At 30.4% G+C, this 1,153,433-nt stretch overlaps 7 protein-coding genes across 8 annotated transcripts; 3 read left to right on the forward strand and 4 right to left on the reverse strand.

Moving 5' to 3' along the window:
• Positions 1 to 32,128: 32,128 nt before the first annotated feature.
• On the forward strand, positions 32,129 to 138,866 carry LOC135957150 (galactokinase-like). Its single transcript, XM_065507836.1, has 8 exons — positions 32,129 to 32,398; positions 37,752 to 38,100; positions 38,298 to 38,446; positions 49,209 to 49,421; positions 49,649 to 49,774; positions 71,884 to 72,071; positions 114,471 to 114,589; positions 138,327 to 138,866. Exons 2-8 carry the CDS (start codon positions 37,927 to 37,929, stop codon positions 138,621 to 138,623), a joined length of 1,266 nt encoding a protein of 421 aa, XP_065363908.1. The 5' UTR covers positions 32,129 to 32,398; positions 37,752 to 37,926; the 3' UTR covers positions 138,624 to 138,866.
• A 62,171-nt stretch (positions 138,867 to 201,037) lies between these two features.
• On the reverse strand, positions 201,038 to 203,735 carry LOC135957753 (uncharacterized). The gene is made up of 2 exons (XM_065508548.1): positions 203,599 to 203,735; positions 201,038 to 203,503 (listed from the first exon to the last, which is right to left on the reverse strand). Exons 1-2 carry the CDS (start codon positions 203,732 to 203,734, stop codon positions 201,237 to 201,239), a joined length of 2,403 nt encoding a protein of 800 aa, XP_065364620.1. The 5' UTR covers position 203,735; the 3' UTR covers positions 201,038 to 201,236.
• Positions 203,736 to 228,075: 24,340 nt separating this feature from the next.
• Positions 228,076 to 231,989, forward strand: LOC135958769 (fibroin heavy chain-like). Its single transcript, XM_065509666.1, has 5 exons — positions 228,076 to 228,204; positions 228,270 to 229,630; positions 229,718 to 229,825; positions 229,891 to 230,269; positions 230,435 to 231,989. The coding sequence occupies exons 1-5, from the start codon at positions 228,150 to 228,152 to the stop codon at positions 231,892 to 231,894; spliced, it is 3,363 nt and encodes a 1,120-aa protein (XP_065365738.1). The 5' UTR covers positions 228,076 to 228,149; the 3' UTR covers positions 231,895 to 231,989.
• A 40,854-nt stretch (positions 231,990 to 272,843) lies between these two features.
• LOC135958457 (uncharacterized) lies at positions 272,844 to 273,470 on the reverse strand. Its single transcript, XM_065509363.1, has 2 exons — positions 273,456 to 273,470; positions 272,844 to 273,380 (listed from the first exon to the last, which is right to left on the reverse strand). The coding sequence occupies exons 1-2, from the start codon at positions 273,468 to 273,470 to the stop codon at positions 272,844 to 272,846; spliced, it is 552 nt and encodes a 183-aa protein (XP_065365435.1).
• A 79,352-nt stretch (positions 273,471 to 352,822) lies between these two features.
• Positions 352,823 to 355,074, reverse strand: LOC135958458 (gustatory receptor for bitter taste 66a-like). The gene is made up of 6 exons (XM_065509364.1): positions 354,816 to 355,074; positions 354,238 to 354,750; positions 353,859 to 354,178; positions 353,621 to 353,806; positions 353,154 to 353,243; positions 352,823 to 353,056 (listed from the first exon to the last, which is right to left on the reverse strand). The coding sequence occupies exons 1-6, from the start codon at positions 355,072 to 355,074 to the stop codon at positions 352,823 to 352,825; spliced, it is 1,602 nt and encodes a 533-aa protein (XP_065365436.1).
• Positions 355,075 to 415,343: 60,269 nt separating this feature from the next.
• LOC135958217 (lectin subunit alpha-like) lies at positions 415,344 to 416,382 on the reverse strand. The gene is made up of 3 exons (XM_065509099.1): positions 416,242 to 416,382; positions 416,072 to 416,183; positions 415,344 to 416,001 (listed from the first exon to the last, which is right to left on the reverse strand). Exons 1-3 carry the CDS (start codon positions 416,368 to 416,370, stop codon positions 415,676 to 415,678), a joined length of 567 nt encoding a protein of 188 aa, XP_065365171.1. The 5' UTR covers positions 416,371 to 416,382; the 3' UTR covers positions 415,344 to 415,675.
• Positions 416,383 to 425,155: 8,773 nt separating this feature from the next.
• Fur2 (furin-like protease 2) lies at positions 425,156 to 922,012 on the forward strand. 2 transcript variants are annotated; one of them, XM_065510151.1, is made up of 17 exons: positions 425,156 to 425,931; positions 464,562 to 465,106; positions 768,149 to 769,515; positions 809,034 to 809,138; positions 809,218 to 809,475; positions 818,310 to 818,444; positions 840,169 to 840,328; positions 861,179 to 861,482; positions 868,458 to 869,579; positions 872,548 to 872,735; positions 872,845 to 873,001; positions 900,828 to 901,102; positions 906,664 to 906,940; positions 907,366 to 907,565; positions 910,929 to 911,207; positions 911,356 to 911,609; positions 920,751 to 922,012. In XM_065510151.1, the coding sequence occupies exons 3-17, from the start codon at positions 768,523 to 768,525 to the stop codon at positions 921,129 to 921,131; spliced, it is 5,088 nt and encodes a 1,695-aa protein (XP_065366223.1). In that variant the 5' UTR covers positions 425,156 to 425,931; positions 464,562 to 465,106; positions 768,149 to 768,522; the 3' UTR covers positions 921,132 to 922,012. The 2 variants fall into 2 exon arrangements, with proteins under 2 accessions (XP_065366223.1, XP_065366224.1); XM_065510152.1 differs by having other exon boundaries at positions 911,073 to 911,207.
• The last annotated feature ends 231,421 nt before the right edge of the window (positions 922,013 to 1,153,433 follow it).

Raw genomic sequence — 1,153,433 nt, forward strand, 5'->3', positions numbered from 1 at the left:
CTTCATCTATTTCAATGTAATCATTATAAATGTCATCCTCAATATCACTTTCGACAACCGTTTCAAAATCACATTCTCCATCACATTCAACTCCACTTTAATCTAAGTTAAAATTTTGATTACTAATTGCGATTCTTCTAATATTTCGCCAGCTAAATAACAAATATTTTATTTCGTACCTTTTATTTTCATTGGTTCAAGACCTAAGTTTTGAAATATTTATTTTTAGAATTGTAACTTCTTGGAGTAATATTTATATATTTATAGAAGGAGCTATCGGAACACTCATCTACAGTGATCGAAAGTCCCTTTGTCTTTAGTTATTTTTCGAATTTCAGAAACAATACAATTTTTGTGAGTCATTATTACTTATTTAAATTTGAAATTATGAAAAATTTTAAGAAATTTAATAAATTTAAATATATATGAATATTTATTCGTTTTATTCGACTATTCTACATACAATTGTTCGAGTTATTCGTTATTCGAAAATGTCCATTTTTAAATTGTTCGAATAATTATTCGTAAGAAATTATTCGATTAATCGAACGATCATTAGTCGAATGAATACCCTAATGCGTACTAGAGTGGCCCTTAATAAAAGAAAGTTGGATTTTTGCCGGTCTCACCCCCCAGTTTGGTGAACATTGGTAAAAAAAATCGGTTGGGATTAAGATGTGCCGCAAGCTCTCTGAAGTTTTGAGATGCATTTACAAGGGGAACAATAAAACTTTTTCAGTTTTTGTAAATATTTTCCAATTAAAAAATTACTTTTGCAATTTAATTTAAAATAATAGAAATGTGTACGTAATTGTACGTAAAATGAGATGATCAAAAAATTCTGAAATTTGTTTAACAAAATTTGTAAATGCAGTTTTGAAACTGCCGTTAACCCTTTCACGGCCATAGAACTATTTGGATAAAAGTAATCATTTTGTCCATTTAATGTGAATCAGTTAGCGCAAAGAAAACATATTTTTAAATTAAAGCAATAAAATGTCTAACGGATTTAATGGAATTTTGGTCATAAAGTGCAAATGTTCGTTCCCCATGCTCATGTTTATGGACAAAATATCAATGAACTGAAAATGAAAATTGATTTTATAACTTTTTATAACAAAAATGCACTTACCAGACCTAATATATATCGCAATATAAAATTTAAAAAATCAGTTTTACGCTTAAAATTATTTTTCCACAATTTTTGAATACATCACCAAAATAAAACTGTCAATTTTCGAATCCAATAAAAAATAAATGTTGTAACCGAACTTGCTTTAATTTAAACACATTAATAAGACACACGTTTACGAACTAATTAAAATGGCATCCATTCTTTTTTGTTTGTTATTTAGTTATTCAATATTTTTGTGTTGGGACAACGGTGTCCCCGTGGTCGGCAAAGGGTTAAGAAAATTTATTTTTTTGATCATACCGGCGAATAGGTTAGCGGTTTCCTACTAAGACAAAAACGCATATGCAAGTAAATATGGATATATTTTAAGTAAAAATGAGCTTTTATTTTAATATTTATCAAAATATGTTAATTTTGTTCCTACATTTCTTGTTCTGACACACGTTAACTTTAACAAATTTTTACAAAAACTGAAAATGTTCACCAAACTGGGGGGTGAGACCTGCAAAAATCTAAACTTTCGTTTATTAAGAGCCACCCAAAGCAACATGTGTCAGAGCGTTGTCATAATGGAATATTACGATTTCATGTTTGGCTGCCTATTCTGGACATTTTACGCCATCGACATTTGGCTTTGGTATCTCTTTCTCTTCGGGTTACCTTAATGTATACATTTTTCATCGCAAGTAATTCGGTGACAAAATTATTTTCTTTTATATCGTTCAAGCAGTATTTCAGACACGTAAAATCGTCATTCAAGGCCTTTCGGTTTCAATTCGTATGATACCATTAAATGAATCCTGAAACAATCAATGAAACTGGCAACAATCTTCCTGGATCAATGCCTCCAATTCTTGGTCTTCAAAGTTCTTTGGGTGACCTGGCCAATAATTATCTTCCGTGTCAAAATCACCACTGCTGAACCGAACATTACATCTCCCGCACATTGAAACCGATAGAACACATTCTGTATAAGCTTTGGTGAGCAATCGGTGTGCTACAACTTCGCCTTTTTCAAATTAATAAGTAAAGTAAAACTTCCCGCATATGACGCTTTTTTTGTAAAATATTCGACATTTTCGAAGAATGTCCAATATTCAATGACTACGTGGGAATAAATGACAGATATGTACCCTTCAAAATGACATAGAAGTTATTAAAAAGAAAAACTGCGTTCAAAAGATATGCCATCTATTGTTAATTCCGAAAGGTAGTCGGTGAACTGGTTCTCCCGCTGATCCTCAAGTCAGAAAATTAAAATTGGAGTGACATTACTCGAGGTGCCAATAAAACAGTTACATACAGAACAGGGAGAGAAGGATGATACAAAATTAATATGAATATATAGAACTCTCTACACGCAGAGAAAAAATATAATTGGGCATGGTTACTGTAACCATTTAAATAGTGTTATGCGATTTTTAACTATATTATAGTCACAGTAACCATTTACATGATTGTGGTAACAATAATATGGTTAATTTATGATTTACATGATTGTATCAACCATATATATGGTTACAGTAAACAAATATATGTTTGTGGCAACCATATTTATGATGAATAATTTTATCATAATATGTTGTTCTCCATATTAACCATATTATGGTTACCACAATCATGTGACCATAATATAGTTAAAAAACTTGTAACAATATTGAAATAGTTACAGTAACCATGCCCAACTATATTTTTTCTCTGCGTGTAGTAACTAGCAGCGAGAAAAAGGGTAAACAATTTATTTTTTACATTCTTTTTACCGATATTTTGACCAAAATTAATAAAATAAATCAAATATCTTAAGTCTGTGATCACACATATTTTATACCAAACAAGTAAGAAAGTATGGTCGGACAAGTCCGAGTCCCTACACTGATTAAATGAGCAAAAATATTTTTTCTTTAAAATATCAATACTTTATATTCGTGAGTGATTTTCGGAAGTGGATCTATATGGGATCTATGACCAATTATAAACCGATCACCATGAAATTAAGTCGTGTGATTTATGTCTATAGGAGAGTTATTTATGTTGAATTTTGTGTGTTTACCAACATTTAAGAGACTTATGAACGTTAAAGTGATTTTCGGAAGCGGGTCTTTATGGGAGGTCTGATTAATTATGGACCAAAATTTGGTGACTTGAATTTCGTATAGAACTTATTTGGAGCGAAACTTGTGGAGATACATATATAAATTAAAAACTTATGACCGATAAAGTCCAATATCGGGAGGACATTGTATGGGGGCTAGGTGAAATAATGGACCGATTTCAGCTAATTACAACAGGCTTGGTCCTTGGGCCAAATAAATTATATGCACCAAATTTGATCTAGATAACTTCAAAAATTCGACCTTTACTTTGCGCACAAGTTTTGCATGGACAACCAACGCCAGACGGATGGATGGACATCGTTTAAACGACTCAGAAAGTGATTCTAAGTCGATCGGTATTCTTTAGGGTGGGTGTTTTATTAATGGGAGTTACAAACATCTACACAAACGCATTATACCCTATCCGCTATGGTGGTGTAGTATATAAAAAGGATGATAAATACCCTGGGTGTTTCCACGATTTAATTTCACATCATAACTGTTGATACAAAAAAAAATTTTTAGTATATTTTTAACTAATTTAAACAAATGAAAGTTTGTTTTACTCAGAAGGACACTGGCTTTAAGATTATTGTTTTTATCGAAAGTAATATATTTTTGTTTTTTATAAAGGATGTAAATCAAAATTTTAACAATTTGACAAAAATGTTTTCAGAAATGTTTTCTCTACGACATGAATGCATAATTCATAATTAAATCTTTCAGCCACGCGTTTTTGTGAATAAGTTTAAATTCAAAACAATAGCATTTATACTTTAATCAACAAGGTTAATTTATTATATAATAGTAAGAAAAAATTTATCAAAACATGAAAAAACCACCCCTTTCCAAGGTTTTTTGTGGAGTGAAGTGGTTAGTTTACTAACCACCGTGTTTGTTTCGTACGAAACGAATATTTTTGACTAAATTTTCTGATCAAACAACCAAAATATCAAAGTAACACTGAATACGATGAACAATAAACTCTCTGTGCTGTTTTTTATTGAATGCGTGAAAGTCTTTTAAAAAATCTGATTTTTACAATATTTTCAAATTAATATATTTATCTATCCAGAGCACCCTGACAGAAAACTTTTGCAAAAAATCATAAACGATGACTTTGAAAAATATAATTGTTTAGCAAAATAGCAATAGATGCCAATAAACTATGTTTTAAAAACCATCGAAAATGTGGTTAGTAAACTAACCACCAAACCGCAAAGAGTTAACTCAGAATGACACTGGTTTTAAAATAATTGTTGTTATATGATAAAATTTCGAAAGTAAAATATATTTGCTTTTTTTAAATCTTTTCCTAGTTATACTATGATTGGTGCAGCGAAACGATAGTAGATTATAAAGGATGTAAATCAAAAGTTTTAGAAAATTTTACAAAAATGGTTTCAGAAATGTTTTCTCTACGACATGAACGCATAATTCATAATAAATTCATTTTCGGTTTAGCAATTTAGTCCGGAGGTCTCAAAATTTCACAACTTATTGATTTGCCTTTTGGCGTCGCACAGTGGTATGAGAATAAAAAAGAGGGAAATAAATCTGTAAGCTCTTACGCCGATTTAAATGAAATTTCACATGCAAAAAGAGGAAGTGTAGTCGAGTTTAAGTTTTGAATTTGGACCTCATGACCCCACCAGTAGCGGGACCAGGGGTTCCTAAAGTAGGACAAATCGGGTATGTTCAATTTTTAAAATGATCCTATTTATTCGTTTGAGTTCCGATTTATGTAGATTTTTCTATTTAAAGTTTAAAAATGAAAAAGAATTTTGAAATTTGTAATCAAGTTTCCCGCAATTCCCAAAAAGATCTTGAAAAATCCCAAAAATGGGATTTTTTCGTTTTTTGGCTATAATATCCATAATAGGGGCGGAGTTATCGGAACCCTTTACAAAATAATTAAGAACTTATTGGCCCATCTAAAATAGGTTACTATATTTTGATATCGAGTATGCGATTTGAGAATTTATGCCCTAAAGTTGAATTTTACATAAAAAATTGGCATTTTTTGAATGGACCTGATCCCGTCGGTATCAAAAATTATAAATGTATTTTCATTTAAAACATTTGGCGTTAAGTTAGCTTTTCAAAAATAACATATTCATTATACATCCTCTTAGAAATTTTTTAGATAACTTAAAAAGAATAAAAGTACTTTTTTCCCAAAAAAATTGCGAAAAATCGCCTTTTTTATTTTTTTTATATTCAAATGCATTTAACTTTGGACTCAGTCATGATTTTTAAAAACTTCTTTCTTTATTTGATATATAGATCTATTGTTAATCTTATAAAAGAAAAATGGATAAAATCGGAGTATATTTGGAACCGCGGTCACCAAAAAACTGGTGTAGGGTGGGTAAAAATATTGAAAATTAAATTTTCAAATGCAAATATCTCCTAAGAGATAATTGATAGCTACGACGAGGTTTTATGTAGTGCTCGACGAGGAGATTCTGTATGTGTATTTTTTTTTAAATCGGAACGAAGAAATAGGATAATTTTAAAAATTGAACATACCCGAGATGTCCTACTTTGGGAACCCCTGGTCCCGCTCTTGGTAGGGTCATGAGGTCCAAATTCAAAACTTAAACTCAACTACACTTCCTCTTTTTGCATGTGAAATTTCATTCAAATCGGCGCACAGTGCACGCCGCGGCGTAAGGGTTTCGAAGTTACAGATTTATGTCCCTCTTTTTTATTCTCATACCACTTTGCGTCGTTATTAAAAAAGCAAATAAGGCAATTACTTTTCTCTTCTCTTACGTAACATTGCTCTAAGTAATACTGCTTATATTTTTACCCCTTGACTAAGTATATGGGAACGAATCACTATAGGTCCGAAGTAAAAATGTTCGGGTGCGAAAAACTTGCTTCAAATTATCAACACTTTTTGTTGTTATGCTTATTGTAGTTCTCCAAAATGTTGGCATTCAAATCTTTAAATATCAGCTTAAAAAAAGAAAATCAAATAAAAAAATTTAAAATATAAAATACTTATTCTTCTTAGTTTTAATTAATTGTTTTCAGGAATTTATCATTTATATTCATTATATTTACTGTCTTTCTTTAAAGTGTGGCACGTGTAAGTGGGTGGCTGTGCGTGTGTGGGCTTTTGTGGCAACATTTTTCCAAATGAAATATAATAATTAAGAAAAATTACAAAAAAATACTGTGTACTTAAATATAATAAATGTTTGTAATACACAGAAGACATTTAAAGAAACTAACAGAGAAATGAATGAACAAATAAATGTGAATTATAGACTGTGTACTGCTCATATAGATGAATATGACTATAGATGACTGGAAATGAAGAAAAACTACAATGACGATGGAAAAGAAAACTACGTGACTAAACACTAATAAATACACAGCATGTTGTTGAAAGTAAAGAGAAATTAAGTGTTAAAAAGTAACAATAATAGAAATTTCATATTTGTGTAGTTCAAATTGTGTGGATTAATTTTTTTTTAGATATTTATTGCAGTTTGATTATATTCCTAAGATGATCAGTACCAAACTTAGTCACATAACTGGTTCCTTACAAATAGAGATTTTACATGAAAAAATCAGGCTTTTTAATATGACATTGGCGAGGTAAGTTTTTCAACTTTTGACAGTCCGTGTCAAGTCACCAAACTGTTCAAGTATTGGGGAGTTATAATTTTCAAACTCTTCAAACTTTACATCGCACAGTGGTATGAGAAAAAAGAGGGAAATAAATCTGTAACTTCTAAACCCTTACTCCGATTTGAATGAAATTTCACGTGCGCAAAGAGGAAGTAGAGTCGAGTTTAAATTTTGAATTTGGACCTCATAAGCCCACCAGGAGCAGGACCAGGGGTTCCCAAAGTAGGACACCTCGGGTATGTTCAATTTTTAAAATTATCCTATTTCTTCGTCTATGTTCCGATTTTAAAAAAGTTACACATATAGAATCTCTTCGTCGAGCACTACATAAAACCTTATCTTATAGCTTGGGAGATATTCGCATTTGAAAATTAAATTTTCAACATTTTTACCCACCCTACTCCAGTTTTTTTGGTGACCGCGGTTCCAAATCTTCCCCGATTTTATCCATTTTTCTTTTCATGAAGAAACACTTCCTCTTTGCGCATGTGAAATTTCATTCAAATCGGAGTAAGGGTTAAGAAGTTACAGATTTATTTCCCTCTTTTTTTATTCTCATACCACTGTGCATCGTTCAATTTCTTATCAGTGCATGAGATTTAACCAAAAACTTTGTCCGAATAGCTCTCAATTTACATAGTTTGGCTGAAAATGGTTGTGATTGGATTAGAAACGTGGCGAAGCGAACCGGGTAAAGCTAATATATTAATAAAAATTGTTTTCCCACCATTACTCATATCTATTGCCTTGTAGCTTTCTAATGTTAAGCGATTTTTTTCCATTCCATAATTATCGACTATAGAGTCAGCATGTAGCATATTTATCAATATATTTATTTAGACTGCAAGAGACACTGCTAAAAACAAGATAACTGTGACCTTTTTTTCCATTCTTTTGTTTAAAACAATGAAAAAAATATTGCTGGGTCAATAATGACAGTGCTATTGTTGGTTTTGTTGGCACTTAATGATGCTGATGTTATTTTACTGTTGTTGATGATGAGGCTGTTGCTGACGCCAATGCTGACAACGAGAATAATGCTGATGATGATGAAGACAATGAGCAAAACGCAATGATGTGAAACCAAGTCATTGTGTTAATTTGTATTAATTGGCAACTAATTGTTGTAGTTTTTCCTTTTTATTTTCTAATTTTTTATCATTTATTTAGTCCTTTTTCCATTAAATGTTTATTATGTGTTTTTTTTTTTGTGGGGGTTCAAATAATTCTCAATTGTATTTGTATGTTTTACGACCTTTTGTTTAATTATTAAATGCCACGCAATATGATTGTTGATCGTCAGTGTTTTTGTTGTTGTTGGTGTTTTGTAGTAGTTGTTGTTGTTGTATTTGGCCAACCGCCTCCAGAAACCAATAATGTTTATTTTGTAGTCTGGGTGGTAAATGAAGCTTAAATAATTATAAATTAAGTATTGAGTTTGTGTACTAAACAAATTTATATTTATTTAGTCGTCAAACGGTCATTTGGAAAGGGATGTATACTAGGTTGGCACTTATTTTGCACGTTTTGATTTTTGAATGCTCCCAGAATCTAACATTCTTCTCCGTCATCTAAAAACATAATGCTGAAAATTTGGACAAAATCGGAAAACGTTTACATTTTACAAATTTCAAATGAAGTGATTTCAATGGTCGTTCTCAGTTTGACAAGGTCTGATATTCTTTATTTTTCGATTTGACAACAGGCCCAATTCGTCGTCAAAAGTAAAAATAAAAGAGATTTTTCTTTTATTTAATATTTTATAAATGAAAAACAAAGAAAATATAAACAATTCAGTAAAAAATATAAAAAAACAGAAAATATGGATTTAAAATTATGAGATCCTGTAAATAGTTCATAAAATCTAAATCAAAATCGAACTTAGTTGTGACAAAATTCAAATCAATTTCTGTTGCAGTAAAGCACATTGGTTTTTTACATGTGTTTGTTCGAAAATCAATTCAGTTCTTTGTCTTGACTCCAGCATTCTATCTTGTTTTATAATGCCCAGCTACATCCATCAAAAAACACACGAACATAAAATCTGATCTTCGATTAATCATAAGTTTATATAATAATATTGGATTATTGGTAATGTTATCGAAATATAACATTTTCTAGGTCTGCTATCATGAACCACGGATTCGCCAATGTGAACCTCTCTATGTGCATTTTTTCCTGTGTGTATATCAGTTTAATATAAATAACCAATTTAAACTCGAAACGACGCCCTTAAATTTTACCATATGCTCGTCTGTAGGCTGATAATGATTTGCCTTGGGTCAAAGTTTTTCGAAAAGCTGAGTTGAAGTTATTTATTACTGGTTGTGTTTTGAAGGTTCAATGGTATAATGGCTCGACGGCTTAGCTGTTCGGCATTGTTTTCAAAACTGTCTCGAATCATAACCAGGAAATAAACGGTACTGAATATTATTCCATCGTAGACCAGTACAATCTTATTTCTGGCAATTTTTGGATACTCATTGCTTTCCATTCTTCTTTACTTATGGAAAATATTATACCGCTCTGTTCACAAGAACGTTTCGTATGGGAGTTAGTACTATATTAGTGTGTCGAACTCTCAAACTCTATTAAACACTTCTAAAATAACCTTGAGTATAAAACCTTCTCATACATGCAATCAAGGTCGCTATAAGCTTTCGAAACGTAATTTTGATTGGCTTTTTTCGTCTGAAATTTAATTAAAAATTCTTTGGCTGCTTTAGGTTTGGGAACACCTTTTGCCATTGTTCGATTTTATTGGTTTTGCAATGTAAATAAAGCAGTACTCTACTTTTTGAAACGAAAAAAAGCTTTTAATTGTTCAATGCATTTGTTCCCAAATTTTTACCTTTGACGACGAATGGGACACATGTGTCCCATGATTTTTCTCGTATATGGAGTAATAATTTTTTAATTTTGACAACATTTTAGTCTCGTAAAGTCGCCTTTTCGAGTAAGAATCGACAAAAAAAAATTTTAAAATTTCCAGCGGAAAATTCTTCGTCGTCAAAGGGTTAATCTGACCCTTTACGATTTGTTTTTACCTTTTTGTTTTTATACTCAACAAAATTGGATATCGTTTATAGGTTGCAAATTGCAATTGAAGTGAAGTCAACTGGACTTTCTCAGTTTGACAACGTCTGATATTTTTTGTTTTGTCGTTCTTGTTTTGACAACAGAACATTGTTAATCTGACAACGACGGGTATTTTTTACCCTTTTGTTCGTACAGGGCGTTCATGATTTGAACATTGTCTGATATTTTAATGCTTTCGTTCTTGATTTTACACCTACTTGAAAAAGATTTAAGAATGAATGTTCTCGAAAAATTATGAAAATTTCGTTGTCAATTTGTTACCATCGCAAATCATAATCATAACTTTTGAACCAAATGAGACAATCAAAAAATTTAAAAGGCATATGATAGATAATTTAATGAGTGTTTGAAATGGTTCTACGCCTAATTCAGGTGCCTACTTATGGGTTAGCAAAATTGAAATTTGTGGAAAAATCTATTTTATGGGAAGTAAAATTAAATAATGTTTGATTTATTATGTGTCATTTTAAAGGCTTTTATGATTTAATATTATTCCAGAAAAGATTGGTTGTTTTTTCATGGTTATAGTCATTTTTGGAACCATGTCTTTTATCAAAATTTTACTTCTAGCAAAAAATGGGGCAAGAACGGGCAGCTGGAAATTTTTGCATTAGGTAAAAGAATAATCAAAGAACTTATTTTGAAAATATAGAAATTGATAGTTTTTTTTATTTTTCATAAAAGTTGAGAAATATTGAAAAAATGTATAATTGGTAAATAGTGTTTACCTGGTCAAATACAAAGCAAACAGTACAATTTTTTTATTCCTTTCTTAATAAATAGATCTATCTATCAATAGTATCAAAATGATGATCCGTTACACAGTTTTCGATATATTGTATGTGAAAGCGGACCAAATTACCTAAAAATGGTATGTTTTTATACCCTACACCACCATAGTGGGGATTATATAATGCGTTTTTGAATATGTTTGTAACGCCGAAAAATATTGGTCTAACACCAACCTTAAAGTATACCGATCGACTTAGTCGATTAAATGATGCCCGTCCGTCCGTCCGTCTGGTTGGCTGGCTGGCTGTCCATGTAAACCATGTAAACCTACAGGTTGCAATTTTGAAGATATTTCGATGAAATTTGGTACATATTATTTTTTCGGCTCAAGAACCAAGCCTATTGAAACTGGCTGAAATCGGTCCATTATTTCACCTATCCCTCATACAAATGTCCTCCCGAAATTGGACTTTATCGGTCATAAATGTTTAATTTATATATGTATCTCCACAAATTCCGCTCCAAATAAGTTTTATATGCACAAAATTTATGTCACGAAATTTTGTTACGATCTGTCTATAATTAGTCATAGACCCCATATTGACCCGCTTCCGAAAATCACTATAACGTGCATAAATCGCTTAAAAATTTTGGTATACACACAAAATTCAAAAGTCTATAATTGGTCATAGCTCCCATATAAGGCCCACTTCCGAAAATCACTCACGAATATAAATTATTGATATTTTAAAAGAAAAATGTTTTTGCTCATTTACTTGGTGTAGGGTATTATATGGCCGGGCTTGACCGACCATACTTTCTTACTTGTTTTTTCTTAAATTTGACTGACTTTAGCGACCTCTGGTGAAGTCTAGGATAGTCTAATAAATCCAGTTCCTAAAAATTTTGTTGTGTTATTACTATCGACCAATATAGATTTTATCAAATTTTGAGACGAAACATTTTTTTTTGATTTTTGTCTATGAGACAAAGCACCGTGCATCGGTTCGTAGTTTGAAAGGGTGTTTTTTTTTAAGTCCGATAGAACTTACGAAAATATTAACTGTCAAACGAATTCTGCCCCCTTTTTTTTGACAGTTGTGATTAATAAACTCTGGGAAATAATGATAAATAAATCGAAGCTTGATCAATGATAGCAAATTATACAAATTTACTTTGAAAATCAGCCATCGATTCGCTTATAGACGACTGTGTTATTGCAAAATTGTGTTAAGCAATGATAATATATATCTATAGAAATGTTTTGTGTAGATATTTTCTAGTAGATTCCATATATATAAACATTTTTCAAATCGACTGGGGAACGAAAATTTTGCATAATTTTTAATTTTTCATATACCATTTGTGCCCCATTGTGGCTCAACACGCCCTTGGTGTTTTAAGCTCAAATTCAAAACGTTATCTTACCAACACCTCCTCTGTAGTCATGAGAATCTTTATTAAAATCGGGCTATCCGTTTAGAAGTTAAAAATTTATTTCCAAATTTTTTTCCAGTTTCCTGTCTTCAAAAATTAAGCCGAATCTCGAGTTGCATTCAATGGAGATCATTACCTCACCATGATCCATGATTTTTTGTTTGATAATATGGATGACCTTGATCCGGGTGAGATGTGGTTTCAACAGGATGGCGATACATGTCATACGGCGACCGCAATCAATTTATTGAAATCAAAATTTGGCGATAACTTGATTTTGAGTAGTGCACCTGCCCATTGGTCCCTAAGGACGTGCACTGTGACACTGGTTTCAATCTCTGGTTTATGCTTATAAACCAGCAACAAATAACGCCTTGTAGGTCAACAATGTTCGTGTTATTCGTGACATACGGCCAGCAATGTCCAAAAACTGGGCCAAAGCTGGACGTCTAGAATGCGCTTTGTCCAGAACAGACGCGGTGGCCATATGATTAAAATCATTTTAATGACCTGTATCGATATTTCGAATAAAAAAATATTTTTATTAAAATTTACTTCCTTGTGTTATTTTTTAAAATCTAAAGTTCTATCGGGTTTAAAAAACACTCTTTAAAACGCCTTTTCTCCTTCTGTGCAAATGAAACTATATGTACTGTAAAGATTCAGAATAAAATGCTTCATATTATGCATAAGTAAGATCCCTTTAAATTCGTTTTAACCCTAAACTACTTTCAGCTTGCATGTCATTAAATATCCAACAGAGTCTGTTGCCTCACATATTTATTTTGCTGACTGGTTGATGGGTTTGTTGTTTGATTGCTTGGTCTATTAGGTGTTTATTACATTACACAGTGCCCTTTCCTCACAGACATCCCCTCCACCCACATTCAATTACAAATAGCCGTCCATGTGTTGGCTGTTGTTATTTCATTACTTTTTTCATCATTTCTATGAACGACATTACACCCTGTTGTTTCTATTTTATTTGCAAAATATATTTTAGTACTTTCATTTTGCTCCCATGGTGTGTCGTCCTTCTTTTACTAAGGACATATTTATTTTTTTTTTTTAGTTTTCCTTGATATAATGCAAAAGACTAGAGGTTTAAATAAAGCGTTGTTTACGTCCACAGTTTATGATGAGAGACAAGTAATAATTTACAATTAGTCATTAGTTTTTATTACTCTAAAATGTTGGTGCTCTTGTTATTGCTGTGTTTTGGAAATTTATATGCGGTTCACTTGTCGTTTCGGATCATGAGGTTTTGTTCTAATTGTGGTTGTTGTATTTTGTAACAAAATATTGGTATCTGTGGTTTTGTTGTATTTATTTTTGAGGCATTGTTTTGGATACAAGTGGCCAAAATGTTATTTGTACTTGCATGTGTTTTTTGTGGTGTATTAGGGTGCTTCAACTAACCATAGCTTGCTTTTAGCAAACAAATGTAAAAGTGGATGACGCTAACGAGTTCAGATTCAGTTTTTGAAAATCCGCTTAAATACAAATGGAAGTAAGTAGGAATGTTATATTCCAATGAATCCTACAATGAATCCTTCATATCCACCAACAACACATGAATTTGTTTAACCCACGTACCATATCTACATATAAAGAAGGTTTTACATGTTGAAATTATGGAGCAGGACGAAACTGTTGGAATAGAAGTCCGTCCCAGTACAGGGTCTCAAATTAAGATATGGCAAGCAAAATATTTTTTTTGTTAGGTGCAGAAGTTATTTAAATATCAATTTAAAAGCTTCTATTTTTATACCCAACTTCCTAAAAAGATAACATATCGAAATATTGGTCATTGAACCAAAAAGTGTTCTGGGTCCTCATAAGTTTCTAAGACAATCTAGATATATCTGTCTGTCTGTTGAAAACAGAATGGGACCCAAACAAAAGCAGCTAGATAGCTTGCTAAAATACTCTCTGTTGATAATTTACCTAGCCCCCAGGCAAATCCGCTCCCGTAATACTGCTTGAGCAGCCATAAATATGTTGATTATGCGGCAATCTTTTAAAAATTTCGAACCCTTCAAACCATCGATGTCAAATCTAATATGATGTTTAATGTGCCAATATATTGCTGACAGATGATCAAGATCAGCCAAGAATGTTTGAAAACCAAGATTTGGAGGCATTACTTCATGAAAATTGTTGTAAAACTCAACAAGAGCTTTGAAAATCATTAGCAGCTACTCAAGCAGTAATTAAAAACTGTTTCCGAGCAGCAGTATTCATTCAAAAGCAGAGAAATTGGGTACCATACCAATTGAAGCCGAAAGACCTTGAAAGACGATTTTGAATGTCCGAAATAATGCTTGAACGCTATAAAATAAAATCATGTTTGCAACGAATCATTACTAGTGATGAAAAATTTATCCATTACGATATCTTGAAGAGGAAGAGATCATATGTGAAGGCCGTCCAATAAGCCAAATCGACCCCAAAGTAAAAGAATAATGAAATCTGGCCAGACAATCACTGGGAACCAATAACAAATGCAACTGATTCTTTTAAAGCTAGCATTGACCGAAAAATGCCCAGAATAAGCGGCAGACATGAAACCGTACTATTCCATTATGACAACGCTTGGCCATATGCTGCAATACCTTTTAAAAATTATTTAGAATGAAGTGGTAGGGAAGTTTTGCCTCATCCACAGATCGTGCCCCTTCTGACTACTATTTGTTTCGATCGATTTAGAACTCTCTCTTTGGGATACGTTTCACTGTGGAACAGAGTATCCGATATTTCTTTGATTCGTTTTTGGCCTCAAAATATTGAATTGGAATCCATATGTTGTCCGAATGATGGAAAAGGTCATAGCTAGCAATGGTGTTTGAATGAATTTTTATTGTACAAATGATGAAAGCTAAAAATAATAAAATAAATTAAAAACTTTCGTATTTACAGTCGAGGTAGCTGCGTTGTTTTACTGTCCCATATATTTAGGGCTATTAAAGCGTCTTTCAATTAGGACTTTGATGAACTATGACAGTTGATTGCGGCCATATTTCTGAGGCTATATCTGTCGAATTGGCTATCATTTATTCAGTTTGTTTTGCGTGGAGGTACGTGCCACACAGTTTATTGGACATTCTGAATGAGCGATTTGAGTGCACGGTCATCTCACGTGAAAGTGATTCCCACCGATATTGAAAAATTCGACATCGTTATACTCTCCCTTGTGGGAATTCCTTAAGTCACAAACAACAGCGGTCCTCAATGCCAAAGTAATCCATGCTATCGGTCAAATTCAGTCTTATTTTATACTCCAGAGTCATGGAAAATTATATATTTCGAATGCGCGCACACAACGAAGTCGCTGCATTTGCACGATGATATATTCCATGCACAATTACACCAATAGGCCTTTCAAGCGAATACAAATGTTCAATAATATATCGCACACACTTTCTTTTATTTAAATTTAAATAGAAGGAAGCGCTTAATGAAAGACTCTTTATTATCTTAAAGTCATAGCTCCGCTTTTATTCCATATTTTGTAAATATACGATTAATAGTATAGAAGAACTTCGCTTAATGACACCAGATCTAAGCAAACTCATTCCAGAGTTACATTTTTTTGAAGCACCTAATTAAAGTGCAAGCTTAGTGCTTAGCACTAAGCTTGCTTTCAGCCATTTCAGCGCATCACTTTCCCTTACAGAAGACAATACTATAACCGTCATCAAAAAATATGAGCGAAATATTGGTCGTAGAACCAAAAGGTATATATCCTGGGTCATAAGATTTTAAAACCGATACAGCTATGTCCATCCGTATGTTTGTCCTTCTGTCGGTATGTCTGAATGTCTATTGAAAACGAAAGGAGCTAGCTGGCTGAAATTTTCCACAAATGATCTCTGAGAAGTTTTTTCTTTTATAGAAAAGGAGGAATATTAGACCATTTCACATAGCCCCCATACAAATGTCCCCCCGGAATACTGTTTGATCAGTGATAAATATGTTGATTATGCGGAAATCCTGATTAAATTTTGCATAACTTAGTTCTAAGTCCTCTGAAATTATACTGTAAATTATGGCGAAAATCGGGCAACATTTGTTCCTAGTCCCTATACAAGGTCCAGCTCAGAACATGATATGAACTTTCAAAATTGTCTTACAATAATTAATATCGTGATGAAATATTACTTAACAAGTTTTAATTGAAACTAACTATTTCTAGCAACTGAGGATTCCCTTACACTACTCCTTCTAAGAAGCATTTTTTTCTAAAGAGCTTTGAAAATAAACTAAATTTTATACTGGGATGTTGTTCGAAAATGGCATTTATATTATGTGCCTAATGGAGGCTTAAATGTTGTTCTACACCATTTTAAACTTAACATTCTTATTAACTTTTTTTAAATATTTCCCTTCTTCCTGCTCACTTACGTATGTAAGTAACTTGCACTCAACCTTGGTGTTCGCTTGCAGCACTTCTTCTTGCACCACCACAGGATGTGTGGTATAAGTATGTAATTGCAACTTGCAAAACTTAAAGGCTTAACGCCTTAACATTATCATTTTGTGGTTAATGTAAAACATTAACATCTTATTGTAGGTAGTATTTACATTAACCGCACAGTGTTAAAATGATTACGTGTTAATAGATCATCAAGTTACCATGTCGTCTGGTGTAAAACGTTTGTATGTAACTTGCAACAATTAAAGTGTTTTATAGTTACAAAAATACACTGTTATTTATAGGAGGATTTAAAAATGTTTTAATAAATTTAAGTAGAGGTAGCAGTTTTACTTTAAGGAAAATGTAAGATGATAATGATAATAATGTAACTTAATCGCTATATGTTTTGTAAACTAAATAGAAATATTGTTTAAATTTGTACAATTTTTGCCGGCTCTTTGTCAATCAGGTCTCTAAAAAATTTACCCGCTATAATTTAATACAAGAAATTTAAAATTTCTTCACTTACTTACAATGCTTACAAAACAGAAAATTATCACTTCACCATCGTGACAAAAACACATTTTTCTTCGCATCCCATAATAATGGCAAAGGCGCGCTGCGCAAAGAGTCAGGCGGTAGATTCATGTCGTTGACTAACTACGAGTATTGTTAAACCGATGGCTGGTCATTTATTTAATTTATTAATTTCACTTCATTGAATGTAACAAAAATTATACATTGTGTTTTCTCTCGTATAAAATAAAATGAATAAAATAAAAGAAATGGCATACAAATGGACAATTAAGAATACTTTTTTTTTGCAGTGAGTGTGATCGAGCGAGCGTGCGAGTGGACATCTTTTACAAACCACACACATATGTACATAAAATACACAATTATACTCACACACACATATTGAACTCATATATACAATCTTATCCATGAGTATGGAAAATAAATGGTTTTGATGTCCTGTAGTTGTAGCAGAGGCTTGTGTCCACTTTGTACCAACTATATCGCTAGTTATTCTTGCTTTGGATATGCATGTAACGTGTTACAAGTTGAAATATGTAGATAGTGAAGTCTAGAAGTTAGTTACATACTCGTATCGACACTAACAAGTTGAAGTTTATTTCTGGGGAAAATAGTCAAACTCCAAACCAGTGTTGCCAGGAGCTGGCAAAAAAGGAAGCTATATTGACTACAAAAAAAGGCCAGAAAAAGCTAAACCGATTTAAAAAAAACCCAAAAAATCTAAAATATTATAAATAAAGAATAAAGGTTTATATTTATTTTTAAATAAAAAAATATAAAGTATGTTCATAAAATTCATAAAAGTAAATAAAATTAAAACGGTACACATCAGCAGCAAACAAAAAACAAGTAAGAAAGTATGGTCGGTCAAGCCCGACCATATAATACCCTACACCAAGTAAATGAGTAAAAATATTTTTCTTTTAAAATATCAATAATTTATATTCGTGAGTGATTTTCGAAATGGGCCTTATATGGGAGCTATGACCAATTATGGACCGATCACCACAAAATTAGGTCGTGTGATTTATGTCTATATTAAAGTTAACTATGTTGAATTTTGTGTGTATACCAACATTTTTAAGCGATTTATGCACTTTAAAGTGATTTTCGGAAGCGGGTCTATATGGGAGCTATGACTAATTATGGACCGATCGTAACAAAATTTGGTGACATGAATTTTGTATATATAAAACTTTTTTGGAGCGAAATTTGTGTAGATACATAGATAAATTAAACATTTATGACCGATAAAGTCCAATTTCGAGGGGACATTTGTATGGGTGCTAGGTGAAATAATGGACCGATTTCAGCCAGTTTCAATAGGCTTGGTCCTTGGGCCGAAAAAGTAATATGTACCAAATTTGATCGAAATATCTTCAAAATTGTGACCTGTACTCTGCGCACAAGGTTTACATGGACAGCCAGCCAGCCAGCCAGCCAACAAGACGGACGGACGGACGGACATCGTTTAATCGACTCAGAAAGTGATTCTAAGTCGATCGGTATACTTTAAGGTGGGTGTTAGACTAATATTTTTGGGCGTTATAAACATCTGCACAAACGCATAATACCCTCCCCACTATGGTGGTGTAGGGTATAATAAAATTAATCATTAACAGGGAAACCAAAATATGTAAATGCATGTTTTTTCTGGTGAGTCTAATAGGCACATGGATAAGATATTTACACGTTTCAGAACTATTTAAGAACTTTGGCATCAATTTGTTAGTGCATATTTTAGCATTAAATGCATATTTTTGCATATATTTAATTTAATAGCATATTAATGTCATATTTATCAAAAACAAATTTTGTCTTACTTTTTTTTCGCTGTTGTGTTACAGGTTTTTAATTCCTTTGTTTAAAATTCAAAATTGAAAAATATATGGCTTTTTTTAATATAAAATAAGCACTATTTTAATAATATCTAAATATCAAATTTTATTTCTAATTCAAACTTAACCGTTCTTTAACCCTCCGTTACTCGAAACTAATCTAGTTGATGCAGGCAAACATTTCTTTATGGTACATTTTTTTAAACACCCTAAGTTTTAACCTATTTTTTGATAAAAATATATTTATTATTTTTGCTATTCTTTTAAATACTTTCAGCCTGACTACAAAAGCCTTAAAGTCGATTTTAAGTCCATAATTTAAATTTCGTACCATAATACAAATTTAAAATGCCTTTTTATTATTTCATAAAAAAAGCTTTTTGTTTTGAACTTTTGTGGACATTTTAGCTATGTTCAATAACTAAAAGTTGTTACTAGTTAGTAACAATTGTTACTGGAAAAGCGTTCATTAAATCATAAAACTTGCAAGTAGAGAAAAAATCAAGTGCATATAAATTTTAGAGAGTGTTCTCTCGTTGCAAACTATTACAAGTTCTATTTTGAACTCGTAATAGTTAGCAGCTTATATTTTATATGTTTTGTGTTATTGTTTATTTATTTAAAATTTTATTTTTGTGGTGAAAAAATGCCAAAACAAAAGAATTTTCAATAAAATTAAAGAAAATGTGAGTATTATTTATACATTTTAAAAGGAATAAAATATGAAAATTGTGAGAATAAAACAATTGTTACTGGAAAAGCGTTCATTTACTTTTTACTATTTTTGAGAATTTAAGAGAGTAATTTTGTAAATTTTGATTTTATTCTCTCGTTGCAAGTATTTACTGGGAAAGTAAATGAACAGTATATGAATGTATATGTTGGAAAAAGTTTTGAAGTTTTTTTCAAATAAAAGCAAAAATTCTATTCTAAAATAAAGTTGACTTCAACAAAACTTAACTTTAAAATTTCTTTCATAGTTAGGGTGTTTGAAAGTTTTTACTGCTTATTTAAAGCGCTTAAAACGCATTTTTTAGAGCATATTTCCGGTTTCCCTGATCATTAATAATAAATATACACGCAGAGAAAAATATTGTTGTGCATGTTTACAGTAACCATTTCAATATTGTTACAAGTTTTTTAACAATATTATAGTTACAGTAACTATTTAGATGGCTGTGGTATCCATAATATGGTTAATTTGCAATTCACATGTTTATATCAAGCATATATATGGTTACAGTAAACAAGTATATGTTTGTGACAACCATTAGTATGATGTTTTATGTTGATATTATGTTGCTCTCGGCTTATGGATATCATAATCTGAGAACAACATATTATGATAAAATTATTCATAATCATGTGAATCGTAAATTAACCATATTATGCTTACCACAATCATGTAAATAGTTACTGTGACTATAATATTGTTAAAAAACTTGTAACCATGGACAACTATCTTTTTTCTCTCTGCGTGTACAAATACACACACATTTTTGCACACAAAACTCAAATTTTGTTTTTAATTTAAGTACTATGTATTTACTATTATTTTGGTGTTTCGCAATAATTACATCTACCATGTCAGAAAATGGACATTGTTGGTACCATATTTGTCCATTTGTAGTTTAAAATATTCTGCCCCTGAGCCTTAATCTTTGTAAGTTCATTAGCTGTTTAATTTTTCACTATCAATATGACATAATACATTTTTTTGGTTTTATTATTTACATGGTATCCATATGGATACACTCAACTTTGGAGGCATCTGACAATCTCCAAGTCAAAGAATTTATTTAGATATCGACTTATTATTGTTTTTTGATATCCTATGAATCATTTTCAATAAAAGACTGTTGGATTTTTACAAAACTGAGAAGTTATAAACAATTTATCTAGGTCCAAGCAACAGGCATGTTCCCGTAAAAGGGGATGCCCAACGTCATGCCTAAATGAGGATATTCCAATTACTCCAACGACCTCCGACAAGAAACGTAAAACTATACCCTTAATTTCTGTTAAGGGTGTACCGGAACCAGATAAAAGTGCTCAAAATTCAATATTTTCCTGTGCATTCCCAATGGATCGAGAAATTGCTTCAAGGCATATCATTATATGTATATCAAATGATTAGATATTGCTTAGATATTATTTTTTCTTTTAGATTATATGCAAATTAAAAGCCGTTATAATAGAACCTCTTCTAGAACCGGTTATACTATCATCGGTTACAAAGAACCGGTTCTGGAACTGGTTGCTGTGAACCAAAGTTGGAGGCATTTGTGAAGCAGAACCATTTCCACGTCGGTTATTTTCATATGAGCTTTGTCCCGGTGATATTCCACCAAAGTAGAACGGGTTCTGAGGGAACCAGTTTTAATACTAGTTCGGCTTCACAAACGGAACGCACAAAACAGACTGATGCAAATTGCTTGTTTATTCATGTAAATAACCGACAGCGCGAGTAGAAAATTACTTTGAGAACAGCTCAGAGAGTAAATTTTACACCGCTCTTTTTCTATTATGGTTCAATATAAGAATTTTTTTCTTATTTCAAGTTATCTTACTCTTAATTTGAAGTTTAAGAATTAACTACTTGATTTAACTTCTCACTTGTACTTAAAACAAGATTTTCTTACTTAATTCAAGAATTTCGTTCTTGTTTTAAGATATTTCCGCTTGATTTTTTTAATCAATCCCGTTTATACTTGTTCTAAGTACAAATGAGTATGAATCGTACTTAAATTTTTAAGTACAATTCTGGCTAAATTTGAGTAAAATAAACTTAAATTTAGAAGTGCTTTTTTCTTTCTGGCCGAGCGTTGTCATGATGGAATAATACGGTTTGATGTTTGCCCGTATATTTCGGACGTTCAGTTGAACCTGTTCCAATGTTCAGTGGGATGGTCTGGTCAGTCTTCAGCAGCTCATAATTGATAGGACCATTTTGCTACCACCAAATACATAGAATTACCCTAAAGCCATGGACATTTGTCTTTGGTGTCGACTCGGCTGGTTGGCCGGGCTTCATTTTTCATCGTAAGTAATGATTCGGTGCAAAAATGATTTGCTTTTATAGCGTTCAAGCAAAATTTTGAACATGCAAAATCGTCTTTCAATGTCTCTTGGCTGCAAATGTAGCTGATATTTAAAAAAAATTTCCACCCTCCGTAGACTCGTCATATCGAAAAAATGAAAAAAAAATGTCAAGCAAAACTAAAAAAAAAATATTCAACCTGAATATATATTGACCTATACATGTGAGCGTATTTTTCGTAGATCTAGTCAAGCACTATATTTAAATTTGAGTTCTTTCGGATCACAAATGTATTTTTGGCTTTTATTTTTAAAAAATGTGTGACATGAGGTTACCATTTTTGATTGGCACCATTCCTCCAACTATGTCAAATTTCGATGCGATATCTCTAATAGAAATTACTATTTGACTATGAATACGGGTGCGTAGCGTAGCACTCCGTTGCACAGGCTACCGGCTGATCTCATGGCCATACAATTAGTGCGATATTCGGCCGTTAGGCTAAGCACTGTGGGAGCATTGAGGTCTGCTTGTACCGACATGCGTCTATTCTGGGATGTATATATAATATCCCTATAAACATTGACTAGACCTTTATTGACAGACGATTCTATGTATCGATTGAGGGCGGGTTATCTTCTTCTAGGGACACATTTGACATCTATGCAGACTCAAAGTCTGCGATAGGTGTGGGTGGGCTTCTATATTCCTCGTTTTCAGAAGGTGTGTGTTTCAAGCTACTTGATCAATGTAGTGCATTTCAAGCTGAGATTTCAGCCATGAAAAGGGCTGTGCACTACATGAAGTACTATACGTTATTTGGTGTGAATGTCCGAATTTGTACTAGTGTACTCAGCAATGCTATCGAGAATGAACTGACCAAAAAGGCTTACGCCTTCAAGTCGACGAGAACGATATTTTGGTCGATTTACCGTTCTCCTGCTGTAAATCACTCATATAGCCTTAATTTCTTGAGTCTGATCAGCTCATATGGTCTAGTTTGACAAATTGCTCGGTATCGAGGCTTAGATGGCACTTACTGGGCTATCATGAGCTTGGCTACGAATTTTTATAACCGTGCACTGTTTAATTGCTGTGCATGCTAGGAGACTGAACACTCCTTAACACCTCCACTGACTTCTATAGGAGTTGTCTTGATGAAGAAGAGGAGGAACGGTTTGCCCTGCTCTTTCGGGGACACGGACTACGACAATGGAAAGCCCTTTTTGCATGGCCTAGCGAACCTATCAAGAGAGGATGTTAGGAAGGTGGATTCGTTTATTCGTGCGTCAAGTTGGTTCGGAATCGAACCCCTTTCCGACATGTGAAGGACCTCTTGAAACTGAACATGATCCTTTAGGGTATCACAAAGGTAATAATTCATGGAGCCAAGTGAGCTGGTAATACTGTCTGCCTATATATATAGTCCCACATACCATGAAAACTGAAGTAATTTCACGAACTACCATAACTAAAAAATTTCTCTAAGCGAAAATGCAACCAAATACTGCAGGGTGCAGAAATACACACATTTTAAATGTTATAACCAGGACTAAAATACATCAAAAATAAAAAAAGTAATAAAACGTATAAAAAAAAAATACACATATATGAAAAAGTGGACAGGACATTTAAAAAACCAAATAATATTGTAAATGTACATTTGCAAGAGGAACAATATTGAATGGTGGTTTGGTCATAAAGTTCCTATGAACAAACGAACCAAACCAGCGAACGAATGAATGAATGAATGACTGAATGAGTAGCGAGTGAGGGAATAAATGAATGGAAAACCCAGAAGGTAAATGTAGAGAATGTAGATAACGACATCTTGCGGTCGAATGCACTCTCATACACATACATACGTACAAGCTTTTAAAGGCCTGATGTTGCTGATGTTCAATGCCGATGCTGATGATGACTGGATGACTGGGTAGGATGTTGATAAAATATGGTAGTTTTAATTTATTTGTATAAATGTTTTCATTTTTGTTTTACTTCTTTTGCTTTTGATATTTTTTTTATAAAAATTAAAATAGCGATGGCAATGGACGATGTAGTGCCATTCTTGTAGTTGGACAAGAGATTCTACCAAGTGTACATGTGTAATTTAGAGTGTGGTACAGTGGGGACAAATATCTCAAATGCGATATCCTCCCAATTGCGGATAATAATTCAGACAGTGTCATTGTTATGATCTTGTGTGGTTTATTATCTCCCTGTGGGAAGGAAAGCTGAGTGCTAAAAGAAGCGTCACAGGTTGCCAATAGTGGTACGGCCCGTAGATATGTTAATGACAGTCAGTGGTTACAAGGGGAGAGTTTCGGACTTTCGAGCTTTTGCAAATACCGGGTATGCCAATGATTCTTTTGATGTCATGGCGGGCAATTGGCGCCATATAAAACCCAATCTCACACATTGTTTTAATAACATAAGCATGTCTAGCATGCCTAGGCTAAACTACAAATGATTACTTAAACCATTCAAAATGTATTGAAAGCGTATCGATTGATGACGACATTTGGCATGAAAAAAGGATAGAATGGGAGCCTGAATCTGGCGAATTTAAAACCTCGACTTTCTTATACTCAGCAAAGCAAACATCATCAAGGTCCAGCGGAGTAGGAATTATCTTATCAAAGGAAGCATCCCATTCACTTATCGAATGGAATCTGCACAGCGATAATACTATTACAGCCAGATTCGGAACCAGAGTCCGAAAGCTTAGTTGCATACAGAATTGTCTGAGGTTAGCGTCAAAGAAGAGTTCTATTGTCAACTAGATAGGACTATGTCGTCTGTTTGGGAGACTTTAACGCACATGTTGGCTCATCAAACACCTATCTCGGAAATGTGATGCGTAGACACGGTGTGGGTTCCATAAACAGGAATGTTGAACTTTTTAAAGAGAAGTGCACTAAATATAACTTGATATCGGTGGTATGTTGTTTCCACACAGAACTATACATAAAGTAACGTGAGTGTCACCAGATCACGAGAGTGAAACGAAATGGACCACATGGCCATCAGTAAAAAGTGGAGGGGATATTTCTGGGCGTGCGAAACAAAAGAGGTGCAGACATTAGCAATGGTCATCATCTCGTTATGGATACAATGCATATTAAGCTTGCAGCTTTCATTTAGCCAGACCACAGCACGTAAGTTTGATGTGGTTAAACTAGCACAGGCTGACTCTGTCAGCATAAAAGGAAACCGTGGGTGTGTAAATTGACGTAGCAGAAAGTCAGCTAACTAGTGCAAAAACTTACTTTAATAAATAGTGGAAAAACTCGTAGAAATGTGAGTTTGTAAGATCACACAGATCACAAGCAATTCAAACGAAATGCACGCCAAGACAAAAGTGCGCACACAGATGATCTGGCAAGGAAAGCTGGAGCTTCTGTAAACAACACTAAACTTACAACAAAATCTTTCGTTTCCTAGAGGCCAATAAAGAACAGCGCTGGCGAATTCACAACCTCAAAAACTGAATAGCTGAAGATATGAACAAACACGGAACTGTTTGAAACATCAAGACCGCCCAATGCAGATCTATGCAACTGTGCTGAACATACGGTAAGGCCGGATATATCTATTAGTAGTCGTTCAGTGATGGAAGACACCAAAGCTATCAAGTCCTTACAAATCAACACAGCCCCAGGACCTGACAACATCTTGACAGAAATTCCAAAAGTTGATGCCAAAGTCAGTGCATATTCATTGTAGTGTTGCATAAAATAAATTTTTCAAATGTGATTTCATGCAGAATCTTCATATATGTTTCCATTTTCATAATTTTTAAGAGCTTTACTTATATTCGCATTGTCGAACCCGTTCGGCCGGTGGTGGCTATGATTGCCCAGCACTTAACTAGAATCATGAAATTTGCAATACAGTGGTACAGTTTTTATTTCAAAACGTAGTATTTTCTTAACCTGTATATATAAAATATATAAAAATACCAACATTTATTTAACAACTCGTGCCACTGTTTAGTATTTTCTGTTGCATATGGAGACATTAAAAATACGCTGAATATGTTATTACAATTTAAATTGATTTTTATGTTTTCTGCTTTTTTTTCTTTCAGTTGTAGTTGGTGTTATGTATTGTTGGCAATGTAGTCGTTTGTTGTAGCTTTTATCCTGCTACATCCTGCCAAAGGGTAAGATGAAGTGCTTTTTTTAAACAATTTTTGACCAAAGGTTAAAAGTCAAAATTGATTGGGTCATTGAAGTAAATTGAAAAGTAAAATACAGATAAATATTGTGAAATTATTTTGAAGTATTTTGATGGAGTTTGATTACAAAGGCGATACGTAAACATACTTTTATAATTTAAGAAAATTTTAAATATGAACTTGGGAATGTTCAAATACAACTTTCAAGACTAGGCTTAAAAAGGTTAAATTGCCAATACACCTACTTCCAAATTATTTATAAATTTTGGTATTTCCTCTTGCTATTTATTTACTAATATTTTTTTTGGTAAACATGTGAACATCACTTACAATTTATTTCATTACAAAATATCAATACTTATTTAATATAGCATTAAAATCTTATAAATTCTAATGCAATCAAGTACTTGCATATTAACTTAACAAAATTATTTGACTATTAAATCGTGATCACTCAATATAATTTATAGTGTCCAATGAATGTCAAACATTACGGTAAATACATAGTATTATTATTTTGATCACATTTGTAATACCCACCATCAAAAGAGATGGGGGTATATTGACTTTGTCATTCCGTTTGTAACACATCAAAATATTTTTTGCAGACCTGAGATTCTAAAACGATCTAGCTATATCCATTCGCCTGTCTGTATGTTGGAAACACAATAGGGCCCAAACGAAAGAAGCTTTATTGATAAGGTTTGTTTGTTATTGAAAATAGCCCGAATATAGTTTAAGCAGGCATAAATATGTAGATTATGCGGCAATCCAGATAAAATGTTTAACATATGAGTTTTAACTACTCTGAAATGATACTGTAAAGTATGACGATAATCGGGCAAAATTTGTCCCTATTCCCCATACAAGGCCACCCTCAAATAATTACTTGAACATTCATAATTTTCTTATAATAATTAATATCGTCCTGAAATTGGACACAAACAAGTTCCATAATTGACCCCATATAACCTCTATGTCAGAAAAATATTTTATTGTAACACATTTATGATGGGTATACAAGATTCGGCACAGCAGAATATAACACTTTTGCTTGTTTTATTTTTGCAATCTTACATTTGTTTTGATAAATTTATTATGAAATGTTTACAAACTACAAGTAGTTAGGTACAAATTATAAAGTGTACAAACATGGAATTGTCTCCGCTCTCCCCTTAGTCAATTGTTGAGAGTATTTTTAACTGATAAGAGCTGCTGATAACAAACGATGGCATGAAATTGTTGTTAAATGACTTTGATTTGTACTCGTATTTTGTGTGCTCGAATCAGGGATGGAAAAGTTTATAATTATATTGATAATAAAGTACTCTCGTTTCATTTGCATCACTCAAACAATTCTCATTAGTTTATGTAAGACCCCTTAGACATAATAATTTTAAAATATAAATTTAAAATCACTGGTTACTCGATAGAAGTAAGGAAACTTTGGCTGAAACGCGAGCCTAACTGAATTTGTTACATTCTCCTAACATCTATAACGCTTTATAAGGAAAATTCATTCTAAACCAGATTTCTGTAAAGTCTGGATAAATGGATTAATGAGATCGACAGATCGCCCTGCAAATGTTCGCTTATGGCTTGCAAATATAGATCTGGCCCCCATAAAAATGTATCACCGGAATACTATTTAAGCAGTCATAAATATGTTGATGCGACAACCTTGATACAATTTTGCAAGAATTTGAAACTGTATGGCAAAAATCGGGAAACATTTGTTCCTAGTTCCCATACAAGGTCCCCCTCTGAGAATGACTTGAATATTCATAATTATCTTATAATATTTATTATCGTTATGAAATTGGACATAAACAAGTTTTTTTCTACCAGCTTTTGTTAGGATCGGTCCATATAACAGCTATATCAGAAAAATATTTTATATTCACATATTTATGGTTGGTATACAAGTGTCGGCACAGCCGAATATAACACTCTCACTTCTTTTTCGTTCACTTTAGTATTGCTTTATAAAATTTGTTGGGAAAAAATTAAAAAATTCCTATTATTTTTTTATAGAAATTTCTTATATTTTGAATTGTTTCATTTTATGTGCATAAATGAGGCCCTTAAACATTATCACAAGATTTTAATTGAAAATTTATCAACTATAAATACAAATTGGAGAAATGTCAACTTTTGGAACTTGTACATTTTTTTTATAATAAAAATAGATTTTGTTTTAGTATTTTTAAACAAATAATTTCGAATAGTAGAAAGTTTTATTTTTATTTAACTTTTATAAAAAAGGCTCATGAAATAATGTGACTGTTTTGTTGAGTCAAATACAATTTTTTCTCAATTAAAATTGTTGTCTCTTATTTTTGAAAAGCAATTAAGTAATAACGAAAAAATTATTTTTAAAGCAAATTTTTTTTCTAAAATTATAAATGTAAGATTTACACCACGTCAGTGACTATATCAAAAATGTTTACCTCAAAAGTTATTGAGAACTGCGAAAAATTAAATTTAAATTTTATTTTAATATTAACTAAAAATATTAATTTTCCATCCCTGTTTCAAATGTTTATTTTATATTTTGTTTTTTGCCTTCTTCTTAAGTATTAAATTCAATACAACATGCTCTTAATTTGCGAGAGAACATGCAGTGGTCATATAGAGAAAGTGTACAGAAAGCATGAATGACAATTGCGATGGTTTGAATTAATTTAAAGCAGTACTGCCAGATCTTTGTTGTGATACCTTCATAATCATGACTACAAATTCGCAGGAGTTTTCGACAAATTAAAAACAACTAAACGAAAACTTATTCTTACTTAGTTATTTAACATCATATGCTGGAAGTTTTGCTTTAATTCTTTAATTTTTAAAAAAAAGTGCCGCTAAAGCACATCGATTGTTCACCAAAGCTTATGGTGAATGTGTTTCATCGGTTTCAACCTGCGAGAGATGGTTTGTACTTTTCAGAAGGGATTATTTTGACATGGAAGACAAAGATCTCCCAGGCCAGCCAAAAAAGTTGCTCCATGAATTTTGTTGTCAAACTCAACAATCTTGCAAAATCATTGGAAGCTACTCAAGCACGTTCGCTAGCAGCAGGTAAATTGAGTAACATACGAATTGAAGATGGGAAATCGAAAGGCGATTTTGTATATCAAAAATTCTGCTTTAATGCCATAAGAGAAAATAATTTTTGCACCGAATCATTACATGCGATGAAAAATGGATCCATTATGTAAAGCCCGGCCAACAATCCGTAATATTCTATCATGACAACGCTCGGAAAATTATGCAATACCTGTTAAAAACTATTTAGAATGAAGTGGTTGGGAAGTTTTACCTCCCCATCCTTAAAGTGCAGACTTTGCCTTGTCTGAAGACTATTTGTTTCGATCGGTGCAGAACTTTTTCTTTGGCATAGGGTTGACTTTGTTACAGAGTATCCATAATTGGCTCGATTCGTTCTTGGTCTCAAAAGATGAGCAGTTCTTTTGGCTCGGAATCCATAAGTTGTCAGAAAGATGGGAAAAGGTCATAGCTAACAATGGCCAATACTTCCAATAAATTTATAATCAACAATTGTTTCAAAATACAAACTAAATATTTTATTTAATAATCCCGCATTTTATAGTCATCCACCCGATAGAAAATTCGAAAATATTTATAAAAAGTAACAAGAAGTACCCAAAGCCTACACGACAGGTTCTTACTTCACTCAATGTAATATTGAGTGATTTTTCTCTTCCATGTAACTCATTACCTATTGTTCTTAGCAAAATGTGTCAAAAATAGTTTAGATAGCTATTTCTTCAATATTTCGAAAAAAAATATTAAAAAAAAAAAAAATTAATTTTTTTTTCCGAAATCAAAAACTTTTTTGATTTTTTTTCAAAGTGGGAACTTTTTGAAAACATCCCACTAAGAGACTAAAAGGCTCTTAAAGGAATAGAACTAAGCTTTCATTTGAGCAAAAAAAATTATAAAAAGATTGCCCATTTTGTAAAAAGTTCGATTTTGCAAAAAAAATCAAAAATTGTATATCTTGAGTTACAAAACATTTATTTTGCTATATATCCCACTCGCATCACACTAACCAACCAAATAGGTCTTAAAGGAATAGACTCAAGCTTGCTTTTGAGAAAAAAAACTTTAAGAAAAGGGCCCATTTTTTAAAAAAAATTAGATTTTGCAAAAAAAAAAGTCAAAAATTGCATATTTTGAGTTACAAAACATTTATTTTGATAGATATCTAACTCGCATCCCATTAAGCAACTATATAGATCTTTAAGGAAAATATCTGAGCTTTCTGCTGAGCAAAAAAAAAATTAAAAAGAGGGCCCAATTCGAAAAAAAGTCAACAAAGTTTTTGATTTTGCAGAAAAAGTCAAAAATTGCATGTTTTGAGTTACAAAAATTTTGTTTGATAGATATCGAACTCGCATCCCTCTAAGCGACCAAAGAGGTCCTCAAGGAAAATTTCTAAGCTTTATTTTAAGAAAAAAAAAGTTCCCATTTTGAAAAAAAAAATCAAAAAGTTTTTGATTTCGGAAAAAAAATATTAACAATTTTTATTTTTTTTTTAATATTTTTTTTTTCGAAAGATTGAAGAAAGAGCTATCTAAACTATTTCGGACACATTTTGCTAAGAACAATAGGTTACATGGATGAGAAAAATCACATGTTTGGACAAAATGTCAAATTTTGACCCCCACTAACTCCGAGAGTTCTTGTTGAAAAATTGTGTCTGAATTACTATCCAATAGGTCTAACCTTGGTGCAAATTCATCCCGGTCGGAAGACATCTATTTTAAAAGTTGACGTGAAATCTCCCATATAAAAATGTTTGTTAACAAGCACCCTGTGTTAAAGGTTCGTATTTTCAAAAAGTTCTTGTGAAAAGTAGCAAACATGTACAGGTAAGCCTCCATTTACGCGGTACTTTATTTACGCGAATTCGATATAACGCGAACTCAAATTAGCAACCATTTTTTCAAATACGCGACTTTTTTTACACGATTTTTATATAATGCGGCAACAAACAACAGGAAATGAAAAAACACAAGCGAATAACAGATTTCTTTTTTGAAAACTTCGTTAATTTTTATGAATTTTATGTTATGTTTGAGTTGAGTTTTTTTACTTTACTTTTATTTTAAGTAAGTTTTTAGAAGTACAAATAAAATAAGTTTACTTAAAGTATATATCGTCGCCTTAAATGCAAACGAACGTAACTACATTTTTATTGTTTTTACAGGATACATTATAAAATCAATAATAATAGAGTATTCTTGGCAATTGTTCAATCAATCAAAAACTCGATTTTAAATTTTTGTGTAGCTTTCATTTAAGGTGACGATATGTATGTATGTACATTTGTGTTTTCTATTTAACGCGATTTTTAGGTTTTATTTTTTGTTATGTGACTGATGTATTGTTTTACGCGAAATAAAAAATTACTACAACCACAAAAGCATTTCGTTCTAAATTAGAACCTCGTTTTACGCGAATTTGATTTACACGCTATTTTTTGGGCCCAACAAACCGCGTAAATGGAGGCCTACCTGTACCTATTATTTGACTTAGATTTAGATCTTTTTAAAGATTTAAGGTTACCAATTTCTCCGGTGTGTTTAACATGTAAGAGTTGTTATAAATTCAATACAATTGTGCATTTCCAAAGTACTGCTACTCTATGTAAATAATTCCGCTTTCTCTATTTTCCTAATTTGACAATCCATGTATCTTCCCCACAAATCAACAACATTATGGCAACCTCATTCCTCAAAGGTCTCATTTACAAGTGTTTGAATAAAAAAAAACAACAAGTGCCCAGAAAAATATCAAAATATGTATAATCTAAAAATTTTATAAAAAAACAACAATAAACAAACAAATTTTATACACAACTACATCACTTTACTAAAAGCGATAATAAATAATTGTTTTTTTTTTTGTATTTTCTTGTTATAACTTTTAATAATCTGCCTCTAACGCGCTCAGAACTCAATCAGTTTTTGTTTTGCTCTTTACGCGTCAGCACATGCTAAAAACTCAGAACAATCAAAAATCCAAACCCTCTACTAGTGCAACAACCAACCAGCAAGTGAAATTTATTAATAAATTCTATCAAAAAAGTGTTTATTAAAAAAAAAAAAAAATAAAACCAAAAAATTTGCCACATTTATAATTAAAAAAATACAAAAAACAACGTTTGATTGTAAATTCACTAAAAAGGTTTCTTCATTTAATTCAAACGTAATTTTAACCAGGTAAACATGGAAACATTAAAAACAAAATAAAAAAACACCGGCCAGTTTTGTAGTTCATTGACTGTTTGTTGTTTGTTTTGTATTTCTGGCTCTGTGTGGCTGTTGTTTTCCAAATAAGAATTTTTTTTGTTATGACAAGTGTACGAGTGAGAGTTTTGTTGTTTTCTGTGTGATTTTTAATGAGTTTTTTTTTACTCTTTACAATTCATATTTCTTTATACTCTTTTCTGTGGTAATTCATATATTTTTTTACTTACTAAGAGATGTTGTGCTGTTTTTAAAGAGAAATTATTAAAGTAAAAGCTATAGTGAGAAATTTGCTATATTTTTGTACTTCAATGTTTTGTGTGGTTCAATTACAAAGTTTGTGATATAAACGTATCTGGATACATGAAGGTACTTAAATATGGTAGTACTTCAAGTTTACATTGATAGCAGTGTAAATAAACAAGTTAAATGTGATATATGATTGTAAATTAGGGTGATCCTTTTATAAGGTGTTAAAAATATAAGTCTAATTAATTTTAACATACACTCATTTCTGAAAGTTTTGCCATATATCACTTGATATTGGGATTTTCAACTGAAGAAAATTTTCGGTTCATTGTCAAGAAATAAAAGTTTTAATTAATTACATCAATTAGTTTTAAATGTGAAATACCGTCAAAAAAAATCGATGATATGGAAGAAAATGTACTAGATAATGCGTCCTTTTTACTGAATTCATATCACAACTAGGATCATAAGCATTTCAGATGTAAATATTTAAAAGGGTCCGTCAAAACTAAATCCCGAAAATTTAAGAATAATCAGATGTAGTTTTATATGAAGTTTCGAGGTTCAAAGCAGCAACATTCAAAAAAAATGTGTTTGTATTTCATTTATTCATAGATGCTTAAATATAAAAAATTTCTGACACCGATAACTTTATATAAAAAACTAGTTGACTAGTTGACTAGTTGAGTTGATGTCAGTTCTTTAAGTTTATCCAACCCACATACACCTGCCTGTTCTTATTTATTTGCAAATAAAATACTTAAATTTGTACTGCATACTTGAATTTTTTAATTTTTTTTATTTACAAACCATCTCCTGAAAATTTCGAATCGAATAAAAAACAAGTAAGACAAGTAAAAACTACACCAAGTAAATGAGTAAAAATATTTTTCTTTTAAAATACATATCAATAATTTATATTCGTGAGTGATTTTCGGAAGTGGGCCTTATATGGGAGCTATGACCAATTATGGACCGATCACCATAAAATTAGGTCGCGTGATTTATGCCTTTATGGAAGTTATTTATGGTCAATTTTGTGTATATACCAATATTTTTAAGTGATTTAAGCACGTTAAAGTGATTTTCGGAAGCGGGTCTATATGGGAGCTATGACTAATTATGGACCGATCGTAACGGACCGATTTCAGCCAGTTTCAATAGGCTTCGTCCTTGGGCCGAAAAAATGTATGTACCAAATTTTATCGAAATACATATCTTCAAAATTGCGACTTGTACTCTGCGCACAAGGTTTATATGGACAGCCAGCCAGCCAGCCAGCCAACCAGCCAGACGGACGGACATCGTTTAACCGACTCAGAAAGCGATTCTAAGTCGATCGATATACTTTAAGGTGGGTGTTAGACCAATATTTTTTGGCGTTACACACATCTCCACAAACGCATTATACCCTCCCCACTATGGTGGTGTAGGGTATAAAAATCAGCGAAATCGCTTCAGCCGTTCTCACGTGATGCCATTACATACATGGCCATTTAATTTTATTATATATAGATAAATCAATTCCCAAATTTTCCAAATTGTTTTTAACGAAATTTAAAATTTTTTTCGATTCCAATAAATGCTTAATTAGGATTAACAAGTAAGAGAGAGCAGAACAGAATCTTATATACCCTTCGCCAAATTATACTTCAAAATAAAAATTTTAGATATTTTTTCCAAAGTTGATTTTTTAATTTTTTGGAAAAAAAATTTTCGAATTGTTGTTTTAAAATTAAATTTTAATTTTTTTTTTTGGTTTTTTAATTTTTTTTTTAATATTTAGCCAAAAAAAAACTTTTGTTGAGAAAAAAAATTCGGGTTAAAAAATATTTTTTTCCGATTTTGACCCATTGTGGTCCAACTACTATGGTTTATATACGTCATTGCAGAGATCTTTGAAATATCTATCATTAGATATTCATAATGTCTATGTTAGTGATTTAGTAATCCAGATATAGGTCAAAAATCGAGGTTGTCCTGGTTTTTTCCTTATAGTATCTCAGCCATTTGTGGAACGATTTTCTCGATTTTCAATAACAACCGAACCGGAAGAATTCCTGAGATATTGATGTATGAATCGTGTTATTTGGGAGCTTCGGAAAGTTGATTTCAACAGACAGACAGGCGGACAGAGGGATATACGGACAGAAATACAGATGGACATAGCTTAACCGACTCCGGTATCTATAAGGATCCAGAATACATATTCTTTCTAGGGTCAGAAAATTATAATGTGGAAATTACAAACGGAATGACAAACTTATATATACCCTTCTCACGATGGGATAGCGTGCTGACTAGAGTGTCCAAAAAACCGGTTTCCGGTTTAACCGAAACAGTGTGTTTTTGAAAAAACCTGTTTGGATTTTTGTCTTTTATAAAAACCGGTTAAACGGCTTCGGGTTTTGTCTTCAAAAAAACCGGTTAACCGGTTTATATTAAATTTTTATTTAATATGAAAAAGAGCTCCTTAAATTTATTTTTATTTGTTGACGCTGATAGGTATGTATGGCCCTTAGAAAACATATATTGCATCTCGATTTTAATATACAGTGTGGGACAAAGCCGGTGATCCACCCTTCAATGTTAATACACGTGGTGGCAGTCCGGCTGGTTCCAATGAATTCAAAAATTCAATATGATAATCCACGGCTTGTTCATCGTTCATTACTATGTATTCGCTTCTTGAGCTTGTTAACATCATAATTTGTTGGTGCCAAAATTGCATGTTCCCACAGTTAATCCGAATTTTTGTAGTTGGTTGTAAGACTTGGAAATATCTTTCGTTCGGGAACGAAATTTCATTTGTGGCGGGATCAATTGGAATTTTTCCATTTCCGATGTCAAACAATTGTTTTGAGAATGTTTCGGTAGAAGGGTATTGCATCAAATGCATACGCTTCTCGGCTTCAGTAGTTTCATTTCCAGTGAAATAAATTTGAAGCAACTTCGCATCATCATTGGGATGCGGGAGCAATGATTCAATTCTGTGGTACATTTGGCCTTGAACTTTAAAGATGGGCATGAAGCCGACGTCATTTGAAAGCATGAGTTGCACTTTTGGATATTTTGAATGAAGTGCTTGGAAATAGGATTGGCGAGGAAAATATAACTTAGAAGCAGCTCAGGTGGCTCAATAACTGGTGGCAGAATAACTTTACCGTTCGAACAGCACATTACCGGGGAATCCTTAGGGAACTGCAGAACGCGGCAATGTAAGCAATGTTTGTCCATTGCGCCAATTAGTACGTCCTTGTGATTCCAGTAGTCATCAAACTTATTATAATAAACTGCCGGCAACTTTAAATCGATTCTTTCTCTTGATCGAACAATTCAGGAGCGATTGGCTTCTAGTCTTTCTATATGCCATTGCGGTGTTTCTGCAGCTCTCGATGAAGACGCATTTGCTGAAGCCGTGATTCTCGTTCTCTTCCCGTTTCTGCGGCTCTAGACGTAGATGCCCTTTCGAAAACAAATTTTATTTGAATAAAACCGTTATTTTTTATTAAAAGTGGAGAGTTATTCAAAATATTTTTTTTAATATATTTCATATGGAAATTTCTTATTCATGTACCTAAAATGCAAGAATAACCAAAATTGTTTATCATCGATTGATAATATAAAAGAACTTTTATAGTACCTGACATGTGTTGGAATGTATTCCTTTCTTCGCTTACACCAAATCGTTCGCTTCAGAATACACCACTGTGAATTAAAATATTTAGAATGATGTTAAGCAACGAAATAAAAATTGTCATTGTTTGAACGTTGTGAATAAAAAAAGCATTTATTTCTGAAATTGAAAAAAAAAATTTTTGGTCGATAAATTTTTTTGTTGAAAAAAATAGTTTGGACAAAATAAATTTTTTTTAAATTGTTTTTTTTGCCAAATTTTGTTTCACAATAATCACTGACCTTGTAAGCCTGTAAAACGGAAAATCAAAAATCTGACCATACAGTGTTAACCGCTGGGAAATTCTGAATATTCCCTGAAAATTGCATCAAAATAGGTCCAGCCGTTTTATATATATATAGATGGCATTAGCGGTATAATGTAAAAATTTGATTTTGCCACGCCCCTCAGCCCACAGTCCGAAAATCATACATATATACAGTATTACCCGCTAGGCTATTCTGAAGATTTTTTGTTTTCACTTTTAAGGATGAAAAACTGTAAATAATGCCCTTTGAAAATTGCATCCTTTCATATACTTGAGAACCAAAGATCTGTTCATCCTTTCAGGATGACAATTTTGGATACTCTGTTCTGAAGTGAAGCGTATCCCAGAGGTAGCGTTCTGCATAGATCGAAACAAACAGTAGTCGAACGATGCAAGTTATGAAGCAACATGTGGCTGAGTGTTGTCATGATGGAATATTATGGCTTCATGTCTGTTATTTTGGGCTCCAACGAATCCGATGCTTTCAGTACAGGCTCCCTATGATGGTCTAGTCAGTTTTCAGTAGCTCATAATAGATAAGACCCTTTTACTCCCACCAAATATAGAGAATTAACTTAGTGACATGGATATTTGGCTTTGGTGTCGACTCGTCTGATTAGCCAGGCTTCACATACCATCTCTTATTGTTCGGGTTATCGTAAGAGATCCATTTTTCATCGCATGTAATGATTCGGTGCAAAAATGGTTTTCTTTTACAGAGTTCATGTCTCTTAGATTAAATTCGTATAGTACCCAATTTCGGATTTGCAATAGGTCAAATTTTTTCAGCAAACAAATTTTCAATCTTTATTTAAAAGTATAGTTTGGTGAAGGTTATATAAGATTCGGCACATACGAATATAGCTTTCTGACTTTTCTGGATAATTAAGCTATTTTACTGCTTAGCAGTCATATGCAGTTTTATTAAAAACTTTTTTTAATAACTTACAAAATTACATAACAACCAATTGTTTCGACAATTAACACTTATAAAAAACGCTGACCTAAATATGCAAATCCTTAGTTTAATTTTCCACCACATTTCTATATTCATATTTAGAAACTAATTGTTATTGTTTGCACTAAATCCTTTAACTTCATAACAAACATTAATTTATATTTTATAATTACAGAAATTTAACACAATTTCTACCCTCTTCTAAAAAAGAAAACAGCACTTGAAGCAGCCAAAAAGTATCAGCAGCAACATCATCATCATTAGTGACAAGTGACTAAATAAAAATAAAATAAAACTAAATAAAAAAAATAAACAGAAGCAAGTATAGAAAAAAATTAAGAATTAAAAAGATGCCGTCATCCTCTACCACACAATTACCAACATTTGAAGAAATTTTACAAACTGCCAAAGAGACATTTCGTCAAAATTTTGGCCATGAGCCAGAATTGGCCTGTTGTGCACCGGGACGTGTTAATTTGATTGGTGAACATGTTGATTACAATGATGGTTATGTTTTGCCAATGGTTAGTATAATATTCTTTCTATTGCTTTTCTTTTTTTTTTGGTTTTCATTAAGATTTCAAAATTCACAAACTAATTAGAGAAGCATTAATATAAAGATTTAAATATCAAACAAAGCCTTAGTATTAAAAAAAAAGAAATAGGAACGAAATGACTAATTTCTTTAACCATTAATTTTATTTATTTTTTCTTTCGAAAGGCTTTGCCCATGGTTACGTTGTTTGTGGGAGGCAAAGGTGGTGGCTCATCAGGCAGTGAAGTCGATATAATTACCTGCTGTCCTGGAGCTGATGAACCCAGGCGTAGTAAATTTTCTTTGGCAAATTTACAACCTGGTGATAAACCAAAGTGAGTTTTTGTTTTAAATTTTTTTGAAGTTGTTTAGAATAAGGAGAATTTAAAGGATTTTTAAAATAAATTGGAATTATTTTAATAAGTGCCAATTGAAATCGTTAAATATGTGAATCGATAAGTAATTATTGTGAATTTTAATGACATGCTAAAATTTACTTGAATCATGATTGTCTAGGCGATAACTTGTAAAGAACTCGGCAAGAATTGACAATTTGTGAATTGAAAAGAATTTGTATATAAAACAAAAACAAATTATTAAAATGTTTGAAATTTTATTTTTGCTATCCACATGATTTACAAAATTAGGGCTGTAATTTCTTAGCTAATGTTTAGATTTATTTAAGCCATTAATCGCCAATAGAGTAGGAATCAGACTTTCAGAATATTATCTAGAAATTTTTCACATCCGAAGTGGCCAAATTTTGTCCAATATGTGCTTTAAATTTATAACTTTAAGGGCATTATTCTAAAAGTCAAAGTTCTTCTCTATTTTAGTTCAAAGTTTGAAGTGAAGATATTAAAGTATCCTAAAAATTAAATATCACGAACACGTAAATTAACAATCCATAAAAACAATTTAAAATTAAATTGTGATACAGTCTCTGTTTCCATCCTGGGTAGGCCTAGTATGTCCAGGGACTTCATAAGTCTGCTTCCTTTTAAATCTTCTTTACTACTGAGCTGTTTTGTATCTTTGCGATATTATTGTTAACAGACGAAGCATCTTGTAGAGGATTCGATGAGATAAATCCTTCGGCTCTCGGTCACTTAACGACTTATTATGGTAAAGTAAATTCAACGGATTTCGGTCGACTAACTACTAACGACTAACTATGGAGGTAAATTCTTCAGCTCACTTCATAGTATTAAATATAACGAGCTAGTGAATACAATTCAACTAGATTAGTTTTTACAATCTGTATTATGTTGAGAAATCCTTGTTTTTGATTATTTCTTCAGAGAGTCAATCATCTTCGCGGACAAAGCTTCCTTCGTGGTATAATTTTTAGTCAGTGTTTCGTAATCTACAATTTCCCATAGGTTTCTATAAGAATGCGTTCTGATACTTCAAAACACGTACCTCGTTGGATTGCAACCAGATGGTCACAACGTTAGAGGTGTGTTTTGCTGGAATATCCAATAATAATTTTACATAAAATCTATTAAAATGGATCTGTATCTATATACATTCATAGTATCTTTTATAATATAAATTCGTCCGATAGCTTTCCCTTAAAAATAGTTCTACACCATAATATCGGCAGCACCCAAAACATGACTGTCTCAACTGTGTAATTGGGAGCAGGATTCTTTCCTTTCATACATCTTACGAATTTTCTCTCATCATTTCCTCTTGAATTATATTTGGATTCATTGGAATGTAGAACAGTATTCGATTTCTGTATCGACCAGTTTATATGTTCTTTATTAAATTTTTTTTCGATGCGATACAAAGACAAGTCTCATTTTAAAAACCAGGAGGGAGTGTGAAAGCGCAAATGTTCCTGTAAACAGGCATCTGTTAGTTGACTCCGGTCAAAATTTGAACAAGCTGCGTTATTTAGTTTGTGTTTTACAGCAGACTACCTCGTGACTAGAAGAGAAATTGCAAAAAAAGAATTTCGTCTGTTCGTTAACCATTATTTTTGGAGGTAAAAAATCATCACTCAAAACCAAAGCTAAGCTTGACAAATACTATGGACAAATGTGGTTTAACGAAATTCGCTGTGGCAGTACAATCACGAAAGATGCCGAAATTTCTGTACGCCCAGTTGAGGTCCCTACACCCGTAATAATTGAAAAAAAATCACGATATAGTGTTGGCCGATCGAAGATTCAAATTGTGGAAATTGTGAAAGCCAACGGTATCTTACATGGCTCAGTGGTTTGAATTTTGAATAATCACTTAGGTATTTCCGCAATATGGCTGCCGAATTTGCCCGCAATCAGGTACAGGATGCAGTTTCCATGGAAAAAAATCCATGAATTAGGCTACGAATTGCTCCCTTATTCACCCTATTTTCAGGATTGAGGCCCAAGTGACTATTTCTTGGTTCAAAACCTGAAGAAATGGCTCTGCGAAAAGAGATTTGATTCCAGTGATGAAATCATTTCACAAAATCTCCCCGAAAAATCTTATATTTTGGAAGGTATTAATAAATTTGTAGAAACGTTGGACAAAGTGTATAGAGCGATGTGGAAAAATAATATTATTTTTTATCTTTCATACAAAAAGTCACGAACTTTTAAGGCACCATTGAAGACATGTTAGGGCATAGAGGGAAGGACTTAATGGAAGGAAATTTTTGATTGCCAAAATCTATATTGTATATGTTTGGAACCAGCTCTGTATTCGAGATAAAATTTTTGGAAGAAATTGGTTTTTCACCAAAAATGTATGTAAAATATAGAAATTTCAAGTGAATTTTTGGGAAATAGAAGTAGCCTGGGACTAGTAGTTTCAAAACTATATTGTATATGTCTGGAACCAGCTCTGTATTCGAGATATATTTTTTTAAGTAGAACCAGAGTTATGGACCAAAATGTAAGAAACACTACAAAAAAGTCTTTAAATATATTGCAGATAATACCATGAACTTTTGCAAAAGTCGTTGCAATGACAAAAGGTCAAGCTCTGTTGAAAATGGTAGTAATCGATTGATAATTTCTTCCAGCTCGCATACAAATTTCTTCCCGGAATATGGCTCTCTAACAATGACCTTTTCCCATTTTTCTTGACACATATTAATTCCGAGCCAACTACATATTTTGAGGCCAAGAACGAATCAAGTCAATATCGGATTTTCTGATCCAAAGTGATGCATATCCCAGAGAGAGCGATCTTCATCGATCGAAAGTAATAGTAGTTGGACGGCGCAATGTCAGGACTATAAGGCGGATGAGGTTAACATTCCCAAGCAACACAGTTTTGATGAGCAATCGGTGTGCTTCAGCGGAACTTTTTCTTAAATTAAAGAAATAAAGTAAAACTCGTAGCTGTTTACACTGTAATGTTCAATATCTAATTAAGAATAAATGGCAGATATGTACCCTTCAAAATGACATATAAGGTATTAAAAATAAAAACCGCGTTCAAAAGATACTAAATCCCGCACTTTTAAGTCATACACCCAATTAAATGAAACAACAAAGCAATTTTTTTTATTTGGAGCGGTCGATATTTGCCGATACCGTCATATAACAATGACTTAAATACGCAGTAATCTCTTTTTGCATACAAAACTGCAATTTAAAACAAGTAAGAAAGTATGGTCGGTCAAGCCCGACCATATAATACCCTACACCAAGTAAATGAGTAAAAATATTTTTCTTTTAAGATTTCAATAATTTATATTTTTGAGTGATTTTTGGAAGTGGGCCTTATATGGGAGCTATGACCAATTATGGACCGATCACCATAAAATTAGGTCGTGTGATTTATGTCTATATTAAAGTTAACTATGTTGAATTTTATGTCTTTACCAACATTTTTAAGCGATTTATGCACGTTAAAGTGATTTTCGGAAGCGGGTCTATATGGGAGCTATGACTAATTATGGACCGATCGTAACAAAATTTGGTGACATGAATTTTGTATATATAAAACTTATTTGGTGCGAAATTTGTGTAGAGACATAGATAAATTAAACATTTATGACCGATAAAGTACAATTTGTATGGGGGCTAGGTGAAATAATGGACCGATTTCAGCCAGTTTCAATAGGCTTGGTCCTTGGGCAAAAGTAATATGTACCAAATTTGATCGAAATATCTTCAAAATTGCGACCTGTACTCTGCGCACAAGGTTTACATAGACAGCCAGCCAGCCAGCCAACCAGACGGACGGGCATCGTTTAATCGACTCAGAAAGTGATTCTAAGTCGATCGGTATACTTTAAGGTGGGTGTTAGACTAATATTTTTTGGCGTTACAAACATCTGCACAAACGCATTATACCCTCCCCACTATGGTGGCGTAGGGTATAAATACCGCTTCAAGATCTCTCCACAGGGCTTTATATCTTACAATATTTTAAATTAAAAAATGTTTACTGGGTGCAACTTTAATCAAAGATAATCTCTCTCTCTCATTTGACTACAACCCTCAGCGAGTGTAACACAAACACCGACAAAAAAAAACGTCAGCTTCATTATCCTAAATGATGTCCCACAAAACGTCCTCCAATTTACGTTTAAAATTTTAGTTTTAACAGGATAAATTATGCATGCATAGAATAAACTTAATCATTGACTGAGATGGAAGACAAACTACCAAAAAAAAAAATAGGAAAAAATTGTACGCGAATTTTACATTTATTCCCTTATCTACTTTAAGCATTTCTCGTTTTATTTTTTTCTAACTTGTGTGTGGACTATTTAAAAGTTTTGCATTACTTAGGAATCGCTCTAAGCGTTCATCACCTGTCTTACTTTGCCATGGAAAAAATAACAAGAGCAGCGGAAGAAACCAAAAAGACATGCAAAATAAACAATAGTTTTTTGTTGCCCCAAAACTTCTGTTTGAAAGTCTTTGAGCACAAGTAACGTTTTGCAATTGTGAAAAACTTGGATGGTTTTTAGTTTTTTTTTCCTTTCTGTTGATGCGTCCAGTTGTCATGCTTGTGTAAGTCAAGGCACTGTCTGTGTATGTTTGTAGGTGAGACCGTCTATTAGCCGGTGCGTCTGTGTTGTATTTCACTTCACTTCCTTGTTAATATCAATGTTCTTACACATTTTCCATTTGTTTTTTTGGAACTTACTTAACATTTTTGGCTTTTCTTAGTAAATAGACGACTTGCTGCTGTTGGTTGTTCTTTTTGCTATGTTGGTTGCCTTCAACTGACATTTGCATTTTATATAAACGTTCAGACAAACAGTTGCATACACAGTTTACTACAGATGTACAAATATAAAGTCTCATGCAGCGTTGTTCTGAGTTGTTTGCCAGGTTCCTAAATGTTGACTTCCTTATATTTTCTTGGTTGAATTGTTTGGACAAGTGATTGTTTTTGAAGGAACAACTAAAAATAAACCTCATGTTTTTATATTGCAGACTTAAACTTGTCTAGAGTAAAAAAAGAAGAAACCAAGAAACTATACAGCGAGAAATAATAATGATATTAACAAGAGTTTTATGGGTTTATAGTGATTCCCGGAAGTGGACCATACATGGAAGCTATGGCGAATTATGTACTGATCTGTGTCAAATTTTGTTTCAATATATATCACATACTTTGTTTTATTTAATTTTAAAGATATAAAGCACTTAATGAAAGACCCTTTATATGCCCATCTGAGGGTCTACCCTCTAAAACCTCGAATTGTCTTTGCCCCATTATTCTCAATGAAATTATGAAAACTTTGTTTTATAAGTCTTTAATAAAATATAAATTTCATTATAAATAACAGCTTAAATTCTTTACCCCCTTTTTCGAACTGAAGTACCAAATAAAATAAATGATATAGAATTTAACAGAAAATTAATAGCCAATGTCAATATTTGATTAACTTTCAGTATAAAGTGTCATTTTTCAAATATTATATATATTCAATAGCCTTTTTGTTTTGTGTTATCTCTTTATTTTTTTGCATCTATTTACCTTTGTTCTTTAAAACAAAAAGTTTTATATATTTTGTTAAGTGTATTTATCATTCATAGTTCTGTAAACAAATATGAAGAACTATGATTTATCAGGCAACTATTGTTTGGTTTGTAACAAGCCAAACCGAACCAAACCAAAAACAAACAACTGACCCCAAAGGTCCGAAAAATAATCAGATAAAAATACAGTTAACTACGATTCTCCGACACGCTCACCCCGTATACATAACTATTTATTTAAACATACTGGACAGAGTGAACACAGATTTTGGGGACAAATGTAATTCAGTAAATAAATATTTTTCTAAATTTGTATTATTAATTTAAAACAAAAATTGAAAACTTAGGGTATTCAATTAATCGGGTTTCTAGTTTAATAGGTTTTTTTTTTTCATTACTCCTCTTGGGAACATATGGCTTCCGCAAAGCATCTCTATCTTACACGATTTGTTGCAGTTGTTTTCGCATCTTCCCATGTAAGATTGCACTGTCCTAGATCTTGTAGTATAATGCGTCTCCATGTATTCTTTGGACGACCACGGCTTCTTGAACCCTGAGGGTTCCACTCTAGCGCCATCCTTGTTATACTGTCAGGATTCTTTCTGATAGTATGGCCGATCCACCTCCATTTCCTACGTTTTATTTGTGTTAGTATGGGTTCCTCGTTGGTGAGGTTCCAGAGATCCGTATTGCTGATGTTGTTAGGCCAGATTCTGAGGCACTTGTTAATGAATACCTGTAGTTTTTGCGTGATGGTGTTCGATAATATCTAAGCTTCACTTCCGTACAGCAGAGTATACTTTACACATGCGTTGAATATTCTAAGCTTGGTACGTCTGAATATTTGCGAGCAGGCCTTGTAGCATGATGTTATCGGTGCTAACGTTGTTGATTCTCATAGCTTTGATTTTCTTGATATTTATCTCAAGTCCAACATTGCGTGCTAATCTCTCCAAATCAGCATTTAATCAGTTAACCGAGCAAATAATTAATCGGTGTTTAGATTTATTCGGTTAATAATCGGTTAATTTAAAATTATTCGATTAACCGAATAATGTCTATTTTAATTTTAAATTGAAAATACAACCACGAATTTTGTGTACAAAAACATAAAAACAAACAAAACATAGGATTTTAGTGAGATCTTCTGAAAAAATCTTTTAAAAAATGAATAAAATTTATTTTTTTCCTTTTAAACGATTGTTATACCCTACACCACCATAGTGGGGAGGGTGTAATGCGTTTGTGCAGATGTTTGTAACGCCCAAAAATATTAGTCTAACACACACCTTAAAGTATACCGATCGACTTAGAATCACTTTCTGAGTCGATTAAACGATGTCCGTCCGTCCGTCTGGTCGGCTGACTGTCCATGTAAACCTTGTGCGCAGAGTACAGGTCGCAATTTTGAAGATATTTCGATGAAATTTGGAACATATTATTTTTTCGGCTCAAGGACCAAGCCTATTGAAACTGGCTGAAATCGGTCAATTATTTCACCTAGCCGCCATACAAATGTCCTCCCGAAATTTAACTTTATTGGTCATAGATATTTAATTTATATCTCCACAAATTCCGGTCCAAATAAGTTTTATATACACAAAATTCATGTCACCAAATTTTGTTACGTTCGGCCCATAATTAGTCATAGCTCCCAAATTGCCCGCTTCCGAAAATCACTTTAACGTGCATAAATCGCTTACAAATGTTGGTATACACACGAAATTTAACATAGTTAACTTTAATATAGATATAAATCACACGACCTAATTCCATGGTGATCCGTCCATAATTGGTCATAGCCCCCATATAAGGCCCACTTCCGAAAATCACTCAAAAATATAAATTATTGAAATTTTAAATGAAAAATGTTTTTGCTCTTTTACTTAGTGTAGGGTATTATATGGTCGGGTTTGACCGATCATACTTTCTTACTTGTTTTCTTTAGATTTAATTAAACTTGACTTGGAAAAAACTCTCTCGCTATACCATTGGTGTCCTTTTGGGTACTTTTGATAGTTTCGTTAAGTTCTGTACGTGTAAATGCAAACAAAGTTTCAAATACATGTAAATTAAATATGTCGGTTGTTATTCTCACTAAACATTTTTCTTGGATGTTCAAAAAAATATATAATTTTAATTTGAATTGAAATGGAAAAATAAATACAAAAAATATGTTAAAGTGCAAAAACCAGGAATTTCGGTTAATCGACACAAATTAATCGGTTTATTTGTTATTTGAAAATCGGCAATTTTAAATTATTCGAACAGTTAACCGTTCAGAATTAATCGGTTAACCGATTAACGGTTAATCGATTGAATATCCTAGTATCTATATAATTAATCAAATGTCATTTGTTGGTAAGTGCACCAGTTGAGAACGGCTGAACCGATTTTTACATTTTTACAAAGAAAAATTGAGCATGCCCACTTTTTATTCGATATATCCAAAATCGGTGAACGCCTGGACCGACTTGGGTATTTTTTTTTTAAATTTCGCAATGGTCCACAAGCGTTTTTCATTTTCTGATATATGAAATATATCAGAAAATATGTAACCAAAGGCATGACATGACATGGCTGAGTTAGTGCGGAGAATTCCAACGATGAAGTCACGCAATTTCAAACAGGCTGTTATGTTAGCAATAACGAAGCAATTTGGCGCATTTTTTCATTTGTCATTCAGGAAAGACATCCAACTCTTGTTCATTAAGCCGTGTATCTGGAAAATGGTCAAAGAGTGAACTTTACTGAGGAGAATGTATTCAACGAGTTGATCGACCGCAACATTGACCAGATTTGGCCGAACGCTGCTATACTACGAAATGCTAAGATATTATACTTGGAAAGAAATTCAACGGCGGACAGAAGAAAATCCAGTTACAGGTATCCCCCATTTATTTTTCACTAATGTCTTAGGTCGCATTTACACAGTATATTCAAGAAACGATAAGTGTTTCTATTTGCGTTTGCTATTAGTCAGCGTTCATGGCCCAACATCATTCCAAGAGTTGTGAGCTATAAATGATGAATTGGTGACACTTATGGAGAAGCGTATCAATGCTTGCGATTATTAGAGAATGACTGTCATTGGGAATACACCCTCGGATATGCTGAGCTTTCGTCAAGTGCTCATCCAATACGAACCTTCTTTTTCGATAATTTACAATGAGGACATGTGCTTTATGATCAAGAGTTGCATCGCCGAAAAATATGTGATGGCGATACCTTGAGGAAATCAGTTCGTACAATTGTTTCACTGTTGAATCGACAAAAAAAATATGCGAGTTGGCTTTGAATATGCAAATCAATGAAAATCTAACATGCAACATTTCCAAGAACAGTGCGATGGACAAAGTTTTGCAGCAAAGCAAACCGATCGTACAATGGCGATCTTTGGAGGAATTTGACAAAACGAAACAATCAAAACCGGTTTGGTGGTGCAATGATTCTGGTGGCAGGTGATTTTCGGCAAACAAGAGTAGTGCTTCCACCGTCAATGCCAGCCGATGAACTTAATGTATGTTTGAAGTCGTTCGTTTTGTGGACACAAGTCAAGAAACGATCAATCTGGAGAAGTACTTTCCAAACAATTGCTGGACATTGGTTACGGCGAAACTCCGGGTTGACATTTCAACCGGGTGCATTCAACTTCCCGTGGCTTTCTGCCAGTTCAACGAATCAAATTCTGAACTCATTTGAATGGTGTCTCCAAATATTGCACACACTTTTAATTGGTTGAGCGAATTTTGATGAGAAAAACATTGTTGTCGACGAATTGAATTTTTAAGATTCAAAGTGAAAGTGCTGTCGAATTGATGACGTACAAATCGGTGAATTCCGTTACTTCCCAAGAGGATGTCGTCAACTATTAAACTCGCTGGAATTACCCATATTACCACCTCACAATCTACAACTGAAAGTCGGATCGGTAATCATAATATTACGAAACATAAACCAATCACTTGTTTGTAATGGAAAGGAAAACTTGTTTTGATACCACGAATCCCAGTGGCTCCGACCGATATGCCATTCGGTTTTAACCGCTTGCAGTTTCCGGTACGGCTTGCAATGGCAAATAAAAAATCTCAAGGGCAGTCATTTTTGCGGCATTAACCTTGAAAATCCATTCTTCTCGTATGGTCAATTGTATGTCGTATGTTCCCGTGTTGGAATACCATCAGCATTATTTTTTTACGCGACAGACAACAAAGCAAAGAAATTTCGAGTATCATAGAGCAATGCAATGAACGAAATTATTATATCACAGCAAAGCAATCGAAAAAAGTATTGCTTTATTTTAATTGGTTACCGAACATTGATGTTTCAATCAAAGTAAAAATAGAACACTATATGATTCACTGTATCCGCTACTGTATAGAAAATCGGCTGATATATAAGCAAAAAACCGCCACAATCTAGATTTTTTTCAACAAAAATTATTTTTTCACCCAAATTAGTTTTCACCAAAAATTGTTACTTAAAGTATTCTTTGGTGAAGGGCATATACAATTCGATACAGCCGAATATAGCACTCTTGTTTGAATATTCTGAAAAATAAAATACAATAAATGTTGATATATTCTTTGTGTGAATATGTATCTGTCCCTCTGTAAGTCTGCAAACAGAAGCAGCAAACAAACACCCCCACAAACGAAAATCACAAACAAACAAAAGTTTTGTTTTGTAAGGAACAAACCAACAAACAAACATTTATCCAACAAAGTGTCGAGGAACAAAGTTTACAGGTAAACTTTGCTTTTTTTCAGCTTTTGTTAGTTTCTTTTTTTGGGGGGAGAAAAAAAAGCAAAATTTTGGATTCGAACTGAAATACAACTGGAAACCTCAAAAAAAAAGAAACTTAGCACTAAATGACTGAAAGAATGATAGGGAAACAAGTAAAAAACGAATGTAGTTTTTGTTTGTTTTATTCTATGGGTTATTGTAGTTGCTAGTTTACACTTTAAAGTGGGCATTTAATAAACTTTTTATTTTACATTTTGTTGGGGAAATTTTCATCTTTGCTGAAATACTCGTAATAGTAGGCATTAAGTTAAATGAAAATATTTTACTGCTTTAGCTACAACTTTGTATAATTGTACATGTTCTGTTTTTTTTTTTGTATTTATTTGTAATGTTGCTGTTAATTTTCCAGATGGTCAAACTATATAAAAGGTGTAATTCATAGTTTCATGGAAACGGTTGGTGTTACTGGTAGCGGTGGAACAACTAGTGGTAATATATTCATGGGTTTTAATGCGGTCATTGTGAGTAATGTGCCAGTTGGGGCTGGTTTATCGTCCAGCGCTGCCATTGAAGTGGCCACATTGACATTTCTAGAACATTTTACCGGTCACAAGGTGGAAAGGTAAGTAGTAAGTTATTTCCTTGCTAGTTGTTGTATTTTAACAATACAATACAATGCGAATAAAAATGTTTATTTTTTCCAGCAGCCACAAATGAAAATATAAAAATACTTTTTCTTTTATATTACAAGTACAAGTATTTTCTGGTATATTAAAATGACCAGTTTTATATTTTCATTTTTATTTTTAATTTCTTGTTTATTATTTGAAATTTTTCATTTTATTTTAGTGCTGCCAAGCGTGCCCTGATTTGCCAGGCAGCTGAGCATAAATTTGTTGGTATGCCCTGCGGCATCATGGATCAAATGATTTCAGTGGCTGGACAAAAGGATCATGCCTTAATGTTAGATTGTCGGTAAGTTTTAAATGCTTGAGAGCATATTTTAATGTGTAGTTGGGTAAAGTTTTATTGTTTTTTAGTAATTATAAGGATGTCATTAAATGTGGTTATGGATTTAAAAGTAATTAAGTGTTTTAGGCAACAAGAAGTAAATTTAAAAGACTTTTTTGTGGCACAAATTCTGTCATTATTTTGCAGCACGCGGAGCAGCTTACAGGAGTTTTTAAATCTAGATCAGTGGTCTGTAAATAATAAATATGCTGGTTCCCCAATAGGTTTTTCTCCTCTGGTGTGTATCAAAAGCCGGCTTCAGTCAGAAAATATTACTTTTACTGCAGATATGTTACGAAATATTTCGTAAAACTTATTCTGCCTGCAATGCATGAAATCTTAACTAAGCGAAGCTGGTTTTTGATACACATCAGGGGAGAAAACCTTAGCCCCAGGCCGAAGTCCTGCACTGCAAGAAATCTTTACTGAGCAAAACTGTTTTTCCTACATTCGACAGGAGAAAACCTTTGAGCTATAGATTTCGTTATATATTAACGACTTTCCCTCACATTCTGGTTGTGAAATGTCGCACATTGGGGCCGAATCAAAATTTTTTGGAAATAAATCTGGCATTTCTAAACGGCTGGTCCGATCGAGATAAATGTTGACTTTGGTGTAGACAAGGAGTGTTTGAGTTTATGTTATTAAAACGGACCTTACAAATTCACCAGCGGCGGCGCTATGAGGGCTCAAAGTAGGGTACCTTTGACATTTACATTTTTAAATATTTGCTATTTATTTGTTTCTCATCCGATTTCAAAGATTTTTATATTTTTGGAAAGCGCTCAGCTTGTGTGTGCTATTTATCTATTATAATTTCCAAGTTATAGGCATTTCAAAATTAAAATTTTTAAATTTTGCCACACCTTGGTCCTCGTTTTTAAAAATATAGGGCGTTCTTTTGAACCGAATTGAATCAAATTTTCTACGTTAGGTAGAGAACTAAATTACCAATTATATACCATAGATTTCAGATCAATATCTATTGTGGATATAAAAATAAACTATTTTCAATTTAAAAATTAAAAAAAATATTAGACTTTTGCTGCTTTTTGGGCGAAAAAGTGACTTAAATCTTTTTTTATTTAAAATAAAATTCTCTTTAAGAACATATAACAGTTTTATGTGTTACTATAACGTATCTTTACGAAAAATATTTTGGTTTAAAAAACATGTCCTATCTTTCGAATATGTCGGCATTACGCCCTTCAGAATTTGACCTATTTTTTATAAAAATTTAAATTTTGGGCCACATGTTCTAAAATCCCAAAGCAGAGAACAGAAAACAGAAAGCAGTTCTGGTAACCTTGATGTGTTTCCTATTTATCCTTAAAGGATTTTCCTAGTCCCAACGAAATGTGGACCATATGGGCAAAATGGAAAAAAATACCATTTTTGGGATTTTCGCTGCAATTTTTAGGAATTGCGGGTTTCCCATTGACCTTTTGAAAAGTGTTTTTACTCTTTGTTATCTAGAATAACAAACTTTGAAAATTTCATTGAGTTTTGTTAATAAATAAAGATTTTATTACATATTTCTGCCCCACTGTGGTTCGGTAAATAATAATTAGGCTTAAGTTTCATCAAAATCGGCCCAAAAATATATAACATTTCGCTATTTTTCCATGAAAAATTCCAAATATTGAAAAATTTGACCTTCTCGATTTAAGGGTTGACGTTTTCCGATTTTAGTAAAACTTTCAGACTATATTTAAAATGACATGGACTATAATATTCTGAAAAGCTTTTACTTAAAAAATCATAACAGTAAAGAAATTCGGCTCATTCGCCAAAATATGGCCAAAAAATTAGTTTTTCACGAAAATCGCTAAATTTAAATCGCAGGAACGGAAAAACTATAGGAGGTATTGACATAATTTTTCAACATTTTTATTCCCTATTATGTTGACAATAAATCCCCAAGTGAAAAAAAATTCTGAAATTTGTTCAACAAAATTTTAAAAATTTGAAATAGGAGTTTTGAAACTGCCGTTAAAAAAATAATTGTTTTTGGTCATACCTGGGAATAGGTTAGCGGTATCCTACGAAGACAAAAACTCATATACAAGTAAATATGTATATATTTTAAGTAAAAATAAGCTCTTATTTTAATATTTCTCAAAATATGTTAATTTTGTTCATACGTTTCTTGTTCCAGTGGCTTGAGACACGCCAGTGGCCTGGCGATTTTTTAATAACTTTAAAAATTTTTATCCAATTTTTGTGTTTTATATCTTATTAGAACAATAATTACGTACACATATCGTTTCTTTTAAACTAAATTGCAAAAGTAATAATTTAATGGCAAAATTTTTACAAAAACTGAAAAAATTGCATTTTTTCCCCTTGTAAATGCACCACAAAACTAAATCGCAAGTCGGCACGGGTTGCAATCATGATAGAAAGACAAAATTTCATATTTAACTATAGTTTTATATATATAAACAAATTAGAGGGTATGCGGTCCGAAATTCCAAAAAAAAATATTTTTGGGACACTCTAACCTTCAGGTTGTTCAGGTCCTTAAATTTGGACTGCCGACCACTGGTCTAAAATTGTATTCATAACAACTGTGAAATGGATAATTTGGTTCCAAAATATTGTCATGCTAAGTAACTTTCTTTATTACGATAATAATATTTTTGCAATAAACTAAACAAACTTTCTTTATGTATCATAATGACAAAACTTATAAATGGCATTTGACACAACATAACACAATTCAAAATGCAAATCTACTTTCAACCAATTGCATATTTTGTTCTTAACACTGTCATTACTGCCACATTCAAAAAGTACGAGTAGAAAAGTTCAGCCTCTAAAATTCGCTAACAAGAACTTTAAAATATTACTAAGCTGTTGCTGCCACAGCCATCAAAAAGTAAAAATGACAGCAGAAAAAACAAAGATCTTCCAACTGTCAACACACGAAAACAAGTAACAATAAATGTTGTATGGTAAAATTCTGTTCAAAGAATAAAAACCAAAAATGTGCCTTTGTTAGCAGTTTTTTTTTTAAATAAAAAAATTTCGTATAAAACAAATACTCGTAATGTTCTTTGCGCGACAGTTGCTAAACAATACAAAACAAACAAGAAAACGAATGGTTGTTGACAGTTTTGAATAAAGCAACAATGCAACTTGCTCATTGCACTAAATGCAAACAACAGCAGCAGTAACAGTACACAACAAATTTGCAACGTTAGAAAAATTCTCAAAAATAAAGAAGTTTTTGTTTTAGTACCCCAAGTAACTATGTGCCATTTTTTTTGTTTGCCAACTCCCTCCTCGAAAAAAAATATAAATATTTTTGCATATTTTTTGCAAATATCTTCAACAAAAAAATGAAAATTTCCTACGACTATATATTCTGCAACAAATTTGTGTATAAAATATGTAAAATATTTTATTTCATTTTGTTGGCTTTTTTTATATTGTTGACATTTTTCTGTATGCCTCAGTTAAGATGCTGTTTTGGTGTTGCATTGTTACTGTTGCTGTCGTATTGCTTTTTGTTGTTTCTTTAGCATTTTTGGTAAGAAAATCATACATTTCATCTTTATAACTCCTTCTTGTGACTGAGACTATTACTAGTTTATATTGCTCATATCATAACATAAGCTTTAAAGTATCATAATAATAAATACTGCAAGACAGTGCAGTTCGGATATGATGCATTTTAGGAACTATCATTAGAGGGAAAAAAATATGAAATTTCAGTATCAATGAGTGCAAGGTCAAATTGGAATGTATTTGTCAATCGTATCAACTTTCAAAGATTGGAAGCCGCTATTGGAAGACCATTTAATTCCCTTCGCTGATTCTTTTAAAATATCAAGAATTTTTTCTCTTGAGGCTGATAGCCATGAAACTTTAAGAGATTTATGCACATTAAAAATTTTATCGGAAGTGGGCCTTGCATGGTAGCTATAACTAATTGTGGACAGATCCATTTCGGTGTTGTGAATTATTTCAATACTAGCTTGACCCGGTGCGCTTCGCTACCCCTGTCGTAGTAAAATAAAAAATAAATGAAAGGATTTTATAAAAAAAACAAGTAAGAGGGCTATATTCGGCTGTGCCGAATCTTATATACCCTTCACCAAATTATACATAAAAATACTTTTTTAAATATTTTTATTTAAACAAAATTAAATTTTTTTTATTTAATTGTTTTTAAAAAATTTGTTTTCAAATAGTTTTTAAAATTTTTTTTCCAAATTATTTTAAATTTTTTTTAAAAAAGTTATTCCCAATTTTTTTTTTTAATTTTTAAAAATTTTTTTTTTGGAAAAATAATTAATGAAAAAAAAAAATTTTTGATGAAAAAAAAATTCGGATTACAAAATATTTTTCCCGATTTTTACCCATTGTAGGTCCAACTTACTATAGCCTTATCTACATCGTTGCAATGGACTTTGAAATATCTATCATTAGATATCTATATTGTCTATTATTAATTATTAGTAATCCAGATATAAATCAAAACTAAGGCAAAAATCTAGGTTGTCCCAGTTTTCCTTATATCTCAGCCATTTATGGACCGATTTTGTCGATTTTAAATAGTACCCGATCCGGAAGAATTCCCGACATATTGTTGTATGAATCTTGTATTTAAGTTATTAGAATTTTTGCCCTAAAGTTGAATTTTACATACAAAATAGGCGATTTTTAAATGGACCTGGTCCCCACGTTATCAAAAATTATAATTTTTTTTTTCATTTATAATATTTGATGTAAAGTTAGTTTTTCAAAAAGTTCAAATTAATTATACATCCTCTTAGAATTTTTTTAGATAACTTAAAAAGAACAAAAGTACTTTTTTCCAAAAAATATAGCAAAAAATCGCATTTTTTAAATTTTTTAAATTCAAATGCCTGTAACTTTGGACCCAGTAATGATTTTTAAACAATTCTTTCTTTATTTGATATATATATTTGTTGTTAAACCTATAAATGGAGAAAATGGGGAATTTTTGGAACCGCGGTCATCAAAAAACTGGAGTAGGGTGGGTAAAAATGTTGAAAATTTAATTTTCAAATGCGAATATCTCCTTAGCTGTAAGAGATAATTGATATCTTGACGAGGTTTATGTAGAGCTCGATGAGAAGATTCCATATACGTAATTTTTTTGAAATCGGAAGAAATAGGATAATTTTTAAAATTGAACATACCCGAGGCGTCCTACATTGGGGATCCCTGGCCCCGCTCCTGGTGGGCCCATGAGATCCAAATTCAAAACTTAAACTCAGCAACTCCACCTCTTTCCGCATGTGAAATTTCATTCAAATCGGACTAAGCCTTTAGATTTATTTCCTTCTTTTTTTATTCTCATACCACTGTGCGGCAGTTTCAAAACTCCAATTCCAAATTTTTAAAAATTTTGTTAAACAAATTTCAGAATTTTTTGATCATCACATGAGGATTTATTTACAACATAATATGGAATAAAAATGTGAAAAAATATGTCATTATCTCCTATAGTTTTTCCGTACCTGCGATATAAATTTTGCGATTTTCGAGAAAAACTAATTCTTTGGCCATATTTTGGCGAATGAACCCAATTTCCTTACTGTTATTAATTTTAAATAAAATCTGTTCAGAATATTATAGTCCAGGTAATTTTAAATATAGTCTGAAAGATTACCTTAAATCGTGAAGGTCACAGGTCAAATTTTTCAATATTTGGAATTTCTAATGGAAAGATAGCGAAATGTTATATATTTTTTGGCCACGGGGTACCGCACAGTACTCTGTTCTATAGACAAAAGTCGAAAATAAATGTTTCTTCCAAATTTTAATAAGATATATACATATAATTTGAAAGCTAAGAAGACAACTAATATACGTATCCAAAAATTATTTTGATATGACCATATTTATTATTGAGAGAAGGCTCTAAAGTCAGAAAATTTTTCAGGGAAACGGAAGTGCTTTTGAAGATAGATTTGCAAAAAATATTATAAAAATTTAGGTTTTTAAAAAAATGATTTTTGGTTTAATATTTTAAATAACTATGTATACGTTCAATTACCAAAAAACAATTTGTTGTGAAATTTCACTCCTAGAATGTTTTTACATAGCTTTAAAAAATGCATATAAAAAATTAAAAAATATCTCACTTTGGTGGAAAATATAAACAAAGTGTGTAAAATGTAGTATTTTTTTGTTATTGCTTTTTATAGTTAATACATTTATTTATTAAAAATAAAAATTAAATTAACGGAATTTTTGCCGCATCTTTGAAATAAATTATTTTTAAAAATGCTTATTATGGTTAATTTTAGTATAAAATGTTAATTATATCCCAAATTGAAAATTAAATTAAATCATTTCAATTGTACAAATTATGTATTTAAAATTTTGAATAAATTTTCTTTAAAAATTTGTCCTTTTTTTTATTTTCAATAATTGGTTCATTGGAGTTGCTAAGTATTGTTTGTAATATTTCTGGTTTTTGTCACTTAAAAAAAATATTCTATAATTTTGGAATTTTGTTATAATTGTTCTCGATATTAATATTGATTTTTGAATAATAAGTGATGATGTTGTTTGACAACATTTTAGTAAAATTAGTGTATTGAAGATCGTTGAACTTCTTACAAAATATTTTTTTTATCAATATGGTTGTTTTAAAACATTTAGACTTGACTGAGTGCTGGTTTCAGTATCTTCAAGTAAAAGAATAATAAAAATATATAAATTTGTAAGAGAAAAAATTGGTAATGTACAGTAGCCCAAGAAAGTCAACATACAGTAAAAATTATTGTGTTACTTTAATTTAAAGCAGTTTTTTTATGAGATATACATATAGTAATACATGTCTTATGTCGATTTTAGCAAAAAAACAATTCAAATAACGCCCAAAAGTTCATCGTTATTAGTGTTATTGGTTCTGAGTAAAATAACGAAAAATTTATTCTCGGTCATGGGTGGGCGAGGCTATTATGTTTCATAATATTTTGAACATTAAAGCCCAAAAAACCAAAAAAATTATTTCGTTATTTGGCTCAGAATCAATAATTCTAATAACGATGAACTTTTGGGCGTTATTTGAATTGGTTTTTTGAATAACGGTGAAATTTTGGACGTGATAGGAAATGTTGATAAACCCGAATTAAGTGATGTTGTTTTAATTTTTTTTATATGAATTTATTTTTTAAACCAATACATTTCATTACTTTTAACTTACAAATGCAGCTTTCAACGAAAGAAATTTAATTTGAATTCCTGTATGTAGACTTTATTGGGCTACTGTATGTACTTTAAACTTTTTTAATACGCGTATAAATTCAGTAAACAGTGCTATTATAAATGTCATTAATAAAATTAAAAACAATCCTTAATTATAAATTAAGAAATAAAAATCACTGAATATGAATTTTTAATTTACCGTTTTTAGAATTAGCAAATTTGAGACTAATACATATACCCTTGTACATTATTTAAAAAAAAATTTATATTTCCAATAAATAACTTTTATAATTATTACCATTTATTTTGCAATTGAAAATTATATAAATTAAGTTAATTATCTCAAGAATATTCAAAACATAGTATTTCGATTTGTATAAAATCGTCGAACGAATTTTATATAAATTAGGCTTATATGGAAGTAAAAGGAGTCCTTGTCTTTAAGGTTAAATTTGTCATACAATGAAACACCTTAATTCTAGAGAAAACTGAAAATGTGAGATATTTTAATCAATATTTTAGTTAAAACGTAATTTTTAATATTCAGGATATATGGCAGGTAGGCAAGTCCTTCATCCGAATTTGCTGAAAATTTGTATTTTATTTAGCAATGCAAAAGGGTATTAGTGTACCAAATTTCATATCTCTACGAAAGCTCCTTCTACTTTTGTCCATTCGTTATATGGGGACAAAGCACTGTGTACCGTGTCAACAATTCAACAAATTTAATTTTAAGAGACACTCTAGTATACATATATAATTCTGCCATTCCGTTTGTAATTTCCACAATATAATTTTCCGATCCTATAAAGTATATATATTCTGGAGCCTTATAGATAGCGGAGTCGATTAAGGCATGTCCATCTGTCTGTCTGTCCGCCTGTTTGTTGAAATCAATTTTCTGAAGACCCCATATATCTTCGGGACACAAATCTTCAATAATTCTGTCAGACATGCTTTCGAGAAGTTTCCTATTTAAAATCAGCAAAATCGCTCCACAAATGGCTGAGATATGAGGATATGGATTACTAAGTCATTAATATATACAATATGGATATCTAATGATAGATATTTCAAAGACCTTTGCAACGACGTATATAAGACCATAGTACGTTGGACCTACAATGGGTCAAAATCGGAAAAAATATTTTTTAACTCCATTTGTTTTTCACAAAAAAAGAAAAAAAAAATTCAAATTTAAAATACAAAATTTTTTTTTAAAATTTAAAAGAAAAAAATTTTAAAATTAAAAAAAAAAATTTAAAATAACACTCGAAAAAAGTTGTTCCCAAAAAATTAAAAAAACCTTTGAAAAAAAAATAAATATTGTTTACCTAAAAATATTTAATATTTGTATTTTGAAGTGTACTTTGCTGAAGGGTATATAAGCCGAATGTAGCTCTCTTACTTGTTCATTAGTATTTTTTTTTTTTTGAAAATAGAACATTTGGACCATTAATTCAAATAATATTCTTTGAATATGTTCGCCTCAAATGTTAGAATTATATTTTATTTTTTTTATTTTTATATAACGGCAAAAAGTACTCTGTAATGTTTAACCCTTGGAGGTATAATTAGGTCTGTGCAGACCTTTTGCATATAAAAGTGTGTATAACGTTATTGTTTTTCGTGTTAGAGCATTCACATGTCAGGTATTCGTGCCTTGAATGCCAAACAAACAAATTTACACATACTTTTAGGAGACCTGACTATGTATTTCCATACAAATCCCATATAGGTCTGCGCAGACTTGGTTATACTATTTAGCGCAAAAAAAAACCCTATACCTCTGAATGTTAAATATTAGAATAGTTACCAATCATATTAGGCAGCTGTTGCCAAAAAATTTTGAACCAGATTTTCTTTTTTAAAAAGCTTTTTTCAAAATTCTTATTTTTAAAAATTCCTGTTTTTATTTTCTTGTCGGTTTAAAAAACTAAACTGATTTTGACTTTAATTTTGAAAAGCAATATATTTTTATGTTAAAATGAAATACAAAAGAAAAAAGGGGTCTTCCAAAGAGACTTCCGAACTTTGACAGTTGATAGCGACTCATATCCAATTAACTTAACAATTACAGCCATAAAGTCATTAATTGTAGATTCTATAAATAAATAATAATAAATTAGTAAATTTGTTCCCTAGTTCATAATACGCCTATTCTGCTGTCAATACTACTTCATTTCACTGCAAAAATAGCTTATACCACCTTCTCTTTAACCGAAATAAAGTTACTTGTATTTGCATTCTATCTTACTTTATCTATCAAGAAAGAAGTTACCAGAAAATCTGCATATGAGCATAAATAAAAAATATAAAAATACAACCAAAAAAGAAAGACGTTCTTTTGTTTGAATTTCCATAAATTTCAAATTAGATTTGTAATATTATATTCAAATGGATTTTATGGTAGATTGCATTCTGTGGTAGGAAATAAAATAAAAAACTACTAAAAATATCAAAAAGATACACATACGTTTTATACTTTTATAACGTGTAAGTGTAAAAAATAATAAATAAAATTTTACTTGTCTTAAAGTTTTGTATTCCTTTACACACACATATGTTCATGTGTTTATCTTAAAAATTAGTTTTTTTCCAGTAGGTGGTTGGTTGTTATTTATTTTACAAATTAAATTATTCTGTATTTATTCGTATGTGTGATTTGGCTTTCTTATCTAAATATGCATTTGAAAACTAAAATAAATAGTGACAATTATAAATTTATTTCAAGTTTGTTTTTCATGATTTGTTTTTTCCAGGTGTTTTTCAAAATGTACACAGATTTTTGATAATTTAGCAAATTAAGATTGTGGTTAGAGATTTTGTTTGGGTAAGAAATTATTGTTTGTTCATTTGAATTTAAATTGATTAAGATGAATAAGTATAATTTTCTAGTAGTAATTAAATTGCAGATATTGGAGAGCAAATAAAATATGCAGGCCTTTACTCCGGCAAAGAATTTACAAAGACATTACATACATTTACAGTAAAATAAAGTAAAATTATTCATTACACATTTAGTTACTAGATATCTTGTTGAAACGAGCAAGACATATGTATGTATCCACTCATTTATTGATATTCTAGTCTAGATCTGATCTGTAGCAAGTCTATCATTCATTTTATAAATTAAGACAAGAAATCTAAGTTTTTCCATCTGAAATGTTCCAATCAGAAAAAATTTCTTATGAAATAGTACTTTTTGTATAATTATTTTGTTTATAAAAATGGTACCTTTTTCAAAAATATCACTTTTTCTACAAATATGCACTTCTTTTTGTAAGAATTGTACGTTTTTTACAAAATGTACTTTTTCTGAAAATATTACTTTTTGCAACAAATATTGTTTAAATAATGCTTTTTTTCTAAAATATTGTTGTATTAATTTTTTTGAAAGTAGTGCTTCTCTGAAAAACTTTTTGTACAAATTGAAAATTTTATTATTTATGAAATTGTAAGTTGTTTACAAAAAGTAATTTTTTTAATAGTACTTTTCTAATAATTTATTGTTTGGTAAAGACTTTTAGTGAACATTTTATTTTTTATGAGAATTGTGGATTTTATAAACATGGTACTTTTCTGGAAAAAGGTCTTCTTTTTGGAAAAGTACTATTCTGAAAAACAACATCACTCCAGATCAGGCACGGATTCATGTCATTCATTTTTAATAAAGGAACATTTATTTTAAATTTTTCGTTTTTTATATTAAAATTTTCGGTTTAATGGGGTGTGTAATTTCCCTTTTCCACCCTGGATCCACGTTTGCTCCAGATACTGTATATATGTGTCGGATTAGGTTACAATATCAGCTAGTTACACCAGGCGCTGGATTTTTTGTATTGGTCCCTTTGTGATACTCAAAGGATCATGTTAACCCCTTGTGGACCAAGGCTTTAAATCGTTGATAAAGTTTTATTTTTTTTATTAAATATTGAAAATAAGGACTTCAGGAACATCGCTCCGTTCGAGTCCCTGATAAAGCAGGTCAAAGACAGATAAAATTTTTGTTAGTTTCTCTCGTCTTCATAATGATAACTTATACAGAAGTCATTGGAAGGTATGTTTAATTTCCTTGTATGTGAACCAATTAAATAGTGCCCTGTAAGTATGGCTATATGAATCCGTAGCCGATCCCGTAAAAGCCCCGTCGTATATAGACCATATATGTTTCGATATTGAGCAAATAGTCAAATGCAGGTACAGCGGAGTTACCCGGCACCCAGAATAACTGCAGCTTATAATATCTATAAGAGACACCCGACATACATGTAACGATCTTGGTGTCGTGTAAACACTAGAGAGAGATTTAATTGTAGGTTTACTGTCGCTACAAATTCGGATATTCACATTGTGTGTCCCAATACTCTGGACTATCAATCTGAAAGTTGCGGGTTCGATTCCCACCAGAGCCATGCAGACAAGCAAAAGTATTCGAAATTTATATTTGCTGAAAACAAAGTGAATAACCTATAGTATCTCAATCATATATCGCACTTTTGATGGGTGAAATCTCAGTCTCGATTACACTACATCATTGATTCTGATCTTTGAATTTAGGGCCAATTGTATGGTCATGTAGCCGGTAGCCAGTGAAACATACCTAACAAATCACGCTATGGAGTGCTACGTAACGCACCTGTGACCAATAGTACAGAAATTTGAAGGATTATTAGATCTTGCCGCAATATGTGGAGCCATCTACCATACTAGTGCACCATACATTAGTATGGGCTTAACCATGTCGCGTCCCGTTGGCTTATTCCCCAGATAATTACTATGGCAATAGCTGACTTAGATACCCTCGCTAAGATAATCAAGTACTGGAATAGTTTGGAGTGTATAATGATACCCTAGTACTTCGCGCTGTCCGATAATTTGAATTCCACCCCATTAAGTAAAAGGAAATAGCACGAGCTCCGTTTAATCTAGCGGCTAAGTGTACTTAAGGCATTGTGATAGAGTTGACAGGTGTTTCCCAGAAAACAGCCACAGCAACATCATCAACATTCGCAACAGTCTCACACATCATGAAGTCTAATTCCACGAGCAGAAAGTTTCATATGAGTGGCGTAGAACCATTCCCTGATGGTTTCTACTCTAAAAATAATAGCAGTCTCCACGAAAGAGATAATGACTATATTTTTCAGAAGTCTTCCTATGATGCAAACTATTGACTGGTCTATGTTCGAACTGTACAAAGCTGTAAGGACCTACTCGGGATTCATATTGTTGAAGTTCCCTTCAATATCCAAAAAGTCCACAAATGCTGTGTGATTTTTCTACAAATCCCACAAGTGTGTGTTGATCCTAGTTGTTAATGCGGAATGATTGTTCTTTTAGGTTACTTTATATGACTGAAGATCACAAAGTTATATGGAATCCACTTTTATGGAATCTGACTATAAAGTAGTGTTAAAATTTCTGGAACATCAGAAGGGTACTTGCGATGTTTTCTAGTATTTGGGTTCATAGGGAAGTTATTAGTGGATTAGATATCTATTTCTACCCAGAATTCAGCTCACCTCCGGGGATTTAGGTTACTCTAATAATTGTGAATAAACGAGTCTTGGAGCTAGTTATGTTAATATTTCAATCTGATCACCATAGAAGGGATAGGAAAGAGACAGTCGCTTTTTACTTCATTTATAACTCAATTTAATAGAGTTGGTACTGGCGCCAAAGATCGCTTACTGAAATTGATCATTTGGATTTATTCATAGCTGATCTTATTGTGATATCCAAGAAGTAAACAGTATTTGTTGCATCCTTAGTGAACCAACCATATTCTCTGATAGAATTCAACGTGCGAGAGGTTTTTTTTTGTTCTGAAGAGGTATTTTTGACACGGAAGATAAAGATCGCCCAGGCCAGACAAAATGTTTGAAGGACAGGAATTGGAGGCATTAATCCATGGAGCTTGAAGGTCATAGCTAACAATGGCCAATACAGCGTTTTAAGTCATACACCCAATATCTCAATCGCTCCTCCAAGAACAAAGCAAAACATTTCTTTACTTTCGATGACTAACAGGCATTCATCTGTGATTAAAGGATACAACAAACCCCGTTGAATACATCGATAAACATTAAACACTGAAGATGCTACTGTACCGCATTGGAGGGGAAGAGAATCTTCAAGTAATCGACTGTTTTTCGTAAATATTGAGCTCGTGTTAGTTCTTCATCAAATGGCGAGGTATTACAATAGACCAATATGTCTAAGCGTATTGAATTTAATAAAAACTAACTCTTAGTATTAATTTGCAATTCATTACATAAGAACGACTACGACTTTCTCTCTCATCTAATAATCATAGAACAGGGTTCTATTGTATAACCTAAACTACAAATACCATGATATTTAAGGAATTACGCCAAACCGTTTGCCAGTTACAATACAATTTTATCATTATCATCATTAACCATTATTCAACTTTTAACTATGCCACATATAGTTGCACGAATTTTAGTCGGTATAACTATACATGGCGGGAAGCCACTAAATTGAATGTTTAAAATGTTAAATATAAAAGAGAACAAAAAACATACAACTAAAATAAAAACTTTTTACAATTCTCTCAACATTTTTGTAATAGTAAATGCAGTTTTAAACAAAAAATCTCAAAAAAAAGATAGAAACCAAACAGTAGGACAGACAAGTGACAAAGAATGAAGGAATAAGAAAAAAAAAAACTAGAACAAATTATTTTGAACGATGAACACAGGTGAAATGAAATTAAACAATAGAGAGATGTTTAAGCCATTTGGCCAAACAAAGAATACAAAATGAAAAAAGAAAAAAAAAAAGTAAAACATATTAACAAATTATGGTATTTTCTAGAGAATATTAACTTTGCAAATATACATTTGTTTTATGTAGAATATACACTCTTAAACAAACATTTTGTACACTATAGAATTTCATATCTTTCTTTTTAGTTTTTTTTCTATTATTTTTCTTTATTTTTTGTTTTAAACGAAACTCTAAAGCAAGACAATACAACTGAAATTCTATTGTTTTTTTGGAAAAGTAGATTTGTAGTCCCTTTTGGGGCAGAAAAAAAAAACATATTTTAAACTAATGTACAATGATTGTGTAAAAGTATTCATGTTATAAATTGCATTACAATTCCTATTTCCGGTTTAAACGAGCTACATCCTATGGCTAATAGAAAAATATATACAATGGCAGCAGCAACAACCACTTTACGTACATATAACTAAAAGACAAATACATTTTTAGAAAATATGTCTGCCATATATACGAATTCTTTTTTTTCAAAATTTATTACATATTGGCCTTTATACATGAAATGACTACGTTTGTATCCTGGAGGAATTTTATAATGTTTCGAACACGGCTGTGTGTTTGAGTGTACATGTTTGTGTTAGTTAGTCATTATATTCAATTTACATATTTCCTTCAAAACATAATGTGTATACAAACTTGTATAATTTGACAGTGCGGTACAAATATGACTCTATAAATGAATTGCTATATACCTAAATATTTATTTGGGATCCTTTTACAAGTACAGATATTGACTTAAATCAATTATAAAAGTGTTCCCAAGTGCTGTAAAGTAACTAACATTTTGGGATTTTCAGCCAATATGCGCTCAATGGTACCGAAGTAAAATCCGCGAAGTTTGTGGCTTTCACGATCATAGCTCACCAGGTATTCCGTAGTAACTATTTACTTGATTGGAAAGTGCCACCCACGCCTACTTGAAATTTCAAAACTAAAAGGCATCTTATTATTCCTTCTAGATTTAGAGTAACATACAGTAAAAGGCTCAAGAGGATCGATCTAGAGGTTTAGGCTCCTATTGGGAGCAAGGCTACAGTAGAGAGTAGTTGTCCATTACAGTATCATACAAACGTAATTGTGGTTAGAATTTTATTTGGATCGACGACTTATAATCTGGTAAAGTTGTTTGCTCCGGCAATATCCTCTGCTTCCCCTGCTAGATTTTCGTAGTATTTCCTTTTATCGATGCGTACAGATCGTTTAACGCCTTTGGCAATAGTTCTGCAGAGGAACCTGTTGGATATGTAAACAACCTTTCTAGAAAAATATAGATATCGGATGAAACAAGTGAGATGATCAAACAAAGAAACGCAAGCAAGAGTACCTAGCAGAGATCAGACTTAAGCCACAATACAGGACTATTGCCAAAGATGTTAAACAATCTAGCAGGGGAAGCAGAGGATATTGCCGGCGCAAACAACTTTACCAGATTATAAGTCGTCGATCCAAACAAAATTCTAAACACAATAACGTAGTATGATACTGCAACTGACAACTACTCTCTACTGTAGAACAACAAACCAGAACGTGGAAATAGAATTTTGAGAATAATTCAAACATGAATCAAACTGGGATTTTAACGGAAGCCATAAACATTAATCCGTCGAGTTTGGATGAGATCATGAATGGAATGATGTCACTGAAGAGAAACAAATCATCAGGTGAGGAAGGAATATCAGTCGAAATTACAAATTGGTCCTATAACCTCAGCTGAAATTATTCAGCCATTCATCACTGAGGCTTGGCAAAGTGAAAGCTTCCCAAATAAGTGGTTATAAGGTACAATCGTTAAACTTCCAAAAAAGCGATCTAAGTAATTGTAACAATTGGAGAGGGTATTCATAAATTTCCAAAAAGCTTTCTATACAATTATATATACATAATGCTATATGGAAAGAGCTATGAAATAAAAAATGTATGTATGACCATGCCATGATCCAAGTCAGACATAATGGAAACAATAGTGAAGCATTCACCACAAATGCTGATATGAAACAAGGATGCCCTTTATCGCCATTACTATTTGCGGTTACCTTGCATAATATAATGGTTGTGATTAGCTAAAAAAGGAGAGGAATTAGAATCTCCGCAATCATTTAGAGGATCTTGATTTCGCGGGCGACATATGTCTACTCTCCCACAAACACGGCGATATGCAAAGCAAATTGAATGATATTACAGTTCTCCACAAAGATGTAGGAATTGAAGTGAACATAAGGAAAAAAGGCAATATGCATTAATAATAAAATGTCAATCCTTTTATTGGAAAAAACTAGGAAATTGAGTTTATGAACACCTTTTGCTATCTTGAATGTATGATAGCTATATCCAGAGGTATAGATGAAGATGTCGATTCCAAAGTAGGCAGAGCGAGATCTGCGTATAGAAGATTAAAACACATATGGTGCTCACAGCAAATATCTCTCCACACCAAGTTGCTCATGTTCAATGCATGTATCAAATCACCGCTGCTTTATGGCTGATCACAAATACGTCCATGCGGAAAGTACAAATGCAAAACAACAAATTCATAAGAATTATGTGCCATATATTCTCACCAAACACAATTAATAATCCAGACCTTTGCATTACAACAAAAGCAACACCCATCGAAAATTAAATCAAGAGAAGAAAATGAATTGGGCATACACTCCAAAAGCCCAGCGAAAGTATATCCACAGCTGAACTGGACTGGAACCAGCAAGGCAGCACAATAATATGTCGTCCAGCGAACACATGTCGTCCAATTTCCTATATGTTGGAAAGATGCTGATGAAACACCAACCACCAAGAAACAGCAAAAAAAAAACAAGACTGTTTTTTATATATGGGAGTCTAGGTAGCCTTCTTATCGGAAATATGGTTTCATTCCATTCACCGATTGGCTTAAGTAAGTCTAGCATGGTACTACAGGGATTGGTGATAACTTCTCTTGATTTAAATCATGATTTCGCAGAGATCGCACTATACGAGTTCAAGATTAAATCAGAGGTACCTCAAGGCTCCGTTTTTTCTCGTTCTTTATATTTTATTTTTTTAAATTACCTCCTACTCTGAATTTTTTCCAGTTTTTGTAAAAATTTTGCCATTAAAAAATTACTTTTGTAATTTAATTTAAAAGAATCGAAATGTGTACGTAATTGTCGTTCTAATGAGACATAAAAAACTGAAATTGGTCAAAAAATGTTAAAGTTATTAAAAATTCGCCAGGCCATTAACGTGTCCCAGGCAACTAGAACAAGAAAGGTAGGAACAAAATTAACATATTTTGATAAATATTAAAATAAAAGCTTATTTTTACTTAAAATATGTCCATATTTACTTGTATATGAGTTTTTGTCTTCGTAGGATACCGTTAACCTATTCATAGGTATGAACAAAAAAATAAAATTTTTTTAACGGCAGTTTCAAAACTCCATTTTCAAATTTTTAAAAATTTCAGAATTTTTTGATCATCTCATTGGGGTTTATTAAGAATGTAATAGGGAATAAAAATTTGAAAAAATTATGAAAATATCTCTTATAGTTTTTCCGTACCTGCGATTTAAATTTTGAAATTTTCGAGAAAAACCAATTATTTGGCAATTTTTTTTGCGAATGAGCTCTATTTCCTTACTCCTATGAATTTTAAGCAAAAATTATTCAGAATATTATAGTCCAGATAATTCTAAATATACTCTGAAACTTTTACTAAAATCGGAAAACGTTAACCCTTAAATCATGAAGGTCAAAGGTGAAATTTTTCAGTCTTAACCCCAACCGATTTACCTAAAATTTTTTCAGGATGATTTTTTTACCAATGTTCACCAAACTGGAGGGTGCGAATGGCCAAAATCCAACTTTCGTTTATTAAGGACCACCCTAATGTAGCCTTCAAAATTACATAAATATCAGTTATTAAAAAAAACCGCTTTCAAAGGCTACGCCATCTATTATAAATTCCGCATTTTTAAGTCATACACACAAACTTTTGCCCCTCATTTGGTATGTTAAATATTGGCAAGGATATAAAGAATTTCACTTTTGTGATTTTTGAGAAGTTTTATAGGAATTGTTGAATTTTCAATAACAAATCTCAAATTTTTTTCGGGTATGGAATTTTGAACTAAAAATTCTGTATAAGTGTCATTCAAAAAACTTAAGACAATAAATATGGGATCGCATAATACAATAAAAAATATTAATTTGCACAAAAACTCAACTGATAAAATTTCGGTCTTGTTTGTTTCTGAAACCACACACAGAAAACAGATTCGTGATAGCAACCGAATTTGTTGGCAATCGAATGATTAGGTTGTACACATAGAAATTTTCGGTTCTATCAACTGAAACAGTTGATAAAGAAGAATTTCAGTTGAAGAAACCAATCGTTGGTTATCCCTTCTAAAATTTTGTAGACGCAACTGTAAAATTCGATCACTAAGGCAGAATCATTCGATTGGCAACAAATTCGGTTGCTATCACGAATTTGTTTTCTCTGTGTATTCATGAAATTTTAAAATTGGTAAACAATTTTAACAAGGTTGGCTATCGTTACCGTTAAGCTACTATTGTTACCATTATGGAACCGTTGCCGAAATAGCAGCAAATACCATTACTGCTAAAATAACGTTACTACAGTAATTCAGTACTTTATAACAATTTCCTATATGTTTGAAAGATGCTTAAAAAAACAAGAAAATAATAACAAGGAAATTTAGATACGAGACTTGGAAGCATTATCAGCTAAAGTAAGTATAGCATGGTACTATAGGGGTTAGCGATAACTTTTCTCGATTTATATCGTGCTTTTGCAGATATCACAGAAGATACCCATCTATATTTCACGTGGAAATTTACGCTTTCCTTATATGATTTAATGAATGTTTAAGACGGAAAGTAAGTAATAATAAGATATTTGTACTGCCGGATAGCCAGGCTGCTCTTAGAGCCCTATTATCATATGAAGTAAGGCCTGGTGTTATTATGGATTGCTGGATATCTTTGAATAAACTCGACTCACTGCGTGAGAACGATCAAGTAGAGTCGAAGAGACCCCATTTTGACAAGACCACACCACTCGTCAGATGTAATGTCGTTTTACAACGTAATGTATACAAAAATGTTGAGTTTGCTAGACCCAACCTGTAGCCATGAGATATCCTAGTAGTTCATTAAGTTTAGACCCAGCTACCTCACCAAGGTTGGTCAATATGTAGTTGCCCATGAATTTATGCCTCTTGACACTTAGGGCTGGGCATTCACAAAGAAGGTGAAAATTCATTTCCTCTTTTTCCCTATCATTACAGCTATTACAGCCCGGGCGATTCGCAAGCTTGCCTAACGTCCAGTTAATACTGCCAGCAACCCTAATATATCGCTTCTATTCCGGGTTATCAGTTGCATAGTACGTTTTTCGTTAAAAGGGGGCCACATAACTTGGTCACCCTAAATTTATTCTAAATTGCCATCTATTCACAGCCTTTGTAAGAAAGTGTCTGAAGATAATACCTTTAATGGTCCCCAGTGGAATTGCTATTGAGACCGCATTGAAGATATCTAAGGCAGATCCAACTTCGTCTGTCTGTACATTGCCAAACTAAAGAAATGTCAGATAGACGACCTAGGTTTGACGGAGAATTCTTACATTGTCTGACTAATGAACATGAAGTTGTAGACTTTAAGTGAAAGAAGTGCCGCCTGACTGTCGACAAAAATACCTACATTGCCGCGAATATTATGATCATTACCGCCTGGAAAACATTACACTCATTGGGAAGGCGTTAGAACCAACACCACAGCTCATTTTAGAACCATCTGTATAGATCCTAGATTACCCCAACTCCACTCACTTCTGAAGGGAATTAAGAACTTGAACACACTATCAAAATCTGTGTATGGAGTAATATGGTCAACAGGTAGGGCAGTAGGCCCAGAATCCCTGCGTGGCCTTATGTTCTCTATTTCCAACATCCACTTTCTGTGGCCTAGTTGTCGAGCAACACTAAAGCAGTGGACATCATATCACGGAAACAGACCTGATACGAGAATCACCACATCGTCCGTATATGCTACAACTTTTATCCCTTTTCCATCTAGATCAATAAGAATCGAGGTTATAACGATAAGCCATAATAGTGGAGGTATTGGATTGAATCGAAATTTTCCCGATTTTGGCGTAATTTACCAGGACATAGGTTCATTACTCTGTCCAAACTTTGATCTCAATTTTTGCTATAACCGGGAAGGGATGAAATTAATACTTACTGGATTATTCTTCGGACACTGTGGTTTTACGTATCACCAATTTATTTTAGGTAATGTTGCGAATGAACAGTGTAGGTTTTATGACCTTGAAGCTGAAACCTCTGAACATTTTCTATGTGACTGTCCAATGCTCGCAATACGCAGAACAAAATGGCTGGGAAGGGATTTTATGGCTTCTGTGGATATAATTGGTCTCTCATAAAATCGAATAACTGGCTTCATACGCAGCCTAAATCTGTTATGATGAAACTAAGGCTGCCCAAAATATCCTATGGGACGTTGTAAGTGAAGCCTCGCTAATAATAATAATACGAGTTCAAGGATGAATCAGAGGTATCACAAGGCTCCGTACTTTATCGTTCTATATTTCTTATTTTTCTAAATGACCTCCTACGTGAAACTTTTAACCTCATTATTTTTTTGCAGAGAGCAACATGATAAAACAACAATAAAAATGTGGTGAAAATCTCTGCTTGGGGTTCTTTTAACGGATGACGGTTCATGTTGCTTCAAACAAATCAAAAACGCTAGATATACCAGGGATGAGAATTCAAAACCGAGGGGTTTTAAAAATGGTGTAGGAAATCAATATAAAGCGGTAAATAGAATTCAACTCTCATGTGTATGTCGGTTTTTCGAAGTCTATATTCGAGTTACTTGACAGAGTACTGGAGATAGCAAAGGTGCTGTATTGATTCACAGTAGCATAGATAAATTTATTAAAAGTATTGGAAATTGTTAGCTATGACCTTCTTCCATCTTTCTGACAACTTCTCATATTTTGAGACCAAGAACGAATCAAGCAAATATTGGATACTCTGTTCCAAAACATGGGAAAAGTCTTTACTATATGGCATGTATTGGAATTCCTTCGTTTTACCAAAGGTTTTTTATGTACATGGTTTACCAATACCCACCCGGGTGACACTACACTTATATAAATATATGCGACGAACGAAATTTTAAAAAATTGAAAAAACCTTATAAAAAGTTTAAAATGGTTCTATTAAATTCTATAGAACTCTAGAATTTGTTCAGTGAGTACAAATTTCATTTAAATCGAAACAAAATTAAAAAAAATATTAAACCAATAAAATCGATGTGGGTATTGGTAAAGCGAAGGTTAACATGTATTGCATAATGTGGCCGAGTGCTGTCATGATGGAATGTTACGGTTTCATGTCTGGCCGTATACACTAGAATCAATTGGCAGTGTCTAGGTCTGTAAGTGGACGAAAAGTTTATAATTTCGCCAAGAATTGCGATGAATTGAGGGAATTCGCCACAGCTCTAGAGGTGAAAGTCAACAGGCTTAGAATAACATGGACACGATTTGCATGGAAAGAAATGCCACTTCTTTAATACATTTTTGGCGAACTCAGGAGAAATCGAGTAGAATGACTATTTTTGGCGACCAATACTAGATTGCGAGTTCAAGTAACGTATTTTCCGCCATTGAGGAAATCATAGAGAATTTTCTTATCAGCATCAAAATTTCAATTACGATAAAAAGTCATATTCTAACATATTCCAAGCAATTTTACTAACCACTGTAACACTCTGCCTCCCTAAACACATGAACAAATTCGTATCAAAAATATTTTCTATTTTAATATTGTTTTTGAATCCTTTATTTCAAACTTTGTCCTTTTTCTTCTATTGTTTATGTATACGTGCAAATTGTTGAGTGTAGGTATAAATGTGTGTTTGTAAATATGCAAATGTGTGTCTATTATTTGTTTCTCTTGTTAGAAATGTCTGTGTGTGTGTTTATGTGTCTATGCTATATCTATTTTTTGTTGTTGTTATTGTCATTGTAGCTCTTTGGAAACATTCCAAATTCCATTTGTTGCCGGTGAAAAGGATCTCGTGGTTTTAATTTGCAATTCAGATGTGCGGCATGAGTTATCCGACAGTGAATATCCAACAAGGCGCAAACAATGCTTGGAGGCACTCAAGTTAATGGGACTGAAGAGCTATAGAGATGCAACAGAAGCCAACTTGTCAGGTAATTAATGCTTATGTTATTATTATACCCGGGTGTAAATATGCATGTACCTACGAATAGTTTGCGTATACGATTTCTCTACGTATCCAGTCTTTGGTGATTGTTTGTCTTTAGACCATCATTGTCGACTTTTAAAGCAACAACGGCAACAGACATTGTCTAGCACACAAAAGGGTCATTCATACGTAGTTTTAACATAATTTACTTCTAAACCCAAACGTATACTTGGATATCTGTACTTTCTCTTGGGTATTCCTTAACTTGCCTGCGATGAGCTGGCGATAGCAACCATGATAACAACGATGTTTATTTGTCACTGTATGTTAAATGTTGCTGGCTGTTTGTTGCATGTTACTCTGCCTGTGTTTTAACACTGATGAGTAGTCCATTAAGATTTCTATTTTTCTTTCGCCTGACATGTTTTGTTTTAGCCATCTAACTACCACATTATTTTCGTTGCTATGATTTTTATCTGAATTTAACTTGTTTCTTTTGAAATCGAGCTTGTAAATTTTAGTTGTTTCCACAGCACAAGCTATTTTGCATTTGCAGTAGCAAATATTTACCTTTTTCTAATCATTACGGTCAAGTAGTTTTGGTTGACTTTCGTTCATCACATGATACATTTTTGCGTTAAATGCAAAATAGTTTAAAGAAGCTTGTTTGTAGTTTTGGAGAAATTTAATTTTCTTTCCTGTTAAAAAAAGAAAGTTTGATACAAATTGCATTACAAATTAAATCAAATATGCTAGATTACACCGTCCGACAAATAGAGAAAAAATTCGTTAGACAACAACCGGATGATATGCGTATAAAGCTATAAATTTAATGGAGAAAAACTGTGTTTTCAGTTTTTCATTTCGTGATCCTGTGTCCTTATTTAAGAACTTCAAAGTTTCAAAGAAGTAAATTTTTCAAAAAATATTTAAAAATACTCCTGCTATTCCAACAATGACAAATTGTATGTCAAAAGAACAAGAAGAGTTGTAAAATATTTTGTATTATTTTGTTTTATCCTGTAAGGATCAGAAGATGTCAAAAATGCCCTTTAAAATGTTTATACTTTAATATCCTTTAAAATACCTTTTAAAAAAATACTGCGTTGAAGACCCAAATATTCTATACTAAATGTCAAAATTGCATCCTTTATATATATAAAGGTCAAATTAAAATATAAAAAAAATTGATTAGTATACAAAAAAGTTTTATTAAGAAAAGTGCATGTTTATAAACTTCACCACCATAGTGGGAGAGGTATAATGGGTTAGGGCTGTTGTTTGCAACATACAAAAATATTGTCCCAAAATCAACCTTAAAGTATACCAATCTGCTCACTTTCTGAGTCGAACAAGCGATGTCCGTCCGTCTGTCTGTCCGTCCATCCATCCATATAAACTTTATAATCAAACTATAGGAGGCAGGTTTAAAGATAAATCGACAAAATTTGGCACAAACCTTTATATTGCCCCAAGGACAAGGGCTATTGAATTTGGTTAGAATCAGCCCATTATTTATCCTAGCCCCCATACAATTGGCCTATTTGAAAATATTTAAGCTCTCATAAATATCTTAATTATAAACATATTCAAACCAAATTACGCACAATTAAGTTTTATGTAAGCCGAACTCTCACGACCAAATTTTGTCGCGATCGGTCAACAATATTCCATAGCTGCCATATAAGCAACATTCTCGAAAATGACATTAATATACATAAATCTCTGAAATATGTCAGTAACCAAAGAGAATTCAACACAAATATATTCGCAATTCATCCCACCAAATTTTTTGACGATTGGTCCATAATTAGTCATAGCTCCCATATAAGGCCCACTACCGAAAATATGTGTACTCAAATAAGATTCAACACAAATAAGTTTCATATCAAAAGAAAATTCTTTATAATCATATACCCGGTGTAGGGTATCATAACCGGATGATATACGTCTGAAACAATAAATTAAATGGAGAAAAACTGTGTTTTCAGTTTTTCATTTCGTGATCCTGTTTCCTTTTAGAATGACTTCAAATTTTCAGAGGAGTACATTTTTCAAAAAATGTTTTAAAATACTTCTGATCACTATGTTAAATTTGGTGTCAAATGATTAAGAAGAGTTGTAAAATATTTCGTATTACTTTTATTTTATCCTGTAAGGATCAAAAGATGTCAAAACTGTCCTTTAAAATTTTTATCCTTGAATATCCTTTTAGATTTCCAATAATTTTTTTTTAAAAAATAGTGAGTTAAAGATCCAAATATTGAATACCACATGCCAAAATTTCATCCTTCTATCTTAACTACTTAAGTGTTGAAAAATATTTTAAATTCGAATTATTTGATTTTTTATTTTAATATTCCATTCGAAAAAAATGTAACAAAATCCGTTGTAAAAAGCAACGAAGAAGACTTTTTAATAAACAAGTAAAATGGTATAGTCGGGCAAGCCCGACCTTATGATACCTTACACCGGGTATATGATTATAAAGAGTTTTCTTTTGATATGAAACTTATTTGTGTTGAATCTTATTTGAATACACACATTTTCGGTAGTGGTATTTATATGGGAGCTATGACTAATTATGTACCAATCGTCACAACATTTGGTGGGATGACTTGTGAATATATGAAACATATTTGTGTTGAATTTTGTTTAGATACTGACATATTTCAGAGATTTATGTATATTAATGGCATTTTCGAGAATATTGCTTATATGGGAGCTATGGAATATTGTTGACCGATCATCACGAAATTTGGTCGTGAGAGTTCGGCTTACATAAAACTTAATTGTGCTGAATTTGGTTTGAATATGTTTATAATTAAGATATTTATGAGAGCTTAACTATTTTCAAATAGGCCAATTGTATGGGGGCTAGGATAAATAATGGGCTGATTCTAACCAAATTCAATAGCCTTTGTCCTTGGGGCAGTATAAAGGTTTGTGCCAAAATTTTGTCGAATTATCTTTAAACCTGCGACCTGTAGTTTGATTACAATGTTTACATGGATGGACGGATGGACATCGTTTAGTCGACTTAGAAAGTGATCCTGAGCAGATTGGTATACTTTAAGGGGGTGTTGGGTCAATATTTTTGAATGTTGCAAACAACAGCCCTAACCCATTATACCTCCCCTACTATAGTGGTGTAGTTTATAAACATGCACTATTCTTAATAAAACTTTTTTGTATACTAATACATTTTGTTTTTATATTTTAATTTGTCCTTTATATATGTATATAAAGGATGAAATTTTGACATTTAGTATAGAATATTTAACGCACATTTTTTTGAAGGAATTTATTGGCAATCTTTGAGGATATTAAAGGATAAATTTTAATGAACATTTTTGACATCTTTTGATCCTTACAGGATAAAATAAAGATAATGCAAATTATTTTACAACTTTTCTTGTTCTTTTGACATACAATTTGTCATTGTTGGGATAGCAGGAGTATTTTTAAATATTTTTTGAAAAATGTACTTCTTTGAAACTTTGAAATCCTTAAAAAAGGACACAGGATCACGAAATGAAAAACTGAAAACACGGTTTTTCTCCATTAAATTTATAGTTTCAGCCGTATATCATCCGGTTCGTGTCTAACGAATTTTTTCTCTATTTGTCGGACGGTGTAATCCACTGTGAAGTGTGGCAGAATCGATTTTTTTTGGAAATAAACCTGATCCGATCGGGATACGATTTGGCATCGGCATAGACAAGGAGCATTCGAGTTTAAATTATTACAATGGACCCTACAAATGTTCTAGGGGCGGCGTTATGGGGGCTTAAAGTAGAGTACCTTCGTAATGTAAAAATATTTAAACACGTTCTATATTTGTTTCCCAAATGTAGCCTAATGCTTTCAAATAACAGTGCTGTAATAGCAAACTGTAACATATCTGTGGGCATTATTAACATTGAATAAAAGCTTTCAGTTGACCATTGATCGTAAGTTGGCAACGCTGTTTGCTGTGACCGTATATTCAGATTCGAATATTCAGTTAAAGAACATTGTAGAAAGTACACCACATATGGCGTATGTATTAGAAACCTCTAGACCATTGGTAGGCAAATAGAGACATTTAATTTGTGTGCATGTTTGGGTAAAAAATAAAATATTCGCAACAACATCAAGCAAATGAATGAATGAAATGTGTGTATTTTTACTCTCTATTACGCTCGCTTGGTTCACATTCGGGTTGTTTGATGAAAATCATCGTAAACTGAACAATAGGAACGCCTACCATGGCTCTAGAGTCTAGACAGTTAAAGAGTAATCTAGAGTGCAAATGGCAGTTTTATAAATAGTGGCAGAGGTTGCAGTCGTTAGTGAGTTTATCAGAGACGCTTTTCGAATAAACATCAATTGAGTGCTGTGTTTCTGCGAATTTATAAACGTGTATAAAAAAACATTGAGTGACTATTTAATTATATTGTTGTACATTTTAAATAAATAAAGAGTTGTTACAATTTTTGAACTTTTAAAAGTATCCGGTTTATTTAAAGGAAATAAACAAACGTTTTGAAAAGGTTAAAACGTAACAATAGTTTTGGAAACGGCTCGTCTAGGTCTTGAAAAACATGCTTACATATGCTATTTATCTTATAGGCATTTGAAAATTGAAATTTAAATATTGTGCCATACCTCCGCTTTTTTAAAATATATGCCGTACTTTTGGACCGAATGGACTCTATTTTTTTGGTTAGCTAGACTACTAAATTACCAATAATATTTTATTTTTTGGAAACCTTTGTGTGTTCCCTATTTATCCCCAAAGTATTTTCCCAGTCGCAAAGGAAATGTGGACCCAATGGGCAAAATTGTAAAAAATATAATTTTTGGGATTTTCGCTCCAATTTTTAGAAATTGCGGGATTCCCTTTGTCTTCTTGACAAGTCATTTTTGTTATTTAAAAAGCGTTGAATATTTCATTGAGTTTTGTTAATAAATAAAGATTTTATTACAGAACGAAAATTTGCATCAAAATTTTAATAGGATTGCAATATTAGGAGTAATTTAATCCACACTTATTACGAGTTATTTTTTTTTTGTTTAGACAAGTTAATTTTTGATTTTACAAAAAAACTTTCAAGTAATATCTTAATTAGATTCAAAAATATGTCACTATAAAGCTCCGTTCTTCAAAAATATATCACTTAGCATGTTTTTTCAAGATCTAGCTGAGCGCTTTCCAAAAATATAAAAATCTTTGACTCTACTTTGAGCCCCCTTAGCGTCGCCCCTGGAGCATATGTAGGGCCCATTTTTTTTTTTTTTTAAAGAGAAGTAACACTCAGGCAATTAATATGCCTATATATAATTGTGTTACTTTCTTTGGAAAGGGGATAGAGTGTAGAAGAAAAGGTGGTGAAAGTAGGAGAAAAGCTTTTTAATTGACAACTCTGCAATTGCGCGTTATGTTTGTTATTAGTGCAGGTTGCAGCGCCTGTGGTGGTGAGATGGCGCATTAGTCAAGCCAACAACCTTTATTTAATTATTTTACTTCGGTGGCGTTTTAGTGTTATACCATATCATGCTTAATGATCAAACGCGCTAATCAATTAAGCCACAGCACCCTCTAATATTTTAATTTAATATTTTAATTTTAATATCTTAGACTCGAATGCTTCTTGTCTACGCCCATGTTTAATTTGATCTTGATCGGATAAGCCGTTTAGAAATGCCAGATTGATTTTCAAAAAATTTCGAATCTGTCTCAGCTGGCTGTTGGCGATTATTATGCTAAGCATACTTACTGGGGATCAAGACTTGTAACCATACATACTGGCCTACTGGTCCATGCAAAATACCCGATGTCATTGATTTTGCAGTTACAAAAAAATTATCAATGGAACTAATGCAGGTTAAATCTTCATTAGAATTATCCTCGGATCACTCACCCACCTTCGTTACTCTATTGAACCCCCTAGAAATTGTATCCCCAACTGGTCACTCTGCAATATCAAGCACGAAAATAAATTGGTTGAAATATAGAAAATATATTAGCACACACAGTATAGAAAATATATCGCTCAGAACACCAGAAGATATCGATATCTCACTCAAACATTTTGAACAAAACATAAAATTTGCTGTTGAACACGCCACTCCAATAACCGAACAAATAAGATACAATAGACTCTATTCTGCAGACATTGAACAGTTATTAGCTGAAAAGCGAAGAGTTCGTCGAGAGTGGCAACTCTACAGATCCTCTCAACTTAAAACGGAGCTTAGAAAATGTCGCAAACGCCTCTGTATGCTTCTTCAAAAACGCAAAACTGACTCAATTAATAAATATCTGAAGAACTTAGGTGCCACCCAGTACTCAAATGACTCTCTATGGCGAGCTACTAAAAAATTAAAAAGACCTGTTATGAGCAGACCTCCTCTACGTAATTCTAGTGGAGGCTGGGAGAGAAACGATACTGAAAAAGGAAACCTGTTTGTTAATCATCTAAAGAATGTATTTTCCCCTAACGAGTCAAACGACATAATAGAGTTACCACCTACTTTACACCATATTACTGCAGCTGATCCACTTCTTTTTGAGATTTCAGAGATTGACAAGGCTATTGATGATTTTAACTCCAAAAAATCACCTGGTATTGATAAAATCAGTAACAAGATGCTCCTCGAGCTACCCCAAATTGCATTAAGAATAATCCTATTTATTTTTAATTTTATTTATTTTGTATTATTTTGTTGTTCTATACAAAAGACTTAGAAGTCTTATATTCCAGTACAGAACTGAGGATTTGTAAAACACATTATATAAAATAATGCTATATTACGCCTTGAATATTATCCACCAGAATGGAAGATTTCTTTAGTTACAATGATACCTAAGCCGGGTAGAGATCACAGTAAAGTAGAATCATATAGACCCATTAGCCCATTGTAAAATATATCATCGCTATTCGAAAAACTGTTAATGCACAAGTTAAAGCTGATAGTGAATCATTTTGATTATATTCCAACTCATCAATTCGGATTTCGAGAAAAACTTAACACCATAGAAAAAACTCAAAGGTTGGTAGAAATCATATCCAAGACATTTGAAGAAAAGAAATATTATTCTGCACTCTTCATCGACGTTTCGCAAGCCTTCGACAAAGTATGGCATGAAGGATGCCTACAAACAGTCGAACCCACATATCAACTTATGCTGATGACACAGCTATACTAGCCATTCATGAAAATCCCCAAGCAGCATCTGTACTTTTACAAGACCATATACTCGACATAGAAAGGTGGTTAAAACAATGGAGAATAAAAGTAAACGAGCAAAAATGTATACATCTCACTTTCACATTGCGTAGAGAATCGTGCCCTCCAATCCTAATAAATAATCATATAATACATCAACAAACAGAAGTTAAATATCTAGGTCTGCATCTAGACCGACGTCTTACCTGGAAAAAGCATATAGATACGAAATTGACTCAAATGAAGTTAAAATTACTAAAAATTTACTGGCTAATTGGTAAAAACTCGAGATTGAGTTTAGATTGCAAACTTTTGCTGTACAGCTCAGTAATAAAACCCATATGGTGCTATGGAATTCAATTATGGGGCACGGCCTCAGCTTCTAATATTGAAAAAATTCAAAGATTCCAAAATAAAATATTAAGAATTATCATAACAGCAGCGCCTTGGTATGTGCAAAATATTAACATTCATAAGGACCTAGGTGTCTCCCTGGTGAAAAATGAAATAAAAAAACATATTTGAAAAAGTTAGAACTTCACCCAAACCCACTTGCACGAACATTAATGAGAAGTAATTGCTACATCCGACTAAGAAGAAGGAATCCAACAGACCTGCGCTGATGATAGGATCTATAAATTAAACATAATTTTTCGTCCAACTGTGGTGGGATGTAAATAAAAATTAATATTTAGATTTAAGATTTGAACAAATTATTATTGGTTCACATTATTTTGTGAAGATACAATAAATAATATATGAAAAAAAAATGGATTGGTTTGTTACTAAAATTTTCGCAATTGCTATAGCATACTTTGACTAAACAGGAGAGATAAATCGATAAAATCATAAAAATTATAAAAACAAGAAAAGATTTGAGTTTGCCACCATTAGTGCAGTAATGAGTTTTACTCATATTTCATTTAAAATTAACCCGTTTGTTTAAAAAATTCTCTCTTCGATCATTCAAATCAAGTTTATTTCCAATATTTTATATTTTATTCTATGTTTTTAACAATAAACTAATGTTTTTTTGTAAATATTTTGACTTTACTAAACATTTCTTTAATCATATTATGAATTATAATACTAATTCGATTTCATAAATTTCCTCTTTATCAAACTGTTTCACTATAATATATAAAATTAGATGGTTTTAATTTAAACAAGAAATTAAAATTCCCTGCAGTTATTAGAAAACTTATTTAAACGATCTGATAAGAAAAAAGGTTTAGCTCATTTGAAAACAAATGAATTAATCTTGCCCTTTGGGAACCATCAACATGGTAATGGTCATTTGTAAAATGTTGCCAAAAAAAATATCAACATGATTTTTTACTTCAACTTATTTTTAACACTTCGAGACTTAATTTCCGGCTAAAATTAGGCGTTAAAGCGGAAAAGACGTACACGAACTCACAGGACTAAAAAGGCATGACAACTTATTGCTTAAAATAAGTAAAATATTTATATTTTTTTATCTCGTTACTGTATTTTACATTCTTTTTAATATTATTAATATGCTGGGGATATAAATCAACAACAAATCAGCTTACAAGCCTAAGGACATTTTCAGAAAAAAAAACATTTTTTAGACAGCTTTTTTTTAAAGGGAAGTAACAGAATATAAGTAAAGGTACAGACAGACACTTTGAGTGGTTGTAAGTTTACGTGAGTTTTTTTTTTGTTGTTAAAAAGCAAGAATCATAAACATCTGACGTTTAACAGTCAACATTCTCAAGGTATCATTAAAAATTAAAATGATATTAGCGTGAAAATTCAAATAAAATAAAAGAAAAAGATGAGAAATATTTCATCATATTTGTATACTTACAAAACTACAGCAGCAGAGCACTCCTGTATATTATAATCATGACACGTCAAACAAAAATAAAAATGTATATAAAACGGGCTATAACAGGCTCAAGTTTATGAACGAATATTTGCTTTTTATAAAAAGAAATTATTTATTATAATCATTGAGGCGTATAAGTAACAGTCGTAGTAAATATTTAGTAGCTAAGGATTGAAGTTGTTGTTATGCTTTTAAAATGAAAATTTACATTTCTTGTTAATTTCATTTAACAATTTAAATTTATTGTCAAAAACTTGAAAAAAAACAGGAATAACAACAAATATATTTAAGTGAGTTAAAGTCAGGGAAAATGTATTTATGGGAAGCTTTTCAATAAGGCAACGTAATAATTTTTTTAAGTTTTTTGTCAACGGGAAAGATGGATTATAGTTTCTGTAACTCTCTCGTTATTGGACTTATTCATAAAATAAAGGAGACAAATCACAGTCACAGTCAGGATAGACTGAAGAGATTTAGAGTCAGAGCAGTATTCGGTGACAAAATTAATCACATAGAGTGTAAAAACCCATTTAGTGTTAGTAACATTGCACATTGGGGCATGAATTATTGACTAAAATTCAAAAATTAAAATTTTGGAAAAAATAATTAAGGGACAAATGTTGCCCAAATTTTACAGAAAATTCAATATAAAAGAGTGTAATGTAAAATTTGGCTGACTTTTTGCGACATAGTCCCCCAAAGGTATCCAAACTTGGCCAGTTTTGGAAGAAAACTTGGGTTTGAGTACAAAATTCTAAAAACTCAAATTGTCGATCCTCCAAAGAGCTCCATATGTAGTGTGTCCTTTATAAGCCACAATTTTTTGGTTTTCAGAATTTTGCAACGGGTACCTTCTATTTTTTTATGGGGGATTTCACGTCAAGTGAACTATCTTTTAAAATCAATGTCTTCCGATCGGTATGAAATTTGCACCAAGTTTAGACTTGTTGTTACTATCTAAAATTCAGACACAATTTTTCAACAAGATCGGTCAAGACCTCTTGGGGTTGGAGGGGGGTAAAAATTTTATATTTTGGCCAAACATGTGATTTTTCTCATCCATGTAACTTATTACCTATTGTTCTTAGAAAAATGTGTCCCAAATAGTTTAGATAGCTACTTCTTCAATCTTTCGAAAAAAATATTTAAAAAAAAAATAAGAAATTTTTAATATTTTTTCCCGAAATCAAAACCTTTTTTGAGTTTTTGTTCAAAATGTGCCTTTTTTTTAGATCTAACCTTGGTGCAAATTTCATCCCGACCGGAAGACATTGATTTTAACAGTTGGTTCACTTGACATGAAATCCCCCATATCTATAAAACTATAGTTAAATAAGAAATTTTGTCTTTCTATCATGAACTCAACCCGTGCCGACTTGCGATTTAGTTTTGAGGTGCATTTACAAGGGCGGAAATGCAATTTTTTCAGTTTTTGTAAAAATTTTCATAAAATTATACTTTTGCAATTTAATTTAAAGGAATCGAAATGTGTACGTAATAGCACTTGGGGTCCAAATAATTCTGAACTTTCAAAATCACGAAAAACACAGTCATTTTGAACCCAAGTGCTCTTAAGGGTTAATTTCCATTTTTTGCGCTGTTATTGTAAAAACTAGACTTCATGTTATATTTTTCTTAAGTTTCATCAAAATGGGCCCAAAAATATATAACATTTCGCTATCTTTCCATTAGAAATTCCAAATATTGAAAAATTTTACTTTGACCTTCACGATTTAAGGGTTAACGTTTTCCGATTTAAGGAAAACTTTCTGACTTTATTTAAAATTTATATCGCAGGTACGGAAAAATTATAGGAGGTATTGACATACCTTTTTCACATTTTTATTCCCTGTTATGTTGTCAATAAATCCTGTAAAGGTGCTGGCTTCTAAAAAACATTTTGTTATTTTTTCTATTTAAAATTAACGGTTATAGTATGCAAATACAGCTATTAAACGTAACGAGATATGAATTGAAACCATGCGATATATTTTCACCACGGGCAAAATGTCAAAATAATTTTGTATTGATCTTATTGGCAAATAAGATTGTGTTGGTAGAATTCGATTATATTTCCAATTAAGCAATTTACCCAATGTTAAAACCTTGGTATAAAAGCGAAATTTTCCAAAGTGCGGTCTTTTATTTTAACCTCAATACTTGTAAAATATTGTTAAAAATCAAGATCAAGTTTGATATTGCTACAAGTTTACAAATTACATAAGTAATAGAATTTTGCTTTTAACCTCAAAAATTCTTTCAATTTAATAAGTGCTTAAATATAATATACCCCTGAACACAATAAATAACACTTGCCTTAAAGTTTTGTAATTTTTGGAAATTTATATTGGTGCCAATCCAAGAAATGGTAATATAAAATATTTCCAAATACTCCAATTACTTATCTAATACATGTTAATTCTAACAGATTTGGCACCAATTTCGTAACAAACTTTATTTAAGAAATCAGTGGCAAAACATAAGTAATTGGGCCTACTCGAAGGAAAATATTACACCAAATTCTGACATAAACTGCATTTTAAGAAACCAGTACAAGACTAGTGAAATTCTGGACACCTCGACGACACATTTTGCATGCCAAACATTGTTATTTGAGAGTAAACAATTCAAATAAAATTCATCAGACATTATTCATCTCGGATTACATCAGAATTAAACCACAGGAATCAGAACAAAACTCCAGTATCAACTTATTCATTTCTTCAAGATACGCCTAAAATGCAAAAGGATTTTAAATCTACATAAAGCCAGAATCCGTAAACTTTCGCTGTTAAATTTGCATCCCAATATTTGTCTACAACAAACTTTCTTTCTAAATTAAGTATAAACATTCAAACCACATTGTTGTAATAATTTATATCATGCGATTTTTTTTCCTCTTTGAGATATAGTAATATTTTTTTTGTCACACGTAAATATTGCAGATAATATGCACATTTGACGAAATAAGTAAAAAAAAGGCCAATTAACAATTTATAAAAAGAGATCGATCGTAATCACACATCATTGTAATAATCAATAATTGTCTCCCTCCAGCTTATAGACTTTACATTGCTGAATGATCATTCAACGGTGGACCTTTTGAGAAATGAGTAAGTCAAAGAACAAGAAAAAAAAATTCTTTAGTAATCTTTAAAACGCTATTCTACTTACACCGAAATTGGTATTTAATAAATAAAAAAAAATAATTGAATATTGTGAAACATTAATTATGTTAAAAAAGGATTTACAGTGAAAAAAAAAAGAAATTAAATAGTGTAGTGAAGATTATTAAAGAAATTATTATAAAATAAATTATTATAATCTAAATTATTGCAAATGATGTGATGAAAAAAAGAAGTGTGTTAAATTTAAAGCAAAGATAATAGAAAAGAAAATGTGTAAGAAGAAGAGTGACAAAACAAAATCGATTAAAAGCGCATGCAAATTTAATTTTTATTAATTAAAAAATTTACAAAAGGTATTTAAACCCCAGTAATCATTTTTATTATTTTCTTTTATTAATTACCTAAAATTTATAAATTATTAAAACAAGTGGCTTAACAAAACAATCCCGTAAAATCTATTTTAAAATTTGTATTGGCAATCATAGCCCAAATTTATGTTTTTTGTTAATTTTTTTATTTTTCCTTCTTTCTCTACTTTTGTCAATGATCATCAACAAAGTTGAATGACCTAATTTTGAAATTTATATACATAGTATTTACTTTATTCGCCATACAGGGTGTTAAGATTAATTGTTAAATATTTTTATAGTTACTAATTTTTTTTTATTTCAATTTGCATTTACTAGATTGATCTTTTAAATTAATATTTTTTTTGTTATTTACTGAATATGAAACATACCTTTAAGAAAGTACTATACATTTTTTGAAAATATATATATAATTTGTAATGGATTACTAAATTTTCGGATGTGATTTCTTTTGAAAAGATTAAGTAAGGTAAAGACAATTTAGCATGGGATTACCTAAAATAGAAATAAATAGGAATCTGATAATTCAGGTAGTCAATGGTTGGGTAAGGGCAAGATTTTGTTCCAAAACATCTCGGAACAACATAATTGATTATCTCTTTGTAATACTACCGGTTTTTTTATAGTTTTGATTATTTTACCATCCCTTTTTAGCTTTTGAATCATATTTTTTTTCCCAATTTGCAATTTTGTATCTGCATGCAATTAAAATATCTATCTCTGTGTAGCCCTTTTTATATCTACGTTAAGTTCACGTACCCGCCCGATAGCCGACGAGCCAGTGCCGGATTTTTATGCATGCTCGAACTTAACAAAACCATAGAATGTGTTCATTTTATCAGTTGTATGCTACATAGAAATTTATTTTTGGCGCCCAACGTGGGGCCCACGTAATTTAACACCTCATTTTTAGACATACTATGTTATGTCATGAAAATAAACTTATGGGTCTTACATTTTTTTCTGGCATTTTTAATTATTTTAATTTTTTATCAAAATCTCTCGAGATCTGCCGACTTTTATTTCATAATTTCACCTAGTTATTCGGAACTAAATTTAAAGAAATTTACCAAAATAACAAAAACTTTATATTGTAATTGCCTTGTTTCTAAAGCCTATGAAATGTTTGTTTTGTCTAGGAAATTCAAGAACTATTGCATATAGTGATAGCAAGAATCCCGACAAAACATTACGAAATTCTTTACTATTTCTTCTTGTTTTCAGTTTGGAGTTGGAAATTAAGAATTGAAGTAACGAGTCGATTCTTAACCATCCAGACAACCTTTTTATGTTCCTTGTTCACAGATGGAATCCTAGAATTGGTATTTATATCAATTTAGAGCCATCAGAACTTTTCTTTTTGCTTTCATACACATTAATATTATCAGTTTTTGAGAGAAATACATTTTTTATATTAAAGTATTACAAGAGATTTTTTTTATAACTACATGTCTTTACCAAGCTGAATCTTTTTCATAAGAAAATCACAACAACAACAATATAATAAACTTTTATAGTTTTTTTTGCTTCCCCAAAGGAAAATTAAATATTTTTTTTCCCATAAATTAATTAGATAATTAATTTAAATAACTGCATAGCAATATTTGGAATTTGTCAATTATATAGGTGATTCGAATTTGTTATTATTTTTCTTGTTACAATTTCCTAATTACACATAATGTCTGTTATAAGAAGTAATGAAAATTTATCAATAATTCCACCATTGGTTCTACCTAATAATCAAACTCCCGCACCTCCACCTGTTCCAACTATTTGTGAGATCTGCAAAAATTGCATCTCAATTAAAGCTCATGCTTTAAAGTCTAATTGTCAGCATTATTTCCACAAATCTTGTTTTAGTAAATATACACAAAACAAAACTAATTGTCCGACATGTAATTGTCATATTATACTTCCTAAAGTAACAGCTTCAAAAACTCCCACAAAATCAAACTTAACAGTTACTACTAGAAATCAAGCAAAACAACAGCAATTAGATGAAAATAGATTTGCAGGTGATTCACAACCTAGACCAACTACACCAAACACTTCCCATAGCCATTCTTCTCCCGAAAGTGCAGAGAATCAACGTCATTATATACGAAATTTAGTTACAGCTGCAGTTGGAGCTCAACAAGCTGAAATGCTTTCTTCACTAAGTGAACAATTAACACAATTAATTCAAAGTAATATCGAAGCTGGGTTCCGTAGAATGTCAATTAATAATAATATTACTTCTATTCCGCTCACCGAGCAAAACAATATTCAAAATGAAGCAACTAATTTCACTCAGAATAATCATGGGCAGGGCATTGAAAGCCAAACTTTAAATCAGCTTTTGGGTCTTCCTCAAACTAGTGATCAAGGAAATTTCATAAATTTTAACGCAAATCCTTCTGCAAATTTGTTCAGGCCAAACTCAGGACTTTCAGCAGATTTGTCTGTGAGACCTGATAAAATAAGCCAAATTATTAACAATTGGAGATTGAAATTTAGTGGCAATTGTTCCAGCCTATCAGTAGATTCATTTCTTTATAGAATTGAGGCTCTCACCAATCAGACCTTAGGTGGCAATTTCGATCTGTTGTGTAAGAATGCTACAGCACTTTTTGAAGGTAAAGCCAGTGATTGGTACTGGAGGTACCATAAAACTGTGAGAGAAATAAAGTGGCCTGATCTCGGTATGGCACTACGTAGACAGTTCAGGGACACACGAACAGACATGGATTATAGAGAGCTAATACGAGATAGGAAACAAAGACCAGGAGAAAGCTTCGATGCTTTCTATGACTCGATTTTAGAACTAGTTGACCACCTGGACCAGCCAATAGCGGAGTCATTAATGATTGAGATACTTAGGAGAAACATTCTACCAGAAATTCAGCACGAAATATTGAACTTAAAAGTATTTTCTGTAGATCACTTGCGAGATATTTGCAGGAAACGTGAATTTTTCCTACAGGACATTCGTAAAAGAAATATAGCCCATAGACCGATAGCATTTTCAAAGAAGATAGCTGAGCTTTATGAAGAAAGTGAAGTTACCTCAAATCTTGTATTTGATTCAGATAACGATATTTCAGAACTATCCCTTATATGTTGGAACTGTAGGAAAACAGGTCACAGGTACCAAGATTGTCTTGCTGAGAGACATGTCTTTTGCTTTGGATGTGGTACCCCAAATAACTACAAGCCAACTTGTTCCAAATGCAACCCAACAAAAAACTTGCAGGGGAGTGCACATCCAAGTGCACGCAAACCTCTTCAAATGAAGAAAATGGATCGCTCAACGAGCACCGATTAAATACCCCCAACAAAACAACCATTTTAAAACCTCCAATGTCTTTTTCAAAGTTTAAAAGTAACCCAGATGAGCTTAGGCCAATTATACCTTTACATGAGCGAATTAGGATTTATAATCAGGTTCGAAATAGAATTTTTAATGAAGGATGTAAAGAAAAACAAACACGATCTTCAAAAAGAATTAGGGATTATTGGTCGAATGTTAAGAGAAAGAGCAGAAATATAGTCAGTAGTATTTTTGAAAAAGAAAATGACTTACGGCCTTATGCCGAAGTTAGAATATTTGGCGAAAATGTTACCGGACTTCTTGATACAGGCGCTTCGATAAGTTGCATAGGAGGAAGTTTTGCTGCTAAATTTTTAGAATCAAATCATCCTTATAAGAAACTTAATTCAAAAGTACACACAGCAGATGGTAAACCACAAAATATAGTTGGTTTTGTGAAAACGAATATAGTTTTCAGATCTCTAGAAAAATCCATAGAAATCTATATAATCCCCAGTTTATCCCAACAACTTTATTTAGGAATTGATTTTTGGAAGTCATACGACCTATTGCCATTTCATTCTTTAAATTCTCCATCAATTTCAGCTCTAGTAGATACATGTAGCTTAGATAGTCAACAAAAGCAAAAATTACACAAGGTTATCGAGTTATTTCCTTCATTTGCGAAAGAAGGGTTAGGGAAAACAACTTTAGTGAGTCATGTTATCGATGTGGGCGAAGCAAAACCCATTAAGCAAAGACATTATCCGGTTTCGCCTGCAATCGAGAAGTTAATGTACGAAGAGGTTGACCGGATGCAGAAATTAGGTATTATTGAAGAATCGAACAGCGCATGGAGTTCTCCCTGTGTTCTAGTAAGAAAACCTGGAAAGAACAGATTATGTTTAGATTGTAGGAAAGTTAACGAGGTCACAGTTAAGGATGCTTATCCCCTTCCAATCATAGATGGTATATTAAGCAGGTTACCAAAGGCTAGATTTATTACCAGCTTGGATCTTAAAGATGCCTTTTGGCAAATACCTTTAGATCCACAATCAAGAGACAAAACAGCATTCACAGTACCAGGACGGCCATTATATCAATATAAAGTAATGCCGTTTGGTCTGTGTAATGCACCTCAAACTATGTCTCGTTTGATGGATAAGGTAATTCCAGCCCATTTGCGTAACGAAGTTTTTATATACCTCGATGATTTGTTGGTAGTCTCTGATAATTTTGATAAGCATCTTGAAGTTTTAGGACAGGTTTCTAGACACTTTCGACAAGCAGGTCTAACAATAAATGTTGAAAAAAGTAGCTTCTGTATGGAAGAAGTAAGGTATTTGGGTCACATAATTGGGAAAGGTGTTATTCGTACAGATCCAGATAAAGTTACTGCTATACTTGAATATCCGACACCTGGATCTGTAAAAGAGATCAGACGGTTTCTCGGAATGACGGGGTGGTACCGGAAATTCATAGAAAATTATGCATCTCGTACAACTCCGTTGAGAGATTTGCTCAAGAATAAAACAAAATTCACGTGGAATGAAGAAGCCAATAAATCTTTTGAATCGTTGAAGGGTCTTTTGAGCTCAGCCCCTGTCTTACATAGTCCGGATTTTACGAAACCTTTCTATATCCATTGTGACGCAAGTAAGACAGGAATAGGAAGCGTATTGGTCCAGCTAAATTCGGAGGGTGATGAAGTTCCTTTGGCATTTATGTCAAAGAAACTAAATAAAGCCCAAAGAAATTACTCCGTGACCGAACAGGAATGCTTAGCTGCTGTGCTAAGCATTAAAAAGTTTCGCCCGTATGTAGAAGGACATGAGTTCACTATAGTGACCGATCATGCTTCACTTAAGTGGCTCATGTCCCAAAAAGATTTAAGCTCTAGATTGGCTCGATGGGCCCTGAAACTTCAAGGGTATAATTTTAAAATACAACACCGTAAAGGCACTCAAAATATCGTTCCCGACACGCTTTCTCGTACCACTTCGTCTGATCCAGTCGTTTGCTCGTCCGATGAACAGTTAGACCTAGTAATCAGTAGTTTGTCTGATGACCATGGGGATTTCGTTGACTTAAAGTCACCACAATTTCAATCTGACGAGTACAAAGCACTAATAAGTAACTTGAACGAAAACCAAACTAAATTTCCGGACCTTAAAATTTTGGACGGATATTTATACAAACGAACGGAACATGCTACTGGGGAACAACTTAACGACGACTTTTGTTGGAAACTTTGGGTTCCAAGTGGGTTAATACCTGAAGTTTTATTAAAAGCACATGATAATCCTTTGTCAGCACACTTCGGTATTAATAAAACTCTAGACCGAGTTCGCAGATATTACTTTTGGCCAGGTCTTGTGAATAGTGTTAGGGATTTTGTAAACCAGTGTGTGATATGTAAGTCGACAAAGCATCCAAATTATGTTTTAAGACCACCCTTAGGACGCTCTCCTATGCCTGAACGTTTATTTCAGAGGTTGTACATAGACTTCTTAGGTCCATATCCCAGATCAAGAACTGGTAATATTGGTATATTTGTGGTTCTTGACCATTTCTCAAAGTATCCATTCCTGAAACCTGTTAAGAAACTAACTGCTGATGTTGTTACAAAATACCTAGAGGAGGAAATTTTTCATGTTTTTGGCGTTCCTGAGACAATTGTTTCAGACAATGGCGTCCAATTTAAATCTAAATTATTCAAAAAACTTTTAGACAGATACAAAATATTTCACACGCTTACAGCAGTGTATTCGCCACAAGCAAACGCCTCTGAGCGAATTAATCGATCGGTGATAGCGGCTATTAGAGCTTACATTAATCCGGACCAGAAAAATTGGGATGAGGTGCTTAGTAGCATTGCATGCGCAATTCGGTCAAGCTCCCACTCATCGATAGGTGTAGCGCCATACTATCTGACTTTTGGGCAAAACATGGTGACAAATGGTGACACGTATTCGTTGTTGAGAAAACTTGATGCCTTAGAAGACAGAACTGTCAATTTTACAAGAGAAGATTCAATGGAGGTAGTTAGGAAAAGAGCTTTAGAGTTAATGGAGAAACAATTTTTAAGAAATGAGCGAAAATATAATTTGAGATCTAGAGTGACTAATTTTAAGGAAGGACAGGAAGTATTTAGGCGGAACTTTAAACAGTCAAATTTTGAGAAAGGATACAATGCAAAGCTGGATCATGTTTTTGTAAAGGCTCGAATAAGGAAAAAGGTAGGACACTGCAATTACGAATTGGAAGATTTACAAGGCAAATACGTAGGGAAATTCCATACAAAGGACATCAAACCGTCTTAATTTTAGCCAGCTTGATCCTATTTTGTTGTATTTTCACCCCAAAATATGATCTTAACGGGGGGTTGTGTAAAGGTGCTGGCTTCTAAAAAACATTTTGTTATTTTTTCTATTTAAAATTAACGGTTATAGTATGCAAATACAGCTATTAAACGTAACGAGATATGAATTGAAACCATGCGATATATTTTCACCACGGGCAAAATGTCAAAATAATTTTGTATTGATCTTATTGGCAAATAAGATTGTGTTGGTAGAATTCGATTATATTTCCAATTAAGCAATTTACCCAATGTTAAATCCTTGGTATAAAAGCGAAATTTTCCAAAGTGCGGTCTTTTATTTTAACCTCAATACTTGTAAAATATTGTTAAAAATCAAGATCAAGTTTGATATTGCTACAAGTTTACAAATTACATAAGTAATAGAATTTTGCTTTTAACCTCAAAAATTCTTTCAATTTAATAAGTGCTTAAATATAATATACCCCTGAACACAATAAATAACACTTGCCTTAAAGTTTTGTAATTTTTGGAAATTTATATTGGTGCCAATCCAAGAAATGGTAATATAAAATATTTCCAAATACTCCAATTACTTATCTAATACATGTTAATTCTAACAGATTTGGCACCAATTTCGTAACAAACTTTATTTAAGAAATCAGTGGCAAAACATAAGTAATTGGGCCTACTCGAAGGAAAATATTACACCAAATTCTGACATAAACTGCATTTTAAGAAACCAGTACAAGACTAGTGAAATTCTGGACACCTCGACGACACATTTTGCATGCCAAACATTGTTATTTGAGAGTAAACAATTCAAATAAAATTCATCAGACATTATTCATCTCGGATTACATCAGAATTAAACCACAGGAATCAGAACAAAACTCCAGTATCAACTTATTCATTTCTTCAAGATACGCCTAAAATGCAAAAGGATTTTAAATCTACATAAAGCCAGAATCCGTAAACTTTCGCTGTTAAATTTGCATCCCAATATTTGTCTACAACAAACTTTCTTTCTAAATTAAGTATAAACATTCAAACCACATTGTTGTAATAATTTATATCATGCGATTTTTTTTCCTCTTTGAGATATAGTAATATTTTTTTTGTCACACGTAAATATTGCAGATAATATGCACATTTGACGAAATAAGTAAAAAAAAGGCCAATTAACAATTTATAAAAAGAGATCGATCGTAATCACACATCATTGTAATAATCAATAATTGTCTCCCTCCAGCTTATAGACTTTACATTGCTGAATGATCATTCAACGGTGGACCTTTTGAGAAATGAGTAAGTCAAAGAACAAGAAAAAAAAATTCTTTAGTAATCTTTAAAACGCTATTCTACTTACACCGAAATTGGTATTTAATAAATAAAAAAAAATAATTGAATATTGTGAAACATTAATTATGTTAAAAAAGGATTTACAGTGAAAAAAAAAAGAAATTAAATAGTGTAGTGAAGATTATTAAAGAAATTATTATAAAATAAATTATTATAATCTAAATTATTGCAAATGATGTGATGAAAAAAAGAAGTGTGTTAAATTTAAAGCAAAGATAATAGAAAAGAAAATGTGTAAGAAGAAGAGTGACAAAACAAAATCGATTAAAAGCGCATGCAAATTTAATTTTTATTAATTAAAAAATTTACAAAAGGTATTTAAACCCCAGTAATCATTTTTATTATTTTCTTTTATTAATTACCTAAAATTTATAAATTATTAAAACAAGTGGCTTAACAAAACAATCCCGTAAAATCTATTTTAAAATTTGTATTGGCAATCATAGCCCAAATTTATGTTTTTTGTTAATTTTTTTATTTTTCCTTCTTTCTCTACTTTTGTCAATGATCATCAACAAAGTTGAATGACCTAATTTTGAAATTTATATACATAGTATTTACTTTATTCGCCATACAGGGTGTTAAGATTAATTGTTAAATATTTTTATAGTTACTAATTTTTTTTTATTTCAATTTGCATTTACTAGATTGATCTTTTAAATTAATATTTTTTTTGTTATTTACTGAATATGAAACATACCTTTAAGAAAGTACTATACATTTTTTGAAAATATATATATAATTTGTAATGGATTACTAAATTTTCGGATGTGATTTCTTTTGAAAAGATTAAGTAAGGTAAAGACAATTTAGCATGGGATTACCTAAAATAGAAATAAATAGGAATCTGATAATTCAGGTAGTCAATGGTTGGGTAAGGGCAAGATTTTGTTCCAAAACATCTCGGAACAACATAATTGATTATCTCTTTGTAATACTACCGGTTTTTTTATAGTTTTGATTATTTTACCATCCCTTTTTAGCTTTTGAATCATATTTTTTTTCCCAATTTGCAATTTTGTATCTGCATGCAATTAAAATATCTATCTCTGTGTAGCCCTTTTTATATCTACGTTAAGTTCACGTACCCGCCCGATAGCCGACGAGCCAGTGCCGGATTTTTATGCATGCTCGAACTTAACAAAACCATAGAATGTGTTCATTTTATCAGTTGTATGCTACAATCCCCATATGACGATCGAAAAATTCTAAAATTTGTTTAACAAAATTTTGAAAAATTTGAAACTGCCTTTAAAAAATTTTTTTTTTCTGCTAAGACAAAAACACATATACAATTAAATAAGGATATATTTTAAGTAAAATGAGCTTTTATTTTAATATTTCTCAAAATTTGTTAATTTTGTTCCTACATTTGTTGTTCTAGTGGCCTGAGACACAATAATGGCCTGGCGAATTTTTAATAACTTTAACATTTTTTAACCAATTTTTGTCTTTTATATCTCATTAGAACGACAATTATGTACACATTCCGATTCTTTTAAACTAAATTGCAATAGTAATTTTTTAATGGCAAAATTTTTACAAAAACTGAAAAAATTGCATATTTTCCCACTGAAAATGCACCTCAAAACTTTATAGGACATTAGTAGTATTTTAGGTCATTACAAAAGTATTCGGCGGGTACCGTTTCAACATTTCAAAAATTTAATTCTAAGGGACACTCTAAAATATAGCCCTATATGTTAATAAACCTCGTGCAAAGTTGTTTTACAATCTCACGGTAAAATTGTTGGTCAATTGCGTTTTTCCTTCGAGCCTTTGAGGCTTCAATTCCTGTACGAGTTGAATCTTGTGTGAAAACGATCCATAGTTTCTCGAATTAATCGCTCTAATAGATGATTATGAGCACCATAAATTGAACCATGATTTTCAAAATAAATTTGAACAATTTCCAAACGCTGCTTACCTCAAAACAAACTTGAAATAGTCAAATCACCTGCTGTTAATAGAAAGTTCTCCGCCAGTAAAAAAGTAAATTTTACTAGGCCAGTATAGCAAAACCCAGCTACAAGTTCACAACCATTGACAATTTCTCATTTCATTCTTCAGTTAAGACTTAAATATTTTTTTATTAATATGTATCGATGTGAAAAATCAAAATAAAATAAATTAAATAATTTTATTGTATGAGATCTTCAACAAATTTAAATTTTTCATTTTTTTTCATAAATTTTCGCCAATAGCTCTTTAATTTGTGATTTATTTGAATTCAAAAATTAATTGTGATTAAAAATCAGACATTTATGATAGATAAATGGACTGTTTTTAACCAGTTTCAATTAGCATTGTCCTTGGGCCGAGCAAAATACATTTGACGAATTTTCCGACCGTCCTTCTAGCAGCCAGGACGAACAGACGGACATCGTTCAACCAATTCAAAAAGTGATTCTGAGTCGCTCGCTAAACTTATGTGTTTACAAATATCAGTAAAAACGCAATATCTGAAAGTGATTCCACATCATGGTGGTGTTTGGTATAAAACTGTTGTGTCCCAATCAAAGCAAAGAAACATTTGTCAAAAAACTTAATTTTTTTTTTGGGAATTGTCATATTTAATTCATTAGTTGATGTATTTAAACCTGTATAGGTTTCTGTTAAACCTTAAACATTTACTTCAATATTTAGTGTGTATTTGTTAATATTATGTACAATTCTATATTTTGTAATGGAATCTACAATTATGTATGTCTCCATTTTTCTGATTTTTTTTTGCAAAAATCATGTCATTCACAATTATTTGAAATATAATCATGTTGTCATAATGATTTTCCCTTTAAGGGATATAAAAAAGACAGGGTGCTAGTAAAGGAGATGTTTTTCTAAATGTAAAATAACAGCAATTTTAATAAAAATTATTTTCTGAACTGCAGTACGTACACAGATCGAATGTCTTTCGTCGCTTTCTGAAAACAAAATTGCCCGTTTTCTAACATCTATTTAGAGTACTAGCACTTGCACCTGCACACATATTGTAATAAATTAAAGATATTTTCAAGTTTCAAGCTAAAAGCCATAAAAGTAAGCGTTTGCATATTTTACAAGTGTTAACAAAAACAAGCATTTTTAGCGGATCCGTGCACCTAAATATATCTAGAGTTTTTATCCACAACCAGACATAAATCTAGATGTGTCGTTCGGTTCGTCTGTCCTGAAAGGAAAAGATATATTTGTTTTGAAATTAGTTTTTTATAATTTTATTTTCTGGAGTTTTATGTAACAAATAATGGATATTTTGAAAATGTGAAAAAAATGTTTGTAAAAAAATGTTTCTTCTGCACTTTCCCGTTTTTTTTTTTGTTAGTTTTGACGTTGCCCTGTTTATCACTAAAAATAGGGGAAATGTTTATAAATACGGAAAAGCATTGGAGTACAAAAAGTACAATTTTGTAAACAAAGGCAGAAGAACTTAAAGTTTGTACCAAGAAAAGAACACTACAGGCGCTTCTAGACTTTAAATTTCTAAAATTTTTCATATATAACATCATCTAAAAGTAACACTCTATTAAAACAATATACAAGAAACCTAGAATTGTCTAAAAGTGTAGAACAACAGGACATTTGACGCCGTCTGTGCAGTTTTGGTTTGTTTGTTTCTATTTTTTTCTGCACAAACTAAAATTGATACTGTGCGTTCTGTGTTACATTTCCATTTTATTTTACATTTTATAATTTTTTTTTTTTCATACAAATTGAATTTGTAAACAAATACAAATAATGAAAAGTACTACAAAAATATAGAGTATTTTTTCTCTAGAAAATCATTTCATAAAAATTTGTTTTGCAATGCAATCGCATTCATTAAAACAAATCAGGCATCAAAGACCAACATAGTACTTTTTGCTTCTTTTTTTTTGTTTGGTTTGTTATAAAAATATTTATATTTCTTTTTTTTTTAAATAAATAGTTTGAATTTCATTGATGGAAATATAAAACATGATTTTAATGATGACAACGACGTTGATAATGATGATTATGGGTATAGGAAATGTGTAACACTGACTTGTGGGAGTATGTTTTATATTTATATTATAATTTCTTCTTGGTTTTATTTTTTTTTAAGTTATCATTACTGTAGTGAATGCAGTTAAGAAACATGAGGCAACATTTGTTAAAAAAAAAAATTGTATAATATTTTTTTAAGTTATTTCGATAGCATGAATTTTGTAAAAGTGTACGAATTGTTTAAAATATTTTAAAATAAGTGAACTTAAATTCTTTAAAATATAGGTTTTAGAAATTTTAGTAATTTCCCATTTCATTAAATTTACATTTTTATAACTCATTTTTAAATATTGAGTTTGAAATTAATATAATATAGAAATAAAGCAGTTTTATTTCCGAAGACCTCAATAATATGGAAACATTTTGAAAAATATTTTCTTTTAATTGCCTTTTACAAAAATTTACAGTATTTTAATTCTCAATAATATCCAAACCACTGTAACTTCCTTCTGAACCCTGCGTATACATTACATTACGAATTAAATATCAATCATACGTTTATATGTTAAAATTTTTATTTACAAAAAAATTGCATAATTTCAGGCTGAACAAAAATTAATATTCATCATACGCACAACACACTCATACAAACAATGCATGTTAGAGTGAAAATATTACAGAGGGCACAGAGGGTCAATCGAATATTAGTCCGATTACAAAATAAGGTATGAACGAATGGTAGAGAAGGACATAGGCTTTACGAAAATTTAATTTGTGACCACATTGTTAGAAATTATGGTGAGATACAGGGTGTCAAAGTTGACCAACTCGGGTTAGTAAAACATTATACAGCTTGTAACTTCTGCAAATTTGTACAGGATTCAAAGATAAATGATTTGTAATAAAGAAAATGGGAAAGTAAAGAAATTCAAATATATAACCTCTTACAGTTTCAAAGATATTTAAGTTTAAATTTTAACATTTTAATTTTTTGCCATAACTTTATTTCCTTTTTTGGAAATCAATGTCAAGAATTATTAATGAGTTTGAAAAATGAATAAATTTTCACAAAAATGGAGCTTAATGGTTTTTAATAAGAGATGTTTTAAAAAATGTATAATATTTTTACACATTTTTTAAGAAATTGCATCAGATATGACTAGGAAGAAATTTTTTATATATGGTTACAGTAAACAAGTATATGTTTGTTTATTTATGATGAATAATTTTATCATAATATGTTGTTCTCAGATTATGATATCCATAAGCCGAGAGCAACATAATATGGTAAGTCCTTTATCATGTAAATGGTTGTCACAAACAAATACTTGTTTACAGATGCAAACATGTGAATCGTAAATTAACCATATTATGGTTACCACAATCATGTAAATTGGTACTGAGGCTATACTGGTGCATATTCCTAGAAACGCACTTAATTTGTTTCCGTATTTTTGTTATATCTCTGTTGTTCTCATCCAAAAGCAAAATTTAACTTTTTTAATACGAGACAACTTAACGGTACTTTTTGAAAGTAAACAAGGGTTTTTTCTTATTATTGTTGTTTGCCTTAATTATGATCTCGGTGCTATTTTAAGTGGAAGATTCGTATAAACGCAGATGTGAAATTTGTTTTTAAAAAAGTTACCAAAAATAAAATATTATCAATTTTAGTTTTTTTTCAACCAAAGGTACGTTTCTAATAGTAACATCCCAATTTACTGCAACTTTTTCAATTTGAATCAATAAATTTCATCACTCTTAAAGTGACCCAAGGGAACCTTTTTGCCCGATCAAGAAAAGATTCAAATTAAATGTTTTTCACCACCAAAGGATATTCCAATAGAGAAATTGGACGTAAAATCGATCGTTCGGAAACTATAGTGCGAAATTTCTTGAAGAAAGGTCAAAATTATGGTGTTCGCAAACCTACAAAGGGAAATACAAAACTAACAAGAAGACAACTTAATCTAATAAAACAAGAAGCAACCCGCAACAAATTGAATTCCACACAAATAAAGAATAAATTGAATCTTCCAGTGACATCCAAACACGTTGCACACATTTTACGAAACGATGAAAAATTAAAATGGAAAAAGCCGAAATGTAAATGTAAATCGTCTAAAATGCGCAAGAAAGTATATGAAGTGGACATATGTATGAGTGGAAAAAGTAATTTTCTCTGACGAAAACAAATTTTATTTAGACGGTCCTGACTCATATTCATGCTATTGGCACGATTTGAGATCAAACGATGTTCGGATATCAAAACGTAATTTCGGTGGTGGCAGTGTGTTATGGTTTGGGCAGCGTATTCTGCAGTTGGCATGTTTTGTTCCGACAAAAATGAATTGTGCGATTTATAACGAACTGTTGGAGGATGATTTTCTCTCATTTATGGATGAAAAAATGGATGAAGATTGCATAGTCCAACAAGATAATGCTGCAATCCATGTTTCTAAACAATTGAAATCTTGGTTTAATGAACATAGACTTCCTCTGTTGGACTGAAAGGCTTGTAGTCCGGACTTAAACCCAATGGAGAACTTGTGGGGATACATGGCCCGTAATAATTATGCAAATAATGCCTAAAATGAAAACATAATGACTGACAGAGCTGAAACTAAAAATTAAACAAGTCTGGGAGGAAATTGATTCCGATCTGCTTAAAAAATTAGTGAAATCAATGCCAATTTTTGAAACAATCCATAACAAAGGATCATCCACACATTATTAATAATGCTACAGTGGCCCATAAATTAAAGTGCGTTTATAGGAAAATACCCTTAAAATGGCTGTTAATCTCGAAAATTAAGTAAAAAAAAATAAGTAAAGTACAAATGAATTTTTTTTGTAAACAATATTTTAAGTGAAGTCATAACTAATTTAATAAACAAATTTGTAGCCCCCTAAATATGTTCTTGTTTAATTTTTACAATTTTTTTTTAAAAAAAAGTATTTTGCTTTTATAGGAATATGCACCAGTGTATAATATTGTTAAAAAACGTGTAACAATATTGAAATGGTTACAGTAAACATGTACAACTATATTTTTTCTCTGGGTGTAGAAATAGAAATACTAAACTTTATTTTTTCAAAATGATTTGTTCCATCTTTCATTAAAGACATAACATTCTGTTTTTATTTCAAAAATAAAACCATTACGGTATCTTAAATGGACAATTTGTTATGAAATTATAAATTTAAAATGGCATTTTCATTCGGACCTATAGTTTAGGAGATTCAGATTTCCGATTGACCTCACCTTGAGACATAGAACACATTGGATTACAATTAATTTCTCCGCAAGTTCGTTGAACAATCAGCCGGATCAATAGTTTTTCACAACCTGCGGGGAAGTTTATGCCATATTTTCATTGAGAAAATTGCAATCATAAGACTTAAGTTCTTATTGGTTGGTTTTATTGGTTTTTTTTAAATATTTAGCTTCTATTTCAAATCCATCGAATTTTTTTCACGAATATAGTAGAGAGTTTAGGTGAATTCATTCCATTTTATTTTTGAATTTTTAACACCGCGATCTTTGATATTTTTTACATTGAAATATATACTGACTTTTTTGAAGTAAACCATTTTATTCACACCATTTTAAGGACAATAACTTTGCCTTTAATATGGAATCAAAAATTATGTTGGACTTTGAGTAGCTTCGAAGTTATGGGCAATTAATTTTAACAAATTTTTAAATTTTCTAATCGCGATAGCTTTAAATCGGAATAAGTTTCCATTGAAAAAGTCACTGATATGAGAAACATATTGGATATATTATGTATGTGGTAAATTTCATTCAAATCGGAGATAGTAAATCCGACTGCTGTCCGCTTTGACATGGATTTTCCCTGTATTAAAAATATTGGCCATTGTTAGCTATGAAGTTGTCCCATCTCTATGGCAACATGCACAGAGAAAACAGATTCGTGATAGCAACCGAATTTGATGCCAATCGAATGATTCGGTTGCACACATAGAATTTTTCAGTTCTAACAACAGAAAGTCAGTTGATAAAGAAGAATTTCAGTTGAGGCAACCAAACTTTAGTTACCGCTTCCAAAATATTGTAGCCACAACTGTAAAATTCGGTCACTAAGATAGAATCATTCGATTGGCAACAAATTCGGTTGCTATCACGAATCTGTTTTCTCTGTGTGTGGATTCCGAGACAAAACAACTACACAGAGAAAACATATTCGTAATAGCAACCGAATTTGTTGCCAATCGAATGATTCGGTTGTACACATAGAATTTTTCGGTTCTAGCAACAGAAAGTCAGTGGACAAAGAAGAATTTCGGTTGAAATAACCAAACTTTTGTTACCACTTCTAAAATTTTGTAGCCACAACTGTCAAATTCGGTCACTAAGACAGAATCATTCGATTGGCAACAAATTCGGTTGTTACTACGAATCTGTCTTCTCTGTGTAGTTACCTTTTGAGACCAAGAACGAGTCAAAGCCAATATAGGATACTCTGATCTAAAATGAAGCGTTTCCCATAGATAGCGTTCTGTATCGATCGAAACAAATAGTAATCGGACGGGGCAATGTCTAGACTATAAGGCGGGTGAGGCAAAACTTCCCAACCACTTCTTTCTAAAGAGTTTTTAGCAGGTAACATGTGGCCGAGCTTTGGAGTATTCCGGTTTCATATATGGCCACATATTCTGGGTATTTATCGACCAATGAGATGGTCTAGCCAGATTTCAGCAGCTCATAATATATAGGACCCTTTTGCTCCCACCAAATAAAGAAAATTACCTTAGCGGCATGGATATTAGGCTTTGGTGTCGATTCGGCTTATTGGCCGGGCTTCACATACGATCTCTTACGCTTCAGGTTATTGTGATGGAATCAGTTTTCATCCCAAGTGATTTGGCGCAAAATGGATTTTCATTTATAGCATTCAAGCTTCATTTCTAAGATGCAAACTCAAAATCATTCAAGGTCTCTCAGCTTCAATTCCCATGTCACCCAATATCCCTGCTGTTGTTGAGTTTAATAGCAATCTTTATAAAGTAATGCTTCCAATTCTTAGTCTTCAAACTTTATTGGCTGATCTAGGCGATATTTGTCCTCCGTGTCAAAATCAGCACTTCTGTGCATCAGAAACCATCTCTTACACATTGAAACAGATTGAACACATTCGTCATAAGCTTTGGTGAGCTATTGGTGTGTTTCAGCGGTAATATTTGTCAAATTAAAGAACTAATGCAAAACTTCCCACATATGACGCTATGTTGGCAAAAAATTCTATACTTTCGAAAAAAAACCATGTAAGGAAGTATGGTAGGTCAAGCCCGAACATATTATGCCCTACACGAAGTAAAAGAGCAAAAACATTTTTCTTTTAAAATTTGAAAAATTTATATTTTTGAGCGATTTTTGGAAGTGGGCCTTATATGGGAGCTATGACTAATTATAGACCGATCACCATGAAATTAGGTCGTGTGATTTATGTCTATATTAAAGTTAACTATATTGAATTTTGTGTGTATAGCAAAATTTTTAAGCGATTGATGCACGTTAGAGTGATTTTCAGAAGCGGGTCTATATGGGAGCTATGACTAATTATAGACCGATCGTAACAAAATTTGGTGACATAAATTTTGTATATGTAAAACTTATTTGGAGTGGAATTTTTGGAAATACATATATAAATTAAACCTTTATAACCGATAAATCCAATTTCGAAAGGACATTTGTATGGGGGCCAGGTGAAATAATGGACCGATTTCAGCCGGTTTCAATAGGCTTGGTCGTTGGAGTGAAAAAGTAACATGTGCCAAATTTGATCGAAATATCTTCAAAATTGCGATCTGTACTCTGCGCACAAAGTTTACATGGAAAGCCAGCCAGACGGACGGACGGACGGACATCGTTTAATCGACTCAGAAAGTGATTCTAAGTCGATCGGTATAATTACAGGTGGGTGTAAGACTAATATTTTTGGGCGTTACAAACATCTGCATAAACTCATTATACCCTCCCCACCATGGTGGTGGGGAAAAAAAATCTTATATTTACTAACATTCCAATAGACTACACTATAAAACCTCATACATTTGCTAACATTTTTGTTGATTTTACATTGAATTTAGTACCACTAAGGATACAGTTTCATAACACAAAAAAATCAAGACAGATTTTTAAATTATGTTCAATGATTTGTCACATTTATGTTTAATGCAAAAACTCCAACGACCAAATTTATATGAAACGTGCAAATGAAACAAAAAATAAAGGAAACCGAAACATTTAAAGAGACTTTGCCAAACACTAATAACAAATCAACATTTTTTTGTTTGTATTTCCGTTCATGCTCTTTTTGGTTATATGGATTTTTTTCTAAGTTAGCTGTTATGGCCAATAGTTTTTTTACCCACAAAATAAACAATTTTTGTCATTGGTTGATTGTCACTACAAAACTGAAAGAAGTGAAGAAGAAAAGATATTTGCTGGCAAACATTTACAGTAGAACAAGGCTTTAAATATCCTTGAAATAAGTCTGAAATACAAACTATAGTAAATAAGTTACAGGGTTTCAATATTAATTTACATCAAAACTACTAAATATCAAGTTATAATGAATAGTCCTTTCGAGTTAATTATAACCATGTTTGACTGTATCATTCTACATGTGCTTAGGGAAATATGTATAAAGGTACTTAAAAAATTTCATCGTCAACGTTGTAAATTATCATTCTTATTTTTTTTTTGCTATAAATTGTTTGCCAACGTTACTTAGCTGGCTTTTAACACCAACACCACCACCAACCTGCATCATCATCATCATCCTTTGACACTTGCCCAACTCTTGACAGTGTGTTGCTACCAGCAGCCCTAGAACTTGTCAAAGTTACCGATAAAGCATAGTATCCGGTAAATTCATCACCTGCGGATATTGCGGCAAGACGATGTTGTAAAATGAAAAGTCGAAATAATAAACCAGAAAAGTAGTCGTCCAACAACGACCACAAGATAGAAACTGAAAATCATTGTCATTTACACATGACTGTGTGAGGCACTCCTTACAAAAGCTGCTGATGTTAATTTTGTAAATTGTATGGCTGAATAGTTGATTACTTTGAACAGAATTCGGAATTTTTAAGTTTCTGTTTTGCATTTTAGTTTTTTATAAGATGATTTTATAAATAACATTGCATTAAATTGAACATTTTAAAAATTTCATAAACTGATAAAATCTTTGGTTTTTTTCTTAATCAAACCAAATGAAAATCTAACAAAACTTTACAAAAATAACCAGCAGTAATCATAAGTAAGCAAAAAATAAAGGGAATTGTAGAAAAGTAAAGAAATAAAAAGAAATCCATTATCAAGTGATTATCTGGTCACAAAAGTTGCATGAAGAAAAGAAAAAATAAATAAACGTAAACCACAATATACAAACATACAGTGGAGGACATAAATGTAGGTTATTGGCTTGTGTTCATGAAATTAGGGAAATTTATTTGAATGGAACTTTGGCATGCATTTATCACTGATCTAAATGGCTTCGTAATAAGAAACTACAATCAATATAAAATGGAAAAACTAACAGTCCGATCTATGCAAATAATAGACAATCTAAACAAGTAAGAAAGTATGGTCGGTCAAGCCCGATCATATAATACCCTACACTAAGTAAAAGAACAAAAACATTTTTCTTTTAAAATTTCAGTAATTTATATTTGTGAGTGATTTTTGGAAGTGGACCTTATATGGGAGCTATGACCAATTATGGACCGATCACCATGAAATTGGGTTATGTGATTTATGTCTGTATGAAAGTTATTTATGTAGAATTTTGTGTGTATACCAACATTTTGAAGCTATTTATGCACGTTAAAGTGATTTTCGGAAGCGGGTCTCTATGGGAGCTATGATTATTTATGGACCGATCGTAACAAAATTTGGTGACATGAATTCTGTATATATAAAACTTATTTGTAGCGGTATTTGTGGAGATACATATATAAATTAAACATTTATGACCGATAAAGTCCAATTTCGAGAGGACATTTGTATGGGGGCTAGGTGAAATAATGGACCGATTTTATAGACTTGGTCCTTGGTCCGAGAAAATAATATGTACCAAATTTGATCGAATTATCTTCAAAATTGCGACCTGTACAATGCGCACAAGGTTTACATGGACAGCCAGCTGACCAGCCAGTCAGACGGACTTACGGACATCGCTTAATCGACTCAGAATGATTCTAGGTCGATCGGTATACTTTAAGGTGGGTGTTAGACTAATATTTTTGGGCGTTGCAAACATCTGCACAAATGCATTATACCCTCCCCACTATGGTGGTGTAGGGTATAAAAAGGAAATTTCAGTTGTATTCACATCGATGAAAACAAATAAAGACAGACCAAATCCATAGATTAGGCTAGGTTCCATGGGCAGCCACTCTTCAAGCAGCTCACTTGGGTTCATTCAAAACTGATCCTATTATGATACCCAATAAGTAAACAGCAGAGTATTAATAATACGTCCATTATCTCCAAGGTGAATCAACTAGATTCGATGATAAAGGAGTGGATTCTTCTTAGATTCATCATTGATAGATCGATAGGAATGGTGTTCCGAGGAAACGTTGCCTCAAGTTTGTAGGAGCTGGGCATTCGCAGAATAGATGGAACTCCTCCTCTTCTTCGTCTCGACAGTTTCTACAGTAATCGTTGTACCGGTCTTCTAGCATGTTTCCTAATTATACAGTGCCATGTAATAAAGAATACAATTAGCCTTATTTGCTTATTTGAAATAGTGGTGCTATGGCTCAGCAAGGAGGTAAGGTGAACTAGCGTGTATCAGATGGACCTATATTCTTACATGGTGGACGAAGTGTAAAGTCGTATTTATTCTGAAAGGAGGTAAGGCGACTCACACTAAACCTAGGTATAATAAACCTATTAGTATTGAATCCTTTCTGCTGAAAACCCTAGAAAGGGTGATTGACGTACACTTGAGAATGATTATTCTGATGAAAGTCATCTCTAAATTCCAACATGCCTACACCGAAGGTATATCTGTGGCAACAGCTTTACATTCGTTGTACCCTGTCTTCTAGCATGTTTCCTATTTATACAGTGCCATGTAATAAAGAAAACAATTAGCCTTATTTGCTCACGACGCAATTCTATAAGTAGATTCGTCTTGCTGGCATCAGATATGGGACAATTCGACCTCGCAATAACACAGATGGGTTCATTAGTCCACCTGTTCTGTGCAAGAGAGATACCAGAAAAGGGATCGATCGCTTCCTGATCCATCATCGCAACCCTTTTGGCTAATTCATCAGCTATAAAATTACCCTGATTTCCATGTGCCCAGGGATTCATATAAATGTTATCCTAGAATGTCTCGCTCTCTCATTTAGAGATACTCGGTATTTCTCGGTTAACCTAGATGTCGTGAAGATACCCGCTATTCCCTTAACGGCTTATATCTCCAGATATTCGATAATACTTCAGCCTGAAGAGCAGTGCAGATGACAACGTCAGGTTATAGAGAAATGCATGCCAACAAAGGGGTTTGCGATGTAGTAATCGATATTGCTATGGATGTTGCCATAGTAATTCAGGTAGTCCATATAGCGCCTGTAATCAGTACCGTAATAGTCCTTAGAACTCTTTAAATGACCTTCCGGCCTAGTAGCATTATCCAAGGCATGCAACCACATTAGTACTCCAAAAATATGTTTAACAACTGCATTGAAGATCCAGTTGAAACCCTTCGGCCTAATACGCAAGTTAGTACCAATTGCCCTCTTGCATGTAGGCCTTGTTAATCCTGTTCTGAATGTTTATGTTCCAGCATAATCTTTTATCTAGAATGATTCCAAGGTACGTTGCACTGATTTCATTTATTCTAGGTGGTCTAAAGTCATCTTTCTTGTGAAGAGAACCAGTTTCAAGAAACACTCACTCAAGTGTACTTAATGCCGATTTCATATATTGTATCCAGAAATTTGACAGACCGCAACATAGTTAGCATACGATCCTTCTGCAGCTAAATGGTAATATTTAGTTAACCTTCCTGCGCGTTTCCACGGTTAGCCACTTTTCAGACATTACTGCCATTTAACTTAGATCATATGACTCTATGACCAAGTATCTCCTCGACTATTTGACGAACGCATAGACCAATCCCAAGTCCATCCATCTCAGATAAGATAGCATCGAGCCTGACGTTATCGAAAGCTATTTCAATATCAAGGAAGGCCATAAGTGAATACTCGTTATGTGATAGCGACTTTTTAATGGAGCCAACTAACGAACAAATGTAAAGCTGTTTCCACAGATATACCTTTGGTGTAGGCATGTTGGAATTTAGAGATGACTTTCATCGGAATAGTCATTCTCAAGTGTACGTCAATCATCCTTTCTAGGGTTATCAGCAGAAATGATTCAATTCTAATAGGTTTGTTATACTTTGGTTTAGTGTGAGTCGCCTTATCTCCTTTCAGAATAAATACGACTTTACACTTCGTCCACCATGTAAGAATATAGGTCCATCTGATACACGCTAGTTCACCTTACCTCCTTGATGAGCCATAGCACTACTATTTCTTCATTCTTCTGAATGTCATCAGTAATGATGCCAGTAATTAATACCAGGGGATTAAAACAGGTCGAAGCTTTGGTTGTCCAAAGGAATCTTTCCCTATTCACCGGAACAGAGTAAACATATGGAATAACAGAGTCATAACCCCATTCACAGTCTCATCGCTGACTGATAGGCAGCCAGGGAAGTGAGTGTCTAGAAGGACCTCAAGTGTCTTCTTACTATTCAGAATACATCTACCGCAGGGTTTCTGAATATAGCATGGTGCAACCGGAGAGGTTGATCAGAGGAGTATTCCACACTGCTACACAGGTAACTTAATGATTTCCTTTTTACGTCTCTCGTAAAATTCTTAAAGTGATTCAATGAGGATTTTTATGTCAGGCAGTTTCCCAACATCTTTGCCTCGTTGAACAGTTTACGACACGTCATTCTGGCGTGTACTATCTCGGGATTCCACTAAGGAGGTTTATTCCTACCTCTGCGGATGATCGGTTTACAGACCATATTAGTAGCCGATTGAAGTGTTTCTGACAGTGTTTCCACACCAACCTCAATATCTTCCCTACTTTCAAGAGTAGGCGGGCTGGGTAAATACCGAGAGAGTACATCACATTGCATCTTCTAGTTGGTCGTCTTCCTATTTAAAATGATATTATCACTCATGTCAGTTACACCAATATTGAAGTCGATATATTGGGGATCAGAAAAAGAGCAGCTGCTACAGACATCCCAATTAATAATCATACTGTGGTGCACAGCACTCATAATTGTTAAGTCTGGCACCTCACTTCTGTTTGAAAAAATTAAGGTTCTGAACCTACTTCCAAACTACTATTAAGAATGCAATTAAAAAGACCTCTTGCATTGGTGTCTCCGATATCCCGTATAATGTGGTGCGAGTTGGCGTCATCACAGATAACTAAAGATATGTTGGACTCATTCGGAGTTCAGCAGGGCGTCATTTGTCATTTTGGATCTGTATCCAGGCTTTCGGGGTATCTCACTCACCGATACCACCACAAGCCTAGATCCCATCACAGATGCAACAGCTGTTTTGATTAGCAACGCTGAGCGTAGACATAATTTTCTCGTGCCCCTGGTACTCACCCACCAGCATCTTTGTTCTTTGAGAACATTCCAGAACACCCCTACCAGTTTTTACTTCATCCTATCCCAATTTAATTGGGATATGATTCCGTCGCTTGCACTCCTCTCTATAAATAAATATTTTTGTGCCGCTTTGGGCCGTTACTGGCTCATGGCTGTTGCATCCTGAACATTGCCATTTAGGCACCACTGATATATCAGCCGAAGAAGATGCGGTCTTGAGACCAACAATACGGACTTTCTCCCAAAACTACAGAATATGTTCATCTGATCTTCAACCTTCTATGCAAGAGATCAGCAGCTAGATATTCATATTACAGGAAAACTAAATCTCAAAACAAAAAACTTCTCTTGAATTGTTATAACCACTTCTGTACGGCTTATATAAAATATGAAAAGTTAATAGAAAGCCGAACGAATAACAAACCAAGATTTCTACTAAATGCAATTTAACCAAGTATAAAAATTGCAAAAAACACCAAAACGGAAAATCATTTCTAAATTTTTCTAGCGTCTATAGTTACTGTAACAATAAACACTAAAGAGTCTGTTGACACACAATAAAAGCCATCGAATTTCTTTTATATTTTCAATTCTTTTTTACCATGAATCTAAACAAAAAAAAAACGTAAAAAATACTTAAGAGTTAGTTTCCCCCATGAGTATATGTTGCAGTGGCAAGTTGTATAGAAGAAAAAAAATTATAAAAATAATATAGAAAATTAAATGAAAAAGTCTATCAGAAATGAAATCTTGATCTCTTTTCGTTTAGTTTTATTTTTTTTTCCTGGTTTTGTTACAAAATGCATTCAAAGCCAAAAATAATATCGTGTGTAAATTGTAATGGTAGAGGGGGAGAAGGAAAATTAATGTTTTAATAAGGGTGAAAGGTTAAGGGCCTTGCGGGCATGATAGTGTTATACTTTTCTTTATGTAAATTTGAAATAAGTAAATGAAAGACAACAACATTGCAAGCTTTCTAAGAGCGACTAAAATAAATGACTTTTCAGCTATTAAAGCTTAAAATTATGCGAACATCCAATACACAGCAATGACTTGGCACCCAAAGTCATAATTTTGACTGAGCATATAAAAATACTACGATTAGCCACCTGTCAAATCGGTAGATTCATTGATCAATGCCTATTTGAAAGTGATTCCATTCACACCCAGAGATAAAATATAGTTGTGCATATTTACTGTAACCATTTCAACATTGTTAAACATTTTTTAACAATAGTATAGTCACAGTAATTATTTACATGATTGTGGTAACCATAATATGGTTAATTTATGATTCACATGATTGTATCAACCATATATATGGCTACAGTAAACAAGTATATGTTGTTCTCAGATTATGATATTCAAAGCTGAGAGCAACAGAATATGGTAAGCAATTTATCATAAAAATGGTTGTCACAAACATATACTTGTTTACTGTAACCATATATATGGTTGATACAATCATGTGAATCGTAAATTAACCATATTATGGTTAACACAATCATGTAAATAGCAACTGTGACTATAATATTGTTAAAAAACTTGTAACAATATTGAAATGGTTATAGTAAACATGCACAACTATAGTTTTTATTTGCGTGCACAAAAGGAATTGATCTATGTAGATGGTATTTTCAATAAAACACTAAATTCATTTCCTATGATAAATATTTAAATCAAATTGGGGCCTTATTGAATTCCCTTCAGTTACTGCCTTTCAATATTATTCGTGTTCACTTGGTTTATTATAGAAAAATAGTTATTTTTTTCAGTAACAAACACAAACTAACAGAAAAATGAAAAATATATTTAAAAAATATAATAAAAGAATGTGATCTAAACTAAAATTCCTAAGAACAGTTGTACAAAGGAACGAACAAATGCATGAGTATTAGGGTGGACCTTAGTTTGGACTCTTTGGATTGTTTATGGTCCGAAGGTCTTTATCTAGCACCCAAACAAATGTCTCGCGGAATACTGTTTGCGCAGTCATAAATATTGTTACGTTTTTACCTTTTAAAAACGGTGGTTTATTTCCTTTAAATAAACCAGATACTTTTAATTGCAAATAAAGGAAGTTTCGTAGTTTAAAATTGTAATACAAACACACGATTATAATGCACACACACTTAAATTACACTATAATGTACAAGACAGTTGGTGTCAACTCTAATAGTGTCTATGATAAACTTACTAACTACTGCATCTACAGACACTATTTATAGGCAGTGTCATCTTCATTCGAGTAGCCTCGTTTGTTCTTAACGGTCAAAACTAGAATACTTGAACTCAAGAGCTTTTAATGTTAACGTTGACAGCATAAACTAATAACAGCGTACTTATCAACAACTTATCAACAGATAAGTAGAATCTTCTACTGATGGACATGAATTGCTAATGCAAATTCGTAACAATATGTTGATTATGCGGCAATCCTGATGAAATGTTGCACAAATTTGTTTTAAGTACTCTGAAATTATACTGTAAAGTATGGTGAAAATCGGCCAATGTTTGTCCCTAGTCCCCATAGAAGGTCCCCCTCAGAAAATGACTTGAGCATTCATAATTGTCCAAAGTAAAAGCCACCCTAATATATATGAACAATAGTATTCCAGTGAATTGAAAGCCATGCCAGTAAATTGAAAGCCATGTACTAAACTACTACTCATATAAGGAAACATTTATATTTATTTTCCAAAAAAAAAGGCCAACAAAATTTCCCAGATAAAGTGCTTTATTAACTGGCTTATAGTTCCTTACATACTTACATTGAAATGTTTCTATTTATAAATCTTTCTCTTCTTGCCTTCAATTTATTTGTTTGGTAAATGTCTTTATAATTGAAATGACATTGGCGTTGGTGTTGCTGTAGACCTGTTTCGAATGGAAAAATATTTAATTTATTATCTTTCTCTTTAAATTGGCCAAATGCCAAAACAATTATTGTAGATTTTAAATACTAAATACAACTGAATAAAACTGAATATCTATTGCATTTGACTAAAATAGTTATTTGTCTGCTATAAATGGAATTATACTTATATGAAAATGTTGCAAATAAAAAACAAGAAGGAAGAGACCTACAATTTATAAAGCTATTGAGTAAAATATTTCGAATTTCCGGTAATTCTTGCAATTTTCGGAAATGTTGTGTTTTATGCTGATGACAGCCGGAAAACGTTTGGAATTATTTAACAAAACAGTATGGTAGAGGGGGAGGGGGAGTAAGGGCAACAAACACTTAAATGTATTAAACAAAATATTCTGAAAAAATATGTTATTATAAAAACGTATGAATATTATTTATTTTCTTTGCATGGTTGTTCATTAATAATTTTTTGTTCAGTTAAGTCTTGAGTATTCATTAAAGTTTTTATTCCTATTTCATAAAATAGTAGGTTCTTAAACTTTAATTTGTTTTTAATATTCGTATGCATTTTCAAGTGTTTAAATTATTAAAATATTTCATTTTTTCCAACCGTCATTTACTTCACGGTTTACATCGGAAATCATTAAGTGTGAATTACATATACGAGTTTATGACGACTACGTTTAAAGTTACAGAGTTGAGGCACCGGGTTAAGTAAATTCATGTACTTGCACCTTTACCACAACAGCAACAACAACAAGAGAACCATGTAATCTTGCAACAATTTGTACATACAAATATGAAAACTGGCAGACATTCGTGCAAAGTAGTAATTTAGTAAATAAACGAGGGTGGATTTAATGCATTTTTGATCCAAATCTTAAATTCCACAATTTGAGGCAGTCGAAGTTGTTTTTTCACTCTAAAATTTAAAGCAATTGTAGTTCTTTCATATTGTTTTTTAAGATGATTTCATTTGGTCTACGACAATTATAAAACGACCTTCTTACTTCATATTGTCGTTACACTCGAGGAAAATTAACATTTCTATAGAAAAGTCCTCCTTCTGCCGAAGCAACTTTTCTATAGAAAAGTCCTCCTTCTGCCGAAGCAACATTTCTATAGAAAAGTCCTCCTTCTGTCGAAGCAGAAAAGTCTCCTTTCAGTCGAAGCTACTTTTCTATAGAAAAGTCAGCTTTCAGTCGAAGCAACTTTTCTATAGAAAAGTCAGCTTTCAGTCGAAGCAACTTTTCTATAGAAAAGTCAGCTTTCAGTCGAAGCAACTTTTCTATAGAAAAGTCAGCTTTCAGTCGAAGCAACTTTTCTATAGAAAAGTCAGCTTTCAGTCGAAGCAACTTTTCTATAGAAAAGTCAGCTTTCAGTCGAAGCAACTTTTCTATAGAAAAGTCAGCTTTCAGTCGAAGCAGCTTTTCTATAGAAAAGTCAGCTTTCAGTCGAAGCAACTTTTCTATAGAAAAGTCAGCTTTCAGTCGAAGCAACTTTTCTATAGAAAAGTCAGCTTTCAGTCGAAGCAACTTTTCTATAGAAAAGTCAGCTTTCAGTCGAAGCAAAAAGTCAGCTTTCAGTCGAAGCAACTTTTCTATAGAAAAGTCAGCTTTCAGTCGAAGCAACTTTTCTATAGAAAAGTCAGCTTTCAGTCGAAGCAACTTTTCTATAGAAAAGTCAGCTTTCAGTCGAAGCAACTTTTCTATAGAAAAGTCAGCTTTCAGTCGAAGCAACTTTTCTATAGAAAAGTCAGCTTTCAGTCGAAGCAACTTTTCTATAGAAAAGTCAGCTTTCAGTCGAAGCAACTTTTCTATAGAAAAGTCAGCTTTCAGTCGAAGCAACTTTTCTATAGAAAAGTCAGCTTTCAGTCGAAGCAACTTTTCTATAGAAAAGTCAGCTTTCAGTCGAAGCAACTTTTCTATAGAAAAGTCAGCTTTCAGTCGAAGCAACTTTTCTATAGAAAAGTCAGCTTTCAGTCGAAGCAACTTTTCTATAGAAAAGTCAGCTTTCAGTCGAAGCAACTTTTCTATAGAAAAGTCAGCTTTCAGTCGAAGCAACTTTTCTATAGAAAAGTCAGCTTTCAGTCGAAGCAACTTTTCTATAGAAAAGTCAGCTTTCAGTCGAAGCAACTTTTCTATAGAAAAGTCAGCTTTCAGTCGAAGCAACTTTTCTATAGAAAAGTCAGATTTCAGTCGAAGCAACTTTTCTATAGAAAAGTCAGCTTTCAGTCGAAGCAACTTTTCTATAGAAAAGTCAGCTTTCAGTCGAAGCAACTTTTCTATAGAAAAGTCAGCTTTCAGTCGAAGCAACTTTTCTATAGAAAAGTCAGCTTTCAGTCGAAGCAACTTTTCTATAGAAAAGTCAGCTTTCAGTCGAAGCAACTTTTCTATAGAAAAGTCAGCTTTCAGTCGAAGCAACTTTTCTATAGAAAAGTCAGCTTTCAGTCGAAGCAACTTTTCTATAGAAAAGTCAGCTTTCAGTCGAAGCAACTTTTCTATAGAAAAGTCAGCTTTCAGTCGAAGCAACTTTTCTATAGAAAAGTTTCCTTTCAGTCGAAGCTACTTTTCTATAGAAAAGTCTCCCTTCAGTCGAAGCATCTTTTCTATAGAAGAGTCTCTTTTGCTCGAAACAACTTTCATACAGAAAAGTCTCCTTCGGTCGAAGCAACTTTATTATAGAAACGACTTCTTCGGTCGAACTATGCTATAGAGAACTTTATGTGGAAATATTGTTTTCAGTTTCTCCTATAATATTTGTACAAACATTATTCCATTGAGTGTATCCCTTGAACCTTCACATAAATATTAGCATTTAAAACTTGCAATTTCTTTGCCATTTCACTCACTTTTATTCTAAATTATAATTAATGCGTAACTTGAAGCTATAAAACCCAAATAAGTAACTACTACTCAGTACAAAACGTAAGGAAAACAAAAACGAAAAAAGGTCTCTATTATTATTTCTTTTGCGAAGAGCTGCTCGTCTCTTGTAATTATTCCATATCACTAGTGTGGCAGGCAGCAGGAAATTTTGCCACACAGGTGCTCATTAAAAAATAAACTTTGAAAAAGGAATCGCAGAAAAACACACAGACACACACCCCTAAAACTTCATAGCTGTTTTCAACAACTGCATGCAGTATGAAAATAATCTGCATACATACAATCATTCATACGTTAAGTCTGTATGATTTTTTCGAAACATTGAAGAAAACACCAACCAACCAACTGCAATTTTTTAGTTACTTGAATTTACTTTTTGTATTTTCTTTAACTCATTTCTAACAATTTGTTTTTCTTTTTGTATATTTTAATTAAATTACAGGCTTACAACGAAATGTCAAATGTGAGGAGGTTTTGTTAAAACGGGCACGTCATGTTATTACGGAAATTAAGCGAACACTAGAGGCTGCTGATGCATTGAAAAATCATGATTTTAAACAGGTAAAAAAACTTAACGAAAAGTAAATATTTAATTTGCAAAGTGACTAAGTGTGCATGACATTAAAAATTTAGTCCAAAAAAATGGAGATTTTTATAATTTTAATTTTTAAATGGGGGTTTATTTACGGGATTTATTTCTAATAAAAATCGTAAACTCAATGGAAGAGTTGGTCATTAAATTTAATTAAAAGTAAATAGTTATTACTTTTTTTAAGGTAATTAAAATAAGCTGCATATCTTTTTATGCAAAGGGTGCCAGTGTTGAAGGCTTTATTTTACATTTTATGAATTATGCCATATTGTTGTAAATATATAAATAAGAGAGTACATTTAATATAATATAGCAAGAGTGATTACTCTAGTGGAATTAAATAATGATTAAATATTGATATTTTTCTTGTTAAAATTTAAAGCAATCATGGTTCCTTTTAAGCTTTCCAATTCAAGCTCTTCTATTCAAGGCAATCGTGCTTCCTGTTAAGCTCTCTATTTTAAAACAATCGTGGTTTCTTTTAAGCTCTCTATTTTTAAGCAATCGTGGATCCTTTTAAGCTTTCTTTCAAAGCAATCGTGGTTCCTTTTGAGATTTATAATTCAATGCAACTCAGGCTTTTTTCAAGCTTTCTAATTCAAAACAATCGTGGTTCCTTTTAAGCTTTGTAATTCAAAGCAATCGTGGTTCCTTTTGAGCTTTCTAATTCAAAGCAATCGTGGTTCCTTTTGAGATTTCTAATTCAATGCAATTCAGGCTTTTTTCAAGCTTTCTAATTCAAAACAATCGTGGTTCCTTTTAAGCTTTGTAATTCAAAGCAATCGTGGTTCCTATTAAGCTTTCTAATTCAAAGCAATCGTGGTTCCTTTTAAGCTTTCTAATTCAAAGCAATCGTGCTTCGTTTTAAGCTTTCTAATTCAAGGCAATCGTGGTTCCTTTTAACCTCTCTAATTCAAGGCAATCGTGCTTCCTGTTAACCTCTCTAATTCAAAGAAATCGTGGTTCCTTTTAAGCTTTCTAATTCAAGACAATCGTGGTTCCTTTTAATCTCTCTAATTCAAGACAATCGTGGTTCCTTTTAACCTCTCTAATTCAAGACAATCGTGGTTCCTTTTAACCTCTCTAATTCAAGGCAATCGTGGTTCCTTTTAACCTCTCTAATTCAAGACAATCGTGGTTTCTTTTAACCTCTCTAATCCAAGACAATCGTGGTTCCTTTTAACCACTCTAATTCCAGGCAATCGTGGTTCCTTTTAACCTCTCAAATTCAAGGCAATCGTGGTTCCTTTTAACCTCTCTAATTCAAGACAATCGTGGTTCCTTTTAACCTCTCTAATTCAAGACAATCGTGGTTCCTTTTAACCTCTCTAATTCAAGGCAATCGGGGTTCATTTTAACCTCTCTAATTCAAGCAATCGTGGTTCCTGTTAACCTCTCTTATTCAAGGCAATCGTGGTTCCTTTTAACCTCTCTAATTCAAGGCAATCGTAGTTCCTTTTAATCTCTCTAATTCAAGACAATCGTGGTTTTTTTTAACCTCTCTAATTCAAGGCAATCGTAGTTCCTTTTAATCTCTCTAATTCAAGACAATCGTGGTTCCTTTTAACCTCTCTAATTCAAGGTAATCGAGGTTCCTTTTAACCTCTCTAATTCAAGGCAATCGTGGTTCATTTTAACCTCTCTAATTCAAGACAATCGTGGTTCATTTTAACCTCTATAATTCAAGACAATCGTGTTTCCTTTTAACCTCTATAATTCAAGACAATCGTGGTTCCTTTTAACCTCTCTTAATCAAGGCAATCGTGGTTCCTTTTAACCTCTCTTATTCAAGGCAATCGTGGTTCCTTTTAACCTCTCTAATTCAAGACAATCGTGGTTCCTTTTAACCTATCTATTTCAAGGCAATCGTGGTTCTGTTTAACCTCTCTAATTCAAGGCAATCGTGGTTCCTTTTAACCTCTCTATTTCAAGGCAATCGTGGTTCCTTTTAACCTCTCTATTTCAAGGCAATCGTGGTTCCTTTTAACCTCTCTATTTCAAGGCAATCGTGGTTCCTTTTAACCTCTCTATTTCAAGGCAATCGTGGTTCCTTTTAACCTCTCTATTTCAAGGCAATCGTGGTACCTTTTAACCTCTCTATTTCAAGGCAATCGTGGTTCCTTTTAACCTCTCTATTTCAAGGCAATCGTGGTTCCTTTTAACCTCTCTATTTCAAGGCAATCGTGGTTCCTTTTAACCTCTCTATTTCAAGGCAATCGTGGTTCCTTTTAACCTCTCTATTTCAAGGCAATCGTGGTTCCTTTTAACCTCTCTATTTCAAGGCAATCGTGGTTCCTTTTAACCTCTCTATTTCAAGGCAATCGTGGTTCCTTTTAACCTCTCTATTTCAAGGCAATCGTGGTTCCTTTTAGCCTCTCTATTTCTAGGCGATCGTGGTACCTTTTAACCTCTCTATTTCAAGGCAATCGTGGTTCCTTTTAACCTCTCTATTTCAAGGCAATCGTGGTTCCTTTTAACCTCTCTATTTCAAGGCAATCGTGGTTCCTTTTAACCTCTCTATTTCAAGGCAATCGTGGTTCCTTTTAACCTCTCTATTTCAAGGCAATCGTGGTTCCTTTTAACCTCTCTATTTCAAGGCAATCGTGGTTCCTTTTAGCCTCTCTATTTCTAGGCGATCGTGGTTCCTTTTAACCTCTCTATTTCAAGGCAATCGTGGTTCCTTTTAACCTCTCTATTTCAAGGCAATCATGGTTGCTTTTAACCTCTCTATTTCAAGGCAATCTTGGTTCCTTTTAACCTCTCTATTTCAAGGCAATCGTGGTTCCTTTTAACCTCTCTATTTCAAGGCAATCGTGGTTCCTTTTAACCTCTCTATTTGAAGGCAATTGTGGTTCCTTTTAACCTCTCTATTTCAAGGCAATCGTGGTTCCTTTTAATTTATCTATTTCAATGCAATCGTGGTTCCTTTTAACCTCTCTATTTCAAGGCAATCGTGGTTCCTTTTAGCCTCTTTATTTCAAGGCAATCGTGGTTCCTTTTAACCTCTCTATTTCAAGGCAATCGTGGTTCCTTTTAACCTATCTATTTCAATGCAATCGTGGTTCCTTTTAACCTCTCTATTTCAAGGCAATCGTGGTTCCTTTTAGCCTCTTTATTTCAAGGCAATCGTGGTTCCTTTTAACCTCACTAATTCAAGACAATAGTGGTTCCTTTTAACCTCTCTAATTCAAGACAATCGTGGTTCCTTTTAACCTCTCTAATTCAAGACAATAGTGGTTCCTTTTAACCTCTCTAATTCAAGACAATCGTGGTTCCTTTTAACCTCTCTAATTCAAGACAATAGTGGTTCCTTTTAACCTCTCTAATTCAAGACAATCGTGGTTCCTTTTTACCTCTCTAATTCAAGACAATCGTGGTTCCTTTTAACCTCTCTAATTCAAGACAATCGTGGTTCCTTTTAACCTCTCTAATTCAAGACAATCGTGGTTCCTTTTAACCTCTCTAATTCAAGACAATCGTGGTTCCTTTTAACCTCTCTAATTCACGGCAAGCGACGTGATTCTTTATAGTTTACTTTTGATGCTATCTAGTTATCAGAAATCTTGACTCAATGTATATTCTTTATTCATAAATTACCAATCACTTATATACTTCATCACTAACTAATAAGAACAAGTACCTATAAATTAGATTAAGAGGCCTTTTCGCATACAAAAATATCCTTTTACAATCACTCTTTGATTTTAAATGCACTCATCTACATTTAAAAATAAACGCTTAAAGCTCTGCGGCTTAACGTTACTCTTATCGACAGCAAATAAGCACCACTTGATATATTTTCAGCAAAAAGATAAATAAATGTGTGTGTGTTGTATGCAAAAAAAAAAAATATCATTAGCCTGTAATTATATTATACGCTCTAGATATAATGAGGGCATCATAATCAACATCAACGTCCTCAACATCATTAACATTATCATCATCGGCACTTGTATGTTAATCCCAAAAAATATGCAATAAAAAAAGTATTAATGCAATTGCTGGCAGATTACTGTAATCAGTAGACAACGAATATGACAACGACGACTGACTAGCAATATCAAAATGTTGCTCATATTGCTGCTGTATTCGTATTTGTTACCAAAATATGATGGCAGGATATTTTACGTCCATTTGGTATGTACGTATCTGAATATTGTATAAATGTATGAGCAGCGTCTATCCTCTTTTTATTATTATGGCTGATAGGTTTTATTTTCTATGCCAACATGGAATGCACTTTAAATTTGCGTTTTTTTTTTTTTGAATCCAGTCAGTAAAGGAAAAATGCAACTACCATAGTCGTGTTGCAATAGCAGGAACATCAATATTATCATCTAGTGCAACAATAACAGCAGTAGCGGCATTTACAGCAATAACAATATGAATCCAGTGAACTATTATCAAGAACTGAACAGCCATCATTAGCGTAATTTTTTTATTTTCTTGCAGTTCTCTTTTTTTTTGTGTGTTGTTGTTGGTTCGAGCTCTATGCGTTCAGTTAACATAATTTGGGTAATTCGCGTAATATGAAGCACATAGTACTTTTTATTGCATTTAGTGCACAATGGGAAGGAGTCATTTTTGAAAGGTATTCAAATATATTTGAGTATTAAAACAGAATTTAATATTTATAGAAAAATACTAAATATTGAGAGAAGTATTTTGTATTCAAAATCTAATTAATATTAAAATTGTACTCAATATTAAATATTCAATCTTGAAATTCTTAATTTTAGACACATTCTTTACTCCATTGTGCTCTCTCGCGAATGCTAGCAAAATTTTATAAAATGCAAATAAAAACGAAAAAAAAAATCTGAAAATTACAGGGAAATCATTGAATTTGTTTAACAGCTTAAAAAATTTCGTAGAAGGAGTTGAGGCCAAAAATTGTTAACAAAAAAGAAATCAAAGGCAAAATAGTGTCGAAAAGAAAACAAAATATATTCAACTAATTTATGCAGAATTTTTATATTTTTTTTCATTTCTTCCTTTCAACCCAACCAACAAAGTAAGCAGCCTGCTATGAGGCACATGCAACATTTATTTTACGAAAAAAGAAAATTTTCAAAAGGAAAATGCCTCTTGCTATAGCAGCATGTGTATATTTATACTCAAAATGTTTGGATTCGCATTACCATGTGTTGATGATGACAGAGGTGATGATGATGGTGGTATTGTGATGATGATATTTGTAGAGCAAGGCTTTGTTGAGCTTATTTTTTCTCGATTTTTATGCTGCATATATAGATTATTTAATAACAAAAAAGGAGACATTTAACAGGGCATACATATCATATTTATGCAGAGTAAATATTATAAAAACTAAAGGCAACAGTGGTTGGGAAGTGTTGGTATTTTCAGCAAAATACTAACCTGTTTATAATAAGGAGTGAGATCGAAAAATTCTTAACATACATATATGTTTATAAAAAAGAAACCACTAAACTTACAGCTTTAATTTTTTTTTTATTTGATTGAAATTATTATTACAATTTACAAAAAAAATTATTTTTATAGTTTTAATCACTAGTGATGAAATTTTGAACCTTTTTCGGAAACCCTTCCATTAACGTTTTTATAGTGCTTTCTGTCACTTTGCTCGAACATGTAGTCCATCTCCGTTTAAAATCTACCACACTTTTGGACACCTTTTTTGTACTCTTCAATTCTCTTTTAACAAGAGCCCAATATCTCTCCACTGGCCTTAGCTCCGGGCAGTTTGGAGGATTTGCCTCTCTTGGTACAAATACCACATTATTGTTCTTGTACCACTCAAGGGCTTGTTTGCCATAGTGACAGGATGCCAAGTCAGGCCAAAAATAAGTGGACACATTATGAAGTCTTATGAATGGAAGCAGCCTTTTTTGTAAACATTCCTTGATGTAAATTTCGGTATTTATAGAGCCCGTTGTAACAAATGAGTGGCTTCTTTTGCCGCAACTGCATATTGCTTGCCATACCAAGAACTTTCTGGGAAATTTTGTCTGCTTTTGGGTCCTAAACTTTTCTTCAACATTCCCTCGAGCATCAGCAACATAAAATTTTTGACCTGGAAGTTGCGAAAAATCTGCCAGAACATACGTTTCGTCATCCATTATGCAGCAAGAATATTTTTTTATAAAACTTGACTTCAATTTCCGTGCTCTGTTTTTGGCCTCTAAATTTTTAGTAGCGTTCCTGTCAGGAACTTTTTGAGCCTTGTATGTTTTTAAACCTGCATTAGCTTTAACTTTTCGTACCAAATAGTCCGAGCACTGAGCTAACCGGGCTGCTTTCCTACCGGATGTGTTGGGAGCTCTTTTGAAAATGCGTTCTATTTTTTTGGCTTTAGAAACATCATGTGGACCATTCCTTCTACCTGAACCAGGTTTTCTATCAACTGACAAGTTCTCCCGGTACTGTTTAATAACATTGGAAACAGTTTGACGGCAGACCTTTGTATGCTTGGCCAACTTTTTGTAAGACCAGGTTGGGTTTTGTTGAAAATATTTAATAATTTCAGTACGCACTTTTTTCTGGTCACTCATTTTAATCAGATTAACAAAAAAATTAATATAATTGACATTACACATAATAACTGACATGTTTTTCAAAGGTAACTTGATCAAAAAAAAATTCAAATAATACTTGGGTTAAAAAATGTAATGAAAAACGTGTGTTAAGAATTTTTCGATCTCACTCCTTACGTCAGAGTAAATTAGATATTAGGAGTTACTTCAAGTAGACCTCACTGTAGTCCCAAACCTAGGATATTATAAATCTCCGTGTCCAATTGGTCTGACAATTCATCAAATATAGCCAATGATTCGTTTCTTCGAATAGTTTTCAACTTTCTCCTCTTCATTTCCAACTCCATATCTTTGGATATCATTGTATTCAACACACAGTCGCTAGTAGTTCTGATTGTTTTCTCACAAACGTTCAAGATTCAACGTTCCCCTTTATCTCCCATTTAGGCAGAAGCTACAGAAACAATTTTTTACAATTCTCAGGGAATTTGCATGCCGCTCAATAAAGCGCTGTGCAATTATGGGGATTTCACAAACGCGGTGTTACGCGTCGTTTCCGAAAGAATAACAAAAATTATTGAATATTCGTCTTGACAGAAATGTGTTTATTTTCTAAAGAAAAGAACTTGGTTAAAGGCAAGTTTTGGTGTTTGACTAGCTCAGTTCTCAGTTCTTAACCCGATTTCATGACGCAAACATATAATACACTCTCTTGCCTTAATATACCACAGAGTGTATTTAAAAATAAAATATTTCAACAATTAAAACTTCAAATCTATTGGTGCAAGATATTAAGCACATTGGGGTACAATTTTCCCACCCTTCTGACTATAATTATGTCAGACGCCTTGACAGAATTCATATACCCTTAATTTTACTTCTGTCCCTAAAAAGATGACATATTACCTACTTACAAAAGCAACCATTTGTCTGGTCTATCCTTCCCTTTTTAAATAAATTAAGATTGCATATTTTTAAATTTTAAGAATACAAATTAGTGTAATATTTATTGAGAAAAGAAAATAAGAAAAAAAAATGATCATAATAAAAACAAAAGATACTCATTCATTGATAAAAACAAAATAAACATGAATGAAGTTGAAGAAAATAACAAATTTAAGAAAATAATAAAAGTAAAGAGAATGTGGACAAGGTAGAATCGGACTATCGGACAAATAAATGAGAAATACTTATATTAAGCTATTGATAAATAATTACAAAAAAATATAATGTGTTACAATTTTACTCACAACCAAAATTATGATGTTTCATTTTAATATGTTCCGATCGGAGGGCCCAGCAATCAAATCATACTGATGAAGTTGTTGTTGTTGCTTTAAAAAGAACTTAGTTTTTTGCAATTAGAGTGTTTATATTATTAGAGAAAAAAAAAAAAAGTATAAAGTAAAATAAAGATTCTTTAGTTTACACTAGAAAAACTTAGTTAGTAAATTTAAATTTAAGTTTAAGATATTTAAAAGTATTAAATCATTTTAATTTTAATTTTAAATTAATTGTTTTAATTTGATAGTTTTAATTCATTTGTATGTTAATTAGTGTTAGGTTTTAATTTAAGTTTCACGTTTGATTTTTTTATATGTTTTTAATTGTTTTGTAATACTTTTAAATACCTTTTACATATTGTTGTAATTTGATGTTTTTTTGATTTTAGAATTTAGATTTAGGTTTTAATGATTAACAAGAGTATTATTTTAATAATTAATTTAATTCATGTTTATTTTTAAAATTAATTATTTAATTTAGTTATAATTATTGTGCAATATTAAGATATATTAAGTTTTAGAAATAGTCTGATTATTTATATTATATAATTTTGTAACAATTGTTTTAAATTTTAATTTCACATTAGATTTAGTGTTTAAATGTGTTTTAAGGCAAAGAATTTGATTTTTAGGTTAAATATTAGTTTTGATTATGTAACATATTTGTAGTTGTGTAGAAATATTAATACATATTCTTTTAATAAGAAATTTCAATTAAATGTGGTTAAGGTAGTATTTTAAAATTTTATATTAGAATTTCTAAATTATTTTAGTTTTGGAAAATTTTGGTATTTAAATGAATTTTTACTTTTCGGGAATCGATATTTGTTACGTGGTAAATCTGTTCACATGTAGAATTAGAAGTCACTTTGAATGATTTGAAGTTCACGTGGAAACTTAGCGGTTCTTGTCTGAATGAAGTTCTTGTGTTGAAAATGAAGTTTTGGTTTGGAATCAACCTCTTGGGGTTTTCCAAAAAGCTGTGGGTCGAGGAAAATTCCACGACCAAATTTCAATAGATTTCCTTTAAGGAATAAAAAGATCTGTGTTAGAATTTACACTTGTTTTATTGGCACTAACTCTTACCTTCTATTTTATCAATTATTTGTATTTCACTTGATTTGTTTAAAAATTTGCTTTTTATAAAATATATTGACTTTTATTTAGTTTTAGTAAATTAATTTTCTTGTTTTGGTTTTTTTTTTTGTAGAAAATGTCTTTAATTTAAGCAAGATTATTAAAAAAAAACTTTAGGATTTAAATTTAATTTGACCAGCATAGACTTATTGTCACTACGTTCACTTTAATAATGAAATTTAAAATTGGTGTAAGATCATTAAGTGCGTTTTTTAATTATGTATTGTGCAGTAAGAAAAACAAAATAGAATAGATATCAAACATTAGACGGTACATACGTGCGAAAAGGACAAAACAAATTTAAACTTGTAAAACAGAATTATTACCATATATGGTAATGAATTTGGCGATCTTAATGAGCGTAATTTAAATGTTACAAACATATGTACATACATGTGTATACGTACTGATCGATTGGGAGAATCAAAAGGGATTGACAATTGAAAACAAAATTATAGCATGAGAGAAGGTAATAGTAAGGCCAACAACCTTGATTTATTTTTCTGTTTAACAGTGTGTTTCACAAGAAAATTTGCAGTGAAAATCTTTTAATATGAGAAATGAGAAATTAAAACAAAAATCGCAACAGCGGGACTGTCTGATAAGAAGTTTTCAAAGGTTTCCTCCTCGCTCTTATATCCCTATCGTAGACAACAAAATTTGTATTCACCGCCCTATCGGTACGAATGTCTCCTCAACAACGTGGGACGTAAGAAGTGTTCAAAGTTCTGTTTCACGTACTTATCTCCGCACCTTATACAGAAACCATTTCATTAAACAATCAGCGATAGAACTATCTCAGATACATGTCTCCAGGCAATGAATTTAATAAGGCAGCATGACCTTTATTTAGATATTGTCAGAACTTGAATATCATACAAAGTCAAGTCCAAGTTTGGAAAGAATTAGGAAGATATTGAATTCCAAATCTGGTATAACTTGAAAGATAGTTCCGAGTAATCTTCGAACTGGCATTTCCCTGATTCTAAAATATCCTTATTTTTAAATGTTTAATCCTCAAGAATGAGGAATTTAGTACGGTAATGGCGGTTCGAATTTCAAAAGAAACATTCACGACCTCCTACTCATCGAATTTAAGCATGAACAGGTTTAGATTACGCTACAACAGCCTAGATGATCCTTCCGCTTTCAGAAACTATTAAGTCCTACGTTGTAAGGTAGTTTTCAGGCTGGCATACTCAACTGCCCTTGCATTTGTTGGTATATCCAACACTTGAATCTCGTTAACAGATAGGCGGAAGTTAACGGTCCTTTCGTCCTCAAGAATGAGGAATTCAGGGACATAATAACCGTAAGAATCCGAATAAATAACACATTTGATTGTGGTTATCAGCGCCTTGTCATTGATATTTTATATTTTTTATATCCATTAGACTGGGTTCCCTCCTTGTTTCGTAGGGGCTTTAAATAAACTAAAGGCTAACAACACTCCTCAGGAAAAAACGATGTTGTATTTTAGTTGCCTAGTAGGTGGTAGGAGTAGATGAAACGAAAGTGAGCACTGATGCAGGGGTAGCTGGGTTTGAAGCTACATTTTTCAGGGACGAACGGGGAATCTGAGGTATGACTAAATTCTTCGAAAGAATTTGAGTGACGTCCACAGTTTTGGGTTGGTCTTCTTCTGGAGAACATAACTCAGATGCTGACGTCGGCCAGGCAAGTACTCATAAGGGTGCTCTCTGACGAGGAGCTAGACATCACTGCGATATCTACTAACAGTCAGAAGGCAGTGGGATCACCTCCCACCGATGAGGACATGGAAATCCAGAAGTCTCGATCGTTAGATATTTTCAATACCAACGGGACTAAGGAAGAGAACGCTATAATAGAGAATAGACATCCGGCTTCATTTACATCAATGGAATCGTAAAGAATAGACAGGAACTCACTAAATTTGAAAGAATTTATGGTCCTGTATCCACAGTTTTGGGTTGGTCTTCTTCTGGAGAGCTTTATTCAGATGCTAACGTCGGCCACGCAAGCACTCATAAGGGTGTAGGGTCGGTGATCTCATGTCACTCAGGTGAAAATAAGGACCAACTTTTTAAGCACACAGGGCTTCGGCAAGAGCTGTGGATGGTAGTAGGACCTCTCCGTCTTCTCCACAAGTACCAAGGATGAAGAGTGCAGAGAAAATTCCGGCTAGTTCCCTTAAGATACTCAGTAAAGGGGACCTTAAAGGAAACAAAGCTGGAAGTGTTCAGCATACCACGACAAAGAATCATCCTTACTCGCCATAATAATCCTTGGTGATCTACCAAACGATTTGGTGGATTCAGTCTTTTCGAAGTAGCGAAAATATCGACCAGGGGCGTCATAGGTTGTCTGTAACGATGTGGAAAGATTTTACCGACAATTGATATCATTCGGTATAATGTCATACCAAAAAGCATTCGACATAAATAAAAATATATTGATATTAACTTGACCGTATATCCTAACGGAAACGATTGCATGAATATCGGGTATCAAGTTCACTCATCACCTATTTGAATAAAAAAATATTCTGGGAAAACTGAGATGCATCCGGACCCGTAAATTCAGTGCCATCTTCAATATTTTCACAACCCAAAGTAAAAGTTCTACCTTTCAACCCATTTGTCTGTTCAGCCAATACCACTTTATTGCATCTTAAAGATCTATGGATGGATCCAGTTGAAGTTGTGAAACATATTAGCCTTGATTTCAGTGATACAAATAAATTTTCCAATATTCCTTAATTGAAATGATCTTTGCCTGAAAAACATTGATGTGGGAGCCTTACCGATATATTTAGAGCAGATCAAAGACAAATTTGGACGCCTTGTCTTATGGTCTCTATTCAGTTCAATTGGACATTAAAGCGATAAGGTGTGTTGCCAATTGTTTCTTTACTTTTCACTGAAAGGAATATTTAGTGAAGAATGGAAATATTAATGTTTATTGCATCTGTATGTGTCTAGTACTGATATAGATATATTAAGATCATTGCACTATAAATCAAAACCCTAGCTTCTCTATTTACATTTATATGGAGCCAAAACTATTTTGTTGATATTTCAAAAGACCCGTTTTTGAATATAAAATTATTTTATTTTTAAACATAGTCACCTTTGAGCCCTATGCACTTTGTCCAAGGTTTCTCCAATTCTTTTATCCCTGTCAAAAAATAAGATTTGTCGAGGCCATCAAATTATTTATTTTTGGTGAATTCGTTGGAATCAAATCTTTTTCTGCCGAGAAAGAAAAAGTAACTCGGGGCTAAATCTGAAGGATAGGGCGGAAGATTGAGCATTTCGTAGCATAATTCATGGATACTGTGCCCCCGATTTTTGGCTAACACGGCAGCCATCTTGCGGAAAGCTTTCTCGTACCCAACTGTACATTCAAATTGAAACCACTGAGACATGAGAGATTCCTATAGCTAACACAATCTCTCGCACTTTTAATGTCCGATCGACCATAACCATATTATGATTTTGTTTAACAGCTTCTGGTGAAGAATGTTTGGCATCTTCCGTCCTTGTACTGTCACAACGAAATTCAGTAAACCATTTCTTACCATTGAAATTGGTGAAGAGTTCCCATGGTATTCGTCAAGCATAGCCTTTATTTGAATGATAGTTTTTTTCCCCAAAAGATAATGCCTAAGGAACACACGAAATTCACATTTTTCCATTTTCTTCCAAGTCAAGAGGTAGTATGACCATCAATGGCTGTCAAACACAAACTAAATGAAGTAGCTTGTTAAAACAGGAGTCAACTATCAGATGCTGGTTGCAGTGTTGTCCATTCTGTTAAGAGCCGGGAAATTCAAAATGTCGCGTACTTATCGTATGAACTTAATTTGTAATGAAAACATTTGGCATTGAGAGAAATTGCGGAGGAAAATTTAACAGTGGCTTGGCTCTCTTTATTTTTTAAAAAAACAAGAAGGTCGTGTTAGATCAAGTTTGCATTTTTATGCAAATAAAACAAAAAATACTAACAGCTGTTAACATCTTACTTCATACGGATCGTGTAAAAGCAAAAAGCATCAGTCAAACGTAAATATTCATTTTATTTTCTCTCTTTAAAGTCATACGTAAAGTCTTATCACATGTATATTTAGTGTGTTTAACTTAAGCATTTTTGAAAGACGAAATTGAAGAGAAATTGAATTAATAGCACATCCGGATTTCCTGACTATTTTTAGATATTATTCTAAGTTTAAGCAAAAAATAAGAAATGTTTTTACATTTTCAAAAATTCGTTTTAGTTTAACAAATAACATGTTTGTTTAACAACATAAACACTGTGCGTTCTATAAACACCAATATCAAAATAGAGAGTAGGAGGAGTTGGTATGAATATCAGTAGAAAATTTGGCAACAACAAAACAAAAATGTCGTTAGTTTTTGGTGGCAATATATGGATTTTTCATTTGCCATAGAGAAGCAGCAACCGTACAGCGTTAAATTCAACTGCAATCAGCAAATTTGATTTATGCATTTTAAGGTTCCATATGTAAACACTCATACCTTTTTTATTTTTTGAATAAAAACACTCACACACATATCCCTGCTTTGCCACACTCTCTGAAACATTTACTGATGATGGTTGATGGTGGTGGTGGTGGTATCATTTGTGTAAAGGTATTTATTTTGTGCCACACCAACCAAATATTCTCAAACACTTTTAGGGATATAGAGAGCTTCAAGTCATATACAATACGCTAACGTTTGCTTTTTTGCAGTTTTTTGTTGTTGCTGTCATTGTTTGCAATTCTTTTGTAGACAGAAGACTCTTTAAATAAAAACTATCTTTTATATAGGCTTTTTATTTCTAGATTTCGCCCTAACGTTTCTTTTTTGTGTTGCTACTGTTGTTTGTGTTGTTTGCGTTGCTTTCTGTTGAATTTTGTGAGTTAAATGCCAGATGGCTCGTTTCTTTTTCATTTGTTATTCATTCATTCATACATTCACTCAGTCGTTGAAAGCCATTGATTCAAAGTACCGAAAAATTAAGCTAATGATTGCATGTGTTCTTTCTTGTTGTAGTTGTTTCATGTTTCTCTAGTGCATGATGCAACAACGTATAGGATATCACTAAAGTAAGGGTATTCAAAGAAGAAAAGCAAAGGTTTGAGGCTCTGGAAACAAAAATATGCGAAGTATTAAGCTGTAGCTTACATTTGAGATATTTAGCATTTATGCTTAAACGACTTGATGGTTATGCTGAGCCGAATACTTTGCTGATTGTGTTTCCATGTTGCTTTTATAGCAACAGTAGTGTGGAGGAAAATTAATGCCAAGGTCAGGACTATAAAGCAAAACTCCTCAATCACTTTTTTCTAAATAGTTTTAATAGTTATTGCAACATGTGGCCTAGTGTTGTCATGACGAAATATTACGGTTTCATGTCTGGGCGTTTTTAGGCCAATGGTCTCTTCAAACGAATATGTTGAATTCGGAACAGGTTCCTTGTCAGATTTCTGCAGCTCATAATAGATACGACACTTTTGCTCCCTCCAAATTTCAGATAATTACCTTATAGCCATGGATATTTGGATTTGATGTCGATTCTGCTGGTTGACCGTGCTTCACATACGATCTCTTACGCTTGGGTTATCGTAATGGATCCAATTTCATCGCAAGTATTTATTCGGTGTAAAAATTATTTTCTTTTATAGCGATCAAGCAGAATTTTAGACATACAAAATTGTCTTTCAAGGTCTCTCAGCTTCAATTCGTATGGAACCCAATTTCCCTACTTTTGGATGATTCCTGCTACTCGCAAACATTTTGAAATTTGCTGCTTGAGTAGCTCCCAATTATTTTCCATGCTCTTATTGAGTTTTACAACAATTTTCGTGGAGTAATGCCTCCAGTTCTTGGTCTTCAATCCTTCTTTGCAGGCCTTTGTTTTTAGGAAGCATTATACGATATTATGTTTGAGGAAACATACTATGATGTAATTTTTCATCATGGAAATGATAGCTAGAAACACATACATACTTAGGTATCACAATCATATATAGTCAGTCATGTGAATAGTAAATGTTATATATTATGATTGCCGCAACTATATAATAATTACAATGACTATAATATAGTTAAATAACTTGCAATAATTTTAAAATGATAGCTGTGATCATGTGTTTGGCAATTATGTTTATTTTGAATCAAAATTCTATTCTGCATCTTTATGTTTACACTAAATCTGCAGCCACCTTAATAACTGAACACCCCTGCCATTCATGTGTAAGGAAATATGCATACAATTTAGAAAATTTTTGCTAAAGCAAAAATGCGTTTCGTTTTCTTTGTATCGAATTCACATTCAAAATATTTCTAAGTAATTTATTTCGCTGGCACTCTTTACTCAATGGAAAAGAGGTTTTTCATCAAATCATAGTTGTGAAAATTGTATTGAAAAATATAAAGCGAAAGTCGGCTCTTCAAAACTTAATTGACTTGCATTGATTAAATTTTTTTTTTTATGAAGGGCATTTGAAAAGACTTTTTTAGAAGAGATTTAGGTAGAATTTTTTAACAGCTAGCTTTTTGTTTGGAGGAATTTTACATTAGAGGCATTTGTTTTCTTAAAACTATTAGTTTATTATATTTTATACTAGTAATTAAATCTAGGTGTCTGTAAGAAAGTCACTCAAAAATGTGAATTAATAAAATTGGCACCAATCGAAATGAGGAATAATGACTACGGACCCACTGAACCTGTAAATGCATATAATTTGGCAAGTGTTTAATATTTAATTCAGCAGTAGATTCCTTGTAATTAAAGATGAGTTTATTGGAATGGAGACTAAAATTTATGAAGAAAACTCAAATTACATGGAGCGACAATGTTTCCGTGTTAAACAAAACTTATTTATATAAACAAATATTTAATTTCTGGAAACCTCAAGCAACTAGTAGAAATTAAGCAATTCTAAGACAATATTTAACAAAACAATATTAAAATGAATAATAACCGCATGTGTAGTACATAACTACAAACAAAAACATTAGAGCGGCCCTTATTTTGCACCTTGTAGATTTTCGATGCCTCCAAGTTTTAAAAATGTTTGAGCAAAATCAGATAACGTTTTGAGGTGAAGTAGCAATATTTTTCAAAAAATAAGAAATTAAATATTAAAAAAATGTATTAATATATCCAAAATTTTAAATTTCTAACAAATGAATAAATTATTCTAGATTCCAATAAAATCTGCAAATTTGAATGACTGTAGTTATTATGGGTTAACGTTGGGAGTGATTTGAATTTGGCGGATTTCGAGGAAATTTAATTTTTGATTACAAATTTATTAAAATACACTTTGCTGCATTTTTATAATATATAATTTTAGATTGTTTATTTAGGATGCTAACACCGCCCGACAAATAGAGAAAAAATTCGTTAAACACGAACCGGATGATATACGTCGGAAACTATAAATTTAATTTTTCATTTCGTGATCCTGTGTCTTTTTTTAAGGACTTCAAAGTTTCAAAGAAGTACATTTTTCAAAAAATATTTAAAAATACTCCTGATATTCCAACAATGACAAATTGTATGTCAAAAGAACAAGAAGAGTTGTAAAATATTTTGTATTATCTTTATTTTATCCTGTAAGGATCAAAAGATGTCAAAAATGTCCTTTAAAATGTTTATTTAATATCCTTTAAGATTGTCAATAAATTCCCTTTAAAAAATAGTGCGTTAAAGACCCAAATATTTTATACTAAATGTCAAACTTTCATCCTTTATATATACAAAGGTCAAATTAAAATATAAAAAAAAACTTATCAGTATACAAAAAAGTTTTATTAAGAAAAGTGCATGTTTATAAACTACACCACCATAGTGGGGTAGGTATAATGGGTTAGGGCCATGTATACCTTGTAATCAAACTACAGGTCGCAGGTTAAAAGATAATTCGGCAAAAATTCGCACAAACCTTTATATTGCCCCAGGGACAAAGGCTGTGGAATTTGGTTAGAATCAGCCCATTATTTATACTAGCCCCCATACAATTGGCCTATTTGAAAATAGTTAAGCTCTCATAAATATCTTAATTATAAACATATTCAAACCAAATTCAGCACAAATAAGTTTTATGTAAGCCAAACTCTAACGACCAAATTTCGTGACGATCGGTCAACAATATTTCATAGCTCCCATATAAGCAACATTCTCGAAAATGTCATTAATATACACAAATCTCTGAAATATGTCAGTATCCAAACAAAATTCAACACAAATATGTTTCATATATTCGCAATTCATCCCACCAAATTTTGTGACGATTGGTCCATAATTAGTCATAGCTCCCATATAAGGCCCACTACCGAAAATGTGTGTATTCAAATAAGATTCAACACAAATAAGTTTCATATGAAAAGAAAACTCTTTATACTCATATACCCGGTGTAGGGTATCATAATGTCGGCCTTGCCATTTTACTTGTTTATTAAAAAGTCTTCTTCGTTGCTTTTCACAACGGATTTTGTTATATTTTTTTCGAATGAAATATTAAAATAAAATATAAAAAATCAAATAATTCAAATTTTAACACTTAAGTAGTTAAGATAGAAGGATGACATTTTGGCATGTGGTATTCAATATTTGGATCTTTAACTCACTATTTTTAAAAAAAAAAATTATAGAAAATCTAATAGGATATTCAAGGATAAAAATTTGAAAGGACATTTTTGACATCTTTTGATCCTTACAGGATAAAATAAAAATAATACGAATATTTTGCAACTCTTCTTGATTTGACAACAAATTTGACATATTAGGATGATCGGAAGTATTTTAAAACATTTTTTTAAAAATGTACTCCTCAGAAAATTTGAAGTCCTTTTAAAAGGAAACAGGATCACGAAATGAAAAACTGAAGACGCAGTTTTTCTCCATTTAATTTATTGTTTCAGACGTATATCATCCGGTTTGTGTCTAATATTAAGTGTCGTACGGTGTAATTTACCATTTTTACCCTTTAGTGTCTAAAGACAAAATTGTTCACTACAGCAAAGACGTCTACACTAAAAATGATTAAAATTATAAAATACATGAAGTTTGTTTGTAAAAAAATGTTTGGTTAAAAAACCTTATTTTAAACAAGTAAGAAAGTATAGGCGGTCAAGACCGTCCATATGATACCCTACACCAATCTATTTATGGACTAATCGCAATAAAATTAGGTGGTATGACTTCTGTATACATGAAACCTATTTGTGTTGTATTTTATTAAAATACCAAAATTTTTAAGAAATCTACACTCATTAAAATGATTTTCGCAAGTGGGCCTATATGGTAGCTATGACTAATTGTGAACCGATCATCACAAAATTTGGTGAGCCGAGTTTGACTTATATAAAACTTATTTTTTTCAGAATTTGGTTTGCATATCTACTATTTTCAGATAGGGCAATCGTATGGGGGCTAGGAGAAATAATGGGTCGGTTCTTACCAAATTCAATAGGCTTGTAACATGCCCAAATATTGTCCCAATATTTAGACATGTGACAAACATCAGCACTAACCCAATATACCCTCCCTACTTCGTTGGTGTAGGTTATAAAAAAAAAATTTTAAAACAAATCGATATGCCGGGTGGTTCAACAAGTCCGCGACTTTTTGAATTTCCCGGCTCTTAACTGAAAGTGCAACACTGCTTCTGCCAACTTACATCTGTCGGTTGAATCGTGTCAAAATTTTAACAAGCTCCGCCATTTAGTTTGTGTTTGACAGCTTTTGAAAGCAGACTATCTCGTGACTTGAGAGTAAATTGGAAAAAAGTAAATTTCGTCTGCTCAATAAGCATTATTTTTAGCGAAGAAAGCCATTACTCAAATAAAGGCTTAATAAGTACTACGGGATGGTGCCGAGCATCAATTTCAATTTTAAAATAACGGTTTAATGAATTTACTGACTCCCAGTTGAGGTCCTGAAACAATTGAAAACGTAACGATGTGCTGTTACTTGGGTAGGGTGCCCCTATAGACCAGTCGATAGTGTGCTGGACTATTAATCTGAGGGTTGCGGGTTCGATTCCCGTCAGAGACTCTGGGTGTATCTGCAGACAAGCAAAATGCTTCGCAGTTTGTGTTTGTTTTAGAAAAAAAAATAAAAAAAATAGGTTAGGTTATGAAGGCAGCCAGTATCACCAGCTCACGTGTATCCATGAATTGATCCCTTTGTGGTACCCTAAGGATCATGCTCAGTTCCTCAAGAGGTGCTTCACATGTCAGAATGGGATTCTATGCTGAACCAAACGAATGAATCCATCTTCCAATCGTCCACAATAGACTGATCCGCTATGCCGTGCTCTATTGCAGGGCATCTACAGAAGAGATGTTCAATCGTTTCCTTCTCGTCCTTATCATGGTAACTTCTATAGAAGTCATTGTATGTAGTATTCAGTCTCCTAGCATGCGCACCAATTAAGCAGTATTCAGTAATCACGGATATCAAAATTCGTTGCAGAGCCCGTGATAGTATCGTGAGGGGTGGTCAAAATTGGGACATGTGAGTGATTTACAGCCGGAGAGCGGTAAGCCGACAAGATCGATCTTGTCGGCTTGCAGGCATAAGCATTTTTTGCCCAGTTCATTCATAACAGCATTGCAAAGTACACCAGATTGACCGGGTACACAGAATAACTCCAGGTTAGAATATATGGACATCTTGTTTAGAGCTACCCGAGATACTCCAAGCGGAGTTCCTCGGTTCGCTAATCTATGAAGCAGATAATAGAATGATCTATTTCCAGTCCTCCTAATTCCGAAAGAATCATCTATGGCGTCATTTTGTTAAAGGCCCCTTCAATATCCAAATATGCCATCAATCTAAAAATCACACAAGTGAGTGTAGGCATGCTTAGACTAAGAAAGTAGGTTAGGATCAATCGATATACGAATCGAAATCAATCGATATACGATCGATTATACTTTCCATGAATCCATGAATTGCAAATTGCTCCGTCGTCCGGCCTATTCTCCGGGTTTAGCCCTGAGTGACTATTTCCAGTTTCCAAATCTGAAGAAATGGTCCAACGATGAAATCATCTTACAAACAAATAACCTCGACAAATTTTATTTTTTGGAAGGGATAAAAATTGGTGAATTGGACCAAGTGTATAGAGCTTGAATAAGAAAATTTACGTTGAAAAAATTATAAAATTATTTTATATTAAAAATCCTGTGTTTTTTATATTTAAGGAACAATTGGTAAATGAAATACAAAACATATTTTTAATAGCATTTTTTTCCACATTTAATTTAAAAATTTTTAGCATTTGGTGTTTAGATAATCGAGAACAATATATAAGTTGGGAGCACAGAAAATTTAAATAGTGGAACATAAGGAGCACCTTAGTACAGATATATAAACATACGCATATATCCAATTTATACATTTTATATACTATTTAGACCATAAAATTATTACGTGCAGTAAAAAATGTATAAATAAGTAACACAAATACAAACACGAAAAACAAACCCACAGAAATTCATACCAATATCTAAATAGTAGTATGGGGGCTGAGCATACACAGATCCACATTGGTTTGTATTTATTTTTATAATATAATTTGTTAGTTGCGGTTAGCTGCCCTAATAGTCTAGGGAATATTTGGCTTTCGATGGCCTCATTCTTCCTATTCCCACATTACCCAGTATTTACTGTGTGCGGCACTGTGTTGCACTAGTTGAGATTTATATGTTTTCTAATATTAAAGCCACATGCCGAGTTAAGCAAACGTTTTTAAATGGCAAACCACAATGTTTATAATTTAATAAATTTCTATGTTTCCTTTTTTTTTACTCCGCTGTCGAATCAAGCACATAAAAATGTAGTTGTAGCAAAGAACTAAAAAAAGAAGAAAATTAAAAAGTACTGTCGAATGGCAGCATTGGTTGTTTTCTTTTTTTCGTTTCGTACTTTAAATAAAAAGTATTTAATTTAACAGGAAATTGTATTTGGACTCTCTTAGGATCCAAATCAAGCAATATGTTGGAGTATTTTTTTCTTTTCTGCACTTTTATACTCTGTACACTGTTTTTTGTGCTAATAACGACAAAAGACGTGCTTACTCAACTTTTCATGTTCATTGTAAGTTGAAGTTTATTTTTACTCAATTTAAAGCAACAAATAGAAGACATTTGAGTTGGTGTTTATGAATGTGACATGAAATTTTCACGATATCTTTCTATATACAGGAAATATGTCTTAGCAAAATGCAGCGATATCGAGTTCAGAGTTAAGCTGACTCAAGACAGAATTAGTGTCTAGACGACATTAATCTGTCTCTAGACAGAATAAGTGTATCGACGACATCAATCTGTCTATAGACAGAATAAGTGTCTCTACGACATTAATCTGTCTCTAGACACAAAAAGTGCATCGACGACATTAATCTGTCTCTAGACAAAATAAGTGTCTCGACGACATTAGTCTGTCTCTATACAGAATAAGTGTTTCGACGACATAATTCTGTCTCTAGACAGAATCAGTGTCTCGACGACATAAATCAGTCTCTAGACAGAATAAGTGTCTCGACGACATTAATCTGTCTCTAGACAGAGTAAGTTTCTCGACGACATAAATCTGTCTCTAGACAGAATAAGTCTAGACGACATTAATCTGTCTCTAGACAGAATAAGTATCTCTACGACATTAATCTGTCTCTAGACAGAATAAGTGTCTAGACGACATTAATCTGTCTCTAGACAGAATAAGTGTCTAGACGACATTAATCTGTCTCTAGACAGAATAAGTGTCTAGACGACATTAATCTGTATCTAGACAGAATAACTGTCTAGACGACATTAATCTGTCTCTAGACAGAATAAGTGTCTAGACGACATTAATCTGTCTCTAGACAGAATAAGTGTCTAGACGACATTAATCTGTCTCTAGACAGAATAAGTGTCTAGACGACATTAATCTGTTTTTAGACAGAATAAGTGTCTAGACGACATTAATCTGTATCTAGACAGAATAAGTGTCCAGACGACATTAATCTGTATCTAGACAGAATAGGTGTCTCGACGACATAAATCTGTCTCTAGACAGAATAAGTGTCTAGACGATATTAATCTATCTCTAGACAGAATAAGTTTATCGACGACATTAATCTGTTTTTAGACAGAATAAGTGTCTAGACGACATTAATCTGTATCTAGACAGAATAAGTGTCCAGACGACATTAATCTGTATCTAGACAGAATAGGTGTCTCGAAGACATAAATCTGTCTCTAGACAGAATAAGTGTCTCGACGATATTAATCTATCTCTAGACAGAATAAGTTTATCGACGACATAAATCTGTTTTTAGACAGAATAAGTGTCTAGACGACATTAATCTGTATCTAGACAGAATAAGTGTCCAGACGACATTAATCTGTATCTAGACAGAATAGGTGTCTCGACGACATAAATCAGTCTCTAGACAGAATAAGTGTCTCGAAGACATAAATCTGTCTCTCGACAGAATAAGTGTCTCGACGACATTAATATGTCTGTAGAGAGAATAAGTTTCACGATGACATTAATCTGTCTCTAGACAGAATAAGTGTCTTGACCACGTTAATCTGCCTCTACAAAGAATAAGTATCTCGGCGACATTAATCTGCTTGTAGACAGAATAAGTGTCTTGACCACGTTAATCTGTCTCTAGACAGAATAAGTGTCTCGACGACATTAACATATATCGACGACATTAATCTGTCTCTAGACAGAATAAGTGTCTTGATGACATTAATCTGTCTATAGACAGAATAAGTGCCTCGACGATATTAATCTGTCTCTCGACGATATTAATCTGTCTCTAGACAGAATAACTGTCTCTACACAGAATAACTGTCTCTACACAGAATAAGAGTCTCGACGAAATTAATCTGACTCTAGACAGAATAAGGGTCTAGACGACATTAATTTGTATTTAGGCAGAATAAGTCTCTCGAAGACATTAATCTGTCTCCAGACAGAATAAGTCTCTAGAAGACATTAATCTGTCTCTAGACAGAATAGGTGTCTCGACGACTTTAATCCGTCTCTAGATATAATAAGTCTCTCATGTCTCTGGACAGAATAAGTGACTCAAATACATTAATCTGTCTTTAGACAGAATAATTGTCTCGACGACATTAATCATTATCTAAACAGAACTAATTCCTCGAAGACAATAATCTGTCCATAGACAGAATAAGTGTCTCGACGACAGACCAAATGTCTCACTAACATTTCTCTGTCTTAGACAGATCAAACGTCTCGACGACATTTCTCAATTTATAATCAGAGCAAATAACTCACCGATATTTTGTTTGTTTATGTCGATAGTTTTTCAGTCTCTAAACAGACCAAATATCTCACCCACATTTATCGGTCACTAGACAAGTCAAACGTTTCGACATATTTCTGTCTCTGCATAGACCAAACGTCTCACCGACATTTTTCTGTACCAAGAAAGATCTAACTCCCCGATATGCCTTTTTCATATAAAGTTTTATTCCTTTCGATGGGTAGCATGTATCCAATTCGCCTCGAGTTCATTTCTAGTCTTTTCACATTTTTTGTTTTCTTTTCATCATAGTGTTATTGTTTGTATTTACTCCCACAATTCTATTGTTTGACCAATACTTGGAGACTTCAGTCTTCATATTAGTATGTAAAAAAATCTATATATTTTCTTCCTATTTTCATGCTACTATATATTCTGTTATTCGCAATTTAATAGTTTGGTTTTCTCTTTATTTTCTTTATTATTTTTTGTCATACAGATGGGTGAACTAATGACAAAGTCACATGTGTCACTACGTGATGATTTTCAAGTATCATGCATAGAACTGGATGTTCTTGTCGATGCGGCCATTAATTGTTCTGGTGTTTTGGGATCACGTATGACGGGTGGTGGCTTTGGTGGCTGCACTGTAACACTCTTGCAACGCAGTGCTGTCGATAATGTTGTTGCCACAATGCGTGAGAATTTCATCAAGAAATTCAATAAAACTGCTGCTGATGGTATTGAATTTTATATTTGCACACCAAGTCAAGGAGCTAGAAAAATACAATTGTAAATAAGTTGCCGCCTGTGAAGTGAGTGGCACGACCAGAAGTGGACGTAAACAAGATTGTTATGAAATGGAATTGTAAGGATAAAGTAGAAGGAAGTTGCATTTTCTTTAAAAAAAAATATACATATAATAAATTTATTTCTTTATATTTAAGCTATATGAAAGTACTATTATTACTATGTGTAATTAATTTAGTATTAAATTAAAATTGTCATTCAAAATAAAAAAGCATTTAACAATTAATATGTTTTTAGTTTTTTCGATAATTTCACCAAAAATTTAGATTTTAGTTATAAACACATGCAAATAATCTATGTTTTAGGCGTATGATTATTTTTGAATTCAAAAGTGCTCATACGTCCCTATGTATGTTCAAGAAATGATGAACAAATATGAATACATCATGGCGTATGATTATTAAAAATTAAATATTACACATACGCAAACGTATTAACTTGAATGGAATGGAAAATAAAATAATTTGTATGAAAAAAATATATTTAAGGGATGAATATGTTTAAAATTTTGATAAGTTAAGCGGCCTAAATCAAATTTTCTGAATTATAACAAAAATAAAGGGGGTTTCAAAGCGCAAACAAGAATTTTAAGTAACAAAAATTCAGACTCTTAATTTTAAAAATTAGAAATAAAATAAATATATGGGGCATTTCATGTCAAGTGAACCAACATCCGATCGGGATGAAATGCACTAAGGTTAGTTCTATAATAGTGTTGTCAATTCTTGGTGAACAAAAAGGGCTAAATACTTAGAAAATATAGGATAAAAAGGGCTAAAATTTTTAATTAAAAGAATACATACATTTGACACAAAAAACAACTTAGAATGTTACATTTGGCTATGCCGAACAGACAAACAAAAATGTTTGAATATAACACAGGTTCAAATGCAAGAAAATAAGAATATCTATTCTTGTATTATGATCCTTAACTTTAAAATAATGTACTATGGGGCCACACGTATATCATATGCCGATGTTTTTAAAGCCTCGTATTTATCACATGGCCTGCAAAATGGTCCTAGGCAAATTTTTTTATATGAAAGACAAATTATGTTTAAAGTAATCCTTTGTGATAACTTCGATGAAGAATATTTTGATAAGTGAATATATGACAAATATGCCTCTCATGTAAAGCAGAAAAAAAATATTCTAAAAATTATACACGTCACCGGACAGAATTGATTTTCATTGGCAAAACCATAAATGTTGCCATTAGTTAGTAAACATATCAAAACTAAGGTATCCAAAATATGTAAACATAAATATGTAATTTAAATTTGGAAAAAAGTTAATTTAAATTATTATCGATAATGAACTGAATTGTTTTTTCTAAATTGGTTGGATTGTAGTGTATGAAAACGTACTATATTTATGTCAAGTTTTAATTTTAGAGGAACCTTACCTTTAAGGATCAAAAAATATATCGCCCAGATAAAATTAAAAGTATTCTTCTTAACCCTATATATGATTTTATAAACGCCCGGACCCGCGCGTAAAACATTAACATTTTCTCCATATTAGTTATGGCATTTTTTAAGTGTATGGAAGGTTCCAACAATTTGAATGTGCTTAGATTGTTTACTGTTCAACATTTTTATTTAATTTTTGTCATAATATCCCTGCCCCTGCAAAAATTACAGATCATTAGGGTAAATATATAAGTTTTGATTTAGTCATAAGAATGGCTAAATGAAAATAAAAAATGCTAAAAAAATGGCTAAAGGCTAAATTAATTTTTTTTGTGGCTAAACAAGATTAAAAAGGGCTAAATTTAGCCTAAAATGGGCTAAATTGGCAACACTGCTAACACGTGTCAAACTTTCTTTTATTGTGACTTACACATGAACAAAATCAACCATACACTGGTGCATATTCCTATAAACGCACACTACTTTTTTTTAAAAAGATTGTAAAAAATTAAAAATTAATATATTTACGGGGCTTTGGTTGGTTGGTTTACGTGGTAGTTCACTACGTGCGAACAATCAAGTAGAGTCGAAGGGACCCCGTTTTGATGAGACCACACCACTCGTCAGATGTATTTTCTTTTACATCGCAATGTAACTAAAAATTGCTAGCTAGACCCAACCTGTAGCTGTGAGATATTTTAGTAGGTCATTGAGTTTAGACCCGGCTACCTCACCAAAGTTGGTCAATGTATAGTTGCCCATGAATTTATGTCTCTTGACACTCAGAGCTGGGCATTCGCAGAGAAGGTGGAAAGTCGTTTCCTCCTTTTCCCTATCCTTACAACTGCGGCAATGGTCATTAAAGGGGAGTCCCAGGCGATTTGCGTGCTTGCCTAACGCCCAGTGTCCCGTTAATACTGCCATCAACCTAGATATATCCCTTCTATTCCGGGTTATCAGTTGCATAGTGCGTTTTTCGTTAAAAGATGGCCACATCAACTTGGCTACCCTACATGTGTCTAAATTACGCCATCTATTCTCAGCCTTTGTAAGAAAATGTCTGAAGATGATACCTTAAATAGTCCCCAGTAGAATTGCTACTGAGACCGCATTGGAGATATCTAAGGCAGATCCCATTCTGGCTAGTTCGTCTGCCTGTTCATTACCGTAGTGGTCCCTGTGCGCAGGTACCCAGACCAAAGTAATATCAGATAGACGACATAGCCTTGACAGAGAGTTCTTACATTGCCTAACTAGTGAAGATGAATTTGTGTAGGCGAGAGAAGTGCCGCCTGACTGTCGACAAAAATACCTATATTGCCGCGGGTGTTATGATCATGTAGTGTATTGCAAGCTGCCATGATTGCAAAAATTTCCGCCTGGAAAACACTACACTCATTCGGAAGTCGATACGAAATACCTATCTCGGGTTCGTCACAGAAGACGCCAGAACCAAGACCACAGCTCATTTTCGAACCGTCTGTATATATCCTAGTGTCATATTTATACACGAGATTACCCATACCCCACTCACTCCTGGAGGGGATTAAGACCTTGAATACCCTATTAAAATCTGTATATGGAGTAATATAGTCAGATGGTTGGAGAACGATCGAAGGCAACTGGCTCAAAATCCCCGCGTGCCCATATGTTCTCGATCTCCAACAGCCAGATGCTCGAAGCCTCGCTGCGCTACAGGCAGAGGTGGCCATTATGTGAAGGTCTATTGGCACAAGGTGCAATATAGTGTTCAGTGCCTCTGAAGGACTAGATCTTAGTGCGCCGGTTATACCAATGCATGCTGATCTCTGGACTTTGTATAGTTGGTCTACGACATACTTCCTTTACGGGGCTACAAATTTGTTTATTTAATTATTTAAGACTTCAATTAAAATATTTTTTTTTATTTTTTACTTAATTTTCGAATTAACAACCATTTAAAAATACCCTTAAATTTTTCTATAAACGCACTTTAATTTATTTGCCACTGTAGCATTATTAATAATGTGTGGATGATCCTTTATTATGATTGTTTAAAAAATACGGTCTGGTATTGATTCCACTAATTTTTTAAGCTGATTGGAATCAATTTCCTCCCAGACTTGTTTAATTCTTAGTTTCAGCACTGTTACAGTCATTTCTGGGCATTATTTCATTCTGGGCATTATTTCTTTCTGGGCATTATTTGCATAAACTTTACGGGCCATATATCGTCACTACAATCCGGCCAGTCCAACAGAGGAATGCTATGTTCATTAAACCAAGATTTCGATTGCTTAGAAACATGCTCTTGTTGGAATATGCAATCTTCATCCATTTTTTCATCCATAAATGAGAGATGAGCATCTTCCAACAGTTCGTTATAAATCCCACTATTAATTTTTATCAGAACAAAACATATTTTCAACTTGCCAACCGCAGAAAACGCTGCGAAAACCATAACAATGCCAGCACCGAAATTACGTTTTGACATCCGAACACCTTTTGATCTCAGATCGTTCCAATAGCATGAGTATGAGTCAGGACCGTCTAAATTAAATTTGTTTTCGTCAGTGAAAATTACTTTTTTCCACTCATCTGTCCATTTCATATATTTTCTAGCAAATTTTATACGATTTTCTTTATGGTGCTTTTTTAGCATTTGTTTACATTTCGGCTTTTTCCATTTTATGTTTTCATCGTTTCGTAAAATGTGTGCAATGTGTTTGGAAGTCACTGGAAGATTCAATTTATTCTTTATTTGTGTGGAATTCAATTTGTTGCGGGTTGCTTCTTGTTTTATTAGATTAAGTTGTCTTCTTGTTAGTTTTGTTTTTCACTTTGTAGGTTTGCGAACTCCATAATTTTGACCTTTCTTCAAGAAATTTCGCACCACACTTTCCGAGCGATCGACTTTACGTCCAATTTCTCTATTGGAACATCCTTGGTCGTGAAAAAATTTAATTTGAAGCTTTTCTTGATCGAACAAAAAAGTTCCCTTGGGCACTTTTTATTGAAATTTATTGATTCAAATAGAAAAAGTTGCAGTATATTGAGTTATTACTATTAGAAACTTACCTTTGGTTGAAAAAAAAATAAAATTGATAATATTTTATTTTTGGTAACTTTTTTTAAAAACAAATTTCACGTCTACGTTTATAGGAATCTTCCACTTAAAATAGCACCAAGAACATTTGATCGCATAGTTAAGGCAAACAACAAGAATAAGAAAAAACTTGTTTACTTTCAAAAAGTACCATAAAGTTGTCCCTCATTAAAAAAATTAAATTTTGCTTTTGGATGAGAACAACAAAAATATAACAAAAAAGATACAGAAAAAAATTAAGTGCGTTTATAGGAATATGCACCAGTGTAGTACTTAGTTTTGAATATGACTGTAGCTGAATAAATAATTATGTGTTGCGCCTCAAAGTATGCAATGGTTTACTCGTATTTTGTTTATTAATAAAGAGAACCGTGTGAACAGAATTACAGCGTTTAATCATAGATTCAAACGATACGCATCATCAAAGGAATTGTTGTCTGCATTCCACGTGCACCCTACACCCAGCATACTGATTATAGAAAACTGTATAAATAAAATAGACTATGCTTGTAATTCATTCTTATTTCGGTAAACACTGAGTGCAATTTTTTCATGTAACGATGTATTTGTTTTAGCATATATTTACAACTTTGTATATAGATCCACTTAATTCTATAAATTATAGTTAGATAAAAGCATTAAATAAAATTCTCAAACAATAGCCAACATTATTTTCCAAAGTACTGTTTATTAATCAGATTAAAATATATTTTATTTACCATTTTATTTACCAAAACTTTACACATGTATACACTAAAAACTACTACAGCTAAATAAATGTCATATACTAAAAAAAACACCCAAAATACTGATTTATGAACAACACATGCCAAAAATAAATAAAAATACAGCTACAAAATAAAAAATCATCTTTGATTACATTAAGGATTAAAACTGGACAATAAAACAAAAAAAAAATTAAAGAGAATAGAAAAAACTAATATAAATAAAAAACTCTAAAAAAAATAAGTTAAAATTCTAACAAAGCAAAAAATTGACAGCGACCATCAAATGTATGTAGCTGCAGCTGTAACTAAACATACGAGCCAGGATATTTGTTATTCTAAAAATAACAGCAACAACAACAACAAATATCACAAAAATATATCACCACAATCAACTGTCTCCACTCTAAACTTCAGTCAGTCACGAAAATAGAGTGGGAGCAAGACAGAAAAAAAAATATAACATTTAGACAGAAACCATGAAATATTGTACGTTTCATGTAAACAATAAAACAACATCAGCGAGTAATGACAGCAGCAACAACAATAGAGAAACATGTAAAAATGAGAAAGTGTTTAATATCAACAGGAAACAAAAATTACTACTACAACAACAGCAGCCAGAGATGAAAAAAAACAAGAAAACACATTCTGTACATATCACAGAGCTGACAATAATAACAGCAACAAAAATAATCAAAAAGAGTTTTATGGGAATTTCTTTCCTGCTAAGTGCAGAGACATGCTGAATCTTAGCTTATAAAAGGAACTGGCAGTGATCCAATTTTTGAAATTTTGGGAAATACGATATAATTTACAAAATTTAAATTACAGTTTATGCATTTTTTAGCTATTCAAACAATTTCTCAAAATAATATTTTTGGTTTCATACAACTACATCCGGTCCAGCCTAATAAACCTTTCAGTTAACGTTGCGCTCCTGTTTTTCACACTTGGTGTTGTAGTTGTACAATTGTATAGTATTTGTGTATTTAGCTGTAAAACATAAGACTCTGATGATAAATTTTGTGATTATGATGAGTTATTAACTCAACCAAAAAGTAGTCGCAGTATGTATGAACACTACTACTCCTACGATAACAACTACAACTAAATCTGTACAGCAAAGCCAAACAACAAAAACAACAAGTTCAAATGTAACTACCGTTTTAGAAATATAAATGTGTGTCTGTATCATGAACGTGTGTAGGGATTAATACCCCAATATACATACATTTGTACACACTAAAACATATAAATATAAAAACATGCATATGAATATTAGGGGACACTTTTGTCATTTGTTTACCCTCCAACAAAAGGATAGCGGGGGGGGGGGGTGTTTTTATTTTGTCATTTGGTTTGTAACATATCGAAATATTGGTCGTAGAACCAAAAAGTATAAATATTATGGGTCATTTTAAAATTCTAAGACGATCTAGCTATTTTGAAAATATATAAGGAGTGATATCGAAAAAATCTTAACATACATAAATGTTAATAAAAAAGAAACCACTAAACTTACAGCTTTGATTTTTATACCCTTCACCTTCGTGAGAAGGGTATATATAAGTTTGTCATTCCGTTTGTAATTTCTACATTTTTCATTTCCGACCCTATAAAGTATATATATTCTGGATCCTTATATATAGCGGAGTCGATTAAGCCATGTCCGTCCGTCTGTCTGTCTGTCTGTCCGTCTGTCTGTTGAAATCAATTTTCTGAAGACCCCAGATATCTTCGGGATCCAAATCTTCAATAATTCTGTCAGACATGCTTTCGAGAAGTTTGCTATTTAAAATCAGCAAAATGGGTCCATAAATAACGGAGATATGAGCAAAAAACCGGGACAACCTCGATTTTTGACCTATTTTTGATCTATATCTGGATTACTAAGTCATTAATATGGATATCTAATGATAGATATTTCAAAGTCCATTGTAACGATGTAGATAAGGCTATAGTAAGTTGGACCTACAATGGGTCAAAATCGGGAAAAATATTTTTTACACCAGATTTTTTCATTAAAAATTTTTTTGTCATACATTTTTTCCAAAAAAAAAAATTTTAAAAAATTTTTTTTAAAAAATTTGACAAAAATTTTTAAAAACAATTAAAAAAAATTAAATTTTGTTTACCTAAAAATATTTTCAAAAATTTATTTTAAAGTATAATTTGGTGAATGGTATATAAGATTCGGCACAGCCGAATATAGCTCTCTTACTTGTTTTTTATATCATTGCAATTGTTGTTAAAACTTACAAAAAATATTATTTTTATATTTCTAATCAATAGTGATGAATTTGTGAACTTTTTCCGGAAATCCTTCCATTAAAGTTTTTATATTGCTTTCTGTTGCTTTGTTTGAACAGGTAGTCAAATTTCGTTTCAAGACCTTTGCTTACTATAGTGTGAGGATGATGTATCAGGCCAACAATAAGTGGACTCATTAAGAAGTCTCTTGATGTAAATTTGGTATTTATAGAGCCCTTTGTAACAAATGTTTGGCTTCTTTTGCCTTAACTACATATTAGTTGCCATAACAACAACTTTTTGGGAACATTTTCTGCTTTTGTGCCCTAAACATTTCTACAACATTCCCTCGAGCATCAGAAACATACAAATTTTGACCCGGAAGCTGCGAAAAATGTCGACGGTTCGTCATAAATTATGCAGCAGGTGTATTTTTTTTATAAAACTTGTCTTTGCCCTCTAAATTTTTAGCCGAGTTCCTGTCAGGAACTTTTAAATACTTATATGTTTTTCAACCTGCATTGGCTTTAATTTTTCGTACCTAATAGTCCTAATACTGAGCTAACAGAACTACGTTCCTTCCGGATGTGTTGGGAGCTCTTCTGTAAATGTTTTCGGTTTATTGGCTTTAGAAACCTCATATGGACCTTCTAGCTGAACCAGACTTTCTATCAGGTTTAATAACCTAAAACAGGACCAAGTTGCAGTTTTATTGAAAATATTTAATAATTTTAGTACGCACTTTTTTCTCGTCACCCATTTTAACCAGATTAACAGCAAATAATATTATTGACATTAAACATAACTGATATACTTTTCAAAGGTAACTTGATAAAAAAAATCAAATAATTCAAGGTTTAAAATTTTAAGGAAAAACATTTGTTGAGATTTTTTCGATCTCACCCCTTATACATTCCCATCATTCATATAAGGATCATATGGCCTCAGTAAACGCGTTCAAACATGTAGTAATTTTGTTCCACCCCAATTTTTTTTATGGTAGCAGCTTCGATGGCAATTTGTGGCCTGCATATGTTTACTTGTCTTCCAATTCTACGGTTACCCTGAATATTCCAGTCGATGGCGTTTCTGGTGATGTCGTCAGCTGGTCTACGTAGAATGTGGCAGATCTAGTTCGACTTGAGTTTCCTCATTTCCATTGCAAGTGGCAGTTGATTAGTTTGGGTCCACAGTAAAACTCTTTCCAAGTGGTTTTGTTCTTGCAGCATAGCTGTGGGACAGTTTCTTGATAGCTCTTTATAAGACACTAGACTTGTGAGTGTCAGCTGCGATTTGTGCCTCCAATGCAATTTCGTTAGTCCAGTTGAGCTTGTCTCGTATCGCACTCTTTGCGACCAAGTGATCTACAGCATTATGTCGTGCCTTAAGACCGATCTTAGCATTTCGGGTTCTGGTCATATTTACAGCTGCTTTCAGCGCTTTCGATTAGACTCCCCATTTCATAGGAGATCCATTCTTTATGGATTCGTTCAGTATAGCCGACTTTATTAATTACCGGTTCTATAAAAATGTTTTTGACTCCGTTCCACCGGGTGCGCTGAGCGAAGTACTGTGTTTAGTGATGATTTTAGAGCTTCTTTATATCGTGCAGAAACAGTAGAATTTTTTTATTCTTCGTTGAACTTGGGAGTTGTATTAATTTATAACTGCAAGCTTAATCCGCATATTTGCAACTAGTGGATGGTGATTGCTTGCCATATCTGACTCTCTGCGCACATCGAGCAAAGAACCTCTTTATTTTCTGGATATTGTAAAGTGGTCGATTTGGTTCTCTGTTGCGAGATCTGGAGAATCCTATATTACCTTGTGTATTGGGGGGGAATAATGAACATCCAACCACAAGATTGTTTTCAGTTCACATTCCCAAAAATAGTCACGGTTTTTCGCCCCAGTGCATTAGTATCCAATATACCCTCGAAATTTGTGTTATCTGGTCCAATTTCGGCATGGAAATCTCCCATCACAACCATTCTTCATCATCTACAAACGAAATGCTTAAAACTTGAGCAAAATCATATAACGTTTACAGGCTGCACAATTAAATTCAATTTTATACTTTTGGAGCTTCGAAAATATAAAAAGAGCAAAATAAGTCCCTCCCTAATATACATATGTTGGAACCAAATTGTGTTTAGAAAAGTGTTGATTCTCTTCACAATTATTATTGTTTTTTTCTTTTTGTTTGTTTCATGTAGAATATTTTTCGCAAATTCATATAATGAATGTAAGTAATTTGTACTTTTGTATATTGTTTCTTCCTATTGCACCACCACATAAGTATTGTTTGGTAAACAATATTGTGTAGAATAGAGATAAACTTTCACATGTACTTTTGAGCTGTTGATGTTAAAAACAAAAAGTGAAAAGAAATCGTCATCAACTACTTACAGCAGAGATGTGAAATTAAAATTACAAGAACTGTATTATCGCTATGTAGTATACATTAAGAAAATGAATTACGTAAAATTTCAGAATGTACTTACATACGTAAATTCGCTTTTAGCCCTAGTATGTACAGTGGGGTAGAATCGAAATTTTTTGGAAATAAATCTGGCATTTCTAAACAACTGGTCCGATCGATGAAAAAGTGCAATTTTTTTGAAGGACGGAAATTTTTTTTGTAACACCAAAAATTAACTTATCTAAACAAAAAAATATAGCTCGGAATGAATGTGGATCAAATTGTTCCTAATATTTGCAATCCTATTAAAATTTTGATATAAGTAAATTTTAGTTTTAGAAACTCAATGAATATGTAATATGTAATAAAATCTTTATTTATTAACTCAATGAAATTTTCAGCGTTTTTTAAGTTTCTCATTCTAAAAAGGGCAAAGGGAATCCCGCAATTCCTAAAAATTGGAGAGAAAATCCCAAAAATGGTATTTTTCACAATTTTGTGTATAGGGTCCACATTTCCTTCGGGGCTGGGAAAATGCTTTAGGGATAAATAGGGAACACATCAGGGTTTCCAAGACTGCTTTCCGTTTTCTGATCCCAGCTTTGGGATTTTAGAACATGTTGAAAGTTGAAATTTTGATAAAAAATAGGTCAAAAATAAAGCAAAAATATACTATTTTTTGAATTTTTTAAATTGAAAATCGGTTATTTTTGGATTCGTAATCGATATTGCTTTGAAATCTTTTGTATGTTATTCGTAATTTAGTTGACTAACGCGCCCTATATTTTTAAAAAAGCGGACCAAGGTATGGAAAAATTTAAATTTTGAAATACCTATAAGTAGAAAAATATAAGAGATAAATAGCACACGCAAGCATGTTTTTTCAAGATCTAGCCGAGCGCTTTGCAAAAATGCACGTGTTTAAAAATTTTACATGTCGAAGGTGCCCTACTTTGAGCCCCCATAGCGCCGCCCCTGGATTATTTGTAGGGCCCATTTTAATAACCTAAACTCGAATACTCCTTGGCTATGCCCATTTCAAATTTTATACCGATCGGACCAGCCGTTTAGAAATGCCAGATTTATTTCCAAAAAATATCGATTCTGCCCCACTGTGGTATGTTGCAAAAGTCGATTCGGGAGCAACCTGTTATCACAATATAAGGGAAATTCAAATAAATTTTATATTTTTATGATACGAATTAAAATAAAATGAATTGTTGTTAATGAGACTGTTTCGATGAAAATTGAGACCCCCATCTACGAAAATTAAACTGGAATATTTACTGCTCTCCTACACTAATGCGAGTTAGAAATGGCAGACCTATATCCAAAATATTTAGATCTGTACGTTGCAATCTAAGTTAGCAAGATACGAATTTCATTTGGTAAAGTTCAGTTTTCATTCTTAAAAACGATGATCACATGACTTCAAGACTCAAAAATGCCATCCCATACCATTTGAAATAATAGCATAGCATTTGTTCCAAATGCAGGACTCTGATTTAACTTCTGGATGAAAAAATAGTATAAATATACTAAGTTCTTCATCCCTGAACTATAGTCTATAGACTATATGAGTTTATGAAACAGGAGGAAAATAATTTATTTTATGATGTAATGAATGTTGACAATGTTGGTTCCACTACAACTATTCTAACTATTGTTGAAGATATAAAAATCTATGTTTTGATAATTTTTCTCTTTTTTTAATAAATATATGTTATATATGAGTTTATACACTTATCAAAATTTAATCATAATTCAAACTTTTTATGATCTTGCTTGAAATGAAACATTTAATATTATTTCTTCTCAGTGTATTTCCATGTCTCTAGAGTATGAGTAGTTTTCATCACACAACAGAAAAGCAAGAAAAATGACAATTATACACTGTAATACATAAATAGATTGTCATGTGAGAGAGATAGAGCAGGGATTGAAAGCAGGCAAGCAAAAAAAAAATAAGAATAAACTCTATTTAAACATATGGACAACATCAAAATGATTGACAGCCTGGTGACTGCGAACAAGAGAATAAACATTAATTTATTAAATTTATATTAATGATGGACATTTTCATACATATCTTACTATTGTTTGAATAGAACTTTCAAAGAAATAGGATAAAGTCAAGAAAAATGGTTAATAAATAATGTTCTTATCAGTTTATTTGTGTTGGAAGTGAAGAAAATAGGGAGAAATTAAAATGTACATATGGTATTTTTTCTTCTGGACAGCAGTCAGGGCATGACCCCTATTCATTCAAAACATTGTTGAGACTAGAAAAATAGATTATGTGAGGGAGAAAATGGGAATAATTTGTGAACATTTAATTTGAAACTTTTTATATTGAAAATGACAGGAAAGACTTCAGCAGGAGGTTTGTTCCAAATAAGAACAAACGGCTAAATAGCGTGGTGTACGGTTCACTGGCCAGTCGATCACAAATGGATGAGTTTTTGAAGAAAAAAGTGCATTATTTAAAAATCTGCAGGTATCTGGAACATGTTTCCTAATTTCATCAGAATACATTTCATTGTAGGACTATATATATTTAATAATTTTTGTACGCACTTTTTTCTCGTCACTAATTTTAATCAGATTAACAACAAAATGAACATAATTGATCAAACAAATCAAATAATACTTGTGTTACAAGTTTTAAGGGAAAACGTGTGTTAAGTTTTTTTCGATCACACTGTGAAACGCAACCAATATTGCGACGGTACGAATTAATAGAGTTGGGTACGCTACTGTCACCAATAATCACTTTCGCTCTTTCCTATAAGCGGTCGAGTAGCTAAAAGAATATACATTGAAGCATCGGTCCATACATACGAATTGTATTTCATTTTCCGTCAGATATAGGTGGTGTAGATAGTGAGGAGATCAGATGGAGTGAAGTAATTCCTATAACGTTTCAGAACACCGAGGCACTTGTAAGCATCTTTTGAAACTTGAAAAATGTGTTTAATCCAGGGTATTATCATGCTCAAAACATCTGATTCCACTATATTTAAACCACCCAGAAATACAGATGAAGCGACATAACCTGTCATGAGTGTTTATGTCAACAAGCAACAATGAGTCTTGCGGATGTTGAAAGCGACTCCGTTTACACGACCCCATTTACAGATTGTCAACAGATTAAGCAAATCAAGCAAGTCTTGCCTTATTGCCCAAATCTCCAACAGGCTTGGTCTATAACTGAATGAATATGAACGGAAAATGTTTCTACCACCAGCTAATAGTTAATGTTTTACGTTTTACGCAGAAAGAATGAAGTCTTGCGGTACCCTTTGAACTAGTTTGATGAGATTCCATTTACAATAAATAGTAGAAGTTCCTTCCGACACCAAAAGCAATATGTTTTGATAAGAGAGCACCATTCCACTCCCTATCAAATGGCTAGGAAATAAATAGAGATACCACTTTCGCTAAAATTGTGAATTGTGAATCCGGTAGGAAGGCTAGCAAGTCTACTGTAGAGCGTCTTCTTTGGAGTCGTTAGTATTGTTCGTTAAGTAAATTGTTGGACTCCAAACTTTGGAAAGTACAGAACAAATTGTTATTGGGCGGTATTTTCATGGTTATTAACCTTCTTACACACAGCAAATGCGCCGCCATGATATAAAGTGGCGGTAATGCTTAGCTAATGGAAGATCTAGCATCGAAGACTTTTTTACCTTGGAACCGAAAAAATATATTTTAAAAACTCACTAACACTTTTTTGAGTTTGTGCAGTGATCACTTCTCGCCAAGTGAAAATTACTTGCAAATAATTCAGCTAAAACGTTGCTTTATCAACAGGATCAATAAATGTTTGGTCATCCTTTAAACGAGTTGAAATGGAGAAACTAGCATTTTCTTTTACTCTTTTAATGAATGAACAAAAGCTTTTACTGAACAGGTGAGCAGTAAGAACTTTAGTACGAAGTCGTTTCTTTTTCGCGCCTTAGTACTTTGACACACGAAGATCACAACTTTTTGCGTTTTGATTATTACGCCAAGTTCTGAATGCTTCCCCTTGAATATAATTAAACCAAGATTTTTGTCTCGTAGATAAAAATGGAATGTTTCCATAGCTGTTCGTGAAACATTTCGAAATCGCGATAGCGAAAAGGAGGCCCGAATTACGGAGATGCAAGCACAATCACTTCATATATTTTGGTGCCCTTCAACATATGAATTGTGTTTTGGTTCATTCATTAACTATGCAAGGAAGTTGCACGCGGCGAATAGCTCAACATGTTGGCCTTCTGTTGTCATGTGGCCAGAGTGGTGAAGTCAAGAGGAGTTATGAGCATTAAAGTCTTGCTGGTGACTTTAATGTTCATAACTCCTCCAAAAATTTCACTGCTCGGACAACTCTCAGGAATCTTCAATGTGAAATTGTAACTAGCTAACGTATTATCCCTTCATGCCTGGCCACATATTCTTGCCGTTTATCTGCCATGATGGTCTGGTCAGATTTCAGCAACTCATAATAGATAGGACCCTTTTGCTCCCACCAAATACAGATAATTACTTTAGCACCATGTGAGGTGCCGCAGAACAAAAGGTACTTTTTCGAATTTTTTAACAAATTGATTTTTTGGTATTTTTATAATCTTCTAGAAAAAATTAATTTCCCAAAATTTTTAAATTTTCAAAAAAAATATGCTTCACATACGATTTCTTACGCTGAGTCCTAATGGACTCATTTTTCATCGCAAGTACAGATTTTCTATACAAAACTGATTTTCGTTTATAGCGTTCAAGCATCATTTTGGACATGGAAAATAATCATTCAAGGTCTCTTGGTTTCAATTTGTATGCTGCCCAATTTCCCTGCTTTTGAATGATTCCTGCTGCTCGCAAATACCTTGAAACTGCTGCTTGAGTAGCTGCCAGTGATATTGAAAGCTCTTGTTGAGTTTGACAACAATCTTCATGAAGTAATGCCTGCAAGTTTTGGTCTTCAAACTTGTTTAGCCTGGTCGATTTTTGTTTACTGTATCAAAATCACCACTTCTGAACCGAACAAACCATTTCTCGGACATTGAACCGTAAGCTTCAGAGGCACTTTTTTCAAGTTAAAGAAGTGAAGCAAAAGTTCCCGCATATGACGCTTTATTGGTTTAAAATTCGACATTTTCCAAGCAAAGTGTTCACACTATCATGTTCAGTAGCAAAGTGAGAATAAATGACAGATTTTGCATATCAAAAGATACGCCATCTATTGTAAATACCGCATTTTTAAGTTATATACCCAATTTTTAAGGCGTTTTTAAATTAAATATATTCCTGTTAAGAGTAAGAGTAGGCAAATAATAAGATTTGGGTTTCGTTCCATTTAAATTTATTTGATATCTTTCTTCAATACCGAGATATGTATTAGCTTTTAAACTTTATAATTGCTAAATTTAAATACTGACCGAAATGTGTTTAAATGAGATATTTCATCAATCGGAATCTTGGTTTGTTATACCCTACACCACCATAGTGGGGAGGGTATAATGCGTTTGTGCAGATGTTTGTAAAATATTAGTCTAACACCCACCTTAAAGTATACCGATCGACTTAGAATCACTTTCTGAGTCGATTAAACGATGTCCGTCCGTCCGTCTGGTCGGCTGGCTGGCTGTCCATTATGGTATTCGAATTATTCGATTTTTCTCTTGTTCGAATAAAACGAATAATTCGAATAAGAGATTTTAACTTGTTCGAATAATTCGATCACACGTTTAAAATTAATCGAATTATTCGAATAATTTAATTTTTTTTAAAAAGTAAAGAATGTTAAAGAAAAACAAAAAATAACGTTAAAGTTAAGAATTCAAGTATTGATAATGTTAAAAAACAATCGAAAACAAAGTCCATCATTAAATTTTCAACAGAAATATTCTGATCAGATTAACTCCCGAACAATCTATAAAACAATTGACTTGCAAAACCTTTAGTGCATGATTAACGCATTTACAAATACGCAAAAAGTTTATTACCATGTTAGACAAAGATGTTCAACGATGTTAAAAGTCATGTATAAGACGAACTCCATCCTTTTCTTGCAACAAAGCGTTAGTTTGAAATATTTGTGTTTATCATTCGATTTACTAAATATTTTGCAACACTTACGTAGGCGGTTAATAAAATCACTATATAAATATACTTTAAGATCATGACCTTCATCTATTTCAATGTAATCATTATAAATGTCATCCTTAATATCACTTTTGACGACCGTTTCAAAATCACATTCTCCATCACATTCAACTCCACTTTAATCTAAGTTAATATTTTGATTATTAATTGCGATTCTTCTAATATTTCGCCAACTAAATAACAAATATTTTATTTCGTACCTTTTATTTTCATTGGTTCAAGTCCTAAGTTAAAAATGTTGAAAGATTAGTTTTTAGAATTGTAACTTCTTGCAGTAATATTTATATATTTATAGAAGGAGCTATCGGAACACTCATCACCAGTGATCGAAAGTCCCTTTTTCTTTAGTTATTTGTCGAATTTCACAAACAATACAATTTTTGTGAGCCATTATTACTTATTTAAATTTGAAATTATGAAAAATTGTATGCAATTAAATAAATTTAAATATATATGAACATTTATTCGTTTTATTCGATTATTCTATATAAAATTGTTAGAATTATTCGTTATTCGAAAATGGCCATTTTTAAAGTGTTCGAATAATTATTCGTAAGAAATTATTCGATTAATCGAATGATCATTAGTCGAATGAATACCCTAGTAATGTCTCTAATTCTTGGTCTTCAAACTTTTCTTGGCTGGCCTGAACAGCACAAACCATTTCTCGATTGTTGAATCTGATGGAACTCATTGACGGTGAGCTTCAGCGGCACAAATTAAAGATATAAAGCAAAATTTTTTTTGAATTTTCTTTAGTGAAAATTCAACATTTTCGAAGCAAAAAACTTTGTTGTTTACACTATACAGTTCAATAACAAAGTGAAAATCAATGAGAAATATGTACCCTTCAAAATTACTTATAAGTTACTTAAAACAAAAATCTCTTTCAAAAGATATGCCATCTATTGTAAATCCCGCATTTTTAAGTTATACACCTAATAGGTCGCCAAACATAATTAAATGTTGACTCTTCAGCAAAGTTGTCATAAAATATATAAAACATTTTGCACAAGATTTTGTTACAATATCTTCAAAATTTCTTAGAAAAACCTATGTTTGTGTTGATGGGTTTTCAGTACAAATAAATACACAGCAAGAAAATAAGACAAACCAACAGGCCAATATCATTTTTCATATTCTATGAAGTATTTTTTATCAAATATGCGTTGCTAGAAACAATTTTAAAATTTTCAATAGCAAAATTCTCGAAGGATGTCCCATGAATTGATTTTAATACATGTCCGATTAAATTTTAAAGACTTTGGAATAATAATTTCTACAGACAGTCACGCGTATAGATGTACTACATTAAATCGACAGCCTTAGTTATTTCCTTTCCATCTACCTTAGTTATTATTTTAAGCATCAATAGTTGTTGCACTTTAATTTCAAGTTCTATTTTCCAACATCTTTTTCAAAACCACAACAGTAATAAAAAAAAGAACAAGTGTCATCCTTTTTCATGTTTAATGTCCAGTTAGTAAAAATTAACTGTTGACAAAACTATAACACTACACATTTAACTACAACAACAGAAGAACAAAAGCAGCAGCAACAAGATATAAACAATTGCAACATACAAGCAGCTGTCCACTTCAACAGCAATAATTTAAAACAACATCTTCTATCTATTGTAGAAAAGAAGAAAATCAATGTTCATCCTTTTCTGTTGCAAACACAACCCATCTAACAACACAAAGTCTTGTTGGCAAAAAGTGGGTGGAGAAAAGCTATTGTTACATTGGCAACTATATTGTTCTGTTTCTGCTGCTGCTGCTGTTGTTGATGTATGTTTACTGTTGCTGTTGTAGCTGCTGTTTACGAAATCAACAACATCAAATCTTAACCAATTCTTGATATGTGGTTTGTATTGTTGCGGCTGGTTTTTTTGTGGTCAACATGTCTCACCACACAAACAAAAAAAGAAAGAAATAAGAAATAAGAAATAAAACAGCAAACAGAAAAATAAAAACAATAGCAAGTTTTAAAAGAAATATTTTACTGTAACAACATATTGTTGTTGATAAATTTTATGGTTTGTTTTTGCAGCTACTACAACTTCTTAATTCTACTAGAATTCCTGCCTCTGCTGTCTGAAGCCGAAGACTGTAACGGACAACAACAGGACACAATACAATACAGTACGGCTGAAAGTTCAAGAGAAGAGAGTGTTGCAGCAGCAAAGAGAAACACAACCGAAAAAGGACCTTAAAATTTTAAGATTTTTTATTTAATTTTTGTTGCTGTTGTTTGCATGGTTGTCAAAAATTTGTTTTCAGCACATACGACCACAAGTTTTATTGAAAACAAGTAAAACTTATTAAGAAGTATGTTTTGTTTTTTCTTCTTTCCATCTCTTTGTGGACATTAAAAGCTATGTAAGGCGGTAGAAACGGCCCTTGGGGATTAAGAGATTTTGTTGGAAAATAATTTTAAATGACACTAACATTTAAAACAGCTGATAATAGCTCTTAAGTTTATTAATTTTTAGGCAAAATTTCCTTAAAACAACACCAGCTGGTTGTCAAAAGTACTGACAGATTTGGAGCAAGAAATTAGTATTCTTATAAATTACATAACCTTGAAGGTTGCACATAACTGCCTCAACACTATTCTTTGTTGGTCAGATAGTTTTTGTAATTCCCTCTTAGAAAAAAAAATATGAAACAAAACAAAATTCTTTAATTAAAACTATAACAAAGTTTTGTTTGTTGTGCTTAAATTTTGTTTTGTTTCTATTTGGATGTTGCTAAAAGCGGGTTGTGGTATTTTTGGTATTTAAAATGCACAAAACATTAAAAAAGTATAAAATATTTAAATTATAAATAAAAAAAAAAGAATGTAAACAAAACTGGGGTGCAGAGTAAAGACCGAGCAAGAGGGACATTTACATATCAAAACAATTATGATGATGCTGAGGAAGTCGCTGACGACAATGAAGATGACGCAGTTACTGCTGATGACTACGAATAGTAGTACGTCTGTCTGGCTATATAATGATGAAGAAAGAGTGTGTTGTGTGGTGTTGTTTAATGAAATCAAAGTTAAAAGTCATAAAAATAAATGTGCATTATTTAATTTTACTCGTACCATGACATTTAGAACGATGTGCAAGAATTTGTGTTCAAAACCATTAAACAAAACAGTTTGTAAATATTTTTGAAAATTTAATTATGCCCTACAATACATATTTTTGGGTATGGGGTACTTAACAACATTTAATATGTAATAATATGGTACATTTTTTAAATATTTGATTAAAAATATGATCACTGAAAAAACACGTAAGACTACATTAGTTGGCCAAGACCGAAAATATGATAACGTTACACCGAAAATATGGTTATAAAAGTTTTCTTTTAAAATTTATATGAAAAGATTTTCGGAAGTGAGCCCCATATGGGATCTATCACTAATTATGGACCGATCGTTATAAAATTTGGTATTAAATTTTATTGGAATACCAACATTTTTAAGTTAGCCTTACATGGGAGCTATGATTAATTATGTACCGATCGTTACAACATTTGGTGACATGACTTTTGTATATATATATAATGGACCAATTCTAATCAAATTCAATAAGATAATTGAAAGAAATTGTACCAGATTCTGTCGAATTATCTTTGAAATTGCGATCTATAGTTTGATTACAACTCGGAAGGTGATCCTGAGCAGATTGGTATACTTTAAGGTGGGTGTTGGGACAATATTTTTGAATATTAAAAGCATCAGCACTAACCCCAATATACCCTCCCCATTATGGTGGTGTAGGTAGGAATGAAACGATACGAGTAACTAAAAGTAAATATCGATACTTTGGTTTCGATACCAAGTATTTTTAGCATCGATACTTGAGCACAGAGTACCAAGTAGGTAACGGTCAAAAGTACTCGTATCGGTCAAAAATACTCATTTCATATTATTAAATAAAACAAAGCTAAGTTTACGCTATTTTTAATATAATTTTTAATTTATGTTGTAAAACTTTAATTTTTGTCAAAAATCCCTAGAAATGGGACCCACAAAATCGGCTTAAAATGCATTTTCATCGTGCATGTTTAAAAAAAATAAAATGTGGGATTTTGGAACTATATTTAAGGTTTCAAAAAACATCAATTGTATTAATTTTTGATGCAGAATAGACTGTTTAAATCATATTTGCAATATATTCGACAGTTTTTGCTCTACAGAAAAATGTGCTCAAAATTCGAGTATTTAGGTGCATTGAACCACCACAAGGAGTCAAAATTTTCCAAAAAAAAAGGACGCCATTATTTTTATTTACTCAAAAACCTTCAGAAAAATGATGCTACCCGCAAATCAAATTCTTTATTAATTAAATTTTATAAAATTTTGATTTGTAGATCATAATATATTCCGACATTATGACCCCAAATATATATACATATACGAGTATACGCATACAAAGTATAACACGTGCTTAGAACCATGTACATTAGAATTTACTTCAGTTTTTCACTGGTTCTAATCATGTGAAGAAATTGACCGATACCGAGTAGGTATCAATACTTTACTACCGATACAGTATCGAGTATATGTATCGATACCCTAGTGATATCCTTTCATCCCGAAACTAAAATTGTTTAAAAATAGGATAAGCAGCCTTCGCAAATTTTTGAAAAATTATAATTGTCGCTACATAATTGTAATTTGTATACCCATCTTCAAAAAGATGGAGGTATATTGAGTATGTCGTTCCGTTCATAACATATCGAAATATTGGTAGTATAATCAAGATTATGCAGTAATTTTGATAAAATTTTCATAAATTTGTTCTATGCATTCGGGAATTATATTGTGAAGGGCAACATTTGTCCCTAGTCCCCATAAGAAAATGGTTTGAACGTTCATAATTGTCTTAAAATCGTGATGAAATTGGACATAAACAAGTGTTATATCATTCTAAGGTCCATAATTGAACCTTCCCCCATATAACCCCTACATCATAAAAATATTTTATTGTCACATATTGATGGTGTGTATACAATATTAGGCATAGCCGAATATGATACTCTTACTTGATCTTTTTTTTCAATATACAGGCAAATCCCGGTATAACGAATCTCACTTTAACGAAAATCCGATTTAACGCACTGTCAAATTCGTAAAATTGACTACCTTATATAACGAACCTTTCAAAAATTGTATGCTTGATATAACGAAAGTACTATGTGCCCAATTCCAATTTTTATGGCAAAAATTCATATGCTCATCTTTAGCTTTTTGAAAAAAAAAAAATTTGGGTCAATTCCTAACACTTCGACAACATAAATGCCAAAACTTCATGTCAATTGGCCACTCAGTTTATATATAGACAGTTGTGAAAGTTTAAATATTTTAAATAAAATTTTCAAGCTGAAAAAAGTAAAAAAAATTGCATTAGGGAAAAAGTGATTTTTTTTTTTAAAAATAGCAAGTTTTATAACGATAGCAAATGTCAAAGACTTACCCAAAATTTACTTATAGCGGAGCCCCAAGATAACGCCAAACAAACGAAGAAATGATATGAGAATATAAATTGAAATTTTGTTTAAAAATTTTTGGTGAGTAGGTGGGGGGTTATAAGAAAAGTGAGGGGAGGGGGTTAATGGCAACTTTTTTAAAATGGTATTTATGGAAAGTGCTATGAGAATTTAGATTGAAATCTTTTTTGAAAATGTTTGGTTATGAGAAATGAGAGAGGGGGGTTATTGCCAATTTGTTTAAAATGCTTATTTTAGCAACAGAGGTCTCTACACAAAGTTTTATGATTGGAAATAATTTTTGCCGCAATGTAGGCTTTTGGACACATAGTGGAATGGTGAGAAAAAACAAACAACCAAATTTTTAACATTGACAACCTTATATAGCGAACATTTCGGAAATTGTACGCTCAATATAACGAACAGAAAGTATAAAAAAAGTAGTAAAGAATGTAAAAATAAGAAAATACATAAATCGTTACAGTACCGTTTTCAATGGTTACTCTCTTTAATAATAGGTGCTGTCATTTTATCTATTGTGGTTTTAATTGCTTTTTTCACAATATCGAATGAAAGATTTCGTTTGTATTCTAAGCCAAAGAAACCTGAAATATGGAATAACAAAATTCTCAACATATCGCGCCCTTAGCGCCAAATTATCGTAAGCGACAAAACACAAATTTTACAGGAGAAGTTTTTTTTTGATTATTTTGAAATTTTTACATAGAATTAAAAATGTTATGATGCGATATAATATAATTTCGTTTAAACTATTTGTCTATTTTTCACAAATATTTATAACATTTGGCAATTAAAAATTCATGGAATACTTTATAGAAAAATATGACAAAAAATGGTTTTTATTGAATTTTTGCATAGATACAAAATTTTCGAATTGAAATTAAATTTTTATTTATAAATCGTTTTTAATGAAATTTCACAGTTATGCAGATTTTTCTATTTAAAATGGAAAAATAAAAACGAAATTTGAAATTTATTATCAGCAATCCCGCAATTCCCAAAAAAGTGTTCAAAAATTCCAAAAATGGTAATTTTTAGTTTTTTGGCTATAATATCCATACCAGGGTCGGGGTTATCGGCCACCTATAATCGGTTACTATATCTTGATATCGGATACGCGATTTGAGAATTTTGGCCCTAAAGTTTTATTTTACATACAAAATAGGTGTTTTTTGAAAGGACCTGGTCCCCTCGGTAACACCAATTTTGAAATTGGTATTCCTTTAAAATATTTTATGAAAACTTAGCTTTCAGAAAATAGAAATTCCTTATACATCCTCTTAGAAATTTTTTGCGATAACTTAAAAAGAAAAAAGTTCTTTTTTCCCAAAAAAATATCGAAAAATTGCTTTTTAAAAATTTTTTAAATTAAAATGCATATAACTTTGGACTCAGTCATTAGTTTTAAGCAGTTCTTTTTCCATTTGACACATACATGTGTTGTTAGTCCAATAAAGGAAAACTAAAGAAAATCGGGAAATATTTGGATACGCTGTTATCAAAAAACTGGAGTAGGGTGGGTAAAAATTTTACGACAAGGCTTTTTGTAGTGCTCGATGAGAAGCTTCAACATGTTTAATGTTTTTGAAATCGGAACTCAAACCAAGAAATAATATCGTTTTAAAAATGTAACATACCCCAGGTGTAATACTTTGAGGGCCCCTGGTTCACGTTCAAAACTTAAACTCGACAACACTTCTTCTTTGCGCACGTGAAATTTCATTCAAACCAATCCAAGCATTTAGAAGTTACAGATTTATTTCCCTCTTTTTTCTATACCACTGTGTGTCGCTTACAATAAAATTAGTTTACTGTAAAATCTTACCCCCTATATTTTTGATGTTATTAAAAATTTTGATATTCTGAGAACGCTAAAACATCAGTCGGTCCATAAAATTTTAATTTCTGCAATAAAACAAAAATTTTAAAAATGTCGCTTACGATAATTTGGCGCTAAGGGCTCGATATATTTTAAAGAAAATAAAAATAAACATTTTATCATGACTAAATGTTTCCTGTAAATTATCTTCACAGAAATAAAGAGAATCTGAAATTTTCAAAATCTGTATTATTAGGGACAAACAAATTTTTCGAAATGTTTGTCCCTGAGTTTAATTTACAGGTTGAATCATTTTCATAATCGAAATCCCTTACAATGAAGGTTTTATTAATCGTGGATAATGCTCCAAGCCACCCTCCAGAAAAACAATTAGTAAACACTACTAAAGATATACAAATTTTGATAATCATGCTTCCTAATGTCACACCGCTCATCCATCCTATGGATAAAAACACTACAAGATTAGTTAAATTACAATGTAGAAAAAGTTGTCCAAAAATAAAAAATTAAAAGTCTCGATATAACAAATTTTTCAATTTAATGAATGGGCCTGACAACATATCGTTCGTTATACCGGGATTTGCCTGTAATTGTTTTAAAATACCCCTTAAGGTAATTGCAGACGACAATGGTTAGGTTAGGTTCCATGGGTAGCCACTCTTCAAGCAGCTCACTTGGGTCCATTCAAAACTGATCCCATTGTGATACCCAGGGGGTAAACATCTTGGTATTAATTATACGTCCGTTGTTTTCAGGCTAAACCAACCAGATTCTCTGATGAAAGAGTAGATTCGTCTAAGACTTATACTTGATAGCTCATCTAAGCATGATAGGAATGGTGTTCCGAAGATGCGTTCCCTCAGATTTATCAGAGCCGGGAATTGACAGAATAGGTGTGACACCGTCTCATCCTCTTCTTCATTATGGCAGCTCCTACAGTAGTCATTATACCGTAGGCCCAATCTCCTAGCATGTGTCCCAATTATACAGTGTCCTGTAATGAAGGAGACAATTAGCCTTATTTGCGTTTAAAAACTTTTTAAATTTAAAATATAATTTTGCAGTATTCCAAATATTTTTGTAGAATCAAAAAGTATCAAGTTCGAATACGACATATCTATGTATGTCTGTCTGTTTAAGATACTATAGGGTATAGAGGCAAGCTATTAGGGAAACTATTTTTTTCAGGGAACTTTGGTATTGGAAATATTTCAAAAATAATTTTATATTTGCTTTAAATATATTGCAGATAATACCATAAAATTGTGCATACTCTGTTCATCTGATAAAATGTCAAGCTCTAGGGAAAGCAGTTTTTGATTTCTCACAGTCCGTATAAAAATGATTTCCTGGAATATGGCTGCATGGTAAATAAATACCAGTATTTATACAAAATTCAGCAAAAATAAGCTCCATGTAAAAATTAAATCACAAAACGATTTTTTGTTTCGATCAGTTCATATTTTATCATAGTCACCATTAATAGTCCACTTCTGAATATCACCTAGATACGCACAAATCTCTTAAAAATATCACTGTCAGTTCAAAATTCGACATAAGTTTTAAATTATCTTAATTTATATAAAAAGCAGTAGTTTTGGAGATCGGTCCAAATGTTGTTATCTGGTCAAAATTCGATATTATAAATGATCCTAATATATGTAAAAATCGTAGCACTCAAATTCATGAAAACATGTTCAAAATTGGTCACAACTCCCATAAAAGCACGACGTTCGTTTGCACGTTTTTCGGCCACACGAAAGGAATCCATTGCGTTCGGTCTGGTTAGATTTAAGCAGCTCATAATAGATAGGACACTTTAGCTCCCACCAAATACAGAGCATTACCTTATCGCAATGTATAATTTGCTTTGTTTCGGATGGTTGGCCGTGCTTCACATATGATCTCTTATGCTTCCAGTTATCGTAATAGATAAATTTTTAATCGCAAGTAATGGTACCGATTTTTTACCTATTGGATGAATCCTGCTGATGGCAGTATAAATAGTAATTAGAGACTAGAGACATTGTCTGAAAATGGTACTCTAAATTCGTTTCGACTTTCGCTCATGTTGCTGAACGAATAATGTTTTTCTATCTCCTTGTTCTTTTCTCAGTACTTCTTTGATCATAAACGGCATTGCTAAACCAAATTCCTCCAACTCGATCTCCTCTTTTAGAGCTGTCTGTAGAAACATGCCAAAGATGTTAAAGTTTCTCAAAAACAAGAGGCTTGGAGTGTAACAGTCAAAGTAATCTTTAAGATTATGTAAAATACTAGATTAACCGGGAACCACTTTAATATCGTAAGGAGCGATTTCGTCGGAATCGCTAGCAGGGTCCTGTTTTCAGGATTATCTTGCTCCTTAACAACTCTTGACTATAGATATGATGAAAATGATATTCGAAAATTGTTTTGTGTTGCTGTACGAATAATTCAGTGTGGCTCCTTGTTCTCTTCGCAGTCAGGAGACATTTATGTTGCACACACACTTACTTTTGGAAGAGGAACTGGCTGGCATTTGTTTTTTGCTTTGTATTATTTATTTATTTAACCGTTAAAGGTACTTGAAGTAATTTGCCAACAAAATGTTTACACATCTAACATGCTCTCCTCTAATATTCTCTCTTTCTTTGTCATTTTGTAAACTCCATCTCTGGCAGTTTTCGTAGGATGTAAAATAAAAAGGATGGATTTGTTTGTTATTGTCCTGTTTACTGTGTATTTTCGAAATGTTTTACAATGGAGCAAAGTAAACAAGAATAAATTCTTTTGTTACAAAGCAGTCCTAGTTGGAAGGCAGTAGCAATTTAGAGTGTGTGTCTAGCAGCATTATGATTTGCCATTAAAAACATAATCTAGGACAGACAAAGTTACTTCTTTTTGCAAATTTAAATTGGCGAAAAACACCTTAATGTTTTCACAGAAAATAAACATTAAGAAAGTTTGTTTGTTTCTCTATATGTGTGTGAGCATGAGTGCTGGCGCTTCCTTTATTTTCTTGCATTTGCATGAAATACTATTATGACACAAATTTCTCGTAGTTTTCATTTTCTAATTTTATGTTGAGTTTTTTTCACATATTTTTTTTTAGTTTTCATTCTTCCTTCATTTCATAGTCTAAGGAATTTATGGCTTATCATTATTATTATTATTTTGGATTAAAGCCAACGCTAAAGCAAAATAGGAAGTAGAAAATCCATTTGGCGTTTAGTTAGTTTTTTTTTTGTAAGACTGGCATAGAAAAAGTTGCCCAAATGGGAATTTGCTATATTAAGCTGCAGCACATATATAGACAAACTCTCCTATCCACATACCAAAATTAAAAATGAAATAGATTTAAAATGCTAAAACTTTGCACAAACTTGCCATTAAAATTTTGTTTTTTATTGCTACGAAATAGAGTTTCATTTTTATTATTTTCTCTAGAATTTATAATAGAAAATGAAATTAAAAAAATTGTGCTATAGCAACGCTACTCTACTGCTATAAAATGAATTAAAGATACAAAACGAAAAAGTTATGTCAGAAGCGGTAAAACTATTTTTATGAAAAGAATTAAATAAAAAAACCATTTGATACAATAAAGTAGTTGAGCTTAGTTGGCCTTTATGTTGAGATAATTAGTGGTTTAATATTTCGATAACTATTTAGTTTAGGTAGAGCATTAGTAAAGGTAGGGTCAGACTACGCAAATTATTTGACACAAGATGTTTCATGTGTTTGATCAAAACTACATCAAATAATTCATGGGTTGATTTTGTGTTCACACTGTACACATTTATTTGCCATATTTGTTTAATCAAACTACACCGAAATACTATCAAACACACAAAGGGGAAAATATATTTGACTTGTGGTCACATTTATGGTAATATTTGTTCTAAATAATTATTAAATAAAGCTGCAAAACAACTTTAATTTCTTTCATCAATAAAAAAGACATTTCTAGAAAGTAAAATATTACCAGATTTTGCTTTACATTTGAAAGAATTATGAAATTTCAGTACTTTTATTTAAGCGTCAAATATTTTATGTTTCTAGTTTGAACACAAAATATTTTTGCACTGCAAACAAGAAAACAGCTGAATTTGGTCAAACAAATTTATTTGCCAATATGAAAACATTCTTGTAATGTGACCAATGTGTGACCACTAAACAGCAAATATTTTCCTGCATTTTGGGTATTTTTTTATTTGATCTTGCAATTCATTTGCAAGATCAAACAGCGTCAAATAACAGCTGTTGTATCATGTGTTATCGCAAAAGTAGTGTTGCTATATCTTGAATTAAAAATCGCTAAATAATGAAAACAAATCGCGAAAAGAACACAAGCTTGAAAAATTTAATAATATAATTATTAAATGTTTATTTATTAAATTATATTACAATTCATAATTGAAATTGAATGGAAATGTAATCATATTTTATACTTGAAAAATATTTGAAATATTAAATATTTTTCAAACAAAAAACATATGGCTTGAATTTATGTTTCCTTTTTACTGAAGAATGCTATTGAAATAAAGTGTAATACAACTGTAATTCAATTGCTTGACTATAACTCAAGGCTTGAATTAAACTTGCTATCAACTTGAATTCCAGTAAAAATGCTTATTGGTTTTTTTATACATATTATTAATCGAACACGACTTTTTCCAAACTTTTTTCATTCAGAATAAGAACATGTTCACAAATATTGTTAAATTTTATGGAAATGTTTACCTTTTTTACATAAATTTTTAATTAATTCCAATTCAATCGCATTATCTAAAAATTTATAATAACAATTTTTTTATGATACTAAAATCAGAAAAGTGAAAAATGCTATTAGACATACTCTTCTGCTGTAGTAAAAAAAAATTAAACAGATCATACTGTTTAAGAATTATTTTTTAATTACAATCAATTCATAATATTTATGTATGTATAAAAAATTTTCTTTGATTTTAAATTCAATCTGTATAAAATTTCAGTTAATATTCCATATGTACATATGAGCAATTTTAAATTTTGAATATATAAATAGACAAACTCCATGTATAAATAAAAAATAATCAAACATCAGACTATGTTAAACGTATAAAAATATAAATCGCATAAAATTGCAAAAATCGCAACATAGACTTCATGTCTTCAATTAGTTTTTCTCCCAGTATGTCATCCTATGGTGAATGACTTTTATGTGAAGAAGAAGACTTCATTTATTGATGCAATTATTTACTGAAAATAATTTAAATAACAAATATTCAAGAAATATTGAATATGTATTTATGTTTAAAAAAAAAATAGTGAATTTGTGTCTTTAATTTAGTACGAAAAATATTTAAATAATCTCCTCCTATTTTTCCGCCATGTTGAGCAAATAATTTTCTGTTTTTTCTATTTGATCAAACAATTATTTTATGAAAGTGTTTGATATAGTGTGACCACACGGCAAATATATTTACTGATTCTTTTTAGCAGCAGTTTGGTCAAACAAAAAGTGAAAAATTAAATTCAATATATGATAACAAAATTCAATAAATCTCTAATAAAATGATTACTTTACAATTCGAAATAAGTGCTTTAACCTTAAAAATATTTGCAAGATCAAATTATATATTTTTTAGGTATTTATGTAGCTAGTGGTCACACTTTGTTCACATTAAGAAAATATTTTGTTTGCCGACAAATAATTTTGTTTGACTAAAATCATCTGTTTTGTTGTTTGCTCTAAATTTTATTTGTGGTCAGATTCAGGCAATGAAATATTTGACGATAAACGTCAAATATTAGCTGTGTGTGACCGTACCTTAAGTCTATTGTAAATATGCAAATACAAATAATACTGGAAGTAAACTGAGTTCTTTCACAATATGGAAAAACTTACTTTTGTGAGACAATTGGTTTAAAGCCGAGGTATATTAATTATGTCCAGGAAAATAAAAGTTGTGCATCCTTTGTGGGAGTTGTGTTAAACTTATACCATCAAAAAAAACAATTATTTGGCTCTTAATCTGGATATAAGATTTTACCACCCAAAATGATTAATAATTCGAGGAGATAAATATTGATTTCTTTAAGTAAATAGCATTGACTACGAGACCGTTACCTACGATTATCAATATCGGTACTTTGATTATCGCTTGATTTTAACATTTCATTCCGATTAATAATTTAAAATTCTGCTCACCAGTGATAAACGTTACCTTGTTGTTCAGTTGAGAGCGTTGCGGTAAAAGGCGATATGCTTTTCGGTTCAATCAATAGGAAGTCTATATCCTCTTCGGACACAATAGGCCCTATCTTTGTCAAGTCATAAGAAACACACCCATCTATGTATCAATCGGGATCCAAATTTGAATCGTAAAGAGCGACTTGAAATTAACAACAGGCATTTGGGATTTTTATCCAATGTTGTCACCATCGCAAACTCGACATTCCCTTTCGCTAACATGTGTCACTCGTGATTGAGAAACTTAAGTTTCTCGATAAGAAGGGACAGTCATTGTGATTCGCAATTTACACTTCACATAAATTGTGCAGCGTAAAAATCTGCACAAATCAATACAGCGTTTCTCCAATTGACTCATTCTACTGGCGATACTCCACTGACGTATTGTCCTGTGTACTACCTCTATTCTTTGTGATATCGTTTCCAGATGAATTTAAGAAACTACCACAGCTAAATTGTCTGCATAGGTGACAGTTTTATAATTCAAGGAATCCAAATTTCTGAGCAGACACTGTATGGACAAGTTCTACAGAAGTGGAGATATGAGGCCCCTTTTGGCAAGTTTTGAGACCGAGGTCAATCCCATTATAGGGCGAATGATCCTGCAGTTTAGTATATCTGTGATAAACCTAAAAATCGATTGATTCATCCCCAGATAATGTAGTGCAGCTTCTACGGTTCCAGGTTGAACATTGTTAAAAGAATCTTCTATATCTAGAAAGGCTACACAGAGAAAACAGATTCGTGATAGCAACCGAATTTGTTGTCAATCAAATGATTCGGTTGCACACATAGAATTTTTCGGTTCTATCAACAGAAGGTCAGTTGATAAAGAAGAATATCGGTTGAAGCAACCAAACTTTTGTTACCCATTCCAAAATTTTGTAGCCACAACTGTAAAATTCGGTCACTAAGGTAGAATCATTCGATAGGCAACAAATTCGTTTGCTATCATGAATCTGTTTTCTCCGTGTACTAGTGTGAAATTGCCAAACTCTTTTACAAGTCTTGAGATCGAAGTTTTCCCATTCTAAAGCGAATGAACTATATGACTAATACTGGCCCAGATCATGTAGGGCTGATTCTATAGTTGAAGTTTCCACACTGTTACAAGGATCGTCCACATCTTCTACAGTGTTAAATTGTCTAATATAAGAGACAGTTTTATAATTCATGAAATCAAAATAACTTAGCGGACAGTAGTAGCCAAGTTCCCCGGAAGTGGAAATAGAACGCTTTTTGAGGTAAGTCGCCTTCTGCAAATCTAGATATCAAGACTGCACAGTCGTATAGAAAAAAAAGAGGGAAGTAAATCTGTAATCCGATGTGAATGAAATATGACATGTGCAAAGAGGAAGTGTTTTCGAGTTTAAGTTTTGATTTTAGACCTCATGGTTCCACCAAGGGCGGGGGCAGATGTCCCCAAAATAGGAGACCTCGGGTATATTCAATTTTAAAAACGTTGTAATTTCTTCGTTTGTGTTCCGATTTCAAAAAACTTGGATATATAGAATCTTCTTGTCGAGTACTATATAAAACATTCAATTATCTCTTATTGCTTAGGAGATATTCGCATTTGAATATTAAATTTTTTTTATAGGACTAACAACAAATTTATATATCAAACAAAGAAAGAATTGTTTAAAAATCATGACTGGGTCCAAAGTTACATGCATTTGAATTTAAAAAATTAAAAAAAAATTTTGGGAAAAAAGTACTATTATTCCTTTTAAGTTATGTAGAAAATGTCTAAAAGGATAAATAAAGAATTTGTACCTTTTAAAAATCTAACATTAAGTAAAATATTTTAAATGGAAAAAGTTTGAAAATTGTCAGTACCGAGGGGACCAGGTCCATTCAAAAAACTGCAATTTTTTATATAAAACTCAACTTTCGGGCAAAAATTCTCAAATCGCATACTCGTTGTCAAAATATAGTCACCCATTTTAGATGGCCCAATATATTTTTAATTATTCTGTAAAGGGTTTCGATACCCCGCCCTTGGTATGAATATTATAGCCAAAAAACTAAAAAATCCCATTTTTGGGATTTTTCAACACTTTTTGTTGAATTGAAATTTCCAAATTTCTCTGCGAGTTGTTAAGTTTTCCCTAATTAATTTGCCACGTAAAAAACATAATATAGACATCAATGGATAGGTGATTATGTATAGTTTTCAAAAATATATATAACTTTTGACTATTAAAAAAATCATGGAATACTTTTTGGAAAAATATGACAAAAAAATGCTTTTGATTGAGTTTTACGAAGATACAACTATTCCAATTTGAAATAAAATTTAAAAATGGACAACTGTTCCTCTTTGCGCGTGTCAAATTTCATTCACATCGGATTAACCATTTAGAAGTTACAGATTTATTTCCCTCTGTTTTTTCTGTACCACTGTGGACCGTAGTTTAGTAGGTCCCTGATAAACCTAACAATCGTTTCACCCTGCCTCAACTAAAGAAGGACTGATACTATAATTGCAGATTCCAAATTGTTAACAAGTTTTTCCTCATTAAGAAAGGCTTCTAGTGAGAAATTGACAAACTCTTGCTATTTGTAAATATATCTATTGAATCGACAGCCTACGGCGGAAGTCGATGAATAAGAAAGAAGACAACTTGATCTCTTCTTATCTATTAAGGAACTAATTTATTAACAACAAATATTTTTCTTAAGTACTAATTATAGAATTCTTAAAACTAAACTAGACTAAACACATGTTGAAAATGTGTTTGCCTAAAACTATTTACCCACACTTAACATCGGTGTGAGGGAAAAAACTTTATGATCTTATCTTGTCACAATGCACATTTTACTAAAAGCTTGTGTGTGGTTTGTCAAAGATCGACCATTATATCAAAAATAAAAGAGCAGACTAAACAGTACAGTTTCACAAAACTGAACAATATCCTACTAACGAGTACAGTCTGTACCACTACCCGAAATCGTTTACATTTCTTTAAAAATTTTAGAATGCTGGTTTCGATTAACCTCCTGATTATTGAAACCGAAAATGAAAAAATTCGGGTGGCCATGTTGGGCGTGGTGAACTGTTGCGAAAACGCAGCGTTGGCTAATAACATGCACATCACATTTTAGGTATTAATAACACTGTGAACGAATTTGATACTTTTTTTAAATGCAAAATCAACCAAAAAACACAGAATTATTATAGTTTCATTCAATATATGAAAAAAACATAATAAAATGAGAAAAGTTCTCTCGAATAAAGAGCAAGCTTAGAAGGAAAAAAAAGAAAAAAGAGTTTTGCATGCAATTAGTCATCGTTGCGTTTTCGCAACAGTGATGTTGGGAAGACTATACTGAAAAAATCGGATTACATTTTCATTTATTGCTTTTTAATAAATACTTTTCAATACTTTCTCAAGCTAAATTTAAGAGCAGAGAATTTTTTTTTATTTAAATATGCATAATGTTGTTTTTTAAAAAAACTTATTTTTGTACTGTTTTTAAAGCTGTTTACCTTAATGACACAAAGGAGGAATATCATTTTTAAAATCAGATCGGAACAGTAAAGCCTCAGTACTAAGGATAAAAAGCTAAGTGATTCAAATCAAAGGTTTAAAACCAGATTTATATGCATTTAAAGATGGTGTTGCGAAAACAAAACGGCGGTACAAAATGGGTTAATAGTGATATTAAAGAAGTAAGAGAGATGTATTTAAGTGTGGCGAATCTTGTACCAAATGTTTGATTAAATAAATATAAAAAATAAAATTGGACTAAAAAAATAAAAAAAAATTTGGATGAAAAAAAAAATTGATGGACGAAATAATTTTGTTGAATTAAAAATTTTTGTGAAAAAATAGCGATTGTCAGGTTTGCAGATTCCAAAATATACAATTTTGTAGTGAAGTTAAAGTAAAATTTCGGATGGTTTTGCATCAATCTAGTGTTTCATGCAATAACACTGCATCATCGCCTGAGATCCTTAAAAAATTATTAAATTAATGTTCGTTTTTTTTAATTAAATCATTCAAAAGACTTATTGATTTACAATTTAATACGTGAATACAAAGTATTCGTTTAAATATTTGCATAAACTGACTGTATTATGGATTAACTAATGAATAAAACAAATAAATATGTGCGTTTAATATTCGCTGATAAAAATCTGTTTTAATGTCCTTAAATAAATAAATAAATTATTCATCTATTACTTGCTTTACTTATTAACATATTTGCATATTTTATTTATTTATACTCATATCTAAACATTTATTTGTGTCGCTGTTGTCTTAAGTATCTATGTATTTTGTAATAAAATCTTTTTATTTTACTTTGATGTACTCGGGTATGATGAAAATGATGATGTTTTTAAACTGCTGTCATTGCTCCTGCTACTAATGATGAAGATTATGAGAGTGATATCAGCATCATTATCGACGTTGTCATCTTTTTTTTTGCACCCCTCTGTTTTGCAAGTAAATTATATGACTTTTTATGTGTATAAGCTATGATTGTTGGGTAAATTAGTTTCACTGTTATATTTGTAACGTAATAAATTTGATTTAGTTTAGATTAGATAAGTGCTCTAATTTATTTGAAGATTTTGATAAGCAAATAGCAGTTCCACAAGTATCCATACAACAATGACTATTTAAACGAGATTTCAAATTATTTCGAGATCTTTCCTCGAGTATCTACAAGGTGTGAATTTCTTGTTTTAGAGACCCAGTGTCTAAAGGTTGTCAATTTCTGTGTCCCTATACAACTTTATATCGTAGTGACAGGTTCCTTTTATATCTTCCAGGGACCAGTCACATGACCAGATTTTGTTAACAGATTTAGTGGCCTTTTAGTAAGTATTCACCTGATTCGTCATGCATGACCAAAATTCTTTCACTCGCTTTCAGTTTGGTCTTAAACATATGGCAAGATAATGATTTTTAATTAAATAATCTTCTATTTTTGCATAATATTATAACGTACACTAACACACACACAGTCTCTAATTAACACACATACAAACTGTTTTGCAAATATGATTATAGATTAACATTATACATAGCATGCATCTATATACATTAGGGCGGGTCGATTTGTAGGGACGCAAAAAAATCACACAAGTGACAAGGAAAATCGTATTCTAGGGATCAAAATAAGAAAATTTGCCCAAGGAACCATACCTCTGAAATGAATTCTGATGTTCCTTATTTTGACCCAAATGTCAAATTTGGAGAATTTGACTAAGCATATTTTTCCTTATTTTCCTTATCCTTAAACATTCGTTTTAATCATTTCGCACATTGCGAAAAAAAGTTTAAACTAAATCATAACAAGTAAGAAAGCTATATTCGGCTGTGCCGAATCTTATATACCCTTCAAAAATTTATACTTCAAAATAAAAATTTTAAATATTTTTGGTAAACAAAACTTAATTTTTTTTAATTTTTTGGAAAAAAAACTCTTTCGAATTATTTATTTTCTAAATTTTTTAAATTTCGCCCAAAAATGTTTTTTTAATTTTTATAAAATTTTGATGGTAAATTTTTCTTAACACTTCAGAATTATTTCATTATTATTTTGGCTATAAAATTACTATATGGTTATTTATAGTGCTGTAAAGTCAAAGGTTTTTTTCTTGTCCTTTTAATATTAGAAAAATTTGATTTTTTTACTTTTGAATCGAAGTAGCCTGTGTCTTTTTCTTTAAAGTTTTTTAGCAAATTAGCACATGGAGGGATTTGGCTGATTTTTTTTATTCGATTCGAAATTTTCAGAAGATGGTTTGTAAAGAAAAAAAATCAAAAATTCCGGATAAAACTCGGAATTTTTTCAATTTTTTTTGAGTCCAGTCCACTGTAATAAAAAAGCTCCCTAAAGTATGCAGTACAAATTTAGATATTTTATTTGCAAATAAATAAGAACAGGCAGGTGTATGTGGGTTGGAGAAACTTGAAGAACTAACATTACTATATGTTACCGGGCGAAGCCGGGGCGGACAACTAGTTTTATATAAAAGTGAAGTGATTAGGAACTAGTTTTAAATCTATAGAAACTAAATTTAAAAAAGTGTGAAAGACCAGAACAAATTAAAAGAGGCTATTAGAGAGAGGTTAACTGTAAATTACATCTAATACTGTAAAGTATCAAGAGTAAGTACTATAAATTTCAGCTGCAATTATCTGACATTCCAATAACCAGAACGATTTCATTCCCTTCATATTTTACACTTTTTTTTTTGGTCAATTTCAAAAATAAATATAAGTTTTAGAGTTATTTACGTCTATGTAGATTTGGCCAAACCATGTATTTGTATGTCGAAATTTTTTCAATGGATCATTTATGTTATTTTTAGTTATAAACCTAATTGAAGTCATTTACAAAAATTACATACATTTTTTGATACTTTTATAATGTCGGTGTTTATTTTTTTGCGATGAATCAAGTGTGTTTTTCATAAATGTACACCAAATTTCAGGCATTTACATGAATAACCTAATTTTTTCGATGCTTTTAAAACATTCATGATTGTTTGGCCAAACCCTGTATATTTAATCCGAAATTTTAATGACCAATTTTTTTTTCGATCACATATTTTATTATTTGTTTTTGGACTAAATTTCAGTCACTTACATGCAATTTTTTTGATGCTTTTAGAAAGTCCATGCTTTTTGGCCAAACCCTGTAATTGAACATCGAAATATTTATCGATCGATCGGTTATGTTATTCTTAATACAAATACCAAATTTCAAGCATTTTTGTTTTTGGCCGGAATTGACCACCTTGCATTGTTGGTTCAACTTACTATGGTCATATATACGTCGTTGCAAAGGTCTTTGAAATATCTATCATTAATATCCACATTGTCTTTATTAATGACTTAGTAATCCAAAAATAGGTCAAAACTCGATGTTGTCCTGGTTTTTTCCTCATATCTCAGCCATTTGTGGACCGATTTTTAATAGCAACCGAGCCGGAAGAATTCCAGAGATATTGATGTATGACAGACAGACGGACATGGCTTAATCGACTCCGCTATCTATTAGCATCCAGAATATATATACTTTATAGGGTCGAAAAATTATATTGTGGAAATTACAAACGGAATGACAAACTTATATATAACTTTATCACGAAGGTGAAGGGTGTACAAATAAAACTATGTTGATTCTCATAGACGTATGAATAATATTATTTATTACTTACATCACATTTATATTTATCATACGCTCTATAAACAAAATTTATTCACAATAAATATGTATATCATGTAATGTGACAAAAATTGTGATTTTTTTAAATATTTTTATGGGGACTCCCCAAGGGGGTCGGGCACTTTAAATGGGTCAAAATTTTTCAATATTTGTCATTTGGGTCAAAATAAGGAACATCAGAATTCATTGTAGAGGTATGGCTCCTTGGGCAAAGTTTCTTATTTTGATACCTAGAGCACGTTTTTCCTTTTCACTTGGGTGATTTTTAAATCGATCCATCCTAGTATACAAGGGTGGTTCTTCGTTTGTAATTTATGGATTTCCGAGGTCTTCCAAGATCGGGTCTAAATTCGGGTCAAAATACTTTACAAAAAATTAAAATAATTAAATGATATATGTAAAAGGTATAGCAATGTCCTAGGAATTTTAAATTAAGAACATGTCAATTAGCAATCCAAAGACACTATCTGACATTAAGTATAAGAAAATTGGATTCGTGACCAAAAATTAAATATTATAATACCGTCTGAAGACGCTCTTCGAGTTTTAAGCCCCAGTGCTATATTAAACATTTTCTCGCTTTAGAATAAAGAAAAATTTCTTTAGACAACACTTTTTTACATTTTTTATACATCCCGATATATAGTGATATGTCTTTTGTCAGCTATGATCAATCAAGTGCTAAAAGTCAACAAATTAGAATCGAAAATTATTTATATTTAACCATTAAACAACAAAACGACATAAAAATTTTACGGTAAGTAAAATTTCACGAGTTCATCGATTCTGTAGAGTTCTGTAGACTGTACAGATGAAAGTTTTGATAGCGATGACAGTGTTACCAATTCCACTAGTGTTCCAAAGACGACACACCATCTCCGAAAATACATGCCCTATAAGCCCTATAAAAGGGGGATCAAAATTATTTGAGAATACAATTATCGCGTGGGTGGAGTAGATCTCATGGATGGTCTACAAGTTCGATACCATAGAATATGGTCTCTACAAATGCATTAATTTTATACAAACGTCTACAAGCCAATGAGGCCAATGCTTCCGACAATTTGTCCGATAAAGAACTGTTTATACAGCTTCCAGATTTCCGTGATGAAATAGCTGACAGCCCACATATTAGATGGTTGAACAATGACCTAGAATTTGTTAAAGTGATGAATGAGCTCGGAAAGTGAACATAGAAATAATTAGTTTTGGTAATACAGAATTTTCTTGGAAATCAAAAGTCAGAAAACTATGAACAATTATCATAGGACATGTTGTCTAAATTGAAAGATCTTGGCTGTAACATGAGCATTAAGTTTCATTTTTTATATTCTCACTTGGATCGTTTTTTGGTACTATTTAAAACATTCAATATTTCAGGCCCCTTTTAAAGGATTTCAAATTGTTTACTAAAAATAGTTAGCTGTAATGTCTAGTTTGTGCATACATTGAAAAGTTGGTGAAAATAATTGGATGTTTCATAGTTTTAAAACATAATTTTGAACATCCTTGCAATACAAGTTAGATATATGACCGAGTAATGCAAAAAATTATGTAAATTATGCAAACATTAAATATCGCTACATCTTTGAAACTAGAGCTGTTAGAAAAAACTAGTGATGACAACCTCTAAACGCTATCCGATTGTGGTAAAATTTTCAGCATTTGGTTTTAGATGACGGAGTACAATGCTATATCTTGGGAGTGCAAAATAAGTGAAGTCTTAGGTTATATAGACAAAAGTATTACGATTATATGACATTTTTTTAAAAATCGAGTTTTTAATTTTAGAATTTCAGATAGTCTTCTCCATTTAGCTGCTCTAATGTGGACTATATATTTACCGTTTAATAAATGAAAGACTTCGATGGAATATTAACAATTTTAGTGTGAATTTGACATACAAATCTAATAATTTAGTTGCTCCTTGGTAATTATTTTTTCAGGTGCATTTGAAACTCAACACCTTAAGCTTTTTCTTTCATTCGAATTTGTTAGCATTCTTAGCCAAATTCAAGATCTCTCGAATCTGGCTTCTCTCTTCATGAGAAGTCTCTCAACCTTAAAAGTTGTAAATTGCCGCGTTTAAATTAGAAGTACATGAGCTTCGGTTTTGACATCCAGTTTGTTACACCAGGTTTCATTATATCTTCTTGGACTTGGTCCTTCGAACAGATTCTGGGTTGCCCCCTTTTGCGTAGTCCCTCGAACTAGCCATCGGAAACATATAGGGAATAAGGAAACAGATTGTTACGGACGGCTAACTATACCGAGTACCGAGAACGAGTCTTTTATTTTCTCTCAAATTGAACCACCCTATTATTTAAACATGTAAATGTGTATGATAATCATTATAATTTGATATGCCTGTATGAGTAAATAAATGCGATTAAGTATGTATGTAAATTTGTAGGTTTTTGTTTTATAAATCTTAATAAGTGTCATGTAGTAAACACTGTGGTTTTTAATTCTTTTAAGGGCATATGTTCGAGAGAGTGTGTGCTTACCATATTATTTTGGTGTATAATTAGAAAGAAAATACAAACAAAAATACACCATAATGAGTGTTTACTGAGTTTTTGGTTTTTTAATTTTTAGCATACAATTAATAAGAGTGGCTTATTCATGGTTATTAGACTGTTGCAAAATAAGTGAAATTTTATGGTAACTAAGAATTGTAGCTTTTGCGGCAAAAAAAAATAATATTACACACAAAAAATTAGGATTATTTTGAGATTGTTACGACATGTCGTGATTTCGTCGCCAAATTTTGAAATTTCCTTTTTAAAAGAACCTTATAAATTAGACATATTCTGGATCCTTATAAAGAAACAAGAAAAAACGGCACCATTATGCAACTAGCGGATATCATAGATAAATAGAAAATTGATATTATCGTTATCCAGCAAATCTGACGGTGTTATAATGTTCGTTGGATTTGAAACAGCGGCATCTATTTCACATCAAATGGATTGAACAGGAGATTGCTTAAGGAGCAATATTTTTTCATAAGCTTTATATGTGCATACGTGATTACAGAGAAGAGTCGAAAGGTAAATTTGGTGAATTCTGCCAACAAAAGTCGATAAATTTTTTATCCACGAGAAAAATGTCGACACTTGAAAACTGACCGACTTCACTAGCGCAACAACATGTTGATTAGCAGCAGCAAATTTAAACATCACGATGCATTACCCGATACTCTAAGCAACGTTGCTGTTAGCTGATCTGACGACGACAAACCAAGTTGATCTGGAGGAAGGCGTGTGTGATGTACGATCGATTCGAAGCACCAACATTGATTTGGACCACTACCTAGTTGCAGCTAAGATACATACAAGATTAAGTTCTCCAAAAAATATACCCGAGACAGACAGGAAATTGACCATTCCACACTTCCCGTGGAGAGTAGTGGGAAATTCAATCAAAAATACAGAAAACCATGGTATGGGGATAAATACAAAAGGAATACAAAATTATGTACACCAAGCTACACTCCATTATATATCTACGAGAAAAAGAGAGGAGAAACGCATCTTGCGAAAAAGTAAAAGAAATTAAAAATGGAGGAAATCTACATCTACGGGAACTAAAAAGATGACAGAAAATTCGTCCACAAAGTTAAGCAACAAATCTGAAACTATAGTCGTGGCAAAACTACACACCGACATGAAAAGGGAGATATAGTGGCTAATTGCGGATGAATCAGTAAGTAAACGAAAAACTGTCAGATCAGTAACGAAAAACCTGTCATTTGGGGCCGGAACGAAAACAACTTCAAGTAGGTTGTTTTCGGTGCTGTACTAACGAAATTATTTTAATTATTTTTTTATTTCAAATTTAAAGCAAATCAAAATGTATAAAAAAAATAAATTTTCTTTATTGGAAGAATAAAAAATAATAGATTTTGTCAAAAATAATGAAATTCTATTTAATTTCCAATTGACAACTTAAAAAATAATTTCGTTCACCCAACTGAAACGAAAACAATTCAGAAACGAGACGGTGACGAACACCAATGATTTTCAGTTCCAGTTTTCGTTATCGGCGCCGATTACGGTATATGCGGAAACCCAGCTTTAAACAGAATTATTTCATTATTGAAAAATTTTCAAAAATTATTTAAGGTTTAGAAACTTTTTTTTTGGAAATAATTCGGTATCTCGGGAACTCTTCGATATATTCTTACGAAATTTCACATGGTTGGTGATGAGGTGTTTTTGAGTTGATCTACATTTTTTCAGCTTTGTAGCGCTAATGAGGGCCAGCACGCGGCCCCTCAAATTTGGTCACCTCGGGTCGCAATTTTTTTAAAAAAATCGTCAAAAATCCATTTTTGAACTGAATGAGCTGAAACTTAAAATATAAATAGTCCTTGAGATAGTCTACAAAAAATAAGCTTACATGTGTAGGTTATCTCTATCAGTTGAAGAGAAATATAGGTTTATTGATTTTTTTTTTTAATTTTGCTCGATCTTTTTCTGGTTTTTTAGATATGGCGGGCCTACGGAGGGTCCAAATTTATTTTTAAAACATCAGCTATATTGGTGATAAAAAACTTAATGCAAAAGCGTGTAAAGTAAAATTTGGCTCCCGTAAGAGGACCTAGACCCCACCAGGCCTATCCAAACTTGGCCAGTTTAAAAAAAATTTTAGGTTTGAGTTACAAATTCTAAAAAGGCAAAGCACCAATCCTACATATTTATATAACCCTACATTTTTCTTAAATACTTACAAACGTAGATCAACTCGAAAACACCTCAGCTCCAACCATGTGGAATTTTGTAACAATATATCCAATAGTTCCCGAGATACCGAATTATTTCCAAAAAAAGTTTCTAAACCACTGTGGTATGGTTAACTTCGTCAACTGTGAAGAGAGCAATTGAAAAATTCGAGAGAAAAAGGAGACTTTGAAATGTCAATATCGAAGCAGTGCTTGAGTGCTTTATCGTGGATACTGTGGATACTGATTTTTCTACAAATTCATCCTAAGTGAAACACTGTCGTTGAAATTTAGGTTTCAAAAGTCTTATATGAGATTTTCGAAAAACAAATGCATCCAGAACAGACAGTAGGTTTACTACCTGAGACATTTCCTGATCAAGTATCTTGTTTCAGTGATCAAAGTTTACCTCTTAGATCACGTGATTTAGATCTGGTCATATAAACTGTAAGGTATATGCCAACAAGCCCAATACTTTCCATGCATTGAAGAAGAAAATTAAACTCAGCATCCACGAAATTAATCCATATTTATGTCCATCCAAAATGGTCAAGGCAAACTAAGCCAAAGGATGAGTATGTGCCAGCAAAGGCATGCAGGTCATACCTAATCAAATCCTTTGTACTTTATGTAATGGCTACCCTTTGAAAATTGTTTGTTAAATTCCACAATAAAACGAATTATTTGGAATTTTAAGCCACATGATATTTGACATTCTTTTCAACATCACCAACAATATGTTAAACCTTTTGGCAACTGATTACCATTTAATCTAAAGGATTGTTAGGATCTATAGCCAGAATTTTCATTAGTAAAGAAATGCAGTAACTAGTTTGTTTATAACAAAACAAAGGAAGGTTGATTATGGCAAAGAAATTAATTATGGTTAAAAATTAAACACTCATTAACCTTTTTGTGTTTTTCTGTAAAATACAAAAAAGTAAAAATACATTAACTGCTATTAGGTATTTTGTTTTAGTAAATATTTTATAAAGTATATGCCGGACATTTAAGTTTAAAGGAATTCCTAGTTGAACAATTAAATATACTTACTTAAATAGAACAAAAATAAATAAATCTGTTACCTTAACTCCAAACGAGTATGCCTGTACTCTTTTATTTAAACTGCACAGTGGGTTTACTAAAGTCTGGAATGATCTGTATATCATTGTTAGTAGTTTCCCGATGTGTTAGAAAATTTAAATAAAATTTTATAAATTGTATAGCTTATTTAAATGAACATTTAGTTAGAGCCACATTTGGTATTTACCTTTAAGTATTATTTATTAGTATTATTATTTGTTATTTGCAAAATCTTTTATTTATATGAATATGGAAATTCAAAGAAGTATTTATTGGATTTAAAAAACTCTCCATATATAGAGAAATATTTCTAATAACCCATTTTCATTTCAATTTCCAGAGCTTAATTCAATTTGTATTCCACCTTTAGTTCTACTGTTAATTTAACTATTTAACACATTCAGATTTACCTGCTACAATTACCTTTCATATGACTTCCCATTTTGATATACAGATTCTTTTCTCCTTTTATTTTGGTTTTGTTAAACTGAAACCAAACATTAAAATACCCATTTCTATGTAATCGTCATTTCTTCTATTTACCCTTATTTAGAGTTTTTTTGTTGCAAAGTATTTTCGTTTCCTTTTAATTCTCCCTGGTCTCTAATTACTTTTTACTACATTTTTTTTTTAAATAAAACAAAAGAAAATTACTGTATGTAAAATGTTACTATTTTTGCAGCATTTAGAATTTATTTTTTTTTTAGCTATTTACACCTAACACTTTTTTGCATTATTATAGCCACAGTCATAAATATCGTTGTTCCTTTCCCGCAATTCCCTAAAAACATACAAATTTCCGATTTTGGTAGGAATTTTTCTTAGGAATTTTTCCATAAAGTCAACATTTTGTTAAATAATAATATGAATGATTTGAAATACATCTAAATCGGATGCCGAATTTGGAATTCCAACTTTGGAATTTCAGAACACTTAGATTATATTAAAAATTGTAATAAAAAATGTTTATATTCGGAAGGGCCTAGAGAAAACCCTATTAACATATTTTAGACGTTTTCTATTTTAAACTTATCCATGTTGAAATACTTTTCAAAATAATATAAAACATGCTTAAGAAATTACTTTCTAGGAATCAAAAAGTAATACCGGTTTTTCGGCTCAAAAAATACGTAAATTCAACCCTTTTTAAACCAATTAAACCTATATCTATAAAGTATTAAATATTTAGTTGATTTTTATTTATTATATTTCCTTTGGCTTTAGTTTGATTTAGAATTTCGTTAGCTGAAACTTTTCGTACTCCATTTGATTTTTCTGAATTAGTATCAAGCTTATATTCGTCTAAAATTAAGTGGAACTGGAATGTAGACAATTGGCAACAATACGCACTAAAGGGTTAAAATCGCTTATTTGTGGACACGAAAATGAAATTACTTTGAAATCTTTTCATATGATTTTTGTATTTATGGTTTATCTGACAGAAAACATTTTAATGAAACCGGTCGTAAACAGTATCCAAAATCTAAAAGAAAAAGTAAGAAGAAATTTTTAAATTTTTTTTTTTGAAATGCATATAACTCGCTAACTAAAAGATCTTTCAATAGAAACCCCCGATATTTGACATCATCTGTCGAATTGGCTTTAACTTATTCGATTTTCTTTATCAAATCTCCATGAAGGGATATAGCGTTAAAGAACACGTTCAAATGACAAAACGGCTTTTCTGTTCGGGCAACGTTCTGGATGAATAAGTACGTCAACAAACAAAATTGTGAAATTAGGGACGATACTAATCCATATGAAATCCAAGGGCGTCTAATGCATACCGAAAGAGTAACTGTTTAGAGCCACACAGCTCATGCCACATTTAAAATTCTGCAGGAGCGATTTGACGGCATGTAAATCTCACATAGAGCAGACGAAACTAGACTAAATTCGAAATAAAATAATTCGAAACTTAAAAATTATGTGAAAATAACCCCCATTAACACGAAGCCTGGTTATGTATTAACCAACAGTTATACTGTCGGTTAAAATTATTTTTGTATGAAAACTGTTAGTATAACTATTAGTTAAAACATAACCAGACTTCGTGTTACTGGGGGTTAGGCGTCATATGCGGGAAGTTTAGCTTTACTTCAAAGCTTATGGTGAATTTGTTCCATCGGTTTCAATGTGCGACAGATGGTTTGTGTGGTTCAGAAGTGGTGATTTTGACGCGGAAGACAAAGATTGTCCAGGCCAGCCAAAAAGATTGAAGGGTAAGAATTACTGGTATTACTCTATCGAGATTGTTGTCAAACTCTACAAGAGAATCATTGGAAGCTAGCTACTCAAGCATCAATTTCAAAATGTTTGCGAGTAGCAGGATTCACCCAAAAGCAGGGAAATTGAGTACTATACTAATTGAAAGACAATTTTGCATATCCGAAATTATATTTTTCAAAGCTATAAAAGGTAATGTTCTGTATTTGGTAGAAATAACTTGTCCTATCTCAGAATATGCGGCCAGACATGAAACCGTAATATTCCATCATGACAACGCTCGGCCACATTATGCAATACCTGTTAAAATGTATTTAGAATGAAGTGGTGGGGAAGTTTTACCTCACCCAACGTATAGCCCAAACCTTACCCCGTCCGCTTGCCCCGTCCAAATACTGTTTGTATCAATCAATGCTGAATGGTCTCTCTGGAATACACTTCACTTTGGAACGGATTATCCGATATTGGCTGGTTTCGTTCTTTAGCAGTTTTTTTTGGCTTGGTATTCATATATTGCCAGAAAGATGGGAAAATGTCGTAGCTGACAATGGCCGATACTTTGAATAAATTTATATTGTTCAAATGTTTCAAAATAAAAACTAAAAAAATTCAAAATTTCTGAATTGTTCACATTTGAGGTGGTCTATTATAAGAACCCATGGCGCTGCTCCTAAGAGTTGCATACTTCTCTGATAAGCCTATGTGAAAAATATCAATCGGTTCAGCTAGTTAGAACTGACAAATTTAGTTGCAAATAGTTTGATTCTTTCCTACTGTGAAATTGCAATTCTTGTCGACAAAACGAAATTGATGCTACACTCCCACGTACTGTTACGAAAAATTGATTCAATCTTTCTGAATTTTTCAATTACTCCCTTCCTATGTTTCGACCATATTTTGAACGATATTTAAATTGCTTTTTAATAAAATTATTCAATTGTGAAAACGACTCGTTCTCCCGTATAATGCTCAATTTTTACTAACCCATCAGAAAATTCTCTAGTCATGGTGATGCTGCAGATCACTGTAAACTGAAATTTAAAAATTTCCCAAAAAGTAAGTGGTTTCTATTAAGAGCTATATTTTTGCCTGTAGCTGTCATTACATAAAGGATCTGATTGAATTATTTAGAAAAACTATCCATCTTATTGTCCCGAATCGCAGCCAATAAAATGAAATAGTATGTTTTAAAAAGAAGTTTGATTATAAATGTGGATGAAAGTCGTTCAAAAATATTAATGAAACAAATTGTTTAATATTGGATCTTCATATTTTCTTCTAAAATATAATTTAAGAAAAATACTTCATATAAAATTTATCTACACAGAGAAAACAAATTCGTTATAGCAACCAAATTCTTTGATAATCGAATGATTCGGTTACATACATAGAATTTTTCGATTCTAGTAACAGAAAATTAGTGGATAAAGTTCAATTTCTGTTGAAACAACCAAACTTTTGTTACCACTTCACAACTGTAAAATTCGGTCTCTAAGACAGAATCATTCCATTGGCAACAAATTCGTTTGCTAGACTCAAATAACTCGTAAAATTGGGTAGAAGTATCTACAACATACTTGTTTGTCATGATAAGTAGAACTATTAAATGAAATTCTGTATTTACTTGTAAAGAGCAAACAGTAAACAAGGAAAAACTTTTCATGCGGACTCTTTGCCAATGGACTTTTTATTAAAAAAAAAAAAATCACAAAAGGAAGAAAATAATCTTCCCTGTTGAAGTTGTTAGAGCAAAGGATATGCCATAAACACCTTTATACATCTATTTTTTAATTTAGAATGATGAGAATAGATTCAGTTTTTTAATATTTTTCCATTTAATTGGAAATAATGGGAAATATATTAAAGGAATATGATGATAATATGTTCTAATAATACACGAAATAAGTTATAGATTTGAAATAAAGCTAGATGATTGGTTGTTTTCAACATGAAATTGCAAATATTGAAAAATATAGCAGTTTTGCAAAGAGATTTTAGAGAAAACTAATTAAGCTCTTTTTTACATTGTATAGTTTTTATAAAACTTCTTTTTTATGAATGTTTAAAATGATTTATAATTTCGCTTTATTACCTTTGATTAAGTCATCCGATACCAAAGATAGTAAATAATAATTTATAAACAAAGTATGCTGCATAATAATAATTTAATATTGATAACTTAGTAACAGTAACAACCATTAATGTCATACAATATCTAAGTATTCAATAATTTTGTATTATTAATGTTCATTACTACCACCGCCGTCGTCATCATCCTCGTTATCGTTATTACTCATATCAAAGTCATAAACATGCTCGTTATCATTGACTTTATTGAAGTTTAATAGGAGAGCAAAACTGAAGCGAAGAACGTCTGATATAAAACAAAAGGCAACATGAGTTTAAGAGCTGTAATAAAGTACTACTGCTACTAAAAAGCAAAATCAAGTACTGTATGCAAAGTGCATATGTCTGATTTATAGAAGTATACGAAAGCAGATGATTAAGGTGGCCAAATAAGGAAGAAATTCTGTTATTTAGTGTTAAGATAGATTCGAAAGAGATTTCAATAATCGCATATCGTTTACCCGTATCACATCAGCTTTGCCAGAACTTTTCATAATCACTTGTAATCAAAATATTGGCTATTGTTAGCTATGACCTTTTCCCATAATTCCAACATATTGTTTCCGATCCAAAAGAACTGCTCATCTTTTGAGGCCAAGAACGAATCAAGCCAATTTCAGATACTCTGTTCCAAAATGAAGCGTATGCCAGAGAGAGCATTCTGCATCCATCGAAACAAATAATAGTCGGACGGGGAAAGGTGAGGCAAAACTTCCCAATCACATCTTTCTTAGATTTTAACAGGTATTGCAACCTCTGGCCACATATTCTGGTTAATTTCTCTGCGAGATATTAAGTTTTCCTTAGTTAATTTGCCACGTAAAAAACTTAGTTCGACATGTTAAATATCAACGGATAGGGGATTTTGTATTTAAAAAAAAAAAAAAAATATATACAATTACAAAATACATGGAATAATTTTTTGAAAAATATGATAAAAAAGCTTTTAATTGAGTTTCTACGAAAATACAAAATTTTTCAAATTCATCAGAAATCCCGGAATTCCCAATAAAGTGTTGGAAAATCCCAAAAAGATTATTTCTAAGTATTTTGGCTATAATATTGTTATTTAACCTTTTCAAAACGTTTGGTTTATTTCCTTTAAATAAACCGGATACTTTTGATTGCAAATAAAAGCCGTTTAGTAGTTTGAAAATTGTAACAACTCTTTATTTATTTAATATGTACAACAATAGAATTAAATAGTCACTCAATATTTTTTTTATACACGTTTATAAATTCTCAGAAATACAGACACTTTAAGGCACTCAGTTGATGTTTATTCGAAAAGCGTCTCTGATAAACTGAATCACGACTGCAACCTCTGCCACTATTTACACTATAACACTGCCATCTGCACTCTAGATTGTTCTTTAACTGTCAAAATTCGAATATTCTAGATCTTACTAATACATACGCCATCTGTGGTGTACTTTCTACAATGTTCTTTTACTGAACATTCGAATTCGAATACAGCGTTGCCAACTTACGATCAAATCAACTGAAAGCTTTTATTTAATAATGCCCACAGATATGTTACAGTTTGCTATTACAGCTCTGTTATTTGGAAGCATTATGCTACTTTTAAATCAGCCCTTAAAATCGTTATATTTAAATTCAAGTACAATTTCGTAACAATATCCATACCTGAGGCGGGGTTATCGGAATATGCCGCAATAATTCGCTAGACACCACAAAGTTTTTCCTGGTACAATCAGGAAACAATTATGCATGTCGAGCAACTCTCCAGTCAGCTGCTACGCAAGTCGAAAGGAATTCTGTGACCAAGTTGTATAGGGATGAGCGTCGCTTGTTCAGCTGGAAGAAACAAAAATGGAGTGAGTGTGAAAAACTTGCACTACAACAGGAATGAAACCCGGAAATTCTTTAAAAAAATAAGACCAAAGGATTTATATGCGTCTTCCTGTAAAGATGCTAATTGGAATTTAGTATCGGAAGGCTGTGGAAGAAGCATTTTTACAAGCTTTTGGCAGGCGATGAAGTCAAAATACCGCAAATGAAAATTCCGCACCTGAAACGTTAATAAATGTCGGCGGCATCGACATACCATCTCTCGACTATATTGAGGTGCAAACAGCTATAGCACGGTTGAATAATAAAGTCGCTGGCGCCGATGCATTCCTCGCTGAGCTATTTAAAAGCGGAGGCAAAAAGTTGGTATGCCGCTCTATTCACAAGAAAGGAGACCCAACCCTTTGAACCAACTACCGAGGCATAAGTCCCCTCTCCATTACAAACAAGATACTTTCTAGAGTAATATTTGAATGATTGAAGCCGTACACTAACAACCTCATAGGAAAGTATCAGTGCGGTTTTAGACCTGGTAAGTCCACCATAGACCAGATATTCGCACTACGCGAAACACTGGAAATGACCAAAGAAAAACTATTCGTCGTCTATAAAGCTGCGTTCGATAGCCCTATGAGGAAAAAGTTTTATATTGGTATTCCTGCAAAGATCGTCAAGCTTTGCATAATAATACCCAAACTGCCGTCAAAATATGAGCAAACCTCTACGACGTCTTTAGGAAAATGAGGCAAGGCGATGCTTTATCGTGTGATTTCTTCAAATTACAAATGGAGAAGATATTGCAATAAACAAAAATTAAGACCACGGATATTACCTACAACAATAGTATCATGCTGTGTGCATATGCTGACGTCATCGATATCATTTGCAGAACTCGAAATGCAGTCTAAAAGTGAATGAAAATAAATCGAAGTAATTTATTTCGAGTAGTAAAACGTGGCAGCGCACAGAGGGATTTTGGTGTCAAAAAGTCAATTTTTCAAACACTCAATTTCAAAAATCAAATGATGCAGTTTTGTAGAGAAATGTTTAAAGATGAAAAGTGCACTTATAGTTTTAAGAAAAATTTTATATTATTTTTAAAAAAATTAAAGTAAAGTCCATGCAAGGGTGTTGGGAGTGTCTTGTTTCGATTAAAAAAAATATAGTTTTCGGAACAGGATGAAAATTTATAATTTTTTGTCGAATAATAAACGGAATATCATAAAAATTCTTATCTATGTATGGGTTTCGTGGGCGGTGGGCGTGACAGATTTTATTGAACAAAATTTCTAGACTTTTACTTGGATTCTATGGGCAGTGGGCGTGGTCGATTTTGATAAAATTTATTTTTTTCTTAATTTGGTCAATATAATTCTCGGTGCCAAATTTCAATGCTCTACACCAATCATTATAATTTTTACACAAAAATGTATTGCTTTTGGATTGCATGGACGGTATTCGGTGGGTATAGCCGATTTTATTGAAACTCTGCATACGGTCTTCTGTTATTTCAGAAAATATATGTAACAAAATTCTAGACATTTACTTGGATAGGAAAAATTTTATGCGAAAAAATCGATTTGGACTGTATGGGCGTTAGGCGTGGTCGATTTTGATAAAATTTTAGTTTTTTCTTAGTTTGGTCCATATAATTCTCGGTGTCAAATTTCAGCGCTCTACGACCAGTTCTTAAAATTTTTGCCAAAAATATATCCCTCTGTGCAGCGTATCGAAGAGCACAAAATATTCGGAGACTACAACTTTGAAGTTGTTCAAGACTTCGTTTATTTAGGTACCAGTGTAACTAACAACAACTAACTCAGCCTAGAAATCAAGCGGAGAATAACTCTTGCCAATTGGGTTTAGTAGGCAATTGAGAAGTAAAGTCCTCTCTCGAAGGACGAAGATAACACTGTACAAATCGTTAATTTTACCCGTCCTGCTCTCTTTACGCCCTATACGCGTTTATGACGGATTCAGAATTAGAATGAACCATGAGCTATACGCCGACGTAGATATAGTCAAGCGCATTAAAATCCAACGAATGCGCTGACAAAGAAGAACCCACCGATGGCCAACAAAGAAAAGGGCGGCCCAATCTCCATTGGAATGATCAGAAGCAACAAGATCTGAAAACACTTGGTGTCTCGAATTGGCGCCAGCATGCAGAAGACAGGACTAGCTGGCGTTCTATTTTGCTTCAGGCTCAAACCGACCCCCGCAATAGCCATAAAAAGAAAAAAGTATTTTTTTCCTAAAAACTAGCGAAAAATCGCCATATTTAATTTTTTAAATCTAAATTATTATAACTTTGGACTCAGTAATAATCTGTAAACAATTCTTTTTATTCTTTTATTCCATATGTATTTTTTTTAAATCGGAACACAAACACAAGAACTATAATCGTTTTAAAAATGTAACATACCTGCAGCCCTGGAATGCCATGAGGTTCAAATTCAAAACTCGAAAGCACTTCCTCTTAGCACAGGTGAAATATCATTGAAATCAGACTAATCTTTCCCTCATTTTTTCTCCAGTTCAAATTAAAATTAAAATTACATTCGATTTTAAAACATGTGTGGAACAAATTTGTATTTCCTGTACATACGTTCTGCATTATGTTGCATCATATTTTAAGGAAAATGTATGTTAAAAGCCGTCAAATATCGATATTAAACAAGAATTTTGATTCTTTTGTGCTTTTCAATTACTGCAACCTGGTCTCTCAAAACCTTTACAAATTAGATTTTTTGCGAGCGCCTTGTAAAGGTGCATAAAATTATTATTGAGGAAATCAATATAATGATCCATAAAACCAGATTTATTAACGACATCATACGAGCAAATATAAATCCTTTGCACAGAAAAAAAAAATAAAAACATGCAGAAGTTCAAGTTGTGCCACCCACTTCAATAAATGAAATGAAGGATGCAAATTCAGACAGACATTCGCTCTCTTTGATATAAAATTGATGAGGCTGCTGATGACGATGATGTTGTGATGATGATTACATTCATTAAAGTTTAATATACTTTTCCCATTAGTTCTCATATGACGTTTGAATATGAAATAAACTCATCGCATCTAGACAGGTTTATATGTCTAGATGTACTACCAAAGTGTGTTGGCTTTTCTGTTTTCCAGTAAAAGGCTCAAAGTTTGATTCTAGATAAAAAGTCAAATAAACATGTTAAGCCGATTTAGGTAAAAGAATTCTGATTACAAAGAGCCTTAAGTAATAGAAACACAAGAGGAAATGAAGAAACAGGATTTATTTACAAAAATCTACAAGAAAGGAAGGCTTTTCTTCAATAAAAATGCTGTTTAATTTTGCTAAAAAAAATCTAATAATCATTAATAAACATCAGGAGATTTGTTAAAGGACTTTGAAAACTATTTTTTATTTGAATGCTCAAAATTTTACATACTCCACTCTATATATACTCAGTACAGTTGGGTCATACTACTCCCTGCAATTGTTGGGTTAATTAGTATTGGGTTTCATTTGTTTTTTTATTATTGTTATTCTTCTGTTTTCATTCGATTGTTATTCAAGTTCATTATTTTTATTTTCTTTTACATAATGGAGTATTTGTAAATAGTTTTGCAGTGTTTTTTTTTCTAATTACTTTTTATTCTCCCTAAAGTTTTCCACTTAGGGTCTTTTGAAAATTTAACCCTTTTTTTTGCTTCTTGTATTGTATTGTTTTTCTTTTTGTTTCTCATATATATATTTGTTTAACAACAATAACAAAACAAGCAAAAAGTTAGAGGAAAAAACAACAATTCTAATTTGTATTTTTCAGCCTTTAGCAAATATTTGTTCTTCACGCTTTTTATAACATGTTTACATAGATGTTTAATTTTTTGCATTGTCTTAATTCCTATAGTAAGGGTATTCACTTCGATCAAGGAACAATATGTTTGTTTAAAAAATGTATTGGAAAATTTAAGTATTGGTCTATTATGATGCCAAGGCATCAAAGCTCAAGCAGACTTCCTACTACAATAAGCTAGAATTCATGGAATGGGACAGCTTATCGCTTTATGTTCCTTTTTTAATGCGGGACAGTAGTAAAGGGCTTCTCTCCTGAATCACATATCCATAGCTCTGACATAATTATTCTCAATACTCAATATCCGAAGCAAACTTGCGACATTATAAAGACCTATGAGTGAAGCTAACTTATGTCGTAATAAAGACCTATAATTCCTAAGAGTTTTCCAATCAGCGTTCATGAGGGATGTTATATTCGGAATATTTGGATATAATTTCAACGAAAGTCTGGCAATGATAAAGAAAGTTCTGAAGAGTTTCACTGTTCTCTCCACATTCTCTACATTCGTCTGAATCTGCACGTCCAGTTTTATATAGTTATGCCCGTGTCCGCTTAGAATACATACCATCATACTAATCTAGGACTTGCTCATTCTAATGAGGCTTCTCGTCCTGCTGTCTATGTGGTTCTTCCCACCGTTTCATTATTCCAAGCGGCACTCGTTGCGTCATACGGTTTTGTCAGGTTAACTACCTCCAGTTTCCTTCCCTTAAAAGCAAGTACATTCGCTCTTTCGTTGCCAATTATTCCCGAGTGGCCTGGTACCCATATGATGCAAAGCTCTTGGAGAGTATTCGGTCAAAGCTCTCTTACAGTCCAATACGGTCTTATCATCATCTGATATCATCATAATTGCCATCTGGCTGTCGGTGAATATGTTAACTCCTAAAAGCGAAATATTTATTCGAATCCAATTTACACATTCCGTTGTTATACGGAGTTCTACCTGGAAGCTAGTGTTGTAATTAGGTAGACGGTAGTATATTTCTGTTGCTGGGTTTTCAGTGTAGAACCCCATGTCCGTTTTGTTCCTCAGTTTAGATCCATCCGTGTAGCAAGCGATTCCTACGGGTATTTGCTCTAATGTTCCGTTTGAGCATAATATTCCATCTGGGATCAGTGTTTCAAAGTTCCGGATATATTCTGTGTCTGTTATGCGATAGCGCATGTTCGATGCTTTTTGTATAGCCTTCCAATGTGTCAATTGATGATGTGGCCTATAGCCGCCTTTGGTATGTTCTCCTAAAGTTAAGAGCCGTTTGGTTGTCAGTGCCGCCTTATATCTTATATATGTTAAATATATTTTTCAATAGCAACGTTTCCAGAGTCTTGGTTGACGTTGTGCTCATGGCCCTACTTATACAAAGCAGCATGTACGCTGAACTTCCTGTAGATGTTTTTATTACACTTTTTGTCTAAAGAAGTCCACCAGATTATTATATATGGCGCCCAGCAGCGATGAACCTTGTTGATCCTATTCTATATGTGGTGTCCCCATTTTAATTTCCTGTCAAGGATTATACCTAAGTACTTAACTCTGTCGGTCATTGGTATCATCTTTTCCAGGAAACAGTGTTCAATATACTTAGGAGTTTTTGACTTTCTTGTGAAAAGACAGTTTTCAGTCTTCGCCGGGTTAACATTCAGCCCTCTCGGTTGAGCCCAGCTTAAGGCAGTGTTCAGGGCCTCTTCAAGCCTTCTACACAAGTGATTTGGATCCTTTCCCCTTAGAAGTATTACAACATCGTCTGCATAGCAGACAAGTAAAAGTCCATTCTCGATTAGGATCCTTAGGAGGCTATTAATCGATGTTAATCTGAAATACTCTTTTCCTCTCGTACATCTCGCCGCTTATCCATCTGTTCCCTAGAATGTAGTTGATCCAGTTACGGAGTGACCTTCAATATGAATCTGGTCTAAGGATTGGATAAGAGTATCAGAAAGCACGTTATTAAATGCGCCTTCGATGTCATTGCATTCCGCCAGAGTATACAGTTTGCTATCGAAGGATTCACCTATATAGTGGACAACTTCATTCAATGCGGTTTCTTCCGATCTTCCCTTTACATAAGCATGCTGCTTTATTTGAGGTCTTTGTCTGTTATTTTGCTTTTAACCATACTATCGACTATCCTTTCTAAGGATTTAAGTAGGAAGGACGTGAGGCTTACCGGTCTTTGGTATTGTATAACTAGGTTTTCTGGGTTTGGGAATAAATATTAGCCTTGCATCCTGCCATATTAATGTTGTATATGCGAATTTTAAGCATGCAGTATATATATTTGACAGAAGAGCGGAAACCAGCTCCACCTCCATCTGTAAAAGTCCGGTAAGAATACCATCCGGTCCTGCAGCCAAAAAACTTTTCAAGTTGTGATAACTATCTCTTTCCATATCGGTTACTCTGTGGTACCTGAGATACCAGGTTGGAAATGAGAGTCCCTTAGGAGTTTCATTGTCTCTTCCATATCCTGCAGTCTTTTGCCCATATCATACATCATAGATTCCGGATGGACTTGAGTTTTGGATCTTTGATACATCATTTACGTATCTACCTGTTCATAGAAAAGTTTCCAGGATACTCGTTTGGCTTTTCGCACAATTTTCTTCTATTCACTAAGTTTATTACGATACTCATTCCAGTATAATGCAGTCTTTTTATGCCGCGACCGGTTATAAAGTTGGCGGAGAGTCTATCCAATGTTCCGGATATCCCCCGTTACCCAGGGTTACGGTGACTTTATAATAAACTATGAATGAATCTAACTTATGACCATATGAAGAACGATGATTGAAACTAACTAATGACTTTATACAGATGTATAATTGAAGCTAACTTAGCTTGTGATTGATGGGAATTTGTGAATTAATGAAAGCTAAGATTGAAGCTCATTTGTGACATTGTAAAGAGATATAAATGAAACTAAATTTTGCATTTATAAAGACCAGTGATTGATGCTAAAAAATTTGACTTAATAAAGAACTATCCTTGAACTTAATTTGTGACTTAATAAAGACCTCAAGTTAATTACGTTGATTGAAGCTAACTAGTAACTATATAAAGGCCTATGAATGTAGCGAACTTGTGATTTTAAAAAATAGCTATGTATAATTGATGTTATGACACCTAATATATTGCCATAATTAGATTGGTGTAGGGTACTAATGGTCGGGCTTGACCGACTAATTTTCTTACTTGTTACACCCTTCACCTTCTTGAGATATATATAAGTTTGTCATTCCGTTTGTAATTTTCACAATATAATTTTCCGATCCTATAAAGCATATATATTCTGGATCCTTATAGATAGCAGAATCGATTAAGCCATGTCCGTCTGTCTGTCTGTTGAAATCAACTTTTCGAATCCCGCAAATAACTTACATACGCGATTCATACATCAATATCTCCGGAATTATTCCGGCTTGCTTGCTATTTAAAATCGGTCCACAAATGGCTGAGATGTAAGGAAAAAATCAGAACAACCTCGATTTTTGACCTATTTTTTACTTATATCTGGATTACTAAGTCATTAATATAGACAATATGGATATCTTATGATAGATATTTCAAAGACCTTTGCAACGAATTATATGAGACCATAGTAAGTTGGACCTACAATGGGTAAAAATCAGAAAAAATATTTTTTAATCCAAATTTTTTTTTTACCAAAATTTTTTTTCGCTAACCCCCATTAACACGAAGTCTGGTTATGCCTTAACTAATAAATATTAAAAAAAAATTGAAAAAACTAAAAAAAAAATTAAAATTAAAAAAAAAAAATTTTAAAATTTAAAAAAAAAAATCCAAAAGACAATTTTGGAAAAAAATTAATTTTGTTTAACTAATATTACTTACTATTTTTATTTTGAAATATAATTTGGTGAAGGGTATATAAGATTCGGCACAGCCGAATATAGCTCTCTTACTTGTTTTTATATTAATTTAGAACAAATGAATACCTCTAATAACGCTTGCAAACACACTTTCACATATTTCCCAACATTTTCCAACTAACGAAGACTGAAGGTTATTCTACTGAACAATTTTCAACTAACTATTCAACATTATACGATATCTACCACTTTTGGCCACCACCAATAACATCTCCATTAGCAAAACTGTGAAGGGGAGTAGTAGAAAAGGCAGGCAGTGAAAAGGAAGTTCACGATAAACTGTTAATTAGCTTTTAATACCACATCAAATTGTGGGCTTCTTCTATTGTCTTTTACTACGAATTACTAATATCGATGAAGAAAGTTATTGCCGTTGGTGTGTTTTCTTTCGTTCTTAGAAAGTTTAAAGCAATGAAGAACATGTTAACTGATGAATCAACTGTACGAATACGCAGATAACAGCAACAATAGCTGATGATGCAGCTGTAGTAAGTCAGTAGTATTTGAGAGTGTTAGACAATAGTAATTCCTGGTTAGAGTAGGAAATGTTTTCAGTTCAATGCATGTATGTAACTGGGATGTGTGTATGTACATTTAAATTGTTAGAAAAGTTTTCTTTTTCCGCCAAAAAATAACACACAGATACCTACTCGTGAATAAAATTGCGCTTAAATGTATGCGTACGAGTCCTGTCATGTGTGTTTATTTTCATTTGAATTGTTAAGTTTACACTTGTGTATGTTTAAAAGTTTAGTTTAACTTGAGTTTATTTATTTTACCTAAAACAAAGTTTATATTAAGTTTACTTTGAAATAAATAATTTTCTGTATGTATTTTTACTTTACTTTATTTTTTTTAATAGCAATGTAAATGAAATGCTTTAAAGTAGGCAGCAATAAAAGTTAATAACTTTATTGTTTAATTGATTTAGGTGACACATTAATTGCTATAATATTCCTTAACGTTATATAAAATAGACAAGCTAAACTAGTTATATTTTACAGATGTATGTTACGGTACTTTGTGTATATTATGCATATTAAAAATTCACAATTTGCTTTGAAATTATAGTAGTTTTTATGGTGTCAATATGTCCATTTTAAAAATGACTAACTATGATATTTTATAATTTTTATTGACTTAAGTGACGCATATATGACCTAGAAATCAAAAACACTTGGTTTAATATACAAACAAGGACCTACGAATATATTTATAATGCAAAAATAGTTATCAAGATAAAAAATTGTAGGAGGTTGATTAAAATTTTTTAATTTGTGTATGTACAACATAATAACAAATTTAGCATAACAAATGTTAGCTACGAACATATTTTTCGCCAGCGATTTCATTACATAACGGAAATCCATTCTACGACATTCCCCTACACGGTGCTTAATTTAATTTTTTCTTCCATCTCTATTCCTGTCTTTTATTATGACAGAACATGGCTTAAGTATTAGATAATTTTTTTTACTATAATATTTACTAGGGTTCATATTGGTTTGTCATTACATTTGTAATTTTCATTCAATCACAACGTTTACTCCAAGAAAGTGGGTGGATCAATAAGACCGTAATTTTTGAATTTTCCGGCCCTTAACCCTTTGTCGAGTGACGGTACTTATAAGTACAATGACTATGATAAGCTTACAAAATCAAAACAAAATATATTTTGACCCTTTTTGCCCAAAAGTACTTTGAAGTACACTATCACCTTTGGAATAACATATTTTTTTTGCCTATTGGCAAACTCGCTTACCCAGAATAACGATGAATTATTTCATGTTCTCTTTGTGGTGTTTATTTATACTGTAATGATAAAAAATACTTTTTCGTAAAATACCATAAAATAGACTTGTAATAGAAAATGTTATAAAAGTTACAAAACTAATCAATATTTTAATAAATTTAAAAAAAAATCTATGAGTTTTTTTTATCTTTTGGCTGATGCTGACCCAACGGTACCAGGACCCTTTCGGTACCTTGCAGGTCCTCCACAATGTTAAAATTTTGTAAATAAATTCCTGGAGTTCTTATTTTCAATATTTCATAAAAAATAAAACTTTTTCAACGATTTACAGCTTTGGTCCCCACAAGGGGTTAACTGAAAGGCAAAACTGCTGCTTTCAGGTTACTCGTGTCAAATTCTTAACAAGCTGCGTCATTTGGTTTAGCCTCGTGATCTGAGGAGAAATTTTTAAAATGTGAATTTTGTCATCAATCAAACCAAGGCTAAGTTTGATAAATGCTATGGGAACCCTGCACCATCAATTTCAATGGTAACAAGTAAGACAGCTATATTCGGCTGTGCCGAATCTTATATACCCTTCACCAAATTATACCTAAAAATATTTTTTTTTAAATTATTTTATTTAAACAAAATAATTTTTTTTTTTTAAATTGGTTTTAAATTTTTTTAAAAAAGTTTTTTCAAATGTTTTTTTTAAATTTTTTAATTTTTTTCTTTAGTTAACGAATTTATTACAAAAAAAATTTGTTTGATAAAAAAATTCGGGTTAAAAAAAATTTTTCCCGATTTTGAGCCATTGTAGGTCCAACTTACTATAGCCTTATATACATCGACTTTGAAATATCTATCATTAGATGACATAGTAATCCAGATATAGATCAAAAACAGGACAGTAATCAAGGTTGTCCTGGTTTTTTCCTTATATCTCAGCCATTTGTGGGACGATTTTGTTGATTTTAAATAGAAGAATGGATAGAAGATGGAAGAATTCCCGATATATTGATGTATGAATCATGTATGTAAATTGTTTGTGGGCTACGGAAAGTTGATTTCAATATACAGACGGACAGACGGACATGACTATATCGACTTCGCTATCTATAACGATCCAGAATATATATATACTTTGTGGGGTCGCAAATGAAAAACGTAGAAATTACAAACGGAATGACAAACTTATATATACATTTGCCACTCATGGCAAAGGGTATAAAAAAGTGATTTACTGAATTTCGACACGGATGCCGAACGTTCTGGGAGCCCATTTGACTCCAACGATGAAATCATCTCCCAAAAAATACATATTTGGATGTCTTAGACAAATCTTATTTTTGGAAGGAATAACAAAAGTGAAGAAATGTTGGAAAAATTGCCTAGAGCTCACAGGATACTATGACGAAAAATAAAATAATTTTTTCTCCAAAAACCTGTGTTTCATTCAAAAAGGCACGGACTTTTTCAACAACGTATTCGTATTTCTATTTTTGACTTTTATAATATCAAAACCCGAGTGTTTAATTCACAATTTAAATTTTTTAATTGTTAAAAAAATTATTGAATGAATTTTAAATTTATTATGATACTAGCTGAACCCGGTCCGCGTTGTTGGCCCGTACAATAATTCAGTTTTATATTACATCTCGATTTGAATATACAGTGTCGACCTGACATCGCACCCGAAACACTGAGGTGGTCATTTGACAAAGTTGTAGCAGATATCTATAAGTACAGTGGCATGATATGTCCTTAAAAAAAGAAACGGATGTATTTAAGGCAAATGGGACATTATATTTATGAATTCATCTTAAGGACAGGGGATATACGTTTTTTTTATTATTTATTTACTCGGGAGCAAACCACATACAGAACATGAATTTTCCAAATGTAAGCCAGCAATAGTCAACGATTGGCCTTATGCTTTGTCGTTGGAAATCTTTGGTATGCTTGAAAACATTACGTCTTCGCATTTTAATCTGCCACCGATGATTGTTTCCCCAATTAAATTTGGTGAACATTTTTTGATGGTCAATCGTGTTCCGTTGCATAATTTTGGCGCGTTTATTTTGCGGAGAAACATTATCTGTGATCCAAACTTCAATGTTTCAGTAGAATAATTGGGGCTTGTTATTCGTTCATTACTGTGTTAATCGATTTGTATTTCATTGTGTCGCCAGTCTGTTTCAATTAATTCGCTCATTGAGCTTGTTGACATCATCATTTTTTGGTACCAAAATTGCACGTTCCCACAGCCAATCCGAATTTTTGTAGTTGGTTGTGAATACCTTGTCGACAACGGATTGAATATTCATTTGCATTTGGCAGAAGTTCGGCGGGAACGAAATCTGATTTGTAGACGTTGTTTACTATATTAGTTGTACTTTCGGAAATTTTTTTTATCATCGGTTGATAATATAAAAGCACTTGTATAGTACAATGTTAACAGCGGCCTACTTGTTTTATCGAACGATATGAAAATTTGGTATGTACCGGACATGTTACACCAGATCATTCGCTTCAGAGTACACCACTGTGAATTGAAATTTTTAGAACGATGTTAAGGAACGAAATTAAAATTAGCATTGTTTGATCGTTGGAAATGAAAAAAAGCATTTATTTCTCGAATGAAAAAATAAAAATAATTTTTTGAAAATTTTTTTTTGGATTTTTTTTTAACTTTTTTTTACCTTGAAATCATTAGCGGTATAGTGTAAAAATTTGATTCTACACGCCCCTGTGCCCACAGACCGAAAATCAAAAATCTGAAGATTCACTGAAAATTTGATAAAAATCGGTCCAGCCATATCTCCGGAACCACTATGCCGATTTCGTGCAAACTTCACATCCCCAACGTACCCTGAAATTTGAAATCGGTCGACCCGTTTTTGCAGTTAGTGGTGACATCAAAATGTACATTTCTTTTTATATATAAGATGTATAAGAAGTTTGTGTATACATACATTAGTGATTTTTGAAGTGGACTTTATATGGGGACTATGATTAAATATGGACCGATATTATTTTATAATTAAGTGGTTTTCGGAAGGGGTCCTCATATTAAACGGTCCAATTATGGACCGTTCTTCATAAAATTTGATGCGACGATTATATATATGTATTGTATATTTGTAAGAGATTTATGCGTATTTAAGTGATTTTAGGAATATTGACTGATGCAAACAAAATTTTGTTTTGTTATTTATTTTTACATAGAACTTATTATATAAGCATGTATGTACCATATAGCCATACCCTGGGGAGAAATTTGTAGGAGGAGTGGGAGAAATCATGGACTGATTTTTGCAATTTTCTACTGCGCCTGTATTTTCATAGCAGTCCCTGTCTCAGCATGATTTTTGACTAATCATTTGAATATATCAAAATATTTAAAAATTGAAGGCGTACAAATTTAGTAAAAACACATCAGGGAATTTCGTTTCCATTATGAATGCACTTTAAAAATAAAATGTTAATTCTTAAAAGGGTATATTTTATTCGTCACATTCAAATGCAGCACTTTAACTTTTTAAACCTACTTTCCGTAGTTGTAGGATGACAATAATGAGAATCAAGAAAAAAAATAAAAAATCGGAAATTATTGCAAAAATAATTTTCCTGTTGTAAATACATATTTTTTTTTGTATTTCATTTGCTGTTGCAGAACATTTGTTTTTAATATGTGAATTTTTTTGTTACTTTTATATTATTGTTAGTAGAAAATGAATGACTGAATGCATATTTTATAAAAAAAAAAATATATGAATTTTTTAATGACACGAACACATCAAAATTAGAATGTTTTCTGTTTAATAATTGCGCAAAAAAATCCCTACTCTAAAACTTCGGGGCTAGTAATTTCTCATTAACAAAAGTCAAAGGTAGTTAATGGACATGTTTAGTTGGAATATTCAATATTTACATTGATAATAATTAATTTCTGAATATATTAATTGTTGTAATTTTTGAGCATTAGCTATTATTTCCTCTAGATTCGAATTTCTTGCCATAAACTTAAAAGTAAATCAAAGTAAATATAATTTACATAATGATGAACTTACATCTGTATAAACATTGATTTTGTTTCCATTGATTTTCCACTACATGTATATGTCAAGTATTATTGAAAAAACTGAACGAATGTCGATTTATAAAAAATACTTTTATTGGAAGTACAAAAAGATATTATCTACAAAAACTATGAGTATATACATAAAACATATAATTATAGTTACAAACATACTTTTACACAAATTTAGGTATTTATATCTTACAAAATAAGTATTCTTAACATAATGCGCTAATGATGTTTAACTTAAGAATAAATCAGATCAAAATTTGCTTAATAACTTTTTGAATACGCTGAGGATGAAGCTGAAGCACTGGCAAAAGCACCAGATTTGCCATAGCCGCCACCGCCATGACCACCGGGACCTCCACCGCTACATTTGGTGCAGCCACTGTCATGTCCACCACCACCACCACCGGGGGAACCTCCACCAAATCCTGCAGGACCACCAAATCCGAAGGAACCACTACCAGCTCCTGCAAAGCTAGATGCACTAGCACCGCTGAAAGCTCCAGCTCCGCCAAGACCAGGTATGAACGAACTAATGAAATCTTTACCGCCAGAACCCAAGCCTCCGAAGCCACCATGACCTCCAGCGCCTCCTGGACCTGCACCAAAACCTCCTGTCTCTCCACTGCCTCCTGGACCACCTGATTTTCCGGGACCACCACCATAACCACCACCGGCACCTTTTCCACCACCTCCTCCAGCACCGGAACCTCCTGACCCGCCATGACCACCAGGTCCACCGGGACTTCCTGGACCACCCTGACCTCCGGCATTGCCTGATCCACCATAACCTTTACCAGCTCCTCCAGAACCGCCATATCCACCATGGCCTCCGGGTCCTCCAGCACCTGCTCCACCACCAGCACCGCCTCCGGCACCACCACCATTACCGCCATATCCTCCTGGTCCTCCTGCATTTCCAGGGCCACCATAACCACCGGGTCCTCCTTGACCTCCTGGTCCTCCATTACCCCCTGGTCCACCGTAACCGCCACCATTACCAGCACCACCTCCTAGTCCACCACCACCTCCTGCACCATATCCACCAGAACCTCCGTGACCACCAGAATCTCCATTTCCACCGGCACCACCATGGCCACCAGAACCCCCATTTCCACCAGAGCCACCGTATCCGCCTACGCCACCATGACCTCCTGGACCGCCGGGGCTACCTGAACTTCCCGGACTACCACTACCTCCTCCGTAGCCTCCACCACCACCGACACCACCTCCTCCTCCAGCACCACCGCCAGCGCCTGAACCACCATATCCACCTGAGCTGCCAGGACTTCCAGGTGCGCCTGCATAACCTCCATCCCCTCCTTTACCGCCAAAAGTACCAGAACCACCTCCTGCACCAGCGCCTCCTCCTCCGCCTCCACCACCGCCAGCTCCTGAACCTCCATAGCCTCCAGGGCCGCCAGGACTTCCAGGACCACCAGGATATCCTCCAGCACCTCCTTTTCCGCCATAACCAGCACCGCCTCCAGCACCTCCTCCTGCACCGGCACCGCCACCACCACCTCCTCCATATCCACCAGGGCCGCCTGGACTTCCAGGACCCCCTGGATAACCTCCAGCACCTCCTTTGCCGCCATAACCACCCGAACCAGCACCGCCTCCAGCACCACCTCCTGCTCCGGCACCGCCACCACCACCTCCTCCGTAGCCACCTGGACCGCCTGGACTTCCTGGACCGCCTGCACTTCCTGGAAAACCTCCAGCACCTCCTTTGCCGCCATAACCACCCGAACCAGCACCTCCTCCTGCACCGCCACCACCACCTCCTCCGTAGCCTCCTGGACCGCCTGGACTTCCAGGACCACCTGGGAAACCTCCAGCACCTCCTTTGCCGCCATAACCACCCGAACCAGCACCGCCTCCAGCACCACCTCCTGCACCGGCACCGCCACCACCACCTCCTCCGTAACCACCAGGACCGCTTGGACCACCAAGACCATTACCCGATGATGGTAGTGGTGGTGGAACATATGTTAAATCAGGTTGTGGAACGGGTTTATTTGGACCAGAATTATCAGCGGGATGCCAATCATCGGAACCACCACCAGGGTAAACAGGAGGTTTCCCAGAACCGCCACCACCAGGCTTGCGGCCGCCTAAAAACGGATTTCCAGGTTTACCACCACCGCCTCCAAATCCACCACCACCTCCTCCTCCTCCACCGCCGCCAAATCCACCACCTCCTCCTCCGCCGCCCAAAAATAATCCACCTCCTCCACCACCAGCACTTGCTGCAGCACCATGTAACTTGCCAACACCATCCAAAATGCCACCCAATACTCCACTTATGCCATGTTTAAGATTATTCAAATTCACATCCTTGCGTATCGAAACCACAGCTCCATCATGGCCACCACCAGGCAAAAATGGATTGCCTCCACCGCCACCAGCACCCCCACTCCAGCCACCTGCACCACTTGAAGAAAAACTACTAGCACTTGCCGATGCCGAACTGCCAGCTAAACCTCCGCCACCACCGCCTCCATAGCCACCATAACCACCAGCCAGTACTGCAAAATTTAATTAAAATCCATTACAAAATTGACGCCGCTATTTAACTAGAAAATTCCTTGTGCATCAATCACACTGTATAGTGAACACTTACCAACGCCCAACTGATTGCTGCTAATCACTAGTAAAACTGTGGCTGCTTTTAGGAAATTCCTTTGGTTCCTCCAGTTAATGGAGGACATTGTGCTGCTAAACGGTCTATTACTACAACTACTTCTCGTTCGTGTCATGTTAAAAATACAATTGATTTTAACAAACCATTTACAATTTGCATTTATACTAGTCGTTAAGAGTTGAGTTTTAATTTGCAACTTTTTTTTTCCAATACCTTTTTGTTTTATTTCCCATCAAGAATTCTAATATTTAATAGAATATATTGAAAAATCTAGCCATCCCTTTTTGCTGCATTGTGAATGACCCCTTACAATGCAATGTAGTTTTTTGTTTCATTAAATTTCTGCTATTTTTTTCTACATTGTGCTAATTTTAGTTACAACACCTTCGCTGTTTTTGTAACTTTTTTTCTAATACAACACATTTTTTGCATAGAAAGATGGGAAAATACGTTATTAAAAATAACAAACATTTTTTTCTTTTTTCACTGAGATTTGTAATCGAACACGATTCTCATTGTTAGGGGCAGCATCTAAAAAAAAATGTTCAGCAATCAGTAAAACAAGAAAAAAAATAATAATAACATCATACAGTAATGAACTAATGAACAAAATTGTACTCATAGTATTAAATTACTAAATAATACTTAGTAATAATTAAAAATCACCTCAACACTGAGAATAATATATATTAGCAAGTTAAATTATCGTAGCCGTCTGTGTGGAGTCAGTCAGATCCAATCATTAATATTCTATTTGTATTTTTCACACATTAGTCGTATGTGCAAGGAAAGTGTTACAATTAGTGTCACATGTGACATCTGTTGTCAGTAGTCATTGTTTGGAGTTAGTGAAGTCAATTAGTTATTGATTTTTCAAATCATGAGAAATTATAATCTTTTTCTGAGAACAAAATTTTAGGATGAATGACTTTAAGTTTATAAATACTGGGAACGTCGCCATCCAGGATTTTAAAGCGTTTAAACCTCAGAACATTGACCGTTTCAAAATGTGTGAATATCATATTTCAAAAAAGTGTGCTCTACATTACAATTATAAAATATAACCTTCAACAACTGATATGTTATTTTTCGGTATTCGACACATACCGAAAATATTAGTTGGGTCAACTTATTGTTCTGGTTTATTTTGAATAATCCTTTAATGATTCCCAGTCCGCAAATATAAGTGAAAGTATAAGTGAATTAATATTCGCTCTCTATGCTGCTGAGTTAAATGATTGAAATTATGAGTATTGGTAATATAACTATGTCGTATTCTCTTCGGCATTCTAAGCTTCCGTAGGGACTCAAAACAGCCTTCTGCATGAACACTGTTTAGTTTCAGAATATTTTGCGTTCATTTTATTTTCTAATCCTTTAGGTCTGTATTGAATTGTGGGGAAGCAGATATCAGAAATTTACGAATTCTGAGATCGGTTTACAAACGTTAGAGTTACTTCTTGGAAAGATTTTGAGTAGTTTTTGGTATATGTGTATTTAAGATTTTATCTCTACAGGTCAGTCTCCAATCTTACTTGTATGAAAGGTTCTTGACTTTTGATTACCAGCTTAATGTCCAGAAAATAGGATGAGTTTTCATGATATTTTCCAGGTAGCAGATTTAACAGTTAAACAATAATAATATTATAGTGATGATGCTAAATTTGATCGTTTTCGGAGCGACTTCAATCAAGTTCTACTCAGTACATTTATCATGCTTATGCTCTATGAGGGACTTGGACTTGTTACTTTAACTTTTATTGCATGTATAAAAATACGGGATTTACAATAGATGGCGCATCTTTTGAATGCGGATTTTGTTTTTAAGAACTTATATATCATTTTGAAGGGCACATACCTGTCATTTATTCTCACTTAGTTATTGAACATTATAGTGTAAGCAACAGCGTTTTTTTGTTTCGAAAATGTCGAATTTTGTGAAAACAAAGCATCATATGCGGGAAGTTTAATTAATTTGATAATTTGAAAAAAAAGTGCAGCTGAAGCACACAGAAGCTTTTGGTAAATGTGCGGTTCAGAAATGGTAATTTTGACATGGAAGAAATTCCAGACAAAAAAGTTTGAAGACCAAGAATTGTAGGCATTACTCCATGAAGATTGTTGTCAAACCCAACAAGAGTTTTGAAAATCATTAGGAGCTACCCAAGTAGCAATTTAAAAATGATTTCGCGCAACAGGATTCATACAAAAGCATCCACATTTGGTACCATACCAATTGAAGTCGGTAGGCCCTATCATGAGGTACTGAAATCTGGCAAGACCACCTCAGGGAAACTGCACTGAACGCATTTGAAATATTAGAATATTAGGCCAGACATGAAACCGTAATATTCCACCATGACAACGATAGGCCACATGTTGCAATACCTGTTAAAAAGTATTTAGAAAGAAGTGGTTGGAAACTTTTGCCTCATCCGTCTAACAGTCCGAATACTATTTGTTTCGATCGATGCAGAACACTCCCTCTATTGATACACTTCACCTCAAAAGATGAGCAGTGCTTTTGGCTTGGAATCCATCTGTTGCCAGAAATATGGGAAAAGATCATAACTAGGGTTTTTAATTTCCCGACCTTTTTTGATTCCCGGGAATCGGGAAATTTTTTTCTACATTCCCGGGTACCCGGCTATTCCCCAAATATATAATGATACAGTAAATTAGGAATATTATAGCCAAATTTCATATAAAAACTTAGTGTTATAATTAAACTGTGACACAAAATCGAACTTTTCGAATCGGAATGGAATGAAACCAAAATAAATAGGCATTGTTTTATCAAATTTTTAATGATTTTTTCATGTTAGCCAGCGTTCCAAAATCACTAACTTCAAATGCGTGTAAAAAAAAAATCTAGCTCTGAACTAAAAAAATGCCTTGAAGGTTTTGTTATGGACAACGTAAGCTTTCATTTGCTTCTGGTTTCATTTCATTCCGATTTTGGTTGTAGCACAGTGTTATTAAATAGCAGAGCTTCGAATTAATTAATAAAATTTGAGCATAATTCACTATAATCTTAATCCGTGATTAAAGAATATCAGCCTTTCATTCCATAAATCCATTCACTAATATTTAATTTTTTAGATTCATTACAAAGCCTTTGTTTAAACTGAATTAATTTTAAAGTTAATTAATAACATAATTTACTCAAACTTTGAATGATTAAATGTTTGTTAAATCAAATCATTTATACAATTAATTGAAAAAAATTGTCTTAAGCCTTTTTGTACTAGATTTGAATTGAAGAAAAATTTAATCAATTAATAAATTTATGAAGCTATTTAGTTATGGATTTGAAGAAGAAATTAGAATGTTCAATAAGAAATAAATTCTATAAATAATGAATTCACTTTTTAAATTTTCATACGAAAAACCCCAAATAAATAATAATAATAATAAGCGGTCTATTATTGCCGAGATATAAGCAAGAAACTGTAAAAAAACTTTTCACTGTTTTTTGGTGAAAAAAAGTTGAGTTCTAACTTGTTTTCGTCAGTTTTTAATTCCCGGGATTCCCGACTAAAAATCCCGGGAATCGGGTAGTGAAAAATTGGTAAAATTCCCGGGAAATTTGTAAATAAAAACTCTAATCATAGCCAAAAATCTAAATAAAGTTTTCAAAATAAAAGCTAAAAATTTTAAAAAGTCCCGCATTTTTAAGTCATACACTCAATATATTGAAAATTTTCGGAAGTATTAAAAAGTATTGCTTCCGTACATTTCTATTGCATCCGAATGAGAAAAATTTGTTGTTGGACAATATTGCTGTGAAATGGTGACTTAAGTTTTGGTAGTGGTATCTATTTTGAAAGACAGAGTAGGAGTAAATTACTCTTCCGCAGAAATACCATATTTTCCGAGTTTGATTGACAGACAAGAGTAACTGATCTCATCATGATGTGAAGGCTTATTTATTGGGTGCTTGGTTTCTCATATTGAACGTTATGCCACATTAATCAAAAATCGTTAAATAGTACAAAACCATTGTGGCACACCAAAAAATGTTATAATGTCTACGAAAACTATTTCGACAAAATGCATTTGGTTCGATCTAAGGACGAATGCTGTTGAAATTGGTTAAAATCGGTCTATTATTGCACAAAGCACGCATGAAAATGTCCTCCCAAAACAGTATTTTATCGGTCATAATGGTTTTTATTTATAAAAGTATCTAATATTGTATGTCATGCCTCCAGAGAGACGCTACATGTAACCAGAGCGACGCTCCAAAGTATCTAATTTTCGTATGTCATGCCTCCAGAGAGACGCTCCATGGGGCGATCGGGTTATTTACAAAGAACAGAGAAAGAATTTTACATCTTCTCAGTGAGCAAAGATTTTCATTTATGGTATTAGTAACTGGACTGAGCAACATTGCCAGATACATCAATGTTACAGTTTGGATCCAATAGTCATCTAATGTTACTTGATCTGACTATACTTGACTGCTAGCGAGAGTTTCTTATCAGCTCGCTAGCAGTCAAGCATAGTCACATCAAGTAATTAATAATTTATATTTTGAGACTTGATAATCTGAAGTATTAGTGTTTGAAAGCAGCTTTTTGCACTGGAAATATTGATATTCAGAACATTTTGTCATTTCAGCATACATTTTATTGTTCCAGTATATGAATTAAGAGGTAAAAATTTTATTATTATTATTTATTTCGATTTTTGGATTGAAATATGCGGAGAAGTTTAGATCGATTAACTAACTTCAACTTTTGATGGTATTTGTTACAATGAAATGTTGATATAATGTGTCCAGTTGCTATTGTTTTTGATTCAAGGTTGAAATTCGAGATCATTTTGTCATTTGGAAGTCTAAAATATCTTAGAATCTTTTACGTTTACTGAAGGAATGTTTAAGTTTACTTTAGTCTCATTTTATGACACTTGATGATCAATTTTTGCGCTGCTCCTATGTCTTTTGGTACAAGAACTGGTTTTGAAATTAATTCAAAGCACGTTTCTGTTGAAGTACTAGACAATACGGCAATCGTTATACAAAAAAGACATGAAAGCTTTTAGTAGTAAAAATTGGTATATTTGAATATCATGAACTGAGTTGTATGTTAAAGAAACAATATTAATAGGTCTGAGTATCCAATCTAATTGTCAAATTCGCATTCAGTCTACATCAGAGAACCCTCTTTTATTCTGCTAATGGAATAGATATAGTTCCTAATAGGGTTCAGTTGTTCTATTCAGACGAAAGCTCAGACCTGGAATGAATATGGAGTTTCAGTTTCGACACAAACTTCTCCGCATTGATTCATGAATGTAAGGCTGTAACCCCATTTCAAAGTTGTTATTTCGGTAATGGTTTTTTTAATGATAACGCTAATTTCTCTCCAACTGAAGATGCGGCAGCTGAAGAGCTTCCCTTTTACAGAAGATATGATTTAAATATCGTGAGTTTCTCACCTTTAAGCAGATTTTTATGAAGTTCATTGCTTTTTATCATATCTTCCATTCTATCGCTTATAATTGATCACTTATTCCCTTACACTACAGCATTTAAGAAACTCCTTTTTCGAAGTGCAGAAAGAAATGCCTTTTTTCCTAAGAAGCTGAATTTTTAACTGCGAATGACAACCATAAACGCGTTAACTCTCTTCTAAAAATTAAATTAAGTCAAATTGGCTTTAATACATATTCAAATTGACCCAGAGACGATAAGCTCATTAAAAAGTGGTTGTTCGATCTATTTAGACTTGACAAACCTCACATAACATTTTTAATTTTCTGTCGTAGAACTTACCTCCAAAATTGTGGCGTAGAACTTACCCCCGAAAACTTAAAAGTTTTATACAAAAAAGGAAAACCAAAGAAAAATGTAAAATAAATTTTCTGGATCAGGATCCGTGCGTGGTATAGATGCGCTATGAGAATATATATCAATGTATTTTATAACTTTCGAAAGAAAGTAATACAAATTTTTCTCAGTGCATAAATTATTCAATACTCAAATCAGCTGTAGCTATATTAAATATTATTTAACCTTTATTATATTTTACGATTTTGAGTTCATTTAATAATCTTTGAATCTACCCACTTATTACCCATCTATCTGCTTTTAAAATCTCTGCTCCTATCTACGATTATTCTAATTAATACTGGAAACAAATGTTACGTACATATTTTGTTAACAATTGAAAAAACATTGTTTTAAATCGTAATCAAATTTGCAATAGATGAAATTTAAATTTAACGATAAATATTATATAGAAATGTTAAATCTATAAATTTATTTAAATTTTTTAAGTTGCATCACGGTATTAAATTAAATAAAAAGTTGTTATTTATTTGGTATTTTTTGCTGTTCAGTGCAGGGGTGTTCGTTTAATTAATGAATGAATCAGTTTATTTGGGGAGATATTTTAATTGATATTATTTGGTTTGCTAGGGAAATCCTATTCAAAATATGTAGGAAAATTTGTTTTTTTGTAATTTAGTAATTTAAATAAATCCGGGTTACTAGAGGGAAATTATTTTTTATTATAATTTTCATCGCATAGAACAGATGAAATGGAAAATATTCCGGATCTTCCTGTTAATAGTTTAGACGGATGCAGGATGTCACAAAAGTTGAGCATAGGAGGAGCTATAAGCAACTCGGGCATGATCAATTTCGAATTCATTCATGATACATCATGTTTTAACACAAGACTGTTAAACTAAAAGTTTTTTTAAATCATAAAAAGTCATAGAGGGGAAGAAAATAAACTAACCATCTCTATAACTGCAACATCACTGCCTAATAACTCGTGTGAATAAATGTCTTTCTGTATTTTGCCATCTTCAATTAATATTTAACAATATTCAAATTGACATGTAAATAATTTGTTTAGTACCTTTTTTTGGGTTTTTCTACTTCATAGCAATAACCACAATACAACTTGTTTCATGACGAAAAGGATTTAATTAATTTTTTTTTAAAAATGTCTTTATTTGTTATAATAAAAACAACATATAAACTTTAATTGATTTTTATAATTAATTAGAATTAAAATTACCACAACGTGCATAAAATACACAGATTATCTTAAAAAAAATATATACAAATTGTGGTAAATAAAAAAGTAAAGAAATATTATTAATAAAATAATCATCTTTATGGCACTGATTGAAGTATTTAAACAGTCATTTAGCAAATGTTGGCTTGCTAATATAATGTACGACTGTGTTATACAATTTTATTTATAAAGAAGTGAACTGAATTATAAATGACAGCAGTTGAGAATTGTATATATAAACTATTAGTAAAATAAAATGAATTATTAATGAAAGAGTGCAGTGATTTGCACAAAGAATCAAATTCTTTTAAATATTTTCTATTTATTTCAAAATATTTTGGAAATAAATCTGCCATTTACTGATCTGAATTACATGAAATTTCATATAAGCGTGGCCAATTTTGGAGAATGGAGGGGCTCCATGGGGTTTTAAAGTAGAGCACCTCAGGCTTTCAGAATTGTTAAACGCTTGCGAGTTTTTTTTGCGAGTGGTTCTTCCAATTTCTAATATATTTGAAAAGCCCTTGATGAGTCCTATTTATCTGTGATAGTTAGCGAGTTATACGAATTTAATTTAAAGCCGATTTCCTTAAAATGTCTCCTGTTATTTAAAGAATAAATTAGAAAATCATCTGAAAATAATTTCAAATCAATACTTTTGATGAGTTTGAAAATAATACTAGTTTATAACCACCATCAATAAAAATAAGGGTATATTGTTTTTGTCATTCCATTTGTAACATATCGAATTATTGGTCGTAGAACCATAAAGTTTATATATCCAGGGAACTGATAACATTCTAAGGTGAGCTAGCTATATCCATCCATCTGTATTTTGAAAACATAGAACGGAGCTAGCTGGCTAAAATTTGCCTCTTTTGATAAGGTTTGTTTGGTATTGAAATTAGCAATATTAGTCCATAATTTCACCTAGCCCCATACAAATGTTCCCCGGAATACTGTTTAGGCAGTCAAAAATATGTTTATTATGCGGAAATCCTGATCAAATTTTGCATTATTTAGTTCTATGTACTCTGAAATTATACTGTATTCAAGTCACTTACGGTATCTTGTGAAAAAAGTGAAAGAAGTCGTTAACACTTAAAAAACGCTTTCATTTTCAACCGAAAAAACTCCACCATCTCTGAGTCCAAAAAATCTGATAGATGTTGATTCATAGGAGGTGTTAAGTCGCACAGTGGTAAAAAAAAGATAGAAATAAATCTCGAACTTAATCCTAATAAACCCTTAATCCGATTTGAATGAAATTTGACATGCGCAAAGAAGAAGTGTTTATATCTTGAACTTTTACCGCATGTGCTCACCAGGGGTTCGATCCCCAAAGTGAGAAAATTCGAGTATGGTAAATTTTTAAAATGATAAAATTTCTTCGTCTGTGTTCCGATTTCAACAAAATTACATACATATATATAATCTCCTCGTTAATGAATCAGTTGCATTCGGAACAGGTTCCCTGTGATGGTCTGGATAGATTTCAGCAACTCACAATAAACATGCTCCTACAAAATACTGAATATTACCTTAGTTGGCCGGGCTTCACATACGATCTCTTACACTTTGGGTTATCGTAATAGATCTATTTTTCAGCGATGCAAAAATTATTTTCTTTTATAGCGTTCAGACATAATTTTGGACATACAAAATCGTTATTCAACACCACAAAAATTTGGTTGGTACCCAATTTCCCTAATTTTGGATGAATCCTGCTGCTTGCAAACGTTTTCAAAATGCTGCTTGAGTAGGTTCCAAGTTTGACAACAATCTTCATGTAGTAATACCTCAAATTCTTGGCCTTACAACTTTTTTTACTGGTCTGGGCGGTCTTTGTCTTCCAACAAACCATCTTTCGCACGTTGAAACCGATGGAACACATTCACAAGCTTCGGAGAGCAATCGGTGTGCTTCAGCAGTAATTTTTTTCATATTTAAGAAACAAAGTGTTACGAAAGTTCATCTGTTATTTGATATTGGTGAAAACTTTAGGACTTGAATATTGATATTTTAGTAAAATTAAATAATTTTACAATTTTTTGGGTGGTGAAAAAATTATAATATAGTGATTTTCCGCGAAGAAAAATATAAAATTTGAATTAATGTAAAATTTTAACGGTTAAAGATATCATAACAAAATGTGGAACTAATATAGACTCAAATGTCTTTAAATCAATGCCATTAGAATTTTTAACCTTGTATATTTCCAAATACCGAAATTCCTAAACCAGGGATAATGTGTTAAAAATACTGCGTTTTTTTAGAAAAGTGCCTACTATGACGTTAAATACCGTGTGATAGTAAAAAACTGTGTAGGTATTTAAGAAACATATATGACTATACAAATATGGACCTTTTTAGAGGTTCGCGGCTTTTTTAAAATTTTTTACTGAAACCGAATTTTTTAAAAAATGGCCAAGTTTGGATAGTTCTGGGGGATAGTTATGTCGGCTTAAGTGAGCTAAATTTTTACTTTATACACTTTTGTATTAAGTCCTTTTTCCGGATCATATAAAAATTGTATGTACTGCCGAAGAAAATTGTTTTCTACAAAAGAAAAAATATATGGGCTTTTTTGAAAAAAATCTTAAAAAATACGGCCCATTTTACCAACTTTGTATTCGTGTAACTTCTTATAGAGACAAGATAACTGTTTGCAGATTTCTTTTGTTTTATTTAGAATTATATCACCAATATAGCTGACCCTCCGTAGGCCCGCCATATCTAAAAAATCATAAAAAATTCGAACAAAATTAAAAAAATAAATTATTTTTATAAATCTTTTTTGTAAATCTTCTAAAATGCTATTTATATTTTTAATTTCAGTTCGGGTCATAAGTGGATTTTTGGCTATTTTTTTAAAAAAAATGTTACCCGAGGTGACCGAGGCCCCCATTAGCGCTAGAAAGTTTAACAAATGTAAATCAACTCGAATACGAATCAGCTCCAATCATGTGAAATTGGGTAACAATATCTCCAATAATTTCCAAATTCCGAATTATTTAAAAAAAAGACGTTCCTAAACTACTTTGTAGTGTTCAAGTGAAAATAAATGATAGATGTGAACCCTTCTAAATGACATATAAGTTATTAAAAACAAAAACCGCGTTCAAAAGATACGCCATCTATTGTAAATCCCGCATTTTTAAGTCATAACCTATACAATTTATAATCAATTTCTGTAGTAATAAAAATTGTATGTTCGTTTTGAATGAATGAATTATGAAAAATTTTAAGAAAAATGGTAACTTAAAACAAATATATTTAACCAATCTTTTTTATTCAAACCAAAAATTGTTTTTAAAATTGTTCGTACATTGGTGAAGGGTATATAAAATTCGACACAGCCGAATATAGCAATATTACTTTTTTAAATAACTTGTTTTAGAAATTTTCTAAAAAGCCTAAAAGCTAATAAAAATCCAACAAAATCGTGTAGCTAAACAATATATTCATTTGATAGAGGGAAAGGGAAGCAATAAATACCTAGCGTGCCTCTAATTGTAAAAAGCAATTAAACTTTAATTTGGATTCATAAGATGCAATTTGAAATATAAACACACATACAAACTACAAGACGTTTAGTAAGATAATAAAATAATTATAATTATATTCCATTGCAAAAAACTACAAAAATATCTAATAGCAATTATCTAATAAAGAATTTTAAAACGTCATAGATTGTATAAGTTTTGCTACTATTTATTAAATTTTATTTTTCAATAAACAAGGTATTGGCAAAACCCTGAAATGTATAAATTTTAATTTTATTGGTTTCAAAATACTCAGTTAACTTTTTAAATTATAAACAATAAAATAGTTATTGTATTTATAATTGTTTTTTTGTTTTAATAAAATTGTAAATTTATTTCAAAATATCATATTCCTAAGTATTTTGTAGCTTTTGCAAACAAACATGAATATTTATTTGAAACTTTGGTACTCATATTTACACACAATCAATTGAATTTCAATTTCAATTCAAGTATTTCCGTTTGATTCTCTGTATTATTTGTTTCCATAATTAATAACAAAACTGAAAAAAAAAATATTTAATAATTTTTATTGTGGTTTTAATTTACATAAAGAGAATTTAATAACAATAATAATAATAATAAAAAGGCAAAATAAAAAAACAACTGATTTCAATGAAATGAATATAGTGACGTCCAAACATACTAATATTTACTTCATTTTATATGTATGTTTGCTTGTATATATTCATTTATATGTAAATTAACATTTTTAATCCGGAATAATTAGAATTAATTAAAATTTAATTGATCATTTAACCGGCACTATTAAAACGTATTAATTATGACAGCTGGTGGAAATAATTCCACCAAAAGATTCATATAAATTACAGCTGTTTTTAATATGTTTAATAAATTTGTTTTATTGTGTGATTCACTTATTTCAATATCAAATATATTGGGTGATTTTTGTAAAAATATATTGAGATAATAAGCTTAAAAATAAAATAAGGAGTATTTAATTTTGTTAGCTTAGATTGAGAATGATTTCATAAACATTTAGGGCATTTAAATTTTAATCAAAATATTGGACCTGTAACACTTTCATCGATGGGGTCAAAGGTTAGATGTTGAAATAATTGGATTTATTGATTAAAATAAGTGTAAATGTATGTACATAAATTGACTGGTTCAACTGGTTGAAACCAGTACGTTACTTATTGACTGAATTTCAAGTCGACTCACATCCTCCCCCTGGTGAATACCCCTTAAAGCGGTAACTGATATCAACGGTGAAACTTTTCCTGAACATCAATCTCTTGTTCCTTCTAAATCAAGTTTGTCCACTTACAATTCCATCAACTTTCAACGTCTAATCTAAGTAGTCTCTGTTTAAAAATAAGTTAATTTTATTTTATTTCTTAAAATTAACAACAATTATGACGGAAACGTACTCAAATATAACCAAAACAAATGAAAAAAAAAATCCCCAAATTCTTCTTAAAATGATGTGACAAAAACTTTGTTATTTATACATTTGTATTAATATTTTCAAACAAACAAAAAACATGCCATAAACATTTTAGTATAATTAAAATGATTATGTTAAACATACGTTTAAACATAATAAATACATGACACGAGACTTCAAATAAGTTGTTAGTATAAAGGCAATTATTATGTGTCGTTAAGTATAGGGGGTATTTCATGTCAAAATTATGTATTATCCATAAATTTGTTTTAAACATACACATATCGTATTAGATTTATATTATACAATATACACAATTAAAACAAGTAAAAAAATTTTGCCAAACAAGCTTCACATAATAAATAATACCCTACACTTTCAATAATAATTTTTTGGTTAGAAATTTATAAAATATTTGTTTAATATTTTGTATATGGGGGATTTATTTCAAGTGAACCAACTTTTGAAATCGATGTCTTCCGATCGGGATGATCGGCACCAAGGTTAGTTCTAATGGATAGTCAGTCATTCAGACACAATTTTTCAACAAGATCGTGCAAGAACTTTCTGAGTTAGAATTTGACATTTTGGCCTAACAGGTTTTTTTTCTCATCCATGTAACTTAAGTATTACCTATTATTCTTAGCAAAATGTGTCCCAAATAGATTAGTTTCTTTCATCTTTCGTAAAAAGTTTGAAATTTTTTTTTTGAAAATCTTTTTTGACTTTTTTTCAAAATAGGCTCTTTTTTCTAACAAAATATCCCGACAATCCACCAAAAAGGTCCTAAGGGAATAGATAAAGCATTCTTTTGAGCAAAAATAATAAAAAAGGGTCCTTTTTTAAAAAAAAAAAAGTTTTAGATTTTGAAAAAAAAAGTCAAACATTTTGTCTTGAGTTACAACTAGAGATGCTAATCGGGACTGATTCTTGGAAATCCCGGGGATCGGAATCTGATAAAGCCCGGGTCGGGATTTTAGATTTCCCGAAAATTATAAGAAAGAAACGTACAAAATTATGTCTTTAATTTAGCAATTAATTTTTATTAGACACTAAAAAGCATACTATTGCATCTATGTTTCCGACATATGCTGCTGCCGAAAAACATCTTTCATATTGGCAAACGGTTTTGCAAATACTTATAACAAATCTGCAAGTATTTTCCTCTTGTTCCTTCAGAAATAAGGTGATCTATTTCTTTTGCAAGTTGCAAATCTACATTATAACTTGGTTTCGTTACTGTTATTTGGGTTTTTTACGTTTATTAATAATATCTTTTAGCCTTTGAGCAATCGAAATATTTTCATTTTGTTCGAGCTCCTCATCTGAGATAAAATAAATTTCGTTTGAAGAGGATTTAAATTGAGTTTTGTTAGATAACTTACACAAAAAATATGAAGAATTGATTTTCCAGAGCCCCACTCTAGGAAAACCAAAAATACCGCTTTCCTTTATTAACTATGTTGTAGCAGGAGTTGAGCTTAACAACTTAGCTGAACATCACTTTGCTATATTCGGGCATATAGAAAATGCATAAAAAAGGGACACAATAATGACTATTTACCCTATTTATTTATTAATAACGGGTTTTGGAAAATACCGAAAATCCCAAGATTTAAAATAAAAAAAACGGGCTTCGGGGTTTAAGAAATCCCAAAAACCCGTGGATTTTCGGGAACGGGATTCCCCGTTTGGCATGTATGGTTACAACACAATGATTTTGATAGATAACCCAATCGCAGACCTCTAAAAGAAAAAAACCTAAGCTTTCTTTTGAGCAAAAAAAAATAAAAAAAGAGTACATTCTGAAAAAAAGTCAACAAAGGGTCCATTCTTAAAAAAAAAGTTTAAAAAGTTTTTGATTTTGGAAAAAAAATTTAAAAAAATTTTAGTTGGAAAAAATACCTGTAAGCCCCTTTACTGTAGATTTTTACTCAGTCAGCCTCACGTGTGTTTAATTTACAGATCATTGGTTCATTATTATAGAAAATTTTAAAGGTACCATTTGAAGAACGATAATGTAGTATTTGCTCTTCCTTTTTCGCACTTTAATAGCAATAATATCCTTGATTTGTTCTTTACTCAGAACATATCAGCTAACTATTATCTATATAAGTTAAATCCTCTACAATAAAATATTAAAACAAGTACTAATTTTACTTTTTGCATTTTTTATAGTGGGGAGGGTATAATGCGTTTGTGCAGATGTTTGTAACGCCCAAAAATATTAGTCTAACACCCACCTTAAAGTATACCGATCGACTTAGAATCGATTAAAATTCTGAGTCGATTAAAAGATGTCCGTCCGTCTGGTCGGCTGGCTGGCTGGCTGGCAGTGCATGTAAACTTTGTGCGCAGAGTACAGGTCGCAATTTTGAAGATATTTCGATGAAATTTGGTACATATTATTTTTTCGGCTCAAGGACCAAGTTTATTGAAACTGGCTTAAATCGGTCCATTATTTCACCTAGCCCCCATACAAATGTCCTCCCGAAATTGGACTTTATCAGTCATAAATGTTTAATTTATATATTTATCTCCACAAAATCCACTCCAAATAAGTTTTGTACACACAAAATTCATGTCACCAAATTTTGTTACGATCGGTCTATAATTAGTCATAGCTCCCATATAGACCCGCTTCCGAAAATCACTTTAACGTGCATAAATCGTTTAAAAATGTTGGTATACACACAAAATTCAACATTGTTAACTTTAATATAGACATAAATCACACGACCTAATTTCATGGTGATCGGTCCATAATTGGTCATAGCTCCCATATAAGGCCCACTTCCGAAAATCACTCAAAAATATAAATTATTGAAATTTTAAAAGAAAAATGTTTTAGCCCTTTTACTTAGTGTAGGGTATTATACCTTCTTACTTGTTTTATATTTTTATTGTTTTGTCCCCTAAGTGTTTGAAATTCAAAAACTACCAAAAGCCTGTCAGTTAATTTTTTAAGTAGACCTAGAAGCATCATTAATATTTTTGGTATCTGTATTAGTTTACAAGAAGTAAGATTACTGAATTTACCAGTTTTTATGGGTAAATTTCCAAAAATCCCTTCTTAGTGGATATAGATTAGGGTGGTTTTATAAAATCAATTTCCGATTTTTATAGATGTTCATGTCTAGAATTGTGCCATTTAGTGTAAAAATACGATTGTTAAAGTTTTAGCTCAATCGGACTTTGCTTTCCCGTGCCGAAAGTGCCCCGAAGTTTTAAAACTAACTACTAATTTTTCTCATTTTGACAAGAAATTTAGGAAAATAAATTATTATATTTCGAGAAAAATTAAATTTCGAAACTGCTGTTTCGATTCTCGATTTTGACATTTTTAAAAATTTTGTTAAACAAAATTAAGAATTTTTTGATTATTACATTGGGATTTATTGAGATCATAATAGAGAATAAAAATATGAAAAAAATATGGCAATAATTGCTACAGTTTTTCCGTACCTGGGATTTAAATTTTGCGATTTTCAAGAAAAACTAATTTTTTGGCCATATTTTGGCGAATGAGCCAACTTTTAAAATCACGAAAATCAGTCATTTTGACCCTAAGTGCTCTTAAGGGTTAAAATTCATTTTTGCACAGTTTCGTAAATGTAAGAACCTAATGTGTGTTTTTCTCAAATTCATTAAAATCGACCCAAAAATATTTAATATTTCCAAATCTTTAATTTAGAAATTCCAAATATTGCAAAATTTTACATTTACAGTAACTTTAACCTTAATTTTTATTCTCTATTATGATGTAAATTAATCCCAATGCACTATAGTTCAAAGTATCACTTTTTCCGTGCGAAATTCAAATTTCGAAGTTGTCATTATTCATTATTTTTTCTTGTCAACCGTTTACTAAAACTCCAATGCAATCAAATTCGCAATTGGTTTTTGTAAAATTCAGAATACTGCTTGACAGCACGCCTTCAAAGTCAAATTTTCGATACATTTTTAAAAAATTGTGAGTAGTATCAATATTATATTGTAACTTTTAACCGTTAATTGTGGAAAGTGTGTGAATAATTTAAATAAAGTGGAAAACAACGAGACGTCTAAGTGCTTAATTTTTCTTTCCTAAATATTTGGAAACTATTTCCCTTTATATTAAAAATTACAATTTTTAAACATAACCTTAAAGTAATTTCTTTTGATTACAAAACTTTAACTTTATAGAAGCTTTTATAAAAATGTTAACGTTTGTTAAACTTGAAATAAAATGAAATAAATATATTGAAATGTTGTTAATTCATTTCACATTATTTCATACTGCGCATTTTTGCGCTTTCTGATTAATTTAATTTTTTTTAGGTTACTGTGCTAAAAAAATTAACTTTTTGAAATTTGGTTAAAAGAACGCCCAAAAGACACAAAGTATGATGCTATTATTAAATATATTGTGAAGAAAATTAGTGCTTCTTTTATTCCTAAGGGCTGTAAGAAAATATTGGATGAAAAAACCGCCAGTAAAATGTCAAAAATGCAGAAGAAAGGAAGATAATTTTCGAAATGAAAACACTATATTGGTTAATGGTGATATATTTAGATTTGTATTTTTACGCTTGTACCAATGACATCCAGAGTACACAAGGTATTAATACATTCGAAGCAGATGATAGAAAACACATACGAAGAAATAAGATCGTTTTTAAAATTAAACATACCCGAGGTGTCCTACTTTGGGGACCCCTAGCCGCAAATTCAAAATTTTAAATCGTCAACACTTGTGCATGTCAAATTTTATTCAAATCTAACTAAGGACTAAGGATTTGGAAATTACAGATTTCTTTCCCCTTTTTTCTATACCACTGTGCGAAGTTTTATCTGATACTTATAAAATGAATTACTGATTCAACTAATTTCACTGAAAACTAATATGAAATAAATTTTTTCTAATCAAAAGCAATGAATTTCCTTTATTTTTCTCCTGATGGGTTAACGGTCGACAAAGGGTTAATTTTTTCTTAAATTTGTTGAAAATATAAGTATTTCTACCTATGGTCCAATTTTGATATCAAACAGTAGAATACTTTAATAGTTATTAATTTCGCACGGAAAAAGTAATACTTTGAACTATAGTGCAATGTGATGATCAAAAAATTATGAATTTTATTTAACAAAATTTTCAAAAATTTGAAAATGGAGATTCAAAACAGCCGTTAAAAAATATTTTTTTGGCCATACCTGCGAATAGGTTAACGGTATCCTACGATGACATAAATTATATACAATTAAATACGTATATATTTTAAATAAAAATTACCTTTTATTTTAATTTTTCTCGAAATATGTTAATTATTTTCCTAAATTTCTTGTCAAAATGAGAAAAATTAGCAGTCATTTTTAAAACTTCGAGGCACTTTCGGTACGGGAAGGCAAAGTGCGATTGAGCTAAAACTTTTACAATCGTATTTTTACACTATAAGGAACAATTCTAGATGTGAGCACTTAAACATTTTTAGAAAAAAAATTTTGCCCTTTCACAAAAACACCCTAATATAGAAACATAGGGAGAAGGGAACCTATAGTACAAATTTCATTTCTCTACCTTTGGAATCAGTCAGTCACTCAGTGAAGTTACTATATATATATAGATAGATGTATTTTATTAAATCTTTTAAATTTAAAAAATACTAACTCTTCTCTAATCACCCAATTTCACCTAGTTTCGTTTTTAATATTTCCAAATGTGTGTTTGTACATACGCTAATATTGTAGTGTATAATAAATTCTCATATATTTTCGTTTAACATATTTTAATCTGAGAACCTAAAACCAGTTTTCCAAATTAATAACACGGTGCTACAACTTAAAAATACACACACACCAAATGACAGTGGGCAGAATCAATATATTTTGGAATTAAATAGGCAGCACTTATAATCACTTTCTGAGTCGATTAAACGATGTCCGTCCGTCTGGTCGGCTGGCTGGCTGTCCATGTAAACCTTGTCGGCAGAGTAGAGGTCGCAATTTTGAAGATATTTCGATGAAATTTGGTATATATTATTTTTTTTCGGCTCAACGACCAAGCCTATTGAAACTGGCTGAAATCGGTCCACTATTTCACCTAGCCCCCATACAAATGTCCTCCCGAAATTGGACTTTATCGGTCATAAATGTTTAATTTATATATGTATCTCCACAAATTCCACTCCAAATAAGTTTTATGTACACAAAATTCATGTCACCATATTTTGTTACAATCGGTCCATAATTAGTTATAGCTCCCATATAGACCCGCTTCCGAAAATCACTTTAACGTGCATAAATCGCTTAAAAATATTGGTACACACACAAAATTCAACATAGTTAACTTTAATATAGACATAAATCACACGACCTAATTTCATGGTGATCGGTCCATAATTGGTCATAGCCCCCATATAAGGCTCACTTCCGAAAATCACTCAAAAATTTAAAGTATTGAAATTTTAAAAGAAAAATGTTTTTGCTCTTTTACTTAGTGTAGGGTATTATATGGTCGGGCTTGACCGACCATACTTCTTTACTTGTTATTATTGTTTATAATCCGGTTAACCGAAAAACCGATTTTTATTCAAAATGTCGGTTTTTTACGAACCGGTTAATTTGAAATATTGATTTTCGGTTAACCGGTTAATCCGGTTTATATCTTAAATTCCGCATAATTCTAGAAGTTTAGGGTAAATCTTACTTCATTAAAAAGTTAGTGGTGAATTTTCCAAACGATAAATTGAATTTGATGTTTCTTTCGGGAAAGTCTACTTAGAGAAACCTTAGGAAATCCTACAGCAATATGTGCTGTCGAAGTGCATGTAAGTATTATACAAATCGGCCTAAAACCTACGGTTAAGTTTTGTAGCACAGTGTAGTTTGTATTTTTTTACTATTCTGTTTTTGTCTAAATTGTTTGTGTGTATTAAATTTCGTTTTTAGAATTTCTAAGAATTGTAAAAACCAAAGACAAAAACACTGAATTAATTAAATTAGCATATTGTATTATTAGTGACATCAAAGTACGTATGGGGATTGTAAAATAATATATTTGGAGAATTAATACAAATTAGTATGATTGAGAATATTTGGCGCCACATATACTAATTTATGCTAATCAGAAAAGAGTGTCAAATTAATGGTTTATATGATTAATAGCAGTGATTTGACAAAACAAAAATAATAAACATATTGTAACAAATGCATTCTGCTGAAGATAAACATGTTTTCTTTTTAGTTTTATCTAAAAATCTTATACAAATCTTTATCTAGGAGCTAAGAAAAGATAATATGGAATCACATTAGCTGGGGAGAAACTACTTTATATTTTAAAGCTGTATACATATGTATATCCCAAAAACATTTACGTATTTATGTTAACTTTGCTCTTAATTTTTCATTAAAACTGAAATTTTAAATATTTGAATATCTTGACATTTATAAATATCTAAAAATAAGTGGGTCATAGACCTCACTCTGCAAGTTTGTTAGTCCAGAAACTAACTAATTTGAAAATGTTTTAAAAAATTCTAATTATCAAGAAATATATACAAAGAAGTAAAAAAAACACCCAAAAATGTTTGCGTCACAATAAAATTATTAGCGAAAAAACCTGAATATTAAATAATACTGCAAGAAAGACTGTGATGCCTAAAAATCAATATTTATTAAAAATATTGTCACACAATATTTCCCCAAAAAAATTGATTTAATTAAATTCGAAACAATTAAACATTTCGCTTTAAATTGTGGTTGTTATTTTTATTAGTTAAAGTGTTTTCCCCAAAAAACAGTCATAGAAATTTTGAAGTTTTTTTTCTACAACAAAACAAAACCAAATATTGAATTCGATAGCAATATCGATACAAGTTTACGTGTTTTCAATTATAATTATTATCATGATTAATTCTAAATGCTTGTGTTAATGATGATGATATGGTTATAATAATGTTGTTTAGTTATTGTAAACTGCCGCATCATGACGTCATGATGCTTCTAAACAAATGATGTTCGGGTAGACAAACCATTATTAATCAAAAATTTTACCTAAACTGTGTTTTTTTTTTATTTATTTATAGTTTTTATAGTGTAACAGACACACGCACGCTTTGTTAATTGTTTTTTATATGACTCGTTTATTTATTCACGTTTTTTTATAAAAAAAAAAAACATTCAACAGAGTTTCTCAAACTATTTAATAAACATTTAGTGACAAACTGGTTTTACTAGTAATGTAGACATTAGGGTGGCCCTTGCACTTATCTCAAACGCAAATGTTGTAAATTTGAGCAAAATAAGATAACGTTTAGAGGTTTCTCGTTATATTTGAAGTTTAAAGTAGCAATATTTAAAAAGAAACATGTAACAAAGCTATTGTCGGATGTGGTAAATCTTATATAGGTACCATTCACTAAGATATAATTTAAGATAAAGATTGAAAATATTTTTTGGTGAAAAATTGTTTGTGTGCAATAAAATTGATTTATTTAAAAAAAAATTATGATACATTTTTTCTTTTTGGTGAAACAAATAGTCGTTCTGATCTACTATGAGGTAATATACGTCGCACAGTGGTATAGAATAAAAAAAGGGAAATGAATGTAACTTCTAAAGCCTTAGTCGAATATTCTCTGCAACTTGTTAAGTTTTCCCTAATTAATTTGACCCGTAAAAGTACAAGGTAGACATGTTATATATCAGTGGATAGAGTATTTTTTCATATCTATTTTCTATTTTCATATATGTATGTCTTTTGACAATTAAAAAATTCATGAAATACATTTTTGAAAACATTAAAAAAAATTTTCAAATTGAAATTAAAATTTTATTTTCAAATATTTGTTAATAAAGTTTTACAGTTAAATAGATTTGTCTATTCCAAATGAAAAAATAAATGCAAATTTTGAAATTTGTAATCAGCAATCCAGGAATTCCCAAAAAAGTGATGAAAAATACCAGAAATGGGAATTTTTAGTTTTTAGGCTATAAATCCTTACCAGTTATCGGAACGTTTTGCAGGATAATTAAAAACATATCGTCTTTGCGATTTGACAACTTTTGCCCTAAATTTGAATTTTTCCCCTCGGTATCAACAATTTAAAAGTTATTATAGCCTTCTCCTTCGTGAGAATAGTATATATAAGTTTGTCATTCCATTTGTTATTTCTACAATATAATTTGCTGACCCTATATATATATTCTGGATCCTTATAGATAGCGGAGTTAAATATGCCATGTCCGTCTGTCCGTCTGTCTGTTGAAATCAATTTTCTGAAGATCCCAGATATCTTCGGGATCCAAATCTTCAATAATTCCGTCAGATATGCTTTCGAGAAGCTTGCTATTTAAAATCAGCAAAATCGGTCCATAAGTGGCTGAGATATGAGGAAAAAACAAGGACAACCTCGATTTTTAACCTATTTTTGACCTATATCTGGATTACTAAGTCATTAATATAGACAATATGGTTATCTAATGATAGATATTTCAAAGGCCTTTGCAACCACGTATATACGACCATAGTAAGTTGGACCTACAATGGGTCAAAATCGGAAAAAATATTTTTTAATCCAAATTTTTTTTTCACAAAAAAAAAAATTTAATAATCCAAAAAATTTAAAAAAAAAATTTTTAATTTTAAAAAATTTTAAAATAACAATTCGTAAAATTTTTTTTACAAAAAATGAAAAAAAAACACTGGAAACAATTTTTGTTTACATAAAAATATTTTAAATTTTTATTTTGAAGTATAATTGGGTGAAGAGTATATAAGATTCGGCACAGCCGAATATAGCTCTCTAACTTGTTATTATTTAAAATATTTAATGTAAAGTTAGCTTTTCAGTATAAATTCTTTATACATCTTCTTACAAATTTTTTAGATTACTTAAAAAGAATAAAAGTACTTGTTTACCCAAGAACTAGGGAAAAAAATCAACTTTCAAATGTTATAAAAAAAACTGGAGTAAGGTGGGTAAAAATTTTGAAAATTTAATTTTCAAATGCGAATACCTCCTAAGTTATAAGAGATAATTAATAATTAATTCTTCCGGCTCGGTTGCTATTTAAAATCGAGAAAATCGGTCCACAAATGGCTGAGATATAAGGAAAAAACCAGGACAACCTCGATTTTTGACCCATATCTGGATTACTAAATCATTAATATAGACAATCTAATGATAGATATTTCAAAGACCTGTGCAACGACGTATATAAGACCATAGTAAGTTGGACCTACAATGGGTCAAAATCGGAAAAAATATTTTTAACCCGAATTTTTTTTTTCACCAAAAATATTTTTTCACAAAATATTAAAAAAAAAAATTTAAAAACTAAAAAAAAATTTTTTTTTAAATTAAAAAAAATATTTAAAATTTAAAAACAATTTCGAAAAAACAACTGGAAAAAAAATTTAAATTTTGTTTACCTAAAAATATTTAAAATTTTTATTTTTAAGTATAATTTGGTGAAGGGTATATAAGATTCGGCATAGCCGAATATAGCTCTCTTACTTGTTTTTCTATACCACTGTGCGTAGTTGAAATGTCCTCATTATTTTAATTCAACCCCATTTTTAAGTAATTTTCGTGTTACAAATGTTTAAATATTGTCTGTTTTTGTCAAACAAATAACAAAAATGAACAAGATTTGTGAGAAAATATCAGAAGAACTAATGTTCGTAATTATCAAGCAAAATTCAAAATTATAAGGAAGACTTTATTATTAAATATTTTGCACATCACACATAATTTAAATTTTCATCCAAAGTTCACAAATTACCGAAAATGTATATAGGGGATATGTTAGAGGATCCAAATTTTACATTTTAACTTCTTTTTGCAGAAATAAAAATTTTCTGAATTTTTTTATAATTTGATAACAAAAATATCATTCAATTTCATGCTTATCTCAAATACCAAATTTTACATTTTCCAAGTATTTTTACAGGAAATTTAAAATAACACTGTGAACGAAATGGACACGTTTTTTTCTCTCAAGGTGGGCACCCAGTGGCTTAAACTAATTCGGGTATGCTGATTTCAGTGGTGCTAAACGTTTGTTAGGTTAGCTCGTATTTTCGAGATATACCGTTATTTCGAAAATGGAGGAGGTTGCACAATATGTATATAAAAGAAAAATTTTATAGAAATAAGCGTTTGTTAAAAAATAATGATGTAAACAAATTTGGGTGAAAAAATCGAAGTACCAATCATGTATGCTCTAGACTTGACCTTGCAGCTCTGGCCCATATATGCATTTTTCCCGCTTTAGAATAGATTCTTCCATCACTGTATTTTCACTACACGTGTTCCACAACAACACCCTATTATCCAACCTTATTAACGCCTAAAGCAAAACATCTCATTTAATGGAGGAGTGACAAATGGAAGTCAATTGCAGTTAATTACACCGTTTAATTTGATGATCTACCCAGGGTCTACTAAAAAACAAATTGTGTAATAAAAAGCTTTAAGCTTAGCTTTATTCAATAATTAATAATGATTTATTTTTTTTAAGCAAGGTTTGTTTAAAAACACAATTTATTGCAACATTTTTTTGTAGAAATTATGACTATAAATATTGCATTAGAATTAAACAAAAAAAAGAAAACAAAAATATAAAATAACCAGTTTAAAAATATAAAAAATTTATAAGAATCAAACATCAGAAACAACAAATTTGCTAATCTAAGTAGAATCTTATTAAAACAGCAAACCTCACACTTTGAATACAAAACAGAGAAATCGTCATGGCAGACTGTTAAGGGGGAGCTACTAAAGATTTAGATAAATATAAAAAAACAATTTGTAGCTAGATCATGCCTTTCGATTATACGGAGTGCAATAAGTAAATTACTTCAAGATTTCCTTAATATAAAAAGAAATATATCGCCAGCCAAAAATTTTTTATATCGTGGACACAAGCTTTCCTTTATTTAAAGTGAAATACCAGCAAAAATCTTCAATGATTAAGTTTTCATAAAGAAAAGCTTTCGCTTATGATATAGGACTTCGTAAGCTGGCGATATATATTAGAGGAAAGGTTTGAGATAGCTCCTAATTATTTATTAGAAAAGCCTGAACAAACTCTTATACTAAATTGCCTGAAATGTCATATTCTTCAATCAGTTGAATTTTATTATTGTACTTTAATATAATCAAATTGTTGGCTGCCATCGAATACACCGACCGCTAGAGAACTTTATAATGCCTTCAAAAAAAAATTAATAAAAAACAAATCGAAAAAACCTGTAATGTCTCGCCGAACAACAAGAAAACGTTCTGAGGAGAATAACTCAAGAATGCAAATGATGTGTGCCAAGAATACGAGAAATCACTCGCACACACACCGAAAAAGAAGAGTAGTTATTAATTTCTTTTTCGCAATATTTACTAAAAAATTCATACGTGAAATCTGGAAATGAGAAAAGGTGATAAATAAAAGCAAAACATTAAAAAAAAAACAAACAAATGTTGTTTCTATTTAATCTATTTGCAGAAATCTATAAAAAGAAGTGTTGCTGCTGAACGACTTCACATACGAGTTTTAAACATGAGAGCAGTGGCTGTTTTGGGATTAATAACAATTGGCGTTGCCTTAACAAACGGTAAGCAGGTGGATTCCTTATTAAAGATGATTGCATATTAAGATGGATTTGTTTTTACATTTCAGCCTATGGCGTTAGTTTGGGCGGAAGCTTGGGAGGTTTGGGAGGAGGCCTAAATGTTGGTTTAGGCTCTGGAGGTGGTTATGGCGGCCATAATCATGGTGGTATAGGCGGTGGTTTTGGCGGGGCTAGTTCTTCTAGTTTTGCTTCTGCTTCATCTTCTGCCTCTGCTGGAGGCTTTGGCGGTGCTGGTCATGGTCATGGCGCTGCTGGCAGTTATGGCGGCAGCGGCTCTTATGGTGGTGGTATTGGAAGTTCGTCCACATCATCATCTGTATCTGCTGGTGGTTCTATTGGCGGAGGCCACAAACATGGTCACAAAGGAAATGCCTTTGGTCATGGTGCTGGTGCATCTGGTTCTGCTGGTTTAGGCCTTGGTCTAGGTCTTGGCAATGGCAATGCTTTTGGTCACCAAGGTGGTGCTTTTGGCTCTGCTGGTGCTGGTCATGGTCTCGGTAATGGAAACGGCAAAGGAAATGCTCATGGACACCATAAAGGAGGTTCTGGTTCAGTTGGTTTAGGCGGTGGTTATGGTGCCGGTCACTCATCTGGTGCCAATCTAGGCGGAGGCTTAGGTATTGGTGGTGGTCATGGTCATAGTGCTGGTGGTTCATCACACACCTCCTCTTCTACAACAAGTACAGTAAGTGGTGGCTTTGGAGCTGCAGGTGGTCACAAAGGTGGTTATGGTGCCGGAGGATCCATTGGAGGCGGTCATGGCCATTCGGGCAGTTCGACAGCAGGTGCTTCAGCTGGTGCTAGCGGCAGTATTGGTGCTGGTTTAGGTGCCGGTCATGGTGGTCATGGTCATAATGCTGGCGGTTCATCTCATACCTCCTCTTCTACAACAAGCACTGTAAGTGGTGGCTTTGGTGCTGCAGGTGGCCACAAAGGTGGTTATGGTGCCGGAGGATCCATTGGAGGCGGTCATGGCCATTCGGGCAGTTCAACAGCAGGTTCTTCAGCTGGTGCAGGCGGCAGTATTGGTGCTGGTTTAGGTGGCGGTATTGGTGGAGTTCACAAAGACAGTCATGGCGGACATGGTCACTCTCATGGTCATGGGGTACATGGACATGAACATGGTGCTGGTCATGCTGCTGGCGGATCATCAGGCGGTTCAGCCGGAGGAAGCTTTGGTGCTGGTCACAATGGTGTTCATGGTGCTGGAGGCTCCAGTGTAGGCAGTGGCTTTGGATCGGGTAGTGGTGGTCATGGTGGCAGTCACACGACAGGTGGTAGTAGCTCTACTCATACCTCATCTGGAAGTGCCGCAGCTGGAGGTAGCTTAGGTGGTAGTATTGGAGGTGGTCATAAAGGCGGTTATGGTGCTGGTCAGTCTGGATCATCATCAACTAGTGGCTCTAAGGTTAATATAATTTCTAAATTTAATATTTGCCTTTTAAATGTGTCAATTTTTAGAATTCCTACTAAGTTTAAGTTAATTTCTTCATAGGTAACTGGTCATGGAACTGGCCATAGTTCTGGAAGTGCTGGAGCTAATGGAAATGCTGGAGCTGGTGCAGGCATTGGTGGTGGTTTTGATAGCGGTTCTATTTCCAAGGTAAACTTAATAAATTATATTTACATTCATACGTGTATAAACGTAAATTCTTTAAATATTTAAAGGTGAATTCTGGTTCCCTAAGCTCAGGTGCTTCAGCCGGAGCTGGTGCAAATGCTGGTCTTGGAGTTGGAATTGGAGGTGGTCTTTCTGGATCTCAGGGTTCCAGTGGATCATTTGGTTCTTCCGGTTCATCAGGATCTTTGAGCTCAGGCAGTGCTGGTGCTTCAGCAGGAGCTGGTATTGGTGGTGGTCTTTCGGGATCACAGGGATCGTCTTCCAGTGGAGCATTTGGTTCTTCCGGTTCTTCTGGTTCTTTGAGCTCAGGCAGTGCTGGTGTTTCAGCAGATGCTGGTGCTAATGCCGGTCTTGGTGTCGGTATTGGTGGTGGTCTTTCTGGCTCACAGGGATCTTCTGGTTCTTCAGGTTCCTTTGGATCTTCTAGTTCGGGCAGTGCAAACGCTGGTGCTGGTGCTAACGCTGGTCTTGGAGTTGGTATTGGTTCTGGTCTTTCTGGTTCACAAGGATCATCTTCCAGTGGATCATATGGTTCTTCCGGTTCATCTGGTTTAGTGAGCTCAGGCGGTGCAAATGCTGGTGCTTCGGCAGGTGCTAACGCTGGTCTCGGAGTTGGTATTGCTGCTGGACTTTCTGGTTCAAAAGGATCCTCTTCTAGTGGATCATTCGGTTCTTCCGGTTCATCTGGATCTTTGAGCTCTGGCAGTGCAAATGCTGGTGCTGGAGCTAATTCTGGTCTCGGAGTTGGTATTGGTGCTGGACAAGGATCATCTTCTAGTGGATCATTCGGTTCTTCAGGATCATCTGGATCTTTGAGCTCAGGTAGTGCAAATGCTGGTGCAAATGCCGGTCTTGGTTTTGGTATTGGTGCTGGTCTTTCTGGATCAAAGGGATCATCTTCTAGTGGATCATATGGATCATCCGGTTCATCTGGTTTAGTGAGCTCAGGTGGTGCAAATGCTGGTGCTTCAGCAGGTGCCAACGCTGGTCTAGGAGTTGGTATTGGTGCTGGACTTTCTGGCTCACAAGGATCATCTTCAAGTGGATCATTTGGTTCTTCAGGATCATCTGGATCTTTGAGCTCAGGTAATGCAAATGCTGGTGCAAATTCCGGTCTTGGATTTGGTGCTGGTCTTTCTGGTTCACAGGGATCATCTTCTAGTGGCTCATTTGGATCTTCCGGTTCATCGGGATCTTTAAGTTCTGGTAGTGCTGGAGCTTCAGCAGGCGCTGGTGCAAATGCCGGTCTTGGAGTTGGTATCGGTGCTGGACTTTCTGGTTCACAAGGATCATCTTCCAGTGGATCATTCGGTTCTTCAGGATCGGGATCTTTGAGCTCAAGTGGTGCAAATGCTGGTGCCTCCTCAGATGCAAGTGCCGGTCTTGGTATCGGCCTTGGTGCTGGTCTTTCTGGATCACAAGGATCGTCTTCTAGTGGATCATTCGGTTCGTCTGGTGCTTTTGGCTCAGGTAGTGCCGGTGCAAATGCAGGCTCTGATGTATCAACCAAGGGCGGTTCAGCTGGTGCAGGTGGAAGTTCAAATGCTGGTGCTTCAGCTGGCATTGGTGCTGGTATTGGTTTAGGAGTTGGCGCAGGTCATGGTGGTCAACTTTCCGGCAGTTCTGCTGGATCATCTGGTGTATCTGGCGGTTCCACTGGAGGTTACGGAGCTTCTGGTTCCCTGGGTGGTGCTCATGCTTCTGGATCCTCAGGTGTCTTAGCTCATTTAGGTGGATTAATTGGAGGTCTTCATAGTACTGTTCACGGAGCTACCGGAGGCTTAGGAGCTATACATGGTAACGCCGCTGGCTCATCAGGCTCCGGATCTTTAGGTGGTCTGCTTGGAGGTATACATGGCGGCTTCGGTTCTAGTGGAGCCAGTTCTCAAGCTTCTGCTTCGGGCTCTTCAGGTTCTTTTGGTGGCTTAAATGGCGGTTACGGTTCTGGCCTATCTGGTTCTTTGGGAGGACATAGAGGCAGCTATGGTGGTGCTAGTGCCACTGCTAGTGCATCCAGTTCCTCTGGTTTTGGTCATGGATACGGCCGTTAAACAAACAAATCTCATGTTCTTTTAGTATCGTAATAAATAAAAGTTGTATGTTTAAGGCATTTTGTTAACGAAATAAATATTTTTTAAAGAAATTACGGAACAAGTATCAAAGTTATTTCCAAAGAATTAGATTTAAAATGCAGTATCTTTAAACCTTTAATTTGTTTTATAATAGTATTGAAATTGACATTATTTATAGTAAAACTTTCATAGATAATTGCCCAAGTATTAGTACACATAATTTTGAACACATATGCACTTAGGCACATGCTGGAAAAATAGTATTGCAAACAAAATAAATGGACAAGGTGGAAACATAATGACACTGCTATACACAATCAAAGCAACATAAAACGATATTCAGGCTTTTAAAACAAATGGACAAGAAACGGCAAAGGCTATTACAACATTTACAGCAACTGTTCTCAAAGGAACCATAATAAACATCCGTTTCCGACTTATACAAGGAAATAATGTTAATAATAAAATGTATGAAAAAAGACATCACAATATAAAAATGAAGATATTTATGGATACAAACATTCCCTAAGTTAGACTAAATGGCAATTAGTTTGAGAATGTTTTGAAACATTGGTTATTAAACAGAGGTGCAATAGTTTCTTAAAGTGAAAATAAGTAGAATTTTAAGATTTAATATAGTGATTTGTAAATTCGACTTTATCCTGCCAGTATTTTAAATCAATATTTGTCTTGTTTTTATTTAAAACTTTGTAAATGTTTGTCATTTTTTTTTGCTTGTAAATTTTTATTTGTCCATTTAATATTTTATATGAAATTTCATTAGTTGCAGTTAACAAACTTGTTGAATATTGAATTCAATATACAATTTGATTCCGCTGTGTAGTTTTTCTCATTTTGTACAAGGCTTGTGAAGCCATTGATTTAAATTTCTAATTGTAACATGAATACTTTTTTTGTTTGTGCTCTACCAGAGAGTTCCCAGCAGTTCTCGGTGATTGTCCTGAATTTAACTATCACTTAGGGCAGCTATTAACATAAGCAGTTTCATGACAAGTTATTTTAATATGTGCATGTCCTAAGAAGGGAGCCAATTGCCCCTTTAAGATTAGAATGGGACTACCTTACTAGCTACTAGGGTATTCATTCGAGTAATGATCGTTCGATTAATCGAATAATTTCTTACCAATAATTATTCGAACAATTTTATGTAGAAAACATGTTCATATATATTTAAATTAAAATTTTTCATAATTCCCAATTTACATAAGTAATAATGACTCACATAAATTGTATTGTTTCTGAAATTCGACAAATAACTAAAGGTAAAGGGAGTCTGTCGGTCACTGTAGATGAGTGTTCCGATAGCTCCTTCTATAAATATCACTGCAAGAAGTTACAATTCTAAAAACAAATCTTTCAAAATTTTTAACTTAGGACTTGAACCATTGAAAATAAAAGGTACGAAATAAAATATTTGTTATTTAGCTGGCCAAATATTAGAAGAATCGCAACTAATAATCAAAATTTAAACTTAGATTAATGTGGAGTTGCATGTGCTGGAGAATGTGATTTTGAAACGGTCGTCGAAAGTGATATTGAGGATGACATTTATAATGATTACATTGAAATAGATGAAGGCCATGATCTTAAAATATATGTATATAAGTGATGTTATTAACGGCGTACGAAAGTGTTGCAAAATATTTAATAAATAATGATAAACACTAATATAACAACCTACTGCTTTGTTGCAAGAAAAGCATGGAGTTCGTCTTTTACATGATTTTGAACATCGTTGAACATCTATGTCTAACATGGTAATAAACTTTTTGCGTATTTGTAAATGCGTCAATCATGCACTGCCTGACTTCAAATTAGACAGATTAACTTTATTGTGTAATTCCCCAAGACCACTTTATTAAGCAAAGATTCGGCAACATTGATAGAGCTTGATGTTGAATTGTTAACTTTAACGTTATTTTTTGTTTTTCTTTAACAATAAATTATTAAAAAACCGACATCAAAACTTCATTCTTTATTTTTTTAAAAAAATTTAAATTATTCGAATAATTCGAATAATTCATATACAGTCCAATAATCGATTGCTTGTATTGGGTGTATGACTTAAAAATGAGTTTTTTTTTCAAATTTTTAGCTTTTACTTTGAATCATTTGTACAATATAGATTTATTCAAAGTATTGGCCATTCTTAGCTATGACCTTTTCCCATCTTTCTGGCAACATTGGATTCCGAACCAAAGAACTGCTCATTTTTTAAGCCCAGAACGAATCTAGCCAATTTCGAATACTCTGCTCTGAAGTGATGCGTTTCCCAGAGAGAGTTTTTTGCATCGATCGAAACAAATGGTAGAGGGACGGCTCAAGTTCAAAACTATAAGGCGGGTGATGCAAAAATTCCCTACCAATTCTTTCTGAATAATTTGTAACATATATTACAGCATGTGGACTAGCATTGTCATGATTCAATATTACGGTTTCATGTCTGGCCGCATATTCTGGCCGTTTTCGGCAAATATTCACTTGAAACGAATCAAATGCATTTGCTACAGTTTCCATGTGATGTTCTGGTCAGATTTGAGCAGCTCATAATAGACAGGACACTTTTGCTTCCACCAAATACAGAGTATTACCTTAGCGCAAAGCATATTTGGATTTGGTATCGATTCGGCTGGTTTACCGGGCTTCACATACGATCTCTTACGCTTCGGATAATCGAATTGAATTTAAGCTGCATTTCAGACATACAAAATCGTCATTCAAAGTCTCTCTGCTTCAATTGGTATGAAAGCCAGTTTCCCTGCTTTTGAATGATTTGGCTGATTGCAGACATTTTGAAATTGCTGACTGAGTAGCTCCCAATGATTTTGAAGGTCTTTTTGAGTTTGACAAACATCTTCATGGATTAATATCTACAATTCTTGATTTTCAAACTTTTTTGGCTGGCCGAGACGATCTTTGTCTTCCGTGTCAATAACATCACTATTGAACTACACAAACCATCTCTCGCAAGTTGAAACGGATTCTGCATAAGCTTTGGTGTGCTTCAGCGGCATATTTTTTTCAAATTAAACTAGTAAAGCAAAACTTCGCGCATATGACTCTTTGTCGGCACAAAATTCTAGATTTTCGATGTGGAATACACCTAGTGTCTCTAAGAAATCTAGAGTGTAATCTCTTTAAACGTTTATTTTGTATTGTACTTTAGAAAGTAATTATTTTATCCTCCAGAAGTAACCTATTGGAGAGTTGTTGGAGGAGTGTTAGTTTACTAGCTTTTTATCTGACTAGTTGAAGTCATTTAGCACTCGTACTTGTCAAAATAACTACCTATGTAGCCGATTAAGTAACCAGTTAGGTAGCTATTAAGGTAACTGACTCTATGTAACCCGTATGAGAATCCAATCCATTTAGACCAGCTATCATACAGTCTCACTGTAATCAAAAAGAGTCAGGTAACTACTTATGTAACTAGTTGTCACCCTAAGTAATAGAACAAATCACTTGTGCGGTACAATTGCCAACAACTGCTGGGTTTTGTTTATATATAATTGTGATGGTGTTGTCACTACAGCTGTATTTATTAACCTTTTATATTGCCATTGTTGTAGTTGCTGTTATTGTTGTTACTATATATTGTTATGGTTATTGTATAAATGACACTTTTTTATGAACAACAACTACAACAACAAAGAAGAGCTCGTCAACCAACCAACCAACCAAAAGCCACTAGTTTTTGAGGTTTCATTTATTTTAAAATTAATTTTTCGTTTAATTTGAAAAGAAGAAAAAAAATTTATTTGATTTAATATAAATTGTACTGTTTTGAATAAATGATTTTCGATATTTATATTAAATGAAATTTAATTTGGATGACTTACGAATTTGTATGTTGTATCACACAGTGGTTTAAAAAGTTTTCTCGGGAACTATTGGAGATATTATTATATGGTAGGAGCTGAAGTATTTTCCAGTTGATTTACATTTCTTCAGCTTCCTAGAGCTCATGGGAGCCAGTGTATAGCCCCCAACAGTTGGTCAGCTCGGGTCTCAATTTCTTTTTAAAAAAATCGTCAAAAATCCATTTATTGTCCGAATGAGCTTAAATTTGAAGTATAAATCGGCCTTGATGAAAAAACGTACAAATTTGTCAAAGGGGTCAAGGTTTGTAGAATTTCTGAGGAGTAAAATAGACTTTTTATATAAGTATTTGATGTTGTTGAAAACCATAGGACTTTTTTGTGAGTATACCAACATTTTTAAGCGATTTATGCACGTTCAAGTGATTTTCGGAAGCGGGTCTTTATGGGAGCTATGACTAGTTATGGACCGATCGTAACAAAATTTGATGACATGAATTTTGTATATATAAAACTTATTTGGAGCGAATTTTGTGTAGATACATGTATAAATTAAACATTTATGACCGATAAAGTCCAATTTCGGGAGGACATTTGTATGGGGGCTAGGTGAAATAATTGACCGATTTCAGCCAGTTTCAATAGGCTTCGTCCTTGGGCTGAAAAAATTATATGTACTAGATTTTATAGAAATATCTTCAAAATTGCTCAAATGTACTCTGCTCACAAGGTTTACATGGACAGCCAACCAGCCAGCCAGACGGACGGACATCGTTTAATCGACTCAGAAAGTGATTCTAAGTCAATCGGTATAATTTATGGTGGGTGTTAGACTAATATTTTTGGGCGTTACAAACATCTGCATAAACGCATAATACCCTCCCCACTTTTTAAAAAACCGGTTTGTCGGTTAACCGAAAATTGTTTTTTTTTAAAAAACCGGTTTTTCGGTTAACCGACATCGAAAAAACCGGTTAAACCGGTTAACCGTCATACATATGTAGAAAACATAAAATGTCCAATAAAGTATATACAGCTTTAAAATTTGTAGTTTTTAGTAGTCAGGAATGGTTATTAGTAAATACCTATGAATATACAAAAGTGCTAAGTCCATTTTATTTTGTAAAAATTTCAAAATTATTATCTCAGTCAAATGGAATTGAGTATAAATATGTTACTAAATATATAATATACTTGTTTTAATTATTGGTTTATTCATTAAATTTTTCTGATATGGAACAGAAAATGTAGCAAGTCCCAAAAAAGGACCTATAAGATGCAAACGCACTTCTTCTTAGCTGTCATTATAAATCATACCAAATAATTAATAACACTCCATTATCAGATTTCAAAATATTTCAAATTATGGATTTTGGAACGTTGTTATTTCTGAAAAGGACTTTGTACACTAAGCTAACGAAATGAATAAAAAAATAAAATTTTAAGAACAAAACACGCTAATGAAGTCAAATTGATTGAAAGAAGGTATGCACATCAAATTCAACTTGACGTTTGGTAAAATCATCACTAAGTTTATAACGAATCATTATTAAGATTTTGCTTAACTTCTAGAATTCTGAGGAATTAAATTTTTATAGTTTGATTACACTAGTTTACAAGGTTTTTGCTCATGAATTAAAACATATGGGGATTTGTGCATTTAGGTCTTCTAACTTCGGAAAAAAATATTAAAAAAATTCCAGGACGTCAAACTTTTGAGATATTTCTTAAAAACGAAACATATAAAAATGTACATTAAATTAGGACAACAAAATTAAAAGTGAAGTGTTTAGTCCTCTTTTTACAATTATTTTAATTTGTCTCCCTCACGACACTTCAACAGTAGTCTCCTAGCATATTCTGATCCCAAAAACCTTGATAATTCCTCTCGAAAAACTTCAAATCTTGATGGAAACGCTCTCCATGTTCGTCACTCATGTGTCCGAGGTTTTCCGGGAAAAAATCCACATGAGAATATAAAAAGTTAATTTTGAGCGATATATTTACACCCATCAGTTCGAAATTATGTAATAAATTCGCAACAATATCTTTGTAATTTTGACTTTACTTATTGCACAAAAATTCTTGAACAACAAGTTTAAAAGAATTCCGTGCTGCATTTTCAACATCGGTTAATAGGCACTCAAATTTGGTATCAACCAAATTTTTTCTTCTTTGAGGACCCGCAAATATCCCTTCTTTTAGTTTAGCCTCAGAAAGACTCGGGAACACGCTGCATAAATATTGAAATGCTGGTTTTGTCTTATTTAAAGCTTTTACGAAATTTTTTAATGTAAATAAGCGTTTCGCAGTGTTTGTGTTATAGGAAAACCTCGATTTGACTGAATAATTTTTCCGCAAATAACACAAAAATGGTCTGGGTTTATTTTACAATTCCTAGAAGACATTTTAAAATAGTTTTTACTTTAGAGTTTTGTATTTAATAGCGATTTATTAACCTTTATCTACAGGAAAGATGTACTTTTAAGCAGTACTTATCTTTTTCCCGTTAATTTTTTTTGGAATTTGTCAAAAGAATACAACTCTGAAAGTATCTAGTAGCTTCGCCAGAGTGTTGAGTACCCAAAAACGATGTAAATACTTCATTACTACAATTCGGTACACTACAGTATGTATTAGTAGTACTCAGGGCAGGTGAAAAATAAAAACCTATATATCTCAAAATTTTGACGTATAGGTGGGAAACAAAAAATGGTCAATTAACTAGCATCCCTAGCTCTTCTCAAAAATATAAGTTTCATTCCATGAGCAAACAAAAATGTCTGATTTGTAAACTAGTGTTATGTGCAATTTATTCTGAAAAAGTTTTTAAGTAAACTCATCGTCCTCTACTATTTAGAATCATTGTAATTCTTAAAAATATCAATCTAAATAGATTAAATATTATAAATCAGCAGTTTAGGTTTCAAATCAGACCAATAATGTTTGTACAATGAATATAAAAAATGCACAAAACCATGAGATTTCTTAATTTTAAACCTAAATTTTAAAAACCGGTTAACCGGTTAACCGAAAATCAACATTTTAAATTAACCGGTTTTTCGGTTAACCGGTTAACCGGTTTATAAACACTATTACCTTATGAAAATAAATCCAATGGTGTTAAATCATCTCATATAGTAATTAAATTGTATGGCATCTGGCACCATCTTGTTGAAACTATATGTCGTTTACCGCAAGTAACAGTCACTGCTTTCTGAAACCACATATTTCCCCCATCGATATCATACAATGTAGGCAGAAACAATTTAGGTTATCATATAGCGATATTGAATACCAGTATGAGTCACTTTATGGTTCCATGATGCGTCCAGCTCAAAAACCGCACTTAAAAGTAATATGTTTCTTTAAACAATAATTCTAGACATTTTTAAGATTAACACATCCATCAAAGAGAAAATTTATTTCATAGGATGATTTTGCTCGAAAAATCAGCTTTTAGTTTTATATGTTTAATAATATATTCAAAGTCATTAATTTAAAATATTTGTGTCAATTAAATTAATTAAGCATGGAAATGCCGATCTTCACAGATACGCAAAAAAAAACATGGCTAAGCATGGTTACGACAACTATACTGTTTTCTATGTAACAATATATTGTTGTCGTACACATATAATTGTATTATTGGGTGTATGGCTTAAACATGCTGGATTTACAATAGATGGCGTATCTTTTGAATGTGGTTTTTGTTTTTAATAACTTATATGTGATTTTGAAGGGTACATATCTGTCATTTATTCTCATTCAGTTATTAAGCATTATAGTGTAAACTACAAAGTATATTTTTTACCTTGAAAATTTCGAATATTGTGCCAACAAAGTTTTGTATATTAGGTTTTGAAAACATCTTTCTATGTCTTGCTCCTAAAACCTGTACTCATAAGAGTACAAAATATCAGTAAACAAGAAATCGGTAAAATACTCTTAAAACATTCCATAAAGTTCTATATTTATTTATTTGTTTTCTTTTTTCTTTGTTATTTATCAAAAAAAGTTCTTAATATTTTGAAGATTTTAGTTTGTTTTTAAAAAAATACATAAACTAAAACCATTAAAACAAAACTCCTCAAATGACAATGCGCAAAAGTGTCAACTGAACAATAAACAATGTGTTACCTGTAATACCTGTTCACAAAAACTTTGATGGCGAAAAGAACACACAACAAAAAAACTACAACTTGCAGCAGTGAAATGCCAGCAAAAGAATAGTAAAATCAAACATTAAATGAGGTTACAACTATTTATCAATTTTAGAGGCATGACAGGCGTTTACAGTTAAGCACATACACATACAGAAATAAATATACAAATACATACGCACCAGATTTGTATTACTTACATATACACATTCAAACATTTACTGATGTTCATTAGGGTGGCTCCAAAAAGAGTTGTGGATGTCCCCAACTAAAATAAAAGTTTAATCCATTCTAAAATAGAGTTTCTCAAAATGTTTCATAAAATAAATACAAGACAAGAAAAAGACCACCACCCTACACCACTGAAGTTTATAACTCTCAAAAATTATAGTCTCAAAATCACTTTCTGAGTGAATTTAACGTTGTCCGTCCGTCCGTCCGTCTGGCTGGCTGTCCATGTATAGCTTATTTGCAAACTACAGCGTTTTTCAAAGACTCTTCGTATGATACCAATATTTCATATGTTTCCTCTGCGAGAAATATGAAAAATAAACCTTAAAAAGGGACCTTTTTATCTCTTGATCAAGCTCACCAAACAGACTCGAGGACAAACAATTTGAGAAATGCTCTCATCCAACATACAAATGGGGCTACCCTAATGTACGATATTTCGTTGGGAAAATGTCCTGTAAATATAAAATCTGCAACACGTAGTCTAATATTTTACTAAACAATAAAATATGGCGTCTGATTTTACAATAAACAACATTGTGAAAAATGAAATAAAAGAGAGGGAGGGAGGGTGTTAGGTGGCTTGAAAGTCAGACTGCATGAGCGAGATAGAGAGTTTGTATGAAATAAACTTTAAAAAAATCTATTCATTGTGACTGTTATTTGTATTTGTTCGTATGGTGCATTAAAAACTAGTCAAAGTGTCATGCAAGTATGTGTTTGAATAATTTTGTTGTTTTTAGCTGTAATACCCTACAGCAGTTTGTAAAGCATCTTTTTGACTTATTATTACTCGTGATTATCTTATATGTAAATCGTTTCACAAATGACAAGCTAGGTGTTCAAACTGGTTTGTTACAAACCAGCTGGTCATTATGTATTTCTGAATTACTTGCTTTAGATCTTGAAAATCATTCAAACATTTGACTGATTTAAATTTTTTTCTTCTTGGACCAGCAATCAGGGGATTACTACTATTTAAGCAATGCTTTATGTTGGCAAGTTGAATAACTTTTACAATTTTCATCCGGTTTAAAAAATTAAAACTCTGTTTTGTTAAGAACTAAATTTACTTTATACATAGTTATAAATTTTTTAAGTTATTATAGTAAAATAAGCAATGAATAGCAACTAAAATCAAAAAAAGTTGATAATTTTTTTATAAAAAATTTCTGAGTTGCTCTACATTTTTGCATGCCATCTGTTTATAGGCACCAAAAGGCAGCTAATTTTAATATTTTGGGGTGCCCTGATAGACTAGTTGATAGTCTGCTGGACTATTAATCTTTTAATATTAAAAATTCTTTTAGGTAATAAGTTAAACTTTAATTCTATGTTAAAACTAGATCGGCGGCAAACGGCGCCAATAGTTAAAATCTCAGACAAACTTGCGTAGGTAAGCCAAAAACCATTATATATTTTAAATGAATAAATTTAAAATCTGCTAACAATATATACAAAACTCTTTACTCTTTGACAAGAGAGATTCCGCTCTATGTCTATTCTCTATATTTTTAACTCCCCAAATCTTTAAAATATTCTGTCGCCATTTTCGAATACTTGTGTTAACATAATAACTATAATTTCTGTAAATAATTATTGCTTGACATCTTAAGTTTACGATACAAGTTGTTTGGTTAATTTCAATCATTCGCAAAAATCATTTATGAGATGTATACACCTTATATAATCCACTGTACACTGCTCCTATCAAGAGGTATCTGTCAGTTGATTCCTGTCAAAAATTTAACAAACTGCGTCATTTAGTATGTGGGGCATTTCACGTCAAGTGAACCAACTTTTGAAATCGATGTCTTCCGATCGCGATGAAATTTGCACCAATGTTAGTTCTATTGGATAGTAATTCGGACACCATTTTTCAACAAGATCGGTCAAGGACTCTCTGAGTTATAGGAGGTCAAAATTTGACATTTTGGCCAAACAGGTGTTTTTTTTTATCCATATAACTTATTACCTATTGTTCTTAGCAAAATGTGTCCCAAATAGTTTAGATAGCTATTTATGCAATCTTTCGAAAAAAAAATTTAATAAAATATTTTTGATATTTTTTTTTTAAATCAAAAATATTTTTGACTTTTTTTTTCAAAATGGGCCCTTTTTATTTTTTTTTTTTATTTTTTTTAAGAAAGCTTAGGTCTTTTCCTAAGCGACCTATATGGTCGCTTAGTGGGATGCGAGTGGGATATCTATCAAAAAAAATATTTTGTAACTCAAGATTTAAAATTTTTGAATTTTTTTGCAAAATCAAAAACTTTGTTGACTTTTTTTAAAAAAATGGACCCATTTTTTAATTTTTTTTTTGCTCAGAAGAAAGCTTATGTGTTTTCCTTTAACACCCTTTTTGTCGCTTAGTGGGATGCGAGTGGGATATCTACAAAAAAAATGTTTTGTAACTCAAGAAATACAATTTTTTACCAAACTCAGTCATTGTTTTTGCAGAACTCCATGTTCTTGGAGCAAGCGTGAGAAGTTGAATTCTTTCAGCTTCACTCTGTGACGTTTTGTATTTCTCTTTTATTTGTTCAAGAACTTCTACTGCATCCTTATGGTATTGGTTTCGACACTCATTCGTTGAATTTGAAAAGTTAGAATAACCATCATCATCAACAGTTCTGTTGCGATCGGAAGACATCGATTTCAAAAGTTGGTTCACTTGACATGAAATTCCCCATGTGTTTAACAGCTATTGATAGCAGACTTATTCATGATAAAGTGCATTAATTGTTGCAAAAAAAAACCATCTCTCAAATGCTAAGCTTAATAAGTACTGTGAGAACTCTGCACCATCAATTTCAGTGGTAAATAACACAGTCGTTTACAGAAAGCACGGAAGATGACAAACGTTCTGGTTGAGGTCCCTACACCTGAAACAATTGTTGGCTGATCGTAGATTGAAAGTACGAGATATGGAAGTAGACATGGGCATTTTAGATGGCTCAGTGGTTTCAATTTCTATTGATCACGTGGGTATGAGAAAGCTTTCCTCAAGATAGGTGCCATATTTATGCACAATCTACCACTAATACAATCGTGTGAAAACTTCGCAGAAGTATTTATCTTTGTTCAACAGCAATGTGGATGTGTTTTGATTCCAGCAGACAGACATGGCTTAATCGACTTCACTATCAAGAATATATATACTTTATAGGGTCGGAAATGAAAAATGTAGAAATTACAAACGGAATGACAAACCCTTCTCATGAAGGTGAAGGGTATAAAAATTAAAATTGTTAAATGTTCTTAAAGTACGTTTTTTTTAGTAAAAAAGAGTTAAATCACATTCATGCATATTTTTTCAAAGACTAGCCAAGCGCTTTCCAAAAAAATTTTTGAAATCGGATGGGAAATAAAAAAAGGCACGTGTTTACAAATTATACATATCGAAGGTACCCTACTTTGAGCACCCATAGCACCGTTTCTGGAGCATTTTTACCATCCATTTTTATAACTTAAACTAGAATACTACTTGGCTGAGCCTACACTGTTAAAAATGCCAGATTTATTTACAAACAAATTTGATTCTTCTCCACTGTGTGTTCCACTGGTTCATACAACCTAAATCAATTTTTTTAATCGCTATTTCGACGGGCATGTGGACAGAGAGCAGTAAGTAGCTCTTTTCCTCTTGATGAGGAAAAATTATAAACTTATAGGCTGGAAGTCTTTCGCAAACTCATGACTCTTTATCATGAGAGACAGGCAGAGTTTGTTTTTAGGATGAATGCTATGTAGTATGTAGTTCTAAACAACACCCTGAGTTAATATTTCACTTAGATATGACAAAAAGAGAAAAGTAGATATATTAGCAGACCACAGTGTAATTCTACAACAAGTTTAATCTATTTGTATGTTTCCAAAGATCAATTACAATATGTATAATAAGGCATTTCCAGGTCTCATTAGACGACCTATGATAACTTCTATTTGATTTACTTATTTTTTGTTTATATTTATGCAGTACACCAAACTATACTACACAAAAAATAAAATATAAAAATAATAATAAAAAATGGAAATAAAACAAGGATATGCACAATACGTGAATAACAAACAAATAAAAACAGTTTAAATGTGTTTGTTTATACGAGTACAGTTTTTTTACTTTGTGTTATTTTAAATATAAATACTTTTTTTATATATTTTTTTTAGCTTGCAACTCATGAATATAAATTGTAAAAAAACACAGCAAATCAAATGTTTAGTCTTTTTAAGCCATTTCTAGGGTGCATATGTGTTCTGTGTCGAGTGTTGCCAACAGTTAATTAATTTAAATTATGTGTTGTCAATTTATAATAGTGTGGAAAGTTGGCAGTGAAATTAATATTTTTTTAAGGTTTATGGGAGACATATTTTGACAGGTCAGAATGTGTTCTAAGATATATACGACTTAAAAATGCTGGATTTTGAATGCGGATGAATGGATGGATTCATTACAGTAAATCGAAGCGTAAGAGATCATATGTAAACCCCGACCAACCAGCCGATTCGACAGCAATGCCAAATATCCATGGCTCTCAGCTAATGCTCTCTATTTGGTGGGAGCAAAAGGGTCTATTATGAGCTGCTGAAATCTGGCCAGATCATCACAGGGAACATGTACCGGATGCAATTGATTCGATTGTAGAGAGCATTTGCTGAAAAATGTCAGAATATGCGGCCGTACATTAAACCGTAATATTACATAATGACATGTTGCAACTATTTATATTCACTAGCCTTATTGTCGAGACATTGTCCTGTCCGATCCAACTATTGTTTGTTTCGATCGATGCAGAACAATCTCTCTTTGGAACAGAGTCCGATATTGGTTTAATTCGTTCTTGGCCTCAAACTTGTGTAATCGATACGAGCATTTGCATATAAATTAGTCCCCTAGTTATAAGTTTAATTTGAGCTTACATTTATTACGAAGCTCTCCTGAATATTTTTGGAGTCTTAGGATATTGTCCGATTTTCCCAAAATGTCCTAAATATATCATTGGCAACCTTATTGTAAACACATTTAAATGATACACGTACAACATTGTCAAGCACAACATAAATAACGTACTTGTCCACCACCAGCAGCAGTAACAAACAACAACAGCAAACAACCACAAAAAAATATAAACGTGCAACATTATGCTAAAGAAGAAAGAAAAAAAATAAACTAAATAAAAATAACTGCAGCAACTTGTTTCAAAAGCGAAAGACAGTAATGCCCACAAAATGGTTTGTTATCCTTGCACATACACCATCATATATTTAACATTTTCCTATATGCCTCATAAAACAAATACTAAACTAAAGGACATGTTCAAAAAAATTTAGTTTATTTTTTTTCTTTTGTCTTACTTAATAATTTTGTTTATAGTTTTCACTTTATTGTTGTCTTAAAATCTGTTTCTTTTTTGTTTTCATTGGTCTCTTGGTTTTAAAGAAATGTTTGCATAGTTTTGATTAAATTTTAATAAATACTTCTTCTACTAACTTTTTTTAAGAAACTTAAAAATAAATACGAGTGTATTAAAGTTTTGACATTGTGTATGTTTAGAATTTAAATACTTTAATGTTAAAGCTGTACCCTACAATCGAATATATGGGATAACTTATTTTGTTTTGTAAAATGCCATTTAAAATTTGTTTTATATTTTTCCAGAGCTCCATAAGTATTGGTAGCCCAACAGCTACCAATTTGCGGAATTTTAAAACTTAAAAAACGATTTTTTAAAAAAAAATATATAATTGTCTTAGTAAATCAAATTGTTAAGGTGTAAATTGTATCTCCTCGCACAATGGCGACAGTAGAACAAGTGAGTTTGAAAAAATCTAAAATTTCATATGCCCTTAAAAAATATTTAATAAACATATCTTACAGGAAACTACCAAATATTTGGTTCAGAAGATATAGCCCTTCAAAGTTAACTGATTTTCAGTGTTCAAAAAAACAGACACTTTTTAGATAATTTGGTCCACTTTCAGATACAGTATCTCGAAAACTTGATAACTGATAGTCATTCTTTTTAATTATATTGATATATTTATTAAGAAAAGAAATTAAAAAAAATGTTATTGTTTGCTTTGTGTTTGTCCAGGTTAATCGATATTGATCTATCCAATTTTTCAATATTTTTCAATGGAAAATAAAGTAAACTGTAAATTTCTATATTTGTGGTATTTTCAAAATATGTTCTTTTATTACACTGAGAAAAATCATGAACCGATTTGAGAAATCATGAACCGATTCTTATAATTTTCACTAGAGTTAGTCCTTTTATTATTTTTAAAAATAACGTGTGTAAAGTTTTATGGTATTATCTGCAATATATTTACACAAATAACCAAAAATATGTGAAAATTGTAAATTTTTGTTTAGGTTGTCTCACATTTTGGTTCATAGCTCTGGTTCTACTGAACCGATTTTGCTGATTTTCAATACCCAATAGCTGAGGACAACAATAAACATATTTTTTGCAAGTCTACCAATTTTGTTTGCGTATTTTGGACTTGAGCGTGTTTTGCATAGACACACAGACGGACAGACAGACTGACGGACGGACATGGCACAATCGACTTAGAATTTCATAAGGATCAAGAAATATAGTTGTTGGGTCTCAGATGAATATTTCTCAATGTTACACACGGAATGTCAAACTTATATTCATCACTTATGGTGATGGAGGGTACAATAAAACTATTTTTAAATCTTTTCTTGAATAATTTTAAATCATAAAAGCCTTTAAAAAGGAACATAAAAAAATCAAAAATTTTAACAAATATTTTATTTTACTTCACGTAAAAGTGATTTTTCAACAAATATCAAATTTACTAACCCATAATTAGCCACCTAAAAGACGTAGAACCCTTTCTAAACACTCATTTTATAGGTTGATCAATTATCTATTATATGCTTTTTACATTTTTGGATTCGGTTCAAAAGTTATGATTTTTGAAACGAAAAAACTCAAATGGCGCCACTGTGCAACGTGCTGCATCAACGAATTACTGCCACATTAATGCAAAATGGTTATGGAAAATCGTACATATTCTATATAAAAACTAAACTGTGTACTTTACGATATAATCTTGTGTAAATTTTCGGACTCTCTTTACAATAGAGAAGAGTATAAATTATTCGAACCAGTCGAATAGCTCACAAATTTACTTTTTTCCCAACTTGTTATTGTTGCTTAAAATAACAAAAATTACAATTCTCTTGTCCAGCATCCATATTTTAACAAATTGCATATGACATGGTAAACATGTTTGGTATAAAACAAATATTTTGTTTATATATTTTAACAACATACAAACATTTGGATTTTTTTCTTACAAATTCTTTTCAATTTATTATTTTTATTGCAGTTTTTATAAGGGGTATTCAAAATGAACAGGAGAATAAACAAGTAAACTTCCAAGAGGATCATAATTTCAATTCACTTATTTGATGTTACATGTTCGTTCTTTACAATACCCCTAATAATCATGTTCAACTGCTCAAAATTCCATAGTTATTTTGAGCACAAAAAAAAGTTTCAACTTTTTACAAAAAACCATTTTATTGTCTTATTGTTTTATTATTTTTTGTTTAACATTTTTGAAGAAAAAGTTTTAAACTTTTTTCTAACTAATAAATGTCCATTGAATTTGGTTTTATCTAGAAACCACATGAAATTTCTTGAACATCAACAAAAAATATTGCAAGAAATACACAAAGTTTTGTTCGCCAAGTTTTTTTCAACTGTTTTTTCTTCGTTTGCTTCTTGAGGGAGTGGTAGGGGGAGAGAGAGCGTGTGTGACGAAGAGTTTATATTTATATCCTTTATCATAAGTGGCAAGGGTATATATAAGTTTGTCATTCCGTTTGTAATTTCTACAATTTTCATTTGCGACTCTATAAAGTATATATATTCTGGATCGTTATAGATAGCGGATGCAATATGGTCAAGCCCGTCCGTCCAACTTTATGTTGAAATGTCTATATTCTCTGTTTGGTTGCTATTTAAAATCAGGACTACCTCTAGCTAAAAAAAATTGTTATCCAAAAAATATTTTCAATCTTTATCTTAAAGTAAACTTTGGTGAAGGGTATATAAGATTCGGCACGGCTGAATATAGCTCTCTTACATGTTTTTATTAGTTTTGGTTTTTCATACTTTTTGAAGTAAATAATTTATTAGTTAAATAAATAACATGACATGTTACTCAGGAGAATTTGTGTTCTTTAATTGGCAACCCTCACGTAAAGTTTTAGAATCAAGGAAGTTTATGTTGTGTGTTTTACAGTTCCAAAACTCATGATTTGTAGTTGAAAATATTTGGTAGTAGAAAAGTATTTGTGTTAAAACTAGGAGTAATATTCAATGTAATGAAAAGCGTTTAAAATTTTTAATAAAATAATACAAAACTGTTATTGGGGTATATAATTTTTTTTGGAAGCATAAACTGATGGTTTTATTGCTTTGCATTTAATTTAAAATGTTCATTAACTTAGCAATAAAGTAGTAAAGAAAAAACTTAAATTCCATTACACATTAAACATTTTTATTGCAAAAATTTTAACCGTCTACCATAAAAAACTATAATATTATCTCAAATTGTATGCAATGAAAATGTAAATAATAAATAAATACAATCTGCATAATTTAAATGAAACAAATAAATTTTTGCGACTTCATATCACAAATTTATTTGTTATCATTAGGGTACTTCAAAAAACATACAAGCTAATTAATTAAATCAATAAAACATTTTCTAACTTTATCCTTAAGCACTGCCAGTAGATAATTTTTGCAGATACAACATATTAATACACCTATCCCTCGATTTACACGATTGATTCGTTCCTGAAAAAATCGTGTAAATCGAAATGAAAAATTTCTGTAGGAGAAATCCTGTAAATCGAAAAAGACCTAAATACGAATAAATTTAAAATTTTGTTTAGAAAATTCATTTATTTTTAGGTAAATTATACATTGTAGTTAAAGAATTTAATAAAGCAAAATAAATGGAAGTCATAAAAACATGTCAGTTCATTAAAAAAACGATTAGATATATATTTATATTATTTATATCACTATCTTCCACTACTGATCGTATTTTTTGCAGGCCGACATATCACTTTCCTCACTAGATTATTTTTCATGGGTTTCTGGTTCGATAGTTGAAAATTGGTACATTAATTTGTTCGTACAATAATTTGTAATTAAAACTTGTGTTGATTTATTGTTAAAGTTATTATATACCTCCCTAAAGTCCCTTTAAATAGGAATGCAAGGGCTCTATTAATATTTGGGTAATTTTTAAAAAATGTTTTCCCAATTTTCAGCCTAATTCATAACATTCACTAATATATTTTGTTGTCAGTGCTACTGATTCCGTAACTTTTTCATCAGAATCGTTGTCGTTTGTTTCGGTCATCATATTTATTCTTCAATATCACCTGCTCAAAAATCATCATAAACTTCTCCTTCCAATGTATGTGCCAACTCCAAGGATTGACAAGATAGTATAACTTTTTCTCCTACATCTGGTCACAAATTTGTCCAACAGCCTTTGAGCGTTGATTGCCTGAGTGCAGTATGGATCTATTCAACATGTTTTACACAATCTAATATTGTAAATTATTCTCCTTCCAATGTATGTGTGCAGTATAGATCTATTCAACATGTTTTACACAATCTAATATTGTAAATTATTAGATATAAATATAAAAAAGTTAATAAAAATATTATAATTTTTGAAAATTTACTGAAAAATTAAATTTTTGCTAAGAATATTTTAAAAAAAAATCGTTTAAATCGAGGTAATTTCCACATCCCTCGATGTATACGAAACCCAAAAAAATCGTCTAAAAGTGAAATCGTGTAAAAAAAAGTATCGTGTAAATCGAAAAAGTATTTGGATCTAAAGGTGACCTTGAAATCAATGCAAGTACCGCATTCTGTGTAAGGGAGACAAGCTGAAATAATTTGCAAATAATGACCCGATTTTATCAAATTTCAATAGCAATCGTCCTTGTCCTAAATGAAATGCATTTACCAAATTTTTTCGAAATACTGATTAACTTGCGACCTGTACTTTGCACACACGATTTACGGACGGACATCGTTGAATCGACTCAGAAAGAGATTCAGCACAAAAATGGATAATACACTCCCCACTTTGGTGGTGCACGTTATAAAAAGGGATTTTGGGACTACCAAGGTTTGAATTAAATATTGTGTGTATGATTGTTCTAAATCGAAATATTGGGTATATGATGAAAAATGCGGGATTTTTAAAAATATTTAGCTTTTATTTTGAACAATATAAATGTAAAACTTCGCTACCATTTCATTATAAATACTTTTTCACAGGTATTGCAACATGTCGCCGAGCGTTGTCATGATGTAATGTTACGTTTTCATGTCTGACCCCAATACACGCTTCAAACGAATCAGTTGCGTTCGGTACAGGGTCCCTGTGATGGTCTGGTCAAATATCATTAGCTCATAATATATGTATGAGCCTGTCGGTACTACCAAATAATAAGCATTATCTTAGCGCCATGGATATTTGGTTTTGGTCTCGATTCATCTGGGTTCAAGGACTCTCGGCTTTAATTCGTATGGTACCCAATATCACTGCTTTTTCTTACCATACTTTCTTACCCTACACTAAGTAAAATAGCAAAAACATTTTTCTTTTAAAATTTCAATAATTTATATTTTTGAGTGATTTTCGGAAGTGGGCCTTATATGGGGGCTATGACCAATTATGGACCGATCACAATGAAATTAGGTCGTGTGATTTATGTCTCTATGAAAGTTCACTATGTTGAATTTTGTGAGTATACCAACAATTTTAAGCGATTTGTGCACGTTAAAGTGATTTTCGGAAGCGGGTCTATATGGGAGCTATGACTAATTATGGACCGTAACAATATTTGGTGACATGAATTTTGTATATATAAAACTTATTTCGTGCGCAATTTGTGGAGATACATTTATAAATTAAACATTTATGACCGATAAAGTCTAATTTCGGAAGGACATTTGTATGGGGGCTAGGTGAAATAATGGACCGATTTGAGTCAGTTTCTTGGTCCCTGGGCCGAAAAAATAACATGTACCAAATTTTATCGAAATATCTTCAAAATTGCGACCTGTACTCTGCGCATAAGGTTTACATGGACAGCCAGCCAGCCAGCCGACCAGACGGACGGGCGGACGGACATCATTTAAACGGCTCAGAGAGTGATTCTAAGTCGATCGGTATACTTTAAGGTGGGAGTTAGACCAATATTTTTGGGCATTACTTTACAGTATAATTTCAGAGTATTTACAACTTATTTTGTGCAAAATTTTATAAGGATTGCAGCATAATCAAGATATTTATGACTGCTCAAACAGTACTCCGGGGGACAATTGTATGGAGCTAGGGGAAATCATGGACCATTTTATTTTAATTTAACGCATTAGTTTTTGATTTGTTATGTTTTTACTTAAATATATTAATGATATAATAGTTTTTATTGTTGAATTTGATGTTTTTGACGTTTAACTAAAATCCCGAAGTCCCGAAAAATCCCGAAATCCCGAAAAATCCCGGGATCCCGAAAAATCCCGGGGTCCCGAAAAATCCCGGGATCCCGGGATTTACATTTCCAAAATCCCGAATCCCGGGATTTGTAAAACCCAGTCCCGTTTGGCATCCCTAATGTATACTCTTTTCACAGTTGCCGCAGTTAAAGCAATATTACGATCATATTTTGTACGAAATTTTCGATCAGTGGCCGCTAAACTTATTTTTTTTTTGTAATATTGTTCAATATAATTAAGACGCATTGTTTTTGTCATTCAGTTTGTAATTTCCACATTTTTCATTTACGACCCCATAAAGTTCATAAATTCTGGATCGTTATAGATAGCGGTGTCGATATAGCCTTATCCGTCTGTCTGTTGAAACCAAATTTGAAACCCTGTATTTGTATCCCTGTATCTTATTATTGTTAAGGTACTTATTGATACCGTCGATCGGCAAAGGGTTAAGTCGTTGGTTTATGCCAACTCTATTAGAAGACTCAGAAAATAATAACTTTTTGTGTGAAAGATGCTCATTGAACGAAAGTTTTAGTTTTTCTTAATACAGACGTTTTTGCAGCACACTAATATGCCTGTATGCATTTGATTATGCATGTGTTAGAGAATTTTTGTAAAAACACTATAATTTTAGAACATAGAAATGTTGCAAATATGTATAATAATTTAACTTATATGGTTGAAGTCGTGTGTAAAATGATGGGTGTTGGCCATCATTTGTATGACAGACAATTTTAATAAATTCACAAAACTAAGTATAGCAGAAATTCAAGTCTATATAAATATAAATATGAAATGTATAAATATTAAATGCATATGTATACAAATTCATATGTTTGTATGTGTCTGTATTACACATATAGTGAACTTTAATAAATGTAAACATAAATATACAACCCGGTAGTTCAATAGGTGGCAATATTTCTCTTCTTTTCTCAGTTCACTAAACTCCTCTTTTTACCAGCACTACGGGACAGATTAATTTATTATTCCTATGTTATCTAAGATATGAACAATTTTCAAATTCAGGGAAATGTTAAAGTTAGTCTTATCTGTAGCAAAGTAAATTTTTGGATAGTCTACTCCACCTGTTTCAAACTACAGGGCTACTATTTACGAGTAAAAACTGTCAAATACATGATATGCGAGGATGTGTTTGTGTGTATGAACAAATACAAGATTACCAACAATGAACTAAATAAATGGAAAAATATTAATGAAAATTTAACAAATCATATACAAGCTTTCCCTGTAGTTCTAGGAGACCGTCCCGAACTAGTGATTTTACCTATCACTTAGGGTCACAATTAGTTACATAACAAGCTATGTGACTAGTTATTTTAACATGTAAATGTCCTAAACAGGTGGTCAATTGACCCTTTTTGATTACTATGAGACTATCTGAAAGCTGGTCCAAAGTAGTCAACGCATTGGATTCACAATCCGGTTACCTTACTAGCTACCTAACTGGTTACTTGATCAGCTACACAACTAGTTATTTTAACATTGAAGGGTGCTAATTGACCTCAAAAGTCAGTTAAAAAGACATCTCATAGACAGTCCACGATAATTGATTGCTTATAAACAATCCTTCATTCCACAACTCTCCAACAGATTACTTCTGATGAGTAAAATAACTTCTTTCTTAAGTGACTACACTATAGCTTACTTAGAGACAATAAAGTGATAAATGCTTGGATGTTAGTATACTTAAGCAAAAATAAAATAAACTGTTTGAGAATTATATCAGCACAATATCTTTAAACCAGTTTGTACGAATTACTCTCAAAGAAGAGCATTACAAAATAAAAGTTTACAGTGACTATACTCTAGATTACTTAGAGACACTTAAGTGACAATTGACTGCACACTAGATTACCTGGAAAGTATACAGTAACAAATATACATCTCTCTGCTCTACAAAGAGCACATACGTGTCAAATGACCCTAAATATATAAATTGGAGTCAGACAAGTGATCAAACATTAGTAACAATTACTGTCTATAAGGGATACATTGAGTACTTGCTTAACTGATGGGTTCATGAGATCGCCCTTTTTCATTATGTTTTTTATCACGACCTCAGTCAGGTCTTTGTCGAGATTTTCGCTCTCCAAGATTGTTCGAATGATTGCCAGTATTCTTAAAGCACTCGTATGTGAGTTGGACTTCAAGAGCTCAGCTGAGATTCCGTCAACACCAGAGGATTTGTGTCCTTTGAGACTGCTAATTGAATTCGCGATCTCCTCAATGATGGTACATGCGGAAACGATTTACGGGTTATCCACGTGGGACTCACATATGCATTCCATTCGTAGAGGACAGACATTTGCCGAAAGCATACGGCTATAGTGATCAGCACATACCTCAACCTGTTGCTCTTATGTCGTTGTAAGTTCAATCTTCGCACCTCTTAGGTGTATTTCATATGTCGTATAACTATTCGTGTGTTTTCTCAGCAACCTATACATATTGCTGGTACGATGACAATCTGCTGCGATTGCTGTTTCCTTGCTGATTTCGTCCTTTTGTCCCGACGAGCACTTCGTTTCTCTCCTCTATCGAGCTCGTTGTAACGTGTCTGCAAGTGTAGTTTAACACTACGTAGTCGAGCTCTAATGAGATCAGACTTCGTGCTTTTCCGTAGTTCGATTGCTCGCCAGATTTCATAGGAGATAAACATTTTTTCCGCACGTTCATCATGGCCGAGAATTCAAGTGGCGAGTAGACTTCAACCTTTTCGATTCCGTTAGCTCACCTTCTAGTCATGATAAAACAGCATGTTTCAAGGCTTTGGAATATGCAGCGGCAACTTCTCTATTCTTCAGCTTATTTATTAATCTCGAATAAATTCAAGTTCAGGCTTGAAAAGTTTTCATATAAAAAAGGAATAAAAAGAAATAAAAATTTGTTCTACATAAATTTTAATTCCCCCCCCCCCCAAAATGGTTGACGTGGAACCGCGCCTGTTCAAGTTGGATATGGATCTCTGAGACTAGAAGATGGTGATCACTTGTCATAACTGCTGGGTTTATACTCGTTCTTTTTTTGTAGACAGATGCAATTTAAAGTTAAATTTTAAACAAATATAAAATTAAAGTGTATTCTACATATATTGTACTAACAGTTATTTCATACAATGAATAAATGAAAGGCTATACAATAGGTTCGATTGTAAATAAAATAACAATTAGAATAGAAATTCTAAACTAGTTACTTGCTTTTTCAATCTCCACAACATTCTTCTTGGAATACGCACAGAATAGTAGCTCAAATTTCAGAATATTTCTGCTATATTTTAGATATTTTCGAATAAATAGAATTAATTTATTCCCTTTTAATGTGCCACTGTGAGCCAAAGCGAAATCATGAGAATATCAAAGGCAAATGCTATATAATCCTATAACTATAAACAGAATTTGTCGCAATCTACATTTGTACATATTTGTATATGAAACATTCTAATGTATCTATGACATTGTGTATGTTAAAGCATCGTTTGTATACATTTATATTCATATCCAGACTTTGGTTGCAGATAAACACATTTATATTAAAACCACACATCCACGCATTTATACATATTGGCTTGAGTGATAAAAGAAATCTACATTAGAGTAAAATTTTGTGGTTGTTTTTGTTTCTTTTTCGTATTAAACTAAACAAATTAGCATATATTGTAGAATTTTTGCAACTCAAAATAATTTGTGAAGATTTAAGGTAGTGAAATTGAAGAAGTGTTTGGAAATGTTATTCAAATAAACTTGGAAAAGAAATTTAGAAGAGAACGGATATAAAACAGATGCAAGACATTTTTACAAAGCGAAGCCGGTTTTTGAAAAACCCCACAAGGAGAAAATGCAAGATATCGTTACTGGGCAAGCGAAGAATATGTTTGAGCTCAGTCGAAGGCTAATAATCCAATAAATTTGTTTGAGTGAAGCTTTAGATGTAACTCCAAATAAAATGAAATAACAATCAACATTGTGAGTTATTTTATAATAAAATTAGTCCCAATTTGTACGGAAATTGTGTAAGGGTTATTTAATTATTTCCTGCGAAGTTATTGCACGGTGCCATATATTATTACAGTGATTAAATCAATATACAAAATTTTCAAACTTTTAATAGAGGTCCTTCCAAATTTAATACATTTCTCATCCAAAATTTCGTATTTAGCCTATTTGTTCTAATCACATCACCATCAGCTGGTGATGGCGGGGGTCTTTTTTAGACATTCGTAATAAGAGAGGGACCGACATTGCCAGTGGTCACCACTTCGTAATTGCCACACTCCAAATGAAAGTAGATGTCATAAGGAAGAACAAAACATCGTCAAGGGTCAAATTCGATATAAATAAACTAAATTATCCCGGCGTTGATAAGAAGTTCAACAAAACAATAGAAACCGTAATGCCAGGATATGTTGCTTCCCCTGAATATAGCTGGACGAGACTTGAACACCTGTTAATCGACACTGCCGTTCAAAATATAGGCTTCAAAGAGAAGGGAAGAAGAGAATGGATGTCTGAGGTAACATGAAAGCTGGTGGAGGAAAGGAAAGTAGCAAAGGGTGACATCAACGCTTCCAAAACACGCCTCGCTAGGATGACAAGTCAGTAGAAGCACTTTAATCTAGATCGAGCTGTCAAGAAAACTGCTTTGGAGCTATTTGTGGAGGATCATGCTAGCGCAAACCCCAACATACGTGATCAAGTACTGTACGACTGTGAGTCACAAGAGGTAAACCGAAATATCACCACGGAATGTCCCTCTATTCACGAGATATGTGAAGCTATAAATGTATTGAAAAACAACAAATCTCCAGGCCTGGCCAACATCCCCCCGAAATGCTCCTGGTCGATTCAATAACGAGCTCAAAACAACTGCTACCGCTCAAGTCTCGTTTTATAGGTAATCATAAAAATACCTATAAAACGAGACTTGTCGGAACGTAGAAACTGGAAGGATCTTTTGAATATGCTGCTAAAGGTTATTGCCCACATCATCAAGAAGAGGCTTTGTGATACAATCTCTCCCGGTAGGAGGAGAGAACAAGCCGGTTTCCGCAGTAAAAAATTCTGTTATGACCATGTCAACAGTCTCAGAATAATATACCATGCAGAATGTTAACGGTAACAATAACGGTAAAGGAGTCTGTCAGGGATGTGTTCTTTCGCCACTTCTCTTTAATATTGTGCTAGATGTCATAATGCAACAAGCTACAACATCAAGAAATGGAATTACGTGGGACCTTCAAGATAGACTTGAAGACCTTGACTATGCTGACTATATTTGTCTCCTAACTCATTCACATCCTGATATGGAACACAATTTGCGCAACATTGTCGATCATACCTAGGGTTCCTAATTTCCCGGACTTTTTTCTTTCCCGGGAGAAAATTAAAAAATCGTTTCATTCTCGGGAATTTTTTAACACTAAATTAAACTAAAAACCAGAAATTTTTTTCGAATAAATTGACTTATAATTTTACCATGGGTTTAAAAGAGGTCACAGTCGTAGTTTTAATCAGTATACAATAAATAAATTATTTTTTAATTAAAAAACTTAACCACTATTATTGTTATTATTTTCTGTAAATATGAATAATAATCATTGAATATCCCTAAAAGTTGTAATGTTCGACATCTTAATAATTCGTTTAAAATCTTAAACTTTAAATTTGATTCATCTTAATAACCAAATTTTTCTGCTGTGACTTGAGTTGAGTGAAACAAATTCAGTTATTTCGACAGTAATGTTTCTTTGCCAACTGACTACTATCTTTTGCTAGAACCGAAAAAATCTACGGATATAATAGAATAATTCAATTAGCAACAAATTTGGTCATCAAAACGTACCTGAATATTGTAACTTTTAGAAGAAAACGTATGAAGAAATTCCCGAAAATTCCCGACAAACATTTCCCGAAAATTATCAAAAAAATATTCCCGGTTGTTCCCGGGAAATTTTTCCCGTGTAGGAACCCTAATCATGCCCTCACTGCTGGTCTAAAACTAAACAGAACGAAAATAAAGCGTATTTTTTCCAGAAAATAATACCCATTTTCGCATTGGTGGCACCAACTTGCGGAGGTAGAATCCTTTTGCTACCTTGAAAGCATAATTGATAGGCAGGGCGCACAGTGGTCGGTGCTGTATGGAGGTGGCGGCCAAAAATACTTCCAGTGTAGGTATCAACCTGTAATTTCGGTCACGGCTTTATAAATATGTCAGAACTATTTAATGATAAAATGGGAGTGGTTGATGACTCATACCCTCCTCCTACCATACCTTAGCATCCAAATTCACCCCAACGCGCAGTGCGAGGTTATGACATTCTAGTTAATCAAAATTCCATATCTCGGTAATAAATAATAGTACATTTATAATTTTTGGTACAATATATAATAAGGATATTACACAAATTTTTTCAAAAATGGGCGTAATTGGACAACTGCCACAACCACTCCCCATATAAGTGAAACTATAAACTTTTTAAAATTGATAAAAAATTAAAAATCAATAAGAAATCTTACTAAAAAAATTGCAAACTAAATCTGGGCGTGCTCCGCTCGCTCATGTGAGTTTAATAAAATCGACTCCTTTTAGGCAAGCCAATCAGAATATGTATTTTGAACTTTTGTTTTTATACGATTGCATTTTTGCCAAAATTTTGAAATTTTTTTGCAATTATAATTTAATCGTGTTTCTAAATGACTTTCTTTAAATTTAGTTTTTCATTTTTAATATAGCGCGAAAGTTTGCAATTATAAGATGTGACTATTGCAAATACAATTTATAATAAGGACCAAATTCATAAAGTAAAAATATTAAAAGTCCGTGGAAAAGAAAAAAAACAAACACAATTCTTTACATGCATAACAATAACAACGCAACGCCAACATAAACTAACAAAACACCTCACAAAAATTCAAAGTTGGACATCAAAAACAACGAGGCCGCTTTGGTGTATGGGAGATAAATCAAAGAGATGCAAAAGGATGCAGCTGAAGTTTGCAATTTTAGAATCTTGGAATATTAACTAATAAACCAGAAAAAATCCCATTGGTGACATCAGGGGGAAAAACAACTAAAACTCTAGTTGAAATTGAAATATATGGACGAACGAACACTAAAAATGACACTGGGCAAATATTAATTTTATAAAAAATACACAAGAAGCTAAACACATTGTAATTATATTAAAATTAAGTTAATACCTTTCAATTCAATATTCATTTTGATTTTTTCAAAAAAACATTTTTTTATATGGTTTTAATTAATTTAAAGTTGCGAATAATTTTCCACTTTTTCACTCTGCAAAAACCAACTGTCAACATGCTCTCACTTTTGAAGCTATTCTTGAAGAGTATAGTTGGAATAAAACAAAAACAACTATAAATATTAAAACCTTGTTTTTATAAGAAATAGTGATGACACATTTGGTGACAAACTTTTCACTTTGTTTTTTTATTTTTGGCCTATGGGATCGACCAGTGTGGGGCGGTTCCAGCGCATTTGGAATGTTGACCAACGTTTGGAGATCGTTCAATATTTTACAAATAACGAAGCTCAAAATCTTTAACTCCGACGTAAACTCAGTTCTACTATATGGGTGTGAAACATGGAATGCCGCACAGTGGTTCAGAAACATGGGCCGTATTTTTTACGTTTTTTCCCAAAAAAGTCCCTATATTTTTTCATTTGTAGGAATTTTCCTTGTATATGATCCGAAAAGAGAACCTAATGAAAAAGCGTGTAAAGTAAAAATTGGCTCAATTAAGCGGACCTAGGCGACCCCATATCTATCCAAACTTGGACAGTTTAAAAAAAAATTGTTTGGTTTGAGTAAACAATTTTAAAAAGGTAAAATAGTTCCTTATTAGTATAGTCCTATATGTTTTTTTTAAATACTTGCAAAGTTTTATTTTTACTATCACACCGTAAATAACATCACAGTAGGCAGTTTTCTAAAAAAAACTCAGTTTTTGGAACACATTTTCTCCGTTTCAAGAATTTCGGTATTTGAAAATAAACAAGTAAGAGTGCTATATTCGGCCGTGCCAAATCTTATATACCCTTCACCAAATTATACTTCAAAATAAAAATTTTAAATATTTTTATGTAAACAAAATTTATTTTTTTTCCAAAGTTGTTTTTTTAATTTTTTGGAAAAAAAAATTTCTAATTGTTATTTTAAATTTTTTTAAATTTAAAATTTTTTTTTTTTAAATTTTAAAATTTTTTTTGGTTTTTTAAATTTTTTTTTGGTGAAAAAAAAAATTCGGGTTCAAAATTTTTTTTTCCGATTTTGACCCATTGTAGGTCCAACTTACTATGGTCTTATATACGCCGTTGCAAATGTCTTCGAAATATCTATCATTAGATATCCATATTGTCTATGTTAATCTCTTAGTAATCCAGATATAGGTAAAAAATAGGTCAAAAATCAAGGTTGTCCTGGTTTTTTCCTCATATCTCAGCCATTTGTGGACCGATTTTGCTGATTTTAAATAGCAAACTTCTCGAAAGCATGTCTGACAGAATTATTGAAGATTTGGATCCCGAAGATATCTGGGGTCTTCAGAAAATTGATTTCAACAGACAGACAGACGGACATGGCTTAATCGACTCCGCTATCTATAAGGATCCAGAATATAGGGTCGGAAATGAAAAATATAGAAATTACAAACGGAATGACAAACTTATATATACCCTTCTCACGAAGGTGAAGGGTACAAAAATTTCAAAAATTATAATGCCATTGATTTAAGAACATTTGAGTTTATATTAGTTCAAAATCTTTAACCGTTAAAATTTTACATTAATTAAAATTTTTTATTTTTCTTCATAAAAAATCACCATATTATAATTTTTTTTTCTACTTTTTACATGTTCCAAATTTTGGATGCATGTATCTTTTTATAGGGACGACATAACATAAGTTTTATTTATCCTATTTATAATTTTATCGCCAATTTACAGATGATTTACAGCTGACTTTGTAAAAAAAAATTTCGACCCTCCTAAACCTTAATATCTCTTCTTAATATCTTAATAACCTACACATCTAAGCGTATTTTTAGTAGATCTTCTCAAGTACTATTTATATTTTAAATTTCAGCTCATTCGGAACATAAATTGATTTTTGGCGATTTTTTTAATAATTTGAAATTTTTTTTATTTGCACATACATATATCATTTATAACATCCAATTGTATAAATAATCATTATAATGTCATTACAAGAGTGTTTTAAAAGTAGCATATATAATACGTTCATTTGAAACGCATTCACTTAGGTCAACTTTGACCTAAGTGAAAGTGGACAAAAAAGTAATAAAGATATAAGCCTAATACTTTGGTACATGATAATTAGACTGTTTATTACAAACTGTGTAAAAATCAGGTAGATCAGAAGGCATAAACAAATATAATTCCGCCCTTGAATCACTGTGTGCCGTCAGCTCTGATGTTCCAGCTATGCAAGGTTTTACTTAAAATATATTTGCCAAATACAATCTGCAACTCTCATCTTCCACACTTCGTAATTATGATAATGATATTTCAAAGCAGACAATCCAATGGGATCCCCAGGGAATCAGGCGACCTGTTCATATATGGAAGCGGTAGATTTAGGTGGAATTGATGAGAATTCGTATTTAACATTAGAGTCAAAAATTACATTAGGTGTTGATGATCATGTAGGTGAAAGAATAATAACAGAATGATAACCCTAGTGGTTCTTTTACTTTCTTCAAGCGATCCTTTTTTTATTTTTAATGATCCACGAAACTTTATAATCCATGTATGTTTCTCAATGGGGAACACGATAGTTATAAATAGTTTTATATTTAGTTAGATGTTAAAGAAAACCAGTTACTTCTCAATACATATTAGAAATATGACTGTGATTAAACAACTAATCCTAAATTCTAAGTTCAACACGAAATAAGATTTTAAAAACTCGAACAGAACTCGAAAATTTTAATGACTCCACTGATGACTTATCTAACACCCCTCTTAGTCACTATTAATTTGTTTTTATGTAGTGGTGGTTGGCTGCATTACAAAATACATACTTAAGCAGAGTTGTTACTCGTATAAATTTAACTAATATGTAGCTAAATCTTTAAGGATCTTTGTATATCTACCAACTGTAAAATGTACCCAAGCACAAAGTACAAGTAAATTTCTATGATTGTATATCCAACTTGAAATTACGAGATATTTGCATATCTTGCTAATATTTTGTTAAGTAAAAATTGTCGTTTGTGTATGCAAATGTTTACTAACTGCCAAATAATGCAACTAAGACTGTCTCTTCTCCCTCTTGCCAGAAAAGCTCAACTAATGTAGGGATTCGCATATGAGTATGTAAGGAGTTTGCAGTAAATGAATTATATCGAGTTGCAAGTTGGTTAGTTTTGTGTTGATTGTGGTATGAGTTTAATGTAAATTGGTTGATATGAAAATGAGAAGTGCATTTTGGTATTTACTGGAGCACACAAATATACAAATGTGAAATGTGAGTAAAAGTGATTTATGTACTTTTCAAAAACCCCCCCTCCCAAAAAAAATAAGGGTAATGATGATATAAAGTAATTTTGTTTGGGTTATATACTATATGAACTTGAATTGCGAATTTAGTATTGTTGAGAGTTTGTCGAAATAAGTTTTTATTTGATGTAAATTTACAGAAATTTTATTTCTTTATTTGTAAATTGATACTACATGTTATGAGTAAAATAGATTGTCACTAACAATAAATTTAATTAACTTCGGAACTGACTACACCTTACTCTAATAAGTTACAGAAAAATTGCCATACACCCCATGATGTGCGATTTGTAGTGAGTAAAATGACCAGTCTCGCAAGTGATTTCTAAGGGACTCAGAACTACGATTGACTCTGCAATAGATTACTTTTGAAGAGTTCAGTAACAACATATCACTTCTGGAGAGTTTAGTTACTTTATATAACTGACTACATCATAGATTATCTAGAGATAATAAAGTTGACAGCTGTTTAAATGCTAAAATATTAATATTTCCCATCTGTAAAAGAATTTACTCGTATCATCATCATCAACATTTTTTCCAGCATTTTATTTTAGAGTAGTCTAGGTCTCACTGTGCTGTTGTTGTTGTCATCGTCTCTTACTATAACGCATAGCATACTTCTTGACATTTTACTATTCAGTTGTTTTTAGCTTTTTTGTTGCCTTCATTACCGTGAGTTGGCGTTTTGGGATTTTCTTATGTATTCGGAATCAAGTGCATTAGTTTAGTATTCAAACACCTAAAAGTATGTGTTATTTTCTGCTACATTCACATTTGTTTTAAATTTCAATATGTGCAAATGTGAAATGTTTTTATTTTATGATGCTTTTTATTTGTTATTTTTACATTTTATTGTAAAAATAAAATTCTCTGTGTGTGTTTCTAAAGAAGTACTACCGAGAACAAATACTTTATGTTGTCTGTAGCAACGTATTATTTTTAACGTCATTTGTTTAACACCTTCTATACATATGAGTATTATGATGGTGCATTAAAATAAATAAAGAATTTCAATAAGTATGAGATGAGAGTTAGTAAGTTAGTAAAGGGGCTCACAAAATTTACACAAGATTTGAAAGAAAACACAATTTTGTTTATTGAATTAAACCGTACACAGGAAAGGGTTATGTATGGAATAGCACTGTACGCCTTTGTCGAAAGGACACATCCCAGTTGGACACCTATCCCAACTCTCAAAGTTTCACTCAGCAATTTGCCATAAGTTTGAGAGGCATTCTCCTACATGCCAATGAACTCCAAATCACATCGTGGTTTAGTTTATTGAAGGCCATCTCGAAGTATATGTATAATAGATACAGTAGAAAGCGCCACTTTGCAGATTGTTCCAGAATTAAACACGTATTATTGTGGAACATTCTGTGGTCGCTGGTGGAGTTATGGGTCGGGATCCGGCTTGTTCCTGCCTTACAGTTGGCAATCATCTGGGCTATTACGTTATCAATTACGCATAGCAGAGTAATGCCGCGCCAGTTATTAGTGTCCGTGAGATCGCACTTTTTTTTGTATATTTATTATCACGACCTCAGTCAGTCCTTTGTCGAAATTTTCTCTCGGATTTGTGTCCCTTGTGACTGCTAATTAAATTCGGGATCTGCTCAATGGTGGGACATGCGGTAACGATGTATGGGTTATCCACGTGAGACTCACATACGGACATTCCCTAAGAGCTTTCGGCTATAGCCCATACCTCAACCTCTTGCTCTTCTATCGTCGCAAGTTCGCCGTTAGCACATCTTAGGTGCCTTTGCGATGTCGTATAACTATTAATGAGTTTCCTCCTAGAATCGCTCATATCGCTGGTACGATGACAATCTGCTGCGATTTGTGCATCCTTGGTGATTTCTTCCAGCCATCTCCTTTTATCCCGACGATCACTACGAGCTCGTTGTAAGGTGTCTGCAAGCGTAGTTTAACACTACGAGTTCGAGCTCTAATGAGATCAAATTTCGTGATTTTCCTTATTTCGATTGCTCGCCAGATTTCATAGAAGATGAACTCATTTTTCGCATGTTCCTTATGGCCGAGAATTCAAGTGACAGGTTCCATATGTATAGACTTCAACCTTTTCCATTCCGTTAGCTCAGCTTCTTGGCAAGATCCAACAGCATTTCTCAAGAATTCGGAATATGTAGCAACTTCGCTATCCTTCAGCTTATTTATGTTTATTATTAAATTAATTAAAGAAATTTAAAAAAAAAAAATTTTGAAAAAACTTTTTTTAAAAAAAATTAAAAAACAATTTGGAAAAAAAAAATTAAAAAAAATTTAAAACATAAAGAACAGCATTTCTCAAGAATTCGGAATATGTAGCAACTTTCCTATCCTTCAGCTTATTTATGTTTATAGGTAGCTGTTTCCTTTATTGCCGGTATCTTGAATAGATAGAAGATGCTGATCACTTGCCATGTCTGCACCCCTACTACTAAGCACATCTAATAGAGAACCCCTCTATTTACTGCTTAACGTCAGATGGTCGATTTGGTTTTCCGTTCTTTGGTTCGAGGAGAACCAAGTTGCAAATGGATTCTCCTGTGAGGGAATAGCTACCCACCTACTACCAGATTGTTTGCCGTTCACATGCCCAAGAGAAAAGTTCTCCATTCTCGGTATTATGACCAAGTGCGTTGGGTGCCCATAATTGAGTTTAGGGTTGTATTATCAGAGCCAATTTGTGAGTTGAAATCTCCCATTACAATCCTTGGTGATACCACGGTTGCTCTCATTAATTGCCTTATGAATGTTATATAGAATTCTTCCTTGCTTTCAGGGTTGGAGACGTTCGTCGGAGCATAATATTGGATACACGTAACATTACGTGTGCGAAACCTGATGGATATAACCCTGTCCGAAAAAGGTTTCGAAGTTATAAGGGATCTTTTCGTATTCCTTGTCATAAGAAACATCACACCGCTTGACCTGGTAAGATTATCTGGTTTGCCTGAATATAACAGTGAGAGTCAATCGGGTATCTTGAATTCTCCCACAACAGACTGAATTCTCCCACGCTTATCCCTAGGAACAGTAGGTCGTAAACATTAAATTCCTAGCAGAGTTTTGCCAGACGAGATCGTTTCAAAAGCGTCCTTGTCTTCCATCATCCAAATGGTATCGTATTCATGCAAAGGATCTTCAATGTTATATCAGATTGTTCATTCATATTATTCAGTGTTTCGTTAATCATTAATTTTTATATAAGCAGATGATTAGCCTATTGTGTACTATTCTGATAATGCGGCTGCTATCTAAGCCATCAGATTGACTGAGTATGTATAACATTTATATAGCGAACCGCTTAATATAAGAACAGACATTTGCTGGTAGCCGCACCAACTAGGAGAACAGACGCTGCAATCTCGTCTATGTTGGCTGTGCTTCATGTAATGTATAAGAATCACTCTAGATTTATCAAGTAGAACCGATCAGAAGCTTCTACTTATCATTACGTCACCCTGTCCCCAAATAGTACTCTACAATGCCTATGATTTCTTTCAAACGTTTTTCAACATTTTCAACTAATTCAACATTTTAGGAAATGTCTCATATAGTAATTGAATTATTTCATTGGCTATATTGCCATCCTTCCAAGAAGCCCCCTGACCTCCCGTCCCCCTGGAAAAGAGGATAACATCATGGTAAAGGTCAGGCAGCCCGCCACCCCTTGGAAAAAGGTAGGCATCAAATAATTAGCAAGCTTCCCCACCACTACACAAAATACACAGAGGGCGTTGTTTCTAGGCAACGACAGATGGCCTAGACCAGCTACAGCAGACCTATCATCTACATAGTTGGAACAACAACCGATTAACGAAACTGATAATAACAATAGCCTGGATATTTTGGCAACATCGGACATGTATCCCTGGACCCACTGTAGCAGACCAATCATCTAATTTGCAGGAACAACAACCGTTTAATGAAAACTGATACAAAATAACAAAAAGACTGGATCTAATGGCAACGTCGTACATGGAGACACACTATTATCCAATAACTAGGACAGTGCAATCAGAAAAATACGCGAAAATATACTGAAACAAATCGTATAAGATGGAGTTGGTTTGTGGAACTCCATCTTATTTTCTCAATTTCTGGTAATCGTTTTTCGTAACGATAAACCTCCAATTAACATTTTTTTTGTATGAGAACTGTCAGTTTATCGTCACGATAAAAAATAACCAGCGATTGAGAAAATGGCGGCTAGACTATCAAACAGTATTTTTGTTTGTTCGGTTTTCAACACTTTACTTCACTAATGGCGACAAATTCAAATCGTGTGTGAATTTTGAGGCACCCTTAACATAGAGTTACATTATTTTTTCAATATGACATTGAGTGACTGAAATGTAAGCAAAAACATGTTGCATACTTTATAGCGCATACAAAAATAATAACATTACTTTGTCTGTATTTTATCTAACAGATAAAAGTACAGGTTTGTTTAAATTTATTTAAGAAATTGAAAGATTTTTCTACAGTACTTTTCAGTTTATAAATGAGGTTTAACATATGGCAGTAGAACAACAACTCACTCCTCAAGTTATTTATCATTTAATTTTAACCATAGAAACCCGAAAAGCTTTCTAGCCATTGATTAATTTTGTCCACAAGAAACAAATGTGATTAATTTGCATTTGAATGATTACTATGTATTGTCCACTAAGATATTACATACAAGCATCTAAAGAAAGACAAAATAAAATGTCATATATTGTATAAGTTGTATCCTAAATTGTTGCCAGTACTTAACCCTACAACTTTACGTAGGACTCCTTTTCCTCAGCTCATTCCCACATTGTTACTCAAGCCACAGTTTCAAACATAACATAGGGATTATAGCACTTTTTTTTCATATTTCCATTCACTTGCCATATGACCAACCAAAAGGGATATTGTAAGAAGAAAAATGAACATATTTTATTTGCCATATACATATAAAACGAAATACTCAAAAAGTATAAAAGAAAAAAGTACTTCTATTTGGATATTTCTTAATCTTTCTAGCATCTTAACAATGGGTCCTTTTAAGGCAACACAACAGCCTCTTTTTAGCAGCTTGTTTGCATTTCTGTGTGTGTTCATTCAAAATATCAAACTCTTTCTCTTTGGTTAAATCCATGTACTCTGGTGACTTTGTGTTTGTGTTCCGTTTGGCCATTGTATAGTAAAATGTAATAGTTGGACAAATGTGGGTCCACATCATGATTTATGGTAAATGTGCAATTATCCTTAACATGAACATTAATCATGTTTTTTGGTTATACATACTCGTAGACCCCTTTATACACATATACATCTATACTTCAAAAGGATTGTGTACTTGGTATATCCTTATTTACAATAGTCTTATACAAGAGCATCTTCGATATAGTTTGTTCAAAACAAAAAAAAAACACATTGCTTTTATATAAAATTCGTTTATAGATTCGTCTGGGTAGAAGGATACTTTATTGAATATATTCTTCTCAAAGATAAACAGTCATCCATTCATTCATTGATTCATTCATGTATGTATGTAGAAGTAAGTACATGAATTTATAAGTGGTAAACGGACATACAGTTACAATATCCTATTGAAATAAATTTTGTATTTAGTTTTTTGTGTGTACGAGGTTCGTTGAGACTTTTGTTTTAATTTGAATATTAATGATAACAAAACTTTGTAGCAAATCATTTTAAAATTGTTAGCAACTGGTCACAAACTAATGATGTTAAATTTCGCGATTTTGAACACCAAAACGAGAGAGTTCTCGATTAGGAAATGTCTCAAGCTGTAATTAAATTGTTTACCAGTAACAGCCACTGCTTGATCGGTTCTTTTTTCAAAAAAGTATAGCTCAACCATAACTTCAGCTCAAACCAGTGACAAAGTACGAATGCATCCTCTTGTTGATGTTCAGCAATTTAATCAACGAACTCACTTCGCTGTGCATGTTCATTAGGCTTTATGATTTTACTCGAAAAATCTGCATCCAATTTTTGAAGTTCAATTCATTCCCCCTATCTTAGCTCTGAACTTTGTAAGCATGGGGATGCAGATCTTAAGTGAGTATAAGTTGTATCGAACATTCTCACACACTGCTTTATGAATGGCTAGTGTGTTTATCTTTAATTACAATTTTTTTAAATTTGGTAGAGTTTCCTCTCTCAATAGGTCTTTGACTTCAAATAAACCAATAAAAACGAGACAATTCACGACCAGGAAATGTCTCAAGCAGTAATTGAATTCAACTAAACTTTGTAAGCATGTAAACGCAAATCTTCAGTGAGAATACGCAGAGCTTCTTATTATCCACGACTTGATGTTCCTGGACTTTTAGCAACACTATCATTCAGTGCTTCGATATAAACATTTAAACGGCTAGTTTTTGGACAATCGATCCCAGAAATTTTTATTTACTCTCTCTACAATTGACAAAGATAGATCAATATTCCGACAATATAAAACACCTCAGTGGTAAAATCGAAAAACCTGTCACCTTGAGGGCCTTCACTAAGTCCTACTTATACCTCTTTTGATTTGTATTCTAGGCAGCCTTTTTTTGGAGGATCTTCAAGAAAGTTTCTACTCCATATTCTTAAATATGCAACTCACTTCTTCTTAAGCATGAATGAAAGTTTCCTAGAGAACTTTAATTGGAATCTGAGATGATAACGGTACCAAAAAGGAAAATTTCCAGAAAACCGAAATATGTCTTTCAAAAAATTAGGGGTCTCAAGTAGTGAATTGATTGTTCTTCGTTCTTCTGATCACATGATGCCGCTTTTCCTTAAGCGACTGTTGTCTTCAAGTTTTCATAACACACTAGACTAGACTGCTACTCTGTTGTTGGCTCTGACGATCTTATAAAAATCTTTGAAGTAGCATGATCGCCTTATTTTATTTTTTAGATCTGCCTACATGATTAGAAAGTAAAAATTATAATTCACATTGCTGATCTGACAATCGATGTTTTGGACGATCGTCTCAAAATGTTCCCTCTCTTCATTCATTCGTTTTAAGCCTCTGCTAAGACAACATATATAAAATTGATCGTTGTTTAAAAAGCCAGTCCGAAGATCGCAGGGTAAAAAGTCAGCTCGTACATCATGAAATAGAAGTCAGTTCGTAGAACTATAAATGTTAGTCTGTCTGAAACTAACTCAGTCACCATTAAGTTCGTAGAATTCTTGGTAACAGACAGTCCGATGAAGAAACCACTTAGAAAAAATCGCTAGTTTCATATGATAAAAGAACCTTGAGATTTAATATTATTTGTCATCGATTTAAAGTGACTTTTCGCAATGTTTACATTTGTTAAATTTCTATTTGAAACAGCTGGATTTTTGGTAGCGCTGAATTCAGAACTAAAGCGAAACGCATTAGCCAGGAATGCTATTTTTCCACTAACTACCAAAACAAATTTAGCGACACACTATTGTAGTAATGATCCGAGCGAGAATCATAAAAGCCATCGCTAGTCATATGAAAAAACTTTTTGACAGTAGGGATGTTATGTTTGAAACTGATATGACCCCAATATCTAACCTTGAAAATATGCTCTTCTATTACAAAATATTTACTTCGTTCATCTAGATATCACCGAGATTGTATACTCAATAGATTCCTTTAAAAACAACAAGGTCTCAGGAACTGTCAAATTAAACACTAAAATGTCGATTTCCAGACCTCAGAAAACGTATTACGTACTCTCATCCAGAGCATCTTTAACAATCATGACCTGTAGTCTTGTAAAGAGGATCATTTTGTTGTAAGTAAAGAATTAAATACTAATGAAGACCATTGACTTGTGCGGTCACAGAATGGAATAACATAAGCCCATTTCTCCGAGTCAGCTTAAAAACCATTTCAGCAGTGTGAAATCGGACATAAAAGAATGTTGGGCAGCATTCATCTATAGAGTCGATCCACACGTTCCCAGTTTTCCGAATTTAATCGTAATTAGCTCAAAGCGAGTTCCATGATAGTCATCCAAAATCATTTCTTTAAAAAAATCGTCAAAAATTAGTTAATTCTATTCACTCATTCATTCATGACTAATTCATGACTAAGTTTCCAACACAATATCAGTCTGTTTTTCCATCACCCCGGGTAAATAATGCAATCGATTTTTAAATATTAGCAAATGAGGTATAGTGCTTCGCCAGTTTTCTGAATTCAATCGTTATTCACTCCAAAGCGAATCACATGAAGGTCTTCCAAAGTCACTTGTGCACTTCTTCAGAAAAATATGGCGCATGAATAATAATCCCCATACTGAAAAACTTCATAAGGCAAGAATAAAATGTGTACGACTACTTCATCGCGAAATACTTGATTTGGTTTCTGGTTCTTTGTCAAGAGGAAATAAAAAAGTATCGATGCTTCAATTCCTCTTCTACTTCTAAGTGAAGATTGTATTGCTGACGAAGAATATGACTATGAAACCTAACGTCTTATGATACATATGCCTAAAATATTCTTCAGTATTAGGGTAGTCAAGAAAGTTCTTTCCGGACTCAATGTGAACACCCCTTATCCGGATTGTATTGATGCTCTTTTCTAAAAAAAATTCTCATCTCTGGCTCGTCTATTTTGGAATCTTCGCACTGGACATTTCTAAATCATATGACTGGATTTGTCATGCTGCACTAGTTTCGAAACTGATCTCGTTCGGTGGTAGGGTTGAACTTTTATTTAGAGTTTCTTTCGTGCAGGTACTATAAAGCAAGTGATAAATTTGAGATCTGAGTACTTTTTATTGAGCTCATGAGTCTCCCAGGGCTCTGTTCTTTCTCGTTCCCTTTTTATAATTTTCATGAGTGATTTATTAACAATCTGTTCTATTTATCCTTTCGCAGATCACAATAAAACTTGCTGTATCTTGCTAGACCTTTCTTCTCGAGGAACTTCGGTTTCTCAGTTCCGTCCAGTGCGGAGTAAGAAGATGGCCCCCAACTGGCATAACAGATTTATTCATTTATACGGATGGCTTCAAAAAAGGAATATAGTTGGCGTAGGAGTCTACAGAAATTTTAGATCAGGATGTCCTTTAGACTTCCAAATAGTTGTAGTTTTTTATAGGCTGAGGTATAGGCTATAAAAAGAACGGCTAACTGGCTCAGATATAACCATATATATGGTAGGGATATTCCGATATATATACCGACAGTCAAACTGCTATCAAATCCCTGCCAGGTGTTTATACAACATCAAATCTAGTCCAGGAATACCGGGCATTCAACTGTTCTACTCATATGAGTAAGTGGACACAGGGATATTGAGGGCGATTGTATTGCTGATTACTTGGCGAAAAAAGAGGCGCATTGATGTGTGAAGGTGAGATAGACTCCCTATGTGGCATTCCGATGTCCACTTGCAAACAACGGATAAGTGATGCCTACTATGAACTTGATCAAACACGATGGGTGAATGAATATAATTGAGCTATCAGAAGAATGATATGGCCTCACGTCTTATCTACTTCGAATGCAACGACTATAACCCAGCCACGATGATCACCGAACGTTGCACTTTTGGAACCTATGCTGGAAAACTTGGACTGCCTCACTATGACTTCTACCGGAAATGTCAAAATGAAGAAGAGGAAGAAACTATTTTTTACTTTTTATGTAATAGTTCATCTTAGGGAAACGCTCCCTTAAAAGGCTCTCTGAATTATCAGATATAGAGTTGGGATGAATAGATGCCTATATTAGGAAGAGCAAATGGCCGGATATGTGAATCGCTAATCACTGTGGCCCCGAATCCACCATTCACTCTTTCCTCTTCTTTTCAATCTTTTTTTGCGACTTTCAACTCATAATTTAAATCTTTCTCTATACTTACAGGTAACACAAATGAAACTTTAATACAAATCTTTTTTAGGGCGGCTACTATTTCGAATTCCAGTTTTAATAAATCCAAATTATCCAAACCTACCCTCGTACATTTCATGATTTATTTTATACATCGATAACAAAACGCGTACATCATTTTGCCCAATGCAAATTGATTACATGACCAACATTATTTTTATACATTCCTCTATGGACTGTTTGTTGAACAAGTACTAACGGACATTTCTACAGCAGATTATTGTTTGAGATTGTAATAAAATTAATAAATATGTAAACGTTTACAAAGTATGCCTAAAGGATAAAGAGCAGACTATTTGCAATTAATATTTGCACAATGAATTATTTATACAACAAATTTATACAAAAGAAGGTTTAAGATAAATTGAAAGTATCAAAAATAAATTAACAAAATGTTAAGGGACCAACAGAATGGTACTAATTAAGCTGATAAGATTTGTATTTGAGTTGACAAAATATAATTGAATAAAAGAACTGTAAAATATTAAATTTTTAAAATGAATTTTATTTGTATTTATAAAAAGAAGATGAATTTTTTTTTAAACCTAAATAATTTTTAACAAATTCGTTGACAACAATTTCGAGTTGAAAAACTCAATCACATTCATACAAAATGAAATATTTTCACACTAGCAAAGGGAAATCCGAGGACTCCCTGACTGTATGACATCTTAGTGAGATCTCAAACGATAACGCTTGACAACACGGTAACGGTAGCCGTCTTGAGCAGCGTTTTCAGAGGGAGGCAAGTAGGACTGTTGGGGTTGATGAGCAGGGGGCAAGTAGGTTTGTTGAGGTTGAGCGGGAGTCAAGTAGGATTGTTGAGGTTGGGGAGCAGGAGGCAAGTAGGATTGTTGAGGTTGGGGAGCAGGAGGCAAGTAAGATTGTTGAGGTTGAGGAGCAGGGGGCAAGTAAGATTGTTGAGGTTGAGGAGCAGGAGGCAAGTAAGATTGTTGAGGTTGTGCAGGAGGCAAGTATGATTGTTGGGGTTCAGAGGGAGGCAAGTAGGATTGTTGAGGTTGAGAGGGAGGCAAATATGTCTGTTGTGGTGCTGGTGGCTGGTAGTGGTAACCTTCGTCTTGAGGAGCGGGTTGATTGTAATGATAACTATCATCATGTTGTTTGGGATAGTTGTAGGCACCACCCAAATGAGATACATCAGCAGCAGCTAAACCCAAAAGGGCAAATACAACAGCAACGGAATATTTCTAAAAAACAAATAAACATTTTTAAATAAATAAATAGTTAATAAATATGTAAATTAATTTTGTTTAACTTTAAACTTTAACACTAACCATGTTTGTTTTGCTTGTGTTCTTCTCGATACGAAAGATGAAATTGATTTGCTATACTTTTGGCAGCATCATTTCGCTTTTATATGATTATTCAAGAAAAATTTAGCGCCGCTTAAAGATTTTAATTATTGGTTGTTGTTTTCTTTTTGTTTTAATTGGACTGGCATTGAAAAGCCCTCATAAGAGAATCGTCCAAACAAAAAAAACATGTTAAAAATGCAGACGAAAAATGTTTGTTTGTCGACGAAGAAAAAACAATCCACAGAAAAAGTTTGTCGATAAAATTGCAAGTTCATTTTTGAGTTAAGAGCATAAAAACTGATGATTTCTAATATCTCAACTTAATATTTTTTGTATTTGTTAGTTTGCTGATTTTTTTAATGATTTATTTTATATTAATTTGTTATTTATTTTCTGTTTCTTAAACAAGCCTTTTAGTTTATTTTCATAATCGTCTGTGTAGTATTATTATTGATCACACTTTTGTATACACTGAACGATATTGTTGGATTAATTTGAATTATATTTTCTTGAAGAGAGACTTTACTGTGTGTGTATGTTTTTAGGTGCCTACTTTAATTTATTGGAAACATGGAATCATTTATAAGTGATGACTAAACAAGAAATGAGCCTGAAAATAAATGAATAAGCGAAAGAGAAGAATCGGGATATATTGAAATACAGTAAAGCAACCGATTTCCAAAACAAGAAGCTAGAATATGGTGAATCATAGAGAACAACTATACATTTTCACAGAAATATATGGGCGAAAATACAACTGCAGAAAAAGTCGAGACATTCTTTAGACATTTAGAGAACATTTTTCTCCGATAAGCATAAAGGGAAACTATTACCAACAAAGTCATATTCACCATTTGGATGAATGAGATAAGGATCAACCTCGGCAACATAATTGATGCAGTCTCGACTCCATCCAAAAGTTTTGGATGTCATGTTTGACAGTTTCTCTTTGCAATCACATACAAACTGTGAAGTCAAGACAACAGTTCATGGAGCAAAGATAAAGGCTTCGAACAATAAGAGTTTTCTTGTCAATAAGTACTATCACAGGCTACACGAAAATTCGGAATTCCAAGAACTGGAGGAAATGAAGGTCTTCCCGGTCATGATTACAAGCCGCTCCACCTGGGGTCTCATTGGAAAAGTCAACATCTTACTGATGAAATTTCTGCCAAACCAGGTCAGGAGAGACCTTCGAATGTAGGAGGAGAACATACATATGTATATGCCGGATTTATTGAAACACAGCTAGTATATATCACGTTATAAAGAAATTCACAGAGACACTATTAATTCCGATATCAGAATACTGCAGTTTTCGGTCAGGGTCATCATGACACCAACTAAATATTTAACTGCCAAGCCAACCCTACCACACTTCGTTCAATCTTTAGCTAATACTAAAAAGGATGCAGAGGAGACAGTCAAAACTATATACGATACCTGAGATAGATCATTCGTCCTGAAATCTATGCCCTATTACATGAATTGTAGTTTTTATATATAGCTAGTAGCTTTTATTAACCATATAAGGCCCTTAAGGGCTCGGTTATGTATATGAAGAATTAATAAAAAAAAAGAAGAATTGGATATTCGAAGGGAAGATGGAAAACGGTTTAAACATTTCATTTGTGCTGCCAGCTGCTTAAATAAAGTCAAAGTATTCTTATGTGCTTTTCGATTGTCCAATTATCCGACTACACTGTCATTCGCCTCGAAATATATTCCCATTTTAATGTTCAAGAGTGTATTTCTGGCCAGGTTACGACTTCAGTTTTTATAGGCCTAAGCAGTAAAACTTCATCGAAGATATTTAAAGATTATCTTATTCGGATCAGCTCGTTCGCTCATTAACTTTGTGGTAGATATGGGCAGGTATCCAAACTAGAATAATGTCAAGGAGTCGTCATAGCACGCACTGTTCTTCTTTATACTGAATGACTAAGATAGAAGAACTATTTGAGTGTTGACTATTAAAAAAGATACCACTGCTGTCACGAATGTTTCTGTAGCGTAGATCTTTACATACCCACCTGGTTGTCAATATGTCAGTCATCTAAGACAAAATTATCACAGAATATTCCATAGAATAGAACCGGCAGTGCAGTCATATCCTCCAGGGTAATCATTTTAATTTATTTTGCGACACCCTAACATTACAGTTTGGAAGAAGTGAGATCTTAGAGCATACATTTAAGGTCGGTAAGTATCGTTATCTATTTAGATCTTTGGTTCAAGATTGTGGACAACAGTCTCAAGATCCTTAACTATCAATAAATCCTTAAATATTCAGCATCCAGAAAAAGCAAGTCTTACCAAACTTCAGGTGAATGTAGGACTTTTGAATTTGGGTAATGCAAAACTTCTGAAAGACTATTGTGTAATATAATCGTGATACCAATGCAAGCAGATCTCTAAATAACTGGCAGTGGAGGAACAACGTATTTTCTTACTATCGTGGTCAATATTGGACGTATTGTTGATGCGTACATCTATTTAACTATATTAGGGCTTAAATCCCATTTCCCGCAAATACCCAGTGACACGTATATTAAGTAACTGTAGCGCACGTAACCCTGTGTTGTATGTTCAGTTTCCCTAAATTTTGAAAGGGATATGTCTGTCATTTATTCTGACTTAGATATTGAACCATAGAAAATTATACATAGAGACGAGACACTCTTATTTGTCAAAGAAAAATACAATAAATAATATTTCTGATACAACAACAAAATACATTGACTAGCGCATTTTTGACTTTGTATGTTTGAAATGGTGCTTGAACGAAAATAAAATAAATTTTGTCATTACTTGCGATGAAAAGGGATCCATTACGAAGCGTAAGAGATTGTACGTGAAGCCGAGCTAAACAGACGAATCGACACCAAAGGCAAATATCCAATGCGGTAAGGAAATTCTCTTTATTTGGTGGGAGCAAAAGTGTCCTATCTATTATGAAATCTGGCCAGACCACCAAATGGAACCTATACCGAGCGCAACGGATTCGATTGAAGCGGTCAGACATGTTATAACAATATTTCATCATGACAACAGTCGGCCACATGTTCCAATACCTGTTAAAAAGTATTTAGAATGAAGTGGTTGTGAAGTTTTGCCTCAACTGCATTATAGATCAGACCTTTTCCCCGTCCGAGTACTATTTGTTTTGATCAATACAGAACGCTCTCTCTGAGATACGCTTCACTTTGGAACAGAGTATCAGATGCTGGCTTGATTTGTTCTTGACGTCAAAAGACGAGCAGTTTTTGTGCTCGGAATCCATATGTTGCCAGAAAGATAGGAAAAGCTTATAGCTAACAATAGCCAATACATTGAATAAATTTATACTTAAGCATTCGTAATAATAAAAATTCCCAATAGTTGCGTAAGCAAAAATGTAAATTTGCTTTATTGGCCCGTTCAAAACAGAAGCGAGTAAACAACAATCAGCCATAGTAGAGGAAGGATCACCCAACCTTGGACTGTTCCAAATACAATTTCAATATGGATACGAGATACTAATATATAGATCAACACCTAGATCTATTAGAGCTCGATTTATTGCGATATACTGAAGACCCATTTTATGTCTAGAAAAGCTATGTTGTATATCTCTAAGGCACTCAGAACCTCTTGCAGAGTAGTCTCCATTGAACTACCCCTAAGATAAGGATATTTGAGGACCTGCAGAACAAAAGGTACTTTTTCGCATTTTTTGACAAATGGGAATTTTGATATTTTTATAATATCTCGGTTGAAATCTTCTAGAGACAATCAAGTTATCAACATTTTTGTAATTGTTTTACTAAGTAAATGGGTTCTAAAAAAGTACCACACTAGTATAAAACTACAAAAATAATATATTTAATTTCAATGTGTATTTGGTTTATATATTAGATCAGAATTAAAAACATTCATCGTTGAAAAAAATTGCATAAAAAACGTATTTTTAATTTTTTACTTTATTTGTTAACAAAAGGTTCTTTTTCCGATATAAAAATGGTTATATCAAACATCCTTAACATTTAATGTGGTAACTTATGGCGGTTAGGTGTATCCATTGATAAGTAAGAAACTTGTTACCATTTGAAATAAATAAAACTCAATTTCCCAAAATTTTAAATGAGCAAAAAAGTACCTTTTGCGGCTCCTTATTTATTGTTCCATAGCCTAGAAGAGCTATGCTGTATGTGTGTGACAATGATATTTTCCATAGTTTTCGTCAGAAAAGATGATAAGCTTATCTTAGTTAAGAGATACCACGTTTATAAGTAGCCTATTCACAAATAAAAAATATTTACAATTAACTAACCTACTGCTTATATGTCACTTTAGTTACGAAAATTCTTGTTTTTATGTGATGCCGGATGGTAAAATTTAATCATTTGGTAGACTGTTAATAAACAAAATATGATATATTTTTTTATTTTTCTAAATGCAAAAATTAAAGAATCAAAAATTCTTGTTTACTTTGCAACCAATTAATGCAAAAACTCATTGAAATATTAAAACACGCTTTAATAAACTAAAAACCTGAAAACATATGGCAATGTTTAAAATCATATTTGCAAATAGTGTCGTTAATCAGGAATTATTTTCGTGAGTTAGCAATTCGCAAATATAAAAATTAATTCACGGTTTTTGCAGCAAATTTGTCTACTTGCAATATATTTATTTGCGAATAAGTCGTGCGTATAAACGTAGTAAGAGACAGGTAGATCTTATATATTCCATGGCGCCAGGGAAAGCTGGAAAGTTCAAAGACTCTGCAGCATCTGCGGTAGAATGACATCTAGCTCAGGTGATTTGTATGTGGACAAACAACTATCAATCGATTATGAAATTATGACCAGATTTATGTCAGAATATGAATACAGTTATTTTAATATTGAATCTATAGGAAAGCAACGATAGACATTACTTCATAATATCTTAATTAATTTAAGTTATTTAATTTCATCACTATATTTTTCAAAGTGTAATCCCCACCATGGCGAAAATAAACTACACAAGAGACAATTAACAATGAAACCAATTTTTTTCGAAGCATCATAAATCATCTACAATGTATCAATCTTATCTATTTATTTGCTTCTAATAATGGTTTTTATACAACAACCTTTCCACAACAACAAGAAAACCTACAAATACAAATCTACTTTAATAGTTAAAAGAGTATTACAACATTAATGAAATTCAAACGTAACTCTTGTACATCTTTGACCACTTTGAATTTCAGTTTTTAGCAACTCAAGTATGTGTGTGAGTTTGGTCTTTGCTGCTGTGTGATTATGGTTGATGAAATATTTGATTAAGTAGATACAGAAAAACAATAAATATTAATTGAATTTAATATGATGTTATTAAAGCATGATGATAATAATACTGATACTGATTGACGACCATTGTGTCTCCTCTACTCAGGTAAATGGTCACGTGTCAGGGCTTGAGTGGTTTTTCAACTGCATTGCAGTGGGGGTATTTTTCTAAGCGGAACGAATGTTAATAGTTTTTATTCAAATTGTCAAATTTATTACACAAAAGGTGTATGGTTATTTTGACACCTTCTTATGGTTCTCATGATTAATTATTTTTATGTTTTAAAATGATCTTAATATTTGGAGATTAAATTTAATTTATGCACCATACAAATTATTTATTTATTTCTTTTTCTTTGGTTTTAATTTAGTATTTGTGTTTCGTTTTTAGTTTTTAGTTAGTTATCGGTTTTAGTGGCATTAATGCAGTTGGAAAGGAAATGATAAGTTAAGCAGATAAGAGCTCGGTTAAAAGGTCATTGGAACTAAATTAGTTAATGTTGGCAATTATAAATATTTTCAAGTCATCTTTAATGATTTATTTCATTTTTGTTTATATAATTGATTCAAGTTTTAGTTTTTTTTCAAAGTGCATTCGGCTACCTGTCAGTTTAACCTTATAGTTTGAGGTTATTTCGATAATTTAGTGTGGGATGAGTGTGCGAATTTATAATTTGCATAGATTATCATCTTATCAAGAAGGAAATCCGCAAATTAATTTTGAGTTAGAAAATGAATTAGAGATAAATGGCACCGATATGACAGATCATGCTAACTATTACAACTAGATCGATTTGTACATCAAGCACTTAAGTTTTTTTTGTATTTACTTTTCAGCATGAGAATTATTTGCTAAAAAATTTTGCTAATTCTTATATCTGTATATAAATTTGTGCAGGAAGAAAATGTCTTACCAAATTTCAATATTTCAGAAATTTGTTTAATAATTATCTTTAATATCCCATGAATTAAAAAACTAATAAATACGTCTAATAAAATTTATTCATTTGCGTGTAGATGACCTGCTATTTCCTACTCATTGTTGATATATTATGCAGCAAACATAATTAAAATCATATTTTAATAATTTTGTCATATATTTAAGACTTAATTATAAATTGAACAGCTTCAGTTAAAATATTGTATTTAAACCGGTTAATTTGCCGGCTACTGCTGCATGTTTAAAAGGTGTTTGTTCAAGTATTGCTTATCAGAATTGTCAACACTTTCTTATGATATTGTTTAAAAAATAATGAAAAATTAGTTTGGACTTGAATTTACTTTGAGGCTTTACACTGCATAATAGTCGGATTAACTATACATTTGAGAAGTATTTTTGAAACAGTTAAAAACAAATAAAACACGTAACTCAACTCTACTTATATAAAGCAGCTTAGATTAATCGAACGCTTTACTTCTCAGGCGCTTGGAATACTTCTGACTACACTATTGTGTTATATGTTCCTTCATTATACGGCGACTCGTCGAAAACATACATGTTTACGGTTTGGGAAAATATCACCTGAGTTCCACTCTTTGGATAATGATCTATCGCGCATTCTGTTTCTGAATATTACTAAATCATTGATAATGAAAAACATGCACAATTTTTGCGTAAGAAAAACCGTAAATTTGATTTATTGTCCCGTTCAAAACAAAATCAAGTAAACAACAATCCGTCATAATAAAGGAAGTGTCACCCACCATGGAATGTTCCAAGTCCACAATCATTTGACATCTTACTGCACGAATGTCTTTCGTTGACCACTATCAATTTCAATATGGATATGATATACTGACTAGGGTATTCGAATTATTCGATTTTTCTCTTGTTCGAATAAAACGAATAATTCGAATAAGAGATTTTAACTTGTTCGAATAATTCGATCACACGTTTAAAATTAATCGAATTATTCGAATAATTTAAATTTGTTTAAAAAAGTAAAGAATGAAGTTTTGATGTCGGTTTTTTAATGCTTTATTGTTTAAGAAAAACAAAAAAAAAACGGTAAAGTTAACAATTCAAGTATTAATAATGTTAAAGAGCATTTGAAAACAAAGTCCATCATTAAATTTTCAACAGATATATTCTGATCAGATTAACTCCCGAACAATCTACAAAACAATTGACTAGCAAACCCTTTAGTTTCAGTTTTGGAGCTATGCTTTTAAAAATTTGAGCTAGTTGGACATGATCCTGAATTCAAATACAATATAAACGTTTTTATGTCGTTCATTAATTCGGGTTTTAAATTGAGTAACTAATTCTTTAGTAAATTAATTATTCACTATTTCTAAATTATTTATAACAAATTGTATTATACATCAAGCTCTATCAATGCCGAATCTTTGCTTAATAAAGTGGTCTTGGGGAATTACACAATAAAGGGAATCTGTCCAAAGTTTGATATCATATTAGTGAACGTGGCTAATTTGAAGTCAGGCAGTTCATGATTGACGCCTTTACAAATACGCAAAAAGTTTATTACCATGTTAGACAAAGATGTTCAACGATGTTCAAAATCATGTATAAGACGAAATCCATGTTTTTCTTGCAACAAAACCTATAGTTTGCAATATTTGCGTTTATCATTCGATTTATTAAATATTTTACAACACTTACGTACGCGGTGAATAACATCACTTGTATACATATATTTTAAGATCACGGTCTTCATATATTTCAATGTAATCATTATATATGTCATCCTCAATATCACTTTCGACGACCGTTTCAAAATCACATTCTCCATCACATTCAACTCCACTTTAATCTAAGTTAATATTTTGATTATTAATTGCGATTCTTTTAAAATTTTGAAAGATTTGTATTTAGAATTGTAACTTCTTGCAGTAATATTTAAATATTTATAGAACGAGCTATCGGAACACTCATCTACAGTGATCGAAAGTCCCTTTGTCTTTAGTTATTTGTCGAATTTCAGAAACAATACAATCTTTGCGAGTCATTATTACTTATTTAAATTGAAATTATGAAAAATTTTAAGCAATTTAATAAATTTAAATATATTTGACCATTTATTCGTTTTATTCGATTATTCATCATAAAGTTATTCGAATTATTCGTTATTCGAAAATGGCCATTTTTAAATTGTTCGAATAATTATTCGTAAGAAATTATTCGATTAATCGAACGATAATTAGTCGAATGAATACCCTAATACTGACGTATAACTCAACACCTAGATCTATCAGAGCTCGATTTATTGCGATACACTGAAGATCCCTTTTATGTCTAGGAAAGCTATGTTGTATATTTCTAAAGTCCTTCCCTTCAGTATACGGCGAGCCGTCGAAAACATATTTACGGATTGGGAAAATATCACCTGAGTTCCATTCTGTATATATTGATATGCAAATTTCAAAACCTTTTGAGAAGGATACAGTGATTGATAGGTTCTTCAACGAAATGTCCAAGGATCATCTCGTGCGTGCTGTTATCGATCTGACCGTTAGTGGAACGTTTTACTCCTCCAGAACTTGAAATGTTTCAGACAATAATATTTATATCCCTCAACGAGCCACCATGAAGTACATTGACCGGCTTGGCAAAACGGACTCAGTATTCCGCCTCTTCAAATTATTTATCATATTAAAATAAGTAAGAAAGTATGGTCGGTCAAGCCCGACCATATAATACCCTGCACTAAGTAAAATTTCAATACTATATATTTTTGAGTGATTTTCGGAAGTGGGCCTTATATAGGAGCTATGACCAATTATGGACCGGTCACCATGAAATTAAGTCGTGCTGAATTTATGTCTATAGTAAAGTTTACTATGTTGAATTTTGTGTGTATACCAACATTTTTAAGCGATTTATGCACGTTAAAGTGATTTTCGGAAGCCGGTCCATATGGGAGCTATGACTAGTTATGGACCGATCGTAACAAAATTTGGTGACATGAATTTTGTATATATAGAACTTATTTTGAGCGGAGTTTGTGGAGATACATTTATAAATTAAACATTTATGACCGATAAAGTCCAATTTCGGAAGGACATTTGTATGGGGGCTAGGTGAAATAATGGACCAAGGTTTGGAAACAAGGTTTACATGGACAGCCAGCCAGCCAGACGGACGGACATCATTTAATCGACTGAGAAAGTGATTCTAAGTCGATCGGTATACTTTAAGGTGGGTGTTAGACCAATATTTAGGTACCGTGAAATAACTCCCAAATGAAATAACTCCCCACGAAAATATGAAATAACACCCAACAAACAACTCCTAACGCATAGGGAGTTATTTCATAATTTTTTGTTGGGATTTATTTCATAATGCAATAACTCCCAATGAAACAACTCCCAATGAAATTTTTGTTGGGTTTTATTTCATTTTATTTTGGGAATTAGGAGTTATTTCACTGTATTGGGAGTTATTTCATTTTCATTTGCAAAAGCAGAACCCATAAATATCAAAAACTGGCTTCACTCAGAAAAGTTTTTTGCATTGCCGGCCTTCGGCCCGGAGCAAAGGTTTTCTCCTCTGGGGTGTATAATAAACTGGCTTCGCTCAGAAAAGTTTTTGGCATTGCCGGCGCAAAGGTTTTCTTCTCTGTGTGTATCAAAAACCGGCTTCGCTCAGAAAATATTATTTTTACATCGTCGGCCTTTGTCAGGTTGAAACGATTTCTTAATATGGTGCGAAATGAAAATCGGCTTTCTGAAATATTATAAAACCTTTCTGCAATGAAAGAAATCTTTTCTGAGCGAAGCCATATTTTAATACACCCAGAAGGAGAAAACCTTAGCAATGCAAAACAAATTTTTTGAGTGAAGCCAGTTTTTGACACATCCCAGAGGAGTAAAACTTTGCGCTACGCTATAAGCCCGCAATGCAAAAAATGTTTGGTAAGCGAAGAATAATTTCACTTTTGTAGTTCCTTTTTTTTAAATTACATAAATAAATTGCTTCGGGTTGGGAATTATTTAGTTTCTGTTGGGATTTATTTCATTGGGAGTTATTTCGCTTTTTTGGGACTAATATTTTAAAAAATATGAAATCGCCGATTATTGGGAGTAATTTCATTTTACCCTTTGGTAGTTATTTCATTTTTCAAGTTTGGGAATTATTTCACTTTTGATGGGAATTATTTCATTGGGAGCTATTTCATGGTACCCAATATTTATCCCCACTATGGTGGTGTAGGGTATAAAAAGGCAAAATCCTAACGTGCGCATCGTTCCGAACAGGCACAGTACCAACAACGAAACGTTCAAAGGCCCAAACATGGATTGATAGATCTTTCAGCAATTTTGAAAAAAGTCGTGTGGGCCGTTATCGATTGGAGCGACCCTGAATGCACCATAAATTAGAATATTTTCCAAGGAAGCTAATTGGAGTAGTCTGGAGATGATGCTGTATGGCATCGCGAACAGGTATATATCAAACGGACGATCTGCCATGCTTCTCGCTCTGTTGAATATCCTGTGGAATGGAGCTAGACTAAATAAAAGAAATATTGGAAATTCTTTGCAACAATCAACAAGCCTGATATTCAAACACATGGCATTAAGATGGATAGGATCTCCAACTCCGAATCACAATCCATAGCTACACCTCGTGAATAGCGAAGTCAATTTTTCTTCGTATTTACTGAGTAGACGACAAGGACAGGATGGTAATAATCCCTTTCTGGAAATATTGTCGTGCGATACGACTAGCAGTTTAAGAGGACATTCTAACTCTGGTTTGGTACTTAAATTAGTTGTGCAGATTGATGAGGAAATTGACGAGAACATGCACCTCTGCTCCTCCGCAGTCTAAACTAAAAGCCTTCGATTTGAAAGAAAAGATAATGGAGGGTATTTAATGGCTGTTCTTTCTCTAATCATATTGTATTTTATAAAAGTACATGAAAAGTCGGGACCATTCATAGTAGATAAAGGACGGATTGAGAGGGGCATTTCAGGTTCGGCTGTTCCTGTAGACGACAAGGACAGGATGGTAATAATCCCTTTCTGGAAATATTGTCGTGCGATACGACTAGCAGTTTAAGAGGACATTCTAACTCTGGTTTGGTACTTAAATTAGTTGTGCAGATTGATGAGGAAATTGACGAGAACATGCACCTCTGCTCCTCCGCAGTCTAAACTAAAAGCCTTCGATTTGAAAGAAAAGATAATGGAGGGTATTTAATGGCTGTTCTTTCTCTGATCATATTGTATTTTATAAAAGTACATGAAAAGTCGGGACCATTCATAGTAGATAAAGGACGGATTGAGAGGGGCATTTCAGGTTCGGCTGTTCTGTTTCTCCAATGAATGAGAGAGGCGAAGAACGAGTAAGATCCCTGAGGATTCCATGAAATAGGGTTCACCATCCACAATAGGAGAAATAAATATTGGAATAGGCAGCTCATTGTCGTCTGTCGCCTTCTGACAGATCCTGCGGTTTTTGGGGATCGGAAAAATGCAGATACTGCTGTCAACTTATTGACAAAAGCGTTTGAAACACACAGCCACAGATTATTTTGAGAGAGAGATTGTCACCGACTGTTTAGAGAGCGTAGAACACTGCAAAACAAGTCCATGTACAATTCCTATTTAACCCATATCGTCCCAATGGCGATAATGAAATGAAATGGCTAAATAGGATTCTCGTTTGGAATATATCGACTGGCTGAATATTGTACCTGTTGAGTAAGTAATTTATACAGAGAGAACTTTATGAGTGTGCTCAGAACAAATGGTGTATTCTGATCTTATGCTCGAGATCGATTCATATATGATCCCTATATGACTCCCGTAAGTCAGTGTCTCTGATCTAGAGGAACCTATCGTGGGTGGATATTAGGAAAAAGTCTCGTTAATTCGTGTGTTGTGTTGCTTTCGATCGTACATACACATTTAATGTTACTGATTGGAGGAACGAGCCATAATCCCTTTTGGGTCTCAAATTGGAACAAGATTATGGGGCCAAGTGGGGAACCGACGTTTACGAATGGCCGCCTTTGTTACCTTTGTTACCACTATAAGTTAATACTGAAGTTTGTAATGCTCAAAAGTAATGACCCCAATTCCACCTTAAAGTAAACAATTGACTCAGAATCAATTTGTGAGTCGATTTTGCGATGTCCCTTCATTCGTCCATCCATGCAATTTTTAACATAACTCCACGAAATTTCGTTAACGACCTTATATTGAAACAAGATCGGAAGAAGTTCCCCACGCACATCTAAAAGAATATTTAAAGCACTTCAATAGTCATAAGTGTAAGCAATGAACTTTAAGTCTACAGGATATTAGCCAAAGGGTATAATACCTCCTGAATATTTATTGTATAAGGACACAAATTCATTCTTGGAAGAAGAGCTTGAAAATACTAAACTACCACATTATGATCTGTAGTCATCATGTTATGATAATTTTCTGTGATTTCTTGATCATAATATGATCACAAAATGACCATAATGTAATGTGTACTTTAAGGAAATTTTATTTTGTTTATTTATTTATTTTATTTATTTTGTTTATTTAATTGTTTTATAATCATTCGATAATAAAAATTTGTATAATATAGCCATTATTGTAGGTTAATTCTCATAAATATTCAGCAGAATCTCAACAATTGTTTATAGCACTTTTAACATTAAATGTTAAAATAACAAATAAATGGCAAATCAAAACAATAAAAATCAAATAAAAAATTTAACTTTTATTACGAATATTTTCTAACCCATAAATAATACAACAGGTTGAAGCATTTTGTGTGTTTGAAAATAAAATTAAAAGGTTTTTGACCTTCGTACTGGCAGTGACCTTGACATATATATATTAACATTTGTAAGAAAAGCAAAAACCCAAAGACTTGGATAGATATTTTATTTGTATTGTATTATATTATAGACAAATGTTGTATAAATTAAATTCTTTGAAGTGAATCATACATTTTGTCCAATACTGTACAAACAAATAATTAATAATATGCCGAATATTTTATAGAAATGTCTAAAATATTATTTAAATTGTAACGTTTTATGGGTTTCATACGAGTTCCTACTACAGTTCAGTAGGAGCTTTTGAACTTTTTCAAGTTTAAATTGCCAAAAATAATAACACAGTACAACATTTTTCAGTTCATTGCTTTGGGACTCAATTCTGACAATTGCACGTGAAAGTAGCCCCAAGGATAAGAACTTCTACATCATTAGTTTTGTCAAGTTGGCTGCCGTAATAATTTAATGACCATACGAATTTTTTTTCCTCAAGGTGGATTTTTATCACTTTTTCTATATTTTAGCACGGTTATATCTCGTATACCGTACGGAATATCTCTTTTGTGGCTGAAGTAAAGTTGTAGATATTGAATAGTAGAAAAAAAGTACGGAACATACCTACCCGAAAAAGGTGCACCCAGTGCCTTAAAAATCACAAAAATGCCCATTTTTGAAATTTTTTAACCAATTTTTCATCTTTTTTGCTCAATAACTGGATTAAAAATCCAATTATGAACCGATCACCATGAAATTGGGTCGTGTGATTTGTGTCTATATGAAAGTTATTTATCATGAATTTTGTATGTATACCATAATTTTTAACAGATTTATTCACTTTAAAGTGATTTTCGGAAGCGGGTCTTATATGGGAGCTATGACTAATTATGGACCGATCATAAAAAAATTTGGTACGTATAATTTGTTCTGCCCAAGGACGAAGCCTGTTGAAATTGGCTGAAATCGGTTCATTATTTCACCTAGCCCCCATACAAATACCCTCCCGAAATTGGACTTTATCGGTCATAAATGTTTAATTTATATATGTATCTACACAAATTTCGCTCAAAATAAGTTTTATATATATAAAATTCATGTCAAAAAATTTTATTATGATCGGTCCATAATTATTCATAGCTCCCATATAAGACCCGCTTCCGAAAATCACTTTAAAGTGAATAAATCTTATAAAAATTATGGTATAAATACAAAATTCATGATAAATAACTTTCATATAGACACAAATCACGCGACCTAATTTCATGGTGATCGGTCCATAATTGGATTTGTAATCCAGTTATTGAGCAAAAAAGTTGAAAAATTGGTTAAAAAATTTAAAAATGGGCATTTTTGCGAATTTTAAGCCACTGGGTGTACCTTTTTCGGGTAGGTATGTTCCGTACTTTTTTTCTACTATTCAATATCTACAACTTTGTTTCAGCCACAAAAGAGATATTCCGTACGGTATACGAGATATAACCGTGCTAAAATATAGAAAAAGTGATAAAAATCCACCTTGAGGAAAAAAATTCGTATGGTCATTAAATTATTACGGCAGCCAACTTGACAAAACTAATGATGCAGAAGTTCTTATTTTTGGGGCTACTTTCACGTGCAATTGTCAGAATTGAGTCCCAAAATCATGTGTTGTACTGTGTAATATTTGTTATTAGAAATATTGATAAACATCTTGTTAAGAAGAAATACGGTGGCTTTTTTTTAATTAAAAACATAAATAACAACGGCGCCGCCTTTTTAGCCTGCAAATGACAACAAATTAATAAATTAAAATGTTTAATAGATAGATGGCTGGACAGATAAATGTTTGAGTTAAAGCTAGATATTTATATTCATAGTTTAGTGGTGCATCCTCATCACCTTTTCTTTTATGATCTTAATTAATGATTTCTTATTCAAATTAAATTAAGATTTTATGCTTAATATTAAATATAATCATCTAATATTTATGTTTATTAATGTAGATTTTATTACAAATTTATGTAGGAATGTTTTTTTTTTATAAGTTTATTGCCACTACTACTGGTTTTCTTAAAATAGAAAAATTTATGCGACAAAGTTTGTAAAAACCTACGTTGATCTTTACCATCAAGTTTAATATCACCATCATGATCTGTAGACTTTGCATCAAAGTGTTTAGTAGTCAGTCAAGTTGGTGTTTGTTTTTTTTATAACTGATAAAAATCATTCATTTTTACTGATGCTAAACAGTTGCTATTTTAAAGCAAATTTCGTGTTTTGTTTTATTAAATTTTACCGTATGAATTTGCATAATTTTGTTTTGGTTTTATGGTCTAAGCTTTATTTTATATGTTTTTGATGAGCAATTTAAATAAAATGTTTTTAAAGCTGGCGTTTTATTACCCTACAGCCAAGTTTATGGGTTTATTAATTTGGTTCATTTATTGCATAAAGCATGTATAAATGCATCAATTAAGTCATTGAGCAGCTGGAGTATCATAATGACCAGTGCTATAATACGTCAAAAAGTGACATAATGTTTACGAGCATAGTGTCATAAAGACGTTCATAGACGTTATGACATATCACGAATTTCATTAAATTTGATTTGAATAGCACCTAAGTCCGGTGCAGGTTTATAACTAAATTGAGCTTGAGAAAGGGATTTGGATAACTTGAGTACCGTCATATTTTCTGAAATCCACCCACATCTGTTTTCACATTATTGAATAGCCAAAGAGAGGACGTCAATATTAAGAGTATAGCTTAAATTGTAGTTCATTATATAGCCATAGTCTACTCTCAATCTTAGTTCATTACATAGTCACAGTCTAGCTAAAATCTTAGTTCATTACATAGTCATAGTCTAGCTTTAATCGTAGATCATCATATAGTCATAGTCTAGCTTCAGACTCAGTTCATTACATACTCATAGTCTAGCCTCAAACTTAGTTCATTATATAGTCATAGTCTAGCTTAAATTGTAGTTCATTATATAGTCTAGCTTCAATCGTACCTCATTACTTAGCAATATTCTAGCTTAGTTCATTACATAGTCATAGTCTAGCCTTAAATTCAGTTTATTATATAGGCATAGTCTAGCTTCGACATCAGTTCATTATATAGTCATAGTCTAGCTTGAATCGTAGTTCATTACATAGTTATAGTCTAGCTTCAATTGTGGATCATTACATAGTCATAGTCTAACCTCAATCGTAGTTCGTTATATAGTCATAGTCTAGCTTAAAACTTAGCTCATTATATAATCATAATCTACCTTCAATCGTAGTTCATTATATAGTCGTAGTCTAGCTTCAATTGTAGTTCATTATATAGTCATAGACTAGCTTCAATTGTAGCTCATTATATAGTCATAGTCTAGCTTCAATTGCAGCTCATTATATAGTCCTAGTCTAGCTTCAATTCTAGCTCATTTTATAGTCATAGTCTAGCTTTAACTGTAGCTCATTTTATAGTCATAGTCTAGCTTCAATTGCAGCTCATTATATAGTCCTAGTCTAGCTTCAATTCTAGCTCATTTTATAGTCATAGTCTAGCTTCAATTGTAGTTCATTATATAGTCATAATCTAGCTTCAAACGTAGTTCATTACATATTTATAGTCTACCTTCAATTGTAGATTATTACATAGTCATAGTCTAACCTCAATCGTAGTTCATTATATAGTCATAGTCTAGCTTAAAACTTGGTTCATTTTATAGTCATAATCTAGCTTCAATCGTTGTTTATTATATAATCATAGTCTAGCTTCAAAATTAATTCATTATTTAGTCATAGTCTAACTTCAATCGTATGTAGTCATAGTTGATCTTAAAACTTACTTCATTATATAGTCATAATCTAGCTTCAAACGTAGTTCATTTTATAGTCATAGTCTAGCTTCGACCTTACTTCATTATATAGTCTTAGTCTAGCTTCAATCTTAGTTCATTATATAGTCTTAGTCTAACTTCAATTGTAGTTCATTACATAGTCATATTTAGTCATCAAATCCAGGTTAGCTGGATTATGCCACTGTAATCAGGAAGCTTTTGGTAAAGCAACTGCTGTAGGCAATTTATAAAGGCCTGAGTTAGCCAAATGTATAAGACAAACACCCAATGGTATCTGCACAAAAGCAAGCAGAAACGAAAATAGTTTTTTATTTCAATCCAAAGATATAGCCCATAATTATCTGCGCTGTACTTTATCCGTTATTACCATAACAAACAGAGAATTGGACTGAACAAGATAACAGAAAATCTTAATATTTTAACTAGACAATCGCTCAACGAACTGTCAAACCTATGTCAGAAAATGAAACTATCAAACCAAAAGATCACATGGACCCTACTATGAAGACCATAATGTGAAGAGTCAGTCGGAATTTCGTTAAGTGTCATTGCGATAACAGACAGACAGTCTATTACTGAAATACGCACAATAAAGGTCCTGTGCATTTTGTATGTCTTGTCTTGTCTCGCTCATCTTCCATGAGCCTGACTTTGGTCTATAGACTGCTGAACGAATGATCAATACGATGATCGTTGAATAAGTACTCAACTTGAAGACTGCTCAGATAACAACAGCCGGTTCGAAATTAACTAGTGAAACCGTCAACACCTAAACTGATAATTGGAGAGACATTATCGGAACCCAATGATTGAACAGTCATCCCGAAAACTACTAAATATAGACTCATGATTACCGTTCTGTCCGAAAACATCCTAACGAAGACTCCTCCGTAAACTGCAGATTGAACTATTAGTCGATGTCAGATAACTGAAATTTTAGTATGAATACCGCTGTTAGGGTTGCTAATCAGGAAAAATTAACCGTTAATATTCCTTTACAAATATGTAAATTTTTGTTTAAATTGCTAAAAATTTTAAGCACAATCTGTAAGTAATGAATCGTAATCGGAAATATTTTGTGGTTAACAATCGATACAAATTGGAGTAGAATTTATATGTTTAAATCAATGCCTACTGCAGGCAGTATTTCATATTCTTTGTTATCGGTTCTTAGGAATATTTAGAGTGGACTTCTGATATTTATTATAGTATATATATTATGCACAATGCAACAGACTGGAAATTGTACTTCATGCATAATCTCCAACTACATTATTTTCTGATAACTTTACCTAGTATAGGTCATATTCGTATAGATGTGAATAGTGTATATAGTTCCGCAACTGATGGGTGTGAGTTCCGAGTACTGTTTTTTAAGAATTTTGCTCTCTAACCTCAGTAAACTTAGTCACTTTATGAAAAAATATTAAGCAGTAGGGTATAACAACTTCGGCTCATCCAAATATAGCACTCTAACTTGTTATGTTATTAAAAGTTTTCTTTTATTTACGCATTACTATTGTTCAAATTAAATTAATACCATTGTTAATATAATTTATTTGTTTATTTATTTTCTATTATTTTCCAAAAAAACATTAAATGTTAAGTTAAAGTGAACTTTTGTGTAGCATATGTGGACCTAGGTCAAGAGTATTATTGTTATATTGTTATTTTAATTCGAGTACGTGCATGATGGCAAATGATGAAGCAGAAAAGAGTTGGTTAAAAACCTGCAATTTTAACCGAAATATCACAGTAAAACAAACATAGTTAATGAAGTATTTGTTTATGGAATACTCCTGACTTAAAATTCGTAACAAAAAGTGTATTCAATATTTTAATATGCATGATCTTTGTATTTTGTTTATGCACAAATAAGAAAAGTTTTTGATAATACCTCCCTCTTGTTTCAAATGGCCTTAATGTAGAGATTTTATTTTTAACAGCATCAAACACTTGTTGTGTCTACTTTTAATAACATCTGTTAAATATTTGAGTTATAGCCTGTAGCTATTTCTTTATTTTGTTTATTTGTAAATTGATTTTAACAAAATTTCGAGATATAATGAGATTCTCAATGTAATTTAAATTGAAGTTGTTTGAGATAATTTGGAGTATTACCGTGTTCAGGATGTATTTTATTTACAAGGTTATTAAATTTTACAATTTTTTTTAAATTTCCACTTGAAACAATGGCCGGCATAAAGACTAGATTCAATCGTAGTTCATTATATAGTCGTAGTCTAGCTTCAATCGTAGTTTAGAATATAGACATGGTCTAACATCAAATTTATTTCATAATATAGCCATAGACTAACTTCATTCGTAGTTCATTATATAGTCATAGACTAACTTCATTCGTAGTTCATTATATAGTCATAGTCTAGCTTCAATTTTAGCTCATTATATAGTTATAGTCTAGCTTCAATTGTAGTCCATTATATAGTCATAGTCTAGCTTAAATCCTAGTTCATTATATAACCATAGTCTAGCTTTAATTGTAGTTCATTATCTCGTTATAGTCTAGCTTAAATTTTAGTTCAATTTTAGTCATAGTCTAGCCTCAATTTTAGTTCATTTTATAGCCATAGTCTAGCTTCAATCGTAGTTCATTGTGCAACCATAACCTAGCTTCAATAGCAGTTCATTATATAGTCATAGACTAGCTTCATCATTAGACTAGCTAGTTGTTGTCTAGTTTTAATCATAGTTCATTATATAGTCGTAACCTAGCATCAATCGTAGTTCATTTTATAGTCATAGTCTATCTTCAATCGTAGTTCATTGTGCAACCATAACCTAGCTTCAATAGCAGTTCATTATATAGTCATAGACTAGCTTCAATTGCAGCTCATTATATAGTCATAGTCTAGCTTCAATTGCAGCTCATTATATTGTTATAGTCTAGCTTCAATTGCAGCTCATTACATAGCCATAGTCTAGCTTCAATTGTAGTTCATTATATGGTCATAGACTAGCTTCAATTGTAGCTCATTCTATAGTCAATTGTAGCTCATTTTATAGTCATAGTCTAGCTTTAACTGTAGCTCATTTTATAATCATAGTCTAGCTTCAATTGCAGCTCATTATATAGTCATAGTCTAGCTTTAGTTGTAGTTATATAAAGTCAAAGTCTAGCTTTAAGTGCAGCTCATTATATAGTCATATTCCAGTTTCAGTTGTAGCTCATTTTATAGTCATATTTCAGCTTCAATTGAAGTTCATTATATAGTCATAATCTAGCTTCAGTTGTAGTTCACTATAGAGTCATAGTCTAGCTTTAATAGCAGCTCATTAGATAGTCATAGTCTAGCTTCGGCTGTAGCTCATTTTATAGTCATAGTCTAGCTTCAACTGTAGCTCATTATATAATCATAGTCTAGCCTTAATTGTAGCTCATTATATAGTCATAGTCTAGCTTCAATTGCAGCTCATTTTATAGTCAATTGTAGCTCATTTTGTAGTCATAGTCTAGCTTCAACTGTAGCTCATTTTATAGTCATAGTCTAGCTTCAACTGTAGCTCATTTTGTAGTCATAGTCTAGCTTCAATTGTAGCTCACATCTAAACTGGCTCACTGCTTTTATAAAAGTCATATTATTCATATATGTAGGAGCTGGGTTACCTTCAATTTTAGTCCTTTAAACAATCATATTATATCGAGACTTTACTTTATGTACACTTTCCCACTCTATTGTAATCTGATCAGCTATTATGAACTTCTTTTACATTCTTGTTGTTTATAGATATATAACAGAAGAGCTGACCAGTGATGGAAAATAGTTAATGTTTAAATTACGTTCTCAGATAACCGTGAAATAAGACTCTAAATTGTTAGATTTTATGACAAAACCATTAATTAATTTACAAACACAAATTTAATAAATATTTCAACAAAGTATTTGGTAGCTAGTTTTACTTTCTCTCTTTAGAAATTCTAATGACAAAAATAATCTTACCATATTATTATAAATTTATGTGGCAAATACAACTACAAATAAAGTTACCACATCTACGCAAACAAAAACCCTCAAACACAAATGCACAAATAGAACAGCAACAAAACTAAGTAACAAAAACCAAATACTATTGAAATCCCAGTAAATGATAAATGATGGTAAAGATAACAAAATACATATATAAATAAATAAATAAATATATATTTAGTACTTAGTATACATATTCACAGAATACTGTGTGTAAATACAGGTGGGTGTATATACTTAGGTAGCTGTGTATAAGTCTTTTTTGCTTATATAATATTTAATAAGAATTGTAAATGTTCTTAAAATCTCTTTGAGAGACTTACACAAGGCAAACGTAGCAGGAGTAGCAGGGGCAGTGCTTTATAAAAATAGTTCTGAAAAATCATTAATTATAAAAGAAAGAAAACTTTTTGGTTCTTAATATGGTAACAGAGGCGACAAACAGAGAAACCTTGAAACAAACTATGGAATTCTAAAGAAATGACTGACAGAGAAAATGTGGTTATGGTTGCGCCTGTGTGTACTTAAGCATTGATATGCCTACTGTTCACTTCCGTTTTCCGTTAAGAGCAAAAGTAAACAATTAGAAAGCATGCTTTTGTTTTTATTTCTGGCAAAGTAAAAAAAGGCTAGTTGTTGTTACTTTTATTATTAGACGTATTAATAAAGCTTAGACATCATCAACACTCTTCAAATATCAAAACAAACATAAAAGACGCCAAGTTCCGCTGAAGCCCTAATATACACCCCCCACCAGTCGTCACCTACTCAGTCATCATTATAATTTATGTGTTAATAACTATGGCGCAAAAGTTTTCCTTATAATATTTTTTGCAGTTGTTATTTTCGCTGGATGCTCAGGTGTTTCCTAGTTCTTTGTTATTTCTTTCTTATGTTGTTTCTGTATGTAGTTTGTTTTCCAAAGACCACATAGTATCTCTTGTATTTCGAAATTGTTGTTGTTGTTTGTTTTCGTCATGGTAAATATTTAAAATAAATATTTGTGGTTGTTTGAAAATTTATATTCTAAAGATGAATTTAAATTAAGCCAAGTGTAAAACAGGCAAACAAGTATTATAAAATACCCTACAGCTGTACAAAAACATGCAGTCAAAACATATTTCAAATATTCCTATGCTAAGTCTATCATTTCATTTAGAAATTTCTGATTTATTTCCAATATATTTTGATTTTGCCTCAATGTGGAATGTAGCTTACTTTACGTCTCACTATTTCCTCATTTATTTGCAAAATAATTCCCTTCAACAAAAAGATTAAAAAGTTTTCTTTCTGTTCCCCAGCTAAGTATTTATTTATGTTTGCAATTTAGTTTGGTAATTTGTTTGTTCGATTTCCTCAACGTTCGTGTGTAACAATAAGTAATTATCAATATTAAAGTATGACTCATTTGGGTATAATTTGTAAATAGAAAATATATTATAATACTTATACAAGCTAATTGTATACACGTTTACTAAATTAATAAATTAGCATTTCACAAACACACAAATAATGCCAACACTTGAACAAAACTTGAAAAGAGCTGAAAGCCACTAAAATACAATGGCATACAAATTCAAAGCATATTTACAGGCTTAAAATAAATTAAATGGTTTAGTAAGAGTGTTGCTGCTAGTTATTAGTTAAATTAATACTTAAACAATTAAATATTTGTTTAATTTACTCGATAATCATATTAATTGTATTTAGGTGATTTGATTTAATATCTTTAATTGGGTTTTGTTTAAAATGTTATTTTATGTTTTGAAGGGTTTTTGAAAATTTCTATTTGCATATATTTTCAAAATGTATAATATTTAGTTGAGTTTTCCAAATGTTCTTTCTATTCGTATTAAATTTGATGATGTCTTTCTTTTTATACTGCTCAGATTTATTTAGATTTATTTCTCATCTTAAGTCGACAATTGCGTTTTTATGTATTTGACTGTGACGGAAATGTGAATGTGTTGGCTGCTGCCTTATCAAATCAGCCAAGTATGAATGAATATGTGAGCAGTGAGGCAAAAGAATAAATTCCCTGGTTCCCACCGATTACTAAAAGTGTTATTCCTTTCATTTATTGCAAAACAGCAATAAAATTAATCGATTTTGATAATTTTTTTTAAGAAATTGCATTCAATATGAAATAATATCAACATTTAAATAGATTTTCTATTCAAATTTCACAATATTTCATAATAATAAATTTTATTATTTTATGAAATATTTCCTTAAATTTTACAAATTTGTACGAAAATTTTACTTTTACTTGTCAAAAAATTAAAAAAAAATTTGTCCTGGTTTCAAAAATTAGCACCTTAACATATAATAGTGTATATAACAATATTGCTCCTCCATGTCTGCTGAGCTTTAAATAAAAAAGAAGAACCTTGTGTTGGCTTTGCGTATAACTTTGTTAAGGGCCCCATTACAAAATAAAACAAGCAAACATTTTCATTTAACTTATAACGTTGTCACACATTCTTGCAATCATCATCCGCATTTTGTATTCATTCCAAAATCTATTTTTACACACCGTTTAGTAGTTTTTTTTATGTTTTGTTACATACAACTTCCCCGCCAGTTTTGTTTTCCGAATCTTTAAAAATCCATATATTGAGTACCAAGCATTATGTTTTTAATTTTCTTTTTGATTATGAATCGTACGATTTATTACTATTTTTAAATATAAATTTTTAATTTTTCTAAAATTTTAGATTTTTTTTAATTTGATGAAATCAAAATTTCTATTTCCCAAAATTACAAAAGTAAAAAAAACTAAAGATAAAATTAATCGATTTCGATAATTTTTTTTAAGAAATTGCATACTATATGAAATAATAACAACAACTAAATACATTGTCTATTAAAATTTCACAGTATTTCAAAATAATAAATTTTATTATTTTAAGAAATATTTCCTTAAATTTCACAAATTTGTATAAAAATTTTACTTTTACTAGTCAAAAAACTAAAAAAAAATTGGTCTTGGTATCAAAATTTAGCACCTTAAAAGTTTTTACCGGGTGATGATTGAGAAATAACGCATATAACAATATTGCTCATCCATATCTGCTGTGCAGTTCATTTATATAACTCTAAATCAAAAAGATGAACTTCGTGTTGGCTTTGCATATAACTTTGGTAAGGGGCACACATAAAAAATAAAAACAAACAGTTCCATTTAACGTATTACGTTGTCACTCATTCTTGCAATCATCATCCGCATTCGGTTTTCAATCCCAAATCTATTTTAACACACCATTTAGTAGTATTTTTGGTGATTTGTTACATACAACTTCCCCGCCAGTTTTGTTTTCCTAAACTTTAAAAATCCATATCTTGAGTTCCAAGCATTTTTTTAAAAATTTTGTTATTGATTATAAATCGTACCATTTATTACTATTTTCAAATATAAATTTTTAATTTTTCTAAAATTGTAGAGATTAAAAAAAAAATTGTAAAATCAAAATTTCTATTTCCCTAAATTACAAAAGTAAGAAATGAATACGAATAAATGTATATACTAGTGGTTCGTTTTCATTCGTATTTAAGATAAAATTTCCTTCTGCAAGCCCCAAAATATCATCTAATTCCTTGAAGCTCCTGACTCCTGTCTATTTAAATGTTTATCTCTTTGAGTGTTTGTTATGAAATTTTCCTCTATGCATTGCCAAGTTAATATGTAAATTGTAGAAAGAAAAGTTTTTAAATTGTATACAAAACCACACATGATGATTTCCTTTAGACTATATATAGTTTGTTTTTCATTTCTCAGTTACCCTTTGCACAATCTTTCACCCCTACTGTCCCAGCCAAACACAAAATCTCAGACATTTTTAAGACTTATAAAAGAAAGCACATATCAAGATGAGAAATATAAACGCTCTGCTTATTGCAAGTAAAATCACTGAATAGCTGTGAGTGTTTGCTATGTAAGTGCAAAACTCTGTTATGTGCTTCTTGTTTGAGGAAGAAGGATAAAATAAAAATTCATTTCAAAGTTAACAGAAAATAAATTTCATATGGAAAGCATAAAATTGATATTCTAGAGAAGAGTAATATAGAGTCAGTCATACACACACATGCTTTTTCCATAAATGTATCGCCTGTCTTATCTTTCATCTGCTTTGGAAGATGGTTGAGGAGAATAGAAAACAGCAGATAAACAAACAACAACTGTTTTGTAATTTCAATTTGAGATAATTTTATATGATGATTTTTGTAGCAATGAAACTGTCAACAAAAATAGTATTTTTTTTTCTTCATTTTTGTGTAGTTCTTTTTATTTTATTATATAAATAATGATGGACTGTAAATGTACCACCAGCGAGCATGTGTAGCTTAGAATATTAAGCATATTAATATGGATTTCAGATGAAGAAATGGGGGATCACAATTTGAATAATGGTAAATAATAGTATCAAGATAGTTTCTAATCTACGGAAAATATTAGACAATGAACTAAGAATTCTTGCTCTGAATTCTAACTTAATTTCTTCAATTACACTTAAATAACATAAATTTATCATTTATTACAAACGACTTCAAAAATGTTCATACTCTTAGTAGAGAAAAAATATAAACTAAATGGCCATTATTCTTTAAATCCTATTTGGTAATTTTTTTCTTGTATATGGAATTTTTTGTTTTACATTCAGATGCAGTGAAGGACTCGACATAAAGTCATATTTCTTGATTTGTTGTTGATAGGACTTAAAACAACAAGAACAACAACACGTGGCAATGTCACAGAGATGACATACATACTCGTATGTATCAATGTAGAGACCATTTATATTATACTAGGTCAAAAAGGCTTTTAAAATTCTGAAAGGCAGTACACCCACAAATATTGACTACAAGTTTTTACAGACAACTTATTTCTATTCGTATTGAAAAACTTTTATAAACTAAATTTTCTAGAGAAAAAAATGATATAAGCAAAATATTCTAAGGCAAAAACTGTTTTAAATAAAAATTTTTATATAAAAACAATTATTTACAAAATTTTTCAGAACAAATCTATAATTAACTAAATTTTCTATAGAAAAATATATTATACACACAATTTCCTATAGAATTAAAACTGTTATACAAAAAATTATCTATAGAAAATAACAATTTTGCACAAATTTTAAATGAAATTATACAAACTTGCTTTTTTACACTACAAAATTTTGGTTTCTCCTTTAAATATGCAAATTTCACACACCGTTTAGTAGTATTTTTTATAATAGCTACATACAACTTCCCCGCCAGTTTTGTTTTCTTAAACTTTAAAAATCCCTATCTTGACTTCCAAGCAATTTTTTTAAATTTTTTTCTTGATTATGAATCGCAAGATTTTATTACTGTTTTTAGATATAAATTTTTAATTTTTCTAAAATTGTTGATTTTTTCATTTTTTTAAATTTGATAAATCAAAATTTCCCTGATTACAATAGTAAGAAAAGCAAAAAATAAAATTAATCGATTTGGATATTTTTTTGGAGAAATTGAATACAATATGAAATGATGTTGATACTGTCTAAATAGATTTTCTATTAAAATTTCTTAATATTTCAAAATAATAATTTTTAATATTTTATGAAATATTTCCTTAAATTTTACAAAATTTGTGTGAAAATTTTACTTCTATTGGTCAAAAAACTAAAAAAAATTTAGTACCTTAAAACTGTTTACCGGATGATGATTTAGTTATAACACATATAACAATATTTCTCCTACATATCTGCTAAGCAGTGTTGCCAGGAGCTGGCGAAAAAAGAAGCTATATTGGCTTCAAAAAAAGGCCAGAAAAAGCTAAACCGCTTTAGAAAAAAAGCCAAAAAAAAGCTAAAATATTATAAATTAAGAATTTTGGTTTATATTTATTTTTAAATAAAAAATTAGAAAATATGTTCATAAAATTCATCTGCTTTACTTAAAGGAAGTACTAAAAAGTTAAATACTAGATTAACCATGTCAGAAAATGGACATTGTTGGTTCTATATTTGTCCATTTGTAGTTTAATATATTCTGCCCCTGAGCCTTAAGCTTCGTAATTTTATTAGCACTTTAATTTTTCACTATCAATATGACATAATATATTTTTTTTGGTTTTACTACTTTATTATCAACGGGAAAAAAATTGATTTTGCGTAGAGTTTTCATATGGTAATCTTTGTCGCAATTGCTGAATTAGTTTGATTTGTCGTATTATTTTTGTCATAATCTTCACTAATTAAAACGTTCTTTATTTTATCTCTCATTCATCAAACTAGTATGAAAAATGTGTCAAAAACATTAAACAATTTTCAATTGGCGACGATAATGAATCAAATTCCTTGAATTTTAAATCAGAAAACAGCAAATGATTTATTTATTTTTTGTACTTTGTGCAATACTGGTTTTAAAAAAAGATGGCACGCCAAATTATAATCAGTGTATTAATTACTTAAAAGTTTGGCTTTTTAGAATTGCTGGTTTGACGAAATTAAAACAAAATGGGTTTTAGCTCGAAGCATAGATCCACAAGACGTTTAACGGCTATTGATCGCCATCGAGTATAACAAACCTTCAAGAGTTTGTGGGGCTCTTGTCCATTATATAATGATGAATATAATGTGTAATAACAATTTTGTCTTGAAAGAGAATTTGCTAGACATTTAAGCTTTCAGATATAAAATACTATATTTCATTTTGAACCACTTGATATTGGCAATTGTTATTTGTTCTTTTAATACTGCACAATTCTTGAGTATGTTGAAAAGCTAAATGAAAATCAGTAATGAATTAAAATGAAAATGGTTTACAAATATAAATTTAGCCTTTTTATTTACTCTTTAGTCTTGAAATTTTTAGCCTTTTTTAATTTCAAAAAAGGCTATTTTGAAATTAAGAAAAGGCTAGAAAAAAGCCACGAAGCTAAAACCAAAATTTCGAGGCTAAAGAGTAAATAAAAAGGCTAAATTTAGCCTCAAAAAGGCTAAACTGGCAACACTGCTGCTAAGCAAATCGTTTATATAACTCTAAATCAAAAAGATGAACTTTTTGCTGGTTTTGCTTATAACTTTGTTAAGGGGTCCATATACAACATAAAAGAAACAAACAGTTCCATTTAACGTATCACATTGTCACACATTCATGCAATCATCATCCGCTTTCGGTTTACATTCCCAAATCTATTTTAACACACCGTTTAGTAGTATTTTTGAGGTTTTGTTATATACAACTTCTCCGCCAGTTTTGTTTTCCTAAACTTTAAAAATCATATCTTGAGTTCCTAAGTAGTTTTGAAAAATTAAATTTTTGATTATGAATAGTACGGTTTATTACTATTTTTAGATATAAATTTTTATTTTTTCTAAAATTGCAGATTTTTTTTTAAATTTGACAAAAGTAAGAAATACTAAAAATAAAATTTATCGATTTTGATTTTTTTTTTGGAGAAATTGTATAATATATGAAATAATAACAACATCTAAATAGATTTTCAATTAAAATTTCTTAATATTTCAAAATAATAATTTTTATTATTTTATGAAATATTTCCTTAAATTTTTCAAAGTTGTGTGAAAATTTTACTTCTACTTGTCAAAAAACTAAAAAAAATTTTGTCTTGGTTTCAAAATTTAGCACCTTAAAACTGTTTACCGGATGATGATTGAGTAATAATGTATATAACAATAGTGCTCCTCCATATCTGCTGAGCAGTTCGTTTATATAACTCTAAATCAAAAAGATGAACTTTTTGTTGGCTTTGCTTATAACTTTGTTAAGGGCACACAAAAAAATAAAACAAGCAAACATTTTCATTTAACGTATTACGTTGTCACACATTCTTGCAATCATCATCCGCTTTCCGTTTTCATTCCCAAATCTATTTTAACACATCGTTTAGTAGTATTTTTGATGTTTTGTTGCATACAACTTCTCCGCCAGTTTTGTTTTCCTAAATTTTAAAAATCCATATCTTGAGTTCCGAAGTGTTTTTGAAAAATTTAATTTTTGACTATGAATAGTACGATTTATTACTATTTTTAGATATAAATTTTTAATTTTTCTAAAATTGTAGATTTTTTTTTAAATTTGATAAAATCAAAATTTCGAATTCATTAAATTACAAAAGTAAGAAATACTAAAAATAAAATTTATCGATTTTGATATTTTTTTTGAGAAATTGTATAATATATGAAATAATAACAACATCTAAATAGATTTTCAATTAATATTTCTTAATATTTCAAAATAATAATTTTTATTATTTTATGAAATATTTCCTTAAATTTTACAAAGTTGTGTGAAAATTTTACTTCTACTTGTCAAAAAACTAAAAAAAAATGTTGTCTTGGTTTCAAAATTTAGCACCTTAAAACTGTTTACCGGATAATGATTGAGTAATAATTCATGCAATAATATTTCTCCTACATATCTGCTGATCAATTCGTTTATATAACTCTAAATCAAAAAGATGAACTTTTTGTTGCCTTTGCTTATAACTTTGTTAAGTGTATTATTTTTTATGTTTTTTTGCATACAACTTCCCCGCCAGTTTTGTTTTCCTCAACTTTAAAAATCTATATCTTGAGTTCCAAGCTGTTTTTTAAAAATTTTCTTTTTGATTATGAATATAATGATTTATTACTATTTTGAGGAGTAAATTTTTAATTTTTCTAAAATTGTAGATTTTTTTTAAATTTGATAAAATCAAAATTTCGAATTCATTAAATTACAAAAGTAAGAAATACTAAAAATAAAATTTATCGATTTTGATATTTTTTTTTGAGAAATTGTATAATATATGAAATAATAACAACATCTAAATAGATTTTCAATTAAAATTTCTTAATATTTCAAAATAATAATTTTTATTATTTTATGAAATATTTCCTTAAATTTTACAAAGTTGTGTGAAAATTTTACTTCTACTTGTCAAAAAACTAATAAAAATTTTGTCTTGCTTTCAAAATTTTGCACCTTAAAACTGTTTACCGGATGATGATTGAGTAAAAATGCATATCACAATATTGCTCCTCCATATCTGCTGATCAATTCGTTTATATAACTCTAAATCAAAAAGATGAACTTTTTGTTGGCTTTGCTTATAACTTTGTTAAGGGGCACACATAAAAAATAAAACAAGCAACCAGTTCCATTTAACGTATTACGTTGTCACACATTCTTGCAATCATCATCCGCTTTCCGTTTTCATTCCCAAATCTATTTTAACACACCGTTTAGTAGTATTTTTGATGTTTTGTTGCATACAACTTCCCCGCCAGTTTTGTTTTCCTAAACTTTAAAAATCTATATCTTGAGTTCCAAGCTGTTTTTTAAAAATTTTCTTTTTGATTATGAATATTAGGATTTATTACTATTTTTAGGTTTACATTTTTAATTTTTCTAAAATTGTAGATTTTTTTTTTAAATTTGATAAATCAAAATTTCCCTAAATAACAAAAGTAAGAAAAACTAAAAATAAAATTCCTTGATTTCGATCATTTTTTTAAGAAATTGCATTCAATGTGAAATAATATCAACATCTAAATAGATTTTCTATTCAAATTTCGCAATATTTCAAAATAATAAATTTTACTATTTTTTAATATATCCGTAATTTATATAAAATGGTGCAATATTTCCGCTGTCGCGGAGGCTATATACCAAAATTTACTTTTAAGCATTAAATATCATGAAACTTGTAAGCTAATAAAGACATAATTTTGGTAATTTCATGAATTTGTTGTTTTATTTAAAAAAAAAAATTAAAAAACACCCCTTATGGGAAAACAATTGAGTTGCAGGGCTGAATTGCTATCAACTTCAAACTATTTTTCAGTTTGCCCTCCTATGCATGCGTATGCAAATCACAATCAACATGTGTAGTACATGCGAGTGTTGTCCTGCAGTAAAAAAAAAATGGAAAATGCGTGACATTTAGAAAATCTATGCTTTCCACTTTTTATGGTTTTAGACCTCTTGGCTGAAATATATTGCTGTAATGGTCATAAATGTCTGTTGTTTTAGCATTATTTTTTTAGGAAATAAATATTTGAAATTGCTGGCTGTGTGAGTTTATTCGCGATAAACTCTTTCTAGTTGAAAGGTTTTTCTACAAATCAGTCAGGGTATGTTTTTTTTTTTTTGATTTTTTGCTGTACGTAACATTGAATTTTGTTGACAGATTGATTGCATGATGATGACAAGTCATACATAAATGCCGTTTGCCCACAAATTCTACACAAATATTATTACAAATTGTTGTTTACTATTATTTTAACAATGTTTATTTTTTTTGTTTTGGTATAACCAAATATAAGAAGTGATTTTTATGCAAAATTGTTAGAATCTATTAAATGTTTTTGTTTACATTTCAGCCTTTGCATAAAAATTTGTGTTTATTATTTATATTACTTTTTTTTTCTCGTTTAATAACAAATACCACATTCAATGTATTACATACGAGTACATGATAGAAAAATAGACAGTAGCTTTGTTTTTTTTTTAAACAACAATCAAAATTTACATGAAAGCAAGTTCTCCCCAAAAAAAATATCTTTATGTAGATTTTCACTTATTTTTATAGTATTTTTTTTTGCAAAACAAATAAATATATGAATTGGTTTTAAAACTGAAATTGGAATACATATGAAGTTTTCAATAAAAGTAACATTTTTTACTAGACACCATCGCTAAGTAACAAATTGCAAGCCACAAAATTTGTTTATTTTTTAATATACAAAGTTTTTTAAATATTAAGTTTTAGAGTTAAGATTTGGGAAAAATTAAAAACCAAACAAATATATGATTATAATGCTGTTTTAAAGACTATATGTGATAGATATTAAATTAATAAGTCAGCAGTTTAAACAAGTAAGAGTGTTATATTCAGCTGTGTCTTAAGCAGAGAGGCAGACAGACGGACATAGCTAGATAGTCATAAATTTTCATGAGGACCCAGAATATCCGTGACTTTTGAATTTTCCGCCTCCTAATAGAAAGGACAACACTGCTCTTGTCCACAGGCATCTGTCAGTTAACTCCTGTCAAAATTTGAACATGACTTGAGAAGAAAATGGAAAAAAGTGAATTTTGTATGCTTAAACCAAGACAAAGCTTGGTTTACACAATTTTTGTTGTGCTCGTAGAAGCTTGGAAGCTGTCGAACGTTCTTTACACCTGAATTAATAGAAAAAGTTCACGTCATGATGTTGACCGCAGGATATTAAAAGTGCGAGAGATTTTGGAAGCCATAGGAATATCACATGGCACAGTGATTTAAATTTTAAACGATCACTTGGGTATGTGAAAGCTTTCCGCAAGATGGTGCCGCGTTTGCTCACAATCGACCACAAACACAATCGCGTGACAAACGCAGGAGTGTTTGGCTTTGTTTAAACGCAATATGGACATGTTTTTGCGACCTTTCGCATCCCGGGACGAAACTTGGATGAATGTGAATCCGCGCCAAAATAGGTCAAGGTGGGTTTGTCAGCCAATAAAATAATGGCGACTCTTTTTGGGGTGCACTTGGTATAATTCACTTTGACTATCTTTAATCATTAAGGAATAGTATGCCAAATTAATGAGGATTTGAAAAAAAAGACCGCATTTGGCCAAGAAAAAATTAATTTTTCAGCAGGACATTGCAAATGTGCAAAAACTGTGCAGTTTCCAAGGCAAAAGTCCATGAATTAGGTTATGAAGTGTGCTCTCATCCGCCCTACTCGGATTTGGAATCGACTGTCTATTTCTTATTTCCATAACTAAAATGGCTCAGCGGAAACATATTGGACTCTAACAAGTACAAATACCAATTTTGATGACCTCGAAAAATCACATTTTTTGAAAGGAATATAAAAGCTGCCAAAAATCCACTAATGACCAAATGAGCTGAAATTTAAAATATAAATAGTCTTTGAGGTCTATAAAAAAATATGGCGCTACGAACTTAGTCCCCAATGAACAAAGTCCCCAAACCGCAAATGAATTAAGGACCCAAAATTTTATATAGAAAAAACCAACAACGAAATTTGGGGACTTAGTTAATTTTTTGGGGATTTATTTCATTTCTCAAATTGGGGATTTAATTCATAATGAAATTACTCTGGGGTGTATCAAAAATGGGCTTCGCTCTGAAAAGTTGTTTTGCATTGCAAGACGGTTTCTTTTTCATTTTGGTTAGGGGTTTAGTTCCTTTGTTTGGGGATTTATTTCATTTAGAACTTTTGGGTTTTAATTCATAATGAATTCAGAACCCAATTTTGGGGTTTTAATTCATTTGTGGTTTAGGGACTTTGTTCGTAGCGCCAAAAAATATGCTTACTTGTGTAGGTTATCTCGTTTAGTTGAAGAGATTTATTTATTTTTTTAATTTAATCGATCTTTGATTTTTTAGATATGGCTAAATAAAATTAAAAACACTTGCTGCTAGTTTTTACGTTTTTCCTCAAAAAAGTTCCTATATTTTTTCTTTTGTAGAAACAAATTTTCTTCGGGACTGCATACAATTTCTTTATGATCCGGAAAGAGCTCTTAATGCAAAAGCGTGTAAAGTAAAACTCCCCAAACCCTTGGACAATTTTGAGAACAAAATTTAGGTTTGAGTAAATACTTAATTCTAAAAATGCAAAGCACGGATGAATACACCTATATGTGGCTGAAAGACATACAAAGCTTTTTACTATCAAATTTTGGAACACATTTTCTCCGTTTTAGGAATTTTGGTATTTGATATGGCAAAATATATAATAGAAAATAGCAAGATATGTATATTAGAGTGACAATCAGTTGTATGGAAAAAATTTTTTGTTAAAATTTTGAAGAGTGCCGGGTGGAATATTGTGACACTAGGCCTAAATGTTAAGTGCTGAAAATTTGAGCCAAATCGGGCAACGATTTCTGGACGCGCATCGAGGTCAAAGTTCAGATATATGCAAAATTTTACTGTTAATATGGAATAAATAGGAAATGAAATATGTAGATTTATTTATATTAATGAATATTACATTAAAAAAAAGTTTTGGAAATTAACCCTGTATCTCCTTTGGTTCAAAATGACCCAAAAACTGTATTATCGCCAAAATTAGAGAAAAATGAAAATTTTTCAGTTTTTGAAAAAAATTTGCTACTAAATAAATACTTTTGCAATTGAATGCAAAAGAATCGAAATATGTACGTAATTATCGTTGTAATGAGATATAAATGACAAAATTTGATTAAAAAATGTTAAAGTTATTACAAATTCGCCAGACCATTATCGTGTTTCAGACCACTTGAACAAAAAATTTAGAAACAAAATTTAGATATTTCGAGAAAAATTAAAATAAAAGCTCATTTTTACTTAAAATATGTCCATATTTACTTGTATATGAGTTTTTGTCTTCGTAGGATACCGTTAACCTATTCGCAGGTATGGCCAAAAAAAATAATTTTTTTAACGGCTGTTTCAAAACTCCATTTTCAAATTTTTAAAAATTTTGTTAAACAAATTTCAGTTTTTTTCGATCATCACATTGGGGTTTATTGAGATCAAAATAGGGAATAAAAATATGAAAAAATTATGTCAATACTTCTTACAGTTTTTCCGTACCTGCGATTGAAATTTTGCGTTTTTCAAGAAAAACTAATTTTTTGTCCATATTTAGGCGAATGAGTCCAATTTCCTTACTGTTATAAATTTTAAGTAAAACCTATTCATAATATTATAGTCCTTGTAATTTTAAATATGTTCTGAAAGTTTTACTAAAATCGGAAAACGATAACCTTTGAATCGTGAAGGTCAAATGCCAAATTTTTCAATATTTGGAATTTTTAATGAAAAGATAGCGAAATGTTACATATTTTTGGGCCGATTTTCATGAAACTTGAGGAAAATATATATTGGGGTCTAGCATTTACAACAACAGTGCAAAAATGAATTTTAACCTTTAAGAGGACTTGGGGTCAAAACGGTTGTGTTTTTCTTGATTTTAAAAGTTGAGAATAATTTGGACCCCAAGTGCTGCTAAGGGTTAATTTCCATTTTAGTGCTGTTATTTTAAATTCTGGACTTTATGTTATATTTTCCTTAAGTTGCATTAAAATCGGCCCAAAAATATATAACATTTCGCTATCTTTTCATTAGAAATTCCAAATATTGAAAAATTTGACCTTTGACCTTCACGATTTTAAGGTTAACGTTTTCCGATTTTAGTAAAACTTTCAGACCATATTTAAAATTACCAGGATTATAATACTGTGAATAACTTTTACTTAAAATTTATAACAGTAAGGAAATTGGACTCATTCGCCTAAATATGGACAAAAAATTAGTTTTTCTTGAAAAACGCAAAATTTCAATCGCAGGTACGGAAAAACTGTAAGAGGTATTGACATAATTTTTTCATATTTTTATTCCCTATTTTGATCTCAATAAACCCCAATGTGATGATCGAAAAAAACTGAAATTTGTTTAACAAAATTTTTAAAAATTTGAAAATGGAGTTTTGAAACAGCCGTTAAAAAAATTATTTTTTTTGGCCATACCTGCGAATAGGTTAACGGTATCCTACGAAGACAAAAACTCATATACAAGTAAATATGGACATATTTTAAGTAAAAATGAGCTTTTATTTTAATTTTTCTCGAAATATCTAAATTTTTTTTCTAAATTTTTTGTTCAAGTGGTCTGAAACGCGGTAATGGTCTGGCGAATTTGTAATAACTTTAACATTTTTTAATCAAATTTTGTCATTTATATCTCATTACAACGATAATTACGTACATATTTCGATTCTTTTGCATTCAATTGCAAAAGTATTTATTTATTAGCAAATTTTTTTCAAAAACTGAAAAATTTGCATTTTTCTCTAATTTTGGCGATAATACAGTTTTTGGGTCATTTTGAACCAAAGGAGATACAGGGTTAATTTCCAAAACTTTTTTTTTAATGTAATATTCATTAATATAAATAAATATACATATTCCTAGAAAACAATGCAGAAAGCTAACGAGTTTCACCTATTTATTCCATATTAACAGTACAATTTTGCATATATCTGAACTTTGACCTCGATGCGCGTCCAGAAATCGTTGCCCGATTTGGCTCAAATTTTCAGCACTTAACATTTAGGCCTAGTGTCACAATATTCCACCCGGCACTCTTTGAAATCTAAAAAAAAAAATCGGCTGTCACTCTAATGTATATAATAGAATTGAAATTTTGTTGTGATATCTTTAACCATTAAAATTTTACATTAATTCAAATATTATATTTTTCATCATTCACCATTTTTTAATTATTTTAGTTTTTAAGGTAAATGACGTGAGAATAATTTACACAATTATTTAATTTTAGTAAACTATCAATCTCCAAGCCCAAAGGTTTTCAATAGTATCAAATACTTTTATAAAAAGTCTTTATAGCACAAACCTCGGTACCGTCAACGAAGTCATTTTTGGGCTTTTTGAAAAGTATTTTGGAAATTGTGGGATTCTCAAATTTCTTTATTACTTTTACACTTCAATTCTTCTATATAACTGTAAAATTTCATTAAAAACGATTCATAAACTAAATTTTTATAGCATTTTAAAACTAAAATTTAAAAAAACAATTTTGCAAAAAGTCTTCTATAAATTTTTTATTAAAATTTTTGAAATAAGACACAATTTCCTACACGGTGATATATAATATGTATATTAGAGCGACAGCCGATTTTTTTTTAGATTTCAAAGAGTGCCGGATGGAATATTGTGACACTAGGCTTAAATGTTAAGCGCTGAAAATTTGAGCCAAATCGGGCAACGATTTCTGGAAGCGCATCGAAGTCAAAGTTCAGATATATGCAACATTTTACTATTTATATGGAATAAATAGGTGCAACTCGTTAACTATCTGCAATGTTTTCTAGAAATATGTAGATTTATTTATATTAATGAATATTGCATTAAAATTTTTTTGAAATTAACCCTGTATCTCCTTTGGGTCAAAATGACCCAAAAACTTCCTCAAGTTTCAATAAAAGCGTCCCAAAAATATATAACATTTCGCTATTTTTCATTAGAAATTCCAAATATTGAAAAATTTAAACTTTGACCTTCACGATTTAAAGGTTAACGTTTTCCGATTTTAGTAAAACTTTCAGACCATATTTAAAATTACCAGGATTAATATTATGATTAGGATTACAATTTATAACAGTAAGGAAATTGGGCTCATTCGCCAAAATATGGACAAAAAATTAGTTTTTCATGAAAATCGCAAAATTTAAATCGCAGGTACGGAAAAACTGTAAGAGGTATTGACATAATTTTTTCATATTTTTATTCCCAATAAATCTCAATGTAATGATAAAAAATTCTGAAATTTGTTTAACAAAATTTTTAAAAATTTGAAAATGGAGACTTGAAACAGCCGTTAAAAAAAAATAATTTTTTTTTGCCATACCTGCGAATAGGTTAACGGTATCCTACGAAGACAAAAACTCATACACAAGTAAATATGGATATATTTTAAATATAAATTAGCTTTTATTTTAATTTCTCTTGAAATATGTTAATTTCTTACTTAAATTTTTTTTCAAGTGGCCTGAAACACGTTAATGGTCTGGCGAATGTGTAATAACTTTAACATTTTTTAACCAAATTTTGTCATTTATATATCATTACAGCAATAATTACGTACATATTCCGATTCTTTTGCATTCAATTGCAAAGATATTTATTTAGTAGCAAAATTTTTTTTAAAAACTAAAAAATTTGCATTTTTCTCTAATTTTGGCGATAATACAGTTTTTGGGTCATTTTGACCCAAAGAGATACTGGGTTCCAAAATTCTTTTTTTAACCCATTAATGCCTGACCATAGATCCGCTCGTACGATTTTAACTAACTTTTTAACTGGTGGCCCATAGAAGTTGTTTGGAGTGAAAAAAAAATTTTTACCTCGTTACATACCCGGGATAGGACATGGGTATTTAAATACCCAACAGAGGTATTTTTTTTTGGAATATTTTAATAATATTTATCTTAGTAAAGCAAAGTGTAAAAGTGTATCTATGTGTAAAAAAGCAAACAATATAACTATAAAAAGTGAAAAATTGTAATATTTGTTATATTCACCCTTATCGTGGTTGGCGTATGTGTTTTACAACTACTACAGTTTCGTACTAGATTAAAGATAAAATGTAAACTTCTTCTTTAATCTAGTACGAAACTGTCGTAGGCGTAAAACACATACGCCAACCACGATAAGGGTGATATTAAAAATGATTCGGCATCAGAAAATCCTTACTACTGCCGAATTACAAGACATTATTGAAAATTGGTCTGATGTAGAAGAAAATTTTTGCGAACAACCAGATACTGTTGATATCAATATAATTCCACCTAATGATGTCGACTCCATTAGTGACAATGAGAAATTAATTGACAATGTGCAATTGTTGCACGACGAACAAAATCTGACTCACGAAATTGGAATGAGGAAATGCGCAGAGTGAAAGAGAAGATGATGATGTACCAGTGACCTCAACCTCTAGTAATGTTAAACTACGTCAGCAAGGAGCTCTAGTAAGGCGACAAAACTAACAGTTTTACAAGTTGCTTTCTGATGATACGATGACATCATATAAAACTTTATATGAAAATATCGCATTCGGGTTCGGTGAAAGAAGTGGTATTGGTCATTATTACAAATTCTTTCGATGGTTAATGCATGGAAGCTACATTGTTTTTGTGGCAAATATGAGAAAAAGTCCCAAATGTCGCAATTTGATTTCCGAGTAGAGGTATGGTGAAATCAATTCATCAAAATCCCGGGAAAATGCTGACTTTCGGGACATAAATGGGGCTTATGTATGATCGCATTGATCATTTAATCGGAAAACTATCCACTCGTCATCGTAGTCCACATTACAATGCAAAACCGAATATGGATGTTTGAAGTGCCAGGTGAATTTGCACCTAGCTCCATGCATCCAGCACTATCACAGTGGAGCAGTTCCAGATAAATCTAAAATTTTAAAGGCTAAATAATTTATAATTTTAATTAAATAAATAAAAAAAACACAAATTTGCTTTTTATTTACGATAAAATAAATTTTTTTGATATGGACAAATTTGTTATATTTGGAACTCATTAAGGTCTGTTGGGTATTTAAATACCCATTTACATTATACACAGTGTGTGGAGCAAGTGTGTTTACAAACTACTTTTTTACATTATAGATGGGATGTCTAAAGCTATCTAAATCCGCCGGGTGTTTTTGGTTTTTCGCATTTTCCTTATTTGGCAACGCTTTTCCCGAGCATTTTCCGACATAGAAAAAATCACCATTTTACCTATACGGAAGATAAAGTCAAAAAGTAAAAAAAAATATTTTTTTAATTTTTTCTGGGCTAATCAATCTCTTCTCCTAAATAAAAACGTAAGTTGAAGTCATAATCTATAATATGGCTGCCGCTAGAATTTTTTTACTGTCGCCACTTTTTTGGGTATTTAAATACCCATTAGGCAGGAATGGGTTAATGAAATATTCATTAATATAAATAAATCTACATATTTCTTGAAAACAATGCAGACAGTTAACGAATTTCACCTATTTATTCCATATAAATAGTAAAATTTTACATATATCTGAACTTTTCAGAATTGAACTTTTAGGCCTAGTGTCACAATATTCCACCCGGCACTATTCAAAATTTTAACAAACATTTTTTTCCAAACAACTGATTGTCACTCTAATGTATATCTTGTCTCATTAATGGCTTCTCGCAGTAATTAGCTTCATCTGATTTTTGGTAATGCAGTAGTCGGCAATGCAGTGAACAAAAATATATTACAAAACGTAAGATGACATAAGTCAGAAACTATAAATTAAATGGAGAAAAACTGAGTTTTCAGTTTTTCGTGATCCTGTTTCCTTTTTGAAGGACTTCAAATTTTCAGAGGAGAACATTTAAAAAAAAAATGTTTTAAAATACTTCTGATCATCCTACTATGCCAAATTTGGTGTCAAATGATCAAGAAGAGTTGTAGGATAATTCACATTATTTTTATTTTATCCTGTCAGGATAATATTCAATAATAAAAATATAATAATTGTTTATTTTTCATTAAATAATCTTAAATATTGTATTTCTGAAAATATCCTGAAAATACTTGGAGCAGAAAAGAAAATCACGCACACAAAGCTAAAGAAATTTCATTGTTAATTCCACACATTATCATATGCATTCGCACATTTACAATAGCGAAAATATGGGCGACAATACAAACAAAGCCAGGCAGTTACATACAGATTCAAACACACACTATTATACTTATGTTCATACACATTTACAAAAACTACAATTGTTTACAAATGCACTCGAAGAAGATGACTTTGAAACGGATGTTCTTACTGTCACTTTATTACACCATTTCCGGTCTAGAAAACGTTGAAATGCTTGTGCTATTGTTGTCGTTGTCTTTTGAAATGCTGCTGGTTGTCTGCCTTCATTTCTTACATTTATTTCCGTTATTTGTTTTCTTATATTTTATGTTGTTGACTGTTGTTGTTTCTTTTTTTTCTTTCATTTCCGTTTCTTTGCCACTTTTTCTTTCTTTTCATGGCATAAATACAACCAACATCAACAAATTTTTATAAGTTTTAACAAGAAATCTTTGGATTTCATTGTTTTTATTCCATTCATTGTGGAATATTGTACACACCATTGTTGTTGGCTTATGGAAATTTTGTCAGACTGCGTGCATGTGAGTTTTCGCAAAGAGTTCTTTCTAGCTGTGTGCTGAAAATTAAAAATAAACTATTTTATTGTTTTCTGTTTTTTTTTTTGCTCCGCATGTTACGAGATATTAATTTAAAGCAATTTCAATTTCTGTTTTACACTCTAAAAACTTTTATCGTTTATTAAGTTTGAGTGTGTGAAAATTTTGGCGAATGAATATGATTTTAAAGTTTGAAAGTCATTATTATAGTTTTAAATTGTTTATTTAAATAGTTATTTCAATTAGAAATGAGTGGGAATATAGATATGATCGGAATGTCATAATATCCAATCAGGGATATTTAGCGTATCTGAGCTTTGCTGAATAATATGTTCCTACTTTATGAAAGACCTATTCTATTTTGAAACTTTCTTTTAAGGCTTAAGAGCTTATTTATACCTATAAAGTTTATAAACTTAAACATATTTTTTTTCCATTTTTTTTTTCAAACAAAAGTCAGGAAAACAAGAACCTTAAAACGTACATAGACAGAGCAGAACAATCAGTCCAGCCAAAAGCCACTTCCAATGCCACCATCCAGCAGCAACTACAACAAGAATATGTACAATCTAATAAACAACCACAAAAATGTGTGTTAAGAAAACATATAAATTTTATATTTTATACGCGTGTCTTATAAAAACCTTAATGTGAATACACAGTTATAAAGAAGGTACAAAATGGCAATTTTTAAGCGAATGCGCTGGAGGAAAAAAAAGAATTAAATAAAACTACTAAACAGTGCCAATTCAGAGGTTCTCAAAAGTTTCTTTAGGAAACCTACAAACAATTTAGTCCAAATATATTAGTCCAACACCCACCTTAAAGTATACCGATCGAGTCAAGCTGATATCATGCAATGAATGGCAAAGTGGCCAGCGGTAGAACAAGGAGTGGAATAAACATAAATCACATGAAATACCAATGAAGTGGCCACGGAATGAGGGGAACTACTAAGCGGCTCCCCTCTTTATGAGTCTATTTACGTCCGTCCGGCTGGCTGTCCATGTAAACTTTTCGAACAAAGTACAGGCCGCAATTTTGAAGTTAAGTTGATAAAATTTGTCACATAATAATGATTTACTCACATAATTTACTTTAAGAATCTCTGCTTATAAGAAAACAGAAAAACCACACACACAATTTCGCTTTTATTTAAAGAGTATTTGGTAGGAGTTGGTGGTCTGTCTGTTGGTTGCTTCAATGATTTTAGTTGGCGTCATTTTCTTTAACAATACCAAAGTGCATCGTAAAAGCAAACATAGACATTGTGTATATAAAAAAAATGCATAAAGACTCCTTTGCTTAAATAAGAGGCGTTAAGTCTATTTTATCTTATAGCTTATTTAAAAAATAAACTTCATTTGAAAGAAACACAGTATTTAAAAAAATTATTTTGTTTGAGCAAAATGTATTTAACATTTCTACATTACAATTATTTAGCTTCTTCAATAGCTTATCTTTTGAATTTCGAACCACTTATACTTCAATTCACGCCATAAAATAAATTAGCTAAGTAGCTCGCAGAATTTTAATTGTAACTTGGATATGAATCTTAAGGATTTCGGGAAATACAATTTATAACAATTATTTTAAAGTGTTGGTCAGATTTAGTAAACCAATTTTAATCCATAAAAGTAAAATGAAAAAAAGTATTCTTTTTTAATATTTGAGATCTTAATACATTTTCAGGGAATATTTTATGGAGTCCGGAGAACGATCTGAGTACATCGAGCCCTTAGCGACAAATTATCGTAAGCGACATTTTTAAAATTTTTGTTTTATTGCAGAAATTTAAATTTTATGGACTGACTGATGTTTTAGAGTTCTCAGAATATCAAAATTGTTAATAACATCAAAAATATAGGGGGTAAGATTTTATCGTAAGTCAATGTTTATATTTTACGGTAAACTAATTTTATCGTAAGTAGTGTTTGGGGTTTCCCGGATAATTTAATTTCCCGGGAAACGGGAATGTTTTTTCAACTAGAAAAATAAGTAAAAAAGAAAATTATTTTATAAAATTGTGACATTTTATTTAAAAAAAAGGAAATCAATACATTACAATTCAATTGTACCCACATAAAACCAAAAAAATGTTTGTTAAAATATTTGGAGATCACTTGTTACTATAAAATTAAATATTAGCGGTATTCATGATATAGTAGAGTAAAAGAGCAATTAAGTGTCACAAAATTTTATAAATTGTGAACGTATCTTTTTAATTCGATATCGATTAATATGATAATGGGATTTGTAATGCACTTTTTAGATTCTTTCTTTGGATTTTTCTGTTATATTTTTTTTATATAAAATATACATATTTTAAAATAAAATTGAATTCATTTCAAAACAAAAATATGAAATTGAAAATTACCTCATATATAGTTTAAAATGAGTAAAGAAGTAAAAAAGTAATTCTAATGTATTTTGTTTTCTGCTAAACTGCTACTTTGCTATAGAATGTACTCTATTTTGTGAATACCGCTATTATATCATAGAAATAATGTTATATGTCCGTCATAGAACTATTTTTTTAAAAAAATGATTTGTGGAAATTACTAGTGCAATCAATAAGTCATTCGACGAGAAAACTCTTTCGTTTTAAACATGTGTTGGCTTTATCGTTATTATAGCATTATAAAGACAATCAAAATGTATTCTCCGATTGCTGCTTGCTTCAAATAAATCTCATTCCCGCTTAAAACTTTCAGCATTTGATTTTAAATATTTAGGGCTTTCCTTTTCAATATTGATTGAATATTCTAATTAGTTTAGGTTTAATTTAATTGAATGAATCGTTTTTTGAGAAATCGTAGACTTTTTAGATAACTGCTGTTCATAAAGAGTGTTCAGTATAGCATCACCTATCAGAAAAATGGTTTCATTTCGTCTAAATGCTTCTAATGTATCCTTAATGGTGTTTAAAACCTCCACTAATATTTAGAACAAGCCATTCATCAAACAGAGATGTCATATTTAAATACATTAAAGTATTTTTAACTAGTTTTAAATTTCCCGTTTTTCCCGGGATTTAAATTTCCCGGGAATTCCCGACAATAATTTTACGGGAAATCCCAGGATTTCCCGGGCGGGAATTCCCGGACCCCAAACCCTAATCGTAAGCGACACAGTGGTATAGAAAAAAAGATGGAAATAAATCTGTAACTTCTAAATGGTAAGATTGGTTTGAATGAAATTTCAGGTGCGCAAAGAAGAAGTGTTGTCGAGTTTAAGTTTTGAACGTGGACCTCATGGACCCACCAGGGGCGCGACCAAGGGCCCTAAAAGTAGGACACCTCGCGTATGTTACATTTTTAAAACGATATTATTTCTTGGTTTGAGTTCCGATTTCAAAAACATTATACGTGTAGATTCTTCTCATCGAGCACTACAAAAAACTTTGTTTCTTTTTTCCTTTTTAAGTTATCGCAATAAATTTCTAAGATGATGTATAAGAAATTTCTACTTTCTGAATGCTTAGTTTTCATAAAATATTTTAAAGGAAAACCAATTTCAAAATTATTGTTAACGAGTGGACCAGGTTCTTTCAAAAAACACCTATTTTTTATGTAAAATAAAACTTTAGGGCAAAAATTCTCAAATCGCGTATCCGATATCAAAATATAGTAACCGATTATAGGTGGCTCAATATGTTTTTAATTATTTTGTAAAGGGTCCCGATAACTCCGACCCTGGTATGGATATTATAGCCAAAAAACTAAAAATTACCATTTTTGGAATTTTTCAACACTTTTTTGGGAATTGCGGGATTGCTGATAATAAATTTCAAAATTCGTTTTTATTTTTCCATTTTGAATAGCAAAATCTACATAACTGTGAAATTTCATTAAAAACTATTTATAAATAAAAATTTAATTTTAATTCGAAAAATTTTTATCTATGCAAAAATTTAATAAAAAAATATTTTTTGTCATATTTTTCTATAAAGTATTCCATGAATTTTTAATTGTCAAAAGTTATAAATGTTTGTGAAAAATAGACAAATAGCTTGAACGAAATTGTATTATATCGCATCATAACATTTTTAATTCTATGTATAAATTTCAAAATAATCAAAAAAAACTTCTCCTGTAAAATTTGTGTTTTGTCGCTTACGATAATTTGGCGCTAAGGGCTCGATATGGTTATGGGCTGTGTCCTATAAAATCCAAAAATATTGCAAAATAAATTTAAAACTTTGTGTATGAGTAATATTAATTTATTACATATAAATTCATGTCGCTCATACGCTCTTAAAATGTGTATAAGAATAAGGAGTTTAAAAAAAGGGATTGTTATCCCTTTTGTCATATATTCGATATAATCTAAAAACCGGTTTTCCAATAATTCGAAAAAGCGTAATTTTTAAAAAACGGTTCTCGGTATTTTCTATCAAAAACCGGATCGAATAACCGGTTTTTAGCCTTTTTTGTCAATTTAAAAATTGAGCTATATTCGACATGAGTGGCATTTACATTTCACCCCACAAAGTATATATATTCTTGATCGTTATAGATAGCGAAGTCGATGTAGCCATGACCGTTTATCCGACTGCATGTTGAAATCAACTTTCCGTGGTCCCCAAATAACTTACAATATATCGGGAATTCTTCCGGCTCGGTTGCTCTTTAAAATCGACAGAATCGGCACACAAATGGTTGAGATATAAGGAAAAAACCGGGACAACGTCGATTTTTGACGAATCTATTGTTCAACTCAATCTCCAACAAACCGAAACTTTTAACTTTCGGTGATCATCAACCGCAGTAGTACTTTAATCCACCTACTGGAAATGGGCGTGGCACTGCCCGATTGACTTAATTTTTTTTCTGAAGACGGTTTACGTGGTAGTTCACTATGTGCGAACAATCAAGTAGAGTCGAAGGGACCGCGTTTTGATGAATTAAAAGCTCATTATTATCATCTGTACGAAATTTGAAAGGTCTAGCTGTTTACTCACTTTTGAGGCTCACTGTACATAAGATGGAGCAAGAATAGGTCAAAATCGGTACAAATATTTTTCTGAATTTTTTCATCAAAAATTTTTTTTTTTATCATAAATTCTTTTTCCCCAAAATAATTTTTAAAAAATTTAAAAAAAAATTTAAAAAAAATTAAAAAACAATTTGGAAAAAAAATTTTATTTAAAAAAAATTAATTTTGTTTAAATAAAAATATTTTTAAGTATAATTTGGTGAAGAGTATATAAGATTCGGCACAGCCTAATATAGCTTTCTTACTTGTTGTATTAAAATTATTAAAAGTAATCGCATAAAATCTTAAAACAAATTTTAAAAAATATTCGATTTTGTCGAATAATTCGAGACAAAAAAAAACCGGTTTGTCGAATAACTCGAAAACCGTCCTTTTGTAAAAACCAGGTTTAAAAAAACCGGGTTTTCGAATTATTCGAAAACCCGGTTTTTTTAAACCCTTTGACACCTCTAACAACAATGTTAGATGTTAAAATAATTATGGCAAGCAACCCATAATTATTTTAAATAGCCTGCTCCGTCTTTGTTGGATTTAACTTACATGCTAATGAAAGTGTTTATAATTGAGGTCATATGTAATAACTAAAATTTGCTTCCAAATGTTATATCAAAATTAACGCAAAGTTTGAGGACAAGTTGTCAATGTTGGGTGCGGCTTTAGGCATCTTCGGAAATCAAATTATTGAAGCAGTGTCTGTTACTGGAGCTCCATAAATCTAGATGATAATAGAGTTCTTTATGATTAGATTGAATGATATCGATGTAGACGACATGGGGTTTCAAACGAATACTGCCACAAACCATACTGGTCGTAAAACAATGAATTTACAGCATTAGATATTTCGTTTCTGTCATCAGAATTGAAGTCGAAGGAATATTCATTAAAGCTCACAACAACCCGAGCATTGAAGGAAGGAACCCAACACAAGTAATATATCAGTGTCAATAAAATAAATAACAATGTAAAGAAAAAAATTGCTTAAATTCATTCCAAACTGACTTAAAAATGCGGGACCTTGATTTGATGGCTAGTCTTTTGAACGAGGTTTTTTAATAAGTTATATGTTATTTTGATAGGTACATATCTGTAATTTTTTCTCACTTAGTTGTTGAGAATTATAGTGTAAACAACAAAGTTTTTTTTGCTGTGATAATGTCGAATTTTGTGCCAACTTATTTAAAAAATATTGTCGATGAAGCGAACCGATTGTTCATCAAAGCTTATGGCGAATGAGTTCTATCCGTTGCAACTTGCAAGAGATGGTATGTGCAGTTCAAAAGTGGTGATTTTGATAAAGACAGCCTAGGCCAGCCAGTTCATAAAATTCATCAGCTTTACTTAAAGGAAGTACTAAAAAGTTAAATACTAGATTAACCATGTCAGAAAATGGACATTGTTGGTTCTATATTTGTCCATTTGTAGTTTAATATATTCTGCCCCTGAGCCTTAAGCTTCGTAATTTTATTAGCACTTTAATTTTTCACTATCAATATGACATAATATATTTTTTTTGGTTTTACTACTTTATTATCAACGGGAAAAAAATTGATTTTGCGTAGAGTTTTCATATGGTAATCTTTGTCGCAATTGCTCAATTAGTTTAATTTGTCGTATTATTTTTGTCATAATCTTCACTAATTAAAACGTTCTTTATTTTATCTCTCATTCATCAAACTAGTATGAAAAATGTGTCAAAAACATTAAACAATTTTCAATTGGCGACGATAATGGATCAAATTCCTTGAATTTTAAATTAGAAAACAGCAAATGATTAATTTACTTTTTGTACTTTGTGCAATACTGGTTTTAAAAAAAGATGGTACGCCAAATTATAATCAGTGTATTAATTACTTAAAAGTTTGGCTTTTTAGAATTGCTGGTTTGACGAAATTAAAACAAAATGGGTTTTAACTCGAAGCATAGATCCACAAGACGTTTAACGGCTATTGATCGCCATCGAGTATCACAAGCCTTCAAGAGTTTGTGGGGCTCTTGTCCATTATATAATGATGAATATAATGTGTAATAACAATTTTGACTTGAAAGAGAATTTGCTAGACATTTAAGCTTTCAGATATAAAATACTCTATTTCATTTTGAACCACTTGATATTGGCAATTGTTATTTGTTCTTTTAATACTGCACAATTCTTGAGTATGTTGAAAAGCTAAATGAAAATCAGTAATGAATTAAAATGAAAATGGTTCACAAATATAAATTTAGCCTTTTTATTTACTCTTTAGTCTCGAAATTTTTAGCCTTTTTTAATTTCAAAAAAAAAGGCTATTTTGAAATTAAGAAAAGGCTAGAAAAAAGCCACGAAGCTAAAACCAAAATTTCGAGGCTAAAGAGTAAATAAAAAGGCTAAATTTAGCCTCAAAAAGGCTAAACTGGCAACACTGGTAATTGTAGTTGACGTTTTCAAGTATGAGTAATATTAATTAATTACATACAAATTCATGTTGCTCATACGCTAGAACTTCTTTATTAAAAAAGCAATTCAATATTTATGTAAATATATTCATTTACATAGTTTTAATTGCATACATTGTTATTACTTTTGATTTATTTAAATTTTAGAACCCATACAATATTGTTTTGAATATATATTTACTATTTAAACGACATCGAATATTTACAACATTTATTATATTTTCTTTGTTTTCCTCCTTCATAAAACGGGGTTATTTCATATGTGTGGCAAAACCAAAAGAAAAAAAATCACTAATTACACACGCAATCATCATCAGCAACAACCAATATTTATGTCACGTTTACAAAATGCAACATAAATTTTTAATTTGAAGTTACACAGTTGCAAGTGGTAACTGAAAGGTAGGTAGGGTTTCACAATTTGATACACTACAATTATACACAATGGCCTACATAATTTAAATAATACTCTGAATAGTATTTCAGTTGATTATTTATGTAAGTTGCAAAAATGTTTAGAGGTAAAAAGGAGAATAATCTGTGATCAAATATCGATTTTTATATGAGAAATCTAAAAACACTCATAGATCGATCTTAGAGTAAAAAGAACAATTATCTGTGATCACTGATATTTCTCGCCAAATGACGACTTTTATATGAAAAATCTAAAATCACTCATAGATTCTTATTAGGAGGTCCTAGTGGAAAAAAACCAATAATCTGTGATCCCTCATATTTCCCATCAAATATCAACTTTTATATGAAAAATCGAAAATCACTCATAGATCGTTAACAAGAAGTAGGAGAAAAAAAAGGACAATAATCTGTGTTCACTAATATTTCTCACCAAATATCGATTTTGATATAGAAATAGACCTATTTAATATTGAGTACAAATTTAGTATAAAACTAGTTAACCGGGGTAGGGGGGTAGGATCAATTGTGGACCGATCATCACAAAATTTGTTAGAAAGATTTAGTTAGGTTCATACTCTGGTGCATATTCCTATAAACGCACTTAATTTTTTTCTGTATTTTTGGTATATCTGTGTTGTTCTCATCCAAAAGCAAAATTTATCTTTTGTAATAAGAGACAACTTAACGGTACTTTTTGAAAGTAAACAAGTTTTTTTGCTTATTCTTGTTGTTTGCCTTAATTATGCGATCGAACATTTGATCGCATAATTAAGGCTATTTTCATCTGCGCTCTTTTAAGTGGAATATTCGTATAAACGCACACGTGAAATTTGTTTTTAAAAAAGTTACCAAAAATAAAATATTATCAATTTTAGTTTTTTTTTCAACCAAAGGTACGTTTCTAATAGTAACATCTCAATTTAATGCAACTTTTTCTATTTGAATCAATAAATTTCATCACTTTTAAAGATGCCCAAGGGAACTTTTTTGTCCGATCAAGAAAATATTCGAGTTAAATTTTTTCAACACCAAGGATGGTCCAATAGAGAAATTGGATGTAAAATCGATTGTTCGGAGAGTGTGGTGCGAAATTTCTTGAAGAAAGGGCAAACCTATAAAGGGAAAAACTAACAATAACACAACTTAATCTAATAAAACAAGAAGCAACCCGCAACAAATTGAATTCCACACAAATAAAGAATAAATTGAATCTTCCAGTGACTTCCAAACACGTTGCACACATTTTACGAAACGATGAAAACATAAAATGGAAAAATCCGAAATGTAAACCAATGCTAAAAAAGTACCATAAAGAAAATCGTCTAAAATTCGCAAGAAAATATATGAAATGGACAGATGAGTGAAAAAGAGTAATTTTAAAGAAAATCGTGCCAATCGTCGCTATTGGCACGATTTGAGATCAAACGAGTGTTATGGTTTGGGCAGCGTTTTCTGCAGTTGGCAAGTCGAAAATATGTTTTGTTCCGACAAAAATGAATAGTGCGATTTATAATGAACTGTTGGAAGATGGTATTCTCTCATTTATGGATGAAGATTGCATATTCCAACAAGATAATGCTGCAATCCATGTTTCTAAGCAATCGAAATCTTGGTTTAATGAACATTGCCTTCCTCTGTTGAACAGGCCGGCCTGTAGTCCGGACTTAAACCCAATGGAGAACTTGTGGGGATACGTGGCCCGTAAAGTTTATGCAAATAATGCCCAGAATGAAAGCATAATGACTTTGACAGAGCTGAAACTAAGAATTAAACAAGTCTGGTAGGAAATTGATTCCAATCTGCTTAAAAAATTTGTGGAATCAATGCCAGACCATATTTTTGAAACAATTCATAACAAAGGATCATCAACACATTATTAATAATGCTACAGTGGCCCATAAATTAAAGTGCGTTTATAGGAAAATACCCTTAAAAATGGCAGTTAATCCCGAAAATTAAATAAAAACAAGTAAGAGTGCTATATTCGGCTGTGCCAAATCTTATATACCCTTCACCAAATTATACTTTAAAATTTTAAATATTTTTAGGTAAACCAAATTTATTTTTTTTCCAGTTGTTTTTTTCATTCTTTGGATTTTTTATTTAAAAATTAAAATTTTTTTTTTTAAATTTTAAATTTTTTTTTTGGTTTTTAAATTTTTTTTTTTTTTGAAAAAAAAAATTCGGTTTAAAAAATATTTTTTCCGGTTTTGACCCATTGTAGGTCCAACTTACTATGGTCTTATATACGTCTTTGCAAATGTCTTTGAAATATATATGATTAGATATCCATTTTGTCTATATTAATGTCTTAGTAATCCAGATATACAGTGGTGGCCACCAATTTAAGACAAATACTTGAATTTTTTTCATCAACTGAATTTTAAGTGCGATAGAGCCAAAATAAAAGTACCTCTAAGGGTATGAAATTTATTATTAATGTTTCTAGTTTCTGAAAAATGTTTGGAAAAATCGGTAAAACATATATGGACAAAGATATGTGGAAATACGTTGACCCACCTCAGCGAACATCCGCTGTTAATAACATGATATGACCGAAACTAATGGAACTAAAAATACGAAATTTGGTCCGAATATTTTATAATAATAAAATTATAATGATATAAATGTGAGAAAATATGTTTATTTAAAAAAAAATTTGTTGGTCAAGTTGTAGAAAAATTGTATGTGTTCATGGTGAATATGTATGAATTGACACAGTCGAATAAAACACACTTGTGTGTTAAAACAGTCCTCATGCATACATATTTGTGGAAATATTTGAAAAAATAATTGACAATTACATGAAATTTAGCAAACAATTTTTGTCTTAAATTCCTGGCCACCACTGTAGGTTAAAAATAGGTCAAAAATCGAGGTTGTCCTGGTTTTTTCATCACATCTCAGCTATTTGTGGACCGATTTTGCTAATTTTAAATAGCAAACTTCTCGAAAGCATGTCTGACAGAATTATTGAAGATTTGGATCCCGAAGATATCTGGGGTCTTTAGAAAATTGATTTCAAGAGACGGACAGACAGACAGACGGACATGGCTTAATCGACTCCGCTATCTATAAGGATCCAGAATATATATACTTTATAGGGTCGGAAATTAAAAATGTAGAAATTACAAACGGAATGACAAACTTATATATACCCTTCTCACGAAGGTGAAGGGTATAAAAAATAAATAAAGTACAAATGAATTTTTTAAGTGAAGTCTTAACTAATTTAATAAACAAATTTGTATTCCCCTAAATATGTTCTTGTTTAATTTTTTTTAAAATTGTAGTGTGCGTTTATAGGAATATGCACCAGTGTATAAAACTTGTTTCTGCATAATAAACATATTTATGACTGCTTAAAAAGTATTCCGGGGAATATTTGTATGGAGGCTACTTCCCATTGTCGACTTTGCCACCATAAATCTCACCTTATATTCTTTTCTGAAAGCCTATGTCCTCCTCTACAATTATAAGATTTAGATATATTACCACTTTATTCGATCGACACCACTGTGCAACGTTAAATGAAAGGTTATTTTCTTCTGTGAATTCCAAGTGTCAACGTTTTGAATAAGGTATCTATCTATTCAAAGGAAGGAGCAATGTTAGACAAATTATTACTGAACATACATATATAGAATCATCAGTAAAATATTTATTACACAAAAATCCTCCAATACGAACGCTACATTCTGATGAATGGCGAGAAAATACCTCCATAAAAAGTCGATCATATGAAACAAAATAAAATAAAATACAAAACTATTGTGCCTTAATGAAGGTAAATAAATCTCTTTGTGGTTGAATTCTCAAAAAAAAAAAAACACCGTGGTACATTTGTTTAAAACTCAAAAAAGAACAAAAAGAAAGAATATTATTTTAATGCGTGGGAAAAATACTAAAAATTGTGTTTGAACAAAAAGGCATTCATTCATTGCTTCACTCTGCAGGTGATTGAATAAGAAACTATGAAAAAAAAAGTTAAATAAACGTGAATAAATACAATAAAAAAAGGGAAATAATGAAATCAGGAATCGAATAAAATTATAAGGCATAAAGGAATTTTTGATGGTTTTTTTGGCATACAAACTAATGAATTGAATTGTTAATACTAACGCCCACACAATATATAAATACCAGCAAAAAAAATTAAATCTGTATGCAAATTAATGAAATAAAATACATATTTTAATCAATTTTTGTATAAAATTCAAACAATTGCATCAAAAATTATTATTATAACTCGTTAGTCAAATGTGCAAGTATTTACACTCATTTATGAGTTGCGATAAAAAAAGTGCACAGATTTCATTTAGGCGATAAGGGTATTAATTTAAATAAATGATTTTTTTTATACAAAATATTTGGTTGATTTTAATTTGGGTATTTATGGTAGATATTATTTAAAACCAAAAAAATTTGTAATTGTAATAAAGTGAATTAAATAAATACATTGTAACAGGCTCTTTAATAACTTCTAGTTGCCGTTTGTATTACGTAGAAGTAGTTTAGTAAGTTATGCCAAGGTACTTATATATAAATTGACTATATGGAATTAACAACTCTCAGTAATTCATAAAAGTTTCATAATAGTTTAACTGATTATATTTAATTTTTTAATGTTTTAGGTATGTTTAAGGCTAAAATTGCGGCGAAAACTAGGCTCTCAATTAGCTGATTGTTTTTTTGCGATTGGCAAATTGTTTATTGAAGCCGAATGTATATTTTTTATTAATTTTTTTAGTTTTTGTATACATATATTTACAGAATATATATTGTTTTATTATAAGAGCAAAATATGTCACGTACGGTATGTCACGTACGATATTAAATTTTATTTATTATAAAATCATCCAAAGATTGTCTTTATTTAAATATGAAGGATTGTAAAGGAAAAATATTTCGTTTAGTGTAAGAAATTAAAAGAAAACATAACTATTCACAAATTTTCGCATTATTCTACATGTACCTCAAAATAACTTCCGTTTTACGACACGTACAATCAGTGATGCCAAGTGTAGGGAATTTTCCCTTTTTGTAGGGATTTTTTCCCAAAATTTCACATGTAGGGAAAAAGGGAGAGATTTTTTACTTTTGTCGAATTGTAGGGATTTTTTGCAATGCCAATTTAAAACTACATATGTATTACGTATTTTCCAAATATAAAATTAAAAAAAACATAAAATGTGTTTAAGCATATCATTAGAAATTCGTAAATCTGGTATAATATGAAGTAAGTAATAATGTGGCATCTTTAATATCATCATCGCTTTCAAACTACATACATATATACTGATTATCTCAAGGCGTATTAACTCACTCACGCACTTACCTTGTTAATACGCCTTGGATTCTCCTTTTTACGGTATTTGACATTTCCTTAAAGAACTAGCTACAAGAGTAGATTCTACAAATAAATTTTCTTTTGAAGTAAACACATGTTTGGTTTTGTGCATTTTTTTACATACATACGTACTCCATCTTTGCAGGTCTCATCGATTTTAATAAGTAAGTTTTTAAGAAATAAATGTCATTATAAATTAAAACAAAAAATTTTAGAAAAAATTTCCGATTCGTCTTCTGATAATGATGGAAACAAAGTAAAGAAATACTGCTCAAGTTGGTTGAGAAACGAGAAGCTAATCGGATGGCTGGAGCCGGTCAGAAATGACGACTTTAAATGCAGATACAAGGCTTGTGTGCTAATATCCAAATGCACCAAAAAATCTTTCAAAAACAAAAACCCGAACAATGGATTCTCTTTTTGGCAAGCAAGTCCTGGAAAAACCAATTATGTGGCCAATTTCAAAATCCGATTAAGCCTTTTTTTTTAATTGAACACAACACAGAAAAAATTATGAATGAAATATTTCCAAACAAACGTTTGTTTCAAATAAAATTTATATTTCAGTATTATTTTTATTTGGTTTTATTAATATATTTATTGATTTTAAATTTTGTTTTTAACAATGCTGACAACTTATTAAATAATCAAAAACGCATATTTATTCTTAAATTTTCTTCATTTATTGTACTGCAAATCAAGAACGTTTTTATATTACGAAACATTTTTATAATTTGTTAAACCATAGGCAACACTTCTACACAAACAACTTTTTTTCTTTACAAATATTTTATTTGGTTTTAAGAAACATTTTAATAGAATCGAATATTTTTTTTAAATGACTGGATATTACAATAGTTAGCAATACTGTTAAGCGTTCCGGTGCAATTTCAGATTTCCAGATGATTGGGTGCCTATTCCGGCTATTCTTCTTGCGATAATACTTAATGAATTTTTCTCTATCTTCTCGTAGGTGAAGAATATTCAGTGTTATTGGATTCCCGATATATGGAAAGTGCGCAAGTTTTGCTGACATCTCACGCATTCATTCCTGGATATTTTCTATTAAAAATGTCTATAAAATTATTTTATTTTAAAAACATTGTATTATTCAAAACATTAAGCTAATTCACAAGGTGTCCTAATTTCAGAAGTACTAAAATAATAACAAGAAAAAATACGACTGTTGTGAACAACCCCTCATAACTAAGTGTGCTATTTCAAATCTAAATCAGCTGATATAAAAGACAGATACAAAATAAAACAATAACAAAAATTTTCTTTAACAATGCCAAGTGAGAAATCTAAAATAATATCCGGTTTGTGCGAAAAATACATTTTCGAGGTGGTAATGGCTGACTCAAGTAAATAAAGATTATCTTAAATTTGTTTGCATATTATTCTGCAACCACTTTTACACTTTTACGAAAACAAATTTTGTTCAAAAAATAATTGTAAACAAAAACAGCTGATTACACAGTGCAACAGTGAAAAAAACACACGATCATGACTATATAGGTTCGACTCTACTACCAAAGGGTAGTAAAACCCTATACTCAGTTTGTCCATTTTGGTGACCGATTTTTTTTTATGGGCCCCCAAAGTTTCTGAAAATCAGTTGGGCCTCTAAAAAAGGTGTCATCAGTTTTTGGTTAACAGCTAATTCAGACTTTGTGATACGGCTTAACTTTATATGGCAATAATATAGCTAAGATTCCGCCAAATAAATTTTGTTAAAATTTTTTTCCAAAAAATAGCTTTTTCGTGCATTTTTGTTGAAAAAATATAGGAAGAAAAATTTTTTTTTTTACTTTTTTTAGAATAACTTCCAGGGTCTCCTAATTTTTCACCAACAATATTTAGCAAAGTTGTAGCTAGGGTAAAATTGAACAACTCTTGAGAACATATCAATGCATTCTGAACGTGTGTAGTCACTCTAAATAGCACATTAAGATCACTTTGTACCTTAACAATTTTCGTTTTTTCAATTTTTTTACGCTAAAACAAAGATTTTTTGTTAAAATAGTATGATCAAGTCCACACTTCTATGTTATGCTATATTATTTACTCGGCTGAGGTGTTCGGAATGGGGATCAGTTAATGGATCCTCAATGTCACACATTTAAAAAAAAATCGCCAAAAAGGCATTTATGATCCGAATGAGCTGAAATTTAAAATGTAGATAGTCCTTTGGAAGGTCTACAAAAATATGCTTTTATCTGTGGATATCTCTTTTAGTTCAAGAGACATTTAAGTTTAATTTTTTTTTTAAATTTTGCTCGATCTTTTTTTTGTATTTTATATATGATGGGCCTACGAAAGGTCGAAATTTGTTTTTTATATACGACGTATATTTGCGATAAAATTCTAAAGAAAATAAAATAAACCTAATTAAACCTAACAATTATTTCGTCCCTATAAAAAGTTACACGCATCCAAAGTTGAAGCATCTTTTTATTTTTTCCCAAAAAACTCCCCATATTTTTTCCTTTATAAAAAACTAAATTTCTTCGTGGCCATATACATTTTTTTATGATGTGGAAAGAGAACTTATTGCAAAAACGTATAAAGTAAAATTTGACTAACTTAAGCGGACATTTTACCCCCCAGCCCTATCCAAACTTGGCCAATTTTGAAACAAAATTTTAGGTTTGAGTAAAAAATTCTAAAAAAGCAAATCACCGATCCTCAAAATCTCATCATATTTGTATAGCCTTATATATTGTTTATTACATACAAAACGTTTTTACTATCATACTGTATATAACATCAAAGTGGGCTATTTGCTAAAAAAAAACTCAGTTTTTGGAACAAATTTTCCCCGTTTTAGGAATTTCAATGTTAGAAAACAAAGAATGGCAACTTTAGTGATGCCATTGACTTAAGAACATTTAGATCTATATTACTTCCAAATTTTATTGTGATGTCTGTAACTGTTCAAATTTTACATTAATTCAAAGTTTTTATTTTTCTTGATGGAAAATCACCATTTTATAATATAGTTAGTTTTTAAGCTAAAATACGTCCGAAAAAACACAAAATTTATTCATTTCACTAAAATGTCAATCTCCAAGTCAGAAGGTTTCCACCGATATCAAAAACTTATGTAAAAAGCTTATATTTACTCTTCAGAAGCTCCACAAACCTTGCCCACTTTCAAAAATTTTGATGTTTTTTCATATCTTGCATCAAGCCGGTCTTGCGTGATCAAGATTGGATAAAGTGATGACGCCCGGATCATACCGATGATTCGTCCATTCTTCGTTATTCCCTCATAATAGAGAAGTATAACGTCGAACATACATTTTTAACAAAAAATTTTTGTTTTAGAGTCAAAAAATAGTAAAAAAACTAAAATTTTTAAGCTACAAAGTGATTTTTGACAGCCATTTAGAATGCCTAGATATGTTCGGATTGCATTGATATGTTCACAAGAGTTATTCAGATTTACCGTAGCTACAACTTTGCAAAATATTGTTATTGAAAAATTAGGAGTCCCTGGAAGTTATTCTAAAAACAGTAAAAAAAAAATTTTTTCTTCCTATATTTTTTCAACAAAAGTGCACGAAAAAGCTATTTTTTGGAAAAAAAATTTTAACAAAATTTATTTGGCGGAATCTTAGCTATATTATTGCCATATAAAGTTAAGCCGTATCACAAAGTCTGAATTAGCTGTTAACCAAAAACTGATGACACCTTTTTTAGAGGCCCCACTGATTTTCAAAAACTTTGGGGGCCCATAAAAAAAAATCTGTCACCAAAATGGACAAACTGAGTATAGGGTTTTACTACCCTTTGGTAGTAGAGTCGAACCTATACTGACATGATCTTGTGTTTTTCCAAAAGTCTTCATTTGTTGCATAGTGTTATCAAAGACCTGTGTCGAACACTTTTATCGGTGGCGGCGGCTTGTGAAAAATGGTATGGCGGCTTTGCATAATTTTTCCAGACTATAACTTTTTGACTGCGATTCTCAGTGTCGGCTCCCGAATATTATCAGCGACTCGGCGGCTCGGCGTATGCGGCTATTAGGGTTCGGCGCAGGTCTCTGCTGGTTGGTTACGACAGCACAATAAACATAGCTAACAGAGTAGTAATAGTTTAGGACATTTTTTGCTTGAATGGCAACAATAACATTTTTAAACCATTGTGAAATATTAGAACATTAACACAATATGACATGATAAGAGACCTTGTGAATTGACCAATTGTGTATTTTCTATAGTAAATATTATTTTCATCAGTATTTTCTATAGAAAACATTATTTATAACAGTATTTTCTATAGAAAATGTTGTTTACAACAGTATTTTCTATAAAAGTTTTACTAATTTTTAATTGTATTTTTTATGAATATTTTTATTGATTTATATATATAAAATTGTTTGAATTTGTACTCAAAACCAATTATTTGTTTTTATTGTTTTATTAAAAAAATTGTTTGATATTTGGAGGATATTCAAATATTATATTTCATTAATAGTAACAATATTTTAATAAGAAAAAAAATATTTTTTTTCAATAAAAATATTACGAAATGTAGTGTTTGATTTTGTGAATTTTGTGATAGGTCCTATTCAGTAAAATATTTGTTTGATTTTATATATTTAGTGTTTGGATACGAAATTTATTTTTTTCTGTGAACTTAGCTGTTCAAAAAAGAAAAAAAGTAGTGTAGGGAAAAATGTAGGGAAAATCAAAAGTGAGTGTAGGGAAAAATAGGGATTTTTTTTCATAAGCGTAGGGATTTCTGAAAAAATCTCCTGGCATCACTGCGTACAATATACCCTTATTTCGCTCGATATTTTCGACAACAACGTTTCGAAAGTTCGTATTATTTTTTTAAAATAAATAACCCTCTGAATGGAACATAAGGACCAAATTATTTTTCAGATATTCTTATTTTTGCAAAATCTATTACACTCTATAGGCGTAAAAATGTCACGTACGATGATATGGAATTACCCATATACGAAAATTTATTTACAAATAATAAATGTATATATTTCCAGGGTCTAGAACGCGACATTCGTACGATTTTGAAATGGTAATATAAAAAAATCTTATACAATTTTTTTTTTTTAAATTTTGTATCATCTTAGTGGACTTTTTTTGGAAAAAGTTAGGTACACAAGGGATCAAGAACGCGACAAAAAATATGAAATATATATATAAAAAATACTAAACATTTGAGCAAATTGTATAACATTTAGAGATAAGACATTTTTTTAAAGCTTCGAAAAGGAAATCCAATAAAAAATAGTTTTGCAGTTCAATTACTTGTATATTTAGAATGTTTAAATATACAAATTTTCTGGCAAAACTAGGCAATTTAGTTGGGCAAAAGTACTTTTTTTCTTTTGAAGTTAAAATGTCTAAGAAAAGCCTACTTAATATCAAAAATTAAAAAAATTAAAAAAATATATAAAAATTTTTGATACCATTTTATACAGTTATATAGATTTTTCCATTGAAAATTGAAAAATAAAAACAAATTTTGAAATTTGTTATCAGGAAACCCGCAATTTCAAAAAAAGTTTTGAAAAATCTCGAAAATGTGATTTTTTTAATGTTTTGGCTATAATAAATATACCAGTTACGTGGTTATCAGAACCCTTTACGAGATAATTAAGAACATATTGTGCCATCTAAAATGGGTTACAATATTTTGATAACGACTATTCGATTTGAGAATTTTTGCCCTAAATTTGAATTTTACATACAAAAATTCCAAATTTTGTTTTCATCTTTCATAAAATCTTTGATGAAAGTTAGGTTTTCAAAAAGTATAAACTCCTTAAATGTATATATTTTTAGAAATTTTTGTAATAACTTAAAATGGAAAAAAGAACTTTTTTCCCAAAAAACTAGAGAAACTCGCTTTTTAAAATTTTTTAATTTCAAATGCATATAACCTTGGACTCGATCTCTATTTTTAAACAACTATTTTTCTATTTCACACATACATTTGTTTTAAGGCCAATAAACGAAAAATGGAGAAAATTGGGAAATATTGAACCGCTTTTATAAAAAAAACTGGTATAGGGTGGGTAAAAATTTTGAGAATTAAATTGGCAAATGCGAACATCATATAGACCTTTTAATTAGCTTTAAAAATATTGGATGTAATATGAGCATAAAAGTACCCAGTCATTTAGACAAGTTTCAGTGAAAAATGTTTACCTAATAATACTTTCAATCTTTTCCTTAAAGCGAAGGGTATATTGTTACCTAAAATGCAAAAAAAGTATCATCAAAAAATTCGATATTGATTTTATTATTGATTATGATTCACTACATCATATTACATATGTGTACAAAATTTTAAACTTTTACTATCAAAAATAACAAAGTTATAACCAAAATTAAAACTAAAGTATCATCAAGTATATGATTTTCTTAAACAAAATAACGTATAAGCTTTGAGTAATTAATTACTAAATAGTTTTTACCTTATTTTAGGTAGTATCCTATTTTTTTTAATAAATTTGTTGCAATTTAATATTATTTGCAGTCTTAATGAAAATTTAATGAAGAACCTTTTTTAGTTTAAAAAAGTAGTTGTTAGTAACTAAAATAAAAAACATAATAAAATTAAAAATGTATATATAAACTGCTTTTATTTAAAATAAAAAAAAATATATATTTATTTAAGTTTTTATTTTTTCTTAAAAATTTATATTGATGATACGTTTTTTTGTTTCAGAAAATAACAATTCAAAAAAACGTAAGCCACATATCATAAAGTGTGTTAGGAAAAAAATAATTTTTTTCATAAAATATATTTCTAGAGTCATTGTAATTCAGATTTGAAAATTTTGTTTCAATATCTCAAGTAGTTTTCATTTTATATCGTTTTTAGCTTCTTCTATAAACTTATAAAAAGTGACGTTACATTATTTTGCATTTTAGGTGACGATATACTATTCCTACTGTGTACGAAGTTTTCTCAAATTTTGAACTGGCAAGAGTCTATGTTTGTGTTCCCTATATGTAATTGCTGTTTCAATACCGTTAATATTATATTTCTTATTTTTCCATCTGTCTTATAATTTTCAATTTATCTTTAGTTTAATGAGTTTTTAAATGTTTTCTTTTTTGGAGTTATTATGCAATAGCTAAAACACAATGCCAGCTTCTTTAATGGCTCTACTTTCTTTATTTATTTTTCTTTAACAATAATCAAAAAATCACAAATATTTATTTTTCTTTGTCTAATCATTTATTAATATTAATAAAAAATAAAAACATTTTTACAGTATAATCTGGATACACATACAAAATATTTCGCTATTTGGAAATAATGAAAAATCAATGTGATATTTATGATACAAACGAAAAGAAAATATATGGAATATGAATTCCTTAACAGAGATGTTAAGTAGTGTATTCTCTAACCTGTTTTATTACTCTTCATATGTTTGTACTTTTTCGACTAGTAATGTTCAATGTCCCTCAAGCGGGGAAATTTCTGACGGCAGAAATTTACTTCTCGTGGCCATTAAATTCTCAACTCATTTAGATTGACGAGTTACCGAGTTGGTTGGTCTAGTTCTGGCATGTGGCACATATTCACTCTATTAAGTATTCAAATGTCTGCTCTGACTGTGTTTCGTTCTAGTCTTTGCTGGTCTGTCCTGCACATCAATAGTATTCTGCATAACCTCTGTGGTAGTTATGTTTCCTCTTCAACGTTTTGACATAGCGCTTATATCCCTCCATCTTTTGCAGTTCTTTCCGTTCGCAGTTTATGTAGTCCAAGGTAAAATCATACATGCTCATGCGCCTCCAGATTTAGTTCACATTCCAACGCTTACCGCAGCTTGGAGATCACCATGAGTATGTTCTCTTCATTGGTCATATGTAGGTTTAACCTTTTCAGAACAGAGAGGTTGTCATCAAGGACATCGTCTGAATAAATATCTCCTGCATAGTCAGAAATCTAACCGATTTATCATCCGCAGTGAAATTACAGACTATAAGTGGTCATTGGATAACATATTGAGTTGTTTATTTACGCCTCTATCGTAGTTTAGAATAGAGACATTGATGCTCCCTGAACTCTGAAGTCACAGACCAGATTGTCGGTGAATATCATTCAGATGCATCCTGTATATAATTAAATGTTACCCCCATGACTCGACTGACAGCACCAGATGAAAAAAAATAAATAAAATTCGAACCGATTAAGATATTGTAATAAAATTGGGAACTTCTATAGATCGAAAGGTCTTTTAATCAATGGATTGATAATTTTTGCAATTGTCTGCAGGAATTTCTAAAATGGGAAAAATATGCACCAAAACTTTAGTTTTCTCATTAAAGAGGCCACTCCGCCGTAATTTACTTTGAGTACTATGTGAAATTTGATCAAAAAGACAGCGAAAAATTTAAAAAAAATGTTCCATCAAAAATATATATTGAACTTAAAGTAGATATTTTTAAGTACTATAAAATTTCTTGACATTCGGGGAAGAACTGAGTTTTGGGAGATTTTTTAAAAATTTTGTAGGCCGGAGGTGAGCAACTTCGGTTGGCCGCCCATTAGCAGCTATTTCAACTAAGAGCCCATGTAAATACAAATCAACTCAAAAACACTTCAGGACTGACTGTGTAAAATTTCATTAACCCTCTAATGCTTAAGCATGCCTCAAGGCAGTCATCACAAGGTGCCAATAAATGCAAATATAACTGATATTTTATTTAAAAATCTTTGAAAGGTTTGTAAAATAATTTAGGTACTCTTTTTAGCAACTGTTACATGAGTTTTTGTATTAATTGACATTTTGTAGTATAAATGAATTTGACTCTGACTGTTCATTTGCTGTTATCAAATTGTTTATTAAATAGCATATATAATTATACCCTACACCACCATAGTGGGTAGGGTACAGTGTTGCCAGTTTAGCCTTTTTGAGGCTAAATTTAGCCTTTTTATTTACTCTTTAGCCTCGAAATTTTGGTTTTAGCTTCGTGGCTTTTTTCTAGCCTTTTCTTAATTTCAAAATAGCCTTTTTTGAAATTAAAAAAGGCTAAAAATTTCGAGACTAAAGAGTAAATAAAAAGGCTAAATTTATATTTGTGAACCATTTTCATTTTAATTCATTACTGATTTTCATTTAGCTTTTCAACATACTCAAGAATTGTGCAGTATTAAAAGTACAAATAACAATTGCCAATATCAAGTGGTTCAAAATTAAATAGAGTATTTTATATCTGAAAGCTTAAATGTCTAGCAAATTCTCTTTCAAGACAAAATTGTTATTACACATTATATTCATCATTATATAATGGACAAGAGCCCCACAATCTCTTGAAGGCTTGTGATACTTGATGGCGATCAATAGCCGTTAAACGTCTTGTGGATCTATGCTTCGAGTTAAAACCCATTTTGTTTTAATTTCGTCAAACCAGCAATTCTAAAAAGCCAAACTTTTAAGTAATTAATACACTGATTATAATTTGGCGTACCATCTTTTTTTAAAACCAGTATTGCACAAAGTACAAAAAGTAAATAAATCATTTGCTGTTTTCTGATTTAAAATTCAAGGAATTTGATCCATTATCGTCGCCAATTGAAAATTATTTAATGTTTTTGACACATTTTTCATACTAGTTTGATGAATGAGAGATACAATAAAGAACGTTTTAATTAGTGAAGATTACGACAAAAATAATACGACAAATTAAACTAATTGAACAATTGCGACAAAGATTACCATATGAAAACTCTACGTAAAATCAATTTTTTTCCCGTTGATAATAAAGTAGTAAAACCAAAAAAAAATATATTATGTCATATTGATAGTGAATAAATAAGTGCTAATAAAAGTGCTAATAAAATTACGAAGCTTAAGGCTCAGGGGCAGAATATATTAAACTACAAATGGACAAATATAGAACCAACAATGTCCATTTTCTGACATGGTTAATCTAGTATTTAACTTTTTAGTACTTCCTTTAAGTAAAGCTGATGAATTTTATGAACATATTTTCTAATTTTTTATTTAAAAATAAATATAAACCAAAATTCTTAATTTATAATATTTTAGCTTTTTTTGGCTTTTTTTCTAAAGCGGTTTAGCTTTTTCTGGCCTTTTTTTGAAGCCAATATAGCTTCTTTTTTCGCCAGCTCCTGGCAACGCTGGTAGGGTATAATGTGTTTGTGCAGATGTTTGTAAATATTAGTCTAACACCCACCTTAAAGTATACCGATCGACTTAGAATCACTTTCTGAGTCGATTAAACGATGTCCGTCCGTCCGTCTGGTCGGCTGGCTGGCTGTCCATGTAAACATTGAGCGCAGAGTACAGGTCGCAATTTTAAAGATATTTCGATGAAATTTGGTGCATATTATTTTTTCGGCTCAAGGACCAAGCCTATTGAAACTGGCTGAAATCCGTCCACTATTTCACCTAGCCCCCATACAAATGTCCTCCCGAAATTGGACTTTATCGGTCATAAATGTTTAATTTATAAATGTGTCTCCACAAATTACGCTCCAAATAAGTTTTATATATACAAAATTCATGTCACCAAATTTTGTTACAATCGGTCCATAACTAGTCATAGCTCCCTCTAGTCATATAGACCCGCTTCCGAAAATCACTTTAACGTGCATAAATCGCTTAAAAATTTTGGTATACTCACAAAATTCAACATAGTTAACTTTAATATAGACATAAATCACACGACCTAATTTCATGGTGATCGGTGCATAATTGGTCATAGCTCCCATATAAGGCCCACTTCCGAAAATCACTCAAAAATATAAATTATTGAAATTTTAAAAGAAAAATGTTTTTGCTCTTTTACTTAGTGTAGGGTATTATATGGTCGGGCTTGACCGACCATACTTTCTGACTTGTTTTTATTTGACTATAATTTTTAGAATCTTAATTCGATTGGAACAGTTTTCAACTGGTGTTTTACTACAAGTGTTAGGTTTACATCCATGAAAGTAAAAAACTCTTTTAAGTTCAAGTTTCAGAGAAATTTGGGAAAAAGAGAAAACACCCATAAACAAGCCATTGAAAAAAATATTGAATAGATCATTTTCGTAATTGAAACTCAAAAAATCACAAAAATGTGTTTTCAATTACGAAAATTATCTATTTAATAATTTTTGTATTTTAAATTCAACCAATAACGAAAATTTTATATTCAGTTGTCAAAATAATCAAATTCAAAATTCAATAGAAAATATCAAGAAATTTTGTTTTTGAGCAAATGAATACTTGATTTAATTATGAAATAATTGAAACCAGTTCAATGTGTGACAATTATTTGAATTAAAACGGTTTAAGAAATAGTTTTTTCTGTGTAAAGACCAAATTATTTTTCAGATACTCCTATTATTGCAAAATCTATTCCACTGTATAGGCGTACAAATGTCACGTACGATGACATGGAATTGCCCATATATATTACGGAGTTTCTACAAAAACGGATTTTACCTTTTTTAAAACAGCACAGAGAGCCTTCATACTTCTGGTCCGATTTGTCTTCATGTCACTATGGAAAAAAGGCAAATAATGTCAATTTTGCACCACGGAAGACTAATCCACCCAACTGTCTAGAAGTTCGGCTTGTGGAAAAATAGTGTGCTCTTGTTAAAAAAGAATTGTTTCTTTTACAAACTGCTAATATTTAGTACCTTATTCTTAGCAAATATTTGCTACCGATATTGTTGTTTGTGTTGTTGTTTATGATAAATTGTTATTTGTTGCATTATTTACGACAACAATGTCAACCAATAACAATTTATGATGGGCTTCAAAATCATGAAGAACGAAAACCAAAAAAATAAAATAATAATAAAATAAAAAAGCAAATAAATAAATAAAAAAAAATAAACGACAAACAACAACTACAATAAGCAAACAAAACAAGCATCTCAAATAATAAATAATCTCATTTTCAATTCATCGCACTCAAACAACAACAGCTAAGGATAAGAAACACACCAATACAGCCAACTAGTACACACAGATGCATGGCCATACTACATACTCCCCAAAAATATACAGACACACCAAAAAGCAACTACTACAACACGAGATGAAAAATTATTTTAAGATGTTTTTCAAGTGGCTACATAAGGACAATTGGTTAGACAAGGACATTCTATGCAGAGTGAAATAATAATAATAATAATAAAAATATCAAGAAGCACAACAACTACAACAAATTAAAGCCAAAGTAGCTGTGGCAAGGACAATAATATTAGCAGCAGCCGGAATCCAACTATCAGCACCCAGCAGTTTAGCAAGTAGTCAATGTATCCCTTATAGACAGTAATTGTCATTAATGTCTGATAGCTGGGGTGGACTCCAATTTATATATTTTAGGTAATTTCACACGTATATGCTCTTTGAAGTGCAGACAAAGGTCAATTGGTTACTGTATACATCGCAGGTAATCTAGAGTGAAGACAATTGTCACTTAGGTGTCTCTATATAAGTTTGTCATTCCGTTTGTTCCGTTTTATGGGTCGCAAACTCATAAAGTATATATATTCTGGATCGTTATAGGTAGCGAAGTCGATATAGCCATGTTCGTCTGTCTGTCCGTCTGTATGTTGAAATCAACTTTCCGTAGCCCCTAAATAACTTACATACATGATTCATACATCAATATGTCCAGAATTCATCCGGCTCGGTTGCTATTTAAAATCGACAAAATCGGCCAACAAATGGCTGAGATATAAGGAAAAAACGGAAAAACATTAATATAGACAATATGATAATCTAATGATAGATATTTTAAAGTTCATTGCAACGATGTATATAAAGCTATAGTAAGTTGGACCTAAAATGGGTCAAAATCGGGAAATATATTTTTTAACACGATTTTTTTTTTTCATCAAACATTTTTTTTTGTCATAAAAATCATAAAAAAATGTATGTAGCCAAGAAGAAAATTAGGTTTTTATAAAAGAAAAAATATTGGGAATTTTTTGGGAAAAAACGTAAAAAACACACGCATACAAAGTTGAAATATATAAAAAGAAGCTTCAACTTTGGATGCGTGTAACTTTTTATAGGGACGAAATAATTGTTATCAGGTTTGTTTTATTTTCTTTAGAATTTTATCGCAAATATAAGTCATGTATAAAAACAAATTTCGACCTTTCGTTGGCCCAAATACAAAAAAAAAGATCGAGCAAAATTTAAAAAAAAAATTAAACCTAAATATCACTTGAACTAAAAGAGGTAACCTACAAATAAAAGCATATTTTTGTAGACCTTCTCAAGGACTATCTATATTTTAAATTTCAGCGGATCACAAATGGCTTTTTGACGATTTTTTTTTAAATGTGTGACATTGTCCACTCACTGATCCCCATTCCGAACACCTCAACCGAGTAAATAATACAGCACAGCATAGAAGTGTGGACTTGATCATACTATTTTAACAAACGAAAATTGTTAAGGTACAAAATGATATCTATGTGCTATTTAGAGTGATTAGACACGTTCAGAATGCACTGATATGTTCTCAAGAGTTGTTCAACTTTACCGTAGCTACAACTTTGTTAAATATTGTTATTGAAAAATTAGGAGTACCTGGAAGTTATTCTAAAAAAAGTAAAAAAATAAATTGTTCTTCCTATATTTTTTCAACATAAGTGCACGAAAAAGCTATTTTTTGGAAAAAAAATTTAACAAAATTTATTTGTCGGACTCTTAGCTATATTATTGCCATATAAAGTTAAGCCGTATCCCAAAGTCTGAATTAGCTGTTAACCAAAAACTGATGACACCTTTTTTAGAGGCCCCACTGATTTTAAGAAACTTTGGGGGCCCATAAAAAAAAAACGGTCACCAAAATGAACAAACTGTGTATAGGGTTTTACTACACTTTGGTTGTGGAGTCGAACCTATATAGTCATGATCGTGTGTTTTTTTCACTGTTGCACTGTGTTATTGGACCATCTATGAGATGTCTTCTTAACTGACTATTTAACGTCAATTGGTGGATAAAATCACTAGATCGGGACAGTCACCCAGAACTGCTAGGCAGTTGCACCATCAACCATATAAATACAAAATAATGTTTATTATTATGATTCCATTTCATTTAGAATACATGTGTCTGGCTGTCTTCTTATCATTCATACTTTCATTCATTCATTCGCATTCATTTAATGCTTCCATTTCAAAAAGAATACAAATTGATGTGTGAGTGTGTATGGCTGCGTGTGTTTTTGTATCTATGCGTGCTAATAGATGCAGCAATGAATAAACATGAGATCTTTTATGGTTTTAGATGATGTGTGCGTGGAAATTGTGTATTAATTTTGATTATCAAGTGTCCTGAATTAACTTGATTTTATTCATTTATTTATTTGTTTGTGTGGGAAACTATGGTTTGTAGAATTAACTATTTCTTTTGTTATAACTTATTGTTATTATAATAGAAGAAAATTGTGCTTATATTTATATGTATACGACAAATTTGTTATGTTTCATGCTTTACTATAGCTGTGATGAAATATTTAAATTATTTGAAATTTTCGGAATTTTGGAATCCAGCTGCTTCATTTTCATTGAAGTGCGATCCTTATCGAAGGCTACTTAAGTCATCTGCTACAGTTTCGGAACAGCTTCACGACTTGGTTTACGTGGTAGCTCATTACATGCGAACAACCAAGTAGAGTCGAAGAAACCCCGTTTTGAAATAAACGACTTATTTTTTGTTAAACGGCTTCTGTTTGCGACTCTTATCCTTGTAAGTTAAATATTTTCTCATCAGTTTATGATTGCAGGATCATAAAAATTATAAGATCAAAATAAAACAAGTAAGAAAGTATGGTCGGTCAAGCCCGACCATATAATACCCTACACTAAGTAAAATAGCAAAAAAAAATTTTCTTTTAAAATTTCAATAATTTATATTTTTGAGTGATTTTCGGAAGTAGGGTTATATGGGGGCTATGACCAATTATGGACCGATCACCATGAAATTAGGTCGTGTGATTTATGTCTATATTAAAGTTAACTATGTTGAATTTTGTGTGTTTACCAACATTTTTAAGCGATTTATGCACGTTAAAGTGATTTTCGGAAGCGGGTCTATATGGGAGCTATGACTAATTATGGACCGATCGTAACAAAATTTGGTGACATGATTTTTGTGTATATAAAACTTATTTGGAGCGGAATTTGTGGAGATACATATATAAATTAAACATTTATGACCGATAAAGTCCAATTTCGGGAGGACATTTGTATGGGGGCTAGGTGAAATAGTGGACCGATTTCAGCCACTAAAAATAATATGTACCAAATTTGATCGAAATATCTTCAAAATTGCGACCTGTACTCTGCACACAAGGTTTACATGGACAGCTAGCCAGCCGACCAGACGGACGGACGGACGGACATCGCTTAATCGACTCAGAAAGTGATTCTAAGTCGATCAGTATACTTTAAGGTGTGTGTTAGACTAATATTTTTGGGCGTTATAAACATCTGCACAAACGCACAATACCCTCCCCACTATGTGGTGTAGGGTATAAAGAGTTTATGGTTTGTAGGCATGACTCTAAAATAGTTTTAGCTCAATCGATGAGCTAAAAAGATTTTACAGAAATAAAAATTTTCCAAGTCCACTAATACGCCCACTTATTAAATACATCTGCAAAATACATCGATCTGTGATCACTTATATTTCTGACCAAAAATTGATTTTTTATATAAAAACTCAAAATATCTAAATTCGCTAATAACTTGGCAAATAAGCGTTTAATCAAGAAAGGGAGTTTGATCTGTAATTACTCATATTTCTGGCCAAAAATGTTTTTTTTTATATAAAAACTCAAAATATTTAAATTTTGAGTTCAAGAAAAGGAGCTCGATCTGTGATCACTCATATTTCAGTACAAAAATCGATTTTTTATATAAAAACTCAAAATATCTAAATTCGCTAATAACTTGGCCAATAAGCGTTTAATCAAGAAAAGCAGCTCGATCTGTGATCACTCATATTTCTGAACAAAAATCTGTTTTTTATATAAAAACTCAATATCTCTAAATTCGCTAATAACTTGCCCAATAAGCGTTTAATCAAGAAAAGGAACTCGATCTGTGATCACTCATATTTCTGACCAAAAATCGATTTTTAAAATAAAAACTCAAAATATCTAAATTCACTAATAACTTGGCCAGTAAGAGTTTAATCAAAAAAAGGAGCTCGATCTGTGATCACTCATATTTCTGACCAAAACTCGATTTTTTATATAAAAACTCAAAATATTTAAATTCGCTAATAACTTGGCCAATAAGCATTTAATCAAGAAAAGGAGCTCAATCTCAAAACAAAAATCGATTTATTATATAAAAGCTCAAAATATCTAAAATCATTAGTAACTTGGAAAGAGCGTTTAGTCAAGAAAATTATCTCGATCATATTTCTGAACAAAAATCGAATTTTTAAAGAAGCTCGATCGATTCTGAACAAAAATATGTACGCAAATTCTTTGGCTGGATCCGCGCCTGACCCAGCGAGTATACTATTTTAAAATTAATGACATTTAAAGCTATAAGTAGATTTTCCAAAAAACCGATCGATTTCGGTTTCCTTTCGGTTTTGTGATAATTTATTTAATATTAAGTATTCAGTTGATAATAAATATAAGTAGGAACTATATTGTTCAATCAGTTGATCTTATGTAGGTTCATGTGTGGGGTCCAAGTATGGAAAATGGGGAATTGGTTTTTTCCAACCAACTCCAGCTACTTGTATTTGAAAATAACTATGACTTTGTTATACAAATTTTGCGTTATTTTTTTAAAAAAATGAACAGGATATTAGAATAACTTCGGGTAATGTGGACTACCGTTTTGTTTTTTCTAAATTTTGGCCACAATATATATGGATATTTATTGTGAAGCAATAAATTAGCTAATGTATTCTCTAATGGTTTTTGCAGTTGAATATTTTTTCCGTTAAAGGATAAAAAATTTATGTGAAAATATTGTAAGGAACCCAAAAATCAGCATTAAAAAAATTGGAGGGTAATATGGACCACTATATGAGGGTAATGTGGACTAGTATTTAATACATAAAATTCATGAACCAGCTAATCATGAATGATTAAAAAATTTAATTTCAATATATTTTTATTAATACAAACTAAAAAGTCGCGTTCTTGGCTTAGATAGATTGCTTACAAAGTACATAGTTATTGTCGGGTAATATGGACCAGTAGTACATAATCAAGTAATTTAAGTGGTCCACATTACACGAACTTGGGTTACAGTGGTAAAAAGTTATTTTTACCTAATAATCTAAATGTGCTTAAATTCTTACCAAATATATGCAAAACTACGTGTCCACTTTAACTATATAAAACAACCAAACATTAAATTCTACCAAGTAACTGTACCAAATTTTGTTTCTTACTTGAGCCGAAAAAAATGTTGAGCAGGCGCATTAATTTCAATACAAGAATAAAAAGTCAACATATCAATAACTCATGAAAGCAAATGTGCAATTGTCGTTTCAAACAAATTGTAAAATGTACGACAAATCAGTTTTATCATACCTTCAATAGTTTCTGAAAAAAGACACTGGTCCACATTAGACGCATAGTCCACAATACCCGAAGTTACTCTATCAATATTTTCAAATGAGTTTGTTTCATTCTATATTAAAAGATTTCCTTGCATAGTCTGTGAAAGACAGCCGTCTGTATCATCTGAAGCAGTTATTGTAATACAATTTAAGACATTTAAAGTAGTCTTAAGATATTTTTACATCAATTGAATGGACCATCAGAATCTAATAAGTTGTTGTTCAGTGTTTATTATTATTATTATTATTTATTAATAGCAAATTAAATTTACATATCAATATAACAAGAAATTGGGAAACTGGCTACTGTGGCCTTCGTCCTTCAGTGTTTATTAAATACAAATAAAAATATTGTTTTTCATATTTTAATTTTGAATTTTTTTCTGAAAATAGTTTAAAACAGTGTTTAAAAAGCTACGATAACTAACAAATTTGTAACTGTTGCTATAACTACTGCTTCAAAAAAGTGTATGTAGCGGTAGTACTTAGTAGCATTTGTCTTTTTTCGTTTTCTTGTTTTTTAAAACTACTGCTACCTTCAAAATATAAGACTCTTAACAGAGCAGTAATAAAACATGAATTGTAAATGGAGTAGTAGCATAAAAATACAAATCATTGCTACTGCTCTATATCGAGTTTTAATTTTTAAGGTAGCAGTAAAGTAGCAGTTGATGCAGCAGTTAAGGTAGCAATAAAAGTAGTCAAAAAAGAAAATCTTCAGTCGTAACACCAAAATTGACAGAATTAAACACTATGTGTTGTTTTTGTTTTGAGAAAGTTTGAAAGAATTATTCGATTTTATTCGTCTCAGATGTTCGTGTTGCTAACAGAAAGATCGTGTTTTCTGTGTGTATAACAAAAAAGCCGAACTTTTGTTTACAACACGACCAACATACACAAATATACATTCACAACAACAACACATAATATACTTTTTTGGCTGAAGATTTTTATTTTTGACTTATTTTATTGCTACTTCAACTGCTACTTAACTGCTTCTTCTTCTACTACCTCAACTGCTACTTCTATTACTACTAAATTTTAAAAGTAGCAGAATTAATAAAAAACTAATGACTGCTACATCAAAACTTTTTCTTTTTTAAGCTAGCAATAGAAAATAAATTACTCTGCTACTTTTAAATTTTTCTTTTATTAGTACTACTACAACTACTGCTACCAAAATGTGAAGGTAGCAGTAGTAGTAGTAATTATTGACTCCGAGTTTTTATTAATTTTTTAACTAGACTACTTGTGTTTTTTCGTTGCTACTGCTACTTGTAGTCTAGTTTTTTAAACACTGGTTTAAAAGTGAAAACCGAAGAATAATTGTCGGTTTCGGTTTTAGGCCTAGAAAAACCGCGGTTTCGGTTTCCATTAAAACCAAACACGAAACTCTAGCTATAAGGGTCCAGGAAGGTTTTCTGTTGATATTTTTTGAATTTGTAAAATTGCCGACTATTGACTTGAGTGGTCCTATTCTTCCTTTATCTAGCCTTAGAACGGATTTGACATACCTAACATCCGGCGTAAATGGGTTAAAGGATAACTTTTTTGTGTAGCTATCCTGTGTTCATAATAAATTGATATTAGGGAAATATTGTTTCAATTAATTTACAAAAGGATAGTGATTGGTATGAATTTTGCTCATATGGCACCATTAGCAGAACTATTAAAGAAGCGGAGTTTATTTTTTGTAATTTTTATCTGAATTGAAAAGTGAATTAAAAAATAAATTAGAATGAAAGTCAATAATAATTCATTTTTATACCCTACACCACCATAGTGGGGAGGGTATTATGCGTTTGTGCAGATGTTTGTAAAGCCCAAAAATATTAGTCTAATATCCAGCTTAAAGTATACCGATCGACTTAGAATCACTTTCTGAGTCGATTAAACGATGTCCGTCCGTCCGTATGGCTCGCTGTCCATGTAAACCTTGTGCGCAGAGTACAGGTTCGATCAAATTTGGTACATATTATTTTTCGGCCCAAGGACCATGTCTATTGAAACTGGCTGAAATCGGTCCATTATTTCACCTAGCCCCCATACAAATGTCCTTCCGAAATTGGACTTTATCGGTCATAAATATTTTATTTATAAATGTATCTCCACAAATTACACTCCAAATAAGTTTTATATATACAAAATTCATGTCACCAAATTTTGTTACGATCGGTCCATAATTAGTCATAGCTCCCATATAGACCCGCTTCCGAAAATCACTTTAACGTGCATTTAACGCTTAAAAATGTTGGTATACACACAAAATTCAACATAGTTAACTTTAATATAGACATAAATCACACTACCTAATTTCATGGTGATCGGTTCATAATTGGTCATAGCCCCCATATAAGGCCCACTTCCGAAAATCACTCAAAAATATAAATTATTGAAATTTTAAAAGAAAAATGTTTTTGCTCTTTTACTTAGTGTAGGGTATTATATGGTCGGGCTTGACCGACCATTCTTTCTTACTTGTTTGTGATGAAAAGAATGCATTCAATAATTTAAATTCATGATGAATTCATTCAAATTTTAATTCCATTCATATTTTGAGCATTCAAAAAATTACACAATTTAATCATCCGTTTACAGCACTGATCATTAGCTGGTACATCAGCGAAATTGTTTCTTTGAATAAAATATGAGAAAATATAAGTATTTTCATCCAACTAACGTTATTTGAGAACATCATAAAGATTTATTTGGTGCCACCCTAATGTACAAGTATTTTTGGGTGTTACAGTTTATAAAATCATCTCAAATAACACAAATAAATACAGATTCTCTTACACACACATACAGTCTCTAATACTCTTACAAAGAAAATGCAAATTTGTCGAAAATTTCAAGGTAAAATTCTATTGAAGCAACAAACAGCAAACGACAACACAGTAATGGGTGGTAACCATAGAAGGTGTTTTTCTTTTTGTCACTTGTTTGTTATTTTTTTAGAATTTTTTTTTTTAATTTCTTGTTTCTTTTTCCTAACGTTTGAAACCATTAAATGAAGCACAAAATAATAGAAAAATTTTGTTGTGTGGTGTTCAGTTGTGTTGTGTTGTGTTGAGCTGTGTGCTAATACATGGGCTACACCTTCAGTTTGTTGTTACATGTTTATGATATGTTTTTTGTTGTTTCTATTGTTGTTGTGGTTGATTTTCTCGGTCTTCTTTTCATTAGAAGACATTCATGCAAATTGTATAGAATTTTTAATTTTTTTCTATTGAATGTTTGCAACAAGACAAAAACACAACCCACCCCAGAGCAAAGCACAAGAGCACACCACACAACCACAGCTGGAAGGGAAGATAGATGACAACAAGTTGGAAAATTAAGGGAAGTGGGGGAAAATGACAAATGGCTTTAGCAGCTTAAATAGCAAGACAGTTTTTTTTGTATTGAATTCGTAAACGAAATTGTCTGGTTTACAACAGAAGCGGGAAACGGCATTCGTCAGAGTTTATCTTTGTCGCTCTTTTAGTGTTGTTGCCGTCTGTAGCTTGTAGTTCTTATTACAAACTGTTATTTTCATATAATTCACTAAAACTGTAACTTTGTATGCGGTTTTTCAATGTCTGCATAGATGTGTTTTCAGTATCTAAGCTTTATACACCGTGTGTTTTGTTTATAAATTGAAAATAAACACAAAACACTCACACCTTTTCACTTTCACCAAGACATATTGGTAACGCGATTTTCCTTACTTACAGCCTCCCACCTGATTTCCTCTATCTTTAAGACGTTCACCATAAAGCCTTAAGATGAGGCTGACAATTGCTTTGGTTATGATTTCTAGGAAAAATAGAATTCATTTTAATAGGTTTAGTTAGCAGATATTGGTGAGTTAGCGGGGGAAAAATTAATACTGATTGAATAAGATCGATTTACAAGTGAATCTCTAAACAAGGGTGTGAGTTAATATGTGCATTGTTGTTTTTGTTTCATCTGTCATATGTAATTTATGCTAATTTTAAATGCTATTTAATCTCCGGAAGTAACTGGATTTGTAATAATTGAATTAATCATGATTCCATACATTAAATGGAGGGGAAATTCCGTGGAAATGTAAGTGAATGAGACTTGTCTAAGGAAATAGGAGAATTAGGTCGATGACTTTGATTTATTTAGAAATACTTTTGAAATAATACCATTTTAAGATTCTTAAATTCGAATACACATAGCGGAAACCATAGAGAAGAATTTGCGTACATTATACCCTACACCACCATAGTGGGGAGGGTATAATGCGTATGTTCAGATGTTTGTAACGCCAAAAATATTGGTCTAACACCCACCTTAAAGTATACCGATTGACTTAGAATCACTTTCGGCCCAGGGCCCATGCCTATTGAAACTGGCTGAAATCGGTTCATTATTTCACCTTCCCCTATACAAATGTCCTCTCGAAAATGCACTTTATCGGTCATTAATGTTTAATTTATATATGTATCTACACAAATTACGCTCCAAATAAGTTTTATATATACAAAATTCATGTGACCAAATTTTGTTACGATCGGTCCATAATTAGTCATAGCTCCCATATAGACCCCGGGGTCATATAGACCCCGCTTCCGAAAATCACTTTAACGTGTATAAATCTTTTAAAAATGTCGGTATATACACCAAATTCAACATAAATAACTTTTATATAGACATAAATCACACGACCTAATTTCATGGTGATCCGTCCATAATTGGTCATAGCTTCCATATAAGGCCCATTTCGAAAATCACTCACGAATATAAATTATTGATATTTTAAAAGAAAAATCTTTTTTCTCATTTTTGCTCTTTTTTCCATTTACCAATTATTTCAATTTCAGTACCAGTCACTATTCAAATACAAGGTTAGACTGGGTCATCATCTTCCTCATTCTGATAACTTTGAATGGAAGTCCAACTATGCTCTTCTACCTCCGATCTGACCCTAGACTGTCCTTCTTATCCCTCTTCAAAAGTTTTATAGTGCGTTTTAGTAGTAGTATCTGTGAGTAGGGGCCATATCAGGGTTCGCCATAGGGGCACATCTTCCAACACCGAATAGGTTAGGATGCGTGGGTTACTCTCAATTTAGTGAAAATCTTACATGAAAAGAGAATGGTTTCCGTCCCTAATTCTGATGACTATGTGACTCTTGTGGGGACCACAATCTGATCATATTTATTAGTAACACATCTCTGAGACAGTCCAGATCATGAGAAATAGCTCTACCAAGATGAAGTAGTCTACGATCTTGTAAGGGCGAATAGTCAGTTCTCCTCATCTAAACATCATCTACAATACCTATAAAGTGGGTAATTCATACGTTCCGACATGTGTCCAATCATCCCAGTAATTGTACTCGTAATAAGCCTAAATGATTTCCTACTAAGACACAAAATAGTCCTGGTCCTATCCTTTGTCCGAGTGGTCCGGAGTATTCTGGATATTTGACCACTTGATATCCATCTCTCTCAAGGCCTATTTATCTATTAAATTCGATACGGTAACCAGGGGAGTGACTTTTCATTTCTCCGGATGTCATCGTGAACTGGAACCCATAATAACTCGACGTAATGTTATCCTAGTTGTGCATGTGAATAATTACAATTGAGAAAACATTTCGACCTAACTACGTTGCCTGGAAATCCGTGCAGATATACATTAATCGAAGAGATATCAAAAGGTCTAGTTCATAGGAAAAAATTCTCGATGCAGAGCCCGTTTTTGTCTTTGATTAACTTGAACCCAGAGTAATCGAGTTTACTACCCTCAAAGTTTGTCACATAATTGTCCTTAACTTTGATACTACTCAAAGACCAGCTTAATTTTTGATTCCATTTTAAAGGCAATGATATTGTCTCAATTTTCCAATCGTGATATTTTTACATGGGAGTGAGTTTCCATTGAAAAAGTCACTGATATGAGGAACATATTGGATATATTATGTATCTGGTAAATTTCATTAAAATCGGGGATGGTAAATACAACTGCTGTCCGCTTTCACATTTATTATCGCTATATATTAATACATACACCATGATACCTAATATATTAGCCAGGTCACACTAGAGCCCATACTAAACTTCATCTTAGAAGCGCCAGTATAGTTATTTATTGGCGTCATAACCCTCACTATTTCCGTGTGCAAGTGATTTAAAGTTTTCAACAATCACAGAAAAAAATAAAAATGAGTTTCAATTACGAAATTGATTATATTAATTAAAACAATTTTTGATTTTGCTGCAATCATCAAAATGATACTATTAATTAAATTGAAAATAAAAATTTTAATTGAAAAAAAATACAATTAAAATAGTATTAAATATTGTAATTGAGTTCCTTTACAAATTTCAATTAAATTTTTAACTGAATAAATTAAGTTTGTAATTGAAATTTTGCACTAAAACTATTAAATATTAATTACGACAATTATGCAATTAATTACCAATTTTTTTTATTTTATTTAAGTTTTACAAGTATTTTACATATTATTTACATTTAATTATATACATTTAAAAGATTAAAATTAATTTACAATACACATAATGTATGTAATGTATGTAATGTATGTAATGTATGTAATGTATGTAATGTATGTAATGTATGTAATGTATGTAATGTATGTAATGTATGTAATGTATGTAATGTATGTAATGTATGTAATGTATGTAATGTATGTAATGTATGTAATGTATGTAATGTATGTAATGTATGTAATGTATGTAATGTATGTAATGTATGTAATGTATGTAATGTATGTAATGTATGTAATGTATGTAATGTATGTAATGTATGTAATGTATGTAATGTATGTAATGTATGTAATGTATGTAATGTATGTAATGTATGTAATGTATGTAATGTATGTAATGTATGTAATGTATGTAATGTATGTAATGTATGTAATGTATGTAATGTATGTAATGTATTGTATTCAAGGTATTGTATGTAAGAGTACGTTACATAAATTAATTGTTATTTTGTACTTATAATCTATCTACTTATGTATGTATCTATACATAACATCTGTCATCTCCCAGGCATCTGTCATCTCCCAGACTTGAACATCGATTTGACTAGAAAATGTGAAACCAATATTAGAATTACATATTACACAAAATTTAAGAATATAACCATGATATTATGTACTCACCAAGTTTTAAATAAAATAATGTGTTCCAAGCAATTAACACCAGCATCGATTTGACTAGAAAATGTGACGCGAATATTGGAATTACAAGCGAGTAATATACCACATTGAGTATTATAACCATGGTATTATATACTCACCTCTAAAAATTATATTAGACCACAATTGGTATTCTAAATCCGTGTTATTTCATCCCATATGATGGTTATTTCATTCCATAAACATATTTTTGCCCTTTTTTTTCTTCCAAAATAATTTTTTTTCGAAATTTCAGCATTTATTTTATTTTGTATTTTTCAAAACCTGTCAAATTTTTATTTTGTTTATTTCTTCAACAAATATTTATGTATACATATCTATATTTAATTACAAAAAGTATTGAACCAATTAAAATTTTTATTCTATTAAAATTTTAAATTAATAAAATGTTTTATTAAATAAAAAGTATCAGTAATTTTTTCTGTGTATGTGAGAATAAATGACAGATATTTAAACTTCAAAATTACTTATAAATTATTAAAGAAAAGCCCATTCAAAAGTTACACCATCTATTGTAAATCCCGAATTTTTAAGTCATACACTCAATATATGGCCTCCACTGTACTTTGACAGGTTTTAGATCTTTTTCTGGTTCTTATATAAAATTTATTTATTTACCAAAATATTTTGTCCTTTTTGAAGCCACTTAAACCATTTCACTCGAATTTACGAACCCCTCCCCCACAAAACAAAAAAGTATCTAAATATTTATATTCCACATTAAAGCACATTTTTATTAAGCAAGAAAATTATTCATAATGTTAGCAATTAAACATTCTTAAAGTACTCATTCCATGTATAATAGAACATAGTCAATAATGATGTTGCATTCTCACTACGTGTCCCATTAACCACATTCTCCGTAGTCATGCTGTCGTCAGATGTGTCATTCAACATTGTTAATGCCATTGGTTTGCCATTATCACTATTACTTTTCACTTGTTGCTCCTCGAGATTGAATTGTATCAATATGATCAAATATGTTGTAATGCCGCCGCAAAACTTCAAAATTGTTTTGGAAAAGAGACATTTTCAGTTTCACTTACATGTGTGGAATTGTATTAAGCAAAATTGTGAATGAGGATGTTTAATTACTTACACTAAATAATGTTGTCATATTCAAGGGGAAATAACCGCAGGCATTAAAGTTCAAGGGATGATTGAAGAGTTTCAGGGAGAGATGATTTATCTAAAAAATTGAAAGTGATTTATATATAAGAAAACTAAAGGAATTGTTAAAAAAAACAAGTGGGATAATTTTATTCATTGTAGCAATCATATATATGATTGTAGTAATTGAATATATGTTTATGCCAATCATGTTCATGGTTGCCACAGAAACATACTTAATTACTACAACAATATATATGATTGCTACAATCATGTGAATAGTAACTAAAACATATTATGGTTACCGCAATCATTACACTGACCATAATATTGTTAAAAAACGTGTAAACATGTTGAAATGGTTTTGGTAAACATGTAGAACTATATTTTCCGTCTTTTTGTATAGGAAACTTTCTTGTAACATCATTTCGATAATCTTTATTTCAAGGAACTTACCATCTCATAAGTATCATTCTTATCATCAGCCAAGGCACAGCGATGTATGCAAATTCCCGTCATTTTCGATTCCAAATTTGTTAGCCAATTTCCAAATAAAATAAATACGCACTTTGAAGATATATACAAAATATAAATAACAGTTAGCCACCAGCTTTGTGCCGGTCTAAATAATGCAGGAACCACCTAGAATATTTTTAAATGAATAAAAAAGAAATCTCAAACAAAGTCATCTTACCTGATCCACTTGAGAGCAGTAAAAGAAATACAATTGTGCAGTTACAATGAAAAATCCATAACCCATCAGCATTAGAATGGGAAAGGCATATACTTCATTGAGTTGTTTGCCCACATTACACAGAGTATCGTGCAGTTGACATAATTTTACAAATCTCTCCTCCAAACTGGTGTAAACGGGGGCATTGTATGTTGAAGAATCGGAGGAGGTTGAAGACAAACGAGGAGGTGAAATTGCGGGAATGGGATCATCAAATGAATTAGCAAATATTTGGGGATTTCTTACCACATCACCAAAAACAGCATGGAAATTTTTAGTAACTTTATAAAATTAAAAAAATTTAATTAACGAAATTATTTTTAAAACATTTTGATATCACCTGGTCGTATTTGATTTTTGAAAGTATATTTCATGATCTTTTTCTCCTTTTTAATTTTCTTTGAAAGCTTAAACTCTTTTTCCTTTTGGCGTTTCCGCTCCAACTTTAAAGCCTCCTCATTGAAGGCATTATTGATGGCCTCAAATCGTTTCTTGATGGCAGTGAGTAAGCCAAGGTACCACAACTTGTCTAGGGTATTTAGGAAGGTGGGAATATTGACATAAATCCATAACCAAGCCGTCCAATTGACATTGTCCACAAACAGTATAAATGACACGGTGAATGTTAAAACTTCAAAAGCAGTTGTCATCACAATGGCCACCCATAAGCGATATTTAATATAATTATTATTGAAACTAATATTTAAATCTTTAAAATCCTCATCGATTTCTTCCAAATCACTGAATATATTTATGAAACATTTTTGTTTCCATAAGCCAGTCACACGATCAGCCAAAAATATGGCTAGACTGAAATAGGTTAAGCCCAAACCAATAGTCAGAGACAAAAGATCTAAAAAAATAAACAAAAAAGTTTTCTTTAAACATATTTAAACCATAATGTATGTTTTCTCCTACCTTTCTCCACTAAATAGCTTTTGGATTGAAACACTGCCACCATAAGATTGAAATTAATGAACAATATTATTGTGCCTATTATTACAAGACCTTCTCCACCTGCTGACCTCTTTAAATGTTTATACTTTCGAAACTCTTCCCAGTCTTGAGAACTTATACCCAGTATTTTGCACAAGTAAAACAGTACAGCGAAACTCTCCAATAATGGCTTGGTTCGTTCTGTTTGTATACTTGATGATTTGCGTCTGTAAGCGGTCATTATGTTTGAAAGGTTACGACTGTACTGCCAACTAACTAACTGGTCATTAATGAATTTGTTTTTTTATTTGCTTGACACTTTGTAATTTTATTTTGTTATCTTAATTGTATCTATTGGTTTATTTAGTCAATTAATTAATTAATTTTATAGTTTGCCATGCATGTATGTTTATATCAATTATTTATTATAAGTAAATGAAGTTTATTGGAGATTATGACAATTGGAGTGGTAATGTAGAAGGGGTTTCTCAATACAAACATAATTTAAAAGTTCATTATGTTACACTTGAGTTAAAAAAGGAAAATTAGTACAATAAATGTTTGTGATAAATATTTTTAATACGATAGGAACGATAATCTTGATTGATTATATGACATATTAAGTATGAATTAAATCTGCGGTTTTGTTTTTAATAACTTATATCTAATTTTGAAGGGTACATATCTGTCATTTATTCTCGCTTAGTTATTGCACAACAAAGTTTTTTTTCTTCGAAAATGTCGAATTTTGTGCCAGCAAAGAGTCATATGCGGGAAGTTTTACTTTACTTCTCACCGAAGCTTTTGGTTCAGAAATGGTGATTTTGACACGGAAGACAAAGATCGCCCAGGCCTGCCAAAAAAGTTTGAATACCCAGAATTGGAGGTATTACACCATGAAAATTGTTGTCAAACTCAATAACAGTTTGCAAAATCATTGGGAGCTACTCAATCAGCAATTTCAAAATGTTTGCAAGCAGCAGGATTTTTTTTAAACAAACACAAACTGCGAAGCACTCATCTAAAGGCAGCTAAATTGGGTACTATACGAATTGAAGCTGAGAGAACTTGAAAGACAAAATGCTGCTAGAATGCTATAAATGAATATAATTTTTGCACCGAATCATTAGTTTCGATAAAAAAAATGTATCCATTACGATAACCTGAGGCAAAAGTGATCATAAGCGAACGATTGAACGCCGGTCAACGATCCGAAGCGATACCAAAGCCAAATATTCATGGCGCTAAGGTAATTATTCTCTGTATTTGTTGGGAGAAAAATGGTCCTATCTATTATGAGCTGCTGAAATCTGGCCAGATCATCACAGAGAAACTGTATCGAACGCAACTCATTCATTTGAAACGAGAATTTGCCAAAAAAAACTCCCAGAATATGTGGCCAAACTTGAAACCGTAATATTCCATCATGACACGCTAGGCCACATATTGCAATACCTGTTCAAAACTAACTAGAAAGAATTGATTGGGATGTTTTGTCTCACCCGCCTTATAGTTCAGAACTTAGTCCGTCCCACTACTATTTGTTTCGATCGATGCAGAAGGCTCTCACTGGGATACGCTTCACTTCAAAACAGAGTATCCTAAATTGGCTTGATTTGTTCTTGTGTAAATTTAAATGAAGAATTTTTCTAACATTGCAGAATTTCACATTGAAGGAGTGTCCACAATTATTTATTATACTGCCATTAATTACCATCTAGTGCTGTGAACTCAAAGACTCTATTCAACTGCGGCTAATTTTTAAGACATAGGAGTACTTCTTATATCTCTCTGGATATAGTGATGGAAAACCAGATTAACAATACATTAAAAGAGAGCAGACTGAGCACAATATATACCAGATAACATAGGTTACAAAAACCTGAGAGAAAAACTTGGATATCGGATGAAAATTTGGATCTAATTACAACAAGAAATAATCTGGAAGCTATTTAAAACTCAGTCGATATAGGGATTGAAGAAAGATGATCAGGGGAAGCTCAAAATGACGAGAAATCTAATTATCCTATGGGTAGGCAGCATAGTTTGCCAACGAAGTACAATCGGAAACTATATCGCAAAATAAGCTTTGTAGATACCACTATATCCGACTACGAACAATGCTCGTGTGATCATCATGTGAGGTATAAGGCGAAATGAAGTCATGTTCCCAATAGTCACTGTGCCAGGTCTCGTTCCAGTATTGGCACAGAACAGCATTATTCACACCGGATAATGTTAAAACAACTTGACGAGCGAGAAGTTGAGTACCTGACAACGGGGGGTTTAACCTCTCGCTGAGGACATTGAAGCTATTGTAAAGCCATTCCGGTAATAAATTCTGGAAATATGCTTCCGGTAGAGGTTTCTGAAACTCTTCTCCCCCATAGCTGATCCGTCAACTATTAGAAGCTAGTTACCAACATGGATAAATAATAAAATACAAAACACCACATTAACTGATAATTAGATCTCACAGAGCTGCAATCCGCAGAGGCTTTGTGAAAGTCGCTAGAGTTTTCTAATGCCTTCGACACTGTCAATATTGCTGTCGTAGTTGATTGGGTCCAAATTCCGATCGTGAGCTACCCAAATATATTAAAAGTTTCAGCATCATTATCTCCTCAGCGCATGTCACTGCAATTATTTACAAATTCGTGTTAACATTTCAATGAATCTTCAAAGACCAACAACTTATCCAAACCTGTATATCTATGCTGACATTAAAGAAATTTGGGGAGCGATTTGACAACGGAACCTTTCACTGAAGAGACTTATAAAATCATAGATCCATTCTGGTTATTTAAACGCTTCCGAAAGAAGCCTTTGAGCCTCTTCTCCCCCTTTGTCTGATCCGTCAACTGTCAAAAGCTCACTACCAGAATGGATTCCATAAAATACACAAAACCACATTACTTAATTGATACTTATATCTCACAGTTCTGAAATCAGCAGAGGCTTTGTGAAAATCGTTAGAGTTATATAATCCCTTCGACACTTTCAATATTGCTGTCGTAGTCGATTGGATCCAAATTCCGATTGTTAACTACCCAAAAATATTAAGGGTATCGCCTCTTTATCTTCTCAGCGCAAGGTTCTCAAATCTATCAAGCAGCACTCAAGGCATGGACAAAGAAACGTTGTTGACTACCTACAAGATGATTGGTCAGTGACTGATCAGTTGGATGATATCCAATGAAGAAATGTTCAATGGTATCAAAATGTTTTCTTAAAAAGTGTGCATTCAAATTAGCTTGAAAGTACAATGCCATATTGTGTTCTCTGTGCCCTTCTTACCGGAATAAGGACTCATCCCATCTATAGCATTTGATAATTGGATTCTCCCATGTCAGGAAACCCTTCCAAATGTATGAAGAGAACATAGACTCTTGTATGCACTAACCATGAATTTCGAGGTCACAGAATGAATGTCTTACATCTAGATACCGAGAAGGTACAGCGGAAAACAGGAGGAAAACTGAAGCAGGAATATCCCCTAGTTTATGACCAGATTATGGTAAAATAACAACTTAATTGCACAAATGATAGGATTGTATTCCGGAAAACCATTGAAAATATACAAGGAGAGTAGAAATAACTTCTTGGTTGAAGGCTATTCGAAAAACTTTAACATCCGCTGTTCACACAATATCATATTGAATGGCTCAATGTTTTCAAAACTAACAAGTCACCTGGATTAGAGAACACCTCGATAGAACTTCTCGCGGTCTATTCAAATACAAGTGTCCAACTTTTAGCGCTCATAATAGATCGCTTATTTATGACGAACTTAAAGCAGAAATTATCATCAAAATTCCCAAAAATAGAAACATGACTGGGAACAAACCTTGGAGCTGATACAGCCAAGAAATTCCAAAAATATTGGCTTTGAATTCGTCAGAGTGTTTGCAAAAGCATGTTTGAGGAACCTAAATCTCTTCAATCCAGATGTTCTATACTAGCAAGCATATCATCAATTAATAATATTTCATTAAACTATTATGCTTTAAATAAAATCCTTCCAAAATTCCTACAGCACAAGTTTAACAAAACTATATTTGCTAAACAATTAGCCCAATAAACTCTTAAGTTTACCTTAGAGAATTCCAAAAATAAACTTTTCTAAGAAACTTTAAATACACTTTTGATTTTAATTAAATTAAAGAAAATACTACCACTATGGGTCATTAGACGATCTTATTTAAAATCTCATCTTCTCTTAGGAAACTGTGCACAATTGCAATTGTTACCATAATCCTTATAGAATAAACTACAGGTTATATGAATGTATATTGGTCCTGTTCCATGACAAAGGAATTTCAACACACATTTTTATAACAAACTAAAGGACAAAAAGTATAAAAAACATATTCTAGTAAATTTGCCACAGAAACAAGTAGTTCTGAACTGAGAAAGTGTCTAAGTGTAAAAGTTTTCTGTTACTCTACAGCAAGGACTTTTTCCTTAAAAAAAGGGAAAGTAACAAGAACTGGTGTGTTTTTTATATTATATGCATATATGTAAACATGACCCATCACCAGTTGTTATCGACCCATACCATTTCGTATGAGTGAGAAAGTAAAAGACCAAAATTACTTTAGTGCCCTTTAAAGTGTCATAAATTTTGTGCTCAACAAAAGCTTAGCAAAGCCTTAAATTGGCCAAATATTGCGATGCTTTAGTTTGCTGTAGAAAATGGCAATTTTATGCTGTCCTTTGCGAGTCTTAACATACGAAGAACATAGAGCAGCTCTTTTACTAACGACATGAATAACAACATGCAATGTGACCCCTTTTATGGGAATTAGACACAAATTTTCTTTGTGATTTTTTTTATGAGATTTTTTTTTTCTTGGGCTGGTCGCCATAATATGTTAACAAGAATATGAAATGTTTAACTAGATATTAAACGAATTTCACAACGACGTTTTTTGTTACCTTCATAAGGAAATGAAAAAAATGACTGTTGATTATATGATTCAAAGAACAGAGAAGGATGGCTAGAGAAAAAGTACCATTTCGTAGATATTTTCACACATTTTTCGGTATGGATTCCTGGACTTTGATTTCCCATCACAATGTATTCTATATCAACACTACTGTATTTCTCACATATAATTGTAATCAACACGCTTTGAGTAGGGGTCATCCCGTGAGTGCTGGTCCAGGATGGATAGGATGGATAGGATGGATAGGATGGATAGGATGGATAGGATGGATAGGATGGATAGGATGGATAGGATGGATAGGATGGATAGGATGGATAGGATGGATAGGATGGATAGGATGGATAGGATGGATAGGATGGATAGGATGGATAGGATGGATAGGATGGATAGGATGGATAGGATGGATAGGATGGATAGGATGGATAGGATGGATAGGATGGATAGGATGGATAGGATGGATAGGATGGATAGGATGGATAGGATGGATAGGATGGATAGGATGGATAGGATGGATAGGATGGATAGGATGGATAGGATGGATAGGATGGATAGGATGGATAGGATGGATAGGATGGATAGGATGGATAGGATGGATAGGATGGATAGGATGGATAGGATGGATAGGATGGATAGGATGGATAGGATGGATAGGATGGATAGGATGGATAGGATGGATAGGATGGATAGGATGGATAGGATGGATAGGATGGATAGGATGGATAGGATGGATAGGATGGATAGGATGGATAGGATGGATAGGATGGATAGGATGGATAGGATGGATAGGATGGATAGGATGGATAGGATGGATAGGATGGATAGGATGGATAGGATGGATAGGATGGATAGGATGGATAGGATGGATAGGATGGATAGGATGGATAGGATGGATAGGATGGATAGGATGGATAGGATGGATAGGATGGATAGGATGGATAGGATGGATAGGATGGATAGGATGGATAGGATGGATAGGATGGATAGGATGGATAGGATGGATAGGATGGATAGGATGGATAGGATGGATAGGATGGATAGGATGGATAGGATGGATAGGATGGATAGGATGGATAGGATGGATAGGATGGATAGGATGGATAGGATGGATAGGATGGATAGGATGGATAGGATGGATAGGATGGATAGGATGGATAGGATGGATAGGATGGATAGGATGGATAGGATGGATAGGATGGATAGGATGGATAGATTGTAATGATAGAAAAATAGCTAATGATAAAAAAAACAAAAGAAGAATGATGAAGACATTTCGAAGTGAATTTTTAGTAATTAATTACGTTCATATATAAATCTAATTACTAATACAAGATGCCCCTTATTATCTTCCCAATTTTTTAATCTATCAAACGGCTCTTTCTTCATTTATTACAAAATAGTTAATACTTTGTTATTACACTCCCAAAGCTGAAAAGGAGAGTATTTGTATGCCACATATTTGTTATTTACAAACTCATAAATTGATGGGGGGAAAAACACCTTATAATCATAATTGTACAACATATACATACGTATGTACGTTTATATGGGCAGGAATATGAGAAAAATGATTTATGATAATATGAATAAGAAAGTAAAAAAAAACTGAAATGAGAATACAAAAAAATCACACAATGAAAAAAGCCACAATTTTCAGACAAGCCCACAAATACAACAATGTTAATTTAACTATATACAATTACAAAAACACACAATATCATTACATACATATATTGTACAAATACATACAATTTGAAAAAATAAAAGTTTATTTTTGTTGGTATAACGGATGTGGCATATCATTTGAGGATATACAAAATATGTAGAAATTTCCCATTTCCTGTTCCAATGGGTGGCTGGCTAAAAAGTAAATACAAGTAAATAATCAAACCTACATGTATGTAGGACGTTTGTAAATCCTTATGTGAATGTGAGTTTGTAGATTTTAAATGTTACAGAATCGTATGTTTGTATGTGCATATGTAAATATTTTTTATAAATTTACCTCAAAGTTTTATTTATTTTTTCTCTCTCAAATTCATATCCTTTGGAGAATAGACCAACATGAAACGTGCATACATATTTATATAACTAAATATGTATGTTATAATTCTGTATGACAGTGTGTATATTTTGTTGGTTATACAATTTGGAAGGAGTTTCTGTTCGAGATGTATGTTGTATGTATGTAGAATAAAAATGCCAGGAAATGTTGCATTATAAATTGATGTGCCAAAAAATTCAAATACACAATAGAGTAATTCATGTGGTAGTGTTATAAATCATCTTTATGACAAATTATTGCAATTTATAGGATGATCAAACAATATTATTTTTCTTAGGTCGTGGTAATTTTGATTAATTGAAACTGATTTTCTACTTGCTAGTGTTTTACAACAGACTAGGTATACATTTCTTAGTTTTCAAAGCAAACTAAATAAAATTAAACCACAGAATATTCTCTCAGCATTTCTTTAAACGTGATTCATGATAAAAAAAACTGGTACTTAAAAGCCTGAATTGTTGGATAAAAAGACTGGGACCAAAACAATTTGGTTCTACCCCAGTGGGACAAGGAGTATTCGAGTTCATGTTTTTAAAACGGGCCCTACACATACTCCAGAGGCTCCAAGTACCTTCGATATATAAAATTTTTAAAAACGATTTTATATTAAAAACGCTCGGCTTTCCTGAAAAAAACATGCTTGCGTATGCGTGAGTGAAATTGTTAAAAATTAAATTTTTGGGGTTTTCGTTCCAATTTTTTGGAATTGCGGGATTCCCTCATGACCTTTTGACAAGTTTTTTTACACTTTGATATTTGGAGTGATAAATTTAAAAAACATTGATTTTATTGAGTTTCTAAAACTAAACTTTGTTTAAAAATTTGTATAGGATTGCAAAAATTAAGAACAATTTGATCCACATTTATTCCCAACTAATTTTTTTGGTTTATATAAGCAAACAGTTCCATTTAACGTATCACGCTATCACACATTCTTGCAATCATCATCCGCAATTGGTTTTCATTCTCAAATCTATTTTTACACACCGTTTAATAGTATTTTTTATATTCGCTACATACAACTTCCCCGCCAGTTTTGTTTTCCTAAACTTTAAAAATCCATAACTTGAGTTCCAAGCTGTTTTTTAAAAATTTGTTTTTTAAATTGTAAAAATACCATTTTTGGGATCTTCGCTCCAATTTTTATGAATGACTGGATTCTTTTTGACCTTATGACAATTTTTTTTACACTTTGTTATTTAGAATGACAAATTAAAAAAACGTTGAATTTATTGAGTTTCTAAAACTAAACTTTGTTTAAAAATTTTTATAGGATTGCAAAAATTAAGAACAATTTGATCCACATTTATTCCCAACTATTTTTTTTTGTTTAGATAAGCAAACAGTTCCATTTAACGTATCACGCTATCACACATTCTTGCAATCATCATCCGCAATTGGTTTTCATTCTCAAATCTATTTTTACACACCGTTTAATAATATTTTTTATATTCGGTACATACAACTTCCCCGCCAGTTTTGTTTTCTTAAACTTTAAAAATCCATAACTTGAGTTCCAAGCTGTTTTCTAAAAATTTTCTTTTTGATTATGAATACTACGATTTATTACTATTTTTATGCATAATTTTTCTAAAATTGTAGATTTTTTTAAAAAAATTTATAAATTAAAATTTCCCTAAATTACAAAAGTAAGAAAAACTAAAAATAAAATTAATCGATTTTGATAATTTTTTTATGAAATTGCATACGATAAGAAATAATATCAACATCCAAATAGATTTTCTATTCAAATTTCACTGTATTTAAAAATATGTAATAAATTTTATTATTTTATGAAATATTTCCTTAAATTTTACAAATTTTTTTTGGAAAATTTTACTATTATTGGTCAAAGACCAAAAAAAAATTAAGTCTTGGTTTCAAAATTTAGCACATTAAAACTTTTCACAAGATAATGATTGAGTAATAACGCATACAGCAATATTTCTCCTCCATATCTGCAGAGCAGTTCGTTTATATAACTCTAAATCAAAAAGATGAACTTTGTGTTGGCTTGGCTTTTGTGAAGAGGCACACATACAAAATAAAACAAGCAAACAGTTCCATTTAACGTATCACGTTGTCATACATTCTTGCAATCATCATCAGCAATCGGTTTTCATTCCCAAATCTATTTTTACACACCCTTTAATAGTACTTTTTATTTTCGCTACATACAACTTCCCCGCCAGTTTTGTTTTCCTAAACTTTAAAAATACATAGTTTGAGTTCCAAGCTGTTTTTTAAAAATTTTCTTTTTGATTATGAATACTACGATTTATTACTATTTTTAAGTATAAATTTTTAATTTTTCTAAAATTGTAGATTTTTTTTAAAATTCGATAAATCAAAATTTCCCTAAATTACAAAAGTAAGATAACTAAAAATAAAATTAATCGATTTTGATAACTTTTTAATGAAATTAGATTTTCTATTCAAGTTTCCCTGTATTTTAAAGTAATAAATTTTATATTTTTTAAATATTTCCTTAAATTTTACAAATTTGTATGAAAATTTTACTATCACTGGTCAAAAACCCAAAAAAATTAAGTCTTGGTTTCAAAATTTAGAACCCCAAATTTAAAAAAATAGTCTTGCTTTTAAAATTTATTCCGAACTATTTTTTTTTAGATAAGTTAATTTTTGGTCTTACAAAAAAAATTTCAAGTCAATATCTAAATTAGATTCCACTTTTCATCGATTGGTGACTTATTGCTCAAAGGAAACTTTATCAGATACGGTTATAACATAATGACAAACTATTTCAAAAGAGGCGATTGAATCCATAATTGGTTAAATGCATTGTTGATGAGCAGCATCAGATATACAACGAATTAACATCTCAAACTTGAACATCCTGTTACTCACAGCAACAATTTGAATTGGTTACACAATAGACATTTTCATATGTTGCTCTACAATTTATATCTGTATGATTTCATGTGTGCATTAATCCTATATATGCTGCTGTATAGATGTTTGTGAGTTCTTAAAAATGTCCTTTTTAATACAACTTACATGTACAAAAGTATTAATAAATATATTTTTTATTTAATCATAAACATTTTGTATTACATTCTTTTATGATTGTGTCAGAATGATTTGAGGTCTTAAAAAAAATTGTTGTATAACTTTCATAGACAGGTAAATTTAGTGTCAAATGGGGCCATTTAGTATATATTTTTTTTGTATTGTACTTAAAATTTAGATTGAGTAATAAAATTCAAAGCAAATTATTATGTTTTATAGTGTTTTATTGTTGGGAAATATAATTGTGAGATTTTGTTTTAGGTCTATTGTGAGTTAAGAGAGATTTTAGAGGATAAGTAGGAAAAATTTTCAGTTTTTAATTTTTTTGAAAACAAATTTTATGATCATTAAAATTAGTTTGACTTATTTACATTACATTAAAAAGTGTATGTAGTGAGAACAATCCACAACATTCCCTACAGACTCCACTACCTTATAAGTGATAAATCGTTGTCTATAATGTCAAGGGTATTTTTTATCTCTTTTCGGTTTAGTGGTGACTTTTCTAACCACCTTTACTAGAGTCTTTACAAATTTGTTAGTGACATTTATTGGCATTTTGCTAAACAATTATATTTTTTTAAGTCATCGTTTAAATTTGTTTGCAAAACCTCTGTTTTTCTAAGGGGTTTTCCCGCATTCAATAAAAAAAAGGTCAGAGTTTTTATTGTTCATCATATTAAGTGTTACTTTGTTATTTAGTGTTTGTTTGGTTTGCTTGTGCTAACAAATTAATATTTTCTACAATACTTTTTGATAAATAACGTAAGTAATAAGGTGGTTAGATTACTAACCACTGTAACTGAAATAGGTTTCATATAATGTGTTTCTATACATAATATTATCATTAAATTGAAATATTTTGTTTGAAGATATACCTTCGGATGGGAATGTGTCTGTAGTCGTGAACCCTGCGAAGAAGAGAAATATTAGGAGCAAGTCGGTCTGACGATGAGCTCGGTAATATACCTTCGGGGCTCCAGTTAAAATATGATGTAAAAATATGATAAAATTTGGCTAATACTTCTGTTACTGACTTATCTATCCAAACTGCTGTGGTGGAACCAAAGTAGTGAACAAATTTTCGATTGGAAGAGCTGGTTGATTACACAGAAAGTGATGGTATATCAAATGATATAAAATGACTGGAGAATATCTCACCTACACAGCTATTTCGTTTGTTTTGTTTTCTTCCGAAAATTTAGTCAAAATTATAAATTTTCAAACAAATTCCATAATTATTTTTAATGTCAACCGCCATGGTGGTTAATAAAATAACCACCTTATTCCATAAAAACCTTTTGCTGTGTTTTTATTTTTTCTTATTTTTGAAGTCTAATTAAAGTAAAAATGCAATTCTTTTGACTATAAACTTAGCCCGATAGAACTTTCAGTATACCGCTGAAAAATCATCAAGAATAGATTGACTCTTGAACAACCCAACCAAATTATTCAAATTTACTTTAAAAATCACTTATCGATTCGCGCGACTAATAGACGACTTCGTGATTTTTATGGAGCACATAACTGTCCATCTGAGCATGCTTAACGGGTGTGGTAATAAAAAAATTGAGGCATACGGAGTGAGATCAATCCACAAAAGACTTCAATACATTCAGAAAACTCCACCGTTTGTTGCTATTTATAAGCTTTTTCTTCAAAAATTAAGCCGGCGCTCGTGTTACGATCAATGGTGATCGTCAAAGTTTTTATACCCTACACCACCATAGTGGGGGGGGGTGTTATGCGTTTGCGCAGATGTTTGTAACGCCCAAAAATATTAGTCTAACACCCACCTTAAAGTATACCGACCGACTTAGAATCACTTTCTGAGTCGATTAAACGATGTCCGTCCGTCTGGTTGGCTGGCTGGCTGGCTGTCCATGTAAACCTTGTGCACAGAGTACAGGTCGCAATTTTGAAGATATTTCGATCAAATTTGGTACATATTATTTTTTCGGCCCAAGAACCAAGTCTATTGAAACTGGCTGAAATCGGTCCATTATTTCACCTAGTTCCCATACAAATGTCCTTCCGAAATTGGAATTTATCGGTCATAAATGTTAAATTTATATATGTATCTCCACATATTCCACTCCAAATAAGTTTTATATATACAAAATTCATGTCACCAAATTTTGTTACGATCGGTCCATAATTAGTCATAGCTCCCATATAGACCCGCTTCCGAAAATCACTTTAACGTGGATAAATCTCTTAAAAATGTTGGTATACTCACAAAATACAACATAGTAAACTTTCATATAGACATAAATCACACGACCTAATTTCATGGGGATCGGTTCATAATTGGTCATAGCCTCCATATAAGGCCCACTTCCGAAAATCACTAAAAAATATAAATTATTGAAATTTTAAAAGAAAAATGTTTTTGCACTTTTACTTAGTGTAGGGTATTATATGGTCGGGCTTGAACGACCATACTTACCTACTTGTTTTGTTTGAAAATATGGATGACATTGATTCGGGCGAGATGTGGTTTCTACAGGATGGAGCTACGTGACATACTGCGACCGCAACCATCGATTTATTGAAATAAAAATTAGGCAATAACGTGATTGATGGAAATGTTAATTGGCCTCCATCTCTCGATTATTTACTCTGGGGCCACGTGAAGTCACTGGTTCATGCTGATAAACCAGCAACACACAGTGGGGCAGAAACGAAATTTTTTGGAAATAAATCTGGCATTTCTAAACGATTGCACAGTGGGAGAAAACCCTAATTTAGTGGAACTAAATTCGTATCTTTTAAACGCTTGGCCAAATTAATTTCATTTATATGGAAATATTGCAGGCAAGGAGGTAAGCTAATAAAGTAATGCAAAATGGGTACTGCTACTTCAGTAGACTGAGCGGGAGAGGCTGCTAAACTACACTACCTCGGAAGAAATTCTATACTATTTTCAATTGTAAGAAATTATTTTAATATATCTTTCAAAAAATTTAAATTATATAAGTAATTTTATTTATAGCAAGTAACTATTTAAATCTATAGACTTTGAAAAAGTGCAATTTTTTTGAAGGACGGAGTTTTAAAGTGGCATATTTTTGAATCTAATTGAGATATTGACTTGAAATTATTTTTGTAAGGCCAAAAATTAACTTATCTAAATAAAAAAATATAGCTCGGAATGAATGTGGATCTGATTGTTGCTAATAATTGCAATCCTATTAAAATTTTGATATAAAATTTATTTTTAAAAACTCAATGAATATGTAATATATAATAAAATCTTTATTTATTAACGAAATTCAATGAAATTTTTAGCGTTTTTTAAGTTTGTCATTCTAAATAACAAGGTGTATAAAAACTTGTCAAAAGGTCAAAGGGAATACCGCAATTCCTAAAAATTGGAGCAAAAATCCCAAAAATGCTATTTTTTACAATTTTGCTATAGGGTCCGCATTTTCTACGGGGCTGGGAAAATACTTTAAAGATAAATTGGGAACATATCAGGCTTTCCAAAGCTTTTTTCCGTTTTCTGATCCCTGCTTTGGGATTTTAGAACATGTGGCCCAAAATTGAAATTTTGATAAAAAAATAGGTCAATTTCTAAAGGGCCGACACGTTCGAAAAATCGGACACGTTTTTTATACCAAAATGTTCTCCGTAAAGAAACTTTATAGAAAAACATAAAATTGTTATACGTCCTTAAAGAAAGTTGTTTTTTAATAAAAAAAGAGTTAAGTCAATTTTTAAATTGAAAATCGGTTATTTTTGGATTCGTAATCGATATTGCACTGAAATCTTTTGTATGTTATTGGTAATTTAGTTGTCTAACTACCATTCGGTCCAAAAGTGTGCCCTATATTTTTAAAAATGCGGACCAAGGTATGGCAAAATTTTAAAATTTCTATTTTGAAATGCCTATAACTAGGAAATTATAAGAGATAAATAGCTTCAAGACCCAGCCGAGCGCATTCCAAAAGTATAAAATTCTTTGAAATCGGATGGGAACAAAAAAATGCCAGGTGTTTAAAAATTTTACATATCGAAGGTACCCTAATTTGAGCCCCCATAGCGCCGCCCCTGGAGTATTTGTAGGGCCCGTTTTAATAACTTAAACTCGAATACTCCTTGGCTATGCCCAGTTCAAATTGTATCCCGCTCGGACCAGCCGTTTAGAAATGCCAGATTTATTTCCAAAAAATTTCGATTCTGCCCCACTGTGCAACAATTGAAGCCTTGAAGACCAATATTGTTTGTGTTATTCGTGACATACGGCCAGCAATGCTCGAAAATGTGACCTAAAATTGGACGTGCCGAATGCACTTCGTCAAGAACAGCCGCGGAGGCCATATGCATTTTTTGTCGCAATTTGTCACTCTTCAAAAATCGGAAATCGGAAATCGGAAATCGTTAATTAAATCACGAATTTTTCAAGAAAAAACTTGTCAAAAGGTCAAGGGGAATCCCGCAATTCCTAAAAATTGGAGCGAAAATTCAAAAATTGGCAGCTTTCCGTTTTTTGATCACAGTTTTGAGATTCTAGAACATGTGGCCCAAAGATGAAATTTTGATAAAAAAATAGGTCAAATTCCGAAGGGAGTAGGGGCGAAGTATTCGAAAAATAGGACATGTCTTTTAAAACAAACTGTATAAACTCCGTAAAGATACCTTACAGAAAAATATAAAATTGTTATATGTTCTTAAAAAAGGTTTATTTTTATAAAAATAAAAAAATCACTTAATTTTTTGAATATTTAAATTGAAAATCGTTTAAAATTGATATTGCTCTGAAATCATTTGAATGTTATTCATAATTTAGTTGTCTAAATAAAAAAAGAAAATCGAGTCCATTCGGTCCAAAAGTACGACCTATATTTTTAAAAAAGCGGACGAAGTTATGACAAAATTTTGAAAATGTTAATTTTGAAATGCCTATAACTCGGAAATTATAAGCAAGCTTGTTTTTCTAAGACCTAGCCGAGCACTTTCCAAAAATGTAAAAATCTTTGAAATCGTCGAAGGCAGGTACCACTATAGCTCCGCCCTGGAGCATTTGTAGGGCCCATTTTAATATCTTAAACTCGAATACCTTGGCTAAGCTTATGTCAAATTTTATCTCGATCGTACCAGCCGTTTATAAATGCCAGATTTATTTCAAACACATTTTGATTCTGTTCCTCTGATAACGTAAAATGTGAAGCAGCTTTAGAAGCTCTAGGTGATCTTTACGGAAATAGAACATTCGAGTTGTTCTGGAAATATCTAGAAGATGGCGCTGATGTGCATAAATGCTGGTAGCAAGAGCCGCAACAGTTGGGTTTATTTAAAATCTTGCTGTGCAGATTTTAATAAATAAAAAGTTGTTGCAATTTGTATACTACCGATCACTTTTATTTGCAATTAAAGGGAATCTTTTTTATTTAAAGGAAATAAACCACCGTTTTATAAAGAGGTAACTGTATCATGAAAATGTTTCTTACCTTTTTAATTTATTAAGAATTTGTTAGGATTTTACTGTTTTGCAGTCAAAATTACTTCAATTTCAGCTTTGCATCAGACAAAGAATACAATACAGTAACATTTATTACTAAAATAACAAAACATTTTCCTGTTTTCTCTTATACAGTCAAATATGGTTATAACCAACTAAAGTAATCCGAAAAATCTCTATTCAAAAATATCTTGCATCACTAAACCTAAATTCGTTTTACTGATTTTCGCTTGTCGATTTAAATAGTTTTTACTGGCCATCATCAGTTAATGAAATTTTAAGCTTATGCATCCCTCCAACATAATGAAAACTTTTCATGAATGTGTAGCTGTATCAGTCTGGCAAAAATTCAAAAACTGAGGGGCAAACAAATATTAAAATTTTCAAATGCGAGTGAAATAAATAACTAAACGAACAAATGGAAGTCGTAGAAATAATATACAAATGATGTTCTATGACCCCAACATCTAACAAACAAAAAATGCTTACTGATATTACAATATTCCAATAACAATACTTACTACTCTAACTAGTTACACCTGTAGCACGAAATGTTGTTATTCGTGCAACAAAATTATTTCAAATATAAAATATTTTGAAAAATAATGAACAAAACACTTCAAACCAACGAAGCGCATTTGGATTTGTGCAAAAAAAAATTTACATTTAAATAGAAATATTTTTGATTAGAGTAAGAACAAAAAAAAAAATTATTTCTGTTAGAAAAACGGTAGATAGTTGTTGTGTCTTTTGTTTGGAATGAATAAAATAAAAACAAATATAAATTGTTTTGTAAATATGTAAGGAGTGAGATCGAAAAATTCTTAACACACGTTTTTCATTACATTTTTTAACCCAAGTATTATTTGAATTTTTTTTTGATCAAGTTACCTTTGAAAAACATGTCAGTTATTATGTGTAATGTCAATTATATTAATTTTTTTGTTAATCTGATTAAAATGAGTGACCAGAAAAAAGTGCGTACTGAAATTATTAAATATTTTCAACAAAACCCAACTTGGTCTTACAAAAAGTTGGCCAAGCATACAAAGGTCTGCCGTCAAACTGTTTCCAATGTTATTAAACAGTACCGGGAGAACTTGTCAGTTGATAGAAAACCTGGTTCAGGTAGAAGGAATGGTCCACATGATGTTTCTAAAGCCAAAAAAATAGAACGCATTTTCAAAAGAGCTCCCAACACATCCGGTAGGAAAGCAGCCCGGTTAGCTCAGTGCTCGGACTATTTGGTACGAAAAGTTAAAGCTAATGCAGGTTTAAAAACATACAAGGCTCAAAAAGTTCCTGACAGGAACGCTACTAAAAATTTAGAGGCCAAAAACAGAGCACGGAAATTGAAGTCAAGTTTTATAAAAAAATATTCTTGCTGCATAATGGATGACGAAACGTATGTTCTGGCAGATTTTTCGCAACTTCCAGGTCAAAAATTTTATGTTGCTGATGCTCGAGGGAATGTTGAAGAAAAGTTTAGGACCCAAAAGCAGACAAAATTTCCCAGAAAGTTCTTGGTATGGCAAGCAATATGCAGTTGCGGCAAAAGAAGCCACTCATTTGTTACAACGGGCTCTATAAATACCGAAATTTACATCAAGGAATGTTTACAAAAAAGGCTGCTTCCATTCATAAGACTTCATAATGTGTCCACTTATTTTTGGCCTGACTTGGCATCCTGTCACTATGGCAAACAAGCCCTTGAGTGGTACAAGAACAATAATGTGGTATTTGTACCAAGAGAGGCAAATCCTCCAAACTGCCCGGAGCTAAGGCCAGTGGAGAGATATTGGGCTCTTGTTAAAAGAGAATTGAAGAGTACAAAAAAGGTGTCCAAAAGTGTGGTAGATTTTAAACGGAGATGGACTACATGTTCGAGCAAAGTGACAGAAAGCACTATAAAAACGTTAATGGAAGGGTTTCCGAAAAAGGTTCAAAATTTCATCACTAGTGATTAAAACTATAAAAATAATTTTTTTTGTAAATTGTAATAATAATTTCAATCAAATAAAAAAAAAATTAAAGCTGTAAGTTTAGTGGTTTCTTTTTTATAAACATATATGTATGTTAAGAATTTTTCGATCTCACTCCTTACTTCAAAATAATTTTTCTTTATAAAAATAAAATTAATGGATTGTATTGTATTTGGAAGTAAATGTTAACTAAATAAGATGAGATAATAAAAATTAAGAAGTTGGTCAAGTAAATTTTAAACATATCTGACTGACTGCTCTGAAAATTAATTTTGACAGTAACTCCAGACACAAAGGGAGCATTGCTTGGACCCATGTGAGCTGCTCTTCTTTTTCTTCATTTCGTGGCTGCCTGGAAACCTAACATAACTCCAGACTTGTTAATTTTAGAAAAATTATTCTAGAAAAACTAGTTCTAGAACACATGCATATAGCCAGTAATAGTTCTAGTTAAACGCTTCCCTTAATGATTTTTCTTTCAAATTGTCACAAGTTCTACGGTTGTACAAAATAACAGTCATTTTTTCTCAGCTTTTATTTATAACGTTTTTTTTTAGTAGGGAATAAAAAAAAATCGGCTGATTTAATTTTTTTTTTCATATTACCTTTCCAAGGTGAAATTGTTTAGTTTTTCCATATGTTAAAAAAAAATCGGCGATTTAAGTTTGTTTAAAAATATGCTATCCAAGGTAAAATTAGATGCTTAAAACGATGGCGACATAATTTTTTCGAACAAATTTGTTTGTTATTTTTTAAGCTCCAAACCAATTTGAATGTATTTCCTCCCATATCAAATAACTCATTTCTATAGAAATTCGCACGTTGAAGGCGATAGTGAGTCGTTTTGAAATAAGAATAAATAAGGAAACCCGAAATAAATTAAATTCTTTTAGTATTCAAAGTGGTTTAGAAACGTGTTTTTGAGTTGATTTGCAGTAGTTGCGCATCCTAGGGGTAATGGGTGCCAGTGTGTGGCCCCTCAAAGTTGGCCACCTCAGGTATCAAATTGAGCTAAAATTTAAAATATAAATAGTCCTTAAGAAGAAAATATGTCTACATGTGTAGGTTATCTATTTTAGTTGAAGATATATTTAGGTTTATTTTTTTTTTTTAAATTTTGCTCGATCTTTTTTTTAAACAATCAGCTGTTTTGTCTGTAAAATTCTAAATAAAATAAAATAAACTTGCTAACAGTTACACGCATCCAAAGTATGTGTTTCAGTTTTGTATTTTTATGTAATTTTTTCAAAAAAAATACCCTATATTTTTTTTATGGAAAAAATTTCTGAGACTATATACAATTTTATATGATCTGGAAAGAGAACTTAATGCAATCGCGTATAAAGTAAAATTTGGCTCAAACTTGGCCAATTTTGAAAAAAATGTAGGTTTGAGTAAAAACTTCTAAAAACGCAAAGCACCGATCCTCAAAAAATCTTCATATTTGTTCATGTACATACAAAGCGTTTTCACCACCACACAGTGGTTTAGAAACTTTTTTTTTTGGAAATAATTCGGTATCTCGGGAACTATTGGAGATATTATTACAAAATTTCACATGGTTAGAGCTGACGTGTTTTTGAGTTGAATTACATTTGTTCAGCTTCCTAGGGGTAATACGGGCCAGTTTGTGCCCCCTCAAAGTTAGTCACCTCGGGTCTCAAAATTTTTAAAAAAATCCCCAAAAATTCATTTATGATCCGAATGAGCTGAAATTTAAAATATAAATAGTCCTTGACAAATTTGTAAATTTTTTCATATAATGCGTACAAAATGTTATTAAATTTTGAATTCAAACACATCCTGACTTAACAGAAATTTTAGTGTAACAGATTTTTGCACGCATTATATGAAAAAACGTACAAATTTGTCAAAGCGGGCAAGATTTGTGGAACTTCTGAGGAGTAAATAAAGGCTTTTTATATAAGTATTTGATACTGTTGAAAACATTATGACCTGAGGATTGATATTTTAGTAAAATTAAATAATTTTGTAAAATTTTGGGACTTCATTTACCTTAAAAACTAAAAAAAACTTTCATATGGTGATTTTCCACGAATAAAAATATAAAATTTGATTTAATGTAAAATTTTAACGGTTAAAGATATCATAACAAAACTGGGAACTAATTTAGATCCAAGTGTCCTTAAATTAATGACATTATAATTTTTGACATTTTTTATTTTCAAATACCGAAATTAAAACGGGGAAAATGTGTTCCAAAAACTGAGTTTTTTTAGAAAAGTGCCTACTGTGACGCTATTTACCGTGTGATAGTAAAACAACTTTCTAAGTATTTAAACAACATACAGGGTTATACAAATACGGAACCTTTTCGAGGATCGGTGCTTTGCCTTTTTAGAATTTTTTACTGAAACCTAAATATTTTTTTAAAATTGTCCAAGTTTGGATAGGTCTGGGGATACTGTGTCCGCTTAAGTGAGTCCAATTTTACTTTACATGCTTTTGCATTAAGTTTTCTTTCCAATGAAAATTTGTTTCTGCAAAAGAAAAAATATAGGGACTTTTTTAGGAAAAATCGTAAAAAATTAGGCCCATTTTACATGTTCCAACTTTGGATGCGTGTAACTTTTTACACGGACGAGATAACTGTTACCAAGTTCTTTTTATTTTATTTAGAATTTTATTGCCAATATTGCTGATATTTTGAAAAAAAAAATTCGACCCTCCGTAGGGCCGCCATATCTAAAAAACAAAAAAAAAATCGAGCAAAATTAAAAAAATAAATAAACCTAAATATCTCTTCAACTGAAGGAGATAACCTACACATGTATTTTTTGTAGATCTTCTCAAGGACTATTTATATTTTAAATTTCAGCTCATTCGGATCATAAATGAATTTTTGGGGATTTTTTTAACCCGAGGTAATAATATCTCCAATAGTTCCCGAGATACCGAATTATTTCCAAAAAAAAAAGTTTCTAAACCACTGTGCACCACACTGTAGATAACGTCAAAGTGGACACTTTTCGAAAAAAAAATCAGTTCTTGGAACACATTTTGCTGTTTTATGAACTTTGGTATTTGAAAAAAAAAATGTTTGGCAACAATTGTAATGTAATGATAGATATCCCACTCCAATCCCACTAAGCGACCAAAAATATCTTAAAGGAATGGACCTAAGCTCTCTTTTGAGCAAAAAAATAAATTTCAAAAAATTTCAAAACTGGTATTTCTTGAGTTACAAAATATTTATTTTGATAGATATCCCACTCGCATTCCACTAAGGGACCAAAAATATTTTAAAGGAATGGACGTAAGCTTTTCTTTGGACAAAAAAAAATTAAAAAAAGGGCCCATTTTGTAAAAAAAATTAGATTTTGGCAAAAAAAATCAAAAATTTTATATTTTGAGTTACAAAATATTTATTTTGATAGATATCCCACTCGCATCCCACTAAGCGACCAAATAGGTCTTCAAGGAAAATATCTAAGCTTTATTTTAAGAAAAGAAAAATAAAAAAATTCCCATTTTGAAAAAAAAAGTCAAAAATGTTTTTGATTTCGGAAAAAATATATTAAATTTTTTTTATTTTTTTTTTAAATATTTTTTTCGAAAGATTGAAGAAAGAGCTATCTAAACTATTTGGGACATATTTATCTAAGAACAATAAATTAATAAGTTACATGGATAAGAAAAAAACTTGGTCAAAATGTAAAATTTTGACCCCCTGTAACTCAGAGAGTTCTTGACCGATCTTGTTGAAAAATTGTGTCTGAGTTACTATCCCATAGAACTAACCTTGGTGCATTTCATCCCGATAGGAAGACATCGATTTCAAAAGTTGGTTCACTTGACATGAAATGCGCCATATACATATATTTTCCTTGATAAAAAATCAAAATATTGTATTTTTTTTAGTTTTTAAGGAAAATGACGTCCGAGAAAATTAAAAAAATATTTCATTTCACTAAAATATTAATCCCTAAGTTCTATGGTTTTCACCAATACCAAATCCTTATATATAAAGCTTATATTTCCTCTTTAGAAGCTTCATAAACCTTGCGCCCTTTAAAAAAATTTAACATTTTTTCATACATATATTGCATCAAGACAATCTTGCGTGATCAAGATTGGGTAACCTGATGATCACGGTTCATACTGATAATGATTTGTCCATTCTTCGCTATTACATCACAATAGAGAGTTGTGTACTTGATCATAATTTTCAAAAAATTGTAAAAATCGACAATTTTTAAGATACAGCTTTACCGTAGCTACAACTTTTATAAATATTGTTAGTGCAAAATTAGTTATTCTAAAAAACTGAAAAAAATTTTCTTACTATATTTTTTTTAAAAAGGGACACGAAAAAGCTATTATTCAGGAAAAGATGTAAAGAAAATTAGATTGGTGGCTATATTATTGCCATATATAGTTAAGTGGTATCACCAAGTCTGAATTAGCTGTTGGCAAAAAACAGATGACACCTTTTTTTGAGGGCATACTGGTTTTCCGAATCTTTGGAGGCACATAACAAAAATTGGTCAACAAAATCGCCAAAACGGGGTATAGGGTTTTACTACCCTTTGGTAGTAGAGTCGAACCTACACTGTCATGATCGTGTGTTTTTTCATAAAGTCTTCATTTGTTGTACAGTGTGATTCGTCATAGTTCCCATATATGGACTTCTTCCGAAAAACACATTAAACTACAAAGAAAACTCTATGTTGAATCAAAATAATATACATATGAGTAATTTGCATCCACAAATCATACTACTGGATTTTGAGAACATCGATTCATAATTGGCCACAACTCCCATATAAGCCATTTCCGATAATCAAGTTATTGAGATGAAATTCAGGAGAAATAGGCCTAAAATGCATAGAAATCACGTTAGAATATTAAATGATGATCGGCATATAATAGGTCATATCTACCATATAAGTCCCATATCTGAAAAACACATTAACTCATACAAACATAGATATCTATTTAAAAAAATTTAATAGAAATTAGTTTCAAATAGACAAAAACCATACAGCTTAATTTAGTGCAGGCGCGGATCCAGAGGGGGTGAAATAGGAAATTTCCCCCCTCAAAACCGAAAAGTTTTCATATAAAAAAAGGAATAAAAAGAAAAATGTACAACAAATTTTAATTGTTAAAGACACCCCCCCCAAATGGTTGACCAGGATCCGCGCTGGTTTAGTGACTATGGATTCATAATTATATATAGCTCATACAGCTGCGGTCAAAAAAATAGCACCACGACATTCATATGACGAATCCACCCAAAAACACACTTAACTTTTTTTGGTTATTATTTAATTTTAAAGGTGTTAGATGAAGATTTCATAATTTTATGTTAAAATTTTGCATTTTTTAAAATTTTTTTATAAAAAAAGATAGACGTCTATAGCCGTTTGTTTTTCATAACAACCATTTCTCTGATATTTTTACTGAAATTTTTTTTGTATTACTTTTTTAAATATATTGCATTTAATATTGTTTTTATATTTTCGAAATAAAAAGTGAAGAGGATATTTTTAAACGCGCCTTGTTTTATTAATATCAATTTGATACATTGCGATTTGTCTCGATTGAAAATGATTGCGACTAACGGAGGGTTAATAAAATTATGTTTGGGGATATCACATCCTGTGCCACGACATTGACATTTTAGCTTGAAACCCAAATTTATATCAATTTATCATTCCATTGATCATTCCTAGGGTCATAATTTCTTTGATTTATATCTGAGTATGATTTTATCAAGCATTTGATTATATAATATTGAATTATTTATTCCACATATTCAATATATTCTTCGAATGTTATATGTATAAGAAAACCACGATTAAATTCTAATTTTAAAAGCTGTGTGTTAGTAAGAAAATTCATCTATCTTAAATTTTGGTTAAAATTGGATTCGGAGGACATTCTATAGAAGTCTGATATCAAATAATATAATTTGTTTAATTATTTGACCAAGAAGTTTTTTGGTACTTGAATGTTGAAAAATGGTAGTGTGACTTTGGAAATTTTACCTTTAATAGAGGATGTTATATTGTTATTGGTAAAACTTTTCTAGGATTTAAATAATTTAAATTTTGTTGTTGTAATGGTCAGCGAATAACTGCAACACTAGTCGCCACTTCTGACCACCGTGCAGAACATAAAAGCCTGATTTGCGATAAGCGGTTTCGCAACCTAAAATTAATAGTTTTATTTCAACGCAATGTTTTTTAAAACCATTTCTAAATATCTATAAACAGGTTTTTCTGAATTTAGCTAATTTGTCTGTTTAGAAATCATAATTTTTTAAACCAGAGCTCACATACAACACTTTTTGTTACTAAAAAAATTAGAAAAGTAAAATTAATTTTTTTGTTTTTAATTTTATTCATTTCGATATAAATTAATTCAAATTATAATATTATGGCTATTTTTTAAATCGAAAACATAAATATTCTATATTTTTTCGACAATTTCTTACGATGGTGCTATTATTTTGACTGCACAAAATCTGGGTATTTTTCAAAAATACCATATAATTGATTGAAAGAAAAGAAAACTTAAAGAAAACTTTACTCATAGAAGAAATAGAGATTAATTAACGATCTTATATTATATTTAATTAAAAGTACTATGAAAATAAAAATATTTTCCATGTTGATTGCTGTAAGGTTCTGTGGTGCTATTATTTTTACTGGCACTGTTTATAAGGCTCACATTCGGAAACTCATTATGTATCAAAATTTTGTGATATAACTTATTTCCATATAGGCAATTCCATGTCATCGTATGTGACATTTGTATGCGTACCATAATTTTTGCCCTTAAAATGCCCTCTAAATAGCTTCACATAGTAAAATGTTAGTGTTGTTTTAGTGTCCTATTCAAATCATCTTAAAAAAAAGTTTCAAGGGTTTTTGTTTTTTCAGTCGTGGTTGTCAATCTCGTCAAATTGCCCATATGCAAAATTGAGCGAGAACCAAGAAATACTTTTGAAGTTTGTCTAAATATAGTAATTGTTAAATATAAATTGCGAAATGTCATACATTATAATACGTTTTGAAATAGATTTTAAAATTATAAATAAAGTTGTGGGAAATTTCCAAAATTCAAAACAACTTTAGTTAACATTATCCAATATGAATGAAATTTGCAAAATTAAACTTTTAGATCAAATATCACAATAAATCCACCAACTCTCTTCGAAGTTCTCAAATAATATGTTTTATAAAAAGAAAAAACTCCCCATATTTACAAAATTATATTAACAACAGTAATTTAGTAATTTCAGAACTTAAAATATTTAAATTCCTCAAATTAAATTAAAAAAAAAGCCTAAAGTATTGGTTTGATTTTAATGCATTCCAATATAGTATTAGATTGCAATGATTTTTGCTTCAAACATAAAGAAAATAAAGCACATAATACTCTAAGAAATTTCCCTTAACATTTGTATGTATTACCCTCAGCTTGGCAATATGTTTCACAACAAATCAACTTAACGAAACAACATTTGCAAATTATAGCAACTTGTTTAATTAAACCATAATAAGAGTTTAATACAACACTAAATAACTCTTACTAAACGAAACAACTTAATTAAGCTACTCTTATCAACTTAACAAAGTCACGTGTTGTGTAGTGCTCTTAACAACAGTTTGTTGTTCTTGCGGTTTAAAGACCTCTTTAAGCTCTTACTAGCTCTCTATTATTTAATTCAATAGAGAAGTGGAATTTAAAATGCAAGGCGCATGACTGCTAGACAACTGTTTTAACTTAATTATGTTTAAAGCTTCATTTTTATGTTTATTTTGTTACGTTTTCCTTACTTGATTCTCGTTAAACAGCTCTGACAAATGTCAAAAGTCATGAGAGTGAGAGAAGAATGGAAAAATGTTTAGTTTTGTTTGTGTGTTTTTTTTTAAATTTGTCTCTTCTTGCTTGTTTTGACAGTTTTAGCTAATAAAACAGCTGTGTGCACGCTAAATATAAATTAAATTGCAAATTTGTTTTATTATTATTGTAAATAAACGTGAAATCGATAAATAAATAAATAAAATTGAAAATAAACCTGTTTACTAATGGTTGGTGCTTAATTTAAAAGAGGAATTTCCCAAACAAAATCATCAGCGTCATTAGCAGCAATAAAAATCACAGTTTTACAAGCAGTTTCAAATAAATTAATTTTTGTGTATGATTTTTTAATCAAACTTTTTGTTTGTGTAAACTGAAAATTACAACAACAAAAAATCACTAATTTGGCCACCAAAACGGGAGTGAGTGTGAGCGAGCGTTTGAATAAAAGTGCGTTTGCGAAAAATTATGAAACAAATTCACGTTTTGGCAAAGTTGCGTTTCTTTGTTTATTTGTTTGTTGTTATTGTTGTTGTGTAAACCAGTGTGTGTTTGTGTTGTTATCATTGTTGTTTTTTTTTTTGTAATTTAAAGTCGTTAATTTGTGTGTGTTTTAAATTGTAACAACAAAATCACGAAAAGAAGAAACAAACAAAAACTTCCTGTTTTGTTGTTTGTGTTAAAAAATAAAAGAAGAAGAAGAAAATAACTGGTTTATTTTATTAAAACAAAAACAATCAAATCAAATCATCAACAAACCACTTGCTGCTGCTTGTGTTACTTTTTGTTGTTGTTGCTGTTTTATTAATGTCAGCCCTACAATGAGGGTGTTCAGTTGAGAGATTGCGTTGAGAAGTTGGCAACATTTGGTGATTTATAAGGAATTGAACTGGTAAGTTCATTGAAAACGTAGGCATTTAACTTAAATATGAAAATATATTAAGAATGTACAATTGTACCTCTTAATTTTTTTAAGGGGTGTCAAGGCAACTAGGGCTTATTAACCAATAACCACTTACTGTCACCATATGAGAACACCTACATATTTAAAGGTCGGCAGCCGTTCTCAACTGATGCAATAAACAACGAACGACATTTGATTTCTATTTATATATGGGGGATTTCATGTCAAGTGAACCAATTTTTAAAATCGATGTCTTCCGATCGAGAAGACCAATGTTAGACCTATTGGATAGTAATTCAGACACAATTTTTCAACAAGATCGGTCAAGAACTCTCTGAGTTATAGGTGGTTTTTACCCCCTGACATTTTGGCCAAACATGTGTTTTTTCTCATCCATGTAACTTATTACCTATTGTTCTTAGCAAAATGTGTCCCAAATAGTTTTTTTTATTTATTTATTTATTTATCTGTTTTTCCATACAACAAGACATACATCTTTTAATTATAGTGTGGAACTAGGGGAAGTTATTGTAATACAATTTAGTTTAACATAATAATTTATTAAGTGTGAAAAATTTAAACATTTTAAAAATCAAAAATTAAAATAGTTAAGAATCAATTTAAAAGTAAAAATAAAAATAACGAAACTTAACAAAAGTGCAAGTTACTAATTAACAAAAATACTTATCATAAATACAATATCAAGTTTAAAGTGTAAAGTTACGTTATATCATTATTCAAATGTTTCGTTATTTCTGATTTAAAAGTGTTTACGTTGCTGTTTGTTTGTGCTTTATTCGGAAGTCTGTTCCATAGATGGATTGCGTTATAGTAAAATTGCCATTCCGTTATCTTACTTCGGTGTGCAATAGGTATGACCTTATTCCCTCTATTAGACCTTGCAAAAGTTATCCGATTATATAAATATGACGGCACTTTAGTGTAAACGATTTTGTGTAGTAGCGTAAGTGTCCTGATGTTGACCAGATTATTGAAGGTCACGTTGTAAAGCCTTTTACTTAAGGTTGCAATACCATCATGAGTATGAAGACCAAATACATATCTGGCAATATTGTTAAAAAGAGTATTTAACTTCCGCTTACTAGCGGAATCACAGTTAGCATAAACTTCGCAACCATTAAGTAGTACTGGCATTAAATAGGTTTTAGCAATTAGCATTCTAATGTTAACTGGGGTGTAAAATTGTGTTGCCCACAGATTACGAAGCATTGAGTACGTTTTACCTACTACAATATTAACGTGATTATCCCAGCTGAGCGTGCTATTAAATGTAACGCCTAAATTCTTTGCTGAAGTAACGATTTCAATTTTTTCATTGTTAATACAAATGTCAACGTTAATATTTTGTTTTAAGGATTTCTTACGGATTATTAAACATTTTGTTTTTTGGGGGTTCAGGCATAGACCATTTCTTGATGCCCAGCAATAAATATTGTCAAGATCCGAATTAAGCTTACATACATTTTCATTTATGGTCTTAAGCGAAGTGTTAATGTATAGCTGCACGTCATCAGCATATAAATGAATTTTACTGTAGGATACATTATTAGGCAAGTCATTAACATACAAAGAAAATAAAAGTGGACCCAAAATTGAACCTTGTGGTACTCCTCGGGTAACAGACAGAGCTCCAGAGTAAGTGTCATTTAAGAACACAGATTGAGAACGATTATCAAGGTACGATTTAATTAATGAAACTGATGTGTCACTGAACGCGAATTGATGATACAGTTTTGAACAAAGTAAGGAATGATCAACAGAATCAAAAGCTTTCGAGTGATCTAGCAGAACCAAAAGTGTTAAATTCCCACCATCAATTGAACAACGTATATCTTCAGTAACATCTATTAAGTCTGTGATGCAACTGTGTTTCTGACGAAATCCGGATTGCCTGTTGGTGAGCAGATTATATTGGGCTAAATGATCGCTTATCTGTTTATGTAATATTTTCTCAAGAACTTTAGATAAAAATGGTAGAATAGCTATCGGCCTGAACTCAGAGTTAGACTTAGAAACTGGTATTATTTTCGCATGTTTCCAGTTAGTTGGAAAAACACTAGTCATGAGGATGGTATTAAAAATATGAGTGATATGAGGCAACAGCTGAGGAAGTAGGATTTTAAGAAATTTAGGGCTGATGTTATCATAGCCAGTAGCATTAGACTTAATAGAAGTAATATTTAGTATGACCTCAGTTTCATTTACACAGCAAAATTCAAAAATGTCACGACGGTTATTGTTATTATCAAAGTTATAGTTGTGCTCTCCAAGAGTAGGAACTGGTATTCTTGTAAAAACATCATTAAGTTCATCTGCACTATATTTACTGACAATGTTATTATTTTTTATCTTCCCAATACCAATTTCACGTATGGTTTTCCATTTACCTTTTCCATCAATTGCGTTACCAAAACGTTTGGTATAATATTCAGATTTAGCCTTTCTAATTTGACGATTTACTTCCATTCTATCTCTACAAAATTCTTCTTTGAGCTCAGGTGTCCTAAATCGTTTCCAACGCGAGTAAGCTCTATCTCTTTTATCAATTAAAAGTTTAATAGTCACAGTAAACCAGGGTCTAGTAGTTTAGATAGCTATTTCTTCAATATTTTGAGAAAAAAATATTTAAAAAAAAAATAAAAAATTTTTAATATTTTTTTTCCGAAATCAAAAACTTCTTTGACTTTTTTTTAAAATGGGCCCTTTTTTTCTTAAAATAAAGCTTAGATAAAATAAATGTTGTGTAACTCAAAACAAGCTATTTTTGACTTTTTTTGCAAAATCAAAAACTTTGTTGACATTTTTTTTTAAAAATGGGCCTTTTTTTTAATTTCAAGACATACAATTTTTGATTTAAAACATTTATTTTGATCTATATTTGGAAACAAGTCAAAAATTGTATATCTTGAGTTACAAAATATTTAGTTTGATAGATATCCCACTCGCATCCCACTAAGCGACTAAAAATGTCTTCAAGTAAAATATCTAAGCTTTCTTTTGAACAAAAAATTTAAAAATGGACCCATTTTGAAAAAAAAATGTCAACATAGTTTTTGATTTTGCAAAAAAAAGTAAAAATAGCTTGTTCTGAGTTACAAAACATTTTTTTTTGGAAATAATTCGGCATCTCGGGAAATTTTGAGTTGATTCACAGTTGTTCATTATCCTAGCGCTAATGGGGCCAGTGCGTTGCCCCTCAAAGTTGGTCATCACGGGTCTCAATTTTTTTAAAAAAATCGCCAAAAATCCATTATCCGAATGAGCTGAAATATGAATAGTGCTTAAGATCTACAAAAAATACGCATACATGTATGTTACTCTATTATTTGAAGAGATATTTAGGTTCATTTATTTGTGGCGGGCCTATATTGGCGATAAAATTTGTAATTGGTTGGTAATTGCATCAGTAGAGAACGGCCGGATCGATTAAGACACATTTTTTTTTTTAAATGTTGGTCCAACTTAAGTTTTTTACATCGATCTGTGATCACTCATATTTCAGACTAAAATTCGATTACTTATATAAAAACTCACAATATCTAAATTTGATAATTTCTTGGCCAATAAGCGTTTAATCAAGAAAAGCAGCTCGATCTGTGATCACTCATATTTCTGAACAAAAATCGATTTTTTTATATAAAAACTAATTAAATTCGATAAAAACTTGGCCAATAAGCGTATAATCAAAAAAAGCAGCTCGATATGCGATCACTCATATTTCAGACCAAAATTCGATTACTTATATAAAGACTCAAAATATGTATGTACATTGATTTACATGTATTCTGTTGTTGCAAGACTTATGTTTTTGACAACAAACATTTAAGCATAGAGAATAGACATAGAGCGGAAACTCTCCAGTCAAAGACCTAACTCAGTTGTCAGACACCTAAGTGGTGAGAATGTATTAGTAGTATGTGTGATTATTTTGAGTAATTTTTTTGTTTGAGTTTTTTTCTAGATTCCGCTCAATGTTCTCTATGCTTTTATGTTCTTAAGCATTATTTATATTTTTGAAATGTCCGCTCGTTCGGATAACAAATGGATTTTTGGCGATTTTTAAAAAAAAAATTGAGACCCGAGGTGACCAACTTTAAAGGGCAACGCACTGGTACCCAGTAGCGCCACGAAGCTGAACAACCGCATATCAACTTAAAAGCACCTTTGCTCCAACCACATGAAATTTCGGAACACTATCTCCAATAGGTCCAGATATACCGAATTAAACCACTGTGTGACATTCGGAAAATCTGAATCATAATAAGCGATATTCGGCGTCATTAATAGGATGTAATTTTCTGGTTCAGAAAATGAAAAATTTTTTATCTTTAGAGTAGAGAAAAGAATGGAGCCTTGAAATCCCACAGACAAGAGAGAAAATGACGTTCCATACTTTGCAATGGAATGGATACAACTACATCCACTGTTGGACACGATTCCAATTACTGATGGTTAGGATTGGATGGTGGATTATACCTTCCCTGCAGTGATGCACAACTGTCGATGATACTGTCTTGTAATTCCAGACGAAATGGTATTTTTGGAGAAGGAGTCAACATTTTACAAATATGTGATGGCTTATCAGTAGTGGTTTCATAAAAGCCAAATAACTGTGGCCACATATTAAAATTTTTAGCTTTTATTTTAAAACATTTGTACAATATAAATTTATTCAAAGTATTTGGCCATTAGCTAAGACATGTTCGCATATTTCTGGCAACATATTGATTCCGCACATATTTTGAGGCCAAGAATGAATCAATCCAATTCCGATACTCTGTTGTGAAGTGGAGCGTATCGCAGAGAGAGCGTTCTGCCAGGTCTAACCTATAACACGGGTGAGGCAAAACTTGTCAACCACTTTTTTCTAAATAGTATTGCAACATGTGTCCGACTATTGTCATGATAGAATATTCTGGGCGTTTTTCGGACAATAATCGCTTCAAACGATTCAGTTGCATTCGTTACAGGTTCCCTGTGATAGTCTGGCCAGATTTCAGCAGCTCATAATAGGACCACCCAATACAGAGCATTACCTAAGCGTCATGGATATTTGGCTTTGGTGTCGATTCGGCTGGTTGGCCGTACTTCACATACAATCTCTTGCGCTTAGGGTTCAGAGAACTGCAATGGGTGATTGAAAAATATTCACACATTAAAAATGATTATATTTTTATATATTTTCATTCAAATGTTCAAAATTGCTTGAACAAAAAAATCAAATTTGTTTTTTATATAAATCAAACTTGAAAATTTTGTTGCTTTATGAATAGAAAATCATTGTTTTGTATTCGAACAATCATACTTGTTTGGATTCAATTATTCACAACTGATTTTAACTCAATCAAACCATGTACATTTTGTTGGCTCTCTGATTAAAATCATTGCATACTTTATTCTAATCATTTTGGGTTTTGATTCGTTCGATTCAAAAATGATTATTTTGATTAAAATAAAACTCAAAAAAGACAATAATCAACTGGTATGACTTTTTGCTTTTATAAAGAAAAAGCAAAACAATTTACATACTATACATAAGTATTATGTATATAAATATGTATGTATATGATTTTAAATTTAATGTTTTACACATAATGATATACACACAATTGGGAGCTTAAAAAATTTTAGAACATTAGTTTGAATATTGCGAAAAAAAAGCTTTAAAATATTTTCGAACATGAGTTCGAATTTTTAGAACAAGTTTTTTTAGTTTTTATGGCCGGGAGATTACTTTAAGGCTTAACATTTGTTCGAACATTACTTGGACTTTAACTTGGAATATTCGAACATAATTACAGACACCAGATGTTCCCAAACCTTAAAATTTCAGCAAATTTGTGTAAATTTTTATATTCAAAAGTGTTAAAAAATATGCAAAAAATAAAATAACAAAAAAAATTTATTCATGGCAAACAAAATTAATATTTTTAGAAATTTTTAGAATATGAGTGCAAAAATAACAAACTGTCAACAGATTTTGGTCCAAGTCGGTTTCTCAGTTATTACGTTTCCTGCCAATGAAAAAGCTCGTTCGGCGGCTGCACTGCTGGCAGGAATAGAATGGATTTGTAATGCAAATTTAGATAATAATGGATAAGACGATTCATTTAATTTCCACCATTTAAGTACATCAAAGTCCTCAGAAATATCAACAGTTTCATTGTAATATCTATTTATCTCCTCTGCAGGTGTTTTTATAATTCGCGATATTGGGTTTTTAAATAAATCAGGGAAAAAAAACTGGGTATTTATTTTTAATGATTTTTTGGTAGATTCTGCATCCGAATCTGATGAAGTATTGTCATCGGTCAATGACAATTGGAAATTAGCTACAGGATCAGACACAGTGTTTGTTGATATTAGTATAGGAGTTTCTTCATTAAAATGTTCAATTAGTGAAACGCAAAAATTCTTGATTTCACTTAAATCGTGTTGTTGCATTCTTAATGCTGGTGGATACAAAAAGAATGCAGTTTTTTGCCACAAACTCAAATTTTTAGTCCAAATTTTATCAACATTATTGATAATTTTCTCCTTTAGGGACAATATAGCAGCTACATCTGAATTTCTAGGTTCACATAATCTTTTTATTTTTGTAATTGAAGGTATTATAAAACACATAGAAGGTGTGCTACAAAGTTGTAACTTCTTAAATATAATATCAAAATCACCACATAAGTCCACTAGTTGCTTAAGAGTGGAAATACTTATTAGTAGCAATCTCTGACTTTCTTCTTTTTCTTTTAGAATTTCATTGATTTGAAACCAGTTATTCACGATTGATGTAAACATATTGAAGTTTGAATTCCATCTTGTGGGACATTCATTTTTTAAAGATGTTGCTAAGTGGTGCTGTAAATTTGCTTTTTTAAAGTATTTAACAATTTTTTTGCACGCTTCTACAATTTCTTTTAGCTCCTCTGTTTCTTTAAATGAATGTTCTAAAACGTTTGCGAACAAGTGGCTGCTACAGTTCAAACGTACATTATTTTCTAACGCCTTTAAAACGTTCGATCCCCTATCTGTCACGAATTTAATTTTGTCCAAACTATTAACGCCTAATTCCAAAAATAAATCTTTCAACTTGCTTAAAATATTAGCACCAGTTGAACGATCAAAATCCATCGATTTCATTCCTAAAACAAGGTCATATAGTTTCAGATTCTTTTGGTAGTGTAATGTAACACCCAAAAAATTTCTGTGGACGTAATTATCCGTCCACAAATCTATTGTTGCAGATGCAGCTCCGCTTTGTACTACCTCAGCTATTTCCTTTGATAATTCTTTCTTCTTTTCCTCTGCTAGCTTCTGCACTGTACGAGAAACAGTTGTGGCATCTGGAAGTAGATCTTCGATATCGACATTATGCCCATATTTTGCTCCTATATTTATAAAAAACTTTGCCAGCTTGATGAACCCAGAACCATTAATTGCTGAAAATGGTTGACAATCTTCGGTAGTCCATGCAACACATGTATGAATGGCGGCCTTTTTGTCTTCTGCTGAAACACTCGTTAAAGATTTTGACTCTTTAATAAATTTGCAGCACTTGTGGCGACTTAAATTAGACATTTGGCTTGGTATATACTTGAGAATCTTGGAACATGTGCGGCAGTATAAATATCCTTCTAATATAGATTCATCTTCTTTTATTATTTCGGATAATATGTTCCACACTGAACTTTTTCCTTTGCGACGCGCCGACAAGGTGTAAACATTTTTAGATATCTGATCTAGCACAAAAGCTTGGTCTTCTGACATTTCTTAAAAGTGAAAGTTTTTTATTTCTATTCTATTGTTTCCTGAATATTTTGATTTTATTCAATATCAGTTTTTTTATTAATATTTTTGAATTATTGACAATGTGTTTGAGTATAAAATTAAGTTTTGATTTTATTCCACAACAAAAAATTGTTTTATTCAAAAATGTGAATAAAACATGTTTGATCATACTAATCACAATCATTGAAATGAAATGTTTACCAGAACGATTTTAATTGTATTCAATATTGAGTTTTGTTGAACGATTAAATGTGATTAACAAATTTATTATATGATTAAATCAAGAAAAAAAGTGAATTTTGCAGTTCTCTGTTAGGGTTATCGTAATGTATACATTTTGTAAGTAATGAATCGGTGCAAAAATAATTTTCTTTTATAGCAGTATTTCAGACATACATAATCGTCTTTCAAAGCCTCTCAGCTTTAAGCAAGCTGAGAGGCTTTGCAAGCTCTTCTTGAGTTTGACAACAATCTTCATGGAGTAATGCCTTAAATTGTTGGTCTTCAAACTTTTTTGGCTGACCTGGACCATCTATGTAGTGTTTATAAACCGGTTAACCGGTTAACCGAAAAACGGGTTTTTCTTCGAAATCTCGGTTTTTTGCGAACCGGTTAATTTGAAATGTTGATTTTCGGTTAACCGGTTTATCCGGTTTTTATCACTCGGTTAACCGGTTTTTAAAATTTAGATCTAAACTTAAGAAATCTCATGGTTTTGTGCATTTTTTATATTCATTGTACACACATTATTGGTCTGATTTGAAACCTAAACTAATGACTTACAATACAAACCTATTTAGAGCCATTATTACAACTTGCCGTTATAGTTAAAGGTAACTTTAAGCAATAAAAAAAGGTACCCTTAAAGGTCACTTTAACTATAACGGCAAGTTGTAATAATGGCCCTTAGATTGATATTTTTAAGAATTTCAATGATTCTAAATAGTAGAGGACGATGGGTTTACTTAAAAACTTTTTCAGAATAAATTGCACATAATGAAACTATTAAAAATTAAATTCAGCATAATTCTAGAAGGTAATCTAAATCTTCGTTAGCTTAGTGTACAAAGTCCTTTTCAGAAATATTACAGGAGAGACAAAAAACGTTCTAAAATCCATGATTTGAAATATTTATGAGATCTGATAATGGAGTTTTATTACTTACATATTTGGTATGATTTATAATGACAAATAAACAGTAAGAAGAAGTGCGTTTGCATATTATAGGTCCTTTTTTGGGACTTGTAACATTTTCTGTTTCATATCAGAAAGTCGAGGTGATAATAAATTTCAAAATTATCAAATATTTAATTAAAAAATTGATTTATATTTTTTGGTTGAAATTTAATGAAAAAAATCAATAATTAAAACAAGTATTATATAGTTAGTAACAAATTTATACTCAATTCCATTTGACTGAGATAATAATTTTGAAATTTTTACAAAACAAAATGGACTTAGCACTTTTGTATATTCATAGTTATTTATATTAACCATTCCTGACAACTAAAAACTACAAATTTTAAAGCTGTGTATACTTTATAGGATATTTTATGTTTTTACACATATATGACGGTTAACCGGTTTAACCGGTTTTTTCGATGTCGGTTAACCGAAAAACCGGTTTTTTAAAAAAGTCCAATTTTCGGTTAACCGACAAACCGGTTTTTTAAAAAGTCGGGTTTTTATAAACACTACATCTATGTCTTCCGTGTCAAAATCGCACTCCAGAACCTCAGAAACCACCTCTCGCTCGTTGAAATCGATGAAACACATTCATCATAAGCTTTGGTGAGCAATCGGTGAGCGGCACTTTTTTCAAATTAAATAAGTAAAGCAATACTTCCCACATACTATAACGATTCGTTGGTACAAAATTATTACTCTATCTCCAATCATCTGCTAAACTAATTATACCTTTAAATCCACTACAGCTAAAAGATCATCTTAATGATTGTGTTGCTAAAATAAATTCGCTAATTAAAAAAAATACTTAATTATTTATGTCTGCTAAAGAAAGCGAACACAAATAAAAATGGACATTAAAATAAAATCTTGTGTGAAAGTAAATATTTCTTCATTTCTTAGCATCAACAAAATTCTCTTGCTTTTTAAAAAAGTATGACAAAACTGTCATTTACGTCACCTACAACTTGAAATTATTAACAGAAACTATATTTGTAATAATGTAGTTATTGTTATTGTCATATTTACTTGTGTGACTTGTACTATCATCTGATTTTTTTTTCGTTTTTTCTCATTACTTGTCGTAAATAAAAGCAAAAGTGTGTAAATACAGCGGTAGTTTTTGGTTCGTATTCTTTATTATTGGTTTTCTTGTTTATGTTCAATTAAACTCTTATACTGGCTACGGTGAGTTAGTTGTATACGAGTTTTGTTTGAGGTTTTCACCACAGTATGTTGAGTTACTGTGGCCTAGAGTTGCCAATAGGTGTAAATGTATTATGTGGTGTATTAGTGGGGAAATTGTAATATTGGTTAGGGTTTCATTCCAAAAATGTTTTTTTTCAACAATTAAAATAATGTTTGCTTCATTTTAAATTATTTTTTGTGAAACTTTTAACTTGTCAATTCAATTCAGAATTAGAATTCAGGTGTAAATTCTATCAAAGATCAAAGTCATGTCGATAATCATTTGAAGATATGAACTTGGTTTATTATAGGCTTCGCCAGAATGGTCCTTAATTTCACCATCGAACTTTTGCTTGATAAATTCAATAAGTTCAGCAGTTTTTAGGATCTCCTACTCCGATCTCCCATAAGACTTCGTTATATATTTTAATGGGCTGTCATTATAAATAAATGGTTTGTGGAAAGCTACAGACCGTCTTGATCTGTAGCTTTCCACAAATTGAATTGAACTTGGATCTTCCATTAGGCCCCGTTAGATGTTTTAATAGGCTGCCATTTATTTATTTATTTATTTAATGAAAAAGTATGAAAAAGTATAAGTATGAAAAAATTGAAATTTCCTTAGAGATCTCTGAGGAACAAAAATATTAATATTATTCAATAGATCAGGGAAATCCATGGTACCACAAACAATTCCATGAAGGAATAATAAAGAAGAAATATTTCTTCTAACTTCTAAGGACTTCATTGAAATCCAGATACATCTGTTTTCATAAGAAGAAATAGGAGTTGAAAAATATAAAGAAGAAAATACAAATTTTAAAAATTTAATTTGGATCTTTTCAAGACGATTAAAGATCTACGATTTTCGGATAATATGGAAACGAGATAGTGTCAGAAGGCGAGATAGTGTCAGAAACATTTTACTCTGCTACGAATGAGAATATCAAAAAGAAATTGGGAAATAAAAAAATTAAATTTAAATATATCGATGGCTTAATATAAAAAGGCACTAACTCATGTTTTTTTAAGTCGAGATTTTTTTGGCTAATTATGATATATGATCGGACCATTTATCGAAATAAACGGAAATCTGGACTTACAAAAAAACACGAGTTAAGGCCTTTTTATATTAAGCCATCGATATGTAGTTCAGAATCATTATTAAAACAAGTCTTTTGATTTAAAGAGAAACGAAGCTTGAACCAAATGAAAAATTGTACTGTATTGTTATGCCACAAAAGGATTAAATTTTATTTGAATCATCAACAATTCAACTTCAATTAAATAAATCTATATTAAGATTTCTTATCTTCATGAAATATTTACTTTGATGTTTAACAAAAAAACAATTACAAACAGGATTCTCATATTACAATAGAATAAAGGTTAAATATTGATTTATGCAAAACTGTATTATCTTATTTAAGTAAATGAGTTTCAGCTGTCAAACAAAATAGAACATTTAACTGTGAATTTTTCTTATTTTAACCCTGTAATTTTGGAAATGTTTCAACTCGTATTAGTTTACCAATGTGGACACTAGGGTGGCCCTTAATAAACGAAAGTTGGATTTTGGCCATTCTCACCCTCCAGTTTGGTGAACATTAGTAAAAAAATCATCCTGAAAAAATTTTAGGTAAATCGGTTGGGGATAAGACGTGCCGCAAGCCCTCTGAAGTTTTGAAATGCACTTACAAGGGGAAAAATGCATTTTTTTCAGTTTTTGTAAAAATTTTGTCATTAAAAAATCACTTTTGTAATTTAGTTTAAAAGAAACGAAATGTGTACGTAATTGTCGTTCTAATGAGACATAAAAAACAGAAATCGGTCAAAAAATGTTAAAGTTATTAAAAATTCGCCAGGCCATTGACGTGTCTCAGGCCACTAGAACAAGAAATGTAGGAACATAATTAATTAATAATGCAATTTAAATTTTGAAATTTTCGAGAAAAACCAATTATTTGGCAATTTTTAGGCCAATGAGCTCTATTTCCTTACTCTTATGAATTTTAAGCCAAACTTATTCAGAATATTATAGTCCACATAATTCTAAATATACTCTGAAACATTTACTAAAATCGGAAAACGTTAACCCTTAAATCGTGAAGGTCAAAGGTCAAATTTTTCAATATTTGGAATTTCTCTTGGAAAGATTTCGAAATGTTGGAAAAGTTGTATATTTTTGGACCGATTTTGATGAAATTTAACAAAAATATAACACAATCTCTAGGGTTTATAATAACAAAACAAGAATGGAAATTAACGTTTAATGGCACTTGGGGTTAAAATGAACCCAAACTTTTAAAATCATAATTTTTTTATGGTTTTAGAAGTTTGGGGTCATTTTAACACCAAGTGCTCTATAGGGTTAATTTTAATTTTTCTGCTGTTTTTGTAAATACTAGGCTTCGTGTTATATTTTTGATAAATTTCATCAAAATCGGCCCAAAAATATACAACATTTCGAACATTTCGAAATCTTTCCAAGAGAAATTCCAAATATTGAAAAATTTGACCTTTGATCTTCACGATTTAAGGGTTAACGTCTTCCGATTTTAGTTAAAGTTTCAGAGTATATTTAGAAATATCTGGACTATAATATTCTCAATAGGTTTTACTTAAAAATTTTAAGAGTAAGGAAATAGAGCTCATTGGCCTAAAAATTGCCAAATAATTGGTTTTTCTCGAAAATTTCAAAATTTAAATCGCAGGTACGGAAAAACTATAAGAGATATTTTCATAATTTTTTCACATTTTTATTCCCTATTATATTCTTAATAAATCCCAATGAGATGATCAAAAAATTCTGAAATTTGTTTAACAAAATTTTTAAAAATTTGAAAATGGAGTTTTGAAACTGCCGTTAAAAAATTTTTATTTTTTTGTTCATACCTAAGAATAGGTTAACGGTATCCTACGAAGACAAAAACTCATATACAAGTAAATATGGATATATTTTAAGTAAAAATGAGCTTTTATTTTAATATTTCTCAAAATATGTTAATTTTGTTCCTACATTTCTTGTTCTAGTGGCCTGAGACACGTTAATGACCTGGCGAATTTTTAATAACTTTAACATTTTTTGACCGATTTCTGTTTTTTATATCTCATTAGAACGACAATTACGTACACATTTCGATTCTTTTAAATTAAATTACAAAAGTAAATTTTTAATGGCAAAATTTTTACAAAAACTGAAAAAAATGAATTTTTTCCCCTTGTAAATGCATCTCAAAACTTCAGAGGGCTTGCGGCACGTCTTAACCGCAACCGATTTACCTAAAATTTTTTCAGGATGATTTTTTTACTAATGTTCACCAAACTGGGGGGTGAGAATGGCCAAAATCCAACTTTCGTTTATTAAGGGCCACCCTAGTGGACACACTGAATTTAAACATTCAATTTGTAAACCATTCCCAGGTATCTAGCGATAATCATTAATTGGAAAAGCAATTGAAACCATCAAATAACAAGGTATAGAAATTAAGCACCCTTCTATTTACAATGTTTAGCATATTTAAATACAACATTTCAATGTTGGATAGAGATGAGGTTGAACGAATTCAAGGCACCTTATATAAAACTTTTAGTTGCCTAGTTTTTAAGGCAAATTTATCTGCTTTTGTTATGGAAGAACATAGCTCTTTTTGCATTAATTTTCCACCCAACTAGTTCCCATATCCTTTCTTAGGACTCTCAAAGATCACTTTTCTTTTTAAACTGGAAAATATGCTGAATATACGATTTTATATGATTGACGAGGTAAACGAGAAAACTAGGTCACTCATACCTATTGAATATACTATGATTTCGCTATTCTCCCTTAAAACTATCCTTCCGGAACTACGCTTGAACATTCATAAATTCACTTTACCAAATATCCATATGTGAGTACTTCTTCATGTAATAATTTTGTCGACCATAACTCTGGTAGAATAAATTATATTTAAATCGAAACCACTCAACTGAATTTTGCTGTACTGGTTCATAATATCCAAAAAAGTAAACACATTACATTTGCTTTAAGGAGAAATTTACCTACTGTCACGCTTAACAATGTTAGTATACCTGCGATTATTTAACATATCTTGGTATTCATTTGGATAGACGTCTTACTTGGCGTCATCATATAGAAACCAAGAGACTTCACATGAAGTTAAAAACCTTTAGCATTCACTGGTTCATCAGTGACCAATAAAAATTATTCTTTGACTATAAAAAAATATCATCAGGAACTTGGAAGTACCATTGGTGAAGGATGAGTTTAAGAAAGTCCGTGATAAATATGTACTGAAACTACAATGCCACCAGAATCCGCTTACTAGACTTCTCGCACAGATCCAAACCAAATACAGGCTTCGTAGAACCGATCTACCACCCCGCTAAGATGAGTCCATTTATCAATCAATGCACTCGTTAGAGAACAATTAGTTTTAATTTTATTTATAAGATTTAAATACTTAAGGTTAGGTCTAATGATATAATGAAATATTTCCAATCTATCGCCATTTCCTTCCCAATATTTCAATATTTGTATTAGGCATTGATAAAATTGTTTGCAATTCTGTTGGACCCGAAAGTTGTTCACAGCTTTGCACTATAGGAAATTTTCCCCATTTTTTGGCCATAATTAATTACAGCCAAACGGCTGGACCGATTTAAATAATTTTTTTGGCTTCGAATTTGTGAAGACTCTTAAAAGGGAGGGAGGGTCCATTAAAACTTTTCCATAGACTGAAAACAAATTTCAAAGATAAAAATAAAATTAACTAAAAATTTCTTCCAAACTGTGTTTACCGGGTTGTTCCTGGATCCAGTCCATACCTGTAACTCTTAGGAATTTTCCTAAACTCTTTTCTTCTATTTTGTTTTTTGAGTATAAACTAACTTTTGATAATAAAACAAACTTAGTTATGTTTAAAATTTTCATTTAGTCATCAATTTGATTTTATAATTCTAAATTATCAACCATATTTAAAAAACAAGGATTCTAAAGAATGCTCGATTCTATTTCTTCATCTTCACTTTCCGATTGCTCTTCATCTGTTTGGTAATTTTCTAAAGAAAGAGGATAAGATTTCAGCATATTGTTTACTTCTGTAGGAAGCTTTAATTTCTTCTGTTTTTTAATCCATTTGTTCAGAGAAATACTGGAAATGAAAGGATCAGATGTATCCAATGCTCTATTAAAAACGTCGGTCAAATTATTCACACGGCTGCTTTTTCGTGCATGCTACAATCTATCAGATTTATATATTTTATGAAGCGATTCAGATGCGTCTTCACCGAAGCATCCAACGGTAAGAACAGTTGATTCAATAATTTGCCTTTAATGTACAAAACATTCGTGACTGCTCTTCTAAACATTGATTTAGATTTTCTGAACAATCACTTTCATCAATATGTGACCAGAAATATGCATATATAGCGTCTCTTTTTTAATTTTAACCATATTTCTCATGCCATACATTAAATAATTCTGAGTTTTTCACACTGTATTTACCTGATAAAATGCGTTTTTTGAAAAAGTATGCAAATATATGCAGCTGAAATATGAAAAATTCTGTAGGTAATTGACTGTCCTAAAGAACTATTATGATGTTATAACTAACATTTTTTTGTAAGTCCAAATAAAATTCAGTTTCATAATTTTATTATTTCATCGCAAGGTCACTTTAATTTTTCCAATTTAATCGGTCTAATAACCGAGTTCACCAAGATTTCTCTATATATTAATAAAGTACTCACTTTCAGCATTATTTTCCATTTTTTAATTTTTAAAAATTCTATATATTTATTATGAAAACTTTTATTAGAAATTGTATCAGAATTTGCTTCACTCAATCGTTATATGAAAACTTATTTAGAAATCGAACATAAAACAACTGATAAAGTGACAAATAATCAACTTTTTTGCAAAATTTAAAAATATATGTTTACTTTGTTATATTTTTATTTATACTAAAGCATAACAAAAGTATTTTTCAAAAATTTAAATTTTACATTTTGGCCAAGAAATGGGGAAAATTTCCTATAGTGCTTTGGTTCCACATTTCACCTTTTGCACCCATAAAGGAGAACAGATTTCAAAATATTGTGAGAGTAGAAAAAGGCGTTCACGTTCTGGAGTTGTATGTTTTGGAAAGAGAATGTCCGGGTAATGTGCAGTTTATTGTCCTTGCCTTTGTCTTAAATATATTTATTCTTAACGGCTTGAGGAAGTAAAATTTGTATTAGAAAGGTTTTGTTTTTCGAGGTCACAATTTCTATCTGAATCGGCTGAAGTTTGTACTTCTATGGCTTAGTTTTTTGACTATATTCCTGTACGTTTAGCTCTCTTATCCCTACACAGAGAAAACAGATTCGTGATAGCAATCGAATTTGTTTCAAATCGAATGTTTCTTTTGCACACATAGAATTTTTCGGGCCTATCAACAGAAAGTCAGTTGACAAAGAAGAATTTCGGATAAATCAACCAAGCTTTTGTTACTCCGTTTAAAATTTTGTAGCCACAACTGTAAAATTCGGTCACTAAGGTAGAATCATTCGATTGGCAACAAATTCGGTTGCTATCACGAATCTGTTTTCTCTGTGTAGAACTATAGTTTGCTTGGAGTATCGATTTGTCCAAGTTAGAACTTTTTCTGTTTTCTAGTGGTCATGAGTTTTCACATATCATTCGATATCCACTGCTTTCATTCGGGGATCTTGTATCCAATATGACTTGCAGCAGCAGAACCACATATAAACTCTCTGACATTTCCAAATTCGTTAAGCCATCAATCCCTGTGCATAGAATTTTTAATATTAGAGTCGTCAAACTTTTGAACAGTATATTTGCTATGAGTTGTACGCCTTTCTTCACCACCACATCTTTTAGTCTGATGGTGTCCATAAGGAGGACTGAAAATATTATTTCTATACCATTTATCGCTTCTCTGCTAAGTAGAATCTTCACTCCAATAGACCGCTACTGATCGGTGGGTTTGCCAGAGTATATCATAAAAACACCATCAGCTGTTGAAAATTTTCCAGAATCCGACCATCTAGTTTTGGTAAGATCTGTGAAGGCTAGATTGTAGATTCTGTATTCCCTGCAAATATGAAGAATCTTAAAGCCTCCTTAAATTCCAAGTATCAAATCGTTTTAGCTGTCAACTGGGAGTCATTCCCATTACTTGAGGTTTCGGATATTAGTTCGTTAAATGCAGGTAGCTGATTGCTCTTCTGCTTTCAATCCAGGAACTGGGGTTGTCTGCATGGCATCTGAGTTGCCATGCAGACATAGCGAGCTGTTTACTACAAATTGTAAGTTATTTTGAGGTTTCGGTAAGTTGATTTCAACAGACATAGATTTAAGCACAACTTGAGTTTGTAAATCAAGCAATAAGTCTACTGGAAGTTACATTCATGATTCGAATGATTAACTACCTATTTGTAGTATTGGGTTTGGGACTTAAAAATGCGGGATCTTTTAAAATGTTTAGCTTTTATTTTGAAATCTTTCTACAATAAAAATTTATTCAAAGTATTGAGCATTATTAGCTATGATATTTTCCCATCATTCTGGTAACATATGGATACCGAGCCAAAAGAACTGCTCATCTTTTGAGGGCAAGAACAAATCAATTTCGGAAACTCTACTGCAAAGTAATGCGTATCTCACAGAGAGCGTTCTGCTTCGATTGAAGCAAAAAGTAAACGGACGGGGCAAGGTTTGGACTATTAAGCGGGAGAGACAAAAACTACCCAACCACTTCATTCTAAATAGTTTTTACCAGATATCTCAACATGTGTCCGAGTGATTCGCTTCAAACGAATCAGTTGTGTTCAATACAGGTTCCCTGTGATGGTCTGCTCAGTTTTCAGTAGCTCATAATAGATTGGACCCTTTTGCTCCCACCAAATACAGAGCATTTCCTTAGCGCCATGGATATTTGGTGTAGATTCGTCTGGTTTGCCCGGCTTCACATAAGATAACCTACGCTTCGGGTTGTCGTAATGGATCCATTTTTTATCGCACGTAATGATTCGATGCAAAAATTATTTTCTTTTATATCGTTCAAGCATCATTTCGGACATGCAAAATTGTCTTTCAAGGTCTCTCGGCTTAAATTCGTATGGTACCCAATTTCACTGCTTTTGGATGAATCCTGCTGCTTCTAAATGTTTTGAAATTGCTGGTTGAGCAGCTCCCAATAATTTGTTGAGTTTGTGAACAATCTTCATGGAGTAATGCCTACAATTCTTGGTCTTCAAACGTTTTTGGCTGGCCTGGGCGATCTTTGTCTTCCGTGTCTAAATGCCATCTGTAGGGTACCTATAAAAAATATCTATTCCTGTCATCACAAGAGCCATAGCACATAACCATTGCTAACCGTTAAACTTAATAATTTCAAAATCAACTACCGCCATTAAGCTTATCAGTGTTTCTTCATTAATTTGACGCAACCTTATCATGATAATGGCAATTCCTGGCCTTTATTGATAAATTCTGTGGTAGTTGCTGTGTTTGTTTCCTGTAATAAAGGTTATTTTTTTCAAGCTATTAATATACAATGAGTATTTTGTACAATATTTTTACTTAATTGGTTGTACGGTTGGTCTATGTGGAGGAAAAAAACTAAAGTAAGGTATTGCATGTTGATACTTTTGGCCTAGTCTTTGTGACTACATATTTAACTCAGTTTGAACTACATACATATATCTTTTGTTAGTGCAAAAAAAAAACAGGGGTTAAACTAAAATACCGGCTTAATAGTTGCTGCAAATGTTGGTTGTCTCAATGCCACCCAATTCATCTACACAATGTGGGGTTTTCTTTTTTGGTAACTTTTTCTAGTTTAGTTTTTTCTTTTTTTTTATAAATGATTGTGCCAGAATATGTGTCTGTGTGTCATAGATATCAATTTTCATCAAATACCCCTTCCATTATTCATTTTTCTTTCATTTTTTTATTTTCTTGTTCCGTTTTTCGATTTGTGTTCGCGTTTTTGCTTGATGACAGTTTTTGAATGACGATGACTTTAAAGCCCTCACTAACTACATTTAAATGACACCTTTTTTCAACCCCTATTTAAAGCTGATATTTTTTTTCTTTTTTTACATTTGAAGTCTTTCAAATGACGCACATTGTTTGTGAACGGCATGGCTTGTATTGGAAAAAATCTTTAATATTTAATGTTTCTTTGTAATAATATTTTATTAAAATTAATGTTTAATTAAGTCAATTCATTTAAAGACAGAAGTTATTTTAAGTTTTATATGGAAAAGTTTTGGTGAAAGTATTTTTATTTAAAAAAAATTACTAATAATGGAATGGTTTACTGCTGGACAGTGGTGCATGATTGTTTAAAATGGAAGTAAATTTTTATATTGAGAAAATCCATTTTATTTCGACCGAGATTGGAGTTTTACAATCTCCGATTTTATTTAAATGCAAAGTTCATTATATGACGTATATCGTATATGATTCATATTTGTTGTTATAGAAAAACTTCCATAACTGTTGAACCAATTGGAATCGTAATTTATAATTGTCCCACAATAATTATAATTTAGATGTGCAAGAAACTTAAGAAAATAAAAATGTACATTTTTGAGATGTCTAAGAATTAAAGAAGTTTTCCTATTTTGGAGTTTCCTTTGCTAAGAAGATATCGTCACCTAAAATGCAAAATAACGTAACATCACTTTTCATAAGTTTATAGGAGAAGCAAAAAACGATATAAAATGAAAACTACGTGAGATATTGAAACAAAATTTTCAAATCTGAATTACAGTGACTCTAGAAATATATTTTATGAAAACAAAAATAATTTTTTCAAAGCACACTTTAAGTTATGTGGCTTACTTTTATTTGAATTGTTATTTTCTGAAACAAAAAAACGTATCATCAATATAAATTTTTATGAAAAAATAAAAACTTAAATAAAAATATTTTTTTATTTTAAATAAAAGCAGTTTATATATACATTTTTAATTTTATTATGTTTTTATTATTTTAATTACTAACAACTACTTTTTTAAACTAAAAAAGGTTCTTCATTAAATTTCCATTAAGACTGCAAAAAATATTCAATTGCAACAAATTTATTAAAAAAAAATTAGGATACTACCTAAAATAAGGTAAAAACGATTTATTAATTAATTCCTCAAAGCGTATACGTTATTTTGTTCAAGAAAATCATAAACTTGATGATACTTTAGTTTCAATTTAGGTTATAACTTGGTTATTTTTGGTAGTAAAATTTTAAAATTTTGTACACATATGTAATATGAAGTAATGAATCGTAATCAATAATAAAATCAGTTTCGAATTTTTTGATGATACGTTGTTTTGCATTTTAGGTGTCGATATGTACTTTTTATACTGGGTTTATGACTTAAAAGTACGGTATTTACAATAGATGGCGTATCTTTTGAACGCGTTTTTTGTTTTTAATAAGTCATGAAGGGTATTCATCTGCAATTTATTATCACTTAGTTATTGAACATTATAGTGTAAACAACAAAGTTATTTTTGATTCGAAAATGTAAAATTTTGTACCAACAATACGTCATATGCGGGATGATTTGCTTTACTTCTTTAATTTGAAAAAAGTGCCATTGACGCACACTGATTGCTCACCAAAGGTTATGATGAATGTATTTCATCGGTTTCAACGTGCGAGAAATGGTTTGTGCGGTTCAGAAGTGCTGATTTTGACAGGGAGGAAAACGATCGCCCAGGCCAGTCAAAAAGGTTTGAAGACCAAGAATTGGAGGAATTACTCCATGAAGATTGTTGTCAAACTCAACAAGAGCCAGCAAAATAATTGGGAGCTGGGAGATACTCATTCAGCAATTGTAAAACGTTTGCGAGAAGCAGGATTCTTCCAAAATCTGGGAAATTGAGTACGAATTGAAGCCAAACTCTATAAAAGAAATTAATTTTTACACCGAATCATTACTTGCGATGAAAAATGGATCCATTACGATAACCCGAAACGTAAGAGATTATATGTGAAGCCCGAGCAACCAGCCAATTCGATCCATAGCGCTAAGGTAATGTTCTGCATTTCGTGGGACCATCACAGGGAACCTGTACCGAATGCAACTGATTCGTTTGAAGCAAGCATTTGCCGAAAAACAAAGTATATATATTCTTGATCCTTATAGATAACGGAATCGATATAGCCATGTCCGTCTGTATGTTTTAATCAACTTTCCGTAGCCCCCAAATATGGATATCTAATGATAGATATTTCAAAGTCCATTGCAACGATGTATATAAAGCTACAGTAAGTTGGGCCTACAATGGGTCAAAATCTTGGCAAATATTTTTAAGCCGAATTATTTTTTTTCATCAAAAATTTGTTAAAATTCTTTTCAAAAAAAAAAAAAATTTAAACTAAAAAATTTTTTTAAAGAAATTTAAGAAAAAATTTGGAAAAACTTTTTTAAAAAAAAATTAAAAAACAATTTCGAAAAACAAATGTTAAAAACAATTTTGAAAAAATATTTAAACACATTTATTTTAAAGTATAATTGGTGAAGGGTATAAAAGATTCGTCACAGCAGACTATACCTCTATTACTTGTTTATCTCTATATGGATTACTTAGTCATTATTAAGACACAATATGGAATTCTAATGATAAATATTTCAAAGACCTTTACAACTGCTTATAAATGGTAAGAAAGTCGGAATCAGTCAAAATCGGGCAAAATATTTTTTTCCCGAATTTGTTTTTTATTAATTATACCCTACACCACCATAGTGGGGAGGGTATTATGCGTTTGTGCAGATGTCTGTAACGCCCAAAAATATTAGTCTAACACCCACCTTAAAGTATACCGATCGACTTAGAATCACTTTCTGAGTCAATTAAACGATGTCCGTCCGTCCGTCTGGTTGGCTGGCTGGCTGGCTGTCCATGTAAACCTTGTGCGCAGAGTACAGGTCGCAATTTTGAAGATATTTCGATCAAATTTGGTACATATTATTTTTTCGGCCCAAGGACCAAGTCTGTTGAAACTGGCAAAAATCGGCCCATTATTTCATTTGTAGCCAACATACAAATGTCCTTCCGAAATTGGACTTTGTCGGTCATAAATGTTTAATTTATAAATGTATCTCCACAAATTGCGCTCCAAATAAGTTTTATATATACAAAATTCATGTCAGCAAATTTTGTTACGATCGGTCCATAATTAGTCATAGCTCCCATATAGACCCGCTTCCGAAAATCACTTTAACGTGCATAAATCGCTTAAAAATGTTGGTATACACACAAAATTCAACATAGTTAACTTTAATATAGACGTAAATCACACGACCTAATTTTATGGTGATCGGTCCATAATTGGTCATAGCTCCCATATAAGGCCCACTTCCGAAAATCACTCAAAAATATAAATTATTGATATTTTAAAAGAAAAATATTTTTATTCATTTACTTGGTGTAGGGTATTATATGGTCGGGCTTGACCGACCATACTTTCTTACTTGTTTTTTTTACTAATATGTAATTTAAAAAAAAAAATATATTAAAAAAAACAATTTTTTAAAAGTTAAAAAAATAATTTTTTTAAAATATTTAAAAAAAAAATGATTAAAAAAAATTAAAAATTAAATTTAAATTTTTTTTCTCATAAAATTTTTATCACTAATAAATTAAAAAAAAAAATTAAAGAAATTTTGATATTTTTTTTTAATTTAGTTTACTAAAAATATCTATAATTTTTATTTTAAAATGTAATTTGAAGGGTACCTAAGATTAGGAAAAGCCGAATATAGCTCTCTTACTTGTTTAAATTGAAGAAGTAAAAACCTTCATATGACGCTTTGTTGGCACAAAATTCGACATTTTCGAAGTAAAACAAAACTTTGTTGTTTACACTATAATGTTCAATAACTAAGTGAGAATTAATGACAGACATGTACCCTTCACAATGACATATAAGTTATTAAAAACAAAACCCGCGTTCAAAAGATACGCCATCTATTGTAAATCTGTTATTTTTAAGTCAAATTTAAGCGTGTTTTTCTGCATATTTGTGTGAGATTTTTTGCTTGCTTATTTTAATTAATTTTATACAAATATAACGTTATAAATGTCGCATGCTTAATCTTACTAAAGGTTGTAAAAAGAAACGTATTTAAATATTGCAACATGACAACTATCAACAGAAACCCACATTAGTGAACTTTAGTTTAAAAAACAGCACTTTAAAAAATTATCTTCCAATTCGTTGATTATAGCTATTTTCTAGATGCAGTCGAAAACGAGTTATATTTTTTGTCACATTCTTGATTCCGTGCTAATTGTTAAACATAGTGATACTAAATCGAAAAATGGAAACAAGTAAACAATTTTCTTAAATGTCACGTTCTGGACCCCGTGGATGCCCATTTGTGTTCAAACTATGTTACGGTTCCCTCTAATACCCTAAATTAACTATAATTAATGAATTATTTTGATTTACATCTACCCTCAGTAAATTTAAAATTATTTTTGAGAATAAAAAAATCATTATTTGTTCTGATGTTTTTTTGTAAACAGTGTAACCACAAGAGACCAACGAAATTTAAATCGACAAACGATAAGAATTGTATAACAAATGGCAACAACAGTTTTGTTTATTTACTTCTTAAATGGGTTAAAAACTTTTACACACAAAACTAAAGCCCTTCTTAGGACAACTTCCAAACAGCAAACTATTGTCGTATCATGTATTTGTGTGAATGTCTTCTCATAAAAATATGGCGAGTATAATGGCAGACGTTGGCCATAAAGCCTTTCCAGCGACACCGAGTCAAACGAATGAGTGCACAAGCTAACAAACAAGTTGAAAATTTGTGTTTTTTGCCATTAAAGGTTTGTGGCTGCTATCAATATCAGTCCTACGTTCGTTCACTCATTCATTCATTCTATCTCATACATTCATTTATTCACTTAGACGTTCTAACGTTACCCTGCAGTGCTAGGAACCTACCAGTGTATTTACTTGAGTTTTAATTGCCGAATTTAATTTAGTCGTGGCAAGAGGGTTAATTGACACCTTCTATAACCATTTGGAAAAATTTGTGGAGACTGTTAAGCACTTGGTTATGTGTATTAGAGATTCTGCATATTTTTAAAGCGGAAAGATTTTTTCTCTAAATTTTGATGATCAACTCTAACTCTTATTTATAGCTTATGAACCAAGTGCTTAACATTCTCCACAAAAGAGCATGAGCTTCATGCTCTCTTCAGCCACAAATTGCTTTTCTGTACAATATTAATCGTCTTGAAATTTCCTCATTCAACTAGTGATTTTATTGATGGAAGGTAAAGCAAAGGGTAACCATTAGATAGCCTGTTAACTGTATATTTAAAAACTGGACAGCAACAATGATCCTGGAAAGTTTAGGAAGATAAGTGTTACCTTTAGCACAGCAGGGTTATTGCTATATGACTAAGTGGGTGGCTGTTTGTTGTTTGGCCGGGTAGAATTTAGTGTTTCGGTTGGAAATAAGTATCTATTTAGTTGGTTTGAGGATAACAATACATAAATGTTGGTTGGTTGGTAGTGGCACTGGTTGCTACTCTTACGCACAAACACACATAATGTTGATGCCATTGTCAGGACATGCTACTTGTAGTGATGCTGTCGCTGATGCTGCTGTTGTAACTGCTGCTGTTACGATGGTGCTGACGATGGATGATATTGATGGTGCTGATACTACTGTTGTAAATGAAAATAACAATGCTGAAGAGAACTATGATGATGATGATGGCTGTGATACACACACTTCTATGTATCCCTGTATATACTATTTGTAATTGTAATGTTATAAAATGATGACATTACTGCACAAATTATTACTGATAAGAGGATTTCAAACTATTGTTTGTCACTGATAACAAGAGTTTTGTGGAAAATTCTTCACACTATTATTATTGATTTTGTATTTATGTTTCTAGGTGCAAACGTTATTTGGAATGTTTAGGAATTTTTAATGTCACTTTCAATAGCCATATCATTTCTTGTTCAAATGATATTGAATAACTAAAATGTAGTACATTAATTGTATGAATTTTTGAGAAGGATTTATGTAGAAGAGTAGTTTTGTTCGGAGGCAAGTTTTCATTAAAGAAATGTTGCTTGTTATCAGCTCAAGCAAGTCTTCTTATATGCAGGTTGCTTGCAAAGTTTCCCAAGCTAATTTTAGTTTAGAAAAGTTGTTGGGTTTTTTATAAGATTCTCAAGCAAGTTTTCCTATAGAATAGTTGCTTTACAAGTTTCTCATGCAAGTTTTCTTATAGAAAATATACTTTCTATAAAACTACTTTTCTGTATAGAAAATTTGCTTGCTATTTTTCTTATAGAAAATTTTATCTATTTTAGAAAAAATAGCTTGGTTTCTCAAGTTAGTTTTGTCATTGAAAACTTAAGCAAGTTTTCTTATACAAAAGTTGCTTTCTAAGTATCTCATGCAAATTTTTTTTACAGAAAAGTTGGTTGCTAGGTTTCTTAAACTAGTTCTCCTATAAAAATTTCTTGTTGTCTCAAGTAAGTTTTCTAGAATATTTTGTTGCTAGGGATGACCCCTACTTATGTAATGCATTGTGTTGGAACTAGGAAAAACTTCAGCAGGAAGGTGGTTACACATACGGTCTGTAAAATTGTCCCTGGATTGATGAGCCCTTCAAAATATTGCACTTTTTTATACTAAAATTTTTCTATAAATTTTCTTAATATTTTGTTCAAGAACAAGTCAATGGTCACATTAAAATATGAAAAGTGCAATATTTTTGAAGGGCGAAGTTCTAAAGTGTTTTTTTTTTTTGAATCTATATTAGATATTGATATGAAATTTTTTTTATAAGACAATTAACTTATTTAAGCAAAAAAAGTTCAGTTCGTAATAAATGTGGATCAAATTGTTCCTACACAGAAAGAAAAAAGCACTTCTAAATTTAAGTTTATTTTACTCAAATTTAGCAAGAATTGTACTTAAAAATTTAAGTTCGATTCATGCTCATTTTTACTTAGAATAAGTATAAACGGGATTGATTACAAAACTCAAGCGGAAATTTTCTTAAAACAAGAACGAAATTCTTGAATTAAGTAAGAAAATCTTGTTTTAAGTAAAAGTGAGAAGTTAAATCATGTAGTTAATTCTTAAACTTCAAATTAAGAGTAAGATAACTAGAAATAAGAAAAAAATTCTTATATTGATCCATAATGGAAAAAGAGCGGTACACCGATTTGGCTAATTTTTTGTTTAAATGTTCATAGTAATCCAGTTTAAGTCTTTACTGAAAGAAAAATTGACGACGGCAATTTTGTTTCGATTTATCTAAAATCGCAGGACGCCTGGACCGATGTTCGCAATAGCCCGCAAAAGATTTTACAGAAATAAAAATTGTCCACGTCCACTAATACGCCCACTTATTGAATACATCTGCAAAATACATCGATCTGTGATCACTAATATTTCTGACAAAAAATTGATTTTTTATATAAAAACTCAAAATATCTAAATTCGCTAATAACTTGGCCAATAAGCGTTTAATCAAGAAAAAGAGCTCGATCTGTGATCACTCATATTTCTAGCCAAAAATCGACTTTTTTATATAAAAACTCGAAATATCTAAATTCGTTAATAACTTGGCCCATAAGCGTTTAATAAAGTAATGGAGCTCGATCTGTGATCATTCATATTTTTGAAAAAAAAATCGATTTTTTATATATTTGGCTTATTGGCCAATAAGCGTTTAATCAAAAAAAGGAGTTCGATCTGTGATCACTCATATTTCTGACCACAAATCGATGTTTTATATAAAAACTCATAATATCTAAATTCGCTAATAACTTGGCTAATAAGCGTTTAATCAAGTAAAGGAGCTCGATCTGTGATCAGTCATAATTCTGACCCAAAATCGAATTTTTGGATATAAACTCAAAATATCTAAATTCGTTAATAACTTGGCTAATAAGCGTTTAATCAAGTAAAGGAGCTCGATCTGTGATCATTCATATTTTTGAAAAAAAAATCGATTTTTTATATATTTGGCATATTGGCCAATAAGCGTTTAATCAAAAAAAGGAGTTCGATCTGTGATCACTCATATTTCTGACCACAAATCGATATTTTATATAAAAACTCATAATATCTAAATTCGCTAATAACTTGGCCAATAAGCGTTTAATCAACAAAAGGAGCTCAATCTGTGATCAGTCATAATTCTGACCAAAAATCGATTTTTTTGTATAAAAACTCAAAATATCTAAATTCGCTAATAACTTGATTACAGTCACCGATAAGCATCTGTTCCTTCAGTCACCGATAAGCATCTGTTCCTTCTCCTGTACACGGTTGAGTAACTCCAAAATAGACTTCGAAGCACCGGCCCATACATGAGAATTTATTCCATTTTAGGTCGTATATAATTGTAAATAGCAAGAGGATCAGATTGAGTGAAGTATTTCCTATGAATGGAAGTGACACCATTTTTCCTATACACTGAAAAAACTATATTTCAAATCAAACATTTATCCCGTATTGAACTGGTTTCAATTATTTCATAATTAAATAAAGTATTAATTTGCTCAAAAACAAAATTTCTTGATATTTTCTATTGAATTTTGAGTTTTGAATTTGATTATTTCGACAACTGAATATATAATTTTCGTTACCCCCTGTCTATACTTGACAATTATTCATCATAACCATAACTGACGTTTGTTGTTAAGACAAAGTTGTCTGAGCAAAATCACTAACAATTTTGTCATAACAAAGAAATAATACTAATAAATGGAGACTATACCTGATAATTTTTTATCTTGACAGCCATTTTGATGTTTATCATGATAAAAATTTATCAGGTATAGGCAGGGGGTTATTGATTGAATTTCAAATACAAAAATTATTGAATAGATAATTTTCGTAATTGAAACACAGAAAATAACAAAAATGTGTTTTCAATTACGAAAATTATATATTAAATAATTTTTGTATTTGAAATTCAACCAATAACGAAAATTGTATATTCAATTGTCAAAATAATCAAATTCAAAACTCAAAATTCAATAGAAAATATCAAGAAATTTAGTTTTAGAGCAAATGAGTACTTGATTTAATTATGAAATAATTGAAACCAGTTCAATATGTGACAAATATTTGAATTGAAACGGTTTAAGAAATAGTTTTTTCTATGTAGGAATGCTAGTAAGTCTCCCGTAGAGCGTCCTCTACGAAAACCATACTGCCGGTCGCTGAGTACATTGTTGGACTCTAAATATTTCACAAGATGGTAGTTTACCATACTCTCCATAACTTCGGAAAGTGCAAACCAATTGCTATTGGGCGATAATTTTCTGGGTTGTTAGTCTCTCCCTTTTTAAAAATTGGTGTTACATTAGCCACCTTCCAATATACAGGAAATTTAAAGGCACGGAATAAAGTGCTCAAGACCATCAGCCCCAGGAGACTTATCTATGCTGAGATCCGCTAGAACCTTTTGAATTGCTCGAGCGCGAAATAATATATTCGGCAAATTAACTGATATTCTTTGGAGCTCGGGTAGTGATTGATTAACAATCAGTTTCGGAATTTTAGTTATCACGCCAGATTATGAAATCTTCCTCTTTGGATCTTCAATTAAAACAGGATTTATACGTAGTTTTAATCGAAATTCTTTTTGTTGGAATTCTCAAGATAGTTTTCTTATAGAAAACATGATTCCTAAGTTTATTAAGCAAGTTTTATTATAGAAAAGTTGCTTGGTTTCTCAAGATAAATGTTTTACGCTTGCATTAATTATTTATTTTTTTTTGCTACCTTTTCATACAACTCTGTAATGTTAACTTATTGTGTCACAAACCAAATTCAAGTTGGCAGTAACACAACTTTCATTTAACACCCTCATAAACAGACAATGTTTACAAAAATGACAAGAGGTAAAATGTAGAAATTCTTAACTGTGGTCATAAATCGTAGGAGGCAAACAACAAGAAATAAAATGACATTTAGAATGTCAAAGGAAAAGGACAGCAAAACATTTATAAACAATGTAGAAGAGAATTTTCTCTACTCAGCACACACAGTGAAATCATTCTAGCAGTTTTAAAAAGTGATAGAGAGCAAGCTTTTTGTACAACTCGGGAGGACATGCGCCCTGACCAACAACTAACAACACCCAAATAATACGAGCATTGTGATGAAACCAAAAAAAACTTAAAGAATTTTCAAAAAATTTCATTATGATTGACAGCTAAATGTAGAAAGAAGTTCATTGTTTGGTTGCTGGCGGTATATTAGACTAAAGTCCTTGCTATTTCCATAGCAAGTTTATAATTCTTTGTTTTTTTCTTAATATTATGTAGGTTTTTTTTATTAATTCATTTCTTGCTGGTTTCCTTAACATATCAATCATTTAATTTTCTAGAAAAAAACTTTGACATTTTCACTTTACCCTTGTTGAGGTTTAAGAGATTTTCCTTTCCATTTCTAGCAAATGCTTTATTATGAAAACATCTGTCATAATTTTGCTATTGTGAAATGTTAAAATTTTTTGTTTTTTTATTTTTTTGTTGCTAAACATGAAGGTTGACAAACTATTTTTGTCCTGTCAAGTGTAAATAGCCAAAGTGTCAATGTTTTGCTGCCACCTCCAATTAAAGTACTTTGGATGATTTTTTTGTAATAGTAACCATTTAAGCATTTAAGACCATTAAAATTGCCATCTGTTTTGTTGGTCAATTTAATAGGCCAGTTTATTATTTGTATTTCCTTTTGAACGTTTTTCTGTTTATAAAATTTTCAAGGCTATAAAAATAATTATTAACGATTCAATGGTAACCAGTGGGGTCAAACTTTACCAATGATTCAAACAACAGTTTTTATAATCAATCTTCAATGCAAAAAAGTTTCCTACTATGAAGGACAGGGGAAAATATTTGTAAAGTAAATTTAGAATTATTGTTAATATTTCATTATGTATTTCGTGTTATGGTTTAGATTTTAAATCTTTGTTGGTTTCAGTTTGAGGCATATTTGGTGTAAACGGTAGTTTAATACTGGAACATTGATTTATGATAAGAATGATAACATTTCTTAAGAATTGGGTGGTTAATACACTACAATGGAATCTTTAGTTTGTCATTGAAAATGTTGATTAATACAACAAGAAATTTCTAAGAAATCTGGCTTAAAAACTATGCAACTTTTCTAAAGAAAAACTTGAGAACCTAACCAGCAAGTCTTCTATAAATAAACGTGCTCGAGAAACCAAGCAAGCAAAGTTTTTAACAAAACTTGCTTGATAATCTTAGGAAGCAAATTTCCTCTAAGAAGACTTGCTTCAGAAATTTAGAAAGCAACTTATCTTAAAGAAAACTTGCTGAAGAAATTTAGCAATTAACCTTTTCTGTATAGAAACTTGCTTGGGCAACTTTTCTATAAGAAAACTTTCTAGAGCAACTTTTTAAAAAGAAAACTTTCTAGAGCAACTTTTTTATAGGAAAACTTTCTAGAGCACCTTTTCTATAGGAAAACCTTCTAGAGCAACTTTTCTCTAAGAAAACTTTCTAGATCAACTTTTCTATAAGAAAACTTTCTAGAGCAACTTTTCTATAAGAAAACTTTCTAGAGCAACTTTTCTATAAGAAAACTTTCTAGAGCAACTTTTCTATAAGAAAACTTTCTAGAGCAACTTTTCTATAAGAAAACTTTCTAGAGCAACTTTTCTATAAGAAAACTTCCTAGAGCAACTTTGCTATAAGAAAACTTTCTAGAGCAACTTTTCTATAAGAAAACTTTCTAGAGCAACTTTTCTATAAGAAAACTTCCTAGAGCAACTTTGCTATAAGAAAACTTCCTAGAGCAACTTTTCTATAAGAAAACTTCCTAGAGCAACTTTTCTATAAGAAAACTTCCTAGAGCAACTTTTCTATAAGAAAACTTCCTAGAGCAACTTTTCTATAAGAAAACTTTCTAGATCAACTTATCTATAAGAAAACTTTCTAGAGCAACTTTTCTATAAGACAACTTTCTAGAGCAACTTTTCTATAAGACAACTTTCTAGAGCAACTTTTCTATAAGAAAACTTTCTAGAGCTACTTTTCTATAAGAAAACTTACTGGAGCAACTTTTCTATAAGAAAACTTATTGGAGCAACTTTTCTATAAGAAAACTTACTGGAGCAACTTTTCTATAAGAAAACTTACTGGAGCAACTTTTCTATAAGAAAACTTACTGGAGCAACCTTTCTATAAGAAAACTTGCAGGAGCATCTTTTCTATAATGAAAATAGCAGAAGCAACTTTTCTAAAAGAAAACATCCTGGAGCAATTTATCTATAAGAAAACTTATTGGAGAATCTTATCGATAATAGAACTTGCTTGAGCAACATTTCTATAAAAAAAAACTTGATTGACCAACTTTCCTATAAGAAAACTTGCCTGAGCAGCCTTTCTCTAAGAAAATTTTCTGGAGCAACTTTCCTATAATAAAACTTTCTAGAGCAACTTTCCTATAATAAAACTTTCTAGAGCAACTTTTCTATAAGAAAACTTGCTGGAGCAACTTTTCTATAAGAAAACTAGCTGGAGCAACTTTTCTATAAGAAAACTTGCTGGAGCAATTGTTCTATAAGAAAACTTACTGGAGCAACTTTTCTATAAGACAACTTGCTGGAGCAACTTTTCTATAAGAAAACTTGCTGGAGCAACTTTTCTATAAGAAAACTTTCTAAAGCATCTTTTCTATAAAAAAAACTAGCTTGAGCAACTTTTCTATAAGAAAACTTTCTGGAGCAACTTTCTAAACTTGCTGGAGCAACTTTTCTATAAGAAAACTTTCTAGAGCAACTTTTTAATAAGAAAACTTTCTACAGCAACTTTTCTATAAGAAAACTTTCTAGAGCAACTTTTCTATAAGAAAACTTTCTAGAGCAACTTTTCTATAAGAAAACTCTCTAGAGCAACATTTCTATAAAAAAACTTTCTAGAGCAACTTTTCTATAAGAAAACTTTCTAGAGTAACTTTTCTATAAAAAAAACTTTCTAGAGCAACTTTTCTATAACAAAACTTTCTAGAGCATCTTTTCTATAAGAAAATATACTGGAGCAACATTTCTATAAGAAAACTTTCTAGAGCAACTTTTCTATAAGAAAACTTTCTAGAGCAACTTTTCTATAAGAAAACTTTCTAGAGCAATTTTTCTATAAGAAAACTTTCTAGAGCAACTTTTCTATAAGAAAACTTTCTAGAGCAACTTTTCTATAAGAAAACTTACTGGAGAAACTTTTCTATTAGAAAACTTACTGGGGAAACTTTTCTATTAGAAAACTTTCTAGAGCAACTTTTCTATAAGAAAACTTTCTAGAGCAACTTTTCTATAAGAAAACTTACTGGAGCAACTTTTCTCTAAGAAAACTTATTGAAGCAACTTTTCTATAAGAAAATTTACTGGAGCAACTTTTCTATAAGAAAACTTACTGGAGCAACTTTTCTATAAGAAAACATTCTAGAGCTACTTTTCTATAAGAAAACTTTCTAGAGCAACTTTTCTATAAGAAAACTTTCCAGAGCAACTTTTCTATAAGAAAACTTTCTAGAGCAACTTTTCTATAAGAAAACTTATTGGAGCAACTTTGCTATAAGAAAACTTACTGGAGCAACTTTTCTATAAGAAAACTTTCTAGAGAAACTTTTCTGTAAGAAAACTTTCTAGAGCAACTTTTCTATAAGAAAACTTACTGGAGCAACTTCTCTATAAGAAATCTTTCTAAAGCAACTTTTCTATAAGAAAATTTTCTAGAGCAACTTTTCTATAAGAAAACTTTCTAGAGCAACTTTTCTATAAGAAAACTTACTGGAGCAACTTTTCTATAAGAAAACTTATTGGAGCAACTTTTCTAAAAGAAAACTTACTGGAGCAACTTTTCTATAAGAAAACTTACTGGAGCAACTTTTCTATAAGAAAACTTTCTAGAGCAACTTTTCTATAAGAAAACTTTCTAGAGCAACTTTTCTATAAGAAAACTTTCTAGAGCAACTTTTCTATAAGAAAACTTTCTAGAGCAACTTTTCTATAAGAAAACTTTCTAGAGCAACTTTTCTATAAGAAAACTTTCTAGAGCAACTTTTCTATAAGAAAACTTTCTAGAGCAACTTTTCTATAAGAAAACTTACTGGAGCAACTTTTCTATAAGAAAACTTTCTAGAGCTACTTTTCTATAAGAAAACTTACTGGAGCAACTTTTCTATAAGAAAACTTATTGGAGCAACTTTTCTATAAGAAAACTTACTGGAGCAACTTTTCTATAAGAAAACTTTCTAGAGCAACTTTTCTATAAGAAAACTTTCTAGAGCAACTTTTCTATAAGAAAACTTACTGGAGCAACTTTTCTATAAGAAAACTTCTAGAGCAACTTTTCTATAAGAAAACTTTCTAGAGCAACTTTTCTATAAGAAAACTTTCTAGAGCAACTTTTCTATAAGAAAACTTTCTAGAGCAACTTTTCTATAAGAAAACTTACTGGAGCAACTTTTCTATAAGAAAACTTCTAGAGCAACTTTTCTATAAGAAAACTTCTAGAACAAATTTGCTGTAAGAAAACTTCTTTTCTGTAAGAAAACTAGCTGGAGCAACTTTTCTAAAAGAAAACTTGTGGGAGCATCTGTTTGATTTAAACTCATAATGCCCTATTATTTCTAGCCATTTGGTAACTGCTGTTTTATTTTCAAAAAATATATATAAATATTTAAAAATAAATTTCAAAACCAACCTTCTACCTTAATAATACAACCAACATAATGCCGGGACATACACTGTCGTACTGTCCTCACAGCCAGTTGAAATGAATACACACTTAATCATATTTCTTGGGAAACGCACAGGAACGAGTGATGTTTCAGAGGATGCTGGTGCTAGTGGGTGGTCTGGGTGTTGGCCTGTCATTACAACTTATAAATGTAGTTTGAAACCAAAAGTGATGCAAATTTGACCTAATTTTTTGTATTTTTTTTTTTGTTAGTTTCATTTCTCTTGTGCAAAACTCTATGAAAAATAAAATGAGGAATAGTATTTGATACTTTTGTTGGAGTTGAAACACAATAACAAATTCATACATACAGATATTTTATATATTTGTTTTTGCTTCCAGCCTTTTTTTGTTGTTGTCATTTATTGCAGTTGTTGTGGGTACATATTTTTAAACATTTTTTTTTTTAAATTTCATTCGGACAGAAAATAGTTTGTTGTTAAAAAAGAAACAAATTTTTTATACAAAATGTATGCTACATTTTTTATTTAATAGAATTTAAGCAGGACTAAAGCAGGAGTAGTTTTGATTTTTCCGGTTGGCCAGGGTCAGTGGAGTGATTAAGAGCATTTGTGTTGTTACTTATACGATATGAGTTTTTTTTGTTAGAATTTAGATTTGACACTTATCATTTAACCAATTAAACCATAAATACTGCCATTATACATAGATCCTTTATTAACCTCAGTTTCCTTAATACTTTCGGTATTTGTAGACTCTGTGCTAGATATCACTTCTTCACATATGAAACCAAATTCTTTAGCGTCACAATTAACAATATTCCAAGGAAAATTCTTCTTGTGTTTCATAATGTAAACGCACTGTTTTTGGGCAGCAAATTTATCTATTCCGTCCGAGACCCAATTGGTAAAGGTGAATTCTTGCTCATTAGCAGCCCAATGAAAGAAAACTTTATCGTAAAACACATTGCCACCAATCCACATGTTTTTGGTTTTTTCTAAAAGAAATTATGATTCAAAATTAAAAAATACTTTTAAACTCTAATCTCTGCAAATCTAGCAACATACCATTAACACTCCTTAACACTTTCATTAAAACCTGATTCTTCTCCTGACTCTCAATAGTAATAAGTTGGGCATCATAACGAGCACATTCATTCCAGGCCTGATACCAGTTGTACTTTAAATAAAATATTAGGATTAGCAGAAATATTTTAACAATACAAGCTTCTATTTACCTTTTCCTCCATGTCAATTAGAAATCTCTTTCCATCACTGGATTCATGCCATGTCGGTTCCATTACAAACATTTCTATTTGTATTAGAAATATCACCGAAAATCTTATCCATATTTGAAGGCTCTTCATTATTGTAAATGCTGTTGATAACTACTGGTATTTTCGTATTCACATTATCATTTTATATACGCAAGCAATTTTTGTGTAGAAATCTCGCATTGTCAACAGTTTAATTTAATTCATTTGATAATTTGTTCGCCTATAATTGTTTAAATTGAATTTTTGTATGCGCTAGTGGGTGGAATATGATCGGTTGGGGTACAAGCGTAAGGTACCCTACATAAATTAAGACATCACATTAAAACAACAAGTGGATTGAGAAACTAAATAAATAAACTTACTAGAGCAACTTTTCTAGAACAAAACTTGCTGGAGCAACTTTTCTAGAACAAAATTTGCTGAAGCTACTTTTCTAGAACGAAACTTACTGGAGCAACTTTTCTAGAACAAAACTTGCTGGAGCACATTTTCTATAAGAAAACTTAGTGGAGCAACTTCTTAATAAGAAAACTTATTGGAGAAACTTATCTAGAACAAAATTTGTTGGAGCCACTTTTCTAGAAAAAAACTTGCTGGAGCAACTTTTCTAGAACAAAACTTGCTGGAGCAATTTTTCTGTAAAAAAATTATTTGGAGCAACTTTTCTAGAACAAAACTTGCTGAAACAACTTTTCTAAAACGAAACTTAATGGAGAAACTTTTCTAGAATAAAACTTACTGTAGCAACTTTTCTAGAATAAAACTTATTGAAGCAACTTTTCTAGAGCAAAACTTACTGGTGCAGCTTTTCTAGAACAAAACTTGTTGAAACAACTTTTCTAAAACGAAACTTAATGGAGAAACTTTTCCAGAATAAAACTTACTGGAGCAACTTTTCTAGAACAAAACTTGCTGAAACAACTTTTCTAAAACGAAACTTAATGGAGCAACTTTTCTAGAATAAAACTTACTTGAGCAATTTTTCTATAACAAAATTTTCTGGAGCAACTTTTCCAGAACAAAACTTACTGGAGAAACTTTTCTAGAATAAAACTTACTGAAGCAACTTTTCTAGAACAAAACTTACTGCAGAAACTTTTCTAGAATAAAACATATTGAAGAAACTTTTCTACAACAAAACTTACTGGAGCAACTTTTCTAGAATAAAACTTATTGAAGCAACTTTTCTAGAACAAAATTTGCTGGAGCAACTTTTCTATAACAAAATTAGCTAGAGCAACTTTTCCAGAACAAAACTTAATGAAGAAACTTTTCTAGAATATAACTTAGTGGAGCAACTTTTCTAAACCGAAACTTGCTGAAACAACTTTTCTAAAACGAAACATAATGGAGAAACTTTTCTAGAATAAAACTTACTGGAGCAAATTTTCTAGAACAAAATTTGCTGAAGCTACTTTTCTAGAACGAAACTTACTGAAGCAACTTTTCTAGAACAAAACTTGCTGGAGCAACTTTTCTAGAACAAAACTTGCTGAAACAACTTTTCTAAAACGAAACTTAATGGAGAAACTTTTCTAGAATAAAACTTACTGGAGCAACTTTTCTAGAACAAAATTTGCTGAAGCTACTTTTCTAGAACGAAACTTACTGAAGCAACTTTTCTAGAACAAAACTTGCTGGAGCAACTTTTCTAAAACGAAACTTGCTGAAACAACTTTTCTAAAACGAAACATAATGGAGAAACTTTTCTAGAATAAAACTTACTGGAGCAACTTTTCTAGAACAAAATTTGCTGAAGCTACTTTTCTAGAACGAAACTTACTGAAGCAACTTTTCTAAAACGAAACTTAATGGAGAAACTTTTCTAGAATAAAACTTACTGGAGCAACTTTTCTAGAATAAAACTTATTGAAGCAACTTTTCTAGAGCAAAACTTACTGGAGCAACTTTTCTAGAACAAAACTTGCTGAAACAACTTTTCTAAACCGAAACTTAATGGAGAAACTTTTCTAGAATAAAACGTACTAGAGCAACTTTTCTAGAATAAAACGTACTAGAGCAACTTTTCTAGAATAAAACTTACTGGAGCAACTTTTCTAGAACAAAACTTGCTGGAGCAATTTTTCTATAACAAAATTTGCTGGAGCAACTTTTCTAGAACAAAACTTGCTGGAGCAACTTTTCTAGCACAAAACATTCTAGACAAAACTTAATGGAGCAACTTTTCTATAACAAAAGTTACTGGAGCAACTTTTCTAGAACAAAACTTGTTAGTAAACTTACTCGAATAACTTTTCTATAAGAAAACATATTTGAGCAACTTTTTTATAAGAAAACTTACGGAGCAACTTTTTGATAAAAAAAATCATTGGTACAACATTTCTAGTAGAAAATTTGACTGTTTTAAGCTAGTTTTAATATAGAAAAGTTGTTTGCTATAAGAAAACTTTCTTGAGCAATTTTTCTATAAGAAAACTTGCTGTAGCTACTTTTCTATTAGGAAATTTACTGGAGCATCTTTTTGATCAAACAAAATTGTTGGTACAACTTTTCTAGTATAAAATTTTTCTGTGACAAGTTAGTTTTCGTATAGAAAATTTGCTTGCTAAATTTCACAAATAATTTTTTTTATAGAAAAGTTGCTTGCTATATTATCTATGGAAAAGTTGCTTGCTACGATTCTCAATATTGTTTTCTTATGGAATAATTGTTTGCTTTAGGAAACCACTTTGAGTTCCTTAAAATTTGCCTTTGCTTTAATGTTCCAAGAAATTCGTATAGCTTTTGTTATGATTAAAAGCTGTTATCCATAATTCCAAGAATTGAAGGCACTAAATATTTAAGTGAATAAATTACAAATATAAATTAATTTTCAAATGCACTATATAAAATTTGTTAGGCATTCAGTGTCAACAGTTCAACGTTAAATATTCAGCAATGAACATCTCAAAAACTATATGGAAAGTGCTTATAATTTGTGCACAAACAATACTTGTAGTTTGTGCCGCACCGTCGGTTTATCAAACAGATACGGGCAAACAGTATCTAATAGATCCAAGTGAAGAGGTAAATTAGTAAAAAAGTAATACAGATAATAATACTTATTATTGATTTTAAACAAATTCTAGTACAACTGGTATCAGGCGAGTTATGCTTGTTTGCTACATGACTCGCAACTTGTTATCCTGGATAGCCAGGAGAAAAATCATCATTTGGAAACTATATTGGAAAATAATCTTTGTGAGTACAGCTCAAAAATTTTATGACAAAAAAAATACTTTTTATATCATATTAAATTTGTTTCAGCTGAATTTAAGAATTTATGGATTGGTGGCCATATAAGCCATAAAGATAATGCGAAAGTCCGGAGAGAATCAGTTTATTGGCAAGCTGATAAACCAGCAATAAAAAACTCAACTAAAGATCAATGTGTTTATATATCCAACAACTCCCTAACGCCTTATAAATGGATGGTTGATTCTTGTGATATGAAAAAAGGTTTCATATGTGAGGAATCAAAACTTACAATAAATCAATCAAGCAACTATTCATTGGTATCAACAGATTGGAAGAAAATTGGAAATTACACTCTTGCTTGGAAAGATCTTATTAGAAAAGCTGTAAGAAATACGAAAATTAATATTGCTAGAAGTCTGTTTAGTATAGAAAACATCATTGCCAAATTTAGAGGCAATAAAGATAAAGAGGAATAAGTAAATTATAAGGTTTGGAGTTTTCTTTTCATTCTATTTGTACAATAATAAGAATGAAAATAATAATAATATCAATTGGTTTTACTTGTTCTTAAGAATATTGGTGTATTATAAAACGAATTTTAAAGAAATGTGGATGCAAGTTTCTACTATAAATGAGTTGAGAAATAATATGAATTTGGCAGAAATGAATTCGAAAATCTATCATTAGATGTCCACATTGTCTATATTAATGACTTGGTAATCCAGATATTGAACAGAAATATGTAAAAAATCGAGGTAGAAGTGTTTTTTTGCATATATCTCAGCCATTTGGGGGCCTGGCCGACGTTGTACCCAAATAAATATGGAGCGCTAACGACGAGTTAAAAATATTCTAGGTTACTGTTCCAAGCTCGTGATTTTACCTAACATTTAGAGTGACAACAAGTTACATAATTACATAAACGTGGCTAGATAATTTAACATGTTCGTGTCCTAAGCAAATGGTCAATTGACCCTTTTGGTTAGCAATGATACTGTCCGATAGCTGGTCCAAAGTATTCAACGCATTGGTAACATAGATACAGTTACCTTACTAGCTACATAACTTATTACTTGATTAGCTACATAACTTTCGGATGATGATGTAATTTTGACAAATAATTTTCACGAGTTTTTCTAAATTCGTCCTTGACCAAAGGCACATCTAAGTTTCTGTGGATATTCTCATTTTTTATGTACCATGTACCATTACTTAAATGTTCAGCGAAAACTATGGCTTTATCGTTTGCATTTCGTGCCCAGGTACCATCAGATTTTCTTATCGGACTTTGACCCTCTACCGGTGGCTTAATGTTCTTAGCTCCCTTCAAAAGTGAGAAGTCTGAGAGCTAAGTACTGGTTAAACTGTCGATATAGTTTCGATTTCTGCGATCCTCTTCCTAATGAAGGCTCTTTCTAGTTTCTTACTTGCAATGGACAGCCTCTGTTGTGTTGCAAATCTCTTCTACATCTTCTCTTTTCGAGGAGGAGTCTATTAATTTCAGCATTAGAAATGTACATTTCAGGCTTAGGGGGAATTTTACACTTAGAGTGATCCAAGGCCGAAAAGATAAGTGATTTGAAGTATCTGATACAATTATTAATATCTTCCTCATACTATATATTATATTCAGTGTGGATATGGCTGAGATGTATTTTTTATATTTCAACCAATCGGTATTGAATAATGAGATCGTGGATATTGGCCGTAATAGTTTAGTATAACGGGAGAATGATCAGAAGACAGTTTCTATTTAAATTCTTTGATATGACAAAATCTATTAGATCAAGGATTTTTCTAGTATCAGAATGCCAATAAGTGGGCTGACCACGTGATCTAAAATCTAAGCAATTTTTTCGATCAACTAGAGTCCTGTACAGCTGCCTGCCTGCTTAGCGTTGTAGTCGCCACAAGCCAGGAAACGATCTTCTAGTTTATTAATATTAAAATTCTTTTAAAATTTCATTAGTCACGGAAAATCGTGGAGGACAATATATTGAGCTTAGAGTTAAATCTCCAACTCCGCATTCTAAGCAAATGGATGTTGCTTGCAAATAGTCTTTGGAGAATTTTTCTAGGATATAATGTTTTATCCTATTTATAATTAAAATGAAAGAGATGAAAACCTGAAATTATAACTATTTGTTAGGTGAGTCTCCGAGATTAACAATACATCTATATTGTTTCTGTGCTGGTTCAAGCCATTTGCTTTCCAAAATCAAATTTTTAAAAGACTCATTTTCATTTGTTAATAGTATTTGTTTCTGGGCTCTCAAAAGCTCCGCATGGATTTCATGAAATTAGACATGTCTTGCTTAAGTGACGTTATGTTATTTGAAAGAGTATTTAATAAATTTTGGGGAACACTAGATTATCAAACTTTAAAATACTAACTTAGGAGACTGTTCCAGACTGAACTAGAAGCTCTTTATTATTATACCCTGCACCACCACATTGGGCAGGGTATAATGCGTTTGTGCATATGTTTGTAAAACCCAAAAATATTAGTCTAACACCCACCTTAAAGTATACCGATAGAATCACTTTCTGAGTCGATTAAATGATGCATCGTTTAATCGATGTTCGTCTGGCTGACTGTCCATGTAAACGTTGTGCGCAAAGTACAGTTCGAAATTTTGAAGATATTGCGATAAAATTTGGTACATATAATATCTTCGGCCCAAGGACCAAGGTTATTGAAACTGGATGAAATCGGTCGATAATTTCACCTAGCCCCCATACAAATGTCCTCCCGAAATTGGACTTTATCAGTCATAATTGTTTAATTTATATATGTATCTCCACAAATTTCCCTCCAAATAAGTTTTATATATACGAAATTCATATCACCTAATTTTGTTATAATCGGTCTATAATTAGTCATAGCTTCCATATAGATCCGCTTCCGAAATTCACTTTAACGTGCATAAATCTCTTGAAAATGTTGGTATACGCACAAAATTCACCACAAATAACTTTCATATGGACATAAATCACGTGACCTAATTTCATTGTGATCGGTCCATAATTAGTCATAGCTATTGTATAAGGCCCACTTGCGAAAATCACTTTAACGTGCATAAATCTTTTAAAAATGTTGGTATAAACATAAAATTCACCAAAAATAACTTTCATATGGACATAAATCACACGACAAATATTGGTATACGCACAAAATTCACCACAAATAACTTTCATATGGACATAAATCACATGACCTAATTTCATGATGATCGGTCATAGCCCCCATATAAGGCCTACTTCCGAAAATCACTCACGAATATAAATTATTGATATTTTAAAAGAAAAATGTTTTTGCTCATTTACTTAGTGTAGGGTATTATATGATCGGGCTTGACCGACCATACTTTCTTACTTGTTTTTATTTGGAGTCGGAACTCCAGAAATTGGCGGCAAGGAACTGCAGTTTAGATTTACTTGTTCAACTATTTCACCTCTTAGCCGCTTTTTTCTATCTCTTAATCTTTTCAACAATGCTTTGTAAATTGGGGATCCGCAATAGTTAGCAGAATGATCGCCTCCACAGTTTCCGGATTTTCTAATGAGACCTTTCTTTATAATATCACAGTCAATTGAAGAATGCAACTGGACTTCTATCAAATGACCCAACATAAGTATATAAATTTAAGTCAGCCAAGTGATCACACATTAGTGACTATTACTGTCTATAAGGGATACATTGACACACATGTTTAACCACTGTAATGATTCATTTATGGTCCGGTGGACGTTTCTGTGAAAATTCATATATATATTTTTGTGGTTGACTCACCATGAACCATAGTGTATTAAAATTTGGCCAACTCAAGCAATTGATGAGCCACTCTAATGTCCAGTTTCTTCTTTTTCAAATGCAAATAACACTATACAACAAAATCAAATTTTTTTCAAAATTACAAGATCCGATCAATAAATTTTGATAGAGGAGAAAGACTTCCTATCCAAATTCTTAATAAATGCGAAATTAACCCTAAGCTCTCTTATGTTGTGTCTTATTTCTGACTTTCTGGTTGAATTTTCCGTTTTGGTGTATTCAGGGACTTATAGTAAAATTTCAAGGATAATATTTTTACGGAACATTTTAATCCCTTAAATCTCTGTTGTAATGGTGTTTTTTGTTCATTTTTAAAAGAAGGACAAAAAAGACCCATGCCTTGAGGATTTAGAGGGTTAACATATTCTACAAAAATGTTTTCCGTAACATTTTGCATAAATTTTCTGCATACATTTTATACTTAAAATGTTTTTTTTAAATAAAATTCTTAATAAATGCGAAATTAACCCCCGGCTGTCTTTTGTTATGTCTTATTTCTGACTTTCTGGTTGAATTTTCCGTTTTGGTGTAACTTTAACCCCCCCCCTCAAATAAAATTCAGATGTAAACTTTCAAAACGCCGATACACGTGTCTTTTTTTTGTCTCCTATATCAAAATTTATTGGTCGGACCTCGTAATTTTTTTGGTGTTGTATAGTGTAATTGGAAGCAAACTTATACTTAGTTTAAGACCAAAAAAAAATCACTGGTGGCATCATCTCTTTTAAACAATAAATATTTAGGTAGCAAACATTATCATTAATTAATAATATTTGAAATTTAATTAACACTTAATGTAGGGCAAATATAACAATTGCTTGTTGCATTTATTGTGTGGAATTTAAATGATAAAAGTACACACTTCTACACTCTTTACAAACATTGTAGAAAAAACAATTTTCTCTTAAGTTTCGTTAAGTTTTTTATAGCATCATCTGTGGAAATTTAAGTGAGAAAAGAGAAAACAGGAAATTAATTTAAAAAGAAAATATTTCAAATGTTTGGAAGCACTGTGCGTTTACATACATTTACACACTTGCTGGTTTCATACAAAGCGGAAGTAAACATTAGTTTTTGTTGTGAGGAAATTTTGTTGATGGTTTTTGTTGTTTTGTAGAAAAATATTCCGGTTGGTTGGTGTTTGTGGTGGTGGCGAGTGTGTGTGTTTTAAATAGAGAGCAAGGGAAATTTTTGTTTGAGTTTTTATTTTGTGTATAAAAGAGAGAGTGTTTTGTTATCATTAGAAGTTGTAGTGATAGTTTAGTTTTTCTTGAATTATTCAATTTTTTAAAGATTTTGTTAATTTTTTTTTTGTTAATCACTGGTTGGAAGAGAGTTTTTGTATTGTTTTGATTTGAGAATTGTTGTTTGATTTGTTTTCTTGTTTAGCAAAGGGATTTTTTTTTGTGTTTGTGGGTGTAAGAGAAAACTACAGCTATTCTCTTTTATTATTATTGAATCTCTTGTTTGTTTTGTGTATAAAAAAAGGGGAGCATAAGTGTTTTCGTTAAATTTACTTGTACTCGTCGTTTCACTAGTTGGTTGGTTGTTGTTGTTGCTGTTGTTAGTCTGCTTTATTAAAAATACAAAAACAACACTATTATTATTATTAACATCATTATCATCACAAATTATATACAACAAACAGCAGCAAAATGTGTGTGTACCCAACCACGATTGTTGTATGTGGAGTGTGTTAATGATGATGATGTTGTTGTATTTTGGGGTATTTCTGTGTATGTATTTGAGTGGATGTATTTGTATTACAGAGCAGTAGAGTAGAGCTGTGTTGTGTTGTGTTGTATTTGTGACGACACCAACCAAATGAAATCCAATTTGAATTGAAAACTTCAGTTATAGTTGGAGCGTATAGCCAAACGGTACGTTTAAAAAGCGACGCTTGTCAATTTTTTTTGTTAACCCTATAACGTTTCTTCTTCTTCGTGTTACCACTAAATGTTGTTGTGGTTGTTGTTTTTATTATTTTGTACAACAACAAAATAATTACGGACGGGTTTAATTTCCAATATTTTTGTTATTTTTTTTGTTTAATTTTCATTTATTTGTTTGTTTAATGCAACAACCAAAATAAGTGTTGAAAACGAACGGGCGTGTAAAACGCGTTTTAGCAAAAATAAAAAAAAAATATTGAAAAAATTATAAAATTTATCAAAAATTGTAATCAAAGTAAAATATATAAGAAAAATAATCCAAAAATAATAATAAATAAAGAAATACCTAGCTATCTTACTAGTGTTTTGTCGTGTCTTAAAGCTTAAAGTAAAATAAATCGTGATTTCCTCGTTTTTTTCCTTCCTTTTACTGCTTCTACACATTACGACGACCGACCACTTTTCATTCCGTGTTGTTTGTTCGCTTCCAATACTGTCCTGTGTCAAGCAGCAGCAGCAATTCGTTGTAAAAATTCGTGTTGTTTTTGTTTTTCGTTTTACGTTTCTTTTAACTTGATTCTTTTTTGTGTCTGTTATTTTTTCCTGCATCTCAATTTTGTAATTATTCCAATCACTCAGTTCGTGAAAAAATAAGTGTTTATAAGCTAAAATACAAAAAAAAATATATAAAAATAAAAGTTATTTAACAAAATCTTAAAACATATTGTAAGTGTAACCACTAAAAATATAAATTAAAAAAAAATTTATAAAAAAAATAATTTTATTAAAATTTAAAATAAAAGTGAAATTTGTTTATAGTTTAAGTAAATATTAATATAAATATTCCTAAGTGCTATTTGTTTAAACCACTTAAATTATGTTAAAACTCAAATCCCTAGAAAAAAACTTTCAATTTTTGTTTTCCTCATCAGGTTTTTTAATCATTATTGTGTTGTTGTCTATATATAATTACAATAATAATAACATTGAATTTGATTTCTGACCTCTTCTCTTCTCCCTTCCCTCTGCTCTTTAAATATGGTTACGGTTTTGAAAATTGAATATCTCTTTATGTTGTTTTTGTTTTTGCTGCTGCTTCTTTACTGTAAATTGGTTTTTTTTGTATTGTTGTCTATTCCATCTTCACTTTCTTAATTGTTTAAATGATCAGGCCAAAGCAGCAGCAGCAGAATAATAGACCAAACTGTAAAGAACAACCTTAAGTACGGCTTAACATGTTTAAGACCCTTTTAAATTATTTTGTTTGATCAGACCTAACTTAGTATATAAAGAAAACTAGTTTTGACAGCAAATAATCTTTCAAATTCTTTTTGTAGCTGCTGTCATTTAAGTGCTAATTATGAAACTTACAGCAACCGGTTAACCTGTTAACCGGTGATTTATTACAAAATTGTAATTTGTGTTTAAAACTGAAAATAGCTTTAATATTAATTTAGTATTGAAAGCAAAAGTTATTTGGCTTTAAAATGGTTACTAGATTCTTTTAAACAGACGAATTTTAGAGTGCAAAGCGGCTAAGTCCGGTTTTTGTTAAATTTAAATTGTCAATGCAAAACGATTAAATAAGAAAAATTTCAACATTCACAGAGAAATTTTTAATTATTCTTGGTTTTTCTTGTTATAAAAAAATTAATATTGAGAAAATACAAATTGAAATCGAGAAATCCATTTTAATGTTGAGATATAACAAATTGATATTCAGAATAGCAAATTAATATTGAGAAAAATCAAATTGAAATTGTTAAATCGAAATAAATATTAGGATAACACAAATTGAAATTGAGAAAATAAAAATTTGTATGACAATTTTTAAATATTTTTATCTTATGAAAAAATACATACTACGAGTATGATATTTAAACCGAATAGAAATTTACTATTTCTCAATATAAATTTAGGTTTTCTCAACATCAATTTGCATTTTCTGAATTTCAATTTTCATTTTCTAAATATTAATTTTGATTGCTGAATTTCAATTGGATTTTTCTCAATACTAACCCTCTAACCCGCAAGAGTGCCTCACGGCATGCATTACAAAACACCAATTATCTCAAAAAGTAATTATAATTTTTTTTTTTTTAATTTAACTGTGACTTTAGTTACAGATTTGTTAACATTTCCCTCGAAGGTCGAAATGCATTCTGACTTTTAGTTTTTGTTCTAACAGCTGTTTTGTGAGCAATGTCATAATTTTAGCTCGTGAAATTTTGTATGTCCCTTCATTTTTTTTTTAAATCAAAGTTTTACTGACTTTTAGTCGCCCGACCCATTCGAAATATTTTTTATTAGTTCTTTTTCATTAGGTTTTCAATAAAATCGTATCATATTTATTGTTTTTTTTACACATAAACCGGCAACAATGCTCTGAGGCACTCTTCACCTTTTTGCACCTGGTTCCTAAACTTAATTTGCAAATTAGTTTCTGATGGCTGTTCTGAGTTTATTGGGTAATTATGACCCTAAAAAAAACTTTTCGACAACGTTTTTTAAGTTTTTAAAGATTGCGGGTTAAAATGTTGTAGTTAAATTCAATTAAATGTTGCAAATTTGTCATCTCAGTGAAATCGAAAATGAAATGAAGCAATTTAAAATTGTTTAAACTTAAATTCATTTTAAAAACTTGTTTCTATTTTAACCAAATGAATTACATATCGGCAGCTTACAGTGTAAAGGCTCTAGAGTTAAGGTACTTTAAAAAATGTTTATATCAAAAAACCTCAGAACTGAAATTTCCTGTGGCCGAAACGGACTACACAAAGAACGAGTATTAACAATTTTTTTAAGTGAAGATTTTCTAGTGTTCTTGATTTTGTTCTTTTCGTATTATCATGTGATGTTATGCAAAAGTGTTAAGTTTAATTATTCAACAAAACCCGTTATCTTCAATCCAATTTTACAAATTTATCAACCGGAACCACAGCTTCGATTTCGTTCATTCAATTTAGGATTAATGCACTAAAATCTTAATTCATAATTTAAAAACCAGTCAAGCGCTGTCACCTGACTTCTTTGTGCACTAAAGCCGGATTTCTCTGATTTGATTCACCATAATAGGGAGCAGTATAAGGTTTTATCTTTTTCATTAAAGGATGAATTTATCTTTACAAAACAGTAATCGCCCAATAACTCAATTTTGGATTTTTTGTTGCTTGACTGGTTTTTGAAATAAACAATTAAATTATTGATTTAAGTCATAATAAAATTCATAAAAAATATAAATACATTTAAATATATCTCAATAAAATTTAATAAGTGATTAAACTATTTTGAAACTATTTATTCAATTTATTTCAATTAATTTTATAAATTATTAAAAACATGATAAAATGAATAAAGACAAAATATTTTCTTTTAATTTGTTTTAGGTTTGAATTAACCAAAAGTTAACCATTCAAATATTAAATGAATTTTATTATGACTTAATTCAATAATTGAATTGTTAAAGGAAACTTGAATGTTTCAATATGGAACTAGTTCTATGAATTCTCAAAGAAATGAATTCAATACGTTTGAAGAACCTTTACTAAAGAGTTAAGCCTATGAATTAATTCGTAATGAATTATTTATTATTGAATTAAAAATTAATTATTTCGAACCTTTGAACTTCTTCAACATTATAATGATAAAATTTTGCTTAATTCAAAACTAATCCAAATTGAATGAAAATGTTTTTTCCTCCAATCAATTTGTTTTGCTTTTAATCATTTACTAAATAAATTGAAGTAAACTGACCAAAGGTTAATTGTAATAGATTTGAATTAAAGAAAAATATAATCACTAAATATTGTAAGGGATTTGAATTAAAGAAATTAGCCTGAGGTAATAAAGAATTAAGCCTATGAATTAGCTTGTACTGAATTCTTTAAGGGAATGGTTGAGAGGTACAATTTAATTTGATTTTGAACTAGTTCTTCCATACCTTTGAATGGTTAAATTTTTGTTAATTGAAATCTAATACAAATTGAATTAAAATATGTATACATTCTTTAAATTTTTTTTATTTATTTCGATTCATTTAGTAAATTATTAAATTTATTAAATAAACGAATTGAAATTAAGATTTAAACTGAAGCAAAATTTAATCATTCATTAAATTTTAAGCTATTTTGTAATTGAATTGAAAAATACTTGAATGATTTAATAATGAATTAGTTCTATAAAGATAGAATTTTCAAAGGAATGAATTCAATACAATTGAAGTGCTAAAAAGTTAAGTCTATGAATTAAAACTTAATGAATAATTTAATGGAAAATATAAAATTTGGGTTTGAAATTTGAATTAAGAATTAATTCGTTTGAATCTTTGTCTCGAACTGAGTTATTAAATATAATTAGGGTAACAGAAGTCGGTAGTTGTGTTTTGTTAAACTGGTAGTTTTGCAAAAGTGCTATTGGAATGAGAGCATTTCACAATTACCTGCATTGAATTTTTTTTAAGTCTTCTTTACCTTTGCGGGATCTTAGTTTCATGAGTTGGAATATATTGAATGCAACCATAATTAAACAAGTTATAGAATTGAAAAAATACTCACAAACATATTTAAGCACAAAAAGTCAGAATTCAAAAATCTTTAATGAAAATTTTACATTTTTATTGAAATGTTCGACAAACAAACTTAAGGTGGCATTATTAAAACATTACATTTTCTACTAATCGGCATGTGATGATCCTATAAACGGCAGATTATTTCTAACCACGGTCAAAAACGTGACATTTGTGTGCCCTTGAAGTGAACAAACTAAGTTAATATTTTAAATTCTTTAATGAAAATTTTATTGAAATATTCAATAAATTTTAAAACAAACTTACCATTGCATAAGACAATCATGATTGTGCCTTAAGGGTTCTTGTGTCAGATTATAATAATTTGTTTGCAAAAATTCATTATTAAAATTTAATAGTTCACATAGTTTTTAAATGCTGCGAATTTGCCAGCTTATATTTTTTATAAATCAGTCAAATTACGGTCAAGAACGCGACATTCGTGTGCCTTGGAAGTGAAGAAAAATAAATCATAAAGAAATCTAATTTTGTTTTCATTTTCCCATTTTTAGAAAGTACTGCTATATTGAGTGCGATAAATAGATTTAATTGCGTTAATGTTTACAATATATTAGCAATAACAATTAGATCAAGAACGCTACAAAAACTAAAACGATACGAATACGAATTCATCTAGATAAACGAAAAGAACCAGGGAATTGTAAAATAATTTTTGAAAGCCAATTTTTTTAAACTAATAGTGTTAAGTTCAATTATTTATATTTATAACACTACATATTTTGAAGTATCTTTGGTTTAAGTAATTTAGTATTAATATGTTGTGCAACAAAAATTGTATCGTATTAATGTTTACAACATATTGGCAATAAGCATAGGACATCTCTTAGAAAAACACAAAAAATCTGCGAATTGTAACATAATTTTTAAAAGTGACTTTTTTTTTTTAAACTAAAATAAAATAATTAGGCTTTCTGTCTATAGTTTTCCAATTGAAGTATTTACATACGATTTTCTTTACAACCTTTAGTATGATTTAGAATGCCACATTTATAACGCGACATATTTTTAATTCACTTTTGTAATAAGGATGACTTTGAATAGTTTCAACTCTAAATTGTATTAACTGGCAAAAGCTTCGTATTTAATATTTATTGGTTTGAAATAATTTATTTAGTGCTTAACCCTAACTATTTCAGTTAGGCCTGTGTTAATTTACTTTCTGCCTTCTTTATTGCTTTTCAAAATATCTAAATGCTGGTATAAAGCTCAAACTTCTGTTCTTGCTATTAGCATTGCCTATTTCAATAAAGCTTCACGGCGCGCCGCGGCTTCTTCTCAATTGCTTTATGGAATATTTTTTATTTTGGTGGATAAATTTAAGTGCTGGTATAAAGTTCAATTTTGTTATCTGTTCAAGTTATAAAAAAAAATGATAGCAAACGCTACACATTTTGAAATTGAAAATAAAGTGATTACTGTGATTATTTTAGACAGTAACTTTTTTTAGTTAAAGCCGCTCAATTTTGTTATAAATTTTTAATTTTTGAAAACTTGATTATAACGAATGTGAATACTGATAAAAAACGATGAATTTTTAATTCAAGAACGTGACATGGGAACATGAAAAAATCAAAAATTTATCGTTAATCAAGCTACGTTGATTTTTTATTGAAATTTTTTATTTTTTCGATTAGAACGATTTCGTATTGAATACTGCTAAAAAAAAACGATGATTTTTGATTTAATAACGTGATATTGAACATGAAGGATCAAACATTTGCCTTTAATTGAACTTTGTTCCTCCTTTGTTAACTTTTTTATTGCAATTTTCTGTCACTCGATCAGAACGATTGCGACATACTAATAACAAATGATGATTTTTGAGTATTAGAACGCGACATTGGTACACGAACCAAATCTAATAAAACGTTGGCCGTTAATCGAGCTTTGTTCGGCCTCTTTTCATTTATTTATTAACATTTTTTGATACTTCAGCATAGATAGACCAAGAAGTACTGATAACAAACTATGATTTCTACATACAAGAACGCGACATTAGAACATGAACAAATTCGGGCATTGTTTGGTCTCTTTTAATAGTTTTGTATTAATTTGTTGTTGATGGAAAGATTTCAGAAGATTTGATCAATAAGTACGAAAGAGAACGTGTCTAAGAGCAAGAAAAACCACATATATTCAGTTTTCAGGACAATTTTTTATTATAACAAGTACGAATAGATGCAAATACAAATTATACAAATTTAGAACATTTTTGGAGTATAATTTTAGAAAAATCATTGGTTTAAAATGCAACTTTCCGTGAAATTCAATAAATCGATTATATTCACTGGTTTAATTGTCTTTAATTTAATAGCTTTAGCACTTAATAGGTTTGTACCTCTTCTAAACTTAGGAATTTGACTAAACTAAATAATTTATTGCAAACCAAATGGTAACTACAAAATGACACTCCTTTTTATAACCATAACAAAATTATTGTTATGAAAACTGTTAATAATCGTTACCTAAATTATAAACATTTAAATAATTATTTAAGTAATAATCTTACTTTAAAAACATATCTATTTATTACAAAATAAATTTTCCAGTAGCCGGCTTTCAAAACGATTTAAATATCCATATTTTTTTTTGCAACCTACAAATCATGATAAATGCATTAAATTGTGCTAAAAAGTTTCTAGACTGTATGACGCAAATAACCATTAAAAATCAAATTAAGATAACTATGAGTTTGTGTGTTAATATTCATATGTGTAGTTAGGATTTTGATGACAGTAATTAGTTTTATATGGTGGCTGGTTAATTGACACATAAAATTTATTTGCTTTATTTGTATATGGTGGGGAATAAAGCTAAAGCTAAATATGATTTGTAAACTAACAAGACTTGATAAATAAATAAACATACACTTTTACCAATTGAAAATATTATTTTCAAAGATTTTTTATTTTAATTTAAAATAAATTTAGAATTTTTAGTTTTGAATTTGACTTGAAATTTTTAATAAAATTTTTTCTTAAACACTTTAGCTGCTGCTTTTTTATTTTTAATATAAATATTAATTTATTCTTACCATTAATTTGTCTAATGACTAACTCATAAACTCAACACTGTTATCATCAAAATAAACAAAAATAATTGGCCTACCTTTAGGGGTGGTTAACTTGCTAAACGAAGTGTATATTTATTTGATGTTAAAAAACACACCGCCCCTGCTAGTATGTTAATCATGTTTATGATTATTTTGATAACATAAGAAATTTATTGTTATACTAGATATTCTATAAATGTCTTCCGCTTTTTTTATATTTTGTGTTTATGGTTTTACCAATTTATATTAATTTAATAAGGGTCCTATAAAATGATAAGCTACTGCAGTTAATACACATACTTTTAGGCGGATTTTTATTGTGGCCTTAATGGTTATTAAAAAACTAGGAATATGTTGAAGAATTAATAGAAAAAGTTGTTGATTTTGTTTTATAGTTTCTCATGTAAAAAATAATTGATTAAATATAAATTTCGAAAAAAAATTTATTCAATTGTAATAATTACAAACTTAAACACATAGCAGAATGTCAAGCATTTTAGAGGCCAGCTAAAATCCCCTTATCAGCATTATACTGTGCTGTGCATTTGTGCCACTATAAACATAATCTAATTCACATGTTGAGAGAAGTAGAATATAGAACTTTGTAATGAAGCTTCTTTAATCATAAATATATTTTTTACATTTATAGAGTTACATTAGAAAGTGTTGATGATGTTCCTGTAATTAAAAATATTTTTTTTATTTTAAAAATTTTACTCTGAATTAATGAAGAATTATATTGGATTTGTATATTAAAGTTTTGTAAAATTACTTTAAAAGGAAAAACTTACAAGTGCATATGATTGTTTTGAATCGTCTTTTTGATTTTCAGTATAAAAATTAATGAAAATTAACATATGGGCATTATCATAGTCCAGAACGTGACAAAACATAAAGAAATCTATTCAGTTTTTATTTTCTAGTTTCCATTTTTGTGTAGCATTATGTGTAAAGCAAAATGTAGTTTTTGTCGTTTTGTTATTTCCAATAAATTAGCAATTAACCATGAAAACAAGAACGCGACAAAAAATAAAACTCGTTTTCAACTAGATATATTTAGGAAACTTTAAATATTAACTTAAACAATTTTACATATTTCGTAAAAAGCATAGAATTTGCCGGTAGTCAACATACATTTTCCAATATTCGTCATGATATTTTAAACGGCAGAACATTTTTTGACCTTTAGCTTTAACAATAAGTTTTGGAATTATTCGAGCTTCTCGCAAATTAATGGATATCTGATTAATTATTGAATGTCTCTATCATTGCCTTTTTTTAGTATGAGCCATATGAAAAGGAGTGCAAAAAGATTTGAAAATAACTTAATTATTAGCTTAAATTCATTCTCATATGGACATTTCCTGAGTCACGAACGCGACATTTGAATTTAGAACGCCTTTGAAGTAAAGTTTCGAAAGAATAATTTAAATTTTCTTTAGTAACTAAAACGTGTTGAACTCATTCCTCTAATAATTCATTCTTTATAGAATTAATTACTTATTGAGTCCTAAAATTTGTCATTAATTCAAATCCCTTAAATTGGCTTTAAATCATTTTGTAAATCATTAAAAACAAAAAAAATATTGAACGAAAAAAAGGTTGAATTAATTCAGTTTGGAACCCATTCAACAATAAATGAATTCTATTCCAAATAAGGCCGTGAAATTAAGCTAAATTATTTGTTTATGGAATAAATTCTTTACATTTTAATTTAAAAAAATGGAATCAAGAACGCGACAAAAAGTAAAATGCAAAAATTTGATTATTGGAACATAGCGTTTTAAAGGATTTTTTTTTTAAATAAAATAATGTGGCTTTCTTTTGCTAATTATCGTGATAAATATTTGCATTATTTATGTTTACAACTTTTGATATTGTTTAGCATGCGACTTTTAAAACGCGACATTTTTTCCTGTCATTACCAGGGAAATACTTGCATTTGATTTTTTCAAAATCTTTAGTAAGATTTATAAATGACGTATATAACGTGACATATTTCCAGTCACGTAGTTTATAGGGATTAGTTTAAATTTCCATAAAAGCTCCGTAGTTAGTATATATAGCTTCGATATAAATACTTTTATATAGTGCTTTGATAACTAATGCTTGCGGTAATACATTTTATGCCTTCTTTGCTAGTTTCCACAGTATTTATTGATATGTATAAGGCTTTAAAGTTTGATTAAAATTGTCATAAATATTCGTTCTGTTGCTTATCTTATTTTCGGTCTTATAAATGGCCTTTCCCTTTTTTCATTTATCATGTTGTTATTTATCTGATTTTTGCATATTTGTATTAAGTTTCGATGTGTCTACTTAACTACTTTATTGAAATATTCGTTACACTTTTGAGGATTTATTTTAAGTTGTCTGAATTACACCATTTTGTTTTTTGATTTTTCTATCGGTTTACCTTTTATCCATCTTAATATGCATTTGAAAATAATATAAATACATAAATACATTTAAAAAAATAAAATACACTTACGATACACACTTTGAAAAACAAAATAAAATGTTTAGAGTGATTATAGTAACTCAGTTTTAGTTAGATCCACTAAATTTTGATTCGAATTCCAATTGTCAGACCCTTGATTAGAAAGATAGCGGAGTACCTATAACTAAAGCCTATATAGAACCCAACGATATTGGAATATAAAAAAAATCAACTAAAAACATTACCTTTAATCCTGTTATTTTCGGCCTCTTTTTATTTTGTTATTTAAATTGGCAGCTTCTTGATTGGAATTATAGCGGATTACTGATTGTTAGGTACAAGAACGTGACATTGGAACATGAACAAAATCTTATAAAATAATCAAATAAAAACTTTACCTTTAATTCCGTTTTTTTTCGGCCTTTTTATACCCTACACCACCATAGTGGGGAGGGTATTATGCGATTGTGCAGATGTTTGTAAAGCCCAAAAATATTAGTCTTAAAGTATACCGATCGACTTAGAATCATTTCTGAGTCGATTAAACGATGTCCGTCGGTCCGTCTGGTCGGCTGGCTGGCTGTCCATGTAAACCTTGTGCGCAGAGTACAGGTCGCAATTTTGAAGATATTTCGATCAAATTTGGTACATATTATATTTTCGCCCCAAGGACCAAGCCTATTGAAACTGGCTGAAATCGGTCCATTATTTCAACTAGCCCCCAAATGTCCTTCCGAAATTGAACTTTATCGGTCATAAATGTTTAATTTATAAATATATCTCCACAAATTGCACTCCAAATAAGTTTTATATATACAAAATTCATGTCACCAAATTTTGTTATGATCGGTACATCATTAGTCGTAGCTCCCATATAGACCCGCTTCCGAAAATCACTTTAACGTGCATAAATCGCTTAAAAATGTTGGTATACTCACAAAATTCAACATAGTAAACTTTCATATAGTTCGGTCCATAATTGGTGATCGGTCCATAATTGGTCATAGCCCCCATATAAGGCCCACTTCCGAAAATCACTCAAAAATATAAATTATTGAAATTTTAAAAGAAAAATATTTCTGCTCTTTTAGTTAGTGTAGGGTATTATATGGTCGGGCTTGACGGACCATACTTTCTTACTTGTTTTATATTGTTTTTAAAATTTGCGGCCTGTATAGCGGAGTACTGATAACAAGGTACAAGAACGTGACATTGGAACATGAACGAAATCTAATAAAAGCTTTAACATTAATCAAGCTTTGTTACACTTTTTGTCTGACACTTGATTAAAATACACGGGGAGTATTGATAAAAACATTTACCATTAAACATGCTTTGTTCGGTATCTTTTTAATTTTTTTAATAAAAATATCTCACAGTTGATTTGATGATTGGAAAAAACGATTGTGGAGTGCTTAAAACAATTTATGTTTTTTAGGTCCTGTGACCTCTATTAATTTTTTTAGAAAAATTGTCCGTCTCTTGATTGGAACAATCTCGTAGTACTGAAGATGGTATCAAAATTAAGTTTTCTTATCAAATGTAGACATAATCATTTGTTTATAAACATCATTTGAATACATAGCAACATTTCCTCTTAAATCTTCAGCTTAGAACCTCTATTAAATACATTTCCATTGCTTACAATGCAGGATTAATGGTAATCTATTGATTTGATTTTGTTCATGATTTAATGTCGCGTTCATGTTCTAAACCATTGTTAGTTATAAGTACTGTGATATTGTTCTAAACAATAGGATAAAAGTTTTATTAAAAAAATTAAAAGAGGTAGAACAAAGCTAGACAAATGAGAATTTGTTATGCCCCAGTGTCGCGTACTTGTACTTAAAAATCATGGTTTGTTATCAGTACTATACAAATGACAAAAATAAAAGAGGCCGAACAAAACTAGATTAATGGTAAATTTTTCATTTGATTTTGTTTTTGATCCAATGTCGTGTTCTAGTACATAAAACATAATTTCTTATTAGTTCGCTACCTTAATTTTAATTAAATGGCAGAAAATTTTAATAAAAAATTAAAAGAGCCAGAGCAGAGCTCAATTAATGGTACATTTTTTATTTTATATAGCAATATTTCTCTCTTAAATCATCTGCTCAAAACCTTTAATCTAACAATTTATTTGCAACTAAAATCCCATTCATTGCTCACATTATAATTAAGCTCAATTTCTGCATGTTTTTGCATTAGAGCTTACCAGCAACGTGCTAAAAATCTATAATGAAATTTCAGCACAATCTTATAATAAACTTTCGAAAATAATTCCTCGTTCGTCTTCCGACTTCCTGCAAAAGAACTTTCTCTCCAAATCCAAGACAGCACATTGATGGCCACACATGTGTCTCTCTTAAAAGAAACCGAGGCGTGCAAAACAAATTTCCTACAAACATTTTAATTACGTATAAATCCGCAAAATATCAAAATTAGCTAAAAGAAAGACACTATTGGGAGGTATAGGGCAGGCAGGCAGCAGACTGTTGCTGTGAATATTTTTTGTTATTTTCTGTATGAAAGTGATAATAAATTCTGATAATATTAGCAGGCGAAAATGGTCAATGGTGATGTAAACAAATCTAAAGATTATAAACAACATTTTTCTTATTAAGTAGTAGTGCTTTTAAGTACAATATATATAAATGACTTGGAAATACTGGGAAGTTATAATAAACCAGAGCTTTAAATGACGAACTGATAATAAATAAATTGAAAATGAAAAAAAAAAAAAATGAAACAAATTTGCTCGTAAATTAATTTAAATAAAAGATTGAAATCTGATATTCATAGAAAGAAGAGAGAACAACAATTATACACAGTAAATGGCATAGAAAATGTGGTTGGAAAAAAATACTTACTAATAATAAAAAAGACCATGACAAGTTAATGAAAATATAAAACACAATTGTTGTGGGTTCAACAAAATTATTTAAACATGAAAGCCAGACACGACCTTCATAATTGACAGCTCTGCAGACAAAAGCAGGGCAGGCCAGACTTGCAAAGAATGAGATGAAAGTTCTACAAGAAAATTTGAAATTTTAAGCATAAACTTTTCATTTAATTTGTTTAAAGTCTTTATAAGAATTTCCTTTTAAGTTGGTTTTAAAAACTTGCCCCCTTATTCCTATTAAGCTAAGCCAGCTCTGCTGCCCACACACATTGTATTCTTATTATATTTTTATTCGTTTCTAAAACATCTTCAATTGTGCGATAAGTAGCATTTTTTTTTTGTTCATTTCATTCATTATTTATAATGGTGTTTTTATTGTTTTTATTTTCTGATTTTGTCTTTCTAATAAAAATTAAAAAAATACTGCTAATTAAATATGTAAACAAAAAAATATGATAAAAATCCAGTCAGCAAAATTTCTACAAAAAATTTTTATGAATATTTCTTTCATATCAAAATTTTCTAAGAAATTTAAAACAAAATTTAATTGTACTTTAATATAAATTAATTTTTTTGTTTATATTTTAATAATAAAAAGAATTCAAGTACAAGTTGAGAATAAGTGAATGCAATTGTGGTACATTTTGTTTCCCAGAAAAACCCCCGCCAATGACGTTGAATTTTTTTTTTTTTTTAATATTTGAAGAATTGTGCAAATAAGATTTCAATAATAAAAAAAAGAAGTGTGATATTTGTGAAGCCAGTTTTTTGTTCTCAAAACAGATAAGAATACAGTAAAGTCTTGCAATAGAGGACAATAGGGGAATTATATCTATTGTGATTTCGGTTGGAAAATAATAAAATTCTTTCCCTTTAGCACCTACAAATTTAGAGACATGGCTAAAAATTTAATAAAGAAGTGGCTACTTAAAATCCGTACGCACTGTTGTAATTATAACAAAGCTCCCAGTTATCTAAATGGAAAAAGATTTACATATGTTTTCAACAACAAATCTACCGCTTTTCTATAATGAATTGCAAGTCATTATATTTAGTTTTAAAAAGTGTAGACACAATGGAAAAAGAAGCTAGTAATAAAATTGTGCACAAATATCTAGAAAATCCGACTTTGTCGCGTTAAAAGAAACCCAAATTCTGATTTTTGGCAGATATCAGGTCAGAAATTTTACATCTCGGCAGCTCGAGGTCTTTAAATATGAATACGTAAAGTTGAACAAAAATATTAATTTGGCAGGTAATCCGCAGCTGCTGTTAGAAGAGTCAAGATTTTCAGAAATATTTTTAAAGAATTTTCAGAACTAAGGAGTGAGATCGAAAAATTCTTAACACACGTTTTTCATTACATTTTTTAACCCAAGTATTATTTGAATTTTTTTTTGATCAAGTTACCTTTGAAAAACATGTCAGTTATTATGTGTAATGTCAATTATATTAATTTTTTTGTTAATCTGATTAAAATGAGTGACCAGAAAAAAGTGCGTACTGAAATTATTAAATATTTTCAACAAAACCCAACTTGGTCTTACAAAAAGTTGGCCAAGCATACAAAGGTCTGCCGTCAAACTGTTTCCAATGTTATTAAACAGTACCGGGAGAACTTGTCAGTTGATAGAAAACCTGGTTCAGGTAGAAGGAATGGTCCACATGATGTTTCTAAAGCCAAAAAAATAGAACGCATTTTCAAAAGAGCTCCCAACACATCCGGTAGGAAAGCAGCCCGGTTAGCTCAGTGCTCGGACTATTTGGTACGAAAAGTTAAAGCTAATGCAGGTTTAAAAACATACAAGGCTCAAAAAGTTCCTGACAGGAACGCTACTAAAAATTTAGAGGCCAAAAACAGAGCACGGAAATTGAAGTCAAGTTTTATAAAAAAATATTCTTGCTGCATAATGGATGACGAAACGTATGTTCTGGCAGATTTTTCGCAACTTCCAGGTCAAAAATTTTATGTTGCTGATGCTCGAGGGAATGTTGAAGAAAAGTTTAGGACCCAAAAGCAGACAAAATTTCCCAGAAAGTTCTTGGTATGGCAAGCAATATGCAGTTGCGGCAAAAGAAGCCACTCATTTGTTACAACGGGCTCTATAAATACCGAAATTTACATCAAGGAATGTTTACAAAAAAGGCTGCTTCCATTCATAAGACTTCATAATGTGTCCACTTATTTTTGGCCTGACTTGGCATCCTGTCACTATGGCAAACAAGCCCTTGAGTGGTACAAGAACAATAATGTGGTATTTGTACCAAGAGAGGCAAATCCTCCAAACTGCTCGGAGCTAAGGCCAGTGGAGAGATATTGGGCTCTTGTTAAAAGAGAATTGAAGAGTACAAAAAAGGTGTCCAAAAGTGTGGTAGATTTTAAACGGAGATGGACTACATGTTCGAGCAAAGTGACAGAAAGCACTATAAAAACGTTAATGGAAGGGTTTCCGAAAAAGGTTAAAAATTTCATCACTAGTGATTAAAACTATAAAAATAATTTTTTTTGTAAATTGTAATAATAATTTCAATCAAATAAAAAAAAAATTAAAGCTGTAAGTTTAGTGGTTTCTTTTTTATAAACATATATGTATGTTAAGAATTTTTCGATCTCACTCCTTATATATAAAAAGATAGTTTGGAAAAGCGATTGTTGGCATTTATAAAACATCAAACATCTGATACAAAGTTTTATTCAAGTTGTCATTACTCAATGACAAGTTGTCATTACTCAAATACAACTATGAAGTGGTATAAAGAGAATAATATTGATGTTATAGCAAAATACATCAATTAAACAAATTGCCCAAATCTTCGTCCAATCGAGATATATTGGAGAATTGTTAAACGTAAATTGAAAAAAAGTGCAGGTACAGTAAATAACCAGATTTTGTTGAGAACAAAGTGGAATAAATATGCTGGAATAACGGTACAAGTGGGAAGTAAAGTTGTGCAGCTATTAATGGGAGGCATAAAAAGAAAGGCCAGAAATAATAAAGACACATAAACCTGCAGTTATACTTTTTTAAAGCTTAATAATTTACCTTTAATTTCATGTATACAATGTTAACATACGTTGTTTCATTTAAAAGTTATGCTCGTTTTAATCCGTCCGGATTTTAAGTGGCCACTTCTTTAGTATTTAAAAGAGAGAAGAAATTGTAAGATGATGCCATTTTATTGGCAATAAAACAAAATTTCAATAAACATTTAAAATTACCATCAGTTTGTCATTCAATTTGTAATTAGCAGAAACCGAAATCATAATTGCTCTTTCTTGTACATCCTAAGGGGCCGTGAATCCGTTTCAAAACATTTCAAGAATCCTGGCGATTTTTTAGTTCTTGTTTTTATATATTTTGCCCTTAAAAGCATATTTTTGAATTTATTAGTCTCTACAGCATATTTATGGCATATTTTGACTTTTTAAAGTATATTTGAACTTACTAGAGCATATTTTTCCTTTCAAATTTTATATTCGATTTTAAAAATTTGTTTATCAACAAATATTTTTCACCAGAAATTATTTTTTCACAAATTTTCACCAGAATTTTTTTTTTTTGCTAAAAATGCGGTATTTTTAAAATTTTTAGCATTTATTTTGAAACATTTGTACAATATAAATATATTTAAAGTATTGGCCATTGTTAGCTATGATCTTTTCCCATCTTTCTGCCAACATATGGATTCCAAGCCAAAAGAACTGCTCATCTTTTGAGGCCAAGAACGAATCAAGCCAATTTCGGATACTCTGTTCTGAAGTGAAGCGTATCCCAGAGAGAGTCTTCTCCATCGATCGAAATAAATAGCAGTCGGACGCGGCAAGGGCTAAACTATAAAGGTTGAGGTAAAACTTCCCAACCACTTCTTTCTAAATAGATTTTAACAGGTATTGCAAGATGTGGCCGAGCACTGTCATGACAAAATATTACGGTTTCATATCTGGCTGCATATTCTGGGCGTTTTCCGGCAAATGCTCTCTTCAAACGAATCAGTACAGGTTCTCTGTGATGGTATGGTCAGATTTCAGAAGCTTATAATAGATAGGAGTGATTTGCTCCCACCAAATACAGAGCATTACCATAGCGCCATTGATATTTTGCTTTGGTGTCGATTCAGCAGGTTTGCCGGGCTTCACATACGACCTCTTACGATTCGCGTTATCGTAATGATTCGGTGCAAAAATTATTTTCTTTCTCTCGGCTTCAATTCATATGATGAACAATTTCCCCGCTTTAGGATGAATCCTGCTGCTCGCAAACGTTTTGAAATTAATGCTTGAGTAGCTTCCAATGATTTTGCAGGCTATTGTTGAGTTTGACAATAATCTTCATGGAGTAATGCCTCTCAAAAAATACAGATCATTAGCTTAGCGCCATGGATATTTGGTTTTGTTTTCGATTCGGCTAGTTAGACGGGCTTGACATACAATCCCTTACGCTTCGGGATATCGTAACAATTTGGAGCAAAAGTAATTTTCTTTAATAGTATTTAAGCATTTCAGACATACAGGATCGTCTTTAAAGGTCTCTCTATTTTAATTCGTATGGTACGGCAAATTCCTTGCCTTTTTGATGAATCCTGCTGCTCGCAAACATTTTGAAATTGCTGATTTAGTAGCTCACAATGATTTTACAAACTCTTGTTGAGTTTGAAAACAATCTCATGCAGTAATGCCTCCAATTCTTGGTCTTCAAATTTTTTATTGGCTGGCCTGGGCGTTTTGAAATTAATGCTTGAGTAGCTCCCAATGATTTTGCAAGCTATTGTTAAGTTTGACAATAATCTTCATGGAGTAATGCCCCTCAACAAATTCAGATCATTAGATTAGCGACATGGATATTTGGCTTTGTTTTCGATTCGGTTGGTTGGACGGGCTTCACATGCAATCTCTTACGCTTCGGGATATCGTAACGATTTGGAGCAAAAGTGATTTTCTTTAATAGTATTTAAGCATTTCAGACATACAGAATCGTCGTTAAAGGTCTCTCTACTTCAATTCGTATGGTACGGAAATTCTTTGCCTTTTTTATGAATCCTGCTGCTTGCAAACGTTTTTAAATTACTGATTTAGGACCTCACAATGATTTTACAAACTCTTGTTGAGTTTGAAAACAATCTTCATGGAATAATGCCTCCAATTCTTGGTCTTCAAACTTTTTTGGCTGGCCCTGGCGATATTTGTCTTCTGTGCCAAAGAATCACTTCTAAACAGCACAAACCGTCTCTCGCATGATGAAATCGAAGAAAATCATTCACCATAAGCTTCGGTAAGCAATCAGCGTGTTTCAGCGGCACTTTATTTCAATTTAAAGAAGTAAAGCAAAACTTCCCGCATATGACAATTTGTTGGTACAAAATTCAACATTTTGTTTTTATACCCTACACCACCATAGTGGGGAGGGTATTATGCGTTTGTGCAGATGTGTGTAACGCCCAAAAATATTGGTCTAACACCCATCTTAAAGTATACCGATCGACTTAGAATCACTTTCTGAGTCGATTAAACAATGTCCGTCTGGCTGGCTGTCCATATAAACCTTGTGCGCAGAGTACAGGTCGCAATTTTGATGATATTTCGATAAAGTTTGGTACATATAATTTTCTTGGCCCAAGGACGAAGCCTATTGAAACTGGCTGAAATCGGTCCATTATTTCACCTAGCCCTCATACAAATGTCCTCTCGAAATTGGACTTTATCCGTCATAAATGTTTAATTTATATAGGCATCTACGCTCCAAATAAGTTTTATATATACAAAATTCATGTAACCAAATTTTGTTACGATCGGACCATAATTAGTCATAGCTCCCATATAGACCCGCTTCCGAAAATCAGTTTAACGAGCTTAAATCACTTAAAAATGTTGGTATATACACAAAATTCAACATAAATAACTTTCATATAGACATAAATCACACGACCTAATTTTATGCTGATCGGTCCATAATTGGTCATAGCCCCCATATAAGGCCCACTTCCGAAAATCACTCACGAATATAAATTATTGATATTTTAAAAGAAAAATATTTTTACTCATTTACTTGGTGTAGGGCTTGACCGACCATACTTTCTTACTTGTTTAGTTTTGAAAAAGAAACCTTAAAGTATCTCCTTAAATAGCTACTGTTACCCAATGTGCAAAATAATATATTTTATTCTAGTCATAACTTTTAGTTACTTTGTCTGGCCCTGTAATAAAGTGGCCACTTAAAAATATTTATACAAATTTAATTGAAACCTCGTTCAGCTCAACAAATAAAAAACAAACTTTCAGGAAAAGTTGTCAGTTTTTAAATTAGTTTATTATTTAAACGAAATTGTTATACAAAGTTTCTAGACTAATTTTTTTTTTAACACGTATAAGTCAAGGCCTTGGTTTTCTTTTTAAAGAAATGCTACTGCTAACAAGCCATATCAAATATATTTAAAAAAAGTCATTAAAAAATTGGTCTAGAAGTTAATGTAACTTTAAGTGAAAATGCCAGACATACTTAACAAAAGTTATAAGTATTTGCAATGAGACAACACACTTATTTAAGTATTTTTAACTTTTCAATTAAAGAAAACATTTGCTTTTAACACTCATACAAATATTATGGCTAAACAGATAAGACAGAAGAAGCGCTGTGGCAAACTCAATTGTATGTTTCATTTGAAGCAACTGAAACTCGTTCCAACGTAATATAAATATACTTCCATTTTAACTGATTTTAGACATCTTCAGGGTTGTTTCCATTTCGTTTCAATCTTGTCGAGAAATACTTAACTGTTTAGTGCTATCCACATGGCTTGAATCAATGATTGAATTCTTTTTTTGAGCTAAACTCAAAAGTAGTTGTCCGAATTTTCCTTCAACTCTGGATCAACACATGTCAAGATTACTTGCGCCGGTCTTGAGTTTGTAGATGAGAGAGGAGAGAGGAGAGAAGATTATAAAAAAGTTCCTCTTTCTATTCCTCTCTCTTGCTTAAGTAAACTTGACGTGTGTGAACCAGTACTAACATAAGTCGATATTGATGATATTGTCCAGATAAGGACTTCCCACCAACTATAAGTTTGTTGCCCCTTCTTTCCTCTACAAATCACTATTAGAAATATTTGCCCTACCTCTTACCTAGACAATTACACTGTTTGTAATTTTTTGAGACATGGAAATATAACCATATAAGGACAACACTACGTGTTGAAAGACCAAAAAAAAGAACCGTATCTCCCAGTTGTTTTATGGGCCCCCAAAGATATGGGGCCTCGGTGTCATTTTTTCATAAAAATTTATAATTTTCTCAGGCTCATATCTTGCAAACAGTTCGGAATTTTGATTTACTCTCTGAGGCCAAGTTGTAGCTCTTGTCATAAAGAACATACAAAATCAAAATCAAGATCAAAAGCGCAAAAAACTTTATTTCGTATTAGAACCAAAACCCTCTGGAAAATCATGATAGCATATGGTCGTCTAAGGTTTAAATCCATCTTTTATGTTTCAGAAGTCCTATGAATAATTCCCCAAAGAGTTGGTAGTGTTTTTTACATTTTCTAGAGTGTGAAAGCTTATAATGAAATTATTGCTAAGTAATTAAAATTAATGGAAAATATTGTTAATATTTGTTGAAAATTTCCCCAACTATTTATCTTTTTTGACGTGCTAATTAAAAGAAATGTGTTTTTGCATTTCAAAGCTTTAATTTTAAGTGCTTCACCATATAATAATTATTGTTAGTTACAAAACACAAAACAATATTTAATTATTAATTACTCCCATGTTTGCGATATTTACATTACAATATACTTTCCACAATATTACAAACATTTCAATTACTACATCATAATTATAAGTATTAGTTAATAAATGAACACCTTTGAAGCTGAACAATTAAGAAAGTTATTTAGATAATTCTGTTCTAACTTTTCATACCCGTTTGTAACTCCCTAAGATATTAGATACTCAGAATCAGTTTCTGACGATCTGTAACGGCTGCCTGCAACATTCATAATGTTAAGAAACATTTGCATGAGTAGAAACTTCTATTCATCAACAATGTTATTAACATGCTATTATTAACCTTTATGTCAACAGCAGAACTGCTATACGCACGTCAACAGCAACATACCTGGGTATGTTCATACGTTTTGTATGGTGAATGGCTGCCGTTAGCATAAAAATGCTAATATCTATCTCGTTTTTTGGAATTTCTGTATTATTTTTTTTTTTCATTTTGTTAGAAATAGACAAAAGGTTCAAAAATTTTATGATAACCAGTTTTATCCTTACATTTAGTCATTGTTTTTTGAAAAAAGTGGTTGTGTATTTATGACAAAAAATGCTTTTTATTGAGTTTTTGCAAAGATACAAATTTTTCAAATTAAAATAATTTTTTTGTTTATCAATATTTTTTAATGATATTTTACAGTTATATAGACTCTTCTAGTAGATGTAGAAAAGTAAAAACTACTTTTGAAATTTATAATCAGGAATCCCATAATTCCCAAAAAAGTTTTGAAAAATCCCAAAAATGGGATTTTTTCGTTGTTTTGCTATCGGGGTAATCGGAACCCTTTACAAAATAATTAAGAACATATTTGGCCCTCTAAAATAGGTTACCTTATTTTGATATCGGCTATGCTATTTGAGAATTTTTGCCCTAAATTTGAATTGTACATAAAAATAGGCGTTATTTGCATGGACCTTGTCCCCTCCGTATCAAGAATTTTTAAATTTTTTTTCATTTAAAATATTTAGTGTAAAGTTAGCTTTTCAAAAAGTGTAAATTTTTTCATCTTTGAAATTTTTTAGATAACTTAAAAATAAAAAAAATACTTTTTTCCCAAAAACTAGCGAAAAATCGCCTTTTTACATTTTTTTAAATTCAAATTCATATAACTTTGGAGTCCGTCACGATTTTTAAATAACTCCTTTTTTGTTTGACATATACATTTATTCTTAGTCCAATAAAAGAAAAATGGAGAAAATAGGGATATATTTGGACCCGCTGTTACCAAAAATGTGGAGTAGGGTGGGTAAAAACGTTGAAAAAATTCTATACTTTTCAATTTTGTCATTATATTTGCATGCGTTTTACTATGCAACTTTGTAAATGGGCTTTATCTTCCAAACGGGTGATCCTATCCTTACCAAGCTTGGCACAACTGCGGAAAACAGTTTTAGCTAGGATATCATGAAATTTCAAGTCGATCCGATTTAAAAATGCAAAACATAACCAGGTATGTTGCCGTTGACATAAAGGTTTATATGTATAAGTAACTGCTAAAGCTGTTAACATTAATATTAATTCTGCTAGTTTTGTCCGTTAGATAATTCATGATACTACTAGAGGAAGAAGGCACTGTGTTTATAAATAGCAACAACGAGTTGCAGAGTGAGTCAGTATATCGTAGACGCTGTTAGACTTAATATCAACGGTATTACCAGTGTGTTTTTAAAGTGTGTGAATTAAAAGAGAGTGACTATTTAAATGTTTAATATTACAATGTTTAAACTACTAACAGCTTTTATTTGCAATTAAAATAAACCGGAAATAAACCACCGTTTTTTAAAGGTAAACACTTAACTGTATTAAGCTAATGTAGGAGTTTCATAACAAATCTATTAGTTAAATACAAAGACGATGGGAAAATTTTGCACACTAAGTTTAAGTATTGTAAAGGTCAATTTCTACTACATTTACTTAAGTTAGTTAATAGTGTAAAACTTATTAACTACAACTTTCATGCTGGCATTTAACTGTGTAATTTTTTAAATTTCAAAAGGTCTTAGCCAAGTGTGTGAATATTTGTTAAAAAAAAAACGAAACTACAAAATTATCTTTTAAAAATAGATACAATATGTAAGGAAAAAAAACGAAAACTAACAAATAATACAATATTAGCTTAAACCTCTGTAAATAATAATAAAAAAAAACTAAAATAGCTACTATTATAAACAACACTATACTGTAATCACAATACTTAATACAATAATAGTGTTTTTTTCCTATTTGCAACAAACGAAAAAAATGGTTTAAAACGTAATACTCTGTATAAAATCAACAAACAAACATAAACTATCTAAGTACTTGGGTAATTCTGCTTATTGTTGTGGGCTGCATGAAGTTCTGCAAAGACTTAAAGAAAACAAGTAAGGGAGCTGTATTCGAATCTTATATACCCTTCACTAAAATAAAAAGATATAAAATTTCTATTTTGAAACAAAATTTTTTGATGACAAAAAAAAACTCGCGTTAAAAAATATTTTTCCCGATTTTAACCCATTGTAGGTCGGAATTACTATGGCGTTCTATACGTGTTTGGAAAGGTCTTTGAAATATCTATCATTAGATTCCATATTGTGTATATTAATGCCTAAGTAATCCAGATATAGGTAAAAAAAATAGATAAAAATGGAGGTCGAGGGTTTTTGCTTATATCTTAGCCACTTGTGGGCCGATTTTCTCGATTTTAAATAGCAACCGGACCGGGACTATAGCGGATATATTGATGTATGAATTTAGTATAAAAGTTATATAAGGGTTACGGAAAGTTGATTTCAACATACAGACGGACAGACGGACATAATTATATCGACTCCGGTATCTATAACGGTGCAGAAATATTTATACTTTAGGAAGAAATTACATGACAATGACAAACTTATATATACTCTTGCCTGTCATGGTGAAGGGTGTAACAATAAACATTGATGGCATTAGATATTTCAGTTAGATTGCAACTCACTCTATGGTATTTTGAAAATGTGTATTTAAAAATTTTAGTTTGTTTACAATTTTTCTTTTTTTGGCTTTCCATTGATTTTTATTTTGTTGAAAATCCTCTAAACTAACAGCAACTTGTTGGAGAGATAAGTTAAGGGAAAGTGAGATACCCATGATATAAAAAGATTTTGTTTAGTTTAATGATTAAATTGCAGAAATTTAAACCAAAAAGAAAAGTGTCTATCATAGATATCATCTTGATTGTTAACACTTTAATGTCTAAACAATTACAAATAACGATTCAAGTGGTTAATAAAATGGGGAAATTATTTAAGTATTAAGTATAAAAGTGTTGTTCCTAAGAAAATTAATTTGGCTGTACATAAATTAACGATAGTGTTTCTAAAAAATCTTTTTTCCTAGAATTTAAGTTTCTATTCAACGTGCGAGAAATTGTTTGTGGTGATTTTGACACGGATGATAAAGATCCAAAAAAGTTTGAAGACCAAGAATTGGAGTGATTACTCCATGAAGATTGCTGTAAACTCAACAAGGGCTTGCAAAATCATTGGGAGTTACTCAAGCAGCAATTTAAAAACGTTTGCGAGCAGCAGGATTCATCCAAAAGCAGGGAAATCGGCTACCATATGAATTGAAGCCGAGAGACTTTGTAAGACGATTTTGCATGTCCGAAATGATGCTTGAACCATTACTTGCGATGAAAAATGGATTCATTACGATATACTGAAGCCCGGCCAACCAGTCAAATTGACACCAAAGCCAAATATCCATGGCGCTAAGGTAATGCTCTATTTTTGGTGGGAGCTAAAGGGTCTGCTGAACTCTGGACCGACCTTCAACGGAGCAGACCTTGCCCCGTCCGACTACTATTTGTTTCGATCTCTCTGGGATACGCTTTACTTTGGAACAGAGTATCCGAAATTTGCATGATCAAAAGATTATCAGCTGTTTTTCACTGGTTCCTCTAAAGAGCGTCAAGTCAAAATTTTTTTTAAATTTTCACTTTTTGCAAGAAATCGATGTACAGTGGTCATATCTACCCACTGTAAAAATCTGTTATCATTTTCTCAACTCTTTCGCAAAAAAATACAGTTGTAACCGTCTTCAAATTTCATTGTAATGTATTAAAGGAACAGTTTTTGCTTCTACTGAAAACTTTAAAATTTTCAGTTGATTCTCTTTAGATCAGTGTCGGCCAAAATCACAATTCCCTAGCACGCGTAATAGGGCAAGAATATTCTGCTGACGTTACTTTGATACACATACACTATAAGCTTACTTGTGTGTTTTCTTATAATGATCATATGTTTGTTGCTTTGTTTTCATCTCAGAGAACAAAATCAAAATCAATCAAAGCTAAATTCTCCGCTGTTTTACCAACACAACCAAAGCTTTAATGGTATGTGTTTGGGCACCACTGCTTTAGAGGAACACAGCGATATGTTGCCAGAGAATGGGTAAAGTTCATAGGTAACAATGGCCAATACTTTAAGCAAATTTATATTGTACAAATGTCTCAGAATAAAAGCTAAACCTTTGAAAAAATTCCGCATTTTAAGTCATACATCCAATCTATAAACCCTCATTTACCTTATTGGAAAACTATTATATTTGTTCGAGGTTATTGATTCATAACTTTTTTTCCACTTAATCGATTTTGTTTATTTTCAATACCAAGCTAGTTGATACATTCAGAAATATACTGGTTGAAAATGAGTCAATTTTTTCATATGTTAGCACGGAGAGTGATTTCTACACACATGTTTAATTGGAAAATTATATCTTTCCCTATTTACCAATATTATTGAGGACATAACTTTAAAAAATCACTTGTATTTAAATATTAGTGCTTAGTTAAATAAATAAGTGAAATAAAATTCACATGACAGTTAATAACATAATAATTACACAATAGCCAAGTTATAGCTTGATAAATAAAATAATTTCCATTGATCTTAACCATATTATACAATGATAAAATATTACATTACTCTTTTACATTACATTATATTATTCATATTGTGAGTGTAAGAAAACCCATAAGTTGAAAACAGATTGAATAATATTCCAAATGAAATTCGCTTTGCAAAAGATATTCATGTAAAACTGTAACCATTTCTGCTTTCTACTCTATTTATTTGAAAAATATATAAAACAACTGTTCAAACAAATGTCTTTAATTTAATACCACAGGTATTTGTATACAAAATAATACCTGTATTACAGTAAATAATACCTTTTGATAATTTTATGAAAAAGGTTTGTTTTAAGATAGATTTGTCTATTTGCCGCCATTATACATATCAATAATGGTTACAGTATAAATATCTATTATAAAATTATATAATAGATATTTATTTTCTTCTTAGGCAAACTGTATTTATATGAGTGATACACTAACCCAATAAATCAAATTAAAATTGTGTAATTTGCTTTTATACAGGAAAAATTAGTAAGATAAATAACTAAATTAGAAGGGGGCTTATAAGCCACCTTAATTTTGGAAATCTACTGAAACCAGGAAACTGTCATCTTTCATATATTTTATTAATTTAACTCTGACATTTTATCGTCCCTTAAGAAACTGAGTTTGTTTTAATAAATGTGAAGTACATGCGCCACACTCAGCTTTTGCTGACTTATGCTTAGAAAATACCCAATATTTGAAACTTTCATTTAAATTTCAAATAAATTTCTCTTAATTGTTTGCGCTTACTCAAAAAACTTTTCTATTTAGGTCAATTACAGATTAAAAGATTATTCTTACCAAATGTTTGCTGGTTTTTATACCCTTCATCTTCGTGAGAGGGGTATATATAAGTTTGTCATTCCGTTTGTAATTTCCACGATATAATTTTCCGACCTTATAAAGTATATATATTCTGGATCCTTATAGATAGAGGAGTCGACTAAGCCCTGTCCTTCTGTCTGTCGTTCCGTCTGTCTGTTGAAATAAATTTTCTGAAGACCTCAGATATCTTCGGGATCCAAATTTTCAATAATTCTGTCATACACGCTTTCGAGAAGTCTCCTATTTAAACTCAGCAAAATCGGTCCACAAATGGCTGAAATATAAGGAAAAAACCGGGAAAACCTCGATTTTTGGCCTATTTTTGATATATATCTGGATCTAATGATAGATATTTTAAAGTCCATTGCAACGATGTATATAGAGCTATAGTAAGTTGGACCTAGAATGGGTCAAAATCGGGAAAAAAAATTTTTAACCCGAATTTTTTTTCATCATAAATTTTTTTTTGTCATAAATTATTTTTCCAAAATAATTTTTAAAAAATTAAAAAAAATAAAATAAATTCGGCACAGCCGAATATAGCTCTCTTAATTGTTTATTATTTATTTATTGTTTTCATTAAAAGTCTTAATTAAATTAAGGAAACACATTATAAAACAATTAATTTTGAGAAGGTTTTAGGTCCCATAATACATTTATGCCACATTTGTTCGTTTAGAATTACGGGATTTAAGGTTTTAAATTAATTAAAAAAAATATTGTTTTCAACGTTAATTAATCATGATGTTAATGTTGCTTTATACTAAAATAAGATATTAAAACATGTAAAATTGTGAAAATTTAATTACTTATTTTAATTTCAGTCAATTGTCAACAAAATACAGAAATACAAAGGTTTATATATATTTTGTTTGTTTTACTTTTACGTTGTAAAAAAGGGAGTTTTTTTCATTCTCATCAATATAAAATTCTGTTTAAATCAAAAGAATAACAATACAAATAAACAAATTGAAAAAAAGTTTTCAAAGTAGTTTTTATTCTAAAATTTTTAAATAATTATGTGGTAAAATTAACCTGCAAAATACATTTAATGTTACTCATGATATAACTAAGATCGCTCTAGAGCAATTTTTTTGTCTTTTGTTTAACAGTCACTGAGACAGCGACGAATACACATACTAAGCGGGTGTATTGCTGTTTTTAAATTTTTTGTTCATGATCACTGAAAGAAATATTTGCATTGTTTAATATATTTCGAACTTTAAAAAATCATTGAAGAGTTGTCTGGTTTTTTTCCCTCAATTTCAGATTTTAAATGATTTAATCAAAACAACGTAATAAAAATAAGCAAAACATATTTTAAATATTTACAAATTTGCCAAAAATTATTAATATCGAACTCTCAGTTAATGAACTATTATAATATGTCGCAGATAATTTTATTAAGATCGTTGACTTGATTCTTGTTATAAAGTCTTAAAAATATTGACTTCTTTTATTTAGTTCGCTAAACATTTCTATCAGTGGAGCTCTCTTTCGCTCACCAACACAACTGCAGTTTTAGCTTTGAACATCCCTGTTCTAGAGCCTAATAGTAGGACTTAGTAAAATATTGTTAATATTTCTCTAGGCTGTACTTAAGAGCTTTCTAAATCTCTTATTCATAATGATTACTTTACACCAGCCATAGGCAGAAGGACAAATTTAAGTTTATGTGCCTGTATGGGTAAATAAAAAATAAAGTATCAGCAGCACACCAACCTCGTTGAATGCTGTCAAGCAATTGAATGAAATATTTGCATTTTTTTACGCTCTTATTGTAAATTTTGTTTACATTCGTGATGCGTACAATGTACACATCAATGTACACAGTACATGTAAATTGCCGAAAATCTTTGTTATTAGAGTAATATGAACGCGCGACACTGCTTTAAATCAGTGGCCGGCAAAAAGTCTCATCACAACTAATCTTAGAAATTGTGTTCTGTGAAATCGACTAAGCCACTGATTGTTATGGTCTATTAATATTCGTGTTGTATACAAGAAAACAATTAAAAATGTTCGGCTCCTACTGGCTATGAGAGCCAGACACTGCTTTACACTGCATTTAACAACTGAGACTCTTTCAAGCAGTGAATATATACTCAGCAGATTCAAAAATGATTCACAGACATAGAGCGAGTATGAATCTAATTAACTAAATGTTTTTTTTTTGTTCATAAAAAGCCTCCCTTGACAACTATTTTCTGGTTCGGTTTCAGTCGAATTTTTGCTTTCTTTGAAAATTATCGCTAGTTCAGCTTCACTTGCTTTAACTAGACCTTTGAATTGTTTAAATTGTTCAAAACCGAAAACTTTTTTCATTGTTTTAAGGAAAATTGCAGTCGGAGTTTACGTACAACTGAACGCAATTAAGAGCAATTAAGAGCATTCCTTTTTCTTTCATAGTAATTCAGACCATATATTTTATATTTAATTTCTGATATCCTCTTTGTACCGCCGTGATCTGTTGCTAGGTCACAAAATCGTGAAACTTCATATAAAACGATGCATCAATTAAATGAGTAGATGTTGCGAGCATATCATTAAATAGAGAAATATCCATTGCAAAATCACTATTGTTCCTTTAGCTCTTTATATCCAGTTGAACCGTTCAAATATTCATACATTTTCTAAGAAAAAACTTGTTGAACTGCAGCCAACCAGTCTTGATAATCCACTGAACGTAATGATGTAGAATTTGCGCAGCAGTTGAATATATGTAGACCCTGAGCAAATGTTGGGAACGACTGGGTTAATCCCGAACTACTATTGTTTGCTGGTCTATTTCTCTATGTCTAATAGTTGTTGTAGTTATGACCCAATAAACTCAGAACAGCCATTAGAAACTAATTTGCAATTAAAGTTTAGGAACCAGGTGCAAAAAGGTGAAGTGTGCCTCAAGACATTGCTGCCGGTTTAGGTGTAAAAAACTAATGAGAATCTACACCTTCACAATCGGTGGAACTGTTAAAATACGAGTGATCGCATTATTAACGATTCAACATATTTGAGTTTTTTTTATATTAAAAATCGATTTTGGGATGGATTATGACTGATTACAGATTGATTTGTATTGGATTTATCAACACCTTCACACTTGGTGGAACTGTTACTTAATTTTTGTATGACGACAGGAACCAATTTTAAAACATTTTACTAAAATTGCCTTGATAATTTTGAATTAAATGTGATTTCCCCTTTTTAAACATTTTTGGTACTTTTTTGTCGCCATTGAAATGACAAACAGTTGGAGGTCATTATTTTATAAAAAAGTACCAAAAATAAATAAAATTTGTACCCATTAATTGTTCGAATTTTCAAAAAGTACCAAACGCGTGTTTTTTATTTATTTATAAGTAATGAATGCGAAATGAAATATTTTTCTGTTTATTGGCAGAAAAGAGTACCAAAATTCAGTTTTTTCCCGTGTTCTCCCCTTAAAAGTTGGAATTTCAAAAAAGTACCAAACACCTGTCTGCTTTTTTTTATGTAGATAAAGATGCAGTATACATTTTGTTTGTATCTATATTAGTTTAGAAGATACAAGGTTATGGAATTTACCCATTTTCGGGTTGACTCAGTCAGTCACTTCAGTCAGTAACGTTACTCTTTTATATATGAGGAGCCGCAGAACAAAAGGTACTTTTTTCAAAAATTTTGGGAAATTGATTTTTTCTAGATGATTTTAAACCAAATATTATAAATAAATACCAAAAAATCAATTTGTAAAAAAATTCGAAAAAGTATCTTTTGTTCTGCGGTTTTTCATATATAGATTTATTTAACAAAATCTGTTCTGGTTTTAGTTTAATAATTCTTTTCAAAAAACATTTATTTTTGTTTAAATTAAGTTAATACAAGTTGTTTTTTAATTTTTTTTTGTTTCAGTCGAGAAGTTGGTCAAGTTCGTTTAGTTAGTTATTCTAACTAGATTTTGTGTTAGAACTAGTTTTATCTAATGCTAAGTGTTGTTTATAGTTTATTTGATGTGTTTTTGCTCACTGCAAAAAACCAAAGTTTAATAATAGTAAAAAACGAAAATGAGATTTTTTTGACAAAGAAATAAAGCTGGTTTTGAGTGAATTATTTTAAAATTTGAATTGAATTTAAATTATAATTAATATCAAGGTTGAGCTCAAAGCATTAAATACAAGACAAAACGCATTAAAATTTTGTAAATAATTATTTATTAATTTCTTAAATGCATTAGGATCTGATTGGATTGAATTTGAAACCTTGTCAAGGCTGAAATAAATTTAAGAATTTAATTGTTCAGAATAATCATGGTTGTGTCAAGATAATTTTAAGAAAATTACAATGGTAATTCTTGGCAAAATTAAATAAAACTATATTAACACCGTTTTACAAATATAAATTGTGAAGTAATTAGCAGTTAAAAGTCAAATTTGTCTGCCTAATTTAATTGAAATCAAAGAAGTTGTAGAACCAGCTTGATTCCAAGTTAATCGAAGTTAATGTATTTCAAATAAATCAAGATTGAAGGCACAACATTCTAAAGTTTTCAATGCTATCGTGGGGATATTTTGGTGAAAAAAGTAAGCAAACAGAAAGAAGCCTGGTTAAATATCCACAAAAATTTAGCTAGATACCAATTTACTCTTTAATTGGTTTACTGCAATAGAAAATAATTAAAACTGTAAATCAAATTACGTTTAAAAATTTTCATATTTCTAGAACTTTTTTTATTCACATCAAAAGCTTCATAGAAAAGTCACGTTGTACATGAAGAGTATTTCAATTATTGCCATTTTTTGTGTGCATATTTTGTGTATTATCATTCAAATTGTTTTAATTAATATAATAAGACTTTATTGTTATGTAAATTTTTGTTGTCAACAGTTAAGGTCAAAAACATGAACAATTATTTTTTTTTAATGCACTTAAGAATGTCTTTATTAGCGTTTACAAACAATAAATTTGTTTTAAACAAAGATTGTTTTAAACTCAACATACATAATTAAACGTGTTTAAAAAATTTGTATAAAAAAAATTCACATTACAAACAATGTAAAGTTTTGTTTTATTTTATTTAACTATCTTTTTTTTACAATTTGTTTCAAGTTACATTAACATTTGTGGTTTTTATTATTTTATACATTTAACAAACTCTAATTATGAAGAAATGTTGCTTTTGTTAAGTGAAGCGTTAAATGAAGTTGTTGAAAAAAAAATGTGGATGAATGCAATTTCATTGTATTTAAAAAGTAAAGAAATAATTTGTTTTAAACAACTCGAAACATTTTAAAATTTCAAAGAAAAAAGCTAAATAAAACCTTGGTTTTGTTTGATCAAGAGACCAACAATAAAGGGTCCAGTTATTTTCTAAAGGTTATTAGTCAATATTTATGATTTCAAAATATCCGACAAAAACCTTTGAATGTAACATTTGTTAAGAAATAAGCAGCTAAACAGGTTTTTAAAAGATGAGAGAGAGTAGGAAACAGAATTTTCACGTTCAAGAACGCGACAACACATTTGAAATGAAACATAATAAAGCCATTTTCAAAGCATTATGTTTATTATAAAAAGTAGGTTTTATATTGGAAAATATTAGCAATAAGCATTGGGCCCTGAACGCGACAAAATTTTTCAAAAGTATCAAAATTTTCAAAAGTATCTAGGAAAATACCAAAAGTCCGCGAATTGCAACATATTTCATATTGTATTGTGTTTATCTTTTATTTTGAAAGATTTTGTACATTTAGCACGTTTTTTTATGATTTATCACGCTACATATAAGAATTGTCATCTTGAAATATATGCCTTCATTTTCTTTTACAAAATTTAATATGTTTTAGCACATGGAGGTATTCAACGCAAATTTATTTTTTCTTTAGCTTAATATTTTCAACATGTTTCCTTTATTCCTTTCAGTGACTTGCTATTTGTTTCTAACAATTTATGTAGAAGCGCTTGTCAGCATCTTCATCGCAATATTCTTTATAATTTTTGGGATCTCTTTTCATTTTATCCAAGTAATATGCAAGTTATTTACAAAAAACTTATATTTACGATAGCAAACGCGACAAACTTTGACAATCAACATGTGCTTAGGTAATTATTCAAGGCAGTAACTTTTTTTCAGTTAAAACCTTTAAATTTTGATGTTAATTAAATTTTTTAGCAGTTTTTCGGTATCATGAACGCGACATTGCATCACGAACAAAATCAAATGAAAAATTTACTCTGAATCGAGGTTTGGTCTATTTTAATTTTATTTTTATAACCTACACCCCCGTAGTGGGGAGGGTATTATGCGTTTGTGCAGATGTGTATAACGCCCAAAAATATTGGTCTAACACCCACCTTAAAGTATGCCGATCGACTTAGAATCACTTTCTGAGTCGATTAAACGATGTCCGTCCTGCTGGTTGGCTGTCCATGTAAACCTTGTGCGCAGAGTACAGGTCGCAATTTTGAAGATATTTCCATAAAATTTGGTACATATAATTTTTTCGGCCCAAGGACGAAGCCTATTGAAACTGGCTGAAATCGGTCCATTATTTCACCTAGCCCCCATACAAATGTCCTTCCGAAATTGGACTTTATCGGTCATAAATGTTTAATTTATATATGTATCTAAAATTTCGCTCCAAATAAGTTTTATATATACAAAATTCATGTCACCAAATTTTGTTGGGATCGGTCCATAATTAGTCATAGCTCCCATAAAGACCCGCTTCCGAAAATCACTTTAACATGCTTAAATCACTTAAAAATTTTGTTATACACAAAATTCAACATAAATAACTGTCATATAGATATAAATCACACGACCTAATTTTATGGTGATCGGTCCACAATTGGTCATAGCTCCCATTTCCCGCCCACTTCCGAAAATCACTCACGAATATAAATTATTGATATTTTAAAAGAAAAATATTTTTACTCATTTACTTGGTGTAGGGTATTATATGGTCGGGCTTGACTGACCATACTTTCTTACTTGTTTTAATTAATATATTGTTCAGATAAAGATTTAATCAGATTTGAGGGATCATGATATAAATATCAGAACAGTAAATACTAATTTCGTATACCCTTCACCTATGTCTATACCTGATAAATCTAAGTCATGGTAAAAGTCAAAATGGTTGTCAAGATGAGAAATTATCACATAGAGTCTCCATCTATTATACCCTACACCGTGAGTGGGAAGATTTTATATAAGTTTGTCATTCATTTTTCATTTTTGACCCCGTTATATATGCGAAGTCAATATAGTCATGTCCGTCTGTATGTTGAAATCAACTTTCCGTAGCCCCCAAATAACTTACAAACATGATTCATATACCAATATATCGGGAATTCTCCCGGCTCCGTTACTATTTAAAATTGGACCTCAACTGGCTAAGATATACGGACAACCTCCATTTTATTCCCTTAACCCTTGACGACGAATGGGACACATATGTCCTATTTGCTTTTTTCGTCATTACAGCCACAATTTTCATTGGATTTTGATCTAAGCGGTGTTGTTCATTGAAAAACAAATGTGTTCTTTGGTGTTAATGTTAATGCTAAGGTTATGTTGTTTGAGTTCTTCTTAAGGGATTCTCAAAGTCAGAAATTCGTATATTTTTTTGGACAATTTTAGTTTTCTTATATCTCGAGTTCTAGTTGATACTGTTGGATAAACTTTTAGTATTAGATGTACCAATGCCTTACGTAAATTCATTGACCAACGCATTTTGAATCGGTTTTATACTTTTCCCGGGGGGACTGAAAATATGATGGGACATATGTGTCCCATTCGTCGTCAAAGGTAAAAATAAAGGAGCTTTTTCTTTAAATTTTTTTTATTTTATTTAATATTTTATAATTGATAAACAATGAAATAACAAACAATGAAATAACAAACAATTCAGTAAAAAACATTAAAAAAACACAAAATATTAATTTAAAATTATGAGATCCTGTATATGGTTCATAAAATCTAAATCAAAATCGAACTTATTTGTGATAAAATTCAAAATAATTTCAGTTCCAGTAAAGCACTTCTGTTTTTTACATGTGAAACAAATTATGTTTGTTCGACTTTCAATTCAGTTTTTTGTTCTGACTCCTCCATTCTATCCTGTTTGATAATGCCATCAAAAAACAGACGATCATAAAATCTGATCTTCGATTGATCATAAGTTTATATAATAATGGATTCTTGGAAATGTTATCGAAATATAACATTTTCCAGGTCTGCTGTCATATCTTGAACCACGGATTCGCCAATGTCAACCTCTCTCTGCGTTTTTGCCTGTGTATATATATCAGTTTTATATAAATAACCAATTTAAACTCGTAACTACACCCAAGCTTATGGGTTTGTCTTTCATATACTGCGGCCCTTAAATTTTACCATATGCTCGTATAAAGACTGATAAGTATTTGCCTTGGGTCAAAGTTTTTCCAAATGCTAAGTTGAAATGATTTATTACTGGTCGTATTTTTAAGGCTCAATGGTATAATTGGTCGACGGCTTAGCTGTTCAGCATTGATAGCAAAATGTTAGCTTGAAAGAATACTTTCAAAACTACTTCGAATCATAATCTTGGACATAAACGGTACTGAATATATTCCATCGTAGACGAGTACAATCTTATTTCTGCCAATTTATGGATACTCATTATGGAAAATATTATACCTTTCTGCTGGGTATAAAACCTGCCCGAATTTGCAATCAAGGTCGGTATAAGCTTTCGAAACGTAATTTTGATTGTCTTTTTTCCTCTGAAGTTTAATTAAAAATTCTTTGGCCGCTTTAGGTTTGGGAACACCTTATTCCATTGTTCAATTTTATTTTATAAAAAAAATTAAAAATTTCCAGCGGAAAATTCTTCATCGTCAAAGGGTTAAAATTTCTTTAACTAAATTTTTTAAAAAAAAAAAAATAACATCATTTTATTTCATCAAAAATACTTTATAGTTTTTTTATAAGATGCATCACAATTTCTTTTACTTAGATCGTTTTTAACACAAAAGCTCTTAGTACGTTTTATACCACAAAAGTACTTTTTTGTTTGACACAAAAGTAATTAGTACTTTTTTAAAACTTTGTCAATGCTCATAAAATTCAACACTTAAACTTTCAAAACTGTCTAGTTTATTTAAACCAGCTTTATTTTAAATCCAACTAAACTTTAGTTAAGTAAATCACTATTAAACCAAGCCTCTTAAATTCCCCAATAAGTCATTCACACGAAAAACCAAATTATAGACAGTAGGCACTTGTTTAATCAATGTCTAAAGAAGCCAAAAAATACTTATTTCCAAATTTAAATTACAAAAGTTTAATATATAATTTTTTTTTCTGTTGGCTTTCTGGTAAATGTTGGTTTGTGTGTCAGTCATTATTGTGAAGAGATTAAAGTAAAACTTTTATAAAACTGAAATTAAACCGTTAAAGTTTTGGTTCAACTTAACGATTATTTCTTAATGCTGTTGTAGTAGTAGTTGTTGGTTCTTTATTCTATGATTTTTTTTGGTTGTTGTTGCTAATGTTATAGCGTGTCTACAACTTTAATAAGAAACCAACCAAAGACTGACAATGAGTTTTATTTACAGCAAAAAAAAAACCTCATCCAAATCATTCACACACACTCTGAAAGTATAGAAAAAATGTCACTAAAACATTTTAAAAGTTGTAGTAGTGACTCTCGCACACAGAGATACATTTAGAATACAACAATAATATACGAAAACTGTCATTATGGTTTCGTTCATTTGTTAAGAAACTATTGAAGTTTTAGATTTTTTTTGAGGTTTGTTGTTGCTTTATTTCTATTGTTGCTTGGAAAACATGCAACTTGTACAACTTGCCACCAAAGCCAAACCATGTAAGACACTAAAACTAAGAAAAAAATAAAATAGCAGTTGCATATTGAGTTGTTTGCAATAGAAAACTAAAAACGACAAAAAATCGGAAAAAAACTAAAAAAAACGTTACGAAAATCTGGTTTTGTAGAACAAATGTTACTTACACACACACACTTACATTGCAAAAAATCATTGAATTGTTTTATTTTCTGCTACTTTTCTATTAGTTTTGTGTGTGAGTGTAATTGTTGAATTGAATTTTTGTTTTTTTTGTTTTGCTCTCTATTGGAGTAAAAACCATGTTGTCGAGGTCATGCACCAGTTTCTTTTTTTTTCTCTGTTTCACTGTACTCTGCTGCATGTACAAAAACACACATATTCTACCTTTCAATTTTGTGCAGTTAACGATTTAATTTTTTTCGTTTCGTGTTTAAAGATTTAAGTTTAAACTTTAAACAAAATTTAAACATACAGGGCAGGGCGTTTTAATAAGAGGTTTAATTTTATATGTTTTTTTTTATCAAATGAAGGGGTTTTTAAGTTGTTTATATGCTAATTATAGTTTAATATAAAGTTTGTTTAATAAATATGGCTAAGTAACTGGATTTTTGGCCGACTTAAGCATGAAAAGTATAATACACAACATTATCTAAATAAAAAACTGTAGTACCAAAAATTTTTCAAAAGAAAAAAATGTTATACACAAATTGTTCAAAAGAATAAAAGGTTATAAACAAATTTTTCAAAAGAAAAGGCAGTTGTACACAAATTTTGCTATAGTAAAACTGTTATAGTTATACACATTTTTCTAAAGAAAAAACTTTTATACACAAAGTTTTCCCTAGCAAAAAAAACTGTTATACACAAATTTCTTAAAAGAAAAACTGTTATACTCAAATTTTTCAAAAGAAAAAACTGTTATACAAAAATTTTTTCTACATAAAAAACTGTTGTACGCAAAAAATGCTATACACAAAGTTTACTATAGAAAAAACAGTTATACACAAATTTTTTCATAGAAAAAACTGTTATACACAAATTTTTCTATAGAAAAACATTTATACACAAATCATTTAATAGAAAGAACTATTAAACACAAAGTTTTCTATAGAAAGAACTGTTCTACACAAAGTTTTTTATAGAAAAAACAGTTATACAATCATTTGTATACAGAAACAACTTTTATAAACAAAGTTTTCCATAGAAAAATAACTGTTATACACAAATTTCTTAAAAGAAAAACTGTAATACTCAAATTGTTTCTACATAAAAAACTGTTGTACGCAAATTTTCTTTAGAAAAAACTGTTATATACAAATATTTCTATAAAAGAAACAGTTATACACAAATTTTCTATCAAAAAAAATGTTATCAACTAATTTTTCTATAGAAAAAACTGTTATATACAAATTTTTCTACAGAGAAAACTGTTATACTCAATTTTCTCTATAGAAAAAACTGTTATACACAATTTTTTCTTTAGAAATAATGGCTATACACTAGTTTTTCTATAAAGAATACTGTTATACACATTTCTTTCTATAAAAAAACTGTTATACTAAATTTTCTCTATAGAAAAAACTGTTATACACAAGTTTTTCTATAGAAAAAAACTGTAATACACATATTGTTATATAGAAAATCATTTATACACAAATTTTCCAATAGAAAAAACTGTTATACACAAAGTTTTCTTTAGAAAAAACTGTTATATTCAAAGTTTTCTATAGAAGAAAACTGTTATACACAAATTTTTTATATAGAAAACTGTTGTACGGGAATTTTCTATAGAAAAAACTGTTATACACAAATATTTCTATAGAAAAACAGCTATACACAAATTTTCTATAGAAAAAACTGTTATACAGAAATGTTTCAAAAGAGAAAACTTATACACAATTTTTTCTGTAGAAAAAACTGTTATACACAAATTTTTCTATGATAAATAGTGTTATACACAAATTTTCTGTAAAAAAAACTGTTTACACAAAGTTTTCTATAGAAAAAAACTGTTATACACAAATTTTTCAAAATAGAAAACGGTTATACACTAATTTTCCTATAGAATAAACTGTTATACAAAAATAATTCTAAAAGTAAAACTGTTATACACACATTTTTCTATAAAAAAAACTTTTAGACAACGTTTTTTCTATAGAAAAAACCGTTGCACAAAATGTTTTCAAAAAAAACTGTTATACACAATTGTTTATATAGAAATAACTGTTATACATAATTTTTTCTACAAAAAAAGACTGTTGTAATTTGAGTGCAACAGTTCTTTCTATAGAAATAACTGGCATACCCAAATGTTTCCATAGAAACAACTCTTATACACAATTTTTTCTTTAGAAAAATCAGTTATTTACAAATTTGTTATTCACACATTAATTATTCTATAGAATAAAACTGTTATACAAAATTTATTTATTAAATTACTGCAAAATGTTTGTTTTTTTTCAAACTTTACAAGAATTATATTAGGTTTAGAAAATATGAAAATTAACCACTATAACCAAGAATTAAATTTTGTCGAATTTTGACCCCAGCCTGAAATGTTTAATCCATTATAAGTTATTCAAAGATTAAGAGTTAAGGGTCTGAGTAAATTGGGCCTATTTCGACTTCAAATACAGGAAATTGTTTATTATTAATTAAAATTTAATATTCATACCTTATGGAAAACTTCTCTGAAGTTTTAAAAAACCTAACTAATTTCTAGACTTTAGATTTGTTGTGGCACTGGTTAAGATTATACGATTGGACATAAATTTTCCAAGAGAAAGTTTTGTTCCAACTAACCCAGCTGGTCTCCTCAAAATTATAAAGAACTGCAATCTACACAATTCTGTATAAGTACTAATAAGTATATTATTTTTCATTTACAAACCTTTTTGTCTGTTTGCTCTCAACCTACATTTGTATATTAACTTTCTGTTTTATTTATAGAATATAAATATTATTAAAAAACTTTATAATCTTCTTCATCTCATATTTGTTTTTTCTTTTCTTCCAGGTGCTGTCACTTCCCCTCACACAACCAACTTTGGCAACCCTTAAATCTCTACCATAAAAACACACATCAACAAATTTATTTGTCATAAATTTTATTGAAAAAATATAAAATCCAAAACAAACGATACAAAATAAATTAAATATAAGAAATAAAACTTTTATTTTATATTGGAAAGGAAAATAACAAAAGCAAAAAACCAACAACGTTTAAATTAAAATCAAATTTCAATAAAAAATAAATTTATTATATTTTGCATGCAAAAATAAAGTTGTGTTGTGTTGGAAAGAGCGAAAAAAAGTAATAAAATTTAAATTATAATAATCACGCAAAAAATTTAAATACAAAAAAAAAGTGAAAATCAAAAAAAGCAAAATTAAAATAAAATTTAAACAAACCAAAGTAAAATTTGCATAATTCTGAAGAAGACTGAAGAGGTCGCAGCACACCATAGTCTTTTTTCAGATTTTTGTTTAAAATCAAAAAAGCTGGAAAGCAGACGAACTACATGGGAGACTCCTTTATTAAAAAAAATTATAACTAAAAAGGTTTGTATATCTTTCATATTTTAAACAAATATTCATAAAAATCTAGACTTCTTTTGATTTTCTTTGTACCACAAACTTTTTGTTTGGGGAGTTTGTTTTTTTTATTGATAATTGGTTTGTGTTGTAGCTTAGACAAAAGTTTCTTTCAATTGTATTTAGTGTTATGTTTAATATTTATTTGTGCGCCGGTTGGTCTTGTCTTGTATTGTCTGTCTGTCGATTTGTTGTTATTTATATTCCATTAACGTTTGTTGTATTAAAACAACCATAACTGTATATTTCTTTTCTTTTATGACATTTCCAATTGTTTTGGGCTTGATTGGGTGTTAAATTGTTTGTACAGTACAAGTGGATACAATTTTTACAATAAATAAAATTATTATTTACTAAAATTTATGGGTTTAAGTGTGTTTTGCTCCCAAAAACACACAAGAATATGCCCGAATATGTGATCCTGCAGAATTTCCACTACAACCTTTAAAATACTGTTATATACAAATGTTTCTATAAGAAAACTGTTATACGGATATTTTTCTATAGAAAAACACTGTTATACAGACATTTTTCTACAGAAAACTGTTATACAAATATTTTTCTACGGAAAAAACTGTTATACACAAACTTTTCTATAGAAAAAAAAATGTGATACACAAATTTTTTATAGAAAAAACTGTTATACTAAAATTTCTCTATAGAAAAAACTTTTATACTGAACTTTTTCTATAGAAAAAACTGTTATACACAACTTTTTTTATAGAAAAAAGTACTATACACATATTTTCTATAGAAAAAACTGTTATACAAATTTTTCTATAGAAAAATCTGTCATACACACATTTTTCTATTAAAAAAGCTTTTATACGCAAATGTTTTAATAGATACAACTGTTATACAAAAGTTTTTGTGTTGAAAATTCTGTTATACATACATTTTTTTAAGATAAAACTTTATACACAAATGTTTCCATATCAAAAACTGTTATACCCAAATTTTTCAATAGAAAAAGCTGTTCTACACATTTTTTTTAAATAAAACAAATTTTTGTAGAAAATTCTGTTATACATAAATTTTTTTTTGAGATAAAACTGTTATACACAAATATTTCTAAATTAAAAACTGTTATACATAAATTCTTCAATAGATATTTTTATTATAAATAAATTTTTTGAAGAAAAAACTCTTATACACAAATATTTCCATAGAAAAATAGTTATAAACAAATTTTTCTATAGAAAATACTGTTATAGAGAAGATTTTCTATAGAAAATACTGTTATAGAGAAGATTTTCTATAGAAAATACTGTTATAGAGAAGATTTTCTATAGAAAATACTGTTATAGAGAAGATTTTCTATAGAAAATACTGTTATACAGAAGATTTTCTATATAAAATACTGTTATACAGAAGATTTTCTATAGAAAATACTGTTATACAGAAGATTTTCTATAGAAAATACTGTTATACAGAAGATTTTCTATAGAAAATACTGTTATACAGAAGATTTTCTATAGAAAATACTGTTATACAGAAGATTTTCTATAGAAAATACTGTTATACAGAAGATTTTCTATAGAAAATACTGTTATACAGAAGATTTTCTATAGAAAATACTGTTATACAGAAGATTTTCTATAGAAAATACTGTTATACAGAAGATTTTCTATAGAAAATACTGTTATACAGAAGATTTTCTATAGAAAATACTGTTATACAGAAGATTTTCTATAGAAAATACTGTTATACAGAAGATTTTCTATAGAAAAAACTTTTATACTGAACTTTTTCTATAGAAAAAACTGTTATACACAACTTTTTCTATAGAAAAAACTGTTATACACAACTTTTTCTATAGAAAATACTGTTATACAGAAGATTTTCTATAGAAAATACTGTTATACAGAAGATTTTCTATAGAAAATACTGTTATACAGAAGATTTTCTATAGAAAATACTGTTATACAGAAGATTTTCTATAGAAAAAACTTTTATACTGAACTTTTTCTATAGGAAAAACTGTTATACACAACTTTTTCTATAGGAAAAACTGTTATACACAACTTTTTCTATAGAAAAAACTGTTATACACAACTTTTTCTATAGAAAAAACTGTTATACACAACTTTTTCTATAGAAAAAACTGTTATACACAACTTTTTCTATAGAAAAAACTGTTATACACAACTTTTTCTATAGAAAAAACTGTTATACACAACTTTTTCTATAGAAAAACTGTTATACATAACTTTTTCTATAGAAAAAACTGTTATACATAACTCTTTTTATAGAAAAAACTGTTATACACAACTTTTTTTTATAGAAAAAACTGTTATACACAACTTTTTTTATAGAAAAAACTGTTATACACAACTTTTTCTATAGAAAAAACTGTTATATACAACTTTTTCTATAGAAAAAACTGTTATACACAACTTTTTCTATAGAAAAAACAGTTATACACAACTTTGTCTATAGAAAAAACTGTTATACACAACTTTTTCTATAGAAAAAACTGTTATACACAACTTTTTCTATAGAAAAAACTGTTATACACAACTTTTTCTATAGAAAAAACTGTTATACACAACGTTTTCTATAGAAAAAACTGTTATACACAACGTTTTCTATAGAAAAAACTGTTATACACAACCTTTTCTATAGAAAAAACTGTTATACACAACCTTTTCTATAGAAAAAACTGTTATACACAACCTTTTCTATAGAAAAAACTGTTATACACAACTTTTTCTATAGAAAAAACTTTTATACACAACTTTTTCTACAGAAAAAACTTTTATACACAACTTTTTCTATAGAAAAAACTGTTATACACAACTTTTTCTATAGAAAAAACTGTTATACACAACTTTTTCTATAGAAAAAACTGTTATACACAACTTTTTCTATAGAAAAAACTTTTATACACAACTTTTTCTACAGAAAAAACTTTTATACACAACTTTTTCTATAGAAAAAACTGTTATACAAATTTTTCTATAGAAAAAACTGTTATACAAATTTTTCTATAGAAAAATCTGTTATACACACATTTTTCTATTGAAAAAGTTTTATACGCAAATTTTTCTATAGGAAAAGCTTTTATACGCAAATGTTTTGATAGATAAAACTGCTATACTGATAGATAAAACTGCTATACTGATAGATAAAACTGCTATAGAAAATTCTGTTATACATACATTTTTTTTTAAGATAAAACTTTATACACAAATGTTTCCATATCAAAAACTGTTATACCAAATTTTTCAATAGAAAAAGCTGTTCTACACATTTTTTTTAATAAAACAAATTTTTGTAAAAAATTCTGTTATACATACATTTTTTTTGAGATAAAACTGTTATACAAAAATATTTCTAAATCAAAAACTGTTATATCCAAATTCTTCTATAGATATTTTTACTATAAATAAATTTTTTGAAGAAAAAACTATTATACACAAATATTTCCATAGAAAAATTGTCAAAAACATATTTTTCTATAGAAAAATTGTTATAAACAAAATTTTTCAATAGAATAAACTGTTATATACAATTTTTTTTATAAAGAAAAAGCTATTATACACAATTTTTTAGAAAAAAAACTGTTATACAAAAATATTTTTATAGAAAAAACTGTTATATACAATTTTTTACAGCAAAATACTGTAAAGGCTTTTCTTAGCGAATTTTTATTTCACTAGGTTTAAAAATAATATTGAACTCTTATCTGAAAACCAAACATTTTCTATCCTTCGGAGTAATATAACCCATTATCAGGTTTTGAGCTCAAGTAAATTAAATGGTTAATTTTCCATTCTTAATCCTTATAAATTGTATTAAAGTTAGTTTCTAAAACATTTCAAGCAGACAGTGTTTTTAAGAGTTCTAAAAAGATGCGCCTGTTTCGACCCAAAATACATGAAAGGTTTAACTTTGTCTTGAATGTAATCTTCAGTCATCATGAAATATTTCTCTGAAGTTTTAGCAAGACCTTGTAATAAATTCAGTATAACTCAATACTTTTTTATGAAAATTTACAAATATTTAAAAATATTACATTTGACATCGTTGCTGAAAGCGTTAACATTAAATGATTTCAGTGGAATCTCCAATATATTGGATATATGACTTTAAAATGCTGGATTTTTCAAAATTTTTTGCTTTTATTTTGAAGAATTTGTAGAATATTAATTTATTCAAACTGTTGGCCATTTTTAGCTATGTCCTTTTCCCATCATTTTGGTAACATATGTATTCCAAGCCAAAAGAAATGCTCATCTTTTGAGGCCAAGAACGTATACAGAAATTTTAAAGAAGAATATCAAAAAAAAGTCATGAAAAACAGAAATCGTGTTTTTTTGTTTGCGTCACTATTTGCTAGTACAATTAAAAATCCATGGCTTTAAGTCCTGACTTAAAATCATACTGTAAATGACCCCTAACTCAAACATTTTCTAATCAGTATTTCAGTTTCTTAGCTTTTTAGAAAGATAATTTTAAATAGATTATTAAAAAGTGAAATTGAACGAAATTCAAATTATTCCTTTTTCAATTATTTTCCAAACTTCTGGGCTGAAGCGGCATAAGTTTTAACAGTATCCGATTTAATTTGTAAACACTTGTAACAGGTATAGGGTACCACTATGCCTTCTTACTTGTGTTTCTTTTAAATCAACCAAATTAAATTGTGTGACAGTTTTTCATTTCTCACCAATTTATTAAACATTTGCCTTCTGTCAGATGCCAGAAAAGTTTTAGCAAATAAAATCCGTAATCTAAAAACAGTTTGAAGCATTTTTCAACTAAAACTCATTTGTATAGCAAACATAAATTTAACGCTCGTCTTTTTTTATTTCTTTTACAATATAAAATTTATTTTATCCATACGTCATTATCAACGTTTACTTTATGTACGTTTTATTAACGTTGCTGTTGGCCCTTTCACTTTTCTTACGTGACACCATTTTAACGCACAACCAAATAAAAAAATACAAAGAGCACGTTAAGAAAAAAGCTACAAAAAAAAATTGTGTGTTTCTTTTCACTGGGTTCTATCGTCAATCACAGTTGCTGGCAAACCAATTCAGTTACCAACATTTCTATTTTATTTTTATTTTTTTTCAACACAATTTTTGGTTGATTTGTTTTGTTTAACTCAAGTATGAGTTGAGTTGAGTGTCTAGAAAACGTTAACAGAATTTTTCACATTTTTAAAACTTGAAGTGCGTACGTGTTTTTTACAATTCATTCTACCGCCAAATTTAATATTCTTGGCCATTTAAATACGTTTCAAATAGTAAAAACAAACAAAAAAACATATATTGATTGATGTTGTGATCATCATCAACGACGTTGTCGCGTGCGTTGCCGTCGTCGTCATTGTACTACAATTGAAAATTTCAAATAGACGAGAGGGATTCACCACTTTATTGTCATCATTCATTTATCCGCAAACAATAGAAATTCTGGGAACGAGAGTTGTTTCCACACAGCGTTTGATTGACTGGGAGCTGTTTTTGTTACAAGTCAAGCTTGAAAAAACAAATTTAATTATCTTTGTTGCTATTTTGTTTCGTCTCTCCACAAAATAAAAAAAGGTATGTAAATAATTGATTTTTTTAAGTTACATTTTTCATTTTTTGTTTGCCGATAATGCCTATTTATTTTACAAATATATCGTTAGTTTGATTTTTTTTTATTTCGCTAAAATTATTTGATTGGTAGAGAAGCTAATTCAAGGCCACCAAATTTCCTAGAATAAAAAAAAATCAGAAAATTTAATTGTCTATTTAATTAAATTAATGGAGAAAAATTAAATAAAATTTTGCAAGTCACTACACTAAAATTTACACAAATAAATTTTATACGAACACAATTCAATAGAAAATACTTTTAAATAGAAAATATGTATTTTCTATGGAAAATATTTATATATTATGCAGATTTTTCTGGAATCGGTTAACTTTAACACATTCGAGATCAAAAGTAAAATTTTTCAATATTCAAATTTATTATTGGGTTTATGACTTACATATCTGTCATCTGTTCCTACTTAGTCATTGAAGATTATAGTGTAAACAACAAAGTTTGTTTTTGCTTGGAAAATGTCGAATTTTGTACCAACAAATCGTCATATGCGGGAAGTTTTTCTTTACTTCTTTAATTTGAATAAAAGTGACGCTGAAGCACAACGATTGCTCACCAAAGCTTATGGTGAATGTGTTCATCGGTTTCAACGTGTATATTTTTGGACTGATTTTGATGAAACTTAACAATAATATAACACAAAGCCTAGTATTTACAAAAAGAGCAGAAAAAATTAAAATTAACCCTATATAGCTCTTGGGGTCAAAATCGCTCCAAAAAAAATAACATTTCTATATCTTTAAATTAGAAATTCCAAATATTGAAAAATTTGACTTTTGACCTACACGATTTTAGGTTTAACGTTTTCTAATTCTAGTAAAACATTCATAGTCTATTTAGAAATATCTGGACTATAATATTCTGAATAGGTTTTGCTTATAATTCATACCAGTAAGGAAATAGAGCTCGTTCGCAAAAAAATGGCCAAATAATTGGTTTTTCTCGAAAATTTCAAAATTTAAATCACAGGTACGGAAAAACTATAAAAGATATTTTCATAATTTTGTCGCATATTTATTCCCTATTATATTCTCAATAGATGATCAAAAAATTCGGAAATTTGTTTAACAAAATTTTTAAAAATTTGAAAATGGAGTTTTGAAACTGCCGTTAAAAAAATTTTATGTTTTTGGTCATACCTGCGAATAGGTTAACGTTATCCTACAAAGACAAAATCTCATATACAAGTAAATATGGATATATTTTAAGTAAAAATTAGCTTTTATTTTAATATTTATCGAAATATGTTAATTTTGTTCCTACATTTCTTGTTCTAGTTGCCTGAGACACGTTAATGGCCTGGCGAATTTTTAATAACTTTAACATTTTTTAAATAATTTCTATTTTTTATGTCTCATTAGAACGACAATTACGTACACATTTCTATTTTTTTAAATTAAATTGCAAAATTAATTTTTTAATGGCAAAATGTTTACAAAAACTGAAAAAAATGCATTTTTTCCCCTTGTAAATGCATCTCAAAACTTCAGAAGGCTTGCGGCACGTCTTAACCCCAACCGGTTTACCTAAAATTTTTTCAGGATGATTTTTTTTACTAATGTTCACCAAACTGGAGGGTGAGAATGGCCAAAATCCAACTTTCGTTTATTAAGGGCCACCCTAATCTACACCCTACAGCAAAAATTTCATATGTCCAGCTTTGACGTTTGGGCTGGACGATGTCGAATCAGTCACGTTTCTCAGTAACGTTACATACAAAGGGAAAAAACAAATTCGTGGTGGCAACCGAAATAATGATTCTGCTTTAGAGACCGAATTTTACAGTTGTGGCCACAACATTTTAGAAGGGGTAACCAAAATGTGGTTGTTTCAAATGAAATTCTTCTTCATCAACTAACTTTCTGTTTCCATGTTTGCAACCGAATCATTCGATTGTCAACAAATTCGGTTGCCACCACGAATTTGTATTTTGTGTAGAGTTTTGAAATTGGTGTAAACATATTTTTACTTTTTGGGGCAACTGATGAGACTGGGTTGACCTTTATCCCAATTAGACTAAAATTCATATCAGAGCTTTTGTGACAAAAATTTTCCTTTACATATGGCCTAGGAGAACTAAGGGTCGGGAAAATTTAGATAACTCAGATATTTTTCCACCAATTTTATAATATAGACTAAAATTCTAAATTCAAGTGCTTGAAATCAGACTAATGGTCATATTTTTAAAAATTTGTACTTTTACATTAATTACATAGAATTAGTCTGTATTTACTAACGCATTTCATTGAAACTTCCAAGAAATATTCCATGGGGTCTAAAGACTAAATATTAGTCAAAATTAGCACTCCGATGTATTTGTGATCATAATATCGAGCCCTTAGCGTCAAATTATCGTAAGCGACATATTCAAAATTTTTTTTTTATTGCAAAAATTAAAATTTTATGGACCGACTGATGTTTTGGCGTTCTCAGAATATCAATATTGTTAATAACTTCAAAATTATAGGGGGTAAGATTTTATCGTAAGTCAATGCTTACATTTACAGTAAACGAATTTTATCGTAAGCGACACATAGTGGTATAGAAAAAAAAGAGGGAAATAAATCTGTAACTTCTAAATGGTTAGATTGGTTTGAATGAAATTTTACAGGCGAAAAGAAGAAGCCATCTAGAGTTTAAGTTCTGAACGTGAACCTCATTTGCCCACCAGGGCCGCGAGCAAGAGTCCTCAAAGTAGGACACCTCGAGTATGTTACATTTTTAAAATGATCCTATTTCCTCGTTTGTGTTCCGATTTACAAAACATTACTCACATAAAATCTTTTCGTCGAGTGCTACAAAAGACCTAGTCGTAGCTATCAATTGTCTCTTATAGCTTAGGAGATATTCGCATTTGAAAATTAAATTTTCAACATTTTTACCCAACCTACTCCAGTTTTTTGATAACAGCGTATCCAAATATTTTCCGATTTTCTCCAGTTTTCCTTCATTGGACTAACAACATACGTATGTGTCAAATAAGAAAAGAATTGTTTAAAAATAATTACTAAGTCCAAAGTTATATGCATTTGAATTTAAAAAATTTTGAAAAGCCGATTTTTCGCAAAGTTTTTGGGAAAAAATAACTTTTTTCTTTTTAAGTTATCGCAAAAAATTTCTAAGAGGATGTATAAGGAATTTATACTTTCTGAAAGCTAAGTTTTTATAAAATATTTTAAATGAAAAAAAAAATAAAAAAATTTGTTACCCAGGGGACCAGGTCCATTCAAAAAACACCTATTTTTTATGTAAAATTACACTTTAGGGCAAAAATTCTCAAATCTCATATTCGATATCAAAACATAATAACTGATTTTGGATGGCCCAATATGCATTTAATTATTTTGTAAAGGATTCCGATAACTCTGACCCTGGTATGGATATTATAGCCAAAAAACTAAAAATTTCCATTTTTGGGATTTTTCAACACTTTTTTGGGAATTGCGGGATCGCTGATAATAAATTTCAAAATTCGTTTTTATTTTTCCATTTTAAATAGAAAATTTTACCTAACTGTGAAATTTCATTAAAAACTATTCATAAATAAATATTTAGTTTCAATTCGAAAAATTTGTATTTATGCAAAAATTCAATAAAAAATATTTTTTGTCATATTTTTTAATAAAGTATTCCATGCATTTTTAATTGTCAAAAGTTATAAATATTTTTGAAAAATAGACAAATAGCTTGAACGAAATTATAATATATCGCATCATAAAATTTTTAATTCTATGTATAAATTTCAAAATAATCGAAAAAATCTTCTCCTATAAAATTTGTGTTTTGTCGCTTACGATAATTTGGCGCTAAGGGCTCGATATGCCCAATTTTCTAAAACCCCTAAAAAGCTTTGTCTGATTGCACGCATTATATGAAAAAATGTACAAACTTGTCAAATGGGGTAAGGTTTGTGGAACTTCTGAGGAGTAAATAAAGGCTTTTTATACAAGTATTGGATATTATTGAAAACATTATGACTTGAGGATTGATATTTTAGTAAAATTAAGTAATTTTATAAAATTTTGGGACTTCATTTACCTTAAAAACTAAAAAAAATTTCATATGGTGATTTTCCACGAATAAAAATATAAAATTTGAATTAATGTAAAATTTTAACAATTAAAGATATCATAACATAATTTGGAACCAATATAGATTCAAATGTCGTTAAATCAATGTCATTAGAATTTTTGAAATTCTTTATTTTCGAATACCAAAAAATTAGTTTTTTTTTAGAAAAGTGCCTACTGTGACGTTATTTACCGTGTTATAGTAAAAATACTTAGTAGGTATTTAAGAAGCATATACAAATAGGAGCTTTTTCGTGGATCGGTGCTTTGCCTTTTTAGAATTTTTTACTCAAACCGAAATCAGTAAACCTGAATATCTCTTCAACTGATAGAGATAACCTACACTTTTAAGCGCCTTTTAAGTCCTTTTCAAGGACAATTTATATTTTAAATTTCAGCTCATTCGGATCATAAATGGATTTTTGGAGATTTTTTTAAAAAATTTGAGAACCGAGGTGACCAAATTTGAGGGGCTACGTACTGGCTCCCATTATCGCTAATACGCTGAACAAACGTAAATCAACTCGAAAACACCTCAGCTCAAAGCATGTGAAATTTCGTAGCAATATCACCAATAGTTCCCAAGTTATCGAATTATTTCCAAAAAAAAAGTTTCTAAACCACTGTGGATTGTAATGTTTGAAAAACGGATTTTTAATCTATAATATTTATGATTACATAGAACATAGTATATTTGCCGAAACCATATCATAACCATGACCTTTCTCGGCGTATGATCAACTGCGACAGCTTGTTTTCAAACAGAATGACTACAAATTTATTAAATCATTCACAATAGTATAAGGATTTATTAAATTCTTTTTAACATAAAGAGTTGTAAGTGGTGTAATTACGATTGCCTTTCATTTAATCTAATTTTCAGAAAAAACTGTTTCTTCAGAAAATGATTTTAAACATTTTCTATATAAATACAGACATATACAATTTAAAGAAAAATATTCTGAAAATTTAATATGTCATAAAGTGTAAATAAAGTGTACAAAAGTGACGTTACATAGAACTAAAACTACACACTGATAACAATAACAAACATCTAAAAACGAAATAACTTTATGCCTTCAAACACTATCAAACCGACAAAGTAACACCAACATATTCAAACACTACCAGCGGGAAAAATATGCAGTAAAGCGGCCTTCCTAATGGCCTCATTTTTCAGACACAAGGACTTCCGCATTGCAAAATCATTTAAATTTTACACGGGGTGTCATTGCGAGTCAAGGCCTTGCATACTCGCTGCTGTTAGAGAGCTGAGAGAAGGCCTACATATGATGGGCTGCTGGTAGGCCTATTTAGGAAGGGAAAATAAATAAGAAGCCAACAAGTAATTCGTTCTTGTAAATTTGTAAAGAGAGTTAATCAAAGAGATGCACAGTATTTTATTTTTTGATGTGGACTATTTTCATTTACTCATGTGTTATTAGAAGGGGATTCATAGGAAATTCATGGAATGAGTATCGGATCTTTTAGAATGTGCAAGTGTGCCATTTAGAAGGCCTACAAACTGAAGTCCTATCATTTTTCCCACTGGACTGCTGCACTGCAATAAACATACACTGCTTATTTAGCCAAACACTGCAGCAGACAAACACTTACCAACCAAACAAGTGCAACAGCACCAGCAGAATTGTTAGTGAGTGAGTGGCAAAGTGTAACATTAAGGCACTTACAACATTTATAAAAAAATAAAAGATACATAAAACTGATAGTAAAAGAGCACACATAATATTTGTTATTGTTGTCATTTATTTTACACAAAATATTATGCATTTTTGTTGCAGGGTGAGTATCTTTTTCTATGAGCTTCAACAATGAGTAAATGATGGGAGATGTGTAAAACGGCAACAACAACAACATTAAAACACACGCAATTTTACAAAAAAATAGTAAACAAAACATAGTGATCTATAAAGTGGAATCATGAATGAGAGAGGGAGTGGGAGGAAGGGGAGACAAAAACAAAAATATGATTATTATTATGATTGTATGCATGGATGCGTGTATGTTTGTTAAGTTATGTAGTAAAAACAACACTAACAAAACAAATATGTAATAGAGTATGAAGAACAATTTTTAACATCGCATAACCAAGCAAACATTTTTTATGCAACAACTAACTAAATAACCGGAAAATCATCTAGAGGATAAACTGTAACGTATGAAAAAATCTACTTAATGTAATGGTTCACTTTCTTGCACTTCTGGAAGTGCTTAAGAAGTCAATTTCTATAAAATGTTGGCAGTGTGTCTTTGCTAACAAAAAGTACGCACATAAACGTTCCTATCTGGTTATGTGTACATCTCTATATGGCTCTTTAGAGAATTTTTCTTTATGATACCCATGTTAGAATATAGTTATAGTTGTCGTTTTTAGCTGTACGAACAATTTAGTTACCAAAAACAAAAAGATATAAACGACCGAGAGTCAACTAACAGCAACTGCGAGAGCAGCTGGAAAACGGCTTTAGAAATAATAACAAGAAATACATGAGAGTGACATCAAAAAGATGTCAGATTGTGGAACAACTTCCTGGTAATTCCTACAATGTCCACCTAAAATAATCAGTTCAGATTTTCAATTTGTGCGAATTCGGTTGATTTCTATTGGTTAAGATGCCAAAGTCACCTTTAATACATACTTTTAGAAGTCAGAGTCATTGTATGAGCTTTAGAGTATCGCTTGTAAAACTTTCATTCCATTCGTAAAACTTACAAACATGATTAATACATCTATATATCAGATTAGTGCTGGTTGATATTGAAATCGGGAAAAGTGGACCACAAATATTTGAGATATAGGTTAAAAACCAGGATCGCCTTGATTTGTATACCCTACACCACCATAGTGGGGAGGGAAGATGTGCAGATGTTTATAACGCCCAAAAATATTAGTCTAACACCCACCTTAAAGTATATCGATCGACTTAGAATCACTTTCTGAGTCGATTAAACGATGTCCGTCTATCCGTCCGTCTGGTCGGCTGGCTGTCCATGAAAACCTTGTGCGCAGAGTACAGGTCGCAATTTTGAAGATATTTCGATCAAATTTGGTACATATTATTTCTTCGGCCCAAGGACCAACCCTATTGAAACTGGCTTAAATCGGTCTATTATTTCACCTAGCCCCCATACAAATGTCCTTCCGAAATTGGACTTTATCGGTCATAAATGTGTAATTTATATATGTATCTACACAAATTTCGCTCCAAATAAGTTTTGTATATACAAAATTCATGTCACCAAATTTTGTTGCGATCGGTCCATAATTAGTCATAGCTCCCATATAGACCAGCTTCCGAAAATCACTTTAACGTACATAAATCTCTTAAAAATGTTAGTATACACACAAAATTCAACGTATTTAACTTTCATATAGACATAAATCACACGTACTAATTTCATGGTGATCGGTCCATAATTGGTCATAGCTCCCATATAAGGCCCACTTCCGAAAATCACTTTAATGTGCATAAATCGCTTAAAAATGTCAAAATAAATATTTTGTAACTCAAAACATACAATTTTTGACTTTTTTTGCAAAATCAAAAACTTTGTTTCTTTTTTTGTTAAAATTTCTATTCCTTTAAGACACATGTGTTCGCTTAGTGGGATGCGAGTGGGATATCTATCAAAATAAATATTTTGTAACTCAAGACATATAATTTTTGACTTTTTTTTTTTGCAAAATCGAACTATGGGCCCTTTTTTCCAAAATTTTTTTTTGCTCATTGGTATCTATGATCTTTTCCTTTTGGTATCTATGACGTTTTCCCATCTTTATGGCAACATATGGATTCCAAGCCAAAATAACTGCTCACCTTGTGAGGCCAAAAACGAATCAAGCCAATTTCGGATACTCTGTTCTAAACGTATACCAGAGAGATCGTTTTGCATCGATCGAACAAATAGTTGTCGGATGAGGCAAGTTCTTGATTATAAGGCGGGTGAGGCAAAACTTCCCAACCACTTCATTCTAAATAGGATTTAGCAGGCATATTGTGGCCGAGCAATGTCATGATGGAATATTACAGCTTAATGTCTGCCCGCATATTCTGGGCATTTTTCGGCCAATTCTCGCTTCAAACGAACCAGTTGCGTTCGGTACAGTTTCCCTGTAATGGTCTGGACAGATTTCAGCAGCTCATAATAGATAGGATCCTTTTGGACCCACCAAATACAGAGAATTTCCTTAGCGCAATGGATATTTGGCTTTGGTGAAGATTCATGTTGGCCGGGCTTCACATACGATCTCTTAAGCTTCGGGTTATCGTATTGCATACATACTTGCGATGAATTAATGATTTCGATGCAAAAATTATTTTTTTTATAGAGTTCAAGTAGCATTTGGACATGCAAAATCATCTTTGAAGGCTTCAATTCATATTGTACCCAATATCTCTACTTTTGGATGAATCCTGTTACCCACAAACGTTTTGAAATTCGTCTTGAGTAGCTCCCTCCGATTTTCCAAGCTCTTGTTAAGTTTGACTATAATCTTCATGAAGTAATGCCTCCAATTATTTTCCTTCAAACTTCTTTGGCTGTCCTGGGCTATGTTTTTCTATCGTTCAAAATCGCCACTTCTGAACCGAACAAACCATCTCTCGCACGTTGGCACCGGTGGACTCTTTCACCATAAGCTTTGGTAAGAAATCGGTGTTCTTCAGCGACACTTCTTTTTCACCATAAATAAGTAAAGCAAAACTACCGAAGCAAAAAAAAAACTGTAATGTTCAATATCAATGTGAGAATAAATGACAGATGTGTACCCTTCAAAATGTCATATAAGTTATTAACAAGTAAGAGAGCTATATTCGGCTGTGCCGAATCTTATATACCCTTCACCAAATTATACTTTAAAATAAATCTGTTTAAATATTTTTAGGTAAACAAAATTTAATTTTTTTTAATTGATTTTCAAAATTTTTTTTAAATTTTTTTTAATAAAATTTTTTTTAAATTTTTTTTAATAAAATTTTTTCCAAAATTTTTTTTAATTTTTTTTTTTTTTTTTGAAAAAAAATTTATGACAAAAAAATTTTTTGATGAAAAAAAAATTTGGGTTAAAAAATATTTTTCCCGATTTTGACCCATTGTAGGTCCAACTTATCTACATCGTTGCAATGGACTTTGAAATATCTATCATTAGATATCCATATTGTCTACATTAATGAGTTAGTAATCCAGATATAGATCAAAAGTAGGTCAAAAATCGAGGTTGTCCCGGTTTTTTTGCTCATATCTCCGTTTTCTATAGAAAATTTTGTGTTTTCATTAGAAAATTTTGTGTTTTCATTAGAAAACTTTGTGTTTTCTATAGAAAACTTAGTGTTTTCTGTAGAAAACTTTGTGTTTTCTATAGAAAACTTTGTGTTTTCTATAGAAAACTTTGTGTTTTCTATAGAAAACTTTGTGTTTTCTATAGAAAACTTTGTGTTTTCTATAGAAAACTTTGTGTTTTCTATAGAAAACTTTGTGTTTTCTATAGAAAACTTTGTGTTTTCTATAGAAAACTTTGTGTTTTCTATAGAAAACTTTGTGTTTTCTATAGAAAACTTTGTGTTTTCTATAGAAAACTTTGTGTTTTCTATAGAAAACTTTGTGTTTTCTATAGAAAACTTTGTGTTTTCTATAGAAAACTTTGTGTTTTCTATAGAAAACTTTGTGTTTTCTATAGAAAACTTTGTGTTTTCTATAGAAAACTTTGTGTTTTCTATAGAAAACTTTGTGTTTTCTATAGAAAACTTTGTGTTTTCTATAGAAAACTTTGTGTTTTCTATAGAAAACTTTGTGTTTTCTATAGAAAACTTTGTGTTTTCTATAGAAAACTTTGTGTTTTCTATAGAAAACTTTGTGTTTTCTATAGAAAACTTTGTGTTTTCTATAGAAAACTTTGTGTTTTCTATAGAAAACTTTGTGTTTTCTATAGAAAACTTTGTGTTTTCTATAGAAAACTTTGTGTTTTCTATAGAAAACTTTGTGTTTTCTATAGAAAACTTTGTGTTTTCTATAGAAAACTTTGTGTTTTCTATAGAAAACTTTGTGTTTTCTATAGAAAACTTTGTGTTTTCTATAGAAAACTTTGTGTTTTCTATAGAAAACTTTGTGTTTTCTATAGAAAACTTTGTGTTTTCTATAGAAAACTTTGTGTTTTCTATAGTATATCACTTTTTTGTGTATATCACTTTTTTCCTTAAAATTATTATTTTCTGTCATAGAAATATTTTATATGTGACAGAAGAACTACTTGATTTTAAAATAAATTTTCAGCTTGACTTCTCGCATTAAACAACCAGCCAACTGATAGTTTGTACGCAACAGCACTTTACCATCCTTAACAGGCAGCAAGAGTAGCAAAAGACAATAATGCTACTTCTCACTACAAATGCTCCTCCGATGTTGTTCCATATACGATTTTGATATAAGCAAAAACTACAATAACAACAAAATTAAATAAAAACCAGTACAGCAAAAAATAAAGGAACCCAGCAGTAGATGAATAAAAAAAAATAACAAAATTAGAGCAATACAAGTTATGTTGGGTGGGGTTTGGTTTAGTTTTTTGCTTAGTTTTTTTTTGTCCCTCTCCAACAAAGAATGAAAATAGTTTATATCCACAATACTTTTTCCTTTATATTGTAGAAAATATGTATGTAGGTATGGTGAGCAAAAACAAAACAGAAAAAAAGGAAACTAAACTCTTTTTGTTAAAAAGACTTTGCAACTTTACTAGCACCATATATTTTACACAACATATTTTTATGTTACACTTTTTGCACAGATACAAAAAGAAAACGCTCGAAGAGAAAATGTTAGTCATAAAAACGTAAATAGTAAGGTTTCAGAGAAAATAGAACTACTAGAAAAAATAGTGAATTTGAACGATTATGGCAAGAACTTACCATCCATGTCCGAGTTTTACTAATAAAAATTCTTTGAGTCTTTTTTACCACACTAAATTACAGTTATGTGAGTACATAAATAAATAAATAATAACAAAAAAGTACATACAACAACCATCTAAACTAATAGAAGATGGTGGTCATTAGAGAGACAAAGAGAGAGGGAGAGAATGAGACTCTATCCCACCTGACCAGATCGATCATTCGAAAATGTTATCAACATTGAATTTTATACGAACATTTCCCTTTCAAAAAAAGCAAGAAAGACTCTCGAAAACGACTCTGAAAATGTTCTCCTGTCGCTCAGAAATAAAAATAAAAAAAATCATTCTAGAAGGTTCCAGAATAATATCAGTAATGAATCATTAAGAATCGATCGATATTTTTTTACTATTACAATGATTCGTAATATTAAATAGTCCCCATAATTGTTCGATAATTGCTGGGTATTATGAGCATTGAGCATTTTGAGAATTGCTGTTTGCTTGTTTGGTCGTTTGGGTTATTTTATTTTGCATGTTTATCTTAAATTTTTATTTTGTATTAAAATTATGTCACTGTGTAATTAGAAATTGTGTGTTTTTCAAGTTTGTAACACAGTGCGTTTACAATTTCTTTTACATTAAACATAAACAAATGTGTTATTGTACTAAGTACAACAACATGAACATAATTTATTTAAACAGTTTTTCTATGGGTCTGTAGGTCTTTATTTGAACATAAAACCCAGAAGAAAACAACAGTTAAAAAAGATTTATGTTAAATTTTGTACGCCTAATTTTGTTAATCTGTAACTAAATTTTAAGTTAATTATATATTTTGGTTGTAACAAGAAACAATTGGGTAGCAAAATAAATAAAAATGTAGTTACAATATAAATAAATAATGATAAATTACAAACAATATTTGGATGTTGGGTGAGTCAGATAGCTATTTATAATAAAACGTTACAAAGAGCTTCAGTGTTTATATTCCAGATCCCTATAGATGGAGAAGTTTATGTTACGATGTCCGTCTGAACATGTGTTGCTATTAACTTTCTGAATGCCCCAGATATCTGACGCCTTATTGTTCTTTTATGCAAAAGTCTATCGGCATCAATTCGTATGGTAAACAATTTGCTTGATTAGCTTCCAATGATTCTGCAAGTTCTTGTTGAGTTTGACAACAATCTTCATGGAGTAACGCCTCCAATTCTTGTTCTTCTAAATTTTTTGGCTGGCATGGGAGATCATTGTCTTTCTTCATATTCTGGGCTTCTTTCGGCAAATGCTCGCTTCTAACGAATCAGGTGTGTTCAGTACAGGTTCTCTGAGATGGTCTGCTCAGATTTCAGCAGCTCATAATAGATAGGACCCTTATGGTCCCACTAAAAACAGATCATTGCCGTAGCTCCTTGGATGTTTGGCTTGGGTGTCGATTCAGCTGGTTGGTCTGGCTTCACATAGGATATCTTACGCTTCAGCTTATAGTAATGGATCCATTTTTCATCGCAAGTAATGATTCGGTGCAAAAATGATTTCTCTCGGTTTCAATTCGTAGAATTGCTACTTGAGTAGTTTTTAATGATTTTGCAAGCTCTTGTTGAGTTTTACAACAATATTAACCCATTAACGCCGAATGGGTAGAAAAATACCCAAAAATAGAGCAATTTTAGAAAAATTCTAGGAGAGCGATATCAAAAATCTTTTTTCTGGAATAGATAATGTAAGGAACGAACTACTTAAAATAATTTTTTCGGTAATATTAGGTCATTCCTTGGTGGGGAACTAGTGGGCCAAAGTTGAGCAATTTTACAAAATCACAAAATTCGAAAATAAACGGCTCTAGAAAACGGGGGAGTGGAAGTCCCCCATGCCCTCCATGTGTCTAATAGTCTTAGATGTCCTCTATCAGCAAACAAAATAACCAAGTGATTAGACCCACTTTCCTAAGCTACAACTACGATTTTGTGGATTGGGTATAAAAATACCCAATTTTTTTGAAGTAAAAATTTAGTTTTTTCTTTAGAAAATCATAATAAAACATTTAAAGGTATGAGAATACATGACTATATAAAATATTTAGGTGGTGAAAGGTTGACACAACCTTACTAAAATTTTTTCGACCATGATGGTGATTACCACAATTATCTTATGTTGAAAAAAATAGTAGTTATGTATGTGTAGAGGTTTTTAGCCCCCCACAGTTCGTGGTTGCAGTCTGAAACTAGCAATACTTTCAGATTACCAATAGCCACAGAATTAGTAGACTTGTCCTAGGAGGAAGTGAATTGACTCGTTGGGGACAATAGCTACATTTTGTCGAGAGAGTTCCATTCCTCCTCAATTTGTTATTCATTTGTGAAAACTTTACCAGAACCATTATTAAGTTATCATGTTACCATGGTCTTAATAATAGTCATAGAAAAGTTGAATAGGAATAATAAAGTGATGCAGAAATTCCAAATAACCCCATATATTTTATATATAATGTTTCCTAGACTTTCTCTTCATTAACAAAAATATGGTCCTCTATTATGGAGACTAATATTTCCATTATTTTCAACGTCAAGATACAACTTTAGACCTTATCTCAGACTTACCAGACTTTTCATTAGATATTTGAATTTCATCAGACATTATAATATTTTCTAAAAGTATCAAGTTTATCTGATGGAAAATATGTGTGGTTTGCGTCGTTATTTTCCTCATCTATTTACAATTGTTAGCCAACAACTGTTAAAACTTTAAGATGTTGAAGAATTTTCGATAAATTTTAGAACTTTGTCAATTTTTACCGACTTATTATTAAATTTATTTTATTCTATCAAAAAATGTAACAATATTTTTTATCAAGCCAGACTTATATAGATCTATTGATGATAAATGGTTAACATAAAAGTTAGATATGTGGTTTCAACTTTTCACCATCTGTATGAAAGCTAGGCAGGCGCGGATCCAGATCATCCATTTTGGGGGTGGGGGTATGTGGTTAGTTTTTGGGATTTAAAATTTGTTCTACATTTTTCTCTTTTTTCCTTTTTTATATGAACAAATTTCGGTTTTGGGGGATTTCCTATTACCCCGCTCTGGATCCGTGCTTGTAGCTAGATATTGATAGATCTACAACGTAGTCATCAAAACATCGAAAAAAATACGAAAAAGGGCTTCGTTTTTCTAATTAGCTAATTAAAAAAAACATATGTATATTTTAGAACCCATATATGCCGAAGTGGCAGGTATGGCAGATAAAAAAAAATTAAAAATATCCACGGCAATATAAATGACTTAAGTACTGTCTGTATAAAATTTCATCAAAATCGGACAACGGATTCAGGGGTCAGGCATTAATGTGTTAATTGAGTAATGCTTCCAAATCTTGGTCTTCAAATTTTTTTGGCTGGCATGGGCGATCTTTCTCTTCCGTATCATAACCACCACTACTGAACCGAACAAACCATCTCTCGTACGTTGAAACCGATAGAACACATTAACCATAAGCTTTGTTGCTTTGGCGGCACTTTTGTGCCCAGCGATATATGATTTGCAGTAAATATAGAGGGACTTTCTTTATAGAGAAAGAAAATAAACAAGTAAGCTATATTCGGATGTGCCGAATCTTACATACCTTTCACCAAATTATACTTCAAAATAAAGATTTTAAATATTTTTTTAATTTTTTGGAAAAAAAATTTTTTGAAATGTTTTTTTTTAAATTTATTTTTTTTTTTAAATTTTTTTCTAATTTTTTTTTTTTCAATTTTAAATATTTTTTTAATATTTAGCGAAAAAAAATTTCGTTAATAAATATTTTTTCCTATTTTGACCCATTGTAGGTCCAACTTACTATGGTCTTAAATATGTCGTTGCAAAGGTCTTTGAAATATCTATCATTAGATATCCATATTGTCTATATTAATAACTTAGTAATCCAGATATAGGTCAAATATAGGTAAAAAATCGAGGTTGTCCTGTTTTTTTCGTTATATCTCAGCCATTTGTAGACCGATTTTCTCGATTTTAAATAGCAACCAAGCAGGAAGAATTCCCGAGATATTGATGTATGAATCGTGTATGTAAGTTATTTGGGGGCTTCGGTAAGTTGATTTCAACAGACAGACAGATGACGGACATGGCTTAATCGATTCCGCTATCTATAAGGATCCAGAATATATATAGTTTATAGGGGCGGAAGATTATATTGTGGAAATTACAAACGGAATGACAAACTTATATATGTATACCCTTCTCACGAAGGTGAAGGGTATAAAAAGGCACTAAGTGATAATTAACCTTCCAAAAATATTAGTTGTGGTGATTAAAAAACTGCTTACTAATTGATTTATGAAAAAAATTAAACTAACTACACCCCAGTTTACTAAGGGACACTAAATTGACAGTTTACACTACCTGAGTTGTTTAAGTAGTGTAGAAATTGAAATTTTTTCAAGTTTGACTCTGATTTTAGTTTATAGATTTGTACGTATGTCAACCGCTTTGTTGATTTTCAATATCAAACTGCATGTGGCTTGCTAAACTTTCTGGTTTAATTTTAATAAATTTGCTTGTGTAGTTTGGACGTGAGAATATTCTACACAGACAGATATTGCTAAATTGACTTAGAATGAAGGCAATTTGTGGTAGCTTGTGCCCGTAATTTCAACAAATGTATTAAATGGGTGCAGAGAATAAGCATGAAGTAAAAATATTTATTAATCTTTACTAGTTGATAAAGAAATCAACATTAGTTCAAACGGATAATTTTTTAAAGAAATTTCTAATTTTGCAACCTGTGAGAGAAACATCGTGACAGTTTATGATAGACAGAAAATTAAAAAGTCTTAACCAAACTTCCTAACTTTTATGTAAAATATTTTATTTAAATTTCTTATTTACATATAATTTTCTATTTAATATAATCTTATTACGTTTGAACATTATTCCCATTTACTTCTAATAATATGATTTATTTCTATAACTAAATTATTTAATTTTTTATTAAAAATCCTTTTGGCTCATAGAATTTTAAATACATAAAACCTACAAAAGCATAAATATTAATCAACATTCTCAAACATTTATACAAAAATACTCTTTATATTAATAACAAAAAAAATAAACAAATTCTGTTTTAAACATTAGTTTACAGCAAGTTCTTTATATGCATATGCAACACATACTTTCAGGGGTTTTTCTTAGTTGCATACTCTAGAGCGCAGCACACTTGTGTAGTTCTTATTTAAGCTTAATAAATAATTTATGTTGGTTTTAATGTCGAAAATTTCTTATTTTTTCGACAAAACAAAAAGCTTAACACAAAATTAATTAATTTATCAAAATAAAAAGTACAAAATATAAGACTTCTACATAAATCCAAACTAAGTTAAAAATGCTGTTTGCATAACCTGTATTTAAATATTTATGTATGGCATAAAACGTGTGTAATTTGCATGGCTTAGTAAAGAAAAGAGTTAAGTCCAGTGTTTATATAAAATAGGGTTAATAATAAGAAGCAATAGAGCAAGATTTCTATTTAAAAATTCTTTGCAATTATTATGTGTGTTAAGGCAAAAGAGCTAAGTTATTTTTTCAAAACCAAACTTATAAATCCACAACAAGCTTCTCTCAAACTTTTTTTACATTTTCCCTTTACAAACATTTCGATTCAAGGAAAAACGGTTTCAAACTGTTTGTTCATAAAAAAAGACTTAGTTCTTTTTAATACTAAGCTTGCCATATGTTTGTTGCTTTTATATTTAAAGAGATTTTACATTGCAAACTAGGGGAGCAGCAAGCAAGGAGTTATTTTTAAAAGAAACAGAAAAATTAAAGTAGAAGAAAAATTAATTGGTTTTATGCATAAAATATTACCATTGTGCATATGCTGTTCTATATGTAAGCTTAAAGTTTTATGTAGTTAAATATAGTTAAGATACATACATATACAATGGCATAAGTAATAAAGGAAACAATGGAAAAAACGTGGAAATAGCTATGTTAGTGTGTGTAAATCACTCTCACGTTTAAAGTATAACATAAAATTAAACAATTTCTTTGCAGAATATTTATCATTCTTTTAAGCACATTGGTATTCAAAATTAGCAAAATTAGTTTAGCAGAAAATAAGTTGTAAAGCTAAATGTGAGACAAGTTCGAAATTATTTGATATTGAGACATTTTCATCACAAATAGTGATTCTTGTTGCGCTTGTTGTTATATTTGCCCAATTCACAATTGGTGTCGTAGCGTTGTATCGTTGTATATCGTAATGTTTTTTATAAATGTTTTGTTTTTGTTTCGAAAAATTTTTTGGAAAAATATTTATGATATACAATGCTACAACACTACGACATCAATTGTGAATTGGGCAATTATATGTTTGAGTATAAAGTGTATAAGCCACATTATGTTGTATTTTTTGTTGATTGTAACAATAACGTACACTGAATGTTCGTGAATGGACACCATAGTTGAAACGAGAGCAATTTGAAGTACATATTCAGCTAGTTCCAGCTGGAGAGTATTTATTTAACTTTCCAGTAGGTTTCGTCTTTAAGATATTATCAACTACGGGTAAGAGAAAATATAAAATCCTCAACGACAACTCAGGGACAGTTAAAGAAAATTATTGACTACGCCTTCGAACAAACCGGCGAATAATCTGCAAGATTACAAAAGCGACAATGTCAATCATTATGTCACTGATACAGAGTGATTATTTTACTTTAGAAAGCGGTAATTTTATATTCTGCATAATCTGCAAGAATTTGATCCTAAAAAGTGATTATTTGAAAATGTCTTCGATCAAAACAATGTTAACTTGAACCTTGAATGACACGTCCTGTAATTTGCCAAAGAAGATTAGAATTTCCCCGATAAACTTTCAACAAAGGAGGAGCAATCCTCAAATTGGAGATGTTTATAATAACATTGCTTCTACCTAATTTTCTACTTTAGGACGCTATAATTTTATATTTTCCATAATCTGATATTTGGTCCTAAAATGTGATTATTTGAAAATTTTTTCAAACAAAACAATCTTAACTTGCAGCTTGAATGGCACGTTCTCTGATTTTCCAATGAAAAAGCCAATTGCGTGGATAAACCAACTGCCAATGATCCACATCCAAATACCGTAATGATAGGAGGATCAATCCTGGATATATTGGGCTGATCATAACCAGATTTATCATTCTTGATAACCTTCTTCTGATTGTCTGTTAAGAGGTTCAGCTGAAAATTATCCTATCTCGTTTTTGTAGCCAAGTTTTTCGCTTCCTAGGAGACTTTAGGTGGGAATTTCTAACTTCCACAAGCCGTTCCGAGGTATTGAAGGTTTTGACAGACAAGCCATAGTTTCTGAACAGACTGTTACTAAGCACGTCACTCTCTTACATTGTTGACTAAGATTTGGGGCAACGACAAAACTCGCATGGAGAGGATCTTCCCAGTGAATATCACTGACAACACAATAAACTATTTTGAGTTTCACGTACAATTTCTTGGACACATTCTTTGGGATTTTAGATGTTTAATTTCTAAACTCCATAACTAGTTTCGTGGATTTTGACAAACAAGTCACCTCTTCCATCTTTAGTTGCGAAAAAAAACCTCTGAGGTCAACACTTCGTTACTAAGTGAGTAAGATTTGAAGCAACGACAAAATTCTCGTGCTTTTTGCACTGATATGATCATACCAGAGGATATCACTGACCACTGACAGGACCGTAGTCCTATGCATTCCGACAAAGTGTCTCTCACTTGTTATGTACAGCGTAGGTTTCCACAGTCATTACCTGCAATCCAAGTTTCTGACCACCCTGTTACTAAGGCCGCCAATCAATTACTTTGTTGCCAAAGATTTGTGGCAACAACAATATTCTCCTGCTTTTCCTCATGAGATGATCATTCTAGAGAATATCACTGAAAGTACAATAAACTCTTTCGAATCTCGCAACCAATTCCTTTGGGATTTTAGTTGGTTATTTTTAACTACACAACTCTTGCATCTCTAGTTGCTAAACAGCTTGTGACTGAGGCCGCTACTTCCTTACTTTTTTGAGTAAGATTTGGGGCAACGTGAAAATTCTACTGCTTCTTCCCAGAAGAGCTTAGCATACCAGTGCATAGCTCTCAGGATTGGCTTTCTACCAAGGTGTCTCTCCCTTGCGGCGGACAGCGTAGGATTCTTCAAAGTCATCTAAGCCAGATATTACAGAGACATACTCGTGCCATTCCTTGCCCCTCTATTAATCCCTTAGTGGCACTTTTAGGCACCGCTCTCACGGCAAATTGCCGAAATATTTTGGGATTCTATGAAAAAGTTTCGTAGTTTGCTAAATTATGCGTATGAAGTATATTGATCCACCATCTGACTGTGAGCACATATCACTGTGACATCATGTATCTCTTCAGATAGTACGGCCATATTTTGTTGGCTCTGTTTATCCAAAGTAGCCACATGAGTCTAACCTTCCTCTGTTATTCATGCATTACTTAGCGTCAAAGTAGAGTCATAGTTGTGCACGTCCAAAACCATAGTTTCATTATAAAAACTTAAGGCCTCTAATCATTTAAACTTTAAAGATTTTGCCAGTCATCAACAGAAGAAGCTGAAGATAATTTTGTCGTAACTCTAAGGATTTCGGAACAAAAAATGTTTTTTGACTAATTTGGTCCAAATAGGTTCAGAATACTCGTATTATTGCTTAATTCATGGACAATTTTTACTGAAATCGGTCGATCATTCATCATAGGTTTTCACTAAACTGTTTTGTATTTTCATAGCAGATTTTAGAGAATTAAATTCGAAATAAAAACGGAACCAAAATGACCCCAAGTGCATACAATGGTTAATTTAGTTTTTTCTTTTCAAATATTCATAATAAAATATTTTTTAGTTCATGTTGTTCTAAGCGTTATGGAAAAAGTTGGTCTTATTAATACCCCAAGCTCATTAAAAGGTTAATTTTTACCAAAAAAGAAGTCTTCTGTTACATCTTCGTTTAGGACAACTTCAGGCCCTGGGTTCAAGTTAAAATATGTCTTGGAAGACATTAGTGGAAGTCACTCTTCGTTGCAAACTAACCTGCAAACCTTGCACATGTTACAAATCTAGGATAAGTGCTATATTTTGTTGTTGTGGTGTTGCAAAAAATAGCACTTATCCTAGATTTGTAACATATAGAAGGTTTGCAGGAATAGTTTCGCTATTGCTGTCTGCAACGATTTGCTGTCTTGTATTAGTTATTATGAGTCACTGTGTTTTTAGCTGCTCGACATATGTTTGCAATTATGTCTGCAAATTTGTGAAGGTTGTGAATAATTTGTAAAATATTTTAAGCTTAATTAAAAAAATATACATGCATATATTTTTAAGTACGGGTATTAAAGTACAAGCAAATGAAGATCATACTTCTTAGGAATGTATGTATCTTACTTCTTTATTACTTTAATATCAAGCGTACACCATTGCCAAAATGAAATAGGAACTTAAAATTTTTGTTAATACTAAAAATATCTTTGTAAAACTTTAAGAAATAATCTGTAAATGTTGTGAAATAAACTGTGATAGAGGTGAGGTATAGAATTTGTTTTAAAGTTGTTAATAAACCAAACCAGGAACAATTTAAACTTTACATGGCAACATGTTTTCTTCAGTTATGATTCTTTTGCCCTGTCTTTACTGCTGGTTCTTTATAAAAATTAAAGAATGAATATCTTCTTAATTCTTGGTTTTCTTTTGTTAAGAAGACACACTCATATTATGGTACACTCAAACCCGGCAGTTTTAAAGCTAGGAGATGTTAAAATTTCAATAGCTGTATTAATATATAGAGAAGTCTTTATGTCGATCGTACTATGACCGTGCGATCTAGTTGTAATCTGCAGAGACATTTGTTGCTGGAACTAGTTGGAATCTACCGGGATATTTTCTGTACTTCAGCTTGTGAGTACTCAAATATTTTTCGAAGATAAATTTCAAAGTTATTTACGTTTTATTCATTCCTATTTCTTCCTCCTAAATTCAGATTCAGTTGAATTTTTTCTTAAATTTTTTTTTTTACATGTCGAGTTGTGGTAACAATTCATGTAGTGTATTACGTGTGAAAGATAAACTATTGTATATGGATGTGTGTTTTTATATATCTTATATACTAACACATTCATAGTCTCTATTTGTAAGCATTATAAAACGTGCTTGGCAATATAACACAATTTTTTTTGGCAGATTTTCTCAATGCACATTGTTATACCCTTCATCATGAGTGGCAAAGGTTTTATATAAGTTTGTCATTCTGTTTGTAATTTCTACAATTTTCATTTGTGACTGCATAAAGTACTTTCATACATAATTGATTCATCAATATATCCACTATAGTCTCACATAGCTTGATATTTAAAATCGTGAAAATCGGACCAAAAATGTCTGAGTTATAAACAAAAAAACCTTGATTTTTTCACCAAGTTTCTTTAATCTTAAAGTTTACTTTGATGAAGGGTATATACGATTCGTCAAAGCTGAACATAGAACTCTAACTTGTTTTCTATTATTATTATTTTATGTAGAATTTGCTGTGTGAGCCTGCTTTTCCCTCACAAAAAAGAAAAAGAAAAATATGTAGAGAGTTGAAAAAACTGCATAAGAAATATTTTGTTTATTTCAGTTTTTGTAATTTTTTCTTCTTGTGTTGGTGTTGGAAATGCAAGCATTCTGGTTTGAATGATGACTTGTATGTATTAGTATAATAGTGTGTGTATATGTGGCACACACATTCGCAAGTATAGTAAAAGCAAAAAAAAAAATATTTTGTTTATTTCTCTATTTTAAAAACAAACACGTGCCAATCTAGAAACCAACATTAAATAAACAAAAATTTTAAATAAAAAAAAAAAAAAATTTTAAAACGCTTATATATTAGGGTGTTCCTAGAATAGGCATTTGGATAACTAGTCTTTGGAATTTCCTCCTCCTAGATTTAGTTCAATTAATGCTAATTTATTTTTATTGAAATCGTTGCAGCAATAGTCAGTTGATATAAATGATGTAATTCATTGCATTCGAAAAAAAACATGCCTAAAAATTTGCATGAATTATAAACACAGATATAGATATTATGAAATTTACTTTAATGACTGATATAAATAACCTACATACTTTACTGATCAGTACAACGGCATTAGTCCTGGGTATATGATTTAAAAATTCGGGATTTTTTCAAATGTTTAGAAGCATTCGTACAACATAAATTTATAAATTTCATACACCGCATTCCGAGGCAAAAGAACTGCTCATCTACTGAGCCCATGAATGAATCAAACCAATATCGGATACTCTGTTCCAAAGTGAACTGTATCCCAGAGAGAGCGTTCTGCATCGATCGGAATAAATAGTAGTCGGATCCGAAATTTCATTCTAAATACTTTTTAAAAAGTATTGCAACATGTGTCCGGGCATTATCATGATGGAATATTACGGTTTCATGTCTGGCCGCATATTCGGCCAATGCTCTCTTCTAACGAATCAATTTCGTTCGGTGCAAATTCCTGTGATTATCTGTTCAGATTTCAGCAGCTCACAATAGATAGGATCCTTTTGGTCCCAACAATTACATAGAATTACCTTAGTGTCATGGTTGTTTGATTTAAATGTCGATTCAGCTGGTTGGTAATGGATAAATTTTTCATCGCAAGTAATGATTCAGTCCAAAAATTATTTTCTTTTATATGGTTCAAGATGCATTTCATACAAAATAGTCTTTCAAGGTCTCTCAGCTTCATTTCGTATCGTACCCAATTTTCCTGCTTTTGAAAACGTTTTGAAAGTAATGACTGAGTAGCTGCTAATGATTTTGCAAGCTCTGGTTGAGTTTGACAACAATCTTCATGGAGTAATGCCTCCAATTCTTGGTTTTCAAACTTCTTTGCCTTGCGATCTTTCTCTTCTGTATCAAAATCACTATTTCTGAACCCAACAAACTATCTCTCGCACGTTTAAACTAATGGATATGTTAATCTTTAACTTAACATATACTTTGGCTAAGAATTTGTAAGATTCTGTACATTCTAATTTAGCTCTCTTACTTGCTCGTAATATTAAAATATTTTAGAAATATGCCAGAGTTTGTTCTATTTCGTAAGAGAGAAAACGACTATTGCTGAATAAAAAGGATCTGATGGCATTATTACAGCGGAATTACAGGAGAACATTAATACAGTAATGCCAAATGGCTCTTGATTATTTTCAAGACATGTTTGATCCTGTCTAATATGGCATCAAACTGAATAGTATACAAGATTGCCTTCAGCCCTAAATAAGGGGAAAGCTTCTCATACAAACTCAAACGATATTACAACCTATCAATATATCAGCCTCTCAACATTAATATCTTCATTTGATCGAGTACCAGATCAGGTACTTTATTCAACATGCCTACAAACTTAAGTTGGGAAAGCGTTTCACACCAAGGGAATATTATCAGATCAAAAAGGCTCTATTTATTTCTACATAAGAATTCAAAAATAATCATTAATTTCTACATTAGATCATCTCCCAGACCAGGACCCAGCACAAAGTGTCGATTTACCGAAAGATCCATAAAGGAGGGAAGGCATCTCATAGCAAGGCAAAAGATTTCAAACCAAACAGCCTCCTCCTCATTTCTTCTTAAGACTTCGGAAACTATCACTGATATCTTTATTTGATGGTTTCCCCGACCAAGCTTTTTATCCAATGCAGAACATAGAAGTATAAATTGACCAAAATATCCTTTAATGAGGGAAATCGTTTTACACCAAAGCACATTATCCTTTATACTTCAAACTTTGGAATAAATCTGATAAATCCCTAAAGGTCTCTTAAGGAGGGAAAGCATGTCATACCAAGGCAAATGATTTCAGATCAAACAGCCTTTCCTCCTTCATACTAAGAACTTTATAAAATACATTTGATCACCAACCACTTAAGGAGGGAAATCATCATATACTAAGGCACATGATCTTAAAACTTTAAAACTTTGGAATAAATCTAATAAATCCCGAAAGTATCTCATACCAAGGCACATTATTTTTCAACTTTAGAATGTACTTTAGATCTCCTCTCCTACCACTCTATCCAATGCTCAACATGCTTTCTATAAAGATTGCTTAACTATAAGGAAAAAATTTAGTTGACGTTCCTGAATCAGATATTGATATTCCATCAAATTGAACAGCAAACAAAATTGTCTTTCCCTAAAGGGAAAGCATCAAATAATTTTAGAACGACCTCTACTCCTATCTACTTCAACCTTTGGAATGAATTATTGATGCCAATATTATTTCATATCTATCCAATATGACTACATGATAGGTAGATCTATCGAAACTGAGCTACATTCATTAGTAAAGAAACCCTAATTTTGATGTGGCAGCTATGGGTAAATATCCATGACAATTGGTCACGCCAGTACTTTAGAAAGTACTGCAATCTGTTATTGAACTATTGTTATTTATTTATCATATGTCAACGGCTTCCATCTTCATCCAAATATTAATCGATGGCTCAAGATCACTTAAAAGTGTTGGATGATTTATCAATTTGGATCACCTGAATTTGAGACTTCAATTCGGTTGCGTAATTCAAGCCTTAATTATGGCTATAGAAGAAGTCGTAGATAAATTTCATTAAAACGAGATATCGGACTAGATATCCTCCATATTTATAGATTAGTTCACCAGAGATTATGTACTGCACATCGTTGACTATCAAGGAAAGATGGGAGAAATATCCAATTTCTAAGGAGACATGGTTATGCAGATGATGTGACCTGCGATAAATCTCCTTAGATTCTACGTGAGGAACCTAATAGCGATCATTACTAGATACTGAATAAAAAGGCTTCGACTCCCTTATCATGACTTCAGTAGAAGATGCAACGAAGAAAACGTAGAGGAGACAAGTGAGCATCTTATACGTCATTGTCCTCCGGAATATGGGTACTTAATATGAAAAATAGTTGGCCTAAAAGTATTTATGTACTTGTCTCTGTAAAGGTGGTTTGTTTAGAATAGAAAGAGAATGCCTGAATAGCTAAGGAATATAAAAGGAATGACGTGACAAATGCAAAGTTTTACAAGGAGAACAATATTTGGACCTAAGTAAGTTATTCTTCGATTGGATGCCATTTAAATCTAATCCAGAATACTACGATTTATTGAAAAGAAACATGAAACGTATAAATCAAAAGAAGCAGAGGATAAACTCAACGTTTCAAAGGTGAATAAACTTTTGAGGACTCAACTAAACAGTTATGGGAGGGAAGTGGGACTGTGATTAAATATAATATTGACTAAAATTCAAAAATTTCAAGATATGAACCCTAGGTAGAACCTTAAGTTCAAAAAAGGGGCAAACAAATATTGCTTTTAACTTTGAAATATGTGTCATTGTAGACTTTGCACCGGTCTTGTCCAGGTTTATAGCTACTGGTTGATGATATATATCAGATTATAATACATTTTTAAAATCGATCTGTATAAAAAGTGGAATAATAACTGATTTTACCTTTAAGTTTGACATAATCCAGTCAGGTCTTGGTGAACTATTTACATGACACCTCTTTTATGGACGCTCTCCTTACAGTCTCCTATTGAGTTGTTGAAGAATTATATTTACCATTGATGTGAATTGAGTTATATCTTCAAAGTATGGCTTAATCTGTTTTCTTTCGTGTGTAACATTGCCACAAAATATTTAAGATAAATTAAAATTGTATCATGCTCGTTAAGGTATTAAGCTCACATATAATTTTTACTTTAGCTGAATATCAAATAATGGTTAACTCTAGTCCTTACGACTCCATGCTCCTTGCAGGAGTAAAATGAATGCAAATATATAAAATCCTTAAAACTTTAATCATTTTATGACCTCCATTAACTAAAACTATGAATGTGAGTTATAAACTACAAACCATTTAAAACTTGAGTTATGTCATTGAATCTCGTCAGCATCATTAAACCCCTCAAAGTAGGCACTAAACTTAATATTTTAATAAATATTCCCAAAAATATCATTACCTTCCTCTGTTTTTTTCTTTTTAAATTACAACTTAAAATAATATTTTACAACCCAAATAAATGTCTACATTATATTATGACTACAACTCGGAGCGACTTAAGAAAGTAAGAAAGATAAAAAGGATGAGTAGATGAGTTGATGACAGCAAATAAAAAAGATTAAAGGACATTGTGTTTTTTTTCTTCACATACAAAGTGAATGTACTTATGTTGTAAAATGTAATTGACAAGAGAAATTTTCCCTACCAAATTACACTTACATACCAGAAACAAACTTACTGGCTTCCTAGAAAAAAAGAAGAAAAATAAATATTGCAAACAGCAGGAAAATGTAGACCTTCAAATTAAGAAACTTAATTAAAATTTTAAGGAAAATGAAAACCGTAAAAAACAGAATGTGTGTGAGTTAATTGGAAAAAAAATGGCAGAGAGACCAAGTCACAGGACATTAACAAAACTGTCGACACAAGACAATTTAATAACACCAAGAAAAACAAATGAACAGGACAACAGCTAGAGAATCAAAAGCAAAAAAAAAAGGCTGAATTAAGGATTTAACTTGAAATTTTGGGTAGAAAATGAGTTTGACAATGACAATGAGACAAATATACAAAAGGCAAGTGACACTGTTAAGCAAGCCTTATGTTAACATCAGACGATAGACAGTAGTAAGGACAAGGCTAAATAAATAACTATGGTTAAAGATAAAGTAATAGAATATAAGAAAAATAAACACAAATAGAGTTAAGAGACAAAAAAAAAAACCTGATAAAAGGGTAGTTAGAAAGATAGATAGAGAAACCAACTAATGAATAGAGAGTTGGTTAAATTAACAAGCTACCAAGCATTTGAACATGACCTCAACATTAAGGTTAGTAAAAGGGTTATATTAAACAACAACAAATATCCAGTAACTGCGACAACAACATTAAGAATTGTAGCAATATTAAGTAGATAAAGAAAGAGGATAATAAACCAGCAGCACATCCTTTCTTGTTTCTTAATACTATTTAGTTAAATGAAAAGAGTTTTGAACAGCAAAATATTTGTATTGACAGGACAGAGGACATTGCTGCTACTGCTACTGTTGTAGTGTTTATTTTATGTTTAACACTTGTTTTGAAATGGGTTCAGAGTGATTACAAAGGCAGTTAAAAAAGGCCTTAAAAATATACAAAAATACTGTAATATTTTAGCAATAAACTTGAGATTATGAACGTGACAAAAAATACAACTCTTTTTTGACAGCATCTATAAAATCTGCTAAGTAGAACTTAATTTTTTAATGCTATTTTGTTAAATGTGTCATGTTGGAATATTGGATTTTGTTTTTTTAAAAACATTAGAATGATTTAGCATGCGACATTTTATCGCGACGCAATTTCCTGTTTGTAATAAGAATTAATATAAATTTCTAAATAATAAAAATGTAAAAAATATATATCTACGATAGCGAACGAGACATAATTTAAAACAATTAACTAAATATTGGGTGTATGACTTAAAAATGTGGATTTTTTTCAAATTTTTAGCTTTTATTTTGAAACATTTGTACAATATAAATTTATTCAAAGTATTGGTCATTGTTAGCTATGTCCTTTTCCCATCTTTCTGGCAACATATGGATTCTGAGCTAAAAGAACTGCTCATCTTTTGAGTCCAAGAACGAATCAAGCCAGCATTGGATTCTCTGTTTAAAGTGAAGCGTATCCCAAAGAGAGCATTCTGCATCGATCAAAACAAATAGTAGTCGGACGGCGCTCGGTCTGGAGTATAAAACGAGTGAAGCAAAACTTCGTAACCACTTCATGATCATGAACGTGACAACAAATTTAAACTGTTTTGGACAGTATCTATAAAATATGCAAATTGGAACGTAAATTTTTAAACCCCTTCTTTAAGTCATTTTAAAATATTTGCTTTTGGTTTGTTACAACCTTTAGTATGATTTAGCACGCGACATTCTTTCCAGTTTGTCTTACTGTTATTGGACTTTCTAGGATTTCCTAGACTAGGGAACTAATTGTAGTAAATTTTTCGCTGACCTATTGTTTGCCTATCAGAAATGCCCTCGATTTAATTTAAAAAAACTTTTAAAATTGCCTTTTATTTCCCCATATTGTATTGTACATACATACATACAAATTTCCTGTCTTGATGTTTTTAGAAAAACAAAAATAAATTATTATCAGAAACAATTGTTTTAAGTTCTGTTTTTTGTTATCAAATTATTTTGGCTCGTTACAGTTCGTTTAGTTGTTACGCTCTTCAGAGTACACTTAGGAGGGATAATTAAAAGGGAATCAACTTAAAACAAAAATATTATTTTAAATCTAATTACACACTTAATGAGACAACAATTGTTTTAATACAGCCTGTCTGTTATTCATTTGCAAGATGCCATTTAAAACAGTTATTTTTGATAAAATACTTATGGAGAAAATAAAAATAATTGAAAGGAACTTTGTTCTATTTAAGCAGATAAGAAAGTTTTACTTTGATGGAAGTCTATAGCAAAACATTTTTTGAAGGTGAAAATAATAAGAAAATTTTCTTATGAGAAGATTATTTTTATACATACCCAGCAAGAACTTGTTTTTGGTATAACACTGCAGATTATACTATATTTTCAAAAACTATTACAAATCTTTTGCATTACTAAGAAGTAGTTTAGTAATGACTTAGCAGTTAAGCAAGTAGTCAATGTATACTTTATAGATAGTAATTGTCACTAATTTCTGGTCACTAGCCTAGAGTGTAGTCACCTTAAACGTCTTTTATGTACTACACTTTAGAAAGTAGTTATTTTACCCACCAGAAAATCTATTGTAGAGTTTTCAGAGGACGATTTTTTTACAAGCAATATGTTATTGGACTGTCTATGAGATGTCTATTTGAGGTCAATTAGCACCCTTACATGTAAAAATAACTAGTTATATAGTTAATCAAGTAGCTATTAGGGTAACTGACTCTATGTAATCGGTATGTGAATCCAATGCATTGATTACTTTGGACCAGCTTCCAGACATTCTCATTGTAATCAAAAAGGGTCAATAAATTTTTTTTTATCCCATCCAGGGTATGTCTCATATATCCAGGTTTTTTGAAATCTACTTTACCACAGAGCTGTCTTATGACTTCGAATTACAATTGAACTTTTTTTTATTACTGGGTATATTCATAGAGTACAGGTATTTGGCTCTTGAGCTATAGCTATAAACAACTAGAGACTATCCGACTGTTTATTCAGCTCTCAACCATTAAACTAGACCAACTTCTGAGTACCATCCTTTGAGGACAATTTTATGGTTCTCAATGGGCTAACTATGAAGAATTATATCGTATTTAAAGTGAATATTTAGAAAGTTGGTGGAATAACAAAATACTGAATGGTTTAAGTCCCTATTTGTAAGTATGTGTGATCAGTAACAGTAAGTGTTCAGAACAAGTGAAATTACCTACCACTTAAGTGCAGTACACTAAAATTTTAAAGGGGCATATTCTCTTCTTTGGAAGTAATTGTAGAACAGATGGGAAATGTCTTCAATGATATCAATAATGAGTTCAAATGTTTTAGTGAATAATAATTCGTTTAGTATTTTAAACAGAGACATAACTGTTATAAGAAATATCTAAAAAATTTAGCCATAACTGTTATATTGTAGAAATAAATTTTTGTTTCTTTAAATAATAGTTATTCTCAATGAAAATAAGTTTTGCTTTTCAATAAGTGTTATTCATAATAAATATTTTTTTTCGTTGCTTATAACTTTTATTTTTGATTTGTATGTTTTTACGTTGCCTTATAAGAGTTATTCATAATAAATATTTTTTTACGTTTTTATTTTCGATTTAACTTCACCTGAAGTATCTCCACTTCAACCAATATCCGATTTTCTGATTGACGAATCGACGAATATAATTACGTCATCGTTGTTCGGAACATCAATTAGAGAACTTGAAGTGGATTTATCTTCAGAAGATGACAAAGGCAATACATCGCGAGAGTTATTAGCAGCTATATCTGAAATAGAGAGCTTTAAACCTATGAAACTGGATGTAGAGAAAAAGGATACTTTTGCAATTTTTAAATAAATTGGTTCATATTGTCTATGCACTGCCGGCTAAACGGCTTTCTGTTGAAAGAGCATTTTCTGCTTTGCGTATTTTGTTGACTGAGAAAAGGTGCAACTTGGCGGACAATGCGTTTGCTAAAACATTGCTTGTGAAACAAAATTCTTCATAATTAAAAAAACACACAATAAAAAACATCAATTTCATACCAAGCTTATTTTTTGCGACTTTAAAGGTTAAATTCAATGTATGTACTAATAAAATGCAACCAAGGTGGCGAAAGCAACTTCTTTTGAGTTGCTTTCGAAAACAATATATTCATTGGAACTCTTATTAGGCAACTTAAAAACATACATATTGAAAAAAAAAATTATGAGCAACGTAAAAAAATATAAATCGAAAATAAAAGTTATGAGCAACGAAAAAAAATATTCATTATGAATAACTCTTATTTGAAAACGTAAAAATTATTCATTGATTTATGCCTAACTTTTTCAGTCTCAAAAAATTTAATAACAGTTATTTTTGGTCTCTGATTTTAAACCATTAATTGCTTATAATTCCTAACATTTACTTAAAATTGTGTTTGTTTATTTTGTACTAATAATTTTCTTATTTCTCTCTTTACAGGTAAGCAACTCAAAAAGTATGATATAATGTAAGTACAACTTCATATCCATACCTATTCTCAATATATCTGCTATATATCCGGTTCTGTTGCTATCATTATAAGAAAACGCACAAGTAAGCTTATAGTGCATGTGTATCAAAGTAACGTCAGCAGAATTTTCTTGCCCTATTACGCGTGCTAGGGAATTGTGATTTCGGGCACCACTGGTTAGATAGCTATTTTTCATCAATCATTCGACAAATAAATTAAAAATAAAAAATATTTGACTTTTTTTTTGCAAAAAACTTTTTTTACTTTTTTTAAATTTTAAATTTTTTTTCCAAAGATTAAAGAAATAGCTATTTCAACTATTTGGAACAAATTTTGCTAACAGCAATAGGTAATAAATTACATGGGTGAGAAAAAAACACCTGTTTGCCCAAAATGTAAAAATTTTACACCCTCTAACTCAGGGAGTTCTTGACCGATCCGGTTGAAAAATTTTGTATAAACTACTATCCAATTGGATAGTAGTTTCTGAAAAAAATTTTTTCTTTAATTTTTTTGCCGAATGTAGGTGTTGCCTTTTTAAATTTTTCATTATATCTTTGTCATTTTCAGTCGGATCTTAATGTATGATATATCAATGTTTTTGTCTCGAGAAGTCCAATGATTTTCTCTAAGGTTAGCAAAAGTTTAGTGATTTCTAGCGAGCATTAATTTTCTGACATTATGGGGGTACATTAGGTTGGTAGAATCAGAGATCTGGTGGATAAATACTAGAACGGGATACTTAACGCCAATGGCCCTAAGAGCTTTTTTTTAAAAAATTGTTTGTTGCATTATAGTGAAATATTTTGGAACAATAGCAAAAATAACTGATTTATTTCAACAATATATTATAAATTCGGTTTATTTTAATAATGAATTGGTGTCTAACAAATGTTATTATTGTTATTCCAAACTTTCGACACCTATCACACATATTTTTTTTTTGGAAATCAAACAATGAATGCATGCTGTTTGTTTTTATTACAAATTTTCAACGTTTAACATTTAAAATGATTTAAAAAATACTATTTAAGAGAATAAAAACAATGGATAATAATGTGGATGATGATGAAAAATAATACAAAAGAATATACACTAAAAGTATTAAACACAAAAGTAGTTAGACAAAAAAAAGAAATTTAAAATGCTAAGATTATGACTAAAACAAAAAGAAAAATCTAAAAAAAAAACATTTATAATAGTTATACTGTTAGTATAGCTACAAAACGACTAGAACAGTGGCTAAAATTGGGAAATAAATATGGAACTTTTTAATTAAATGGTTTTTTGAAAAAAAAAAACGAGAAAGCATAGAAAGAAATTTCAGATGTTTAAGGACTTCCCCCGAATTGTTCATATTTTTTGTCCAATGCAGCAGACTAGTGTCAAAAAACAGCATGGATTTGCAACTTCCTTCAGATGAAATGTCTACAAAAAGTATTAGAGATTCAATGGCTGACAGTAGCAGCTTTCAATTCCATCTATATTTGTTCAATTTGGGCCAGATTCTGAAAGCTTAACTTTGATTCTATCATCACAACACTCAGACCCACTGTTTAACGTAGTTTGTACGTTGATAGTCTGCTACAAGAAACTCTGGCGTATATTGTCTTACCACGGAAATATAGTTTTTAGTTACATAGTAAAACAGCTCTTGACAGCTTGCTGACATTTAAGCTTTCATCATGGCAACACAAAGTAAAATGAGATGAGAAATATAATAAAAAAATTAACAAAATAACAAAAAGCTAACAAAAAAAATCTACATTAAAAAAAACTAACAAAAACCTCTGACAAAAATAAAACACATCTCAAAAGCAAAAAAAAAAATAAAAGAAAAAAACGACAACATGAAACGACTGACTAGTGATATTTGGTAACATTAACACAATACACCATAGTCAAAGTAACACAGATACTAAAACAGACATACACTTTTTCACACAGATACTGACATTACTACCACATCAGCATTAGTTTAGCAGAGTAGAGCACCCATGTACAGCCACCGACCGACCACATCCCCACATTTACTCTGCTCAATCTCTGTTTAGCTCCATCCAGCTTTGGGTTTTTTTGAATTTTGTTGTTTCATTATGTATTATTTTAGTTGTTGTAGCTGTTTTGTTGCTGTTACTTCCCTTTCACTAGTTTGCAATCTAAAAATTTATGCTTGTTTTTTTAGTTCTGTTTAAATTTATAGATACTTTTTTCTACTTCTCAGTTTTTTTGTGTGTTACTTGATGCTAAAGTTTTTTTTCGCTGTTTTCTTTGCTTGTGTTAGTTAAGCTTAAATAATTCCAATAATATTTTTTTTTGTCACTCTCTGTGCGGTTTGTTTTGAGCTAAAAATTTTGCTCTACGATGGTGAAAAGTGACTTTAGCTAGGTACTACTTTGGAGTCAGGATTAATGTTGGGGTTAATGTTGATTTAAAGTGCATATCATCTTACATTGACCAAAGAAGAATTCTTCTTTAAAGTCTCTTAAACAGATTAAGTGGCATTTTCTAGAATTTACTTGGTTACTTACTTTCGGAAATAATAATGTAGGAGGATATGTGCCCCACTAGCTTATAACCCCCTTCTATTTGTTTCTTATGGCGGCATGAAATAACCCCCCACGAAATAACACCCCAAAATTAAAATGAAATAAGCCCCCAAAATTTGGGGATTTATTTCATATGCAATAAAACCCTAATTTTGAAAATGAAATAAGACCCCAACGAAATGAAATAATGCCCCAAACAGAAATGAAATAACACCCCATTATTGGGGTCTTATTTCATACGAAATAGAACCCAAATTTTGAAAATGAAATAAGTCCCCAAACACAGTGAAGGTGATCAAAAGCAATTGGGGTTTCAAACGGTCTGCTATAAGGTCATATTTTCATAATGTCCGAAAGTTTAAACACATTTTTGTTGTTTTTCAAACAAAACAGTTTTAAACTACTAAGACATTTTGAACTACATACCACGATCTTAACTCTGCGAAATTATCACTTCAACTGATATCACAATTTTTTTTTTGTGAATGGTGAAGTTGTTAATATATCGGGACATAATTTACAGATTTTTCGTTTTCTTTATAAATTAAAAAATGAAATTATCCCCCAAAATTTATATTGGGGACTTATTTCACATTGATTTTTTGGGGTATTATTTCATATGAAATAATCCCCCAATTAAAAAAATGAAATAATACCCCAAAAAATGAAATAACACCCCAAAAATCGTTGTTGTTGCTCTCTGTACTAATTTTTGGGGGGTTATTTCATTTTATTTTTGGGGGATTATTTCGTGGGGGGTTATTTCATGCCGCCGTTTCTTATACAGATAAGTTGAATTGTTTAAATATTGCATTTGACTGAAATTCGTACAAACTAGTTTTATACAAATTGTGTTGATAATTCTCATACAGTTTATTTTTATTTTTGCTTAAGTATACTGAGTATCAGTGTTGCCAGGGGTAGCTTGGAAAAAGTTACAACTTTTCTCATTAAAAGTTAAATTTTTTCATAAAGAGTTACATTTACGAATTTTCCCAAATAATAGTATTTATTTATAATAGTATTATATATGTACAATTAGGTTTAATAAAATATAACTAACAATAATAATTTTGTCCAAATTACCGCATTCGATATCGAGTAAAATTTATCGTAATTTTCTTATTCGAGATTATGGCAAGAAATATAGTAAATTTTATTATAAATCGTTTAAAAGTGCTAGAGTATATGAAAGGAACTCCAAATATATTTTTGTTATGCCTATGTTTAAACAATCAATTCTCCGAGACAATACGGATTTACAGCGAAAATATTCCATTAAATCTGTGTGTTGCTCTAGAGTTCCGTCTACACTTGTTTTAAATGAAAGCTGTATTAAAATTTTATGGTTTTCTAATTAAAAGAAATGTTAGTATTTTGAAATTTGTATAACATTTTGGAGTTTCAACAAAAATATGCCGCGATATTTCTCATCATACCTCAATTTTATTTTTCTAACTTCTAGCATAATTTTAAGGCCACTAGGTGACAGCTACATTAGGACGTGTCACACATTTTGTTCGGAATGGTTTCAATTCCGTAGTTTTTATTCCGATCGATTTGGTTTTAGGTTCTTCAGATTCCGTGTAATTTATTAATTCAAAAATATTTCATAACTCTATATTTTTGATTTTAATTTGACAGCGTTTTTCATATTAAAACAAATCTGAAGGTTTTGGTACAGAAATTGATTAAAAATTTTAATTTTATTTTAAATTTCACTTTGAAAACTGAAAGTGGTTTCATTCCGAAAGAAATTTTCGTTTTACTTTTTCTGAAGAATTCATTCCACTTTCGATCGGAATGGAATTCTGTGATTGGCCTGATTAATTACATACGATATTTTCCGCAGACTTCTTTTACCCTTTAATGCATATTGTTCCCAATTGTCTACATTCCAGTTCCAATTAATTTTAGACGAATATAACCTTGATACTAATTCAGATTCTAATTCTGAAAAATCAAATGGAGTACGAAAAGTTTCAGCTAAAGAAATTCTAAATCAAACTAAAGCTAAAGGAAATATAATAAATAAAAATCAACTAATTATTTGATACTTTATAGAAAAATAAAAGTAAAAATCATGCATTTAAGGGTTAAGTGTCTAAAAACAGAGTTACAATTGTTGTATCTGGCGAAATCTTACAAATGCTCAACATTGGATATTAGACAGCTCAAGAGTACATTACAATTTTCTTTCGCATTTCCATAGTCTGTTTCAAAATGATATAAACCTAGTTGGTAATAAATTACAAATAAGTCACATTATTGTTTTAAAAACACCCGTGGCATAAATTTAAAGCACTAAAAATGTTGACTAGTTTTTCATATTGTACTTTATTTAGACGCAGGTCTGAAAAGTTACGAAAATAAGGTTCAAAACAAGAAAATTATACATGTTACGTAGAGGACTGAAATGTTACATAAAATGTAACAAATGTAACAAACGGCTCCACGGATACTGATATCCCATAGCATGAATTCAATAGTCACTTTAGTGTCTCTTAGTGACCTATGGTGAAGTCACTTCAAACTTTTTTTGTACTGAGCTTTATTTTACCCACCCGAAGAGTTGTCATCAAAAAGGGTCAATTGAACCCCTGCTTAGGGCATGCACGTGTTAAAATAACTAGTCACGTAGCTGATCAAGTAACCAGTTACAAAGCTAGTAAGGTAACTGACGCTATGTAACCAGTATGTGAATCCAATGCGTTGCCTACTTTGGACCAGCTATTAGACAGTCCCATTGTAATCAAAAAAGGTAAATGGACCTCCTGCTTAGGACATGCACTTGTTAAAATAAGTAGTCACGTAGCTATTGAAGTAACTAGTTCCCACCCTAAACTAGTTCGGGACTGTCTCCTATCATTGCTGGGTTCCTATTACCTATTACAACCTATTACTCAATAGAACTAGTACAAGAAAGAAAGAGAAAAAAAGAGTCATCCCTGCCCCACTTCCATTAATTTTCCATTAACGATCTGAGGAAATGTTCAGCAATTCAAATGGTGACATCTACTCGGAAAAAGTAGCTTTTTACTCCAAAATTTAATTTTGTGCATGAATATTCATTTAATGGTTTCTGAAAAAAGTGGGTTTATTCCAAAATAATGATACAGAATCGTAATGGTGGCTTTAATCTTGACACCTATGGGAAACATTGTATAAAGAGTACACTTTCGGAACGAGAATGCATTTCGCTATAAAATGGAGTTTATCGCAGAAAAGTGGGTTTATTCCAAGCACTTAAGAGAATTAGATTTACACAAAACTACAATGACAAATCCTAAGCATATGCAATAGAATGGTATAACTAAAAAACGTAGGCTTTCTTCCACGATATGTAGTTTCTCTCATGAATATTCATTGATTGGTTTCCGAGAAAAGTTAGTTTATTCCAAGCACTAATAGATCCGTAACTTCAAAGACACTTCTTACTTGTCGCAGTTAATACCCAAAATGATATATTAGGCCTGCCAGAAATGCATCTTCAAATGCACTTCAAAGGAGTGCCGAATTTCTCTACTCCTTTGGGTACCCCGATAGACTAGAATTATGGATGGATTATCAATCTGAGGGTTGCGGGTTCGATTCCCGCCAGAGATTCTGCCTGTTTCTGCAGACCAGCAAAACTCTTCGCAGTTAGTGTTTGTTTTAGAACAAAAAAAAAATAAAACAAGTAAGAAAGTATGGTCGGTCAAGCCCGACCATATAATACCCTACACTAAGTAAAAGAGCACAAACATTTTTCTTTTAAAATTTCAATAATTTATATTCATGAGTGATTTTCGGAAGTGGGCCTTATACGAGGGCTATGACCAATTATGGACCGATCACCTTGAAATTAGGTCGTGTGATTTATATCTATATGAAAGTTTACTATGATGAATTTTGTGAGTATACCAACATTTTTAAGCGATTTATGCACGTTAAAGTGATTTTCGGAAGCGGGTCTATATGGGAGCTATGACTAATTATGGACCGATCGTAACAAAATTTGGTGACATGAATTTTGTCTATATAAAACTTATTTGGAGCGCAATTTGTGGAAATACATTTATAAATTAAACATTTATGACCGATAAAGTCCAATTTCGAGAGGACATTTGTATGGGGGCTAGGTGAAATAATAGACCGATTTCAGCCATTTTCAATAGGCTTGGTCCTTGGGCCGAAAAAATAATATGTAATAATATGACGGACGGACATCGTTTAATCGACTCAGAATGTGATTCTAAGTCGATCGGTATACTTTAAGGTGGGTGTTAGACTAATATTTTTGGTCGTTACAAACATCTGGTGGTGTAGGGTATAAAAATATAAAATTTATTCTGCAGAAAATGAGAAACTTGTTATCGACTCCTAAACATTTTTGTATAATAGAGCCTTGTCTAAGAATCGCCTTCTCTAAGAATCGCACAAACAAATTACTTAAGAAATTCGCCTGAAGCATAGCTTCTTGAGTCCAAATATATTAATATTAGTAATGCTATTCAACCAATACGATCCAACGGATCTTTTGTACAGCTATAAACTTCGTCATAACAGATTAAGGTTACTTATGAAGCCAATTATTGTGTTTGAGGAGAGATCAACTACATCCCCAAACAAATCTTTACTTCTTAAGTCTCTAAAATCTGGACAATGACAATTAAAATTTTCAATTGTTTCCCTCGTCGTTTCATATTCTGAAAAACTCGTAAGCCTTTGACCTTGAGCATTTAAATGCCATTGACTATTAATGACCGCTATGAGGTTCCTTAGGTGAAATCTAGGAAAACTTATCGCAAGTCGTAACATCTGCATATCGTTATTAGGCCATACTTTTCTGGTCTCCATGCAGGTTGGATTTTTAACCCATATTTCATGGGCAAAGAAATGAGGTTTATGTGAAATTAGTTGCTTATGTTCCATGAGAGCAATGTCAATATCACAACTGAACTCACTCAAATCTATGGAAGTCATTCTTGGACAATTTTCAATGTCATAAACACATTCTCTAGTTATTTAATCATAGCTTTTGCTATAAGTAAATATGAAGCTATCCCTGCCCGCTATCCTTTAACACTGATTTTGTTTCGCGGACACTTTCATGGCTATAATCTAGGCTAAGGAGCAGTCCATCCATCCATCCAATCTTTTCATCTCATCTTGATCCATCAGTGAATATTTGGATGACATTCTAGGAAAGGTGAAGGCTGTTCTCATAGTCTGACTTCATGAAATCTGTAACCAATATATTGGTATGCCTGTAGATTGTTGTCTCCAAGTTGTTTTTGGCATTTAGTCTCATTGTAGTGATCGTAGTACTAAAATTATTAAATATTTTCAACAAAACCCAACTTGGTCCTACAAAAAGTTGGCCAAACAATAAAGATCTACCGTCAAACTGATTCCAATGTTATTAAACGGCATCGTGAGGACTTGTCCGTTGATAGAAAACCTAGTTCAGAATGGTCCACATGACGTTTTTAAAGGCAATAAATTGAAAGCATTTTCAAAAGAGCTCCCAACACTTCCGGTAGGAAAGCAGTCCGGTTAGCTCAGTACTCGGACTAATTGGTTAAAGCCAATGCAGGTTTAAAAACAAACAAAGCTCAGAAAGTTCCTGCTAAAAATTTAGAGGCCAAAGAGAGAGCACGGAAATTAAAGTAGAATTTTATAAAAAAAAAAATATACCTGCTGAATAATGGATGACTAATATTTTTCGCAGCTTCCGGGTCAATATTTTTATGTTGCTGATGCTCGATGGAATGTTGTAGAAGAGTTTAGGACCCATAAGCAGCAAATTTTCCCAAAAAGTTCTTGATATGGAAAGCAATATGCAGTTGCGGCAAAAGATGCACAAGAATTTGTTACAAAGGGCTCTATAAATACCGCAATTTACATCAAGGAACGTTTGCAAAAGATGATGCTTCCATTCGTAAGACTTCTTAATGTGTCCACTTATTTTTGGCCTGATTTGGCATCCTGTCACTATAGTAAGCAAGGCCTTGAGTGGTGCAAGATCCAAACTGCCTGGTGCTAAGGCCAGTTGAGAGATATTGGGCTCTTGTTAGAAATGAAGTGAAGATCACAAAAAATGTGTCCTTAGGTGTTTAAATAAACCTACTTATCTTAATACCAATTATCCAAATGTTGTCTATTATCTTTTAATGATTTCACAGGTTTATGAAGATTTTGGTGCCGACAGAACTTTTTTATGGCGCACAAGCCCCAGGAATAATTGAATTTTTCACACTTTTCCAATATTTATAGAATTAAAACTGACAAAATGCTTGTTATGAAAGATGATTGATAGATGGTCCTGCGGTCGCTTATTAAAATTAGGAAGCATTCCTCATTTTAGATTTAAATAGAGGTGGCTCATGTTCCCCTTTCTACTATATTCCATAAGCGAACTAAAATATCTATCTTAGAGTAGGTCTCCTAACTGTAACAGCTAAAACATGATAACAAAAAAAGGCAAGTATAAGTCAGGCTAGAAACAAAATAAATACCCCCCAAAAATAGACAAGAAAAGTCCCACCAATCTCTGTAAATGTACAACAATAATTTCGTTCTGTTTTTATTTTATTTTTTTTTTGATTTAACCAAAAGTTTCGCACTTCAGTAAGTTTTTATGCTTGTAATCATTTCTTTTATTTATTTCTGTTGATTTTTTGTTTTATTTTGTTGTTTTTCTCCTTCATTTCTTTTCATACAGTTTTAGTTTTTTTCTTCTGATTTTTTTCCTTTCGCTGGTCTTGTGTTCAGTTTCTTAGTTGCTGGTGGAGGAGGTTGGCTGGCTGGTTGGTCGATTGGTTGGCTGGTTGAATGAATGGCTTGGTTGGTTTGTATTCTTTGCTTGGTTTGGCTCTTATTAAAGTTAACAGATTACTATGATGTAATATTTGTTTTAATTTTGTGAATTTCTTTTTTTTCGCTTTTTTTTCCTTTTATTGTTAGTTGTTGTTTCTTTGGCACTTCTTAATTTTTCTGTTTGTTTTTTTTATTTTGTTATTTTTGCAACTTTTCATTTCATTTGCAATCATTTTCATTTATTTGCACAGTATTTTGTAGTGAAAGATATCAAACGAGGAGGTGATAATTAAAAATACTTTTTGATTACTGTGTTAAAACAAAATAAAGAATATTTGGTAGCAGGAATTTAATACCTAAAAAATAGATGAGGAAATCATAAATGATTTAGGACATAGGGATTAAGCTATATTTAATATCTTTATGGCTATAAAAATACTTAAACTGTAGCTAGCTTAAAAATATGTTATGCTTAAGCCTTATAATTAAACTAAACTGTTTTGCTTTATATAAAGGTCCTTTCCATAAAAGTCCTTTTTTGTGCCAGCCTATAAATTAAACTTACTTTAAGCTTTCCTCACCACATATTTAAAAGATTTGTTACACTCCTTTCAACTCCTCCTTAAATTTAAATTTAAGTTAATGATTTGCTGTACACAACAACAACATTTTCTGCTAATGCTTATTTATACATTTATACATATATAGTGAATTATAACTTGAGTGTAGAATTTGCATATTTTATATGCTTTTTAAAATACTCATAGCAAACATATACAAAATGGAATATATTACAGTTAGATACCACACTTCTTTCCAAGTAAAAAAAATGTAAACCAACCCAGTCATTTATTATCGTAGTAAAATTTGAGTAACAAACACCACTAAAACCCAAGAAAAAGCAACTAAATGGAACAAGTTTTCAGTGGTATTGCCACATATCTACTGCTACTACTACAGCAGCAGTAGTAGTAGCAACAACTATTTCTACTCCTTGTGTCTCAAAGAATGTATGTAAAATAATAGCTATACACAAAGGCACACTTATGCATACATACATTTATAGCTTCTTAGTAAAGTTACGAGGTCACAGTAAGAAGTTCTTTGAAATCAAATATTTTGGAGTAACTCATTTTTATAGCAAACTAGGCTCCGCTACCCTTATCCTAATGAAATAAAAAGTTTAGAGTTAAAAACAAGTAAAAGAGCTATATTCGGCTGTGACGAATCTTATATACCCTTCACCAAATTATACTTCAAAATAAAAATTTTTAATATTTTTAGGTAAACAAAATTTATTTTTATTTCAAAAGTGGTTTTTTTTGATTTATTTTTTTTCAAATTTTTAAATTTTTTTTTTGTTTTTTCATTTTATTTTTAATATTTAGCGAAAAAAACTTTTGGTGAAAAAAAAAATCGGGTTAAATTTTTTTCCGATTTTGACCGATTGTAGGTCCAACTTACTGTGGTCTTATATACGTCGTTGCAAAGGTCTTTGAAATATCTATCATTAGATATCCATATTGTCCATATTAATGACTTAGTAATCCAGATATAGGTCTTTAGGTTTTTACCTTTTTTCTGAACCGATTTTCTCGATTTTAAATAGAAACCGAGCCGGAAGAATTCCGGAGATATTGGTGTATGAATCGTGTATGTAAGTTATTTGGAGGCTTCGGAAAGTTGATTTTAACAGACATACGGGCAGACGGAAAGACGGACAGACATGGCTTAATCGACTCCGCTATCTATAGGGATCCAGATTATATATACTTTATACAGTCGGAAAATTATATTGTGGAAATTACAAGCTGAATGACAAACTTATATACCCTTCTCACGAAGGTGATGGGTATAAAAACTTATTTATTTAGTAATTAAAATCTATAGTTTACCTTTTAAATTAACATGGATTTTCAAGATTTAGTCCACAAACTTGCAAAGACTGACCTTGAGCTTTATTAAATGTCATTGCAAATGTTAAATCGCTTAAAATCAAGTGGCATTTCCGAAGTTATCATCGGAATACGTAGCAGCAATTCATCTGGCCCTTTATACTTTCCAGTTATAATTGTTGTCTCGATTAGATTGTTCATTAATTTCTTTCGGTAAGTTCATTACAAAGTCGTGGTGGAGTAGAGTAATTCTTAGCGGTTTAGCCTCCTATAAACAAACCAAAACAAAATCATTTTTATATTGTTACAAAATTGTACTTGAATTCAAATATAACGATTTTAAGGGCTGATTTAAAAGTAGCATAATGCTAGTGTTTTTCAATTAAATTCGTGTACATTATAAATTGTGTCTGTATTTCTGAGAATTTTTAAACGTGTATAAAAAAACATTGAGTGGCTATTTAATTCTGTGGTTGTTGTACATTTTGAATAAATAAAGAGTTGTTACAATTTTTAAACTAATAAACGGCTTTTATTTGCAATAAAAAGTATCCGGTTTATTTAAAGGAAATAAACCAGCGTTTTGAAAAGGTTAAAACGTAACTATATATATAGAAGTCCTAGCATTTCTGTCCCAAATATTCATATTGATAGCTGCTATAGCTTCCTCTATATATAATTTGTCATGTCTATGGGAGATGCCACGCCCACTAATCCATTTCCCGACCATATTCAACCAAACTTTGTAAAATGATAAGAGAGCTATTGGAAAAAGTTTCAATAATCTCGTAACAATAGTTCTCAAGATATTTAGCTATAACTGTTTACTTTGTATGGAAGGTGATTCACCCCCTGTTTTGATAACTCCCAGTGATACAGAATTGTTTTATATAATGTTTGAAGACTTTCACAGTTATAGCTCTTGATATATTGTAAAATAACTATTTACTTTGTATGATAGAAGCCACGCCCACTAATACAATCCCGCCCATTTTCAGCCAATCTATGTGTAAATTCATTTACGTTTATGGATTTACATTGTATGGAAGCTACCACGCCCACTATTACCATACAGACCATTTTCAGCCAAACTATGTACAATAATAAGGGAGATATTCTGTAAGACTTCCACTATAGTTTTTCAGGTTTGTAAATACCGCATTTTTAAATCATAAACCCAATATTTACTTTGTATGGGAAGTGCCACGCCCACTTGAGATATCAAAATAAAACGTATCCTATTGTTCCTTTCAGACAAACATTTCAAGAGAATCGGTCCAGGAGTTTAGGCTCCTATTGTAGTGTGCACATGAAGTACTTGAAATACAAATGTTCATGGTGCAATGGAATTGTGTATTGAAAAAAGGGTTTAATCACTCAAAACATTTATTGAACAGTCAGTATATTTGGCAAATAAAGAATCAGTTATTAATCTGAAGACATTAAATGAAGTTCTAATTTAAACAAGTAAAAAGAAGTCCACCATTATCACACTATAAGTCGAAGACAAACGAACAAATAAATACATTCATTTTTATATATATAGAATCTATATTATAGATGAACATTTTGACAATGCTTAAAATGATTAAGGATCAATATCGATATATTTAAAGTAACATATCCCAAAAAAAGCCAATTGTTTACTGTAGGCAAAAGACTGCTCTGTGGTAAAAAAAATGTCAATAGAAGCCTATCTTTGAATAGTCTAGATGGATCGAAACAAAATATTCAAAAGCTCTAAAGCTACTCTAACATTATCTGAGCCGAGTTTAAAGTAAACAAAAAAACAGCTAAGTAATCAAAACTGCTTTTATTTAACAGCTGATTAAATATTCTGATTTCGCAAGTGTAAAGCTTTACTTACATTTCAGGGGTAATACTACGAAGCATTGGAAATCAATTAAAAATCAAATAGTATACAAGAGAGAGAGATAAGTGATCGATAACAGCTCATATGAATGCTTAATAAAATTCAATTAAACTCAGAAAAGATCGGCGTTCAAATAGTGTACAATAGATAGGAGAAATGATCGATAATAGCTTATACGATCGCTTAATACAATTCAATTAATTTCAGAAAAGATCGGAGTTAGGGAAACCCATTTCAAATGGCCTTTATATGAGAACGGTTAGCTCATGCATTTTAGTGTTGAATGAGAGTCCCACTCCAAATACTTTTTAAGTGCAACACTGAAATAATGAAATGTTAAGGGAACACCCACAAAAGTATATATATATTCTAGGTCCTTATAAAATTCTAATAGGATCTAGCTAAGTATGACCCTCCATCTGTCCGTTTACATGTCTGTTAAAGACATAATATGACTTAGGCGAAGGACTAAAGTGGTTGACATTTTCCTCAAATATTTTCTGTTGATCATAAATGTTTGGCATTGGAAATGAGCAAAAGCGGTAAAGTAAAATCCAGAGTTATGGTCTGAAATATAAGACAACGTCCAAAAAAGTTAATATTTTTCAAAACTTTATGCAATTTTCGTTGAATATTGGATGTATGACTTAAAAATGCGGGATTTACAATAGATGGCGTATCTTTTGAGCGCGGTTACTGTTTTTAATAACTTGTATATCATGTTGAAGGGTACATATCGGGCATTTATTCTCACTTAATTATTGAATATTATAGTGTAAACAACAAAGTTTTTTTTGCTTCGAAAATGTTGAATTTTCTGCCAACAGAGCGTCATATGCGAGAAGTTTTACTTTACTCTTTAACTGGAAAAAAGTTCCTGCTGAAGCACACCGACAGATGGTTTGTGCCGTTGGGAAGTGGTGATTTTGACACGGAAAATATAAGATATGCCCAGGCCAGCCGAAAAAAGTTTGAAGACCAAGAATTAAAGGCATTACTAAATGAAGATTGTTGTCAAACTCCACAAGAGCTTGAAAAATTATTGGAAGTTACTCAGTCAGCAATTTCAAAACGTTTGCGAGCAGCAAGATTCATCCGAAAGCAGGGAAATTGGGTACCAAGCCGAGAGACCTTCGAAGACGATTGTGTATCTTAAATGCTGCTTGTACGATATAAAGGAAAATCATTTTTCATCATTACTTGCGATGAAAAATGAATCCATTACGATAACTTGAAGAGTAAGAGATCGTATTGGAAGCCCGGCAAAATAGCCAAATATCCATGGCGTTAAGGTAAGGTTCTGTATTTGGTGGCAGCAAAAAAGTCGTATCTACTATGAGCTGCTGAAATCTGACCAGACTATCATAGGGAAGCTGAACCGAATGCAACTGATTTGTTTGAAGTGAGCATTGGCCGGAAAACGCCCAGAATATGCGGTCAGACATTAAATTCCTTCATTACAACGCTAGACCACATGTTGCAATACCTCTTAAAAACTTTTTAGAAGGAAGTGGTTGGGAAGTTTTGCATCATACGCCTTATAGTCCAGTGCTCCGTCCGACTATATTTGTATCGATCGATGAAGAACGATACATTTCACTTTGGAACTGAGTATCACATATTGGCTGGATTCGTTCTTGGCCTCAAAAGATGAGCAGTTCTTTTGGCTCGGAAGCCATATGTTGTCAGAAAGATGGGAAAAGTTCACAGCTAACAATGGCCAATACTTTGAGTAAATTTTTATTGTACAAATGATTCAAAATAAATGCTAAAAATTTAAAAAAAAAAAATTCTGCATTTTAAGTTATAAACCCAATTTTTGATTTTCATATAAATTTCAATAACATTTTTTTAAAAATAAGGATAAATTTTGAAGGATCTAAATCACCTTGAAACTACTTTTCAAATCACCACTCGTACAAGTATGAGTGCTCTGAAATTTTGGTTTTAGCTTTTGCCACTTCATTCATTTACTTGCTAAGTGAACTAACACAAAAACTCTCAAACAAATACATACTTGCATGGATGTATGTATGTGTGTGTGAGACTGTGTCCTTCAAAGTTGCTTTAGTTGTACATTTGTTTAGCAGCAAAGACAATTTTATGATTAAACACTAACAGACGACATAGTAGTTGTTGTGCCAAAATTTTACTAAACAAACGTAATAAAACCACATCACACACACACACTCCATACTTTAATGTAATCATTTATACACAGGCATTCACGTACACTTACACCTACAAAAACTTGTACAAACACACACAAAGAATTTTACATTAGAAACCAAAATGTTAATACTGCCACTTTAGTTTCTGTTTCCTGTTTGGAATGCTGCAGTGATGTGTGTGTGAATGTGTGTCGTGTTGAAGAAAGAAAAGCCATACAAGACAAGATGACAGTTAGTCAGTTAGTGAGTGAGAAGGCTAAAATGGCAAAAACAACAACAACAACAACTGCCAAACAGCAAGCCTTTTTGTTTGAGTTTACATTTGAAATTCTCTAACTTATGCTTAGAACACGCACTCATACTTACATAGATTCAAACATGCATACACATCAACTAAGCAGTTTGAAGGACTATTATAATTATTACTCTTGGACGAAAATTTCGAACACAATTAGTTGCACATTAGGGTAACCATTATGTGTGAATTACAATTCACGCAAAATTTTCTTAATAAAAATTTTGTGACATTTTGCGTGAATTGTAATTCACAATATTTTTATTAAGAAAATTTTGCATAAATTGTACTTCACACAATTTTCTTTAAGAAAATTGTGCGTGAATTCACAGAATTTTCGTTAAGAAAATTTTGCGTGAATTCACACAATTTTCGTTAAGAAAATTTTGCGTGAATTCACACAATTTTCGTTAAGAAAATTTTGCGTGAATTCACACAATTTTCGTTAAGAAAATTTTGCGTGAATTCACACAATTTTCATTAAGAAAATTTTGCGTGAATTCACACAATTTTCATTAAGAAAATTTTTCGTGAATTCACACACTTTTCATTAAGAAAATTTTGCGTGAATTCACACAATTTTCATTAAGAAAATTTTGCGTGAATTCACACAATTTTCATTAAGAAAATTTTGCGTGAATTCACACAATTTTCATTAAGAAAATTTTGGGTAAATTCACACAATTTTCGTTAAGAAAATTTTGCGTGAATTCACACAATTTTCGTTAAGAAAATTTTGCGTGAATTCACACAATTTTCGTTAAGAAAATTTTGCGTGAATTCACACAATTTTCGTTAAGAAAATTTTGCGTGAATTCACACAATTTTCGTTAAGAAAATTTTGCGTGAATTCACACAATTTTCGTTAAGAAAATTTTGCGTGAATTCACACAATTTTCGTTAAGAAAATTTTGCGTGAATTCACACAATTTTCGTTAAGAAAATTTTGCGTGAATTCACACAATTTTCGTTAAGAAAATTTTGCGTGAATTCACACAATTTAAGGTGAACAACAAAATAAGGACCATCCTAAAGTACATTTAGATTGTATTATAAACATCATTAAAATATGAGTGGGAACTGTGCATCGAGCCAAACAGCCTTGCCAGCTTTCTTTGGTCTACACTGGTCGGCATAGATTTTATAAATTGTTTAACGAAATTGTCAAGATTAAAACGCCTGTTTAGTGTAGTTGCTATTAAGGATTTGAAAATTCATCAGAAAACTTCCCGGACTTACTCGCTCGAAAGTCGACACAGATGACCAACTTTATTTTCAAACTCCATGATCTTCGTTTCTTCTTTAAACATATAAAATTTCTGTAGCCCAGTGTAATTCTTATCAGTACAAATGTGTAGCTGTAGCTAAAACCAAAAGATTAGAGGGCTGGTTTGTGTAGTGAATATGTACATAGATACATACATATTTATGGTTCTGTGTATGTAAAGCGGCCTTTTGTAATTGTAATGGTAATTCGTTGTTGTTGCTCTTGTTGTTATCCTTGCCTTAGTTGTTGCCATTCACTTGTTAAATATTGTTGTACAAGATGAAACTGTAGCAGGAACATGATGTTGTATATTGTTCCTTCTGTTTTAATACAAATTTATGTCTTGAAGTGGCAGCCATCATCTCAACTCTCCTTTACCCCACAAACCTACATAACTACTTTTACTCCACAGTACAGGAAAATTGTTTGCCTATTGTGAGTATGTAGAAGACCGAAGTACTATTATCTTTTAGATAACTTCTCCATCTTATTTACATTTAATATGGATTTAATACAAATATAATCCAAAAATATGGCTTAACATTGACCAGGCCATATTTTGGCCTTTTAAATACTTGTACTATCTGGCGTTGAAGCTGTATAAATTGATTTATTGTTGTCATTTTTAATTATGTGTAAAATGTGATGTGTATTGGTAGGTGGGTGGAAGGGAGAGACAGAGAGAGAGTGCAGGAGATTATAATACTTTTGTTGTGGCAGGCTCTTAATGGAAGAGAAATAATCTTTGTGGAGTTATTAAATTAAATATATGGCAGGATAATGAATATGAGGACATTCTATGGACATATTTAATGTAAATAAAGTGTCAAGGAAATAGGTCATAATATTGTGTGTGATTTTATGTAGAAGTTTTAACAAAATATTGTTTATGTAACAAGTAAAAATTAATATTTATGAACAGATCCTTAAAATATTCTTTATGGTGTTTTGTGTTCAAATGAAAAATTTTTTCATAATATTGTGTGTGATTTTATGTAGAAGTTTTAACAAAATATTGTTTATGTAACAAGTAAAAATTAATATTTATGAACAGATCCTTAAAATATTCTTTATGGTGTTTTGTGTTCAAATGAAAAATTTTCACTCATTGAGAAATTGTTGAACTCGTAGTATTCCGTCAAAGACCTTACTCAGTTTTCAAAAACCTAACTGCTGATAATGTATTTGTTAAAAACCCATATGAAAACAAAACCGATAGATAACTACACATAGATCAGAAACTCTCCTGTCAAAGACCTAACTCAGTTCTCAAAAGTGCTGATAATTTATTGGTAAAAAAAACTATGCGAAAACAAAAATTAAACATTTTCTTAGCATAAAAATAATTTTTCATTTTATTTCACTTTAATTTAGCTAATTTGTTTTACTTAACAATAAATTTCCTGTCAAAGTCTATTATCTCTTACAATCCAGCGGATATAATCCATTCTAAATGTGCTAATTCTCATGTCAGTTCAACACATGCAACTAAAAAACTATAATTTGATTAATTTAAATCGATTAAATTTAGCAAATTGTAATCATTAATACTTTAAATTTGAAAAAAAAAGCCAACAAACTAGCAATTACTCATTTAAAAGTAATTAAAAAAAACTGTGTTAATTCAAGGTTGCTACTGCGGTTGTTGTCTTTTGAAATGAAATCGAAAATGATTAAATTCAAAGCCTAAACCACAATTTGAACAAGTTGAAAAACAAAATTAAATGTGTTTTTTTGTTTTTTTTTCTAATTTTAGTTGCAGTTTGTAAACTTTAACAAAGCACGCAAATTTTAATGACATTTATGACACGCAAAACAAAAAAAAACACCCAGCTAAATGTACAAAGATACTTGTACTTGTCAAGGCAAATTTAACAGACATACACACCCAAATGGAGGTAAGGCGTAAAGGACTTTAAAATGCTATATTAGGAGGGGATTAGAAATTTGACATTTGAAAATAAAATAAATTTTAAACAAGGAATTGGAATTTGAAACAAATATTGAAGAATAGTTTGCAATAATGAGCCAAAACTAATTTGATTTTCGAATGAGTTGTAACAAATATTTTCTACTTAAAATGAGAATTATATATTTTACCATTAGTTTTAAAAGACTTTTCCTCTTGCTCTCGTATTTACAGCAAAATGTACAAACATTAAAAGTAATTCCAAAAACAAAAAAAAAACTAACACTCATACTTAAACTCACTTACTCTCTTACTCATAGTGGTAAAATGACAAACTGTGCTGAACGTCAAAGTAATGCAAAGTAAACACACTTTGTGAAACAAGAAAAAAAAGTTAAATAAAACGAATAATGACATTTGGAGACCATTAATTAACCAACAAACCAACTGGGGAAAAACAACACAAATAAATGTAAAGTTGAAAAGTTTACAAGAAAAATTATTACAAAAAAATTTATATGACCAAGATTTTAAAGAAGTAATTATAGATAAATGCAGTAAAAAAAACTCAAATGAAATATTGTTTAAATGTTATTGCTGCTAAGTAATTGTTTCCATGATAAAATTTCAATTTAAGACTTTAAAACAAACAAAAAAAAAAGTTTTTCATGTCAAAATTTTATAAAAATGGGTTGTTGGAAAACTTTTTGTCACACGCTTATTAAGAGAATTTTTTTATAGGATTTTTTCCCCTGATATGTTTTTTATGTCGACGACATTTTAATTAATTTGTTTTATGTTTTTTTGTTTTCTTTTCAGGTAAGTTGGCTTTATTCTATATTTGTAAGTAGCTTTTGTTTTATGAATATTATACAATTTTATAAAAATAACACTTTTTCATTCTCCGATTCCTATTTGTGGCATCAATCGAGAGAACAACGTGTTTTCATTATTGAAAAATATTTCAAAAACAATGAAAGTTTGGCGATACGGTTCAAACATAATCATCCTAAGCAATGAATACCATATTCACTATTAAGACTTTGTTAATCGTCAATATTTACGCATTTTGAGTCCCATTTTGAGAGAGAGCACCCAATGTGATTGTCGAAAATCAAGTCCCAGCTCAATGTGTCAGTGTTTGGTGCAAATTTTGAGCGCGAGGCATCATTGAACTTCACTGTATTGAAAAAGAGGCTGATCAATCACTGACTGATACTTGTGTTCGATATCGCGACATGATAACAGTATTAAGACCTCACATTTTAGAGAAACTATGACTGTTTAAGACATGCCATTGAAGCCTAAACAGGACCGCATAAATACCTACAACTGAAGCTAAAATAATGACTGAATAAAGACATAGAAATAAAGTAAAAGTATCACTGAATAAATATTTTTTATTGATGCTAAAATCCGACTGCAAGAGAAAAACTATAAAAGTTAAAATACAGTTGAATAAAGATCCACAAATGAAACTTAACTATCACTGAATATGACTGAAACACGGCCTACAATTGAAGCTTAAATATTGACTGAATAAAGACGTAGAAGTAAAGCATAAGTATGACAGAATCAAGACTTTTTATTGATGCTAAAATATGACTGTAAGAGACCCACGATTAAAGTTAAAATACAGTTGAAGGAAGAACCACAAATGAAACTGAACCATGACCGGTAAAGACTTTTGATTGAAGCTAAAATATGACTATATAAACCCTACTATTCAAGCTAAGATTAGACTTTAAAATGACCTACAATTGCTGCCAAAATACGACTGTTATAGACCTGCAATTCAACCTAAGATATGACTGTATAAAGACCTACGATTCAAGTGAAAATAGGGCTGTAGAAAGAGCTAAATTTTAAACTTAAAAATTACCTACAACTGAAGCCAAAATAATGACTGAATAAAGACATAGCAGTAAAGCAAAAGTGTGACTGAATAAAGAACATTTATTGATGCTAAAATATGACTGCAAGAGATCCACAATTAAAGTCAAAATACAATAGAACAAAGATCCACAAATTAAGCTAAAATATGACTCAGTAATATGACTGTATAAAGACGTACATATGATTCAAGATAAAATATGTCTATATAAAAACCCACAATTAAATCTAGAATACGATTGAATAAAGATCCACAAATGAGGATAAAATATTACTGAGTAAAGACCTTCGATTAAAGCTAAAATATGTCTGTGTAGACTTTTGATTGAAGCTTAAATATGACTGTATAAAGATCTAATATTAAATATGACTGTACTTAAACTACAACTGAACTTAAAATATGACTGTATAAAGATCTAATATTAAATATGACTGTACTTAAACTACAACTGAACTTAAAATATGACTGTATAAAGATCTAATATTAAATATGACTGTACTTAAACTACAACTGAACTTAAAATATGACTGTATAAAGTTCAATGATTGGACCTAAAATATGTATAAACCTTAAATATGACTGATTAAAGACCTAGATTAGACATAAAATATGACTGTATAAAGACCTACGATTGAACCTAAAATATGACTGTATAAAGAACTAGACCTAAAATATGACTGTACAAAGACCTACGATTGGACCTAAAATATTACTGTAAAAAGACCAATGAATGGACCTAAAATATGACTGTATAAAGTCCTACGATTGGATCTAAAATATGACTGTAAAAAGACCTACGATTGAACCTAAAATATGACTGTAGAAAGACCTAAAATTGGACTTAGAATATGACTGTATAAAGAATTATGATTGGACCTAAAATATGACTATATAAAGACCTTCGATTGGACCTAAACTATGACTGTATAAAGACCTACGATTCGATCTAAAATATGACGGTATAAAGACCTACGATTGTACCTAAAGTATGACTGTATAAACAGCTATGATTGGACCTAAAATTTGACTGTATAAAAATAAAATATGACTGATTAAAGACCTAGATTAGACATGCGGTTTAAAGATCTACGATAGGACCTAAAATATTACTGTATAAACCTAAAATATGGCTGATTAAAGACCTAGATTAGACATAAAATATGACTGTATAAAGACCTACGATTGGACCTAAAATATGACTGTATAAAGAACTATAATTAGACCTAAAATATGACAGTACAAAGACCTACGATTGGACCTAAAATATTACTGTAAAAAGACCAATGAATGGACCTAAAATATGACTGCAAAAAGACCTACGATGGAACATAAAATATGACTGTATAAAGATGTATGATTAGATCTATAATATGACTGTATAAAAACCTACGATTGTACCTGGAATATGACTGTATAAAGACCTACGATTAGACCCAAAAATATGACTGTATAAAGACCTAAAATTGGACATTAATTATGATTGTATAACGACCAAAGATATAACTGTATAAAGACATACGATTGGACCTAAAATATGACTATTTAAAGACCTTTGGCGGAAGTTAAAATACGATAGTATAAATATGTACGACTGGACCCCAAATAAGGCTGTTTAACCTTTATGTCAACGGCAACATACCTGGGTATGTTTTGCATTTTCAAAATGCTGTATCTCTGAATTAGATATTCGGATCGACTTGAAAATTCTTGATATCCTAGCCAAAACTGTTCCGCAATTCTCCCAAGTTTGGTTAGGAAAGGATCTCCCCTTTGGAAGATAAAAAGTTGCAACCTTACGTCAACAGCATACATACCTGGGTATCCATAGTAAAACGCATGCAAATATAATGATAAAATTGAAAAGTATAGTATTTGAAAAGTATACATTTTTGATAACAGCGGGACCTAATATATCCCGATTTTCTCCATTTTTCTTTTATTGGACTTACAACAAATGTATATGTCTAACAAAAAAAGAGTTATTTAAAAATCGTGACTGTAATTGAATTTAAAAAAAATTTAAAAATGCGATTTTTCGCTAGTTTTTGGGAAAAAATAACTTTTTTTATTTTTAAGTTATCTAAAAAATTTCAAAGAAAATGTATTAGGAATTTATACTTTTTGAAAAGCCAACTTTACACTAAAGATTTTAAATGAAAATAAATTTAAAAATTATTGATACAGAAATTTCAAATGACGCATATTTTTTATGTAAAATTCAATTTTAGGGCAAAAATTCTCAAATTGCGTAGTCGATATCGAAATAAAGTAACCTATTTTAGATGGCCAAATATGTTCTTAATTATATTTTAAAGGGTTCCGATAAACCCGCTTTTGATGTGGATATTATAGCAAAAAAACTGAAAAATCCCATTTTTCAAAACTTTTTTGAGAATTACGGGATTCCTGATTATAAATTTCAGAATTTGTTTTTATTTTTCTATATCTAACAGAAATGTCTATATAACTGTGAAATTTCATTAAAAACTTTTAATAAATAAAAAATTAATTTTAATTTAAAAAATTTGCAAAAACTCAATAAAAAGCATTTTTTGACATACCTACACAACCACTTTTTTCAAAAAACAATGACCAAATGTAAGAGTAAAACTGGTTATCATAAAATGTTTGAAAATTTTTTCTATTTCTAAGAAAATAAAAAAAAAATAATACAGATATTCCAACAAACGAGTTAGATATTAGCATTTTTATGCTAATGACATGCCATTCACCATACAAAACGTATGAACATACCCAGGTATGTTGCTGTTGACGAGTTTAAAGCAGTTGTGCTGTTGACATAAAGGTTAAAGGCCTACGATTGGACCTAGGGTATGACTGTATAAAGCTTATCCTTATTTTACAGATATTATCACGGGTGTTGTTCAGTAGACATAAGTAATCTTATACCCAATACGCGCACTTTCATTCGGAACACACGACTATCACACAGATCGCACCCATTTGCTATTAATTTGAGTACCGATCGCACGACACATTATAGGGAAAACTCTTTTTTTGGTCGTACCATACGTATGTGGAATCTACTGCCTGCCAACGTATTTCCGGCGGAATATAATATTTATCAATTCAAGTCAAACGTCAACAAACACTACTCCCTCTTTCCTCCTTCTCACAACTTTATTTCCTAACATCAACACAATGCACTGCATATATAGGGGTATCCCCTGAGTGTTGGTTATACAAAAAAAAAAAAAAAAAATATGACTTTACAAAGACCAACGATTGAAGCTGATAATTGCTGCTATAAAGGCCTACCCATCACCACAAAGAATTTAGTTGATTAAAAGCTATAATTTCGGAAAATTCTGTTATGTTAGTTGAGTAGCTAGTGATAGAAAGGTCGGTTTTCTTATAAAACAGTAAGATATTTGGTGAAAATATAAAATGACTTTGCTACGATCGTTTTCTGAACTCTACCACAAGTTAAAACAGGTGCTAGGACCGTAATAATTTTGATGAAATTTAGTTTTTGAGGCCATACTGGATGAATTTTTTCCATAATATATGTTAATATTTTTATTTCTTTATCGAAATTTTGTCTGCTTGGATGATTTTGTAGCAGCCTCAAGTAGTTTTTCACATGTTGTTGTTAGCTGTTGAATATTAATGTGAATTATACCTTAGAGATACAAGCTCATACACACAGCTATATCTACATAGACAGATATATCAGATATACACGTGTTAAACATGTTTGCCAATGTTACTACTACTACATGTACATGAAGTGATAGTTGTTGTCCTAAAACAATATTACACACACAGAACCAAAAAGACAATATATTCATATGAATACAAATACATAAAAAAGGACATTGTTTATACAAAACATTTTGAAATATGTATGTGAAACTTTTCATTAACATTTCATATTGTAAACGAGTTTTAAAAGGCTTATATATGTAAGTAAAAAGATTTTTATCATTATAAAATGTTGCCAGGCTTAACATTAGTTTTTCGTTGTGTGTATGTTTAAAAAACTGTTAAGTTTACATCTGGTTTTTAATGCGTGTGTGCTTGGCTTCATTATTAAGGTAATACTTGCGTCCTTTTTTGGTTTATTTCTTTTTGGTAGACCACGATTTTATAATTAAGGATTTTATGGCAGATTTTAAGTATTTATTAGGATAAAAATATTATGAAAGGAGAACAAATTTAAAACTTTACTTGACACGTTATAAATATACAATTAAACTAGAGAACATGGCTAGAGTTTTCTGTTAGTTATATGGATTAAAAAGGGGTGTTTAATAGCAAAAACTTACATTATAAAGTAATGTGTTAATAAAATTATTTTCAAATTACCATTGTAGGCCAAAGACTTAAGAATAGGGCAAAACGTAATTAACGCTTTACAACACATCCTATTATTTCAAAAAATATAGTCTCGGGTCAAATATTGTGCGATATTGATAACGCGACATATATTCTCCAAACGAACATTAAATATGTCTGTATAAAAACCTTTGTTTGAACGTGAAATATGACTGTATAAAGACGTGGGTCAAATAATTTATATGATTTGGCATGCGACATACTTTCTCCTAACATTTTATAAAAATGAATAGTTCAAGTAATTTCAATAAAAGATTTGTTTATATTTGTTAGCAACATTTTTGTATTTTCTTATTTTGAAAATAAATATTTCCATGTCCCAGAACGCGACATTAACTTGAAATTAAAAAATAAAGACATGATTTTCTTTTTATTTTAATTTTTTATAAGATTTTAGTAGTGGTTTAGTGCAAAAAATATGAGATCTAGAACGCGACAAAAAAAAACTTTAATTCGACTGAATCTAACAAAAATCTGCGAAAGCCTTTGATAAAATTACTTGAAACAATCGATATTTCAAAATTGACGGAAAATATGTCGCGTTATAAATGTCGTTGAAACCTATTTAAAATGCAAATCTTTCAACATGAAAACTATCAACAGAATTTTGCCTTCAACTTTTCTTAAACAGTTACATATATTCCAATTCGCATATATTTTAATTTTTATGATGTAGTCGAAAATTTAATCTATTTTTTAGCTTGTGTTTTTTGCGTGTTTATTGCTAATATATTACAACAAAAAATATTTTTCAGATTTTTTTTTACTTTTGCTGCCATTTACAACCCTTATAACTAATAGAAAACTCCGGCCATGTTCCGTATTTATAACGTGTCAAGTAAACTTTTAAATTTTTCATCTTTCAAAATCTTTTTATCATCATAAATACATTAAAGCTGCCATAAAATCCTTAATTATAAGCTACAAAAAAATAAACCAAAAAAAAGGATGATTGTTTTAAATTTAAATGTATCGGTATAAATCTTTACATATTTTTGCGACATATTTTCTCCAAACATAAAAAGGATTAGTTCAAGTAATTAATTAAACATTTTTTTATATTTTAAAGTAACACTTTTATTTTTTCTTATTTTGAATATAAACATTTTCACATCGAGAATGCGACTTTGGCGAAATAATAAATAAAAGAAATCAACAGGTTTTTTTCTTATTTACATTCTTTAAAAGGACATCAGTAGTAATAGTTTTAGTGAAAAAAAACATGGGATCAGGAACGCGACACAAAAAATTGAACTCGATTTCGACTTCATCTAGCAAAATTCAAATATAAGCAGAAGATTTTATTGAAATTACTTAAACCAATCGTAATTTCAAAAGTGATGGGGAAATATGTCGCGTTATAAATGTCGCTAAATCATATTAAAAATGCAAATCCTTCAACATGAAAACCATCAGAAGGCCACATTATATGAAGAATAAGTGCAATTATTTCAATGAAAGATTTGTTTTTATTTATAAGCAACATTTTTGTATTTTCTTATTTTGAATATAAATATGTTCACATTCGTAAAATTAAAAATAAATAATGAAATCTTAACACTTTTTTTCTTATTTCCATTCTTTAAAAGGAAATGAAAAATGCATAAGATGTAGAACGCGACAAAAAAATAGAACTCTATTTTAACTGAATCTGGCCAAATTCTGCGAAAGATTTTATTAAAATTACTTCAAGCAATAGTTATTTCAAAAGTGACTTGAAAATATGTCGCGTTGTAAATGTCGCTAAAAGCTTGTAAAAAACGTATGTATATATTTCAACATGAAAACTATTAACAGAAGGCCACATTATTCAAATTTAATAAAACAGATATATTCCAATTCGCTGATTTTTGAAATTTGAAAGATGAAGTCGAAAAAGTGAACAATTTTTTTGTAGCATTCGGGATCACATTTTTATTGCAAATATATTGGAACAAATCCTATGAGGAACAAACTAAATATGTTAAAGATTTCCTTTTTTACTTCACAGGCATAAGAATGTCGCGTTCTAAACCATGTAAATGCCCATATATAAACAATAAATAGTAATTTTATAATTTTCTGTCAAATTTTTTCATAACAACTATGAAATTTAATAAAAAATTACACAAACAAATGACAAATACTAAATTTTCCACCTTACCAAGGTAGGGTATGTTAACCACAAAACATATAACACGCCATTAAATACACAAGCAACAATAACAGAAAAATCATAATCGTCATAATCATCAACAACGTTACCCCTCCAAACTACCGCCCCATCATTATTTTCTTCACACGAAAGTGCAAAATAAGACAAAAAGTATTAATAATAACAATACGGCAAAAGAAAAACATTAATAAATTTTCTTATTATTACAAAATCAGCAACGACAATGAATGATCTAGAAAGTTTATAGAGTTTTATTTGTTATTTTTGCTTTTGCCACTTGTAATTCTATTACTTCTTCTTTTGATTTTATTTCATATTCTACATAATAATTTGCAGTCTGATAAAAACGTGCGCTACAGGGTTTTTGTATTTTTCTAGGAGTCGCTGTAGGGAAATGGGTTGGAAAAACCACAAAAACAACAAGAACGGATTCTAATATTTTATGTGTGTCAAAGGTTAAATAATATATTGTAACAATACTTTAACAAGGGCAGTATGAAAGTTGCTTGTTCAAAAACCAAAAATCTAAATTCGGATTTTAACTTAAAAACAAAAGCATAAACACAGATTATTGGCAATGCTTTCTTTTAGTATTTTTTTAAGACGTTTTCGGTTTGCCTTTATCCATGTGAATGCTCTTATATTTTTGTTTTTCTTTAAGATTGGCTGGATTCATTTTTTTTTTCACAATTTTTGCTTAAACAAACAAAACTTATGGCGGTGTCAAATTGTTTAAAGCACTTTCTCTCTTACTCTCATATCATCTCAAGTTACAAAGGAATTTATATTTAACCATGTTTTCCTACACTCCTTTTCCGTTTCCCACTTTTTTGGTTAAAAAAATAAACATAAACACACAATATAAACTTGACTTTAAAAAGCTGTTAAAAACTTAAAAACAAAAGCATAAAACATAACCATGTTCTTTATTTTTATTTTTTGTTAAAGGATATACGAACAAACAATAATTTTAATAAAAATAAACAAAAGAAAAGAAAACCTTAAACAGCCACTAGACAAAATCTAAATCATAGCATATGGAAATAGGTTATATGAGATATAGAAATGTGTGAATGTACATATGTGTTTCAGCTTTAGGTTAAGATGAAAGCAAAACTATATTTGTTTTTTTAGGGCATAAACTAGCAACATCTTATGGCTGTGTACTGTTGGTTAAACACGAATTTAATGGTCTGAAAAATATAAGCTTTAAATTTAATGGCTCGACTTATGTGAATGATTCTAAGAAACCATTAATTAAAATTTATGGGAAATAAGCTTTAATATTAAGAATTTAATGTAAGCAAAAAACTGTATTGTTCTTCCAAAACTTCCATTACAATTCCTTAGATTACTCACAGAGAAATATGATCAACAAATCAATACATCACACTATTATTAAATCTAACATATCGATACAAATGGATAAACTCATTAAGTAGACACATATAGATGAGAATAAAAAAACGCAACCATTATTTTGCGCAAAAAGGAGCTTCTTTTTTCAAGTAATAAATATTTTGTAGCAAATTTTCAAAAACTTCTTAAAAAGGCTGTATTCATCAACTATCACTTTAAGAAATTTGCTTTAAAATAAAATTATTTTTTACAAAAAGTTTTCTTCTCTGATGAAGCTTTTGCACAAAAAGACACACTGAAAGACTTTATCATTAAAAAGCACAAAATATGTTTTATGGTAAAAACATTTTTGAGGAAAAGCATTTGTTATTAAAAAGCACCTAAAATAATTTTTCATGAAAACTATAATATAAGGAAAAGCTTTTATCACCAAAAATCTTTGTAGCTTTTGCACAAAGAAAATTTTGAAAGAGTTTGTCATTAAAAAGCACAAAAATATGTTTTATGGTAAAAACATTTTTCAGGAAAAGCATTTGTTATTAAAAAGCACCTAAAATAATTTTTCATTAAAACTATAATTTGAGGAAAAGCTTTTATCACCAAAAATCATTTTTCGACAAATTTTTGATCAGAAGTTAAAGGCTTGTTTCGCGATGTCAAAAGAGAAATGAGCCGAAAAAATTAGTATGAAAAACACTCAGTTTTTAAAATACTTTCGAATAGTTTTCATACAAATTTGTTCGATTCTTTTTTTCTTTCGACATCGTGAAACAGGCCTTAAATCTTCACAAAAATCAAGATTTATATGAAATCTTTTTTCATAATATACATTAGGAGAAAAAACCTTAAACACATTAGAAAGTTTTTGCAAAATTTTTTTTTTTTTTTTTGTTGAATTTGAAAAATGTTTTTCAGAAATGATTTTATCATATGACTTAAAAATGGGGGATTTTTTCAAATTTTTAACTTTTGTTATGAAAAATGTTTACAATGTAAATTGATTAAAAGTATTGGTTAGTGTTAGCTATAATCTTTTCATATCTTTCTGGCAATATATGGATTCCGAGCCAAAAAAAAACTGTTCCCATTTTGAAGCCAAAAACGAATCTAACCAATATCGGATACTCTGTTGTGATGCATCCCAGAAAGAGCGTTCTACTTGAGTCGACACAAATAGTACTCGGGCGAGGAAACGGCTGGACTTAATGCCTGTTAGGCAAAACTTCCCAACCACTTCACTCTAAATAGTTTTTAGCAGGTATTGCAACATGTATTCGAATGTTGTCAGGATGGAATATTACGGTTCCATGTCTGGCCGCATATTCTGGGAGTTTTTTTGGCCAATTCTCACTTCAATACAGGTTCCCTGTGATGGTCTTATCAGATTTCTGCAGTTCATAGTAGATAGGACCATTTTTCTCCCAACAAATACAGAGCATTACCTTAGCGCCATGGATATTTGGCTTTGGTGTCGATTCGCCTTAGTCTTCTAGTTATCATAATGGATCGCATGAAATAATTCGGTGCAAAACTGATTTTCTTTTAAAGCGTTCAACCATCATTTCGGACATGCAAAATCGTCTTACACCGCTCGAAAATGTTTTCAAATTGCTGACTAAGTTGCAACCAATGATTTTGCAAGCTCTTTTTTGAGTTTTGCAACAGTATTCATGGATTAATGCCTCCAATTCATGGTCTTCAAATTTTTTTGGGTAACTGGCGATCTTTGTCTTCCGTGTCAGAATCACCACTTCTTAACCGAACAAACCATAACTCGCACAGTGAAACAGATGGAACCCATTCGCCATAAGCTTTGGTAAAGCAAAATTTCCCGCATATGACGCTTTGTTGGTACAAAATCCGACAATTTCGAAGCAAAATAAGTAAGAAATTATGGTCGGTCAAGACCGATATTTTGATTGAAGACGGGGATTATCTGTAGCATTTCCAAAGTACAAAATCACCCGATTTGTGTTCTCATGGTGGTGAGTTAACTAAATCTACTTTTTACAGATAGCTACGTCTGCAAGTGTTTGCTATTAATGTGTTATTATAGTCCTGACATTTAAGTAGTTGTTTAAGTGAAAACAAAGTAATGGCTTGACAAAATGCTTTGGGTTTCGTTGGACAATAGGTCTTCGAAAATGAGGCTAGTCAATCAACTACTTATTTCAGTCTCTACTGGAAAGCCTTCATAGCAATAGTTGTCTCCCTTAGTATTTGAGAACTCACATAATGAGTGTAAATGCCAAAATAGAAAATAGTCTTTAAGTATAGGTTAAGTTAGGTTATGAAGTCAGCCATTATTATCAGCTCACTTGGGTCTATGAATTGTGATACTATACTAATTTTCAGGTAATCAAAAGGTCCTTCACATGTCGGAATGGGATTCGATGCCGAACCTACCGAATGCACGAATAAACGAATATATCTTTCAACATCCACTCTCGATAGATCCTCTAGGTGGTGCATAAAAGAACTATTCATTGTCGTAGTCTGAGCAGGGCAAAGTCATATGTTACACCGTTTCCTCATCGTCTTCATGACGACAACTTCTACAGAATTCATTATAAGGAGTGTTCAGTCTCCTAGCATCAAAATCCGTAGTCGATCCTGTGATAGCCCCGTATGGGACATTGACCTATGGTGGTCGTAAACGGGCAATTTGTCAAACTAGACCATCTGAGCTGAGCAGACTCAAAAATTATCGATCTCGCCGACTTGCAGACGTGAGTCTGTTTTGTCCAGTTCATCCGCGATAGTATTAACGAGTACATCATTAGCTTTTTTTTAAAACCTTAAATAAAAATTTAAATTTTTTAGCAGAACTTTTACATTTTATAGTTCTCAGATTTTTTTAATGATATTTCCACCTAAAATTGCCATAGTCTTATACAAAAATGTCACTGTGAAATATGTATGAATCTACTTAAATAATAGACTTATTTATTTACCAAAAACAATAATAGACAACCTACTAAAACAACAAAACTAGCAAAGAAAATATAAAAAAGAATAACAAAAAATATTGTAAAACAAACAACTATTTTATTGACCTACAAAGCTAAACAGAGAGACAGAGAGATACAAACAGTTTATCTTGTAACTACAACAAACTACTAAATTTTAGTGCGAAATGTTGTTTAAAGCAAAATAATACAATATTTTATGTTGTTGCAAACATATATTTAAAACACACAAACACATATATTTATAAAGAAAATATTAAAGACATAGATACAAAGATACTAACACACTTACTAATACATTTTAGGAGAATTTACCACAAATAAAAAGACACACACGTAAATTGTACGTGCGTCATATGAGATTTTGTTTTCTTGTGTGTTGTGTTGTTTTGGCTTGGAAAATTGTACATTTTCGTATAATAAAAAAAAGAAAAATAAAAGAAACAAACAAATATAACAGGTACATTTGCTACTACTATTACAGTTACACACATATGAATGTATATCTATGTTTATTTGGATATTTCTGTACCAAAAAGAAAGCAAAACAAAAACAAAAAAATGTTAATGTTGCCAATGTAACGACATAATTTAACGTTAAACAAACATCTGTATGCCACACATTTATTTATACTCGTGCTCTAACAACAATAACATCTATAACAGCAGCAGCAACATCAGCAACAAACTAATGTAAATATGAAATAAATAGTCACTAACACACTTTAACTTACGTATATACATAGATTTAGATGCACATAGTCACAGATTTACAACAAAATGACATTAGAAGGATATTGCTGGAGTTTGGGTGCCCAAGAATGTAGATACCAAAACTTGTATGTTACTTTCAGACATGATTGCCAAGGATTGAGAAAAGACTCCTGAAATGCTAGATTTTTCGAATGATGAATTGATTTTTCAAAGTTGAAAACATCTGAAATTCAGACAAGATTTGAATTTGAGTAAAGTGTTTCCATCAGGGAACAATCAAATGGACCCACGTTTGCTGTACAAGGAAGTCTACCAGCATTTCAAATATCTAATTAGTCAGGGTCAGTTGACAGATGTGTTGCCTTCTCCTCTACTTTAGTATGACACTGCTACGAAATTCTTCAGTCGATCAGGCGGTATGTTTATCAAAGCTGTGGTTCAACGACATTCATACTCAGAGCATATGTCCCTTGTCGTCTCAGAGAGGTCTCAAGTTTGCACATTATCATAGAACCCCCCAACATCATCATCCAAGAGCGAGGTCCTCTTTTTGTCCCATGAATCCGCAATGCAGTTGCCAAGAAATGTCCAACAGCAAATGTCTTGTCATCTTGTTTAGCACCAGATTGGATGTCGCGTAGACACCCATAAGAGTTCTTTGGACTGCCTAACTATCAGGTACTTTTGCGCATTGATACAATTGGGGTTCCGAGAATCCAAATGTCGACAAGTTGTCGAATTTTCGCTGGAGGCATTATTGAATCATTCTCTTCAAAAATAAGGCTGGCCTAGCAGTGACTCTTACTGATGCTCGATGCAACGACAGGATATCAAAGTTCTTTCTTCCTAAATTCGATGATATTGATGTGGACGACATATAATTTCAACAAGACGGTGCTACCATTAGGTTTCTTTTGATGCCGCTATTTTTAGTCAAAGTTTTATGTCAAAAAGTCCACAACTAGCCAGCATACATTGAAGATGGAAAGTCAGAAACAAGCTTCGAGGTCATGAGAAAATGGTCTGGAAATTAAACAGTTTTGCTGAACAATGTAAAAATTAAAAACTCAGAAAGCTTTTGATACTTAAGTTCCAAATAACACAATATTCCGGCATTAACAGCATAGAGTAACCTACGGAATATTCAAAAGTTTGATGGTCAGAAAAAATTTCACATATACAAAGCCTGAAAGAAGAGTCATTTGGTTGGCAGATGAAATAATCGAATACAAATTCTAAATCATTAACTTTTAACAGATGTTTACGGCCTCCTTTAAATAGCCGATGAATCAACTTCCACAACTTAATAAAAAGAACACATAAAATAAGGAAATCATGCAATGAATCACAAGTTTCTAGGAAACGAGAAAGAGCAAAGATAACACTCTAGTATTAACGAAACTACGAAATCGTTCAAGAAACTTAGACATAAGATAGAACATATTAAAGATTAGGTGACCTAGAGTATTCAAAACTGAAGATCACACATTGAGATACATCAAAATTCAAATAAAGATGAGAACTTATAAGTGGCTTAGACATAAACCAAGGAAATCTATCACATGGTTCGAGGAAACGACACGTAACAATTAACCAAAAGAGGAAATCGTTCAAGAGTGCCATAATGTAGCAGGGATCCTATTTATATCACCATGTCAACACAATTTATATCGAAGATCATTGTTTTGTGATATTCAAGATTTTAGCATTGGGATAAGTTGCAACACAATTACATTAAAGCATGAGTTACATTTTTTCTCTGCTAATATCAGTTTGGTTAGGCCGAATAGGCAGTCAAGTCTTTAAATTGACACAACAAGGTAGTTAGGGTTTAGGAAGAATGAAATTCTCTATATCTGGCCAATTTGAGCCCTCAGCCAAACCAGCTGTTACATGTTTGAAGGCATCCATACATCTGACGGCATTTTCTGACAGATCCGTCAGGTCTGTCTAGAAAAAATATAAAATATTTGAACAGCCAGGCCTGTTAGTACAAGAGGGGGTGTTTTACTTCTTTTCTGCGTCTTTTTCTCTCCTTTATCAGGACAAACGTAATCACCCAACACAAGGTCATAACCTGGAATAGATATTTGGAGATTGTTATAGTATTTCAGATCTCCGATGAAGACACCAAAAGAAGAAAGGAACTCAAAAAGGAGTACAGCACATGTTGCAATAAAAGAAGGAATATGCCAAATAATATGGACACAAAATAATCTTAACGAAACAAGGAAATCGTTTAAGAAACTCAGAAACTGCGAAATATATTAAAGGTCTGGTTGTTTTAGTACCTCCTATAGATCATTTACTTCAAAGATTAGTAAACCACTTGGTTCGCGGAAGGAAGGAAGATCCAAAATAATGTGGAGAGATGATAATCTTAACGATGTGAGAAAATAGTTCAAGAAACTCAGTCATATTGCAGCAGGCAGACAGATATTCTATCTACACTGCTTATGCCAACATGTCAACTCTCAAGAGTTATACCTAGGTGGAAAAGGGATCAGGAAGAAAGCAATTCTCCATATCAGACCAATTGTATACCTCAACCAAACCATCCCCATGCATGTCCAAACTTCTGACTTCCCACAGCTGCGTTTGGTCATGTATAATGAAGTCTACCAGAATTTCAAATATATGATTAGCCAGGGCTGGTTAATGGCAGAGGAGGTAATTCACTGCCTTCTCATCCTACAGAAGTCATAGGAGATTCAATATTTTAGCGGGCACACCGAACAAGCAGTGACTGTGATCTGTAGACAATCAATCGGAATTTTTAACACATCTGTGGTTCAACGACATTCATACGTAGACCACATGGTGCACAATCCAAGATACATTACCAGAATTTAAAATATCTGTTTAGTCAAGACCGCTTAAAGGTAGATGAGGTACTTCACTGCCTTCTCCTCTCCTTTAGTATGACAACCCCTACAGGAGTCATGGGATTTTCAATATTCTAATGGGAATACCGTTGAACCACAGATCTGCTAAATATTCCGTCTGATTGACATAGATATTTTGCATGATATAAGCAGTACACCAACCAATTGCTCAACCTCATTATCCAAAGCGAGACTCTCTTTTTTTGTTCATCGAATCCGCACAGCAATTGCCAAGGAGATTTTGGTGTCCCAGTACCAAAAAAAACCAACTGAAAATGTCTCGCCATCTCATTCAGAGATGGTCGGAACATCTAGATCTTATAATGTAGATAAACATAAGTTCTTAGCACTGTCTAACTATAGTTAAATCAGTGTAAATCCGAATATTCACCCTTTTACTCGGTAATACCTCAGGCAGATCGCAGCCCCATACACCAACAGATCTCAACCTGCAGATACCTCCACTGGTTCGGTGGTCTAAAAGAATCACCTGCAATATAACAACCACTCACCTACGATTTTGAGCCTTCACTGGGTTCCACAAGATGAATTGTAAACACACTTTTCATCCGTGATCGATCCTACAAAGCCTCTGCCAAAGAAGGGCCAACTATACTTTCTTACTTGTTATACCCTACACCACCATAGTGGGGAGGGTATTATGCGTTTGTGCAGATGTTTGTAACGACCAAAAATATTAGTCTAACACCCACCATAAAGTATACCGATCGACTTAGAATCACTTTCGGAGTCGATTAAACGGTGTCCGTCCGTCCGTCTGGTCGGCTGGCTGTCCATGTAAACCTTGTGCGCAGAGTACAGGTCGCAATTTTGAAGATATATGGATGAAATTTGGTACATATTATTTCGGCTCAAGGACCAAGCCTATTGAAACTGGCTGAAATCGGTCCACTATTTCACCTAGCGCCCATACAAATGTCCTCCCGAAATTGGACTTTATCGGTCATAAATGTTTAATTTATATATGTATCTCCACAAATTCCGCTCCAAATAAGTTTTATATACACAAAATTCATGTCACCAAATTTTGTTACGATTGGTCCATAATTAGTCATAGCTCCCATATAGACCCGCTTCCGAAAATCACTTTAACGTGCATAAATCGCTTAAAAATGTTGGTAAACACACAAAATTCAACATAGTTAACTTTAATATAGACATAAATCACACGACCTAATTTCATGGTGATCGGTCCATAATTGGTCATAGCCCCCATATAACCCCACTTCCGAAAATCACTCAAAAATATAAATTAAAAAAATTTTTTTTTGCTCTTTTACTTAGTGTAGGGTATTATATGGTCGGTCTTGACCGACCATACTTTCTTACTTGTTTTATCATTAAGTATATTTTTTAATTTGAAAAATCAAATGATGGTAGAGAATGCACCCAAGTGAAGCACTTTTCCAGCCTTTAATGAAATACCCTGATTTTGTAACTATGATTTTAGCCTAACTCACTTAAATGGCAACTCTTTAATTTAAGTAAATTTTCTTACCACTACATTTCACATGGAAATATAAAATGTTGGTGACATTTTTGCCACGTACATACTGAGATTTTTTTTATACATTAAAAAAAAAAATTCTAACAATTTATTTGTCTTCTTCATATCTGTTTTTGGCTTCTTTCTCCATATTCCTCTAACTCGCTTTTACTTTTTGATGGAACTTTTCTTAATACATAACTTTTTTTCCACATTTCGTTTATTTTATTTTGTCGGTTGTGTGTTCCTAGTGTCAGTTGGATAATTCACGATTTTGTTTTTCCTTGATAATGGCTTTAAGCGTGTATTTTACTTTGTTTTCTGTGACAATAGGAAGGAAATATAGTGCGTCCTTGTGAAAACATTCATTGTAAGAGTTTTTTCACTGTAGGACATTTTAAATAGCACAGGAAGGTGAACAGAGATAAGTTTTGTTTGTTTTAACTAGTATTTTTAGAAATGAAAAGAAAAATATTGGAATTTTTTAGTAAAATAGTTTATTAAAAATAACTTTTAAAGGCTTTTAAAAATAGTTTTCTTTAAACGAAACTATTTACAAAAAAAATTACCTGTTATCTCCTAACAACATAATTTCTTTGTTTGCAAATATCTCTTACAACAGTCATGTTTGCCTCTTCTACAAGGTTTTACCAGTTGTTAGTTAGTATGAGGTAATAATACATAGTTTTGTCTCTTTTGTATTTCTTTTATTTGCTATTTCTTTTTTTTTAGTTTTTTGTATTTAATACAATGTCTTTGTAGCTTTTGTAAATAAAACAATGATTTTGTTCACCATCTATAACACAAGTATTTTCTATGTATTATTATTGTGAATAATGAAAAGAAACTCATTTCATTCATACATGATATTTCTATCATATGATTAAAAATCATACTCAGACACCAGCAAAATATTCTTACAATACAAAACTCATACAAGTGAGTAGGATACATGCAAAAATTCATGAGTAAGTTGCAAAAGGTATTAACTACATTATTTAGTTTTTGCTTAACGTGCATTTATTTTTTAGTGTTCTTTAGGTTTAGACAAAATTGTATATAAAGAGAGCCTCGATATTTACAAATATAGCCACGATTGTGGATACAAATTTTTTACCAATAGAGCCATGATTGTGGATAAAAACAAACAGAGCCATGATTGCGGATCAACATTCTGTCAAAATAGCGCAGCTATTATGGGTACAGATTCTACGTAAAACGAGCCACAATCGTGGATAAAAAGTCTATGCAAAAACAGCCAAGGTTGTGGATAAAAAATCTATATGAAAGAAGCCACGATTGTGGATAAAAATTCTATGTTAAAACAGCCACTGTTGTGGATAACAATTCTATAGAAAAAGAGTCACAATTGTTGATAAAATTCTATATGAAAAGAGCCACGATAACGAATAAAATTCTATACAAAAATAGCAACGATTGTGGATAAAAATTCTATGCAAAAACAGTCACGGTAGTGGATAAAAATTCTACATAAAAACAACGATTGTGAATAAAAATTCTATACAAAAAGAGCCATGATCATCGATAAAAATTTTAAACAAAGAGAGCTAGAATTGTGGATAAAAATTCTATAAAAAAATTGTCACGATTATGGATAAAAATTCTATAGAAAAAGAGTCACGATTGTGGATAAAAATTCTATAAAAATAGAGCCGTGATTGTGAATAAAAATTCTATAGAAAAAGTGTTACGATTGTGGATAAAAATTTTATTAAAATAGAGCCACGCCTATGGATAAAAATTCTACAAAAAGAGCCAGATTGTGGGTAAAAATTTTACAGACAAATGGTCACGATTGTGGACAACAATTCTAAAGGGAGTCACGATTGTTGATAAAAATTCTAAAAAGAGTCTCGATTTTGGATAAAAAATCTATACAAAAAGAGGCATGTTTGTGGGTAAAAATTCTACAAATTATGGATGAAAATACGCTTACGGATTAAAATTCTGCACAAAAACAGCAATGTTTCTGGATAAAACTTCTATAAAAATGCCAGGATTGTAGACGAAAATTCTATACAAGTGGATCGATTGTGGATCGATAACAATCTTACAGAAATAGAGCAACGATTTTGGATCAAAATTCTATGCAAAAAGGATACACGGTTCCGGCTAAAATTTCTGTAGAAAATTGTGGATACAAATTTTATACAGATAGAGCCACGATTTTGGATAATATGTTTATGCAAATAGTGGATAAAAATTATATGTATTCACGGATGTGGCTTAAAATTAAGTACAGATAGAGCAACGACTTTGGGTAAAATTTCTGTACAAAGAGAGCCACGGTTGTGGATAAAACTTCGGCATAAAAGTATTCATGGTTGTGGATAAAAATGGAGCCATGATTGAGAATAAAACTTCTGTACAAAAAAGCTACGATTTGGGTTAAAAGTTCTGTATAAAAATCCTTAGTATCAGGTTTGGAATCATATTGGATGTGTGACTTAAAAATGCAGCATTTGCAATAGATGGCCTATCTTTGATCGCAATTCTTGTTTTTAATAAGACATATTTCGTTTTGAAGAAGGGTACATATCTGTTATTTATTCTCACTTGGTCATTGAACATTACAGTGTAAACAACAAAGTATTTTTATACCCTACACCACCATAGTGGGGAGGGTATTATGCGTTTGTGCAGATGTTTGTAACGCCCAAAAATATTAGTCCAACCCACCTTAAAGTATACCGATCGACTTAGAATCATTTTCTGAGTCGATTAAGCGATGTCCGTCCGTCCGTCCGTCTGGTCGGCTGGCTGGCTGGCTGTCCATGTAAACCTTATGCGCAGAGTACAGGTCGCAATTTTGAAGATATTTCGATGGAATTTGGTACATATTATTTTTTCGGCTCAAGGACCAAGCCTATTGAAACTGGCTGAAATCGGTCCATTATTTCACCTAGCCCCCATACAAATGTCCTCCCGAAATGGGACTTTATCGGTCATAAATGTTTAATTTATATATGTATCTCCACAAATTCCGCTCCAAATAAGTTTTATATACACAAAATTCATGTCACCAAATTTTGTTACGATCGGTCCATAATTAGTCATAGCTCCCATATAGACCCGCTTACGAAAATCACTTTAACGTGCATAAATCGCTTAAAAATGTTGGTATACACACAAAATTCAACATAGTAAACTTTCATATAGACACAAATCACACGACCTAATTTCATGGTGATCGGTCCATAATTGGTCATAGCCCACATATAAGGCCCACTACCGAAAATCACTCAAAAATATAAATTATTGAAATTTTAAAAGAAAAATGTTTTTGCTCTTTTACTTAGTGTAGGGTATTATATGGTCGGGCTTGACCGATCGTACTTTCTTACTTGTTTTAATTTGAAAAAAATTGCCGCTGACCGATGGCTCACCAAAGCTTGTGGTGAATGTGTTCTGACAGTTTCAAAGTGCGGGAGATGGTTTGTTCGGTTCGGAGGTGTTGATTTTGACACGGAAATCAAAGATCAGGCCAGCCTAAAAGGTTTAAAGACCAATAATTGGAGGCATTACTCCATGAAGATTGTTGCCAAACTCAGCAAGTGTTTGCAAATTCATTGGGAGCTACACAATCAACAATTTCAAAACGTTTTCAAGCAGCAGTATTCATCCAATTGGGTACTATACGAATTGAAGCTAAGTGAACTTGAAAAAGAAAATAAGTTTTGAACCGAATTATTATTTGCGATGAAACATGGATCCATTACGATAACCCGATGAGTAAGAGATCGTATGTGAAGCCCGAATCGATACCAAATCCAAATATCCATAGCGCTAAGGCAATACTCTGTATTTGATGGGACCAAAAGTATCCTATCTATTATGAGCTGCTGAAATCTGGCCAAACCATCATAGTGAACCTGTACTGAATGCAACTGATTGGTTTGAAGCGAGCATTGGCCGAAAAATGCCCAAAATATGCTGTCAGACATGTAACCGTAATATTTCATCATGACAACTCTGTTAAAAACTATTAAGAGATAAATTGTTGGGAAATTTTGCCTCACCCCCCTTATAGACCGACGACATAGTTTATGTTGCGATCGTTGCAGGACGCTTCACTTCAGAAAAGAGTATCCAATCCACGCAATCCACATGTTACCAGAAAGATGGGAAAGGCTCATAGCTAACAATGGCAAATACATTGAATAAATTTGTATTGTACAAATGTTTGAAAATAAAAGCTAAACATTTTAAATACTTATTTTTGCTATCGGTAGATAGTACCTTTTGCCATAAGTCATTTATGAGTTTATGCAATAATATTCTGCTCATACTTTACAGTTGTAAATTCTGTGCAACAAATATCTCATTTAACTTTCCATACGCATACAATCGAATGCTACCACCCGCTCATACTCAACTCACAGCTTCCAATTTCAATTGTATAAGAAATATGTACAATGTGCAACAAAATATTAACTACACCCCAGCAAAATTTGTTTCTAAACTAGAGAAGTAGCAGACTATACTGAAAAATTTCAGGGAATAAAATTAATAAGAGAAATAACTTTTAAAATAAAGAAAAAAGAAATAGTTGTCTTGTTATGGATATTTTTGTAAATAATTCAATGTTTGCTGGGTTTAACTTACTTTCCTCTGACGTGTCTATTTACTGGCACAACTTTACTATTCACATATTTTTCTTTTCTTGCTTTTTATTAGTTTTTGTTCCATTTTTTTGTGCAGTAATATTGTATTATTACTGGTTCTAGAACATAAATTCATATTTTCACACATTTCATAAGATAAAGAAGACAAAAAGATATGAAAAGCTAAAAGTATTTTGCAAGGGAAAACTTTACAACACCATACCAACAAATGTAAAATGTGTCATTTGCAACACATTTATAGTAGATTTTTATTCTCTACTTGCTACTATTACAGTAGCTGCAAGTAAGAAAATAAAAAAGAGTAGGAGCTCTAAATGAAAAAAAGCTGGATTTTGCCAGGCAAAAGTGGTGCCATCATCATGTTAATGTCAGTTTCATATTAAAAAAAATGTGTGAGTGTAGAGAAAAGCAAATATGTATTGCTCAAACTTACACAAATTCTTTACACATACTCACATTTTGCTTATGAGAGCAACTCACACTTGTTTGTATTATGCACTCTCTCTCTCATACATTGTATTATACAGTTATTTTATAAATATTTGTTGCATACTTTTCGTATGCTTATGCATTTATGTATGAAGTGCAAGTGTGAATAATTGTATGTGTTTGTGTGTGTATTACAGCTTATGGTGATTATATTTCACACCATACGCTTTTCTTCCTTTTATTTGCAAAATTTACTTCTCTCTCATTTTCTGTTTTACTGTTTTACTGTGTTAATACTTTACGCTACAATAACTAGTTTTTGTTGTTATTATAAAAAGAACTTTTCTTATTTGTTTGTTTATTATATTTTTGATTTGTTTTTTTTTTGTTTTAAATTAAGTTAATTTTCATAGATTGTGTTTATAGTTTTATATGAATTTATTGTGATTTTAAGAAAGCAGGTGGGCATTTATAAATATAAAAGTTTTAGTTGAAATACAAATTATGAAATTATTTTAATGCAAATATATGTGGGTGTAATGCAGCAATAGATTTAATTTATTGAATTTATTAATAAATATTTGGAAAAAGCAAAGTTAGTATAGGGACGACACCAAGTATTTGTATACAAAAAAAAATATTTTTGAAACTTTGCTCTAAAATATATTGTTAAATGTTTACCTTTTAAAAACGCTGGTTTATTTCCATCAGATAAACCTTATTCTTTTTATTGCAAATAAAAGCAGTTTAGTAGTTTAAAAAGTTTGTAACCCCCATTTACACAGCAACAGTTTAAATAGACATTATGTGTTTTATATATTGTTTATAATTCACATTAATACACACGCATAAATTACACTTTAAAATGTACAAGAAAGCAGTTGCTGTTATCTCTAACAGCGCCTATGATAAACCGACTACCGACTGCAATCTCTGCCACTATTTATATATAGCATCATCTTCCTTCCAGTAGCTTCAGGAATGATCTTAACGGACCAAAAAATAATGCTAATAACTGCATGCTCTCAACATTGTTGATATGAAGAAGCTTCTACTGATGGACATGTTTATAAGCATGATGAATGTTGCAAGCAGTCGTTACAGACCATTAAATTTAAATCGATTGTGCAATTTCGTAACATAATATTGGATGAAGGGCTTAAAAATGCGAGATTTATTTTAATTTTTAGCTTTTATTTTGAAACATTTGTACAATATAAATTTATTCAAAGTATTGGCCAATGTTAGCTACCATCATTTTGGCAACATATGGATTCCGAGCAAAAAGAACTGCTCATCTTTTGAGGTCATGACTGTATCCCAGAGAGAGCTTTCTGCAACGATCGAAACAAATAGTAGTCGGAGGGGCCAAGGTCTATACTATAAGGCGAGTAAGGCAAACCCTAACAACCACTTCAATCTAAATAGCTTTTAACAGGTTTTGTAACATGTGACTGAACGATGTTATGATGGAAGACCGAAAAAACCTTAACCTTTTTCATTAAAACTTTTAACCCAAGTATTATTTGATTTTTTTTGATCAAGTTACATTTCTAGATCATATCAGTTATTATGTTTCATGTCAATTATGTTCATTTGTTGTAAATCTGATTAAAATGAATGACAAAAAAAAGTGCGTACTAAAATTATTAAATATTTTCAACAAAACTAAACTTGGTCCTACAAAAAGTTGGCCAAACAATCAAAGGTCTGCCCTCAAACTGATTTCAATGTTATTAAACAGTAGCGGGAGAACTTTTGCGTTGATAGAAAACCTGGTTCAGGTAGAATAAATGGTCTACAATGATGCTTCTAAAGCAAATAAATAGTAAGTTTTTTCAAAAGAGCTCCCAACACTCCCTGTAGGAAAGCAGTCCAGTTAGCTCAGTACTCGTACTATTTGGTACAAAAAGTTAAAGCTAATGCAGGTTTAACAAGTAAGAGAGTTATATTCGGCTGTGCCGAATCTTATATACCCTTCACCAAATTATACTTCAAAATACAAATTTTAAATATTTTCAGGTAAAAATTTTTTTTTTTTTGCAGTTTTTTTTAATTTTTTAGAAAAAAAAAATTTTGAATTGTTTTTTTTTTAATTTTTTAAATTTTAAAAAAAATTTTTTGTTTTTTTAAATTTTTTTGGTGAAAAAAAATTCGGGTTAAAAAATATTTTTCCCGATTTTGGCCCATTGTAGGTCCAACTTACTATGGTCTTATATACGTCGTTGCAAAAGTCTTTGAAATATCTATCATTAGATATTCATGTTGTCTATATTAATGACTTAGTAATCCAGATATAGGTCAAAAATCAAGGTTGTCCTGGTTTTTTCCTCATATCTCAGCCATTTGTGTACCGATTTTGCGGATTTTAAATAGCAAACTTCTCGAAAGCATGTCTGACAGAATTATTGAAGATTTGGATCCCGAAGATATCTGGGGTCACTAAATTAATTTCAACAGACAGACAGACGGACATGGCTTAATCGACTCCGCTATCAATAAGGATCCTGAATATATAGGGTTGGAAATGAAAAATGTAGAAATTACAAATGAAATGACAAACTTATATATACCCTTCTTACGAAGGTGAAGTGTATAAAAACATACAGGGCTCAAAAACAACCTGACATGAACTCTGCTAAAAATTTAGAGGCCAAAGACAGAACACGGAAATTTAAGTCAAATTTTATACAAAAAATATACCTGCTGCATAGTGGATGACGAAACGTATGTATGAAGAACTTTTCGCAGCTTCCAGGCAATATTTTTATGTTGCTGATGCTCGAGGGAATGTTGTAGAAAATCGTAGGTCCCAAAAGCAGAAAATTTTCACAAAAAGCTCTTGGTATGGCAAACAATATGCAGTTGCGGCAAAAGAAGCCAAACAGTTGTTACAAAGCGATCTATAAATACCGAAATTTACATCAAGGAATGTTTACAAAAGAGGATGCTTCCATTCATAGGACTTCTTAATGTGTCACTATGGTAAGAAAGGTCTTGAGTGGTACAAGAATAATAATGTGGTAGTTGTACCAAGAGAGCAAATCTTCTAAACTGTATGGAGCTAAGGCCAGTGGAGAGATATTTGACTCTTGTTAAATGATAAGTGAAGAGCACAAAAAAGGTTTCCAATAATGTGGTATATTTTAAACGGACATGGACTACCTGTTCGAACAAAATGACAGAAAGCACTACAAAAAACATAATGGAAGGGTTTCCTGAAATGTTTCATAAATTCATCACTATTGATTAGACCAATATGAATAATATTTCTTGTAAGTTGTAATAATAATTTCAATCAAATAAAAAAAAATCAAAACTGCGGGTTTAGTGTTTTTTATTAACATTTATGTACGTTAAGATTTTTTTCGATCTCACTCCTTATGAACTCCAAACTTTCCATCTTTCTGGCAACACATGGATTCTGCTCGAAAAGAACTACTCATCTATTGAAGATAAAAACGAATAAAGCTAATTTCACATACTCTGTTCCAAGCAGAAGCGTATGCCAGAGAGTGTGTTCTCCTTCGATCGAAACAAATAGTAGTCGGACGGGGCAAGGTCTGGACTATAAGGCGGGTGAGGTAAAAAATCCCAACCATTTCATTCTAAACAGTTTTTAACACGTTTTCGAGTTGTCATTATGGAATACTACAGGTGTTTTTGGGCCAATGCTCGCTTCAAACGAATCAGTTGTATTTGGTACAGGTTCCCTTTGATCGTCAGGTCAGATTTAATCAGATCATAATAGATAAAACGCTTTTGCGCCCACCAAATACAGAGAATTACCTTAGGGCCATGGATATTTGGCGTTGCTGTCGAATCAGCTGGTTAGCTGGGCTTCAAGTATAATCTCTTACGCTTCGGGTTATCGTAATGGATCAATTCTTCATCGCAAGTAATGATTCGCAGTATTTCGTACATGCAAAGTCGTCTTTCAAGTTCTCTCGGCTTCAATTAGTATGGTACACAATTTACCTACCTTTGGATGAATCCTGCTGCTTTCAAATGTTTTGAAGTTTCTGCTCAAGTAGCTCCCAATAATTCTGCAAGATCTTGTTGAGTTTTACAACAATCTTCATGGAGTAATGCCTCCAATTCTTTTTCTTCAAACTTTTTTGGCTGGCCTGGGCGATTTTTGTCTTCATTGTCAAAATTAAATCAAACAATATCTCGTACTTTGAAACCGACGAAACACATTCATCATATGCTTTGATGAGCAATCAGTGTGCTGCTGTGGCACTCTTTTCAAATTAAAGAAGTAGCGCGAAACTTCCCTCATATGACGCTTTGCTGGTACGAAATTCGACATTTTCGAAGCAAAAAAAAAATTGTAGTATGCAATAGCTAAGTGAGAATAAATGACAGACATTTAACATTTAAAATGATATATAATTTATTAAAAACAAAAACCGCATTCATTGTAAATCTCACATTTTTAAGTCATGCCTGCCTGAAATAATATTTAAAATCTTTCTAAAATTTATCTATTAAAAAGAAGTTTAAAAATGTTCCTTCTGTAAATATAAAATTCTTGGTATTTTGTCATCATTGTCGTGCTGTTGCTGTTTTTATTATTACAGAATATTTTAAATATTTAATATTTAAAATTGTCCATATTGTTATTGTAATATGGCTTTTATCTAGAGATTTTTTTGTTCTATGTTGTTGTTGTTTTTGTTTTGCAACTCACCAGGCAAAAACATGTTTCTATTGTTTAACAATTTTTTTATTCGCTACAAAAGGAAACGGAAACAATTGGCGGTTTTTAGTTTTACAATGTTGTTTTTTCTAGATTTTGTCCCCCCTTTTTTGCTAGCATTTTTTATGTATATATTTGTTTTATTTCTGAATGTGCTTTCATTTCCCTTAAGTGTTGATTAGTAAAAGTACTCTAGTTTTAGTTGTGTTGTTGAAAAATAAACCTGGTAAACAACAATGACTGTTGCCATCGTCATAAACAACATAATGGTGATCATCATCATGTTTTATTTTCTTTTTTTTTATTTTTTGTTAAATAAGAACACTAAGTTTCCTGGCCAGCGGAAAACAAATAAAATAAAATATAAAAAATATAAAAAAAACCTTTAAAAAAACGGTGTGTAAAAGCTTGCATATTGTTTATTTAAAATTGTTAACAATAGTTTTATTTTGTTTTTGTAAAATGTATTGTAAACTGGGGAAAAAAAGAAACAACTCCGACAACCAAATAAACAATAAGTTGAAAGAAATGTGAGGGAAGTTGTTTTTAGTGAAAAGTGAAAAGATGTTTCTATTTTTTTTTTGATTTTTTTTTTGACATAAAAATTTATTATGAAATAAAAGAAATAAAGATTTTTTATTACTAAAAAAAATTAATAAAGGAACTAATTTGGAAAAGTGTTTTTATAAAACTAAAAGAAATTTAGAACATTTCGCGCCCCAGATATTTTTAACTAAAGACCTAACACGCTAAATAAACAGTAAATAATATTTTAGCTATAATCATAGGTTGTATTAGTGATGCAGCTCTAAGATTGGAGATATATGGGGAATTAATCTTTAATCAGTTATAGGAACCTTCAACATTATTTTATGTCATAAAATTATACAAAATTATATCATATTTCTTGTTAGTTTCAAAAATAAACTTTTTTGGGGATACGTGACGTATGATTAATATTAATTCAGAGGTCTTTTATATTTTTATATCAGTTAATTATACCCTACACCACCATAGTGGAGAGGGTATAATGCGTTTGTGCAGATGTTTGTAACGCCCAAAAATATTAGTCTAACACCCACCTTAAAGTATACCGATCGACTTAGAATCACTTTCGGAGTCGATTAAACGATGTCCGTCCGTACGTCTGGCTGGCTGTCCATGTAAACCTTGTGCGCAGAGTACAGGTCGCAATTTTGAAGATATTTCGATGAAATTTGATACATATTATTTTTTCGGCCCAAGGACGAAGCCTATTGAAACTGGCTGAAATCGGTCTATTATTTCACCTAGCCCCCATACAAATGTCCTTCCGAAATTTTACTTTGTCGGTCATAAATGTTTAATTTATATATGTATCTCCACAAATTCCGCTCCAAATAAGTTTTATATATACAAAATTCATTTCACCAAATTTTGTTACGATCGGTCCATAATTAGTCATAGCTCCCATATAGACCCGCTTCCGAAAATCACTTAAACGTGCATAAATCGCTTAAAAATGTTGGTATACTCACAAAATTCAAGATAGTAAACTTTCGTATAGACATAAATCACACTACCTAATTTCATGGTGATCGGTTCATAATTGGTCATAGCCCCCCTATAACCCCACTTCCGAAAATCACTCAATAATATAAATTATTGAAATTTTAAAAGAAAAATGTTTTTGCTCTTTTAGTTAGTGTAGGATATTATATGGTCAGGCTTGACCGACCATACTTTCTTACTTGGTTTTATTTAAAATGATTTATATAAAACTATATTTTTAACAATTGTTCATATTTAATTTATAAAAAAGAATGGCTTAATAATCATAAAAAATGACTGCAATTAAATTAATTACTTTAATCTTTATATAAACCATAATTAGTTAAACAGTTTTTTTTTATAAAATTTTGCTTAAACATTTATGTTAAAAACATTTTTCAAACACTATTTCATTTATAGTTTATTACTCTGCCCAAAAAAAAACATAAATTTATTTTGCTTAAGACTTTAATTGAAATTAAATATCTTTTTCTCTTTTGTAACACTTTTTTTGTATATTTCATTTCCTAAAATGTTTAAAATAATAGAATATGAAAAAATAAACCAACAAACTTATATATCAAAAATATAGCCCCGGGTCATACTTAAACTTCAGCATTGTGTTTTGTTGCTCTTGTTTTTGTGCAAAATCCATTAAAATGAAATTTGCCTCAGGACTTTGCAGAGAAAAAAACAGAAAACTCTTAACATTTAATATTTGTTGTTACAGACATATACAGTTTTTAGTAAAAGTAAAACAAAATCACAATATTTTATATATTTTTTTTCTAGATTTCATTTATAAAATGAAACCTTTCACTTTTTTTGCTATAAATATTTAATTAAATTAATAATTGAAATATATGTTGTTTGATTTTTGAATTGATTATTTCTTAATGTATAATATTGTTCTATTTTTCTTGTATTTCCAGGTATGTTTATGGATTCTTCTTGAAAATCTTTGTATTTTGTAAGTATAATTTCTAATAAGGTAAAATTGTGCTGAAAGTTAGTGCTGGTTCTTGAGTTTACAGAAGGCAGAGGAAGAAAAATAAAAAAAAAAATTCATATCTCCTATCCTCTCTCATCATCAAACTCAAGACTTCCGCAAGTAAACTTAAAGTGTGTAAACCAGCCCTTAAGTATATGTGGCATGTGATTGAGAACTTGTGAAAGTCTTTAAAACTCAGCTAATTTGCTTTAAAAATTACTCAGATATAGGGAAATGAATTGAATTATTTTTTTATTGAAAAATTTGTGTTATAAACAAGGAACTCCATCAACGAAATTCAGTCATATTTATTCCAAATTATCATGGGGCATTAACAAATGTATAAGTATCTGTCTAAGACTAACCCGTATACTTTATAATTAAAACAAATATAACAATTTAAATAAAATAAAATCTTGCATACAATTTTGGAACGAACTTTATGAGTGAGGAAGGTCTAAGTTTTGTGACATATATAGGAAAATGGTCAGTTGTTAATTGGTACAACCTTTAATATTATGCTATGACATAAAATTATCTAAAAATATTGCATATTGCTTAGTAATTTCTTCAACAAATTAAAACACTTTTTTTAGGTATACACGACGTATGATTAATATTAATTCAGTAGTTATTCGACAAAAACTGTTATAACTTTAAAATTATAAAAGTTTTTATATTTCTTTCTCTGAGAAATAGTAAAACACAAATCAAGGTTTTAACTTATGTGACACTTGGTACTTTTACAGGCTATTTCGTTATAAGAAAAAGCAAACTATAAATAATAATGCAGTGATAATGACTAACGATTCATATTGCTTTAAAAACATGTGGTTTATTGCAGAACAGGGCTATCACACAGCACAAGGGCATGTTGAAGCTCCAGATTGTTATTGTGGAAGAAACTTAACATATTTATTTACATCGCACTGTAGTTTCAATCACAGCTGGATAAAATTATATTACACTCGTTCAATGCAAAAAAGTATTTAAATTAATCGCTTCGTATAGAATTCTGAGAATTTTAGGAAATCGTCTCACATATGATTGCTATTCCTAAATCATTAGTTTTAGCACATAGATAACCAACTTCAAATTTTATATAAACATTGATACGTATTGATTGATACGTCTTCGTCCATGTTGTAGTTCTTTAAAGTTGGGTTTCGTTTAGTTGACAACTAAATTTCAATTATAAATAGTTTTCGTAGTTCATTCACCCACATACATGTTAAAATAAATAATAGGGGTGGTAAAATAAGCAAAGTGTGTGAAATTGTTGTTCATTTGAAAGGCAAATGTCTGCTGCATCTTTTCTAAAATGTCCAATTTTCCAAGACTCTGGCGCATATATCATGCTGAATTTTACCGATGGCATAAGTTATGCTGGCTTTGAGGGCAGTTGTGGTTTGTAGCATCTTCACATAGACCACCTTAGACGTAAGAAAACCTCACAAGATAAAGTGTAACGGGTTCAAATATCACGATCTCGGTGGAAAGTTCCCATCAACTCCACGTGAGGCGACCATGCCCTCAAATCGCTTGTGCAGAATGTGCAATGTGTCATGCTCTTCAAACACATGTCGATGGAGCCCTTCTTATTCAATTCAGGCCAAATTAAGTTTGTAATCATCTCCGTTGACTGTGGTAGCCTGGCCAATGGCATTCTCAAAGAAATATGGACCGATGACTCCGCTTTCCGAAAATCCACACCCAACGGTGACTTTTTCGGGATGCACTGGACGCTCCTGGAACGTCTGTGAATTGTTATTGTCCCAAATTCGACAATTTTGTTTGTTCATCCAGAAATGGGCTTCACGCAGAAGATGAGTTTTTGATGAAAAGTGCGCGGAACGTTATCCGAAGAGAACTCCCATTTTGATAAAAAACAAGTAAGGAAGTAGGTCGGTCAAGCCCGACCATATAATACTCTACACCAAGTAAATGAGTAAAAATATTTTTCTTTTAAAATTTCAATAATTTATATTTTTGAGTGATTTTCGGAAGTGGGGTTATATGGGGGCTATGACCAATTATGGACCGATCACCATGAAATTAGGTCGTGCGATTTATGTCTATATTAAAGTTAACTGTGTTGAATTTTGTGTGTATACCAACATTTTTAAGCGATTTATGCACGTTAAAGTGATTTTCGGAAGCGGGTCTATATGGGAGCTATGACTAATTATGGACCGATCGTAACAAAATTTGGTGACATGAATTTTGTATATATAAAAATTATTTGGAGCGAATTTTGTCTAGATACATAGATAAATTAAACATTTATGACCGATAAAGTCCAATTTCGAGGGGACATTTGTATGGAGGCTAGGTGAAATAATGGACCGATTTCAGCCAGTTTCAATAGGATTGGTCCTTGGGTCGAAAAAGTAATATGTACCAAATTTGATCGAAATATCTTCAAAATTGCGACCTGTACTCTGCGCACAAGGTTTACATGGACAGCCAGCCAGCGAGCCAGCCAGCCAGCCAGCCAGCCAGCCAACCAGACGGACGGACGGACATCGTTTAATCGACTCAGAAAGTGATTCTAAGTTGATCGGTATACTTTAAGGTGGGTGTTAGACTAATATTTTTGGGCGTTACAAACATCTGCACAAACGCATAATACCCTCCCCACTATGGTGGTGTCGGGTATAAATATTCTTCCATTACAAACGGAATAAATGATAGCCAATTCGACAGATGTAGTTTCGACAATACGGCTGCTATCAACTGTCAAAGTTCAGAAGTCCCTATTGTCAAAAGTGTCTGATAAAGATGACTAACTCCAAAAAATCATAAAATTTCATGCATATTTCAAATCCCAAATTTAAAATTATGAAATTTTTTTAAACTAAATTTCAAAAAATTAATAAAATTATTTTCGATTCTAATAACTGCTAAATGAGGATTATAAATCCAGTTTTCAGCGGTTTTAATTTGACAGATTTCAAGGAAATTTAGTTTTTGGATTCCGAGTCAACAGATACTTTCTCCTGTAGTGAAAAGTATACCAGAGAGAGCATTCTGCATCGACCGAAACAAATAGCTGTCGGAAGGGCCAAGGTTTGGACTATAAGGCAGGTGAGACAAAACTTCCCAACTACTTCATTCTTAATACTTTTTAACAGGTATTTTAACATGTGGCTGTGCGTTGTCATGATGGAATATTAAGGTTTCATGTTTGACCAATTCTCGTTGTTTTCGGCCAATTCTCGATTCAAAAGAATTAGTTGCGTTCGTTTTGGGCTCCCTGTGTTGGTCTAGTCAGATTTCAACAGCTCTTTTGCTCCCACTAAATACAGAGAATTGCCTTATCGCCATGGATATTTTGTGTCGATTCGGCTGGATGGCTGAGCTTCACTTACGATATCTTCGATATGCTTCGGGTTGTCATAATGAATTCATTTTTCGTTGCAACTAATGATTCGGTACATTTTATTTTAGAGCGTTCAAGCATCATTTTGGACATTCTAAATAGTCTTTGTGTTCTCTCAGCTTCAATTCGTATGGTACCCAATTTCCCTACCTTTGGATGAATCCTGCTGCTCGTAAACGTTTTAGAATTGCTGCTTGAGAAGCTCCCAATGATTTTGCAAGCTCTTGTTGAGTCTGACAACAATCTTCATGAAGTTATGCCTCCATTTCTTGTCTTCAGCGTCAAAATTACTACTTCTGAACCTTACAAACATTCTGTCTCACGTTGAAACCTATGGAGACATTCACCATTTGTGAGCAATCGGTGTGCTTCAGCAGCACTTTTTTTTCCAAATTAAAGAAGTAAAACAAAACTTTGTTGGAACAAAATTCGAAATTATCATAGCAAAAAAAGAACCTTGTTTTTTACATTATGTTCAATAGCTAAATGACATATAAGTTATTAAAAACAAAAAACATCGTTTAAAAGATATGCCATGTATTGTAAATCCCAGTCAGCCAGACGGACAGACGGACGGACTTCGTTTATTCTGAGTCGATCGGTATACTTTAAGGTGGGTGTTAAATAAATATTTTTGGATGTTACAAACATCAGAACTAACCTAATATATCCCCGTCACTATGGTGGTGTAGGGTATAGAAAGCCACTTAATAATTGAGTCCTTATAGATTCTTATTTGGAACTACAGTACAGAAAGTAGTATGTTGTCTACAATGAACTAAAATTCACAGTATCGTTCACTAATCCAATACTGATAATGTTGTGTATAATATAGGAAATGTAATATAATATTTCCTTTTCAATTTAAACAATTTTCCACTGGCCATATTCAACTATTAGTCATTACAAATATAGTGATTAATTGCAAAGTATTTGTGCAAATAATAGTGAATTCCTAACAAAAGTATAAAAAGATAAATATATTTTTTTTTTCATAAAATCATAATTAATAAACAAAACTTGTTAAAAAAACTCAATACCAGATTTAGTTTTGTTTTGTAGTTAACATTTTTTTTCGACATCCATTTGTATGTAGTAGCAGAGTACTTATTTGCTAAAGCCCCTTTAATCATAATTAGATTTTTATTAATTAAACCTAATTGTATAATACTTCACACTAAGTTTTATGATATTACACAGCATTCATAAATAACACAAAATAGAAAAAAAAAATAAACATAACTGAAAAAGTAAAGAAAAAAAAGTCGTTAACATCATCAGGCATCATTATCCATTACAAAGAAGTCATTGTATGAGAATATACTTATAATTTCAGATATAGTTTTTTTTCTCAACATTTTTTCACATTTTTCATTACTTCATTACAACGGCCAGCATAAATAAAACGAAAAAACACATACAATATAATGATTTTGGTCTATAGGCTGGCTGGTTGCTGCTTTGGCTTGGCTTGAATGAAACTGACTGACTGGGTGCCTTTCATAAATAATCGTACTCTCTTAACTGCTACGAGTAGTACTTTATATTATATTTTTTTTTACTATATGTACTACATTGAAAGAGTACAAGTGGAAATATGGTAGTACAGGGTAGTAGCTGTAGCAGAAGTACTATTGTATAGTAGTTTCTGTTAGTGGATGGATGTAAAATGTTGATAATGATGTTGGCATAAAGAAATATTTTTCCTTCTTTTTATTTATTTTTTTTTTGTACAATATTATTTAATAAACTCGTACTATCGCTTTTGTACATACAGGCAGACATACATACATATGAGTAGTGTAGTTGAAATATTAGTAAATAGTAGTTGAGATCTTTTAATGACTTTGTTGTAATATTTCTTTATTTAGTTAGTTATTTGGAGTTTGTTGTAACAAACCGGGCACAATGGGAGGGTATGTGATAAAATGGCAGAGAAATTAGACAGATAGATTAAGATATGGACTCATGTTGGCAGATGTTTGTAACGTCCAGAATATTGGTCCAAAACCCACTTCAAATAGACTTAGAATCACGATCTAAGCTGTTGTTTTATGCCTGTTCGTATCTCTCTCCATAAGACCTTTTTAATCAAACTACAACACATTCAAATATAGCTGGATAAAATAATATGGTGAGCGTATGTATCAGCACAGACATAGAAGGCATTTTCCCGATATACTATTTCATAAATAACACTATGTACTTTTATGGTTCATTAAAAGAATATGAATCTATAAAGGAAATTAAATCGTGTTGTTATTTCAAGAATATTACTATTTTTTAGAAAACAGACTTATGTATTTGGTGTATGACTTAAAAATGCGGTACAAATGGTCCTATATATTATGAGCTGCTGATATCTGACCAGACCTTAAAATTCAGACAGATGGGAAAAGGTGGTTATAGCTAACAATGGCTAATACTTTAAGTAAATTTCAAAATAAAAGCTAAAAATTTTAAAAAACTTCCGCATTTTTAATTGTTTAGGTAATTTAGGTAATTTGAAACATTAAGTTAAGTTTTATTATTTCTCATTGAAAGAAATATTAAAATCCTTTAAAATTTCTTAGTTACAAGATTTTTTATAAAATAACTTTTTAATTAATATTACTCATACGTCACGCATACCTCAAAAAACATGTTTTTATATTTTGCCATATTTTTACGGAATTTTATGACGCAAAATAATGTTAAAGGTATTAACAATTGATCACTGATTAGTTTTCCATATTTGTGTCGAATCTAAAAACTTTATCATATAGGGCGTCCCAAAATGTACACATCATTTGTATTAAATAGAAAAAATAGCAATCGTTATATAGATTGTTATTTTTTTATGGCATCACAAAGTTTACAGCATATCACATCGGAGAAATGGTCAACACGGTTTTCCATGACCATTTTACATTCATGTGGCTGAATTTCGTTGATTATTCGTTGAATTTTCTGCCACCATTAATAGGTGTTTTTGGTCTAGTTGTCATAGACCTTTGACTTGAAATAAATCCATAAAAAGAAGTTTAATTGTGTTAAATCAAATAATCTAGGAGGCTAATTTTGATCACAGAAATGAGAAAGTTTAAGAAACAGGAAATAACACATGCTGTAATAGAATTGTTTAAAATGCTTAAACCACATGTCGTCTCCATCAATATCACCCCGACAAACAGAATGAACTCTGTTATCAGGACCCAATATCGAGCACCAGTAAGAGTCACTGCCTGTCTGGCCTCATATTCGAAGAAGCAAGATCCAAAGATACTTTTACAGATACAGGTTGTGTTACATTCGATTTTCGACAGTCAGTAGATTCACTGAAACCCAACTGATGCAATTTTCATGATTAAGAAAGCTACCAAGGTGAAATGGTACTTTACCGCTTAAGATGATTTAGATCGATAAATCAGCATCCACTTCTTGCTGTTCAGTAATCTATTTAACGAACTCTCCTTGCTCTTCATCACCATTAGGCTTTTATTAATTGACATTTTTAAGCATGGAGATGCAGATCTTCAGTATGTATATTTTTTTCATAAAATTTTGGAATTGAGATCGTCAAACATTCATTATTTTTGAAATATTGCTAAACAATGAAAGCACGCCTCTTGTTCTTATTTACTAATTCTAAACTCTCAGTTGCCGAAGTGTTTCTCTTTTTTTTGTTTCCAACAATTGGTGCAAACTAGAATGTCCATCTCTATGTATGGTAGTTGAAACCAACCTTCCTAAGACCCCACAAATCCGACGGACCAAGATATCGTATCGGTATATAGGATATACCTTCGAGAATTCTGGTATTGCAAATCTACAAAATCGCAGCATAAATGGCTGAGATGTGATCAAAAAAGTATGACAACCTCGATTTATGGTATTGGGTGTATATTAGAGTGTCCCTTAGAATTAAATTTTTGGAAATGTTGAGACGGTACCCCCTGAAAACTTGTGTAATGACATAAAATACCACCAAAAAATTTTTAGCTTGTTCTAAGAAGGGCAACCCGTGCCGACTTAGCGATTTAGTTTTGAGGTGCATTTACAAGGGGAAAAAATGCATTTTTTTCAGTTTTTGTAAAAATTTTGCCATTAAATAATTACTTTAGCAATTTAATTTAAAAGAATCGAAATGTGTACATAATTGTCGTTCTAATAAGATATACAAGACAAAAATTGGTTAAAAAATGTTAAAGTTATTAAAAAATCGCCAGGCCATTAACATGTCTCAGGCCACTAGAACATGAAATGTAGGAACAAAATTAACATATTTTGAGAAATATTAAAATAAAAGTTTATTTTTACTTAGAATATATCCATATTTACTTGCATATGAGTTTTTGCCTTCGTAGGATACCGCTAACCTATTCCCAGGTATGACCAAAAAAATTATTTTTTTTAACGGCAGTTTCAAAACTTCATTTTCAAATTTTTAAAAATTTTGTTAAACAAATTTCAGAATTTTTTGATCATCACATGGGGATTTATTGACAACATAATAGGGAATAAAAATATGGAAAAAATATGTCAATACCTCCTATAGTTTTTCCGAACCTGAGATTTAAATTTTGAGATTTTCGAGAAAAACTATTTTTTTGGCCATATTTTGGCGAATGAGCCGAATTTCTTTACTGTTATGATTTTTAAGCAAAAGCTATTCAGAATATTATATTCCCGGTAACTTTAAATATAATCTGAAAGTTTTACTAAAATCGGAAAACATTAACCCTAAAATCGAGAAGGTCAGAGGTTAAATTTTTCAATATTTGGAATTTCTCAAGGAAAAATAGCGAAATGTTATATATTTTTGGGCCGATTTTGATGAAACTTAAGAAAAATATAACATGATGTTTAGTATTTATAATAATAGCACAAAAATTAAAATTAACCCTTAATAGCACTTGGGGTTAAAAAGACAGCCAACTTTTAAAATCAACTTTTTTCCCCTCAAAACTAAATCGCAAGTCATGATAGAAAGACAAAATTTTATATTTAACTATAGTTTTATATATATAAAAAAAATTAGATTCTATGCGTTCCAAAATTCAAAAAAAAATTTTTGGGACTCTCTATAACATGGAGGAAAAAAACTTGACAAAACGTCAAAGGGAATCCCGCAATTCCTAAAAATTTTAGCGGAAATACCAAAACAGGTATTTTTTACAATTTTTCCCATAGGGTCCACATTTCCTTAGGGGCTGGGGAAATTCTTTGGGGGTAAATAGGGAACACATGAAGGCTTCCAAAGCTGCTTTCCGTTTTCTGATTCCAGCTCTGGGATTTTAGAACATTTGGCTCAAAGTTAAAATTTTGATAAAAAAAAAATAGGTCAAATTCCGAAGGGCCTATTTGAAAAATAGCACATATTTTTTTACACGAATGTTCTCCGTAAAGATACCTTACAGAAAAACATAAAATTGTTGTATGTTCTTAAAGAAAGTTTAGCCCAAAACACAGCAAAAATCTACTATTTTTTGAATTTTTTTTGTTTGTATATTATTAACAATTTAGTTGTATAACTAAAAAAAATTATTCAGGGTCATTCGGTACAAAATTCCGCCATATATTATTAAAAACGAGGACAAAGGTATGGCAAAATTTTAAAATTTAAATTTTGAAATTCCTATAACTGGGAAATTATAAGAGACAAATAGCAACTTCAAGCACGTTATCAAGACCGAGCCGAACACTCTCCAAAAATATAAAAATCTTTGAAATCGGATGGGAAGCAAAAAGATGGCTTGTGCTTAAATACTTTACATATCGAAAGTATCCTAATTTGATCCCCCATAGCGCCGCCCCTGGAGAATTTGTAGGGTCCGTTTTAATAACTGGAATTCGAATAATACTTGTCTATGCCCATGTCTAATCCCGATCGGAATAGTGTTTAGAAATGCCAGATTTATTTCCAAACAATTTCGATTCTGCCGTACTTGAGATGGTTTGTTCGGTTAAAAAGTGATGATTTTTACATGGAAAACAAATATCGCCCCGGCCAGCCAAAAATGATTGAAGACCCAGTATTGGAGGCATTAATCCATGAAGATTGTTTTCAATATCAAAAAAAGCTTAGAAAATCATTTGGTACTAATCAACTTTAAAATTTCAAAATATTTGCCAGCAGCAAAACTCATTCAAAAGCAGGGAAATATAGTATCCTACGAATTGATACTGAGAGACCTTGAAAGAGAGACCTCTGAAATGAAGCTTCAACGCTATCAAATAAAATAATTTGTTCACCGAATCATTGTTTGCGATGAAAAATGGATTCAGTACAATAACTCAAAGATAGGTCGTTTGTAAAGCCCGTCCAAGCAGCCGAATTGACACCAAAGTCAAATATTTATGGCGCTAAGGTAATGCTCTGTATTATCTGTTATGATCTGCTGAAACCTGACCAGACCATCACATGGAACCTGCTCCGAATACAACTGATTCGTTTGAAACGAAAAACGCCCAGAATATGCGTGTTGCAATACCTATTGGAAAGTTTTGCCTCACCCGCTTTATAATTCAGACCATGCCCCGTTCGACTACTATTTTTTTTCGCTCTCTCTGGGATATGCTTCACTTTGGAACAGAGTATCCGATATTAGCTTGATTCGTTCTTGGCCTCAAAAGATGAGCAGTTCTTTTGGCTCGGAATCAATATGTTGCCATAAAGAAGGAAAAAGGTTATAGCTAACAATAGCCGATTCTTTGAATAAATTTATGTTGTACAAATGTGTGAAAATAAAAGCTAAAATTTGGAAAAAATTCCAAATTTTTAAGTCATACACCCAATAATACTTCAAAATGTTGGATAGTTTGAAACATTGTGTTGTCTTTTATCATGTCTCTTGGAAATTAATATTAAAATTCTTTAAAATCTATAAGCTAGAATAGTTTTTATCAACTAAATTTTGATTAATATTAATCATACGTCATGTATACCTCAAAGAAAATGTTTTTATCAGTTGTATGACATTAACATGAATATACGGATATTGAATTCTGTACATAGACAATATGTTTAGAAAATTGAAGTAATTTCAAAAGAAATTTCTATTTTTTTACAAGAAAAAAATTCCCAAAACACTTCTTTATCTAATATTTTTTATCAAACATTTTTCTTCTCAATAGTTTTTTGATATATCTGAAACAATAATTTCGTCTTTTTTAAATTATACTCAGATTAATTGATATTATTAATTGATATTATACCCTATCCCATTGTGTGTCCCAAGTTTAAAAACAAACTATTTCACTCCCCTTTACAATTTAGCACAACTAATTTTCCAATTAATAACAACCCATAGTGCCATAATACAGGAATAAATATTTTTCTATAGACTTGAGTTTTTTTTTCCGCCAAGTTTTGCAACAATCATGCTGAGTAGTATTTAGTGCATGATTTTTTTTTAATTTTTGCCTCATTTTATGCTGTGATATATTTCTATTACAACATACATACATTTGTATAAATACGAAACTAATTAGTTTATTAGATTAACTTTAGTGGCTGCTAGTTATTGATGATTGTTTGTTTGTTTGGCTTTTAGTTAAAAACAAATACATACAACATGTTTAAACATGTTAGTTTTTGTTATTATTACACACTCCACATCCCCCAACTTATGAACATGATGATTTGGCTGAAGCTAAAACTGAAACTGATGCTGACTCTGCCTGTTTTAATTTTTGCTCTAAAACTGAAAACTATTATTACCACACTTGCATAGAAATATTTTTGTACAGAAAATAACGCAATAATAGAGTCATTCATTCATTTACAACTGAAACTGTGAAACAAAATTCACATATAAAGTTGGCTACAAAAATACTCTGTATGATTGACTTGTTTTTACTTTATTTTTTTTTTTGTTAATTAAAAAATATCGAGGGAATTTTTTGTATTGATTTTTTTTTGTAGTATTTTTTCCCCATTATATTTTACTTCTTTATAAACAAAAAATTTTATGTAACATATTTTGTCTACATAATTATGCTTTGCCACAAAACTCACAGTCTCTCAAAAAAATTAAAAAAAAACTAAAGGGAAAAATGCAAACTAATTATATGCTTTAATACAGTAATTTAATTAATAGTCATGTTTAAATATATGGCTTCAAAGTGAAAATGTTGCGTATAATAACAATTTATTGCATAAACGAGCTTAAAATGAAAATATTTGTTTGCAAATAGATCTCAAATTTGGCTGTGGCTATTAGTTATTGCCAGAGCTGTTTTGAAAATTTAAGCTTTTAAAGCCAGGCAATAAAATATACTGAAATGTTCATTTCAATTTTGAATTCAAATTAATGTAATTAGAATTAGTGGTCTGGTGGGACAGAAGGAATTTTGAGTGGTAATAAATATCAAATGTTTTCAAATATTTAGTGCTGCTAAAACTAAAACTGATTTTAAGAATGTTCGATATATTTATTGTGTATTTATACTTAGTTATTCAATGCTACCTGAAGTTTTATAGAAATTGCAGGAGTAAACAAACTTTACAACAGTTCGTACGAAAACCGTTACTTTGAATTTGTTTTCCTTTCACACCATATCCTCATACTTGTATACAAACTTGTCTTAAAGAGAAACTCCTAAAAAATTCTGTATAAAAGGACCCACGATTGGGATTAAAAATTCGGTATAAAAAGAGCCACGATTAGGATTAAAAATTCTGTATAAAAGGACCCATGATTAGGATTAAAAAGTCTGTATAAGAGGCGCCACGATTAGGATTAAAAATTCTGTATAAAAATAGCCACGATTAGGATTAAAAATTCGGTATAAAAATAGCCACGATTAGGATTAAAAATTCTGTATAAAAGGACCCACGATTAAGATTAAAAATTCGGTATGAAAAGAGACACGATTAGGATTAAAAATTCTATATAAAAGGACCCATGATTAGGATTAAAAATTCGGTATAAAAAGAGCCACGATTAGGATTAAAAATTCGGTATAAAAAGAGCCACGATTAGGATTAAAAGTTCTGTATGAAAGGACCCACGATTAGGATTAAAAATTCGGTATAAAAAGAGCCGCGATTAGGATTAAAAATTCTGTATAAAAAGAGCCGCGATTAGGATTAAAAATTCTGTATAAAAGGACCCACGATTAGGATTAAAGATTCTGTATAAAAGGACCCACGATTAGGATTAAAAATTATGTATAAAAGGACACACGATTAGGATTAAAAAATCTGTATAAAAGGACCCACGATTAGGATTAAAAATTCTGTATAAAAGGACCCACGATAAGGATTAAAAATTATGTATAAAAGGACCCACGATTAGGATTAAAAATTCTGTATAAAAGGACTCACGATTAGGATTAAAAATTCTGTATAAAAGGACCCACGACTTAAAGAGAAACTCCTAAAAAAGTCTGTATAAAATCCACGATTGGGATTAAAAATTCGGTATAAAAAGGCCACGATTAGGGCTAAAAATTCTGTATAAACGGACCCACGATTAAGAATAAAAATTCGGTATAGTAAGGGCCACGATTAGGATTAAAAATTCTGTATAAAAGGACCTACGATTAGGATTAAAAATTCTGTATAAAAGGATCCACGATTAGTTTTAAAAATTCAGTATAAAAGGTGCCACGATTAGGATTAAAAATTCTGTATAAAACGCGCCACGATTAGGATTAAAAAATCCTGTACAAAAGGTCCCACGATTAGGACTAAAAATTCTGTATAAAAGGACTCACGATTAGGATTAAAAATTCTGTATAAAAGAACCACGGTTAGGATTAAAAAATGAGAATTAATGATTTGAAAACAGTTCGTATGAAAATACTTTTCCTTTGACACCAAATATCAATTTGCTATAAGTGCTATAGATTCTGAAAACTATTAGCTGTTTAAAAACAGCTTGAGCTGGCCAAATCTATTTACTGTAGAGAAACTAGCCTCTACTGTATAACAAAAATTAACTTAAATTTTTAAATAACTTTTGAATTTATTTCCCTTTCACACCTTATTCTCATAATTTATTAAGATTTATATTTAAACAACAAAAACTGAACTTGTCTTAAAGAGCAAATCCTAAAATATACCTAAAAAAATTTAAACAAATTTCAACACTTCATTTTGCAATTTCACCATTTACCGAAACGTAGTTAAACTTTTGCAGAAAATTTATTAAAACAAGCAAAGAACTATAGAGGTCAAGTTGAGAAAGAAAACAAAAAAATAAATCATTCAACCACTTTATAAAAGGCAGGCCAACCAAATTGCAAAAAAAAGTAGCCTTCACTTGTGTTTAAAAATAAAGATCCTTTTTAAGGACATGATTTTAACATTAGATTAAACCTTTGTAAAGAAGAGCACAATACTCTGCCTCCTCGTACACTTCCTCTAAAGGCAAACAAAAGTGTAGTAAGGTTGTGAGCTATTTTTAAAGCTTCTTCTTTTTGAAGGGATTATCATATGAAAGTTATGTGGAAAAAAGTAGTTTTTACCTTAAAAAAAGGAAGACAAAAAATAAATTATTTTTCATATTTGCTTTTTTCTGATTTCGATTTTAGCACAGAAAAAAATTTCAGTTTGCCATATTTATATATATGTTGGGCTTTATTGAAGTTGTTGTTTGTTGAGTTTATTGAGTGAATTTCCTTTTTTGCTTTTCCCGCAAAATGAACCAAAAACAAAACAGAAGAAAAAGGTCAAAACGTTAAGTTTGTAGGAGCGTGGCAAAAGGGGTTGTGTTTGGGGTTAATTCTCAAAGTGGGGGGTGTGTTTGCAAAAACTTGTAAATACTCGTATAAAATAAATTGAGGGCGTATATTAAACATGTCAAAATATATTAAAAAGCTTTTAAGCTTATTTCAAGATACTTTTAAGTAAACATTATCTTTAAAGGCTGCATATGTATGTCTAAGAGAAAGTATGTATGTCCTTTTAAAAACAAAAACAAGGCAAGACAAGATGAGAGTTAAGTATAAATAGAAAGGATGGATTTAAGTTTTGTTGAGTTTTTGGTTAATGTTTATAGACAAGGCTATTTTTTATGTGCAAACTAAAATGTAGTGGCATTATCACAAAGGAGTTGGTCATGGCAACTCAAAAATACGGATATATATAAAGACAAAACAAACTAAATACTAAATGAACACCAAATAATTTAGTTATATATAAATTAAGAGAAACAGTTCCTTAATTTTTTTACATATAAAAGCAGCCACGATTAGTACTAAAAATTCTGTATGAAATAAGCCGCGATTAATACTAAAAATTCTGTATGAAAAGAGCGGCGATTAATACTAAAAATTGTGTATGAAAAGAGCGGCGATTAATACTAAAAATTGTGTATGAAAGGAGCCACGATTAGTACTAAAAATTGTGTATGAAAGGAGCCGCGATTAGTATTAAAATTTCTGTACGAAAGGAGCCACCATTAGTACTAAAAATTGTGTATGAAAGGAGCCACCATTAGTACTACAAATTGTGTATGAAAGGAGCCACGATTAGTACTAAAAATTGTATATGAAAGGAGCCACGATTAGTACTAAAAATTGCGTATGAAAGGAGTCACCAGTAGTACTAAAAATTATGTATGAAAGGAGCCACTATTAGTACTAAAAAATGTGTATGAATGGAGCCACGATTTGTACTAAAAATTCTAAATGAAAGGAGCCTCGATTAGTACTAAAAATTGTGTATGAAAGGAGCCACGATTAGTACTAAAAATTGTGTATGAAAGGAGCCAAGATTAGGATTTAAAATTTTGTATAATAGGAGCCACGATTAGTACTAAAAATTGTGTATGAAAGAAGCCACGATTAGTACTAAATATTGTGTATGAAAGAAGCCACGATTAGTACTAAAAATTGTGTATGAAAGAAGCCACGATTAGTACTGAAAACTGTGTATGAAAGAAGCCACGATTAGTACTAAAAATTGTGTATGAAAGAATCCACGATTAGTACTAAAAATTCTGTATGAAATAAGCCGCGATTAATACTAAAAATTCTGTATGAAAAGAGCGGCGATTAATACTAAAAATTGTGTATGAAAGAAGCCACGATTAGTACTAAAAATTGTGTATGAAAGGAGCCGCGATTAGTATTAAAATTTCTGTACGAAAGGAGCCACCATTAGTACTAAAAATTGTGTATGAAAGGAGCCACCATTAGTACTAAAAATTGTGTACGAAAGGAGCCACGATTAGTACTAAACACTATGCATGAAAGGAGCCACGATTAGTACTAAAAATTGTGTATGAAAGTGCCACGATTAGTACTAAACACTATGCATGAAAGGAGCCACGATGTGTACTAAAAATTGTGTATAAAAGGAGCCACGATTAGTACTAAAAATTTTGTATGAAAGGAGCCACGATTAGTACTAAAAAGTCGGTATGAAAGGAGCCACGATTAGTACTAAGAATTGTGTATGAAAGGAGCTACGATTAGTACAAAAATTGTGTATGAAAGGAGCCAAGATTAGGATTAAAAATTTTGTATAATAGGAGCCACGATTAGGATCAAATATTCTGTATGAAAATAGTTATGATTCGGATTAAAATTTCTGTATAAAAGGATCTACGATCATAATTGAAAATTGTGTATAAAAAGAAACACAATTAGGAATAAAAATTCTGCAGAAAAATTAGGATTAAAAATTTTGTGTAAAAGGATCTACGTTTATGATGGAAAATTGTAAATAAAAGGAGCCACGATTCGTATTAAAAATTCTGAATAGAAGGAGACTCGATTAGGATAAACAATTTAGTATCAAAGGATCCAGGATTATATTTAAAAATTCTGCATAAAAGCAGTAATGAATAGGATTAAAAATTATGTATAAAAGTATCAGGTTAACATTTGTATAGTAAAGTGCTATAGCCTATTTAAAAACATATTATGCTAGCAAGAGTTGTTTACTGTGTAGAGAGTAGCTGTAGCTAGCAAAAGTTATTTACCATATAGAAAGAAGTTTTTGGCAGTGAAAGCTATTTACCTTTTAGCAATAAGCTTGATCAAGCTACTGCTATATGATTTGGAAGATTTGTTTGCTGTACAATAAAGCTTGGTGGCTTAAGAAATCTGCTATCTGCTTTAAAACAGCTAGAGCTAGCAATAGTTACAATATTCTTCTGCTAAGCTTTAAATTCAATTTATTTTTGTTGCTAAATTCATAGTAAATATACACTTTAGTGTAAATTAAAAGCAAAACAAAAGCAAAAGAGGTCACAACTATTAGCATTAATTTCATATCATGTGGTGAAGTATGTTTAACAACTACTTCAAAACCATTATTGGTTATATTCAGTTTATTATTTCTATTTTTTTTTTTTTTGTATAAACAAGTATATGGTTGAAATAATGGTAGCTTGGTTATTACACTTTTAGCCGCAAATAACCTTGTTGGCAACACTTAAACAGGCAGGTACTAATAATTGTTTATAGCTAAAGTTTTAACAATAAAAGTTTTATATTATTTACCAAACAATACAACGCCCAGTTTGAAGATACAAAAAACCTTAACCTACCAGCAAAACTTAACACAACAGGGGTATAAATAAAGAAATATCATGCCCAAATTTTATGAATGACTAGCTAAGTAAATGAATGAAAGAAATATTCTTTAAGTTTGAAAATTGTTCATTATTACCATATTAGTCTTTGTTGAGAGTGTGTGAAAAATTGACAAAACCACTAGATTTATTTTTCAACTCATTAATAAAATTGTATACAAACTAATGTTTAAATATTAAAAATTTTAACATTTAGTTTAATAACACTAGTTATAAGAGAATGAATGACAGACAGTTGAATACTCTGGCATTACATTGACCGCATTTTCAGCAAACGTTTTACAGATTTTTCAACCACAATATATATTTTTTTTTCAACTTTTGTTTTGCCAACACAATAATATTATTAGTGTTGTTATGAAAACAATTCAAAAATTATTGCTAGTGTGTTAGTTTTTAATGTTAAGCTAGTAAATCTACTAAATCTAGTATAAATGTTTAAAATTTGTCATTATCATAGACAATTTATTGTTGTTGGTTAACAAAATGGAAAAATATTAGAAAAAAAACATTTGTTTTGCATGCTACAATATGTGAAAATAATTTTAAATAAAGACTTACTCAAAAGTTGGCAACATTTGATGCAACGAAGAAAAAGAACTTCCAAAGAAGTGAAAAAAGAAGTATACAGTTCTTTAATTTTTCACTTGAGAGCAGTATCTTAAGCTAGGCAATAATAATAATAAAATTATGTATTTAGCAATTTTTACTAGTGAGTCCCTGCTCTATTCTAAATTTAAATAGAGCTTTTACTCTTACCTTTAAGTCCCTGCCCTATAGCAAAAACTTTAAAACATTAAATTATTATTATATTTCTAAATCATTTTACTAAATATAAAACGGATGTTAAATTTGTATTTTTAACTATATATTTTTTTTTGCTGTTTCCATGATAATTTAATTTTATTATCTATGGACACGTATCTTTTTTTATTTTAGTTCTCTATTGTGTTTATTTTGACATTAAATAGTATATTTTCATTATAAATGCCGTGTTTGTTTTTCTGCAGCCGCTGTTAATGATTTGGGTGTAACAATATAAATTTATTTAATTTATATTTCGTGTTTAGTTTTATAAACTAACATAATAATTCATTAGAACAAAAAAAACAACACACAAAAAAAGGTTAAATTTAGAAGCATTGAAATGTAAATAAATATCAACAAAAACAATAATTTAAAAGTGTAAACACAATAATTACATGTTGTTGAAATTTTCATAAATTTAGTATTTATAAATTTAAAGAGTTAAAAAAAATAGTTTTTCATATTTAAATGAGTTTGAAAAATTTATAAGAGTTTAGGTAATAAAATTAAATTGAAAATTTATATCAAACATATTTCCCAAAATTTATTGGATATATGACTTAAAAATATCGAGTCTGGTCATTTCAGCAGCACATAAGAGATTGGACCCTGTTGCTCCCACCAAATACTGAGAATTACTTTAGCGCTATGGATATTTGGCTTTGGTATCGATTCGACTGGGTGGCCGGGCTTCATATACGATCTCTCATGCTTCGGATTATCGTAATGGAACCATTTTTCATCGCAAGTAATGATTCAATGCAAAAATTATTTTCTGTTATACCGTTCAAGCACCATTTTGTACATGGAAAATCGTCTTTGTATAAAATATATAGAAATATTATACCAAAAAATAAAAGTAATTATTTAAATATAATAAATATAGACTAAAGTCAATAATATGTTCATTCATTGTACCAAAAATAATAAAGCAAAGTAATATCTTCATATAAATTTGTAAAATTTAAGGAAATATTTCACAAAATAATAAAATTTATTATGAAAGATTAAAAGTTACGGAAATATTTTAAAAAAAATATAAAATTTATTATTTTAAAATTTGAATGGAATATCTATTTAGATGTTTATAGTTTTAAATGTTTTAAAAAAATTATGAAATTCGATAAATTTTATTTTTAGATTTTCTTATTTTTGAAATTTAAAGAAATTTTTTTGATTTTATAAAATTTAAAAAAAAAATTAAATTTATGTTTTCCAAAAAATAGTAATTCATCGTACGTTTTATAATTAACAAAAAAAATTTTAAAAAAATTCTTGGAACTCAAGATATGGATTTTTAAAATTTAGGAAAACAAAACTGGCGGGGAAGTTGTACTCTAGACATAAAATGCTGAAAGTGTAAATATTCACACAAAACATCAAAAATACTACTAAACGGTGTATAGAAATAGATTTGAGATTGAAAACCGAATGAGGATTGTAAACATGTGACAACTTGATACGTTAAATGTCACTGTTTTTGACTGACTTATTTTAAGTTAAATTAATTTCTTTTCATATTTGAGTGTATATTTATGTTTATATCTTTTCATATTTGAGTGTATATTTATATTTATCTATATCTACTTACAACAATGTTAGCGACACCAACTTTTATCGAAAATTAAATTTTGTTATTGAAAATTTATCGATTTCAGAATTTTCTTTTAAAAGTAATCGATAACTAAATTTTCTTATAGAAAATTTATGGATATTCAGATTTTCGTAGAGAATAGTTATAGGTTTTTAATTTTAATCTCTTGTTAAATTTTGGTAGAGAATATATTTCGATAGCTAAATTTTTTAGGGAAAATTTATCGATAGAGAACTTTTCTTATAGAAAATTTTCTCGGTAACTAAATTTTATTATAGAAAATTTATGGATAACAATGTTTTATTACAAAAAATTTATCGATTACAAAATTTTAATATTGAAAATTTATTGATAACTAAATTTTTTTATAGATTTTGAAATTTCCTTATAGAAAATTTATCGATAACAAAATTTTATTAGAGAAAATTTATCGATAACTAAATTTCCTTATAGAAAATTTATCGATAAATGTATTTTCCTATAGAAAATTAATCGATAACAGAATTTTTTTATAGAAAATTTATCGATAACTGAATTTTTCTTATGGAAAATTAATCGATAACAAAATTTTATTAGAGAAAATTTATCGATAACAAAATTTTATTAGAGAAAATTTATCGATAACAGAATTTTCTTATAGAAAATATATCGATAACTGAATTTTCTTATAGAAGTTATAGATAATTTATCGATAACTAAATTTTCCTATAGAAAATTTATCGATAACTAATATTTTTATAAAAAATTTATCGGTAAATAAATTTTCCTATAGAAAGTTAATAGATAACTAGATTTTCTTATAGAAAATGTATCGATAACATAATTTTCTTATAGAGAATATATCGATAACTAATGTTTCTTGTAGAAACGTTATCGATAACTAAACCTATTGGCTATAACCGGTTATAAATTTCTACCTACAAAATTTAAAAAAAACGATGTGTTAATCAAATTTCTTATTGAAAATTTATCTATAACTTTTAGTAGAAAATGCATTTGATTTCTGATATACCCTAGCTTTTTACCTGTTCATCTTCCTACCCATAAAACTTTGATTACAACTAAATACTCACTGCGTTATAGTTAGTTTACTGCACTCTTTTCGCATTATCACTTACTCTTAAAACACACTACACTACACTTCATTCAAACTGTCTTTTAAATAAGTATTTTCCTACATAAATATTTTTATCCTCAACAAAATAAAAACAAAACTTTATAAATAAAAGTATTATTATGATTATGAATAAAAAAAGGATGGAGGGAATAATACCAAAGTTAGGGAGGGATACAGCAGGAAAAAAGTTTGTCATTAAAAAAAAAATTTAATTAAAATGTTTTTTAGCACTCTATCTCTCAGTTTTAATGTGCGTTCTCTCAACTATTTTTGCATAATAAAAGTTATATTCACCACATATGGCTGTTAAGGGGAATATTAAAAATTAAATTATCTTTGAATTTAATAATGTAAATGGGTATTTTTTTTTGGTAGGGTAAGAGTTTAAAGTAGGAAATATTAAAAATTATATTTTTTATGTTTTATTAAGCTAAAGAAATAAAAGTTGACAGAAAAAAAATTTATCTGTTCTACCGTTCTGTTCTTTATTAGTCATTAAATAATTTCCACAATTAATAGCTATTTAGTTTTATTTTATTTAATTCTTTTCTTGCGTTAAATTGTTTGCCAATATTTTGTTTTATATTTTCAATTTTAAACTGAAAAACTTTACATTACATTTGAGCTGTGCCTCCTCTACTTTATTTAACTTCCACAACAATTTGTCGTTATAACATTGTTTTTGACAGTTACTATTAAATATACGACTACGAGAAAGTATTCGCCCAAAAAAAAAATTTCATATTTTTAAATCAAAAAGTTGTTGGGGCCAAAAAAAGCGCACAAACAAAAAAAAACCCTCCAAAAAGAAATAAAATTTAAAAAGTTACTAAAAGTATTTCTTTTGTAGCCGAAAGTAGTTGGTGTATGTTATTGATGGCGTATGTGTTAAGTAAAGGTGAGGCTGCAGTGAAGTCTAAATAAAACCACGATATAGATTTTTTTCTCCATGTTTTTTTTTTAAGTTTTATATACTATACTGAAATTTATCGTTTACTTTGGCGTTCATTGTGTAATAAAAGAGTTTATGGTTTTTTGCAGATATTCTTGCAATATATATTTCGTTTTTCTTTTTGGTGCTCTCAAACAATTTAACTTTTACTTTTTGAAAAAAACTGACGGTCATGTCTGTTGGGGCGTTAGTGGAAGGGTTTTAATAGTAAGTTTAGTTTTGTGGAAAAAAAACATTAGCTACTATTTAGCTTTAACAAAATGTTGTAAAGATAAATTATCGATAGCTAAATCTTTATAAAAAAAAAATTGTCTGATAGAGAAAATTAACTATGATTAAATTTGATTAGAGAAAATTCATGGATAAATAAATTTTCTTATTAAAACGTATGCATATTTAAATAATATGGATTTTCAAACTTTCTTATAGAAAATTTGTCGATATTCAAATTTTGTTATAGAAAATTTATCGATAATTAAATTTTATTAGAGAAAATTGATCGATAACTAAATTTTCATATAGAAAATTATTGATAAAAATTGTTTCTTTGAGAAAATTTATCGATTACTAAACTTTTTAATAGGAAATTTATCGATAACTATATTTTCTTATGGAAAATTTATCGATTACTGAATTTTCTTAAAGAAAATTATCGGTAACTATTTTTTTTAATAGATAATTTTTTTTAATAAATTAATCGATAACTAAATTTTTTAATAGAAAGTTTATTGATAACTAAATTCAAACAGAAAATTTATCGATAATTAATAGAATAGAAACTAATAGATCTTATAGAAAATGTATCGATAACTAAAATTTCTAATAGAAAATTCGATAACATATTTTTTTAATAGAAAACTTATCGGCAACTGAATTTTTTTCTAGAAAATTTATCGATAACTATCGATAACTATCGATAACTAAATTTTTTAATCAATAATTCATCGATAACTGAATTTTCTTATAGAAAATTTATCCATAACTAAATTTTTTTATAGAAAATTTATTCATAACTAAATTTTCTAATAGAAAATTTATCGATAACTAAATTTTCAAACAGAATATGTATGGGATACTAAATTTTCTTATAGAAAATTTATCGATAACTAATTTTTTTTATAGAAAATTTATCGATACCTAACTTTCGTTATAGAAAATTTATTGATAACTAAATATTGTTGTAGAAAATTTATCGACAACTTAATTTGTTTATAGAAAATTTATTGTTAACTAAATTTTATAGTAGAAAATAGATCGATAACTAAATTTGCTTATAGAGGATTTATTTATATATTAATTTCCTTATAGAAAATTTATCGATATTTAAACTTTCTTATAAAAAAATTATCGATATTTAAATATTCTTATAGAAATATTATCAATATTTAAATTTTCTTATAGAAAATTTATCGATATTTAAATTTTCTTATAGAAAATTTATCGATATTTAAACTTTATTATAGAAAATTTATCGATATTAAAATTTTCTTATAGAAAATTGATCGATAACTAAATTTTCTTATAGAAATTTCATCGATAACTAAATTTTCATATATAAAATTTATCGATAAATAAATTTTCAAATATAAAATTTATCGATAACCAAATTTTATAAAAGAAAATTTATCGATAACTAAATTTTATAAAAGAAAACTTATCGATTACTAAATTTTTTAATAGAAAATTTATCGATATTTAAATTTTCTTATAGAAAATTTATCGATATTTAAACTTTCTTATAGAAAATTTATCGATATTTAAACTTTCTTATAGAAAATTTATCGATATTAAAATTTTCTTATAGAAAATTGATCGATAACTAAATTTTCTTATAGAAATTTCATCGATAACTAAATTTTCTTATAGAAATTTCATCGATAACTAAATATTCAAATGTAAAATTTATCGATAACCAAATTTTATAAAAGAAAATTTATCGATAACTAAATTTTATAAAAGAAAATTTATCGATAACTAAATTTGTTAATAGAAAATTTTCGATAACTAAATTTGTTAATAGAAAATTTATCGATAACTAAATTTTCAAAAATAAAATTTATCGATAATCAAATTTTATAAAAGAAAATTTATCGATAACTAAATTTGTTAATAGAAAATTTTCGATAACTAAAATTTCTTTTAAAAAAATTTTCGATAACTAAATTTTTTAATAGAAAATTTATCGATAACAAATTTTTTTATTATAAAATTTATCGATAACTAAATTCTTTAATAGAAAATTTATCGATAACAAAATTTGCTAATAAAAATGTTATCGATATTTAATGTTTTTAATAAAAAAAAATTTGCGATAACTTTTTTCGGTCACACGATTATTCCCTTTCTCCACATCCTACATTCTAAATTTTAATCTTAAATTCTGCCTCCCTCCGTGTTTAAAACTATGACAGTTTTTTTTTTTTTTAAATTTTCCTTAAAGAGGCAGTATACTTTATATTTTCCTGCCTTTAAAGTTAGTTGGTGTTTTTTTGGCTTTATTGTTAATGTAGGTTTGTGTGTCTGAAGGCCTGTGAAAAATGACTAACAATATAAAACTTCACCTACAGTGCCAAATATATATAAAATACGGTTAAAATCTAACCAGGCAACCTAGCAACCAATTTTTGGCAGTAGCCAAAAAAAAAATAAAACTAAAAAACCTACAAAAGAAGGTCATCAAGTATTCGCCTACTTTAGCTTAAATATTTTATTGGTTTGCTGTAGTAACTTTATGCCTTGTTAGCACTCAACATTTTCTCTACTTTTTTTTGTCGCATTTATCTTTAACAGTAGGGGGAAAAACATACACAATTTACTTTAAATTATAAAGCCTGCTAAACTTAAAAGAAAGAAATCGTTTTTTTTAAAGTTCAGTGGACGTATGAGTGTTTTTAATAATAATTTCTGCTGCGATCATCAGACGTATGAGTATTATTAATTGGTTTTTGCTTTTTGTGTATATTTATGTGTGTGGTACTCATATTTTATTTTTTGAACAATTTGTTTACTCATTTCATTGAACAGCAAACAGCGTTATTTATTTTTCTCAGTTGTTTTATTTTATTTTTTCTTTTTTATTAACAAATGATTGTTGTTTTCCATTTTAGTAGTAGTAAGTAATCGAAAAACGAAATTTATTTATTTTTAAATTGTTTTGAACTTTTACTTGTTGTTTTTTTTTCTTTCAATTTTGTTTAAATTTATTTTTTGTTTTTTGCTACTGCTGAACTTCAATTAACCCAATTTACAGCAATATGAGTTTAAATTGGTTTTTGGTAGAGAGGAACGCTAGTGAATTTAAATCAAATATAAGTAATAGAATAGAAATATAGATTTTTTTGGGGGATTTTTGATTTGATGATTCAATAAAATTAAACAATACTTTTGGCAATATTTGAAAATATTTGTAACAATGTTTAAATTAAATTTTATTTTAAATATTTATTTATACTTTAGAATTTATTAACACACATTTTTCATTGCCATTTAACTAAATAAAAATACACTTAAATGTCAAGTGTATTTATGTTGTTCAAAATTTGTATTGTCACTCCAAGCGTATGATTAATATTATTTCATTTCGAAAAGGAGAATCAATAAATAATACTCATACGCTTTGGTATGGTATGCAGCAGCAGCAGTGCAGTGTGGGAGGGTGTTCTTTTGTTCGTTTTATTGGCTCTAAAGAAACTTCATAATTTATTTAAAAAACAAATTAAAAACAACTCTTACTCGTATTTATTTTAACTCTTTAAAAGCAAACAACAACTGCTTTTCATCTCGCTTTCCTACTTCTCTCTTCTAGTTTTTTTTTTGGTGTATATAGGAAAGTGTGTGTGTGCTAAATAATATTTTATTCAGGGTTTTTGTTACTAAGGATTTCTGCTGAAGTAGTATTTGCAAACGAAATTTAGGTCAAGAGAAACACAATTGGATGGATGATGATGATGATGCTGCAGATGGTTGTTGTTCGCATTTAAAGCTTTGGGTTATAATGTGTGTGTTGTAGCAGGAGTTTTTGTTGCTATTGCTGCTTCTGTTGCCACTACAACTAACGAGTGTAGCACAGGCATGTTGCTATTGCTGCTGGAATGAAATGTTTGTTACCGACAATGTTGCCGACACTGCTGCTGTTGTTGGTGCCTTACACTCTCATTGTTGTTTGTTCAAAATAAACTTGAACATGGAAAATATTTAAAAAAAAAAGAGGAAACGTAGAAGCAGAACACAGAGAATACACAATATTTCCACTGAATATTGTTTATAAACCCCAAACGCGTTATTTAATAAATGGATTATTTTAACAGGATTTTATTTTCAATGTTTCTGTTGTAGTTGCTGCTGCTATTATTAAATAAACTTGTTTTATTTTTCATTTTCTGCACATTTCTCTATTATTTTTGTGCATTTTTAAGTTTGTTGAGTTTAAAATTCTAAAAAAATATTTTATTTTATTTTCTGTTTAGTTTATTATACATTATTTTATTGCATAATTTTGAAATTCATTGAATATTTAAAGCTGTATGAGTTTGAAAATTTTTGTTTAATCCTTTTAAAACGCTTAGTTTTAGAGCTTTAGAAAAAAAACCATCACAAATGTTTTTAAAATAAATACAAAAAATGATTTTGAAAAACTTAAAATAAATTTGATTTTTAATAAATGATTTAAAGTTTTATTTATTATAGATATAAAAGAAGGGAATTTAAAATTATTGCTTAATAATCTAATTGTGTATTTCTCTTTTATTTCAGGTTAGTTTTTCATACTTTTTTGCTTACACTTACATCAATAATAAAAGGTAAATTTCATTTAATATTTAATCGTATACAAATATGTCTTATTAAAAGTAAATGATACTTAAAGTTAATAGATTTATATGATTTAGCAAAATTTGCAAAATGAAGAGACTCAATTCAAGTATTCAGTTTAAATTAAATATTTGAACACAATTCCAAGATCAAAAAACTCTTTGAAATCTTTCCTAAATTCACACGTAGATTAACAGATAGATATGTTTAAATTATATTGTTTTCTGAAGATAGTCAGTATTTGCACCACCTCACTAAGATTAGATAAGGATGATTGGTAACCGATTAAAATCATACACAGTTTGAGCAATTTTAAATGATTTTTAATATGTTATTGGGGTTTTAGCTATTATGTTGAAGTATTTGTACAACATAAATTTATTCGAAGTAATTCCATTGTTAGCTATGAGATTTTTCAATTCTTCTGGCAACACTTGGATTCCGAGCCAAAAGAACTGCTCATCTTTTGAGGCCAAGAACGAATCAACCCAATTTCAGATACTCTGTTTCAAAGTGAAGCGTATCATAGAGGGCGTTTTGCATCGATCGAAACTAATGGTAGTCGGACGGGGTACGGTCTGGACTATAAGCTGGGTGAGGCCAAACTTCCCAACCTCTTCATTCAAAATACTTCTTAGCGTTGTCGTGATGGAATATTACGGTTTTTTTGGCCAATGCTCGCTTCTAACGAATCAGTTGCATTCGGTGCAGGTTCCATGTGATGGTATGGCCAAATTTCAGCAGGTGGTTGGCTTCACATATGATCTGTTACGGTTTGGGTTATTATAATGATCCAATTTTAATCGCAAGTAATTATTCAGTGCAAAAACACTTTTCTTTTATAGTGTTCATGCAGCATTTCAGGCAAATAAAATCGTCTTTCAAGGTCTCTCAGCTTCAATTTGTATGGTACCCAATTTCCCTGCTTTTGGATAAATCCTGCTGCTTGAAAACGCTTTTATTGCTGATTGAGTAACACCGAATCATTTTGCAAGATCTTGTTGAATTTTGCAACAATCTTAATAGAGTAATGGCTACAATTTTTGGTCTTCAAACTTTTTGGCTGACCTGGGCGAAATTTGTCTTGAATTTACGATCTTTGTCTTGAATTTCTAACCGTAGTCGTGGTGCTTTCTAATACAGAATTTTTAACTAAATTCCTGGGTATTATTTTCTTTAAATTTTTAACTACATTTTGATACATTTTTTTTAACAACAATAATGAATTGTTTTACACAGATTTGTTAGCCATAGCCATGGCTACTTTTATATAGAATCGAGTGTTCTTTTACACAGAATTTATTTATTTAATTCATTTAGTCTATGGATACAAAAATCCTTACAGACTAGAAACTAAATTAACATTTATAATAAATTATTTAATTGGGATTTAAAAATATTATTGGATTGACTTGTATCTAAATATTGGCAAAAGGTATTAAATAACCTAATTGATTTATTAAGAGGTTCATTTCTGGCATAATCAGTTGTATGCAAATAAGTATGAAAAAATTAAAATTTCCTTAGAGATCTCTGAGGAACAGAAATATTAATATTATTCAATAGATCAGGGCAATCTATGGTACCAGAAACAATTCCATGAAGGAATAATAAAGAAGAAATATTTCTTCTAACTTCTAAGGACTTCATTAAAATCCAGATACATCTGTTTTCATAAGAAGAAATAGGAGTTGAAAAATATAAAGAAGAAAATACTAATTTTAAAAATTTAATTTGGATCTTTTCAAGACGATTAATATGTGTACTAGCATTTGGACTCCAAATAAACGAAGCATATTCCAATATAGATCGGACAAAAGATGAACACAAAATCTTTTTAGTATGTAAATCAAAGTTAACAGCATTTCGCTTGATAAAACTTAAAAGAGAATAAGATCTCGAATTATATAGTTTAAGGGACTTACAAAAGTTAATTTATTGTCAAAGACAACTCCTAAATCTAGGATTTCATCAACTGATTTCAACATTTGATTTATCATAAAATAATGTGTAATTTTTTAAGATTAAAAGGAAGCCCATTACTTTCAGACCAGACAATAATTCTATTTATATCATTCTGTAAATTCCTAAAATCTTGAATAGTATAAATAGGCTTACAAATTTTTAGATCATCCGCATATAGGAGAAATTCATAATTGTGAAAACAATGACATATGTTATTTGTTATCTATAGTCGTAGCTCGTTTTGAATTGATTTTGGTTTCACAGCCGTGGCACTTTTTGTATAAATATTTTTGTATTTAATAATTATCCACAATCATGGTTCCTATTATAGAGTATATTTAGCCACAACCACGAATCCATCTATACAGAATTTGTATCCACAATTTTTGTTCTGTTTGAATAGAATTTTTATCCGCAGTTATGGCTGTATTTTAACAAAATTTTTGTCCACAATCGTGGTTCTATTTTAACAGAACTTTTAATCCATAATCGTGGCTTTAGTTTTACAGAATTTTTATCCACAATTTTGGCTCTATTTGTATAGAACTTTGATCCGCAATGTTGGCTCTATTTGTACAGAATTTTTGTCCACAATCGTGTTTCTATGTTAACAGAATTTTCATCCACAATCATGGCTCTGTTTGTATAAAATTTTATCCACAAACGTGCCACTATTTCCACAAAATCTTTATCCACAATCGTGGCTTTAGTTTATCCGAATTTTTATCCACAATTTTGGCTCTATTTCTATAGAAATTGTATTCACAATTGTGGCACCATTTGATTAGAATTTTTATCCACAATAGTGGCTCCTTTTTGTACAGAATTTTTATCCGCAATCCTTGCTTTATTTGAATAGAATTTTTGTCCACAATCGTGGCTCTATTTTAACAGAATTTTTAACCACAATCGTGGCTCGTTTTTGTACAGAATTTTTGTCCACAATCGTGGCTCTATTTTAACAGAGTTTTTGTACACAATCGTGGCTCTGTTTGTAAAAAATTTTAATCCACAATCGTGGCTCCTTTTTGTATAAAATTTTTTTCCACAATCTGGCTCTATTTTGACAGAATTTTTATCCACAATTTTGGCTCTATTTCTCTAGAAATTCTATTCACAATTGTGGCTCTATTTGATTAGAATTTTTACCCACAATAGTGGCTCCTTTTGATACAGAATTTTTATCCACAATCTTTGTTCTTTTTGAATAGAATTTTTGTCCACAATCATGGCTCTGTTTTAAAATAATTTTTATCCAAAACCGTGGCTATATTTGTAAAGAATTTTTATCGACAATCGTGGCTCTATTTGTAAAGATTTTTTATCCACAATCCTGGCTCAATTTGTATAAAACATTTATTCACAATTTTGGCTCTATTTCTATAGAAATTTTATCCACAATAGTGGCTCATTTTTGTACAGAATTTTTATCCACAATCGTTGCTCTTTTTGAATAGAACTTTCATCCACAATCGTGCCTCTATTTTAACAGAATTTTAATCCACAAACGTGGCTCTGTTTGTAAAGAATTCATAGCCAACAATCGTGGCTCTAGTTTAACATAATGTTTATCCACAATTTTGGCTTTATTTGCATAGAACTTTTATCCCTAATTTTAGCTTTATCTCTGTAAAAACTTTATTTATTATCGATTGTCATTTTGTATAAAGTTTGTAGTCACAATCGTGGCTTTTTTTGTATAGAATTTTTATACACAAACATGGCTCTATTTGTATAGCATTTTTGTTTTATGGTTTTTTATATAAAACCTTTATCCACAATTGTGTCTCTGTCTGTATGGAATTTTTATCCACAATCGTGTCACTTTTTGGGGCTTTATTTTTATAGAATTTTTATCCAGAATAGTGGCTCCTTTTTGTAAATAAGTGTATCTACAACTGTGCCTCTATTCTTGTTCTTTTTACCGCTAATTATTTTTATCAAAATCCCAAACTATTAGAAAACCTTTAGAAAAGCAAAAAAAAGAATTCCCTACAAATTTTACAAATTATTTTTAAAGAAATTGAAAAAATTATACATCCTGTATTAAAAGTATGAAAAAGAAATGAACCATTTTTTGTGAGTGTGTGTGAAACAAAACAGAAATTACAAATTATCTGACAACATGAAAACAGCAGGACTTCAACAACAACAATGATAGAACACAAAAATAAACAGAAATACATAGGGAATAATGGCTGACAAGGACTTGCAGGATAACTACTCAGCTAATCTAAATTCAGTAAAGAGAAATGGACGACCATTGTTACTGGCTTATCAGCAAAAAAAAGTAGTGACTTCACCTGGCCCCACAGTAAATGATAGAGAGGCTTCAAATCATAAGTTCTTGGTCGACAACCAACAGGTCCATTTCTCAAAATCTAGTTATTACGATTTCAATAAATTGATGGTTACGATGGTCGTATGGCACGTAGAGTATTCTTGTATCTAGCACGGATCAATTTCAGCCATATTTTAAATCGAAAAATTATTGATCATGATACGGTAACAATCTCAATTGACCGCAACTCGAGATCTTGCTTAATTTTTTAAGAAAAATGGTCCAATAATGCCACAAGTGTGTAAACCGCACCGCAATAGCCGTTTTTATACCCTTCAGCTTCGTGAGAAGGGTATATATAAGTTTGTCATTCCGTTTGTAATTTCTACATTTTTCATTTCCGACCCTATAAAGTATATATATTCTGGATCCTTATAGATAGCGGAGTCGATTAAGCCATGTCCGTCTGTCTGTCTGTCTGTCTGTCTGTCTGTCTGTCTGTCTGTCTGTCTGTCTGTCTGTCCGTCTGTCTGTCTGTCTGTCTGTCTGTTGAAATCAATTTTCTGAAGGCCCCAGATATCTCCGGGATCCAAATCTTCAACAATTCTGTCAGACATACTTTCGAGAATTTTGCTATTTAAAATCAGCAAAATCCGTCCATAAATAACGGAGATATGAGCAAAAATCCGAGACAACCTCTGAAAATTTCATCAAAAAACACAATGTATTGCATGCTTTGACAAAAAAACAACAAAACGTATGCTTGGGTGTGCAAGCTTTGTGTATTTGGTTTTTTTTTTGTTTTTTGTTTCTTTTGGCGTTGTTGTTGTTTTTTATACAACTAAACGTTTGTTTGGTTGTGTGTTGGTTTTTTTGACAAAAAAGCAACAAAACGTATGTTTTTGGATGTGCATGCTTTGCGTATTTTGTTTTTTTTTGTGTTTTGTTTCTTTTGGCGTTGTTGTTGTTTTTTATACAACTAAACGTTTGTTTGGTTGTGTGTTGGTTTTTTTGACAAAAAATCAACAAATCGTATGTTTGAATGTGCATGCTTTGCGTATTTTGTTTCTTTTGGCGTTGTTGTTGTTTTTTATACAATTAAACGTATGTTTGGATGTGTGTTGGTTTCATTGCCTTGCGTATTTTGTTTTTTCTTTTGGTGTTTTGTTTCGTTTGGCGTTGTTGTTGTTTTTTGTGTTCTTGATAAATTTAGGATGCTATACGCTGAAAGTGGGCAATGTACATACATACTAATTATAAAAAATAATAATGCATCCACAACAAAGGTGAAGGGTATATAAGATTCGGCATAGCCGAATATAGCACTCTTACTTGTTTTTTTTAGTCTGCTGGGTACTGTTCTCACTCCATATGTGGCAATGTTAAGCCAAAAATTATCCTCATCGCTGAACACAATTTTGGGATAAAGCAGTCCTTTTTATTTATTATTACACACTTTTTATTGTACAAGAATCCACTGCTCATGCGGTTGATGTTATTCTAACAGCGCCTGACTGCAACCCGCTGCTACTATTTGTATACACAGTACCATCTTCTAGTAGTTTCATGAATTATCTTAACGGACAAAACTAGAATGTTCTATTTCTAGAGCTTTTAGCAGCTTTAACAGATAATATTAGCATACTTATAAATATAGTAAACGTAACTAAAACCATTAGTTCCAGAGACAAAAACAAAGATGGATTTTTTTATATATAAAATAGTAAGTAGTATAACAACGAAACCAGTTTTAAGAAAATAGTTTATTTATTAAGCAAAATAATTTACCAAAAAATCGTCTTAACCTTGCTGTAGCGTGCTACTTTAACAAATTGTTGTTGCTGCTGCTGCCATTGTTGTTATTTTTGTTTTAAAACGAAAACATTAAAAATGTAATTAACATACATTGTTATGTTAATTAAACTCATTAAATATCCGGACGTTTTTTATGATTTCAGTTTTTTTTCCATCTTCCAGCAACTGTAAATTTTTTCCATGAATTCCTTTTTTTTAACTGTCGGTCTGTCGTTTTTTTTTCGTAATTTCAACATCAACATGTAATGAATAAGGATTTCTCAACAGCAGTGGAGTGATGACAGCCCAACAAGGACAGACAAACCTTTTGCGGTAGCAAAAGAATATGAAAAAAAATAAATGAAAAAAATTTCACATTATAAAAATTATAAATTGAGTAACAACTTCCTTGATATTGTGAAATATTTGTGGGTCTCTGTGTTTATGGCACACGCAGTTATTTTGTCAGCGTTTTTTTTATTTCTTGTGCTGCTGCTTAATATTTAAAATTCTTCTCACTTGCTGTGTAAGGCAAGGGTGTGTGTCAGTTATCCTTTTATTTAATATATTATAAATAATTTTCATATTATTAACGCTTTGCCTTAATAATCCTTTTTTTGCATTTTGGAATTTAATTTAAATTTTTTCATTTGTTTGCTGATGCTGTTGATTTTTGTAATAAGTCTTGATTTTTTCAGCCAAAAGCTATAAAATGCTGTTGGTCATGTAGCAAAATATACAAAGAAAGATTGCAAGCTTTACACAAAACCAGAGCTAACCAAGTGAACTTTGCTTAAGAAACTTTGTACTAAGCAGGATTAGAGTATAAATACATTAAACAAAGCCATCTTGGCAACTCTTGCTCCACATTCTTGATGTTTAGTCTGGCTGTCCAGTTTCGTTAAGTCTTCTGCTGTTGCTCGTTGCCTGTTTATGACTGTTTATTTGTGTTTATTTACTGTTGAATATTCATAAACTTAATTAATCCCCCATTGTAGTTAGTTTAGTCGGTAATGTCAGTCAAACAGTTATCATTTTAGTTAGTTATTCCTTTCTGCAGTCATTCACTCATTCATTCATTCATGGCCATTGAGTCTCACTTTAATACACATGTCCATTTAAATTTCTTGACGGTTGTCGGCTGTCGCTTTTAGGTTTTTGGTTGGCTGTACGCAAACATTTTAAAGGAATTATAAGGAATTAATGAAGATGTTATGGTTTGATTGACATGAAAGACGAGGCTGGCATATAAAGGAAATTAAAGGCACAACAATTTTAAATTGGAAGAGTGGCTCAATGTGAAATGTAAGACATATTTTTCTTAATAATTTCTTCTAAACTAAAAAAAAATATTCGAGGAATGGGACGGATTTAGTATTTTTCAAGTTTTTGAATATGTTTTTTTTGCTAGTTTACAAAGCAAATTCAAATGAGATATGATATTGGAAGGATCACACGAGGATCGTGAATATTGCTGATCGTCAGAGGCTTGATAGAATTCTAAGTCTCATAGTCCTTCTACATGTTAACTTTTTGGTCGTTTCATATAGACTAGATTGGGTTACGTGGCAGAGACTCTTCAAAAAGCTCACTTGGGTTCATTTATACCAATGCGATACCCATGGGGTGACAGCAGCGTAGTTGCCATACCGCAATAAATAGATTCCCTGATGAGTAGATACATTTGACATTCATCCTCGACAACTATTCCAAGTATGAGAGGTAGGTGACATTCAATATTTACTCCCTTATATTGGTCAAGTTCGAACATTGATACACAGTTACAAAATCAACACATCCATGTACGATTTGACACCATTCGGAGTCAATAGTTTATCAACGCCGTATGTGTACAAATCCTACACGCACAGTGTCAATTTGACAAAGAAAAATTGACACCATACCGTTGCAGATTCGCAACCATCCGTTGTCGATTTGACCGTTTTTGACTTTACACCTTACGTTATCAATTTCATACCGTTTTTGATTTGGAATCGTGTACTCTCTACCCGATTTTGCAACGTCGTTTTTCTCTCAGTGTAAAATAAGCATGACACCATCTATTTTGCATTATAACAATTTCTATCGTTGAACCCATCCTCGTAGCATAATGCAGTATCCTGTACTAGCCTTATATCCTCGCGATGGAATCCAATAAGTAGATTCGTCCTGGCAAAATCATATACTGGCCTAATATACCTCGCAAAAGCGCATTTGATTTCATTGGACCACCTTATTTTAACAGTAAGAATGTCAGGAATAGGAATGCCAGGAAATATTCAATCAACTCATCACTATCGTCTGGTCAATATATCAGCTATTCAGTTACCCTGTCAGCTACAGTAACATAAGTTTTCAGTTTTTGGTTTAACTAGGTTTCGAGAAAACTACCGAGGTTTCGTTAAAGTCCTAGCTATTAGCAAATTTACAAATATCGCCGCATATTAAATAAGACCTAAGAAAGTTCGCTGCATATTTGATAGAACAAGGAAGCCACCACCAAATACATGGAGCCATGAAACCTTCAGAGTAGAGTTACTGTTCGGGAAAGTCTGGAGAATTGCAAACACAAAGAAAGATCCTGATATGCAGTAGTGCCTAGTCTCGTGGTATTTTAAGATCCTGTACTGACTAGAGTCCTTAAGAGACCACGAGTCTCCAGTGTTTAATCTCACCTCAGAGTTAAGAGCCCATTCTATTGCCTTAAATTCACTGGCAACAAGAATATCGAGTTCGCTGTACATTTGATAGAAGGAAAAAATAGAAATCAGATAGTCTGTAAGAGGATTTTATTCAATATCCTTCAATGAGGAAGCCACCACCAAATTTCAGGAGCTATCAGCATACACTGCAATGATACCTTTAGAGTAAAGCCACTAATTGGGGAAAGTTTGGAGAATTGTAAACACAAAGAATTATCCAGGTATGCAGTAGTGTCTAGCCTTATAGCATTTCATTATCCTGAACTGTCTAGAGTCCTTAAGAGACCATGAAAAGTCAGTAGTTCTTTTGTAGGTTTAATATCATTGCAAATTGGAAACTTATCCCTTCAAAAAATAAATGAAGATCCTAAACAATTAAATAGGGAATGAGATATTAGAAAGTGAAAGATGTATCCTCCTCTCCACTTGATCTGCTGATATTATCTGTACAAAAACGTTATTGTTCTTAGATTTTGTTTGCATTCATCTTAGAGAATTGTTTCATCTTATATATTTTGTCAAGCTGTACAAAGGTTATCCCATTAACTCGTGCCATATTTGGGCTCTTCAGCAGTGTTAATGTTTTTATCCCTGGATTGAAAAGGTAAGGGAAGCGAATACTGAATAAGCATTCCCTTCAACATTTATGAGATCTTTTCCACACCATTCAGTTGAACGAACGCCGACATTCATCCGCCTGGTGTCCACCTCCTACAGAATAATCAAGTCACGCAAAATTAGCCACTCCAGGTACCGAATATTTAATGCGCAGTGGCTGAGAAGGTCCACAAGCATCTATTTCTCCTCCACATGCTGAAGACTTGTATGAAGTGACATAATAGCTAATGGTTTCGGCGGATTTTTAAATAGAGCCATTTATTGTCAACAATAGTATTCAGTTCAACTCGCCCTCGCCATCATATAATTTGTTTCTGTGTATCATCTCGCCTGTGCATAGTCGTAGAGTCTTCACTAAATGATTTGTTTGAATCAAGAAAGCTCCATTTCCACTTCTGAGAGAAAGAAGTTCTTGACACCTTGGTGTCCAAGCATCTCGCAGAGTTCAATTGTAGAAAGTCTCGTCATCTTAAATGATGAATGGCAATTAAGAACCAAATTGTATATCGAATATAATCAAATTATATCCGAAAAGAGCGTTACCAATGCCGAACTCTTTTAATGGGTAATTATGAAAGACACACATGTCTCCTTCCACAGGCTCCTTCATGATTGAGCCATCAGTGAAGACCTGAAATGAACTTTCCTGGAGAGTTTTTTCCCACCAGAGATATATCCCGAAAATTATTTGTAAGTGCAATAATCCATATCATCTGGTTTCATGCAGTTCAAATAGCAGTTTTATTGAATAATTGTTCTAGAGTTGAGTTGATATTTTATGAAGGTGTGCATTCATTTCCAAGTATCCTAAACTCTCCTTCGGTCAACTCTTGCTCTTCATGCTCATGAAATGTAATGTACGTTCACTGCTACTCCAACACCAAAACTGTTGAGTTCTAAAATAACTTCACTGAACAAAAGAATCCTAAATATGCCAAATTATAGAGATCTATAGAGTTAAGAAAGCACTTAAATATCCTCAAAACTTTAATGCTCCATTCTTGGATTATTCCTATTAAAACTTTTTACATTATTTGGCTTTAAATCTAATGTGATTATAATTTAATTGCACCAACAAAATATTTAAATATTTTGGATACAGCTTAAACTTTGTTATTTTTACTTTGACTCTCTCCACAAATCCTCTTAATATTTAAGCATTTTAATTCTTAGAATTTCTTTGGTTCTTATAAATATAAGCATTATTAATAATATCATTTTGTTAGCATGTCTCTGTTTTACTTTTACTTTTTGTTTTTTATATTTATTACAATTTTTATAAATTTTTTTTTCTCCAAAAAAGTATGTCAACATTTGAGCCCAAAATCCTGCAGACAAACACAGGAAGCTAAGTAAGGAAGGGAAACGACAACAAAAAAAACCAAACAAACTAAAGCCACTTTAGCTGAAAAACTACCTTCTTATCATTTTCATGGCTGGGGTTTTATACCAACTTTATTTTTTTTTGTTTAATACAAATGCCTTGTTTGATTTGATAACTTTGACTGTTAAAGGTGGCAAATGGGGGAGGCTTAAGGTAAAAATGTAAGTAAAAGTGGCTGCTGGTATGTTAATGCCAGCCTTAGTTGTCTATTTTTCTGACGACTGTTTATACATGTAGCCCCTCTCTACCTTCTTTGTTATGTCAGATTATTGAAATAAGATTATTTATGATAGCATCTTCTTTTTTGGTCTCCCTTTAGGGCTAAAAACACAAAATGGAAATATAACTTTAAATAAAAACCAAACGAGCAAAAATTATAGACGAATGCTGCAAAACTAAACTGTTCCCTAGAAACTGAGTAAATGCTGGGTATTTGCTTGTTTTAAAAAGTAATATGCCTTCCAAATATAATGATTTTTTTTCGCCACCAGGCAACACAGACAACAAATAAAATGTTACCATATCTTCATGGCATCTTCTTACAGTTGCCCTTATCCTTAAAAATAAGAAATAATTTAAAATCATTAATACATCCCTTTTCCAGGTAAACAGCTAAAAAGGTGTTGCTTAAATATCTGATTTTCCGGTTGTATGTTTTCTGCCTTCATAATGGTTACTATGGCGGTTGAGTCTGCCAAAGTGAGCTGGGTTGTTTTGTTTTTTGCTCTCCAAGGAGTTTTAAATTTTCATTTACATTATGTGTTCTGGTTTTTTTTCATTCCGTATTTTTTCCGTTTTGATGGCGGTTTTACAGTCATAGTACACCAAAGTACTGAAGAGGTGTAATCAGTTTGTTATGCCACGGGCGTATGTTTTAAATACTGGTATTAAATGTAAAATTATATATTAAAAAATGAGAAGTATTTTGTAGTGTTTCGGTAGTTAGAGGACATGTTACAAAGAATTATGGCAACATATGGATTTCGAATCAAAATAAGTGCTCATCTTTTAATGCCAAGAACGAATCAGTTGGATCAGTGAAGCATATTCCAGAGAGAGCATCCTGTATCTATCGAAAAAAATAGTAGTCGATCGGGGCAAGTTTTGGACTATAAGACGGTTTTAAACAAGAGTAGTAACAGGATACCGCCTTTAGTAACTTCTTATTATCTCAGGTTACAGATGGATGAGGTTTGCCTTCAGAATCCGAGTGCGTTCGGATTCGTTCAGATATCAAGGGGTGAAGCAAAACTTCCCAACGACTTCATTCTAAATACTTTTTAACAGGTATTTAGAATGAAGTGGTCGAGTGTTGTCATGATGGAATATTACGGTCTTGTCGCATATTCTTTTCGGTCAATGCTCTCTTTAAACAAATCAGTTCCATTCGGTACAGGTTCCCTGTGTTGGTCTGGTTAGATTTCAGTAGCTCATAATAGATAGGATACTTTTTCTGCCTCCAAATACAGTGAATTACCTTAGTACCATGAATATTTGGCATATAGGTCCATTTTTAATCGCATGTAATGATTCGTTGCAAAACTGAATTTCTCTTGTGGAGTCATTTTGGACATTCAATCACTATCGGCTTCAATTCGTATGGTACCCAATTTCCCTGCTGCTCGCAAACATTTTGGAATTGCTGCTTGAGTAGCTCATAATGAATACGCAAGCTCTTATTGAGTTCTACAACAATCTCCATGGAGTAATGCTATCAATTATTGGTCTTAAAACTTTGTTAGGCTGGCCTAGGCAATATTTGTCTTTCGTGTCAAAATAACGAATTTTGAACCCCACAAACCATCTCTTGCATGTTGAAACCGATGGAACACATTCACTATTAGCTTCGGTGAGCAATTTTCAAACACTTTTTGGATTTTTTTTACACAAAAATCCTTTTTTTTCGAAACAATTTTTGCTCGAAAGTACTTATTGTAGTACTTTTTCATAAAACATATGTATTTTTTTCACAGAAATGCTGTTATTTTTCAGTAATACTTTTCAAAGTAAAAAAGTACTTTTCCAATAATGTACAAAAGTACCTTTTCAAATACGCTCTAAATAATTTTTTTACACAAAAGTCCTTTTCCATAGAATTCCTCTTCAACTGAAGTACTTTCTTCGGAAAACAAAATGTTTCTCATAAGTACGTCTTTATTTCAAAAAAGTACTTTTTTTTAAAAGAGTACAACATATTCTATATGTTTTTCACACAGAAATACTTAAATAATTTTTTCTGAAAAGAACTTTTGTCAGTACTTTTTCATTTAACAAATGTACTTTCTTCACAGAAATACTTTTGTGAAGAAAGTACTTTTTTCAGTACTGTCTTACTATTGACAAAGTAACCAATACTAGTGACTTATTATACCCCAGAAAATGTTATTTATTGTAAGTCTACTACTGAAAATAGTACTATTGATTAGGTACTTCTTTTGGAACCATATGTAGACATTTTAACCTGAGACTCACTAGTATATTTTAGTAGTTCTAGTCTACACTTTTTGTACGTTTCTGAAGTAGATGTCGATAATAAATATGAATATTTTGTTATACCCTTCACCTTCGTGAGAAGGGTATATATAAGTTTGTCATTCCGTTTGTAATTTCTACATTTTTCATTTCCGACCCTATAAAGTACATATATTCTGGATCCTTATAGATAGCGGAGTCGATTAAGCCATGTCCGTCTGTCTGTCTGTCCGTCTGTCTGTTGAAATCAGTTTTCTGAAGACTATTTAAAATCAGCAAAATCGGTCCACAAATGGCTGAGATATGAGGAAAAAACCTAGACAACCTAGATTTTTGACCTATTTTTGACCTATATCTGGATTACTAAGACATTAATATAGACAATATGGATATTTAATGATAGATATTTCAAAGACATTTGCAACGACGTATATAAGACCATAGTAAGTTGGACCTACAATGGGTCAAAATCGGGAAAAAAATTTTAACCCGAATTTTTTTTTTTAAAAAAAAAAAAAATTTAAAAACCAAAGAAAAACAATTTTAAAATTTAAAAAAAAAAAATTAAATTTAAAAAAAAAAAATGTTAAATAACAATCGAAAAAATTAAATTTAGTTTACCTAAAAATATTCAAAATTTTTAAGTATAATTTGGTGAAGGGTATATAAGATTCGGCACAGCCGAATATAGCACTCTTACTTCTTAATATTTGACGTTGTATTAAAAAATTGAAAAGGGACGTATTCACAACAGTTTAAAGAGTCGTGTACATATTCATGTTTTTCTGTTTCTCAGCAAAGACTTATACGAAAATGCTTCGTTAACAATGTTACCAAAAATACATTAAAATAGTCGACAAAACTGCTTAGTTATAGACACTTGTCTCCAAATTTCCTTCAGGGATATTACTAATGTATTTTTTTCCAACTAAGTACTAAAATACTTTCTATAACAAATTACTAAAGTAAATTTTACAAAAAAATACTAAAGTATTTTCTGCATTAAATTAATAATTTACTTTTTGAGACCAACTACTAAAGTACTTTTAGCAAAAAAAAAGCTGAGGTACATTTTTCAACAAAGTTTTAAAGTACTTCTTCCAACAAAGTACAAAACTGCATTTTGCAAGTAAAGTACTTTTCGGAACAAATTAGGAAAGTACTTTTTCCAACCTAGTAGTTGATCTAACAAAGTACCAACACAGTACTAAAGAAGTATTTGACATTTTTTTCAAAAAAGTACCTTTTCTTGTAAAGTACTAAATTTAGTTTTTACTACTAAAACTACTAATTTACATTTTGCAGTAAAACTCTGAACTACTGTTGCCTACTAAGAACTAAGGTAGTTTCTCTCACAAAGTAATTTTATATTCAACATTTTTCTATAAATTACTAAAGCATTTTTTTTTAAAATAGTACTAAATTAGAGTACATAGTCTAACAAAATACTAAATTAGTATTTTCAATATGTTGCTCCCACAAAATGTACTTTTTCCAATATAATAAAAGTACTTCAAAATAAAGCAGAATATTAGTTTTTTGAAAATCTACAAAGTAAATTTTGCAAAAGAATACAAAAGTGTTTTTCTTAGTTCTATAGTATTAGTGTATAACTCTATACACTAATATTTTAAAAAAGTAGTAAAGTTAGTACTTTTTTTTAATTGTCTCAAAAATTAATATAAATCTAAAAATTATATGCTGAAACATAAGTTTACTAAATTTGGTACCAAAATCAATATTATGAAAAATTACTTATTCAAAGAGTACAAAATATGAATTCAATGTTAAATGTACCAGAAAAATATTTTAAATTAAAAAAGACACTCAAATTAAATAATTTAAAATAGTATTAAAAAAGTACTTTTCTTTAACAATCACAGGATTTGGCTTTACTTTTTTTAAGGAGTATCAATATTAACCTTTATCTGTTGAGGTGGTGGTAAATTTTACCCTCTTTTTACATTTCTTTAAAATACTCTTTTCCGTTGCGCTCTATCAATTAAATTCTTTTAGTATCTTCTCATATCGTGATCGTTGTTACTCAGTTATGTTTTGGACGAGCTAGACATATCACGACATATGGTGTAAAAATTACCACTCGTCAGCATTTACGTAATTTTACATTTAAGAATATTTTACCACCACGTCAGCGTTAGCGTAGGTATGTAGAGGAAACAAATTTACCCCACATTAAAATAAACGTAATGTTTTCATAGAATTTTTAGTAGAAAAAAATTTACCCCACATCAAAATAAACGTAATATATCCATAGAATTATTATTTTGGATATTTGTGGTGTCAACTCTTACATTATTTTTCAGACTTTTTAAAAAAGCTTGCAAGACAAATGATTTTACCACATTTGAAATGCGTCAACACAACCAAACGATCCCTTGATTATTACGGGACAATTGGTAACATTTTGGGTACGGAGTCAGTAACTCCGTCTCCGATAGAGTCGATTCCTGCTCGAATGTTAAGCTCTTGTCCTTTGTCTGCAATGTAGTAAGCCAAACGCAGCAAACGTATACGCATATACAGTGCGAACACATATTTTGATGAGTAAAAAACCTTCAAAACGGATGACCTGTAGTTTCTACACCTGATTATTTTTTTTATGATCTCTTTTATATCTTTAAATTTATAAATTTGGCTATAAAAAAATTGTCTTTATGTTTTTGATTTTCTTTAAATTCATCTATTTATTTAAAGTTTTCGATATATCGTTTTTTTATACTAAAAAAAAAGGTTTGTAAAGTAAAGTACCTGTTTTGTTTAAACAAATGAAAATATTTTTTGTAATTAAAAATGTAGTAGCTTATTTTTCAAAAGCAAATAATTGTTAAAAAATATTTTTTTTAATAATAATTTTAAACTAACATTCATATTTAATTGCCTGAAATAGAGTAAGAAAACGTAAATAAGCTCATTTACGTACCAAATATTTTTATTTAAAAAAAAGTAGTATAAAAGTACTTTTTTTAAAAATGTAATAAACTTGAGATTTAGCCTTAAATCAAGGTTAAATGTTGCAAAGAAATTATTTAAATTATAAAGGAAACTAAAACACAATAATTTAAAGTAGTAACAAAAGAGTACTTTTCTTTAAATATCACAAGATTTGGCTTAAGTTTTTTTAAAAAAGTATTAAAGTCGGCTCTAAATTTAGTCTGAAACTTAAAATCATATTCTGTTAAATCAAATTTTGTACCAAAGATAATATTTTAAAAAAAGTAGTAAAAAAAAGTACTTTTTTAAAAAATCTAATAAACTTGACATTTAGCCATAAATCAAGGTTAAATGTAATAGACAAATTATTTGAATTATAAGGGAAACTAAAACTTAATAATCTAAAGTAGTAGCAAAAGAGTACTTTTCTTTAATTAACTTTTTTTTTCAAAAAGTATGAAAATCGACTCAAAATGTAATCTAAAACTAAAATACGTATTCAGTTATATGAAATTAACTTAGAACACATAAATATGCTAATTTTTGTACCAAAGATAATATTTTGAAAAAAGTAGTAAAAAAGTACTTTTTTAAAATAAAATAAACTTGAAATTTAGTCCTAAATCCAGGTTAAATGTAGCACACAAATTATTAAATTTGTAAAGGAAACTAAAACTTAATAATCTAAAGTAGTAGCAAAAGAGTATTCTTTAAATATCATACGATTTGGTTTAACTTTTTTTAAAAAGTATTATTATAAAACTAATACTCATATTGAGTTAAATGAAATTAAGTAAGAAATGTAATTTTTGCATCAAATATAATATTTTGAAAAAAGTAGTAAAAAAGTACTTTTTTAAAAAAAGTAATAAACTTGACATTTAAACCTAAATCAAGGTTAAATGTATCAGAAAAATAATTTAAATTAAATTATATTAAAATTTAACAATTTAAAATAGTAGTAGAAAAGTACTTTTCTTAAAAAACCATAAAATGTGGAGTTAAAATACATACTATGAAACTAATTTTAATAATTTTCTTAAATTCATTGGCTTTCTTTAAATTTTCCACCAATAATTCTCTATATAATGAGTGTGTTTGTTTCTTTAGTGTGTCTAGATCCTGTGTTTGCTACTTTGGTTTCATTAAATCTCGTTGGCGTAAATGTGTCACCACTGCTCTTCTTCAGCCACGACTACTTTAAACGAAAAGTATGTTGACTTTTTTCCTTTCTTTCATTATATTTTTGTTCTTATTGTTGCTCTACAAACTTTATTGTATAACAATGTTGTTTTTAACGTTTTTGTGTTTTTAATGGTCGTTCGTAGTAGTAGAGACTGAAATGATTGTTGTTAACGTTTCCCTTGATGTTATGGTTTGCCAAGCATAATTATCTTTAAAAAAATTTCCCATTTTTTTGCTTCAAATTAAAACAAAAAACAGAAAAGTTGAGACAGGTGGCATGTATGTTTGATTTGTTTTTTTTCGTTTTTCGTCTCTCCATGTTAAAGTTACCAAAGCATGAAATCAAATGTAAATAAGTACAAAATTTATACATCTACTTTTGTTGTAAATGCTACTGATGCTGCTAACTTAACAAAAAAAAAAAAAAAAAGGAAAATTAAACAAATTAATTTAAAGTCTGAAACAAATTTAAATATATATATCAGCGAATTATTGAGGCTAGAATTCATCAGGGAGTCTGATGGCAGCAAAACTGGTGGCTTATTAATGTTAATTGTGATTAAATTTCTATTTAGGATTATTATTATTAACGTATAATGTGATAATGTTAATAATATGCAGAAATTTGTTTGGAAAATAATGACCAAATAAAAAAAATATGGAAATTTTAATTTTTTGTAAAAAAAGTACTAAATTGTATTAAATTAAATTGTGAAAAAATATGTTGTAAATAATTACAGAATGTACCTTAAAAAAGTAGCAAAAATAGTACTTTTTTAAAAAAATAGTATTTAATTTGCCTTTAAATCAAATCTAAAACTAATATTCGAATTAATTTAAGTGAAATTTTGAACGAATTACTTTAGTTACTTATTTTTTTGTATAAAATTTACTATTTAAAAAAATGTAGTAAAAAAGTATTTTTCTTCAAAGAGTATTTAAATTGATTTTAAAGCCTAACTTTATTTAAGATAATGTCAAGTAATTTTAACTTCAAAAAAAGACCTTTAAACCAAAATATTGCGAGTTAAGAAAAGTAGCAAAAAGGTATGTATGTACTTTTTTAAAAATGTATTTACATTGATATTTAACCCTAAATTAAGGTTTTTCGTATCAACGAAATTATACATATTAAAAATGTGCCCAATATTTATTCATAATTTAATACAATTTAGTACTATTTTTAAAACAAATTCAAAGTTATGAAAAAGTAGTAAAATATTACCTTTCTTCAAAGAGTATTAAAATTGATTTTAATGCCTAACTTTATATAACATCGTTTCAAGTAATTTTAACTTTAAAAATTACATTTAAACCAAAATATTACGATTTTAAAAAAGTAGCAAAAAAAGTACCTTTTTAGAAATGTAGTTACATTGAAATTTAACTCTAAATTAAGGTTTTATGTATCAGCTTAATTATTCATATTAAAAAGGAGCAGAAAATTCTGGAAAATTAAACAATTTAAAATAGTAGTAGAAAAGTACTTTTCTCTTAAAAAACATAAAATTTGTATTTATAATGAATTTTGTGTTGATATTTCAAATGGACGACATTATTAATTTATTACGTTTATAGTTTATTTTTTTAGAGTTGTAGAAAAGTACTTTTCTTTGAAAAACAAAAAAGTACTATTTTTTTAATTATTTAATTTTAGTATCTTTTTTAATTTTAATTATTTTTCTAGTACATTAAACCTTTATTTAAGGCAAAATGTTAAGTTTATTACTTTTTTTAAAATAGTACTTTTTTACTACTTTTTTCAAAATATTATATTTGGTAAAAAAATTTCAATTTCATTTAAGTGAATATTAATTTTAGTTTTAAATACTTATTAATACTTATTTTCTTTAATAAACATAAAATTTAACTTTAAAATAAATTTGGAACTGATATTTTGTTAAAAAAAGACATTATTCATTTTTGATAATAGTAGTAAGTTTAGTACTTTTTTTAATGTGTATTAAAATTTGCTCAAAACTACATTCAATATTAATATTTTTGTACCAAAATTAAAATTTGAAAAAGAAGTATAAAAGTGCTTTTTTAAAAAAGTACTGAGATTGACATTTAGCAGTAAGTCAGGGTTAAATAGTCAAAAATTAATTAAAAGAGTACTCGAATTTTACCATTTAAAATAGTAGTAGAAAACTACTTTTCTTTAAAATGCTTAAGACTTAACTTTCAAGTTAATTAAAAGCTGATATTTTAAATAAAATTCGTTAATAACATATTAAGGTACTAAATTTTTGGTTTTAAAATAGTACTACAATTAGTACTATTTTTTAAAATTATTGAAATTGGCTCAAAACTAAATCTAATATTAATATTTTTTGTACCAAATTTAAATTTTGAAAAAGTAGTAAAAAAGTACTTTTTTAAAAAAGTACTAAACTTGATATTTAGCATTAAGTCAAGGTTAAATATTCAAAAATTAATTAAAACGGAACCCGAATTTAACACTATAAAATAGTAGTAGAAAAACACTTTTCTTTGAAATGCTTAAGATTTAACTTTCAAATGAATTAAAAGCTGATACATATTTTAATTTATATTCGTTAATAACCTATTATGGTACTATATTAATGGTTTTAAAATAGTATTTAAATTAGTACTATTTTTAAGTAGTATTAAAAATGGTTCAAAACTAGATCTAATATTAATATTTTTGTACCAAAGATAAAATTTGAAAAAGTAGTAAAATAGTACTTTTTTAAAAAAGTACTAAATTTTACATTTAGCAGTAAGTCAATGTTAAATATTTCAAAAACAAATTTAAAGGGAACCCAAATGTAACACTTTCAAATAGTAGTAGAAAACTACTTTTCTTTAAAATGCTTAAGATTTGACTTTCAAATGCATTAAAAACTGATATTTTAAATAAAATTCATTAATAACCTATTATGGTACTATATTTTTGGTTTTAACATAGTATTCAAATTAGTACTATTTTTAAATATTACTAAAATTGGCTCAAAACTAGATCTAATATTAATATTTTTGTACCAAATTTAAAATTTGAAAAAGTAGTAAAAAATTTAATTTTTAAAAAAGTACTAAACTTGAAATTTAGCAGTAAATTTTTCAAAAAAATTAAAAGGGAATCCTAATTTAATCCTTTAAAATAGTAGTAGAAAACTACTTTTCTTTGAAATGCTTAAGATTTAACTTCCAAAATAATTAAAATCTGACATTTTAAATAAAATTCGTTAATAACCAATTATGGTACTAAATTTTTAGTTATAAAATAGTATTAAAATTAGTACTATTTTTAAATATTATTAAAATTGGCTCAAAACTAGATCTATTATTAATATTTTTTTATCAAAAGTTATAATTTGAAATAGTAGTAAAATAGTACTTTTTTAAAAAAGTACTAAAATTGACATTTAGCAGTAGCTCAATGCTAAATATATCAAAAACAAATTAAAAGGGAAGCCAAATTTTACCATTAAAAATAGTAGTGGAAAACTACTTTTCTTTAAAATGCTTAAGATTCAACTTTCAAATTAATTAAAAGCTGATATTTTAAATAAAATTCTAGGTACTAAATTTTTGGTTTTAAAATAGTATTAAAATTAGTACTATTTTTAAATATTATTAAAATTGGCTGAAAATTCATCCTGAAACTAATATTCATATAAAATTACTTGAAATTAAGTAAAAAAAAATGATAATGGTGATAATTTACAAATGTACTAAAATAGACTTTTAAAACTAAATCAATGTAATATGAAATAGTACCTTAATATGGCGATTTTTATTTGCAAATCACATTAAATTCCTCGTATATAAATGAACTTCTATATTTAAAACGTAAAATTTATGAACTAAAGTGTAAAATGCAGTATAATAAATTCAATTTGACATTAATAGTTTCCACATTTCTATAAATAAATATTTTTTTAATAAATATCAGCTAAAGGTTGCTGACATTTGATGTTAATATTTGTTGTTTGTTTTTTTTTTTGTATTCTTTTCATTAATGATTTATATTTTCAATTAATTACAAAGTATGTTCTTTTTTTAATATTTATTTCAATTTAACAAACAAACTGATATTGGTGACATTAATTAAAAACATTTATTTATTTTAAATATTCTTGCAGCCTTAAAAAATAATGAATTTTAATAAATTAATAAAGAAACATCTTTAAACATACTTATGCTGTTAAATTATTTTTATGAATCATTTCATCTTGAACACAATTTTTCCTAAAATCTCACGTTAAAATTCTATAACTCATATTATTATTATTATTATTATTATTATTATTATTATTATTATTATTATTATTATTATAAATACTTTGTCACTAATTCCAGTAATAAATATTTATTTATTTTTTTAAGGCTTAAGTTAAAGATTATATGCTTTCAAATGCTTTATAGCATATTGCGTGCATATTTTCTTTATCTTAAAAGGAAAACTATAAAATCCTTTGCATCTCACACACGCCATAATGTCATAAAATAAACGCAAATAAAAGCTAATAAAGCCATATTGTTAAATTTTTGTTTACATATAATAAGAAAAATATATACAATAAACCAATTTAATTTGCAATATTTATAAACTTTGGTTATAGTTATTCACACGCCATAAATAGTTCTTAATTTTTGATGTTTGTGGTCTATTAGTTGTTAAGTTTCTTAAGCTAATTCCCCTTAAAGTTATATTAATTTATCCGTTTTCTTTTGGCTTAAAAATTAAATTGATTTTCCCGAATCAGCAATATAATTTTTCCGTTTTTCTTGTAAAATTATGTAAATAAAATTTTAAATAATTTTTTTTTATTGTATTAATGTTAAAATGGCAATATAATGCAAAAAACAGTTTTCCAATTACTTATAGTTGCTTAAACATGACGATATATGCAAATTACTGTCGATCTGACTGCAGGGCCGACAATCTGTGCAGCTGTCTGTCGGCGGGTAGTGTTTAACTGTGCGTAGATGTGAAAACATAACTATAAGCACTATTAATTGCAATAAGTCGCACTAGGAAGGACAATAAAGAGTTAAACTAGAGCTCTTGTAATTACATAGTTATGACGAATATCGTATCACCTACTGCTTTCTTACCGTTCCCACTGTAATTTGATGTCAACTCCAAAACTACGCAAATCTCACTGGTCCTTCAGTTAGTGCTGTTTTACACACATCAAGTTTACTTGATCAAGTCTTAAAAATGGGGAATTTTTAAATATTTATCTTTCTTTTTAAACATTTATTCAAAGTATTGGCCATTGTTAGCTATGACCTTATCCCATCTTTCTGGCAACATTTGGATTACGAACCAAAAGAACTGCTCCATCTTTTGAAGCCATGAACGAATCAAGCCAATATCGGATACTCTAATCCAAAGTGAAGCGTATTCCAGAGAGAGCGTTTTTCATCGACCGAAACAAATAGTAGTCAGACGGGACAAGGTCTGGACTATAAATTGGGTGAAGCAAAACTTCCCAACCACTTCTTTCTAAATAGTTTTTAACAGGTATTGCAATATGTGGTCTAGCATTGTCAGGATGGAATATTACTGTTTCATATCTGGCCGCATATTCGGCCAATTCTCGCTTGAAAAATATCAGTTGCATTTATCTGCTAATAATAGATATGACCCTTTTGCTCCCTCCAAATGGCGGTTATCCGGTCTTCACATACGATCGTATGGTATCCAGTTTCCCTGCTTTGGGATGATTCCTGCTGCTCGTAAAACTCTATTTCTGCTGGAGTAGCTCCCAATGATTTTTCAAGAACTTGTAGAGTTTTACTGCAATTTTCATGGAGTAATGCATCCAATTCTTGGTCTTAAAATTTGTTTGGCTGGACTGTGCGATCTTTGTCTACCGTGTAGAGTACGAGGAGGTATACTCGAGATCCTTCCTGATATGTCTCTAGTTGTGAGATATCAAAACAATTGACAAGAGGTTCTGTCAGCATGATATTATGTATCATGACTAGGAGAACCTTATTGTCTTTGCGTAGATGGTGTTTGAATATTACTCCACTGGGTATCAGTCAACTAGTCTTGTGGGTAGAAAACATGGTTTCTTTAACAATACCTGGCTAGTGTTTTGAGAACCTCGTTTCTACATCGCAATTTGTGATTGCAGTGTCCTGAGATGAGGAGTTGAAGATCACGTCAAAGATGACACCAACAATTTTGGATGATTCACAGTCGGAATTTTGACTCCATTGCTGATGATAATGCCAGCTTACGTGAAGTTGCCTGTATATGAGAACAGTTTCACTCTCTGTGGATATGCTGGAAGTTTAGAAAGGGAGAGCGACACGCTTTCTGCATGATGAACGCCCTGCTTAAGTCCACGAACGACTGGCGGCCACTTAGATGATTTACGATTCATCTCTTCATGTTGTTGGATATAGTGAACTGCGGGATATCCTGCAAGAGAGTGACGGACAATGAAGACAAGTCTAGTGCCATCAAGTTTCATAATACTTCTGGTTTAAACTCTATGAGATCTAAGTGGAAATGGCTACTAATGCTGTGGTGTTTCTGAGTATTTCACAATAGAAGAGCCTCAAGAGTCTTCGCAACAGCTGAAAAGAATGATATCAGCCTTTAGGATTAACCCTCATTCATGTCATTCCCAAGCTTGAGACTTCTATCCTTTTTCTAGCCACTATATAAAGCCGTAATCTAGCTCAAGTTAAAAGCCGTATTCAACTCCCGCTCGCTTAAGAAAGATATTTCTTGGCCACATGTACCTCCATTCAAATTTGTATTTGATTTTGAATAATTACAGTAGAATTTGTGATGTTTTCTTGGCATTCACATGTGACTAAAACCAATTAATGTTGTTTGCTTTAATAGTTTGTGACACCGAAACTCTATTGTGGTGATTATAGCTACAAATCTTAAGAGATCTTAAAAAAAAATGTATACGGTTTTATTTGTACGCAAGTTTTCCACAGCTTAGTCCTTATACCGCAAATGATTACACATAAATTTTAATTTGTTGCTGTAGTTTTCTCACTCATCGAAGTTCTGCTTATAAAAAGTTTTTTTTTCAAAAGTTAATTTTAAATAAAACACTTGTTTTTGTACAAAAAAAAAATTATAAAAATAAAAACACATACAAACATCTGCAAACATTCAAATGAATATAAATACACATGTATAAGTACATATCTTTGTATGTAGACATTTGCATACATGTGTTTATATAGGTATATGAGAGTATTTTTGTATGTGTAAGTTTAATAACACACATACAAGTGTTTAAAATTTAAATTACTTCAACACGCACACAAAAAAAAAAATAACTTACACACACATGCCAGCATTTATAATAATGCTGGCTCAAAATTCATATTCATATCATTATAACATACACGCAGAGGAAAATTATAATTAAACATGTTTGCTTTAACCATTTTAAAATTTTTACAAGTTTTTTAACTGCAATTATTTGTATGATTGCGGTAACCATAATATTTAAGGTTACTATTCACATGATTGTAGCAATCATATATATATTTGTAGTAAATAAGTATATGTTTCTAGCAAACATTTTTATGATGAAGGGTTTAAGACATTATGTTATTCTCGGCTTACGGTTATCATAATCTGAACACATTATATTATTATATAATGATTCATTATAAATATGATTTTTGTAAACATATATTTATTTACTACAATCATATATATGAATTCGATAATCATGTGGATGGTAAAATTACCATACTATGGTTACCGCAGTCATATAAATATTACAGTGACCATAAGTTTTTAACTATAACTTTTTAAAAAATATTGAAATGATTACAGAAATCATATACAACTATATTTTTTCTTTAAGTTAATGTACTTATATACATTAACATATATGTAAGAATACATACATATATAAGTATGTAGGAAAGTATGCATAAAATATGCATATATTATGCTTATATAGTCATACCTTATGCCTTTTAGCCTGCAGTATTTTGCATATATTTTCAACATTATCTATGGAAATTTCTCTGTATATGTATAAGAGTTTTTGTAATATTTGCGTGCTTTAATGTTTCCTACCGTTAATAATTTCCAATGTTCTCAGTGTTTTCTATGTAGCGTCATGTATACTTCCATATATACATACAATCTCCCTTTTTATCCACTATACTTAACTTTAATTGAAGTCTATAGTCCACACGGTTTTGATGTTGATTATAACAGTAGCTTTAACTTTAGCAGCTGCTGTCGGAAGTCAATGTTATGCCATTACAGTCAAGTATATATAAGTAGTATATGTAGGTATTTGTTTGTGTGTGTTTCGCCTTGAAAAAGAAAACATCGAAAAACAACAACTTTTCCTGTTACCATTCATTTAATAATGAGAGCCGAAATTGGGTGGCTGGCTGGGCGGTAGAAGAAGCCGGGAAAAGTATTTATTTCAGTAACAGGCTGATAAATATATCTCAGTTATTCTTGATCGAAATATTTTTGAGAAATATCACAAACAAAAAAACTTATATTGTTTAACCTCGTGTGTTGTTTTCCACACATATACGGTATGTCTACGAATTTAGAACAGATAATGAATTAATTTATTTAAAAATCCTTTTAGTAGTGATATTTTAAGTAATGTACATAGAAATTACACGTGTGTGGATAACCACACACTAGGATAAGCAATGCCACTTTTTAAAATATTATTATAAATAAGATTTATGAATCAATTAGTGCATTTTCTGTTATAAAAAAAGTTTGTTTAACCATTTTTTTTTTGAAAATGTTTATAAAATATTAATTTTGTGTGTTTTCCCACACAAGGGTGAGATGTAGGTAAAAATAGAATGCGGTGTTAGCATGTAAAATATAAAGTGACAACAAAAAATCCAGTTCCTAGTGTAAAATACTTAAAAATTTTACATGTGTCTAAAACCACACATCAGGTTTGGGAATGTAACTTAATATGTCGTTATCAAAAATATTTTTTAATCAATTAAAGCATTTTCTGTGCTTAGTAGAGGTGCTAGGAAAGAACATAAACATCGCCTAGATATTTTTTTTTTAATGTAATGTGTGGTTTTCTATACAAAGTGAGTTCAAAATTAAAATTAACTGATTTGTATTTTCTTTTAATGTAATATGTGGTTTTCTATACAAAGGTGAGATGAAAGTGAAAATTAACTATTTTTTAATCGTGATAAATATAAAGAGACTACAAAATTATTTTCCTAGTGCAAAATGTCTATCAATTTCACATGTGTGGAAAATCACACAACTAGTTAAAGAATGTAACTTTTAAAATATGTTGTTATCAAAACAATTTTTAAATAAATTAAATAATTTTCTGTGCTTAAGGAAGGTGCTAGGAATTGTCATAAACATCGACTAACAATTTTGTTTAAATGTAATGTGTGGTTTTCTACACAATGGTGAGTTCAAAATTAAAATTAACTGATTTGTAAGCTTGCAAAATATAAACAGACGTCAAAAATGCAGTTTCTATTGCAAAATACCTAAATATTACACATGTGTGGAATACCACACACCAGGTTAAGGAATGTAACTTAATATGCCGTTATAAAAAATATTTTTAAATCAATAAATTATTTTCTGTGCTTAATAAAGGCTTAATAAACATCGCCTAAAATTTATGTTTTTTAATGTAATGTGTGGTTTTCTACACAAAGGTGAGATGAAAGTTAAAATAACTGATTTTTAAGCTGGCTAATATAAAGAGACGACAAAAAATGATGTTCTTAGTGCAAAATGTATATAAATTACACATGTGTGGAAAACCACACAGCAGGTTATGGAATGTAACTTTTAAAATATTACCTTATAAAAAATTTTTTTAAATAAATTAAAGCATTTTCTGTGTTTATGGAGGTGCTAGGAAATGTCATAAACGATGCCTAACATTATTTTTTTTTAAATGTAATGTGTGGTTTTCTACACAAAGGTGAGATTAAAGTTAAAATTAACTGATTTTTAAGCGTGCTAAATATAAAGAGACGACAAAGATTATGTTCATAATGCAAAATAAATAGAAATTACACATGTGTGGAAAACCACACAACAAGTTAAGGACTGCCACTTTTCAAAATAACATCAAAAAATATTTTTAAATCAATTAAAGTATTTTCGATGCTTAATGGAGGTGCTAGGAAATGTCATAAAAATTTAATTTTGTGTGGATTCCCACACAAGTGTTAGATTAAGATTAAACTAAACTAATTTGTTAGCTTGCAAACAATTTTAATTACTTAAAAAGTTTTGAATATTACTGAGATTAAAAATGATTCCATTTTAGTAATTCCATCCTTTAATTATATGTATTTTTTTTATTTCCATCATATGAGTACTGCCCCCGCAAAAATAAAATTATTTGTTTTGTTTTCGCCATCCTTTTGCGGTGAAAAAACCAAAAATAACAATAATAAAATCCTTGTTAAAAACTATGGCCGGCTGTGTATTAAAAACAAAACGTATAAGTTTGTGTAAGCCAGCAATTCTGGGTGACTGTGTCGAATTAGTGATTTTTGAATTTGTTCTAATATTTAAGTTTAATATATGAGGAAGTCAAGTTACCTTACAATGATTATAATAGCTGGTCCAAAGGATTCAACGGAGGAGAAATCACTTACCGGTTACCTAGAGTTAGTTAATTTACTAGCTACCTAACTAGTTGATATATCAATCATGGTTGTAAGTAATTTGGGGTCTTCGGAAAGTTATTTTTAAGAGACAGACGGACATGGCTATATTGATTCCACTATCTATAACGATCCAGAATATATATACTTTAAGGGGTCAAAAATTGCAATCGGAATTACAAACTTATGCCAGAGGATATAAATATTTTAAAGTGATTACACTGTAGATTACTTAGAGACACTAAAGGTACAATTGACCACACACTGGTTTAAATGAAATTAAATTACAGAGAGCACATATGTGTGTGTCAAATGACTCAAAAATTTATAATTTTGAGTCAACCTAGTAATTACACATACGTAAAAATTGCTGTCTAATGAGGACTCATTGACCGCTTGTAAAACTGCTGGGATTCTTGTGTATCTGTGGCTGTTATTATAACAATTTTTTTCACAATTCTCGTTACTACTCTGTTATTATTACAGTTTTTTAAACATTTTTAATATTAATTCATTTGTAAAATAAAGTATTTGGTTTTGCAGTTTTTTCTCATAAAAGTTTTTGTATTAAAAATACTCATATTGGCAGTTGTTGTTTCTCCATCTTTTTTCCCTTTTTCCCAGTAAATAATTTTTTCTCACTCTACATTTTGGTTGTTTGTTATTATTGCTGGCTGTTGTTGTTATTATTTCTGTGTATTGCATTTATATTTTCATTTAAATTGTATAAATATAATTTTCCATTTACAATTTATTTTTGGTGGTGTAAAAAATATATATATAAGTTTTTTTCTTCATTCTACAATATATTATTTATTCCTCTCAGTTGTTTGTAATGTATCTTTTTTGTTGCAATTGTGGTGTTACCAATAACAACGTTGCTTTTAAATTAATGAATTATTATTGTATTGACTTTTTGTGGCCTTAAGTACCGAAAACGTATTAATGATTTTTTTAATTTTTTTTTGTTGTTTCTTTGTTACTGTTTAATAGTTATTTATATTTGATGTAATAAATTATGTTGAAAGTAGAAAGGAAATCTATATGAGGGAATCAATTTGTTGGTTTTTATAGTTTCCTTTATGTTAAATAGCAAAATATAGTGAAATACTTTGCAAATAATTGGCTGTAGGTTTAAGAAGTTTTGTGCAGCAACAATTTCATGGACAGAGGCATACAAATTTATAATTAGCATTGCCATGATGCATGATCAATATACAGAAACAATAGATTGCCCTAGTATATATCCTTAATTTTAGCTCACAATAACCCTGGCTATAGTGGAATACACTCGGTCACAACACTCGATTATTCCAGTAGTAAAAAATTCGGTAGTCAGAAAGGAATCCTATGTTTCTGTCTAATCTTAAGAAAGAGAATTTGTGAAAAATTTCATCCAGCTAGCTCGTGTTTCCGAGAGACAGACAGACGGACATAGCTAAATCGTCTTAGAATTCCACGAGGACCCAGAATAACTATGATGGGCATGCGATGAATATTTCGATGCGTTACAAACGGAAAGACAAAATCAATATACCCGCCATCTTTTTTGATGATGGATATAAAAAGGTTTATATAAAGTGCTTTGAAATTCATACAGTTATGTACATATATTCAAAGAGACGAACGATTTTTAACGAAAAATACTTTGTATAATAAGATTTAATATAGATTAAAAGCTGTAAAACCTCAAAATTTTATACAGGATTTCACCAAAAATATATTTTTAGAAAAAAGATCTTTAAAAAAAAGTGTTTTAAAGAAAACTTGTTACAAAATTATTAAAGTTTTTTAAAAAGACAAGGTTTTATAAAAAGCTTAAAACTAAACTTTTTTAAAAATTAAATCGAAAACATGGTTAAAATGATACTAATAGTGGTTAAAATAAAGCATTTCGTACCAAAAAAGCTTTTATAAAAGACGAAAAAATTTATAAATTGCTTTTTAAAATAAATTTCTTTTTAGATAAACTTTTGTAAAGCTTTTTGCAGAAATCAAAAAAATATAAAAATCGTCATATGAAAGGATTCTAGTTAATGTTTTATGTTTTTAAATCTTTTAAACAACAACAAAATTTTATCATGAAAAGCTCTGCAATAAAAATTAGATAGAGCAGCTTTCACAAAAAAGCGCTTAAAAAGCTTTGTATATAAATGCGTTTTGCAATAAACTTTAATATTTTCAAAGATAGCTATTTACAGAAAAACTTATATAAATAAAAGTTTTTACTAAAAACTTTTCACAAAGATAGATTTAAAATTGTATTAAAAGTAATATCAGCTATTTGTAAAATGTTTGCAAAGTTCGACATTTGGTTTTAAGGCGGATTTTAATAAAATCTAGTACTAGAAATAAATATTAATCATACGCCACTTGTTTTAACTATAAATTGCACAAAAAGGATTTAGTAGTAGATGGACCATGTATCGCAAAATTAAAATTTTCAGTAATTTTTAAAAATTTTAAGTTTCACTTCGTATGACGAGTGACAAAAAATGTTATATTTGTTTTGTATAACAACGGTTTCGTCGTGTAATGATATGAATGACGAGACAATTTTCATATACAAAGCAGTATTTGAAATTGATTTTGAGAAAAAATTATGTTGGATAGATAGAAATTAAAGTTGATAATGATTGTAATATTTAAAGCAGAGAAGGAATTTAAAGCAGCTGAGACTAACATTTAGTCAATAAATACTATCAACTTGTAACTGGCCCAAATTCAATTATATAACATTTTGCTTACCACCATTAACAAGATGTGTGGTTATGTGTTAACCAATTGTTATAATGTCGGTTAAAATTATTTTTGTATGAAACCTATCAGTATACTGTTAGTTAATATAAAACCAAACTTCTTGTTAATGAAGTTTAGATTGTATTAAATTAGATATTTATATATATAAAAAAAAAATAACTTACAATACAACCTATAGTTATATTGTAATTAACAAAGATTAGAAACAAAGTGCAAATCAAGAGTGTAAAGGTTTTGTACAATCTGTTACAATTTAGGCAAAGCTAACAAATGTCATATTTATGATGGCTGAAGATGGCCTAGACTATAAAATTTGTATCCGTATTTTCGTAGTTTTTCTACAAGAATAATTTTTCATTTCATATTTATTTCCTTTGTGACTATGGTCTTATTTTAACTTGATTTTTTTATACCCTTCACCTTCGTGAAGACCCCAGATATCTTCGGGATCTAAATATTCAATAATTCTGTCAGACATGCTTTCGAGATGTTTCCTATTTTAAATCAAAAAAATCGGTCCTCAAATGGCTGAGATATGAGCAAAAAACTAGGACAACCTCAACCTATTTTTGACCTATATCTGGATTACTAAGTCATTAATATAGACAATATGGATATCTAATGATAGATATTTCAACGACGTATATAAGACCATAGTAAGTTGGACCTACAATGGGTCAAAATAGGAAAAAATATTTTTCAATCCGATTTTTTTTCACAAAAAAAAAAATTTATTTTTAAAATTAAAAAAAAAAATTTTAAATTTAAAAAAAAAATAACACTTCGAAAAAAATTTTTTCAAAAAAATTAAAAAAACAACTTTGGAAAAAAAAATTAATTTTGTTTACCTAAAAATATTTAAAATTTTTATTTTGAAGTATAATTTGGTGAAGGATATATTAGATTCGGTACAGCCGAATATAGCTCTTTTACTTGTTATTAGTCTAGACTTCTAATATTTTCAATTTAAAATTTTAAGTTTAATAAACTGATAATAATTTATGTTATTTTCTCTTATCTCGTTTCAGGTATGTTTTCATCTCTATCAAAAGCTTACGAATGCTGCAGACGAAAGTTGTTAATAGCTTCATGATTTAAGAATCAGGATACCATATCGCAGAAGAAGTTGTCGTAAAATAAATATTGTTACGTTTTTACCTTTTAAAAACGGTGGTTTATTTTTCTTAAATAAAACGGATTCTTCAATTATTATGATTTACACAACTATTGTTTAAGTAGCCCTTGTGAACATATAGAATCAAAAGAACTTCATCCTCAAGATCAAAATCGCAAATTCGAAATAAATTTTTTTAAAGCTGAATAAAAGTATGCTTTATTTTATAATAATTTAACAGTTTATGGCCCAAAACACTTAATTCCTATAGTTTTTTCTTACTAACTTATATTGACCTACCTACAAAGTATTAATCATCATTCGTAGGAAGTTCATATGTTCAGAAAGTTGTTTACTGAGATCTTAGGTACATCTTTGTAGTTGATGGTTTCCTTGAATTATTAACGGTTTGCCACCTATGGACCTGAACAGGGCAAAAAAATTAAAAAACATCGATTTTTTAAAGTTTTTTGCGATTTTGATCTTGAAGATAAGTTTTTTTCGATTTTATATGTTCACAATTTTTGTTCTTTATGACAAGGACTACAACTTTGCCTCAGAAAGTAAATCCAAATTCCGAACTGTTTGCAAGATATAAGAAAAATGACACTGAGGCCTCAAATATTTGGGGGCCCTAAAAAAATAGCATGACTTTGGGCAAAACATATGGTTATTTTGCCATGACTAAAAAAGTTACACACAGTGTTATTTATCCGCTTGATGTTGCCTCGATCAAGATTCACATCACGGCCTTCTTCTAGCGATTTCCAGAATCACTCAAATATTTTATTTCCACAATGATTAAATAGAGCTTTTTAAAAGCAGCCGTTATAGAGTGTTAATTTCATCATCATCATGTTTATAAACATGCCTCTCAGTAGAAGCTGTGTTTGTAAGTTACATTACATTAACATTGAAGCTGCTGAAATCTCTAGAAATAGATCATTCTAGTTTTGTCCTTAATATAATTCATGAAGCTACTGGAAGGAAGATGGCGCTGTGTATAAATAGTGGCAGCGGTTGTGATCGGTAGTTTTTAAAAGGTAAAAACATAGCAATATACAGAAATCTAAGTAACTTTATTACATTACATTGCAATTATCAGAAATTCTATAAAAGTTTCAAAATAATTTCTGATTTCACAAAGGACTTTATACTTAAGAAAATTAAAAACTACCACAATATTCATAAAGACAAATTTACCCAAATTCAAAAATATTCTGGTAGTTTTAAAGTAATCATCATACATAAATATTTTTATTTAAAGTCTTCTACTTTAATACCAACTTATTTCCTTATCTGCTTAAATCTTTATAGTTTTGTTATGGTTTTTGTAACATCTTTGAATTTGTTTTATCTATAAAAAGATCTCACTACAACCAAATGAATATTTGGACCCTCTAGCACTAAATAATCAACTAAATGATTAAGTGTATGTAGATGATTTTGACCTCCGACATTACTGCTATCATCACAATATACCACTTACATTTAAATACACATTTAAATAGTAGTTGTATATATATTTTGTTTTATAACTAATGTCATTATTTACAACTTCATTTTATTGTTACACAAACCAAAAAAAAAGGACAACAGAAGTGACAGTTTTTTGTTTTTTTTTTTTTTTTGTGGAAAAAACATTCATCAATGACAAAATGTTTGTACACGTTTTATTTAAATATCAACAGTAGTAGCAGCAGCAGCAGCTCTAACACCAATAAACAATAGCAAATGACCACTACTATTGTTATAGTAAAAAAAATAGCACATACAAATGATAGAAAAAAAGGACACTACTTGACATCTCAACGATACAATAAATCAAATGCATGATATTTACGAAATCTTATTTCTACTGCTATAGTTTTTTTTTTTGCTTTATAAAACTGTGTTGAAACTTACAAGTGATGAGTTCCAAAAAAAAATATGTAATAGGGGGAGTGAAATGGGAATTGTAGTTGGAGGAATGATAAAATGATAAACGAACGAAAGAAAAAACTGTGTCTTGTGAGGTGTCATCAATTTATAGCCTTAATTTTGTGAAGAGACTGGAGGTGGGGGCTTAAGTAGGCGTTTGTTTGTTTTACCTGCCCTAGAGGGTCAGTATTAAAACATATTTGTGGTCAGTAATGAAGTGGAACCAAAAATTTCATCACTATAATGTATTTTTTTCATATAAGGTCTTTAAACCCAATTTTCGTCCCTAAAACTGAAATAGTTTCTTGATTAGTTTTTCTTATCCGACAAGTCTTAAATTCCGATTTGTATTCTTTTTTTTAATGGCTACATTAACACAAATCCCCTTGAATATCCTTCAATCTTTTATACAAATTTTATTTACATCATTTTTTTATTATTTCTAGCCATAAAACATAAATGTGAAATGTCAAATGTTTTACACAGGAAAGATATAAATAAACCATTGTATGAAAAAACCCAATAACATAGGCTGCAGCTCTGTAAACGAACAACAAATGTTAAACTATGTACGATTACAATTTATTTTGAATGCTATTTTTACAATTCAGTTTATTGCAATGCAATGCAAAGCACGCCTACACCCACTGCCATTAAAGAAAAATCCATTGTTCTTTATTTAACTACAGCAACAATTTAAAATCTTTTTTTTTTGGAGCGGGGGAGGGGAGCTGATGTTCCTAAAATGCCATATGATACATAATGTTTTGCCAGCACTCTTTCATCCGTGCCCCTCTCGAAACATAAAAAATAAGGATACACACGAACTTGCACTCATCTGTGCTGGCAACATTTGCATATCATCTATACATTAAATATTTGCATCTCATGCTTACACACATGCATCACTTATATATTAAGCAGTTTTGAGAGCGACAATTGGCCACTTTGTACTTCGTTTACTTGATGGACTTATTATGTTTTTTATTAATATTGTTATGTTTTCACCTTTTAAAAACGGTGATTTATTTATTATTCTTTATGATTGTAAATAAAAGCAGTTTATTAGCTGAAAATTGTACCAACTCTTTATTTATTTAAATATACACAATTTTTTAAATAGTCCTTCTCTTTTAATACACGCTGATGATTTTCAGTCTAACAGCGCCTACAGTACACTGACTCAATGCAACCTGATGATACCATTTATATACACAGTGCCTTCTTCTAGTAGTTTCATGAATTATCTATTTCTAGAGATTTTAGCAGCTTTAATGTTAATGCTAGCATCTTTAACAGTTACTGTTGTTATATTTATAAAGACCTAATGCCCGGTGGCATTTACTAATGTTAGTTCTTCAAGTTTCTCCAACCCACGCACACCAGCCTGTTCTTATTTATTTGCAAATCTAAATTTGTACTGCAAACTTTAGGGAGCTTTTTTATTACAGTTAACTGGACTTCAGTTGCGATCGGTACAGGTTCCCTGTGATGGTCTGGCCTGATTTCCGCAGCTCATAATAGATAGGACCGTTCTAGTTCCACCAAATACTCAGCATTACCTTATTGTCATGGATATTTGGCGTTGGTGTCGATTAGGGTGGTTGACCTGGCTTTACATATAATCTCTTTCACTTCGGGTAATTCATCGCAAGTAATGATATTCATTTCAGACATACAAAATCCTATTTAAAGGTCTCTCGGATTCAGTTCGTATTGTACACAATTTCCCTGCTTTTGGATGAATCCTGCTGCTCGCAAACGTTGCTGCTTGAGTAGCTTCATATGCTTTTGCAAACTATTGTTGAGATTTGCAACAATCTTCATAGAGTATTGCCTCCAATTGTTGGTCTTCAACCTTTTTTGGCTATAATGGGCGTTCTTTTTCTTCCGTGTGAAATCTCCACTTCTGAAACGCACAAACCATTTCTATCTCCATTTATTTCTACATCTCTCGCAACATTTAATTCTCTCTTTGAAACCACATGTCGCCCATATAAATATCGTATCGCAATATCACCAGATAAGCCTTATTTTTGAAGAAGTATCTGCTCCAAACAGTGACAGGACATAGATGCGTTTATTTTTCGACAATCTGGGTGGGTTCTGTGAAACTAAAATTTGACGATTGAAAAGGAAATCAAGGTGAAAATGTCCATAATTTTTAGGGATGAGTTTGCTCGAAAAATCAGCATTCATTTGTTGATGTTCAATAATCCATTCAATGAACTATTTTCGTTGCTCATGGTCATTAGGCTTCAGTTCAGGGTCAGTTGAACTTTTCAATCTTGAAAACTCTGATCTTCAGTCATTATACGCTGTAGAGATCTTCTTGAAAATTTCAATTCATGTCCATTGCTGGACTTCCACGGGCTTCCTGACATTCGAGAGGGTTGTTTTAGCATCTCCAATAATTTGTCAATTACTCTCCTTAAAGTAAAATCTATACTCCAGCCATAAATTGTACGTATTTTTGGAACTGTATACTTAAAACTATCATTATTTTTCATGATATGCTCCATTTTTACTAACCCAAAACTAACTACTATCAAACTGAAAAGATTGCCAAACTATTTCTCTTTAAATCGAAAGATTTTCTTATCTCTGCAGTCAGACGATTTTCCTATTTAAAAATGTTAATCGAAATCTAATTTTGGGAACTGGTACAATTTTGCCATTGCTCAAAAGTGGTATGATTTATCATGGGAAATTTTCACGAATATCTTCAACAGACAAAGAATTATGTTCATAGGTCGATAAGGAGATTTTACAGTCAAATCTTTACCTGGTTTTAATATTATTATTTAGGTTTAAGATCGCATTAAACTATATAGATAGCACCATTACTGCCACGTTTGTTAGTTTTTTTTAACTATGGATGATAGTATTAAATCGTATTCTGGTGACGTCATCAAGATTAAATTCCTTTTAATAACTCTATTAGTTAATATCCTCTGTAAAATCGATGTAGGCATTCGAGTGAGATTAATTAGCATTCTTACTTCCTATTTACTGAAGTGAGCCATAGATTGAAATAGATTTAAAAAAAAAGTTCAGAATCCTTCCACAGTCATTTATGAACCACTTTTACTGATTTTCAAGAGCTGCGAAAAGTTGGATGCAATAGACAGGCAGAGAGACAGGTTCGTTCCAGAATATTTAGACTTGTTGGGGTAGTATATGAAAATTGAAGAAGTCATTGCCTGTCAACATTAGCTAGTACTTTCTCTGGTAACTGGTTGTGTGAAGGACTCCTCGCAATTACATATCGGTGTTAAATTCACTAGTCAAAAGCCTAGCAAGTAGTAGATTTATGAGCAACTAGTGCAGGTTTTTAATAGCCAAAAACTTTCTTAATGTAGAACTAGTACCCAGATCTAACGGATTCCCTCTGCCAAACATATGTACTCATTCACGCAGCGTAATACAAATGTACATAAAATATTGTATAATTTTGATATGTTTTGTTCAACAAATACCCATGCATAATGAATATTTTAACGATGGCGTTATAAAAATTTCTTTAAAATGACAAACAAAAATTGTTCCAGAAATTAAAGCAACATATTTCGCTCTTAAAGTCTATAGAAAAAACTGAGATTTAATAGAAAATAAAACATTTCCATATTTTTATATTGCTTTCCAAAGAAATTTTCAATGTAGCCTCGTTTGTTAACATTTGCAATGTGAATGTGCATGTTAGCTGTTGTGTTTGGATGAGTTCAAATATAAATTTTTTATATTGCAGTTGATGTGTTGCATACAACAATGTATAAATAAATAATACAATTTTCATACATGTATGATTGAGTGTTGTTGTTTGTTAATGTTGTTTGTTATTATTGCCATTTGTCTGCAAATGTAATGCAATTTTTCTTTAATTTTGGTTGGTACTTTATCGTATGGAGGATGTGTTGGAGTTGGGTGCATTTCAAAAATTTCAACTGTGATCAAATTAATGGTGTCTTTAATATTGATTCTACATCAGTATTGATTACTATTCTAGAAGAGCGCTGAAAAAAAAGAACAACCCACATCTCATAAAAAAAAATTTTGTTTAAAACACTTTTTATAAAATTGTTTATGACTATGGGTGCAAGCGCTTAAAATTACATAGTAAAGGCTGTAAAGGAACGTCTGAAAAACATTTAACTTCTCATTTCCAAACCCGATTTTAAATACTAAAGCTGAAATTGATAAAGTCCTAGATCTGGAAGATAGAAAGAATTTTGGGAAGGGAGCAAGATTCACAAAAAAATGTTTCCTTTAAAACAGTTTTAATATTGAGTAGAGTCTCTGCAGTATTAGTACGGATCCTGGGCAGTTTTTTACAGTGGATAGTCGAGGAAATGTTTCACAACAATATCATCCAAAAATATGATGAAATAGTTGTCCCTGTTTCCGTTTTTTTCATTGTTCTAAACAAATTCAAAGTTTCACACAAAAAAACTTAATTTTATTCCTAAGATGCACGCTTTATCAGCAGTTTCTCAGCCAAATTCGGGATCATGTCATTTGAGAAAAAGCTAAAATTAAAGAAAATCAAAAATATTAGAAAATCAAATATATTATTTTTGGAGTTTTGTTTAAGCTTTGATATTTTTGCAAATAAAGCTTGAGTGTCTGTAATTCTCATTCACTCTACGGCTTGATTTGTATAATATCTCTAGTTTTTCTAAAGCCATTTTGGAAAAGGTTTCCTGATGATCTGGTCTAAGCAACCAGTGAAATGCGCATATTAACTAGCTTATCCCCCAACAATAAATTTCAGTGAATTTATCAATAATTGGGAAATTTAGCACAATTCTTACTATGATAAAAATAATATATTTTTTGTTAATAAGCCTACCACATTAAAGATATTGAACCATGAATATAAGCAAGATAAAGAATACAGCAACAGTGTCCAAAAGCTCTAAAAAATTTGCTCATTGTCACCGAATTTCGTAGTTGATCACACTGAATGTTTATTAGTGACACAATTTGACTTAGACCATATGACCCTTGGCATCATAGGCGACCATCTTGTCTTCCCTCAATCATAAGCCTGAACCCATAAGTTACATGACATATGCGATACACCAACCAATCGATAATTTGGATTTTCCTAAAACAGCTTTCCATCTTTGACCAATATATTCACAACATTTTTGTTTTCAGGGTAATAGTTCAATTGTGGAACGTGTCGCAATCTACCAGCAAATGGTCAGTATTGTTGTCTAAGGGGAAGCCATTCTCTTCTACGGTCCAACCGTATAATGACTCGCCTTCTCCAAGAGAGAGAGAGAGATTTAAAGTAAAGAAGTACTTTAAATAATCTGAACTACAACGTGTATGTCACAAGAGATTAAAGGGCGGTCTGACTATCATTTTAAGTCCGAATATTATCTTTGTATACTCGGTAAAACCTCAGCCATTTCAAAAATCATGGGTAGATAAGATCTCAGCCAGAAGAACGCTACTTTAGTGTAATATTCTAAACAACAGTGCAGTATAAAAGTCCCCTTCCACATACAACTCTACTTTGAGTCATCTCCAATCAATCGAAATCATTATCTATCTAAGAGAGACTTCTTTTAGACCTGCGAGCAGGCAATTACAGTTTTAAATGTCACGTCAATACCATTTTGAGTGTCTGGTCCGGCTTTCCGGGGGGGTGTGGGGTTTACTCCCTAAATCGTTTCGAATTACAATGTATTTATCACACAGATTCGAACATTTTCGTTTTCGGATTGAGTTACGCAGTAACTGCCTAAATCAAGATTTATGTCGTATTGATAATCATATGAAATTTCAGGGCTACCTGAAAATCAGAGATCTCATCCGCCACACGGATGAGATCTCATCAAAAGAACACAAAATTGGTTCTATATTCTCAACAATAGTCCATGTACCACAACCAACTTCCACTTCTAAATATCTCCAACCAATAAGTCTACCTTATCTAAATGAGAGGCTCTTTCATAGACCAACGAATATGCAATACATATTTGAATATATCGCCTTTCGGCTTTCAAGGACAAGATTGGCTGTTGTCTTGACACCCATAAGAATGTTTCAGGGTGTTATGAATATATATTTAAATCCGCCGTATTTTCGAAAAAAAAAACTCAGCAAATTCGAAGATCTTTCCACGGTTAAGACGCAACTGGAAGAACTGCTCAGGTAGTCCAAAACACAAACGTATCTAGTCCACACAATTTATAACATCTACCTTCAGCCATCAGTAATGTTTTCAAAGAACTGGAGAGATTGTATGTCTCCAGTGCTGCCATCCGTGATTGACACATTTCCACTATCTAGGAAATGTGTGGATGTGTCTATGTAGCCCGGAAGACCGCCGAGACAGCTCAATATGTACATATGACCGAAGTTCCTTTGACTGTGTGCAACTGTAGTATAGAGTCTTATGGCAGCATTGAGATCAAGAGGGCTTTGATGGTGAGGTGCAAAAAGTACCTGTGTTCATTAGTCCCTTGGTTTGTAGGATCCTATAAAAGGACCCACAGTGGGTGGATTTTCCAATAGGAATCTACCAAAAACGAGCATATGTATGGGTTTCATGGGTTCATGGTGGTTATGAATGATTCGTCACAGTCGAATATTTTATTCTGAATTTTTTTTGATTACAAGAGTCATTGATTTATATATCTTTGTATATGAGCCTAACATTAAATGTCAATTGAAGTACTGCCTCTGTTTATCTTAATTCAGATATATCAGCTCAACATAGACAGCTTAAGCTGAATTATGTTTAGAATATATATGCCACTCTTTTTAAAATTTAAAACTCTCCACTTACAAAACATTTCTTTACAGGGTATGTGTAAAGAAATGTTTTGCTCTACTTACAAAAGTGTACAAAACTATTTTACTTTAACTTTAGTTATACAACCCTTTACAAAGCAGCATCTATGTAACATACTCTACTCTACTACTACATATTATTCAATTGCTATTTGCATAGTTAGCATGAAGCAGAAACTTGACCCAGTTTGTTTGATTTACTTGCTCAGTGATGTGTTTATAAAATTCTAATTTATAACACAAATTAACTTCTACAAAAGCAGCAGCGGCAACAGCAGCTGATGATGAAAGCAAAAATGACTTGATAATTACTGGAAAATCTAAATCATCAACATTATTGAACCAAGTGCATAAATTATAAAAAAAAAAATAAAAATGAAATGGAAAGGAAAGGCTAATTAGTTTTTTAGTTTTTTCTTTTTAAATATAAAACACATTTATAATTTATTATATTATGTTTAATTAACTAGTTTGTCTTTGTTTAGTTGTTAGAAGCTGTAAGGGAATTAGCAGTTTGTTTTGTGGAATTAACAGAATTTAAAATTAGCCTTGTACTACTAAACGTATAATTAATATTTATTAAGGAATACTCTAGGGCGTATGATTGATTTGAATGGAAAATATTAAGTAACAGGACTATTTGCAAAGGAAATTTGTTAGTGTTTAGAACAAATTAAAAAGCAATTAGTTGTATTTCTAAACATATGTTTTACATAAAGAAAGAAACCCCATATCTAGGCTTGAGACTGTTAAGAAATTAAGAAATTATTTGAATTTTCTTTAAATTTATTTTAGCTGAAAAATGATTTTGTAATCTAAATTTAATTAGATGTCATCTCTATTTAATTTTATTAAAATTAACTTAAAAAAATTCATAATTTTCATTACTGCTCTTGTAGTAACTCCTTTGAGCACTTTATCGCTGGCAAATTTAATTAATTTATAATCAAATTCTCACTCACACACGCAAAATATTGTCAAACAGATTTATTTTTTTTATACTGCATTTGACAAGCACTTCCTGTGTGAGTATTTAATTTGTGTCCTTTTTTTTAGAATAAGGATTTTTATTAAATTTCATATACAGCCAGGCCACCAGGAATTAATTGAGTTTATTTTATTTTTTCATTTTATTGCATACAAAACCTACCAGCAAATACAAATACAAGCGATACTTTTAACAGCAAAAAAAAAAAAAGATAAAACCTTTTATTGAACTGTTTTTCTCTACAGCTCCCTTTGTCCACTATTTTTTTTGCACTCCAACAACAAAATTCAAAACTTTATGTATGTCATTTCTCTTAAATTGTATAAAATATGGAAATTGTATACAATTTATGTCATTCTACAGCGAAAGCATTGTGTGGATAGTTTTAGTGTCAATATAAAATGAAATATATTTCTCGTTTTTTTTTTAAATGAATATTCACAAACTTAAAAAACTGCAATATTGAAAAAATGTTGTTATTATTTTTTTGGTTTTTTGGTTTTCTTTGATAACTTTAAAATAAAACTCTATAGTCCATTTCAAATTTAGGTTGATTAATAAAAAGAATTGTTATTTTTATATGCCAGGATTTTTTCTATATAAAATTTTTAATTTTTTTTTTACGGTTGTATAGATAGTTTCCATTGATATTGTTGTAGGTGTATCATATAAAATATCATTCATATTTGAGTAAGTTTTTTGGAAAACAAAAACTGCATATTTGTTTAATAAAATTTCATTTATGGTTGAAAACTTTTCACAAGTAATTTGCTATTTTAATATGTTTGTCTTTTTTCTACAAATACAAATCAATAAATTCAATAGTTGTTCTTATTTAAAGGAAAAATTTTGAGTATTTTTAAAAATTTCAAGAGTTTTTTAACAATTATTAAGCTAAAGCTTTTTAATTTCAACCCCTGCGTATGATTAATATTAATATAATACATTAGGAATTAATATTACTCATACTACCATGACTACCCCCTAAGCAAAAATACTCTATAATTATTCCTTTAAAAAAAAACAAGTAAGAAAGTATGGTCGGTCAAGCCCGACCATATAATACCCTACACCAAGTAAATGAGTAAAAATATTGTTCTTTTAAAATATCAATAATTTATATTCATGAGTGATTTTCGGAAGTGGGCCTTATATGGGAGCTATGACCAATTATGGACCGGTCACCATAAAATTAGGTCGTGTGATTTATGTCTATATTAAAGTTAACTATGTTGAATTTTGTGTGTATACCAACATTATTAAGTGATTTAAGCACGTTAAAGTGATTTTCGGAAGCGGGTCTATATGGGAGCTATGACTAATTATGGACCGATCGTAACAAAATTTGGTGACATGAATTTTGCATATATAAAACTTATTTGGAGCGAAATTTGTATAGATACATAGATAAATTAAACATTTATGACCAATAAAGTCCAATTTCGAGGGGACATTTGTATGGGGGCTAGGTGAAATAATGGACCGATTTCAGCCAGTTTCAATAAGCTTGGTCCTTGGGCCGAAAAAGTAATATGTACCAAATTTTATCGAAATATCTTCAAAATTGCGACCTGTACTCTGCGCGCAAGGTTTACATGGACAGCCAGCCTGCCAGCCAGCCTGCCGGCCAGCCAACCAGACGGACGGACGGACGGACATCGTTTAATCGACTCAGAAAGTGATTCTAAGTCGATCGGTATACTTTAAGGTGGGTGTTAGACTAATATTTTTGGGCGTTACAAACATCTGCACAAACGCATAATACCCTCCCCACTATGGTGGTGTGGGTATAAAAAAAACAAATCAACTTCCCCTTCCTATTATATCAAACAAAATCAATACAATTTTAATTAAATTATCTTAAAACAATTGTTGATTTCTTAATGCTCTTAACTAATTAACAAAAATAATAGAAAGAAAAAACCAAGTCGCTTAATAAAAAATGTAATACGATATTTTTCTAAAAAAAAAACTTATTTGTTTTTCATACAATAAAACAAACAGCAAGACAAATTTACTTTAACGTCATTTGTTTAAGCCGTTTATTTTCCAACAGCCAACATTATTTTTTTTTTTCTTATTTTCCTATAAAATTTCAACGTTTTACCAGCTTAAGCTTAGATAATAAGCTTTGGTATGGAGTAACAATATTGGATTTTTTTTTGCTATTTTTTTTTTTTTACTTACAAATGTTAGCAGCAAATGCTTTAGAATATTAAACTATACCATGGGGAAATTTATGTATATAACGTTTTTTTGTTGCAATTTTTTTTTAGCTGCTGCTGGTTTTTGTTAAATTTCTAATGGCTGGAGGTTTCTGGCAGAACATGCTTTATAAAAGCCATGTGCTAAAAATGTTGGAATTATAAGAAAGATTTAAATATATATTCTAAGAAATTTTAATTTTGGGTAAAAGTAATATTTTAACTTCTTTTTTTGGAATTATTGTAGAATATTGAAACAGGAAGATATAAATGTCTCGTCAGGTATAGAGAAAAAATTTGGTAAATTGTTAAAAGGGGAAATATAAAAAGCTAACGTTTTGTTTATACACAGTAACAACTTAAATCGTTTCTGGTTTAGATCAATAAATTTTTAAATTTTGAAGACCTTGAATTAAACAGAATTTAATGTCACAAATTTTACAAAAAATTTTATATTTAACCCAAAAAAAGTAACAAAGTTCTATTTTAATGCTTTTGTTTTCATTAGCTTTCATAAAAAATTAAGTAAATTTTTGAAAAAATGTCTAGAAAGTACTCTTTTTTAGGCGTTTACAAAATGTAGAAACAAATAAGCTACATTTTGTAAGAATTTACAAAAAGAACCTTATTTTTTCTATTTTAAAATATCATGTAAATATTGAAAATATAGAATTAAGCAAATTTTTCAAGAATTTTCTAAAAAGTACCAAAAGTACTAATTTTTAAGTATTTCCAAAAATAGCCAAAAGTACTATATTTGTTTTTTTTTTCAATTAAAAATATTAAGCCACTTTTGAAAATTGACAAATTACAGTCTTTGGTGAAAATTATCAAAAAGTACTTTTTCATAAGTACATATTTCAAAAAAGTACCAAAAGTATTTTATTTGTTTGTTTGATAACAAAATATATTGTCACTGTTGAAAATTTACAATTTACAGACTTTGGTGAAAATTTATCAAAAAGTACTTTTTCATAAGTACCTATTTCAAAAAAGTGTCAATAAAAGTACTTTGTTTATTTTTTTGATCCAAAAATATAATGTCATTGTTGAAAATGTACAATTTACTGACTTTTGCGGGAATTATCAAAAAGTACTTTTTCAAAAAAAGTTGCAAAAGTCTTTATTTATTTTATTGATCAAAAATTATAATGTCACTGTTGAACATTTACAATTTCATGACTTTTTCGAAAATTATCAAAAAGTACTTCTTCATAAATATATTAAAAAAAGCTGTATTTCTTTTTCTGATCAAAAAATATAATGTCACTGATTAAAATTTACAATTTACTAACTTTTGCGGTAATTTTAAAATATGTACTTTATCATAAGTATATCCCAAAATTACCAAAAGTACTTAATTATTTTTTTTTTTTTTTTAAATGTCACAGTTGATAATTTACAATTTTCTGAGTTTTGCGAGAATTATCAAAAAGGTACTTTTTCATAAGTATTTCAAAAAAAGCACCAAAAGTACTTTATTTATTTTTTTGCTCAAAAAATATAGTGTTACTGATGAAAATTTACAATTTACTAACTTCTGCGGGAATTATCAAAAATTACTTTTTCATAAGTATTTCCAAAAAAGTATCAAAGTACTTTATTTATTTTTTTGATCAAAAATTATAATGTCACTGTTGAATATTTACAATCTGCTGACTTTTGCGATAATTATCAGAAAGTACTTTTTCATACGTATTTCAAAAAAGTACCAAAAGTACTTTATTTAATTTTTTATCAAAAAATATAATGTCACTGATTAAAATCTATAATTTACTAACTTTTGCGGCAATTTTAAATAATACTTTATCATAAGTATATCCCAAAATTACCAAAAGTACTTTATTATTATTTTTTTATCAAAAATTAAAATGCCTCTGTTGAAAATTTACAATTTACAGACTTTTGCGAATCTTTTCAAAAAGTACTTTTTCATACGTATTTCCCCAAAGTACCAAAAGCACTTTTTAGTTTTTGGATCAAAAAATATAATGTTACTGATCAAAATTTACAATTTACTAACTTCTGCGGGAATTATAAAAAAGTACTTTTTCATAGGTATTTCCAAAAAAGTACCAAAAGTACTTTTTTAGTTTTTGGATCAATAAATATAATGTCACTGTTGAAAATTTTTAATTTACTGACTTTTTTGGGAATTATAAAAAAGTACTTTTTCATAAGTATTTCAAAAAAGTACCAAAAGTTTTTTATTTTTCTTTCTTGATCAAAAATTATAATGTCACTGTTGATAATTTACAATTTTCTGACTTTTGCGAGAATTATCAAAAAGGTACTTTTTCATACGTATTTCAAAAAAGTACCAAAAGTACTTTATTTATGTTCTTGATCAAAAAATATAATGTCACTGTTGGAAATTTACAATTTACTGACTTTTTCGGAAATTATCAGAAAGTACTTTTTCATACGTATTTCCGAAAAGTACCAAAAGTACTTTATTTATTTTTTTTATCAAAAAATATAATGTCACTGTTGAAAATTTACAATTTAATGACTTATGAGGGAACTAACAAAAAGTACCTTTTTATAAGTATTTCAAAAAAGTACCAAGTATGTTACCTTCAAGAATATCTAAAAGGTACCGGGCGAATTTTATAATTACTTTTTTAAAAAGAGTACCCAGTATACATTTTTTATATTTTTTTCATTAGAAAATTAACCATGATAGTTAAAAAGTTTGTAATTTTTGGATTCTTATAATAATTTTTAAAAAAGTACCAAATATTTGTTCACGTTTATTTCAAAAAAGTAAAGTTTCTTTATTTAGTAAATTTGTCAAAAATTACCGAAAAGTACTTTTTTATAAGTTCTTCCAAAAAGTATCAAATTTACATTATATACATAAAAGTACTTATAATTTTCTTTTAATTTTTTTCATTAAAAAAAATTATGTCAAGATTGAAAATATATAATTAGATCCAATTTCAAGAATTTCGAAAAGTACTTTTGTCTCTAATGTACTTTTATTATATTTAATTCATTAGAAAATTAAACAAAAATTTTGTAATTATTGGATTTTTATGAGAATTTAAAAAAGTACCTATAGTACTTTTTTATGTATATTTCAAAAAAGTACCAAAAGTATTTTTAGTACTTAGTCGATTAAAATACATATATTAACTATATATTAAATTTTCTTAATTTAGTAAATTTGTCAAAAATTACCAAAAAGTACTTTTTTATAAATACTTCCGAAAAGTACCAAATTTACATCTAAAATTTATAATTAAAAAAAGTACTTTTTCATAAGAATTTCCAAAAAGTACCAAACGTTTTCTTTTAATTGTTGCCATTCAAAAATATTATAACAAGATTGAAAATTTATAATCAAATACAATTTTTAAGAATTTATATAGGAAAATGATTTAATTAAAAAACTGTTTTCCTTTTATTAAATGTTATTTAACAAAAAAAAGGTACTTGTGTCTAAAAAGGCACTCTTAACTTCTAGGAAAACATTACAATAAGTATTTCTCAATAGCTTCAAAACATTTTAATTAAATCCTTTGCAATATTAAATATTTGCTTTTTATATTATCTCTAATTGTCTCCACCATCTTCTCCACCCTGCAATCCTCCACTTTCTCCATTACTTTTACCCTTGACTTAAAGATTATATTTATACCCTCGTTTACCTGTGACACAAGTTAACAAAATTAAAAAAAAAAATGTTATCCAAAGAAGAAATGAAGGAAAAAAAGGTGAACAAGATAAAAAGGCAAAGTCAACTTAAATATGTATACAATATAAGTTAGTATTGAAATTATTTCTATTTATTTATCTAACTAAAGGGATTTTTAATTCAAGATAACTAAAATACTGAAATAACAGAGCAAATAAAGTGGAATAAGAAAAAATAATTCAACTAAAAGTCGAGATAATATTAGAGAAGGGACCAAATAAGAATATAAAAAACTAGATAAATTCAAAGGAAATTAACTGGGAAAATATGTAAAATAGGTCAAAGAATTAATTTAAAATTTTTAAATATCTATTCATTTTGAAAAAAATTAAATTTAAAAAACATCAAATAAATTTCTTTTAATGTAGGAAATATTTTAAAGTTTGCTTTTATCAATTTTTTTTTCTTGTCTTAACGCTCATTAATTTCTAAATATTTAAGTATATCCATAATCAGCTTAATGTAAAATGTAGTATTACATACTAAAAATAATTATTGTGTATTTTTCTTATTATTTTCCATATCCTGTATTTAATTTAATCCCAATAGAAAAACTGTTTTTCAAATATATCATTAAAAGTATGTAAAGAATTGCAAATACTTTCAAAAATATTTATTTATATGTATAGTTACTCTCTTTTTCATCTTGAACCTGAGTGTTATTTAAAGCACATTTTGCAAACAAAATGAAGATATCCTTAACAACGAGAGTTGTTGGAAAAATTTGTATATAGAAAGGGGAATTTCAAGGGTTCTTTTAATACACAGATAAATATGTTTAATGAACGTATGTGGATACAAACTAAATTGATTGAATGTTTTATAAATTACCTGATATTTGTGTTTAAAAAAGTACCCTTCATAAGCTTTAAGTCATTCTAAAAAGTACCTAAAGCGATTTTTGTAGAAATTTCAAAAAGTACCAGAAATTTTATTAAGAACTTGGTTCAAAAGTACTTCTCTTGGAAGTTTAAGAATTAAAAAAATATATATTAATAAATTTGTAAATTATTATATTTTTGAGTTTTGCAAGTGTTCGAAAAGTACTATAAATAATGAATTTTTATAAATAATCATTATATTCTTCGTATATTCCCAAAACCATCCAAATACAATTTTTTCGGGTTTTTCCAAAAAGTACCAGAAATTTAAAAAAGTACTTGTATGTGCAAAAGTACTTTTCTAGATATTTTAATAAAAAACAAGTAAGAGTACTATATTCCGCCGTGCCGAATCTTAAATACCCTTCATCAAATTATACTTTAAAATAAATTTGTTTAAATATTTTTAGGTAAACAAAATTTAATTTTTTTTTAAATTGTTTTTCAAAATTTTTTTTAATTTTTTTTTTAAAAAAAAGTTTTTTCCAATTTTTTTTTTAAATTGTTTTTTTTTTTGAAAAAAAATTTATAACATAAAAAATTTGTTCATGAAAAAACAATTCGGGTTAAAAAATATTTTTCCCGATTTTGACCCATTGTAGGTCCAACTATAGCCTTATCTACATCGTTGCAATGGACTTTGAAATATATATCATTAGATATCCATATTGTCTATATTAATGACTTAGTAATCCAGATATAGATCAAAAATAAATCAAAAATCGAGGTTGTCCCGTTTTTTTGCTCATATCTCCGTTATTTATGGACCGATTTTGCTGATTTTAAAAAGGAAACTTCTCGAAAGCATGTCTGACAGAATTATTGAAGATTTGGATCCCGAAGATATCTGGGGTCTTCAGAAATTTGATTTCAACAGACAGATAGACATGGCTTAATCGACTCCGCTATCTATAAGGATCCAGAATATATATACTTTATAGGGTCGAAAATGAAAAATGTAGAAATTACAAACGGAATGACAAACTTATATATACCCTTCTCACGAAGGTGAAGGGTATAAAAATAATGCTGAAATCTTAAGATTATATACTAAGTTCTTTTTTGGGTATTTTTAAAAAGTACCAGAAGTACTTTGTATATTGTTTTTCAATAATATATGTAAGCTAAAAAAAAGCATCAAGAAATTTATTTTAAATTTTTCAAAAAGTGCCAAAAGTAAATACTTTGTACTAAAATTCATTCAAAAATGTAATTTTTAATAAATAAATATTATTTTCTTCGAATATTACCAAAAAAGTATCAGAAATACTTTTTTTCGAACTTTTCCAAAAAGTACCAGGATTTCTAAAAAGTACTTATATCTTAAAAAGTACTTTTGTAACAAATTTAATAAAAAAATTAATGCTAGTGCATAAATATTATATACTAAGTCCTTTTTTTAAAAATACTTTTTTTTCGAAATTTTCCATAAAGTACAAGAATATTTAAAAAGTTATTCTGTTTAAAAAAAGTACTTTTCCAACAAATTTAATACTAGGCTTCAGCATTAAATTTGCTATAAACTTATGAACTAAGTCCTTTTTTAAGTATTTTTAAATGTTACTGAAAGTACTTCAAATTATGTTTCAATAATATATTTCAAAAACTGTTCAAATATATAATTTGTAAATTGTTTCCAGCATTTACAAAAAGTACTAAAACGGTAAATATTTCTTGTACTATACCATTAGTATATGCAAGAAAAAAGTTTAGAATGTATAATTTGGAGATTTTTTTGAGAACTTACAAAAATTACCACAAATTTAACTATTTTAAAATAGTACTAAAAAGTACTTTTAATATTTTTTAAATAATATTGTTACGTTTTTAACCTTTTCAAAACGTTGGTTTATTTCCTTTAAATAAACCGGATACTTTTGATTGCAAATAAAAGCCGTTTAGTAGCTTAAAAATTGTAACAACTCTTTATTTAAAACTCGTTGACTAGTTGGCTTCGCCCAGTAGCATTTACTAATGTTAGTTCTTCAAGTTTCTTATTTATTAGCAAATAAAATATCTAAATTTGTACTGCATAACTTAGGGAGATTTTTTATTACAGTCTTACGCTGAATTTTTGAATTTTTTTTTTTTTACAAACCATCTCCTGAAAATTTTGAATCAAATAAAAAAAAAATCAGCCAAATCGCTCCAGCCGTTCTCACGTGATGTCATTACATACATGGACCATTTCATATTTATATATATAGATGTACAACAACCACAGAATTAAATAGTCACTCAATATTTTTTTATACACGTTTATAAATTCGCAGAAATACAGACACACTTTAATATGTACACGAGTTCACTTGAAAATACAGCTCACTTTAAGGCACTCAGTTGATGTTTATTCGAATAGCGTCTCTGATAAAATAAACTCCCGACTGCAACCTCTGCCATTATTTATAACACTGCCACCTGCACTCTAGATTGTTCTTTAACTGTCATAGCTTGTATATTCGAAGCCTAGAGAACACGCCATCTCTGATGAACTTTCTACAATGTTCTTTAACTGTCAAAGATCGAATTCGAATATACGAGTCGCAGCAAACATTCAGCGTTGCCATACTTAGGATCAATGATCAACTCAAAGCTTTTATTTAATGTCAATAATGCCCACAGTTATGTTACAGTTTGAGAGGCACTGCTTTCAATATTATGCAACTTTAAATCAGCCTTTAAAATCGTTATATTTGAATTCAAGTACAATTTCGTGACAATATAAAACAAAATTTCAAGAATTTCTAAAAAAGTGTAAATTTTTTCAAAAAGTACCAAATCATAAGTTTTGTACTTTTTCCATAATATATATAAAATAATAGTTTAAAAAATATAAAATTGAGAAAAATACCACAATTGTGATTATGCTAAAAAAGTTTCAACAGTGTTATTTGTACATTTTCATTATTATATTAAAAGCAAATATTTGATATGTATAATTTTTAAAAAGTACCAAAACGTGCCAAAAGTAGATTTTGGAATTTTTCATTACTATATGTAATTCGAATATTTAAAATGTATAATTTTCAGATTTTTTCAAGAATTACCAAACAGTACCAAAATTGTGAAAAGTACCAAAAGTAGTGGTTTTTCTTTCGAGAATTTAAAAAAGTACAAAAATCGTGATTATTTTCCAAACGCACCAAAAATCATTTTTTTTCTATTTCGTTAATATATGTAGAAAAAATATTCATAATGTGTAATTTTGAGATTTAATGAAGAGTTTTTAAAAAGTACCAAATAATTATTATGTGAAAAAAGTACCAAAAGTAGTCTTTAGAGAATTTCCAAAAAGTACTTTTTATAAAAATTCTATGATATCTTATTTTAAGTTATTATTAATACATTTAAAGCAAATGTGTGAAATGTATAAATTTGTATTTTTTTTAGAGAATTTCCAAATTTTTGCCTATTTCCAGAAGTTACTTTTTATAGATATTCCAAAATATATGTTATATTTTACAAAGGTTCCAGAAGTACCTGGTGCTTGTCTGAAATATATAAATTGGTAATTTGTTTAAAAATTTTCAAAAAAGTACTAAAATTCTTATTATTTGCAAAAAGTACCAAAGCGTTTTTATGTGGTTTTTCGGTAATATATTTAAACTATATAGTCATAATGTATAATTTTGTAATTTTTAAAGAATTTAAAGAAAGGTACCAAAATTGTTGGTATTTCCAAAAAGTACCAAATGGTTTTTTTATTACAACTTAATTAATATAAGTAAAACAAATGTCCAAAATATAGTTATTCGAAATTTTTTCTAGAGTTTCTAAAAAGTACCATAAGTTATCCTCAAATATTTTTATAAAAAAAACTAAAATTCCCCCAAAACAAAGTAGCATTTTTTGTAATTATAGGGAAAATAAATTTAACATATTCGAAATTTACATTGTTTCTGTGTATGTCATTCTCCAGACCTTTTGCTCCATGCTAGTTTGAGGTAATTTTAAAACAATTTGCTCTTAAAACTTCCATTCAAATTTTCTGTCATACTTACTACACATACCTCGTACCTATATCGTCTATACATCTGCAATTACTCTAATTTACTATGTATACATAAATATATATTTATTTTCTTCAATTCCTTTTCAACTCTTTTGTCTGCTACTGTTTATTTTTCCCTTTCAGTTTAGCTTTTAAGAAGAAATCTTCTTAATGGCACCAGTGTTTTGTAATAATCTATATTCAGACTTTAGCAAAATGTAATGTTGATTTGCATTGCATTTTATTTTATTTTATTTTTATTTTATACTATATTTTGTTTTGCAACGTTCTACTTTCGTTATTTTGCATATAAGCAGCCTGGTAGTTTCAAATGTAGTTTCAGTTTACCTAATGTTGCCATTTTATACAAATATTTTTTTCTTTTTACATAAATGACTTTAAAAATTGCAGCATTTGCATTAAAGTAAGTGGAGTCGTAGAGTAGTTAGAAAAAATGTAGTGATTTTTTTTTACAGATTTCATTAGGATCAATAGTAATTTAATTTAAAATGTGTAAGTTTATTGGTAAAGTGTTTTTTATAGCAAGTTTTTGTCGCTATATAGTCGGAAATGCTTTTAGTGGAATAAAAACGTAATTAGTTAAATTAAAAGTGGAATACTGTTAGTAAAGTGTAGCAATATTGCTGGTTTTTAAATTATGGATATTACTTAATTGAATTTTGTTATTAATACCATTAGCTATAAAGGAAAAATACTATTCAGTAAAAAATATGAATCTAACGCATCATTTTTAATTTACATTTATTACTGGTTCTAGTCTAGGCTTATCCGCTATTTATCCACTATTTTCTATGTTAGTGTAAAACACAATCATTCCTGAAATATAAAACCGAAATTACACGGATTTACCTAGAATGTTTATTAATGTTCTAGGAAGTTCAGTATTGAATACCAGCAGAATCGGTTCAGTAGAAAAGAGTTTTATTTCTTTAGATTGTATGACTTAAAAATGCGGGATTTACAATAGATGGCGTAGCTTTTGAACGCAGTTATTGTTTTTCATAACTTATATGATATTCTGAAGGGTACATACCTGTGATTGAACATTATAGTACAAACAATAGAGTTTTTGGCTTCGAAAATGTCGAATTTTGTACTAACAATGCGTCATACTCGGAAAGTTTTGCTAAACTTCTTTAATTTGAAAAAAAATGCCGCTGAATCTTATGGTGAATGCGTTTCATTGGTCTCAATGTGCGAGAAATGGTTTGTTTGGGTCAGAAATGGTTATTTTAATACGAAAACCAAAGATCGTCCAGGCCATCAAAAAAAGGATTTTCAAAAACTTTTTTGGGAATTGCGGGATTCCTGATAATAACTTGCAAAATTTGTTTTTATTTTTTCATTTTCAATAGAAAAGTCTATAGAAGTGTAAAATTTCATTAAAAGATATTCATATAGAAAAGTGTCTTGTTGAGACACATTTTCATTTAGAAAAGTGTCTTGTGAAGACACATTTTCATATAGAAAAGTGTCTTGTGAAGACACATTTTCATATAGAAAAGTGTCTTGTGAAGACACATTTTCATATAGAAAAGTGTCTTGTGAAGACACATTTTCATATAGAAAAGTGTCTTGTGAAGACACATTTTCATATAGAAAAAGTGTCTTGTTAAAGACACATTTTCATATAGAAAAAGTGTCTTGTTAAAGACACATTTTCATATAGAAAAAGTGTCTTGTTAAAGACACATTTTCATATAGAAAAAGTGTCTTGTTAAAGACACATTTTCATATAGAAAAAGTGTCTTGTTAAAGACACATTTTCATATAGAAAAAGTGTCTTGTTAAAGACACATTTTCATATAGAAAAAGTGTCTTGTTAAAGACACATTTTCATATAGAAAAAGTGTCTTGTTAAAGACACATTTTCATATAGAAAAAGTGTCTTGTTAAAGACACATTTTCATATAGAAAAAGTGTCTTGTTAAAGACACATTTTCATATAGAAAAAGTGTCTTGTTAAAGACACATTTTCATATAGAAAAAGTGTCTTGTTAAAGACACATTTTCATATAGAAAAAGTGTCTTGTTAAAGACACATTTTCATATAGAAAAAGTGTCTTGTTAAAGACACATTTTCATATAGAAAAAGTGTCTTGTTAAAGACACATTTTCATATAGAAAAAGTGTCTTGTTAAAGACACATTTTCATATAGAAAAAGTGTCTTGTTAAAGACACATTTTCATATAGAAAAGTGTCTTGTTAAGACACATTTTCATATAGAAAAGTGTCTTGTTAAGACACATTTTCATATAGAAAAGTGTCTTGAAATTTCTGCTATATTTTACTATTTTTGGTGCACTGAAATTTAAAATGGAAAAAACTAGTAAAAACATTTTCCTATTAACAAAATTAATTTGTTGGCAATTTAAAAATCCACATTTTCACTAAAAATTTTTGAAAATTCCTTTTCTCTTTAACCTAAACCTACAAAACCCTTAAAATTCCCATACACTTCAGCGGCATTGTAATTACACATAAAGTGTGTTTAAATTTCTAGCTATGTGAGTAAAGTTCTAGAATATTTCCAAATCAGTATATTATCAACAACATTTCGTATTGTTTTTTTGTTCTGCAATTTTCAACAAAACTTCTACTATAACACCTCAGCAGTAGAATTACTCACTGGCATGTATGTGTTAGATTTGCCAGCTAGTTATTGGGTAAAAATTATTACTAAAGCTTCGTTATGCTGCATTGTTTCTATACTTATTACAATAGATATAGAAATAGGAATAAAACACTGGTAATAGAGGCACTACATATAGCAGTAGAAGTACTTAGTAGAATGACTGTCTGTCTGTGCAAAAGTATTTAAAATTAGAAAATGCCAAAAATTCCAAGTTTGGCACACTCAACAAATAACAACAACTTTTTGAATACGTATACAAAACAAACTACCAGAGTATATGAAAATATGAGGGTAGTTTTAGAAAGTTCTTTAAAAGTAACAAGAAATAAATCACTTATTTAAAAAAAAAACTCATTAGTTTTTCGTTAATATTTTCCTTCGATTTCCTCACCTTTCAAGGAATTCATATTTATTCAAATATGTTGGAAACCCTGTATGTTATACTAGGTCCCCAGTCTTTGCTATAAATAGCTAGATCTGCTTTTAATGTGTCAGATTGCTGCAAGCATCCTCAATACCCAACTTCTAAGTTCAAGCTTTGTTAAAAAGCCCCCTAGACTTATATTTCAATACACTTTTAATACTCTCCCTCATTTTAAAGAATATACAGGCAATTTAATATAAAAACCTAGCAAAATATAAGCGAAAACCTACAAAATTGCATACAACTTCCAAAAAAAAAAAACTATGTTTGATTTTTCAACACACATAATTCACAATTTACACAGGCACTCTTTCGAAAAGCGAATGTATGTGTAAACGCTGTAATAGTCGTAGTAGTTGTTGAATTAAAGCCACAGCAATATCAACAACATGAGCAACATATAGTGTTAGTTGCAGTTGTAAGCACCAAGTACTACAAAGTTGTTGTTAGTGCTGCACCCGTAGCACACACACACATTGTCGTCATATACTGTGTTTATAGTGGCAGTTAGAATAATTTGCAGCAGCTTATTTTCAACACTTTTACATTAAACATCAGCAATTTTTAGTTCTTTCTTTTAAAACAAATATAATGCAGCCGCATCATCATGGTATTAAATTTAGGTCGTAGCAAGAAGCAACAAAAAAAACAGAAAAAAAATTAGAAAATATAACAACTAAACGGCTAAAAGTAAGCAAAATTGTAGAGAATAACAGAAAAAAACTTTCGCTTTGGCAAACACTACACCAGCTACTGAGTTCAGATGATAATTAGTTGTGAATAGAAATATAGCATTCAATAAAAAAATTAAGTGGATCTAGAAGTGTTACACTTTAAACTACATTCTGCAGGTGCTGCTTTGAGAATTGCCAAATGTCCGAGGCAGAGCAACATATGGTTACGTTTTTACCTTTTAAAAAGGGTGGTTTATTTCCTTTAATTGCAAATAAAAGTAGATTAGTAGTTTAAAATTGTAACAACTTTATTTATTAACATTTACACAACAACAGTTAGCCACTCTGTGTTTTAATACAAATACAGGAAAACACCTGTAATACAGTTGAAGCTTATTCTAACATCGCCTATGATCAACTGATTGTCTGCAATTTTAGTTTACTATTTATATACACAGTGTCATCTTCTAGTAGTTTCATGAATTATCTATCTAACGAACGAAACTAGAATGTCATATTTCTAGAGTTTTTAGCAGCCCTAATGTTAATGTTAGCAGCTTTAACAGTTAATGTTGTCAAACGCACAAAATGTTAATAACAGCGTGTTATCAACATTGTAGATAAGTAAAAGTTTCGAACACTGCACAGTGGTTTAGAAACTTTTTTTTTTTGGAAATAATTCGGTATCTTGTGAATTATTGGATATATTGTTACGAAATTTCACACGGTTTGAGCTGAGGTGTTTCCGAGTTGATTTACGTTTGTTCAGCTTCCTAGCGATAAATTTAGTAAAATTAAATAATTTTATAAAATCTTGGCATGTCATTTGCCTTAAAAACTAAAAAAAAATACAATATGGTGATTTTCCACGAATAAAAATACAAAATTTGAATTAAAGTAAAATTTTAACAGTCAAAGGTATCATAACAAAATTTGGAACCAAAATAGACTAAAATATCCTTAAGTCAATAGCATTAGAATTTTTTATTTTCAAATACCGAAATTCCTTGATTTTTGTGAATTATTGGATTATAAATGTGTTCCAAAAACTGAGTTTTTTCAGATGAGTGCATACTGTGACGTTATTTACAGTGTGATAGTAAAAAGACTTAATAAGTATTTAAGAAACATATGGGGTTATATAAATATGGAGCTTTATCGTGGATCCGTGCTTTGCCTTTTTAGAATTTTTTACTCAAACTGAATTTTTTTCTTAAAAATTAGCCAAGTTTGGATATGTCTGCGGGGTGATATATCCGATTAACTGAGCCAAATTTTTCTTTGCACGCTTTTGCATTAAGTTGTCTTTCCGAATCATATAAAAATTCTATATAGTCTCGAAAAAAAATTTTGTTTACAAAAGAAAAAATATATGGTCTTTTTTTGGGAAAAAACGTAAAAAATACGGCCCTTTTTACAAGTTCCAAATTTGGATGCGTATAACTTTTTATAGGGAACAGATAACTGTTTTGTTATATTTAGAATTTTATCGTCAATATAGCTGATGTTTTAAAAATAAATTTCGACCCTCCGTAGGCCCGCCATATCTAAAAAAATATAAAAAGATCGACCAAAATTAAAAAAAAATAAATCAATAAACCTGAATATCTCTTCAACTAATAGAGATAACCAACACTTGTAAGCGTATTTTTTATAGACCTTCTCAAGGACTATTTATATTTAAAATTTCATTCATTCGGATCATAAATGGATTTTTGGCGATTTTTTTAAAAAATTTGAGACCCGAGGTGACCAACTTTGGTGGGCTACGCACTGGCAAAACAGTTTAACATTGTATGAGAGCATGCTGTTAATTATGTAGATATATGAAATATATTTCGCTTTATTCTGAAGACAAACAATTTTATAATATTGTCCAGTTAGATCTGGAACCACATTGCCCTGTAGAGATGCACGAACAAATCTTTAAGACGCTACTTCTGGTTATTCAGACATTCTGACATTTTAGGAAGTCAAATTGACAGGGATTGCACAATTGCCGAGAAAACCTATTCTAAGATTCGAACAGTATTTTGCAGATGTGGATGGAATCTCTGCTGCTGCAAAGGAAATAGTCCTTAATAAACGCATTTCTTAATGAGATGGCTTAGGAAATTAACATAAGGATTCAGAGGCATACAGGTATATAAAAGTCAGGACGTAAATGCCTAAATCGCCACTATTTTGCAAACATAGAATACGGTGTAGACAGTAGAATTAATGAATATGTAATGGTTCTCCAAGAATTGTTGCATTATAGCCAAGCTCGAGCCACAACTGTCATTATTGCTATCAATGTCAGTGGTTCAGGGCAAATTGTGTGGGAATTTGCAATATATGCAGGCCATTTAGAATGGCTGACTGAATGTTTGTTATTTAAGCCGAACTGAATTTAAGGCATTGATATCCCCATTGTTGTTGACTAAAAAAGGCCTTAACTACTACACGCCTCGTAACGTGATATATGAGACTAGGATTACTATTCGCGGAAGATTTCCAGGGAATTACCAGAAATTGTTGCCGATTTTTTGATGCTGGGGTAACCGAATTTGTTTTTAATCAACTGATTTTCTGATTCTTGTATCGAAAAAAACTAAGAATATTACCGAATCATTCGATTGACAACAAATCATAGTAAATCTGTGTTGAAATAATATTGTAAATACAGAAATTTCTAAATAAATATTCCCGGGAATTCCCATAAAATTTTTGTGTTTTGTTTCCATTTAGTGCTTAAATTAACCAGAAAATCTGAATAAATGCCGTACTCTCGCTGTTGTAAATTGAAAATTTGTCGAATATTTAACGGATCTCCCGGAATTGTTGCAGGATATCCAGAAAAAATGTATCCAAGTCTGATTAAAGGGTCTTACTATCACATAACTGTCGGTGAAGGGGAGGCATATTTCGGTTTTTGTGCATGCTCGGTGTATGTCATCATCTGATGATACGCACAGCGGCTGAGTCTGAAGGAGATGAGAACAAGGAGTGTGTTGAATATAACATGTGACTATTTCCGGTATTCTCGAAGAAAATAAGGACCTCCAAAAGATCGCCATTCTTCTAAAATTAACTGCTGTATCAAACATTGAATTGAAGCGAATTATGAGCATTATAACAGTGACGAATGAGTTGATCCTTAGGAAGAAACTGAAATTTGTTCTTTATTGAATATACTCCTTTATAGAAAATACTTCTCCACTGTTGTTTGAATAACTGCTTCATTCGATGACATGCACAGCGACTGATCTGTTATCATCTGTCGGATCTTCGGAGATGATAATAAGGAGTGAGTTGAATTTAACATTTGGCTGTTTTCGACATTGTTGATGAAATTAAGAACCATAGCCTTCTTAAACAGACTGCTGCATCAAACATTGAATTAAAGCGAATTATGAGCATTTTAACAGTCATGAAGGAATTGATCGTAAGGAAGAGACTCTGCTGAAATTTGTTCTCTATTGAAAATATTCCTTTATAGAAAATCTTTCTCTACAGGAAACCTTAATCTATGGAAATAGTATAACAGTAATAATTATCTATTAGAAAATGTTTCTCAATTAATAATTTTTCTCTACAGAAAATTTCCATCTATATATTATTTTATACACAAAATTTTTCCCTAGAGAAACTGTCTCTATGAAGAAAAAATAAATAAAACATTCTGTTGTAAATATCTCTCAATAAAAAACAATTCTCCATAGAAATTTCTCTCAATAGAAAATTTATCTGTATAGAAAATGTCTCTTGATAGAGTATTGCTCTTCACAGAAACTTTAGGTCTACAAAAAAACAGAAAAAATAAAATATTTTCTAATATAAAATTTCTTTTCCTTGAAAATATTTCTCTATAGAAAATCTTACTCTGTAGAAAATGTCTCTCTATAGATATTCTCTATCTCTCTCTCTAGAAAATGAATCTCAATAGAATAATTTTCTCTATAAAAATATCTTATTGTAAAAAATGTCACTCTAAAAATAATTACTCTCTATAGAAAATTTCTCTTTATAGAAATTGTCTCTCTACAGTATATTAATCTTTATAAAAATGTTTCTTGTAGAATAGTTCTCTTAGATTTTTCTCTCTTTAGAAAATGCATCTCAATAGAAGAATTTTCTCTATAAAGAGTTTCTTGCTGTATAAAACTTCACTCTAAATATAATTACTCTCTATAGAAAATTTCCCTTTATAGAAATTGTCTCTCTATAAAATATTAATCTCTTTTGAACATTTCTCCTTACAGAATATTTCTCTTCATAGAAACTTTCTCTCTATAAAAAATTGCTCACTATTAAAACTACATTCTATAGAAAATATTTTCCAATAAAAAATTTCTCTATAGAAAATGTCTAGAGTTTTTCTCTTTATAGAAAATATACTCAATGGAAAATTTACAGTAGAATTCTCTCTGTAGAAAATTTATTTCTATAAAAATATCACTCTAAAAAAAGGTCTCTCTATAGAAAAAGTATATCTACAGAAGTTTTCTCTACAAAGAAAATCTCTTCCCATTGGAAATATTTCTCTACAGTAAACATCTATCTTTAGAATAATTTTCTATAGTTGTTATAAACTATAATTTATGACACCTCTGTATTTAAACTAAAAACACTATTATAAGCATTTGTCTATTTGCTCACACTTTAAACTAATACTGGGTTAAACAAACAGCAAAAAAAAGAGGAAAAATGCTGCAAAAAATCTCTATAAATAGAATAGTAGAGTCGACGTTCTGTATTATAACAAGATTTAACAGAAACACATGCAATCCCTGGCAATAACAACAACAACAAGAGCAGTTTTACTATTATAAAACACTAACACTTGTGTCTACAAAACAATACAAAGGACTTGTATACATTCTCTTCTCTCCCTCTCTCTTGCTCACGCACACAATTACATTGAATAGTTATTTGGCTGGCTTAATTTCCATTATATTAGAATGAAAATGTATGTATGTTTTTGTATTTGTAGGAGAGTAAATGTTGTTTAATATTGTGTATGTATAAAGGATCCTGTTTTGTATATTTATATGTATGTATGTGAGATTTTTTTTGCTTGAATTGTATTATTTTTCTATTTCATTTTATTTATTTTTATATTTATTTATATATATATGAGCAATTTTTCTATTTCCTCATTTCATTTCATGTTTTTTTGTTGTTGTTGTTGTTCTATTATTCTTTAGTTATTAAGCTTTAAGTATTTTCTATGTTAATGCCTTCATAAAATGAAATGAATTTTTATTAAATCGACAGCAACAACTACAGCAACAAATAGGATGGGGCCATAAAATCCAAAAATAAAGCAAAGCTGAAAAATCTTTAAGCAAAACTTTACTAAAAATATCTCATTTATGCTATTGTTGCTGTGTTGTCTAAGAAATTTCTGACATCCTTGAAAGTTTTGATGAACATTTTAATGGGGACTAAGTTTCCTCCTAGTGCTTGTAAATCTTTAACTAACTCGCTTTTTTTCCATTATTTTTAGTAGCAGCAAATTTAAAAATGTGTGTGTGTGTTTTTTATTTCTACATATTTCTTTTTAGGTGGCCTATTTCCGTAGGTTCTTCTTGTTTATGGAGATTGTTTTGTATGTTTTTTTACAACTTTTTTTACGAGTATCGTTTTGGAATTTGCTGTCGCTTAAGCTTATAATTTCGCCGTTTCTTTTTGATATTTCTTATGGCGATTTGGTGTTAAATTTGATGTGCAGCTAAACACTAAAAACATGATTTTGGGGACAAAACAATTAGAGATTTAAAAGTTTTGAAAAATTAAACTATAATAAAAAATCTCTCCAATTGACAAAGACATATTTTATGTAAAAAATTTGTTATAAAAATAATGGATATTTTTCAGAGAAATATTTTTTCTTGAAGTTTGCTATAGAAAATTTTAATTTTCACCGCTTTTATTTCTAGCTATTTCTATATATAGAATTTTTATACAATACATATACAGTTGTGGCCACCAATTTAAGACAAATACTTGAATTTTTTTCATCAACTGAATTTTAAGTGCGATAGAGCCAAAATAAAAGGACCTCTAAGGGTATGAAATTTATTATTAATGTTTCTAGTTTCTGAAAAATGTTTGGAAAAATCGGTAAAACATATATGGACAAATATATGTGGAAATACGTTGACCCACTTTAGCGAACATCCGCTGTTAATAACATGATATGAGCGAAACTAATGGAACTAAAAATACGAAATTTGGTCCGAATATTTTATAATAATAAAAATATAATGATATAAATAAGAGAAAATATGTTTATTTAAAAAAAATGTTTTGGTCAAGTTGTAGAAAAATCTTATGAGTTCGTGGTGAATATCTATGAATTCATACAGTCGAATAAAACACACTTGTGTGTTAAAACAGTCCTCATGCATACATATTTGTGGAAATATTTGAAAAAATAATTGACAATCACGTGGAATTTAGCAAACAATTTTTGTCTTAAATTCCTGGCCACCACTGTACATAGACATTTTCTCTATACAAATTTCTACTCTCTATAAGTTTTCTCTCTATAGAAATTTTCTCTATGTAGCAAATGTCTCTCTTTAGAAAAATGTCTCTCTAATGAAAATGATTCTCTTTAAGAAAATGTATCTTTATAGAAAATGTGTGTCTATAGAAAATTTCTCTCTACAAAAAATTTTCCTCTTTAGAAAATATCTCTATCGAAAATGTTTCTTCATAGAAAATTTCTCTCTACAGAAAATGCCTGTATAAAGAAAACTTCTCTCAATAGAAAATTCTTCTCTATAGATAATTTGTCTATATCGAAAATTTTTCTCTGTATAAAATTACTCTGCACATAAAATGTCTCTCCATACAAAATTTCACTCCTTTGAAAATATCGCTCTAAAGAAAATGTTTCTCTTTACAAAATTACTCTCTATCGAAAATGTTTCTCTACAGAAAATTCTTCTCTAAAAAAACTTTTCTATATAGAAAATTTCTTTATATAGAAAGTTTCTATCTTAAGAAAATGTCTGTCTATAGAAAATGTCTCTCTATTGAACATTTTCCTCTATAGAAAATGTTTCTCTGTTTAAAATTTATCTCTATATCTCTCCATGTATAGAAAATATCTCAGTGAAATTGTTGCAATATAAAGAATGTCTCTCCATATAAAAGATCTTCCTATAGAAAGTGCCTCTCTCTATAGAAAATTCATCTCTTTATAAAATATCTATATCTACAATTTTTTTTATAGATAATTTCTTTATATAGAAATCTTCTTATTATAGAAAGTTTCTCTATACATAAAATTTCGCTCTATAGAAAATTTCTCTCGACAGAAATTTTCTCTCTTTAGAAAATTGATCTATACACAGAAAAAAATATTTCTTAAACCGTTTCAATTCAAATATTTGTGACATATTGGACTGGTTTCAATTATTTCATAATTAAATCAAGTATTCATTTGCTCAAAAACAAAATTTTTTGATATTTTCTATTGAATTTTGAGTTTTGAATTTGATTATTTTGACAATTGAATATACAATTTTCGTTATTTGTTGAATTTCAAATACAAAAATTATTGAATAGATAATTTTCGTAATTGAAAACACATTTTTGTTATTTTTTTGTGTTTCAATTAAGAAAATTATATATTCAATAATTTTTGTATTTGAAATTCAACCAATAACGAAAATTGTATATTCAATTGTCAAAATAATCAAATTCAGTAGAAAATATTAAGAAATTTGAGCAAATGAATACTTGATTTAATTATGAAATAATTGAAACCAGTTCAATATGGGATAAATGTTTGAATTGAAATATAATTTTTTCTGTGTAGAAAATTCTCCTCTATAGAAAGTCTTTCTCTATAGAAAATGTCTCTCTTTTGAAAATATGTCTCTTTAGAAAATATATCTCTATCGAAAATGTTCCTTTATATAAAATTTTCCTCTATAGAAAATTTGTCTCTGAATAAAATTTGTCTCTTTACAAAATATCTATCTATAGAAAATTATTACTTATAGAAAAGTATTCTATAGAAATTTTCTCTCTACAGAAAATTTGTCTCTATGAAAAGTGTATCTCTATAGAAAATTTCTCTCTATTAATATTTTTTTTTTTATAGAAAATTTTGCTATATGGAAAAATTGTCTCTGTTTGAAATTTCTCTCTGTTGAAAATGTCGCCTATGTATAGAAAATATCTCAATGAAAATTTCTCTTCTATAGAAAATGTCTCTCTATAGAAAATTTTTCTCTGCATAAAGCTTCATTCAAGAAATATTGTTCATCTTTGTTCACAATTTCTCTCTAGGATATTTTGCGAAAATTTGTCTTTTGCACTGGGAAATTCACAACTTCTATTAAACTTTCTTCGTTCCAAAATTAAAATTAAGGTTTCCTCTCATATATTAATTTTATTTAAACATATATCAATCAAAAATACAACTGCTGCTCATGTTATTTTAAATAATACACTAGAAAATCAAATTAGATTATTTTCTTTCCCTTTCCACATCACTCATTATCTATTCATTCAATTAATGTATACACCCATACATAAATCAATTACAATAACACCATCGAAAAAATCCTATTATAATTAATAATTAAATTAATAATAACAATAACAATAATAAAGCCTACTACATTCTCTCCTACATACATAAGCACACACACTTGGGTATTAAACTCTATAGAATTTTTTTTATTCCATTTGAATATTCAAACCTAACTCCATCACATTTTTCAAATATTAAATAAAATAAAAGTGTTAGTTAAAAATTAATGATTTAAAATTATTTAAAACATTATTTATATAATTAAAATGGCTTTAATTTAAAAAAGATCACTACGAAATATTCCAGAAAGTACAATTTGTGCTTATTTTTTTGAATATTTGAATAATGTGAGCACACCTTTACGCACCCATTTATTTGTGAAGACACATGCGAGCTTGTAAACAGCCAACCACACACGTCTACTCCTGCAATCAGGAGCTGTGTAGTCTTACATTACTCACTCTTGTGTTTCGAATTCAGAATTCATGCTCATTCTCTTGATTTATACCTCCTACCATAAATATCCTTTTGTAATTTATTATACACCAATTGATTATTATTCAAACTAGGAATACATTGTTGGGTATATTTATGTGAGCAGTGGTGTATGAAGGCTGTAGATATGTTGTTATGGGAATTTGAAGTTATGAAATTTAATACAATACATATTTGGAAAAGCCCTAAAATATTAAGAAATATATTGAGCAATTTAATTAGATGTTCCATTTTATGGTAGATCTATAGAACTATATGAATAACAGAATTGGCTAAGTTTTAAAAGGTCAACAAAATGTCTCATGAAAATGGTGATGTTTTCAGTAAATCACCTGTTTAAATATTTAGTTCAAAAAGTAGTTTTATGGTAAATGATGTAAACATATTTGAATTGAAAGAAAGTTTAAAAATTAGTTAAAGTCTTTAATATTTTTTGGACATCATACCAGTGTATATTTCAGTTTTTATTAGTTTTTTCTTTTGCAAAGTATTGTAAAAGATATAGTTTTATTAACTGTTTGCGGTTTAGTGATCAATTTTCTAACCACCTTTTCTATAGTCTTTAAAAATACCTTATTGGAATCTATTTGCATTTAGCTGAACAATAAAACTTTTGGAAGTCATCGTTTATTTTATTTTTGCAAAACTTTGCCGTCAGTGTGCCCTGGTTAGATTAATATATTAATTTAAAATATTGTAAACCACAGTTTTTATATGAGTCTTGCACGCCTTCAATAAATAAAAAAACACAGAGTGCTCATTGTTCATCGAATTCAGAGTTACTTTGCTATTTTGTTTGTTTTGCTCAAAGAATTTAGTAAAAAGCTACGAACATTTTTATCATCATTATTTTTAATGCCAACCGCCATGGTGGTTAGTTTATTAGCCACCATAATAACCTTGGAAGGGGGTGTTTTTATATTAATTTGATACAAGCGAGAGTGTCAAATGAAACAAACCACCATTAATCCATATTGGAGGGAATACTTGGGACTACTACTACCCAGAATAATAAATGGCTTTCTGCCAATATACCAGAGCATCCTCTCCAACATAAAACGGTTAGACCGTCAGATATGGCTTCAGTTTGGTAAATATCTGATTTATAGCCACTGACCAAACATATTTGTATATGTTGTTAAAATTATGTTACGTGCTTCCTACAGATATTGTCGGATTACCACATTAATGAGCAAGTGAGATTCTTAGCCTTTAAAGTACATAACATCAGACGCCAGTTACTTCTAAGCTGTCACAGGAAGAACCACCCTAACTTAAAATAACGGCGCTGGATTCTCACAATCTTCACTTTTTTGACTGTTCAGCTTACACGAATCCTGAAGATCTTTGAATATATTTTGCTGAAATGCCAAAACATCTTTTCACTGATCTCAATAATGTAGAACCCAAACCCAAAATAGGATAGAATACTTAAACATTCCCAAACCATCAGAAAAGCTCACTCACTTTAAGCTCTTCATGATGATCTCGAGCACCTCTATTCTATTGTTTTCAGATTCACTTTACATCGCTATTATTGCTATAATACATTGGCTTTCAATCTCAATGCTAAGGAGGAAGTTTGAACTTGGCTTCAAGAACCTAGGATCGTAGATGATCTGAAATGCTGTCAGAAAGTACAAATGCTCAGCTCAGTAAAAAGGTTCAGCGATCATTCCTTGATTGTTTAGCCAACATGAAGATGGTCTGAACACTTTTAGTTTAAATTGCACAACATCTTAGCATTGATCTTAAGAAGCCAGAATGTAAACAAAAAATTTGCTTGAATTTGATATTAGTTGTTCTAAAATCCCCAAAACATAAATTTTCAACTCTTCGTTAGGATCTAGAGCGCCTCTATACTAATGATAATAGATAATGGTTTCAAATGTATCTCCATGCTAAATAAGAAGTTTTGAACTCTGCTTCCAGAAAATACAACCGGAGGAGTTCTGAACATGCTGTCATAGTGATCGAAGGACTGTCCTGAAAACATCTTTTACTGAACACTTAAACATTTAGTCTGCAAGCGATTTCATGTATTGCCAACTACATCTTGGAGATTTCATTTGAGGTCCTTATTAATAGATCAAAGGCGAAGTGATGACTCACATTTTGGATGAACTGGTAAGAGCGTGTCTTTCTGACTGCATTACCATTGTGTTCTTAGATCATAAAAAATGCATCAAAATAGATCAGATCCTTGGAGTTATTCTCTAGTATTTTACCGTTACATGATATTTGATCCGTGTGTGCTGAGTATCTATAAATAATGTAACTGAGGACAAACGACTAGGGGATAACTCCGATCCTAGATGCCAAGATTGATTAATAACTTCACATAATACACTTCTATTTCAAGCTGTGAATGAGTGAATGGTTCTGTAGATGACGTAAATATGACTCTCAATGTTCGGAGGCTTTGAAGAGAATTTCACGCAATAAGTTGATAACATAAATGATTTCTGACTTGTTGCCTGATTACCGAGTATTTTTTAATAAGATAGTTTGACATTTTATTGTTTGATTCTTTTGGGTACAAGACCCTCACGGTGTAATTGGTAACTAAATAAACTGCAGATTAACTGGCTAGCGGGCTAAATTTCCACTTTGATAAGATAAGATTGACTAATAAATTGGTGAACCGCTATTATATTTTATGCTGTAGATCATGATTACGGACAGTCGATATGATCTTTGGAGAACACTTGCTCGATAGCTTAAATATGGCTGTCAACGTTAGCGGTTTAAAATAGAATTCTACGCAATAAATTGCGAAATGTAGATGGCAGCCTAGCTTAATCTTTTATAAATAGGAAAGGAGATTTTCCTCCTATATATTTGATCATTCTTCTAACAAATAATTGCATTTGAAAAAAATATTCATGATGAGGATTGGTGACAAATATTTGTCAGAAAATAGAACAATGGTTTGGTTTAGATATTTTGAAATATCTTTAGCGTATTGAAACTGTCATCTCCTTCTCTGCAATTATCATATACAGTTTTTGTTAGCTATGCAAACTGTATGATTTCGTATTATATTTTCATACGCAGTTTCTATTTAACCAGAAGAAAACAAGGAATGTAAGAATTTCTTCTTTATTGCATAGCTTTATGGAAAATCCTATAACAAGCGCCTATTTTGAATACCCACATATCAATCTTCACTTCATTTCCCATTCATTACTTCCCCCACAAACAATACTTCCAATTTATTTATATATTTTTCACACACTATATTTAACATCTCACACATGTCGTAGTGTATAATTAATGTAATTATAATGACGGTTTTGTAGGATTTTCTTACTTTATTTTCCCGTTTTTTTTTTTGTAATTTGGCATCTTGTAACACCAAAATGGTTTGTTAATAAACCACATGATTTAAATTTTTAGTCCTTAAAGCTGCTGCTGCCGCTACTGCTTCCTTATTACGTAAGTAAGTATTTTCAAACGTAAGACTTCTAAGCCAAAAATATTGCAGTTAAATTATTTTAACATTAAACCATACTACACATACTGCTGCTGGAAGATGGAAGATAATTTATATACTACAAGTTGTGGCAGACACCCACATATGTATGGATGTATATATAGAGATCCTTTTAAATAAGAATAAAAGTAGATGGGAAAAATGCTTTAATACCAGCTTTTACTCATTTATTGTGGATAATTTAAGAAAATTTTCATTATAATTTGTGATGATAATGATGTTAACGTAGAATGTCGTTGTTGCTGCCACTGCCGTGCTGCTGCTGCTGATGTTGTTGTTGTTGTTGCTGTTATAAAGTGTCATGTATATTACATGTTTATGTCATGTGTGTCTGTGTGTGTGTGAGATTATATCATATAAAATACTTGTATTATTAATCCTTTTTTTGACAAGCTACACAGAGTAAGAAACAAAAAAAAATTACTACGTTTATTTTTATCTATAAAATACGTGCTAAAATTTGATTATAGCTGCTGCGTATGAGTGTGTTTGCGTGAGAGTGTAACTAACGAGGTTATAAAGTCTTTTGAAACCCGCTTTGTTTAATAATCTGGGGTAATAATGATGACGCGTCATAATCAATATTTTGGCAAACAACATTGTGGTTGGCAAAGATTTCCCTTAATATAGGAAACCTTAATGTATGCAATATTTTGTTGAACAAATTGTTTAAATTTATTTTATATTTAAGCCTTTAAGCTGTCTCTGTTTGTCCTGGGTATAGAGTCACTAAATGCTAATTAGGCAAAGTTTAAACGGTTTTTGAGTGATTTTAAAATGAAGCCAAATAGTCCATTTATTCTTTATCTCACCCTCAAAAGAACTTACTTTATTTAACCTTATGTGTTGTTTTCCACACATACGGTATGTCTATGTAATTTATAATAACATCTTAATTATTCTTCTTTTGAAGCCAAAATCATTATTTTCCTTCAGTTACATATTTATTTTCATAGTTTTTTCAACTGTCTGTCATCAAATTAGTTTATTTTCAACACTTTTTACGGTTATGAGTACTATTTACTGCATAGGACGACTTTTTTTTGCAGAAATAGCTCATTTACCGAGAAAAAGTGCTATTCCTAGTGTAAAATACATAGAAATTAGATATGTGTAGAAAACCACACACCAGGGTAAGCAAGGTCACTTTTAAATATCATATTATAAATTAATATTTTTGATATTATTTTTACTAAATGAATGCGTTTTCTGATGTGGCGGAAAATTTCATGAAAAAGACTTACCTTATTTACCCTTGAGTGTGGTTTTCCACACATGTGGTATGTATGCATATGAATTTTAAACTAGCAACTTAATTATTTGTGTTTACCGAGAAAAAATGCTATTCCTAATGTTAAATTCATAAAAATTGCATATGTGTGGAAAACCACACACCAGGGTAAGCAAGAACACTTTTAAATATCTTGTTATAAAAAATATTTTTGAATAAATGAATGCGTTTTTTATGGTAAAATGATGCGGCAGAAGATTTCATGAGCAAATTTTGTTTAATTTTTTAAAGATTGATTTTTTGTGTTTTTTTTCATCATAACTTTCAAACATTTCCTTAAAACTATTAACTAAAATTACTTTGAATATGTTTTAATTATCTTTTGTTTTTTCTCTTTGCATCATTTCAGGTGAGCTAAATTAATTCTTAAGAAAAAAATCCTCTTTTCACACCGAATTAAAAAAACACTTAATTAAAAAAGCTGAAATTAAGAACAAAAAAACCCTAAAGGTAAGAGAGTTTGTAAATCCTACATCACAATTTAAGGTGAATCAAGGTATATATTGTATAAGTTTGTCATTAAAGACTCCACGAAGCATTCATTCTTATATAAGTTCAATTCCAAGTCGTTTAAGCTGTGTCCGTTTGTGTAAATCACGCTTACTTTCGTAATACACAACCCAACTTAATGAAATTAACCCATAATATTTATCAATATTCTAGATAATTTGGTATTGAAAATCACTAAAATCAGTAAAGTAACAATAAAGTTATAAAGCAAAATGTAGGACAACCTCAACGAAATTTTATGTTTTTAAAGAAAACCTTTTTCAACACCGATATTGTTAGTTATATTGTTGTTGTAATGTGTATAAGCCAAATTGTTGTTGTTATTGTTGAAATTTTAAATTTTGTTGTTGTTTTTACATCCTTTAAATTAAAAACAACAACATTAGCTGAAAGTGACTTCAACTGTATGTGTGCAAATGGGCTTCAATGTTGAAACGAGTATAATTTGTGTAATTGTCAAAATTACTGCAGGGTATTTGCTATTCATTATAGCTGAATAAAGCCACATAACTTATTGTTTAAGTCACTCTATGTAAGTGTGTTTTTTTATTTGTCCTGTTCTAAAACCCCACCATAGTAGCAACTGTCAACCCATATCAATGTCAAAAACAAACAAACTAGAAATAAAGTAGAATAAAATACTGATGTAAAAAAAAACAACGTATAAATGGAATTATACACTTATTTAACACCATTTTGTTAACAATTATAAATGTGTTAATTAAACACATTCACAACAGCTACAAACAAATAGCGTCAAAGCCGCTTGGCAAATTACAAATAAAAGTTGGAAAAAATATGTTTTTTTTTAAAAAAAGAGGTTGAGAATTAAATGTTACAGGTCAAAAACCTTTTCAAAACAAAACTGTAGCGAGCGACAGTCAATCATATTTTGAAAAGAGATTTTAAAGGTGTTAATAGGAAGGAGGATGGCAGTGAGTAAAGTTGTATAAGGGAAATGTCAACGACCATTCAATGAACACATGAACATTTTTAATAAAGACAAATAAAGAACGTGGAAGTACTTAGTTCAATAAAACTATTATATTTCCAAAACTAGTTTTATAGATTCCAGTTTTTAGCTAATATACTATAGATTCTCAACGATTTAATGAGAACAACTTAAATAGGGAACTAGTTATTCTTAATGCTTTGCCCAAAATAGTGCTAGGCTCGAATTGGAGCATCACTGAGAGTACATCCTTCGAGGTTTTGTCCTGCGAAGTTTTCTTCTGCTCCATAGTGAAGCTTATACCAGATGTAGCATTCTGCAACGAATTCTTAAATTTTCATTTAAAACCCACCAAGTTTAACTATACGTAAATTCCTAAATGTAGTGAAATTCTAAGTCGATATAGGTATTGCCATCTTTATGTGTGTGTAAATCAATCTCACGTCCAAACTAAAAAAGTAAATTCAATACGATTCTCCAAGAATATTAATCATTGTCCTAGGGATTTTGCTATTGAATATTGATGAAATGGATTCAATAGAAAAAAAGTTATTAACCAAAATGTAAGACAACCTCAGAAAAATGTTTTTAGGTAAAACTGTTTTGCTGCTTTTTTAGTTTGTTGTTGTAATATGTTCATGAGTTTGTTTCATTCATATAAAGATTATGTTGCTGTAGTCTTGGTTGTTGTTGTATTTTGTAATTCTACACTGTTGATACTAAAGTAAATTGTGTAATTCTAAAAGGGTATTTTAAATTCTACCTTCATTTATGTCATGATTTGCTACTGAACTCCCCAAGCTTTAATTTCCAACAATAACAACAATTCACCCAGGTGATAATTACCGAAAAAATTCAACAAACAAACATAAACAAAAAGCAACGCACATAAATTTTAAACTAAACAATAAATTTTTTTGTTGTATGTGAATTTCTTTCAAGGCAACACTTATATTTTCGAAACCTCCAAAGACGGTAAGAATGTTTAAGGAATTACCAACAACGAAAAAACAAACGAATTAACAACTTTTCAGCAATTGCATAAATTATTTGCAAAATGATTCTTGTTTTTTGTTTAACTTTTCTCTGTCTTGTTAACTCAAAAATAAGCAAAATAAATGTTGTATATTTACATTTTAATTTATTGCCAGTTTGTTTTCTTATACTTAAACAACATTTAAAACCAGGACACCACACACAAATACCCATACAGATATTCAGAAAAATTTTTAATAAACAACCTACAAAATTTCTTAAGCCTTTTTTAAAACAAAAAACGTCTAAGAGCGCAAAGTAAAACAAAAACAATAATAATTTGTGTGTTGAAAAAGTCTTTTAGCCAAGAAAACATCATCAGCAAACAACAATCAACGATAAATTATGGTGAAAAACAAACAAAACAATAATAAAAAACAACAACATTGTAGGAAAACCTTTTATACAAATTAAACTTTATTACTTCCCTTTTCCTTTTTTTCTATATTTCTTTGGAAGACATTGAAAATATGGCCTTCTTAAATGTGCAAAGGAAAAATGTTTGAATCTTTGTAAATCCTTTTGGCATTTACCTTAGGATTAACCCTTTAAGGTTTTAAAATCAAGCATGAATTATAGAAATATTCTCTTAAGACCAAACAAAGCTACACCTCTTTAGTCTTATGAAATTTTCATTATATAGCTATGGCAGTTTATTCTGTGTAAAACATGCTAAACTCCAAAATACTTAAACGAAATTAATAAAACATTCTGGGTTATATTTGTAAAATACCTAAGTAATTTGGTATTAAAAATTAGTAAAATCGCTTCATTCAAAATTAGGTTAGATTGAAGCTTAAGATTCATCACAAAATTCCTGCATGTTCTGTTTCTCCACCTTCTTTATTGTTCTAACGAAGTTGTGAATTCTTCTTAAATCAATCTTAGAGAGACATGTCTTGTCACTATGTATTTGCTATTCAAAATGTTCAGTTGTCTCCACTTCTTTCTCGTAATTATAGCTCCTACAAATGTTTGTGATCTCCTTGTAACTGAGTTCTTTATGTTCATAATGTTCATGAAAAATTAAAATATTTACAAACCTGACCTTTGACCCAAGAAGGTTTTTTTTAATAAAATTGTCAGCGGTTTTTTGCATTAGGAAAACCATTGTTTTGATAACTAAACTGTTCAATTGTATTTACTGTGACAAGTAAAATTTTTTTATTAACAAAACTCAATGAAGTTTTCAACGTTTTTTAACCTTTATGTCAATAGCAGAACTGCTTTACGCACGTCAACAGCATCATACCTGGGTATGTTCATACGTTTTGTATGGTGAATGGCATGCCGTTAGCATATAAATGCTAATATCTAACTCGTTTGTTGGAATATCTGTATTATTTTCTTAGAAATGGACAAAAGGCACAAACATTTTATGATAAAAAGTTTCACACTTACATTTAGTCATTGTTTTTTGAAAAAATTGGTGTGGTATGTCAAAAAATGATTTTTATTGAGTTTTTGCAAAGACACAAATTTTTTGAATTAAAATAAATTTTTTATTTATTAATAGTTTTTAATGAAATTTTACAGTTATATAGACTTTTCTATTAGATATAGAAAAATGAAAACAAATTTTGAAATTTATAATCAGGAATCTCGTAATTCCCAAAAAAGTTTTGAAAAATCCCAAAAATGGGATTTTTTATTTTTTTTGCTATATGTAATATCCACACCAGGAGCTGGGTTATTGCAACCCTTTACAAAATTAAGAACATATTTGTCCATCTAAAATATGTCACTTTATTTTGATATCGACTACGCAATTTGAGAATTTTTGCCCTAAAGTTGAATTTTACATAAAAAATGGGTGTTATTTGAATGGACCTGGTCCCCTTCGTATCAACAGTTTTTAAATTTATTTTCATTTAAAATATTTCTTGTAATGTTGGCTTTTCAAAAAGTATAAACTCCTAATACATCTTCTTTGAAATTTTTTAGATAACTTAAAAATAAAAAAGTACTTTTTTCCCAAAAACTAGCGAAAAATCACTTTTTTAAATATTTTTTAAATTCAAATACATATCAGGAGTCAGTCTAGATTTTTAAATAACTCTTTTTTTGTTTAACATATACATTTGTTAGTCCAATAAAAGAAAAACGGAGAAAATCGGGATATATTTGGTCACGCTGTTATCAAAAATGTGGAGTAGGATGGGTAAAAACGTTGAAGAAATACTATATGTACTTTTCAATTTAACATTACATTTGAATGCGTTTTAATGTGAATACCCAGGTATGCATGCTGTTGACGTAAAGGTGCAACTTTGTGAATGGGCTTTATCTTCCAAACGGGTTATCCTTTCGTAATTAAACTTGGGATAATTGCGAGAAACTGTTTTGGCTAGGATATCAAGAAATTTCAAATCGATCCGAATATCCAATTCAGGTACAGCATTTTGAAAATGCAAAACATACCCAGGTATGTTGCCGTTGACATAGAGGTTAAGTTTGTCATTATAAATAAGAAAATGAAAAAAAACTTGGGAGAGGGAATCCCGCACTTCCTAAAAATTGGAGCGAAAATCCCAAAAATTATATTTTTTACAATTCTGCCCATAGAGCCCACATTTCCTTTGGGGCTGGGAAAATACTGTAGAGCTAAGTAGGCAACACATCATGGTTTCCAAACCTGCGTTCAGATTTCTGATCCCAGCTTTGAAATTTTGGAACATGTGACCCAAATTTGAAACTTTGATAAAAATTAGGTAAAATTTCGAAGGGCGTAGCACAGTGCTTTGTTTTCATATAGACAATGGACAAAAATAGAAGGAGTTATTGCAGACGAATAAAAATTAGTGGAATATTACCTTTTGGTAAGATTAAGAAAAAATATAATTCTTGAAAAAATCAGTGAAAGGACACGGGTACCTCCCATATATCCTGAACATATAATTTTGAATAAAATTCACAGTTATACTCCTAACATTTTAAAATTTGGTTATAGTCATTTTAGTAAAGTTATTGTTATTTGTGAACATTTTTATTACAATCGCAGCACGTATTCGGGTGGCTGCCATACATCCTTTTCCTTAAAAAACTTATAAACCTGTATAAAATTATTAATTTTCAGAAATTATTGTTCTCTTATAATATTAGATGCAAACTTAAGAAAATTTTATCGGAAGGATATTCATAATTCCAAGACATCAAGATTTCAATATCCTGTATAACATCTAATTTTTTTTTTTAAAATTCGTAAAAATCGTTTCTTATTTTGGAACCAATTTGGTTATAATCATTTTAGTAAAGTTATTGTTGTTTGTGAAAATATTTATTACAATCGCAGCAAGGATTCGGGTGGCTGCCATACATACTTTTCCTTAAAAAACCTATGAACCTGAATAAAATTATTCATTTTCAGAAATTATTGTTCTCTTATAATATCAGATTAATTTAGTTATTAACATTTCAATTCTAGCAAGGATTTACATAACTGCCATATATCCTTTTTTAAAAAAAATACTGAAATATTTTATATATTTTCTAAATTCGGAAGGACGGATGGACGGACATTTTCAAATATTGATGGCCTTATGGTTCAGCTGTAATATTAGAAACTGGATGTTGGACTATACTTTAAGTGTTCCTAATATCAGCAGAAGCTCATATTAATATCTAAATCTAAGGATATGTAGGTTATATTAAATTATTGAGTTACTTACATTTACTGTAAAAACAAACTTTAAAAAACAATTTTTTTTAAAGTTCTAGTCAAAACGGACAAATAATGATTTCACATTATAATAAATAAGAGATAGGCATTAGATAAAATTAAAGAAAAATTAAAATTGATTAACACGTTTTTTTTCAAAATTAAATCAAACTTTGGAATTTTTTTGGATTTCAGAAAAAAAACATACAACATCAAGAACCAAATAAAGACCTATTAATACACTTTATGCCATTAAACTACTTTTGTTAAATAACGCAATATTTCTTAGTTATGTAAAAGAAAAAACGGTATTATTTTATAAAAACCCAAAAATCTGGAGCTATTTCCCAAAACCATCAAATTGAAAATTTACGAAATGGTAATTTATACATTTAAACAAAAACAAAATTTTAATAGTTTTCATAAGAAAGGACAACTAATGATTACATTTTCTTATAGATAATACTTATGGCTATTCTATAGTAAAACATAATCAAAATAGATTAACATGTATTTTACTAATATTCCAACAAAGTTTTAGAATTTCAGGCTTACAATAAAAAAAATGTTAATTATTAAAAATTGCGCAGATTAAACTGTTCAACATTTTTTGACAAAAGCAGTAATTTTCCATAATTCTACATTCATATTCTTTTATTTGCAGCCAATCGCGAGTTTATATCTTTTTAAACGAACTTTTAACAATGATTTTAGTTAACCTTAAAAAAAAATATATTTTTCTCCATAAAATTTATGTTGAAAATGTACTAACTTTAGCGACCTCTAGTGACGACAAAAAAAGATATTTATAAAAAAGTATTTTTTACATGAATGAGTTATTTAGTTGTCTATTGAAAAATATAAATTTCATTAACATCAAAGACATGATCTTGTTTTTGATTTTTGTCCATTGAACAAAGCACTGTGCGTAGGGGCGACATATTCGAAAAATAAGACATGTTATTTATACCAAATGATCACCGTAAAGATGCCTTACAGAAAAATATAAAACTGTTATATGTTCTTAATGAAAGTTTTTTTTTAATAAAAAAAGAGTTAAGTCACCTTTTCGTCCAAAAACAATAAAAATCTACTTATTTTTTAATTTTTAAATTGAAAATCATTTATTTTTGGGTCCATAATTGATAATGCTCTGAAATCTTTTGCGTATTATAGGTAATTGAGTTGCCTAACTAAAAAATTTTAAAATTTCTCGGATATTAGAAGAGATAAATAGCACATGCAAGCATTTGAGCCCCCATATCGACGCCCGGGTGCATTTGTGGGATCCATTTTAATAATTTAAACTCGAATACACCTTGGCTATGCCCACGTCAAATTTTATTCCAATCGGACCAGCCGTTTAGAAATGTCAGATTTATTTCCAGAAAATGTTTATTCTGCCCAACTATGCACCGTTCATAAAGGGTTAATATGGCCCTATACTTAAGGGTATTCTCTTCTATTAATAGCATTTTTGTTCTTTACTTTACAGTTTACAATCATTAAGAAGTTTTTGGCTTGTTTTACAATTTTTCCATTTGTAGTTTTTGTATTTTTCATTCTTTTTCCAAAAACAAAAAATAAATGAAAACTAAAACCAACTAAAAACTTAAACTAAACAACTATTTAAGTTTTCTTTGCCATATTCCCTTTTTCCTATTGCTAACCTAAACGAACAATAATATTATCTTTAAAATTTAATAGCTAAAGCAAAATAGAAGTGGAAAATTTAAAAATGAAGGGAAAAATTGTATGGCTTCCTAGGTTTAATACTAAATGTCCTATATCAGCTAAAGCCTTTTAACTCTTTTACCTTTTGCCGCAGATTATATATTGTAGTAAGGAGTGAGATCGAAAAATTCTTAACACACGTTTTTCATTACATTTTTTAACCCAAGTATTATTTGAATTTTTTTTTGATCAAGTTACCTTTGAAAAACATGTCAGTTATTATGTGTAATGTCAATTATATTAATTTTTTTGTTAATCTGATTAAAATGAGTGACCAGAAAAAAGTGCGTACTGAAATTATTAAATATATTCAACAAAACCCAACTTGGTCTTACAAAAAGTTGGCCAAGCATACAAAGGTCTGCCGTCAAACTGTTTCCAATGTTATTAAACAGTACCGGGAGAACTTGTCAGTTGATAGAAAACCTGGTTCAGGTAGAAGGAATGGTCCACATGATGTTTCTAAAGCCAAAAAAATAGAACGCATTTTCAAAAAAGCTCCCAACACATCCGGTAGGAAAGCAGCCCGGTTAGCTCAGTGCTCGGACTATTTGGTACGAAAAGTTAAAGCTAATGCAGGTTTAAAAACATACAAGGCTCAAAAAGTTCCTGACAGGAACGCTACTAAAAATTTAGAGGCCAAAAACAGAGCACGGAAATTGAAGTCAAGTTTTATAAAAAAATATTCTTGCTGCATAATGGATGACGAAACGTATGTTCTGGCAGATTTTTCGCAACTTCCAGGTCAAAAATTTTATGTTGCTGATGCTCGAGGGAATGTTGAAGAAAAGTTTAGGACCCAAAAGCAGACAAAATTTCCCAGAAAGTTCTTGGTATGGCAAGCAATATGCAGTTGCGGCAAAAGAAGCCACTCATTTGTTACAACGGGCTCTATAAATACCGAAATTTACATCAAGGAATGTTTACAAAAAAGGCTGCTTCCATTCATAAGACTTCATAATGTGTCCACTTATTTTTGGCCTGACTTGGCATCCTGTCACTATGGCAAACAAGCCCTTGAGTGGTACAAGAACAATAATGTGGTATTTGTACCAAGAGAGGCAAATCCTCCAAACTGCCCGGAGCTAAGGCCAGTGGAGAGATATTGGGCTCTTGTTAAAAGAGAATTGAAGAGTACAAAAAAGGTGTCCAAAAGTGTGGTAGATTTTAAACGGAGATGGACTACATGTTCGAGCAAAGTGACAGAAAGCACTATAAAAACGTTAATGGAAGGGTTTGTAAATTGTAATAATAATTTCAATCAAATAAAAAAAAAATTAAAGCTGTAAGTTTAGTGGTTTCTTTTTTATAAACATATATGTATGTTAAGAATTTTTCGATCTCACTCCTTAAGTAAAGGAAAACCTAAAAGTTTCTTTTAGTTTTAGATTTTCTATTTCAGTTATTTTCCTTTCTCTCTCACTTTATTAGCTTCAGCAATTTGTCTGTTTTTCTAGGTTTTCATGTGAGTTTAAAGGATGAATATTTTGCGTTTTTTTTGTTGTTCTGCAATAGTTTTCATTATGGGTTTTCCTGAAACTAGGGATAGTCACAGTACTGTGGATAAAGAGTGTACAAATTCTTGTAACACCATTTTTCACCAAAAATTATTCAAAATATTTTTTTGGTAACAAAAAAAACAAAATATTAAAAAATAGTTTTCCCGATTTTTACCCATTATATGGCCTAATTACTATGGCGTTGTATGTCGTTGGAAAGGTCTTTCAAATATCTATCATTAGATATCCATATTATAGATATATATTAATGACTTAATAATTCAGATATAGATCAAAATGTGGTCAAAATTCGAGGTGGTCGTGAATTTGCTTATATCTCAGCCATTTGTGGGCCGATTTTCCCGAATTTAAATACCAACCGAACCGTGACTATTGCGGATATATTGATGTATGAATTATATGAACGTTATTTGGGGGCTACGAAAAGTAGATTTCAACATACAGACGGAGAGACGAACATGGCTATATCGACTCCACATCTATAACGATCCAGAATATATGCTTGTGCTTTTTAACAACTTTTCAGAAGAGCCAAAAATCTGTTAGTTTTTATATTGAAGCCATACGAATTTGCAAAAGATCCTTTGTAACAATTTTAGACATTGACTAAAGCTCATTCTAAAAGTGGCACATTTCTTTTTTTTTTGATTTTTTGTCATAAAGTTCAGAATATTGGGTTTAGTCAAAGTTTCCTAAAAGTTTATTATTTTGGAAATTTTCTTTGTATGTGTTAAAGAATCAAACCTCAAGTACTTATCTAGAACTGTGACTACCCCTTTAATTGCCATTTCCTTTATCTTCTTTTGCTATTTGTATGTTTTCTTTTAGTTTCTATTTTACAGCCTAGAAAATTCTATTTTTTTTTTTCTGAAACAAAAAAATGCTATTGTTTTATTTGCTTTGCATTGTTTAATGCCTTTGACGTCTACACAAGAGTTATTTTATTTAGAAACAAATTCTTTTAATTGACTAAAAGTTTCCATAAAATTATTTACTTACCATCTTTTACTTATTAAGTAGTTACTCAAATACATGCGGAAATACTTAAATAATGTTTTTCTTTAGTGTTTTTTGATTTGCGATATGATGTGATGTCTGATATGAACTTGAAATAAGTGAAACAATGCGGTATTGTTTTAAAGATAATTGTTGTAGCTGAAAATAGCTTTATCATTGAAGTTGAAGTGTTTGGTCATTGAAATATGAGTTGGAATTGAATGTTATTGAAGTGAAAATAAAGATTTGTATTAAACGAATTTTGCCACTCTCAAATTTTGTATTACTGGGTAGTAATTTCATTAACAAATGATGGATGAATTTGTGATTTGACAGTTTGTGGGAGTAGTAATTAATTTGCTAAATTTGGCATATTTATTTTAAGAATATTGTCCATTAATGAATGGTTTAGACTGAAGGCCAAATTTTATTTGATCATTATTAGTTTCCAAAAAAGTTTTAATTAGTTTTTTTTTTACTATGATGATAAGGGTTTATATTAATTTGTTTTTTTCGTTTGAAATTTCCTTACAAAATAGAAATATATTCATAATGGTGTGTGTTTGGCATGCGTTTAAAGAAACCCACAGATATCTAACATCAACCAAGAATTTAGCAAATAAAGTCTACTTTAGTTTTTTATAAAATTTATTATGTGACAGTTTGTTGAAGATCCCAAATCAATATCATCCCATTTTGGCAGACATAACTCTTTTATAATATCGAGATTTTAAGCACAGGTTAAAGTCACTGCTTGGCTAACCTCATTTTCAAAGAAGTATGTTCCAGTCAAGCCGCCAACTCAACTTCCGCAACGAAAAGTGACACGTTGTTGAAGCAATTGCATTTCCCCAATCATATGTGTGCACTTGAACCTTCTTTTGTACTTTTAGAATTTTAGACGTTCGCAAGGTCTAAAATTGTTCTCCGTTATCTCAAAACTAAACTAAATTTGTAAAATCGAATTACTTTAAGAGTTTGCTCAGTTTACTTGAACTGGAAGTGTATTTGGTTTAAATTATTGGGTGTATCACTTAAAAATGCGGGATTTTATCAGATTATTAGCTTTTATTTTGAAACACTTGAACAATATGAATTCACTTAAAGTATTGGCCATTGTTAGCTATGAACTTTTCCCATTTTTCTATCAATGTATGGAATCCGAGCCAATAGAGCTGCTCATCTTTTGAGTTCAAGAACGAATCAAGCCAATATCGGATACTCTGTTCCAAAGTGAAGCGTATCCCAGAGCGGGCGTTCTGCGTCGACCAAAACAAATAGTAGTCGGACCAGACAAGGTCTGGGCTATAAGGCGGGTGAGTCAAAACTTCCAAAACTCCTCTTTCTAAATACTTTTTAACAGGTATTGCAACATGTGGCCTAGCAAATGTCATGATGGAATATTACAGTTTCATGTCTGGTCGCATATTTTGGGCGTTTTCCTGCAAAGTCTCGCTTAAAACGAATAAGTTTCGTTTGGTACACAGAAAAAACAGATTCGTGATAGCAACCGAATTTGGTGCTAATCGAATGATTCTATCTTAGTGACCGAATCTTACAGTTGTGGCTACAATATTTTGGAATGCGTAACTAAAGTTTGGTTGCCTCAACTGAAATTCTTCTTTATCAAATCTTACAGTTGTGGCTACAATATTTTGGAATGCGTAACTAAAGTTTGGTTGCCTCAACTGAAATTCTTCTTTATCAACTGACTTTCTGTTGTTAGAACTGAAAAATGCTATGTGTGCAACCGAATCATTCGATTGGCAACAAATTCGGTGGCTATCACGAATCTGTTTTCTCTATGTACAGTTTCCGTGGTCTGCTCTGGACAGACTTCAACAGCACATAATAGATAGGACCCTTTTGCTCCCACCAAACACAAAACATTACCTTAGCGCAATGGATATTTGACTTTGTTGTCGATTCGGCTGGTTGGCCATACTTCACATACGATCTTTTACTCTTCGAGTTATCGTAATGGATACATTTTTATTCGCAAGTAATTATTCGGTGCAAAATTATTTTCTTTTTTAGTGTTCAAGCATAATTTCGGACATGCAGAATCCTCTTTCTGGGACTCTCGGCTTCAATTAGTATGGTACCCAATTTCCCTGATTTTGAATGAATCCCGATACTCGCAAAAGTTTTGCATAGCTTGAGTAGCTTACAATGATTTTGCTAGCTCTTGTTGAGTTTTACATCAATCTTCTTGCCTCCAATTCTTGGTCTTCAAGCTCTTTTGGCTGGTATGGGCGACATTTGTCTTCCTTGTCAAAATCCCCACCGGCACGTTAAAGCTGATGAAACACATTCACCATAAGCTTCGGTGAACAATCGGTGTTCATCAGCAACACTTCTTTATACCCTTCACCATGAATGGCAAGTTTGTATTTTCTACAATTTTCCTTTATTATATATATTCTTGGATAGCCCGTATATATATTCTCCGAAGCCCCCAAATAACTTTCAAACCCCCAAATAATTATTCATACATCAATATATCGTCCCCTTAATAAAACAATAGTGTATAATTTTTTGCCATTTCGTAATAATTGAGTTTAAAATTTTTGTGTAAGTAGACATCTAGAACAAAAGTAATATTTCAATTCATCTTTTGACGCACTTTGTGGAAGAAGAATCTCATCAAATTTTGACCACATATAGAATTAGTTATGTAGATTCTTATTATGCAATAAAAAAAATAATGGTGTATACACTATAGTTTTATTGAGGAGACGATATCGTTTATAGACCCGATTCGGTTGCTATTTAAAATAGGGAAATCGGCCCACACATGGCTGAAACATATGGAAAAAATTAGGACAAGATCGTTTTTTTTTTACCTATTTATACCCTACACCACCATAGTGGGGAGGGTATAATGCGTTTGTGCAGATGTTTGTAACGCCCAAAAATATGAGTCTAACAACCACCTTAAATTATACCGATCGGCTTAGAATCACTTTCTGAGTCGATTAAACGATGTCTGTCCGTCCGTCTGGCTGGTCGGTTGGCTGGCTGGCTGTCCATGTAAACATTGTGCGCAGAGATTTGGTTTATATTATTTTTTCGGTCCAAGCACCAAGCATATTGAAACTGGCTGAAATCGGTCCATTATTTCACATAGCCCCCATACAAATGTCCTTCCGAAATTTGACTTTATCAGTCATAAATGTTTAATTTATATATGTATCTCCACAAATTCCGCTCCGAATAAGTTTTATATATACAAAATTCATGTCACCAATTTTTGTTACGATCGGTCCATACTTAGTCATATCTCCCATATACTCGCTTCCGAAAATCACTTTAACATGCATACATCGCTTAAAAATGTTGGTATACACACAAAATTTAACACAGTTAACTTTCATATAGACGTAAATCACACGACCTAATTTCATGGTGATCGATCCATAATTGATCATAGCTCGAATATAAGGCCCACTTCCGAAAATTACTCACTAAAATTATTGAAATTTTAAAAGAAAAATGTTTTTGCTCTTTTACTTAGTGTAGGGTATTATCAAGCCCGACCATACTTTCTTACTTGTTTTGATCTATATCTTGTTTACAAATGCATTAAGAGAGACAATATGAATAACTAATGATAGTTATTTCAAAGAAAAATATGTTCACAAATAAATTAAAAAAAATAAAAAATTTTAAAATATTTGGAAAAAAAAAATTATTTATATGTTGAAATTAACATTCTGTAGGCCTTACATTCATAATTCATACATCAATATATCCTCTGTAGACCCAGTTTGGTTGATATTTAAAATTGAGAAAATCGGTCCAAATGGCTGAGATATAAGGAAAAATTCAAAATGTCTACTCACAGAAAAAAGTTTCAACATAAATATTATGATTCGAATTCATTGATTTCAATTCATAACATTTATAAATAATTTCTTAAATAGTATGATTTTTTTAATATTTTATGTTTTGAAATAAAATCTAGAAGGCTTGAAAAATATAATTTCAATTTCATTTTTATTTTTATGTTGTTCAAAAATGTTTGAAATTTTTCATGGAAAATTTTTAGTTTTTTTATGATTTTCAGCTACAAAATGATATAAAAAGCGCGAAAATGATTAAATTGATTTAAGACGATGAAATGCTTTTATATTTATGAATGTTTTATTATGTTTAATGATAATTTTTATGTTTCAGATATTCTCCTTTTTATCTTAAAATATTGGCCAATATATGGCTATTATGCAAATATTCTTGCACTAATTCAGTATATAATACAATTATAATGCAATTTATTAAAAAAATTAAGTAAAAAAAGCAAAAATTTCCGTCATGTAAAATTTTATAATATTTATGAACATGTTCTTACAGTGCCGAACTTAAGTATTGGCACAGGATGCTCATTGTACTTTAAGGTCTATTTAGAGGCAGTATTGTAGAGATTTTTAATAAAAAAATATATTTACCAGATAGACTGTTGAATTTCCTATAAAATATAACCAACTTCATTTCAACAATTTAATACCACTATTTATTAATAACAAAGCAACATAAAAAATACTTCATTTCAATGAACAAAATTATTGGCACACTTCATTAAAAGCTAAAAAAACATTTGATTGAGGAAGCAACATTGCAAAATTTAGTATATAGTTGCAAGTGATTTTTGCTTTATAACTGCCTCGAGTAGCTTAGGCAGGAATCCATCATCTTGTTTGTGATATCTGACCCAATACTTTGCCATTCTTCAACTAATTCCGTTTTCACTCGCTTATCTAGCTCTTCCCACAGATGCTCCATTGGGTTGAGATCCGGAGATTGTGGAGGGTGTGGTAGGGCATGCGAAATATTGTATGAAAGCCACATACGTCCAGTATAGGCCGAATTTTTGGGGTCATTGTCATTTTGAAAAGTGAAAGAAAATGGTAAAATTAACTTTTCTGCACTTTTTCTGAGGTGTATCCATATATTTCACTTTGTCCATTATTTCGTCAATGAACACCAGCTCTCCAACCCCTGCAGCGGACATACAACCCCATACAATTACCTCTCCAGCACCATGTTTTACTGTTGAAGCAATATTTTGTTTTTCCAGCTGTTTATTTGGTTTTCTCCATACCGTTTGACGGCCATCAGAGCGAAAATTATTAATTTTGCTTTCATCAGAGAGTAGCACTTGTTGCTAAAAATCATGTGGCTTACGTAAATTCCTAAACGGAATATTCTAAACGCTTCTTTTGGTTCACAGATGAAATAAATGGTTTACGTCTAGCAATACGACAACTATAGTTTGTCTTCTGGAGCACTCTTCTGGCTATTGCTGCGTGAACTTCTTTCCCAAACTCTTTAATCTCTGCAGCAACCTCTGTTAAAGATATTTTTGGACATAACATGTCCTTTTTGATTATATGGCTGCATTTAAGCTCACTTAAGGATCTAGGACGACCTGTATGTTTAGCACTTTCAATTGTTAATGCTCCCTTAAAACGTTGCACGATACTCCGAATTGTAAAACGGCTCCTTTCCATAATCTCTACAATCTCAGCATACGATTTTCCTTGATTGCGCAAGTGAAAAATGATTTTGCGCTCAGATTCTGTTGTTTCCTTTTTTTTTGTTAGCTATTTTCAGCAAAATTGATAATTATTGTGCAATTTTTTTACAAATTGACATTAACAGTTTTAGAAACGAAAACTGTTAAATAAAAGAAGATAAAATGGCATTTTCTATGAACAAAAAGTGGATAGATTGATAAAATTTGAAGAATCTGGTTAAGTGTGCCAATAGTTTTGTTCGACGGAAGTGGGGAATTTTTCGTCTATTTATTATTAGTAAATAATATTGCAAAATTTTTGAAATAAAGTTGGTGGTATTTTGTAGGAAATTCATCAAACTATCTGATAAATATATTTTTTTATTAAAAATGTCAATAATATGGCCTTTAAATCGACCTTAAAGTACAATGAACATCCTGTGCCAATACTTAAGTTCGGCACTGTATTTTGAATGAAATAAGTTTGGGAAAAAAGTCAAGTTCGATTAATATTTATTACAAAATTCATTCCAATTATGAATTTTTTTTTTCTGTGCTGATTGATATTTCAAAGAAAAATATGTTTTATCCCGATTTTTTTTTTTTCACCGAAAATTTTTTTTTCAAAAAATAAATTAAAAAAAATTGGAAAGAAATTAAAAAAAAAAAATTTAAATTTTAAAAAAATTTTTTTTTTTAAATTTTGAAAAAATATTTTTTTTTAAATTTTGAAAAAAAAAATTTTAGATTTTGTTTACCTAAAAATATTTAAAATTTTTATTTTCAAGTATAATTTGTTGAAGAATAAGATTCGATCATTTTAGTGGTTTACAATTTCCAGATTTATTGCAATTGTAAATTATATTTTAAATGGCCAAATATGTGTGCTGTAAAGCAGCTTTCATATTTTGTTAATTACATTTTACTGTGCTTAATCGCGTCTTTATTAAATTCTTAAAAGAATTTAAATACGTGATTTTATAATAAAATTCCTCAATTATTTTCAAAATCGTATGGTTTTTTTTTAACAAAAAATTTACAAAATGCCACAACAAACAAAACCACAATAACTTAAATATAAAATGCTTAACTACTGCTATAACAAAACTACTAAAACTTACTACTCTCTTACCACTTTATTATTATCAACTTTCAGAGTACAATTTAGTAGCAGCAGTTATTATTGATACCGAAAATATGTACTTGTGTATGAACAGTTGCAACATTCTCGACTAAAAAGTAGTTTACAACTTTCAATAAAATTATATGACATTATCGGAATCCATTGTAAGTTTTATTTTCTGTTTTTTTTTTTGCTATTTAAAAACCATGTATAAAAAAAATCGTTTTATTTCTTGCAAAAATTGTGAAAAAAAAGAATTAAATGAGAATAAAACTGAACCACAATATTTGCATTTCCTGTATATTTGCTACTACAAATACAAATATACACTTTTTTAAATGTAAATTTTCTGCAATTGTGGTTTTTAGTGGTTGAATGTGTGTGCAGAAAGGACAGAGATTAGTTAAATTATTATTATATTTATTACGAGTTTTAATCTTACGGATGAAGATAATGTCAGGAATTTATATTGTTTCTAGGGATTTTGTTTTTGAACTCGCGAACAAATGACAATTATTCGTTTAGAAATTTGAAATTATATTCGCTCGCGAACAAATTGGAAACTATACATTCTTATAACTCAATCAAAAGCTTATAATATCACATGTCTACAGGTTTTCAATAGTATTGAAAACCGAAAGAACTCAATTCAAGTTAGTGAAAAATCGCTGATTTTGATCCTTCCGAAATTTCACTGAATGAAAGATACAAAGCCAAAGCGTTAGACAATGACAGATTATTAGAGACCTCAAACTTCCTTTTAGCTTTTCAAAAAAAGGTTATAATTAATAGTTTGAAACAACAGCTTCCAGTTTGCTTCATCTCCGTCCTCTTGCAATTGCATGCGAAAGTGTGTTTGAGTTTGTTCACCAACATATGATAAAATTCTATGATTGCAATGGTTTTTATTTCAAACAGTTTTTTTTATACTTTACTTACACATACATAAGGGAATGTCATCAGAGTAAATGTGTGTGAGAGCATATGAGTATTTTCTATCTGTAACTACTTAAAATTTTAATGTGCATTTTTTTTGTTGTTGTTGCAAGCACTAATGCAAATTGTTACAATTGAATAAACATATAGATATATACACACACACTGAAACTCACTTACTCTCATGCATTTAAACATAAAGGACATATGTAAATATTACATAAAATACATGTGTGTGAACAAACATAAGCATTCATATTAGGGTGGCACTTATTTGGCCATTTTTATGCAAATAATTTAGGTTTTAATTGACCGATTTGGCCCATTTTCAATACTAAACATTTCTGAGCAACAAATAATATTTGGGAAAAATTTTAGCTTTCTAGGTCCTTCCATCGAAGATCTATTGTGCCTTCAACAGACGGATAGAAAGACGAACATAGCTAGATCGTAACACAGTGGCGCAAGTGAGGTTACAAAAATTTCATGTGCCCCTAAAAATATTGAATAAAGTTTTTTTTACAGGAAACTAGTTGAACGCCCGGTAGCTATTTACTAATGTTAGTTCTTCAAGTTTCTCCAACACACATACACCTGACTGTTCTTATTTATTTGCAAATCTAAATTTGTACTGCATACTTTAGGGGGCTTTTTTTATTACAGTTGACTGGACTCAAAAAAAAAAGTTTACGATTTTTACCCGGAATTTTTTTTTCTTTACAAACCATCTCCTGAAAATTTAGAATCGAATAAAAAAAATCAGGCATCATCCATGTATGTGATCATTTAATTTTTATATATATAGATTGTCGAACAATTTTAAATATGCTACCATTATTAAAATCGCATTTTTGTTTCAGAAGTAGACTAATTTTCAGTGTTCAAAAAAACAGACTTTTTTAGGTATTTTTTCCGCTTTCAGATACAATATCTCGAAAACTAGGTAATGGATCGTCATTGTTTTTGATTCTGTTGATAGATCTGTTTATTAGGAAAAGAAAAAGCAAAAAGTTGTACTGTTTGCTTTGTCTCTTTGTCCTGGTAAATCGATTTTACCAACTATCTATTATTTTAATATTTCTCAACTTTGATGGAAAATAAAAAGAAAACTCTATATTTCTATATTTGCTGTATTTTCAAAATAAATTCTTTGATTATTCCTCTATCTAATGATCCAGCTTCGTTTCCAAGTTTTTTTTCCATCGTAGCACCGTGTTATCTATCATATGTGTTTTAAATTTTTTTATTATCTCATTTGGTTCAAAAGTTATGATTTTTACAACGTAAAAACTGAAATAGCGCCACTGTGTGTCGTAGAATTTTACCAGGATCCAGAATATATATACGTTTTAGGTCTACGACCAATATTACCCCTTACCTTTTTGCTAGAGCGAAAATCCAAACTATTATCAGTTGGCGTGGGAACCGATTTAAATTGGAGGAAATTTAATTTCTTAAAAATAAATTTCGTAGCATATTTTCTAGTATTTCATTTCAGATTTCTGCTTTGAGTTAAAAATTTACATGTTTGTAATTTTAAATTTATAGCAGCATTGAAATTCGAAAAAGTAGGGTAAAAATAAGGGCGACCCTAATGCATTTACATACACACATGCCTGTATATTTAAATTTTCTGTGGCCTGAGTATGTGTAAATGCTTAAAATTGCGTATGTATGCTTACAGTTAAATATGTCTACCAGCAGATAATGTTTATGCAATTGTAAAAGTTTAAGTATTTTTATTCATATTTTTTTTTTTTTTTTGAACATAAACTTTAGTGCGGTTTAGATTATTCCAAAAATGTTCAAATAGAAGTTAAAATTATACAAATGCTAAATATTTAAAAGATTAAAAAAAATGAATTTGAAAAGAAATAAACAGTAAAGTAATTTGGAAATAAGATTATAATGTAACTACATATTTAGTTTATACAAAGTGGCCACTATTATTGGTCCTTCGTATCAAATTAGTTGTTACACCCTACATCATCAAACTACTAAAAGTTTAACTTTATCATTCTGTGTACAACACAGAAGACTAATCAATGTTTTTGATTCTTATTAAAATATTTACACTATTTGGCTACGTCCGTCTGCACGTCAGTGTAAATCACGCTCATATCAAAACTACTCAATCGAAATAAAGGAGATTATTGAAAAAATATTTATCACTGTCCTATGAACTTTTGTGTTGAAAATCAGCAAAAACGGTTTAAAATGTATGCACCAAAATCTGAGACAACAAACAAGAAACAATTTAACATATTTTTTTTCAAAAACAGTGCATTGTGCATTTGGTTGGCAAAATTAATATTTTCAATATTTTTTTAAATCAAATTTCCAAAAATTTCTTGATTCTAATAAACGCTAAATGAGGATTGAAAATGAAAATTTTAACTGTACTATTTATTATAGTTTACTAAAGGGACTTTTTTGAAATTAGAGGATTCCAAGGAAATTTAGTTATGAAAAAACTTTAAAATTTTTGAAAGGGGTTAGGTTTAGTAAGCTTTTGAAGAGTAACTATAAGCTGTTTATATAAGTATTTTGTATTGTTGAAAACCTTAGGGCTTGAGGAATAATATTTTATTAAAATGAAATAATTTTATAAATTTTTCGGTTGTCAGTTAACTTCAAAACTAAATAAATTAGAATAAGGTGATTTGCCATGAAGAAAAATATAAAATTTTAATTAATGTAAAATATTAAGGGTTAAAGATATCATAATGAAATTTGGAACTAATATAGATACAAATGTTCTTAAATTAATGGCATACAAATTTTTGACATTTGTTATTTTCAAAAACCGAAATTCCTAAAACGGGGAAAATGTGTTCCAAGAACAGATTTTTTTTAAAAACGAGCTTACTGTGATGTTATTTACAATGTTATAGTAAAATAAACTTTTCACATATTTAAGTATTTATAGGGCTATATAAATGTGGAGCCTTTTTGGAGATCGGTGCTTTGCGTTTTTAAAATTTTTTACTCAAACTCCAAATTTTTTTCAAAGTAGACCATCTTTGGATAGTGCTGAAGGGGGCTATATACGCTTGGATGAGCTAAATCTTATTTTACTTGCTTATGCATTAATTTGTCTTTACGGACCATGTACAAATTGTATACAGTCCCGAAGAAAATTTGTTTCTATAAAAGAAAATATATGGGGACTTTTTTGAAAAAAAATACGGCCTTTTTTACATGTTCCAACTTTGAATTCGTGTAACTTTTAACGATAATGATATAACTCACATCAAGTTGTTATAATTTTCTTCAGAATTGTATCGCAAATATACCTGAAATTTAAAAAAAAAAATTCGACCCTCCAAAAACAAAAAATGAGCGATCAAAATCATATCAAGTTGTTTTCATTTTCTTCAGAATTGTATCCCAAATATATCAGATATTTTAAAAAAAAATTTCGACCCTCCGTCATATCTAAAAAGCAAAAAATGCGCAATCAAAATTATAAAAAAAATTAACCTAAATATCTCTTAAACTAAAAATGCGACCGCATTTTTATAAACCTTCTCAAGGACTATTTTTATTTTAGATTTCAGCTCATTCTGATCATAAATGAATTTTTGGTGATTTTTTTATTGTGAGACCCGAAGAGATAAATTTTGAGGGGCCACTCACTGGTTCCCATTTTGCCAACGAAGCTGAACAAAACTGAAGCAACTCAAAAATACCACAGCTCCATCCTTTTTAAATTTCCTTACAATATCTCCTATAATTCCCAAGATACCGAATTATTTAAAAAAAAAACGTTTCTTAACAACTTCTAAACGTTATCCGATTTTGCTCAAATTTTCAGTATGACTGAGTATGTAAATGGGAATCATGTTAATGACGGGCGTATTTCGCTTAATTCTTTTTTTAGCTTTCTCAAATTAAGATTTTTATAAGAAATTTTCATATTTGGTTAATTTATTTGTATTTTTTTAACAACTAACTTTTCTATAGCTGTATGTTTGCCTCCAGTACACTGTGGTTCCAAATCAAAATCTAGGTGGACAAAATTATGAAAATCGGTATCTTCAGAATTTGGAAAAACTATGTTTTTTCGGAAGCCGACAATCTGCTCTCCTCCAATATAAATGGGGTTTTCAATTGGACATTTCGTTTTCTCGACAGAAGCGCCAGAAGTTCAACAAATTTTGAATCATATTTTCGTTATTTTTTTTTAATATTTTACTGCTTTACTAAATTAGATATACATATCTCAATGGTTTTAAAATATAGAAATTCATACTTCAAAACATAGATAAACATTGATATAGGCTTTTATTAAATGTATATCTTATATTTATGGGCCTTTCCATTTTCCTGTTATAGTCCTTTAAACTTGGTTCTCAAATATAATGATTTTTTTTTTCTAAGAATGTTATATAGCTTGCCAAAAAAAGACCGTCGAAGCCCGTCCAATGACTATGTACATCATTTAAAGAAACTTTTAGGGAATGTCTTTGTAGAAAAATTGTAGCCGCCAGCACCCGCCGAAATACTTTTTTTTAATTTTTACGGAATGGAATTTTTAGAAATATTTCTTAATTTATTATTGGTTTTTATATATCTAGACCCTACTGTAACTTGAAATATAGTAAATACAGATCTTTTTAAAAACTTAGTTTCAGAAACACATGAAAACGTATGTTTTTTTTTAATTTTTTATTAACGATTTTTATATGTATATATAGACCCTACTGTAACTTTAAAAAAAGTTTATATTGATATTTTAAACATTTTTTTTTGGAATCGAAGATACCAATTCTATATAAAAAGAGCGCCAAATAATTGTGTCCACCTAGATTATGATTTGGAACCACAGTTCAGTAATTTCTAAATCAATTGAAAAACATTTCAGTAAAGAGTGTCAGTTTGTTTACATTGTCATGTCATAAGAATACATCGTGAAAGTTTGGAGTACATAATTGAAACTATTTTGAAAATTTCTCCAAAAATAACTAGCCATAAAAATATTGTTACAATTTTGTCTTTAAATAAACCGTATTCTTTAAAATTGCAAATGAAAACGCCAAGTAGTGTTAAAATTGTAACAACTCTTTATTTATTAAAATTTATAAAAACATTTTAATAGTCACTCTCTTTTATAATACGATTGAGTTTAACTCAAACAGTGCTTACGATATGCTTACTCCTCAGCAACTAGCTGCCACCATTTATATACACAGCGCCATGTACTAGTAAATTCTAGTATTATCTATTTCTAAAGCTATCACCCAAAGCTTTTAAAGCTTCTTCACTGATAATGTCACACTTATAAACAATGTTTATAACAGCTTGTTATCAACATTGTTTACAAGTAGAAGTTTCTACTGATGATAATATTAATAAACATGGTGAATGTTGCATGTAGCGGTTACAGAATTAAAATTGTTTCAAAAACTATGACAATTTTGAACCAATTGCAAATTACAATCAACTGCTCTACTAATAAATTAAAAAATAATTTTTTCAAATGAGATTACTAAAACATCTTTAAACTTTTATAAAAATATATAAAATTAACTTAAAATCCTAATTAATCTTACTTTCTTTAACAATAAAATGTAAACTAAAAATACAACATATATAAAACAAACGTCCGCGCCAAAAAGTTAGAAATCAGCAACACCATCATCGTGCTTCCCAAAAAATAAAATGCAAATCATGTTTTAAACAAATGTATCTTTATTAAAACCCCCATCTCTCACTGACAATAAAAAGCGAAAGGGATTTTTGTTTTGTTTCTTTTTTCTCCATAACTAATTTATTTATTTGGTATATAAAATATAAAAAGAAATTAAAAGCAAAATTTGCATAAATTTCTCATAATAAAATTAAAACTACAAAATGAAAAGGAAAACAAACTAGAACTACAAAATATAAGCTTAACAGCTCAAACTTTTAAAGGGGGACACCACGACCATAAGAAACATAGAATGAAAACAGAAATAATTATAATAATTATTTCTCTGTATTGGCGCCAATTAGTTAAAACATAAATTTCTATGTTTTCAACTGCAAAACAACAAAAAAAAAAAACAAAGTATAACACCAACCAGAAACAGCTAATTGTAATTAATAATAATGAAAACAACATGATAACAAAAAATGTGTAATTAATTACAAACACTAAACACGAACTAAACGTATAAATTTTAAGCAAAAACCAAAAAAAACCAACATTAAATTATGTTTAAAGAAAACGTTAAAGGCAAAAAAAGAAAGAGAAGATTATGTATAAGGAAACATAGAATTAGCGAAGAAAACAAATAATTAATAATTCAAGAAATTTATAAATATTTATTAAGTTTTGCAACACAAAAAAGACACTTTATTAAAGACACGTTATTATTAAGTTAGAAAGGTGTTCGGTTAGATGGCTGATAGTGGTTGGTAGTGGCATTTTAAATTGATAACAGAGCTGCACGAGCTTTAGTGACTCATACATTTAATGGTTGTTTATTTAAATAGAAAAATACAGGCTTAATAGACCTGCTTCAACAGACTTTTACTCAGTTGTCGGGAGTTTTTGAAATGGTGAGTCACATTTTTGTTTTGAATGGTAATCTAAAATTTACTAAGATTTGAATTAATTAGAAAACACAATTGTTTTAATTATATTTTTATTGAATTATAAAGTTAATTGGGCGCACAGTGAACAATTTTGATAATTTTCGGATCAAAAATATGTTACATTTGAATGAATGAGGATTTTTGTAAGATTTTTTTTTGTTGAAGAGGTATCTCTTTAGGCTTTAGTTCGTATTTTTATACCCTTCACCTTCGTGAGAAGGGTATACGTTTGTCATTCCGTTTGTAATTTCTACATTTTTCATTTCCGACCCTGTAAAGTATATATTAGGGTGGCCCTTAATAAACGAAAGTTGGATTTTGGCCATTCTCACCCCCCAGTTTGGTGAACATTAGTAAAAAAATCATCCTGAAAAAATTTTAGGTAAATCGGTTGGGGTTAAGACGTGCCGCAAGCCCTCTGAAGTTTTGAGATGCATTTACAAGGGGAAAAAATTCATTTTTTTCAGTTTTTGTAAAAATTTTGCCATTAAAAAATTACTTTTGTAATTCAATTTAAAAGAATCGAAATGTGTACGTAATTGTCGTTCTAATGAGACATAAAAAACAGAAATCGGTTAAAAAATTTTAAAGTTATTAAAAATTCGCCAGGCCATTAACGTGTCTCAGGCCACTAGAACAAGAAATGTTGGAACAAAATTAACATATTTTGAGAAATATTAAAATAAAAGCTCATTTTTACTTAAAATATGTCCATATTTACTTGTATATGAGTTTTTGTCTTCGTAGGATACCGTTAACCTATTCTTAGGTATGAACAAAAAAAAATAATTTTTTTAACGGCAGTTTCAAAACTCCATTTTCAAATTTTTAAAAATTTTGTTAAACAAATTTCAGAATTTTTTGATCATCTCATTGGGATTTATTAAGAGTATAATAGGGAATTAAATCGTGAAAAAATTATGAAAATATCTCTTATAGTTTTTCCGTACCTGCGATTTAAATTTTGAAATTTTCGAGAAAAACCAATTAAGGAGTGAGATCGAAAAATTCTTAACACACGTTTTTCATTACATTTTTTAACCCAAGTATTATTTGAATTTTTTTTTGATCAAGTTACCTTTGAAAAACATGTCAGTTATTATGTGTAATGTCAATTATATTAATTTTTTTGTTAATCTGATTAAAATGAGTGACCAGAAAAAAGTGCGTACTGAAATTATTAAATATTTTCAACAAAACCCAACTTGGTCTTACAAAAAGTTGGCCAAGCATACAAAGGTCTGCCGTCAAAATGTTTCCAATGTTATTAAACAGTACCGGGAGAACTTGTCAGTTGATAGAAAACCTGGTTCAGGTAGAAGGAATGGTCCACATGATGTTTCTAAAGCCAAAAAAATAGAACGCATTTTCAAAAGAGCTCCCAACACATCCGGTAGGAAAGCAGCCCGGTTAGCTCAGTGCTCGGACTATTTGGTACGAAAAGTTAAAGCTAATGCAGGTTTAAAAACATACAAGGCTCAAAAAGTTCCTGACAGGAACGCTACTAAAAATTTAGAGGCCAAAAACAGAGCACGGAAATTGAAGTCAAGTTTTATAAAAAAATATTCTTGCTGCATAATGGATGACGAAACGTATGTTCTGGCAGATTTTTCGCAACTTCCAGGTCAAAAATTTTATGTTGCTGATGCTCGAGGGAATGTTGAAGAAAAGTTTAGGACCCAAAAGCAGACAAAATTTCCCAGAAAGTTCTTGGTATGGCAAGCAATATGCAGTTGCGGCAAAAGAAGCCACTCATTTGTTACAACGGGCTCTATAAATACCGAAATTTACATCAAGGAATGTTTACAAAAAAGGCTGCTTCCATTCATAAGACTTCATAATGTGTCCACTTATTTTTGGCCTGACTTGGCATCCTGTCACTATGGCAAACAAGCCCTTGAGTGGTACAAGAACAATAATGTGGTATTTGTACCAAGAGAGGCAAATCCTCCAAACTGCCCGGAGCTAAGGCCAGTGGAGAGATATTGGGCTCTTGTTAAAAGAGAATTGAAGAGTACAAAAAAGGTGTCCAAAAGTGTGGTAGATTTTAAACGGAGATGGACTACATGTTCGAGCAAAGTGACAGAAAGCACTATAAAAACGTTAATGGAAGGGTTTCCGAAAAAGGTTCAAAATTTCATCACTAGTGATTAAAACTATAAAAATAATTTTTTTTGTAAATTGTAATAATAATTTCAATCAAATAAAAAAAAAATTAAAGCTGTAAGTTTAGTGGTTTCTTTTTTATAAACATATATGTATGTTAAGAATTTTTCGATCTCACTCCTTATTTGGCAATTTTTAGGCCAATGAGCTCTATTTTCTTACTCTTATGAATTTTAAGCAAAACTTAATTAGAATATTATAGTCCAGATAATTCTAAATATACTCTGAAACTTTTACTAAAATCAAAAAACGTTAACCCTTAAATCGTGAAGGTCAAAGGTCAAATTTTTCAATATTTGGAATTTCTCTTGGAAAGATTTTGAAATGTTCGAAATGTTGTATATTTTTGGGCCGATTTTGATGAAATTTAACAAAAATATAACACAAAGCCTAGTATTTACAAAAGCAGCAGAAAAATTAAAATTAACCCTATATAGCACTTGGTGTTAAAATGACCCCAAACTTCTAAAACCATAAAAAATTATGATTTTAAAAGTTTGGTGTCATTTTAACCCCAAGTGCCATTAAGCGTTAATTTCCATTCTTGTGCTGTTATTATAAACCCTAGAGTTTATGTTATATTTTTGTTAAATTTCATCAAAATCGGCCCAAAAATATACAACATTTCGATCATTTCGAAATCTTTCCAAGAGAAATTCCAAATATTGAAAAATTTTACCTTTGACCTTCACAATTTAAGGGTTAACGTCTTCCGATTTTAGTAGAAGTTTCAGAGTATATTTTGAATTATCTGGACTATAATATTCTGAATAGGTTTTACTTAAAATTCATAAGAGTAAGGAAATAGAGCTCATTGGCCTAAAAATTGCCAAATAATTGGTTTTTCTCGAAAATTTCAAAAATTAAATCGCAGGTACGGAAAAACTATAAGAGATATTTTCATAATTTTTTCACATTTTTATTCCCTATTATACTCTTAATAAATCCCAATGAGATGATCAAAAAATTCTGAAATTTGTTTAACAAAATTTTTAAAAATTTGAAAATGGAGTTTTGAAACTACCGTTAAAAAAATTAAATTTTTTTTGTTCATACCTAAGAATAGGTTAACGGTATCCTACGAAGACAAAAACTCATATACAAGTAAATATGGACATATTTTAAGTAAAAATGAGCTTTTATTTTAATATTTCTCAAAATATGTTAATTTTGTTCCTACATTTCATGTTCTAGTGGCCTGAGACACGTTAATGGCCTGGCGAATTTTTAATAACTTTAACATTTTTTGACCGATTTCTGTTTTTTATGTCTCATTAGAACGACAATTCCGTGCACATTTCGATTCTTTTAAATTAAATTACAAAAGTAATTTTTTAATGGCAAAATTTTTACAAAAACTGAAAAAAATGAATTTTTTCCCCTTGTAAATGCATCTCAAAACTTCAGAGGGCTTGCGGCACGTCTTAACCCCAACCGATTTACCTAAAATTTTTTCAGGATGATTTTTTTGCTAATGTTCACCAAACTGGAGGGTGAGAATGGCCAAAATCCAACTTTCGTTTATTAAGGGCCACCCTAGTATATATACTCTGGATTCTTATAGATAGCGGAGTCGATTAAGCCATGTCCGTCTGTCTGTTGAAATCAATTTTCTGAAGACCGCAGATATCTTCGGGATCCAAATCTTCAATAATTCTGTCAGATATGCTTTCGAGAAGCTTGCTATTTAAAATCAGCAAAATCGGTCCATAAATAACGGAGATATGAGCAAAAAACCGGGACAACCTCGATTTTTGACCTATTTTTGATCTATATCTGGATTACTAAGTCATTAATGTAGACAATATGGATATCTAATTATAGATATTTCAAAGTCTATTGCAACTATGTAGATAAGGCTATAGTAAGTTGGACCTACAATGGGTCAAAATCGGGAATTTTTTTTTCATCAAAAAATTTTTTTTGCAAAAAAAAAATTTTAAAAAAGTTTTTTTTAAATAATTTGGAAAAAACTTTTTTAAAAAAAAAAATTAAAAAACAATTTCAAAAAAAAAAAAATTTTAAAAACAATTAAAAAAAAAAAATAAATTTTGTTTACCTAAAAATATTTAAAAAAATGTATTTTAAAGTATAATTTATATAAGATTCGGTACAGCCGAATATAGGACTCTTGTTAATCATAAAAATGGAATTATGAAAAAAGTTATGAACGGTTTTTTTATAAAAGTAGTACTATAGTACCTCTAACTCACATATTTTTAGACCGATTTCAAAATTTTAAACAATTATTGAGAGACAACGAGTTAGTCTTTCATAAATGTCATGAATATTTCATGAAATTATGTCAGTTTTTATAAAAAGTTAAGCATTTTTTAATTTTTTTCATAATTGTTCAAATTCAATATAGTAGTTTAAATTTTATTTTTTATTTTAATTTTTTTTTATGAAAACCTATTTTTTTTTGCACAGTGTTTTAAAGATAATGTTCACATACGATCTCTTATGCTTCGGATTATCGTTATGGATCAATTTTTTACCGCAAGTTATGATTCGGTGCAAACATGATTTCCTCTTATAGCTTTCAAGCAGCATTTTCGATATACAAAGTCTTCTCTGAGCTACAATTCGTTTGGATGAATCCTGCTGCTTGCAAACATTTTGAAATTTTTGATTGAGAAGCTCCCAATGATTTAGCAAGTTTTTGTTGAGTTTGACAAAAATCTTCATGGAGTAATGCCTCCAATTCTTGGTCTTCAAAATTTTTTGGATGACCTGGGCATTTTAGTCTTCCGTGCCAAAATCACCACATTTGAATCCCACAAATCATATCTCGGATTTTGACACCGATGAAACACATTCACCGTAAGCTTCAGCGACACTTCTTTTCAAATTTAAGAAGTGAAGCAAAACTTCCCGTATATGACGTTTTGTTGGTACAAAATTCCACATTTTCGAAGCTAATAAAACATTGTTCTTTACACTAAATGTTCAATAACTAAGTGAGAATAAATTAGAGATCTGTACCCTTCAAAATGACATATAGGTTCTTTAAAAACAAAAACTGCCTTCAAAAGTTACTCCATCCATTGATAATTCCGCATTTTAAACTGTTTGAACAGTACAGCTCATTTGACACAAAACTTTCCACTTCAAATAAAATGTGCAACCTCTAAGCTTTAACCGATTTTGTTAATAATTTATAATGGAAATTTCCATATTCTAAAGAATATTGTTAAATATTTTAGCATGTTGGTAAACTTTCCCATTCTTTATATCTAGGGGCCTCATACTGTTTACCTTTGTCTACTTTAAATCATAATCATATTTCTTTTTTGTATATCTTCCCTCCGTTTAATAACTAGCGCCACTTTTAAACAATAAATGCTGACGTCTTTATAACAAAAAGTTTCATTTTTCAATAATTCAATGTCAATGTGAATAAAAATTGACAAGAAGCTAAGAAAAAAAAAAACCTAACTAAAATTAACATAAAAACTTGTATGCCACAAGCTCAACCAGAAATTGTTGTTTTTGTTGCTGTTATTGACTTTTACTTTTCATTTCTTTTCTTGCGATTTTTTTTTTTTTGCAAATTGAAGTTAAGTCACATATGAATAGACATCAGACAACAAATGTGGAGTTAAATAATTTTTTTTTTTTTATGAATTTTTTTGCAAACATGCAAAAAAAAATAAGCAAAATTTGGTTTATAAACTTGGCTTTGAACTTAACATTGTGCAGTAGTTAGTAGTGGCTGAACAAGATGTTTTAGAGGATGGAAATTTGAAAAAATGTTATAATAACATTCACTATGGAAAAGAAAATGGGTGGAAAATTATCTTTATATACAATTTCTTGTAAATACAGGTTGTGTAAATGGGTTTTGGAAGTGGTTTACACTTACTACATATGTAAAGTAAAACGTAAGTTTATATGAGTGTTACATCCGCGTTATTTTAGCTACATTTCCGGTATTTCCTCTTGCTTGCTTTCTCTCTCTCTTTCTCTGCTAACTCTCTTAAGAGTTTCGTGAGGTCTTAAGCTCTTTTTTAAAATAAATTTAACTGGTTTCTTATTATATTAAACATTTAAAGTGTTGTGTTTAGCTTTATCGTAAAATTATTTTCTTTTGCAGTTTTAAGTTTTTCCATTAATTTTCAACTTCAATTAAATGTTTTTTAAGTTTTATGTTGCCTTTATTTTTATACTTAAGCTGCTTGCTGCTGCTGCATCCAATTGCAACCAGAAATTACACCAAATCGGAAGTTTAGCAAAAAACTACTTGTTTTTCAAAAAATTAAAAAAAAAAAAAAACTCCCAGAAATTTAGTTGCAAAACCTCAATATACATACATATGTGTGTGAAGTTGTGTTGTTTGTTTTCTTTTAGTTTCTTGGTTTTGTTTCGTAAATGTTTCATTTATTTAATTGCTCTGAAAATGAAATTTATTGAAGCCACAAAAATTTCATTAACATTACATGCAATTAAGGAACAACAAAAGCATGCATGCAACAACAGCAACAAAAATAGAAGAAAATTTTGTTAGAAACATTGCACAACTTGAGACTTGCAACAAGAAGCAACCAATAAAAAGTAGCATTATAAAAGATTATTATTTAATTGCTTAAGAAATTAGAGAAAAGAACAGAACAAACATTAAAGTATAATCCCAAGTTTTTGTTTTGCTAAGATTTCTTTAGATTAAAGACTTTTCTAAGGTATTAGAAAGGTAGGAAAAGGTCAGTTTGTCTTTATAATGAAACTCTGAGATACATTATTTATACAGCTTATAACAGAGCACAGTGGAGCCAATCTCCAAAATGAAACTGGCCCTATTGACAAACAGCTGCTGCATTTAATGGTTTGTAAACATTTTATTTTGGAAATAATATAAGTTTGTTGTTTCGTCAGGGCACAGTGAAGCCAATTTCTAGTGGTCAACTCTCCAAAATTAAAGATCTATGTCCTCCAAATTTCAATTTGGTTTAGAAGCATTTTATTTTCGTAATAATTCGGTACCTCGTGAACGATCTTAACCTCGATAGACAAACACCGCACAGTGGTTTAAAAACTTTTTTTGGAAATAATTCGGTATCTTGGGAACTATTGGAGATATTATTACGAAATTTCACATGGTTTGAGCTGATGTGTTTTCGAGTTGATTTACGTTTGTTCAGCTTCCTAGCGCTAATGGGGGCAAGTACGTAGCACCTCAAAGTTGGTCACCTCGGGTCTCAAATTTTTTAAAAAATTGCCAAAAATCCATTTATGATCCGAATGAGCTGAAATTTTGAATATAAATAGTCCTTGATTATCTCTATAAAAAGTTATACGCATCCAAAGCAGGAACTTGTAAAAAGGATCGCATTTTTTAAGTTTTTCCCCAAAAAGGCCCATATATTTTTTCTTTTGTAGAAAAAAATTTACAAATCTTTCAAAGCGGCCATGGTTTGTGAAACTTCTGAGGAGTAAATAAAGCTTTTTTATATAAGTATTTGATATTGTAGAAAACACTATGACTTGTGGATTGATATTTTAGTAAAATTAAATAATTTTATAAAATTTTGGGGCTTCATTTACCTTAAAAACTAAAAGAAAATATGGTAATTTTCCACGAAAAAAAATATTAAATTAGAATTAATGTAAAATTTTAACAATTAAAGATAACATAACAAAATTTGGAACCAATATAGACTCAAATGTCCTTAAATCAATGGCATTACAATTTTTGAAATTTATTATTTTCAGTTACTGAAATTCCAAAAACGGGGAAAATGTATTCCAAAAACTTAGTTTTTTTAGAGAAGTGCCTACTGTGAAGTTATTTACTGTATGATAGTAAAAATACTTAGTAGGTATTTAAGAAACATATGGGGTTATAAAAATATGAAGCTTTTTCGTGGATCCGTGCTTTGCCTTTTTAGACTTTTTTATTCAAACCGAAATTTTTATTTTAAAATTGGCCAAATTTGGATAGGTATGGGGAGTGATATGTCCGCTTTAGGGAGCCAAATTTTTCTTAATACGCTTTTGCATTAAGTTATCTTTCCGAACCATATAAAAATTTTATATAGTCCCGAAGAAATTTTTTTTCTACAAAAGAAAAAAATATATGGGCTTTTTTGGGAAAAAACGTAAAAAATACGGCCCTTGTAAAAAGTTCCAACTTTGGATGCGTATAACTTTTTATAGGGAAGAGATAACTATTATATAGTTATTTTTATTTTATTTAGAATTATATCGACAATATAGCTGATATTTTAAAAATAAATTTCGACCCTCCGTAGGCCCGCCATATCTAAAAAACCATAAAAAGATCGAGCTAAATTAAAAAAAATAAATCAATAAACCTGAATATCTCTTCAAGTAATAGAAATAACCTACACTTGTAAGCATAGTTTTTGTAGATCTTCTTAAGGACCATTTACATTCAAAATTTCAGCTCATTCGGGTCATAAATGGATTTTTGGCGATTTTTTAATAAATTTGAGACCCGAGGTGACCAAATTTGAGGGGCTACGTACTTGCCCCCACTAGGAAGCTGAACAAACGTAAATCAACCCGAATACACATCAGCTCAAACCACGTGAAATTTCGTAACAATATCTCCTATAGTTCCCAAGATACCTAATTAAAAAAAAAAAAAAAAGTTTCTAAACCACTGTGTACCGGCTAGTCGGGCGGGCATTGTTTAATATAATTAGAAAGTGATTAGTGTACTTTAATTTGAGTGCTGTTTAGAACAATAAAAGTTTTTGTTCCAAAAGTCAAGTAGAAGAGGCTTTTATAAGGGCCCATCGTCTTTAAATGAATTGATTTGTAATTTAAGTGAAACTTATTTACCTTCCAAAGATTTCGCTGATTAAAGCACTAAATCTCATAAAATAATTCATTAGCTTAACATATTTAACAGCTAACATTAAACTTTATATCCGTTTTAAATTAACAACTTTAACTAACACTAAATTACCACTAATACTATTGTTAATAATAGCTGTTAAGCTAAAATAGCGAAAACTTAAAACAATTCAATTACTTTCAAAAGTTTCAATACAAATTCCCAAAGGCCATAACTTGAACAACATAAAAAAATATACATACAATCAACATCATTTACAAAAATTTCAATTACTGTTTTTATAAAACACAATCAAAGATGAGCTTAATCATTGAAATCTTTCTCAGCATTAAAAATAAACAACATAAATTTAAAAAAAAAATAAAAACAAACGGAAACTGCTGAAATAAATATTTAATTATAGTGATTTCTGTGGTTTTTTTATATTAAATTGAAAGTCATATTCAAATTTAAAAAGTTAACTTAACAAAAAAATTCGATTAAAATCCTTGAACTGTTTTAAACAAAACAAAAAAAATATAAATTTAAGAAATAATTTAATTAAAGATGACAGAAAAAAATACTTCAAACTCAAAATATATTTGTAAAAAATTTGGGTGTTGTATACTTTTTTGTAAAAAAAACCTTATAAAACTGCAGTTGGTAACAATACAAAACCATAAAACAAAGATCTAATAAAAAAATAACCAACCTAAACTACCAAAAACAAACAATAAAAATTGGCAACAATCAAAAAATGTGTGCCTCTTAAAACCACAATTACCACATAAATAAACGTAATCCACTAAAAGCCAAAAACAAGTCCTCAAACTCATACCGACTCACACACACATATAAAACGCCAAATCCTCTAATGGGGAAACTAACTAACCAGTAGTTCCAACTAAATGTCCACCACCAGACAATCCCACCAGTTACAGAAATAGTTGTATGACTAGTTATTTTAACATAAATAGTGACAATATACTACTACTGCTGTTTAAAGAGACTACACCCTAGATTACTTAGGGACACTTAAGTGATAATTGACTTCACGATTGATTATCTGTAATGTATAAAGTAACCAATTGACTTAGCTTTAAATTGCAAAGAGCACATAACTGTCAAATAACCCAAAGAAATACAGTACAGAAAATTATTGTCTATAAGTCAATCCAGAACCGCTGGGTAACTAATACACACACTCACACTCCTATCCACCAATTCTCAACGACTTAAACAAGTCCGAATAAAAAAAATGAAACAAATATTTATTAACAAAAAGTAAAATATAAAAAAATCGAAACGTAAATGTTAAACGAAACAAAAAATTGTTTAAACCCAACCATAATATTTAAGCCTGATTTAACTGGTTTATAACTGGTAGTTTAATTTTGGTTTTTACAACAGATTTGTTTAGTTTTATTTGGAAATTTTTGTTGGTGTAAGGGGAGTTCTGCATGAAATTATCAGCAAATTATTGAAATCAATAGAAAAAAGCAGGAGAAATGATTTCGAAATATTTGGATAGGATAAATTTTAATAAAATTTTTGTAAGGAGTATTATTTCTACAGATTCTGAGTTTATTAATATTCTATATAAGGGGAGTTTTGTATTAAGTGACTTAAGTAATAAGTTGGAATTTCATCAATAAATTAAATATATCTATTGAGTAAATTATATCTGATATTGTGTTATTGCGATGTTAAAGTATCTGGATATCATAGGTGTTTTAATAATCCATAATATATAAATTTATATCAATTTTGTAGTCATTAAATTATGTAAGAAATTGACTCAAACTTTATAAAAAAATATGGATTAATAAACTTGAAATCATGACGAATTTTATCTCTATAACAAGTAGTTGGTATTATTTGTGAGCTGTATTCAATTGTGGACTTATTAACACAAAATTTATCAAATTTTATTGTGTTATTTCTCCTTTCAAGGAAACTTTCATTCAGTGTTGATTGCAACAATAGAGCCCCTTTTAAAGAGTATCTTTCATAATTATTTAGTTATTGGGATGGTTGGATAATATGATGGCTCACTTCATGCAAGCATTCAAGTCGATATGATTTCATTTTGAGGGTATCATACCACTCAAAATCTAGATCAGTAATAAATAATTGTGAGATCAGTACAAAATCCAACCTATAACATTTAGATATCCAATAAGGTAAAACAATATTGTTCCCTATGCCGCATATAGATCGTTTAGTCAAGAAATCTATATCGAGAGATGTTACAAAATTGCATTAATCTGTCTGCGTCTGAGATATTTAATACTGATATTTTTATTATGGTAGTTCTTCCAATGCGCAGAGACTCAAACTTGAGTAATGTCAGATATTTGTTCAAGCCTTACACATTCTGTATAAGGTAGAATACTTATCGCTTATCGTAGGTTGTAAAATCGTGAATAATTTTTTTCCTAAAATGATACAGATATTGTTTTGCATAATTATCTCCCAAAGGAAACAAATTGTTAGTTACGTTGTTATCTTTTGACCTAACCAGTGCTTCCATGAATAGTTTTTCGCGTAGAACTTTACATACCTGCTTGATCGCCAATATATCGGCCTGAAAGATACTAGCTTTACACGAAAAACGTATTAAGGATTTTGTCTCGATTTAACAATAGCCACAGTTTATCTTGGAACCAGTTCATTTTACAATTTTCCCTTTTTTAAAGCTTTAAATAATTTGCCAAAGTTCGTAAAAGGCTTAAAGTAAACAGTCAGAGTTTAAGGGCAGCAGATTCAAGATCATTGTGTGTTCATATGTCCTTGATCTTAACTTTCCACAAGCAGATAGTTTAAAGCCGCTAAAGGTGATTATATACATTCAGTGAAGCTACATTCGAGCGTGGAATACCCTTGATTCCAATGCATGCTGATCTCTATATTCTATACAGTTGATCTACAATGTGTTTACGAAGTTTTGTCGGAAGCTGACAATCTACTCTCCTCCAATACAAATGGGTTTTTCAATTGGACATTGCGTTTTCTCGACAGAAGCGCCAGACTTCGATTGTCGAAAATAGTAATAACGTTCAATAATCCATTCAATAAACTCCATTTGCCGTGGCTGGTCATAAGGCTTCAGTTCTTGTGTCAATTGAACATCCTAAGATGCAGATATTCAGTGATTATACGAGAGCTTCTTGAAATTTACCTTTATCGTCTTCGTCGCCGAATTGATATTCCTGGACAATCACCAACATCCTCCAATTGATCCAATCTCCCTGAATGTGCCAAGTACTCTCTTCATAGATGACGATACATTTTTATTTAAAAAAAACTTATATATACCCTTGCAAATCATGTTGAAGGGTATAAAAACGAGTAAGAAAATATAGTCGGTCAATCCATACACTGAGTAAATGAGAAAAAACATTTTTTTTTAATTTTAATAATTTATATTGGTAAATGATTTTTAGAATTGGATCTTTTATGGGAGATATGACCAATTATGGACTGATCATAAGATTATGTCATGTGATTTATTTCTATATGAAACTTATTTCTGTTAAATTTTATTTGGATACAAACATTTTTAAGAGCTTTATGTTCGTTAAAGTAATTTTCGGAAGTAAGCATTATTATCATCGATAAAGTCCAATTTCGAGAAAGCAATTGTATGCGAGCTAGGTGAAATAATGGATAGATTTTTACCGGTTTCAATTTGCTTTGTCCTTGAGCCAAATATTTTTAAAATTTTGACTTGTACTTTGCGCACAAGTTTACATGGACAGCCAGTCAGATGGACAGACGGACGGACATCGTTAAATAGACCCATAAGGTGATACTGAGTCGATGATAATACCTTCCTCACTATGGTGGTGTAGTGTATATTAATGTGGTTAGACTTTGGTCTGAATTTGTATCAATACCTTGTATTTTCATGTTACTATTAATCAGTCCACTGTGACACAACTGAATTGTTTATTTCAAAAATCATTCAAGCAACATAACATCCAAAATTGTGTTATTGGGCGATTATTGCAAAGTAAACTCTTTAAAAAGTTCATTTGTCACTTTACTTTCGAAGTTTCTAATATAATAAGAATATTTCGTATGAAATTTACAATAGTGATGGTTGTTTGTTTTAGAAACCAGTCAAGAGCAAACTTTATATTATTTTTTAAATATATGTTAATATATATAAAACAAATGTTTATCAAACATTTATATAACTGCATAACTTCCATAGAAAAAATATCAATGTTGTAAAAGTTTTCTTTGATTTACTCAAAAACAGTCATTTTGTTGCTTGACTGGTTTTTGAAATAAACGGTTCAATTGTCATCGTTTTGCATTTGAAAGTGCCTATGTGCATTTTCACAAGAGTCAAAACAAATATTTATTATATGAAAGCTATAGAAACTTACGTATGATCGTTTATGGTAACTCAGACTAAATATTTGGGAATTTATTGAAAATTGAATAGACCAGACTAGGGACTTTCAAAAGGTCAAATAAACCCATCTCATAAAAAGAAGACATAGACATTATTGTAGAAAATCTTCATATTTGAAATATTAACATGATTTAAGGCTATTGGAACTGTTTTTTCATGTTAATAAAATAACTTATTTTATTGTATTGCTTGTCTTTTGTCATAAAACTGCCCCTATACTTTAGTTTTTATATTACCTCATTGATGTAAAAGGTTTGAGGTTGCGGTTGTTTTTTTTTTTTCAAACACATTATGCTTATTATTTGTTTTTATAAAAATAAACAATAGTTGTTGTTTAATTTTAACACACTGAGGAAAAAAATTACAAAATTCTCCGCATGTTTAGCCAAAGCCAGTTCACTCGTTGATACCCAAAACAGTCCACAATTAACATGTAGAAATTGCCTATTGACCGGTTGTCTAGCTGGTTGGGTTAGACTGACAATCTGTCTGGCTCGCTAGCTGGTAAAACGTTGGTCTATAGGATGGAAAAACTTTAATACGTATGAGCAACCAACGGTTTGTCTGTTGAAGCCATCATCAGTCATTTTTGACTCTCTGTGTGTGTTTTTGTTTAATTTACCAACTACAACATTTTGTTTTTATGTTGCTCTTGTTTTTAATGTGGTCAATTTGTTGTTGTTAGTGCTGCTGAGCTCTTTAAGTGCATTCCAGTTTTTAGTTTGTTGGTTGCTGGTTTTTGTTTTTTTTAGTTTGAGCCATTTACTATTTGTTGGCTTTTATCGTTTATTGCAGTTTTTTTTTATTACATAAGTTTTTATTAGTTGGCTGGAGCATTATTAATATCTTTTTTCTGCTGTTGCACATTTGCTCTCTAGTCAGTACTTGCAAGAGGGAGTAAAGTATGTGTTTTTGGGGGGATATTCACTTAAAGGGGTTGGGGAGTGGGGTCTTCGATTTTCATCTTTCTCTCAATCAGTCTTTGAATATTAATTAAGTGACATGGTATTCTAAAAGCATAAATTGAAGGTTGATCATAAAATATTTTATGGTAAATACGAGTGCGTTCATTCTCTATCATTATAAATGCATGAGTTTATGAATTTTGAAAGTAATGTTTTATTGTACATCTATTTTTTTTTATACATTTTTATGATGGTTTACTGCAGTTTAATGGCATCATAAATGTTGATTACAATTGCTGGTGGTGCATAAATTAAAGAAATAGTAAACATTAAATTTATTGAAAAAACAATATGGAAATTAAATGTTTCAATCAGGCAAAGTTTCCAAGAGAGAAATTTTCTTTACAAAATGTATTACACATTTGGGGGATTCACAAGGTAGTCATAAAGTTGTATGTCCTAAAATAATAACCCGAAAAAATATGACTGCTGTGAGCAACCCTCATAAGTTAGAGTGCTATTTCAAATTTAAGTCAGCTGAAAAAAGAAAAAAATTTGTGTAAAATTTTTATTTCATTTTCATTTCAAAATTATTAATAATAATTTTTTTTAATTTTTTAGCGAAAAAAATGTTTAGCCAATTTTTTTTTTTATTTTTTTAGTGAAAAAAATTGGATAGCAATTGTATACAATTTTTTTTTTAATTATAAGTGAAAAAAATTTTATGATAAAAGCATTTTTTTTGGTGAAAAAAAATTCGTGTTCAAAAATTATTTTCCCGATTTTGACACATTGTAGGTCCGACTTACAATGGCTTTATATACGTCGACAAGTGGCGCCCAACAAAAAATAATCCAATGATTTCAAATATGCTACTCTTATTACAATCAGATTTTTGGTTAAGAAGATATAGCCCTTCAAAGTTGACTGATTTTCAGTTTTCATAATAACAGACCATTTTTAGGTAATTTGGTCCGCTTTAAGATACAATATCTCGAAAACTAGGCAACGGCTCGTCATTACTTTTAATTCTATTGATAGATCTATTTATTAAGAAAAGAATAAAAGAAAATTGTACTGGTGGCTTTGTATTTATCCGGGTAAATCGATATTTACCAATTATCAATTTTTTCAATATTTGTCAACTTTGATGGAAAATAAAAAAAATTTCAATTTCTATATTTGCCATATTTTCAAAATAAGTTCTTTGATTATTCCTTTACCTAATGCAGAAATGTCCAGCTGCCCTTCCTTGCCCCATTTTTAGCAAGAGGTAAAATTTTGAAAAAAGACATGGTTCCAAAAATGTGTTGCATGCATTTTTGGGCAATTTATGATATACAAGGTGGCGCAAAAGTAATCCTCCTATCAGAAAATGCTATAAATTTTACGATTGGCCCGCTAATGTCAGTTCTGTTTTGACATTTGTGTAGTAAACACATGCGAAATACACGTTAATAAACAATGTTATGCTACACTGCTCCAGAACGCGGAATATTGCTGACTATTTATTTGACCAATAATCGGTCGATGACTTTGGCAAAAATAGTCATGAGTGATAAGGCCCATTTCCATCTTAGCGGGTACGTAAATAAGCAAAATTTACGCTTCTGGGGCACTGAAAATCAGCGTGTAACAGACGAAGAGCCATTACACCCGCTCAAAGTCACTGTATGGTGTGCTGTTTTCGCCGGAGGAGTCATCGGACCTTTTTGCTTCGAAGACGTCGCGGGCCAAACGGTTACTGTGAATGGCGAGCGCTACAGGGCAATGATCAACGAGTTCTTTTTGCCGCAACTTGATGAATTGGGATTGGAAAACATTTGGTTCCAACAGGACGGTGCAACGGCACACACTGCACGTGCCACAACCGATATGCTGAAGGATGCATTTCCCGGGCGCCTAATCTCCCGTTTTGGCGATTTGCACTGGCCAGCAATATCGCCTGATTTGACCGCTCCAGACTTCTTTTTGTGGGGCTTTTTGAAGTCGCGGGTTTATGTCAACAAGCCTCAGACTCTTGCAGCTCTTAAAGACAATTTCCGTCAAGAATGTGAGGACCTATCGCCGGAAGTTTTGGCCAAAGTGATGGAAAATTCCATAAAAATGACAATCAACTGTGTCGGCGGCCATTTACATGACATCATATTCTCGACTTGATGTAAAAAAAATTAAAAGACCAAATAAAAATAATCCACAAGAAGAATCAAAGTTTTTCATTTTTTTTTTAATTACAGCTAAAAAACATCGGAAATTTACTTTTGCGCCACCTTGTATAAGTGATAAAACATTAGATATACCTTTCTTACGGATTGTGTGTAATATTTTATAAAAATTTAAAAAAAAAAAATTTAATCTTTTCTGTAATAATTTTAAATCGTAAAAAGAAACATAAAAATCATTTTATTTTACTTCACATAAAATTTATTTTTCTAAAAATTTCAACTTTGCTAACCCATAATTAGACACCCTTTTCAAACACTCATTTCATAGGATAATCAATTATCCATCATATGACTTCTAAATTTTTTGATTATCTCATTTGGTTCAAAAGTTATGATCTTAGCAACAAAAAATTTCAAATGGCGCCACTGTGCATCGTTGTAAGGGCCCCATGAAGAGTTTTTCCCTTTTGACTTGGATTTACCCAGTTTAGTTATGACAAAACTATAAATACAGCATAAAAGTTATTATTATTTATTCTTTGAAGCACAATAACAATTTTTTAAAACTATTGTAAAACTTTACTACTTTATGACAATATGACTTGACAGTACACCGTGTGAATACCCCAATTGTATCACATCTAGCAGAACTTTTTTAAACTATGTGGCAAAATCAATCGTAAACCTAAATTGTTAAATTATTTTTTCTTTAATTAAATCACATTCTCTATCAAATTACAGCTAAATATTAATGTTACACCAATTACTTACATACGAAAATCAATTTTGGCTAAAACCTCTTTGCTGCTCTCATTTTAAGACCAAAATTAATAAAAACTACTTTTATTTTTAGTCAAACCATTCACCAGGTTTTTCGGTTTTAAAAAATGTTACAATTTAAGCATTTAATTAGAGAAGGAAATAAAAACTGTAGTATTATTTTGTTTATTTGCAGTGTTACTTTAATTTTAGCCTTGTTTCGTCATTAGTAACGCCTTCACTTAACAAACGTATCAAAATACATTTCGAACTTTTTATTTTAGTTAATTTTTCTTGCTTGTTTTTAGCTATTTTTATTTTATTTTTTTAGTTTTGTTTTGTTTATTTATTTAGTCATGCCAAAGCCAACCTGGTTAAATGTTTGCTTACATAATATTTGTTAAGTATTTTTTTTGTTTTTGGAATTTTTTTTTTAGTATCTGCTTTTGTTTGCAGTTTTTAGCGGCAGCACAGTGGTGACGGTAAAATTGTGCATTATCTGGCAAATGCACAAAATGTTGGTATTTACACGTCTTGTGTTTGTATATCTGCGGGGCTGTTTTAATGGTTGGAAATGTTTTGAAAAGAGATGCCATGTGAAATGGAAAAAATTTATTCCCAGTAAAGATAAGGAAATAAACAAAATATTAGAGGAAAATTCAGGTTTCTATAGAAAATGTATCATTATCACAGTGATACTTAAATATTCTATAGAAAAATGATCACTATCACAGTGACACTTGATCTTTTCCCATCTTTCTGGCAACATATGGATTTCGAGCCAAAAGAATTGCTCATCTGTTGATGCCAAAAACGAATCAAGTCTATTTCGGATACTCTGTTCTAAGGTGAAGCGTATCCCAGGTCGATCAAAACAAATAGCATTCGGATGGGGCGAGATCTGTACAATAAAGCGGGTGAATCAAAATTTCTCAACCACTTCTTTCTAAATAGTTTTTGCAACATGTGGCCGAGAGTTGCACAGTGGGGCAGAATAAACATTATTTAGAAATAAATCTGGCATTTCTAAAGGGATAAAATTTGACGGGGCGTAGACAAGCAGTATTTTAGTTTAAGTTATTAAAATGTAGTCTACAGATGCACCAGAGGAGGCGATATGGGGGCTGAAAATAGGGTACCTTCGACATGCGATTTTTTTGTTTCCTATCCGATTTCAAAGAGCTCTGGAATTTTGTTTGTTAGTTAGACAACTAAATTACCAATAATATACAAAAGATTCCAGAGCAATATCAATTATGGATCCAAAACTAAATGATTTTCAATTTATAAAATTAAAAAAATTTTAAATTTTTGCTGTTTTTAGGGGCGAAAAGGTGACTTAACTCTTTTTTTATTAAAAAATTACTTTCTTTAAGAACATATACAAATTTTATGTTTTTCTCTAAGGTATCTTTACGAGGAACATTTTGGTACAAAAAAATGTCTCATTTTTCGAATATTTTTCTCCTACGCTCTTCGAAAGTTGACCTATTTTTTACCAAAATTTTAAATTTGGGCCACATATTCTAAAATCACAATGCCGGTGTCAGAAAACTGAAAGCAGCTTTGGAAACCTGGATGTGTTCTCTATTTGTCTCCAAAGTATTTTCCCAGCCGCGAAGGAAATGTAGATTGTTTGGGCAAAATTGTAAAAAATACCATTTTTTTTATTTTCGCTCCAATTTTTAGAAATTGTGGGATTCCCTTTGACAAGTTTTTTTACAGTTTGTTATTTAGAATGACATATTACATATTTATTAAGATCCTAAAACTAAAATTTGTTTCAAAATCAGTGAGAAATTTTCTATAGAAAATAATTGATACAAATTCTTTAGAAAATTTGTACATCACTGATCGTGAATTCTTTATTAAAGTTTACATCCCACGATCATTAAGAAATTTTCTATAGAAAATTGTTTATGTCACGATCAGTGTAAAATTGTCTATATAAAATTGTTCATGTCACGATCAATGTCAAATTTTCTATGCCACGATCAGTGATCAAAATTATTTAGCAAATTTGTTCATCTCACGATCAGTGATATACATTTTTTAGTAAACTTTACATCCTATGTTTAGTGAGAAATTTTTTTGAAAATGTTTCCATCTCACGATCAGTGAGAAATTTTCTACAGAAAACGTTTCATGCCACGATCAGTGATAAAAATTCACAAAAAAAAATTACCACATTTTATCAATATAACAATATCAATATAATACCAATATAACAGTGAAACATTTTCTAGTTAGTAAGAATTTTCGTTATTTCATTTCCAAAAATTTGGCATCTTCGTTTTTTGCCCATTAAATTTTTCTGTGTTCCATTGCTGGGACAACATTATTGTTTACATGGAATTACTTTCACCAGGCTTCTCTTATATCGCATGGAAAACAAACACATGGCCACATATTAAGTGCAGCAAACAACAGCTCAGTGCACTAAATTTCAATATAAAAGCCTACAAATTGTTCAACATAAAGAAGAGCGTGCGCAACCAAGCATTGCCGGCAGCCACAGAAGAGCTAAGTAAGACATTGAGGAAGTCCAAATTAAAAAAAAAAATATATAAAAAACTATATAAACTACTTAAAACACACACATTTAAAATAGAATGGTAACACACATACGGACAAGGAAAAAAAACGTGCAAAAACAACATTTTGCCATATTTTGAAATAAATATTGTACGAAAATGAAAAGACGCCGTTAACAATAACAGAAAATTGTAACAAAACGCAATAGCTAAAGTGTGGTAATAACACGCAGCTATATTATATGCTACATTTGCAACAAAATGTGCACAATACAAAACATTTTTATTTGAAAGTTTAAGCACACACCTTCATTCGGCATACATTCAGGCATTTGTAGAAAAAAAGAAAAAAAACACAGTAGAATTAAATTATTTGGGCCATGTGCACTGAGGTTCAACAATAGCTCAAACACACAACTAAAACACATTATTTAATAATTTCTATGCGATTATGATTCAATTTTATTTCACTTTATCTGTTTTTTTTTTTATTTGAGAAAAATCAGCCCATAAAAGACAACACAAATAGACTAGTGGCCCTAGACAAACAGCCAGCCATACAAAATGTTAGCAGTGAGTCAATAGAGTAGAGTGAATGTCAACTTTATGACAGTCATGCTTGAGTAAAAATTTTAATAGAATCATAAACAATTTACCTTCAAATTATAGCTATAAAATTATTATTTTTTATGTTTTTTAGTGTTTCTCTTTCCTACTCTAATAGTTTTTCGTTGAGATATTTCTAAAGTTTGGAATTTCAATGAGTTTTTTTTTAGTGGGAGACAGAATATATTATTTTAGTATCATTGAAAGATAGATACACCATTGCTAAAATAAAAGGACACAGTAATATATTCATATTTCATTAGAACATTTTTTCCATCTTACGATAGAAGATTTTTCAACGATGCAGATTTTTCAATCTTGCGATCAGTGAGACATTTTTTATAGAAAAGTTTTTTTCCCCTGATCAGTCAAAAATTTTTTATAGCAAATTGTTACATCTCTCGATTATCAAGACATTTCTATAGAAAATTATTCACGTCAGGTTCAGTGAAAACTTTTCTATAGAAAATTTGTTCATCTCACGGTCTGCGACAAATTTTCTATAGGAAATTTGTTCATCTCAAGATCTGTGATAAATTTTCTATAGAAAATTTCTTAATCTCACGATCATTGACAAATTTTGTATAGAAAATTTCTTCATCTCATGATCATTCACAAATTTTGTATAGAAAATTTCTTCATCTCACGATCATTCACAAATTATCTACAAAAAATTTCTTCATCGCACGATCAGTGACAAATTTTCCAAAGAAAATTTCTTCATCTCACGATCAGTAACAAATTTTTTTATAGAAATGTTCTTCATCTCACAATCAGTTATAAATTTTCTATATAAAAGTTTTTCATCTCACGATCAGTGACAAATTTTCTAGAGAAAATTTTAAAATATCATGATCAGTGAAAAATTTAAATAAAAAATTTCTTAACTTCACGATCAGTGACAAATTCTCTAAAGAAAATTTATTCGTTTCAAGATTAGGGATAAATGTTCAATAGAAAATTCTTCATCTTACGATCTATAGAAAATATTCACATCCACGATCTGTGTAAAATTTTCTATAGAAAATTGTTCATGTCGCGATCAATATAAAAATTTCTATAGAAAATTTTTCATGCCACGATCAGTGATAAAAATTCTTTGGAAAATTTTAAAATATCATGATCAGTGAAAAATTTAAATAGATAATTTCTTAACTTCACGATCAGTGACAAATTCTCTAAAGAAAATATCTTCGTTTCACGATCAGGGACAAATTTTCAATAGAAAAATTCTTCATCTTACGATCAGTTATACATTTTCTATAGAAAACATTCACATACACGATCTGTGTAAAATTTTCTATAGAAAATTGTTCATATCGCGATCAACGTAAACATTTTTATAGAAAATTGTTCATGCCACGATCAGTGATAAAAATTCTTTGGAAAATTTTAAAATATCATGATCAGTGAAAAATTTAAATAGATAATTACTTAACCTCACGATCAGTGACAAATTCTCTAAAGATAATTTCTTCGTCTCAGGATCAGTGACAAATTTTCAATAGAAAAATTATTCATCTTAAGATCAGTGATCAATTTTCTATAGAAAATATTCACATACACGATCTGTGTAAAATTTTCTATAGAAAATTGTTCATGCCACGATCAGTGATAAAAATTCTTTAGAAAATTGGGACATCTTACGATCAACGATAAAAAGTCTTGAGTAAAGTTTACATCCAACATTCACTGAGAAATTCTCTATAGAAAATGTTCGCATTTCACGAACAGTAATAAATTTAAATATTTCCATCTCACTATCTGTGATAATAATTCTTTAGAAAATTTGTACATCTCACGATCGGTGATAAACATTCTTTGGTAAAGTTTGCATTCAACGTTAAGTAAGAAATTTTCTATAGAAAATGTTCGCATTTCACGATCAGTGATAAAAATTCTTTCAAAAATTTGTACATCTCACGATCAGTGATAAAAATTCTTTGGTTAAGTTTGCATCCAACGATCAGTGATAATCAGGTGATAACTTTTAATCATTTTGCAACCATTAAAACATTTTTAATAGAAAATTGTTTCAATTCTCATCTGTGACAAATTTTCAATATGCATTATACGATCAGTTACAAATTTTATATAGATTTTTTTATAATTTTATGAAAATTTTAATATCTCTGTGGAGACTTGTTCTCTCTTGATTATTTTATAGAATTCTTCTTTGTCCTTGTTGGAAATGGTGTTTTATTTTTTGTTGAAGTTTTTTCCATAATATATTTTATTGAATGTTGGCTGGCTAAAGTTAGTGGCAGTTCTTTTACCACTTTTCAATATCCATTGACTAAAGCGTTGCAAACAAAGGCTTTTGTGTGCAACGTTTTGTCGTTGCTGCTATTGCATTTATTGATCATGATGATACTGATGACTACAATGATGATGACGACGACAACATGGAGGACTCTTTAACAGAGCCAAGTTGTTGACGACGTTATTGACTAAATGCAAATGCTACTCAAAAGCAATTGCATTCAATGGGAGTAGTAGTGTTTTCAATAGAATTATTCGAACCAAAATGCAAAATAAATGCAAAAAAACAGCAGTAAAAACTAAAATGCTAAAAAGAATTGTAGCGTTAACAAAATTGTATGTTTTTTTTTTTTGTTGTTTTGTTCCTTTTTATCAATTTGCAAAATACACTTTTGAAACGTGCTTAACGGCTAAATTTTCTAATGGAATTGTATGTTTTGCATACGATTTTTTTTTTGGCCTTTAGTTAGTTCTTTTTTCATTTGTTGTATTTTTGCTATAGAGTAACAAAATTTTTGTTAGTGGAAACTGACTGAAACGCAACACAAACGAATTTTAATAAAAACAAGGACATGCTGACAAAAGGCTAGGAAAAAAGTGCTGTGTTTTAAGTTAAAATAAATTTGGGGGTTTTTTTGTTTGGAGGAGGGTAACTGATAAAATGGAAATATGGTCTAATAGAGTAACTGAATTAACACAAGTGCACATTTATGGGAGTGATGCAGAGCAATTTCAATTATTTTAAAGAATTTTTTCGTTTAATAAAGAACTAGTTCAAAGCATATATGCTTAACTTTAATTTAATGTTTATTTAATGTGCTTACATTAATTTTAATTTGCTTAACATTAACATTACTACTATTTATCATTTAAATTACCAACTAATGACTATCACTCCTCATTCAAAGAATTTGTAAGGAAAAAAAAACTAAACTAAATGAATGTATAAATATAAAAATCAAGTGTAAATAAAATAAATTTTCATATTTACTGCTGCCACGTTGATTTGGGTTACCATAAACAACACACACTTATGTACATATAAACATGCTCAGAATTCCCAATTGTCCTTTTCATACGTTACTTTGATTAACAGCACACACGCGACCCAACAGGCAGGCAACAACACCAGCAGCAAAACACCAACAGCAACAGTATCATCATAACCATAAAGGAGTTATTTGTTAATAAACACAGATACTCTCATACACATTCACACATGTCCTTTTTTGAACACACATATTTGCAAAACTTTAACAAATTATGGCTCATATTACTACAAAATAACCAGGGATTTATTTAAACAGACAGTGTTTGTATGTGCCATCAGAGTTTTTGAGTTTTAAGCAAGTGTAAGTTTAATAGGTTGGCCCTTATTTGGCACTTTAAGGATTCCGAGCCAAAAGTGTTGCTAATCTTTTGGGACTCATATCTGTTCCACAGTGAAGCGTATCTAAGAGAGAGCCTTCTATATTGCACAGTGGAGCAGAATCAAAAGGTTTGGAAATAAAATGGCATTTCTAAATGGCTCGTTCGTATAAAACGACAAAACCATTGACTTGTTGTTGAATAAAATGTTTACGCAAATTTTTTATTATGAAAAACTGCAATATTTTTGAAGTATGGAGTTTTAAAGAGTCATATTTTTGAATATAATTAAGATATTGACTTGAATCTTTATTTTGAAAAGAACAAAAATTTGCTTGTCTAAACAAAAAAAGTTGGTTCGGAATAAATGTGGATCAAATTGTTCCACTTTTATTCCATTGATGCAATCAATGTTATTGCAGGCTGTGCTTAACAGACCATGAACTGCCTAAGAATATGTTTTTGGAATGCAAACGGCATACGCCAACACAAAAACGAACTAGAATATTTTTTAAGAAATCAACAAATTGATGTAATGCTGGTTTCTGAAACTCATTTGACGTCCAGAAGTTCATTTCGAATAAATGGATATGTAATATATGACACCAAAGATCCCAGAGGTAGAGCATGCGGAGGCTCGGCAATTTTAATAAAAGCTCGAATCAAACGCTACTTAATGTGTGAATTTTGCGAAGATTATCTTCAAGCTACTACAATCTGTCTTGAAGATTTTCATCGAAACTTAGTGATTTCATCGATATACTCACCCCCTAGATTTTCAATTATAGAAAGTCAATATAATAGATTTTTTAAATCACTAGGCCCTCACTTCATGGCTGCTGGCGATTATAATGCTAAACACATATTCTGGGGATCACGACTGATTACCCCTAAAGGTCGTGTCTTGTTCGATACAATTTCTAAAATGGATTTCAATGTGCTTTCGAGCGGCCAACCTACTTACTGGCCTACTGACCCACGAAAAATACCGGATGTTATTGATTTTAGCGTGATGAAAAATATCCCTAGAGAAATGATTAAAATTGAATCCTAGCTGGAACTATCTTCAGATCACTCACCAACTATTGTTACTTTATTGAGCCCCCTAGAAATGGTATCCCCGACTGGTAATTTAGCGATGGCAGGCACAAGAATAAATTGGCTCAAATATAAAAAATACCTCAGTACACATTGCTCGGAAAACATACCGCTAAGAACACCAGAAAACATCGATCACTCTCTTATCAATTTCGATAAAAATCTCGAACTGGCTGTTCAACATGCTACCCAAACCCCCCGACAAATCAGATATAATAGAATTAATTCTGCAGATGTCGAACGGCTCTTAAATGAAAAAAGAAGATTTCGCAGAGAGTGGCAATTGCACAGATCCCCCCAACTCAAATCGAAGCTTAAAGATTATATAAAAAGACTTAAAAAGCTCTTGGAATTTCGAAAAATGGAATCATTGAATAAATATTTAGAAAGCCTGGACGCAACCCCGCAATCGGATTACTCATTATGGCGAGCAACAAAAAGTCTTAAAAGACCCGTTATATGTAAGTCCCCCTTGCGAAATTCAAGTGGTGGTTGGGCAAGAAATTATACTGAAAAAGGGAATCTGTTTGTTAATCATTTAAAAAAAGTATTTACACCGAACACATCAAACGAAGCAATTGAGTTGCCACCTGTTGCTCCCCATTGTCTAATATATCAAAGCTATTTGAGAAGATACTTATGAACAAGTTGTACCCGATGTTAACTGAAAACAATTGTATTCCGAATCATCAATTTGGAACAAACCCAAATGGTGATAAAAGCGTTTGAAGAAAAGAAATACTGTTGCGCTCTCTTCATCGACATCTCTCAAGCGTTTGATAAGGTATGGCATGCTGGATTAATATACAAACTGAGTCAAAAACCCGTCAAAAGGAATCCCGTAATTCCTAAAAATTGTAGCGAAAATTCCAAAAATGGTATTTTTTACAATTTTGGCCATAGGGTCTACATTTCCTGCGGGAATTGGAAAATAGTTTGGAGATAAATAGGGAACACATCAAGGTTTATAAAGCAGCTTTTTGATCCCAGCTTTGGGATTTTAGAACATGTGGCTCAAATTTTAAATTTTGATAAAAAAAATAGGTCAAATTCCGAAGGGCGTAGGCGCGACAGATAACTTACAGAAAAACATAAAACTGTTATATGATCTTAAAAAAGTTTTTTTTTAATAAAAAAAGAGTTAAGTCACCTTTTCGCAGCAAAAATATACAATTTTTTAAATTGAAAATCGTTTTTTTGTTGGATCCATAATTGATATTGCTTTGAAATCTTTTGTATATTATCGGTAATTTAGTTTTATATTTAACAAAAAAATTGAGTCCATTCGTTTTAAATGTCCGACCTATATTTTTAAAACAGTGGACCAAGTTATGGGAAAATTTTTGAAGTTAAATTTTAAAATGCCTATAGCTCAGAAATTATAAGAGATAAATACTACAGCAAGCATATTTTTTCTAGACCTAGTGGAGCACTTTCCAAGACTATAAAAATATTTGAAATCGGATAGGATTTTACATGTTGTACTTTGAGCATCCATTGTGCCGGCCCTACAGCATTTGTAGGGTCCACTTTAATACCATGTACTCGAATACTCCTTGTATATGCTCACGTCATATTTTGTACCGATCGGACCAGACGGTTAGAATGCATGATTTATTTCCAAAAAAATTGGATTCAGCCCCACTGTGCATCGCTCGAAATAAATGGCAGTCGGCCTTTGCACGGTCACGACTATAAGGAATGTGGGGCAAGACTTCCCAACCACTTCATTATAATAATTTTTAACAGGTTTTGAAAAATGTTTTTGAGCGTTGTGATTATTGAATATATTACGTTGTCGGCCAATGCTTGCTTCAAATGAATCAAATATGTACCCTTCAAAATGACACTTATAAGTTATTAAAAACAAGATTTCTTAGGTTTCCGACAACTGAGTTAGGCCTATTTATTTCCGCTCTATGTCTATTCTCTATGGTTATTCGGTTTTGCTTAAATTTTCAGCATTTAATTCTTAGATGACTGAGAATTATTTTAGACCTTGGAAGCATTGAAATAATGCAAGCGCCACCCTAATGTTTATGTTATTAAATAAAATATACTCTTGCTAATTTGTATGTATTTGTGTCTGTTTGCGAGAGTGTGTGTTAAAATTAAATCCCTTTTGCCAGAATTATAAGAAAAGTCCAGTTCCATACATAAACAACGACAGCGAGTGAGAATTGGTAACCTGTCATGGAGTCATAAATAACTTTGTTGCTGCTGCTGTTGGTTTTGTTGGCATGAATCCTCCAGTGACTCATACGCATAAATGCATTTGTAATTGTATGAGTTTTACATAAATACATATGCGTGTGTGTATGAGTATTAAATATGACCTGGTGTTAATAATGAAAATAAATGTTAACTTGTAAACAAAGAGAGCATATTGTTAACAGGTGTTAATTTATATTATTAAACTGGTAAATTCTTATTAATTTGAAGTAATTATAAGACAAACCCATAGTGCGGGCTAACCTGCTATCAAAAGTTTTAAATATCATTTAAAAATGTCTAAAAAATATAATATTTCATGTTATATTCATAAGAAAGTCATCTGAAATGCAAAAGGGCATAATAAACAAAAAATTCAAATTCAAAAATTTAAAAAATTTGTATCTTTCTATATTTAAAAATAACGACTTTATTAAAGAAAGAAAATCATATTTGTAACCACAACACTTTTCATTTTATTAAGTTTTTTTTGAGTCTCCTGTAAAATTTTAAAATGTGATGATACCCACTTTTGCATTTTAGGTGACGATATGTATTTCCATAAAATATTTTAATTGAAGTTTTCAAAAGACACATTTTTCAATACAATGAGACATGCAACCAATGTCATCTATAGACATGATTGTAGTACGAAATCCGAGTGATTAACAAATGCATGTCATTCATGCATGAGTAAATTTTTTTTAAACAAAGAATTTACTTTTAAATTTATTTATAACAAAAAGTATTATTTTTATTGTTCTTCTTTTCTATATATTTACTTTAGACAATTAATGAAGTTTAGATTTTTAATCAGTTTTTTTTAGCAAAAACCAGCAACACACATATTTTAGATGAATAGTACAATACAATTAATTAGAAACTTTATAGGTTATCGTTAAATATAATATGAACAATTTACGAACAATTCTAATGATAAAACTAACAAATTTAATACATTTAAAAAAGTAGTATTTCTACTACTATTTTAAAATTGAAAAATTACCTTATTTTTGCAATCAGTTAGTCATGGTTTAATGTAATTTATAAGAAGTTTAAAAAAATGCACTAGTTTTTGTTAAAAAGTAGTAGAAAATTTAATATTTTCTACCAAATACTTAATCATACAAAATTATTAATGTACAATATTATTTATGAACAATTGTATTATACGAGTAACGATAAAACCAACAAATTTAATACATTTAGGTATAAGTAGTATTTCTACTACTATTTTTAAAATTGAAAAATACAAATATTTTTAGAATCACATGGTCCAATTAAATACATTTAATAAAAAATTTAACAACATTTTTTTAATTTTTGTAAAAAAGTAGTAGAAAATTTACAACTTTTCTACAAAATTTTCGTTAAAAAATTATATTTTAGGCTAAAATCTAACAAATTTTATACTTTTTAAAAAAGTAGTATTTCTACTACTATTTTTGGAATTGAAAAAAATATATTTTTAAAATCACTTAGTAAAATTTAATATAATTAATAAACGATTTGCAATATTTCCAGGTCATGTTTAATATTTTAAATGAAAAATTTTATATAATCTACTACTTTTTAAAAAAGTATTAGAAAATGTTATACTTTTTATCAAGCAATCATAAAAAATATTATGAGCTATTAATGTATAATTTATGAAAAATTATATTTAAATAAAAAAAAATAACAAATTTAATACTTTAAAGAAAAAAGTAGTATTTCTACTACTATTTTTAAAATTGCAATATACAATGTTTTTAGAATCACTTAGTCATGTATAATATATTTCATAAAAATTTCGACATAATTTACTACTTTTTTAAAATGGTAGTAGGTAATCTACTACTAATTATTAAACATTTTCATGTAAATTTGTGTGTTTTTCATAAAAAAATATGTATAATTTATGAACACTTATATTTAAATAAAAAAACTAATAAATTTAATACTTTAAAGAAAAAGTAGTATTTCTACTACTATTTTTAAAATTGCAAATATAATGTTTTTAGAATCACTTAGTCATGTATAATATATTTCATAAAAATTTTGACATTATTTACTACTTTTTTAAAAAGGCAGTAGGTAATCTACTACTAATTATTAAACATTATGATGAAAATTTGTGTGTTTTTCATAAAAATTATGTATAATTTATGAACAATTATATTTAAATAAAAAAACTAACAAATTTAATACTTTAAAGAAAAAAGTAGTATTTCTACTACTATTTTTAAAATTGCAAATAAGAATGGTTTTAGAATCCCTTAGTCATGTATACTATAATAAATACAAATAATGACATAATTTACTATTTTTAAAAAAGTAGTAGCTAATTTAATACTAATTATTAAAAATTTTCATGAAAATTTGTGTTTTTTTAAGAGCCAATTTATGCCAAAAATTTGGCCAAATAAATTTTACATTAAAAAACATATTTAGGAAGATAACTATTTTATTTTTTTTGAACACCTCTCTCTCGTTTACCCTGTTTAAATTTACGACTGTCTGTGTTTAATTTTTTTTTTTGGGAATCTGCCTTATTTTCTCCATAAAATTATCATAATAATTTTCATACTGATGTTGTCTGTGTTGGTTTAATATTTTGATTTTATAATAAATATCCTTGACATACGAGTAACATATCCCGCTCTCTATATGACCCGTAACGCTTACTTTATAATGTCTGGGCTTAGTAATGATGATGTAGTCCTTCCTTTTTTCCCCAGCATAAAAAAATAAAGGAAATATTTGTTACACATACTAACATGTATAAATGCTTATGAGTTTTGTATGTTACAGAGCAAGGACCTGTTTCTAATGTATGCGGATGTTATCATACCATTGTCTGTTTTGTAGCCAGTGACACATTAAATTTTATGTTATGATCGTATGTCTGTGTGTCCTTTTACATTTGATGTGATTTTTATTGTCCTGTAACCGTAAAGTAAGACAAAAAAAAAAAGCGATAATATTGTGATGAGCCATGATGATTTATTTTTAGTCTTTTGTTTTTGCTGTCACAAAACTCATTATTTGAGTTGACAAATAAAATGCTTTAGTATACAAGTTTTTTTTTATTAGAAATCTTGGCCATATGCTGGTTGGTTATAATAATTAAGTCATCGTCATGTTTATAATTGAAAACTTTATTATTAAATGTAAGATTATTTCTTCCCATAATTTCTTAAATTTAAATAAATAATAAAGGCTGATTACATTATTCAGGCTCAAGTTCATTAATTTGTTATTACTTAGTAGACTGTAAGGTATTTTCTGTCCCGCTTTAGGCATCCTCAGCAATCTTTTGCTATAAATATCACTTCCTTATTAAATTTCAGTTTCTTTAATTGTTCTAAAGTAAATTTTTTTGTGTTAATTTTTCACTTATTATTTATTGGCTTGAGTTTTTCTTGGTTTCACTCCTTCTTCTTTTCACTTATTTGTTATTGTTCCTATTGTTTGTTTGAAAACTAAAAGATTTTCATAAATCTATTAATTTGCTGTGGCAAAAAGTTTAATTGAAATTCTTATGCTTGAGTTAATTTGTGGTCGTTAGAAGCCTTTTATTCCTTACACAACTCAATGCCCTTTTTGGCTAAATGGGGGAGAGTATCCTTAAGGATTATAAACATTAAATAATGTGGTATTTGATAGTGGTTTAAATATACAATTTTCAGTAAGTAAGCTCATGTGGTAAGCCTGCTGTGGAAAAAATTAGGAAAGAGAAGAGAAAATGAATTATTTTTGTTCTACTAATTTTAAATTATTTAAGATAAAATAGTAAATTCTTAAAGAAAATTATACTACAAGCCAAAAACTAACCAATTTAATAGTTTTTGAAAATAGTAGTATTTCTACTACTATTTTGAAAAATAGAAAAAAACAATAATTTTAGAATCACTTGTTCATTTGTAATATGTTTAATAAAAAATTTAACAAAAATCTGTATTTTTTATTAAAAAGTAGTGCAAAGATTGCTTTTTAAAAAAAATTTCATAAAAAAATAATGAGTTATTAATGTATAATTTATGAAAAATTATAATCTAATAAGATACCCAACAATTAGTATTTTTACTACAATTTTTAAAACTGATAAACAACTATATTTCGTCAAGTCTAATACATTTAATAAGCAAATTTACAAACCTGACTATTTTTTAGTTAGAAATTAGTAGGTAATTTAATACTTTTTGCAAAGTTTTCATAAAAAATAGTGAGAAAACTAAAAAAATTAATACTTTTTGAAAACAATATATATTTATTTATTACTTTTTTAAAAATAATAATTAAGTAGTAGGTATTTCTACTACTATTTTTAAAAATAAAAAAAAAAACAATAATTTGTAATATGTTTAATAAAAATTTAACAAATATCAATATTTTTTGTAAAATAGTAGTAGCAAATCTAATGCTATTTAAAAAAAATTTCATAAAAAAATTGTGGGTTATTAATGCATAATTTATGAAAACATATAATCCAAAGAGAAAACTTAAAAATTTATTACTTTTAAGAAAAAGTAGTATTTCTACTACTATTTTTAAAATTGATAAATAACAATATTTTCAAAATCACTTACGTATGATTTATATATTTCATAAACATTTTTATTTAATTTACTACTTTTATAAAAATAGTAGTAGGAATTTACTACTAATTATCAAAAATGGTCAAGAAAATATGTGCGCTTTTGAAGTCTATTTCATGAGAAATTATATTACAGGTAAAAAATTAACAATTTTAGAGTTTTAAAAAAAGTAGTATTTTTTACTACTATTTTTTAAATAAAAAAATTACTATGGTTTTAGAATCACTTACTCAAGCTTAATATATTTATTAGTAAATTCTATAATATTGACTAATTTTTGTTAAAAGGTAGTAGGAAATTTACTACAGTTTGTCAAATTTTCTTTAAAAACTATAAGCATTTAATGTGTAATTTAGTTAACAAATATATTCTAAAGAGAAATCTAGAAGTTTCATATTTCTACTACTATTTTGAAAATTTTATTTTTTTTAACCGCAATAATGTTTCTTGTGTTACCTTCCCCTTTTTAATACCCTTAAACTTTATTATCCTATTTTTCATTGTAATTTCAACATAAGTCGCCTAATTGTACAACACAAAACAAAAAATATAAAATAATACGAAGAAAAACTAAAGCAAAGGAAACAAAAACGGAAGGAATAAAGTTTGCTTCTACTTATTATATAAAAACATTTTTGTTCATCAATACTTTTTGGGTGCTGGCAAATATTATTGATAGAATTATAATTGAAATTGTAATTTAATAACTTTAAGCAGCTGTTTTGATACGTCACAACTAAACTATACTAAACTAAGTTGAACTTAACTGAACAAAAAAAAATTAAATTTGAACTCAATTCAACAACTTACATATATCACAACTCCATTGAAATGGAAAGAAATCTATTGTAGAGAAAAGGGAAAGGGTGGTAGGTTAAAAGTTAATGTAAAATGGTTATTTGTAAAATGTATATTTTGTTGATAAGAAAAAGTTTTTGTGCTCTAAAGCTATTAAAGGATTATTTATAGTTGTTGGAGTTAGGCTCTCTATTATAAACATATTTTACAATTTCAATTAATTTCAAATTATTTAAACAAGAAAATTTCTAAGTGATATTTTAGTACTAATTGACTTTTTTCTATTCATTTCAGGTATGTTTTTTTAATAACTCAATCTTGTGTGAGTGTTTGTGGTAAGTTTTATTTCAGTTTTTTTTTTGGAAGAGAGTAAAAAAGTATCCTTTTTATTTGTTGAAGCAAAAAAAAAATTTTTTAGAGCAAACTTTTTCAATTAATTTTATTTTCCTTTTAACCTAAATAAACATTTAGTTTTTCTATGAACATTTAACTCTCTTTTGGGGGCTTTTTTTTGCTCTCACTCTTTGGAACATACACACACATAGTCACTTATGAATACAAGGACTAAGAGAGTGTGTATTTAATGCTTTATGTCGTTTGGTTTTGTGTGTGTCCTTTTTTTTTTGTTAAACTAATGATAAATTTATATTTTAGTTTTTATATATTAAATGTTTTGTACAGCAATGTTTATAGAAATAGTGAGGATAATAGAAGTTAGTATTTGCAAAACAGTAGTAGCAAATTTAATGCTTTTTAATACATTTTTATAAAAAAAAATTAGGAGTTATGAATGTATATTTTATGAACAACTATAGTCTAACGAGAAAACTAAAAAATATATTCATTTTAAGAAAAAGTAGTATTTTTACTACTATTTTTAAAATTGATAAATAACAATGTTTTCAAATTCACTTAAGTATGATTAATATATTTCATAAACATTTTTACTAAATTTACTAATTTTATAAAAAAGCAGTAGGAATTTACTACTAATTATCAAAAAAGTTCATGAAAATGTATGTGTTTTTTGAAGTCTATTTAATGGGCAATTATATTACACATAAAAAACTTAATAATTTTAGACTTTTTAAAAAAGTAGTATTTTTACTACTATTTTTAGAATTGATAAAAACAATATTTTCAAAATCACTTACATATGATTAATATATTTCATAAACATTTTTACCTAATTTACTACTTTTTTTTAAAAAAAAGTAGTAGGAATTTGCTACTAATTATGAAAAATGTTCATGAAAATGCATGTATTTTTATAGTCTATTTCATGAGCAATTATATTACAGTTAAAAAACTTAATAATTTTAGACTTTAAAAAAAGTAGTATTTTTACTACTATTTTTAAAATTGATAAAAACAATATTTTCAAAATCACTTACATATGATTTATATATTTCATACAAAATTTGACCTAATTTACTACTTCTATAAAAAAAGTAGTAGGAATTTACTACTAATTATCGAAAAAGTTCATGAAAATGCTTGTATTTTTAAAGTCTATTTCATGAGCAATTATATTACAGTTAAAAAACATAAAAAACTTAATAATTTTAGACTTTTTAAAAAAGTAGTATTTTTAATACTATTTTTAAAATTGATAAATAACAATGTTTTCAAAATCACTTACATATGATTAATATATTTCATACAAAATTTGACATAATTTACTACTTTTATAAAAAAAGTAGTAGGAATTTGCTACTAATTATCTAAAATGTCCTTGAAAATGTGTGTGCTTTTAAAGTCTATTTCATGAGCAATTATATTACAGTTAAAAAACTTAATAATTTTAAACTTTTAAAAAAAGTAGTATATTTTACTACTATTTTTAAAATGGATAAATAACAATGTTTTCAAAATCAGTTAAGTATGAGTAATATATTTCATAAACATTTTTACCTAATTTACTACTTTTTTAAAAAAAGTAGTAGGAATTTGCTACTAATTATCAAAAATGTTCATGAAAATGCTTGTATTTTTAAAGTCTATTTCATGAGCAATTATATTACAGTTAAAAAACTTAATAATTTTAGACTTTTTAAAAAAGTAGTATATTTTACTACTATTTTTAAAATTGATAAAAACTATATTTTCAAAATCACTTACATATGATTAATATATTTCATACAAAATTTGACCTAATTTACTACTTCTATAAAAAAGTAGTTAGAATTTACTACTAATTATCAAAAATGTTCATGAAAATGCTTGTATTTTTAAAGTCTATTTCATGAGCAATTATATTACAGTTAAAAAACTTAAAAATTTTAGACTTTTAAAAAAAGTAGTATTTTTACTACTATTTTTAAAATTGATAAAAACAATATTTTCAAAATCACTTACATATTATTAATATATTTCATAAAATTTTTTACCTAATTTACTAATTTTTTAAAAAAAGTACTAGGAATTTGCTACTAATTTTCAAAAATGTTCATGAAAATGTGAGTGTTTTTTAAGTCTATTTCATGAGCAATAATATTTCAGGTAAAAAACTTAATAATTTTAGACTTTACTACTATTTTTAAAATAAAACATTCAATGTTTTGCACCGCAATTTTTTGTAGAAATTAGTCAGGGTAATAGTGGAAGCAAATGGTTTCTAGATAGCTTAAAGAAATTGATATTTCCAGCAACTTGTCTGTTTATTTTTAATTTTTTTTTGTTGCTGCTCTAACTTTTTTCATTATAAAATTGTGGTCATATAATTTTGCCTTTTTTTGTTGTTGTTGTTGTCTGTTTTACAAAATAAGCTCTAAAACTTCTAATTTATAGTTTGTGTATGTGCTTCAGTTTTGCCTGAAAATTATTTATTTAGTGTGAAATTTTAGTGTGAGAAAGGAAAAATAAAACAACTATAAATAGATATTAAATATCTTCTGAAAACTGCAAATATAATTTATATTTTTGTACAAATAAATTTATTTTTTAAATGTGTTTATTTTGCCTGGTTTTTGTGTTTGCCTTAACAAAACTATTCTGTTGGCTTTAAGCTTTAAAGAACAAAACAGACCTTTTTGTTTGCTGCTACAAAATGTTGGCCTCTGGCTTGCTGTTTGTGAAAAGTGTCAAAAACGTGTTTATCTATTTTTTTCCGGAGTTTTGCTGTTAAAATACAGGAAATTCTTGGGATATGTAACGGATTTTTTTTTTGGTCTATTTGTAGCTTAAGGAAATAAACGTGCATTTTAAATAAATAGTAAAGAATTTAATAAATTTTACAATAAATAAAGTTCATATTGAAAATGAAATATTGTGAGGTTTATAGCCTTAAATGAAGAGCACTGAAACAGAACTAGTTATGTAACTAGTTCTTTGGGGACTGGTTATAGTTAAAATACTTTGTTAGGTCTCTTTAACACGGAATTGGGTTAAGAATTTTAAACTTTGTTCATATATAAAGCTAATATTCTTTTTTATCTGCTTTTGAATAAGTAAATCATTCACTATACTAATGTCCACATTCTGCATAAAAGGAGCTGAAACAGAAGCATTTATGTGACTGGTTATTCAGGGACCGGTGCTAGCTGTAGTTCTAGAACTTTAACATGGGATTTGAAAAATGGGAATGCATTACTTATTTTACTGCTTCTCAGTAAGTAATCTATTCACTAACTAATATCCAACTTCTCTTGACCGCCCTTCCTTAATACTCATACCACTAACTTTTTATTAAAAGTAATCTTCTTTAACTAAAATATTTCTCACAATTTAACATTTATTTTAAAATTTTCTTTGCGTTTTAAAACGTTTGCCACACCATTTATTTTATTTGCCAAATTTTACAACACACAGGTTAATCACTTTAAAAGCTTTAATACAATTCCCATACGTCTCTTTTTTAAAAAAAATTCTTGTTTCCATTTATTTTGGCAGTAAGACAGAGCAACATCTACATCTTGTGTAAGACTCAATTTTGTTAAATCCATAAAAATCGATTTTAAAACAAATGTACATGATTGTAACTACAAATCTAGACGATTAAATTACCGTAACACAGCTCCTTCTCCATCCAATATGCACACAAACAAAAAAATCCTTCTTACAAAACTAAAAGCGAAATTGTGGCTGAGATGTAATAAAATAAAAAAAAGAAAAGAAATTCAAATACATGAATATATATCCCTGAAAATCTGTTAAACATATGTGCAAAGCAGTAAAAATTGAGATGTAAAAAACATACAAGAAAAACCCATAAATTTTTCCTGAATTAAGGGGAGCATTCTAGAAAAAACTATAGCTGAAAATAGAATAAAATTTAAGTGAAAATAATTGAAAACGAAATGCAATTGCACTTGTATATTTATAGTTGAAGGGTAATATATATAACAGTTTTACTTCGTGATATGTACTGGCAAGATTATTTGTACCTATTTTTTACTTAAATATTGCAGTTTAAGACTATAACAGAATTCCATAGATCTTCTTACATTATTGGCAGCATCAACAAATATTGAAGATAAAAATAAGCTTTTAAAAGTAAAAGTATTTTACATGCATATAATAAATATACAACTTAATTATAGTAGCACCCCTGGTATTTGATTATATCTCAGGAAAAACTTGGTAATAACTTGTAATTACGCAATAACTTACTTAGAAGTAGTCATATAATGACTACAATGACTTATCAGTTATACAATTAAGTAATTTTCATGAGCATATAAAGCCCTAAATAATATTGAGTTATTTGAGTCATTACTTGTAATTAATTTCAATTTAAAACTTGGTAGTATCTTGTAATTACTCAATAATTTACATAGAAGTAGTCATATAATGACTATAGTGACTTATCAGTTATACAATTAAGTCATTTCCATGAGCATATAAATTTATACTGATGAAGACTTCTTTCTGTAAGCCCTAAATTTGAGTCATTACTTGTAATTAGTTTTAGAAGTGGTCATAGCATGACTTATTTATTATCTTTATATATATAATTCTTCTGTACGTGTGTTAGTAACTAAACTCCTCCGTAACGGCTGGGCCTATTTCGATCAAATTTGTTGTGTGTGTTTGAGTGGGTCCCTGGATCATATAAAGCAATATCCCCCAGTTCTTCGTGGAATCTTTCCCCTATCCACTTTTGCCTGATACCCTGTAGTCAATGACAGTTATACAGAATATTTTCCACAATATCCTCGCACCAATGAAGACTCCAATTGAGCAGTGCCTGGTTTTCACTCCTCCTAAAGTCCTGAGACTTTTCCTATCCAACCCAATTCGTATTCCAGTTGCCTTTGACTCTAACTTTGGCCAAATAGCCCAGTACACCCTACAATACGTCCTAGTACACCAGGATTGGTTCGTTGAGTCCCGGAATCTTTCGAAGATCAACCTATAATAGTAACATATAGGAGGTTTAACCTCCCAGTCCCTACTAATATAGGACAGATCCGAACCCTATCTGGCCAGTTCATCTGCTGTCTCATTTGCCTGTGTTTTGTTCCAATAACGCATATAGAGCCTTCTTACAGTTCAGTACTATGCTCGAGTGTACATCTGTGTAGTGTGCCCTTATCAAATCCGTGGCTTTCCAGTTAGCAAGGATCTCTGCCTGGAGTACGCTGCATTCGCCTGGGATTCTGTAAGACACATTGACGTCCTCATCTACTATATAATCTCCGGCTCCCGTGCCAGATTCCATTTTGGACCCAATGATGAAAACCGTACTCCCTTCAAATATGTCTTCAGATCCAATCCATTTGTTCCTACTTGGAAACACTCTTGTAGGTGAAATACCGAAGTCTAAAGTCGTTACCTGACCAATTATACCCTAATTCGTTCAAAATTTTCGTGTGACCTACCCGCTTTGGTCTTACCAGAGAAGACTCAAAGAGTCCAAGCAAGTTCCTAGCTGCCACACTTGCCACATAGTCTTCAATTGTCAATAAGTTAAGGATTATATCCAATGCTGTCTGAGCTGTGCTACCGGTCGTAGTCCCCAATTCTTACCAATAGAGTTCCTGCAAGTGTAGTATTCATTGAGACTCCTTTAAAGACATTCTTGAGTATTCTTCTTCAATGATAATTTGTTATCAAGTTCCCCAAATACGCCGCCTGCATGATTTCGCTGATTGTCGAACGACACTTTCCTTTGATCAGAATCACAACGTCGTCCACATAGGAAACAGCAGATTCAAAGATCTTGAGAATAGAGTTCACCGCTAGTAACCATAACAGGGGAGACAATACTCCTCCTTGCGGTATATCCCTGGCAACCTGACATATAATCCTGTCATCCCCTAGACTTGAGTTGATAATCCTGCTACCAAGCATCGAAACACATCAGGAAGTCCTTCAACTTACAACTCTCTTATTGCCTCTATCCTAATGGTATTTTTAAGGCTCTCTCTCTATATAATCCAAAATTGCAGCTGTAAGCCGTGATAAAGTCAGCTTAACGCCAAATATTTGTGGCAAATTAAAACTTCCTACCCTATATTTCCTGGTAAAGAGTACTAACTCTGTTTTCGTTGGGTTTACATCCAGCCCATTTGCCTTGGCCCAGTTTAAGAGGTCGCCTAGCGCCATCTACTGATTTCACTGATTGTCGAAGGAAACTTTCCTTTGATCAGAATCACAACGTCGTCAGCAAAGGCAACTATCTTCCTACCTTCAAAGATTCAAAGATCTTGAGAATAGAGTTCACTGCTAGTAACCATAACAGGGAAGACAATACTCTACATTGTGGTGTATCACTGGTAACCCGTCTTCTAATCCTGTTATTCCCTAGGATTGAGTTCATAATCCTGCCACCAAACATCGAGACTATCCAACTCACCAGGAAGTCATTAACCCCCAGTTCAACTAACGACTCTCTTATTGCCTCTATCCTAATCTTAATAAAGGCTCCCTCTATATCCAAAAACGCAGCTAAAGTATGCCGTGCTCAATGCAATCCACAACCTTGTGCAGCGCACTCTCCACAGACTTACCCCTGATGTGGGATATGGATCTATCAGTTGCTCAAGAGTCTTTAAAAGAAAAGATTTCAGGCTGATAGGCCTAAAATCATATGGCTTAGAGTGACATGCCTTACCGGCATTACCATTACCTCTCTCCATCCTCTAGGCAGATACCCCCTACTGAGACAACGTCTGAAGGTTAAAAGATATAATTCGTTCCGTGGAAAAACCTCCCCCGGACCCGATACGGTCGAGAGTATTGATTAGGTGCATTGTCCTCCTATTCGTCGTCCCTAATTTCAGTTTCTCTACAACCCTTTATAACTTCATACGAAAAAAATCTTAAAATTTCATGCATATCCAAAATTTCACACTTTACATTTTCAAAATGTTTTAAAATTAAATTTTAAAATATTAAGAAAAAAAATGTCGATTCTAATAAACACAAGTCGTGCCTATTATGGGTTAACGTGGAAACTGATTTGCAATTGGCGGGTTTCGAGGAAATGAGTAAAACAGCGTATTAGTCTTTTAATCTCTAGTTTTCTATAGAAAACTGTGATATTGAGCTACAATTAAATGTTAAATTTTGATCACACATATGTTTCACTATTTTCAATTTGAGAGTCGACTGCTAGGTTTTATTCACGGGACAATAAATTTTTATTTACCCTCATTCACTTTAAGCTGTAGTAGATTGTTCAACATTAACCAAAAGCCAAATTTATAGCCACTTTACTTTTACGAAATAAAAGATTCCTTGTTCAACTTTCACCAAACATTTACCAAATATCTTTGCAATACTAAACCTAAAACATTTCTTAACAATTGTCCAGAAATAAGTACAAACTAGAAGGAAAAAAACTATTCATAGCATGTATTTAATTTATATATTATTAACACTTGAGTGCCTTGAATTTAACACAATAAGCTCTTAAATAAATACATCCCCTTGACATAAACTCAAAATAAAGGAGCTCATACGAAAACCAACAAAAAATACATATATGTAAGTAAAAGGACCTGTTAAAACTATATAAACATTTGACAATATTTTTTATTTTCCTATTCTAGCCTTATTTTCCTTTTGTATCTTTTTTCCTACACATTTTTTTTTAAAAACATGCTGTGTGTAAGTAAAGCACACAAAAAGACCACATTTACTCACAAAGGATAATCACACATCAATAAACTTTTTTTATTTATTTTTTTTTTTAACCAGATACCCCTTTTTGTGTTTAGTTAGGCAACAGGGGATTTGGAAGGGAAGGATAGATAGAGAGAGAGAGTTAGAAACTAACAAGATATTTGCTAAACTTTTATATAAACATTTAAACACTAACACCATTAAATATTTATTTACAGGATCTACTGATTTTACTCTTCTTCCTTTGGCAAATATCCTTAACAAAGAAATTTTTTTAAAGAAAAACACTAGCATGAAAACTTTAAACATAACAAACTTAAATAAAATGATAAAATCAATATGGTACAAGTATTTTTTTGTAAATTAACTCTATGTATATTTAGTACACAATTTCTGCAAAGGGGTTTCTTATATGGACACCAAGCAGCCTTGTATGCTGTGTCTTTGTATTTTGTTATTTTGTAAGTCTTTTGGTAAGGAAACAAAATTAATTGACTGTAGTAAAGGAAAAGGATAAAATTTAAGAACTTCATTAGTTGGATATATTTAACACTATAATTTCTATTTTAGTTGGTAATTTGAGACAAGTAACAAGAGTGTGTTATTAATTTAAAAAGAAAATGTATCTTTTTAATTAGCTATAGAGAAGGTTTAATGATGTATATTGCATGTATGCCTGTAATATAAAGGAACGATGGCACTAACTTTATGTAATTTTTGTGTTATAGACAAGTTATTTAATATGGAGAGTTATATGTTACAAATTTTAGGTCAGGAGTTTAATGTTATATGAATCACTATATTTTCTGTTCTACTGCAGGTTTCAGTTTAGTTCAAGTTCAGTTCTAGTTCAGTTCTAGTTCAGTTCTAGTTCAGTTCTTGTTCAGTTCTAGTTCAGTTCAGTTCTAGTTCAGTTCTAGTTCAGTTCTAGTTCAGTTCTAGTTCAGTTCTAGTTCAGTTCTAGTTCAGTTCTAGTTCTAGTTCTAGTTCAGTTCTAGTTCAGTTCTAGTTCAGTTCTAGTTCAGTTCTAGTTCAGTTCTAGTTCAGTTCTAGTTCAGTTCTAGTTCAGTTCTAGTTCTAGTTCTAGTTCAGTTCTAGTTCAGTTCTAGTTCAGTTCTAGTTCAGTTCTAGTTCAGTTCTAGTTCAGTTCTAGTTCAGTTCTAGTTCAGTTCTAGTTCAGTTCTAGTTCAGTTCTAGTTCAGTTCTAGTTCAGTTCTAGTTCAGTTCTAGTTCAGTTCTAGTTCAGTTCTAGTTCAGTTCTAGTTCAGTTCTAGTTCAGTTCTAGTTCAGTTCTAGTTCAGTTCTAGTTCAGTTCTAGTTCAGTTCTAGTTCAGTTCTAGTTCAGTTCTAGTTCAGTTCTAGTTCAGTTCTAGTTCAGTTCTAGTTCAGTTCTAGTTCAGTTCTAGTTCAGTTCTAGTTCAGTTCTAGTTCAGTTCTAGTTCAGTTCTAGTTCAGTTCTAGTTCAGTTCTAGTTCAGTTCTAGTTCAGTTCTAGTTCAGTTCTAGTTCAGTTCTAGTTCAGTTCTAGTTCAGTTCTAGTTCAGTTCTAGTTCAGTTCTAGTTCAGTTCTAGTTCAGTTCTAGTTCAGTTCTAGTTCAGTTCTAGTTCAGTTCTAGTTCAGTTCTAGTTCAGTTCTAGTTCAGTTCTAGTTCAGTTCTAGTTCAGTTCTAGTTCAGTTCTAGTTCAGTTCTAGTTCAGTTCTAGTTCAGTTCTAGTTCAGTTCTAGTTCAGTTCTAGTTCAGTTCTAGTTCAGTTCTAGTTCAGTTCTAGTTCAGTTCTAGTTCAGTTCTAGTTCAGTTCTAGTTCAGTTCTAGTTCAGTTCTAGTTCAGTTCTAGTTCAGTTCTAGTTCAGTTCTAGTTCAGTTCTAGTTCAGTTCTAGTTCAGTTCTAGTTCAGTTCTAGTTCAGTTCTAGTTCAGTTCTAGTTCAGTTCAGTTCTAGTTCAGTTCTAGTTCAGTTCTAGTTCAGTTCTAGTTCAGTTCTAGTTCAGTTCTAGTTCAGTTCTAGTTCAGTTCTAGTTCAGTTCTAGTTCAGTTCTAGTTCAGTTCTAGTTCAGTTCTAGTTCAGTTCTAGTTCAGTTCTAGTTCAGTTCTAGTTCAGTTCTAGTTCAGTTCTAGTTCAGTTCTAGTTCAGTTCTAGTTCAGTTCTAGTTCAGTTCTAGTTCAGTTCTAGTTCAGTTCTAGTTCAGTTCTAGTTCAGTTCTAGTTCAGTTCTAGTTCAGTTCTAGTTCAGTTCTAGTTCAGTTCTAGTTCAGTTCTAGTTCAGTTCTAGTTCAGTTCTAGTTCAGTTCTAGTTCAGTTCTAGTTCAGTTCTAGTTCAGTTCTAGTTCAGTTCTAGTTCAGTTCTAGTTCAGTTCTAGTTCAGTTCTAGTTCAGTTCTAGTTCAGTTCTAGTTCAGTTCTAGTTCAGTTCTAGTTCAGTTCTAGTTCAGTTCTAGTTCAGTTCTAGTTCAGTTCTAGTTCAGTTCTAGTTCAGTTCTAGTTCAGTTCTAGTTCAGTTCTAGTTCAGTTCTAGTTCAGTTCTAGTTCAGTTCTAGTTCAGTTCTAGTTCAGTTCTAGTTCAGTTCTAGTTCAGTTCTAGTTCAGTTCTAGTTCAGTTCTAGTTCAGTTCTAGTTCAGTTCTAGTTCAGTTCTAGTTCAGTTCTAGTTCAGTTCTAGTTCAGTTCTAGTTCAGTTCTAGTTCAGTTCTAGTTCAGTTCTAGTTCAGTTCTAGTTCAGTTCTAGTTCAGTTCTAGTTCAGTTCTAGTTCAGTTCTAGTTCAGTTCTAGTTCAGTTCTAGTTCAGTTCTAGTTCAGTTCTAGTTCAGTTCTAGTTCAGTTCTAGTTCAGCTCTAGTTCAGTTCTAGTTCAGTTCTAGTTCAGTTCTAGTTCAGTTCTAGTTCAGTTCTAGTTCAGTTCTAGTTCAGTTCTAGTTCAGTTCTAGTTCAGTTCTAGTTCAGTTCTAGTTCAGTTCTAGTTCAGTTCTAGTTCAGTTCTAGTTCAGTTCTAGTTCAGTTCTAGTTCAGTTCTAGTTCAGTTCTAGTTCAGTTCTAGTTCAGTTCTAGTTCAGTTCTAGTTCAGTTCTAGTTCAGTTCTAGTTCAGTTCAGTTCAGTTCTTTTTTTTTTTTTTTCAATTTTCAATTTATTTATTTTCAATTTGATACACATTTTAAATCTTATAACTAATCCCGCGAAGCCATTTGGCTTGTCTGCAGGATATAATAGATTTAGATATTAAATATATGCATTTTATTTGATGTTTTCATTGCGAATGTATGAAATGTTTTTTTAAATTTAATTTCCTATTATAGGGATTTGTGATATTTAATAAATATAATGGTAATTTGTTAAATACATTTGGTAGGGTAATGTTTAGCGAATTTTTTCCATAGTTGTTCTTATGTTGTTCAACCTTATATCTTCCTTCTGCAGTTCAGTTCTAGTTCAGTGCTAGTTCAGTTCTAGTTCAGTTCTAGTTCAGTTCTAGTTTAGTTCTAGTTCAGGTTCTAGTTCAGGTTCTAGTTCAGGTTCTAGTTCAGGTTCTAGTTCAGGTTCTAGTTCAGGTTCTAGTTCAGGTTCTAGTTCAGGTTCTAGTTCAGGTTCTAGTTCAGGTTCTAGTTCAGGTTCTAGTTCAGTTCTAGTTCAGGTTCTAGTTCAGGTTCTAGTTCAGGTTCTAGTTCAGTTCTAGTTCAGGTTCTAGTTCAGGTTCTAGTTCAGGTTCTAGTTCAGGTTCTAGTTCAGGTTCTAGTTCAGTTTCTAGTTCAGGTTCTAGTTCAGGTTCTAGTTCAGGTTCTAGTTCAGGTTCTAGTTCAGATTCAGGTTCAGGTTCTAGTTCAGGTTCTAGTTCAGGTTCTAGTTCTAATTCAGGTTCTAATTCAGTTATTATAACATATTTCACACAATTTTTTAACGTAATTTTCTTTCTTTTAAAACTCAAACTTAACCCAATTTGTTTGCACCAAATCTAGGTTAGAAAAACAATAATTTTTCATTCTCCAACTTTTCTGTTGTACTAATAAAACAAATGTTTATTAGATTCCCCGCAATTTTTTTTGTGTTTTATGATTCTTTACGATTCCTATTTAAAAATGCAAACAAAAAAACTTGGCTAAATTTGTACAACTTTTTCAACATTTTACCATTAATTTTACGCAAGAAAAGCGTAAAATAGTATAAACGTTTTTTCTTACTTACTACTATTTTTTGCCAACTTTTTATGAAGTTTTATTTTAGTGTTTTTCAACGTTAAAGTTAAATGTACAGATGCCAGGTTAACCACAAATAAAACACCAGCAATTTGTAGATTGTAGAACAAAATGCAAAGAATAAAAAACTAAAACTCTACACTTTTTATTAATGTTTTTTCTTAACTGTTTTTCTTTCGGCGAAAAGAAAAACTGCAAGGAATATGAAGTACAAAACAGGCGGGCAGATAATATATATATGTTTAATATTGACTTTCAGAGGGAGGTTTAGAAGGTAGGGAGTAGGTCGGTGATAGGTAAGATGCGTTTGTTTGGCAATTGGAGAAATAATTAAAATAAGTTTCTTTTTATTAAATGGAAACATTATAGCAGAAAATGTAAACAATTTAAAAACTACCAGGTTATGTTGACGCCTGGAGCTAGGCAACAAACTTTGTTCAACTTTAGTAGCCTAAGGGTATGCAGCACAATAAATATTGCAAGAAATGTAATGTCAAAGGCTTTAATTTTTTTTTTCATGGAAGTAGATATTTTAAAATGTAATGAAAAATAGTGAAAGTGAACTTTGATTTAAAGTGGAGCTTTATGGTTATTTTTCTTTTACTTCATAGGAATTTTATGTAGCTAGCTTTTATTTATAAAATAACTTGAAAAAATCTTATTTAGTTTCTTTTTAATGTTTCTTTTTTATCAATTCCCTGAATTTTGTTCTATTACTAAAATTAAAATTCATCATTTCAATACTATTATTTATATTTTAAATTAAATTTTCTCCTTCTATTAGATTTTTTTCCTTTTGCTCTACTACCTTTAAAATATGCTCTCTTAGGATTTCATTCAACCTTGAAAATATTTTAAATACAGACAAACTCATTTTCGTTACACAAAGTCGACTACAAAGGAATTACAACAAAAAAATCTTTTGTATTTTAAATATTCAATGAATATTTAGGACTTTCTTTAAAAGAAAAACTTATTTATTTTATACATTTATTTTTTCCAATTTCTTTTATATGTGTATTTAACAAGAAAGTTTTTTTCTTGTGTGTGTTTTTTTTTTCCAAAGGCCATAGAAATTGAAAAGTTACTTTAAATATTGATGTAAATAATGTACGTTATATATACAACAAACAATATTTCCTTAAGTTGTATGTAGTTTTTTTTCCGTTTTTAATTTTAGAAAAGTGAACACAACAGGAGCAATAGCTACAAAAAGTTTTTCGTTTTTTCTTCTAGAAGCTTGTTAAAATTCTACACTTGAGTAAATTTGAAAATATATTCATTCATAACTGGTAAGATTGTTGCAAGTAAAGAATTTTTTCTTGTTGTTATTGCTGCTGTAAGATTTTGTTTGCAAGAAATAGAAATTCTTAGTCTGGTATGAAATGAATGCAGAGAATTTTGTTCGAAAGAGAGATTTTTTCTTTCTATTTGTAAATAAAGTTTAAAAAAATTTGTTTTAATAAACTTCAAGGCAAATTTAGTGCTAAATTCTGGTAATAATTAAAGGCATTCAAGCTTGTACAGCAATGTACATGTGTGATCTCAACTTAAAGTTTTATTTTTACCCTACACCACCATAGCGGGGAGGATATAACGCGTTTGTGCAGATGTTTGTAACGCCCAAAAATACTACTCTAACACCCACCTTAAAATATACCGACCGACTTATGATCACTTTCTGAGTCGATTAAACGATGTCCGTCCGTCCGTCTGGTTGGCAGGCTGGCTGGCTGTCCATGCAAACCTTGTGCGCAAAGTACAGGTCGCAATTTTTAAGATATTTCTATTATTTCTTCGGTCCAAGGACCAAGCCTATTGAAACTGGCTGAAATCTGTTCATTATTTCACCTAGCCCCCATACAAATGTCCTTCCGAAATTGGACTTTATCGGTGATAAATGTTTAATTTATAAATGTATCTCCACAAATTGCGCTCCAAATAAGTTTTATATATATGCAAAATTCATGTCACAAAATTTTGTTACGATCGGTCCATAATTAGTCATAGCTCCCATATAGACCCGCTTCCGAAAATCACTTTAACGTGCATAAATCTCTTAAAAATGTTGGTATACTCACAAAATTCAACATAGTAAACTTTCATATAGATATAAATCACACGACCTAATTTCATGTTGATCGGTCCATAATTGGTCATAGCCCCCATATAAGGCCCACTTCCGAAAATCACTCAAAAATATAAATTATTGAAATTTTAAAAGAAAAATGTTTTTGCTCTTTTACTTGGTGTAGGATATTATATGGTCGGGCTTGATCGACCATATTTTCTTATTTGTTTATACTGAAACTCTTCTTTCTAATGGCAAGTAAAACTTCTTAGTCTTTAAAAACCTCTTTAATCCTTAAAAAAAATATAAAAATTTGTTTAAGATCTAAAACGCTCTTTTTGCTTTAAAATCATTAAAAAATGCTTAAACTTTATGTTTTAAAAATGTGTTAATATTATAAAAGGCACTTTAAGCTTAAAAAATCTCTTCAGTCTTTAGCGAGCTGTCAAAAACGTTTAATATTTGCCTAAATTGTCTAAAGTTTTTAAAATCTCATTGGTCTTTTATTAATATTAAAGAAACTGCTTTATGCTCCAAAGCTTTTTAAACTATAAAAACCATTTTAAGATTTAAAGGGCTATTTAAACTTCAAAAAGCACTTAAAGCTTTTAAAAACTACGTAACGCTTTTTATAAGCCCTTTGAATTTTATAAATTCCAAAGGTTTTCATAAAAATCTTTAAAGGTTTTACTTTACATGCTCTTAAGGCTTTTTAAAAAGTGCTTTAAATGTTTTTTAAAAGTTTTTTAAACAGATATTTAATTGTTTAAAAGCTCTTAAGATTTTATTTCTTTAAAAGCTTTTTATAAGATATTTTAAACCTCTTTAAAGCTTTTTTTGCATTAAAAAAGCTCTGTTTAGCTCTCTTAACATTATTTTTAAAAGCTCTCTAAAGATTTCTTAAAAGTAATTTAATCTCTCCTTATAGATAAAATCTCTTTAAAGATTTTTTAAAGTTCTGAAAGTTCTCCTTACAGTTGTTTAAAACTGTAACTGTTTAAAGCTTCTGTTACCTCTTTAGAACTTATTTAAAGCTCTTTAAAGTTTTTTTAAAGTTATTTACGGTTTTTTAAAAAGCTTTTAAAACGTTTTTTAAAAGATTTTTTAATAATTCTTTCTATTTAAAAAAAAAACTATATTTAAAGATTTCTTAAAAGTAATTTAATATCTCCTTATAGATAAAAGCTCTTTAAAGATTGTTTAAAGTTCTGAAAGTTCTCCTTATAGTGTGCTTTTTAAACAGTTCTTTAATCTACAAAAAGCCATTTTAAAATTTTTAGCACTTTAAAAATGCTTTTTGAAAGTTTGTTAAAAGCCCTTTAATTTTTTTTTTTAATTTAAAGACCGGCTAAATTTTTTGTATCTATAAAAGCTTCTACTAATGACGAAAAGTATTTTATGTTTTGATAATATGTTAAAGCTTTCTAAAGCTCCTTTTGAACACTTTATTAAAAATATCCAAAACTAATAAAGCTTTCAGGTACGCTTTTTTGCATTTATAAAAGATTTTACTTATAATCAGAACATAATTCGATACCAGGATTTTCTGCATTTTAAAATCATTTAAAGTTATTTTAAGTTTGTTTAATACAGAAAATCATCTAAAGCTTTTTTTTAACCATAACTTTTCTGAAGTATACTTGAGCTTTCAAGGTTTTCTACACAAAAATCTATCTTTGACTTATATTTTCATTAAAATTATGCAACACTTAAATTCTACTTTAATCCCCTAATTAGTTAAAATTCATTTAAAATTCCTCCGTTTGTATACAAAATACTTTTCAAGGTCATAAGTTAAAATAAAAAATATTATACAATTTAAGCACGAACTCTTCGCTTTGATCAAAGAATTAATTTAAATGCTGCAAATGGCATATTTCAGCTTACATTGAGCAACAGACACACAAGTCATTTCAAATTAATTTAGAAAAGGAAAATTCTATTGAAATAGAAATTATCTACAGGGATAAATAATTCTAAAAATGTTTACATAAATTGGCAACTTATGCAAAATACACTCACGCAAAATTATACACACCAAATTATATATTGTATATTCTTATTCTGCAAAATAAATGAAGCATATAATAGATCTCAAATTGTAAAAGAAAAGAAATGATTGATGAAAATTTAACATTTGTAAAGTTGACTTAATCCCATAAGAAGTCTAAATAAAGAGGGTTAAATAAAGATGAACAAAATAATTAACATTGAATAACTAACGTTTAAAGATTACCCACGAAGGTTAAATTATTAATAGAATTCAATCAAAAAATATTTGTCTGCCTGCTGGCAGGCATTTAGCTAAGCGCAAATAAAACAAACAATTGTAAATCAAGCTGTCTTGTGAGTTCATTTTTCATCAAATGAAATCAATAAATAAACAAATACATAAAGTTTTATTTTTTGTGATGTTTCCCCATAACAAAAAAAAAAGTTCAACTGCAGATAACCTTGAACTTGTAACACATTATTAAAGATTTGTTTTTTTTTCACTTCATAATTTTGTGTTTTTTTGTTATTTTCTCATAAAACAAATTGATTTTTTTTTATTATGATGAAAATGATGTTACGTTGTGATAACCTCATGATAACCTACCCCTGCATATGCCATTTATATGTATGACTGAAGAAGTCTGTCAAGAAATTTCCATTTTTTTGTTGTTGGAAATATTATAAAACATTCTAGTAGAGATTCCTAAATGATCTGAATATGTATATTTTGCATAAGACTATAAGTATATTCATATACTAGTACGTACATACATACGACACACGTTTCATCTTTTCATATGAAGTGCAGTCAAGTGGAAGGTTAAACTGATGAAGAAAAAAATAGTAATATAAAATCATCATTAGGGAATGTTACAGTTTCTCAAATTTACAACTTTTGTGCCCTTTTTTATTTAAAATTTTTTATGTCAGATTACTTTATCATGGTTTCTCGCATAGAATCTTTTCAAAAACTTTTAATGATTATAATACTTCAAAAATTGTTAAAGTTCTCAAACTTAAGCCTAAAAACTATTTTAAGCTTTCAAGGTTTAAGAAGAAAAAAAATTGATTACTAAAATTTCATCTACAGTTTATTCTCCACAGAAAATTCCTGAGATTTTCCAAAGCTTTTAAACCTTTTACATATTCCTAAAGCTTTAAACAATTTTTAAAGCCATTTAAAGGTTGTTGAAGCTTTTAAAACCCTTGAAACATAACATAAAGTTTCAAATTTTCGAAAGCTTAATTTTTTTTTTGAAAATCATTAATATTTTTCCTGGGGAATATCAATTTAAATTATTGAAAAATTTTTTTTTAAGAGAAAATTGTGAAAGGTTTATAAAGCTTCCAAAAGCTCTTAACAATTTTAACCAGTTGTTGAGGTTTCCAAAATCACTTAAAGCTTTTAATACTTTAAACAATTGTTGAGCACAGAACATTTTCAAAAGCTTTTCAATCTTCGGGAATTTCCTAAAGCATTTAAAAACTTAAAAGCTTTCAATATCTTTGAAACATAAAATAAAGTTTTAAGCTTTCAAAAGCTTATATTTGTCTAAAATCTTGAAAGTTTTTTAGGGAAAATCCACCTAAATTTTTTTAAAAATTTTTGTGAAATGAAAACTTTGAATGGTTAATAGAGCTTTTAAAAGGTCTTAAAAATTGTACCTAGTTCTTGAAGTTTCGAAAATATTTAAAGCTTTTAATACTTTAAAAAATTGTTGAGCTTTCAAAACCAAAAAAGTGTAAAGCTTGAACAATATTTTAAAAAGCTTAATTTTTTTATAAAAACAATGTTCGATGGAATGATTTGTCAAAGCTTTTAAAATATTTAAAGCTCTAAATTACTATTAAAGTTTAAAAACATCGAACTATTTTTAAAACCTTCAAAAGCCCGCAAAACTTTGAAATTTTGAGCTTCAAAAGCTTTTCCACAGTACCAAAAAATCGTTTAAAATCAAGCTTATATTTTTGTTCAAAAAGCGTCTAAAAATATGTAAATATTTTCTTTAAAATCTTTTGAAAACTTTAAAAATGTGTTGTAAGCTATAAAAGATTTTACACTCTTTAACAGCTTTTGTAAGCTTAACAAACTTTAAACGTGTTTGTAAGCTTCAAAAGCATAAAGCTTAAAAAATTTTGGTACACTCTCAATAAAGAGTTTGTAATTCTTAAAGGTACAAAAACTTTTATAAAGTCTTTATTAATGTATTTAGAACTTTTACAACCTTAAACTTTCTTTAAACAAACAATTATTATTAGGAAAATATTTAAATATTTTTACTATTATAAAAGCTTTACAAAAGTTTACCAAACTTATTAGGCTTACAAAAGCTTTCAAAGTTTATAAAAGCTTTCAAAGTTTACAAACACTTTAAAAATTTACAAAAGCTTTCAAAGTTTACAAAAACTGTTAAAGCTTTTAGAGTTTACAAAAGCTTTTATAGTTTATAAATGCTTTAAAAGCTTATAAAATCATTCAATATAACTTTTCAAAGCTTTTAAAGTCCATGAATGCTTTGGAAGCTCATAAAATCGGCATAAAGCTTATTAGCGTTTAAAGTATTTAATCTTTGAACACTTCTTAAAGCTGACATAAGCTTTTAAATTGTCTGAAAGCTTTAAACAACTTTTTTAAAACGTGTAGGTTCTGATTTTAGGTCGTGTGATCATGTCTTGTATCTACTTAGAACAGCACAACCCAAAGTTCAACTCAAAATTTAACAAAATTTTAATTTAGCTACTAAATATATATATTAATCTATTTGCATAAATTTATATCTTCACTTTTGCTGCAAACAAACTTTTGTTTTTCTGCCCCAAAAAAAAAAAACTTAACCTTACAATTGGGGCCACAAGAAAAAAAACTCCCTTCTTAAAAACCCAAGTGCAGTAGTTGTATGCAATGATATGGGCTGCCTGCCTATTTAGAGACTAAAATTATATAGTTTTAAAAGCTTCTTGAATTTTTAGTATTTCCGTTCCTTTCAATTTAAGTGCTTTTCTTGCCACAAACAATTATACTATTTCATAATTCATGCAACACATGTACAAGGCTGCAGCTGCAATTGTAGCAACAGCAAAAACTACAACATGAAATTAAAGTAAAAAAAATGTATGTATATTTGAATGGAAAAATGTTGTAAAACACAAAATAAAACTAAAGAGAAATTATTTTTATACATTCTTTTTGTTTTTTTTTTTTTTCTGTTTTAGCAAAATGACCGCAAGTAATGCAAAGAAAAACTAAAAATAAAAAATGCTTAAGTTTTCAGTTTAAATTATGCTTAAGTTTTTCTGTTAAAGAATTTTCTTTTGTTGCAGGAAAATAAACGAAAATTCTTGAGACTTTAATTATTTCGTTTTTAGATTTTAAAAAAAAAATAATTCTTTATGGTTTAGTGTTATGACTGTTTGACATGCAGTAGATTATTATTTCCAGGGTTTAATCAGTTGCTATTAAATGTTAGTTAGACATGCATAGATGAAGGAGCTTTGAATCTGAAAAGTAAATCAATCATTTTAACACTATTGTTTTTATTTTAATGTTATTCCAGATTCTTTGGTGTTTTAGTTTTTAATTTAAGGGAGTTTTTAATGATTTATAAATTATATAAATATGTACTTGGCTCCCTGTATATTCTTTCAAAAGTTTATTTAATATTTTTTGTATTATTATTTATTAATGAAAGTCTGTACGACAGTTGTATTGCTATTTCCGGTTGTTTCGTTTTCCGTTATGCTACTGCTGCTGGTGGCTGACGCTGGTGTTGCTGGTTGCCTGCCAACTATTTTTATGTGGTTTTTACATGCTAAAAGCTCTTAACACTCATACACAGATTCCAACCAATGAGAATGTAAAAATATATCACGCATTCCTAAACACCAGACAGCATTGTAAAGTACACGATGTTGTAATATTATTACAGCGTTTTTTTCTTTGTCCTTTAACATAGCATACTTCTAGGGCACTCTCTCTCTCTATCCCATTCCCTTGGTTCTGTGTTCTCACAATCCTTTGGTCAGTATGTGTGTTTTCTTGGTTTCTTTTTTATGACTCCATGGTCATCATTATAAATCATATTTATGTTTTTTCCGCTTTTCCAACTTTTGTACAAAGTGACCAGAACCTGTTTTTAGGGTTTTTCTTTTTAACCCTTTTTCTTGGTACGAGTAGATATTTAAGTCTGTTAGAAGAGTGGGTGTGCGAGTGTTTCTGTGTTAAAGCAATTTAATCAATTTACTTTCTATTTTTCATATTTTTGGTTTTCTTTATCAACCAACCACTCAAATTCAGTTTATTTAATATTTTATGTTTTCATTTCGTGCAGTTCAATTGAATCCTTTTTGTTTATGCTCCCTTCTGTGTTACGATTTTGCTTTGTTGACTTCTCTTCCATGCTTTTGTACACATTTGAATTATTTGATTTTTTCTATTTTATTTATTCTATTTGCTATTTGGTTTATTTTATTGTTAAAGACTTAACAATGATAATTTTTGTTCGTTTGTTTTATCTATAACTCTCTCTCTCTCTGTTTTTATGCCTTATTGTTATTTTATTTATAAATTTATAGCTTTTACCAGAGTGTATTTGAATCAGCAAATGGCTTTGTATTCCGATTTATTAATTGTTTGGTTATAAATGTGCCTGTATTTTATTTGCAAGAGTATTTATTTATGTTTTCATTTCTGCTATTAAAATAAAATAGTTTTATGTATTCAAATATAAAGCCTGTGTATGACTGATTGAATTTTCACGCTGCAATTTATTCTTAAAATCAAATTTGTTGTTTCATATAAAAAACATTTTAAATCTCATTTAAGGATTAAGCATTAAAATAAACTAGTTGAAATGGAAAATATTATTTTAAAATCGCTTTACTTAGCAGTTAGCAATGGCTCTGATATCTGGAGAAATCATCATAAAGTTAAAACTTCATTTCAAATTAGTTTTTTATAATTTTTTTAAAAATTTTAATTTAAATATATTAAGTAGCTCCTGTGATATGAAAAATATCGTTATTTTTCAATTTTGAAAGTAGTAGTAGAAATACTACTTTTTCTTAAAAGTTTTAATTTCTTAATTTTCTCATTACATTATAGTTATTTAGGAATTATAAATCAGAAATTCATAATTCTTTATGAAAATTTAGCAGAAAGTATTAAATTAGCTACTACTTTTTAACAAAAGGTAGCCAATTTTATTAACTTTTTCATTAAATTTATTAAAGTGAGTCCAAAAATATTGTTATTTTAAAATTTGAAAATAGTAGTAGAAATACTACTTTTTCATAAAAGTATTAAATTTATTATTTATCTATTCAGAATATAATAAATCATAAATTTAAAATTTAGATCACATATTTTTTATGAATATTTTGTTAAAAGTATTAAATTTGCTACTACTTTTTAACAAAAAGTAGTAAATTTTATTAATTTGTTCATTAAATTTATTAAACTTGACTAAGTGATTCCAAAAATATTGTTATTTTTAAATTAGAAAAATAGTAGTAGAAATACTACTTTTTCTTAAAAGTTTTAAATTTCTTAATTTTCTCTTTACATTATAGTTATTTATGAATTATAAATCATAAATTCATAATGCTTTATGAAAATTTTGCAAAAAGTATTAAATTTGCTACTACTTTTTAACAAAAAGTTGCCAATTTTATTAACTTTTTCATTAAATTTATTAAATTTCACTAAGTGGGTCCAAAAAATATTGTTATTTTTATATTTGAAAATAGTAGTACAAATACTACTTTTTGTTAAAAGTATTAAATTTGTTATTTATCTATTCAGAATATAATAAATCATAAATTTAACATTTAGATCACATTCTTTTTCTGAATATTTTGTTACAAGTATTACATTTTCTACTACTTTTTAACAAAAATTAGTAAATTTTATTAATTTGTTCATTAAATTTATTAAACTTGACTAAGTGATTCCAAAAATATTGTTATTTTTAAATTAGAAAAATAGTAGTAGAAATACTACTTTTTTTAAAAGTTTTAAATTTCTTAATTTTATCTTTTCATTATAGTTATTTATAAATTGTAAATCATAAATTCATAATGCTTTATGCAAATTTTGCAAAAAATATTAAATTTGCTACTACTTTTTAACAAAAGGTAGCCAATTTTATTAACTTTTTCATTCAATTTATTAAACTGCACTAAGTGAGTCCAAAAATATTTTTATTTTTAAATTTGAAAATAGTAGTAGAAATACTACTTTTTCGTAAAAGTATTAAATTTATTATTTATTTATTCAGAATATAATAAATCATAAATTTAACATTTAGATCACATACTTTTTTATGAATATTTTGTTAAAAGTATTAAATTTGCTACTACTTTTTAACAAAAAGTAGTAAATTTTATTAATTTGTTCATTAAATTTATTAAACTTGACTAATTGATTCCAAAAATATTGTTATTTTTAAATTAGAAAAATAGTAGTAGAAATACTACTTTTTCTTAAAAGTTTTAAATTTCTTAATTTTATCTTTACATTATAGTTATTTATGAATTATAAATCATAAATTCATAATGCTTTATGAAAATTTTCCAAAACGTATTAAATTTGCTACTACTTTTTAACAAAAAGTTGCCAATTTTATTAACTTTTTCATTAAATTTATTAAATTTCACTAAGTGAGTCCAAAAATATTGTTATTTTTAAATTTGAAAATAGTAGTAGAAATACAACTTTTTCATAAAAGTATTAAATTTATTATTTATCTATTCAGAATATAATAAATCATAAATTTAACATTTAGATCACATACTTTTTTATGAATATTTTGTTACAAGTATTAAATTTTCTACTACTTTTTAACAAAAAGTAGTCAATTTTATTAATTTGTTCATTAAATTTATTAAACTTGACTAAGTGATTCCAAAAATATTGTTATTATTAAATTAGAAAAATAGTAGTAGAAATACTACTTTTTCTTAAAAGTATTAAGTTTGTTATTTATCTATTCAGAATATAATAAATCATAAATTTAACATTTAGATCACATACTTTTTATGAATATTTTGTTAAAAGTATTAAATTTTCTACTACTTTTTAGCAAAAAGTAGTAAATTTTATTAATTTGTTCATTAAATTTATTAAACTTGACTAAGTGAGTCCAAAAATATTGTTATTATTAAATTAGAAAAATAGTAGTAGAAATACTACTTTTTCTTAAAAGTTTTAAATTTCTTAATTTTCTCTTTACATTATAGTTATTTATGAATTATAAATCAGAAATTCATAATGCTTTATGAAAATTTTGCAAAAAGTATTAAATTAGCTACTACTTTTTATCAAAAGGTAGCCAATTTTATTAACTTTTTCATTAAATTTATTAAACTGCACTAAGTGAGTCCAAAAATATTGTTATTTTAAAATTTGAAAATAGTAGTAGAAATTCTACTTTTTTTTAAAAGTAAAATAAAAAATAGTTTCTCATTCAAATATAATTGTCTATAAATTAAACATTAAAATTTCATAATTTGTTAATGAAAATATGACAAAAATTATTGAATTCGCTACTACTTTTTAACAGAAAGTAGTAAGTTTTGCTAAATTTTGTTTGATATATACTATTTAAAAATACTGAGCAATTCCAAAAACATGGTTTGTTTTCAATTTTAAAAACAGTAGTAGAAATAGTACTTTTTCAAAAAAGTATTAAATTTATTAATTCTAGCTTGGAATATTATTGTTAATAAAATAAAACAAAATTTTCATGCAATTTTTTTAAAAATTAATAGATTTTTAACAGAAAGTAGTAAAATTTTGGCAAAAAGTACTAAATTTTTATTATCTTTTTAAACAAATCGTAAAAATTTAATCCGAAAACATAGCTATTTCGCAGTATTAAAAATAGTAGTAAATTTCCTACATTTTAAAGAAGTGTTAAGGTCTAGTAGTTAATTTACTACATTTAAAAGAAGTGCTAAATTTGTTAATATTTAATGACATTTTAGTTCATATTCTTAATCACTTTTGCACTGATAGCATCATAGTGGATGCTTTCAGTGCAAAAGAGATGTAACCCCATTGTTATATATTCAACTTACACCACTTTTGCTACATTACTGCGTTATAATATGCTCTGTGCCAAAACGATTTTTTCAGCTCCATCTGCTTTTGAATACCAAAACGTATTGTATTGATATTGGTAATGTAAGGACTGCATGTAACATTAGAACAGTAACCAATAAACATTATGGGTTACACTACTTTAGCTCTGTTGGCCTAATGTAATTTGCTTGAAGAATTTAAGATTTTTCTTAACAATTTTCCATTATTTAATTAAATTAAATTATTTTCATTTTTATTTTCAGGTAAATATGAGGCGATTCATTTCTTAGAAAAAATAATAAGTGAGTAAACATTTCCATTTCCATTACCATAAAATAAAAGATTTGAAAAGTTCAGTTGGGCATTAAAATTGTACTTATATAAACTTGGTCATAACTTTAACTAGATTATATGGATTTAAACTAGCAATATATCCAGAACTATGGTGATTTTATTAATATATTTATACAAGACTCAGTCTCTGGCGGGAAATGAACCTCCAATCTTCAAACTAATTAACTAACTCACTATCAATAATAGTTTTTCGGTATGAAAAATGTATATTAACACGCCAAAAATGATTGCTAGTTCTTTTTTGTTAAGAAATATTTTTTATTACAAAAAAGTCTTTGTTAAAATGTTTATTTATTTATTTACTAAAATTCTTGTTTAATAAAAATCAGCCATCTCCCCCTAAAAAAATATTACAATTGTGCCACAAAAATATGGCTATGTTATGTGGCAGCATTAGAGTGACTTGAAAACAAAACTAAATGTCATGTTAAAACTTTTAACATTTTTCATTTTTAGCAAATGAAAATGCAAACAAATGAAAAATAAAGAAAAATTTTGCATTCTGCCTTTTTAACAACATGTTTCATCACAGCTCCCACAAAGTATTCATACAGACACACTGCTGCTCCCAAAAATATACACCAAACCCAGCAGACAGTAATTGTCACAAATGACTGATCACTTGGCTGACTCCAATTTATATATTTTGGGTTATTTGACATAAATGTGCTCTTTGTAGTGCAGTGATAAGTCAATTGGTTACTTTATACATCCCATGAAGTCAAGCATGTAGACAATTGTCAATTAACTGTCTTTAAGTAATCAAGAGTGTATACACTTTTCAAACATTTCTCGAAGCTTTATAGATTACTACATATTCTGATATGATTATATTTTTTTTTGATTTAATAATAACAATTTTTTAAAATTTTCAAAACTTTTTCTCTCTCCTTTGTCACCCACTGTACGTAACTCTTAACTAAGCATTTTTTGTCCTCTACCATTGCAAAAAAGTAATATATTAGATTTTTCATAAAACTAAAAGTTTTTCTAAACACAAAAAAATTGCAAAATACTGCATAGAAAAAAGCAGGGCTATAATTTATTATTTGGTTGAAAAAAACCGGCTAAAAATGTTTCTAAAAAAAATTCACAAAAAATGTGTGACAAAAAATGCCTGTCACTGAAGTGTTATAGTATTTTTTTTTGTTAAAATTTTAATCGTTTATTTTTTTTTTTGTTTACTGCAGGCAGCCTTTTGAAAGTGCATGTGCTACATGACATAAAGTCGACATTTTTTTCTATAAAATATATTGGAATATAAATACTATTATACTATTACTAGAAAATAAACCAAAAAAAAAATGTAACAAATTTAATAAACAAAAAATCTATTGTCTAATAAATTGTGTAGTTTGTAAAAAGAAATGTTAACGGATATGGCTTTTTTAAATTATAAATTTTGATAATGGACATTTTTCATGCTGAATTAGAAATTTATGAAAGTGAAAATTTTGATTAGAAAAGGCATAATTTAGATAAAAATTTAATGCGTACAGTAGGGTAGCACTTACATAAAATTGCTAAAACTATTTCTTAAATATTTTGTAAAGTATTTTCTAATATTTTATTTCAAATTATTTCTTTCTAGTTCTAGTTCAGTTTTAGTTCAGTTCTAGTTCAGTTCTAGTTCAGTTCTAGTTCAGTTCTAGTTCAGTTCTAGTTCAGTTCTAGTTCAGTTCTAGTTCAGTTCTAGTTCAGTTCTAGTTCAGTTCTAGTTCAGTTCTAGTTCAGTTCTAGTTCAGTTCTAGTTCAGTTCTAGTTCAGTTCTAGTTCAGTTCTAGTTCAGTTCTAGTTCAGTTCTAGTTCAGTTCTAGTTCAGTTCTAGTTCAGTTCTAGTTCAGTTCTAGTTCAGTTCTAGTTCAGTTCTAGTTCAGTTCTAGTTCAGTTCTAGTTCAGTTCTAGTTCAGTTCTAGTTCAGTTCTAGTTCAGTTCTAGTTCAGTTCTAGTTCAGTTCTAGTTCAGTTCTAGTTCAGTTCTAGTTCAGTTCTAGTTCAGTTCTAGTTCAGTTCTAGTTCAGTTCTAGTTCAGTTCTAGTTCAGTTCTAGTTCAGTTCTAGTTCAGTTCTAGTTCAGTTCTAGTTCAGTTCTAGTTCAGTTCTAGTTCAGTTCTAGTTCAGTTCTAGTTCAGTTCTAGTTCAGTTCTAGTTCAGTTCTAGTTCAGTTCTAGTTCAGTTCTAGTTCAGTTCTAGTTCAGTTCTAGTTCAGTTCTAGTTCAGTTCTAGTTCAGTTCTAGTTCAGTTCTAGTTCAGTTCTAGTTCAGTTCTAGTTCAGTTCTAGTTCAGTTCTAGTTCAGTTCTAGTTCAGTTCTAGTTCAGTTCTAGTTCAGTTCTAGTTCAGTTCTAGTTCAGTTCTAGTTCAGTTCTAGTTCAGTTCTAGTTCAGTTCTAGTTCAGTTCTAGTTCAGTTCTAGTTCAGTTCTAGTTCAGTTCTAGTTCAGTTCTAGTTCAGTTCTAGTTCAGTTCTAGTTCAGTTCTAGTTCAGTTCTAGTTCAGTTCTAGTTCAGTTCTAGTTCAGTTCTAGTTCAGTTCTAGTTCAGTTCTAGTTCAGTTCTAGTTCAGTTCTAGTTCAGTTCTAGTTCAGTTCTAGTTCAGTTCTAGTTCAGTTCTAGTTCAGTTCTAGTTCTAGTTCAGTTCTAGTTCAGTTCTAGTTCTAGTTCAGTTCTAGTTCAGTTCTAGTTCAGTTCTAGTTCAGTTCTAGTTCAGTTCTAGTTCAGTTCTAGTTCAGTTCTAGTTCAGTTCTAGTTCAGTTCTAGTTCAGTTCTAGTTCAGTTCTAGTTCAGTTCTAGTTCAGTTCTAGTTCAGTTCTAGTTCAGTTCTAGTTCAGTTCTAGTTCAGTTCTAGTTCAGTTCTAGTTCAGTTCTAGTTCAGTTCTAGTTCAGTTCTAGTTCAGTTCTAGTTCAGTTCTAGTTCAGTTCTAGTTCAGTTCTAGTTCAGTTCTAGTTCAGTTCTAGTTCAGTTCTAGTTCAGTTCTAGTTCAGTTCTAGTTCAGTTCTAGTTCAGTTCTAGTTCAGTTCTAGTTCAGTTCTAGTTCAGTTCTAGTTCAGTTCTAGTTCAGTTCTAGTTCAGTTCTAGTTCAGTTCTAGTTCAGTTCTAGTTCAGTTCTAGTTCAGTTCTAGTTCAGTTCTAGTTCAGTTCTAGTTCAGTTCTAGTTCAGTTCTAGTTCAGTTCTAGTTCAGTTCTAGTTCAGTTCTAGTTCAGTTCTAGTTGAGTTCTAGTTCAGTTCTAGTTGAGTTCTAGTTCAGTTCTAGTTCAGTTCTAGTTCAGTTCTAGTTCAGTTCTAGTTCAGTTCTAGTTCAGTTCTAGTTCAGTTCTAGTTCAGTTCTAGTTCAGTTCTAGTTCAGTTCTAGTTCAGTTCTAGTTCAGTTCTAGTTCAGTTCTAGTTCAGTTCTAGTTCAGTTCTAGTTCAGTTCTAGTTCAGTTCTAGTTCAGTTCTAGTTCAGTTCAGTTCAGTTCTAGTTCAGTTCTAGTTCAGTTCTAGTTCAGTTCTAGTTCAGTTCTAGTTCAGTTCTAGTTCAGTTCTAGTTCAGTTCTAGTTCAGTTCTAGTTCAGTTCTAGTTCAGTTCTAGTTCAGTTCTAGTTCAGTTCTAGTTCAGTTCTAGTTCAGTTCTAGCTCAGTTCTAGTTCAGTTCTAGTTCAGTTCTAGTTCAGTTCTAGTTCAGTTCTAGTTCAGTTCTAGTTCAGTTCTAGTTCAGTTCTAGTTCAGTTCTAGTTCAGTTCTAGTTCAGTTCTAGTTCAGTTCTAGTTCAGTTCTAGTTCAGTTCTAGTTCAGTTCTAGTTCAGTTCTAGTTCAGTTCTAGTTCAGTTCTAGTTCAGTTCTAGTTCAGTTCTAGTTCAGTTCTAGTTCAGTTCTAGTTCAGTTCTAGTTCAGTTCTAGTTCAGTTCTAGTTCAGTTCTAGTTCAGTTCTAGTTCAGTTCTAGTTCAGTTCTAGTTCAGTTCTAGTTCAGTTCTAGTTCAGTTCTAGTTCAGTTCTAGTTCAGTTCTAGTTCAGTTCTAGTTCAGTTCTAGTTCAGTTCTAGTTCAGTTCTAGTTCAGTTCTAGTTCAGTTCTAGTTCAGTTCTAGTTCAGTTCTAGTTCAGTTCTAGTTCAGTTCTAGTTCAGTTCTAGTTCAGTTCTAGTTCAGTTCTAGTTCAGTTCTAGTTCAGTTCTAGTTCAGTTCTAGTTCAGTTCTAGTTCAGTTCTAGTTCAGTTCTAGTTCAGTTCTAGTTCAGTTCTAGTTCAGTTCTAGTTCAGTTCTAGTTCAGTTCTAGTTCAGTTCTAGTTCAGTTCTAGTTCAGTTCTAGTTCAGTTCTAGTTCAGTTCTAGTTCAGTTCTAGTTCAGTTCTAGTTCAGTTCTAGTTCAGTTCTAGTTCAGTTCTAGTTCAGTTCTAGTTCAGTTCTAGCTCAGTTCTAGCTCAGTTCTAGCTCAGTTCTAGCTCAGTTCTAGCTCAGTTCTAGCTCAGTTCTAGCTCAGTTCTAGCTCAGTTCTAGTTCAGTTCTCAAAGATGGGAGATGGTTCTAAAACTGTCTGACTTTTCAGGTCGATAATTGTTAAATTTGTATCCAATATTGATGCTTAGCTAAAACGTTTTCCTTAACGTTCTCTTTATTTCAGCAAAAAGCTTAAAATCTCTTTAACAATTTCTTATATTATCTTAATTCTTAACAAATATGTTGTTTTAAAGCATATATTAAACGATTGTAAAAAAATCAATAAATTATAAATTTGATTTCCACTTTTCATGTTTGCCATAAAAAGCACTGATGTGTTTAACGGAAATTAAATATTTTATAAAAAGAAATCTAACGAAAAGGCAAAAAAACTAAAAAAATAAAACAAGATGAACGAACATTGGGAACAACAAAATTGTATAGAAAAATCCATGACAGCAGAGTTGAGGGAATAACAACAAAAAACCAACAATGAAAAGAATAAAAACTAAATGAAACAAGAAAATCCGCTTAAGTCAAAGTCATCATGAAAAAAGCAACAAAAAAAAATAATAAAAATGATAGAATTAACAAAAAAAAAACAGAAACAAATGACTGGCAGCAGTCATAGAAACCAGCAAAAAATGGAAAATAAAAAGAGCTAGAAAAATTAAAGAGAAACAAAACCAAAATAACATATCTGTATATTATAAAAAAAAATAAAAGCTAAAAGACTATAAAACCAAAAAATATAGCATAAACCTCATACAAATACGAAAAACCAAACTAAATTACAAGGATTTTCTAACACAGCATAAGCAGCATGTAAAAACTTTTATAAGGATGTGTGTTAATACCAAAAAAAAAATTATACATACATATTTTGAATGCTATCTTATTGTTTTGCTATTTTAAGCAGCAGACTTTAGCGGTAGATAGAACCAACAGGTTCAATAGAATAGACAAATACTTTTATTTCCATTTTGTTTTATTTTATTCAGTTGTTTAGTTTTTTCTAAAAACAAAAGCTTTTGAAAAGATGCTAAACATTGTAGACATAAAGACATTAAAATCAAGGGTTTGCAGACACCCAGTTAAGCGCATGAACTCAAAAGAAGACAGACAAGACGTCATAGTATTTAAGTTATAACTGTCATAGTCATACAGTCTCTCAAACTACTCGCAACACACATGTAGCCAGAAAAAAAAACATATTATAAACAGTTTTGTTGAGTTTTTCTGTAAACAAAACTTTTCTTTTAAACAGGCAATTCTCACTCACACTTTGTAAAAGACTTTTATACAGTCAGTGACAAAATATTATTCCAACGAACACTTTAAGAAACTAGAATTATACATTTGATGTCCGGCGGTCTGTGTAAATCACGCTCACGTCCAAACTATAAAACCGAAAATAATAAAATTTTTCTCTAATGTTTACAATTGCCCTAAGAAGTTTGGTATTGAAAATCTACAAAATTGGGAGATTAAAACAAAGTTAAGAACCAAAATTCGAATTTTATTGCTTTTAAGGAATGCTAGTTCCCAACATCTACATTGATAGTTATAAGAATATAGGCAAAAACGTTGCCATTATTTTGCGCTTTTCCGATTTTCTTTGCTCTCATGGTCTAAAATTGTTCTCCATCTTCTAAAATGGTTACAGGTTGCGCAATTTACTTGAAATTTCCACTTTTGGGTTGCTACTTTCCAAAAAATAATAAAATTAAATAAAACAATTAAGACAGCAATATTCGGCTGTGCCGAATCTTATATACCCTTCACCAAATTCTACTTTAAAATATTTTTAAATAAAAAAAATTTAAAATTTTTTTTTTCAAAAATTTTTAAAACTTGTTCTTTAATTTTGTTCCAAACTTTTTTGAATTTTTTAAATTTATTAGTGAAAAAAAAATTATGACAAAAAAAATTTTTTGGTGAAAAAAAATTCGGGTTGAAAAATATTTTTCCCTATTTTGACCCATTGTAGGTCCAACTTACTATAGCCTTATATACATCGTTGCAATGGACTTCGAAATATCTATCATTAGATATCTATATCGTCTATATTAATGACTTAGTAATCCAGATATAGATCGAAAATAGGCCAAAAATCGAGGTTGTCCCGGTTTTCTCGATTTTTAAAAGCATCCGAGCAGGAAGAATTCCCGTTATATTAATGTATCAATCATGTTTGTAAGTTATTTGGGGAATACGGAAAGTTGATTTCAACATACTTTAGGGTCGCAAATTAAAAATGTAGAAATCACAAACGGATTGACAAACTAATATACATACGTACATCCTTGTAAGCTGTCCATGTAAACCTTGTGCGCAGAGTACAGGTCGCAATTTTGAAGATATTTCGATTAAATTTGGTACATAGGACCAAGCCTATTGAAACTGAAATCCGTCCATTATTTCACCTAGCCCCATACAAATGTCCTCCTGAAATTGGACTTTATCGGTCATAAATGTTTAATTTATAAATGTATCTCCAAAAATTGTGCTCCAAATAAGTTTTATATATACAAAATTAATGTCACCAAATTTTGTTACGATCGGTCAATAATTAGTCATAGCTCCCATATAGACCCGCTTCCGAAAATCACTTTAACGTGCATAAATCGCTTTAAAATGTTGGTATACTCACAAAATGCGACATAATAAATTTTCATATAATCATAAATCACGCGACCTAATTTCATGGTGATCGGTCCATAATTGGTCATAGCACCCATATAAGGCCCACTTCCGAAAATCACTCAAAAATATAAATTATTGAAATTTTAAAAGAAAAATGTTTAATATTTCTAGATATTACTTGTTTAATATTTCTAGATATTATTAGGGGTAAATTTGACCTTGTAAGCTTCATGCATTTAAATGTTATTGTGATCAAAATATGTCCGATGTCCGATTTTGCTCAAATTTTCATTGTTTGTTTTTCTATAGACCCTAATGAACACACTCATATGTGTAGTTCCGCACTTTTTTTTGTAATTCTTTGCCGCTGTCTGTAGATATTTTTAAACCCTTATAAAGAAAACAAAAACAAAAAACATTTACAAAAAGCAACATAAAATGCTATTAAAACTGACACAAAAGAGCTTTTCGTTAAAATGTATTTCGTACAGGCGCTTTTTTATTTATTTTCATGCTGATGAAAACAATTTTTTTTTGTAGAAATATTTATAAGTTTATTTTAGTCGCAAAAACAAATTCTAATCATTTTCCTAGATATACAATAATATGTGTCTGTGTCCGTAAAAAAAATATATTTTTTTCTTTCAAAAAACAAATTTGAATTGAAGGTCTAGTTTGTTGGTCTGCAAAACTTTTTTAATTTTATTACAAAATTTATTATCTTATTAAGAGGAAAAAAAAAAATACAAAATCTGACAATTTTTCAAGGATAAAAATGTGCTTAAATTTTTGCACAGAAATTGTTTAAGAGATATGCCATTTATCAAAAGCTTTAGTCAACTTAATTTTAATAATGTTAAAATAGACACACTTGAATTTGAATTTAAATTTGAAATTCTAATTTATTTAATATATTAATAAAATAAGTCTCATCTCTTCAAATGTATTTATTATTCCAGAAAGCAAGTAGTATGTTTAATTTAATATATTGTTATTTTTTATAAAATCTAATCTGAACGTTGACCTTTTATTTTTCTATATTTTAATTTTCCTATTTCAATCTATAGTGACAAATGCAATTTAATTTCATTATTCAGTCATTTATTCTATTAAACAATCAATAAATTAATTTTGTGTTTTTTGCTCTTTCTATAATATAACTTAGTAATGTACCTAGAATGTACATACATACATATTAGTCCCTTTAATAGTCACATACAATTCAAATCAATCAATTTAACAGCACGTTATTTTATCATTTATTTATAAAATACAACAATACCGGCAACCGCCAAACAAACATGTAGAAAAATTAAAAACGAAATAAATGGCTTGGTAGTATATAACCGAGAAACTAATTTACAAATATGTAAAACTGCAACGAAACTTAAAGTCCCCTAAATAGAACTTTGAGAATTACTATGTGACAAAAGCTCAATATTCCTAACAAAATAGTAACGTCTGTTTTCAATATGGAATCAATTTCAATTTTTATTTTAAAAAATGCTTTTTTTATGTCAAACAGCTTTTGATGAAAAAGCTTCTTTTTTTGACGAAAAGAGCTTTTTTTGTCGAAAATAACTTTTTTAGTTTTTTAACAATCTATTGATGATAAATCATTGTGATAAATGGAAGTTTTTTCTATAAATACTTTTCTATTGAAAATGAGCTTTTACGGTTTGTTTACTTGGTAGTTCCCTGCTCATGAACAGTCAAATAGTATTTAAAATAACCCGTTTTGACAATGAACTTTTATAATAAAAAACAATTTAAAAACAATTTTATTTTTTAAAAGCTTTTTAGTGGAAATTTGTTTATAGTGTAAAAGCTCTTTGACTAAAAAATTATTAAAGCTTTTTTTGAAAAAGGATTTTTATTTAAGAACTTATTTTGGTGGATCATTTTACACTGTAAAAGCTTTTTTATCCAAATTTTGATTGTGATAAAAATTCTATGAAAGCTTTGTTTCAAAAACTTTGGACGCAAATGCTCTTTTCATGAAAATTAATTTTGAACTTGAGCTTTGAAACAGTTTATTAAAAGGAAAACATTTTTATTGGCGGACAAAAAATTTAATTGGAAAAAAAATGTTTGATAAAATTTCTATAAAAGCTTTGTTTCAAAAAATTCATAATTGAAATACCGACGAAAAACCGTTTTTATTGAAAAAATTTAGTTTTAAGAAAAAAGTTAGTTTTGGGAGCATAAGCTTATTTTGTTGAAATGCTATTTTAATGAAAAAGCTTTTTCAAGAATTTTTTTTTTTTGAATTTGAACTTTGCATAAACTTTTTTATTGTATAAAAAGAAAAACCTTTTTTTATGAATTTTTTTTTTTGAATTTGAGCTTTGAAAGAACTTTTTTTAACCGTTAAATTGAAAAGACTTCGTTATTGAAACACATTTTTTGGTGAAACATTTTCATAGAAAAAAAGGTGAAAATCGTTTGAATCAGTTTATTTTTTATGAATTTAAACTTTGCATAAACTTTTTTATTTGATATAAGGAAAAAGCTTTTTCAGGATTTTTTTTTATCGCTTAAATGGAAAAGGCTTCTTTATTGAAACACATTTTTTGGTGAAACATTTTTATAGAGAAAAAGCTTTATGGTGAAAATCGTTTGATTCTGTCCCTTTGACAGGTGTACTACTGAATTAGTCCATTTGTTATCTAACGCCTTTGAAGAGCTGATTTCAAAACACATACAAATATAAATATATTGAAAATAACAAATAGAATGACAAACTTATAGCGCACGCAAAAGGGTGTAATAACGTTTCTTTTGTGGACATGCCCCAAAATTGATTGAAAAGTGAAAACAATTATTTTGTTTAAGGCACAGAAATAGCAGCAGATTTTAATCGTAAACAGTTTTGTCAACAATATTTAACGTGACCTTTACAGGGAAGTTCAAATGAAACAAAAAATAAATACAAAAATTGTGTTAAATGTTTATAAAAGGGGCTTTGGAAAAAACTGAGGAGTATGGTGAATGATGAATGAATGTCCTTGTGTGAAAAATTACAATGTTATTTATTCTGGCTACGTATTTCATAAGGAAGGTAGAATACGATAGATATATTTAGCATTTGCTATACGAAATCGTTTAAGAAAGGTAAAAATAGGCAGCTATTTGAAATTTTAACTTTTCAGTTAAACTAGTTTGGCAAGGCTACACAATAACTTATTGAAATAAGAAAATTGTTAAACAATTTTCTTAACAAATTGCTTTAAATTAAATAATTTATGATTCATTTTATATTATCTGCCTTCAAAGTATGCTTTAAACTACTGCTTAGTTTTTAACCCCAAATGTAGGCTATAAAATATAAACTTTATGTTTAAAGCAACATACTGTAGCGTTATTTATTTGTTTAAATTTACTTTATTAAACAAAAATATTCTCTATTCCCTAAGAGTATAACCTAAATTCTCACAGCTCATATTTATTTAAAAAACGTCTGTGTTTCTACAAAAGAAAAAAAAAACACAAATATAATGTTAATAAATCAACCCTACCACCTGGTCAGCTGGTGACAATATAAAATGTTTATTATTTACATTTTTTGTTATATTAAATATTTTGTCTGTTATCAAGGTAACACATCTTTCCCTGTACACATTTTTCCATTAATTTTTATTTTAGTATTTTGTTGGCTGACAACATAAACCTAGACAGGGTGAAAAGAGTAAAAATGGAGCTGATGGAAATAAAAAAACAGAATGTCACAAGTATGATGTTGCTTTTGTGTAGAACATGTTGTCAGTTAGTCACGAAATATTGTATGTTGTTTGACTTATTTCTGCTGTTGCTGCTAGCCGGCAACCTTTTCACTGCTGTAATAAATAAATACTTTTTTTTTTGTATAGATAAATAAAAAATGTGTTGATATCATTGTGTCATAACATTTGTTGTTGTTGTGTGTCATATCTTTAGTTGTTGTTGCTGCTGATGAAAAGAAGAAATGTTCATGATTGTGATATTTTTGTTTTTTTCTGTTTACAACAATTTTAAATGTGGGCCAATGTGAGAGTAGAAATTTACACGAATATTGTAGACTTTAGGTCTTTGTTCTTTTGTGTGACAGTTTTTTGTAATTTTAAATAAAATATTTATATTTAAAATAACCAAAAAAAAGGTTTAAATTTTATTTTTAAACAAGTAAGAAAAATAGCAAAAACTTTTTTCTTTTAAAATTTCAATAATTTATATTTTTGAGTGATTTTCGGAAGTGGGCCTTATATGGGAGCTATGACCAATTATAGACCGATCACCATGAAATTAGGTCGTGTGATTAATGTCTATATTAAAGTTAGCTATGTTGAATTTTGTGTGTATACCTACATTTTTAAGCAATTTATGCACGTTAAAGTGATTTTCGGAAGCGGGTCTATATGGGAGCTATGACTAATTATTTACCGATCGTAACAAAATTTGGTGACATGAATTTTGTATATATAAAACTTATTTGCAGCGGAATTTGTGGAGATACATTTATAAATTAAACATTTATGACCGATAAAGTCCAATTTCGGAAGGACATTTGTATGGGGCCTAGGTGAAATAATCGACCGATTTCAGCCAGTTTCAATAGGTTTGGTCCTTGGTTGGAAGAAATAATATGTACCAAATTTGATCGAAATATCTTCAAAATTGCGACCTGTATGCTGCGCAAAAGTTTACATGGACAGCCAGACGGACGGACGGACGGAAGGACGGACATCGTTTAATCTAATCAGAAAGTGATTCTAAGTCGATCGGTATACTTTAAGGTGGGTGTTAGGTATACTTTTTTGGGCGTTACAAACATCTGCACAAACGCATTATACCCTCCCCACTATGGTGGTGTAGGGTATAAATAGTTGCTATCCCTGGGAACAACAACCGCTTATCATGATTAGTAAGAAGTAATTCCGTTACATTCTGAATCCTTACAGATATCTGTCTGTCTCTTGAAACAATCCGTCTGTCTGTTGAAATCCTTTTTCAGTTTATTTCTCTTCCTTTATTAAGTTACCCAGCAAAGTACACTTCAAATATGCAATAAAACATGCCTAAATTATTGCATAATTTAAGGGATAACAATTTATTTGCTTCCATTTTTTCTCAGCAAAATCCTCCTACGAAAATTTCACCTGATTTAATGCTTAAACAAAGTTGAAACACAAATAAATTTTAAATTAAAGATAAATATATCAGCACCTTAATGTTTCGTAAAAGAGATAAAGGATAAAGGGTTTTTTTTATTTTATAGACTTGGCAAAAAATAAATTTATAATTATTTAAGTTAAATTGAATGTAAATAAAATTTACGATATAAAATTTAAGCAACAGGAAAAAATAAGATAAAGAAAAGAAGTTTTTTTAAATAAAGAAAGAAGTATAGAGACAATTTAAAATATAACACAATGGATAAATTGAAATGATAATAAATTAAAGTCTTTAATACTAGACAATTTTAAATTTAATGTTCTATTACCTTTTATAAGTCTTATGAATATTACACAGAGAAAACAGATTCGCAATAGCAAACCGAATTAGTTGACAATCGAACTTGGTTCTTTGAACAGAAAGTCAGTTGATAAAGAAGAATTTCGGTTGAAGCAACCTATATTTTGTTATCCCTTCTAAAGTTTTGTAGCCCCAACTATAAAATTCTGGAACTAAGACAGAAACATTCGATTGCCAAAAAATTCGGTTGCTACTACAAATCTATTTTCTCTGTATAGGCAATAAAATGTAGCAGGAGTTAAAGCGGATTAGCTCTCCACCACCCAGTATTCTATCATTAAGTCTTATTATTTATTTAAAATAATCCGATTTTATCTCCCTGAAACTAGGATAACAATGTCACTTGCCTGTTAATTGACTGTAACTGCAAATGTCTTAACATAAATGGCCCAAAACAAAATCAAAATAAAAGCAAAACTTTGCCATTATTGGCAACAAAAACTTTTGCTAACAAAATATTAAATTGTTATAAACACATATTAAAAAAAAATCAAAAAATAATAAGCCAAAGAGAAAAAATAACAAAGATTTGTAAAATTGACAGTCTTAGACTCACACATCGTTGATGTAAACATATTTGAGGGCCATAATTTGATTTTCTCTTTCTGCGAAAAATACACAAAACCCAACGGAAAACGTTAGATTTGTTTGTATTGCACACAAAAAGAAAGAATATAAAAATTTCTATATAGAAAAAAGGAAGTAAGTATGTAAAAAGTCGTAAATGTTTACGATAATTTTTATAATACATTCTTGAAATAAAAACAGCTCAAAGTTATGGAACGAAAATACGTACGTACACATTTGACAAAAAAATAAAATAAATAAAAAAGCGAAAAAGTGAAATAAAAAAATTCGCATTTGCTACAATTATTATTATCATAATTTATAAGTGTATTTAGAGCATTTCCTTGTCTACCAACACACATAATGGTATAGGAGAAAAAATACAAACCCAATGAAATTCATAATAAAATGTGTATGTATACGAATATCTCTGTGTGTGTATTTATATATAAACATATTTTTATACTCATACATAGATACTAATGTGTTTGAATGACATAAGCTGGTATTGCCATATGAAATTATCATACAGTCAGTGGAAAAAATACATCCTTTTGCTGTTAACAGTGTGTGTAAATCACGCCCACTTCCAAAATTAATGAAATTAATGAAATTAACCCAAACTGTTTTTTATCAGAGAAATAGGTTCATTGAAAAAATATTTATGATACCTTGTACCTCGAAAAATATTCTAGTTTTTAACTAAAACATTTTCAGTTAGTCAGCTTCAGAGAAAAAGTATGCCGAAAAAATGGGACATAAAGAAAAGATAAATGGTAGTGTTTTAGAGATAGCAAAAGGAGAAACAAAAATAAAATTATAAATCTGCGTAAGGAAGGCGAAAATAGTTACATATTTGAATTCACCGAAGGATATCCTAAATAGCCAACCTATTCCCCTTATAAAACATAGTATGAGATCTACTGCCTCCTAGTTCTTTAAATCACCACATGCTCTACAAAAATCCTGTATGCTTTTATCCCTATAAAGGCTCTAATCGAACAGTGACCGCACAGAGAAACAGATTCGAAGTGAAAACCGAATTTGTTGCCAATCGAATAAATCGGTTGCACACATATTACTTTTCGGTTCCAACAACAGAAAATCAGTTCATAAGGAAGAATTTCGTTTTAAGCAACCAAACTTTTGTTATTCCTTCTAAAATTTTGAAGCCACAACTGTAAAATTCGGTCACCAATCCTGGTTCGGTTGCTACTACGAATCGGTTTTCTCTTTGCACATCATTTACTGTTAAAGAACAAATATTTCAAACTTTCTACAGAATATAATACTGAACATTTTGCCATAAAAAAAATGTTTGGAAAATCATAGAATAGACTTTATAGAATTATTTTTAGAAAAAAATATTTTTTTTTCACATAACACCAGATTGTACATGACGTATACTTAATATCTATTTATTTTACATACATATTGCGTATCCTTTATCTTAAATGCTTGCCTCACATTACGTATACTTAATATTTATTTCAAAAGATATGGAGGATTTCATGACAAGTGAACCAACTTTTGAAATCAATGTCATCCGATTGGGATGAAATTTGCAACAAGGTTAGTGCTATTTGATAGTAATTCAGATACAAATTTTCAACAATATCAGTCAAGAATTCTCTTAGTTAGAAGGTGTAAAATTTTGACATTTTGGCCAAACAGGATTTTTTTTTCTCATCCATGTAACTTATTGCCTTTTGATCTTAGGAAAATGTGTCCTCAATAGTTTAGATAGCTATTTCTTCAATCGTTCGAAAAAAAAATAAAAAAAAAAATTTCACATTTTTTTCCGCAATCAAAAACTTTTTTCAAAATGGGCCCTTTTTGTTCTCAAAATAAAGATTACGTCTCTTCCTTGATGACCTATTTGGTCGCTTAGTGGGATGAGAGTTATATATCTATCAAAATAAATGTTTCGTAGCTCAAAAGAAAAACTTGATAGAACGTATTATATTACATTTCAGAGCCTTAAATAACACCTGACTTTCTACATCATTTGTCACTACAGATCGCTTTGTATCGGCTGGTTTTATCAACTCCGTAGATTCTTAGGTCGTGAAGATTCGTCAGAGAGTCTGTTAATACTGTTGTCGACCATATAAACCCGGGCTCCTCTTGGATCCAGCTTTGAAAACAACAACCTCTTCGAAAAATTGATTAGGTGCAATCTATTCATCCCTACTAGGGATCTTCACAAAAGTTGGTAGAAAGTTTTAGAATCAATCACGATATTAGTTATGAATGATCAAGTCATTTCCTGATAGTGATTTTGTATGGGGACTAGGGGCGAATATTGTCCGATTTTTACAGTATAATTTCACAGTACTTAGAACTAATTTGTGCAAGATATTATTAGGATTGCTGCTTAAACGTATTAATGACCGCTCAAACAGTATTCCAGGGAAACATTTCTATGAGGGCTAGGTGAAATCATGACCAATATTGCATATTTTCAATAACAAACTAACCTTCGAAAATTTCAGGCAGCCTTTTGAGCCCTATCGTGTTTCAGCAGACAGGCAGATGGACTGACACAGCTAGATAGTCTTAGCATTTTATAAGGACCCTGAAGAACTTTTTGATTCTATGACCACTAAGTCAATATTTTACAAGCGGAGTTACAAAATCAATATACCCCCATCTTTCTTGATGCTTGTTAAATTGAAAGTTTATTTGGAAGTCAGTGTAGAACTTCTGGGAAATGCCTTTAATGATATCAACAATGAATCCAAATATTTTAGTGAATAATCTTTATTTTAGTATTTCAACCCATTAATTGTTTATAATTCCTAATACTTACTTAAAATTATATTTATTTTATACTAATAACTTTCTTATTTCTCTCTTTATAGGTAAATTACTCAGAACATTAAACGATATTGTATGTATAAATTTATATCTACATTAATTCTTATTAGTTTTAATTCTAAATGACAACTCAATAAAGATTGCATCGATAAAAAGATTAAATGTAAATAGTTAAGGGCTAGAGTAAGTGAAAATCCCAAATATATGGATTTTTTCATCTTTTGACTTTGAGAGCATACCAATGTATTTTTTTATAACTGTGTCAGGTTTGTTCTCAGCCATTAGATCCTTATTTAACTTTTGGACCACTTTGGATGATTTTTGTAATTGGAATGTTATCAGAAAGTCCCTATATGTTTTCTTGTGTAGAAAACAATTTTCTTCAGAGCTATATATAATTTGTATCTACATATATAATCCAAAAAGAGAATCTAATGCGAAAGTGTGTAAAGTAGCACTTGCCTAACTTAAGCGGACCTAGTCGCCCCCAGAACTATCAAAACTTCACCAATTTAAAAGAAGTAAGAAAGCATGGTCGGTCAAGCCCGACCATATAATACCCTACACTAAGTAAAAGAGCAAAAAAAATTTTTCTTTTAAAATTTCATTCATTTATATTTTTGAGTGATTTTCGGAAGTGGGCCTTATATGTGGGCTATGACCAATTATGGACCGATCACCATGAAATTAGGTCGTGTGATTTATGTCTATATTAAAGTTAACTATGTTGAATTTTGTGTGTTTACCAATATTTTTAAGCGATTTATGCACGTTAAAGTGATTTTCGGAAGCGGGTGTATATGGGAGCTATGACTAATTATGGACCGATCGTAAAAAAATTTTGTGACATGAATTTTGTGTATATAAAACTTATTTGGAGCGGAATTTGTGGAGATACATATATAAATTAAACATTTATGACCGATAAAGTCCAATTTCGGGAGGACATTTGTATGGGGGCTAGGTGAAATAATGAACCGATTTCAGCCAGCTTTGATAGGCTTGGTCCTTGAGCCGAAAAAATAATATGTATCAAATTTCATCGAAATATCTTCAAAATTGCGACCTGTACTCTGCGCACAAAGTTTACATGGACAGCCAGCCAGCCGACCAGACGGACGGACGGACGGACATCGCTTAATCGACTCAGAAAGTGATTCTAAGTCGATCGGTATACTTTAAGGTGGGTGTTAGACTAATATTTTTGGGCGTTACAAACATCTGCACAAACGCATTATACCCTCCCCACTATGGTGGTGTAGGGTATAAAAAATTAGGTTTGACTAAAAAGTTCTAAAAAGAAAAAACATCGATACTCGAAAAAGTTCCATGTTTGTATAGCCCTATATCTTAGTTAAACACGTACAAAGTTATTCTACTATCGCACGGTAAATAACGACACAGTAGGCACTTTTTAATAAAAACTTAGTTTTTGAAACACATAGTACCCCTTTTAGGAATTTTGGTATTTGGAAATAAAAACTGTCAAATATTATAATGCCACTGATTCACGAACATTTAGATCTACATTAGTTCCAAATTTTGTTATACTATCTTTAACCGTTAAAAATGTACATTAATTCAAATTTTATATTTTTGTTCAATAAAATCCCTATATTATTTTTTTTTAGTTTCTAAGGTAAATGACGCTCGAAAAATTCATAAAATAATTTTATTTCAATAAACTGTTAATCTTCTAGTCCTACGGATTTCATCAATACCAACTGCTTATACAAAAAGCTTATATTTATACATCAGGAGCTCCACAAACATTGCTACCTTTTCAAAAATTTTATATATTTCATGTTTTGGAAAAAACGTAAAAAATACGTCCATTTTTACATGTTCCAAATTTGGATGCATCTAACTTTTTATAGGGAAAAGATAACTGTAGACTCGACATATCTAAAAAACTAAAACAAGATCGAGCAAAATTAAAAAAAAAAAAAAAAAAATAAACCTAAAGAAATCTTGACCTAAAAGCGATAATCTACATGTTCATGAATATTTTTTATATATCTTCTCTAGGACTAGTAAATATCAGCTAATTCGTATCATAAATAAATTTGTTGGTGATTTTTTTTTTAAAAATGTGAGACCCAAGGTGGCGTGTAATTTTGCTAATTAAGCGTAAAGAGCTTTATTTACAACTTTGGTAACTTTAGTGACCCTCACAAAAATTTTCGTTGAAGATTTTAATCCTTAAATGTCCTTTTCGAAAGGACTTTTTTTGATTTTCTCGAAAAAAGGGTAAACTTGACCCCTAAAGAGCGGAGCTAGACGGTCAAGATCTTCCACAAGAATGACCCCCATAAAATTCCACAATATAACTCTGACAATAGGAATTCTCTTAGACATTAAATTATAACATGTTTTTCAGTAGTGCTCCCTTCCATCAAAAAATGAAAACTTTGAACCACTGTAAAAAAAAAATTCAAACCAGCTGGACTATAAGTTTATTCTACAAAAATGGTCTATTCAACATGCCCTTTCAGAATTATAGGGTCGCTATTCTGTTCCAAAAATGCTATTGGACAGTGCAATTAGAAGCAAAAAATATATTTTTAAAAAATTCATGAAAAATCGAATGCGGCAGAATATATTGCTTTTTCGCCACATGTTATAGAATCAAAATGAGATATCGATAATAAAAATCGATTGATTCCTTTCGAATTTATTCACAATTAAGTGAATTCGCTCATTTTCACAAAATTTTAGTTTTTTTTTGTTCAAAATTGTGCTGGTGGTATTTAAGATTCTCCGCAGCCGAATTACTTGTATTACTTTATAAATGGTATTATATTTATCGTAGCAAATTTTCTAATTTCGATTTCTATAATCTTTGACCTTTTTGATTTTATGTGTATTTTAGAATATTGTTTGGAAAAGAATATCTTTCATGATATGTTAAACTCTTATTATGGAGAGGTATTCGAAAACGTTCATATAAATTTCTTAATAAATATTTAAATACACACTTGTCGGTTTTTTTGTCACTGCTGGTTTAAGGACTTTTTTTTTAAAACCGTCGCCTAGCTGTGGCATTCTCATATGAGTGTGTTTATGTTATGTATATATTGATATGACTTTAAAAAATTTCCGTTTCATTTGAGTTCAAATGTATTTGGCTGTATTTCGTGGAGAGGGTTGTAGAGTATGAGGTGTTTGTATATATACAAAAATTATTTTTTTAAGATGAAAAATGTTTAAAATCTACCAGCTCACACTCTTCAGCAGTCTGCTTAAGCTAAGCTAATTCCATCAAAAGTGGGTGCAAACGTTTATGTATTTCCTTGTTTACTTCTTATATATTCGTTCATTCATTTCATCCTAAAAATATGCGCTAAAATGTTATTAGATTGTAATAAAATGGTTGCTAAATGGAAACGGATATTGTTATTGTTCTCGAATATCGAATGATTTTTATTGTTATTTTCCAGCAACAACAAAACAGAGGGAGTTGCATGTATATGAAAAATATAAAAAGGTATTTCTTTTACGATTTTCATTTTAAGTGAGGTTTTTTTTTGTGTGTCCTTGTACAGGTACTGAAGTTTCGTTTTTATTGTATTTTTTTTTTTATATAAAAACTCATCATTGTTCTGCTATTGTGGAGAAAGAAGTTCAACACAAAAATATGCTTGAACTTATCAAAAAAAAAAAAAAAAGTGTTAAGGAGTTTACGAGTTTGAGTAGTAGATAATGTGTTGAAAATTACGTATTTTTTGTGTGCGTTTCTTTGTTATTGGCTTTGAAGAGTTATTTAAAGTTGAAAAGACATTTTGCAAATTTATCTTTCAAGCATAATAAAAAAAATAACACAAAATTTAACGTGTTTTTAACGCAAGCCGAAATGTATAGAAAAACTTTTTTATTATTATTAAGGTATTTGCTCAGTTTAAAGATGTTTGATGTGACAAAAAGAAGAGGATGTATAAATTTAATAAAAATTTTGTAGCAGAGGTTATTGACAGCAATTTTAAATGTATGATTATGGGATGAATGATTGTCATATTTATGGCGCTATAAAAAAGAATTGTTATGGCCAGATCAGTAGTAATTTTGAGCAAAATTTGCAGTTTTATTAAGTTCCTAAATTGTATGTGAATGTAAATTGAAAGAGTTAAGTGGAGTTTTATTTGTGAATTATGATTATTCGTAAGAAATTTTAGTATCTAAGAATTTAGAAACGTATATTTGGCAGCAAATACTTTTATGTTAAAAAATTAAGAGGACTTGACTTTCTTTAACAGTTATTCTTTCAAAAGCAACTACTCAATAAAATGAATTATGAGCAGTTACACTTTGTCTCTCTAATGATACTATTTTCCATCTAAACGCTTACAAAATTTTTTTTCATAATTGCCTAAAAGTATACAACATTTTTGTGCATATAACTTATTTAATATAAAATATTAAGTTCTGGTTCCCACACCACAAGTTTAAAGAAGAGAGAGAGAGGAAGAAAAAGAGGAAAATCTTTCCAATCTTCTCTCCTCTCTCATCAGCACACTCAAGACATGTGAAGTAAACTTGACGTGTGTGAACCAGCTCTAAAGGATGAAATATTCAGTGTTATTTTAGGATTTGTATGATACAACTACCACATTAAGAGGACATTCTATACACAAACAAAAGGAGAATTTTTCTGGATGTAATGGAGACTCTAGGGTCTTTTGTGAATTAGTATCTCTCCATAATCAATTAGTAGCTCTCCAAAAATCAATACATTTAAATGCAATATAAACGCTTGGCTCTTGCAGCAAATAACTATTTTTAAATAGAGCCTGTACTGGTTGCACGACTTGCAGGGTATGATTATTGTGTAATGGAATACGTTATATAGTATTAACAATAAAGTGAGTGTAAACGTATAGTGTTAACAAAAGGATTTCAATTTTCCAAGTTCTTGATTTAGTCTCTGTATTTGAATTTTTTTTTCACATTTCCTTTTTATTTTTTTGGCATACAAGTACCACCATAACTACTTTCCAGACGTACACACACTTAAAAAAAAATTGTTTTGTATTGTATTTATATATAAAGAATTTTCTCTGGTATTTTCAGTTTTTTTATATTTTTCCATAACAAACTTTTTTCTTTCTATTGTATATTTTTCTGTAAAAATCTACTATTATAAAACTGAAAAGTTAAGCTTCTACAATGGTAATTGTTTAAGGAATACACACAAAAAAAAAAGAGAAAAGAAAATGTTGATGACATATTAAATTTAATATTCAAATTCACTCGTACACATAAATATGAATAAATGTTGCTGTTGTTAAGCTGTCAAGACTTTTAAGGACAACAAGTGCCAGAAAAATAAAACCAACAATAAATTTTAAACAAAAATTTCAAATAAAAATTAATTAACAAAAAACAAGTAACACAAATATAACAAAATAAAAAAAAATATAGAAAAACATTAAAGGCTTAAATATTTTTTCAAAAGTTTTAAATTTCAAATTAAATTTTTGAGTTTATTTTTAGTTTCTCTAAACATTTTACTTATTTAAAAAAACTAAAATCACCAAATTGTAATAAAAACTTTATTTTTTTTCCTACCAACTCAGGACAAATTACAAGACAAATGTATACAAAACAAAATAGTAATTGCATGCTAAAGAATAAAACTTCCTGGAAAAGCAAATAAGTCCTCTGTAAAAATACAAAAACAGGATAAAATGTTACCTTCTACAGCAGTGGACGGCACAAACAGAACATGACTCATTGCTAAATTTAATGAAATGTTACGTCAAACATATATTGTGGTCTTTTCCTTGATTTTTTTATCTTTTGATAAAAAAGTTGTGCTAGGTACCCAGCTGCCCCTGCTAGCTCTAAGAGCCGTGCACTGTTTTACAGACTTAGTCAACCAAAATAGGGAATTTCTGCAAAATATACAAATGTTAGTATGCCAGAATTGTTTGAAACTAAAGTTAAACTATGTATTTCAAGTAATTTAAAACAATTTGTTATAAATTACAAAAGAAAAATGCTGAAAATAATTCCAGAAGGAAAACAAAAAAAAAAAAATAAACGAAAATGAAATTGCAAAATATATTTGTTAGCAATTTGTAGTCACACTAATTTCAATTGAAAAGAGGTAGTGCTATTAGATTTGTTAAAGAAAACTATAAAAATAAAACGAATATAGATTTATTAAGCTAAAAAGTTCAAGGAAGCTTTTACGTAGAAATACACTGGCTTTTATGGAGGCATGGTAATTAATATTTGAAGTTTTAGCTGGAATAATGTACCCTAGATGCTTCGTTTTCAAATGTAATGCTATTAAAAAACACAAACAACAAAATTACTCAAAATAATCACACATACAAATGTTGTTTTTGTTTTCACATATATTTTTTACTAAAACATTTATGTTTTTGACAGCTGAGTTAGGTCCATTACAGGAGAGTTTTTAATCTATGCTTAATTATCGTCCAAATTAATACTTTTTAATGGTTCTGTTCATAGTTTAAAATTAATCGCACTTGTGATTCTGTTTATAGTCTGAATTTATTCTCACATATGATTGTATTTAAATGCACAAGTTAGCCTTCATATCATCCCCTTTTAATCTCCAAATAAAGCCTTAATGGCGGCTTTGATCATGGCTCAATTTTTGCTCCAAATTTAGTCCTAATCCTGGTACGATTTATAGTGCTAATCGTGGCTATATTTGTACTCAAAATTTAGCCAAAACACTCCAGTCAAATAAAGCCATAATTGTGTTTCTTTTTTACTCAAAATTTAGCTTTAACTTTGGATCCATTTATACTCCAATTAAACCTAAATCGTGGCTGCATTTGTTTTCCAGATAAAACTTTAATGGTGGTTTTATTTACTTTCCAACAATGACTCTATGTATACTCCAAATTAATCCATAATCGTAATTATAGTTGTACTCCAAATAAGCCCAAATTGTGATTCCATTTGATCTTACGATAAAGTTTTAATTGTCGCGCACTATGCTCCAAATTCAGCCATAACCTTGGGTCTATTTATACTCCGTATTTATATTACAACTACAACTCTAGCCATAACCTTGACTCTATCTTTACTCAAAATTGTGCCTTAATTCAGGCTCTGTTTGTATTCCAATTCTGGGCTCTAATTCTGCCCCCATCGTGGATATTTATACTTTAAGCTAAGGTCTAATCGTGGCTCCATTTGTTCTCCAAACACTCTCCAAACTTCACATTAATCGTGGCTCCATTTAGTCTCAAAATAAAACCTGTATCGTGACTCCAATTGTGCTGCAAATGTGGCCTTAATCGTAGCAGAATTTATACTCCAAATGAAGCATTAATGGTAGATCTATTAAGGCTCAACAATTCTCTATTTATGCTCAACATTTAGCTTCAGACGCGGCTCTATTTATACTCCAAATTTATTTTAAATCGTGGCTACATTTGTACTTTATATTTAGCATTAATCTTGTCTCCATTTATACTCCAAATGAAATTCTAATCGTGGCTCCAGTTACTCTCCAAATTAAGCCAACATTTTTGCTCAAATAATACTCCAAATAATGCTTTAATAGTGGCTTCATTTGTACTCAAAAGTTAGTTTTAATCGTGGCTCTATTTAAACTCTATATTTCATTTTAATAGTAGCTCCTTAATCATGGCTCCATCTGTTCTCCAGCTAAAACTTGAATCGTGGCTTCATTTACTTTCCAACATTGACTCTATTTATTCTCTAAATAAAGCAATAATCTTGTTTGTTTTTACACTCTAAATTAAGCCTTTCATACTGGTTTTATTTTTACTAAAAAAAGCCTTAATCGTTACTCAATTTATTCTTCAGATAAAGCTATATCGTTGCTTATTTATGCTCCAAATTTCGCCATAAATTAAGCTCTATTTATACTCCATATTTATACTGAATCGTGGGTATAATTCTACTACAAATGCAGCCATAACCTTGACTAAATCCCTACTCAAAATTTGCACTTAATCGCAACTCTATTTATCTTTAAACTGGGCTCCAATTGTGCTTCAATCGTGGCTATTTATATTCCAAATTAAGGAATAATCATCCATTTGTTCTTCAAAGCTTAAATACTGTCTCCATTTATAAGCAAAAACTTCGCATTAATCGTGGTGCCATTTTCTCTCCAAATAAAATCTTTATCGTGACTCTATTTATTCTTCAAATAAAGCTTAATACTGACTCCATTTACAACCAAAATTTACGTTTAGTCGTGGCGCCATTTACCCTCCAAATAAAACCTTTACCATGACTCCATTTATGCATCATATTTGGCTTTAATAGTTGCTCTATTTGTACCCTAAATTTAGCTTTAATCGTTGTGCCATTTATTCTTCAAATTCATCTTTAATCGTCGCTGCATTTATACTCCAAATTTCGCTTCAACAGTGGCTCCATTTACACTCAAAATTAACATTTAATCGGGGATCCATTTATACTCCAAATTTTGCTTCACAAGTGGCTCGGTTTACAATCAAAATTTACGCTTAATCGTGGCACCATTTATACTCCCAATTTCTGTTCAAAAGTGGCTCCGTTTACACTTAATCGTGGCTCCATTTATACTTAAAATTTCGCTTCAACAGTGGCTCCGTTTACACTCCAAATTTACACTTATTAGTGGCTCCATTTATACTCCAAATTTCGCTTCAACAGTGATTCGCTTTATATTTAAAGTTTTATTTGAATAATTGATCAATTTATACTCTAAATTTAACTACATCTGTGACTGTTTTTATACTCCCAATTTAGATTTAAAATTTGCTCCACTCACGCTCAAAATTTAGTCTTTATACTGGCTCCATTTATACTCCAAATTTAGCATTATAACTAGTTCTCTTTATACTCCAAATTTAGCATTAGAGCTGGCTCTATTTGTACTCCAAATTTAACCCCAATCCAGACTCAATTTATACTTCAAGTCTAGTCTTGATCCTAATTCTATGCAACCTGTTATTTTAATTTTATGAAATTTATAGCAAAATATTTAAATTTTCTCATATAGATTCAATTCCTCAATTTTTATACCCTTCAACATGAGTGGCAAGGGTATATATAAGTTTGTCATTCCATTTGTAATTTCCACATTTTTCATTTGCTACCCCATAAAGTATTCTGGATCGTTATAGATAGCGGAATCGATATAGCCATGTCTGTCTATATGTCTGTGTGTTGAAATTAACTTTCCATAGCCCCCAAATAACATACATACACGATTCGTACATCAATATCTCCGGAATTCTTTAAAAACGGCTCGGTTGCTATTTAAAATCGAGAAAATCGGTCCACAAATAGCTGAGATATAAGGAAAAAAACAGGACAGCCTCTATTTTTTACCTATATCTGGTCATTAATAGTCACTGATATAGACAATATGAATATCTAATTAAGACCATAGTAAGTTGGACCTACAATGGGTCAAAATCGGGAAAAATATTTTTTTAACCCGAATTTGTTTTCATCAAAAATTTTTTTTTTCTCATAAATTTTTTTTTAATTTTTGTTTTAAATTAAAGAAAATTTAAAAAAAAATGGAAAAAAGTTTTTTTAAAAAAATTAAAAAACAATTTGGAAAAAAAAAATTTAATTTTTTTAAATAAAAATATTTAAAAAAAAATTTTAAGTATAATTTGGTGAAGGGTATATAAGATTCGTACAGCCGAATATAGCTCTCTTACGTGTTTTTAATAAAGTTTCATTTTTAAACTAAAATACCTAGACTTCAAACAAAATCTGTTTAAATTTCTTTCCAACTATAGCAACAAATTTTGCTAAAAAATTATCTCAGCTTTACACTATTGTAACGTATTAAAGCAATTTACATGGAAATCATCGATGTGATTTACATAGACAGTGGCTTTCTTTCTTTCGTTCTTTCTAACATCTCAATGACATTGTCACGTCTGTGCTGATATAATAATGACTTCTAACATTTCAACTAATTTCAACTAATCTCTTAAATAAATATTACCATTTTATTAACTACCAAATCTGTGCTGTGTTCTCTTAGCTGCTTCAGCTAACACCTCAAACAGCAGATACAACAAGTAGTTAGTTAGTTAGAAACAACCTTGTAAAATGCAAAATTGTAGGAATTTAGCAAAAGAAAAAAAAATCTAGGAAAAATTGTGTCATAGAGCAGGAATGTTAGCAGAAATCATCTTCTATCAAGAAACTAATCATGCATCACAAAGAAATGGCTCCTTACCGTGTGCTCCACTTAAAAGCATATGAAGTGTAAAGCTGATTTTTTGCTATAACTTTCAATCCCTGAAAATGTCAAGACACAAAGCCAAAGGGAATGAATAAAATGTGTAGGGAAAAAGATATTAGTTTAGCACGTTTTACAGATAAAACTTAACATGTATAAGGGAGGAGCAGCTTTAAGTAAAATGTTGGAAATTTTTTAAAATTCTAAGATTTAACTAAGGGGTGTTAAAGAAGGCTTTAAAGTAGTAAATCTATTTAATTATGTTCTCTCTAATATGTAAATTAAAATATTTTCTTTGTTAAAATGTTATAGGGTTTCAATAATTACAATTAGTGTTAAGCATTTATTTACCCCCAAAATAGAATTTCACTTAAATTGCTTCAAGAGTGTTGAAAATTGTTTAAGCAAAAAAAAAAAAAAAAAAACTTAACTTGGTTACATGACATACTCGTTAAGTAGAAGTGAGTGAATTTTTCAACTTGACAATATTGTTACACTTGGGGGTAACCAAGTGACAAAGAATAATTTAAACTGAAATAATAAATGACAATTTTTTAATGACATGATTTTAAGAGAAACATCCTTACTCAAAACTTGAAAATATTAAAGAGTTTAATATGGTGTCAAGCAAACATTGTCATGCAGTTCTCTACAACTCTCTTCTCTGGCATGACATAAAATGATAGCGTTAAACACATCTTTGTGGCAGCATATGGATTTCGAGACAAAAGAACTCTTCATATTTTGATGCCAAGAACTCCATTCCAAAGTGAATCGTATCCCAGAGAGAGCATTCTGCTTCGATCTAAACCAATAGTAGTCAGATGGGACAACGTCTAGATTATAAGCGGGTGAGGCAAAACTTCACAACGACTTCATCTTCAGAACGTCAGAGACCCAATATTATAACAGATATATTTCTTTTTATTGCATGAGGTGGATTCCAGACAATATCTCCATCATAGTTCTGATGTTATCTTGTTAAACTTGTTTGAATTATTATTTTTCCCCCTATAAAGTAAATTTGTATGCATAACTCACACATTATTGCCTTAAGAGAAAGAGAGCGCGCGATTCATTTAGCTTCCGTTAAGGGAACTTTTATGTCATTTCTTTCTATTTTTTTTTGCACTTTTTTGCCCCCACTTACACTGACAGATTTTTTCTACTTAAATCACTGCTTTTTATAATACAACATGTGTGAGAGGGAGTATATCTGTTACAGTTACATAGATTTTTGCTTCTTTCTAAAAGTACTTTTTTTTATTTTTCTGCTTCATTGCAATTTTATGACATGATTTCTTTTTTTTTTTGGTTTTTTCATTTGTTACTTTTACTATATATGTTTCCATTTTCAGACATTCTGTTTGAAAGTAAATGAGGGATTCTGCTTAGTTCTTTTTTTATGGATCATAATTTGTATTCCTCTTTTTTTTTTTTGTTGCGATTTTTGTACAATGTTCCTTGCTAGATATGGTTATGTGGAGGTAAAAGTGTTTGTTTTTATGGCTATAAAGACAGACGCTATGCCAGAGCAACACGTACTTTAGCAATTTAATATATTGAGTAAGAAAAAAGTCTGCATTTATGTGACTGACTTTGTTTCCTTTATACTCGTACTTATGTTGTGTGAAAAAAAGTATAGCAGGATATTCTAAAAGTAAATGTATTTTTTTCATTTAAAATTTTAGATTTTTTTTTAGGAGTATTTAATGTCAGCAATATTTTGTTTTAGTTCTCTGTTAAACAAAGTGTCTTTTTTGTGCTTTATGTAGGCTAATTTTTTATGGTTTACATAAAGGCTTTTGTAAGGAGAAAATAACAGCCTTTTTAAAAGAAAAATTTAATATTTTAGATTCTAACATTGTTTTGGGAATGTTCCATGAATCGCATATAAATAAGGTTGGCCACCGTTATCGCTCAATCCACCACGCCCACTAATCCAATCTCGACCATTTTCAGCCAAACTCCGTTCAGTGACATGAAATTTATTCATATAAAGTAGAGGTACTTTTGCGATTACAATTCTCCAGATATTCAAAAAAAAAAATATTTACTTTGTATGGGTGGTGCCACGCCTATTTATCGACCTCCGCCCATTTTCAGCTAAAATGCACACAATAGAACCGAAGTAAATTTCTCGAAGTATTGCGGTTTTCACAGTTACAGTTCACCAAATATTCTATAATAACTATTTATTTTGTTTGGGAAGTGCCACGCATACTTGAAATTTCCAAATTAAAAGTAGCTAATGGTTCCTTCTGTAGAGAAATATACAGTCAAGATTTGAAGAGGATCGATCCAGTAGTTTTGGAAGTGCCACCGTCTACATGAAATATTTTTAGGCATTTATGAAAATATATTGATTTAATTCTTGGCTAAACAAAGGGAGTTTTTTTTGTAGATAAAAAATTTTGTAAATGGAAGAGTATTTTCAAAAGAAAAATTAAATATTTTAGATTTTAAAATTGTTTCGCAAATTTTCAGAGAATATTTCGGATGTATGGCTTAAAAATGCGAGATTTACAATGTATGGCGTTTATTTTGCTTTCAAAAAGGTCGAATTTCGTACCAATTAATCGTCATATGCAGTGCTCTTAAGGTTTAATTTCCATTTTTGTGCTGTTATTGTAAATACTAGACTTCATGTTATATTTGTCTTAAGTTTCATCAAAATCAGCCCAAAAATATATAACATTTCGCTATTTTTCCATGAGAAATTCCAAATATTGAAAGATTTGGCCTTTGACCTTCACGATTTAAGGGTTAACGTTTTCCGATTTTAGGAAAACTTTCAGACTATCTTTAGAATTACCTGGACAATAATATTCTGAACAGATTTTACTTAAAATTAATAACAGTAAGCAAATTGGGTACATTCGGCAAAATATGGCCAAAAAATTAGTTTTTCTCGAAAATCACAAAATTTATATCGCAGGTACGGAAAAACTATAGGAGGTATTGTCATACTTTTTTCACATTTTTATTCCCTATTATGTTGTCAATAAAGCCCCTTGTGAAGATCAAAAAATTCTGAAATTTGTTTAACAAAATTTATAAAAATTTGAAAATGGAGTTTTGAAGCTGCCGTTAAAAAATTCATTTTTTTTGGTCATAACTTCGAATAGGTTAACGGTTTCCTACTAAGACAAAAACTCATATACAAATAAATATGGATATATTTTAAGTAAAAATGAGCTTTTATTTTAATATTTCTCAAAATATATTAATTTTTTTCATACATTTCTTGCTCTAGTGGCCTAAACACATTAATGGCCAGGAGAATTTTTAATAACTTTAACATTTTTTAACCAATTTTTGTCTTTTATATCTCATTAGAACGAAAATTAAGTACAAATTTCGATTCTTTTAAATTAAATTGCAAAAGTAATTACTTAATAGCAAAATTTTTACAAAAAAAAATTTCACCTTGTAAATGCACCTCAAAACTTTGAAAAATTTTGGTATATTTTAGGTCATTGCGAAAGTATTCTGCGGGTATCGTTTCAACATTTCATACATTTAATTTTAAGGGACACTCAAATGTAAATGTTGCAAAATAAAATCATTTGAAAAAATCCCGCGTTTTTAAGTGATATGAACATGAAATTTTAAGCCCTAATCGTGGCTCTATTTATCCCCTAAAATTAATCCTTAAAGGTGGCTCTATTTATCCCCTAAAATTAATCCTTAATCGTGGCTCTATTTATCCCCTAAAATTAATCCTTAATCGTGGCTCTATTTATACTTAATCATGGCTATATTTATCCTTAATCGTGGCTCTATGTATCCTTAATCGTGACTCTATTTATGCTTCAAATTTAGTTTAAATTATGAGTCTATTTATACTCCAAATTAAGCCTTAATCTTAGCCATATTTGTCCTTAAAATGAGGTCTTAATTGTGACTCTACTTATGCACCAAATTAAGCTATAATAGAGATGGTATTTATTCTCAAAAGTAAGACCTAATCGAGATTTGTTTATGCTCCAAATTTTGCCGTAATCGTGGCTCTACTTTCCTTATAAATAAAGCCTTAATCGCGGATCTATTTATACTTTATACAAGTTAAATCTTAATCGTGTCTATATTTATCCTCAAAATTAAGTATTAATCGAGGTTCTGTTTATTCTGAAAGTTTAGCCTTAATCGTCCAAATTATATTTGAATTGTGGTTCTATTTATACTCCACATTAAGCCTTAATACTCGATTTATTTATTCTCAAAATTAATCCATAATCATATCTATATTTATACTCTAAATCAAGCCTTAATTTTGGCTCTACTTTTGCTCCTTATTAAGCCTTAATATTGGCTATATTTACATATATTATAACCTGATCGAGCTCTAATTAGACCCCAAATTAAGCCATAATCGTGGATGTATTTGTACTCAAAAATTGGCCTTAATCGTTGTTTCCTTAACATTTTTAAGCTTAATCATGGATCTACATATTCATGCTCTAAATTTAGCACTACCAGACTGTATTTATTAGTGACTATATTTATACTTATAAATTATCTAGATGTAGTTAATCAGGCTTGTTTGATCCAGGTCAACTTTTAATGTTTTATTATGCCTTTTTAAATGCTTTTGAAAAGCGGCGAAGTTTTAAAAGAAAAATTATTATTTTTTTTTTAAATTCTATCGTAATTTCGGGAATGATCCTTAAATCTATATTAAATTTGAAGCAGAACAGAAACTAATAAAAATGTTGCATGTTTTTAGGCATCTATGAAAATATAAATTGAATATAAATTGAATATGATTTTTGAACGTATTATTCTATTTTTATTGTTCATATGTTGTTCAATTTAATTTTTAAAAGCGAACTATCAAGTAATTCCATGATACATACTTATTCTTAAATAAAATACAAACAAAATTTTAAAATATTTAAAGGCTGAAGTTGCAATGTTTTGTATTCTTCTACACTTTATTCACTGGTTTTAAACATTTTATATTATTTTATTATTATAAAAATTCCATTACATATTTATGAGTACATTTTCCATTTCACCTTAAATTTAATCGTCTTAAAAGCTTTTTACTTTATCTCAAATTATTCATAACATAATGAAGTATATTATTTGCTATTTGCCAGATAATCATTTGCGAATAAAATTTGTAAAATATAAAAAAGAAAATAAAGATAGAAAATCTCTTAACAAACTATTTTGCATAATTCTCCACATGGAATTCAAGCACCACTTAACACTTTCAAATGCAGACAAATAAAAATTTTTGGCTCACTCGTTTAGGAAGGCACAATAACCTTTTTATAGTACATTATTTTTTTTCAAAAAATTCTACTTTATTTAACATTTATTTCATATTTAACAGTTCAAAAATAAAAAAAAATTCAAATTAAATTTATCCAAAAAAAAGTAAGCATGCAGGAAAAGTGAAACACTCAAATAATCTTTAAAGGAAAAATTTTATTTATCCTGCATCTAAAGTATAGAAAATATTTATCCAAAAACTCATATGTATATCAAATGATATCCTGAGGGTTTTCTAAACCAAAAAGTAAACTTCATGTTTAGTTTGTCTGTCGAAAGGAGAAAATATTTAAATTTCTTTTGCTTGTAAAGTGTTAAGAATGCCTTTACTGTTTCGTTTTCTTGTTTTTTTTTTTGGTTGCTTTCGAAAATAAATATAAACAGGGAACTTCCAGATAAATTTATAAACAAAAATTTGAATTGTAAATGTTATTGAAATGCCTGAGAGAAGATTCGACAATTTTTAGTAAGAAGTATGAAATTATGCATATTTTGCTAAAGATTAAAAGAATTTAAATAGATTCTTAAATTCATATGAAACATATCAATGCTAAACATGCTTATGAGTTCAAAACAAGGTTAAATCTAAAAAAAAGGCTTTATAAAAGCTATTAATTTTAAATGTTTTTGAAGTTTTAAAGAAAATGGCTGCTTTTTATTTATGTTTCAGCTAAAGTCGTTTGAAGTTTGGTTTCTGAAATAACTATGAAATGATAAAAGTGCTCCCTTGTTTGTTTTTGGAAAATTTAAAAAAATTATGAACAGGTTACAGTCAACTTGTCAGCCCTATTTTCTATCAATGTAAAATCTTTTCATTGGCAATTACTTTCACAATATCCCCTTCATCTACACAACTTTTTAAAAGACTATATTAAACTGTGAAAATGGACAAAAAGCTATTATTTTATAGCAATTCTAAGATTTTGGAATCCCATTTCCTACTAATTAAATATTACTCATACCACCCGCATTCCATTTAATAACTACGAATAATACAGGGTAGTATGAGTTATTTTTAATTCATATAATAATTAATATTCTTTATTAGTATAATTTCTGGGAATCATTTTCATAATTTTTAAAAAATTGCACTACAGGAACTATGAGTAAAATTTGTTTAAAAAATTATATTTTTTCCCGCAAAAACTACTGATATGTTTTGTCTTTTAAAATTTTTTGGAGAAAAGAGTTTTAGTAACTGAAATATACATATCGATGGTCATAGGTTAACATCTGGTAACATTAATTATACCCTACTCCACCATAGTGGGGTGTTTATTATGCGTTTGTACAGATGTTTGTAACGCCCAAAAATATTAGTCTAACACCCACCTTAAAGTATACCGATCGACTTAGAATCACTTTTTGAGTCGATTAAACGATGTCCGTCCGTCTGGTTGGCTGGCTGGCTGTCCATTTAAACTTTGTGCGCAGAGTAGAGGTCGCAATTTTGAAGATATTTCTATCAAATTTGGTACATATTATTTTTTCGGCACAAGGACCAAGCCTATTGAAACTGGCTGATATCGATCCATTATTTCACCTAGCCCCCATACAAATGTCCTTCCGAAATTGGACTTTATCGGCCATAAATGTTTAATTTATAAATGTATCTCTACATATTGCGCTACAAATAAGTTTTATATATATAAAAAGCATGTCGCCAAATTTTGTTACGATCGGTCCATAATTAGTCATAGCTCCCATATAGACCGGCTTCCGAAAATCACTTTAATGTGCATAAATCGCTTAAAAATGTTGGTATACTCACAAAATTCAACATAGTAAACTTTCATATAGACATAAATCACACGACCTAATTTCATGGTGATCGGTCCATAATTGGTCATATCCCCATTTAAGGACCACTTCCAAAAATCACTCAAAAATATAAATTATTGAAATTTTAAAAGAAAAAAGTTTTTGCTCTTTTACTTAGTGTAGGGTATATATGGTCGGGCTTGACCGACCATACTTTCATACTTGTTTTATTTTCAAGATGAGATAATTAAGTCAAACTTTCACTTTATCATTCAGATATTGTTTGGTTTCATGCTAAACAAATTTAAATTAATTGGTGGCAATCTATAATCATCGATATAATAAATTTTCGAATGAGTACCTTTAGCCAGAGATTAAGGGTTTCAATAACATTTAAAATATTGTATTTTTATAATGCCCGTTTTAAAGAATTTAAACTGAACTCTTTGACTTTTAGTATCCTTGGAGTTTTTTTTTATTTTTGTTTGCTATTTACATTGAAGTGAAGTGTATTGTTTTTGTTTGCCAAGCCATTGGCCTTTTAATACTTAAAAGCTCATTGCTCAAAATAAGAAGGAAAAACACAACAAATAACTGTTCGACAAAAGTCATCTACAAGCCATTGGCTTATTTTGATGGCTGTTGGAAGTTGAAGAATTTGTTCACAGTGAGACAAAGGTAAGACGATACAAATAAAATAAGTTTGAACTAATAATAATAAACAAATTAGATATTAAATAAGGAAATGTTTAACTCTACCCTCTGAGTTAGAAAGCATTTATTTTGATATGTATTCCACTCGCATCTTAAGCTTTCTTTTGAGCAAAAAAAGTCAAAAATTGTATGTCTTGAGTTACAAAATATTTATTTTGTTAGATATCCCACTCGCATCCCACCAAGCCACCGAAGTAAAATAATTAAATAAAGGTTGTTGGCTCGACTAAAATGCGCCATCTCACCACCAGAGGCGCTGCAACCTGCACTAACAAATATAACTCGCAATTGTTGTTGTCTATTAAAAAGCTTTTCTCCTCCTTTTACCACCTATTCTTCTACACTCTATCCCCAAAGAAAGTAACACAAATATATATAGGCATATTAATTGCCTGAGTGCTACTTCTCTTTTTAAAAAAAAAAAAAAAAAGCCACCAAATGGGTCTTCAAGGAAAATATCGAAGCTTTCTTCCGAAAAAAGTCAAAAAAGTTTTTGATTTCGGAAAAAAATTTCAATTTTTTTTATATTTTTTTTTACTATTTTTTTCGAAAGATTAATGAAATAGCTATCTAAACTATTTGGAACACATTTCGCTAAGAACAATAGCTAATAAGTTACATGGATGAAAAGAAACACATGTTTGGCCAAAATGTCAAATTTTGACACCCTCTAAGTCAGACAGCTCTTGACTGATCTTGTTGAAAAATAGTTGTTTGGTTCCTTAAATTACAAATTGCATTCTCTTATTTAATATTTTGCAGATTTGGCTAGTAGTGAATCTATTTTATAAATGAACTTCTTTCAAATAACGCCATATGTTATGTAAATATTTGCAAAAAAAAACATAAAAAAAAATCATTTTTTCAAAATGGTCCAGCTCACGAACGGTAATGACTAGATCAAAAATATTTTGGGAAAAATTATAAAACAAAACTTTTTCTGTATATCGATCTTAGAAATATAGTTACATAATTCGAATGAAATGTAATAAATAGCCCTGAGGTAAGCTTTTAGTTTTATAGTTATGATGCAATAAGTAGATAAAATATACAAGGAATCTTTGTTGTTCAAAGGAAATTGAATGCTGTTAAAATAGCTATGAAATGCTGTTAAAATAGCTACCAAAGTAAAAACAAATAACAATTTATAATCGGTAAATCCCTACTGTATGATACCCTACACCGAGAATTTGGATATAAACTGTTTTCTTTTAAAATGTATATCTTTTAAAATGTATATTAAATTTTGTTGGAATACCAAAATTGTTTAGAGATTTATGCTGGTTAAAGTAATTTTCGAAAGTGAACCCTATATGGGAGCTACAGCTAATTGTGGACCGATCGTCACAAAATTTGGTGCTGCGAGTTCAGCTTACTATAGGGGCTAGGAGAAAGAATAGACCGATTCTAACCAAATTCAATAGAGTTTGTCCTTTGGTCAAATTTTGTCGAATTATCTTTAAAATTGCGGCCCTTAGTTTGATGACAAGGTTTACATGGACAGATGGACGTTAGGACAATATTTTTGTAGCTCCCAAATCAGAGGCAACCCGTGAATGATCTGATCTTTGAATAAATTGAAGCATATCGATCAAAGACTGTGGCAAAACTACCTTATGCTTACATCTTGTCTATCTGCACCATTTCTTATTAGTTACACTGTGTAAATAAACATTTACACATTTACACTTTTGTCTACATTTGTTTTCTGTTACACCTGTTGTATTTAAAAACTCATTGTTTTTGTGTAACCTACAAGTATATATTTGTTTTTGTGTAATAAAAACGGCTCATTTCTATGCTGCAGATACAGACATACATCCATATATGTATGTCTTTTAAATGCATACATATGTATATATGTTAAATAAAAATGTGTCTGTAAAAGCTTGTTGATAGTTGGTACAGATGGTGATGGTGGTGGTAATGGTTGTTTAAATGTTGTCATTACTATTGTTATTGCAAATACTACAAAGTCTATAAACTACACATACTACTATTGTATGTACCCATACATTTACAGTTTTTCCAAAAATAATAAAAAAGTAAAATTTCTTGTTGCTTTCCTTTGTTGAAATTTCATTCATTCTTTGTTTTTGTGTGCCACCTAACACATTTGTTAAAACATTTTCCCTTGCTCCCACCTTCATACATTACCATTTATAGCAAATGTTAATACAAAAATACAGACACATTTAAAAGCTTACTCCAAAAAAAGCACAACTCTTATACATACATAAATAAATTAACACATATGTATGAGTTTGTTCAGATGCGTAACGAAAGGTGAATGTTCTGTGTAGATTACCTACTTATACAATGACATAGAGAAACATATAAATACACACAAATGTACAACATTATGTAGTATTATTTTACATACACATTTATAGTTTTTCACTACATATATATGTTCACTAAGGTGGCCCTTACTTTCTAATTCAGGTTCTAGTTCAGTTCTAGTTCAGGTTCTAGTTCAGTTCTAGTTCAGTTCTAGTTCAGTTCTAGTTCAGTTCTAGTTCAGTTCTAGTTCAGTTCTAGTTCAGTTCTAGTTCAGTTCTAGTTCAGTTCTAGTTCAGTTCTAGTTCAGTTCTAGTTCAGTTCTAGTTCAGTTCTAGTTCAGTTCTAGTTCAGTTCAGTTCTAGTTCAGTTCTAGTTCAGTTCTAGTTCAGTTCTAGTTCAGTTCTAGTTCAGTTCTAGTTCAGTTCTAGTTCAGTTCTAGTTCAGTTCTAGTTCAGTTCTAGTTCAGTTCTAGTTCAGTTCTAGTTCAGTTCTAGTTCAGTTCTAGTTCAGTTCTAGTTCAGTTCTAGTTCAGTTCTAGTTCAGTTCTAGTTCAGGTTCTAGTTCAGTTCTAGTTCAGTTCTAGTTCAGTTCTAGTTCAGTTCTAGTTCAGTTCTAGTTCAGTTCTAGTTCAGTTCTAGTTCAGTTCTAGTTCAGTTCTAGTTCAGTTCTAGTTCAGTTCTAGTTCAGTTCTAGTTCAGTTCTAGTTCAGTTCTAGTTCAGTTCTAGTTCAGTTCTAGTTCAGTTCTAGTTCAGTTCTAGTTCAGTTCTAGTTCAGTTCTAGTTCAGTTCTAGTTCAGTTCTAGTTCAGTTCTAGTTCAGTTCTAGTTCAGTTCTAGTTCAGTTCTAGTTCAGTTCTAGTTCAGTTCTAGTTCAGTTCTAGTTCAGTTCTAGTTCAGTTCTAGTTCAGTTCTAGTTCAGTTCTAGTTCAGTTCTAGTTCAGTTCTAGTTCAGTTCTAGTTCAGTTCTAGTTCAGTTCTAGTTCAGTTCTAGTTCAGTTCTAGTTCAGTTCTAGTTCAGTTCTAGTTCAGTTCTAGTTCAGTTCTAGTTCAGTTCTAGTTCAGTTCTAGTTCAGTTCTAGTTCAGTTCTAGTTCAGTTCTAGTTCAGTTCTAGTTCAGTTCTAGTTCAGTTCTAGTTCAGTTCTAGTTCAGTTCTAGTTCAGTTCTAGTTCAGTTCTAGTTCAGTTCTAGTTCAGTTCTAGTTCAGTTCTAGTTCAGTTCTAGTTCAGTTCTAGTTCAGTTCTAGTTCAGTTCTAGTTCAGTTCTAGTTGAGTTCTAGTTCAGTTCTAGTTCAGTTCTAGTTCAGTTCTAGTTGAGTTCTAGTTCAGTTCTAGTTCAGTTCTAGTTCAGTTCTAGTTCAGTTCTAGTTCAGTTCTAGTTCAGTTCTAGTTCAGTTCTAGTTCAGTTCTAGTTCAGTTCTAGTTCAGTTCTAGTTCAGTTCTAGTTCAGTTCTAGTTCAGTTCTAGTTCAGTTCTAGTTCAGTTCTAGTTCAGTTCTAGTTCAGTTCTAGTTCAGTTCTAGTTCAGTTCTAGTTCAGTTCTAGTTCAGTTCTAGTTCAGTTCTAGTTCAGTTCTAATTCAGTTCTAGTTTAGTTCTAAGGACGACCCTAATTGCTTTTGATATAATATACGATTGTGAAAAGCTACATAGTGCTTTTTACTTTTCTTTATATTTGCCATTTACTAACAAGTATATTTGACACTTAAATAGCATATTGAAGTAGTAGGAGCATAATAATCATAATAATAATGAACGAAAACTGAACAAAAATGTTGAAAAAATTACACTATTTATGTTTCACGCTCATGATGTTGATGACGATTGTTATCTTAGAGTAGAAAAGTTTTATATTTTCATTTGAAATTGCGTTTTCATACCCTACAACCTACAGGTGCGATCACTGAAGCACTATGTACAATTATGCTTCTTTATAGTCTTTATATACATCTCCATTCAGCTCGCTATTGTCAGCAATTGCAGCTCTCTTGATTTGAAGAAAATTAGAGGGGTAAACTTCTAGTCTATCAGGGTGGAGATTTTAGGTACAATTCCTGCCAAAGTCTGTATATGTATTTCGCAAAAGGGACATTCGTTTTTTAATACCATGTTGCTGAAATGTTAGAGAAAAATATCAGATATTTATGTCTTTTGATAATTAGGCTTCTGTGAAACTTCATTTTCACCAAGATATTCGTTAAAATGTGAAAATTTTATGTTACTCCCCCACTTAGAGATCGTTTCTGTATATCGTCATGATGTAAATTCGAAATAAAACAAAATCACTTATAGTTTAGTCTCTTTATGTAGCACTCAACAAAACTATATACTCCCTCTTTATAGCCAACTTAAGCCAATACTCTGCATATTATAACATCCTTATTTGTTTAAGTTCTTTTTTTGTACACTTCTTTGCTTTTTTGTTCCTTTTATTATGACACAAAACTTTTTATTTGCATACTTCTTATAATTGTTGTTTCAGTTAAAGTAAGTTGTGTAAGAAACAAAAAGATAAAAGGGAAAAACATTATAAAGGTAATAAAATCTATGAGATTTAAATTATACTGGCTTTTTTTTCTGTTTTAATGCTTCACCAGCAAAACAAACAGCAAAGAATGTGTTGGTATTTAGACTGAAATGTAATAAATAGCCCTAAGGTATGCTGTGTGTTTTGTGTTTTGTAGTTATGACGCAATAAAGCAAGTGGATAAAATGATTCAAAGGAATGTTTGTAGTTGAAAGGAAATTGTATACTCAGACGCTGTTTGAAAAGAGTAGTTATTAAAATTGTTTAGGAGAATAACAACAGGATTCAAAACAAGACTAGGAGGTATTACTTAAGTAGCAGGGTTAATATATAACTGATGAAATTGATATTTTTCGAAATCAGTAAATTTCAAATGAAACCACAAACAGGTACAGCAGTTAAAATTTACATTTTTAATTCTCATTTAGTAGTTATTAGAATCGAAGACAGTTTATTAAATTTTTTGAAATTTCGTTTAGACAAAATATGCAAAAAACACGACTGCCCCCACTATTCTTGACTTATTATATCCCGATTATTAAGTACATAGATATTTTATATGTAACTGAATCTCATTTTATTTAATTTTTTTCAAACAAGCACAAACTGCGAAACTTTTTGCTTGTCTGTAGATATACCCAAAGTCTCTAACTGGAATCGAACCCGCAACCCTCTGATTTGTAAACCGGCATACTAGTCTATTGAGTAACCCAATTTAAAAGACCTTTTCAACGATAAAATACTTTAGAATTTGGACTGGCCCGTTGTGGTTTTCGCCAAAATTCTAAAAATTACAAATTTAAATATATTCTATCATGCTTCAAATAATTTTTTTCATTTGAAACTCATAAACTTTCCAACCATATATAAAACTTAAATTTTAAAGCAAATCTTAATAAAAAATTATCTTTTTCTTTTCAGATTTTACACTCACAACCAACAGAATGACTGTCTAACCATATTTTAATAACAACGAAAACAACCAAATTCTAAAAATCAAAATTTTTGAAAACTTTCTCTTTTCTAAATCAGCACGCATGTTGTTATTAACACCTACAGATAAAACAAAAACTATAAAAACTCTACATATGAACTGTAATAAATTTCCAACTACTACAAAATCCTTAAAGTTCTATTAACATTTAAAATTCCTCCTTCCCTCTTTCCCCCCAAAAAAACAACCGAGAAGAAAACAAAATTTTGTACCCTTTACCTAAACAAACAAAAAAAAAATACAAAATTTTCCCACATAAAAACCAGCAAAATATAAAAATCCCACAAACATCTAACTAGCTATGAATTTACATCATAATCCAAATAACGATGATGAATGTGACAATTCAATATCATCACAAAACCAACGACATTGTCAACAGCTACAGCAACATGGCCAACATGTTTGCAATACACAACACAGGCATAGCAACAGCAGCAGCAGTAGATTTAGCCAAACTGGCCAGTTTTTACAAAAGAAAATTATAACAATGTCAAATGCATCCACGACAGCCGAAGCAACAGCGGCAGCAACAACAATTAAATTATTAACGAATACCTGCCCCACAGTAGTAGATGAACAGCAACAACGACAACAAAATGGCCAACAGCATCAACATCAACATGTTCATTCACTGCAACAAAAGTGGCTGCAAAAACCACCACGGGGGCAGACGCTTGCAAGGAAGAATGCACCAGTGATATGGAATTTACTAAATAATAACAAAATGTTCAAATTACACAATGTCTGTAAATATTTCCTAGTGATGTTTGTCGTGATATTAACAAGTTTTCCAGCTGCCACCGTTATGGCTTTGCCCAGTCTACAGGACACAAATAATACTACCACAACTCTAACTACTACTACAACTAATACTAATAATGTAATACAGCAAACTCATGCATATAAAAATGATAAAATTGCCACAATTAGTCAAAGTGTAAATAGTACTAGTAATTACAATAACAACAACGATACCACAACAAATTCGGCTGTTAAACTAATATTAAATGATTATAATGATGCCTTTTTGCAAATGTTGCCCATGACTGAACAACAGGAGCAACAGCAGCAGCAGCAACAACAGCAATATCCATCGTCTGCTAAAACTCATTTATTAGAAATGGAGCCGGATGTCACAGTGTTACATGATGATCTCTTGGAAAGTTTTCGTGGCACTCACAGTTTGCCTCATCAACCCATGTATACAAATGAATTTGCTGTTCATATACCGGCGGGCAAAGAAATGGCTGACTTGATTGCCGATAAATATGGTTTTATCAATATGGGTCAGGTATGTACATTATATTAGCAATATTCTAATACAAATTATGTTGATAGGGTAGGTCGTAGTACTTTAGTACCTCTAACTCACACATTCTTAGACCGATTGCAAAATTTAAAACAATTGAAGTTAGGTAAAGAATTAAGCTTTCATAAAAGGTATGTATAAAATCTATATTCCTAGAAATTGTGTAAGTTTTTATAAATAGTTTCGCTTTCTTTTTTATTTTTTTCGTAATTTTTCAAATTTAACAATAGTTATTTTAATTTTTTTCTATGAAAACCTTTTTTTCTTTGCAAAGTTTTTTAAAGACAATTTTATGTAGACAAAAACGAGATATTAGTTGTTAAAATCGGTTTATACTTGCAAAAGTTATTAAACTTTTTCGCAAAAAGTTTCACAAAATTTACCTTCTAATAGTTTTTTTACCTTTTTATAGTTTTTTGTTTTTTTTATTCATATAGGCTGGGGGCGAAAATACTAAAAAAAATTTTGTTTTTCTTTTAGATATTCTTAACAAAACCAATACTTGTGACTTACAAATGTATCCAAGAATGCACTTCATTTTAAACCGCATTCAGTTTTCTTTCCAACCCCGTTTAAAAATTTACAAATCGATAAGATGACGAACATCACTGAAAACGTTTTTTTTCAGAATAACTTCTGAATTTGAGGGTGTTTCTGAAATTTTTTGACACAATTTCTAATGTACTCGACAAGCCCTATAACCCACGCAGTCTTTTTCCATCGCAGCACCGTGTAATTTATAAAAAAGCCTTAAAGTATGCAACAGTAATTATATAAATTAGTTCCTAAATATATGCAATACTTTTTTACGATTACATTAAACAGAACATTGATATAACTAGAGTTGAACTAGAACTGAAAGTTGGTGATGGGTCCTAGAGCAAAAAGTATACAGAATCTCATGGACCCTGTAAAAGAAAAACAGATGAAATAAAATAGATCTTATCAAGCGGGTTTCATACTAAGGAAACATATAAGATTATCCCCGTTTCAAATTCCACGATCAAACAATTTTAGTATTCCACAAATTGTTGTGTTCCACAAATGACTATTCCAAGTGAGAGTTCTGTCAAGAATAACCACAAGCTATTTAACATTATGTGGGAACTCAGTGCTTGAACTATTTAAAGTTTAATACACGTGTTTCAGAACCCTAAGTTACAAATCCTAAATGATAAAACAATATTTTTGGTGGGATTGTTAGCCAGATTAGAGGTTAGATCCACAGTAATTTCCACCATGATATCAACCCGTGCCGACTTGCGATTTAGTTTCGAAGTGCATTTACAAGGGGGGAAAATGCATTTTTTCGTTTTTGTAAAAATTTTGCCATTAAATAATTACTTTTGCAATTAAATTTAAAAGAATCAAAATGTGTACGTAATTTACGTTCTAATAAGATATAAAACACAAAAATTGGCTAAAAAATGTTAAAGTTATTAAAAAATCGCCAGGCCATTAACGTGTTTCAGGCCACTAGAACAAGAAATGCAAGAACAAAATTAACATATTTTGAGATATATTAAAATAAAAGCTTATTTTTACTTAAAATATATCCTTATTTACTTGTATATGAGCTTTTGTATTCGTAGGATACCCCTAACCTATTCGCAGGTATAACAAAATAAATAATTTTTTTTAACGGAAGTTTCAAAACTCCATTTTAAAATTTTTAAAAATTTTGTTAAACAAATTTCAGAATTTGTTAGTCATCATATTGGGATTTATTGAGAACATAATAGGGAATAAAAATATGAAAACGTATGACAATACCTTTTATAGTTTTTCCGTACCTGCGATTTAAATTTTGAGATTTTCGAGAAAAACTAATTTTTTGGCCATATTTTGGCGAATGAACCGATTTTCCTTACTGTTATGATTTTTAAGTAAAGGCTATTCAGAATATTATAGTCCATGTTATTTTAAATATAGTCTGAAAGTTTTACTAAAATCGGAAAACGACAACCCTTAAATCGAGAAGGTCAAATGTCAATTTTTTCAATATTTGGAATTTCTCATGGAAAAATAGCGAAATGTTATATATTTTAGGGCCAATTTCGATGAAACTTAAGAAAAATATAACATGATGTCTAGTATTTATAATAACAGCAGAAAAATTAAAATTAACCCTTAATGGCACTTGGGACACTCTAGGCTACATGGCCTTCGATGGATCATTATAAGACCAAAATAATAACTCTAGATACCAGCATATCTAATATCTAGTTCCGGAATATTCTTGACGTATTTCATTTATATTTCAGAAAATTCTATCAGCAATACAATGAAATACAAATAGAAAATTCTGAAATACAAATACAATTGGAAAATTCTGAAATACAATTGGAAACTTTTTAAGAATAAATTACAACTTCTGAAATACAAATTAAAATTTCTGAAATACAATTGGAAAATTCTGAAATACAATTAGAAAATTTTGAAATATAAATGAAAACTTCTGAAATATAATTTGAAATTTCTGAAACATAATTAAAAATTTCTGATATACAAATGGAAATTTCTGAAATACAATTAGAAACTTCTGAAATACAATTGGAAATGGTGTAGATCGAACATTTGATTGTAGAATAATCTATGATCATTCATTTTATATACTTAAGCAAGAATTTAAAGAATCCACATTTTTCAGAAAACTTTATAATGAACCCATTGTTATAAAAAATCTCTTATTATTTTTCTTTTTCCACTTCTGCTGCTGATAACGACCAACATGTTGCCAGCAAAAATATAACAATTCCATTTAGCTCATATAAATACATACATCTCCATAACGATACATTTTACTTAAGTTCAATAAAATTTCTGTTCATCTTCATACATATTTCCTACTTTTTATAGATATTTATGTATGTACGAGTATTATCACATGTCTCTTAACATTTTTCTTACTGATTTATAACTGTGTAAGTAAAACTCAACCATTTCCCGGGAGATTGTACCAACAACAAAAGACAACACTCACATTTCTTTCTTTCTTTCTTTTTTTTGGTTTTCCTACTTTCTGTCTGTTGTTTTCTTCTCTTCTAACACTTGCCTGCAACTTAAATAAATAAAGTTTTGTTTGTTTTACTTTTTTTTTAAGTTTTGAAAAAAAATTGTTCAACTTCTCAATCATATGAGTGAATGCAGTAAATTTATTTTATATCTATTACAACACAAAGAAGTATAGCTACAGCAAAAAAATACAAAAGGAACTCATATTTTATTTTATACACATAATCATGGAAACACACTAACTCACACTTTTACTTGCAGTTGTGAGCTAGATTAGTGTTGAAATTTAAGGTACAAAATTTGTACTACAAATGTGCCCTTCCGAAAAGTACGAAATATCAACCGATTTATGCAAAGCCTGTAAAAGCTTTTACGATCGCTTTCACAGATTTAATTGCAAATTAAAAAACAAACTAGACTTTAAATTAAAGAAATATTTCAATAAGATCAGAAAAAGTACTATTTTTTCCAAATATTTGGTACTATTTGCAATATCTATTTCCCAACTCAGCTCTCGCCTCAAATGCACTCACTTCCATTATAAAGTTGTTTTTATATCTCACACAAATCCACAGTCACATACACACACCAATTGTTTGGGGAAATAAAATACGAGAAAAGTATGAGTGCAAGTCAATGTATGTTCGAGTGTTCGCCGTGCAAATGTTATGGCATAAATGTTATAAACCCCATTATGTTTTGGATGTGTTGGTGTCTGCATGTTCTTGAAATGTTTGCTTTATATGTGTTAGTGTAAAATTTATAAATTTGTTATTGTAAAAATAAGACCAAGAATTGAATTGCAGAGTGTTTGCAAAAATATTAAATTGTTTTTTAACATGGTTTTGGATTTTTATCAATTTTCAAACTTTTGAGCAATTATTTACATTTTAAGGGGAGAAAAAATTCTAAAAATAAGAAAGTGAACAACAGTTGAGATCACTAGGGGAAGATTTAAAAACAATAAAGAAAACTTTAATTGAATATGAAAACAATGGGTCAAAATTTACAGAAATTACAATTGTGTTATGGTAAAATGAAAGGAAAAATAATAAGAGCAATAGGGATCTAAAATCCAATACCACATTTTTCTAAAATTAATGAAATCCATCATTTCTTTCCAGTTCTAGTTCAGTTCTAGTTCAGTTCTAGTTCAGTTCTAGTTCAGTTCTAGTTCAGTTCTAGTTCAGTTCTAGTTCAGTTCTAGTTCAGTTCTAGTTCAGTTCTAGTTCAGTTCTAGTTCAGTTCTAGTTCAGTTCTAGTTCAGTTCTAGTTCAGGTCTAGTTCAGTTCTAGTTCAGTTCTAGTTCAGTTCTAGTTCAGTTCTAGTTCAGTTCTAGTTCAGTTCTAGTTCAGTTCTAGTTCAGTTCTAGTTCAGTTCTAGTTCAGTTCTAGTTCAGTTCTAGTTCAGTTCTAGTTCAGTTCTAGTTCAGTTCTAGTTCAGTTCTAGTTCAGTTCTAGTTCAGTTCTAGTTCAGTTCTAGTTCAGTTCTAGTTCAGTTCTAGTTCAGTTCTAGTTCAGTTCTAGTTCAGTTCTAGTTCAGTTCTAGTTCAGTTCTAGTTCAGTTCTAGTTCAGTTCTAGTTCAGTTCTAGTTCAGTTCTAGTTCAGTTCTAGTTCAGTTCTAGTTCAGTTCTAGTTCAGTTCTAGTTCAGTTCTAGTTCAGTTCTAGTTCAGTTCTAGTTCAGTTCTAGTTCAGTTCTAGTTCAGTTCTAGTTCAGTTCTAGTTCAGTTCTAGTTCAGTTCTAGTTCAGTTCTAGTTCAGTTCTAGTTCAGTTCTAGTTCAGTTCTAGTTCAGTTCTAGTTCAGTTCTAGTTCAGTTCTAGTTCAGTTCTAGTTCAGTTCTAGTTCAGTTCTAGTTCAGTTCTAGTTCAGTTCTAGTTCAGTTCTAGTTCAGTTCTAGTTCAGTTCTAGTTCAGTTCTAGTTCAGTTCTAGTTCAGTTCTAGTTCAGTTCTAGTTCAGTTCTAGTTCAGTTCTAGTTCAGTTCTAGTTCAGTTCTAGTTCAGTTCTAGTTCAGTTCTAGTTCAGTTCTAGTTCAGTTCTAGTTCAGTTCTAGTTCAGTTCTAGTTCAGTTCTAGTTCAGTTCTAGTTCAGTTCTAGTTCAGTTCTAGTTCAGTTCTAGTTCAGTTCTAGTTCAGTTCTAGTTCAGTTCTAGTTCAGTTCTAGTTCAGTTCTAGTTCAGTTCTAGTTCAGTTCTAGTTCAGTTCTAGTTCAGTTCTAGTTCAGTTCTAGTTCAGTTCTAGTTCAGTTCTAGTTCAGTTCTAGTTCAGTTCTAGTTCAGTTCTAGTTCAGTTCTAGTTCAGTTCTAGTTCAGTTCTAGTTCAGTTCTAGTTCAGTTCTAGTTCAGTTCTAGTTCAGTTCTAGTTCAGTTCTAGTTCAGTAGTGCTAAAAATCTTATTATAAATATTATTTGGATAAATTCAAATACCATACATATATTTCTCATATATTTTAATTTTTAGGTAAACTTCTCGCAATAAAAATGTCTCGCTTTTTGTAGCATACTTTTCAGTGCTTTTTTTTAATGAAAAATTTAAAGCATATTTTTAGAGCAGCAGATGTTATATAGTTTAAACTGCAGAATTATATGTGTGTCCAATTAGTTGCTCTAACAAAATAATGGTTCTTTTATTTAAATAAATTTAACCAAAACTTTAGCACATTTCAAAAACTATTAAACAAAACTTTTTCCTAACGTTGTCAATTAACTGTAACAAATTTTCTATTAAAATGTTTTGGGGGAATAAGTAAGTATTCATATATAAATTTTAAATATTTTAAATATTACTTGCATATATTTTTTAAGAAACCTACCCTCATTGTTACTAGCTTTAATGGGCCAAAGAAAACAAAAAACTTGCTACAAAAATGTCAAAGTTTTCGCTTCAACTGACATAGACACTATATGCAATATGCATGCATAATGCAAGTGGAAAAATAAATCCTATAGTTTGAAGAAGAAAAAAAACTAATGTTTCATAATTAAAACTGTCACAATGTTAAGGATTTCAAACAAAAATATATGTGTGTTACTCTTGTTTTTTGTATTTTGTTGCAAATATAAAACTTTTCACTCTATGGCACCCTCAAAATAAAACTTAAACTTGCCTAGTCAGACAGTGACAGACAGACAGAGAAACACAGTCAGTAATATATCACAAGTAAGACTATCTACATACATATGTAGTAATATGTATGTGTGAAAGTTTTGATTTAATGCATGTATGTATGCATGCATAATGAAAAAGTGTTTATGCATATAAATATGCAACACTTCCGTAACATTAATCTACCAGAAGATAGATGCTGCTGCTTTATTTTCCTTCTCTTTTATACTATTGTGCAAAATAGTTCTAGTCTGTAGTTTTCTTGCAATATGGATTTTTAGTTTTGTGGTTTTGTTATAAATTTAGAAATTCATATAAACAAAAAATACAAAAATATTCAAATTTTCAAATATTGTCTTGAGTTTTATTTTTTCTATTTTTTTTTATTTTCTGCAAAAAGAATAATGAACAAGTTGTTTGTTTGTTTGTTTCTGTATGTGTAAAAACATGCATAATATTTAATTACATTTCCGTTACATACAAAATTACAATAAAAGTTTTGTATTTTTTTTTTGTGGAAAATTCTACTGAATACCAGATTTTATGAATTTTGAATTACTGCCACTATGATGTTTAAAAGTTGTAAGTTGAGAGGGAAGAGCGAAAGTGAGAAAGAGACAGACAACTGAAGGCAATGTGTGAATAAGTTTATTGGTATGTAAGGACAATGAAAATAGTTGTCATTTAATGTAAACTATTAGGTAGGGGTACTTGTTCTACAATGGATAGATATGAAAATAAACTGAGGGGTAAAATAACAAAATTAATTTTTTAATTCACAATGTTTTAAGTGAAATTATACAATCACATAAAGTGATTTATTTTTTTAAATAGCTATTAATTTACATAATATTATTTCATAATATTTATCTCAATTAAAATTGTTTTTAATCGCATTAATGAACACAAAACTCTTTCAACAAAATTATTATTATTATTTAAGTCGAATTTATTTCGTATTAAAGAGAGATTTTTCGTATTCAAGCTAAACAAATTTTCTGGTCATTTATTTGTGTCGGAAAATATAATGTTTCACCTATTAAACTATTAAACTGAACACTATTTTATTGGTGTATGACTTAAAAATTCGAGTTTTTTAAAATTTTAAGCTTTTATTTTGAAACATTTGTACAATATAAATTTATTCAAAGTATTGGCCATTGTTAGCTCCAAAAGAACTTCTGATCTTTTGAGGCCAAGAACGTATCAATTCAATATCGGATACTGAGTTCCAAAGTGAAGTATAATCCAGAGAGAGGGCATTGTGCATCGATCGAAACAAATAGCAGTCTCACGGGGTATGGTCGGATCCAGGTCAACTATTTTGAGGTGGGGAAATTTAAATTTATTCTACATTTTTTTTTTTTTTAATTTTTATATGAAAACTTTTCGGATTTGTGGGGGAAAATTTCTATTTCACACCCTCTGGATTCGCGCATGGTCTGGACTATAAAGCAGGTGAGGAAAAACATCCCAATCACTTCATTCTACTTACTTTTTAACATATATTGTAACATGTATCCGAGAGTTGACAGGATGGCTTCATGTCTGGCGTCATATTCTGGTCAATTGTCTGTCAATTCTCGCTATAATATCCATACCAGGAACGGGCTTAACGGAACCCTTTACAAAATAATTAAGAAGATATTTGGCCATCTGAAATGGGTTACGATAGTTTGATATCGACTATGCAATTTGAGAATTTTTGCCCTCAAATTGAATTTTACATAAAAATTGGCGATTTTTGGTTTGGGCCCTCGGTATGAACAATTTTTAAATTCATTTTAATTTAGAATATTTAGTGTAAAGTTTTCTTTTCAAAAAGTATAAATTCCTAATACATCTTTATAGAAATTTATTACAAAACTTAAAAAAAAAGTACTTTTTCTCAAAAACTAGCGAAAACTCACCCATTTTTAAATTTTTAAATTCAAATACATATAACTATGGAGTGAGTTACGATTTTTAAACAATTCTTTTACATATGCATTTATTTGTTAGTCCCATAAAAGAAATATGGAAAAAATCGGGAAATATTTTGAACCGCTGGAATAGAGTGGCTTAAAATATTTTGAATTTAGTTTTCAAATGCGAATATCTCCTAAGTTATAAGAGATAATTGGTAGCTCGATTGTAATACTCGATGGGAAGATTCTGTATATGTAATTTTTTTAAATCGGAACACAGACGAAGAAATAGGATCGATTTAAAAATTGAATTGGGTGTCCGTTTTTGGGGAATCCTGGCCGCACCGCACCTGGCCTAAACCACCATAGTGGGGAGGGTATAATGCGTTTGTGCAGATGTTTGTAACGCCCAAAAATATTAGTCTAACACCCATCTTAAAGTATACCGTTCGACTTAGAATCACTTTCTGAGTCGATTAAACGATGTCCGTCGGTCCGTCTGGCTGGCTGGTCGGGTGTCCATGTAAACTTTGAGCTCAGAGTACAGGTCGCAATTTTGAAGGTATTACGATCAAAATTGGTACATATTATTTTTTCGGAACAGGAACCAAGCCTATTGAAACTGGCTGAAATCGATCCATTATTTCACCTAGCCCCCATACAAATGTCCTTCCGAAATTGGACTTTATCGGTCATAAATGTATAATTTCTATACAAATTCCGCTCCAAATAAGTTTTATATATACAAAATTCATTTCACTAAATTTTGTTACGATCGGTTCATAATTAGTCATAGCTCCCATATAGACCCGCTTCCGAAAATCACTTTAACGTGCATAAATCGCTTGAAAATGTTGGTATACACACAAAATTCAACATAGTTAATTTTAGAATAGACATAAATCACACAACCTAATTTCGGTCCATAATTGGTCATAGCCCCCATATAAGGTTCACTCCCGAAAATCACTCAAAAATATAAATTATTGAAATTTTAAATGAAAAATGTTTTTGACCATACTTTCTTACTTGTTATACCCTACACCACCATAGTGGGGAGGGTATTATGCGTTTGTGCAGATGTTTGTAACGCCCAAAAATATTAGTCTAACACCCACCTTAAAGTATACCGATCGACTTAGAATCACTTTCTGAGTCCATTAAGCGATGTCCGTCCGTCCGTCTGGTCGGCTGGCTGTCCATGTAAACCTTGTGCGCAGAGTACAGGTCGCAATTTTGAAGATATTTCGATAAAATTTAGTACATATTATTTTTTCGGAACAGGGACCAATCCTGTTGAAACTGGCTGAAATCGATCCAATATTTCACCTAGCCCCCATACAAATGTCCTTCCGAAATTGGACTTTATCGGTCATAAATGTTTAATTTATATATGTCTCTCCACAAATTCTGTTCCAAATAAGTTTTATATATACAAAATTTATTCACTAAATTTTGTTACGATCGGTCCATAATTAGTCATAGCTCCCGCTTCCGAAAATCACTTTAACGTGCATAAATCGCTTAAAAATGTTGGTATACATACAAAATTCAACATAGTTAACTTTAGTATAGACATAAATCACACGACATAATTTTATGGTGATCGGGCCATAATTGGTCATAGCCCCCATATAAGGCCCACTCCCGAAAATCACTCAAAAATATAAATTATTGAAATTTTAAAAGTAAAATGTTTTTGACCATACTTTCTTAATTGTTTTTCTATAACACTGTGTGCCATATTTCAGCAGCTCATAATAGGTAGACCCTTTTGCTCCCAGCAAATACAGAGAATTACCTTAGCGACATGGATATTTGGCTTTGGTGTCGATTCGGCTGATTGGCCGGGCTTCAAGTAATGATTCGGTGAAAAAGTTACTTTCTTTTATAGCGTTCAGGCATCATTTTGGACTTTGAAAATCGTCTTTCAATGTATCTCGGCTTCAATTCTCTTCAATTTCCCTGCTTTTGGATGAATTCTGCTGCTCGCATACATTTAGAAATTGCTGCTTGATTAGCTTCCTTCAATTCTTGGTCTTCAAACTCTTTTGGCTGTCCTGGGCGATCTTTGCCTTCAGTGTCAAAAGCAGCACTGTTGAACAGCACAAACCATATCTTGGACGCTCAGACCGATGGAACGATCAGTGTGCTCTTTTTTAAAATTTAGAAAAGTAAAGCAAAACTTCACGATCTTCTTAAACGTCTATATTCCTCAGTAGCAGCTTCCTTGCAAGAGCATTTAAATGATATTATTATACGGTTAATACTTCTTGCTTATTTTTGGAACATTGAGATCCCTATGCATCACCCTTGCAAGTGGATTTGGATGATTTTATCATGTAGTTAATACTGGAGTACTTAATCTCCTCGTTTAATGTTGGAACATTGAGATCATTGAGATATGGATATCATTACTTCTAATGTACGACCATATTTGTTTTATAACCCCCTTATAGTCCAGGGCTGAACGAAAAACTATAAAAATTTCAAGTATCTTATGAACATTCTCAGGTTATAGCATAGTGATCTTGTATATTAGTCTATCGTGTCAGACTTTATCAAAGTTTGAAGGATGTATGGTTTAAAAGTATGAACTGTGGTAAATTTTTGGTTTCCGTCTGCTTTTGAATGGATTCTCCCCTTGAGTAATCTATAAGCCTTCCAATGGAGAAAATATTTGGCTTCAGTATTATTTATATTAATTAACAGTTATTTTTCTATAGCACAATAATCCAAATTCTTAACTTCACAAAATAGTTCTTAAAAACATTCACAATTAACCTATTAAAATCAAAAATATCAATTATCATCATTAATAGAACTAACTTTACTACCTCACCCAATCATGGCGCTCAGCTGTAATTGTCAACGTGTAGATAATACTAATACAAGTATGTGTACATGTATTAGTCGATATGTAAAAGTGTGTATGTGTATACTAATAAATATTTGCAGAATTCTCTATAGTTATGTCGTATTTCCGGTTAGTATTTGTTTAAATGTATTTTTCTTTTAACAACTCTCATGCCAACAACACAAAATATCAACAACAATAAAACAGCAAGGACACTACTTTAGAAAGCAAAAACACATAGGTACATACACATTAGTGGGGCCCTTATATTGAACTTTTAGTATATCGCAGCTCTTAAGTTAAAGAATTGTTCTATGTCATTTAAAAACCAAATGCTTAAAAACTGATCAAAATCGGATAAAGTTTAAAATTTGCACATATCGAGTTATGGATTAAAGTAGCAATATATTCCATAATAAATTAAAAAGTAGACGGTTAAAATACCAGTTTTAATTGGAATTTTTTACCATTTAATTTTTTGATTTTTTTTGGACACATAACTCTGATTTTCCTCTTATTTTCTGCATTTAGTTTTAAGTTGACTGAGTTGAAATTTTAGACCTTGAGAGCAGTGAAAATGGAAAATATCCATTATAAGGACCCCCCTAATACACATACATGTTCAAACAACTACAATTACAACATTACTTGTGTGCATAAATGTGCATGTTAAATTGTTCTGTTTTCATTGTTGTTTGTTAAGTATGTAAATAGCCAAACGTGTGTGTGTTTCTCTATGTATTTACATTTATATGTATAATACCAGCGGGAAAAGGATGTAGTAAAAAGAGGCCTTCTTAAAGGCCTTATTTTGCAGACACAAAAACACTAAATCATATTACAAAATCGTTTAAATTTAGCATGGAGTGTCATTGGTTTCAAGGCATTGCATAATCGCTTTTGTTTAAGCGCTAATAGAAGAACTACTTACGGAGGCATATTGGAAGCTCTTCGGCTGAAGGCATGTATGCGACCTACCACGTAATCTCTCATATAATTTCAACATTGATGGTCTCAAGAAGCTTTTAAAGAGGGTTATTATGCAAATATAAAAACGAACCTTTAAGTACCACGTGCGAAGTTTTATACTGAGAGCCTATATTCAAAACCCCCTATCTTTGATTTTCACGAAAATGACTTTTTGATGGTGAAATGTTCAGAAAAACAGTCCTTATCTATGGAGTAAATTTCATAACAAACTTATTTTTTTTGGCTGCTTTATTTGCATTTTTATAATTTCTCTATCTTACACAAATATTCAAATAACAAATTTTCAAAATTTTTTTTGGAATAATTTCTTTTTGCAATACATGTTTTCTTACAATTTTTTGCATGATGAACTTGAATTTGAATTTTTTTTATCAAAACAGCGAAAGCCTATTCTGCATTAAATTAAAATGAAAATATCCTACCTTTTGGTTTTTGGTTAAATTTGGAATTTTCTTAAAAAGTGTCTACTTTTAAAGTGTCATTTTTTCTTCCATTAGACCATTAGACAGTAGAATAATCCTACTGTGTCTAATTTAAGATTTCGTTTACATCTTCCAGATGATCGCATAAAATATAAGTTAAATTTTGATGCAGACCACATTGATCTGTCTATTCGTATTGAACCTTATACAGGACATATTATATCAATATTTGCATATTCTGGTCCACTATCAATTCTGTCTATAAAGAGGAAGAATTTATAAGATTTGAAGAGCGTAATACCACCAGAATACCATTATTTTTACAATAATTTACACCAATCAAACTTAAACAAGTAAGAAAGTATGGTCGGTCAAGCCCGACCATATAATACCCTACACCAAGTAAATGAGTAAAAATATTTTTCTTTTAAAATATCAATAATTTATATTTTTGGGTGATTTTCGGAAGTGGGCCTTATATGGGAGCTATGACCAATTATGGACCGATCACCATAAAATTAGGTCGTGTTATTTATGTCTATATTAAAGTTAACTATGTTGAATTTTGTGTGTATACCAACATTTTTAAGCGATTTATGCACGTTAAAGTGATTTTCGGAAGCGGGTCTATGTGGGAGCTATGACTAATTATGGACCGATCGTAACAAAATTTGGTGACATGAATTTTGTATATATAAAACTTATTTGGAGCGAAATTTGTGTAGATATATAGATAAATTAAACTTTTATGACCGATAAAGTCCAATTTCGAGGGGACATTTTTATGGGGGCTAGGTGAAATAATGGACCGATTTCAGCCAGTTTCAATAGGCTTCGTCCTTGGGCCGAAAAAGTAATATGTACCAAATTTGATCGAAATATCTTCAAAATTGCGACCTGTACTCTGCGCACAAGGTTTACATGGACAGCCAGCCAGCCAACCAGACGGACGGACGGACGGACGGACGGACATCGTTTAATCGACTCAGAAAGTGATTCTAAGTCGATCGGTATACTTTAAGGTGGGTGTTAGACTAATATTTTTGGTCTTTACAAACATCTGCACAAACGCATAATACCCTCCCCACTATGGTGGTGTAGGGTATAAAAAGCTAAAAGAAAAAATGTTTCTAACTTTTTGTTTAACAGTGTTTATTGTTAATTATTTATTAAATATTAAGTATACGCTCAGTATTGGACACTTGTCAAATGGGACTTAATATCTCAATACACCTAGCAAGATAACTTAGAACAGCAACATGAGCAATTAATCAGGAGAAAAGATGCTATGAGGTCCTATGAAGTCTAAAATAATACATTTAAGTCAGTATAACTTATATTAAGATTGGTATGCTTACAATTTAATCCTTAATGATTTTTTATAATTGTTGCGGAAAACTTGGAGAGCATAATACCACCGGAATATCATTATTTTTACAGTAATTTACACCAATCAAACTCCAAAGAAACTTAGAAAAGCAACAAAAAAAATTTTTTTCTATAACTTTTTGTTTATGTTATGTTGCTGAAAAGTGATTGTGATTTTTTAGATAAAGGGGTTTGAATTTAGACCCTCATTGTTCACTTAAAATCTTACTTAAGCTTTAATATCTACATAAAGAGAAATGTGATTTCATAATGTTCAATCATAAATTTAACCTTATTTATTAACAGTTATGAAAATACAAAAAAATAATTAAATATCTCTACTTTTCATAAAAGTTTTAGCTTTTGACTTGATGGTACATATTAACTTTTGCACAAATTTTCGGTCCACCTGTGCTACATATTTATTCCAAGCAGAAAACCTTTTTTATTATCGATATAGCGCTTCCATTTTTCTTTAATTTAGCTTTGGAAATAGCCCAATATTTTTCAATTACATCGACTTAGTTGATTCGATATCAATCTATTGCAGCTTTGGAATAGTCGTAGTAGTCCAATTCGGGCCAAAACTTTACTGATGAATGGTATTGTCTAAAGGGTAGCAAACGTTTTTGAAGACATTATTTGATGTAAATATCTGAAGTCATAGTTATATAGGTTACAAACGGAGCTGTCTTAAGACCGCAACTGCAAAAAGCTTGCCACAACATTAATTTATTACCAAATTTATTCCATTTTTCTGCAACATAAAATTTACGTCCTGGTAGCTATTGAAGGTGCATCATCCATGATAAGGCAGTTATTAAATTTCGTTAAAACTTGCTCGTAAAGTAAACGAAACCGTTTTACAGTAATATATGACATTTCTGTACGATTTGGATATGTAATATTACGATATGACCGTAAGCCAGCATCCAGGCATAGTCTTCGTGCTGCACTACGACTGGTTTATATTTTTTGGCGCGATCATTATCAGATAACCAGGATTTTGTTTAATACAATGCACTATTTTCTTTGGAATGTTTTGGTGTCGTCTGCTCATTTTTTTGTTTTTTTTTCTTACTATCCGTGCTTAAGGTTCCTCTGTAATCAGTTACTTTCCCCGGGTCCAAAAATTAATATACTAATTTGAAATCTTGACAGACTAACGGTTGGTTTGTTTAGAAAGTCATGCCATTTTTGTAAAAAGCTTTTACAGCGCGACCGGATTTTACGTAAACAATGCTTTATAAAATTGTATAAAAGATTAAATTTTTACAAGATTTTCTACCTTCTTTCGGTTGCATGTAAAGACAGCAACATAAATTTAATTATAGAGAGAAAAATATAGAAATAATTGAAGAACCAATCAGGTTTGTATCTATATGTATAAAAATGAAATGGTCCATGTATGTATTGGCATCACTTGAGAACGGCTGGAGCAATTTTGCTGATTTTTTTTTATTCGATTCGAAATTTTCAGGAGATGGTTTGTAAAGAAAAAAGATCAAAAATTCCGGGTAAAACTCGGATTTTTTTTTTGAGTCAGTCGACTCAAAAAGCTCCCTAAAGTATGCAGTACAAATATATATATTTTATTTGCAAATAAATAAGAACATTCAGGTATATGTGGGTTAAAGAAATTTGAATAACTAACATTAGTAAATAGCTACCGGGCGATCAATTAGTTTTAAATAAAAGTTTGTTAGACCTTATTTTGAAATTCAATTTTTTATATGTATAAAATTTAAAGGAGAAGCAAATCCCTCCTGGAACATCTTCTTCATCTTTACATGTCTCTTAGAAGGCCTACAAATTGAAGACCTAGTAGATTTTCCCGCTGGACTGTTGAACATGTTAAAGTTCCTATTGTATAGACTCACACACACTCCCATTTAGACTTACATACTATGGGCGTCAAAAGTAATTAAACACCACTAATTTATATTACTTTTTTCAGAACCAAACCTAATATGTGGCCTAATCTGCAGCAAACCGAAACTATTAAATTTTAATGGATTGATAGATTTTATGATCATTTTTGTATCTAAAAGAAATCAAATAATTCACTGGTGTTTATTAACTTTTGAGGCTCATAGTATGTACATGTAAACATGTTAGTCTGTATATGTTAGATAGTGTTGTGTTGTATTTGTATGCATATGTATGTAATTGTAAGTATGTATTTGTATTTACTGTTGAATATGTCAACAATCATATTTGCATGCTAGTTATGTCTGCATATGCAACTAAAATTGTTGGTTTATTTAGCAGACTCACATACAAAACAATGTATTGTAAACGTAGTAGTATTGTTTGTAAGTGTGTCTGTATACAATACTAAATACTACAACATTTAGTATTGAAGTGCTCACACAAACACATACTATTATGTATCTATGTATGATGCCCTTTACAACTAGTTTTGCTGTTTAGTTCCTTTTGTTTTATTTCCCAAAAACATGTTTCCTTATGGTCTGTTTTTTTTTCTTGTTTAGCTCGTTTTTGTCCATTTCCTTGCATAAATAAGTAAATACACTTATTTACTCTCATTCAAGCATACATATTCATATGTAAACCAAAGCACACAATTACTCACTTGTACTTTTACATAGTATTGACTAAAATCTATAGTAGTTATTGGTTGATCTTATTTTGTATTATCTTGAAATTTGACTAGCCATTGTCAAATGCTTCAAACAGTATTTATGAGTATATGGAGCCCTGACCGACACAATGAGAACATGATGAATTTGTGTGGGCATATTATTTTGTTTGTGGTGGAAGAAAATTTTTCCTGCATTTTTGCAAAATATAGTACGCGCACTGTACGGTGGCCCTTATTTTGGATTTTCAAAGTTCCCAAGGTCTAAAATTTTTCTTCGTCATATAGGAAGCAAATTTTTGCAAAATCCAATAACGCATATTATATGACTACCTTAAAGTATGCTAGCTTTTTAATAATTTAATTAAAAATTCATTAGAGAAAAAAGCTGTTTCACAAAAAAAACTTAATCTGTAGAGTACTAAGCCCTCATTTATAGCTTTTTTTTCTTTCACTTTTAATAAATTTAAACAAATTTACTTATTTTTAACTCATTTATAAGTATTAATTTCCAAATATAGCTACATCCTTATTTATATATGTAAACCATTTTATATATAGCATACTTTGGGGAAACATTTATAAAAATTGTGAAATATTGTACATTTATTTAAATACTTTTTATCTATGACAACATTATTTACCTTGATTGCACTTTTTTTGTTATTGTCAAAATATGTACAAACACTAACCAAAAAAGACACAAAATAATAACTAGTAAAAAGTACACATATTTTTATGTATACAAATTGTAAAACGTTTTTCTGCTTTAAATTCCCTGAAGTGGAAAAATATGTTGAAATTAAATTCCTGCTTTCGTTTTTATGTTTGTTAAAAATGCATAATTTTTTAATGAAATAATAAAATAATTTTGTAAATATATTTAACAATGGAAATTTAGGTTACAAAAGTATTTAAAATAAAAAAAGGCCAATGGGGCATAATTTGTTGTATAAAATTAATCGATTGAAGTAAAACAAGTAAGGAAGTATGGTCGGTCAAGCCCGACTTATAATACCCTACACTAAGTAAAAGAGTAAAAACATTTTTCTTTTAAAATTTCAATAATTTGTATTTTTGAGTGATTTTCGGAAGTGGGCCTTATATGGGAGCTATAACCAATTATTGACCGATCACCATGAAATTAGGTCGTGTGATTTGTGTCTATATAGAAGTTAACTATGTTGAATTTTGTGTGTATACCAACATTTTCGACTTATGCACGTTAAAGTGATTTTCGGAAGCGGGTCTATATGGGAGCTATGACTAATTATGGACCGATCGTAACAAAATTTGGTGACATGAATTTTGTATATATAAAAATTATTTGGAGCGCAATTTGTGGAGATACATTTATAAATTAAATATTTATGACCGATAAAGTCCAATTTCGGAAGGACATTTGTATGGGGGCTAGGTGAAATAATGAACCGATTTCAGCCAGCTTGGTCCTTGGGCCGAAGAAATAATATGTACAAAATTTGATCGAAATATCTTCAAAATTGCGACCTGTACTCTGCGCAAAAGGTTTACATGGACAGCCAGCCGACCAGACGGACGGACATCGTTTAATCGACTCAGAAAGTGATTCTAAGTCGATCGGTATACCTTAAGGTGGGTGTTAGACCAATATTTTTAGGCGTTACAAACATCTGCACAAACGCATAATACCCTCCCCACTATGGTGGTGCAGGGTATAAAAAGGGAAATAATTATTTAGTTTTTTTTTTCGAAAACAGACTAACAAGATTTATTTAAAAACACATTTTTAAACAGTAATCAAGCACGCCTGCACCTAGGTTAAAAGTCATTACTTTTATGTAACTAGTAACGTACAAATTAAGATAACTCATTTCGTAACTTAGAAGTTGTTATGTAAACTCTGCGAGATTGCATTCATACTTTCAAATATTTTGATATTTTCTAAAGAAATATTTCCAATTATCTATAAATTAAGAAATTTTCTATGGGTTTATGACTTCAAATGCTGGACTTTTTCCAATTTTTAGCTATTATTTTGAAACATTTTGACACTATTTATTCAGAGTATTGCCCATTATTATTTTCCCATCTTTCTGGCAACATATGGCTTCCAAGCCAAAAGAACTGCTCATCTTTTGAGGCCAAGAACGAATCAAACCAATATCGGATACTCTGTCCCAAAGTGAAGCGTATCCCAGAGAGATCGTTTTGCATCCAACGAAACAAATATTAGTCGTACGGGGCACGATCTGATTGAATATTCTGTGCGTTTTTCGGCAAATGCTCGCTTCAAACGAATCAGTTTCGTTCGAACCTGGTTCACTGTGATAATCTGGCCAGATTTCAGCAGCTCATAATAGACAGGACCCTTTTGCTCCCACCAAATACAGATAATTACCGTAGCGCCATTGATATTTGGCTTTAGTGACGTTTCGGCTGGTTGGCCGGGCTTTACTTAAGATCTCTTACGCTTTGGGTTATAATAATGATTCGGTGCTAAAATAAGTTCCTTTTTCTCGGCTTAAATTCGTATAGTACCCAATTTTCCTGCATTTGGATGAATCCTGCTGCTCCCAAACGTTTTGAAACTGCTGCTTGAGTAGCTTATAATGATTTTGCAAGCTCTTGTTGAGTTCAACAACAATCTTAATGGAATAATGCCTCTCACCAAATACAGATCATTAACTTAGTGCCATGGATATTTGGATTTGGTGCTGATTCGGTTGGTTGGCTGGGCTTCACATATGATCTCTTACGCTTCGGGTTATCGTAATGTATCCATTTTTCATCGCAAGTAGTGATTCGGTGCAAAAATTATTTTCTTTTAAATAACATCATTTCGGACATGCAAAATAGTCTTTCATGGTCTGTCCGATTCAATTCGTATGGTACCCAGTTTTCCTGTTTTTGGAAGAATCCTGCTACTCGTAAACGTTTTGAAATCGCTGTTTGAGTAGCTCTTAATTATTTTACAAGCTCTTGTTGAGTTTGACAACAAACTTCATGCCTCCAATTCTTAGTCTTCCGTGTCAAAATCACCAATTCTGTACCGCATAAACCATCTCTCGCACATTGTAACTGATGAGACACAGTCAGCATAAGCTGTGGTGAGCAATCGGTATGCTTCAGCTGCAATGTTTTTCAATTTAAAGAAGTAAAGCAAAACTTCACGCATATGACGCTTTGTTGGTACAAAATTTGACATTTTCGAAGCATAAAAAAAAATGTTGTTTACTCTATAATGTTCAGTAATTATGTGAGAATAAATGACAGTTACATATGTACCCTTCAAAACGACATAATAGTTATTAAAAACAAAAGCCGCTTTGAAAAGATACGCAATCTATTGTCAACCCCGCATTTTTAAGTCATACACCCAAAAGTTTGTTAGTTATCGAAATTTTCTAAAGAAATTTTGTCGGTTAACGATAACTTGTAAATTTATCTAAAGAAATTTTGTCAGCTATCGATAACTTGCCAATCTTTTTAAGTAAACTTTGCCAGTTACCGATAATTTGAAAAATGTTTTAAATGAATTTTATCACTTATCGATAACTTAAAAATTTGTGTTAAGAAATGTTGTCAGTTATCGATAACATGAGAAACTTTCTATAGACAATTTTTCAATTTATCCATAAACGAAAAAATGTCTATAGACAGTTTCTCAAAAAAATTTAAAGAAATTTTGTCAGTTATCGATAACATAAAAATTTGTGTTAAGAAATTTTGTCAGTTATCGATAACTTATAAATTTGTGTTAAAGAATTTTGTCAGTTATCGATGACATGCAACTTTCTATAGACATTTTGTCGTTTATCGATAACTTGAAAAATTGTATAAAGAAATTTTCGCAGTTATTGATAACTTGAGCAATTCTCTATAACTATTTTACTAGTTATCGATAACTTGAGAAATGTTATGTAAACATTTTGCCAACTATAGACAACTTAAAAAATTTTCTAAATAAATTTTATCGATGACTTGAAAAGTTTTCCCAGTTATCGAGTTTTTTAAAGACATTTATTCAGTTATTGTTAACCTCAGAATTTGTCTAAACAAAATTTTTCAGTTATCGACAGCTCAATTCACTTGCTATAGAAATTTCTCCAGTAGCCGTTAACTTGAGACATCGTCGTTAGAAATTTCAGTCAACCTGGTTTCCTTGTAGGAAAGTTTTGTAACTATTGAATCAATAATGCTACATACTGCCTTATTCCCATTATTAAAAATTCAATATTCTTCAATGCTAAAATTAATATTATATTCTGTATTATTTATACAGATTATAAATAATAATTCATATCATTACATTACATTACTAATTTCCAACAATTTTACAATATAATTTCAAATCTATTTTAATTTACAATTTATGCCTCTAACTATAATTTTGAATAATTTTTTTTTAAATGTTTTGATAATAAGCCAAGCGAATTTGTGTATACTAATTATGTTTATGTTGGGCAATGCAGTAATTTGTGCGAACATTTGTATTTATTCTAATATTTGGTTTTAAGTTTTATGAAATATTTTATTTACATTAATAATTTATTATAGTTGTATAAGCAAATATGTATATGCTACAACAAATAGCAATATTAAGCAAAAATATTTAACAACATTTTCAATACAAATACACACAAGCTTAGCAATTAGCGGCGTTGCTAGAGTGAGTTAGAATACCCAGGGGAGCTTTAGTGTAAATCTGTTGTTGTAGTAATATGAAAAAGTTGGCAAAAATTTGTTAACAATTACTTATTATAGTGGATAGTGATAGAAAATCATTTAAATTAATGTATAAATGAGCATATAAAATAAATACGCCTAAAAGCAGGCTTTAATTTGATTAGTTGTTACAAAACCCCTGGGGGAACTTTTGTAATAAAATTGGTTAGTTTAAATCATCATTGTTAACTATCTGATAGGTATTAACAATAAATATAGTAAATTCAAATTTATATTAAATGAACATTTTAAATAAATTCAAATACTCCTAAAAGCTGGCTTTAATTTCTTTAACAATTTGTTATCTTTTCAATACCACCTCAATTATCATCAACATTAAACAATCATCACGTAAACAATATAAACATTAATACCAATTTCTTGAAATGTTTTTCCGCTTATTAGAAGACATCACCAACCAACCAATCACCCACCCACCAACTGGTGCCAACTCCAGCACTTAATAAATTTTTATTTTATGTTCTTAAAGGTGTGAAAATGTTTTTAATTTCACGCTAATTTCACAATTTTCACTTAATATAATTGAAGATTTGTTTGTTTATTTGTGCCTCCACTAATGCTTAACAGCGCCACTGAATTTGAAATTAAAACCAAGTTAGTTTGGCTTATGCCAAGTTTATCCAATAAAATGCCATAAAATTACAATTTCTATAATTAGGCTGGAAAATCAACAAAAAAAACAAAGCAAAACTTTAACCAATACACGTACAATACACAGCTATATAAACACATTTTTTGGAAGGACCTTTACAGGGGCTGAATGTGAGTTTGTGGAGGAAGAAATGAAATTTAGCTTAACAAATGACCTATAAATAAAAAGTCATAAATTTTTATTTGATAATATTTTATGGTCATGTTAACAACGATACCTACATCTAGCAAAATAATATGGCTCATTTAATTTTAGCCTTGTTTTAGTTCATAAACAAAAACCAAAATTAGAACAAACCAAGTATGAAGGTAAATATTAAAGGTGGGTCGAATCTGAGGCACTCTACAAGGTAGAAAATGTCATAAAAATAAGAGCCTTTTATTTTATAAAAATAATGATTTCGAATCTTATGAAATGTTGAAGGTTTAATTATAGCTATTGGGGGATTTTTAAGGGTACATTTCTGTCATTTATTCTTACTTAGTTATTGAACATTAAAGTGTAAAAAACAAAGCTTCGAAAATGTTAAATTTTTTATAAACAAATCATCATATGCGGGAAGTTTTGCGTTACTTCTTTAATTTGAGAAAAGTGGCGATGAAGCACACCGATTGCTCACTAACCAACGCTTATGGTGAATGTGTACCATCGTGGTGATTTTTACACGAATAGAAAGCATTTTCAAAAGAGCTCCCAACATATCCGATAGGATAGCAGGTCGGTTAGCTCAGTACTCCGACTATTTGGTACGAAAAGTTAAAGCCAATGTAGGTTGAAAAACATACAAGGCTCAAAAAGTTCCCGACATGAACTCTGCTAAAAATTTAGAGGCCTAGGACAGAGCACGGAAATTGAAGTCAATTTTTCTTACAGAAAATGTACCTGGATGACGAAGCGTCAGAAAAATTTTTGCAGCTAACCTTAAAGTATACCGATCGACTTAGAATCACTTTCTGAGTCGATTAAACGATGTCCGTCCGCCCGTCTGGCTGGCTGTTCGGCTGGCCATGTAAACCTTGTGCGCAGAGTACAGGCCGCAATTTTGAAGATATGTCGATAAAATTTGGTACATATTATTTTTTCGGCCCAACGACTAAGCCTATTAAAATTGGCTGAAATCGATCCATTATTTTACATAGCCCCCATACAAATGTCCTTCCGAATTTGGACTTTATCGGTCATAAATGTTTAATTTATAAATGTATCTCCACAAATTCCGCTTCAAATAAGTTTTATATATACAAAATTCATGTCACCAAATTTTTTCACGATCGGTCTATAATTAGTCATAGCTCCCATATAGACCCGCTTCCGAAAATCACTTTAACGTGCATAAATTGCTTAAAAATATTGGTGTTGGTAATAACTTCTGTCGATTTATATAGAGCTTTCTCAGAGATCGCACTATACGAGTTGTTATAGATGGAATTTCATCAAACGAGTTCAAGATCAATTCAGGGGTACCGCAAGGCTCCGTCATTTCTCCTACTCTATTTCTTATCTTTATAAACGACCTTCTACGTCAAACTTCCAACCCTATCTACTCTTTTGCAGATGACAGCAACATTTGTCATTCATATGCATTCAATTATAGACCAAGCCTGTCGGAGATTGGGGCAATGAGGCAAAATATGAATGATACGCTCAACCAAGATCTTGTGACAATCTCTGAATGGGGTTGTGCGAATAGAGTCGATTTTAATGCGCGCAAGACTCAATGTTGTATGTTAACCCACAAACGCACAACAGATCATGTTGCTCCATCTGTTTTTATGGGTGGTGTAAATATTAAGGAATCAGAAGCTCTTGATGTTCTAGGCATGAGTATTCAGTGCGATGTCCGCTGGACAAAACACATTTTTCGAGTGTCGAAAGAAGCATTCAAGTGCCTTGGTTTTCTAAAACGGTGTAAGAAATACTTCACTCCATCTGATCACCTTACTATTTACACCACTTATTTCCGACCTAAAATGGAATACAACTCTCATGTGTGGGCCGGTGCTTCGAAGTCTATTTTGGAGTTACTCGACCGCGTACAGGAGAGAGCGAAGATGCTTATCGGTGACAGTAGGGTATCCAGCTCTATTGACTCACTGGAACATCGTCGCAATGTGGGTTGTGTTTCACTGTTCTACCGATACTACAATGGTATGTGCTCTGCTGAAATTAGGGAACTTGTTCCCGAAACCCGTAGATCTTTACGCAACACACGCTCTTCGGCAAGGGCACATCAATTCGTTGTCGACTGGACAGTAGATCGCACAACACATTACAGGGAAAATTCGTTCTTTAGCCGTACTGTTCGTATGTGGAATAAGCTTCCTCCTGAAGTCTTTCCTGTCACTTTCAATATAGGAAAATTCAAATCAAATGTCCACAAACACTACTCCCTCTATCCTCCCTCCCATAACATATTTTCCTAGTTCCAAAACAATGCTTTGCATGAGTGCTGGTCCAAGGAAAAAAAAATTCATCACTATTGATTACAACTATAAAATTTTTATGTGAATTGTAATAATAATTTCAATCAAATAAACAAAAATCAAATCAAAACTGTAGGTATAGTTTAGTGGTTTCTGTTATTAACATTTATGTATGTTAAGATTTTTTTGATCTCACTCCTTATTACGAGCTGCTGAAATCTGTCCAGACCATCATAGGGAACCATTTTTAAAAATTTTTGTAGAAAAACACGAAATATTTCGTGATTGTTCTTAGAAACTGACAAAGTTTATTTCCATGGTGTAGGGTATATAACAAAAATGTCCCATTTACTTCCATTTATTTAACATTCAGATTTTCCTGCAAATAAAATTTTATTTTCTTTGAAAAGGTGTTTTTCCATATTACTACACGTATTTGCTTGTGTTTAAATAGGAATTTGTGCGTATGATTGAACAATTTATCCAAAAATATAAAAATTCATTGGTCATTTTCTTAATGTTAAAGGCCATCAAATTAATATTATTTGTGTGTCCAAATCCTTACACACACACACACAGACACCATAAAAATCCATATGTGTTAGTATTTATAGTAAATTGGTTACTTCCTCTTAATTTTTTTTATGATTGCTGCTGCTGCCTAATAAAACGTATGTTTCTAACCATGAAATAAAAATATTTTTTTTTATTAAATAAATGGAAAATTGATTTTTTTACTGTTATACATCAAATATTCTGATTTTTTGCGTGTTGGTTGGTGTTAACGACAGCATGTTTATGAATATTTAAGAGTTGTATTTACGGGGAATATTCTAAAATGTTTTTTTGTAGCCTCCTTTACTACTCTAGATGAAAATGTGATTAGAAGCATATAGAAATAGTCATCAGAGTTATAATAAAGTATTTCATATTCTTGATTTTAACGATAATCTAAGTCTGTGTAAAACACTCTCACGTCCAACCTACAAATGCAAAATCATTCAGGTCTTTTTAGAATCTAAATCATTGTCCTAGCTAAGTTGTTATTGAAAATCAAAAAAATCGGTTTAGTAGAAAAAAAATTATAAAACAACTTAAGATACAATCTCTGAAAAGTTTGATATTTTCATTACTAGTTTCACAGCTAAAAAGTGAGATTCTTTTCAAAGAACATAACAACAAAAAAATCTCTTCTGCATCACTTCGAAAAAGGTGATTCTTACAAGCAGTAATGTTAAGGAAAATACATCAAATTTTATGTCAAGTAAAGGGTATTTCTAATTCGCTACTACCTTGTTTCTAGCTCTTTATTGTTTTTGTTAAATATAAATGATTAGATTAGTTGCACACCAAAAAATTGCGGTAAATATAACTTAATGAAATTTTTAAATTAAATATTTCATGTGATTTGTGGAAAATATTGCGAATATATGATATGAATTCGTGCTTATATGAATTTAGGAATGATAACAGAAACCACATGCAGCTTAAATTTATATTAACTATTTTATTATAAACCAATATATAAATCCTAAAATTAGGCTATATAATAAATATATTTAAAATAAAAGATTATTGTTGTTATAACAGCAATTGTAAGCAAATAATTTTAAGTAAAACCAAATGAGAAAATGGAAAAATATATTTTACGAAATTAAAGTAAACAAGTAAGAGTGCTATATTCAGCTGTGCCGAATCTTATATACCCTTCACCAAATTATACTTCAAAATTTTAAATATTTTAAGGTAAACAAAATTTAATTTTTTTCAAGTTGTTTTTTTTTTCATTTTTTGTAAAAAAAAATTTTTCGATTGTTATTTTAAATTTTTTAAATTTTTTTTTTAAATTAAAAATTTTTTTTTAAAATTTTAAAATTTTTTTTTTTTGTGAAAAAAATTCGGGTTAATATTTTTTTTCCGATGTTGACCCATTGTAGGTCCAACTTGCTATGGTCTTATATACGTCGTTGCAAATGTCTTTGAAATATCTATCATTAGATATCCATATTGTCTATATTAATGTCTTAGTAATCCAGATATAGGTCAAAAATAGGTCAAAATCGAGGTTGTCTTGGTTTTTTCCTCATATCTCAGCCATTTGTTGACCGATTTTGCTGATTTTAAATAGCAAAATTCTCGAAAGCATTTCTGACAGAATTATTGAAGATTTGGATCCAGAAGATATCTGGGGACTTCAGAAAATTGATTTCAACAGACAGACAAACGGACATGGCTTAATCGACTCCGCTATCTATAAGGATCCAGAATATATATACATATATAGGGTCGGAAATGAAAAATGTAGAAATTACAAACGGAATGACAAACTTATATATACCCTTCTCACGAAGGTGAAGGGTATAATAAGCTTCTTTCTATAGCATATGTAAAACAAACAAATATGATTAAATGTCAAAGCATACTTTTAGGTGCTAGCATACTATAAATACATTTTCTAAGTTTACGTCATATTTTTTAATAAACTCCTAACAATTTCAATAATTTTACACTTGTGTAAATACCAAGTTTTATTTAAAAATGTCTTTGCATCTTTTGAAAAATAAAATAAATATTTTTTTAACAAAATATTTATAAGTTAAGCTGGTTGCAAAGTGCAAGGAAAAAGCTCTTACTGTTTGTTTTGAAACTAAAAGAAATCTATTGGGCGTTTGACCTAAAAATGCGGGATTTTCTCAAATTGTTAATGTTTATTTTGAATCATTTGTACAATAAAAATTTATTCAAAATATTGGCCATCGTTAGCTATGATCTTTCAGGCAACATATGGATTCCGCACTAAAAGAGCTGCTTTTATTATGAAGCCAAGCTCGAATCAAGCCAATTTCGGATACTCTGTTCTGAAGTGAAGCGTATTCCAGAGAGTGCGTTCTGCATTATCGATCTATAAGGCTGGTGAGGCAAAAATTCCCAACCACTTCTTTCTAAATAGTTTTCAGCAAGTATTGCACCATTTGGTTTAGCGTTGTCATCAGATTGTAGGTGTTTTTCGGCCAATGATCGCTTCAAACGACTAAGTTGTGTTCGCTACAGTTTCGTGAGATGGTGTGTTAAGCTTTGAGCAGCTCATAATAGATAGCACCCTATTGGTCCCACCAAATACAGAGCATTACCTTAGAACCATGGATATTTGGCTCTGTTGTCCATTCGGCTGGCAGGCGAGCTTCATAGCAAGTACCAAATAATCGCAAGTAATGAAACAGTACAAACATCATTTTCCTTTATAACGTTGAAGCAGCATTTCAGACATACAAAATCGTCTCAGTTCCAATTAGTATGGTACCCAATTTCCTGGCTTTTGGAAGAATCCTGCTGCTTAAAAACGATTTGAAATTGATGATTGATTAGATCCCAGTAATTTTGCGAGATCTTGTTTAGTTTGGTCACAATCTTCATGGAGGCAACCTTTTTTCCGTGTAAAAATCACCAATTCTGAACCGCACAAGCCATCTCTCGCTCGGTAAAACCGATAGAACACATTCAACATAAGCTTTGGTGAGAAATCAGTGTACTTCAGCGGCACTTTTTTCAAATTAAAGATGTAAAGCTAAACTTCCCACATATGACGCTTTGCGGGTACAAAATTCGACATTTTCGAAGCAAAAAATGCTTTGTTGTTTACACTATAATGTTCAATAATTAAGTGAGAATAAATGGCAGATACAAAACCGCTTTCAAAAGATACGACATCTATTGTAAATTCCGCATTTTTAAGTTATACACCCAATAGAATAATGTTTGTCATATTTATTTAGTTTCAGCTTTATTGATTTACTTTTTGTTTATGATATTTTTATAAATAGTATTTAGTAATATTTAGTAGTTTATTGCAAGTTTTTACAAAAATCATTATGACTTTTTACTAAATCTATTTACTTAAAGCTTTAGTAAACAAATAAAAAAATATGTTTAAAATAGTTCTGTTTGAATTGTTTAAATATCTAAAAAAAAAACTTTAGTGCCAACAATAAGTCCTGCAGGATATAACAATTTTAACTAAATAACTCAGAAATTTGCAGACAACAAACCTGATATGGTTTAAAGATAAATTTCTGTAATAAACTTATCCTTAAAATGAAACAAAGTCCAGATGGAGACGACTTTATAATTCACCTATTTTTTTAAACTAAAATATTGTATATAGAAGCCATCAGTAAACTTTCTTTTTTCTTTCATTATATTACTTAATTGTAAAATAATCTGTTGGAAATTGGAACTTAAATAAAATTGTTTCCTTTATTCTCACTAATAGTTAGCAAACCCTATACAGCACTTAAAGTTGCTTTAACTACCGAAAAGTCTTAAATTTCAAAAGTTCTTCTTAGAAAAAAAACAAATACTACAAAAATCTATGTTGTATATGAACAAAATATTTGAACGAGTAGAGTTTATAGTATTTTTCATCATAGCATACAATTTCGTTTTTGCATGCAACACACGTAAACAAATATTGTGCAAACTTATACAAATAAACACACACACACTGTAGCATTTATACATGGAAATTTATACCCAAACGCACACTTGCAAAACTGTTGAATAAATACTCAAATATCTTTCATTGTAAATATTTCCTTATTTGGAAGAAAACTTGCTGAGTTATACTCACTCATTTGTATGTTGTTTTCTACTCCAAAAATATTTTAGCCTTGTTCTTGCATTTGTATTTACATATGGAATACTCACATACATATTTGTTGTTTACATGTATTTTAAATACTAAGAACAAAAATGGAAAAAATTTTGTATTTGCACAAATAGAATTTTATTGTTCACTATATAAATTTTCAGATACTACGAGCACAAGGTAGATACAATTTCTTCACAAAACATAGGTACCGTATTTAAGCTGTAACTACGTGGGACATACTAAAAGCTTTTAAAGTGTAAATGAACTAGTTTACATTAAAAGTGCGAAAAAGCTCCAACAACTACTAATTTGGTTTAAAAAATTTACTTTATGTGAAAAAACTTTTTTGAAAAAAAATTGTTCTTTTTTATAAAAAAAAAATTGTGGAAAATAATATAAAATAATTCTGGTGGAAAATGCTAATGACAAGGCTTTATATTGAAAAATTTAATTTTAGTGCAAAAGCTCTTTTGGAAAATATTTTTCTTTAAAAAAGCTTTCTTTTTGTGATAATTTTTAATTTATTTTTGCTAAACAATTTAAAGAAGAAAGCTTTTCTAAAAAGATTATTATTTTGTAAAAAAAAGCTTGTATTGAGAAAAAGCTCTTTATTATAAAAAAAAAATTGTGGATAATAATAAAATAATCCTTGTGTTAATCTTCATTACAAGAATTTATATTGAAAAATATTATTTTATTGCAAAAGCTCTTTTGAAAAATATTTTTTATTAAAAATGCGTTCTTTCTGTGATAATTTTTAATTTAGTTTTGCTAATCAATTTAAAGAAGAAATCTCTTCTAAAAAAAAATTGTGGAGAATAATAATAAAATAATCCCTGTGGAAAATGTTCATGACAAGAATTTGTATTGAAAAATATTATTTTAGTACAAAAGCTCTTTTAAAAAATATTTTTTTATTAAAAAAGCTTTCTTTTTGTGATAATTTTTAATATATTTTTGCTAAACAATTTAAAGAAGAAAGCTCTTCGAAAAAGGCTGTTGTTTTGTAAAAAAAAGCTTGTATTGAGAAAAAGCTCTTTTTGAAAAAAAAAAAAAAAAAAAAAAAAAATGTCTGAAAAATGAACAAAATCATTTCTCGTGAAAATAGCTTATTTTGGGAACTCTTAAAAAATATATCTTTGTGATTAATTTTAATTTACTTTTGTAAAAAACAACCTTTTTGTAATATTGATGAAGAAAGCTTTTTTTGTTGAGAAAACCAATTTAATGAAAAATATGTTTGTGATCTTATGTGACTAAAAACTATTTTTTTTAAAAAAAAGTTATTCTTAGTAAAAAAACAGGAGAAAAGAGCTTTTGTTGAAAAATATTTTTTAGTGGAAAAAATTTTATTGAAAAAAATTAAAAATTAAAAGTTCTTTTGAGAAATATTTTTTTATTAAAAAATCTGTCTCTTTTTGTTTAAAAAAAAAACTATTTTTGTAATGTTGAAAAAGCATTTGAGCTTAGCTCTACGTAACAAAATAAAAATTATGAAAATGGCTTGTTGAGAATAAGCTTTTACGATGAAACATAATTTCTTTTGTGAAAAAGAAAGCTTTGGTAAAAATCTATGTTGTCAAATTTAAGAAGAAAGCGCATTTCCTTGAGAAATAGATATTTTAGTAAAAAGCTAATCGTGATTAAAAAAATTATATATTTTTTTATGAAAAAAGCTTTTTGTGCAAAAGCTGATATGATGGAAAACTATAATAAAAAAATTTTATAAAAAAGCTCTTTTTAGTGATGTGCAAAAAATGTTTGGTGAAAAACTTCTCTTAGTGCAGTTGTAGAAAAATCTATTTTTGTGAAAATGCTTTATGTTCATTTCAAAAAGCTTTTTTTTGTGAACTTATAGAAGTAAAGTCACTGAAAAATATTATTTATTGACAAGATTAATTTTTGTATGATGAGTAAATGATTTCGTTTTAATAAAAACATATTAAGAAAGCTTTTTTTTTGGAAGCTTTCTTAATATGACAAATCTCTTTTTGGAAATGTTTTTTTTTTTGCTTGATATGTTTTCCTAGTTTTTTGTGAACTGGTTTCGTTAATGTGGAAAAACCTTCATATCTGTTTCTCAATTCGAAATTTATAAATAATTTTCTTGCTGCCCCTACAAAAATCAACAAAGTGTCTGCTAAACAAAACAAAATATTTTCCATACCTTTTATTTGCAAAAAAAAATGTACAAAGATTAAATGCATTTCTGTTGTTCAGTTCTCTACAAAGAATTTCAACAAGAAATAAAAAAAAAACATTAAAATATTTATTACCCATACACATGAGTAGAAATCAGCGGTTCTGTAAAGGGCTGACTGGAAATACTGCAAGCATTTACTTTATGAGCCTCCTATTCTATGGTTTGTCTACAGGTAGAATACTATAAATTAATTACAACGGTAATGTTGCAACAACAGCGCGAAAGAGAGCGAGTTAAAAGCACAACTTTATTAAGTTTTACATGCACGCTGGTAGAAAAAAAGTGAAATATCTTAATTTAATTAAACCCAGAACAGCAGGTTACTGCTGCGAATAATGGGGTAGGGGGTTTGTAATATAAAACAGAGAATTTTCTAGAGATTTAATATACAGGCAATTGAATTTGTTATGTTTTTTTTTGTTTGTCTTACTTCAAGACACAATGAAAACATGTAAAATAGAATTATTTTCCGCGAATTAATTGCAAATGTCAGCGTTAAGAATGTGCACAAAATAATTTATATTGAGGTAAGAAAATTTTATGTGAAGAATAGTAAAATGCACAAAAAAAAAAGAAATAAATTCAAATTAAAATAACTGTGCAAAGTATGCTAGATATGCTTGTCAATTGTTAACAGCGGGTGGTATGCTATAGTTTATTTATGTTTGCTGTATATAAATAAGGGAATGTAATAAAGGGTTTGAAATGTTTGTATAGTTTTTTTTTATTACAGTTAAACATTGAATTTTATTATTAAATTTATAGTTTAGTACAACAAATATTAAGCTAGTTGGGACTTATGAAGCAGTATGTATGTGAAGGCATTAGATTATTCCTTGCAAAAAATAAGATTTGTGGAGGTTATCATTGCTGGTGTCAAATCTCTTTTGCCGAGCCATTTCTTCAGGTTTGAAACAAGTAATAGTCGCTCGTGCCTAAATCTTGAGAATAGTCCTTAGCCTAATTACACGTATGTGTACACTTCCGTGCACCCGATTGTGAGCTAACGCTGCACAGTGTTTTATACAAGTTTTTTTTTAAATAATTCGGTATCTCGGGAACTACTAGACACGGTTGGAGCTGAGGTGTTTTTGAGATGATTTGCGTTAATTCAGCTTTCTAGCTCTAATGTGGGTCAGTGCATAACCCCGCAATGTTGGTCACCTAGGGTCTCAAATTTTGTGTGCTGTAGTTCTAAAAGTACACAAAGTACATCTCTCGCATATAATTATAAATATTAATATCCTTATTTGTACCGCCAACAACTTACTACAATATTGTTACGTTTTAACCTTTTCAAAACGTTGGTTTATTTCCTTTAAATAAACCGGATACTTTTGATTGCAAATAAAAGCCGTTTAGTAGTTAGTGAAAATTGTAACAACTTTTTATTTATTTAAAATGTACAACAACAGAATTAAATAGTCACTCAATGTTTTTTATACACGTTTATAAATTCGCAGAAATACAGACACACTTTATAATGTACACGAATTCACTTGAAAAACACAGCATACTTTAAGGCACTCAGTTGATGTTTATTCGAAAAGCGTCTCTGATAAACTCACTAACGACTGCAACCTCTGCCACTATTTATAACACTGCCATCTGCACTCTAGATTGCTCTTTAACTGTCTAGAGTTTTCATACGCCATCTGGGTGTACTTTCTGCCATACTTACGATCAATGGTCAACTGAAAGCTTTTATTCAATGTTAATAATGCCCACAGATATGTTACAGTTTGTTATTACAGCACTGCTATTTGAAAGCATTATGCTACTTTTAAATCAGCCGTTAAAATCGTTATATTTGAATTCAAGTACAATTTCGTAACAATATTTACTACAAAATCTCGCCAACTCTCAATCAAATTTGTAATTCAATACACGTTCAAATAATAAATAAATACAATAAATAAAAATTATACAATATAAAAATCTATATTCTGTAAAATTGCGTTTAAGAGAAAAATACAAAGACCAAAAAATAAAATCTAACAATATCATAAGATTATTAAACAAGATTTGTAGATTTGATTTTGTGTTTGTCGTTTCTTTTTTTCCTTCCTTTACCAAAGAAGCAAAGCTAAAAAATTATGAAGAAAAAGTCACATACAAAACTGAAAGTTTTTACTTCTTCTTCTTTAGATAATGTACGCATTTCCTAGTTTCTTTTTCCACAATTTTTAAAATAGAAAAAGTTTTTTTTTTCTTCTTTCTGGCAGTTTTTCCTTATTGCAAATCTCTTAAGATTTTTACACGCATTTGTATTGACTTGGAAAACAAATCTCAAAAGAAAGATAAAAGAGGAAAAAAGTATTGATGTAAAGAAAAAAATTTAAGTTTTAATTCGTTACTTTTTCCAGCAACTGAATATGACTCTCAGTGGATGTGTTTGTAAAGGATTATTTTTTGTTGTTAGATACTGCTATAAAATACCGATAGAAATAGAGAAGAATATGAAAAATTCCCTTTAGAATTTGGTTGCGTTAGAAGTCGAAGCGATAAAAATTACTGTGATTTGTTTGTGGGTTCAATTTAAGCAATTGTGTGTTTACCACTAACACTTTATGCTCCAGATAGTTCCCCTTTTGTTTGACGGTGAAGATTGTAACCATTTTTTAATAGTCTAGTGATGTCTTTCTTTTAGCTGAAACTAGTTGTTGCATGAATACCCATTCTTGCATATATTGACCTTTGCCACAATACTACTTCTAAAACCACGTAATAAATATATTTTAACAAAAGTTTACAGATATGTATGTGTTAAAGTATTGAAGTTTATATATATTTAGTATTTACTACAACATCTTAGTTCCATAAACTACTGTTGCTACTTAAAATAGTTGCGGGGAATTATGTTAAAATCTTCACTTATTTCTACTTGGCTTAAAATAACCCAGCAACACTTATTTTTAAACAAAAACCAAAATATTTTAAAACTTAAAATTTTATTAAAAAATCCAATAGTTTTTATAAAACACTTAAAAATTATGGTTTTTTGTCGCCCCAATTTGCTGGGTTATTTCCTCCCTCTAGTTTTTAGTAAAACCAAGTTTTTATTTATACTCCAAACTGAGTCTTAAGTATATACAATATCTTTTTTAGTTTACTCCATCTATGCTAGTGAAAGTAAAGTAGAAAAAACTCAAAAGACAAGTTGCAGTCAAAACTTTGCAGTTGTTAAGGGAATTTGTGTGTACAGCTTTAGCTGTGAAATCTTCTTTAGTCTTTCGCTCTCTTAATCAATAAGATTTTCTGGTATTTTCAGTTAAGTTATAAGGGCTTTTTCTTAGTTCTGTCTTATAGTTTTTATTTTTTCTACTTGTTTTCTGAGATAAACCAACAACATGTACAACTTATGGAACATTTTTAAGAGTTATTTCTTTTCGGTTGTGTTAAAAGCCACAAAACAAATTTAATTCGTTTTAATTCAAATATCATTTTGTGGCAAGTTGAAATAATATTTATGTATTTAACGGAAAAAACATTTAAGTATTTTTTTTTCCAAAATGAATGAGAGTATCGCTCAAAGGGCAGAAGTAATGAAAGAATGCACAATCGCAATTTCAGTTCTAGTTGAGTTTTAGTTCTAGTTCAGTTCTAGTTCTAGTTCAGTTCTAGTTCTAGTTCAGTTCTAGTTCAGTTCTAGTTCAGTTCTTGTTCAGTTCTAGTTCAGTTCTAGTTCAGTTCTAGTTCAGTTCTAGTTCAGTTCTAGTTCAGTTCTAGTTCAGTTCTAGTTCAGTTCTAGTTCAGTTCTAGTTCAGTTCTAGTTCAGTTCTAGTTCAGTTCTAGTTCAGTTCTAGTTCAGTTCTAGTTCAGTTCTAGTTCAGTTCTAGTTCAGTTCTAGTTCAGTTCTAGTTCAGTTCTAGTTCAGTTCTAGTTCAGTTCTAGTTCAGTTCTAGTTCAGTTCTAGTTCAGTTCTAGTCCAGTTCTAGTTCAGTTCTAGTTCAGTTCTAGTTCAGTTCTAGTTCAGTTCTAGTTCAGTTCTAGTTCAGTTCTAGTTCAGTTCTAGTTCAGTTCTAGTTCAGTTCTAGTTCAGTTCTAGTTCAGTTCTAGTTCAGTTCTAGTTCAGTTCTAGTTCAGTTCTAGTTCAGTTCTAGTTCAGTTCTAGTTCAGTTCTAGTTCAGTTCTAGTTCAGTTCTAGTTCAGTTCTAGTTCAGTTCTAGTTCAGTTCTAGTTCAGTTCTAGTTCAGTTCTAGTTCAGTTCTAGTTCAGTTCTAGTTCAGTTCTAGTTCAGTTCTAGTTCAGTTCTAGTTCAGTTCTAGTTCAGTTCTAGTTCAGTTCTAGTTCAGTTCTAGTTCAGTTCTAGTTCAGTTCTAGTTCAGTTCTAGTTCAGTTCTAGTTCAGTTCTAGTTCAGTTCTAGTTCAGTTCTAGTTCAGTTCTAGTTCAGTTCTAGTTCAGTTCTAGTTCAGTTCTAGTTCAGTTCTAGTTCAGTTCTAGTTCAGTTCTAGTTCAGTTCTAGTTCAGTTCTAGTTCAGTTCTAGTTCAGTTCTAGTTCAGTTCTAGTTCAGTTCTAGTTCAGTTCTAGTTCAGTTCTAGTTCAGTTCTAGTTCAGTTCTAGTTCAGTTCTAGTTCAGTTCTAGTTCAGTTCTAGTTCAGTTCTAGTTCAGTTCTAGTTCAGTTCTAGTTCAGTTCTAGTTCAGTTCTAGTTCAGTTCTAGTTCAGTTCTAGTTCAGTTCTAGTTCAGTTCTAGTTCAGTTCTAGTTCAGTTCTAGTTCAGTTCTAGTTCAGTTCTAGTTCAGTTCTAGTTCAGTTCTAGTTCAGTTCTAGTTCAGTTCTAGTTCAGTTCTAGTTCAGTTCTAGTTCAGTTCTAGTTCAGTTCTAGTTCAGTTCTAGTTCAGTTCTAGTTCAGTTCTAGTTCAGTTCTAGTTCTAGTTCAGTTCTAGTTCTAGTTCAGTTCTAGTTCAGTTCTAGTTCAGTTCTAGTTCAGTTCTAGTTCTAGTTCAGTTCTAGTTCAGTTCTAGTTCAGTTCTAGTTCTAGTTCAGTTCTAGTTCAGTTCTAGTTCAGTTCTAGTTCAGTTCTAGTTCAGTTCTAGTTCAGTTCTAGTTCAGTTCTAGTTCAGTTCTAGTTCAGTTCTAGTTCAGTTCTAGTTCAGTTCTAGTTCAGTTCTAGTTCAGTTCTAGTTCAGTTCTAGTTCAGTTCTAGTTCAGTTCTAGTTCAGTTCTAGTTCAGTTCTAGTTCAGTTCTAGTTCAGTTCTAGTTCAGTTCTAGTTCAGTTCTAGTTCAGTTCTAGTTCAGTTCTAGTTCAGTTCTAGTTCAGTTCTAGTTCAGTTCTAGTTCAGTTCTAGTTCAGTTCTAGTTCAGTTCTAGTTCAGTTCTAGTTCAGTTCTAGTTCAGTTCTAGTTCAGTTCTAGTTCAGTTCTAGTTCAGTTCTAGTTCAGTTCTAGTTCAGTTCTAGTTCAGTTCTAGTTCAGTTCTAGTTCAGTTCTAGTTCAGTTCTAGTTCAGTTCTAGTTCAGTTCTAGTTCAGTTCTAGTTCAGTTCTAGTTCAGTTCTAGTTCAGTTCTAGTTCAGTTCTAGTTCAGTTCTAGTTCAGTTCTAGTTCAGTTCTAGTTCAGTTCTAGTTCAGTTCTAGTTCAGTTCTAGTTCAGTTCTAGTTCAGTTCTAGTTCAGTTCTAGTTCAGTTCTAGTTCAGTTCTAGTTCAGTTCTAGTTCAGTTCTAGTTCAGTTCTAGTTCAGTTCTAGTTCAGTTCTAGTTCAGTTCTAGTTCAGTTCTAGTTCAGTTCTAGTTCAGTTCTAGTTCAGTTCTAGTTCAGTTCTAGTTCAGTTCTAGTTCAGTTCTAGTTCAGTTCTAGTTCAGTTCTAGTTCAGTTCTAGTTCAGTTCTAGTTCAGTTCTAGTTCAGTTCTAGTTCAGTTCTAGTTCAGTTCTAGTTCAGTTCTAGTTCAGTTCTAGTTCAGTTCTAGTTCAGTTCTAGTTCAGTTCTAGTTCAGTTCTAGTTCAGTTCTAGTTCAGTTCTAGTTCAGTTCTAGTTCAGTTCTAGTTCAGTTCTAGTTCAGTTCTAGTTCAGTTCTAGTTCAGTTCTAGTTCAGTTCTAGTTCAGTTCTAGTTCAGTTCTAGTTCAGTTCTAGTTCAGTTCTAGTTCAGTTCTAGTTCAGTTCTAGTTCAGTTCTAGTTCAGTTCTAGTTCAGTTCTAGTTCAGTTCTAGTTCAGTTCTAGTTCAGTTCTAGTTCAGTTCTAGTTCAGTTCTAGTTCAGTTCTAGTTCAGTTCTAGTTCAGTTCTAGTTCAGTTCTAGTTCAGTTCTAGTTCAGTTCTAGTTCAGTTCTAGTTCAGTTCTAGTTCAGTTCTAGTTCAGTTCTAGTTCAGTTCTAGTTCAGTTCTAGTTCAGTTCTAGTTCAGTTCTAGTTCAGTTCTAGTTCAGTTCTAGTTCAGTTCTAGTTCAGTTCTAGTTCAGTTCTAGTTCAGTTCTAGTTCAGTTCTAGTTCAGTTCTAGTTCAGTTCTAGTTCAGTTCTAGTTCAGTTCTAGTTCAGTTCTAGTTCAGTTCTAGTTCTAGTTCAGTTCTAGTTCAGTTCTAGTTCAGTTCTAGTTCAGTTCTAGTTCAGTTCTAGTTCAGTTCTAGTTCAGTTCTAGTTCTAGTTCAGTTCTAGTTCAGTTCTAGTTCAGTTCTAGTTCAGTTCTAGTTCTAGTTCAGTTCTAGTTCAGTTCTAGTTCAGTTCTAGTTCAGTTCTAGTTCTAGTTCAGTTCTAGTTCAGTTCTAGTTCAGTTCTAGTTCAGTTCTAGTTCAGTTCTAGTTCAGTTCTAGTTCAGTTCTAGTTCAGTTCTAGTTCAGTTCTAGTTCAGTTCTAGTTCAGTTCTAGTTCAGTTCTAGTTCAGTTCTAGTTCAGTTCTAGTTCAGTTCTAGTTCAGTTCTAGTTCAGTTCTAGTTCAGTTCTAGTTCAGTTCTAGTTCAGTTCTAGTTCAGTTCTAGTTCAGTTCTAGTTCAGTTCTAGTTCAGTTCTAGTTCAGTTCTAGTTCAGTTCTAGTTCAGTTCTAGTTCAGTTCTAGTTCAGTTCTAGTTCAGTTCTAGTTCAGTTCTAGTTCAGTTCTAGTTCAGTTCTAGTTCAGTTCTAGTTCAGTTCTAGTTCAGTTCTAGTTCAGTTCTAGTTCAGTTCTAGTTCAGTTCTAGTTCAGTTCTAGTTCAGTTCTAGTTCAGTTCTAGTTCAGTTCTAGTTCAGTTCTAGTTCAGTTCTAGTTCAGTTCTAGTTCAGTTCTAGTTCAGTTCTAGTTCAGTTCTAGTTCAGTTCTAGTTCAGTTCTAGTTCAGTTCTAGTTCAGTTCTAGTTCAGTTCTAGTTCAGTTCTAGTTCAGTTCTAGTTCAGTTCTAGTTCAGTTCTAGTTCAGTTCTAGTTCAGTTCTAGTTCAGTTCTAGTTCAGTTCTAGTTCAGTTCTAGTTCAGTTCTAGTTCAGTTCTAGTTCAGTTCTAGTTCAGTTCTAGTTCAGTTTTCATTCCTACAAATTGACATGATTCCTACATATGTATGTATGCCATTACATATATTAACTTATGTTTCTTTCTAATATTTATATTGCTACACTAAATTCAATAACAAGTAAAACATAAATAAAATGATTTTCAAATAAACATGTTGGTTAACGGAAATAAAATATCAAGATTTTTATAAAACATTTCTTTCCCTCCGTTTCCGTTGAAAGAAATTCTGGAAATTAAGTTGAGCAGAAAATAAAAAAACAGAATTCCTTAAAAAGCAAAACTATTTGTTGAAATTGTTAAGAATATCTTTAACTTTTGTGGTCATGTTCCTGCTACAATTGTTAACTTTTCTAGTTCTAGTTTAGTTATAGCAATATTACCTGATGACATTTCTAACAATTTAATTAACTTTTTTTGTTCTTGTTATTTGTTGTTTACTTGCGGCGAGGTTTTATTCTTGGAAATTTATATTTGAGATTTAGTACTTTTTTCTTTTCTTTTTTGGTGAGTTTTCTATAAAATCATATTTTGTAGGGTTTCATTTAATTTAAAATTGATTTTCTTACATTACTTTTTTGCCCATGTGCTTTCTATAAATTCTTCTTGGCTATAATTATAACTTAATTAAAAAGGAAATTATATAAAAAAAAAATAGATAAGGAAACCAAATAGCAGGAAATTGTAAAAGATCTTGAGGAAAAAGTATGGCATGCTGTGAGGGTTTTGTTTTTTTAAATTTTTTTTAGAAAAGTGTGTGTTTTTCAAGTTTATTTTCAGTTAAGGAATTTGGAGTTTAATTGTTTGCTGAAAATAATTAAATATAATGGAAATGTTTGTGAACACAATACTGGATATTTCTAGTTTTAGAAGAAACCTTAAATATTTGTAAGATTTTGAAGGTTGGGTCAGAAAGGTTAGACTTACATTACAGGGTAAATAAATGATTGTGTATATTGTGATTATACCATTTTAATTAAAAAATATTGTTATAGGTTTTCTTTATTGCAGGCATATATTTTTTAGAATATTAAAAACAATGTGCTTTGTATATAAAATTTAAAGATTTTTCCTAAAACGTTGCATATTTTTAGGCTGAATATATTTTTATTTTAAATTTGAATATTTGCTTATAAACTATAAAATTGTTGTTATTTTTTATTTATAGATTGGCTCTTTACAAGACTACTATTTATTCCACCACAAACGCATCTCAAAACGTTCCCTAAGAACTAGTGATGAACACCATAGCGCCTTAAATGCTGAGCCAGAAGTAAGTTCATACTTGTTGAAAACAAACTAACATCCTATTAAATATTTGTATGTAATTTTTTTTTTGTCAAACCTTTCAGGTCAGATGGTTAGAACAGCAACATGAAAAAATCCGCCAAAAACGTGATGGCTCCTATAGTAGCATAGCCGGCTATAGTCCTTATGATGTTGTACGTCCCTCAACTGGTTTTGGCAGCAGTATGCCAACATCACGTTTATCATATCATCCCACCTCTGTGTATCGTCCGTTAGTACCGCGGGCACCACGCATACAATACCGTGATGCCGGTCCACACAATATCTTTCCCGATCCTTTGTTCAAGGAACAATGGTACTTGGTGAGTAAAGTATGTGTAAGATTTGATTTCTATATTTGTTTGCTATCGAAAATCAACACACGCACAAAATCAATATAGAAAAGCAAATGGGTAATGGCAAATGGAAATCCTTAATCCTACAGTGGTAATTTGTTATAAAATAAAAATAACTAATACATGGTATGCTTTTTGAGTTTAGAGATGAAAATAATACAATTAATTTAAATATAAAGCCACTTTACATTAACTGAGTTTTTATAAGAATTGAATATTAAAACAATAAATTCAAACAAATAATTTATTAATTTCTTATATACTTAATAAATAATCAAAATTGGCTCAGTTTCTCAACTCATGTGAAAAGTCAGTTAGTGTAATATTAGCTTCAGCAACATAATTCAGCAAAATTGCTTAAAAGTAGTTTGTTTTTTAGATATTATTACAATCTTATTAAAATTAAAAAAAAATTTACTTTAGAAATAAATATTAATATGAGATCGATACTAAAAAAGTTTTACTCCCAACAAAATGCTTAAATTTCCACACATATTTTTTAAATATAAATTCAAATGAATGTAGCAATTAATCAAAATATCTGTAGGGTATCAACCAGTCATGAAATTGAACAAAACTTACCATTAATTACAGCTGTAGCAGGATATACCTTAAAATATGCAACACTTAATTAATCCTTGATATGTAGGCTTCAATGAGTGTGAATTTCAAGTTCGTGACGAGTAGTTAAAAGTTTCCATAAATAACTTGCCTGCAGATGTTAATGGTCAAAGAGGTCATATTTAAAAGGTGTCAGACAATTTATACACGTTTTGAATTAATTAGAAAACATAGTTATTTTCTTTAGCTTCTTAATTTTATATTGAATTATAAAGTACACAGCTTAGGATTATGCATGGACTAGCATATCAGGCAAAAAAAAAAATCAATCGCAAAAAAGTGGTAATAAATCTAAAACTTCTAAACTACTGGACCAATTAAAAAAATTAACCTGAGAAGAGGACATAAGCTTTTAGAAGTTCAAGTTCAGATACAGAGTATCAAAGTCGACCACCTCTGGTTAGGAAAATATTTAATAGAAATTAACTTGTGCAAATATGGACAGTTTTCAATGAGTGATACACTGCGATAAAACAAGTGGGATGGCAAAGAAACTTCATTAACTTATCTCTTCCAGTTTAAAAGACATATAAGTATAAATTTTTACATTTTCGTTTTTTACCATGACTTTATTTTATTTTTCCAAATATCTTCAGTAATGTATGTCAAAATATTTTTCTAAAACCATCCACTTATTTCTAATATATTCCCAAATAACACGTAAAAAGCTTTCAGACAATCGGTGTTGTCATAAAATCAAATCGTTGTCGGAATCGGTTTGAAAAACGACAAAAAAGGTACATTTGTCTTATGAATTCTGGCAATGCACTGTGTCCAAAAGCCAATATTGCGGCAAAAATTATTTCCAAGGGAGGTAGCATCACAAAACTTTGTGTAGAGATCCCTATTGCTAACAAAAGGAATTTGAATAATGTTGGAGGTCATAAGCTTTTCCGATCTTTCTGGCAACATACAGATTCCGCACCAGAAGAACTGCTTATCTTTTGAGGCTAAGTGCAAATAAAATCAATTTCATAGACTCCATTCTAAAGTGAAGCATGTCCCAGAGAGTGTGTCCTGCATCGATGGAAATAAATAGTAGTAGGACGATGCAAGGTCTGGCCTATAAGCCGGTTAGATAAAACTTCCCAACCACTTAATTTTAAATAGTTTTTAACAGATATTGCAACATGTAGCCGAGCGTTGTCATGATGGAATATTACGGTTTCATGTCTGGGCGCATAATCTGGGAATATTTCGGCCAATGCTCGCTTCAATTGAATTTGGTCTGGCCAAATTGGTCACACCAAATACAAAGCATTACCTTAGCGCCATGGATATTTGACTTTGGTGTCGATACAGCTAGTTGGCTTTGTTTCAAATACGATCATCTTTTAAAGTCTCTCGACTTCAATTCTTTTGGATGAATCCTGCTGCTCTCAATCGTTTTGAAATTGCTGCTTGAAAAGCTCCCAATGATTTTTCAAACACCTATTGAGTTTGAATACCAAGAATTGTAGACATTTCTCCATAAAGACGGCTGGCCTGGGCGATCTTTGTCTTCCATGTCAAAATCACCACTTCTGAACCGCACAAATAATCTCTCGCACATTGAAATCGATGAAACACATTCACCATAAGCTTCGGTTAGCAATGGGCGTGCAACAGCTGTACTTTTTTTAAAATTAAAGAAGTATAGCGATATTTCCCGCATTGGACGCTTTGTTGGCACAAAATTCGACATTTTCGAACCCAAAAAAAAAACTCTTTTGTTGTAATGTTCAATAACTAAGTGGGAATAAATGACAGATGCATACCCTTAAAATTAAAGACAAAAACCTCATTCGACAGATACGATATCTGTTGTGAATCCTGCATTTTTAAGTTATACACTCAATAAAATAAGTTTGAATTTTATTGCTTTATTATAAAATCTAATTGATTGAAATCTGTCCATATCTGCACAAAGTTGGTCCACTTTGACACCCTTTTTCTCACCTTGTATTCTAACAGGGAGATCGAAAATTTAATATGTTTAAAGACAATATACTCTACGATTCGTTCATATGTCATTTTGCAGTTTAGAATATTCAGACTTATTGCCAATTTTTTGCGATTGATATCAAATTTTCAAGGTGAATATTTGAAGATTTTGCTCAAACTGCGTCCAAACTTTCATTCAATCTGTGTCTTAAAATCGCCCCTACAGAGATGCTACTTTAAAGTTTCGTAATTCCTTTATATGATTTTTACCAACTCTCAGTTTTTATTTCATAGCCTAGGATGATTTTTCTTGAACTGTGATCAAATTTTCTTTTTTTTGAGAAATAGTGTTCAAGTGAAAGTCATAAAATCTCCGCCACAGAGATGCTGCTTTAATGTTTTCTCAATTCTTTGACATGATTTTTACCAACTACCAGTTTTTATTTATTTAGTTTTTATTTCAAACACAAAATTTAATTTACATTACAATTTTAATTTCAAATTTTTATTACATCTTTTTATTTCCCAGTTTATTACTATACATTTTTTTTTTTGTTTTCTGCTGCATATGATTATTTTTGTTTATAGCTTCCTGGAAGCAATATGAAACCAAAAAAACTAATAAAAAAACAGTTTCATAAATTCCATACGTAATCACATTATGACTGCAATGTATTATTATAATAAAAGGATATAAAGGATTTTTAATAACTTAAAAGTTTAAGTACTAAATAGAAAATAAGGAGACAAACAAAAAGTACTATAGACCAGTGGTCGGCACAAACAGAACTTGCAGCATTAGTAAACATGATATTTCTTTCACAAATTTGTTTTGGTTATATTCATGTTGTCTTTAAGTGAACAGCTTTCGGCATTCGACTCCTGGTGGCTATGAGAGCCGACCAATGCTACAGAGTGTAAAGTAGAGAGCTTTTCATAAAAGCTACTAACTCAAACTAATTTATGGATTGTATTTTAAATGATGGTATACCAGCACTGGTCTTGAAGCAGTGTTCTTCGACGCTAGCTCGTCCATTAGCTAACCTTTTCAGCACTTTATACCGTGGCGGCAAATCTCCAGTATGTTGGAAAGTTGCTAATGTAACGCCAAGTCCTAAAAAGGGAGAGGCTAACAACCCTTAAAATTATCGCCCAATAGCAATTTGTTCTGCACTTTCCAAAGTTATGGAGAGTATGGTTAACTGCCATCTTTTGAAATATTTAGAGTCCAACAATTTACTCAGCTACCGGCAGTATGGCTTTCGTAGAGGACGCTCTACGGGAAACTTTCAGCCTTCCTATCGGAAAAATGGTGTCGTTCCATACACCGTTTTGGCGAAAGTAAAGTGGTGGCTCTAGATATTTAAGCGTTTGATAGAGTATGGCATGGTGCGCTTTTAGCAAAACTTATTGCTTTTGGTGTCGGTAATAACTTCTCTCGATTTATATCGATCTTTCTGAGAGATCGCACTATACGAGTTGTTATAGATGGAATTTTATCAAACGAGTTCAAGATCAACTCAGGGGTACCGCAAGGTTCCGTCCTTTCTCCTACTCTATTTCTTATCTTTATAAACGACCTTCTACGTCAAACTTCCAATCCTATCTACTCATTTGCAGATGACAGCAACATTTGCCATTCATATGCATTCAATTATAAACCAAGCCTGTCGGAGATTGGGGCAATGAGGCAAAATATGAATGATACGCTCAACCAAGATCTTGTGACAATCTCTGAATGGTGTTGTGCGAATAGAGTCGATTTCAATGCACAGAAGACTCAATGGTGCATGTTAACTCACGAACGCACAACAGATCATGTTGCTCCATCTGTTTTTATGGGCGCGGTGTAAATATTAAGGAATAAGGAAACACATTTTTCGAGTGTCGAAAGAAGCATTCAAGTGCCTTGGTTTTCTATAACGGTGTAAGAAATACTTCACCCCATCTGATCTCCGTACTATTTACACCACTTATATCCGACCTAAAATGGAATACAACTCTCATGTTTTGGCCGGTTGATTCGAAGTCTATTTTGGAGTTAATCGACCGCGTACAGGAGAGAGCGAAGATGCTTATCGGTGACAGTAGGGTATCCAGCTCTATTTACTCACTGGAACATCGTCGCAATGTGGGTTGTGTTTCACTGTTCTACCGATACTACAATGGTATGTGCTCTTACGCAACACACGCTCTTCGGCAAGGGCACATCAATTCGTTGTCGACTGGACAGTAGATCGCGCAACACGTTACAGGGAAAATTCGTTCTTTAGCCGTACTGTCCGTATGTGGAACAAGCTTCCTCCTGAAGTCTTTCCTGTCACTTTCAATATAGGAAAATTCAAATCAAATGTCTACAAACACTACTCCCTCTATCCTGCCTCCCATAACCTATTTTCCTAGTTCCAACACAATGCTTTGCATGAGTAGTGGTCATCCCCTGAGTGCTGGTCCAAGAAAAAAAAACTGTCAAAGATCCAATTTAACGTTCTGTACGTGTATTAGTTTTAATGCCCAACTCTAGTTTATTAGTTTTCTGGAGAATTGGTTAAAGTAACCAATAACAACTGAAATTAAATAAAGGTTTCTAAAGACAACAAACGTAAAAAGCTTGCTAAAAGCAATCTCAAGTTTATTGCACATAAATAAATTTCTAACTTATACATATTTATACATTTCTATATACATCTGTACTTATGTACATATATATAAACATATACGACTTTTAACTAACCATATATATTTATATGCATACATTCATGCATATTTCTATTAGTATTAGAAACTACATACATATGTGTTTAAAATATACACATACACTCTCTTATATATAAACAAATTCGTACATACATATCTGTATGTATATTATGTGGTCTTGTTACCAGCATGTAGTCTGTGGTTTCCAAATGAAATTCTTGTTAAATATGTATTTTCCTAAAGTGCTGCAGAAAATCAAAAACTTCAAATGAATTACAAATGTCTTTTGCTGCATGTTTTTTTGTATATGTGAGTTGTATTTGCAAATGTTAATATGTTTTCCTACATTTAACAAAAACAACAATTGAAAAAAGTTTATTTTTTAAGATGAATTTTATACCAAATAAAAGTGAAAAATGGAAATGTTAAATTGTTCTTTTGCATTTGACATGTAGAAAGTGAGTAGTGCAGACAGACAGTTGGAAAAGCAAGCAGACAGACAGACCGAAATTTAATTTTAAAACAGAAATTTTATTAAAATTAATTTTTAGAATATCTCTGTTATTTTCAATGTTCCACAGTGGTGTTTGTTAGCAAATAAATCTGTCATTTCTAAACGGCAAGTCTGATCTCAATGAAATTTTCAACGTTTTTTAAAAGGTCAAATGGAATCCCGCAATTCCTAAAAATTGGACCAGAAATCCTAAAAATTCTATTTTTTAAATTTTTCTCATGGGTTCCAGATTTCTTTCGGGACTGTAAAATACTTTGGGGATAAATAGGGAACACATCAAGCTACTTTCCGTTTTCTGATCCCAGCTTTGGTATTTTAGAATATGTGGTCCAAAGTTCAAATTTTTCTTCTAAAATTTCAATAATTTATATTTTTGAGTGAGTTTCGGAAGTGGGCTTCTATGGGAGCTATGACCAATTATGGGCCGATCACGATGAAATTAGGTCGCGTTATTAATGTCTATATGAAAGTTAGTTATGTTGAATTTTGTGTGCATACCAACATTTTTAAGAGACTTATCCACGTTAAAGTGATTTTCGGAAGCGGGTCTATATGGGAGCTATGATTAATTATGGACCGATCGTAACAAAATTTGGTGACATAAATTTTGTATATACAAAACTTATTTGGAGCGGAATTTGTGGAGATAAATATATAAATTAAACATTTATGACCGATAAAGTCCAATTTCGGAAGGACATTAGTATGGGGGCTAGGTGAAATAATAGACCGATTTCAGCCAGTTTCAATAGGCTTGGTCCTTGGGCCACACAAATAAAACGTACCAAATTTTATCCAAATATCTTCAAAATTTCGACCTGTACTCTGCGCACAAGGTTTACATGGACAGCCAGCCAGCCGACCAGCCAGACGGACGAACGGACGGACATCGTTTAATCGACTCAGAAAGTGATTCTACTTTAAGGTGGGTGTTAGGCTAATATTTTTGGGCGTTACAAACATCTGCACAAACGCATTGTACCCTCCCCACTATGGTGGTGTAGAGTATAAAAATAGGTTAAAATCCGAAGGGCGTACTAGCGACATATTCAAAAAATAGGACATGTTTTTATACCAAAATTGTTTCCGTAAAGATACCTTACAGAAAAACATAAAATTGTTATCTCTTCTTAAAGAGAGTTTTTTTTAATAAAACAAGTCACCTTTTCGGCCAACAAAAACAGCAAAAATCTACTATTTTTTGAATTATTAAATTGAAAATCGTTTATTTTTTGATTCATAATTGATATTGCTCTCAAATCTTTCGTATATTACTGTTAATTTAGTCCATTCGGTCCAAAATTACTCCCTACATTTTTAAAATTTAAAAATTACCACCTACATTTTAAAGATTTAAATTTTCAAATGCCTATAACATAGCCGAGCGCTTGTCGAAGGTACCCTAATTTGAGCCCCCATAGAGCATCCTCTGGAGGATTTGTAGGGCCTATTTTAATAACTTTAATTCGAATGCTCTTTAGCTACGCCCATGTCAAATTTTATTCCGATCGGACCAGCCGTTTAGAAATGCCAGATTTTTTCCAAATAATTATGATTCTGCCCCACTGTGCGGGTGAGAAACCTCCCAAGCACTTTTTAACAGGTTTTGCAACATGTGGCCGAGCTTTGTTATGACGAAATGTTACGAGTTCATGTCTAGCCGCATATTCCGGTAATTTTTCACTCACTGCTCGCTTCAAAGGAATCAGCTGAGTTCGGTACAGGTTCCCTGTGATGGTGTTATCAGATTTCAGCAGCTCTTAAGAGTATCACCCTTTTGTTCCCACCATATACAGGGAATTGCCTTATCACCATAGATATTTATCGTTTTGAAATTGCTGCTTGAGTAGCTCCCAATGATTTTAATGTTGGAGTAAAGTCTCCAACTATTGGTCTTGAAACTTTTCCGGCTAGCCTGGGCGATATTTTTTCGACATTTTCGACATTTACACTATAATGTTCAAAACTAATGTTCAAAAACGACCGATATGAACCCTTCAAAATTACGTAGAATTTATTAAAAACAAATACAATTAATTAATTTTTGTGAAAGTTTTCGGCAATCTCCTATAATTTCGATTACATTGTTTTGTAATTGGTCCAAAAATATATATTTTGGCAATCCTACCTACTGTGCAATATTCCTAGAAGCCAACATGCATCAATTACAAACATTTTTTACATTTTCCCTTGCTGACTTTATGTTTTATTTCAAACATTGCGTTTTCCAATTATATTTTCTCTTATGCAAAAGCTTAAAATAAGTAGTCTAAACATGTAATTAAAAAAATTCAGCGTAAATATTTTGTTTACGCTAATTAACGTTTTGGCAAAACAAAACAAACTGAAAACATTTTGAAATTGAGAAAAAGAAAAATAAAATGAATAATATTTACAAGATACAAAGCCAAACGAAAAGATGTATAAAAGGAGTTGCTGAATGAAAAAGGATTGTTAAATGTCTGCTTGATAACATTATTTACTAACGAACAATACTAGGTACTGGTGCTGCTGTTGATGTTACTGCTGCTGCTAGTGGTGTAAAGTAATTAAAAACATATTAGTCCCAAAAAAAAGTAATAAAACAAACTATGTAAAATGAAAATACACAGTAACAAATTTATATACACAACTACTAAAACACTAAAGGATTACGTTTGTTATGTAGAAAAACTTGCAGTTTTTTATGCAAAAATATAGCAACTAAAAAAAAACTAAAACTTTTATATACATAGTAGTAGTTATAAGTAGTGACTTTTACAAATAAATTAGTTTTTAATTTATATATTTTTACAGCTTCTTGTATTTGCAAACTCTTTCATATCATCTTTTCTCCCTTTTTTCATACAATCAATTTAATTTATTAATGCAAAAACACACACTCCACTAACAACGATGACGACAACGTATCGACTTCCCACTCCCATCCTGATGATGTCTGTGTGCTGTTGGCTCGCTCTCTTAACCGGATGTGCTCAATTATGTGTGTATATGGATTTACACGGTCATGTGAACATAAATATGAAAACAAAAAAAAACAAAACAGAATGGTGGCGCCAAAGATGGTTTGGATATGAATATAGGACCTGCATGGCAAAAAGGTTATACCGGCAAGGGTGTAGTTGTTTCCATACTGGACGATGGCATACAAACAAATCATCCTGACCTTGCTCAAAACTATGTAAGTTTCTATATATTTTTCTTTATTTTTTTTTTTATTCTTGGAAATATTTTCATTTACATTTTTTGCTCTGTGCTACAAAAAAAAATAAAACAGAACAGAACACAAATCTGAAAAAACGACCATTAAAGCTATTAAATATAGTTTTCATAAGTAAAAGTGGAAACAATTTAGAAAAGAATTAAAAGAAACAACAACAAAATGGCTAAATGAAGAGGTCAAGAAAAGTTTTTTTTTTATAAAAACATAGATAGATAGTTTCAGTAAGAAGAAAAACAAAATTGTTTTAATTCCTTATTTTTTTTCTGAGAAATTAAAGATTTTATGAAAGAAATGTATAATAAAGAGAAAGTTTATGTTTTTCTGAAAACATTGCTGTTTGTAAATAGATTTAAAGATTTTTTCACAATTAAAAAATAATTGGAAAACATATTTACTAAATGCTTTCAAACAAAATTATGAATTCCTAGTTATTTTAAAACTTCCAACTACATTTACGATTCTACGTATGAGTTGAGAGTATTAAATAGATCGTGGTTGCAATTCTTTATATAGTCCAATTTCAGCTACTATCGTAAGTATTTATATAGTCCAAGTTTAGCTTCAATCGTAGGTCTTTATACAGTCCCATTTTAGCTACAATCGTAGGTTTTTATACAGTACAATTTTAACTTCAATAGTATGCCTTTCTATAGTCCAATTTTAGCTTCAATCGTGGGTCTCTATATAGTCCAATTTTAGCTTCCATCGTAGGTCTTTATACAGTCCCATTTTTACCTCAAACGTAGGTCTTTATATAGTCGAATTTTAACTCGAAGCCTAGGTCTTTATACAGTCCAATTTTAGCTTCTTTCATAGGTCTTTATACAGTCCCATTTTAGCTTCAATCGTAGGTCTTTCTATAGTCCAATTTTAGCTTCAATCGTAGGTCCCTATATAGTCCAATTTTAGCTTCAATCGTAGGTCCCTATATAGTCCAATTTTAGCTTCAATCGTAGGTTTCAATATAGTCCAATGTTAGCTTCAATCGTAGTCTTTATACAATCCGATTTTAGCTTCATTCGCAGGCCTTTTATAGTCCTGTTTTAGCTTCAGTCGTAGGTCCCTATATAGTCCAATTTTAGCTTCAATCGTAGGTCCCTATATGGTCCAATTTTAGCTTCAATCGTAGGTTTCAATATAGTCCAATGTTAGCTTCAATCGTAGTCTTTATGCAATCCGATTTTAGCTTCATTCGCAGGTCTTTTATAGTCCCGTTTTAGCTTCAGTCGTAGGTCCCTATGTAATCCAATTTTAGCTTCAATCGTAGGTCTCAATATAGTCCAATGTTAGCTTCAAATGTAGGGGTTTATATAGTCCAATTTTGTACTCAATGGTAGGTCTTTATATAGTCCGATTTTATCTTCAATCGTAGGTCTTTATGCAGTCTAATTTTAGCTTCAATCGTAGGTCTTTATACAGTCCCATTTTAGCTTCAATCGTAGGTCTTTATATAGTCCAATTTTAGCTCGAAGTCTAGGTCTTTATACAGTCCTATTTTTGCTTCAATCGTAGGTCTTTATATAGTCCAATTTTAACTCGAAGACTAGGTCTTTATATAGTCCAATTTTAACTCGAAGACTAGATCTTTATACAGTCCTATTTGGGCTTCAATCGTAGGTCTTTATACAGTCCTATTTTTGCTTCAATCGTAGGTCTTTATATAGTCCAATTTTAACTCGAAGACTAGATCTTTATACAGTCCTATTTGGGCTTCAATCGTAGGTCTTTATATAGTCCAATTTGGGCTTCAGTCGTAGGTCTTTATATAGTCCAATTTTAGCTGGAAGTCTAGGTCTTTATACAGTCCTATTTTTGCTTCAATCGTAGGTCTTTATATAGTCCAATTTTAACTCGAAGACTAGGTCTTTATATAGTCCAATTTTAACTCGAAGACTAGGTCTTTATACAGTCCTATTTGGGCTTCAATCGTAGGTCTTTATATAGTCCAATTTTAGCTCGAAGGCTAGGTCTTTATGCAGTCCTATTTGGGCTTCAATCGTAGGTCTTTATACAGTCCTATTTTTGCTTCAATCGTAGATCTTTATATAGTCCAATTTTAACTCGAAGACTAGGTCTTTATATAGTCCAATTTTAACTCGAAGACTAGGTCTTTATACAGTCCTATTTGGGCTTCAATCGTAGGTCTTTATATAGTCCAATTTGGGCTTCAGTCGTAGGTCTTTATATAGTCCAATTTTAGCTCGAAGTCTAGGTCTTTATACAGTCCTATTTTTGCTTCAATCGTAGGTCTTTCTACGGTCCTATTTTAACTCCAATCGTAGGTCTTTCTACAGTCCAATTTTAGCTCGAAGTCTAGGTCTTTATACAGTCCTATTTTTGCTTCAATCGTAGGTCTTTCTACTGTCCTATTTTAACTCCAATCGTAGGTCTTTCTACAGTCCCATTTTAGCTTCAATCGTAAGTCTTTACACATTCCCATTTTAGCTTCAATCGTAGATCTTTATATAGAAGAAATTTCAACAAAATCCAAATGTATTTAACAACACAATAAAATTCGTTTTAAAAGATTTTTTCCTGAACATTAAGTAACTATTGCGATATTTATTGCAAATTTTAAATGAAATTCCGAAACAAATTTCTTCATATCCTCTCAATAACACACTCGCATTTAAAAACAACCTTGCACATACAATCCCTCATACATATTTAATTTAGATACATTGAATTACTATATCTTTACATTCAGTTTATTTTCCCAAAAAAAAAAAAATAAAATAAAAATATCTACAGGAAAATTGATTTATTGCTTCTTTTTCTCTTCACATACACACATATATTCTTAGCATTTCAGCTTATTTCCATTTTTCTGTCATTTTATCAAATACACTTTGCCAGTTCGTTATTTTATTTTTATTTTTTTGTTGTTTTCCTCCGTTACGCCCTTGAAAATCAATTTTCTTCATTATTTGTTTACAAACTATGAAATTCCTATATCCTGCTGTGTCTGTCACATCCTTCATCTACTTACATCTTCTGTTCCGAACGAAGCTCTGTGAAAATGTTGCAAATGAAACGTTTTTTTGTTTTTTTGTTTTGTTATATAAGTATTTGTATATTGAGTTTTGTTTTTTGTTTCTTTTACGTATTTTTCTTTTTTAATCTAACAGACAGCATGATAACTTTATTTATAATGTAAATGTGAATGTATTACATTAAGCAGTATAAAAAGGATGTTGATGATTTGTTGCTATCTACTGTAGGGATACAGTAGAGTTGATAATAGTTGTTGATTTGAATAAAGATTTTTTTATTATTTAAAATAAGACAATATTTTATAAAGGCTTTGAATTCATTATGGTGGTAATGTTGCTTTTAAATTAGTTACCATTTCACATTTAAATCAATCAACATGTTGCCTATCAGCATTTCGTTGGGAACAAAGAAGAAAAACTAAAAATATTTGTAAAAAAACTAACTTAATTGAGAAAATCATGTATTGTTGAGTAATTACATTCCTGGCAACATGTTGCTTATAATTCAGTTACCATTTAAGCTTTTACTATCAACATGTTTTTTTTTTCAAAACAAAGCAGAAAACTGAATGTTTTTGTAAAAAACTGAGCTATTTGAGAAAGCCTTGTAATCGTGAGTATAACTGAATTCCTAGCAACATGTTGCTTATATTAGCTACCACTTCTCCTTAAATTATTTAACAAAAACAGGTTGTTCCAAAGGAAGATCTGAAAATTAAAACATTTTTCGTAAATAATTCAATATTTTTTATAGTTTTGAATTCGCGAAAGTTACTGGCATTATGTTGCTTATAAATTAATCACTACTTCACCTTTAAATTATTTTACATATTGGTAACAAAATAATAAAAGAAAAACTAACAATTTTTATAATAAACTCATTTGTATTTGTGTGACTAATTGTGTTGCTGGCAACATGTTGCTTATAAAACAGTTACCAATTTTTCTTTAAACTAATTAACATGTTGCTAGTAACTTTTTTGGAAAACAAAGGAAGAAAACAAAATATTTTGGTGAAAGTTGCTGGCAACATGTTGCATATTAATTAAGCTAAACTGCATCCTTAGATTATTCAAAAAATTCTAAAAAAAGTTTTTCCCAATAGATGCGCGAGATTTTTATAAAGAAAACAATATTTGTAAAAGTCTTGAATACGTGAGAATAATTTTGTTGCTGGCAACATGTTGCTTATAAATCAATATCAAGTTTTAATTACTTATCATATTGTTATCAAAAGAAAGGATAAACACAAATAATTTTTGTAAAAAAAATCACTTATTTAAGAAGGTATCGAACTCCTGAGAGTAATTATTTGGCTGGCAACCAGTTGTTTTACAAATAGTTATTACTTCTTTCAACTTAAGAGCAATAAAGCAAGAAAAATTAAAATTTTTTGAATTCGTTAGAATTACTGTATGGTGTCAATAAGTTGCTTATAATTTAGCACAACTTCACTTTTAAATTAATCACTATATTGCTATAGATATTATTTTTCAAGGAAAGAAGAACATTTTATAGTTATGCAAAATATTCAATATTTAATAAAAGTCCTGAATTCGTGAGAATAACTTGTTGATGACAACATGTTGAGACCTATTCCTAATTTAGCTTTACAGTGTTGAGTAATGAAAACTAATTTCTGAAGTATGTGATATCGACCAGAGTTAGAATGGAACCAGTAGCCTTAATAAGATAGACTAGCAACTTCCCAATATTTAGCTTTCTTGTGTCTTAAAAAAAATCTAAAAAATAACAAATTTGTGAAAGTCTTGAATTCATGAGAGCAGTTATGTTGTTCGCAACATGTTGCTTATTAATGTTACTTGCAACATGTTGTCTTTTGTTAATCAACATATTTCTAACAACAAGTGAAATCGACCAGAGTTGGAATCAGATAGACTATTATCTTCTCAATAGGAGACTTTCATGGCTATTAACTCTTTATTTTGAAAATATATTGTTCAAAACTAAAATCTAAAATATGCATATTATTATTTGTTATGAAACCAGCAACATGTTGCAGCAACATTTTGTTTTATAATAAATTCTGAAAATAAATCTGTAAAACTTAGCAACAAAAACGTAATTTTTAATTTTTTTCTGATGTTTATGAAACATATGTTGCTGGCAATATTTTAATTTCAATTTGCGGTTAAAACTTTTATGGATTATATGGCACAAATTCGGAAAGAAATGAAATCGAATAGATGACGATTAATAGGCAAACAATTTCAACTAAACATTTTACTGCTAGCAACATGTTGCTATTGAAAACAGAAATACAAAAATACTATAAACCAGTATTTATGAACCCCGGTTTAAAAATCTATAAAGTCTTTAAATTATGCCTACAATTTATGCTAAATCAAATAAGTATTCCTTTACTTATTCTAAAAATATAATCCATTATTTAAAGCACCATACTGTACTAAAACTTTCTAATTTAAATGCTCTTTAAAGATAACTTATATCCAATTGTTACAGTTACTAGGAAATCTCAGAAAAAAATCATTTGATTGTCCATTTTTTACAGCTTAAAAAATAATAATGCTATACATACTCTCAAAAGAAAAAATAAAAATAAAAAACTGAAGCAAGAAAAGGCCACTTCAAAAAAAGTAAAAAAAAAACTAACAAACGAAAATCCAAATAATTCCCTCACGTGGGAATTCATCATATTGTCAAGCATTGTCTGCTATATTCTAGCATGAATGTCCTAGAAAAGGATATAAACAGCTACAACTCTCACTCTCTATTTCTCTGTCTTACAATCTACAAACTTATAACCTGACAACCTTCTTATTCTTAGCCGTTATGTTATGTTGTGATTTGTGTCAATAATGTTGCTTTAAATTGTCTTTAAGTTTTTTTTTTTTATTTTTTTCACAAAATATATCTAAATAAAAAGGACAACCAACATTTCTTAGCAATAAAAAATAGAATACATATTATATAAGGAGAGAAAAGTAGACAACAAGTAAAGGGAAAAAATATAAGCCAAAATACCATAACTAAAATATTGTAACATGTTTGCAGAGAATGAAAATAGGAATTTATAATAGTATCCAGGGAATAATATGCATCATTGACATAAACATCAACATTTTACGAAAAAAAAAAAAATGGAAATAAGAAGGAAAAACAACTTAAAATGTTTATTGTTTTTTGTGTATTGTCTTCAATATGAAATGATACGATTACTTTGCAATGATACTGACTAACTATTTGAAATGTATATTTGAAAATGATGCCAACTTACAGTACGATACAAATACTTTGGTTTTAAGGACACTTGAACAGGCTCAAGTTATTTTTTGTTAATATTTTCATTTGTTTGTCTGTAAATTTTTATATTTTTGATTGGGACAATGTATGTTGTAATTCTTGTTAAAGGACCTTTACAGAAATCTTGACCATGTTAATATACTTTGGAATTTGTAAATATTGAGGTATTTTCAAGTATTCTTTTAAATGGGCATGTGCATATTTCTAATTTTGCCCTTTTTGTAAAGTACTTAAAATATTGTTGTAAAATAAATTTCTTTAAACATGTAAAAACTTATTTATTATTGATCCTTCAAAGAGTTGAAATTTAATTAAAGTCAGGCGGCTATAATTCAACTCAAAAAATCTTAAAGTTTTTTAAAATATTATCTGAAAAAGTTGTTTATTGTTCGAAAAGTATATTTATCTTAAAAAACTTTCCTAATAAGAGCCCTATATGAAAGAGCTTTAAGTAACAAATTTTTGCAACAAATTGTTGTAAATAAAACTTTATTTAGAAAACTATTGTATTTTATGCTAAAATTTGACAAAGCTATTTCTGAAAGAACAGTTAATGTGCACTAGCTTTTTTAAAGAAATGGATATACAAAATTTATTTGTATATAAAAGCTTTATGTGAAAAAACTTTCTCAAAAACGAGCAATTTTGATAGAGCTTTAAGGGAACAGCTTTTTGTAAAAGCTTTTCAGTGCAAGAAATTTAAATAATAATATTCTTTTAAAAAAGCTTTCTTTCTGTAAGAAGAAATAGTTTAGTACGTTTATCAAAAGCTTTATTTGACAAATCAGTTTTTGTTAAAACGATTTATGTATATGCAAAAGCTTTTTCATGCAAATTTATTTCAACAATGTTTTTTTAATAAGCATTGTGTGAAGAAGCTTTTCTCTAAAAAGGTTTTTCTGGGAAACAAACTTTTTTTTGTAAAAAAGCTTTATGTGAAATAAATTTATTTTCAAATCTCTTTTGCAGAATTTCTTTACAAAAAACTTTATTTGAAATTCTTAAATTTGAAAGCTTCTAGCTAAGACAGTTTTTACAAAAAAATCTTTATTTGAAAGCTTTTAAAAAAATTATTTCTAAAAGCTACTAAAGGGTTTTTGATATATGGGGCATTTCATGTCAAGTGAACCAATTTTTGAAATCGATGTCTTCCGATCGGGATGAAATTTGCACCAAGGTTAGCTCTATTGGATAGTAACTCAGACACAATTTTTCAACAACATCGGTCGAGAACTCTCTGAGTTATAGGGGGTAAAATTTTGACAATTTGGTCAAACAGGGGTTTTTTCTTATCCATGTAACTTATTACCTATTGTTCTTAGCAAAATGTGTCCCAAATAGTATAGATAGCTATTTCTTCGATCTTTCGAAAAAAAATATTTAAAAAAAAAAATAAAAAATTTTTAATATTTTTTTTCCGAAATCAAAAACTTTTTTGACTTTTTTTTAAAAGACGTCCTTTTTTTTTTTTTTTTTTTTTTTCTTAAAATAAAGTTTAGATATTTTCCTTGCACACGTACTTGGTCGCTTAGTGGGATGCGAGTGGGATATCTATCAAAATAAATATTTTGTAACTCAAAACATAAAATTTTTGACTTTTTTTGCAAAATCAAAAACTTTGTTGACTTTTTTTTTCAAAATGGACCCTTTTTTAATCTTTTTTTTTAGGTCAAACAAAAGCTTAGATATTATCCTTGAAGACCCTTTTGGTCGCTTAGTGGGATGCGAGTGGGATATCTATCAAAATAAATATTTTTTAACTCAAGACTTACAATTTTTGACTTTTTTTTTTGCAAATACGATTTTTTTTCCAAATGGGCCCTTTTTTTAAAATTTTTTTTGTAGTCAAAAGAAAGCTTAGGTCCATTCCTTTAAGATATTTTTAGTCCCTTAGTGGGATGCGAGTGGGATATCTATCAAAATAAATATTTTGTAACGCAAGACATACAATTTTTTAATTTTTTTTTGCAAAATCAAAATTTTTTTTCCAATATGGGCCCTTTTTTAATTTTTTTTTTTGCTCAAAAGAAAGCCTAGGTCCATTCCTTTAAGATATTTTTAGTCCCTTAGTGGGATGCGAGTGGGATATCTATCAAAATAAATGTTTTAACACAAAAATTGTATGTCTTGAGTTACAAAACATTTATTTTGATATATATCCCACTCGCATCCCACTAAGCGATCAAAACCATCTTAAAGGAATAAGCCTAAGCTTTCTTTATAGCAAAAAAAAAAATTACAAAAAGGGCCCATTTTAAAAAAAAGTCAAAAAAGTTTTTGATTTTGCCAAAAAATCAAAAATTGTATATCTTGAGTTACAAAATATTTATTTTGATAGATATCCCACTCGTATCCCACTAAGGGACCTAAAATATATAGCTTTCTTTTGACTAAAAAAAAATTTTTAAAAAAGGGCCCATTTTGAAAAAAAATTCGAATTTGCAAAAAAAAAGTCAATAATTGAATGTCTTGAGTTACAACATTTTTATTTTAATAGATATCCTACTCACATCTTCCTAAGTGACAAAATAGGTCTTAAAGGAAAAGACCTAAGCTTTCTTTTGAGCAAAAAAAAATTTTTAAAAAAAAGTCCCATATTGGAAAAAAATTTCGTTTTTGCAAAAAAAAATTAAAAAATTGTTACAAAATATTTATTTTGATAGATATCCCACTCGCATCCCACTAAGGGACTAAAAATATCTTAAAGGAATGGACCTAGGCTTTCTTTTGAGCAAAAAAAAAATTAAAAAAGGGCCCATATTGGAAAAAAATTTTGATTTTGCAAAAAAAAATTAAAAAATTGTATGTCTTGCGTTACAAAATATTTATTTTGATAGATATCCCACTCGCATCCCACTAAGGGACTAAAAATATCTTAAAGGAATGGACCTAAGCTTTCTTTTGACTACAAAAAAAATTTTAAAAAAAGGGCCCATTTGGAAAAAAAATCGTATTTGCAAAAAAAAAAGTCAAAAATTGTAAGTCTTGAGTTAAAAAATATTTATTTTGATAGATATCCCACTCGCATCCCACTAAGCGACTAAAAGGGTCTTCAAGGATAATATCTAAGCTTTTGTTTGGCGTAAAAAAAAAGATTAAAAAAGGGTCCATTTTGAAAAAAAAAAAGTCAACAAAGTTTTTGATTTTGCAAAAAAAGTCAAAAATTTTATGTTTTGAGTTACAAAATATTTATTTTGATAGATATCCCACTCTCATCCCACTTAGCGACCAAGTAGGTGTTCAAGGAAAATATCTAAACTTTATTTTAAGAAAAAAAAAAAAAAAAAAAAAAAAAAAAATTTAAAAAAAAAAAAAAAAAGTTTTTGATTTCGGAAAAAAAATATTAAAAATTTTTTATTTTTTTTTTTAAATATTTTTTTTCGAAAGATCGAAGAAATAGCTATCTATACTATTTGGGACACATTTTGCTAAGAACAATAGGTAATAAGTTACATGGATAAGAAAAAACCCCTGTTTGACCAAATTGTCAAAATTTTACCCACTATAACTCAGAGAGTTCTCGACCGATGTTGTTGAAAAATTGTGTCTGAGTTACTATCCAATAGAGCTAACCTTGGTGCAAATTTCATCCCGATCGGAAGACATCGATTTCAAAAGTTGGTTCACTTGACATGAAATGCCCCATATATGAAAGCTTTTCGATAGAAAAACTTTTGTCTTAAAATAAAAGCTTTTTAGAAAAGAAACTTAATTTGTGGAAAAGCTCTTTTTGAGATTAAACAACCTTTATGAGAACAACTCTTTCCTGAGTTGTTATTTTTCATCAAAATTATCTTTATACCCACCATAAAAAACGACTGATTAATTGATTGATTTTGTCAATCCATTTGTAGCTCATCAGTCTGTCTGTGCGTCTATCTGTAGAAAATACGAATACGGGCCCGAAGAATAAGAGCTAGCTGTCTGAAATTCTCTATCTGTTGATATTGTTTGTTTGGTATTGAAAATGGGCAATATCGGTCCATGATTTCACCTAGCCCCCCTACAAATGTCGCACTGCAATGCTATCTGAGAAGTCAAAAATTTGTTGATTATGCGGCAATGCTGATAAATTTTTGCACAAATTTTATGACGAAAATCGGGAAATATTTGTCGGTGGTTCCCATACAAGGTCCCCCTTAGAAAATGTCTTATAACAATTAATAATGTGTAACACTCTTACTTGTTCATCATGAAAACATGTTTCCGGCAACATTGTTTTAATATTTTAGAAAAAAAGCTAAGTACTCCTCTGTTAAATATGAATTTTGCATACAAACGTTTTATATAAACTTTTTTCAACATGAAAAACATTCCTATGTTGCCCAGCAACATGTTTATGGTATTTCATGATAAAAAAAAATGATTAAATTTTGTTTTGTAAATTATGACAGTTTCACTGATTTTCTTTATATAAATAAATTTAAGCTCTTGAACAGAAACTGTGCTATTAGTGCAACTCCTTTCATATTATTCCTTTTCATGTTTCTATAAAAAATGTTGCAGCAACATTTTTACTTGAAACCTTGTTTTCCTAAAACTTTTCCTATCAACATATTAATAATGTTTCGTTAGCAAATATTGTATCGATTTTATATTGTTTTAGAACCTTATATAATTGTATATTATATAATACATTTTAATTTATTTCAAGCATTTCCTTCTTGCATTTATGTACTCAGTTTCAAGTTCCTTTTAAATTTAGCTACAGGCAAAATTTTCGATTTACAAAGATGTTTTTAGTTTCAAATTTACTGACATTTTTGCTAGTATCAATTTTACTTTTACCAACTCCTTTAACATGATTTTTATGTGTATAGCAAGTCTTTCGTGCAGTAATGCAAAATCAAAAAGTTTTAATCAATTCAATTAGTAAAGAATTTTGCTAAAGGACAGTAAGATGAGGAGTTACAATTCGTAGAAGAAAAATTATATTGAAAAGAAACCATGTTTGAAAAATGTTTCGAAGAAAATGTAGCTACAATTTAAATTTAAAAAAACTAAAGAAAATTACGCATATTGCACACAATTTTGATAAATGTTTATACAAATTTTCTGCATTTTTACTGGAATTCAAGTTGCAAGCAAGTGTAATTCAAGCTTTAATTATAGTCAAGCTATTGCATTACAGTTTTATTATACTTTATTTCAATAGCATTGTCCAGTAAAAAGGATACATAAATTCAAGCCATATATTTTATTTAAATTTTTCAAATATTTTTCAAGTTTAAAACATAATTACATTAGTATTCAAGTGAATTGTTGGGGTCTTCGGTGCTTATTGGGTTTGAAAAGAACAGTTTTTAGAAATTAACTGATGAATGTTGCTATTCCCCACATTAAATAAATTTATGTAAAAGATACGCATAAAATATAAAAAATCGTTTGCATTAGTAAAATAATTCTATTGAATATCTAAGTAACTTATTTGCTTTCTCTTTCCAATTTTCAATTATTTTCCTTACATATTTATTCTGTATATAAAGTTATTAACGAACTTCTTCCCTCCTCCAAAAATTTTATAATATTGTCATATTTTTCTTAATTAATTAATCAAAATCTTCACATTTTTCTATTAATAACATTAAAACTTTTTCTATGCGACTAAAGACACTCAAACATCAAACATAATTAACAACATTTGTTGAAATTCTTTGTCTTGCCCTAAATTGTATTAAACAAAGTTTTCGTTTTGCAAACAAATTTTCAATTCAACTATTTTCCATTAAGAAATTGTCTTGCATTGTTGAAAGAATGCAAAAAGTTTTATTTCCACTTAAAAATTATACACTTGACAGTATATAGATCATATAAGGAGTGAGATCGAAAAAATCTTGACATACATAAATGTTAATAAAAAAGAAACCACTAAACCTACAGTTTTAGTTTGAATTTATGAACCTTTTCCGGAAACCCTATAATTAAGGTTTTTGTAGAGCTTTCTGTCACTTTGTTCGATCAGGTAGTCTATCTTCGTTTAAAATCTATCACACTTTTGGACAACTTTTTTGTTCTATTAAATTATTTTTTAACAAGATTCAGCCAGTTTGGTACAAATACCAGATTATTGTTCTGATTCTACTCAAGACCCTGCTTGCGATAGTGACAGGATGCCAAATCAGACCGAAGATAAGTGGACACTAGAGTGACCAGATCTCATATGGAGAAAAAAATATCGGAATCTTGTTAGTCTGGACCACACAAAACGATTCCCCTTTTTTGAGATTCCCAGATATTGAGATAGCCGAAATTTGAGCTCGATTAAACGACTTTAACCCGTGCCGGTCGTCGCACAAAGTTTTGAGGTGCATTTAAAGGGTGAAAAAATTAAATTTTTTCACTTCTTGTAAAAATTTTGAAATTAAAAAATTACTTTTGCAATTTAATTTAAAAGAATAGACATTTACACGCAACTGTCATTCTAATGAGATATAAAGACTAACATTGCACGGTGGTCAATTCCGGCCAAAAATTCATAACTTCTTTATTTCTTCATAAAAATTTTTGAAATTTGGTATTTGTATTAAGAATAACATCGATAAATATTTCGATGTTCAAATACAGGGTTTGGCCAAAAAAGCATGGATGTTCTAGAAGTAAGGAATTTTTTTAAATTGACCAAAAAAATACCAAAAAAATGTTCAAAATATAAAGGCACTGAAATCATTCTGGTTATTGGAATGGCAGATAATTGCAACTTAAATTTATAGTACTTACTCTTGATACTTTACATTATTAGATGTAATTTACACTTAACCCCTAATATCCTCATTTAATTTGTTCTGGTCTTTCAAACTTTTTTTTAAATTTAGTTTCTATAGATTTAAAAGACTTTTATATAAAAAGAACACGCAAAAACTCTTTAATAACTACGTGGAATGGTTAACTGCTAACTGTGTTATAAAAACATGTGCTAATTTGCAAAACAAAACTTTAAAGACAAAAGCACAGGCTACTTCGATTCAAAAGTAAAAAAATTAAATTTTTCTAATATTAAAATGACAAGAAAAAACCTTTGACTTTACAGCACTATAAATAACCATATAGTTACTTTATCGCCAAAATAATAATGATGCTGTATATTCTGAAGTGTTAAGAAAAATTTACCATCAAAATTTTATAAAAATTAAAAAAAAACATTTTTGGCCGGAATTGGTTAAAAATGTTAAAGTAATTAAAAATTCCCCAACAAGAAATGTAGGAACGAAATTAACATATTTCAAGAAATATTGAAATAGAAGCTCATTTTTGCTTAACATATATCCATATTTACTTGTATATGACTCTTTGTCTTCGTAGAATATCGTAAGTTTTTTAACCGCAGTTTCAAATGTCCATTTTCAAATTTTTCAAAATTTTGCTAAACAAATATCAGAATTTTTTTGATCTTCACATTGGACTTTATTAACAATATAATAGGGGAAAAAATGTGAAAAAAGTATGACAATACCACCTATAGTTTTTCCGTAACTTCGATTTAAATTTTGCGATTTTCGAGAAAAACAATTTTTTGACCATGTTTTGGCGAATAATCCCAATTTCCTAACTGTTAAGCATTTTAAGTAAACTCTGTTAAGAATATTATAGTACAGGTATTTCTAAATTCAGTCGGATAATTTTTTCAATATTTGTAATTTTTCATGGAAATATAGCGAAATGTTATATATTTTTGGACCGATTTTGATGAAACTTAAGAAAAATATATCACAAAGTCTAGTATTTACAATAACAGCACAAAAATTTAAATTAACCATTAATAGGAGTTGGGGTTAAATGACCCTCAACTTTTTGTTGAAAATATTTAACAATTTTAATACGCACTTTTTTCTCGTCACTCATTTGAATCAGATTAGCTGGTAACTTGATAAAAGAAAAAACAAATCAAATAATACTTGGGTTAAAAGTTTTAAGGAAAACGTGTATTAAGGTTTTTTCGATCTCTGTCCTTATCAGTGACTAAAAGTTGTATCTGATGATGAGGAAAAACAAATAATATTGCAAAGAGTTGAGCATGATAATGAAATGATATTGTGTCGATAGTGGGGAAAAGTTACGATTCATAAATTTAATTAATCTATTAAAATACCTCAAAATACACAGCGGAATAGACAGCAGTAATTTTCGAAATATCGCGGTTTTTATATTCACATTGCATAATACAGCTTAGAATGTGAAATTTGTTTAGCATAAAAATGGTCCATGTAAACAAAGTTGAATGATTACACGGTGCTACGATGGAATAAACTTGGAAAACGACTTAGCGTGGGTCATAGGGCTGGCTGAGTGTATTACAAATTATGTCAAACAATTTCAAAAACACCCTCAAATTCAAAAGTTATTCTGAAAAAACCGTTTTCAGTGATGTTTGTCAACTTATCGATCTGTAACTCAGTCAGTTTTTGTCTGACTTAAAATTTTTATCGGGTTTGGAAAGAAAACTGATTACGCTTTAAAATGACGTGCATTTTTTGATACATTTGTAAGTTATAAGTGTTGTTTTTTTTAAGAATATCTAAAAGAAAAAGAAAATTTATAATTTTTTTGATTTTAGTCGCTGTTTATTGTTTATTGTGATAAGGAAGCTTATAAAAATTTATACAAGTGTATAAAGGAAATTCAGTTCTTAACAAAACTTGGTTTCAATTATTCAAATCGGATGAAAATTGTAAAAGTTATGCAACTTTCCATTAACACCTTTTTTAGAATTTTCTCCCCCAGCCCATATGAAAAAAGAAAAACAAAAAATTATACAAAAACAAGTAAGAAAGTCAAGCCCGACCATATAATACCCTACACTAAGTAAAAGAGCAAAAACATTTTTCTCCAATGTCCAATTTCGGAAGGACATTTGTATGGGGGTTTAGGGTATAAAAATATTTGTACAATTTTTTATTTACAAGGTAAATTTTGTCAAACTTTTTTCGACAAAGTTTAATAACTTTAGCAAGTATAAACCGATTTTAACAAGTAATGTCTCGATTTGGTCTACATAAAATTTTCTTTTAAATACTGTGCAAAATATAATAGGATTTCATAAAAAAATTAAAATAACAATTGTTTAATTTGAAAAATTACGAAAAAAATGAAAAAGAAAACGAAACTATTTATAGAAACTTACGCAGTTTCTTGGAATATAGATTTTATGCATACATTTTATGAAAGCTTAACTCTTTATCTATCTATAATTGGTTAAAATTTTTGAAATCGGTCTGAAAATGTGTGAGTTATAGATACTTAAGTATTATGACCTACCCTAAAACTGTTTTTTCAAAATAACTCAAAATTTTGAGGGTGTTTCAAAATCTTTGAAAACGGTTTTAGTATGTCCTCACCTAGGCTTTTCAAGTTCTGACAAAAAGTGTCATTTTGTAGCAGAGTGTTATTATAAATTAATTCTGTAGTTCATAAGTAGTAGTTAAGTAATTGTAAGTCATTACCAAGTTTTTTCTGTTTTATTTTTTGTTAGCTTACCCTAATACTGCGTCAATTTAAAACCTCTAGCCATCATTATAATGTTTATATTTCAAAATATTATAAAACAATTCCCATATCAATCATATTGACAGTTTAGCTAGACCTAACGCTATTCAACACAATAATGAAAAGCAATAACCTCCAATTTCCAATCATCTATAACTCACACACACATGTCTTTTTTAAGTGAGTAAGTGTGTGTGTATGTGTGTTGTGAAAAGTAAATGTGTCGGTGTCTGTTTTTGGCTTTAACCAACAAAACAACCCTTTATTTACGACCATCATATAAATAAATTGAAAGCTTTCAAAATAATTTTTATTGTTTTAGTAAAAGTTTTCCACTTTTTTTCTGGAATGTTTTTTTTTTTTTTGGCAAACCACATAAACAATCAATTTTTGTGTTTTAGTTTATGTATGTGTGAATAAGTGTGTGTATTATTGAATAATAGAATATAGAGTTTTATTTGGTAAAATACCATTATTGCACTTTTCTCTCCCGCTCTGCTCCTGCTGCTGTTGCCTTTTCCAAGCCACATACAAATAACATTTATATTATAACTGTAATACGTTTTCGGCATTTTAAGTTATAAATTTCTAGGTGTCTGTACTAAAAAGTGCCCAGCAGTTAAGCCAGTAGTCAATGTAGCCCCTACAGACAGTAATTGTCATAAATGTCTGATCACTTGGCTGACTTTTATTTATATTTTTTGTTTCATGTGCTCTCTTTAGTGCAGAGAGAAGTCAATTGTTTACTTTATACAGCCCATGTACTCTAGCGTGAAGACAATTATCCCTTTAGTATTTCTAAGTAATCGAGAGTGTAATCACTTTAACCCTATCAGCCACGGTTTTATGTGTATACGTTTATAATGAAAACAATGGAATTTTTACTTTAATTAAGGTTCATTTATTATGATAAATAAAAGAAAATAATAATAATACAGCTAAAGGTTTTTATAAAACGGGGTGGTTACTTTACTAACCACCATGGTGTTTAACCGAAACTAACGAAATAGCTGTGTAGGTGAGACATTCTCCAATTTTATTATGTCATTTGCTATATCGCAATTGGTTCCTGATTTTGATTCCACCACAGCAGTTTGTGTAGTTAAGTCACTAACAGAAGTATTAGCCATATTGCATAGAGGTATGTCATCATCCTAATCAAAATCACCATAAAATTTTGACTGGAGCTCCAAAGGTAGTATGTTACCGAGCACCATTAGATCGGTTTGCTCCTCATAATTATATTCATTGTCGGTTTCAAGACTGCAGACACTTTCACCATATATCTTATATATTCACTTTCATTGAAAGTACACAAAATAACATAAATTTATGTAGAACAAGTAAGAAAGTATGGTCGGTGAAGCCCGACCATATAATACCCTACACTAAGTAAAAGAGCAAAAACATTTTTCTTTTAAAATTTCAATAATTTATATTTCTGAGTGATTTTCGGAAGTGGGCTTATATGGGAGCTATGACCAATTATGAACCGATCACCATGAAATTAGGTCGTGTGATTTATATCTATATTAAAGTTATCTATGTTGAATTTTGTGTATATACTAACATTCTTAAGCGATTTATGCACGTTAAAGTGATTTTCGGAAGCGGGTCTATATGGGAGCTATGACTAATTATGGGCCGATCGTAACAAAATTTGGTGACATGAATTTTGTATATATAAAACTTATTTGGAGCGCAATTTGTGGAGATACATTTATAAATTAAACATTTATGACCGATAAAGTCCAATTTCGGAAGGACATTTGTATGGGGGCTTGGTGAAGTAATGGACCGATTTTATCCATTTTCAATAGGCTTGGTCCTTGAGCCGAAAAAATAATATGTACCAAATTTGATCGAAATATCTTTACAATTGCGACCTGTACTCTGCACACAAAGTTTACATGGACAGCCAGCCAGCCGACCAGACGGATGGACGGACGGACATTATATAAAACCTATTTCAGTTACAGTGGTTAGTAATCTAACCACACTATTACTTACGTTATTAATCGAAGAGTATAGTATAAAATATTACTTTGTAGCAAAAGACAATCAAACAAACATTAGATAACAAAGTAACACTCAATTTTATGAATCCGGGAAAACCCCTACAATATTTTCACATTAATACATTCATTTAACCAAAGTTTAGCAAATAAACATAAACGCTGATATCACAAAATTTAATTGTTTATCGAAATGTCAATAGATATCAATAAAAATGTTTTAAAGACCCTAGAAAAGTGACCACTAAACCGGCAAGAGCTAAATGTTTATTTTGTACTGCACTTTTTTGTGAGTTGTGTAGATATAATTCTAATACAGTTTAGTTTCTTTTTGCTTAAGTAACTGACTAGAGTGTAGGCACTTTAAACGTTTATTTTGTACTGCACTTTCGAAAGATTCAGTAGTAATCTATTGAGAAGTTGTCGGAGGAAGATTTGTTTACAGACAATAGGTTATTGGACTGTCTAGGATATGTATTTTTAACTGACGATATGCGAATCTAATGAATTGACTACTTTGGACTATATATCATACAGTCTTATTGTAATCCAAAATGGTCAATTCTTGCTCTGAAATTAACTCGTCACGTAACAACTTATGTAATTAGATGTCCCCCTAAGTGATAGGTAAAATCAATAGTTTGGGACAGTCTCCAAGAACTGCTGGGTATGAATATTTGGGTGAGTGTGTACGATTGTCTGTTGGTGTTCATGTGCTAGTTAGTGCGGTTAGTATCGAGGGAGTGTGTGTGTGTGAAATATTTGTGATGATAAATTGAAAACAATTGAAAATTCAATTTCGATTATTGAATGTTCTTTTTCAAATGCAAACATGAAGCAGTTAAATATAAGGGGTAGTAAGAGGCATAACTTTTAGGGTTTTGCTATATGTATGTATGCAAACAGATTATGACATTAAAATGTAAATACTGTCAGTGCCAATATCTACTGAAGGATTTGAAGTGGGCTGGATAGTATTAGTAATTCCGAATTTTAATTTTCTTCTTGGAGAGCTCAACATTTCGATACAATAGAATGGATTTTTCCGGAACTGAAGTTGATATTAATACTCTGCCTTGTAATTGTAATAATATGCCACTTAAGGTTTCACTGTAATTTTAACTTTAATTAAAAATACTGTCATATTTTAATCTCTTCTCACCCGCTGTTTATTTAAGAAACCCCAAACTATTATCAATATCAATATCTGAAATGATATTGTATTAAAAAGCAACGCAAATGTATTGATAAAATCCTTTCAAATTAAATAAATACTGGTTAAATATAAATATTTTAATCATTCTGTTGTTGTTTCCATTTTTTTATTTTTATTTTTTTTTAATGAAAATAATTTTTAATAATTATAAGTACATATGATTGTTATTGCAATTATTCATTAGCATATGCAAATAAAACGACATAATACAGACATTATACATTTTTAAATGCATACACATAGCATCACATACATAACTATATATTCTTAATCACATATAAATATTAATTTTGTAAATATATTAATTTTTGTTTATACACATATACATTAGGGTGGCCTTTATTTTGTATTATTTTGGATTTTTATGGTGCCAAGGAATAAAATTGTAGTCCTTCATATACAGAAAATTCATATTTTATCTGAGTTTTGGATCACAGTACCCATATTTTCCAAAAAAATTTAATGTAGAAAAATAAACCCAATTAAAATCATTTAACTATAGATGTTAAAATATAATAATATTTGAACACTATCGATTAAAGTTTAGAGATTATACATTTTATTTTGTGACTTAAAAATCGGGATGTTTTTTTAAATTTTTAGCTTTTATTTTGAAACATTTCTACAATATAAATTTATTCAAAGTGCTCATCTTTTGATGACAAGAACGAATCATTCTTGACCTCACTCTCTTCTAAGGTGAAGCGTATCCCAGAGAGAGCGCTCTGCAACGATCAAGAAAAATAGTAGTCTGACGGTGAAAGGCGAGTGTGGCAAAACTTCCCAACCACTTGATTTTAAATAGTTTTTAACGGGTATTGCAACATGTGGCCAAGTGTTGTCATGATGAAATATTACGGTTTCATGTCTGGCCGCATATTCTAGTCGTATTTCGGCCAATGCTCGAAATATTGCATTCGGTACAGGTTCCCTGTGATGGTCTGGCCAGATTTCAGCAGCTTGTAAAAGCTAGGTCCATATTGCTCCCACCAAATACAGAGAATTATCTTAGTGCCATGGATATTTGGCTTTGGTGTCGATTCGGCAGGTTGGTCGGGCTTCACCTACGATCTCCTAAGCTTCGAGTTATTATAATGGATCTATTTTTCATAGAAAGTAACAGCGTTCAAGCCTCATTATGGACATGCAAAATCGTCTTTCAAGTTTCAATTTGTATTGTGTCCAATTTTCCTGCATTTGGATGAATATTGCTGCTCGCAAATGTGTTGAAATTACTGCTTGAGAAGCTCCCAATGATTTTGCAAGCTCTCGTTGAGTTTTACAACAATCTTCATGGAACTTCACAAAGTTTTTTGGCTGGCCTGGAAAAATCACTACTCTTGAACGTTGAAACCGATGTAACACATTCACCATAAACTTTGGTGAGCATAAATCAGGCAGAATTCAATCGATGACACAATAATAAGACTAACAGCATCAAATCGCACGTTCTCGGTGGCTTATATAAATCTCCTCCACGTGAGATGACCCTGCCCTCAAATCACAGTTCTTGACCAATGTGACAAGAACTGTTGGACTTGTCATTGATATCCTTATTATCCAATCCAAGCCGAAACAAGTTGGTAATCATCGACCTATGTCGCTTGCCGTTGATAGCCTGGCCAACGTCGTTCTCAAAGATATATGGAGCGATGATGCCGACAGCCCAAAATTCAAACCAAACAGTGATTTTTCTGGATGCATTAGACGCTCTTTGAATCATGTAGATTGGTATCTTCTCAAATTCTACAAATTAGTTTATTGACGTAGCCTTTCACCATGAAATGTGTCTCACTGTAAAATAGGCTGTAGAACGCTATATCCATCCATGACGATTTGACAAAACAAACTGAATAAATAACAGCCAATTCGACAGATATACACACAGTCTCAAAAGTGAGTAAACACCAGTGAATTGTTTGATTTTTTTAAGATCATGAAAACCATTAAAGTCCGACTTAAATTTTCAGCCTAATCTTCAACTAACCTTAACTTTTAAATCTTAATAGATGGTTGGATTTTAGGATTTTTATTATCTTAAAAAAAGCAAATAATTTGTGGTGTTTACTCACTTTTGATGTGGTGTGTAGGTTCATTTATATGAGCGCTATCGACTGCTGAAGTCGGAAATGCCTATTGAAAGATCCCAGATATAAAAGTGTTAACGATCTCCTAAACATTTAAAATTACAAACACATAAATAAGAAATCCATAGAAGTAATTTGAAGTAAAATATTAGAAAGAAAAAAATTATCAAATTTGTGAAAACCAAATTGTTTCGAATTTCTCTAACTTCAGTAATAGTTGCAACTCATAAAGGTTACATTTTTAATCCTCATTTAGGGTTTATTAGAATCGAAATAAATATATTTAATTTTTGAAAATTTTGATTAAATAAAATTTGGGATTTGAGATATGCATGATTTTATTTGGTATCAAGTTACAAAGCAAACATTTTTGTGTTTTATATTTAAACATATAGGAGTAAATGATACACAAAAACTATATTTAATAATATTGTTTTCAACATTTAATTTTTTGAATGACATAGAATACTTTAGAACTTGTCAGCATCGGAAATTTAAAATAATGACCACCCTAATTCTCATCTACATATACATATATACCTATGTCTGTGTATCTGCATTTATCCATTATGTTTATTAATATTATCTGTTATGTTTACTCAACAGGATCCAGATGCATCATTTGACATTAACGGCAATGATTCCGATCCAACGCCACAGGATAATGGCGATAACAAGCATGGCACCAGATGTGCTGGCGAAGTTGCAGCCGTAGCCTTCAATAATTATTGTGGTGTAGGTGTAGCATATAATGCTAGTATTGGTGGTAAGTACAAATACTATTATCATTATTATATTACAAAAACAAAAAACATAAACGAAATTGTTATGTAACCATACATATGTTTAAATGTATTTAAAAATATTAAAAGTCATCAAAATTAATTAATTTTGAGATTAAAATTTTTGTAAGATTAAAATAATGTAAAAATAAGGTGTGTATAATATTGAAGTAATAGCGTGAAAGTAAGGGTTTTTAAAATTCCAATTATTTAAAATTGAGGTTAAATACATTGTTATTTGTAGCAACATGTTGCTGCAACACTTTTACTGCAAGTTAAGCTAGCCAGTTTGAATTAAACATATTTAAAGTACAGTAAAACCTCTTTGAAAATAAATTTTCTCGAATTTTGATTGTTGTTATATTCTAACATAAAGTGAGCGATATATTTAAAGGAGTATGCACTTTTATTTGCAAAAATTAATTTAAACAAATAACTATGAAACATTCAACGCCTATATAAGTATTTATAAATACATAGGCAAACATTTAAACTCAAACACTCATACTCTGCTGCACAGTCATGCAAACCAACCAGGCTTAAAAGCAAAATAGTAAAATAACCTCCATGGAAAAATTGCTAAAAACTGATAACAAACAATAAAGTCTTTCTACTTCACAGTCCCTCCAATAACCAGTCACTCTTGATTTAAGGCAACAAATGAGAATTTATGCACCCTCACAGTGCTGCTAGTTGTTGATTTTACATTCGAGCTGTAAAAATTTGTTCATTCAATATTGTTTTTCTAGCCGATACACACATTCATGAATTATGTTGATAATGAAAAGGAAAAATGGAAAAGTGGAGAGACAAAAAAAAAGGAAAACTGAATCCCCAAATCAAACAATAGCAACTTATTTTTTAAGCACATGCATACAGCAACAACAATATCACGCGTTGCACACCAGCTACAACATCATGCAGCAAATGGGTTTGTGATGGTTTGCAAAAGAGTGTTGTGGCATGGCACATAGAAACGACAGAGTCTGTCTGTAGTTTGTAGACACTATAGATAATGCAAAGTAAAAACGGCTATTGAAAAGGGGGTTTTTTTCTCAGCAATCTGCCGCTTTTCTGCATACGTTGTGTTTAACAGGAGCAGTGTTGTAAATATGTAAAGTGTATACATTAGGGTGGTCCTTTCTTTGATTTCCGGTGCTCCCTTCCACAACCTGAAATTATTCTCCCTGATTTATAAACAAATTGCTGAAAATTTGAGCAAAGTCGTATAACGTTTACAGGTTTATTTCAAGTTTAAAATTTTTGGTCAAGCTATCAATATAGCACTAAAGAATTCGAACTCAGCGGTTTCAATATTCAACATGTTTATCATGTATATGGTAATATAGTGGATAAGTGGAGACTTCTATGTTGCGAACACATTGTTATCAATATTATTGCACTGCTTGAAGTGTCTCTGCTAGAACATGCTGGAAATCGACAGAAGAGGCCGCTGGTGTATATAAATAGTGATAAGGAGTTGCTGAACCAGTCAGTCAACCCTTTGACGACGAATGCGACATATATGTCCCATTTGCTTTTTTCGTCATTACAACCACAATTTTCATTGGATTTCGATGAAAAACAAACGTGTTCTTTGGTGTTAATGTTAATACTAAGGTTATGTTGTTTAAGTTTGGCTTAAGGGATTCACAAAGTCAGAAATTCGTATATTTTTGACAATTTTAGTTTTCTTATATCTCAAGTTCTAATTGATACTGTTGGATAATCTTTTAGTGTTAGATGTACCAATGCCTTACGTAAATTTATTGACCAATGCATTTTGAATCGGTTCTATACTTTTCCCGGGGAGACTGAAAATATGATGGGACATATGTGGCCCATTCGTCGTCAAAAGTAAAAATAAAGGAGCTTTTTCTTTAAAAAATTTTTATTTTATTTAATATTTTATAATTGATAAACAATGAAATAACAAACAATTCAGTAAAAAACATTAAAAAAACACAAAATATTAATTTCAAAATCGAACTTATTTGTGATAAAATTCAAAACAATTTCTGTTCCAGTAAAGCACTTTTGTTTTTTTACATGCGAAACAAATTGTGTTTGTTCGACTATCAATTCAGTTTTTTGTCCTGACTCCTCCAATATATCTTGTCCAGCTACAGCCATAAAAAAACAGACGATCTTCGATTGATCATAAGTTTATATAATAATATTGGATTATTGGAAATGTTATCGAAATATAACATTTTCCAAGTCTGCTGTCATATGTTGAACCACGTATTCGCCAATGCCAACCTTTCTTCGTGTTTTTGCCTGTGTATATATGTATATCAGTTTTATATAAATAACCAATTTAAACTCGTAACTACACCCAAGCTTATGGGTTTGTCTTTCATATTTCATATATGCGGCCCTTAAATTTTACCATATGCTCGTATAAAGACTGATAGTATTTTCCTTGGGTCAAAGTTTTTCCAAATGCTAAGTTGAAATGATTTATTACTGGTCGTATATTTAAGGCTCAATGGTATAATTGGTCGACGGCTTAGCTGTTCAGCATTGATAGCAAAATGTAAGCTTGAAAGAATACTTTCAAAACTACCTCGAATCATAATCTTGGACATAAACGGTACTGAATATATTTGATTGTCTTTTTTCCTCTGGAGTTTAATTAAAAATTCTTTGGCCGCCTTAGGTTTGGGAACACCTTATGCCATTGTTCAATTTTATTGGTTTTGCAATATATATAAAGCAATATTCTACTTTTTGAAACTAAAAAAAGCTTTTAATTGTTCAATGCATTTGTTCCAAATTTTTACCTTTGACGACGAATGGGACACATATGTCCCATGATTTTTCTCGTAGAAGGAGTAATCATTTTTAAATTTTGACAACACTTTAGTCTCGTAATGTCGCCTTTCCGAGTAAGAATCCGCAAAAAAAAAATTAAAAATTTCCAGCGGTAAATTCTTCGTCGTCAAAGGGTTAATTGTAAGCTTTGCTTGAGTTAAAATCAAACTTATTATACCCTTTACCATGAGTTTGTCATTCCGTTTGTACTTTCTACATTTTTCATTTGGGACCCCATAAAGTATATATGTATATTCTGTATCGTTATGGATAGCGAAGTCGATATAACCATGTCAGTCTGTATATTGAAATCAAATTTCCGTAGCCCCCAAAGAACTTACAAAATCGGTCCATAAATGGCTGAGATATAACGAAAAAACTGGGATAACCTCGATTTTTTATCTATATCTGGATTACTAAGTCATTAATATAGACAATATGGATATCCAATAATAGCTATAGTAAGTTGTACCCACAATGGTTCAAAATCGGAAAAAAAATTTTTGTCATACATTTTTTTTTTATAAATTTAAAAAAAAAAATTAAATTAAAAAAAAAATCAAAAACACTTTTTTAAAATATATTAAAAAAACATTTTCGAAAATGAAAAAAAATTCGGAAAAACAATTTTGAAAAAAAAATTAAATTTTGTTTACCTAAAAATATTTAAAAACTTTTTTTTAAGGTATAATTTAGGTACATAAGATTAGGAACAGCTGAATATAATTCTCTTGTTTTTAATTCAAATTTATTGGCATGTTAATACTGCTTACTATTTATATTAAACTGTAATATGAAATCAGTTTAAATTCAATATTGGTATTTATGCAATTCCTATTCAATTCTCGCTACCCTGTAGTCTATGACACTAGTTTCACATTGACAAATACATTTGCTAATAAGATTCATTTATATTTACCAAATAATGTAAAAGAAACCACTGAACTAACAGTTTTTATTAATTTCAATCAATAGTAATGAATTTATGAACCCTTTTCGGAAACCCTTCCATTAAGGTTTTTATAGTGCAATTTTTTCTTCAATTTTCTTTTAACAAGAGACCAATATCTCTTCACTGGCCTTAGCTCCAGGCGGTTTGGATGATTTGCTTGGTACAAATACCATATTATTGTTCTTGTATCACTCAATACCTTTCTTACCATAGTATCCTGTCACCAAATCAGGCCAAAAATAAGTGGATACATTAAGAAATCTTATGAATGAAAGCATGCTTTTTTGAAAACTTTCCTTGATGTAATCTTCGGTATTTATAGAGATCTTTGTAACTAATATTTGACTACTTTTGCCACAACTACATATGGCTTGCCATACCAAGAAGTTTTTTTTTGGAAAACTTGTCTGCTTTTGGGTTTTAAACTGTTCTACAACATTCCGAGCATCAGCAATATAAACACATTGACCCGGAATCTGCGAAAAATTTCCCAGAACATACGTTTCGGCATCCATTATGCAGCAGGTATATTTATACCCTACACCACCATAGTGGGGAGGGTATAATGCGTTTGTGCAGATGTTTGTAACGCCCAAAAATATTAATCTAATACCCACTTTAAGGTATACCGATCGACTTAGAATCACTTTCTGAGTCGATTAAACGATGTCCCTCCGTCCGTCTGGTCGGCTGGCTGGCTGTCCATGTAAACCTTGCGCGCAGAGTACAGGTCGCAATTTTGAAGATATTTCGATGAAATTTGGAACATATTATTTTTTCGGCTCAAGGACCAAGCATATGGAAACTGGCTGAAATCGGTCCACTATTTCACCTAGCCCCCATAAAAATGTCCTCCCGAAATTGGACTTTATCGGTCATAAATGTTTAATTTATATATGTATCTCCACAAATTCCGTTTTATATACACAAAATTCATGTCACCAAATTTTGTTACGATCGGTCCATAATTAGTCATAGCTCCCATATAGACCCGCTTCCGAAAATCACTCATAAATATAAATTATTGAAATTTTAAAAGAAAAATGTTTTTGCTCTTTTACTTAGTGTAGGGTATTATATGGTCGGGCTTGACCGACTTGTTTTTTATAAAACTTGACTTCAATTTCCTTTCTCTAACTTTGGCCTCTAAACTTGTAGCAGAAACTTTTTGAGCCTTGTCTGTTTTTAAACTTGCATTGTCATTAACTGTTGGTACCAAATATTCCGAGTACTGAGCTAACCGGACTGCTACCTGAACCAGGGTTTCAATCAACGGACAAGTTCTCCCGATATTGTTTAATAACTTTGGAAACAGTTTGACGCCAAACCTTTGATTGTTTGGCCAAGTTTTTGTAGGACCAAGTTGGGTTTTGTAGAAAATATTTAATAATTTCAGTGCGCATTTTATTCTCGTTCATCATTTAATCAGATTAACAAAAAATTAACATAATTGACATTAAACATTATAACTGACATACTTTTCAAAGGTAACTTGTTAAAAAAATCAAATAATACTTGGGTTAAAAGTTTTAAGGATATTAAGGTTTTTTCGAGCTCGTTCTTTACATAGTTGCAATATTGTTGAACCGCTTCGCACTCTCTGCATTACCATGGACTATAGAATTTGCTATTGTTGGGTGGTGACTAGGCTTTCCAGACTTTTGACTTTAGCGGCTAGTGATACTGCTATTTTGGTAGATGGCCGCTTATAATACTGCAGGGTAACAATTGCGAATGCATTTCATAGATATCCCACACAAGTACCCCCAGAAATCTAACAACAACTACTACTCTGAATATTACCAACATCAATACTTCTACAAGTACTAAAACAATGATATTTTATCCATCACTCTCTTATACTTATGTATGACACTATGTTCAGCACTCTTTACACAGATGCAAGTGTTTTTGAGCAATTTCAGCATTTTCTATTCAACACTTATAGCAACGACAACGGCAAAAACAAAAACTCTACAAATACTGACACAAACACATAAATTTGACGGTTTGCTTGGCAAAAAATCATTTAAGCTATATTTGTATATAGATAAAAATCCATATATATAGATGGCGTTGATGTTGCGGCTGATGATGATGATGAGGCTGATGTCTGCTTTGTTGCAAGTGCAAGAGCAAAGTATGTTTTCAACCATAATTGTTGGTTGCTTAAATAACCCTCGTTATGGTAGATTTTTACTCAGACCATGTATTAAGGCAAAAATGTAATTTGGGTAATTACTATGGACTAAGGTTTTGCTTTTTTCTCAAACTAAGTATTTTTTTGGGTGAAGGGGGGAATTTATGAAGCCGTGTTATTGGCGAAAAATTAAACGGTTGCAAGTGAAACATGTTGCACTGATGTGAAATAATGATAACAGTTTTTAAGTTTAATATTAAAACTAATTTAAAATTTGTAAAGAATTTTTTTTTTTAATTTTATTTCATACGATATGGACTTATAATATTTATGGTGTTTTCTTTTCTGACACAAAATGTTGCCTATATATTGTGAACCAATAATTTAAAATTTGTAAAGAATTTTTTTTTAAATTTATTTCATACGATATGGACTTATAATATTTATGGTGTTTTCTTTTCTGACACAAAATGTTGCCTATATATTGTGAACCATTTATTAAATGTTACCCATACCCTCATAATGTTTTGCATTTTTAACGATCACAATAGAACAAAATCATTACCATTTATGCAATTTTCTTTTATGTAGCTACTAAATATTAAAAAACTATACTTTTTGCTTACAAAAAAGTGCTGCATTTCTAACCCTTTGATAAAATTGAGGGTGAAACATGCAGCATATGTTCAGGGTTTTAGGGTAACATTATTAGAAAAGAACACGACCAAACTACATTTTTTCCAGAAAAGAACACAAAGAAGGGTAAAAGGCAGAATAAATTCAGCATTTATGCCAGAAAGGAAAGCACCATTAGTAATGTAGTTAATATTACTCATACGCATATGTAATGTATGTCGTGATGTAATTGATAATACTCATACGTATTGAAATACTCATATAAGAATGTTTGAATAATCGAAAATGAGTGATAGCAATTTAATTTGAAAGAAAAACCATTATAAGGAGTGAGATCGAAAAATTCTTAACACACGTTTTTCATTACATTTTTTAACCCAAGTATTATTTGAATTTTTTTTTGATCAAGTTACCTTTGAAAAACATGTCAGTTATTATGTGTAATGTCAATTATATTAATTTTTTTGTTAATCTGATTAAAATGAGTGACCAGAAAAAAGTGCGTACTGAAATTATTAAATATTTTCAACAAAACCCAACTTGGTCTTACAAAAAGTTGGCCAAGCATACAAAGGTCTGCCGTCAAACTGTTTCCAATGTTATTAAACAGTACCGGGAGAACTTGTCAGTTGATAGAAAACCTGGTTCAGGTAGAAGGAATGGTCCACATGATGTTTCTAAAGCCAAAAAAATAGAACGCATTTTCAAAAGAGCTCCCAACACATCCGGTAGGAAAGCAGCCCGGTTAGCTCAGTGCTCGGACTATTTGGTACGAAAAGTTAAAGCTAATGCAGGTTTAAAAACATACAAGGCTCAAAAAGTTCCTGACAGGAACGCTACTAAAAATTTAGAGGCCAAAAACAGAGCACGGAAATTGAAGTCAAGTTTTATAAAAAAATATTCTTGCTGCATAATGGATGACGAAACGTATGTTCTGGCAGATTTTTCGCAACTTCCAGGTCAAAAATTTTATGTTGCTGATGCTCGAGGGAATGTTGAAGAAAAGTTTAGGACCCAAAAGCAGACAAAATTTCCCAGAAAGTTCTTGGTATGGCAAGCAATATGCAGTTGCGGCAAAAGAAGCCACTCATTTGTTACAACGGGCTCTATAAATACCGAAATTTACATCAAGGAATGTTTACAAAAAAGGCTGCTTCCATTCATAAGACTTCATAATGTGTCCACTTATTTTTGGCCTGACTTGGCATCCTGTCACTATGGCAAACAAGCCCTTGAGTGGTACAAGAACAATAATGTGGTATTTGTACCAAGAGAGGCAAATCCTCCAAACTGCCCGGAGCTAAGGCCAGTGGAGAGATATTGGGCTCTTGTTAAAAGAGAATTGAAGAGTACAAAAAAGGTGTCCAAAAGTGTGGTAGATTTTAAACGGAGATGGACTACATGTTCGAGCAAAGTGACAGAAAGCACTATAAAAACGTTAATGGAAGGGTTTCCGAAAAAGGTTCAAAATTTCATCACTAGTGATTAAAACTATAAAAATAATTTTTTTTGTAAATTGTAATAATAATTTCAATCAAATAAAAAAAAAATTAAAGCTGTAAGTTTAGTGGTTTCTTTTTTATAAACATATATGTATGTTAAGAATTTTTCGATCTCACTCCTTAGTACTATCTTAAACATAAATTGTAATATGGAAATACCTTCCCATTTTTATAATTTACTAGTTGACCGCCCGGCTTCGCACATAAAACTGACTGTTCTTTTTTATTTGCAAATAAAATATCTAAATTTGTATTGCATACTTTAGGGAGCTTTTTATTACAGTTGCCGGGACTCAAAAAAAAAAGTCCGAGTTTTATCCGGAATTTCTTAATTTTTTTTCATTACAAACCATCCAGCTCCAGCCGATCTCACGTGATATATAGATATAAAATATGATCTGTCAAACTTCCTAAATTATTAGATTCCAAATTATGATCTTATAAAAAAATCTTTTCGCGATTTGACTCCCCTTTTTTAACACATATAGGTATGTTTTCTCATCTCTCAACATTTAACATTTTTTACAAATATTGACATAAACCAAACAACAGCATTAAAATATGTAAAACAAAATAAAATAAAAAAACCAGGAAACAAAACGCAAAAGTTTAACAGTATAAATTTTGTACACAACCACAGCAACCGCCAGCGCTACATGATGCCGCTACAATATTATAGAAATAAATAAAGTAGTAAAAATTATAAAAAAAATCAACAGCGCAAAAAGAAATACAAACTTTAGGGAGTTACACAATGAAAGAGATTCGGTTAAAAAATTTTAACACTTATAATGTAAAATATAAAGTAAAATATTTCAGATAATAGAAATCATAATAATAAAGAGGTTCATTTTATTTATTGTTTTGCCCCCTTCGTTATGGCAAATGACAGATTTTGTTATAATATAATGATCACTACTGCAGTTTTGCTATGAAATTATTAAGTTATTTGGTTATTTGTATGTCGACTGGAGATATTGTGTAATAAACAAATTCAGTTTAATCATCCACCACACAAATCCGCCAATTTGTGCTGTAGTATTGTAATCATCGTCGTACATCTGCCGGTCTCCTAAAATTTCGTTTATTTCATAACTATTGAATCACGTAATTGGTCTTTATTAGTCTCTGCGAAATACTTACGAGAAACTTCGAGAATATTCCTACAATTTGTTTGCATATATTTACCGACTCACAGAAAAAAATGATTTTGTTACTGAAAACGTATGGAACGTTATAATTGTAAAGGACCAGAGTTAAAATTCCTAGCCAGTTTCTTCTAAATAAAAGCCCAAGTGGAAATTAATGCTTATTTGAATTCTTTTATTTATTGATGTTTCTTCTTATGTAGCTAAGACTTAACTAATTATTGAGATAATTGTCCCGTCATGACTGTTAGTGTGTAATTCATTTAGTACAACGGATAATAATAGTAATAACAATAACGCCCTCTAGGTTTTAAATTCAATTTGACTATTTAGGGTTTACGTACGTAGACAGTTACCAATCCTCAAAACAAACCTTGGTAAGTTTTAAGATGAGGTGGATCATTTTCAAAAAAAAAAATTCTAGTTTTACTGAAAAAATTTGATTTTGTTACCAATCCTCAAAACAAACATTGGTTGGTTTTAAGATGAGCTGGATCATTTAAAAAAAAACAAGTAAGAGAGCTATATTCGGCTGTGCCGAATCTTATATACCCTTCACGAAATTATACTTTAAAATAAATTTGTTTAAATATTTTTAGGTAAACAAAATTTAATTTTTTTTTTAATTGTTTTTCCAAATTTTTTTTTTAAATTTTTTTAAAAAAAAAGTTTTTTCCAAATTTTTTTAAAAATTTTTTTGAAAGCATGTCTGATTGAAGATTTGGATCCCGAAGATATCTGGGGTCTTCAGAAAATTGATTTCAACAGACAGACAGACAGACGGTCAGACAGACAGACGGACATGGCTTAATAGACTCCGCTATCTATAAGGATCCAGAATATATATACTTATAGGGTCGGAAATGAAAAATGTAGAAATTACAAACGGAATGACAAACTTATATATACCCTTCTCACGAACGTGAAGGGTATAACAAGTAAGAGAGCTATATTCGGCTGTGCCGAATCTTATATACCCTTCACCAAATTATACTTTAAAATAAATTTTTTTAGGTAAACAAAATTTAATTTTTTTTAATTGTTTTTTAATTTTTTTTTAAAAATAGTTTTTCCAAAATTTTTTTAAACATTTTTTTTTTAAATTTTTTTTTTTTAGTTTTTAATTTTTTTTTTTTTTTAAAAAAATGTATGACAAAATGATGAAAAAAAAATTCTGGTGAAAAAATATTTTTCCCGATTTTGACCCATTGTAGGTCCAACTTACTATAGCCTTATCTACATCCTTGCAATGGGCTTTGAAATATCTATCATATTGTCTATATTAATGACTTAATAATCCAGATATAAATAGGTCAAAAATCGAGGTTGTCCCGGTTTTTTGCTCATATCTCCGTTATTTATGGACCGATTTTGCTGATTTTAAACAGCAAACTTCGGATCCCGAAGATATCAGGGTTCTTCAGAAAATTGATTTCAACAGACAGACGGACATGGCTTAATCGACTCCGCTATCTATAAGGATCCAGAATATATATACTTTATAGGGTCGGAAATGAAAAGTGTAGAAATTGCGTGATTTTTTCAAATTTTTGGCTCTTATTTTGGAGTATTTGTACAATATAAATTTATTCAAAGTGTTGGCCATTGCACAGTGGGGTAGAATTAAATTTTTTGGAAATGAATCTGACATTTCTAAACGGCTGGTTCGATTGGGATAAAATTTGACATGGGAGTAGACAAGAATTATTCGAGTTTAAGTTATTAAAATGGACAAATGCTCGAGGAGTGGCGCTCAAAGTAGGATACCTTCGACATGTACAATTTTTAAACATGTGCCATCCGATTTCAAAGATTTTTATATTTTTGGAAAGCGCTTGTTCAAAAGTGTTTTTTTTTTTTTTTTTTTGAAGGACGGTGTTTTAAATTGGCATATTTTTGAATTTAATTGAGATATTGACTTGAAATTCTCTTTTGTAAGACCAAGAGTTAATTTATCTAATAAAAAAAAAAATCGGAATAAATGAGGAACAAATTGTTCGTAATATTTGTAATCCTATTTGAATTTTGGTACTAATTTTAGTTTTAAAAACTCAATAAATAGGTAATATGTAATAAATTTTTTATTTATTATTAAAACCAATGAAATTTTCAACGTTTTTTTTTTTAAATTTGTCATTCTAAATAAAAAAGTTTAAAAAAACTTGTCAAAAGTTCAAAGAGAATTCCGCAATTCATAAAACTTGGAGCGAAAATACCAAAAATTATATTTTTTTATAATTTTGCCAACATTTTGGGTTGGAAAAAAATCTTAGGGGAAAAATAGGAAACACATCATGGTTTCCAAAGCTGCTTTCCTTTTTCCCAAAGCTGGGATTTTAGAACATGAGGCCCAAAGTTGAAATATTTACAAAAAAATAGATAAAGATACCTTACAGAAAAACATGAAATAGTTATATGTTCTTAAAGAAAGTTTATTTTTAATAAAAAAAATAAAAAACAGCAAAAATCAAATATTTTTTTTAATTTTTAAACTGAAAATCGTTTATTTTTGGATTCATAATCGATATTGCTCTGAAATATTCTGTATGTTATTGATAATTTAGTTGTATAGCTAACAAAAACGTACGCCCTATATTTTTAAAAAAGCAGACAAAGGTATGGCAAAATTTTGAAATACCTATAACTCAGTAATTATAAGAGATAGCACACGTAAGCATGTTTTTCCAAAACCTAGATGAGCGCTTTCTAAAAATATAAAAATTTTGAAATCGAAAGGGAAACAAACAAATGGCACTTATTTAAAAAGTTTACATGTCGAAAGTACCCTACTTTGAGCCATCATAGCACCGCCCCTGGACCATTTGTAGGGACTAGCCGTTTGCAAATGCCAGATTTATTTCCAAAAATTTTTTAGCTATGACCTTTTCCCGTCTTTCTGGTAATTCATGTATTCTGCGCCAAAAGATATGCTCAGCATATTTTATTTATTGTATCTTCACAAAATAATGTGAACTATCAAATCTTAAATCTAAATATTAATTTTTATTTACGTCCCACCACAGTTGGACGAAAAATTATGTTTAATTTATAGATCCTATCATCAGCGCAGGTCTGTTGGTTTCCTTCTTTTTAGTCGGATGTAGCCTTTACTTCTCATTAATGTTCGTGCAAGTGGGTTTGGGTGAACTTCTAACTTTTTCAAATATTACTCCGCTTGTTTTTTTATTTAATTTTTCACCAGGTAGACACCTAGGTCCTTATGAATGTTAATATTTCTCACATACCAAGGCGCTGCTGTTATCATTCGTAATATTTTATTTTGAAATCTTTGAATTTTTTCAATATTATAAGCTGAGGCCGTGCCCCATAATTGAATTCCATAGCACCATATGGGTTTTGTTATTGAGCTGTACAGCAAAAGTTTGCAATCTCGAGTTTTTACCAATTAGCCAGTAAATTTGTAGTAATTTTAACTTCATTTGAGTCAATTTCGTATCTATATGCTTTTTCCAGGTAAGACGTCGATCTAGATGCAGACCTAGATATTTAACTTCAGTTTGTTGAGGTATTATATGATTATTTATTAGGATTGGAGGGCACGATTCTCTACGCAATGTGAATGTCAGATGTATACATTTTTGCTCGTTTACTTTTATTCTCCATTGTTTTAACCACCTTTCTATGTCGAGTATATGGTCTTGTAAAAGTACAGATGCTTCTTGGGGGTTTTCATGAATGGCTAGTATAGCTGTGTCATCAGCAAAAGTTGATATGTGGGTTCGACTGTTTGGGGTACGCCTGCTTCAATAGGCTGTGGTGAACTTATGAAGTCTCCCTCTTTAAGAACGAACTTTCGATGACTTAAATAACTTTCTAGAAGCTTGTGTGTGTTCACTGGTAAATATTGTTTTATTTTTATCGATAATCCTTCATGCCATACTTTGTCGAAGGCTTGCGAAACGTCGAACAATATTTTTTTTCTTCAAATGTCTTGAATATGATATCTACCAGCCTGTGAGTTTGTTCTATGGTGTTATGTTTTTCTCGAAATCCGAATTGATGAGTTGGAATATAATCAAAATTATTCACTATCGGCTTTAACTTGTGCATTACAATGCAATGCATTACATTGTGATGTTGCATAAAACAATTCTGATAATGTTTTTGATGCAAAATCTCCAATTTATATCCATAATAATAGTTTTAACTCACATTCGTTTCACTCACATTCATTTTGTGTACATCTGCTGAAAATTCGATTGCGTTCGGCTGCTGGTGGCTATGACTGTCGAACACTGATCTAGTTAGAATTGTCGGAGTTACTAAAAAGTAGCCGGGAAAACAGCGACATTAATGAAAATGTGTATATATTAGGATGAGAGATTAGTATAATGCTAAAGCTATTGAAAGGAGACTATGGGACTTCCATTACACTTGCAAACTTAAGATCGACCTACGTAAAGAAATATATCCTTAAATTTATCAATGGTTTATAGAAGAAATTTTGTATGGAAATTTTTTTTGATAAACCTTTGATAAATTTATAAACTGTTTATGCATATTGGGGTTAGATTATTATCCCGCATTTATTATTTAAACAAGTCTAATACACATTAATGAATTCTGGCAATAACTAAGTAAGACAAAAGTAATAATAAAATAAAACTTTTACAATTTGTTACAATAATTCCAATTTCTAAGAATTAAGGTTATAAATATTCCAGTAAACCCAATATTTTGCAAGAAGTTCTTTTATTTAAAAAAGAAATAAATAAAACCACAATTACTTTATTTATTTAAACCCTTTTAAATTTCTAAATAAATTTCATAATTTCTTTACAATTTCCCACTAATTTAGCGTATCCTGTTGTCGGTTTGAAACCGTTTTAAAAATCCTTTTGTGCTATAAAGTTGGTTGTTGGTACTTTACTGAGAATTTCTGCTATTACTTACATTACGTTTTCTCTTTATATTCGTTGAAATATGTATTAAAAAACAAATGTTAAATAAACACAGACACTGTTAAAAGGAGCTTATTTTTTCTACATATGAGTTGATATGTTGACTGGATGATTTTTAATTTTTTTATTTTTATTAAAGTTAAAGGAATATGGGTGTATATGTCAATATGAGATATGGTTAAATGGATGTGTGTATTTGTGGTGTTGACTTATACAAAAACACACAGACACACACACAAACACAACACAAGTATTATGTGACGTTCCCTTAGGCACTTTTGTAATCAAAACGACCAACTTAAGGCGTCATGATGAAATTGAAACCCTTTTATAAACATCGACAATAACAATAAACAAACTCACAGATACATGAACACACAAAAACACACTCATACTCCCATAAAAGTTTACTTTTTCAACAGACACATGAACAAAATGCTTTATTACATTTTACAAGGAAAAACAAATTTAAAGGAGACTTCTAAACTCAAGCATAGGAGCCATTTTACACATACAGCAAAAGATGACATGTTACATTTTGTATATGAATAACAAAGTATGTCTGTGTATATGATAAAATGCTCCTAAAAGTATGCGTGTTATTTTCTTTTTACTAAATTCATTGTTGTGGTGCTGTGTTTTTTTTCCAACATATTCTAACGCTTCAACAGTTAGACAAAGTTTTTTTGTTTGCTACTGTTTTCTTTGGAAAATTTTTGAAATATAATTTTTTGTGCCTTAATACTTTGCTTACATTCTCACTCGCATGCATCACAAGTATTATTTTGAAGCAACAAAGTCGTAAAAGGGATATAAGAAGCATAACGTTACTAAATATTATTGCAGGAAACATTTAAACCCTTGTTAAAAGTTGAATGTTTTCAGTTTTTCTTTTTATTTTTTCTTTTTTTTTACTTATTTGACAGTTATTTAACACAGTATGATTTATAAACTCATTTTGTACATGTTAAAATGATTTTTTTTTTATTTTTCTTACATACTTTCACAGGCTTTTGGTAGTTTTAAAACAGCCCAGCCTTTTTTTAATGTGGATTTCTTGGAATGACTTTTAATATGTAAAGATCTCAAGTTTTATTGAAAATTTTACTTTATATTGATGATTAAAAGGCAGAAATATAAAAAAATAAAACGAAATAAAAATGTAACAAGATGTGGCATTATAATACATTGTTTATTTTGTAGTACTTAAACTGTCATGAACTTGATGGAAGAGATTTTCTGAAGAAAAGTAGATAAACATTCTTTCGGAAATGTAAAGTGTGGAAGAGTGAATGATATTTTAAGGATACTATATATGAACCGTTTCATTTTATGTTTATTAAACAGAATGCTGATAATGTTGGAGGAAACTTTAAAGATAATTTTATAGTTTAATAACTTTTATAGTATGGAAAGATTTAAATTTTGATGAATACAGATAAATTAATAAATGAAGAATATTAAAACAATTAGTCAGATCGCTTTAAATTTGTTAACAATTATTTGGATTACAAACAGAAAATAATAGAATGTAACTCCAGGTTCTGGTTTCTTTGAAATTTGAGTAATAAAGAGAGATAATTTATGTTTTTAGAATAATGTCTACAAATATATAAAACTTAATCATCCAACAACATATGAACATCTGTTGCTTACACAGAGAAAACAGATTCGTTATAGCAACCGAATTTGTTGCCAATCGAATGATTCTACCGTAGTAACCGAATTTTACAGTTGTAGCTGCAATATTTTAGAAGCGGTAACAAAATTTTGGTTACTTCAGCCGAAAGTCTTCTTTATCAACTAACTTTCTGTTGATGGAACCGAAAAATTCTATGTGTGCAACCGAATCATTCGATTGACAACAAATTCGGTTGCTATCACGAATCTGTTTTCTCTGTGTAGGATTTAACATGAGACAGGCGGATTTATCATGATAAAGACAACCAGAATACTTTATGAAGCTCATACAAACTCAGTATCCGGTAGAACAGGCAGTTGCTCAAAGCTAGTGAAACCTATAAATATTATTTGTTTGCAAGCCAAAGCTGGACAGTGTCATAAGAATATCGATTTGATCGATTCAAATAATATAGTTTGATCCGACTTATAAGTTAAATTAACTTAGTTAGAGAGTTGTGTTTTATTTCAAAATTAATCGCTCTAGGTTAGGGATTTCTGGTTGTCAAGTACATGTCAGTCCGTACAGTAACACCAACCCCAATAAAATACATGCAAATTGGAATCATCAGTTAAAAAGTTTTCGATCATTATGTATTGGGTGTATGACTTAAAATTGAATCATTTCTACAATATAAATTTATTCAAAGTGTTAGCCAATGTTAGCTATGAACTTTTCCCATATTTTTGGCAACATATGGATTCCGAGACAAAATAATGGCTAAATTTTGAGACCAAGAACCAATCAAGCCAATCCCAGAGTGAGTGTTCGGTATCGATCAAAATAAATACATAGAGAAAAACAGATTCGTAGTAGCAACCGAATGCACGCATAGAATTTTTCGTTTCTATCAACAGAAACTCAGTTGATAAAGAAGAATTTTGATTGAATCAACCAAACTTTTGTTACCCCTTCTGAAGTTTTATAGCTACAACTGTAAAATTCGGTCACTGGATTGGCAACAAATTCGGTTGCCACTACTGATCTGTTTTCTCTGTGTAGTAATAGGATGGGCATAGTCTAGACTATAAAATGGGTGAGGCAAAACTTTCCAACTACTTCATTGTAAATAGTTTTTAACAGTTATGTGGCCGAGAGTTGTCTTGAATAAAATATTACTGTTTCATAGCTGCCCGCATATTCAGGGAGTTTTCGGATCAGTTATGTTCGACACAGATTCCCTGTGATGGTCTGCCCAGATTTCAGCAGCTCATAATAGATAGGACCCTTTAGGTCCCACCAAATATAGAGAATCACCTTATTTGGCTTTGGTGTCGATTCGGCTGCTTTGCCGGGCTACACATACGATCTCCTCCTTCGGGTTATTGTAATGGATCCATTTTTCAATGCAAATAATGATTCGGTGCCAAAAAATTATAGCATTCAAGCAGCATTTCTGAAATGCAAAATCATCTTTCAAGAGGTCTCTACTTCAATTCGTATGGTACCCAATTTCCCTGCTTTTGGATGCATCCTGCTGCTCAGAAACGTTTTTAAATTGCTGCTTGTGTAGCTTCCATTGATTTTACAAGCTCTTGTTGAGTTTTACAACAATCTTCATGGAGTAATGCCTCCAATTCTTGGACTTCAAACTTTTTTGGCTGGCCTTACCGATCTTTGTCTTCCATGTCAAAATCACCACTTCCGAAAGAAGTAAAGCAAAGCTTCCCGGATATGACGCTTGTTGGCACAAAATGCAAGATTTTCGAAGAAAAAAAACGTTGTTGTTTAGACTATAATGTTCGCTAGCCAAGTGAAAATAAATGGCAGATGTTTACCCTTTAAAATTACATATAAGTTATTAAAAACAAAAACCGCGATTAAAAGATACGCCATCTATTGTAAATACCGAATTTTTAAGTCATATATCTAATGGATGTTAACATCTTTATATATAGACGTTTCTGCTGCAGGAACCACCATCCAAGAAAATTCCCTTGATCGCAGTTGTTTTTTTTTATAGGGTCCACATTTCCTTCGGGGCTGTGAAAATACTTTAGGGATAAATAGGGAACACATCAGGGTTTCCAAAACTGCTTCCGTTTTCTGATCCCATATTTCGGATTTTAGAACATGTGGCCCAAAGTTGAAATTTTTATAAAAAATAGGTCAATTTCCAAAGGGCGTAGGGCCGACATGTTACAAAAATAGGACATGTTTTTTATACCAAAATGTTCTCCGTAAAGAAACTTTATAGAAAAACATAAAACTGTTATATAGTCTTAAAGAAAGTAGTTTTTTAATAAAAAAGAGTTAAGCCACCTTTTTGTCCAAAAAATAGCAAAAATATACTATTTTTTGAATTTTTAAATTGAAAATTTGTTATTTTTGGATTCGTAATTGATATTGCTCTGAATTCGAGTCCATTCGGTCCAAAAGTGAGCCCTATATTTTTAAAAAAGCGGACCAAGGTATGGCAAAATTTTAAAATTTCAATTTTGAAATGTCTGTAACTTGAAAACTATAAGAGATAAATAGTATACTCTAGGATCTAGCCGAGAGCTTTCCAAAAATATAAAATTCTTTGAAATCGGATGGGAAACAAAAAAATGGCACGTGTTTAAAAATTTTACATGTCGAAGGTACCCTACTTTGAGTCTCCATAGCGCCGCCCATGGATTATTTGTAGGGCCTATTTTAATAACTTAAACTCAAATACTCCTTGGCTACGCCCAGTTCAAATTTTAGAAATGCCAGATTTATTTCCAAAAAATTTCGATTCTGCCCCACTGTGCGGCATTGCAAATCACATCTTAGACGCATTTCCTAGTCATGTCCTCCTGACTTATGATCTAGGTCGAAGACCACCATGTTAGATTTTCCATTTCTGCTAAGAACGTGATGCAATCAAGATAATCCCAAAACGAAATAAAGGGGTGTTAAAAGAACTCTTTGAATGTACAGAGATACCACTGCATTCAATTACCATAAAGTCATTACATGATTTGAATGTCTTATCTGATGATATAGCGATGTCCGTCTGTCTGTTGAAATCAATTTTCTAAAGCCTACAAAAGCCATATGGATATGAATGATACATCAATATGTCGGGTATAGTACCGATTCGGTTGCTATAAAAAACCGAATAAATCGATCCACAAATTCATCATTTCAAATTCTGCAGACACATATCTGTCATTAATACTTTGTAGGGTATTGCTATAAATATCAAGAAAAGTGGAGATTAAAATGAAAAACTGCACAATTAATTACTTCACAATTAATCCAAATGAGTTAATATATATTATAAAATACAAAATATCCTGCTACAGAGTGACATTCTGAAAAGTATTTAACTCATCGAGTCCCTGATTACTAGCATAATATGGATATGAAATGAGGGCTAATAGATGATAGCCTGTACAGCTTCACTGCCAGTGAAAACTATAGTGATTTTTATCAGGTCTCTCAATATAACAGTCTTTGGGGTCAGCAACAATTGCATATTAATGCCTCATGTTGTATATACATCCCTGCAGATGATATTGGACTACTTCATCCATTTAAGATGAAATGGAGTAAACAAGGAATAATTACATTATGGTCCAATGTAATGCAGTCATGGATCATGTCATTGTTAAACAACAGTTTGCAGTTAAACGACATATTTCCGTGTTAACACGATTGCAAAACAAATCCACTGGGGTGGTACATGGAGTATTTTTAAGATTATTTCGCTGGGTTTTATGGTCCAAACCTAGGACATCGTAATGTTAAATATACGATGTTTTTTCAATACATTTCGGTGACTTTTGGACGTAGTCCTAGTCCGCTATGGACTACGCGAATTATTTGCAGGATAGTACTCTTCCTTTAGTACCTCGTCTTAATCTAATATTATAATCTACCTCGAGTTATATGATATCAAAACGTAATCCCATGCTTTCTACTTAATTGTTTTAATTGAGAATTCTGTTTTCTTAAAAAATATTTTCATGTTTTCTGAAAATGTCTTTAATTTTATTCTACCATTTACTTAGCTTTATTAAAATCATTTATTTAAATTCTCTTTTAAACGAAAATTTCCAATTCCATTTACTGAGTTTTAATTTGAAAAGTACCAATTTTAATATCCTGCATTGCGACATAAAAATTACTTTTGTACGAAGAAAAAAAAAATCAAACTGAGTTTTTGTTACATTTTCAGCAACAACAAAAATAAAACAGACTTTGCCAAAAAAAAAAGAGGAAAGAAATGAAAAATAAACAGCAGGGAATTAAATAAGAACAGAAAAAGTTTAAGAATCCTCCAATAAAAATATACAAAGAAGCAGGAAAAAAACAAACTACAAAAATTAAATTAATTGAACAATGCTTTAACAACAACATGAAAATCAACAAAATATGTTGTGAAAAAGTTCATTTGCACCGCAATACACACACTTGAACATATTTAACTCCTTACACACACACTTCCACGCACATAAAAGTATGCAATACAAAAGTATGGAATACAATAAAACAACTTTCTCGCTTACTTACACTTAAACAAAAGAAACTTAAACGGAAAGCAAACGTTAAGTAAAGTGAGAATATAAAAGTGTAAGAGAGTTAAAAAAACACTCAAGTGCATTTTAAAACAAAAATGACAGGACACTTAAAATGAAAATAAAAACAAAAGAAGAAAACTTGGTTTTACATTTTTTTTTTTTATATAAACAATACAAAAGATTTTAAATGTCTGCTGGAAAAGTAACTCTGGGAGTCTGTGTATAGTAGGTGTCCTTCACATATGTGCAACACAAACATTGACCAGAAGGACATGGACTGTTGTTTGGTTGTTTATATTGACATGTGACAAGAACAAAAAACTGAAATTCTGTTAAAGGTCTCTTCATGTTTTTTTGTTTTACATTTTGCCCTGGTTGGTTTTCTCAAGAGGCAGAGAGAGTGGCATTGAAATAAAACTGTTCTTTTAAATGTAAATTGTTTTAATTTTTACTGTTTTATGTAAATATTTTCTTAATAGTTTTATAAGACTTTCATCAAAGGCTTTATAATTAAATTTGTTTATTTTTTTTTGGTTATATTTTCAGGTGTTCGCATGTTGGATGGCAAAGTTAATGATGTTGTTGAAGCTCAAGCTTTAAGTTTAAATCCCTCACATATTGACATTTACAGTGCTTCTTGGGGTCCTGAGGATGATGGCTCCACGGTTGATGGTCCTGGACCTTTGGCCAGACGTGCTTTTATTTATGGCGTTACCAGTGGCCGTCAAGGCAAAGGTTCCATTTTTGTTTGGGCTTCCGGTAATGGTGGTCGTTATACAGATTCTTGCAATTGTGATGGTTATACCAACTCCATTTTCACCTTGTCCATCTCGTCGGCCACACAAGGAGGGTGAGTAAAATCGAATGATAAATATAAGTAAAATAAAATGAGGTAGTATTAAATGTAGAATCTACAGAGGGAGTAATTTCTTGAATATCTACATTGTAGATATTCAAGAAATTACTCCATCTTTCTGTTTTAGACACTCTCTCATCTCAAATAACAAAATTTCATATTAACTACAATATAATGTTGCCTACCTTTAGGCGTTTTTTAAGTTAACTATTTTAACATAATTTATTTAGAGTAAAGCTACAATTTTCTAGCTATTGGATTTAATTTTTTTGTAGTTTATTTAGCATTTCCTTTCATTTTAATTTTCATTAATAATTCCACTTAATTTATGGCCTTAATACAAAAGATGTGTAATGAGCCAACCAAAACATAACAAAAAAAAAATAAATTTACATGCGTTATACAAAAATTACTACAACAAAATTATGCAAATTATAAAATATCAACTTTGCATAATGTTTAATTAAGAACACACATACATACACCAGACATTGGACAAATAAGCTTGCATACATTTACATTTAATAAGAGCAACAATATTTATTTTAAACTTTTTTTTTAATTAGTTATTAACAACCGCATAAACATCAATTTTATAGAAATTGTTTTTAAAAAAGAAAGAAAAAAAAAATATTAACCAATAAACAATTTTTATTTAATGGCTTATATATACAAATTTATTTTAATTTTAATTTCATTTCAACTCATAATCAACAGAAAATGTTGGGTTTTCACTCTCTTCCTCTCTCCTGTATTTAATGTGTCATTAACATGCAACACCATGTATAGAAATGTGAATATAAATAAAAGTAATTGAAAATATATTTTTTTTATTTAAAAATAAATTTCTATTCTATCATGGTATTTGTTCATCCTACAACGCCAAAGCTGTGGACCCTCTCGAATTTCAAAGCAGATTCTATATACCGAAATTATGCGCACTTATTCGGCCACATGTTTCTCATTGGATCAGTATTTTTGGCATCTGTTCTGTAATATAATATGAGCTTTGTGAAATTGAAACTTATCCCTTTGCATGACCCATTTCACTAATTGCAACCAGATCCCAACCACTTCTTTGTTAAACTATATATTAATCTCCCACAACATTATAATAAATATGAATTTCAAATATTGCTGTCATATTCAAATTGAAAAATAAGTATTCCGCAGCATTACTACGAAGGCGAATATCAATTAATTACTGTTATATCAAAGCCTTAAAATCGTATCTTATGCGCAAAAACAACTAAGCCTCATTGAAGATAATTGTGCCTTAAAAAGTATTTGTTCGATTAGGTGCCCCGATTGACTACACGTACACAACCCGAATGTAAACAATAGAGAGTAATAGAGAGTAAAAATACAAATATTTCAATCAGCTGCTTGATGTTGTTGCGGATATTTTATTTTTTACCCATACAGGTACACAAACTACAATTTCTCTTTTTGCGCTTCGCTGGACTAGACGATGGTGTGCTCGTCTGAGGGTTACGGGTTCGATTCCCGCCAGAGACTCTGGGTGTATCTGTAGACAAGCAAAACGCTTCGAAGTTTGTTAAAAAAACAATAGTTCAACAATTTTTTTTATTGTAATGACAACAGTGTAACTTTTCCAAAGACTACTGATTCTAATTCAGATTTAGTCTGAATAAATTAAAAAAACTAATCATTTGTCACTGTCGTCTAACACAGTGGAAAAAAGGAAATATAGAAGGAGAAAGAACTGAGCCATTCTGTACCCCTTTATTTGAACTATACCCCTCCTTAATTCTTTCAGAAATCAGAAAAAGTTATTGTCAACACTACATTTACCATATCGAACGATTTGGTATTCTTCATATAGATCATATTTCCAAATTTACGATAATGTTATTCGCCAAGTTCACTCATATCATGTATTAAGATATATTTCTATTCTTGAATATCAATATAAGTACTTATGATAGCTAGTTATGACCTTCTCAAATCTTTCAGGCAACATATGAATTCCGAGACAAAAAAAAATTGCTCATCTTTTGATGACAAGTATCGGATACACTGTTCCAAAGTGAAGCATATCCCAGAGAGAGTGTTCTGCATCGATCGATACAATTAGTATTCGGACGGAGCACTGTCTGGACTATAAAGCGTTTTTCGATTAATGCTCACTTCAAATGAATCAGTTGCATTCGGATTTCAGGAGGTCATAATAGATAGAACTCTTTTGCTCCCACCAAATACAGAGAATTAACTTAGCGCCATGGATATCTGGTTTTGGTGTCGATTCGGCTGATTGGCCGTGCTTCACATACAATCTCTTACGCTTCGGGCTATCGTAATGGATGCATTTTTCGCAAGTTATGATTCGGTTCAAAAATTATTTTCTTTTATAGCGTTCAAGCATCATTTTGGACATGCAAAATCGTCTTTCAAGGTTTCTCGGCTTAAGATCGTAGGGTACCCAATTTCCCAGCTTTTGGATGAATCCTGTTACTCTCAAACGTTTTGAAATTGCTGCTTAAGTAGCTTCCAATGATTTAACAAACTTGTTGACCGGCCTGGGCTATCATTGTCTTTCGTATAGAGTGTCAAAAAACCGGCTTCCGATTTAACCGAAAAAGGTAAATGGTTTTTTGTGTTTTTTGTCTTCAAAAAAACCGGTTAACCGGTTTATATTAAATTTTTCTTTAAAGCCTAGTACTCTGTTCATATTTGCGAAAAATTATGGTTTTTTCTTGCGAAAAATTTTACATGCTGTTTGACAGCTAATTTCGTTAATAGGAAATGTCTTAAGAATTGTGTACTAAATCTTCGGAAATTTATCATTTTTGAATTTTTAAGGCTCCATTTTTATGCAAATATTTTATATCTTTTACAAAATATTGTCAAATGCTATAGTTTTCTATAAAATAAATCAATATTTTTAAAAAATGATATTAAAGTTTTTCATAAATACGTTTGAATGAGCTTTAATAAATATGTTTCATTAAAACCGGTTAACCGTCTTACAAAAACCGGTTTGTCAAAAAACCAAAAAGTTAAAAAAACCGAAACCGGTGGAGTTTACAAATATGAAAAACCCGGGTGACCGGTTTTCGGTTTTGGATACCCCACTTCAATCGCAGTGCTTTAGCTGCACGATTTTCAAATTAAAGAAGTTTAACAAAATTTCCCTAATATGACGATTCACTGGTACACAGTTTGATATTTTCGAAGCTAAGAAAGCATTGTTGTATATAATGTTCAATTACTATGTGAGAATTATCTCACATAGTTATACCCTTCAATTATCTTTAAATGTATTGTAGATATTACAATTCATTGAAATTTTGCACGCGTTATTCCTGTGGTCAAATGACAAGATCTGTATAATTTCTACCAGTATGCATTCAAATTATTCGTGGAGTTTGGCTCTAGTGTACATTAATGCCTATGGAAAATCTCTTAAATACTCATAAATCTCTTCTAAATATCCTTATCAGATTGAAATTCAACACAAGTAGTCAGGGACCGTATCAATTATGGCATTTATAATAAAAATCACAACATAATTGTTATTTTCAGAATAAAAATTAAATGGTCCATGTATGTAATGTCATCACGTGAGAACGGCTGGAGCGATTTGGCTGTTTTTTTTTTATTCGCTTCGAAATATTCAGAAGATAGTTTGCAAAGAAAAAAATTCAAAATTAAAACTCGGAAATTCTTTTTTTTGTGAGTACAGTCAACTATAATAAAAAAGCTCCCTAAAGTATGCAGAACAAATTTAGATATTTTATTTGCAAATAAACACGAACAGGCTGGAGAAACTTGTAGAACTAACATTAGTAAATGCTATCGGGCGAAGCCGGGGCGATCAACTAGTTTATAATAAAAATCACAACATAATTGTTATTTTCAGATTTTTATTTTTTTTTTTAAGAAATATTTGTCAGACTTTGAATTTTATTTTTTGTCAGAAATATTTGTCAAACTTTTATTTATTTTTTTTTTTTGTCAGACATATTTGTTAGACTATGATTTTTATTATTTTGGCAGATATAAGAATTAATTTTTGAGTTTTATTTACATACAGTCCCGAACTTAAGTATTGGCACAGGATGCTCATTGTACTTTAAGGACGATTTAAAGGCCGTATAGTAGAGATTTTTAATAAAAAATATATTTATCAGATAGATTGATGAATTTCCTACAAAATATAACCAACTTCATTTCAACAATTTAATACCATTATTTATTAATAACAAAACAACATAAAAAGTACTGCATTTCAATGAACAAAATTATTGGCACACTTCATTAAAAGCTAAAAAACATTTGATTTTGGAAGCAATATTGCATAATTTAATATTTAGTTGCAAGTGACTTTCATTTTATAACTGCCTCGAGTAGTTTAGGCATGAATCCTCCATGAAAACTTGTTTGTGATATCTGACCCAATACTTTGCCATTCTTCAACTAATGCCTTTTTCACTCGCTTATCTAGCTGTTCCCACAGATGCTCTATTGGATTGTGATCCGGAGATTGTGGAGGGTGTGGTAGGACATGCGAAATATTGTATGAAAGTCACATACGTCCAGTATAGGCCGAATGTTTGGGATCATTGTCATGTTGAAAAGTGAAAGAAAATGGTAAATTTAACTTTTCTGCATTTTTCCTGAGGTGTATCCATATATTTCACTTTGTCCATTATTTCGTCAATGAACACCAGCTCTCCAACCCCTGAAACGGACATACAACCCCACACAATTACCTCTCCAGCACCATGTGTTACTATTGAAGCAATATTTTGTTTTTCCAGCTCTTTATTGGTTTTTTTCTATACCGTTTGACGGCCATCAGAGCGAAAAATATTAAATTTGTTTGCATCAGAGAATAGCACTTGGTGCTAAAAATCATGTGGCTTACGTAAATTCCTAAACGGCATATTCTAAACGCTTCTTTTGGTTCACAGATGTAATAAATGGTTTAAGCCTAGCAATACGACAACTTTAGTTTGTCTTCTGGAGCACTCTTCTGGCTATTGCTGCGTGATCTTCTTTCCCAAACTCTTCCTTAATCTCTGCAACAACCTGTGTTGAAGATATTTTTGGACATAACTTGACCTTTTTGAATCTAGGACGACCTGTATGTTTAGCACTTTCAAGTGTTAATGTTGCCTTAAAAGGTTGCACGATACTCCAAATTGTAAAACGGCTTCTTTCCATAATCTCTACAATCTCAGCATATGATTTTCCTTGATTGTGCAAGTGAAGGATGATTTTGCGCTCAGATTCTGTTGTTTCCTTTTTTTGTTAGCCATTTTCAGCAAAATTGATAATTATTGTGCTCATTTTTTACAAATTGACATTAACAGTTTTAGAAACGAAAACTGTTAAATAAAAGAAGATAAAATCGCATTTTCAAAGAAAAAAAAAGTGGATAGATCGACAAAATTTTAAGAATCTGGTTAAGTGTGCCAATAGTTTTGTTTTATGGAATTGTGGAATTTTTCGTCTTTTTATTATTTTTAAATAATATTGCAATAATATTGTTGAAATGAAGTTGGTGGTATTTTGTAGGAAATTCATCAATCTATCTGATAAATATATATTTTTATTAAAAATGTCAACAATATGGCTTTAAATCGACCTTAAAGTACAATGAGCATCCTGTGCCAATACTTAAGTTCGGCACTGTATGTATATGTATGTAAATATATGTAAATAATATAAAAATAAAACTCAAAAATAAATTTTTATATCTGCCAAAATAATAAAAATTATAGTCTAGCAAATATGTCTGTCAAAAAAATAACAATTATTTCTGTCAAAAACAATAAAAATCAAAGTCTGAAAAATATTCGTGACAAAAAAATATAAAATCAAAGTTTGACAAATATTTCTGACAAAAAAAAAATAAAAATCAGGAATTTAAAAAGCTTGTTAATTTATGAAAATATAGTTGAAGACGATCCAAATGGTATGCTTGACATGACTCTCCAATATTTTCTTGTGATGGCTTTTTTCCTTTGAAATTTCAAAAATAATTATTATTTTCGGTCCCTGCAAGTAGTCTTCGTATACATAATCTTCCCACCAAATTTAATAAAGATCAGCCCATAACTTCTCATAGCTCCCATATAAAGTCCACTTCCCTTATATTGGTGGTGGGTGTATGAGATACGACATAGCCGAATATAACACTCTTACTGGTTATGAATGAAATAATATTTAATACATTTACCATACAGTTAATGAAAACAACAACAATAGCAATAGCAACATAATACATAATGGCCATAAACACCAACAAACCCTAATTGGCAATTATAAGCATTTTAATTTGCTATAAACCAATAAATACGTATTTAACATTAAAATGCAAAAAAAAAAGAAATCACCACAAAAATAATATAAAATATAAAAATACAAATATTTTTAAAATCAGTAATTAATACGTGAAAACACACACATGTGCTTATTAATAAAAATGCAAACAAAATGGTACTATAACTCAACAAATTAGGGAGGTACCAAGTGGTGGGGTTTTAAGAAAATTCCGCTTAAAAAAATATACATTGCTATCGTGATCCCAGGAACTTTTTATTCATAATAATTGATTTTGTTCGTAACAGCTGTTTATTGATTACAAAATTCCATTTAAAAATTTCACAACATGGGGAATTTTTTCACGATAAACGAAAAATGGGAGAAGGGAACATATTTCATGTGAAATATTAATTCGCGATAGGGGTGATAAATTTTCATTATTTCAACAACAATTGCAATGACTGGTGGTTGAATTTCACTGTAGATTGTTTTTTTGTTGATATTAAAAAATAGCAAATTACGATAAGATTTTATTAAAACGATTATAAATTTAATGACAATTAAAATGATAAATCTACCATTAATTAATAATTCATTTATCTACAATATAAATACAGCATTATTAACAAAAAAACATTAATTAATTAATATGTTTATTATCATTTCATGTTGCAGCTTTAAACCCTGGTATTTGGAAGAATGCTCCTCTACCCTGGCTACCACCTACAGTTCTGGCACTCCTGGTCATGACAAGAGCGTAGCAACTGTTGATATGGATGGCCGTTTGAGACCCGATCATATTTGCACAGCCGAACATACTGGCACCTCAGCTTCGGCTCCTTTGGCCGCTGGTATTTGTGCTTTGGCTTTGGAGGCAAATCCCAATCTAACCTGGCGTGATATGCAATATTTGGTGGTCTATACCTCCAGACCTTCACCATTGGAAAAGGAATCCGGTTGGATGTTGAATGGTGTGAAACGTAAATACAGTCACAAGTTTGGTTATGGTTTAATGGATGCCGGTGCCATGGTATCGTTGGCCGAACAATGGTCCACTGTGCCACCCCAGCATATTTGCAAATCGCGTGAAAATAATGAAGATCGTAAGATAGAGGGTAGCTATGGCTACACTTTGGCTACTCATATGGATGTTAATGGTTGTGCTGGCACTATTAATGAGGTGCGCTATTTGGAGCATGTTCAGTGCAGAATCACCTTGAGATTCTTCCCTCGTGGTAACTTACGCATACTGTTAACCTCTCCCATGGGCACTACCAGCACCTTGTTGTTTGAGAGACCCAGAGATATTGCTAAATCCAACTTTGATGACTGGCCTTTCTTGAGTGTCCACTTCTGGGGCGAAAAAGCTGAAGGCAGATGGACTCTACAGATTATAAATGGTGGCCGCAGACGTGTTAATCAACCTGGTATTTTATCGAAATGGCAATTGATCTTCTATGGCACCGCCGTCCAACCCATGCGTTTGAAAAGTGATTTAGTTTCACAGCCTGTTTACACCTATCCCACTGAATCGGATTTGGGTCAGCCTTTGAATGCCGATCAGTTTAGCAGTTTTTTGAATTTCCAAAATCTTTATACCGGAGCCGGCTCTAATCCAGAGCAGGCAGTTACCACCGTAGATGGTCATAATATTCCCACACCTCAAAGACAAAATGTCATGGCCGATTCGAATAATAAGTTGGTATTGCATGACTGTGATCCCGAATGTGACTCGCAGGGTTGTTATGGCCGTGGACCCACGCAGTGTGTGGCCTGTAAACATTATCGTTTGGATAAGTAAGTAGAAGATTTTCCTCTTATATTCTAAATTCTCCTAAAAGAATTGTATGTATTTTAGCACCAAAAAATGCACCGTAATATGCAAAAAAAAATCACTAAAAAAATTTAATTTCCAAAAATCTTTAAAAATCGAAAAATTTACATTTTAAAAATATGTTTTAAAGTTTCCTGTAGCACGTTAAATTACCTTTAATTTGGGGTATGACTCCTCCTGGAATCTTTTCGGGTCACAACAAAAAAATTCCGTTAAAATATCAATATGTGACTTTTCGAAAAATCTTTAAAAATCGAAAAATTTAGATTTTTAAAATAAATTTTAAAGATAGCTGGTTCAACTACCTTAAATTAGGGTATGACTTGTCCTGGAATCTTTTCTGCTTGGGTCACAACTTAAAAAAATCAGTGAAAATGTCAGTATGTGACTTTTCGAAAAATCATTAAAAATCTAAAAATTTGGATTTTCAAAATAAGTTTTAAAGATTCCGATAGCAGGTTCAATTATCTTTAATTTAAGTCTTGTTCCGGAATCTTTTCTGCTTGGGTCACAACATAAAAAATTCAGTGAAAATGTCAATATATGAATTTTCGAAAAATCATTAAAAATAGAAACAATTAGATTTTCAAAATATATTTTAAAGATTCCAATAGCAGATTCAATTACCTTTAATTTGATGTATGTCCCGTTCCGAAATCTTTTCTAGTAGGGTCACAACAAAAAAAAATCCGTAAAAATATCAATATGTGATTTTTCGAAAAATCTTTAAAAATCGAAAAATTTACATTTTCAAAATAAGTTTTAAAGATTCCCATAGCAGGTTCAAGTACCTTTAATTTGAGGTGCAATCAGTCCCGGAATCTTTTCCTGCAAGTTCACAAATTAAAAAATCAGTGAAAATATCAAAAAATTACTTTTCGAAAAATCATTAAAAATCGAAAAATTTTGATTTTCAAAATAAGTTTTAAAGATTCCAATAGCACGTTCAATTACCTTTAATTTGGGGTATAAGCCGTTCTGTAATCTTTTCTGGTAGAGTTACAACAAAAGAATGCGGTAAAAATATCAATATGTGACTTTTCAAAAAATCTTTAAAAATCGAAAACTTTAGATTTTGAAAATAAATTTTGAAGACTCCAATAGCAGGTTCAATTACATTTAAATTGAGGTATATGCCGTCCCGAAATCTTCTGGTTGGATCACAACTTAAAAAATTCAGTGAAAATGTCAATATGTGAATTTTCAAAAAATCTTTAAAAATCGAAAAATTTTGATTTTCAAAATAAGTTTTAAATATTCCGATAGCAGGTTCAATAACCATTAATTTTGGGTATGACCCGTCCTGAAATCCTTTGTGGTAGAGTCACAACAAACAAATTCGGTAAAAATATCAATATATGACTTTTCGAAAAAACGTTAAAAATCGAACAATTTACATTTTGAAAATAAGTTTTAACGATTCCGGTTGTCGTTCAATTACCTTTAATTTGAGATATGTCCTGTCCCGAAATCTTTTCTGGTAGGGCCACAACCTAAACAATTCAGTAAAAATTTTAATATGTGACTTTTCGAAAAATCATTAAAAATTGAAGATTTTACATTTTCAAAATAAGTTTTAAATATTCCAATAGCACGTTACACTACTCTCAATTTGGGGTATAACCCGTCCCGAAATCTTTCCTGGTGGTGTCAAAACAAACAAATTCGTTAAAAATATCAATATGTGACTTTTCAAAAAATCTTTAAAAATCGAAAACTTTAGATTTTGAAAATAGATTTTTAAGATTCCGGTAGCACGTTTAACTACCTTTAATTTGCGGTATAACACGTCCTGCAATCTTTTCTGGTAGGGCCACAACTTAAAACAATCACCAAAAAATTCAATATATGACTTTTCGAAAAATCTTTAAAAATCGAAAAATTTACATCTCGAAAATAAGTTTTATAGATTCCGGTACCTCATTCAATTAGCTTTAATTTGAGATGTGTCCCGTTTCGAAATATTTTCAGATAGGACCACAACTTAAAAATTCAATAAAAATTTCAATATCTGACTTTTCAATTCTTAAAAAAACGAAATATTTAGATTTTTAAAATATATTTTAAAGATGTCTATAGCAGGTTTAAGTACTTTTAATTTGAGGTGAAACGCGTCCCGAAATCTTTTCTGTAACTTAAAAAATTCAATGAAAATATCAATATGTGACTTTTAGAAAAATCGAAAACTTTAGTTTTAAAGATTTCGGTAGCACGTTTAATAACCTTTAACTTGAGGTATGTCCCTGATAGGGACACAACCAAAACAATTCAGTAAAAATTTCAGTAAGAATTTGCATTTTCAAAGTAATTTTTTACCATAAATTTGAGATCTATCTTGTAGCGGAATCTTTTCTTGTAGGGTCACAACTTAAAAATTTAGTAAAATTTTCATTATATGCCCAAAAGTTTTAGTAGTGGCAATGCATTCCTTTCACAGAGTATTTTTCACTGATAATTTTACAAACTCCAATTATTTGGTTCTTTGTAAAACAGCAGTTTACTTATTTTATATATCGCAAGTATTCTAGTATAGACTCTTGCCAGTTTAGTGTTCCTAAGTAATCTAGTGGAAGCTGCACATGATTCAATTATTTTTACGTTTTATTTTTTTATTCTTCAATCCGGAGTTTAATCTTTTCCTCCTAGGACATGCCCCACATAAAATAACTTGTTAAATAGCTAATTCTGTAATAACTGGTTTTGCTAAATGATAGGTAACTTATCTAGTTCGGAGACTGTTATCAGAACTGCTACATGGGCATAATTTTAAAGCGTAATTTGTATTAAATCTAACTTGTTTAATGTACCAAATAATTAATTGTGGTTTCTGTTTTAGGTTAACACTAGTTGGGTACTACATTTTGGTAGTTTAATAATAAACGCAATTTATTTCTATCATTATTAATTACAAATTAAATTTCCTTCTTCCAGCACCTGTGTCAGCCGTTGCCCACCCAGATCCTTCCCCAATCAAGGCGGTGTCTGCTGGCCCTGCCATGAATCCTGTGAAACCTGTGCTGGTGCGGGACAAGATAGTTGTTTAACTTGTGCTCCAGCTCACTTGCATGTTACCGATTTGGCTGTGTGTCTGCAAGTCTGCCCAGAAGGATATTATGAAAGTAAGTGAAGAAATCTGTAAAAAATAATAATAAAAAAAACAGCTCATAAATCTTAAATATTTGATAAATTTACTTAATATATTTTCTGTTATACACATTTATTTTTTAGATTATGATAATAAAACTTGTGTGCCATGTGAAGCTAATTGTGGCTCATGTCAAGATCGTCCCGATTATTGTACATCATGTGAACATCATTTAGTTATGCATGAGCATAAATGTTTCTCCTCATGTCCTTTGCATACCTACGAAACGGAAGAGTACAAGTAAGTTTTAGTTCAGTTTAAATATTTATTATTTTATTAAAAAAAACAACTAAATCTTCAGGAGTTAGGGCAAAAAGTTTTTGCTTAACAAAATGTTGTGATATATTTTGTTAATGTAGGAGTTTTGTAAGATATTATGTATGTATGTAGATTTCTTGAATTTATAAAATGTATCTCTAGTTTATGGTAGTAAATGTTAAACAATTTATTAAAGCTCACTATTATTCATGTTAAATACAGTGCACAGTGAGGCAGAATCAAAATTATTTGGAAATATGGCACTTTAAAACTCCGTTCTTCAACAATACTAAAAAATGTTTATAAATTTTCTTAATATTTTACTCCACAAGTCAATTGTTCTGACTTATTGTCATTAAAGTATGAAAAAGTGCAATATTTTTGAAGGACGGAGATTTATAGTGGCATATTTTTGAATCTAATTGAGATATTGACTTAAAATTATTTTGTAAGACCAAAAATTAACTTGTCTAAACAAAAAAATTAGTTCGGAATAAATATGGATCAAATTGTTCCTAAAATTTTTAATCCTATAAAAATTTTGACACATATTTTAGTTTTAGAAACTCAATAAATATGTACATATAAATAAGATCTTTATTTATTAACAAAATTTTATTTAAATGATATTTTTCATGTTTTTTAAACTTGTTATTCTAAATAACAAAGTATAAACAAACTAGTCAAAGGTCCTAAAAATTGGAACGAAATTCCCAAAAATGGTATTTTTTACAATTTTGCCCAAAGGGTTAGTTTATAAAGGCAGCTAGTATCAACCAGCTCACTTGGGTTCATAAACTGGTCCCTTTGTGTTACCCTAAAGGATCATGCTCAGGACTTCAAGAGGTCCTTCACATGTCAGAACTGGGTTCAATGCCAAACCAACTTGACGCACGAATGAACGAATCCATCCTCCTGACATCCAGAGTAGATAGATCCGCTAGGCCGTGCAAAATGGACTACCTATTGTCGCAGTCCCAGCCCCTTCTAGGGCAGGGCAAAGACAGAGGAAATGTTCAATCGTCTCATCCTCGTCTTCATCATGGCAACTCCTATAGAAGTCATTATGTGGTGTATTCAGTCTCCTAGAATGCGCACCTATCAAGCAGTGCCCCGTGAGCACTGAAATCAGAGCTAGTAGCCTAGCCCGAGGTAGCCCCGTGAGGGACATTGACCTATGATGGTCAAAAACGGGCCATGTGAGTCGCGATATCGAGCAATTTGTCAAATTAGACCATCTGAGTTGAGCAGACTGAAATAATTTACGCTGTATGATTGATTTGATAGCAGGCTTACTGTCAGTACATATTCGGATATTCATACCAAATAGCCAATAGTACTTCATCCAGTGTACCGCCCTTCTAATCGCAGAAATCTCAGTTTGAATTACACTACATTGATCATGTAGCCTGAAATACACCCTCTTCTGAAGATTGGGAATATAATTTTGAGCATAGGGTCCACATTTCCTTTGGTGTTGGGAAAATACTTTGGGGATAAATAGAGAACACGTCAACGTTTTCAAATCTATTTTCCGTTTTCTGATCCCAGCTTTAGGAATTTAGAACATGTGACCCAAATTTGAAATTTTAATAAAAAATTTGTCAAAAAAATAGGACAGGTTTTTGAAACCAAAAAGAGTTAATTTAGCCTTTATTCCAAAAAACAGGAAAAATATACTATTGTTTGTATTTATAAATTGAAAATCGTTTATTTTTGGATCCATAATCGATATTGCTATGAAATCGTTTGTTTTTTATTGCCAATTTAGTTGTCTAACTAACAAAAAATCTCGAGTCCATTCAGTCAAAAAGTTCACCCTATATTTTTAAAATTTTGAAATGTCTATAACTCGGAAATTGTAGGAGGTTAACAACACACGCCAGATTGATTTTCAAGACATAGACGAGGGATTTCCAAAAATCTTTGAAATTGGATGAGAAAAAATGGCACGTGTTTAAAAGATTTATATGTCGAAGGTACCCTAATTTTAGCCTCCATAGCGCCGCCCCTGAAGAATTTGTTGCTATCATTTTAATAATTAAATCTCGAATGGTCCTTGGCTATGCCCTTTTAAAATTTTATTCCCATTGGACCAGCCTTTTAGAAATTCCAGATTTCTTTCCAAAAAATTTTGATTCTGTCCCACTGTGCAGTGTGAGATATTTCCTTTTTTGGTTTTTCAAACAACTTCTTTTCTAGCCTAGTGTTTTATAATACAATAACTGAAAACCAAAAACTATAAGCTTTATATGCTTGTCTATTAGGGAGGCTGTTATTTTTTACTTATTGGATTTTCGATACAATCAACAGATGCTGAAAATTTTAGAAAAATCGGACAAGGTTTCGAGGTTGTACATTTTATTTGAAGTTTCGAGTTTTGTGTTAAAATTCAATAGAAATAAAATGAAGATTCCAGTCTAAATCCGGAGAATATGACGGAATAAGGAGCATTTCGTAGCCTTATTCGTGGATTTCTGTTGATCTGGATTTCTTTTGAGCACCGATCTTGCGGAAGGTTTTCTCATATCCAAGTGATATTGGTGTGATCGCTGTGGTTTCCATAATCTTTCGACCAACACCATATCGCGATTTTTATACCCTCCACGTGGTGAATGAGGGTATATATAAGTTTGTCATTCCGTGTATAACATTGAGAAATATTCATCTGAGGCCCAACAAATCCTTGATCCTTATGACATTCTAAGTCGATTGAGCCATGCCCGTCTGTCTGTCCGTCTGTGTGTCTGTGTAAAACACGCTCACGTCCAAAATACGCAAACAAAATTGGTAAAAATATGTTTATTGTTCTCCTAAGCGCAGTTTGGTATTGAAAATCAGCAAAATCGTTTCAGTAGAACCGGAACTATGAACCAAAATGTGAGACAACCTAAAAAAAATTCACAATTTTCACATATTTTTGGTTATTTGTGTAAATATATTGCAGATAATACCATAAAATTGTACACACGTTATTTTTATGTTAAAGGGACTAACTCTGGTGAAAATTATAAGAATCGGTTCATGATTTCTCCTAGGCCCCATACAAATTTCATCCCGAAATATGGTTCTATGGTCTATAAATGCCTTAAGAAATGCAGTATCCATACAAAATTCAGCAAAAATAAGAAATCAGAACACTAAATTTTTTGTGGATCGGCCCATATTTGACCATACCCCCCATATAAAGTTCACTTCCGAAAATCACTTAAATAAGCATAAATATCTTATAAATATCGCTATTAAGTTGAAATTCGTCATAACTAATCCACATATATACCAAAATTCAATTTTCTGAAGACCCCAGATATCTTCGGGACACAAATCTTCAATAATTCTATCAGACATGCTTTCGAGAAGTTTTCTATTTAAAATCAGCAAAATCGGTCCATAAATAACGGAGATATGAGCAAAAACCGGGACAACCTCGATTTTTGACCTATTTTTGATCTATATCTGGATTACTAAGTCATTAATATAGACAATATGGATATCTAATGATAGATATTTCAAAGTCCATTGCAACGATGCAGATAAGTTGGACCTACAATGGGTCAAAATCGGGAAAAATATTTTTTAACCCGAATTTTTTTTTCATCAAAAAATTTTTTTTGCCATACATTTTTTTCCAAAAAAAAAAAATCAAAAAAAATTTTTTAAACAATTTTGGAAAAAACTTTTTTTTAAAAAAAATTAAAAAACAATTTAAAAAAAAAAATTTTCAAAAACAATTAAAAAAAAATTTAAATTTTGTTTACCTAAAAATATTTAAAAAAATTTATTTTAAAGTATAATTTGGTGAAGGGTATATAAGATTCGGCACAGCCGAATATAGCTCTCTTGTTTTTAATTATTTCTGGTTTAGAGACCTAAATTGGGTGTTCAGAACATTCGGCATCTTCGGTGCCACTTTTTTACCATCGAAATTGATGATGCGGAATTCCCGTAGTATTTATCAAGATTAGCCTTTATTTGAGTGATGCTTAATGAACAGACGAAATTCACTTTTTTCCACTTTCTCCTCAAGTCACGAGGTAGTCTGCTATCAATAGCTGTCAAACACAAATTAAATGAGGCAACTTGTTCAAATTTTGACAGGAGTCAACCGACAGATGTATGTTTACAAGAGCAGGGAAGTTTTTGACACACAATAGTACAAATTAAGTGCCAGCCTATTGTGTATACCTAAAAAATACTTATCTTACACCTTGACACTTTTCTCAACACACCTCAACTGTTTTTGATATTTAAGTGTGTGTATAAGACACACATACTAGCTTACACATCCTTGCTCATATCCATATACATAAAAATATACTTGAACATACGTTTAAGTAATATGAGTACAACAAGTGCCTCATTAGTGTTGGTGGAAAAAGCATTTAATTCTTCTAAAAAACCTTATGCTTAGAGTCATTATACTTACAACTACTGCTCTACTATAACATGGAAATAATAACAGCAACTAAAACTACTACTATTCACATATGTACATTCAAGTATACGCTTTATTATAAAGAATCGGCGTATGTATGTATTTCGTTTGAAATCAAGTTCGTTTGCTATATCTCGTTATAATTACTTAAATTTTTACACTGTTGCAACTACTTTGAAATCTGTTCTATCCAGCCAACCATTCATGTATGTGAAATTATATATTGCACACAAAACCCAACCCCTACCTGAATATATACCAATGTAAATACATAAGTACACAGAGAAAAAAGATTCGTTGTAATGACAAAATTTGTGACCAATCGAAAGATTCAATTATAATCACAGATTTTTTCAATTCTAGCTAAAGGATGTCAGTTGAGAAAGAATTTTTGTCACCCCAACTTAAATATGTCAATAACAATAGAACAATTCGGCAATGAAGACTGAATGACTAGATCAGCTATAAATTTTGTTATCACAACCAAACCAGTTTTCTCTGTGTATAAGTATGCTGTAACACAAGATGATGTAACTATTGAAAATTACATGATACTCTTACTTGAATATTTATATACTAAAATTTTAGTACTTACCACCATTACTATATGTAATAACTTTATACACACACATTAATAAGTACATACATACATTCATGTATGTATGAATGCCTGTGTTAGTATGTGTACATAACACGCTCGTTAAGTATAGCTGTAGGTTAAGTTTGTCATTTGTAGTTAAAGTGGAAATGTGATTCTTAAAGAAAATTTAACGGCTGAGTTTCTTCTTTATAAACCGCTGAGTGTAACTATGAGAGTGGTGTGAACAAAGTTTTGCTAAACATTTAGGAATCATGTAATTAATAGAGTATCCTTGAAACGGGATTTTAATGAAATCAGTACTAAGGTTTACAAAGGCAAAGTTAACCAATCATTATTGTATAGAAACACACCAAGTACCTACACAGAAAAAAACTATATTTCAATTCAAACATTTATAACATATTTAACTAGTTTCAATTATTTCATAATTGAATCAAGTATTCATGTGCTCAAAAACAAAATTTTCTGATATTTTCTATTGAATTTTGAGTTTTGAATTTGATAATTTTGATAATTGAATATAAAATTTTCGTTATTGGTTGAACTTTATTGCCCTAATTTTGTAATACGTAACGAAACGTTTTTTTCGAATAAATTTGTCATTTTTGAATTTTCATATTTTTCAAAACGTATTTTTAGTTTCTGTATATAAAATTGAATTTTATAAAATAGAGCAAAACGTTCACAAGCGCTTGAAACATCAAAATCAAACGTTGAGAATTTATTTTTGTTTCAATATATTTTTCATAGATTTTTAAATTTTCAAAGAAAAAACATTTTTTTGAGAATGTGTTTTTTCTTTTTATACATAAAAAATACAACAACAAAAATTTGTTTTCCAAATAAATGTAAAAAACAATCAAAAATTTAAAAATTTTTTCAATAAATTTTATTTGTTGGAAAATAAATAAAAATAATTTAATTTATTTGGCAGAAAGTTGACATAAAAACGATGTTTTCAAACTTGGTACCACATCAAAAAATTGACTTGAAACGCAAATATCGTTTCGTTTTATAAAATACCAAATTTTTATTTTTTCGTTCCAAACGGAAACGCAAACGAAAATTCGTTTGAAGATACAAAATGAGGCCATAAATACAAAAATTATTGAATAGATAATTTTCGTAATTGAAAACACAAAAAATAACAAAAATGTGTTTTCAATTACGAAAATTATCTATTCAATAATTTTTGTATTTAAATTTCAACCAATAACGAACATTTTATATTCAATTATCAAAATTATTAAATTCAAAACTCAAAATTCAATAGAAAATATCAGAAAATTTTGTTTTTGAGCACATGAATACTTGATTCAATTATTAAATAATTGAAACCAGTTCAATATGTGACAAATATTTGAATTAAAACGGTTTAAGAAATAGTTTTTTCTGTGTATGTAAAAGGACAGTATTAATTTATATTTTAATAAGAAATTTTATTACAATATATAAAACCTCACAAGTTTTCTTTTTAAAAAAGTTTTCATATCTATGACAGCTGAAACAGTATTCCGGGGGGACATATGCATGGGTGCTAGGTAAAATCGTGGACCAATATTTTCCATTTTCAATACCGAACAAACCTTATCCACAGAGTGCATATATGGATAATTTCAGCCAGCTAGCTTCTCCTTCGTTTTGGCCAAATAGTGTATTCCACAGGCAGACAGAGTGACAGGCTGACGGACATAGCTAAATCGTCCTAGAATTTCATTAGGACTTAGAACATATGTATATGATTTGTTGGGCCTAAGGCCATTGGCCATTGCTAGCCATGAACTTTTCGCATCTTTCTGGCAACATATGGATTCCGAGCCAAAATAACTGTTCATCTTTTGAGACCAAGAATCAGGCCAATATTGGATAATCTGTTCTAAACTGAAGCGTGTTTCAGAGACAGCGTACTGCATCGATCGAAACAAATAGTAGTCGGACGGAGCAAGGTCTAGACTGCAAAATGGGTAAGGCAAAACTTCTCAACCACTTCTTCCGAAATAGCTTTAAATAGATATTGCAACATATTTATGTCATGATGGAATATTACGATTTCATGTCTTGCCGCAATATTCTGAGCATTTATCGGTTCGCTTCAAGCGAATCATTTTCCTTCGGCACAGTTTCCCTGTGATGGTCTGGTCAAACTTTAGCAGCTCATAATGGATAGGACAGGTTTGCTCCCATAAAACACATAGAATTACCATGCGCCATGGATATTTGGCCTTGGGTGGCCATTCACCTGGTTGGCCGGATCTCACTTACGCTTCGTGTTATAGTAATGAATCCACTTTTCATCGCAAGTAATGATTCGATGTAAAAATTATGTTCGGACGAGCACATTCATCTTTTAATGTCTCTTGGCTTCAATTCGTATGGTACCCAATTTTCTTGGTTTTATATGAATCCTGCTGCTTGCAAACGTTTTGAAATTGCTGCTTGAGTAGCTCAAAATTATTTGGCAAGCTGTTGTTTAGTTTTACAACCATCTTCGTGGAGTAATGCATCCAATTCTTCTTCTCCAAACTTTGGAGAGCCACAAAATCCATCTATCTCAACACACGATATCGATGTAACACGTAAGATTTGTTGGGTGTTTCAGCGACACTTTTTTTCAAATTAAAGAAGTAAAGTAAAACTTCCTGCATATGACGCTTTGTTGTTTGCACTATAATGTTCAATAACTACGTGAAAGTAAATGACAGATATGTACCCTTCAAAATGACGTATAAGTTATTAAAAACAAAAACAGCGTTGAAAAGAAGAGCCATCTATTGTAAATCCTGCATTTTTAAGTCCTACACCCAATAGAAAAACAGCTGTTAATTTCATTTCACATTTCAACAATATTGACATCCAGCTGATTTCGTTATGATCAAATGTACAAGAAATTTGAATGAAAATTTCCACAAACAATATTTATATTCCATTGGAAACATATAACATGTTAGAGGATTAATAGGATTTCATGGTGAATTGTTTATTGCATTTATTTAAAGCTGAATCTGATTTCTTTATAATAACGTTTTTTTTAAGAAAAATCTATATGTTTTCGAAAAAGTTATGGGCAATTATTTAATTATGCAGCTTAATTAATATTAATCATACGTACTGTGGGTTCCATTATCGCATCAAAACTTTTCATATAAAGGGAAAATAAGCCAGGCTATAGAACAGCTTAAATTGTTCTCAATTACTTGCAAAAAAGTTTACTTTTCATTATCATGTCATTGAGGTATTATTTATTGAGGTCAATTAAAACGATTTGCCAATAAAGGTCTCCCAACTCCAACTAAGTACTTGATTTATTTAAGCGAATATTCTCACTACAGTTTACTTGTTTACAAATATATATGTAGTGTGCTAGTTTTTGAAGATAGATAATACGGATATTATTTTTACCTAAATATTTCAACACATTGCTCATGATATATCCCTTGTTAATCTGAAATATTTGTTTTAGTTTGTTGAAAGAAGCCTTAGTAAAATTTCCATTTTATTAGTTTACTTATTAAACATATAGTTTGTTTTATACTCCTTGATTTTAATTCTATTGAAACCTTTTAGCACTGACATTTCTTTTTCCTAGAATTTTAATTAATATATTACAGGGCTTTTCTAGTTTTCGTATATTTTACCAGCAACAAAAAACAATAGTTTACTACTTACATATTTAGACTTGTAGTAATAAATTCAATTATAACAACCAGTTTTCTTATAATTCACATTTATACTAAATTGTTTTTCTTAGTACTATAAATAGTATATTCACTTCAACTAAATAACCACAATAGGAAAACAATTAAAATTCAATTACCTGGCAAAAAGGAGTGCAAATGACAACTAAATTTTCAGTTAGTTTTGTTTTATTTTTTCTCTTTCTTTTAACAAACACAAACCATAAATGCCTGTTAATTTGCTGCATGTCTCATGCACAACCTAGAAAATAAAAACAGGACACTAGACAGGGTGAATGTATTGAAATCAATTATACATTTTCATAATGTAGGTACACATGAATGTATAAATTAAATTTCAAGGAAAAACCCATAATATTGTGTTGTTAATAAATATTTGACATTTAAGCCAAAGTTTGTGTACTCCATCAATCTTTAAATATTGTTTGATAATCAACACATATCTATGTTGGTTAAAGTTACTTGATGGACAGCAAGACAGGCTGATGGTTGCAAAAAATTGGCTTTACAAGTTTTGAATATTTTTATCAGTTTTTAATAGATTATTTTGAGGAATAAATAAATGTTATTATACATGAATGAAATAGGTAACAAGATGAAATTATGGTAATATTTCTTGGTTTTAGAGTTTTTGATTATGAAGAAGATTTTCAAGTGAAACCATTTTGCTTTATTAAGTTTGGAGTATTATAGAGGTAAGGAAATTTATATTTCAATAACACCATTTCATCAACGAAATTTTTGTTGAGGATTTTGGGCTGGTGAAGTCTTTGAACCATAAGTCTTTGAAAATGAAGCTGATCAAGGGACTGCTACTGGTGCTGTCTAAATTGAATGAAATTGATGTATGTTCGATATGATTTGAGAAATATTTTCTAGTCTTATAGTCCTAATAAGTTAAGGAACTTTTTAAAAACATTTGAAACAAATTTCTTTTGATTTTGTTATGATTTATAGCATTCATAAGGCAATTATTGCAATTAGTGAGGCTGCACGGTCGAGAATATCGAACAATATATTTCTATTTACTTGGAAACTTATAACATTTTATAGGTTAAACTTTTACATTTTTATATGTTTTACAAAACTACCTAGTGAAGAATCTGTTTTCTTTATAATAACGTTTATTTTATACAAATCTATAAATTTTTTAAAAAGTTACGGTCAATTATTTAAATATACAACATAATTAATAATAATCATACGCACTGTGAATCATAAAATTAAAAACTAATTGTTTGATCACATCAAAACTTTGTACATAAATAGGAAATAAGTGGGATAATTATTGGGGGAAACATTTTTTAATTATGAAAAAACATTTGGGAAATTTTATCTCCGTAAAACACAAAAAAATTTTTTTATAGAAAACACTATTTGTGACAAATTTTCACTTCATTTTTCATTTCAATACTATGGACATCCTATTGATTTCGTTATGATTAAATGTACGAGAAATTTGCAAGATATTGTTGCGTTTCTACCTTTTAAAAATGGTGGTTTATTTCCTTTAAATAAACTGGATACTTTTGACTGCAAATAAAAACTGTTTAGTGGTTTAAAATTGTAACAACTCTATAAACTGGATACTCTTGATTGCAAATAAAAGCTGTTTGGTGGTTTAAAATTGTAACAACTCTATAATTTATATCTTCTAAGCTACTGGTCTAATCGCTTCAAAAATTCGTACATAAATAGGAAATAAGTGGGATAATTATTTGAGGAAACTTATTCTAATTATTAATAAACATTTAGGAACGTTTTATCTCCGTAAAACACAAAACTATTTTTTTATATAGAAAAATATTTGCGACGAATTTTCACTTCATTTTTCATTTCAATACTATGGCCATCCTTTGCAAGATTTTATTACGCTTTTACCTTTTAAAAATGGTGGTTTATTTCCTTTAAATAAACCGGATACTTTTGATTGCAAATAAAAGCTGTTTAGTGGTTTAAAATTGTAACAGCTCTATAATTATCACAACAACAGTTTAAATAGTCACTATGTGATTAGTACAAATACACGTTTATAATTCACTATAATACACACACTCAAATTACACTAACAGCGCCTACGATAAACTGACTACCGACACAGCGCCATCTTCCTTCCAGTACCTTCATGAATTTACTTAACGGACAAAACTAGAATATTCGTATTCTAGAGCTTTCTGCTGCTTCACTGTTAATGTTACCCGATTAAACACTTAATTTTGCCATACTTACAAATAATGCCAATAACTGCGTGCTATCAACATTGATGACAAGAATAAGCCTCTACTGATGGACATGTTTATAAACTTGATGAATGTTGCAAGCAGTCGTCATAGGCCATTAAATTCAAATTATTAGTGCAATTTCGTAACAATATTATTGGTATTTCTTATAAAAAAAAAAATTTTCACGGATGTGAAAATATGTTTCCAAATAATTATAAATATACTTTTAAACTTAAAACATTTTAGAGCTTTAATAAAACTACGTATTGCTTTTCTTCTTTCATTTATTTAAAACTGAATGTGTTTTCTTTATTATAAAGTTTATTTAACTAAAATCTATGCATTTTTGAAAAAGTTATGAACAATTATTTTATTATACAGCTTAATTAATATTAATCATACGTAGTGTTAGTTCGACTAGAACATTAAATTAAAAAAGTGTATAAATTCTGAACTGCTGGTCTGATCGCCTTAAAACTTGGTATATAAATGAAAAATAAGTAAAGCTTAGTTAAAATGTGTACATTAAACCATTGAAATTTCTCCACATTATTTTTACCAAATATTTTAAAAATACATTTTCCCACAATTTAACAAGTTAAGTAAAAGAGAACACCTTTTCATATATCACGGGACTAGTGAGTTCAAAACAATTGAAGCAAATTTCCTGCATGGTATGAATGGCTTGTATTTTGATGTTGAAGAATATTGATATTTCTCCTAACCTTATTTTTGAGGTCATTTAACTTACTCTGACCATTTTGAAGTGGAAGTTAGCCTCTTCACATTGACCCCCACATACTCCAAACTCAGAATTTGATATGTCTGTATAGGGGATGCAAGGGGATTCTATACTGATGACACTGATGTGTGGACGACATGCGGTTTCAACAAGACGGTACCACATGTCCCGCAGCCCTTGATATAATTCAATTACTGCATGAGACATTTCCTGATTGTGTACTCTCTTGGTTTGGTGATCAGAATTGGACCCCTGGATCATGAGGTTTTACACCATTTGATTTATTTTTGCTCGACTTAATGCTGTATTAAAGGAATTCCCTTACATTTATGAAAAATTGTCATTGTAAATGAAGACACAAGTTGGGGAGGCCATTTGCCATTAATGCTATCCGGCGTAAATTATGATACAATAAAAATGTAAAAATCTATGGAGAAAGGAAGGTGTTACCTATTTAATTCAAATCTAGTGTAAATAATGGGACTTCCTTTATAAACTAAGTTTAAGACTATAAAAGATTCAGGACAACCAAACATTTATCTCTAAATTGTGTGTATTTTATTGAAAAACTTAAAAAAGTTATGTTGACAATGGTGTATTGGTTCAATGTCCCAAACTGTGCTGGTTAATTAATATGCACATGTGTTAAACAAATATATAAATTCTGGTTCTTTTGTAAAATGTCAAGTTAATCTGACCAGTCTGGTTATTGTATTAATAAACACAATAAACAACAACCTTTATAAAAATAACCCATAAAGACCACAACTAACAAAATATTTTCCCTAAAGCAAGAAAAATGTTAATCTTTTTTACAACATAAATAAATTTTCTAATCCTAAAAAATATATTTAAAGGGTTAATAATATTCTTATGTATCCATGTGTTAAATACATAAATTCATTTTATATTAACATATGAATGGCTATATGCTGGTATCTGTGTGTTAACATACACATGCAAATATTTGACTTTCATTCAATCCATCTCCTCATGACAACCGACAACAACTAGGACCTGCACATGCACAGCTCATTCACTCACTCGTTCATTCATTCATTCATTCAATCCATTTGGGTTGAAGAATCTGCATTTGACTGGCATGTTATTTTTCAGTTTTTATACAAGTCTTTGTTTCTTTTTATTTTTTGGATTATTATTTTTGGGAATTTTTGCAATTTTAATTTTTGTTACCCATAATATTTGACATGCAATTTGGCAAACCTGTCATATTTATTTAAATTTTTGTGTGTGTTTTTCTTTTTTTTTGTTCAATATAAAATATATTTCTACAATCTAGTAAATTAAAAGTATTTGTATTTTTCTTTATAATTTTATATACATTTTTATCAAATTTTGTATACATAGTATATTTTTAATGCGTTTATATAAATTTTTATAATTAGTTTTATTAACATTGTATTAAATTAAATTTTTATCACACATTTTTGTTACGCTTCACAAACTTTGGATTTGAAAACTGTCGTTTAATTTATTATAAAGTTTTTTTTCCCTGTTTCTGCTGCTGCTGCAGTTGAATTTCAAACTAAACATTGTATATTGTTTAGTTTGTGTAGTTTATTGTTATTTGTTTGAATTTATCTTTTTTTTTGTGTGTGTTTTTGAAAACTCATTTGAAAAACTACATCAACATTATCAAATAATATAAGAACATAATTAAATTCATATTAAAATGGAAATTAATTGACAGTTGTTTGGTAATTTAAACATACCGCGTTTGAAACTATTTTTTTTATCATATCTAAATTACACTAGATGACAAAAAGAAACTATTTTTTAAGGCAATAATTCAAGTATGATCTACTACTGTTTAAAACTTGTTCAATATCTTTCAAAGAATATTATCATATTATTTTAAACTTCATAGGCTCTTAAAATTTAATTACGTTACGTCTGCGGGTCCAATTTGATCCAATTAGAAAATAATATCAACCCCTCACTTTTAGATAAAAATAAATTTTTATTTCAAAATGGGTCAAATTTGACCCGAAAACTCTATAAAGGTTAAAAAAGCCAAACATAAAAATCCTTTGTTCTTTGAAAAGTGTTGGAATTCATCGCCACCAGGAGCCGAACGTGATCGGAAATCTGGGGGCTATGTGAAATCATGAACCGATATTGTGCGTTTTTAATACAAACAAACCTTATCAACATATAGTATTTGTGGAAAATTTCAGCCAGTTAGCTCCTTTCGTTTCCGCCCTATAGTGTTTCAACTGACATACAGACGGACGGACATAGCTAGTGGGCCTGTGATGATTTTTTCGATGTGTTACAAACGGAACTACAAAATCAAAAACCTTGGTTCTAGAGCAGTGGTCGGAAATCATAGCCACCTGGACCCGAACATGATCCTATGGACCCGAACAGGCAGACGGACGGACATAGCTAGATCGTCTTAGATTTCATAAGGATCCTGAATATATATACCTGTGCCTGTGATGAATATTTCGATGTGTTACAAACGGAATAACAAAATCTAAAACCCTTAGTTCTAGAGCAGTGGTCGGTACTTATAGCCACCAGAGGCTGAACATGATCGTAAACGTGTAGACACCACGATGCGAATGAACATCATAAAAAAGTTAAAATAAGAAACAAAAATTTCAATCAGATTACAGTTAATTACGTTGCAAATTATTATAATAATGATTTTATCATTATACCGACCATATTATGCAAAATATATATATTTTCTCTTTTGTAATGTTCTGTTATCCACTGTTATTTTTGTTGTGGTTTTTTCTGTCAAATCTTTTCACTCATAGATTTATTCAATACACATAATAGTTTGTATAGTTTTTTTTTTAATCGAATTTCATTATTAATTTATGCATATATTAATGGTGTGTGTAGAACATAAAATTGATATGTTTATTTACTTTTATATTGTTAATTTTTTTCTATTTAAAATAAATAACACAATTTGTACATGTCCATTAACTAAACAATGTTAGAAAACAACAAAAAAAATAATTATATTTTTGTAAAATCATGAACAGTTAATTGAACAGATTTTAATTAAATTTTATTTAAAATAATTGTATAACTAACAGATTTGTATAGAAAAAGTTTAAGAGAATTAGAAATAAATTAAAATCATTTTTTTAGGTCCTGTTCAAAGCACACAGAGTCCCAAAATTTAAGCAAGATATATAAAAAATACAGTTTTTTTCTTTTGATTATAATTCTTTGTATTGAATAGGGTTGCACATTGTTCAAATTTTCCGTAACCATTTTGTAAAAATGTGGCTGAATTTCTTTGATGCTGGTTGTGGTCTTGTTGCAGCAGACCTTAAAAAAAGCCCAATAATGTTAAATCATACTGTTATGAATTTTCATAAGATATTTGAATTTAACGGACTGTAACGACTGCTTGCAACATTCATCATGTTTATAAACAGAAGCATCTACTTATCAACAATGTTGATAGCACGCAGTTATTAACACTGATTGTAAGTGTAGCAAAACTAATCCCGTATTCATAGACAAATTTTAAATTTAAACAATGTTTTAAAGCAAAATTTCCATACAAAATTTGATTTTAAAATGTTGTTTAAATTTAAAATGTTGTTTAACATTAACATTGAAGCTGCTTAATTCAATGTAATAGAATTCGAACATTCTAGTTATGTCCGTTAAGAAAATTCATGAAGCTGCTGGAAGGAAAATGACGCTATTTGTAAATAGTGGCAACGGTTGCAGTCGGTAGTCAGTTTATCATAGGCGCTGTTAGAGTTGATATTAACTGCCTCGTACATTATAAAGTGTAATTTAAGAGTGTGACTATTTAAACTGTTGTTGTGGAAATTTGAATAATTATAGAGTTGTTACAATTTTAAACTACTGAACTGCTTTTATTTACAATCAAATCTATCCTGTTTATTTAAAGGAAATAACCTACCGTTTTTATATCCTTCTCCTTCGTGGGAAGGGTATATATAAGTTTGTCATTCTGTTTGTAATTTCACAATATAATTTTGCGACCCTATAAAGTATATATATTCTGGATCCTTATAGATAGCGGAGTCGATTAAGCCATTTCCGTCTGTCTGTGTGTTGAAATCAATTTTTTGAATACCCCAGATATCTTCGGGATCCGAATCTTCAATAATTCTGTCAGGCATGCTTTAGATTTTTTGGTTTTTTTTATGAGGAAAAAACCAGAACAACCTCGATTTTTTATCTATTTTAGACCTATATCTGAATTAATAAGTCTTTAATATAGAAAATATGGATAGATATTTCAAAGAACTTTGCTACGCCGTATATAAGACCATAGTTGGACCTACAGTGGGTCAAAATCGGAAAAAATATTTTTGAATCCGAATTTTTTTTTTCACCAAAAAAAAAAAATTAAAAAACCAAAATTTTTTTTTAAATTTAAAAAAATAAAAATTTTAATAAATTATAAAACAACAATTCAAAAAAAAAAACATTTTGGACTAAAAAAATTAATTTTGTTTACCTAAAAGTATTTAAAATATGTATTTTGAAGTTTAATTTTGTGAAGGGTATATAAGATTCGCCTCAGCCGAATATAGCTCTCTTACTTGTTGAAAGGTAAAAACGTAACAATGGTTTTATAAAAAAAAAATTTATAAAACCAAAATTTTTCAAATTTAAAAAAAATAAAACTAAAATTTTTAAATAAAATTTCCAAAAAATAAAAAAAAAAACAATTTTGGATAAAAAAATAAATTTTGTTTACCTAAAAATATTTAAAATTTGTATTTTGAAGTATAATTTTGTGAAGGGTATATGAGATTCTGCCGAATATAGCTCTCTTACTTGTTAAAAGGTAAAAAAGTAACAATTCGATCTAGAGAGCGAATTCTGATCTCCGAAACACACGTAAATGTGTCTGAATTTCGCAGATGCAGCACTGAATTTCCTCATTCGATGCTCGGGTGGTTCTGGGCTTTTTAGTATAGACTTTTGGCTGCAAATTAACACATCAAAATAAATCGAATGGTGTTAAATTGCAATTTTGATCACCGAAACGTGAGAGTACAAAACCATGAAATGTCTCATACAGTGAATTGTTTTATCGTTGTACCCTCTTCCTGAACCCTCATGTCGTCTAAATGTCAGTTTAAATCAATTTAGAAGAATATAATCCCCTTTCATGACGTGCTTCAATCTACACAGATGGATAAAAAAAATACGGTTGGGGTAAATGATGCTAGGAGCTACGCAAAAAGAGGCCTCATAAATAAGATTACAAAAAAACTCAAATTTCGTTCTTCAAAATAGGTGATATTCATACATTGCAGGAAACTTGAGTGAATTGTTTTACGCGTTATCGCCCGTGACATGTAAAAACAGTATAGACACATTACTTAACTTGTGTAAAATGCTGAAAATTTTTAAAAGAGATTTAAGCATAGAGAGCAATATAAAAGTTTTCAATTATTTTAGATCAACGACAGGAGTCATTGAATCATAATTATAACTTATTTGTCCTTTATATACCAAGTTTTGTTACCATTAAACTAGAGGTTTAGAATTTATACACTTTTTAATTGTATATTCAAAACGAACCCACAGTACGTATGATTAATATTAATTAAGCTGCATAATTAAATAATTGCCTATAACTTTTTTAAAAATTTATAGATTTTTCTCAAATAAACGTTATTATAAAGAAAACATATTCAGTTTTGAACAAATAAAATTAAAAAACCATTTTGCGATATTGTTAAACCAATAAAATGTTATAAGTTTCCAAAAAAAATTATTCAGCTGTTGCCTTATAAAAAAATCTAATGAAATTTTTCGCACATTTACTCATAGCTAAATCAGCAGCATTTATTTAGTAGTGAAATGTGAAATTAAATGAAAATTTCTTCTAAACGTTTTCCAAATTTTCCCTAAATAATGGCTTAATTTATTAACAGTACACGACTGGGAATTGTCTCATACAGTAATTGAAACGTTTCAAGTGCTACAAGTTGTGTGGCACTATCATATTAAAACCGCAAGTCGTTCATACAGCAATTTCATGCATAAATAACTCCCCTACGTGGTCTTTATATCGGGCATCAGTAACAGTTACTTGTTGCCTAGCCTAATTTTCAAAGAACAAAGAAATATGGCTTAATGATGCCTTAAGCCCAGAATCTCTACCAAACTGTGATTCGTTGTGAATGCATTCGTTTTTCTCTAAACCTCAAATGCAGCAAACCCATCAAGATGATAATCAGATTCATCCCTAATTTAGTTTGAACTGAGGCCTCCAAACAGTGATTATTTTTGAAATATTCAAAAATTTAAAAAGTTCAAAAATTAAACAATATTGTTCTCTCGTAATGTTCCATTTTTACTAACTTTAAACTATCAGCTGTCAAACGGTTTAGTTTATTTGGTTGCAATTTCAAATCTTGCCTGAATTTTGAGAAACCTTTTAGATAGGGTAGTTGATAAAATGATATTTATATATCATTTGAGACTAACTTTCCGAAAACTTCAGATATCAAAATCTGAAACGATGATGAATAAATCCTATTTTCTCCTATTCCTTCATAGTACATTAAGGTGAAGGATATGAAAAATTCGGTACATATGACTACCATATTTGTCCTTTATCCCTTTAAACCTCTTGTCTTCTCCCTTAGAAATACAATTTAAACCCACACAAAACTTAATTTATGTGATCAAATGATTAATTTAATAAATCATCTTATCAATTGGAATTTATTAAAGTTTTATTTTATTATATTTTATGATTAAGCCAATAACCAGACATAATATTTATTCATGTATGTTACCAAGCATAAAGATGATTTAGTGGCCCAAAAAGACACATGGCACACAAAAAAAAAAAATAAAGAAGAAATTAAATAAAATATACTGCCTAAAACTTGACCTTAGACGCTAACCACGCAATACAAAGTTTCTCTTAAGTCTCATGGTCAAATTTATTATTTTTCAAAAAAAAGAAAAGAATAAAATTCCTAGAATTTGTATTTTGTGACACTTCAAACATAACAAAGCGCAAGCAAAACCATAGAAACTAAAGAAAAGTAAAGCCTTAAGGAATTGGCGTATTATTTTTTCTCTTTGTACATTTATTTCCAAGTTAGAGAACAAAAGATACAAAGTTTGTAAGATTTCACTGAAAATGTAATTTTCTATTGTTTCGTTTTGCAGATTTTGTTAGAGAATTTTCTTGTTCATGGTTTATTTTTTGTGTGCTGAAATTTTGTTTAGAATTTAAAGGTATTTTAAAATAAAGCTTTTATATTTTGTAGTGTTTCTAAGAACAAATTTGTTATGCTAGTTAATAATATTTAAATGCCAACAAAGTTAGCAATATGTTAACAAAAAAGTTTTAGAAACATTCTGGGAAATTCACACTATACAAGGATGTTTTACTTAGTTTTGTTTTCAGTTATTTTCCCAGAAAAAGAACAATATATTTACATAATCGTGTTAATATTTATTTAAAAAATCACTTGAAATTATTTAATTATGTATTTTCTATAAATAACTATTACAACACATACAATAAAAGGCAGTATTGCGTATCCTTGTTAAAAAATTCCTTGAAATTTTTCGTTTTCGGCCTACAAATCTTTTTCTCAATTTCGTCGAATATATTTAGTTATGTACATTATTATGTGTATATTTATTTTTAGTATTTATCACTTAGTATTAATAAAATAAAATGTTTAGCTTAATATTCAATCAATTTCAAATGTTATATCACCCCCCAACAACACCACCATCAACAACAAAAGAAATCATTTTTTATATTATACAATATTTGATTATTTATTATTGTTTATTATTCTTCTATACTAAACACATCAAGGAAATGTTAGTTTTTCCTAGGAAAAGGAAAAAGAAAACCTAAATTTAACTAGAAAAGTAACTATGAAAAAGAACCTATTGACATACATATCCTTGAACAAATATCGTTATTGAATGTACAAACAAATTCACAGTAACTCACAACAACAATAGTTAAGAGTTTTGTGTAGAAAATGTGTAAATTCTACCACTGGAAGTTCAAAGAACTTATTGTGAGTTATTGTAAGTAGCTAAATAATTTTTTTTTATTTATTTTATTTAATTGAAATGTTTAGTTGAGTAATTTTTTAATTTATTTTATACTAGTTGAACTCCCCGGCTTCGCCCGGTGTCATTTACTAATGTTAGTTCTTCAAGTTTCTCCAAATGCAAATAAAATATATAAATTTGTACTGCATACTTTAGGTAGCTTTTTTATTACAGTTGACTGGACCCCAAAAAAAAAATGTCCGAATTTTTTCTTTAGTAACCATCTCCTGAAAATTTCGAATCGAATACAAAAAAAATCCGCCAAATCGTTCTAGGCGTTCTCACGTGATGCCATTGCATACATGGACCATTTAATTTGTATATATATATACTAGTTGACCGCCCCGGCTTCGCCCGGTAACTTTTACTAATGTTAGTTCTTCAAGTTTCTCCAACCCGCATACACCTGCCTGTTCTTATTTATTTGCAAATAAAATATATAAATTTGTACTGCATACTTTAGGGAGCATTTTTTATTACATTTGACAGCACCACAAAAAAAATGTCCGAGTTTTACCCGGAATTTTTCTTTACTAACTCCTGAAAATTTCGAATCGAATAAAAAATCAGCCAAATCGCTCCAGCCGTTCCCACGTGATGCCATTACATACATGGACCATTTCATTTTTATATATATAATATATGTAGATTTAAGTAAGAAACTGTTCATACCTTAAATAGTTTTAAAGTAAGATTTTTAATAGAATGTCCCAAAATTCACGCCAGATTTGAATTATTTTGACAGCTGACAGTATAGAGTTAGTAAACTGAGACTATAGGGTTAGTAAGGAGAGATGAATACGTTTTCGTTATGGGAAGGAATTTCGAAAGTAATGAAATTTTGGCTAACACAGTTCAAGCAAATTCATCCTAAGTAATGAACCACCTCAATTAATCATCAAAATTGCCGTTTTTGGGGTTCTGACATACTGCCTATAAAAAATATCACCATAGTGGGGAGGGTATTATGCGCTTGTGCTGATATTTGTAACGCTCAAAAATAGTAAAATGATAAAAAATAGTCGAACACCCACCTTTAAGTATTCCGATGTAAACTTGTGCTCAAAGTGCAGGTTGCAATTTTTTTTCCTGCACTGCTTACTTGATTTCATTGGGTTGGTAAATTCAGCAAAGTCGCGAAAGCCATTTCCAAATAATTAATATTCGTGGGAAAAAATTAATAAATAACAAATGTAAATACTTGATGAAAATACATAAATATCTATCAAACAATATTGCAGTAAGAAAGACTTATACAAGATTTATTTGCAGAGGCATGAAAGTCCATTCGAATTGTAAACTAATTTCCAAATTATTTCCAAGGCATTTAATATGCCTATATTAAGGCTATAACTTTTTCACATTTTTTGCAAATATCAAAATGGTCCTAGCATAGTTGAATTAAAAGTTATTTAAACAAATTATCAGTGTTGCCAGTTTAGCCTTTTTGAGGCTAAATTTTGCCTTTTTATTTACTCTTTAGCCTCGAAATTTTGGTTTTAGCTTCGTGGCTTTTTTCTAGCCTTTTCTTAATTTCAAAATAGCCTTTTTTGAAATTAAAAAATGCTAAAAATTTCGAGACTAAAGAGTAAATAAAAAGGCTAAATTTATATTTGTGAACCATTTTCATATTAATTCATTACTGATTTTCATTTAGCTTTTCAACATACTCAAGAATTGTGCAGTATTAAAAGAACAAATAACAATTGCCAATATCAAGTGGTTCAAAATGAAATAGAGTATTTTATATCTGAAAGCTTAAATGTCTAGCAAATTCTCTTTCAAGACAAAATTGTTATTACACATTATATTCATCATTATATAATGGACAAGAGCCCCACAAACTCTTGAAGGCTTGTGATACTCGATGGCGATCAATAGCCGTTAAACGTCTTGTGGATCTATGCTTCGAGTTAAAACACATTTTGTTTTAATTTCGTCAAACCAGCAATTCTAAAAAGCCAAACTTTTAAGTAATTAATACACTGATTATAATTTGGCGTACCATCTTTTTTTAAAACCAGTATTGCACAAAGTACAAAAAGTAAATAAATCATTTGCTGTTTTCTGATTTAAAATTCAAGGAATTTGATCCATTATCGTCGCCAATTGAAAATTGTTTAATGTTTTTGACACATTTTTCATACTAGTTTGATGAATGAGAGATAAAATAAAGAACGTTTTAATTAGTGAAGATTATGACAAAAATAATACGACAAATTAAACTAATTGAGCAATTGCGACGTTGATAATAAAGTAGTAAAACCAAAAGATATATATTATGTCATATTTATAGTGAAAAATTAAAGTACTAATAAAATTACGAAGCTTAAGGGTCAGGGGCAGAATATATTAAACTACAAATGGACAAATATAAAACCAACAATGTCCATTTTCTGACATGGTTAATCTAGTATTTAACTTTTTAGTACTTCCTTTAAGTAAAGCAGATGAATTTTATGAACATATTTTCTAATTTTTTATTTAAAAATAAATATAAACCAAAATTCTTAATTTATAATATTTTAGCTTTTTTTGGCTTTTTTTCTAAAGCGGTTTAGCTTTTTCTGGCCTTTTTTGAAGCCAATACAGCTTCTTTTTTCGCCAGCTCCTGGCAACACTGCAAATGATACTACTTTTTCGTGGTTGTTAAAAAAGTTGACTCACAAAACGCGGTAAAGTTTGGAGATATTTTTTTTATTTATTTTTAGTTATCTAAAAAACAAAAATGGTTTTTTTTATCAAAATATCAACCAGGCTCGTATCTATAAAAAAAATAAAAAAAGTAATACAAATTTGAGAAAATTTTGACCTTAAAAAATCGTTTTTCTGGGTTTGGTTTTTATTCTAAAATTACCCGAAAAAAATGTTATCGTAAATAACACAACATTTGCCCTAGCCTACATACAATGGACTGATATAAGACCTGTTGAAAAATGCATTATATCTGGAATAGCAATATCTTTGAAAGGGAAAGCCTAAGGTAAGCGATTTATAAAACGTGTAAATAGGACTCTAAGAGGGCCTTGCGTAGCGAAGCGTATTGGGAATGACTTAAATATGCAGTATCTATAATAGATGACGTATCTTTTGAATGCGATTCTTTTTTTAATAACTCGTAATTTTGAAGCGTACATATCTATTATTTATTTTTAGTTAGTTATTGAATATTGCGGTGTAAACAACAAAGTTTTTTTTTGATTCGAAAATGTCGAATTTTGTACCAACAAGGCGTCATATGCGGGAAGTTTTGCGTTACTTCCTTAATTTGAAATAAGTGCCGGTGAACACACCTTTTACTTACCAAAGCTTATAGTGAATGTGTTTTATCGACTTCAACATGGAAGAGATGGTTTTTTCGGTTCAGAAGTGGTGACTTTCAAACGGAAGACATATATCGCACTGACCAGCGATTGAGGACCAAGAATTGAAGGCTTGCAAAATCATTAGGAGCTACTTCAGCAGCAATTTCAATTCTTTTGCGAGCATCAGTATTCATCCATAAGCATACGAATTGAAGCTGAGATAATTTTAATGACGATTTTGCGTTTCCGAAATGATGCTTGAACGAAAATAGTTTTTGCACCAAATCATTTTGCGATGAAAAATTTATCTATTACGATAAGAAGTTCGACCAACCAGCCAGCCGAATCGACACCAAATACAAATATCCAAGGCGCTTAGGTAATACTCTGTATTTGGAGCGAGAAAAGGCTTATACCTATTTAGAGCTGCTTTGTTATGTCTATTAAGAGCAGCTGAACTTGTACTGAACGCAACGTGTTAAAACTATTTAGAAAGAAGTGGTTTGGAAGTTTTGTCTCACCATCCATATAGTCCAGACTTTGCGCCGTCTGGCTACTATTTGTTTCGATCGATGCAGTACGCTCTCTCTAGGGTACTATTCACTTTGGAACAGAGTATTCGATATTAGCTTGATTCGTTCTTGGTCTCAAAAGATGAGCAGTTCTTTTGGTTCGGAATCCATATGTTGCCAGAAAGATTGGAACAGATCATAGCTAACAAGGGCCAATACTTTGAATAAATTTATATTGTACAAATGTTTAAAAATTTAAGCTAAAAATTTTAAAAAAGCCGCTTTTTAAAGTCATACCCTCAATTGAAAATTTTATTTCTTTTTTTTGATTTCTGATTGAAAATTTTCAATTACAAATAGACGTCGATCACGAACAAATCAATCGTGTAGCTTTATTGTAAAAAATAATATAAAACAAAGTCTTCTTTCATAAGCATAAAAAACAAACAAAAACTTTTGATTGTCATTCCTGGTCCTAAGTTACAATTTTATTTAGTTTTTTTTTTCATTCTGCTCTCCATTTTATTGAATTCATCTTTAAATTGCAATGGTTTTTGAATTATATTATGATCTTTGAGACCTATACTTTCTAAATGGAAAATAAATTTCAATTTTCTTTAAACTCTTTAAAGCTAGTTTGGGCTACAATTATACTTTTCAAATATAATTATCTGAAACTATTTTCTAAAAATATATCGACATATATATGCGAAGATGTGAGACGTGTTTCTGACAATATAAATATGTATATTAACTACAAGTATAAATAAATTTGAAAATATTAAATTAAATTCAAACCAGCAAAAGTTATAATACTTTCACAAACATTTACTCACATACTCACTTAAACATTAAGTGCATATGACCCACATACATTTGTGAATCCCTAGAGAAACATATGCATGCCTTATACACCAAATTGATTAACTCCAATTTCTGATTTTTTAATTCTTAAAAACAAAGCAATAAAATTTTAATTCAGAACTAAGTGTAAACAAACTTAAGTTCAAAATTAGTTTAAAGATTAATTACTGAATAAATAATCACTTTATATTTAAGGTAGTTAATGCCTTTTGTCAATTAAGGCAGCCTTATAGTATTCACCGGAAATTGTTTGTGACCTTAAATATCAACTACAGCACTTTAGTTATAAAAGATTTACAAAGCGAAAGTTTTCTTGAATATGCAGCTCATATAAAGAAATTTTAATTAATTTTACAAATATTTTATAAATTTAATTTAATTAATGTTTAAAGGAATTATTCCTTTATAATTTATTTACTAGCCTTGTGATTTTTCTATTATAATTAGATGATTTTGTGAAAATCTCATTAACTGCCACTTATAAATTCATTTAGTGTTTAATCAAGTACTCGTACTAGTCGTTATCTATCTTGTACTTGTATTTTTCAATATAACTGATGAATATTTGAGTAGATATTGGGGGGCTTAAATAAGTTGTTGGTTGTCATGAGTATTTAAAGCTAACAAATGCACAAAATTAATTTAACTGTTATACGAAAGAATACATTTGTGTAGTTCATGAACAAACTAGTTCAATTGAACTATTCAATCATTGGAACTGAATGAACCAGTTCAAATATTTAATTCACATAGTGTAGATTTGATATTGTGCCGAAGAAATAAAAATAGAGAGAAGCCGTTATATTAAACGACAACTGACAGGTTTAGAATTGAGAAAAATTTTGAAACCACAAGAGATTTTTAGCTTTAGGATCATATCTGTTTTAATTATACCCTGCACCACCATAGTGGGGAGGGTGAGTCTAACACCCACCTTAAAGTATACCGATCGACTTAGAATCACTTTCTGAGTCGATTAAACGATGTCCGTCCGTCCGTCTGGTCGGCTAGCTGGCTGGCTGGCTGTCCATGTAAACCTTGTGCGCAGAGTACAGGTCGCAATTTTGAAGATATTTCGATCAAATTTGGTACATATTACTTTTTCTGAAACTGGCTGAAATCGGTCCATTATTTCACCTAGCCCCCATACAAAGTCCCCTCGAAATTGGACTTTATCGGTCATAAATGTTTAGTTTATCTATGTATCTCCACAAATTGCGCTCCAAATAAGTTTTATATATACAAAATGTCACCAAATTTTGTTACGATCGGTCCATAATTAGTCATAGCTCCCATATAGACCCGCTTCCGAAAATCACTTTAACGTGCATAAATCGCTTAAATGTTGGTATACACACAAAATTCAACATAGTAAACTTGCATATAGACACAAATCACATGACCTAATTTCATGGTGATCGGTCAATAATTGGTCATAGCCCCCATATAAGGCCCACTTCCGAAAATCACTCAAAACACAAATTATTGAAATTTTAAAAGAAAAATGTTTTTACTCTTTTACTTAGTGTAGGGTATTATATGGTCGGGCTTGATCGACCATACTTTCTTACTTGTTTTTAGTTTGAAAAAAGAAAATTTTATATTTTTATTATCTTTTATAAAGATACTTGTACTAAAAGAAATATAATGCTTCTAAAACACCCTCTACTGTTATAATTAAGTAGTACTTTAGTCCTTATTTTTATCTGCAAAATCTGTATTAAGCATCAATATATATTTTCCTCCACCTAATAGCCCAATAACGAAATATAAAATGCATGTGTATTATTAGCAAATTGACACTTGAAGTATTTACGACCATTGTCGGTTGGGTTTTAGTGGATGAATGGAAGGGGGATGGGGAGGATTGTAGGTCGTACGAATTTGATTGGTATTTTCCATTGCATCTCATTAATTGAATAGGAAATTAAATGTTCAAGTTTATGTTTGCTTTGCGATGATATCATCGAAATTGTTAAATTAAATTCAAAAGGAATTTAATGAGAATTGTTTGTTTAATTAATCTATACAAAAAAATCTAAACTACAAAATTTGAAGTATATGTTAGGGCGTTTTTGTGGGACTGAAAGTGAAGCATAATTATGGCAAACGAATTAATTAATTATTTAAGTAATTGAATAGAAATTTTATTGCAAATGAGAATAGAAATATTTTTAAATATTCCTGAAAGAAATTAAAGTTATATTTAGTATATTTGCAATTAACTTTTACAGTCTTTAAGTAAGCTGAGTTTCACTTAAAATGTTCAAGCAAAAGGATTCATAATCCAAACTTAATTGTGTTCTTCAGTAGTATCCCTAGTAAGCTAAAAGTTCCATTTAAAGTTAATCTGATTTTTTCCAATTTTTTATATCCCAGAAAAATAATCATCATAGAGTGAAGGGTGTGTTAGATTCGTCATTGTCTGCTCTTATCACTCACATAAACACGTGGCCATATTCAACAGCCAATAAGAGAAAAACCATTCGAAATCAAAAGAATTCTGCCTTAATACAACCATCATCATAATCAAGATTTTTTTTACGTTCTTATTTCCTTGTTTTTTTTTTTGCCATATTTCTATGGTTTCATATTCAATGCAAATTGAATGCAATGGATGAATTGCAATTGAAACTACTGCCACGTACGAATGTTGCACAACACTCATACTAAAAATAGAAAAAGAAAAAAAAACAAAATTTAACAACATCTTTTGTATTCAGTTGTTGTAGTCTCAGCCTCTATATGCATATCATGGCAAACAAAAATATTCTTAAAATAGATGAAGGGTTTCTATACAAAAATGTTCTCCTCTCCACTTAAAGTTGGGTAATGTATCTTCTGTACATCTAGTTAAAACGTGTTTGAAGTTACAAAAAAAAATTAGTTTGCAATACATTGAAGAACATGAAAATTGGTTCTGTTTTGCAGAAAAATTTTAAAGATTTTATAGCTTTCGTTATGAGTTTGAATATTTTTAAGAGCAAAACTTAAAAAAAAAAAATTTGAAAAAAAATTCTATTTCCAGGTTTTGGAGCATAACTGTTCATTATGCAAAATTCGAAAGGAATAGTTTTCTCTCTTGTTTCTTTTTCTGGTAATCAAAAGAGCATTTTAGTGTATTGAAATTGCTATATTCCTCGAACTACATGCAAATTTAACTTACTGCAACAAAAAAAAATGGTATTCATCCTTTTTACAGATATATGTAGTGTACTTTTAGGCTTAAACAAAATTAAGTTTTTTTCTTGTTTAATTTAAACCCTGCATTGTTTACACTTTTTTTAACCACCAAATTTTTGTTCACTGTCTAATTTTTTTCTCCTCTTGTTTATCTTTCTTTCTAGCTGCGCTTCGTGCCATTCATCTTGTGACACTTGCAACGGTTCGGCGGAATCACAATGCATCACTTGTCGTTCCGGTCGTTATGCCCTCGATGGCAAATGTTTAAATAGATGTCCAGACGGTTACTATGCTGATAAAAAACGCCAAGAATGTGTAGCGTGTCCGACGGGCTGTGCCACATGTACCACCAATGGTTTTTGTCTAACATGCCTGCAAAATTGGACACGCAATAAAAAAGGAAAATGTATTATCACCGGCAGTGAAAATTGCGAAGAATGTGAGTATGAATATGAATGAGAAAGCAAATGGTGCGTTTTTCTATTTGGATGTTTTTTTTTGCATCTTTCGGTATCTTTGTTTTTCACAATTAGCCCAAGGGTATATTATGGGTGCATGTGTATTAGGGAGGATTGCAAAAAGTTGAGAAGTTCGTATTTTTCCCATTATGGTTTTCGTTTAGGTAATAGGAAAATTTAAGATGGTTTCCTTCATTTAGATGGTCTGAGTCTATATTAAGAGTATCGAATAATTTTCCCGGCCTAGAAGTCTATTCAAAATACAATATCTAACTAGTTCAAATGTGTAAGCAAGAAATGACAAATATTTTTAGGTCCATCCTAATATGTATGTTATGCTTGCTGTTCAAGATAACATCTCATACACACATGCCTGCTCACTCTCTGCTAATACAAGTATACATATATGATGATGGTCCTTCCAATATTTGACCAAGGTGTCAGAGCCTTGTACAATAGAGGTTTCGTATTTGATTTATATGAACGTTTGTTAATCATTTATGCTTCACGGAACTGTTTGTTTGCAACGCCGTTGTTGAGTTTTCCTTTTACATAGAATTTTCTTTTTTTTAGTTGTTAGTGCAAGGAACTAAAATTAAAATGTAGCAGTAAAGACGAACTCATATATCAATCATGTAATATCAAAACTGCAAAAAAGATCATTTTTGTAGCTCAAATAGAGTCGCTGACAGCATGAAATGAATAGTGTTAATAAATCAAAGTACAATATTAAAAACCAGTGCAAATGTAATGGGTGTAAGGTACTTAGATTATGAAAAAATTAATGAAACATTTAATTGAAACAAAGGAATAATAAAGTTGTGTGTTTTTAAAGTCATCCTTAAAGAAATGTTTTCTTTAAGCTAGCAAATAATATTTTTTTTAAAACTTGTTCAAAAATACTTAATTAGTTTTTTAATTAGCTTTAAAAACAAAACCAAAACCATATTACATTAATTTGATATCCATTTTATCTTAATTTTATTAAAAAATGATTTAAATAAGGACAATATCTTTTAAATTAAATCCCCCAAAAATGTCATTAAAATTACCTTTATCACCAAAAAGTATGCTTTACTGTCTAGTTAAAAGGAAAAAATTGCAAATATACACACACTTACACATCCACAAAAAAACAATCTCTCTTGAAAATGTAATTTATCCACAATAACAACACCATCAAGAGAAAAAAATCAGCAACATATTGTACGCAATAAAAATGCATAATTTAAATTGGATTTTTATCAGTCATCCAAATATAACAAGAGCAACAACAACAGTTACGAAATGTATATACACATACACCTACATTTTTATACATACATTTATTTTTGACCATAAATTGTTGTTTTTAAACAACAAAACAAAAAACACCCTCAACTCTTTGTTTATGATATTGTTGTGTAAGCTGTTTCTCTTCTCCTCGCCTTTACTCTCTTGTTTATTTTAAGGTCATTGTAATAGTACACGAGTGTAATTGTAAATGCAAACAATTCATAATTTTTGTTGTTGCTGTGTTTTGTTGATATCGTTTCGTTGTTACACGAGTAGAATTGCATGGTGTTTTTTTCGTTTGTCGTTTGTTCTTTTTTTTTTGCTTTTACCCATTTTAAAAAGTCCTTAGGCAACTAACGGTATTACAAATGCCATAAAAGCTAATAACGAAAATAACAACAGCTACGTTTTGAATGATTACAATTCTTCTATTGTTTTTTTGTTCAAGTATTAGACTGGCTCAGCAGCCAAAACTAAAAGAAATTACCTTTTCAAATAGTACCAGAAAATGTTAATTTCAAGTTGTGTTGTCGATCATTTCGAGCCCTTAGCGCCAAATTATCGTAAGTGACATTTTCTAGATTTTTTTTTATTGCAAAAATTAAAATTTTATGGACCGACTGATGTTTTAGTGTTCTCAGACTATCAAAATTGTTAATAACTTCAAAATTATAGGGTGTAAGATATTATCGTAAGTCAATGTTTACATTTTACAGTAAACGAATTTTATCGTATGCGACACATAGTGGTGTAGAAAAAAAGAGGGAAATAAATCTATAACTTCTACATGGTTAGATTGTTTTGAATGAAATTTCACATGCGCAAAGAAGAAGTGTTCTCGAGTTTAAGTTCTAAACGTGGACCTCATGGGCCCACCAGGGCCGCGGCCAAGGGTTCTCAAAGTAGAACACCTCGGGTATATTACATTTTTAAAATTAACCTATTTCTTCGTTTGTGTTCAGATTTCAAAAAAATTACACACATAAAATCTCTTCATCGAGTGCTACAAAAGACCTAGTCGTAGCTGTCAATTGTTTCTTATAGCTTAGGAGATATTCGCATTTGAAAATTAAATTTTCAATATTTTTACCCAACCTACTCCAGTTTTTTGATAACAGCGTATCCAAATATTTTCCGATTTTCTCAAGTTTTCTTTCATTGGACTAATACCATACATGTGTGTCAAATAAGAAAAGAACTGTTTAAAAATAATGGATAAGTCTAAAGTTATATGCATTTGAATTTAAAAAAAATTGAAAATCCGATTTTTCGCTAATATTTTTGGAAAAAAGAATTTTTTTTTGATTTTAAGTTATCGCAAAAAATTTCTAAGAGGATGTATAAGGAATTTATACTTTCTGAAAGCTAAGTTTTCATAAAATATTTTAAATGAAAATAAAAATTTAAAAACCAGGGACCAGGTCCATTCAAAAAACACCTATTTTTTTATGAAAAATTAAACTTTAGGGCAAAAATTCTTATTATTATTATCAAAATATAATAACCGATTTTAGATGGCCCAATATGCTTTATCTCCGACCCTGGTATGGATATTATAGCCAAAAAACTAAAAATGTCCATTTTTGGGATTTTTCAACACTTTTTTGGGAATTGCGGAATTGCTGATAATAAATTTCAAAATTCGTTTTTATTTTTCCATTTTAAATAGAAAATTTTATATAACTGTGAAATTTCATTTAAAACTATTCATAAAAAAATATTTTATTTCAATTCGAAAATTAGTATCTATTCAAAAATTCTATAAAAAATATTTTTTGTCATATTTTTCAATAAAGTATTCCATGAATTTTTAATTGTCAAAAGTTATAAATATTTTTGAAAAATAGACAAATAGCTTGAACGAAATTATATTATATCGCATCATAACATTTTTAATTCTATGTATAAATTTCAAAATAATCGAAAAAACCTTCTCCTGTAAAATTTGTGTTTTGTCGCTTACGATAATTTGGCGCTATGGGCTCGATTTATTCTTTTTTGAAGAACAATAATTCTAAAAGGTTTGATAATAGGCAAAATTTTCGTTATAGAGAAACTACTTAAAAGATGGAATCGAATTACCAAATTCGTGATTGAGTAAAATTTATCATAATTTTCTTATTCGATATCGAGCAAGTAATCGATAACAGTATTTTCTATAGAAAATCTTGTATATAACAGTATTCTCTATAGAATGTCTTGTGTATAACTGTATTTTCTATAGAAAGTCTTGTGTATAACAGTATTAGTTTATTTTGATTTTGATCTTGAAAGTGAAGCTTTTTGATTTTACGTGTTTACAATTTCTGTTCTTTATGACAAGGGGTACAACTTTGCCTCGGAGAGTAAATCAAAATTCCGAACTGTTTGCAAGATATGAGCCTGAGAAAATGATCACTTTGATAGCCCAGAACTAGAGTTGTCAAACCGGCAAAATTTAGAAGCTCAGCTCAGTTTAACATTAAAAGAAGTTAAAAATTTACAAAAAAAACTAATATTGCAACAACGAGATTTTAATTATTTGGAGAAATTTTCAAAAATATAGAATTAAATCTTTTATACAATGCAATTTTAACAGTTACTCCATGTTTCTTCTTTGTTAAAAAATAATTAAGGGAAAAAATACAATTAACTATTATTATTATATAAAATATCTATTAATATTCTATTAATATACATCCTTTCTTTTGACTGATTTTATAATTTGTTTTATCAAAAAAAAATTATTTAATATACCTCAATTCTTAAATTAACAAAAAAGACTAAAAACCGGTTATTCGAACCGGTTTTTTGATAGAAAAACCCGAAAACCGGTTTTTAGAATATGTCGAATATTTGACAACTCTACCCAGCACACTATTGGCTAGTCTATAGGGGCACCATACATCTAACATCAAGACAAGCATGTGTTATATATACCTCATATTCAAATTTATAAGGTTCCTAGACATATGACAAACATCTTCTAATGACCACAGTATTTTCTTTTTTTGGACCTGTCTAATTTACTTTGAAATGTTTATATTTCATTGCTGACATTTGTTCTATAATTTGTTTTTTAAAGTGAAACAAAAGAAATAACCTTTAGCAAGGTTATACCCAGAATGCACACACCCATGGTCATTCTTACACACATTTCAGCACTTGAGATTACAACAATAAAAAATACAACCTTAAAAACTTAATATTCCGTTTAAATAGCTATTCCAAAGAATCAACAAAAAAAATATATTTAAGAAAATACTAAGAATTTAAAAAATATAAATCATTTACTTTAGGCAAATCCAATTTTCCGCTAGTTACTTGGGTAAATGTAAACGAATAAATAGAAATTCATGGAATTGGCAACAATTGTAAAATACATTTTCGAATAATAACAAGTATTTTGTTGTATCAACAAACAAATTATTAAAATTTTACGCTTGTTAAACATTCTCAGTAAAAATGCCTTAAGTTTAAATAAAATTTATTAAAAGATTTAATAAAGATTTTATAGAAAAATAACTAGTAAACCAAAGTTACTTACAGAAGAATGCTGCTGAAACCATTGACACTTTAAACATTTTTTTTCCTCTGCCTACCTTAAGGCTGCCTTTTATAACGTTACTACATCCATTTTGTTTGTCTTGTTTAATGTAAAACTCAAAACTACTGAGTTCATTTTGTCCGCTTTTGTTGCAAACCATCCATACATATATTTTTTAATTTCCTTTTGGCTTTTGTTACCAAGCAGGGATGGTACCATCCAGTATTAAAAATTGTACTTTATAAACATTTCTAGGGCTCGAAACTTAATAGCAGCTGTTATTAACATTTTCTGTAAGTATAACAGTATTAACTGTAAATGCTGCTAACATTAACATAGCTGCTAAAATCTCTGGAAATAGACATTCTAGTTTTGTCCGTTAGATAGATAATAAATAGTAAAAGCAGGTTGCAGAGGTTGTAGACGCTTTTAGACATATAACGTGTGTTTTTAAAGTGCGTGCATTAGTAGATTTTAATTGTTGTGTAAATTTAGATATATAGAGAGTTGTTACAATTTAAACTAAACTGCTTTTATTTGCAATTAAAAGAATCAGGTTTATTCACCGTTTTTAACATGTAAAAACGTAATGATATTTATTTTAAAAATTAAAGTATAATTTTTAAATTGTACCGACTTATCTAAATCAAATTGTAAAAACAAATTCAAATTCTACCAACTTTGACATCCCTGTTAACACTCTTTTCATATGTGTGCTTTTGTTTTCATATCTACTTTCAGCTGAATACTACGATAACAACCATTGTCATCCATGTCATAGCACTTGCGAGACATGTGATGGACCCACCGAATCAAATTGTTTAAGTTGTCCCCAAAGTCTGCTGTTGCAAAACAATCACTGCGTAAGCTCGTGCGACGATGGTTTCTATATGGAGGCTGGTGTTTGTGCTAAATGTCTGCACACATGTACCCAATGTGTCTCACGTATGAATTGTACGGCCTGTGCCAAAGGATTGCAACTACAAAGTGGCGAATGTCGTACCACCTGTGCCGATGGGTAATTATTGAAAAACTATTACTTAATTTCTTAAGGGTTTTCTGTTAAAACGAATTTTTTGGTAAAATGTGAAAATAAATGTATTTTGTGGAACATTGTATACTTAATACAATAAGGAATGTAGTCCATCATCAAATGGCTTACATACCACCCTAATATCACCACTTAAATCTGCTTTATTTTTCAAGAATATTTCAAAAACTTTTTAACAAAACATAGTTTTTGTTTCATTACTTTTTTTTCTGAAAACTTTATTTAAACATTTTACCAAACTAAAAAAAAAAACTATAAAAGATAAACTTTCTTTTATGATGCATTATATTTTCTTCAACTTTTATTCACACTTTTTATACCTGTTGTTTTTTTCTTTCTTTCTATGTTGCTCTCATTATCATCCTCTTCAACGACATCATTATCATGTACAGCTATTATAGCGACCGTGGCACTTGTGCCAAGTGTTATCTCAGCTGTCATACCTGCAGTGGTCCGCGTCGTGATCAATGCGTTCAATGCCCCAGTGGTTGGCAGTTAGCTGGTGGTGAATGTCATCCTGAATGTCCCGAAGGTTTTTATAAGTCAGAGTTTGGTTGTCAAAAGTGTCATCATTATTGCAAAACTTGTAATGGTAAGTGTTCTATACATACATACATCCTTTTTTTTGTTTTATGTCAGTGTATATGTTTTTTTTATGTGCTTTATGTATGTATGAGTGTTGCAATTTGTCTTTGTGAGTTTAAATTTAAGTTGAAATATGGTGTGTCAATAGCCATTTTATAGGTAAAAACTTGGATTGAATTTTTTTAGAAACTTCAGTATGAAATGTTATATTTATGAGGTGCAAATTGCAATTATTTTGTTTGTGAACAAAATTTAATGTTTAGTGGTTTTGAAATTTATAACTAGTTGAATTTACAATTCTTTTAGATTTGATTTTTCCAGAATTTTCAATCCTAATCTTGGCTTCTTTTATATAGAATTTTTAGTCATATTCGTGGCTCTTTTTATATAGAATTTTTATCCATAATCGTGGCCCCTTTTGTTCAGAATTTTTAGTCATAATCGTGGCTCCTTTTATACAGAATTTTCAGTCATAATCGTGCCTCGTTTTATATTTGAATTTTTATTCATAATCGTGACTCCTTTTATACAGTATTTTTATTAATAACCGCAGCTCCTTTTATACAGAATTTTTATTCATAATCGTGGCTCCTTTTATATAGAATTTTTAGTCATAATCGTGGTTGCTTTTAAATACGATTTTTAGTAACAATCGTGACGCCTTCTATATTGAATTTTTAATCCTAATCATGGCTCCTTTTATATGGAATTTTTTCATATAGAATTTTTAGTCATAATCGTGGCTCCTTTTATATATAATTTTTAGTCATAATCGTGGCTCCTTTTACATATAATTTTTAGTCATAATCGTGGCTCCTTTTATATATAATTTTTAGTCATAATCGTGGCTCCTTTTGTATATAATTTTTAGTCATAATCGTGGCTCCTTTTATATATAATTTTCAGTCATAATAGTGGCTGCTTTTATTATAGAATTTTAAGTCATAATCGTGGCTCCTTTATATATAATATTTAGTTATAATCATGGCTGCTTTTATACAGATTTTTTCGTCATAATTGTAGCTCCTTTTATATAGAATTATTAGCCATAATCGTTGCTACATTTTATAGATTTTTTAGCCATAATCGTGCCTCCTTTTATATAGAATTTGTAGTCATAATCGTGGCTCCTTTTATATAAAAATTTCTAGTCATAATCGTTGCTCCTTTTATACAGAAGTTTTATTCATAATTGTAGCTCCTTTGATATCGAATTTTTTAGCCATAATCGTGCCTTCTTTATATAAAATTTTTGGTCATAATCATGGCTCCTTTTGTTAAAATTTTTAGTCATAATCGTGACTCCTTTTATATAGAATTTCTAGTCATAATCGTGGCTCCTTTTATATAGAAGGTTTAGTCATTATCGTGGCTCCTTTAGTATTCAATTTTTAGTTATAATCGTTGCTCCTTTTATATCGAATTTTTAGTCGTAATTGTGGCTCCTTTTATATGGAATTTCTAGGCATAATCGTGGCTCTTTTTATATAGGCTCCTTTAGTATTCAATTTTTAGTCATAATCGTGGCTCCTTTTATATAGAATTTCTAGGCATAAACGTGGCTCTTTTTATATAGAATGTTTACTCATATTCGTGGCTGCGTTTATATAAAATGTTCATTGATTATCGTGGCTCCTTTAGTATTAAATTTTTAGTCATAATCGTGGCTACTTTTATGTCGAATTTTTAGTCACAATCGTGGCTCCTTTTATATAGAATTTTTAGTTATAATCGTGGCTACTTTTATATCGTATTTTTAATCATAATCGTGGCTCCTTTTGTATATAAGGTTTAGTCATTATCGTGGCTCCTTTAGTATTAAATTTTTAGTTATAATCGTGGCTCCTTTTATATCGAATTATTTGTCATAATCGTGGCTCCTTTTATACAGAATTTCTAGTCATAATCTTGGCTCTTTTTATATAGAATGTTTAGTCATATTCGTGGCTCCATTAGTACTCAATTTTTAGTCATAATCGTGGCTCCTTTTATATCGAATTTTTAGTCACAGTCGTGGCTCCTTTTATATGGAATTTTTAGTGATAATCGTGGCTCCTGTTATATATAATTTTTCGTCATAACCGTGGCGCCTTTTATATAGAATTTTTAGTAATAATCGTGACTCCTTTTATACATAATTTTTCGTCATAATCGTGGCTCCTTTTATACAGAATTTTTAGTCATAATCGTGGCTCCTTTTGTATATAATCTTTAGTCATAATCGTGGCGCCTTTTATATAGAATTTTTAGTAATAATCGTGGCTCCTATTATATATAATTTTTAGTCATAATCATGGCTCCTTTTGTATATAATCTTTAGTCATAATCGTGGCTCCTATTATATATAATTTTTAGTCATAATCATGGCTCCTTTGACATAGAATTTTCAGTCATAATCGTGGCGCCTTTTATATAGAATTTTGAGTAATAATCGTGACTCCTATTATACATCATTTTTCGTCATAATCGTGGCGCCTTTTATATAGAATTTTTAGTAATAATCGTGACTCTTTTTATACATAATTTTTCGTCATAATCGTGGCTCCTTTTATACAGAATTTTTAGTCATAATCGTGGCTCCTTTTGTATATAATTTTTAGTCATAATCGTGGCTCCTCTTATATATAATTTTTAGTCATAGTCCTGGCACCTTTTATATAAAATGTTTAGTCATTATCGTGGCTCCTTTAGTATTAAATTTTTAGCTGTAATCGTGGCTCCTTTTATATCGAATTTTTAGTCATAATCGTGGCTCCTCTTATATATAATTTTTAGTCATAGTCCTGGCACCTTTTATATAAAATGTTTAGTCATTATCGTGGCTCCTTTAGTATTAAATTTTTAGCTGTAATCGTGGCTCCTTTTATATCGAATTTTTAGTCATAATCGTGGCTCCTTTTATATAGAATTTTTAGTCATAATCGTGGCTCCTTTAGAATTTTAATCCTGACATAATCGTGGCTCCTTTTGTGTAGAATTTTTAGTCATAATATTGGCTCCTTTTATATAGAATTTTAATCTTGAAATAATCGTGGCTTCTTTTATATAGAATTTGTAATAGAATTTTAGGGGTATTCGCACCCCAATAGTAAAAATTCATAAAATCGTAAATTTTTAGAGACTCATTTTAAATATATAGTTTCAATTCTTCATAAAAATTCTTTGCATTTTATAAAATAAGGCAAAAAGTCTTTAATGTATTGTTCAAAGATTATTTCTATTGAAAACTTCAATACCATTTAAGTAATTTATTAAACATTTTAAAATATGCAACACTTAAATACTTTCAAATCTACATAATAAGAAAATATTCATTCAAAACCAATCATTAAAACCCCCCTTCAACAAAACTCATTCCACCCCCGTTTAGGTGCTGGTCCATTAGCTTGTACATCATGTCCTGCACACTTTATGTTGGATGGTGGTCTCTGTATGGAATGTTTAGGTTCACAATATTATGACTCACCCACACAAACCTGCAAAACATGTCATGAATCGTGTCGTTCTTGCACAGGACCCGGCCAGTATTCATGTCAAACCTGTGCCTTTCCCCTGCATTTGGATCGTCTGAATAATCAGTGTGTACCCTGTTGTGCCAACGATGCTTCGCCCGAGGATCAGACATGCTGTCACTGTGATAAAGATACAGGTATGTGTGTGTTGCAATTAATTAAAATATTAATTAATTTATATATAATTTTTTCTTTAGCCCTTAGTTATTTTATATATTTGCTGTAAATGTATACTTTATGACTTTTCATTTGTGAATAATTTTTTGGTTTCTGTCTTTTATACAGGTGGTTGTATAAATGCTTCGCCTGCTGGCAAACGTCGCATTGCTGCTGCTGCCGAACAGCAACAATTTGGTAGTTCCTATGGCAATAGTGGCGGCCTTTATGGGAATTTACTAGATGACACAGATGGTTCGACAACAGGTGTTAGTGGTTTATTCTCACGTGTCGGTTCACCGTTAACAACTATAACAGCTATTGCGGTTGCTGCCTGTCTACTTATTGTTACCGTATTTGCTGTCATTTTTGCCGTCTTACAGGTTGGTATTTTAAGGTGTTTAATAAGGATTTCTATTAAATCTTTTCCACCCTCCCCCACAAATCTCTTCAGCAAGCTCTTGCCACTATTTGAAATGAGTTTGTTTGTTGTAGGGTTTGTTAGTAGTTTAACTTGTTGTTGGCATATAAGCAAAGTTAGGATTTGTGTCTATGTTTGAATTTGTATGTGTTTGTGTATGAAAGCAAATCCTTGTAGGTGGCTTTGTATTGCTGACAAATCAAAAAAAAGCAGATTACACGACTTTTGTGTTGTCTATTATATTTGCTGTTATAGTACAACATGTCTTCCAAAAAGCCAGGTCATGTATTCTTACCTAAATTCTCAAATATGTATGTAAATTAGGGCGAAACTTATTCTGCACTTTTGCGAACCAAAAGCTGAAAGCAAATTCGGTTGACATTTAGGGATTACTCACATTTTATTTGGAGTTTCGAGGAGCAATATTTTCCAAAAAATTTTAAAATAAATTCCAATTAAAACTAGTTTTTGAATTTGCTTTGCCCATAGATGTTTACATGTAAAATACAAAAATTATCTTATCCCAAAAGTTTACATTAAAAAAAAAATGGTTTAAATGAGATTCTAATTGAAATAATTCACTAAATGATGATCTAAATATTTTTACTTTCTCCCAAAACTCGAAATTTGAAATAAGATGTGATACCTCTAAACGTTATACGATTTTGCTCAAATTTGGTTTCTTAAAGACGGAGAAAATTTTGACCTTAGGGGCATCGAAAATCCAAAAATTTCTGTAAAAGCCCCACCCTATTGCATATATATTTGTGTTGATTTCTATTGTGACACTTGTCTACAATATTAAATATACAAGTCACAAATATGAAACCATCTCCTTGATTTTATCCTCTCCCACCACATACTTAACTACATATCTAAGTATGTTTTGTGTTGTTGTGTATGAGATTTTTGGAGGATTATTATTTGTTGGATTTTTTTCCATGCTTACGTTTGACTTTATTTTGTAGAAGATTTCTTATTATGACGTGTTAAGGTCTTAACTATTTGCTTGCTGTCTTATAAAGTCTATGTGTGGTTTAGTGATGTTTTTAGATAAAGTTATCAAAAATATTATCTTTTAAATAGAATTTAGAAATATGATAATATCAGATTTTTTGACATTATTTCATAAATGTCCTTCAAAGTGGTTAAGTACTCAAGTACAGAAATTAGTTAGAAGTTTAAAGTATATATTATAGTTAGGATTTTTTTAAGTTTTACACCAAATTTAAAATAATGCCTGTTGATTTCATCTGTTTTTATGCCCTTCGCCATGATTGGCAATGGTATATATAAGTTTGTCATTCCGTTTGTAATTTCTATATTTTTCATTTGGGACCCCACAAAGTATATATATTCTGGATCGTTATAGATAGCGAAGTCGATAAGTCATGTCCGCCTGTCCGTCTGTACATAACTTACATACATGATTCATACATCAATATGTCGGGAATTCTTCCAGCTCGGTTGCTATTTAAAATCGACAAAATCGTTCCCTAAATGACTGAGATATTAGGAAAAAACCGGGATAACCTCGATATTATATCTATATCTGGACTACTAAGTCATTAATATAAACAATATGGATATCTAATGATAGATATTTTAAAGTCCATTGCAATGGGTCAAAATCGGGAAAAATATATTTTAACCCGAATTGTTTTTTCATCAAACATTTTTTTTGTCATAAATTATATTTCCAAAAAAAAAAAATTTTTAAATTTTGAAAAAAAACTGTTTAGAAAAATTAAAAAACAATTTCGAAAACAAAAAATTTTAAATAAAACTTTTTTATAAAAAAATTTCGAAAATTTAAATTTTGTTTACTTAAAAATATTTTTTAAGTGGGTCAAAATCGGGAAAAATATTTTTTGACCCGATTTTTTTTTTCATCAAACATTTTTTTGTCATAAATTATTTTTCCAAAAAAATTTTAAAAATTAAAAAAAAATTTGGAAAAAAAACAGTTTTAAAAGAAAAATTAAAAAAACAATTTCGAAAACAAAAAATTTTAAAAAAACTTTTTCATAAAAAAATTTCGAAAATTTAAATTTTGTTTACTTAAAAATATTTTTTAAGTATAATTTGGTGAGGGGTATCTAAGATTCGACACAGCCGAATATAGCTCTCTTACTTGTTCTTTTTATAATTTCCAATTAGCTGTTTTGGTGTTTCTTTTCTGATTCAATTTTAATTGTTTACGACATATTCATTACCCTTTCAGTATGATATGGTTAATACATTCCTTATAATACATTTAAACTCATTTGCATACTTTTCACAATCACAAAAGTAAAGCATACTTCAAGGATATTTACTGATTTTATAAAGTTACTTTTAAATAATTGTTTTTATTTGTGTTTTAGGTTATTTTTACTTTAAAAACAATAGAATTGTCTCGTTCAGTAAAGTATTAAACATGCAAAATTGTTCAAGTACTAATCTCTTATAAAAAATGTTCATACAACTTGTTTTTCCACATATATTTTATGTAAAAATTTTAACAATTAAATTATGCTTCAATAAATTTATACAAACAAAAATACGGTATTAAAAACAGTATTAGTCAGTACATGTAAAAGGATATAAGTAAGAAAGTTTATTTATTAATATTTGTATACACAAAATTAAATTTTGTCTAAAGTCCTTACACTTCCTTTTTAGGAAGTAGGATTGATGGAATGAAACAGAAAATAATAGAAAGAAACAAATATAGAACAAGTAAAAGAGCTATATTCGGCTGTGCCGAATCTTATATAACCTTCACCAAATTATACATACTTTAAAATAAAAATTTTAAATATTTTTAGGTAAACAAAATTTTTTTTTTCTTGAGTTGTTTTAATTTTTTTAAAAATTTTTTTTTTTAATTTTTTAAAAAAAATGTTATTATTTAGTGAAAACAAATTTATTGATGAAAAAAAATTCGGATTAAAAAAATTTTTTTTCCGATTTTGACAAATTGTAGGTCCAACTTACTATGGTCTTTGAAATATCTATCATTAGATATCCATATTGTCTATATTAAGGACTTAGTAATCCAGATATAGGTAAAAAATCGAGGTTGTCCTGGTTTTTTCATTATATCTCAGCCATTTGTGGACCGATTTTCCCTCTCGCATCCCACTAAGGGACCAAAAGGGTCTTCAACAAAAATATCTCAGCTTTTGTTTGAGAAAATATCTCAGGTTTGTTTGAGCTAAAAAAAAATTTAAAAAAGGGGTCCATTTTGAAAAAAATTCAACAAAGTTTTTGATTTTGCAAAAAAAAAAAGTCAAAAATTGTATGCTTTGAGTTACAAAATATTTATTTTTATAGATATCCCATTTGCTTCCCACTAAGCGGCCTTCAAGGAAAATATATAAGCTTTATTTTAAGAAAAAAAGGGCCCATTTAAAAAAAGTCGAAAAAGTTATATTTTTTTTAAATATTTTTTTTCGAAAGACTGAATAAAGAGCTATCTAAACTATTTGGGAAACATTTTGCTAAGAACAATAGGTAATAAGTTACATGGATAAGAAAAAACACCTGCTTGGCCAAAATGTAAAATTTTGACCCCCTCTAACTCAGAGAGTTCTCGACAGATCTTGTTGAAAAATTTTATCTGAATTACTATCCAATAGAACTAACCTTGGTGCAAATTTCACCCCGATGGAAAGACATCGATTTCAAAAGTCTTCTGAGTTAACTATACACTCGTTGTACAAAAAATGTTCATAAAACTCTTCATATCCAGCCAAGTAGGGTTACAGAGCTTGTAAATTTTTCATTTTTTTCACATTTATTGAGACCTACAACATTTAGGAAAAAAATGGATTAGGGCCTAGTATTAAATAGTATAAAACAAACCACTTGACTTCTTTCTGCACTAAAAATGGATTTCTCGGCTTTGCTTCACCATAATAGGGCAGCCCCCTATTTTAGTTTGTTTGATAATTGGTTTTTTCATTAAACGATGCATTTACCTTTACGAAACAGTAATTGCCCAATATCTCAATTTTGTATTTTTTGTTGCTTGACTGGTTTTTGAAATAAACGATTCAATTACAGTTGCAGCTGATCTATCTGTATCAGATTTCACATAAGAAATAATCGCCACTGGCTAGATGTCAGCTAGTATGCCGATAGTCGATTTAGTGTACTCCAAAGTCCATTTTATAGTTTCACACTAGCCTTGTAATTGGCTGCGTCCCGAAAGTTAAGAGACACATCTGGGCTAATGGCTGGGACCGGACGTCTACGCTTAACGGTTGACTGAACCAAGTTTTGTCTTCAGTAGCTGATTGACAGAACTTATTTACATGAGCCAGTCTAATAAACATATACATATGTAAATATTTGATTGTATACTATTGCCCAATTCACAACTGGTGTTGTAGCGTTGTATCGTTGTATGTCGTAATTTTTTTTATTAATGTTTTGTTTTTGTTTCGAAAAATTTGTTTGAAAAATATTTACGACATACAACGATACAACGCTACAACACCAGTTGTGAATTGGGCATATGTATGTAAACATATTTACATATACAAAAAAAAATATATTTATATTTGTTTAAGTTTATCACCAATACATGTTTTATGGCATGTCAATTGACAAGAACAAAATTTAATCGCTTGTAAAAACATTATGACATAAATAGATAGACAAAATAAAATCGTATTCAATTTCTTTTTCTACGCTCTTTTTTTCGCCAGTTATTTTTTTACTTTTCCTTATTTAAGGGGCGCCAATTTATCAATGTCTAGTATTAAAACTGTGTTTTTTTACATTGTAAATATTTTACATACACTCATATAACTAAATAAATACTCATACAATATTCCCACACACATTTGCATACATATTTGTAAAGCTTAAAACGAGTAGCAGCACATCCAAAAAAAAAGCCAACGCACGACCCTACAAGCTAAAAAATATTTTTATATATTGTATATATTTGCAAATATTTTAAGCCTTTAAACAAAGAAGGATCTCTCGACATTTACCAACCGGGAAAACGGGCTCAAAAAAAAGTTTTCAAAAATTTTTGTGTGTGTGAGCAGAAAACATCAAAAAAAAAGTTGGGTTTTGTACTTGAAAATCATACACGTATTTAAAGACCATTTAAATAAATGATACACAGCCGTTTTTTAATGGGCTAAAACATAAAGATAAAAAGCATACATGAACACATATACAAATGCACACATGCAAATACAAGTACACGTCCTGAAACAATTCCGTTATAAGGACATCTACAAAAATATATGTATGTATGTAGATATTTGAGTACCATTATGTACTTTAAAACGTGAAAAAAAACGTCTAGTAATAAAAAAAGTTTTTGGTTTGAAACGAAATTTTAGGGCTCTACAATTTGATCAGAACTTCAAGGTATATTCACTCACAATTTAAGTTAATATCGAATACAGAATTATAATACAGAATACAGTTTAGGGGGTACATTGACCAGTGGTGCTCAATTGTATATTTGTTTCAAATTTAGCTATTTCTTAAAGAAGTCCTTAAATTTCTATTTCATATTATCTTAAAATGTCAAACCTCTCAAATGTTGTATTAATTAATTGTATATTTATTATAATAGAAATATCATAAAGACCTTTTTGGCAAAAAACTTAAAAAATATAAAATCCTATAAAGAACTTAGTAAACCCTAGAAATCAAATACTTGAAACGTTTAGTCAAACATAATGTTGGCATATAAAATCCTATTTTTTTAAGTAAGAAACTCATTAGATATGCCGTTTTAAAACAGAAAATAAAACACAGACAGAGAAAGCTTAAAAATAGAAAAAATAAAATTCGAAAGGGTAATTTGGGCATCTAAAAATACAAAACACAGCATAAATTATATTTTATATGATACACACGAATATTTGCTTTATTGCACATCCCAGACGTTAACTCTTTGCGGTTGTGTGGTCATTTTACTAACCACATTTTCTATACTATTTAAAACATAGTTTTTGGCATCTATTGCCATTTTGCCAAACAATTATATTTTTTTGAAGTCATCGTTTGTGATTTTTTGCGAAACTTTGCCGTCAGGGTGCTCTGGTTAGATAAACATATTAATTTGAAAATATTGTAGAATCAGTTTTTTTAAGAGACTTTCACGCATTCAATAAAAAAAAGCACAGAGTGTTTATTGTTCATCGTATTCATTGTTACTTTGACTTTTCGGTTGTTTTGTCAGAAAATTTAGTCAAAAATATTCGATTTAAAAAAAATGTTGTCATACAAGGTGGCGCAAAAGTAAACTTCCGATGTTTTTTGGCTGTAATTAAAAAAAATTAAAAACTTTGATTCTTCTAGTGGATTATTTTTATTTGGTCTTTTAATTTTTTTTTACATCAAGTCGAGAATATGATGTCATGCAAATGGCCGCCGCCACAGCTGATTGTCATTTGAGCCCTTTTTATGGCATTTTCCATCACTTTGGCCAAAACTTCCGGCCATAGGTCCTCACATTCTTGACGGATATTGTCTTTAAGAGCTGCAATAGTCTGAGGCTTGTTGACATCAACCCGCGACTTCAAAAAACCTCACAAAAAGAAGTCAAATCAGGCGATCTTGCTGGCCAGTGCAAATCGCCAAAACGGGAGATTAGGCGCCCGGGAAAGCATCCTTCAGCATAGCGGTTGTGGCACGTGCAGTGTGTGCCGTTGCACCGTCCTGTTGGAACCACATGTTTTCCAATTCCAATTCATCAAGTTGCGGCAAAAAGAACTCGTTGATCATTGCTCTGTAGCGCTCACCATTCACAGTAACCGTTTGGCCCGCGACGTCTTTGAAGAAAAAAGGTCCGATGACTCCTCCAGCGAAAACAGCTCTTCGTGGGTTACACGCGGATTTTCAGTACCCCAGAAGCGTAAATTTTGCTTATTTACGTACCCGCTAAGATGGAAATGGGCCTCATCACTTATGATTATTTTTGATGAAGTCACCGACCGATTATTGGTCAAATAAATAGTTAGCAATATTCCGCGTTCTGGAGCAGAGTAGCGTAATATTGTTTATTAACGTATACTTCGCATGTGTTTACTACACAAATGTAAAAAACAGAACTGACATTAGGGGCCAATCGCAAAATTTATAGGATTTTCTGATAGGAGGATTACTTTTGCGCCACTTTGTTGTTATTTTTAATGCCAACCGCCACGGTGGTTAGTAAACTAACCACTTCACTCCACAAAAAAACCTTGGAATGGGGTGGTTTTTTCGTGTTTTGATTTATTTTTTCTTACTTTTTATAATAAACTAACCTTGATTAAAGTAAAAATTGTTTTGATTTTAAACTTATACACAAAAAAACGTGGCTGAAAGTGTTAAAGAAGTAGTCAATATATAGATAGTAATTGTCACTAATGTCTGACCACTTTTCTGATTCCAATTTATATATTTTGAGTAATATGGCACTTATGTGCTCTTTGTAATGCAGAGAGAAGTCAATTGATTACACTATATATCAAAGGTAATCTAGCGTGAACTCAATTGTCACTGAAGTGTTACTACCTAATCCAGAGTGTAGTCTTTTTAAACAAATCTTTTGTAATGCACTTCTTTGTGTGTATTTCGTACAAACGGGTTTTATACAAATTGTGTTGATATAATTCTTATACAGTTTATTTTTTTTTAGCATGAAACCAATTGTCACTAAGTAATCTGCAGAGTAGTCAATATTAACGTTTATTTTGTACTGCATTCAGCTTATTTTCATTTTGCTTAAGTATACTGACATCCCATGACTTCTCATAGCGTGATGTCAATAGTCACTTTAATGTCTCTAAGTAACCTAGAATGTAGAGACTTTTAGCGACTATTTTATACTGCACTTAAAAAAGTAGTTCACCCACCAGACGTAAACTATTAGAAAGTTGTAGGAGTATGATTTGTTTACGAGCAACATAGTCAGACTCTCTCCCGAGTCATGTCAGGAAAAACCTTCAAGTATATGAGGAGAATATACTGAGGTTTGTGCAGGATCAATTGGATCGAAGTTTGTATATGACAGCTTTGAACGACATTCATAGAGATCAATAACGCGGTCGTTTCTTTTGATAAGGGAAAGACAACTCAATTAACTTTTTGTAATGTAGGATACAAGTTCTTCATTTGATGCCAAATCAAGACAACTGATCCATTTAGTCGATGATTTGAGTACTTCTTTAACTTGGATTATCATGTTGGAGAATGATCCGAGTTTGGTGTTCTTTTCGTGATAGACTACGGATGTTCTATTTTCTGTAGTCTGCATATCCATTACTTTGTTGTTCCTGTTTGAACAGATTCTTCTATTCATAAATCATTTGTTAGTCGTCTGTGACCAATATTTATTTAAATATTTCCTAAAACTAATCTAGTTTCTATCTAAAGATTCTTTTAAATGAGGGATTGTTAAGTTGTAAGTAAAAATATGTTGCGACCATGACTACCAGTGAAACCCGATTATGTTGCAGAGTTTAGTAATATGGTCGCTTTGATTTTTGACTAGAACATTTTGGAAAGATTTTAATCAGACTATGGTAATCTAAGCTGATTGCAAAAGCCCAGCAACATATTTCAAAATACTTAATTTTTAATCCACCCTAATATGCATAAGTACAGCTGTATGAAAACACTGCCAAATCTTACTACTACCATAACCATTTGAAAGTATGTGTCTGCTTTTTGATGTATCAGAGTATGAAGTTAGAAATTCGAGTAGACATTTCAAGGAAATTGTTGAAAATTTTCCATATAAATTAAATTGTTTAAGAATTCAATCTCATATTTATTACTTACATGACTTATGGCCGTAATTTCTACAAATAGATATCTATCAGTGCTTAGTTACTTGTGGAGTAAAAATATTTAGTAATTTTGATCCGTAGATATGCATTTGATATTAATGTCGAGTTACCTTTTAGGCAAATCTATCAGCTGGGTATTTCACACCATAGATATCTATTTGTTGAAATTATGGGCATTAGTATGGTCTAACAAGATAAATATTTACATATTTTATTTAATTAAAATGATACTTAAGTATAAAAATAAAATAATTCCAGTTTGAAGTTTCTAAATTAACAAAATTATTTTGTTTTCAAAACCATTTTAGCGCTCCACAAACCATCCGGCCCGTAAAACCACCAAATACAATAAAATACCCACCAATGGACGTCGAAAAAATCGTATTACCTCCTCAAGTACTCTACTAAAAATTGATGCTGAAGCTAATGTGGAAGAGGAGGAGGAAGAAGACGAAGATGAAGAGGAAATAGACTATGAAAGACAATTACAAAACCAACAACAGCAAGGTGATACAGTAGAAGAAGACGACGACGATGAAGAGGAGGATTTAGAATTATACAATTTGAATAGAAATTCCAAAAAATTAGCACAGCCACTTAAAAAGGAAACGGAAAAACTGAAAACATTTGTAAGAGTGCCACTCAAAAAAACGATCAGTCAGGTGGATCAAGAAACACAAAGGACATAGAATTTTCTCAAACACGAACTGAGTAAACACTAAAACAAGAAAATAAACAAAAAAAAATTAAAGGTTTAAAAATTCAAAAACAAAGCCTTATAAAAGATTTAAAAAAAAACATAAAAGAAAAAACACATTTTTTTAAAAAGAAAATATTTGTAAATGTAAATTTTGTATAAAGAAAATTGTACCTTATTATATAAAACACAAAACAAAAAAAAAAATTAAAGTAAAACAGAAAATAAATTAAAACAAAAGTATAGGATTAAAACAGCTCTAAGCTTAATTTAAACAAACAAAAGATAAAAAAATAACAGATATACTAGATTTTGTTAATAAAAATTATATAATTATAAATTCTTTTTTAAAACCCTGTAACTAATAGACAATTTTGTTTTGGTGTAATAAATATCACAAGAATTTTATTTAATTTTAATAATTATTTCATGTAACAAAAACCATATATATTTTGTGTGTAAAGTTTATATATTTATAGAATTAACACTGTTTTTAGCCAATTATAACATTTTCTATTTTTTTTATTTTATTTTAATATTTTTTATTTTTGAAAACAAAAAAACTATTTTATCAATTTGATTTTACCCTTTTACTTATGATTTGTTATAATTTAGTAAAGAAAATAAAAAAAATAAAATGTAATTTTAATTTATGTGTATGTATGTATTTTTGTAAACTGAAACCCTTGAAGGGTCATGTTTTTTTTTTTTTATTAAATATTATTTTATTATTATAATTATTATGTAGTATAATTTGTTTATATGTTAATTATTGATAACAATTTGATTAAATTAAACACAACAACAACAAAAATTTAAAGCTAAATAAATAATAAATAAATGATTTTAAAATTATTGTAATCAACATAAAAACAGCACAGTTTCTTTTTCATAGACATGTCTGAACAAAATTCTAAAACTTTTTGTGGAGGCTAGCCACAGTTTAGTGACGAGGGAGATTTTACTTCTTTAACATAAAGGGAACTAATGACTTAAAAATTCGGAATTTTTTAAAATATTTAGCTTTTATTTTGAAAGATTTGTACAACATAAATTTATTCAAAGTATTGACCATTGTTAGCTATGACCTTTTTCCATCTTTCTGGCAACAAAAGAGCTGCTCATTCTTTGAGGCCAAGAACGAATCAAGCCAATTTCGGATACTCTGTTACAATGTGAAGTGTATCCTAAAGAGAGCATTCTGCATCGATCGAAACAAATAGCTGTCGGACGGAGCACGATCTGGACTATAAAGTGGGTGATTCAGAACTTCCCAACCACTTCATTCTAAATACCTTTTAATAGGTATTGCAACATGTGGCCGAGCGTTGTCATGATGGAATATTATGGTTACATATCTGGTCGGCCAATACTCGCTTCAAACGAATCAGTTGAGTTAGGTGTAGGTTCCCTGTGATGGCCAGATTTCAGCAGCTCATAAGATAGGATCCTTTTGCTCCCACCAATTATAGAGCATTATTTTAGAGCCATGGGTATTTGGCTTTTGTGTCCATTCAGCAGGTTGACCGGGCTTCACAAACAAACTCTTACTCTTAGGGTTATCGTAATGGATTAATTTTTCACCACAAGTAAAGATTCGGTGAAAAAATGTTTTTCTTTTATAGCGTTTAAGCATCATTTCGGACATGTAAAATCGTCTTTCAAGATCTCTCGGCTTCAATTCGTACGATAAACTATTTCTCTGATTTTAGATGAATCCTGCTGCTCGCAAATATTTTGAAATTGCTGCTTGAGTAGCTCTTAATTATTTAACAATTTCTTGTTAAGTTTTACTGAAATCTTCATGGTGTAATGCCCCAATTCTTGGTCTTAAAACATTTTTGGCAGGCTTTTGCAATCTTTGTCTTCCATAACAAAATGAACCAAACAAACTATCTCTCGCACGTTGAAATCTATGGAACACATTAACCATAAACTTTGGTGAGCTATCGGTAGCTTCACTGTTTTTCAAGTTAAAGAAGTAAAGCAAAACTTCCCTCATATTCTTCAAAAGTGAAGTCTTATTCACATTAGAAAACTCCATAAGAAAAAGTTTAATTGGGTCAAATCGTGTACTCACGGTGGCCAGTTCCGGAGTTATAAAGAAAACGTTATTAAAAGTACGTTTTTTCATACAAATTCATATAAAAATTTAAGCACCTGTGTTTTAACATATAAATTGAAATTGATTCAACTGTGTTCTGTTTTCTATTTGCTTAAATTTGTATATGAATTTGTATGAAAAACGTGCTTTTAATAACGTTTTTCTTTATATCTCCTGAACGAATGAAGTCTCCATCGAAATTATTATGCACGAATATAGTAGAGAGTATAAGTGCCTTCATGTCAAGTTCTTCTTGAATGTCTTAGATATTTTTTCATTGAAATATATACTCCGAAAATTGACCTTTAACCATTTGGAAGTAAACTACTTTATTCCACCATTTTAAGGACAATATCTTTGCCTCTAAAATGGAATAAAAAATTATGTTGAACTTTGAGTAGTTTCAATATTGTGGGCAATTGAAAGTCGCAATATTTTTGAAATGGAATGGTTTCCGATGAAAAAGTCATTGATTTGAGGAACCTTTTGGAACCTTAAATTTCATTAAAATCGAAGATGTCAAATCCGAAAATAGCTGTTTTCTGTCCGTTTTGATATGAATTTTCCCAGATGTAGCGTCAGTAATTTTGCTGCATTTGTTGTAATCAAACAAATGTGTTTATATTTTTTAATCGAGTTTCATATATGTCATAAAAACAGCCTTGAATGTTATGAAATCGGCTGGAAAACATATAAGGAAACCTTGACAAAACATAGGCTGCAAATCAGTAAATGCTTTGAATTGTAAATTCTAACTCTAAAAATTAAACAAAGGCGGCCCACTGTACTTCTCTTAAAAGCAAAAAATAATACAGATTTTCATAAAAATTAAGAAAAATTTATTTGAACAAAATTATTTCCAAAAATAATATAACTTGTTTTGAAAAAAAATACAATAAATACTTCCAGTCACAAAATTGCATTCTGATCGAAATTTTTCTTCTTCAGAAGAAGAAAATATTTGACTTATAATTCTCGAGGTTTTAATAAATTTCGTTACAAAGATCTATACATTTGTTTTACTATACACAAACGTTGTCAAATTAAAAACAGAATTACCAAATCTTTTCGGAGTTATCATTTGAAATTAGTTCACGTTTTCGCAAGTTTACTGTATTGTTTTTTTATTTGTTTTGAAAATAATTGCAATTAAAAGGAATTAATACTTTTAGTTACTTCGAATGAATCATCTAGGTGTATGAGTAATTAATCCTAGTTACAGCTTTTATTTAGCAGTAACCATGATAGCGTATGAGTAATTTTGATCAATTACAATAAGTATACTCAACACTTAAAAATATCCCAGAAAAAACTTATGTACATGACAAAGAAAGCAGATGTTCAACTGATGATAAAGTGGTACGATTTAGGTAAATCATGTATAATTTTCACATTAGTGAATCATTTAAATTTTTTCCCATACTTTTGCATAATCTTCGATAAATTTTTTAATTCATAACAATTTTATAATTTGTTTAAAAAGAAGACACATTGATACATATACAGTCAAATTTATGGATTCAAAATCAATAACATACAGAACAAATCAACAACAAATCAAGGCAAAAAAAAATTATTTTTTTAAAATTCAATAAAAGTTTTGTTTTTAAATTGATTTTAATCAATCACAGTTATATATTAATATTTGATCAAATTGCAAAAGTGAAAAAAAATTTTATATAGAATCTCACAATTCCCAAAAAAAAACTTTATTATTATTTAATATGACCCCAAAAATATGCTACGAATTTTTCCAAATATTTAGCCAACTTTTAGCCATTATATTTTTTTTTTGATATTTAAAGTAAAAACAACTCTAGTCATGATTACAGTGCACTCGCGATAATTGTTCAAGATTGTTCATATTTGCGAATGGCATCTAATTCCCTTTTACATCTAGTCCAAAAATTATTAAGTCCAAAAGGAAGTCCAAAAATTATTAAGCAGATGAATTAGAATTCAGAAACTACCCTGTTGATTTAGACTTCAACTCTGTGTAGATAGATAAAATACGTTAAAAAAAAAACAAAAAATAGGTGTTCATACGATGTCCGTCCGTCCGCCTGGCTGTCCATATAAACCTTGTGCGCAGAGTACAGGTCGCAATTTTGAAGATATTTCGATCGAATTTGGTACGTATTATTTTTTCGGCCCATGGACAAAGCCTATTGAAACTGGCTGAAATCGGTCTATTATTTCACCTAGCCCCCATACAAATGTCCTTCCGAAATTGGACTTTATCGGTCATAAATGTTTAATTTATATATGTATCTCCACAAATTCCGCTCCAAATAAGTTTTATATATACAAAATTCATGTCACCAAATTTTGTTACGATCGGTCCATAATTAGTCATAGCTCCCGTATAGATCCGCTTCCGAAAATCACTTTAACGTGCATAAATCGCTTAAAAATGTTGGTATACACACAAAATTCAACATAGTTAACTTTAATATAGACATAAATCACACGACCTAATTTCGTGGTGATCGGTCCATAATTGTTCATAGCTCCCATAAAGGCCCACTTCCGAAAATCACTCAAGAATATAAATTATTGAAATTTTAAAAGAAAAATGTTTTTGCTCTTTTACTTAGTGTAGGGTATTATACTTTCATACCTGTTTTAATTAATTTTTTGAATTTGTATTTTGATAAAATATTTATATTTTTGTATTTAAAAAAGGGTAATAAATTGTAACCTTTTAAACTAGTGATCCAATTGCAAAATGATATATATCGTAGAGGAGGACATAGGCTTTAAGAAAGTTAAATTTATGGCAATCCCGTTATAGCACAATGTGATATACAGAATGGCAAAGTTGACCACCTTGGGTTAGAAAACTTTGTATAGCTTGTAACTTTTTAAGATGCCTTTATTGCGCTTTTCGCAAATATCTTCGGTAAAAGATGATCAACTATATTTCTAAAAACATCAACTTGTCTATATATGTATATAAAACTGAAATGGTCCATGTATGTAATGGCATCACGTGAGAACGGCTGGAAAGGCTTTTGCTGATTTTTTATTAGATTCGAAATTTACAGGAGATGGTTCGTAAAGGAAAAAAATTCAACAATTCCTGGTAAAACTCGGAAATTTTAAGTTTTTAAAATTTTTTCGAGAAACTTAAAGAACTATCAACACTACCTCCTTTTCACTTCTCATATTAGAAGACGGAAGCTATTTCTAATAAATTCCGATGTAACACGTCATTCCATACCAAAAAGTGTTCTTTCCCAAAACTTGCTTCGCCTGTTGAAATTTTTCTTATAACCTCCTTAAAGTATGCAGCATTTAGTCTAGACAGCTACCATTTAAATACGATCAACAATATTGAAACAACTTAGGCTAGACTAAAGTTAGGGTCACACATGACAAATATTTGACGAAAAAGACGTAACCACTAGGGTATTCAATCGATTAACCGTTAATCGGTTAACCGATTAATTTTGGACGGTTAACTGTTCGAAAAATTAAAAACTGCCGATTTTCAAATAACAAATAAACCGATTAATTTGTGTCGATTAACCGATTAACCGAAATTCCTTTTTTTTGCACTTTAACATATTTTTTTGTATTTGTTTTTCCGTTTCTATTCAAATAGGTACAAATTTCAAATTAAAATTACATATTTTTTCGAACATCCAAGAACCATGTTTAGTGAGTATAACAACTGATATATTTAATTTACATGTATTTGAAACTTTGTTTGTAGTTACATGTATAGACTACAAACGAGTCTGTGATCAGAACTTAACTAAACTATTGAAAGTATTCAAAATCTAAAACAGTCCAGAAAGTACTCCAATGGTATACGAAAAATTTGATATGCTTCGAAAAAACTTAAAAAAGAACTGATATATTGGATATTATTTATCATGCGGTTCGATTTCTTCAACATCTTCAATCAGCGAGAGTGTTTTTTCCAAGTCAAGTTTTATTAAATCTAAAAAGAAAATTTAAATTATATTCTTTTTTAAAAGACTATATTAGAAGATCTCACTAAAATCCTATAAAAACTCACATGCGTATATAAAAAGGATCTCAAATAACATATTTGCTATTATTTTTTGGGTGAATTGTAATGTTTTGTTTGTTTTTTATGTTTTTGTACACAAAATTCGTGGTTGTATTTTCAATTTAAAATTAAAATAGAAATTATTCGGTTAATCGAATAAATTTACATTAACCGAATAAATCTACACCCCGATTAATTATTTGTTCGATTAACCGATTAAACCAGAAACCCGATTAATTGAATACCCTAGTAACCACTAAATAAAAGACATTTTAATTCTTTTATTTATTTCAAAAACTTATTTTACATAGGATGATTCAAAACAAAAAATTTTGTTTTATTTTATTTGATGCTGTTTGAAAATACCTGTAAGAGTAAACACGTCAAACAAATATGCTCTAAAAAAGTGGTTACGCTTTTTTAGCAAATATTTGTCATGTGCGGCCCTAACTGAAGGTTTGTTTCCGTATAGTAACACTTCTTTGTTCAACTAAAAAAATCAAGAATTGCTTTACTTGGCTTGAGGGCCAAGATTTATTTACCAGTGGTTCTAACTTTCCATAAGCAGGGGGTATATGTACCGGCAAAATCGGTCCACAAATGGCTGAGATATTAGGAAAAAACCAGGACAACCTCGATTTTTGGCCTATATCTGGATTACTAAGACAATATGGGTATCTAATGATAGATATTTCGAAGACATTTGCAACAACGTATATAAGACCATAGTATGTTGGACCTACAATGGGTCAAAATCGGAAAAAAAAAATTGAAAAATCGAAAAAAAAATTTAAAATTTAAAAAAAAAATTTTAAATTTAATAAAAAAAAAATTTTTAAAAAATTTAAAATAACAATTAGAAATTTTTTTCCAAAAAATGAAAAAAAAACAACTTTTTTTTTAAATAACAAAAAATTTTGTTTACCTAAAAATATTTTTATTTTGAAGTATAATTTGGTGAAGGGTATATACGATTCGGCACGGCCGAATATAGCACTCTTACTTGTTTTTTTTTAAAACAGTATAACAGTATAATGCCATAACTTTCCAACCGATTTTAGAATGCGTTTTATGTTCAAACAGTATCTTTCAAATAAAAGTAACAAAATTTAAATCAGTTTCAAACGAACATATTTATAATGTTTTGTAGTTGTGGTTTTAATAATACCGTTATTTCGCTAAAAACAATACTAAATGAAGTGATCGAGGAAAACCATAAGTATTTGCGAACAGGAGTCCAATAAACCAGATGAGAACCACTGCATATTTATACCCTACACCACCATAATGGGGAGGGTATAATGCGTTTGTGCAGATGTGTGTAACGCCCAAAAATATTGGTCGAACGCCCATCTTAAAGTATACCGATCGACTTAGAATGACTTTCTGAGTCGATTAAACGATGTCCGTCCGTCCTTCTGGCTGGCTGTCCATGAAAACTTTGTACGCAGAGTACAGGTCGCAATTTTGAAGATATTTCGATAAATTTTGGCCCAAGGAACATGCCTATTGTAACTGGCTGAAATCGGTCCATTATTTCACCTAGCACCCATACAAATTACCTCCCGAAATTGGACTTTATCGGTCATAAATGTTTAATTTATATATGTATTTACACAAATTTCGCTCCAAATAAGTTTTATATACACAAAATTCATGCCACCAAATTTTGTTACGATCGGTCCATAATTAGTCATAGCTCCCATATAGACCCGCTTCCGGAAATCACTTTAACGTGCATAAATCTCTTAAAAATGTCGGTATACACACAAAATTCACCATAAATAACTTTCATATAGACATAAATTACACGACATAATTTCATGGTGATCGGTCCATAATTGGTCATAGCTCTCATATAAGGCCCACTTCCAAAAATAGATCAAAAATATAAATTATTGAAATTTTAAAAGAAAAATGTTTTTGCTCTTTTACTTAGTGTAGGGTACTATATGGTAGGGCTTGACCGACCATACTTTCTTACTTGTTTTTCGTTCACTTTTGTATCATTGTGTAGTTAACACATAAGGGTGAGCTGATAAGTAGTCAATGTATTAATTGAAAAAGTTCGTATAAATTTATTATGAATATAAGTTGTCATATCATTTTATAACTCGAGAACCACTCAACAGATTTACAAAACAATATATGCGTCTGCTTTCACTAAAGGTTTTTTAAAAAAACATCGAAAAATGTCTAGCCATATATCTCGGGTTACAAATCATTTATTTTGATAGATATTCAACTCGCATCCCACTAAGCGACCAAAGAGCTCTTCAAAGAAAAGACCTAAGCTTTATTGTGAGAAAATTTAAAAAAAATCAAATTTTTTTATAAAAATTTATGTTTTTTTGCACTTATTTTTCAAGAAAATGTCAATTCTATCTAGTAGATTTCATTTTATAAAACAGATTTTGTATGGAAATTATGTTTTATAAACCTTTTATAAATTTATTATGAATAGGGGGATATAATTTAAATATTTTCCATATACAATTTACGTTATTTCATAAACAATATGAATAACTGCAATAAAAGGGAGCTTAGTTGTTAAAATTACACAGATAACTAAAATCATCGAAACAGATGTTTGCAAACAATAATTTTATTTATACATTTTTGTTATCACACAATAGTTTAGATTTTAATTACAAAATAATTAATATTTATTTTTACATCCTAAAAGTATGCCACGTTTTTTTCCATTTAACATTTAATGCCATTGAATATCTTCATCTGTTATTAAATTGACAGATTTCATTGTAAAATAAATGTAATATAGTAATAGCTAATAGTTAGAATTAATATTTATAAAAAAATCTAAATAAAACTGTACATACAAACGTAATTAAAACCTAAAACTATGTAAAAAAATTATTAAAACACTGCAACAATTAAAAACAAATGTAAAAAAATCAAACATTTCTATATATTTTTTAACAAACTCAACTATGTATACTATTACCAACAAAAAATCTATCTAATTGATAAAAAAGTTATATAAAAAATAAAAAAAAAAATGTTTAAAATAACTAAACGGCACTTTTTATGGGAATTTATATTAATTGTAAAAAAGAAACTAATTTTAGTTGAAATTGAATTTAATTACTTTGTAATGAATATTAACAAATATGTATTGTACTGTATTATTTTATTTAAAAATTACATTAATTTTGTTTAACAATTAAATCACTTTATTGAGTTTATTAAAATATTATTTAATTTAAAGGAAAAAAATTCAAATAATATTTTCAACACAATTAAAACCAATTTATAATGTAAATGAGAAACTTTCAACTCTATTTACACATATATATTTCTTTGTATTAAAACTATTATAAATATATATATAAATACAACAAAAAAACAAAAACACACATAAATATAATTAAACCAAATATATATTATAAATATATATACAAAATTTATAGAACAAACATCCAATTATATTCTTAAGTATTATACATAAATATTTAAATAAAAACAAAATGAAAAAAAACAAAAAAATAATATAATAAATAACAACAATTTTTAATGGTTAATAATTAAAATTTATAAAATAACAACAAGAAAACACACAACAAATGTGAAATTTAATTGATATAATGTAAACAAGCTCAGACTGACAAACAGCCACACAGACAGACTCACATTCATTGATTCATTCATTCAAATGGACAGTCAGACTAACTAACTAACATACAGCTACAGAGCACAATTCATGTTGCTATTATTCATATACATATTTAAATACAAAAGCAACTACAAACAACAACAACAACAAAATTATTAATTGTAATAAAAAATTAATCATTTAAAGAAAAAAAATGAAAAAGTAAATACAACAACTGAAATGTGAAACAAAAGAAAAAATAAATAACAGCAACCAAATTATAAATAAATACTGAGTTTTCATTTCAATTAACGGATAAATATTTTTTCAGATATTCGAAATTAATATTAAATATTTTTATTTAATTAGATATAATATCAATGATCCATCATAAATAATCATAATTTAAAAACGGTTTATATGATATAAATTAGTAGTGTTACTAAGCGGAAACAAACTCTGCTGACAAAAATCAACTCTTGTAACAACAAAATTTGATGTTTTAATATTTTACGGTATAACCTTCGCCTTTAGTTTTGGTCTATGGTTGATCGTATCTAAATGGTGTTTGTCTAGACTAAATACTGCATACTTTAAGGAGGATATTAGAAAATTTCAACAGAGAGAATATACTTTTTGGTTAACTGTGTGATACCATTATAATGGCATACCAAACTTTCGTTTAATTATACCCTTCACCTTCGTAAGAAGGGTATACATTAGTTTGTTATTCCATTTGTAATTTCTACATTTTTCATTTCCGACCCTATAAAATATATATATTCTGGATCCTTATAGATAGCGGAGTCGATTAAGCCATGTCCGTCTGTCTGTCCGCCTGTCTGTTGAAATCATTTTTCTGAATCCAAATCTTCAATAATTCTGTCAGACATGATTTCGAGAAGTTTGCTATTTAAAATCAGCAAAACTGGTCCATAAATAACGGAGATATGAGTAAAAAACCGGGACAACCTCGATTTTTGACCTATTTTTGATCTATATCTGGGTTACTAAGTCATTAATATAGGCAATATGGATATCTAATGATAGATATTTCAAAGCAAATTGCAACGATGTAGATAATGGGTCAAAATCGGGAAAAATATTTTTTAACCCGAATTTTTTTTCATCAAAAATTTTTTTTGTCATACATTTTTTTTTTCCAAAAAAAGTTTTTTTTAAAAAATTTGGAAAAAACTTTTTTTAAAAAAAAATTAAAAACAATTTCAAAAAAAAAAAATTTTGAAGAACTAAAAAAAAAAATTTATTTTGTTTACCCAAAAATATTTAAAAAAATTTATTTTAAAGTATATATATTTTGTATACACATTTGCAAGCAATATATGAAAGGTTTGAGGAGCTTCTGAAGTGTAGATATAATTTGTTTATATATCGAGGGTTTATATTCAAATAGTGCTATAAGGAAAATCTACAATTTACGGGAGTGCGAAAAAAATGTCAATGATGTGCCATCAAGTGATTGTGCAATTAAAATGGACACACACACTACAACCAGCATGCTGGTACAAAATAAATTGTTTACCAAAAATTGTGTGGAAAAGGTTGTAATGAATAACGATAAAATTTGTAATGCATTTATTATTTCTATTATCCTAAAACGAAAAAGGACTAAAAAACGCGTTTGGATAAAGAAATTGCTGGAAAACAAAGGAAAGCTAGATTTTATTTAACTTTTATGAGCTAATTTTACAATACTCGATTCAATCATTCTGGTACAATCAAAAAAATATCAAACTATTTTTGATAAAGCACCAGCAGCTGGTACAATCACACTACAAGCTCATACACGGCCAATCAGCTGACACAATCACTTGATTGCATATTCATGATTGTGTGGTGTATGTGGCCTATAACACGAGTTTTTAATATTTGCTTAGTTGAATAGAACTAGTTTTACATACGTAAAGAACTTCGTAGTTGTAAGAAAGTTTATACATAAAGCTAATCAGCTTTCTAGAATTTTCCATAGAATTTCTTTTTATAGGAAGCTGTGCTACGTGGGTCTTTAAAAAAATTTGCTTACTTTCTCAGGACATACTCCAAAACGTTTCAAATGTAGGCTGTAGGGAATTCATTTTGTTGGTTGATCGGGCTTGCCCGACTATATCATTTTACTTGTTTATTCAAATGTCTTCTTCGTTGCTTTTCACAACGGATTTTGTTATATTTTTTTTCGAATGAAATATTAAAATAAAATATAAAAAATCAAATAATTCAAATTTAAAATATTTTTTAACACTTAAGTAGTTAAGATAGAAGGATGAAATTTTGGCATGTGGTATTCAATATTTGTATTTTTAGCTCACTATTTGTTTAAAAAAAATTATTGGAAATCTAAAAGGATATTCAAGGATAAAAATTTGAAAGGACATTTTAGACATCTTCTGATCCTTACAGGATAAAATAAAAATAATACGAAATATTTTACGACTCCTCTTGATCATTTGACACCAAATTTGACATAGTAGGATGATCAGAAGTATTTTAAATTTTTTTTTTAAAAATGTACTCCTCTGAAAATTTTAAGTCCTTTTAAAAGGAAACAGGATCACGAAATGAAAAACTGAAAACGCAGTTTTTCTCCATTTAATTTATTGTTTCAGACGTATATCATCCGGTTTGTGTATAATATTGAGTGTCGTACAATGTTATTTATAACTGAATAAATTAAAGATAATATAATTTATTTGTACTAAATGTTGCATAGCTTAGGGATGTTGCTCTAAAAACTATGTATTAAAAAAACGAATAAAAACCATGGAAAAACAAATTTATCTTTAAAACGAAGTGGACGTCTAAGAGGCTATAAAACTTTCCGTTTTGCTGGAGTTTAAATAGAGGTTCAGTTTATGATGCCAGATGTATTGCTGTGATAGGTTGGAAAAACAACATGGATTATCTATGAAGTTCTTCTTAATTTGAATTAGTGTTTCATGACTAAAGCTTTGCCTTAATTTTAAATAAATTCAGGAATTGATCCACAATTTTTTTCTAAATTGTATCTTAATTTTTAAGTAGATTTCCCAAAAATGAAGAATTTGATGACGATATGATATAATAGTTCGAATGTCTATTTAGATTTTTTTTGGTGGAATCCTGTTTTTCGCTGTTTGTACCCTACACCACCATAGTAAAGATGATATAATGCGTTTGTGTAAATGTTTGTAACCTTAAAGTATAGCGATCGACTCGGAATCACTTTCTGGGTCGAGTAAAATTTGTTTATGAAAACCTAATTTCAAATAATTTCAATAAATTTTAGAAATTTTATTGAGAGAGAGAGAAGCCTACTTTGTATTTTACTATCATGATATTAAGTAGTATTAAATGATTTACAAAAAAACATCCAAAATGCTTTTTGTTTAATTTTTAATTAGACAAATTAATACATATTTCTTTAAACAAGTTTTTTAATTAAATTACTTAATTTTATTAAAGATAGATACATTTTGCTGCTCTTTGTGACACTATAATACTTTTAAGCAAATATTTACCATTCGATTTCATTCCACTGCAGAGTAACTATTTGCTGTGAAAACAATACAAAAGCTTTTTCCCAAAAACAAAATGTAAATAATTTAAGACTAAATTGTGCAAATATAAATAAATATAATCATTGATGATGGTAAATACAATATATAGGAGAAGAATAAAATAATAATATGAAATAGTATGAAAATAACATAAATTCGTAGAAAATACATTTACCAACAAATGAGCAACTATAAAACTATGATTTCTCAAGGGAAGTTTTATAAAAGTCTTGCTCGTCTGCTGGTGGAATTAAATAATAATTTACATGGGTTTTTAATGTTGTCCTATAAACTGGTAATTTAAACAAAGTTTTTAAGAAATTAATTTTTGAATTTATTTCATTTCTTTTTCATAATTTTGTTGCAATATAAAACACCCCTTATATTTTTATTTATTAATATTCCTTTTCCATTCGTCTACATATTTTGTTCATCAACACACATAATGATTTATTACACAATCTAAGTAAAATGTAAACAAATAAAACTAAATGAAGCTGTCAATCTTTAAGATGAAATGTCATTTAACAATACAAATACACTTAAGGACAGGGCAACGGAGATCTAATAGATACAATATAAAATATTATTTGAAGCATAATATTTACAAATAATCAATATTTACTGAAGCATAAGCAATAATGTAGGAAACAAAAAAAAAATAAAAATACGAAAATGAAAAGTATGTGTATGTACAAATAATAATTACAACAATGATTTCAATCAGTGAAAATCAAGCATATTGTATAGTGAAACAGCGTGATACTTTAGCGTTTGTCTGAAAAAGAAATAAAACAATATGAATAATTGTATCATCATGATCTGATGCAAAATATCTACCATGCAACTTCTTTACGCCAGGACTGAGCACTAGCAGAGAAGGAGTCACAGCTTTTCCTTCTCTTTCTCGTCATGAAAACTTTTCCAGAAGTCATGGTATGGGATATTAATTCTCATAGTATCTACTCAAATATATAAAGTCCATATGACCCTATATTCAAGGGAACATCTTGCAGCGCATGGTGGGGCCGATAGTAAAATAATGGTGCTCTATATGAAATTTCACATATTTTTGTGCCATAATTAATTACAGACAAACGGCTATACAGATTTTAATATTTTTTTAGATTTTGCAATACCTTTTTTTATACCCTTCACCATGAGTTGCAACATTTTTCATTTGCGACCCCACAAAGTATAAATATTTTATTATGGTCGATATAGCCATGTCCGTCTATCCGTCTGTCCATCTGTATGTTAAAATAAACTTTCCGTAGCCCCCAAATAACTTACATACATGATTCATACATAAATATATCGGGAATCCTTTAGGCTCGGTTTAAAATCGAAAAAATCGTCCCACAAATGGCTGAGATAAAACCGGGACAACCTCGATTTTTGATCTATATATGGATTACTAAGTCATTAATATAGACAATATGGATATTCAATGAAGTTAATTGCAACCATGTACATAGAAAAGGCTATAGTAAGTTGAACCTAAAATGGGTCAAAATCGGGAAAAATATTTTTTTTTCAAAAAAAAAAAAAAAATTTAAATTAAAACAGCAATTTTTACGGCCATATTCATAAAAATTTTAAATAGCATTTTAAGGCATTTTTAAGCAAAATTCCTTATTTCAAATGTTGTTTTAAATAAACGAATTTTAAAATTGCTTCGACCCTATTTTAAACCTATTTTAAGGTATTCTTTTTACATTTTATCTTAAAAAAAAGGAATTTAAAAGATAAATGTTTATAAATTTGCAATAATAGACGATAATATTGCAATTGCTAAGCGTAATTTTAACTCCGCTGGGGAATAATTACCATTATAATAATATATGATCATAAAATAGTGATGTTTATTTAATCACAGAATATTCGTCATTCGAATACTTTTAATAATAATTGAAAAAAATATATAAAAATGTTTGTATATTAATACATTTAGGCTTAATATAAATTAATTAATATAAAACAATTTCGAAAAAAAAAATTTTGTTGAAAAACAATTTAAAAAAAAATTTTAATTTTGTTTACCTACAAATATTTTAAAAAATTGTTTGGTTCAATGATAAACATAGAATTATGTTAAAAATCACCGTCTACGACAATTGCCTGGAGAAGAGTGCACCTATATATCGATTTAAAAATGTATTATTAGTAATTTTAGAACCTTGTTCTTATCAGATGTGAAAATATTATTATACCCTTCACCTTCGTGAGAAGGGTATATATAAGTTTGTCATTCCGTTTGTAATTTCTACATTTTTCATTTCCGACCCTATAAAGTATATATATTCTGGATCCTTACAGATAGCGGAGTCGATTAAGCCATGTCCGTCTGTCTGTCTGTCTGTCTGTCTGTCTGTCTGTCTGTCTGTCTGTCTGTCTGTCTGTCTGTCTGTCTGTCTGTCTGTCTGTCTGTCTGTCTGTCTGTCTGTCTGTCTGTCTGTCTGTCTGTCTGTCTGTCTGTCTGTCTGTCTGTCTGTCTGTCTGTCTGTCTGTCTGTCTGTCTGTCTGTCTGTCTGTCTGTCTGTCTGTCTGTCTGTCTGTCTGTCTGTCTGTCTGTCTGTCTGTCTGTCTGTCTGTCTGTCTGTCTGTCTGTCTGTCTGTCTGTCTGTCTGTCTGTCTGTCTGTCTGTCTGTCTGTCTGTCTGTCTGTCTGTCTGTCTGTCTGTCTGTCTGTCTGTCTGTCTGTCTGTCTGTCTGTCTGTCTGTCTGTCTGTCTGTCTGTCTGTCTGTCTGTCTGTCTGTCTGTCTGTCTGTCTGTCTGTCTGTCTGTCTGTCTGTCTGTCTGTCTGTCTGTCTGTCTGTCTGTCTGTCTGTCTGTCTGTCTGTCTGTCTGTCTGTCTGTCTGTCTGTCTGTCTGTCTGTCTGTCTGTCTGTCTGTCTGTCTGTCTGTCTGTCTGTCTGTCTGTCTGTCTGTCTGTCTGTCTGTCTGTCTGTCTGTCTGTCTGTCTGTCTGTCTGTCTGTCTGTCTGTCTGTCTGTCTGTCTGTCTGTCTGTCTGTCTGTCTGTCTGTCTGTCTGTCTGTCTGTCTGTCTGTCTGTCTGTCTGTCTGTCTGTCTGTCTGTCTGTCTGTCTGTCTGTCTGTCTGTCTGTCTGTCTGTCTGTCTGTCTGTCTGTCTGTCTGTCTGTCTGTCTGTCTGTCTGTCTGTCTGTCTGTCTGTCTGTCTGTCTGTCTGTCTGTCTGTCTGTCTGTCTGTCTGTCTGTCTGTCTGTCTGTCTGTCTGTCTGTCTGTCTGTCTGTCTGTCTGTCTGTCTGTCTGTCTGTCTGTCTGTCTGTCTGTCTGTCTGTCTGTCTGTCTGTCTGTCTGTCTGTCTGTCTGTCTGTCTGTCTGTCTGTCTGTCTGTCTGTCTGTCTGTCTGTCTGTCTGTCTGTCTGTCTGTCTGTCTGTCTGTCTGTCTGTCTGTCTGTCTGTCTGTCTGTCTGTCTGTCTGTCTGTCTGTCTGTCTGTCTGTCTGTCTGTCTGTCTGTCTGTCTGTCTGTCTGTCTGTCTGTCTGTCTGTCTGTCTGTCTGTCTGTCTGTCTGTCTGTCTGTCTGTCTGTCTGTCTGTCTGTCTGTCTGTCTGTCTGTCTGTCTGTCTGTCTGTCTGTCTGTCTGTCTGTCTGTCTGTCTGTCTGTCTGTCTGTCTGTCTGTCTGTCTGTCTGTCTGTCTGTCTGTCTGTCTGTCTGTCTGTCTGTCTGTCTGTCTGTCTGTCTGTCTGTCTGTCTGTCTGTCTGTCTGTCTGTCTGTCTGTCTGTCTGTCTGTCTGTCTGTCTGTCTGTCTGTCTGTCTGTCTGTCTGTCTGTCTGTCGGTCTGTCTGTCTGTCTGTCTGTCTGTCTGTTGAAATCAGTTTTCTGAAGACCCCAGATATCTTCGGGATCCAAATCTTCAATAATTCTGTCAGACATGCTTTCGAGAATTTTGCTATTTAAAATCAGCAAAATCGGTCCACAAAATTTTTAAATTTAAAAAAAAAAAATTTTAAATTTAAAAAAAAAAAAAAATTTTAAATTTAAAAAAAAAATTTTAAATTTAAAAAAAAAAAATTTTAAATTTAAAAAAAAAAAAATAAAATAACAATCGAAAATTTTTTTTTTCCAAAAAATTCAAAAAACAACTGGAAAAAAAATTAAATTTTGTTTACCTAAAAATATTTAAAATTTTGAAGTATAATTTGGTGAAGGGTATTTAAGATTCGGCACAGCCGAATATAGCACTCTTACTTGTTTTTTTTTAATATTTTACAAAATGGGATTTTTTAAAATTTTTAGCTTTTACTTTGAACCATTTGTTTAATATAATTTTTAATGAAAGTATTGACCTATATTATCTATAGAATTAGAATTCCGTGCCAAAGGAACTGCTCACCTTTTGAAGCCAATAACGAATCAAGCCAATATCGAATACTCTTTCATCACAAGTAATAATTCGGTGGAAAAATGATTTTCTTTTATATCGTTCAAGCATCATTTCGGACATGCAAAATCGTCATTCAAGGTCTCTTCGCTTCAATTATGGTATGGTACCAAATTACCCAGCGTTTGGATGAATCCTCCTGGGTAATGAATTACTGCTTGAGAGCTTTGGATGAATTGCTGCTTGAGAGCTCCCAATGATGATGCAAGTCCTTGATGATCCAAATTTACTTCGAGAATCAGTCATCGATATCGCAAAATTTTAATAAACAAAATTGTTGCATATGGAGTGAGATCAATCCTCAACAGACTCCGTTACATCCTGAATAATTCACGATTTTGTGTGGTTTACACATTGGAACTTATTTCTTCAAAAATAAGGCCGGAGCATGCTTTGAGGTCAATGGTGTTTGCTATCGCACCATGATCAATGGTCGACTTTGACATCCTGCATTTCATTTTGTATTTTAACAGGGTAGTCACACATTAAATTTTCTGAAAGACTACATATCGCACACCCAGTTCAAAAGTGACACAACTCAAAGTTTAAATTTTTCAGAAATCGATAATAAATATGTATATACCAATTGAAACGTAATGAAAGACATTAGTGTTTTTTTAGCCACAGTTAACAACAACAGAATACACTGATATATTTTGTATAGATCAGCGAAATACAAACTCACACCACTACAGTTTTTAGATATTGTAATTGTATGAGTATTATTCTCTGGCAAAAACAAATAGCTGAAATAATGAAATAAACAAGCATAAAAGCGTAACACAACCTGCTTTATCAATGCTCATGCGAGACTCATTCTTTTTATACAATGTGTGTGCTTGCGTACATGTGAAAACAAAAACAAGAGAGCTCATTTGAGAGCTCACTGCATTTGAAAAAAAAACTGAAGCACAACGAAGGTTATGGTGAATGTGTTCCATCGGTTTAAATGATCTCCCAGACCAGTCAAAAAAGTTGGAAGACTAAGAATTGGAGGCATTACTCCACGAAAATTATTGGAAATTTCAACAAGAGATTGGAAAATCATGGAGAGCTACTCAAGCAGCAATTTCAAAATGTTTGCGAGCAGCAGGATTCACTAAAATTTTCTGTATTTGGTGGGAGCAAAAAGGTCCTGCTATTGAAATCTGCCCAGAATCTCACGGGCTACCTGAACCGAATGCAACTGATTCGTTTAAAGCGAGTAGCTCATTATATGTGGCCATACATGAAACCGTAAAATTCCATCATGACAATGCTCGGCCACATGCTGCAATACCTGTTAAAAATTATTTAGAATGAAGTGGTTGGGAAGTTCTATCTTGCCAGCTTTATAGTTCAGACAGTGCTCGGTCCTACTACTATTTGTTTCCCTCGATGCAGAACACTATTTATCACTTTGGAATAGAGTATCCGATATTGGGTTGTTTCATTCTTGGCCTTAAAATATGAGCAGTTCTTTTGGTTTGTCAATGTTTTATATCAGCTGATTTATTTTAGAGTACATTTCTGATGAATTGAAAAATATGATAGTTGTATATTCGAAAGAACTTAGAATGCTGCGTTGCGTGATAAAATTTCAAGATTTTTTTTAAATTCTTTATTCTTTTCCATTCCACATTTTCTTTCCATTGTTCTTGTAAACTACTTTGAAATCCCAAATTTTATAACACTGACCCCTGCCTGAAAAAATATATAATTCATCTATTAAATTATAACAGATATTCACATTGTTATTTTTCTTTATTTTAAATGCCTGTAATGAAAAATTTCCATTCAGTACATTAAGATTAGTCACTTTTTGTCTCTGGCATCAAATCCAACCTAATAATATTAAATGTTCTATTTTTTGTCATTCGCAAGTATTTGACTGACAATTTGATTTAGGAAACACAATTAACATTAACAAGTTTATATTTCATATTCTAACATTACATCTTGCTCCAGTAACACTCTCTGACACATTGTTCTACTTGAACTCTCCTACCAAATGTCTGTCTATCAGTCTGATGTGGCTTTGTAGTCTGTCGTCCAGATTGTATTTCATCATCATTTCAAATGAGAAACAAACAAAAAATAAAATAAACAATTTAAATGATTGATATGATTCCATTACATTTATTTTAAGTATATTTATGTACGATTTTTGTATGAATATCTACTACTGTACTTGGAAATATACTGACAGTTTTTTATATATAAAAGTGTATTAGTGGATGTTTGTATGTGTAATGAAAACAATACATCTATATAAAATATGTATGTATAAACATAAATATACCAATACTAAAGTCTGTCTTGTCTGTCTTGTCTTTCTACTGTTTACACAAATTTCACTTGGGCCAAGTCTAGACATTGATACTGTCAAATATGGTATGAGTCTCACAGAATATTTTAGGAATATTAAATTAATTTAATTTTTGATATAAAAATGTACATAAAAACAAAAAAAATTAAGGAATTTAATTCTTGTTAAAAATAAAACGAATATTTTAAGTGCCTTTAATATGAGGTACTAAAATATTTTGAATATCTTGTTAGTTAGTACTCACAAGTTATGGACAGCACTTAACAAGTTTATTTTAAAATTTTGTAATTTAATACACAATAAATTAAAGCAGATGACGTAAGAGAAGGGGGGGGGTTGATATACTAAAAATATTCAATCGTTATGGAAATTATATTGAATTTAAAAATAATTAATACAAAGTAAAATTTCATTATGTTTAATTTCATTTTAAGTAAACTTAAGTTTTTCTACATTTAAGCACAATTATGTCTTACATACACTTTGCTTTATTCACCGAAAATTTAGGAGCCGCAGAACTGTTTTGTAAATTTTGGGAAATTGATTTTCTCTAAAAGATTCAACCCAAATATTCGAAAAAGTACCTTTTGTTCTGCGGCTCCTCAATTGTTTATTAGTTTAAAGGACCTTTCGATGCCATTATGTATGGAATATAACATCTGGCGCCTGAATTTGACAAATAGCATGACTTTTGTTGGCTTTGAGGGCCGCTGTGTTTTGTGGCTTATTCGTGTAGACCTGCGACTTATGAAAACTCCACAAGAAAAAGTCCAACGGGGTCAACTCGCATCATCTCGGCCGCCTGTTCACGTCAACGTGTGATGACCATGTCTTAAAATATCTGGTGTAGAATCCAAAGTGGCACTTAGGTCATCCTGTTGAAAAAAACATATCGTTGGAGTCTAAATCATCCAATTCAGGATACAAGAAATTGGCAATCATCGACCTATAGCCTGAAAAATTCCTCAACGAAATTTTGCCGATTACGCCGCCAGCCCAAATGCATTTGTGTTAGTTTCGCATGAAATACCAGAAAACAACACCCATTTTGATAAAACAATTCTATCATTGGCACGTGTTATTGAACGCTATATCCGTTCATTGTAATTTGGTCAAAAAATGAGGGTATATATAATTTTGTCATTCCGAGTATAACATTGAGAAATATTCAACTGAGGTCAACAAAGTATACATATTATTGATCCTTGTGAAATTCTAAGTCGACTGAGCCATGTCCATCTGTCTGCCCGTCTCACAGTTGGACAGAATCAAAAATTTTTGGATATAAATCTGGTATTTCCGATCAGGATAAAATTTAACGTGGATATAGTCAAGGAGTATTCGAGTTTAAATTATTAAAATGGGCCCTACAACTGATCCACGGGCGGGCCAATGGGGGCTCAAAGAAGGGTACCTTCGACATGTAAAATTTTTAAACACGTGCAATATTTTTGTTTCCCATCCTATTACAAAGATTTTTATATTTTTGGAAAGCGCTTGGTCCGCTTTTTAAAAAATATGGGTCGTACTTTTGGACTGAATGGTGTCGAATTTTTTTTTTAGTTAGACAATTAAATTACGAATAACATGCAAAAGATTTCAGAGCAATATAAATTATGGATCCAAAAATAAACGATTTTCAATTTAAATATTCAAAAAATAATTAATTTTTGCTTGTTTTTGGCCGAAAAGGTGACTAAACGCTTTTTTTTATTAAAAATACATTTTCTTTAAGAACATATGCATAACAATTTCATATTTTTCTGTAAGGTATCTTTACGGAGAACATTCTGGTATAAAAAATATGTCCCACTTTTCGAACATGTCTCCTCTACACCCTTCGGAATGTGATCTATTTTTTATCAAAATTTCAACTTTGGGCGACATGTTCTAAAATCCCAAAGCCGAGATAAAAAAACGGAAAGCAGCTTTTGAACACTTCACCCTATTTATCCCCAAAGTATTTTCCCAACACCACTTTCAAAAATATGCCACTTTAAAACTCTGTCCATCAAAAATATTGCACTTCTTCATACTAAAAATTTTTTATAAATTTTCTTAATATTTTATTCAACACAACTCATTGGTTCTGACTCAGTCACATTCAGAAAATTTATAAAAAATTGTTAGTATGAAAAAGTGCAATATTTTTGATAGACTTAATTTTAAAGTGGCATATTTTTGAATCTAATTGAGATATTGACTTGTAAGACCAAGAATTAACTTATCTAAATAAAAACAAGTAAGAGAGCTATATTCGGCTGTGCCGAATCTTATATACCCTTCACCAAATTATACTTTAAAATAATTTTTTTTAAATATTTTTAGGTAAACAAAATTTAATTTGTTTTCAAATTTTTTTTTTAATTTTTTTTTTGGAAAAAAATGTATGACAAAAAATATTTTTTGATGAAAAAAAAATTCGGGTTAAAAAATATTTTTCCCGATTTTCACTCATTGTAGGTCCAACTTACTATAGCCTTATCTACATCGTTGCAACGGACTTTGAAATATCTATCATTAGATATCCATATAGTCTATATTAATAACTTAGTAATCCAGATATAGATCAAATATAGGTCAAAAATCGAGGTTGTCCAGGTTTTTTGCTCATATCTCCGTTATTTATGGACCGATTTTGCTGATTTTAAATAGCAAACTTCTCGAAAGCATGTCTGACAGAATTATTGTAGATTTGGATCCCGAAGATATCTAGGGTCTTCAGAAAATTGATTTCAAAAGACAGACGGACAGACAGACAGACGGACATGGCTTAATCGACTCCGCTATCTACAAGGATCCAGAATATATATTCTTTATAGGGTCGGAAATGAAAAATGTAGAAACTACAAATGGAATGACAAACTTATATATACCCTTCTCACGATGGTGAAGGGTATAAAAATTAGTTCGGAATAAATGTGTATCAAATTGGTCCTAATATTTGCATTCCTATTCAAATTTTGATACATATTTTAGTTTTAGAAACTCAATAATTATGTAATATGAAATAAAATCTTTATTTATTAACAAAACTAAGTTTAAAATTTTTGTGGATCGGCCCATATTTGATCATAGCCCCCATAAAAAGTTCACTTCCGAAAATAACTTAAACACGCATAAATATCTTATAAATATCGCTATTAAGTTGAAATTCCCATATATTCCAAAATCGCTGTACCTAATTCTATGAAGATCGGCCAATAATTGGTTATAGTTCCCATATAAGAACCATTTCCGGAAAGCACATTAACAATCATAAATTTCTAAAACATATGAATATCAAACCAAAATTTCACACATATCCGTAATTTATATTTAAAAATCATGCTACAGTATTTTGTGAATATCGGTCCATATTTGATCATAGCTCCCATATAAGGTCCACTTCCGAAAATCAGTTAAGTACTCATAAATCTCTTATAAATAACCTTATCATGCTAAAATTCGATACAAATAATATCCATATGCATATAAATCTCTGTACCGAATTTTATGAAGATTGGCCTAAAATTCGTCATAGCTTCCATATAAGGCCCATTTCCGAAAAAGATATTAACCTTAATAAATACGTAAAACATATCGATATCAAAATTAAATTATACGCAGATCAGTAAGTTGTATTCAGTAATCATACTACTGGATTTTGTGAAGAGTTTTTGGTTTGTTTTTTATTTAGTTTTTATTTTGATAAATCTTCTTCCATTTCACATTCATATCTCCATACTATGGCAAGCGTAAATGAAAATAATATGAAATTCAAATTTCACATTCTTTGGAAATTCAAAATCTTTTTACAAAAAAAAAGGATCACGATATGTATTTTATCATATCTTATAAATTTGTTCGACTTTTATTGATAATAAATGAAAACAGTTTCCTTTTTTTCTAATTTAAATCGTTATATGTTATTATATATTTTGTAGGCTTTTTATTTGCATTCTTTACCTCTGTATTGACTTTTATTTTACTAGGCTTTTTCAATACACTATTACGCTCTGCATTGTCTTTTAGTTTATAGTTATTTTCCAATGTTACGTTATTTGGTAATTTCAATAAAAATCTATTTGCCTCATTGACAATAATATATTTATTAACCAGCTTAAAACAAATTGCACCATTTATTATTGCTAATACTAGAAGTAAACAGAAGAATCCTTGGAGATCCATGATGAATTAAATAGCTATAAAAATATGTTACAACTGAGTCCGACTACGTTCACATATAGACTTTTATTTTGTATAGGCCATTATAAAGAGCCGTGTATATTCAATTATTAAAACAATAATGCGAAAATTTATAGTAAATTATAAACTAACTGTATTTGATATGATTTATAGAAAATTAGTTTGCACAGTGGGGCAGAACCTAATATTTTGGAAATAAATCTGTCATTTCTAACCACTTTATCCTACTATCATGAAATTGTAAATATTGGTAGAATGCAAGTATTCCAGTAATTCTATGGCCAATGACCATGAGGTGTCTCAATTCCGATTTCATTAAAATTGTATCTGCTGATTCCATAATATAACTAGTGTATGACTAAACAAGTAAGAAAGTATGGTCAGTCAAGCCCGACCATATAATACCCTACACTAAGTAAAAGAGCAAAAAAAATTTTTCTTTTAAAATTTCAATCATTTATATTTTTGAGTGATTTTCGGAAGTGGGGTTATATGGGTGCTATGACCAATTATGGACCGATCACCATGAAATTAGGTCGTGTGATTTATGTCTATATTAAAGTTAACTATGTTGAATTTTGTGTGTTTACCAACATTTTTAAGCGATTTATGCGCGTTAAAGTGATTTTCGGAAGCGGGTCTATATGGTAGCTATGACTAATTATGGACCGATCGTAACAAAATTTGGTGACATGAATTTTGTGTATATAAAACTTATTTGGAGCGGAATTTGTGGAGATGCATATATAAATAAAACATTTATGACCGATAAAGTCCAATTTCGGGAGGACATTTGTATGGGGGCTAGGTGAAATAGTGGACCGATTTCAGCCAGTTTCAATAGACTTGGTCCTTGAGCCGAAGAAATAATATGTACCGAATTTGATCGAAATATCTTCAAAATTGCGACCTGTACTCTGCGCACAAGGTTTACATGGACAGCCAGCCAGCCGACCAGACGGACGGACGGACATCGCTTAATCGACTCAGAAAGTGATTCTAATCGGTATACTTTAAGGTGGGTGTTAGACTAATATTTTTGTGCGTTACAAACATCTGCACAAACGCATAATACCCTCCTCACTATGGTGGTGTAGGGTATAAAAATACAGGATTAATAACACAGGTCAACAGCAAAACAGGCTTCACTAACCACTATATAGATTTGATGCATCATAGTTACCTAAGTACAAAAATGGTAAAATTTTTTAATTCTATTTTTTATTCTATGAGTGATTTTCGGAAGTGGGCCTTATATGGGAGCTATGACCAATTATGGACCGATCGCCTTGAAATTAGGTCGTGTGATTTATGTCTATATTAAATTTAACTATGTTGAATTTTGTGTGTATACCAACATTTTTAAGCGATTTAAGCACGTTAAAGTGATTTTCGGAAGCAGGTCTATATGGGAGCTATGACTAATTATGGACCGATCGTAACAAAATTTGGTGACATGAATTTTGTATATATAAAACTTATTTTGAGCGAAATTTGTGCAGATACATAGATAAATTAGACATTTATGACCGATAAAGTACAATTTCAAGGGGACTTTGTATGGGGGCTAGGTGAAATAATGGACCGATTTCAGCCAGTTTCAATAGGCTTGGTCCTTGGGCCGAAAATGTAATATGTACCAAATTTTATCGAAATATCTTCAAAATTGCGACCTGTACTCTGCGCACAAGGTTTACATGGACAGCCAGCCAACCAGACGGACGGACGGACGGACGGACATCGTTTAATCGACTCAGAAAGTGATTCTAAGTCGATCGGTATACTTTAAGGTGGGTGTTAGACTAATATTTTTGGGCGTTACAAACATCTGCACAAACGCATAATACCCTCCCCACTATGGTGGTGTAGGGTATAAAAATATATCTTTTACATGAAAATAGAAAATTTTTTTGTTTTAAAAAAATCATGAAAATCGAAAACGGCTGAACTTGTTTAAATTTATTGCTCTATGGCTAAACCACATGTAATAGGAATAAAAGAAGGTATTGATCATAAAAATCGATGGATTATTTTCGAATTAATTTACAATTAAGTGAATTCGCTTATGTTCAGAAAATTGTATGTGCGTACTAGGGTGGCCCTTAATAAACGAAAGTTGGATTTTGCCCATTCTCACCCTCCAGTTTGGTGAACATTAGTAAAAAAATCATCCTGAAAAAATTTTAGGTAAATCGGTTTGGGATAAGACTTGCAAGCCCTCTGAAGTTTTGAGATGCATTTACAAGGGGAAAAATGCATTTTTTTAGTTTTTGTAAAATTTTTGCCAAAAAAAAAATTACTTTTGCAATTTAATTTAAAATAATAGAAATGTGTATGCAATTGTCGTTTTAATGAAATATAAAAAACAGAAATTGGTTAAAAAATGTTAAAGTTATTAAAAATTCGCCAGACCATTAACGTGTCTGAGGCAACTAGAACAAGAAACGAAGGAACAAAATTAACATATTTTGATAAATATTAAAATAAAAGCTTATTTTTACTTAAAATATGTCCATATTTACTTGTATATTAGTTTTTGTCTTCGTAGGATACCGTTAACCTATTCTTAGGTATGAACAAAAAAATAAATTTTTTTTAACGACATTTTCAAAACTCCATTTTCAAATTTTTAAAAATTTTGTTAAACAAATTTCAGAATTTTTTGATCATCTCATTGGGATTTATTAAGAATATAATATGGAATAAAAATGTGAAAAAATTATGAAAATATCTCTTATAGTTTTTCCTTACCTGGGATTTAAGTTTTGAAATTTTCGAGTAAAACCAATTATTTGGCAATTTTTAGGCGAATGAGCTCTATTTCCTTACTCTTATGAATTTTAAGCAAAACTTATTCAGAATATTATAGTCCAGATAATTCTAAATATACTACGAAACTTTTAGAAAAATCGGAAAACGTTAACCCTTAAATCGTGAAGGTCAAAAGTCAAATTTTTCAATATTTGAAATATCTCTTGGAATAATTTTACATGTATTTTGTTATTGTAACAAAAACAAAACCCAAGTCGAATTTTGTACTAACAAAGCGTCATATTCGGGAAGTTTTGCTTTACTTCTTTAATTTGAAAAAAAAGTGCCACTAAAGCACACCAATTTCTCACCGAAGCTTATGGTGAATGTGTTTCATAGTTTTTAGCGTGCGAGAAATGTTCCAGAAGTAGTGATTTTAACACGGAAGACAAAGAATGCCCAGGTCAGCCAAAAAAGTTTGATAACCAAGAATTAGAGGCATTACTCCATGAAGATTGCCTGAAAACTCAACAAAAGCTTGCAAAATCATTGGAAGCTACTCAATAAAAAATTTCAAAATATTTTCAGCAGGATTCATTTGAAAGCAGGACAATTTGGTACCATACGAATTGAAGCCGAGAGACCCTGAAAAACGATTTTGCTATAACAGAAAATGTTTGCACCGAATCATTACTTGAGATGAAACGTGGATCCATTACGATAACATAAAGTGTAAAAGATCGTATGTGAAGCCTGGCCAACCAGCTGAATCGCTGTCTGGGATACGCTTCATTTCAGAGCAGAGTATCCGTAATTGGCTTGATTCGTATTGGCCTCAAAAGATGAACTGTTTTTTTTTGGAACGGAAACCATATGTTGTTAGAAAAATGGGAAAAGTCACAGCTAACAATGGCCAATACTTTGAATAAATTTAGTATTGTACAAATGTTTCAAAATAAAAGCTAAACATTTTAAAATTAATGGGATTCTATTGATTTTTTATTAAATAGAAGATTGTCAAAAATCAGATTTTATGCCAAATTACTCCCTGAACATGATATTACAATATTTTTTGCAATATTACATTATTATACATTTAATTACATATCATAACATAATGAACACATTTATTGCCAGTCAATAACTTGATAAAAGTTATTCTGAGAGTTTTACTGCTTTCAAGTATCAATCAAATTTAAAACATCTTTTTTATTACAATTTATTTCTATTTACACATTTTTACCCATACAAATAGTTTAACTTTAATTTTTTGCATGTGCCTCTGCCCATTTTAATACATCATCTAATTCCATTAAAATTCTGTTGGCATCACCGCTTTCATCAGCTTTTCTTTTAACCAGCGTAGAACAAAATGCATAATTTACCAAAGCAAATATTACAAGTAGATATAGAAATCCTCGAAGTTCCATTTTGAATTTAATAACTTTCAGTAGCATACTTTTCTCTTTTATAGAAAAAGTATGAGGGACCGTGTAAATTAAATTATTTCCAGAATAATACCAAACTTTATAGAATAATATTTTAATGTTGAGGGTATAGTTCTGAATCGTGTTTGTAATCAGTGTGACAAGTTCTTTTAATGAAGTTAAATTGGCAAAATAAATCAATTTCGCTTTGTATAATCAATATCCCTTATATATTTTGGGTTATTTGATACGTATGCGCTATTTTTAGTGCAATGAAAAGTCAATTGGTTACTTTATATATCAAATGTAATATAATGTGATGACAATTGTCGCATAAGTGTCTCTAAGTAGTCTAGATTGTAGTCGCAGATATTTTTTTCTCCATTACTACACTTTAGGGGCAATCGATTGTTATTATTGCCTTGTGTCAGATTCGTTAATCGGTTATTGTTCTAGCTAAGTAGATCATTGGTCTGCTGTAGCTGGTCTAGGATAATGGTGCTGCCATCTGTCGTTGCCTAGAAATAACGCCCTCTGTGTATTTAACACACAAGAAGTAATCTATTGGAGAGTTGTCGGAGGAAAATATGTTGACTCATTATACCCTACACCACCATAGTGGGGAGGGTATTATGCGTTTGTGCAGATGTTTGTAACGCCCAAAAATATTAGTCTAACACCCACCTTAAAGTATACCGATCGACTTAGAATCACTTTCTGAGTCGATTATGCGATGTCCGTCCGTCCGTCCGTCCGTCTGTCTGGTCGGCTGGCTGGCTGGCTGTCCATGTAAACCTTGTGCGCAGAGTACAGGTTGCAATTTTGAAGATATTTCGATCAAATTTGGTACATATTATTTTTTCGGCTCAAGGACCAAGCCTATTGAAACTGGCTGAAATCGGTCCACTATTTCACCTAGCCCCCATACAAATGTAATCCCGAAATTGGACTTTATCGGTCATAAATGTTTAATTTATATATGTATCTCCACAAATTCCGCTCCAAATAAGTTTTATATACACAAAATTCATGTCACCAAATTTTGTTACGATCGGTCCATAATTAGTCATAGCCCCCATATAGACCCGCTTCCGAAAATCACTTTAACGTGCATAAATCGCTTAAAAATGTTGGTAAACACACAAAATTCAACATTAACTTTAATATAGACATAAATCACACGACCTAATTTCATGGTGATCGGTCCATAATTGGTCATAGCCCCCATATAACATCACTTCCGAAAATCACTCAAAAATATAAATTATTGAAATTTTAAAAGAAAATTTTGTTTTGCTCTTTTACTTAGTGTAGGGTATGGTCGGGCTTGACATTCAAGCTATTTGTCTACTTTTCAAAAATATTTATAACTTTTGACAATTAAAAATTCATGGAATACTTTATTGAAAAATATGACAAACAAATTTTTTATTTGAATTGAAATAAAATTGTTATTTATGAACAGTTTTTAATGAAATTTCACGATTATTTAAAATTTTCTATTTAAAATTGTAAAATAAGAACGAATTTTGAAATTTATTAGCAGCAATTTCGTAATTCTTAAAAAAGTGTTGAAAAATCCCAAAAATGGAAATTTTGGCTATAACATGCCAGGGTCGGAATTATCGGAACCCTTTACAAAATAATTAAAATCATATTGGGCCATCTAAAATCGGTTACTATATTTTGATATCGAATATGCGATTTGAGAATTTTTGCCCTAAATTTTAATTTTACATAAAAAAATTATATTTTTTGAATGAACATGGTCCCTCGGTAACATTTTTAATTTTTTTTCATTTAAAGTATTTTGTGGAAACTTAGCTTTCAGAAAGTATAAATTCCTTATACGAAAAAAGGGTATTTTTTCCCAAAAAATTAATGAAAAATCGGCTTTTTAAAATTTTTTAAATTCAAATGCATATAATTTTGGACATAGTCATTATTTTTGAAAATTCTTTTTCTATTTGACACATACATATGTTGTTAGTCCAATGAAGGAAAACTGAAGAAAATCGAAAAATATTTGGATACGCTGTTATCAAAAAACTGGAGTAGGTTGGGTAAAACTGTTGAAAATTTAATACTCAAATGCGGATATTACCTAAGCTATAAAAGATAATTGATAGCTACGACTAGGTCTTTCGTAGCGCTCGATGAAAAGTTTTAATATATGAAATTGTTTTGAAATCGGAACACAAACGAAGAAATAGGCTCGTTTTAAAAATGTAACATACCCGAGGTGTCCTACTTTGAGGACCCTTGATCGCAGCCCTGGTGGGCCCATGAGGTCCACGTTCAGAATTTAAACTCGAAAACACTTCTTTGCCCATGTGAAATTTCATTCAAACCAATTTAACCATTTAGAAGTTACAGATTTATTTACCTCTTTTTTTCTATGCCACTATGTGTCGCTTACGATAAAATTCGTTTACTGTAAAATGTAAACATTGACTTGCGATAAAATACCCCCTATAATTTTGAAGTTATTAACAATTTTGATATTCTAAGAACGCTAAAACATCAGTCGGTCTATAAAATTTTAATTTTTGCAATAAAAAAAATTTATAAAATGTCGCTTACGATAATTTGGCGCTAAGGGCTCGATATGTTGCAATGTTTTGCTATGTTCAAATCTTTTGCTTTTATTTTGAAACAATTGTACAACATAAATTAATTCAAAGTATTGGCCATTGATAGCTATGAACTTTTCCCATCTTTCTGCAAACATATGAATTCCGAGTCAAAAGAACTGTTCATCTTTGGATGCCAGGAACGAATCAAGCCAATATCGGATACTCTGTTCTGAAGCGAGTCGTAAACCAGAGAGAGCGTTATGCATTTATTGAAGAAAATAGTAGTCGGATGGTGCAAGGTCTGGACTATAAGGAATATGAGGCGAAGCTTCCCAACCACTTCATTCTAATTAGTTTAAAAGTCATGATAGACTATTACAGTTTCATGTCTGGCTGCATATTCTGCGTGTTTTTCGGCCAATACTCGCTTCAAAGGAATCAGTTGCGTTCCGTACAGGTTCCCTGTTCCCTGTAGAGAATTACCTTAGCGCCCTGGATATTTGGCTTTGGTGTCGATTTGGCTGGTTGACCAGACTTCACATACTATCTTTTACGCTTCGGGTGAATGATCCGGTGTATGAATGATTTTCTGTTATAGAGTTCATGCATCATTTCGGACATAAAAAATCGTCTTTCAAGGTCTCTCGGCTTCAATTCGTATGGTACCAAATTTCCCTGTTTTTGAATGAATCCTGCTGCTCGCAAATGTTTGCTGCTTTAATAGCTCCCAATGATTTTGCAAGCTCTTGTTGAGATTTACAACGATATTCATGGAGTAATGCCTCCAGTTCTTGATCTGCAAACACTTTTGGCTGGCATTTGAGCAATCGGTGTGATTCAGCTGCACTTTGTTTCAAATTAAAAAAGTTTAGCAAAACTTCCCGCATGTGATAATTCGTTTAATGAGTTACTTTCCTATTATTGTAAGTACTTGGGCTAAAAATGGAAGGGATCGAAACAATGGGCAATACCACTATCACACAAATCTAATATTTATATTCGAACATTTGAAGAACTGTTATTGTGAGGGTCTTCAAATTGCATCTAAATTGCTTTGAGGTAAAACTTGAGTGAAGAAAATACAATATAATAAACAGGATATCTGCAATAACACCGCTTATATGACGATCGTGTTTTCAACAGACAGACGGACGGACATGACTAGATCGCCTTAGAATCTTATGGTCACAAACTTTTATTTTCTACGACCAATATCTGTTACAAATGTAATGACAAAATCAATATAGCCCCCACATTTTTTGATGGTGGGTATAAAAACAAGTGATTAAATTTTTTTAATGAAAAGCTGGATATTTAAGACGTTTTGAATAACAGTAATGCGATAATTTCTAACTTGTAAATAAAAGGCACAAACACTGTGATTCCGAAAAACATTATTGCAAATATTTTTTTATTTACTATATTATTTTATTATATATTTTAAAAATGTTTTTAATTTATTGCCATAGCTTGTATTAATTTATTTAACCTGCTGGACTATCTATATGATATCTACTATATTTGAAATTATTTTGCATATCTTCTTGGTATTGGTTTTAATTTTTTCCAATAATGATGGAGCTTCTTCTGGTTTTGCGGTCGAGTTATCTTCTCGTTTAGCTAGATCATGACAAATGGCGCAGTTAAATAGAGCAATTATTACAAACAGGTACATAAATTTGTGCAAATTCATTTTATTTATTTTCAAACAAACACTAGTTTTTAAAATATCTTTACTATACAGTATATATTGTTTAATTTCAGTGTCTTTTATAGGCCAGCAAATTAGATATGGTTGCAAAATTTCTATGAAATTACAATTTGTTGCATTAAAATAATTACACTGTGCTGCTGCAAAATAAAAAAATGTAATTAATTTTTTTTATTTATTTTTAATTTGAATAATATGATAACATTTTCTGAATTTTGATATATATTAATTAATTGGACTATTAATTTAGTTCTTTTTTAACTTTTTATTATTTCCTAGAAGAACGTTCTCACATTTTGGTACCTAAATATTATCCCCTACTTCACTTCAAGTTTGAAATTTAAAAAGTACTCCAATTTGCAAAAAAAAATTTTGCTACAGAAATGTCTCAAACGATTTAAATCTGTGTTAATGAGCTTAAAAAAAACAAGTAAGAAAGTGTGGTCGTTCAAGCCCGACCATATAATACCCTACACTAAGTGAATGAGCAAAAAAAATTTTCTTTTAAAATTTCAATAATATATATTTTTTAGTGATTTTCGGAAGTGGGCCTTATATGGGAGCTATGATCAATTATGGACCGATCACCATGGAATTAGGTCGTATGATTTATGTCTATATTAAAGTTAACTATGTTGAATTTTGTGTGTATACCAATATTTTTAAGCGATTTATGCACGTTAAAGTGATTTTCGGAAGCGGGTCTATATGGGAACTATGACTAATTATGGACCGATCGTAACAAAATTTTGTGACATGAATTTTGTATATATTAAACTTATTTGGAGCGGAATTTGTGGAGATACATGTATAAATTAAACATTTATGACCGATAAAGTTCAATTTCGAGGGGACATTTGTATGGGGGCTAGGTGAAATAATGGACCGATTTAAGGCAGTTTCAATAGGCTTGGTCCTTGGTCCTTGGGCCAAATATGTACCAAATTTTATCGAAATATCTTCAAAATTGCGACCTGTACTCTGCGAACAAGGTTTACATGGTCAGCCAGCCAGCCAGCCAGCCAGCCAGCCAGACGGACGGACGGTCGGACATCGTTTAGTCGACTCAGAAAGTGATTCTAAGTCGATCGGTATACTTTGAGGTGAGTGTTGGGCTAATATTTTTGGGCTTTACAAACATCTGTACAAACGCATTATACCCTCCCCACTATGGTGGTGTAGGGTATAAATATGTTTCAAAAAAGTACTAAACTTTTTACACCGATTTGCCCCAATGTACACATTGGCACTCGAGTTCCAAATAATACTGTGTTAGTTAATTTTTGGAACCAATGTTAAAACTTTTATCAAAATTGGCTTAATAATTTGAAATAAAATATATTTTCCTGTTTTTACCCCTTTTTTTGGTACTTTTTTATACCCATTCAAATAAATTTCTGTATCGTAGTGGTAGCCAAAAATAAAATATTCGTATGTCTATGTCAAATTGTGAAAAAACGTATTCTGTGAAAAAGTACCAAAAATAAACACATTTATCGATATATCGAATTTCCAAAAAGTACCGTATATATATTTGTTATTTTTTTATAAGTAAGGAATACGATTTAAATCTTGTTTCTATGTTTATTGGTTTAAAAGATACATGGGGTGCCAAAAAAGTAGTAGTTTTCTCCCCTTAAAGGTTCGAATTTCGAAAAAGTACCTGTCTGCTTATTTTTTAAATGGAGTAACATGTAATTTTAAGTGTTTTTGTATATTTATTAGTATTGAAGATATAAGGTTACCGAATTTACCCGTTTTTACCCTTTTTACCATCTAAACGTACGAATTTCCAAAAATCCTTCCTTATTGGATTGCTTTGGGGAGGCACAGTGGGGCAGAATCAAAATTTTTTGGAAATAAATCTGGCATTTGTAAACGGCTCATCCAATCGGTATAAAATTTGAGATGGGCGTAGCCAAGGAGTATTCGAGTTTAACTTACTAAAACGTACTCTACAAATGATCCAGGGGCGGCGCTATGGGGGCTCATAGCGACATGTAAAATTAAACACGTGCAATTGTTTTGTTTCCCATCCGATTTCAAAGTTTTTAATATTCTTGGAAAGCGCTCGGCTAGGTCTTGAAAAAATATGATTGCATGTGCTACATATCTCCTATAATTTCCGAGTTATAGGCATTTCAAAATTAAAATTTTTATAGTTGTGTCATACCTTGGTCCATTTTTTTAAAAATATAGGTAGGACTTTTGGACCGAATGGACTCTTATTCCTTTTGTTGGTTAGAGAACTAAATTACGAAAAACATACAAAAGATTTCAGAGCAATATCAATTGTGGATCCAAAAATAAACGATTTTCAATTTAAATATTCAAAAAATAGTAGATTTTTGCTGTTTTTTGGGCGAAAAGGTGACTTAACTCTCTTTTTTATTAAAAAATAAACTATCTTTAAGAACATATAACAATTTTATATTTTACTATAAGGTATCTTTACGAAGAACATCCTGGTATAAAAAACATGTACTATTTTTCGAGTACCCACCCTTCGGAATGTGACCCATTTTTTATCAAAATTTCAACTTTGGACCACATGTTCTAAAATCCCAAAGCTGGGATAAAAAACCGGAAGCAGCCTTGGAAACCTTGAAATGGTTTCTATTTATCCCCATATCATTTTTTCAGCCCCGAAGGAAATGTGGATCCTATGGGTAAAATTGTAAAAAGTACCATTTTTGGGATTTTCGAATTTTAAGGAATTGACCTTTGACATTTCGACAAGTTTTTTTACATTTTGTTTGGATGGCAATTTTAAAAAACGTTGAAAATTAATTGAGTTTTGTTAATAGATAAAGATTTTATTACATATTACATATTTATTGAGATTCTAAAACAAAAATTTGAATAGGATTGCAAACATTAGTACCAAATTTCAAGTCAATATCTCAATTACATTCAAAAATATGCCACTTTAAATCTCCGTTCATCAAAAATATTGCACTTTTTCATATCCCGATTTTGATTCTGCCCTAATGTGGGAGGGAGGACAAAAATAAAATTTCATGACACTAGCTCCAGTCGTTTGGGCTGTGCGATGATGTATCAGTCAGTTTGTAAGATTCTTTAGCTTATGCATATTTTTTCGTGGAAAAAAACTTAATAAATAGTAATTGTATTATTAACTAGATTATATATTTATTAATATTTAGCAACATGTATAGAAGACAACATCAATGACACCAAGTATTCACTCAAGTAAAAATAGATACAAACATATTTTCCTTTTAATTTATGCACGAATTCCCAAAAGTTATTAACATAATCACATTATACTTGTATGTGCATTAGGTTAGCCCAGTTTTTATGGAGAAAAATATTGGGTGTTGATATTTTCAACTAAAATTAATATATTGTTTGTTTGAGGAGATCATTTCTCAAATCGTTTGTAATGGCGGTAGTATTTGGTGAACTAGATAAAAAGGTCCTGTTTTAAGGATTTTTCTTAACTGCCAAAAAGGGGCTCCTGTTTTAAGGATTTTACTTAACTGCCAAAAAGGGGCTCTTTGTGCAAAACGGCGATAAGAACTTACTCCCCGAACCGCAAATGTATTAAGGCCCCAACATTTTATATAGAAAAACCAGCAATGAAATTTAGGGACTTATTTCAATTAGGGGATTTATTTCAATCTAATATTGGGGATTTAATTCATAATGAAATTACTCTGGGTCTTCAGCCGGCCGCAAAGGTTTCCTCCTCTGGGGTGTATAAAAAATTGGCTTCGCTCAGAGAAGCTGTTTTGCATTGACGGTCTTCGGCCGGGCGCTAAGGTTTCTCCTCTGGGGTGTATCAAAAACTGGCTTCGCTCAGAAAAGTTTTCTTGCATTGCTGGCCTTCGGTTGGGGTTTTAGTCCCTTTGGTTGGGGATTTATTTCATTTAGAACTTTTGGGTTTTAATTCGTAATTTGGGGTTTTAATTCATTTGTGGTTTGGGGACTTTGTTTATTGGGGACTTCTTGTTTAATATTTGTAATATTGGTGAGATGATTTCATCGTTGGAGTCAAATCTATTTCCACTGAGCCATTTCTTCAGGTTTGGAAACAAGAAATAGTCACTCGGGGCTAAATCCAGAGAAAAGTTCGGATGAGGTACCAATTCACTGAAAACACTGACATCTACACTTTATTTTCCTCTATAAAAACGGGGTCACCCCAATGTATATAAATTAAAGAAGATATGAACGTTTAAATTCCCATCAATGTTTGTAACTATAACCATATTTTAGCCAACATTATAGTACAAAAATTAAAGCAACGAAGACATAGAAAACAAATAATAAAGACTAATTATATAAATAGAAAGTCATATCGTGGAAAGCAGGAAGCGGTAGGGGAAAAGATATTAACAAGTAGTAGCAGCAGCAATATTAATTTGTGACAATGATGTCAAAGCAAAGATGTAGGAAGATGAAACAGATGCGTTAAAGGGCTGTGTGCTGCCTAATTATCAGTTAACAGGACAACGACGACGACAACGAATTACAACACAAGACAACTTTGTAACTTACCAACTGAAACGTTCGTTCGTTCATCCAACCACTCCAACAGTCAGCTAGTCAATCGGACATACACTTCCTTAAAGCCCAGCAAACATGGCTAGAACATCTGTAAGATGAATATTAGTACAACTACAGATGACAGTAAATGTTCGGTAGGAATTCAAGTGGAAGTTTAAGTATATGACCGAAAGAGCGGGCGAGCTAGTGAACGAACAACCAACCAGCCAGCCAGCCCAACAGTTGTTAAGTAACAGCTTCAGTTAAAATAACGGAAGGATGTTGTATAAGCTTTACTTACGTTTCCGTTGACTTTGAACTCATTCGACTCATTAGCATCATTAATCAGTTGGAAATATAGAAATGAAAGAATGAACTCGAAAAAAGAAAACAAAAAACTTAAACGAACTAAAATAAGTCAACAGAGAGAGACACACACACAAAACGGATGTCTAATGGTGGGCATGAATAAATGTTTAAATGAATTGGTTAAATTAGCATGACCTAGATAAATATATAAACCAACAAATAAATACTCTTGTAAGCTAAATATTTTGCTAAGACATCAACTGAAATGAGCAGCAGCTTCTCACGCAACAAAAACTGACATCGCCAGTGAGCAGAGATATCTTAAATCTTTATCGATAATTAAATAAAAATTAATAAGAAAATTTTTGCATAAACTTTGCTTAATTGTGTGGTAAGTGATTGATACAAAGGGATTTTCGCAAAAGAAGCAACAATTAGTTAGTATTTCCTTATGACAATGCAGCAGTTTGGGAGTAACTAATGGAAAGAATTGAATGATGAATGACATTGAAAAATATGTACATTAATTGCTAAATATTTATAATATTGTTGGATTTAATTTGAAATCAAGATACAAAGATAAGTTAACTACATTTAACTGAAAAGCCATAAGAATTAGGCCAATTGGATTTTTTGCATTGAAAATTATATTTTGGTTATATATTTGGAATTCGTCTGCCACCTCATTGAGCCCTCCAGTACATTTGACTATAAATTGCTCATACTAGGACTAAGGTCGGTTTCCTGTTATCATTATTATTCACCCATAGATTAAAAATCACACAGCAATATATCTATTACCGCCAGAGTCAGATAGAGCTACTAATTCACGGAACTGGCCGAAATGGTGGTAAATCTTCAAAAATAGTATCCAAAATTTATCCAGAGCATTAAAGGGTAATGCTAAATTATGTATAAAAGAAATTTAAATTTTCATTCAAACTATCTTCTTCTAAATTGAGACTAAATTACCGATCACCAACAAATTGCTTGAGAAGTAGCCACAATTTAATATTCCAACCACACACTATGCCCTGTTAGCCTCCAGTAGCCCATCAGCAATGGAAATTGTTAGCCCAGTAAGGTCACTAAATATCAACAAGGAACCAAGACCAAAATCTAGCTGGCGTTGAAAATTATTGTAGAACAATTTGTGGAAGCAAGTTTGGTGAAATGTGATAAAACAACCAATTTATGTGCAGTTAGAAATCAGACACATTTGAGAATAATATTTCGATACTGAGTGCATGTAGAAATATTTATAAGTTATTCTTGAATATCTGGATATAATGGGCGATTGATTTATAATCTTTATAAATAAAAATCAAATGTCGTTTGTTGGTAATTACATCATTAGAGAACTGCCAGACCGATTTAGACACTTTTTTTTTTAATATTGGCCATAGTCCCACTTAGGTTTCTATGGAATGAAAAATTGCCCACGCCCACTTCTACGCAATCTTTTACGCTCACTTTTTTCGATTTATATCAAATCGGAAAACGGCTACACTGATTTGGCAAATTTTTTGTTTAAATGTTCATAGTAATCCAATTTAAGTTTTTACTAAAAGAAAAATTGACCACTTCAATTTTGTTTCGATATATCTAAAATCGCAGTACGCCTGGATCGATTTAACTAATTTATTTCTTAATATTAGCAATAGCCCACAAAAGTTTTTACAGAAATAAACATTGTCCACTAATACGCCCACTTATTAAATACATCTGCAAAATACATCGATCTTTGATCACTCATATTTCTGTACAAAAATCGATTTTTTATATAAAAACTCAAAATATCTAAATTCGCTAATAACTTGGCCAATAAACGTTTAATCAAGAAAAGGAGCTCGATCTGTGATCACTCATATTTCTGTACAAAAACTGATTTTTTATATAAGAACTCAAAATATATAAATTCGCTAATAACTTGGCCAATAAGCGTTTGATCAAGAAAAGGAGCTCGATCTGTGATCACTCATATTTCTGACCAAAAATAGATTTTTTATATAAAAACTCAAAATATTTAAATTCGCTAATAACTTGGCCAATAAGCATTTAATCAAGAAAATGAGCTCGATCTGTGATCACAAATATTTCTGACAAAAATCGATTTTTTTATAGCTAATAGCTTGGCCAATAAGCGTTGAATCAAGTAAAGGGCCTCGATCTGTGATCACTCATATTTCTGACCAGAAATCGATTTTTTATATAAAAACTCAAAATATCTAAATTCGCTAATAACTGTGATAATAAGCGTTGAATCAAGAAAAGGGCCTCGATCTGTGATCACTCATATTTCTGACCAGAAATCGATTTTTTATATAAAAACTCAAAATATCTAAATTAGATAATAACTTGGCCACTAAGCGTTTAATCAAAAAGCTTTTAATGAAGAAAAGGAGCCCGGTCTGTGATCCCTCAAAATATCTAAATTAGCTAATAACTGGGACAATAAGCGTTTAATCAAGAAAAGTAGCTCGATCTGTGATCACTCATATTTCTGAACAAAAATCGATTTTTTAAGGGAGCTTGATCGATTCTGAACAAAAATTGATTTTTATATAAAAATTTATATTCTTTGTCTCTCAGTAGCGCCTCTGTGTATATTTTATTCTATGGCCTATATGAATAAAAATTATCACTCAACATTAGGTTTTTTTTTTTTTTTAATTTTAGCTATTTTTACCCATTTCAAACTGCTTCTCACAGATTCACAAATTGAACACAAGTATTTTTTTTAATTATGACAGGACAACGTCTGTCGGATCAGGTAGTGTAAAATAGAACACATAAATCGGTTAAACATTTTATGTCCAATTTTAACTTCAATTTTAGATTCAATCGTGGCTCTATTTATAGTCTAATTTTAACTTCAATCGTGTTTCTATTTATAGTCCAATTTTAGCTCCAATCGTGGTTTTGTTTACAGTTAGATTTTAGCTTCAACTATGGTTCTATTTATTGTGCAGCTTTAACTTTAAACGTGGATATATTTATAGTCCAATTTTAACTTCAATCGTGGCTCTATTTATAGTCCAGTTTTAGCTTCAGTCTTGGATCTATTTATATTCCAATTTTAGCTTCAGTCTTGGATCTATTTGAAGTCCAATTTTAATTTCAATCGTGGTTCTATTTATATTCCAGTCTTAGATTCATTCATGGCTCTATTTTATTTATAAGCAGTTTGATATGATTCACGCATAATCTGTAAAAAAGCATATTGAAAATCAAACGATGAATCACCCTTTATTGGCAATAACTATTTTTGCCAAACTTCGGTTTTCTAGATCTCCTTGTTTATGCTGGATCATGCTAAATTTGTTTTTTAAATGACTTACAATGGTGCCATTTTATTTTGTCCGTTGAAAAATCTTAACTTTTGAAAAAAATAACACAATCTAAAAATTTAAAATGGATATGATAGATAATTGCTCAGCCTATGAAATGAGTGTTTGGAAAGTGTTTTACATATTTTATGTGCTTGCCTATGGATTAGCAAAATTGCAATTTGTGGAAAAATCATTTTTATTGGAAGTAAAATAAAATATTTTTTAAAATTTTTAATTTTTTATGTTTCTTTTAAAGGCAGAAAAGATTAAAAAAATATATATATTTTTTTTAGTTTTTTGTAAAATATTCTAGAAAAGATTTAAGAAAATTATTTTGTTTTAATTTATTTTTAAATTTTATTTAAATCATTGCTCACAATTATTCTAGGGCTACAAAAGGAAGGACTACACCCAATAATATTCATACAATCAATTGTTTTTGTGATCAACAATTTCTTTTTTTTTTCATAAAAATACTCTGTGTGTGAGTTTTATTTAAAAGCCTCGATTATTTTTGATGGCTTATTTTGATACTAACTTACTCCTGGCTGATGTATGCGTATACTTTATATTCAAAATAGTGTGAATTAATATAAATTATGCGCCACGTATGCACTTATTTTCTATTTACAAAGTTATTGCATAGTTTTAGGATTATCATTATTTCATCTCGAGTGTATACTTATTATTGAATATGAAATATAATTTAACACTTATACGACAGGATTGGATAACTTGATAAATGGTACTTTTTTGATATTATTACACATTTTAGAAGCACAATTTATTTTGTAATTGAACTTCAAGAAAAGCTAAAGTATTTTCAAAAAATATTCAGTATATTAGTAGTTTTTAGAGACAATTTGGAGTATAGCTGTATTTTCTCTATACAATTTTTGTCTAACAGTATCTTCTACACAGAAAAAAGTTTCAACATAAATATTATGATTCGAATTCATTGATTTCAATTGATAACATTTATAAATAATTTCTTAAATAGTATGATTTTTTTAATATTTTATGTTTTGAAATAAAATCTAGAAGGCTTGAAAAATATAATTTCAATTTCATTTTTATTTTTATGTTGTTCAAAAATGTTTGAAATTTTTCATGGAAAATTTTTAGTTTTTTTATGATTTTCAGCTACAAAATTATATAAAAAGCGCGAAAATGATTAAATTGATTTAAGAGGATGAAATGCTTTTATATTTATGAATGTTTTATTATGTTTAATGATAATTTTTAAGTTTCAGATATTCTCCTTTTTTACTTAAAATATTGGCCAATATATGGCTATTATGAAATATTATTGCACTAATTCATTATATAATACAATTATAATGCAATTTATTAAAAAAATTAAGTAAAAAAAGCAAAAATTTCCGTCATGTAAAATTTTATAATATTTATGAACATGTTCTTATTTTGAATGAAATAAGTTTGGGAAAAAAAGTCAAGTTCGATTAATAATATTTCTTACAAAATTCATTCCAATTATGAATTTTTTTTTTCTGTGTATAGAACATTTTGTGTCGTACATAGAGTGATCAAATATTCGACATATACAAAAAACCGGTTTTCGAATAATTCGAAAATGCGTAATTTTTAAAAACCAGTTTTCGGTTTTTTCTATAAAAAACCGGTTCGAATAACCGAATTTTAGCTTGTTTTTGTCACTTTATGAATTGAGGTATAAATTATACTTAAATAATTTTTTTTTAATTAAATCTTTTAAAAATTAATTTAAAATAACTTAAATTTCTTAACATAACTTTAAATTTATTACAAATTTTTGACATACGAATTAAATCCAAAGCCGCAGAACAAAAAGTACTTTTTCGATTTTTTTTACAAATTGATTTTTTGGTAATATTTGGGTTCTAGAAAAAATCAATTTCCCAATATTTTTAAATTTTCAAAAAATTACCTTTTGTTCTGCGGCTCCTCATATATTAATATAATATTAATACATACTTTTATATAATACTAATAGTTAGTTGTATTTTTTAAAATAATATTTTATAATATTTTTTTTTTCCTGTCAAAGTCCTAACTCAGTTGTTTTATCAAAATTAAAAGACACGCGGTTGGTGTGAACAACGTAGAGCAGGAAACGTTATACGAAGCTACATCACACACGCCAGAACTAGACAAAATTGTCGAATGAAATAATATGAACACGAGCCTTAAGAAATAATGACAATGATACGCGAGTTGTTAATCAACCAAGACCTAAATTGCGATTCCGCCTTGGTCTTGATGTATAACTTGTTAATTCTTAAAAGTAATCGCATAATATTAAAATAAATAAAAAAAAATTTCGATTTTGTCGAATAATTCGAGACAAAAAAACCGGTTTGTCGAATAACTCGAAAATCGGTTTAAAAAAACCGTAAAATTGGAAAAAACCCGGTTTTTCGAATAATTCGAAAACCGGTTTGACCACTCTAGTCGTACAGTATTTATTATAGCTAATTTTGTATCTATCTACATATATCTTCTATAAAAAATGTTGTGTCTAACATTAGTTTCTATAAAAAAATTTTGTAACAAACTGTATTTTTTTAGACAATTCTGTATATAACAATTTCAGATCGGAATTAATTTAATTATAATAGTTCATTAACAAATATGATTATATACAATACATCTCTTGTTGTTTCACCCTTTCTTTGGATGACAGGTTATAATCAAAAAGTAAGATAGACAAATAATCAAGGAACACATTCATATACATATGTATGTACTTGTTACCAGGTATAGATATTTGATTGTACTCATGCAGTCTGATGTTTTATAGTAAATGTTTATCATGATGTGCAATTTTAACACATCAAAATATTTGTTGCACATCCATATTTGTATATATCGTAAGATTCGTAAGATTCTGTCTTTCCGTCAGTCTGTCTGTCTGTCGAAAACACGATAGGACACAAACGAAAGGAGATAGCTGAAATATATTTCACAAATACTGGTAAATTGGGCAATATCGCTTCATGATTTCACCTAGCCCCTATACAAATGTTCTACCGCAATACTGTTTGAATAGTTCATTGTCTTTCTTGCACTACCTTCAGTAATTTTGTATTATCTCTATTCTTATCAGATATTTATATATAGTAAATATAATAATTTTCCTAAATCTTAACTGTTTTGCTAAACATATTTAGCAATATATAAAAAAAAAACGTTTTTTCCAACTTAAAGATATTTATACCAATTTACTTCTATTCAATGGGCGATACATTCGGCTATCTCAAACGAACATTAGGTCGGCTTACATTTATCCGTTGTGTGAAATATAGGATGATATTTGCGACTTTGATTTTTCAAGAGAATTCGATAGACGCCGTAGTTTGTTTAATAATATTAAAACAATTGTTTTTAATTTGCGGATACTTAGCTGGAGTAAAAAACTATCGTATAAGATAAAAAATGTATCAGTACACTGAAAAAAAAAAATACTGTATGAATTATGTGAAAATGGAAAAATCACAACCTTATATTTCAAATGGCACAAAAAACGGCAGAAGAGTTTTGCTCGAAATTTTGCACACTGGGCGAGAACTTCAATATCTAAAATTCCTCCGAGCCGGTTTTTCGAATAATTCGAAAACCGGTTTGACCACTCTAGTCGTACAGTATTTATTATAGCTAATTTTGTATCTATCTACATATATCTTCTATAAAAAATGTTGTGTCTAACATTAGTTTCTATAAAAAAATTTTGTAACAAACTGTATTTTTTTAGACAATTCTGTATATAACAATTTCAGATCGGAATTAATTTAATTATAATAGTTCATTAACAAATATGATTATATACAATACATCTCTTGTTGTTTCACCCTTTCTTTGGATGACAGGTTATAATCAAAAAGTAAGATAGACAAATAATCAAGGAACACATTCATATACATATGTATGTACTTGTTACCAGGTATAGATATTTGATTGTACTCATGCAGTCTGATGTTTTATAGTAAATGTTTATCATGATGTGCAATTTTAACACATCAAAATATTTGTTGCACATCCATATTTGTATATATCGTAAGATTCGTAAGATTCTGTCTTTCCGTCAGTCTGTCTGTCTGTCGAAAACACGATAGGACACAAACGAAAGGAGATAGCTGAAATATATTTCACAAATACTGGTAAATTGGGCAATATCGCTTCATGATTTCACCTAGCCCCTATACAAATGTTCTACCGCAATACTGTTTGAATAGTTCATTGTCTTTCTTGCACTACCTTCAGTAATTTTGTATTATCTCTATTCTTATCAGATATTTATATATAGTAAATATAATAATTTTCCTAAATCTTAACTGTTTTGCTAAACATATTTAGCAATATATAAAAAAAAAACGTTTTTTCCAACTTAAAGATATTTATACCAATTTACTTCTATTCAATGGGCGATACATTCGGCTATCTCAAACGAACATTAGGTCGGCTTACATTTATCCGTTGTGTGAAATATAGGATGATATTTGCGACTTTGATTTTTCAAGAGAATTCGATAGACGCCGTAGTTTGTTTAATAATATTAAAACAATTGTTTTTAATTTGCGGATACTTAGCTGGAGTAAAAAACTATCGTATAAGATAAAAAATGTATCAGTACACTGAAAAAAAAAAATACTGTATGAATTATGTGAAAATGGAAAAATCACAACCTTATATTTCAAATGGCACAAAAAACGGCAGAAGAGTTTTGCTCGAAATTTTGCACACTGGGCGAGAACTTCAATATCTAAAATTCCTCCGAGCCACTTAACGATAGAATGTTTTGTTCGGACATAAATTGAAAAAATCTAAAAAAAACTGAAAAAATGCAAAATTCTTAGTTTTTTTGACATTTCGCTATAGATATCTCAAAAACTAAGCATTGCATTGGTAAGCGCCTCGGAGGAAGTTTAGATATTGAAGTTCTTGCCCAGTGTGCAAAGTTTCGAGCAAAACTCTTCAGCCATTTTTGTGCCATTTTAAAAACAAGCAAACCTATTTGTGCCATTTTGCGGTTTTTCACATGGTGAACCGAGATTGATGTATGATAGCAATGTGAATAGATCATATCAATTTAAAAATCTTGAAAAGGCTCTAAGGGCCATTGGCTTTAAGTATCCCGTTCTAGTATTTATCCACCAGATCTCTGATCCTACCAACCTAATGTAAAGTTCGCTAGAAATCACTAAACTTTTGCTAACCTTAGAGAAAAACATTGGTCTTCTCGAGACGAAAACATTGATATATCATACATTAAGATCCACCTGAAAAAGATATAACGAAAAATTTAAAAAGGCGATACCTACATTCGGCAAAAAAATTAAAAAATAGAAATTTGTTCGTAACAGCCTTGCAGAAATACTTTATATTAGCGGGTGAACGGTTTTTTTTTTTTTTGAGGTACGGTTTACTGTAACTATATGGGGGATTTCATGTTAAGTGAACAAATTGCTAAAGCCGATGTCTTCCGATCGGGATGAAATTTGCAGCATAGTTATTCCAATTGGATAGTAGTTTATACAATTTTTCAACAGGATCGGTCAAGAACTCCCTGAGTTAGAGGGGGTCAAAATTTTACAAACAGGTGTTTTTTCTCATCCATGTAACTTATTACCTATTACTCTTAGCAAAATTTGTTCCAAAGAGTTTAGATAGTTATTTCTTAAATCATTGGAAAAAAAATTAAAAATAAAAAATGTTTGACTTTTTTTTTGCAAATTGAGAAAAAGAAAAAAAGTTTTTGATTTTGCAAAAAAAGAGTCAAATATTTTTATACCCTACACCACCATAGTGGGGAGGGTATAATGCGTTTGTGCAGATGTTCGTAACGCCCAAAAATATTAGTCTAACACCCACCTTAAAGTATACCGATCGACTTTGAATCGATCGGTATGGCTGGCTGTCCATGTAAGCCTTGTGAGCAGAGTACAGGTCGCAATTTTGAAGATATTTCGATCAAATTTGGTACATATTATTTTTGTGGCCCAAGGACCAAGCCTATTGAAAGTGGCTGAAATCGGTCCATTATTTCACCTAGCCCCCATACAAATGTCCTCTCGAAATTGGACATTATCGGTCATAAATGTTTAATTCATAAATGTATCTCTACAAATTGCGCTCCAAATAAGTTTTATATATACAAAATTCATGTCATTAAATTTTGTTACGATCGGTCCATAATTAGTCATAGCTTCCATATAGACCCGCTTCCGAAAATCACTTTAACGTACATAAATCGCTTAAAAATGTTGGTATACTCACAAAATTCAACATAGTTAACTTTAATTTATATATAAATCACACGACCTAATTTCATGGTGATCGGTCCATAATTGGTCATAGCTCCCATGTAAGGCCCACTTCCGAAAATCACTCAAAAATATAAATTATTGAAATTTTAAAAGAAAAATGTTTTTGCTCTTTTACTTAGTGTAGGGTATTATATGGTCGGACTTGACCGACCATACTTTCTTACTTGTTTTTTGTTATTATTACACATTTAGAAGCACCATTTATTTTGTAATTGATATTCAAGAAAAGCTAAAGTATTTTCAAAAAATATTCAGTATATTAGTAGTTTTTAGAGACAATTTGGAGTATAGCTAGCTATATTTTCTCTATACAATTTGTGTCTAACAGTATCTTCTATAGAACATTTTGTGTCTTACAGCATTTATTATAGATAATTTTGTATCTATCTATGTATATCTTCTATAAAAAATGTTGTGTCTAACATTAGTTTCTATAAAAAAAAATTGTATCAAACAGTATTTTTTATAGATAATTTTGTATATAACAATTTTAGATCGGAATTAATTTAATTATAATGGTTCATTAACACATATGATTATATAAAATACTATACATCTGTTGTTGTTTCAACCATTCTTTGAATGACAGGTTATAATATCGTAAGATTCGTAAGATTCTGTATCCCCGTCAGTCTGTCTATCTGTAGAAAATACGATAGGACACAAACGAAGGGAGCTAGCTGAAATATATTTCACAAATACTCTCCGTTGATAAGGTTAATTTGGTAAATTGGGCAATATCGCATCATGATTTGCCTAGTCCCTTACAAATGTTCTCCCGCAATACTGTTTGAACAGTTCATTGTCTTTCTTGCAATACCTTCAGTAATTTTTGTATTATCTCTATTTTTATCGTATAATTATATATAATTATATATAATAATTATAACAATATTCCTAAATCTAACTGTTTTGCTAAATATATTCCCAGGTAGTAATCTTTTAACACAATATTTATATTAGATTTCTGTAGCCTTATAAATTAAATTCTTTTGCAAATATTTCTCTTTAACTCTGGCAAAAAAAAAAAAAAAATATTGCGCAAAAATGTCACATTTATTTACGCAAAAATTATCCGCTTCCTTAATGCATTAAATCCCCACAGGTTAAGGGTTGAAAATATCTATTATACCTTTTAACATTGCAACAAATCTATCGAAGGTTAAATGTATAAAAATAATGTCAATATCTACTTATTTCCTTCAAAATTCCAATACAAATAATCCCTAAAACAAAAATACAAAGCGAAAAAAAAACTTTTTAAATTGAAATAAACAGTTAAATGGAAAAGAGTGGAAATTCATATACACTACATATAATTTTTATTATGATTTATTTTACCCTTGTCAAACCACACTTCTCCGTACTCGCTCTCATTGATACCAATAACGATAAACAGAAATATTTACTTGTTTGAAAGATCATACATAAACAGCCTATTTATTGTATATAAGGTGCGTGTCAAAATGATAAGGTCACATAATCAGATTCATACTTGCCTTTCTGTTGAAAATACTATAGGGCCCAAACGAATGAAGCTAGCAGGCTGGAATCTTAAACAAATATTCTCTGTTAATAAGGTTTGTTTGATATTTAGGCCCACAGAAAAACGTTCCCCCGGAATAAAGTTAGAGCAGTCATACATGTGTTGATTATGCGGCAATCCTGATAAAATTTTGCACAAATTTGTTCTAAGTACGCTGAAATTATACTGTAAAGTATTGCGGAAATCGGCGATTTCGATTTATATATAGAACTAAACGTTTGAGCAATAAGGATTTTAGCCAATCAATACTATTTATATTTTTGGATAAATAGAACGTAAACTATGTGACCTTATCATTTTGACACGCACCTTACTTCTTTGGTGGCACCATATTGTAGCTGCTTGGTAGAGCTGTTGTTATTTTCATTTTTGAATTGAGTCATTGATAAAAAATATGAAGTCAATAAAATTGGGGACCATAAGTTAAAAAGGTAAAGCGTATAGATAGATTACAATAGAAATAAAAAAAGTTATATACCTTTTTGTTCTCTGCTCATAATGCCAATGCCATCTTTATTATCCCTGTGTTGTTTTCCTGTTTGCCTCATTTTTATGCGATTATCGTTTAAAAAGTTTTTCCTTTCTTTTTGTCCCCCTCCCCTCCTTATTTTCCCTATAGGCCGACTGTCTTATTTTGGGATTATTTATGGTTTGGATTTGTTGTTGTCATTGTTACCATTTTTGTTTTTGCTGTTGCTGCTGCTGTTATTGTTTTCATAAATAGATAACAAAACAACAACTAAAGTGGCCATAATATTTTTTTGTAACAAAAAAATATTGACTAAAAGTTTTGTTTTATTTTGTTCTATATTTTTTTGCAAACAACACCTTGTGTGACGAAATGGTTATGTAGGCAATTTTCTTTTCATTTGTAACGTTTATTGGTTTTTGGTAAGTTTTTTTTCCTTTAAAGGGTGTATCAATTTCAGAAGGATATGTTATAAGCCATTAGACCAAAGAAATCTTTTCTGCTGCTGGTGGAAAAGAATTTTTTTGAGGCCGCTATGTATTACATGTGAGAATTTAAGAGAACAATATTCTTATATCTGTTATATATACATAATTAACTGTACATTTTTCAGTCAATTTTCCATATATTGGTTGAAATCAAGTTTGCGATGCCACCACATAAAATATGACTTCAATTAGCCGCATGAAATCATTAAAAGTTTTCGGGAATTTTGCAATTCATTTTCATCATCAAAAAAGTACTTTTTTTATTTTTGAGTTATCTAAAAAATTTCAAAGAAGATGTATTAGGAATTTATACTTTTTGAAAAGCTTTTTTCACACTATACATTTTATATGAAAATAAATTTAAAAATTGTTGATATGGAGGGAAACAGGTCCATTCAAATAACGATTATTTTTTATGTAAAATTCAACTTTAGGGCAAAAATTCTCAAATCGCGTAGTCGATATCAAAAAAAAGTAACCTTTTTTAGATGGCCAGATATGTTCTTAATTATTTTGTAAAGAGTTCCGATAACCCCGCTTTTGGTGTGGATATTATAGCAAAAAAACAAAAAATACCATTTTTTTTCAAAACTTTTTTGGAAATTACGGGATTCCTGTTTATAAATTTCAAAATTTGTTTTTATTTTTTTATATCTAATAGAAAAGTCTATATAACTGTAAAATTTCATTAAAAACTATTGTTACGAAATTGTACTTGAATTCAAATATAACGATTTTAAGGGCTGATTTAAAAGTAGCATAATGCTTTCAAATAACAGTGCTGTAATAGCAAACTGTAACATATCTGTGGGCATTATTAAATAAAAGCTTTCAGTTGATTTGATCATAAGTTGGCAACGCTGTATTCGAATTCGAATATTCAGTTAAAGAACATTGTAGAAAGTACACCACAGATGGCGTATGTATTAGTAAGATCTAGAATATTCGAATTTTGACAGTTAAAGAACAATCTAGAGTGCAGATGGCAGTGTTATTAATACTGGCAGAGGTTGCAGTCGTGAGTGAGTTTATCAGAGACGCTTTTCGAATAAACATCAACTGAGTGCCTTAAAGTGTGTTGTGTTTTTCAAGTAAATTCGTGTACATTATAAATTGTGTCTGTATTTCTGCGAATTTTCAAACGTGTATAAAAAAGCATTGAGTGACTATTTAATTCTGTTGTTGTTGTATATTTGAATAAATAAAGAGTTGTTACCATTTTCAAACTACTAAACGCCTTTTATTTGCAATCAAAAGTATCCGGTTTATTTAATGGAAATAAACCAAACGTTTTGAAAAGGCTAAAAATTAATTTTAATTTAAAAAATTTTTATCTTTGCAAAAACTCAATAAACAACATTTTTGACATACCTACACAACCACTTATATCAAAAAACAATGACTAAATGTAAGGGTAAAACTGGTTGTCATAAATTTTTTTGAAAAATAATACAGATATTCCAAAAAACGAGTTAGATATTAGCATTTTTATGCTAACGGCATGCTATTCAGCATACAAAATGTGTGAACATACCCAGGTATGTTGCTGTTGACGTGCGTAAGGCAATTCTACTGTTGACATAAAGGTTAAAATAAATATTTTAGGTAAAAAAATTAATTTTTTTCAAAAGTTTTTTTCAAAATTTTTTTTTTTTAAATTTTATTTTTTTTTTGTCAAAAGAATTTATGACAAAAGCAATTTTTTAAGAAAATCGGGTTAAATAATATTTTTCCCGAGTTTGACCCATTGTAGGTCCAACTTACTATAGTCTTATATACATCGTTGCAATGGACTTTGAAATATCTATCATTAGATATCCATAATGACTTAGTAATCCAGATATAGATCAAAAACATTCCAATTTAATTCTCTTAAAATGTACTTTATTTTTGACTATGATTATGGGCCAATGTATTTACTTTTATTTTAATTCAATATATTTGTGTTGCAAATAAAGTTCATTTATTATTCTAATCCACTTCTTTTAAATGTCTGAAATTTTACTACTGATATATACAAAAAAAATTCAATCAAACTTCACAAACTATTTTCTCAAAACTATTCAATCAAAACTCCCAAACTATTTCAAACTATTCAATCAAAACTCCCAAATCTTATTTTATTCAAACTTATACTATATAATTCGGCTACTGCATAATATTAAACCTCGTTATTTTTATTAGGCTATCTCATAAGAGGATTCCCAGTTTATGTGTATTTTTATATAGTGCGAGTATAATTTAAAGGTCAACATGTGGTAAAAATGGTACATGCAACATGTGTGTTACTTGTTATAAATAATAAATTATATTTTATTTTTTACAGTTGCTGTTGTTGTTTTTGTAGTATGTAAAATAAACAAATTTTTGTATTACATTTTTCATAAAAGAAAAACACAAAAAATATAATAAAAATATCAAAAAAATTATTTCATATCATAATTTACAAATTTATTTGGTGTATTAAATAATGTGTTTATTAAAATGTTCATAAAATATGAGGCCATTCAGGAGATAATGCGTTAAATCTTCATTTGAAAACATAATTGGATTCATAAAAAATATTTACATGAAAGTATTTCTAGGAAAAATGGAAAAATGTAAACGTTTGTAAAAGTATCTAGTATAATACATATTAAAATGTGAAATACTTAACACAAAATCCATTTCATACAGAATGTTAATAAAGTTTAAATTGTAATTTAAATATAATAAACATTTGAGAATATTTTCTATGGAATTAATTAAGTTCAAGTGCTTATTTATGTTGTACAATATATTAAACTAATATAAAAAAATATGATTTTGATAACAGTGAATACACTAATTTTGTAGAATACCTTAAAATAAAATTTCAGATATTTTAAAATCTATAACGAAAATTAATGATTTTCCACAAAAAGTACTATATTTGTCTTTGTCTGTACTTTTTGTATAAATTATTGCGTCTATTACTTAAAAATAATGTGATTTTTGTTTTTAATAAATTATATGTCATTTTGAAGGATAAATATCTGTCATTTATTGAACAGTTTAGTGTAAGCAAACTGCTTTGAAAATGTCAAGTTTTGTGCCAACAAAGCGTCATATGTGGGAAGTTTTGCTTTAATTCTTTAATTTAAAAAAAGATGATACTGAAGCACATCGATTGCTCACCAATGGTTATGGTGAATGTGTTTCATCGGTTTCAACGTGCAAGAGCTGGCTTGTACGGTTCAGAGGTTGTGATTTTGACATGGAAGAGAAAGATAAAGAGCTACTCCAGCAGCGATTTCAAAACGTTTGGGAGCAGCAGGATTCATCCACAAGCAGCGAAATTGAGTACAATTCGAATTGAAGCCGATATGCCATGAAAGGCGATTTTGCATGTCCGAAATATTCCATCATGACAACGCTCATCCTCATGTTGCAATATCTGTTAAAAAGTATTTAGAATGAAGTGTTTGGGAAGCTTTGCCTCATCATAAATAAAATGTTTTCTCGGGCTATCGGCTTCTTCAAGAAATTTTGGGACACTTTTTGGAGCATTTCTGACCGACACGATAAATGTTGCCCTCCAATGCGCACATTTTTGCTGGTCTATTAGCATCACATGATATAATCAAATTGACAGTTCTCTAAATCAAGTTATCGCAAAATTCGATTTCAATAAATCGATGGTTGCGGTCGCCAAATGGCACTCAGAGCCATCCTATAGCATTAAGCCAAAATTGATCCTCATCGCTGAACACAATTTTGCGATAAAACAATCGTCTATAAGTTGCGCTAATTTCCAAAGTAAATTTGGATATTCTATCAATCAATTCATGATGATTTGCCAGAGTATACCGATTATAAGTGTCAAAAATTTAATGCAGTATAATAGCTCATTTGACAGTTAAACCTTTCGTAAGTTCTTTCGGGCTAAGTAATTCGGTATCTCGTGGAAGATTGGAGATATTTTTAAGAAATTTTTAACAGAGTTAGTTCGGAGTTGATTTGATTTTATATGGGCTCCTAGTTGGAATGGGTGGCCCCCATAAATTTGTATAATTTGGTTAGGTTGCTCAAGTGTCAATCTGTTCATGATGAATTGCCAGAGTATACGGATAATAAATACTAAAAGTGAGTGCAGACATTTCGTTTGACAGTTGACTATATTGGGCTTAAAAAAACATAATTTATTACACAGCAAAACTTTAAAATGCAAATATTCTGACACTTCACCACTTACTCAATTATTCGAGTTTTATTTTAATCGAATAAAAAATCATAATTTTCTTATAATTTTTAAAATTTCCTCGATTATTCGAAGGAAAAAACATATTGATGAATAGGATCATACATTCGATTTGAGAAGCTTTATTTTAAATTTAGAGAAAAGTTATTTTAAAATTCTATTTGGCCGCCATAATTGTTATGAATGATAAACATTATTTTTAAATTTATTTTGCGGGATTTGAGGGAATTTGTTGTGAAAAACTTCGACAGCCTCAAAATGTGACTTTTTGTTTACTGATTATTACATTTTTATTTGGATTGTAGGAAAAAAAACTTGAACATTACGAATTACTCATAAATCAATTGTCACTCTAGTAAAAATTGGTTTTAAAATAATCATGTTGATATAATTCTCATACAGCTTATTTTCATTTTGCTTAAGCATACTTACATCACATGTACTATCACTTTAGTGTCTCTATGTAACCTATAGTGTAGTCACTTTCAACTTTAAAAAGCAGTTATTTTACCCACCAGAAGTAGTCTATTGGAGAGTTGTCGAACGAAGGTTTGTTCACAAGCAATCGGTTACTGGACTGTTTATGAAATGTTTTTTTAACTGACTATTCCATGTCACTTAGCTTCCGCTTGTACCTACTAAATAACTAGTTATGTAGCTGATCAAGTATCCAATCAGGTAGCTAGTAAGGTAACTGACTATATCTTAAAGTATACTGATGACATCCTGAGTCGATTAAGCGATGTTTATCCGCTTATGATCGGTTCAAAATTAGTCATAGCTCCGATATAAGGTCATCTTCCGAAAATGATTTTTGCAAGAATAAATCTCTTAAAACTTTTGCTATCCACATAAAATACAATTGAAATAAGTTTCATATAGAAATCATTGCAATTTTAATAAAAACAAGTAAGAAAGTATAGTCGGTCAAGCCCGAACATATGATACCCTACACCAATCTAATTATGGACCAATCGCTATAAAATTATGTGACATGACTTCTGTATATATAAAACCTATATGTGTTGATTTTTATTTGAATACCAACTTTTTAAGACATCTATACTCATTAAAATGATTTTCGGAAGTGGGCTTTATATGGGAGCCATGACTAATTATGAACCGGTCGTTATAAAATTTACTGACATGACTTTTGTATATAAATAAATTATTAGTATTGAATTTTATTTGAATACCAACTTTTTTAAGAGATTTATGATAGTTAAAGTGATTTTCGGAAGTGGGCCTATATGACAGCTATGACTAATTGCTAGGGTATTAGAATTATTCGATTTTTCTCTTGTTCGAATAAAATGAATAATTCGAATAAGAGATTTTAACTTGTTCGAATAATTTGATCACGCGTTTAAAATTAATCGAATTTTTCGAATAATTTAAATTTTTTAAAAAAAGTAAAGAATGAAGTTTTGATGTCGGTTTTTTTATATTTTATTGTTAAAGAAAAACAACAACAAGTTAACAATTTAAGTATTGATAATGTTAAAAAATATTCCAAAACAAAGTCCGTCATTAAATTTCCAACAGAAATATTCTGATCGGATTAACTCCTGAACAATCTACAAAACAATTGACTAGCAAACCCTTTAGTTTCCGTTTTGCAGGTATGCTTTAAAAAATTTGAGCTAGATGTTTTTTATGTCGTTCATTAATTCGGGTTTTAAATTGAGTAACTAATTCTTTAGTAAGTTAATTAATCACTATTTCTAAATTATTTATAACAAATTGTATTGTACATCAAGCTCTATCAACATAGCAGAATCTTTGCTTAATAAAGTGGTCTTGGGGAGTTACACAATAAAGGGAATCTGTCCAAAGTTTGATATCATTGTCAGTGTACGTGGCTAACTTGAAGTCAGGCAGTGCTTGATTGACACATTTACAAATACGCAAAAAGTTTATTACCATGTTAGACAGAGATGTTCAACGATGTTCAAAATCAAGTATAAGACGAACACCATGCGTTTCTTGCAACTAAACGTTAGTTTCCAATATTTGTGTTTATCATTCGATTTATTGAATATTTTATAACACTTACGTACGCGGTTACACTTATAAACATATATTTTAAGATCATGGCCTTCATCTATTTCAGTGTAATCATTTTAAATATCACTTTCGACGACCGCTTCAAAATCATATTCTCCATCACATTCAACTCCACTTTAATCTAAGTTAATATTTAGTTATTAATTGCGATTCTTCTAATATTTCGCCAACTAAATAACAAAAAGTCCTAAGTTAAAAATTTTGAAAGATTTGGTTTTAGAATTGTAACTTCTTGCAGTAATATTTATATATTTATAGAAGGAACTATCGGAACACTCATCTACAGTGATCGAAAGTCCCTTTGTCTTGAATTATTTGTCGAATTTCAGAAACAATGCAATTTTTGTGAGTCATTATTACTTATTTAAATTTGAAATTATGAAAAATTTTAAGCAATTTAATTAATTTAACCCTGCTGTTAGGTTAAAAAAAACTTACGAATTTTAGGTAAGGGACCATTTTGGTCCTCTTTGTATTTTTCATAAAAAATTTTACATAAAACTCTTTGACCAGACATTTTAAATATTTATAAAAGTGAATATATAAATTTTTATAAAAAAAATTAAAAATATGGAAAATTGACGAAATATTATCAGTGATATTGCCGAAATTCTAAATGAAATTGATTCAGATATTTCATTTTCGTCCATATTACATGAAAATATTGAAAGAAAGTCATATTGGTGAATGTGAAATGAACAATGGTGAAGAAAATGAAGCAGATTATGCTGTAGATGCATTATACATTGCGAAAACCAAAATGCAATGGATTCCTTTACCACGTCACATTGGAGCTTCAGCGGAGAATATTACATCATTACCACCAGGTTTAACGCTTTGTGGTGTGAAAATAATCATGGATAATACGAATAAATGTGGTAGACTTAAATTTGAAAGCAAATGGAAAGATTTATTGGTGTTCTAATTCTTGCTGGGATTTTGGTCTTGTATATACGTAATTAGGTTATCATAATAATTTTATATTGCAGTAGCAAAAACGAAGATTAGTTTGATGCAAGTTTTGGCATATTTTCTGGTCTATTAAGAGCTAGGATAATTTTTAATTGATACAAGTGCTCTCAGCTTGGATGATGTTGTCAACAGAAGACAACAAAAAAGTAGTGACAAGTTTGAGTTATGGGACAATTGGGAAACTCTTCTTTCAATGTTTAATAACATCCTGATAACAGGTGATAACTTCATCTTTTGAGTAAGATGCAAAGGAGACGGACATACATATATGGGAACATTTCGGGAAAACAAAACTTCCACCGAAATTGTTTATGTCCAAAAAAGTTCCTTTATATACATCCGCATTTGCTTTTAGTGAAATCGCAGCACTTGTTTGCTATATATATCGGCCATAAAACTAAAGGAACTATATTGATGAGCTCCATCAATAATCATAACAAGATACCTGCAATCGTTTCTTATTATAACTGTACAAAGTTTCCTTTATCTATCTTAGGAGGCGTTGATACTGCTGATCAAACGATTAGTTACTACAACACTAAAAGAAAATTAAATAAATGGTAAAATGATGTATTTTCAAATATAGATGATACATCCGAGTTTTTACGCCAGTTAGCTATGTGCCTATCAGAAGAATACGTTTTGAAATGGACAGTCAAACCTAAAAATCCATTTGCAGCAGAGCTATTGACTCAACAAAAAGCTTCGCCATCAAATAGTGTACCATCTACAAGAGTTGATATAAAAATTTCAGCTACTAGAAAATGGGGAATTTGCAATAGATGTAAGTTCAAATGTAATGCCAAATGCATTATATCCAACATATTTGTATGCAAATCGAATCGAAAAACAATTTTTTCATCTTGCTTCGAAAATAACAATAAGCCATAATTGTTTTTTCTTACTTTTACTCATATAAAGAATAAAATATATTGCATGGACCAAAATGGTCCATAACCTAAGATTTGTAAATTTTAATTTTTTTCTGTTCTATGTTATCCTATATAGCTAAAAACTAACTAAAATCATTAAAATAGAAAAATAATACCTGAGCAGACGTTTTAAGTTGATACGATAAGCCATTGCAAATTTAAATAAAAAATAAAAAAAAATTTGACCAAAATGGTCCAAACTTAACAGCAGGGTTAAATATATATGAACATTTATTCGTTTTATTCGATTATTCTACATAAAATTGTTCGAATTATTCGTTATTCGAAAATGGCCATTTTTAAATTGTTCGAATAACTATTCGCAAGAAATTATTCGATTAATCGAACGATCATTAGTCGAATGAATACCCTACTAATTGCCGACCGATCATCACAAAATTTGGTGAGGCTAGTTCGGCTTATATAAAAGTTATTTCAGCCGAATTTAGTTTGGATATCTATATAACTTGGAGATTTATGAGAGCTTAATTATTTTCAGATAGGGCAATCGTATAGGGGCTAGGAGAAATAATGGACCGATTCTAAGCAAATTCAATAGGCTTCGTCCTTGGGGCATTGGAAGAGATTGTACAAAATTTTGTTTAATTATCTTTGAAATTGCGACCTGTAATTTGATTACAAGGTTTACATGGACAGACTGACGGACATCGCTTAATCGTCTCAGAAAGTGATCCTGAGCAGATTGGTATATTTTAAGGTGGGTATTGGGACAATATCTTTGCACTTTACAAACATCAGCACTAACCCAATATACCCTCACCACTATGGTGGTGTCGGGTATAAAAATGTCAGCGTAGGTTCTCATATGATAGGGTTTGACCTTTCTAATTTGTTTAATTATGCACATATTATTTTTCAATAAAAACTAAAATTCTATATAAAGTACGAAGTGTTAACTTTTTTCTAAATTTATTTTTTAGAAATTTTTCCCATGATTTGCGAATTATAGTCAGCCCACTGTTTTTCATTATGCAGTGGCTTTAAAAACGATTTTGCTTAAATTTTGTTTAAATATAAAAATCTTATACAAGCATTACTTGAACTATTACATATATTTTTTTTATACATAAATATAACATAAACATATATATACAATGTTGGAGTAATAAAATTTGTTTGTACACTTTTTACCTTTGTGTCTAGACAACATTATTTAAATTAAAATGATTACCTGGATATTCTTTAAAATGTTGTTTAATGTCTGTACAATTTAAATGTTCAAAATAGACAGACCAGCACCTACCATATCTTTTTTTTAATTCTGACAAGTTTTTATTGGCCATAAATCAATAGATGAAGAATGGTTGTTTCTGCTGTGATCCCCAAAAAATAAAACTCAATAGAATTTTTCATATGCTTGAGTTTAATAGGAATAATCTGAAAAGTTTTATAGAAATGTTCTATACTTGATATCAACAGTAAAACCTTTAAGATTGCCATCGTATTTTGTGATACAGTATAAAACTGATACAATTTTCTGTGGTGATTAATCAATGAAGATGTATTTCAGTGACATTTTTATAGACCTTTTGGGTTAATTTAGGGATATTATTGTCCTTGCTGCTGTCTGTTGTATGAAATGAGCTGTATGTATGTGTATACTTTAGGTATGAATTATTAACTATGTATGGATGCAAGTGTGTTTGTGGGTGGATACACTCAAAATATTATAAAAATTCGTAAAATAATAAAATTTCTATACATTTTAACTGAACTGAAAGCGTTTTTAAGTAAGAAAGTGCGGTCGAGCAAGCCCGATCATATAATAACCTACTCTGAGTAAATGAGCAAAAATATTTTACTTCCAAAATGTTATTTTCCTAACCCCCAGTAACCAGACTTCGTGTTAATAAGGGTAAGTGGGCATTATATGGGAGCAATGAGCAATTATGGACCGATCGCCATGAAATTATATCCTGTGATTGATCTCTACTATGATGGTGTAGTGTACAATGTATCAGTTACTGTAAAACTTCTTCGAGTGTAGTTAAGTGTTTGTATCTTTGCAAAAACGTGTATATGAATATTTTTATTGTATTTTATTCTTTTCATTGTTTTTATTACAAAAAGGGATTTGTTAGAATTTCAAATATAAACATTATATTGAAAGAAGGAATGAAAAAAACACGAAATTAATGGTTCTTATGAAATTTAATTTTACTATTGCTAAAACAAAATAGAGTTTTTAGAGAAAAACCAATAAAATTTAAAAGCAAAATAATAAACACATTTGTGGGTTTTAACGAAGAAATAAATTAATATTATTCAAGCGTTGAATTTGCGGTAATTTGGGGCTTTAACATTAAATTTATGTAGTTGTTGGGAAAAAATTGCAATTAATTGAACAATTATGTATGAGTACTTAAATTGAAATATGAAGGAAACACAGTTTTAGAGAAGTACGTTACGACTTGAAAAAAGTTTAAATTTAAAATAAGAATAATGTTGAATAGTACAATTTCAACTTAATATACCTTTTTAAATTCTTATCTTATTTTCAAAATATTTATCTCGAAAAAACACTTAATAGTTTCAATAACTTTCCTAAAAACCCTTTTCTTTTCAAAACAGAATATTGAACCAAAAAATTGTCTTTGAACAAGAAACCCAGATTCTAATTTCTATTGAAATGACAGCTTAATTCCCAATATTTGAGTTTTACTTCATAATGAAATAATTTCAAAAAAATATGGAAATAAAGCCCAATGGAAAAATGAACTAAGACTCTAATATTTTCAATTATTGTATAAGTAGCTAAATTTTTGTAACTCGATGTTGTAATGAAACTAGCTGTTGCGGCAGCAACTCAAAACTTTTGTAACGTTTGCTTAACAAACGATTGTAATTTAGAACGGTAATAAAACAATGTTTTTAAAATCGAAAGCATCAATATATGATGCCAAAAAATAGCGTGTTTTATTATTGTGTTCTTTTTCTCGTTCTTAAGAACTAATACAAAAAATAAAATGGAGATCGCTGCATTAGTGCAGCCAAGCGATTACCGCTATAAATTATTTGTAACGATTAATTACAGGGTAAACAATAAAATGATAAAATAATAGAATTCAACTCTGTTATTATAACTATGATTAAATAATAGTTTTAAAATTCAAAATATAAAATGACGTTAAATAAATTCATAACACTAGCTTTCAAATTTTCTAAAAGCAATAAATGCGGCTATTATTGCCTTTCAAAGACCTTGCGAAAAATCGCCGCTATTTTTGTTACAAAACTATTCTTCGCCTGCGGAAAATTTTTTAAAGCGTTAAAATATTTGTATATTTTTGAAATTTGCGAAAAAATTATGCCGGTAAAAAGTGGGATTTTTTTATAAATTTTAGCTTTTATTTTGGAATAAGTTAACAATATAAGTTTACTCAAAGTATTGATCATTATTAGATTCCGTGCTAAAAGAACTGCACATCATTTGCGGACAAGAACGAATCAACCTAATAATGGATACTCTGTTCCAAAGTGAAACAAATAGAAGTCGGACGGTATAAGGTCTGGTTTATAATGCGGGTGAGCCAAAACTTCATAATCACTTCATTCTAATTACTTTTTAACAGTTATTCCAATATATGGCCGAGTGTTGTCATGATGTGATATTACGGTTTCATGTCTGGCCGCATATTCTGTACATTTTTCAGTCAATGCTTGCTTCAAATGAATCAGTTGCATTCGGAGCAGGTGCCCCGTGATGGTCTGGCCATATTTCAGCAGCTCATAATACATAAGATACTTGTGCTCCCACCAAATATAGAGAATTACTTTAACGCCATGGATTAGGGTACCTAATCACGTAAACATTTTTTTATTTCCCATCAGATTTCAAAGATTTTTTTATTTTTGGAAAGCGTTCGGCTATAAGTGCAATATTTTTATAAGGACGGAGTTTATAGTGGCATATTTCTGAATGTAATTGAGATATTGACTTTAAATTTTTTTGTAAGACAAAAAATTAACTTATCTAAACAAAAAAAAATAATTTGGAGTAAATGTGAATTAAATTGTTCCTATTAAAATTTTAATTCAAATTTTAGTTTTAGAAACTCAATAAATATGTAATAAAAGCTTTATTTATTAATAAAGCTCAATGAAATTTTCAACCTTTTTTGAATTTGGGAATACGTAGGGAACATATCAAGATTTCTAAAGTTGTTTTTCGTTTTATGATCGCAGCTTTGGGATTTTAGAACATGTGGCCCAAAATTTAAATTTAGATAAAAACAAATAAGAAAGTATACTCGGTCAAGCCCGACCATATGATACCCTACACCAATATAATTATGGACCAATCGCAATAAAATTAGGTGGCATCACTTCTGCATATATGAAACCTATTTGTATTGCATTTTATTTGAATACCAACATTTTGAAGAAATCTACACTCATTAAAATGATTTTCGGAAGTGGGCATTTTATGGGAGTTATGATAATTATGGACCGAACGTTATAAAATTTAGTGACATGTCTTTTGTATATATTTAAATTATTTGTGTTGAGTTTTATTAGGATACCAATATTTTTAAGCGATTTATGATAGTTAAAGTGATTTTCGGAAGTGGGCCTATATGGTAGCTATGACTAATTGTGGACTGATCATCACAAAATTTGGTGAAGCGAGTTTGACTTATATAAAACTCATTTCTGCATAATTTGGTTTGGATAATATAACTAAGGTGTTTATGAGAGCTTAACTATTTTATGATAGGGCAATCGTATTGGGGCTAGGAGAAATAATGGATCGATTCTAACCAAATTCAATAGGATTCGTCCCTGAGGCATTAAAGAAGATTGTGACAAATTCTATCGAATTATCTTTGAAATTGCGACCTGTAGTTTGATTACAAGGTTTACGTGGACGGACAGACGGACGGACATTGCTAAATCGACTCAGAAAGTGATCCTGAGCAGATTGGTATACTTTAAGGTGGGTGTTGGGCACTGGCGAAGATAGGTGGGGGCTGTGGTTGGCAAAATCACTCGCATCTGCCCACCCCAGATAAAAATTTGGAAAGTCGCAGAAAGATTTTTTTGGATTTGTAGATTGTTCCGTTAAGAGATTCCAGTGCCCTAGAACATTAATCATGGGGTTTTTGGAACCCAAAAAGTTAAAAAAATATTCCAATGCCAATCGTACAACGGAGCACATGTAATGTTTGGTTTTAAAAACGGCTTACAAGCTAACATAAAGGCGTCAAATCCGCAAGCCATTTTGGTTCATTGTTTATCCGACAGGCTAAACTTAGTTATTGTGGATTCGTGTTCACACATATGTATCATCAGCGCAAAAATTCTTAGCATAGTAATGATTTAAAAAGCTAAGCCAAGCTCTTCAAACTAAACAGTATAATAATATAATAAAAAGCCTTTGCACAACTAGATGGAGTTGTAGATATACAAATTGTAAGTCAGTAATTAAAAATTATGCTGTAATTAAAAGTGATCTTGAAGATTTCAATATTAGGTAAAATCTAAAATCTGGATTTGCCGGATTCTATTCCTTCAGTTGATTATTGGAAGTTAAATATATATAATCCAGTAATAGATAGCATAATTTTTAATATCGAATACCGATTCCAAAACATTCCATTACCTAAAGCTGTTAACAATTTCTTTAAATTAGATTTGGATTTAGATTTGTTTTGCATGATAATTGATATGATAAAATCCAAAATTGACAAGCATTTACATACTTTTACAAGTGGTAATAAGCCTTACTATCAGTTCTGCTGGTTGCGAAAGAAGTTTCTCAGCTATGCGTAGAATAAAACAATGGTTACGTAGTGTAATGCTTCAGGAACGATTTTCAAATTTAGCAGTTTTTTTTTCAACTCAATTCTTTATTTATAATAATATTTGTACAAAGGCGTATATATATGTATACAATATTACATTTTTAAATATAGATAGTTTAGATATAAATAAATCTTTTCAACTCAAAAATAGTATTTTGTATAACTAATATAATAAGGATCAAGAGGAAAACTAAAATAAAAATCCCATTTAAATATAAAAAAAATTATAAAAATATTTTATAAAATAAATTAGCAGTTTTAAATATGGAAAATGAAGTAGTTATGTTAGCAAACTCATTTTTTGGGATATTTTAGTCATAGGGAATAGACATAGAGCGAAAACTCTGTTGTCAAAGACCTAACTCAGTTGTCAGAAACCTAAGTGGTGAGAATGTATTAGTAGAAAAAACTATGTGAAAAGAAAAACAACACTCGTATGTGTGATTATTTTTAGTAATTTTTTTGTTTGATTTTTTTTTTCTAGTTTTCGCTCTATGTTTCTCTATGATTTTTGTTTTATTTTTACTATTTGGGAAGTGCACTTGCCCACCCCAGAGTAATAGTCTAGCGGTTATGGTGTTGGGACAATATTTTGGTATGTTACAAACATCAGCACTAACCCAGTATACCCTCCCCACTATGGTGGTGTAGGGTATTAATAGGTCAAATTCCAAAGGGCTTGTTTTTTATACCAAAATGTTCTCCGTAAAGATATCTTACAATGAAACATAAAATTGATATATGTTCTTAAAGCAAGTTTTTTTTTAATAAAAAATTAATTAAGTCACCTTTTCGCCCAGAAAACAGCAAAAATCTAAATTTTTTTTAATTTTTTAATTGAAAATCGTTTATTAATGGATTCATAATTGACATTGCTCTGAAATCTTCTGTATATTATTGGTAATTTAGTTGTCTAAGAGATATAAATTCGAGTGAATTCGGTCCAAAAGTACGCCCTATATTTTTAAAGAAGCGGAACAATTTATGGCAAAATTTTAGAATTTAAATTTTGAAATACCTATAAGTCGGAAATTATAAATGATATATAGCACAAAAGAACTAGAAGAATGCTTTTCAACAAAATATGACAGGTGTTTAAAAATATTATATGTCGAAGGTACTCTAATTTGAGCCGCCATAGAGCTGCGACTGGAGCATATGTAGAGCCCATTTCAATAATTTAAAATCAAATACTCCTTGGCTATGCCCGCGTCTAAAATGATGTGATTTCCAAAGTACATTGGAGATTTGATACTCCAAATATTCATTTGTTAATAAAATTAAAGTTCTTCGTTCAAAATTCGTCAGATAGTTGTATTATCTTTGCAAATATTTAAAAAAAAATACATATTTTCTTATCTTATAAAACTTAGTAAAAGTAATTTTAATTGGGCAATGAAAATTTTTATTTAAATCAAATCGATTTTTGTGGCATTTGTACTCAAATGTTTTGCATAACGTGAAACTAAGAGTATGATAAAGATCTAGGCCAAACTTAGTTTCATTTCACCTTAGAACCCTTAAGTAATTTGTTTTAGATTAGATAATCCTTTTGCTAAGAACATGAGTACTATTTATAAATACATTTTAAAAGATATAATAAGAGTCTTTTGGAAGTACATCACGTTTGTTAAAATCGAGTGACAGTTATTTAATCATGAACATTGCTAATTTTTCCCAAAAATGTGCCAGAGTAATTTTAGGGGGCTATAAAATATGGATCATAAACGAAATGGGCTTGGCTTATACTTCATAAATTGAGCATTTAAGAGCAGAATTAATACTTTGAATTTAAATAAAATCAGAGGTTTAGCCTGGGTCGAAATAAAATAGAATTACATGCCTTATATTTATTATTTAATTAGTATTTTATATCACTAATACGCTCCCTATTATAATTTGTATGTAAAGTAAATTAACCCATTAACCGCCAAAATAAATCCTGCAGCGATAATTAACAAAATAGTAAATTTTTTTATTCATTGTATAGAGTAACTTCGGGTAATGTGGACTACCGTTTTGTTTTTTCTAAATTTTGGCCACAATATATATGGATATTAAAAGAGTTGTGAAGCAATAAATTAGCTAATGTATTCTCTAATGGTTTTTGCAGTTGAATATTTTTTCCGTTAAAGGATAAAAAATTTATGTGAAAATATTGTAAGGAACCCAAAAATCAGCATTAAAAAAATTGGAGGGTAATATGGACCACTATATGAGGCTAATGTGGACTAGTATTTAATACATAAAATTCATGAACCAGCTAATCATGAATGATTAAAAAATTTAATTTCAATATATTTTTATTAATACAAACTAAAAAGTCGCGTTCGTGGCTTAGATAGATTGCTTACAAAGTACATAGTTATTGTCGGGTAATATGGACCAGTAGTACATAATCAAGTAATTTAAGTGGTCCACATTACACGAACTTGGGTTACAGTGGTAAAAAGTTATTTTTACCTAATAATCTAAATGTGCTTAAATTCTTACCAAATATATGCAAAACTACGTGTCCACTTTAACTATATAAAACAACCAAACATTAAATTCTACCAAGTAACTGTACCAAATTTTGTTTCTTACTTGAGCCGAAAAAAATGTTGAGCTGTCGCATTAATTTCAATACAAGAATAAAAAGTCAACATATCAATAACTCATGAAAGCAAATGTGTAATTGTTGTTTCAAACAAATTGTAAAATGTACGACAAATCAGTTTTATCATACCTTCAATAGTTTCTGAAAAAAGACACTGGTCCACATTAGACGCATAGTCCACAATACCCGAAGTTACTCTACATAATTAATATAAAAGTTTGAAAAAATTAAAAAAAAAAATAAATGGGAGGAGTGGGATGGGTGTACTCAATTGAGTACAGCGGCGGGATACAGGTGGGAAATTTCAAAATATTTTTGTTTAATGCATAATAATTTTAAACATTTTTCGTAAGTTGACATAAATTTTTTGTCTTGGTGTAGAAGGCCACCGTTTTACAGCTCCTAATAGCTCAATTGTGTCATAGTTTGTTGCCATTGTACAGACGCTATTGTCTTTCCATTTTACCAAAAGAATTTCATTTTGTTTGTCAAATCTATAGTCATATGAAGCCAACTCTTCTTTACTCATTTCATTCGCAAATCTTAATGGAAACTTTTTTGTTCCGTTTTCTCAAATTGTGCCAATAGCACGAATTCTATTTTCCTTGAGATCGACCAAGATAATACAACTAGTGAAAACGTTATCAAAAAATACCTCTCCTTTTTCTCAAGTAATTTTTTTTACTACTTTTGACTTTTGGATCAATAAAACTTGCCTCCGATTTTCTACAATATAAATCGTAAGTGTAGCAATATTCGTTTTTTGACATTAACTTTAACGCAATTTCCACGCCAATATCTTGATCATAAGACCACTATAAATCCTCTATGGGTTATTTGTTATATCAAATCAATATCAGTGCATCCATATATTTTTTTAAGTCTAGTCTAAACACCTAAATGTTATCTGTCACATCTCTCGGTAAGTTGTCAGCTGTCATGTTCTCATCACCACCATCTGTTAATTGATTGCGAAATCATAAAAAGAATCACTGTCACTATCTTCCAATATTGCTTTTATATTTCTGTAAACATAACAGTGTTGGCAAAATTTGTATATGGATTCCGCCAATGTACTCAATTGAGTACAGTTATATTTAAAATACGATAACATTGTAAAAGTAAATGGCAGACAATTTCTTTTTACATATTTTATAAATAGAAATGCTTTCTTTTAGAAAATAAAATAAAATAAAAATTAGCAACACAGTAAAAGCTAAAAAAACGGAAAATCTGTGCTTATCTCGCCACACCAATTTTCTATAAGTTTAAGAGTCTATTTTTTGACAGCTGATACGTATAAAGTCAGATTTTTTGTATTATTTTAGCGGAAGCAGGTTCCTTTTAAGCTAAAAACGCGAAAAAATCACAAAAACTTGATTACAGCGGCGCCAAATGGTTTAAGATGATGGGATTTAAAACGGAGTCTGTGCGGAATTATATATACAAATTTTAAATATTTTTAAATAATCAAAATTTAGTTTTTTTCCAAATTTTATTCGAATTGTTTTTTCAAATATTTTAAATTTAAAATTTTTTTAAATATTAAAATTTTTTTTTTGGTTTTTTAAATCTTTATTTTAGTATTAAACGAAAAAGAACTTTTGGTGAAAAAAATCGGGTAAAATTGTTGTCCTATTTTGTTATACGTCATTGTGTATGTAAGTTATTTGCGGACTTCGGGAAGTTGATTTCAACATACGGACAGTCAGACGGACAGACGGATAGACAGACAGACGGACATTGCTTAATCGACTCCGCTATCTATAAGGATCCAGGATATATACACTTTATAGGGGCGGAATATTATATTGTGGAAATTACAAATGGAATGACAAACTTATATATACGCTTCTCAGTTAAAATTTTACTTAAATACATATAAATGCTGCTTTGCTTATTTGTTGCATAAAGTTGTATCTTTATTTGTACTTGTCAACTTTATTTCAAGACGACATGGGTATTTTTTTTTGTAAAAGAAAATCTCTGTTTAACTTGCAAAACCAACAAGAGCGCCGTGACATTTCAACTCAACAAATTATTGCAATTTTATATTTTGTATGGCTACTTAAAGGACATTGATTTTTATCCCATTAGTGTAATGTAACAATGCAACAAAAAGGATGAAAAAAAAATACAAGATGGAGATACAAACCACAATTGTGGCAGTAGCAGCATCAGTCCACATAGTATTTGTAGCTGTGTTTGTAAGTACATAGGTATGTTGCACAGATAGTGTCTTAAGTAGCATGCCATTTTGTAATTGTACAACTGAGACTTTCAACAACAACAAAAACATCATCATGATCAGCAGCAGCAACAGTAACAACATTATTATCCTTAGCAGCATCATCGTCTACAGGACCTGAGTAGATATGTGTGTTTGTCTGTCAGCTAGTGTTTTTTTTTTTGTTGCTCAAAGTTCAGTTCTTACACACGTATAGACATGAAGACATGCTTTTTTGTATGATGTATTATCCCCATCTTTAAAGGATTTAACAATATTGCAACTTCTGGTATTGTGAGTGCGAGTGTGTCTCTCTGTCAACAGTATGTATTTACGTGTATGTTGCACGTATGTTGTAGCATGTAGCATTGAGTAAAAGTAAGTAGAGAAACATGTCTGTTTGTGTGAGTATCAGTTGATTGCTTATTGCTATTGTTAGCATTTTTTCAAAGTATTGTCAACATTATACTTCAAGTTTGATTGCAATTGTTTCGAAATAAAGCAGGGGAAAACAACACAACTAGTAGTAGCAAACTACTATTGATACATGCAAGCTGTATAGTTGTTCTTGTTCTCTACTACTACTACTTACTCTGTTTCAGGCTTTTACTGGTTTCCATAGTTTTATTTGTCTTGGGAAGTTTTTGCAGTGCATTCGTTTCATTTTCTTCTTCCTTTGCCGGCTTAAAGTGAGATGTTTGCATCACATACGAGTAGTAAACGTAGAACAGAATTTTACCTTCAAAGATTTTTTAAGGATTTTGTCAAAGGATTATCATCGGTTGTTGTTAACAGCATTGTTTTGTCAGCTCTGATTTGATGATGGTGATAAATATCAGCTTTTTTTATTTTACTCGTTTGAAATAGGAGATTTGTTACACAAATTGTTTAAGTCTAAGGAAAACGAGATGTATAGAAGAATTTGCAATTGATTTAAATTAATGAGATGTCAATGGTTTAAAGAAATTAAGCTTAATTCCTATTAGGTGTGTTATTTGTCACAATTAAAGTGGTTAGGAAATGAAGATTAGGCCAACTTCTACATAAAAGCAAACCAACAAAGGAAAGCCTTTGAATAAAATATCGAATTTATCCTATTTCGTAACCATATCTTTGCAAAATAGTTTAGTCTCTTATACAGAGCATTATAATCTAAAAAATTTTAATAACTTTAAATCGTAAAAATATCAAGATAAAGAAAACCACAGATAAGTTTTCCAACAAACTTATTTTCAACTTTGTTTTCGAATATATGTAAACAATTTAAAATTCTGCAAACATTTAAAAATAAATTATATTTATTCATGCAAGTCTATAAAAAATAAACAAGAACCTGAAATATTTTTACCACAAAACAGTTAAAGTTACTTTACAAAAAAACTGAATTTTTTATTGATATTTGATGGAGTTTAAAACCATAAATGTGCTTAAATATTTTATGATGCGTATCCAAATACACATATAAATTTAAAATATGTTTATTAAACCATAAAAATACTCACTCTTATTTTAGTAAATTAAAAGCTGTTCAATTGTAATTAGAAATAAATTAAATTACTACTATTTGTAAAACTCAATGAAGCAATAAAAAAGGAAAAATTCAATTAAAAAAACTGCAACATAAATATTGGCGTCGCGGAAATTAAAAAAAAACATTAAATATTAAATTGTAAACATACCAATCTTAATCGAATATGTTATACCGACTTAAAGTATTTTTTCAGACCTCATAGCATCTTGTCTCCTGAGTAGTTGCTCATGCTGTTCTATGTTATCATATAGTTTTACTAGATGTGTCGACATATTTAGTGGATTCACAAGGTATCATATTGTCATAATGTTCTAATATTTCGCATTGGTTTAAAAATGTTGTTATTGCCTTTCAAGCAAAAAATTTCCTTATTCTTATAACATTATGAAATGATTCTAATATTTCATTGTGAATCCACTAATTGTATCCATCCCTCTTGACAAGTGATGAACACTGATCGTATACTTAATAATTAATTAATATTTTCCAAAAATCATACGCCCCCTATTTTAATTTTTATGCAGTGACCAGTGTTGCCAGTTTAGCCTTTTTGAGGCTAAATTTTGCCTTTTTATTTACTCTTTAGCCTCGAAGTTTTGGTTTTAACTTCGTGGATTTTTTCTAGCCTTTTCTTAATTTAAAAATAGCAGTTTGTGAAATTAAAAAAAGTCTAAAAATTTCGAGACTAAAGAGTAAATAAAAATGCTAAATTTATATTTAAATTCATTACTGATTTTCATTTAGCCTTTCAACATACTCAAGAATTGTGCAGTATTAAAAGAACAAATAACAATTCGCACTTGATCAACAAGAGGGTGTTAACTCAAAATTATAAAATTTTCAGTAAAGGATAAAAACTGTTTGTGGTTATGTTTTAAGAGAATTTGATAATCTGAATACATCGTAGTATGTAAATTCCATTTAAAAATATAATTACATTGTTTTCCTTTTAAATTTTTCCAATTATTGCAAAAAAAATCAATTTTTTGAGTTAATACCATTTTTCTGACAAAATATGAACAATTTTATTATAAAAAGAGTCACATTTCGAATTAAAATCATAAAGTAAAACCAATTTTATCAACAAAACAGTATCAACTCAAAATACAACCAAATATAAATAAAACAATTTGATTATTTTTAACTTGAATAAAGGCTCAATTCAAAATACTAAATTTTTTATGAAAATATACGATGCATTTCTATTTCAACTTTTGTATTAACTAATACCTTTTTGTTGTACAAAAGTAGTCAGTACATTATAACGAAAATGGTCTCAAATGTTGTTTTCGAGATGAAAGAGTAATAGGAATACGTTGAAATTTTTACAGTAGATGGTTGATTTCTTGAAAAAAGTGAAATTTTCAAAATTTTGATTTAATACCTTCTTGTTGATCAAGTGCGAATTGACAATATCTAGTGCTTCAAAATGAAAGCACTAGTATTTTATATCTGAAAGCTAAAATGCCCAGCAAATTCTCGTTCAAAACAAAATTGTTATTACACATTATATTCATCATTATATAATTTACAAGAGCCCCACAAACCCTTGTGGATATATGCTTCGAGTTAAAACCCATTTTGTTTTAATTTCTTCAAACCAGCAATGCTAAAAAGACAAACATTTAAGTGATTAATACACTGATTATATTTTTTTGCAACCAGTATTGCACAAATTACAAAAAGTAAATAAATCATTTGCTGTTTTCTGATTTAAAATTTCTTCTACGTAGTTTTTGTTTTGAAAATATAATACAATGCAAGGAATTTGATCCATCGTCGCCAATTGAAAATTGTTTAATGTTTTTACCACATTTTTCATACTAGTTTAATGAATGAGAGATAAAATAAGGAAGTTTTAATTAGTAAAGATTATTACAAAAACAATACGACAAATTAAACTAATTTAGCAATTGCGACAAAGATTACCAAATGTAAACTCTACGCAAAATCGATTTTTTATCCGTTGATAATACTTAAAATAGTAAAACCAAAAAAATATATTATGTCATATTGATAGTGAAAAACAAGTAAGAAAGTATGGTCGGGCTTGACCCTACCCTACACTAAGTAAAAGAGCAAAAACATTTTTCTTTTAAAATTTCAATAATTTATATTTTTGAGTGATTTTCGGAAGTGGACCTTATATGGGGGCTATGACCAATTATGGACCGATCACCATGAAATTAGGTCGTGTGATTTATGTCTACATTAAAGTTAACTATGTTGAATTTTGTGTGCGTACCAACATTTTTAAGCGATTTATGCACGTTAAAGTGATTTTCGAAAGCGGGTCTATATGGGAGCTATGACTAATTATGGATCGATCGTAACAAAATTTGGTGACATGAATTTTGTGTATATAGAACTTATTTGGAGCGGAATTTGTGGAGATACATGTATAAATTAAACATTTATGACCGATAAAGTCCAATTTCGGGAGGACATTTGTATGGGGGCTAGGTGAAATAGTTTACCGATTTCAACCAGTTTCAATAGGCTTGGTCCTTGGACCGAAAAAGTAATATGTACCAAATATCATCGAAATATCTGCAAAATTGCGACCTGTACTCTGCGCGACCAGAAAGTGATTCTAAGTCGATCGGTATACTTTAAGGTGGGTGTTAGACTAATATTTTTGGGCGTTACAAACATCTGCACAAACGGATTATACCGTCCCCACTATTGTGGTGTAGGGTATAATTAAAGTGCTAATGAATGGACAAATATAGAACCAACAATGTCCATTTTCTGAAATGGTTAAATTAGTACTTTACTTTTATTAGTAAGAATTGGACTTCATAGAATCTCATTGCATCTTACCTCCAGAGTAAGTTTTGTATCGGATGACAAAAAGTGTTGGTGGAAAATAATTTTGTTAAACAAAACTGAAACCGTTCGATATAAGAATTCTCAAAATCAGTAAATTTATTCAAATATTGTTCAAATTCATTACCTTGTCAAATCTGGCCAAAAAAATGAAGGCACTGTGCGCCGTTTTTGTAGGCACCCTTAATTTATATTTCTTTGTTTATCGTGCATTGTGTCACAAATTATTGGCTTCTTTTGGCGCAACATCTAATGGCCTGCAATACAAGAAACTTCTTGGGAAATTCTTTTTGTTCTTTGTCCGGTATTATTTTTGAACATCAGACACATACAAATCTTGACCCAGAAGTGGAGAAAAGTCTGCCATTACATAAGTTTCATCATCCATCACACAACTGCCGTACTTTTCTATGAAATTTTACGTTAAATTTTTCGTTCGTTCTTTTGATTTAAATCTCTTTACCGCATTGCGATCTGGAACTATCTGAATTTTATACGACTTCAACCTACACAGAGAAAACAGATTCGTGATAGCAACCGAATTTGTTGCTAATCGAATGATTCTACCTTAGTGACCGAATTTTACAGTTGTGGGTACAAAATTTTGGAAGTGGGAACTAAAGTTTGGTTGCTTCAACCGAAATTATTCTTTATCAACTGACTTTCTGTTGACAGGACCGATTGGCAACAAATTCAGTTGCTATCACGAATCTGTTTTCTCTGTGTAGCGTTAGGTTTGGCTCTGTACACAAAAGAATAAGAGCATTTATCTTTACGAGAAGCTTTTCTGAAGTGTTCTGTGCATATTGGTTTTATTGAAAAAGTTTTAATTATTTTTTCATGTACTTAATTTTTGATGACCATTTTGACCAAAATAACAATCTAGTAAACTTTAAATTATTGGTGTATAACTTAAAAATGAAATGGGGATTTTTTAAGTTTTAGCCTTTATTTATTTATTTATTTATTCAAAGTATTGGTCATTGTTGGCTATGAATTTTTTTCCATCTTTCTGACAACATATAGAACTGATCATCTTTTGAGGCCAAGATCGAATCAAGCCAATTTTGGAATCTATGTTCTGAAGTGAAACGTATCGATCGAAAGTAAAAGTAGTTGGACGGAAAAAGTTCTGGACTAAAAGGCAGGTAAGGCAAAACTTCCCAACCACTTCTTTATAAATAGTTTTTAACAGGTATTGCAACTTGTTTCATGTCCGGCCGCATATTCTGTCCGGTCAATGCTCGCTTCAATCAGTTGCGTTTAGTATAGGTTTCCTGTGTTAGTCTGGACAGATTATAATATATCCTTTTGTTCCCAACAAATACAGAACATTACCTTAGCACCATGGATATTTGGCTTTGGTGTCGATGCGGCTGTTTGGCCGTGCTTCACATATTATATCTTACGCTTCCGATTTTCGTAATGGATCAAAATAGTGATTAGGTGCAAACATGGTTTTCTTTTGTAGCTTTTAAGTAGCATTTCAGACTTCAGCTTCAATTCGTATGTTACCTAATTTCTCTGCTTTTGGATGAATATTGCAAACGTTTTAGTAGCTCCATAGAGTAATGTCTCCAATTCATGGTTGGCCTGGGCGATCTATGTTTTCCATGTCAAAAACTGCAATTCTAAACCGCACAAACCATCTCTCGCACATTGAAACCGACGAAAAACATTCATCACAAGATTCGGTGAGCAATTGGTTTGCATCACCGGCACTTTTTTTATACCCTTCCCACTATGCTGGTGTAGGGTTAGTGTATTGGGTTAGTGCTGATGTTTGTAACATGGAAAAATATTGTCCCAAAACCCACCTTAAAGTATACCGATTTGATCCGTCCGTCCATGTAAACCTTGTAATCAAACTACAGGTCGCAATTTCAAAGATAATTCAACAGAATTTGGTGAAAGCTCTTCAATTGCCACAAAACCTATTGAATTTGGTTAGAATCCGTCCATTATTTCCTATTATGTCCCCATACGCACAGTGCTTTGTTTTCATATAGGCAATGGATAAAAATAGAAGGAGTTATTGCAGACGAATAAAAATTAGTAGAATATTAACTTTTGGTAAGATTAAGAAAAAATATAATTCTTGAAAAAATCCGTGCAAGGCACGGGTACCTCCCATATATCCTGAACATATAATTTTGAATAAAATTCACAGTTATAAACCTAACATTTTAAAATTTGGTCATAAGCATTTCAATAAAGATATTGTTGTTTGTGAAAATTTTTGTTACAATCGCAGTAAGGATTCGGGTGGCTTCCATACATCCTTTTTCTTAAAAAACCTATAAACCAAAAAAAAAAATTATTAATTTTCAGAAATTATTGTTCTCTTATAATATTAGATGCAAAATTATGAAAATTTTATCGGAAGGATATTCATAATTCCAAGACATCAAGATTTCAATATCCTGTATAACATCTAATTTTTTTTTAAAAAAATTCGTAAAAATCGTTTTTATTTTGGAACCAAGCATTAATTTAGTTATTAACATTTCAATTCTAGCAAGGATTTACATACATAACTGCCATATATATGCTTTTTTTTAAATAGTTAAATATTGTATATATTTTATTCGGAAGGACGGATGGACGGACATTTCAAAATGTTGGTAGCCTTTTGGTTCAGCTGTAATATTAGAAACTGGATGTTGGATTATACTTTAAGTGTTCATAATATCAAAAGAAGCTCATATTACTATCTCAACCTAAGAATATGTAGGTTATATTCAATTATTGAGTTACTTACATTTACACTAAAAATGTTTTATTTATGGGTGCCATCAAAAACAAATTTCTTTTAACGTTCTAGTCAAAACGGACAAATAATGATTTCACATTATAATAAATAAGAGTTAGGCATTAGATAAAATTAAAGAAAAATTAATATTGATTACATGTTTTTTTTCAAAATTAAATCAAACTTTGGCATTTTTTTTGTTGATTTCAGCAAAAAAACGTACAACATCAAGAACCAAATAAAGACTTATTAATACACTTTATGCCATTAAACAATTTTTTTAAATAACGCAATATTTATTAGTTATATAAAAGAAAAAACGATATAATTTTATAAAAAACCTAAAGCTATTTCCGCAAACCATCAATTTGAAAATTTACGAAATGGTAATTTATAAATTTAAACAAAAACAAAATTTTAATAGTTTTCATACGAAAGGGCAACTAATGATTACATTTTCTTATAGATAACACAGTACAACATTTTTCAGTCCATTGCTTTGGGACCCAATTCTGACAATTGCACGTGAAAATAGCCCCAAAAAATAAGAACTTATGCATCATTAGTTTTGTCAAGTTGGCTGCCATAATAATTTAATGGCCATACCAATTTTTTTCCTCAAGGTGGATTTTTATCACTTTTTCTATATTTTAGCACGGTTATATCTCGTATACCGTACGGAATATCTCTTTTGTGGCTGAAGAAAAGTTGTAGATATTGAATAGTAGAAGAAAAGTACGGAACATACCTACCCGAAAAAGTTGCATCCAGTGCCTTAAAAATCGCAAAAATGCCCATTTTTTAATTTTTTTACCAATTTTTCACCATTTTTGCTCAATAACTGGATTACAAATCCAATTATGGACTGAACACCATGAAATTAGGTCGTGTGATTTGTGTTTATATGAAAGTTATTTATTTATCAGCCACAAAAGAGATATTCCGTACGGTATACGAGATATAACCGTGCTAAAATATAGAAAAAGTGATAAAAATCCACCTTGAGGAAAAAAAATTCGTATGGCCATTAAATTATTACGGCAGCCAAATTGACAAAACTAATGATGCATACGTTCTTATTTTTGGGGCTACTTTCACGTGCAATTGTTAGAATTGAGTCCCAAAATCATGTGTTGTACTGTGTAATACTTGAGGCTATTCTATAGTAAAACATAATCAAAATAGTTTAACATATGTTTTACTAATATTCCAACAAAGTTTTAGAATTTCAGGATTACAATAAAAAAAATGTTAATTATTAAAAATTGCGCAAATTAAACTGTTAAACCTTTTTTGAGAAAAACAGTATTCCAGATTCATATTCTTTCATTTGCAGCCAATCGCGAGTTTATATCTTTTAAAACGAACTTTTAACAATTATTTTAGTTAACCATAAAAAAAAATATATTTTTCTCTATAAAATTTATGTTGAAAATGTACTAACTTTAGCGACCTCTAGTGACGACAAAAAGAGATATTTATAAAAAAGTCTTTTTTACACGAATAAGTTATTTAGTTGTCTATTGAAAAATATAAATTTCATTAAAATCAAAGACATGATCATGTTTTTAATTTTTGTCCATTTTTGTCCAAAGCACTGTGATACGATTGCCTATCTGAAAATAGTTAAGCTCTCATAAATATATTAGTTAAATAGATATCCAAACCTTCTTGCATATGACGATTCGTTGGTACAAAATTCAATATTTTCGAAGCAAAACAAACTACACTATAATGTACAATAACAAAGTTAAAATAAACGACAAATATGAATCCTTCAAAATGCCAATTATACCCCTTCTTGAATTCAAATTATGCAAACAATAACATTATTATTAAAATATTTAAAAAATAAAACAATTTTTTATTTATTCATTACTTCTCTATTATTTAAAATTTAATTTGTCGTTTATACAATTTCTATAGGTATTCATTATTATACGAGTAGATATAAAAAGAAAACAAAAAAATCAAAGTTTTTTAAAGTTGCTTCGAAAGGTAACTTTATCAGTTTAGCAAACATTTTCACAACTTTCATTTTAATACCACTGCACTGTAAGTTTTCTTTTTCTCTTCCATGTACATACGGCAGAGGAGAAAATGAAAATAACAAAAATGAAGCAAAAATAGTTTGTGATTAACGCATGGCTGCGTTTGCGCTTAAAAACCTTTTGCGAAGCGTTTTGGTGAAAGTGAGTGAGTGTGTGAGTGTAATGAATTTGATATAAGTTGCACTTGCAACTTTAAATAGTTTGTTATAAGTGTGCAGAAGAATGTGTGTGAATAGGTAACAGTTTTAGTAGTAAAAATATTTAGTTGCAGGTGTAAGAGCGGTGGTAGTAGTGTTGTTAACTTTGTTTCAGTTAATTTTTTTTTTCGTAGGCATCTGATACTTGTACTACATACTAATAGAGAAACTTTATTGTCTGCATTGATGCGTTGATTTAGCTGTGCTCGATATACATAGAAAGCATTAGCAGAGTAACATTACAGATTGTGTATAGTAAAATCATCATATACAATGACTTTTGGATGTACCCAACAATCTTGAATGTCATTAATTTTTTACAAATCCCTTAATTTGTTACAAATGTTTGGTACTTTTTCAAAATGCTAACCTCTTAAAGGATAAAATGGATAAAAACTTTATTTGGTACTTCTTTTCACACAATGTATTTTTTAAACCAATTAACATAGAAATAAATTTCAAATTGTATTGTTTACTTATTTCAGTATACCAAAATAAGAATTTGGTACTTTTTGGAAATACCAATTCTTAAGGTATTAAAATTGTGCTTATTTTAAGTAAATAAATTTGTCATCAAATATTCTTTTATACAAAATTTACATAGTCAAATGAATATTTTATTATGAGCTCCCAGCAGGATACTGGAATTTATTTTCAAAATAATTCGTCACCTCAAAAACTCGAAAAAAGTACCAAAAAAAGACTAACATTGTGTTTATTTTAAATACTTTTTTCATAAAATATTCTTTTCTATAAATTTACTTAGACAAATGAATATTTTATAATGATACCCCACCAGGATATTGAAATTTATTTGAAAAATAATTCGTCATCTCAAAGGGGTCAAAAAAAGTACCAAAAAGGGGTAAAAACAGGAATACAATATTTAATATTGGATGCTGGAATCATATAAACATTAACTAACAGTCTGTTATTTAGAATTCGAGAGACAAAGTGTAAATTGGGCTAAATCCGGGTAAACATTTTGCTCTCACAGATTTGAGCCGTTTGAGACATACACTTGGTCAATAAAGTCAGCGTTGACCTTAGACATTTTTAGGAAAGTTAAAAAAACACATAATAAAAATTAAATTCAAATCAAAATTTTTTCATAAATACTTTATTTACATTACGTACTTAAAAAAAACATAAAAAAATAAAAAAAGAGATCACTTCATTTATATAAAGACGAAAAAGTCTGGGTTCAAGGTTTAAAAAAATTTTAAAAGTTTTAATAAATATTAAAAAATTTAAAATTTAATATTTTGTTGGATAGCCACGCTGTTTTAAGACTAGACTCAATCTGTTTGGCATAGAATTTACCAATTCCTCTGTTTCCTCTGCTGTTATCTTCTCCCATTCTTCCTGCAAAACACTTCGTAAAGTTTCCTTGCTGGTAATTGTATGCTGGCGAATTTGTATTTCTAAAAGATCCGAAAGATGCTCAATAGGATTGAGATCGGGTGATTGAGGGGGTATTTTAAGCTGTCTTGGAGCATTGTACAGGAGCCAAAGTCTTACAACCTCCGCTGTATGCTTTGGATCGTTATCTTGTTGGAACCAAAACGTCGATGATAGGTTAAGTTTTGCTGCACTTTGTTTCAGGTTTTGTTTTAAAATGTTCAAATATCCGTATTTATCCATTGTCGATTCAATAAATTGAAGCTGACCCACTCCTGCAGCCGCCATGCACCCCCAAACCATAACTCCACCACCACCATGTTTTACTGTACCAACAAGATTTTGTTTCTCAAGCCCAGTTCCTGATTTCCGAAACACAATTTGACGACCTTTTATTCCAAATATACAGAACTTACTTTCGTCTGAAAATAAAACTTGTTTCCAAAATTCTGGGGGCTTATTTATGTAGTTATCGGCAAATTCAATGCGCTTCTTTCTGCTTACAGCAGATATGTATGGCTTTCGTCGAGCTACTCTACCATGATATCCGGCTTTGCGTAAAATTTTTCTAGCTGTTTCGCAACAAATACTTTTTTTAAATGTTTGATTTACATTTTCAACAATTGTTGATGATGTAGTTCGAGGATTTACTTTCACCATATTGATTATTTTGCTGGACAGACGAATACGTTCTTCCAATAGTTTGGCCAATTTTTCTGAAGATTTTCCCTTCTTTCCACAATTTAATAATAATTTTTCTTTCTGAAACACTAATTTCTTTACCTTTTTTATCCATTTTTTATTATTCTTACAACTTTTATACAAAAATATGCAAATGATGTTGTTAAACGATCTATTGTAATAAAAATTAACTGAAAGAGAGCAAAAACAAGAAAAAAAGGACAAAAAATGTAACTATCACAACGAAACAAATGAACGCAGAGTTTTTGGTTGCTTTATTCACGTGTTACCAGACTTACACATCTCGCTATTAAATAAACGAAGAAAAAAATATGGGATTTTTTGTGCTTTTGATATAAAGATATAAAGATTGCTATGAACCAAAATAAATAAAAATAACATATATTAATTACATATATATATCTATATTTTATATCGCTAATAAACATTTATAATGTGAACGCAGACTTTATTGACCAAGTGTATTTGTGTCACAACATTTTTTTGGCAAAATTAAGTATTTTGAAGACGGGTGTTCAAGTTGGTACTTTATTTAAATAATTTAAATTATTTAACTTCCCAATATAAAACTTAGCTTACACTCAGGGAAAATCTGCAACTTAAAAATACAAACGCGTCATATTAATCTAATAATGTTCAATATTACTAGACCTTCCTTTATGTTTCTTATTGATTCAATATGGTTTTCATGGATTTTATTGTGAAGTTATCTATAGGTAGGGAGAGGGGATAATATTTAGATAATAAAAGAGGAGAACTTGAGTGATAATCTACAAAGTTTAATAATTGGCATAGAAAAGTAAATTTAAGATTATATGCTGTAGAGTGAAGTTCCTTTTAATTTTCTATAATATTGAAACATGAAGCTAAGCATCTATGGTCCTGAATAAGTGAGTTTTTCGTTTTTTATTTTGGCAAATCTGAACAACTACCAAAGTCGTACAGACCAAATAGTCTCAGCTCGTTTTCATGAAAACGATTGTGAAACTACTCAATAGTTGCATAACGTATACCCATCTACCTATCCAATACACCGTTCCCAGTTTGTTTATCCATCATGTGACGATATTAATCAAGAACACCTAAGGTGCCAATTACATAATACTTATGTGTGGTTATTGACATTCAGGGGACCTTTGATAATACGTTATATGGTGATATTGATCTAGTAATGCATTGGAAAGGAAATGGATTTTGGAAATGTTGTCATCTAGGGTTATTAAGATGAACTTAGAAGGATCATCGAAAACCATTAGAGCATCTAGGGGATGTCCACAAAGTGTCGTTTTATCGCCTCAATTATGAACTCCAGTTATCCATTAGAGCAACTAGGGAATGTCTACATGGTCGCGTATTATCGCCTCTAGTTATCGATGAACTACAGAAAACCTTATCTTGGGATCATGCCAATGATCTCTGTATGCTGAAACATCCAGATGGAACGTACACTGAATCATCAGAGGAGACCTGTAAACTTCTCCTGGTTCATTGCCTTTCAGTGCAACATCGAATTATACATAGTAATCGCCAGTTTGATGGCAGGATCTCAGGTATAGAGTGGGTAAAGTGGCCGATATTTAAATTTAGTCCTTATAAATCCCCAGAAACAAATGGAATTTGTCCATGCTTTCGATAACAAGTAGGTGACATTATTATCTCTCAACTATCGAGAAACTATTCTATAGTTATATAAGGAATATCTTTTAATGAATCCAATACACCGTTTCGAGTTTGCTTAACAATCTAGGTTGACTGCTATTCATCATGTGACGGCGCTAATCGAGAAGTGCCAATCTCATATCGCTTTGTGCGTTTACTGACATTCAGGAAGCCTTTGACAATACGTTATATGGTGCTATTGATCTAGCACAGCATAGAAAAGGGGTTTAGTATATTATAAGGAAATGGATTTTGTAAATGCTGTCATCGAGAAAAAACTATACGAGCAACCAGGGGATGTCCACAAGGTGATGTATTATAGCCTATATTGTGGACTCTGGTTATCGATGAACTATTGCAATAACTTAACAACTTAGGATTCCGCTCACGCCGATTTTTGTGGGATGTCATAGCGATATCGGAAAGGATGCAGACTGCTCTGAATATAACCATCAAGTGGTGGTTGGAAAGAAGGTTGGCCATTAAACAAACCAAGGCAATTCTTGTACCATTTACAAAACAGGGTGTTATTAAACTCATAGAGCCAACATTGAATGGCTCATCTCTAAGGATTTTGAAGGAAGTAAAATATCTTGGGGCTACACTTGCTAGGACCCTCACTTATCCAACACTTCTAGGGCAATATATGCCTGCTAGCGACTTTTTAGGTAAAATGTTAAAAGCGAACATGATTTACTGGTATAAAAAAGTGGAACATATGACTGCAAGATCATTAATTTATAAGGTATATCGCCTCATATGTGTCTCTGTTACTGGATCCATGAGGACCTGTCTCACTCATGCTCTGGGTACAATCCTACACATCCCATCTTTACATATATTGGTAATGAAGGAGGCCTATAGGAGTGCACCCAGATAACCGGGGATATCTCGTTTAATACCGGGTGATCTGGTTGGGAATTCTAGGCATCTCTGGAAATGATCTTAGTATTTCAATATCAGACAATAATAGTGTGTATTTTATAAAATTATTTTTGGTTAACTTTTACACATGCAATAATATGTTCATAATACATTTTTTCTTTTTAAAAAACACCTGAAATGAAACACTACAAATGTTGCACAAAATTAAAACAATTTCGCTTGATATTTAATACATTCTACCTAGGAAATTATACAAAAACAACTAAAACAAAAACTATAACTGGTAAGGGTAATAAATTGGCTAATGCCGATTCGTATGCTCCCTAACCTTAGGAATTGATGAAAAATTAAGTTGATGGATTTATGAAAATATTATTATACCCACCACCAAAAATATAGGGGGTACATTACGTTTGTCATTCCGTTTGAAACACACTGAAATATTGGTCATAGCACCAACAATTATATATATTATGGGTTCTTATAAAATTCTAAGACCAACTGTTTTAACTATTTTTTTAATTCAAATGTAAGATTGTTAGTTGACATATCAGACCAGCTTCAAGTATAAAAAGGGTCCCAGGATACTGCCTTGGGGACTCCAGCTTCAATGGGTTGCGGAGGACTTAAAAAGTCTCTGTCTTCAATCCTAAATGTTCGACCAGTTAAATAACTTTCCAATAGCTTATGTGTGTTTGCAGGTAAATTTGACTCAATTTGTATATTAAACCATCGGGACATCAAATGCTAGAGAGATGTAGATCAAGAGAGCAGCACAATATTTTGTTTCCTCAAACTCATTTCTTACGACATTTAAAAGTCTATGATTTGTTCGATAGTGCTTTCTTCTAAATCTAAATTGATGACATTTCTGAGTTGATTTTAATTTTCACGGATTCTTAGTTGCTGTTGGAGCTTGCGGGTGGTCCCCTACGATTTTTAAAAATCGTCCAAAATTTATTTAATATCTGAATGTTATTTTCTCGCGATATGTTGCCATCTTCACCAATTCCCTTTCCTTTAATATAAGGATTTAAAATATTCATATTTGTATGCCTATTTTCAAGAATCTCAAGTAAAAATTACAAGCGGAATATCAAACCCAAAGTATTACTACCTTTCGTAAGAAAGCGAAAACTTTGCTCAAGTGTATACAGTTTGAGATAAAGATAACGAAAAACTATTTGCAACAAGAAGTAAAAGTTTGATGCAGCGCATTTCTTTTGTTGCAGTTATTGTATATTTACTAGTTAGTATACATATGTAAGTATTTATGTATCTATCTTTATGTGCTAAAGAATTCTAAAAATAAAAATATGTGAATCCGTTAGTAAACACAAACGCATAAATGTGAGAGCTTGATAATGGTATTTAACGAACTTTTACCAGAGTTTTGTATGCATTTCGCTGTATATTTAGTTGATGTTGCAAGTTTTACGTTTTGTTTATATCGCTGTAATTCGAAATCAAAATAGTGAAAGTTTAAAATGCCTCAAAGCTTTATTTTGACATTTGAATTTCAGTCTAGTTGGAAGTGCTAGTTCTTGTTACGTGTTCAAAATTGTTTATTAGTGTGTGACACTTAATAATTTGTATTTGGAATTTAAAGGTGTGGAGTCATTGGAAGTAATTTTAATTTTGATGTTTGTTTGCTATCTGTGCTTTGAAATTTGTTTTAGCTGTCAACTGGAAATAGGAGCATTGATCTTATACATATTAAAATCTTACATAGTACGTAGCAGCTCCAAGCTAAGTTATAGTAAAAATGCGAAATATTTAGATTAAAAACTAAAATTTTGTATAAGTTGCTTCTGGTTTGGGTCAATTGGGAACATTGTTTATTGAGCTATTGTTAAATTTGACACATAGGTTCTTTATAATCATACAATTTGAAGTTACTCAAACATTTGAAATTCGCCGCGTTTTGTCTTTTATTGATGTTTAAAGTTCAAATTTCATATAAGAATAACAATTTTCTAACTATATCACCAAAAAAGTATTTTCAAAAGAAAAGGAAATAATAAATTATCATTTAAGAAAGGATAAATTAAAAGGCATATCTATAAATAATGTATATTTTCATAAATATAAATCTAAACATAAGGTCAACTCATAGCAAGGGCAGCATTTTTTTTGGTATTACAATTATATTTAATTAAATTAAATTAATTTATTTTAATTAAATTACAATATAATTTAAATAAATATATTGGGTGTATCTTTAACATTCGGAATTTTTTCAAATGTTGAGCTTATATTTCGAATTATTTGCTCAATATAAATTTATTTAAAGTATTAGCCATCGTACCTATGACATTTTCCCATCTTTCTGGCAACATTTGGAGTCCAAACCAAAAGAACTGCTCATCTTTTGAGGCCAAGAACGAATCAAGCCAATATTGGATACTCTGTTCCAAAGTGAAACGTATCCCAGAGAGAGTGTACTGCATCGCTTGAAACAAATAGTAGTTGGATGGGGCACGGTCTGGACTATAAAGCGGATGTGTTAAAACTCTGATATTGTAATATACTTTTGTTACATTTTTTTTTTTATTTTAATTTTTGTATTTGAAATTCAACCAATACGAAAATTGTATATTCAATTGTCAAAATAATCAAATTCAATAGAAAATATCAAGAAATTTTGTTTTTGAGCAAATGAATACTTGACTTAATTATGAAATAATTGAAACCAGTTCAATATGTGACAAATATTTGAATGGAAACGGTTTAAGAAATAGTTTTTTCTGTGTACATCTTTTTACATAAAACTCAAATTGATAAATCCATTCAAGGTAAATTTGCCAATAAATAAGTTTAGTTGATCATTAGCTAAATTATATATTTCATCAAATTTTATTAGTAATCACTAAACGCCTTCAAAATTTTGCACACATTTACTGATTTCTAGAAGATTGAATTGAAGACAATCTAACATAAGAGAAAAGGTAACATGTTCACAAGGCTAATTTTGATAAAATCTAATAAAATATATTCCAACAGGAATGTTTTATGAACTTTAATATACAGTGGTGGACATATTCCTTAAGCCACCACTGTAACATTTTTATTGCACCCCAAAAAATTTACCAAAACGAAATTTGCATACATGAGTTTTTGTCCTCAAATAGACAAAAGAAGAAGAAAGAATAAAAAACACACAATCGTCATTAAGCAAAGATCAATTTCTACAATATCAGATTTATTTTGCCATAATCCATCAATAGAGAAGTGCATAAAGAAATCCATGTTTTAAAACTATAATTATTGAGAAGATCCAATGTCAAATTAAAAATCTATTTACTATCAACAAAATTTAGAGCCATCAGATGAATTTATATTCAAATATTCCAACATTCGATGCAGATAAATACTGAGTCCAAATGAATCCATCGTATTGGTCATAAATTTGCCTAACATCAAATCCATCTAAAACAAAATCAGTTAAAGTTATAAAATTATCAAGTAAGTGTTAAGTGCTTTCAAATCATGGTTTCATATTAAAAAAAAATTTGGAATAAATATCTTTAGATAGCAACAAATATAAAATAAATATGATTCAAATCTAAAATATAATAAATAAGTTAAAATTTCAACATCTTAAAACCTAAAATTCACTAAAAAATTTTAAAACAAATACTATAAACTATTCTTAAACCTACACAGAAAAAACTATTTCTTAAACCGTTTCAATTCAAATATTTGTCACATACTGAACTGGTTTCAATTATTTAATAATTAAATCAAGTATTCATTTGCTCAAAAACAAAATTTTCTTGATATTTTCTATTGAATTTTGAGTTTTTAATTTGATTATTTTGACAATTGAATATACAATTTTCGTTATTGGTTGAATTTCAAATACAAAAATTATTGAATAGATAATTTTTGTAATTGAAAACACATTTTTGTTATTTTTTGTGTTTCAATTACGAAAATTATCTATTTAATAATTTTTGTATTTGAAATTCAACCAATAACGAAAATTGTATATTCAAATGTCAAAATAATCAAATTCAAAACTCAAAATTCAATAGAAAATATCAAGAAATTTTGTTTTTGAGCAAATGAATACTTGATTTAATTATGAAATAATTGAAACTAGTTCAATATGGGATAAATGTTTGAATTGAAATATAATTTTTTCTGTGTATTCAAAATTCTGAAAAATTTATAAATTAAAACAAAACATGATTTGGAAACCTTAACTAATATTGCACATTTATATCACTGTCAAAAACACCATTAAAATAAGTTTCTATTTAAGTTAATTAGTGTTAATCACCGTTATGGAATCAATTTGTACATGCAAAACAAAAATTTAACTTTCAACATAATTTGTCTTAAGAAATCTGCAGCGGATTGTCGAGGCCTCAACATTCAGCAGCTCCACATACCCTAAATTGGTGAGTGAATTTTATACTTTTCGATTTCTTTTTTTTTGTTTTGCATACATTTAAATTGAAATAGTTAAAAAAGTAACAACAACAATGATATTATAATTCAATTAAAATTTTATTAAATAATATTCCATTAACACCGTCATACGCGGGTTAGTTGTTGTCAAAAAAAAAGCATTTAGTAATGCAATAAAACAATATATTTTGTTATTCTTTTTCTGCGACCTTCTTCTTATTTTTTAACGATCTTTTTATTCTTAATGATCATTAAGCCATGCATTTATTGATCTTGTTTTTGTTACTTATTTACACTATAATCTAAATATATTAGTACAGCCCTAAAGAATTTTGTTAAATTTGTTTATATTATTACACATTTATTAAATTCTTTCTTTATTGTTAGTTTGTTTGAATAATTGAAATTTAATTGTTATTCTGTATTGAAATATATTCCTGAACGGATTTTGAATGAATTTCTAAGAATAAATATTTTAATTTTAAATAATATTATGATTAGTAATTCTAAAGTTTTTATATAAATAAAATTATGAAATTAATTATGAAACTATAAATATTGCTATGTTTTAATCTTTTCAAAACGTTTGTTTATTTCCTTTAAATAAACCGGATACTTTTGATTGCGAATAAAGCCGTTTAGTAGTTTGAAAATTGTAACAACTCTTTATTTATTTAAAATGTACAACAACAGAATTAAATAGTCACTCAATGTTTTTTTTTTATACACGTTTATAAATTCTCAGAAATACAGACACTTTATAATGTATACGAATTCACTTGAAAAATACAGCACACTTTAAGGACTCAGTTGATGTTTATTCAAATAGCGTCTCTGATAAACTCACTCACGACTGCAATCTCTGCCACTATTTATAACACTGCCATCTGCACTCGAATATTCTATATCTTACTAATACATACGCCATCTGTGGTGTACTTTCTAAAATGTTCTTTAACTGAATATTCGAATTCGAATACAGCGTTGGCAACTTACGATCAAATCAACTGAAAACTTTTATTTAATAATGCCCACAGATATGATACAGTTTGCTATTACAGTACTGTTATTTGAAAGCATTATGCTACTTTTAAATCAGCCCTTAAAATCGTTATATTTGAATTCAAGTACAATTTCGTAACAATATTTTGTTGAAGTTTTCGTGATGTGAGAAAGTGTAAGTGTGTGAACAGATTAGGGATCTTATTCTAATTTGCCTAATAAGATCAATGGAAGGGAGGGTAAAGAGGCATTCCATCTCCATAACATCTAGGAGATCGGTCATACAGTTCTGATCAAATTTATACACTTTTAGGTTGAAAATATCGGGTCAAGCTTTTATCATCTTTTGGTTTTAAATCAACCTGATTTTACTACATCTTGTTGTAGTTTAGGGAATATTTGTGAATGTCGAATGTTAAATAGGACATAGGACAACACGAACAAGAACCCCGCCGCCCGACTGACCGCTAGTGGCATATCAATGGCTCCCGCTAGTTCGTTTGTTTTATCTAGGTTTTTCTTTTATTTTTCCTATTTAACCTGAACACTTGATACGCAAAAAAGTCTTATTTTATATTGTATTTTGATTCTGTGGAAGTATTCATTCTGTCCCCCAAGTATTCAAATATTCAGACCATTGTACATTACTATATTCAGGTCAGATTTCAGCAGACCATAATAGATAGGATCCTTTTAGGATAATATGCTTTAGTGTCGATTCGCAAGTAATGATTTTTTGCTAAAATTATTTTCTTTTATAGCATTCAAGCTTCATATGTTCTGCACGGAGACATTTTTAAATTTCTGCTTGAGTAGCTCCGAATGATTTTGAGAGCTTCTGTTGAGTTTTGCAATAGTCTTCATGGATCCTTGACTGGTATGGTCGATATTTGTCTTCCGTGTCAAAATCAACACTTCTGAACCAATTGTCATATGCAATCGGTTAGACGGGTTAATCGTGCTTTATTACAAAATACTTTATTGCTTATTTGTGGGAACAAAGTTGTCATTATTTTTCAGTTTATTTTGTAAGTACAGTTTTTACTGAGATATTCTGGGACCTTATATAATTTTAAAACGATCTAACTATGTCCGTCCGTCTGTCTGTCTATACAGGACCTACAGGAGGGATTTAGCGGAATGAAATATTCCTCAAATATTCTTTGTTGACCAAAGTTATGGTCGAAATGTTAGACAACCTCAAAAATATTTTTCAAAAACAAATTTGGCTTGATTATTTTTTAAATAATTTTTTAAATAACTTTGCAAATTTCTTCAATATTTCGATTGACAACAGTGTACTAAATTTGATAGACCTACAATAATGCTTTCTGCGTTTGTCTTATCGTTATGTGAGAACGAATCACTGTAGAAAAGTTCTAAAATTATTAATATTATTTTGCACTCATCTATTAAAAAACAAGTAAGAAAGTATAGTCGGTCGAGCCCTACACCAATATAATTATGGACCAATTGCAATAAAATTAGGTAGCATGACTTCTGAATATATGAAACCTATTTGTGTTGAATTTTATTTGAATACCAACATTTTGAAGAAATCTGCACTCATTAAAATGATTTTCGGAAGTGGGTATTATATGGGAGCTATGATTAATTATGGACCGATCGTTATAAAATTTAGTGACATGACTTTTGTATATACATAAATTATTTGTGCTGAGTTTTATTACAATACCAATATTTTTAAGAGATTTATGCTAGTTAAAGTGATTTTCGGAAGTGGGCCTATATGGTAGCTATGACTAATTGTGGACCTATCATCACAAAATTTTTTGAGGCGAGTTTGACTTATTTAAAACTTAGTTTTGCAGAATTTGGTTTGGATATCTATATAACTAAGGTATTTATTTTATTTATTTAACTTTATTTAACTATTTTTTTATTTATTTTATTTTTTTATTTGACTATTTTCAGATAGGCCAATCGAATGGGGGCTAGGAGAAATAATGTACCGATTCTAACCAAATTCAATAGGCTTCGTCCTTGAGGCTTAAAGAAGATTGTACCAAATTTTATCGAATTAGCTTTGAAATTGCGACCTGTAGTTTGATTACAAGGTTTACATTGACGGATAGACGGACGGACGGACATCGCTAAATCGACTCAGAAAGTGATCCTGAGCAGATTGGTATTTAAGGTGGGCGTTGGGACAATACTACCCTAACCCAATATACCCTCTCGACTATGGTGGTGTAGGGTATAAATAGAACTCTGAAAGTACATAAAAACCAAAACACTGCCCAGTGGTTTAGAAAAGTTTTTTTTTTAAATAATTTATTATCTCGGGTACTGATTTTTTACACACGGATGTAGCTGGGTACCGTGAAATAACCCGCAAATGAAATAACTCCGCACTAAAAGATGAAATAACACCCAACATATTTTTCATACAACTTAGGACTTATTTCATTATGAAACAACTCCTAACGCATAGGGAGTTATTTCATAATTTTTTGTTGGGAGTTATTTCATAATGCAATAACTCCCAATGAAATTTTTGTTGGGTTTTATTTCATTTTATTTTTGGAATTAAGAGTTATTTTACTGTATTGGGAGTTATTTCATTTTTGTTGCACTCTTACTCTTGCAAAGTAGAACCCATAAATATCAGAAACTGCACGCAGAGAAAAAATATAGTTGGGCATGGTTACTGTAACCATTTCAATATTGTTACAAGTTTTTTAACTATATTATAGTCACAGTAACCATTTACATGATTGTGGTAACCATAATATGGTTAATTTACGATTCACATGATTGTCTCAACCATATATATGGTTACAGTAAACATATATATGTTTGTGACAACCATTTATATGATGAAGGACTTATCATATTATGGTGCTCTCGGCTTAAGGCTTATCATAATCTGAGAACAACATATTATGATAAAATTATTCATCATAAATATGGTTGCCACAAACATATATTTGTTTACTGTAACCATATATATGGTTGAGACAATCATATGAATCGTAAGTTAACCATATTATGGTTACCACAATCATGTAAATGGTTACTGTGACTATAATATAGTTAAAAAACTTGTAACACTATATAAATGGTTACAGTAACCATGCCCAATTATATTTTTTCTCTGCGTGTGGCTTCACTCAGAAAAGTTTTTTGTATTGCCTGCCTTCGGCCGGTCGCTAAGGTTTTCTTCTCTGGGGTGTATCAAAAACTGGCTTCGCTCAGAAAGTCGGCCTTTGTCAGGTTGCAACAATTTCTTAATCTGGTGCGAAACGAAAATCGGCTTTCTGAAATATTATAAAACCTTTCTGCAATGAAAGAAATCTTTTCTGAGCGTAGCCAGATTTTGATACACCCCGGAGGAGTAAACCTTAGCTTTCGGACAAAAGCCAGAAATGCAAAAAACTTTTTTGAGAGAAGCCAGTTTTTGATACACCCCAGAGGAGAAAAACTTAGCGCCAGGGCAAAGGCCGGCAATGCAATAAACTTTTCTGAGCGAAGCCAGTTTTTGATACATCCCAGAGTAGAAAACCTTAGCGCCCAATGCAAAACATATATTCTGAGTGAAGCCAGATTTTGACACATCCCAAAGGAGTAAAACTTTGCGCTTTGCAATGCAAAAAATGTTTTGTAAGGGAAGAATAATTTCACTTTTAAAGTTCCTTTTTTTAGATTGCATAAATAAATTGCTTCAGATTGGGAATTATTTCATTTCTATTGGGATTTATATCATTGGGAGTTATTTCATTTGGGAGCTATTTCACGGTACCATGTAGCTGAGGTGTTTCTGAGTTAACCTACGTGGTTATTGCGCAGCCCCTTAAAGTTGGCCACCTCTGGTCTAAATTTTTTAAAAAAAATCACCAAAAATCCATCTATAATCCGAATGAGCTGAAATTTGAGAAACTAGGTGGTTTACTAGCCCCCATTAGAGCTAGTGAGCTGAGTAAACGTAGGTCAACTCGAAAGCACCTCAGCTCCAACCATGTGCAACTTCGTAAGAATATATCAAACAGTTCTCAAGATACCAAATTATTTCCATAAAAAAACGTTTCTAAACCACTGTGCACTGACAGATAACAATTTGATGAAATTACGTATATCTGATTTTTTGATCGTAATTTTTCGTTTCAAAATAAATCCCTATTTAAATTTCTATAAAATACATTAAGTCAAATAAAGCTTAATATATTGTACGTAATCCCACAGGTTGTTATAAAATTAATTTCTACGTGCCAAAACTAAAGTAATTCTTTAGTTAATGTTCTAAAACCAACATAAAGCTAATACAATTTAAATATAAATTAAATTTAATACTAGAATTTTACAAGATTTTAAAACATGTTTAGTTTCTTGTGGTATTATGTACAATATTAAACCAAGAATGTAAATCCTTAACGGAAATTTATCTCATAAGTGGATTTGTTAAGCTTCATGTAAAACAATTCATATTCAACACTTTAATGCGTTTATGAATATAAAATCCCACAAAAAGCCAACAAAATACAAAAAAAAACTACTAACATGTGAAGTATAGTATAGTAAATAGTATAGTATACATAGAGTGAAGAGCATAGAAGCAAACGTGTCTATTTGTTAAAATATCCTTGTTTATATTAAAAAGGAAATCGCATAGGATATTATATTACGTGAGTGGTTTACCAAAAAACTGCTTGGGATTTGTTTTAGTTTTTGGTTGTGAATTTCGTTATATTTCCATTCCATCTCCTGTTCATATGATTCGTAGTACTGATGATGATAATGACCACTACAATGAAGAACATGGTCATGGACATGTGAACAAAAAACCAAAACCAGAAAAAAAAAGAACAATTCAGACAGAACAATGAACAAACGCATTTGTAAACAAATAAGTTGCTTAAATATGCATGAGGATGTGCGAACATGTATGGTCAGTTAGTCACATAGACAGACACATGAATGTCAGTCATTTTTTTAAAGCCACATTTATAATATCTGTTATATACGCAGTAATATACGTTTCTATATGAAAAGTAATCATCTGCAGGAAATTATCACCGGAAAATGAGAGATAGACAGAAGAAGAAGAATAAATAAATAATAAATTTATTTGCTATTACTTTCATTGTAATATTTGTTATAAATTAATGTATAAAATACTTACAGGCCCGAATATCAAAGTCGAGATTTTGTTAACTTTTGAGTCTAAGATTTGATAGTCAAATGTATTTATTCATTTTGACATTTCTATGTATTGGAAGTATGAAATGCAGAATTTCTTCAAGTTTTTAGCTTTTATTTTGAAACAATTTAAATTAATTGAAAGTATTGGCCATTATTACCTCTGATCTATTCCCATTTTTCTGCCCACATATGGCTTACGAGCCAAAGGAACTGTTCATCTTTTCAGGCCATGAACGGGCAATATCGGATACTCTGTTTAAAAGTGTAACATATCCCAACTCTGTTTAAAAGTGTAACGTTGTGCTTCGATTGAAACAAATAGTAGTCGGACGGGACAAGGTCTGAACTATAAGACGGGTGAGGCAATACTTCCCAACCACTTCATTCTAAATACCTTTTAACAGGTATTGCAACATGTGTCCGAGTAGTGGATCTATTTTGCATGGCAAATAATTCTTCGGTGCAAAAATTATTTCCTTTTATAGCGTTCAAGCAACATTTCATAAGTACAAAATCGTCTTTCAAGATCTATCAGCTTCAATTCGTAATACCATTTCCCTGATTTTAGATGAATCCTGCTGCTTGCAAACGTTTACATATTGCTGATTGAGTAGTTCCACTGATTTTGCAAGCTCTAGTTGAGCTCCAGTTGGTCTATAAAACTTTTCGGCTGGTCTGGGCATTCTTTGTCTTTTATTTCTGAACCGCACAAAACATCTCTCGCACGCTGAAACCGATGAAACACATTCACCATAGGCTTTGCTGAGCAATCGGTCTGATTCAGTGGCGCTTGTTTTCAAATTAATGAAGTAAAGCAAAACTTCCCTCATATGTTATTAAGCATATGACAATATCTCATAAGATTTTAGATATTGTGAGTTTTTACATAAAAAATCGATTTTTTGCCGGAAATATGAGTGGTCATAGACAGAGCACCTTTTCTTGATTAAACGCCAGAAATATGAGTGACTAGCTGACCCGGTGCGCTTCGCCACCCAAATTAGAAGAAAGAAATAATACTGGCAAGTCTCACTTTGTGAATCTAATTGTAAATGTCTAATTTCATATTTCTGGGTCCATTATTATAGAAAATGCAAAATGTGTTCCTAATTTTAAATTTTTAGGTTTATTATTATAAAATATTCAAAAAGTACCATTGCAATAAGGAAATAGTACCATTGATTATCACTTTTAAATTCGCATTCACTAAACCATAACCCGTCAAGTTTGAATTTTAGATTTGTATATCATTTCCTATATTATCAACTAATTTTGTTTCTATAATACTTAAGATTTAATTTTTTAAAACCGAAACCGCGGTTTTGAAATTCTTCGATTTTTTGGAAAATCTAGGTCCATTATTATAGGAAATTCAAAAAAGTACCATTAGAATATATAAAAAGTACCAAAAATCCCCCACTTGTGGTTTCCCACTCACTCGGGTCCATATAAGCTTAATTTCATGGCTTTAGGTTCATTGGTGAAGAAATTACAAAAAGTACCATTCGAATAAAGAAAAAGTACCAAAAAGTCTCCCATAGAATTCTAACTCACTTAGGACCATGTATGCTTAATTTCATGTTTTTAAGTCCATTGCTATAGAAAATAAAAAAAAAAGTACCATTAGAATAAACAAAAGGTACCATGAGGTATCCGCTTGAATTTTCAATCACTTAGGACCATATACGCTTAATTTCATATTTCTAGGTCCATTATATTATAGAAAATTCAAAAAGTACCATTAGAATATATAAAAAGTACCAAAAAGCACCCACTTGTAGTTGCCCACCCACTCGGGTCCGTATAACCTTTATTTAATGTTTCTAGGTTCATTGGTGAAGAAATTACAAAAAGTACCATTTGAATAAAGAATAAGTACCAAAAAGTCTCTCCCAAGACTTCTCACTCACTTAGGACCATATATGTTTGATTTCGTGTTTCTAAGTCCATTGTTATAGAAAATTCAAAAAGTACCATTATAATATAGAAAAAGTACTAAAAAGTATACACTTGTGGTTCTCCAGTCACTCGGGTTCATAAAAGTTTTATTTCATGATTCTAGGTTCATTGGTGAAGAAATTACAAAAAGTACCATTCGAATAAAGAAAAAGTACCAAAAAGTCTCCCCTTAGAATTCTCACTCACTTAGGACCATATATGTTTAATTTCATGTTTATAAGTCCATTGTTATAGAAAATTCAAAAAAGTACCATTAGAATATAGAAAAAGTACCAAAAAGCAGCCACTTGCGGATTCCCACTAACTCTGGTCCATATAACCTTTATTTCATGTTTCAAGATTCATTGGTGAAGAAATTACAAAAAGTACCATTCGAATAAAGAAAAAGTACCAAAAAGTCTCCCCTAGAATTCTAACTCACTTAGGACCATGTATGCTTAATTTCATGCTTATAAGTCCATTGCTATAGAAAATTAAAAAAAAGTACCATTAGAATAAACAAAAGGTACCATGAGGTATCCGCTTGAATTTTCAATCACTTAGGACCATATACGCTTAATTTCATATTTCTAGGTCCATTATATTATAGAAAATTCAAAAAGTACCATTAGAATATAGGAAAAGTACCAAAAAGCACCCACTTGTAGTTTCCCACTCACTCGGTTCCATATAAGCTTTATTTCATGTTTCTAGGTTCATTGGTGAAGAAATTACAAAAAGTACCAATCGAATAAAGAAAAAGTACCACAAAGTATCCCCCTAGAATTCTCACTCACTTAGAACCATATATTCTTAACTTCATATTTCTATGTCCATTATTACAGAAAATTCAAAAAGTACCATTAGAATTTAGAAAAAGTACCAAAAAGCAGTCACTTGTAGATTCCCACTCACTCCGGTCTTAATTTCATGTTTTTAGGTTCATTGGTGAAGAAATTACAAAAAGTACCATTCGAATAAAGAAAAAGTACCAAAAAGTCTCCCCCTAGAATTCTCACTCACTTAGGACCATATATGCTTCATTTCATGTCTCTAAGTCTATTGTTAAAGAAAATTCAAAAAAGTACAATTAGAATATAGAAAACGTACCAAAAAGCCCACACTTGTGGTTTCCCACTCACTCGGTTCCATATAAGCTTTATTTCATGTTTCTAGGTTCATTGGTGAAGAAATTACAAAAAGTACCAATCGAATAAAGAAAAAGTACCAAAAAGTCTCCCCCTAGAATTATCACTTACTTAGGACCATATATGCTTAATTTCATATTTCTAAGTCCATAGTTATAGAAAATTCAAAAAGTACCATTAGAATAAAGAAAAAGTACCAAAAAGTCCCCCCTAGAATTCTCACTCACTTATGACCATATATGCTTAATTTCATGTTTCTAAGTCCATAGTTATAGAAAATTCAAAAAGTACCAATCGAATAAAGAAAAAGTACCAAAAAGTCCCCCCTAGAATTATCACTTACTTAGGACCATATATGCTTAATTTCATGTTTCTAAGTCCATAGTTATAGAAAATTCAAAAAAGTACCATTAGAATATAGAAAAAGTACCAAAAAACCCACACTTGTGGTTTCCCACTCACTCGGTTTATATATAAGCTTTATTTCATGTTTCTAGGTTCATTGGTGAAGAAATTACAAAAAGTACCATTCCAATAAAGAAAAAGTACCAAAAAGTCTCCCCCTAGAATTCTCACTCACTTAGGACCATATATGTTTAATTTCATGTTTCTAAGTCCATTATTATAGAAATTTCAAAAAAGTACCATTAGAAGAACAAAAAAGTACCTATAGTACAGTTCACACATTTTGGTACCTAAATATTATCCCCTATTCCTAACACTAACTTCACTCAAATACATATCAGCTAACTTTAATGTCGATAACTGAAATAATTTAAAATGTTTAAAAAGTACCATTAGGAGAAAAGTACCAATTTCCCTTTTCTTACTTGAACACCCCTCAAGTTTGAAATTTAAAAATATTCCATTTTGCCAAAATTGTTTATGATACAGGCATGTATCAAAATATTAAAATCTGTGTTAATGTGCCCAAGAAAAAATATGTTTTAAAAAAAGTACCAAACTGTTTACCCGGATTTGGCCCAATATACACCTTGGTACTCGAGTTCCAAATAAAACCCTGTTAGTTAATTTTTGTATGAATCCAGGAACCAACGTTAAAAAAATTATCAAAATTGGCTTAATAATTTCAAATATAATGTATTTTCCCGATTTTATCCCCTTTTTGGTACCTTTTTTATCCCCATTGAGGTGCTACAATTTCATTCAAATAAATTTCTGTAACGTGGTGGGAGCTCATAATAAAATATTCGTATGTCTATGTCAAATTATAGAAAAACATATTTTATGAAAAAGTACCAAAAATTAACACAATTTTTATCCCTTAAAGGTTTGAATTTCCAAAAAGTACCAAACTTATATTTTTTATTTTTTGTTAATTAAAGAATACGATTTAAAATTTGTTTCTATGTTTATTGGTTTAAAAGATACATAGGGTGCAAAAAAAGTACCAAAATACAGTTTTTACCCGTTTTCTCCCCTAAAAGTTTCGAATTTCCAAAAAGTACGAAACACCTGTCAGCTTATTTTTTAAATGGAGTAACATGCTATTTTAAGTTTTTTTGTATCTTTATTAGTTTTGAAGATATAAGGTTACCGAATTTACCCGTTTTTACCCTTTTTTACCCCCTAAACGTTCGAATTTCCAAAAATCCCTTCTTATCGGATCGTTTTGGGGAGGGAGGAACCCACAGTTAAAATTTCGTGATTCTAGCTTCAGCCGTTTGGGCTGTGCGATGATGAATCAGTCAGTCAGTCAGTCAGTAACGTTACTCTTTTATATATATAGATCACAGATCGAGCTCCTTTCTTGATTAAACGCTTATTGGCCAAGTTATTAGCGAATTTAGATATTTTGAGATTTTACATAAAAAATCTATTTTTGGTCAGAAATATGAGTGATCACAAATCGAGCTCCTTTTCTTGATTAAACGATTATTGGCCAAGTTATTAGCGAATTTAGAGATTTTGAGTTTTTATATAAAATATCGATCTTTAGTCGGAAATATGGTCACAGATCGAGCTGCTTTTCTTGATTAAACGTTTATTGGCCAAGTGATTAGCGAATTTATATATTTTGAGTTTTTATATAAAAAATCTATTTTTGTACAGAAATATGAGTGATCACAGATCGAGCTCCTTTTCTCTATTAAACGCTTATTGGCCAAGTTATTAGCGAATTTAGATATTTTGAGTTTTTATATAAACATTTAAAAAAAAAATTTGTCTAAATCGGTCTGGCCGTTCTCTACTTTCTATATAGAATAGATTGTGGAATATGAATACTAAAAAATCAAATTAATTCACAATAATTCCAAGGCTGAGATTAATATATAACTTTATAAAATAAATATCCTCGATGCGCGTCCAGAAACTTTTAACAATGTTTTTTTTTATGTAAAACTCTTCAATATTAAATTCTGTTGAAAGTTAGAAATAGTTTTTCTTTAACAGTAAAACCAAGAGAAAACATATAGTTGTAAAATATACATTAGAGTGACAATCAGTTGTATGGAAAAAAATGTTTGTTAACATTTTGAAGAGTGCCGGGTGGAATATTGAGTTAAGTGCTGAAAATTTTAGCCAAATCGGACAACGATTTCTGGATGCGCATCGAGGTCAAAGTTCAGATATATGCAAAATTTTACTATTTATATGTGAAACTCGTTAACTTTCTGCATTGTTTTCTAGAAATATGTATTATCGCCAAAATTCGGAAAAAATTCAAATTTTTGAGTTTTTGTAAAAATTTTGCCACTAACTAAATACGTTTGCAATTGAATGCAAAATAATCGAAATGTGTACATAATTATCGTTGTTATGAGATATAAATGACAAAATTTTGTTAAAAAATTTTAAAGTTATTAAAAATTCGCCAGACCATTAACGTTTCTCAGGATACTTGAACAAGAAGTTTAGGAAAAAAATTAACATATTTCGAGAAAAATTAAAATAAAAGCAAATTTTTATTTAAAATATATTCACATTTACTTGTGTATGAGTTTTTGTCTTCGTAGAATACCGTTAACCTATTCGCACGTATGGCCAAAAAAAATATTTTTTTTAAGGGCTGTTTCCAATTTTTTATCACCACATTGGGATTTATTGAGATCATTATAGGGAATAAAAAATATGAATAAATTATGTCAATGCCTCTTACAGTTTTTCCGTACCTGCGATTTAAATTTTGCGATTTTCAAGAAAAACTAATGTTTTGGCCATATTTTGGCGAATGAGCACAATTTCCTTGCTGTTATTAATTTTAAGTAAAACTTGTTCAGAATATTACAGTCCGAGTAATTCTAAATATATTCTGAAACTTTTACTGAAATCCGAAGACGATAACCCTTAAAACGGTAAGGTCAAAGGTAAAATTTATCAAAATTTGGAATTTCTAATGAAAAAATAGCGAAATGTTATTTAGTTTTGGGCCGATTTTGATGAGACTTAAGGAAAATATAACATGAAGACTTGTATTTACAAAAACAGCACAAAAATTATGATTTCAATTATCATGTGAATGGTAACTTAAACATATTATGGTTAGTGTAATCACATATATATAATTACTGTGATCACAATATTTTTTAAAAAAAACATGTAAACATTTTGAAATGGTTATGCTAAACTGTAAACAACCTGTTTATAAAACGCAATAGAGTAAATTGAATGAAAATTTAGCATGAGTTATGTTATAGTAACAATGGTTCATGTAAATGTTTTTTGATTTTTTAATTTTCAAAATCAAGAAAAGTTTGTTTTATCGGATGTCAATAAACCATACGAACTTATTTGCAAAAACATTTTATACTACTTATTCCAGAAAATTCAACAAATAGATATCTGTCAGTGCTTAGTAACTTATAGAGTAAAAATATTTGGTAATTTTTAACGTAGACATTGATTTGAAATTTATATCATGTTACCTTTTTTAGCTAAATGTTTCTGCTGCGTATTTTACCCCGTAGATATCTATTTGTTAAAAATAGGGGCATTAATGAGATAATTGTTCCATATATTTGCATATATGTAGGTGTAAAATATAAAGTATAGTGTAAAACAATAGTGATATTTTGAAAAATTTTCTAAATTCTAATTCAACAAGCCTTATTTTTCAATTTTCATTTTACTGGCTTAGCAGCATCTAGCATCATGCTAATCATAGTGTAATTTTCCATAATTAGATTTAAATATACAGCAAAAGAATTTAATATCGTATAAATGCAATTCATACGCAAATTGCATACTTTTCTCGTGAATGAAGTAAAGTAAGTGTAATGAATTATGTGTGTGCGCACATTAGACAAGCCCTTAAAACAAAGATTTGTTTTGAATGGGTCCTATTTAGTAGCCACAACTAACTACTTCAAAATTTAGGAGGAATGGGATAACTAAATCACGTGCCGGAATTCGTACCGAATCCTATGAGCAAGAAACCACAATGACCATGGAAAAACGGTACAAAAACAAACAAATCGACGGACAGTGGGTTCAATTGTACCTAAAATGGCGATTAATTCATAGAAGCCGTAGTTTTAAAATATTATATTGTTTATTAATGAGTTATTATAAGCACATAAAAACACAACATTTTAGAAAAAAAAAGTTTAATTTTTTTTTTAACCCGTTAAGTGCATTATTTTTTTATGGAAAAATGACCTTAGTTCTTAACGTGCTATAAAATATTTATATTAGTATAAATTTAATTTAAAAACAAATTTTTGTTTTACACAAAATTTTAAAAATGTACAGATTTGTTCGAAAAAGTCACAAAAGAGAAAAATTATAATTTTTTAGTAATGATAATCATAAATACATAAAAACACAACTATAAAAAAATTAGAGAAACATTTTTTTTAACCTGTTTTATTTCAGTATATGTTTTTTAGCAACAGGAATTCTTTCACTATAACATAAATATTTAAGTTATATTGTTTTGGAATATATAAGCTGAAATGTCGTGTTTTAAGAGCATTTAATGAAATTTACCCGATCTCGCCCTGATCTTTTTTAAACTCCATCTATATATCGAAAAAACCCTAATAATGGAGCACTTTAAAAAAAAATAAAAAATATTTGCAAAACATTTATCTAAACAAAAAATATTTATTTATGTTCTCAAATACCTGCACAGAGAAAGCAGATTCGTGATAGCAACCGAATTTGTTGCCAATCGAATGATTCGGTTGCTCACATATACTACATTTATACGTAGCCTATTCGCAAATAAAAATTATTTGCAATTAAATAACTCTCTGTTTATATGTCACTTTGGTTACAGAAAATTATTGTTTTTATGTGTTGCCGGATGGTAAAATTCAATCATTTGGTAGCAATGTTATTGAACAAAATATGATAATTTTTTTATTTTTTTAAATGCAAAAATAAAAGAATCAAAAATTCTTGTTTATCTTGCAATCCAATTAATTCAAAAACGCAATGAAATATTTATAAAATGTCTTAATAGACTAAATACGTTAAAACATATGGCAATGTTTAAAATCTTAATTGCAAATTGTGTCGTTAATCAGGAATTGTTGTGAGTTAGCTATTCGCAAATAAAAAAATAATTCAGTATTTATGCGGCAATTTTTTCAAAATGCAATATTTTTAATTGCGAATAAGCCGTGCGTATAAACGTAGTAATAGAAAAATCAATTCTAACAAGAGAAAGTCAGTTGATAAAGAAGAATTTCAGTTGAGGCAACCAAAATTTAGTTACCCCTTACAAAATATTGTAGTCATAACTGTAAAATTCGGTCACTAAGATAGAATCATTCGATTAGCAACAAATTCGGTTGCTATCACGAATCTGTTTTCTCTGTGTGAAGTTGATGGTTCCATTTTAATATTTCTACTTTTAACAGACTCAACAAAAAATATAAGCTCTCGAAATATCCCAATTTTCAATTTTAACCACAGCTCGCAAAATTTGTAAAAATTATTTGACTTTCATCGCTCACTGGCAATAAAGTAAGTTACTCACAACTGTACTTTTAGCAGTTAGTGATGTATTATTTAATGCACTTTAACCCCATACCAAACATGACTTTGACAGATAAAGTGCAGCATTTCAACCCTCTGTGCGTCGCATTGCTTGCAGAGTTAATATCAATTTTATTGATGCATTGTTTTGCATTCCTTTTTTGGTTTCTTTTCTAATTGATTTCAGGTATGTTCGATAACCCTTTGAAGAAGTAAGAGTCATATTCGGATGATTCGGACGACGATTTGGATTCACAACTTTATAAACATAATACGAATGTTGAAATAAAGAAAAAACTTTTGAAATTAAAAAACTTTTGGGACATTTTTCACTTTTGGGGCCATTTAAGCGCTACCTAACGGTGTTAAGATTCATTCCTAGAAAGTTCATATGTTCTAGAATGTTGTTTGCTGAGATCAGAGGTATATTTTTGTAGTTGACTGTTTCCTTGAATTTTGAACTATTTGCTACCTATGGACCTGAACAGGGGAAAAAGTGTAAAAAATATCGAATTTTTTAAAGTTTTTTGCGATTTTGATCTTGAAGATGAAGTTTTTTGATTTTGTATGTTCGCAGTATTTGTTCTTTATGACAAGAGCTGAACAGGGGAAAAAAATCGAATTTTTTAAATTTTGATCTTGAAGATGAAGTTTTTTGATTTTGTATGTTCGCAGTATTTGTTCTTTATGACAAGAGCTGAACAGGGGAAAAAGGGTAAAAAAATCGAATTATTTAAAGTTTTTTGCGATTTTGATCTTGAAGATGAAGTTTTTTGATTTTGTATATTCGCAGTATTTGTTCTTTATGACAAGTTTAGCCTTTTTGAGGCTAAATTTAGCCTTTTTATTTACTCTTTACCCTCGAGATTTTGGTTTTAGCTTCGTGGCTTTTTTCTAGCCTTTTCTTAATTTCAAAATAGCCTTTTTTGAAATTAAAAAAGGCTAAACATTTCGAGACTAAAGAGTAAATAAAAAGGCTAAATTTATATTTGTGAACCATTTTCATTTTAATTCATTACTGATTTTCATTTAGCTTTTCAACATACTCAAGAATTGTGCAGTATTAAAAGAACAAATAACAATTGCCAATATCAAGTGGTTCAAAATGAAATAGAGTATTTTATATCTGAAAGCTTAAATGTCTAGCAAATTCTCTTTCAAGACAAAATTGTTATTACACATTATATTCATCATTATATAATGGACAAGAGCCCCACAAACTCTTGAAGGCTTGTGATACTCGATGGCGATCAATAGCCGTTAAACGTCTTGTGGATCTATGCTTCGAGTTAAAATCCATTTTGTTTTAATTTCGTCAAACCAGCAATTCTAAAAAGCCAAACTTTTAAGTAATTAATACACTGATTATAATTTGGCGTACCATCTTTTTTTAAAACCAGTATTGCACAAAGTACAAAAAATAAATAAATCATTTGCTGTTTTCTGATTTAAAATTCAAGGAATTTGATCCATTATCGTCGCCAATTGAAAATTGTTTAATGTTTCTGACACATTTTTCATACTAGTTTGATGAATGAGAGATAAAATAAAGAACGTTTTAATTAGTGAAGATTATGACAAAAATAATACGACAAATTAAACTAATTGAGCAATTGCGACAAAGATTACCATATGAAAACTCTACGCAAAATCAATTTTTTTCCCGTTGATAATAAAGTACTTAGTAAAACCAAAAAAAATATATTATGTCATATTGATAGTGAAAAATTAAAGTGCTAATAAAATTACGAAGCTTAAGGCTCAGGGGCAGAATATATTAAACTACAAATGGACAAATATAGAACCAACAATGTCCATTTTCTGACATGGTTAATCTAGTATTTAACTTTTTAGTACTTCCTTTAAGTAAAGCAGATGAATTTTATGAACATATTTTCTAATTTTTTATTTAAAAATAAATATAAACATAATATTTTAGCTTTTTTTTTTGGCTTTTTTTCTAAAGCGGTTTAGCTTTTTCTGGCCTTTTTTGAAGCCAATATAGCTCCTGGCAACACTGGACAAGAGCTACAACTTTGCCCCAGTGTGTAAATCAAAATTCCGAACGGTTTGCCAGATATGAGTCTAAGAAAATTATCACTTTTTGACCAGAATGACACCGAGGCCCCAAATTTTTGGGGGCCAATACAAAAGTGCATGACTTGGGGCAAAACTGGGGCAAATATGTTTATATTTCCATGACTTAAAAAATTATACACAGTGATATTTTTAAACATTTGGCGGCCACCCAAAGTTGCTCACATTGGGCCTACAAAAATCACCAACAATTCAATTCTTATCCAAATGCCTAAACATTGTATATTTAGATAGTTTTTGAAAATATCTACAAAATGTTTTAGTTCAAAAGATATTTGTTAATTTTCTGCCGACTTTTTTTCGGTTTTTTGGGGTTGGAAATTTTTTTAAAACTATTTTTCGTATTTAAAAAGCTACTAATGATCTAAATAAATTTATTTATTAAGAGCATGTCTACTGCCCTATGCATTGAATTGCACAAGTATATATTAGTTAACATGTATTCAAATATTGCTGTATGTCTGAACAACGATATAGTTTTATGTGCATTTAGAAAATTTTGTTATCAGAACCAACCAAAAAAAAAAAAAAAATGTGAAAAATGACATGTCAACCATCCTGTTTAGCAAGCGAATCATCCAGCCGAGGTTAATGGCAGGCAAGTCAATGCGATTTAAATTCATTCATGTAAAAACTCATTTTCGCTCACTCATATGAAGGGCCGGCCCACCATCATCACCACCACTATTGTTTTGTCAGAACACCATAAGCAGCATCGTCATCATCATTCTGAATATACCAACATCATGATCGTTGTAGTCAACATTGTTAGTGTTGTTGCTGCTGCTGTTGTCGTTGTCGTCAGCAGCAACATCACTTAACGCTTGAAATAATTTTCATTTATGTTCAGTTTATGCGGTTGAGTGTAAATCATTCGTTCATTCATTCATTTCCTCATTTTGTGAATTTTGATAGTAAAGTAGCTAAACAAAATGCAGAGAAAAAATATGAAAACTGAAAAGCACCTATTGACACTGTAACTCATTATGTTTAGTTAATAAGATGACGATGAATACGTATTGAATAGTTTAGTTTAGTTGCAGAGAATTTAATAAGTGTAGTGGCCTAATTTGATTTGTAAGGGTTTTGTGAGAGTTGTATTTATGGTAATTCTGAAAATGCAATTAAAATTACACACTTATCATTACTACACAAATAATGGCGTAGTATATTTGTATACTTTTGTTTACTGGCGTTTTGGTAATTTTTTTAATTAGAGAAAATTTTAATTCTTTTGTGTTAAGAAGTTTTTTACCAGAGAAAAAATATGGTTATACATGTTTACTGAAACCAGTTTAAAATTTTTACAAGTTTTTTAACAATATTATGGTCACTGTAATTATTTATATGATGGCGCTAACCATCTATTTTGCCACTCATCCAATTTTACTGTTTTGTAAACAGTATCTCGAATCGTCACGATGTCTGTTGCAAAAAGAAATAGTTTTTTTTATATGTTACTCTTGTTGAATATTCGTTTTTTATTATGACCTAACTGCTTCATAGGAATATACTACATGACAATCTTCTTTAACCTTTATGTCAACGGCAACATACCACCTGGGTATGTTTTGCATTTTTAAAATGCTGTACCTCAGAGTTGGATAATCGGATTCTTAATATGCTAGCCAAAAGTGTTTTCCGCAAGTGTCCAAGTTTGGATAGGATAGGATTACCCGTTTGGAAGGTAAAGCCCATTTACAAAGTTGCACGGCAACAGCATAAATACCTCGGTATCCATAGTAAAACGCATGCAAATCTATATAAATAAAAATCAAATGTCGTTGGTTGGTAATTACATCAGCTGAGAACGGCCGGACCGATTTAGACAATTTTTTTTTTAGTCCAACATAGGTTTTTACGGAATGAAAAATTGACCACGCCCACTTTTTTCGATTCATCTAAAATCGGAAAACGGCTACACCGATTTGGCTAAGTTTTTGTCTAAATGTTCGCAGTTATCCAATTTAAGTTTTTACTGAAAGAAAAGTTGACCACGCCAATTGTTTTTCGATACATCTAAAATCGCAGGACCGCAAATTTTTTTAAATGTTCGCAATAGTCAACACAAGTTTTTAAAAAAATAAAAATTGTCCACGTCCACTAATACGCCAACTTATTAAATACATCTGCAAATATGTGACCAAAGGTAGTAACATGGCTGTGATTGGAGTTATTGTGGAAAATTCTAACGATGAAGTCACTCAATTTCAAATTGACCGCTATGTTAGTAGTAGCAAAATAGTTTGGCGCATTTATATATTTGCCATTCATGAAAGATATCCAACTGCTGTTCTTTTAGCCGCACATCTGGAAAATGGTCATTACTATGAGTTGATCGACCGCCATTTACAACATTAACCAGAAATGTGCCGGAATGATAAATTTACCCGAACGCTGCTGTACCCCGAAATGCCAAGATATTGACGCTTGGAATCAAGCATCAAAGAAATTTCAACGGCGGAAACAAGGAAATCTAGCTCCAGATTTCCCCAATTTATTTTCCAACGACGCATTAGTTCCATCCAAGAAACGATGAGTGTTTCTATTTGCGTTTGCAAAGTTCACCGATTCAAAATCCGAACTCATCAGAAAGGTGTTACAAACATTGCACAAATTTACAATAATCACGTTTGCTCATACTGGCTGCGAAAAACATTGATGTCGACAAATTGAATTTTAAGATTCAAATTGAAGTGACGTACAAATCGGTGTATTCCAAGTAAAACCATCGAGTTTTTAAGCTCGCTGGAATTATCCGGATTAATGCCATACAACCTCCAACTGAAAGTTTGATCGGTAACCATAATGTTACGAAATGTTGCTGTAAAAAACCTGATGAATAAACTCATCGAAGCAACAATACTTAATGGAAAGTACAAAGGAGAAGCCGTTTTGATACCAAAGATCCCAATGGCTCCGATCGACATGCCATTCGATTTTAAACGCTTGCAGTTTCCGTTACGACTTGCATTCGCAATGACAATTAGCAAATATCAAGGGCATTCATTGCATGTTTGCGGCACTAACCTTGAAAATCCACACTTCTCGCATTTTCAATTGTATGTCGCCTGTTCCCGTGTCGGAACGCCATCAGCATTATTTGTTTACGCGCCAGAGCATTGCAATGAACGAAATTATGATATCACAGCAAACCAATCGAAAATTATTTCTTAATTTTAATTAGTTAACTGTACATCCATCATTCAATCAAAATTTAAATAAAACACCATAAGCACAGGGTAGAAATAGAGACGTAACTGAGAGTAAAAATAATTACTCTCTCCCAACACAGACACAACAACAAAATAGAGTGCACTCGCGGTAACTCGAACTAATTAAAACCAAGGGGGTTCATGTTAGCGAAATTGTTCCTGCTAGCGACTGTCAAAACATCTAATTTTGCTAATAACTTGAACAATAAGCGTTTAATCAAGAAAAGGAGCTCGATCTGTGATCACTCATATTTCTGAACAAAAATCTATTATTTATATAAAAACAAAAAATATCTAAATTCACTATTAACTTGACCAATATGTGTTTAGTCAAGAAAAGGAGCTCGATCTGTGATCACACATATTTCTGAACAAAAATCGATTTTTAAATAAAAACTCACAATATCTAAAATCTTTAGTAACTTGGCCAATAAGCGTTTAATCAAGAAAATGAGCTCGATCTGTGATCACTCATATTTTAGACCAAAATTCGATTACTTATATAAAAACTCAAAATATGTACATTGACTTACATGTATTCTGTTGTTGCAAGACATAGGTTTTTGACAACAAACTTAGTTTCTTTGTCTCTCAGTAGCGATTCTATGTATATTTCATTCTATGGCCTATATGAATAAAAATTATCATTCAACAAAACGTTTTTTTTTATTTTTAACTATTTCTACCCATTTCAAACTGCTTCTCAAAATTTCACAAATCGTACACAAGAATTTTTTAATTTGGACAGGACAACGGCTGTCGGGTCAGCTAGTATAATGATAAAATTGGAAAGTATAGTATTTTTTCAACGTTTTTACCCACCCTACTCCACATTTTTGATAACAGCGGGTCCAAATATATCCCGATTTTCTCCATGTTTATTTTATTGGACTAACAACAAATGTATATATCAAACAAAAAAAGAGCTATTTACAAATCGTGACTGACTTCAAAGTTATATGTATTTGAATTTAAAAAGGCGAATTTTGTCTAGTAAAAAGTAATTTTTTTAAAATTTCAAAGATGTATTAGGAATTAATACTTTTTTGAAAAGCTAACTTTACACTAAATATTTTAAATGAAAATAAATTTAAAACTTCTTTATACGGAGGGTACCAGGTCAAATAACGCCAATTTTTTATGTAAAATTCAACTTTAAGACAAAAATTCTCAAATCGCGTAGTCGATATCAAGATAAAGTAAAATATTTTAGATGGCTAAATATGTTCTTAATTATTTTGTAAAGGGTTCCAATAACCCAGCAAAAACACTAAAAAATCCAATTTTTGGAGTTTTTCAAAACTTTTTTGGGAATTACGGGATTCCTGATTATAAACTTCAAAATTTGTTTTTATTTTTCTATATCTAATAGAAAAGTCTATATATGTAACTGAAAAATTTCATTAAAAACTATTAATAACTAAAAAAATTATTTTAATTTGAAAAATGTGTATCTTTAAAAACTCAATAAAAAGCATTTTTTGTCATACCTATACAACCACTTTATTCAAAAAACAATGACTAAATATAAGGGTCATTGGTTATCAAAAAATTTTTAAACCTTTTGTCTATTTCTAACAAAAAAAAATAATACAGAAATTCCAACAAACAAGTTAGATATTAGCATTTTTATACTAACGGCAGCCATTCACCATATAAAACGTATGAACATACCCAGGTATGTTGCTGTTGATGTGCGTAAAGCAGTTCTGCTGTTGATATAAAGGTTCCCTCGTAAGAGTTGTGGTTGAAATCTGAGGGTTCTAATAATGTTTTCTGATATTAGGAGCTCAGTTATTTTAGGCATAGGACCACGATTACCTTTAGCTCTCATCTACTCTCATTTCAGCTCGATCTAAAAAACTATAAATTGTTTTTCGTGAAGTGTACATCTTCGAAAACTCATGTACACTTTTTTTTGGCGAATTGTCATGTTGTCCGTTTATTTGGAGTAAAAATATATAAATTACTAACTTGACCCGGTGCGCTTCGCTACCCCTGTCGAAGTAAAATAAAAAAAATGTGAAAAGATTTTATTATAAAAGTTAATGTAATGCTTCAAATGAGTTATTTTGTTACCATTGTACATAAAATATATAAATATTCGAATATCAAGTGAATCTTTAAATTACGTTGATGCCAGTGTCCTGTTATGCCAGAAATTAAGAAGGGGTGTGGCACCCCTTGTTCCCATCCGTCCCATTTTTGGATAAACTTCATGTACTGATAAGAAATTGATTCGTATAAAGTTTGAAGGCTTTCGCAATAATAGTTCTTCAGATATTCGAAAATACTATATACTTTGCATGGGAAGTTCCACGCCCACTTATCCACTCCCGCCCATTTGCAGCTATTCTATGTAAGATGATAAGAGAGCTATTCGGACAAAGTTGGAAGAATCTAGTAATTATAGATCTCAAGATATTTAGAAATAACTAATTACTTTGTATGGGAGGTGACTCACCCCGAGTTCCGATCCTTCCCATTTTTGTATTAACTTCTTGCACTGATAAGAAATTAACTCATATGAAGTTTGAAGCCTTTCACATTTACAGTTCTCCAGATATTCGAAAATAACTATTTACTTTGTATGGTAGGTGCCACGCCTACTAATTTAATACCGCCCATTTTCAGCCAAACCATGTAAAATGATAAGGGTGCTATTCGGACTAAATTTCAAGACTTCCACAATTATAGTTCACCATATATTTGAAAATAACTATTTACTTTGTATGGGAGGTGTCACACCCCCTGTTCCGATCCGTCCCATTTTTAGTTAAACTTCAAACAGTGATACGGAATTGATTCGTATAAAGTTTGAAGATAGTCACAATTTTAGTTCTGCAGATATTCGAAAATAACTATTTACTTTGTATGGGCGGTATAAATTTTGCCCTCTTTTGTCCCTTTGTGGACCAAGTTAAGAAAAGCTAAATAGTCTATTATTGATTCCAAGTAAAGGAATATCTATGTTCCAATTTTCAATCAAATCGGTGCAGCCGTTTACTCTTGATTGTTTAAGAACTAAAGGTACCAATTTTACCGGTTATCCCCCTTTAAATCTCTTTCTGGTCCAAGTATTAAAAAGTATTGACGCTTCCAAGCAAGGATCTATCTATGTTCGAAATTTCAATAAAATCGGTTTAGCCGTTTAGGTGTGATGCTCAAACAAACCAACAAACAAACTTACAAAGACATTTATATATTTATATGGATTTGTTGTGCCAAATCGGGACCAAGCCACATACAATTGACCATGTTAAAAAAAAATAATGTTAATGTAAGCCAGGAATAGTCAACGATTGGCCTTGTGCTTTCTTAATGGTTAACAGGAAGCAAAGGCAAGACGAAACTAGAAGGGAACTAGAGCTGCTTGAATTGAAATGATAAGTCATTGGAGAACATGGGAGAACATGGGTATGCGAGAAATCAGTACGTATTCGCCTTGGAATCTGCCACCGATGATTGTTGTCTCAATTAAATTTTGTGAACATTGTTTGCATAATCTTGGCGCGTTTAAGTAGCGTAGAAGCATTCATATTTTGCAAGAAAGATGGGAAAGGTTCACAGCTAGCAGTGGCCAATGCTTTGAAGAAATTTATATTGTGCATAAGTTTCGTAATAAAAGCTAAAAATTTCAAAAAATTCTGCATATACAGTCCTACACCCAATATTTGACGAAATTTGAAGGGATATATCCTTCTTTCATATGGCGTAATGTTTAAAACTACTTAGAATTAATACTATCCTATAAAGAAAGCAACATTTGTTCATCTGTGTTTAACCTTTTAATTTAAACATAAAATTATTTTGCAGCAATTTTATATAGTAATTATTGGCGTTAAAGTGTTAAATATTAATTAATATTATTTTGTCAATTTGAACGTGTTTTAATATTTCAAATAAGTATACAGACCATTTGAAATATTTATTTTGTAATTAATTATTTGAAATTCTTTTGTACATTGCTGATTTTGTCATTTGATTGATTTTACATGGGAAATACAGAAGAAAAAAATAATAAATGCGAAATAAATAATAATATGTTATATTTTATTTTGTAGTTAAATTGACCACAAATACAAACACTTTTAATATAAACACATATGATAACCACAATAATTACAATGACTAAAATCAAATCGTAAAATGAGTACAGTGGAAACTACATATATACAACACTATAACTATATACATAATAACTGTGAAAGGTTGTATGTAAAAACTTAAATTTTTTTTAAACATTTCAATATCTCACGAAAGAGCCTCAGGAATTTTCCCTATCAGAAATCAATTACACTAGTTTACAAAGTTTTTGCTCATGAATTGAAACATATGGGGATTTGTGTATTTAGGTCTTCTAAATTCGGAAAAAATGTTAAAAAAAATCCTGGACGTCAAACTTTTGAGATATTTATTAAAAATGAAACATATAAAAATGTACTTTAAATTAGGACAAACAAATTAAAAGTGAAGTGTTTTAGTTCTCTTTTTATAATTGTTTTCATTTGTCTCCCTCACGACACTCCAACAGTAGTCTTCTAGCATATTCTGATCCCAAAAACCTTGATAATTCCTCTCGAAAAACTTCAAATCTTTATGGAAACGCTCTCCATGTTCGTCACTCATGTGTCCGGGGTTTTCCGGGAAAAATCCAAATGAGAATGTTAAAGTGAATTTTGAACGATATATTTACACCCATCAGTTCAAAATTATGTAATAAATTCGCAACAATATCTCTGTAATTTTCACTTTTCTTATTCCCCAAAAATTCTTAAACAAAAAGTTTAAAAGAATTCCATGCAGCATTTTCAACATCGATTAATAGACACTCAAATTTGGTATCAACCTAAATTTTTCATATTTGAGGACCCGCAAATATCCCTTCTTTTAGTTTAGCCTCAGAAAGACTCGGGAACACGCTGTATAAATATTGAAATGCTGGTTTTGTCTTATCTAAAGCTTTTACGAAATTTTTTAATATAAATAAGCATTTTGCAGTGTTTATGTCATAGGAAAACCTCGATTTGACTGAATAATTTTTCCGCAAATAACACAAAAATGGTCTGGGTTTATTTTACAGTTTCTAGAAGACATTTTCAAATAGTTTTTACTTTAGGGTTTTGTATTTAATAGCGATTTATTAACGTTTATCTATAGGAACGATGTACTTTTATACAGTATTTATTTTTTCCGCGTTCATTTTTTTTGGAATGTGTCAAAAGAATACAACTCTGAAAGTATCTAGTAGCTTCGCCAGAGTATTGAGTACTCAAAAACTATATAAATATTTAATTACTACAATTCGGTACACTACAGTATGCATTAGTAGTACTCAGGGCAGGTGAAAAATAAAAACCCATATATCTCAATATGTTGACGTATAGGTGGGAAACAAAAAATGGTCAATTAACTAGCGTTCCTAGCTCTTCTCAAAAATACAAGTTTCATTCCATGAGCAAACAAAAATGTTTGATTTGTAAACTAGTGTTATTATTTTATTTGTTCTTATTTGTTCTTCTTATGCATTTATTTGCATATATTGCTATTTTCATAAGACGATAGTCATAAAATACCATTCAGGAAAATTTTTTTTGTTGACTCTTTATTTGAGTTGAGATACATTTATATTACGTTAAAATGATACCCATCCTCAAAGCGTGGAAAAAGTACTGGATATATGACCGATGCGACATTGTCTATCTCTGGTGCATTGTATCTCCGCTCATTCTCACCAGCCGGTGTCTTGTTTATCATTATCACAACAGTATAATCAGCAGTCGGCATCTGGTCGTGGGCTGTTTTGAATAGTCGGATAAGGCTGTTATTTTAGTGTGACATTGCTTGTAGACTCGAAACAATTTCCAGTCTGACTTCAGTACAGATTGCGCAACGAAGTTCCTGCAAACATTTAAACATTTTAAACATTTGGACTTGAACTTTAGAGGTGGACATGAAGCCGCTATTAGTTGTCCCGAAGGACGTCATTTGAAATCACGAGTTGTACTTTGATTTTTGAAGGAAGAGTTTCGAAATCGGAGTGTCGCCGGAAATGTAACATAGAAGCGGATCAATAATTACTGATCCGCTTCTAAGTTACATTCTGCCACTAATCTTTCCCGAATGAGACCAACGGGAAATGAAAGTAGATAATTAGTATACCAAAACCCCCAAAGGGCTTTTAAAAGTTAGCTCGTGTTTTAAAGTTATTCGTCTTTAAAGTTCAGCTTTTTTGAGTAAAAATTGTTCATGTATATTTTATGAATAATCTATTGAAGTAAGTCAATATTAGAAATACAACTCTTAGCGTAAACAATTTTCAAATGCGAATAAAATATTATTAAAAAAACTGGAATAATAGTTGAAAAGTTCAAAATATTTATTAATATAATCTTGTAAACCTAAAATGTTTCTAAAAAGGAGTGATGTAGAAATGAAAGACATGTATGACTCATTAAAAGCTATTCTTCAAGAAGTAGACTACAATAAACATCAATGGAAAATATGCTGTGACTTGAAGGTGGTAGCAATTCTTCGGGGATTGCAATCTGGATACATTAAATACATGTGATTTCTATGTGACTGGGACTCCAGATATAAGGGTGATCAATATGCAAATCATGAATGGAAGTGTAGGGAATTAAGCAAACATGCGAATGCCAACGTCATTGAAGATCCCCTGGTACCTCATGACAAAGTTTTATTACCACCATTACATACAAAACTCGGTATAGTAAAAAGTTTTCTGAAAACTGTGGTTAAGAGGGATGAAGTTTACACTACTTTAGCAAAAATTTTCCACCGACTCACTGAAAGTAAATTAAAAGAAGGTAAAACATTTAAAATAAGTATATTTTTCATGATTAAAATATATATTTTTTTATAACTTTTCTTCCTTTAGGTCTGGTCAAAAATCAGAAATTTGATAATATTTTAAATAAAAACGAATTGATTGCTTGGCAATCAATCAAAGAGGTTATTGGCTGGTTGTTGGGTAAAAATAGGTCTGACAGCTATCAGAGATCTGTTAACGCAATGATGAATGCTTTTTTTAAAATAGGCGTTAATATGTCGCTTAAAATTCATTACCTACATCATCATCTAGACTACTTCGGTCAGCAACTAGCGACCGAATCAGATGAACAAGGTGAACAGTACCACCAAATTGCAATGCCATTTGAAATGAGGTAATTTTTAATATACATACATATATTTTTTTTCCCAATACATTTTAACACAAAATTTGCAGATATCGAGGAAAAAAGTCTCCCGATGCTGTAATTTGTTGGTGGAGCAAGAACTTGCATTACGATGATGAAAATTTGTCTACTTCTGGTTCTACAGAGCATCCACCAGAGCAGAAAAGACCTCGAATTTTATAATGTAGTTCATTTTTATATAAACTATGTAAAAAAAATACAAATTAAATTTTAAAAATTAAATATATATGAAAAATTTTTACTCAAAAAAGCAGAACTTTAAAGGCGCATAACTTTAAAATACGAGCTAACTTTTTAAAACCCTTTGGGGGTTTTAGTCTACTGATGTTCTACTCACTTCCCGTTGGTCTCATTCGGGAAAGATTTAATGACCCGAAATTTGATGCACAGTGTTATAATTAGTGGCAGAACAACTTTACCTTTCAAACAGCAGATTCCCGGAGATTCGTTAGGGAACTTATAAATGCTATGGTCTCAAATCGAATTTGTATGGCATAAATTAAAACAATCATGTCAGAGCTTTTAATTTCAGCACATTTAATATCCATGGCATATAAATAAATTTTAAACAAAAATAGTCAATTCGACAACGCCCACAACCTACGCCCACTAAATGGGAAGGTATCCAAACTGAACTATTTTTTTATATGGAAATGAAAAACAGTTTGTTTTATTTGATTTTTTTTTGTTAATATTCAGATTTTTTGAAGAACTCACTCTATTAGTTACCCGTACCGAAAGCATTTCGGTATGGATAATCAAAAATTGTGCTAAAATAAAATGACAATTGTGAGAGTTTGCTGAAAAATGCTGGCGAGATATGATTATACACTCAAAACACACACTTTGGCGAACACTTCCTCATTTAAACCTCCATGCAAGATCGTGCCCACACACAACTTTTGATCCACGGAACTTATAGGTTATGGTGAGACTACAAAACTACACATTCACAATATCAAGAATTACGACAAGGACTCAACAAAAATAAAATTCAAAAATATACCATGAAACTACTTACCTTGGGCTACATTTGCCATTATTGAAATACTTTATAACTTTATTATTTAAGAACACGTGTTTAAAGTTTCAACTTTGAAACCCTAGCAGATTGGGAGTGTTGCAAACGGTTTTTTTTTAAATATATTTTCGTGATTGCTTGAAGTGTTGCCTTTAAGAAAATAAATTAATTTTTACCAATTTAAAATTTTTTTTTTTAATTTTTGCAAAAAAAATCGATTTGGGACCATAGTGCAATGTAAGAAAATTTTGTTCATTGCGTCAATGAGTACGTCCTTGTAATTTAGTATTGCCTTGTACAAATTAAATATTTTAATTAATCAAAACAATAAAATACCGTTAGGAAAAAATTCAGATTCATGAAGTGGACTCGTGGTGGATCATCGGAAAACACAGGCCAGTGGTAATAACTATCAAATCTTATGTCATCAGGAGCATTATCTGGACGGTATTTTGTTCCGTGAAAATCATCAGGAAGCTTAAATATTTGTAAGTTTTCAGGCGCTTTAAACGAAACCGCCAATACATTTCCCAATTCCATTTTAATGGCTAAAAACCATTTTACTTTTGACTTTGGTAATCCTAAAAGATTTTAATCGGTTCTATACTCTATCCCAGAATTGTAAATTGCCAAATCAATTGGATGGAAAAATACTTTGACTGACCATTTTTTTGTTTTAATTTTTATTCTATCCCAGCAAAAAATATTCTGGATTTGGAAGCAATAAATATGATTATTGCATCTTCTACTGCTACATTAATTGCATCCTAAAATTATTGCCTTACAAAAATGATTTTGGAAGGCATACATTAAGCTATTCGTATAGGTGGTGAAGAACTTAGAAAAAATCAGCGCTTCTTGTTAGGCAATCACTGGGTCTGTAAGATTTTATTGCTTCTCAGCAGCTCTAAAAATCTATGTGCACAATTGTTTGCCCATATTTAATTCAATGAAATCAGGTTAATTTAAAAGCTGTGAAATATGCTAATATGCGCAGAGCCTCTACGCGAGGAATCCCATATAAAAATCATGTAATTTTTCATGCGAAGTGGTAGCAGTATACAAGTGCTCTCTGCCTTACAAACCTGCTTCCGAGGAAGCACCATTTTTTGCTGGGATAGTATTCCAGCATTTGGTCACACAAATCAATTCTACCCCATGAAGGCGAATTACTTCTGGCACTTTGACTGGACAACGGCGTTTCAAGTTTTGTTCCATCTATCAGTTTCTTCTGCATGATTTTTGTAACAATTGTATGATGCAACTATAACTGCATTTGTATCTTTCCATTTTACAACATTTTTGTCATTAGTAAATTCGCTTAGTCTATTTGCCTGTGCTTCTATTTGCTAATATTGTACATATTGCTAAGTAAATCTGGACTGCTGCTTCTAATAGTGGTGTTGTTATAAAAAATCGGTTGCCTTTTTTACGATTTTTAATACCCTAATAGGTATAGACGGTCCATGACCAAGACCACAATCTTTAAATGTACCAGCACTTTGAAAAACTTCATAGTGCAGTATACACCGCTAGAAGTAGCACTTGTACAGCATTTATTTTTCAACCCAGTTGCCTCATTCGATGACAGTTGGTGGAACTGTAAAAGATTTAAAATTTCTACAAGTTTTCCAACGCATCAGTTGGAAGTTTGTTGATTTCATAACGGAAAACGATGGTAATGATTCTGAATATGATATTTTAGTCATATAACCAGATTCCGCTTCCGCAATTGATGTCGAAAAAGGGAACAAAGAAGATTTATGCCAAAAATTGTGACAAGAAAAAGTGATTATAATTCGGATTGGAATCACAATTGAACAAAAATACAATCAATGTGATTATATGTATGTATATTCAGTTATCTTTAGAACATGCAGACTAGTATTTGGATAAAGACCTAGGGTTCCTATTAGTCACAAAAACAATAAAATAAATAGATATAATTTAAATGTCTAAAATACTGACATTTTAAAGCAATATAAATTCAAAATGATTTTGTATACCATTTGTCATACATTTCACTGTTTAAAATACTTACATTTTTTTGTCCATTTTTAAATGAATTTGTGTAAATTCTGTGGATTATAAATATATTTTTATGCAATTTTTTTCACATTAATTTAACACAAAAAACTGCTGAACTGAGTTACAAAACAAAAGAAATATAATCTAAATTTAATTGAAAACTAATTACAACAAACACTTGGGTATAATTAGTTAAATGTGGTCGGATCAAAAATGTTCTCTATACAATGCAGCAAAATATACACAAACAATTGGACGAACCTTTACATATGACTAAGCATCTCCTGCATACATTTATGTATAACAGTATTTAAGCCTTTACATACATATATACATGTATGTATATATGTATTGTAATAAGTAGTTAGAGTATTTTGATTTATACACAATAACAATGAGTGGATGCTGTTGCTGCTGCATCAGAACGTGTAAAATGTTATTGTCTGTGGGCAAAATGATTGTTGTAAATTTGGTTTTTCTGGTAATGTATTTAAGTCTACGTGCACACATATACAGACATATATCGTTACCTAAAATGCAAAATAATTCATGCAAGTATTTACATGTAAATATGTATGTATGATACACTCAAAGTATTTTTAAAGCAGACAATTAAAATCAGGATACTAATATTGGTTGTTTTTTTTTAAATTTTGTACAATATAAATTTATTAAAAATTTCACATCTTTCTAGTAACATATGGATTCCGAGTAAAAAGAACTACTTATCTTTTAGGATCAAGAACGAATCATGCCAATTTTGGATACCCTGTTCCAAAGAGAAGCATAGAGAGAGTTATCTGCATCGATTGAAACAAATAGCAGTCGGACGTTGCAAGTTCTGGACTATAAGGCAGGAGAGGCGAAACTTTTTAACTACTTCATTATACAGGCAAATCCCGGTATAACGAACGATATGTTGTCAGGCCTATTCGTTAAATTGAAAAATTCGTTATATCGAGATGTTTTTTTTTTAATTTTCGACAACTATTTCTTTATTGGAATTTAACTAAACATGTGGCGTTTTAATCTCTAGATTGGATGAGCGGTGTGACATTAGGAGGCATGAATATCGTCCAAACTTGTATATCTTTAGTAGTTTTTACTAATTGTTCTTCTGAAGGATGAAATTTCGTTGGAATTCTAAGCAAAAGAAAGCTGATTTTGGATTCCCCAACTTCATGTTTATGTGAACGAATCAGTTTTCTATCGCTTTTTTCATTTTTCATTCGATATTGTGAAAACAAGCAATTAAAACCACTATAGACAAAATGACAGCACCTATTATTAAAGAGAGTTACCATTGAAAACGGTACTTTACTACTTTTTGTTTGTTTGTCTTTCCTCATCATTCGTTATATCGAGCATACAATTTTTGAAACGTTCGTTATATAAGGTAGTCAATGTTAGGAATTTAACCGTGCGTTAAATCGGATTTTCGTTAAAGTGAGATTCGTTATACCGGGATTTGCCTGTAACTAGTTTCCAAAGTGATGCTTGAACATCATTTTGGACATCCAAAATTGTCTTTCAAGGTCTCTCGGCTTCAGTTTGTATGATATGATATTTGATGATATTTCACTGCTGTTGGATGAATCCAACAGCAGTGAAATTGGGGAGGTAACCCTTACGGAAAGGAACTCTGGCTGAGATATCGAAATTTATAGACTAATTGGCGTTGAAGGAGCTGAGTAGGAAGGAGCTGAGTAGTGAAATTGGGGAGGTAACCCTTACGGAAAGGAACTCCGGCTGAGATATCGAAATTTATAGACTAATTGGCGTTGAAGGAGCTGAGTAGGAATACGTTTCACCGCATGCTATCATAACATTGAAATAATATTAGCTCTACAAAGTGTTGTCTAAGACGAATCAGTGAGTAAGTGTAATCGAAAGACATTTCAACTTTATTACGTTGTAGTTTTGAGCATTGATTAATGCAAGGCTATCCGCGTAAATATTTTTGATTAAATATTGAATTGCCGCGATTATTTTCGCGGCTGTGTCGATGGCGTATACGGTGCAGGTATTGGTCTATCAGAGAGAGAGAACTGGGGCAACAAAGAAAATTTCCGAGCCATTACATTTCTGTCTTTGATCTATCTGTGTAGATTGTGATCGCTCTAATGGACAGAGTTTGCCGACCTTGACGGTATTCTGATTTTAAATATCCTATTAAAATTATTTGTATGTCCTATACCGTTTATTGACGCAAAGTAAGCCTGCATATCTTTTGCAAGAAGGTGCCGTGAAGAATATAGTCTGCCTGAATCCTTAGATCTTAGGGCAGAATTAGCAGACATGTATTTCATATATCAATAGAGGAGGTTATCTTGCATCGACTCTAGACTGAAACGAAGAATGGAATTCATATATCTAGGATAGTTTCTGTATTTTGCTCAGGATGGAGAGGTGGGTTTTAGTGTTCTTCGGTCTCAACCAAACAAGAGCCTAAAAAAGTTCTTATGACCGCAATGTAGGAAGAAACTTTCCTCTAATAATAACTACAACTTCGTCAGCATAACCAGCTTCTTTAGCCAAACATCAATGCTAGTAATATTCATTTGCTATATTAGATATTTCATCGCTATTTGAAGCTGCTATTATGGATTACTAGCCAATGTGATACTCCTTATCGTTTAGTTTGGAGGCTGATTTAGTGTCAATTTCAAAGGTAATTTCAGAAATGCTACTCATGCTGACCCGACTCAATTCCTTTCAGTATTCTACCGTTAGGTCATCATTCTGGACTCCAATGAGTAATAGAATTCTGTTGGTAGGTATATCAGGCGCTTCGGAAAAATATCCTACAAATATTTCCGACCGCTTCATGCCAAGGTTTCCGTATGGAAACTTGATCATTGATCAATTGTGTTGAATCGTTTCCTTACAGTTAAACACAAGACAGCAAGGTTTAAACGTGAAGCCTGCAAATTGTGGTTTATTAGAGACTTTTTTTCAGTTCAACAATTTTGTCCAGGACTGCTTGCAGGACTAGCCGTACAATTTGACCAAAATCCCTGTACAAAGATAGTAGATTTAGGCGTGTCTATTATTTTGGTAGCAGTTTTGGTACCATCTGCACTTGCACTTCCTACTCTTTTAGGGGGGTTAGGTTTCTCAGGAGTTGACTCATCTGACCTACCTCTCTTCCTCGGCATTTTATGGTCCCGCACCACACTATGAACTTCATTTATCGGCTTTAGGTACAGTATTTTTTTCTCCTCGATGTCCATACCATACTTCATATAGAGCTTTCGATGTTTGCGTGCAGCTCCACATAATTTAGGTCTATCGATAGCACTCTATTTCTGTTGCACAGTGGCATCAGTATTGACGGATGTAGAGGATTGCATGTTAGGGCGTTGACTCCAATAACGAATTTTCTTCATCCGTTGTGATGGTTACCTCAGTTGATTCGAGACAAAAGTCCCCCAACACTAAGGTATCATCCAGATTATCGAGTTAGGCACATTAGATCCTCCAACAGGTTCAGTTAGGTCCATAGCGATATGTTCTGATTTGTATTTGTTTGCATTTATGTTAAATTTTGTATCCATCTGTAATTAAAAGATGTATATATTAATGGGGAGAACACAAAACGTCATGCAACAGAGCCCCTTGTTTCTGATGGGCAAAAATGTTGCCATTAAATAATTATTTTTGCAATTCAATTTAAAAGAATCGACATGTGTACATAATTGTCGTTCTAATAAGATATAAAACATTAAAAAATTGGTTAAAAAATGTTAAAGTTATTACAAAATCGCCATGCCATTAACGTGTTCCAAGCCACTAGAACAAGAAATGTAGGCACAAAATTATGATATTTTGAGAAATATTAAAATAAGAGCTTAGTTTTACATAAAATATATACATATTTACTTGTATGTGAGTTTTTGTCTTCGTAGTATACCGTTAACCTATGACGCAGGTATGACCAAAAAAAAATATTTTTTTTAAGGCAGTTTCAAAACTCCAATTTAAAATTTTTAAAAATTTTGTTAAACAAATTTAAGAATTTTTTGATCATCACTTGGGGATTTATTGAAAACATAATAGAGAATAAAAATGTGAAAAAATTATGTCAATAGCTCCTATATTTTTTCCGTTCCTGCGATTTAAATTTTGCGATTTTCGAGAAAAACTAATTTTTTGGCGATATTTTGGCGAATGAGCCGAATTTCCTTACTGTTATGATTTTTAAGTAAAAGCTATTCAGAATATTATAGTCCATGTAATTTTAAATTTAGTCTGAAGGTTTTACTGAAATCGGAAAACGTCAACCCTTAAATCGAGAAGGTCAAATGTCAAATTTTTCAATATTTGGAATTTCTCATGGAAAAATAGCAAAATGTTCTATATTTTTGGGCCGATTTTGATGAAACTCAAAAAAATATAACATGATGTCTAGTATTGATAACAGCACAAAAATTAAAATTCACCCTACATTTTATCAAAATCATCCACCCCCATCGCCCACACAATCCAAATCGATTTTTGGCATAAAATTTGTCCTATCCCAGTCTAGAAATTTGGCACATACATTTTCTGAAACAATAAGATTACGCATGCTAAGTTTCACTAAAATCGGCCACATTTTTTTTCTCCATGGAAAATAAAAAATAAAATAATTTTTAGAGGCTTATAGATTTGGCCATATTAATATCTTTTTTTTAATGTTTATAACCTACACCACCATAGTGGGGAGGGTATAATGCGTTTGTGCAGATGTTTGTAACGCCCAAAAATATTGGTCTAACACCCACCTTAAAGAATACCGATCGACTTAGAATCACTTTCTGAGTCGATTAATCGGCCCAAGGCCCAAGGACGAAGCCTATTGAAACTGGTTGAAATCGGTCCATTATTTCACCTAGCCCCCATACAAATGTCCTTCCGAAATTGGACTTTATCGGTCATAAACGTTTAATTTATAAATGTATCTCCACAAATTGCGCTCCAAATAAGTTTTATATACAAAATTCAAATTTTGTTACGATCGGTCCATAATACTTAATGCCTCCCATAGAGACCAGCTTCCGAAAATCACTTTAACGTGCGTAGATCGCTTAAAAATGTTGGTATACTCAGAAAATTCAACATAGTTAATTTTCATATAGACATAAATCACATGACCTAATTTCATGGTGATCGGTCCATAATTGGTCATAGCATCCATATAAGGCCCACTTCCGAAAATCACTCAAAAATATAAATTATTGAAATTTTAATAAAAACATGTTTTTGCTCTTTTACTTAGTATAGGGTATTATATAGTCCGGCTTGACCGACCATACTTTCTTACTTGTTTTCAAATATGTTAGAGGTAAATGGTATTATCAGGAATATTAAACCACTGAGTGGAATGAAATTACAAGTAAATTTTAGCTTAACACCATTGCATGGACTTTACTTAATTTTTTTGAAAATAAAATTAATTTTTTCTTAAAACTATAAGTGCTCATTTCATCTTTAAACATTTCTCTACAATACTGCATCATTTGATTTTTGAAATTGTGTGGTCGAAAAATAAGGTTTTTGACACCAAAATCCCTCTGTGCACCATACAGTGTAACCATATTTCTCACTACCGATGCTGAAATCCAATTTACTTGGATTTTCAGGATTTTCCTACTTCATGAAAGTTTACCCCGTAAATTTTGTCTCTACACTTCCGAATATCGGCATGTTAAATTTCAGCACCTTGTTTCTTCATCCTGTTTCTCTTCCTTGTTTTTTCATGTTTAACTTCCAGTTTCATATCTTTTATCACTTTCAACCACTTGTCAGATTAGCCAGATTAGGGTAGTAAAACATATGATCTGTCTCTTATATTGCTTTACCAACATTTAGCTTTGAGTGTACAATTTAATATGTATGTATTGTTTTTAGTTGATGTGCAAATGTTGTTGAATATTCGAAAATACATAAATTAATTTGAAAATAATTGTAATTGATGCTCTAAACTAAAATCGAAATGCAATGTTCGGTCATTCATAATGTTGTTGCTATTGATTCTAATGCTAATGCTGGTGTTGATGCATTTGTTGCCAATACACAAACATATGTATGTATGCATGTAGTACGCAGTATTCTGTCTGACCCTTTTGTTAAACTAAACATTTATTTAATATTAACATATTTTATTAGAGTAGGCAATACTTATGTGTGTAAACAAGTAATAAAATACAAAAGCAACAATCAATGGACCGCATGCCATGCAATATTTAGTGTTGAAACATAAAGGTAATAAGTTGTATTTATTTTAACAAATTTTTAACAAAAATAAACTATTTTTATTATATGTATATTGAAAATACAGAAACAATTTACAATATAATTTTGCTTAAATTGGAAATAAATATGCATGTATTTTGCAATGTACGTGTTTATGCAGCAGCTATTAAATATATTTAAAATATTCATTACTTTTTTCCCATTATTATAAATTTTTATTCATTTTACGAGTATTTAATAAATAAAATGCTTTTGTTTCCACTAAATTAAGGACATTTTTAGTTTAGTTTCGTTTAGATTAAATTGTAATAAAATAAATGTCGCTGTCTGTCGTTTCGATATTGAAGGAGTATTGGAAAAATTGTTGCAAATAATTATTGTTCGTGTATGTCACTTGGTTCAGTGAACTGCAATATAAAACGCTTCCATTTTTTTCTCATTTAATAAAACAATTAAAAATTGACAGATTTATTTTACATACTGATGCAGCATGTTTTAAACATTTTTAGTTGAAATTTGTTATTTACAGCAAATCGTGTATGTAAGCTTTTTAACAAAGTTACACAATTTTTTAAATGAGAGAAGTATTCCCTAGATTTTATTTATTTTATAAGGCAAGGACTTTAGGTCTAACTAAAAGAGGAATCCAAATTAACAATTTCCATACAAACACTTACTTTTCATTCCCAAACATTTCTAGATTTCTAAAATTTTTTTCCAGCAAATACCCACCCAAAAAACAATTCCCATTAAGGGTGCAAACTTGTATACAACTTTTATTCAAATAATGGACATGATGCCACAATTCAGGGTCAATTTTACAACATTTACAAAATATAAATAAATGTTAATGGTTCCTTACTTTTTAGCCATAACATTTGTAATGACATTGTCTCCCTCATGTGCCTCATTATGTCTGTCCTTCATCCCCTCAAAACCAGACCAAAAGTAACAACCAACATTAGTCTATCGTTATTTGACTGTTGTAATTGTAGTTGATTGCTGTTGTTCTTGTTGCTGCTGCTACTGTACGTTGCATGTTGTAAATATTACAACATTAACATGACCACATTAAATAAATGTCTGTTGGTGTAAAAGTTCATGAACATTGAAATGATAAAAGTATAAAGTTGTTAGAAAATGCTTTTTATATGTAAATTAAATATTAATTTTTATTAACTAGAAAATGATAATGACTTCTCTACGCTTTTGTCGTCTGCTGCCAAAGACATGATGTTTTCATTTTAAGGCAGAATATTAAATGATTTTTGGAAAAATGGATAGAACATTCATTTTTCTGGAATTAAAGGGAGGCTAGTTGAATAACGTTAAAATGTTAATATTGTAAAAATGTCTGTGTCTTAGAGACAATCCCAGAATTAAAATAAACTAGAACTTGAAATTGAATCTCAACTAGAACAACAACCTGAAATAGAAAATGAACTAGAACTAAACTGAACTAGAACTAAACTGAACTAGAACTAAACTGAACTAGAACTGAACTAGAACTGAACTAGAACTGAACTAGAACTGAACTAGAACTGAACTAGAACTGAACTAGAACTGAACTAGAACTGAACTAGAACTGAACTAGAACTGAACTAGAACTGAACTAGAACTGAACTAGAACTGAACTAGAACTGAACTAGAACTGAACTAGAACTGAACTAGAACTGAACTAGAACTGAACTAGAACTGAACTAGAACTGAACTAGAACTGAACTAGAACTGAACTAGAACTGAACTAGAACTGAACTAGAACTGAACTAGAACTGAACTAGAACTGAACTAGAACTGAACTAGAACTGAACTAGAACTGAACTAGAACTGAGCTAGAACTGAACTAGAACTGAACTAGAACTGAACTAGAACTGAACTAGAACTGAACTAGAACTGAACTAGAACTGAACTAGAACTGAACTAGAACTGAACTAGAACTGAACTAGAACTGAACTAGAACTGAACTAGAACTGAGCTAGAACTGAACTAGAACTGAACTAGAACTCGCAACTACTTCTGTTTTCCATACTTTAGTGGTTCTTGATTACATCATCATACTGACATATTGCAACATCATTTTTAATGTGTTGCTTTTCACATAATAAGCTTATTGGCGTATTATTTTTTTGATGTCCTTTTATATGATCTTATATACCCCCTTATATTTTTTTAAACTATTAAAAATATATACTATATTTTTTTATTTTCCAACAGGAGTTTTTACTATTATTGGCCATTAAATAAAAGTTTGTCGTTAGAGACGTTAAAGGATACAGATAAAGTCTATATACATACATTCTCATGTATATGATACATAAAATGCATGATGTGGCAGGCAGTTGTATGCTACTTATAGCCATAAACAAAAATTGAACAAACGACTGCAACTTTATAGTTTATAGTTAAAATTTTGTTGCCTTATTTTATATGAGAATGAAGTGAAATACAATATATACAATTTGCAACAGATATGATCAAGTGATGGAAGGGATTTGTTAAACAAACAAATAATAGTACATATTTTCATGGTATTGATATCAAAAAAGATTTATTGAAAAATGCAGTGTTCTACTGTTTAAGTCACTTATGTTTTGACAGCCACTCGTTTTCACGCTCTCATCACTGCTATTATGTATGCCTCCAAATAGTCACATGTATTTGCGCATATATTTGTTCAAGTAAAATTTACTTTTCGTAAAAACAAAAATACTAGTAATAAAATAATAAAAATGAACATCAAGAGCTACAGAAATAGTTGTTTAAATATTTTATCGTAAATTAAAAAATTCTGTTTAAACAAACCATTTCTGGACCATAAATTTTGCTCGGTGGTTTTTTTTTCTTATTATTTGGAAATATTTAAAAATAATATTTAAGAAAACAAAAAATATGCAATATTTTTAATAAAAGCTGAAATATTTAGATAAAGTTTTATGTAAATACTGAAATATTCATAAATACTTTGTGTAAAAATTGTAATAGAAATGATCAATATTTAATTAAATATATGTATATTTTAATATTTACATGGTTTAGAAATAGGTTGCGGCAAATAATTTAATTACGAAATTTACCTAATTTGTCAGGGATTTAAATTTATGATACTTCTAAGAATAGGTTTAATTTTGTTTCGACAGACTCGCGTAATTTTACATGTAAAATCACCTTCAACAGGGAAATATGTTGTGATGAAGCTTGGTTTTTCAACCAGATTAAATCATGGTTTATTACTTGTTTTTTTTTATTGACCCATTTAATATACCAGAAATCATCATTGCACTTAATTGCTTTCAAAAAAAGATAAAACAAATAAATTATTACTTCCTCAAAATTACTTGTATTTGTATTTCTTTTTTTTATATCAAATTGACCAAATTATCTAAAAAACATAAAACCATAAATTTAAAATATTGTTCTTGTTAGTAATTTTCATTTTCCATACTTCAATCTGATTCACATTTTTGTGTTTGTTTGTGTACTTAAAATACTGCTGGTAGATGAAAAAGATTATTTATATTTCGAAATTATAAAAGGCCTGTAATGTTCAGTTTTCTTAAAATTTATGAGTTTCTACAAAGAAATTAACATAAATGCTTAATAGCCTACGGTAGTAATGTACTTCGTACAAGAGTTCTGGTAAGAAAAGGTAGCAGCAATATAACAATTGTTGTTAATACACTTAACACGGGAAAGACGGCGAAAAGTTTTATGAAAAGTTTTTTTTGGTTAATTTAGATTCGGAGTTACTTAAGATGGGGTTAGTAAAATTAGATAATGATCAATAAAGGTATTAAATTATTTGAGTTTTTAGATACTAGTAGACAGTTTTTGACTTTCACAGTTTGCTATAAAAATTCTTTGAAGATAAAAAATATATATTTTTTTGCAAACAAATATATGCAAGAATTTATTCATAATTATCAAATTCAAACTCAAATCAAATATAACATTTTAACAATTCATGTGTCTTTAACGCCAGATGAAACAACTTCTGAAACAACTATTTTGTAATCATTTGAAGAAAACCCTTACACTAATTTTGATAACGATGAAGTCAGTCAATTTCAAGTGGGCCGCTATGCTAGCAGTAACAAAGCAATCTAAATTCAATCCGATATCCAACTCTTGTTCATTTAGCCGTACATCTGATCAGTACAAATTGACAAGATTTTTTGAAATATGCTGAAATTATAAATTTTCCCGAACGTTCATAATCAATCGTCAAGGAAATGTCAACGGCAGAACAAGGAAATACAGTTCCAGGTTTCTCCCATTTATTTTTCAACGACGTATTAGGTAGCATTTACACAGTCCAACCAATAAACGATGAGAGTTTCTGTTTGCGTTTGTCATCGTTAGAGAACTACACTAAATGGGAATACACTAGGGTATTCGAATTATTCGACTTTTCTCTTGATCGAATAAAACGAATAATTCGAATAAGAGATTTTAACTTGTTCGAATAATTCCATCACACGTTTAAAATTAATTTAAATTGAATTATTCGAATAATTTAATTTTTTTTTAAAAAGTAAAGAATGAAGTTTTGATGTCGGTTTTTTAATATTTTATTGTTAAAGAAAAACAAAAAATAACCTTAAAGTTAACAATTCAAGTATAGATAATGTTAAAAAACATTCGAAAACAAAGTCCATCAATTTTCAACAGAAATATTCTGATCAGATTAACTCCCGAACAATATACAAAACAATTGACTAGCAAACCCTATAGTTTCCGTTTTGGAGCTATGCTTTAAAAAATTTAGTTGTTAGTTGGACATGATCCTAAATTCAAATACAATATAAACGTATTAAGAACACTTTTATGTCGTTCATCAATTCGGGTTTTAAATTGAGTAACAAATTCTTTAGTAAATTATTCACTATTTTTAAATTATTTACAACAAATTGTATTATACCCTCAAGCTCTATCAACGTTGCCGAATCTTTGATTAATAAAGTGGTCTTGGGGAATTACACAATATAGGGAATCTGTCCAAAGTTTGATATCATTGTCAGTGAACGTGGCTAAAGTCAGGGAGTGCATGATTGACGCACTTACAAATACGCAAAAAGTTTATTACCATGTTAGACACAGATCTTCAACGATGTTCAAAATCATGAATAAGACGAACTCCATGCTTTTCTTGCAACAAATCGTTAGTTTGCAATATTTGTGTTTATCATTGGATTTATTAAATATTTTGCAACACTTACGTACGCGTTTAATAACATCACTTAAATATATTTTAAGATCATGGCCTTTATCTATTTCAATGTCATCCTCAATATCACATTCGACGACCGTTTCAAAATCACATTCTCCATCACATTCAACTCCACTTTAATCTGAGTTTATATTTTGATTATTAATTGCGATTCTTCTAATATTTCGCCAGCTAAATAACAAATATTTTATTCCGTACCTTTCATTTTCATTGGTTTAAGTCCTAAGTTAAAAATCTTGAAAGATTTCTTTTTAGAATTGTAACTTCTTGCAGTAATATTTATATATTTATAGAAGGAGCTATCGGAACACTCATCTACAGTGATCGAAAGTCCCTTTGTCTTTAGTTACTTGTTGAATTTCAGAAACAATAAAATTTTTGTGAGTCAGTATTACTTATTTAAATTTGAAATTATGAACATTTTAAAGCAATTTAATAAATTTAAATATATATGAACATTTATTCGTTTTATTCGATTATTCTACATAAAATTGTTCGAATTATTCGTTATTCGAAAATGGCCATTTTTAAATTGTTCGAATAATTATTCGTAAGAAATTATTCGATTAATCGAACGATCATTAGTCGAATGAATACCCTAGAATACACCCTCGGATATGCAGTGATATCGTCAAATGCTCATCAAATACGATACATATTCGATAAATATCTCAACATGCTTCCCATCCAAACCGACTGATTTGCTGAGCAAATATAAAGATGACATGTGTGATGAGCGAGAAAATTTACAACGAGGCTTTGGTATTAATTGAGGACATGTGCTTGATGATGTCGAAAATGGAATTACCCGATGCAGGACGCATTTAATCAAGAGTTGCGATGCGAAAAACTATATGATGGCGATGCCTTGAGGTAGTAAGTTTGGACAAACGTTCTACTGTTGATACGACAACAAAAAAATGAGTACGACACTCTTATGAAAGTTATGAAAAATGGAATTGGAAAGATTTTTTTTGGATGATCCCGGTGGAACTGGAAAAACTTTGTTGATTTCGTTGATTTTGGCAACGATACGCTCGCAGAATGATATTGTACTTGCTTCATCAGGAATGGCAGCTACGTTGTTGGAAGGTGATCGAACTGCTCATTAAGCACTCAGGTTGCCATTGAATATGTAAATCAATAAAAATCCAACATATAATATTTAAAATAACAGTGCGATGGCCAAGGATTTGCAGCAAATCAAACTGATTTACGAAACAATCGTGGTGTAATGATTCTGTTGGCAGGTTATTCTGGCAAACAATGCCAGTGATTCCACGCTCAACGCCAGCCGATGAAATTAATGCATGCTTGAAGTCGTCCGTTTTGTGAAAACATGTCAAGAAACTAAAATTGACTTTGAACATGCTTCACGAGCTGCAGAACGATCAATCAGGAGAAATATCCGAACTCATCCGAAAGGTGTTTCCAAAGATTGTACAAAATTACAAAAATTATGGGTTGAGCGTACGTGCTGTATTGGCAGCGAAAAACATTCATGTCAGCGAATTGAAATTTAAGGTTCAAAGTGAAATTGCTGTCGAATTGATGACGTACATATCGGTGGATTATGTTACTTCCCAAGGCAATGTCGTCAACTATCCAACCGAGTTCTTAAACTCGCTCAAAGTGAAAGTCCATTCGGTTATCATAATGTTACAAAACGTAAACCAATCACACCTTTGTGGTAAAATACCTGATGAATAACGTCATCAAAGCAACAATCTTTAAAAATCAAATGTTGAGAACTGCTGTACCGATTTCGACAGTTTTAAATGTTCGTGATACTCCAACTTAGGTTTTTACGGAAAGAAAAATTAACCACTCCCACTTTTTTCAATTTATCTAACATCGAAAAAAGGCAATTTTTTTAAAAAATGTACAAAATAGTACACAAACGTTTTTACAGAAATTGTCCAAGCCCAGTGAGCGTATACTTATGATGTCGACGAATTGAATTTTAAGATTCAAAGTGAAATTGATGACGTAGAAATCGGTGGATTCCGTTACATCCCAATATGATGTCGTCAACTATCCAACTGAGTTTTTAAACTCGCTGGAATTACCCGGATTTTGGTTACAAATTTGTTAAAATTATTCCTCAAAGAAACATTTCCTAGTCCATTTCCTAATATCTAATTTGGCTGCTTATACACGATTTTGAACTTTCAGGAATTTTATTTGTCCGTATAACGAGATACAGATGTAGTTTATTACAAATGTATTTTTCATTGTTATTTTTTATTGCTTTCAAGAGTTTTTGATTGTTTGTGAGCTATATACACTACGTTATTTTACATTATAATCATTTTTGTATAAGTACAAGTATTACAACACCTTAACACGTTTTGAATGAAGTTTCTTATGCCAATAAAGGTGTCAGAATAGTGTGAAATTTTATGTAGTCTTTTGTGTTGCAACTTAAATAATCTAAGTGTAGTATATTAAAGATAATTATAGTCTCATGCACTTATAATTTGTTAAGGTAAATATTTAACTACACAGAGAATGCAGATTCCTAGTACCAACCGAATTTGTTGCCAATCGAATGATTCGGTTGCATACATAGAAATTTTCGGTTTTAGAAACTAAAAATCTGTTGGTAAAGAAGAATTTCGGTTGAAGCATCCCAACTTTTGTTACAAGTTTGTAAATGTTGTAACCACAACTGTAAAATTCGGTCACCAAGGCTGAATCATTCGATTGGCAACAAATTCGGTTGCTATTACGAATCTCTTTTCTCTGTGTAATAATGGAAAATATTGGATTTATGTGTTAAAAATGCAGAATTTTTTAAATTTTTACTTACGCTTTCCCTTCGGATGAATCCTGCTGCTCGCGAACGTTTTGAAATTGCTGCTTGAGCAGCTCCCAATTATTTTGTAAGCTATTGTTGAGTTTTACAACAATCTTCATGAAGTAATGCTTCCAATTCTAGATCTTCAAACTTTTTTTGGCTGGCCTGGGAGATCTTTGTATTCTGAACCGAAAAAATCAGCTGTCGCTAGAACCGATGGAACACATTCACCGTAAGCTTTGGTGAGCAATCAGTGTGCTTTAGCGGCACTTTATTTGAATTAAAGAAGTAAAGTAAAACTTCCCGCATATGACGATTTGTTGGTTGGTAAAACCTCATTCAAAAGATACGCAATATATTACAAATTTCTCAGTTGTAAGTCATATACCCAATAACATATATTTCGACATAAGTCATTTAAAGTTTTAAGAAGTTAAACACTCTATCAAACTCTACAACTTGGACCATTACTGATTGAGGTCCCCATAGAAGGCCTAAACTATATATTGATTGTGGTTATACATGATTTCGCACAGCCGAATATAATAATCTTAATTATTTTTTTTTTTTAATTTTCGAATTTTTGTGTGCAATTTTGATCCCATCAAGTGTAGTGTGACTTCTACTGTCCACTTAATTCACTGTTTTTTATGTATTACAAAACTTTTCATTTTAAAAATTATTTACCAAATCTAGTAAATATACTTTAATATATAAAAACTAAGGATTACAATCCAACAAATATTTGCTAAATTTTCTATTTGTTTGCCTCACAATCGAACTAATTGCTACAAATGAACTTTTGATTGCTTTCTAAATTAAATTTGAAATTTACCTTTTTATTGCTTATACAAGAGGATATATTTGAAAAAGCCAAAAATTTAATAATTAAATCACAATATTAGTTTGATGTATTTTTTTTATAGAAATTACATAGAGTTTGTTATTTAAACAAATAATTATTAAATATTTATTTTGTCTTTTAAGCTCTTTGTTCGATTTGTTTGAAAATGTTTCAAATATTTTATGTTTATTAAAACGAATACTGGTTTGTTGGTGATAGAGTAGTAGTAGTAAAAGTTATAAAATATTAAATTAATTTTACTTGTTGTTACTTTAAGGCTTAATGAAAATTGTTTGTACACAATTACAACATGAACAACAACATGAGCAGCGTATGTATGTGCGCTTGTTTTACTGACTGTTCAAAAGCAGTCAAATCAACAATACAGTAACAACAACTATATCCAGCGGGAAAAATTGCAGTAAATAGGCCTTCCAAAAGGCCCCTATTTTGCAGACACAAGGACGGCCTGGCTGGTCATGTCAAGTATTGGAAGACTGACAGAAGGTCTGTTGGAAGACTGACAGAAGGTCTACTTAAGAAGGAATATTTGTCGTTCTTTCGTTGAAGGCATGCACGGAGATCTTGCGCGTAATGCCTCATATAATGTCTACATATGACATTCTATTAAAAGGCATACAACTGAAAGCCTAATTGAAGGTCTGCTGAAGCATGCAGGGTTATTAGGGAAATTATTCTACATAATAAAGCCAAAATAATGGACTGAAAACAATCAAGCATGTTTCATATATTGGCTGTATGACTTAAAAATGTGATATTTACAATAGATATAGTAGCTTTTGAATGCGGTTCTTGTTTTTAATAACTTATATTTAATTTGGAGGGTACGCATCTGCCATTTATTCTTACTTAGTTTTTGAGCATTATATAGTGTAAAAAAAAAGTTGTTTTTGCCTCGAAGTGCAATCGAATCGTTCTATGCGATAAGTTGTGCTTTAATTCTTCAATACGAAAGCTTATGGTGAATGTGTTTCACCGGTTTCAATGTGAGACAGATGTTTGTACGGTTCGGAAGTGATAATTTTTACGCCGAATACAAAGATGCCGGGCCATCCAAAAAAAGTTTGAAGAACAAGAATTGAAGGCATTACTCCATGAAGGTTCTTGTAAAACTCAACAAGAGCTTACAAAATGGGAGCTACTCAAGCAGTAATTTCAAAACCTTTGCGAGCAGCAAGATTCATCTATAAGCAGGGAAGTTGCTCACCATACGAACTGAAGCCGAGAGACCTTAAAAGACGATTTTGCATGTCCGAAATGATGCTTGAATGCACCGGATGATTACTTGCGATATAAAGTGGATCCACCACAATAACCCGAAGCGTGGGAGGTTGTTGTGCAGCCCGGTCAACGAACCGAATCGACAACAAAGCCAAATATCCTTGGCGCTAAGGTAATGCTCTATATTTGTTGGTAGAAAAAAGGGTCTTATCTATTATGAGCTACCGAAATCTGACCAGACCATCACAGGGGAGCTGTACCGAATACAAGTGATTCATTTGAAATGAGTTTTGACCGAAAAAATTCATCATAACAACGCTCGGCCACATGTTTCAATACCTGTTAAAAAGTATGCTTGGGAAGTTTTGCCCAACTACTATATGTTTCGGGATACGCTTCACTTTGGAACAGATTATCCGATATTGGATTGATTTGTTCTTGGTCTAAAAATATGAGCAGTTCTTTTGGCTCGAAATCCATATGTTGCCAGAAAGATGGGAAAATGTCATAGCTAACAATGGCCTATAATTTGAATAAATTTATGTTATACAAATGTTTCAAAATAAAAGATAAAATTTTGAAAAACTCCCTCATTTTTAAGTCATACATACAATGAGAAGCAAATTTCTTCTCGAACATAGTTTGCGATAACACAGAGAGGAGTGTGTATCGCATCTTTTAAAATGTGTAAGTATATTATTTAGAAGGCCTACAAAATGAAGCACTAGCATTTTATCCCGCTGGTTTATGTTAACAACACATAACTGACATTCAGTATGTATACGAACGAGTGAAGTGATACCAATACATTACGAGTATATTTGTATTCAATTTAAAATCATTTAAAAGTGCTTCCGATTTATGTGAATGCATGTATATTTGCATTTGATAGAAAGTGTGTGTATGTGTTTGGTAGGCCATTCTTTTGACAAGGTGGCCAGTGGACTAAAAATTGCTGATATATGTATGTAGCTATCATTCAACTTTAGCCTCATTACTTCAATACGTTTGACTCAATAAATAAGTAGTACGAATTGCAAATTAAGTTTGGGAAAAGGGAAAAAAAGTGGGAAATAAACATTTAACTTCTAAACGCTTACTTCGATTTGAATCAAATTTAACATGCGTAAAGAAGAAGTGTTGTTGTATTTAAGTATTGAATTTTGACATCACGGGACCACCAGGGGTCCCCAAAGTAGGACACCTGGGGTATGTTCAATTTTTAAAATGATCATATTTCTTCATCTGTGTTCTTATTTCGAGCACTACAATTATCTCTTATAACTTAGGATATATTCGCATTTGAAAATTAAATTTTCAACATTTTTACCCTCCCTCTTCCAGTTTTTTGATAATCGCAGATCCAAATATTTCCCGATTTTCTTCATTTTTTTTAATGGTCTAAAAACAAAGGTTTATGTCATACAGAGAAAGAATTGTTTAAAAATCGTGACTGACTCCAAATTTATATTGATTTGAGTTTTTTTTTTTTTGAATAATCCCATTCTTGGGATTTTTTAAACACTTTTTTGGGAATTTCGGGATGCCTGATTAAAAATTTCAAAATTTAGTTTTATTTTTCCATTTTTTAATAGAATGTTATTAAAATATATTCATAAATAAAAGCTTTATTTCAATTTGAAAAATAGTATCCTCGCAAAAACTCAATAAAAAGCATTTTTTTAAAAGTTATATACATATATTTGAAAAATAGATAAAATCCCCTATCCATTGATATATAAATAATAATAAGAAATGGAATAGCAAGGGTGTGCTGATTGACCCTACTTAGATACTTATAATCCATAGAAAAATCTACAACCACTAGCTATTATCAACCAAAATGGTGAATAAAAGAACACCATTTAAGTGACAGAAATGACAATGAGAGTTCCGTAGAGTATCCTTTACGAATGGATTATTTCCTAAAATAAACTCTGAAGAACTAGTTTGAAAGTAAGAAAAATTTACGAATATGGCTGCAAATATTAAACAGCAATATATTTGACTAATTGAACTCTTCATAACTTTGGAAAGTGCCAATAAAAATTAGTACTGGGCAATAATTTGTACTAATTTGCATAACACTAACATACTTCTAGCATAGATTCCTAATATTCACGAAAGATTTGGAGGAATTGTAGAAATGGAAGACAAAACGAGAGGACTACACGTTTCCATTGTTGAGAAATATTTTAAAAAATAGCAAAAATTTTGCGGCCACATTTCGAAAGTTTTGTACAAAATATGATCAAAATATTTATTTAACTATGAAGAGAGTAATTAGAAAATTCATGAAGCTTGGATCAATTGTAAGTGCTCGATTTATTTATATGATAACATACTTATTTTTGCTTAAATTAAATGATATTGAGGCTTTAGCATAAACGCGGTACTCGTACAACGATTTAATTCACCTTCGAGTTTTGAAACAGTAATCTCTCGTATGAGAAATCTGTATCAATATCTTCTTGATTTCATCACACACAGAAGGTTCTCCCTTATGATGTGAGACTATTTTTGCACGTTGGAGTAAACCAGTTTTATTTTTTTCTTTATTTGATTGAAATTATTATTACAACTTACAAAAAATATTATTTTTATAGTTCTAATCAATAGTGATGAATTTATGAACCTTTTCCGGAAACCCTTTCATTAAGGTTTTTATAGTGCCTTTTGTTACTTTTTCCGAAAAGGTAGTTCATCACCGTTTAAAATCTACCACACTTTTGGACACCTTTTTTGTGCTCTTCAATTCTCTTTTAACAAGAGACTAATATCTCTCCACTGGCTTTATCTCTCTTGGTACAAATACCATATTATTGTTCTTGTACTACTCAAGACCTTGCTTATCATAGTGATATGATGCCAAATCAGGCCAAAAATTAGTGGACACATAAAGAAGTCTTAAGAATGGAAGCGTCATATTTTTCTTGATGTAAATTTCGGTATTTATAGAGCACTTTGGAACAAATGTTTGGCTTGTTTTGTAGCAACTGAATATTGCTTGCCATGCCAAGAACTTTTTGATAAAATTTTCTGCTTTTGGGTCTTAAACTTTTCTACAACATTCCCTAGAGCATCAGCAACATAACAATATTAACCCGGAAGCTGCAAAAAAAACGTTTCGTGATCCATTATGCAGCAGTTAAATTTTTTGTAAAAAATTTGCGTTCAATTTCCGCGCTCTGTCTTTGGCCTCTACATTTTTAGCAGAGTTACTGTCAGGAACTTTTTAAGAATTGTATGTTTTTAAGCCAGCATTGGCTTTAACTTGTCGTACCAAATAGTCCGTGTACTGAGCTAACCGGATATGTTGGGAGCTCTTTTGAAAATGTTTATATTTATTGGTTATATAAACATCATGTGGACCATTCCTTCTATCAACTGACAAGTTCTTCCAATACTGTTTAATAATATTGGAATCAGTTTGACGGCAGACCTTTGATTGTATGGCCAACTTTTTGTAGGACAATGTTGGATTTTTTTGAAAATATTTAATAATTTTAGTAAGCGCTTTTTTCTCGTCACTCATTTTAATCAGTTTAATAACAAATGAACATAATTGACATTAACCATAATAACATACATGCTTTACAAAGGTAACTTGATTAAAAAAAATCAAATAATACTTGGGTTAAATGTTTTATTGAAAAACGTGTGTTAAGGTTTTTTCGATTTCAGTCCTTATATTCAACATGGAAATGACATTCTTAATTTTATCAGCAATGCTCCAATCTCCAGGTGTCCACATAGCGGCAACCGACGAATGTCTCGCTATCTCCTACATTAGCAACCGTAATTTTTAGGTACATTTCGCTGTGATGCTTACAATCTATGACGATCTAATGACCGCTTTGCAAATATGAAATATGTGTATAGCCCTACTCAATATTCCTTGATACTGCATTTTATCTGCGATTGCCTTTATAGCTACCATTTCGTCTTGAATTACGCTACCTTAATCCAGTAACCTAAAGGACCGTCTCAAATTCAACTGTTCTGAATAGATAAGATATCAGAACCTTTCCAGTGATCTTGTTCAGTCAGTGAGTACATAGTTTAAATTCTCCGGAGGAAAGAGGCCATTCTTATGTGAAATATTCATCATCAAATGGGTTTATGTGTTTTGTAGTCAACAGGAAATAAATCCACATTACAGTATCCTAATACTTTGGCATGATAATAGTTCCAATATTTCCATACTATTTTAGCATTTGGCCTTATTTTTATTGAGAACCAGTTAAGACTACTGAACAGAGCCTCAGATGAAATTCTCAAAATACATTCGAACTTACTTTGGTGATTACAGCATTTCTATAGTACAGTTGCCGTTTTAGTGGTCGTGGATTCAATTAAAACAGACAACAGTTCCAAGTTCTCTTCTGATCGGTCAATAAGTAAACCCAAATATGTTTCATATCCTAAACTCGCCATGAATATAATAAGTATAATTTTATAAAATAATTTTTAGATAAATATTTTTATACGAGCTGCGTCCACTTTAGCAAACAAAATTTCTTAAAGATATTAATATATATGAATCAATACGAATTTGCAAACAAATATATTTCATTTGCATCTGTAGATGCTTTGAATACCGCCTTAGCCATGGCCACCTTAAATTTACTTATAGCATTTTCATACAAAAATAGATTCTTGCTGTTCATTTGAATGCTTGGTTGGTTTTTTAATGTCTATGGAGGAGCAAAAAAAAATCTACAACAACCTCCACGATCTCCATCATCAGCAGCAGGAGCAAAATCATCATTCAACAGAACAACTGCAGTGGCAGCAACATCAATAGTTTAAATTCAGTTTGACTGCACAGTGCTAATAAGTGTGTGAGTGAGTGATTGTTTGAGTGAATCCAAGAAACATTTGTTGTTAAATTCGTAGGGAATTCATAACTGAAATGTTGTGTAAAATAAATAATTTTTCAAATTTTATAGGATTTCTGGGAGAATTTTAAAGGATTGGTTTGATTGGCTTGAATAAAAGCCTGATAAAACATACACAGAGAAAGCAGATTCTACATCACAACAGAATTTGTTGCCAATCTAATTTGGCAACCCACAAATCTGTTGTCAGTATTGAATATTTTCAGTTGATGCAACTGATTTGAATGAAAATAATTCGGATAGAATAACCGAAATTTGATTTTAATTTTTTTCATTGTTTTGCTTATGCACACGTTGTCTTCATTACCATACTCAACACAATTATAGGGGGGAGGTTATTGCGCGTCTGTTCTGATGTTTGTAACGCTCAAAATAATTACTACACAGAGAAAACAGATTCGTGATAGCAACCGAATTTCTTACCAATCGAATGATTCTACCTCAGTGACCGAGTTTTACAGTTGTGGCTAGAAAATTGGATAAAGGGTAACAAAAGTTTGGTTGCTTCAACCGAAATTCTTCTTTATTAACTGATTTTCTGTTGATAGAACCGACAAATTCTATGTGTGCAACCGAATCATTCGATTGGCCAAAAATTCGGTTGTTACTACGAATCTTTAAAGCATACATATCGACTCAGAGTCGATTTAACTATGTCCGTCCGTCTGGAAGCTGGCTGGCTGTCCATGTAGGCTTGTGCATAAAGTACAGGCAGCAATTTCGAAGCTATTTCAATATATTTTAGAATTTTATTATATTATTTTTTACTCATACAATTTTCCGTACCTATCTGATCCGAATAGCTCCAATTTCTGCAGACTCTTGATACAAATTTTAACCAAAACAAAAAATGTTTCTTGGGATTGTCTGTTTGTTTCGTTAGTTTGAATACAGCTGAGTAACTGCCAGTACAAGTATTTATTTTATACATTTATGTTACAAAAACAAAAAAACATAAAATATACATACATATAGTTTTTTAAACAAAAGTTGTACTTAATTGAATGTTAAGTAAATTTTAACATATCAATTTAATGAAGAGTTCAAACAACAACAACAGCAGCAACTACAACATTGACAGTCAGCATGAGCAGTGGCAACAACAAAGTAATTTCAACAACATGAACAAAAAAAAGACAACTTTTTGGGGTTAAACACAATTCCTTTCTGACACCTCTGTGCAACGTTAAAGATAAAGAATTTATTTTAATTTTTTGCGTTTAAAATAGGGTGGAACATATTTTCTACTCTTTCGGTTTTTCGATGCTCCCAAATATACAAGAATGGTTTTTTGTCATCCAAAAATCAAAGGTAGAAAATTTTATCAAAATCTGATAAAAGTTGCAAATTTTATTTGAAGTTTCGAGTTTTGGGTCAAAACAGTTATTTTTAAAAATAAATGGTTAAAAAACATTTTTTGTATTTAATTATAATAAGATATTGACATTATGATTTAACACAAAGAAAAATTTTACTTTTTGAGATGAGTTCTTTTGGCTCGTAATAAATATGTTGCCAAATAATGGGAAAATGTCATAAATAGTTAACAGTGGCCAATAATTTGAATAAATTTATATTGTACAATAAAAACTAAAAATGAAAACCAAAAATGTGAAAATATCTCCGAATTTTTAAGTCATAAACCCAATATTAATTTATATTTAACCCTTTGACGACGAATGTGACACATATGCTATTTTCGTCATTACAGCCATAATTTTAATTGGATTTTGATCTAAGCGGCGTTGTTCGATAAAAAACAAATGTGTTCTTTGGTGTTAATGATAATACTAAGGTTATGTTGTTTAAGTTTGGCTTAAGATCTTCTCAAAGTCAGAAATTCGTATTTATACCCTACACCACTATAGTTAGGAGGGTATTATGCGTTTGTCCAGATGTTTGTAACGCCCAAAAATATTACTATAACATCCACCTTAAACTATACCGATCGACTTAGAATCACTTTCTGAGTCGATTAAACGATGTCCGTCCGTCCGTCTGGTTGGCTGGCTGTCATTGTAAACCTTGTGCGCAGAGTACAGGTCGCAATTTTGAAGATATTTGATCAAATTTGATACATGCTAGTTTTTCGGCCAAGCCTATTCAAACTGGCTGAAATCGGTCCATTATTGCACCTAGCCCCCATACAAATGTCCTTCAGAAATTGGACTTTATCGGTCATAAATGTTTAATTTATATATGTATCTACACAAATTTCGCTCCAAATAAGTTTTGTATATACAAAATTCATGTCACCAAATTTTGTTGCGATCGGTCCATAATTAGTCATAGCTCCCATATAGACCCGCTTCCGAAAATCACTTTAACGTACATAAATCTCTTAAAAATGTTAGTATACACACAAAATTCAACGTGATTAACTTTCATATAGACATAAATCACACGTACTAATTTCATGGTGATCGGTACATAATTCGTCATAGCTCCCATATAAGGCCCACTTCCGAAAATCACTTTAACGTATATAAATCGCTTAAAAATGTTGGTATACACACAAAATTTTCAACATAGCTAACTTTAATATAGACGTAAATCACAAGACATAATTACATGGTGATCGGTCCATAATTGGTCATATCTCCCATGTTAGGCCCACTTCCGAAAATCACTCAAAAATATAAATTATTGAAATTTTAAAAGAAAAATGTTTTTGCTCTTTTACTTAGTGTAGGGTATTATATGGTCGGGCTTGACCGACCATACTTTCTTACTTGTTTTTTTGACAATTTTAGTTTTCTTATATCTCAAGTTCTAATTGATACTGTTCAATACACTTTTAGTATTAGATGTGCCAATGCCTTACGTAAATTTATTGACTAACGCATTTTGAATCGGTTCTATACTTTTACCGGGGGAAATATGATGGGAAATATGTATCTCATTCGTCGTCAAAGGTAAAAAATAAAGGAGATTTTTCTTTAAATTTTTTTTTATTTTATTTAATATTTTATAATTGATAAACAATGAGAACACAAACAATTCAGTAAAAACATTAAAAAAACACAAAATATTGATTTAAAAATATGAGATCCTGTATATGGTTCATAAAATCTAAATCAAAATCGAACTTATTTGTGATAAAATCCAAAACAATTTCTGTTCCAGTGTTTTCTGAGTTTTTTACATGCGAAACAAGTTGTGTTTGTTCGTCTATCAATTAAGGTTTTTGTCCTGACTCCTCCCTTCTTTTTTGTTTGATAATGTCCAGCTACAGCCATTAAAAAACAGACAATCATAAAATCTGATCTTCGATTGATCATAAGTTTATATAATAACATTGGATTCTTGGAAATTTTATCGAAATATAATATTTTTCAGGTCTGCTGTCATATCTTGAACCACGGATTCGCCAATGTCAACCTCTCTCTGCATTTTTGCCTGTGTATATATCAGTTTTATATAAATTATCAATTTAAACTCGTAACTACACCCAAGCTTATGGGTTTGTCTTTCATATACTGCGACCATATGCTCGTATATAGACTGATAAGTATTTGCCTTGGGTCAAAGTTTTTCCTAATGCTGAGTTGAAATGTTTTATTACGGGTCGTATTTTTAAGGCTCAATGGTATAATTGGTCGACGACTTAGCTGTTCAGCATTGATAGCAAAATGTAAGCTTGAAAGAATACTTTCAAAACTACCTCGAATCACAACCTTGGACATAAACGTTACTGAATATATTCCATCGTAGACGAGTACAATGTTATTTCTGCCAATTTATAGATACTCATTGCTTTCAATCTGCTTCACTTATGGAAAATATTATACCATTCTGCTCACAATACGTTTCGTTTGGGGAATTATGTGCTCTATTAGTGTGTCGAACTCTCAAACTGTATTATTAAACACTTCTAAAATATCTTTGGGTATAAAACCTGGCCGTATATGCAATCAAGGTCGGTATAAGCTTTCGAAACGTAATTATGATTGTATTTTTTCCTCTGAAGTTTAATGTGCTGTTTTTCTATAGCGAACGAGTGCTTTGAGCGGACGTTTTACGTGTATTTTGTTTTTGTGACAATAACAAAACACGTGTTAAATTTCCAATCAAAGTACTCGTTCGCTATAGAAAACCAGCACATAATTTTCAGCACATAATTTTCACATAAAATTCTTTGGCCGCTTTTAATTTTTATTGTTCAATTTTATTGGTTTTGCAATGTAAATAGAGCAATACTCTACTTAATTGTTCAATGCTTTTTTTTCCCAAATTTTTACCTTTGACGACGAATGGGACACATATGTCCCATGATTTTTCTCGTAGAAGGAGTAATCATTTTTAAATTTTGACAACACTTTAGTCTTGTAATGTCGCCTTTCCGAGTAAGAATCCGCAAAAAAGTTTTAAAAATTTCCAGCGGAAAATTCTTCGTCATCAAAGGGTTAAGCGTTATTTTATATCAAATGAATTTTTAGAATTTATTTCTTAAGTTTGCAAATAAAGGTTATGACCCGTAGATACTTTACGAAAACTAAACAAATTATAAATGCCCAACTTGATCACTTTTTTTTTTTCTCACTAACATAAAATGTTATAATACCCTTCACCATAGAATAATATATCCATAGAAGCGTTACTGAGATTGAGAAAACCTAAGTCCATAGGGTAACATAGAGACGAGACGTAATTGTCAAAAACCTAAGTCTGTTGTCGAAAACCTATCTCTCGCAACAACAAAATACATGCTAGTCAATGTATTTTGTTATTGTATCAAACATATTTTTTGTTGTATTTTTGTGTGACAAATCGTAGTGTCTCGTCTCTATGTATAATTCTCTATGCCTAAGTCTGTGTTCAAAAACCTAAGTTGTGAGAATGTATTAGTACATAGTTTTGATATTGTGTTGGTGCCTTTTTAATTTTCACCAGACACACAGAGTTGTATAAAAATGTTTAAATTTTAATTTATTTAAATTTTCTTCTATTTTCAATGCCAAAAATTTAAACTATGTTCTATAAATTAAATTCCACCACAAATAAAATTAAGTGTCAAAAATTAATAAAAAATATTTATTTTTTTCGTTTGAGCCAAATTAACGTGTTTCGGCAAAAAGAGTGTCCTGAAAAGTATTAAAAAAATGCCAAATATTCTGCAGAAGTGTAATAAAGTGGTTCGGTATCTATTTAATCGGAATATCGAAGTTAAAATTTCAAGTATTTTTATGTGTATAATTCTCTCACAAGTATGTTGAATTCACATATTCACACCCACCTCAAAGTATACCGATCGACTTAGAATCACTTTCTGAGTCGATTAAGAGATGTCCGTCCGTCCGTCCGTCGGCTGGCTGTCCATGTAAACCTTGTGCGCAGAGTACAGGTCGCAATTTTGAAGATATTTCCATCAAATTTGGTACATATTATTTTTTTGGCTCAAGGACCAAGCCTATTGAAACTGGCTGAAATCGGTCCACTATTTCACCTAGCCCCCATACAAATGTCCTCCCGAAATTGGACTTTATCGGTCATAAATGTTTAATTTATATATGTATCTCCACAAATTCCGCTCCAAATAAGTTTTATATAGACAAAATTCATGTCACCAAATTTTGTTATGATCGGTCCATAATTAGTCATAGCTCCCATATAGACCCGCTTCCGAAAATCACTTTAACGTGCATAAATCGCTTAAAAATGTTGGTAAACACACAAAATTCAACATGTTAACTTTAATATAGACATAAATCACACGACCTAATTTCATGGTGACCGGTCCATAATTGGTCATAGCCCCCATATAACCCCACTTCCGAAAATCACTCAAAAATATAAATTATTGAAATTTTAAGAGAAAAATTTTTTTTGCTCCTTTACTTAGTGTAGGGTATTATATAGTCGGGCTTGACCGACCATACTTTCTTACTTGTTTTAACCTATTTTTGAACTATATCTGGATTACTAAGTCATTAATATAGACAATAGGGATATCTAATGATAGATATTTCAAATACCTTTGCAACGACGTATATAAGACTACAGTAAGTTGGACCTGCAATGGGTCAAAATCGAAAAAAGTATTTTTTAACCGAAATTTTTTTTTCACAAAAAATTTTTTTTTTAAATTTAAAAAAAAAATCGAATTGTTATTTTAACAATTCAAAAAAAAATTGTTTCCAAAAAATGAAAAAAAAAATGTTGTTTACCTAAAAATAATTAAAATTTGTATTTTGAAGTATAATTTAGTGAAGTGTAGAGAGCTCTCTTACTTGTTTTATAAATCAATTGGAAAGTTGTGAGATTTCTTTCTGACTGACTCTTTGAAGTCAATTAGCAGCACCCTTACATGTTAAAATAAATAGTTACACGCAGAGAAAAAACATGGTTGGACATGGTTACGACAACTATACTATGTTCTCTGTAACAATATATTGTTGTCGTAAACATATAATTATTGTTTTAATTTAATTTCAACAATATTATAGTTACTGTAAACGTTTATATTTTCATCGCAATTATAAATATGAATATGGTTTTCGAACAACTAAATAATGATAATTAGGTAAACATATTATTTTTATGTACAACCATTAAATGTTAAGTTTATATACTAGTAGTCATAATATGTTTAAGATGTTAACAGAATATGTTTACAACAACTAAATAATAATAAATGTAGTCATAATATGTTTAACATGCAAACAAAATATGTTTACTTTTAATAGTCTGTTTTCCCACCATTTGTGAGTGTTGGTGTTTGTCTAAGCTATGTTATTTTAACAAGTAAATTTTGAGTGTCTGTAATTCCCATTCGCTCTATAGTTTTATTTGTATATTATCTTTAACAATAACAATAAATTTGATTTAATCAATAATATTTTAATTGTGAATTTAGTTAGTACTTTAAAACTAAAACCTATTAAAATTTTGTATTTCCAAAAATAAATTTTAATAATAATATGATTATTTTGGATCATAATATGATTTAAGTGTATCATAATATGATTTAATTGGGTCATAAATATGATGACTTTGGGTCATATTATGATTGATTTATATCATAACATGATTATTTCAAAACATATTATGATTGATTTTTATCATAATTTGATTATTTCAGAACATATTATGATATTTTATGATACTAATAATGATCATAATATGTTTTGGACTACAAGCAAAAATCTGATCATAATATGTTGCTCTTAGTTTATGGTTACCACAACCATGTTTTTTCTCTGCGTGTATGTAGCTAGAAACTGTTGGGTTTTTTTAAAAAAAAACTCAAAACCTCAAATAAGATTTAGGTAGAACTTCGTTGTCCAATTTTGTTCGTATTTACTACATTTAGTTATTAGAAGACGGAGAACAACTTAAGACCTTGGAAGCAGCGAAAAGCCAAAAAGTACAAAATAAATGCCACCCTAATATATATGTACTCGCAACTATATTAAATTTATTGTTATTGGTTTTTGCTGTTTAATTTTTTTTATTTTTTTGTTTAACTTAACAGATGACGAAAAGATATGCGGAATGTGAAAATAATAAGGTAAAATGGTTTTATGGTTTAAAGGTGTCGCAAATCGATTAACGTTTGCCATACACTTCTTGTTTGTAGCCGGAAAAATTTAAAAAAATTGAGATAAAATAATAAAGCAGACCAATAAAATTGAGTTTTAAATTTAAAAGCTGATATTAACCAAGACAGGGATACAATTACGACAATATCGACTTTATATAAAGTTTTTTTATACGTTTTCAAAATTCTACTTTCAATTAAAAATTTAATAGAAACTATTTTGTATTTTAAGCCAAATAAAAGCAATAATCTCATTATAAGTAAACATTTTACTAACACTGACAACACACATATTAACCTTACAATTTACATACAATTATAAAACAAATACCTTCCATATAACGGCCAATAAAACCAACAAAAGCCTTTAAAAAATATAAAAGACCAATTTGTTAATAGACAACTAATTGTATTTCATTTATTTAAACATTCCCAGCTGTGGTAAACATTTTATTTTCCCATTAAACGCCATTTAAGCGTGACTTTTAATCCTTGCAACTGCAAGTGGGGCCATTGTTTTAGTTTTTAATAAAAGGATTTATCCTGTTTATACTGTCTCTACTGTTGAACAACTTTTATTAAGCCACTATAGTATGTAGTTTTTATATGGTGAATATTACTCTCTAAAATTTTAAAAATTTATATTTTTTCCAAACATTCGTTGTTTTTGTAAAATTAATTTGTTCGCGCATTTAATGTTTGTCTCTGCTGGTATTAATTTTTTAATATGTAAGATTAAAAATAGTAGTTGTGCGTGCATGTGTGAGCATTTCCTTGCTTGTTTGGTTTCTCTCTAGGCACATATGTATCTACACACACACACACATACACACAAATTTTAATACATTCATATATAAATCTATACAAATATTTGTCTATGTATTTATGCTTTGCCATGCAGTGTAGTCCTTGTTTATTTTCAATGTTAAATCTTGTATTCTTCACTACATTGAAAAAAAAAAATTATCGAAAATTTATTTGGGTTTTACTTAATATTAAGTTAAAATCACTTGATGTTTTTTATTATCGGATTTCATATCACTTGTTTAAATTAATCATTAAATTTCTTTCTTAAAAAGAGGACAAGTTAATTCAAATGCAGTTGGAGAAAGCACAAATATATTTTCTGAAAAAAACCTAACTCACACTATTACTGGGAATAAGTTTTACGCAAAACTGCAATCATCAAACCTTAATTTATGATAGTTTTTTAGAAATGCAGATTTAAATTTTCGGAAAATCCAAAAATTCTTAATTATTTCTTTGTTTTTTTTTGTGCATTGACCAAGTGGACGTATGAGTAATATTGAAAACTTTACTATTTATGTGGAATAAATAGGTGAAACTCATTAACTTTCTGCATTGTTTTCTAGAAATATGTAGATTTATATTAATGAATATTACATTACATTATTTTTTTTTGGAAATTAACCCCGTATCTCATTTGGGTAAAAATGACCCAAAAACTGTATCATCGTCAAAATTCAGAAAAAATGCAAATTTTTTAGTTTTTGTAAAAATTTTGCTACTAAATAAATACTTTTGCAATTGAATGCAAAAGAATCGAAATATGTACGTAATTATCGTTGTAATGAGATATAAATAACAAAATTTGGTTAAAAAATGTTAAAGTTATTACAAATTCGCCAGACCATTAACGTGTCTCAGGTCACTTGAACAAGAAATTTAGGAAAAAAAAAATTAACATATTTCGAGAATAATTAAAATGAAAGCTAATTTTAAGTTAAAATATATCCGTATTCACTTGTGTATGAGATTTTGTGTTCGTAGGATACCGTTTTCCTGTTCGCAGGTATTTTCAAATTTTTAAAAATTTTGTTAAACAAATTGCAGAATTTTTGGATCATCACATTGGAATTTATTGAGATCATAATAGGGAATAAGAATATGAAAAAATTATGTCAATACCTCTTACAGTTTTACCGTATCTGCGATATAAATTTTGCGATTTTCGAGAAAAACTAATTTTTTGGCCAAATTTTGGCGAATGAGTACAATTTCGTTAATAACAACATTTTTTAAAAAAAACTGAAAAAAATGTTTCCCCTTGTAAATGCACCTCAAAACAAAATCGAATGTCGGCACGGGTTGCCCTTTTTAGAACAAGCAAAACATGGTGGTATTTTAGGTCATTACGAAAGTTTTCTAAGGGACACTCTAGTGTACATATCATATATTTAAGTCACTGGCTGACATCGTTCCACTAAAGCAGTTAAATAAGAGAAAATTACAAAATATTCTAAAAAAAACAAAAACTATAGGAACGAAATCCAAACAGATATTAATTGTCATTATTTGAAAAAATTTAAATTTTATCCAAAAACATTCATAGCAACATATGTTTATGGTGGGTATAACATTTTGTCATTCCGATTGTAGCACATCAAAACATTTATATGGGTCCTCCTACGATTATAAGACGATATGGCGTATAAGTAATATTTTTCATATATGGAAGGATCGGTTATTAATTGACTCTTCCCCCATACAATCTCTATATTAGAAAAAATATTTAATTGTCATATATTCAGGGTATACAAGATTCGGCAGAGCCGCATATAACACTCTTACTTTTATATATTCTTATTTTTTACAATGCAAATAAAAAGTAGTAAAAAAGAATAAAAATTCCCTTTCTTCTAGATTTCAATATATTTTGAATATTTTTAGGTAAACAAAATTTTTTTTGCAGTTCTTTCATTTTTTCGAATTGTTTTTTTAAAATTTAATTTTTTTTTTTAAATTTTAATTTTTTACTATGGTCTTATATAAATCATTGCAAAGGTTTAAAATATCTATCATTAGATATCCATATTGTCTATATTAATGACTTAGTAATCCAGATATAGGCCAAAAATGGAGATTGTCCTGGTTTTTTCCTCATATCTCAGCCATTTGAGGACCGATTTTGCTGATTTTAAATAGCAAACTTCTCGATAACATAACATAACATGTCTGACAGAATTATTGAAGATTTGGATCCCGAAAATTGATTTCAACAGACAGACGGACATGGCTTAATCGACTTCGCTATCTATAAGGATCCAGAATATATATACTTTATAGGGTTGGAAATGAAAAATGTAGAAATTACAAACTGGATGACAAACTTATATATACCCTTCTCACGAAGGTGTAGGGTATTAAAACAGTAAAACTAGTAACAACAAGTAATTGAGCAACAAATTTTTCTTTTAAAATTTCAATAATTTATTTTCGTGAATGATATTCGTAAGTGGTACTTTTAAGAGATTAATGATCGTAATTTGGGAACTATGACTATTGGCCGATCATCATTAAATTACGTGGCATGACTTTCGCTTATATAAAATTTATTTGAAGTTAAATTTGTGTAGATACCTATATAAATTAAACATTTATGACTGAATAGTCCTATTTCGAAAGGAAATTTGTATGGTGGCTATGTGAAATAATGAAGCAATTTCTGTCAATTTCAACAGGCTTCGTTCTTGGGCCGAAGTTAAAAGTGTACCAATTTTGATCGAAATATAAATAAAATTGCGATATTTACAATTTGTATCTTTTATATCTCATTAGAAAGATAATTACGTACACATTTCGATTTTTTTAAACTAAATAGCAAAAGTAATTTCTTAATAGCAAAAACTGAAAAAAGCATTTTACAAGGGGAAAAATGCTTTTTTCACCTCAAAACTAAATCGAAAGTCGGCACGGGTTGTCCTTCTTAGAACAAGCTAAAACAATTTTTGGTGGTGTTTTAGGACATTACGAAAGTTTTCAAGGTTTACCGTTTTAAGATTTCAAAAAATTTAATACTAAGGGACACTCTAATATACACTGTACATCAGAGACCGAAAATAACTCGCAAGTAATATTGATTATTATTTGGCTGAATCGATTATCAGGTTAAGGTTAAACCACGAACCAATAGTTATTAAATCGGAATCTTTAGAAAGTTGAGCAATGTGCAATCTAATGTATACTATTGGACAGGTATTAAAACATGTAACCAAGGGTTGTCATGATGGAATATTTCGGTTTCATATCTGGCCGCATATTCTGGGAGTTTTTCGCTTCAAACGATTCAGTTGCTTTCGGTTCACGTTTCATGTGATGGTCTGGCTAGATTTCAGCAGCTCATATTATACTGAACCCTTTTGCTCCAACCAACCATTGCCTTAGTTAGCTTGTAAGATAACTGACTCTATTTAACTGGTATGTAAATGGACCACACATTCTCAATGCAATCCAAAATGGTAAATTGACCGCTAACTCGTTGTCCCTCCAAGTGATGGGTAAAATCACTAGTTCGGCACAGTCACCAAGAACAGCTGAGATTTGTTTTTATGTTCACATGGAATCTGTACCCTACCTTATCGTCATGGATATTTGGCTTTGGTGTAATTTCAACTGGTTAGCCGGGCTTCACGTACGATCGCTTACGCTTCGGGTTATCGCAATGGATCTATTTTTAATCGCAAGTAAAAAATGTAAGGCATATATTGTAAATCCTACATCATATAAATTCTCAAAATTTCTTTCGGTGTAACTCCAAAAATATTGCTTATACTGTTATTATTTAATTCGAATGCAAGGCATTTGTTTTTAATATAAATGTATTGTTGTTGGTTTTTGTTGTTAAATGATGATTTCTGTTGTTTCTAGTGGTAATATTGTTTTTGTTATTCAAGTTGTTTGTTGTTATTTCTACGTATTATCCGTGCAAATATACATACATACGCATTCACTTATACCCAGCAAACATAAAAACAAATTCCAGCAGTTCTTGGTGACAGTGCCGTGCTAGTTATTTTACCTATCACTTAGGGTGACAACTAGTTACGTTATTAGTTATTTAAATACCTGCATGTCGTAATCCTATGGATTCCGTTGAGACTATTAGATAGTTTGTGGAAAGTAGTCAATGTATTGGACGCAGTTACCGGTTACTGGAAACTAACTGGTTACTTGATTGCAGCTGATAAACTACTATTTATTTTAATAAGTACGGCTATTAATTGACCTCAAGTAGTCAGTTAACAATACATTTCATAGGCAATCCAATAACCGATTGCTTGTAAACCAACCGTCATACGACAACTATCAATGGACTACTTTTGGTGAGTAAAATAAATTATTTTTAAAGTGCAGTACAAAGTAAAGTGGCTACACTCTAGATTACTTAGTAACACGTTAGCGAAAATTGACTCCAGATTACCTTTGATGTATAATGTAACCAGTTGACTTCTCTGTCTGTACTACAAAGAGCATACACGTGTCAAATGACCCAAAATATATCAATTGGTGTCAGCCAAGTGATCAGATATTATTGATAATTACTGTATATAAAGGATAAATTGATTACTTGTTTAACGGTGTGATAAATTATGGTTTAAAAATTTTAAATTCACAAAACATCATCAATTCTATCAAGCATTTAAGAAATCGTTAACAATTAATTATCAAAACGCCATGTGTGCTGGGTTAAATACACTGAATTTGTTTTTATTCATCGTGTTTATTGTTGTTCTACCCGGTTCTTTGTTATTGTCGCTGTCAATCGCTTTGTTTTTGTTCAGTTCTGTATGTCTGCCAATTTTGGTAATTATGTTAACCAAAATAGCACAACATGTGGTTTTAATTATTGCATATAAATTCAAAACAACAGCAACAAATAAGCATGTAATTAATAGTCAGTGTGGGAATGCACCTAAAGTGCTTGAAATATTCGTTAAGTAGAGTTTTTAAAATACATAACGACACTGAACTATTGTGAACAACAATTCGATTGTGAAATTTATAATAATGGTGTTGTAAATGCAAAAACAAATTAGGGTAAATGATTCTGTAAGATTTATTGCAAATTAGATTTTCATTCTTTATTATATTTCATACATATTTATTCATAACAACTTGCTTAAGAATATAATTTAAAATAGTGCTACAAATTCTGATGTGCTGAACATTTTCTTTAAGATCATTATTTTTCATAGAAGAGTAATGAAAAGAACAAACTACTAATCAATGCAGATTGCCTTGCATAAAATGTTTTGAAAGATATTGTATACACGCAGAGAAAAGACATGGTTCTTCATGGTTATGGCAACTATACTATGTTCTTTGTAACAATATATTTTTTGTCGTACACAAATAATTGTAATTTTAATATAGTTTCAACAATAGAGTGCTCCAAAAAATAAAACTGCCGCCCCTCACTTGAATTATTCTATGTATGTATTGTTGAAACACGTTGTGTAAACTATTGGAATGATGGGATATTGTTAACTGGTGGTGCATTTAAATGGGAGGGAAATACATTTTTTTAATTTTTTGTAAAAATTTAAGGGTTTTTTTTTAATTTTTTCCCTTAAAAATTCAGCTTTGCACAGTGGCGGCCGTAGAGCAAGTGAGGTTGCAAAAATTTAATGTCCCCCTAAAAAATATTAAATAAACTTATTTTACTGGAAATTGTCCAACGATTTCAAATATGCTTTTCTTATTGTAATCAGATTTTTGTTTCAGAATATATAGCCCTTCAAAGTTGACTGAATTTTAGTTTTCAATAAAAAAACAGAACATTTTTAAGTAATTTGGTCCGCTTTCAGACACAATATCTCGAAAAGTTGTTAACGGATCGTCATCTTTATGATCATATCTATCTATTTATTAGGAAAATAATAATAAAAATTGTACTGCTTACTTTGTTTTTGTCCAGGTAAATCGATATTTACCAACTATACATTTTTTCAATATTTCTCAAGTTTGGTCAAAAATAAAAAAACTATAAATTTCTATATTTGCCATATTTTCAGAACAAGTTCTTTGATTATTCCTTTACCTAATGCAAAAAATTCCTTGAATTTCTTGAAATTCTATTAAAATATACGGTGCTTTTAAATGTACTAATAACAAAAAAGTGGGATTGTAACAAGTTATCTATTCCTGACGTATAAGTGTTAAATTATATTTCATATTCAATAATAAGTATACGCCCGAGCTAAATATAATGCTAATCCTAAAAGTATGCAATTAATTTGTAAATATAAAATAAATGCATACGTGAGGTATGATTAATATTAATTTACTCTTATTTGAATATAAAGTATACGAATACATGGAAGGAGTAAGTTAGTATCAATAAAAGCCATCAAAAATAATCGAGACTTTTAAACATAACTCACACACAGAGTATTATGAAAAAAAATAAATTGTTGATCACAAAAACAATTGATTGCATAAATATTATTGGGTGTAGAGCTTCCTATCTTTATATATATTTAAATAATTATGAGCAATATTTTACAAAAAATTGAATTTCTTTAAATTCTATTACAATATACGGTGCTTTTAAATGTGCAATAATAACAAAAAAGAAGGATTATATCAAGTTATCCATTCCTGTCGTATAAGTGTTAAATTATATTTCTTATTCAATAATAAGTATACGCCCGAGCTTAATATAATTCTAATCCTAAAAGTATGCAATAAATTTGTAAATATAAAATAAATGCATACGTGACGTATGATTAATATTAATTTACTCTCATTTGAATATAAAGTATACGAATACAAGGAAGGAGTAAGTTAGTATCAATAAAAGCCATCAAAAATAATCGAGACTTTTAAACATAACTCACACACAGAGTATTATGAAAAAAAATAAATTGTTGATCACAAAAACAATTGATTGCATAAATATTATTGGGTGTAGAGCTTCCTATCTTTATATATATTTAAATAATTGTGAGCAATATTTTACAAAAAATTTAAAAATAAATAAAAAAAATTTTTTTTTTATATCTTTTCTAGACTATTTTACTAAAAATTTTAAAATAATTTGCCAAAAAAAAAAATTTTTTAAGCCATAAAAAATTAAAAATTTTAAAAAGTATTTTATTTTATTTCCATTAAAATTGATTTTTCCACAAATTTCAACTTTGCTAACCCATAAGTAGGCAACTTAAAGGAGTAGAACCCTTTTCAAACACTCATTTAAATTATCTATCATATGCCTTTTCTTATTACTATCTTAATGTTATCTTATCATCCTGAGATTTTACACAACGTGTTTCAAATACAATTCAAGTGGGGGAGACTACCTGTACCTTCACATATTTTTTCATCTGTATAATCTTGGAGCACTCTATTCAAAAATATTTTATCTACTTTAAATATTTTTATGTTCATAGCAATTCTAAATTTGAGTATTATTCACCGAAACATAACTATGATAAGTATGCAAACATATTTTTTATATCCATCCATTTAAATTTACAAATAACCATTAAATGTTAAGTTTCTATATATGTACTTATATTATTAATATGTAAACAGAATATGTTTACTTTTTATAATATTTTCTTCTCACAATTTGTATAATGTTTTTGTATTAGTGGTTATAATAAATCTAGCTTTCATAAAGTGAATAATTGTAAATTTCAGTGAAAAACTTGAATCTAATAAAATTAAATGGTTTAATACCAAAAATAACTTCTAATGGTAATATGATTACTACCGATCATAACATGATTACATTGGATAATAAATATGATTACATTGGGCTAGAATATGAAATAATATTATTACTTTGGATCATATGATACTTTGGATCATATGATACTTTTTGATCATAATATGATATTCTATGATAATAATAATGATCGTAATATGTTTCAGCTTCAATTATAAATCTCATCATAATATTTTGCTGTTAGATTATATTTTTCTCTGCATGTAAATGTCTATTTACCTAAGTATTTTATTAAATGTAAAATGTACTTATATATTTAATGAATACTTTGTACTAGCATTTTCTATATATGTATAAAATTAACTTGGCTCAATCAAATTTATTATTCGGATTTCTTTGTTTAATTAAAACGCAAAATAGTAACTTTAGTTTGCTGTTAATGAACTGTATGAAATCTTGAGCAGTAGTACATGTTATGCATACAGATGTTATATCAAAACTTCAATCAAGGTAAACTTAAAATAATCTATAATATTACTTTGGTAGTATAGTATAGCAATCCCTCAATTTACATGATAATTTAAACACGATTTCGCTTTATCACGATTTTTATACTTTATATCACCATAGTGGGGAGGATATAAAGCGGTTTTGCTGATGTAACGCCCAAAAATATTATTCTAACACCCACTTGAAAATATACCGATCGTCTTAGAATCACTTTCTAGGCTGGATGTCCATGTAAATTTGTGCACAAAGCTCAAGTAGCAATTTCGAAGATATTTCGATAAAATTTGGCACATGCATTATACGTTTTCTGTTTCGTATTATGTAAATCGAGGTATAGGTGTATAATTACATGTTATATTATATACAAGGTGTCTCAATAAGCTATTTTAAAAGTAGGTACAACTTTAAATGGAGCTAAAACCAAAAAATTACTAAAGACATGCTTTTCAATGACTACTGTCTGCATTACTTAGAATCATTATAATATTGTCTTATTTATTTTCTAATACAAAATTTCTAATTTAGTTATAAGACATTTTCTAGAGTACATCCGATTTTGTCAACAAAAGGAGATTTTTATGCGCTCTAATATATATCAGCTCCATAAGTTACGATTATTTATGCAATAATTTAATTTTTTCAAAAATTAAAATCTCGAATATGATCACCGAATATGATAAAAATCGAAAGAGGCAAGGTTAATTTGTTTGTTGTATTGAATTCATTATATAGACTGAATATAACCATTTTTCTTGGTAAACAGAGAAAACAGATTCGTAATAGCAACCGAATTTGTTGCCAATCGAATTATTCGGTTGCACACATAGTATTTGTCGGTTCTATCAGCAGAAATTCAGATGATAAAGAAGAATTTCGGTTGAAGCAACCAATCTTTTGTTACTGCTTCTAAAATTTTGTAGCCGCAACTGTAAATTCGGTCAATAAGGTAGAATCATTCGATTGGTTATTATCACGAATCTGTTTCCTCTGTGTAAATGTTATTGAAACACATAGTATTCGTTATTCATTGCATTCATCTTAACAATTACATGAAAATTTACTTTAAATTGAAATTCTTGTAATTTACTAAGGAGTAGATACTTTATATAAATGTTATTATATGGTGCTCTACACTAATTCCTTATTAACTTACGAAAACTATATATTGAAATATATTGAATATTCTTTAAAGATGATCTGAGTACTGCAAGTCTGGAATTCGACTTAATGTAATAGATTGAATTATTAAGATAATTTGAAAATGAAATCATTTTGTTTTTGAAATAATATGTATATAAATTAATTCAGGAAGTCCAAAAATCCGCTCAATTTGTACAGTAAAATGTTACCAGCCAAAAAAATAAAACAGTTTAACATCTATCAGTTTAGGGTTTGACAAAAAATAGGCACTACTTAACCTTCGGGACAAAATTGACCCATTTAGAAATTAATATTTAATTTTCTCTAAAAGTGAGTGGTTGATATTTTTCACGTTAGGTTTTTAGAAAAAAAAAAATCTATAAAATTTTTTGCCCTTAAAGTCTTTGGGTCATATTTGACCCGGAAAAAAAATCTAAAATTTTTGTTCGGCACAATTAAGTTAAATATTTTCAGAGCTTTGGTAGCTCTGAAATATATCTTTGGCAGCTCTAATATATATCTGTCTCCTTTCATTATGCTTGCTGAACATTATACTTGAATGAAAAGTGTAATTCCCCGAGAAAAAACTAAAGCTAATTTTTTTGTCCTTCAAAGGTCTTCGGGTCAAATATGACCAATATTGAATTTTTCATAAAAGTGAGTGGTTGATAATTTGGTACCGTGAAATAACTCCCAAATGAAATAACTCCCCACGAAAAAATAAAATAACACCCAACAAATTTTTCATACAACGCATAGGGAGTTATTTCATAATTTTTTGTTGGGAGTTATTTCATAATGCAATAACTCCCAATGAAACAACTCCGAATTAAATTTTTGTTGGGTTTTATTTAATTTTATTTTGGGAATTAGGAGTTATTTCACTGTATTGGGAGTTATTTAATTTTTGTTGGGTTATACTTTGCAAAAGAAAAACCCATAAGTATCAAAAACTGGCTTCACTCAGAAAATTTTTTTGCATTGCCGGCCTTCGGCCAGGCGCTAAGATTTTCTCCTCTGGGGTGTGTCAAAAACTGCCTTCGCTCAGAATAGTTTTTTGCATTGCCGACCTTTGGCCGGTAGCAAAGATTTTCTCCTCTGGGGTGTATCAAAAACCGGCTTCGCTCAGAAAAGATTATTTTTACATCGTCGGCCTTTGTTAGGTTGCAACGATTTCTTAATCTGGTGCGAAATGAAAATCGGTTTTCAGAAATACTATAAAACCTTTCTGCAATGAAAGAAATCTTTTCTGAGCGAATGCGAATGCAAAAAATGTTTGGTAAGAATAATTTCACTTTTGTAGTTCCCTTTTTTAGATTACATAAATAAATTGCTTCGGATTAGGAATTATTTCATTTCTATTGGGAGTTATTTCGCTTTTTTTTGGCACTAATATTTTTAAAATTATGAAACCGCCGATTATTGGGAGTAATTTAATTTTACCCTTTGGTAGTTATTTCATTTTTCAAGTTTGGGAATTATTTCATTTTTCATGGGAATTATTTCATTGGGAATTATTTCATTTGGATGCTATTTCACGGTACAGATAATTTTGATATTTTATGATCTTTATTTAATTTCAACAACTACGTTAGGTGTTTTTTATAAAAAATTGCTATTTTCTATTTAGGCCAAATTTGACCCGAAGATCGTTAACGTCATTAAATTTGAAGACCCTGAGAAAGTTAAGAGATCAAAGAGTTTTCATTGTTGAACAATATTTTAAAAATAATGATTTTTTAAGCGGACACAGTTTCGAACTAAATCAGTACAAGCGATGAATATTTTAATCTTGATCAAGACTAAAATACGTGTCATTATTTGGAACATATTTTGGCCTGGAGGCATCATTGGACCAAGCTTTTTCCAAAATCAGGTTATTGTAGTAGTAATTGTTAAAGGGTTGATTTTGATGTGGATTTCATGCAGTTTTAACAAGACGGACCCACACCGTGTGAAATAATTCCAGCTTTAGAAATTCTCTGGTGCTGTAGTCTCTCGTCTCATTGATCAGAATTGGCCCCTAGATCGTACGATTTAATACTATTAAAGTTCTTCATATGGGATTACTTGCAGTCAGAGTTAAGTGCGACAAAGCATATTTCAACCTTGATGGCTTTGTTGATCGTCAAAATTGCAGCAATTGGGAATCTTTAAAATAGTATCACTATTTCGTACTTGTTTTGAGCTGGAGGCATTATTGGACCCTGATTTTTCCAAAATCAATTTGTTGAAGTTGTGATTGTTACTGGTTTGATTTTAATGCGGATAACATGTAGTTTCATATTGTAATTGAAACAATTCAATTACTGCATTAGAAATTCCCTGGTGCTGTAGTCTCTCATCTCACTGATGAGAATTGGCTCCTAGATCGTATGATTTAACACCGTTAAAGTTTTTTATATGGGATTATTTGAAATCAGAGTTAAGAGCCATCACAACCACTTGTACATTGAATGACCATGAGGTCGAAGTATCCAGAATATATTTAGCAAGGAGCCAACATTAAGTTATTATGAAGTATGATGAACAACTAATAACATTTCTATATCCAGTCTTCTCTCGTATTCCAAACACTAGATGTACAACATTCCACAGTTATGAAAACCAGCATTTATTATAAGTACACATTTTGCATCCAGCATTAACCTGTAATATTTTCCCACAGTAAAACATTCAAATGTGCCTACAAAATATCAAATTAAAATACTTCGTTTTGTAGTTTAGTTAGTAACTAGAATCATCAAATAAACAACAACATGGATATTGTGTTGTCTGCAAAACTGAAAATATACAATCAATATTTACAAATATTAAATAGTTTTAGACATTGTAATGAATAACATTAATAGTAATATTTTGTAGTCTTATTTTAATAATGATATTAATGAATAATGATTAACAATGAAAGGCACACAAGGGACAGCTGATGTACTACTAAAACTAAATTATACAGAAATACAAATTGAAATAAATACATATATTGTAGATGAATGTAAACCAATTTATGTTCCATGTTGTATAAATGTATATACAGTGTCGGTTAAAACACATTGGAGAAAAATTGTTTATTTTTTAATACAAAAAATATATGATACGAAAAGTTCCAACCCAAATTTAACTAAAAAATACAAAATGATGAATAGTTTTGTAGTCAAAAATTAAGAAAATTAATAGAGCAATAAATAATAATCAAGTGACAAAACTGGACAAAACTGGTTGTGAATGACCAAGTAAGAGCAGTGACCAATCTTAATATACTTCACCAAAGTTTACTTTAACATAAATATTAAAAAATATTTTTGATACACAGTAAAAAAATGTTTGGTATTTCGTGAAAACGAAAATTTGTTTCATATCAGAGCCATTTGTGAGCCGATTTTCTCGTTAAGCAGAACTGTAGCGGTTACATTGATATACTAAAAATGTATACAATTTATTTGCGGGCTTCGGAAAGTTAATTTATATATATCGACTCCGCTATCTATAACTATCCAGAACATATATAGATTATAAAGTTTCAAATAAAATGATGGAAAAAGGGGCGTTGCAAAATTAAGTTTTTTTTTACCTTTTAGCTAATTTAAAAGCCCCATAAAGACCAATGAAGCTAAGAACTGCTATGGTACTGACATTGGAGCTTATCTTAAAGTAGTTAGAATTAAATTTTGGACTATGTATGGAGAATTAAGAGAAAAAAGGGGCGGGACAAAATTTTTTTGGTTTTTTTATATATTAAGTCATTTGGATGAGAAGATGAAAATTGGCATACATGTTGTACGAACTAAGGAGAAGATGAACACTGAACACTGAATTTTTGAAATCCGATGTTAGGGCAGAGACAAGAATGAAAAAAGGGGCGTGGTAAGTTAAGTTCTACACGAAATTAATGCTATGACATTATACACATTTCCTTAACTTAAAATGACAAACAGTTTTTTTCCAATGATAAATATAAAGTCAATCAAGCGCGTGTTTTCTACCTTAAAGTCCCGGAGCTTATAACAGACCTCTGCAAAAAGCACAGTCTCGGAGAAGATACTGCCAAAGTTCATGTCATCGAATTTCAGAAGAGATGTTTACCCCATGTAATGTTGGCAGCGAAAAACATGGTATTGAAAACATCGATTCAGCTGAGATACCGCATCCAGGCGAGTCACTCAGACTTCAAAGTATAGTATTGAATCATATGGTGCATGGACCTTGCGGAACTGCTAATCCAAATTTGCTTTGCATGGAAGATTGGCAGTGCTCAAAGGATTTCCGAAACAATTTCAAGAGGAAACGAAATGTAACCGTGATGGATACCTGAGATATCAACGTAGAAACACCGATATAACTGGATTTGAGGCTTAGCTTAAAATACATTTGCCACATAAATATTGAAATATGTGCCTCAATTAAAATCGTTAAGTATCTTTTAAAGTATATCTTAGTTAATGACTTAGTTAATGTAGAAATAACGGAGAAATCAAGAATACACTTATCGAATCATCAGATAATTAATTTCGACAAAACGCTATTAAACAGGTAGTAGCGTATCCCGGACTGATTCTACATTACTGAATACTATTGAAAGGTTTTACTATTTCGAATTAGCGGAATACTTCGTTTTTCGTAAATTGACAGTTTGGAAAAATCGACGAAGAGGAGGAGGAAGTAGTGTAATTGGGCATATGAACACTGTGAGTGTATCAGAGGCAGAAAGATACTATCTCATACTGTTGGTACTTCACATTAAAGGTACGACTGCTTTTGATGATTTAAAAATCATAAATAGCTTAACACACTCCACACTCCTTTCTGCCTTCTAAAGGACGACTCAGTATGGGAGTTCACACTCGAAGAGTCAACAGCGTTTGGTATGCTTTAAACACTTCGGCAACTTTTCGCTTATATTTATGTGTGTGTTTGGAAGTCCGGTGGACACTCACCAACTTTAGAATAAGTTCTTAAAATAGAGTAGACTACTTCGCACGTCAGCATAACAGCTTGGCTGTTAAACATGAGAATAGCAGAGAAGGTACAAAATACTCTTTAAATGTCAAAAATTTTTTTAATATTGCAAAAGTGAAAGGGGTCTGAGATTGAATACTCAACAGCAAAAAAAATTTACAAAAGTTATGGACGCAATATCATTTCTATTGTATTTTTATTTTGGTTGTTAATTTGTGCACAACAGCTAAGGAAGATGCACGAATTGTGAGAAAGTTCAAAAAATATTCTCTAATTTATAAATTCTCTTAATCTAGAGAAAAGACCAGTTTCAGCTGGATTCAAAAGCTATAGAGCTGAAACTATTTATTTCGGAATGAAGTATTAAGGAGTGAGATCGAAAAATTCTTAACATACATATATGTTTATAAAAAAGAAACCACTAAACTTACAGCTTTAATTTTTTTTTTATTTGATTGAAATTATTATTACAATTTACAAAAAAAAATATTTTTATAGTTTTAATCACTAGTGATGAAATTTTGAACCTTTTTCGGAAACCCTTCCATTAACGTTTTTATAGTGCTTTCTGTCACTTTGCTCGAACATGTAGTCCATCTCCGTTTAAAATCTACCACACTTTTGGACACCTTTTTTGTACTCTTCAATTCTCTTTTAACAAGAGCCCAATATCTCTCCACTGGCCTTAGCTCCGGGCAGTTTGGAGGATTTGCCTCTCTTGGTACAAATACCACATTATTGTTCTTGTACCACTCAAGGGCTTGTTTGCCATAGTGACAGGATGCCAAGTCAGGCCAAAAATAAGTGGACACATTATGAAGTCTTATGAATGGAAGCAGCCTTTTTTGTAAACATTCCTTGATGTAAATTTCGGTATTTATAGAGCCCGTTGTAACAAATGAGTGGCTTCTTTTGCCGCAACTGCATATTGCTTGCCATACCAAGAACTTTCTGGGAAATTTTGTCTGCTTTTGGGTCCTAAACTTTTCTTCAACATTCCCTCGAGCATCAGCAACATAAAATTTTTGACCTGGAAGTTGCGAAAAATCTGCCAGAACATACGTTTCGTCATCCATTATGCAGCAAGAATATTTTTTTATAAAACTTGACTTCAATTTCCGTGCTCTGTTTTTGGCCTCTAAATTTTTAGTAGCGTTCCTGTCAGGAACTTTTTGAGCCTTGTATGTTTTTAAACCTGCATTAGCTTTAACTTTTCGTACCAAATAGTCCGAGCACTGAGCTAACCGGGCTGCTTTCCTACCGGATGTGTTGGGAGCTCTTTTGAAAATGCGTTCTATTTTTTTGGCTTTAGAAACATCATGTGGACCATTCCTTCTACCTGAACCAGGTTTTCTATCAACTGACAAGTTCTCCCGGTACTGTTTAATAACATTGGAAACAGTTTGACGGCAGACCTTTGTATGCTTGGCCAACTTTTTGTAAGACCAAGTTGGGTTTTGTTGAAAATATTTAATAATTTCAGTACGCACTTTTTTCTGGTCACTCATTTTAATCAGATTAACAAAAAAATTAATATAATTGACATTACACATAATAACTGACATGTTTTTCAAAGGTAACTTGATCAAAAAAAAATTCAAATAATACTTGGGTTAAAAAATGTAATGAAAAACGTGTGTTAAGAATTTTTCGATCTCACTCCTTATGCGAAAACAAGTTTATTCAAATAAACGGTATTGAAATAGGAACTTAAAATACTAACCTCTAATCATTGACTTCTGATCATTTGGATAGCGGCTATTTATTGAAGCTAAATCTGTCAAATTGGCTGCATTTATTCATTTTGTTATCAACACGAGCTAATGATAAATGTTTTTTTTTTGTAAATTTTACCAAAAAACCCATTTTAGGATGAATGGGTAATATGAGATCCAATAGCTTCCCATGCCATCCGATAAGGTTACTGTTTGGTGTAAATTTTAGGCTGGCGGCATCATCGGTCCATATATCTTTGGGAACGATGTTAGCCATGCCATCAACGTCAACGGAGATCGCTACACGTCAATGATTATCAACTTCTTTTGGCCTGAATTGGACGATATAAGTCACAAAACACAGCGTCCCTCAATGCCAACATAACCCACGATATCAGTCAAATTAAGCCTGCTTTTTGTGCCGGAGTCAAGAAAAGTTGAACATTATGGATTCCCGCCAACCAGGGAAGCCGCGGCTGACATTGTAACGAATAATAAATTATGACATCTCACAACAAGTCTTTACTTTCTTTGGAATTGGAAAAAAAGTTTTAACGCGAATTTTGTCCTATATGTTTTAATCGATGCTTTATGTACGAGAATATATATAATGATTTTTGTTAAACAAATATAAATTTTATACTGGCTTCATACTTATTACTCATTTTGGTTTATTATACCCTACACCACAACAGACGGTATAATGGGTTAATGCTGATGATAGTAACGTGCAAAAATATTATCTCAACAACCATCTACTTAGGGCCTGAGTCGCTTAACTTTTTTCCGTCCATCCATATAAACTTTGTAATCACTATAGAGGTCGCAATTACAAATACAATTTGGCACAAACTTTATTATTGTCCCAAGGACGAAGGCTTTTGGTTAGCATCGGTCTATTATTTCTCCTAGCCTCCATACAAATGCCCGATTTGAAAAGAGTTAAGCTCTCATTATATATATGTATTCTGGATCCTTATCCATAACGGAGTCGATTAAGCCATGTCTGTCTGTCTGTTGAAATCAACTTTCCGAAGCCCCCAAGTAATTTACAAACACGATCTCCGGAATTCTTTCGGCTCGGTTGCTATTTAAAATTGAGAAAATCGGTAAACAAATGGCTAGATATAAGGAAAAAACTAGTACAACATCGATTTTTGACCTATTTTTGACCCATATCTGACATTAATGTAGACAATATGGATATTAGAGTGACAATCAGTTGTATGGAAAAAAATGTTTGTTAAAATTTTGAAGAGTGCCGGGTGGAATATTGTGACACTAGGACTAAATGTTAAGAGCTGAAAATTTGAGCCAAATCGGGCAACGATTTCTGGACGCGCATCGAGGTCAAAGTTCAGATATATGCAAAATTTGACTGTTAATATGGAATAAATAGGTGAAACTCGTTAACTTTCTGCATTGTTTTCTAGAAATGTGTAGATTTATTTATATTAATGAATATTACATTAAAAAATTTTTTTTGGAAATTAGCCCTGTATCTCCTTTGGTTCAAAATGACCCAAAAACTGTATTATCGCCAAAATTAGAGAAAAATGCAAATTTTTCAGTTTTTGAAAAAATTTTGCTACTAAATAAATACTTTTGCAATTGAATGTAAAATAATCGAAATATGTACGTAATTATCGCTGTAATGAGATATAAATGACAAAATTTGATTAAAAAATTTCAAAGTTATTACAAATTCGCCAGACCATTAAAGTGTTTCAGGCCAATTGAACAAAAAATTTAGGAAAAAAATTAAGATATTTCGAGAAAAATTAAAATAAAAGCTCATTTTTACTTAAAATATGTCCATATTTACTTGTATATGAGTTTTTGTCTTCGTAGGATACCGTTAACCTATTCGCAGGTAAGGCCAAAAAAAATAATTTTTTTTAACGGCTGTTTCAAAACTCCATTTTCAAATTTTTAAAAATTTTGTTAAACAAATTTAAGATTTTTTCGATCATCACATTGGGGTTTATTGACATCAAAATAGGGAATAAAAATATGAAAAAATTATGTCAATACCTCTTACAGTTTTTCCGTACCTGCGATTTAAATTTTACGTTTTTCAAGAAAAAATAATTTTTTGTCCATATTTAGGCGAATGAGTCCAATTTCCTTACTGTTATAAATTTTAAGTAAAACCTATTCATAATATTATAGTCCTTGTAATTTTAAATATGTTCTGAAAGTTTTACTAAAATCGGAAAACGATAACCTTTGAATCGTGAAGGTCAAAGGTCAAATTTTTCAATATTTGGATTTTTTCATGGAGAGATAGCGAAATGTTATATATTTTTGGGCCGATTTTCATGAAACTTGAGGAAAATATATATTGGTGTCTAGCATTTACAACAACAGTGCAAAAATGGATTTTAACCTTTAAGAGGACTTGGGGTCAAAATGGTTGTGTTTTTCGTGATTTTAAAAGTTGAGGGTAATTTGAACCCCAAGTGCTGCTAAGGGTTAATTTCCATTTTTGTGCTGTTATTTTAAATTCTGGACTTTATGTTATATTCTCCTTAAGTTGCATTAAAATCGGCCCAAAAATATATAACATTTCGCTATCTCTCCATGAAAAATTCCAAATATTGAAAAATTTGACCTTTGACCTTCACGATTCAAAGGTTATCGTTTTGCGATTTTAGTAAAACTTTCAGAACATATTTAAAATTAAAAGGACTATAATATTGTGAATAGGTTTTACTTAAAATTTATAACAGTATGGAAATTGGACTCATTCGCCTAAATAAGGACAAAAAATTAGTTTTTCTTGAAAAACGCAAAATTTAAATCGCAGGTACGGAAAAACTGTAAAAGGTATTGACATAATTTTTTCATATTTTTATTCCCTATTTTGATCTCAATAAACCCCAATGTGATGATCGAAAAAATCTGAAATTTGTTAAACAAAATTTTTAAAAATTTGAAAATGGAGTTTTGAAACAGCCGTTAAAAAAAATTATTTTTTTTGGCCTTACCTGCGAATAGGTTAACGGTATCCTACGAAGACAAAAACTCATATACAAGTAAATATGGACATATTTTAAGTAAAAATGAGCTTTTATTTTAATTTTTCTCGAAAGATCTTAATTTTGTTCCTAAATTTTTTGTTCAATTGGCCTGAAACACGTTAATGGTCTGGCGAATTTGTAATAACTTTAAAATTTTTTAATCAAATTTTGTCATTTATATCTCATTACAACGATAATTACGTACATATTTCGATTATTTTGCATTCAATTGCAAAAGTATTTATTTAGTAGCAAAATTTTTTCAAAAACTGAAAAATTTGCATTTTTCTCCTATTTTGGCGATAATACAGTTTTTGGGCCATTTTGAACCAAAGGAGATACAGGGTTAATTTCCAAAATTTTTTTTAACGTAATATTCATTAATATAAATAAATCTACACATTTCTAGAAAACAATGCAGAAAGTTAACGAGTTTCACCTATTTATTCCATATTAACAGTAAAATTTTGCATATATCTGAACTTTGACCTCGATGCGCGTCCAGAAATCGTTGCCCGATTTGGCTCAAATTTTCAGCACTTAACATTTAGGCCTAGTGTCACAATATTCCACCCGGCACTCTTTGAAATCTAAAAAAAAAAAATCGGCTGTCACTCTAATGGATATGTAATGATAGATATTACAAAGACTTTTGCAACAACGTATATAAGACCATAGTTGAACCTACAATGGGTAAAATCGAATAAAAATATTTTTTAACCCGAATTTTTTTTTTCACCAAAAGTTTTTTTCGCTAAATATTTAAAAAAAAAAATGAAAAAAACAAAAAAAAAATTGTGAAATTTAAAACAACAATTGGAAAAAAAAATTTTTCCAAAAAATTTAAAAAACAACTTTGGAAAAACAAAATTTGTTAACCTACAAATATTTAATATTTTTATTTTGAAGTATAATTTGTTAAAGGGTATATACGATTCGGCACAGCCGTATATAGCTCCCTTACTTGTTTTTAAGTATATTGTATGTGACTGCTGGTATTTTTGGGCAAAATTTAAGTCAATAATGCAAAATGTGTAGATACACATTCATAATCATTGATGATTATGTTAATTTTCTTCTGTTGCCATATAATAGAGGTATTTTTAGTCATACAATTTTAATGAACATTAAATTTTCCTCGGGGTATTGCTGCTTTGTGCTTTGTAAAATTTGGTTTTCAGTTTGTTTCTGTTTATTTGGGAACTCGTCCTTAGGAATTATATAAAAATAAAATACAAATAATAAGTACTACTTGTGTTATTATAATTGTTTAGAAGCAAATAATTAACTTGGCCTATTAAAAGGTGAGCCATCAATGGGGAATTATGTGTATTTTGTACAGGCAATGACATTGGTTTTTCTCAACATCGCTGTTTAAATAGCTTAGCAAACAATTAAGAAACTAAACAAGTAAGAAAGTATGGTCGGCCTTGATAATACCCTACACTAAAAAAAAAAAAGAAAAAAAAGAGCAAAAACATTATTCTTTTAAAATTTCAATAATTTATATTTTTGAGTGATTTTCGGAAGTGGGCCTTATATGGGGGCTACGACCAATTATGGACCGATCACCATGAAATTAGGTCGTGTGATTTATGTCTATATGAAAGTTTACTATGTTGAATTTTGTGAGAATACCAACATTTTTAAGCGATTTATGCACGTTAAAGTGATTTTCTATATGGGAGCTATGACTAATTATGGACCGATCGTAACAAAATTTGGTGACATGAATTTTGTATATATAAAACTTTTATACATTTATAAATTAAACATTTATGACCAATAAAGCCCAATTTCGGAAGGACATTTGTATAGGACTAGGTGAAATAATGGACCGATTTCAGCCAGTTTCAATAGGCATTGTCCTTGGGCCGAAAAAATAATATGTACCAAATTTGATCGAAATATCTTCAGAATTGCGACCTGTACTCTGCGCACAAAGTTTACATGGACAGCCAGCCAGCCAACCAGACGGACGGACATTGTTTAATCGACTCAGAAAGTGAATCTAAGTCGATCGGTGTACTTTAAGATGGGTGTTATAATAATATTTTTGGGCGTTACAAACATCTGCACAAACGTATAAAAAGGCTATGACGAATTAGAAATACCCTCCTCCTAGTCTCAATGTTGAAGCCTTTGATTTGTGAAAACGGTTATAACTAACAATAGTTTCTACAAAAGTTTCAAACAACTAAAAGAAAAATGTATTTATTATACAATTGAACAATTTTTAATGGTAATTTTACATAATATTTTACATGTGAATTGAAAAAGATTTTATTTATTTTTTAGTTTTACACATGTTTAGCATGTGTTCATATTTTTTAGTTTGTAAATAAATTGATAAGAGTATTATTTATTTTCTATTATTATTATTCTTTTAAATTTAACAATATTACACTGTAAATCAATAATATAAAAAAACGAGATAAAAAATTATACAATTTATACTTTTCATTAAACAAAATTTAAAGTGCATGTGTGCTGAGTTCTGAGAATTCATGATATAAATACAAATTTCACATGAAATTGTTTTTTAAGAATCAATTGTATACCTGTTGACCTTGTTAGAATTTGTTTGTTTAATAAATAAGTTTAATAACTAAGCTGGTTATTTCTTAATTAAAAATTATAGTGCTTGTTAAAAACATTTTTGTATGAAAACTGTGAGTATAAAATTTGTCCAAAATGGTCAATGACAAAAAAAGAACGTGAAAAAAGATTTAAACTCTTAAAAAAATTAATATTGACTTTCAAAAAAATAGCAAAGGATCTGAACCCCTAGATCGTCATACTATTTCCAAAACAATTAAACAGTATAAGGAAGACTTTAACACTGTAATAAAACCAGTCTCAGGAAGAAAAATAGGTCTAACAGATATTGGTAAGGCATAATAAGTCGAACCTAACACATCTATCAGAAAAGCAACTCGTAAAGTTAAATGCACTGATCTGTATGTGCGCAGAGCCAAAGCTAATGCTGGGTTGATATTGCATAACGTTCAGATCCAGATCGCAATTCCGTAATGAACTTAGAAGCAAAACAACGAGCAAAATAATTGAGGTAAAATTTTATAAAAAAATATAACTGTTGTGTGACGGATGGTGAAACTTATGTACTGACTGACTATTCAAAATTTCTGGTCACTGATGGACGACGCACATTTTCATTTTTCATCTGCTCTGTAACTTTTGAACCGATAGAGATGTTTTAGAAAATTTTTTTGATGGACAGATAAATACTTGAATTTTTCTCCAGTTTTAATTTAATTAAAATCGGTTCAGCAATTTAAAGCAAATTTTAAATTTTAATTTTTTATAGCATTTAGTATTTATAAAAAAGTTGTAAGCAGTTAAAAACAAGTAAGCAGGTATGTTCGGCCTATATAATATAATACCCTACAATATAATTTATTTTTGTGAATAGCTGTCAAAAATCACTTTATAGCTTAAAAATTTTATTTTTTTTATTATTTTTTGACTCTAAAACAAACAGTTTTTGTTAAAAATGTATGTTCGAGTGTATACTTCTCTATTGTGCTAAAATAACGAAGAATGGGCAAATCATTATCGGTATGATCCGGGCGCATCACTTTATCCAATCTGGATCACGCAAGACCGGCTTGATGCAAGATATGAAAAAACAATAAAATTTTTGAAAGTGGGGATGGTTTGTGGAGCTTCTGAAGAGTAGATATAAGCTTTTTGTATAAATTTTTGATATCGGTGGAAACCTTATCCCTTGTAGATTGACATTTTAGTGAAGTGAATTAAGTTTGTGTTTTTTCGGATGTATTTTACCTTAAAAACTAACAATATTATAAAATGGTGATTTTCCATCAAGAAAAATAAAAACTTTGAATTAATGAAAAATTTGAACAGTTAAAGATATTACAATAAAATTTGGAAATAATATAGATCTAAATGTTTTTAAGTCAATGGCATCACTATGTTGGCATTCTTTGTTTTCAAACATCGAAATTCCTAAAACGGGGAAAATGTGTTCCAAAAACTGAGTTTTTTTTAGAAAATAGCCCACTTTGACTTTATTTACAGTATGATAGTAAAAGCGTTCCGTATGTATATAAACAACATACAGGGCTATACAAATATGTCTAGTTTCTGAGGATCGGTGCTTTGCGTATATAGAATTTTTTACTCAAACCTAATATTTTGTTTCAAAATTGGCCAAGTTTAGATAGGGCTGGGGGGTACAATGTCCGCTTAAGTTAGTCAAATTTTACTTTATACGTTTTTGCGTTAAGTTCTCTTTCCAAATCGTAAAAAAATGTATATAGCCACGAAGAAAATTAGTTTTTTATAAAAGAAAAATTATGGGGACTTTTTGGGAAAAAACTTAAAAAATACACGCATACAAAGTTGAAATATATAAAAAGAACCTTCAACTTTGGATGCGTGTAACTTTTTATAGGGTCGAAATAATTGTTATCAGGTTTGTTTTATTTTCTTTAGAATTTTATCGCAAATATACGTCATAATAAAAAACAAATTTCTACCTTTCGTAGGACCATCATATATAAAATACAAAATAAAGATCCATCAAAAAAATTAAACCTAAATATCTCTTGAACTAGAGATAACCTACAGATAAATGCATATTTTTGTAGACCTTCTCAAGGACTATTTATATTTTAAATTTCAGCTCATTCGGGTCACAAATGGCTTTTAAATGTGTGACATTGAGGGTCCACTCACTGATCCCCATTCCACCTCAGCCAAGTAAATAATACAGCACAACATAGAAGTGTGGACTTGATCATACTATTTCAACCAAAAATCTTTGTTTTAGAGTCAAAAAATAGTAAAAACGAAAATTGTTAAGGTACAAAGTGATCTTTATGTGCTATTTAGAGTGACTAAACACGTTCAGAATGCATTAATATGTTCTCGAGAGTTGTTCAGCTTTACCGTAGCTACAACTTTGCTAAATATTGTTAGTGAAAAATTACGAGACCCTGGAAGTTATTCTAAAAAAAGTAAAAAAAAAAAATTTTCTTCCTATATTTTTTCAACATAAGTGCACGAAAAAGCTATTTTTTGGAAAAAATTTTTAACAAAATTTATTTGGCGGACTCTTATTATTGCCATATAAAGTTAAGCCGTATCACAAAGTCTGAATTAGCTGTTAACCAAAAACTGACGACACCTTTTTTAGAGGCCCCACTGATTTTCAGAAACTTTAGGGGCCCATAAAAAAAAATCGGTCACCAAAATGGACAAACTGAGTACAGGGTTTTACTACACTTTGGTAGTAGAGTCGAACCTATATAGTCGTGATCGTGTGTTTTTTTTTCACTGTTGCACTGTGTTATGGACCGATCGCCATGATATTGGGTCGTGTGATTTATGTCTATATGGAAGTTATTTCTGTTGAACTTTGTGTTTATACCAACATTTTGAATAGATTTATGCTCGTTAAAGTGATTTTTGGAAGCGGGCTTTATATTTGATCTATGAGTAATTATGGACCGATCATCATAAAATTACACAGAAAAAATTATTTTTTAAACCGTTTCAATTCAAATATATATCACATATTGAACTGGTTTCAATTACTTTATAATTGAATCAAGTATTAATGTGCTCAAAAATAAATTTTTTGAATAATGAATATACATTTCTTTAAATACAAAACTTAAAAACTTATTTTATAATAGAATCCAGAAAATAACAATATATCTTCGAATGCTTCTCGAATCATGTTAAAAATTATATAAGGACTGAGATCGAAGAAACCCAAGTATTGTTTGATTTTTTTTTTTGTTGGTTCAAGTTACCTTTGTAAAGCACGTCAGTTATTATGTTTAATGACAATAATGTTCATTTATTGTTAATGTGATCAAAATGAGTGACCAGAAAAAAGTGCGTACTAAAATTATTAAATATTTTCAACAAGAACCAACTTGGTCCTACAAAAAGTCGGACAAACAATCAAAGGTCTGTCATCAAACTGATTCCAATGCTATTAAACAGTATCGGGAAAACATGTCCGTTGATAGAAAATCTGATACATGTAAAAGGAATGGTCCACATGATGTTTCTAAAGCCCATAAATAGAAAGCATTTTCAAAATAGCTCCCAAAACTTTGTGTAGGAAAGCAGACCGGTTATCTCAGTACTTGGAATATTTGGTACGAAAAGTTAAACCCAATTTTCTGACTTGAACTCTGCAAAAAATTTAGAGGTCAAAGACAGAGCAGGGAAATCGAAGTCAAATTTTATACAAAAAATATACCTGCTGCATAATGAAAACGTACGCATTGAACATTTTTCGCAGCTTCCGGGTGAATATTTTTATTTTGCTGATGCTCGAGGGAATTTTGTAGAACAGTTTACCACACAAAATTAGAAAATATTCCCAGAAATTTATTGGCATGGCAAGCAATATGCAGTTGTAGCTAAATAAGCCAAACATTTGTTACAAAGGAATCTATTCATACCATCAGGAAATGTTTAATGTGTCCACTTATTTTTGGTTTGGAATCCTGTCACTATGGTAAGCAAGGTCTTGAGTGGTACAAGATCAATAATGTGGTATTTGTAGCAAAACAGGTAAATCCTCCAAACTGCCTTGAGCTAAGGCCAGTGGCGAGATATTGGGCTCTTGTTAAAAGAGAATTCCAGAGCACTAAAAATTGTGGTAGATTTTAAAAGGAGATGGACTACCTGTTTGAACAAAGTGATAGAAAGCTCAATAAAAAACATAATAGAAGGGTTTCAGGAAAAGGTTTATAAATTCTTAACTATTGATTAGAATTATAAAACTAATATTTTAGTAAATTGTAATAATAATTTCTATTAAATAAAAAAATCTAAACTGTAAGTTTAGTGGTTTAATTTTTATTTAGATATATGTGGGATTTCATGTCAAGTGAACCAATTTATAAAATCGATGTCTTCCGATCGGGATGAAATTTGCACCAAGGTTAGATCTACTGGATAGTAATTCAGATGTAATTTTTCAACAAGATCGGTCAAGAACTCCCTAATTTTAAGATCAAATTCAAAAAATTGTATGTCTTTAGTTAGAAAACATTTATTTTGATATATATCCCACTCGAATCCCACTACGAGTCCAAAAAGTTCATAAAGGAATGAACTTAAGCTTTCTTTTGAAGAAAAAAAAATTTAAAAAGGGCCCATTTTGGAAAAAAAAATTCAAAAAATTTTTGATTTTGCCAAAAAAATAAGCGACTAGAGCCTTCTTAAAGGAATGGACCTAAGCTTTCTATTGAGCAAAAAAAAGATTTTTAAAAAGGGTCCATTTTGGAAAAAAAAAGTTAGAATTTGCAAAAAAAAAAGGTCAAAAATTGTATATCTTGAGTTACAAAACATTTATTTTGATATATATCCCACTCGCATCCCACTAAGCGACTAAAATGGTCTTCAAGGAAAAGACCAAAGCTTTATTTTAAGAAAAAAATAAAAAAAGAGCCCATTTTGAAAAAAAATGTCAACAAAGTTTTTGATTTCGGAAAAAAATATTAAAATTTTTTTATTTTTTTTTTAATATTTTTTTTCGAAAGATTGAAGAAATAGCTATCTAAACTATTTGGGACACATTTTGCTAAGAACAATAGGTAATAAGTTACATGGATGAGGAAAAACACATGTTTGGCCAAAATGCCAAATTTTGACCCCCTATAACTCAGAGAGTTCTTGACCGATCTTGTTGAAAAATTGTATCTGAATTACTATACAATAAGTCTAACCTAAAATTGGTTCACTTGACATAAAATCCCCCATATGTATGTTAAGATTTCTTCGATCTCAGTCCTTATTAAATTTTTTCTTTAAAATTGGATTTTAATGGAAACCTATTTTTTATCTTGGCATATTTTATTTTAGCTTGTAACTTGTCAAGCCAATATGTGCAAAACCAAGGTTGTTGCAGTTTTTTCTTATATCTCAACCACTACACGCAGAGAAAAAATATAATTGGGCATTGTTACTGTAACCATTTGAATAGTGTTACAAGATTTTTAACAATATTATAGTCACAGTAACTATTTATATGATTGTGGTAACCATAATATGGTTAATTTATGATTCACATATATAGAAACATTATTGTAACATATTTGTATTAACATGTACATAGGTAAGTAAGCTTTCTCTTTCTTTACCTATCAAAATCAACACTAAAATACCATTTATGAATGCATATATTAATTAATACACTTTTCATTTTCAACTAAATAGTCTTTGCAAAACAATGTTAATTTTTCGTACAGTTAATTTATCAAAACATGCCCATTTGATGTTCTATGCTAATTTTCCAGAAAACACACACAATTAATAACACATTAACTTTAAAACATATTCGGTTACATGTTTTTGTATTTTGAGAGGGAAGTGTTTTCACTTGTAAATATTTCAGGGTAAATCACAAAATGTTTGTGACATGAGAACATGTTCCCAGGAAATGCATTTGTCAAAACTAATGTTTTAGAAGTTAATGTTTTAAAATTTATTAATAATGCCAGGCAGTGGAAAGTGAAATTATTTTAATTTTAGAATTTAAATAAAATTACATTGGTTAGTTATAGGTTTGAAATCTTAAGAAACACTGTGGCGTATGAATATTATTATTTAAGGTAGGTAAATAATAATGCTTATACGTAACGTAAAACAAATTAATCTGCCAGATTATTAAAACAAGTAAGAAAGTATGGTCGGTTAAGCCCGACCATATAATTCCCTACACCAAGTAAATGAGTAAACATATTTTTCTTTTAAAATATCAATAATTTATATTCGTGAGTGATTTTCGGAAGTGGGCCTTATATGGGGGCTATGACCAATTATGGACAGATCACCATGAAATTAGGTCGTGTGATTTATGTCTATATGAAAGTTAATTATGTTGAATTTTGTGTGTATACCAAAATTTTTAAGCGATTTATGCACGTTAAAGTTATTTTTGGAAGCGGGTCTATATGAGAGCTATGACTAATTATGGACCGATCGTAACAAAATTTGGTGACATGAATTTTGTATATATAAAACTTATTTGGAGCGAAATTTGTGTAGATACATGTATAAATTAGACATTTATGACCTATAAAGTCCAATTTCGAGGGGACATTTGTATGGGGGCTAGGATTTCAGCGAGTTTCAATAGGCTTGGTGGAAATATTTGATCGAAATATCTTCAAAATTGCGACCTGTACTCTGCGCACAAGGTTTACCAGAAGGACATCGTTTAATCGACTCAGAAAGTGGGTGGGTGTTAGACTAATATTTTTGGGCGTTACAAACATCTGCACAAACGCATAATACCCTCCCCACTATGGTGGTGTAGGGTATAAAAAGACGTCCATGAATATAGAAAAAACCTACAAAAAATTAAATTAAAATCAAATTAAATTTCCTTATGTATCCTTTACTGCACAATTTTCCTATTTTTGTTATTTAATTAGGATCATAAGAACTTTTTGTTGCAAAAATCTGAAGATAATACTAGGAATTCTAAATTTTTTAATTGAATTTGAATTTAAAAACCACCATATTCATCAAAATGTTTTAAAATAATTATCTTCTTTAAGCAAAACTGCCAAAAGCCATATAATTTATCAACAAAATATTAATCATACGCTCAGATACACTCTCCTCCGCATTGAATGACATTTTCAAGATTATATTAATCATAAATTGTGTTAGGATATTCTACAGAACAAAATTTTGTTTAAATTTAACTTTGAAAATCAATTAAGTAAAACAAATGTTTGTAAAGTCAAAAATTTAAATAATAATAATAATAATCATCATAATATGACCAATATTCGTAATACATACTAATAATAATAATAATCATAATAAATTTATGCAAACTTATTTACCTAAATATTAATGGAGACAAAATTTTAATTAAGTTTCTAACGCTTGAATAACTCGAAGGCTTTTATTGTTTGAAAATTTATATGGGATAATTTATGAACATTCAACTAAAAGCTCATACACAGATGTATGTACATATGAGTCAATGAATGTTAAAGGTATATTTGACTTAAATTTTATTAGTGTTAGTAACCTGCAGCAATTTTCCAAAAACTAATTCACAATCACTTTGACTAAAGTGAAGAAATTGCATTAAATATTCTTTAGTTAAAATTCTTATGCACACAAATGTTCACATGAAGATGAAAAAATCTCGAAAGCAAATCAAATGTAGTAGATGAAATGACAGAAATGCAAAATATAATCGAAACTTCAAATGCAGGACATACGATGAGGTGACATGTTTGCAATGAAACAAGAATTTAAAGAGTTTTAGTTTTAAAGTATGTGGAGTCAAAAATCATAAACAAACTACTTTTCTCCAAATAACTGTTTTTTAAAATAAAATCTAAAAGCTTTTTTGAAAAAACCAAACTTTTATGAGAATAAAACTTTTTACAAACATTTTGAAGTTTTTTTGTGAAACAAATTTATTAATAGAAAAACTTTTTACAAAAAAGAGCTTTTTTAATTTTATTAAAAAAGCTTTCTATAATAATTTTTTAATCTTTTTTAACCTTTTTTATTTTTTCATTTAATAAAAGCTTTTTCCTTTTGTCTTTTTGTCAAAAAGGCTTTGTTAAAGTTTTTTCATTTGTCTGTTAAATATTTTGGTTTAAAATGCTTTTTCTGTGAAGAAATCCTAAACTTTGGTGGTGAACAAACGTAAAAGTTTTACTGAAAAAAGTTTTTAAACTTTTTAAGCTTTTTTATGAAAAAGTTTAAAAAAGCATTTTTATGAAAAACTTTTTAAGCTTTTTCATAAAAAAGTTTAAAAAACTTTTTTATAAAAAAGTTTAAAGAAGCTTTTTCATGCAAAATTTTAAAAAAAGCTGTGTTATGAAAAAGTTTAAAAAGATTTTTTTATGAAAAAGTTTAAAAAAGCTTTTTTATGAAACCGTTTAATTAAAAATGCTTTATGAAAAAGTTTAAAAAAGCTTTTTTATGAAAAAAGTTTAAAAAGCTTTTTCATGAAAAAAGTTTAAAAAGCTTTTTCATGAAAAAAGTTTAAAAAGAAAAAAGTCTAAAAAGCTTTTTCATGAAAAAAGTTTGAAAAGGCTTTTTCACAAAACCAAACTTTTAAAAGAATAAAACTTTTTACAAAAATTTTGAGGTTTTGTCAAAAAAATTTTTTAATAGAAAAACTTTTTACAAAAAAGAGCTTTTTTCATTTTATTAAAAAAGCTTTCTATAATAATTTATAAAATGGAAAAAGTTTTTCCAAAAAAAGCTGTTTTAACCATTTTTATTTTTTCATTTAATAAAAGCTTTTTCCTTTTTGTCAAAAAAGCTTTGTTAAAGTTTTTTCATTTGTCTGTTAAATATTTTGGTTTAAAAAGCTTTTTCTGTGAAGAAATCCTAAACTTTTGTGGTGAACAAACGTAAAAGTTTTACTGAAAAAAGTTTTTAAACTTTTTAAGCTTTTTTATGAAAAAGATTAAAAAAGCTTTTTTATGAAAAAAGTTTTTTTTACGAAAAAAGCTTTATTATGAAAAAAGCTTTATTATGAAAAAAAAGCTTTTTTATTACAAATAAAAAAGTTTTTTATGAAAAAATTTAAAAAAATCCCTTTTTCATAAAAAACATTTAACAAAAGTTTTTTAAAAAACGAATACGTTTCTGCTCAATTTAAGTGTTTTAAGCTTTGTTAAAAACACTCTTTTTTATAAAAAAGCTTTTTTTAAAAACCTTTTTTCATAAAAAAAGCTTTGTTAAAAACCTTTTTTCATAAAATATCTTTGTTAAAAACCGTTTTTCATAAAGAATCTTTGTTAAAAACCGTTTTTTAAAAAATTTTCATAAAACAGCTTTTTTAATTTTTTTTCATCAAAAAGCTTCTTTATGCATTTTTGCAGTAAAATGCTTTTTTAAACTCTTTTTCAATAAAAAGATTTTACAAACTATTATTTCATTAAAAAGCTTCTTTACTTTTTTGCAGTAAAATGCCTTTTTAAACTTGTTTTCAGTAAAAAGCATTTTTAAACTTTTCTTTCATTAAAGATCTTTTAACTTTTTTTCATTAAAATGTTGTATAGTACTAACGTTAACCCCTTTAAAAATATGTCCTTTATTCCTTGTCACACTGTTTATATTAAGTTTAGCACTTACTTTGAATTTCAAATGAAAAACACGTTTTCAATTTGTCACTGTTTTTCCTCCATTTAGAAACTAAATGCAATAACTTTTTTTGCTCTCTCAGTTTATTAAGTATTAAAATTTGAAGTAGGTACTTTTTTTTAGTTTTTATCACAAAGTTAATAAAAGCCTGTCTAGTAATTTTAATGCGCTGCATTTGTAGCTATTTCTGTTTTATTTTTTTCCTCCGAGTTAAGTTAAGCTTTGCAAAAGTTTGTTTTTAATGCGTTTTTTCTTATTTAGTTTCCTTTTTTATATTTAGGATTTTTTCCAACATTTCACTTGATAATTTTTAAAATGCACATTGACACTATGGCAAAATAGTGTGAGTTTATATATATTTTCCTGGTAATATTTATGCATTTTAGTACTGTTCGCATTTTGCGTAATGAAAAAATATGCTGAATAAAATTGTAATAAAGACAGGGCGTTAAAATGTAGTATTTTATGGCAATTTTATGATAGAGACATGTCACGGCTGTTAGAATAGTAAAAAAAATTTTAAAATGTTTCAAGTTATTGCACTGAGTTTGTTATAAATTATTTATATATTGTTATTTTTATAACTTTAGAACTTTGTTTTATCTTTGGGTTTGGTTGCAAGAGATATCCATGCTTAGTGAATATATTGGAATAGTGCGTCAATGCCAATAAAACAATATATCTCAGTTCATTTAAATATATCTAATTTTAGACTATATAATACCCTGCTGTTATTAAAGCGATTTTCTGAAGAGGTCTTCTTTCAGTTCAAACGTTCAGGTAATTTTCATATGAAAAATTTATTGACTTATAGTCATTGATTCAGTTCATATTAATTTTAGTATGTATTTTATATAAATGTAATCATTATTAATTTTTGCAGTCCAGCACAAATATTAAACATAAAAACAATTTACTTGATTGTTATAGTTTTTAAGTTTTTGCCTTCACTATTACTTGTGAATTATTGCAATTTGTTTTACAGATGATATTTCTGTATTTTTTATTTATTTCCTTTTTTTCAGTATTTTTCATAGTTATTGTAATAACTTTCATTTGTTGTTGCCCTGATGCATTCACTGGTGTGAAAATTGAGGCTGCTCCCAGAACAATTTATTTTGTTGAAATCAATCTAAAAGTAATTGCCGCCAGAGGTTGAAACTCAGCCATATATTGTAATATAGCACATTCATACATGTAAAGCAAAAGAAATTGAAAATTCATTCAATACTCGAAAAAAGGTAACAAATAAATGGAAACAAATTACATAACAAAAACATATATAAAATAAATATGAGTATGAAAAATATTCTATACAACTAATGATATGATATTAAACCGCAAACACGAAAAATGATTGAACTAGAAACAAAAAAAGTTCTACATGAGTTTTTCCATTATTTTAGCACATCACTGTAAGAGAAATTACAAAACAATGATACCCGAAGGTAATATTTATTTTCGAACAAAAATATTATTTATAGATTATTTTTTAGTTTTATTGTACACTACACTACTCAAAATAATTATGTGGTTTGAATGAAAGATTTTCTTTAAGAAATTTAACTTTAATTTATTTATTGCTTTGGATTTTAATTCAACATTTTTAAGTTCCTTAAAATATGAGTTATAAATCCTTTACTCCCAATTAAGAGGCATAAATGTATAGAAGTCGCCTCTAATAACATCACCGGTTTAAAATTATGAGTTAAAATGTAAATTTCAGAACTACTTTACGCACGTCAACAGCAACATACCTGGGTATGTTCATACGTATTGTATGGTGAATGGAATGCCGTTATCATAAAAATGCTAATATCTAACTCGTTTGTTGGAATATTTGTATTATTTTTTTTTATTTTCTTAGAAATAGACAAAAGGTTCAAAAATTTATGATAACCAGGTTTACCCTTACATTTAGTCATTGTTTTTTGAAAAAAGTGGTTGTGTGCAAAGATAAAAATTTTTTAAATTAAAATTAATTTTTTATTTATTAATAGTTTCAATGAAATTTTACAGTTATATAGACTTTTCTATTAGATATAGAAAAATAAAAACAAGTTTTGAAATTTATAATCAGGAATCCCGTAATTCCCAAAAATGTTTTGAAAAATCCCAAAAATGGGATTTGTTAGTTTTTATGCTATAATATCCACACCAGGAGCGGGGTTATCAGAACCCTTTACAAAATAATTAAGAACATATTTGTGCATCTAAAATAGGTTACTTTATTTTGATATAGACTACTCGATTTGAAATTTTTTGCCCTAAAGTTGAATATTACATAAAAAATAGACTTTATTTGAATGGACCTGGTCCCCTCCATATCAACAATTTTTAAATTTATTTTCTTTTAAAATATTTATTGTAAATTTGGCTTTTCAAATGAAATTTTTTAGATAACTTAAAAATAAAAAAGTACTTTTTTTACCAAAAGCTATCGAAAAATCGCCTTTTTATATTTTTTTAAATTCAAATACATATAACTTTGGAGTCAGTCACAATTTTTCAATAACTGTTTTTCTGTTTGACATACATATTTGTTGTTAGTTTAATAAAAGAAAAATGGTGAAAATCGGGATATATTTGGTCCCGCTGTTATCAAAAATGTGGAGTAGGGTGGGTAAAAACGTTGAAAAAATACTATACTTTTCAATTTTATCATTAAATGCGTTTTAATGTGGATACCCAGGTATGTATGCTGTTGACGTAAGGGTGCAACTTTGTAAATAGGCGTGATCCTATCCTAACCAAACTTGGGACAATTGCGGAAAACATTTTTGGCTAGGATATCAAGTAATTTAAAGTCGATCCAAGTATCCAATTCAGATATACAGCATTTTGAAAATGAAAACCAGGTATATTGCCGTTGACATAAAGGTTAACCCATTTTTCTATTAATTAATATTTCGGCTGGGATATTGCTTACGAGCACAAGGAACTACTACTTGTGAAAATAATTTAACAGTTATAAAAACTTCTTATTTTACATCAAGAAGAATCGTTCACCATGTTCAATTTTGGAGGAGTGTATAAGTATTCCAGTAAAACTTCATTGCTTAGAAGAGCAACTTAAATGTGATAGGAAGTTTGTACGAGTACCTAGCTACCAATTAACAAGAACTTCCGAAGAAGTGAAAAATATGCAGAATTCTAAGATTAGTAGAAAATAACACCGTCATAACCAGGGAAACCAAAATATGCAAATGCATGTTTTTTCTGGTGAGTCGAATGAGCACATGGATACGATATTTACACGTTTCAGAACTATTTAAGAATTTTGGCATTGATTTGTTAGTGCATATTTTTGCATATTTTACCCTTAAATTCATATTTTTGCATATATTTGTTTTAAGAGCATATTTATGTCATATTTTGCGTTTTTAGAGCATATTTTACTGTTTAATAGCATATTTTGAGTTTATCAAATTTTGTCTTACTTGTTTTTCGCTGTTGTGTTACAGTTTTTTACTTCCTTTGTTTAAAATTCAAAATTGAAAAATAGATGGCTTTTCACCAAAAAAAAAATTAAAAAACAGAAATTTTTTTTTAAATTTAAAATAACAATTCGAAAAATTTTTTTATCCAAAAAATTAAAAAACTGAAAAAAAATGTTCACCTAAAAAAAAAATTAAAAAACTGAAAAAAAAAATTTTTGTTCACCTAAAAATATTTAAATTTTTTATTTTGAAGTATAATTAGGTGAAGGGTATATAAGATTCGGCACAGCCGAATATAGCTCTCTTACTTGTTTTAATATAAAATAAGCACTATTTTAATAATAGCTCCATCTAAATATAAAATTTTTGTTCTAATTCAAACTTAACCGTTCTAAGTGTTAAAGAAATATTGTCTTTTAAATTTGCTCCTGTAACATCAGTTGATGTCGAAAGAACATTTTCTATGTATAAAAATGTTTTCAGATCCAATCGACAACGATTTTTATTTGAAAATTTAAGTAAATTTTTTTTGGTTAAAAATTATGTAAAAGTTTGTTTTTTTTAGAGCATATTTTTTAAATTTTAAGAGCATATTTTAAAGTTTTTACTGCATATTTAAAGCGCCTAAAACGCTTTTTTTAGAGCATATTTCCGGTTTCCCTGGTCATAACCATTCGTGGTGGAAAATTCATAGTTTTCCATACCCAAATTCAATCTTAGCTAAGAATCAAAATATTATATAAATAAATCTGCCATTTCTAACTGGCTATTCCGATTTAAGCGATATTACACAGGGCAACAAAATCGAAAAATTTTTATAGGCTTTTTTAACCACTACCTCATTTTGATGTATTGTGGTTCCAGTACTACAAATATGGTCCAAATTTTAAAATATATGGAGAAGTAAAATTGTGATTTTTTTAGACGTTTCTCCACATAATTAATGATGGCTCAAAAACGGATAGTCCGATATGAATTAAACTTAGAAGAGTTTAGATTTAAAAAACCTTTAATCCGTTTATATATTTCGTTTCAATCGGCTCCGTAGTTTCGGAGTTATAATAACAAATTGAAGTAAAAAAATATATTATTATTTATGTGAAAATTTGCTAATTTTTTTGTTTTAAAAAAATCATGAAAAATTTAAAACGTCCGAAATTGTTCAGGTTTATTGTTTTATTGGAAACCCACATATAGATTCTTTTCCAATTTATTCATAATTAATTGAATTCGCTCATTCTCACAAAATTTTCGTTTTTTTTTTTGATATACATAAAATTGAGTAGTTCATGTTCTTCTTTTGAATGTTTGAATTTTTAAAACATTTTCCCCATGCTATGTACAAATTTTCACATATATATTGCGTTTTAATCGGCTCAGTCGTTTCGTAATTATAATAAAAAATTTAAGCAAAAAATATATTTTTTTCGTGAAAATATCCAATTTTTCAAAACATAGCCAAACATGGTCCTTTAAACTTCGGTCTGAAATATACTCATATTTTTTCTAAAAATATTATATAGCTTGCCAAAAAAAATACCGTCGATGCCCGTCCAATGACTGGATACATCATTTAAAGAAACTTCTAGGGAATGTCTTTGTAGCTGCCAGCACCCGACGAAATTTTTTTTTAAATTTTTATGGAATGGAATTTTTAGAAATATTTTTTTTTTATTATTGACTTTTATAAAGCTAGACCCTACTGTTACTTAAAATATAGGAATTACAGATGTTTTTAAAACTTTTGTTTCAGAAACACATGAAAAGGAATTTTTTTAATTTTTTTTTTATTAATGATTTTTATACAGTGGTGGCCAGGAATTTAAGACAAAATATATTTGCTAAATTCCACGTGATTGTCAATTACTTTTTCAAATATTTCCACAAATATGTATGCATGAGGACTGTTTTAACACACAAGTGTGTTTTATTCGACTGTGTCAATTCATACATATTCACCACGAACACATACAATTTTTCTACAACTTGACCAAAAAAAAATTTTTTTAAATAAACATATTTTCTCACATTTATATCATTATATTTTTATTATTATAAAATATTCGGACCAAATTTCGTATTTTTAGTTTCATTAGTTTCGCTCATATCATGTTATTAACAGCGGATGTTCGCTGAGGTGGGTCAACGTATTTCCACATATCTTTGTCCATATATGTTTTACCAATTTTTCCAAACATTTTTCAGAAACTAGAAACATTAATAATAAATTTCATAACCTTAGAGGTCCTTTTATTTTGGCTCTATCACACTTAAAATTCAGTTGATGAAAAAAATGCAAGTATTTGTCTTAAATTGGTGGCCACCACTGTATATCTAGACCCTACTGTAACTTGAAAAAAAGTTTATATTGATCTTTTAATTTTTTTTTTTGAATCGGAGACACCAATTCTATATAAAAAGAGCGCCAAATAATTCTGTCCACCTAGATTTTGATATGGAACCACAGTGATATTAAGTGACTTCGATCATTTTACAAACAATTGTATATGCTTACAACCGTGCAATTTTAATGTAAATTTTACACTTACAAAAATTGTAAATAAAAATGTGGGTAATTGCATCAGTTGAGAATAATTCAACATAGTTTTTTACAGAAAAATTGTCAACGCCCCCTTTTTTCGATAGAAAATTTTATTTTTAATGTCAGTATTAAACCATTTTAAGTTTTTTCTTAAAGAAAAATTGACCACGCCCACTTTTTTCAATTTTTCTAAAATTGGAAAACAGCCTCACCGATTTGGCGTTCCCACGATAATTGCATCTCTGCTCCGGAACGACACGAATCATAATCGGCCAAAGATTGTTTTTTTTTAAATAATAATCTAATAATCGTAATAATCTAATTTAAGTTTTTAGTGAAAGAAAAATCGCAGAACATCTGGACAGATTTGGGTATTTTTTTAAATGTTTTATGTACAATTTTAAATGTGTATGGTCACGAATAAAGTTCTCAGGGATTTTGTTGGAATTTTTGTCATAATTTTATCACAAATCGAACACAAACAATTTTTCTAATTTGGTTTCTCCCATTTATTTTCCACCAACGCATTAGGTCGTATTTACACAGTCCATCCAAAAAACGATGAGCGTTTATATTTGCATTTGCTATTATTCAGCGTTCGTGGCCCATTACAAGATTTGTGAACTAAAAAAAAGATGAATTGTGTGACACGAGTAGAGGAGAAGTTTTTTTTCATCAAATACGAACATGGTTTTCGATAATTAACTTAACATGCTTGCCATTCAAACCGACTGATTTGTGGAGCAAATACAAAGATGACATGTGTGATGATATTCTGCATCAGATGTTAGAAGATCAAATCCAACTTTGCAACTGAGCGAGGAAATTTACAGCGAGGCTTTGATATTAATTGATGACATGTGCTTGATGATGCTGATCAAGGTATTATTTGCGTTAGGCATGACAGCTTCCAATCGTCCGATGTACGAAGCATTTAATACAGAGTTGCGATGCAAAAACAATAAGATGCCTTGAGGGAATCACTTCACACAAACGTTCCACTGTTGAATCGACAACAAAAAGAGAAGAACGTTCATGATAGCCTTGATTTTGGCAATGATACGCTCACAGAATGACAATGCACATGCTTCATTAGGAATTGCAGCTACGTTGTTGGAAGGCGGTTGAACTGCTCATTTAGCTCTCATGGTGCAAATCAATGAAAGTCCAATATGAAACATTTCCATGAACAGTGCGATTTCCAAAGTTTTGCAGCAAAGCAAACTGATCGTTTGGGATGAGTATAAAATGGCGCATAATAGTAGCATAATAGCAATCAAAACCGGTTTGGTTTTGCGATGATTCTCTTCACAGAAAAATTCGTAATTGAAACACAAAAAATAACAAAAAAATGTCTTTTCAATTAGGAAAATTATATATTCAATAATTTTTGTATTTGAAATTCAATTGTCAAAATAATCAAATTCAAAACTCAAAATTCAATAGAAAATATCAAGAAATTTTGTTTTTGAGCAAATGAATACTTGATTTAACTATGAAATAATTGAAACCAGTTCAATATGTGACAAATATTTGAATTGAAACGGTTTAAGAAATAGTTTTTTCTGTGTTGGCAGGTGATTTTCAGCAAACATTGGCAGTGATTCCATGGTCAACTTAATGAAGTCGTCCGTTTTGTGGAAACAAGTCAAGAAACTCAAATTGACTGTGAACATGCGTGTCAAGCTGCAGAACGATCAACATGGAGAAGTATTTTCCAAATAATTCCTGGACATTGGCAAAGACAAAATCCCGGTTGACATTTCGACCGGCTGAATTTAATTTCCCGTCTTTTTCTGCCAGTTCACCGAATCAAAATCCAAACTCATCCGAAAGTTGTTTCCAAACTTTGCACAAAATTACAAAAATCATGCTTGGATATTTTAATCTTCAAAGTGAAATTGCTGATGACGTACAAATCAGTTAATTCTCAAGACGATGTCGTCAACTATCCAACCCAGATTACTTTCTCACAATCTCCAACTGAAAGTTGAATCGATACGAAACATGAACCAACCACGTCTTTGTAATGGCACCCGACTTGCGGTAAAAGACCTGTTGTATAACATCATCGAAGCAACAATACTTAAAGGAAAATACAACGGAGAAGAGGTTTTGATAACACGAATCCCATTGGATCCGACCGACATGCCATTCGATTTCAAACGTTTGTAGTTTCCGATATGGCTTCCATTCGCAATGACAAATAACAAATCTCAAGGGCAGTTATTGAAAATTTATGCTTCTCGCCTGTTTTCGTGTCGCAACACCATCAGCATTATTTGTTTACGCCCAGACAATAAAAAAGAAATGTCGTGAACGAAATTATGATATCACAGTCAAGCAAACATAAAAAGTATTTCTTTATTTTTATTGGTTACCTAAACATCGATATTTCTCACAAATTCACAAATCGAACACAAACAGTTTTTCTAATTTGGACAGGTCAAAATCTGGCGGCTCAGCTAGTAAGAGATAATATTTAGTTCAAGCTAGGTTTTTTGTAGCTCTCTTTTTCTAGATTCTAAACATATAAAAATCTTTCAAATTGGAGAGAACAAAACCTTGGCATCATTTTTAATTTTTCATATACCCGGGATACCCCATATTGGAGGCTTGAGGCTCCGCACCACCTTAGTGTTTTCAACTCAACTAAATTCAACTACACCTCCTCTATAGTCGTTAGATTATCGGTTTAGAAGTTACAGATTTATTTCCGCTTTTTTTTTTGATTTCCCGCAATGTGGGACGGTCGGTCCTAAAATACTTAAAAATGTTGGTATTGACATAAAATTCAAGAGAAATAAGTTGCATATAATCGTAAATCCATGATATAATTTTGTTGACGATCGGTCTATAATTGGCCATATCTCCCATATAGGTTCACATTCGAAAATCACTTTAACGAGTTTAACAAATTTTCCAAATACAATTTAACACAAATAAGCTCCATATAAAAAGTGATCACAAAAATTAATTTCAGGACGATGGGTCTATGATTGGACATAGGTCCCATAGTGTCTTCTATTCGTCCGGAAATCTGCTCATATCAGGCCCATACTCAGTGCTTGAAATGCTATCTTGCTTACTTGTTTTTATTTGGAAATAAATGATTACAAAGGAAATTTGTAGTATTTAGAAAATTCGTATATGTCAATCATTTTTTTCCAGGTAAACATGCCACTCATATAACTATAGACTTTATTTATGGAGATAAAGTTTTTATTTTAGTTTTTGTTTTATTTCATCTACTGTATTTCATTTTTAATTTCTGATATATATATTGTTTTTTTATTATTTCTATACACTATTTGATGTATTCGTTACATGTAATAAATGTATAGTTTTTTTTCTATTTCCTTTTACAAATACTCATAACATAAAAGTATTTGAAATATTATTGATATAAATATGAGAAGCAATTTGTTGAAATTACTTTTTTGTTTCATTACTAGTTGAGGGTTTGTTGCCAGCACACTGAAGATTCACCATCCGCATCCCCAGCTAAATCCAAAGTACATTTGTATTTCATTTGTAACTAAAAACAAAAGCACAGGTGTGAAGTTGACAATACCCAAATCATAATTCATGTGGTTTTTATCTTTCTAGCTCTTTTTTTCATTTTTCACAATATTTTCTATTTATTTTTTTTATATCGTATGTATTGTTTCTGTGAAGCAGCAGTAAATAATTGTGGTTGGTTTGGTAAGCAAAAGCCGCTAATGGAAATTAAACATTGGGGAAATCAAGCAAATGTTTTTTTTTCTCGTATTTTCATTACATTTTTAAAATGCTTCTGGAAAAAAAGCCATTAAAATGAAAATAGAAACAATTTGTTTAATGAGTATCAATTTTCTATACGTTTTTCTTGTTATAAGTATTTTTTTATTTTGTGAAAATAAATCATGGCATAAATTGTAATGAAAAATGTAGAATTGTGTTATTGGCAAATACCAGTCAAGTGGAAAACTTTATATTCTGCAAATAAGAATTTTTTTGTTAAACGAATACATTTACAAATATACTATACATTTTATATTGCTTTGAAATTTTTTAGTTTTAATTAAGAAAGAGCTAATTGTTTTTGGTAAAGAAATTTATTATCAAAGGGTAATATACCGACGAAAGCATGTTGTCATACTGAGGGAATTCTAAAAATTAAATCTATAAAATTCATTAAAATTGTAAAACTGTGATTATGATTGGTATCTCAAAAACCATACAAAAATCGGGAATTGAGTTTCAGAATCAGATATTAGCATGGCATTTTGAACACGTTATTCCCATGATAAAAGAACGAAATCTGAAATGAAAATATTTAGAATCGTTCACGATTTCTGTCAGCCCCATAAACATTTATTTTCGGAATTTGACTCTATGGTAAATACACACAAAATTCAGCAAAACTAAGTTTCATGCACTTGGTTTGAAAAAATGTTCGACTGTCATTCATTTGCTAGTGACCAGAAACGATTTTATTGTTTGACTGTCCAAGCTGCTCACTACTTCTGGTCCTAGAACAAAGTATTTCCCGGGCAATGGCTCTTCAGATAATTCTGATAGATAGCGAGAGTGAGAAGATGCTCAGTCATGTAGCCTGAATTGTTACAGTATGTCTTAACCTTTATCAATATCGCAAAAAAAGAAAATCTCCGCTTCTCCGCAATGAGCAGGCTGATTTCCGTCTTCGCGAAGCATAGGTTAGGTAATCAGACAGCAGTCTAAAACCTTCGTCTCGTAAAGGTCACTCGGGTCCTTTGAACGTTCCCTTTGTGGTGCTTGAGGAGAAAATAGAAACAAAAGAAAATAAAAGTAAAAGAAGAGGGAAATCTATAGACTAAGTAGGAGTGAAGTTTGCAAGAAAAAACAGAAAAATATAGGTAGAAATAGGTGGACTAAGAGTAGAAGAAATTAAGAATTCAGCTAACGCAGACCATCATAGGACTAACTGTCCTCCATCATAGGACTAACTGTCCTGGGTCAATATGAGGTGCAATTTGTATGTTCGATCTTATCAACCTCCTACTTTCCCTAATAAAAGCATCTATGCATCTAAGTTCCTTCCTAGGTAACCCGGAGAGTTTACTAAAGGATCGCTCACCTAAAATCCTGGCACGTAGCTCACCCAGTGCCGGACAATTATAAAAGTGTAGAATGGTCGCATCCTCCACGTCATTCTGACAACTTCTGCAGAAGTCATGATGTGGCAGCCCAAGTCTTGCAGCATGGGTACCGAAAGTGCAATGCCCGGTGATCATAGCCACTATATTGCTAAGTCGTATTCGTTGTAAGCGAAGTAGATACGACGTGTATTTTCATGTTCGTAGTATGCATTGTTTATCCATTGTTTACAAGTTGACAACGGAATTCCACAGAGGAAGTCTATTTCGTCATCCGACAACGAGGCTCCTATTCTCGCCAAATTATCAGCAATACAATTGCCTTCGTGAGACTTGACAATTGCCAAGTGAGTACAACTGTCCAATGTCTCGCTAACTGTCGATTGCGTCATTACTGTCAGTATATATACAAATATCTCTACCAGATATCCTGTAATATCTGAGCCAATTAGCCTGAAGAATGCTACAAACATTTGGGAGTCTAAAGGACATTCATATCCCCAATTCAGGAATGTATACGACACCGTCCACTCTATCACCCTTTTTGGACCCATCCATATAAATGGAAAGCCTCATAGAATCAAAGGAAAGACCATCAACAGGTTCTATACTGAATGCGATTGAGAAACCGAAGTTCCTCAGGAAGAAGAACTTTCTGGTCATTAGATCTACTGGTAGCCAGTTAAGTAGAGTGAAGAGCGACTTCATCGCGGTAGTACTCAATGCCCATAGAGCCCTTATCCATTGCCTTCCACCAGATAGAGGCCCCATAGAATAATATAGGTTCACGTTCCAGGATCAAATACCCTTAGATACCCTTTCCTCAGTGTTAAGTTTTCAGGATAATTTCCTGTCGAGTATAATGCCAAAGTACTTTGCATTATCCGAGAGTGACAATTCGGTTCCGCTCAGTCGATGTAACGCTAAGTTAGGGATCTTAGTATTAAGCGAGAACAGTACAGGTTCTGTATTGCTGGGATTTACACTTGAGCCACTATCGATACTCCAGTATGGCATACTTCGAGTGCCATCTCCAGTATTTGCGATATCGTGCCCAGGTAAATCCCTGAAAGGCCACGAGCATGTAATTGATAAATTCGATAGATCTGTCCACATACCCTCAACTGATCTTCACTTGGTATAGGCATGTTGAGAGGTAGATAATAATCCCTGATAAACTGACATTCTAATATGAGAGTGGATAATTCTCTCCTCTTTTAATATAGTCCTTAATAAAATAATGAGAAGTGAACAGAGGGGAATAAGTTGGAGATTCCACAGAATGCTAGATGATCTTGACTATGACATATGTCTACCGATGACATATGTCTACCGATGACATATGTCTACTATTCCACAACATCTATGTTATGCAGGCTTAAAATGGTCTAAAAATAAATATTGCGAAAACTAAAGCAATGAGAATTAATGCTTCTAGCATTCGCAATAGATGAGAAGAATCTTGAAGAGGTATCGTCGAATGAAACAAAGCAAGCTAACTAAGGAAGCCGTAGCAAAAGAAGACACACCTGGTGCCGCCAAATCGAATTTCAAGCGGTATACTATGTTAAGAGCTGGAACGAAATAAAAACACTTGAATTGGACATATCGATATTGAAACACAATTTTGTACAGATCAGTTATATATTCAAAAATCATAGTACTGGATTTTGTGATGATTATTCTATAATTGCCTAGCTCCGATAAAATTTACACCTAGAGGGACGGACTTATGGTGATTAAATTTTATTTTATTTGCTGAAGAACATGCACTAAACGTTTTTACTAATGCCTCAGTCTTTTATGGACCTCAGCCATTTTATACAACGAAATTTTATCCCAACCTTGTAACAAATTTCTTTATACATTTTCCCTTCCCGTGTGCCAAACTAGCATTGAAAAACTAAAATTTTTGTAATATTTTTGATTAAAAAAATACAAACTCCTTAAAGTATGTAAAAACCATACTTTTTTCTGGTTAGACAAAAAAGAAGAACTCACAACCAAACGAAAAACTTTTTCTTTTGTTCAAGTGCAAGAAGAAATAAAGTTTAGCACACTTTTTTGTTTCTGGTTACTGCGGTTTGATTTGCTGGCACCTTGATATTGTTTCATAGATTGTGCTGCTACTGCTGTGTTGTTTCAATACTTTTGCATGTTGTAGAATTAATATAATAAAAACAATATATTCGCACACAAATACTGCTACAAAACAAACAAACTTAAAAACTTTATGTGGTTCTAAAAACAACAAACATGCAACACATACTTTTACATTGTAGATTTTAAAAACACATCCTTGTAAAATAGGTTGTCCCTTAATTAGCATTTTTCCTATTTTCTAGGCTTCCAAGGATCCATTTTGTCCATTATCTAGCCCCATTCAAATGTTCTCTCGAAATAGGAATTTTTAACAGAAATAAATTTCACGTAGACATACATTAGCGACCTAAGTTCAAGGCGATCGGTATATCGGTGGAATAATTGCCCATACACCTTCACAAATAACGATGATCATGATCAACGGTGAGCGTATAGAGAAGTGTGAGTGTATACAGATATAAATCTGTAATTTATAAATGGATAGTCCAGTTTGAATGAAATTTCACATGCTAAAAGGAAATGTGTTTTCGAGTTTATATTATGAACTTAGATCTCATGGGCGCACTAGGGGCACTGCCAGCGGTCCCCAAAGTAGGACAACTCGGGTGTGTACAATTTTTTAAACGATCCAATTTCTTGTGTTCCGATTTGAAAAAAATACACACATAGAATCTTCTAGATAAGCACTACAAAAACCATCGTCCTAGCTATAAATTATCGATTATAGCTAAGGAGATATTCGCATTTGAAAATTATTAGATTTTCCTAATTAATATCCACACGTAAAAAACATAAGATACAAGGCGTATTAACAAGGTGAGTGCGTCCCGGCAACAAATACAACAATGCAAAAACAACAGGCAATTTGTTTTTGTTAAAATGTACTGTAAATGTCAAAATCAGGGCGAATTAAAATATTACTATGTTATTTACAATAACAAATGTAAACATAAACAAAGTTTGACATATAGTGTACATAAAACCACAGCGAATTAAGAAACAGCTGATTTTATGCACTCACCTTGTTAATACGCCTTGATAAGATAGAAATGAATAGGGAATTTTGTTTATTTCTCAAAAATTTATAGAACGTTTGACAATTAAAAAATTAATGTAATATTTTTTAGAAAAATATGACAACAAATGTTTTTATTGAGTTTTTGCAAAGGTAAACATTTTTCAAATTGAAATTAAATTTTTATTTAAGAAATTATAGACTTTTCAATTAAAAATTAAACAAATAAAAACAATTCTTAAAAAAAAGTTTTGAAAAATCTCAAAAATGGAATTTTGAAGTTCTTTGGCTATAATATCCACACCAGAGTTGGGGTTATGGAAACCCTTTACAAAATAATTAAGAACATATTTGGCCAAATAAAATGGTTTACTATAGTTTGATATCGACTATGTGATTTGAGAATTTTTTCCCTAAATTTGAATTTTACATAAATAAAAGCCGTTTTGTAAAAAAAAATTATCGAACTTTTTTCCATTTAAAATATTTGTCTTTTCAAAATGTATAAATTCCTTATACATCTTGTTAGAAGTTTTTAAGATTTTTTTTTATTTAAAGTTTATTTATTTATCGAATATGCCTTACTTAAGCCTGACAATAAGTAATAAAATCTTATAACTTAAATTAAAACTAAATGCTCTCTGACAGGAGCGTTGATGTTCATATGGGCCACATCTTAGAGGGGTGGTAGATCGGCCCTACGAAGCCTTGATCTTGTTTGGGTCTGTGTGAGATATATTGCAAGCGGGTTCGGGTGGTTCCGCAATTTCATTATGTATTTCTCACGGACATTCTTGAATTCATCTTTAACTAACGGTACTTGTAGGTCTCTATGGATGTTCTCATTTCTTATGTACCAAGGTGCACCTGTCATTGTCCTAAGAATTCTCGATTGGGCCCCCTGTATAAGTTCAATACTGGAATTACTGGCCGTTTCCCACAATTGGATTCCATATGTCCAGATTGGTTTTAAAACACCTTTATACAGGATGACTTTATAGTCAGGGCTTAATTTTGATTCGTAATTGAGTAACCAGTGAAGGCTAGAGGCTCTTAACTTCATGTGAAGTCTCTTGGTTTCTATATGACGACGCCAAGTAAGTCGTCTATCCAAGTGAATACCAAGGTATGTAACAGTATCTGTCTGTGCAATATTTATGTTATTTAGTGTGATAGGTGGACAGTCACCCCTTCTGAGAGTAAATGTTATGTGTTTACTTTTGAGTTCATTTACTCGTATTCTCCAGTTAATTGGCCAATTTCGTAGAAGCTACCTGCGGATCTGTATGTGAGCTAAGTATTTCCGCATCATCAGCGAATGTTGATATGGTAAGTCTATCACACACAGGCAAGTCAGAAATATATATCAAATAAAATGTTGGTCCCAGAACACTTCCCTGTGGAACACCAGCTTTAATTTCATAATTTCCTCTTACATAATCGCAATATTTCACTCTAAAACCTTTTTTTAAGATAACTTAAAAAGAAAAAAATTTACTTTTCTTCCATAAAAACTAGCGAAAAATTGGCAGGAAACAGTTCCTCTTTGTGCAGGTGAAATTTCGTTCAAACCGGACTATCCCTATAGCAGTTACAGGTTTAGTTCCCTTTTTTTTTTGTATATACCAAAGTGTAGCCATTATATTATTTTTTCTGGGGATATGTAACCCCCTGTCTATACCTGATAAATTTGTATCATGATAAACGACAAAATGGTTGTCAAGATACAAAATTATCAGGTATAGTCCCCATTCATTAGTATTATTGCTTCGTTATGACAAAATTGTTAGTGTTTTTGCTCAGACAACTTTGTCTTGACAACAAACGTCATTAATTGTTATGATAAATATTTGTCAAGTATAGACAGGGGGTAAAGAAGGTCTATGCTGATAAATGATCGAGCACTTAAAAGCGAATATTCCACGCGTTATTGGCGAAATACAGCCTGATGTTAATATTAAAGCTCCACATGCCGGAAAACATTAAAGTCGTAAAATTATTAAATTAATTGGATGGCTATTAAAAACGTTTTTCTCTGTTTCATTTAAATTTCTCCGCCTATATAAAAAACAACCTTTACAACAACAATTTTTTATTGGATTTCTTCTTCAATATTAAATTTTGAAATTTGTTGACAATATTGTTACTTTGAAACTTAAAATAAAATGTGCAACCTCAAAACATTATCCAATTTTGCTAAAATGTTCAGCATTTAATTTTAGATGATGAAGAACAATTTTAGACGTTATCGAAATTCGGAAAATTGCAAAGTAAGGGCCACCCTATTTTACACACACACATGGGATTGGGCATAAACCGACTGAGAAAAAACTGGAAGTTGAGTATTAAGTTGTTCTTGGTATTGAGTTTGTATTGTTGTTTGGTTTTTAACTTTTATTTACATGGTAAATTTTTCAATCGAGTGAAAGTAAAATATGAAGAATAGAAAAATTAAAATAAACCATGTTTAAAGATACATCTATTGCAGATATGATTGAAATCCAAACCTTGTATGTATCCAGATCAATTTCATATAATTTATTTACAAATATGTTTAAATTCGTTTAAATAGTGCAACAAATTATTGAGAATTATTAATATACTGAATGATTTATTGAAGATGCCTGAGTAATCTTCTTGTAAAATATATTTTTTATTTGTTTAACCCTCTTTTCCATCATTTTCCATAAAACTATATATTCTTTAAAAAAAATAATTTATTTTACCATCCCATTCATTTCACTTGCTTTCCAAAACTAACACATTTCCATATTCCCATAAAACGTGAAATAAAACGCGTCATGTTTATGGCAAAAGAAAATTTCACAAGACCAATAAGACAAAGTTGAGTATCATGATGTTAGAGTTGATATCACTTGAAAAAGACCATAAAAATAAAGTGTCAACAAGAACTTTACATTTTTTTGTTCACTTAACAATTTTTATAACTTCCGGTACAGGTGTTTTTAACAGTCATCATTAGAAAAATTTCGTTGGAAGTTAACAAAAAAGTGTCGTAATTATTATCAAAGATGAAAAGAACATGAATATTGATAAAGTAAAAAAGAAAACAACTTTTTTAGTTAAAAGTAATGACAATAAATTGTGCAAGATAGTACTAAAGAGCTTTAAAAATATTTAAATTTTTTAATGTTTCCAATGTATTAGGTTAGGTTATGTTAATTTAACAGTAGTCTAGGAACTTATTTGAATATATAGCATCAAATTTTCCTAAATTATACCTTGTATCACTGAAAATTATATATCATAACAGTATCACTGGTCACGTACTGAACTTGATCCAATACATAAGGGAATAAATAGCCGTATCCAGATTTGTTTTCACTAATTTAGGCAATTTTAACTTCCTATATAGATACATATTTATTTAATACTAAATGACAACTCTGCCATAAATATAACATCATTTTGTTAATATACCTATAATCAAGCTTTTGTTTTTCCAAATTTGTAACTCTCAAATTTACCTTTAGATGACATACGATTACTTGGAATTGCCTTAATAAACTGTAGCACGTGTCTAGTTATAATATTAAACTGTGCCTCATTACAGTTGTAAAAATAGATATTTTTGAGTAAATGTAGGAAACATATTGACAATAAGAATAACTGATAAAAAATAATGTAATAAAATTGTTATTTTAAGAAAAAATTGTGCACATTGGTGTCGGAAGAATTAAATGGTAATAAATATTTATACTAAAAACTTTTGATGTGATTCATTAAAATGGATTTTGGATAATTTAGAAGTCTAACCAATTAAAATTAATCCTTAAAATGAATATTACGTCTACAAGTTATGTGAAAATACAAGTCAATTTGTATCTTCTATATGTGTAGAACACTGATGTGAGCTTTAAGATGATCGCATGCTACAAAAGCATTTTTTTGAATGCTTGGAAATAAGGCTTCGTCCATTCAAATGGATATGTGTTTAGGTTTTCATTGATATATGATGTGATAGACGATAAGTCCAATATTATATAATTTCGCTTACCCAATTCCATTTGATTTTCATTCATAACCAAAAATAATAACGTAAAAAACAATTTTCATACAAATTTGTAAAATTTAAGGAAATATTTCATAAAATAATAAAATATACTATTAAATATGTAAAAGTTATGGAAATATTTAAAAAAATATAATTTTTTTTTTTAAAATATTGAGCAATTTGAATAGAAAATCTATTTAGATGTTGATATTAGTTCATATTGTATGCAATTTCTTTAAAAAAAAAAATCAAAATCAATAAAATTTATTTTTATTTTTGCTTACTTTTGAAATTTAGGGAAATAGAAATTTTGAAATTAAAAAAAAAATTACAATTTTAAGAAAATGTATTATAACAAAAAAAGTCATAAATTGTAAGATTCATAATCAAAAAGAAAATTTTAAAAAAATTACTTGGAACTCAAGATATGAATTTTTAAAATTTAGGAAAACGAAACTGGCGGGGATGTTGTATATAACTGTCTCTATATGATCTAGATATAAAATGCTGAAAGTATAAATATTCACACAAAACATCAAAAATATTACTAGGTATGTAAAAATAGATTTGAAAATGAAAACCGAATGTGAATAATGATTGCAAGAATCTTACAGCGTGATACGTTAAATGGAACTGTTTGCTTGTTTTATTTTGTGTTGAGTTTAATTTCTTTTCATATTTGCCTAGATATTTATGCTTGAAAGGAGGTTCTAGTAGATGGAGTTTTGTGAAGTATGATTTTGCCAACTATCTTATCTATTCATTTCACTGTATCACACTAAAACACTATTAAACAAAATTTAAATTCGTTTTTCTAAAAATGTTGACAAAGACAAAAAAAAACACAAAAAAATATGAAGGCATTGACAAAGAATGTTTGTTTGTTTGGGTGTTTACGTATGTAAAGGTATGTGATTCAGCATTAAATGGCCTATAAGGAAATGATAAACATCAAATTCCAAAATATAAAAAGAAGATTACAAACTCACACCACTTCACTCCAATAAAATAAACATGAGCAGAAAGAAAAGATTCTTAGTGTTAGAAAATGGGCCCAAGAAGGGAAAAAACTAAAAAAAGGTAACAAAATCTAATACAAAAACAAAACATATGAGACAAACACATGAGAATTTATTTATTTGTAATATTACTGTCAGTTAAAACACACAAAAACAAACATATGTAATTGTGTATCAATGTGACCCAAACAGATAAACACTCTCTCGCAGACAGGCAAGGCAGCACTTGACAAACATAGATTCATACTAGGGTGATACTTATTTTGTACTTTTTGTATTTGAGATGCTCTCTAGGAATAAAATTGTTCCCGGCACCTAAAAACCAAATACTAACTAACTAAAAATACGTTAAATTTCACGCATATTTCAAATCCCAATTTTTATAAAATTTTTTTAACAAAATTTCAATAAATTAAAAATATTATTTTAGATTCTAATAAACACTAAATTAAAATTTAAAACTCAAACTTTAACATTATGGACCGAATGGGGACTGATTTAAATTTGCCAGATTTCGAGGAAATATAGATTTTAATCACAATTTGTTTAAAATTTTGAGTTGAGTCCTATCAAAATTCGAACAATCTGCATCATTTAATTTGAGTTTGATAGCCACTGATAGCAGACTAACTCGTGACTTGAGGAGAAATTTAATGATTTAACTCAAAAACGGTTTTGTTTATTGAATAAACTGATAAAACCACAATTCTTCAATAAAATTACCTTTAAGTAAGGCGTAACATGTTTTTAGAAATATAAATTTTTTTTGGCAGCATTTTGCAATTTTTTATGCCGTTTTAAAAAACAAAAAAATCGAAAATACTTAAAAAATTATTTTTTTGCCAAAAAAAGATTATATTTCTAAAACGACTGCTAAAACATTTGCCCACTATGGGCACTATATTGTACTTTTGTTTTTGTTCAGAAGAGTTCGCGTACTGCCATATTGTATCTAATTTACGAAATTAACATAAATTAAGTTATTATGATATTATTTGGTCTATTTTATGATTATAAGGATTTAGATATGATAATCGAGGAAATAAATCCCTACGCCCAGCAGCCGAATTCTAATTTTGTTTTAGACAATAATACGTTACAACGATTCCTAGGGATTTGGTATTGTCTGGATATAACACTGTGCCTGCAGCTCCCGATTATTGGTCAAATCACCCTACATTAAGCGTTGCTGCTGTGAAGTTATGTATGCCAAGAAATAAGTTCTTGGACATTAAAAAATTTATTCAATTTAGCAACAACTTTAATTTAGACAATAACGACCAAATGGCAAAGATATTGTTCAATTCTCATGAAATTTTTTTTTTTATATTTATTTCATAGAGTACAATATACGTCCTTTGTACGAGATAATCAACAAAAAGTTTATGCAATTCGGAATTTGGGAGGAAGATTTGTTTGTTGCTGAGCAAATGATGCCATATTTTGGGTGTCACTATTGCAAAATGTTTTTCGTGGTAAGCCAATTCGCTTCATCTGGTGCCTCTGTTCGGCAAATAGATACAGCATACCCTAAGCTAGATCGGCAGACAGCTACAAAAAATAAGTTGGCTTAGGAGTCAATGGAGTTCTTCGCTCGTTGGATAATATAGAATTTGCAGATAGGCATGCCGTGTATTTTGACAAATATTTTACTTCTTACTACCTCAAAAAAATAGTGATGGTAGAATAATAGAACACGGTCGCTTTTTAAATTATAACTAACCCCTACTATTGCAAACTATAACAAAGGAATTAGAGGAATGGATTTGCATGACAATGCTGTACAAAATTTTAGTATTGCACTTCGAGTAAAGAAGTGGTATTAGGCTTTATTGATCTCTACTGTAACCAAAACAAAAGTATTTAATCTCAAAAAGAATTTCGAGTAGAACTTGCGGATTCCTCAAAGGTGAAACACCAGTATATTGATTCGACAGAGACAGAGTTAGTTACTTACAAATATAGTCTTCCTATAAGAAAAAGAAATCAACTTATAGTTTAAATAGAGCAAATTAAGAAATGGAGATGTCACAAACTAAGCTCTTTTTTATGCAAAAAGTGCAATATTGCACTTCATTCACATTTTTAGTTTTATAAAGTTTATCGAAAAAAAATCCTTGGGACGATATTGGTTAAACATCTATGGGTAAGTAAAAACAAAAACAATATTTAAATGGATTTTTTTTTTAACAAAAAATTTCTTTGAAAACATTTTTAGTTTGACCCAAAACTCGAAACTTCAAATAAAATGTGCAACCTCTAAATGTTATCCGATTTTGCTCAACCTTTCAGCATTTGGTTCTTAAATGACGGAGAAGAACTTAGCTCCATGTAAAATTCCAAAATAAGATTCACCCTAATACACACTCTTACTCGTAAGTATACAAAAATAGATTAACGTTTATGATAAAGCAATTTTGTTTAAATTTTAATTTAAGTTTTATGTTGATTGTTTCATGAGACCCTGAGTATGAGAAAATTATTGTTGTAACATTTTGTTTTTCGTTTGTTTTTTTTTTTTTTGTTCATTGTGTATGTAGGCATGTGTAAGAGTGCGTGAGTGTGTGTTTACAATGTTTTTGTTTACCACTATAAAGAATTGTCTTTTTATAGGAAACGGATATGTTCGTTCGCTTATTCATATAGATTTACACACATAGCAATACTTGTACAATATACATGTATGATTATTATTTTTACGTGTTTCACAGTTTTTCAACATTGTTCTTGTTTGTTTACAATATTTTTTATAAGTGGATAGGTATATGTTTGTTGTTTTAGTAGAAGATTAGTCTGAACAGTATTTTTGTATTCATTTAATCAATATAATTTGTGATGACAGCCCATTTAGATAGTCCCTTTTCATAACACACTTTTTGAATTTCACTATTGCCGCTATTTCCGAATATTTTCTGGTTATTCGAAAAGTAAAAAAAGAGAATTCTAGAAATATTGGTTCTCCAACGCTTTAATAACACTGTGTGTAATTTTTTAAGTCATGGAAATATATGTAATTACGGACACCAGTACTTGATAAAAGACCAAAAATAAACCCGTGTCTCCCAGTTTTTCTCAAAGTCATGCAGTTTTTTTATGGGCCCCCAAAGATTTCGGGCCTCGGTGTCATTTTTGCAAAAAAGTCATCATTTGCTCAGGCTCATATCAAAAATTGTAAACATATAAAATCAAAAAAACTTCATCTTCAAGATCAATATCGCAAAAAACTTTAAAAAATTGGTTTCCTTTTTTTGGTATTTTACGACGTAGTGGTGTCTGTATATGGTTATATTTTTTCATGTTGCACTGTGTAAGCTGCCAAATATTATTCAAATATAATTTTCTATCCTGCCCTCCTATAGCATTTATTGTTGTTGTTATTTTAATGTTTTCAATAAACATAAATTTGTTATTTTTTGTCATCGTAATGTATTTTAAGGTAAATAGTATTTATTGTTTAATGTACGAGTATGAATATTTGTATGAATTGCATGTATACAATGTACATATTGGTTTTTATGTGTCTGTGTGTGTGTGTTACTATTGTCTGTGTATTTAAAATTTACGTATTCATGTAAGTGTCTATATGTGGTTGTGTTTTACTTTTTTTTTATTAAATATTTTGTTTGCTTTTGTTTCACTCTCTTTGCTTTTCTGTTGTTGTTTTTTTTTTGGTTCGAACGTTTCATTTTTATTTATTCAGGATTGTTTATGTTAATTGTTTCCTTTTTTACCAACATTTTTTTTTATAGTTCAATTTGCATTAAATTTTTATGATAAATTATTTATAAAAATTTAATATTATTTTATGTTAAAAGATAGCAAATGAAATTTTGTCTGTGAATTTGTTTTTAAGCTGCTTTAAATTGTTATTAACTAGAGTCGTTATTTTGAGAAGATAAGTCTAAAAATGTAATTATAATTTGTTTAAAGGAACATAATTCTGGAAAATTTATTTAAATGGAAATGTAATTAGCAAAAGTAGATATATAAATAGAAAATTAAGCTTGTAATATAAAACAAATTTAAATATTTGTAGGCTTTTCCACTCTTGAGATGTACAGTTTTGACACTCTGTATATCGGCCTCTATACAAATAAGCTGACTGCATTTATGGTTTTCCTCAAGCTTAGATCATTATCTATAAATTTTGCTTAAACCATTTTTTAATCTGATCATGAGTTTTTTGTAAAAATTCAATTTTTCTCCTCCTTTGTACTCTACTGATTTCGAAGGCGTATACTTGTTATTAATTTACCAAAAATTAATCATACGTACAGGCGCATGACAGAACCAATTGAAATCAAATTGGTAATAATTATATATTTTCTTAACTACTGGTTAATTACTTCTGTAATAAAACGTGAGACAAAGGGTGTCAAATTTGACATTAACGAATTTGAATAATTGTTAAAGATCGCAATTTTGAAATAAGGATCAAATAGTTGGAATCCTATGAACACGATGAGAATAGGAGACAAAAGAAATAGCGTAGACTGTATTTTGTTATTTGTGAAAAATTAAATTTTCTAAAAAAATTAGCGAAAAAATTGTTTTCAACATCATAAAATTGTTATTTTTATGAAATTGTATAAACTAATTGTTTTCGATCTATCTATAAATACACATAATAATTCATCGTAAAATATGCAAAAAAAACTTATATACGAGAAATATACGAATCTCACTACCTATGAATTTTATCACGAAATACCTATGAATGCGACAAACATCGGTCAGAAATATATAGAATGCTTCTGATAAGTTTCAATTCAACGGATGTAAAATTTAAGAGCTAAACCACATCCACATCAAAATATGTTTTTGAAGATTTTTTTTCAATTAGTAATAAATTATAGTCGATCTAGCCCAACATATGATACCATAAACCGAGTATAATAGTATCAAAAGTTTTCTTTTCAAATTGAAGATATCTGTTATGTGAATATTACACTATTATTTTCCATTATGTCTCTGTACCCATCTGTGCTCATTGTATTTTCAATTCTATATATGAGACCAATACCATCCAAACTATAATGTTTCCTCCACCGTATTTAACCGTCATCTTTGTAAACTTTACATGGAAATATTTACCTTTAGGATGGCGAACATTTTTTTGGCAGTCGTATCCGAACAAATGTATTTTTGTCTCATCGCTCCATAATATATTTCGCAACTTTTTTCCCCATCACATCCCGACCAAAGTAAGAGTTCTTTTGCAAATCCCAATCTCACCTTTATATTTTGTTTGGGCATTAGTGGAACTTTCCTGGCAATTCTTGCGTGCAGTTTGGCTTACACAAGATGACGACGAACTGTTTGTGGACTGACCTTATTATCAATATCAGCAAAATTGGCTTTTGAAGATCTAAAAGGTTTTTTTTTGCCATTATTGTGATCCTTCTGTCTGTTTCCAGGCTTGTTTTCTTTGGTCTACCACGAGTTTCTTTGGTTTGTTTTTACACAAAGAATTTTGGACAACGTGTAAAGATCTTCCCAAGTTCTTCGCTATTTCACGCAATGACTTTCCATGATTTCTCATGGTTTTCAAAATTTTTCTCTACTCTTCGGTGCAATGTTTGTTTCGTCCCATTTTCTTCTAAAGCTACGTTTCCCCATACACCGTAATCGGCATCGAAAACGAAATTCCATACATTTTCACCGAAAAAAGTTCGTTTCAGAAATCGGCAACGAAAATTGGGAACGAAATGGCACCGATCAGTAAGGAAAACCCTATCATTTGGGGCCGGAACGAAAACAACTTCAAGTAGGTTGTTTTCGGTGCTGTAGGAACGAAATTATTTTAATTATTTTTTTATTTTAAAAAAATTAAAATGAATAAAAAAAATTAATTTTCTTTATTGGAAGAGGAATAAATAATAGATTTTGTCAAAAATAATGAAATTCTATTTAATGTGCGACATCCTAAATTAAAAAATAATTTAGTTTCTGTTTTATACCGCAACGCACCCAACTGGAACGAAAACAATTCAGAAACGAGACGGTGACGAACACCAACGTTTTTCAGTCCTAGTTTTCGTTATCGACGCCGATTATGGTGTATGCGGAAACCCAGCTTAAAGAGCTCAAAGTGTGTATTAAAATTTTTATACAAATAAAATTATTCTTACCATTAAACGTGAATACAAACAAAAAACGAAACCAGAATTAACTTTATTACAAAAATGAAGTAAGAGAGCTATATTCGGCTATGCCGAAACTTATATAACCTTCACCAAATTATACTTAAAAATATTTTTTTTTAAATATTTTTATTTAAACAAAAATTATTTTTTTTTTTAAATTGTTTTTAAAAGTTTTTTCGAATTTTTTCTTTTAATTTTTTGCAAATTTATTTTTTAATTTTTAAAATTTTTTTTTTATACATATATACTTTATGGGGTCGCAAATGAAAAGTGACAAGCTTTTATATACCCTTGACAATCATGGCGAAGGGTATAAAAATTACAAAAAATCTATTGTATTTTTTATTATGATCAATAAATTTGTGTAGTTTAAATAATTTCGGTTATTTAATACCGTTAGAATGTACATTAGACTGTACCTAAAATATGATGTATTTCTACAAGGCAGTTACGAAAAATGTAGGCCGAATGTAGGTGTCGACTTTTTACATTTTTCGTTATATCTTTGCCATTTACAGTCGTATCTAAAAGTATGATATATCACTGTTTATGTCTTCTCGAGATATTGATATATCATACTTTAAGGTCCATTGACCTTAAGTTTCCGTTTCTAGTATTTATCCACTAGATATCTGTTCCTACTACTCTAAAATACCACCGTAATGTCAAAAAATAAAACCCCAAAGGAAATCATTAAACCTTTGCTAATCTTGCAGCAAAATATTTGTCCTCTCGAGACAAATATAGTGATGTATCATTAATATCCGACTGTAAGTGCCAAAGAGAGCAGATGTGTATCTATATATATAAAAGTGAATGTGTGTCTGTATGTATGTATGTTTATTATTATTAGTTTGGGATCTATAGACGGCTAAACGGCTGAACCGATTTGCTTGAAATTTTTACAGTATATTTATGTATGTCTGGAAGGAGCTATAGGCTACTTTTTGTTTTGAAATTTTAAGTGGGCGTGGTACCTCCCATACAAAGTTAATTTTTAAAATCAAATATTTAGGAAACTATAATAGCTATAGTCCTCAAATTTTGCATGAGCAATTCCACTGTTTGTTTAAATATTTGCGGCAAAAATGGGAGTAGTAGCCACAGAGGGCGTATATATAAAAGTCAATGTGTGTTTGTTTGTTTGTATGATTGTTTGCGTATTTGTAATGGCACTCGACTTAAAGTAAGGCAATTAATGAACAATCTAATCGGAGCGACCTTTATAACTGGGAATTATAACTTCGGAAATGCCATTTGATTTTATTCGATTACAGTTTCCTATTTGCTTAGTATTTGCAATGACAATTGATAAAGCCCAACGTCAGTGTTTGCAAGTTTGCGGACTAAATCTAGAAAATCCATGTTTTTCACATGAACAGAAACTAATTTTAGATAGACTAAATTATTGTAAATCTTTACGGTACGGGTAGCGAAGCACACCGGGTTTTAGCTAGTATGATATATAAATGAAAAATTGTATTGAATGCGGACTATACGTTTAGAATTTACTGATACATCTCCCATTGTTTACAGTTTTACCGTCACTTCATCAGGTTATAAGTGAAGGTTTCAAAATAAATTAACAAAAAGCGGTTTGAGAAAAAAGGTTTTGTTAATAATAGTTGATTGTTTTTCAAAAATAATAAATGGAGAATAATACAGAATGTGAGTGCTTTTTTAATATAAAGTGGAATGGCTGTGAATTCGTTTGTTATATTGATTAAATCAGTAAAATTTAAGTGGCTTTAGGATGAGCTAATAATGAGCATTTGCTAGACATAATAACGTAACAGTCAAACATATTATCTACAGAAATTAATTTATTTCAGCTGATTAACAATTAAGATAAACAGATTAACAATTTTCTAACAAAAAAAAAATATAAATCCAAAAATTATGAAAAAAATCCAAAATCGGGAGGACACTTGGATGGGGGCTATATCTCAAATCTTATCGAAATTTTTTCAAAATTGACTCGATCAGGTGGGTGTTGGAATACCATTTTTGGATAAAATAAACATCAGCACAAACGCAATATGCACTCCCTCCTATGCACTATGGTTTCAAATCCAGTTTTTATGGCATAAATTAAAATAATCATATCAGAGCTTTAAATTTCAGCACATTTAATGTCCATGGCATATAAATAAATTTAAACAAAAAATAGTCAATTGAACCACGCCCACACCCTACGCCCACTAAATGGAAAGGTATCCAAACTGAACTATTTTTTTTATATGTAAAAGAAAAGTATATATATTTTGCTTTATTTGATTTTTTTGTTAATATTCAGATTTTTATTGGTTTTTTTAAAGATCCGACAGCATTTCGGTACGGGTAATCAAAAATTGTGCTAAAATAAAATGACAATTGTGGGAGTTTGCTGCAAAATGTGAATATACACTCAAAATACACCCTTTGGTGAACACTTCCACATTTAAACTTCCATTCAAGTTCGTGCCCAAACGCAACTTTTGGTCCACGTAACTTATAGGTAATAGCGAGACTACAAAACTAAATTACAATCACAATATCAAGAATTACGACAAGGACTCAACAAAAATAAAATTCAAAAATATGCCATGAAGCTACTTACCTTGGACTACATTTGCCATTATTGAAATACTTTATAACTTTATTTTTTAAGGTTTGCTCGTTATACAATTGTAACACTGTTTTAACACTTATTTAAAAACACGTGTTTAAAGTTTCAACTTTGAAAGCCTAGCAGATCAGCAGTGTTGTCAACTGTTTTTTTTATATACATTCTTGATTGCTTGGAGTGTTGTATTTAGAAAATAAATTAATTTTTAACAATTTTTTAATTTTTTTTTTTGAATTTTTGCCAAAAAAAATCAATTTGGGACAATAGTGCTATGGTGGTGTAGGATAGAAAACTATACAATGCTACATGCTAAAATCCAATCAGTAATCCTTACGATTTCTATATCTAGTAGAATGCACAGACTGTGAATAATAAAAGAAATTGTGGGAATAAAAGAAAATATTAAAACTTAAAATTAGGTATCAAGAAGATTATGATATTTTGATGTAATTTCATATTTATAAAATTTATTTTTTAGCAAAAAAAAATGCTTAGAAACTATATGGGCAATTCCATATCAACGTACGTGACATTTGTACGCCTATAGAGTGGAATAATTTGGTCTTTATGTTCCATTCAGAGGGTACTATATTTTAAAATAATAAAAAGTTCTTTCGAAATAATATTATCCAAAATATTGAGCAAATAAGGGTATATCGTACGTGACATAAAACGGAACTCACTTTGAGGTACACGTAGAAATATTCGAAAATATTCGAATTTTAATTTCTTACACTAAACTAAATATTTTTCCTTTACAATCCATTATATTTAAATAAAAACAATCTTTGGATGATTTTATAATAAACTAAATTTAATATCGTACGTGACATACCGTACGTGACAGATTTTTCTCTTATAATAAAACTATATATATTCAGTAAATATATGTATACAAAAATTAAAAAATAAATAGAAAATATACATTCGGTTTTAATAAACAATTTGACAATACCAAAAAAACAATCAGAGTCAAATTCATTTCATACTACAAGCTAATTGGGAGTCTAGTTTTCGCCGCAATTTTAGCCTAAAACATTAAAAAAATAAATATAATCAGTATAAACTATTATTTTTGTCTTTAAAATGTTGTAATATGATCTAAATACTTTCACATATTAACATTTTATTATTTTCTTCTATTCAAATCATCTTGAAAAAAAGTTTCAAGGGTTTTTGTTTATTCAGTCGTGGTAGCGATTCTCGTGGAATTGCCCAATGTATTTTAAATTTTGGAGCATTTTTGAAAATTTCTATATATTGTATTTACTTGTCAAATTTCCAAACAAATTTAAATTTTTGTGTGAAAACTTTATTGATAGCAACATTTCACGATGAAAAACGGAGTTATTGCTCTGAAAATTATTTAAATAATTTCACAACAATTGATAGTATTTTATATGCATTTTAATATATTTTCTTCACGTGAAACCGAACATAATATCGAGCTTTAGTATGTAATAGCCATGTGTACAGGACGTATACTTGTTATTTATTGAAAAAAAATCATCATACGTACAGGGGCAAAAACCATAAAAACAACAATATATTTCAGATTTATGTAAAATCTTTAACATTCATACACTCAAAATACGCAATATTACCTGTTATTTTATTTTCAATAAAATTTTGTGAGAAATTTGTGATATTAATTTTTCATTAATAAAATACTGTAACAATTCCATACTATAAGTTTCATACTGGAATGTAATAAATTAAAAATATTTTCAGTTTTTAACGTTTTTTCTGTAGAATTAAACTGACATCTCCATACCTTATTTCCCATATAAATTTGAAAATAAACTCAAATCTTCTAAAAATACCTTTCATTATATTGATATTTTGTGGGAAATATACATATGATAATAAATTTCTCTTAAAGCTTCAATACTATTTTAATAATTCCCTACCATAAGATTACTCCTTCCTACGCATTCCTGAAATGTAATAAATTAAAACAGTTTTTCATGAGAATGGTAGCCTTTTTTGTTCAACAATATTAAACCGGTAACTCCCACCTTCATTTCCTATGCAATTTAACTCACCCTTCCCACAATATTTACATACAATACATATTTTACATCAATGTTGTCGAGAACATATGTATGTATGTATTCATGAGTTTGGTGACAATCAAAGAAAAAATAACTAGTAATTTAATTATGAAAACAAATTAATGGTAAACAGAACTTATTTTACGCCTGAAATATTTACGGTTGAATGAATGAATGATTGTGACAAATTAAATTATTATTATGTCAATTAATATACATTTACACATACTACATGTATGTTGTAGTTATACAACTCATCTACAAACATATAACATAATTTTTTATAATGAAACATTACTTCAATATGGATGTATTTAAATGTGTAGGTGGAGATATAACTATACAAATGTAATATACATATGTGAGTATAAAAGAGCGTGTTAAAGTTATAAGGTTACATACATTTCGTTCTGTTAATCCAAAAATAAAAAATATTGGCAAAATTACTTAATTCGCAAATGTTGTTCTTATCTTATTACTGTTATTTCTATTTGTAAATCAAAGTATTAAAAATGTACAATTTTAAGTGCCTCAAAATTATAAGATCCGTGCAAATAAATCTACAATAAATAATAGATGGGGGATCATTCGCCATAGGGGCACTTTTGTCAACACCGAATATCTTAAAAACCGAGTAATCGATTTTGTTTCATTATCATGTTATTTTTTCGTTTATCGAAGTGTTTTTTAAAAAGCTGATACAAAAACCATATGTATCAGTGTGTGATTGAATGTCAACAATAGTAAACAATAAGTGACAGTACTGGTTTCGGTCATTTAATTTGTAGTACGAAAAAAATGTACATTAAACCTCAAGACTCCCCCTGGGGCACATTTGTCAGATATAAAGAATCAGTGTTATGTAGAGTAATTTGTTAAATCAGAATTTGTTCAATTTTTTGTTAAGTATTTAACCCTTGCATGGGATGTCTTCGCCGTTTTTGGCCAGTCTAGAAATTTTATAAAAATATGTTTATTAAAGCTGGGTTTCCGCATACACCGTAATCGGCGCCGATAACGAAAACTGAAACTGAAAAACCTATTTTTGATCTATATCTGGATTACTAAGTCATTAATATAGACAATATGGATATCTAATGATAGATATTTCAAAGTCCATTGCAACGATGTAGATAAGGTAAGTTGGACCTACAATGGGTCAAAATCGGGAAAAATATTTTTTAACCCGAATTTTTTTTTCATCAAAAAATTTTTTTTTGTAATACATTTTTTTAAAAAAAAAAACTAAAAAAAAATTTTAAAAAAATTTGGAAAAAACTTTTTTTTAAAAAAAATTAAAAAACAATTTCCACAAAATTTTTTTTTGAAAAACAATTAAAAAAAAATAAATTTTGTTTACCTAAAAAAATTTATTTTAAAGTATAATTTGGTGAAGGGTATATAAGATTCGGCACAGCCGAATATAGCTCTCTTACTTGTTTTTTATTCATTTTGATTTTCTTTAAATTTGAAATAAAATATAATTAAAATAATTACATTCCTACAGCACCGAAAACAACCTGCTTGAAGTTGTTTACGTTCCGTCCCCAAATGACAGGTTTTTCGTTACTGATCGGTGCCGTTTCGTTTCCAATTTTCGTTGCCGATTTCTAAAACGAACTGTTTTTCGGTGCAAATGTATCGAATTTCGTTTTCGGTGCCGATAACGGTTTATGCGGAAACGTAGCTTAAGTTGAGATAGGCAAAATTGAGATGAGCAAGACTAAAGCCAACATATCTAAGTATCCGAAAAAAGAACAAATTTAAGAATATGTATTGTGGTTTTAATTTGACTCAAAAATGTGGCGTAAGATTCCCCTTCTACCCTTATTGTTATTTTTTTAAGACTTTTATTGCAAATATTTATTATTTACAATTAGAGACACAATTTGACAGGAAAGCATTTGTCAGAACTTGAAAAGCAATATATTGGAGGATTTGTCGAACATCAGTTGGAGATATAAAAAAAATTCCATACAAGTAGGGTCGTTTATTTTGTTTGGTGCATAATTTGAATATGGTCCAACAAAGCCCTTTTTGTGAATATAGTTCTCAAAGAATAAAGAATGGCTTCAATCACTGTACGTAGCGGTAATATGATTAAGACAGAATTGGGTTTGAATAGGCCAAAATTAAAGTTTCCAGAGTTAACTAAGAACTAATTACAACTAAACAAATAAAATGAGAAACATAGGATGAAATGTTGCTATTTTAGAGAAGAACATATGACAACTAAGAGTAAATATTTTGTTCTGAAAATTGTTTTTTCAGACGAAAGAATATTTAATTTTAATGCTCCCAAAGATTTTAGAGACTTCTGTGAAGAATTGCAAAATTAACCCAAAGTATTATTCATAGAGAATTGTCGATGTAGGTTCCCTAATGGCTTGGGTTTCGTTTAGTTCAAATGGGATAATATAGGTATGACCTCTTTCAACTACAATCATTTTGGAAGAAAATCTAGAGAAAAAAGTTTATCAGAAAGGTACAATAATTATTTCAAGTTTATTTAAAACTTGATATGTGCCATATGGATTGACTATTAATTAGTCACCGACGCGACGTCAAGTTTACAAGATATTAATGGTACGGAGAACATGTGGATATTCAGTGCATAAATCTCAGGCTATAAGGCTAAGAACACTAGAAAATGTTACAAATAGTATGCCTCCTAATCACACTTACATATATAAAAATAAATCACAAGTAAGCGTGTTATGTTCCGCCGAATCTTATATACTAGGGTATTCATTCGAGTAATGATGGTTCGATTAATCGAATAATTTCTCACGAATAATTATTCGAACAATTTAAAAAATACCATTTTCGAATAACGAATAATTCGAACAATTTTATGTAGAACTAGCTGACCCGGTGCGCTTCGCCACCCCAATTAGAAGAAAGAAATAGTACTATCAAGTCTCACTTTGTGAACCTAATTGTAAATGTGTAATTTCATATTTCTGGGTCCATTATTAGAGAAAATGCAAAATGTGTTCCTAATTTTAAATTTTTAGGTTTATTATTATAAAATCTTCAAAAAGTACCATTGCAATAAGGAAATAGTACCATTGATTATCAATTTTAAATTCGCATTCACTAAACCATAACCCGTCAAGTTTGAATTTTAGATTTGTATATCATTTCCTATATTATCAACTAATTTTGTTTCTATAATACTTAATATTTAATAAATTATCACAAAACCGAAACCGATCGGTTTTTAATTTTTTAAAACCGAAACCGCGGTTTTGAAATTCTTCGATTTTTTGGAAACTCTAGGTCCATTATTATAGGAAATTCTAAAAGGTACCCATGAGAATAAAGAAAAAGTACCACGAAGTATGCCCTTGAATTTTCACACACTTGGGACCATATACACCTAATTTCATATTTCTTTGTCCATTATTACAAAAAATTAAAAAAGTACCATTAGAATATATAAAAAGTACCAAAACTCCCCCACTTGTGGTTTCCCACTCACTCGGGTCCATATAAGCTTTATTGCATGTTTCAAGGTTCATTGGTGAAGAAATTACAAAAAGTACCATTATATTAAAGTATCATGAAGTATCCCCTTGAATTTGCACTCACTTAGGACGATATATGCTTAATTTCATGTTTCTAAGTCCATTGTTATAGAAAATTCAAAAAAGTACCATTAGAATATAGAAAAAGTACCACAAAGTCCACACTTGTGGTTTCCAACACACTCGGTTCCATATAAGCTTTATTTCAGGTTTCTAGGTTCATTGGTGAAGAAATTACAAAAAGTACCATTCGAATAAAGAAAAAGTACCAAAAAGTCTCCCCCTAGAATTCTCACTCACTTAGGACCATATATGCTTAATATCATATTTCTAAGTCCATTGTACCATTAGATGAATAAAAAAGTACATATAGTTCAGTTCTCACATTTGGGAACCTAAATATTATACCCTATTCCTAACGCTAACTTCACTCAGATACATATCAGCTAACTTTAATGTCGATAACTGAAAAAATTTAAAATGTTAAAAAAGTACCATTAGGAGAAAAATACCAATTTCCCTTTTCTTCCTTGAACCCCTTAAGCTTGAAATTTAAAAATATTCCATTTTGCCAAAATTGTTTATGCTACAGGCATGTGTCAAAATATTAAAATCTGTGTTAATGTGCCCAAGAATAAATATGTTTTAAAAAAAGTACCAAACTGTTTACCCGGATTTGGCCCAATATACACCTTGGTACTCGAGTTCCAAATAACACCCTGTTAGTTAATTTTTGTATGAATCCAAGAACCAATGTTAAAAAAATTATCAAAATTGGCTTAATAATTTCAAATATAATGTATTTTCCCGATTTTATCCCCTTTTTGGTACCTTTTTTATCCCCATGAGGTGGTAAAATTTTATTCAAATAAATTTCTGTAACGTGGTGGGCGCTCATAATAAAATATTCGTATGTCTATGTTAAATTATAGAAAAACATATTTTATGAAAAAGTACCAAAAATAAACACAATTTTTATCTCTTAAGGAGATTCTTTTTTTGAGAAGTAAAGAATACGAATTAAAATTTGATTCTATGTTTATTGGTTTAAAAGATAATTTTTGTATGAATCCAAGAACCAATGTTAAAAAAATTATCAAAATTGGCTTAATAATTTCAAATATAATGTATTTTCCCGATTTTATCCCCTTTTTGGTACCTTTTTTATCCCCATGAGGTGGTAAAATTTTATTCAAATAAATTTCTGTAACGTGGTGGGCGCTCATAATAAAATATTCGTATGTCTATGTTAAATTATAGAAAAACATATTTTATGAAAAAGTACCAAAAATAAACACAATTTTTATCTCTTAAGGAGATTCTTTTTTTGAGAAGTAAAGAATACGAATTAAAATTTGATTCTATGTTTATTGTGCCAAAAAAAGTACCAAAATACAGTTTTTACCCGTATATTTTTGAATTATTATTTGAATATAATTTATTTTTATTTATTTTTTAAAAGAAAAATCTATCATATATTGACGATAACAGTTTACTAATAAAGGGGGCGCTTAGTTAAGTTATTTTCGGGTGTATGCCTTATATGGGAGTTAAGACCACTAATGAACGGATCAGAACAAAATTTGGGAATTACATTTCCTTTTTTATAATACATGTTTGAATTTTATTAAAAACCGATTATATATCAGTTATATGCGTTAAACTCCAACTCCGGTAGGACATTTGTACGGAGGCTAGGTGAAATCGTGAACTTATTATAACCAAAATTAGTAGACTTCGTCTTTGGGCCCAAAAAGTGATGTGTTTAAAATAGTGACCTGTACATTGATTAACAAATTTTCATGGACAGGCGGACATAGACTGGCGGCTTGACAAAGCTTATTCAACTTAAAAATTTATTCAGTAAATACAAATTGACATACCAATTTCCACTGCAATCAGATAATTTTTGCAAAAGTAATAGATTTTTTTCAATGATATATATCAGTGTTTTTAATACTGTAACTTCTTACTTTATGCTGATGATCTGAAGATATTTTCTAAAATAGAAGGTTCAAATGATGTATTAACCCTCTAACCGGCAAGGCTGCCTTTAGGCGGGGTATATTAAATGTATGTAATGCTGCTTTATTTGCTTTTTTCTCCCTGGTATATAACCTGGTATATTTGTATATTTGATTACCTCAAAATAAAATTGGCCGGTTAGAGGGTTAAGATTACAAAATGACCTTGATCATTTGAATTTGTGGTGCAATAACAATCACTTAAAATTTAATCTAAGTACTTATTCTCGTGCACGTAATCAATTTTATGTTACATATAATTTGGGTACGAGTAATATAAGAAAGTAAAATGAAATTAAGGATTTGGGCATATTATTTGACTCGAAATTGACCTTTAAATCCCATTTAAATTATATAATTCCTAAAGCATATTCCACACTTGCGTTTTTAAAAAGAAATTGTGCTGACTTTTATGATCCACACACATTTAAATTGTTGTTTTCGTCATTTGTAAGATCTAAATTAGAATATAGTGCCGTTATTTGGAGTCCTTTATGCATCACACATATTGCTCGCTTAGAGAAAGTTCAAAGAAAATTTATTCGTTATGCACTGCCTCATTTATATTATATATATTCGCACCCGTCCTGTAAATACCATTGCTTACATCTTGGTATGATATCTCAAGAAAAGCGACGTAAGATTCAGTCAATGCTCTTTGTTTTTGACTTAATTAATGGATATATTGATTGTCCAGACCTTTTAGAAAAAATACCATTTTATGTGCCCGGAAGATTATCAATCCGGCATAGAAATTAGTTTTATATAAGTATACATCATAGAAATTATGCTTTAAATAGTCCATTAATAAGATCATTAAATTTTTTCAATATTTTAAATAATAACTATACCATAGAAATTAATGCATCAAAAATAAATTTTAAACATTTTTTGTTACAATATTTGAATTAATATATATGTCTATATATTTATATCTTTGTTTTTATATAAGATAAATAAAAAAAAATTATATACTTTTTATTAGTCTGTAAGGAATATTGATCTCTAGACTCGAAGTTAATAAATATGGGAGGTTGGTGTGTCCTTTATTTTTCTTAACTAAGAAAAGCTCCTTTTATTTTTGTTCCATCGTTATATGGGGACAAATCACAGTGCATTGCGTCGTTTCCCCGAGAACCTATCGTTCCTTCAACATAAAGACGGATATACAGATGGTCATAGCTGGATATTAAAAACGGAATGACAGAATCAATATACCCCACATCTTTTTAGTGATGGTTATAAAAATACTCAATATATCATTCGAACCATAGCAGAACAAGCAAGGTACAATTATTAAAAAGTACGTTCTCAATTATACATTCCCTATAACGTCAAACAAAAGAAAATTAGAAAAAAACAAAACGAAATGTCTAAGACAAAAATAAATTAATTAAAAAAATTTTTGTGTATTTACTTTTTTTCGTGAAATATTCAATTCAAATTAAATTTTTTCCAAATAAATATGTGTTAGTTTTAATATAACGTGCAAAACATTGCGAAAATAAAAAGTGATGAGAGTAAATGCGTTATTTGACGTTGTAGGGGTAAATATTGAAAACTCTCCCTAATAATTGTACCTGGTTGGTTCTACCATGATTCGAACAAAATTAAAATACTTTGTTTTATTGAAATAATACTTACTCATTTTGTAGTTTGTACGCACTTTAAAATGGTTCGTGTCTGAAAAACTTTTCCGGTAACAAATATTTTAGTTGTTAGTACAAATCAATACAATTTGACTTTTGTATAAACAGAACGAAAAGTATGTGGCTTTATCATTTGGCCACGCACCATATTTCTGAGTAAACTTGGTGATTTATATAATTAAAAACACAGATACACTAAATGTTTTGCAACATTTATACTTACTTAGACATAAGAATTTATGTTTATAGATGAGTGTGGGTAGATTTGAATATACTGGGGTAAATACAAATCAAAATTAAATATATTAAATCATTAGTATTTAACACAATATAAGTAAGTAATAAAGTTAAATTAAATTAATAAATAAAGTAGATTTAAATTACCAGATGATATTTCAAAATGTATCATATAAATCCTATAAAGGATGTAAGCAAATCACAACTATAGGACTAGTACACGTGAAAACTGCTTCCTAACGAAATCCACTTTAATCAGGTCACCAGTGTTGAACTCGATCGCACAGCCGAATATAAAAATAAGGGTAACGGTATTTACGATTATATCAGGAGCAGTATTTTAGCGGTGCGATAATTGCCGTTTTTTCAGTAACGTCAGCTTAGTGGTATCAGTAACGTCAGCTTAGTGGTATCGGTAATTGAGATGAAAGGGTATTTTATGGGTAACGAAATTCTATAATACTTAATAGTACAGTGTAATTATTCAAATTTCATATTTAAAAGCAGCTCAAATTGTAATTTTCATTGATGTTAAAGCTGATAATTTTTACAAATCCCTTTATGTGCTTCACTAATTAATACAAGTTTTTAATTTGAACTTTTTTTATGTCCCTTTTGTTTTTATTATTTTTATATATATTTTTTTTTTAATTTCAATGTACAACTTCGTTATTCCGTTGTGAAACCCTTAAAAAATAAACAAAGACAAAATTCAAAAATTTACTTCCTTTACGTTTTGTTTATTTTTTCTGGTTTTCATCAAGACATCATTTAAATATTTGAAGAATAATTTAGAAAGAATATTTTAAAAGTTGCAGAAACAAAATAATGTCCAAAATAACAAAAAGGAAGTAAGTAAAATAAACAGAAATATATTGAAGCAAAAGTTTTAGGTCAATACGATTTTGGAATACTATATGAGAGGTCTAAACTAAGTATTCAAATGACTATAATTCCGGCATATATAGAGATATGAATAAAAATTACTGAAGTGACCCCTTAAGATGAGATAGGAGTTCCTTCCTCTCCGCTTTGGCTCTGTGTTGTGTGCTTTTGAACATTCACTTTTATACATCCGGTATTATTCTTATTGGCCTATTTTAAACCCAACTGTCTCCAATATGGTACATAACTTAACAGACTGACCACTCCAAAAATAGCTTAACTAAAAAAGAGTAAAAGAAAACTTGTTTGATTTTGTTTTCATACGTTTTTTTGTGTATATAAAACAAACAACAGAGCAAATGAATAAATGTAAAGATGACAAAACAAAACAAAAACGTATGCATAAAGAAGATGATGAAGATGGTGATCAAAATAAATGAATTGGGTTTTTTATTTGATTAAAATTGAGACAAATTTGAAAAGAGTTTGTTTTTTTTAAGGAAAACTCCTTACAGTTAGTTTAGGGTAAATAATTCCAAAAGGGGGAAATACACAAGTAAATTTACACAAATAAGACTAACAGATGGCTGGTAGGATAGACGAATGGGTGGATGGATGGATGGTTGGTTGTTTGGTTTAAAAAAGTAAATACGCTCAAGTAATTTGGAGACCATGACTGCAGTAAAATACTTGTAACAAAATTAAGAAAATTTAAAATATTTGTTATTATGGATTCATTAAGGTTTGCTTTTGTTACAAGAAGTTAATTATACAAAGTTGGTCATTGAAAAAAAGTTGTATATTTAGGATTTATAAAAATCCGCCTTAAAAATTATTAAAAAAAAAATAAATGACAAAACAAGCAAACAATTAACTTCAAAGTGAAAAAAGTTTTCATTGAGTTAAAAACTTGTATTTACATAATTTTTTATTTTTTTTTGAAAGTTGTTAGGACATAAATATGGTCATTCTTGAAATCATTAATGAACTTAAAGAAAAAGTTTCTAATTTTCTTATAATTAAGCTAATAGGATTTATTATTTGTCAATAGCGAACATAATTTATTTCTTTTTTACTTTTTTCATTATTCAAATGAATACCCTACCACGTATAGACATGACCAGAGGCAATCCTATATATATGGCTGTTGAGAGTCCGAGACAAAGTTGAAGGATTATTTTATCTAGAGTAACGATATCTATATTACTATATGGTGCACCTTTATGGGCAAAATCAATTATAAGCACATCTCGAAGAAAAAAACAAGTTAAAAAGTATGGTCGGTCAAGCCCGACCATATAATACCCTACAATATGTAAATGAGCAAAAACATTTTTCTTTTAAAATTTCAATAATTTATATTTTTGTGAGATTTTCGGACGTGGGCCTTATATGGGAGCTATGACCAATTATAGACCGATCACCATGAAATTAGGTCGTGTGATTTATATCTATATGAATGTTAACTACGTTGAATTTTGTGTGTATACCAACATTTTTGAGCGATTTATGCACGTTAAAGTGATTTTCGGAAGCGGATCTATATAGGAGTTATGACTAATTGGACCGATCGTAACAAAATTTGGCGACATGAATTTTGTATATATAAAACTAGTTTGGAGCGGAATTTGTGTAGATACATAGATAAATTAAACATTTATGACCGATAAAGTCCAATTTCGGAAGGACATTTGTATGGGGGCTAGGTGAAGTAATTGACCGATTTCAGCCAGTTTCAATAGGCTTGGTCCTTGGGCCAAATATGATCGAAATATCTTCAAAATTGCGGCCTGTACTCTGCGCACAAGGTTTACATGGACAGCCAGTCAGCCAGTCAGCCAGCCAGCCAGCCAGACGGACGGACAGACATTGTTTAATCGACTCAGAAAGTGATTCTAAGTCGATCGGTATACTTTAAGGTGGGTGTTACACTAATATTTTGAGTATAATAATGTTTCTGTAGTTACAGAACCATATCATTGGAGGCAATATGTGTAATTGTCGGAATCGTCTCATTAGACATTGCAGCTGACGAGTATTATAGAGTGTATGTTGCATAGGATACAAACATAGATGAGAACAGATGATTGATCTTATGGCAAATGACATGGAAGAACGTCCAAAAAGGTCGATGGCCGGACAAGATTGTCCCAGTAATAAAGAAATGGACTGAATCAAAACATGGGGAAATAAACTATCACCACACTTAGTTCTTGGTGGGGATATAGAGGTTATCTATTTAAGTGTGGCCATGATGATTCACGGATTTGTCCAACATGCATGGAAAACGCAAAGCATGTTGTTATTAAAAGCACTAAATTCCAGAATAGCAGACGACTATTTGAAGCAGAAAACATAACTGATGCCATGTTAGCTTCAGAAGGAAATTGGCTTTTAATTTCGAAATTTATAAGATAACTAAATGCGTTGCTGATAAACGCGTTAAAGAGTAATTTCAAGTTTGAACAAATTTTGAATTAGCTTAGATGCAGACCAGACCCCCGATGTTATTAATTGGGCGGTTGATGAATGGGAAGGCGGTTTAGTGAGTAGGTGGCTCAGACATAATGAATCCCGAGTCATATATATGAAGATTCCGCGCACCACACTGTGGGAGAAATCAACTATTTAGTGGCGCAAAATAAAAAAAAAAAAAACTTTCGCATATTTGATTTATTGTTATGTAGTTTCAATCTATAGTTGTTGCTGTACTTAAAAATATTTAACATTTATTAATAACTTCAGTGGTTTGGTTTTGACAACTATTTAAATGTAAAAATTTTTTCAGAAATTTTTTTTATGAAGAATTGGTTTCAAAGTTGTTGTTAAGCTGGATAGTACAAGGTTTTCTTTAAGTTGTCTTTTAACTTTTTTTTATGTAGATGGAATATGAGGCTTGGTAAATCAGAAAAATAAAAATATATTTTCCGCTATTTGTGATAACCAGGGAAACCGGAAATATGCTCTAAAAAAAGCGTTTTAGGCGCTTTAAATATGCAGTAAAAACTTTAAAACATGCTCTTAAAATTTAAAAAATATGCTCTTAAAAAAACAAACTTTTACATAATTTTTAACCAAAAAAAATTTACTTAAATTTTCAAATAAAAATCGTTGTCTATTGGATCTGAAAATATTTTTATACATAGAAAATGTTCTTTCGACATCAACTGATGTCACAGGAGCAAATTTAAAAGACAATATTTCTTTAACACTTAGAACGGTTAAGTTTGAATTAGAACTAAAATTTGATATTTAGATGGAGCTATTATTAAAATTGTGCTTATTTTATATTAAAACAAGAGAGCTATATTCGGCTGTGCCGAATCTTATATACCCTTCACCTAATTATACTTCAAAATAAAAAATTTAAATATTTTTAGGTGAACAAAAATTTTTTTTCACTTTTTTAATTTTTTGGAAAAAAAATTTTTTTTTTTTTTAGGTGAAAATTTTTTTCAGTTTTTTCATTTTTTGGATAAAAAAATTTTTCAAATTGTTATTTTAAATTTAAAAAAAAATTTCTGTTTTTTAATTTTTTTTTTTTGGTGAAAAGCCATCTATTTTTCAATTTTGAATTTTAAACAAAGGAAGTAAAAACCTGTAACACAACAGCGAAAAATAAGTAAGACAAAATTTGTTTTTGATAAAGTCAAAATATGCTATTAAACAGTAAAATATGCTCTAAAAACGCAAAATATGACATAAATATGCTCTTAAAACAAATATATGCAAAAATATGTATTTAAGGGTAAAATATGCAAAAATATGCACTAACAAATCGATGCCAAAATTCTTAAATAGTTCTGAAACGTGTAAATATCTTATCCATGTGCACATTAGACTCACCAGAAAAAACATGCATTTGCATATTTTGGTTTCCCTGGTGATAACCAATGGCCATATTCTTATAGAATTTTTTTTTTACTTTTTGAATTTTCGGAAGGTTGCCAGTTGCTAATGCTGTGAGATGCCGTCCTAATTTTTTTACCAATATCAAGGCTATATTATAGACTACATATGCTGAAAAATTTAGCTGCGAAAAAGTGCGAGGTGAATTTATATAATTTTTTTAAGAAATTATTATCGTTGGGACGATGTAAAATCTCGTACTAAATTTGTTCCTTATTTTTTTAAGATTGTATATAAGAAGTGTTGTTGGTAATTACATTATATAAAAATGCCCATATACCAAATTTGACTTAAAATTATGAGTTCTTTTAAATATGGTAGTGCTTTATATAGATTAAAAATATAACATTTGCAAAGCGTTTTATGTAGAGATGCCAAATGGGGAATCCCGTTCCTGAAAATCCCGGGGTTTTCGGTATTTCCTAAATTCCGAAGACTGGGATTTTATAATTTTAAATCCCGGGGTTTTCGCGATTTTCCAAATCCCGTTTTTCATAAATAAATAAGGTAAATTGTAGTTTTATGTAAATATTAATATATTTGTTTTAACGCTTTGTTATATCAACATTGTCCAGAACTTCATCTGCAAGCTATAAAAAAGTGGAACCGTTATCGAAAGATGTTAGGCAACTTTTGTTGGATCCATTACTTCCTTGTGATTCATTAGACTCTGAAGACGACTAATTTAAATAAATTTTAAAAACCTCATAATAAAAATTCACAAAATTGTAAGTGTTTGTTAGCTTAATTACTCTTTATTTCATTGTTTAATTATAACTAAATTATTTATAATAATGAAATAAAATCATTTCATATCTAATAATTGTTATTCGTTTTTAAAAATAAACTTATTAATAAAACTAAAAAAAGTTTTATATGAATATTTCGACCTATGCCGGCAATAGGGTAAATGTCCAAAATCTATAGATTTAAATAGTTACTTGCTATAAATAAAATTACTTATATAATTTAAATTTTTTGAAAGATATATTAAAATAATTTCTTACAATTGAAAATAGTATAGAATTTCTTCCGAGGTAGTGTAGTTTAGCAGCCACTATCGCTTATTCTACTGAAGTAGCAGTACCCATTTTGCATTACTTTATTAGCTTACCTCCTTGCCTGCAATATTTCCATATAAATGAAATTAATTTGGCCAAGCGTTTAGAAGATACGAATTTAGTTCCACTAAATTAGGGTTTTCTCCCACTGTGCACCATCCTGAAAAAAAAGACTATACACAAATTTATAGACTACACAGAAAAAAATATATTTCAATTCAAACATTTTGAACTGGATTCAATTATTCCATAATTAAATCAAGTGCTCATGTGATCAAAAACAAAATTTTCTGATATTTTCTATTGAATTTTGAGTTTTGAATTTGATAATATTGACAATTGAATATATAATTTTCGTTATTGGTTGAACTTTGAACTGGATTCAATTATTCCATAATTAAATCAAGTGCTCATGTGGCTGATTTAAAAGTAGCATAATGCTTTCAAATAACATTGCTGTGGGCATTATTAAATAAAAGCTTTCGGTTGGCCATTGATCGTAAGTTGGCAACGCTGTTTGAATTCGAATATTCAGTTAAAGAACATTGTAGAAAGTACACCACAGATGGCGTATGATCTAGAATATTCGAACTTTGACAGTTAAAGAACAATCTAGAGTGCAGATGACAGTGTTATAAATAGTGGCAGAGGTTGCAGTCGTTAGTTTATCAGAGACGCTTTTCGAATAAACATCAACTGAGTGTCTTAAATTGTGTTGTGTTTTTCAATTGAATTCGTGTACATTATAAAGTGTGTCTTTATTTCTGCGAATTTATAAACGTGTATAAAAAACCAGTGTTTAAAAAGGTACTGCTGCTACAACTACTGCTTCAAAAAATGTATGTAGCGGTAGCAGTAGCATTTGTCTTGTTTTGTTTTCTTGTTTTTTTTTTAAACTACTGCTACCTTCAAAATATAAAACTCTTAACAGAGCAGTAGTAATAAAACATGAATTATAAATGAAGTAGTAGCATAAAAATACAAATCATTGCTATTGCTCTTTATCGAGTTTTAATTTTTATTATTTAGAAATAAGGTAGCAGCTAAGTAGCAGTTGATGCAGCAGTTAAGGTAGCAATAAAAGTAGTCAAAAAAGAAAATCTTCAGTCATAACACAAAAATTGACAGAATTAAACACTGTATGTTGTTTTTGTTTTGAGAGTGTTTGAAAGAATTATTCGTTTTTATTCGTCTCAGTTGTTCGTGTTGCTAACAGAAAGATGGTGTTGTCTGTGTGTATAACAAAAAAGCCGAACTTTTGTTTACAACACGACCAACTTACACAAATATAATTTTTTGGCTGAAGATTTTTATTTTTGACTTATTTCATTGCTACCTCAACTGCTACTTAGCTGCTACTTCAACTGCTACTTCTTCTACTACCTCAACTGCTACTTCTATTCCTCCTAATTTTAAAAGTAGCTGCTACATCAAAACTTTTTCTTTTTTAAGGTAGCAATAGAAAATAAATTACTCTACTGCTACCAAAATGTGTAGGTAGCAGTAGTAGTAGTAATTGATTGACTCCGAGTTTTTATTAATTTTTTAACTAGACTACTTGTATGTTTTCATTGCTACTGCTACTTGTAGTCTAGTTTTTTAAACACTGTAAAAAACACTGAGTGACTATTTAATTCTGTTGTTGTACATTTTGAATAAATAAAGAGTTGTTACAATTTTCAAACTACTAAACGGCTTTTATTTGCAATCAAAAGTATCCGGTTTATTTAATGGAAATAAACCAGCGTTTTGAAAAGGTTAAAACGTAACAATATTTAGCAAAGTTGTAGCAATGGTAAAGCTGAACAAATCTTTTGAACATATCAATACAATCTGAACAAGTCTAGGCACTCTAAACATTTTAGATTTTTACTAAACAAAGATATTTTGTTAAAAACGTATGATTAAGTGCAAACTTTTTATTGTGCTGCAATAACGAAGAATGCTCAAATCATGTAAGACCGGCTCGATGCAATATATGAAAAAACGTTAAAACTTTTGAAAGGTGCACGGTTTTTTGTTTTCAAATACCGAAATTCCTAAAACGGGAAAAATTTGTTCCAAAAACTGAGTTTCTTTTAGAAAATTGCCCATTTTTACGTTATTTGCAGCGTGATAGAAAAATGTCTTTGTATTTAATTAAACAATACATAGAGATATACAAATATAGAGCTTTTTTGAGGATCGGTGCTTTGTGTTTTTAGAAATTTTTACTCAAACTTATATTTTTTTTGCAAAATTGGCCAAGTTTGCATAAGGCTGGGAGGCACAATGTCCGCATAACTGAGCCAAATTTTACTTTTCTAGCTTTTGCATTAAGTTGTAATTGCAGGTCATATAAAATTTTTTTCTATAAATAGAACATTTTTTGGAAAAACCATAAAAAATTCACGCATCAAAAGTAGAAATGATATTTCAACTTTGGAAGCGTGTAAATTTTTATAGGGACGAGATAATTTTTATCAAGTTAATTTTATTTAGAATTTTATCGCAAATATACGTGGTAGTTTAAAAAAATAGTTTGACCCTCCGTAGGCCCGTCATATCTAAAAATCGCAAAAAAGGATCGAGCAAAATAAACCTCAATATCTACTGAACTAAAAAAGAAAACCTACAGATGTAAGCATGGTTTTTTGACGATTTTTAAAAAATGTGATCCAACTTTCCAACGAAAGTTGTATTTTTGCAAGTTAACCTATACTACCGTTAACCTATACCAAAAAATAAAATATTTTTAACGGCACACAGAGGGATGGCTTCATACATTTTTTGGAAAAAATTATAAGGAGTGGTCGAAGAGCGCTGAAATTTGGCACCGAGAATTATATGGACCAAACTAAGAAAAAAGTAAAATTTTATCAAAATCGACCATGCCCAACATCCACTTCCCATACAGTCCAAATCGATTTTTTCGCATAAAATTGTTCCTATCCAAGTAAAAGTATAGAAATTTGGTACGTATATTTTTTGAAACAAAATAAGAACGCATGCCGAGTTTCAATAAAATCGGTATGCCCACCGCCCACGAAACCCATACATAGATAAGAATTTTTTTGATATTTCGTTTATTATTCGACTAAAAATTTAAAGTTTTCATCCTGTTCCGAAAACAATTTTTTTTTTAAATCGAAACAAGACACTCCCGCCTTCCATTTTATTAAAAAACAGCTTGGGGGAAAGTGGTGCTACATTTTTTTTCTCCATGGAAAATCAAAAATAAACTAAGTTTTAGATACCTATAGATTTGGGCATATCTTCTTAATGGTTTCTGGTATCCCCATAATTTTTGTTTGTATTGATGGTGAAATGTTATATTTTTCAAATATGTTAAAGGTAAATGGTATTATTAGGAAAATTATACATATATAAACCAGTGAATTGCATCATTTGATTTTTGAAATTGAGTGTTTGAAAAATTGACTTTTTGACAGCAAAATCCATCTGTGCGGCAATTTCAAAACTCCATTTTCAAATTTTTAAAAATGTTGTTAAACAAATTTCAGAATTTTTGATCATGTCATTGGGAATACAATAGGGAATAAAAATATGAAAAAATTATGAAAATATCTCTTATAGTTTTTCCGTACCTGCGATTTAAATTTTAAAATTTTCGAGAAAAACTAATTATTTGGCAATTTTTTGGCGAAAAAGCTATTTTTGCCCAAGAATGAAAACAAAATTGCTTGGAGGACCATAAACTGATGATACCTATTTTCAAGGGCCCACTGATTTTCAGATTATTTCGAGGCGGTTTAAAAAAAAATAGACAAACTGTGTATAGGATCTTACTACCCTTTGGTAGTAGAAGCGAACCTTTACTGCCATGATCGTGTGTTTTCCAAAAGTCTTCACTTATTGCATAGGGATATCTATGGATGTCTTTAAAATTTCTTTTAAATAAGTTTAAACGATTATTGCTTCAGATGAAGTAGCTGATGCATTTCGCTCTCAGATCCCTCGTGCTGAATGTCCAATGTAACATGAGCTGTGTAGTACGTAGAGCCGGCCTTTTGAAACAACATTTCGTTGGAGTCCATATCAGTGAATTCATGTCAAAATAAGTTGATACTCATCGACCTTTAACGCTGGCCGTTGACGGTGATTTTCTGGCCAACATCGTTCTCAAAGAAATAAGGACCGATAACGCCGTCATCCCTAATTCACCTCAAAACACTGACTATTTCAGGATGTAAACGATAATTTTTCCATAAATGGGACTCACTGTAAAATGAGCGAAGCTCGCGATAAGTTCATCCTTTGCAATTGATGTTGAATTCTATATTCGTCCATGGTGATTTTGCAAAACAAACTGAATAAATAGCAGCCAATTCGACAGATGTAGCTTCAACAATATGGCAGGTCTCCACTGTCAAAATTCGGAAGTCCCTATTGGAAGACCCTTTATTTCTTTTGTGTTTCAAAATGAAACAAAAATCAGTGACAAATATTGATAAGCCATAGAAACAAGACATGTTAATCTGTATCTGTTTATAAAACTACAAAAAATTTGTGTCATAAGAAAAACTTTTTTTATTTATAGATTTTTGGTAATTATTCGAACTTAGGCTTAAGTTCATTTTTATTATAATTTATTTGTAATAATTCAAAGAATATCACTGAATACTAAAATTTTTAGACAATTGGCAAATTGGAATGCATTTTCTACCCTGCCAAGGGCGTCATCAACAATCTTCATTGTCAAGGTCTATTTGTAAATATCATCTATTTAACTTACTATTATTAGGAATTAGAATATGGGAAGCCTAATTCATATTTCATATTATTTGTAAATTAGACGAAATTTCAAATATTTTTATTATATATGTGTATTCTTATTATTACAAATTTATTATTTTATTAGTGTTGCTGTAGTCAACCTTTGGTTAACAATTTAGCTATGAAATTTCGTCTAATTTACAAATAATATGAAATATGAATTAGGCTTCCCATATTCTAATTCCTAATAATAGTAAGTTAAATAGATGATATTTACAAATAGACCTTGACAATGAAGATTGTTGATGACGCCCTTGGCAGGGTAGAAAATGCATTCCAATTTGCCAATTGTCTAAAAATTTTAGTATTCAGTGATATTCTTTGAATTATTACAAATAAATTATAATAAAAATGAACTTAAGCCTAATTAAAAATTTACTTTCAAATTATAAAAACTTTTTTTTTTAAATATTTTTAGTAAAATTCTTAAAAATATTTGATTTTTCTCATATATAGAGAAATACGTTTAGCAAGTAGAGGTTTTACATAACCAAAATTTTTAGAGCATGAACTAATCACTACAAACTGAACAACTGTTATATGTTTATTTATTTATACAAATGTCAGTTACTTTATAGTCAAATACCAAAAGACGCTTTCAGTTGCAAATAACTATTTAATTCTTTGTAGGTTTTTTTTTGTGCAGAAACTTAAATAACTAAAGCTTAGATATAGATTTTTTCCATTTTATCCACCAATAACCAACAAAAACTAGAAAAATCTAAAAATTCAACCAAGTGGTCGCGCTTATACTGCGTTTTCATTCATATATACATGGATGCAACTGTTTGTTTCTTATATCGGTAAACAATTTTCCAATTCAATGCAGGTTGGCTAGTGGCACTAAACTGCATTGATATTGGGAAAAAAAATTAAAACAAAAAAAGTAAAAATATTGAACATGGCCAATGGCCGACGATAAGTGCAGAAGTTTGAATATGTGAACAGGTTACATTATTGATTTAAAGTAATTAAAAGGGTAAACATTGAGTTTGAGGAAATTATTGGGAATAACATTTTTTAAGTTTTTTGCCGACTATCAAGCATCAGCCTGCTTTATTGACTATCAATCTGAAAATTGGCTAAAACCTTTGAATAGGTTGACATGATAACTGTATCTTTCATTTTGACTACATTTGCAGTTGAGCAATTTGTTCCACAAAATGATTGCATACTTTTAGGAACTTCCTCAAACATTTTAAACATCCACCAGTGCTTGCCAAAACGGGCAGAATTGTCGAGAAAACAAACTGCAACAAAAATTTACCACTAAAATTGGTTTGGAAATAGAGAACGCAATTATACCTAGAAAAAATTGTAGGTAATATTTTGATATTGTTTCATTTGAATTCTTTTTTTTTTTTTTCTTTCTCCACACCACCACAACCTTTTTTGAGGGTGAGGGAAATGGATGGTTGTTGGTGGCAGTGGTGGTGCGTGGCGGTGGTGTTTGGCAGTGTTTGGCTGTGAATATATGTGAAAAATACCAAAAACCAACTGAAAACCAACTAGGCAGTAAGAAACATTGACAAACATTCTGCCGCTATACATGGCCGTGAAGTGAAGTGGAAAGTTGATGGTTTTTTTTTGGCGTTGTTGTTATTATTGTCATTGGACAAATTGACAGAAGACAAAAGCATACGCAACATATCCACTGCCCCACTGAAGGTTATTTGAAAGTAAAATTGTGTTGTAAAATGTTTTAGCAAACATTTCTTTAATTTCGTTATAAATTCCTTGAGGAATTTCCCAGTAAAATATTGCCAACATTTCCTTAATTTTTATGTTTTATTTTTTTTTCTGTGGTACTTCGTAAGCAGTTGATGGTACAAACTTCCTGGCTATTTCTTGTTATCATCATAATTTATTTCAGTAAATTGGCTGTATGATGGCAAGTGTTTGATTGTTTGTCAGGGATAGAGACAGAGATCCCTTATAAAATCATTTTATTTTAACACAATTGTACAGAGGGTTATTCAATATATGTATTTCTTAGTATTTGTAACAGGAAAGTTGAAAATAAAAACCAAAAATATCTATGACATGTTTCCACATCCGTTAACGTGTTTAACAAAATTCCAAGAAACATTCATCGTTGAAAGAACCAACAAACTGCCTCGTGCTGTACAACAGGAAGTTTGTAAAAATGATAAGCAACAAAAAAAAAACAAACACAAAAACCACACTATGAGAAATAATATTTAAAAATTCACTTATTTAATTCAACATTTTGTTAAATCAGTAGTTTATAGAAAAAAATTAAGTAGGAAAGCCCTAAAGACTTTGAAATGTTTGGGAGCATGTGTAAAATTTGTTAAGATATTTATAGACGGCAATACTGAGTATTAATATTTGTCAAAAACTGATGTATGATAATACAATTTCATCGTCTAAACAAATTTTGTATTAGATTTTCAAAAAATACGAAGGATTTTTTTGATTTACGGTCGGTATTCAAAATTTGTTTAAAACAATTCAAAAACTTTTTATTTTCATATGTATCGGGTATGTACTTTAAATTACAAATAAGGCAAACAAAAATGTCAAGAAAAATAAAGTTTTCAGAAAAATATCAATCAACAAAGAAATAAAGCACAGTCTAAAATAATTGTCCGTAGTTCCCATAAAAGATCCACTTCCTAGAATAATAATAACAAAAAACAAGTAAGAAAGTATGGTCGGTCAAGCCCGACCATATAATACCCTACACTAATTAAAAGAGCAAAAACATTTTTCTTTAAAATTTTCAATAATTTATATTTTTGAGTGATTTTAGGAAGTGGGCCTTATATGGGAGCTATGACCAATTATGCAGCGATCACCATGAAATTAGATCGTGTGATTTATGTCTATATGAAAGTTAACTGTGTTGAATTTTGTGCGTATACCAAAATGTTTAAGCGATTTATGCACGTTAAAGTGATTTTCGGAAGCGGGTCTATATGGGAGCTATGACTGCTTATGGACCGATCGTAACAAAATTTGGTGACATGAATTTTGTATATATAAAACTTATTTGGAGCCGAATTTGTGGAGATACATATCGTCCATGTTTTGAATATTAGTACTATGTGGATTTTTTCAATTTTTTTTTATTGTTGCAATTTGTTCCTTTACTGGTCATACATATATGCACAAAAGCATTTTTCGATATCTTAATTGGTTCAGGATTTAACAAAAGCACCTATGTGATTTTCATGTACTAAATGCTTCAAGAAAAAGTCCCATGTGTTTCTAATCACATAGGTTTTCTTGTTCTAATCACTATGAATACATTTAGTTTATACTGGTAATTATAACGTCAAAAGGAGTAATTGAACGCGAGTCTCCGATTGTAATTATAGATCCAATATTATTTTCTTAAGACATTTAATATTGTCCGTCCATCTCTAATTTATCAAATTTTAAAATATAACTTTTGGCCGCGGAAATGCTGATTTGAAATAAAAAACTGGTGATTTTGAAGCAATTGTAGATAATTATGAAAACCATATTAATGGAAAGGAAGTAGCCATTGGCAAAATGTCCCCAGAAGTTGTAACGATGGATATGCAAAGTGTTTTATTATCTCCAAAACTTTTAGTTTCGGAACAATATTACAAAGCAAAGCTTGCAGTTTACAACTTTACTTTCTATGTGAAAACTACCAAATATATTTTTTTGTATGTGTGACCTGAAGGAGATGGAGGCGTAATGGCAAATAATTTGTATTATACAATGTTTAAAAGATTATTGTTTAAAATATATAAAGGTAATGCTCATATCTGATGGGTGCAGTTACCAAAATAAAAACAAAGTTTTATGCAGCGCCTTAGCAAATATATCTTCATCCACACGCAGAGAAAAAATATAATTTTGAATGTTTACTGTAACCATTTAAATAGTGTTACAAGTTTTTTAACAATATTATAGTCACAGTAATTATTTACATGATTGTGGTAACCATAATATGGTTAATTTATGATTCACATGCTTGTATCTGTCACAAACATATTACTTGTTTACTGTAACCATATATATGGTTGATACAATCAAGTGAATAATAAATTAACCATATTATGGTCCACAATCATGTCAATAGTTACTGTGACTATAATATTGTTAAAAAAAAACTTGTAATTACGTCATTCGTCACTCAAATAAATGGAAAATGTTACAACAAAAGAGAGCAAAGAAAGTTAAAGTTGTTGAACCCAAGCCTTTATATAGTAAACCTTTAAAAATTGATAAATCTAAATATTATAGTCTACAATCACTTAAAAAATGTATGCATAAGGATTATCATTCATTTTATGATGACCTTTCTTATTTTATTTATCTTATTTACCTTATTTATATTTTTTTATTAATTTGTTATTGTTATCTTAAACTAATCGTTTAACTGATCATTTATAATTTTTAATTAATTTGTTATTGTTATCATAAATTAACCGTTTAATTAATCATTATCTTCGTTGTATATAATTATAATAAAATCTGATCTTCAAAATTAGTTAATATTTTTTATAAATATCGCTATGTTTCGTTTATTTTATTTGAATACACTGTTACATTGTTATACCAAGCTAAATATACCACAATTTTAATGCCAAAACCTTAATATACTAGCCTATGTAAAAATATTTAAATATAAAGACTGTTTTCCAAAAAGTGCTATGTGGAGTTTTTTTGAATAAACCAAAAACGCGTTATCTTTTTTGATATACACACAAAGTACATTCGCAAATGAGTCCACGGAAAGAATTATTTTTTATAAGTAACACGATATAAAAAAAATATAGCTAAATTAAACAGTTTTTTTTTGCTTTTCTGAAAACTTGACTATGACTATGACTCTGCTAACGACTCTGCTCAAAGTTATATTTAAATATATTTAAGGGAATCTAATTATAAAAGGGAACCTAATTGTATAAAAGCAGGTTAGTCCTTGGTCCCTTTACATATAAAATAAGTGCATTATTTTAATATGTTGCTCTTTAGATCATACTCTCTCAATATTACTGGATGTATATCCTGTTAACTTCCAGGAAAAATAATTTTACACTCTTTCCCGAGCCAATGCCCTATTATCTCGCCTCCAAGTGCTGTAATCCATTTGAGGAAAAGTTGGATCTGACTTCTCCTTTGCTTACATAGGCGATTACAGGGTGTTCACATAAGAACACTGCTTCAATTGTTTTAAACACACTGATCGCATAACTTGGGAAAAGAGCTTATTCATATAAAACAAAAAATTCAAATTTAAACTAATTTGTTATGGATATATCAATTTAAATTGAACGGGTTTTAATGATTGCTTTCCTGTTGATTATACTATACCTGAACCCGTTTTCGATCACCATTTTATGACAAATATACCGGATAGATGCGATTATGACAAGGGCCTCCACACTCCGGAGAATGTCATCAAAGTATTCAGTGACTGAGCAAAACCACACTCTAATATCAGATGTATTATCTTTAAGACCAGCTGCATCAGAGACTGTCCTTTAGACTACCAGATTACGGTAACATAAATAATGGCTATAAAAGTAGTCGCGGTACAAAATTAGTATCAAGGAATTACAAATAGTGATATCAACATATTTACTAAACCTAGAGAAAGTGTACTTTATATCGGTTACCCATACGGTTACCCTCGTATGGGTTCCTGAACTCAAGGACATTGCAAATAAGTTTCATATCAAAATAAAACTGTTTATAATTACTCGGTGTAGGGTATCATATG

The sequence above is a fragment of the Calliphora vicina genome, chromosome 4 (genome assembly GCF_958450345.1).
Source record: "Calliphora vicina chromosome 4, idCalVici1.1, whole genome shotgun sequence".
NCBI classification, from domain to species: Eukaryota; Metazoa; Arthropoda; class Insecta; order Diptera; family Calliphoridae; genus Calliphora; species Calliphora vicina.

What these genes read in the sequence shown, in the direction of transcription:
- Fur2 (XM_065510151.1), top strand. Translation starts at nt 768,523, where the DNA reads ATGAATTTACATCATAATCCAAATAACGATGATGAATGTGACAATTCA. An exon ending in CGTACCACCTGTGCCGATGG is followed by an intron (nt 906,941 to 907,365) that starts GTAATTATTGAA and finishes TATCATGTACAG; the next exon opens with CTATTATAGCGACCGTGGCA. An exon ending in TCATTTTTGCCGTCTTACAG is followed by an intron (nt 911,610 to 920,750) that starts GTTGGTATTTTA and finishes AAACCATTTTAG; the next exon opens with CGCTCCACAAACCATCCGGC.
- LOC135958217 (XM_065509099.1), bottom strand. Translation starts at nt 416,370, where the DNA reads ATGAAGAGCCTTCAAATATGGATAAGATTTTCGGTGATATTTCTAATA. An exon ending in TAATTGACATGGAGGAAAAG is followed by an intron (nt 416,184 to 416,241) that starts GTAAATAGAAGC and finishes TTTTATTTAAAG; the next exon opens with TACAACTGGTATCAGGCCTG. An exon ending in AGTGTTAAGGAGTGTTAATG is followed by an intron (nt 416,002 to 416,071) that starts GTATGTTGCTAG and finishes AATTTCTTTTAG; the next exon opens with AAAAAACCAAAAACATGTGG.
- LOC135957753 (XM_065508548.1), bottom strand. Translation starts at nt 203,734, where the DNA reads ATGACACGAACGAGAAGTAGTTGTAGTAATAGACCGTTTAGCAGCACA. An exon ending in CAGCAATCAGTTGGGCGTTG is followed by an intron (nt 203,504 to 203,598) that starts GTAAGTGTTCAC and finishes TAAATTTTGCAG; the next exon opens with TACTGGCTGGTGGTTATGGT.
- LOC135958458 (XM_065509364.1), bottom strand. Translation starts at nt 355,074, where the DNA reads ATGACCGCTTACAGACGCAAATCATCAAGTATACAAACAGAACGAACC. An exon ending in AAGCTATTTAGTGGAGAAAG is followed by an intron (nt 354,751 to 354,815) that starts GTAGGAGAAAAC and finishes TTATTTTTTTAG; the next exon opens with ATCTTTTGTCTCTGACTATT. An exon ending in AGAATGATACTTATGAGATG is followed by an intron (nt 353,244 to 353,620) that starts GTAAGTTCCTTG and finishes TCAATTTTTTAG; the next exon opens with ATAAATCATCTCTCCCTGAA.
- LOC135958769 (XM_065509666.1), top strand. Translation starts at nt 228,150, where the DNA reads ATGAGAGCAGTGGCTGTTTTGGGATTAATAACAATTGGCGTTGCCTTA. An exon ending in CATCAACTAGTGGCTCTAAG is followed by an intron (nt 229,631 to 229,717) that starts GTTAATATAATT and finishes ATTTCTTCATAG; the next exon opens with GTAACTGGTCATGGAACTGG. An exon ending in AGGTTCCTTTGGATCTTCTA is followed by an intron (nt 230,270 to 230,434) that starts GTTCGGGCAGTG and finishes GTGCTTCGGCAG; the next exon opens with GTGCTAACGCTGGTCTCGGA.
- LOC135957150 (XM_065507836.1), top strand. Translation starts at nt 37,927, where the DNA reads ATGCCGTCATCCTCTACCACACAATTACCAACATTTGAAGAAATTTTA. An exon ending in ATGGTTATGTTTTGCCAATG is followed by an intron (nt 38,101 to 38,297) that starts GTTAGTATAATA and finishes TTCTTTCGAAAG; the next exon opens with GCTTTGCCCATGGTTACGTT. An exon ending in ACCGGTCACAAGGTGGAAAG is followed by an intron (nt 49,422 to 49,648) that starts GTAAGTAGTAAG and finishes ATTTTATTTTAG; the next exon opens with TGCTGCCAAGCGTGCCCTGA.